This window comes from Lissotriton vulgaris, chromosome 3_1 (assembly GCF_964263255.1).
Source record: "Lissotriton vulgaris chromosome 3_1, aLisVul1.2, whole genome shotgun sequence".
NCBI lineage: Eukaryota > Metazoa > Chordata > Amphibia > Caudata > Salamandridae > Lissotriton > Lissotriton vulgaris.
In genome coordinates, this window is record NC_141689.1 from 1,435,870,214 (window position 1) to 1,437,023,646 (window position 1,153,433).

The window sequence follows — 1,153,433 nt, forward strand, 5'->3', positions numbered from 1 at the left end:
TCATAACTATGCAGTGTACAAAATTGGCAAATTTGACTTGTCTGCAACATTTCTTTGACATTGAGGGATTGTATTGGTTATATATATAGCGTCGTCTGTACCCCTTGTAGAGTCCAAAGCTCTTTCCTAGGTGGTCCATTTGCATTACTTTTAATAGTGCTCCATTCCAATGGCAAGATAATAAAGTGCTTTAATTTGCATTGGGTTCCTGGGCACCATTTGGAGTTCATGGCTGAAATGGTGTAGTTGCTGGATCAACCTATATGGGATAGTGATGAGGTGCGTTAGGTTTAATGATTTGGTGGGGCATAGTGTGTTGAGCATCTTTACTCATAAGCATTTTTTATTACAGATATGTGCATCAGTGTGGATTGATTATGTTCTATGAAGTTCTCCCAGTATCATCAGGTTAGGCCTACAACTGGAGGCCCTGATAAACAACCAAGAAGTAGTATAAGGATTGCACTCAGGGAAGACAGAGGAGAAAGCTGATTAAGGCACTATTAAAATCACATGAGTCATTATGCAGAACCTATACAGGAGGGTCAGAGTAGCAGCTGTAACAGCAATCTATTAGCGGCACAGTTAAACTGAAAAGGAGTATTATAGGGAATATTCCCAGGAGGAACAAGAGACAAACCCATTGGTGAAGGTCTTAAACCATCTGTGAGTATTGCATGGAGTCCAATCAGGATCAACAAAGGAGCAGGATTAGTCGGTCAGTATGGTATACTCACGCCCTAAGGATAAAAAAAAGACAACTAAATAAAGCTCTGAGACAAATTCGAACTCATGGCCAACAATCCTCTCGGCAGGCCCTGACCATATTCAAACATGAAAAGCGACCTAAAAAAAGAGATTTGTGCAGCAAAACGCACATTCAATGAGCAATTTTGGATGAAAATGCTTCATGTCAGCCGACAACAAAATTCAAAAGAGTCGCTCCCAGTGCTCCCTGGCGTATGCTGGTATCGTTATTGCAGCGCTTCTGTGAAATTTGCCTCCTCTGTGCTTTATATTGCTCTGCCTGGCTGCCGCTTTGCATATAACGCGCATTGGCTTTAAATTGTACTTTTCAGCTGCTGTATTAGCGCGTTCTTCCCAAGCGCTCTGTTGTGCTCCCCCCTCCTCCATTTTGTTGGTTGTTGTTCTCTTGGTCAGCCCGCCCCGCCTCCCAGCTGAGTCGCCCTCGCCCCTCCCCCTCCACTATCTTTATATGACAGTCCTTCCCGCGCGCAGCGTTCACGCGCAGCGACCGCGCCCAATCCGCGCCGAAGGTGCGCCAAAGGTAAGCCCGTCTACGCCCGTCCGCGCCCGGACCGTGCCCAGCGCCAGACCCCCTGCCCCTCGCGCTGCCCAGCCCTCCCGCATCACCTACGATGCCACCACCCTCCTAGCCCTCAACCCTGGTCGCGCCCCCAACTGCGTCCAAGCTGCTCCTGGACACACCCATGGACCTTTCTCTTGCTACTCCTGCAAATTCAACGGCACCGACAACATCCCCGCTACGACCACACCACAGGTTCCCGACCCCAACCTCCTACAATGCATCCTTCTCAACACCCGCTCGGTCCACAGACACGCCATTGACCTATGGAATCTACTAGACACCACCTCTCCGGACGTCGCCTTCCTAACGGAAACATGGATGAACGCTTCCTCCGCCCCAGACATCACCATTGCCATCCCTGAAGAATATAAGATTACACGCAAGGACCGTACCGGCCACACAGGAGGAGGAATCGCTATCGTCCATAAGAAATCCATCCGCATCTCAACCAGCTCTGACGCCAACCTCGCTAACTCCGAACACCTTCACTTCCAGATCCACATCGACCCCAAGACAACTCTCAGAGGCACCCTCCTCTACAGACCACCAGGACCCCGCGCAAAATTCAGTGAAGACATCACGGACTTCATCACCCCACACGCGCTCCCCTCCAAAGACTACATCCTTCTGGGAGACCTCAACTTTCACCTTGAAAAGATCAACGACCGCAACACCGCCACCCTCTTAGACAACCTCGCCAACCTCGGACTTAAACAACTGGTCACTTCCCCCACCCACATCGCAGGTCACACACTCGACCCCATCTTCACCTCCAGCAATCATGTCTCCTTCAGCCACACTACGGATCTCCTCTGGACTGACCACAGCTGCGTTCACTTCACCTACAACAAGCCGAAACCCACCAACCACCTCCAACCAACTCTACAAAGAAACTGGAACAAAATCACCACGGACCAGATTTCCGCATCGCTCCTTCTAAACACCCCAGCCCACTCTTCTAACGCAAACGAAGCCGCCGCCAACCTCACCCTATGGCTATCCAACACCGCCGACACCTTAGCACCACTGAAAAAACGTCATAGCAAACCTGGCAGCAAAAAGGCCTCATGGTTCAACGATGATCTTAAGAAGTCCAAGAAACTCTGCCGCTCCCTTGAAAAGGCCTGGAAAAAAGACCCAACCTCTAGCACCAAGGACGCCTTCAAAAACGCCACCCGCACTCACCACCAACTAATCCCAAAGGCCAAGAAAACAGCATTCAAGGATCGACTTGACAACAACGCCCACAACAGCAAGGAACTTTTCAACATCGTCAAGGAATTTACCAATCCCTCAGCCAACTCCAACGACATCACCCCCTCTCAAGCCCTATGCGACTCCCTAGCCTCATTCTTCCACAACAAGATTGCAGACATCCACAACAGCTTCGACAACCAACCCGGAGACCATCCCACCCGACCATTGACTAAACACTCTCCCCCCGTGAACATCCTTAACATCTGGAACCCAGTCTCCACTGAGGACACAATCCGCCTGATGAATTCCATCCACTCAGGATCCCCCACAGACCCATGTCCTCACCACATCTTCAACAAAGCAGACTCCATCATAGCACCGCACCTCCGAGACGTCATCAACTGCTCCTTCAACTCCGCCACCTTCCCGGAAAACTGGAAACACGCCGAACTCACCGCCCTTCTGAAAAAACCCACAGCGGACCCCACCGAACTCAAAAACTACCGCCCCATCTTGCTCCTTCCATTCCCGGCCAAAGTCATCGAGAAAGCTGTCAACATCCAGCTCGCCGCCTTCCTCGAAGCCAACAAATCCCTCGATTCCTCACAATCTGGCTTCCGAGCAAAACACAGCACTGAGACCGCCCTCATCGCAGCAACAGACGACATTCGAACTCTACTGGACAATGGAGACACAGTCGCCCTCATCCTCCTCGACCTCTCTGCAGCATTCGACACAGTCTGCCACAGCACCCTTTTACAACGCCTCAATAACATCGGAATCCAAGGAAAAGCACTTGAATGGATCACCTCATTCCTTGCCGGAAGAACCCAGAGAGTCCGCCTCCCACCATTCAAGTCCGAAGCCACTGAAGTCATCTGTGGCGTACCACAAGGATCCTCACTCAGCCCCACCCTCTTCAACGTATACATGAGCCCCCTCGCGGCCATCGCCCGCCAACACAACCTCAACATCATCTCTTACGCGGATGACACTCAGCTAATCCTCTCTCTCACCAATGACCCCAGCACCGCCAAAACCAACCTACACGAAGGAATGAAAGAAGTTGCCGAATGAATGAAACAAAGCCGTCTGAAACTGAACTCAGACAAAACAGAAGTCCTCATCTTAGGAACATCCCCCTCTGCATGGGACGACTCCTGGTGGCCGGAAGCCCTCGGAAAAGCACCCATCCCGACAGACCACGCACGGAACCTAGGCGTCATCCTGGATTCTTCACTCTCAATGAACAGACAAGTCAGCGCCGTATCCTCTTCCTGCTTCAACATTCTTCGCATGCTCAGAAAAACATTTCGCTGGATCCCCACCGAAACAAGGAAAACAGTCACCCACGCTCTGGTCACGAGCCGACTAGACTACGGAAACACCCTCTACGCAGGCACTACCGCTAAACTCCAGAAGAAACTCCAACGAATCCAAAACGCCTCAGCCAGGATCATATTAGACATCCCACGCAACGAACACATCTCTGGTCACCTTAAAGACCTCCACTGGCTACCCGTCAATAAGAGGATCACTTTCCGACTGCTAACCCACGCACACAAATCACTCTACGACATCGGACCAGAATGCCTCAACTCACGACTGTCCTTCTACACCCCCTCCCGCCAACTGCGTTCTTCCAACCAAGCCCTCGCCACTGTACCTCGCATCAACAAGACCACCATGGGAGGCAGATCCTTCTCATACCTAGCTGCTAAAACATGGAACTCACTCCCCGCCTACCTTCGCCTTACCCAGAACCACCTAGCATTCAGAAAGCAACTTAAAACGTGGATTTTTGACAAATAATCCTCCTCCCCTGTCTAAGCGCCTTGAGACCCTCTGGGTATGTAGTGCGCTATACAAATTCTTTGACTTGACTTGACTTGACTTGGGCTCAAATCAATGTCCTATCAAACGGAAAAAATCGGCATTATAATTCATAACCGAGCATGCATGGAGAGCTCACATAGAAGCTACATTTAACACCCAGAAAGTCCCTGGGGCTCCCGTCAACAATGACACACTGAAGGCAAGACGGTCTAATGCTATTATCCCTAGGGACACCCCAACTAAAGAGCATTGGACTGCTGATACACCGATACCAACCTTCCAGGCTCCAAAATTTCATGACCTGCAAATTAAATCCAAAAGATCTCAGCAACCTCCAAGTCAAACAACCTGAAGACAAATACCAGCGAGTTCCATTTGAAACACCAGGGTCAGATCAATCAATCCCTGATCTACAGATCACACAAAAACAAGTACTGAACGCAATAAAAAAACAGAGATTTGACGGGGCGCCGGTACCAAATGGCTTGCCCAACGCTCTATTTAAAAAAGACCCAGTATTTTGGTCTAATCATCTATCATTACTGTTCGCTCACATTCTGAAATCCCACACTATCCCTGACTATGAGCGAGGAAGCATACTACACCCTATATTTAAATCAGGGGCCCGTTCAAATCCCTCTAATTATAGGCTAATAGCCCTCATTGATGTTGAGGTAAAACTCTATGCCGCAAATTTGCTGAAAGATCTAGAGGATTGGGTTGACAGCACTACACTGATCCCCAATACACAAACAGGCTCCGAGCCGGAATGGGCACCTTAACAAATATAGCAACCCATTGGAATCACTGTTAAACCAACAAGTATCGTTATTTGGAGTTCCACCCAGGAGCAACAGGGGAGCTACTCATGAGTAACCTAGGAGCGTAACAGCATAGATATTTATTATTCTTTACACAACATACATACTAAATTTGACACTGTAATCATAATATGCACCTTACACACGTTGACAGAAAATATCACAGAAATAGAGAACATTTTGAATTATCAGCACTGTAAAAGCGTGCCTGATAAGCTAGAAATAATAGGATTGATCAAAAAATAATAAAAACAAGATGGTATGAAAACTAATGAGAAGTTTCGTTTTTCTATTGACTTCAATTGCAGAGTGTTTCCACAAACTCGACATTGGTCCAAATCAATGTTGACAAGGGATGCATGTCTGAAACTTTCAGTATAAGTACTTAACACCCTCAAGAATGTGTATTAATTAAAAAATATATTTTAATGAATATTAGAATTAGTTTAGATGTTCCCACTATTGCAATTCATATGAGTAGGCCATATTTATGAGTGTTCATTTTAAAATAATAATTATTGACAAACTACTATTATTTCCTAATATGAAACGTTTGATTTACTTTATTAGGCTTTGAATAATTAATAATGAGTTGATTTACTAAAAGAAAGGTGATATTAATGCATCAACATTCACTTTCTTAGGCTGCATTATTTCATGGCCTTGTGAAATTAATTTTGACATGTTTCCTTTGAATGTTGCTTTAAATGTTCCTGCCTAATGTAATATTTTGACTATGAATGAAGCCTTTTTTCCTGTGTGTGTAAATTGGTAGGAACCAATCCTTGATCTGTACCCATGAAGGAGCAACAAATACATTTTTCCTTTTGTAGCTAACCTGTGAGGATGACAGAGACTGTGCTTTCTCTTGGCTAGCATGGGACACAATGCTAGAGTAGCAAATTGTACATGACAAATGGAAGATGGCACAATGGACAGACCACTGTGGTTCGATCGCTGATGTCATAATTGCATCATATATACTACTAGCTTACCCATCGCGTGTTGCTGCAATCTCAGAAGAAAGGAAATTTAAGGAAACTTGTTATGATAACATTTAATTTACATTGTGTCATTTTTATTGAAACTTATTCATTTTAATATGGAAAACATTTTAAAGTGTTGTTTTAATTCTGTTTATTTATTCGAGTGCTTGTGGATACACAGTATTTTTTGTTTTTCCCTCTGGTGCGTACACAAATAAATCAGAAGGTTTTCCGACGCGTGAGCTGGCCACATACAGTTGTCCATGTGAGAAGCACGGATTCTCCAAATCTAGTTCACACACTTGCAGCGATTGTCCTTGTGCTTTGTTGATGGTCATTCCAAAAGCGAGTCGCACCAGAAACTGTAAACGTTCAGGATTGGAAAGATTATGAGGGCCCTTGGGGGCCGGGGGCCCCAATATTTAACATTTTTTTTTTTTTTACCAGAAACCTTCGCGGGAGTGTACTCAACAACTTCCCAAAGTTTCATGCAGATCGGATGAATGATGTAGTAAATCATAAAGGACAAACAGACATACTTTCGTTTTTATATATATAGATAGATAAAGACAAACTCCCAAAAGGAGTGGGTAAGGATTTTGGTTGAGGATTTTTAGAGATCAGAGCCAGAACAAAAGAGCTCTCTTACATTTTGGCAGTTTTTGCTCGATGACTTGGGATGCTTATGCAGCTGCTGCTGTGACTGCTGATTGATCCCAACTCATTTACTTGCTGATAACTGAACTCAATGTTTGATTTTTCTTTTCCAATGAACTTGCTTACTGAACTCTTTTGGAATATTTGGTGAGAATACCAAACCTGAACTTTACATTTCCCTAGTGGACTTTAGCATTACCTGGATGCTGTACCGTTATTAAGGGGTACATTTCATCTGTTACAACTCCTTTCAAAGAGTGAATATAGATTATGTCAAACCTGTTGATGTATCATGTTGAAAAAATACATCATCATTGAATGAATCTATATTGTCATGATGGGCACTTATAAGAATATTGTCACACTGCATGAACATTTCACCTCTACACCCCTAATGATATTGATTCACTTTCAAATTGCAAAAATACTGACGCTCAATTGTAAATATAGCGATATAATATACCAAATGTCTTACATCATAGATGCTTACTCTATATACTGATAATTTTCAGGCATGGTCTTAGGGATGGCTATTTGCCCATACGATAGAGAGATGGATTGATCATGAGTACACTTGACTCTGCATGTTTTAAGCATAGTTATCCATACCTATTGTCCCACAGATTAGATAAATATTGTGTAAAGTATAGCGGATCAAAGAACCAATTGCCTTATATCTTTATTGCTTACACTGATATTCACAAGGCATGATCCTGAGGATGGCCATTTCCCCATAAGATAGAGAGACAGTCAGTACACAACTATACTCATCACTGCATACATCAAGCCAGGTTATACACTGAAGAGGTAGAAACCTTATTACACACTGTTAAATCAGGTTCCCCGTTAGATGTTGTGCCAGCTAAAGTGTCGGCGAGCATAGCAAAACAACTGTCTGCTCCTAACTGCTCTCTTCTGAATGCGTCATTAAAGGAAGGGCATTTACCATCAGAATGGAAGGCAGATGAGGTCATCCCACTACACAAAAATAACAAGGCTTCTATGAAAGATCTGTCAAATCTACGACCCATATGCCTCCTACCGCTCCTCAGCAAAATTCTGGAAAAGCATAACAACAAGCATTTATCAGTCCATGTCGAAGCGTCAGACTGCCTGGATGTGTCACAATCAGGCTTTAGGCCAAAACACAGCACAGAGACAGCCCTAGTGGCTGTCATGGACAACATCAGGCTAGCACTAGATGGAGGTCAATACACTCTACTGGTACTAGTAGATCTCTCGGCGGGGTTCAACACTGTCATCCATTAAATTCTGCTCAGGAGACTAGAGGAATCTGGGATAAAAGAAGAGGCCTTGCTGTGGATGACCAGATTCCTTTCTGACCATTCCCAGACAGTAAATCTGGGACCTTACAGGTCAAAGTCCAAGAAGTTGACCAAGGGAGTTCCAGAGGTATCTTGCCTAAGCCCTACCTTATTCAATATCTATATAGCTCCCTTGGCCAATCTCATGAGGACATATGGATTTATACCAATATCCTACACGGATGACACCCAGGTCACCTTCTCCTTTGATAAATCCTCCACAACAGCCCAGATCAACTTCTCTGCTGGCATGTTAGCAATATCTCAGTGGATGTGCACCAACTATCTCCAATTAAATGCCGGGAAAACAGAGATTATGCTTTTTGGAGAGGCCACACTGCTGTGGACACCAGAGTGGTAGCCTGGGGAGCTAGGTAAAATTCAAGGTTTGTTACATTGTCAATAAATCAGTGTATGGCAATGGGCCAACATATCTTACGGAGAAGCTTAACTAATACATTCCCCTCAGAGATTTGCGATCCAGCTCTAAATCCCTTCTTAAAGTTCCTCGTATTAACAAGACTAGGACTGGGGGAAAGGCTTTCTCTTACTTTGCCCCACGGAACTGGAACTCGCTCCCACTTACATTGAGGCAGTGTACGGATCATCTACACTTTAGAAAGTCCCTGAAAACATTATTGTTCTAGACATCACACTCAGTATCGGCTTTTCTGTACACCGGGGGATTCAGGCGCTATACAAATAAATAAATAAATAAGAAGGAAGATATTTCCCCATATGATAGAGAGATGGACAGTACACAACTATAGTTGAAACTGCATGTTTCAAGCATAGTTATCCACTTAAGAATGGCGGCTGCCTTGCAAAACTTTGGAGGTCCCGTAAATGGCAGTCCTCTTTCACTTACTAACACACTGTGGGTTAGTGTATTTAAAGAAGTACGCTCGGATTCAATAGCCGGCGTACTCTCAACAAGCAACACAAATACTAGCCTACGAGCCAGTACGCGTTTGACTAAATATTATATCTGGGACAATACTGATAAATTTACGGGCTGAAACGCATTGAATGAAGATATCACAATACTAATGGGGTTTTCTCTCTCCGACCCCAACTCTTTAAAGAAAAGACACAGGAGTGGTGATTCTCCTCTTATACGGGGGCATCATACAAAGTAGAAATTTTGACTATTTTGGATAACTAGGGAACCATTTGGGGTCTGAAATGTACATTCGTAGACCCCAGACAAGATATTGTGGACCACTCGGGATAGAATTACAACAGATAGAGAGGTAGGTATTTCTTATATGCGGATCCTCTCTGGCTAAGTTGATAGCGTTTTTTCCACTTCTTTACATTCAGCTTTATTCACACAAAGCTATCATTACTCTTTACCTGGTACGTTCAAAGAAGAATTAGGTATCGTAAATATAGAGTATTTTGCATTGAATGTTTGATTTCTAATTAAGGTTGCACAGTGTTTTTAACACTATATCATAAACTTAGGGTGAACCACTGTAAATAATATTTGTTTTAACAATGTTAATACAATATGCTGGGCACACGAGAATCTCTTATGATCACTTACTGAAAAAGTTTGAATCAATGATGTGAAAGTACTCATTGTAATTGTCATAAATCACAATACTTAGGAATATAAAAAGAGGATGAAATGAGATATTATAAATCTATAATGATGTGCGTGGGTTTTCACTGCATGTTCCTATTTCAGTGTAATTTACACACATGTTATTTTCACAATCAAAGTCAGGTGATGATTACACAAAACATATTATCACATGTTATGTTATATCAATATCGTTCTTTAAACTTATCTTAGCCCTGAGGAAGTTGCAGGATAACTCTCCCATCAATGCGACAAAACACATGTTGACTAAGTCTAAGTCTAAGAAATCTGAACTTTTGATCATGAAGTAACATACTTGAACAAAAGAACAATAAAGAACAAACAATAAAGAAAACCACAGCTCATATTTTTTATATTTTGTATTGAATTCATCTGTGTGGGCTGGGGGACTATATATAGACGTTAACATGGCACCTTAGTCTCTTTTCTGAATGAGAGTTTTTCCATTGTGAACCTGTAATGTTCAAACTATTTCCTGGAAGATCTTTGATTAATGCGCTTCAATTAATGTGTGGTTTAATAATGCAAGCTATTGGCATTTAACTGAGCTACTTAAAATGTTGCTTGTATGCATTGATTTTGAATCATTCATACAATAACAAATTTTTCAAAATAGCCTGAGTCTGTTATTGTTATTGTGTCCAGATGTTCTTCCTTTGAATTGCGGTAATAGTTTGATTCTAAATGCATACTAGAGGTAGTCATACATTGTTTTCAGTCTATCAAGATCTCTGCTTTTCTTTTGTGTTGCAATGGCAGAGCTAATGGTTTGTATTACTTTGGATCAGGCTAAACTTCTTCAGGAGGTTGGGTCTTCCTTTTGCAATACTATATTTATACAGTATGATACTGAGTAGTTTATTTGAACCTAATTTCAAACTTGTGATTTGGCCACTAATCATTGGTCCAAATTGAATGGCTAACCAGGGTTTAGGACATCCTGTAGCCTCACCCCTCACAATGACATAAAAGATTCATCAGAGGAACAATGATTCTGTGGGTAGTAGATATCACTACAGAGATAGCCTTGTGGGCCCAGTGTGGTTGCTGAAGTGGAGAAGAAAGATTTCTGCTGCATCAGGAGTCACCAATTGAAGACTCTCTTATTTTTATTTAGTTATTTATTTATTTATACAGCTTCATATAGCGCCACTAGATCCCAAGGGATATCAGAGTGCTTCACAATAAAGATGATCAGGGATTTACAGGCTTCAAATACAAATTAACAAAATAGTTACAAAGGGTGCCAAGTTATAGCTGAACAGGGATGTGCAGGCATCAAATACAAATCAACAAGATAGTTACAACGGTGCATAAAACCAACACAGTGGCTAAAAATAGTGGATTTGGGAGGGAAAGAAAAGATTAGCTAAAAGAAAAAAATAATAATAAATCAGTACAAGACATGAAGGTATACATCCAGTATTGTATAGCAGAAGATCCAAACCAATTAAAGTAAGAACTTGCTCATAAGGAATCTTTTTACTTCCAGTATGAAAGCAACCGTGGAGGTGAGTCTGCAAACTTCAGGAGGGAAAGAGTTCCACATCCTCGGGGCAGGGCCGGAGAAAGCTCTTTGACAAGTTCTCTTTTTGCGAAAGATCTGTGGTTTCAGGAGGAAGGAGTTAGCATTTCTTGAGGGTCTACCACCTCCAGATAATTCTAGCTTTTGGACAAGATACTTGGGAGTTTGGAAATGGAGAGCTTTGTGGGACAGGCAAGCAATCTTTGGCTGTATTATTTCTTTAAAAGGCAGCCCATTTAGAGATTTCAAGACTGGGAAAATGTGCGCATTTCTTTTTGTGCCCGTGGTCAGTCTACCAGCAGCATTCAATGTAGCCCTAAGTGGGGCCAAGGTATATTTAGTGAGGCCACAGAGCATAGCACTGCCATAGTCTAGCCTTGGCCAAACCTGCTCTTGGACGACCTGCTTGAAGTCAGCTTGTGGAAGGAAGGGTTTGAGATTCCTGAGTAATCTCATCTGGTGATTCGCTCCCTTGCACACATTGCTGATATGATTCTTCATATTTAAATGTTTGGCCATGGTGAATTCGAGAGATTTAGCAGAGTCAATAATGAGGGGGGAGAAGTTAAAGGCAGTGAGATGGTTCATCCAGAGATCTGGCTTGGGAGTAGGATTCGGAGGAGAAATGAGCAGAAATTCGGTTTTGGAGGTGTTGAGTAGGAGGTGGTTCTCTGTTAGCCAATTTAGGGTATTCATGAGGGTGGTGATGAGTGTTATAAGATTTTCCGGGGAGGAGATTTTCAGGTAGAGTTGCGTGTCATCTGCGTACATATGGAAGAAAATGTTCATTGAGTTTAGTGCATTAGCAAGTGGCTCCAAGAATGAGTTGAATAGTATGGGAGATAAGACGGACCCTTGTGGAACCCCCATGGATACTGGTGTGGGCTGGGATAGGGAGTGGTTCGCCTTTATTCTTTGTGATCTGTGGTGGAGGAAGGACGAGAATCATTGCAATACCAGACCGGAGAGGCCCATCCTGTGATCCAAAATAGATAAGAGGTTGTTGTGATTTACAGTGCCAAATGCAGAGGAAAGGTCACGGAGGACCAGGAGGCAAGATTCATTCGGCCAGTATGTAGCACAGAGACGGCCATCTTAGCAGTCAATGACTCCATCAGGCGGACGCTGGATGGAGGGGGATCAGTGATGCTTTTCCTTCTGGACCTCTCCACAGCTTTTGATACTGTTTCACATCGACTGCTTGCGGAGAGGCTACAGGACTGTGGGATCTGCGACCTGACCTTGAAGTGGTTGATCCATTTTCTGGCCGACAGGAAACAACAGGTTATTATGGGCCCTTTCAGGTCATATAAGTTTTTGTTGGAGAGAGGGGTTCCACAGGGCTCATGCTTGAGTCCTACCATCTTCAATGTTTATATGGCCCCGCTAGCTAGAGTAGTACGGCAGTATGGGTTTGAGGTTGACTCATATGCTGACGACACTCAACTATTTTTCCTATTGGGAGAAATCTGGCGTAGGAAAAAGTACGCTTCTCACAAGGAATGCTGGCCATTGCAAATTGGATGGCAGAGTCCTGCCTCCAATTAAACCCAGGAAAAACAGAACTAATGTTTCTGGGGAAAAAGACAGGATCTGATTCTGGACGACTGGTGGGCGGCTGAGCTGGGCACTGTGCCAGCGCCCGCGGATTCAGTAAAAAGCCGAGGAATACAGAAGGATGAAAGCCTGTCAATGAAGCACAATGTTAGCAAGATAATGAGCATTTATGAAAAAGATGAGAGTGAAACAACACTCCCACTAGCAGAACTTGAAGTTATTAACTGCCCATATAGTGAGTAACAATCAAAGCGACCCTTCTTACTGGTGACATCAAATGATTACAGAAAATCTTATTTGATTAAATTATTTTTATTTTTATTTTGGATATTTCCTATTTTTTTATAAATATATTGTATCTTTTAAATAATTCATTGATAAACATACATACATTCCATACATTAATATATATATAAAATAATCAATACAAAAATACACTATACAAAACCAAACACAAAATCTCCGGTCGATGTAGCAGTGAAGTAGGCAAAGCGGTGGAATATAGCAACTACGCGCGTTTCGGCCAGTAGCCTTCGTCAGGTGACCGTCATTGACAAAAAAACAAAACTTGACATAATACAACGTAAATCTACAAAAGAGGAAATATAAAAAAGAATACATGGCATTATCCACTTTGGTCGCTTTGTATATTGTTATTTATCTACAGTTATATATGTATCCATAAAAGAACTCTGTGGGTCAGTATTGACAATACATATTATACTTTTTTATATATATCACTTCATATTTTTACAGAGAAGCAGCTACATGTATTCATCAAAAGAGTGAAAAAAACCATAATTCTTTTCATCCCTATATAGAAGTTCATTATTCATTTGTATCTTATCTATATCCTATGTTTATATATAATGTTTAAATATACACTGGTTCTGTAGGTTGTGCCTAAAACATTTCCACCTATTTGTTTACATACATATTCATTAACATATCTTTTATACCTGACACATGCAAACACGTGGGTTACTTAACAAAAGTGTCCTCTAATTTAGAATTGAAACAAGAAAGAGAAAGCAGGTAAAAGCAGAACACAGTAGAGAAGATGGAAACAGTTTGAATGAATCAAAATATAGTCCTTTTTGGTTCACTAAACGGTCCAGCCTAACCTATGGGGTAAGTAAGATGAATATATACTTACTATCAAGGTATTTATATTTAAAATCTTGAATGATTAATATCTGGTCTGTTCTGTGCCATAGGGTGGGAAGAAAATTCCGCACTTGTGTGGTGCCTTTTATTTTATCCAATCCAAAAACGGGAAGTATTTGGACTCTATGGTAAAGTTAGAGGAAGAAACGACACCATTACGGTTCTGCGAAATTCTCTTTTCTAGAATAGCATTTAATTACCAATTGTACGTTGAATTGTAGACCAGGATAGATCCCACATTTAGCAGTCTTATATTTTTTGATTTCCTCTTTTTATATAGCTTATTTGTCAAAACTTTTTTATATCTGTCCTAATCAAACTGAAGATATTATAAACTGAAAGGTTAAAGGAAGATACTTTCCTCGAAGCATTTTGTTTAAGACAGATTGCTTGTGTTAGAAATCTAGCTTTTTCGTACAAGTGACAGCTTATAATACTCAAGTATAACTTGAAATTACCATCCAGTCGGTCCTTTATTTTTCTGATGTTCCAATTAGATGATCTCAATTATATTGGTAAAAAGAGGGATTGAGGTAAACTGGCGATCACGTCCTGTTAGGTAAATATGTATACATATAGGTTAGTTGACTGTATTTAATGGAGCGTTCTTGGTAAAAATCCTATATTTTGTCCATTTGAATTACCTTATACAAGAAATATTATTTTCTGGGTAATATCTCCTTTCAGAGGGAAGCCATCATTTTGTTGGGGTCCTCTAATATCTATTCGGTCGTACACGATTCTATGGAAAACCGAACATCGTTTGTTTAGTAATACAATATACAAAGGTAGATACAATTGCACTATACGATGTGCTGATAATAAAGAACCATACCTATTGTCTTTTCTTTAAGTACAGTAAATAGCCTTCCGATGTTCTTTATTGGTCATATAGGTTTATCTAAAACGAGATGAACAAAAGGTAATATGTATTTTGTACCAAAGTGGATAAACGAAGGGTAGCAACTAACTAACGTATAGGGCAATCTCCTGGCTGGGATTCTTACCTTCGTAACGGAAAGGTCTATCCGTGCATTACGCCGGGGGTCCGCAACGATCAGGAAGCACAAACCGACTGAGACCATGTCTGTTTATATATAGCGCGTATACGTCCCGCGGTTTTTCTAATATCGGCAACCGGTGTGTAGCTGGTAATGAGGGCGCCAACAAATGACGTGGATAATAGTCGGCTCTTCATGACTCCGGACAGTCAGAAAGAGGGGATGTTTCACAGGCATGGACGCCATGTTGGTAGTGGTACATTACTCTTGGTCAGTAGTCATAAAGATAAATAACGGACTCTGGGGTCACTTTCAAGGAGCCATGTTGGTGTTGTTCGTATTATCGGCGTTATATGCATTCACACGTAATTATAAGATCTACTTGTGACGGATCGTGTTGCAGACTATTTACACAATAAATAACTTAACCACATGATGGAAGGTAAATGGAGAATTGTGTATATAGAGCCGCAGTTAATAGTTGGAAGTGAATATGCTAGATTTACTGTAAAGAATGTTAATATGTCAGATGGTTATGGACAAATTACATTATGGCTTGTTCCCACGGAATTTCTTGATTCATTCCTGTTTTTACAGTATCCAAAGTAAATATCCAAAACACTTCACGTTTTAGCCTGATTTTATCTGTACATAAACCTTCCTTGGGGGTAATTTTCTCTAAAATTACCCACTGGATCTCTTCAGGTTTATGTCCATATTCCAAGCAATGTGCCACTAATGGAGCATTCAGTTTTTTTGTACGGATCGCTGACTTATGTTCTGTGACTCTTGTGTATATTGTACGAGAAGACTCACCAACATATCCTAATTTGCAGGGACATAAGAGTAGATACACAATATTTTTTGTCTTGCAATTCGTCATGTAGTTTAGTTGTATTGTGATACCGTTGTGCTGAAACTCTTTCGTTTCAAGGGCCTGTGGACAAATTTTACATGTTCCACACTTGTGGTTTCCAATTACTGGGTCCCCAGTAATGACATTACTTTGAATACTTTGTCTTGATGATGGCATGCGTGACCTAACAACCAGATCTTTTACATTTTTGTTTTTGCGAAAAGCAAAGAGTGGTTTAGGTATCAATTCTTCCGGTGTTTTGTTTACATTTAATACATGCCAATTTGAGTAAATTATTTGGCGTATTTGATTATTTAGTAGCGAGTGTCGTGTTACGAATACCAAGCTGGCATCTTGTTTAGTTTTGGTGTTATGTAAAAGATGTTGTCGGTCGTAATACCTCGCTCTTTTACATGACTCTCGTATTAGTCTGTGGGGGTATTTTCGTTCTTTGAATTTATCTTTTAGAACAGCTACTCTTTCATCATAATCCGCAAGTCTGGTGCAATTTCTCCGCAAGCGGAGAAATTGACTAAAAGGTATACTGTTTTTTTGTGTATTGGGATGGAAACTACTGTAGTGAAGAAGGGTATTGCGGGCAGTGGGTTTTGTGAAGAGATCCATGATTAATTGGCCTTGAGCGTGTTTAATTTCAAGGTCTAGGAACTCAATACTGGTGTTGCTGATTTTTTCAGAAAATTTTAGATTAGGGTCACAGGCATTTAGCCATGATATAAATTCCTGCAAGACATCTTCGTTGTCGTCCCAGATGAATATAATGTCGTCGATAAATCGCGACCAATAAAAAACCGACTCGAAGAAGGGAGCTACCTCATTGAAAATATGGCAATTCTCAAAAAATGCTACATATATATTAGCAATAGTAGGGGCGCAAGATGCGCCCATACTTACCCCTTTCACCTGTTTATAGAGACTTCCTCTAAATTCGAAGATATTGTCTTCGAGAATGATTTTGAGACAGTCTAGCATAAAGTCTGTGTTGCAGTCAATTTCAAATAACTCTATAAACCATTTCGTAGCACTTATTGCTCCTATGTAAGGGATATTAGAATAAAGACTTTCTACATCAAGTGTTACCATCCATTGTTTATGGGCATTAAAGGAAGTGCCTTCCAATTGGTTGATGACATGTCTAGTGTCCAATATGTATCCAGGTATTTTAGCAATATGTGGTCTTAATATCGCATCTAAGTATTTAGATAGAGGTTCCGTGACACTTCCAATGGTAGTAACAATTGGACGGAAAGGAGGGTCCCATTCATTTTTGTGCACTTTTGGAATGCCATAGAGGCTTGCCATTTTTGGATTTTCTACATTCATGTAGGTATGCTCTTTCGTACAGATATCTCCATTGGTTAATGCTTTAGTCGTTAGACTAGATATTTTATTTTTTATCTTAGTCGTTGGATCTTTTGAGATTTATTGATAAAAGGTGGTGTCACTTAGCATTTCTTCTATTTTGTTTACATTTATCTGTATCTAGAATAGCTATTCCCCTCCTTTATCGCAGCTTTTAACTGTTATTTTACTTGAATCCTTGAGTTCAATCAGAGCTTGATGTTCATCAGCTGAAATATTGAAGGGGTATAGGGTACCTTTTTTGTGATACTTGTCAATTTTTTAATGACAAGTTTTTCAAAGATTTTTATTTCTGGCGCTACCTGTTCTAATGTAGGCATAAAAACAGATTTTGGAGCTAAACCAGATCTGTTGTATTCAAGGGCATTGTTGTCTGAGTCAAGAAAGAAATTCTTTAACCTAATTTTTCTGAAAAAACTCATCATGTCGTTAAATAACTCAAATTTATTTAACCCCGAGTGGGGAACAAAGGAGAGTCCTTTTGATAATATAGAGTAGGCAGATGTATTAGCTGCATGGCTACTTAAATTGAATATGGGAATGGTTTTTATTCCCTCCAGTAGCGGGCATTTCTGGTTTCCAAGTAACTGCCTTGGTTTTGTTGAGGGTCCTGGAAGTGGGCTACATATTGTCCTTGTGGTGGAAACGACTGATTCTGTTGGTATTGTCCCTGTGCTGGATATGATTGATTTTGTTGGTATTGTCCCTGAGGTGGATAGGAATGATTTTGTTGGTATTGCTATTGACCTAGATGTTGGGGACGATAATTCGGTCTCCATCTCCCCCGATGTTGGGGGCGTCTGCCTAAAAAAGGTCTGTAGCCTTGATTTGATCTAAATCTGTTACCTCTGGGCTGGTAGGGAGATAGACTTGAATTACTGCCTGAGTCAGATGAATTGGAAAAAGTTGTGAACTTATTAGGTCTGAAAGATACATTATCTTGGTCTGTATTATCAGATTGAGCGTAGAAATTCGGTGTTAAATAGGGATATATTTTTTCATTACTGAAGAAGCGAAGATCTTTTTGGAATTTATCTAATTTGCGTTTATATAGGTAATCGCTATAGGAATTTAGATCTAATTCTATGTCATCCAGTTTCTTTTTTATATCCAAGATAACAGTAGATGATTTGATTTTGTCTTCCAGTTCAGTAATTTCCTGAACTAATTGAGCTAGTACTTCTTTGGCAGTTTCTACGATCAACATCATTATGTCTCTCGAACAACGGTTGGCAATGAGTGACCAACGTTCTAAGAAATGTTTTAGTTGTACAAAGAGACCCGGGATGTTTTTTATCTGAAGGCCCTGTGGGATAGCTCCAGCTTTTAGGTAATCTAGGATAAACTTACTGTGGAGTTCAATTCTTTTTGATTTCTTTTTCAAGGATAACAATTTTATCAGATCTTCATTCTCTTCTAAATTTGTTGTATTCCTAGAATCAAAACTTACACTAGATCCAACCATTGAGGCAAAATCCTCTTCGCTAAAGCCAAATGATTTTATAGTAGCCATTATTAATTAGAAAAAAATTTTTTTTAGACTATGAGATTGTCAGGACTATATATATTAAACCTACAAAGAGTGTGAATTAATCTGAACTTTCTAGATGGACTCTTAAATATAGTGAATCACAATGTGACAAGAAGATAGAAAGACACACAAAACAATAATATTCAACAGATAATTAAATTAATAAATACAAATGAATACAAAGCTGCTTAAAGATTATATGTAGACTAATTTGTTAGTGAAACTAGCTACCCCTCATGGACAGGCCATGAGAAAACATGTTTTGAAAAACAGGGGACCCCTACTTAAACTACGTTTGCTAGTTGTAGGGAACTATAAACATTTATGAAAAAGATGAGAGTGAAACAACACTCCCACTAGCAGAACTTGAAGTTATTAACTGCCCATATAGTGAGTAACAATCAAAGCGACCCTTCTTACTGGTGACATCAAATGATTACAGAAAATTTTATTTGATTAAATTATTTTTATTTTTATTTTGAATATTTCCTATTTTTTTATAAATATATTGTATCTTTTAAATAATTCATTGATAAACATACATACATTCCATACATTAATATATATATAAAATAATCAATACAAAAATACACTATACAAAACCAAACACAAAATCTCCGGTCGATGTAGCAGTGAAGTAGGCAAAGCGGTGGAATATAGCAACTACGCGCGTTTCGGCCAGTAGCCTTCATCAGGTGACCGTCATTGACAAAAAAAAAAAAACTTGACATAATACAACGTAAATCTACAAAAGAGGAAATATAAAAAAGAATACATGGCATTATCCACTTTGGTCGCTTTGTATATTGTTATTTATCTACAGTTATATATGTATCCATAAAAGAACTCTGTGGGTCAGTATTGACAATACATATTATACTTTTTTATATATATCACTTCATATTTTTACAGAGAAGCAGCTACATGTATTCATCAAAAGAGTGAAAAAAAACATAATTCTTTTCATCCCTATATAGAAGTTCATTATACATTTGTATCTTATCTATATCCTATGTTTATATATAATGTTTAAATATACACTGGTTCTGTAGGTTGTGCCTAAAACATTTCCACCTATTTGTTTACATACATATTCATTAACATATCTTTTATACCTGACACATGCAAACACGTGGGTTACTTAACAAAAGTGTCCTCTAATTTAGAATTGAAACAAGAAAGAGAAAGCAGGTAAAAGCAGAACACAGTAGAGAAGATGGAAACAGTTTGAATGAATCAAAATATAGTCCCTTTTGGTTCACTAAACGGTCCAGCCTAACCTATGGGGTAAGTAAGATGAATATATACTTACTAGCAAGGTATTTATATTTAAAATCTTGAATGATTAATATCTGGTCTGTTCTGTGCCATAGGGTGGGAAGAAAATTCCGCACTTGTGTGGTGCCTTTTATTTTATCCAATCCAAAAACGGGAAGTATTTGGACTCTATGGTAAAGTTAGAGGAAGAAACGACACCATTACGGTTCTGCGTAATTCTCTTTTCTAGAATAGCATTTAATTACCAATTGTACGTTGAATTGTAGACCAGGATAGATCCCACATTTAGCAGTCTTATATTTATGATTTCCTCTTTTTATATAGCTTATTTGTCAAAACTTTTTTTATATCTGTCCTAATCAAACTGAAGATGTTATAAACTGAAAGGTTAAAGGAAGATACTTTCCTAGAAGCATTTTGTTTAAGACAGATTGCTTGTGTTAGAAATCTAGCTTTTTTGTACAAGTGACAGCTTATAATACTCAAGTATAACTTGAAATTACCATCCCGTCGGTCCTTTATTTTTCTGATGTTCCAATTAGATGATCTCAATTATATTGGTAAAAAGAGGGATTGAGGTAAACTGGCGATCACGTCCTGTTAGGTAAATATGTATACATATAGGTTAGTTGACTGTATTTAACGGAGCCTTCTTGGTAAAAATCCTATATTTTGTCCATTTGAATTACCTTATACAAGAAATAATATTTTCTGGGTAATATCTCCTTTCAGAGGGAAGCCATCATTTTGTTGGGGTCCTCTAATATCTATTCGGTCGTACACGATTCTATGGAAAACCGAACATCGTTTGTTTAGTAATACAATATACAAAGGTAGATACAATTGCACTATACGATGTGCTGATAATAAAGAACCATACCTATTGTCTTTTCTTTAAGTACAGTAAATAGCCTTCCTATGTTCTTTATTGTTATGTTATGTTATGTTAGTGCTATTTGTATTGCGCACGGCTGCTCCAGCGAAGGAGCGTCCCGGCGCACCGACAAGGTGGCGAACACAACACAACAGGGGAACAGAAAATATTATAAAAAAATGGGGGAATGAAGGATTTAACAAAGCTCAGAAAATAAATGGGTTTTAGCGGCCTTGCGGAAGGAAAGCAGGTCACCAAGGGTCCGGAGTTTCAAAGGGAGAGCGTTCCAGAGTGCGGCTGCCCGCACCTTAAAAGAGCGACCCCCCACCCGACTGAGTTTGAACCGAGGGGCTACCGCTAATTCTTGGTCCAGCGAGCGCAAAGTGCGGCCCGGGATATAAGGGCGCAAGAGTTGGCGCAGTAAGGGAGGCGATAGGCCCTTCAGAATCTTAAAGGAAAGGCACAAAACTTTAAAGTGGATCCGCTGCCTAACGGGTAACCAATGCAAGGCTCGCAAAGATGGACCGGCCGAGCAAAACCTAGGAAGACCTACGATTGCTCTGGCCGCAGCGTTCTGCACTCTTTGAAGTCGGGTTAACTCGGCCTGGTTTAATCCTATAAAAAGGGAGCTGGCATAGTCCAGCCGAGCCAAAACCGTTGCTTGCACCACCAATTGGCGAGTTGCGGCATCAAAGTATTTAAGGGCAGGGCGCAGGTTGCGCAAGATGCCGAAGCAGCACGCCGCCGTCCTTTTGGTGTGGCCAACGAAGTTGAGGGAAGGGTCCAGCCAAACACCAAGATTCTTGATCTCCGCAACCGGAGTAGGGGTCGACCCCAGCTCAGAGGGCCACCAAGTATCTCCCCATAGGTCCGTCCGCTTCCCAAAGATCATCACCTCCGTTTTTTTGGCGTTTAGTTGGAGACAGTTGGACGTCATCCAACCAGCCACCGCCCTGAGTCCTTCTCTGAATCTTGGGGCATCCACTCCAGAGTCCCCGCTGATTGTGACCGCTAGCTGGGTGTCATCTGCGTACGACACCATGGTCATACCACAGAGCTTCACAACCTCAGCCAGCGGCCTCACGTAGATGTTAAACAACGTGGGGCTCAGTGAGGAACCCTGTGGGACCCCAAGAGACAGAGGATGACATTTGGACTGGTAGGGCGGGGACGCCACACAGAAGGAACGATCCCTGAGAAACGAACGGAACCACTGGTGTGCAGTGCCGATCACCCCTATCTCCTCAAGACGTTGCAGGAGAATATCATGGGAGACCGTGTCAAAGGCGGCGCTTAGGTCTAACAAAACAAGCGCCGCCGTTTGACCTGCATCCAGAACTACCCGCAGGTGCTCGACCATAGATAGCAGTGCTATCTCCGTACTGTGGCCAGCCCGAAAACCATTCTGGGTGTCGTCCAGAATGTTGGCACGCGTCAGATGACCAGTGAGGGCGGTGTTAACATGCGCCTCCGCGAGTTTGGCTGGCCACGGGAGAAGCGAAATCGGGCGGTAGTTCTCCGATTTTGTAGGGTCGAGAGATGGTTTTTTCAAAATGGGCATTACTACCGCATGCTTCCATTTCAAAGGCACCTGACCTGATGATAGCGACGTGTTGATTAAGTCGCAAACCGGGCGAGCAAAAAACTGGTCTCTGAACATTGGTGGCTTGAGCGGGTCGTCCGGCGACCCAGACTTAACTCGGAGAGCCAAGGCCGTGTAAGACTCCAAAGAGAGAGAGGGGAGAGAGTCTAGCACCACCTGATCCGGCAGGATGGGTGGCCCCGTACTGGTTTGTGCAGTGGAGGGGGGGAAGGCCCTATATATGGTCTGGACCTTCTCCAGGAAGAAAGCCGCCAGCGCTTCACAATGAGTATTGGAGCTGATGGAGTTACCGGCAGGCTTCCTTGCCACAAGGTCTTTAAGGGCCTTAAAGATGGTTTTAACAGGGTTCCCACTATTGCAAAACTCCAGAGCGTAGTATTCAGCCCGGGTTGGTCATATAGGTTTATCTAAAACGAGATGAACAAAAGGTAATATGTATTTTGTACCAAAGTGGATAAACGAAGGGTAGCAACTAACTAACGTATAGGGAAATCTCCTGGCTGGGATTCTTACCTTCGTAACGGAAAGGTCTATCCGTGCATTACGCCGGGGGTCCGCAACGATCAGGAAGCACAAACCGACTGAGACCATGTCTGTTTATATATAGCGCGTATGCGTCCCGCGGTTTTTCTAATATCGGCAACCGGTGTGTAGCTGGTAATGAGGGCGCCAACAAATGACGTGGATAATAGTCGGCTTTTCATGACTCCGGACAGTCAGAAAGAGGGGATGTTTCACAGGCATGGACGCCATGTTGGTAGTGGTACATTACTCTTGGTCAATAGTCATAAAGATAAATAATGGACTCTGGGGTCACTTTCAAGGAGCCATGTTGGTGTTGTTCGTATTATCGGCGTTATATGCATTCACACGTAATTATAAGATCTACTTGTGACGGATCGTGTTGCAGACTATTTACACAATAAATAACTTAACCACATGATGGAAGGTAAATGGAGAATTGTGTATATAGAGCCGCAGTTAATAGTTGGAAGTGAATATGCTAGATTTACTGTAAAGAATGTTAATATGTCAGATGGTTATGGACAAATTACATTATGGCTTGTTCCCACGGAATTTCTTGATTCAGTCCTGTTTTTACAGTATCCAAAGTAAATATCCAAAACACTTCACGTTTTAGCCTGATTTTATCTGTACATAAACCTTCCTTGGGGGTAATTTTCTCTAAAATTACCCACTGGATCTCTTCAGGTTTATGTCCATATTCCAAGCAATGTGCCACTAATGGAGCATTCAGTTTTTTTGTACGGATCGCTGACTTATGTTCTGTGACTCTTGTGTATATTGTACGAGAAGACTCACCAACATATCCTAATTTGCAGGGACATAAGAGTAGATACACAATATTTTTTGTCTTACAATTCGTCATGCAGTTTAGTTGTATTGTGATACCGTTGTGCTGAAACTCTTTCGTTTCAAGGGCCTGTGGACAAATTTGACATGTTCCACACTTGTGGTTTCCAATTACTGGGTCCCCAGTAATGACATTACTTTGAATACTTTGTCTTGATGATGGCATGCGTGACCTAACAACCAGATCTTTTAAATTTTTGTTTTTGCGAAAAGCAAAGAGTGGTTTAGGTATCAATTCTTCCGGTGTTTTGTTTACATTTAATACATGCCAATTTGAGTAAATGATTTGGCGTATTTGATTATTTAGTAGCGAGTGTCGTGTTACGAATACCAAGCTGGCATCTTGTTTAGTTTTGGTGTTATGTAAAAGATGTTGTCGGTCGTAATACCTTGCTCTTTTACATGACTCTCGTATTAGTCTGTGGGGGTATTTTCGTTCTTTGAATTTATCTTTTAGAACAGCTGCTCTTTCATCATAATCCGCAAGTCTGGTGCAATTTCTCCGCAAGCGGAGAAATTGACTAAAAGGTATACTTTTTTTTGTGTATTGGGATGGAAACTACTGTAGTGAAGAAGGGTATTGCGGGCAGTGGGTTTTGTGAAGAGATCCATGATTAATTGGCCTTGAGCGTGTTTAATTTCAAGGTCTAGGAACTCAATACTGGTGTTGCTGATTTTTTCAGAAAATTTTAGATTAGGGTCACAGGCATTTAGCCATGATATAAATTCCTGCAAGACATCTTCGTTGTCGTCCCAGATGAATATAATGTTGTCGATAAATCGCGACCAATAAAAAACCGACTCGAAGAAGGGAGCTACCTCATTGAAAATATGGCAATTCTCAAAAAATGCTACATATATATTAGCAATAGTAGGGGCGCAAGATGCGCCCATACTTACCCCTTTCACCTGTTTATAGAGACTTCCTCTAAATTCGAAGATATTGTCTTTGAGAATGATTTTGAGACAGTCTAGCATAAAGTCTGTGTTGCAGTCAATTTCAAATAACTCTATAAACCATTTCGTAGCACTTATTGCTCCTATGTAAGGGATATTAGAATAAAGACTTTCTACATCGAGTGTTACCATCCATTGTTTATGGGCATTAAAGGAAGTGCCTTCCAATTGGTTGATGACATGTCTAGTGTCCAATATGTATCCAGGTATTTTAGCAATATGTGGTCTTAATATCGCATCTAAGTATTTAGATAGAGGTTCCGTGACACTTCCAATGGTAGTAACAATTGGACGGAAAGGAGGGTCCCATTCATTTTTGTGCACTTTTGGAATGCCATAGAGGCTTGCCATTTTTGGATTTTCTACATTCATGTAGGTATGCTCTTTCGTACAGATATCTCCATTGGTTAATGCTTTAGTCGTTAGTCTAGATATTTTATTTTGTATCTTAGTCGTTGGATCTTTTGAGATTTTTTGGTAAAAGGTGGTGTCACTTAGCATTTCTTCTATTTTGTTTACATATTTATCTGTATCTAGAATAGCTATTCCCCCTCCTTTATCGCAGCTTTTAACTGTTATTTTACTTGAATCCTTGAGTTCAATCAGAGCTTGATGTTCATCAGCTGAAATATTGAAGGGGGTATAGGGTACCTTTTTTGTGATATTTGTCAATTTTTTAATGACAAGTTTTTCAAAGATTTTTATTTCTGGCGCTACCTGTTCTAATGTAGGCGTAAAAACAGATTTTGGAGCTAAACCAGATCTGTTGTATTCAAGGGCATTGTTGTCTGAGTCAAGAAAGAAATTCTTTAACCTAATTTTTCTGAAAAAACTCATCATGTCGTTAAATAACTCAAATTTATTCAACCTCGAGTGGGGAACAAAGGAGAGTCCTTTTGATAATATAGAGTAGGTAGATGTATTAGCTGCATGGCTACTTAAATTGAATATGGGAATAGTTTTTATTCCCTCCAGTAGCGGGCATTTCTGGTTTCCAAGTAACTGCCTTGGTTCTGTTGAGGGTCCTGGAAGTGGGCTACATATTGTCCTTGTGGTGGAAACGACTGATTCTGTTGGTATTGTCCCTGTGCTGGATATGATTGATTTTGTTGGTTTTGTCCCTGAGGTGGATAGGAATGATTTTGTTGGTATTGGTATTGACCTCGATGTTGGGGACGATAATTCGGTCTCCATCTCCCCCGATGTTGGGGGCGTCTGCCTAAAAAAGGTCTGTAGCCTTGATTTGATCTAAATCTGTTACCTCTGGGCTGGTAGGGAGATAGACTTGAATTACTGCCTGAGTCAGATGAATTGGAAAAAGTTGTGAACTTATTAGGTCTGAAAGATACATTATCTTGGTCTGTATTATCAGATTGAGCGTAGAAATTCGGTGTTAAATAGGGATATATTTTTTCATTACTGAAGAAGCGAAGATCTTTTTGGAATTTATCTAATTTGCGTTTATATAGGTAATCGCTATAGGAATTTAGATCTAATTCTATGTCATCCAGTTTCTTTTTTATATCCAAGATAACAGTAGATGATTTGATTTTGTCTTCCAGTTCAGTAATTTCCTGAACTAATTGAGCTAGTACTTCTTTGGCAGTTTCTAAGATCAACATCATTAGGTCTCTCGAACAACGGTTGGCAATGAGTGACCAACGTTCTAAGAAATGTTTTAGTTGTACAAAGAGACCCGGGATGTTTTTTATCTGAAGGCCCTGTGGGATAGCTCCAGCTTTTAGGTAATCTAGGATAAACTTACCGTGGAGTTCAATTCTTTTTGATTTCTTTTTCAAGGATAACAATTTTATCAGATCTTCATTCTGTTCTAAATTTTTTGTATTCCTAGAATCAAAACTTACACTAGATCCAACCATTGAGGCAAAATCCTCTTCGCTAAAGCCAAATGATTTTATAGTAGCCATTATTAATTAGAATTTTTTTTTTTTAGACTATGAGATTGTCAGGACTATATATATTAAACCTACAAAGAGTGTGAATTAATCTGAACTTTCTAGATGGACTCTTAAATATAGTGAATCACAATGTGACAAGAAGATAGTGCGTCAGAACAAGCAGAAGAAAAAAGGTGGAAAATAGAAAGACACACAAAACAATAATATTCAACAGATAATTAAATTAATAAATACAAATGAATACAAAGCTGCTTAAAGATTATATGTAGACTAATTTGTTAGTGAAACTAGCTACCCCTCATGGACAGGCCATGAGAAAACATGTTTTGAAAAACAGGGGACCCCTACTTAAACTACGTTTGCTAGTTGTAGGGAACTATAAACATTTATGAAAAAGATGAGAGTGAAACAACACTCCCACTAGCAGAACTTGAAGTTATTAACTGCCCATATAGTGAGTAACAATCAAAGCGACCCTTCTTACTGGTGACATCAAATGATTACAGAAAATTTTATTTGATTAAATTATTTTGATATGATTGGCTCTTGCAGATATGCATATCTGCAAGAGCCAATCATATCATTAAGTGATTTTGTCTTAAAACAGGAATTTATTTGTAAACATTGATGAAATGATTATTTTAATGTGTAATGTTCTGTGTTGATCCGATGTTTCTTTTTTGATTAATGTGCAGTCATTATTGTTTAGTTATTGTGAAGGTATAAAAGTGTATCTATTTCTGTCTTAAAAGGTAATCCTACAAAAAAAATTATAAAATATGAGTGATGGGTATAAATAAAAGTACCTCACCAGGTTTCATTAATTTGCACTTGGTCTTTTTCAAATAATTGCCATTTCAAGAATTGAGGGTTCGGACACTCCTTCTTTGTCTGCAATGAGATTTGCAGCACTGCCCTAAGCCAAAAAGTAGTAAATGAGGTCCCCTTTTTCCTCATCCCAGCTCTCCAACCTTGCAAGCAAAACTTTCACTGTGGAATCAAGCGTAAAAATTGGGCGATAGCAAGCAGGGAGGTTCTGTCTCCATTTTCGAAAATCAGAACTATGGCTTCAGACCAGGAGGATGGTAGGACTCCAATAATAGAAGCCTGATTCATATTTGTCATCAAAGGGGCCCACGAGGGAATGATACTTTTAAAAGCATCTACTGGTACCACCCTGGCCTGAGCCTTTGCTGATAAAGAAGCTAGCAATGCTCTTGTTACCTCCTAGACCTAGATGGAGTGTGAAAACTGCTCTAACCCATCATCTTTGGCCAGTAGAACAAAACAAACCAGCCCTTCAGAAACTTCATCAGATTTAAAACTTCTGAAAAGTGTTCTACCCACTTACCTCGTGGAATTACTGTCACTGGAAATGACAGAGTGGTGTTGATAAAATAAGGAGCATTAACTACTCACCAAAATGCTCTGGCCTCCTTACGTTTGCCTGCATCCTCCAAGTAATTTCAGCCTTTTTCTTTAAATTCCTACTTCTGTTTATTTACCACCTAGTTATAGTTAGCTCTGAAAAGCTTAAAATCAGCAAAACCCCTTGGCCCTTTTTTAAGATCCATTAAAAACGTTTTATGGGCCTTGGTACAATCTCAGTTAAGACAGCCCTGCTTATGTTTATTCACATGCTGGGCTTTACTGGTCAACCTGAAACTAACAGACTCACTGAGTAACAGCAAGGCAGATATAATTTAATTAGGCTCGCTGTCAGATTTCAAACATATCACTAAAAGACCCCTGTGGTCTGACACTACCTCAGGTAAAAACCTAGTGAGATCGATGTTGTCCCATTTAATCCGAACACTTTGATTGTTTGAGTATTTAATCAATAATCCAAGCTTTTGATTTCATTACACTCCCATGTGGAAATGAATTGAGAGTGAGTTGTGGTCACTATAACATTTAAGTATAACCTTAAAGTAAGACATCATTGTAGTGTGGAGAGGAGAAAATAAAATAAAATCAATAATGCTTCCTGTGCCTTTCCCTATAAAGGTGGACAACGAATGGTTGTCTATGTCCTTCTGGTCTAATAAGCAAAAGATACATTGTATTTCCAAATCAATCTATTTAAAAAAAAATCCCCATATTGATCATGTTTAAAATGGGACTGACCTCCCCCATTCGTTCCTATAAAGCCACAAACTCTCTTGCTAAGGTATTTGCATGCTATAATATTGAAATCTCCCACCCATAATGTTGTGAGGGATTCATGAAGATTCTTCAGTTGTTTATCAATGTTGTGGTCCAACCTATCAACCAAAACCATTAATTTGGAAATCCTCTTTAAAGCAAGGGCATGTTTTAGATCTTTGTGGCTGTGTTACTCCGTCACAACGGTGACTGATATACCATCCGCCAAAATATAAATTCCATATGATAATATGGCATTCATATTTTGTAGGACAGGATATCTGTCACCGTTTTGACGGAGTAACCTATTTGTTAAGATTTCAATCAGGCCCCAAGTCTCTTGACCAGAAATCCAACAAACCGCATGTATAAAATATTTTAAAAAGCCAATCATGTTTTTTCAGCTTTGTTCGTACACCAGCAATGGTCCAGGATAACAAGTGAATAAACCTGTGCTCTACTGCTGTGCTGGCTGGACAAACAACAGCACGAGGGCAATTGCCACTAATAATATTGGATTCTTCCAGCCTGCAGTGAAGGATTCTCAAAATAATGCTTTATTGGGAGATAAAGCCAATCAATTTCTTTCAAGTGTTGGAGAGGGCCAAAGGTATTACTAGTTGGAATATTAAAGCGGTCTGCAAAATACCTTGAATAAAAAGTGTTGAGACTATCTATATATAATTGTTTAGATAGTCAAGGAGGTGGCTTATAAAAATAACCAGGTGGCAAAGCTGTTATGTTTTTAAGCATTTTCCGTCTGGAATGTAATCTAGAAAAAAGCCTTTTGACACCCACAGCACTTTTAAAATTGATTACAACACAATCTCAAGGGGTAGGTTTCAACCCATAGCTAACCCATTGGATCCTACTATCCATGATTATATTGCCATGGAGATCTTTGTGCAAGCCAGAGTTCTTTCTAAGCCAGTGTGCTGCCTTAGTTCTCAATTCCAACCAAACTTCCCACTGCTCTTTGAGGAGGACTAGGATGTTTTCCAACACTAAGACATAAGGAGTACATGGGAGGTAATTGGAGATGGAACACGCTGTTCTCCGGAGGTGGCAGAGGGTTAGATGTAACTCTTGCCTGACTCAATGGGTCTCTGCCTTTAGACACAATATCGGAGACCCGACCTGGCTGCCCTGGATGGACCGCTTCACATGTTGCAGAAGTTAGGAAATGTACACCCTTAGCTGGTGGAAAAGACTTGTGACTGGGTAAAATCTGACCACTTGTTACATTGTCATGGGCCGTAGATGAATCTGTTCTCTGCGTTCACCGACTAACACAGTTGTGTTCACTTCCCCCTTGGGAGTTGAAGGGCGTAAATTCCAGAGCTTTTGCTTTAGCCAATACCTATGCCAATGAGTCCCACAACAAGGACTGAATGATTTTGTATTTAGCTTATTACATTTTTTTTCAGGTTTTTTTTTCAGACAGATTAATTGCAGATGAGCTAGAATTTTGTGAAGCCCTGGTTTTGGTGATCCCTGTTGGCACATATTCTGAAGCCAGCTCGTTCCTGCCCCGTCCCTTTGAGGCTTATAGTTTGGGGAAAGTTCCAACAATTGCTTGCAGCAAAAGGACCATTGGTCTTCGGTCAGTTGTGGGTCAAGCTCAGCATTCCACATGTGCATGGAGTTCGGAATGACGAGGGGAGATTGCTCCTGCATTGCATTGTATAAACGCGATATCAACTTTTTCGGAGAAGCTCTGGCTAGAATGTTTTGAAGGGCTGCAGTTGCGGAGGCTCCTCCGGAAATCGGTTGCAGATTGCTTTACAGGAGGATTTCAGTTTATGGTACATGAACCTTTCTGTAAAGGAGGGGGCCGGTTCCTCCTCCAACTCTTGCATATCTCGGAACATTCCATTGGGATATAGGTCAGCAAACGTGTGTAAGATCACTCCTGCTAAGGAAATGTCTCCTCTGCTGTCCTCCAGGCACGGCAACATTGGGTTACGTCTTAGAGGAATTGCCGGCGCGTATAAGAGAGAAAGACCTGTGCGCCTTCGCAGCTCTTGCCACGTCCAGCGCAGCTTATTTGCGGTGTCAATGTCTAGTGCTGGCCTCGGAGTTTTGCAGTAGAGTGCTACACTGAGTGGAAGCGGAGATACGGAGTCCATCTCCACTGCCACATGTGGTTGGTAGGGAGTGGGATAAGCCCAAAGGTGTGCAAACTGGGCTTGTGCGCATAGGGCATATAGATGCATGTCAGGTGCACCCATGTCGCCCTGCCTCAACGGTAGTGTCAGGAGCGCCCAAGACAGTCCAGCTTGCTCACCCGCCCACACCAATGTTAAAAGATGAGAGCGTAAACAAGTGAAAAAATGTTTCGTTAAGGGAATCAGGATATTCACAAATAGATATAGGAATTTCGGAAGAACCACCATTTTCGCAAGGGCAATTCTGCCGGCAATAGAGAGTGGCAGTTTTGTCCATATGGCAACCTTTCCTTCGAGGGTGTACAGAGTTCCCCACAGAGGGTTGGGTAGGTTAAGGGAATGATTCTCTCTCTAGAATGTGTTGTGTGATAGGGATTGAGGTAATCCCTTGACGGAATTAAGGACGCCTCACACAATTCAAAGGTTGGACGACTGTTGCCATCCCACCCGATGATTGTTTTGTGTCATCATTGGCTTCCTGCTCCAACGGCAGGCTGGCGGTGCAATGCCTGTCGGGTAGCGCTGGGTGCTACTCTTTAGTGGAGATCTTCTATTCCTCAGCCAATAGATGCATGTGTGTGAGGGGCCAAAAGGGGAGTGCAATTGTGAGCGTGAGTGAAAAGTTAGAAAAGGTCAGTGGAGTCCATTAAGAACCTTTAATGATATGGCTCAGTGCCTCGTTTAAAAGTGGTGAAGGGAAGGGTACCGAGGCACAAAGAGTAAGGTGATCTGGCCTCGTTCAACCCTCGCCTATGGTGCGGTCAACATGTTTCATGCCACTAGGGCAATTCTTCAGGACCTAAATGCTCATCAACTTGCAGGGATTTTTAACCGTTAGCAAAAGTTAGATATACAACCTGCAGAGTATCGCAGGATGGGATCCTGCGTGGTTTCCCGCCCTAGGTGTTGGGAAAGAAGGAGAGAAGGGCACAGTCAATGTTGTGCCTAACAACTGGAAGATTATACAAGTATAGTCAACATGCACAAAAGGTATGCTGCAATGAACCCTACCAAAACGAAGTGAAGGTGCTAGAGAGAGAAATTACTTACAAAACAAAGTAAGCGGGGAGAGGGTTTGCATTTTAAGTGCCAAATGTCATCAGTGGTAAGATTGCATAAAAACGATGTACATAAGGCTATACACTCCATGCTTAGTCACTCTTTTGTGGATTACAGCCAAGGGGTAGTGTATTCGTTAAATTGGGAGTTGAAAATTAAAAATCAGAACCAAAGCACTTCAATCGGTGAAGAACAACCGGGAACACCAGGGTCGAATATTCTCAAGAGGTCCTTACCCTTAGTCCCTGGTAGACGGACCCCACTGACTGTCCTTGTGGGGCCTGAGCTGTAAGGTAGTTACCTGAATAGAATAAATATTCCGGTTATGATTGTGGTTGACGGAGCAAGACGGTTATAAGTGGTTAAGCCAAGGGGAATGCCAATTGATGGCACACAGAACCATCGTGTCCGTAGACCACATCTTACCTTGTATGCTCGAGGCACTGGGCTTGTAAGCACCTACCCCTACCACAGCGGCGAGATCGCAGGACAGCCGGTGAATCGGTGTGTGGCTGAGCTGCTAAAGAAGCAGAATGCCGCGGGCGCCGTGAGTGGGCGTGTGTGCAAAGCGTTGCTAGGTAACGCAGACAAGCGTGGTGTGGAAAGAGAGGGCAGCCACAGTCCGAATCAGCGTTCACATCAAAGCGCCATCTTGGAATGGAGTAACCCCAATTGGAAAAAGGCCTCGGTTTTGTTCCTACACCAACCCCAGACAGCTTCCAAGAAATGATTGAGGTAAAACAACTATTCAGGAAAGTGCGGCTCCGTGCTTTCTTTGATAACAAACCTGAGCCCACCACCCAAGACAGTGGATTGAGGAAACCCTCTACTTTCACCCCCACTGATGGGATGGTCCGCCCGGAAGTCCTGACTTTCGAACGAGCTGTTCTGACAAGCCTGCAGAATAAACCATACATCAAACAGTTTCACAACTTGACCTCTGCAGAAAGACAAGCATCCATCAACCTGGGAAAGGATGAATCAATCGTCATCAAACAGGCAGACAAGGGGGGAGCAACAGTCATACAAGACTATGAGGACTACGACCGCGAATGTAGACGACAACTGTCCAATACCACTCACTATAGACCACTCACCGAGGATCCTACTAAACGGCTCACGACGACCATCATGAGCCTCATAATCAAAGCGGAGACCAACGAATGGATCAGTAAGAAAGAGGCTGATTCCCTGACCACCACGGAACCCGTCACGCCTTACTTCTATACCCTCCCCAAGATCCATAAAGGGACTACCCCAGTCCCAGGGAGACCCATTGTCTCCAGAATTGGATCACTTTTGAAACCACTATCCCAATTCTGCGATGCCTTCCTTCAACCTTTAGTTAAGCAGATCCCTTCATACCTACAGGACACCAGAGACGTCCTCCGTCTGATTAATGAAGTGGACGGCAGAGAAGATGTTGATCTCCTTCTAACTCTAGACGTAGAAGCGTTGTACACCAACATCCCGCAACAAGCTACCCTGGAGGCTGTGGACTCCGTTCTGCGGCAGGAAGAGTGGTCCTCCTCCACCCCGATAGCCTTCATCATGGAACTAGCCCATATAGCCCTCACAGAAAACTTTTTCAGGTATGAGTCGCAACTCTACCACCAGATCCGCGGCACCTCGATGGGTTCGACGTTTGCACCGAGCCTGGCCTGCATCTATATGGCAACCTTCGAAGAAAACAACATCTACCCACCCGAGCAGAACCCGTTCCGAGAACATCTCACACTCTGGCGTCGATATATCGACGATATTTTAGTCTTCTGGAAAGGTGATCGGACCAGCTGCGAAGCATTTTGTGCGTGGATTAACCTGCAAGACCCCTTTTAAAATTTACAGGCACGATCTCTGAGGAATCTGTACCCTTTCTAGATCTGACAATCAAGCTGGAACCTACAGCAATCACAACAACGCTGTTTAAGAAAGGGACAGACAGGAACAGTCTGCTTTTGTACAACAGCCACCATACCAGAGCCCTGAAGGACAACCTGCCTTTTGGGCAATTCCTGCGGCTTCGCAGAAACTGTACATCAATGACAGACTACAAACAAGAAGCTAATAATCTCCAACACAAGCTTCAGGACAGGGGGTACCCGACTCGACTTCTTAAGTCATCATCTAAAAGGGCTCTCAACAATAACAGAGACTCACTGCTGGAAGTCCATACTAAGGAGCAAGACGACACAATCACATGTGTAACATCTTACACAAGAAACTCCAACTTCATAAAAAAGACTGTGAACTCACATTGGGGAATCCGCAATACGGCGGGCCTTGAAATACCTCGGCCGCGTTTTGCATTTAAGAGGACATCCAACCTCAAGGATACCTTGATCCATACCCGCCCCAAGAAAACGAGCACCCGCCCAGTTAATACACTTTGGGACCTGCCACCAGTGACGGGACATTATCGTTGTGGTTCCTGTGTTGTTTGCCCTCAGACCATCCAAGGTAAAACCATAGAACTTTCAAACGGTTTCTCCTGGCACCTCAACAAGCATACAAACTGCAACAGCGCAAGATGCATCTACATGCTGACATGCCCATGCAAGATGACCTACATCGGCATGACAATGCGCACCGTGAAACTACGCATCATGGAACATAACAGCAACATCCGCTGTAAAAAGACACACACCAGGCTGTATGAACACTGTAGACAACACAACCACCTGGCGGAAAACATACAATGGACTATCCTTGAATGCCACCCTTCCATTAACCAACAGGCATTATTCAGAATGGAACAGCGATGGGTGCATCGTCTCCAAACAGATGAACATGGTCTAAATGATTCTGTGCCTTGGAATATGCTAGCCAGATAATCCAGCCTTGGATTGTTCCTACCCAAGACTAAGTACTATCCTGCTACACCCATTGAAGGCACCCCTAGCATTCTCCCAATTGGGGTTACTCCATTCCAAGATGGCGCTTTGATGTGAACGCTGATTCGGACTGTGGCTGCCCTCTCTTTCCACACCACGCTTGTCTGCGTTACCTAGCAACGCTTTGCACACACGCCCACTCACGGCGCCCGCGGCATTCTGCTTCTTTAGCAGCTCAGCCACACACTGATTCACCGGCTGTCCTGCGATCTCGCCGCTGTGGTAGGGGTAGGTGCTTACAAGCCCAGTGCCTCGAGCATACAAGGTAAGATGTGGTCTACGGACACGATGGTTCTGTGTGCCATCAATTGGCATTCCCCTTGGCTTAACCACTTATAACCGTCTTGCTCCATCAACCACAATCATAACCGGAATATTTATTCTATTCAGGTAACTACCTTACAGCTCAGGCCCCACAAGGACAGTCAGTGGGGTCCGTCTACCAGGGACTAAGGGTAAGGACCTCTTGAGAATATTCGACCCTGGTGTTCCCGGTTGTTCTTCACCGATTGAAGTGCTTTGGTTCTGATTTTAAATTTTCAACTCCCAATTTAACGAATACACTACCCCTTGGCTGTAATCCACAAAAGAGTGACTAAGCATGGAGTGTATAGCCTTATGTACATCGTTTTTATGCAATCTTACCACTGATGACATTTGGCACTTAAAATGCAAACCCTCTCCCCGCTTACTTTGTTTTGTAAGTAATTTCTCTCTCTAGCACCTTCACTTCGTTTTGGTAGGGTTCATTGTAGCATACCTTTTGTGCATGTTGACTATACTTGTATAATCTTCCAGTTGTTAGGCACAACATTTTGCTGTGCCCTTCTCTCCTTCTTTCCCAACACCTAGGGCGGGAAACCACGCAGGATCCCATCCTGCGATACTCTGCAGGTTGTATATCTAACTTTTGCTAACGGTTAAAAATCCCTGCAAGTTGATGAGCATTTAGGTCCTGAAGAATTGCCCTAGTGGCATGAAACATGTTGACCGCACCATAGGCGAGGGTTGAACGAGGCCAGATCACCTTACTCTTTGTGCCTCGGTACCCCTCCCTTCACCACTTTTAAACGAGGCAGTGAGCCATATCATTAAAGGTTCTTAATGGACTCCACTGACCTTTTTTAACTTTTCACTCACGCTCACAATTGCACTCCCCTTTTGGCCCCTCACACACATGCATCTATTGGCTGAGGAATAGAAGATCTCCACTAAAGAGTAGCACCCAGCGCTACCCGACAGGCATTGCACCACCAGCCTGCCGTTGGAGCAGGAAGCCAATGATGACACAAAACAATCATCGGGTGGGATGGCAACAGTCGTCCAACCTTTGAATTGTGTGAGGCGTCCCTAATTCCGTCAAGGGATTACCTCAATCCCTATCACACAACACATTCTAGAGAGAGAATCATTCCCTTAACCTACCCAACCCTCTGTGGGGAACTCTGTACACCCTTTTGATTCCCAGTTATAGGACACGTACATTGGACCCCGGTAAACATTGTCCTCTATCTGTCCCCCTTGTTGTTATAATAAACCTTTCCTTCGAGCCAAGTCACAGCCCTACCGAAAATAAGGGCCCAGATGTCCTGGAGTTTGCGGCTGATCCACACTCCTAGGTACTTAACTTCATCCGCCTCCCACCGTAGAGGGAATTCGGACTGAACCTACGATGTGTTGTCAGTTAGTGGAAAAATGACCGATTTGGCCCAATTAATTGAAATGCCTGACAGCCCAGCGAATCTTACAAATTCACAGAGCAGCGGGTCCCGGTTTTTAGCCGGTTTCAAGACATATAGGGTCACATCATCAGCATATAATGAAATCAGTAGGCTTCGAGTGCTGAAACTTATCCCCTGCGCTGTATGGTGCTGTCTAATTCTGGCCGCCAATGGTTCCATCGCAATGGCAAATAAAAGTGGGGACAAAGGGTAGCCCTGTCTCGTGCCTCGGGAAATAGAAAAAGGTGCAGATATTAGGCCATTGACTCTCACCCTCACTTTAGGTGCCGTGTAGAGTGGACGGATGAGCGCTATGAACATCGGACTGAACACCATTCGTTCCAGTATTCGGAAGAGATAGGGCCATTCAAGAGAATCGAAGGCCTTCGAGGCGTCTAAATATACCGCTGCGGCCTGAACATCAGGAGGGAGATAATGCAGTACTGAAAAAATGGTCCGAAGGTTATGTGAGGTTGCATGGCCTGGTATAAACCCCGACTGGTCGGGGAGGGCTACCATGGGCAGCAGTGGCAGCAAACGGTCCGCAATGATCTTCGCATAGATCTTTACATCAACATTTATAAGAGATAGAGGCATATAGGAATCCAGAGATTCGTTGTCTTTGTATGGCTTTAAAAGCGTGACAATAAGGGCCTCCCTCATAGATTCCGGCAATATCCCCTCCACCAGAGTTTCAGTGAAAACGGCTTGCAACCTCGGTTCCAATTCATCTACGTATGCTTTATAGAAAGCTGTGGTAAGCCCATCGGGGCCTGGGGCTTTGTTCAAGGGCAGACCCTTAATAACCTTAGCAATGTCCTGGACAGTAATCGGGAGATCCATATATTTGCGATGGGCATCGTTAAACCAGACCAGGGCGCCTGAATTTAAATAGGCCTCAAGTAGTTCTTGTGACTGCGCCTGCCTGGATGTGTATAGTGTGGAGTAGAAACTGGCAAAAGTCAACAGTATTTCCTCCTGGCCTACAACCACTTTTCCATCTGGGTCAATGATGGTATGCACGTGGGCCGGTGTCGCAGTAGCAGCAATAAGCTTGGCCAATGTCTTGCTGGGTCTGTCCCCCTCACTATATCTACGCGCCTCCGCTTGTTTGCCCAGGAATTTAAGCTAGCTCTGTGCTTCCTCAGTGTAGTCTAATAGCTTGGCTTTAAGCTGCGTTGCAAGTTCAGGGGTGGGGCTTCAACACATTTTTTTCTCAAGGCATTTGAGGTCGTTTTCCAGCACGCTGAGCATTCCCCTAATAGCCTTAAGTACACCCGCTTGCCGCGCTATGCACTGTCCCCTAATCAACACTTTGAATGCATCCCATAGGACTGATTCCGTAGTGACTGAACCAGTATTGTTGTCAAAGTAATCAATGATATCTTCCCTTATCTCCTCAGGGAAGGCAGCATCCAACAAGGCATGCGGCGGCAAGCGCCAGGTGAAGGCACGGGTGGGGCCATCAGGGATTTTCAGCTCCAGAAGGCAAGGGGCATGATCAGACAACGAGCGGGCCAAGCTTTCCACTCCAACCGTCCAGGCGGCCACATCCGAAGACACTAGCCAGAAGTCTAACCTGGACCAGGTCCCATGGTGACTGGAGATACATGTGCCTTCTCTATCTGTAGGATGTCTCACCCTCCAAATATCTAACAGTGAACCTTCTTTAACGATGTCATTGAGGGCAGTGCTTGCATGTGGGTGTAAAGGTCTGGGGGCCCCCCTCCGATCTAGGGATTCATTTAGCACCACATTGAAGTCTCCACCCCAAATAATCGTCGGGCAGTGCATCAGCATTATCTGGGCCCACACCCCTCTAAAAAACTCTGGGTCATCAACATTAGGGCCGTAGACAGCCGCCAACACCACAGGTTTACCCAGGAGAGTTCCGTGCAGTACCACGTACCTCCCTTCCGTGTCATAAGAAACTGAATGTTCCCTCCAATCTAGACCCATCCTCATCAGTATTGCCACACCTCGGGCATAATTCCAAAATATAGCAGAGTATATAGGGCCCCATCTAGCATGTCTAAGTCTGGGCGACGGTGAAGTGTTTAGGTGCGTTTCCTGCAAGAAGCATACATCTATGCCGTGTCGCTGCAGGTATCCTTGCAGTAACCTAGCCTTCCTGCTGTCCTGTAGACCTCGGATGTTCCAAGGTAATACCTTAGTCACCCCCAGCCGCCCATATCCAATCTGCAGCGTTCAGAATTCAACCTGACCACAGTGTGTCCATGCCAATCGGCAGTATTTGATTTAGTAGCAAAGCTCCGACCTGTAGCCAAACACCCAATAACCTAATTCCTCCCCCCTCCCACACCAACCCCCCAACCAGGTTGTGATGAAACCCCCCCCCAAATGCACAAGGCGTAGAAACAACTAAACAAGTGAACAATGGGAGACACCCCTCGGGGGCTAGGTATCCTGAGCATACAACCCTGTTTGCACAGGGTGACTGTGCTAATTTAGTCAGATCAAGGCACTTAATTGCAAAAAACATGAAAATATACAATAGCACAGTGTGAGAGCCGTGTGGCACAGGCGTAATGCAGGGGAAGATCGTAACCGTTATGATAATTACAACAGTGATACACAACTAGGCTGAGCAAGACTTGCAGTTAAATAGTGTGACCCAGCAATATACCAGGCCTGTCAGAAGGGACCCAGCAGACACGAGTGTTCATCTTCAGTCGTTGTCACTTAGTCTGGCCTCCGCTGCCCCATCCTGTGCGGACGGTTTCTTCGATCCAGAACCACAGATGTGTTTCACAAATTTAAGGGCTGAGCGGGCATCCGTAAAGTAATTAGCAGATCCCTCGTGCACAACTCGCAGTTTTGCGGGGTAGAGGAGGGAATATGTAAGCCCTGCTTGCAGAAGTAGACGTTTCGCAGGCACAAATTCTTTCCTCGCCGCCTGCACCATTGGCGTGAAGTCGGGATAGAAGGAGAGATTATTTCCTTTATGCGTTATTTTCCCTTTCTCTCTCGCCAGTCTGAGTATAACATCTCTGTCCTGATAGTTAAGCAGTTTTACAATGATGGGTCTAGGTGTCTCTCCCACCGGTAGTTTCTTTCCCAGCGTCCGATGTGCACGCTCCACAGTGAACATAGGTGATAGACTAGGGTCAAATAGTTCATGCAGCAGGTCGGTGATAAAGACCTCCATCTTCCTAATCGCCGTGGTTTCTGGAATTCCGGTGATTCGAACGTTGGATCTCCTAGAACGTGCTTCCAAGTCGTCGGCCTTGGTGTGTAAATCTTTAATCTGTTTCTCCATGTTTGTGAATTGCACCTTCGCGTCATGTTGAAATTCACAGCATTCAGTTTTGCGATTTTCTAGGCAATCCAACCTTGTCTCGTGTGTGCCAACCTGTTCTCTCACTGAGTGCAGCTGGGCAGACATTGAATCCAATTTTGTATCCATGCTGCGCAGGCGAGAACGCACCTCAAGCATTAAAGTGTTAACATCTATGTCATGTTCACCGTCTTGTATCCCCGACTCCAATGACCCCGAGTCTTGAGCTGGCTGCTTATTTTGGTGCTTCTGTTCGAATGTGAGGCGCGGCTGTCGGGGGTGTCCCTTACCCAACCTGCCCGCCTTGACAGATCCCATACCACATGTCTGCAATAGTCCTTGTGCAAGGATTGGTATGCACCCCAAAATCGCGATCCGAGCGCCCCAGGCATGGGGCCACAGCGCACTATTAGGATGTGCAGCAGTTAGGTAGGCCCTTGTACATAAGAGCTCAGCCGCACCAACTGTCGAGGCTGCAAGTCGCACCAGCCACAACACATGGAGGAGAAATGGCGGCTCAGCAGGGGCCAGACACCATCCGGGGCCCCGGTGGTCAGCCTTCGCATGCACAGGAAGCGCACCGGCCCCGCAGCTGGCCGACGATGCAGGCTCGCAGGCTGAAGGAGAGGGGCGCAACGTATTGCGCATATCGCCAGGCACTAGATCCAACGCCAAGTCTGCCAGCCAACACCCGGTAGTTCCCTAGCAGACGTCCGCCATTTTGTGACAAAGGCTCCCAGGCCGCCCCTAGCACACATCGGCGATGCCTGCTTAGTACCACAGGAGGTGAATGCCAATCAAAACCCGTACCTGCAGGCGGTTACAGTGTCCCAGGGCAAGCGCACAGGTTCATGGTGCAGCAGGATATCTCACAGCGAGGGAGCCGGGATTGCAGCTACGCAGCGCAGCCAAATCCAAGATGGCGGCTGTTAGAAATCGTTCGATCCTTCTGCTGTCAAAGCGTATTTCTAGAACTGTACACACCTTGAAACGTCGCTGCAGCCAGCCAGCCAAGTGGTATCTATAGCTCTGTTTGTCCTGCTAGGATCCCCAGGTCAGGTAGGAAATGACATCACCAGTGCGGCCAGCTCATCCCCGGGATCAGGTGGAATCAGGTGCCCAGAGGCGACAACGCTGACCGCAGCCACCACAACCGCTCAGTCCCGGCGTCAGCTTACAGGGCTCGCGATCTCAAATCCCCACATTCTGCGGGCTTTGACTGGTGTCCACGGGTGCCTCACACCGCCAGCAATCACGTTGTGCAAGGGTTATCAAAGTTCCATGCGATCTGAAAGGATTATTGTAGGATTAATTGCGCAATCGGCGGAGCTCGCTTAGTAAGCGCCCATCTCGCTGCTCGGTCAGCCACGCCCCCCTTCCACAGCATAGTTAATGACTTAGGTACCTTTATATATTTGGGCAAGAGTGTTTTTTGAATTAAGACAATATAAACTTCAAATTAAATTAGTTAAAATGTGATTGAGCTCTTCCTGTAATTTATTGTTTTAGTATACTTTTGAAATGTACTTTATTTTGTCACATATGACGTTCTATCTTTTTTATGACATTCTTTGCATTTGTTTTTTCTGCATTTGATTATTAGTACTGACTGCAGGGAGTCATCAATATTACTAAAAAGTTCAAATATTGTGCTAGAAGCTTTCACTGATGTGTACCTTTTACAAATATTATGTGTATTAAACGTATGCAAGTCATCTACATAATTAATTCTGACCCACTCCTCCCAAGTGTTCCCGGAAGAACACAGAACTATTACTTAAAATGTTTTCATTCTCATACAGTTTTCACTAGTGCCACTCATTTTCTCAAACATAAATTGTTTGTAAATGCCCAGATAGATGCGTTAAACATTGTACACAATGTCCTTGGGGAGGAGTTGAAATAAACCATAATCTAAAATATAAAGGAAAATGCATTGAGGGCTTTAAAATCTCACTGATATTCCACTTTTTTATTAAAAATTGTAATAAGCTGGAATCCACTAGAGTCATATGCTAGAGTATCAATACAACAAATACTGCCATATTTGACAATATTTGACTAAATTGACATAAATATAGTAGCTTAAATATATTTTACAAATATGATGTCCCCTACTATGTAGAGTGTTCATTATTTGCTTCAATGGATCGATATTTTCGTAAACAATCTTTAAGACAATATTTTTTTGACAAATGATGTTCTGATACCATACGCCTAATACCCCATGCCATAGCCCATCCCATTGCCTTCATGCAATTATTGACGTCCATGTCCGACGAAACAAATATTCCTAACTATGGACATTGGGGCATATTATCAAGAAATACGTTAAAATGATCGCTGGTTTAGCGGCAGAAAACTGCAGCTAAAATGGCGATAAAGGGCTTGATAATATGCCCTGGAAAATTCCAATAGAAGCCCAGTTTCACACCAGAACATGGACTTCTATTGGAATTCTCAAGGGCATATTTTCAAGCCCGTTATTGCCGCTTTAGCAGCAGTTTTCTGCCGCTAAACTGGTGATATTCTTTAACGCCGTTCTTGATAATATGCCCCCTAGTTCTGGGTCATATGTATTTGCTGGTGCAGCACTTGGCTCCTCAGGAGTGGGAGGCTCAGCTGGCTCAAGGTGACTGGCACAGACATTGGGGGCTAGTCGTGTGGGCAGATACTGGAATGTCTCTGGGATGGAAGAGGATCAGTGCAGATACCATGCTGGGGGGGTGAGAGCAGGGGTTTGGGCATCAGGAAGAAGATTGACTTCCCTGGAGTGCTTCATAGTTGTTCACTTTCCGTTTGTCATTGCCCAAAATCTACAGTGTTCAGGCCCAAGCAGCACCATTTAAGGCAGAGGCTGGGATCTTTCTTGCCAGTCTGTGTCTGTTAGGCTAAAAGGAAAAGGGTTCAATGGCTGGTTTGTGGTGCATGAGTGGGCCATTCCAATAGAGGCAGGAGTAATGATTCTATTCTAGTGATCTAGTGGCTGGTATTTCTAGTGACGGGCTTAAGGAAGTTTCCAAAAGCACCCTGTGAAGCTGCTGGTGGGTTTAATATTCTCCATGCTGCAATGCTGAGAGAAGTTATGTTTCTTTACCTTGCATGGCAACCAAACTTTGTTTTCCATTGACGTCCCTTTGACCAGCTGATTTTAGGAAAAATGTCTCCATAAAAAAGCAATACCTCAAACATAAACAATATTGTTCTGAAGGGAAATAAAACACAGCCCATTGCCAAACCTGGATCACAACAATGTAGATTTAATTTGGTCTGGCTTGACAAAGTATCTTTCTGCCAGGGCTTTTTACCCTACTCTTCTAAAATATATATACATTGGGCTTAAGAGACCTATACTCTTTTAACAACATGCTATTGTTTGTTGTTGTATCATTGTGGCTTCTGGGAGTGCATCCAGTGCAGTACATGAGTAAATGTTTTACATCTCTAAAGTACAATAAATAATCACACCTTTTGTCTCATTCAATCCTTTATGTTGAACACACATTCAAAATACAAAGTAATCCTTGAATTTCCATTGCAGCACCGTTAGTGCAAGGCCATCCTTAACATGGCCTCCGAATTGCAATTTCTCTCTAAACATAGTGATGGTCTGATCTTAAGATGTCCATCCTGAGTCTCACAATATTGCAGTGTTTTTTAAAGTCTCGGTGGCTTCTCTTCAGTGTCGCTGGGTCAGAGTATTTATTATGCTCACGGCAGAAATGTAAGTTCATTGAAATGAGAGGCATTTGGCAGTATGTGTTTTTTACAGTGTAAAATGGTTGGTTATGAGCTTCAGGATACAAAATAAGCCATTTATCAAAATAAATATTGATTTCATGTGTAATCTGACAAATGTGCAAGTGGCTAGTTTGTCCTGTCTTTTGTTACATTGCTGCCTCCAATGCCCTCCTGCCTTACAGAAATCACAACGCAGCAGTTACATCTCCCTCCAATAACAATATAGCACGCAATTCGAGCGTACTGTTCGTACAATGGTGATATGGCATGTGCGCAGATAAGCATGTACAAAGAAGCAAAAGACTGACTTTAAAGGTGTGTGCAAGGTAACTAACAGCCCACTCAATAGATGTGGACCTCTTTTCCTTCATCTGATTGGATCGCCTGCCTTATGATATTTTCTAATACCACGTATGTGCGATAGGGGGCAAACCGTAGTTAATGATGCTCTTGTGTGTGGTGCATATGGTAAGTTGATGCAATATGTTTAGCTCTTTGTCGCTTTCTGAGGATTAGTTAACCACTGCCAATATGAAACACAGCTTTACTCTGAGCCAACTAACTATTTGCCGTCTCCCAAAGCATCACAGGTGTTTTTCTCTTTTGCTTCCACAATACCCTGCTTTCCATAGGTATGCTTCTCTTGTGCTACCTGAATCCCCTTCTTTCAAGCACAGCATCATTCCTATTGACAAGCACATATCCTGGGTCATACTGGGAGTACACTATCAGCAGGCCACACCTGAAGATAAGGAATGCTAACTATCAACCCAGTTGAACCACAAGCAAAACCATTACTGTCTTCCGCTTCCTAACATACATGGCAACCATCTTAATTACAGTGGGAAAACAAGAAACACTGTTAGCCAAAGGATACGAGTTCTAATATGTGATGGAGCGAGGTGGAAAAACAACATTTTGTATACCCCTCGTGAAGTCACTTGCTCGATTTCGATTCAATAAACTTTATTTCGATTCATAAAAAAAAGAATCATAAAAGTATGCACAAATTTCAGAAGGACATTACACAATACACAAGTAATTTAAAAAGACCGTACAATTATTTTAGCATCCGTAAACATGTTCTATATCCAGGTTAAAATTTCAGTACATTCAGGGTATATTAAAAAATAGAATCACATAGTAAAACCAGTCTATACACTGTTCTGCTAAATATAAGTAAAAAAATAATACATAAAGCTGATCAATATCGATTTCTAATTTTGAGCGCCAGTCTGGTAAAACTGAGCACGGCACTACATATAGCTGGAGTTGATAAGGATATTAAATATTCAAATCCATCCTGGTAACAGCGAGATCCAAGGGTTAACAAGAAAGGCTTAATAAATCGGTTTCTTGGATCTTTGTACAAAGTCACTTGCTCATCACAATAACATTAATTAATCGTGTGGTTTTAAAAACTAACCAACGTAGAATAGAATGCACACACAATTACATGTGGGAAAACTAATTTGCTAAGTGTTGCAAACTATAATCGACTCATTAAGTAATATTGTCTCGTTCAAAACTAAGGCTGAAGCTTTAAACTAACCAAAAGTGCCATGAAAATGCTTTCTGTTTGCCTATTTGTGGTAAAAACATTAAGACAGGTGAGAAAATCATGCATATGTGTTGCTTTATTTGCTAGGTAACAAACTAACAGGGATACCTCAGCAAGGGGGGAGGTAAACAGAAGGGTTAAAATTCAACAATTAACATTTAATTGTGTTTGTTTCTATAATAGTTCCCGTTCAGCCCAATGAGGCCTAGAACAAAATGGACATTTCTATAACTCCGAGATTGAGATGCAGTATGCAGGTGCGTGATAGAAAAAGCTCTGAGTCAAGTATGAGCTGCTTGTGCCTGAGCGGAATGGTTCAAGGACAGTGTGCTCTGAAAGTCCAGCTGAGTGCCAACAAAATGGACGTCCGTGATGAGAAAGCGTGAGAACGCAGACCATTATTGCGATTTAAAGGACAAGAATGAAGCGGATATGTTGTGAACAAAGAATATTTTCATTGAGAGGATCATGTGGAAATAAAACAATAAGATGATGAGGTTATGCTCATCTACCCCTTGAACTGACCAATCAGAACTGTAGAAGACCCCAAATGTTTCCGAGTTTAGATAGATTAGCTAGAGAAAAAGGGTATAAAAGAGTATGTCCGGCCTTAAGAAAAAACTCTCTCTTTTCTGATTTCCACCTGTGTATCCTGACATGCTGCCGGAATGCTGAATTTTCCTGAGGCGTAAGAACTTTGAAATTTTCCTGAACTTTAACTTTGCTTGAATGAAGACGGAGTCTTTAGATGAGGTTAATAGCTAGAGGGAATAGGGAGGTGAATTTTGGGAACTATTATGTCTTTTGCGAATATTCATGTCCTATGTTCTTAATTATAACGTTTTTATTTCTTAATTTTGAATTAAATCTATTTGCATTAAATGAATTACGAGTGAATAAATGAAGGTCATGCTAGAAGATTTTTCTTTAAATAAAAATGAGATAAATGAAGAATTAAGCTGGTCTTGTTCATCCTTAACCTAATTTTGTTACTAGCAGGTCCATCGACAATCAATGGTGGTGTGTCTGAATAAATTGTCTCTTTGATAAAAAACCATGGTAAACAATTTAAACTGCAGGTGTACATATTATAAATATTTAGCTTAATTTAGACACTCCGCTATCATCCAGCAGCTCTCCTTTGAATTTCACTGATCCATGAAGTAGAGAGAATCGAGTTTATATGAGTGACTCGCAGTGTTATGGGCCCCACTGACGAGTAAAATGTGTGATTTGAAACTTCAAGGAAAAGGTGATAAGGTTTAGAAAATATTTCCGGAGTAGCGCTGCATCAGTAATTTACTTGGTAGCAGAGTAGTGGTTGCTATAGAATTAGCTAGGATAATGTATAAAGTGGTATATACAGGATTTGATGTACAGAATTATGACTAACATCTTTTGAGTTTGTATTACATTATATGTAGTCTGAAAAGGCTTCCGGAAAGTGTGGGAAGCCAGTTACTCTGTCTGTTTGCAGAGCAAGTGTGTCAAGTGAAGTCGCACATCGCATAGTCTGTTTCAAAAGGTAGTGGTATTGTTGTATATCACAGTGGTATTTTCATATATCACAAGTTTAGAAACTTTACTTGCTAAAAGATAAATGCATAGCGAGGACAGTCTATAAAATTTTAGCCTTCAAGTACAGGGATCATTGTGTATCCTGATTTAAAACTTACTGCTAAGAGAGTAGTAGAGCTTAACCCGAGCTTGAGGGAAGGGTAAAGGTAGAGGGAAGCGCTGCTTTATCGGCGAGTCTAAAATTCTGTGGTAGAGAAGCGGTAAGCGCTGTCTACTGGAAATACAGAATACTTGTGTGATTGAGAAAACTATCACTTTGGTTTAGCGAAACAGACAAATTGAGTTGTTTTATGTAAGTTACTAACCGATTTAGTTGTACAAAAGTGTAAATACGGCTACTCGATAAACCTTGTAAAGAAGGGGTCAGTCGAAGCTGCAGAAGCCGGAGCAGAGCTGACGTCAGAAGTGTCGTGCAGGGATTGGTCCTTGTGACCAAGACAGAGTAAGGGTTGATTGGTGGATGTAAATGTAAATGTATGTAAATGTAAATGTATAGGCATTTATATAGCGCACTACTTACACGTAGGGTCCCAAGGCGCTTCGACCGCTGCGAAACCCTTCCTGGCTTCCCTGAGAGATGTTCCCTTAATGGGTATCTCCAGGGTGAGACCAGGCATCCCCGGCGGTCTGGTGGGGCCGTTAGTGAAGATGAGGCAAGCTAATGCCCAGAGTTGCCGAGTGTGATCGCTGATCAGAGTGGGCACCGAGGCGAGAGAATTATCGAGTCCACTGACCCTGGTCCAGAAACCTGCCGCGCCGGGAATCGAACCCTGGTCCCGGGCCGTCCTCTGCTCTCGGGTCTGCCGCCTCTAACCAGTGAGCCACACTACTTCACCGTAGAAGCAGAGAAGTAACTGGTTGAGCACTACTGAAACGTATCTTGTTCTAATTGGTGCGATAGTGTGAACCGCGCTGTGATAGGCTGGTGTTACAAAGCAGTATACGGAAGAGTGCGCAATCTTTTGAAAGACGGGAAATTATCAGAAAAATTTAGTTTTATTACGGAGAAGAAAAGGAGAAACCTTCATGGTTTAAGAGACTGAAAAATGTATTCAAGAAAGACAAGGTGATAGTGACGAGAGAAGGAAAACTACTTCCTCTGCCAAAAACGCCTGCTTCTTACATAATGATGAAATATGGCTATCATACGTGCATTTAGCTAGAGAATTGGGCTAGATACACTAGGAATGATGGTGCATTAGCATTTCCAGAGGTAGGATCTTTTAATCTGACAGTTTTACGAAATTTAAGAAAGAATATAATGAAGCTTGAACCGAGACCTAGACCGACTCAATTTGAAGCACTAGCAGAATGGGAAGATGAGATGCATGAGTTAGAGTGAGAAAGGTTGGAGAATCATCGAGGACCAAGAGGTAGATTACGTGGATTATGGGGAGAAACACATGAGAGTATAATGCGAAGATGGAGGAATGCTGATATGTGTGATGGAATGTATGTAGTTAGATTGGTAGACAAAAGAGAAGGGCGAAAATGCATAGAGAAAAGAAATAATGTGGAATCAGGAGGGACAAATTATGGAGATGGTGAACCAGAGGATAAGGTGCTGGAGGAGATACTAAATACAAATGCTCCACCAGTAGAGGATAGATTTGCTGAAACCCCAAAACGATTTTCTAATTTTAGAGACCTTCCAGAGTAAAAATGAGATATGATTCAAACAACCCAGTGATAGAAACTAGACTTACCGGTACTCCTAGGAAAAATGATGAAATTAGAAAAAGTGTAGCAAGAGTAGAAAGACGAACAGAAGAACACCGAGGTTCTTCTGAATATATACGTTTTACAAATGAATTAACTGAAAAGATACAGGAACTTACTAAAAATATAGAAGCTGTAACCGTCCGGGTAACAATAGGTCCTGTAATCCCAGTATTTGAAAATCAGAAAATAAAAGAACCAACTTTGACGATTCCTTTGAATGAGAGTTTGAAAAAAGTAAGGGAAAACATTTATCCAGATTTGTCTGAAATTAAGCAAACAAATAATATTGCAACACCCGACTTGACTTTTAATCAGTGCCTACCATATAAGTTTCCAACCGGAGCAGAATCTGATTCTGCAACACCTGAGAGAAATGTAGAGAAAATAGATTCAACACAAACCCCAGTAGGACCGACAGAACAAGAATTAAATGATTGGCTTAAAACTCTGAAATTAAAAGAACACAAACCTAAAGTATTAGATGTGGCTAGACTAAAAGTTGACATGGAGGAATTAATCATTGGTACGATTGGAACTGACAGACTGAAAACATATCAAGATGATGAATTAATGTTTGTGTGTAAAAGTATTACCTGGAAAGCAAAATCTTTACATGACCAATTGGAAGGATTAGCAAGTGAATTAGATGTAGATTTTGCGAAGAATAAAACATTACAGAAACCCTACAGAGTAGATTTTACAGAAAAGGACATTGAAAATATGAATACTGCAGAAAGATTAACCCAAATAAAAGAACTAATTGTTTTCTTAAGAAGATGGGGAGATGTGAATAGATGGAAAGCAAAATGGGCAAAGAAAAAAGAAGAAGCCAGTGATAAATCTACATTAGCATTCCCGTTAAAAGAAAAAGATACAGTAGTAAATTAATTTCCTATGAGAGAAATACCTGGAGGAGGATATGTACATGTTCCTTGGACTAGACAAGACATATTATTATTTACTAATGATTTCCCCAGATTAAGAGAAAAACCAGCAGAATAGTATCGACAGGTAGATCGATTTGTAAAGGTTTTAAAGGTACTATGGGAAGATCTAGACTGATTATTTGACATAGTAGTACCAGCAGACTTATGGTCTGAGTGCAAAATAACAGTGAACTGGCCAAAAACGGTATCCTAGAGACAAAGTGACAGGTGCTCCTTCGCCTGAAGTGATGAGGAAATATGAACAAGTAATAGTGTTTTTGAAAAATAAAATACCACCGAAAGAGAAGGATTGGGTAAAGATTGACAGGACTTTGCAAGAACCGAAAGAATCTGTACATGCATTTTATGAGAGATTGTTGTTAGTATTTAAACAGTATAGCGCATATGAGGAACTAAATGAAAAAAATATGAGTCATTTTGTGTATAGATTTGTGTTTGGATTAAGACCAGAAATAGGAGACATGATTAAGCATAATTTGATGGGATGGCAATCATGTTCTGTGGATGAGGTATTGAGACATGCAAAATATTGTAGTGATGAGATCGAAGTTAAGCAGAGAAAGCTCAAAGAGAAAGCCATGTGGGCACAAGTGAATGTAGAAGAACATCAGGTGGCACAAATGGAGAACAAAAGTGCAGATGGGAATGAGGGAAAAGTGAATAGTAGTTTCAATAAACCTAAATTAGTAGGGAACATAGAGGAGCTTAAGAAAAAATATCCTTGTCATAATTGCGGCAGATTGGGCCATCGGAAGAATGAGTGTAAGTGTCCACCAAAAGTTAATCCCGAAAATACATAATTGAATCCCTAGGTGCAGAATGAGGTAATTCAACAACCACAGTGACAGCAGCAGGTAATTACTCAGCAAAGTCAGGTGCCACAACCGACATTACCACACAGTGTAAATCTGCAGAGACAGGATTCAGCGGAGGCGAACAGGTAGACCGATCGTCCAGAGTGAATGTGAATCCACAGTATTGGTTACAAGAGGATGGCGGAAGTGAGTCGGATGATAGCTTCTGATGGTGCCTGAGAGAGGAAGAAGAGTGTGTGCTTGGAGCCGCTCTTGAGGTAGATCAGTCTGGTCCGTTTGTGAATGGAAAAGTGAATGATGTAAAAGTAACTTTCCTAGTGGACACTGGTGCTACCCATTCTACTGTTAGATCAGTGGAAGTTCAAAATCTTCCTCTCTCAGAAGAGAAAATCCAAGTTGCAGGTATAGCTAATTGACAGATTCAAACTTCCTTAACAAAACCAGTTGAAGTAGAAATTGGAAATTTCAAAAAACATGCATCGATTTGTGGTGTGTGACAGTTGTCCAGTTAACCTGTTAGGTAGGGACATTCTCTGTTAAAATGAATTGTGCCATATATTGTTCACATGATGGCATAGAGCTCCAAACCCCAGATGGAGATAGTTTGTATAAAATGACCATGGCGATGATAGAATCAGAAAAGAATGAATTGTTTCCTGTGTTTGATCGAGACAAGATACCAGTTGAATTGAAAGAAGCAGTAAAAGAGCAAGCATGGGATTTTACGGGAGAAGATATTGGGTTAATGAGAGATGTAGATCCTGTGAACATTTTTGTAAAGGAAGGAGTAAGTTACCCAAACATTCCCCAATATAAAATGACAGCAGAGGTAATTGAAGGAATAACACCAGTAATAAATAAGATGATTGAACAAGGTATTTTAAGAGAAACAGAAAGCAGTTCTTGTAACTCACTGATAATGGGATTAAAAACGCCGAATGGAACATTTAGGATTGTACAGGATCTTAGAAAGGTTAATAAGATCAATATTCCATGTTGTCCGATTGTACCAAATCCAGCAGTAATTCTATATCAAATTCGACATGAAGCAGAATGGTATACCGTGATTGATCTGTGTAATGCGTTCTTTACGGTTCCATTGCACTCAGAAAGCCAGCCAATATTTGCGTTCCGGTTCAAAGACCGCATTTTGGTATGGTGCCGAATTCCTCAGGGGTATACTGAAAGTCCATCCATTTTTAATCAACTGTTAAATAAATCATTGGAAAGCCTGAACATGCCTGGAGAATCTGTTTTAGTTCAGTACATTGATGACCTGTTAGTGGCATCAAAGACAAAAGATGAATGCGTGTCAGATACAATTGCATTGCTGAATCATTTGGCAGAAGAGGGGCATGAAGTGTCTCCATCAAAATTACAATTTTGTCAAAAAGAAGTGCAATACTTAGGTCATAAGATTGCTAAGGGGACTAGGCAAGCCACTGCAGAAAGAATCAAATTTATACAAGTAATGCAGCCACCAAAAACACAAAGACAAGTCAGAATGTTTTTAAAAATTGTGGGTTATTGCAGACAGTGGATTAGTGGATTCTCACTAATAGCAAAACCCTTGCAGAGACTAACAAAAGCAGAAATCAGAGACCCTATCGTAGTGAGTAAGGCTGAAATGGAAGCATTTGAACAGTTAAAAACAAGTTTGTTTGAAGCTCAAGCTTTAGGGATGCCTGATTATGAAAAAGAGTTTGAGTTGTATTGCAGTGAGCGAGAAGGATGTAGTATTAATTCAGAGACATGAAAAACTGTGGAAACCAATTGCATATTTCCCAGCTGTTTTGGATTCAGTTGCAAAACCCTTACCAGGTTGTTTGAAAGCAGTAGCAGCTACAAGTGTGAGTTTGAAACAGAGTGAAGGAATAGTGATGGGATTTTCTGTGAGGGTATATGTACCTCATTCTGTGGAGATTCTCCTCACTAGAACAAAAAAGCAGTACCTTACAAATAACAGGATGACAAAATATGAGAAAACAATTTTAGGTGCAGATAATGTGACAATTTCCCGATGTGTGAATATAAATCTATCTACATTGTAGCCTGATGCTATGGAAGCTGAGGTGAGAAATGAGGTTGATCACAAATGTTTAGATGTTCTTGATTATTGTACCAAACCAAGATCTGACATCAGAGATGAGCCATTGCCTGAATCTGACCAAGTGATGTTTGTTGATGGTTCATGGTTGAGAACAGAGGAGGGTGCTTTGAGCACTGCTTACGCTGTATGTACAGTAGCAGATGTCTTGGAAGCATCTTGTCTGAAAGGAATTCATTCTGCTCAAATAGCGGAATTAATTGCTTTGTTTCGGGCATGTGAACTAGGAAAGGAGATAAGAGTTACCATAGTGACTGACAGTCAGTATGGATTTGGGGTTGTCCATGACTATGGGCAACTGTGGTCCCAAAGAGGTTATTTAACTTCTGCAGGATCCCCCTTAAGAAATGCAGAATTTGTAAAAATGTTGATTGATGCTATTCAATTACCTGATAAGATTGCAGTGGTAAAATGTGCGGCGCACAAGAAAGGGGATGATTACATTACCAGAGGCAATAGATATGTTTATACCATTGCAAAATACTGTGCCAAAAATCTTGCATCCATAAATCGGGACAGAAAAGAAGAACATGTTTCAAGTCCTTTAATGCTAACCACAGTAGTTGAGACTTGGCAGGAAGTAAGACAGATGCAGGATGAAGCTAGTGAAGAAGAGAAAAACATTTCGCTAAAGGCAAGGGTGCAGACCAAGAGAAGAAGATGAAATCTGGGTGTACAAAGCTGAAAGACCAGTGATGCCTTTTAGCATGATTTCAAATATGGCCCGAATATACCATGACCAAGCTCATGTTGGGAGGGCTGCTATGATCAGGATGTTTAGACAGACATGGTATAATCCAAAATTTAGGAGAACAAGAGAGAAATCCAGATATTGAAGCTCGACAAGAACGTCGACATCTGGAGGTATCGGATGCTAGTTCTGCATCTGAAGGAGAAGGTGAAACTGTTGAAATACCAAATTTTGAAGATCGACCTGAAAGTCGAGATTTGGTAAGAACTGATACCAGTAAGGACATTGAGCAAAGTGGAGATAAAACTGGTAATCAAGAAAATACTGAAGAACAGTCAGAAAGCTCTGAAAGCAGGAACCAAAATCCTGACACTGGAAAAGAGGAAATAACTCACGACAAGGTCGAGATTCCAAGTACCAGTTATGGAGATGTTCCTAACAGAGTGAAAGTGCTGAGTAAAGAGAAAACAGATTCTGAAAAAGAAAAAGACATTATAAAATTCATCATAAATGAAACTGTTGAAAATACTGAAACTGAAACTGACGACAGTGGAGATGAAACTCAATTGAGAAAGAGTTCAAGAAAAAGAGCTTGGAGAGTGGAACATAACACCATAGAACCAAAGACGAACAGAGCCCGTAAAGGACATAAATGGCCTAGAGAAAATGATGGACTGAAATTCAAACTGGTTAACAAAGCGAGAAAACCAGAAGATCAAGTAAATGAAATAACAAGCCAGAAAGAATTGTTGGGAAAGAAAATAGAGGTTGTTCAAAGGCCAAAAAGAGTGTGAAGACTAAACCAGAAATATAAATCACATGAGTGGACTTACATGTTTTTGCCTCCTATTGAGGAAGTAAACAGCAGCCAAGAAAACCTGAACTGCCCAGGTCAAGATAAAGAAAGTGAGTAAAAGAGACTCAAAGAAAGAAAAGGAAATTTTTAATTTGAAATTGCAAAGCAAAAGCAAGACTTGAAACGTTGCTATAAGAAAAACGCTACGAGCATAAAGTGAAAGTCTATTAAAGACAGAGAACTATGCAAAATGAAAAATCGCTGTGTAAAAAAAAATGGCTGCTAATGATGTAACTATGAAATGCTCTATTTTTAGAAAATGGTGTAAAATGTGGTTAATATGTATTGGATTATTAATGTTAGTATGGCTGATTTTAGCTATTATTATTCCCTTTAGAGAAAATTTTGAGAAATTGAAAGCAAATGGGACTATGAGTGGGCGAAATAGTGAAGTAAAAAATGATAAAGTACATGTGTATAAGCCAGAGATTCATCAAGATAGATCTATCAGTGACTTCTCAAAGAACACCTTTTCAAGATTATTATCAGAGTATGTTAGAACCATGGACGCAAGTGATTGCTACGTCTGTGTGAAATTGCCAGCATCAGTTTCGGTGGGGGTGACCTATCACCATCTTCCACTTACATATTGAATTACATGTAGTGTAATAGAAAGTGTATTTTATAAAACAGGTAAATTAGAGTATTATTATTCAAATTCTGATGATATTTTTGCACAATTGAGAGTTATAAATGAAATGAACAAAGTTAAGCCTGCAAAAGTTATGGGAGAATTTTTCCTAAAAACTCAAGAATTGACTCATGATTATGCTTTTAGACATAATTTGACTTGTAAAATGAGGAATGAAGAAATAGCCTTTTTAGATATGGTTGAAGAAAGGAGGAATGTATATAAAAGAAATGAAAAAGTGAAACATGCTAAATCTAAATATTGGGAATCTGGAGATGGAAAATTAAATGGACTCAATGTAAATATGGCCATAAGCATCGATACCCCATCATTAGGGAAATTTGTATTCGTAGAGACAATACTGTGTATGATAATTATTTTGTGGGAGCAAGTCAATGTGAAGACACTTATCGTATAATAGGGGGATGGGGATTTAAAGGTGGCAATGACCCAGTTTTTCCTGGAATCTATTTTATTTGCGGGAACAAAGCTTATCATAAGTTGCCTGATCACTGGTATGGGTCCTGTTATGTAGGCCTGGTCTTTCCTAAAATGTTCCATGTAGATAGAGGTACTAATGGAATACATGAGATAGGTAGATCTTTAAGTCGTAGAAAAAGAGAAAGTGTAATAGAAATAATAGGTGACATTTTTGGAGCACTGATACCAGCAGTGGGAATATCTTTTAATGCAAATAGAATTCGAAAATTGTCAACGATAGTAGATCGTTTGTAAACAGACACTACGGGCCCGATTCACAGAACTAACTTAAGACAAAATCCTAAACTGACTACCATTTTGGTATTCACAGAAGGCACTTACTCATTTTAGTATTCACAGAAGGCACTTAATCATTTCAGTATTCACAGAAGTTAGGAGTCCTAACTTTAGGACTCCTAAATGCCTTCTGTGAATACCGAAAGTCTTAAAGTTAGGGTTTTTCTCAATTTAGTAGTAGTAAAGTTAGGACTCCTAACTTTCGGACTCCTAAATGCCTTCTGGGAATACCGAAATTCTTAAAGTTAGGGTTTTTCTCAATTTAGTAGTAGTAAAGTTAGGACTCCTAAATTTCGGACTCCTAAATGCATTCTGTGAATAACAAAGGTCTTAGAATTAGGATTTTTCTTAATTTAGTAGTAGTAAAGTTAGTACTCCTAACTTTCAGACTCCTAAATGCCTTCTGTGAATACCGAAAGTCTTAAAATTAGGATTTTTCTCAACTTTACTACTACTAAACTGAAAAAAATCCTAATTTTAAGACTTTCAATATTCACAGAAGGCATTTAGGGGTGCTAAAGTTAGGAGTCCTAACTTTACTACTACTAAATTGAGAAAAATCCTAATTTTAAGACTTTCGGTATTCACAGAAGGCATTTAGGAGTGCTAAAGTTAGGAGTCCTAATTTTACTACTCCTAAACTGAGAAAAATCCTAACGTTAGGACTTTCGGTATTCACAGAAGGCATTTAGGAGTCCTAAAGTTAGGACTCCTAACTTCTGTGAATACCGAAATGAGTAAGTGTCCTCAGTGAATACCAAAATGAGTAAGTGCCTTTTGTGAATACGAAAATTGCAGTAAGTTTAGGATTTTGTATTAAGTTAGTTCTGTGAATCGGGCTCTACAGGTGGATTCTTAAAGGTAAACACTGAAATGATTGCTTTGAGAGCTATGGTGATGCAAAATCGTCTTGCTCTAGATATAATTTTGGCAAAAGAAGGAGGAGTTTGTGGAATTTTGAAAGTACAACACTGTTGCACTTATATTCCAGATAAAAGTCAAAACATTGAGAGATATATTGAAAATCTTATATAATTGCATAAAGAAGTTGAACCACTGGAGGTTGATGGCGTCATTGAACGACTTGGTAGAAGTTTTTCAGCAATAAAACATTGGTTACATGAAATAGGTAATTCCCTTTTAGGTAAGGTACTAATTCCAGTATTATTAATAATAATAATAGTGATTCTGATATTAAGATTATGTTGCATGATTAGAAAGAGGAGAAATGTTAAGAGGTCAATAAAGAAGGTGATTCAAGAAAAACGAGAAAGAGAACGTGAAAAGGGTAATATAGAGATGGAAGAGCTGCAAGAGAAACTCTATCAAGATAGCAGAAAAATAGAAGATACTAGAGTATAGTAAATACTAATCGAAAGAACTTGAAACATGTTAGGATAAAATTTGCAACATTTTGGGGGGATATTTGGTGATAAATCACCAAAGGAGGGAGTTGATGGAGCGAGGTGGAAAATCAAAATTTGGTATATCCCTCGTGAAGTCACTTGCTCATAACAATAACATGAATTAATGGTGTGCTTTTGAAAACTAACCAACGTAGAATAGAATGCACACACAATTACACGTGGGAAAACTAATTTGCTAAGTGTTGCAAACTATAATCGACTAACTAAGTGATATTGTCTCGCTCAAAACTAAGGCAGAAGCTTTAAACTAACCAAAAGCGGCACGAATATCCTTTCTGTTTGTCTATTTGTGGCAAAAACATGAAGACAGGTGAGAAAATCACGCATATGTGTTGCTTTATTTGCTAGGTAACAAACTATCAGGGATACCTCAGCAAGGGGGGAGGTAAAAAGAAGGGTTAAAATTCAACAATTAACTTTTAATTGTGTTTGTTTCTATAATAGTTCCTATTCAGGCCTATGAGGCCTAGAACAAAATGGACAATTCTATAACTCCGGGATTGAAATGCAGTACGCACGTGGGTGATAAAAAAAAGCTTTGAGTCGAGTATGAACTGCTTGTGCCCGAGCGGAAAGGTTCAAGGACAGTGTGCTCTGAAAGTCTAGCTGAGTGCCAACAAAATAGACGTCCGTGATGAGAAAGCGTGAGAACGAAGACCAATATTGCCATTTAAAGGACAAGAATGAAGAGGATATGTTGTGAACAAAGAACATTTTCATGGAGATGATCATGCGGAAATAAAACAATAAGATGATGAGGTTATGCTCATCCACCCCTTGAACTGACCAATCAGAACTGTTGAAGACCCCAAATGTTTCCGAATTTAGATAGATTTGCTAGAGAAAAAGGGTATAAAAGAGTATGTCCGGACTTAAGAAAAAACTCTCTCTTTTCCGATTTCCACCTGTGTATCCTGACATGCTGCCAGAATGCTGAATTTTCCTTAGGCGTAAGAACTTAGAAATTTTCCTGAACTTTAACTTTGCTTGAATGAATACGGAGTCTTTAGATGAGGTTAATAGCAAGAGAGAATAGGGAGGTGAACTTTGGGAACTATCATGTCTTTTGCTAACATTCATGTCCTATAATCTTAATATTAACATGTTTATTTATCAATTTTGAATTAAAACTGAATAAATGTATAAGCTAAATTTCTTTCTCTCCCCTAAATCTATTTGTATTAAACAAATTACGAGTGAATAAATGAAGGTCATGCTAGAAGATTTTTCTTTAAATAAAACTTAGATAAATGAAGAATTAAGCTGGTCTTATTCATCCTTAGCCTAATTTTTTACTAGCAGGTCCATCGACAATCAATGGTGGTGTGTCTGAATAAATTGTCTCTTTGATAAAAAAAATGGTAAATAATTTAAACTGCAGGTGTACATATAATACATATTTAGCTTAATTTCGACACTCAGCTATGATCCAGCAGCTCTTCTTTGAATTTCACAGATCCATGAAGTAGAGACAATAGAGTGTATATGAGTGACTCGCAGTGTCGTGGGCCCCACCGATGAGTTAAATGTGTGATTTGAAACTTCAAGGAAAAGGTGATAAGGTTTAGAAAATATTTCCGGAGTAGCGCTGCATCATATGCATCTCTGCTCTAACCGTCCTCATGCCCTTGTACATCCTCTTTGCTTTTTCCGGAGATATTTGTCTCACCTACTTAATTCACTTCCTGCTGTGAGACAAACCAGGAGGAGGCTTGATATTTCATCCTCCTCCACACACTGGAGTCACCAGCACGGCTTTGAACCCGAGCACTTATCCCACTTGTCTCGAACCTGTGTTTTTCTTTATTACCTCAAAAATACGTTAAAGTAATTGATGACATTTTTTTGCTGTACTTACCACTCTAATCCTGTATTTTAGTTAGTGGGACAATATTTCTGAATGTATGGCTCTCAACACTGACAAACACTGTAGCGGCATGGATGGGATTTGCACTGTGCAGATTGCTGGTGCAAACCCAAGTATAAGCAGCACTCCAGTGGCTCAATCTTTAGTCCAGTGTTGAGGTTTAACATCAACAAAAAATCAATAATTCATCATTTACAGTGAATCACATTAGGCCCCACAAGTATGACAGAGAGTAGTGGTTTTTCAAGCAATTGAAGGTTAATTAGCAGATCAGCAAAGGTACAAATACAAAACACTCAAATTAGTCACAAATCAATGATCATTGTATATAGGTGTTGGTCAGAATAATTTAAAGTGGTTCAAAATAGAGCAAATATAAAGACAACTGTTTAAAGTTGTCATAAGCAAATCAAGCAAATTTTGTTTCCCATGAAGAGTAAATTCCCTAAAATAGTAAGCAAATGGGAAATCAGGAAATGTATGAGGAATCAAGCAGAAGGTGTAGCATATAAAGCCTCTATAAGGCAGAAACAATAAAGATTCAGTCAAGTAACTGTGAAAGGATTTGCTCAAGAGTTTAACTCTTTGAGCAGGAGAAAAAGTGAATGGCTGGTCTCGAGAGAATGAAAAGGAGCATCTGAGTTTACCTAGCTCAGCAATACACAATTAAGACATATCATTCTCCACAAGCTGCAACACTCCCCACAGTTTCGAAAGAGAGGAGTCTAATCAGGATTGCACATTTCGCAATATCAGGCAGTCAACCCTCTTCCCAACCATCACACAATGGAAGATTTCGGCTACACAACCTTCAGGAGATATCTCATAGGAGGATGAAATAGTCAGTCTGTCTCAGCCTAGGAGCAGGATTCATTATTCTGCTTTCAGTGAAACACACATAGATAAACAGTTTTCACAGAAACCAAAGCATTTTTTAAAAATCTAATTAACTAAAGCTACGGCAGCTTGGCTCCTGAAAAGAGAGAAAACACAGCAGTCAAAAGGGGACCTTGAACGTCAGTGTGAGTCATTTTAACTGAGCCTTTCATAAACTATGGCTAACTTAACACGAAAATCACACTTACATACATGCATATAATGTTCATATTAGTATATATGCAATGCAAAATGAAAAATAATGACAGCGCATCACCAACACTTCAAATACACTGTTGACTACAATTCAGAAATTCTGTTGTATCCACCTATCACAATAATTTATTAAATATATATACTTTCATTAGCTCATCAATATTCATACTCCAATTTCCAAACACTTCAAAGGCGTACAGTGTTGTATATTCACTTCTTTGTATTAGTGACCGAACCTTCCTTGGCACTCTTAAAATGCATTATTCAGTCAACGAACCTCAACGATGTGAACCTCCGATTACAGGATCATCCAGGGAATTTTCTCCTTACAAACTGGGATCTGATGACCAGAGAGCTGAGAGTACTTCTCCATGACTGTTAGAAAGTGAGATTTTTACAACTGAAGTCATTAGGTCGACTTGCTATAGTGGGCTCACTGGATTTAGGAATAGTATAATTAACTAGAGGTCTCTCAAAGCGATTTCAACAATTCCCAAGCAATATTAACAAATCTTTGTTGCAACGAAGCATTAACCTCATGCGGAAAAACCTGAGGAAGAAATCTCGTCTGTTAAAACTAAATTCAACACACGGAAAAATATTGACAGTAAAAGAAGCACAGAATGCCCACAAAAAACATCTGGTCCCTGAAACGTGCTCAGCAAGACGAGGATTGGAAAAAGATCTTCTCAATGCTCAAAGAATGATCTTTATTTTAGCAGTATGTGAACACATTAAAATCCCTCAGACCCCCGAGGTCAAACGTGGTCCTGTGTTGGAGAACCATGTGAGAACATAGTTCCTGGCACACAACCTTACACCCACCTCAGCCTCAGTTTCATGGAAAAGAGATGAACATCAAACCCCAATTCAATCAAGGGATATTGCAAGACTAATAAAATCTATGAAATCAAGCGGGGCGCCGGGCCCAAACAGCCTCCATGCCGAGATTTTCCAAACCACTCCAGAGGTCTGGGCAACTCTACTGATCCAACTATTCAACATTGCATATACCCTCAGAAAACCCCCTGAAGCTTGGAAGGGATCAAAACTATGCCCTATTCTCGAAAAAGGAGACCGTCTAAACCCAAACAACTATCGCCTAATAGCCCTGTTAGACCTGGGAGCTAAAGCATATGCATGTATCCTTCTGCAAAAACGGAAAATTGGGCTGAAGAAAATGAGTTGATCCTTTCTTTCAAACAGGCTTCCGAGGTGGAGGAGCAACAACTCACAACATAATCGCTCTTTCTGCCCTCTGTCACCATGCTACCAAGCCGCATCAACCTCCACTCTTTTGCTGCCTTGTTGATTTAACCGCAGCCTTCGATAAGGTTAACAGACAATTGTTGTGGCAAAACTAGCGAATTGGGGAATCTCATCTTCACTTCTAACAACCATATATCCCTCTATTCGGAAACCTGGGTACAGGTGAAAACAGGCCCCACGTCTCTCTCAGCAAAAATCTGTATGACCAGTGGTTAAACAAGGTTGTGTGCTTACTCGCCTCCTTTTCAACCTGTATACCGCTGATCTGGGAAAAGCTCTTGTCAACAGATGCCTGGCCCCTTCCCGACTAGGCAACCAACCTCTACACATTCTTCAGTGTGCAGGTGACATAGTCATTATGGATCGCACTAAAGTGGGCCACCAACGAGCTTTGGCCAGTTTCCAGGAATACTGCACGTCCAATTACCTTACTATCAACTCCGATAAGACCAAGATCATAGTAATAGGCCAGCAAAAAACACAAAAAACTTATCACATGCACCATTGGCTCCAGTATAATTAACTCAGTGCAGAAATATAAGTACTTGGGGATCTGGTTAACAGAAACAGCAAGATCCTCAGCTCATACAAAAGGATCAGAATAATAAATCAATGGCCGTAAAGTATGGTTTAATAAAATTGAACAACAAGTTAAAAAGTCTGTCAGCAGAGGCCATTAGAAAAGTCACTCAAGGCTCTCTTCTCACAGCACTCTCGTATGGGCATCAAGCGTTCCCGGGTGCTTGTTCAGCAACCCTAGAGCGGCCTCAATGTGTGGCCTACATAATTATTTTTCAATTCCCAAAACAGCTCTCCAGGGCGAGACTTGGGTTGGAGCTTGGGTTAGTCAAACAACCACTAACCCTTGAGGCCGACTTCTTAAAATACTACATTAGAATCTTAAAATCTCCGGGGAGTTCTTTAAAAAGTTGCCTCAGAGACACATTTGAAAAAACTGGATCGCCATGGAATATGCAGCTCATGGAAGCCATGGTCTCCATTGAAATAAACAAACCAGCACTCGCACTGCCTTGCATTTCATTAACTACGCGGAAAACACGTATCAATAAACAAGTCCAACAAGTTTCAATCCAGAAAGGCAACATTAAAAACATTACCCTTTCTGATACCGCTAAATGACTCATATCTAATAAATAAACCTCAGCCCTATCTTTCTGCCCTGCTTAACCCTAAGGCCAGAAGAGAGATTATTTACAGCGACTGCTGGCACTTCTAATCACAGACTTTAGCCGGGCTTGGGCAAACCAGTACACGGGAGGAGCATGCAGTCTGTGTGAATACAAACAAAAATCATGGCTACACCTCCTGTGCTGCTGTCTGACCTTAGCAACTGAAAGGAGGATCCTTGTTAGAGAACTTTGCTTGAGGGAAAGAGTAACCACCTGCCAGGAGACCTCTGCAATGTGCTTCATACAAAAAGAACCTTATATCCTGGCCCGCTGCAGAACATTTTCACAAACTATCAGGGGTGCAATGTACCCTGGCACAGCCTCCCGACCTACCCCTCAAACTGTCCAAACACTGATACTGGATTATTTTAAATAAAGGCCTGAGAAAGAACATTCTCCTACACAGTCACAAAGCAGAAGCACTTTACAAGAAAAAGAGTACCAGAAAAAAGAATGGAAACCAAAGTAGTCTTGGTGATTTGAAAGAACTAGTAAGGTGACATTCTCTTATGGGAGCAGCCAAAGGGCAAAATTATAGGAAACCCGTAGTCAAATGCTGGCATTTAACTGTTGCACTTTCTCAGATTTCCTTTTTTACCTCTATGAATTGCGATGTACTTTTTTTAACGTTTTATTGTAATGCATTGGTTTTAATTAACTTATGCAAACAAATAAATAAATTACTACAAATGACTTACTTACAATCCAATCTTCTTTTCTGGTCAGTGAATCTTGTAGGTGCATGGGAGGAAAAAGAGATATAGAACAATTTCAAACCACATTGACAGTGCAACAAATTTGTCACACAATAGCCAAGACTACTAAATAAAGTTAAAGGGTTTTATTTGCAGACTCAGAAACAAGCTGATATATATGTCTCAAACGCATATTGTAGAAATATAAAGTAGCCAGAATAAGTCTGAATCTCCTAATGAAATTCAGACTAAATAATAAGAAGCATACGAGAAACTCTGTTGCTGCGATAAAAAATTTGAGAAAGAGGTTATGATGATTAAATTGCAGAATGTTATCCTCTTGCCTAGTCATTAGTATCTCGAAGGTAATCTAACTAACCCTACTCTTACTTAACTTGGGAAAACCTAATTAATCTAAGGGAAGCAAGGAACAGGCTTCTGCATAATAGTCTTTTGAAATGTACTCCAAATATAAAGAATGTAAAGCATGAAGTCACACAGTGAGAGGAACAAAACAGAGGTCTGTACTACATGAAATCCTAAGGGTTTCTGTTCTCTAACAAAGCAACAACAATTAACATATAAGGCATTCAAGATAACCAACGTCATCATCTCCAGAACATGTCCAGCTTTCATGGCAGCAACTGGCAACTTTCTGTATTTATCCCACACTCCCAAATGAGAACATTCCATCGACCTTGAGCTTCCCCTTCTCTGCCATGACAAATCTTCTCCAACTTCATTAGCAGGTCGGGCTCTTGCCAAAAGTCTCCTCTAGTACCTTAGTATTGCTACAAAACACAATGCCTTTTTTACTAACTAATGAAGCCTTGGTCTGCACGTGCAGAGAAGAGAAATATGCAAGCAAGCAATTCACACATTAATGGTTAGACATTGAAATCCCAAGAGCTTAACGCCTTTGGTCACACTAAGTTAGCATAACAAATAATGTGCACTCGACAGTGGGATATATGTGCACGTGTGGTCACGAAATCAATGCATTAGTATAAATACACCTTTAGGAAATAAAATCTTTGGTTAAATATGTACTAAATAATGGATTGTGTCTACCTTAAAACAGTCATGTAAGTATGGGTTAGAACCACATTTTCAAGAGAGTTTTTAAAAATTAGTGCACACACATCATATAATGCTATTATTCTACCATGGAACATTTCAGAAATACATTTGAAACTCCATCATTTTATTAGTATTATGGGAGTATACTGAGTTTATATTTTGCTAACAGCACATAATCAACCAAAGTTAGTGGTGTGAAACAGTGGAGCCAAAATTAAGCTGCTCCGTTAGCATGGAGAACCGAGGTGAACTTACAATTGTTTCAAAATATATGAGCAGCGACAGAAATATAAATGTAGCACATTCACTCTTTATTATCAAGTGGGATAGGACACAGTTTTACACGCATTGACACATTATTTTAATTTAGGTGCTGCATACAAAATTTAAAAAACGTTAATATACTATTTCCAAGTTTGCAATATGTCATATTCCTATGTGAAACTGATAATTTCAAAACCCAAACTCACTGCATTTTCCGATACAGGAGGCAACCTTAAAGTGACATTTTTACAGAGTTTTCTTTTTAATCCTTATGACCTGTTTACACTAATTTAGGGTGTCAAATGGCATTTATGTGTGGAAACCCCATTTATGGCCATATTACCTATTCAACTACCTGAAGGCTCTCATTCCGAGGTGGCCGGTAGCAAGTGATGGTTACACTCTGCCTTGAGTCACCACTCCAGTTACCAGCCATCTTGAGCTGCTTGCACTGAATGGGCAATAATATTGGGAACCTAGGAATTACTTTGTTCTTTACCGCATACAAATCCTGGATTCAGGGCCCTTTTCACACACTTGCTGAAAGAAGGTGGAAAATGTGTGCAGAAAAAAGACCCTGAGAAACATTTGGTTTTACCAGCTAAAACTCTTGCATATCTTGGAATGAGGGACTATGAATTTAGTAGGAAAACCACTAATGTGATGCAGTCTTTCAATTGCAGTGACAAAATAAAACCGTATCATAGCATGCAAAGCCCATGCTCTATTAACATAACTGATTTTTAAATATCCAGAAAAAAATGTACAAAACATTCAATAACGGAGTTGCTGAACGTTCACCCCAAAATACCCTGATTTGGAAGACAAAGCACAGCAACACGTAATTTCACTTTGGCCTTTACCTCCCAGTTTAACTCAATGCTCATAATTAGCTCCATTGTGTTTTTTTTTATTTTGTGATTGTGGATCATGGATTGTCTTGGAGAATTATTCCTGAATATTAAAGGGCATCTATTATTTTAAGTATAGTGTTCTTCTTCTTGCCATGAGCTCCTGTAAAGTCTGTACAACAGACGATTAAACCACTAAATTACCATAAGATTATTAGCACTTGACTGTTGGTTTCAAGTTAACTTGGGTCAATCAGCCCCCTGAACAGATTGTCATTGTTTTTAAAATTATTTATTAATGTGTTTGCCAATGTAATAACATGACATATTCCAACAACTTATGCTGTGATTTCCGTGACATAATCCATTGCATAATGGTAATAACAGCAGAGAAGGTGGCCTTGTAATTAGGAAAAAAATATTTAGCAGTGCTTAGATTCATACATTAATCAACATTTAAGCCCCAGTAACCCTTTGTCCCAGTGAAGCTGATAGTACTTAATATTTATGTGATGGGTGGTGATATAGGCATGTCTCTGGTAAGTAACAATGACCAAAGCAGGGAGCAAATGTCGTTAGGTCTGGACAATAGAAGTAATGTAGCAGCATATATGCCCATGATTTCATTTTAGTAAATCAAATCCTCAATCCTGTCCTTCCCTTTAAGGGTGGGTCCCCTCCCCAGTGGATGGTGTGCCTGACTTTTGCCAATAGCAATGGTAATGTCGTAAATCTGCAGGAGTGTTTGCGAATAGTCTTGACATATCCCAGAAGTGCCTGCAAGGGAAATGTAGAGGTGGAATAACAGAATTTATGAGATGTGTTCATATAGTAACTTCTAATAGGAGAATATAGGCATGCAGGTTCAGATCAAGTGGAAGTATGTCGGCCACTGGGCAGTGACAACTCGGACATGTTGAGTCCTCCACAAGTCTCAAGGCTCGTAGATGTCCAGGGGTGTAGTGTGTGTGTTGTAGAAGTTTGAAATACATTAGCATATGCCTACTGTTTAGGGATACCCCTCAGATACAGCTGTATTCAAGTTGTGTTGCCATTTCCCTCTAGATGCTAATCCACAACTCATGGCCAGGTCAAAGGTCGCATTATATAACTCAGTGATTCGGCCTCAAGAAGCGTTGGAAGTGAAGGTCAAGGTTATGGTTGTAACAGTAGGTGGAAGACCAGGGAGTTGTGGGAAAGTCGTGTGATAGAACTTCACGATTAGGCCACGAGAAAAGGTGGAAGCAAAGACCAAGGATATAGTTGTAAAGGTAGGTGGGAGAACAGGGAATTTTGAGACGTATGCTTGCAATGTTTTTGATATTCACCAATGCAGGAGTATATTTAGGGGTGAGATCCGTCTCTTCTGTTTAAACGCCTCTAATTTTTAAAAAAAACTGCCATTGACAAAGAGTGCATGTAGACCAAATGCAGTCAGATGCTTCTGTACACTTGGCTCATCAGACAGGGAAATAAGAGAATTATTGCAGAGTGGAAATCAGGGTGAGAACAACTTGTTAATGCCAGCATGTCTTGAAAGTGAGTGGCATGTATAAGCTGTGTTGAAATAATGTCAGTCAGGGAGTGGGTGTTGTACCTGTCCTGCAGTAAATATATTTAGTGCAGTGTCTCGTGCTATGCCATGTTCAATTGTCTAAGATGGTTAATGGAAATCAGGGTGTGCCCAGTTAAATAAATATTTTGCTTGTGCCACCAAATAGTAAAGTTATCAATAGGAAGCAGGTAATCCATCCTTAGAGTATGGTTGTGCCATCACCTTCCAACTAATTCCAGCTTTTTGTTGTCCCAAGTAAAGCTGACAAATATAGATGGAAGTCATTAAAAACATTTTTTGTAACAGAGTGGGATTATTGGAGAACAGATAAAGTAGCCGAGAGAGAAAGGCCATTTTTAAGATGCCTATTCAAACATCAACTGAAAGAGGCAAGGAGACCCATCGTTGTGCTTGTTGTTTCATCTTTTGAGCAGCGATTCGTAATTGGCCTATAATACTGTAGTGGTATCCTGGTGTATCAATATTCCCAGATATCGTGTGGGGGTATCACACCAGATCAGGGGGAAGTCAGTCACTGGTATCATGGTCACACACGTAAGGGAGTCCATTATTGATTTGCTCAGTTCATCTAAAGTCCTGCTAATCATCTGAAATTTATAATCTCCAGTAATAGAGGGCAGAGGTTGTTTGTGGCGTGCTTGACGTATAGAGTGATATCATCAGCGTGTAGTTATGTTGAGCAGCTTCTGCTGGAAATGTATGGGCCTCAATGACAGAGTTTTTCTTCCATTGGTGCTAATTAGGGGTTCAATTACTATCACAGATTGGAATGGTTATAGCGGATACCTCTGCCTTGTACCTCGAGATACATCAATCATGGGAGGAGTCTGGCTTGTGGCTGGGTGCATATGGATCATCCATGGAGGCCTTCACCAATCCCTATTTGAGAGATTATTTCAAATAACTAAGAGCACAAGAGTGAGTTGAATGCTTTCGGGGTGTAAAGGAGGGTTGCCACAGCAGACAGATCAGTGTTTATCTATTGTGCCAATATAAAGAATATTCTGAAATGATCAAAGTTTAGGCATTTATGATTGGGCCGGTGACTATACTGCACATTTGAGGATATAATCTTTTATCAATAATTTTTACCAAAATGTTTGTGTCCAGATAAATTAGTAACATAGGGCAATAGTATGATCATTCAACTTTCATCTGGTAGTTTACCTGGTTTCAGGAGGACTGTGAGGATTGCTTCTCATAAAATTGGGATGAGTAAGCCAGTTGATCTAGCTTTGCCATTAACTTATATTATTGTGGGTGCTAACGTGACTTCAAATTCTTTATAAAATTCTGGGGTGAGGCCATCTGATCCTGGAGCTTTCCCACCAGGCACGGATTTTATGGACTCCAGTATCTCCTCAACAGTAATTGGTTCACTGAGGAGTTCACATTTGTGTGGTTCAAACAATGCAAGCGTAGCATCTGTGAGCCCCTCCTGAGTGTGCTCTTCTCGATAGAAAGTGGTGTAGTATTGTGTAACTGTGGATGTAGTATATGCGGATAAGGTATGTCTAGCTCAGTCACTTCCCCCCGCTCATAGTATGTCTCTAGGGGTTCTATTCGCCCTTAAAACAGGAGTCAGAGGGCATCTAGGGCACTCGATCTCACCATAGCCCTTAATTCTGGCCGTCTTCCCAAGATACTTACGCCCCCATTAGGATGGCGGGCGGACTTTGCCCGCCCACCATCCTCACGGTACCAGGGACGCCCGCCATAAGGGCGGGGGTCCCGTGCCTGGCATTAGGATGCACCCGCCGCAGTGGCAGGCACATCCTTCATTCCTGCCATTGTGGCGGGCGGTGCACTCAGCACCGCCCGCCACAATTGCAGGAAGGCATGCAGTGCACTTTCATGCACAGCATGGCAGGCACTGTGCGGTGCCTGCAATGCTGTGCATTGAACTGCTGGGGGTACCATAGGTACCCCCATGTGCACCCACCACCCTCCCGAAGTCCATGGGGGCCTGCCTCGGGCCCCCAATGCAGACTCCGCATGCCTTTCCGTGGCGGCATTGCCGCCACAGAAAGGCATTTAAAAAGTCCCATCCTAATATGGCTGGCGGTGTCTGATAGACACCGCCACCATAGAAACCCTTTTCCGCCCCGGTCGCAAGCCGACCGGGCGGAAAAGCGGCGGACGGTCTTTACGTCCGCCGCGGACCCCCCAGCCATACTAATATGGCAGGGGTCATTCCGGGATGGATGGCGGGCGGATGGCCCCCGCCTACCGCCGGCCCGGCGGGGGCAATCCCCCCGCCATCCTATCGGGCCCCTTAATCTTCCTCTACGCCTCCTCTTTATGTTGAAGGAATGCTTCTTGGAATCGAGGGAGAATGATGTCACCTGAACTTCCTTTTTTAGAGGTGGGACTGAGTTGTTCGTGCCTCAATTAAATTTCCTCTCCATCTCATCATCGACTGAACTTTTCCATACATACAATCGTAATCTAGTCCCTCCTCTTGCCCTAGTCCAGTCTCTTCCATGCTCCAGTGTCAACCCTTAATGAGACTGGGTCTATAACGGTTTGGACCAATAACAGCAATGTAAAATGCTGTTTCTGAGCTTGCCATTACTATTACTACATTGTTATTTATATCAGTACACCATGTTGAGCAACATACCGCCACCACTACTCTATTTACCAACACCTGTGAACCACCCATGCGCTAGAAAATTTGGGAGGAAGTGGTCTAGATCAGGCACGGCCGGCACAGGTAGGAGCAGTGGGGCGGGCGTGAGGTGGGACAGAGTGTGGGGAAGTCAACAGACGATAGGATAGGTAAAATTAAATTAAAAAATATATAAAACCACTTACCTTGCGCTCGCCGCATCCCCCACCCTGCCCCACTGCCCGATCGCTCTTATCTGTGCCGGCTGCACCTGGGACTCTCTGCCCATTGTTGCTTGCCTCCAAAGTTCCTTGATAGTCCAAGAAGTATCCTTAGCCCGTCCTGTTTCACAGTTTCTTTTGAGGATAATGAGCCTCATTTATGCACTTTTGCGCTGCCGAAATGTCACTTTTTTGATGTTCTGGTGGTGCAATGACCCCCGGCATATTTACAAGGCCACGTAACACCCAAGGAAAATGAAGCATTCCCAGATTTATGAGAAATTGCCAAACCTGGGAATGCGTCAGATTCTAAAGCCATCCCAGGGGTGGCGTTACGGAGGTGCAATGAGGAGTTTTCATTTCGCCTCGTTTTTTTCTTTTTCTAAGTGTGCTGCAGAATGCTGCACACATAGGAAGAGGAAATCGCCTGATGGTGTCCCTTCCTGCACAAAATCAATCAGCCCCGCATTGCAGGCACCCTTGCACCATGGTGCAAGGGTGCCTGCATTGCCGCGTGGCAGCCCATTGTGTGCCAGTGCAGGGGAAAAGGGAATGTATGCACTGTATCTTATAGAGTCGGGATATTCCTGCCCTTTTTTTTTGAGGTAGGGCAGCACAGCAAGATTCCTTGTGGCGCTGCCCTGCGCCAAAACCTCATGAATCAGGCCCAATGTTTCTACTGGTTACAGTGCTCGATTAAAAAACACATAAGTGCAGTGACCCACAGTTTTATTTGGGAGCCTGTGCAAGTGTTCTAAAATGACGAATACTAAGGCAGGCACATCTTAATTCTCACTTTGTGCCTATTTAATCCATGATAACCCACTTCCTCCCTGCCTTTTCTTTTTTTTTTTTTTTATTTCAAAAGTTTTTTATTTAGAAGATATTCCAATACAGTACAGTAGTAATGGGGGGGTGGTTACAGCGGAAATTCTTGGCATCTTTATGGTTACATGGTTACATAGAGCATACATAGTATAGGCTGATTTGGCTGTAGGTTCTGTAAGCCCCCCGGAGAGGGTGAAAGAAGGAGAGAGAGAATTGGACACCAGACAGCGCAGATCTACAAACTCCTGAGCCCCAAAACGTCTACACTGAATGCAAAAACAACAAACTCCTGGGAAACACTGTACACAAGACATCTCCCTGCCTTTTCCTTTGCTGTTTCAAAAAATGAGTGACATTGCTCATCCCTTGCAGCACCAGCACACATTAAGCTCCCTACTATGACATCTTTTCTACCCCAGTGCAGATGTCAGATAAATAAGTTATATTTTTTGTGAATATTAGAAAATCACAACCAATTCGGAAAATCTGGCGTTCCAATAAATTATAATCACCATACTTATCTATGTACGCAAGTCAGGGAAGAGCTCATTCAATTTAGCTTCTGCACTCGTGTGTCTCCTTTACACTGTAACACCCAAGGCATGGCTATTGTTTCCCGTAGAATGTTGTCTTTTCACACAAACAGAGCAACGTTCTGAAGGTTTTATTCCGTGCTCTGTGCTCAAATATGGCGTTTAGCTTGATGGGAGCTCATTCAGCGCAAGGCTGAAATTTTATTGGTTGGTACTATGTCAAGTGTCGTTTCAAATGTTCTCGTTTGACTCAACAAAGACGATATCTAGTAAGCTAGTAGGTTTTCTGCTCCACTTCACAAACAATGAACGATAGTGATTTAAGTTAGTTCTAGAGACTTTGCAGAAACTATGTCAAAACGTCATATTTGCTATTCCAAATCATTGTCACACAATAGTCTAACAATTGGCAAAAACCATTTAATAGGCTCTTATTATTATTTAACTGTTGTCCACTCCCATGAAGCCAGTGGCATGCTCTCGTGTGGTAAAGGCATCAAGGCCAGCCTTTCCAGGGACAAATACGTTTTCACAAGGGCGCCTCATTTTTTGACACATTTGAAAGAACGGCTTTGGAAACACAAGTTAGGCAAGGGCCATCTCCTGACTGTAAAACAACTTCCTTCAAGGAAACCAGTTCGGAACACATGTCCAAAATCTCACAAGGGCGCGATTTATTCTATAACCTGCCCCTTCTTTTTCCACTTCACAAATGCTTGCTTTCTCCACCCAGGTCGGCGAATTGCACGTTTGTCAATGTTCGGAAAAATCGGACAACTTCCCAACACCATTTTGCCCTGTCCTTTCACAACTCTAACCCCTAGATGCATCATTGTAACGTTTTGCGATTTCTTAATTGCGAAAATTAAAGAATTGCAATTAAGAAATCGCAAAATGCTATGCATCAAAAAAATCGCAAAATATTTTGCGATTCGGTCATTTTCCTTAATTGCGATTCACAATTTGCGAATCGCAATTAAGGAAAACCCTTCCCATTGATTACTATGGGCCAAAAGGCCCATAGGAATCAATGGGAAGGCATTCACATTTTGCGAATTTCAATTTGCGATTCGCAAAATGTGAATGCAATTTCAAGGGTGCAGGGGGGGTTCAAAGAACCCCTCCCTGCACCCCTGAAATTGAACTGTAAGTGCAATTTACACACACACATGACCCAAGGGCATGTATGTGTGTAAATTAAAACTTTCAAATATGCAACTAGTGCATGTTTGAAAGTTTTCTGTAGATTAGCATGAAGTTCAACTTCATGCTAATTTACCCCTTCCAAATTGCGAATTCGCAATTCTAAATTAATCATGCATTGCATTTAAGAAATCGCAAAGTTGCGATTGCTTAAATACAATTGCAATTTAAGAAATCGCAATGAAATTGCGATTTCTTAAATTGCGAAAAAAGAAAAATGCTTCATGCATCCCAAAAACAGGATTTGCATTCGCAAACGGACGAATTTTGCGATTCGCACCGTTTGCGAATGTAAAATCCCTTGATGCATCTAGGCATAAGCTCTTTCCTTCTCACATCAATACATAGCAATTGATCAAAAGTGAGTGCAGAGGTGACTGATAAGAGGGAAAAAACGATTTAGAATGAACTGTTAGAGTTGCGCGAGGCACGGTAGTGGCTCCTCTCAGGGCCGGACCAGGAACTAAAAATCAGGCTTGGCTACATGCTCAAACCAGCACCAATGTCTTACTCCTTTTTCATCTCTGTCTTGCTCTCCTCCTTCTCTTTCCTGAAGTTCCCGCTCCCCTCCCATCCATGCCGCTGTAGAAACTGCACACAGACAGCCCGGGTCTGATCAAAGTGCATTTGACTATAGGAAGAAAAGTAGCAACAATGGCAGCGTTGGCCAGCACTGATCGGAGGTAGGTGGGTGGGGCTGGAGGGGGGGGAGGGGGGATGGAAGGACGTGGGAGTTAGGGGGTGGGAGGGGGAAAGGACAGGGGGCGAAGCGGGAATACAAAATTTAAAATAAAAACGTACCTTCTTGCTGCTTCCTTGCCAACGTAGTCCCCCCTTGCTCGGCCTTACAGGAAGCACACGCAGGCGGCAAGTCAACCAATCACAACGCTACCTTAACAGCGTTGTGTTTGGTCTGAGTACCGTGTTTTAGTGCTCAGATGCTGACTGGGGGCTTGGGCACGTTCTCCACGTACGTTGTAATGCAGCCTGCACGGAGAACATGCGAAGTGCGCAAGACTGGTTTCGGCAGCCCGAGAGGGCCGGCCAAACAGTCACTGCACACTTTAGGAAGGTGCTACAACTCCTCCCCTGCCCCCGCGCCCTAACGCAAAGCGGGTAGAAGAGAAAATAAAATGATAATAACTCAAATTATTATCATTTTATTTTCTCTTTCTTCTCTTGTGTCACTTCAAAAAAGCAGTGGGGCGATGCTCCTCTGCCTTAGGGGTGGAGCCGTCACTGAACGATGCATAACAGCTTGACCAGACATTCTGGAAAAATATCTTTCGAATAAAAATTGATCAGGGCACCACCATGTGCTCATTATGAAGTAGTAGAGACCCATCCTGAAAGTTGTCTTGGAGTAACCAGAAATAAAGCGCACATTTTCTTTTAAAGTAAAAGAGTCTCATCCTAAGTAATAATAATTATGTTCATAATAATAGTAATAATAAAAGCATGTTGAAATTATTTTAGGATGAAGTCATCAGTTGACTTCTGAGTGATTTCATCAAACATAGGGGCTGATTTAGAGTTTTGCACAGAGGGTACTCTATCGCAACTGCTACGGTGTACTCTGTCTGCCAAACGGAAGTTTCACCCTTCTGATTTATAGTCTGATGGACCTTAAGTATGCCAATGAGGGAGCCTACTCCATCTCCGCCACTGACATACTCCTCTGACGGGCTGATGCACTAATGTCTGTCTGCGGTTTGGCCATTCGACTGCCCACCCTAATTAGGTAGTTGATTAGCCAGTTTTTACTATCCCCTACTGCTGTGAAAAACTTGCCAGTACAGTACAGTAAAAACATTTGAATGACCGGCCACACCACGGAAGATGACTCCTATGGTGTAGTCCATTAGTTTTTTTTTTTTAACAAAATCCCATTTTGGTATTTAACTGGCTGAATGTTGTTTAGGCTTGCTTAAAACCCTCAGAAGATTTGTTCCCACTCTTCGTTCTAGCAGCGAAGAAAACTGTTGCCTGTGCGCTAATCCTGTCTAGATTGGACTATGCGAATGCCCTCTATGCTGGTGTTCCTGGGTACCTGCTAAAAAAACTGCAGGTGGTTCAGAATACAGCAGCCAGCTTTTTGTTGGGCATTCCGGCTAGAAACAGTGTCCGGCAACAGCTACGCTCCCTTCACTGGCTCTCCATGTTGGAGCGAGTTAAATTTAAATCCTTGATTTTGGCCCACCGCGCCCTGCATGATCATGGTCCTCTCTATTTACAGAGGCGCTTTTCTTTTTATATTCCTGCACGTCCTTTGCAGTCCTCGTCCCTGTGCTATCCTCTGATCTCTCGCATAAGTTTCAGAGATAGGGGGCAGTTCTTTTACGGTGAAGGCGGCGGCTGCCTGGAATGCCCTTCCTTTTGCTTTACTCTCTATCCTGTGGTGTTCAGGAGGAAACTGAAAACGTATCTATTCTCTTGCTAGTACTCCATCTTCTCCCCCGCTAGGCTCCACGCCGGGATACTCATGAGTAGCTGTGCGCATTATAAATGTCACTGACAGGAACCCCTATAATAGAGGTTCCTGTCAGTGACTAGCATTGCTTACTGGGCAACTCTAAATTTGGACAACGGGTGCTCGGAACTCTACATCAGACCCTGAGTCTACTTTTATTTCATTTTAAAGGTTTAGTTAAAATAGTGCTTAATAGCACAAAGTGCCAACTGTGGTTATCTGGTTGCACCAGACCAGGACAAAGTCATGAGTTCATACCGACCTCAATGGAGTGCAGGCTGGATACAGAGACCATATTCGGTCCACTAAGAATTGTACCTTGATGTGATGTTGTATACGTTCTAGTAGTTGGGTTGGGAGGAGTCCAGGGTTGGAGGAAGAGGAGGAGTCATGACAGGAAAGGGGCAGTTAGAGTAGGGACAGGGACACGATAGGAAGCAGATAATAAAGCTCCTACAAACAAGAGATATTTGTATGTCATTATTGGAGTTACGACATGACAACTGGCGACGAGGGTGGGATGTGAAGATAATCACCCCAGAACCCCAGAAGAAGCGTCCTGTCCCTGGGCATCACGAAGCGAAGATTGTCTGCAAGACACGTGTGCCCCGACGAAGCCGCCGCCTACAAATAAAGGCCAGCGGTGAGTGCCCTGCTACAATAAAGGCCAGCGAGTTCGCGCCAAAAACCGGGAGTGCGTTCCCGGTGCGCACTGAGCCGTGTGCTACAAAGGAGGAAGTCGGGAGCCCACCCCGATCCTACCGTGAAGCTGTGAGGAGGGGAGAGCGCGGGGAGAATTGTAGACACCCCAGGGAGGCACGCAAAGGAAAACGCCGATGTCGGAGCTCACCCCCGATTCGTGAGGAATGGCACCCGTGTAGTGGCACAAGTCGGAACAAAGCTCTGAGCTTACCTGGATGTTCGTGGGAGCCAAGGAGTGTGGAGAAGGCCGAGAGACTCCTAGTGCCTGTGGAAGCAGCAGTGGTGAGTGCTGAATGAAGCCCGTCGAGTAAAAGAATGATTGCAGCCAAGCCTCGTGAGAGATGAGAGAGTCTGTGTGGTGGCCATCTTAGAGTCAGGCGGTCGTGAAGGACACCCCTGTGAGATACATGAGCGGCCATTTTGAAGTCAGGCATCTCAAGTTGAGGTTGAAACAAGCGCTGAAAAGGCAAAAACAAGCATTGATAGATGCAAAACAAGCACTGGTGAGTGCAAGGACAAGTGGTGATAATTGCAAAACAAGCATTGGTGAGTGCAAGTGCAAACATTGACTACTGCAGAAACAAGCATTTTACAGTGCAAGAGCGAGCACTAGCCAGCACATAAGTGCGTCACTGACACTTCAACCCAGCCATGTCGAACTCGCCAAGCCGGAATGGAGGTGGTGCAGCGGTGGCTGCTGCCCCTGTCGTGCCCATCATCTCACACCTGCGCCCTCCGGAACCACTGACCCTGTTGGCGGGCGGAAGTATGGGCCCTCGGTGGCAGGAGTGGCTGGAAGACTTTGAGGACTATTTAGAAGGGTCAAAAGTCACAGGAGACAGAGACAAGCTAATTGCACTCCGCAATCTCGTTGGCAAAGAAACTGGGAAAGTGATCAAAGAATTACCAACAGATGATAAAGGGACCTATGACAAAGTGCGTGACGCACTCAACCGAAAATTTGTGCACAAAAGAAACGTGGACTACGAGAGGTACGTGTTTCATCAGGCACGTCAGGACAAAGATGAAATGATGAGCACTTTTATATCGCGACTGCAGTCGGCTGTCGCAGTACTGCAATTTTGACTCATTCTCAACAGAGGATGCCATCCGATTGAGAGTCATTGAGGGCTGTCATTCAGAGACACTCCGAAGGCGACTGCTAAGAAAGAGCCATGACCTCGATGAGATTGAGGAAATGATGAGAGTATACGACCAGGCAGAAGAACACGCGAAAACCATGGAGACAGGGCGGGACGAGAAAAAAGAGTAAGCATACTGGACTCAAAGCTCCGGCACTCAGAGAAGATCAAGTGATCATCAGAGAAGGTCTCGTCCAGCGTCCAGACACACACAACGAAGTCATCAACGCTACGAATCGAGAAGAAGAGAAAAGAGATCGAGTTACACCAAGAAGCCAGAACGTTCACGGAAGTGCTACCGATGTGGGTATGACTTCCCACACACAGACACATGTCCAGCAATGGGCCAACAGTGCCGGAAATGTGGGCTCATAAACCATTTCGAAGCCATGTGTGGAGTGTACAGCATGGAGAGAAGGAGTGAGAAAACCAAATCTCGACCAGACGAAAAGCTACACCACGCAAAGGCTGTGCAAGACAGGGCATTGTCGTCTTCTGGCTCGTCACATTCCAGCAAGCAATCACACAGATCTCAATGGATCAGAAGGTCACCGTCGAGGGAATCGAGGTCGACCTCTCAAGAGACAGCATTCACAGATGAGTACATATGTACGGTGGCTGACCCGGACCAGCTGAAAAAGTATCCGCTAGATATCAAAGTGGGGACTCATGCCACCAAATTTGTGCTTGACAGTGGGGCCTCATTAAACTACATGCCTGTGACCGGATATCACAATATGAAACCACCGCCTGTCCTGAGTCCCGCACATGTCAGGGTGTTTACCTGGATGGCGAAGAAACCGCTTCCCTGTCTGGGCAAGTTTGCTACGACGCTCAAGCACGAGTCCACAGCAGTACCGGCTTACATCCACGTCATTGAGGGACCGGAGGCTGATTGCCTTCTCAGTCTGCTCACGGCCGAGAGACTCAGACTGGTTGAGATTCTATACTGAGTCCATGACAATCCAGACATTGTCCGAAAATTTCCCAAGTTGTTCAGTGGACTCGGCAAAATGAACAAGTGTCTGATTCGCCTACACATCAACGACCAAGTGTGCCCTGTTGCTCAGCACCCGAGGCGAGTGCCGTTTCACCTTCAGCAGGCAGTTGAGGACGAAATTCAGGAACTACTTCAAGCGGACATTATCGAGAAAACGGATGGTCCCACGCCATGGGTGTCACCGGTCGTGACCGTCCCCAAAAACGGTACCCCGGAGAAAGTAAGGTTATGTGTGGATATGAGGCTTCCCAACACAGCCATAGAACGGGAGCGGCATCCAGGACCTCACCTGAGTGACATGATATCAGCACTGAATGGAGCAAGGGTATTTTCGTAGTTGGATCTCAACAAGGGATACCATCGGCTGGAGTTGCACGAAAGGTCAAGGTATATTACAACATTTGCCACTCACCTGGGTCTGTTTCGTTACGAAAGGCTGATTTTCGGCATCTCCTCCGCAGCGGAAATATTCCAAGAGGTGATCCGCCAGACCATCAGCATATCCCGAATTCCCTAAACTGCAGTGATGACATTTTGGTATATGGATTAAACACACAAGAACATGACAAAGCCCTGGATCGAGTATGCCATGCTCTCCTGGAAGCGAATTTAACTTGAACAAGGATAAGTGTGAATTCCATCAGTGCACTCTCAAGTTCTTCGGTCACGTGTTTTCCGGGGCTGGAATGAAACCTGACCCCGAAAAAGTAACTGCGCTCAACACCACCAAGAGTCCTCAGGATGTCAGCGATGTCAGATCATTCCTGGGCATGGCAAGCTATTGCTCCAGATACATCGAGGTCTATGCAACGATCAGTTACCCTCTTCGTGCCCTCACTAAACAAGGACAACCGTTTGTGTGAAGCCCTCAGTGCGAGCGGGCTTTCCAAGAAATCAAGCAAGCGGTGGAATCGGCGAACAATCTGGCCTATTTCAACACCAAAAGGATGCCAGTCCAGTGGGTTTGGGTGCCATCTTGGCTCAATATGACAGTGAAACTGAGCGGCGTCACATCGTGGCCTACGCCAGTCGCAGCCTCTCTGACACCGAGAAGGCTTATTCTCAGCCTGAGAAAGAGAGCCTAGCGGTCGTGTGGGCGTGTGAACATTTCCATGTGTTCATCTTCGGCAAACATTTCACTATGATCACGGATCACCAGGCCCTTGTCACCATCTTTGGTAATCCCAAAGCCAAGATGCCACCCCGCATTGAAAGATGGGGTCTGCAACTGCAGGAATACACGTTCACCATCATCCACAAGCCAGGAAAAGGTGAGAATCCGGCGGACTACATGTCCAGACACCCTCAGGCATCCCATGACTCACAGCCGTCAATGGCTGAGGAATATATACACTTTGTAGTAGGTGTAGCCCGACCACCGGAAGTCCCACTTGAAGCGATCAAGGATGCTACGGCGCAGGACAATGTCCTTCAGAAGGTAGTGCGCCGCCTTCACATACATCGCTGGAGACATGATAGTGAGGACGAAGCGAGTGACTCTCAAATGCGTCAGGAAATGCAAGCTTTCCGACACATCAGTGACGAGTTGTCAGCTACCTCAGAGGGGCTCCTGCTGAGGGACCATCGGATTGTCATCCCAAGGCAACTTCGTCAAGGAGTGGTTAACCTTGCACATGAAGGCCATAGACGAGTGGTTGCCACAAAGAGAGCTTTAAGGAAAGAGTCTGGTTCCCACAGCTCGATCAAATGGTTGAGCTCACTCTGAAGGACTGTCCCCAATGTCAACTGGTGAAATCAGGAGAGCCTCCAGCTCCCCTTCAAATGACCCCGTTACCCAAAGGGGTATGGCAGGAGCATGCCATGGACTTCTATGGACCACTCCAATCTGGTCGGTACGTGGTGGCTATCATGGACGAATATTCGAGATTCCCAATAGCTCAATTTGTGTCCTCTACCAATGCCTCCAGCACCTTTGCTGTGCTGGATGAAGTATTTGCAGCATGGGGTGTTCCCAAGGAATTAAAGACAGACAATGGCCCTCCTTTCAATGGTCATGAGTTCAGTGAATTTGCAAAACATTTAAACTTTCGGCATAGAAAGATTACACCATTGTGGCCACAAGCCAATGGCACTATCGAGAGGTTCATGGCCACCCTGAAAAAGACTTTTCAACAGGCCACACTGGAAAAGAAAGACTTACAAATAGCTCTAAACGAAGTGCTACGAGCGTACCGGACTACCCCTCACGCCACCACCGGCAAATGCCCTGCCACACTCATGCTGGGGCGACCCATCAGGACAGGATCCCGACGTGGGAAGGAGCTCTGACACCAGTGTCCCCAACACGTATCCATCAAGAAATGGCAAGGGCTGACCAAGCGGGGAAGGACAGAATGAAAGCACATGCGGATGCTAGACGGCAAGCCAAGTCGCCATCCCTTCAGACAGGAGACTGTGTCGTGGTCAAACAAGAACAGACCAAGAAGACGGACTGTCGGTTCAAGGAAGAGCCATTGATTGTCACTCAGCAAAAAGGCACCATGATCACAGCTGAGTCTGAGCAAAGAAGGATCACGCGAAATGTGTCTCACTTTTTAGAAATGTACCCCGGGCATGAAAGAGACACTTGACAGAGATACACCACAACGAGGTGCTAGCAGAGTGAATCAACTGAGTCCCACCCTGAGACCTGACAGGCCAATAGACTATGCGCCTGCAGATGCTGGAATGCATCTCCGAACACGAAGAGACATAATTAAGCCAAAGAGACTGATTGAAGAAATGGAATAGACATAGTTAAATTTCTTTTGTTAACAAAGGGGAGATGTGATGTTGTACACGTTCTAGTAGTTGGGTTGGGAGGAGTCCACGGGTTGGAGGAAGAGGAGGAGTCATGACAGGAAAGGGGCAGTTAGAGTAGGGACAGGGACACGATAGGAAGCAGATAATAAAGCTCCTACAAACAAGAGATATTTGTATGTCATTATTGGAGTTACGACATGACACTTATGTCTTTACTGCAGGGCATTGCGGTACCAAGGAGTGATGCAGGGTCCTGAGCCGAGATGTGTTGTGCAGAGCCATTTCCAGTGAGTAGCTGCGAGGGCTGCAATGGAAGTTCATATCAAGTTGCATTGCACTGTGTCGGTTCTAAAGAGAATCTGCGAGGGCTGCGATGTGAGGGTCACGTCAAGCTACGCAGCGCTGCGTCGGGTCTGATGAGGAGCTGCAAAGGCATTTTTGGGTTGCCCCAGGCTGGATCGGTTCTTATGGAGGACCACAGCTAGGCTGGCAGAGCAACTTTACCCCCACTTGCAGGAGTCCAGAACCGGGAAGGCACCACTTGGGGGTTAGGACCGAACAGTAGGCACAGTCCAGGTGCAGTGTTCACGGATGTTGGAGCTTGTTGTTTCCCTTTAGTTCAGGACAGGAGGTCAATCAACTAGCACTTGTACTCACTCTGGTTGTCCTGGGTTCATGGTGCAGATTCAGCAGAGCAGTCCTCTTACAGGCACTACAGCAGGGCACCAGAGCCATTGGGCAGTCCTTCTTGCAGCAGATCTTCCACAGGTCTAGAGGTGATCTGAAGAGTGGGTCTGAGGGACCCCTTTTAATACCTGGTGCCCACTTTGAAGAGGGAGAAGCTTCTGGAGCTTTCTCCTCCAGAGATATTTGGAATTTCCTTCCTTCCTGGCCTGTTCCTAGTCTGTCTGGGGGCACAATAAGATAGTAGGACGTCCTTTGTGAGTATGCTGAGCCAGTGCTCTTGAAGTGCAAGTGTAGTAGAGGAAAGATCTGCATCCCATTAAGTCAGTTGGATATCATACCTACACACATACCTATTGTGATAACGCCTGGGAGGAATACACAAAGGCCAACTACCAACTACACCTAGTCCTAGTGACCCAGGATGCAGTCTGCAGTACAAAATGGTTAGAATAATAAAATGCTAACTTTCTAAAAGTGACATTTTCAGAATTATGACTTAAAGTCCGATTTTACGATTAAAGGGTGTTTTACATTACAATTCATCAGACATCAAACATGATATTCCTATCTGCTCCCAAACAAACGACATCACTTATTAAATGTAGTAAGGTAACCCAATGTTATCTCATGGGAAAGGTAGACATTGCAATAGTGACACACACATTTGAGAGCTTTTCTCTACCAGGACATGTAATACTTAAAGGGTGCAGAGCAGGAATATCGACTGAGAAATATTGTGGGACATTAATATCCCAGCAGATATATCGTTTGGAAGAAATATCGACAACAAAAATATAGATGACAAGAATATCGACTGACAGGTAAGAAATATTGATTACAAAAATATAGTTGTAATAAATATAGTTTACAAAAATATAGTTGACAAAAATATCGATTTATTAATAATGTGATGTATTTGAGTGTTTTTAATAAGAATTGTTTGTCTTTTTATTAAATGTGTTAGAATTTTTCTAGTTATGAATTTATTTTAAGTTTAATTTTACGTTATTAGTTCTGTAGCGGGTTGTGGGTTTATATGGGAATAGGGTGGGAAGTAATTTAAATATATAAAAATAATTGATTAATTAATGTCACTTAGCGCTGAGACGCTCACAGGCAGCCATGCGCTCTACAAATCTGTAAAATAAATAAATAAATAAATAAATAAATGTGTTCATTTATTAATTCATATTAGTTTAAGGATTAGTTGTTAATTTTAATTAGTCAATTAATAATTATGTTAATTGTTTAATTAATTTTAGGTGTGTGTTGTGGTGTTTATATGTGTAAATGGTGTGAAGGGTGGTAAGTAATTAATTTTTTATTGATTCATTATTGCATATTTTACAATTAATTATTAATTATTTAGTAATTATTAATTGTAATTGTGTAATGAATTTTAGGTGTGTGTTGTGATGTTTATATGTGTAAATGATGTGAAATCTGGTAATTAATTAATTTTTTATTGATTAATTAATAAATAATAATTTAAAAAAATCATTAATTATTGAATATTAAAAGTAATTTTGTAATTAATTTTAGGTGGGTATTTTGGATATTATAGTGCTAAATAATGTGTAATTAATTATTTGTTATTATGTTTGTTAATAATAATATATATACATTTATATATTAATTATGTTAAAATTGGAAATTAAATGTAATAAAAATGTTGATAGTTAAGTTTTTTTTATTGTTTTGGGTTCCTGTGCTTTCCCTACAGTTGCACTCACTGGAGTGGGAATAGTTATTTTTACCCCTCCGCTATCCAGCGCTTTCCCTACTGTTGCACTCACTGGAGTGGGAATAGTAATTTTTACCCCTACGCTATCCAGCGCTTTCCCTACTGTTGCACTCACTGGAGTTGGAATAGTAATTTTTACCCCTACGCTATCCAGCGCTTTCCCTACTGTTGCACTCAATTGAGTGGGAATAGTAATTTTTACCCCTACACTATCCAGCGCTTTTCCTACTGTTGCACTCACTGGAGTGGGAATAGTAATCCAATGTTTTAACTACTAATGTTTTTATTTTGTTATTAAATGTATGTATTATTTTTTTAAATAGTTTAATGTGTTAATTAAATATAGAATATTTTATTTTATTTTAAATTATTTATATATGTTTTTATTTTATGTTTATATAATTAATACAGTATATCAATCAAATAAAGATAATAGTTAATAAAATGTATTTAAGTAAATATATGTATATGTACACTTTTTTGTGTTTATATTTATTAAATTAAGTTTATTTGTTATAATTAGTTAAAATATATATTACATTTATTAAATTTGTTAATAATAATATTAGTTAATTCATTCAATTTAAGTTATGTTATGTTTTTAAAGTCGATATTTTTTACATCTATATTTTTTACATCAATATTTTTGAGTCAATATTATTATACTTACCTGTTTAAGTATAGGGAGTCGAATTTTTGTAATCAATATTTTTACATCAATATTTTTGTTGACTATATTTTTGTTTTCGATATTTAAACATGGAACCACTTAAAGTATATGTCCAACTTTTTAAATACTATGTACCCTGCCTTATTGGCAGGTTAGGGACAACCCAAGAGTTGACTTATATGCATTAAAAAGATGATTCAGGTCTAGCAAAAGGTTTATTTTGTTAGGACAAAATGGCAGTTTGAAACTGCACACACAGGCTGCAATGGTAGATATTTATAAAGGCTACTTAAGAGTGTGGCACAGTAAGCGCTGCAGGCCCAGTAGTAGCATTTAATTTTCAGGTCCTGGGTACATATAGTCCTCCTCTAATAGAGAATTACAAGTAAATTAAACGTGGCAATTGGGTGTAAGACAATTTTACCACATTTAAAGCAGGTAGCACCAGCACTTTATCCCTAGTTAGCAGTGGTACAGTGCACAGAGTCTTAGGACCTAATAAAAACATTTACCAAAAATAGGAGGAGCGAAGGCAAAAAGAATGGCAGTGGCCCTGCAAAGAGGGCCATGTCCAACACACCCACGCTACCACTAACTAAGCTGTAACCATATACATAGGAGAAAGACACATAGGGTATTTATTTTGTTTTTAAAGTTTTATAAAGTTTGAACATAACCTGAGGGTTGTCAGAGAGCAGCTCATTATACATTTACATCACAATTTGCGCTTCTTAATGTCCATTTGGTATCTAATTTTATATGCAAAATGCAGAAGAATATATACACAATGATGCCACACATTTCAGATATTAGTGTATGGGGTACAGTGTAAGGGAGCATTGTCAGATGCATTCAAAATCACAATACATTTTATCAGAACCATAAAAGTCAGAGATGTAGTGCCTGATTTAGATCTAGGTGGACGGGTTACTCCGTCACAACATGATGGAAATCCCGTCCACCAAAATATGCATCCCATTAAATCCTATGAGATTTACTCTTCAGCAGACGGGATATCCATCCCCATTGTGCAAAGTAACCTGTCCGCCAAGATCTAAATCACTCACATAGTCAGGTATCTTTGCATCCTCAGAGAGAGAAACACTTTGTTGCTTTTGAAAGGTGCTTACATGTACAAATATAAGTGGAGGGAGAAACAGACACATCAAAAGCAGAGAATGAATGTCAATCATTAAAGAATGTGTGTAGAAAGGTGTGATTCAAGGAAGCTCTGGAAGAGTTGAGGAGTGGTAATGGGGGATACATGACGGATAACCTATCCACTATGTTACAAGTGCCATAGGATATCATTAAATTGTAATACAGTGGAAGGGATATCCATCACGTCTGTGACGGAGTATCCCATACGCCAAGATCTAAAAGTGAGCCTCTGCTTTAATCCATCCATATATTGATGATCGTATCGAATGCTCTTCTAGGCAACCATATTGTGATCTAAAGTTTATGAGTGGATATGTCTCTCTCATTTTTTGTGATTCAATTGCCTATTTAAATAAAATACTATGCATTGATAAACAGATAAACTTTGATTTAAATGAATTTTTATATAATGATTTAGCAGAATATGTTTTCTCGTTTTTTAAACAGAATTTTTCATAATGTATGATGAAGTTCATATGTCAATACCCATTGAAATTAAATTTGGTCATATTGACTCAATGCTAGTTTTAAAATTACCTCTCAGGCATTACCAGGAAGGGGTAACTACCTTTAGAGAATTTAGTGTGTTATCAAATATTATCAGAGCTTTTATGATTGTGAAATAATTTTAGTGATGTATTTTGTTTATAATTTAAATCTATTGTTTCATATAGGGAGTTCTTTTCAGCATTTGAATAAATACCGTCCTGATGATGGTCTTATTGACGACTGCACCCAAGACCGAAACGTCGACACCTCATCATCTCCTTTAATGTTGTTTTTGACACCAACTTACAACCACTTTCTATTGATTAATTAGGGTTGTTTGCTTCATTCACGAGGAGTTGATGCTTTTAGTTATGAACTATAGAGAAAACATTGTCCATCTTTGTTCATGACTTTTTGCTTTAATTGATTTGTTTGTATTTATCTCCCAAAAACTTTTTTGCAGTAAAAACCTTGTTTGAAATATAATTCCTTTGCTCTGTTTTTCTTTACCCTTCCATTAATTTATTTACAATTGTGCAATAAGATTGTTATCCTGTGGATACTACTGAGTGTGTTACTTTGGTACAACTCACTAATCAAACTGAATAATTTCGAAATAAGTCCCTTGTAGCATTCTTTGACTTGAATCGTACAGTGCCCAAGCCTACAAGGGTTTATTGGGTCTCCCCTGCCTATTACATTACAAGATCTAAATCAGGCCCTTAGTTTTAATTCTGATTTTGTGGAAGGCGCCAGAGATGGTAAGTTTCTGAGGAAGAAATTTAAGAGTATTGAAGTGTAGCACCTTGTAGATTAAATAGGCAGTATTATGAGTATAACTATAACGCTGACCATGTCATGATGATGTAATATGTGAGATCATAGCAGTGCATTGCTCAGCTAACTATAACTGCTGAATGTCACTGGTTTTGTATGAGTGAAATCTTGAGTCTAACTATAATGTCCCTGCAACCTTTGGTCAGTGACATCACTGATGACATCATCCAGTGACTGTAAGTGTTTTTAAAAGTGTATGAGTGTTAAATATATATACCAAGCTGTACTGGTGAATCAGTGAATGTATGAGGGCCTCTTTGGATGATTCAGTGGACACGTGACTGACTGCATAAGTGAGACATTAGTTGTCTCAGTTAATGTATTGGTGAGTGACTGGTTGTGTGAATGTCCGTATCAGTCTGTATGTTGGGGTCTAAGTGGCTATATGAGTGTGTGAGTGGGTATGTGAGTTTCTGTATGAGTAAGTGATTTGTTGTTTGAGTACCTCAATGGGTGTCTGAGTGTCTGTGTGGGTGGGTGAGGGGAGTGTGACTGCCTGTATGGATGAATGATATGGCTGTATGGGTTAGTGAGAGTGTGTATAAGGGGCTGTATGGGTGAGTGAGTGTGTGTATGGCTGTAACCGTGAGTGAGTTCTTGTGTCAGTGATATATGGGTGAGTAACTGGGCATGTGAAAGGCAGTATAGGTGAGTGATGGGGTATTTAAGGACTGTGTGGGTGAGTGAGTGAATGCTAAAGGGGCTGTATGGAGGAGTGTGTGCTTGTGTCAGTGACTGTATAGGTGAGTATGTGTGTAAGTGTGTGTATCTGTATGGGTGAGTAAGTGGCTGTGTGATTGACTGTATGGGTGAGTGAGTAGATGTGAGTAGGTCTATGGGTAACTGACTTAGTGTGCGGGTGGTTGTATGGAAGTATGAGTGGATATGGATATGTCAGTGGCTGTATTAGTGAGTAGGTGACTGTATGATTGGCTGTATATTTCACTGAGGGGAAATGTGTGTTGATCTATGAATCAGTGAGTGGCTGTGTAAGTTGTGGTATAGGTGTGTGAATGGGTTTGAGAATGGTAATGAGGAAGTTGGAGTGGGTATATGAAAGTTTATATGGCGGTGTGAGAGGGTGCGTCCGAGATTCTGTGGGTGATATCATCAGTCATGTCATCAGCGATGTCATTTGAAATGTTATCAGTGATGTCATCAGTGATGTCACTGACCATGGCATGAGTGATGTAATATCTGAGGTCATAAGCAGTGCATTGCGGCTGTGCGAGTTATAGTTAGCTCACTAACTATAACGGCTGAATTTCCCTATTTTTGCACGATTGAAACCTGAGCCTAACTATAATGTCACTGTAACCTTTTATTTTTCAGTGAATTTCAAAGTTTTTTTTAAAATTCCATTTCATTACTATAACATCCCTGTAACCTTTGTTTTTTCAGTGAATTTCAAAGTTTTTTTAAAGTAGTAATCTCGTTTGCAGAGTGGTGGACAAAGAGGGAGGGGCTCTGACCAGCTCTCAGGAATCCCGCTGATTAGGACTTACAGGAGGTACCAGGAGGACTTTTTGGCCCTCAAAGTCCCTAAGGTGTAAAGTGGACTTCCTCCCCCAACCAGTAGTGTGTGAGGAGCTGCGTTTGCAGAGTGGTGGAGAAAGGGGGGCATGGACTCCAAAGACCTCTTAGCAATCCCTCAATGTGGGACTTACTTGTGGGCCAACTACCCTTCCTGTTACCTCCAATAAGTCCCACACAGTGGGATTGCTGAGAAGTTTTATGGGGCCATGTCCAATTTTTCCACCACTCTGCAAATGCAACTCCTGGCACACTACTAGTTGGGGGATGAAGTCCCCTTGGCTCTTGTGGTCTTTGGGGGCCAAATACCCCTTCTGTTCCCTTCAGTAAGTCCCACACAGTAAGATTAGTGAGAGGTTGTCAAAGGCCATGTCCCCCTTTTCACCACTTTACAAATGCATCTCGTGGTGCACTACTAGTTGGGGGATGAAGTTGTCTTGGCTCTTGAGGGTTCTTTGGGGCCAACTACCCCTCCTGTTTCCTCCAATAAGTCCCACTAATGCACTAATTTGAAGTCGATATTTATCAAAAAGTGATACTTTTATAGGGTTTTGGTCGGTATTCTTATACTAAACGATATTTTTGACAAGGTATTTTTGTCATTTGCATTAAAAGTATAGGACCACAATATTTTTGACCCAATATTTCTATCACTCAATATTTTTGAGTTTGAGCCAAGCCTGATATTGACATGTAGAACATCCTGTTATGGAGCATACGTTTTTCTGGGCTGTCCAGTGAGAAGTGCATTGACCTGGTCAAGGTGAGAGATCACAGCGGACTACACTGCATTTTTCCTGACATTTAGTAACAGGAAATGTTGGCGCTTTGAATAGTTTAAGTTGCAAAAACAATGCTTCTCTAGCTAGATTCTTTATGTAAGTTCTCAAGCTTAAGTTTCCTGTCTAGTGTGATTCCTTCGGGTTTTGCAGAGTGATCAATTTGGGCCTGAAAACTCACAGACTGAATTTCATTTATCCAGCTATGTTGAGGGCATGGCTCCTAGTTCCCATTATATCTCTAGGGTTGCTTATGTCCCACTTTCACCCTAAAACCATCAACACATTCTGGATTCTAGGAGTCTACTATGAAGATTCTTACTTTAAATATTGACTTGATGGTAAAGGTCACAGCATCAATGTAGATGCGCACATTGCAATGTTTTCAATATATACTTTTACCTGTCAATCCGCCAAAGACGTCACTGGTGTGGAGGCAGTGCTTAATTTGAGGCAGTGGTTTCCAGTGCCCGGCACTTAATAATCAATACCTGCACTTGTGGCATTCTGCCACATGGTGGAGCTGTTTGTCAATTTGTTTTTAGTGTGAGTACAACAACAGTTGTTTACTAATTCAATCTACGTTAAAAATTACCAATACCTGCCTAAAAAATATTCTTATAGTTTTAGGGTCCTGGACTAATCTGAATTCTCCCACATGTAGGAATGTGATTGTTGTGCTGGTACTGTCATTGGCAGTGCTGGCATGGATAATGTGTAGTGCAAGCTTCAGAGGCCAACTGAGAAGAGTCCTGGAACTTTATTTATTTTTTACAAACTAAGCACTGTCAATGGAGCTTTGGCAGTGAACACTGCTTTTCACAACATTAGCAGTAATGATGCTTGTGGGTCAGAGGAAAGGCTGTGCGAGAACAGATCATGACCTCCTACGACTCAATTATTTTGATGAAGCTGGGTAGGGCAAGCAGCTTGTCACAATTACAGCGGGGCCGAAAAACAGACAGAAAAGGAACCTTCGAGAATATAACTGCCATTTTTCGGCTGTCATTCCTTGACTTTCTTGAGGAATGTGAACTCGAGGACATCTGCTCTGTTTACTTGCCAAAACTAATAAGGGGGTCGGTAGAAAGACCCTGATCCGGTGGCCAGGCTTTATTATAAACCCCGATTCATGTTTTTGCAAGCTAACCTCCCTAAAAAGTTAAAAATGCAACAATTACATGTTAAGAGTTTCCACAGGAACATTTCCACGCCGTTGTACAGAGCACAGCTGATGGGTCTATGTATACCCCGCACACAGGAGCTCTGAAACATACATTTTCAAAGTAATAAGGCAGACCGACAACTACTGAAATATTTATGTGCTGGTTTAGGCTGCTGGCTCCCCCTCTTGTGTTCCGCCATTATCGAATAATCGTTCAAACTGATCCATTCTTCTCAGCGAGGGAATGCTGCAGGATATACATCACGGCTAGTTCCTTTATAAAACCTAATGAAGCCATTCTTCATCCTTCAGTGCTACGTGCAGACTGCAGGGCCGGGTGTGCGTGCAGGCTTCTGAATACTTACTTACACAGCCAAGTCATTCTCGGCGCGGTGTGGGCTGCGGAACTTGTCCAGGAAAAGCCACTGCTATATATTTCCTATAATTCATATTTAATTAAGGTCCAAGGGTATCTGAATGGAATATTGTGATTCAGAATGTTTATAATATTTTACCTAATCTTTTATTTTGATATTTTCTGTTGTATTACAGGTGTATAAAAATTGCTGGAAAATGAACAGCTAAAATAAATTGACTTGTAGGAGCTCAGCTTTGTAAACTGGGATTGATGGCCAACCAGTAGATGCACAGCGAAGCCCAAGAACACTTTAGTGTCAGATCATTGATGGGATGGCCAAACGACTAGGATAGCTATTGAGAATGCCATCTAGAAGTGATGAGTGTCCATCACAATAGTGATTTCCACACATTACATGAGTGTCTAAGACAGTGGATGGTAGCATAGATGATGCTGAAACAACACAGTGATAAACAAGTTACAAGAGTGTAGGAAAAATGTGTTGAACACAACTGGCCCTTCATTCACTGTTAGCAGACCATGTGGTCAGCTTCTAACAGTAAATGTTTTTTTTTCTCCATGTAAGCAGGCGCGTTACCATTTAGGGTAAATAGTGCCAGAAGCTGATGGCACCTTACGGGACTAGGACTTATTTCAGAATAAGTTGCTGAGTTTGCAACAAATGATATGGGTGGTCTTTAAGGCCTGGTTAAGGTACTGACCACACATGCATTCACGTGAGTTACTTTCTCAGAGGAGTCACTTGGTGCAGTTACGCAGGTATGTGAATAGTGGTGTTGCTACTGGAATCACTGGATGGGGTTTATTTGATCTGTCAAAGGCATGGAGACCAGCCAGAACAGTGGTGTATCTGTTGACCTTGGTGCAGCATATGCATCGAGTAACCCAGTGCCGTATGCAGCCAGGCTTTTTTGTGTGCTGCACTGGAGATCAGCAATTGGTCTTCCACCAGGAACATCCAGAGTATTCTCATGACTTACTGCATGAAGGCATGGCTCCCTAACAATACTTGAAACAATTTGTGCAGGTCCTGGAATGTGCACCAACTAACATGGTCAGCTGTGATTGCCTTCCTCCTCCAATCCCAAGATGATTATGTATGAAAAAGGGAACCTCAAGTTCTTCCCAGCCTCTGCCTCCAGCACGGAATATAAGTCCACTCCCTTCTATATCTGATCAAAACGTCTTCTTTTTACTGATATATATAACACTACACTGCTTTCTAGCTGGGTTTCACTTGATAAGTTCCAATAAATACATACATGAACCCTTCTCAGTGGCATTTTAGCAACATCGATGGGGAGAAATGTCATAAAAAACCTTTCACAAGACCAGTCCTGTGAAAATGCAGATTTTTTTATCCGAACAAGATAAGCCAGATGGCAATTGTATTAGGTTCTTCTCTCCTACTTAATTCACCCACACTTATCAAGTTCACTCTTAGATCAAATTAATGAGAGGTACGCCACCATTTTGACCTATGGTTACTGTTACCTTAGATCAGTTCCCAAAATGTACTCCCTTCCCTTTTGGTAATACTTTTTCTGGTTGTTCAGGGGGTCATAGAGGTTGATGGGGAACCTTCTAGAGTCTTACTTTTTCATCATTCATTTCACCAGCAGTCTTCTACTCCCTTCTTTTCGTGCTTAAATCTCATCACTGTAGTGGTGTGATCCATCTTGCATATCCAGCATTGCATTTTGATCAATGCTTCTAAGTGGTTGAATATATAGTATGTTGTTTGTGATTCTGTAATCACGAGAGAGCATTGGGCCTCATTTACAAAAACTGACACATTGCTGCGCTAAAGCAGTGATGCATCAGTTTTCCTTACACCTGCGGCAGAAACCCTTGCGCCACCATGGATGCGCCATACTAGCAATACAGAAATCCGTGGCACAAGGCTTCAAGGATACGTCAGATATATGGCGTATCCTTGTGAAGGCTGCCGCAAGGCATACGGCACAAAAGTGTTGCATTGCTGTAGTTGGTGGGTAAAGCAACTCAACTACAGCAATGCCTCACAATACAGGACCAATGTGTTAGAGCTTGAAAAGGTGACAGTCACCTCACGCTCTAACATATTGGTCCTAAATGTGATGCATACAAGTGGGCATAGTGCCCACTTGGATGTGTGGCATCAGCAGGTAATGTCACAAAATGTGACATTAAGTGACATACCTACCTGCTGTGGCCCACTGACCATGTGACTTGATTGCAGATTGCAGTCAAGTCACCACAGCTGTTGTGACCCCTTGGTCACAGCTAATGCGTCATTCCTACGCCTGGGTTTAGCAGGCGTAGGGATTGTGATGCATTGGCAGCGCAGCAGCTGAATGCCAAAAAAAAAAAAAATCATAAATACCACTGCATTCATTTTATTTGAGGGGAGGGGGTTGTTTCTGATGGAATGCCTCCCTTGCATAAATGATTAACTAATGAGACACAGGTACTTCTGACGCAGGAAAAAACGATGTAACCTGAAGAAAAGTGACAAATCTGCATCCTTGTAAATACGGAGCAAATGAAGGGCTGCTGTTGCATCAAAAAAAGTGATGTAATGGCCGCGCAAGGAACCTGTAAAAGAGCCCCATTGTCTTTAATGTATAATGACTGGGTCTCCTTTAAACAGTGTGCTTGTATATTTATATGTGTTTGTGTGTGTTTGTGTCTGCGTATCAGTATGTGCACATGTGCGCCAATGTATTTTACTTATGTGGACATGGATTTGTGGAATGAATGTGTTCTATGGTGTTGAAGCCAATTGAACCCCTCATCGTTTTCCCGTGTTTGTTCCACAACAAAACTCAAGCACCTTTTACTCCAACCAGTTAGGAGTCACTGGTGTAGAAGCAGGTCACAGGGCCATCCCTTCTTGTAAGAACCTTTAAGCCAGCTACAGTCTTTATCAGTTTTCCCATTTGTGTGTACCTTCATCTGTGTACTCTCAAGAAATACTGACACAAGCATCCTCAGTTAAGGGTGGATAAACAACAGCACTTCATCTATTTTGATTGCTTAGAGCCTGGGAAGGTCAAATGACAACCCCCTGCACTATTTCCTAATTTCTCCCTTCACTAAGAACAATCACCATCCTCTCTGCATAGCAGTCTATTGTTAAGCAAATCACATTAATTTCATAGGTAACCTCCTAATACCTTAATACCACGAATACAACAAACACAGAAGACAGCTCATGACTTTTCACGATGAAATACACCATGCAGAAATAATTGAAGACACTATCACAGCACATTAGGTAAATGCAATTTTCATCACATAATCATGGTAGAAACCTTCTGAAAGCACATCCTTAACATCCTCTTCCCCATAAGCTACGTAACATACCATGTATTTGTAAAGCGCAGGTTCACCGAGAAAGGTATCTTTGTGCTAAATAACAGATGTTCATTGTTACCCAACTCAATGGCACTCATTTTATCAACCTAAAAAGGATAAAAGGCTGATTTGACTAGTCAGGATTTGAATCTTTGATCATAAGGTCGAACACAGGTTCTGCAGTGGATGCATTAGTCCACTGAGTGACCAGACCCATCAATGCCATTCAACGCATGAAAAGAACTCACAATAACAGAAGAGCATTGGCTGTCCACCAGTAATAATTGTAAAGGCAAAATCCAAGAACGTTTCGAATTCAAATACATGAAGCACCTCACTTGCCTCTTCTTTCTCTCAGTCTTTCTGACATCCTCCTTTTAGCTTATTCACAGACTGGAGGGTACCAACTTAACTTTCATCAATAAATTATATCTCTCTTAGTACTGCATTTTAACACTACTGCAACTATGTTTACTTGGCAAATTCAGTATCAAAGGCCATTAAGTTAGAAAGAACCAAAGACAACAGTGTGTTTTGGCATATAAATTCTCATGGGAGCTCAGATACTGTTAAGAAAAACCCTTATTATATTGAACCAGAGAAATGGATCCATCTTTTCACTACACTATACACAGAAGGGAAACAACCTTTACAACACAACTTTTACACCGCACTACCATTACAACAAAACCTTTACAACGCAACATCCATTACAACGCATGCATTTACAACACAACTATTACAACGCATGACACTACAACGCACACCACTACAACGCATGCCATTACAACGCAGTCATTACAACGCATACCATTACAACGCATAGCATTACAACACATAGTACCCTTACACTATCCAACACTTACCCTACTGTTGCACCCCCTGGAGTTAGAATAGTAATTTTTACCCCTACACTATTCAACACTTACCCTACTGTTGCACCCCCTGGAGTTAGAGTAGTAATTTTTACCCCTACACTATCCAACACTTACCCTACTGTTGCACCCCCTGGAGTTAGAATAGTAATTTTAACCCCTACACTATCCAACACTTACCTTACATGTAATGTAATGTTATGCATTGTAATGGTATGCGTTGTAAAGGTAGTATGCGTTGTAGTGGAATGCGTTGTAAAGGTAGTTTCAAAGAATTCGTTGTAATGGCATGCGTTGTAATGACATGCGTTGTAATGGATGTTGCGGTGTAAAAATTGCGTTGTAAAGGTAGGCGTTGTAAAAGTATGCGTTGTAACGTCATACATCCTACACAGAAGAATCTACTCCATCACTGATACACTTCCAAAATCAGAGATGTTATCTTATTGATAACACACATATTACTAATGACGTTGATTTAGTATTCAGTAGAGCCGATACATCCTCTGCCATTAGTTGCCTAAAAGCAGCTAATGCCCCAGTCCCTGACCACATACCAGGTGATTTATACAAATCTGAAAACTCAATATGGGAGTTTTATGTCCATCTCCTATCTATTGCAATTGCGGCTGGAGCCATGATACCCGACACGTAGGGAGGAGCAGAGATGATTCTGGTATTTTAAAAAGGGGACGCTTTTAGTCCGTCCAACTACAGGACAATCAGCCTCATTGTTAACTTACAAAAATATTTTCAAGGCAACTGCTTGACAAGTTGCAACAATGGAAGGACACTAATCAAATCTTGTCACCCTGTTAAGTGGGATTCCGCACCAAAACGAGCACTTCAGATCAAGTTTTAGCTTTATATTATTGTATTGGAAGTATTCTCTGACTTGTAACCAAAACCTCTATGTGGCATTCATAGGTCTACGTGTAGCCTTTGATTGAGTTCCTCAAAGCTTCTGTAGAAAGTATTAATTGAGATGGGGGCCGGTATGTATGGGAAACCTAGGGGAATTAAAAGAGCAGATTCCAAATCTACGTGGGGTACACCAAGGGTGCGCTTTGGCACCAACTGTATTTATGTTATATATATGATGTTGGCAGATGCAGGAATTGCCAGAACACCTCCAACCCCCCCACACTCTTACATGCGGCCCCCACGGGCGCCCAAAGGTCTAGCTACTCCGCTGCACTGGATGTCATGAATGAACAGTGGAGAGGTGCTCCAAACTGATGTACGTAACCTTCTATGGCCCTTATTATGAGACTTCTGCACGTATCACAATTATGAGCTTTTTGGTAAACAATGTAAGGCCAAACATGCCAATATGTATGGGGAAAAATGCCCAGTAATTATTAGAACATGTGGATTCTGGCTCATATGCAAGTACAAAAATCTCCATGTTATCCCCAAAAAACTAGTAATTGGTTGGATTTATTGCATCCGATAACCAACAGCTCTTAACATTTTGAACAGATGCAGCACAGAGGCTGGGATTGCACAGGGACTCCTGCATGCACATTCAAAACCTTTTAGACAAGGTGGGCATTGGCACCTGTGTGCACAGCTAAAGCCTATTTACATAGGGTGTAGCAAGGCTGCTTCAACAAACAATGCTACTTCTTAATAAGAGGAACACCAAAGAATCAACAGCAGCAGGACTTTCAGGATATTGACTTGGAATATCAACTAGATGAGAATGGTGTCAAAACTCACATATTCACGAACTTATCTACCCATACATTGCTTTCATTGAGTTAAGCACCTGCTTCAGAGCTCTGTCTGTAACCTAGATGTCATTCATGCCTAAAATGCACATGTTCTGTGAGTTATGGAAGCTTTTACTAATCTGCTATGCTGGATCTTTCCTGCTGGAAATGGAAAACTGCACATATGTCTCCTGTTACAGAGGGAAGGTTTCTTAGCTACTGCCATGTCCCTGTTATGTGAGGAAGAAATCCTTTCACTGCTGCCTGATTTGGACCTATCCTGTAATGGGAAAAGCTAGAGCTGTATCTGCCTGTCATGTTCCACCCAACCTGAACCCTGTCATGCCTCTCCTCTTGCCTGCTTCGATCGCTCTTATGCAGGGCCTATCAGCCAAGACTCGGAAAACTACTATTCCCATGAGCTTCGGTGGTGGTACGTTGCCGTCAACGTAAGAGCGGAAACAAACAAAAGCTCATCTGCTTCCCCGCGGCTCTGCCAATTATTCTGCATTGCAGTGCTGGAGCCATTGGAGCCACATCGTTTTGCGGAGTCTTGGGGTCCGGTAAGGGTGCTGTAGCACCACTACTTCTTTGACGGATCTGTCTCTGTTGCTGATGAGCCCGGAGAATCAAGATGACTACTTCAGGGAAGGGAACTCTTTTGGTTGCCGCCATCTCCTTCCTAGATACTTCCTAGCGCGTGGTGTCCCTCCACTTTGGTGAGACACACGTGTGTGGTCTTCTGTGGGTGGTAGGGATACCGACACCCACTTACAGAGTATTGGATCATTACCTGTATGTGAGCAGTTGGCCTGGTATATGTTGTCCACTAATTAAAGTGGGCGCCCTGTACCAGTCAAAATGACCCTTATGATGTAGGAGGTCAAAGATAACCTTTAGAAAGCTATCCAAGTGGTAGCTGTGGAGAGCAGCCTTCAGGCTTAATTTTGTAGGAATGTAAAGCTTCTTGTTTTACCAGAATATCACCTCCTGAATTAATTAAGTGAAAAGAGAACCACACAGTAATTTTATACAAATATGTATGTATTACTATAACACTCTCTAGTATCCTCTACCCGAGGATAGAACACAAAGCACACAATACGAATTCAATAGAACGGTTTTAAGCTGCACAATACACAGTGGGCTCCAGGGGGAGACCAAACCATATACTAAAATAGTGGTATAACAACCACAACTGGATCAAGACAAGGTCTGTAGCACGTAGCATCAATGGGATCCCAAGGAACCACCCAAGGTGAGTAGATAGGGACCCCACGGAGGAGGGGTGCAGTGGGCTAACACAACGGCGGGCTCCGTACAAGTCTATCGGGAAAGTCGCAGTTGCAATTTTTCAGTTTAAGGACCCTTGAAGAAGGACTTTGAGGAAACCCTTCAGAACATAAGGGTTGGAGAGCCACCCCACCCATGGATACCGAAGTACCAGAGTAACCTATCCCAGATGAGCCGGGTGCATAGGGTTGAATTGGTGTTGGAAACTGCAGTTTTTCTCTATGGAAGGCTTCAAAGAAGTGCTGCTGCCGTGAAGGTGAAAAGGGTCCGGTGGAATCCAAGCCTGGATTCTGGAAGAACGGAAGCTGAAAGCAGAGGGGACACAGTCTGGGTCACTCCAGAGTGACCAGGGGCTCGGGAGACGAATGCACACTGATGTCGGGTTCTTCAGGCGTGGAGAAGGGATGCTTGACTCTGCAGCCATGAGGACCAGGAGCCAGATGTGAGTTGTCCCATGAAGGATGTTGAGTGATGAGGGGTCGGTGTCCGCCTCGAGCACCAACAAGCCTTGGCAAAAGCAACCCATGCAGGAAGGTCATGCAGGTTAGGGTGTGGACCAACAAGGTACAGGGGACTCACCAAGCAATGATTAGACAGGGCAAATCTGGAGCAACTAGGAAAGCCCAACAGAAATCAAGATGATCCTCAGGAGGACCCACAGGCCGAATGTCTAGTAGTCGCGAGAGGACCTCGAGCAAGATCACAAAGTACCAACCCACTGAGCACTCGGTGCGAGGAGGCCAGAGTTCTTTGATGGAAATACTGCTCAGGGTCAGGACTACAAGGAGTCCAATTCACAAGCTCGGAAATTGCCAACAAGCAAATGCCCTTGCAAATAGACACTGTGCACAAGGGTTCGGGTTATGCAGTCCCCATGGGGGATACTAGCCTCAAACTTGCTGAGAGGGCAGATCAACCTCAGGGACCTTTGGAACCCACCTTGTGTATTGCTGGAATCTCCAGAGTCCAAAGAAGCTTGGGAGCAGCAGACTGATTAATTGCATTGAGGTGCCTGCGAATGCACGGGAATGGCTTCTTTACCCCAAGGGAGATTCTTCAGTTGTCCTTAGTGCACAACAGGTCCTACACAGAGCCTGTAGGGAGCAAGGGCACAGACAAAGCTTTGGATGGAGAGGGAGACGAGGTTGGGCCCAGTTGAAGTCCAACGAAGTCCCGAGTGTATAGACAGTTAAAGGTCAGTGGTTTCTTCTTGTAGAATCTTTTCCACGTAAAATGTTAAGACCTACAGTCAGGTAAGCCCTTTTGTACCCACATAGAGAGTTGGACAGATTGAGGGGACCCTCCTAGGCGAGGGGCAGGACAGAGCGGAGGTTACTCCCATGTCCTTTGTCCAGTTTCGCACCAGAACAGGAGCCAATGGCTCCCAGAACTGGTTTGAGCTGGACTATGCACAGGGACACCAAATGGGCCCAGGGTGCAGACTTTCAGGCACTATCAGAGTGCACCCACCCAGCCCCAATACACTAAATCCTGTGATAGGATGCCTATTGTGCTGCCTTCCTCTGCTCAAGCTTGGGTCAGCAACAGGAGGGCAGAAATGTGTCTCTGGTCGGCAGCATCCATTTTGTGCTGTCCTGGTTGAATTGGCTGGCACAGGAAAGACCAGTGACCCCATGAAGCTCGCTTCAGAAGGGTGGAATCAAACCTTGCACACTGGTTACCGGAGTGGAGGTATGATTCCAAGGTGTTTGATACCAAACACAACATGTTTTGTTTCAGCTGTTTTTCGAGATAGCATTTACAACGAGGTTATAATGCACCTCTCCCTATACGTCTGGCTGAGTCACAGACAACCCAGGAGAATGGTCTCCGAAGGCTGCAGAGGAGCTCTGCTCATGAAAGGGCATTCTCTCAGGTAAAATCCAGCACCATGCCTTCAGGAGTGATAATACCTGCTATAGGGGTGACAGAAGTTTCAAGTATAGTGACCTATAGATATAGTGAACCTATATCTAAAGTAAGTGGTGTAAGCAACAACTTACACAGGTTGCAGTAGCAGACCTGCATTGTGCCACATTTCGTCCATCAATTGTTGTTTTTGCATTTGTCACCCGAGTGGGATGGTATGCTCAGACGTGAGTCCCACGCTCTCCATGCCACTGGAATCAATCTATATTGGCTGATGACGGCTGATAGCCAGAAATCGGTCCTAGGATGCTTGATTCCGGTCCAGGGAAGACATGGCTTGGCAGTTTGAGCTGGACTGTTCCCATGAGGCACAGGGTCAAGACTGATTTGCATATGTTCATGTCTGAACTTGAGTGGTTTGGTGAGTAAAATAACGATGGATTAAACCCAGATCTGTGACTAGGGGTGAATGTTTTGTCATTGTGCAACAATCCGTCCATCATCTTGTGTGTTTTGCTGTTCACCCTATGTGGGAAGGGTATGCCCAGACATGGGTCCCGTGCTCACTAAGCCACTGGAGTCAAGCTATCCTGGCTGAAGACGGCTGATAGCCAGAAACTGGTCCTAGGATGCTTGATTCCAGTCCAGGGAAGACATGGCTTGGCAGTTCAGGCTGAACTGTTCCCATGAGGCACAGGGTCAAGACTGATTTGCATATGGCCATATCTGAACTGGGGTGGATTGGTGAGCAAAATAACGATGAATTAAACAAAGATCTGTGACTGGGGGTGAATGTTTTGCCACGGTGCAACATTCCGTCCATCATCTTGTGTGTTTTGCTGATCACCTTATGTGGGAAGGGTATGCCCAGACGTGGGTCCCATGCTCACTAAGCCGCTGGAGTCAAGCTATCCTGGCTGAAGACAGCTGATAGCCAGAAACCAGTCCTAGGATGCTTGATTCTGGTCCATGGAAGACATGGCTTGGCAGCTCGGACTGGACTGTTCCCATGAGGCACAGGGTCAAGACTGATTTGCATATAGCCAAGTCTGAACTGGGGTGGCTTAGTGAGCAAAATAACGATGAATTAAACCCAGATCTGTGACTGGGGGTGAATGTTTTGCCATTGTGCAACATTCCGTCCATCATCTTGTGTGTTTTGACACATAGTCAGTACAGCCTTTTGGTCATGCCAAGCTTTCTGTAATTCTCGGCTAGCCTCAAGGGTTTTACTTGCCTTCTTCATATACTCAGCCATCCTGGAGTGGAGACCAAGTACATAGTCCACTAAGTCTTGATTAGGTGGTTTGAGAGGTTGAAGGAATATAAATCCGATATTATATAATGTTGACCTAATGTATCCAATATATTAACATGCTACCTTAGGAAAACCCCTTGTAAATACACCCGAACCATGCATACATTAAGAATCGGGCCTTGGCTGAGCAAACGCCATTTTGTTGTTCATTTCCCTGTCCCTCTTTCGTTAGTTAGGAAAACACTTGACCTGCTACTGTGTAGAAAGCCTGAGCGGTCGACCTGGGCTATGAACAGAGCATTGGTTCTAACTTAGGAGACTCAAGGTCACATCTGTCTTTCTTGTAGGATGAGTACATTCTTGCAGGTGCCATGCCTGTACTCCCGTGCTCCAGAGTGAAAGGGAGGCACCTTCGCTGACCTACCCCCGGAATAGTCTGAGCTGAGTTTCGAATCAATCAATTGTGCCTTATATGGGTTTTTCCGTTGGCTTCACAAGAAGTGGTACTTTTCCATGTACGGGGTTTTCATGAGGTATGCTGAAAGTATATATGCACTGTTTTGAATGTAATCCAGCAGTCTCCTCTGCGCACCTTTGAGGGTGAGGACGAGAGAGAGGCTCCCCTATATAGGGCACTTTTGCAAAATAAACGATTGAACCTTCTCCACTGCCGACTGACTTATTCTTGGTAAATAAGGTATATGGGCTATTGGTAAGCATAGCTCTATGGTATATCATTTTTAGTACTTCAGTTGGCGACTCCGCCGGGACTCCGCGATAGGGCCGTCCCCTCCTGTAAACAGGAGAAGAGGGACAGGGAGGGGTTCTGGTTGAGTGGGTGGATTAAAAAAGGATCCTAATTGAGAAACCAGTTTGTGGTAGAAAAGGAAATTCCACTCTCGAGCCCAGTCACCTTCCCAGCTGCAAAATAACCCCTCACCGAAGTCCTTCGGGCTTAACCCTGAACAGCTGACCGTGTTGGTCTATAAAGGAGTCGGCAGTGGAGAACACGCAGACCTGAGTGCACCAGGAGAATGAATTGTATTGTTTGTCTTTTGACATTTCTGGAACAAGCACTTTTGGAGAAAGTGGCTTTTGGAAACAGTTAACTGTATTTGGAATTTGGTAGTTCGTGAAGCACAGGGTATCTGATGGTCTGACGTGGCAGTGGATTGACTGCATGGACTGATGCCCCACAGACTTGTTTGGTGATTATTTGAAACAACATCGGACACCTTAGTGTTGCACGAGGGGTGCTCACTCGGCCGGATCCTCTTCCGAAAAGCCCTAGGAGCAACTGGGTAAGATTGGGATTTGGAGCTACTCGCCCAGTCGCCCGGCCCAACCAGCACAGGGCTATGGGATGGACTGTAAGAGGGTTTGTGGTTCGCCTGTCTGATGAGCTCAGGGCAGTCTTTGGAGTGTCTCTTTTGTGAATCTGTTTGGTCTGGAATCCGGCTTGATCCATTCCCCGAACAGCAGTCGACGGGCTCTGTTCGATTTGGAAGACATGTCATTTTGTATTTTGGAAATCGTTGCCTTGTATTACGAACCGTGACCGAATTGCCTCTATCGCTCAAAATGTATGCACTGTATGTATAAATGGCAAGTGAGATTGTATGAGTTAGGAGCGAAAGGGTATGTGATAAACGGACGCGTTCATGAGAGTAAGTCTAGTTGAAATGGTATGAGTTATTGAATTTATAAACATGTTGTGTTTTAGTAAATTGCGTTTTGGATGTTGCCGTCGTCGGAATGGACGGCTGGAAGAAAGACAGCCTGCTCCTCCGGAAGGCAGCCCCAGTTTGGATATGTATGTAAAACATGGTATCTCTCCCATTCTATTTAATACACTTTGGAACAAGTATACCAAAGATAATTCGGAGCTGCAATGGCCTTTAACAGGGTCTTTTGATGAAAGAAAAATTAATTATTTACAAAACAAATTGTTTATGAAAAGGAGCCGTCAAACCATGTTCGATTCCTTGAACCTATGGTTAAAGGAGGCGAAACGGAGGCGAATAAGAGAAGAAAAATTGGGAAAAATTAAAGCAGGACAGACTGTTACCCAAAAGGCGGTAGCATATGAAAAAGAAAAGGTAGAGAAAAATATTGAACAAATGGATAGACAATTTCGATTACAAACAGATAAGAGTTATGTGACACGAACTGAGGCAGAAGATGAAATAGAGGAATTATTAGAAGCCCGTCCGCCACCTCCATATGCCCCTCAAGGTTTATATCCTGCAGTACCAGTAGCTGGAACGGGGATGGCTGGAGCTGCATCTCCCACAGCGGCGCCCTCCGTCGCTACCGCACTGGTAGCCGTGCCCCCTCTGGCTCCACTATTTCCTCCTCCTACCCTTCGTCCAACTACCTCAGATTTGATTTCTTTACTATCCGGGCCAATTAATGCTTCTCCCTTGCCCCAGGTAGTTTTAACACCCCCGGCCGCAGGACCAGCAGTCTCCCCTATGGGAATCGCTTCTGCCTCTGTAGATGTCACGCCAGAACGCCCCGTGGGGGGTTTGGAAGGCCGACAAGCTTTCACTCGATCATCTTTAGGATCTGAGGAAAGACGGGCTATTGTTATTCAGGCATCCCAGTGGATGCGGAATCCGATTTATACTTTAGAAGACATTTAGAGTACTATGAAAGACTATGAACCAGTTACGCAACAATTGGCTTTGGAACACATGGCAATTCGATTAATCTCCTTATGGGAACAATGTTTTGAGGAAGGGCTGGCTCCACAGATACTATGTGATCTCAGGGATCGAGCCTTTAAGTTTGAATTGCAATCCAAAGAAGTATTTCAGAATGTCGAGACATTGATACATTACCGAGAACGAATGCATAGGAAATGTCCAGTCTGGGGGGCACAACATCCTATGAGAGAAGTGCACCCCCTCTTCCATCCAGAGATTCCCGAAGTAAGAGATGGTGGTGGAGCAGTGACCAGAAATCGTGTAGAGGCACGTTTCCAAGAGCAGTGGGTTTATACCCCTTGGAAGCGAAGTGAGGTTCTTACATTAAAAGCCCAACTTCCTGACCCACGTACAAATCCTACAGCCTATTATAAAGAATTAACTGAAGCTGCAAACTCGGCCATCATGACTTTAGCTGATATTGAGCTATTTTTCGGCCTCTTGATCCCAGTAGATATATGGAGACAGGTACATGACTCAGATCATGCTGCAGAACTTGGAGGGACCTGGGATCAGATAAAGTTTGGGATAAGGATCCGAAGCCGGGTGATAAACCTAAAGATGAGATCTTAGCTATACCTGCACGTATTATAACATACATGCAAACTATTATTCCCCCACGGAAAGTGGATTGGGAATGGATAAATCAACGGCTTGAAAATAGAAAAAGGATGAAAGTGTCTCTGATTTCTTTACCCGGTTTGAGAAGGTATTTATTGATTTTAGTGGACAGGACTTGTCCACGGAGGGTGGCATACGATTATTTGTGAACAGATTTGTCACAAATTTGTTGCCTGAAATAATGACACGGTTACAGGCTGCTTAAAGTATATGGACCACCTCGACCCCTTCAGTTATTCTCAGCATGACCCAGTATTATGAGCATAGGGAGAATGAGAGCAAAGATAAGTCTGAGAAAAAGGTTAAACAGTTAAAAACCAGAGTGCTGCTGCAACAGGTTAGAAGAGGACAAAATGCTGGAAGGGGAGGAAGAGGTTCATTTCCAAGAAGGGCAATGAGTGGAAGAGGAGGAGGAGCGGGTCCGGCTCCTGATATCAGGATAAATCACTGTTCCAATTGTAGGCAGGAGGGACACTGGCGAGCTCAGTGTCCATTGCTATATAGATGAGGTGCTTTTAACAGAGGAAGAGGAAGAGGAAGAGGAAGAAGTGGTACTGATCGGACTAGTATGAGATGCGGGGACATGTCCGGTGGTGAGTCTGGAAGGAATTATTTTGATGATCCTCAAGGGAGGCAATATTATAATGAAGATTATCGGGAAGATGGATTTGATGGGAATGGTTACGCATTAGACAGCCACGGACAGAGCAGTACCAGTTGACCAACAGGGTCCTTATGTGCAGGGGCAATTGATGGGGACATCTGAGAAGTTTCTGGTGGATACTGGAGCAATGAATAGTTCTGTTACTCATTTACTGGTCCGAGAGGCTGCTCTGTCTGGGCAAAATAATGTATCAGTGGGTTTCTCAGGAATCCCAGTAGTGAGCCCCATTTCTAAACCACTTCCATTTACTATCGGCCCAGTTACTGTAGACTCTCCATTTTTGCTTACTTCCACCTGTGGCGAGAATCTGTTAGGATTGGATATACTGAAGAAATTGCATGCTCGCATTTACTGTTCAACTGACGGTGTTTATTCAACAATGCTGCCTCCTACTAAAAGCACGTCTCAATGTTTTTCCAAAAATGAACATCTTCCCCCTGAATTTTCAAAATTCACCCAGACCCTCTGGGCAACGGGGAACACAGATGTGGGATTGATAAAAATACCCCCTGTATCAATTACCTTAAAACCGAATGCACATTTGCCACGTATCCCACAATATCGAATTTCGCCAGAGGGCTAACAGGCCTTATTACAGATCATTTGTGACTTGATTAAGAAAGGCGCGGTAGAGGAAACAGCTGCTAATGTTTGTAATAGTCCCATTTTACCGATTTTGAAAAAGTCCCCGCTGGATGGTGACCCTGATTATAAAAATACATATCGATTTGTGATCGATTTAAGAGAGGTTAATAAAATAGTGGTTCCCCAATATCCTGTGGTTCCGGATATCACTGCAATTCTTACTATGATCCCCCCTACTGCCCAGTATTTCTCAGTGATAGATTTGAAGAATGCTTTCTTTAGCATTTCAATCCACCCTGACAGTCGTCACGTTTTTGGATTCTCGTTATCTGGCCGCAGCTTTAGATTTTGTCGTGCTCCTCAAGGCTATACAGAGAGTCCAAGTATTTATAGCCAAGCACTAAGAGCAGTATTAGATGAATTAGTCCTACCCCCTGGTAATGTTCTCATCCAGTATGTGGATGACATATTGGTGGCGTCAGACATGGCAGAAGGTTGTAGAGAAGCCACTGTCAAATTATTGACTCATTTAGCGGCTAATGATAACAAGGTATCCTTATCGAAATTTCAGTATTGTCGACAGGAAGTGACCTATCTTGGCCATTTATTGTTGAAAGCGGGGAAAAGACTAACTCCTGAACGAATAGCTGTTATTTCTAACATGTCTGTGCCCCTTACTAAACGTGATGTTCGTGCTTTTCTTGGCATAAACTCTTACTGTTGCCAATGGATTCCTAATTTTTCTCTTTTCGCTAAACCCTTGTTGCATTTGACTACCAAAGATGTGCATGAACCCTTGCCCTGGACGGATGAATGTCAGGATGCTTTTGATTCTTTGAAATCTGCTCTTTGCTCTGCACCTGTCTTGGGTACTCTGGATTACCGAAAGCCTTTTGTACTTTACGTACATGAGGTGGACGGTTGTTCACTTTCAGTGCTAACACAGGGTTTTGGCGGAAAGCAACGACCGTGTACATATTTTTCGGCAGTATTGGATAATGTTGCCAGAGCCATTCCTAGCTGTCTAAGGGCTACTGCTGCTGTGGCGGTGGCCATTCGACAGTCCGAGGGGATTGTTTTGAATACTGACCACACAGTCATGGTACCGCATGCTGTGGATATATTATTGAATCGAACAAAAACCCAGCACCTTACGAGCGCGCGATTGACTGGCTATGAATTAACCTTATTTGCACCCCATATTGCTATTAAACGATGTGCTACTCTGAACCCAGCCACGTTACTACCCCTCCCTTTGAATGATCAAAAGGACGATGTCCATGATTGTATATTTCGAATTGAAGAAGAAACGAAGGGACCAGTAGACCTCACCGAAACCCCTTTATTGGAACCCCAAGGGGAGTTGTATGTGGATGGCTCCTGTTTTAAATTACCAGATGGCACAACAACAGCTGCATATGCTATAACGACTCTCAGAACTATAGTGGAGACCGCACAGGTTTCCTATCACTCAGTGCAAGCAGCTGAACTAATAGCGTTGTTAAAAGCATGTGAACTGAGGGAAGGTTTAAGAGAAAATATTTTTACAGACAGCTAGTACGCCTTTGGCGTAGCCCATAGTTTTGGGCGGCTGTGGAAAGAACGAGGATTTCTTACCTCCCATGGTCAGAGGATACAACATGGCCCTTTGATTGAAAGATTGTTGAATGCCTTAACCTTACCAGAGAAGGTGGCCATTATCAAGTGTAGCACCCACAAGAAAGTTATTGATACCACCGGGGAGGGAAATGCCTTTGCCGATCAGGTAGCAAAAGACACAGCACAAACTAGTATGTTCCCTAGTGTTTCAGCAAGGTGGGTGGCGGAGACAACAGTGTTTGATAACACTATTGAAAGTGTTAGAGAACTACAGAAAGAATCTACTCCTGATGAAATAAAACAATGGGAACAGGAAATAGGGAAGTTGGATAAGAACAATTGTTGGATTGATTTGACCGAAAAACAGCGATGGCTATTGCCTAATGCACTGGTATATGCAGTAGTTGTGATGGCCCATGGTCCCGCTCACATTGGTGTAAAAGGCATTTGTGCATTACTAGATCCTGTGTGGAACAACCCAAATATTTCAAAAACTGCTGCTCATGTGGTCAAATATTGCATGATCTGTTTAAAGTATAATCCTCGAGGGAGGGAGACAGTCCTCAGTGGGAATTTTGCACCTCCTACTTTACCATTTGAAGCAATACAGATGGATTATATTCAACTCGAAAGGGTGAATAACCTCAAATACGTGCTAGTGGTGGTATGTGCTTTTAGCAAATGGGTTGAAGCATATCCTACCAAAGATAACACCGCTATGGCCACCGCAAAAGCCCTAATCAAAGAGTTCCTGCCCCGGTTCGGTTTGCCTCGAATCATTTGGACGGACAACGGGGTACACTTTAATGCAGACCTTGTCAAATATATTTGTGATGGTCTACAGATAAAACAGAAATTTCATGCAGCACGCCATCCGCAGTCTGCAGGGCTGGTTGAGAAATATAATGGTACACTAAAATTAAAGATGGCAAAGATTCAAGAAAGCACGGGCTTGAGCTGGCCTGATGCTTTGCCCCTAGCATTAATGTCATTAAGAGTGACCCCTCATTCACGAACAGGGCTGTCACCTTATGAGGTCGTCTTTGGTCGACCAGCTAATGTGTGGGGTGTCCGGAGACCTAGGTCCTTCCGTGATATTGATTACCCTGTAATGACAGATTATCTGTACGCTTTAACTAAAGATTTACGTTCCATTCATCAACAGGTGTCAGCTGTACTGCAGCCGCTGTCGAAGGGTCCCGGACACGGTTTGGAGCCAGGACAGTGGGTCCTAGTCCGAAATTACCAGCAGAAATCGAGTTTGGAACCAAGGTAGAGCTGTCCCTACCAGATTCCTTTGGGAGCGCGGACAGCAGTGAAAGTGGACGGGAAGAAACACTGTATTCACATCTCCCACGTGAAAATAATTGCCCCTTCCGCTCCGGTTTGACCAGCAGAACCGAGACGGAGTTCTAACGCAAGAAGGAGAGCGGAGGTTGAGTTTTGTGCCTTTCTCAGATGCCCTTGAAGTCGGGCAAGAGGAAGGATTGTTGGCACCACAAGGAAATAAATCGTCCGGAAGTTTCTGAATCTTTGGATAAGGCTGATTCCTCGGAGGCTTCTGAGGGCATTGTTGCACCGAATATCCCTGCTGCTGTGTTGTTTCAAGACCAGGAACAACCTGGCCATCTTCGATACAACTTTCGTCCCCGAAAACAACGCGGTACCCCAGTTTCGGTTTCTAGGAGATAGGGAAAGACTTGAGCTGTAGGGTTGAAGTTAGCTCTTTACTGGGGTTCTGAGCGAGACACTGGACTGAACCCGTTGAGAGCCTGGAACTGTTACATTGCTCTGTTCAGAAAGAAAGACTGTGTTAAGGGCCTAAGTTGCAACGGTGAAGTCAAAGTTTGAAATTGTTCTTTTTGATGAACGATAGGAGCTTGCCTGTGAGGCTCTAGAGGGACACAGGAAGAAGAAACCATCTGGCAGTTGGCTTGCACCTTTTCGAGTTTAGTTTGGACTTTTAGTTAGGATGTATCCCTTTGCCCGGTTTGCCCTTGAAGATGAACGACCCCTTGGTCCTCGACCTTTCCTTGAAAACATCCCCATGTTTTCCAGTTGGGCTATCAGAGTGAAGATAGCCTTTGTAATAACTATTGCAGTAATCATGATAATATTGATGAGTGTGTTTGTATATTTAGAATTTCAATATCCTATGCATAAGGTGTTAGGTACTACAACAGTTCCGCCTGAACATTTCTTTTATACTTTGCCTCCCCATAAGGAAAAACATCGAGAAACCTATGCTAAAAATGTGTTTATTGAAATGCTGCATCAAGCTCATAGTACCACAAATAAGACAAACTGTTGAGTATGTGGCCTTTTGCCATCTGTAATGCATCGTCATGATTTATTTATTTCTTTGCCGCTATCACACTTAGCAAGTTGTGAGGCCTGGTTTCAATTATTATCTTTGATGTATTTACATCATGTGGTGGAACCTAAAAGATATACGGAAAAGGATTATGAAGCTATTTTAAGATATATAGAACAACACCAGGGATTCGACGCTTCGGGAAACCAAGGAGAGGAATCCTTAGATCCAGATGCCTGTATGAATATGTATACCACTTATGAGAATGCTACCTGGTTGAAGGAAGAAATGTTAGATTTTGAACACTTTAACTCTACGCAATATTTCCAGTATTTCCAAGATCGTAATGTTACAGATGATAAGGCAATGCCAGTTCCTATTTTAAATAGTTCTGCTTCATTTTGCATTAGAGGGAAAGGTCATGTTAAGGTAGGAGATAGCAGATGTAACTGCATCTACACTTTGCATACCAATAGCACCCCGCCCTTGATAACTCCGCCCAATGTGTATTTTGTATGCGGAGAAAATGCCTATACTTGGCTTCCCCGAGGATGGGCCGGGCAGTGTTATCTGTCTTTCCTTTACCCTCCAGTATATATAGCCCCTTCTAACTATCATAAGAATCACCAGTTGACAAAACGAAGTTCAGATTCCATACGGACTAGTAAAAGTATCGATACTGATAGTACAGATCAAACTGACACCGCCTTGCAGCAGTTTGTCGATGTAGCTAAGGGTCTCTTTCCTATATGGGGTCCTAATTTTACCAGCCGGGATGTTAGACGCCTGTCCAGAGTAGTAGAAAACGTAGTTCAAACCACTGTTGGAATTTTAACTAACCTGACAGTAGAGCTTCAAGCTACGAGGCTCGTTTCGCTTCAAAATCAGATGGTGCTTGACGTCATCCCAGCTGATCGAGGAGATGCGTTCCGCGTGATCGGCAGCTCCTGTTGCATGTATATACCTGATTCTGCTCCAACTATACATTTGGCTATTTAGAAATTGCATCGCTTGGCAGCAGACGTTCATGCTGATACTGGTACCTAGTCTTTGACAGGGTGGTTCTAGAAACTCTTGTCCACCAGGGGTTGGAAGATCTTCTTAATCCTTGCTCGAGTAGTTGGGGTGGTATTTACTTGTTGCCTGTGCCTGCATTGTGGGCCAGCATGTTGCTCCTATTGTGCTGCCAAGCTTACTTCCTCATTGACAGTCTCACGTCATGCCAAAATTGAAAAGCAGTTAGTGCAAAAGGTAGTTACAGACCTAATGCAAATAGATGAGGGTGTGTTTTTAGATTGAAATTTGACATTTTTATATATTGGCTACATCACGCCAAAAGGGCGGTCTGAAGGAATATAAATCCGATATTATATAATGTTGACCTAATGTATCCAATATATATTAACATGCTACCGTAGGAAAACCCCTTGTAAATACACCCGAACCATGAATACATTAAGAATCGGGCCTTGGCTGAGCAAATGATATTTTGTTGTTCATTTCCCTGTCCCTCTTTTGTTAGTTAGGAAAACACGTGACCTGCTACTGTGTAGAAAGCCTGAGAGGTCGGCCTGGGCTATGAACAGACCATTGGTTCTAACTTAGGAGACTCAAGGTTACATCTGTCTTTCTTGTAGGATGAGCACATTCTTGCAGGCGCCATGCCTGTACTCCTGTGCCCCGGAACGAAAGGGAGGCAGCTTCACTGACCTACCCCCGGAATAGTCTGAGCTGAGTTTCGAATCAATCAATTGGGCCTCATATGGGTTTTCCTGTTGGCTTCACAAGAAATGGTACTTTTCCATGTACTGGGTTTTCATGAGGTATGCTGAAAGTATATATGCACTGTTTTAAATGTAATCCAGCAGTCTCCTTTGTGCACCTTTGAGGGTGAGGACGAGAGAGAGGCTCCCCTATATAAAATAAATAAATAAATAAAATAAATGATTGAACCTTCTCCATTGCCAACTGACTTATTCTTGGTAAATAAGGTATATGGGCTATTGGTAAGTATAGCTCTATGGTATATATTTTTTAGTACTTCAAGGTAACTCCCATCCCTCCTTCACCAAACACAAGGGACCTCTAACGGGATGCCCAAATAGAAGTTCAAAAGGGCTGTAGCCAACCCCCTTTTGTGAGACCTCTCTGTAGGCAAAGAGAAGGCAGGGCAACAGGACATCCCATTTTCGCCTAAGCTTTTCTGGGAGGCCCATGATCATGCCCTTCAGGGTTTTGTTGAACCTTTCAACTAACCCATTGCATTGTGGGTGATAGGGTGTGGTACATTTGTAATTTACTCCACACTCCTTCCACATTGCAGTGATATAACTAGACATGAAGTTTGTAACTTTCTCAGTTAAGACCTCCTTAGGGAAACCCACTCTGGAAAAAAATCCCAGGAGGGCCCTGGCCACCACAGGAGCTGTGGTGGTTTTAAGGGGTATTGCCTCTGGATACCTAGTGGCATGGTCTACCACCACTAGAATATAACTGTGCCCAGATACAGTTGGAGGGTTCATGGGACCAATTATGTCAACCACAACCCTCTCAAAGGGAACCCCCACCACAAGTAGTGGTATCAGGGGGCCCTTTGCAGTACCACCTGACTTACCATTACCACTCGCTTGACAGGTAGTACAGGAGCGACAAAACTCCTTGGTGTCCTCTGACATGTAATGCCAGTGAAAGGGAGGGACAAGCCTGTCCCAAGTCTTGCTTTGGCCTAGGTGTCCTGCTAAAGGGATATCATGTGCCAGTGTCAGTAGGAAGCCCCTAAACTTCAGAGGTATGACCAACCTCCTGGTGGCACCATGCTTGGGGTCTCTACCCTCTGAGTAAAGGAGTCCTTCATCCCAGTAGATCCTGTGGGACCCACTGGCACTCCCATCAGCCTCAGCAGCAGCAGCTTGCTGCCTGAGGGGTTCAAGAGAGGGGCAGTTTTGCTGCTCCTGAATCAGATCTGCCATGAAAGGGCCCCTTGTTCCCAAGAACTCAACCTGATCAATTTCAAGTTCGTCTGAGACAGTTCCTTCACAGGGACTTGGAATATCCCCCTCAGGAGACTGATCCTTACTCTGAGTCTGGGGGGAAGACAATGCCTTACCCCTACTGCTCCTTCTCTTGGGAGTCACCTGGTCCATTTTTTCAGGATCCAGGGCCTGTTCAGTTGAAGACAGTTTGGCCGGTGACCTATTCACAGCAAACACATCTGCAGAGATGCCCAACATTGCTGAATGTGTCCTGAGTTCCTCTTCAGCCCAGGCAGAAGTTTCCAAATCATTGCCCAACAGGCATTCCACAGGGAGGTCTGAGCTAACCACAACCTTCTTAGCGCCAGTTACCCTTCCCCAGCTGAAATTAACAACTACTAAGGAATGGTCTGTCCTGACATTGTTAGCATTGGTCACTTGGTACATCTCACCTAGTATGATCTGGTCAGGGTCCACAAGTTCTTTTGTCACCATAGTGACACTTGCTACTGTGTTCCTATATGCTGTGGCCTCCTTACCATTTATCAAAGGCTGCTGTCAGTATTTTCCCAGATTACTGGGGCTGACAAATAAGGAGGCAATATCCATGCCTCCATCACAGACAAGTACAGCCTGAGTTGGAGTTCTGACTAGGCCAAAACCCACTGTAGAGCCCAAGGTTAACCCTACTATACCCTTGTTCCCTGTACCACCACTTGAAGCTAAACTAGGGAGAACAGTTGTCCTAAGCGGCAGTGGTGGTAGTAGGTGCATCCTAGGCCTTTGAACAATTGACATCTCTTGTCCAATGGGTTTTCTCCTTACACAGGAAGCACCAAGGTTTCTTTTTGCCTTTACCTTTGTTAGACTGTGACTGCCCCCCAGATGCAGGTTTTTGGGGCCCGGATGAGGACTTCTGGTCTTTACCCTTTTCCCCATCATTATCTGACGGTTTAGCATCTTGTGTCTTCTGGTCACCAGCTGTGGTCTGGTTTTTCTGTTTCACCCTGGTTCTGACCCCCTATCTGCCTTCTTTACCAATTCTTGGGGAGAAGTTTGGTCAGAGACAAACAGCTACTGATGCATAGACTGATTGTGGCAATTATTAAGGATCTGCTCCCTCATATTCCAACTGTACAATCCCTTGTATCATTCAATCATTCATCAAGTAACCAGCCTTCCAGAACCTTAGTAGCACAATCTACAAAGTCTACACAGTCCTGAGTCTGTGTCTTCTGGGTGTCTCTGAAATTACTCCTGTACTGATCAGCGGTTAAACCAAACCTATCAATGAGAGCACTCTTTAGGACTGAATAGTTGTCAGCATCCTCTTCTATACAGTGATGAGCTTATCTCTACCTTTGTCAGCAAAGGAGAGTCACAAGATAGCTGTCCACTGCTCTTGAGGGACCCTCTGTACTTTACAGACCCTCTCTAAAGCAGTTATCCATTTGTGGATGTCATCCCCACCATGGTAGGGAGGGATTATCTTGCTCAGGTTCCTATGATCATAAGTATAGTCATTAATCCTAGGGACACTGTTGCTGCCACCTTAGGACTCTAGTCCCATTCTTTTCATAGCCTTCTGGACTTCTAAGGACTCCTTACCTAGGGCCAATTGCTCGTGGCTGAGTCTATGCCTACCTTTCTCAAGCTCAACAAAATGGTACTCCCTATTATAAGAGTTATCCCTCTTCTTAAATACTGAGGTCCCTGTAGAATGCCCTGAATGGTTAGATTCTGCAGAGGGAGATCTAGATCTCCTAGGTAAACTCTGCACTCTTCCAGGAGGAGTAAAGAAAGGTCCATTGGGGCCTTTGCCACCCTCTTCCTGAAGATCTGAGTTGACCAAATGGGACTCATCTTGATACTCCTGGAGAGGGTTTGAGTCTAAGGGCCATGTGTAGGTGGCCCAATACCAGTCGGTAAGGGTAAAATTCGTTAAATTTCACCGTTACCGACCGGTATTTAGGCATTTGAGATGTAGGGAGGATTCGGTATTAAGGAATCGGTAAATACTGATTCCTTAATACAGATTTCTTATGGCCTTGCATTTAAGGAATAACGATTCCTTAAATGCAATGTAGGTAGCACTTAAAACAGTGCACCTCAGCCTTAAGGAATCGCTGTTTACCACTAACTACGTGGTGGTAAATAGTGATTACCTTTCGAAAATCACTTTTTTGCTTTTTGAAGTGCGCCATGTGGCACACATCCATGCCCTTAGGGCGTGTATGTGCACACATGCACATTTCACCCTGGCACCCTTGAAATACCTCCCATGATTAGCGAATCGGTAATACCACATTCATTCCTATGGCCTCAAAGACCATAGGAATGAATAGGTAGGTGATTCCTTATTACCGAATCCATATTACCGACTCGGTAATAAGGAATATTAAAAATTCTGTTTTTTTTACTGAATTATTCCCTACATATGAAATACCGATTCCTAAATACCGAATCAGTAAAATTTGGTATTTAGGAATCAGTATTTCCAAGTTACCTACATATGGCCTGTTGGAACTGGCCCTTCTTGCAGGGTCATCCCCAAACTTTTTGCTTCTTCCGCCCTTATTTTTCCTGACCCGTGGCTGTTGGCAATAGGATCTGAGCACTTTACCACTGCTGATCAGTGCTAAAGTGCATATGCTCTCTGTGTAAATTTTTATTGTGATTGGTTATCCATGATTGGAATATTTGTCTCACCAAGAAGTCCCTAGTAAAATGCACTGAGTGTGCCAGGGCTGGTGATGACAAATGCTACGAGTGGGCCTGCAGCACTGATTGTGCCACCCACATGAGTAGCCCTAAAATGGTGTCTCAGGCCTGCCACCGCAGTGCCTGTATGCAGTCTGTGAACTGCCATGTCCTCCTAATCAGTGTCCCCACAGACCAGGCCTAACCCTTCCCTTTCTGTGCACATTGGTTGCCCCTATGGAAGGCCCAAGGTATCCCCTTGGGCAGGGTGCAGTGTATGTGAAAGGTAGAGCATGTACTTGTGCAGGTGACATGCTCTGGTAGTGAATTACAGTCATTTTCGTTGTTCACTGCTGCATGGCTATCTTGCTCCATCGGCTATCATCTGGGATGCTGGGTACAGTGGCTACCAGCATATCTTCCCATAGGAACAAGATAGGACATAACAGTCTGGTATCCCTGAACTCAGAATTTAATAACACATCTTTTAGGAAAGGTGGTTTTTAACTCCTGTGTTTGAGAATAGCACTTTTAGAAAGTTGCTGTTCTCTTGTCTGACCTTTCTGTGTGCCTTGGCCTGTTTGTGAATTGACTGTCTGGTTTGAGAGTGACAGGGACTGGGGATTCCCCAGGAGGCTGGCTGAGTCAGTCCTAGGCTGAAAGACAGCATTTGCAACTTGAGTGGTAGGAGGAGATAGCACCTGGGCATGAATTGGGCTGTGCCTGCCTTCCACAATGCTGGCTCCACCTCCAGCTGGGCGGCGGACTACCCTGCCCCTCACTCTGAAAGGAAAGGAGAAGCCAGGAAAACAAAGTGCTCAAGGAACACGCAGAACTGGTTCAGACAAGGCTCAGGGCCCACTTGCAGAAAAAGAACAAAGACCTTTAGGGGTATAAGTACAGGAACTCTGACAACAGAAAATTAGATCATCCTGGAATCAAGAAGGAACCTCTGCCACGGAGAAAGCTGAAACTGAAGAAGGAAGACTGTCCTGCTGTTGCTGTGCAGGACTGACCTGCTGTTGCTTTACTGCCAAGGAGAGGGGAAGGAATCTGCTTTGTGCTGTGTCCCCTTGTTTGAAGAAATCTCCAAGGGCCTGAGAAGAGCTGGCTCCCTGTTCTGAAGTACCAGGAACAAAAGTACTTCACCCCCAGCTTCCCTGGACTCTACTGAGAGAGTTATGTCCTTCCTGGAGTGCGTGGCCCATGTGTGGTGCCTCTGGAAGTTGTACCTGTGTTGGGTAGCTGGAAACCAAGCTTTTAAAGACTTTATGCAAGTTTTGTCGCATCGCTCGCTTGCAGAGCGCATCCCCGACAGTGCGAGGAAATTCCTGCCACTACGGAGGCCCAGATCGTCACAGCGCCTGTTGCCGCTGCCAAAGCCGTCGCGTCCTTCATTTGCGGGACGCACCAGACCGGTGCAGGAAGATTAGCATTACTGCGAGTGTCGTCGCAGAGCCTGTCGTCGCTGGGTGAGATCACCGCACCGCTTGCTTGCGGACCGCATCACGTCGCTGCGAGTGTCGTCGCAGAAGCCATCGCATCGAGGAGCTGCCAGAGAGAGATCATCGCTGGTCCGCGCATCGTCGCCCCGGAGGTCGTCGCAACTCCAAAGATCATCGGATCGTGCCTTTGTGATAGAAAACTTCCTACTGAATCCACTCACCGGAATCCATACAAGTCTGCCTTCCTCCCCATACAGACCGGATTCGCCGTAACACGCCCGCTGCTGCAGCGGGGTTGTCGTATCACCTCCCCAGGGTCTCAGGAGAACGCATCGCTTGTTTTCCACCACACCAGCTTCTGCTTTGGAACTTTGTTGCATTTAAAAGGTACTGTTCGCTAAATGTCACGCAACTGTGGATAATTTTATCGCTAACCTTAAGAACATTAAGAACTCTTTTGCAACCATATTCTTGAACTGTGTATGTTGGATGTTTGTCGTTTTGGTCTTGTGTAGTTTAGATTAAATACCTTTATTTTTCCAAACTGTTGTGGAGTCAGTTTATGGTGTTTTCACTGTGTTACTGTGAGTGTTGGTACAAATACTTTACACATTGCTTTTGGATAAGCCTGACTGCTTGTGCCAAGCTACCAAGGGGGTGAGCGGAGGTTATCTAAAGAGTGTTTCCTCCTTACCCTGACTAGAAGTAAGGGTCCCTATTTGGACGGTGGTACCTACCTCTGCCAACTAGAGACTCCCATTTCGAACATTGATGGTCAGCAGTGAGATTTGAACTTGTATTTGTACTAGACCCACAGTGATTGGTGTACATCACTAGTGAGTGCAGACCACTACGCCCATGCATACTAAGGTTGAGTTTTTTATTTTTTGTTCTATTTTTGATCGTAACCCTGAAGGAATCCAAGCATCATGTCTCTGAATGGTAAACCAGCAAGTGATGTTGCACAACTGGAGTTTGATATTGAAATGTTAAGTGATTACAAAGTAGGTCAACTCAGGCAGTTCTGCAGGAACTTTGGATGCCCCATGAAGCGCCACTCCAAGAAGGAGGAGCTACAGGAGGCCTTAAGGGCCTGGTGGGAGACCAAAGAGGCTGGGGAGACAGATGGTGCAGAAGTGGATGAGGATGCACAAAGGGATGGTTTCAGGCCACAGGATCTGCCTGTGTCCAAAGCAGCCTCAAGGGCTGGCAGCAACCATTCAGCTGAAAGTTTTTCCCCAGAGGTGTTGGAGGAAAACCAAAGGGCTAGAGATCATACATTAGAAATGTTGAGGCTTGAAATGGAGCTCAAGCAAATGGAAAAAGAAAGAGAAAGAGCAGAAAGAGAAAGGGCGGCGGAGGAGAGCAAAAATGCCAGTGCCCTGGAGGAATTGAAATTGACCTTGGCCCATGAATTAACAATGAGGAAGCTTGAGTTGGAACTCAAGAGACGTGAGGCCATGAGGGTCTCAGCTGAAGAAGAAACATGGGTAGCTCAAGAGGTGAGCTTTGCTGAGTTGGAGGTGGAGTCCAGCTCAGGTGGTGGCAGCAAGATTATAGTTTCCAGTGCTGAGAGAAAGGTACAAACACCCAGAGATGTGGTGCCTAACTTGAGGGAGGGGGTTGACATACACCAAGGGGTTCAGGTTTATGATGTAGTTCCAGTGGAGTGCAGTGCCCCTGAAATAGATTGGGGGACTGGCACAGGGGACCATATTCCTTGTGGTGGGCGGGGCACTCTACTGTCTCTAGATAAGAGGTACCGGGAGAGGGGTTCCCCCATGGTAGAAACCTTGGTGTGTGTGTGAAGACCAGCCAGAAGAGTGTGGGTTGTGTGACAGGGACAGTCAGATACTGTCTTGCCAGTCTCAGGAGAGTGGTTTGAGGTACTTGTGTGAGGCACTAGAGGGTGAGGCAAAGGGTAGCTTGGTTAACAACTGTGGGGGGCTGTGTGATTCATTTGTTGGGGAGCATATTTGAAGTCCCTGTTTTCCAGAGCTATGCCAATACCCGGAGTGGAGTGTGAGTTCTCTGATCCTAGAGAGCTTGCGTTGGAGGCAGACCTCTTGGTGAATTCCAGAGAGTCAGAGGAGGCATTGGGGAGTGATCCCAAAAGGAGTGGCTTAGATATCTTTCAGAACTGTGAGGTGTAAGAGGTTCAGTGTAGCCCAGTTAGGTCCCAGTGTAGTGGGAGGGGTGTAGGGGCTCATGTCCGGTCTCAGTGGAGAAGGGGTGAGTGTGGGACGGCGTGTCTCACGGTGCCCGAAACCCAGTCTCAGGGCCTGGAGGGTTCCTTAAGGGAACACCAGGTTGAGGGCCTAGAAGGTGGAGTAGGCCATTTGAGGAGGATCTCCTAGTGTCAGGAGAACTTGGAGCCTGAGTAAACAGGGCTCCAGTCGTTCTGGTGGCTGGTGGTGCCGCTCCATTTGGGAGGGTACAGAAGTCCAGACTGAGGGGTGAGAGGGGGAAGGAGTCCCCAGTGGGAGAACCAGTGGGTCAGGCGCACGCCAGAAGGATTGAGTCCCCGGTGAGTGACCATTGTGACCTCACTTCTGCCCTGGGGGATCTTCCCGCGCTGTCAGATGGACAGGAGTCAGGAGATCTGCCCCAGGCAGACTGTCACAAGACACATGAGTCATGAGTCACCCTCAAGGAGGTACTATGTGAGTCCTCAGAAGTCCTGGCGTGCCAGGCAAATGCACAACCGCAGGTATTGCTCCCTGGGTTGGGAGACCAGGTTCAGGATCTGCCTGACCTGGAAGGAAGGACATCTGTAACCAGTGTCCTGACCAGTTTTGCTTCCAGGGGTATCCCTCCAGTAGAGGGGGTGCAGCGCCCTGGAAGGGGGTGCAGAGGGAGGTAGTCCTCACCTCTGACCCCGGTGCAACCTGAGGGTTTAAACCCTAGGTTGGGAGACCAGTTGCTGGAGGGAGGTTCTGAACTGGAAGGAGAGTTGTGTTCTTGGTTGTCCTGGTGGACAGGGCTGCCCCTGGAAGGGGGGCAGGAGTCTCACCCTGGGGGTGGACTGGGCCACACCGTTGTGTTGGCCAGGTGGGTACTGTCTACCAGTGTGGGCACATCTGTGAGTGAAGTCCTGGTGCGCCGGTCAAGTGTTCCATCGCAGGGGTTGGTCCCTAGGTGGGGAAGCCAGGTTCAGTTGTTGTCTGACCTGGAGGCTTTGGAGCCTAGGTTTGAGGGCCAGGTCCGGGGTGTCCCCCCTGATCTGGAATACCAGTCGCAGGATAGAACCCCTGAACTGGTGGGTTAATGGTGCAGGACACCTGCCACAGGTACCCTGACTATTCTAGAAGGGGGTACCGCTCCAGGTGGGAGGGTACAGATCCCCAAGGAAGAGGATGACCGGGTATAGAGAAGCCCATCTCAGCCTCCTGTCCAGCCACCAGATACAGGTCCGGGACTGGTGGGTCAGTGCCAGGATGTTAGACCTGAACTGACAGGTGGGAGAGTGGACAAAGGGTGTAATAACATGCCTAGCCCAGCCAGATACTAGCAAAAACTACTTTCAGGGTGAAAACCCAAAGTCCTGAATTCAATCACTGCTTCCTAACTCAACCAAACTATGTGACCCTGGGCAATTACTTTTCTTCCTTTTGCTTCCATTTATGTGATCATCACATTTAAGAAATCCTTGAAATCATCAGTTCAGGGTTACATTGAAAAAACAACAGCTGACTTACTTCTTAAGTCATCAATAAAATGATCACAGCAGAAAGAGCATGGCTGACTTATTCTAATAAAGGGCACTCAATGCAGTGATATAATGTAAGGTGCTAAGGGTAAAAATCGAAAGTACACCTATGTTATGTAAAGTGGCAATCAGCAACATATGCAGCAGGGCTAGAGGTCCGAGCTGAGGTAACAGGATTTATCAGCCCACACTGTGACGTTGTTCAAATAGGATGCAGCACAGCTGGGGCAGTGGAGAATTGTGAGATCCAGCCATCGCCCTCTTGCTATCACTGCCTTCTTGGTACTGGTAGTTAGGCAGGTGATCTTCCATGCGGCCTATCATTACCACTATTGGTTCCAGCACAGAGCCCCTCTCTAAGTTTGTGGACTCGTTCTTATGCCCGCTCACCCGCACTTATGCCTCTTTTATCCGTGACACAGGTGACATCATCTTGAAATTGGAGGGGATGCCATTTAATCCACAAACTGAGATACTGGTAACGCTTGACATTGAGGCGTTATACACCAACATCCCTCAATGTCAGGCGTTACAGTCAGTGACTGACCTTCTATCCAGGACTCCAGGTGACAGACCGGATGGATTTGTGCTGGAATGTCTGGAAGTAGTTTTGTTCAACAATTTTTTTGAGTTCAATGGGGCACTTTACCAGCAAATAAAGGGCACGAGCATGGGTGCTTCCTGTGCTCCAAGTGTTGCGAATATTTACATGGGTAAGTGGGAGAGGAGGAATGTGTTCAATGAGGCGGCTCCATTTTTCGACAATGTCGTCACATGGAGGCGCTTCATTGACGACATTTTTCTCATTTGGAGAGGAAATTGTGACTCCTTACAAGAATATCTACTCTGGCTGAATGCCAGTGATCATAACCTGACTTTTATTGCTAATAGTAGTACACAGAGTATAGAATTTCTTGACATCTTGATATCTGGTACCAATGCAGTGTTAGAAGTTAGCTTATTTCGCAAGCCGACAGCGGAGAACACAATTCTCCAGTATCATAGTTACCACCCAAATGTTCAAAAGGATTCTATTCCGTTTGGTGAGTTTTTACGTATCCGAAGAAATTGCACCAATATGTCAGAATTTCACAGGCATGGTGATGCATTGGAAGCCAGGCTTCTAGCCAGAGGTTACCTGAAACGGCTAGTCCGCCATGCCTACAAGAGGGCGAAATATTATAACAGGGACGCCCTACTGGAAGGTAACCAGCGTGTCAAAAAAGATCAAGTAGTATGTGTAGTTAATCATTCTCCCTTCAATTTCAAACTGAAAAACATCATCCAGAGAAACTGGAAGATAGTCAACATAGGTGAAGAGGAATCAAATCTTGAACAACCATTGGTAGCATTCTGCAGGAATCGCAACTTGCGCGACATTCTAGTTCACTCCAGAGCTGACAGATCCAACAAGTCTAGGCAGACAACCATCACAGGGTTGCCGCCTGTTCTGGGGAATCACAGAAGTGGTAGTTGCCATGCGTGTGATACAGCTCTCACCACTGACCTTTTCGTCTATAAAAACAAGCAGATTAAACTTACAGATTTTACCAATTGTCGAAGTAAGAATGTTATTTATTGCATTACTTGCCCCTGCAATATGGTTTATGTTGGTGAAACGTCTCGCGAACTACGAGTTCGGCTGAGCGAACACAAATCTGCTATACCTAATGGTCGCATGGAAGCCCCACTTGTGAAACATTTCCAGGAAAATCAGCATTCTGAGCAAGAGGTTCGTTGGTGCGTCTTGGAAAAAGTAAAAGTGAGTGCAGGCATTCCGATGGATATTGTGCGCAAACGTCGCAAATGTTTCTGGATAATTTTCTTTGATTCTGTTAAACAGGGTTTGAACGAGGAGATACAATGGATCATTACTAATCCATGGTAACATACAAGATTCAGATGGATATGACTACTTGTGGGTCTGTAGAAAGATGTTTGGTGGTAGACCCTTAACTGTTCTTACAGCCTTGCGCCATCTTTTGATTTTCTATATACAAGCCCACCTATTTTTCAACAACTAAATAGGTGAGTAACTGCATAACCCACATCTGTGACTGTATATGTTGCAATGACTAATATGGATCATATCCAGTGCTAGTATGGGTCATATCCAGTGATATTAGATTGTCTTTTCGGCTTTTATTATCCCTTATAGCTCACTCTGATTTTTTTCTTGTTCTAAGACGACTAATATTTCTTCTTTGTATTACATCTGGTGAGGGCATAACCAGACATGATTTATAAATAAATCGAAAGGCTTACAGGTAGATTCATCAAGCTAAATTGCGCTCGCAAAGGGCCAGATTCTGAGAATCTGGCCCTTTGCGAGTGCAATTTTTGCATTTGGGATTCATCATCCCAAATGCGAAAATCGCTATTTGCGAAATCGCATATTTGCGAGGAATTGGATTTAAGGAATCTCTATTAGAGATACCTTAAATGCAATTCATCAACCAATTTGAAATTGCGAATTCGCAAAATTTGGTCGCTATTTACCACGAAGTCTGACTTCGTGGTAAATAGCGAAAAATTAGAAAAAAGCACTTTAGTGCATTTTTCTCTCTTGCATGTTACACACACACATGTCCTTTGGACATGTGTGTGCGCAACACCTGTGTAAATTTGCATTTCAGGGGTGCTACAGGGTGTCCTTTGGACACCCCTAGCACCCTTGAAATCGCTATCTTATTTGCGATTAGCTAATTGCTAATCGCAAATAAGGAATACTCCACATTCATTTCTATGGGCCTTTAGGCCCATAGTAATGAATGGAGTTATTCCTTATTTGCGATTAGCAATTTGCTTATCGCAAATTAGGAATGTGCAGGAATCGCAATTTATTTTGCGATTCCTACATGAATCCCGTTTTGCGAGTCTGTAATAGCGATTCCTTATGAATCGCTATTAAAGACTCGCAAAAAGGGTCTTTGATGAATCTACCTGACAGTGTATTGCATCCATGCTTATTTTTGGATGTGTTTTCCGAGTCCACACTTATATCTCGCCACCATATTGCTGGGGGAGTGTCATAATTTAGTTACCAATATGTGTGTTGCATCTCTGATATCTGCTGAGCATTAGGTAGGCAGTGGTAAAACAGCCTGCTCATATAAGATGTTGAATAAGGGTTTTGGTTTATTTCCTATTGCCTTAGGCAATCGTAAATAATGGCAAGGTCTCCTGAGCAATTGCCTCAATATGGTGACGGTAAATGCAGTCCTTTCTTTAGTTTTATTGCTTCGCACAAGCGGAAGCAGGGAGGAGTGACTTACACTACACCAACACAGGTGTTGCGCGGCGCGAGGGATTCCAGTGTGTATTTAAAGAAGAGGTCTCTTGCTAATGGTGTACTGTGAGGTGATTTGCGGTCGGATGCCTGGGCGACTATCTTCTGCGAACTTAACAAAGTTTTTACAAGTAAGTGATCATGAAGAAGATAATCCTATACGATAGATAGATAGATTCTAGAGAGGTCCTATAGTTATGCCTGCATCGTTAATTGAGTCTTTAGAAGGCTAAAAAAGATAAATATGACGCACGTTTTGTATTAACACTTTTGGTTACTTTGTTCAGCCGCACCACTCCTTTTTAGTTTATCGGACATTATCACGTGACCCGTGTTTTGGTCTTTTTTTTTTTTTTTAAACCTTGTTTTTATTATACTTTTCGTCACACACATTATACATTATACATTCGGAAGTTTGTTTTCTTCACAAACAAAATCATTATAGTATTACAGAACAGCACCTTTCCCAAACAAAATAATAATTAAATTCATAGCCACAATATTATACTTTGATTGCTCAGACATCCCCCTATATTACTACATAACAATAACAAATTAGAACGAAATCATAAACATAATCACATTACCCTATCCCATCCCTCCATTTAGCTAAGGGTTCCCATATTCTTACACTCCGAGCTCTTCCTACCCTTCCCTTCCTGGTATATATAGGTTTTTCCAAGTTATATGCAGCTATTAAGTTTGCCAACCAAATTTGCAAATGCGGGGACATCGTATCTAGCCAAGCCCTTGCTAAGGTTAGTCTACAGACTGCCATTGCCAAAAACATAAAATCAGACTGAACAACTTTGTTTCCCTCTTTTCCAATGCCCAACAAAATCCAACTAGGGGTTAAAAGTATCTGAATCTCCAATGATTTATCCAAGAATCCCTCGATACCTTTAATTAGAGTATGTAATTGGGGACAGGTAGCAAACATATGGAGAGTATCCGCCTCAGGGAAGTTACATCTTGGACAGGTTGTCCCCTCCGATCCCCCCCATTTGGCAATCCTAGCTGGCGTATGATAGAGTGAGTATAAGGTCTTATAGTGCTGAGATTGAAGGGGGGCTGAGCACAGGATAGTGCGACCCAGGTCCAGTGAATCTTGAAAAGCTTCAGGTTCTATCCCTAATTTCTCTACCCACTTATTCCTGTATTTATCTATATCATCCGATTTACCCCTTACTAAAAGCGCGTAAGCTGATCTAATCGTGGTCTCACCACCGGTAATTACATTTTCCATAAACTCATTACAATTGTATCCAGCTGGACCCCCTTGTTTACTACTCAGGAAACTCCTGACCTGTAAGTACTTAAAGAAATCTCTTCTATCTATATTATATCTTCTTACTAAGTCGTCGAATTGTGCTACTCCCTCTAGATTCCTTAAGTCACCAATATGCATAATACCTTTATCCTCCCAAGCAGACATTACTGAATCAGAAAATATTTCTGGAGGAAAGGATTTATTGTTGTACAATTTAACATATCTGTTATATCTACCCAAACCAGCCTTTTTCAAGAAGGCGTTCCATATTTTAAAGGCTGCACCGATAGTTTTGGCCTGTTTCCTTCTAAAGTATCCTAAGTCAGCATGGTACAGGAAACAATTTTCTACCTCTGACCCTAATACTGCTGCGTATACTTCTGTGGACATAGTTGTTATTTTCTGTAGAATACCACCGCCTCCAATCAAACCCTGCATATATTGTAGAGCAGCCGCCATATAGTACAACCTAAAATCTGGCGCACTCCAACGACCTCTTTCTCTTGGCAAAGACATAAATCTGTATGCCCTCCGAGTTTTTCCGTGGGCCCATATAAACCTATTTAATATGCCTTCCAACGTATTAAACCATTTAGATTTTTAAAAAAAGGGGTATTGATCTAAATAAATACAAAAATGTAGGTAGTATGATCATTTTCACTACGTTAGTACACCCAACCAGAGAGAGATGCAAATTATTTATCCTCTCTAAGTCCTTTTTAACCCCAGTCAGTAGCCGAGCCATGTTGATCTCAACCAAATTATCCAGGTTCGCTGTTATTACAATCCTCAGATATGTTGCTGAGCCGACCGCCCTATTGTCAAAACATCTTGTAAACTGGTTCCTAACTATTTGCGTCTTAGACTTATTTAAACTATATCCCGACAGATGACCAAACATATGAGCCTCTGTTTCCACCCACCTGATAGCTGCATCTGGGTCTGGGGTTAAAATAGCCACATCATCAGCATAAGCTAAAGATTTAATTGTACAGCCATTCAATATCATTGGTGGAATCCCTTCGTTTCTTTCTAATCTACTTAATAGTGGCTCGAGATATAGTGCAAAAAGAAGCGGGGAAGATGGGCACCCTTGCCTCGTGCCCCTTAAGATATTAACTGCCTCTGAATGCCCCCTGTTTACTCTAATCTTTGCAGAAGGATCTTTATACAGGGCTTGTATAGCTGTTATAAAACCTTTACCTATTCCACTCCACTTCATTACTGCCCATAGGAATTCCCAGGCGACCCTATCAAATGCCTTCTCGGCATCCAGAAGGAGTACCGCAATTGGATCGCCCCAGACCCCTGCAGCATCAAACATAGTAATTACTGTTCTAGCATGCTGAGTTGTGCTCTTACCAGGTATGAAGCCATGTTGTGATGGGCTTACCAATTTTTCAATACACCCTCGAGCCTTTTTGCCAACATTTTTGAGTACACCTTAATGTCTGAATTCATCAGGGTAATAGGTCTATAGGAGCCAGGGAGAGTTGGAGGCTTCCCTTTTTTTGCGATAACAACAATATCCGCTCCTCCCAAGGACTCTGGGGGTAGATCACCACGTTGTGTATGTAACATAATATCGAACATATCAACCAACAACACGTTCTGGAATACTTTATAAAATTCAACAGGAATTTGGTCTGGCCCAGCTGCCTTCCCTGAGGGGAGACTACCCAAGGCCACAATAAGCTCATCCAAACCCAGTGGAGCATCTAATGTTTCCTTCTCCTCAAAAGACAGAGAGGGGGAAGGAATATCGCTAAGATAACTATCCATCTCATCCTGGCTCCTAATATTACCAAGGGCATATAATTCAACATAAAAATTCCTAAAGACTTCTCTTATCAGATCTGGATCTGTAGCTAAGGCTCCCTGTGAGTCCAGAATCTCCCTAATATCGGCTGTTGCAGTGCGTTGCCTAGTTCGGACAGCTAAAATATGTCCAACTCTCTCACTCAATTCGTACACATCCTGTTTTTTCACCAGATAGTTCTCTGCTGCTTTCCTACTAAGAACTTCTGTAGCCTCTTCTTTAAGGGCTATGATTTTAAGCAAAAAGGGCTCCAGTGAGATATTCTGTCTTATAGCTGTAGCAAGTTTTTCTTCTTCTAAAATCAATCTTTGGCAGGTTACTTCTATTTGAATTCTTTCCCTTTTTCGTCTTGCCAGCACATAGCTCATCGTTTCCCCTCTAACACTAGCTTTAAAACAATCCCAAACTACCCCTGGGGATGCTGAACCTCTAATATTATCCCAAAAATATTTTATCCAGGCATCCATATGTTTCTGATAAGCCCCATCCTTTAATAAAATACGTTCGAAAATCCACTGCGTATTCCTACTCTGAACCATGGGTATATTAAATGCTAACACCAGGGGGCTGTGATCCTAGGTTGTTTTTCCACTTGGACACCAGGGATTAAGGATTTAGAGATTAAAAAGTAGTCCAGTCTGACCAGAATTCTGTGGGGGGCAGAAAAAAACGTACTACCATCTAGAAATGGATGTCGCATCACCCATGGGTCAACTAAGGAGTTATGCTGAGCCATATTAGCTAGTGCACTGTATGTCTTTTTCTTTCTCCCTGCATAACTCCCGCCCGGTTTTGTAAACGAGCTTTCTGGGTCATGGATGTTGAAGTCCCCACAACATACAATGGGCTCTGGCCACAAGGCAAGCTCTGTATCCATAAACTGCCAGACATCAGGATCCTCGTCAGTAGAGCCATAAATTGTGACCAGAGTAAAGCTTGTTCCTTTAAATACTACTTCCACTATGACCCACCTACCCCATTGATTCTCCTTTTTCCTACGAACCACCACATCCCTGTTCCTCCCCAGAATTGCCACCCCTCTGGTCCTGGTTCCTTGTTTCGAAGCTGCTAATACTGCGAACCCCAACTGTCCCAATAGATATACTTGTGTTGCTTCTATATGGGTCTCCTGGAGACATACCAAGTCTAGATGAAGAGCTCTCAGTAAACCTGCTACTTTCAATCTCTTATTGGAGTCGTTGAGGCCACATACATTAATTGAGGCAATCTTACAGGACATTAAAAGAAATCAACAAGTCTCTGCTCATAAACTGTCCTGCTACAAAAGAAAATGAAGCAAATCTATGAAAACAACATCTTACAATCTTTATGTGCTGTCTGTACTGCCTGTACTGTATCTGACACCCAAACGAAATGTGTGTTATCACGCCAAAAAAACAGTAATTCTAACCATTTTTAAAACCCCCAGCCCCCTCCCTTGCCTTTCCTCCCCTGCTACCCCCACCCCCTCCCCGCTACAGGCAAATAGGTCATATATGACCTATGCGTGACCGTTTTTGGATTGCGTCAGTCGCACCCCTCCCCAAACCCCACTCTCCTGCTGTTAGCCCCCCTAAGGAAACACCCCACATATCCCTATGCTCTTATTAAACTTAGTGTTTCTACTTAGCTACCCAACCATCGTTCAATTCTATACATTTTATTCCTTATGCGTCTTATTTTTTCAACTCTTCCAAATACTGCTGAGCTTTAATTTCTGATAGAAACATTCTGTCTCTCCCATTCGTGACAACTTTCAACTTGGCAGGAAACAGTAGATATGCCTCCGAACCCAGAGCCTGAAATTGCGAAATCATTTGCCTCAGCCTCCATCTTCTTTCAACCGTCACATGACAAAAATCCGGCCTGGCAAAGAATGTAGTACCCTCAAAGGATCTCTTATTATCAGGTCTCGCCTTTTCGATAATTTCTTGCCGTAACAAGAAGTTCCCAACATATACTAAGATAGCTCTTGGGAAGGGTGGCTGGCCTCCTCCTTCTGCGCCGTGCGTTTTCTTCTGAGTGAAAGGAAACCTATGGGCCCTCTGGAGCTCTCTGTCCCACTGACACTGGGACTCCAGGAAAGCACCTTCAAGTAAGTTAATCACATAACGCCTGGTATCCTGCCCTTCCAGCCCCTCTGCCACACCCAAGAGTCTAATGTTGCTACGTCTTTGTCTATTTTCAAAATCCTCCATTTTCCACTGGAGGTCTTCTGACATCCTTTCCTGTGTTGTTTTAAAAGATTGCCAATTCCCAAGATCATCTTCAAGCTTGCCCGTTCGCTCCTCCACCTCCGTTACTCTACCGACAAGATCATCATAAAGTTTATTCGTCTTCTTCAGAGTCAATTGAATTTTTTTGGAATCCTGCCTTGCTTTCCGACTCACTGACCTATCCTCGGCTTGCATTTGCTTTAGCATGTTAAACAGGAGTTCGAATGGAGCACTATGCTTTGAAGATCCAGCTGATTCATCTTCCTGGTAAGTTTGGGAGGTTGCTGAGTAATCCCACAGAAGCCGTTTCTCTGTACTCCCTGGAGAAGCTGCCAACCGTCTGCTCTGATTTAAATGTCGTTTTTTTGGGTAGTATCATTGCCCATGTCAGTCCCCGAAGAGCTAGAGCCATACAATAAATCCCTGTCTGTTTCATCCTCTTCTTCTGAAGTCTCCTCACAGGGCTGAACTGAGTCAGAGTCCTCATTTAAAGAGTAAAAATGCTCCCCTTCCACTGAGCCCATATCGCCCTTTCTTTTTAAAGATTCCTGAGTTCCAGAGCTCCCAGCAGAATACAGTTCTTTATTGAGAAGACTAACTGAGCTCCCCCATGTGGCCTTAGCATTCTTTGCGGTACGCAGCTCTTCCTCTAATGACATAATCGCACTCATCATGTCAGCACTCCTAGTCTCACCTTTAAACGCGTTCTCCGCCATCTCCGGCATTGCGTCTCTCAAAGGTGCATCTACATCTTTCTGTTGTTGCTGTCTTTCTGCCTCCTGGGGTCCAGAAGCCACGCTTCCATGGGTAACAGTGCTCAGGCTAGGCGGTTGCCTAGCAACGGTTGGGGGAGCGTTCTGTGCGTCCACAGCGTCCTCGAGGAGGCCTCCACCATCGCTGCATCCTCCAGGACTAAGTTTGTTTGGAGCTCCGTTGTTTTGCCCTGCTGATCGCACAGTGGTGAAAACCTCCGATAAGGTAGGCTGCCTGAAAGAGGTTTCTTTTAGTTTGCTCTTTTCTGGCCTTTCGACAAACTTTCCCGGCAGCGCAGAGTGTGTCTCGGCAGGGCTGCTCATATCGGCGCCGGAGACCGCGCTGGGCTTCCCCCGTAAATCTGTCTTCTTTTTCCCTTGCTGCGGGGCCACCGTTTTCTTTATCGCTCCTGGATTCTTCGCTGGGAGCGTAGTCTGCTCAGGAGAGACGTTTTTCCCCCTGTGTCTGCTTGTTATTTTAGCTTCTCTTTTTCTTTAGTTTTATCGTTTTTTGCAGAGCGCGGGGGCATTTTAACCGGCTGTTGCTGTGTTCTCTTAAATCCGAGGGAGCTCATAATATCACGAAGCCTTTTTTTTAACCCGAGCAGCTCCGCTGATAAATGTTCCTTGAAGCTACACCGACAAAAGGTGTAAAACGTGTTTGCACCAGCATTCAGGAGCCTTGAGGGGTCATTTCACCGGACAGAAAGCGATCATCTTGTGGTGAAGGGAGAGAGGTCAGAATGCGACTTCTCAGCACAATCCGTCCGCGGCCATCTTGCCCCCGACCCGTGTTTTGTTCTTAATCGAAATTATCGTAGGGACTATTACAAACCATTTTTGGTTTGAAGAAATCAAGGAAGGTCTGCGTCCCGCGAGACTTTGTTCCTTTGCTGTAATATTTACTATTTAATAATACTAGTCGAAATTGTGGGTAAACCTTTTTTGCTTTTACCATGAGTTGTACGCTTTTCACCCGCTATGAGCCATATTATCATATCTCTGGTCTCATCGGTAGGCAGCGCCTCTTATATTTTGAATATGTTTCTTCTTTTAATAGGTATTGCTCGATTTCACTCCATAAAGAAAATTGAAGGTGTCTCATACCATGTAATTTTCTGATAAATACATCACAATAGGAAGTAAGTATACCGACCAAATGTGCGCGTCAAGCCGTGACTACATGCATTATTTCGGTTAGGCAAAAACTGATAGACTCTTGTTCACTTATAGGTGTGGTGTCTCTTCCTACCGTCATAAAGAAGAGTGTTCCTCTTTCGTATGAGGAGTGGACTAGGTCATGGTTCTTGTGCTTTGTGCATATCAGCAAGGTAACTTGAGTTGCTGCTATTTGGCAGTCACAAAGTAATTCAACCATCTAGAAATGCAATTAGTAACGGACCATTTTTATCGTATCCGTTTCAGTTAAAAAACCCCAGGCATCAGGCAAAAGGATTCCTGCATAAACCTTCTCATAGCATCCATTACATTTAGTGGACGGCGAACTTGTAGGTTTCCTAGGTTTGTGATTTGTTCACTTTCTTCTGCTATGCACTATTTAGACATATGCCACATTTCAGGGTCACTATGTTTTTTTATACTCTCTCCTGAATTAGACTGAGGACTGGATCAAACGCAGCCCAGCACAACATGATAAATTCTCCGTGTTTCCTTGATGAGTGAAATCTTTACTATAACATGACAGAGTTTGTAAAAGAGGTACATGTTGTTGAGCTTATGATCACTCTGGCTTTCCTTTTTTCCTATTCCTTGATGTGTTGTGGCAATACATATAGACCTATTTTAGTTGGGGCTATAAGGTAATGCAGTTGGGTGAAAGTTTGTGAGAGATGGATGGTTCATTGTGGTGGTCCACATTGTTGTCTCAAAAGTAATTTTATTTGTAAATATAGGGGCATATCAGTTATACTTTTTTGTACATATCTTTTCAGTTTCTAATTCCAGGTCTAGAGATCCATTGTTGAATTGTTTCTGGCAGGTCCTGATGAAGGTGGTCTCCATTGCTGTTCTTCCACCGAAACGCGTTGGCCATTTTCCTCTTAATTTAGATCAAACAACTATGGTTGTATATTGGATGACAGACATAATGCGACAGGATGTCTAGTGGATGTTGTGAAGTGACGCATGTTTAGATTGTATGTTGTGAGTGTGTGTGATCTTGGGTTCTCTACCTGGTTTAGTAGAATGGGTTTTTGTTTTTAATATATATGAATCTGTACAATCAATGTATGAAATGTATATTTATGGTCTGAATTTAAAAAGTTTTGTATAAATGTATATGAAATGTCTTTCTGTACTTAGTAAAATGATATAAAGAAATATAAAAGAGAAAAAGATTTTCAAAAATATAATAAATGAGCAAATCCAAAAATAATGTGGTGATATGGTCTGTGTATGCCGGTGTTAATGGAGGCAATTCCTGCAGTAAAAGTATATATAGGTCTTGAGGGAGTTTCTTGGCTGTTTAGGAGATGCTTTGGTGTCAGGCATATGGTTCGTAATCTTAAACGCCTAAGCACTCTCTCTTCCCACAACCAGTCAGCTGCAAGTACATCTTCCTTCATAGTGCAGTCTACAATCACAGTCACTCAACCTTTGAAACATGCTGCAATTACTGACAACCTCACTAATAGCACTACGCAAGGCCGCTTCAAGCAGTGGGCCCTGAGGAAATATGCCCATTCACCACCCCCTTCTGAGGCGGGTGACCATGCCATATGAAGCAGCGATTATTTCACAATATTTGATGAGAAATACCTATATTCCTGGACAAGACACCTCACCACACAGAGGCAAAATTCAAGAAACGAAACACGTTTATGGAAGATAGAATTTGAGTCAGTTGCTCAGCCCTTCAGTATTATTGTTAATGTTAGGGGGATTTGTACAATGCATGGCTGCGCCAGCGCTAAAAGATCCAAGATACAGGTCAAGTGATTGCTGGATGTTGAGCATGGAGACTGTCAAATTAGTTTAGGAAGAGCCAAGTTTTTATCGCCTTTCTATAGGCCAGGTGGTTGTCAATAATTCTGATGGATACAGGTAATAAGTTCCATTATGTAGCTGCTAGCACCTTGAAAGAGCGGCCATCAGCTCGTGCTCTATTGACTTGGGGGATGCATACTAATCGCAGATCTGCTGATCGCAACATGCATCGAGGTAAGTAGGCCATAAGTAGGCCGGAAAAGATAAAAGGGGCTTGCTTAGTGAGAATTTTATGAGCTAAACACTCTGTAATGCACGGCGTATTCCCAAGAACAATAAGAAGGTGAAGTAACTTGAAATTACCTGCCCTTCAGAAAAGATCTGAACCAGGCCAGGGCAGTGCCAACTATCCCCGTCTCCTGCACACGACACAGTAAGATCTCAAGAGATACTTTATCGAAAGCGGCACTGAGGTTAAGGAGAACCAAGGCAGCGTTGTTTCCTTCATCCAAATTGCTAAAACCTGAAGTAGGGAGATACCACTAGAAATTATTTTTAGATCACCTGCATACAATTTTAAGCAGGTCTGATAGATTAACAAAGGGAGAACATAAATGTTGAAATCAATGGCATAACTTCACCCAAACTAGGGAACCCATAATAAGGATGCTGCACAGCCAGCTAAAAGTAATGCTCTTGAATGGTTTCCAGTGCAAGATTTGGTACCCACTGCGGAAGCATACCACACTAGGTAGGGTGAGCGATCATCATTCTATTTGAGTATGTGAATTTATGAGAATTTTATGAGAGATTTGTCTGTTTCTTCCGGGAGTTTTATACTTATTGTATGTTTATGTCTGTGCTTGTAAATTGTACAACAGTTTTGTAAGGAGAAATAATATCTTCTCCCGCTAGTCCCGAGCACATCCTGGGCCTAGAAGTCAGTTAGCATGCCCTGCATTGAACAAGTACAGCTAGATTCTGCTCTGCGAAGGCCGCCAGTGCACACGACAAATCCCCACTCCCATTTTAATAATTTCAATAAATATCACAGCAAGTACCAGCCCACTCATAACGAGGGTCTTAGTCTTGCTGTCAGTGAGCACATTTGCACTTCAGGCTTCATAGTTACTTTTGATCTCAGCCAGACTGCACCCCCAGTTCTGCCTCGTGTGCGTTTTGCGCTCCACTACACCTGTCTTCAGCGGGCCTTCTATTTACAGTGAAGAAACTCCAGGCGCCACTCGTGTCTGGGGTGGCCCGAGGAGACACAGAGGAATGCGGGACTCGGAGCTGTCAGTTCGCTGCTGGGTTTTGAGGAGCCCTTTAACACACAACACACAAATCGAAACTATGTCGCGAGGGAATGAAAAACATTGAATGGGAGATTATTTTCTGCGCGCAGTTGGCAGCATGCAGCTTCTCTACAGGCCTTTTCACGGTTTGAATATAGAAGCTGAAACAAAAAACACAATTCGAGAAACCAGAACAAAAAGCCAGGGCACCTCTGTGAGTGACAGATAATTCATCTCTTGCCAGCCCCCGTCCCCCGGAGACTTCTCAACACTGTTAGCAGTCAGTCCCTCAAAGGCCTCAAAGGTTTTCCAGCAGGAAGCCGGATGTGATGGGGGTCAGCCTCTGTCTGTTCGGAGGCGCGCGGGTTAATTATGACGGATGCTGTATCGCTTTTCATAGAGCAGGCGCTTGTCGCATCAGGTGCTTTCGCTGTCATTTATGATCTGTTGTCTCAAGCCTCGGCTGCAAAGTGCAGGGTTCAAGGGGAAAAGGATGGCGATGCAAAATATCCAATTATACCCTGCTCTGCTGTATCATGACACTGGGGTAGGCAGGCCTCATAGTTTCTTCCAGGGATTGTACAGTGCCTGAAACCTGCCCGCTGAAGCGTAAATCTCAGCAGTAATAAAGCACGGTATATCTCCCTTGGTGTCACTTTGTCTTTGATGATCTGTTTATATTTCGCATCGTTTGTCTTCATGAAATTTGCTCTGTGTGCTTCACACAGCAGATATGTCTTGGAAAAAATGTTCCGTTTAGAGAATCCTGGAATCTGTGAGCACTGTGGACCAGGGCTTTAAGTGGGATGAACAAACTTGGGGGTCTCTCAAAGAGGTGTGGCCTATAACACTTAAGTTAAAAATCTGTACTTAGCATAGTGTGCTGCTACACTGGTATTTTGCTGCGTCTGTCCATTCATCCAGATATATAACCCAACAAGTCACATTAATTACACGTACAACAAGCCAGGTCTACTGGCTTTGTCAATGGTTGTAAATTGCATAAGATAAATGAGCAACAACTATGACTTGGTTGTTTATAATATAGAAATGCTTCCGTTCTTGTGGGCGAGGTTGTGGCTAAGGCTACAGCTACCAACTTTGGAGCTGAGAAAGCAGGTTCGAGCATCACGCCGGCTCAACATCCTTTGACTCAAAACATGATTATGTCCTTGTGTAATGTAACTGGTGCTCGTGTTTGCTCCAAGTTTGTGCTATACAAAACTGAACAATGAGTCTCTTTGTTGTTACATCAAAAGCAGTGATGGATGGTACTATTGCAGAGTTAAGCTTTTTTTCCCTTCACCCTAAAGGTAAAAACGGAGAGATTGATAGGAATACCTCTCGCCACCTGCTTTAAAGAACAGCTTAAGGCTGGAGCTGAGCACCAACGGGACCCGGCCCACTTAAAGCCCTGTTGTGGACAGGCAAGAATTCCAGCCCTAAAACTGTTAGGATAGAAACTGAGGTTTTCGCTTCCCTCGAAAGTGATGTTGAAATTTGCTATTTCTGAGTATCTGGTGAGGAAAAAAAAGTGAAAGTGAGAGAGTTAAATAGAATCTAGTAGAATAGAATTTACCAATACTGATGCTGCAACACGCCCAATTCTACTATTGAACACATGTTATATTTGCAAAATCTTACTTATTGAGATAATGCCTTGAAACAGTTGCGGCTGAAGGCCTTTGAAAGTTGTGGGCCGCATAAAAGGGACCTACATTTATAACGAACAATAAATTATTTATAACTAGAATACCCCGATTACCTCTGCAATACGAATTCTATTTTCAAACACAGAATAGCTGCAAAATGGAATTCTTAATGAAGAGGTGATCGGGCACAGTCTATTTAAAGAGCATACGTCCGTTAAAAGCATGGAGTAAGAAATACACTTTAACTTACTTTGACACCTTTTTCTCCCAGTCGCTTTGCCTGGCTGTAAAGAAGATGAATGCTGGTTCCAGAGGGAAGCTTCCCAGCCAATCTAAGCACTGCTCTCATGCTGCCTATTGTACTGAACAGCAAAAGAGCAGTTCCAGGATTTGCTGGGTCAGGCAAGCACAACACTCTGTTGGATTCTGATGGGGCTGTGTCTCTACTGTTCCAGGTTAGTGGAGTGGTGTGGCTCACTGGTTAGAGGCGGCAGACCCAGAAGCAGAGAACGGCCTGGGACCAGGGTTCAATTCCCGATGCGGCAGGGTCGTGGACCAGGGTCAGCGGACTCGATAATTCTCGCCTCAGTGCCTACTCTAACCAGGGATCACACTCAGCAACTTTGGCCATTAGCTTGCCTCATCTCTACAACGGCCCCCCACATTCGCCGGGGATGCCTGGTTTCACCTTGGAGATACCCAGTAGGGACCATCTCACAGGGATTGCCAGGACGGGTTCCCCAGCGGTCTACAGCGCCACGACGCCTCAGGGCAGCAGTGCGCTTTACAAGACACATTACATTACTCATAGCATTGATTCTGGAAGCCTGAACTGCGCATGTTAGGCAGTCTGTGATGAAAACACCGGCCAATCTGACATGTGCAGTCCTGGTGACATAACCTCAGCTGGTCCTGGTCATCCAACGAGAGTGCTGAAGCCTCGCCCCAGGGGAAAAATAGGTGACAGAATGGGTAAGTTTGACTTTAATAATAAGTCTCTTGGCCTGTGAGCAGTGGCATAGAAAGGTCAGGTGGTACCCGGTGCGGAAAATTTCTTGTCACCCCGCTTGACAAAATGGAATAATATGTGTTTTAATTACATATTTTTGCCATTTTGTCACCCCCCTCAGGGATGACACCTGGGGCGGCCCGTACTCACCGCACCCCCCTTCCTACGCCACTGCCTGTGAGCGCTACCAGTATGGGATCAAAGCCCCCACGCTCCTTTAGAGGAACCTACCATTCCTTGAACACTACTGTTGACACTGTAGCCCCCAACTGCACTTCTTCATTAAATTTCTCATTAACCCCTTCCCCGCGGATGACAAAGCCAGCTCGTCATGGGCGTTACCTGCGCTGCGCGGATGACGAGCTGGCTTTGTCACGTTACGCGGGATTTTTAAAAATGCCGCGCACAGCGGGAAAAGCCGCCGCGGCGAAGCGGTTAAACAAGCAACGTTGAAACTGTACTGGCGGACCTATTAACAGCAACCGATCTTCAGAAAACAAGAGCAGCAGGGAGGACTGTGTTGAAGTTGTTTTAACTCACAATTTGAAGTGAAAAAACTAATTTTGAATATTAATGATTTTTTAGGATGAATATTAGACATAACTGATGAATCATTAAGCTGCACTTAAAACGATTTGGATATGCCATTTAGAAGCATATTTTTTTTTGTTCACATCTGTTTATTAAGTTTTCAAAAGATACAATGGGGTGACCAAACGTTTCAGTAAATAACAGAGAGACACATGGGAAGGCACATGTTTGCTTAGAGTCACATCCCTAGTACAAACATGTGACAAATTAGCAGTAAATGTGTGACACTTCCATAACTTCCCTGTAGCCAAGAAGAAACAAAATATTCTCCAACAGATAGGGGGGATATTCACAAGGATTCAACTCCGATTTATCCCCACCCTAACGCAACAAATGTGGAACTAGATTTAACACCCCAGTCACAAGCTGGTGCAAACTGCAGACATCGCCTGAATTCCTGCAAAAACTGCCCCAAAATTTATCTCCACGGTGGACACTACCAACTAACCCTAATGAGATGCAGAGTAAGCGTTACAGTGCAAAAACACAAGAAAAAACCACAACACCACTTTCACAACGAACTGCCAGATCCGCGATGTGAAACAAAAACAGGTGATAAGCCGCGGTAGCAGCAGGAAACTAACACCTGCTCATTGCTGGTGTAAAGCAGGATGACTACCTGCAGCATGAAAGGGAGCCCAGCCAAGAGCCACACCTAGAGACCCCCAGATGCCATGGAGATAAGGATCATGCAATGCGGATATCCATAAGGGCCACAACACCCACTGCAACCACTCCAGGCCAGCCACCACCCCCAGGACCCGTCCACCCCTCAGGACCACCTCAGAGGCAGCGTACACAAAGACAGCGGACCCACCTGAAATGCACCTGCCGCCCACAGTAATGCAACTCACGACACTGCCAATGGGCACGCAGCACAACTACATCCAACATGACACACAACATGCCAACCGAACGGACACGACAACATAACTCCATTGGGAATCCGGGCTTGCCATGCCCACAACCCAGCCATGGCATGGCACCACAGACACACCATAGCAGGATGTGAGGAGGGGCATGGAGCAGGCATGTGCGAGAGCGGCAAGTGACTAAGGAATGTGAACCTACCCAATGCCAGGTGTGACGTGGAGGTGCCGGACAGACCACCGAGTGCAAACCACGGAAATGGCCATGTGGAGATCAACTGCTGGTGCATGGAGTTCTGTGGCCAGGGAAGGCTACCATGTCCACACAGGCTGTGGAGCAGAACCCTGAAATTTTACACGTTACTTCCCCCCCTGCATGCACATGCATAGTGGGTTGGACCTGCATACGCCAGGCCTGTGTAGGGGTGTGAACAAAAAACAGTTGCACTGAACTTGGTTCTCATTCGGAATCGAACACGCGTCAGCCAAGGCGACGCCTCCCAGCCTGCCACGAGTCCTGCACCGAGCTGGGTGGGGCCTGCATCCCTGAGCACCTGCTGCACCCTGGGCCGCCGGTCTCCAGACCCATCATGCCTGCCCCAGCACACCAACGGGGCTCAGCTCACTTGCCTACACCGGCGTGTGCCAAAGAGGACCCACCACGTGCTGGTGCAAACTCCAAGCACCAGTCCAGCGACCTCTGCTGCGGCCCAGTAGGTCCCACACGTGGAACTGTGTCCTGAGTCCTGAATGGCAGTGACCCCAAGTCAGTGGCAGGCCGGCCACAGCACCAGACCCCCTTCGATCAGTGAGGCATAATTCCATATGGCAGGCCGGCCACACGAGGTGCCACTAACCCTGTTCAATGCAAGTCGGTGACAAGTGGTGCCACTAACCCTGCTCAACGCCAGCCGGCCACACGAGGTGCCACTAACCCTGTTCAATGCCAGCCGGTCACACGAGGTGCCACTAACCCTGTTCAATGCCAGCCGGCCACACGAGGTGCCACTAACCCTGTTCAACACCAGCCAGCCACACGAGGTGCCACTAAACCTGTTCAATGCCAGCCGGCCACACGAGGTGCCACTAACCCTGTTCAACGCCAGCCGGCCACACGAGGTGCCACTAACCCTGATTAACACCACCAGGCCACACGCAGATGAGGGCCCAGGCCTACCCTGCGGACCAGTCGGTCCCACATCCAGCATTAGTCGCGACTCATGAATGGTAGAGTCCCCACCAGTGAATGTACAGAGAGGAGTAAGACGAAAGCCGAATCAGAGTCACAGAGGTGTTTGAACACTTACAACAACTGACTTGGTGCCATCAGCCCTGTTCACCGAAAGTCAGCATCCCAACCTAAACCGGCGACACTCAGTGAATGGCACGTGCTGACCGCTGCCTCTGGCCTACACTGCGGTCGAGTAGGTCACACATAAATTTGAATTCAGGTTTGATTCATTCATGGCTTACTTGAAGTCATTGTACAGGCCTCATCGCAGATTGCATCCCCTTTCAACCCCGGTGCCACTAAGTCTGTTTCTCGAGACCTATGACACATTCTGGTTGGACTCTGGAGGTGACTGAGTCCATGGACTTGGGGTTGTCATCGCCATCATGTCAGTGATACTGACTTTGTGGCGAAAACAATGCTGTGGCATTCCACTCCTCCATTTTCTGCTTCCTGACAGCCTCCACCCGCTGCCTCGTGCCCTCAAGGACACCTCCCACTGACCCCTGCAAACCCCCACCACATACACCTCGGATATTGATGAGGACACACTCAGGTCGCATGGCCCATCTGACTGCACCACAAGTCACTGTCCCGTGGAGGTGCGCCTGTTCTGGCCACAGTGCTTCTGGGGCGACTGACTCTGTGCTGGTCACGTTCGAGACCCTTTTTTCTGATATATTGGATGACCTCTGTGACAGTGGTCCTGGGCTTATCAATGCCATGTGTCTGTGGCCCTGTGCTGACCACTGCCTCAGGCCTACACTGCGGTCCAGTAGGTCACACATGTGGAACTGTGTCTTGGGTGAGATGTGGAGGAGTCCACTCCATTGGACACGCCTCATTGAAGGCGGCATCCCCTAACAGCACTGGTGCCACTAACTCTGTGCGCAATGAGTCATGGGCACTATCTGAGTTGACCTTGATGGCGTCAGAGTCCATGGCCTGGTGGTTTCCTGCATCTTCCTCATGCTGGACCCGACTTGGTGCCCAATATGTGTCTGTTCCATTCATCTCCACCATAGTGACTGTTCCAGCGTGGTCCTGCACTCAGTACCATGCCCTGGGGGTACATCTTCCACTGTCCACTGAGACACTCCATGGCAAGCTCCTGTTACATCTACGAGAACCTGATCTGCACTCGTGACCCTGACCCAGGGCCACGCAAGTCAGCGTCCTGTGGCATTAGGTCTGTGCAGGCTGCAGTGCATCCGCGGCCACTAACTCTGTGCGGCAGAAGTCATGGGGCCTTTATGGTTGAATGGTTGTGTCCTTTATGATGTACACTGTTGTTGATTTCAGACTGCACCAGGCAGCCCTTGCCGGCTGGTGTGCACACACCCCACACTCATCCAACACAGTTGTCACTCAGTATGTGTGCCTGCTAATAAATGTGGGCTTGCACACATGCACGTAGCCATTCACACCATCTAAGCAAGTGTGTCTTTGTGGTCATTGTGTCAGCATGATGGGCATGGGCCCTGCAACATCACAGTGTGCTGTCTTCAGCAGATGTTACCATGTCACCTCAGCGTAGGCAATTACCTTGGACAAGTATCTTCGCAGGCACCCCCCTGCAGGCACAAGCAGCGTGTGATGGTCTGGCACATGTCAGGTCAGCGCAGGGGTGTGCAGGATCAGCAGGAGGAGCAGGGCATGGCTCACACATGGCCTTGGGGAGTAAGTGCGGTAAGTGTGTCTCTGTGTTGGAGTGTAGTCACCACCAGGGCTACAGTAGTCAATGTTGAAATGTAGCATGCACCAAGAGGATGGGTCCGCATGTACTAGGAAATGTAGGAGCACAAAACTGCTCGGGGGCTTGGCACATGTATGCCAAGTGTTATGCTTATCAGCCCTGAGGATGCATGACTCATTTGCCTGGCTTCATTTGCAGTGCGATCCCAGCCAGCCATGGGCTCTACATTTGTGTCTGCCCTGTCCAGTCCATTGGCCTAAACTCACGTGAATGCACATCTTCAAAGGCCAGCGTCACAGTGTTCCCAGGGTCGCAGACAACCCACCACACCCAGGCCAGGCATGGGCATTTCCTGTATGCATGCAGATGGTGAAGTTACTGTAGTGATGAAAAGTCCTTTGTGTGAACTATCAGGCTGTGGCACATCTGCAGGTCCGAGCAGGAACTGGCATGTGGCCAGCACCCCCTGACAGATACAATGGCATTTGATTGTGATTCCCACACTACGCACTGCCTGAAGTGAGAACAACCTGTACACATCCCACACAAATTAGTCCTTAGTTGTGGTTAGTGTGCGCAAAATTGCCTTCACACGTACTCCCACCCCACCCAAGGCCTGCACCGGTTGCACACAGACACTGCTCATTGCACTGGGCTGGGCTATTATATCCACAGGATTGGTGCAGGGCAAGCCAGTGATGCTTCTAGCAGAGCCACTGACCCCATGGCAGACCATCCCAAACACATGCCCGGATCTAGTCACGTGGACCTGTACCCTGCATGTCTGCTGCATGTACTGGGGGCACTGCCGTTGGCCGTCTTGCGGATCAGTTACCGGTTGAGCTTCCGCCTTGCGGACGTCACCTGCGTTCAGCCTGTGTTGCATTGTCGCTTGTGCATATTAGAGTGGTCCATGGATGTCTGCCTCTCCAACGTAACCGTAGCTGACCTGGATTATGACGTGTGTGTGTGCCCCGTTGGTCCACGACCAGGCATGTCACTGTGATGCCGGTTTATGGCATGCATATATGTTTGGCATGCAGGCTGGAAACTGGACCTGGGAGATTACATAAGTCCTCGTGTGAAGTGAGCACATTGAGCCACTACCGGATTGGGCTTTGGAGTACATTGGGGCCAGTGGTTGGACTCAGCACATCTGTCTGGGTCAGCTGATGGATTACGTTGACTATATGTCAGATGTGGTGGAAAATGATCGCTCATTTGGAGATGTTGGCCTCACTCGCTTTCATGGACGAGTGACAAGGTACCTGCAGTCACAAATGAATGTGACCCATTGCACGTGTCCCGACGCCTGGTTGCATGTTGGGAATCTGGTCACCTGTCCCAAGACGACAGTGGACATGGCTGCTTTGGCAAGGGCTCATGATCCATGCGCGGACCACCGACAAGTGTTGGCACAAACTTGTGTTGGTGATGGACTCCCCCTGAGGTGGACATGGGCGCTGTCCTATGTTGCTCATTCACACATGCTGCTGCATTGGTCAGCATATCGTGGCACTTCTCTTGGCCGTACTGACACTCACTTGTTGATAACGTTTCCGCACTTTCACTTGTCTCCAGCTGTGTTGTGTCTTGATTTGTATGCTAATGTGGGTGTCACAGACTCTCTGACTCACTGCCATAAGTGCATTGCTACCCCATCAGGACTGTGTGTTTGTACTTGTGCATTATCATCTCCCTCTGTCATGCTTAGCCAGATGCGTATGGCCGTTTACCGGCACCAGGCTGGTGCACTTGTGTCCTGTGTTCGGCTGTGCAAATGTTAGTGTCACATTGTGTTCGAGGTTGTGGTGCTTTGCTTCCTATGTGTGTGTGCTGCATTATGTGTGAGATGTCCCTTCGGCTCTGATTTGGCTCACCTTTCTCCCCTTCAGGCAGTGTGGTTTTCACTTTGTGCTTGTTCTGTGGTGTGATCTTGTCGGGTTGTGTGCCTTGTGCTCTTGGTTGGTGCTGTTCCTCTTGGGCATGGTTTGTCTGCAGTGGTGCTGTGCTTAATTGTGCATGTGTGCCATTGGGCCTATCTCTCCCCAGGTCCCTGCTGGTTCCTCTCTCTGTTGCTGTTGTGTCTGTTTTTGGCAGTTTCAGGTCCCCAAGTCCTGCCACCGTCTCCAGACTGATGTGGTGGACACCATTTCCACCAAGTCATCCAGCTCGTGGTGTGGTGCTCGCCTCACAACTCCGGTGTGCGCTGCTGCCTTCTTGTTGTCTGCCTGTTTCTGGTTGATTGTGCGTTTTGCCTCATTCCGAATATTCTGTTTTTCTTACATTTTCCACCTCCGCTCTCAGGCTACATTCACCTTGTCCGAGATGACCTGCCATGTAAAATATTTTGTTGCCAATGGGGCTTATGGGGTTGTGTGCTGGCTCAGGTTGCCTCCGTTGTGCTTGGCTGTTGTTTTCTGTTTGGGTTGTCTCTTTTTTTCAGGCTTTTGTTGTGCTTATTCCCGCCTGCCTTGTGTGTTGCAGGCCTGGCGGTGCTTATCCCTGCTTTTCCCATCGCGAATGGGCACTTCGCATGTTTTATCACATTGAGATTTGTGTTTTTATCTTTGTCGAGGTGATTGTATCGCGGACTTTGACCACGGTTTCGGCTACCGCCTTGTTGTGAATTCCACGTTAACTCAGGGTTATTTTCCAGCGATCGGCTGCGATGTGTAAAGGTGCGTTAGCATTTTTGGTGATGTTTAGCACACGTTCTTGTGAATATACCCCAGAGAGAGAAGGGGGAAAGAATGAAAAATGGTTTTGGAGAGGGCCCATGCCGAGGGGAAGGCAAAAGAGCAGTCAATGAACCTGCAGAATCATTAAAGGCCAGCAGGTGACATTGATGCCATCATTACAGAAAAAAGAGAAGGAATTTCACAGAGCAGTGGCCTGTAATTCATCAAAAAGCTTTAAAGCACGTAGGCATGGTGGGGAGAAGCACAGATATTCCGGTCGAGACATATAAAAAATAAGGGGGCACCAGGTCGAGGTGAACTTCTTGTCAGTGAAGGCCAGTAGATGGTAAATTCATTCCATCGCTAAGATATGCCATAATCTATTGAGTAACTGAGCCATAGGAGGGGCCTCTTGTTTCTGCCAAAAAAGGCCAATGAGTTATTTTGCTGCTCCAGTCATATAGCTATGGGAAGTCAGTCAGGACGGGAGTTGAATTGAGTGGCTGCAAGCCCAAGAGTAGTATGGCCGGATCTGCCAGACTGGGATAACTTAGCGTATTTTTAATGTGGCCTAAGATTTCTTTCCAAATGTTTGGATTGTAATGTGGGGCCACCAAATCACCTTCTTTCCAGTCACAGTGCCAGTATATGGTGGTGGCATTAAAGAACATTTTGTTAAGTTGGAGTGGTGGAGAAGCATAATTTTATCTCCACTGTTTAGGTTTTGATTATGCCATATAAACGTATAAATGGTCTCATGTATTTGTGTGATCTAATATAATTAGCGTAATGTAGTGCACTTGAATAGAAAGAGCAAGGGCATTTAATCTATAATCTCGACATTTATATAAACATACATCCTAATATTTTCTTTACATTATCATCAGATTCATGTATTCATTTGAATAGTTTCTTCATGTATTTTATAAGAGAATATGTATCTATAACCATGCATTTCAATGTGCACTGAGAAGCTTGCCACGTTAACTTGACTAAAGGTTTTAGCATTTTAATTTCATGTTTAACCATCAAAGTGAATATTTGGTTGGGTGCAATATTTTAATCTCCTCTGCAGGTGCGGTTATATGATCTATATTGGTGGCTCCATTGGTGGCATCACCCCCTGCTGTCAGGCCTACAAAGGTAAAAATGCTGAATGGCAGAAGGTGAGTGGTGCTCACTCCACCAGTTTAAAGTGTGCATGTTATTTTGGCTGGTTGCCTTGCGAGCAGAGTCTGGATTGGTGTGGAGACTTTGATTGCTGCAGAGACCTCCAGCACAGAGAGACTGAAGCACTAGGGGGACTGGAGGAGGCTGTCCAGAAGAGTGGGTAAGTAGGGGAGAGGATGTGGCCTACCAGCTAGAGCCATTGACCTCGAAGCTGGGGAACCGAGTTCGAGTCTTGGCAACAACACTCAACATTCTGTGATTCTGGGCAAATCCCTTAATCTCCCTGTACCTAACAAAATGAATTTTCATTTTCATTTTCCAACTGACAAGCAATTACAGGTTGTGCAAGTTTCAGACAAATTTGAGCATCTCACAGCAAACAGAAAGTAATCTCCAGCTGTAAGAAATTAGGTTCTCTGGTTGTCAGGTTTGCACCCTTTCCAAGTAAGGACCCTTCCTTTTAGACAGTGTAACCCCCCTTACACATCTAAAATAATCCCTGCTCATCCCCTTGGTAGCTTGGCACGAGCAGTCAGGCTTATCTACATTTATCTCAGAGGCAATGTGTAAAATATTTGCACATAACACACAATAAAACAGTAAAAACACGACAAAGGGACACCATACCAGTTTTAGAAAAATAGCCAATATTTATCTGTGTAAAACAAGACCAAAAACAATACAAGTCCTACATACAGTAATCAAAATATGAATATTGTAACAATAGACTTAATAAACACTTCCTTGTAGTTGATAGCTCCGTCAGGGGCTATCACGGCATTGTGAAGAAACAAACCCAACAGTTCAGACTGACACTGGGCGTGCCAGGAAGGCCCGCAATAGGTACGTTGGAAATGCAGGACATCACAGACCTTGCGTTGAGCTCTGAAGAAGTGGCTTCGACAGGCGTCAGTTCCAGAGGTCGGTGCAGGAGTCATTGGGCCCTTGAAGCCACATGCGTTGCAGATCAAACTCTGTGAAGTTGAAGCCAGGAGCGCCGGCAGGCATCGGAGCTGCAGTGTGAAGTGGAGCGGTGCAGCATGCTGTGCTCTCGGGTCATGGGGCAGGCTGCTGCTCAGTGACGGCGTCCAGCGGTGTCAGTGAGAACAGGGCTGCAGTGCGAAGCAGGGCAGTGCTCGTCACGGTGCTGGCAGGTCATGGTTCAAGCAGCTGTGGCATTGTTGCTGAACCTCTGTCGTCAGACGATCCAGAGTCAATGGTGCCTGCGGGCAACGGATGTGCTGTGGGACAGGCCGGTGTATTGAGTGACTTACAAGCAGTGCCCTCAGGCAGCAGTGCAGGCTGCAGCGTTGATGTTGGCGTGGAGCCGCGTCACCAGGGATACCAGGGTGGCAATGTGAAGGGAGGCAGTATGAAGTGCAGTGCCCTCAGATTCCGGTGCAAGCAGCGGCTCAGTGATGGCATTGTGCATTGCCATCGGTGAGACCAGGGTTCCGGGACGAAGCTGGGCAGTGTTCTCTACTGTGACACCAGATCAAAAACAATAAAAATCCTACATACAGTAATCAAAATATGAATACTGTAAAAATAGACTTAAAAAACACTTCCTTGTAGTTGATAGCTCTGTCAGGGGCTATCACGGCATTGTGAAGAAACAAATCCAACAGTTCAGACTGACTGTGGGTTTGCCAGCAAGGCCCACAAAAGGTACATTGGCAATGCAGGGCATCGCAGACCTTGCAATGAGCTCTGAAGAGGTGACGTCAACAGGCGTCGGTTCCAGAGGTCGGCGCAGGAGTCATTGGGCCCTTGAAGCCACATGCATTGCAGGTCCAACTCTGTGAATTCGAAGTCAGGAGTGCCGGTATGCATCGGAGCTGCAGTGTGAAGTGGAGCGGTGCGGCATGCAGTGCCCTCGTGTCATGGGGCAGGCAGGTGCTCGGTGACGGCGTCCAGCGGTGTCAGTGAGAACAGGGCTGCAGTGCGAAGCGGGGCAGTGCTTGTCACTGTGCTGGCAGGTCATGGTCCAAGCAGCGGTGGCATCGTTGCTGACCCGGTGTCGTCAGATGATCCAGAGTCGATGGTGCCTGCTTGCCAAGGTTGTGCCATGGGAAGGGACGGTGTGTCGAGTAGCTTACAAGCAGTGCCCTCAGGCAACAGTGCAGGCAGCAGCGTTGATGTCGGCGCGGAGCCGCATCATCAGGGTTTCCAGGGTGGCAATGCGAAGGGAGGCGGTGTGAAGTGTAGTGCCCTCAGATTCCGATGCAAGCAGCGGCTTTGTAAGGGCATTGTGCATTGCCATCAGTGAGACCAGGGTTGCGGGGCGAAGCTGGGCGGTGTTCTCTGCGGTGACAACAGATCATGGAGCCAGCAGCAGCATCATTTATGGCATCTGGTTGCTTTTTCTCCTGTTGCAGCACAAAACACACTGTTCCCTGTGCTGGTAGCAGATGAACTTGAAGTCTTTGCTGTTTTTGAGACTTCTTGAACAGGGGCCAAGCTCACCTTCAAGCCTTGGAGAAATTCAGGAAAATAAGTTGCAGAAAGTCCAGTCCTTTCACTGACCAAGACAGAAACAGCCACTGCAGGCCAACACAGCAAAGCACACAGCTTCTCCAGCTCTTCTTCTTGGCAGGTTCGCTAGTTCAAACGGCTTCTAAAATTCTGTGTTCACGGCCCAATATTTATTCCAGTTTTTCCTTTGAAGTTTTAGGCAGAAAGTCTTGGAGTTCAGTAAAAATCAGTTCTGTCCTCCTTGGTCCAGCTCCACTACAGGAGGTAGAGACAGCATGGTGCAGAGCAAACACAGCCAATTCAGGTGCTAGTGAAAACTCCCCCCACCACTCTAAATATAGAAAGGTCTATTCAGCCTGGCTATGAATCACCCAGTAAAGGCAGGACACACCTCAACCCCTCTTGTGACTGTCTAGTGTGAGTATACATCCCCAGCTCCTGTCACTCCAAAACCAGACGGTGAATACCCAAACAGGCAGAGGCACAAAGGGTGATAAGTAGGACAATGGCCGCTTTCTAAAAGTGGAATTTTCAAACACACAATTTAAAAACCACCTTTACTAAAATATGTGTTATTGAATTCTGCTGAGTTCAGAGAGCCTAAACTCCATTTCTCTATCTTGTCCCAATGGAAAGTTAAACTTGTAAGATGTTACAAGGCAGCTCCCGTGTTCACCTATGGGAAAGACAGCCTTTCAATATTGAAAAATGAAATGGCCAATATTTCACTATCAGGAGATGTAAAACACACTACTACATGTCCAACCTTTCACTTACACTGCACCCTGCTAATGGGGCTACAGTGGGTCTCCCTTAGGGGCGATCTACATGTGAGAAAAGGGAAGGTTATGGCCTTGAAAGTGGGTGCACTTGGCAGGTGGACATGGCAGTAAAAACGGTGTGCAGACACTGCAGTGGCAGGTCTGAGACACCTTTGCAAGGCTACTTGTGTGGGTGGCACAACCAGTGTTGCAGGCCCTCTATCTAGCTTTTGATTTGCAGGCCCTGGGCACACACAGTGCAATGTACTAGGGACTTACTAGTAAATCAAGTATACCTGTCATGGAAAATGAATCGTAACACAATGTACGGTAGGAGCACTTGCACTTTAGCACTAAATAGGAGTGCAAAAATGTGCAGAGACAATAAACCAGCAAGAACATAGTCCAGAATGCCATTAAAAACAAAAGATCAGAAAGCAAAAAAACTGGTAAAACACTCCAAGAGATGACACCGGCCTGCCCACAGACCCGGAAATTATCAAATGAATGGATTTCTGAAAGGCAGCAAAGTTTCCAACAGTCTTTTAGCATGTGTGCATGCAGCCAAAACAGACTGACCTCTACACAGAGCAGATACTACAGATCAAATGGTGACTGCATGCAAATACGGTGCAGTGCCGTCCAATACAGATCGGGGCTGGTGAGGCAGGGAGGCGAGGGGAAGGAGGTAAATAAAAAAAAATGTAACATCTCCTCGCCGCATCCTCCTTATCACGTCTCTCCTCCTCGTCCCTCCGGATGGAACATGGAACAGGAAGCATTCAGGCTCCCCTGAGCCAATCACACCACTGCAATGCAGCATTGTGATTGGTCTGAGTGCCATGGTTTGGCGTTCAGACGGGGACTGTGAGCCTTGTCATGTTCTCCACCCAGGCTGTACTGCAGCCTGGGTGGAGAACATGCTAAGTGCGCATGGATGTTTGGCTGGCCCGAGATGTCTGGCCAAACTTTCATGCACACATAGGGAGTGAAAACCACTGCCCCCTTCCCTGCTCTGTCAGCAGAGCAGACCCGCCCCACCGGGCAAAGCTGTCACGCTTGCAATGGGAATAAACTAAATGATAATAACATTGAGTCAGCCGCCACTGCAACCGTGCAAAACTTTTTCTATTGGATACCAGAGAGTAAGTGTGATTTCAGATATCATTAGCCTTTGCCTAATAACCAGGTTTGGTAAAATGTTCCAGGACTTTGGAAATGTTAACCCTCTGTATAGTATTGCTTATTTGCGAAACAGTTTCTCATGTTTATGTGTTTCTGTTGCTGACAGCTTTGTGCACTTGGAAGATAACCAACCCTTGTCGGAGGGTGCCTGGTGCACAGGTAGTTGTGATTACAGAAAGCAACAAAGACATGGGTCTGACCATTGTGTCATTGTGCGGGCTCTGTGCAAGCCTCGCCTAGAATACCAGAGCTGTGAGCTGTGGTTCGCTAAAAACACTGGCTATAACAAGCCATGACTGACAGCTCTGGCGTTGACCGGAGGCTGGTCAGTGATTGGTTGGTACCAGCCGCCCATGCGTTGGAGGCTGGATTGGTTGAAATGTGCCCGGCAAGCCAAGACTGGAAATCAAAATCAGCCCTGGCAAAAATGTTCAAAGCAACCCCACACTGCAGGAGACTGCAATAGAGTCATTGGGAATGTTATGGTTGAGTCTTGGCAGTCCATCCAGCTCCTAGCCGGCAGCCTTCTTTGAAAATGCGAGAACAACAGATTGATCACCCTGGCCCTGTAATTTTAGCTTTGCTAAATTTAGACATAATAGTTTTTTGTCCCCTGTTTGCACTGTATTATGAGTGGCACAAAATATGTTGTTGCTAATGTGAACTACAATTGCGTGTGCACTTAATTAGTTTAAAAACAAGCTCTTTACATTGTAGCTGTTAAAAAGAGTCACAATTTGGGTTACACTTCACAAATGCACACTGTAAAGCTTTTTATGAAAGGGTTCTGAACTACGCCAGTTCTGCTACCAAATAGCATCCACAAATTATGTCTTTATTGTTGGCACTGAAAAAGGGAACATAATGCTATCCATGCACAATTTAGCATAGATAAAAATGAGCACCACCTGGCATGTAATCCAGAATACTATGTTTAAAGAGGACACCCGGTGCGTGGTAGCAGTGCAATGGTTAGCAATGCAGAATTGTGCAAAGAGAATATGCTTTTCACTCTATTCGGGATGGCCCCTTGTGAAATACACTGCAGTGTTTCAGCCAAAGCGCTACTTGCTGCCCACTGGCAATCTTGTCCTCGGAAAGACTAGCCGGTAACAATGATGCCAAACAATAACCCTCGCATGCGCCTATTCAGTGGGTCACCAACACATACTTACTTGCCGGTCTGCATTCTGCATACATTTTCTGTTACTACTAGGAAATAATGTCAGCCAACAATAGCAGTTCTTAGTGGTGGTCATTGTTGGCCGCAGATTTATTAATATCAATAAACTTATTAATACCAATATTAATAACATACTGGTTGTGCAATCTTCATTTGCGAACTCTAGTCATCAATCATGCACATCACATTACAGCTTATGACACCTTCATCTGGTACAGGTGTCCGTCCTTTGTGCACTTCTCAGTTCGTAAATGGCACTTGTGCACAACCAGTTCTTAGTCAGTTTATTGGTGTTCCAGTGGTTGGTTGGCCACACCCTTTTTGGGTGTCATGGAGGGGAGCTTCTCTGCCTGGAGTTAGGTCCCCAGCTCGCTACCATTTGCGCCCTGCCGTCCGGCTGGGTCTGGGCCGCGAGTGCCGTCTCCATCTGTTCCTCCCCTCCTTTGTGCGGCCACGTCACCCTGCCGTGCGGCATTCAAAAGTGAGTGGCCCTCCTCCTACACACCGCCCACCGGTGTGTTTGGTTAGCCAACCATTGTAGGATTTCCGCCAAACGCCTTCCCCCAATGTCCAGCACTGCGACTCTGCTGTTCCTCAGGTGTGGGTGGGTGGGCTTCAAACGATGTCGTTGTCGCGCCGCTCTCCCAGCTCCTTGAAGACGTTGTGCTTCTGCTGGTGAGCGGCGGTGCTTAAATCCTCCTGAGCCCCCTAGAGGGTCTCAGGTGAACCCCCCTGATTGGGGGGTTCAAAGGTAGCAAGGTTGACCATTGGTCGCCCTCTGGGGGCGCCCGGGTCACGAGGTCACTTCCTGTCGGGGTGGCTGGTGCGCACCCCGCTTCCGCTGGTTCCTGTCCGCTTCGGGGCGCCCAGAACCAGTTCACCCCCCACTGTTGGCACCGCGTGGGTTATGGCGCCGGCCCTCAAGCCTCCCCTCCCCTACGGGAGGGTGCGGCGGCCTCTGCAATAACCCTCGCATGCGCCTATTCAGTGGGTCACCAACACATACTTACTTGCCGGTCTGCATTCTGCATACATTTTCTGTTACTACTAGGAAATAATGTCAGCCAACAATAGCAGTTCTTAGTGGTGGTCATTGTTGGCAGCAGATTTATTAATATCAATAAACTTATTAATAACAATATTAATAACATACTGGTTGTGCAATCTTCATTTGCGAACTCTAGTCATCAATCATGCACATCACATTACAGCTTATGACACCTTCATCTGGTACAGGTGTCCGTCCTTTGTGAACTTCTCAGTTCGTAAATGGCACTTGTGCACAACCAGTTCTTAGTCAGTTTATTGGTGTTCCAGTGGTTGGTTGGCCACACCCTTTTTGGGTGTCATGGAGGGGAGCTTCTCTGCCTGGAGTTAGGTCCCCAGCTCGCTACCATTTGCGCCCTGCCGTCCGGCCGGGTCTGGGCCGCGAGTGCCGTCTCCATCTGTTCCTCCCCTCCTTTGTGCGGCCACGTCACCCTGCCCTGCGGCATTCAAAAGTGAGTGGCCCTCCTCCTACACACCGCCCACCGGTGTGTTTGGTTAGCCAACCATTGTAGGATTTCCGCCACGCCGCGGGGAGGTTCACGTCTTTCTGCGGCTCCCCCCCTTTGCCCTGGGTTCGTGGCTACCCACCTCGCCCCTTTTTTTTTTTTTTTTTTAAAGACAACCTGCGAGCGCCATTGCACCCCACAAGTTATCCCAGAACACCTCCATTCCTTTGTCGGACAGATGCACCCCATCTTGTCCATAAAGCTCTGGGCGGCCTGGGTGGATGAGGCCGTGCCGGATTGATTCCAGGCCATTGGTAGAGCAAAACTTGTGCATGGCGATATTTAACTTGCGCCTTGCATTATCTACCGCCTTGCTGGAGTCAGCACCCCTCCAGTGCCTCCTGCTGATCATCTCTGACCAGACCACTGTCGTGGGCCCCAGCCATGCCGCCGCTTTGGTGAGGTCCTTTTGAATGGCCTGACCCACCGCCTTGCGGCCCAAGCGTGTTAGGTCGTTCCCCCCGAGATGTATGATCAGGACATCGGGCAGCCACGCTGAGTCTGCCATAAGGCCGTCCAGGGTCGGCAGTAACTGCTCCCATCTCATGCCGGGCCGTCCTATCCAGCGGATGTATGTCGCCTTGGGTCTGCTTTCTTTGTGCCCCGCTCGCCGCCACCAGGACTCCATTATGGACACGAATGAATGTCCCACCACCCAAACAAGCTGCGGACGTCCCCCTGTCAAGAGAAAATGTTCCATTAAGGTGGCTTGCTGCGCACCGGGTGTGGTCGAGGGAGGGCAAGAACCCTGCCGTGCGGCATCCCAAGGCGGCTGCTCCCCCCCCCCCCACTTCCCCTCGTTTTCCCTTTTTTTTATTTTTTTTTTTATATGAGATGTGGGCGTATGTAAGACTTGTATGCCCTGGAACGCCATCTGCCCACGGCCTGGATCCTGTCCTCCGGCATGCCATGCTGCGATGCCGAGGTCGCTGCGCCGATCCTGAAGGAATGAGGAGCAAATGATGTTGCCTGGAAACCGGCCTTACCGAGGCCCTGACGCATTACAGCCGTGAATTGGAACCTGCTCAGGTTCCTTCCATCCCGATGTATGAAGAGGGGGCCCTCGCCCGCCGGGCGGGCCGCCATGTACTTAAACAGCCAGCACACCGCGCAGAGCCCAGCCTCTAGGATGCAGTGTAGGCGTATCGCCGTCCCCTTTCGTGCCCTGTCCGTTTTGGACTGCCTCAGCGTGAGCTCAACGGCCCTTACCATCGGCTTGATGTCCCTAGCTTGCAGGCAACGCTGTGCCGGACTTGATTTGTTGGGAGCCACTATCTCACTTACCCGGAATGCCCCAAAGAAAGCCGTGGTGAAGGCCGCCCTGAAAAGTAGCAGCTCGTATTTGTCTGCAATGATGCTGGTTAGGGTACTCAGTAGCTGCCCCAGTTTGTCGAAGTCAATGGGGCGCCTGCCGTCCTTCTTGGTCCCCTCAACCCTTCGCCAGCCTTTCAAGGCTGCTTTTAGATAGGCAGATGCCGTGGGGTCCTCACCTGTGTAGAGCCTGGCGAAGTGAGCAATGGCGGCCAGGTGTGCCTGGGCCCAAGATCTCGTTTTCTTGGCGTCGAATGCCCATTGCACGAATTTCTCCACTGCTGTGCGCGCTTCGGCCTTGTCCTCCAGTGACTTTATGCCCCCAATTCTCATTACTGTGCCTGCGTATTTCTTGTATCTCCTGTGTGCCTCAGAGGTGAGCGAGTGCCCTATTAATCTGGACAGGTCAACTCCCCCAGGTCCCACAGGTATGGTGGAAAGGGGGTCATCTCCCTGTTCGCCCCGGGTACAAGTTGTCTGAACCGCTTCATTTGGGACCGGGATAGCGCATCTGCAGCTGTGTTCTCTGTCCCTGGCACGTGCCGAGCCTTCAGCTCCAGGTTCCCCTCCAGCTGTAATTTAACCAACTGCCGCATTAGCCTCAACATGTCAGGGCATCTTGCTGCGCCTCTGTTAATGGCCTGCACTACCCCCTTGTTATAAGACCATAGGGTGAGTTTCAGGTTTCTTATCTCCTCTTTCCAGACGGTCAGAGCCACTATTATTGGGAATAGCTCGAGGAAAGTGATGTTTTTTGTGAGCCCCTGCGCATGCCACCTGTCTGGCCACTGGCTGGCACACCATCTGTTTCCCAGGACCGCCCCAAAACCCAGGCTCCCAGCCGCGTCCGTGTAGAGGGATAGCTGCTCAGCGGTCACCCAACCTTTTCTCCAGATCAGAACACCATTGAACTCCCGCAGGAATTCGTCCCACACTTGCAGATCCTGCCTTACACCCGCACTCAGCCGGATGTGATGGTGTTTGTGGGTAACGCCAGCTGTCAGCGCGGTTAGGCGCCTGGAAAAGACCCTCGCGGGCGGGATGACCCTAGCCACAAAATTCAGTCTACCTATCACTCCCTGGATATCCCTGAGGGTGGCCTTGCTCCGGCCCCGTAGTTTGGCAATTACTTCCCTGAATTCCTGCACTTTGTCTGGGGGCAGCCTGGCGGTCCCTGCCATGGAGTCCAGCTCTATGCCCAGGAACGTAAGTCTTGTGGTTGGGCCTGTCGTTTTCTCTTTTGCTAGGGGGACCCCAAGTGCCTCTGTCAGGGCTTCAAATGCTGCCAGTGTACTAGCACACATCGTGGATCCTGCTGGGCCTGTGAACAGGAAATCATCCAGGTAGTGCAGCTTTCCACCTCCTTGGTGCATATCGTGGAGGGCCCACTCCAAGAAGGTGGCAAATTGTTCAAAATAGGCGCAGGATATGGCACAGCCCATGGGCATGGCCTTGTCGACATATATGTCTCCCTCCCATCTGAATCCCAGTAGATGGAAGCTGGCCGGGTGAACCGGCAATAGGCGAAAGGCAGATTCGATGTCCGCCTTGGCCATGAGGGATCCCTTTCCTGATGCTTTGACCAGTGCGATCGCATCATCCACTGACGCATAACCAACCGAGCATGCTTCCGGGTCAATTCCATCGTTCACGGACGACCCTTCGGGATATGACAAGTGGTGTATTAGTCTAAATTGACCCTTCTCTTTCTTGGGAACCACTTCCAGTGGAGAGACGACTATACCTGCGTGTAGTTCCTTAGGAAAGGGGCCCTCGATTCTACCCAAGCTCTTCTCCTTCTCTATCTTTGCGCCTACCACCCTGGGGTGTAGCCTCGCTGATTGCAAGTTATTCGCTCCCTCCAGTGGTAACGGGCCATGGAATGGGATAATGAAACCTTCCTCAAAACCTTCCACTAGCACTCTGGCGTCCGCTTTGTTTGGGTATTTGTTTGCTAATCTGCGCAGCTGTTGCGTATTAATGGGGGACCTAGCCAGCTGGCAATGTTGAATGTCTACTAGAGCCCCGCCCCCACTAGCCTCTGGGCTAGTGCTTCTTGTGCTTCTCTTTCTTGTCACCTTTTGATTCGCGCTTGGAGCCTTTGCATGCCACCGCGGCGTGCCTACCCCCGCAGCTTGAGCATGCGTGTTGGAATTTGCACGAGGAGCCCCATGAACAGTCCCCCGCATCATATCTCCAGCATATTGCCTTGGTTGTGGGCGGGGAGTTGGATCTCCCAGAGGAATGCTTTTGGTAAGATTTGTTCTTCCCCTTATGGGAAGAGCTCCGAAAGGACTGGCCATATTTGCCTGTCCAGGCTCTCACTTCTTTGGCCGCGAGCATCTTATGAATGAAACCTGATACGTCTTCCTCATTCCACTCCATCTCTGGGTGTCTCTGCATCTTTAATCTAAACCCTTTATCGTATTCTAACCAGGCGTCCCCAGGGAATTGCCTCTGTGCTAAGTGTATGTTGGCTTCGTATAACCATAGGTCAGCTGCGCAATGGGGGAACCTCTCCACTATGATACATGCCATAATTCTGAATGCGTCTAGCCAATTCTCGAAATTCCGCTCCTTTCTGGCCCCGCGCCTTTCTCTTTTGTCATCCTCCTTCCGGTCACATGTGGTCAGGTCGAGGCCCTCTAGCTGTATTTCCAACAGTGAAAATATATCTATGAACTCCTTGCGCCATATCCTCTCCTTCACTGCAAGAGGAATAAGGCATGCGAGCCCAGTGGCTTTCGTCGTCAAGGAGGCCGGACCGGGAGATGGCCTAACATAGAGGTCAGTGCCTAGCCCGCCCAACCCTGGGCTCCCGGACGAAGTAGTGTACCCCCAACCGGGTAGCGGGGAAACCTGTTCACCCTGCGCGGACAGGCCCACCTGCTCCTGGACCCTTGTCTGCCGTGCCCACCCCGGATCAACCATATGCCATGTCATACCCCCTGCTTCCTCCGCGCGCTGTTCCCTAGGCCCTGCAGCCCCCTGCCCTGTGCCATTAAGCAAGGCTGGCGCCAGCGATTTCAAGCATTCCTTTACAATGGTACTAATATGCTCACCATTAACTGCTCTGCCGGTCATCTCGCCCTGCTTGTCGTCGTCTAGCCTCGGCGGTGGGGGCTTCTGGCGCACCTTTTTTGGGGGGTTTCTCTTGGAAGTCTTCTTCCGTGGTGTGGTCTTGGGCTTCTTGGGTGCTGAAGGGCCCGCTTCTTCCTCTGCCTGGCCCTCCGGCCTATTCTCCTTCCCTCTGGCCAAATGAGGTTGGAGCCAGTCGTCGCCGTGCACTGCCGATATTTCGCGGATCCTCTTCAACACCTCCGCCATTTCCTCTGGCTGATCCTCCGCCATGTTGCCCTCTTCCCCCTGCGTCTGCGTCAGGCCGTTTGCGATGGCACCGCGTGATGCGTGTGCCTTCAGCGGGCTCTGAGCACGTTGTGCCCTTTTTTCTGGTCCGCCCCGCCTGGTGCGTGAGGTTTCGAGGGGGAGACCGAGCGGGCGCGTCCGTGCTGCGCGGCGCGCTCTCCCACGTGGTTGGCGGGGAGGTGTGGCTTGCCCCGGCTGCGAGAGGTTTCTTTAGCGGGCTGCCGTCTGCGCCGCTGGATCGTGTCGCTGAGCCCTGGCCTGGTTTCTGCGGGCTGATTTCTGCGCCGCTTGGGAAATTCCGGGCCGGCTAACCCGAATGGGTTGGGCTCGCCTTCAAGCTTACCTGCCGCTGCTTTTTTCCCTACGTGTAGCGGCTCAATGCGCGCTATGGACGGGTAGGGCAGGAAAGCGGGGGAAAGTCGAGTCGCTTACTGCGGTGGAGCTTGGCCGGGCCGCCGAGCTCGTACTCCGTCTCTGTCGCTTCCAAATGCGCATTGGGGTCTCCCGGAGCTGGGCGAGAGGCTGGAGCGGCGCGCTACTCTGCGGAGCCGTCCAGGGCGATTACCGACGACCGGGAGGGGGGGGTAGGTTCGCCTTCCTTCTGCTTCGGTTGTCCCTCGTCGTCCCTTGCAGCAGTCGATCCTCTTCAAACGATGTCGTTGTCGCGCCGCTCTCCCAGCTCCTTGAAGACGTTGTGCTTCTGCTGGGGAGCGGCGGTGCTTAAATCCTCCTGAGCCCCCTAGAGGGTCTCAGGTGAACCCCCCTGATTGGGGGGTTCAAAGGTAGCAAGGTTGACCATTGGTCGCCCTCTGGGGGCGCCCGGGGCACGAGGTCACTTCCTGTCGGGGTGGCTGGTGCGCACCCCGCTTCCGCTGGTTCCTGTTCGCTTCGGGGCGCCCAGAACCAGTTCACCCCCCACTGTTGGCACCGCGTGGGTTATGGCGCCGGCCCTCGAGCCTCCCCCCCCTACGGGAGGGTGCGGCGGCCTCTGCAAGATTGATTGCAGAATGCCCCCCTGGTGCTCACTGTGAAGACAGCAGTGGTGATAGGAAAGCTGTCTCGGGGAAAGCATACTTAATTAAGCTAATCTTGGTTCCACTGATTCGTGGAATGCTACTGTGCAGAAGGTCTCCTTCTGCAAGACACCATGTCAGATTGCATCCGTGTTCATCTGCTTCCTGTGAAGGTTACCAGGGATGCATGCAGCCATGCTGCTACACCGAGAAGGGCAACAATGTTAGCAAAGTAGACAGCTTTTGTAGATACACACAGAATCTCCTTGAGACTTATGAGGAATACACTGCACATTCTAACTAAGGTTGACCTCAGGCAATTCAAACTTCATTTATGAGAACAGTGTAAAATGTGTGCCTCTGTTATATAGACCCACAGTTCACATTTATTATTAATGTTATATTTGACATATGTATTAGTATGTGTGTTAATTAATATGTGTGATTTTGTGTGTGTGTGTGCGTGTGTGTTTAAAGACACATGCGTAGCGTGCAGGTACAGATGCATTGGACTATGCTGGATAGCTGTCAGCGATACTGCAATTTCAAATACTTCTACCGTTTCTTTTTTGCAAACGTTAATTTACATGATAATAATTTTAGCAGATGAGAATCCGGACATTTACTATTTTTCGAGCCTACAGGGTGATGGAAGGTATTCAGCAATTTTAAATCATGATTTGAAAATGTATTTGAAACCAAATACACCATATGGCAAAGTGGAGAGGTGCAGCGCAGTAAGGTGACTTTATATGCTGCACAGCGTCACTGGAAAAGGGCAGGAATGCGCTGTAATTAAGGCATACAGCATATGGTGTCATTTCCCCTTGGGCTGGCTCACAATGGGCTGCCTAGGGTCAATGCAGGAACCCTTGCATCATGGTGCAAGGGTGCCTGCATTGCATGAAGGTTTGCTTTTGTGCAGGAAGAGGTGCCTTCCTGCACAAAAACAATCCTGAGGAATGTTCTCCTTTCTATGTGTGTTGCATTCTGCAGCAGAGAAATAAAGATATTTCTCCTTGTTACGCCATTCCTCGGTGGATGTATTTTTTTGGCTCATTCTTAGGTTTACCAGGTTTGGTAAATCTGGAAATGCATCAAACACCATGGGAGTTGCATGGGAACACCCATGCAACGCACAAGGAATTCCTCTCTTGTGTGAAGTAAGGCAATGCAGTGATTTACGATGCATTGCAATACTCCAGATTTTTGAAGCCATTCAAAACCACGCAAAGAGGCACTGCGTGGCTTGAAAAATCTGAGTTATGGTTTCTTCACTCTTGCATCACGTTGTATGGTGCAAGAGCGATGCAAACCGGATCACAAATATGGCCTGCATGTTTTTAGGCGAAAGCATTACTGATGTATTGGTCTTCGATTGTCTATTCTCTTTTCTGTGGAGAACCGGGCCTTATGGGCCTGGCGGCGCAGGGCACGCCTTAAATCCCCGAGTTCACCTGCCTTGTCGAACAGAGACACAAGGCACTCTGTTGAGCGTGGAAGACCAGGTTTATTAGCTGCAGCCAAGCACAGTTGTCCTAGAAGTACACACGAAAGGTAAATTCTAAGGAGACTGCTACTTCAATCCGTGGCGCACAGTCTTTTATGGCAAACATATTTACAGAGTTTACTCCCTACACATACAAAACAAGCCAATAGGAAAAGTTGGAAAACAAGCTATCAGGTGTCTCAAATACGCCCCTCTCTCAGGCCCCGTGTGTTACCCCTCCCAACAAATTAATTAGTGATAGTACCGACAATCCAATTTGCAGGTGGCAGGACGTATTTGTGTGCCTCAAAGGATAGTTATGTAACAAGAGAATACAAGGAGAGAATAGCGAAGGCCAGTCGGATAAGATAATATAAGGAAAGAATAGGAGAAGGCAAATAGTCAGTCGAGACAGGGATCAATCAACCCAGACATGGATTAACGAACTCGGCCAGACCCTGACATCGGTTTCGTAACTAAGGGCAGGGGGTTACTCTTTAACAGAAGAGACACGTAGCAGCTGAGAAAAGCAAAAACACACCGTTCGCCGTGCTGCCTGAGTGAGGGCAACACAAAATGGCGACGAGACACAAAATGGCGGCTAAATACGGGACGAAGTCAGAAATCGAAGAACCTCAGACCCTTATTTTGCCATTACTCAGGCAAGACACAAAGGACTCAAGTTAGTCTGAGTCGATGTCAATGGCCATGAGGTCATCGAGGTGTTGCTGTAACATCATTCTAATATTCTCTGCTTTCTGTGACACAGGCTTTTGAACACACATAGTGGCACAAAGACCACAGATGGCAGGGCCACACTGTACACAGAGACAACAAGAGAAAATGATGGCCAAGACCATTCCAAGGAAAGTTAGTATCTTCCATCCCCATGTGGACAGTAGTCCCCAAACCCATCCCATCACAGGCCAATCTCTTGTGTCCTGGTGTATAGACTCGGAGATGATATGCAACTTGGAGATGGCTTGGTATACCGTAGGGGCATTATCAGGAAAGTAAATGCAGCAACTAGACCCGATCAATTTACAGACTCCTCCTCGATCTGCAAGGACAATGTCTAGAACCATTCGATTCTGCAAAGTCATGGGTCGATCCGCCTGAAGTTCGACTGTCAGATTACTCAAGGCTCCAAAAGTTATATTTATGGTAGCCTCAACAACACGAACTAGCTGTCTGATGTCTCTGCTATTGGCCATTGGGCCCCAGAAAGGAAGTAACCCTTTAATAAAGTCACCTCCTTCTTGTCCTGCTGTGTCTTTCTAATCAATAACCACTCTGCCATATCTCTTTCTATGATGACCTGAAGGAGCAGTATACGTTGGAGGAAGAAGAAAAGCCACATAGCAAGTTCCTGAAAAGTAGGTAGGAAGCCACGTATAGGCTCTATCATGGCAGATAAAATATGTGCCTTGTGATGGCACTAACGGTGAAGAAATCTGAGGTAAATAGACATAAGTATGGGAACAGACACTCTTCTCCTGTTGATTTTTAACATTCTGACCATTAATGTGTAGACAGAAATTACCTCGATGAGGTACAGTCCAAATTGGTGGGGATCTCCTTCGCCTAGCCTTATCTGTAAGGCTAGTAACATAACGTGTTACATTCCAGCCATCATATGCTCTTTTCTCATCTACGGGAATCCTACTAATCTCAGCAATTCTAGCCATGGCCACTACTCCCTTTATCAAAGAGCTGTGACTAAAATCTGCTCCACCACCCTATGGACTACCAGTAGGATACCGTAGTTGGTTCTGATAAACATTAGAAAACATAGCCAAATAAGCCCAAACGGAGCCTTCGTAGGAGAATGGAAGGACTAAATATGGCATCCCTCTCTCTGTATTATGGGGCATGAGCCCACAGACCCAACAATCAGTGGTGTTCATTACCAGTTGATGCTGATGCAATAACTGAATAAATGAATTATTAAAGTATTCTGTTCTCCTAATCTGCTCATGTTCTGGGAGTGTATGAAACCGATGTGGGGAGACAGTGGTAGGGTAAGACAAGGAAACAGAAGTTGGAACAGGTGCTTGCTGCATAGTGTAAACAACCTAACTTACACAAGGCAATAAAATACATGAACATATTAAAATGCATAAGGTTATGCCACACAGACTAACCAATAATTTCTTACATTTACTTTTCATTTTTTCATTCTTATCTTTAACTTTCACTTTAGTATCCATACTCTAAAGCGTTGCTCACGGCAATCTTCCTAGATCACTTAGCAGTGATTATTAGCCTTCCTATGACACTGCAAGTCCTGCAGACCTACTGTCACTACTCAGGTCACAGTTTAAGAATCCTACCGTGATCCAGCAACTTGATGGATAGTGGAAAAGAAAATGTCTCTCATAAAAAAACTTAATCAGAAAATGAAAAAGAAAAATTCAATTGTCTTTCATTAGTCTTGTTCTTAAATTGTACCCAGTCTTATTAGGGATTGTTTGCTCCTTCAACAAAGTTTCTGGATTCACTGTGTTCAATCGCAGATGTGATGGTACAGCTTCTTGCAACACGTCATCGTCTTCCTTCTCAGAGTTCGTTTGATCCAGGCGTGCACTACTAAAAGGTACAAATCGAGGGACCCTTTCGCCTTCACTATCACTCATGCCCTTACGAACCCACTGATCAAAAGGTAAAAGCAAAGGTACCCTCTTACAGTGCACGCCATGGACCCAGTTCTTTTTCCCGACTACCTTTACTGCTGTACGTGCTGCTAACAAGACTATCCGAGACGGGCCCCAACGAGGTTCCAGATTCTTTTTCCGCTGGAAATTCTTCAGACAGACCCAGTCACCGGGTTGGATGGAGTGACCTGGATCCGCAGAGACCTCCGGCAGAGAGTTTTGAACCTGTTGATGAAGAACACGTAATTTAGTGGTGAGGTCATGCAAGTAGTCAATCAACATTGGGTATGGGATGTCAGAATACTTTTTAGGTTGAAGGACTCCCCAGACATTGGCTGGGCGCCCAAAAACGACCTCATATGGGCTGAGTCCTAAACGAGAATGCACAGTAGTTCTCGTAGATAAAAGTGCCAAAGGTAAGGCATCAGGCCAAGCAAGACCTGTGCTGGCCTGAATCTTTGCCAATTTAAGCTTGAGAGTGCCATTATAGCACTCTACCAAACCTGCTGACTGAGGGTGGTTTGCCGCATGGAATTTCTGCCTACTACCAAGACCTGTACACACTTTCTGCATGATTCGGCCTACGAATTCACTCCCATTGTCACTCCAGACAATGCGCGGCAAACCGAACCTCGGTAAAAACTCATTCAAAAGGACTTTGGCAGTAGACAAAGCAGTATTGTCCTTTAAGGGGTAGGAATCTATCCATCTGGAAAAGGCACGCACCACCACCAGAACATACTTGAAGTTATTACAATGATCCATATGATTGTAATCGATTTGTAATACCTCGAAAGGGTACGTAGGCGGAGCAAAATGACCTGCTGAAGTTGGGGTTCCTTTTCCTGGATTATGCATTAAACAAACAATGCAATGCTTCACCACATTTTCCGCACATTTAGGAATTCCTTCATTCTGCCATACTGGAGCCAGAAGTTTACATATGCCTTTTGCACTAATGTGGGCTGGACCATGCGCCATAGTAACTACAGGTAGTACATAGGCGTCTGGTAACAGCCAACGCTGATGCTCTGACAATTCCGTCCAACACCCTACCGCGTCCAACATTCCCGTACTTTCTTTCCACTTACTCAATTCCTTCTCATTAGCCTCTTCTTGAATCGTTCTCACACTTTCTATTGTGTCCTCACACATTCCTCCCTCTCTGACCCATCTTGCAGGGCCAGCAACACACATGCGACTCGTAACATCTCTCGCTGTTTCTTTCGCTACCTCATCTGCAAAAGCATTCCCGCGACCCATATCATCAGTAATCTTCTTATGTTCACTACACTTGACTATTGCTATTTGCGTAGGCAGAGCAAGTGATTCGAGAAGGTCAGTCACCAACTGGCTATGCTGTATCTTAGTCCCATGGGAAGTAAAGAATCCTCTTTCCTTCCACAAACGACCGAAGCTATGAGCCACGCCAAAGGCGTATTGGCTATCATTGTAAACATTCACTCTCTTTCCCTTAGCCAAAACACATGCTCTCGTTAGGGCAATTAGTTCAGCTGCTTGGGCTGAGTTCTGTGGAATGCGTGCTGTCTCCACTATCGTATACAAGGTGGTAACAGCATAAGCTGCAGTCGTCTCACCATTTGGAAGTTTGAAACAAGACCCATCCACCCATAGGATCCCATCCGGGTCCACAAGTGGTGTGTCTTTTAAGTCTATTCTGCCTTTCGTTTACTCCTCTGTTCGAAGAAAACTATCATGCTGTTCTTGAATGCCTTTCTCGTCCGGAATGGGCAACAATGTTGCTGGATTCAAAGTATTACAACGCTTGATGTGTATATGGCTAGCCAAGAGCGTCAGCTCATATCCAGACAAGCAAGCACTCGTGAGGTGTTGTGTTTTCGTTCTATTTAATAGAGTATCTACTGCATGCGGTACCATAACAACAAGAGTGTTATCTAATACCAATCCAGCCAATTGACGAATTGAGATTGCTGCCGCTGCTGTAGCTCTGAGACAACTAGGCGATGCCTTGGCTACTGGATCCAACATAGCCGAAAAATAGGCACAGGGCCATTGTTTGTCTCCAAATTGTTGTGTTAAAACTGACAACGCGCAACCCTCTCTTTCGTGAACGTAGAGTGTGAAAGGCTTACTGTAATCTGGAGTACCTAACACAGGGGCAGAACACAAGGCAGTACGTAAGTCAGAAAAACTCTTCTGACATTCATCAGTACAAGGAAGAGGTTGGGGTGTATCTTTCAGAGTAAGTGCCAACAGAGGTTTAGCCAACAAAGAAAAATTCGGAATCCACTGTCTACAATAAGAGGTAATGCTCAGAAAGGCACGCACCTCCCTTTGTGTGGATGGCACAGACATTTGCGCAATTGCTTGAATTCGTTCTGGGGTCAATTGTCTTCCCTCCTTCGACAAGAGATGACCTAAATAGGTGACCTCTTGGCGGCAATATTGCAACTTAGAGGGGGACAACTTGTGATGCAGGTCAGACAAATGATGTAACAGTAAACCAGTCACATTCTTACAAACATCTTCTGAATCAGCAGCATCTAACAAATCATCCACATACTGAATAGGAGTATCACCTGGGGGTAAAATGAAAGCGTCAAGCTGAGATTTCAAAGCCTGACTGTAAATGGAGGGACTCTCACAATAACCTTGAGGTGCACGTTTGAATCGGAAACTTCTGCCTCCAAGAGAGAAGCATAAAAATATCCCTACTTTCTTCAGCAATAGGAATGCTAAAGAAAGCGTTTTTGAGGTCAATAACCAAGAACCATGCCGCTGAAGCAGGTATCATAGTAAGCAAGGCAGTGATATCTGGGACAACAGGAAACTGGGGGACAACAATCTTGTTGACCTCCTGAAGATCGATCACGAAACGATATACAGGAGCTCAGAAGGATCAGTGCGTTTAAGAACAGTGTAGCAAGGTCAAGCGGGATAAGCACTCTAACTGGTGGTTGCCTGTCCCTCCTTCTCCTCGTTTCATGCAGACGGACAATCCAAAGGCGGAATGGGACAGCGTGTCTGAACAGGAGGAACATAGAGACCGCGGCGCCTTTAATTGGAACTTCCTGGAAAGGGACGAGACTCCGCCCCTTTCTGACGTCAGAGGACCAGGACTGGACAAAGGGCAGGATAACCTGTATGGTGGGTGTGTTTACACCTCGGAGGACGAGAGCGGAGGAGGCGAGCGAGAGAGGACGAACGAGAACGGAGAAGAGGAGATAACGCGGAACCGAGGAGGAGAGAAGGAGGACGAGAACCACGGAAGTGAGGGAGAGCCAGGAGGCCAACGACCCTGTGCACCGCCGTGCCACGCTCCCGAGGGAGGAGTGTGGCTCACTCAGGTACGGAGACGTTTGGCGGTTTGGGTGGGCAAGAAGAACGCCCCTTTGTAAATGTGTACATAGTCTTGTGCGTACCTTTCCCTGTGTGTGAACTGAGTCCCGTCCACCCTCCCTACCCGTTTGGTTTCCTCACTTGTTACCCCCACCACTCTGCACATAGCTAATAAGGTAGCGAGAGACACGGGTGTTCCTCACGTCACTTGGGCCCCTGAACGGTCGGAAGTATCCAGATAGCAAACTAACGGCTCCCTCTGTTGGTCTCCTTTTCCCTCGGTACACCTGCCCGGAGAATCGAAACCGAAGACACCGACGCCGGTCAAAACCACGTGGACCCCCTTCCAGCCGACGACACCGCCACCACGAACAACCTGGAGTTTGCAAGAGAAAGACTGACATACCGAACCAAGAGAACCATAAAAATAAAACCTAGTTTGAAACGTTTTACTGGTGTACCGCTTCTACCTGACACGGTAATCAGTACCACTCCCACGCCCCCGCCTACAAACAGGTAGAACAGGACTGTTGCAAACATTACCTCTCGTCTCTTCAACCACACCTTTCTGAACCAAATCATAAATAATGGCCAACAAGGCTCGTTCACCATCATTGGAAATCTTATACTGGGGAATGCGTGGTAATTTAACATTAGGCTTAATGGTAACCACGTAAGGTGGAATCTGGAGCAAACCAATATCATTCGGACCCGTAGCCCAAAGCGTAGCAGGAAGAGACTGCAATTCAGGCGGGAATCGATCTTTAGATAATTACATAGGAGAAACCCAAGGTAAGATGCACACCAGAAGGAGAACAATAGAACGTTGCATGAAGACGTTTCAACAAGTCCAAACCCAACAAGTTCTCTCCGCAACCAGTCGTCAAAATAAGCGGAGCTTCCAGATCGTAAGGACCAATCAAAAGAGGCAAAGGACAAGAAACCGGGTTAGCAACTGGGGCACCAGAAAATCCTACAAAAACGTTTGTTAAGCCAGACAAAGGTGCCCCAGGGAGTTTGGAATGAATGATAGATATCCAAAAGAAATGGCTCTGCAACACCCAATGCAACAACTTCAACATAAGCCCATTCTGATCCACTGGAACTGATACAACTCCCTTACTTTGTCAAAGGCTGTCTTCAACTAGAATGAAAATCCTGAACCTCACCCTCAACACAACTCATTATAATATTGCGCAGACTGAGTAGTCTGCTGATCAAAATAATTTAAAGAATTCTGAGGGAGAAAGGAACGCTGTCCTTGAGGCAACGCACCTCGCCCTCTACCTCTAGGTGCTGATTGAAAACCACCACTGCCTCGCGGCCCTGGGAATCCACCATTATGCTGCAATAAAACCAGACAGCTATTCTTAAAATGGCCATCCTCTTTACAATAGGCACATTTATTAGGACCAAGCAAAGGTTGCGGAACAAAAGGTTCAGGTTTCTGTAACAACCTCTGAAGCTGGGGAGGCTGTTGAAACTGGCGCTGGCCAGAACGAGGAGAATAAGCCTGTTGAAGAAGAACCTCCGTTTTTAATTCCTTAGTCTTCTTCTCAACCTTATCTTTCTCCTCTTTCTCCCTATTCTCATAATACTGAGCAGTGGCTAATATCTGTGCAGACGAAGAAACGGCCCATGAACTTTCGGAGTCTTTCAACTTATGCGATAATTCAGGAAGTAAATTAAATACAAATTTATCCACGAATAATCGCTGTCCACCTTCAGACTCATATCCTGACCACTGTGACCGATAAACGTCTCCTCAAAACGATTAAAGAAATCAGAGACACTCTCATCTTTCTTCTACTTACACGCAGCTAACTTATCCCAGTTAACTTGTAAGGCAGGCATCATTGTCTTCATTAAAGCAATGATTCTACCAGGCAATTGTGTAATCAAATCATCTGGCTTGGCACCGCCCACTTGTGCTGCATCTGCGGCAGCAATAGCTGCCCAATTACCACCTAAAGCTTAATCATGGTCTTCCCTACGAATCGGGGCCCACAACGCTCGTGGAACCACATTCCCCATTAGCATGTCAATATCAGCCAAATTCATAATACACGCATCAACAGTCTGGGACAGCTCTTTATAATACCCAGCAGGATTTTTACGAGGGTCCGGTAGAGACTGTTTGAGTGCCAAAACTCCAGATCGTTTCCAGTGAACATGTGCCCATATATGCTGGAAATGAGCAGGGATAGCCTGAAAAGCACCTGCTTGCGGAACCTCTTCTCTCCAGACTGGAGGAACTTCTCTCATAGGGTACTGTTTCACTTTCTGTCAAACTGCAGGATCAGGTTCAAGAATAGTCTGAGAGGAATATAAAGACCTGAAAGTGACAAGTGTCTTTACAGCGTCTTCAACTTCGGAACCCATAATAAGTCCTTTATCAAACCTATCCTGTATATCTAACAGACCCTGAGGAGTTAAATCCAACTCCATATCCTCCCATCCTTTGACAAGAGCGTCACACATGACATTGAAAACATATCTCTGCGTGGGCGCATTCCACTGGAGAAAGGTACTCAGAATATCAGGTACACTATACAGCGGACCACTCATGATCCATTTATGAGCAAGAGAGTCCAATGAAACTCGTTCGGCAGAATCTGGAATTTGACTACGGGATTGCCTTCGAGAAAAAGCAGGAGTCCTATTAAAAGGTCCAAAGTGGAGGAGAAAAGACCGGAAACAGTATCAACCAACCGATTACGATATGGGGAAGAAGCAGACAGTAAAACTGGAGACGCGATATTAAGCAAAGGAAGAGAAGGACTAGCCGTCACAAGAGGGACCGAAGGTGAAGGAGACTGGGGTGCATAAGTTGGTGGCAAAGGAGGTGCAGGTAGCAATGCAGGAAGGGGCAATTGCGGAGGAGCCAGACCAGCTGACTGAACAACAGGTTGCTGGGCAGGTGGCAACAATAAGGGTGCATTAGCACCTGGCACATAAGGCGGAGGTAATGTCAACAAATGGGACATCAAGGGATCTTCGTCAAGATCCTTACTCTGCGGAGAAGTAGGCAACACAGGGTAGCATCTATCTATTGCCATACGATGTTGTCTGTCTGAGACTTCAATCGCTCGATCAATCTCATTGTCCTTAAACTGTTGGGCAGCCTGTATGATCGTCATATCTTTCGCTTTTCTATCTCTTTTTGCCTGCTTAATTTCTCTATGTTTGGCTTCTTTACGCCAAAGGCGGAAAGAGTCAAACATTGCCGGCCGGGCTTCTCTTAAACAAAATTATTTCTAAATTATCTCATATATCAGGCTCAAAGCTACCATTTTGTGGCCACCGTAAAACACCATCTTTCTTCGTGTATCGGATCCATGCCTCATTCAAGGCAATGGGACCAACACCATGTTTAGAACAGAGCTCATAAGCGGGAGTTCCAACCGGAGGAATTGGACATGAGTCCTCGAGCCGGTAATTCCTATTACAACCAAAACAACAAAACTTCCTAAATCCGCTAAAACCAGGCATCTTAAGTTTCCTGGTCCGTTTACCAACTTCAAGGAGTGAAAACAAAGAACACAGTACAAATGTACTCACCCCTTGGCTTCGGCTATTGCAATGCTCGAATAACAAAATACAAAAACAAAACAAAGAAGTGGGCGCTACCCACGAATACTTAACTAAGTGGTATTCTCACGCCAACAGAGGTCCGTCTAACGTCTCGCGATACCAGTCATCCCCAGAGGGTCCAAGACAGGGCGGCAGTCAGGGCAGCAGTCATCAGCAGCCATCGGAAAGGAGTAGCCGTGCTGAAAAAGACCTTCGGTCCACTTCGACATACAGGGGTCGCTTGACATGGCTGGCGAATCCTCCGGAATTTTCTTGCGGGGCTTCTCACGACCCTCGGGCTGAATCGCTACCACTGAAGCCGCCCCACGTTGGGCGCCAGTTGGAGAACCGGGCCTTAAATCCGCGAGTTCACCTGCCTTGTCAAACAGAGACACGAGACACTCTGTTGAGCGTGGAAAACCAGGTTTATTAGCTGCAGCCAAGCACAGTTGTCCTAGAAGTACACACAAAATGTAAATTCTATGGAGACTGCCACTTCAATCCGAGGCGCACAGTCTTTTATAGCAAACATATTTACATAGTTTACTCCCTACACATACAAAACAAGCCAATAGGAAAAGTTGGAAAACAAGCTATCAGGTGTCTCAAATACGCCCCTCTCTCAGACCCCGTGTGTTACCCCTCCCAACAAAATAATCAGTGATAGTACCGACAATCCAATTTGCAGGTGGCAGGACGTATTTGTGTGCCTCAAAGGATAGTTATGTAACAAGAGAATACAAGGAGAGAATAGCGAAGGCCAGTCGGATAAGATAATATAAGGAAAGAATAGGAGAAGGCAAATAGTCAGTCGAGACAGTGATCAATCAACCCAGACATGGATTAACAAACTCGGCCAGACCCTGACATCGGTTTCGTAACCAAGGGCAGGGGGTACTCTTTAACAGAAGAGACACGTAGCAGCTGAGAAAAGCAAAAACACACCGTTCGCCGTGCTGCCTGAGTGAGGGCAACACAAAATGGCGACGAGACACAAAATGGCAGCTAAATACGGGACAAAGTCAGAAATCGAAGAACCTCAACTGTCACAGCTTTAATTTGGAACATTCATGTGCCTTTAGGCATATATATTTCTGGTGAATCGAAGACATTTGGAAAACAAAAACAGTGGATTAAACCCCCCAGGTCATTTCTATATTAATAAATAGAATACATTCTACAAGTTAGATGTCAGTTAAGGACATTCTCAAAGTCTGTAAGGTAGTAGTAGGTCTGTCAACAATATCACACCCCATCACAAAATTCACACAGAGAGCGACTGATAGTATTGGACCATTAACTTGTTAAAGGGGCTTCGTTGTTTTTTCACCCCTTCTTAGAGCCCCTGTCTATCCACTCTGACTATTGCTGGAAGAATTAGACCCCACCCCCCCCGGGAAATTTTTAGCAGCCCCCCCTCCAGAAACGTGGCTTTATTTGTGCCTCTGATTGGATGATCGTCTGCATGATCTTTTCTACTCAAGTCACTCTCCCATGTGCAAATGGTTCACTAAAAGAGTAAGTGTAAGAAATAAAACAATACACAAAATACGTCAAACCAAATAATATTGATTTATACGAGATTACGTTTCTGTTAAAAAACACCCAGGCCTAGTCATCACCTGTAACCAAAATAATGTAGAGAATCGACATTGATTCTACTGCTATCAGTGGGGTGATGAGCTGAATTACAGAGAGTGATTGTGTACACAATTTGGGGTGGGGGTATTACAGGGCCATTGAAGGGTTTGAAATCTAGACAAGTTGGTAAGGTGAATCAGCTTCTGAGGTAATCTTCATCAAGTGGCTTTCAAATAGATCTTTTCAAGGTTTTCAATGTTTAAGTTGCTTCATGTCGCAAGCTACTTGAAATTCTCGTGTAGACATAACAATGCACTTTTTTCCCGCATTTGTTAATGAGACACAGACAGCTTCTATCTATGTGTTTAAATGCATAAATTGTGGGAATAATTATCAAGGGGATTCCACCACTGACATTTTCACTCTTTGTTTCTCGATTCTAAACTTTGTTTGATACACAAGATCAGGGACGAGATTAATATTTTTGAAGAAGTGAGGCTCTTCATGGAAGGTGTTTCTGACACTGATAAGTTCATTTAATTTCTCCTCACTGCTATTGTTCCGATAGCAATCTTTCACCAGCTTTTTAAAAATGGTTCTCATATACGGGTACTTTGATTCTAGAAAAGCTATTTTTAAATCTAATCTGCGGAAGATGTATTTTGTTCTCGAAAGCCAATGAACTGTATTATATTGGCATTTTATTTTTCGATAGTTATATGAGCCTATAGGGTTTGGAATATAAAGCTGGAGTAACAAGGAAATTGACCTTTCTTTGATAAAATGGTGTGCGGAATTTGGCAGTATACCTGCTGTACCACTTGAGTCAGCAAAGGTTGTGCGAAGGTCAAACAGAATATACATGTTAACAAGGTCGAGCCGTTGTAAACAGGCAGAGGTTGCTTTGAGGTTATAAAGATAGAGAGCTGTATTTGGATGTCAGATTGTAGCCGTAGTTGCAGGTAGAGGAGGAAATAAGAAGGAAGAAGCTGGGAGTTGGAACATTTCTAGGTTAACTTTATTGTTCATATGAGGCCATCATCTAGTAACAGATGGCAGACAGATGGTGAGATTCAGTCATACAAAGTGAGCCTTGGAGGGAGAGGAAGAAAATTTGGAGGTCAATGGCAAAGAGGTGGGAATAGAAAGGAGGACAAAGTTGTCTGTGGGGAAGATTGTATACAGCTAGGAGAGAAGGGCACCAGTGTAGATGCCCACTGGTCACTAGCAGTGAGATGAAGCACAGACAGAAATAAATGTTAAGACAGTGTTGTTGATCACAAGTGTCAAGTGTGACGCAGATGTTTTTTGTTAGAACAGCACAAGCACAATAAGTTCTAAATGTCCATGCCAGCGGCTTCCAACACTCCATTTCCCCATCCCATGTAAATTTGAAGCTAGTTATTCCTCTTACTTGGTCTCGATCATGGAGCTGGCTCACTATTTTGCCTTCTCAGCCCTTCCACTGCAATTTCAATTCTTCCTATCGCTGCTTTGTATGTGGGAAACCTCCTGAAGTCACGCCACAAATGTTTTTGATGTCTGTTCCTAGTCCTGCCTGCCATAATGCTGCCAGCATCCACTATGTCCCTTCAAATCCTGTCTGTTTGGCCCCATCTTAAACATGTATTTAATTCATTATTTGACCCGTGATCTGGTCCTTTGCCCTACTTATCATGTATAGCATGGTTTTAATGTGACACATAAATAAAGTGTAGTAAGGACAGGATCTAGAATGGGAGGGCACAGGTATAATTCTTCTCTACATAACAGCCTTCCACAGAGTAACGCCTTCCATTCCCCAACTGTCAAAACCCCTTGTTAACGTTCTATCATGGGAGCGAGGTTCTGCATGCTTGCTAATGTGGTGGAAATAAGCAAAGGCCAACTTCAAGTGAACTACTTTACAACATTTTAATAAAGACAATGAATGGTATTACATCAGATACTACATCTTCTACCCTCTTCAGAGAAATTACAACATTACAAAGTCCTTACAGTTTCAAGGCATTCCTACATTGCACTTAGGTCTACAGTTAAATTCATTGTGTGCACCTTTAATCTGTCTATAGGTATTTACGTTCATTTCATTAGAAGATGGTGATTTTGTGGTTTCACTAATGGGTCTTTGAATATATGTGTGAATGTCTGACTGATAAACGGTCCTACCTAATCTCCACTAGCATCCTCATTATACATGAATTGTTGCACATTTTCTATAACATTTGGAGTAACACGAGTGTTATGTTATGTTATATTTATTTTTGTATAGCGCACGGCTACTCAAAAAGAGTGTCCCGGCGCTTTAATAATAAGACCTGCAGCAGAATAACACAACACTGTGGTAAAAACAAAATAGAAAACAGAATCAGAAAAGAAAAAGAGGAACAGCCTAGAGGGCAAACAGCCAAGTTTTGAGGCCCTTCCTGAATGCAAGTAAACTAGTGGCTCCACGGAGTGTCAGCGGCAAGGTGTTCCACCATGTGGCACGTGACATGTACAAATAATCCCCATTTTTCAACCTAATGGCAGACCCTGATATTTTAATTACCTAAAGAGGCTCTCCAAATTTAGTTACACCTATTTTTGTTCTGGGACGTCTGATCTTTACAAAGTAAGTTACACATATCTATGTTTTAACCACAATCTTTCTTTGATCATAATATAACTTCATATTATTTTGTTTTCTAACCACTGCTGCTTGTACAGTATTTAAAAAAAAACATTTTCTGTACTGAATAGAGTTGGTTTGACAACATTATGTTTACACAGCTTAAATACAGGTATGCTTCCCATTAAAAATAATTTGAAGGGTCTAACTTCAGTAACACTATGAAAAGCTGTATGATATGCCCATAGATGGTCTCGCAATACTACTCTCAGCAGTATTTTATTTTTCAAGGTCAATTGAACAATTTCTTTATTAATGTGATTTGCACGTTCAACCTGACCATTTCCTTGGGAATGATATAAGGATGACTTACAATGCTTGATCCCTGAAGCTTCCAAAAATGCTTCAATTTGCATTGCAAAAAACTGAGACCCATTATTACTCACTATATGAAGTGGAAATCCTTCCATGGCAACAATAGTTTTAAGAAACTTTACCACCTTGTTTGTAGTGGGATTATTCATAACTCTAATTCTATCCATTTACTGTAGTAATCAATACATACTATTGCAAACTTTATTTCATTAGGTAATCTGTCCATTGGACCAATAACATCTATCCCCACTTTTTGCATTGGTCCATCAGGTTAGAGTACTGGAGTTAAGGAACATGACTGTTTACAAATAGATTTGTCAGCATCTTGACAGGTAACAATTCTGCACTAACCTCTCAACATCACGGCCCATGTAAGGCCACCAATACTCAGACCTTAATCCTTCCTTTGTCACTGTCATTACCATGGGCTCCTCATGGACCAATCTGAGAAGTTTGGCTTTGATACTTGATGGTGGCATCCATTTATCATTTCTCAGATTGATTGTTCATTCAAGTGTTAACTCATGATTCATTTTTCAATATGGTCTTAAAACACCTTTCAACTGCTCTTCTTTTAGCCGTCCTTTAACAATGTAATCTGACACACAGTGATATTTTTTATCATTGCAAATAGCATCTAGCCACTGCTGTTTACTCATAACGCTCACACTTTCAAAATCATCTGACAAATATGTAACAGCTAAATCTTCATTCATATCATCCATGTAATTCTCATCGTCACCACGGGGCATGTTAAACAGATACTCCACTGTGACATTAAACTTTCCTGGCAAGTACTCAACATTAAATACATATTCATATACATGCTAGTTTTGTTATACGTAGGGAGACCTTACCTGTAGTACATTTGCTCAATATACTTACTAGTGGTTTATGGCCAGTGTGAGCCAGAAAATGTTTACCCTTTAAAAAAAACTTTGATTTTTGCCACAATCCACACACAAGCTAATAATTCTCTCTCTGTTATAGATTATTTAATTTCTGGTTCTTTCCGTTTTAATGATACAAATGCAATCAGTTGACTGCCATGTTGTTTTTTTGGCTCCTGTGAGAAGGTGGTTTTCACCATCTGAGCTGCCTGGAATTTTTGATTTTTGAACACCTGATTTTTTAGCATTAACTGTGGGGGAGCCTCATAAGCTGTGACTCACCCACGGTGAACTCATGATGAAATGGACTGCATGTGGATTTCACTGGTGTCCGCATTGTGAGATAAGGCCGCTGAGCTGCAGCCAGGGTAAGGGGCACCGGACTGGTTACATGTGGACATGTTTGCACACGTATGTGCACCCGTGTAAGAGCTGCGCGGGGGAGGTTCCTGTCATGGGCAGCCCAGGAGCGTGTACAGATAGAAGGGTGTGGCAGGGATTATGCAGAGTTGGGTGGTGACATGGAATAGGCTTTATAATGTGGGGAGACACATGTAAGTGAAAGTCTATAGGAACACTCCATTACTCTCCTATGGAGACAGAGTCCACATGGTGTAGTTTCAGTTCCTTAGGGCCTACAAATTCCAGACACGCACCAAAGTACACTGTAAGTTGAGTAAACAGATGTATTCTGCCAAGTCCAAAGTCATATCTATACTGCTTATGGGTCATGTAGAAAAGTCATATTCCTCTGACTCAAGTCATAGCCAGAGCCTGGCCGGGTGTGACCCTGCCAGGCTGGATTAATTACCTTCCTCCCCAAGTTGTAGCATCACAGGCCTAGCCCTTCAGTGCAAGCCTTCCCAAGGGCGGAGTTCTCCTCTTTAGGAGGGAGAGATGTGGAGAAGCTGCAGGTTATCAATCAGAAGCTGTCACACGGTGCCAGGCACCAAGCCTGCTCTGGGCCAGGCCATGAAGTCAGCAAGGGGCCTTTTCAGAGGACATGTGGTATGAGACCCCTGGATGATGCCATTTTAAAGTATCTCAGAGTCCTGTGCAGGAAGGAGGGAGCATGGGCAGAGGGTTGATGTGTCACTGCAGGATAGGTCAGAAGTGCCTTCCTGCCAGCCCCCTCAATTTCTCTTAAAAGGTCTTGCACCAGAAGAGGAGCTCTCTCTGAGGTGTGGCATTGCTGAGGAAGACTGTTGCTGGAACCTGGTGCCATGGGCAGTTGGAAGGAGGAACCCCCTGAATGTCCCAGGACTCTCAACTGCGCCTTTGAGCGAGTCCAGGGCCAGTGAAGAGAAGCCTGGGCCTCTGCGCAAGAAGAAGAGAGGCCTAGAAGGAGAGCCAGGTGTAAGGCTGGTGCAGGGAGCCAGTGAAGACAGCTCCTTTCTGAGTTCACCCTCTTGGAGGCCAGGAGGGTGGCCAAAAGTGCTCCAGGTTGCTAGGGATGGCCACCAGGAGAGAGGAAGAGGCCAGGATTTTGAAAATCGGCTGCATGGGGGCCAAGATATGCTCCCTAGAAGGTAGGCGACCTTTTACCTCTGAACAGACCGGCAACGCAGCGAGTGGGCTCTGCCGCCAATAGTGGTAGAAGTGGGAGAGCCGCTGTTTTGATATTCACACAGTGTCAACGTGTGGAAAGTGTCCCATAATGCCTTGCAGGGCATGGTGAAGCCTGCAGGAAAACCTGTTTGTTTCGGCCTGTGGTGGCCCCAGGAGGATGGGTCCCGGTGTGAGCGGAGAGGAGGGGGGAGTGCTGCTGCACTCCCACACAGCAAGAAGAAGGAGGGGGTGCCATCACACTCCCCTGAGGCCCCATCAGACCGGTAGCCTCATCTGTGTCTGTCCACAGGTGTGGGGAGACCAGAATGAAGAGGCGGCTCCTGCAACAGTACGCGAGGGTTCTGGCCAGTCGGGGAGCCAGCAAGAGCAGCAAGGGGTGGGCTCCCCAACTGCTCTCTAACCTCATCTGGATGCGGGGTTCCTGGGTGGGACCAGGTCCCCGAGGAAGCTGAGATGATGTGGGAGGCCACCAACAGAGGCAGAGCAGCTCTCCCTGGAGCAGCCGGAGAGCTGCCACTATGATATTCATGCAAAGCGCCCCATAATGCCTTGCAGGGAATGGTGAAGCCTGCATGAAAACCTGTTTGTTTTGGTGTGTGGTAACTCCAGGAGGATGGGGCCACCGCCATTTGTTTGTAAAGGTGCAGGGGGAGCTGCAGGAGCAACGCAGACTCCCCCAGCACAAAAGTAAAAGGTACCATCCTAAGTCACTGGAGACTTGAAGAAAATAACCCCTCAAGTGTTCTAGATATGTGTGGAAGGTAACCTAGTGTTGGAACTTTAGTTCTACAGCTTGATGCTGTTTTCTAAGACTGCACAGAGGTGTGAAAGGCTGAATAGGGATCGTCCTTGTGAAGACATCCCCTAGAGGTTGGAAGGTGTAATTGCACCAGTCGTGAATTTACATAATGTTGTTTCTTTTGGGGGACTGGAAGTCACATTTAATATATGAAATGATAAGCAACTTGAAAATAGCTTGCTAGGAATTCCTGCCAGGGGGCCTTGTTGTAATTGCATAATTAAGTGATTATAAGTGTGATGCCTTTTAGGGGCTGTGATTGACTTGCAGTATACCTGTTATCTGATATGATAAGTACCTGTCCTTTTAAGTGATGTCCATGTATTCTTGCTACTGCTTTAGTTGAACAAGCAGACTGTTAGTCACTGTGATTCAAGTGTGTATACTGTATGGTCAGTATGAGATGCTCAGTCGGGTTATGTGTTACTATGGCAGGTGTTCCCATTATAGATGCCGCTGGGATGGTGCCAGTGGGTGGGGCCCTTGCTCCAGGTTATGGTCAATCCACTGCATTTGAGGGCAAGATGAGGTTCATACAGATGGATTGGGTACTAGACCCCCCTGCAGGAGAGGTGGGAATGTTGCGCAATGTCAAGAAGTATTTCCAACAGCTTATGTATATTTGTAAATTGATGCATAGTATTGAGTAGTGTGTGTGTAATAAATGTACTCTACCTTTTTATAAAGAAAAGTACAGACTGGACAATCAATTATTGAGTATTATTTCTGCGTACCCATAAGTGGCGATTACTAGCCCACACCACATCCCTTGAGTAAGCCTTAGACTGCTCTGTAACGCTACCCTCTGAGAGTCAAGCGCTACAATGGGGTGTTTGGTTCCCAGTGAAGGACAAATGTAGACATATTGTTTGTGCAGGCCTAACAAATAATGCCTCATTTTCCAACAGCTGCAAACTGCTTCAAGTCCACCTTGACCTGCATTTGCAGCTATTGTTGAGCAAAGATATTTGTCAAATGATTTTAAAGATGGAGCTTCTTGGATTTCTTCCTTTACCCTGGACGTACACTTTCACAATTTTCTCGTCACTCAAAGTCAATTTCTTTTTTAATTAATTTTTGCATTGTTTTTTTTGTCTGAGTAGTTCTGAATACATTTTGAATAGAATTCACACAGTAGTAAGCATAATGTTAGTTTATCCTTGTTTGTAGTTTTTGGATTATTCACAATTGACTGGGTTCTGGTTTTACATCTTCAGGACTTATAATTTGGCCTAAATAAGTTGTGGAGAAGTGTGGCTCAGGGGTTAGAGGCGGCAGACCCGGAATCTGAGATCGGCCCTAGACCAGGGTTCAATTCCCCGCCTCGGCGGGTCTTGGGCTCAAAAATTCCACGGACTCGATAATTCTCGCTCCGGTGCCTTCTCAACTCATGGGTTCACACTCTGCGACTCTGGGCAATAGTTTGCTTAATCTCCACAACGGCCCCTCGTGGCGGGATGCCTGGCTTTCACCTTGTGGATACCGTGCCGGGGTTATCTCACAGGGGAATACCAGGACGGGTTCCCTAAGCAAGCGCCGGGAAACCCTTTGTGGGTAGCTGTGCGCTATACAAGCTCAAAAACATTTACACATTTACATTTAAGCCATATCACTTTTGAATAATATACACTTGTCTGTACGAAGAGTTAATTCACTGTATGTGTTTAAGCAATTGTTTTAGGATTTTCATGGGATTCTCGTTATCTTATGAGAAAATCAATATATCATCTTGGAATGCCTTTACTCCACTCATTTAATCAAACATTTTATTAATTATCTTTTAACACAAACCAAAAGCATTTGGCAACACCTAAATGATCACATAGGGGTTATAAATGAAGTGAGATCCCGAGAGTCTGGATGTAATAACACCTGGTGATATGCTGTGGTGAAGTCTAAAGTGGAGAAAACTTTAGCAATGGCAAGAGTTGCCATCAATCAATGAATATTTGGCAAAGGTTGTTTTCCACAACTACCTGCTGATTCAACAGCCTTAAATCAATGCGCAATCTGATTTAGCCAGATTGTTTTCATAGTAATGACGATTGGGGACAACCAAGATGATGCGTCCAAAGGTTCAATTATCCCTTCTTTTTGCCATTTATTAAAAGTTGATTTAACTTCCTGTCTTACAGACAGTGAAAAGTTAGGCACTTTTTACTTTACAGGCATAGCATTGTCTTTAAGTTTGATCCTGTATTGAAAACCTTTTAGATTTCCTAGTTTTTCCTTGAAAACAGATTTTAATTCCTTCAAAATTTCATCAGGATACGCGTCTGTTAGGGCAAATACGTATGGCGCTTGACACAGATTTACTATCATACGCAACTGTTTGTGTTAAGACCAATCTAGAATGTTTATTCCTTGATTCACCACATTCACTTTTCTTTTGGTTATTCTTCCTTCAAAGTTTATACTAGCCTCAAATACACCTTCTAGTGGAATGTTATGCAATCCATAGGCTTCAGGCATAATTTTACTTTTTTGCAATGTTGTCTTGTCTTGAATTTGGTCATATTCTTTTCTTGAGAAAATAGTAATTCGAGATCCTGTGTCTACCAGAATATCCAATGGATGACCACTTATTTGCACTGTGCACCTGGATTGATCAGGTTGATCCAACTCATTGATCAAATTAACCATAAGTATCAATTCTTCTAGATGTTCTTCTAAATCACTAAATTCGTTATTTTCTTCTTGTTCTGCAAGAACCTTCTAAAAGCGAGATCCCACATGACACACCTTAGAAAATTCATCTTTTCTGCCACATTTTCTACATTCTTTTCCAAATGCTGGTCAGTTTCTGTATGAGACCATGTGGTTGTAAGATCCACAAGGGTGGCATTCTGTTTTCATACATTCATTTTGTGTGGGTAAATCTGTTTTGCCTCATATATGTAGATTATCATTTTCGTCTCCTTTAAGTTCTCGTACTAGATTGATTTCACTAGACATGGCTTCAGGCTTCTGTAACATATTAATTCCCTTTTGAGAATGTTCACAACTCGTAATTATATTAATAACAGTTTCTAATGTAGGGTTCTTATGGCACAACAAGTTTTCCTGTACCTTCATGCATGTTGTGCGCATCACTAATTAATCTTGGATCATTTTGTCAGGATTTTAGAAAGCACAAGACAACACTAGGATGCGTAATGTACCCGCATAGGCCTCCACAGCTTCTCCATGTGCATGTTATTAATAATAAACATGGTGTCTTTCCAATATGATGCTTATCGTTGTGTCAGCATTGTATCTCATTCTTTTCTTTGCTTCTGTGCATGCATTCCAGAGTTCTTCTTCTTTCGTTTTTTCTGCAGGACTTACACTATTGAAAATACATCTTCACTCTATTCCAAGCCTATTGTATACTAGTGCTGTTTTTCACTCAGAGATTTATTCTAACCCACCAATAGCTACTAAATGCATTTCAAAACTTTGTATCCAATGTTCCCACCATTCTCTAGGTACCCCTGCAACATCTAAAAAGTGTGCTGGATATAAATGGCATTCATCACTCCAGCCATAACGAATTACTGTGTAATTGTTTTCATACCAATATTTAACACTATTGTTGGATCTTGCATTTTCACACTATTATGTATAGTTTATCTTGATGGATTTTTATGTTTTCACCTTTATGTAATCTTGCAACTCACCCCAGTTTTTTTAGACTGCTCAGCGATACTGCAGGGAAGATAATTAGGATGCTGTATTATTTAATTTTAAACAGAACAGTAAAGAATTCCAGTGCCTCTGAGGTGAACTAGAATAAGGTTTTGCAAATGTCTCCAATTTAGAGTGGTTCATACCAGGAACTGGCCAATGTTGCAAATCTGAGGAAGAAATGACAAAGTCTTTCAGTGCAGACGGAGGTCGATGCTAACTCGTCTCCACTAAGAATTTCCTAATAGCATGAAACAAGTCTCTCAATGCGGGTGGCCGTGGGCGGTAACTTGTTACAAAATGGTCTACCCACAATATTTAGCAATACGCATATTGGAAGAATATAGTGAGGCCAAGGCGGGGTTAGAACTGATGCAAACAATGAGCATCTGCTTGAATTACATTCTTCTTGCAGCACACATGCAGATAAGCTAATCCTTAATGCTTCAGCACCCCACAAATACCAAAGAATGTAGCTCAATTTACGTCCCAATATCTGATATATTGTGATTTTCAGGACTAATGAATAATGTCCTAAATAACAGCTACAAAAATAATTGTTAGAATTTTCTTATCAGGATGGAATGAAGAGAGAGGACAGTTTTGGCAATCCCTATATCAGATTTTCAAACTGATTTAGTAGTCATTTCCTTTAAATTATTATCTACATTTTAATACAGGCCCTCCATAATTCTTTATCATCGACTCATTAAAGTAAAAAGCAAGAGTAGTGAGTTGTATGTGAGAAATTTACTATGCCCATGATATGTGAAAAATACAATGGAATGACATAAGACTTGTATTCCAGAGAAGTCATGTGGTTTCCATACATGTAGATTGTGTTCCATATGTCATTTGGGACTGAATAGAATGACTAAATTTAAATGGAAATGTCTATAGAGTATACAATTAATTAATTTATATATTGTAACACAAAGTTCACTGTCTACATAGTGGGCTGTGGCTGAAATAAAATATATGTTAGGAGCAGCATCTGAAGGCCAAAACTCTGAATACATGGTCATGTTAGGGACATCAAACACAAAGATGACAAATACCCAGCGGCTGTACACATACATAAGCTTCATCTTAATGATACAAGAATTTGGTTCCATACAAAAGAACATTTAAAAATCAATGAGAGAGGTGACAAAAGGCAAGTGGTCCTAAGACAGGCAGAGGCCAAATGGATTTGCCACTTGAGAACAGTATCTGTTGGCCTTAATACTAACAATGAGTTTCACTATTTTCTGTAATGTACTCATTTTGTTGTTTCTGATTAAGCAGCCACTCTGCATTTAGACGTCCTGTGACAAACTGATGACTAATAGTGTCAAAACAATGAATGATTTATTTAATGTGTTTTTAAAAATGACGTTAAATTCAGGCTGGAGTCCCACCACTCTTTTGATCTCACTGTGGTACTACAGCTCTATAGAGAGCATTTATGTATTTTATGTTCTTTGGGTAGTCACCACTTGCATAGTCTGCCTAGCTTCACCATTTACAAGTCAACATTGCTAAGGGTTTTGAGGTGACCACTGAAAATTCTAGAATAGTTTTTAATAGCAAATCCAAAAGTTTCATTGTATAATGAAATAGGGTATGACATCTTTTACTTATAGACACTGTGAAGATCAGTTTGCCCATCTTCCAGATTTTTCATTTTAGTGTGAGCCTCTGAGACTCGGAGTATGATGTTACTTGTTTCTAAATATCATATGGATAATAGCAAAAATCTTTTAGGTTTTTTCAGGGTTAAATATTTAAATGGTATACAGAAAGAAAATACCATTTACTATACAAAAGTTGGTGCTTATATTGTGCCATCTATTTCTTAAAAAATTCTATTTAAATGTGTTGGTGTATATGGTTAGCCCTACATAGAATGATGGATTTAGCTACATGCCTGAATTGTATTGTCTGATTACATATGTTCTATATAGTGTCTTCATAGCACATCAGTTTGTATCATTTTCAAACCTACACCCTAAGTTTATACATAAAACGCCAGGAGATTTCAAATTAATTCAAGGACGACACTTGTAATATAGAAATTAATGGTTTTAGTTTAATAACATCATTTATTCATGCTCCAACTATGAAGTCTCTAAATCACGAAGTTGTCACTAACTTGTCTCATAGTCACATACAGAAATTAGGCACTTGTGCATCTATTCCAAAATGGCACTCTTAGTGGTACCGATCCATGCTCCATGTGTCTATATAGAAACTCTGATAACTCAAATATATTTAAAGATGGCACTCATTATATGACATTTGTCAATTAACCATTTGGCGCTACTTAGTCATGCTTTAATCTTGTGGCCCTATATAATACATCAATTGTACTGGAATGCTGTCTGTACAGATGTCACCACCAATCCATTATACAGGTGTCTGATTTTATTTTGTCTTATACGCAAGGATTAGTTGTTTGAGTGTCAGTTTAAAGATGGCGTTCACGACACGTCATTTTTATGCGCCTCAATGCATACAATTCTCTGGTGTGTAGAACTGAGCAGGCTATTTAAATCTCTAGACTGTGTTGTGTAGTTCCTATAGAGCCTATATAAGATCTGCTCGTTTAGACAACATACACTGCAGGATTGGTGTCAGACTGATTCTAGACACCCCCACCGGGTATGTTGGCCTTTGTACCAGCTAGCTCCCAGTGCCACTAGAAACTCCTCTTACCAAGTAGAGAATAGTTCTTGGCAACTATCGAACATGACAAACTGGATCCCTCAGGTCCGTGGAAACAGTGTACTACTTTTCTTTCAGTCACTCGTGCTCACTTAGGGGGTGATTAGGATGGTGGGTGGATTGCCACCGCCGGCCCAGCAGTGGCAATCCGCCCATCATCGTACAGTGATTTAACTCCTGCCATATTATAATGGCAGAGGTATTGCGGCAGACGCAAAGTGTGTCTGCCACTTTTCCCCCAGTTGACAATCATTCCAGTTGCCCGCCGGGTGGACTCAGGCCACAATATGGTGGCGGTGCTTAGCAGGCTTTGCCATCCATATTATGATGAGTGCAGTGGAAGACCTTTCCATGGCGGCGATGCTGCCATGGAAAGGCTAGCGGGATGTGCTTTGGGAGCCCGTTGCGGGCCCCTGGGAGAGCGTGGGGGGTGCACTTGGGAGTTACCCATGGTACCCACTCCATTCCCATGCACAAGGTGGCAGGCTCCGAGCAGTGACTGCCACGTTGTGCATGGAAATGCACACCATGGCTTTTTGACCTGCTTACAGCAGCACCCACCGCAAAGTCAAACATGCGGAATGCAACCGCCAGGGTGGTAGTCGCATCCTAATTAGTACATCCTAATTACGCACATCTGGCAGCCGGTCCCAGCAGGACCGCCCACCATCCTAATCACCCCCTAAGTCTCAGAGAGTTACACAGAATAAACGTTAGGGACGTTTTTCAATAAGTAGTTATTGAACAGTTGTTATTCTAGTGTAAAATAGATGCACTGAAACAACCATTAGACAGTAAAAGATATAAATGATTAGAAGCACTAAGAAAGTAAAAGGATGGTAGAGTTCTACCATTTTGCTATAACCATCAATACAGGCAAGTATATAAAATACATGACAATACAAATGTGTACTCCTACGATGCTACCCTAACTAGATGCACCTAGGTGTACCAAGCATGTATGTAGGTGTTTAAGCCAAGAATCCCTCTAGGATAAACTCAACCCCATTTCTTGAAGTGAGAGACTGTGGGACCCCATCTTGGTCTTGAGTTGGACAACCCGCAAGGGATGTTAGACCACTGCGAGCTGAAGTATCTGCATGCAGGAACCTCAGTGTCTTGCGCCAGTGTGTGTAGGCAGGGAAATCCTGATATCCTCTCTCTGTCTCAGCAAGGTGTGATGTTTATATATCGAAAGGTCTCTCCGGGGGCTCTACCTCACTGTGCTACTTGTCGGACTTAGGGTGACGTTGAGAATGAACTTTATACATAGATATTATACAGGAGATGGTAGTCCTGCTGAGTTTCCAAGAATCCTCACGCATAATGAATGAGACCTTTACCAGGGAAAATACTGCGTTCTGTGCGCAGTGATGTATCTAGGTAAAAGGTCAGTCCCTAAGAACCGTTATGTATGTAATGTGGTGAAAGGTTATAATGTTACCTGAGCCTATATTGGGGTACGTATGTGGAATATAACAACCGTGCTAATCGGTTTTAATTTTTGAGTACTAACCGCGGATGCTACTATTTGCATGGAGCACACAAACTCCATAAGAGGAACAATGGAGATACTTCTCGTAATGTACTAATATTGTTAGATATTTATATGATATGACAATGAGGTTTAATTTTGTGAATGTACTTAGTTCTTCACAGTGCCTAACTCTTCTTTAATTCTTGTTTAAATGACCATTTTAATATATTGGTATCTGTTTGTGGGACCCATTAGGCATATCCAACAAACTATATAAAAGTAAAGATTAAGGGGTCTATTACAATAGCGAGCTGATCACCACCGCCCATATGGCGGTGGCGATTCGCCCACCATTACCTACCGCCCGCCTGCCTCCCATTTCCCACGCCATATTACGATGGCGGGGGGACTCTGGCGGACGGAAACACTGTCCGCCGGTTTACTGCCCGTCAACGAGTCGACCGGGCGGAAAAAGGGCTGAATATGGTGGTGGTGTCTGCAAGACACCGCCATTCATATTACAATACAGGCGGAAAAGTGCCTTTCCATGGCGGCGTTGCTGACATGGAAAGGCATGCTGTTCCTGAATTTGGGGGCCCATTGCGGGCACGAGGGGTGTTGGGTGCACATGGGGGATACCTATGGTACCCCCCTGCATTTGCATGCACAACGTGGCAGGCACCACGCGGTGCCTGCCACTTTGTGCATGCAAATGCACAACATGCCTTTTTACTTTGCGGCGTGTGCTGCTGAAAGCACCGCCCGTCTCAATGTAAAAAATACTGGATGCGCCTGCCAGTGTGGTGGGTGCATCCTAATATGCATCACAGGACCGCCGCACATATGGCGGGAGGTCCCTTTTGCCGTTATGGTGGCGGGCGGACAAAGTCTGCCCGCCATCATAATAGACCTCTAAGAGTCCGGACATCCGTTCAAAGATGGTGCTCATGATATACCATCTTCATGCGCCTCAGGGCATACAACTCTCAGACGTGCAGATCCAAGCGGTCTAATTAATTCTTGTGGACCGAGAAAACCAGGTCTTCAACTTGAGAACATGATGTAGATGCTATTTTTGGCATAGAGCATAGGCTCTCCTGCAGAACAATATTAATGATACCTCTTGCGATGCGCTAATATTGGTAGACATCTGCTTGACATACAACTGCGGTCCAATTTAATTTAATTCTGCAAATATATAAAGTCATTAACAGTACATCGTTTTTCTCCAATTTTGTTTATATTATTACTTAAATATATAGGCATTTGTTTGTGGGACTCATTGAATACATCCCATGAGACATTTAAAAACATCTAATAGAAACGTGAAATTTCAGTGACTGTGCCACTTTATATTATATAGAGTGCAGAGACAAAATATGGAGTACAAAATATCGAGTTGCACAAATATTGAGTCATTAATATCGTGGGTTAGAAATATCGACAGCAAGAATATCGCGGTCAAGAATATCGACTTAAGGTAAGAAATATCATTTTTAAAAATATCGAAGTGTTTAATATCGTTTGCAAAAATATAGTTCTTAAAAATACGGGGCCGATTCACAGAACTAACTTAAGACAAAATCCTAAACTTACTACTTTTGGTATTCACAGAAGGCATTTAGTAGTAGTAAAGTAAGGATCTTGTCTTAAGTTTGACTTAAGACAAATTTAAGACAAACTTAAGACAGACTTAAAACAGACTTAAGACAGACTTAAAACAAACTTAAGACAGACTCAAGACAAACTTAAGAAACTTAAGACAGAGTTAAGACAAACGTAAGACAAAATCATAACTTAAGTCTGTCTTAAGTCTGTCTTAAGTTTGTTTTAAGTCTGTCTTAAGTGTGTCTTAAGTTTGTCTTAAGTCAAACTTAAGACAAAATCCTAACTTTACTAATACTAAATGCCTTCTGTGAATACCAAAAGTAGTAAGTTTAGGATTTTGTCTTAAGTTAGTTCTGTGAATCTGGCCCATCGATTTTATTATTGTTATCTATTTTAGTATATATTTTATATGTATGTGGTGTATGTTTTTTTGTGTAAGATTAGTTTGTATATTTATTTTTATTATATGTGTTACATTTTTAGTAGCTATTCATTTTTTTTAATTTGAATTTTGCGCTTTTAGGATTCTAGCGGGTTGTGGGATTATAGGGGAATAGGGTGGGAAGTAATTTAATTATATAAAATTTAATATTTTTTAAAATTACTGTTTGCATTGTTTAGTTCCGTAGTGGGTTTATATGGGAATAGGGTGGGAAGTAATTTAATTATATTTAATTTATTTATTAATTTTTATTTATTAATATTTGTTTCATTGATATGTTATAGTGTTAAATGTGTAAATTATGTTATTATTAATTAATAATTGGTTGTTAATAACTTTTAATTAATAATTGGTAATTAAATATGGTAATTGTGTAATTATTGTTAGGTATGTGTTGTGGTGCTTATAGGTGTAAATCGTAGAAACAAATGTATTTTTAATTTATGAATTAATAATTGGTTGTTAATTCACTTTTAATTAATTTTGGTGATTGTGTATTTTATTATATTTGTGTGTGGTAGTTTTTATAGGTGTAAGTGTGGAAAGAGTGGGAAGTAAATTATTTTTAATTGATAAATTAATGATTAGTTTTGAATTCATTTTAATTATATAACTGGTAATTAATTATGGTAATTGTGTAATTAATTGAATGTGTGTGTTGTGGTGTTTATAGGAGTAAAGGGTGTAAGTAATTTGTGTTTAATTAATTAATATATAGTTGTTAATTAATGTTAATTATTTGATGTTTACTTTGGCTAAATGTTTCTTTTTTGTGTTTACTTTTTACATTTAAAGTGGTAAAGTGTTTGTATTAAATAACATTTTTATTATTTAATTATTCGTTGTTAATAGTAATAGTTTTTCTTATGTAATTGGGTTTTATTATTTTAGAGTTTAATTTAGGTGTGTGTTGTTGATATTAGAGTTTTAAAGCTTGTGAACTCAATGTTTATTTTTATTTTTTTGTTAATAAGATGTTTTGTAATTGATTATTAACACCTTTGCTGCGGTGGCAATTTCGCTGCAGCGCTAGGGGGGAGGGGGGCCGAGTGGCGCTTCCATGCTCGTGACGGAACTGCTCCATCATGAGCCTCGGGCGCGCTGTGCTTGTGACGGGTCAGTTCCGTCACGGCCCCGCCCACTCAAAAGAACGCGCCGCGCAGGCGCGAAATCAGCACCGCGCAGGCGCGCCGAATGGGCCGTGGCGGAAACGCTCCATCAGCAGCACAGAACGACCGAGGCTGGTGAAGGAGCGGTTCCGTCACCAGCATGGAAGGGGTTAAGTATGTTAATTATAGGAATAAATGTAATAAAAAATGTTGAAGTGTTTTTTTATTGGTGTGGTGTTATAGGGTATGACATAAAATAAATACATTTATGTTTTAAATAATTGTTCCTTTGTTAATATTTTCTACTTTTAAATAATTATTGTTTATAAATGTATTTATTAATTTATTGTATATATTATTTGTAGGTTTTTGTAATATGTAATAAATACTATAATATGTGTTCTTTTTCTATGTTTAATATATTTAAATTTATATTTCTTAAATATTGTTTTTTTGCTTGTATGATTTTTTACATTTTGTAATATTTTTTGTTTTTGTTCAACTGTTTAAGAATTATTAGTATTTTTTACCCTTCCGCTATCCAACACTTTCCCCACTGTTGCACTCACTGGAGTGGGAATAAAAAAATGTACATCTCCGCTATCCAACACTGTTGCATTCTTTAGATTAGGAATAGTAATTTTTGCCCCTCTGCTATCCAAAACTTTCCCTACTGTTGCATTCTTTAGAGTGGGAATAATATATGTTACCCCTCTGCTATCCAACACTTTCCCTACTATTACACTCACTGGAGTGGGAATAGTAATTTTCGTCCCTCTGCCATCCAACACTTTCCCTACTGTTGAACTCTTTGGAGTGGGAATAATAATTTTTACCCCTCCGCTATCCAACACTTTCCCTACTGTTGCACTCACTGGAGTTGGAATAGTAAATGAAGGGCTAGATGTACGACCATGGAAATAGCGCCTCACAAATTGCGAGTTTTTTGTGACTCGCAATTTGCAAGGCACTTTTTGCAATGTACAGCAGTGTATTTCACACAGTTACCAATTCCTAATGGGGTTGCAAATAGAGAGGCTTATGAATATTAATGAGCCTCTCGCAATTTGCGTCCCCAATGGGAATGGCAGGCCCCCCCAGATATGGTGTTCTTCTGGGCTCAGCAAACCACCATGGCTGGGACTGCTTTTAAATAAAGCAGTTTTTTTAAATGCAGTCCATTCTCCCTAAAGGAAAACGGGATGCATTTAAAAACAAAAAAAATGAAATATTTTGTTTAATTTTTTATGGGCAGGTAGAAAAAATATTTTCCCCTGCATTTGCAGATGGGAAGTGGTCCTTTTGTGAGTGCATTACCACTTTTAATGAGGGTGGTATTTTGCGAGTGTTTTGCGCCCACAATTGCGGACGCAAAACATTCTTACATGGGGTTGCGCACGCTATTAGGAAGGGAATGCCTAAAAAATTGCTGTTTTTTGCATGCAAAAATGGTTGTAGATATGGCCCTTAATTCGTTTGCTATCCAACACTTACCCTACTTTTGCACTCACTGGAGTGGGAATAGTAATTTTTACCCCTCTGCTATCCTACACTTCCCCTACTGTTGCACTCTTTGGAGTGGGAATAGTAGGTTTTACCCCTCGCTATCCAACACTTTCCCTACTGTTGCACTCTTTGGAGTGGGAATAGTAATTTTTTCCCCTCCGCTATCCAACACTTTCCCTACTGTTGCACTCACTGAGGTTGGAATAGTAAATTTAATCTTTCCGCTATCCAACACTTTCCCTACTGTTAAACTTATTGTATTGGGAAATGTTAGTTTACAGTTTTTTAAATAGTTTCATGTTTTAATTTATTATAGAATATTTTATTTGTATTTTAAATTATTGATATATTTATATAAATTTTATTTTTATATAATTCAGTTTAAAAATAATTAACAATAGATAATAGTTTATAAATTATTTTAAAGTAAATGTATGTATATGTATACATTATTATGTCTGCGTGTTTATATTTTTTAAATTAAGTTTATTTGTTATATTTATTTAAAATGTACATTAAATGTAATTAATTTTGTTAAAAATAATATTAGTATTTAATATATATTATTTTATTTTAGATATATTTTTTAATTGAAATTTTTCCTCTTTATTTTTTACATTGATATTTTGGAATCAATATTTTTGCAGGTACCTGTTAAGGTATAGGAGTCGTTATTCTTGCAATAGATATTTTTTACTTGTTATTTAGAACATCAATGTTTGTGACATCGATATTCTATCAGTGAACCATTACATAGGTCATCTTCTTTTTCATATACATTTGAAATTAGTCTATTTTCAACTGGGCATACATCTCATTACTTTTATCTTGTATTTCCTTTTATGAGTCATTTATAAAGTATTATGTAGGGCCTTTCAGAAATTTTAGATATTAATCAGTTTTGAAAATCTGATATAGGGATTGCCAAAAATGTCCTCTCTCTTCATTCCACCCTTATAAAACGATTCTAACAGCAATTTCTTTTTTTGTTATTAGGACATTATCCATTAGTCTTGAAAATCAATATATATTGGATATTTGGACATAAATTGGGTCGTCTTGATGACATTGCTTCATAGAAGGACTAGGGTGACTTACAGCAAAACTAGAAGTATTAATACTCATGGGGATTTATTTATTTATATACTTGGGAAATTTCAAATCATGGAACAATAAGATAGAATTTTCTACTAAGACACGATTCTTATTAAATTTCAAATTCCTTGTAGGACTCAACTAATCGTCTTCAAATAAAAAATAGAAAATAAGAAAAGAAAATGGGTACAACTCACGTGACACATGTAAAGGCATAGTTCTTTCAAACAAGAAGTAGTCAAAATAAGAGGTGTGTGTAGATCACTTCTAAGTTTTGCAGTTATAGCTCCATCTCCATAGATGTCCCAGAAGACACATATTGTGTGTATATTATACAAATGTATGCCGAATTGAGTTCAACCCAATCCCTAGAATTTTAAATGATGCCTGCAATGTACCTATAAATCCAGTATCTTTGAATTAAATCAGGACAATGCATGCTTTGAGACAATATTGGTGATTATTCTGCATAATGTAAGGAACATGTGCTCAATATGGAAATATTTTGTGGATAAAATGATTTCTTTGTCTACACAATTGGAAGAATGTGTACATATTGTAACAGAAGTGTATTTGTAATTATATCAACTTTACTTTTCATTATGTGCAAAATGTTCCCTGTCTGTGCAAATATAACTGAATGATTGTGTATATTGTAAATATGTTTTTGTATTTTGAGTGTATTTTGTAGCTCTGAAGAAGTTTGTGCAGGGTGAAACGTGTTGGCTGCTGTTATCACACGTTTGCCAAAAGAAGAAAATGAATAAAGATCTTTCCTCTATATACATCAAAATCATACTGTTTATTACGTATTATTAAATATACGCATTGTGTGTGTGTGGAATAATATGAGAATTGTGCTAAACTCTCATTTAAATTGAGCTACATTCTTTAGTATTAATGGGGTGCTGAACCATTAAGGATTATTTTGCTATTTGGAGGTTTTTTCAATTAGAAGTTGAGAGGGGTTGAACATTTGGTTCTGTGCACAACACTGAGTACTCAAACTTGGTTCACTTTTGTTGGTAGGCGAGGTAGTCTATTGCCTCAACCCTTTTTGCATGTGATTGCTCCACATCAAGGCAAGCGTCAATGATCTCACAGAAAAGGAAGGTCAGCGTCAGCCATCAGATATGGATTAGCACATGGTAAGTGTAAACGTGCTGGATTATACAGGTATATTGATTGAACATACAGCATATTCGAGAATGAGTTTGCAATCCTCATCGCCAAATTTCCTATGCAGTAACGAGAAAACACAACAAGGGAGGACACAGGTTTAACTCCTCTCTACGTAATAGCCTTCTTCAGAATAACACCTCCGTTCCTCAATAGTCAAAAACCCATTAAATTTCCACCATGAGCGTGAGGTTCCAGGCACTTTCTAATGTGATGGAAATAAGCAACATCAAGGACAACATCAACTGAACTACTTTACATCATTCAAATAAAGACTAAGGGGCTGATTTCGATGGTGGGCAAACTTATGTTCGCTCACCGCCGTATAAGAAACAGGACTTCCCAACAGTACAATGCGACCACCACCACGGAGGTCGCAATGCCTATATTTTTTGTTGCGGTATGTGCTGCTAGCTGCAGCATAGGCCGTAAGACAATGAGGGACCTCTGCACATATCCCTGCACTACATGGCAGGCACCATGCAGTGCCTGCCACATGGTGCAGGGATATGTAGGGGGTCATCATTGGTGTCCCCTAGGTTCCATTTCTGGGGTGCAGGTGGGAAGGGGGGCCCGCTAGGGGCCCCCAAATTCTCTTTCCGTCTGCATTTTCATGGCGTTGTACCTGCCATGAAAAGGCAGGCGGAAAGGGACATTGTAACCCCTACGGCGTTGCCTGGTAGGCACCTCCACCACTGTAGGGAATACAATTCCCTCCAATGCACCGGCGGGCTCAAGGAACCCGTTGTATGCGTTGTGGTCAGTCTTTCCGACCACCAACACACAGCCCGCTTTCCTAATGTGGTGGGCAGGGATATTGCTTAGGATGGCGGTGAGACAACCAACCACCGATGGGCTGTCGGTGACTCTCTCACCGCCATCCTAATCAGGCCCAATGTTATTACATCAGATACTACATAAAAGTAAAGATGTCAGTGATCTAAGTAGCTGGGAGGAGATAACATTGTAAACTCTTTTCAATCAGGTTTTCATTCTCGCTTCATTTTTTATTGCATATTTTATTTGCCAAACATAGAAAAATAGTAACATAGCAGCTAATCTTCAGCAGCAATAAATAACATACTAATGGCCTCATTATGGGTTGGCCAGAGTGGAATCTTCCGGGCAAATGCTAGTGGCCTGGTGATCTTGGACTAGGAATTACAGGGCTTGGTAATACCAGGTATGGAAACATTGGGCCCTGTTTCACTCTGCGGGTCTAAAACCAGCAAAATCACAGACAGGGGCTGGGGACAGGTGTAGAGTTGGCCCTTGTAGCATCACAGGGGAAACAGGCAGTGTCCCTCCCGCACTGACCTGCTCAGCTGGCCCCTGCCCTCGCTCCTCATTCCTCAGGCCCACATAATTCTCCCTGCTGTCCTTTACCACCTGATTAAAGCAGATGGCAAACGGAATCGAAAAAAGGCCAGTTATTTGGCCCAAAAGGCTTATGACACGTTAAAAGGGCCCTGGGTTCATTGCTCTTCATGTTAATCCGTATTCAGGGGCCGATTATGATCGCAGACGGACTTGCATCCGTCCGCGATCATTGAGGAGGAGGGGACGTCCGCATGGGCTGCGGAGTCCCCTCCTGTGCGATTAGGATGTGACTGCCAGGGTGGCGGTCACATCCTCTATTTTTAACATTGCGGCGGGTGCGGCTTCAAGCTGCACCCGCGGCAATGTTAAAAATGCACGCATTGCATTTGCATGCAGAAAGAGGCAGGCACCGCGCGGTGCCTGCCGCTTTCTGCATACAAATGCAGGGGGGTACCATAGGTACCCCCCATGTGCACCCCCCACCCCCCCTTCACCTAGGGGGCCCGCAACGGGCCCCCGAAGTGAAGTTACACATGCTTTTCCTCGGCGGAAAAGCCGCCGCGGAAAAGCATGTTTGCAGGCACATACTAATCTGGCGGACGGTGTCTGAGAGACACCGTCACCAGATTAGTGCTTTTCCTCTGCGGTTGTAAGCCAACCGCGGAGGAAAAGCTGCGGACGGAAACCAGGACCCACCAGCCATCCTAATGTGGCGGTGGGTCTTTGGTGGGTCCGCTGCGGATTTTCCGCATCCTCCGGGCCGGCGGTGGCTTCCGCCGGCCCGGAGGATGCGGAAAATCCGCAATCATAATGAGCCCCTCAGTGTGGAAACGTGTAATGTCAGTTGTTTAATAATGGTATACCGTTTGGAATCCGGTCCTTGACATGGTGGTGCACTGAATGACAATCATGCTGTTTAGGTTTCTCTTAATGCTGCTTGAACATAGGTTTTGTATGGCACTACTGAACTATTTTGTGGTATTGACGTACCTATGTCTTAATGCGTTTTTGTGTGGAATGTGGTGACTTGGGTTAAGAATGTAGCATCCTTGCAGTTAATTAGTTGTTTTTTTAAGCTCATGTTTTTTAAGCTATTGTAAATCATTCTGTTTCTTGCTATATTTGCTTAAGAACCACATTAAGTACAAAAGCAAGTAACTAAAATGTAGTTGGAGGTAGACAGATGATCCTTATCATCACTGAAGCCCTGATTTAGGTGTTATGGTGATACAGTGGAATGGTAATGGAATTGCTAGACATTTTTATTGCTCAGTGGTATTTAAATAATAGTCACAATTGCAGAGGCATACTAAACCCATCACTTAGGCCTGGAAGTTTAATGAGTGAGTTGATATGATGTGGGCTCTATAAGAAGTAGTCTGATTACAATAAGCTAGTTGGAGTATTTTTCCGCAAACCTCTAAGGTCCACTTTTGGAGTTGTTCGAACTTTAAAGTGGACATTTCAAGATGCCATAATCTATAATACAGCTATTATCTCCTTACCAAAGACCGACCATTCTGATTTTTCCCTACTCCGGAAATAACTGACAAGAACCAGAGTTACCTGTGCTTTACTGAGGAGTATTTTCCCGATTTTGGTGAAAAAAACAGTGCAATTTTTTGCTTCTTCTGAGAAGGCGGAAAATGTCGTTGAGAATGCCAGTGGGGATTGGGTAGTGGAATGGAGGGCAGAGGTGAAGTGCTTGTCCGGGTAGAGCATTGTCTGCACTTCCTCGACTGCTGCATGGGATTGCTAAGGTCTGGGCAAAGCCGCTGTCCGCAGCCCCTGCCGTGCAGCGTCTTTGACGAGCCAAGTGACACCGATCCCGGAACTATCGAGTGTTGTATTTGCAGACCCACTTAGAATTGTGACTTGGGGTGTTTAACTCTGAGTTAGGTCTCCGGGTGAAATGCTTATTGATTTGTTTAGAACATGTTGTTTGCTCTAGCAGTAAGTGCAGAGGCTGCCACTACGAAGGGGGGGCTCGAGAGCCGGCACCATAACGGTTGCCATGCCCTCTCCTCCCCCACTAGGACAGACCAGGTAGCGTGCCAAATTTTGGCGCGCTACCTACACAGGGCGGGAAGATAGCACAGAGGATTCCCCCCCCATGCAATAGGTGGGCCAGCCGGGCCAATAGGAGGGGGGAGCACGGTACGAACCCCCCAATAGGGGGGGTGCAAGCTGAGGGGCATAGGGACAGGGGGGGATATAAGACTGCTCCCCCAGGTAAGCGCTATGCCCACAGCAGAGCGAGGGGAGCAGCACATGAAGCAGAAATTCCCACCCACCCACACCGAAGGGACAGCAATGTCACAGGCTGTAGCATAGGGACAAGCATGGCGGAGAACTACGCGGATTAGGGTTGGTAATCATGCACACCGGAGGGCGGTGTGCCAGGAAAAGCCCACTAACCTTGGGATGCCTCACGGCTGGGAGAGCTGGCTAGAAGGGCAGAGGGTAAGACCACTCACCTTCAGATGCCGCACGGCTGGGTGAGGTGGCTTACCGAAGAAGGGGGGTAGCAAAACGGAGACGGCGCTCGCAGCCCAGCCCCTGCCGGATGGCAAGGCACAGTCGGAATCAGAAGGTAGCGATTTAGGGCCTAACTCCGGGGACTGACGCTACCCCTCTCCCCCGTTCAAGGGGAGCCCAAATCCAACCAAAGGCAAGCAAAGGAACGACCCGCAAGGGCCGAAGAGACTGAAACAGGAAACACAAAACGTGATGTCTATTTTCTTTGTATCCCAAAATAAAAACTGCGGCCAACAAATGACCACAACAAGAGAAAATGTGTGCCTTGATTATTTTGGGGTTGGCAGGAGGGGAGCGCAGTATGATGATGTATTGGGTACAAAGAGAGGTGGTAGGGGCATGTGCGAGGGTTATTTCACATATATCTTTCCTTGTACCATAGTTATTAGAATCATTTATTATAGATGTTAAATGGTCTGGATGTATATATGATAGTCTCCATCCACATTTGTTGTCTTTTTATATGTATGACAATGCTAAAAACACTTTTTGTATAGATGCAATTTATATCAGCTGAACAAAATAACATATTTGGGAACGAATTCTTGTTCAAAGGTTTTAATTGTAAATTATAACAACTAGGTAATTGATTAAACTGAGATGATTTTTCACTCATAAAAGTACTACCAAAGAAATTGTGAGTGCAATGGTAAATGGCTCTTTGGGAAGCATATTTGGTTTAGATTATAATTTTCCACAGCATCAATAAATGCTTAATTACTCTACTTTTCACTATGCACGAAAGTCGACATTCTAAGATTATTTATCGGAGCCAGTTTCAAGCAACAGTAGCTCCAGCTTTCCAAAAATGGTTCTTTTTGGCATAAACTCATGCTCTACATGCCTTCACAAGAATGGCTTATTACTGGTTGCTGTCTATGTTTGATGTCCAGAGTGGGAAGAGGAACTGTAAAGAAATGTAAAAAGCAGACAGGACTGATTGGGAACGCGGCGGTGGGAGAAGGGAAGTATCTGATAAACTACAAGCGGTTACTTTTCTTCGAGATTCAATAAATGGTACTGTAACATAAATCTCCATCAAAGCAGTGTTAAGGTAGCCGAATTATAAGCAAAAGTGGTTTTGTTCACAGAAGAAAAAAATGATCTCCAGGTGTGAGATTCCATTAAAATATATTAGGCCAAAGAAACAGGCCAGGAGTCAGGCTGCATTCCAGAAATTAAGGCTCAGCCAAAGAGCGAGACTTAAACATAGTTCTCAACTTGTGAAAATTGTGTTTAGAGATGCTCTGAAATACTGGCTCTCCTCAAACCTTTCAATAAATGAATGTGGGCTAAATGGGTATTTTGCATAACACACCCTGAAATGCCCTCCATTTATAGCTTGCAGTGCAGAATGCAGCTGCAGCCTGTGCATGTAAGAGCAGTGGGGCTGGGTGGAAGAGGGGATTTCGACAGACAATGATAAAATAAATAATACATTTTCACTTGTCAACATCTGTCGAAATCCTCCCCCACCCGACCCCACGGCTCCACCGCTCTCACCTGCATGGGCCGCGGCTGGCAGACCGGGGTTGGAGTACTTGTACATTCATGAATAGGTTTACCGCATTTTTTGTACACACCGCATGACTTCGCAGCAAGAGATTGAGCGAATGAATTTGCAGTTCTCAGGTCCTCATAATGGGAACAAGAAATGCGAAATACCTTTAAACTTCTATCTTTGCCAGGGGACAATCACATGTTCCATTGTTCTTATCCTTCTGTTTGTTCATGGCAAGTCACAAGGTACATACTTTCAGCTATAGCAATATTGTGATAATGCTTTAATCACTAACAGAAGGACCAAAAACCTTATGCTAGAGTGCAGCGACATGATCAAAGGCATGACGCATGTTACATTGCCTGAGCAGTCAAACATGGCCACCCAAGTCACCTACAACTGTCAAAGAAAACTTCAGTACTCTAATTTGGGATGAGTCGGTAACATGTATTTATTATTAGAAACAGTGATATGAAGATTGGGCAGAAGTGTCCCCGGCATTTGCCAAGGAGAGGAATTGTCTGAGGGACGACAGCTGCCATTAAAAGGTTCTACACAGGACTGAGACCTCTACAAGCACAGCAATGTTCAAAATGCTGGCTTTAGGTGCCAAATACAACCTGGTGCAGCACAAAGATTGCCCTTCATTTATACGTCACAAATTTCCCAGACACTTAACCCGACTGCGTTTTCGCGGCAGTGCAGCACTTGCGCAAAACGGGCGGGGCCGCGTCGGTTGTTGGACGTGCGCAGCATTACGAAGGTAGTGCTTGCGACGTCCAACGGCCGACGGCAGCACTTAAGGGGTTAAGAAACACACAGTATGAAAGTGCACTTAGCACATTATTCATGTATGGTTAATAAATTAATATGTGTTGCACTTGACATTTATTAAAAAATGCCTTCACTGTAGGATTAGATAACTTACATAAATGTTTTGTCTTAATTAAGTGTGAAAAATAAAGACTTGCCTTCATTTACTAGAAAATTTACAAACAATGAAGGTGAATTGGGTCTTTCTAAATGTGTGTGCTACTTCATGTGAATAACATTTAATGAACTGAAACTATGATTAAACATTTTCTCATATACATAGAATGTAATCTTACTAGAAACTATTATTGATTTATGTAATGTGTGCGTTAATATTCCATATATTTGATTTAAATGTAGTTCTCAGTTGTACTTATCATTGAATATTATGATGTCTTATCGAATAAAACTTGTAATATGAAACTAATGAATTAGAAATGTATATGTTTAAATGTGCACACACATGTTAAATGTGCACCACAGAAGTTAATGTTAGAATTGCGCCAAGCAGGTCTGTATTTCACCATGCTGCAGAAAGTCGATTTAATTTTTCTGTTAACTCGATCTTTCTTGCAGGTATTCACATCTATTGTTAGTTTATAAGAGATCATTACTACACTAGAGCTAGGGAGGAACAGGAACCTGAGAAAGGGACCTTGACAGAGGTACATGGAGAAACAGAGCTCTAACTGAATGAACTATTGTCCATGGAATGGAAACAAATATCAGGTGAGGGTAGGGAAAGCCAAACACACTTGTTCAGATTCTGGATGGGATGCAGAACAGAAAGCTTGAGAACTGACATGATGGAGGGATCTAAATGATATCCTGCAATAACCACAGTAAAGTGGAAAGGTAAGCGAAAGGAGAAGAAAAAGAATAAAGAGAAAGATGACACAGAGATGCAGCTGAGGACAGTGATAATGACATAAATGATGACTTTATTACTGAGTTACTGTTACATAGTCCACTGCCATAGAATGACACTCCAAATGGTGGAGCAAGTAAGGTGCCTATGACTGAAACCTTTGATGTTTCCACAGCACCATTAAATATGAATTCTGATCCTATGAGGGAACCATCAGGAATGACAGCTCCTTTGATTTCACAAACTCTAAATGTCCCAGATGCACAGATGCACAGAATGTTCCTATACAATTGCTCCTGTAGTTCCTTGTATAAGCCTGGAGCAGCAGAAAAAAAGACCCATACTTTGGCTGTTTCTACTGGAATGAGTGCCAAGGCTAGCAACAGTAATTCAGTGGACTCCACAATAAGACCCATCCCTCAGACTCGTCGAATTCCGAACCAAGGGAATACTCAATGTGCTGAGAATACAGACCACACTTTAAAGCAGTCAGGGTTTGACCTGATCAGGACATTTCCTCAGAGACCGTCACCATTTTTCTTGGCCAATTCAAATGTCCCACAGATGATGAATTACAATATTCCTAGGCCCAAAATGCCTATGGGAATGCCAGATTCTGACATGTCTCTTTTGAACTCACCGCCTGGCCCAAGTAGAATTACCAATAGCAGAGAAATTATTCTTCATACCCCAGCAGAGCAATCAGGTCTTACTTCCCAAGAACTATATGACTGGTTCAAAGGTATAGATTCCACAGGAAGCAATGGGAATCCTGGAACGTGTGAAACTAATGCACAGGTTCCAGAGAGAGAAAGATCAATGGATGTGGCTAAATTAAAGGTAAAATTAGAAGAAATTATAATTGGGACTCTTGACTTGTCACAACTGAATGCATACCAAGATGATGGACTACTGTTCCTATGAAAAGACATTACCAGATGTGCAGGACAGGCTCATGGGAGACTGACTGAATTAGCCCAGAGACATGGAATTGACTTACAGAGGTCCACAATTTTGCAGAAAAATTACAGGTTATGCTTTGCTGACAAAGATCTTGTAGAGATGCGTCCGCCAGGAAGGAGAGTGCAGATTAAGGAATTCATTGTCTACATTTGAAAATGGAGTGAGTTAGAAAAATGGGAAGGTCGATGGTCAAAGAAAAAGGAACCAGAGAAAATTAGGGTGCAACTGCCTCCGTTTGTAACAGAGGAGGAAGAAGGGGACATGCTTCCTATTCAAGAGATGGCTGGTTGAGAGTTCATGTACCATGGAGCAGGACTGATCTTGCCTCACTCACTAGTGATTTCCCGAGACTGAGAGAGAACCCTATGGAATGGTACAGACAGGTTGATAAATTTATGAACATTTCAAAGGTGTTGTGAAAGGATTTTGATTTTTATTTGAAATTGTGGTTCTAAGTGTCTCGTGGGCTGAATGAAAAGTTGCGGTGGATCGGCCTGAGGTGGAACCGATGAGACATCCTCAATCACATGTGCAGTCAGCATTGGTAATGACAAAATATAACCAGGTGATTACATTTTTGAAAGCCAAAAACTCTCCTAAAGAGATAGATTGAGTCACGATTGACAGAACGACCCAAGAGTCCAAAGAGTCAATACATACTTACTATGATAGATTGTAGCTGGTGTCCAAACAGTTTAGTGGGACAGAAACCATTGAGGTAAATGATATGAGGCATTTTGTTTAAATGTATGTATGTGGATTGATGCCTGAGGTTGGTGCCATGATTCGGCAGCATTTGATTTGCTGGCAGAGCAAGCCCATCAATGAAATTCTGCGATACGCAAAGTATTGCAGTGATGAATTAGAGATGAAACACAAGAAGCTGAATGAAAAATCAATGATAGCTAAGATGAAGCTGCACAGCGAGGTCAGAATCCACAGTTCGCCAGTAATACTGGTCCCATTTAGGGAGTGTATTAGCAGGGAGCTCCAGTGATGCAAGTGGGTTTCAAGAGCAAGGATTTCAACAGCAAGGGTTCCAGCTGCAAGGTAGAGGATGTGGCGTTCCAATTGATCCGAGTACAGGCGTTGATGTGCAAACTTTGAAGAAAACTAACCCATGCCATGTTTGCTGCAGGTTAAGGCCTTGGAACAAAGCAATGATGATACCGTGAATTGACAAATGGTATGTGGCCCGAAATCTCATGAAGTTGGACAAGTTATACATAGAGGAAGTGCCAACAAACCTAAAGGAATACAAGATAGAAACATAAGGTGAGAACACCATCTGAGAGATTGTGAAAGCTAGTTATACGGGCTCAAGAAAGATAGGATTTCAGACGTTGTCGCACCAATCTAAATATTTTAAGTATACATTTGGAAAGAACCAGGGTGCCTAAACCAAGATAGCCCTGATCTTTGGACTGGGTAGGAGTGTTCTGCTTAATTCAGATGCTCTGTCCATCACCACCCCCTTTTCTGAATCGTAAATCAAGATAGGACTGATGCTTCTTCGTCTTCCCTATAAGATATCTAAGGTAACAAACTTGTGGTTGTGGTATCACTAGAATTTGGAGCTGTGAAAAACTCTAGAGGGTCATAAACGTAAAATGGAAGATCCATCTATGAATACTTCCAGGGCATAGAGAACATAGATTGACATATCTGGCGGGTCCTGATGAAGGTGATTTCTATCGCTGTTACCTTCCACCGAAATGCGTTGACCAAGTCCTTTTAAAATCCCACTGACTATAGTGGTTACATATTGGGCAATAGATAGAACGTCAATAAAAGTGATAACGTGTCCAGATGTATGTGGTTGTGATTGTGTATGAGTGAGAGAGAGTTTTGTGTGTGGTTTAATTCTCTACCTGGTATTTTGTGCATTTATATGTGTATTATTATATGAATTTTTGTATTATGACTTAGTGATGACAACAATGTATTTTGAGGCAAAAATATTTTTTCACATTTGAAAATATTGAGATTGAAAGAGGTGTCTTAAAAAAAGAAAAAATAATTTCAATAAAAAATGAGAAAGTAAAATAAATGTGTTTTTGGAGTTTGGTTATGCCCATGTAATTGGAGGTAACATCCCGAAAAATTAGGAGGTCAAGAGGGAGTTGCTTCATTGTGGTCATTAAGGCATTGGAACTCCCAGTATTGGTTCAATATTGGTAACATGGTTAATAGGAATGAACTTCAGAAAAGGGGATTTGCGTAAACACAGGAAAACATTATGGCCCAGACTCAGTAGGTGCAGAGACAGAGAATTCAAAATCCCAATGTGCCCCAAGAACAAGTGATGCAGGTTCCACAAGCCCTGATGCCACAACACAATGTCAATGTCCAGAGATACTATGCAAATAGGATTACCAATGGAAACACTAATGAATTCAGCTCAGACCTGTCACAATGATGGGACCTGAGGGGGAAGGAGGATTGCACACTTGGTCAACCATAGAGGTTGACTAGAGTGGTCCTTATGTGGATAGTAAGGTAAGTGGACATCCTATTTCCTTCCTTCTTGACACTGGTGCTACTCGCTCTACTGTGAGAACATCAGAGTTTCCCAACCAACTCCTCTCTGTGATAGAATCCATGTTTTAGGAGTTGCAAACACAAAAATAACTAGCCCATCAGGAACAGTACCTGTCAATATAAGATCCTTTGCGGACAATCACCTATTTGTGGTATGTTATTCAAGTCCTGTAAATCTGCTTGGACGAGATCTCTTAGTGCAAGCTGAATTGTTCCATTTACTGTACCCCATTAAGATCCAGACTCATGATGAGGATGTTGCCTTTAAACTTGTCCAATATAAATCAGAAATTGGAATGTTCCCCATGTTGACAATGGATGATTCTCCCTCAGAACTGAGAAATGAAGTGTTACCTTGAGTCTGGGACTTGTCAGGCAAATACATCAGACTTGTCAAAGGTGTTGAACCAGTCTGAATTACAGTGAAACCAAATGCTGAGTACCTGAGAATCTCACAATATAATCTGACCCCTGAAACTGTTGCTGGGGTTACTAGTGCGATTGACACAAAGATTGAGCAAGGCATTCTAAAGGAGATTATGGGGAGTCCTTGTAACTGGCCCATTATGGGTTTGCAGAAACTCAATGGTAAGTACTGCATCGTTCAGGACCTGTGAAAGGTGAATTCCATATTTGTAACTTCTTTTCCTATGGTACAGAATCCAGCTGTAACTTTGTTTCTGATTCCATGTGAGGCCGAGTAGTTCTCTGTCGTTGATTTATGCCAAGCCTTCTTCTCCATACCATTGCACGAGGATAGCCTGTTCCTTTTAGCTTTCCATTTCTGCAGCTGTGTTTTGGCATGGTGCTGAGTCCCACAAAGGTATACGGAGAGCCCATACATCTCAATTAGATACTCAAAAAGAATTTTAAGTCCTTAGTAAGCCCTATCACTCAGTTCTAGTGCAAAACATTTTGGACCTATTGGTAGGGTCACTTACGCAGGAGGATTGCAAATAAGACACAATTGATCTCTTAAACCACTTAGCTGAGAATGGACTTAAAGTATACCCGACCAAATTGTCGTTCTGTATTTAGGACAACACATTGAGAAAGGAGCAAGGAATGTGTCACAAGAGAGAATCTTGGTGATTCTGAAAACAACAGAGAGAGAGATCAAACTGTTCTTAGGAACAGTGGGTTACTGTCAACATTACATTCCTAACCTTTCCCTGATGGCCAAGCATTTACAGAGGCTGACACACAAAGAATTGCAGATCCAGTGCCATGGGATGACAGTTGCATGCGTGCTTTTCTCAGAGCTAAGGGTAGGTCTCTGCTGCGCTCCAGCACTGGGAATGCCTGATTATAATACATGTTTAGCTTTGTTTTGCAGTGAGAGAGAGGGCTGCACTTTTTTAGTGCTAACCCAAATGCTTTGCAATGCGCGCAGACCAGTGGCCTATTTTTCTGCCACACCTGACCCCGTAGCTGCTGTGCTGCCTGGCTGTCTTAAAGCTGTTGCCTCCACTTGCATGAGCATCGAGCAGTGCGAAAGAATTGTTATGGGTCACCCCTTGAATGCTTTTGTCCCCTACTCAGCTGAAGTGATGTTAGCAGGTACTCGAACACAGTACCTTAACAACAGTCAACTTACCAAGTAGTAGCAAGTCATTCTTGGAGCTGAAAATCTTACATTGAGAAGGTGTACTGAACTGAACCCCGCTACATTAGTGCCCCTCCCTGGAAATGAGGGTTTTGAGGGAGAAGTGGAACTTGATTGCCTTGATGTTACTGAACTATACACCAAACCAAGATCTGATATACAAGATGTGCCACTACATGAATCAGATTATGTGCTGTATGTTGATGGTCCCTGCCTACAAGATCATGAAGGAAACCTGAGAGCTGCTGATGCAGATTGTACTGACTCAGGTGGGGTTGACACTTCCTGGCTTCAAGGAGTATTTTCAACAGAAAGGGCAGCTTGGAGCTGAAAATCTTACATTGAGAAGGTGTACTGTACTGAACCCCGCTACAGTACTGCCCCTTCCTGGAAATGAGGGTGTTGAGGGAGAAGTGGAACATGATTGCCTTGATGTTACTGAACTATACACCAAACCAAGATCTGACATACAAGATGTGCCACTACATGAATCAGTTTATGTGCTGTATGTTAATGGTCCCTGCCTACAAGATCATGAAGGAAACCTGAAAGCTGCCTATGCAGATTGTACTGACTCAGGTGGGGTTGATACTTCCTGGCTTCAAGGAGTATTTGCAATAGAAAGGGCAGCATCGATTGTTCTTACTTAGGCATGTTGGGTTTCAGACCAGCTGAGAGTGTTAATTTTCACTGATAGTCAGTATGGATGTGGTGTGGTGCATGACTTTGGACAGTTGTGGTCCCAACACAGATTTATGACCTCTTCGGGGTCACCAATCTGTAATGGGGAAAGCGTGAAGAATTTCAAAAGCAGAATTGTAGTCTCAGTGATAATACAAATATCCCTAATGATGCTGATCTAGCATTCAGTTTGGCTGACACATCCTCTACCATTAGTTGACCACATAACAGGCGATTTGTACAATTTTAGGTTAATCTCCTATCAAATGCGATTGCAGCTAAGGTTAGGATCCCAGACTTATGGAGGGGTGCAGAGATAATTCTGGTCTTTAAAAAAGGGGACTCCTCTAGTCCATCCAACTACAGGCCAATCAGCCATATTGATAATCTGCAAAAAATATTTGCTTGGCAGCTACTTCACAAGTTGCAAGAATGGATGGACACCAATAAAATCCTGCTTCCCTTCCAAGCAGAATTCCGTGCCAAAACTAGTAAGTCAGACCAGGTTTTTAGGTTCACATTACTGTATTGGAAGTATGCTTTGATTTCTATACAAAAACTCTATATGGTTTCCATAGATCTATGTGTGGCCTTTGATTTAGTTCCTTGAAGACTTATGTGGAAGATGAAGATTTCTTTATTACTTTTTGCTGATGATTCCGTACTCACCTGTACTGTCCTTTAAAACCTAATTAATAGGTTCTAAACTTTTGTGTTTCTAGGGGACTGGAAATGTGTCAAAAATGAAATACATGATTTTTGGGAAAGTTCCCATTAGAAATAGTACTGTGAAAGAGGTGGATGAACCTCTTGAAAGAGTTTATCGTTTCGATTATCTGGGTGTCAGGCTTAGTTGGAAACACCAGCTTAAAAAAAAACACTTGACTTCTGACACAAAAAATCCTAGGCAATCCTCATATTGCATAAACAGACCTGGCCCGAGCTATATCACTAGCTTTGGAGATATATCTAGCCAAAGCTGTGAGCGCTGCCCATTTTAGTGCCAAAGTCTAGGGGTATTTGGATACTAAGAAGTTAAAAGTAGAGGAGAACTCATTTATCAGATCACTTATCTGTGTTCCTTTAAACTCCCCATATTCTACTTTTCTTGGACTTGGGTAGCAAACATATTGCAGATGGCACACCTAAGACCTTTGATGTTTTGGGTTTGTATCTGGTCTACACCAAAAGTAATAGAGTATAGAGGCACAGAGAGGGATTTAATAAAGACCAATGACAACCTCAAAACCCCTTGGTTACAATATATCTCAACATTGTGTAGGAGAATGGGGCTGAGCAGACTCAGGGAATAGTCCTGAGAGAATCCGAAAGTCCGAGATTGCTGTACTCAAAACCAGGTAGTGGGCCTTCCTGCATGACCAACAACTAGCAACGGCCTCTTTAGGTCATCTGTCCAATCAGTTCTTTAAATTCAAGCCTAGCTCAAAGGTTGAAGTTTTTCAAAGTTTGACGTTTTTTTGGCCAGGGGATGTTTCATCCCCTGGCCAAAAGTCTGTTTGAGAGATTTCGTTTGGGTAGCCTACCACTAAAAACCTTTATGGGTTAGTGGCCAAGAGAGCAAAATTCAGACAAATGACCTGCCTGTGGAGACGTTCTTGAGACAGAGAAACACATTTTGTTTTTCTTCCCAGAAAACGGTGGCCCCCGCAGGAAATGGATACACCTTGTCTGTTTAAACCTGAATGTTAATTGTCATACAAGTACATATATAATTTTAAAAACTGACACCTCTGAAGCAATAGTCTTTTCTGTAAGTCAGTTTTGAGCAAATGCTTGGCACAAATGCTCTAAGGTTGTACTCTAGTGGGAGGAAGAGTACACTACTTCCTTTTTAGAATTGAAATCTGATTGCTGGGGTTTGTGTGACTCTCTTCAATTAGATATTAATACTATACACTCACTAAGTTAAGTAAGGATACATTAGGTCTCTGCTAGATTTGCCAGATTTGCACAGACCCTATGTCAGAAGAATACCACCATACCTTTGGTATTTTAATGTATTGTTTCTTTTTATTAGATTTTTTAAACCTGTGAGAAAATGTTAATGGCTTCCTCTACACTATTTACCTTTTATATTGCATGAATTGTATTTTAGACTTTTAGTTATACACAAGTTTTTGTATGTGTACGCTTTGATGGTTCTTGGCAAACCAAATAAAGCTTATTTGAATAACATTTACCAAATTGAAACTGTGAATAAACACTTTCTCATATATGTAGAATGTAATCCTACTAGAAACGATAATTGATTGATGAAATATGTGCATTAACAGTCCATATATTTGATTTGAATGTAGTTCTCAGTTATACTTATCATTGAATATTATGATGACTTATTGAATATTACATCCAGTATGAAATGAATGCATTAGAAATGCATTTTCATTTGAGTTTAAATGTGCACACCAATATTAAACGTGCACAACTGAAGTTAATGTTTAACATGTCCCAAGTAGGCCTATATTTCGCCATGCTGCATAAAGCTGAATTCATTTTTTAGCTAACTCAATGTTTCTTGCAGTTATATATATTACTGTACTAGAGATAATGGGAACAGGGGCCTGAGAAAGGAACCTTGACGAAGGTACACTGAGAAACAGAGCTCAAACTGAATAAACTATTGGCCAAATATCCCAACCTACATGTGTTTGAGGAAAAGGTGTCATTCCCATGTTCAGTGTGTGACAAACCAGCAATGTTGTAGTCTACAACATGACGTCTTGTGGATTACAAAAGTCTCATGATGGTGTGGTTGAGGGGGTGTTGCCCAATGGTTTTTGCGCGTATATTATACCGTTCCCCTTGGACTTTCGAACAGATCCTTTCCAAATTCCTTTCCAGATGCTTTGCAGATCCCATCCTGTCCCTTTGCCCCAGCAAACACCTTCCTTTAGACATTGCTAGCTTAATGGACTTGGAGAGGTCTTATTCCCCAATGCTTTTTCTGAGTTTTGCTGAAGTGTGGCTTAGGCTGACACTTGCTCATAAAAGAAGACTTTAGACTGAGCTTCTGTAATAAACCTTTTGAACTTGGATAACAATTCCTGGTCCTCATTGTCCAGCCAATGGGTTGCACTGTTAATTGAAATGTGATTGACTTTTAATGCAAACTCCCATCACCTCTCAGACGGACAAAAAGGTCTATCCGGGAACCAATGGTAAGCAAGTGTGCCCAGAAAATGCTGGATCAAATCCTCCATCTAGGTATGAAGCAGCAGATTTCGGTTCACAGTCCAAGATGGATATAGCTAATTATGTATTGAAAGGTTGGCATTATTATGCATTTACACACCCATAATTACATCACTAATGAACATATCTAGGTCTCTATCTAATTTGCCTAAAATGTATTGATATTGAGTTTCATAACCTGGCCTGGCCAGAATTGACAAATATCATGCCAATCTTCTTCAGGAAAATAGTCTTGTAGATCTCCTGATTTGCAACTGGTACTCCTAGAATATTAGAGTGACTAAGGAATACTAAAAGGATACATCACTGCAAAATATTTTAAATCAACCCCTGGTGTATAGTGTCAGGAACCAAACTGTGCTGTAGAAGTAAGGTGTTGTCACTATTCCATCAGTGTAGTCCTTCTTGTGCCTGCTCAACTACTCAGCCCCACTTGTTCATGGCAGAATATGCGAAAGGAGCTTTTGCAGTGATTGCTGGCATCTATAGGGAGAGGGAGTGAGTGCGTGCAAGCACAAATAAAATACAAAAAAATATTTAACACTTACTGAGTCCTCTTCACCGGACCTCTTCTTTCTTCAACTACAGCCCGGCAACCAGGAATCTCCCTTGACCAATCCTGGTGCTGCTCTCATGCAACATGAGAGCAGCGTCCTGATTGGAGGCTCCACAGTGCATGGAGGACAGCACTTGTTCTGACCCAGCTGTCTTAAGACAGCTGGGTTAGAGATATTTAAAGTGCGCATGTGTTGCTGGCTGTTGTAAGCCGGCTGACCGAAAAGACATGTGCACTGTAAACAGTGCACATACAGCCCACCCTCCTCCCTGCTGCTGTCACTCAGCAGGCCCGCCCCATCCTGTTGCCCTGTTAAGGACGGTGTTATAGAATGGGGGGTCAACCCAGAGGGTCAGAGGGACCTGGGTAAGTATGCGTTCTGAACAGAGTGGTCCCTGACCAAAGTGAAATTATTCAAAAAACTTTTCAATAAATTAACAATTAATGTCAAAAATATTTAAGAAAACACTGTGATTTATACACATAGTGTTTCTGATCATTTCATTGCATTTTTTCTTTTTTTAAATTGCTATAAATATAAATAACATCATTCAGTGGCCACTGTACAAAGGAAGGGGAGGGGTGTGCAGTGATCGGGATAAGTGCAGTTAAAGGAGAGTGACAAGTCAATTGTATATTTCTTTTGACAATAGACAATGGCTTCTCAGAGGAGCCACACAGGAGTACATCCAGAGTTCTGTTAGCTTAAGCATCATAACATCACATTACAACTGGTGTTCAAAATCACACTCTAGTCATGTGTTCCGGTTTAGAGGTCAACGTTTCGACCCAGGTCGTAGGGATGATGTCCCTTACACGGCGGGTCTTCTTCAGGACACGGGGGATGGGGTGGGCATATCCTATAAGGAAAAATTATTAAAAATTATTATTAAAAATCCAATTAATGGGGATAGTGCACACAGAGGTACATCAGAGATAAATCATACAATGGGCCGGGATCTACGGATGGCATGCTTGTCCGTATATAAGCGGGTTTAATTAGCTAGGGCATAGGCAATGCACCCAGCTTATATGAGCGCATTAATAACCCTCTCCAGTAGTGTCAGAGATGCTGATGGTGGCCTCAAAACAATCTAGAACACGTACCGGTGTATCGGGTTCAGGACGGGGCTGAAAAATAAAATGGCAATTAATTACCATTTTATTTTTCATCTCTGGGGTCATGAGGGTAATTTAAGTGGGGCGATGCTCATCCGCTTCCACAAAGGAGCCGCCCCAGAGCTTTTGGCCGCCTGTACATTCAATGACCCATTCTACAAGGCCCTTACAACAGTGATCCTTTATCAACACCAGCTTTTGTATAGAGCAAGGGATGTGCTCACAAATGGTGTCTAGACCTGGGACTGTAGGAATATCACCAGCTGTGTATGTGGCATTCACTGTAGCAAAGTCACAAGGTTTGCGAGGTTGTCCAGAAGGTGGTTGAGTCTGGGTCGCTGCGGTTGTCGAGTTGGAAGATCAGGTCTCCGATGAGTACGTAGTCCGTGGAGGCGATGGCATGGGGTGCGATGAGGTCGGTAATGGCGGTGGTGAAAGGGACACAGGGCCTGGGAGGTCTAGGCAAAAGTGCTGAGTAGTGTGGCTCTGGGGCTGGTCTGGATCTGGAAGTTGAGATGTTTGGTGTTGGAGAGGAGTCGCTCGTGCCGGAGGTGGAGAGTCAGAGGGGGCTCTTGTATGCGATGGCGAGTCCTCCTCCTGGGCGGTGGGGGTGGTCTTTCCTCTGTATCGTGTAGCCATCAGGAATGGTGGTGGCGATGTCGGGGAGAGAGGCGGCGTTAGTCCAGGTTTCCGTGAAGAAAGCGATGTCTGGTGAGAGAGTGTCGAGGAGGTCCCAGATCTCTACGACGTGTCTGTGCAGGGAATGTATGTTGAGAAGGATGCATTTCAGGGCTTTGTTGGGCGCCAGGGCTTTGAACATGGGAGGTGCCGCGGGGAAGGAGTCATGTAGTATCCAAAGTGCAGCATGCAACTGATAGCATGTTAATGCATCTAATAGGGTGATGTTCACTCCCTGAAGCACCTGCTGTGTGGTAATTAAAGTGCCCTCCCAATAGAGAATACTCATGACCATTAAGTGAAAGCTCTGCAGCCTGAATAGGGTGCCTGCATCTTGTATGAAAGTTGGGGCGGGATGGCCTATTGTGGGCACCAATGCGGCATATAGGATATCAAGTCAGCCCCGCTGCTGGAGGTTGTTCCAGGCCCACACGAAGCAGGCAACAGTGACAACAGATGCACGCGGGCATCTAGGTTTTAAGTAAAGTGCTGGTGAAGGAAGGGAAGGGGCAGCATGATCCTGCTCTGTTACTGTTAGAAATTTGTAAAGCACCTTGTTACTCCAATACAGAGTGTCCCAGCACTAGGTTTTCTCCTAGACCGTCAATTAGAGTGTGCAGTACGCCAGCCATAGTCATTAGAATATCATGGATTGCATGAAGAGCCAGGTCTTCAAATTTCTATGAAACAACCCTTCTGAGGGCTGCATTCTAAGGTCCAGGGGGAGGAGGTTCCACATCTTTGCAGCAAACAGACTAAAAGATCCGCCACCCAAATGCGCTCTGTGCACTTTGGGAATCATCAGCTTAGCTGTTCCCGAAGATCTAAGACTGCGATTTGGTAGACTGAATTTGATGAGGGGAACAAAAAACGAGGAACCTACAAGTTTATGATTCTATGAGAGAAGCATAAGGCTTTGGAGGTCACTCTGGCCTCAATAGGGAGCCACTGGAGCTTAGCAAGAGTAGGTCCCAGAGAGTAATGCCTAGGAATATTTAGGTGCATGCGGGCTGTGGTACAACCTCTACAACATTCTTACTCTGCCCTTAAGGGACTCTGAGATATAGACCATTACAGTAGTCCAGATGAGGCACAACCTATGCCTGGATGATTGTTTTCATAGCCGACTCTGGCAGTCAGAGATGAGATTTGGTTGTCGAAGGACCCACCCCAATTCAGGAGGCCACCATACAGAGGACCAAATGGACGGTTGCTTACTGGCCACAACAACCTCAGTCTTTCCGGCATTTAGTTCCAGGCAACTGGACGCCTCAGCATCGTACTCAACTACTCCCTCTTCATGACCCAACAGGTCAACAATGTTGCCTCTAGCTGCTTCAACACCCTCCATATCCTCCGGAAACCTTCAAATGGATTCCCCCGAATCAAGGAAGACCATCACCCATGCACTCATAACCAGCAGACTGGAATACGTAAATGCCCTCTATGCCGGGATCAACAAGACTCTGATCCAGAAACTACAGACTGTACAAAACACCGCAGTCAGACTCGTCCTCGGCATCCCGCAACAGGAACACATAACCTGCGCAACCTCCACTGGCTCCCCGTAGAGAAGAGAGTCACTTTCAAGACACTCACACACGCCTACATCACACACGCCTACAAATGCCTGCAGAACACCGGACCCAAATACCTCAACGAGAGAATCTCCTTCCATGTACTCAAGGGAAACCTCAGATCCACCGACCTTGCCCTCGCCGAAACCCTGCGCATCCGCAAAGCGAGGATCAGTGGAAGAGTTTTCTCATACATAGAAGACAAGACCTGGAACGAACTCCCGATCGACATCAGATGCGACCCATCCATGAACACCTTCAGAAAGACACTCAAGACCTGGCTCTGTAGTGGAGAAGTGTGGCTCAATGGTTAGAGTGGCAGACCCTGATGCAGAGGTCTAGCCCGAGACCAGGGTTCAATTCCCTGCCTCGGCGGGTCTTGGGCTCAAAATTCCACGGACCTGATAATTCTCGCCTCAGTGCCTATTCCAATCATGGAGTCCCACTATGCAACTCTGGGCAATAGCTTGCTTAATCTCCACAACGGCCCCCACAACGCTAAGGATGCCTGGCCTCCACCTTGGGGGTGCCCAGGAGTGGACACCTCACAGGGAAAGCCAGGATGGGTTCCACAGCGGTATTCGTACAAGCGCCTTGAGACCCTTGCGGGTGAGTAGTGCGCTATACAAGTATCAATTTACAATTTACAATAGTTCCTATTTTCCCAATAGGCTCTGCGCATTGGAATAACATAAACAGCAGTGCAGACGTAGGACTGAGGTCATCAAGGTCTCTACTGACTATGTTAAACTTAATTCAGGTTTGCCCCAGCTAGCTCAGAAGTCACTAGAAACTTTCTTGAATGAATAGGGAGGGGTTATCTTCCCTGGCTCAGACAAGAAGGGATTCAGTTTCTGACAACCGCATAAACATGACAACTTTGCTCCATCAGAATAAGAGTGTATCTCTAGAGTCGTGTGAAAACAATAGGCAGCTATTTCACTCAGTCAATCGTGCATGCTTAGTTCCACCAGAATGCAGGGAAATAGAGAGACGGGCGTTTTCAATAAAAGTGATGTTATTTATTGAGCAGTCTTCCTTCTCATGCAAGAGAAATGAATTGCCAAAATTTCAATACCCATTATAGAGTAAAGTGCGTACAGTAAAAGTAGTATTATGAAATAATACTGTAAAAGCATTGATATGGTTTCTTAGCCATATAGTACTTAAAATAGATAAAATATATACATATATAAAAACATTGACTAACGTCCTCAACTGGTGCTTCTAACTACGCCTACCCCGGTGTACCTGACCTAAGCCAAATACTTGGGAAGGAGTAAGTAAGTAGCAGTTTAAGTTACGTTGGTTAAGATAGTTTTGCCAAGAATCTGCCTCAAGAATTCTCCTAAGGGTTTAGTCAGCTCCGTACCTTGGTAATAGAAGGGGAGGTCTGGTATCTCTTTCCTCAGTACTCGATATCCCAGCCACCCGCAAAAGTAGGCTGGAAACACCGGAGCTGGATTTTCTCGGCTGGAGAAAAAGACAGCGTCTCTCTCAGTGCGTCAAAGGGGAGGGGCGGCTTCCGTGGGCTCTCGCATCAGCTGGGCTCTCGGGCAAGTAGACGTCCGCTCTGCTCCAAACCACCGTGTCCTTGCTTAAGGCAACTGTTGGTATTTTATACCTGGAAGCAATGTTCCCTCTAATTATTCGTCCTTATGTGCGGCAACAGAATGTTTGCATGCACATGTTTCTAGCTTGTGTGCGCAACTGAGTGCTGAGATGTGCAAGCAGGAAAATCGACTAGCTACCACTTGAAGGTTGATAACAAGCATTGGCAATGTCAATAGGTGTGGCTTATATATGAAATTGCCTCTTTAGACATTAATGGGTTTTGGTACAGAATAAGGCACCATACATGCATTATGTTACAAAAAAAAAACAAGCTATATCCTACAAATGGCAGACATATGCTTGCAATAATGAAATTAAACACAACAGCAGGTGGCCGTCTTACAATGGTGCTGTACATAGTGTATTGTTTTATAGTTACATCTAACTGCCACGTTTAAAACCAACATGTTGGCCAATTTTCATTGTTAAAAACAATGAAACCTTATAGCAATATTATTCCATGGTGGTCAGGTGGTTTAGATGCAGTGGCTGTACATGTTGGGGTACACTGCAGATGGAGTGAGCGACAAGGAAGCAGTGCAGTGAGTTAGAACTGTCTTTGGAGGTGTGGCAGGCTTTAATCATGAAAATAAAAGGAGAAGAAGGAACGAAATGAAAAGAGACCTGTAGCTATAACATGAAAAACAAAAGGACTGACCCAGCATCCCTGGCACTGAAATGGAATTATTTTTAGATGGCTGTGCACATGGTCAGATAAATGTAATTTACAAGGCAAGATAGTCAATGACTGAAGTGGTATATATATATATATATATATATATATATATATATACATATATGTATATATATATATATATATATATATATATATATATATATATATATATATATATATATATATATATAATATATATACCAGTGTATGCCTGTCAGGCCTTCTGAAGAGACTCTAGAAAAAATTATTACAGTCCAAATTGTGTACCCTTCACGTTTGTCCAAATAGCAATAAACACAATGGGGTAGAGTTACTAAAATTTTACGCCGTTTGTGTCACAACATTGATGTAAATGGGTGCAAAATCTTTTTGGCCGATTTTCTTTACAGTGCTAAACTTGTTTAATGCTGGAAATAGTGTGAAAGTAATGTAAAGCAGTGCATAGCACTGCTTTGCATTTTTTAGCGCAAAGGGGTCGTACCATGGGTGGTGCAGGGACATTCCCATGGAACCTCCTTAAGTTTCTGGCACTAAATCCAATTTACTAAATACAGTATACAGGGTTTACCGTCAGAAAATAGTGTACCCTTCAACAAGGCGCTATGAAGGAGAATGCTGTTTTTCTTATTTATTTTCTGAAACCACGTGTGTGCTGCACTGTATAGCACACATACAAAGTTGGGAAATGTTTATATGTAGTCTAAGCATACTATTTTGTAATGGAAGGATATCCTTCCAGCACAAATCCTATGCTTGACACATGAGACACTCTTGCACTGTGGCGCGAAGTTGTCTCCATGTTGCACAGGAGCTAATTTCAGCGCTGGCGCTAGGGAGAGGGGAGGATAGTGCCATATTTCCGTAAATCTGGTGCTCTCCTGCTCTCGCCTTCTCACACATCACAGCATTTGCGGCTGCTGCACTGCATTGCATGAGAAATTGGGTAATCTGATCAACAGTCTTGCCAAAAACTTTTTTGTGAGATTTCACGTAACAAAGGAGGCTTTAACAGGATGCAATAACAACCCATCCGTAATGGCCTATTCGCTTCAACAGGTGTATTTTATAATAAATAAATCAAGTCTACTACCAGGGTTAGCATTTTTCATAAGGGGTAGATGAGACCTATGGTATATGAAATTACATTTCCCAATAAACTAATCAAATCTATAGCTTTTGTGATTGGATCATCGCTGTAATAGAGGCAGGCCAACTGTACTGAGCATAAACTTTACTACAGGTCAACCATCAGTAAAATTGTAAACATATACAAAGTTACAGTTGTCTAAAAAAATACAAATAATTCTATAAGAAGACCTAACAAGGATTAACCCAGTGCAAATCTTCTATGTTCATAGTTTATTCAAGTCAGGCGCCCACACCAAAACCCTTGCCTACTACAGTAATCTGTGAAATTCCATGTAAGTATTGTAACAATCCCCAATATAGGCCTATTGGCTTTACAGATGCTTTCATAATAATGAAGCTAGTCCTACTGCCTTTGTCATAGCATTTTATAATAAACAGATCAGACATAACATCAAACAGGTCTATAGTCAGGCAGTCAGTCAAAAATTCTTTATTCGGCTAATAAAAGCCATAAAAGCAAAGAATAAATAAATAAATACACCAGCAGCAATTATTGAGCCAAGACAATGGAACATTATAAATACACAGCAAATACATGTTACACATATAATTTTCCCTAAAAACATATAAAAATAGAGAATAAAAATAAGTATATAACTGACGGACGATAAAAATTCAACATATAAAATTCATCAATAAAAAAGGGTCACATACATTTAATCAAGGAGAGTGCAAATTAATTTAGACCGGAGCCAACATTTTCCTAATTCCTATAGCACTCAAAAACTAGCTAGCAACTCCAAAATACACCATGGGCAACGAAAGCATCTGCAGGTATAATAATGCTGGCCTTACTTAGACAAATTGGCATGGGCTCAAAAGCGGAAGAATACATTTTTTACGCAGACGGACATAAAATTCTCAAAAAAGGTATATATAGTCATTTTCCTTGGCTTCATACCATAACCGGTCTAGTGCGTAAAAGCTTATAACCAGTGAGAGTCGGTTTGTGATTCTGGTGCCACCAGTGGTGTGTTAGACATTACTAAATTGGAAGATTGGAAGAAGTGTGCCACCTCTAATGCTCTGCATACTTATTCAGTAATGTGCTCTTGCAGCCTTTGCCCTTCCACCGTCTTTCTGAGCTCCCAATCACCCCAGGATGATGCAGGAGCAGCTCAGCCCATCTATGTTTTTATTTTGAATTATGGAGCTTGCCGTCTTGAATTAATAATAGGATATATAGCACTCTAGGTACCAGAATGCAAAGCAGAAACCGACCATGATGGATTTGGACCTGGGAAGCTTAAGACCGTCACTAGACACGTCACCACTGTGCATCCTGACCTAACTCCACACAACCTCCCAGGGAAGGACTGAAAGGGGCGGACCTGGGAGATCTGTAGGAAGTGCCGAACCTACGGTGAGATCGTTTGTATGAAATGCAAGGAGTCAGAGGCAGAGGGGCAGCGCTGAAATGCAAAACATTTCTCTGAGCCCATTCCTTGCAGACTTCCCAGCAGGTGTCAGCAGTTGCAGACTGATGGATCTGTACATGGATGCAGTCAGAGGTCCCATTATCTGTTCAAATCTACAGCGAAGGATTGTGTGATTTATACCTGTATCTTGTCTGAAGACAATAAAAAAATCCTTTACAGATCTGTCCAAACATACAGAAACAAGGCTGTGATTGCATATATTCAACTACTAAAAAAATATACTAAGAAAAAGCTATATCCATAGTAAATAGCAACCTTGAACCTCAGAAGACAGAGCTCCAGTGTGTACACGGCGTGAAAGGACAATGTTCACAAACTTCGTTGTCATGTTTGTCACCTTCAAAAATTACCCTCATCAGCAAACTAGTGTTGTGCTGCACGGGAGTGATCAACAAACTTTCAGCCTGATCATAAGAAGGCAGGCACACCAAAAGCCACCTTAATTTTATTGCACCTCCTAGTACATCTGTACTAAACAATTTGGACGTTATTTTGGTCCCAAAAAGTTTATAATTGTCCCCCGCGCTGCCCCACAATTTATCCCTGCACAATGGCCATAATTTTCAAGGTATGCCTCAGCTTCGACTCGGGCTGCAGTGCAGGTTTGTGGCTTCTCTCCTGCTGATGTAAACTGCCCTTCACTGCAGGCGTTTAATCTTCCTCGATTAGCATTTTTAAAGACAAAAACACGTCTTTAAAAATGCATTTAACAGCGCAGCTTAATCACTGCGCATTTCAAAGACTCCGATTTAACACTTCACAAATGCAGAGGAATCCTTTGTTATGCGCGGCGTTTGTAGGTCTCTGCGCGGAGAGAAATCTAAGTGTGGGCGCCCGCTCAGGCGCGCGGTTTAGAGGGAACTATGCCTGAAAGGTCCCGGGTTTGACGTAAGGTTGGACATAAGACGTCACTAAGAACTAACAGTTCTTGCCGGACTTCAGGAGTTCTTGTCCAAATCAAAACAAAAGCAGGGGGGAATTTCCCGGGCTGCTGGAGGCTTGGTTTGTTTAAAGAACGCGTTGTGCTTTCTAGGAGTCGATGGGAGTAGCCGTGCTGTGCTTTGGACTGCATGGGCTATTACTGAATATGGATCTGATTCTTATGCCGTTATCAGGATATTATTGATTATAACCTCACAAGGGCATAAATTGGGAATATTTAATTAGGGTCTTAGATATAAACACAACACCCACTCCACGGATTAATGTCCATCATTACTAAAAAAACTAAGCAATAGTAAACATATAACGATGCATCTGTGTTTTCCAACCCACCCCAAAATACATATTTCGCATTTGAAATGGTATATGGTAAATACACGAAAATGAGAGTTGGTACTGTACGTTTTTCAAGCAGTGGCATCATTCAGTTAAGTGCATATATATATCAGCTGAATGATTTGCGAAAATTACACATGAAATGGCTCTGAATACAGAAAAGAAGGTCAAGACCATTCCATCACATATTTATACAAATTGCTGTATATGTGCTAGAGGCTGAGGTAAAATATTGTCTCTAGTATACTAAAATAGAAGCTCTGTTCTCTAAGAATAGTTCTACTTCAAGCAGAGTATGTGCCAAAAAAAAGGTAAATATTTTGGAGAATGAACAAAAATAATTTCGCTTTCAGGGGAAAAAAAATATTTCCAAATATTTTCTGTAGTTTTGTTTTTCAAAACTGAAGGCCGAATTCAGAGTTCAGGGAGTGCTTTGTGCTCATTGTTTTTATTAAGAGTTATTCTCGTTGACTGGAGAGAACATTATTTCAGACAGACCCGCAAAAAATTGGTCTACCATATCAGGTGAAAGTTCAACCAAGTTCGAAAATACTGCAACTGTGCAGTTCTCTGCGTGATTGCTATCATTGATGTTTGGATCAGCAATGCTCACAGAAGGCTGTACCTGTTTGGTGCTGCTTTCCTCTCGTACCTCTCCGCGACTTACTCGTAGTGGTGAAGTCTCAACGAATGCCGTCATCAGAATCGGTAGCTGCTGGGGACAACACGATGCATGAGTCGTTACAGGACCTAGCAAAGTATCGATATCCATTGATACTGCTGATTATAGTGTAAGACAGACGTCCAACATGCATTCTTCTCCGCATAGCAGACATCGAAGCACAGGTATGATGCAATCTTGCCAGATCGGTCTGAATGAAAGAAACCAGGTTGTACTTAGATCTCTCAGCCGGGCCAATCCGAGGACCTTAGTGATACGGTCTCGGTATCGTATTGCTAGGATTGTTTCTTCCATCGTTGCTAGAGTCTTGTCTGTGGATTGGCTTGCCATATCGGTGTAGAAGGAGCAAAAATAATATTCCTACCACGAGTCCCAAGATCAAGGGTAGGCCGCCAAAGACAGAATGGACTAAATTCGGGAAGATGCCCAGAACTGTTTCAAAGGGTGCTAACAGTCCCAAAAAAATTGTCTTAAATACATGTGCAATGCCACTGATATCAGACATGTTTAAGATTTGGCTTAGTATTTCTACGAAATGCACGGGGCAATTTGTCGATAAAAGGGAATGTATCTCTGCCGATGTCCTTGCCACTTGCAGATCCTACATTTCTTTTGATGACGTTAAAGGCACAGTTGTCTGTAAAATAATAGACTTCATTCTGCTTAAAGTATCAATTCGAATAGAAGAGATATTCACTGAAGGCCATAACGCAGCCCCCATATCTGGATTGCTGTGAGGATACAATACTTGCATACAGCAAACGGCCCTGGAAGTTACAGTTGTCAGATAGGCGTTTCCTGGCATAATGCCACAACAGCTGTGGTCACTTATGAAAACGTAACTGCCGTTAGAAAGTGGTCTAAAAAATGGCTCTATCCATTTTGCAGGCGTGCCATGCAGGTAACATGAAAGGTTATTCGAAGACCCTTCGCAGGCTCCATGCAAATTAATACTTTGACACAGAAGTGTACCGCTTAGTGATTTTTTACAATTGTTACCACTAAGGAATACCTCCTTTTCCCTTTCGCTGTAACATCTATGTGTATAAGGTAAATTCCAGGTTGTTTTTATGTATTCTTTACCCAACCTTTTATACTGGCCTGCTGGTATATACTCTTGACAGTATTTAAATTGGAAAGTTGTTATCGGAATTGTGATTGTTCCATGTATTATCCATTCAATGACAGGTCTCTCTGACATTGTCAATGGTAATCTCTCAAGTTTTTCAAAGCTCAGAATCGTATAATCTGCTCCTTTTTGTGCCAAACTGATTTGTTTATCAGTAAGGTTAAAGATAGAGAATAATGACGTTGTGTTGATTAGACGCCATGGCACATAGCCTGAATGCAGATTTTGCAATGTCAAGCCAAGCTGTACAATAGAACGTAATTGAGACTGACCATGTTGTAACATTAGTAAGTACTGCTCTACTATATCAAAGGCAGATGACACAATGCTGTCCAATGAATATATTCTGGAGGACAGAGTTGTTAACCCATTGTCCACTACAGAAAGTGATTTTTCCAAATTTATACGATCAATTTCTCGTATCTTCTCTGCTGTTTCAATTTGCATTACTTTCCAAGCTTCGTTGTACGCAGCATATATACCGGCCGCTATGAAACGTTTTTGACGCTGTTTGCGTGGTCCCATTATGAAATCACGCAAGTCAGCACCGTCTTTAAGTAAAGTCAAGTGTTGCTTAATTTCAGCCAGTGTGGATTTCTCTAGCCACTCAAGGCATAGTTTCCCTACACTGTATGTTGTAACTATCCCTGGATGTTTTCTCTGGGAGTATCTCGGGTCTGGCCTAGTCATTTTGAACCCCTGTGTTTTGTTCAGGAATCTATCTTGACAGTAGTTTGTGTCTGTTGGCCAGATCAACCATTTTTTCCAATCAGGATGTGTTCTGTTTTGGTGTAAAATATGGGATACCTCTATCTCCACATCTGTAGTGCTGTCACTATCAGTTATGGGTTTCGGAATAGACGGATTATTTAAGTCTTTTATCTTAGCTAGGCCAAGACAAGTAGTTTGTTGAATTGTGTCATTCAAAAATATCATTTGTTCTGGGATCATGCAGGCCCTGAATAATGCTTCTAGACCTTGTACTTGCCAATCTTTGGTACCCCAGATCGTTTTTGTTTAATGATGTTTTTCCAAAAATGGAAACCAGCTGTAGACATTTTGTTATAAAAATTTTCAGAATAAATCAGTTTAGTATTTGTCAACATTGTTTTCATTGCTGGCCTAAATGACATTTTAAATAAAACGTTTCTGGATCACTGTTATTAAACCCTGAGAAGTACTGGAATTTCTCATAAAATGTTTTTGAACTGCCTTTTGGTGGTGTTGGACAGTGTTCCCATTGGTTATAAGATAAAACATGTCTAGGCTGAGCAGTTTTATGCAAATAGTGATTACCATAGTGGTTATAACAGTATAACTCTTCATAGTTCGATGAACCCTGTAAGTAATCATGTTCTGTAAATTTTGCTGACATTACTAAATCTGACATCATATTATGAATGTTTTCAAAGTCCCAATCATCAGAGAATGTACTGGGTGTCACAAAGTCACAAACCTTGAACATGTGTGGATATTTCAAGAGCTCTACCGGGCCAAAAATGTCATAATCAGTTCTGTCCCATGCTACCCCACCGGGTATTGGATTGGCTGAGATGTTCACAGATGACAGTTCTCTTTTCTTGACGTGGAAGGATGTGTGAGGCTTTAGGACCAAGTTGATGTTCTGACTTGCTGTGTCCATTGTACTATATTTTCCATCAATGAATTTTCCCAAACATAGAACCATGATTAGCCAAAGCAGGAGAGTAAGTACACCTAACACAATCCAGAATTCAATCCATGGTGAAATCAGATATGTTTCTTTTAGTTGGTGAAAAAGTTCAATTACTTTGTCTTTGAAACTTTTTGTTGCAGGCGTTCCTTCATGCTCGCTTGGATCTTCAGAGAAGTTGTTGAAGTTGATGAAGTAGCCGGATCTAGTTCTGTCAATTGTTGGAATTATTTCCGGATTTTCATTAGCTTTTGTATTTTTCTTTGTTTCATCAGCATATTCAGAGGCTACATCATTGTAGACTGGTGTTTCTTGACGAACTGTTGAAATTTGGGTTTCAAGAGGCACAAGTTCCATGGCATTAGTGCATAGTACTTTGTTATTCACTGGAGGTCTCTCAAATGTGATTAGTCTCTCTGTATGAGCCTCTTGGAGTGTAGCAAATTTGGGTATTCTGTTATTTCTTGGGAGTCCACTGGGCCTACAACTTATTATTGGCCACATGTTTGTGGTTTTACCAGGTCGATGGATACAACTCTGTTCTCCTTTTTTACCAGCAAGAGGCGGTAGTACAACTGATCTTGTTCCGTTGATGGCTAAGACAGGTACTGCCTTTCTGTAAGAAGGCCCAAATTCCTGCTTTACCGCAATCTTCTCTCTGACCAGATCCCCAATCTTTGGAATCCAAACAGGTCTTGCTGGGACAGGTGGTTTTTCTTCAGTGGCTGTCGGCTGTTGTTTCAACTTTATGTTACTCAGGTTTTTTCCTGTTTCATTTAAATCCTGTAAAACAGCCAACTGGTCTTTGATATCAAAGGATTTTTCTTCTACCACTGTAGTATGATTATCAAGCTCCTGAATTTGCATTCTAGTTCCGAACAATAGTTTGTATGGAGTGAGACCTTTTAGAGAATTTCTTGGCAGATTATTAAGACTACGTTGGACACTTGTTAAATGTTTGACCCACCCAACACCTGAACCTAATACCCTCGCCGTTATAGATTGCTTAATGTCCCGTTTTTTTCTTTCCACAACCGCATTTCACTCAGGATGGAGGGGAGAAGAGTACGGCAATGTGATGCCCATGCTGTTCATGGCCTCTTTGTAAGCTTGAGAGCTAAACGCAGGACCCTGATCAGAATGTAGCATGCCAATTGCGTATGTGCCGATAAAGACTCGCAAATCTTTTATAACAGTTCTGGCATCAGCCGAGCGCTGGGGTCTACATTTTTAAGTGAATTTAAGTCTTAATTATTACTGGGACACATTTCTCCAACTGGATTTCTGCGCTATAGATAGCCTGATGCTATCTAATAGTGGTATCTGGGCTACCACCGTGTCAGGTTCACAACTGCGATCTCTGTTGCAGTCCTTGCAATTTTTTGCAAAATAGTAGATGTCTACACTCATTCCCGGCCACCGGTATTGTGATTGTAATTCCATCAGAGATTTCAGGATCTCTTGGTGCATCAGACCCAATCCCATGCGTGCTTTTTGTAGCAAGAAGATCTCCGGTTCGTGTTTGGAATTACTCTATCCCCCACTCCAGGGATTCGAGCAAACGGAACGGAGTTTGCATCAATTATGTATCTATTACTGAGTGGATAGTTGAGAGGTAATGCTGAAAAATCACCTTTTAATGACGCTTTTATTGCCAGCATGGTTTCTCCATCTATGTGTTTTTCTGAACGCTTTTTTGTGGCTACGGAAGCCGGTTGAACCACTGCCGCTGTGGCTGTGTTAGCCAATGAATTGCCTGCAACGTGAACGCCATCACGTTGATGACTCAGTGCGTGTATCACATGAGTCTTTTTTAGTTCTTTCTGCAAAAGAACTACTTGTTCCCAAAGCGATTTATGCTTTATTGTGGCACCTGTGTCATATTTGTAACCGTTTTCACTCCATGTTTGCATGTCCCTGTTGTATGACTTGACGCAAAAATACGAATCACACACTATTAGTGTGGGGAATTCGTGATCGGCATTTTCAAGCGCCATCTTTAAGGATCATATTTCAGCTCGCTGAGCTGAACAATTTCTTAGTGATTCAGTTTTGGTAATCATCGGTTTGAATTTACCAGAGCGCAAGCGACCTTTAACAATTGCGCATGCTGCATTGTAAGATTTTTTTTATCTACATCATAGTGTTATGCGAATCTGTCCATGTAGATCACACATTTGTATTGTTTGAGAGGCAGAATTTTGATTGGCAGAGGATATTCTTTTTCATATTCTAGATCATCTAGTTTTTTCAATTTCGGGTCAAAATAGTATTTCACATCTTCTGTAGCAAGAGAATTTTCCCATTGTATCCATTTTGGATCTAATGCCACTTTTTCCAGGTCCGGTGGACTTGTTAATGCCTCAAGGGCTGATTCCGCTGTAAAAACAGTTATTCTTTTGCCTTGGGCTAGGGCTCTTTCTTTTGCTACAGCAGTGTGAACCGCTGTCAGAATCTTTTCTGTGGAGCTGAATTTCATTTCAGCTTGAGTGTACAAATGTGATTTGTAAGCTATAGGTACCGTTTCTCCCTCATTAGAGGTCAGGTATGTGAATCCGCATTTTCCTGGGATTACTCGGATTACAAGGTTGCGTACGTTGTCGCGAGTTTGCAATTTTGTTTTGGTTAACATGTCTGTTTGCAATGATCTCAAAATCTCTGTGTGTTTTTGAGTCCAATTGATTTGTTTGAAATCAGGTTTTATTAATTCATAGAGAGGTTTACCCTCTCTGCATAATTTAGAATGTATGTTCTTCCAAAATTCAGGAAACCCAGTATTGATTGCAAATTCTTCAGCGTTTTTGGTGCTTGGAGTACAGCACATTTCTCTAAGAAATTGTCTGCCAGGCTTTTGCCTTCACTTGATAATTCATATCCTAAAATTAGGACTGTTTGATGGGCAATTCTGGACTTTTTAAAGTTGAATCTGTAACCCTCTGATGCGAAACCAAGTATTATGGTATTCACTCTTTTTAAGTGAGTCTCCAGGTCATCATCTGTCAGATAGATGTCATCGACATATGATAATGCCTCTTCATCATATGTTTGGAGTAATTCTGTTACTCTGGCTGAGAATAATCCTGCGCTATTCTTGAATCCCTGTGGGAGTCGGCAAAATTGTTTTTGCGACCCCAATATTGAGAAAGCGGTCAAATACCTGCTTTCAGGTGCAATATTTTGACAGAAGAATCCATTAGAGATGTCTAATGTCGTTTTATATTTTTTGCGCACAATGTTATTCATTAGTGCTGCACTATGTGAGTTTTGTACTGCAAATGTTTTACAACAGGAGTTAAGGTGTCTGTAGTCCAAGACTAGACGATATGAATCGTCTGGTTTGGAGACAAAGGATTGTTCATTTGTGAGGTGCATGTTTCAATCACCCCTTGATATTCAAGTTGATCTAAGATCTCCTTGACTTGTTTTTTAGCTTCTTGTTTAGCAGGGTACTGCCTTTGTGCAGTCGGCTGATTTTTTAACTGGATTTTGTGGTTGGGTGAGTCCTCATCCCATCCTACATGATTTTTGTATAAAGCAGGAGCTTGGACCATTGCCCATTTTCTTGCCAATGTGCATTTTTTATGAATCGGAATATGATTTGAGAAGGCAGGCATAATTATTTGTTCGCCATGAAGGGCACTCCCTGACAAACTCTGGTGGCCAATCTTTTTCAGCTAACAGGATATCATAGCCTTTAGAAAGTTTTTCCCTAAAGAGACTTTTTATTTTCCTGGTTTTATCTCCCTCCATACGTAATGTTATTTCATACAGTTTATGGGGCACACTAACTCGTGTGTCTGCAGTTTCCACCTGAATGTATTCATTCGTGTCCACTGTCTCCAGAAGATTCATCAGGATCTTGCGAGCTATGCTCACTTCGGCTGCACTGTCTAGCATTGTCTGTGCCCACTCTCCGTTTTTCAGTTGTGTCCTCAGAATTCTCGGCATGTTTAATTTTAATACTTGCTACCTTCTTTCTGGGAAATTGTGATTTCTTACTTTGATGAGCAGGTTCTTTGTCTTTGGACTTGACGTGCTCTTCTCCGTGTTCTGACCGTCCTCTTCTTTCCGATTTCTGTGAGGGAGTCTGAAAAGATCGAGAGGGACGTGTATCAACATCTTGATATCTATCAGGTTTTTTCAAATTATCCCTATTTCTAAGATTATATCTTTTCTCAGAGGGCTCCCTTTGGGGAGACTTGCCTTCTCGGGTAGGAGATCTTTCTCTCCGTCGAGGAGACCTTCCTCTGGACTGGAAACGTTTTTCTTTGTGACTGGATTCTTTATTACCATCAAAGCTCTTTTTTGGAGTATTCAGATTATTTTTAATATAGGTTTTTTCTGGATTTTCAATTAGTTGGGGTTTTACCGGTTTACCACCCAAACTATCTCTTCCTAGTTCTTCATAGCATTTTTCTATGATTTTAGCAAGCTCAAATGGTTGGTCTGCTATATCTGTCTCCTTCAATTTCTGGAGGTGCTTTATATCGTCCCTTACCACTTGAACTAATTCTCTATATGCCTTCGGTAATTCTTTTAGTTTAACTAGGAGTTCTTCGCTTGACAATATTTCGTAGTCTGGATGTGTTGCATAGTTGCATAGGACCGGCCCCGTTGCTTCTGGTTTACCTAGTGGACCGAGCCTGGTGATGTGATCATTATGTTTTAGGGCGCCATTATACCAGAGCAGGTGCTATTGGTAATTTAGTGGGATTTCAATCTCCTCGAAAGGAGTGTATTCATCCGGAGTTTCCTCTATTTTGTAATAGTGGAAGTCTTTTATCACAGCGTGTGCTGCTGGAAAATGTATCCATGTACAGAATACCTCTGTCTGCCGATATTCATGTGCCTCTACCACGAATATGACTGTACCACCTCTCGGTGTCAGTCCGTTTTCTATAAGTCTAAGAGTTATAGTTCTTCTTATATTGACCGGAATGAGTATAGCATTCGGGTGGTTATCTCAGAGACTTGTGTCTTCCTCTAAGAGTCGAGCTGCTAAGGCTTCTTTATCTCTTTCTTCTTCACTTTCTGCCATTTTACTGACTGAAAGCTTTTTGTTGCAGATCAAGTTTCAAGGAAACAAATCTTAGGTACACAATATTTTTGGAACACTGTATCCGTCAACGTTGACTAAACCAAAAACTAATACATAGGATTCTCATCCTACTAAGTTCCGACGGATATTAACCTTTCACCCACTCCAGACGTCTATTGGAGTTTTTACGTGAGAAAGGGGTCTGTGTGAAAAGCACGACTGAGTTACTCTAGTGTCTTGCGTTAGATTATCACCTTACCAAACGTTGGGCGCCATGTAGTGTAGTTCCTATTTTCCCAATAGGCTCTGCGCATTGGAATAACATAAACAGCAGTGTAGACGTAGGACTGAGGTCATCTGCGACTCTACTGCCTATGTTAAACTTAATTCAGGTTTGCGCCAGCTAGCTCAGAGGTCACTAGAAACTTTCTTGAATGAATAGGGAGGGGTTAACTTCCCTGGCTCAGACAAGAAGGGATTCAGTTTCTGACAACCGCATAAACATGACAACTTTGCTCCCTAAGAACAAGAGTGTATCTCTAGAGTAGTGTGAAAATAATAGGCAGCTATTTCACTCAGTCAATCGTGCATGCTTAGTTCCACCAGAATGCAGAGAAATAGAGAGACGGGTGTTTTCAATAAAAGTGATGTTATTTATTGAGCAGTCTTCCTTCTCATGCAAGAGAAATGAATTGCCACAATTGCAATACTCATTATAAAGTAAAGTGCGTACAGTAAAAGTAGTATTATGAAATAATACTGTAAAAGCATTGATATGGTTTCTTAGCCATATAGCACTTAAACTAGATAAAATATATACATATATAAAAACATTGACTAACGTCCTCAACTGGTGCTTCTAACTACGCCTACCCCGGTGTATCTGACCTAAGCCTAATACTTGGGAAGGAGTAAGTAAGTAGCAGTTTAAGTTAAGTTGGTTAAGATAGTTTTGCCAAGAATCTGCCTCAAGAATTCTCCTAAGGGTTTAGTCAGCTCCGTACCTTGGTAATAGAATGGGAGGTCTGGTATCTCTTTCCTCAGGACTCGATATCCCAGCCACCCGCAAGAGTAGGCTGGAAACACCGGAGCTGGATTTTCTTGGCTGGAGAAAAAGACAGCGTCTCTCTCAGTGCGTCAAACGGGAGGGGCGGCTTCCGTGGGCTCTCGCATCAGCTGGGCTCTCGGGCAAGTAGACGTCCGCTCTGCTCCAAACCACTGTGTCCTTGCTTAAGGCAACTGTTGGTATTTTATACCTGGAAGGTGCCGGGTTTGACGTAAGGTTGGACATAAGACGTTACTAAGAACTAACATTTCTTGCCGGACTTCAGGAGTTCTTGTTCAAATCAAAACAAAAGCAGGGGAGAATTTCCCGGGCTGCTGGAGGCTTGGTTTGTTTAAAGAACCCGTTGTGCTTTCTAGGAGTTGATGGGAGTAGCTGTGCTGTGCTTTGGACTGCATGGGCTATTACTGAATATGGATCTGATTCTTTTGCCGTTATCAGGATATTATTGATTATAACCTCACAAGGGCATAAATCGGGAATATTGAATTAGGGTCCTAGATATAAACACAACAGCTCTTCAACCGTCGAAGCAGCTAATACCCCCACCCCCAGCGCCTTGAGACCCTCACAGGTGAGTAGTGTGCTTCACAACTCCCTGATTGATTGATTGGATAAATATGATGTTCCTATGCTAGCAGAAGACTGCCCTTCCAAACATCAAAGTTAAGATAATTATGGAGTGTGGCTAAATCTGTTGAACACAATGGACGCAATAACAACTGTGTTAAATTTTCAATCTAACAAGCTTGATATACAGGTGGATCTATTAAATACTCTAGCAGTTTATGTGGCGGATATAGACACAAAATTACATAATCTAACCAATATCGTGGTCAGAGACCAGTCTGATGTCAATAACCAATTAAATAAATGTACATGTTCACATGTTCTAGATATTGTGTCTGAACTCCCGATTATTGTATGGTATCTTATTGAAGAATTGAAGAAGTTAAGAAATTAGCAGTTAAACAAAACTCAGAATCACCACTAACTACACATAATGGTTCAGAATTAGGAGCAACTGGTGCAAGTGTAAAGTTCCAACATGCTCATCAAGCTGTTCCCACTGATATAATTGGGGCATTAGCAGGTGAAGTTTGGGATCTGATAACTGTTTTGGGATCCACTACTGTAATTGATGAAATCCCTATTTTGCAAGAAAACATCAATATAGATAGAAGCCAAACCTCAGTATTGATCCTCAGCTAACAAAAAGTGCAAGAAAAAGGTTGCGTAAGGCTTGGAATAAAGCCAAGAAAATCCATGGTCTCTGTGGTCCCAGTAGCTAGACCTAGGGACTGCTGTCCTATCTATAAACTTGCCAGTCATAAACAACAAGGGCAGGATTGTTCTTATAAGGGTGTAGAAACATCCTTTGATTCTACCCAGTTAAATTATACGAATTTCAAAGTGAAGAAAGAGGCACAACACCTTTTAAGGGGTAATAATAATAAAGAGTTTGTGACCGGTATTGATAAGGTGACTACAATATTGTGGGACTCTAGCAAGGGGCAGCCTCTCAGTAAAATGGCAGTAGGATTTTGAATAGGAGCGAGAATAAACAGAGTCACGGAAACTCTGTTAGAGAAATAGCCGATCGTTCACACATAAAGACAGCACTAATAACAAATAAAGAGGCTGCACTCTTGCCTCAAGATCATGTAACTCAGATCATGTATGGGGCCAGTTGAGCAGATGGGAGAAGTCCCTGTGTTAGTCAGCGATATCCATTTTCAAGAAATCACCAAATCAACAATTTAGCCAATGGTAGCAATCAAGGCCCAATATTATCTTCAAGGGTTACATCAGAAAACATATATTATAACAATGTTACATTTGTTTTTCACCCTTTATATGAATCCAGGGGTATTCATGATAGCCTAAATCAGAGTATAATTTTAAAACTTATCTCAGCCATCCCAGACCTAACATTTATTAAAACAACTGACCTCCTTTCGGTTCAGTTTAAACAATTACACATTATTTCTTTACGTGAGCCTGATGGAGAGGTAATTTCTTCTGGTAATTTCTCAATGCAAAACCCTCATGCTACCTCTAATTTACCGCTCAAAAGGTGTTGGGCCCTTCACACCATGTAATACCTTCAGGAGACTTTAAATAAAGATGAACAGTCAAAAATGCAATTATTATTTAAGCCAATAAAGAGAGTTGTTGAGTGTTTAAAGGGTTTTATTTTCTAGTAAAAAGTTAAGTTTTCTCTGACCCTTTATTCATTAGTAAAATATCAATCAGGTTACAGAATTTGGAAAACAGAAAAAATATCATTAATACAGAACATATTACAGTCTGCATATATAAGCATTACATATAGGAATGTGGCGCAAAATGTCATTCAAAATTCTTAAAGAGTTTCTAAGAAAGAATAGTCTTGCAAGGCTAATCAAAAATCAAATAGTTTGCAAAAATCTCCCATTAAGAAAAATAAATGCATAAGTCAAATAAATCTTTTCAGACCTAATTAATTTGTCTAAGCATAACTTGAAGTTTAGCATCTAATTCTATTTAATCAGCTGTTCTTCTGCATCTGTCTGTGTCTAAAGAGCAAGCAGGGAGGGAGACAGCCCGCCCTTCACGAGACCTCAAAGGAATGTGGCCAAGATATGACGTGGAAGCAAGAAACCTCCCCCTGATTCTCCTCGGACGCAAACCCTCAGCAATCTCCCGGGACGTTTCTCGTACCTAACCCATAGAAGCCTAAGCCAAAATGAGCAAGAAGCCAGCTGAGCTGAGAAAGCCCGCCCCTGTCAGTTTTTATACACAAAATTTTGGCAGACTACACAAAATGTTGCATTTCAGGAAAACCTGTACGTTGATTGGTCAATCATGGTGGCATGAGTTTTCATCACCCTGACGCATTCTAAAAAACCTGACCATGCCAGTTTTTAACAAATGAAGCATACATAATAAATACATTTTATAAGTTTGGAACAACTGCTAGGGAAAATTTTCAATAGTCTTCCTTCCTGCCAAAGCGCAGTCAGATGGACACTTTTAACTAACACTGGTACATTTAGCAGAATCACAAGGATGTACAGTTCAAGGTGTTCTTGACTTCTTGGCATGAGGAAAGCTGCCACAGTCTGCGCATGCTCCCTTCTCATTCAAAGCAAGCCATAGCTTTTGATGGTTTCACAGGCAGCCATTTAATGGTAGGCCCCAAAAATAAAATAAACAAAAAGATAATAATAATGTCATGTATAAATGTTTACCTAGCCAAGCTACTAGTGTAAAGCAGCTTTTCTATTATTTATGACAACATGCAAAATAAATGTGCAATGTACAACAAAGAAAAAGAGGTGTTATTAACTGAAAATATTTATCAAAATATGCAACAAGTCAAAGTCTTTTAAGATAGAAATAGTGAATGTAGATTGCATGGGATGAGCTGGGAAGAGAGAAACATATTCTATTAATCTTCAAAGCTAAAAGGCCACTTTTCTCTACATTGCAAAAACACATGTTAATTCAGCAGAAGCATTTCAGACTAAATTGGCCTCACTTTCATATTGTGCCATGTTTTTAACTTGCACCAAAATGTGCGTGGCAATTTAAATGCAGTCTGTCTGAAGCACAAAAATAAAACAATGCCTGACTGCAGAGGAAATCTGCTCCATCAAGCCCACTATAACAACCTGGACCACTGTGAGGGATTCCCTCCGCGATAGCGGATTCTCCCGACAATTCTAACATGGTGGCCGCCATGTTCCAGACCGGAAACTTGGTGAGCATTCCAGCGGACCAATCGGGAAGCAGGTGGGTGGAGCCAAGGACGACTAGGAGACGTTGGGGATCGAACTTGGGGGAGAAGCATTTGAGTCAGAGACTGACGATGGAGAGAAGACAAGAGACTCATTACTGATCGAGGAGAACCATCAGAGAGAAGACCCCTCCAAGAGCAACGCCCTTGAGTCCAGCACTCCAACAGGAGAAGCGGAGGCTGGGACACCCACCCCCATGACCCAGGAGGGTCGTGGGTCCAGGCAAGTGCCCAGAGCACAGGTTTTTTTCCTTAAGGGGTTGGTGGGCGGGGATTACACGCCACACTACTCCAAAGCACTGAATCCCTCCTTGCACCTAGGCACGGCACATAGAGAGCACGGGTGACGGGAGCACTCTTCCCTAAAACGACACCAGACCAAGTGACCTGACTGTGTCCTTTTGTTTTATGTTACTTTCCCTTTTGTCCGGTACCCTCCTGAGGAAAAGAGCAAGGCTGGGATGGAGCCCAATCGAGAAGATAGCTTCCTGTGGACGTGGACTTCCTTTGTTTTTCTCCATTCAAGACATTCATTCCTCTTCATCCCCAAGTTCAAGAAAGGAAATACTTACCCAAGAACTAGTAAGATAAACATTAAAAGAGAATTAATCAAAGACCAGACACTACCCATATTGTCTCCAGTGTTCCTAATAACAGGAGGGTGGGGTGACTGGAGGGGCCCCTAGCTCACACCCACTAACGAAATAGTAAATACAAATTTTGATTCTAGCCTCTACTTTATGGAATGGGGAATCAAGGTCAAGAATTGTACTCCTTTAAAATATCCTACCATTCTGGAAGCACGAGTACCAAAACTGGAAAAAGATAGATGCAAGGTTGAGAGTAAAAAAATAATTTCCATTACTTAGAGGTGAGATTGGTCCATTGAACAAATCACCTTGCAATACAGGTCTGTTACTTACTAATAAACTAAAAGGTGTTCATACCTGTGAATTATTAACCAAAAACAAAATGCAACAGACGGACTGGATATGGCTTCCAGCTACCCTTGCAAACATGCATCTAGGTGATGAGAGTTGAAGCTCACCTGTAGTAAGTGTTAAAGATTCACAACTGAGAATTTGTTCCTGGAATGTACATGGGCTGGCCCCTTTTCTAGTTGCTCCAGATATTATTCACTTTTTAAATATTTTTAAAATTCACTGTTCCAGGAAACATGGAGAGAACAACAACCCCATTGCTTGGATTCAATGAACTCAATCTCTCTGCTGTACGTACTAACAAATTAGGTCGGGCAAAGTGCAGACTGTCATGGTTGCGACTGAATTAAATCTGACAGTAGAAGTAGTTGATCTACACTTGGAATAGTTACAATGTATTTTACTACAGTACAACTGCCATAAGATGATCATTTGTAATGTTTATTTAAGTGTGAGGAAAAATGGGTGACAGAGTTGTACATCTTAAGGGATATTATAAGCTCATTAGTTATTCAGTATACAGATGCTGGTTTGATTATTTCTGGTGACTTCAACCTACGTCTGGTTACCTTTAATGACAGGAAAGGAAAGAGCAATGCTATCTCAAAAGAGTGTTGTGACAATATGCACCAGCTTGGGCTAACCTTGTTCATAGAAAAATCCTTGAACAAATTAAGGTCAGCTCCATCTTTTAAACTGTCCAAGCACAATTCAATAATTGATTACACCTTCATTTCAGAAAATTTGAGTCCACAACTTGTAGAATATAAGGTGATACCACTATTGGAAAGTGACCACAACCCCCAGATAATCATACTACAACTGCCAATAAGTTGTAACCCCAGATCTAATAAGCTTCTCAATATGGCCCACTCTTCATACAATTTGAAAAGGCTGGTATGGCATGCGGACAAACAAGTAGAAATAATAAAGTTTGCCGAAGAAATAATAAAGGATATTAGGCAGTGCCAGGTTGGGGCAGGGTTATTGTTAGATAAATGGAATTATTTTACCTCATCCCTGGTTGGAAAATTTCCAACACGAGACCGAAAAAAAACGAATCTAAGATCAACCCTTCCCAATAACTGGTTTACAGTTCAGTTCCTTAAATTAAAATTTTCACTCAATAACGCTGTATGGGAAGCCTTTTCATATTATATCAGCAATCTTATTGTGTTTTTAAGGATAACATGATGGTTTTAAAAAGGTCTTATAGACGAGAAGTTTGGTTGGCTAAATCACATAATCAATCAGGGCAATGATATAGATTGCTACATGTTTCTAGACAAAACAATGTAAAATCATTTTTGGGGATAATCAATGAACTCGAAAGGGGAGGCAATAGGACATTTAGTATTAATATCATGGAAGATGAATGGGTAAAGTTTATCACCAGTTTTTATGGAGTGTGTAATCTAAATATGAATAAGCAAGACCTGTGTTATAATTGTGATAGATCAAGCAAGCCAAATATGGAGATAGTAAGCTGATTGAATCTGGGCCATGATTTGGATCAAACAAACAACATTGTGATACCTAGTGAGTTGTATATCGAGCAAGAGAGTAACCTCTGTTTGGAGAATGATTTGGATTCCATAACTTTTAATAAAATAGTCATTTGTCTACTTTGTCTCCGAACAAATGGGGTTCCTGCTCCTAATGAGCTTCCCAATGCTTTATTACATACCAACATTGACATGTGGGCAGAAGTCTTGACTCCAATGTTTAATGAAGTATTGACTTAAATATTGTCCCTGTATCTTGACAAGGTATTATTGTGCAGCCCATCTGTAAAAGTGGCCCAGTTGACAACCCTGCCAAATTTCAGTTAATTGCCTTAAGCGATGTTGTTGCCAAGGTTTTTGCCTCCCGTCTTTTGATTGATTTGGAAGATTGAGCTGCACAACCAAATATAATTCCAATCAACCAAACAGTTTTTCGTAAGGGCCAATCTACTATCACCAATCTGTTGGCCCTTACATTATTAGCGGAACGGGCAGTTTAGAAAAAAACAACTATATATCTCTTTTATAGATTTAAAAGCAGCTTTTGATTTAGTACATTGATCTCTATTATGGCAAAATCTGGTTAGTTGGGCGATTCCACGAAAACTGCTAGATGCTATTATTCTCCTCTATACCACCACACGGGTCCAGGTTAAGATAGGTGATGCTGGTACTTTATCACCAAAAATTAAAAATTATAACGGTCTTAAGCAAGGTTGCGTTCTTGCTCCCTGCATTTTACTCTATTTTGGTCAGATCTACTACAGCACCTAGAGTCCGTTAATGCCCACCCACCAAAAATAGGTGAGGTACTTATAGTTATTTGCACTATGCAGGTGATACCATCTTGCTGAGCCAAACCCCAATAAACTTACAAAGATTGATTAATGCATTTGATGATTACATCCTATTAAATGGCCTGGAATTGAATGTTAAAATAAACAAAATCATGAAAATCTGTCTGGCAAAATCTAAGACCGATTCATGGCAGGCCAGAGAAGGGCCAATTGAAGTGGTAAAGACATATAGATATTTGGGCATTTTATTTGACAATAGAGTCTCATTTAAAAGTCATTTTAAAGATTTAAGGGTAAATAATGCAACTTTAGTTTATGCCTTTAAATGATTACATAAAACTTTGAGATGCCAGTCATGTGATCATCTTCTCAAATTGATGAGAGCTAAGATACAGCCAACAGTTTCATATGGTTCACCTATTATTAGGGGGAAAGATGAGAAACTATTGGACCTATTAATAATTAAGGCCTATAAATCAATCTTTGGGATTCCTAGTTCAACCAGTCAAGCAGAAATCAGATTGGAGTTTGGCTTACAAAGACAGTCCATGGTTTTGCAAGGGTCATTTTTGAAATGCGTGTATTCCATGTATACATCTGACCCGGTTTCCCTAGCAAACATAGGTTGGCATGAAATAATGAATTCTGCCTATATTAATTGTTAGTTTTCACTGCATACTTTCGAAAATGTAATGAGAATATTTTATAAGTTGTAAGAATAAATTGTGTTTGTTTAAAAGAGATGTTTATGTGTGGTGTTAATGTTGGGTTACAGCATGTGACCAAAGTAACAATACTTTGTTCAGTCGAATATTGTTTAACCCCTCCCCTGCTGATGACGGAACCGCTCCGTCATCAGCTACGATTGAGCTGTGCTGATGACGGAGCGGTTCCGTCATGGCCTGGCCGCCGTGCCTGCGCGGCGCGTTCTATTAGGCGGGCGGGCGGGGCCATGACAGAACCGCTCCGTCACGAGCACAGCTCAACCGCGGCTGGTGACGGAGCGGTTCTGTCACCAGCATGCGGCCGCCCCGCCCCGTTAGCGCTGCGGCGGAATAGCCGCCGCAGCGAAAGGGTTAAAGTACCTGAGAACTGTGTTTATTTTTACTGCTGTGTTTTAATCTTTTAATTGCAATGACTTTTATTAATTAATCAATAAAGAATCAATCACTCATCACACCTCCTACATTTTCTATGGTCTCGGCAGGCTGCAAAGTGCGGGCCTCATAGAAGTCAACCAATTGATAGGGGAGCACATGGGGCCCGATTCTGATGCGGGTTGGAAAGCATTCCCACCCAGGGCCTGATTCTGATGCAGTTAGGAAGGCCTCATAATTGCATTTGCTCCTTCCAAATAGGATCGGTAGTGACCCGGTGCCCAATTATGATACGGTTAGCAACATGTGCTCCCATTGAAGTCAATGGGAGTCCAACCAAATCGTATCTGGAAGCATCCGGATGCATCGTACTTGGTCGGTCGGACCCTCCCGATCCGAGTGGGTTGGAAACCATTTCCAACCCGATTCGGTCGGGAAGCATTTCCAACCTGCATCAGAATCAGCCCCTTGGTGTTAAATGGTCCAAATGCAGGACCTCTGTCTTAGAGCACATTTGCCAAGAAATTATTTAGGTGCATCCAAATTTTTCATAAGGCTAGGCCCATTTTGATGGACGTCTCCAGAGTCATCCTGGAAAAACAGCTGACTCTGAAGGTGTGCCATAATAACAGATTGCCATTTTTAAGTGTAAAGTGCCCATACAATCCTTATTGATGTTATTCTTTTGAAAGAGATGCTTTTCTGATGCCTCATGATTACCAAGGCAGATACCTAGCAGTGCTCAGTAAAGTGGATGTAGTGAGTAGATACACCAGCACACTAGTGCTTGGTTCACCTATTGATGATTAAAGTGGTTTCCCTTTCTCATTGTGGACATTACCAAGACTGGACGTTAATGAGGAGGCGTGGTTTGCCAAGAGGAAAGATAATTGCTTTGGACAATCATGCCAAGGACCCCAAATAGACCTGGGAAACCACAAATTCCTCTCATTCCAGCTAAGATCTCTGGATCAGCACTTGTATTTTTGTAAACAGGGGTGATAAATGATATGCTTAAGTTCATGGGGAACATGTCCTTTGGCTAATGAAGTATTAAAGAGGGAAACGATGAAGTGAACAAGGAATGGCAAGCCCAGTGTGGCTATAGATGCTATGAAGATGTCAGGGCTCAGAGAATTCGGGGCCCTCTCTTCTACTTTGGCTTTTGACTTGCAAAGATGAACACCACTTTTTAGACGGTTTAGCCAATGTTTGATTTCACATGGGGAGGAAGAGGGTCCCAGCAACCGCTCTTTTTTTATTTTGAATGTATACAATTGAGATGATCGATAGACTGAGTACACACCCCACCCTTAAACTGACCTTTGACAAACAGGTTTGACAGACCTCAGCTGCAAAACGCATACCTCACTAAACTGTCATATTGCAACTAGTTCTGAACTTTTATCTTATTTTCTCTGGCTTGGAGCCTCGGTGAGTTGATTGTGCGCTTTACAGATATTTATTAGTTCCTTCATTCAACCATCGTGGCATTCGAGGGCCCACTTACCACTTAACATAGCATCTTGCCTGAACAAACCTTTTCTGCACTACATGGAAAAACACATTTGACAACCCCAAATATGTTTCCACTGAATTCATGTTTCTTCCCCTTCCTAGAATGATAAAACGAGAGCAGTTCATGGCATCGCTGCCTGGGCATGAGAGTTAAAAAAAAGAGTCGCTTCGGGCAAAGGAGGGAATTGCTGAGCAGAGCTGAGAGTCAGGGTAAAGATTCATATCCGGCAAAAGAAGGAATTGACTAAGAGGAGCGCAAGTATTAAAGGGACAAGCAGCGGTTACAGAGTCAGGGCGGCAGGGGGCGGTGCACAGAAAATAAAATGCAATGAAAGTAGTGTGTTATATTTGTTAAAATCAGTTTGTTGAGCAAGTAGGAAGCTAACCCATCTACCCGCAACTATATCGGGGGATTACAAGGTATTTCAACTGTAATGGGGAATAACACATGGAACCAGGAGTACCAGGTCCAAATCTGTAATTTGTCACCCAGTGCCCGAATCTCGTCCATGTACTACCTGCCTGGAGCTGGTGAGGGCATTTTGAGCTCCTCCATTTTGCAGGAACATCGTGGGTGGAAACTTCATGCAGAGGCTCCCCACAGCCCGCACGTGGGTCAAATGTCTCACGGACAGAATTACTAGGTCCAGAGTTTGTGGAGCTTTTAATTCCAGAAATTGAAATACCAGACAATTGTGAAAGACCTAGAGCAATATCCCATCCTGTTCCCCAGCAACCCTGGGACAGCACTCCAGGTCAGTCATAATGTGGGGCTCTGTGTACATTTTGTTGGGCCTCATAGCAAAAATCCCACTCTACAACATGAATATGTTTTGGGACTTCATAATGTGAGTGCTCTTATGATTTCTTTACTGTGTACATTAGGCCATCATTGCCCCCAATGAGCACTATTGGAACATAGCTTTGAGTTAATACCTAAATTATGTCTTTAAAGCAGAATGAAATCACCTGGCACAGTCATTTTCTGGAAGGCAGCTGTGGAACTTAGAAACCTCTCTGAATCTTTGGTTTTGGCAGCATTTTGCTTTACCTTGATCTTCAGAAAAAAGTCCCCAGCTTTCTCTCTTCTGCATCCATCAGGCACAAATCTACTGCAGCAGAACATATTTTTTGCAGCTCCAACAAGACACATACATTGATTTTCTTCATGCAGCACGTCTTACTTTGCATTGCCCTGTTCTGAAATGGAGATTAAAGCATGCGTTTTGTGTCGGCGAGCTTTTGATGAACAGACCTGTTAGCGTCTTGCTGATCCCAGCACCTTTCGCCGTGCTTTGCGAGGTTATGCACTATTCATTATGCTGCATTGTGTTGCATTGCATTGTGATCAGCATTTGTCGCCCATCCATTTACTCAGCAACCAATTTTTGTGCTCGTTCACAAAGAACAAACAAGCAGTATCAGCAAAATGCACAGCTTTTAGTAGGCATCTCTGTGGCAGAGAATCTAGAATCCTCTAGAACGTGTACCACCTCCACTTTGATGTAAGCTGCACTGAAGACTTGACCAGACCCATAACAAGGACCCAGAGTGTTCCAGAGCCAGGAGCAAAGTTTTGACACGCCAAAAACTCTGACTATCGAAACTCAGAGACTCCAACAAGCGTTAATCTTCCCCGTGCCCAGGTGGATCTAACAGCTGAGTCTCCACGTATCCGTGGTCAAGGAACAACACCAGCATCTAGAACTGTTGCACAGCAAAGCAAGTAGAAGATGAAAACTGTGGGGTATATTTACAAGAATTGCCCCAAACCAGTTTTGACGCTGGTTAGCGGCAATTTTTTTAATGCTGTCTATGGCAAAAAACTATTGCCATGTTTGTGACGCATTTACAATACGTTGCGACGTGGCGATAGGATCAGCCTGCGGTGGCAAAAAGTGCTGCTAACCCGAGCATCACAGCAATAAAAATCTTGACGCTAGTGTGGAAAAAAGTGCCGGCCGGCCAATTAGCGGCAAAAAAATACACGTTAGTCAGCCAAAAGTCACTTTTCAGCCTCTAGAGACAAAAGGAGCCTACAAATACACCTTTGAGGAGATTAAAACATTTAAAACTAGATATTCTGTCTGTTCACCTCCCACACCACATGCCATCAGCATTTGACAGTGTAGACCAACAATTAATAGTCAACAGACTACACAAACCATGGATCCAGGGCCAAATTTTACTACCTAAAGGATAGATCCCAAATCGTCACATTTCCTCCATTCTACACGGTTCAACATTCACCAAATCCTGTTCAATTTACACTTGTCTAGTTTTCCTGATTTTTTTAAGCTTACCTGCTACTTCTATGCTAATGAAATTCAATTCATCCTAAAACTGAAAAAACTATCAAAGGTCAACTTTCAAGCCTTTGGCAAATGCACACTGGCAGTATAAAATTGAATGCTAAACAATCATCTTAAACGTGATACCTCTAACACTCATATGTGGGTCCTATTAAAACCAAGACGCTATGGGCCATATGTGCGAAGTATTTTTTGCCTTCGCGAACATCCCAAATTAGAAAATTGGCCATTTGTTACAGCAAAAATGTTTTTCCTGATGTACAAACACCCAAATTGCAATTTTACAGAATTGCAGTTTGGGTGTATAAATCGCTATTTGGAAGGTGTGTGTTTAGGGCGGCCCTTCCAAATAGCGATTTCCAGTGTAATGTATCAAGGTTTTGTGACTGAAATTCGGTTGCAAAATCTTGACACTTTACCACCAATTCAAAGTTGGTGGCAATGCATTCACAAAATGGAAGGGGTCCCGATTGAACCCCTTCCCTTTTGTGAATGTTGGAAAAACATGTTTTGAAAGCACTGCCTGTGTAGGAAAAAGACTCTTTGACATGGCCAGCCCCCATTTCTTTTTTTTTCTTTTCTTTTTTTTAATAAACAGAGCTCATCATACAGGGCAGGGTCTGAAAATACAGTGTGGGTCTGGGATCACAATACAATTGAGAATGCAATATCCATAAGTGCTAGGTAGCATCACCATCCAAATACTGGTTGCGAGTTGGCACTTATACGGCCCCAAGCTATCTGTCTAGCATTACCTTCCCCCATGGTAGAGAACAACAGACCCAGAGTAGACAATCGTGGTATGAGTCCCCGGTCGCACCACAATATGCCTGCTAGGGGGCCCATAGCTTCTCCCATTTTCTAGTACAACCTCTACTGCGGTAGACTACTTCCTCTACCCTCTGGCACCAGTCAAGGTAATTCCTCTATTCAGCCACTGTTAGGGCCAGAGCCACTCCCCAGCGCCTCGCGATGTTGCGCTTTGACACCTCCGTCACGAACACTAGCCAAATCATAGTGTATCGGAGCCAGTCCTCCTCTCCTTGCACCAAAAATAGCGTCCATTTGGCGTCCATGGGCACCTGCACCAACATTACCCTAGACATCACCGTCGTCACCCCTGGCATATACTCCTGGACCATCGGGCAGTCCAGAGAATGTGGAAAAAGGTGTCTTCCAAGGCACACCCCATCCACATAGTGATGTGTCTATTGCTCCTATTTTGTGCGTAAAGGTGTGTGAGTAGTATGTCCTGTTAACAATTTTGAGCTGTATTACGTTGAATCTGGCTTGGATAACTGGTTACCCCCACTTCTTAGCTGGAACATGATGTGATTTCAACTGAAAGTGCAGTGGGTCCCTGCTAATTAGGCCCTGGTTCCAGATTGCTTTCCCTCAACTGTACCTTTGTTGTACAATTGGCAGAACTTCAGCACCCTTGCAAGTCCTTAGTAATTGGTACATCTGGTGCCTAGGGCATTGGAACTGAAGCGGTTCCACTAGGGCTGCAGCATGTATTGTGCCACCCTAGGGACCCCTCGCCATGATCGTGCACACTGCCAGTGCAGGCTTAGTGTGTTGCTGCAGAGAGAACTAAAGAGTCAACATGGGATGCATCCCTGTGTGCTATGTCCACAGACAATGCATGACATATAGGTAAGCCACCACTAAAGCAGGTCTTACAGACCTAAGGCAGGGTGCACTATATCCCATGTCTGGAAATATGTGCCTGAGTGGATATTACCCTATAATCTCCAAGTCTATTCTTGGACATTTTAAGTTCACAGGGAAGCCATAAAGAGACCATGGGCTGGATACTTGTCAGTATGAGCTCTCCAGCTTCATGACGGCTTCACTGTGCCCACAGATGTTTGGCACTAAACATCTTGTCTTAATAAATCCTCACTGATGCCAGTGCTCGATGTATTAATTAATGCACACAAAGGATGCCTTAGACGTGTTCCCTGTTAACCTAGCAACAACTAGTAGGGTAACTGACTTGACTCCGCCAGACTGCCGCTCCCTCAACCCAGATCTTCGGACAGACCTAAAGAAGAACCGGACAAAGAAGAGCTGCTGAAACTGAGAACTGAGTTTCTGCTGCATATTTTTGCATGAAACTCTGCCTGCTTCTTCAAGACTTGACCATCGTGGTGTGCTTTCTTGTCCTGCTATTGTGAGGCCTCTAAGAACCCCAGAGGACCTCCAGGCTTTTACCAATTGCTGAAGAACTCCCTTGGAGTGGAGGAACTACCCTGCAAACCACAGGCCCGGAACTCATAGAGTCCAGCTTGCCAGTCCCCGGTGATGCAGACACAGCAACAGAACCAGAAGAGGTACACCTGCTATGAAGGGTCAGATCTGTCACTCCACTGAGTTTGAAGACACCAGGACCTAAAGGAACTGTGCTGTAACAATACCCAGGCTACCAGACCCCCTGCAACCTACATCGAGCCAAAGAGTTCAATCCAAACTCCAGTTGCCCAGGAAGCAAGCACCCATAGAGGGATGTTGAGACCCCTGGGACTTTTTCCGTGAGTGGCCCAGCTGTCCTGAAATCATCCCTCTAACCTGTCTGTCCCTCACAGCGAAGACCACCTTAAAGCACAGAGCCTGGCTGCCCACTCACTCTGCAACCAGCCTGCCTGGCCTGGGTATCAATGAACCAGCTGTGCTCCCATGGTCCTGAAGCCCTTGTGATCTGATACCTCACTTGGGGTCCATCGGACTTGCCTGCAAGTCCCACTATGCAGCCTGTTTTGATGAGGCCACCTCTTCTTTGTAGTGCCTGATACCAATGATTCCAACACCCGGTTCTCATCCGAATCTGGGACGCTCCAGACGATCTGCGCTTGCTACTACCCTAAAACCAGAAGGTGAACCCCGAGAAACTGCCTGCATGATTTTCTATACATTTATGTGTTTTCTCCCATAGAAAAGCATTGTTCTTAATTGCGCACAACTGTGAGTTATTTTCCGAACTTTGAAAATTCATAACAAAATCAGTACTTACCTGTGAACAAAGTTCTTGGACTGAAAAAAATGATATAAAATTAAGTATTATTTTTGGAAATTGTTCTTAATTTATTCTTTGAGTGTGTGTCTCATTTCTTGCCTCTATGAGTAAAAGAAATGCTTAGCGCTACCCTCTGAAAAGCCCAACTGCTCACCCACACTACCACATTATGTACTTTTCCCTCTGTATACTAATCTGGGTCTTACTAGAATCTCTAATCAGTGTACTTAGTTTTAGTGCATTATATCAGGAGCCAGCTTCCTACAGCCTGCTCTTAAAAAAAGAAAACAAAACGTTTCATTTTTATTGTTTAAATGCATCCCATTTTAGTGGACCTCACAGGCCACCATCACTTTGATAGGTCGCAACTGTGAACTACCTCATTAATATTCATGAGGTAGGTTGATTTGCGACCCACTAGGAATCACAAGTATGAAACAAAAACTTTCATACAAAACAAAGAGTGATTTCCAAATAACGATTTGGCTAGAATCGCTATTTGGAAATCGCTATTCCTACTCTTTATATATATATCTTGTACTATATCCTGCTTGCATGTGGAGAGGAAATCCCTACCTGTAGCTACTGCAATTCTCCCAAACACTTAACAGCAACCTACAAAGAAAGTAGAACACCATTGCCAAACATGTTCTGAATTAGAGCAGACAGGACCACATTACCACTACACTTAAAACACTACATTCGTAAATGAAGGATCTCCTTCAAAGTCCTCTGCATTGCACACTGTGTGTTCCATGGGACAGGACAAAGGACCCCACAAACTAAACTGAGACTGTAAAACTAAAAAGTAAACTTCAGATGAAGGGTGGCTCCACTCTTAGCAATTTCGCCTTTTCAAAAATCCTGTCTAGGTGAACGATACTTCTATGCACAGACATGCAAGCTGTGGAATATGTAATGTGGAGGACCCCATTCAACTCAATGGAGAGTGAGTAGGTGCCCTGACAAGAGAAAAGCAAACACTATGGAAAAGCTACAATAAAATAAAACAGCAATCGTGATATATGTATGACCCAAGTTATTTGTTAAAAAAAATAGATGAAAGTTAGAAAATCAGCTTATCTGCTCTCCGAAATTCATCTCATAGAAAGGTTCTCTGTTAAATTCACAAGATTAAGAAAAAAAACTTCTTGACTACCTAATAAGATTGTGTAAAAACAGTGCAAACATGAGCTTCTAAACTAAATACAGAATTAATTCATAAACTATGATAGTTTAACATGTAAATCCTTCATACTGAACCAGCCTTGTCCTACATGTTCTTACTGTAAGTTTAAACTGCTCTCAGAATAATTGTTGGTACATTTGTAGTAAGAGTCCAACAGAGGAAAAGAATTAGAGGAAAGAAAACAAAATCAAGCATTGGCATTGTCAATAGTTTCAATCTATGAGCCGCACTAAGGTTCTGAGTATGAGTAGACTGGAGTGACCGCCAAGCCCAATTTCACTGGTTTGAAAGTTAATCCGGTAGTATAGTATGAGAATTGGACAGTGGCTGCCATCACAAGCACTTCTCAGCCCCTACTTAACCCTCTGCCATAGCATTGTGGAGCATGCATGACTCATTGTGACCCATGCTCCTCATGCCAGGCACCACCCTTCTCTGTCCCTAAAACATTCTCACTCCACCTTGCCAACATAGGCCCCTGCTTCTATTTACCATTTGCTTTGACCAGATTTTCCAACCCGCTTGCAAAAGGCTCTGTGCATTGTGTCTGTAGAAATGTATATACTATCAATCAATCAATCAGGTCATTTGTAGAGCGTGCTACTCACCCGAGAGGGTCTCAAGGCGCTGGAGGAGGGGGGGGGGGGGTACTGCTGCTCGAAGGGCCAGGTCTTGAGGCGTTTCCTGAAGGCGAGATGGTCCTGGGTAGTTCTGAGGCGTGTGGGGAGGGAGTTCCACGTTTTGGCCGCCAAGTAGGAGAAAGATCTTCCTCCGGTGGTTGTTCTGCGGATCCGTGGGATGGTGACGAGGGCGAGGCTGGCTGAGCGGAGTTGACGGGTGGGCCTGTAGAACGAGAGGCGGCTGTTGAGGTTTCCGGGGCCTCTGTTGTGGAGTGCTTTGTGTGCGTGGTTGAGGAGCCTGAAGGTGATCCTCTTATGGGGAACCTGTGCAAGTGTTTCAGGTGGGCGGATATGTGACTGTGGTGAGGGATGTCGAGGATGAGGCGTGCGGAGGCGTTCTGAATGCGTTGTAGTCGTTTCTGAAGTTTGGCGGTTATTCCTGCGTATAGGCCGTTTCCGTAGTCCAGAGAGGGAGGGGTCCAAGCGAAAGTGTAAAGTAATGTGAAAAATTCCAAACAATTAATTACACAAACAATAAATGAGTCCACATTGTTTTATTCACAACGGGACTGGATATACTGAATATATACAAGAACAAATCAATAATGCAATTGGTTGTACAGTGCCCCAAAAGGAATAAGGGGAGAGGTAGTGGTAAGTGCTCAGGTGAGGATAAGGTGATAGAAAGAAGTACGTGACAGTAAAATCAATGACTTAAGGAGACTGTATTTCCGAATCATATACAGTGTAGTGGACCGATGGTTCATCACAATTAGATTAGAGAATCATACTTCACATATAACAATGAATGAAATAAATGGTGAAGTGAAGTTGATGGAGAAGTAGGTAGTTGTCGACGTTTCGACCCTCTAGTGCAGGGATTGGTTGTGCCCTTGCTGTGGGGTCTTCATCAGGACAGAGAAGGGGGGCAGGCAACCTAATTTAGTGTATAGCTGAACAGCTGAAAACCTGGTTGTTTAACCTCTAAGAGCAAGAAGCCAAGCATAGGAGAGTCTTCAATAGTACAGCGCCGAGACGCCTGCGGGCATTTGTTCGCGCTCTATTAAATGTTAAAAATAAATAAATATAAAATTAAGAGTTACATTCCAAAGTAATGGAACATGCCTCAACATAACTATACCACGGTTAGCACACAATCTATTTATAGTTTAATTCATTCCTAGGAATGATGGATTATCGAACATTAATTTTCAAATTTGGGATTGAATTTGATTTAATAGACGGGCTGGAAAATGGAGCCAGTCCCGTTTTGAGGAATGAAACACATTGGTAGAAGCGAGCGATGAGCGTCGGAGAAAAGGTGCTCGGAGAGGAGGTGGAGTCTGGCGATCCCCTTGGCAAGATAGTCTAGGGTAGTATAATACCTTGAAACGTGGTTAACAGGGCGCGGTAGATAGCCACCATCTAATTGGATCCTGTCAAGAAGTTCATGCCTGAAATACGTAAAATGGGGCCAAGTAAATTAACGGGCACAAAGGATAGAATTACACAAGCACAATTATGGTGACACGGGTAGATTAAAATGAACCCACTTACCACGTGGTAAAAACCTATATTGCCATGGGATGCGGTAAGCAGTTAATGAAACAATGGATAAATCCTGTGGGTAAAAAGGGGGGAGCCAGTCACTTAAAAATACAACTACTGATGGACAAATTACAGGAGTTAAGCACGCTGACGGCTTACCCGGCAATTGGGAAGACGTCCGTGGGACCGGCGGTGATTCAGAACTCCCGAAGAACTGTTAAATAAATAAACAAACGGGTGCGGAATATAAGTTTCCGAGACTATCAGATATCAATTGGTATTCTGAATGTGTAAATTTAACTCAATCTCAATGACTTACTCAGAAATGCCGACTTAATCGGACGAAGGACGCCCCTGTGCCTCGCGATGGCGAGCCGCAGGTCCTGTTAGTTATTTCGCTATGGAAACCGTCCCACGTGATGCGTGGTCGGTGTGTGAAAATGGAAAAAAGACTAAGGTTGCTTTCGAAATCGCACCAGAGAGTGGGAGAGTGCAAGAGTATGTTCGGCGAATTTTAAAAGAAGGCATATTCAGACTACATTACATAGAAGTGTTGAATAAATTGTCATTCATCAAATTCATAAAGAGTATTTTGCCAAATCTTCAATACTGCAGACACAGTGCATCAATCAATAAGGAGTAAAATGAAGGGCTTATATACAGTAAGAAACGTGCTTGTGACATCATTGTGTACTAGCATAAGAGTATTGGTCTAGGAGGGATATTACCTTACATAATTGGTCAGTACAACTGCAGTCACATGCGATGTGAAATCTCAGTGGCGTACCTCCGACATTGGGGTAAAGGCCAATTTAGATAAAGAGAGAAAAACACTATGTCATCATTTTGTTATCACACTCATTGTGGCGCACCTCTCACATGAGGGTGAAAGCCAGTTCTATTCAAAGTGATAGTGAAGTATGGCATATGTAGATGCAGAGAAAAACAAAAATCATGGTAATGTTGCCAGCTGTGAGAAAGAGCTGTCATGTTCATTCAGGCCAGTCTCAATAGAATCAAAAAAGTACATCCATTTTAATTCACGTGTATTCAGGATACCCGTGATGTTGCCTCCTCGTGGGCCTAGGGTGGCTTTCTCGATTACCACCCATTTGAGGCTATCCGGGGAATGTCCTGCACCCTTAAAATGGTCTACAAGGGGAGCCCCCTGAACTTCGCATCTAATCCTGCTCATGTGCTGTAGAATTCTGGCCTTCACCTTTTGTCAGATTGTCAAAAGATATAGATTTTATCGCACGGGCAAGTTATTGCATAGATTACATTCGCAGAGTTGCAGTTGCTGTGTGTCTTAAGCATGAATCTGTGTTGATGATGTTGGAATTCCTTGGTCTGGATGGCAGTGTCACAGGCTTTGCAATGCCCACATCTGGAATGTCCGACCACTGGGGGTAAATACCACAATGAGGTGATGGTGGGCTCTACTGGTGTAGGAAGGAGTGACCAGACTACAAAGTTTTTAATACTCTTGGCCTTCTTGAAAGCATGTAAGGGAATTTCAGACTGGTTGATGTCATCCGCTATGAGTTGCCAATGCTGATTGATTATACGCTTGATCTTGTTGCTTTTTGTGTTGAAGGTGGTTACACAAACCATTCTAGTCTCTGGTTGATCATGTTTGTCTTTAGCTACAAGTAGTTCATCTCTGGGGTAGAACCAGGCCCGTTTGCGTGATTTCTTCACCAGACGTCTTGGATACCCACGTTGTTGCAGTCGGATGGCAAGGTCCTCAGATTGTACGAAATAGTTGTCTTTGCTTGAGCAATTCCTAAGAATTCGTAGGAATTGCCCGAAGTGTAAATTGTCACGGAGCGCCCTCGGATGGTGACTATTGTTTTGCAACAGTGAATTTCTTTCTGCCGGTTTGCGGTATAGTGTGGTAAGTAGTATCCCTGATTCTTCGTATATGGTGATATCTAGAAGGTTGATGGTATGGTTATCCGACTGGATCGTAAATTTCAGATAGGAGGACTGTTGATTTAGCCATATGAAGAAAGAGGTTAGTTCGTCCTGGTTACCATTACAAATTAGTAAAATGTCATCAATGTATCTCATCCAGAGACCCAAATGATCTCTGAATGGATTAGCTTGATTGAGAACAGTGTCTTCCTCGAAGGCTGCCATGTAGAGTATCGCCACATCCGGGGCAAAGGGAGCGCCCATGGCTACTCCTGAAGTCTGGAGGTAAAATTTGTTCTTGAACAAGAAGAAATTCTTGGTCATGGCTATTCTCAGTAATGCGACAATGAATTCAGATGGTACTTGCACTGGGGCCATCGTTGTTGTAGACACCGTGATATCACCATGAGTGCTTCTTGTTGGGGGATGCATGTATATAATGAAACCACATCGCATGTTGCCAGCCTTTGAAGATGGTGTTCAAACGGTAAATTCTCAATGATGTTGATCGTGTGCATGGTATCCCTTAGGTAAGATTGGGAGAATTCAGCCAAGGGCTTCAGAAAGAAGTCAATATACTTCCCCAGTGGCTCGAGGATGTAAATGTAAATGTAAATGTGCTGGACTTGTAAAGCGCACAGCTGCCCGTAAGCGTCCCGGCGCTTGCTTAGGGAATCCGTCCTGGTATTCCCCTGTGAGAAACCACAGCAGGGTGTCCACAAGGTGAAAGCCAGGCATCCCGCCGCGAGGGGTCGTTGTGGAGATTAAGCAAGCTATTGCCCAGAGTCGCAGAGTGTGACTCCGTGAGTTGAGTAGGCACCAGAGCGAGAATTGTCGAGTCCGTGGAATTTTGAGCCCGAGACCCGCCGAGGCGGGGAATCGAACCCTGGTCCACGGTCGATCTCAGCTTCCGGGTCTGCCGCGTCTAACCACTGAGCCACGCTTCTCCACAGCCACAGCCGGATACGATAGGGTGGCCGGGTGGAGTGACCATACTTTTATGTATTTTGGGTATAGTATAGATTGTCGCCAATCGAGGATGTTTCTGATTGAGGTAGTGAAACTCATTCTCCGATAGGAAACCTTGGTCAAGCCCAGCTTGGGTTAATTCCAGAATCTCTTGGGCAATGGCTCTAGATGGATCTGAGCGTAACAGTTGATAGCTGGTATGATCTCCCAACTGTCGAAGAATTTCAGATTCATAGGCAGGGGTATCTTCAACAACAATGGCCCCACCCTTGTCTGCAGATTTAATCACGACTTGGGTGTTGCGGGCTAGTGATTGTAGTGCTTCCTTCTCTCGTTTGCTGGTGTTGTACTTAGTGAACGATTTGTTTTGTAAAAGTTCTTGTACATCTCTCCAAACCACCGCCTCATAGGCTAAGATTTTGTGACTCATCGTGCTGGCAAAGGGGACAAAGGTGGAAGGTATCCTCAATCCTGTTATTGATGGATTGGGTTGTGGCCCAGAGTTCCGGAAGAAGTATTTGAGCCGGATTTTCCGAAAGAATTTAAATAGTTCTGTCCGCACAATGAAATTATCAGGTTTGTGTGTGGGAACATATGATAACCCTTTACTTAATACTTTTAATTCATCCTCACTCAGTAATTGTTGAGATATATTCACAATTGGACTGAGGGCTGTGGAAGTATCTACCAACGGTAGGTTTTGTTGCGGGTTATTCTCTCGCCATGTTGTTCTGGTTGGAAATGTATTTGTTTCTGGGGTTGACCCCGTTCTCCGTCCCAGGTGTTCGGGTTCTGTTGGGGGGCCCGATGCTGGCCTCTCTGCCAGTTGTTTCCTCTGCCTCGGGGTGGACGCCATGACCCTTGGGGTTGTCCTAAAAAAGGATTGTATTGATGTTGTTGATACCCGTGATTGGGGTAGTTGTAGGGATTGCTGGAGCCCGCTTGTTCTTGTTCACCCTCGGAACTGTATGATGAGTCTGAGAAGGTTTGATAATTTCGTGTACCTCTATACGGACCACGGCCTCTGTGGGAGAAGCGGCCCTGGTTGTCTTGACGGAAATAATCCTCCTGTAGGTATGGATAGGTTTTTTTCTTATCATACAATCTAATATCCCGGGCTAATTTCTCCAATTTACGATTTTGGGTAATCAGGTCGAAATCTTTGAGCGATGCCTCGAGATTGGTGAGTGTTTCTTTAGCACTGGCGAAGTTAGCATCGGCCGCTATTTCTGCTTTGAGTGCCTTGATCTCTGAAGTGATGATTTGTACTTGTTCCGCGGCTGTTTCCACACCTAGGACCATCCAATGTCGAGAGCAATTATTGGAAATGTGGCTGAATTCTTCTTTGAATTTAGGTACCTCAAAAAATATGGCCGGTTCTGTCTTGATCTGTAATCCCACAGGGATGATGTTTTCCTTGAGATATCTGGTTAGGAGATGGCCATGCCACCTGGTCCGAACCAATTTCTTCTCCAGTCGCTCCAAGCGTGATATTTTATCTTTCAGACTGAAGTCAATGGTTGGAATATTGGTTGAAAAAAAGATGTTATCAGGGTTTTCTAGTAGTTTATCTATGTAGTCTTCAGAGTATGAGAGTAGTTCTCTCTCTACCATTGTGTGCTTAAGGCAATTAAATTGAACAGAAAAAACCTCGCAGTCTAGTGTCTGCTCGAAGTAGGGTATGTAAGGAGGATTTACCCAGACATAGTCACTAGGACCTGGGTGCAATGAGTACTGAGAGGGAGGGGTCCCAGCGAAAGTGTAAAGTAATGTGAAAAATTCCAAACAATTAATTACACAAACAATAAATGAGTCCACATTCTTTTATTCACAACGGGACTGGATATACTGAATATATACAAGAACAAATCAATAATGCAATTGGTTGTACAGTGCCCCAAAAGGAATAAGGGGAGAGGTAGTGGTAAGTGCTCAGGTGAGGATAAGGTGATAGAAAGAAGTACGTGACAGTAAAATCAATGACTTAAGGAGACTGTATTTCCGAATCATATACAGTGTAGTGGACCGATGGTTCATCACAATTCCGTAGTCCAGGCGGCTGGTGACGAGGGCATGGGTGACTGTCTTTCTGGTTTCAGCGGGGATCAACCAGTAGATCTTACGGAGCATGCGTAGGATGTTGAAGCATGATGCAGAGACGGCGTTGACTTGCTTGGTCATCATGAGGAGGGGGTCCAGGATGAACCCGAGGTTGCGTGCGTGGTCTGCAGGGGTCGGTGCGGTTCCCAGCGCGGTGGGCCACCAGGAGTCACCCAGGCTGAAGGGGTTTGTCCGAGGATGAGGACCTCCGGCTTGTCTGAGTTCAGTTCAAGGCGGCTGAGCTTCATCCATTCCGCGACGTCTTTCATGCCTTCCTGAAGGTTGGTTTTGGCCGTGGCTGGGTCCTTGGTGAGGGAGAGTATCAGCTGGGTGTCGTCGGCGTAGGAGATGATTTTGATGTTGTGTTTGCGTGCGATGGCGGCGAGGGGGCTCATGTAGATATTGAAGAGGGTTGGGCTGAGAGACGAACCTTAGGGTACGCCGCAGATGATCGCGGTGGGTTCTGAGCGGAAGGGAGGGAGGCGGACTCTCTGGGTTCTGTCGGAGAGGAACGAGATGACCCAGTCCCGGGCTTTTCCAAGGATTTCAGTGGTGCGGAGGTGGGTTATTAGGGTGCGGTGGCACACGGTATCGAAGGCTGCCGAGAGTTCCAGGAGGATGAGGGCGGTTGTTTCTCCGTTGTCCATCAGGGTCCTGATGTCGTTGGTGACTGCGATGAGGGCGGTTTCTGTGCTGTGGTTGGCTCAAAATCCCGACTGGGATGGGTCGAGCGAGTTGTTAGCCTCGAGTAAAGCGGTCAGCTGTTTGTTGACGGTCTTCTCGATGACCTTGGCCGGGAAGGGAAGAAGAGAGATGCGGCGAAAGTTCTTCAGGTCATTAGGGTCTGCCGTGGGTTTTTTCAGGAGGGCGTTGATTTCTGCGTGTTTCCAGCTCTCGGGGAAGGTGGCTGATGCGAACGAGCTGTTGACGATGTTCCGGAGATGGGGTGCGATGATGCTATCAGCTTTGTTGAAGATGTGATGGGGGCAAGGGTCCGAGGGGGAGCCAGAGTGGATGGAGTTCATGATGCTTATGGTCTCTTCGGAGCTGATAGGGGTCCAGGAGCTTAGGGTAGTGGTGGGGGCTTCTGGTTCGGTGGTAGGAGGCGGGTGTTGGGGTCCGAAGCTGTTGTGTAGAACTGCGATCTTTTGGTAGAAGAACGAGGCGAGGGAGTTGCAGAGTTCTTGTGTAGGCGTGATGTCATTGGAGCTGGCGCTGGGGTTGGAGAGCTCTTTAACGATGTTGAAGAGTTCCTTGCTGTTGTGGTTGTTGTTGTCTAGTCGCTCTTTGAAAGATGTCCTTTTGGTGGAGCGGATCAGCCGGTGGTGTTCATGGGTGGCGATCTTGAGGGCTGACATGTTTTCTGTGGTTCGTTCGTTGCACTATGTTTTTTTTGAGGGTACGGCAGGCTTTCTTAGATTCTTTGAGGGCGTCTGTGAACCATGGGGTTTTCCTGTTGCTGGTCCCACCTGGAGGGTTCCTAAGCGGTGCGTGGTTGTCGGCACAGTTGGTGATCCAGTGTGAGAGGTTGAGGGCTGCGTTGTTGGCGTCGGTGATGTTGGCTGGTGGGTTCTGGTTCAGTGTTGAAAGGAGCTGGTCTGTGGTGATTTTGCTCCAGCATCTGCGGGGGATTTGTTGAGTGCGATGGTGGTGAGTGTCCCGTTTGAAGGTGAAGTGGACGCATCTGTGGTCGGTCCAGGAAGAGTGGCTGAAGGAGACGTGGTTGCTGGCAGAAAAGATGGGGTCGAGTGTGCGGCCAGCGATGTGGGTGGGGGTGCTCACCAGTTGTTTGAGTCCAAGGTTGTCGAGTTGTCGCGCAGGGTGGTGGTGTTGTTGTTGTTGTTTTTCTCCAGGTGGAAGTTCAGGTCCCCGAGGAGGATGTATTCTGGTGAGGCTAGGGTGTGCGGGCTGATGAAGTCGGCGATGGTTTTGCTGAATTGTGTGCGTGGGCCCGGGGTCTGTAGATGAGTGTTCCTCTGAGGGTGGTCTTGGGGTCAGTGTGAATCTGGAAGCGTACGTGTTCGGCGGCGAGGGGTGTGTCCTCGGTGGTGGTTGTGATGTTGATGGTGTTCCTGTAGATGATGGCGATTTCTCCTCTGGTTTGGTTGGTGCGGTCTTTCTGGGTGATCTTGTAGCCGTCAGGAATGGCTGTGGGGATGTCCAGGTTTCCGTGATGAAGGCAACGCCCGGTGCTGTTGTGTCCAGGAGGTCCCATAGTTCGATGGCGTGCTTGTGGACGCAGCGTGTGTTGAGGAGGATGCACTTGAGGTGGTTGTTGTTGTTGCGAGGTCCGGCGGGTGGTCTGCAGGTTCAGAGGCATGTGTATTTGCAGGCTTGACAGGTGAAGGGTCCATGGGTTCGTTTAGGGGTGGCTTGGTAGCAGGCGGTTGTTCGTCCGGTGTTCAGTGCATTGAGGGAGGCGGAGTCGTATCTCAGTCAGGTGCTTTGTGAGCTCCTTCGGCACGCAAGCAGCGCGCCCGCTGCGCGCCTCTGCTGCGCGCCTCCACTGCGCGGCCACGCAGCGGCCGCCATAAGAGGATCGGAGGGGTCAGCTGGGAGGCGGGAGGGTAGGCTGGCCAATGGGTGTACGGGGCGGGCCGCACGGGAGTCAGCGGTGGGAAAAACGGGGCTGAGGAGCCCAGCGGGGATCGCAAAGATCCACAAAAAAGACAACAGAAAGGCACGGAATGGGCAAGAAGCCCAAAATAAAACTTCAGGGACACTCACTCGGGGTACAGAAGAGAACGGGGGCGGCAGGCACACGGGGTCACAGAAGCAGGGGCACGGCGGTGATCATGCGGCAGAGGTACAGCGCCGATCAGAGGAGCAGGATGAGGTCAGGAACAGCGGTCAAGGCAGGCGGGGCTGCAGCGGTGGGGGAGCGACCTACCAGAGGGTCAAGGGTTTTAAGAAACAGACCTCATGAATTCTTGAAAACTAGCCTTACATATGGTGAGGCAGGTCTTTGTGATTTCAGACAAACTTGTTGATTTAATTTGTGTGTGTATATGTTGTACCTTTTAACTAGAAGGGTAGGCTTTGACGAGCATATGGTTACCATTGTAGGTGATGTGGAGTCCTGTGGTAAGGAGGTATGCCTTACAGAACAAAGGCTGGCCCTTTATAAGCAGAAATAGGGTACTGTACCTGGTGGTGGGGTAAATTACTGAAAAAATCCCCATAAAGTGTCTGTTTTAGTGTATGGAGGTCACTCCGAATGGATTGTAAAACACTCCTGAAAAGTTCCTATACAGAAGTGCAGGAAGTGTGAGGCCTATGAGTTGGGAGTGCTAACTAGGTGCACACAGGCAACACGCGAGCCAGAGGCAGGGCTGTCACAAGATGGGCAGCTGCACCTTTTAGGACCTTGCCTGCTTTTGAAAGGTACTCACCATGAGACAATTAATGGCTGCAACCACTAGGGGGTACCATATACTGCACCTGGCCCCTGCTGTTTCCTCAAATATGGTTTATATGTCGAACAAGATGCTTGAGCTTCCATAAAACTAGTGAGAGGCCTACATGACATTTGCTACACGGGTCTCTCAAAATTGCTGAGAGGCCTGGGCAGAGACTGAAAATGCAAGCGCTCTGCCCTCTGTGTAAGGCTCAGAAACAGGTAAATGGGTACAGTTAGAGAGATGCTCGCATTTAGGCTAATGAGAGACCACTGAAAGATAGGCTTACAAAGTTGCAGATAGCTCACATAAGATTTGAACCTTGGTTTTCAGGCTTTTTTGCGCTCTTGAGGAAAAGAGTTGGTTGACTGTGGCCCTAGAAAAATCAGAAAAAGTGAATGGTGCTCCATCATTTCCTTTAACCCCTTCGAGGCTAATGACGAGCTGGGCTCGTCATGGCGCTTACCTGCCGTGCGCGGATGACAAGGCCAGCTCGTCATAAAACAATGAAAAAGAATAAAACCCAGCGCAGGACGGGAAAACGCCTAGCAGCCATGGGGTTAAACCTGCAGCAAGCCCCCCCCCCCCCTTATTTTAGATAAATTGCTCGGGAGGTGGTAGTCCCCGAGGCTGCGGGGGCAGCCGTATGGGCCCGCACTATTTTTATCTTTAGCCCCTGGGAGGTGGCAGTTCCCGGGGTGTGGGCAGGCCCAGTGCATACATATTGTTATGTGCCCCTGGGAGGTGGCGGCCCCCGGAGCTGTGGGGGTGCTGGACAGCCCGCATTAGTTTAGAAATATTTGTACCAAGGAGGTGGGACCTGGCCCACCCAGGGGTTAATTAAAAACAAGCATTGTACACCACACTTGTTTTTCAAAAACCCTTTTTACTGCAAAATTCATTACAAGAGCGGAGGCTACCATTATGCAATGACTTTTTTTTGCTGCCCATCATGCAGCTCTTTAAAAAATACTGAATACATCACAAAGTAATAGAATGTTCATACTTGCACTATAAATATCATGTGCACTGCTTCATCTTCCTCTCTTATTAGCTGCCTATCGCCAAGATAAGTATATCAGTTTCCCTTCTTGTATCTTGTAACTTATTGTTATATGAAATTTACTGGATTATAATGTGAAGATCTTCTAAGGCATGTTTCTTATACTATTTAAGATATATTTCCTCAATTCTTATCATTCTTTAATATGTTTTTCCCTTAAAAATGCCTTTCTTAAACTATTAAGCTAGTGTTTTTAACATTAATTTTCACGCCCTTCCAATTTACGGGAGGGCCAGGTAAGTCATAGTATTCCCAACACTGGCTTTTGTTGAAATGCCTTCCCTCTAGTTCTGTCAGAAACATCAAATCCGACATTTCCCTTTCGTTTTTTTTTACTTCAAAATATTTTATCAGATTTTTGATAAACAAGACAAACAAAAAAAAGGATACAATGTTGGTACATTTAATGAAATAATGCAGTCATAAAAAATCTTACCACAATGTTAAATATACTAAAATCTTACCACTGTCCTAAACATAAGAAATTATAAAGATTGGAAAAACAACGAAAAAACAAGGCTACTCCTCAAAAACATTAGTTATAGAATATAATTAATAAAAACAAATAGCGACATTGAGTAAGTCATAAATAAATATTGATCAAATCCTCAATCGGTTTCCATAACTGTTGAAAAGATAGTGTGTTTTATAATGGTCCCTTAAAAGAGAGATGAGCACCCGACCTTATAAAAGTGACATAGGACCAGCCAGGACTGGGTTGATATTGCTTCAGACGATGTCCAATTGGAGGTAATGAATTTAACAGTGATAGAGATAATTAGATTAAAAAGCTAAGGGGCTGATTACGATGTCCGCCCGCCATCGTGGTGCAAAAGGGACCGCCCGCCATAGGTGCGGCAGTCCCGCAAAACAAATTAGGAAGCGCCCGCCACACTGGTGGGCGCATCCTGTATGTTTACATTGTGGTGGGTGCCACCCGCCACAATGTAAAAATACTTGTTTCACATTTGCATGTACAACGTGACAGGCACCGTGCGGTGCCTGCCACCTTGTACATGCAAATGTAGGGGTGTACTCAGCCGCAAAAGACAGGGATCCAATACCAGCGGCCGTGCCTGCATGACATCGCCACCATTGACCCCCTATACCTGGTCCCTCAAGGCGGGTGGTAAAGGCCCGCCTTGCAGGACCACGGTGGACGGTCTTTCCGTCCACCGTGGTACCTTTTTCCTTCCCACTGCCATCCTAATATGGTGGTGGGAATTTTAAGGGTGATGGCGGATTCACCACCATCATAATCGGCCCCATAGATTGGGGTTCTGAGAGGATAGATGATAAGAAATAATATTTACCAATAAGTATGTTGTACGTGAAAGTCTCCGAAATAGGAACTATTTTAACAATAATATCCCAAACATTTTGCCAAAATTGTGATATTATATTACATTCAAAAAGCATATGCTTCAAAGTACCATCATGACTTTTGCAGTTCCAACAAAGTGGAGAATCAATAAGTTTAGCGTTAAAAGATAATAGTGTGGTCAATTTATCTTCAGTGGTACTCACAAAGGCAGAAGAACAATTACTAGCCCTAGGCATTAACTACTGTCCAGGAGATGATTTTAATTATGCATGAACCCAAATTGATGTCTATTGCTACATTAGAAAGTTGAAGCTAAAGAAATTCTTTGCCCTTAAAACTTACAAAGAGAAAAGTGGTACAGATATGGGGAAAGAGGAAGACATGGAGCCCATACTTGCAACCTCAGATATCCCTAATTTGCTCATGTTACACGAACTGGATGATGAAAGTGATGTACCAACTTCACAAGTGGACATTGATGTTGCCACGCAGGAAAGACTAAGAAAAATAAATCATTTAAAAAAAGGGAGCTGGGATCCGTCCCTTCAAGTCTAAATCCTGTTTTGTGCCGCTCATGCCAAAAGATAGTATTGATGTATTTCACGATATGATCACTAACGATTTGAAAAAATTAAACCACACTGTGCATAAAAACAGAAAAGTGAGAAATGTATTTTTCAAAAATCGTGCATATAATGAGTTGGTAAAAAAACTTGATGCAAATCATGATATTGTTGTCAAAAAATCTGACAAAGGGGGCAATTTGGTATTGTGGCCTGAAAAAGACTATATTTTGGAGGCACAAAGGCAGCTAAATGAGGCAAACTGCTACATAAAATCAAATACTAAAGAGTATGAAAAAGCCAAAGTAACATTGCACAAACATTTGGCACAATGGAAAAGACAGGGCCTTATTTCTAATGAAGAATACAAGTTCATGTACACTGAATTCCCGGTACTACCTGTTTCGTATTTATTCCCTAAATTACAGAAAAATGTTTTTCCAGTTCCCGGTAGGCCAATCATTTCGGCAATCAATAGCTTAGGAGAGAATGTTGGCCAATATGTAGATTTGTTTTTGCAAAGCTTGGTAAAGGATTTGCCAAGCTATGTAAAAGATACCGGAGATTTCCTGAAGAAAGTTGAAAATGTAAATTGTACAGATGATCTATATTTAATTTCTCTCGATATAGAATCTCTATATACGAGTATAGATCACATACAAGGAATGACAGCAGTTAAGAACTTTTTAGATAACAGGCCAAGTGAATTCTACGAGCACAATAAGGTGATTCTGGAGCTTATAAGTTGGTGCCTGAACAATAACTTTTTTCTTTTTGATAAAGATATTTTCAAACAAGTGAGGGGTGTGGTGATGAGGGCCTGCTTCTCCCCCAGCTATGCATGTTTACATGTTGGCTGGTGGGAGGAGCAGGTCCTCAAGACCACCCATCAGGCGCTCTTTGAATCCCATGTCATAACATACTTAAGGTGCATTGACAATGTCTTTATATTAGCGAGGGGAAGTGAAAATCAAGCATATAGCTTCATAGATGACATAAATAATAATTCCTTAAATCTTAAATTCACTTTTTATATCCATAAAAGTCAGATGGATTTCTTAGATGTAAGGCTATATGTTAATGATGGCAAAATTGAAAGTACGCTGTACAGAAAACCAACTTCTGGTAACATTACTTTACATGTGACAAGCTCACACCCTAAACACATTGCTAGCATACCGTATGGAGAGATCTTAAGATTAAAACGTATATACAGCAGTAAGGAGGATTTTAACAAATGTCAGTCTGACTTAGTGACTAGATTGCAAGCCAGAGGGTACACAGATAAAATGATTGGAGATGGAGATGCTATAAGGAAGGCCAATACACGATCTAGATCAAGCCTCATTGATGATCAAAATAATGAAGAAGTTGTATCTTCAACTGCATCTAAAGATATGATATGAATACCCCTAGGCTAATTACAACATACAATAGGGAGGAGTGCAAACTAAGATCCATCATTAACAAACATTGGCCAATAGTACTCACAGATAATACTCTCTGAAATAGATTGGCAGATACTCCCATAATCACATTCAGATGAGGGAGTATGATGGGTACTATTCTAGACAAAGCATCACCAGAAACCAGGACGGCAGGCTCTTGGCTACAACCTGCGAAAGGATTCAGAAAATGTGCAACTTGCAGGGCGTGCAAGTTTGGCCATAACATGACCCACTATTCCACCCCTTTCAGTGAAATACCTACTCCTATTCAAGATTCTTTTAATTGCAAAACGGAATATGCTATGAATGTCCTGACATGCACCTGTGGCCTCAACTACATTGATAGTACGAAGCTGCAAGAGCATGTCAGGATATTAAAGCATATAAGGGCCATTCTCCACAGTGATCCAGCATATCCTGTGGCACGACATTTTAAGCAAGCTCATGCAAATGACATAAATTGCCTTTCTTATTATGTCATCAATGCAGTCGCAAAATATAGAAGAGGAGGCAATAGAGAGGGCCAACCTAGGTGACTAGAAACAAAGATTATCCTTGAGTTCGACAGCAAATGGCCCAATGGTTTAAATACTACAGAAGACATGCATAACTTTTTTGTGAGCACAATAATGTTTTTAGAACTGTTTTGCACTAATATCTTCTGTATATTTTTGAATTATGATGCATATTATAATTTTTGATGAATTTTGATCCTTTTTCCCTCATGATCTGATTTTAGTAGAATAAGAAAACATTTTTTTGAATGCAAACTGATGCTTTTTATATGTATTTTAATAGTATTTTGTCCTGTTGTGGTCATTTTACTGTTATTAATATATTAGCTTTTAGATGTTTGCACTATTATTGTACTTTATTGGATCATTTTGTATATAAATATATGTCTTTCGTTCAGCACTTTAAAATTTGCATTTTTTGCACACCTTGCACCTATTTGCACAAATAATCATGGAAAAGAAAAAAAATATTTTGCACATATACAGTTTAACACATGGCCGCATATGGATTTATCCTATGATATAATGTTGGATTGGACTACACTTGGATGCATCAGGTGGATTTATCCAGTTATATATAGTTTTTAAACTTAAAACGCATCAGTGAACTTTTTTGTACATATTTATTATTTTTTTTTAATTATGTGTATATAGAATATATGGCGTTGAAATAATATAATGCTTATGGATTTGTTTACATTTGCAAATGCCGTATTTGTGTAGTCTTACCTCTCTGCCCATGGCCATGTGACCTGTGATGGTGATCATGGGGGTGTGTGCACTTTAGAGATAAAAACGAAAATGGCATGTTTTCAGACTAAACATGAGCAAGGGCTTGTAGCTCAAAACGTGTTGTGTTGTGTTGTAAATAAATTAAGATCTTGCCTGATGTTCTGAGGGGTCTGTGCCTTCTTCTTTGCCGTCGCGCTGCTGTGTGGGAGTCGGGAGTTGTGGGAGGAGTCAATTGCGGAGATATATATATAGATATATAATATATATATATATATATATATATATATATATATATATATATATATATATATATATATATATTCACTGAAAAAACCATTGGTTATAGACCATATATAGTTAGGGATTAGCCTTTTCAAAACCTTATTTTACTCACACAAAACCATTGAAATTTCATATATAGTTAGTTCCACTAACTATATATCGCGCACCCGCAATCCACTGCTGATGATGTCACATATTACATCATTCATGACATGGTTAGTGACATCACTGATGACATCACTGATGACATCTCAAATGACATCACTGATGACATCTCAAATGACATCACTGATGACAACATCCAGTGACTGTATGTTTCTGTAAAGTTAAAATATGTCTTACATATTGAAGAATGAGTGGATGTATAAGTGTCTGGATGAAGGATTTAGTAGGTGCATGACTGACTGTATGAGTGAGTGATTAAATGTGTCTCACTGAGTGCATGGGTTAGTGACTAAACTGTTTTAATTTGTGCATCATTATATCTGTTGTTCTACAAACTGCTGCATATGTTGATCAGTAGCTATATGAGTAACTGTATGGGTTATTCATTGGTTGTCCAAGTATTTGTATGGGAAACTGAGTGTGTGTGTATGGGTGGCTGGGAGGTGTGTGACTCTGTACATAGATGTGTGAGTAGTTGATTCACTATATGTATGGGTTCAAAAGTGCATGTGGAAACAGCTGTATGGGCGGTTGACTGTGCATGAGTGTATTAGTGAGTGAATGGATATCTCAGTGCTACATGTCAAAGTAAGTACATATGTAAAACACAGTACATGTGAGAGTTGACATATATAAATAACTGTGCATAAGAGCCAGTGAATGTGTGAGTGGCTGTATGGATCATTGTGAACATGTATCAGGGATTGTATAAGAGAGTAAAGTAAATATGTGTTAGTATATGTTTGAATAAGTAAGGTGTGTATAACTGTATAGTTGAGAAAATGGAGGTGTGATTGATTTTTTGCATAACTGACTAGGTGTGTGAGTAACTCCATGGATGAGTGACAGTCTGTGACTGTCTGTTTACACTGATTGTATCTAAGGTTATATTAGAGTCTGAAGAGGTTCATGGTATTATCACATGAATGATATCATCAGTGATGTGATCAGTCATGTCAAATGAGCTGTTATCAGTGATTTTATCAGTGATGTCATTTGAGATGTCATCAGTGATGTCATTTGAGATGTCATCAGTGATGTCATTTGAGATGTCATCAGTGATGTCATTTGAGATGTCATCAGTGATGTCATTTGAGATGTCATCAGTGATGTCATCAGTGATGTCACTAACCATGTCATGAATGATGTAATATGTGACATCATCAGCAGTGGATTGCGGGTGCGCGATATATAGTTAGTGGAACTAACTATATATGAAATTTCAATGGTTTTGTGTGAGTAAAATAAGGTTTTGAAAAGGCTAATCCCTAACTATATATGGTCTATAACCAATGGTTTTTTCAGTGAATTTTCAAGGTTTTGTAAATGCAAATTCCTAACTATATATGGCCTATAACCTATGGTTTTTTCAGTGAATTTCATTGGTTTTTTAATAGTAAATATCAAAAGCTGTAAAATGTCAAGTACGTGATAGGTAAACACTTTTTCGTGTTTATGCACGCTGATGTGCTTTGAACGCTGCCCCCCTCCCCTCTTTTCTCTTAGTAGTACTCTCTCTTTGCAGATAGTGAAGAGTAGTTAACGCAGGCCTTTACCCCCGTTGTAATCCGTCGTGCCTGCTTGTCTCTCCATTTGATTGATTTTTATCCAAGCATTTACTGTTTTACAATTGATTCTCTTTGGTTCATTCTCTATTTACAAACAAGCACAAAGTCGCAATACTCTGTTTAGTCTTTGCAGATAGTGAAAAATCGTGAAAAATCGTGTAAAAAATAAAAGTAATCGAGCAAAATCAGTAGGCCACTAATTGGATCTCTTTTTGACCTCGCTAAAATAGAAACATTAGGAACAACCCTTCATGAGAAATACGAAAATAGTGAGATGAACTGAGCTCCACACCATGAGGGCTGCAAGACAGCTCGGCTCCTTCACCCACCCCGCCCAAAATAACGACAAACCCTATGCAAATATTAAAAATATAGACAACACACCAGCAAAGTAACAGGGTAAAACATTTTATTAAATAACTATTTACATTACGTTGGTTTATGAGATGATGTCAGTAGTGGACCGATGTGTGAATAGGTCGGAAGCAGCACAAGGCGCCAAGATCCGGATGGCAAGTCCTGGATGTTGGGTGCCATAGTTCAGAGTTCTGAGTTTGAGCCTTTTTCAATGCCTGTTTTTTGTTGTTTCCCCTCCATCAAAAACAAAAAAAAAATATAAAACTGTGCAAAAATACAAAAAAATCAAAAAATGTTTAGAAAAGCAGTGCTTGTAAGACTGTCTGAAGCTTATTTCCACCTACTGCAGCTTCACTATTCTCAAAGTAAGTGAGGATCGTTTGTGGACCTGACTGCATTTGAAAACAATGTTATATGGTACCTCCCTAAACCGCTTGACGGAGGCCCCCGAGGGGCGGTGTGATGGCACGGACTCGGAGAAGACGCTTGGCTCCGACCCCCTCCCCAAGTCTTATAGCACTGGTGTAGCCTGAGATCGCCCCCGACATAGGCGGCCGGCTCCCGGGGTCCGGCGGAACTTTTTGCCTTTTGATGACTCTTCTATTCTGGACTTTGTCCCACAATCCGTTTGACCTGAAGACACGCTGTAGTGGGGCGCCCCTTTACCGTTTTAGTTGCCATTCCGCCCGCTTTTGCTACACTGTGCCTCTTCCGCCATTCAGCTGTTTACCGCCTGCTCTTGCGACTACAGCGTCTCGCTCACCATGTAGTTGAGTTGCTCCCGCTCTTGCGGTGCAGCGATAGGCGACTGCCACAGGACTCTCAAAATGGCGGCCGGCTCTTCGGTTTTGGGCCTGGTCCACTAAAATGGCCCTGGGACACCTTGGAACTCGGACGCTTCCCTGATAGGGCTTGGGTCCCATTCTCGAAAGCGTCCCCTCAGCCGTGAAGATTCTACAAAAGTCTTGGGGGCCCCCGACTCCCGCAGGCTTCTGGTGGCGAGCGGCTGCCATGTCTGCTCGTGGAATGGCCACGACGGAGCTACGAGATGGTAGTGCTCTCATGCTGACGCCAGCTTTAGTCTGAAACATCCAGAAACACTGTAGACTACCAATTCGATCAGTTCCGGTAGCGCCCCAACATGACCCGGTAGAGAAGAACTTGCCCTCCCCTCTTTGACTGATGGTTCTTGTTGCCTGTCCCCTCTGTTGTCATTTAACAGAACTTTTTGGACTGCTGAAAGGGGTTGTGTTCCGAACGCTGGTTGGTGGAGACATTTTGACTATATTGTTGACCTACGTTGTCGCGTAATGCGTTATATGACACGCCGCGTTAGCGCACCCGGAAGTGATCCGGGGCGCGGCGCGCAGCGCGTAACGTAAGCATAACAGGTCATGTGACTTGTTAATAAAACTTTTCATTGGTTCATTTTACTTTTGTTATTTTAATGATGAAAAGCTTGGTCATATGACCTAAAAATTACGCTTTTTATTGGTTTCGAACATTATTTTTTTTTAAACATATATGTTATAATATTCCAGGCTAATTTACTTTCCCGGAAAATTTACAACTGTCCTGCAAGTAAAATATATTCCTTTTTCGAGAAAAAGGGCGTTTCTTCGTTCCATGACGGAGCCGTTGAGTAAAAGAGACTCGGCCTGCTGTCTTAGTCGCCGATACGCCTGATTATCAGATTCTTATCGATCACTTTATGTTGCAGGAGTGGAAAACACAACTGCCCTTGACCATTTATCTTTACTGCGTTCCTACATATTATACCTTTTATCCGTCATGTAATTGGACTGCTTTATTTCACTTGCCTTTTACTGATTCGAAAACAGTGACTAAAAGTAAAAACTTTACCAATGTAAATACTACTACCATGTTTTGTTTTAAAAACCTTTATTGTGAAAATGTCAGTATACAAATACGGGCCTATAACCACGTGGGCCGGCCACGGAGCAAACTGAAATCGTATATGATGAGGAGACATTTACATTATAGAGGAACGTAACGAGCGAGCCATTAGGTTGCAAGAACTAAGATGTCTAACAGTTGCGGAATCGGTGGACGTACATTTTGTAATTAAAATACGACAGGGCCACTTACAAAAAAGTTATCTAGATATACATTTGCGTGCAAGTACCATGGGTGACGTTAATTCGAACTTTCAATAGTACAGTAATAAATAACACATCAGAACTTAATATCAATAGGGATGTAGAAATATTCAATCAAATCTCGTCCCCGCCCGCCATGAGCATCAAAACTGCATTCATATCTCGTGATATCAAGGTTGTTCAACCAGTACACAACAAAGAGTTACGAGTCCCATTTATACCGGCGCCATTTTGGGCGAGGCCGGGCAGGTCCAAGATATAGTCAAAATGTCTCCACCAACAATCGGCCAGACCAGAACCCCTTTCGGCCCTTTATGCTACAAGATGGTGTCTTCCATTCAGAAAATATTGTTGGCAGCATTTTGAAAGGAAAGATAAACAGCCGTTCTCCTAGTGAGTCTCACATTGTTACATTTAGGAAGAATGTTGAAGAGTAATATGTGGAAAATCTGAAGCCATTTTTCTACAAACTCTCAATCAGCCTTAGATGGAAAAAAAAATCCTGAAGAATGTACAAACTGAAAACCAATTTTTGTCTGTATAGCATCAACAGCAACGCTTGAGTCAGCTTTGTGTCAAGCCGCCATTTTCATTCAATCAATAGCGTCCCCCTGCACACATTCAGGAACCTGGTCGTGTCTTCAGGTGAAACGGATTGTGGGACAAGAAGCAGAAAGGAAAAGGAAAAAAGTTCCGCCGGACCTCGGGAGCCGGCCGCCTATGTCATGGGCGATCTTTGGCCACACCAGGGCAATAGTGAAGCTGCAGCAGGTGCAAATAAGCTTCAGACAGTCTTACAAGCACTGCTTTTCTAAACATTTTTTGATTTTTTTGTATTTTTGCACAGTTTTATATTTTTTTTTTGTTTTTGATGGAGGGGAAACAACAAAAAACAGGCATTGAAAAAGGCTCAACAGTGCAGGTCGCCTTGTGCTGGTTCCGACCTATTCACACATCGGTCCACTACTGACATCACCTCATAAGCCAACGGGGCACCCCACGCCGACTTTTGGCGCAGCATTGTAGGATGGCCACACCAGTGCGGCAACTTGCTGGACACCACCTCGGTGCCATCCGGATCTCGGCGCGTTCGAGTCACTGTACCGCAAGAGTGACCGGAACTCAGCTGGACACGCCGTCTTTCGGCACAGCATTGTAGGATAGCCACACCAGTGCAGCAACTTGCTGGACACTAACTCGGTGCCATCCGGATCTCGGCGCGTTGTGCTGCCTTCGGCCTATTCGCACACCGGTCCGCTACTGACGCCACCTCACGTGCCAATGGATTTTCTACGCTTTTTGTAGCCTTATGCCGCATAACAGGTCATGTGACTTGTTTATAAAACTTTTCATTGGTTCATTTTACTTTTGGTTCCCTAAAGATGGAAGGCTTGGTCATATGACCTAAAAATAACACTTTTCATTGGTTTAGAACATTTTTTTTTCCCAAACGATGAAAGCCCCACCTTGTTTCTGGATGATTCAGACTGAAGCTGGCGTCACCATGAGAGCACCACCATCTCGTGGCTCCGTCGTGGTCATTCCGCGAGCAATCATGGCAGCCGCTCCCCACCGGAAGCCTGCAGGAGTCGAGGGCCCCCAAGACTTTTGTAGAATCTTCACGGCTGAAGGGACGCTTTCGAGAATGGAGCCCAAGCCCTAGCAGGCAAGCGTCCGAGTTCCAAGGTGTCCCAGGGCCATTTTAGTGGACCAGGCCCAAAACCGAAGAGCCGGCCGCCATTTTAAGAGTCCTGTGGCAGCCGCCTATCGCTGCACTGCAAGAGTGGGAGCAACTCAACTACATGGTGAGCGAGACGCTGTAGCCGCAAGAGTGGGCGCAACTCAGCTGGATGGCCGCCACCTGGGGAGGCCCGTTCACGCCGCCTCCCCCACGCCCCCGCCCCGGGCCGCCCCACGCCACTTTTCGGAGCAGCATTGTAGGATACCAAAACCAGTGCGGCAGTTTACTGGACATCACCTGGGTGCCATCCACATCTCAGCGCGTTCTGCTGCCTTGGGACTATTCGCACAACAGACCGCTACTGACGAGGCCTCCCCCCGCACCACCTGGGACGCCCCACGCTGTTTTTCTGAGCTGCATTGTAGGATCCCAAAAACCAGTGCGGCACCCAGGTGACATCACCTGGGTGCCGTCCAGAACTCAGCACGTTGTGCTGCCTTGGGACTATTCGCACAAAAGACAGCTTCTGACCATTGTTGCTTTTTTTTGTCAAAAATGTTTAAATGTTTGTTACAGTTTTTGTTCCGTTCGTTATATTTAAAAGTTAATAAAGTTTTATAATCCTACTTTGTTGGAGTGCTATATATTTTTTAAAAATCGGGTGAATGGGGCCTTGAATCGGGTTATTGTCATGTGTGGGCTTTGCAAGTGTACTGCTACAGGATCGGACATTTCAAACTCAAATGCACGTTCTTTTTCTTACCTTTCCGAAGCATGGAGCGCAATAGCAGGCAGAGAAAGGGTGATGCAAGTGTTGAACACTGCCTGGCCTGGCAAGTTGCTGGCAGTGCCCCCCCCCCCGCCCGCTCCTGAAAGAGGACACACACACACCGCCGCCCCGAGTACTTCACAGATCTTTAAAAGACCATGCGCTTGTTCATGAGGCTTAAATGGTTTATCACCCCTTCTAGAACCCCTGCATCGACCCTCTGACGTTTCCTGGAAGAATTACCACGTAACACAATACCAAGCCTTGTCAGCTGAAACCCCTGAGGAATCGTGGGGCATATTATCAAGGGGGTTTATCTCCGCTTTTTTGGCTTTAAAAGCCAAGAAAGCGGAGATAAAATTATCTCCCTATTACCAAGCTGTCGCTAACACCAGTTAGTGACAGCTAAAAGGAGATAGCGACCATCTTGGGCCCCGCTTTGCATGTCAGTGATATTTATCACTAATGACATGCAAAGTGGGCATGCCAAGATGTTAGCGACTGGAAACAGTCCCTAACATCGCTATCTCCTATTACCAACTTTTGGAGATATTCGCGCTAAGCGCGAATATCTCAAAAAGCTAACACCTGCCCTGAGCAGTTCTTAGCCATGTTATCCAATGGGAGGTGGATAACATGGCTAAGAGCATTTGCTCGATAATGCATGAATATCGCTGACTTTTCAGCGATATTCATGCATTGCGGCCGTTTTTTATCGCATTTGCGATAAACCTTGCTAATAGCAAAGTTTATCTGCGATAAAAATCGCCGATGTGCGGCGATAATTTTTGTCTCTAAACAAGTTAGAGACAGAAATTATCGCTAGTTGTTGGTAATATGCCCCCGGGTTTTTGCTTGCAGAAATCGGGAGGCGGGAGACTAGCACTGAAATCAGTAGTCTCACGCCTGAATCGGGAGGGTTGGCATGTCTGGATTCTCTACAGCTGGGGCCATAAACTACATCCGCAGGGCTAGGTGATAGCCTGGGACCGGCCTGGCATCTAAAATGGCTGCCGTGCACGACAAAATTGTGGCATTGGAAAAAAGGCAAGATGGCGCAGACAATGTTTATCAATAAGGATTCATTTATAACAAAATATTTTATCGCACTGACAAATTGGCGGTCAACACTTCCTGATTTCCATCGAATCGAACGTTAACAGACGTCACGCAGCAAAAAAAAAAAAAGCTCACGCACAGCCGCTGGAAGACATGTATCAACATATATGAGCCTCCTCAGCCACCCTCAGAAAACATAAGGGATTAGGATACGTCTCCCGCACCCCCTTATACCTAGTAATTTAATTAAAACGAAGCACAAAATGGTGAATTCCCGTTTCGCTACCAGTTTGCGGCCCAGTTCGCGGCCCGTGAAGCGCTTCTACCGTGAAAAATATATATTTTTTTATTTTCCCCACGGGACCCTTTAATAACCCCAACAACATTCCTAGGGTCAAGAGGGGTATACCTTGCCCCCTTTCATTAAATTCCCCCTTCGTTTTTCACCTCTTCTTCTCTCTCGATCCTACCGAGAGATAAGATGGCGGCCGCTCCGGACTGTTTAGAATGTTGACAGACACCGGGGAGCCAATCAGCTTCGCATCGCAAAGTTCCGTTTAGTAAGTAAGCGGACCGGAGCGCAGCCCGGAGCGCTGTTACAGATATATATCTTGTTTTGAACGTTAATTTCTCAAAATCCACTGGAGCACATATATTGAGACCTAGCAAAGGCGCATCGGGCTAACAGTCCCTACAATTTTGCCAAGTTTCGTGCAAATCCATTCAGCCGTTCGAGCTAAAAGTGAGGCCAAAGGCCCTATGGAATTTAACATGGGAAAAACGCGTTTTGGGACCCCCCTTTTTTCTCGGCCCCCCCTTGACGAAACCCCCCCAAATTTTCGGGGGCTGCTCAGAACCAAAATGTGCCATTTTCCTGAAAATTTCAGTCGATTCCGTCCACAAACGCCAAAGTTATTAGACATAGAATTTTCAAAAGTCCCATAGACAAAAAATCCTAACTATAGATACCTACTGGCGAGACGCCACTAGGCTCCTCCTTTAAGTGGGGCATTATGCGAATTCGTGGAACACAGAAGTTGCGAGAGGATTGAGGAAAGGACACTGACTGCCGGGGCTCATCCACGAGCTTTTAAAATCATTGGGACACAGCTAAGGTGCAGCAATACATGCCAGAAATGTCCGTGGACTTCCATTCCCATAATGCCCCACTTAAAGGAGGAGCCTAATGTTGGCCGTGGTATCGCATTTAGAGAACTGTGAATGGAGAAACGGAACTGTCGTCACTGTACCTCTGAGGAAGAAGGCAAGACCTTCGAAACGCGTCAGGTTTCATGGACGGAGCAGCTGTTTGATTGAACTGGCAGCCGTGATCTTTTCCGTACCTGTGAATAAAAGGTTTCACCCTTGTTCTGTGTGGCGTGCTCCTCAAAGCTAGGGCAACCTTCGGAGCAGTGATATTTGGCGGCAGCCTCGCCGTCGAGTGAGCACCACCCCCCCGTGGGGGGCCGCTCGGCTTGGTATCCACCATGCCGAATTCGTGGAACACAGAAGTTGCGAGAGGATTGAGGAAAGGACACTGACTGCCGGGGCTCATCCACGAGCTTTTAAAATCATTGGGACACAGCTAAGGTGCAGCAATACATGCCAGAAATGTCCGTGGACTTCCATTCCCATAATGCCCCACTTAAAGGAGGAGCCTAATGTTGGCCGTGGTATCGCATTTAGAGAACTATGAATGGAGAAACGGAACTGCCGTCACTGTACCTCTGAGGAAGAAGGCAAGACCTTCGAAACGCGTCAGGTTTCATGGACGGAGCAGCTGTTTGATTGAACTGGCAGCCGTGATCTTTTCCGTACCTGTGAATAAAAGGTTTCACCCTTGTTCTGTGTGGCGTGCTCCTCAAAGCTAGGGCAACCTTCGGAGCAGTGATATTTGGCGGCAGCCTCGCCGTCGAGTGAGCACCACCCCCCCGTGGGGGGCCGCTCGGCTTGGTATCCACCATGCCGAATTCGTGGAACACAGAAGTTGCGAGAGGATTGAGGAAAGGACACTGACTGCCGGGGCTCATCCACGAGCTTTTAAAATCATTGGGACACAGCTAGGGTGCAGCAATACATGCCAGAAATGTCCGTGGACTTCCATTCCCATAATGCCCCACTTAAAGGAGGAGCCTAATGTTGGCCGTGGTATCGCATTTAGAGAACTGTGAATGGAGAAACGGAACTGCCGTCACTGTACCTCTGAGGAAGAAGGCAAGACCTTCGAAACGCGTCAGGTTTCATGGACGGAGCAGCTGTTTGATTGAACTGGCAGCCGTGATCTTTTCCGTACCTGTGAATAAAAGGTTTCACCCTTGTTCTGTGTGGCGTGCTCCTCAAAGCTAGGGCAACCTTCGGAGCAGTGATATTTGGCGGCAGCCTCGCCGTCGAGTGAGCACCACCCCCCCGTGGGGGGCCGCTCGGCTTGGTATCCACCATGCCGAATTCGTGGAACACAGAAGTTGCGAGAGGATTGAGGAAAGGACACTGACTGCCGGGGCTCATCCACGAGCTTTTAAAATCATTGGGACACAGCTAAGGTGCAGCAATACATGCCAGAAAAGTCCGTGGACTTCCATTCCCATAATGCCCCACTTAAAGGAGGAGCCTAATGTTGGCCGTGGTATCGCATTTAGAGAACTGTGAATGGAGAAACGGAACTGCTGTCACTGTACCTCTGAGGAAGAAGGCAAGACCTTCGAAACGCGTCAGGTTTCATGGACGGAGCAGCTGTTTGATTGAACTGGCAGCCGTGATCTTTTCCGTACCTGTGAATAAAAGGTTTCACCCTTGTTCTGTGTGGCGTGCTCCTCAAAGCTAGGGCAACCTTCGGAGCAGTGATATTTGGCGGCAGCCTCGCCGTCGAGTGAGCACCACCCCCCCTTGGGGGGCCGCTCGGCTTGGTATCCACCATGCCGAATTCGTGGAACACAGAAGTTGCGAGAGGATTGAGGAAAGGACACTGACTGCCGGGGCTCATCCACGAGCTTTTAAAATCATTGGGACACAGCTAAGGTGCAGCAATACATGCCAGAAATGTCCGTGGACTTCCATTCCCATAATGCCCCACTTAAAGGAGGAGCCTAATGTTGGCCGTGGTATCGCATTTAGAGAACTGTGAATGGAGAAACGGAACTGCCGTCACTGTACCTCTGAGGAAGAAGGCAAGACCTTCGAAACGCGTCAGGTTTCATGGACGGAGCAGCTGTTTGATTGAACTGGCAGCCGTGATCTTTTCCGTACCTGTGAATAAAAGGTTTCACCCTTGTTCTGTGTGGCGTGCTCCTCAAAGCTAGGGCAACCTTCGGAGCAGTGATATTTGGCGGCAGCCTCGCCGTCGAGTGAGCACCACCCCCCCGTGGGGGGCCGCTCGGCTTGGTATCCACCATGCCGAATTCGTGGAAAAACACAGAAGTTGCGAGAGGATTGAGGAAAGGACACTGACTGCCGGGGCTCATTCACGAGCTTTTAAAATCATTGGGACACAGCTAAGGTGCAGCAATACATGCCAGAAATGTCCGTGGACTTCCATTCCCATAATGCCCCACTTAAAGGAGGAGCCTAATGTTGGCCGTGGTATCGCATTTAGAGAACTATGAATGGAGAAACGGAACTGCCGTCACTGTACCTCTGAGGAAGAAGGCAAGACCTTCGAAACGCGTCAGGTTTCATGGACGGAGCAGCTGTTTGATTGAACTGGCAGCCGTGATCTTTTCCGTACCTGTGAATAAAAGGTTTCACCCTTGTTCTGTGTGGCGTGCTCCTCAAAGCTAGGGCAACCTTCGGAGCAGTGATATTTGGCGGCAGCCTCGCAGTCGAGTGAGCACCACCCCCCCCGTGGGGGGCCGCTCGGCTTGGTATCCACCATGCCGAATTCGTGGAACACAGAAGTTGCGAGAGGATTGAGGAAAGGACACTGACTGCCGGGGCTCATCCACGAGCTTTTAAAATCATTGGGACACAGCTAAGGTGCAGCAATACATGCCAGAAATGTCCGTGGACTTCCATTCCCATAATGCCCCACTTAAAGGAGGAGCCTAATGTTGGCCGTGGTATCGCATTTAGAGAACTGTGAATGGAGAAACGGAACTGCCGTCACTGTACCTCTGAGGAAGAAGGCAAGACCTTCGAAACGCGTCAGGTTTCATGGACGGAGCAGCTGTTTGATTGAACTGGCAGCCGTGATCTTTTCCGTACCTGTGAATAAAAGGTTTCACCCTTGTTCTGTGTGGCGTGCTCCTCAAAGCTAGGGCAACCTTCGGAGCAGTGATATTTGGCGGCAGCCTCGCCGTCGAGTGAGCACCACCCCCCCGTGGGGGGCCGCTCGGCTTGGTATCCACCATGCCGAATTCGTGGAACACAGAAGTTGCGAGAGGATTGAGGAAAGGACACTGACTGCCGGGGCTCATCCACGAGCTTTTAAAATCATTGGGACACAGCTAAGGTGCAGCAATACATGCCAGAAATGTCCGTGGACTTCCATTCCCATAATGCCCCACTTAAAGGAGGAGCCTAATGTTGGCCGTGGTATCGCATTTAGAGAACTGTGAATGGAGAAACGGAACTGCCGTCACTGTACCTCTGAGGAAGAAGGCAAGACCTTCGAAACGCGTCAGGTTTCATGGACGGAGCAGCTGTTTGATTAAACTGGCAGCCGTGATCTTTTCCGTACCTGTGAATAAAAGGTTTCACCCTTGTTCTGTGTGGCGTGCTCCTCAAAGCTAGGGCAACCTTCGGAGCAGTGATATTTGGCGGCAGCCTCGCCGTCGAGTGAGCACCACCCCCCCGTGAGGGGCCGCTCGGCTTGGTATCCACCATGCCGAATTCGTGGAACACAGAAGTTGCGAGAGGATTGAGGAAAGGACACTGACTAACGGGGCTCATCCACGAGCTTTTAAAATCATTGGGACACAGCTAAGGTGCAGCAATACATGCCAGAAATGTCCGTGGACTTCCATTCCCATAATGCCCCACTTAAAGGAGGAGCCTAATGTTGGCCGTGGTATCGCATTTAGAGAACTGTGAATGGAGAAACGGAACTGCCGTCACTGTACCTCTGAGGAAGAAGGCAAGACCTTCGAAACGCGTCAGGTTTCATGGACGGAGCAGCTGTTTGATTGAACTGGCAGCCGTGATCTTTTCCATACCTGTGAATAAAAGGTTTCACCCTTGTTCTGTGTGGCGTGCTCCTCAAAGCTAGGGCAACCTTCGGAGCAGTGATATTTGGCGGCAGCCTCGCCGTCGAGTGAGCACCACCCCCCCGTGGGGGGCCGCTCGGCTTGGTATCCACCATGCCGAATTCGTGGAACACAGAAGTTGCGAGAGGATTGAGGAAAGGACACTGACTGCCGGGGCTCATCCACGAGCTTTTAAAATCATTGGGACACAGCTAAGGTGCAGCAATACATGCCAGAAATGTCCGTGGACTTCCATTCCCATAATGCCCCACTTAAAGGAGGAGCCTAATGTTGGCCGTGGTATCGCATTTAGAGAACTGTGAATGGAGAAACGGAACTGCCGTCACTGTACCTCTGAGGAAGAAGGCAAGACCTTCGAAACGCGTCAGGTTTCATGGACGGAGCAGCTGTTTGATTGAACTGGCAGCCGTGATCTTTTCCGTACCTGTGAATAAAAGGTTTCACCCTTGTTCTGTGTGGCGTGCTCCTCAAAGCTAGGGCAACCTTCGGAGCAGTGATATTTGGCGGCAGCCTCGCCGTCGAGTGAGCACCACCCCCCCGTGGGGGGCCGCTCGGCTTGGTATCCACCATGCCGAATTCGTGGAAAACAGAAGTTGCGAGAGGATTGAGGAAAGGACACTGACTGCCGGGGCTCATCCACGAGCTTTTAAAATCATTGGGACACAGCTAAGGTGCAGCAATACATGCCAGAAATGTCCGTGGACTTCCATTCCCATAATGCCCCACTTAAAGGAGGAGCCTAATGTTGGCCGTGGTATCGCATTTAGAGAACTGTGAATGGAGAAACGGAACTGCCGTCACTGTACCTCTGAGGAAGAAGGCAAGACCTTCGAAACGCGTCAGGTTTCATGGACGGAGCAGCTGTTTGATTGAACTGGCAGCCGTGATCTTTTCCGTACCTGTGAATAAAAGGTTTCACCCTTGTTCTGTGTGGCGTGCTCCTCAAAGCTAGGGCAACCTTCGGAGCAGTGATATTTGGCGGCAGCCTCGCCGTCGAGTGAGCACCACCCCCCCCGTGGGGGGCCGCTCGGCTTGGTATCCACCATGCCGAATTCGTGGAACACAGAAGTTGCGAGAGGATTGAGGAAAGGACACTGACTGCCGGGGCTCATCCACAAGCTTTTAAAATCATTGGGACACAGCTAAGGTGCAGCAATACATGCCAGAAATGTCCGTGGACTTCCATTCCCATAATGCCCCACTTAAAGGAGGAGCCTAATGTTGGCCGTGGTATCGCATTTAGAGAACTGTGAATGGAGAAACGGAACTGCCGTCACTGTACCTCTGAGGAAGAAGGCAAGACCTTCGAAACGCGTCAGGTTTCATGGACGGAGCAGCTGTTTGATTGAACTGGCAGCCGTGATCTTTTCCGTACCTGTGAATAAAAGGTTTCACCCTTGTTCTGTGTGGCGTGCTCCTCAAAGCTAGGGCAACCTTCGGAGCAGTGATATTTGGCGGCAGCCTCGCCGTCGAGTGAGCACCACCCCCCCGTGGGGGGCCGCTCGGCTTGGTATCCACCATGCCGAATTCGTGGAACACAGAAGTTGCGAGAGGATTGAGGAAAGGACACTGACTGCCGGGGCTCATCCACGAGCTTTTAAAATCATTGGGACACAGCTAAGGTGCAGCAATACATGCCAGAAATGTCCGTGGCCTTCCATTCCCATAATGCCCCACTTAAAGGAGGAGCCTAATGTTGGCCGTGGTATCGCATTTAGAGAACTATGAATGGAGAAACGGAACTGCCGTCACTGTACCTCTGAGGAAGAAGGCAAGACCTTCGAAACGCGTCAGGTTTCATGGACGGAGCAGCTGTTTGATTGAACTGGCAGCCGTGATCTTTTCCGTACCTGTGAATAAAAGGTTTCACCCTTGTTCTGTGTGGCGTGCTCCTCAAAGCTAGGGCAACCTTCGGAGCAGTGATATTTGGCGGCAGCCTCGCCGTCGAGTGAGCACCACCCCCCCGTGAGGGGCCGCTCGGCTTGGTATCCACCATGCCGAATTCGTGGAACACAGAAGTTGCGAGAGGATTGAGGAAAGGACACTGACTAACGGGGCTCATCCACGAGCTTTTAAAATCATTGGGACACAGCTAAGGTGCAGCAATACATGCCAGAAATGTCAGTGGACTTCCATTCCCATAATGCCCCACTTAAAGGAGGAGCCTAATGTTGGCCGTGGTATCGCATTTAGAGAACTGTGAATGGAGAAACGGAACTGCCGTCACTGTACCTCTGAGGAAGAAGGCAAGACCTTCGAAACGCGTCAGGTTTCATGGACGGAGCAGCTGTTTGATTGAACTGGCAGCCGTGATCTTTTCCGTACCTGTGAATAAAAGGTTTCACCCTTGTTCTGTGTGGCGTGCTCCTCAAAGCTAGGGCAACCTTCGGAGCAGTTATATATATATATATATATATATATATATATATATATATATATATATATATATATATATATATATATATATATATATATATATATATATATATATCAAGGAACAAAAGGTGCCTGCTGAGGAAGAGCCCACCACAGGTAACATTTGCTGAGAAGATCTTTATTGGAGGTTGCTGTTCGTTTCTGGAAGACGTGGTAACAATTGAAGTTAAAGTCCTGCTCCCCGACGCGTTTCGTGCTCCTGCACTTATTCATGGGCTGCGGGTAAATGTTTGATGAAAGGCATCACGTTTTTGAGGCACTTTGGTGATTGAAATCCCCGCCTCAGTGGGCGTGGCCACAGCGAGTGGCATTATGGTCTTTGAAGTGTTCTCTTTTTCCGCAGTGGATTGTGTGCCTTCTCAAACAAATAAAACATGTGTTCCCCAAGTGCGTTGAAACCACACTTCTCCTCTCCTCCTCTACTCCTCCAACAACAGCTACCCGTTCCTGCCTCTGCAACGCCGTGTGACGCTGCGGCAGGTCTGCAGATGCAGCAGGGCTCCCCCGCGGTCCAGGCGGAACCGCTAAACATCAAGGAACAAAAGGTGCCTGCTGAGGAAGAGCCCACCACAGGTAAGATTTGCTGAGAAGATCCTTATTGGAGGTTGCTGTTCGTGTTGCGAAAGACGTGGTAACAATTAAAGTTAAAGTCCTGCTCCCCGACGCGTTTCGTGCTCCTGCACTTATTCATAAGGCTGCGGGTGAATGTTTGATGAAAAGGCATCATGTTTTTTGAGGCACTTCGCTGATTGAAATCCCTCCTCAGTGGGCGTGGCCACAGCGAGTGGTATTATGGTCTTTGAAGTGTTCTCTTTTTCCGCATTGCGCAGTTGACAAACTATACAACTGTTTTTGATTCACCAGATGGGATGGTGAAAAGATTTCAAGCTATGCTTTGCTTCATCATTGGTGGCTCATCATCAGGAGAGTCTTCTGCTGCTGCTGCTGGTACTTCCTGCTCCACAGAATCTTGATGGAGTTCCTCCCCACCTCTTTAATGCTATTTTATTTGACAAAAAATGCCCCAAAAATATAGTAGGAGTAGAAGGAGTGTAGACCTATCTTGACCATTTGTTTAACACCCCCACCATTTAATCTTGAAAAATAATTGGGAAAAAGATAACACACATCAATGCCAATAATAATTAAAGATATTCAAAGTCAGATACCCAAATAATGCAAGCATATTTTCTTTGTGTAAAGCTGTCATGAACACAGAAATAAACAGCTTGACTTGGTGAAAAGGTGTCACGAAGTGAAAAAGTGCTTGACAAAACACAGTAGTAAAATATATATGAAACAATTATGGAAATGGCTGTCCTTTTTATATCAAATAGTTCCACAAACACACTATCTCATTGTTTGTGTTTTTGGGATGGTTGACCAAGGACGTGGACCAATAAGGTTGTCATCGACGTTTCAACCCATTACTTATGTGTCAATAGATACACATTACTTCGGGTCTTCCTCAGGACTGGCAATCTATCACACACTTAATCCAATCTACTCCACTTCACTTCACTCCAATCTTCCACATGCCACCCAAATGTACCCCACTCCATTCCAATCACACCCACTCCACCCCAATCCACCCTACTCCATCCCACTCAAATCTACCCTACTCCATTCCACCCCAAACTACCCTACTCCAATCTACTCCATCTAATGTGCCACACTCAAATCTACCACACTCCAATCTACCCTACTCCAATCTACTCCACTGTAATCTACACCACCCTAGCCCAGTCTTTCCCACTCTAATCTACCGACCCAATCCCAATCTTCCCCATATCACTCTATCCAACTCCACTCCAATCTACTGCACTCCAATCTAGCCCACCTGTCTCCAATCTACCCCATTTCAATCCACCCCACTGTAATCCAGTCTACCCCATCCCACTTCAATATACCCAAACTCACTACACTGTGATCCAAGCTACTCCACTCTACTACAATTTACCCCACTTCACACTACCCCAATCTACCCCACTCCACTATAATCTCCTCCACTCCACTCCAATCTACCCCACTCCTTTCAATCCAACCCAATTAACTCTACCCCACTCCAATGTATCCCACTCATCCCAATCTACCACACTCCACTCAAATCTACCCCACTCTGTTCCAATTTACCCATGTTTACCCCACTGTACTCCAGTCCAGTCCAATATTCCCCACTCCAATTTAACCCAATCCACCCACTCCAATGTACTCCATTCCAACCCACTCCACACCAATCTACCTGCCTACACCCCAATCTACCCCTATCGCTCTACTTCACTCCAACATAGTCCGATTTGCATCACTGCATTTCAATTTACCAAACTCCACTCCAAACTCAAGCGCAATCTATCCAAATCCTCTTCACTCTAAACTCTCCCACTCCATTCTACCACAATCTACCCCACTGCACTGAAACCTACCACACTTCAATCTTGCCACTTCACTCTACCACACCCGACTAAACTCTATCCAAAATCAACCCCACTCTACTTTCCTCCAATCACTCCAATCTATCACACTCCACTTCAATCTAACCCATGTCTCCTCAGTCCACCTCACTCCACTCTACCTCACCGACTCCACCCCAATCTACCCATTCCCAATCTATCCCTTCCCAATCTACCCCACCTCAATCTACCCCACTCCAATCTATCTACTCCTCCCCAATCTTCTCCACTCAACTCCAATCTACTCAACTCTACTCCAATCTACCCCACCCCAATCCACCCCACCACACTGCAAACTACCCCACCCCACCCCTCTGTACCTCACTCCAGCCCAACTAATTCCACCCCAATCTACCCCACTCCACTCCGATCTATCCCACTCCAAACTACTCTATGCCAATCAGCCCTCTTCAATCTACCCCGCGCTACTCCATTCCATTCCAATCTACCCTATTCCAAGCCACCCAATCAACCCCACTCCACTCCACCCTAATATACCCACTACACTCCAGTCCAATCTACCCTAGTCAACTCCACTCTTTCCCTCTCTAACTCACTCCACTCCAATCTACCCCACTCACCGCCACCCCAATATAACACCCTCAGAGCTACCAACTCAAATCCACCTAATATACCCCACTTCACTCTTCTCCAAACTATCACACTCCATTCTACTCAACCCAATCGACCCCACTCCACTTCCCTCCAATCTACCACATGCCCCCAAAATGCACCCCACTCCAGTCAAATCTAACCCACTCCACCCCACTCCATCCCATTCCAATCTACCCTACCCCACCTCAAACCAACCTACATCCAATCTACCCCATCCAATCTGCCCCACTCCTATTTACCCCACTCCAATCTACCCCAATCTACTCCACTCCAACATACCCCATCCTAACCCAATCTACCCCTCTCCAATCGAACCCAGCTCACCATAATCTACCCCATGTCACTCAATCCAACTCCCCTCCTATCTATTCCACTCTAATCTACCACAATCTACCCCACCCACTCTACTACAATCTACCCCACTCCAATCTACAACACTTCAATCTACCTAATCTACCCCACTTCACACTACCACACCCCACTCCACTCTACCCAAATCGACGAAACTCCACTTCCCTCCAATCACCCCACTCCAATCTACCATACTCCACTTCAATCTAACCATGTCATCCCAGTACACCCCACTCCACTCTACCACACTCAACTCCATCCCAATCTACCCTACTCCAGGCTATGCCTCTCCAATCTACCCCACCCCAATCTACCCCACTCCAATCTACTCCTATCAACACCACCCCAATCTTCTCCACTCCACTCCCCTTCAATCTACCCCACCCAATCGATCCCACCACACTGCAATCTACCCAACCCAACTCTACCCCACCCCTCTCTACTTCTCTCCAATCCAATTCATTCCACTCCAATCTACCCCACTCCACTCCAATGTACCCCACTCCAAAGTAACCAACTCCAATCATCCCTCTTCAATCTACCCCACTCCAATCTACTCCATTCCATTCCAATCTACCCTACTCCAAGCCATCCGAACTACCCCACTCCACCCTTATCTACCCACTACACTCCAGTCCAATCTACACGTCAGTTCCACTCTTTCCCAATCTATCTTACTTCACTCCAATCTACCCTATTCAAGACTACCCCAATCTAGCCCATTTAAATCTACCCACTCAAATTCACCCAATCTACCCCACTCCAATCTACCCCATCGCATCCCAAATCCACGTCAATCCACCCCACTCCACTACACTTGAATCCACCCCACTTCAGTCCAGTCTGCCCCACCACAATATACCAAATCTATCCCACTCCAATCTGCCCCACTCCACTCTACCTTTCTCCACCCTAATTTATCCCAATCCACTCCAATCTACTACTCTCCACTCCTATCTACCCCACTCCACTCCAATCTAACCCAGTCCGATCTACTTCACTCCACTCCAATGTACCCACATCCACTACACTCCACTCTTTCTCAATCTATCTCACTTCACTCCAATCTACCCTATTAAAGTCTACCCCAATCTAGCCCATTTAAATCTACCCACTCATATCCGCCCAATCTACCCCACTCCAATCTACCCCATCGCATCCCAAATCCACGTCAATCCACCCCACTCCACTCCACTTGAATCCACCCCACTTCAGTCCAGTCTGCCCAACCACAACATACCAAATCTATCCCACTCCAATCTGCCCCACTCCACTCTACCTTTCTCCACCCTAATTTATCCCAAATCCACTCCAATCTACTACTCTCCACTCCTACCTACCCCACTTCACTCCAATCTAACCCAGTCCGATCTACTTCACTCCACTCCAATGTACCCACATTCACTACACTCAACGCTTGCCCAATCTACCCCACTCTACCCCAACCTACCCCAATCTACCATAATCCTATCTACCCCACTTAAATCTACTTCACTCTAGTCTATCCCAATCTAATCCACCCCAATCTAACCCACTGCATCCCGATGTACCCCACTGCACCCCAATCTACCTCAATTCAATCTACCCCTCTCCAATTTACCACTCTAATATACCCAACTCCTCCACTGCAATCTACTGCATTATCCAATCATAATCAAGAGTCTAATTCTCTGTTTACTTCACTGTTTTTGTGTATGCAACATAATATTGTTCAAAGTCAAGATTATAATCCACAGAGCAATCAATCTGCTCCCGACTTGCTAGCATCCAAATTTCACAGCCATGGATGAGCGTTCCACCATCCTTAACTTCTAAAGTCGGTACTCGCATTTTTGGAGACATAGTGCTTTCTTTTCACAGCTCAAAGTTCTTGGATAAAACTTCCTTTAAAACCAGTCATGACTGCTCCCGCGAATCAGTAGTGGGGCAGGAAGTGGGGGTGATAGGGGGAGAAAATACAAACAAACAAAAATACTTACCTGCCGGCCTGTCGGCTGGCCAGCCGCCGCCTTTCTTCCGCCCTCTTCTTGGCTTCTGTTATTGCAGGAAACACCTATGCTCCCCTGAGCCAATCAAAATGCTGCAATGCAGCGTTGTTCAGATGGGGAAAGGAAGCCTGGGCATGTTCTCCACCCAGGCTGTAACATAACCTGGGTGGAGAACATGCAAAGTGTGCATGACAGTTTGGCCAGCCCCAGAGGGCCAGCCAAACATTCATGCGCACTTAGGAGGGAGTCACCACAAGCTAGACCCACTCCACAAAAATTCCCCAGCACAGAAAAATAAAATAATAATACCATCCTGTTATTATCATTTTATTTTTCTATTTTTGCCATGCTGAAAGGCAGTGGGGCAACAGTCCTCCGCCTTAGCGGAGGAGCCGCCCCTGTTTAAATCTGGTACGCTCCTATAGATGGGTCGTAAGGCGGACCCCTGTGGCACAGGGGCCCTGAAACCTTGAAGGGGTGCACCTTTCATCCCAAGGCCAATGAATATCTTTACGTTATGGGAAACTCTGGCCCCTCATCACATTCTCCCGGGAGGGGATGAGAAGGGGGGGGCATCATTTTGTATTACACCACTGCTAGTGGGGGTTCCAGAAAGGTCCTAAAACGTGCCTTTTAGCCAATAGTTTCTGTTCTTCTCAGGTTGTCTTCTTCTTTCATGTTTTTATATCTTTAATTTTTGTGTTATTCTTTAGCTTAAAGAGGCATTGCTTAGGTGGGATCTATATATAAAATCACGCAATATTTGGATCTTGACAGTCATATCAGATACATGTTGTCAATTAGAGTACCACATCCTACACTTCATATCAAGAACTCAGGTCCTTTATGCAAATAATGAAATGACATATCTCACTACGACTGATCTTTACAGACGAAAGCAATCTACACAGGCACCAAGAGATCACCTGTGGTGCTCAAGTGCTTGTCACAGAAACCGCCAACAGAAATTATTGGTCAGACTTTTCTTCTTGGAGGAACGCCCTGATGTCCTGTTTCCGGTACCATAGGTAGCACCGGGCCTTTCAAGACGGACATACCGTGGAGATATTTGGATACCAAGTCAAGTCAAGTCAAATAGGCTTTATTTCGACATAAAAAATATCTTAAAAAGCATACATACATAGTAAATTCAATTTTTAACATTGCTAGTTAAAAAGCATAAAAACCCCTGCGTGCTAGGAATCAGCTATTTTTTTCCCTGCCATTTCTGTTAGGGGGATTAAATAAATTACCTAAAAAAGATAGGCCAATAACGGGCCATAAGTTTAAAATCATGATTAAACAATTTGCCTAAGTCTTTTTGACCGGATCCGCCATGCCCACCCAAGATATTTCGAGGTGGCGCATGCAAAAAATGTACGAGTGTCTGTAAGTAGTATTCTTAGTGCCACATTGCAATGTCTGGTGCCCAAGGTAAGACACATCGGTTTCATCCATTTTGTGCGAGGAACCTTGTAGGCAGGGCACTCGAATAACAAATGAGGGACAGATTCACGCCACTGAGGGCAAAAGGGGCACCATGGAGCAGTCTGGTAAGGGATTTTCCAGCGGCATGTGAGCTCCATTACAGGGAGAAGACCTAATCTGAATTTAAAGTACAATGATCTTTCCCATGGGGCAGAGATAGTATCCAAATACAATTCTCTGATCGGGACATCTTTGATCTCCAAGAAGTTTCTAGTCGATTTGCATGACGTTGTCGAGGAGTTTCTTCTGTTTACCACCCACTGCCAATAAAGTTTTTTTATTGTGGATTTGGGCGGGGCTGTCTGTTGGTGCCACGCTTCTTCCAGCCCCAGGTTGGCAAGTAGGGCCTTGATGTCCCTTAGCCATTTTATTTTTGCCCAACCCGGGGATTTGATTATTTCCCGAAGGCCATCCGCATAGCTTGAGAGCTCAGGTACTCTCCAGATGTGGGCCCACAGTAACAGGGGACGTAACTTTGCTTGATCTTCGATCGCCCGACAGCACATATCCAGTTGTAAAGGTAAGATGGGGACAGATGGGCCAAGAGACATTAGACTTCTCAGGAAGGTGTTCTCCGCTCGTATTAGCTCTTTCATATTTGACATCCCCCAGAGCTCTGCCCCGTAGAGTGCTGCGCTTACTCCTCTAGCCGAATAAATGTCCATTACTGCCGCTATTGGTTTTGTAGAAGCTGCTCTCTGCTCTTTCAACAGGACCCCGGTCACTCTCTTCAAACTCAATAGCATTTTGGTCAAGTGACAGTCCCATTTCATGGAGTCCACCAGCCGGATGCCCAGGTAGTCGAACGTCTTAGTCCTTTCCAGTGCAACGGACCCCAGTGTGGGAGGGGGACTGAGTTTTTGCGGGGGATTCAGAATGAGATATTTTGTTTTATCTGTATTGATACAGAGACCTCTTTGCTTGCAAAAATCGTCAAATCCAGTAAGAAGCTGCTGGAGGCCCATTGGGGATTTTGACAGTAGTAAGGTGTCGTCAGCAAAGAGCAAGGTAGGGATTAGACGGCCTGCCAAACGGGGGGCATCTGCTGGTAACTTTGTTAGGAAGTCCACCACCCCATTCACATAGAGAGAGAATAGGGTTGGGGCCAGTACGCAGCCTTGTCGCACACCTCTATTCACTTCTATTTTTGAGGTCTTTTGACCATTTGGCCCCCAGCGTATTTGGGCATAGTTCTTTTCATGAAACCTCATGATCAAATGAAGCAGATAGGGTGGCATGCCAAGGTCACTCAGTACCTTCCAAAGGTTGTTTCTGGGTACCAAGTCAAAAGCCGTTCGGAGATCGATGAAGGCCAGGTATAAGGTACCCTTCCCAATCGTGACGGTCTTCCAATAAATCATGAGCAGCCTTAGCGATTGTTCTATTGTTCCTGTGCCTGCTCTGAACCCAGCCTGGAAGTCCGTAAGTATCATGTTTTCCTCTGCCCATTGCTGAACTCTAGATAAGAGGACCTTGCCCGCTTCCTTTTGAGAACAATCTATCAGGCTAATCGGCCTGTAATTGGCTGGATCGTCTCTTGAGCCTTTTTTGTGCAGGGGTACCACCTCAGCGGCCTTCCATGAAGTAGGGAGGGGGGCCCCTGCCATGGCAGCATTTAGTACAGATGCAATTAGTACACTCCAATCATCCGGGTCTGCGCGGAGAAGGTCGCCAGGAAGGCCATCTGGACCAGCTGCTTTACGAGGAACCAAGGATTTTATAGCAATTTCAGCTTCTTTCCTGGTAAACAGACTTTCCTCATAACTCCCATCACCTCGAAGGATCTGTGGTAGCGGGAAGTCCGTTACTTCTACTTCAGATGCTGTGTACAGTTTTGAGAAGTGTGCAAGCCACTGTTCCTCGGTTATATTGCATGTGATGACAGTATCTAGGGGTCTGTTTTTTTTTCGCAATAAGTCCCAGAAGCCTTTAGCATTTTTTTCCATACTGGCGACACGGAGTTCCTGCCAAAAGGCATCTTCCCAATCTCTCCTTGCTGCCCTTAGCGCAGATTTGTAGCTTTTGCGCTTGTTAGCTATTAGAGTTGGATCACCGCTCTTTACTGCCAGTATTAGGGCTCTCTTTCCAGCACGGCACTCCGACGAGTACCAGCCCGATTTGCACTGTCGATTGGCAAGGTTTTTGCTCCCCTTTTTTGACTTGACCATGAACAAATCCCCAATCGACGTCGAAACCTCGCTAAACACGGCTGCAGCCCTGAGCGGACTGGGAGGCTGACTTTCCAGGAATTCACAGGCTGCGGCAGTGACGGCTTTGATGCAGGATAATTTTTCTTCGTCGATAGCCACTTTGTCCCATCTTAGGCGTCTGAGACAATTTGAGGGGACCACCCCCCCAGATGACCTTTGCTCAGGAACGTCGCGATCTCCATAAGATGAGCGACTGTCCCTCCACCAGTGTGTTAGGGATAATGAGAGCGCGTTATGATCACTATCCAGGGAAGGTAGGACTATCATGTCCTTCGTGTGTGCCCACAAGGGAAAATTTAGAAGAATGTAATCTATCCTGGATGAGTGACCCACCCTATTATATGTGTGAGCCCCCGCTAGGTCAGATCGTGTTCTCCCGTTGGCTGCTCTCAAGCCATACTCAAGAGTGAGGGAGTTTAGCTGGACAACTCTAGGTGTCCATCTTTTGACGATAGGTAAATCAAGGGACGGGACGCCTCTCCTTGAATCTTCGTCGTGCAGGTCCAGCGATTCATCGGTTAGCAGGGGCTCAAATGTGCAGTTGAAATCCCCCATAACCAGGATTAGGGAGTCTCTATTGCACTCCCCTAAGGCTGCCTCCAAAGCAGTAAGGGTTGGTGACAAAGCCCTCCCTGAAACCCCACGTGAGTAGATGTTAAAAATCTCCAGCTTAACGGCATTCCTTGGGCATTTTACAGAGAGCCGCATAAGGTCTGGAGATTTTTGGGGGTGATGGTGTACCCTCCAGCCCAAAGTTATATCTACCCAGACTAGGAGGCCTCCAAATGGGCGCCCTCTTCCCGAAGCTGGTATACCTGCCGGGACGAAGAAGGTAGCATAACCTACTCTATGCCTTGGTTCCACACACCACGTTTCTTGGAATGCACAGACTGCGTGGGGCTCAACGAGCGCCATCCAGTCCGGGGCATCCAACTTGTTGTTTAGGCCAGCCACATTCCAACTAATGGTTTTCAGGGTAGGGCAATTTGGGGACTCAACACATTCAGCTTCCTCACCCTGTGCAGCCATGGTTTGTGCTCCATCCACGGGCTCAATGGGCCCGGTCCAATAGCCTGGGGGTGAAGGGATAGGGGGGTTGGGCATGGGTTGGGGCACAGAAGTGTTGGCTGGTGAAGAGGGGACCCTCTCAACTGTACGTGGTGTAACAACCATTGGTGAGGGGGCGTTTATTACCGCTTTATCACCAAGTCACCAACCCCAACCCTGCGGGGGGGCTGCATGTGTCGGTGTCCATGCCCTTGCTCTAACGTCTAGAGTTGGGTGGTGCGGGAACCATGCACCTCTACCCTCATCCGGCAAGAAATTCTTATGCCTCGATGAAGGAGGGGGGCGGTAAAAGTACCCCAAATCTCTAGTTTGAATGTCGCAAAAGTTATAATGCGACTGTTGGCTGCATATCATGCCTGCTGCTCTGGGATCGTTAAAATTGATTAGTACGCAGTCCCCGGTTAGGTCCTTACGTCTATTACCAATCCACCCTACACGGCGAACATAGGCTATTCTGCCGTCAATGTGCCCTGGGAGGGGTCTATTTACTTTGAGCCAGGAGAGTGTCTTATGTTTAAGATCAGAATATAGCTCAACTGAGCCCTCTTCAAGCTCCGGGACACCCGTTAAAATTACCACATATGGTTTACAACCAGGGGGGAGGCTAGCATTGGGTGTGTGCCTTTTTACCCTATCTACTGGTGTTGTGGCCGGAGGTTTAGCTAAAGGTTTGGCATGGGGTTTAGGCGTAGCCTGGTTGCCTGGAGTGGAATGGGATGGAGTTACGTTTCCATTTGACCTGGCAGGCAAATTTCCTACTGTATTAGAGTTAAGGGCTATAGGCTTGGGATTAGGAGCAAAGTTAACCTTCGGAGCCTTGGGCGCTTGAGTAGTGGCTTTTTTCTTTTGGCGGCCCAAGCTGGGCTCAGGAGCGGGAGTTTTTGGAACAGGGCTGGTTCCAGTATTGGGTTGGAGTGACTGAGGGATCTCCCCAGGTGCAGGCGGTTTTTGGCGAGGTACAGACTCAGAAGGAACTAGGGTGACAGCTCCACTCCTTAGCCCGCCATTTTCTTCACCCTGCACCTTGGCATGGAATTTGACCAGTGATTTCACAGCGTAAAAGTTGTCCAGCATTGACTGCTCAAGGGCAGCTAATTTACGTGTGAGGCTGTCAATCTTATCTACGAGCGGCATCACCACGGACCTGATTAAGTTTTCGACATCTGAGTCGATGTGCACAGCCTGGGGGGGTATGGTGGAACCTAGAGAAGCCAATGGGCCTAGTATGCCCTCAGGTGCAATATCTCTGGTGTGGGTGGAAGAAGTGTTTGAGTATGGGACATGATTTGTAGTAGTACCCCCTTTGGGCGCATTTTGCCTACTCACTTTACTGTATGGCTTATGGGACCCCCCCCTCCGAGGACTGGCAGGACGCTTTCGCTTTTTTTGTGCAACTTGTCCTAGGGCTGGTTTCCCAGTAGGGATAGTTGCCTGAACTACTGCTGAGGGGGTGCTAGCTTCGATGGATACAACTATGGGGGGAGGTTGTGTGGCTTCATTAGGTCGCGCTAAGGGGCTACGGGCATTATTGGTCTCTGAGTAAAGATCACAATTTTGGGCCCCCTGCAAAGGGTCACTTTGATCAAGAGGAATTGAGTGTATTGAGTCTTGAGCAATGACTGGTGCAGTGGTAGTTACCCTTTCTAGGCTTGCCCTGATCCGACTTACTCTCTCGTCAATGTCCGGAGAGTCAATTACGACCAATGGTGTAGTAGGCACATTTACAGGACTGGGGGCTAAGGCAAGGGCGCCCATCGATGAGCGCTTGTGAGATAGACCCCTAGAGTCCCGAGATAATCTTCGTTCAGCAAGGATTATCTCCTTTTCTACGATGGAAACAGCCCGGGTAATAAATTGGTCCATTGTGCCTATAACAACGTCTCCCGCAGTTTTCCTTGATTTACTTGCTCTTGTGCCTGAGGCCATGTTCTAGCAAATCGCCCTCCCTCTTGGGAGAGCCAAGAGATATGGCCCGGCCCGGCCTCTTCTGGCCCCTGATGGCCACAGATGGTCCCGCCCTTGTCCCGGGCTTCTCCCGCGATGCTCCCGCGTGCTCCCGCACAGCGGGATGAAGGCGTTCCTTTGTGGGGGCGTGAAGCGAGGGGGTGGGAGGGGCAAGAGGTCTGCAGGTGTGCCGGGGCGCAGGGACTCCTGGATCTTTGAGTCCCTGCAGCGGCAGCGCTGGTGATTAGAGCGTGGCCCTGCTCCCTCGAGTGCTTGTCAAGGGCTGCGAGCAAACATGCTCCCAACAGCCTCACGGACCAGAGCTGCGACGCGGCACCCGCGGAGCGGGTGCGGCTAGTTGTAGCGGAAGGCAGCAACAACTACAACGGTGTCCACAACTATGACAGGATAACGCCGGTAAGCCCTCGGCGTGCGAGTGTCCCGCTGGAATGGAGCGTTCAGCTTCTTTTCCACCCTCTGAGCGAGGGGTGGGAGGGGCAAGAGGTCTGCAGGTGTGCCGGGGCGCAGGGACTCCTGGATCTTTGAGTCCCTGCAGCGGCAGCGCTGGTGATTAGAGCGTGGCCCTGCTCCCTCGAGTGCTTGTCAAGGGCTGCGAGCAAACGTGCTCCCAACAGCCTCACGGACCAGAGCTGCGACGCGGCACCCGCGGAGCGGGTGCGGCTAGTTGTAGCGGAAGGCAGCAACAACTACAACGGTGTCCACAACTATGACAGGATAACGCCGGTAAGCCCTCGGCGTGCGAGTGTCCCGCTGGAATGGAGCGTTCAGCTTCTTTTCCACCCTCTGAGCGAGGGGTGGGAGGGGCAAGAGGTCTGCAGGTGTGCCGGGGCGCAGGGACTCCTGGATCTTTGAGTCCCTGCAGCGGCAGCGCTGGTGATTAGAGCGTGGCCCTGCTCCCTCGAGTGCTTGTCAAGGGCTGCGAGCAAACGTGCTCCCAACAGCCTCACGGACCAGAGCTGCGACGCAGCACCCGCGGAGCGGGTGCGGCTAGTTGTAGCGGAAGGCAGCAACAACTACAACGGTGTCCACAACTATGACAGGATAACGCCGGTAAGCCCTCGCCGTGCGAGTGTCCCTTTTTCCAGGCCTACAAATCCTTCTGATGTAAATGACGAAAAAAAAAACATATTCTTCGTTCTATATTCGGATTTCACCTTAGAAATGGGTGGCAGGAATTTTTATTAGATCGCATTTCTTAATAAACCCTCTTACCTGCTATGAATAAAGCCGCTGTTCGAATTCCACACTTTGCCTTGTCTGTTTTAGCTTTTTGTTTCTCATAAGTTAGCCTTAATTATTTAAAAGCATTTACAAATTGTTGTGCACATGCTCGCCCTTTCAACTGTAAATCTCTTAAACGGCGGAATATGTAACGAACAACAAGTAAAATGATGTTCTCACCTTAATAAATCATCTAAGGTTAACCCTCCCTTGTTTTATTGCTGCATTAATACATTTTACGGCAGCTTTGTCTCTGCGCTTATTTTGGCGCCATTAATCTCCTCGCATTGCCATGCACTTTTGAGGACAGTCAGTATTTTGTGCATCCCTTTGCTTCTTCCCTTTTAGCATGTCCCGCCTCGGATAAAATATTGCATTCTATTATCTATCTACTACCTCCCATAACTCAAATAAAGCAGCACACATTTTCAGTTTTGAGCGCCATTATTTTTGCAGCGAGTCAATACAATCTCAGGTGAAGTGAGCCTCGCTCAGCACTTATTGATCTGCCACACTAGTTCGCTCGTTTACATCGAAATATTACTCCCAGGTCTGATCTTATTATTATCTTATCAGGAACAAAATGACAGCTTCAAGGATAAAATTCAAGCTAGTTCCCAAGATCTGCCAATGGCCAGAAACCTAAACAACATACTGGAAGCGTTTCTCCTCTATTGGGTGTTCTTGATGGGTTGATCTTAAAAAGAAGCCTTGGCAAAGCCAATAGGTCTGGTATTGGCTTTCATTTTTTGTCTTTGCAAATGTTTGTGAATGGTTTTGTAACAGTGCATTGGGGCTAATTTTTGTGTGCAAGAGCACATTGTGCAAAGGCAGAACGCTGTCACTCACAGTGAGGTAAGCCAGTGACTAAAGGAGGCTGATCTAGTGCCCTTTGCTCGAAGCTGTGGTGTGCGGAACAACAATAATAATGACACACTGACGAACCAAAGGATAAAGACAGTTGGCTGAAAGCCACCACTGCAAAATGTAATATATATAATGTTATAAAAAACAAAACTTCTTGGCTAACTCCAGACCTAATGAAGGCAAGATGCAAGTTCTCCTATATTGTTTTTACCAGTGGTTGCTGTGAACTTCCAAATTGATGGGATGTAAATCACCGGTCTGAATACCACAGAGCCAGTCATGAAGTGAGGAAGCATGACCCTCTCCACCCTAAAAGAGGCGGGCTCTTCCCTTGCAGACCTTTCTGAAAAATATTTGGACAAAATCGTACATCTCACACCACAATTTTCCAATTGTGCATATAGTCAGTCAATGGTTATACAGTCAGTTCTGAAGAGGCACTCATGAAGGTTTCCAATAATTGCTGTCGTACTGCGCAAGCCCAACTCTATTTACCGCAGGTCTGGTTTTTTTTTGCCTCATAGACGTTTTTTAACATTTTAGTGCACAAGGTAGTTTATAAAATGAATTCATCGCTGGTGAGCACTGGGCACTTTGTTCCACGAACGCTGCTTCAGACCGCTGTGTGCCGCCCCTGCTCGCCGGACCCGCTTCGCGGGTCCCGCTTCGCGGAAACACAGCGGCGGTCATCTTAAGGGGCTTGTCTTCACCGGCAGGGCTGCGAGGGTAGAGCGGAGGACTCCATAGACCAGGAGTCCCCGCGCGCCCGTTACCAGCTGGGCTCCTCTCCCTGCCGGTCCCGCCCCCAACGCTGGGACTTCAGAAAAGGAAGCTGAGCCATACCTCCTTGGATTCCCTCTATCATCGCTGGTGAGCACTGGGCACTTTGTTCCACGAACGCTGCTTCAGACCGCTGTGTGCCGCCCCTGCTCGCCGGACCCGCTTCGCGGGTCCCGCTTCGCGGAAACACAGCGGCGGTCATCTTAAGGGGCTTGTCTTCACCGGCAGGGCTGCGAGGGTAGAGCGGAGGACTCCATAGACCAGGAGTCCCCGCGCGCCCGTTACCAGCTGGGCTCCTCTCCCTGCCGGTCCCGCCCCCAACGCTGGGACTTCAGAAAAGGAAGCTGAGCCATACCTCCTTGGATTCCCTCTATCATCGCTGGTGAGCACTGGGCACTTTGTTCCACGAACGCTGCTTCAGACCGCTGTGTGCCGCCCCTGCTCGCCGGACCCGCTTCGCGGGTCCCGCTTCGCGGAAACACAGCGGCGGTCATCTTAAGGGGCTTGTCTTCACCGGCAGGGCTGCGAGGGTAGAGCGGAGGACTCCATAGACCAGGAGTCCCCGCGCGCCCGTTACCAGCTGGGCTCCTCTCCCTGCCGGTCCCGCCCCCAACGCTGGGACTTCAGAAAAGGAAGCTGAGCCATACCTCCTTGGTTTCCCTCTATCATCGCTGGTGAGCACTGGGCACTTTGTTCCACGAACGCTGCTTCAGACCGCTGTGTGCCGCCCCTGCTCGCCGGACCCGCTTCGCGGGTCCCGCTTCGCGGAAACACAGCGGCGGTCATCTTAAGGGGCTTGTCTTCACCGGCAGGGCTGCGAGGGTAGAGCGGAGGACTCCATAGACCAGGAGTCCCCGCGCGCCCGTTACCAGCTGGGCTCCTCTCCCTGCCGGTCCCGCCCCCAACGCTGGGACTTCAGAAAAGGAAGCTGAGCCATACCTCCTTGGATTCCCTCTATCATCGCTGGTGAGCACTGGGCACTTTGTTCCACGAACGCTGCTTCAGACCGCTGTGTGCCGCCCCTGCTCGGCGGACCCGCTTCGCGGGTCCCGCTTCGCGGAAACACAGCGGCGGTCATCTTAAGGGGCTTGTCTTCACCGGCAGGGCTGCGAGGGTAGAGCGGAGGACTCCATAGACCAGGAGTCCCCGCGCGCCCGTTACCAGCTGGGCTCCTCTCCCTGCCGGTCCCGCCCCCAAGGCCGTAATTACTCCTCCTATAAAGCCAAGGTAACTACCCCGCTGCGCGGGAGCGCGCGGGAGGGCGCCGGGAGAAGCCCGGGACAAGGGCGGGACCGTCTGTGGCCGTCCAGGGCCGGAAGAGGCCGGGCTGGGCCTGACCTCCTTCTTTTGCAGTCCGGTGTACATTGTTCGTTACACAATGGATATGGCAACAGAGGAAGAAACCCCGGGTAAAAAATCTAGATTACGTAATGGATCCCTGGAGAATTACTTTCCCAAGAGGAACGAGGGAGAAAAGGATTCCATCCTAGCGGAGCGTAGGGCAGAGCGGCATCGCTCTGTTGAGAATATGAAACACAGACCCCTCACTGATAGCCTACTGGAACTAAACCGGGAAGGTGATTTGAATGGCCTAAGTGAGGATAACGTAAGTCAAGATGGAGTCCCCCTATTGTTTCGTGACTTTGTATCCACTCCTTGTTTGCCCTCGGATAATATTATAATTGTTTCACCCACCCCTAGTGGTAGTCGTGTGGCTGACAAATCTAAATCTAGGAAGCAGAAAGTTAATATTTTTCCCGTAGCCCAGACCCACCGCCCGCCCCCTAGTAAAAAAAGGAGGAAACAAAGGGTGGTATCAGGTAAAGCGAAAACTTCGCACGCTGATTTTGGTAAAGGGATAAAAACTCCAATTACAACCGAGACTCCTTTAGTAGCAGTGCAGGATCACACTCCACAGGTAGTTGCTCCACTGGTTCATTGTCCATCTTTAGCAACCACACACGATGAGGCTCCTGATAACAACATTAGAGGCACTCCACCTATTACTTCACCACTACTTCCCCCCTCAGTGTCAGGGAACTTGGAATTTTTGTTGAGATCTCTTCTTCTTCCCATTAATGAGTCTATTAAAAAGGTGGAAATCAGATTAACCATATTGGAAGCCGCCATAACTAGTATGTCTACCCATACCAAAAATAAAGGAAGTGTGGCGGTACATCCCACACCCCCTCCTACCACACCACAAAGGAAATCTAGAATTCCCCCTACCCCTGCTGTGACTAAGCAAACCCACCAGCCTCCGGGTGGAGCTGTGCCCCCAACTCATAACACACCGCCGCCTAAACAACCTAAAGCACCAGCGACTGAGCTGAGAGCGGGCCCCTCCAATCCATCCCCAAAGGCCTCGACAAGTAACAATCAGAGTGCACATGGGGATGATGGAAAAAGCAGAATACCTCATAAAAGGGTCCCACAAGTAGAGATTCCCCCCGAAGCTGTGCCTTACGTGGTGATTCTAACGGGGGTCCCGCAGCTAGCTGAAAATAAGAAGGAGGGATTTGCCGACCTTAAAAACAAAATTATCCATTGGTTGCGGTTGCACAGGCCGATAGCACCTAACATAGATGGGGACATAGTTCATGTCAGACGGATCAATTGGCTGGGGAGTAGAACTAAAGATATCGAGGGGGACCTAGTGGTGGTCAATTTTAGAGACCCTCGGGCAGTTGATTACATCCTAAATTGGCCACCTGGGAATGGGGAAACCTGTGTTATCCCACGGGCATTAACATACTTTTACCCCAGGTCAAAAGTTACCAACCATAAATATTCAAATAGACCACAATCTTATAGGCCACCCTTTATACCACCCTACATTAATAATCATCCTCAGTATGGACATCAGCTGACTAGGGTGCCTGATCTACACCCCGCCTGGTCCATGGTCCCCCACAGACATATGCTGAACCAGGGTCCCAGTATGAACCACTTGAGACCCTTTACCCCGTTGGATACCTACAATCGGTTTTCCCAGCTGTCAGGGCTGGAAGAATGCGATTGAAGTTGGGGGCAAGGGGGGGGGGGAAATGAAAATGATAATGAACTTCATGGGGATGAGGATTCTCGCCCGCCTGGGGGTAGCATTGGTATTGAAGAAGTTAGTCTATCTATGGACCATATGGCGACCACCATTGACATAACTGAGGATTCTAGGTCAGCCGGGCCCGTGATGAGTATGGTTGGTTGCTTTGCAACCCCCACTTCTCTGGCCCAGGAGGGGGGGTGCCCTTTGTCTAGGGTGGTTAATGAGAGGTTGCCCAAGGTGGGGTACACTTCTATGCCTAGAGGAAGGCGGGTAATAAACCTCCTTTCTTGGAATATAGCTGGGCTAAAGCGGAAGTTAGAAATCCCGGAGTGGCACACACTAATTGAGCAGTTCGATGTCTGCCTGTTCCAGGAGACATGGAGCTTTGTTCCGCTACATAAATCGGGGTATACTACGCACTGTGTGCCCGCAGTAAGTAAGGGAAAGGGCAGACCATCGGGCGGTCTCATAGTTTGGATAAAAATAGATCTGAACTGGGTGGTCACAAGCCATATTGTGGAGTGTAACGATATACTCCATCTCTCGGCAAAAGGAGGGGAGGATGTCGTCAGGCTGGACCTTTTTAATGTTTATGCAAGAGGGACACAGGGTGACTCTCCCTCTTCGACCTTAACATCCCTGGATTCGGCTTTAGCCAATTGCCCCTGCTCAGCTAAAATTCTTGTGGGGGGTGATTTTAATTGTACATTTGAACCCCTTCTCGGAGACGACCCCTTAGGAATCGAGGAGGAGGATTCAAAATGGTCTATCCCAACCCTTTCCCTGCCCCCTGTTAGGAAGTGGTCGCCAAGGGCCATACAAATTAATGCACTGACAAGGGACCACAAATTAAGAGCCCTCAATGGTAGGACTATATCTGACCAGTCAGGGGCATTGACCTTTAATAGACTTTCGGGTCCGTCCCGAATCGATTACATCCTAATGGATGTTGGATTCTGGCCGGACCTGATCGATATGGAGGTGGTCCCAAGCCAGGATAGTGACCACAATCCCCTGTGTTGCAAATTTAATTGGGGTGTTCTGAAGGACAGGCGAGCGATTGCCACCTTAAAAACAACAAAAGAAGTTATCCCATTTAATAATAACCGTAGACTGAAATGGGATAAGGCTAAGCTTAATGAGGGCGATATAGGAAGCATTAAAGCAATGGTTGTGGGTTTGTCTTCCACCTTAGAAACCTGGGTTGATGAAAATCGGACCGAAAACCACCAACACCCCTCCCTTGACTCTGCCTATAAAACCACAATTGATCAAGTTGGCCAATTTTTTATCTCGAAGGGGAAAAGTAATAGGGCTCCTGCTATACCCCCTACCCTTAACAAAGCATGGTATAACGATCATTGTAAGAGCAAAAGGAAAAACTTGACAAAAGCTCTGCTTTCAGGGGACCCTTCACTGGTTAGAGCGGCCAGGAAGGATTACCAGAAAGCATTATCATTGGCCAAACGGGAGTGGGAGGAACAGCATTGGCAGGATCTTTCCAATGCTGTGAGTAGTAGGAACCCAAACCTTTTTTGGGAACTGGTCAATAGAACAAGGCAGAGAAAATCGCAACCATTGGCTGATCACATAACTTGCCAGCAATGGTTTACACACTTCTCATCCCTATATGGAGACTCGGAAGAAACAACTAGTCCTGGGATGAATAGTCTGGGTGAAGGGGATCCCGTAGATGATGCCCTTTTATTTTCAACGGGAGAAGTAGTGTTGGCGATTAGACACCTAACCCCTAAAAAAGCCGCTGGGCAGGATGGGATCCCTGGGGATCTGTTGATGGCGGAGCCGGAGGCCTGGGCTAAACTAATTGCGATTATAATGAATCTGATTATGAGGGGACACCAGGTTCCGGACTCCTGGAAAGGGGCTGAGGTAGTTACTGTGTATAAGAAGGGGGCTAGAGATGACCCTGCGAACTACAGACCCATCAGTCTGATAGACATAATCCAGAAAGTGGTCGGCAGGGTCATCATTTCGAGAGTAGGCGACTGGATAGAGGAGGCTAGTATCCTCTCCCACTTACAAGCGGGGTTCAGAAGGAAAGTAGGTACGATGGACCAGGTTTTTCGTCTCTTTGCCATCTATTGGAAGGCGGTTACTATCATGAAGGGCAGTTTGTATATGGCCTTCATTGATCTTAAAACTGCATTCGACCTGGTCCCTCGTACAAAACTTTGGGGAATTCTAGGAGAGATGGGTATTCCCAGAGGTCTTCTGAGCCTAATCGTAAAGCTGCACGAGGGGAACTATGCGAGGGTTAGATGGGGATCCCAGGGGCAACTTACAGACAGGATCCCAGTGCGAAGAGGAGTACGTCAGGGCTGTGTCATGGCTCCGACCCTCTTCTCCCTATTCGTAAACGGAGTGGTTGACCATCTAAAGGGGGAGGAGTCGGATGCCCCATCCCTGGCGGGGGAGAGAATCCCCACACTTCTCTTCGCTGATGACACCCTATTAATTTCTAAATCCCCGGTGGGCTTGCAAAAACTCTTGAATCGGTTTAGCTCCTTCTGCACTACCCGAGGCTTAACTATCAATACATCGAAAACCAAATTGATGGCTTTTGCACCCTCAAAAAGATTTAAAAATAATTTTGTGCTTAACAACGCCCCCCTCGAGCTGGTCGAGTCTTTTGACTATCTTGGTGTCCGGATTAACAGCCGCATGACCTGGAAGGATCATCTGTCTAAAATGTTATTAAACCATCAAAGAGTATCCGGGGTGACGCTGAAGGAGATCCGTGAATCAACTAGCAAACCGGTCTCCCCAGCTATGACCATCTATGAGGGTCAGATCCTTCCTGCAGCACTTTATGGTTCCGAACTGTGGGGGTTTGAAGGGGTTCCTGACTTGATGAGAGCGGAAAACAACTTTTTTAGGAAAGTGGTAGCTCTTCCCACTTCCACCCCAATGATCCCTCTAAGACTAGATCTGGGCAGGAAAACAGTAAAGGATTTGGTGAGGCTACGCCCGTTGTTATTCTGGTCCCGACTAAGAAGAACTGAGGAGCTCGTAAAGTATGCAGAAGGGCTGGATGAACTACTACTACTGGACACATGTAAAAAAATAGGATGGCTAAATAAACTGAAAGAATTGGCTACCAGCTTGGGTCTAAGAGAGGCATGGGAGTTGCAGTCACCACCACCGAAAGATGTTATAAAAAAACTATACTGGGACTGGGTACAGAGTAACGCTACGAGGTCTACGAATTTGGGCTCACTTACTGACCAATTTTTGTCAATTAAGTGTGTGCGTAAACTGGAACCCTTTCTAGACTTAATAACCAAACCATTGGACCGAGCGCTGTACCTAAAATTGCGATATGGGACGCTCCCGGTGCATGACTTTACGGTGAGATGGTTGAATACAGATGCCCGCTCGCATGCATGCCCGGGCTGTGCGGCCCCTAAGGAATCGGTGGCTCACTTGTTTTTTGCCTGCCCAGCTTATAAAGGGGCGCGGAAATACTGGCTGAAACCCGTCTGTAGGGAATTAGGGCTGAGGTGCCATAGCCAGGCACTACGCGTCCTCTCTACAGATTCTTCATCTGCCAGTATGATCTGTGGGGTGGCTAAATTCTTGGGAAGTGCGTGGATGACACGTTCCCGTTTACTAAAGCTACAATTTGGAGGACCCATTAGCTGAGGACGATTTTACTGCCAGTAAATTGTTGAATGAGGTGTCCATGCTTCTACTGTATTTTATGATCTTTTATTGGTATTTTATAATCTTATTGGTATTGAAATGTTTATGTATCTGTATTCTTTTATGGTGAAAATTGCTGAATAAAGATATTCTACTACTACTGAATTAAAGGTGATATGTTTTACAGACAGTGAACAATCTGGGAATTTAATATAGAATGGTCTCTTTTAATGTTAAGCAAAGTGTATAAAATACCTTTCTTTAGTGCCTCCTTGCACTTTCTTTCGTTTTCCTATGCTCATCCTCCCAGTAGGTTTTCAGCCATGTAATTAAAAAAATGACTGAGAATTTACTGGGAAGGCATATCATGGAAAAATAATAGGGCATACTTCACTCTCAGTCTCTTGCTTTAGACCTGCGTCTATTCCTTGGGGAACATAGATCTGAGATCTTACTAGAAAAGATGATAGACACCGGGTCAGATGAAGGTACTGATTTAGCAAACGCTGAAATTTGCCTAATTTCCACATTTGGGAACGCTAAAACCCCATGCGCAATGTAGAGGCAGAAACACCAAATCGCAAAATAAGGAATCGCTAAAACCAATGGAATATACCTAGCGATTCCTTATTTAGCTATTATGCCCCACCAGCTCACTATTTATCGAATCGCTAAATAAGGAATCGCTAAATAAAGTCGCAAACAAATGCACCTAAAATCGCTAATACTGATTCATTAAAAATCTCTAAATAAGAGTCGCAAATTACCACTAACTCAAATCAGGTGGTAACCAGGTGCACAGCATATAAACAGCCCCAGAATGCATGTATGTGACCACAATCGTGACCCTCTATGTCATTGCAAGGTGGATATGGATACAAGCTGCAGTTCAAAGGATCTTGAGACAACAGGAACGGGTATACACACTATTCCAACTCACAGAGGCAGAAATCCATGAGAGGTACAGGCTTCACCCAACCACCATCCTGGACCTGATACGTGAAATGCACCCACTCCTGGTACACCAGACACCAAGGGTGCACGCAATACCTCCACATGTGCAGGTCGTCTGTTGCCTGCACCTACTAGCATCCAGCAGTTACCAGGGGGTAATAGCTGTCGCTGGTGGTGTCTTACAGAGTTGCCTGTCGTGTTTTTTCCACAAATTCCTGGATGCCATGATGCAAAGGATGCACCTCTACATCCGGTTCCCCAGCACGCAGGCGGACCTGCACAAGACAAAGATGGACTTTTATCCGAAGGCCCAGTTCCCACATGTAATAGGGTGCATTGACAGGACCCACATACCAATCTGCCCTCGCTGCTACTGAGTACATCGACAGTAACCGCAAATCAACACATTCAATCAATGTACAGGTCATATGTAATGTGTCCCACATCATTACCGACATTGTAGCTAATTTTCCAGGGAGACCGCATGATTCCTACATCTTCAGAAACTGTGGGATTTACAACCGTCTATCTGGGGGTGAATTTAGGGAAGGATACCTGCTAGGTAAATAAATGACACCCCCTGATGTCTACCTTTGATGTATGTATTGCTGACTGCGAATAATCTTTCTTCCTTTAACACCTAGGTGATAGTGCATATGCGGTGGGAGCATTCATCCTGACTCCATACCTCAACCCATCTAACCCAAGTGAAAGGCGATTCAATGTTGCACATAAATCAATGAGGAATGTGATGGAGAGTACATTCGGACTCTTCAAAAGCAGGTTCCGTTGCCTGCACAAAAGTGGAGGTGCACAGCAGTATCACCCTGTGACCTGCTGCAAAATAATAGCAATATATGCCATGCTGCATAACCTGGCTACAAGGAAAGGAACACCCTTGGAACTGACTGAATCAAGGAAAGAGGATTGTCCACAGCCACAGCGCAGCAGGAGTCGCAGCAGCACCAGATGGGAAACACAGACGGGCTGAGATCACACACAACTATTTCTGAGTAAGTAATGAGACAAAGCGAGTAACTGTAATAGCGTGACGGTTTTTAATTGACCTTCAGTCAGACAATAGGAGAGCACACCGCCACACCATGATGGCCTCACAGTGCCTCAACAACCCCAACATGGGATAGACACTCTCCATGCAGTGTTCACAATCCCATCATTATGTCAGATGGGTTACTTCACCCATCTACCAATGCCAGGTGATGCCTGGTTTATTTTCTGCGCCCACGTGCTGCACTGCTGCATTCACTAGGCACACTGTCTTCCCTAGCGGTCTGTCCTGCGGCTGGCCAGTGCCTCCCACTGTGCCTCCTGAACTCTTGTAATGGGGGAGTGATAAAGCTGCAGCTTGTTGACTCTTCACTTTCACCCCCATACCGATCCTGTGGCAGCGATTTACGAGGTCTGCTGCACCTCTAGGGCACTGGTAACTGTGAGCAATACCCTCGTAACATCACGGCTGCACTTGGCCATCTCCAGCTGCATGGCCACAGAGTGCCTGCTGAGTACATGGGTGGCATTGCAAAGCCGGTTCACTGCCTTGGTGTACCCATCTAACCTCTGTCTGTCCCTGCGCCTTGCCACATGTTCGCTTTCCATCTGGCTGCATAACAGCCTATCAGCCTCTGATATGTCCTGCATGCCCTCAGTCATTGTGTTGTTGAGGCAGTATATGGCCTCCTTCATGTTGCGCATGTGTTTGTTGTTCGCCACCATCTGGTGTTGCATTGCCCTCATTGTTTTGCCTTGCAGGGGCTGCCTTTCAGCATCTTCCCCTCCAGACCTGCAAAGACACCGGACTCCTCTACCTCAGGACTGTGTGCCCTTGGTAGGTGTCTCCAGGCATCTGTGTTGCCAAGCTCCATGGGGTCTGTGTTCCTGCTGTGTGTCCATCCTCATCCTGTGGGGTCTGTTGGGCTCCCATGCTCTCCTCCTCTGAGCCCTCCATCTCCTGGAGGCTTGCCAATGTGTACCTCCCGGCTCTCGTGGTGGTGGTGATGGTATTGGTGGGGATGGTGATGGTGGTGGTGGTGTGACCTCAACAGGTGACAGGACATTCTCCTCCAGTGTGTTGGGCTCCCTGGTTGCCTCATCTGTCTCCCCTCCTGCAGCCTGGCGCGATGGCTTGCCTGTGGATACAGAATGTCCTTTTACTCACTTGCGTAGCAGCATTTACCTTACAATAAATTAATGACTGTTAATCTAACTGTTTGGCCAGCTTACTTATCTACTGATGTGTATGACATGCATTTGGGTTCAGTGGACTGACTGCTATGCTATTAGTTGATTGGGACTACATCTCCCATGATGCATAGCTGGATATTGGCAAAGCATGGGCTGGAGTGGGATTCTTGCAGGGTGATTGGGGATTTGGATTAGGGAGGGGGGGCACAGCATGCTGTGCATGCTTCTTACCTTGTCTGTTGGATCCTGTGGCCGAACTGTCCACGTCTCCAATGTCACTGACGCTCTCCGGCTGATGGGTGGACTCCACCATTTGTTCCAAGGCAGTCGGTGCAGGCGCTGTTGATGTTTCCCCACCTGTTTTTCTGGCTTGTGTGAGCCTGTCAGCCACCCTCTCCTTGGCACCATTCCTGAGATTGTACCAGCGCTTTTTAAGTTCCTCTATCGAGCGCTGGGTCACGCAGATGGCATTGATTTTCTGCTGGATCACGGGCCATATTTTCCTTTTTGGGGATTCGGGAACGTGCAGTGATTTTTTCCCAAAGAGCTGGTTGTGATCATTCACCACCTCCTCAATCAGTACCTCCAACTCCCTCTCACTGAATTTATGTTTTCTCTTCCTCTCTCCAGCATCCTTTCCCTTCTCCTGTGTGTCCATGGTATCTTTGAAGGGTCAGCAAGGTGGTTGCTGCTGCTGGTGTTTTGCTTCAGCCCCCTGCCTCTCCCACAGCTTCAGGATCAGTGTAAGTGCATGGGTGTGGCCACTTCCTGGTTGTGAGGTCATCAGGAAGCAAAGGATTGGCTGATTCACAGATTTGCGATTTTTGGAAATATCGGATTCACTGAATACCGATTCAGTAATAAGGAATCACTCATGTTGAATCGGTAATAAGGATTCTGTATTTATTTTAGCGAGTATTACCGAATTGCTATCTTTTAGCGATTTTTAGCTATATCAGGAATTGCGAGTTCCTAATAGCGATTCGGTAAAAATCGCTATTAAGAAGTCGCAATTTGGATTTTCCCTACATCTGGACCCCATTCTTTGTATTTTAGAAGTATATAGATACAAATAATGGTAGCTATGTTTTTAAAATAAAATAACTTAAAGGGTCAGAATAAAATGAAGAGCTACTAAAGCCAATCAAATGTCAGATATTTACAAAACCAAGAAGTGGAACCGCCTATAATCCTTGCTGCATTTTAAGCCCCATCCCAGTGGAATTGTCACATTCTAGTTTGAGCTTTTATATAAGAGAGAAAAAGAGAGAGACATACATGTATTGTCTCAGTAGTGTCATTAGGGTGTGTGGCATGTGATACGCAAAATTCTGTGTGACAAGCGTGGAAGAATAGTATGAGTACCCTGGGAGATCTTGGGTTGCCGACGGCGAATTGTGGGCGGGGTTGTGTATGTAGTAATATGGAATGGGTATAGTTTCACTTCCCTTTCAGTGATGTGGATTTTTTGCTAAAATGTCCCCCACATGTGTCAGAAGTATTGGATTGGTCATGTACAGTCAAGATCAGTAAAAAACATTTAAGAGCAACCCATAACCAAAGGGAACCTGGGTAAATATATTTATAAAGGATAATTATTCACTAAAGGACATATTTAGAGACATGATCAGTTTATACGTAGCAACCTCATATCTACATTAAATTAATAAAAAGTAATTCAATGTTCCTAGGCAGCAAAAAGAATTACTGCAACGTATGCTCTGCGACTACCGAGCTCTCGGGTCCTTGATCGAGGTAACCCATATTTGAATTTAGCATCGGCCAACCCTCCTGCAGTGTGTTCTCCCTGGAGACACTACAGATTTATTTGGCTAAGCTGCTAATTCTACATGGGAAACAGTCACAACACCGCAGCGTCAGCCACACATGTTCTGTCATCGCAAGCATAACCACACTCGCCTTAACCACGTGATTAAGGCATATGCGCGGTCTAGTTGCTGGCTGGCTGATGAAAATAGGAAGGTTTTGGAGAGGGCGTGACTCAATAAGGTACGTGTGGGCTTGTGGGGTTGGGGGTTGTTTGTTTGGTTTAGGGTCGTTTTCAGGTCTGGGGGGTCATGGTAGTTTTCAGGTCCGCGAGGGTCGGGAGTTTTAGGGCTCAGGGAAGGGGACAGGAAAGGGGCAATTTTCAGGCTGAGTGGGCAGTTGGGATGGGGCAGGGGGGTGGGGTAGTTTTAAGGGGGTTGGGGTTGGTTTTTGGGCTCAGGGAAGGGGACTGGGTCAGAGTAGTTTTTGTGGACTATGGGATTGGGTTTAAAGGATCAGGATAGGGATTCAGAGTAGATTATAGGGCTGAGGTGGGCAGAATAGACTGCAGGAGGGCCAAATTTTAGGGCTTAGGGCAGAGGGGGAGGAGTGTGATCTTTAACACACATGTCCCTTTACAAATCATGTAATTACCATGAAATAATGTGGTAAAGGCATGCATGGTAAAGGCATGCATGGTAAAGATGTGATCGTAGTTAAGACTGTGTGGTTCAGGCATGCATTGTTGAGGCATGCATTGTTCCATCACACAACCCCCTACTATGTCCTGGTGACTCTGTATGAATGCCATACTCTTTATTTAGATGTTATCTTCATTCCTCTTGGTTTCCTTTATTAATCTCAGACGTTTATTACATGGCCCTAATGGTGATCCCAGATTCCTAGGTTTATCGAAATGTCATAGACAAAGGAACACTCTGACCTGATTTGAATTATGTACTAATGACTGTGGGTGCAGAAGTGTTCAAATGTTTGCAATTGTGAATCTGTGAATAAATGATAATGTGTCGGAATAAAGATCTCAGAAATATTCAAAGAAGGCCTCTTCCACTTCAGAGCCATTTGTTAATATTACATTGGACTGCCCCAGTTAATTCCATTGATATAGTTTCTATTTTGGTCAGATTTGATTTTCCATGCCAGGGGCTTCCCTGTATTCAAAGTGGGCTAGCTTGCCTGCATCCCATCTTTGCTTAATCCTATTTTATAGGGTTTCTTCCAATTGGTTTTTAAGTGATATCAGTCTCCTTCCCTCTAGTTATTACTGCTGGTGGTCATAAATCTATCTCACTCTATCTTTCTTATTTCAGCCTCTAAATTGCTCAGCTCTTGTCTGTATTGTCTATTTGTATAAGTGAGTACGTTTGTAATCCTTTCTCTAATGAAGGATTTCATCACATCCCACACAGTTCTGCTTGGGGCAGAGCCACAACTAATCTGAAGGAACTCCCCTACATCTGTCTTTAAGGTATTCATTGTTTCCGCTTCTGAAAAAATGGTGCGATCCAGAGTCCACCTTTTATCTTTGTGTCGACTATTCTTCCTAAATGATATTAATACTGCTGAGTGGTCAGATAGATGTGCAGGAAGATATTGAATGGCTAACACCTCTTGTTTAAGATTCGATTCTACTGAGAAAATAGTTGATCCTTGATCTATGCCCATATTTTTATTATGGAATGATGTACCTAGTTGATCTCCTACCCTCTCCCTCCATAAATTGCTAGGAGCATGCTGCCTCATCATGGATCCCAAGAAAGCCCGGGATTTCGGGTGGGTATAGCCATACTATTACAGGATTTATCCACCTTTGGATGCAAGACGATATTAAAATCGCCCGACATTATCACCGGGCTTGGTAAATCTAATACGTTCGTGAATACACACTTTAAGGTTTCACAGTCATCTTGATTTGGGCCATAATATCGTACTAAGGTAAGCGGGTTGTCCACTATTTTAAAGTCAGCTATAATCCATCTGCCGGAGTTATCCACCCATGTACTTAATAACCTCACACAGCCACCTTGTTTTTTAATGACAATTGCTACCCCTCTTATGTTAGCTTTATGTTCTGTACACCCTACCTGTTTCACCCATCTTTATTTTGTAAACAACTTCATACATTCGTCTTTGACCAAATGAGTTTCCTCTAGAATTAAGATTTGTTATGGGGAATCTTTGAGGTATTGTAGGATGCTGTGTATTCTACCCCTTGTGCGGAGCCTGTTAACATTCCATCTGTGTCTTCTTCTAAAGTATCTTTACAATGTGTGTGCAGACCGTCATAATATAAGTCAACTACAGTCTGTCTATTTGAGGTGTCTGAGGAATTTTGTATTTTTTCCCACATGCTTCCCACCCTGTGCCACCCCCCCGGAGAACCGCTCCCTACTTCATGCTGGACCTAACACAGACCCATTTTCTTCCCAGCCCCTTATTGCACACACCACCTATATTTACATGAATTGAAACATCACTCCCTACACCCCTTCACTATATCACATGCGATTCAGGTAGGTGGGGGGTCATTAAAGGTCTGTGGTGGCGGTGCGCATCAGTGGGACCTAGCGACTGGCAGAGCTAGCGGCCACCATGTTCTCCCCTGTGGGTTTGAGGAAGATGTCTCGGAAGAAGAGGTGGATGTGTGGTTAGCAGAGTCTGTGAAGCCTTTGGACCAGGAGCAAAAAGAGTCTTAACCAAGACGTAACAGATGAAGAAGTGCGGAAGGCCATACAAACATCTAAGGGTGGGAAAGCCGCCGGACCGGATGGGATACCAGCAGAATGGTACAAGGTCCTAGGGGAAGTCTTAATTCCCCTTATGACGGAGGTGATTAGAGAGATTTTAGATAATGGGATGCAACTTCTAAGATCATGGAATGAAGCAACAATTTCCCTTATCCTAAAACCTGGCAAGGACCCCGCTAACTACGATTCATATGGGCCTCTATCCCTACTGAATGCGGACTATAAAATCTTCACCACTATATTGGTAGGGAGACTAAGCAAGGTTGCTGGAGGGATTATCTGTAATGACCAGAAGAGATTTATCAAGGGGAGGCACGTCCAGGAACTAACGTATGGGCTCATTGGAGCAATCAATGTGGCAACAGCTTATTCTGTCCCCCTCGTTGTTATTATGTTAGACGCCGCCAAGGCCTTCGACAGGGTCAGATGGTCTTATCTGCTAGTGGTTCTGAAGAGACTAGAGCTAGGGGATACATTCTGTAGGGCGGTACCATTAATATATCAAAACCCCACAGTGAGAGTTCTAGTAAATGGGAACCTAACCACCCCTTTCAAAATCTCAAAGGGCACAAGACAGGGATGGCCTTTGTCCCCTCTGTTATTTCATTTGTACATAGAGCCTTTTGCCCAGAAATTGAGGATGACAACAAACATCCCTTCCTTCTGTTGAGGGACTTGGGAGAAGAAAGTTGCTTTATGTGCAGACAATCTGGTTATTTTCACTTCTGACCTACAGGCTGCGCTCTCCCACCCTACAGATAGCTATGCAGTTTGGTAGAATTTCAGGCTACCAGGTAAATGAGGCCAAAACTGAGATCAGGGTTTGGACTCAGAGGGTAAATAATCCGCTGACTAAAGAGTATATGAAATACTTAGGGATCAAAATAGTAGCAGCTATGAGATAAATTCCGGAAACTAATCTATTGAGAATCTATAAGGAAATAGTGCAATTATTGAAGAGCAGGGTACATCTTCCCCTTACAATCTTTGGCCGAGTTAACCTGTTCAAAATTGTGATTTTGCATAAAATCACTTATCTATTTAACACCATACCTCTTTATTTTGAGAACTCAACTATAGACAAAATCCAACAGGCTATAAACTCTTTTATCTGGGCACATAAAGGGGTTCAGATATCCTGGAAAAAGCTGCGGAGACGCAGAGAGAAAGGGGGACTATCATTACTGGATATCCAGCTATATGCTTGGGCTTTTCAAATCACCAACTCTAGAATGCTTTTTAGAAACCCAGATGACACGGATGTCGGAACTATGTTCTCTGTAATGATTAAAGCGAGTAGTGGGGGACTTGGCGGTTTCCTCTTCAAGTTTTTGGACCCATAATCTTTCAAGAAAATTAAGCTAAAAGTACCACAAACATTCACTAGAATGTGGTATACAATATGAAGGCTGCTTAAAGTAGATTCCTATTCCTTCTCTGCCCCAATTTGGGATTCTCCAGGAACACCTGAATACCTCAACGATAAATTGGCTTTATCAATGAGGGAGACGGGTGTACTTGTCTGGGGCGAGATTACACAGGAAGAACAGTTAATCTCATGGAGTGAGATAAAAGATCTTATGAAGGACAACATTTCCCATTTCAAGTATATGCAACTCAAAAGTTGGGCGCAGGCTCGAAATACACCGTTGGTTGTAGCCAATGATCTGGAAGAACAGTTGGCCAGCAAACCTCCAGGTGTGAAAGAGGTCTGCCTATGGTACTGGGGTTAACAGGACAATATCGATGGAGAATTCACCTTGGTAGAAGATCTATGGGGCAGATGCTTGCTGAGCTGACATTCACAACATATTTGGTAAGTATCGATGCACACACTTTATATTATTGGTAAGCCTGCTTCTTTTAAAAGAAACCATTTTTCTCACTTCATAGGGCATATTTAACTCCTGAGAAGCTGTCCAAAATGGAGAAAGGAAAGCCGGCTTCCTATGCAAAGTGTGGCCTGGAAAAAGCGACAGATGTACACATGTTTTTCCAGATGGGCAGTCAAAATATCGAATTTAAAATATCGACCTACATTAATATCGAGTTTTTTAATATCGTAGGGACAGAATATCGAAGTCAAGAATATCATTGACCAGAATATCGACTCCAAGGTAAATAACATCGATTTTTAAAATATCGAAGTAAGTAATATCGAAGTAAGTAATATCGTAAGCAAAAATATTGTTGTTAATAATATCGATTTTTTTTGTGTTATGTATTTTAGTATGTATTTCATATGTATGTTAAACATTTTTTTTATGTATTTTTATAAATTTTAAAATAAATGTTTAGAAATTAGTAATATTGCTAAAGTACATTTTGCGTTTTAGTATCAGAGCGGGTTGTGGGTTTATAGGTGAATAGGGTGCTTGATTACCTTATGAGGAAGTATAAGCTGCAACGTGTTAACTTTTTTAAATACCTCCAGCTTCGGAGTTTTTGGGAGCAGAAGTTGTTAGGAAATATGTTTTTTTTAGAAAAGATAGAGATTATTGAAGTAATTAAGGGTAGGCTCAAAATGGGCCCGTTGTATCAAATGCTTCTTGAAACGGAAGAAGATGATCTTCGGGCAAACGAAGAGAAATGGCAAGAGAAGCTAGGTGTATAAAGAGTCAAGCTGGAAAGAAGTTTGGAGATAGCTACCACTGTATTATTAAATGGATCTCTTCAAAGCCAACATTATATGTCGGTGTTTGATCTATACTATACACCAGCTAAATTAGTAAAATGGAAGTTGGGGCGGGGGAATCATTGTAGTCGATGTAATCTACATGCCGCCGATGCTGCCCATGTATTTTTCTAATGCCCAAAGCTTTCTAAGTTTATTGGGGATATTGAGCTTTATATCACGCAAAGCTTGGGCATCTGTGTTAAACTAACTACACAACTGGTTATATTTGGTGTGGAAGAAAATATATTGTATAAATGGTCACCTGCAGAAGAAGCCTTCATATTTATCTGTATGTCTGTATATAGATTTTGCATTACATCGCAGTGGATTGACCCGGAACCACCAAACTTCATAAAATGGCAAGCTAAATTATCGTCAATATATTACCTTGAATCCTCATTGTACTCTGCATAAGGCGGAAAATGTATGGGTATAAATTATAGCTGCCAACTGTGAATTGGATGGGGCTTTAAGGATTATGAAGGGAATATATCTATCTTTATTGCTGTCCCCGTTGGTTTCCCTCTTCTGCTTTTCTTTCTTTTTGGTATTTCATTTTATTTTATTATTTTATTATTGTTATGAAGTACTTGATCCTGCTGCCTTGTGTTATTTAAAATCTTTGTTATGACTCATGTAATTATAATGTATTTATTCGAGTATCTCTGTCCTGTCTGTCTGCTGTGGGAAAAAAACTCAATAAAATATTTTTTTTAAAAAGAACAAGCTTGGTGTAAAAAAATAGAACGTATAATCTCTTGGTTTGTCTGGGCTGGTAAACGACCTAGACGATTTTTCAAATACATGACGCTACCTAGAGAGAGGGGGGGCTGGTCCCTACCAAACGTTCAGCTTTATTACTGGGCAATCACGCTGGGGCACATTGCTGTATTATTGGATAGTGTGGATTTAGAGGACTCTGATATATCAACTTATTGTTTAATTTACGGGGAAGAGGTGAAGGGGTTATTATTTAGACATATTGATTTTGCGTACTTTAAACGTGTGAGATTTAAGGTTTTATTAGCGGCTTTCAAAGTTTGGACACCCGTGCGGAGATTATATAGTATTAGAAGAATACATATTTATACTCCGGTAATAGGAAATACTCTTCTGCCAGCAATTTTTACAGATGGGTATTTTAGTGAATGGACTGCACAAGGAATTACTATATTATGGGGCATGGTCTCAGATATAGGGGTACAGACCTTTGAATGTTTACAACAGAAATTTGGTATTAGTAATCGGCATTTTTTAAAAGTTTTTACAGATTTGTGATTTTCTTTCTAGGAAAACTGTTAGTTGGACCTCTATTCCACCAGTTTGATTCCATTGTTTAACAAAGTTGAACAACGGTTGGAGCAAGTGCTTGGATATATGATACAATTATCATCTCAGGCTGTAATGCTGGGGGTAGTGGATTTGAATATGACGCCATCAGAGCGGAAGTTATTTTATATTGCAATGGCCATGTTGAGATTGTGCTTAGCAACGGTTAGGTTAGATCCTGCTCCACGAAAGAACATGAATGGTTTAGTAAATTTATAGATGTTGGGAAGTGGGAGCTTTCGGTTTTTAAGAGGAGAGGTCCAAGGGCTCGAAGAGAGGGAGAATCAGTATGGGAGCCCGTAATTAATTGGCTGGATTGTGCAAATTAATGATTTCTGAAGTTGGATGAAAGCCCAGATGAAATGTATATAAATGTGATTAACTTGTCTCATTAATGGTCTCCTGCTTTATCTTTATCCTTTTTCTGCCTATCTTCTTCCTCCTGTAGCGATCCCTGGAGGGGTGGGATAGGGTGGGTTCGTGGGTAAAATGTGAAAAATTTGAGTAATGACATAGATGAAAAGTATTGTAGTACTTTTATTTTTCTTTTCGTTAGGAGGTTTGATTTTGATGACATGTTACTCTCTAATAAATATATATTTTTTTAAAACGATATTTTTAACATCGATATTTTTTACAACGATATTTTTTTTCAATATTTTTGCACTTACCTTTATGTAGATAGGACTTCGATATTTTTGACGTCGATATTTCTGTGTCGATATTTTTGTAGGTCGATTTTCCGTCTTTTGATATTTTGTCATATAAACGTTTTTTCCAATGCACGCAAATACAACGTTTTTGGCATGAAGTTGAATCAACACTTACTTATATTTTGGGAATACATAGAAAGGTAAGCCTCAAACAAAATATCTTTGGGGTGAAGGAGGGTGTGTCAGGAGTATCTAGGAACCTTTTGTTTTAAGCGTTATTGCTTGCTAGATGGGAGATCTGTTGCAACTGGATAAGTGAAACACCGTCGCAGCATACAAAGTACTTAAAGTCCATGTTTTATATGTCAAGAATGGACTTGTTGGGTAACGGGTCCAAGAAGAGGAAAAGATTCTGGGAGATATTACAAAACTCGGTAGGGGATAACCGAAATCAGTTAGTGGCTTAAGGATAGTAAGTAGATAATGATAAGAATCCCCTGTCCAATGATTATGCCAATAAAACTCTCTGATCAGCTGCTAGGGCCCCCACAGTACACTTTATGCAGCTGCCGGAAAATCTGGCGCTGTCTGAAAGAGTTATACCAGAAAGAGGATGGTGTTTTTTGACCTGCGCGTCCCCCTACTGGCGGGGGATCCGTGGTCATCAAAGCCTGAGGTGAAAGAAAACAAAAACAAAAATTATAATGTGTCACACATTTATGCCTGAGTGACTCCGTGCAATTAGCCTTGAATCCCGTAGGGTGTTTTTTCTTACAACTGTTTTTTAAATGCATGAATAAAAAAACAATTTTATATGATTGATCTAATCAAGTATCCTGGGTATGATTGTTTTCCCAGAGTATTAGTACATATTGCTTTGTTTAGGGGCCTCACTTTCCTATGAATGACAGTTACCCACGGTCCCTAATTAGCCCTGGGTTCCCTTTTGTGTACTAAACTCATTAATGCTTTACTTCAGCCTATTGGGTGATTAGCCGCACTTTATGAATCCTGATTGATGGCATTTCCCTCTTTATATGTGTGCTGTGGAATGCCGTGCACATGTAAAGAGGGAAAAGCAAGGAGAAATAAGTATTACAAAGGAAGGTTTAGGCTGGGCAAAAGCTTTTTTTCCAGGTCAAAATGGTTGTCTAAAACTGCACACCCAGGCTGTCTTGGAGACATGTTTTACATTTAAACTTTACTGGGTGGCATAATGAGTGCTGTAGCCCACTAGTAGCATCACATTTACAGACCTTGGGTACAAGTGATACTAAATACTACAGACTTAAAAGTATATTAAATGCATAAATTAGGGGTATGGCATTCATAACATGTTTAGAGAGGCGATTTCAAGCACTTTACTACTGGTTATTAGGATTAAAGTGAGCAAAGTCCCATGGTCAGCAAAAACAGGTTCTGCAAAAGAAGGCAAACATCTGGGGGAATACAATGCAAAAAGTGGTAATTTCAACACATGACATTTGTGAGACTGTAGCCTTTTAATAATCTTCTAGAACTCTACCAGGGCCCTGTCCTCCCCAAGGGTGTTACTGGTGCACATGTCATGAATAGCCTTCGCTATTTCACCTTCCAAGAAGTAACTGTCCTGGGATGCACTTTAGCCCATATTCAGCTTTGGCAGGGATATATATGTTGGAAAACAGCCTATCTTCTTAATTTAGCGAGGGAGTATGGTCTGTGATTGGAAATATTAGTGAAAATGCGGTCAATTTCTTCATTATATTTATTGGGTGTATGAGGAGACCATTACGTTCACTGGTATAACAAATATCAACTATATCTTACGGAGTTAGGTCTCCAGTAAAGTGGCCCCTGTCTTCCCGTGTTCCTAGTGCTCCTCTGTAACCATTGAAAAGCATATTCTTCATGAGAGTTGAGAAGATCATTATGTAAACTTAGCTCTAGTTAGGTCTCATAAAAGTGTTGTTTTGGGTGACCTTGTGTTGTGGATATTGTTATCCCTCAAGGATGCCTCTAGTGAATTCTGATGTTCTTGAGTTTTCTCCTTATGCAGCACAGATTTCCTCAATACATTAACCCTCACATATGTGTCACCATCCTCCAAGTGTCTGATCTGAGATTATAGAACCCGCATTATAGATAAGGAAGTCAATGAGATGAGACTGTAGCTTCTTTTTCTCTTCAGGAAGTCTATATTTGAAGAAGTTCATTCAACATCTACACAAGGGAGAAGTTACAAGTTCAAACTCTAGCCATAACAGTATGAGAGTGTGATTAGTGATACATAATGGCACCTTTCCAATGTGATGCTAGGCATTACTTATGGTCATGTGCAGGCTAAGGTAAGGTAAAAATCGATATGAGTTTGTGTACCATGGATGCACTATACAAAAGTGTAGACTCTTTCCTGACGATATAGGCGCCTACAATTGTTCACAAGTTAGTGATCTTCAGGAAGTCTATTAGGAGACTTAAATCCTTGGAATTACCCTTCTCTTTCGAGTTTCTTTAAGAAGGGTTTAATGGTGAAAATCCAGTCCATTCCCACGACTTTCTTAACTCAAGGAAACTCTGTGACCATTGTGGATCGAACAGAGAAATAGGAGAATTGGGGAAAGAGGTACTATTGTACAGGTCGCAAAAAGCGGTAGCAAATTGTGCAACAATTTTTTCAGACCAGTAGTTTATTTGATGAACTGTGCTTTATACTACTAGGTAGATTCACAAAATAAGGAGTCTGAGAGGGTAAAAGACTATTAATTTAATTAATTTTCATTCAGCAGGTCGCAAATTGCTACTCTCTCCAATTGCCTGCATTCACATAGAGTGTGGCACATCCCTGTGAAAATATTTCAAAATTGAATTTTTTTCAAGCAGCCAGAGTGTCTCTTTGGAAATGGGGTTGCTTTATAAAAAAGTTGAAAAGGTTCAGTCAGTGAAGGCAGTGATACCCTGGATCTCTACCTACTGCCTCTGAAGCTGTCACCAAGACTCCCAAAGAGAAAGGGGTTCAAAGGGGAGGTGGTAAATGGCAAATGGTTTGCAACTGAAATTACAATCACAAACCATTGATACATAGGTTATCGATACATACTTTTTAAGGGTCCTCCACACATGGCTCTTTCAAATTGAAATTCGATAATCACTTCTAAATTCGCTTAGCTATTCGGAAAAACTTTTTCAATTTGGTAAATGCGTTAGTACATTAGAAAAATGGTTTTACCTGTCACCAACCCTCTGATTTAACACATTGGAAGGGTTGCAACCTGTAAAAACCTTTCTACACCTCGCCCCACATTCCTTGGGGGCATAGACAGAAACAGCAATCAGCGGACGGTGTCACCTGGACGGATATCTTAGCAAAAACGTAGCCGCCTGCCACATTCGTTTGGATCTTTAGTACTAAGTGAGTTAATAGCTTCCTAAGTATGATAGCTACCCCGACCCTTATGTAGGCAGCAGAGGCCATTGTATCATACTGATACTTCGATATGTGACGTTGTCCACCCAATCTCACCCCAGCTGGGTTGCTTCAGAAAGGGAAAGGTGGGTTTCTTGGAGGAAAAAGATGTCTTGTAATTTAAAGACAAGTAAAACAATGTCTTTTTTTACTTTTGATGTAGTAGGTGAGGCCATTCTTATTAACAGAAACTACGTTGAGTATTCTGAGAGTGGTAGTAAGAATTTCAACAGCAAACCACTTGAGTTTGTGCCAAACTAGAGAAAGGAAGTTATATTTCTGATATAATAAAAACCAATAAGGGTCTTAAGCAAGGCAGCATGTTGGTCCCATGTGTGTAGCAGACTCCTCACAAATAATAGGTTGTTTCCCTTAAGATTAAGCAGACAGGCTGTGCCGAGTCTTCTATATGCGCAAGACACTGCAATATTAAACAAGAAAGGTGTTGGTTTGCAATATCTGGTCACTTTCCTGAAGTCTTACTGTGGTATTATCTTCTTCCTGTGATTATCTCGAAAACAAGCACAGTATTATTTGGCAAAAAAACAAGAAACTAGGAACAAGGCGTCATAGTTTAGGTTTCCCTCTTGTGCTGGTCAGCATTGTGCCTGGCCAATGTAGTGGTGGATCTAGAATGTTATGACATGAGCATTTAGAATCTGGCAATTGAGTCAGATTGCAGCTGGTGCCTGTATTGATGGTAGTATGATCCCACTGTACTTGATATACAAGAATAAATCTACTGAACACCTCTACGAGCTGTGTACTCCTTTCTATAGTCCACCATAACAATTTTTGGCGTAGAGGATGGGATCGCAACAATCCTAATGCAGTCACTTTAAAGCCACCTTTATAGATGTTGACAGGTAGCGTTCCATGCTTGGAGCTCAAATTATCCTGGCTGAGGGTGCAGGAGGAGAAAACATCAATGAGCAGGAGGCGGTGGAATCCAAATTGTTGCAAGAAAAAAGGGAAAAATATCAAAGCAAGTCCAAGAGTAGAATGAGCGAAATTGTGTGAAACGTGTGAAGTGGAGGATTGGTGACACAGTCCTGGTGAAGAAACCCAGTCTCTTCAATAAAGGCCTGTGTAAGTTTGTTGGATTCTTCAAAATAAAGTAAGTAAGAACAAATGTTGTGGTGGTGGAATCTGGAGGTGTTTGGAGTATGTCCTGTCTTTTTAGGATGGTAAGCTAATGTGTGCAATGGGGGATACATGAGAACTGGTAATTATGACTCAGCCACCACTACAGTAGAGAAAGGTATCCAGAAGAGGAGGATCACCATGACACAAGTATGGTAGAAAGACTCTATGGTTAGTGGGAGTGCATGAGCAAAAACCCCTCTGCACAATTCTGATTCCTTATGTCTTCAAGCAATGAGTATGTTATTCAATATTTCTTTAAGTAACCTCTTTTTATTTGTGGACAATTGTGCATGCTTTGGAGTTTCAAGGTATTGTTATATTTGCATATTTTCTTTATTTTTATTGTTGATTTTGGGCAGTGTTACGGCCTAGATTGCCTTTACTGCTCGTCAGCCTTGTGCCTGGCCACTGTAGAGGTGGATATAGAATGTTATGACATCAGCTGGTGCTTGCATCGATGGTGGTGTGGTCCCACTTTTCCTTATATAGCTGAATAAATCTACTGAATTACTCTACAAGCTTTGTATTCCTTTCAACAGTGCACCACAACACAATGGCATACAAGGGAGGGGCTATTGTCAGGGCCACTTGGTATTTGGCTTCATGAAAAAGGTGGGCGCTGGAATAATTTTGTGAATCTAAAACCAACAGGAGTGTCGCTTTCTGTTTATTGTCACATTTGGCTAGTGATCTGCTAGGTCTCACTCTGGTACCCATTTATGAAACAATATGCACAACATTCCTCCCAGCTATAAGCTTAGGAAAAGATGTGTTCTTGGGTAGCTTATCTCCCTGGCTCGGCCTGCCCCAAAGCAATCTATTCAGGCAAGGTAATAGCCATCTCGTTCAACCTCCCAGGTCCATTTTAGCAAGGAGCTTGACCTGTTAAATCAACAATGGGCTGGGAGCCCTCACTAATAAGATGCTGGCATAGGAATAAAAGTGCCAGCAGTAGTTCCGTAAAAGGCATCTTAAAGGAAGAGGTAAATGCACATAAAGACATATGTAGGAGTTGGTGCGTGACTGAATATTGCCTCAAATGTACTAGAAATGGAGTTAATGTAGAATATGGACTTATCATATTATCTGTTTCGAGGCAATTTGAAAAAAGATTTAATATATGGATCCCATATGCAGAATGTTTACACCCTCAGTAGCAGGAAAGTGCTCAGCTAGGAGAGGGCTCCTATTCTGACCCAGGTATCCAACCTATTTTGCATATGCAGTAAGAAAGATTTTTAAAATTGACTACCTGCTAATAGGATTCCGATTGTTCAGTTTTAGTGGGCCGGCCAGAGCTGGATAAACATGGTAACTCCTGAGAATTTCAGTTTCTGCAACTCAAATATGCACACCACAACCAGAATGTACTTCAATCCCTTGCACATAGGCATCTCAACAAAATCCAGCTGCATCCTATTAAAAGGTCTTCCTGATCTCCCTATGTAACTCAGGGTAATAACAGTCCTTTTCCCTGCATTCATTGGCTGACACTTTACACATCGGTGGCCCACTGCTTCTGCAATCATTCAGAACTTTGGATTGAACCATGTCTGTCTGAACATCCTCACCAATGCATCTCTTCCTGCATGTGCCGAAACATGAATCTGCCTTTCCTTAGGGTACAATAAGTAGTTGGGCAGAACTGCTCTCTCAACAGTCAATACCCAGTTATCATCCTCTCTCTTTACACAACCTGCTCTGATCCATCCTGACTGTTCCTCTTCAGATACCTCCTATGGCAGACACCTTACCTCATCCCAAGTGTCAGTAGTAGCCAACATCATGTTGAAATCATTCTTTCTGTGTCCACTTTTCTGTATTTTTCATTGAAAGTGCATGCATTCTTTTTTTAGCTTTGCAATTTGTCTGGTACTTTCAGTGACTATGCTTTAAATGAATGATTTCTGATGTAATAGAAATATATGTCAAAAATAATTAATTGTTTATACTGTGATTTTCTGATGATGAAATAAAAAAATTAAAAAATTAAGAAAGTGCATGCATTCAAAGTACACACACACGGCTAGAGGGTCAATGGCTGAAAGTAAGGCAAGTTTGTAAAACTTTGAAGAAACTGCGATCAGACTGGGCCTCAGTTCCACATGGTCTCCCAAACATTCTATTTAAGTCCGATCAAGCTTTCTGGGCCTTGTACATCACTCCATCATTTAACCTGGCTTTCACCACCAACTCAATTCCCGCATCCTGGAGAGGCAGCGTCCTCCATCCCATCTTCAAGTCTGGTACACGAACCAATCAGGTGAACAATAGACTGATCACACAGATCGAAATCGAAGCTAAACTCTATGCCGCTAATCTTCTAACAGACCATGAAGCATGAGCATCATCAGAAAACATCGTCCAGACCACACAGAGGGGTTTCAAGGCAGGCACAAGTACAGTGACCAATCTGCTTGCTCTCAGTCTGCTGAAAAAGCAATCCACAAAGCCTGCAATCTATACACCTGCTTTGTCGTTTTAAAAGCAGAATTTGCACGGTCTCAAGGGACCACCTTTGGGCAAAGATGGCGGGTTAGGGTGCACTACCGAAATTTCTTGAGGCCATAATCAACTTGTACTCAGACATCTGGGTATGAGTTAAAATAGGCAAGGGCGATAGAACAACTAAGAAGATTCTCACCCATAATGGCTTAAAGCAAGGCTGTGTCTTCGCCCCTTGCCTATTGAACATATATACAGCAGATCTGGATGCAGGACAATCAGAAGCATTGAACGATCCACGAAAACTAGAAAAAAGACCAATGTGTAGCTTACAAAACATGGGTAATATCGTCTTATGTAGCCAGACCCCAATTGGCCTTCAACGTCTAATAACCAACCTACTCAAATACACAGAATCGCTAGGTCTAAATTTACCCTAAGCAAAACAAAAGCTATTTGTTTTTCATCAAAAATCAGTTTGCACAACATCAAGTTCAAATGGAAGGCAGTTGGGAATAACTTAGACTTGGTAAGTTCCTACAAATATCTAGGGGTGGAAATGTACTCAAAACTAAACTTCAAAAAGCACCTACTGCATAGAAGGGCCTTGGCCAACAAGTTAAACTTTGCTTTCAACGTACTCCCAAAAAATATGGGCGCTCGTCTCAGTCATATTTGTTACAAGTCATTGTGGCCAAGTCTCTCCCCTTGCTCACCTACGGCTCTGAACTCCTAAAGGGAAAGAACACAACCATCTTAAACCAACTACAGTCCGTTCTGTTTAAGCATATATTTTGATTACCACAATACATGTCCCATGCAAAAGTGTGCCTGGAATTCAGGTTATACAATCAACTCCCAGTAAGGGTGGCTCCTCTAACCAAATAGTGTTGGAAGATAAGAGTCACACCACCTGAGTTATTGGCTGCCTTTTGCTGGTTCAAATGTCAATCCGGCACAATCACCAAAACGACTTGCTAACAGCATTGCAACAACCATTAGCCACTATCAACCTGTCAAAATCTGGGAGTCAAACATCTACCTTACAGTGTTAAAAAATCAAAGCTGCCAAGCTACACTCCTGGACACTAAACAAAGCAGAGATGGCTAGAAAAAAGCACAGAGGACAGTCCTCCAATCCTACACAAACTGGGGCCTCCAACCATACCTCACTCGCCACATCTCTCCGATCATCCAGCAGTTCTTTCTTCTAATTCTTATGGGAGCATTCTCTTCAAAAGATCAGGGCTCAGCCTGGAAACAGCCGATTATGCGGTCAATTTGAGGAAAACTTATTAAATAGTTTGTGCATTTGCCCTGCAGTCAATCAACACAGACGTAAATAATTATCCCTCCGCTTTCTGGGCCTTTCAGATAAGTACTTGTGCCGCAGTGATGATATTGTTGAACAGCAATTTCATCCAGCCTATGCAATATATGGTGCAATTCCGTTTACACAACAATACACAGCACAGCAGACACACAGGACTTGAATCACATACCACAAACTGATGATGGTCCTCAAAGGACCCAATCTTCACATGTATCTCCTCAGTTAGAGGATTTGATATTCTCTTGTTCACAACTCCTACAATTTGCCTTGGCTTTCCAGAGAGGGGTAGGTTGGAGGCTTATGCTGTCCTCACAGCAGAGAGGGTAATACAAGTATCAATCAGTAATGTAATTGGGTGACCATCAACCTCTGGATCAATGTAGGGTCCCCTCTGGTCTACCTTTAAGACTGCACCTAGTGTACAGTCTTCCTCACCCATCAGGCACCATCATAAGAATGGGTCTATCCCAAACTCATTAAAAGATTCTATTAGAGGCATTTGGTGGTTCGCTCAATTCCCCTGTGATATCATCGAAGACTGTGGCATACTGGCATCGAGTGGTCTTGATTGCGTCCCATATTATGTGATGTTGGCCTAGTCAAAGTCGGTATCTTCTGCATTTCATTCTGAATACAGCTGGGACCTCCACCTTGCTTTTGGTTTGCATGGTTGAGGTGACATTCATGCTTCCAATACCCCACCTTATTACAAAAATTGAACATTGTGGACTTGTCACAACATCTATCCCTGTCTTTGGATCTATCGGACATCTATACCTCTCCCTTGTCCTGGTAATCTTCCAATATTTTGCGTCTGAACACTTGCAGGCTTTGTTTCCTATGTACGTGCAACATTTCCAACAGGTGCCTGTACCTGCCCTCCCTTTTGAGAATCTCTCATTTGTACTAGCATCCATTTCTTTTACATTCTCTTGTGTCTGGACTCAACTTCATCACTGCAGTACCCTGCATAACGCAGCATTTCATCGACCGTCTTATTATGCTAAAAAATTAGATGCTGCTGTATCATGATGCTAGGCTCAGGTCTCAATCCTGTTACAAACTTGGACACAAACTGTCCCATGTCTTTAGGGTCATGGGTATTTAATTCACTCTACTGCTTGAAAGCCTACAACAACCTTTCATAGTAAGCATGAATTGTCTCTTTGGGCTCTTGGGTTGTTCAATCAATTTTGACCCAATCAATAGCTTGTGGGCCTATCTTAGATTTGTAACCATGTATTCACCTGATCATATTTCTCCATTACTATCGGCAACGGACCATGAGGCACTGAATAGCTTGATTCCAGTGGCATGGAGAGCACGGGACTCACGTCTGAGCATACCCGTCCCACTCGGGGTGACAAATGCAAAAATAACAAGTGATGGACAGAATGCAGAACAATGTCATACATTCACCCCAGTACAGAGATCTGGGCCTAAATCCATTGTTTTTTTGCTGACCATGCCTTTCTAGTTTGAACCCAGCCATATGCAATCAGTCTTGACCCTGTGCCTCATGGGAAAAGTCCAGCCCGAACTGCCAAGACAGGTCCTTCCTGGACTGGAAACAAGCATCCAAGGACCGGTTTCGGGCTTTCAGCCCTCATCAGCCTGGATAGCTTGATTCCAGTGGCATGGAGAGCACGGGACTCACGTCTGAGCATACCCGTCCCACTCGGGGTGACAAATGCAAAAATAACAGGTGATGGACAGAATTCAGAGCAATGTCATACATTCAAACCCAGATCTTTTGACTGGGTGTGAGTGTTTGATTGATTCAGATGCTCTGTCCATCACCACCCCATTTTGTACCGCTTTTGGCCGCCTTAAGTGTGGCAGGGTATGCTCAGACGTGAGTCCCTTGCTCACTTTGCCACTGGATTCAAGCAAGCCGGGCTGAAGACGGCTGTAATGCCAGAAACCGGTCCTCGGAAGCTTGTTTCCTGTCCAGGGAAGACATGGCTTGGCAGTTCGGGCTGGACTGTTCCCATGAGGCACAGGGTCAGACTGATTTGCATATGGCCATGTCTGAACTGGAGTGGCAGGGTGGGCTAAAGAATGGTGATGGATTAAACCCAGATCTTTTGAATGGGTGTGAGTGTTTGATTGATTCAGATGCTCCGTCCATCAGCACCCCCTTTTATACTGCTTTTGGCCGCCATAAGTGTTGGAGGGTATACTCAGGCGTGAGTCCCTTGCTGACTTTGCCACTGGATTCAAGCAAGCCGGGCTGAAGACGGCTGGAATGCCAGAAACCGGTCCTCCGAAGCTTGTTTCCGGTCCAGGGAAGACATGGCTTGGCAGTTCGGGCTGGACTGTTCCCATGAGGCACAGGGTCAGACTGATTTGCATATAGCCATTTCTGAACCGGGGTGGCAGAGTGGGCTAAAGAACGGTGATGGATTAAACCCAGATCTTTTGACTGGGTGGGAGTGTTTGATTGATTCAGATGCTCCGTCCATCACCACCCCCTTTTGTACCGCTTTTGGCCACCATAAGTGTGGCAGGGTATTCTCAGACGTGAGTCCCTTGCTCACTTTGCCACTGGATTCAAGCAAGCCGGGCTGAAGACGGCTGGAATGCCAGAAACCGGTCCTCGGATGCTTGTTTCTGGTCCAGGGAAGACATGGCTTGGCAGTTCGGGCTGGACTGTTCCAATGAGGCACAGGGTCAGACTGATTTGCATATAGCCATGTCTGAACTGGGGTGGCAGAGTGGGCTAAAGAACGGTGATGGATTTAACCCGGATCTTTTGACTGGGTGTGAGTGTTTGATTGATTCAGATGCTCCGTCCATCACCACCCCCTGTTGTACCGCCTTTCTTCCCAATCGTCTAACATGCTCCATGCTTTCATTTTATCACTAGTACTCGAATGTGCTTTTAATCCTGGTACTCTCTTTTCCTCTATTTTCTGGTCACTGTAAGGAAGCCTATGATTCCCTTGCAACATCTTTGTATGGGTAAGATCAACATCATATTTTGGACCAACTCTGCCAACTTCTCTTGTGCCTGTCTTGCTCACTTGGTCACATCTTTCACCATGAACAGTAATGCATCAGGTTTGTATGTGTCTATCCGATCAATAGCTAGATTTCCACTGAATATGTCATCCAACTCAGCTCTTGTCTTTAGGACATCCACCAATTTCGCCTTCACTAAAGATTGTATGGTATCCTGACTCACTTGCATATTCTGTTTATCCTTGGTATTACTATGGTGGATAAGTCCAAAACATCAAAAAAGTCCTGATTGCCGGGGGTTCCCTGTTTCACTCCTGCCTCCTGGGGTGTGCTACTTTGTACCCTGGGAAGTATTCTCCACTTTGCGGGATCCAAGACAATGGTTTTGCAGATAGGGGTCTCGCAATATGGGACCTATTCTGAACTACAGATGGGTCTGCCGTTGCTACATATGGAGTTCTTGAGTTCATACGAGTCAGTGAAATAAAACCTCCATCAATATTTCAGACTTGTCTTGTGATGTCCCCTCAGTACCCCTGTGTTGTCGCTGATCTTCATTCCCTGTCAAGTTCGGGTCATATATGGGAACAATAGGCCCAATTCGGACCGGTACTGTTAATGCTTCTGATAGCCTTGAAGCAGCATTTGGGTTACTATGATCTGAACCACTCATCGTGGACATCCCCACACCTTCCCTCCTATCTAATACCCTCGCTCCTGTCGATGTCACTCCCACTACACCAGGATCTGGAGCTACTGGTGCTGACGTACTTTCAGTGTAAACAGTATCATTGAGAGATCTCCCACTTCCTTCCTGTTGTCCACTATAAGGGGGTGGACGATCAGCCTACAACCCATTCAACTAGCTATCATAATTGTCACTGTCATCGTTTCCATCTGCCTTCTTTTTCTTGTCACTGTCTTTTGCCTCCTCATCTCTCATCAGTGCAGGATATAATCTCTTTCCCCCAATCATGTCTTCTCTTCACCTCTTTAATTTAGTGTCCCATGTTGCCTCTGATAAGCTTGCATCGCTTTCTTCATCTTTCCCTGATAGCAGTCTCTCTGCTTAGCATGAGCTGCACGCATTCATGAACTAGAACCTCAAACTGTGTATGTCTAGGTAAAGGTTTCATGTCAGACATCACTCTCCTCAGCTGATTAAGTATCTCCAACTTGAAGGTACAATAGCATGAAAATGACAATGTACCCTCTTTCTCAGTGATCTTGTGCCAATTTTGGAGCCCGATATTAGTATGGAATCCTACATTTGTCGCCATATAATTGGCTGGTGTATCTTCTGGTGGCACCTCTTTGCACACCCCAGTAGTAATAACCTCATCCCCTCGAAACATTTCTCAAGGAACTTTAAAACATCGCATGATTTTGCTTATGTATGAAATTTCAACAATCCAAATGAAATTAAATTAAAATACAACATCAATGTGATCTCGAGCAACCATAGAATTTTACAGACGATCGCCAACCAATCCCAGTGTGGCGTTATACCAACTGACCTATCGCAGCAAGGCTCAATCTGACATCACCCTTACTCCTAACAGCAGCTCACCATCCTTCACAATTTCTCCCTACGCTTTCACTCACACAATCATCTTATAATCTGTGATTGTCTGCCTTTCTAAAAGAAAATAGACACACATTCATACAAGCATACACACATACAGTGAAACCTCGACTAGCGTTGATTCACCCGAATCAGTACAGTTTACCCTTTGTGCAGAAGGTCTACTATACTATTCACCAATGTCCTATTTACACAAAGTTCCCTATAACCATACCTCAAACCCTTGGACCACGTCAGACCCGACAACCACTTTCACTCGACTCTCGCGGAAACTCTGCAAGATATCACATAATCAAACCATCACCGCAATCTAACACACTCAACACATACCCTATTAATACTCACTCTTCCTTTTGCTGCTGTTCTCACCGCACATCGCCAAAGTCCATCCTCTCCAGTTCTTGATCATCTGGATCTATCTGGGGACTTTTGGGTCAGGGCTCCAGACCATTTTAGACTTGTTCTAGATGTTCCCTTTACTTCATATTCAAACCATATGTCTCTGCTACCAACTGAAAGGTTCTGTGCCCAGTTGTTCAGCTTTACCCCAATGTCAAACCTTCAATTGTTCTTTTTAGCAGCATCAAAGTGTAAAGCGGAGAACATTTTCAAAAATCGAATTTGCATACAGTGTAACCTATTGAGGCTACGCAATAACTCAGGTCAACAACCAAATGAAGGTTAGTCAAATGTATTACCAATTCAAAAATAGTTGGACATATATGAATCTCAGCATAAGAGTATAAAAATACAGAGGAAACAAGAAATCCAAATCTTCTAAAGATATTCACTTGATGCAGCAAGAAAAGAACAGGAAATTCTAGGACTATTATGCATGTAATCAAAAAGCAACAGTTAAGATCCCCTGCATCAGCACTTCGTTGGTCAAAAGCAGTAAGTTCTATCTATATCTATTCTAGCTCTAAAAGTGGCATCCCTAATTTAGCAATTAAGCAAAGGTTTCGAAAAAGGAAAGGTATCAACAATTGGAGCCTTCCTAAGAAGTAACTCAAACATCAGATGGGTCAAGTAGCATAAAATCACAATCAGAAAGTGGCAAGCTAGCACAGAGGTGCTTTCGGTCATAAGGAAAAGATGGAAATGAGCATCTGTCCCTCTCTTCAACGCATCATATATTCAAAATTGTACTCAGCAACTGTCCCAATATGCTTTTCTCACATATACTCTACAACAGGCTCAGCGACCAAATTTTCCATTACATCAATTCCTTTCGCAGCCTTCTCTACGTTCGCCCCTCTGCAACAGTTCGTCCTTGGGCTCTTTTTCTTCTCCCATGTGAATGAACCTCTTTTCACCTTATCTTCGCCAGGCCGAGCTAACTGTAACTCCTTCTTTCCTCAACTATCAACTGAAACAATACCCTTACTCTTCACTAATAAGGCATTTGTCCACCTGCAATGCAAAACGTGAAACAAATAGCATTCTACAAACTCGCATGGTAGTCTAAGCATCAGTGGCGGACCCTCCATGGGGGCGTTTGGGCGCTGCCACACTGCTTTCTCTCTGTGCGAGAAGGAAGAAACAAATAGTAGTTAACTGCCATTTGTTTCTGCCTTCTCGCATGGCGAGAAAGCAGAAGTTCCTGGTTGAGAGAGTGGGCAGCGTTACACGAGGGCAGGGGGGAGTGGCTTTCCCACTGTTGTTAATACTGTCTGTTTGGGCAGCCTGAGAGGCTGGCCAAACAGACAGTATTAACTGTATTAACAACAGTGGGCAAGCCGCTCCCCCCTGCCCTCGAGTAACACCTCCCACTCTCCCTGCTCTTTGTATGCTGCAGCATACAGAGAGAAATGACGTGGTTCGGGCAGACGGCCGCACCAATCACAGCGCTGTCCTGTGGTGGAGGGGAGGGAGGCTGCCCGCAGCCTTCCTGCGTGACGACAACGAGCACCATTGGAATTCAAAAGGGAGGATAACGGGAGTTGGGAGTCTGGAGTCTCGGAGTCGATGCTCGAAGGCGGGAAGCCGGTAAGTTTGACTTTTATTATTATTTTTTTATCCCGCTTCCCCCCCATCCCTCCCCTCCGCAGCATGACAACACCATTTCCACCCCCCCACCCGTAATGCCGGCCGCGACAATGCTTTAGTTTCGTTATGCATTCGCGATAGTTTTTATACAGTGTCAGTGACTGTTAGAACTCACCTCGTAGGCAGTGCTGCTACTAGTGTTGGTATAACTTGCATTCAAGCACCCCACTTTAAAATATGTGCGTGAATGCCAGTATTACAAGAATCATTATGGTCACTGAAAGAACTTAAAGTACTTCTATACGCATGCAATAACGTTTTTTGTATAAATGGTTTCGTGAATGCACATATTTAAAAGTCCTTTCATACTCTCGTGTTAATATTTTTGTTTTCTGAAGAGTTGTGGAGAGATAAAAATGTGTCTAAGATTACACAGTTTACGTAAGGAAGCTCTAATTTATCCACGTTTTCTGGTTTCATCATACAAATCAGACGGCAATTGAGTGTCTATTATATTTTCTTTGTGTAAAGGCTTTGGTTTTTACCTCTTCTTTGTGCATTTCTCTGTAGTCAGTCAGTCAAAATACACTTTATTCGATTTTTGTTAAAATCATAAAAGGACAAGATACAGTACAATACTATTTTTTAAAACATCAATAGATTTGATTACTAATTTATGACATGAGTTATTAATTTCATTTATCCTCATAATTACAATGATTAAAATTGCAGATAAAACCAAATTTAAAATTAGATTAAAATAAAGCTTTCCTAGATGTTCTTTTCTTCCTTAATCTGAAGGCAGCTGTTAAATAACATGCAACACTAAAGATGGTATGAGTTTCCGCTAACGATTGGAGGAAAATTAGAGCTGGCCTTACTTGGATGAAACCAGCAGCCTTTAAGACAGGAAGTAAATATTTTGCCCTCTCATTAGTATACAGACTACAAAAAAATGTAAAATGGAGGGTATCCTGAATTGAAAACTGATCACAATCACAGGGTGGTCCATCTTCAGGTTTTGACCACACAGGGAAGTTGCCAAGTGAATAGTGAATTAGATTCAACCTAAATTTTGTTAGCAAGAGTCTGTGGAGTGGGTTAGTGACGATTTTTAAATATGGTTCCAGGGAGGGAGTGGTGATTAAAACTATGTGAGCTCTTACCGAGGGTTTCCTCAGTTCCAACTCCTCTCTCGCCAGACAAGCCCTCTCCAGAAATTCTTGCTTAATCCATCTGATATCTTCCCTCCTGATGTTGATTGGATCAGTAAAGAGCTCCGGTCTCCCAAGCGTGGCGAAAGCAGATCTAATGTATTTCAGCCAGGGTATTCTCTTGGCATTATCCCGTGAGATAACATCTTTAAGGATAGCATGATTTAATGTTAGCTCAGAGTTCAACCATGTTTTGGTCCAGAAAAGAAGTGGGGCTAATTTTAGTTTGTCAATAATATAAGGCAAGCCCATTTCCTCATGGATCGTTAAGGTAGGGGTGGAGTTGGGGACAGATAAAAATTTTCTAATAAGCCCATTTTCCACCCTCTGGATTTTATCCAAGTTTGCATATCCCCACATAGCAGACCCATACATGGCAATTGGGATGCACTTGCTGTTGTATACCTTTATCACTGCCTCCATTGGTTTGGCCCCTAATCTTTTTGTGAAGGCCAACAAGGCTGATGTTGATCGGGCTAGGCTAATGCTCTTTTCCTTAATCTGGGGGACCCAGGAGCCTCTCTGGTCAAAAAGAACCCCCAGATACGGAAAAACAGGGACCCTAGAGAGAACCTCACCCTTGCAAGTAAAGGATTTTGTGTGCGGCTTATTTCCTTTACGGCCTATGATAATAGTATGCGACTTTGTTACATTAATTTTTAAGTCAAGGTCCTCCATAAAGGAGCCAAAACGGTCCAATGCCAGTACGTGCGATTAACACGGCATTGTCCGCGTATAGGAGAGCTGGTATCTGTTCTCCTCCTGTATGCGGCACATCAGGCATTCCTGCTTCTAAATATTTCCCCAGCCCATTTATATAAATGGTGAAGAGAAGGGGTGCCAGGATACAGCCCTGGCGCACCCCTTTCTCAGACTTAAAACTGTCCGTACACCTTCCATCTCTAGTGACCCTTATTTTAGCAGAGAGGTCCTGATGTAAACTAGCAATGAGAACTACTAAGTGTTCTTCTATCCCTATCTCGAGTAAGAGGGACCATAACTTGATCCTGTTCACCAAGTCGAAGGCCGAGGAGAGGTCCATAAAGGCTAGATATACTGACCCCTTCCCGGCAACCGTGTATTTGGAGACCAAAAGGTGCAGATTGGAACATTGTTCGAGGGTGCATTTCTCTGTAGTTTTTATATAGCAACTGCCGAACTCGGCCTGAAGGCACCCCAACGTGTTTTCGTACAACTGGCATTCTGAACACACATATTTGATCTTTGATTGACTGTGCTGTATACTTTAAAATGATGGACAAGAGCTTTGGTGAGATAAAATGTTTGCCTAAGATCACACAATTTAAGTTGCAGAAGCCCTGATTAATCCATGATTTTTAGTATTACTTTGTGTAAATTAGCCACCAATGAGCAAAGTACATGGGATAAGTTGTCCCCTTGTTTATGGTGCATGTGAAAACAGCTGTAACTGTGGTGCAGTGGGAAATGCATCATTTGATCAGACTTTCTAAAATAACATTGGCACAGAAAATGGTAACTAGCCTTCCAGAAAATGCCAGGCCGCGTCCCCTTAACAAGCCCCCCTACATGCCCAGCTCAGGCAAAACATGTTTGGATGTTCCTTCTTTCTGCTAATTTAGGTAACGCATATAACCAGGCCGCGCAGAAGCGTAAAGTTGGGACTGGTCACTATGTTCTTTTCCTGGGCTGTTCAGTACCATAAGATTTGGGGAAAATCATATTTTCCCAATGTTCCCTTCTTCCCGAGTCACGCATGTGATTTTACTGCAGTATTGATTTGACTTTAATAAGAGCACGCGGGTCATGGCTGGACCGATGCTGTCCTTTCTGAGGCCAGGGTGCGATGGCTTAGAAGAGCACTGCAGGTAGGGATCATTGATTCGAAAGTAGGTTATATTTATCAAGTTAAAAGGATTTGACAGCATTTACGTTAAGTTTGTGATGCAATGTTTCACGTTTCACATGCTGCAGTCTTCTTGTGGCGCTCTGGAGTGTGACAAGAAACCAGCTTCTCCTGTTAATTAGTAACGAGGGCACATTGGACTTGTGAAAGAATAGCACACAGTGTCACAGATGGACAGAGCACTTGGTAGGCTGGCGTCTGATATGCATCCAATTAGACTGACAGTTTTGCCAGTCATTGTCTTTGTTAGAACAGATTCACAATTGCTTGATAAATCTTCCTGTTTTCACAAATATGCTTGAAAATGCACCATCTGCCTAATCTTTTTTCAAAATTTTCCTGGGGGTAGGTGGTTCAGGATTGCTCCCTATGCTCACTCGACACAGTGCAGTATGACAATTGTTTTACGCCGCACCACTTTCAAATGTCACTAGCCGCCACTGCTAAGCATTAATTTATGAAACAAGAACATTTAAACATGCTGTGGATTCAGGCCTTCAACGTAGGCTAAATAATAAATGAACCATTTTATTCCCCTTTACTATTTCCATGAAGTCATTAGCATTTTCAATAGAGACATTCATTAAACTATATTAATACATTTACTTTTCCTACATCACTGGTATAATAACATTTAAAATACATGTAATGTGTAAATGCGTCACATCACTAGTGAGCCCTATGCGAGTGTGATTACACGTATTCAACACCATTCTATAAATCAGTTGTTAATCTTGACTTGGGATTATGCTGATTCCACAAAAAATGTTAATTGATTCACATTTATTCTAACATCTAGTTTCACCAATAGCACTGAATAGTATGTGAGTGCATATTACAGGCGGTTACATTGCACTCCTAGAAGATACCCCCTATAGACCACGAATTTCCGCGCTGTCATACTATTATGTATTGTTCATTGTCCAACTCAAAATGGCACTAACATCACACCACTTAAACTTAGAGTAGCGTAATTAGGTGCAGGGTACTCCAGTAATTACACACACTTAAATTAGACATCATCACTAAATGCGATAACAATAGTGGGCTATTGTTAGGATGGTTGTCGAACCAATGGGCCCTCAGCTGTCATCCCCATGTGGTCAGATCTACCTGTTTGGGCCGACACTGTGGTGGCTTTCAGCAAGTCACCACTCATGTTTTCATCGGACTTCATCTCATCCTTTTGGCATTGGCACTTCCGGCTCATGCGGGTGCCTGAATCTTTGCTTCCCCTGATGTTTTTAGGGCTCACCTGCTGATGCGCTTGCGCATAGCTGGCGAGCTATATTGTGGCTTAACTAGAGCTTAACCATCTCGGCGATTTGTTGCTGTGCCCGAGAAAAACAAGCTCAATGCGCAAGCACATTGGCAAAAAGCAGGTGCACATCAAAGCCACCAGCACATCAAAGCCTCCCTCCCACAGGCATCTCAGCTTCCCCCAGCCGGCATTTCACCTCCCCTAATTATTCACTGCACGGCCGGGAGCAACATCAAAGGCTGCTGCTGCCGTGACTCGCATTTCTCCTCCCTCCTCCCCCTTTACTGCCCAGGCCGGCCGTACTTTCACTTTACACGGCCGCTAGGCCGTGTCTCGCGTTTATTTTAACATGGCAGCTTTTCCTTTTCTGGTTGAATGTCTTCTAGCTTTCCCTCACCCTATTATCGTCACCCTTACTCACTCCCATCAATCTGCCGGACTAAAACCTGCTCTTTGTACCCATTCCGGGAGTGACCTTTGTTTCTGTCAAACTCCTCTGCTTCGTTTGTGAAGCTTTGTAATCTCACTATTAGCAAGCCGCATGTAGATGCATTTCTCTCCCAGATGCATTTCTCTCCCGGCTCAAACTCTACCTATCCCATACCGATTATCTCCCCACTTCCTCCAAGTACAGATTCCTTCCCTCTGTAAGTATAGTTCTTGAAGACCACCTTGCCAGTCGTAATTGTTTTCATTGCGCATTTAAGGATATATTTTCTTTTTTTCCTGTGAACATTTTCTGACGTGCAGTCCCTAGCAATGCAGCGCTGACATCTCGAGGAAGAGGCGGCTGCATATGAAGAGTGCCCATGTTTGTTTGACATTTTGATCTTTCCTTGAATGTGGGCTCAGGCGGAGGTGTGCTAAGAAACTCAAAACTGCTCTGGGTAATTCCACTGCCAGTTTACTCTCTTGTTTCATGAAAAACTTAGGGGCATATTATCAAGGACAGGCGATACATTATCGCCGCTTTTATCGGCTGGAAACTGCTGATGAAGCGGCGATAATGGCCTTGATAATATGCTCTATGAATTCCAATCAAAGCCCATGTTAGATGTGTTCTCATCTAACGTGGGCTTCGATTGGAATTCATAGCGCATATTATCAAGGCCATTATCGCCGCTTTATCGGCAGTTTCCTGCTGATAAAAGCGGCGATAATGTATCGCCTGTCCTTGATAATATGCCCCTTAGTTTTTTGCTTTGTACCCATTCCCGGAGTGACCTTTGTTTCTGTCAAACTCCTTGGCTCTGCTTCGTGTGTGAAGCTTTGTAATCTCACTATTGGCAAGCCGCTTGTAGATGCATTTCTCTCCCGGCTCAAGCTCTACCTATCCCCTACCGATTTTCTCCCCACTTCCTGCAAGTACAGATTCCTTCCCTCTGTAACGATGCACCCACCACACAGTTCCACCGATGCATCCACCACACAGCTCCACCGATGCAGCCACCACACAGCTCCACCGACACAGCTCCACCGATGCACCCACCACACAGCTCCACCGATGCACCCACCACACAGCTCCACCGAGGCACCCACCATACAGCTCCACCGAGGCACCCACCACACAGCTCCACCGATGCACCCACCACACAGCTCCACCGATGCACCCACCACACAGCTCCACCAAGGCACCCACCATGAAGCTCCACCGATGCACCCACCACACAGCTCCACCGATGCACCCACCACACAGCTCCACCGAGGCACCCACCAGACAGCTCCACAGATGCACCCACCACACAGCTCCACAGATGCACCCACCACCCAGCTCCACCGATGCACCCACCACACAGCTCCACAGATGCACCCACCACACAGCTCCACAGATGCACCCACCACCAAGCCCCACCGAGGCACCCACCACACAGCTCCACCGATGCACCCACCACAGAGCTCCACCGAGGCACCCACCACACAGCTCCACCGAGGCACCTACCACACAGCTCCACCGATGCACCCACCACACAGCTCCACCGAGGCACCCACCACACAGCTCAACAGATGCACCCACCACACCCACCACACAGCTCCACTTACACAGCTCCACCGATGCACCCACCACACAGCTCCACCGATGCACCCACCACCCAGCTCCACCAATGCACCCAGCACACAGTTCCACCGACACAGCTCCACCGATGCACCCACCATACAGCTCCACTGATGCACCCACCACACAGCTCCACCGATGCACCCACCACACAGCTCCACCGATGCTCCAACTAAGCTCCACCAATGCACCCACCACACAGCTCCACCAATGCACCCACTAAGCTCCACCGATGCACCCACCACACAGCTTCACCAATGCACCCACCACAGAGCTCCACCAATGCACCCACCACACAGCTCTACCGATGTACCCACCATACAGCTCCACCAATGCACCCACCACACAGCTCCACCGATGCACCCACCACACAGCTCCACCTACACAGCTCCACCGATGCACCCACCACACAGCTCCACCGATGCACCCACCACACAGCTCCACCGAGGTACCCACCACACAGCTCCACCGAACGACCCACCACACAGCTCCACCAATGCACCCACCACACAGCTCCACCGATGCAGCCACCACACAGCTCCACTGACACAGCTCCACCAATGCACCCACCACCCAGCTCCACCGATGCACCCACTACACAGCTCCACCGAAACAGCTTCACCGATGCACCCACCACACAGCTCCACCAATGCACCCACCACACAGCTCCACTGAGGCACCCACCATACAGCTCCACCAAGGCCCCCACCACACAGCTCCACTGAGGCACCCACCACACAGCTCCACCTACACAGCTCCACTGATGCACCCACCACGCAGCTCCACCGATGCACCCACCACACAGCTCCACTGAGGCACCCACCACACAGCTCCACTGAATGACCCACCACACAGCTCCACCGATGCACCCACCACACAGCTCCACCGATGCAGCCACCATACAGCTCCACCTACACAGCTCCACCGATGCACCCACCACCGAGCTCCACCGATGCACCCATCACACAGCTCCACTGACACAGCTCCACCGATGCACCCACCACACAGCTCCACCGATGCACCCACCACACAGCTCCACCGAGGCACCCACCACACAGCTCCACCAAGGCACCCACCACACAGCTCCACCGATGCACCCACCACACAGCTCCACCGATGCACCCACCACACAGCTCCACCGATGCACCCACCACACAGCTCCACTGAGGCACCCACCACACGGCTCCACAGATGCACCCACCACACAGCTCCACAGATGCATCCACCACACAGCTCTACCGAAGCACCGACCACACAGCTCCACCGATGCATCCACCACACAGCTCCACAGATGCACCCACCCCCCAGCTCCACTGATGCACCCACCACACAGCTCTGCCGAGCCTCCCACCACACAGCTTCACCAATGCACCCACCACACAGCTCCACCGATGCTCCAACTAAGCTCCACCAATGCACCCACCACACAGCTCCACCAATCCACCCACTAAGCCCCAACGATGCACACACAACTCAGCGCAACCACAGCATCACTCAGCGCAACCACAGCATCACTCAGCACCATCACAGCATCACTCAGCGCAACAACAACATCACTCAGCGCAACCACAGCATAACTCAGCGCAAGCACAGCATCACTCAGCGCAACCACAGCATCACTGGTTCAAGTAGGTTCTTTCAATGTTTCAAGCTGTTTTCAAGCTTTCATGCTTTATTACAAATCACAAAAAGATGTTAATATTTCACTTCTGTTCTTGGATTTTTGTCACAATAAAAAACACTGAACATAATCTTCACAAAAGTTATTTAGAAAAGTTTAAGCTATTGCCATTACAAATTAAATACATTATTTAAGTATTAATTATTTAAAAAAATTAAAAGCCATTGTTATTTGTAATATCAATATATCTAAGTCACCTAAATACAAAACATGTTGCATTACAAATGCTATAGGTGTTTGCGAAAGTTATAACTATTGGCATTGTAAATGACAAAGCTATTAATTTAGCTATTTTAAAAAATAACACATAAATAAAAAAAAATCATTTATAAGACCAATAGCTCAAACTTTCCTAATGCGAGCCCTATTGCATTTCCAATGCTTGTTTAGCAGGGAAGGCATTACATAGTGGCGACACTCCATTAAGCAAACCATCTTGGGCCATCACTGAATTCCTCCAGCACCCACTATTCTTGCTGACCTTTATACCCTCTGTGCGTTTGGTAGGCCAAGAGTATGTGCAGTTTTGGGGCTGTGTCTTTGTGTGTGTGTGTGTGTGTGTGTGTAGGTATGCATCGGTGGGCATTTACGTGTGTGTGGTGTGTGTGCACGCATGCATGATGACTCATTTTGTATACTGTGTGCTTGTGTGTGCATATGTATGCGACGTGTGTTAGGAAAAGATAATCGGTCAAAAAGTGGAGCACAGCAAGTCGATATAAATAATTCAACATTTTTATGAAATCATCTAAACATTGTAGTATATAAAAGCTTGACTGACTATAAGACATACAAGTGTGCTAATATTTCATTTCTCCTATCAATCCGATATGATGTGTAAAATATCTGTAAACTGTGGACCAAACCTAATGATAATGTTGAGTCTTTTGAAATATATATTATCTGCTTGAACATAAATCTTCTTATGCAAATGTATTCCACCTTTGGACAAATCATAGCTGCACATAGTCAACAAATAAAAGTGATGTACTTAATCTTGTTTCTTCTCCCAGTGTCTTTCTCTCTCTCATAAATGCTGAGCACACTGCATCTTTGAAGTAGCAATGGTGGTGTTGTTAAGTTGCTTGAAAGCTTACAAAATGCACAGGATACATTAGCTGCATAATGCAGCTGACTCGTGGAGTGGGACAACGCGTGAATAAATGAGGAAAGCCTCAGATAAAGCTTGCTTGAAAAATCAGTCAATGGGCAGTCTATGTGCTGAGCTGAGAATACACACACGAGAAAGGCTGTGTTTCTTTCTTCATTTCAAATTCTAAGCATGGCGGGTAGTCAATAGCGTACAACAGGTCAAGCTACCCCCTGAGCAGTGCTGACGACGGTAAGCACATATTGATGATGAAGTTCATTTTATTGACCTGAACCTCCCTTGTACATCTACATATTTGATTTATGTTAATGGTGCATGTTCTTGATTTAATGCTGATTTTTACATGCGTGCAGCCGTCTTTTGAGAGGGAAGAGAAAAATCAGGATGGTCGATTTTATTAAATCCTAATTGCATAAGTGCATTTCTGTGGTTTTACATGCGTTCCCAGACGCTTTTTTTCTTTGAGAATAGACAAGGGGAACCCAGTTAATGGCTCGGGACCATGGGTATCAAGTATTTTGAGGGGAACAAGTGGCCCTTAGCTTATAGGAATACAAATAGGCTAAAGAGAATATATAAACCACAATGGGCTAATATATAGTTCTCATTCCCTTGTCCAGCCGGACAGGGAGTATTTATTTGTTGGATAAGTTAGTACAGTGTAGAAATAAAACAAGTAACCAGAAACAATAGGGGTTACCGAGGGGCAGAGTCCTGTGCCATACGTGAAGGAAGAGTGAGGAAGACAGTAGGTGCAAGAATTATCAGGCAAACATAGAGAGCTTACAGGTCACTGACATAAATTTAAATTAACAGTGTATCCTGGAGTGAGTCAACCATACAGTGATATATTGAGTTAACAAGTATGGGTCACTCTTAGAGGAGTCGACGTTTCGATCCCAAGCTCGGTTGTTAGGGGATCATCTTAGTCCTGAAGATGATCCCCTAACAACCGAGCTTGGGATCAAAACGTCGACTCCTCTAAGAGTGACCCATACTTGTTAACTCAATATATCACTCTTCTTTCTCGTACGGCACAGGACTGTGCCCCTCGGTAACCCCTATTGTTTCTGGTTACTTGTTTTATTTCTACACTGTACTAACTTATCCAACAAATAAATACTCCCTGTCCGGCTGGACAAGGGAATGAGAACTATATCTTAGCCAATTGTGGTTTATATATTATCTTTTGCTTATTTGTATTCCTATAAGCTAAGGACCACTTGTTCCCCTCAAAGTTCCCAGACGCTGCCACCTCCTCATCGGGGCCTAAGGCTTCCTCACTGCATCGTTGCCCTCTGTAGCTGCTCTTGTGCAGCAGTGAGACCATATTCATGTTAGTTTGGTTTGAGTGTACGAACATATGCAGTTTAATTTGAGGCACATTACATAAATGCTGCTAGGCTGACAGGACCTGCCTGTGTTTGCTGATCAAAGGGAGTGTGCAATGTTACATTTTGGCACTGGACACTTCTCCCAAACAAACAGTCCAGGTGGTTTTGAAATGGATCAGTAAATGTAAAGGTACCTTTGTCACTAATCAACATTTCCCCCAAATATCTCCCCCCTCAGTTGGCACTGGCACCGTCAAGGAGACAACTACGTAGAGTCTGCTTCCCCCTCACAAAGGGGGCACAGGGCATGTTGTTTACTGCGTAAAAACGAGAGGAGGTAAGTGGGGCCAAAGCCTTTGTGGTCTCAACCAGTACGGATTGTCAGGCATTCATTCATTCATCCAATTATCTCTGAATTTGGGCAGCCAAACTGAATCGCACGACATGCAAATCACTCTCAAAACATTGCAGTGCAATTGCACAACACTCCACTGAAAGTTCTTGAGATCGCCATCCCAACATAAACAACCACTTCTCACATAATATAAAAAAACATTGGGCCGAACAGACATCAATCCTCAACCAAAACTATATTTGTTTAATCAAACTATCCATAAAAGAAGCAAAAGAGCTAACTATGTGTTTGAGTATCCCTGGCTCTCCAGCTCCATGGATAGTTATCTAACAACCCCCCATGTGAAACTGCAGCTGCGTAATTTTGAATCCACCTTTGCACGTCACAAATAACATAAGAGTGCACTTAGCACGTTTTTGTGCGGCCTAATGACATTAATGCAAGGTTTTGTACTTGACCTCATTATTGAAACGCATTCACTGTAGAATTAGAGAATTAATACACACTGTCAGGCACATGCATCAAGCGATTTAGGAATCGCAAACGGTGCGAATCGCAAAATTCGGCCGTTTGCGATTCCCAAATCACTATTTGGGATGCATTATCCTAAAAGTGAAGAAATCGCTATTTTTGCGATTTTTTAAAGTGCGATTGTTTTTAAAGAATCGCAATTTTGCGATTCCTTAAAAGCAATGCATGAAACTGAAAAAAATTGCGATTTCGCAATTAGAGAGAAAAAATTACCATGAGGTTGGACCTCATTGTAATTTTGCGAAATGTTAGAAATATGCAATTTTGTGCATTTTTTTAACTTTCATGTTGTGCAAACACATGCCCTTAGGGCATGTGTGTACACAACATATGTGCATTGTTTGATTTCAGGGGTGCAACAGGGTGTCCTTTGGACACCCCTGCACCCTTGAAATCGCAATCTCAATTTGCGATTAGCTAATTGCGAATCGCAAATTGAGATTGTCTTCCCATTCATTCCTATGGGCCTGTAGGCCCATAGGAATGAATGGGAAGGGATTCCTTAATTGCGATTCGCAAAATGCTAATCGCAATTAAGGAATTTTAAGAAATCGCAATTTATTTAGCGATTTCTTAATGCATAGACATTTGCAATTCCTTAATTGCGATTCCTTAAAAATCGCAATTAAGGAATCGCAAATGCCAAGATTGATGCATGTACCTGTGTGTGCCTTAATTCATTAAACGAGATTTACTGTTGAGATTATTGAGTTGAAACCATCCTCACATTATTTAGAATGTGTTTACTTCAGAAGCAACAAGGATTTATGCAATGTTTGTACTAATGTTTCATGTATTATTCATATAAAATGTAGCTCTTAGCCATACTTACACATCTGTATTAAAGATTTACAATATGCTGTATGTAATATGAATCTAATATACTGACATGTATATTCATTTGTGTTTGAAAGTGCACACGCATTTTAAATGTGCACCATTGATATTATTATTCTAAATTTGCCATTACTAGGCCTGTTTTCCACTCTTCATGAAATACTGTTCTCTATTTCAGCGTGCATAATTTTTCCCTTGCAGGTGCATTCACATACATTGTTAGCTTGAGAATAGATACAACACTGTATTAGCGATAGAGAGAGAGAGTCTGAGGAGAAGACCTTTAAAAAGGAACATAGATAGCCAGAGCGCTAACTGAGGAGTCCTATTCAGCCATGTTACAACATGGCTTGATTGAACAAGGATAATGTAATTCCCATGTTCAGTGTAGGACATTTCGCAAATGTTGCAGCTTACAACATGAGAGTGGAAAAGGACAATGGAACCCCTGATGATGTGAACCGAGGGATGGTACCTGAGTGATTTGGTGCAAATAACTGAAGTCTACACTGCCTAAGACTGTGAACACTTTTCCTTGGACTTTGGGACGTTTAGACCTCTATGCTTATTCCCTATAAATAGCCAACAGGATGTGGGAGCACACCACTGACCTCTCAGGCAAGGTTCGCCCCTGGCATTCTGGGAAATGCAGCCTCTTGTAGCTCGCTCCAATATATTCAATTGTTTCGCCAAGGTTGGTGCAGATAGTGCTGATCTCTAGACACGTGTTTCCGGTTTATTACCCGTCATTAGAAGAGAATACAGTCTTGTATTTTGGAGTTTGCTGAGTAGGCTGCCAAACATTATATCAGGTCCGGTACCTCTCACTGGCGCGCAGGTGCTTCATCCACGAGCTCGTCAGCTCAATGACTCACGGGAGTACTTTAAATAGACAACAGGATGTGGGAGTACACCGCTGACCTCTCAGGTAAGGTTCTCCCCTGGCATTCTGGGAAATGCAGTCTCTTGTAGCTTGCTCCAATATTTTCGAGTGTTTCGCCAAGGTTGGCGCAGATAGTGCTGATCTCTAGACACGTGTTTCTGGTTGATGTGTTGCTTAGGCTAACACTCAAATTTATTTCCTGGACCCAAGAAGTCTCTTGACTTAGCTTCTGAGATGCTGACACCTTCCCTCTATTTCTAGACCTTTCCTGTGGTTTTTCTATTTTTCTGAATCTCTCTGATTTTTTAGATTCTTTAGGTTCCAATATCATTCACTTTAGTTTGGATTTTAACTTAAACAATTTTGGATTTTACTCATGTATAGAAGAGAGGTCCAGAAACTGTTCTCTGAGAACCAAATCTTACTATTGCTCTTTTGATCTTTTGTATTGTTGAGTCTGAACTTCTTTGGCACATTTACAAGGGCATTGCTTACCAAAATGTCACTTTTTCTGAAGTTTCAGTGGTGCAATGCCCTGCTTCATATTTACAAAGCGGCATTAAGAAACTTTGTAAATATTGTCCCCTTTCATGCAGGTATGTGCCTGAAAGGGTTGTGCAATGAGTGTTGCTGTGGGTGTTCCATTGCAACATCCATTGCTTTTTGACACTGCCCCAGATTTACAAGGATATTTAAATCTGAGGCAGCACCAAAAACTAATGCCACTGAATAGCAGACGTTAGATTGGCACAACTAGGAGAAATACTTTTATTTCTCCTCGTTTTTTGCTCTTTCTATGTGTGCAGCACACATTGAAAGACCAAACCACCTTTAAAGATTGTTTATGTGTAGGAAGGTGTCCCTTCCTGCACATGAACTATCATCACTGCAACCCAGACAACTTTGAACTATGGTGCAAGGGTACCTAAGTTGCAGGAAATCATCTCTGCAATGCAGGCATACTTGCACTATGGCTCAAGGCTGTCTGTGTTGGTACAAGCCAGCTTTTTTTAGTGCCACTGCAAGGAAAAACACAGGGGTGCGCTTTATTCTTGTAAATAAAGTGCATCCTTGAGTTTTTTAAATGACACAGCACAGCGCTGCTAAATTGCTTGCAGCGTCTTTCCAGTAAATATACCCCCTTGTTTGTTAAATACTGGTACCCCTAAACTTCTTTTAGGAGACTTATTTATTGATTTTGAGAGTTTAATATGGGTTTCCCAGTTGTTACTCTGTATCTTTATAGCACGGTGCACCTTAATCTGATTGATAGCTTGTATTAAACCTTCTTAATCATAGATACTGATTCCTGGTCCTTATTGTGTAGCCAAATGGGGTACACTGTAGAGTGAAATTGATTGATGCAATGTTAACTCCCATCAGCTCTCAGGCAAGAAATAAAAGGTCCATCGGTATGGTAAGAGGGTTGGCGCAGAGTGCTGGATCAACTTGGTAGCACTGTGGATGGTTTTCAACTGACGTGAGGGAGTTACGGTGTTCCATTTAGAAATTGCCCAATCCCATTCCAAACCTCTAAAGACCATGGTTCAAACAAAGGATTGATGGAGTTCCAGCAGTTAAGAAATGACTTGCAGTGGTGGAGGAGTGTAAGTATTATTGGGTTACGCATTGCACATTTCTTATGCTTAGATTGTGGTACTCTGTAGTGGCTGTGTGGTGTTCTGCAGAGATGATTTAAGTTGATGTGTAATGTGTTAATTAATGCAGAGAAGTTGAAGTGGTTATCAGGTCTGTCGTGGTCTAAGATCCCGGGATACTTACATACCGACATGGTAATTAGTTGTCTGTGAAGAAGACACAGGGTGTAGTTGGCTACTGCTTTGTGGTGCTGGTCGTGAGACATAGTGAACAGCATTATTGAGATAGGGATTTTATTTTTGTGTGATTGTGGCATGTGGTTGATATATGGAATCGTGAATAGTGCACAGGGAAGAACTGTATCAATCCAGGTGAGATCCCACTGGTCGAGGTTTACTTTGACGTAAATGTCAGAGTAGGTCGGAAATTTTTGCCCCAACTGGTTCTTGAGTGCATGAAAGTCTTTAATTACATTAGAGAAGCAGACAGTTAGTTGCTAACATTGCTTGCATTTATTTTGAGCTTAAATTGCTGAGAAAATGCACTTGTGAGATTTGTGAAGGAGGGGTGTTGTGTAGCGTTTTAGTATCCAAGCATAATTTACTCATTCATGCCCTCATATAGGTATAATTCACCTTGCCCTTATATAGGCATAGAAATCATAACCATATGTAGACATAGCATATCCAGTCCAAATGCAGGCATGGCTACTTCCACTGGTTCCAAAAAGCCACAACTATTTCTTGGAAAACTCAGCTTCAGCATTCAGGGACATCCCCTTTCTTGAATATTGATTTGTCCTAGAAATCATGGCATTTTCAAAGAACTACCATTCCCTTTGGGTTCTTTGATGACGTTATTATGTCCGACTTTACGTCAAACCAGGCACCTTCAAGGTATAAATAAGCCTACACTTGCCCTAGCAAACACACAGTGGTTTGGAGCAGCTCGACTTTCTACTTGCCGGACGTAGCTCGCTACAGCAAGTGCTGAAGGAAACCGACCCTCCAGCTAATGCACTGACAGAGAGGCTGCCTTTCTCTCGCTGAGAATCCAGCTCCAGTGTTTCCAAGCTCCCCTCACGGGGTGTTGGGAAATCGAGTCCCGAGACAGAGATACCAGACCTCCTTCTTTCTAAAACCAAGGTACGGAGCTGGATAGACCCTAAGAGAAATCTTGGATAGATTATTGGCAAAGAAACTAAACCTATAATACAAAATGATTACTTCTTCCCTTGTACTAGACCAAGGTTAGGTACAATGGGGAAGGCGTATTTTAGAAGCACTAGTTGAGAACTTTTAGCTTTGTTATTTATGTATGTATTTTATGGCTTAGAAACCGTACCATGCTTTTACAGTATTATTTTATAATACTCTTCTTGCTGTACGCATTATACTTTGCAACCAGTATTGCGATTGTAGCAGTCCATTTCTTTTGCATGAGAAAGAAGACTGTTCAATAAATCCTTTTATTGAAAACGCCCGTCTCTCTATTTCTCTGCACCTCTGATGAAACAAAGCATGCACGATTGACTGAGTAAAATATCTATCTATGGTTTCCAGGACTCTGAAAATACATTTGGTGAAACAAAGTTGTCATGTTTATGTGGTTGTTAGAAACTAATCCCTTCTTGTTTATTCAAGAAAGTTTCTTTTTTTATTTATTTTTTATTATACCAGGCGAAAAAACAGGATACATTTACAATAATACAATAATGTTACAAAAACATAAAACAAATCAGATAATACAGCAGTACTAATAAATCGCAGGTTTTTGAGATTCAAAGAATGGTTCCAGGAAACAAAGAGGATAACATCAGGAAATAAAGTTATAGCGCAATGCAAATAAACCCAAAGATCTTTTGTAGGTATTTTCAACAATCAACCAATACCACTGGTGATAATACAATTTTTCCATTCAGTTATTGGTCGCCAAAGTGTATGTCCACGTAGCTTAGATTGTATCCCTCTTGTTTCAAATATTGCAATTTCATATCTATAAACTGCCAAAAAGCGTGCTAGCCACATCTGGAAGCTTGGAGGATCTACGTCTTTCCATCTTGCGGATAGAAGTATCCTAAATACAGCCATGCCAATAAAAACGAATCTTTCTTCAGATTTCTTCAAATTTAAGGTATGGTCATGGCCAAGTAAAAATAAAGTTTCCGAATCTGGTATTTTGTGCCTGAAAATTTCTTCCCAAAAGGAGTTTATCATATTTTTAACTAAGGTCAGATCAGGACAAGTGTAAAACATGTGGGTGAGAGTTGCCGGCCCTTGAGTGCATCTAGGACATAGATCATTCTCACGTTTACCCCATGCAAATAATTTAGCAGGGGTAAAATATAGGTCAAAAACAGTTTTTTATAGTTGTGCTTTAAGATTGCTCGCCATCAATAGCTTTTAACTCATGTTTAATACTTTGTTGATATCTACATTAGGATTATTCAATTTTAGTGCCCACTTTCTTTCTGTTTTGTCAAGATCATCATTCTTCATACTTAAAAGAATATTATATAAAGTTCCAATTCTAGTGTTTGATCTAGATATTGCATCCATAATTTCAAGTTTATATAAGCAAATTAGCGATTCTTTGGCTTTTAGTGTAGCAAATATCTGTGCAAACTTCAGAAAATCTCCGTTAGGTAATTTATATTTGGCTTTTAAAGCTAGGAAGGTTGTATCATAGTCATTTATTAGAAGGTCGCCTATTGTCCTAATTCCTAGCTTGGCCCATTGTTTTAAAAAGCCAACTAGGTCCTGTCCCTGAATAGCATTAGAGTGTAAAAGTGGTGTATATCGATTAATTTTCTCAATTTGGGTATATTTAGCAATTTTATTCTGAGTTTTCCAGGCATTAATCATAATTTCTCCTTTAAAGTCTTTATAATTTCTTGTCTCGGTCTTTCGCAGTAATAAGCCTTTTGCCTCCTGACCTACCAAAAGTTCATATATTGAGGGCATTTCAGCAGAGTCCTCTAAATTCTCTACATTATATCCTTTAATCATAGGCGTAAGTTGTTTTATCTGTGCTGCCCAGTAATATAATATCATATTAGGTATGGTAAGGCCACCTTTATCAACAGGAAGAGATAATAACTCAAGAGATCTCCTAATCTTCCCATTCTGCCACACAAACTTAGATATGAGTGAGTTGATCAGCATTAATGTTTCTTGTTTAATAGCTAATGGTATTGCTCGAAACAGGTAGAGGCATCTAGGTAGCGTATTCATTTTAACATAGTTGACTCTCCCTATAATGGAAAGATGAAGGCTATTAACCCTTTCAAAATCATTCTTAATTTTTTTCACTAATGGATCAAAGTTGATTTTTGGGATTAGCTTAGTATTTACACAAAGTTCAATGCCCAGATATGTAGCTTTTTCAGTTCTTCGTAGGTCCATACAAACTGTGTTAGCTGTGCTTATAATAATCTTCTTTCCCTTATTGAGAGAATATCCGGAATAAGGCCCAAATTCAGAAGTAATTTCCTCTATTTCACGGATAGCCTCTGTCGGTTCAGATGTGATAATCGCGATGTCATCAGCGTAAGCCAGCCTTTTTGTTTCGAAATGATGGCTAACAACAGGTTTAATATTAGTGCTTTCCAGTAGTTTCAGAATGAGAGGATTGATGTATAATGCAAATAGTAGAGGCGAACATGGGCAGCCTTGTCTAGTACCTCTTGTTATGTTGATATATCCAGAAAAAAGTCCGGCCGCCAAAACTTTTGCTTTGGGGCGGTGATACATTGATTTAATTGAGTTAATAAATTTGGGGCCAAAATTATTACGCATCATAACTTCCCAGAGAAAATTCCAGGTAACACGATTGAAAGCTTTCTCAGCATCAACTAGGATCATCGACATTCGCTCTCCACTGGCAGTCATGGCATCGAATAAGGCAATTGCCCTGCGGATATTATCTGTAGTTCCCTTCCCAGGAATAAAGCCATGCTGCCAAGGGGAAACGAGCTGTTCAATGACCCCACTGAGTCTGAGCGCTAGAATTTTTGCATATAATTTAGAGTCCGAATTGATAAGAGATATAGGGCGATACGAGGTAAGCTGTTCAGGAGATTTTCCCTTTTTCGGAAAGACGATTATATTAGCTTCCTCCCAAGAAATTGGAGGTATACCATTAAATTGTATCCCAAGAAATAAATCATGTAAAATAGGTGTTAATTGATGACTAAGTAGCTTGAATAACTCAATCGGTATCTTATCGGGACCTGCTGCTTTGCCAGATGCCAGTAATAATAATGCGGCGCTGACTTCCGTGAGTGTGATTTCATTTTCAAGATCCTCCTTTGTATCATCATCTAATAATTTCGTGGCCTCAGGATTACTGAGAAAGTTATTTAAGTAGACTTTTGTATCCTCCTCAGAACTTATAGTATCCTCAGTATACAACTTCTGATAATACCTCTGAAACTGAGAATTGATTTCGGTTGCATGAGTAAAGGTCTGTCCGTTTTCTACTATAGTAACGATATCTCTCCTTGCAGTTTTTTGCCGTGTACTAAGTGCCAGTTGTCTGCCCACTTTCTCTGCACTTTCATATACTTGTTTTCTATGTGACTGATATGTCTGGGCAGCTTTCTGGCTGAGTTTGGAATTCAATTCTGATTTCAGTATTGCTACCTGCATCATCACATGACTAGTATCTTGTCTTTGCCTAATTTTGAAGATATGCTCTTCCTCGGCTTTAGCTAAAGCTGCTATTCTTATTTCATATTATTTTTTTTCCCTATTCCTAATTTTAGATTGGTAACTAATAGTTTCCCCCCTTAAAGCAGCTTTGTAAGTATCCCAAACGATGTTTCTTGATGCACTGAATCGATTCATATTAAAAAACTCCTCAGTCCAGACTTTAATATGATCAATGTATTCTTTGTTGCAAAGTAGTTTCCTATCAAAGGACCATGTTGTTTTTTGAATATAATTAGTGTCATAATCAATTAATAGTATTAAGGAATTATGATCTGATATTGTTTTTGGAAGTTTGTTTATATGCGAAGAAGGTGTTAAATCTTTGGAAGTAAAAATGTAGTCTAGTCGTACATATTTTTGGTGGGGATGCGAGTAGTACGTATAGCCAGGGTCTATTAGATTGTTCTACACCCAAATATCAGTTAGCCCAAGGCTACATATTAGGCTATTGATAGCGCGATAAACCTTCGGTTTCCGGCCTATATACTTGAGTTTAGTTGTATATGGTGACAAGGGTGGCATTAAGGAGATGTTAAAATTGTCACAGAAAATTAGCGGACCTTGCCACATGGCTAGTTCTGTTTCCAAAGTTTCAAAAATGATGGGGTCGTCCTGATTTGATCCATAAACAGTGCATATCGTAATTCCATTTGCTAGTTTAGCGATCGCCCACCTTCCATGTGCATCAGATGAAAAGCGTGTTCCTTGCCCATGACAATTCTTAACCAATATTGCAACCCCCCTAATATTTGTTGTTTGAGATGATGCTACTATTAGATTATATCCTTTAAATCTTAATAGCGCTCTTTTACTCCAGGGGATATGGGTCTCCTGCAGGCACAAAATGTCTACAGGGTATATTTTAAGTAATTCCTCCAGTCGTGACCGTTTATCTCTAGCCAATAAACCTCCTATATTCCAGGTTTGTATACTAAGCTTGCCCATTGTTAATGTAGTAGCTTTGTCTATTAACATTGCTCAAATAGTGCTCCATATGCATGTCCTGCTGTATCTTTTCCACAATTAATTTTGTTCCTGCTGTTACACCTGGTTTTTTCCATTTTCTGCTTCCCCTCCTTCTTCCTGCCCCCCTCCCTCTTCGTTGTCCCTCCCTCTGACCCACCCACTTTCCCACCCCTTTTCCCTTTCCCCCCCCTTGCAGAGGCATTCAGATTCAACCAGAGTCTGTGTGATGAAGTTGCTGCACTTCTACTGAGCTACCTTGCCATAAATAAAGAAAGAGAATCACAGATAAAGAAAAAGAAAGGATTCTACATCACATATCATATCATAACATATGTCATAACTATATTCATCCTATCGTTCATCTCTAATCTATGCCTAGGCATGCTAATCAGTCTTCAGTTAAATCGACCAAAGCACATTCTTAAAGCATCAAGAGAAGTGGTGAAGAATAAAAACATATCCCATTCTATCCCTCCCCTGCTTACATAGTTCTTGTAATATGTAAGTTATTATTTGCGGTCATCAAGACTTATGTCCCAAATGAAGGAGATTTTATCTAAGATATTTCATCCAAATATGCTTTTGCTTTTATCTCCGACTGAAAAAACTTTGTCTGACCGCGATGGACAATCTTAAGGCTAGCAGGGTTATTCAAAAAGGCCAAAGCACCCTTACTCTTGAAAAGATTTAATCATCATTCGCAACCTCCATCGTCTTTCAACAGTTGCTGATTCCTCATCCTCATCCTCACACTCCGTAGATTCAAAACTCTCAGACCACTCCCCTCATACATCTACTTCGACCTCTCCGGTTTCATCAGAAAAGGAGTAAAACTCAGTGAGGTCTTTTTCCCCCTCTAGTTGTTGTCCAGTTTGTTCAGTTTGTAGTGGGGCAGTACTTGGTAGCAAGTCATTAACCCCCTCACTTGTTGTAATTTGCTTAGAAATTAGATGTAGGGATGTCCCTGGTATCCCTGGTGCCTCCTCCGAGGCTGTTGAGTCTACTAAACCTGGGGTTAGTGCAGGTGTTCTAGGCTCATTCTGATTGGTGACTAACGTGAGTGGCGTTGCTTCTGATATAGGATTAGTCTGATCGTTTTGTACACCCAATATATTGCCCCCAGGGCCCGAAAAAGACATTGCCCGGCCCTCCTCAAATTGCATCTCCTCATTCCCCGCTCTCTCTGTTGGCACATTAGTTAGTCCGATTTTTGAGACCTCGACAGTTGTAGTGCTATTAGTATCGGAAGTTCTCATACTTCGAGCTTCAGCTGCAATCGTTGAGTTATCAGGGGCAATAAGGGGGTCAGACACCCCCTCCTCTAAGTCTAGAGTTTTATTTGATTGTTCCACAGTTAAATTATTCTGTTCATCATTCATTATTGGGGTAGATACGGGCTCAGGCTGTAGACTATTTTGATTTGGGGTTTTTTAAGCAGTAAATCAAGCACAGTCCTCCCCCCTGCACTGCTTAGCCTTCTGCGAGATGCTAAGATTCCTTGCCTTGAGGTGCCAATGGGGGACGCAGTTGCAATTGCTTGCTTCTTAGCTCTTGCTGACGCTGCTTTTACCTGTAGTTGATCTTTACCGTCCATTAAACCTTCACGTTGTTGTCTCTCTGCTTCCTTGCCAAGCACCCTTGCTGCCTTCGCAATCCTGGCTCTAGTTGCTGCAGCTGAGGCACTCTTTGGTGGCATTGCTGTTCTGTTTTCTCCCCTCGGCGCTTCCCTTCTCAGAAGTTGCTCTGCTCGCCAAACAAACCCACAGACCGAGGAGCCGGCGTTTTGCAGCGCGGTTTTCCGTGACTGACACTCCCCCAGTAACGCTACTGATTGTGTTGATTCTGTTTCCTTGGAAACGCCGTGTGAGGAAGCCGGATTCCACCAAAGCGTAAGTGTATCCAAGCGTCGAAGGATTTTTGAAAGATTGTAGCAGTATCGCATTGTCTCAGCCAAGGGGTCTGCCGAGGGGTCTGCCACTGTATCTCATGCCGGGAAAGAAATGTCAATTACAAAGGAAAGCCGCGTAGTCGTAATCACTCGCATTCACTGCTTCCTGGCGCCGCGGGATGTCAGCGTGTCTCTCCGAAGGCTCCCGGCCAAACAATCAAGGGGTTCTCTCCGTCACTCTTCGTATTTTATGAGCTCTCTGTGTTCTGCATTTCACAGCACCAAGGACGTAGTCTGCAAATTTAACTTTCAGAAGTAGAATCCGCCAAGAAAATCAGTCCGGTTGTTCACTCCATCGGAGCTCAGTAGAGTGCTGCAATCGGCCTAACGTTTAGACCGCCATCTTGCCTCACCCTGCGACGTCTGCCCTATTCAAGAAAGTTTCTAGTGACCTCTGAGCTAGCTTGCACTCACAATTAAGTCTAATATATTCAATAGAGACCTAGTCGACCTAAGTCCTACGTCAAATCTATAGGATATGTTATTCCAATGCGCAGAGCCTATTGGGAATATAGGAACTACACTACAGGGTGAGCTGTCGCAAAGTTTAAGGTTAACGTCACGGTGTGCCACGCTGGTATTTGTCGCTCAGTGTAGGGCAGCGCGGGTATTGATTGGATACGTCACAGATATCCGTGCTGGTATTGGTCGCCGAACAGAGGATTGTGAAAATCATTTCCTGGTTCAAACTAAAAATCATTTGGGACTTTTGCTCATTTGATCAAAAATGAAATTCTTTAATGCGCTACAAAGTCCAATGAAGGAAGACATGACTGTATCTGTTAGATAACGGGAAGAGGCACCACCCAAAAGTACAGCAGGTTATATTATAGCAATAGACATGGGTCTTCATGCGTGTATTTGGCTAGAAAAAATAGCCTAAGATCACTTGGAAAGATGGTCCATTGACATTTCCTCCTTATGGGACATTTCGTTTGAGAATAACTAAACATTTTAGGAGGATGCTTTGACATGAAACCATCTATTAGACCTACACAATACAAAGCACTTCATGCCTGGGAACATACAGCCCATCTTAGGCAGAGAGAGAGATTTCAAGGAAGGGTTAAGAAAGCCATATACACTTGTGCGGATGCTAGATAGGATGCAGAACAGAACACTTGTAGAACTGAGATGATTGAGGGAGCTAGATTATATCCTGCATTAAAGAGTGAGGAAGAGGGGAAAGGGAAACAAAAGCATAAGAAAACGAAGAATGAGGCAGATGATACAGAGAACACAGTTGAAGATAGTGATAGCGATTCAAATGAGCATTTTATAACCAAACTATTAGTAAGCCTTCCACCCATACAATTTGACCCAACTTTGAGGAGCAAGCATTGTACATACTGGTGTCCCTTTTGATGTGCCTACTTCACCAGTAAAAGTAAATTTTAATCCAATGGGAGAGAGTTCAGGAATGACTGCCCCTTTAAATTCACTTGCTTTAAATGCCCCAGATGCACTGACTGTTTCTGTTATAATTGGTCCTGTAGTTCCTCTGTATAACCCTTGAGTATTGAGCAGTGCAAAAGCATTATTACAGGTCACCCTTTGACAGTTTTTGTTCCCCATTCCACGGAGGGGTTGTTAATTCGCACCAGAACCCTTTATCTCACCAACAGTCTCACTAAGTATGAGCAAGTTATACTTGGTGCAGATAATGTTTAGGCATGAGCGCAAAATCCGGTCCGCTCGCGGATTTTGCGAATTTTCGGTAAATTCACGATCCGCAAACTCCCGCGAATTTACCGAGAATTCGCAAATCCGCGAGCGGCGAATCCGGGGGCAAAAGTTGAAGCCTGGCCTGTTGTAACTATTTTAGGATGGCGCCGGCAAGCTGCCAGCGCCATCCTAAAATAGTTACTAAGTTAGCTTCAACAGGAAGCTCTAATAGATAAAATAAAGCAGGTGCTCGAGCACCTGCTTTATTTTATCTATTAGAGCTTCCTGTTGTAGCTAATTTAGTAACTATTTTAGGATGGCGCTGGCAGCTTGCCGGCGCCATCGTAAAATAGTTACATCATGCCCTTTGCTGTTCCTGTGACCAGGAGGGTCTGTCTCTTCATCTACTGCTCTGATCGGTCTCAAACCTTTTATACACACAAGAGGCATGTGAACTTGCATGGAAGCACAGCTCACTGAGGAGACCCCTGCGCCCTTCGGCACGATTGCATGATAACACACACATGGTCGCTGGAACTAGTTGAAGCTCGTGAGCGTTGTCGAGGCTGGACAGGTGTGCTTTCTTCCCAAATATACCGTCAAAAATCAGCTGTGATGCTGGATAGAGGCCTTTGCATCCTTGACTTTCACGAGCGCAATCCCTTTGCTGTTCCTGTGACCAGGAGGGTCTGTCTCTTCATCTACTGCTCGGATCGGTTTCAGACCTTTTATACACACAAGAGGCATGTGAACTTGCATGGAAGCACAGCTCACTGAGGGGGCCCCTGCACCCTTCGGCGATTGCATAGTAACACACACATGGTCGCTGGAACTAGTTGAAGCTCAAATTCAGTGACGCATTCTTCAGCCCAAAAACAATCGTGAGCATTGTCGAGGCTGGACAGGTGTGCTTTCTTCCCAAATATACCGTCGAAAATCAGCTGTGATGCTGGATAGAGGCCTTTGCATCCATGACTTTCACGAGCGCAATCCCTTTGCTGTTCCTGTGACCAGAAGGGTCTGTCTCTTCATCTACTGCTCTGATTGGTCTCAGACCTTTTATACACACAAGAGGCATGTGAACTCGCATGGAAGACCCCCCACTTTAAAAATTCGCAAATCCGTGAATTCGCGAATTCGCGAATTTGCGGATACGCAAATTAGCAAAATCCGCAAATTCGCGAATCGCCAATTCGCAAAATTCGCCCATGCTTAATAATGTTACCTTCAGAAGATGTTCTACATTAAACCCTGCTACTCTTTTGTACATACCTGGAAACAATGATATTGAAGGAGGAGTTGACCATGACTGTCTTGATGTTACTGATTTAACCCAGATGTAATGGTGACTGGGGGTGAGTGTCTGAAAAGTTTCAGCGCTCTGTCCATCACTTTATTGTGTTTGCTTTGTTCACCTTAAGTTGGCAGAGGATTCCCAGATGAGGGTCCCTTGCTCACTTTGCTACTGGATTCAAACTAGCCTGGCTGATGAGGGGTGTTACCCCGAAAACCGGTTCCAGGATTCTTGTTTCCAGTCCAGGGAAGACCTGACCTGGCAGTTTGGGCTGGCTGTTCCCATGTGGGAACAGGGTCAATACTGATTTGCATATGTCTGGGTCTGAATTGGGGTGGCGAATGAGCAGAAGAATGATGATGAATTTAACCTATATCTAATAATGAGTGGGAGTGATCTTATTATTATTATTATTATTATTATTATTATTATTATTATTATTATTATTATTGGACATTTATTAAGCGCCTGGTTACGCCACTGGCGTGTCCCCGCGCTATGGTAAGTGGAATGACTGTCCCCCCTCCTCCTAACCCAGCTGTCTACTGAAAAAGATAAGTTTTAAGTTTTTTCCTAAACTGGATTTCGGAGGGCTCAAGCCGAAGTTCCAGTGGCAGTTTGTTCCAGCATTTGGGAGCAAGGTATCTGAAGGACCTGCCTCCCATACGAGCTTTAGATATTCTTGGTACTTTTAACAGCCCGACCTGCGAGGACCGAAGACTGCGTGTAGGCTCGTAGTAGGCTACTAGGCTCTGGAGCGGGAGAGGTGCCTTGCCGTACAGAATACGGTGGCAGGTGGAAAGGGCCTTAAACTTTACTCTCCTCTCAATGGGGAGCCAATGGAGCGCTCGCAAGGCTGGCTTGGCGGAAGATCTCCTGGGGAGTCTGAGGACCAACCGCGCTGCCGCGTTTTGAAGAACCTGCAGGCGACCGATGACCCTGCCTGTGGCCCCCAGATAAAGCAGGTTCCCGTAATCAAGTCGGGAGGTGACCAAGGCATGCACCAGCGTCTGACGAGCAGAGATGGGAAGCAGGTCTAAGACTTTCCTAAGAGCTCTCAGAACGCTGAAGCATACCCCCGCCACCCGACCAACATGTGGGCCAAAGGTGAGGTCCTTATCGACCCACACGCCCAGATTCCTAGCCTCACGGCAGGGAGCGGGGACTTCCCCCAAACAAGGTGGCCACCACGCCGACGACCACGCCGACGGTACACCCCCCACCACGAGCACTTCGGTCTTGCTCCCGTTCAACTTTAAACAGTTGGCAGACATCCAGGCAGCAAGGTCTTTCATGCAGTTCCTGAAGATGTCTGCCGCAAGACCGGGCGCGCGCGATAGGGAGATGACCAACTGCGTGTCATCGGCATAGGACACCAAGCGGAGGCCGTGACCCTCCACAATGGCCGCTAGGGGGGAGACGTAAATGTTGAATAGAGTTGGGCTCAGGGACGAACCCTGAGGGACGCCCTGGCCCAGCTCAATCTCCCTGGAATAGCACTCACCCAGTCTGACCTGAAAGCATCTCTCAGAGAGGAAGGACTTGATCCAGCCAAGCGCAGCACCTGTCACCCCGCCTTCATTCAGACACTGTAGCAAGGTGGAATGTGCTACAGTGTCGAATGCTGCGCTTAAGTCTAAAAGGATCAGTGCCATCGTCTGGCCCTCGTCTACTCCCTGTCTGAGAGCTTCTACCACCACGAGGAGAGCGGACTCCGTCGAGTGACGGGGACGGAAGCCAAATTGCGAGTCGTGGAGTAGCGAAGCCGTCTCCACGAACTGCATGAGCTGTATATTGGCTGTTTTTTCCGCCACCTTCGCCATGTAGGGAAGGAGGGAGATAGGACGGAGGTTATCCAGCTTATCAAAACTGACGTTGGCCTTTTTTTGCAGGGGAAGTACCACCGCCTGCTTCCAGGCCTTCGGGACCACCTGAGACTCAAAGGAGACGTCCAGAAGCTGACGTACGTAGGGCTCTAGCACTGGTAAGCTGTCCTTGAGCCGGCTCGGGGTAGTCGGGTCTCTGGGGGAACCGGATTTGATGGATCCACATATACGGAGAAGCTCCGTTGTGGAAGGAGTGACGAACATGGTCAACCGATGTTCCCCTTCCCTTCTAGAGAGTTCCACGGGGGCAATGCCTCTATCTGTCTTCTGGGGGAAGGAGTTGTAAATGTTGGAGACTTTAGTTGCGAAGTACTCCGCAATACGATTACAGCCCTCCGTAGTGCAAAGTTCCTTCGGTGCTGTGGCAGTTTTTCCTATTGCAATAGATTTGTAAATAGAGAAAAGCTCCTTGGTGGACTGTTTGGCTTCCTCAATTTTATTGCAATAATACGATGATTTGGCCTTCCTAATCATCATATGATAGGCACGCCTGCAATCGGTATAAGCAGTTTTGGCCTGCGCGGAGTATGCAATCCTCCATTGCCTTTCGGCGCGTTTACATGCAGCCTTGGCCGTTCGCAGATCTTCATTATACCAAGGTGCCGACCGTTGTATTCGGCCGCCTGATTTCGACAAGCCCAGCGGTGCCACCTGATTCAGGGCTTCCAAAATGCGTTGGTCAAAGTTGGAATTGACTTCATCAGCCCCGTCACCCCCGGGAAGACCTTTCTCGGTAAGTGCCAGATTGAATTTGGCCTGGGAGAACGCTGTCCATTTCCGCCTAGGATGTTTATCAGCGGGAGGGTCATTGGGACGGGGTTCCTGTAATTCGATGGTAAAAGGGACGAGGAAGTGATCGGACCATGCAATGGGAATCGGGGCATGGGCGTCCACTTGGCTCCAGTTAACAAAGACTGGGTCCAGAAGGTGACCCAGCTTATGGGTGGGCAACAGTACCTTCTGCTCAAATTGTAAGCTAGCCATCGTGTGGCATAGCTCACTCGCCACTTTGTCCGAGGGGGTATCTAGGTGAAGGGTCAGATCCCCTAGGACCAGATATTTGTCCGAGCGTAGATCGGCTTCTGTAACACCTTCCACTAGCTCTTCAACGAAGGCTGTAGAAGAGCCTGGAGGACGATAGATTAGCAAGCCTTTCAGGGTGAAGCAGCCATTAATCAAAATGGAAAAGGCGCCAGCTTCACTGCCGTCGATCGCCGTGCGATCCAGCTGACATTGGTAATCTTGCCGCGCAACAATGGCTATACCGCCCCCTCTCCCGCGTGGTCTATCTAGCCTTTGTATACCGTAGCCTTCAGGAATAGCCTCAATGATCTCCGGCATGGAGTCTTGATCAAGCCACGTTTCCGTGAGGAATAAAAGATCCCACTGTTTCCCCGTGAGGAGGTCATGAATGTCGAGGGCGTGTTTCCGTAGGGAGCGAACATTCAGTAGACCACATACCAAAGTATGTTGACCTGCGGTTAGCGCCCTGCCTGTGTCAAAGGTGTATCCACAGTGGCTGCAGCCCGCGTTGGTCCCTGCATCAATGCTGTGGGGGCATAGCCCGCGTAGCTCTCTTCGGAGGAGAAGTAACTCATCTCGACTCCAGGAGATTTGACAGGAGGGAGAGGCAGGGGTTATGGCCCTGGGCCGCAGTCGGCCGCGGACGGCCATAACCCCTGCCCAACCCTAAGTTGGCAGGTATGCCCAGATGTGGGTCTCTTGCTCACTTTGCCACTGGATTCAAGCTTGCCTAGCTGATGAGGGGTGTTACCCCGATACAGATCCCAGGATGCTTGTTTCTGGTCCAGGGAAGAATGTGCCTAGCAGTTTTCGCTGGACTGTTCCCCTGTGGAACAGGGTTAAGACTGATTTAGATATGGCTGGGTCTGAACTGGGGTGGTGAAGTGAGCAGAAGAACGATGATGGATTTAACCTACATCTAATAGTGACTGGAGATGAGTGTCTGAAAAGTTTCAGCGCTCAGTCCGTCATCTTATTGTGTTTATGTTACTGATCTATGCACTAAGCCTGGCATACAAGATATGGTGCTATCCGAATCAAAATAGGTGATGTTTGTTGATGGCTTCTGTTTACAAGACCATGAAGGAACTCTGCGAACTGCCTATGCAGTCTATACTGTCTCTGGTGCACTTGAAGCCCCCTGGCTTCAAGGAGTATTTTCTGCAAAAGTAGCCAAAATGATTGCTCTCACCAGGACATGTTTGTTCCAGGCCATATGAGAGTAACCATTTTCACTGATAGTCAGTATGGCTTTGGTGTTGTTCATGGCTTTGGATAATAATGGTCTCAACACAGATTTATGAGTTCTTCAGGGTTATCAATTTGAAATGGCAAGAGTGTCCCTAACCTGTTAAAAGCATTAGAGCTGCCTGCTTAGATTGAGTTTGTGAAATGTGCTGCACACCACAATGGCATTGACTATGTTACTGTAGGCAACATATATGCAGATGGGACAGCAAGATATTTTGCCCCGAATGCTCGTACCTTCAAAGGGGAGTATCAGAATGAAAAGCAGGCAATTTGCAATTTGTTGTTACCTACTGTTGATACTTGGGATAAAGCCAAGAGAGTGCAGGAATAAGTGTCAGAAGCAAAACAGCAAGTCTGGATCAGAGCAGGTTGTTTTAAAGGAGATGAAGATGACACTTGGGTTTCAAGAGATGGAAGACCTGTGTTGCCAGATAGTTTGTTATCTCCGAAGGTGAGACATTATCATGGACCTGCACATGTAGGAAGGGATGCCATGGTGCAATTTTTCAGGCAAACGTGGTTCTGTCCTAGGTTCAGAATGATGGCTGAAAGTTTGTATGCAAATGTGTTGTGTGCAAGCAACAGAAAATAGATAGAAGAACAACAGTCACACTGAGTCACATAGGGAGATCAGGATATCAGTTCAACAGGATGCAACTGGACTTAATCAACATGCTGTGTGCAATGAGTTCAGAAATGTCCTGGTGATTGTGTGCATTTTATTGCTTTGGGTTGAAGCTCACCTGACCAGAACATGTGATAGTATCACAGTAGCTAAGTTGTTGTGGAGGGAGTTAATCTCAGGTTGGAGAAGCTACAGCCCCACCTCAACAGAAGCAGGGCCATGAAGATGGTGAAGAAGCACGTGGGAAAGTCGTCCATGGAACTTCTGATAGTAAGGACCCTACCAGGTCATTTTGGTCACTACAACAGCTGTGAAGTGTGAAGGTCTCCCCAACTGGGTACATGTCGCACATACTCACAGAGTCCCTTGTCCCATTGATGAGATAACAGAACAGGTCCCTGAAGTGCCATTGATTACAGTGAGAGGGGAGCAGGTTAGTCAAGCTGTTGGGGTTCAGCAAGAGCTGGGACAGCACTTGTTCAGCCTCTGGGAGTCTGAGAGTCTGAACAGTGGAAGTCAGTACCGGAGTGTTTAACCCTTTAGTGCTGACTGTGAAGAATAAGACCCTGGCGAAGGGCCTAGTGCAACAGTAACATGAGTTGTGTCTGGAGATGAGAGGCTAAGAAAACAGGAGAGAGAGAGAGACGCTGCTTGTCTGAAGTGTGTGTGCCATACACTGTCCCAGAAGATACTGAAGGATCTAGCCTAGGTGACAATGATGAGGAAGGGCCACCAATAAGGAGATCAAAGAGGGATAGAGTACCTTGTCGGAGATACTCCTTCCCTGAATGGACATATCTTGCTGTCAATGGGAGAGAGCATTCTGAACATTTGCTATAACAATTCACATTCAATTGAACCTCCTTGAACTGAACTTTGTGGTTTGAACTGTGTTTTGAATTTGCATTGCCACTAAACAGACCATGAGCCTGATTTATATTTTGGCGGACGAGTTACTCCGTCACAGCGGTGGCAGGTATTCCATTCGCTGAAATATAAATCCCATAATATCCTATGGGATATTTATATAAATACATACACATATATGCACTCACAGCACACACACACACACACACACACACGCACACCCACACCCAGAGCCACACACACACCCACACCTACACACCCAGAGCCACGCACACACCCAGAGCCACACACACACCCACACACCCAGAGCCACACACACACACCCACACACCCAGAGCCACACACACACCCACACACCCAGAGCCACACACACACCCACACACCCAGAGCCACACACACACCCACACACCCAGAGCCACACACACACCCAGAGCCACACAAACACACCTAGGAGAGCAAGCACAGCGAGGGGGCAGGGAAGCAAGCACAGCGAGGGGGCAGGGAACAAAGCACAGCAAGGGGGCAGGGAAGCAAGCACAGCGAGGGGGCAGGGAAGCAAGCACAGCGAGGAGGCAGGGAAGCAAGCACAGCGAGGGGGCAGGGAAGCAAGCACAGCGAGGGGGCAGGGAAGCAAGCACAGCGAGGGGGCAGGGAAGCAAGCGCAGGAGGAACAGGGAAGCAAGCGCAGGAGGAACAGGGAAGCAAGCGCAGTGAGGGGGCAGGGAAGCAAGCGCAGCGAGGGGGCAGGGAAGCAAGCGCAGCGAGGGGGCAGGGAAGCAAGCGCAGCGAGGGGGCAGGGAAGCAAGCGCAGCGAGGGGGCAGGGAAGCAAGCGCAGCGAGGAGGCAGGGAAGCAAGCACAGCCAGGGGGCAGGGAAGCAAGCACTGCCTTGTCTTTTCAAGAAACCAAGGTGACCTCAGGCGGAGGGAGAAGAGTTGGTTTAGTTGTGGTGAAATCCCTTCATTTTCCGATTCCTCAATTCCTTCCTCTGCCAAACAGGAAGCGCTATACGAAGGCTAATGCTTGTATCTAGTTACATATAAACAGTGAACATTAACATTTATATAGAGCTCACATGGGGGTCATCTCCTACAAACATCTTCCCTTGTAGCAGAGATTGGCTTAAGCATCCCCTGAGCTCAAGGCTACCTTTGTGAAGTGTGCGGAGCTCAGCGGGATATGAGGAGGTGGGCGTGCCCTAGTTTATTACCTGGCTCAATGCTCATTGCTGTCCATTAAGCCAGTGCTACCTCTCAAGTACACACGATTTAAAATGAGTAACATCAAACGTCTAAAATGCCTACAATACAAAGTTCAACAGTCACGATCCCAAACTGCGAAGCCAAGTTTGTGTGCTACAACGTGTAACCTGGTAACACGGGGACGCTGGAGTGGTCTTTGACAAAGCCCTTGAACCTCGATTTACCACAACATTTGTGTGCATACAAAAAGCCTCGAGAAGATGAACTCTTGTTGAATATTAACAATCGTCTAAAACTGAAACAAGAAACTCACTGCAGTGCATATACAGCGATCTCGGCAGTCGATGCATTAACCCACCGAGACGCGCTCCCAGCAGTCAAATAATGCATGCATACATAAATAATAAGGGACCGTGAGCAACCAAGAATTACGAAATATCTACGACTCTGCGATGCAGTGCGTGTGCGCCAGTGTTGTAAAGAAATGCAGAGCACAGCAGCCTCCATAGTAAACCGCTACCTGAATGCACAGATAGCGGATCTGTAAAGCGGTGCAAACCCTGCACTAAGTATAGCCGAACACTCACCTTCCTGGAGGGCACGAGACACCTTGCGCCGCTTCCCTCACTGTGTCTGGGTGGGATGCATGAGGCAAGAAGGATGCATCCGGTGATGATTGGGAAACCACCGCTTTAAGCAGCACCAAATTCAGCATCCAGCACCACACGGGGCTCTCCGGAAAGGGCCGTCTGCAGCACGGCACTGGGATGTGCGCTCACACACGGATAATTCATTAACCAAAAGCCCCCACCCTCTCTCTGCTAACACAAAGCCAGTCCGAGGCTGAACCTGTACTCAGCCAGGCAAATACAGTGAACAGGACCGGCGAGGACTGCCTGCAACCAGCCGACAGACCCAACATGGTGGCTCCCTGTCTTGGACTGCCATCTGGCTGGGTGCCCTGAGAGCACAGCTGCCTCCACAGCGTGAGCCCAGCAGGGAAACCGAAAGAAAGGGGCAGAAAGTAGGAACTGAAAGGCTAAAATATATGAATAAACTGAACAGCAAGGACAATATTGAGAAGGTTACACGTATAACGATAATATCAAGTCACGTGATGAATGTTCTAGACAAAAATATAAGTGAAGCGTTGTCATCAAGAAACAACGAGAGTTCTGGAAGAGCTGGAAAAGTGATCTGCGAGGGGGGGCGGGAACAAAGACAAGGATAGCGGGAGGGGGGACGGACAGCGGGAAGGTGGTCAGGATACAGCCACGCGGGACAGGGACAAAGTTAATAATGAAGACAAACATCAGTGTATAAAAAAAAAGTACACGCCCACAGTGGCCACGTCTTCATGACGTTGCGGAGAGGGAAAGAATCTGCGGAACGCCCACAAATCGCCTCGGACAATGACGGACGCCTCTCTCTTCCAATGGCTAGCCTCCATTTATGGAGCTAGCCAATGGAACAGAGAGGCGGGGCAAAGCCACATACACTGTTCTCAAAAGATTTCGCCTGCGCGAACGCTGCTGCGCAGCGGAACGCCAGGCGAAATCTAAAAAATGTGAAAACATCCCTTGTTACCAAGCCCCCAAACCATGTATAGTATGAAATTCTAAGCAGAATTGCATCTAAAATCTGGTTGGCCTGCCATTAAAACACAAAAATGTGTAAAACGTCCCTCCTCAAATATACAGAAAGGCGGTCAAGTGCCTAATGTTCGCTCTATAGTGTCCACTACCTCTCCTTCCTCCACTAAGACCACACAAGGCATTCCTTAAAATTTGTAATGGTGTTTTGCAGTACTTTTGTTCTCCTGCTCTCCCTCGCCCACCCCTCATACCCTTTAACAGAACGCAGCATAAAAAACTAAACCTGCCTTGAAGAAATATTTGCCCTCATCACCCTCTCAAAGCCCTGTTAAACCAAGAAGTTATATAGTTTTCCCTCTCATGCTGCACACAACATTCTAAAACAAGAACTTGCAGTTATCCATTAAAGGAATATCTATTAATATTTAGCGTCAAAGACTCACTATTCTATTAACACCAACCTTGTGACAAAAATACCAGAGCCACTTCCAAAAAGGCGTTCATCTCCATCCTGAAAGTTGAGTTTTGTAGGGGGTGGGTTATTGCTTATTCATTGTTTACTAAAAACCATTAATTGTCAAAACAAATATTCTGGTGTTGGGAATTGTTTGAATTCTTAAAGTGTCCTTCGTGTGGAGAAATCTGCACTGCATTTGATGGTTCTGATACTAGGCCTAGGAGAACAAGGGCGGACTACGTGTTTGTTGTTGGTTTCTGGGCAGAATTTAAATTTTCGGGGAAAAGAAATCGCCTTGCAAAGTCTCTGTGAAGGTTTTTAGTTTCTTTACTTCACATGATACCTTGTAGTTGTGCAACATTTGTGAATTTGGCTTAACTATTTATTTAGTGTGAAGAAGCACTTTTTACTCTAGGTATGTTTAGAATATTATGTGCTTGCTTGCACGTTTAAGAAGGAGGTGGGTGGGTGGGTGACTGGGTGGGTGTGTGTGTCTGTGTGTCTGTGTCTGTCTTTCTTTCTCTTGGTATTATCACCTGCGTATATAAAAAATCCTTCTATTTTCAAGTCATGTTTTACAGTTTCCACCGATATTTCTAGTCCATATTTTAATGCAGTCACCATTGTCGCCTGAGCCCTCCTGCTAATGAGTGGGTGGTGTCTTTCTCTATAGGTTTAATTTACCGCAGCATATCGGCCATCACAGAGAGACCAATAAGTATCTGGATGCCTGTATACGTTATTTCATCCAGGCACGGTGATTATCAAAATATCTATCCCACCCCGCTCCGCACAGTGCTCGCTTACGTTAGACGGAAAGCTGATAAAATCAATGTTTATAAACCCACCCTGCTTCCTTATTGCCTTATATGCACGGTTGATGAATTGCAGTAAAGATGCAGTTGGGGAAGTAATTATATCGAGCATTTCGCTGATATATGTACGCAGTTCTTTTACTCCCTAAGATCCTTTCTGACAATGAAAAGACTATTTTTGTTTTTAATTAACTGTAGAAAACGGCACTATATGTTTGTAGTGTCCAGTTTCTCTTCTTACAAAATTGATTGAAATGCTAGTGGCTGTTACCAATATCTGCTCTTTGAGTATGCAAAATCGTGCTCTGCCTTTGAGAGGAAATTCTTGACTAGTGCTCGCCTAGTATGCCCGGCAATGCTGCATCACAACGTCGTTAATGCTTTTTTCACATTAACACGACATGACAGCTAAAATTAGAGTGTCGGAAATCATCACAAATTCACGGCTGGGAAATTGCAGCTACAGAAGAAAATGAAAAAAAACGCCCTCAAGATCTTTGCTGGCTGTCTCCCCTTTAACTGCATCCGGTATGGTACAGTCCGTTGACAATAAAATCAGCTGTGTAACCTATAAGCGGTGACTTTTACCGGCGAGGCCATTCCTCAGAATAGAAAGCCACGCGCACGCAGCACTGATGAGCGCACCGGTGCCTGCGGCCAGGCTCTGGTAGAAAGTGGCCGCCTCAGCCCTGCCGCGCGCTCACATTCCAGTGCATGGGTTCTTGTGCATTTCCATAGGCGAAGAGGAGCTTCTAGAACTGTTCTGGCGCAGAGTCGTAAACCATTAACACGAGGAACTAAACGCCGAGACTTCGGGAAGGTTAGCTGCTCTCCGGGCTTCTAAGCTACAGCAGTAGGGTGGGACAAATGGTGAACGCAGCGCATGTAGTTTTCATAAGAGTGAATGGATATTTCAATGCTGGCCATTGTGCGTTTGTACTGTAACGGGCTGCCACTGTCGACTTGCAGTTTAATTCAGAAGTGCACTTATTTGCAAGTTGCTGAGTGTGAAAAGGGTGCGTCATTTCTGTCTCAACAAGCTGTTGGGTGGGGCGTTTAATTATACCCAATGTATTTGGAACGGGGTCACTTACAAATGCCTTCGTGTTTTGAAATATGACGTGATACGACCCGGAAAACTGGCCTCGCTGCAGTTCGGAAAGCACAGCGTCCTGTAGTGATTCGGGGGCGTGCTCTCCCCTTCCCATTGGCTGGAAGGTAAAATTCCAGCCAATGGGAAGAGGAGAGGGCGGGACTTAAAAAAAGACCCAGAAACGCCCCCGAATCGCGTCAAGGCGGGCCCTGAACTGAGTGACGCTCCTCTCCTCCAATGGCTGGCCAGCATTTACGAGGCCAGCCAATGAAGAAGAGGGGCGTGTTCAGGGCCCCGTACTACTAACAAAAGATTTCGGCTCCGCCCACTGCTCAAGCAGTGGGACGGTAGCCGAAACCTAAAAATATTTTTTTTAAAAGGAAGATGCTACAGCTATTGCAAGGCATGGTGGGCAATGTAGGAATAGCTGAGAGGTAACCAACACTGTAAGCAGTCAGTTTTCTGTCATTCGCTGTCTTCCATCCTGCCCAAAACATCGACTCATTATTTAGAGTGCATACATGACTATACACTTTCAATGAGACATCGCCCAATTATTAGCAGATGGTCCACATTAGATAACCCCATAAGTTCTAGAACCAGAAATTTCCGGTCACCTGGTGTCTCACATTTTATTTTGGGGGCCACCTTTAGCAAACGTATGTTTGCTAAATATTGTGCTTTACTGAGTTGATGCCTTATAATTTTCTACAGGAGGTATATTGGCGCTGGGCCATGATGACATTTATAAACCAGGTCAAGGATTTAAAAAAATGATGATGGGCTTCGCTGTAAACCAGTAAATATCTCTCCTGAAATGGAAAACATGGTTCCAGAATATACAATTTGTGTTATTTATGTTCAAGAATCAGTAAGGGATCATTGTGCAGCACTTCATAGAATTTTGGTTAATTATGAAGGTCATTAAAAAGTTACTACAACAGGGTTTGGCCACATCTGTCGCTCTGTTTGTTGAAATAAAGTTTAGGTTCACGGAGAAAGTACTGAAGGGGTGGCTGGTGTGTGTTGGCGATGTGGACAGGCTCACTATTCATGGGAGTAGAGGAAAAGGAGAATAGAGGTGGTAAACACTTGAGTTGCTCAGCAAAAGGCTGACTGCTCCACATATATGCTACAGATCAATGCCAGGGAGCTGGTGCAACTGCACATGCAAAGCGGGTGATAAACGCAACCTTAATACACAAGTCAGGGCAGTCAAGTCAGGGGAAACACCAATGACATTGATGGGAAAACATCGCAGTGCTATTGCATCGCGACGTTTACATCGCATTGTCGTGGGCATCGCAGCATTTTACTGCGCATGCTACAACGGACCGATGGCGTCAACATCGCATGCAATTACAACGCATGCGATGTAAATAAGCTATTACTCCGCATACTTAGAATGGAATATACTTAGAACGGAAAAAAGGGGCATACTATCAAGGGGGTTTATCTCCGCTTTTTTGGCTTTAAAAGCCAAGAAAGCGGAGATAAAATTATCTCCCTATTACCTAGCTGTCGCTAACACCAGTTAGCGACAGCTAGTAGGAGATAGCGACCATCTTGAGCCCCGATTTGCATGTCAGTGATATTTATCACTAATGACATGCAAAGTGGGCGTGCCAAGATGTTAGCGACTGAAAACAGTCACTAACATCGCTATCTCCTATTACCAACTTTTGGAGATATTCGCGCTAAGCGCGATAATCTCCAAAAGCTAACACCTGCCCTGAGCAGTTCTTAGCCATGTTATCCAATGGAAGGTGGATAACATGGCTAAGAGCATTAGCTCGGTAATGCATGAATATCGCTGACTTTTCAGCGATATTCATGCATTGTGGCCGATTTTTAACGCATTTGCGATAAACCTTGGTAATACCAAGGATTATCTGCGATAAAAATCGCCGCAGCTCAGGTGTCTTTTTTTGTCTCTAACCAAGCAATAGCGATAAAATAGTGATAATTATCGCTATTGCTTGGTAATATGCCTCAAAGACTTTAAAAAGCTGTAAAATGGAAAATGAAAAACGGAAACATTACTCCGCATACTTACAACGGAATGCGAACATGCGGACGGAATGCACTGATATGGGAAATGAAACCTACGGAATTAGTTACAAACACTTTCAAAAGCTATGAAATGGTACATGAAAAACGGGAAAAGTTGCACTGCTAGCCATTAGTACGGAATGCACTGGGATGGAAAATGAAACGTACGGGATTACTTACAAAGACTTTTAAAAGCATCAAAAAATTGGAAAAAGAAACACGGAAAAAATTCAACTTTAACATGGGATCTGAAAATAAAATGACATATGAAGTACGGAATTGGTTACAAACAAATATAGCTTAGAGTAGACGAGATGAAAAACGGAATTGGTTACAAACAAATATAGATTAGGATGGACGCATCCCTGACAGTGAGAGGATGTGGCCTAGCGGGTAGGTTTGCCGACTTAGGTGTGGTCAACAAGAGCTCGCGCCTCCTATCAAAATGAAAAGGGCAGCCCATAATTATATTTTTATTACTGTATAACGGATCAACTTGGCAAAATGAAATGGGCAGCGCAAAATTATATTTTTATTACTGTATAACGGATGGATGCAGGGTTACAATATACAGCGCGACATTACCTTTCAATGAATGTATTAGTGGATGGATGCATGGATGCCTGTAAGGCTGGATGCATGGATGGGTGAATGCATGCATGGCGGATAGGATGGGTGTATGGATGGATGCATGGATGGCTGGATGGATGGATGCATGGATGGGTGTATGATGGATGCATGGATGGCTGGATGGATGGATGCATGGATGGGTTGGATGGATGGGTGTGCATGGATGGATGGGTGCATGGATGGACGGATGGATGGATGCATGGATGGGTGGAAGCATGGATGGGTGGATGGATGGGTGGAAGCATGGATGGGTGGATAAATTTGCGTTACATAAAAGATGGAAATATGACAAAAAATCAACATGCATTGTGAAATTACCTTTGACTCATGCGGAGATTAAGACACATACAAAAGAGCACGTTTGAACCTTTTTATTTTCTTTACATTGCACTAATACAAAATACTCAAACAAGTTGTGAACTTTTTATTGTATTTACATCGCATTAATACCAAATACTGAAACAAGTCGGGAGATTTTTATTTTATTTACATTGCATTAATACCATAAACTCAAACAAATCGTGAGCTTTTAATTTTATTTACATTACATTAATACAAAATACTGAAACAGAAACAACACAAACCTTTAACAATTTAAGGGTGGTACAGATCCCACAAAAAATGTGCAGATAGGATTTTGGTACATGTTGGACTTGGCCCGCAGGGCAGGTTCACCCCTAGACTTTTTGCCTTATTTGTGACCCTGTGTTAGTGATTTTTGGGTCTCTGCGCACTTTCCCCTGAGTCCCAGAGTGAAAGTGCGTGCGTGTAGTATGGCTGGCCTGCCCTCCCATAGGGATGCATGGGGAATGTGTGTGTCCCTAGTAGTTCCTGATGCGTGGGGAGTGCAGGCTCGAGTTTGGTATGCTTAAACTCGTGAGAGTGAATGCTGCAAGATGGTGTCTGCGGCATGTGTGTGTCTAGTTGGGAAGTGCTACTTCTGGACATTGAGATATGTGTACAGTGAGGGTGCTGGAGCGTGATTGGCTGGAGCTGGCTGGCATGCCAGGCTCCAGGAAGTCTGGATGGGTCTGCCCGGTGGTGAGTGGGAGATTAGCATGAGTGATGTGTGGGAGGAGTGTACCTGGGTCCTGGATGGGCTGGGTTTTCCCCACACAATGCTGGCTCCGCCCCCCTGTGGTGTGTCTAATGACCCTAGCCTCCCCAGTGAAAGGAATGGGTGGTTGGGCCATCAAGAGTGCTCCAGAACCAGCTGCGACTGGTTTTCCCCCCACCCTGCACATTGTAACAAAGGATTTGTTGGTATAAGAAGGGGCTGTGTCCCCTTGGAAAATGTTCTACTTTGGAAACCTGCCAGAGGGGGCTTTTGCCGCTGCTGGGGCCAGAAGGACCGCCACTTGGGGAGTCTCCCTGCCTGGAGACCCAGTGTGCTGGCTCTGGCCCAGCCTTGCCCCCCCTGCCTGCCTCCAGCCCTGCTGGAGCCCTGTCCTGTCCTCCAGTGCTGGGGAGCACTGAGGACTTCGTTGCCTGCAGCCTGAGAGCGCTGCTCTCTGCCCTTCAGCGCTAGGAGCGCTGAGATCGCCTGCCTAGCGCTTGGAAACGCTGGATTTTACCCCTAGCGCCTGGGAGCGCTTTTTGCTGCTGTTTAGCGCTTACGAGTGCTTACTTGTGCCTGCAGCGCTTGGGAGCGCTGTGGTCTGCAGAGGCCGGTGCCCACCCGGCCTCCGATCGCCCCGGGTGGTGGTTCGACGGCGCGGGTGCCACCCCGCTCATTGCCGTATTGTTTTTCCCCGGGTCCGTGATTTATTGGATTCACGAGGGAGCCCACTCCTCGGATCCTGGGAAGCCGCCTGCCTGCCTAAAACGGGCCGCCGCGCTGCCCGCGACGACCCGGAAGTGCTCCGGCCGGCCGGCCAATCAGAGCGCGGCCCCGGAAAGGCCGACCGGAAGTCCCGCCTCCCTCGCCGAGCCGCGAGAGAGCCTGCCGAGGCTCCCCGAGAGGAGAGGAGAGCCCCGGGACCAGCGGGAGAGACCCGCCGCCGCTGGAAAGCCCAGCGCCAGACCGGTAGGTGCCTGCAGAGGAGGGGGGGAGCGTCGGGACACATTGCCGGTGCCCGCCCCGCCCCCTCTCTGTAGCGCGACCTCGCGCCTTTGTGTTTTTGGAGCCTGAGGGCTCGGGGGCATTGTGTATTGAAGAGCCCAGAGAGGCTCCAGCGTCCCGCACATTCCTGGTCTAGCGAGCCAGAGGGGCTCGTGGGCGCATCTACGAAGAGCTGAGAGAGGCTCTTGAGGAGCATTTGTCCGTACCCCGGGTCCCCAGAGAGAGGGACCCCACAGCCCAGCGAGGTTGCACCATTGGCTGGGAGTCCGGAGAGGCTCCAGCCTGCCTTTTGCTTCGCGAGCCCTGAGAGGGTCGAGTTCCCCCCCCCTGGTCTGAAAGCCTGAGAGAGGCTCTGAGGGGGTCATTTCTTGTCTGGGGGTCCAGTGAGGCTCCAACTTTGCGCTAACATTCCCTGGTCCAGTTGTCCAGCACTTAGTGGACAACTGCCACGTTTAGGCCCTGACATTGGGACACCGGGACAGTCACAGGTGGTGACTTGTGAGTATGGGGTAATGGTTATTGATTCTGCACCTCTGAATGTATTGATTATGCGTCATGTGCCTTTACACCTCTGAATGTTGATACATCATGTGTTTTATCCTTGCACCCCTATAGGTATTGTGACATGTAGGTGGTTGTTTTCTCCCTAGTACAGGTGGTGCTAGAGAGGTCCTGTTACCAGTGATTACTGGTTGTATGCTCTACTGTTATATTTTTGTGCTACAGTAATTATTTCTAAAAGTGCTGATACCCTTGACAGTGGTCCAGGTGGCCCTGTCCTGTACAAATATCCCTTGTAAATTCCGCCCGTGTCTGTTGGCACCGTGTAATAAGATGTGTGTTTTATCTGATGTATATTCTTATAATACAAAGGCTATTTTTACATAACCTTGTGTGGAGTGTTTCTTTGTGGTGGGCCTTGGGTGTTGTTGCTGGGGTGCGTGCGCAAATACTTAACTTACATCGCCTCCAAGTTTAGCCTTGACTGCTCGCGCCACGTTACCTAGAGGGCGAGTGAGGGGTTAGCTTGGCGTGTAACTCCCTTGCCCTGACACTTAGAACTGGCGATCCCTGACTGACCTCGACGCGAGTCTTGGCCAGCCAGGGTCCCGGGTCTAACATTGGACGCAGCGGTGAGGATTTCGAATTTACACTTGCGATAGTTATACCTGAGCTTCTGACCACTACACAAGGATTACGGTACAGTTACTAAACCACAGACTTTGCCGAAAGAAGATTCCGAGCGCAGAAACCATGCCGGGCACAAAGAGCTTGGATGGAGCGGAGTCCACAACCTCCGAGGTGTTGGAGATAGAGTGGGATGCCGCAAAGCTGGACAAATACTCAAAGATGGAGCTGAAGTTTCTCTGTAGGAAACTAAAGGTTCCGCACGCTGGTTGCAAAAACAAGCCGGAGCTCTACAAGGCCCTGAAAGCCTGGGTGGAGTCCAGAAAGACCCCGGAAGAGCAAGACGTCCTCGCCGAGCAGAATACGACGGAGGAGCAGAATGCACTTGGGGATCTGATCGATCTCGAGAGGCAAGACAGCGAGCACAGCTTTGGTAAAGGCCTGTCGCCAGAGGAGCTGGCGGACAGGAAGGAAACCCGGAATCACGAAAGAAAGTTGGCAGAAGAGTGACTGGGAGCGTGAGCACAGTGAGAGGGAGAGGGCCCGGACCGCACACCATGAGGGTGGTGGGTCTGAGGCGAGCCCTGAAGAGTCTGATGTGGAGAGTGAGTTTGACAGTGGATGGGCGCCAGCAGAGAGCGAGTACCCCCTAGATAGGGAGTCCCTTGCTGGGTCCCGTGTCAGAGATAGCACCCCATCCTTTTCCCTGTCCCCAGAGGAGCGGATGGATAGGAGAGAAGAGAGGGAGCACCAGCTGGCCATGGAGAGGCTCAGGTTAGAGTATGCCTGGAAGATGGCGCAGCTGGGTGTGAATGAGCGGATTGCAGAGGCTGAGAGGGCCTTGGCCAGGGAGAAGATAGCCCTAGAGTGTAGGGTATCCCCTGACCGCAGTCTTAATTTTCTGGATCCCCCAGGGAGGGTGGAGTCCAGTGGTGGCAGCTATGTAGAGCCCAGTGCGAGCAGTCCCACCCCCAGTTCCCCCAGTCTGGTACCTGTTTCCCCAGAGGAGGAGTTAAGGTTGAAATTCAGGGGCAGTAGGAAGCTGCCTCACCAGTCGTGGGAGGAGTTTGAGGATGAATGTTGTGGGACACTGTTTGGTTGGGTAAAGGTTAACACGAGAGATGATTTTGATGTCTTGTTTGATCTGATTGTCAAGGAGCACCTGCTCAGTTGTTGTTCTCCAGAGTTGCGCACACACCTGTTGGGGTGTGGATTGTCTGAGGCATGTGAGCTTGCAGATGAAGCGGACCGCTGGGAGAGTGCGAGAGGTTCTGTACAGTCATTGGAGAGTGAGTCCAACAGCAGTGGTACAGGGAGCTTCCAGCCCAGCGTGGTGGAAGAGGCTCAGTGTAGCCCAGCTAGGTCCCAGTATAGTGAGAAGGGTGGAAGGGCTGACTGCCTGGCTCAGTGGAGCAGGAGTCAGGGGTTGGCTGAGAGCACCCAGAGGCCCGAAGCCCTGTCTCAGACCTTGGGTGGTTTCTTAAGGGAACACCAGGTTGGGGACCTAGGCTGTCCTGTGAGTACACTTGAGGAGGATCTCCTAGTGTCTAGAGAACCTGGAGTGTCTGTAACCAGAACTCCAGGGGTTCCAGTGTCAGGCAGTGTCGCTCCAGTTGGGAGGGCACAGAAGTCCGAAGCGAGGAGTGATTGGGGGACGAGGTTCCCAGTGGATGCACCAGTGGACCAGAGACTAGCCAGTTGGGCTAGGTCTTGGGTGGACCCGGGTGGCGCCACTTCTGGTCTGGGGGATCTTTGCGCCCTGTCAGGTGGACAGGAGGCGGGAGATCTGCGCCAGACAGACCGTCACACGACACATGGGTCATGTGTCAGCCTCAGGGGGATTGCGTGTGAGTCCCCAGAAGTCCTGGAGTGCCAGGCAATTATTCCACCAAAGGTTTTAGACCGGAGGTTGGGAGGCCAGGTTCAGGTTCGGCCTGACCTGAAGGGTAGGACGACTGTAAGCAGTGTCCTGACCGGTTCTTCCAGGGGAACTTCTCCAGTTGGGAGAGGGCAGACCTCTGGAAGGGGGTGCAGAGGGTGGGAAAGCCCCCCTCTGACCCCGGCGCAACCCGAGGGGTTAAACCCTGGGTTGGAGTGGCGTTGTAAGGGTACCCCTCGTAGGAGGAGGAGGAACCCTGGAAGACGAGGTAAGGGGAGGAGAGCCTTCCCTGAGACTCCTGGTCCGCCTGAGGTTGTAGACCAAAGGCTGGTGAACCAGTGGCAGTCTAGTCCTGTCTTGCAGACAGGGAGAGTGGAGAATGGACACTATGTGCCAGGGGTTACTACCCCCCGCTCTGCGAATTGGCAAGGACCGGTGGCACCTGGGTGGCCCAGGGCCGGGTCCTGGCCGCGGACAGCTGAGGAGTACCAGTGGGGTAGCCCAGTTGGTCCTTACAGGAGCTTTAGAAGGAACCCTAGGGGTTCACCGTGGCATAGAACAGGAGAGTGTCCCGGCAGTGGCGGGCCTGCGTCCGTGTTCTATCGCCCCAAGCAGGGAAGTCCATCACGGTGGTGATTGTTCTCCCCTGCGTTTTGGCTGGAAGGGGGTTGTGTTGGACTTGGCCCGCAGGGCAGGTTCACCCCTAGACTTTTTGCCTTATTTGTGACCCTGTGTTAGTGATTTTTGGGTCTCTGCGCACTTTCCCCTGAGTCCCAGAGTGAAAGTGCGTGCGTGTAGTATGGCTGGCCTGCCCTCCCATAGGGATGCATGGGGAATGTGTGTGTCCCTAGTAGTTCCTGATGCGTGGGGAGTGCAGGCTCGAGTTTGGTATGCTTAAACTCGTGAGAGTGAATGCTGCAAGATGGTGTCTGCGGCATGTGTGTGTCTAGTTGGGAAGTGCTACTTCTGGACATTGAGATATGTGTACAGTGAGGGTGCTGGAGCGTGATTGGCTGGAGCTGGCAGGCATGCCAGGCTCCAGGAAGTCTGGATGGGTCTGCCCGGTGGTGAGTGGGAGATTAGCATGAGTGATGTGTGGGAGGAGTGTACCTGGGTCCTGGATGGGCTGGGTTTTCCCCACACAATGCTGGCTCCGCCCCCCTGTGGTGTGTCTAATGACCCTAGCCTCCCCAGTGAAAGGAATGGGTGGTTGGGCCATCAAGAGTGCTCCAGAACCAGCTGCGACTGGTTTTCCCCCCACCCTGCACATTGTAACAAAGGATTTGTTGGTATAAGAAGGGGCTGTGTCCCCTTGGAAAATGTTCTACTTTGGAATCCTGCCAGAGGGGGCTTTTGCCGCTGCTGGGGCCAGAAGGACCGCCACTTGGGGAGTCTCCCTGCCTGGAGACCCAGTGTGCTGGCTCTGGCCCAGCCTTGCCCCCCCTGCCTGCCTCCAGCCCTGCTGGAGCCCTGTCCTGTCCTCCAGTGCTGGGGAGCACTGAGGACTTCGTTGCCTGCAGCCTGAGAGCGCTGCTCTCTGCCCTTCAGCGCTAGGAGCGCTGAGATCGCCTGCCTAGCGCTTGGAAACGCTGGATTTTACCCCTAGCGCCTGGGAGCGCTTTTTGCTGCTGTTTAGCGCTTACGAGCGCTTACTTGTGCCTGCAGCACTTGGGAGCGCTGTGGTCTGCAGAGGCCGGTGCCCACCCGGCCTCCGATCGCCCCGGGTGGTGGTTTGACGGCGCGGGTGCCACCCCGCTCATTGCCGTATTGTTTTTCCCCGGGTCCGTGATTTATTGGATTCACGAGGGAGCCCACTCCTCGGATCCTGGGAAGCCGCCTGCCTGCCTAAAACGGGCCGCCGCGCTGCCCGCGACGACCCGGAAGTGCTCCGGCCGGCCGGCCAATCAGAGCGCGGCCCCGGAAAGGCCGACCGGAAGTCCCGCCTCCCTCGCCGAGCCGCGAGAGAGCCTGCCGAGGCTCCCCGAGAGGAGAGGAGAGCCCCGGGACCAGCGGGAGAGACCCGCCGCCGCTGGAAAGCCCAGCGCCAGACCGGTAGGTGCCTGCAGAGGAGGGGGGGAGCGTCGGGACACATTGCCGGTGCCCGCCCCGCCCCCTCTCTGTAGCGCGACCTCGCGCCTTTGTGTTTTTGGAGCCTGAGGGCTCGGGGGCATTGTGTATTGAAGAGCCCAGAGAGGCTCCAGCGTCCCGCACATTCCTGGTCTAGCGAGCCAGAGGGGCTCGTGGGCGCATCTACGAAGAGCTGAGAGAGGCTCTTGAGGAGCATTTGTCCGTACCCCGGGTCCCCAGAGAGAGGGACCCCACAGCCCAGCGAGGTTGCACCATTGGCTGGGAGTCCGGAGAGGCTCCAGCCTGCCTTTTGCTTCGCGAGCCCCGAGAGGCTCGAGTTCCCCCCCCCTGGTCTGAAAGCCTGAGAGAGGCTCTGAGGGGGTCATTTCTTGTCTGGGGGTCCAGTGAGGCTCCAACTTTGCGCTAACATTCCCTGCTCCAGTTGTCCAGCACTTAGTGGACAACTGCCACGTTTAGGCCCTGACATTGGGACACCGGGACAGTCACAGGTGGTGACTTGTGAGTATGGGGTAATGGTTATTGATTCTGCACCTCTGAATGTATTGATTATGCGTCATGTGCCTTTACACCTCTGAATGTTGATACATCATGTGTTTTATCCTTGCACCCCTATAGGTATTGTGACATGTAGGTGGTTGTTTTCTCCCTAGTACAGGTGGTGCTAGAGAGGTCCTGTTACCAGTGATTACTGGTTGTATGCTCTACTGTTATATTTTTGTGCTACAGTAATTATTTCTAAAAGTGCTGATACCCTTGACAGTGGTCCAGGTGGCCCTGTCCTGTACAAATATCCCTTGTAAATTCCGCCCGTGTCTGTTGGCACCGTGTAATAAGATGTGTGTTTTATCTGATGTATATTTTTATAATACAAAGGCTATTTTTACATAACCTTGTGTGGAGTGTTTCTTTGTGGTGGGCCTTGGGTGTTGTTGCTGGGGTGCGTGCGCAAATACTTAACTTGCATCGCCTCCAAGTTTAGCCTTGACTGCTCGCGCCACGTTACCTAGAGGGCGAGTGAGGGGTTAGCTTGGCGTGTAACTCCCTTGCCCTGACACTTAGAACTGGCGATCCCTGACTGACCTCGACGCGAGTCTTGGCCAGCCAGGGTCCCGGGTCTAACAGTACACAACTGCAAGGGCAAATGTTTTTAACCAAAGTAATTAAGTACCTGTGCGATGGAAGATAGGTAGTCACACTGAGGTTCTGAATTTCTGGACCCTGCTGTAACATGGTACCGAGGCCCAACCCTCGTGTCACAAAATATCATCGTACCATGACGAATTTGGTGTCGGCAGACCGGTAATGATTAGGACATTGTCCCTATGCATTTGCGTCGTGATTGAGTGATGCTAACACCCTTAATCGTGGTTTCCGTCCCGAACCCTCGGACTCTATTTTGTGAACGGCATCCATCTTATGGCTTGCCCTCATATAGTCAATTGATTAAGGCCGAGTTTGATCTGAAAGGACACGTCCACCTTAGCTGACTTCCCCATGACCTGGCCGAGCTGACTCCACTGCCTCCAGCCAAACCTGTTCAGGCAGTCCCTCGCCCAGTGGCCGAGTATGATAGCATCAAGGCACAACATGCCATAAGCCATTCACTACATACAAACCATGTTATCCACACACACACACCTGTCCATGTTTCTTGTTTATGGCCAGTTGTATGATGAGGAGGTGCCCGATTTTATTGGGGTTTCATCGATATCTGATGGTAGTTCTGGGCCGGGCTGGGTCATCCATCACGAACTGGACATCTAAAATGTGGGTTGGCCGTCATGACTTCGCCTTTTGTGCTATTGTGGAAATATGTATATGACCGTATTGTAAACTCAAGAATTCTTGCCTGCAGCTGTTATTTCTGTATATAAGGAGAAGGCTGGTTCTGTAAAAACGAACAGTCTCCTTAGAAATTACGATCCGTGCTGTTGTACTTCTAGGAAGCTTGTTACTTGGTTGCAGCCAATAAAACTCGATCTCTGACTTCACCTAGAAGACTCAGTGTTTCTGTGGTCCGGAACAGGGAGAACTCAGAGGTCTTCGGGTGTTATCCCCTGGCACCACCAGGTTCCTAAAAACCCGGCACCTCAGTTGGCGCCCAACTCGGGGCGGTATCAAGCGGTATCGGTCCAAGCCAGATGTTCGTGAGGAGCTTCGTGTGAAAATTCCAGAGGACGGCCAGCCACTTCAGCAACCCCTGTATGTCGACGTGGTTCCGAAGGTCTTTACTGCGAGGTTCCCCGCGTCCCGATGGCTAAGGACTGCTGCCCTGACTATCGCCCTGTTTTGGACCCAGTGATCCTTGGTAGAGCGAAACGATAGACGAGTCTTCTAGTGACGTCATCGATCTTCAATACTTCAGTTAAGTATAAGTGGAGCGTCTCCCAGTCTTTAGTTTGGTTCTTAGTTTTGGTATCCCTGAGATACGCTTTGTTTGGAACTTGCAAGCGCCAAAACCGAGGGATTCGTGTATTCACGAAAATATCGTATTCGATAATCCCTTGAAGTTTGAAGCTAGACTAGTGAGCAAAGATGCCTGGTCTTAGCAGACTTGGAAACTTGTTTTGTCTCGGTCGTAGTAAGGACTCCCGATTAGAGGATTCGTGTCCGGTTCCTCCGATTGGAACTCCAACATATGAGTTATATATAAAGCACGGAGTAGGCCCTATCCCATATAATGAAGTGTGGATGAAATACACCCGCAAAGATGGTGTTTTAAAATGGCCCCAATATGGTAGCTTTGATACAGAAATATTAGATAACCTCGAGGTCAAACTCTTCAAGAAGAAAGCCCGGCCGGCGATGTTTGACTCTTTTCGCTTATGGCGCAAAGAAGCCAAACAGAAAGAAATGAAATTAGCAAAGAAAAATAAAAGAGGTATGTCAATGGTGCAAGCCGCCGTTGCATGCAGGGATAATGAGGAAGAGCAAGAGAGTGAACAAATGCTCAGAAGCAAGAAGTTAGCAGTAGATAAATGCTACCCAATGTTGCCCCATGAAGAACAAGGTCCAAAAAGGACATCAGAGAAAGATCCATTAATGTCCCATTTACTGAGTTCACCACCCCCATATGCGCTAGATGCTACTGCACCCCAGAAGCGTTTTGTTATACCGCGCCCTAGTGCACGAAATACAGCTCTTGCACAAGCACCAGCTACTCTTCAGCTGGTTCCTACTTCTCCGGCGCAGCCTTCTCAAGGGCCGCCGCCTTTGCTACATACTCCGTCTACTTCTTCTACAACTTTGCCTACTGCTCCAACTGTTTATCCTGATACTACTTCTGCCACTGCCTCGACTTCTTCTGCTATTGCCTCGACTTCCTCTTCTCATCATCCTGTCTTTTCCGGCACATCCGCCTCTCCGCAAGCTTCTCCTTCTGTTCGACAGAGAGTGGCAAGTACTGTCACTGGTCTGTTCTCACCTTTCTTTGGGTCGCCTAAAACGACCCCTAAAACAGGACGTAGACAGTTGCATAGTCAACTGCCTGATTATGAGGAAAGAGAAGTGCTGAATGAGTTAGCACGCAAATGGGTTACTGATACTGTAAGATACGATGTTCAGTCTGTTATGGAAGTTTTCCGTCAATGGGATGCACCCACTCAGAGATATGTATTCGGAGAGATGTGTGTATACCTCTGTGAAGATTTGCAAGACAATGATCCCAAACGCAAAATGCAAGAATTATTCCGTATGCGATTCAAATTCTATGAAGGCATGATTGTAGGTGCTGATGTTGAACGAGCAATAGACTTGTTGTTATCTTATAGGAGTAAGGGAAAAGTCTCTAGATCACTATATGAGGATGATTCGTCAAGTAGGAAAAAGGCGCGACAGTACCCTATGAGAGAAGTTCCTCCGGTTTGGAGGGAAGGTGACGCACCGGCGAATCCAGCAATTCCACCACATTTCCAGCGTGTCTGGGTACATGTCTCCTGGAAAAGATCTGAAGTCTTAGCACTCAGGCAGACATTACCTGATCCCCGTAAAAATCGTGCAGGGTATTATAAGGAGTTATCACAGACCGCCAGATCATGTATAATGAATTTAGCCGATGTAGACATGTTGTTTGGGAATGTTGTTCCACAGCCTTTATGGAGTAAAATTCGTCATACAGACCATGATCAAGAATTGGGTGACACATGGGCTAATATTACTGCTGCAGATACTAGACAAGTTGGTGGTTCCAAACCTGAGCCTTTAGTAGCTGAACTTCCTGGTAGGATTATCACGTACATGAAGACCTTAATGCCTGAATTGCGTGTTAATTGGGACAAGTTGTCTGCGTGCAAGCAGAAGAAAGATGAGAATGTGTCTGACTTTTTCACAAGATTTGAAGAAACTTTTGTCGACCACAGTGGTCAGGATATGGCTACCGAGGGTGGCTAAAGATTGTTTGTAGATAAGTTCGTACATAATCTGCTTCCTGAACTGTGTAATAAATTAAAATATTCAGAGAGTGCTTGGGCTGTTTCCACGTCAGCGCAGATTTTAGCCACAGCCCAGTACTATGAAAATAGGCGCAAAGACGAGCTAGATAAGGCAGACAAAAAGACTAAAGATTTAAAAACTAAAGTTCTTCTCCAGCAAGCCTATCCGCCTCGCACTCCTAGTCAGCCCAATTATCAGCAACCACAGCAGTATTCGAGAAACTCGCAAGGAAACGAATTTTCTCATCAGCGTTTACCGTATGGTCCGAATCAGTGTGCGTATTGCAAGGAAGAGGGTCATTTCAAGAATAATTGTCCAGCTTTATCGCGACGTTTGAATGGTGTCTCTGGTTCAAGAGGTAGAGGTGTCCAACAGGCTCCTAGAGGTAGGGGCCGTGGAAATTTTCCCCCAGAATACCACTTCTTTTCCGCCTCAGAATTCTATGAATAGCTTTGATCAACAGAATAATGCGTCTTCTAGGTCAACTCAGTACTATGCTGATGACTATTACGCCGAAAACGAGAATGAGGGTAATAATTGCTAGGACAGCCATGGACAAAGAGAGGGAGTTGTTTCAGTTCCAGTAGATCAGAATGGACCTTATGTCGAGGTGATTACATCATGAGTGTCAGAGCCATTTCTGCTGGATACTGGTGCTACAAAAAGTTCGATTATGCACTCAAAACTTCCTGGCGCACCTTTGTCTGGCGAAATGAATGTTTCAGTAGGTTTTTCTGGCGCCCCTGTTAGAAACCCGATTTCTAGTCCTATGCCCCTTTCTGTTGGCCCATGTGAATTAGAAGCACCCCTCATTATTACAACAGGTTGTGGTGAAAACTTGTTAGGTTTGGATTTGTTAAAGAGATTATATGCGACTTTGTACTGTTCTCCTTCAGGAGTACAACTTACCCTTGGTAAGAAAGTGGTTTCTCCAATGTATTTGGCAAAGGAAAATATTCCAACTGAATTGTCATCTCTTCCAGATATACTTTGGGCTAGTGGATCAAATGATGTGGGTCTTTTGGAGATAGCGCCATATATCATAACATTGAAAGCCAATGTTAGGTTGCCACGTATTCCCCAATACAAGATCTCTAGCGAATGTGAAAAGGCGTTGTTAGCGATCATTTACGATCTGATTGAGAAAGATGTCATTGAAGAAACAACAGGCAACATTTGTAACAGTCCTGTTTTGCCAGTCTTAAAGCGTACTGATCCTTCACAGCCCCCTGTGTACAGATTTGTGATTGATCTCAGAGACGTGAATAAAATTGTTGTACCACAGTTTCCAGTTGTCCCTGACATTACTGCCCTATTGACCATGGTTCCAGCTTCAGCCACTTGGTTCTCGGTGATTGACCTGAAGAACGCCTTCTTCAGCATCCCGATTGCTGAGGAGAGCAGAGATATTTTTGGCTTCAATTTAGGAGGACGAAGCTTCCGCTTCAAATGCGCTCCTCAGATCTACTGTGAAAGTCCATCTATATTCAGTCAAGCTCTGAAATCACAACTTGACACGATTGTTCTACATGATGGTGCGACTCTGATTCAGTATAAAGACGATCTGCTGATCGCTGCAGATACTGAAGAGATTTGCAAGCAAGCCACATTATCGTTGTTGCGTCATTTATGTGACATGAAGCACAAAGTCTCTTTCAAAACTGCAATTTTGTCTACAAGAAGTGACCTACTTAGGTCACATCTTATCGAAGGAGGGAAGGAGACTGACCCCAGAGAGAATACAGGCAATTGCAAAATTAAGTGTCCCAAGGACACAAAGAGAAGTGTGTGCTTTCTTGGGCATTACATCCTACTGTAGACAATGGATACCGAATTTTTCACTATTGGCGAAACCTTTGCTGGCACTAATCCGTAAAGATACACCCGATCCTATGCCTTGGTCTGAAGATTGTCAGACAAGTTTCCACGAGTTGCGTGATGCATTGTGTTCGGCTCCTGTGTTGGGCAACCCCGACTACAGTAAGCCTTTTACATTATATGTCCACGAGAAGGAAGGTTGCGCATTATCAGTCCTGACACAATACTTTGGGGACAAACAGCGCCCATGCGCGTATTTCTCAGCGACTCTAGATCCTGTAGATAAGGCATTACCAAGTTGCTTGAGGGCCACTGCTGCAGCAGCTGTCTGTATTCGACAGTCTGCTGGGTTAGTAATGAATAACACTCTGATCGTTGAGGTCCCACATGCAGTAGACATTTTACTAAACAGAACGAAGACACAGCACTTAACTAGTGCTCGACTGTCAAGTTATGAACTGACACTATTAGCGAGTCACATTCACATAAAAAGGTGCGATACACTCAACCCCGCCACGTTATTGCCCATTCCAACAGAGACAGATGAGGTCGAAATGCATGATTGCTGTTTTAGGACAGAAGAAGAGACAAAAGGGAGAGTAGACTTACTGGACACTCCCCTTCCTGAATGTAATGATGCTTTATGGGTTGATGGTTCATGTTTCAAGTTGCCAAATGGTGATACGACTGCAGCATATGCGGTGACAACATTGCACACGATTGTAGAGACTGTACGCATTCCACATAATTCTGCGCAAGCAGCAGAGTTAGTTGCACTTACAAGAGCATGTGTGTTGGCAAAAGGAAAGCGAGTGAATGTGTATACTGATAGCCAATACGCCTTCGGCGTGGCTCACAGTTTTGGAAGATTGTGGCGTGAACGTGGGTTCCTGACGTCACATGGTGCAAGAATCCAACATGGTCAGCTAGTGAACGAGCTTCTCGAGCCACTGACCTATCGGCTACAAGTTGCGATTGTAAAATGCAGTGCACACAGAAAGATCCAAGATGATGTTGGTCGTGGGAATGCATTTGCAGATGAAGTTGCGAAAGAAACTGCAAGGAACATAATGAGTCGAATGTATGTTGTAGGTCCTGCGAGATGGATTGCCGATGTGGGGATGTGTGAGGACACTATCGAAAGTGTGAAGTCCATACAGTCCGAGGCGACTGAGAAAGGTGAATAAATGGAGAGAAACAAGGGTAGATTGGATGCGAATGGTTGTTGGGTCGAATTGTCAGAGCACCAAAGATGGATGTTACCCGATGCATATGTGCTTGCAGTGGTGACAATGGCCCATGGAATGGCTCACATTAGTGCAAAAGGAATCTGTAAGTTGTTGGCCCCAGTATGGCAGAATAGTGGTATCCCGAAATGCGCAGAGAATTTGGTCAGGAACTGTATGGTGTGTTTGAAGTACAATCCAGGTAGGGGAACCCCAACTCCAGCTGGTCATTTTGCGCCTCCAACGTATCCGTTCGAGGTTTTGCAGCGATTTCATCCACATGGAAAGATGCAACAATCTGAAATATGTGCTTGTTGTTGTTTGCGCCTTCTCCAGGTGGGTGGAAGCGTATCCCCTTAAGGACAACACTGCCTTGTCAACTGCCAAAGCCCTTGTCAAGGAATTCTTCCCTAGATTTGGTATGCCTAGAATGGTCTGGAGCGATAATGGAAGTGAATTCGTGGGACGAGTGATGAAGAGAGTGTGCGAATGTCTAGGCATACACCAGAAGTTCTACGCTGCAAATCACCCCCAATCGGCAGGATTAGTAGAGTGCTACAACAGCACGTTAAAGTTAAAATTGGCCAAAATCCAAGCCAGCACAGGTCTTAAATGGCCTTTAGCACTCCTATCTACCAGAATGACTGTCCATTCTAGGCTGGGACTTAGCCCCCACGAAATCGTGTTCGGGCGCCCAGAAAACATATGGGGAGTACCGAGGCCCAAGAAACTAAGCGAGATAGAGCACCCTGTACTGCTTGACTATTTGTGCGAATTGACAACTAAATTGCGTGTTTTACACCAACAGGTTCGCAGTTCCTCTCCGCCTGCCTCTGATGATCCAGGTCACTCCATTGAACCCGGCACCTGGGTGCTGGTGCGGAATTTTCAGCGCACAAACAACGAACAGCCCAGGTGGACCGGCCCATACCTCGTCCTTCTTTCCACAAGATCAGCCGTTCGGGTGGAAGGAAAGAAGAACTGGATCCACGGGACCCATTGTAAACGGGTCCCTCTGCCTCTTCCATATGACCGGTGGGTCCAGGAGGGAATTGCTGACTCTGAGACCGAGTCTGTACCACGCTTTGCCCCCTTCAGCGATGCACGATTAAAAGGAACTGGTACCGATAAGGAGAGTGATCGTATTTTGCAAGGATTTGTGCCACCGTCAATGCAGTTGGACACTACAGAACCTGAAAAATTGTTCGAAGACCACACCGTACCTGGGAAACAACGATATAATCTGAGGTCAAGAAAAAGGAACTAATAAAAGCAAATTAATGCGATTTTCCTTTTCCCCCAAGAACTATTTTTGTTTTTACAGCTCTCTCGCCCAGGGAACTTGCTCATTTTTGATTTTCGAACCGCCATCCGGTTCTGCTGCTAGGGTCGCGGTTGACAGTCTGGGGAGTGCAGCTGGAGACGTTTAGGTCAACGGTTCTGGTTGGTCTGAGGGATTACCCTGGGCTGAACAGAAAGCACTCCTTGGCAGAATCAATCTCCCACCGTGGGCAGCAACTAGAGGATGGAGTTTCCTAGGGTAGAGAGGCCTGCTAGACCCACGAACTTTAAAAAGAAAATATGCACTGTGATGGCCAGAAAAAGATTCTTGATAATATGTATTTTAATGTTGTGTAGCATAATGATGTTCTTGATTGGCTATACTTTATTCACATTTCGAGTTACCTTCGTAAATAACACTCAGCCCACACCTCCTCCTACTGTTTCCCCGCACTTCTTTCACCCCCTGCCAGAACACGAGTCTGCCAGAAGACTAGAATTTGTAAATAACTCATTCATCCAACTCCTACACCAGCACCAGTCTATAATGAACACATCGAACTGTTGGATATGTGGACTTATGCCGCACACAACCAATAAGGGCATCCCTTACTTCGTCCTGCCATTCAGTTACTATGGTTCTCTGTGGGCTTTCCAGACAATGTTCCTGTTTGCCATAGAACTATATCCCCCGCGCCCCACAGGGAGCAATTCCAGCAACAAGGCACTAGTAGCAGGAATAAGGAATATGAGCAGGGATATTGATACGTATCGAACGATTCCCAAGGATGAGTTCACCCCGTACAGTAGATGGAACATCACTAAGTATGGGATTTCTTTGAGTGAGAGTCAGAAAACAAAGAAATCTTCCCCGGTTTGGACAGTACCCCACCGAGGTCACCTATGTCTGCAAGGTATTGGCAGGGATCCCAAAGCACAGTTGGGGAAGAGCGTATGCACGGAAACATATGTGTTTGCATCCCGAACTTCCCCTCCATTCTTAGCGGCTAAGGGTACCTACTTCGTCTGCCATGACAAAGCATACACATGGTTGCCCCCTGACTTCTCGGGCACATGTTTTATCTCGTTTCTGCTGCCACCCACCTAAACGGCCAGGGCAGATTACCATCGGACAAGACAGTTAGGGGTGTCGTGAGTCAAGACGACACTGCGGGTCAAGAGTTTGGAGACTTCGCAAAGGGTTTTCTGCCGTTTTGGGGGCCTATGGTGAACAGCAGGAACATTCACCAGTTAACGAGGGTAGTTGAATCCGCCGTGATCGAAACGGCCGGTGCCCTTAGTAACTTGACAGCTGAGCTCCAGTCGGACCGACTTATGACTCTTCAGAACAGGGTTGCCCTAGATGTCATACTTGCAGACCGTGGTGGTGTATGTAGAGTGATCCAATCCAGTTGCTGCATTTTTATCCCTGATAATGCTCCGACAGTGTATCAGGCCATCTCCAAACTGCACAAAATCTCTGATTCCCTGCACGTGGATAAAGGGGATTGGTCCCTGCTAGGGTGGTTTTGGGAACTAATCTCTGCCTGGGGATGGAAAACTCTGATCTTCATTGGGATGATCTTAGCCATTCTGTTCATGTTCTGCCTGTTTGTGCAGTGCGCTCCTGCAATATGTGGCCTCTGTGCCACTTCATGTATAAGGAAGCCTGTGTCGAGGGACGAATTGAGCAACAGATGATGCTACAGCAGCATCTCCGTGACTTCATGAATACAGATTTGGACTCAGATTAGCATGAGTTATTGCCTAATATGAGGGTAAAAGGAGGGTCTGAGGTTCTGAAATTCTGGACCCTGCTGTAACATGGTACCGATGCCCAACCCTCGTGTCACAAAATATCATCGTACCATGACGAATTTGGTGTCTGCGGACCGGTAATGAGTAGGACATTGTCCCTATGCATTTGCGTCGTGATTGAGTGATGCTAACATCCCACCCTTAAATCGTGGTTTCCGTCCCGAACCCTCGGACTCCATTTTGTGAACGGCATCCATCTTATGGCTTGCCCTCATATAGTCAATTGATTAAGGCCGAGTTTGATCTGAAAGGACACGTCCACCTTAGCTGACTTCCCCATGACCTGGCCGAGCTGACTCCACTGCCTCCAGCCAAACCTGTTCAGGCAGTCCCTCGCCCAGTGGCCGAGTAAGAGAGCATCAAGGCACAACATGCCATAAACCATTCACTACATACAAACCATGTTATCCACACACACACACCTGTCCATGTTTCTTGTTTATGGCCAGTTTTATGATGAGGAGGTGCCCGATTTTATTGGGGTTTCATCGATATTTGATGGGAGTTCTGGGCCGGGCTGGGTCATCCATCACGAACTGGACATTTAAAATGTGGGTTGGCCGTCATGACTTCGCCTTTTGTTCTATTGTGGAAATATGTATATGACCGTATTGTAAACTTAAGAATTCTTGCCTGCAGCTGTTATTTCTGTATATAAGGAGAAGGCTGGTTCTGTAAAAACGAACAGTCTCCTTAGAACTTATGACCCGTGCTGTTGTACTTCTAGGAAGCTTGTTACTTGGTTGCAGCCAATAAAACTCGATCTCTGACTTCACCTAGAAGACTCTGTGTTTCTGTGGTCCGGAACAGGGAGAACTCAGAGGTCTTCGGGTGTTATCCCCTGGCACCACCGGGTTCCTAAAAACCCGGCACCTCAACACGGCCCACACAAGGTGAAAAGGTTTAATACTTCCAAAATTTGTGCAGACATTTCCCTAGAACGCTGAGAAAAACGTGGATGTAGATTACCTGCTTAACACTGTGAGATGCGCATTTCTTGGTAACTTTGCTCCTTTTGCAAAATCTCAAGAAAACTGTAGAAATTAGGGTGCGGTTTTCCAATACTTTTGTTTAAAGAGTTGTGCCAACCCTCTATGGCATTGTTTGTTTTTGCTCCTCCCTCTAAGCAGGTGGAGTAGCAGTTCCACCAGTCCACAAGAAAACGTGGTATCCTCCGGCAACCCGACCTGCTTAGATGCCCAATCCATGTGTCTTCAAAATAATTTAATATTGGTGCCAATTTTTCTTCGTTTACCACAAATTATTCAGACTGTGTAATCGCTGTGTAGTATTCGTCTACACTATTAGGAGGAACAAAGCAAAGACCTGAAAGTTTTTTGATCTCAAACTGTACTTTACTATCAGACACATAATCCTCAATAAGGGATGTTTTTTTAATTTTACACCAAATTGCCTGAGAAAGGTGGAAAAAACATCCTTGTATTTGGGTATCCATGTACAATTTCTTTATAGAATTTATCATGGGCAATTCGAAGTCCATGATTACTTTTCCCCGACTTTTGTTTGGGATTTTGGCTTTTAAGACTGACAAAAACTCAGTATACGTTGAAGATTGTTTGTCTGGTAGTAAACTGTAGACTAAAGGTACTACAATGTCGTTAACGTACCCGTGAATGGTGTAGATTTGGGTGAAAGGGGTGGGCGTGCTTTTAAAGGTCCCATCCATGATCCACACATCACTGTTCTCCAAGCGGTTGAGATTGCGGGGGGTGCTAAATATTAGGATGAGCTTTTGACAATTTTCATTGTCATACAGAAGAAACGGTTAATTGGAAACGGTAACACTGACTTAAACAGGAATTTTAATATCACCGAAAGTTTGTGATGCCACGCGTTTCGGGTCCTTCGCATGTTTCTGGCGTTGGATCATTCTCCGTAAGTTGGGGATGGCAGGCATACTACTAGCCACATGTTCAGTAATGTGTTGGGATACCTCCTTTAAAATGGCACCACAAGGGTCATTGGAGTTGCCTGCAATCACTTTCATTTCATTTATCATTTCTCGTACTTCAATAGCAGTTGCAGAGGCCGCATGGTTATGCTCTGTGCTTCTTAAAACAGACTCACCCAGAGTAACCGCTCGGCCTCTGCAATCGCTTGAATAGTATTGCACTCACTTCCAATGACCCCTTGGATCAGAATTTCTCTCCTTACAGTATATACAACCGCTGTGTTTGAGTAGACGGTTTCCTCTGCTTGAGGTGATATATTTCGCCATCTTTGGATCAGACATTTGCTGTAGATAAATAAAAAAAATAATTACCAAAATGACAAGGAAGACATTGTAAAAATGGTAAGAAAGACATTTTCTGTAGGAATCCCCCCAAAAAACATGGCTTTTAGAGATGATTCAAAAGAGATTCGATGTATTAACAAAACAGAAACATGCATTTTTCAAATTGAAAAAATAAAATTATTTCGATAATGCCGGTCACTAAATGCATACAGCACTGATGGCAACTTTTAATTAGAGCACAGCATATGTAATGTGACAACCAATGACATTGCTTGAATCTTTAAGTAACAACAGACACTTTTTACCTTTTGTTATACTCTGCTGCACTTAGCGGAGAAAATCCAAATCTTTTCTTGCCTTGCACCTCCGTTAACTTTCCAACTCTGCAACAGCAAGTAACAAAATTAGGTTTGCGGTGGCATTATTACTAAGGTGGATCAAATACACAGTTGCCAGTTGCTTCTTCAAACAATTCAGTGTCGTTATAGTTTGGCCTCAAAAACATTTTATGTACCTGTATCGTTGATACGAAAGACATTTGATGTATCAACTAAACATAAACATGCATTTTCCAAATTAAAAAAAAAACATTTTCAAAAATGCTAGTCAATAAATGCATACAGTACTGCTAATAAAACAAAACAAAAAGCATTTTTTTACATTAATAACCAAAAACATTATTTTGGTGGGCTACAAAATGGACAACTTTTAATTATAGCACAGCATATCTAATTTGTCCACCAATCACATTGCTTGACTCTTTGAATAACAACAGAAATGTTTTTACCTTTTGTTATACTCTGCTGCACTTAGCACACAAACTCCAAATCTTTGCTTGCCTTGCACCTCCGTTAACTTTCCAACTCTGCAACAGCAAGTAACAAAATTAGATTTGCGGTGCCAATATTACTTAGGTGGATCAAATACACATTTGCCAGTTGCTTGTTCAAACAATTTAGTGTCGTCATAGCTAGAATAAAAGAACATTCATGTACCTGTACCGTTGTTTTACACTGGGAAGGACTTTGTAGTTAGTGTTTGGATATCCACACTAAGCTTCACGATGGTGGCCACCTATTTTAGGAGACAAAATACAGATTAGTAAAACGTAGGATATATCCAGCCAATCCCTCAACAATTTATGCAATCCCCCAACCCATCCAACCAACAACCCATCCATGCATCCCAACAATTTATGCAATCCTCCAACCCATCCAACCAACAATCCATCCATGCATCCACCCATCCATCCATTCATCATGCATGCATCCATCCACGCATCCATCATGCATCCATCCACCATGCATCCATCTGCCCACTGTGTCCCACTCCGACCCCTCTAAAGATGACTGTATTCACTAGTATATGCAGTAGACCTTTGTAATCTAATATTCCTATGTGACTCTTGCAGTATATCCATTCATATCCCTTCCATATGTATCGATGCATCCCTTCATACACCCATCCATGCATCCATACACCCATCCATGCATACAGCCAAGCATCCATCCTTTCATCCACCCATCCATGCATCCATTCATATACCCATCCATGCATCCATACACCCATTCATCCATCCGCTACCGAACTAAATAAATCATAAAAAGAATGTAATAAAATCTCATAACTACTAACATTTTTGCTACTATATTAAAAAACATAACCAATAATAAAACAATAAAAATTACATCATATACATTTAAAATATATACTAAAATATATAATAACAAAAAACGATATTATAAACAACTATAGTTTTGTAAATCATATTAATGACTTAGATATTTTGAAAAAGGATATCACTTACCTTAAAATCGATATTCTTGACAACAATATTCTTGCCGACGATATTTCCTTATCACTATATTTTGGATACTATATTTTGATATGACAATACTTTAACTTTGATATTTTGTCTGAATACCAGAACTGCCATGGCTACTCCAAGCATATTAGGAGTTTTCTCTCCACCAGGGTTTTCATGATTGTTTTGCCTCCAAGTAAACCCCGACGGAGAGGACACAAAGGGGCACTACAGTGCCCCATGGTGTCTTTGCGCCCTGTAGATGAACACATGGGGGCAGAATCTGTCAGGTACCCCGACCACGTCTTTGTCGGTGGGGTGGCAGGGCGGAACCGGTGCCACATTGTCAGAGTCATAATCAGGCCCTAAATATATCCTGCAGGATAACTACATTGGCGGTTTAAGTGGAGCTTCTTATTTGAAGCCTCTAACATGGAGCCAAAAATGGTATACATGCAGGGAAAACTCAATGACAATGAAAATAATATTGCAGGGTTTAACAAGCTGAACTGATGGTGAGGAATTTTCCTTTTTACATTGATGCATTCCAGTAGCATGAACCACAGAGCTATGTAAGTACAGCTCCACAAGGAAAGGCAGGATGCAGTGCCTCTGATAACATTTCTGTGTCTGCTTGTAAGAGAGACCTGTGTGGCTTACATCTACACCTGAAAGCATGGACGAAAACATGACATTGCACATTCATCAAATAATCTTTATTTAAAACTTGAGTCATGCTCACTGTCCCACGGGATCTAGGAGGAACCTTTTCCTATCAGAACGGCGCGAAAGATTGATTTAAATATGGTTGCTCCTTGTTTGAAGTAGAGCACTGGTCAAATAATGGGTTGAAATGCAGCTCTCAGTGATTGGGGATGGTTGAGATTATTTTATTGATGCAAGGTGATGCCGTCAGTTTGATGTCTTTGCCTAGATATTGGCTCTATGCTTACTCTGACATAGGGTTCAAGCTGCACATCACTAGTAAAGCCAACATGCCTGAAATAGGTTTACGTTTGTCCTTGTTATAGTTCAAATGAATGTGTTATGGCAGTTTGGTCTGTACTGTTCCAATTGGAGGATGGTCAGGACTCACAAGAATTTGGTCGACATCCGTCTAGATTGGCACAAAGGGCAGAAACAATTTACTTGTATTTAGTCAGAGATTTCCAGTGACCGAGCCTTTGACAAGATTTCTCCCCATTACTGCTTGTTGGTAAGAGCTGACATCCAACGTGCGATGGGCAAGCCCAAGTGTTGGTCGGTTATGTGCACACTGATGTGCAGCAACAAGGCTAAAAATGTGGCTGAGAGATCAATAGACAGAAAGTTGAAACTATATGTGATAGCACAATAGTCTGCAAGAGCTTCCATTAAAGAAAGCTCGCTTTGTGATTCCAATGCCTGCTTTTACCTACTGAGGAGTTCAGGGCTCAGGGTAGGGGGGCTGGGGTTGGGGTAGTAACAGAGGGCAGAAGGACACGAACATCGAGGGGGGGACGATTGGAACTGAGGGCAGAGGCCACGGAAAACGAGGGTAACAGAGGACAAAAATACACGGAAAGCGAGGGGTAACAGAGGGCAAAAGGGCACGAAAAATGAGGAACAGTGGGCAGAAGGGCACGAACATCGAGGGGGGAAAGATTGGAACTGAGGGCAGAAGGCCACAATAAACGAGGGAAACAGAGGGCAGAAGGACACGAACACAAGGGAAACAGAGGGCACGAAAAACGAGGGGGAAATGATTCAAAGTGAGGGCAGAAGGGCACAAAATACGAGGCAGACAGAGGGCAGAAGGACACAAAAACGAGGGGAAACAATTGAAAGTGAGGGCAGAAGGGCACAAAACAGGAGGCAGACAGAGGGCAGAAGGACACAAAAACGAGGGGGGACGATTGAAAGTGAGGGCTGAAGAGCACAAAACACGAGGCAGACAGAGGGCAGAAGGCCACGGAAAACGAGGGTAACAGAGGACAAAAATGCACGAAAAACGAGGAACAGTGGGCAGAAGGGCACGAAAATCGAGGGAAACCGAGGGCAGAGGGACACGCAAAACAAGGGAAGAAACGGCAGTTCATAAAAAATGGAAACAGTTACAAACCTTGCCCATTCCACAAGGAACAAAATTGGGAACAGAAAAATGCCATTATAAACACTTACTGATTCGGAAGGCGGTCCACTGGGTCACGACACAGGCAGAAATGGCTGCAGGCGCGGTGGGAAATACAATATATACCCCCACAAACCCATTGGCCCCAATTTTTTTCACCGTGCAGCCTCAAACGTCGCGTTGTCATGTCGCGCGATGTTAAATCGGCGATGTGACACGCGATCCAATGAAATTGCAGCATTTGCGAAGCAACTACTTGCGAGGACGTAATGAGCAGTGAGACGGCCCGGTTGATGCGATGTAATGCCCGCGATTTGAAGTGCCGTGAGGACATTGACATCAACGGATCATCATACAACCTCAAGTCAGGTGCAGTGCATGGTCTATTTTTCATTTCTTTTCATTTTGTCTGCTCAGGGTAGCTGACTCCTGTGTCCCATTGGGAACATTGAGCAGAACACTTGGGAGCATAGAGAACTGGAGGCAGGGTGGGTCAGCCGAGTCAAGGTAGGAGAGGTGGCATTCATAGGCTATGCATGAGTGTTGTGTCTCCCCTCCTTATGAATTTTACACTGGTTGGATCTGTGAGAGGATTGGTAGGAGTCACTGTTGCTCTGTACTTCTGGAATTGCTGTGGTGCATGTGTGGCAGAATATTTTGAATACTTAAACTGGCTGAAGCTTGTGTGGTGGTGATGAGTCTTTTGGGTCTTTCAATGTGGCAGCTCTTGGTGTGTGGTTCTCAGGACAGTTTTTAACAAGGTGGATGTGCCATAATCAGACTGGGCACGACATTCAGAGACGTTTTAAGGCATGGGCAAAGTGGGCTCTGTCCCAGTGCCCCAGGCTCTCAGGGGACTTCCTGGTAGAGCCAGCTCTGATCTACATAGCGCCTTGCCCTGGTGACCCTGAATAATTCCTAAACATATATTTTAAAATACCGCTTATTTTAAATGTGGGTGATATGGGAGAGTCTGTTACAGGCACTTTGCAAAGAAATGTGTTTATATTTCATACAAGAGCTTTTATGTTCTATCTACTATGTCATGTTGTTTCCTGGTAACTGCATCCTGGCACCAGATGCTTCTACTATTAGAATCCAGCTTGTTGGAGTCAAGTAGACAGATGCGGACGTTGCTCTGGATAGACGGCTGCTGGGGGTTGCTGTTCGTTATCTCAAATAAAAGACTCTTTAAGAAGAATGCGGTGTTCCTTCTTCCTAAAAATGGTGATGAGGATGGGATACACCCTGTGAAGACAACCATTTTGGAAGAGCTAAGGTACATGATTTAGTTAAGGAATGGCAAGAACAAAATTTGTTCGGATATGTGGGATACTTTTATTGAAGTGCCTAAGACCCCCAGGGTATGTATTCTGTGTCTGAATGATCGGAATACTTGAACTTGAACTTCGAGTTTACATTGAGTTATACTGAGTAAGTAACCTTACTTACTTTTTAACGGTTTCTTTCTCCGGACGCGGTGTGCACGAGCATAGGAGAATGCTGTTCAATTCATTACAGCATCACGCAAACTATCTTGGTGAGTCCATTGTTCTTCTATGTTCCTGTGTTGTCAGCAAGACTTTCCTTCTTCACAAGTGATGCGACTTGACGTTGCGTGACCTGACTCTGTACTAGCTTGCTGAGTTCACGTAGTGTATGACGCCATTTTGGGAGATTGGTCGGGGAGTTTTATCGCATAGCTTCCTATGACATTTGTAACTCAGAAGTGTTGGGGAAACAGTGATTTGTTTGCTCTCCGGAAATGTTGTACTTAGGAAATGAACATCTGTGACATACTAGGTGAATCTGAGGAGAACAACAGGCATTGGTGATAGCCACACAGGCTGTCATACAAAGCAAACCTGTGCTAAGCAACATAGAGGACATCGGTGATAGGCACACCACCTGTTAGAAGGATACCTTTAGCAGAGCAACAGAAGACATCAGTGATAGACACAATGCCTGTCATCACTGGGTAAATCTTTTCACATATTCTGTGGAAGTGCTTTCTAATATATCTGTTGGTTATTTTAAATTAAAATATGGCAAACCAAGTTATTGCTCCTCCTGCCACATTTTTACAAGATCCAGGCCCCCCTTGCATGGATTGGGAAGATTGGAAAGAGTCCTTTTCCACATTCTTGGAGGCAATAGGAGGCAAAGTTTATGTTGCAAGCGAAAAGTTAGCAATTCTGAAACATCATTTGGGTGTTGAGGGTAGAAAAGTACTAAAAACACTTCCAAAACCTTTAACAGTTGCTAGAAATGCAGATGAAGACTCGATGATGGCGAAGATTTATTTGAAATTGCTTTAACAATGTTGGAGGAGAACTATGGTAAGAAATTGAGCATAGTAGTGGAGAGACACACATTTGTTTCTTGCAAAAAATTACAAGGAGAAAAAAATTGAACAATATGTTGCAGCTTTAAGAAGATTGGCATCCACATGCAGATTCAAAGACCTTAGAAATGAAATCATAAGAGATCAGTTGATCAATGCTACAAACAACAAGAAGGTCTAAGAAAAATTGTTGGATTTGATTTACCCCACATTAGATAAGGCTATTGAAATAGCCACACATATTGAGAATACTTCACAGTATGTGAAAGAGTTAACAAGTGTGGAAGCTTCAGTTGAATCAAATACATCTAAAGTGTGTGATGTAAGAGTTAATATTAAGAAAAGCAGTAGAACAGAAGAAAACAGGGGCGGAAAGAAAAAACAAATCACTTATGTCAATAAATTATGTTACAGATGTAGAAGTAACTGGCATTCTGCAGATGCTATCAATTGTCCTGCTTTAAAAAGTAGATGCTATAAATGTAAATGAATTGGGCATTTTTCGAGAGTTTGTAAAGCATCTGATATGTCTCGTTCAAAACCAGTTATAAACGTTATTAGAGACGATTCTGCAATTGATTCTAAGGAGAGTGATATCGAAGTAATGGTGATTGGTGATGTCAATGATGTAGGTACTGGTGTTGATGACACAAATCTCCCAAATGCAACATTCTTATAGAAGGCAAAGTCATACCAATGTGGGCAGATTCATGCTCTCCTTTTACTCTAATTGAAAAACAAAATTGGGTAAATTTGGGTTCCAAGAATCTACAAGTTGCGGATGTGAATCCTGTGGGGTATTGCGGGCAAAAACGACCTGTTCTTGGGTACTTTTCATCTAAAATCAAGTTTCAAGATAGGGAAACTATAGCCAAGTGATATGTAGTAGAAAAAGGGAAGTATTTGCTTGGATGGAGAGAGCAAAGAGCTTTAATTATTATACTCAGTCCTAACCACCCTGCTCAAATGCTATTGACTGATTCTCAAGAGAGCAATCAATGGGTGTCCAAGTTTCCTAACCTTTTTAAATCGGAATTGGGTTGTCTGAAGAAGTTCAGACATTGTATAATACTTAAAAAAGGAATTTTGCCAAAAGTACACGTGCAGAATGTACCTTTAGCGTTGAGGGGACCTCTCAAAGAAGAATTAAATAGGTTATACAAAGAAGGTATTATAGAACCGATAGAAGCATCAGAATGGCTTAGACCGATTGTGATCGCACGCAAGCCCAATGGCAGTATCCGCATGTGTGTGGACTTAAGAGACTTAAATGAATGCATTTGAATTGATTGTTACCCTTTGCCTCATATCAATGAGATGCTGGCTAGTGTTGACAATAGTAAGTTTTTTTCCACTCTAGATTTGTCGAGTGCATATCATCAGATCTTATTACAACCAGAATCCAAGCACTTGACGTCCTCCATAGCTCCTGAAGGAGCATTTCAGTTTGCCCATATGCCCTTTGGTCTGGCTTCTGCTTCAGCAGTTTTTCAAAGGGTAATACAAAGAGTTTTGAATAATGTCCCTAATGTGCTTATTTTTCAAGATGATATTTTAGTGCAGGGAAAGGATAAATTGGAGCACAATGATGTGTTAAGTTCTGTGCTAAACAAACTAGAACAAGCAGGTCTGGCTATCAGTTTATAGAAATGTAAATTCTGTCAAACAGATGTGGATTATTTAGGTCACATGTTATCTCAAGAAGGTGTACAACCTAAGTTCAAATTAGTGGAAGACTTAGAGAACACTCCTATTCCTCAGAATAAGGATCAGGTCAGATCATTTCTTGGACTTGCCGATTATTACTCAAGATTCAAATTTCTCCAACTGTGTGTTTCCTCTTCATGAACTGATGAAGAAAAATGTAACTTATCTGTGGTCTGATAATTGTCAACGGTCTTTCGAAGAGATGAAGAGGGCTGTCGCTAAGGCAACCGCTTTGAAACCTTTCAATTACAAGGATAAGTGCATTATTGTAACGGATGCCAGCAGGTACGGATTGGGAGCGTTGCTAATGTAAATACATGAAGGTAAAGAGCTGGTGGAAGCCTTCGCATTCCGCACACTCAAAGAAGCCGAGAGCACGTACTCTACCATCGAAAAGGAAACGTTAGCGTGTTGGTGGGGAGTGCAACATTTCCGAAATTTTGTATGTGGTACTAGTTTTGAATTACACACAGATCACAAACCCTTAGTTGACATATTTTCTACTGCAGATGCGGGCAGGGCCACACCACAAATCGCTAAATGGATAAATCCTTTGCAAGAATGTAATTCCATTCTAAAGTATGTTCCAGGCTTAAGAAACATAAAAGCCGATTGCTTATCACGTCTTCCGGTGGCCAAATGGATTGTGAAGTCTGACTGGAAGCATGCCATGTCAGATGATGTTGTTATAAAAAAGGTTATAAAATGTTTACCAATGAATGAAGGATGGAAACTACGTAATGACATGTTACAGTACAAGGAGGTATGGTGTAAAATTATCTGTGGTAAATAGTATTTTGAGGAGTAATGACAGGTTAGTAGTTCCTATCACTATGAGACCAAGATTGACAGAACTATTACATGAGGGTCATGACGCCATGAAGAGAAAGGCTAGAGAAGACTTCTGGTGGCCAGGCATGGACAGGCAAATCGAAAGATTTGTAAGAGATTGTGTATGTTCACGTACTGACAAAGCTCACGTGGTACATGAAACTTCTATTCATCATATGAGTTGGCCAAAGCACACATGGGAAAGAGTGGCTATAGATATTTGTGGTCCTTTTGAGATTTTAGGTGTTGGCAGTATGTAAGCAATTGTATGGCCAGAGGTAACCTTCGTACTTGAATTCAAAACTAGCAATGTGATTGATTTTTGTGAAGAAATTTTCAGCAGAGAAGGATGTCCTGCAGAAATTTTGTCTGATAATGTTCCCCATTTTGTGTCTAATGAGTTTACTGAGTTTCTTAAAAAATGGGGCATCAAACAATTAAATGTAAATGTAAATGTGTGTGTCTTGTAAAGCGCACTGCTACCCGGAGGTGTCCTGGCGCTACAGACCGCTGGGGAACCCGTCCTGGCTTTCCCTGTGAGATGTTCCCTCCTGGGTATCTCCAAGGTAAAACCAGGTATCCCCGGCGTTTGTGGGGGGCCGTTGTGGAGATGAGGCAAGCTAATGCCCAGAGTTGCCGAGTGTGACCCCTGGTTAGAGTAGGCACCGAAGCAAGAATTATCGAGTCTGCTGACCCTGGTTCACGAACCTGCCGCGTCGGGCATTGAACCCTGGTCCCGGGTCGTCCTCTGCTTCCGGGTCTGCTGCCTCTAACCAGTGAGCCACACCACTCCACTAAAGACACCAGTTTATCACCCAAGGGGTAATGGTTTAATAGAACGCTTTAACTGTGTTTTAGGTGAATGTATTCAGATGGCTTTGTAAAGCAATGTGTGTTGGAAAAGTCTAGTGCAATAAGAACAAAAGTAGAAAATTACCAATGTTTGTATGAGAAAAGACACAATGACAAGTTAGTCAAAAAACCGAGGACATTTGTTTTAAGGGCGTATGTATGAGTGAAGTTAGGAACCACTCAGTGTAAGGGTAGTTCCAAACTGTCTGATCCTAGGACAATTGTATTAATCAGTGGTGATTTCCTGAAGATTTCTGATGGGAAGTGGTGGAATGTCAATCGCCTGGCCTTGTGCAATGAAACAGAGGTGCAGGAGTGGTAGAATTCCAAATCCAAACCTGGTGACAGCAATGTTAGTAATGGTGTTCCTAACGGAGAGCTCAGTGCTCGTCCAAAAGTACCCCCTAGGAAATTTCAAGACTATGTCTGTTATTAGTTATATAGCATGTTATCTTGCTCATTTTTTAAAATTGTTAAAGAGAGAGGATATGTTATGTTCTATCTACTATGTCACGTTGTTTCCTGGTAACTGCATCCTGGCAACCAGATGCTTTTACTATTAGAATCCAGCTTGTTGGACTCGAGTATACATAAGCGGACGTTGCTCTGGATAGACAGCTGCTGGGGGTTGCTGTTCCTTATCTTAAATAAAAGATTCTTCAAGAAGAATGCAGTGTTCCTTCTTCCTAAGAAGAGCCATAAAAGAAACGCTTTCTTTTAGATCACAACACGACCTCATATATGAGAAATAGGAGCGTATCACGGGGACTATTTGAAGTAATGTTAGTGAGCTGCTGCTGTTATAAAATATTTAAAATACTTCACTATCCCTAAATTCAAAGTCATTCCAAACAGGGGCTCCCAAAATGCATTTGGCCCTGTGCCCCCAAACCCCTTAAGATGTACCTGGGCATGATGGTGCCCCAGTAAGCCCTTCATAATTCCTTTTAAAAATATATATTTTTATTGATAAAGGCATCACAATATGAACCAACAAAATGCAAAAGAAAAAGAAAAAGAAGGATAGAAAACAAAGAAACAAACAATTAAATAAAGAGTAAATAAAAAATGTGTACCTTTTTTCTGCCCAACGATTTTTAGCTGTATATATTTTCATTCAATCAGAAAAAATATGTCCCCATATTGCCATACATTTGGTCATAGATCGAGTCCCTCACGCCCCAGCCAATGAGAATTCCATGTCATAAATCTGCCTCACTAAAAGCCACCAATCCATCACTGTTGGAGGTTTCGGTGATGTGCATACCTTAGCCATTGTTAATCTTGCTGCTACTAATAGGGTGGTAACCAAGCTATTACAGTTTGTATTTCTATAGCTATATCCTAACATAACCCCAGACATCTGTAAAGGTACTCCTATCCCTAATTTTTGATGTACAACATCCCCGACTTTCCCCCAAAATGTTGTTAATTCCGGACAAATCAAAAACATGTGCTTTATACCCGGCGCATATAGCCCACACTTTGGGCATTTTGTCCGCTCATTGTCTATAGTATCGAGAGCCTGAGAGATTAAACCTGCCGTTACCAGTGTCCCCAAAATCCCATTCCACCTTTCCGCCAATCTATCGCAATCGTCGGGTCTCTCGGTGCTAATCCATTTATATGCTCTACTTATCAAAGATTTCGATCCCCTAGCATTGAGAAGACCCCATATCTCAGAGTCATTGATATTCTCCAACTTTAATTGTTTCACAAAGAAATCTCGAATCTGATAATACTTAAAAAACATGGACCCCGGTAGCTTATATTTTTCCTGTAGCCTCTCAAATTAAACAAAACCGTTATAAACATATAAATCTCCGATACAAGTGAGTCCACTATTGCCCCATTTCTTTCCAGCCATATCATGAAATATCTCAGGTAATCCTGGGTTCTGCCAAAGAGGTAGCTCCTTGTGATAGCATGAGATGTTTTTACTTAACAAAATTAAGCGCCAGATAAAAATGCCATCTCGTATAGTCTTAAATTTGACCCTTTTAAAATAGTTGGGATCATTAAGTCTATACAGAAACATGTGGCTCTCTGCCCCCAAAATAAACTTATGACTAAAGAAAGTATTGTCTGGATTAATAAGGCTGTGTAATCAAGTGAAACAGGCTGACCAAAAGTATGCTTTAAAATCTGGAAACTCAACCACCTTGGCTAAAAGGAAGTTTTAGACGATCTATTGCTCACCTTGCCTTCCCATAACCCTAAAAAATAAAACTGCTGAATACTCCTTCCATTTTTTTGAAGAATGTATTTGGGACGCAGAGAGGTATGGCTCGAAAAAAATAAAGAAATGTAGGCAGAATTTTCATTTTAATGATATTAACTCTTCCGATTATCCCAATCTGTAGTATGTGCCACTTTTTTTAAGACCTGTTTGTTTCCTTTAATAGTTCATCATAATTTAGTGTTAATATTTGATCTATCTCTGCTGTTATTTAACACCTAAATATGTAACAATCTGACAAGTACCAGGTACAGGCCTCTCTGGTTTGTGGTTAAGGAAAACTTGTGTCTAGTTGACGTTTATATTGCAACCAGATACTAATCCAAACTGTTCCGCCGCTTCCGTTATTATATTTAATGCCTCCCCCGATTCTGTTGAAAAGACCGCAATGTCGTCTGTGTAGGCGACTACCCTCAAAGAGTGTGCCCCTGCTTTAAAATCCCTTATCTGCAAGTCATTTTGCAATGCAAAAATAAAAGGCTCTATGTATAAAGCAAATGATAAGGGTGACAACGGGCATCCCTGACGGGTGCCACATAATACCGGGAAGTTAGATGACTGAAGATCGAAGTAAGCCAGTTTAGCACAGGGCTTTTCATAAAGTGCTTGTATCAGCAGCATAAATTGTCAGTTAATTCCAAAAGCTGTCAACATAGCCCACAGAAATTCCCACCCCACTCGGTCAAACGCCTTTTCTGCGTCTAACAAAATCGTACCGAGTGGGGTGGGATTAATACTAGCGAGATCAAATGTGCTTACTGCAGTGTTTATATGCGAGGTAGTATCTCTCCCTTGAATGAACCCATGTTGGTGGGGGGAAACTAAGTTGGGCATTATTGGGGCTAAACGATTAGCCAAAATGTTAGCATATATTTTTGCATCCGCATTTATCAGTGAAATTGGTCTAAATGACCCCCATTCCTCTGCTGGTTTGCCTTTGTTCAGAAAAAATATTATTTTAGTCATAAAATTCTAATGGTATAGCATCTTCTCCCGCAGCTTTCCATGAAGGTAGCCCAGCCATTGCTAATTCTATTTCCCTATCTGAAACATTTTCTTCCAAAATGTCATATTCCTCATCCCCATCTTTTTAACAGGATTATCTTGGATATAACTGTCAATATCCTCTTGTGTAGGTTGTATCATAGGAGTATAGAGTGTTCTGTAGTAGAAAGCAAATTGTTCTAAAATCTCCTATGGTTGCTTGTATTTTTTACCATCTTTACCCCTTATTTCTTTAATATGAGCAATAGCCCGGTCATCTGCAACCTTAAAAGCAAGTATTTTACCTATGCTCTCCCCGAAATCATATTGTGTCTTTAATATATCTAGCAATACTTCTTTCTCCCCATGTTTTCTTCAGAGCTGATCGTAATTCTTTTAGCTTAAAATCTAGCTGTTCAATATCCCCTATACCCTTTATAATGGTCTAAGCATGTTGAAACCCCACCCTACGAATCTCAAGTATTGTTATATTTGTTATGTTTGCTCTTTTTTTATTTTGTGGCCAAATATATTGCTGGGTTAATCCTCTAATTACTGCCTTACAAGTATCCCATACCACAATAGGGGCTGCAGTTCCTATATTTTCCCCGAAGACAGTCTCCAATTGACCTCCGGCCAAAGCCACATACTCCTGATCATTCAAAAGATATCTAGGAAATGAAAATTGTTTCATGATCCTATTCACATCTAAGACATTAATTATAAAAAGTATGGGGTTATGATCAGAGGTCACTTTAGGAAAAATCTCCATATCACTAGACCATACAACTGATTCAGATGCCCAGGCCATATCAATGCGGGAGTATAACCTATGTGGAGCGGAATAGTAAGTATGCCCTGGTATGATAGGGTATAACGCTCTCCAAACATCCCTGAGCCCCTCCAGCCGCCCTAATTCCCTTATTGCTGCTCTCATCTTTCTCATTCTCTGGAAGGCCCCCAGTTGCGTTGTATCAATATTGTAATCCATAATACAATTAAAATCTCCCATCACAACTTTTTCCTCCTCCCAATTTAACATCTCTGCATTTATTATCTCAAAAATAGCACGTTCGTCCGTATTTGGGCCATATACTACACAAAATATATAACTACTTCCCTTTATCTTCATCTGTGCCATTGCCCACCTACCACCCTTATCTGCCTTTGTATTACCCGTGACCCCCTCTGCCCTTTTGTGTCTTAAAATAGCTACCCCTCTGATAGAAGCACTTTGCGTGGTACACACTACAACCTCGTACCCTAACTGTTTAAGTAATCAGCGATCTTTGAATGAAAGATGGGTTTCCGTTAGCATAACAACTTAAGGGTAATACATTTTTAATTCCTCTGCCCCCAATTGCCTTTTAGTCTTACTATTTAGTCCGGCCACATTCCATGCTAAACAGTTAAACTTAAATTGTTCCATAAGATAAGATAAAAAAAAGCATTCCTAGCAGTGTTACCATTCAAACCCTCCAATACTATTACTTCATTATATACCTCCAATACATTAGCCTTTTGGTTCCTTATTGCTCTGCCTTTGTTTTTTCCCCCGCATTTTTGCTTTCTCCCTCCCCCATCCTCCCCTTTCCCCCACTAAAACACATCCCACCCCCAACTCCTAGAAGGAGGAAGATTCCTCTTCTTCAAGTTGCCGCTGGTTTTGGCAGCAAAGTGAGACTGCGGTCTCCACAGTGGTTCCCGAGGTCTATAACAGTCTATCAGTTTTATTTTTTCTCTTAGCTATTTACGCTGCTAATACCACAAAAACTGCATAAGGAAGGAAAAAGTCCATCCCTACCTTGACTAAAACATCCTAATACCCAGTATCATACAGCCCTGGGTACTAATCAGATTCTAGACCCTTTTCCTTATCCCCTCCCCTCCTTTTTGCCATCTAGACAATGCCTCCCTTGCCTCAAACTCTGAAGTGAACACGTATGATTGCCCTCCTTGTATTACCTTCAGTTGCAAGTACACCTGTACCCCGGTTAATTTTAATGGATCGATCAACAATCTAAGCTGCCAGCGCCTTTCCATTGTCTCTCTACAAAAGTCTGACCTAAAAAAAATTGAATAAGATTCTCCTGATATAGGTGCTTTAGGTTTGGCTTTCAAGCCACAGCTTGCCTTAGCAAAAAATTCCCAAAGTTAATATGCAAGGGTCGAGGATATTTAGTGTCTTGCTTTTGCTGCACTAATGGTAGCCTTTGCGCTCTCTGTATCTGGCAATCCCAGTCCCAATCCACTAAGTCTTGGAAAGCCTCCTGCATTAGATGAACAACAAACCCCCTTGGATCAGTCCCTTCCTGTCCCTCCGGGATTCCATACAATTTCAGATTATTCTGTCGCTGGCGGTTTTCCGTATCTTCAATTTTCAGCTGCGTTACGGTCAATAAATCCTGATGTTGTTTCACAGTAGCCGATGCTTGTAAATTTACTTCCTCGTTATCCGCTACCCTTGTCTGAAGATCTACCAGATCGCTGGTAATAGTCCCAAATTTCGAGTTGACTTCTTTCAATGACTGCTGTATATCCTGATTATCAGCTCTAACTTGAGAAAATAGGCCCCTTGTTTCCTCTCTTTGATCTTTTAGAGACTGTAATATAAGTGATAGCAGTGACATCTCCCCTGATGGAGCATCTAGGCCTAGTGAGTTCCTTCTAGAACCCGTCTCCACCCCTTCATCTGACATAGATATAGCACAAACATCTTGCTGGGGTTGGGCCATTTCTGGTGATTCTGTGGGAGTTTCTCCAGGGGATAGTTTTAGTGCCCCACAGATGTCATCTACTATCCGTGCATCCGATAATCTGGATATCAGGATTTTAACTCCCCCTTTCAACTGAACCCACCTCCGTATAGAGCTTACTGTGTCTATATTCTTCGCTTGGTTTGACTTTAACTTGCCAGTTGTATAGCTGGTGGTGGCCTTTCTTCTACTTTCTTGCACTTCCTTTGGTGTTATGGCTCTAGGGTCTTTCCCTTTATCAACCCGTTGGGTTTGCTTCTGCTTCTGCTTTTGCTTTAGTTTTGGTTTAGCCCCCTGTAGGTACTGTGTTAGATTCCCCATCGGGTGCTTTTTACTCGGTATCTCTTTTCGACCCTCTGATTGTGCGCCTTGACCAACCAAAGCAGTGTCAGTGATACCGTTAGCTAGAGCACTCTGCTTTACAATGTTTTTTGCCACATTGCCGTCCTCTGCTACTGAATTGCCGCCATCAGCTTTATCTAGGACGTTCTGGCTTAGACCATCTTCCTCTGCATCGTTTTCCAATACAGTATCACAGGTTAACTTATCCTGTGGCGCCGTATCCTGCTGCTGATTATCCTGATTATCCTGATTGTCCTGCTGATTATCCTCAAGCACTAATTGTGTCCCACTCTGTGAGCCGATGACCGCAGATTGTTCTTTCTCCCCAAATTCACCTTCAGTGCTAAAACTCCCTCCATGCTCACCAAATTCAATATTTTCAACATTTTGTTCTCCAGTCTTCAGCATTATTTTGCAATGTTGTTTCAGAGTGTTGCTTTTACAATCTGCAACTACATTGGCAGTGTTACATTATTGCACTGCCTCTACCTCTTGAAAAACAAAAGAGGCTAATTCACTCCCATCAATTTCCTCCGAGCCCACCACGGGAGAGAAGAGCCCCGCTGATGCGCTTGATTTCAAGAGGCTCAGCACCGGCCTCCCCAGCTTTCCATTGACTAATCCGCCTGTCTGTGCATCCGTATTTTTTATTCCTTCAATGCCGCTATCTAGACCTACTGGCAGTCGGCTTGTCATTCCGGTACTCCTCATTGTACCCTTCGGTGGAGCCATGCTTTGCACGCCGCTGTGCTCCCCGGTAGCTTGCCAGCACGACTTGGCCAGGAGAAGCAACCCCAGCCGTAGTGACGAATGCGGGCTGCCAAGCACAGGGCTGCTCTGGTAAACGGCAGGCGCCTCAATCCCAACGCATACAGCCGGTGCTCGTCGGAGCCTACTTGTCGGAGCCCGCTCCAGCTAACGGCTCAAAAACAGATCCAAACAAATCAATCAAGCGGATCCAGGAATGTTTTCCGTCGTTTTCCGGGTTTTTTTTTTCCTTTTGGGGGCCTGAAGTACAAATCTCCTTCCTTTAGCAGTCCGTTCCATTTCGTTAGACTTCTTGTATAATTTTTTCATGCTCATTTCGGTCGCTCATCCTCGGTAGCTCTGCTGTACACCGCTACTCACTGACGGCGTCAGTCCGCCTTCTTGGCTCCTCCCTGGCTACCAGCCCTTCAAAATTCCATTGCAACGCAGGCCCTCTTTCCTCTAACTGATTGCTGCACATAGCGCAAATCCAGGACTGATGCTGCACTGTGACACACAGTGGTTAACAGAACAGCTTTGCCCCTGGTCTTGTGCTCGTGTATGGCGCTGATGTGTTTGTGAATGTGAGTAAGTGAGAGTGTGCACCAGCCTCTTCAGAGTGCACGTAGTAGTGTTTGGCGGGGGAAGAGAGACTCTAGGGAAGCAGCACTAGTAACACCAGACGACCCAGCAAACTTTACTTGCAGTTTTAAACAGAACTGTTTCACCCCAGGTTTTGCACTCGTTTATAGCTCTGATGTGTATGATTGAACATGTGTGTGAGTGAGTGTGTGCACCAGATGCTTTGGAGTGCATGTAGTTTTATTTGGAGGGGTAATAGGGACTCCAGAGAAGCGGACCTCCTAATAGCAGGTGAAACAACAAATTAACAGGGAGAGCTGAGCCAAAGGTGTGACAAGGATGTAAGAGCCCCTGAACGATCCAAGCCAGGAAAATGTTTCCCAAGTAAATCATGATGCTGACATGATGTGAAAATATATTAGAGTGTCTCCAAAATTAAGAAAATATATATTTTTTTGAATAAGCAGAAGCATGGTAAAATGTAGTATAAAGGAGCTTCTCACTACACTGGATGAAGATAAGCTTTCCACTCGGACACTTCTAGACCTCTCAGTAGCATATGGCACTGGGACAATGCACTTTAACTGAACAAACTGAATTTGTGGAGCAAGGCGTCTGAACTGCCCTGGAGTGGATGTGGTCTATCCATCTCAATCCCAGCAAACTAGTTTTCATTTGGTCAATGGAAGAATCCACAAATACAGTGTTATATAGTATATCACAGGGATCCTTCTCTCATCTCCTTTATGCAGCATCTCTTTATATCAATTTCTGCATGTTTCAGCAAAGGATGAGGTGCAGTTGTAAAAGTAGGCCAACGACAGCCATAGCAGCATCTGATTGGGAAAGAACGACCAACAGCATGCATAAATAAGCAAATGTCTTGACCATATCAACCACAGAATGCTGGATACTTGCACAGCCAGAACAAAAACAAACAGTACATTCTCAACCCAGGTCTGGCAGGGACTGAATTCCAGATAAACATTTTACAAGACAAAAATAACTAGATCCTTGTGCACAAAGAAATGGGATGATCAATTCTTGTTCAAGCTTCTTTTAGGTACTATTTGACTTGTGAACGTCCGGTAGCTTGATTGTTTGGAGGTTATTGCAGGTTCTCCTTTCTGAAAGTTTAACATATAATTCAACATTCTTTGGCATGATGAGAACTTGAGTTAGCTAAAAATGGGTAAGAAATTAAATTCTGTGTCGAGCATGGGGCCCTGAATTGTGTCTCGAGAGGGTGTCCCAAAAATCCTTGAGATGGCATTGATTTCTACCAGACCATCTGATGAGCTTACAAGTTAGAAAGACATGGGGATATCTAGGAACACGAATGTCCCCTCAATTGTGTGATGGTGTGTACACCTGCTCTGAGTGATACAACTTTGCGTGAAACTGGAATTCTGACTTTTTGTTGACCTAGCCAGGACATAATCTAGCATATGTTCTAAGGCCTAGGTTAGTCCATATTAAAGCTAAGGTCCAGAACATATTCTGTGCACCAAACATGCTCTTTATCCTGACATAGGACTGCCATCCAGGTCCTGGGTTGTTGACATAGAGTGGTTGTGGCCCCATACCATTTTTTGTAGAATAATAGTCCTAAACAGATTTTTTTTCCCGTTCTACGTAGGAGTGCTGCTTGGATACTCTACAAGGGAACTCTGCTTAGGTGTAACACCCATGCCCTTCAAATGAGATTCCGTGTGTGTGACAAGTGAGTGTGTGCATAGTGAATGTGTGGCACAAATATGGTCCCAGACTCAGTGTGTAGTGGAAGTATGATTGCTGGGGCCAATGGCCTCTATTTTGGATTGTCCCTGGTTTAGTATGGCACAAGATAGAGGGTGGATACAGTTTTCTCAGACAGTGGAAGTGTATTGTCTGTATTCATGTGGCTAGGGGGGTAGAGACCCAGAAATTGAAGTGAGAGAGGATGGGGACAGGGTTCCTTTTGGAAATGGGATCTTTTAGCAGTAGGTTGCTACATAGGTTTTCCTAGGCATTGCCATTTTGTGGATTACATGGACAAGAGGGTGGCTCAGCAGATTTTGATGTTAGGGATAAGGCAGTTTCAAGGCAGGGCCCTCCATTTTTGCTTCCTTTGTGCTTCTTGAGAAATGCAGAGGACACCTAGATGCAGAGTCTTCACATATCAGTGTGCCCTGTTTTGGATACTCCTGCATGGAATCAACATTATCACAACTTACTGTGACAGCCATCCCCTTGCGCCAACATTATGTCTGCACAGCTGTCAGAAAATGATATTCGAAAGGAAATCAACCGTGATAAATTGGGTTATTGGTTGGTTGGAGTGCAGTGGAAGCCCCACTCAGGTGGCAGCAACCACTATCCTTCTCAGGGTGAAACACAAAAATTAACCACATTAATCTGGGCTTAATCCTCTGGTAGCTTGGCTCTAAGCAGTCAGGCTAAATGTAGAGGCAATGTGTAAAGTATTTATACAGCACACTAATAGTAATACAGTGGTTACACAACACAAAACAAATAATCCTAAACTAATTTGAAAATTTGTTGGACAATTTAATTTAAAAAATAATACCAGAGAACCAAAAATCCAAACAGTAGAACTAGAGATTCATTTTTAAAGTTTCCAGTAAAAATAGTGCCTAAATGCACAAATCGCTTCTCGGGGGACTTCTGCTTGTGCTAGAACAAGGGAAAGTCACAAATTCAAGTCAATCACAATGGAGCATGGGTCCTACTGAAGAGCTACCTTCCAAGTCTGGCCAAAAAGTTCTGTTTGCGTTGGAGGAGGCCTCAAGGAGCAGGCAGAGTGTAGGGTACGATTGTTGCTGTAGCATGAAGAGCAAGCCGGACATTGAGGATGGTCGTCCCTGTAGCACAAAAAGCTAGTTGGCCTTTGTGGATGGTTGTTGTTGTAGCGTCACTTTGGTGATTGTTGTAGGCCGTTGTTGCTGTAGCATCAAGTGCAGGTCCCTCGTTACTGTTGTTGCTGTTGACACAAAGAGCAGGTCTCACCTGAGCTTCACATTGGCATTTGTCATGGGAGGCAGAGTCTTAGAGCAAATGGGTCATTCACGGTAGTGAGTAGCCCAAACTTCAGAACTTTCATTGATGAGTAGACTCTGATTCCAGCCAAGGGTTCAGGATCCAAGAAGGCACCACTTGAGGGTCCGGAACTCACTCCAGCAGAGGGCAGCAGGTCTCAGGTAGATCTAGTTGCAGATCAAGGCGTCCAGTTGCAGAAGATCAGCTGGACAGTTGAAGGGACTTCAGAAGGTTATTGTGTCCTTTTTTCTCACACAGGAGGTCAGCCAACTGATCCTTGGAGTCACTATGGTGAGCCTAGGATGAAGGCAGGCAGGTCAAGTCTTCCCGCTCAGACAACAAAAAGGTCCCTCAAACAGCTGGGCAATCCTCTGGCACAAGAGCAGACTACAACTGGTTGTGGAAAGTTCTTCCTTTTCCCTGTCAAGACTCCAAAGTGCCTGCAGTGACAAAAGTTAGGGCAGTCCTTGAGTCAGATTTTTTTGTGTGTCAGGAGGCAAAGCCCTTTGACGTGTAAATGTGGCTTGTAGGAAAGTGCCCCTTTTTGCATGGTTGCCCCCCACGTTTTGCCTGATGTTGATGCTCTTTGACTAAGTGTGTCCTAGTTTCCTTCCAACCTCGTCAATTGTAAAAGGTACTATGGGCGCCAAGGGCACTGTGACCAGGGAAGGCCTCCAAGTTTCCAAGTTTATTTTATTTGATTCGGAAATCCGAGGAGATCCACAAAAAAGCAATAAATGCAACAATACCAAGAATATTTTTACAAGAAAAAAAAGAAAGAAGCACATTACAAAGTCTCAATTTCTGTACAAAAGGCCAATACGGGTTACAAGAATCGATAATACATACAATGCAAGAAAAAAGCCCCTCAATAAATATCTAAAAAACATTTCAAAAAGTTAAAAACATTAAAACAGAACATCTCGTTAGGAGGGTTATATAGAGCATGTACAAAAGCATTAGCAGTAAAAATACTCAATTTCAAGCAAATGTGGCGGAACCATTTGCGACGGAAAAGGAACAGGGAGGGACATATAAATATAACATGTGTCAAATCTTGTTTAGGGAAGTTGCAAAAGTTACAAGCTGCGGAAGTACCATACCACTTGGCCAGAAGTGTATTTAAAGGCAAGAGATCCTGTCTTAGCAGAAACCAGAATCGCCGGACACCGTGGGATAGGTTCCAAGATATGTAGGGTTGCCTATATTTGATGACACAAGATGAGATAAATGGAGTGACTCCCTTCCTAGATTCAATATACTCCCTATCTAATCGGAAACTAAGTGCCCATGAGGCCCGTTTCAAAACTAATTTTAATTGGCCCTGGGAAAGTGAAAAAAGGGAGGTCTCATCTAATTTCAGAAGCGTCACTGCCCTTCTGAAATTTTTTACAAGAAGGGAGAATTCGTTAAAGGACCCCAGTAGTTTGTCTTTCATTAGGTATCTTAATGTCCCCAATTCCCCCTTAGCCAAACAGGCAACCCAACGCACCAACCCCGCCAGGCGCTGGACCCAACTACTACGAGCTCCAAACTCCAATCTGAAGGCGGCAGCTGTACATGAATTATTAGTAGTGGTTAGATTCCGGAAAATCTTCCCCTCTGCCAACTGCAAAAAAAAACATTGCCCCAAATCCACTATTTCGAGTCCATAAAGTAAAGTGGACGGGATCTTAGCACGAAATACCTCTTACAGGAAGGAGAAATGGCGCCTCCCCGTGGCTGAATAAAGGGCTTGTAAACTTTTGCCTTGGGCCACTGTCTTCCGCATGTTATTATCAATATGGGGTTTCTCACTGGAGTTATTAGTTATTACTTTCCCCAAGAATACATAACTATTTACAACTTCCAACTTGAGTCCCCCAACTGTCCATCCAAATTTCACAAATTTAGGTTTTTTATTGCCAGCAATACACATTATTTTGCTTTTAGAAATATTTATTTTGAGAAAGTGAGTTTCAGCAAATAGATGGAGGGCGTGCAGGCGGTTGTTCAAGCCTTTAGGCGTTAGATCCAGCAATAAAATATCATCGGCGTAAAGTAAACTAGAAATCGCGACACCTCCCAGCGTAGGAGCTATTCCTTCGCAGGCAGCCAGTGTCATAAGGAGATTCGAGATATATAAAGAAAAAAGAATAGGGGCTAACAAACAACCCTGCTTAAGACCATTAACAGAGTAAATGACCCTAGAAAGCCCTCTTTCTTCCCCCAAAAGGACCTTACACTAAGTATCTGTGTGAAGTGCGCGCACCAGCTCCAACAAAATAAAGGGCATACCCAGCGCAGACAGCTTCCTCCATAACAGCGGTCGATCTACCTTATCGAACGCCGTGGAGAAATCAATGAATGCTGCGTACACTTTACCGCCGCGGACCCTCACGTATTTGTCTGTGATTATCTGTAACGCTGTGAGATTATCAAGAGTACCATGACTCTTACGGAAGCCTGTCTGTTCAAGGGGCAATATGTTACTGTTAGCTACCCACTCATTTATTGAGTACAGCAGGCATTTAGAAAAGACCTTACCAATTGCGTCAAGAAGGGCGATTAGGCGATAGTTTTGAGGAACATTCCTATCGCCCTTCTTGTACAGCGGCACCAAAATGCTACCCTTCCAAGACGGCAGGACTGTTTTGCTCAGGGAAGGCCTCTAAGGCGTGCGGCACCTATAGTGCTACCTTAGAGGTGCTGTACCTTAACACACACACACACTGACCTTGCAGGCTGGCTGTTTTGGTGCAAAGAAAAGAGAAGAGTCTACATGGAGCCCATGCCTGTGTGCCATGTCTACAACCCATTTCTATGGTATAGGTAAAACACCCCTCTGGCTGGCTGCACTACACCCCTATTGGGGGTATAGGTTAAGCATGGGCGGAAAATCCGTTTCGCTCGCGGATTTTGCGGATTTTCGGTAAATTCGCAATCCGCGAGATTCGCGAATCTCCCGCAAAATCCGCAAATCCGCGAGCAGCGGATTTTGCTCGCACTGTTCGCGTGAGTTCGCGGCTTCCCAGTACAACTTCGCGCCCCGCGAATAAGTGCAAAATTGCAGAAAGACGATCTTAGCAAAACTGAAACTACTTACCAGGTTCAAAAGTTCAGGCTCATCATTAGTAACCATTTCCTGTAGTGCTTCCTGAGGGGCCCCTCCAGAGTTCAGTTGCCAGTTGCAACTATTATGTGACCCTGCTCTGAACCTCAGAATAGTTACACATATGCCACAAAGGTCCTGAATTACAGCTAAGGGAGACAAGCAGGAGCCAGGCTGGAAGTTCAAATCCATTAATCAGCCCCTAATTCATTATTGTCAGTTGGGGCAGGGCAGGTGTTGTAACTAATTTTGCAACAATGAAAGCACTTAGCAAGTGCAAAAGATCACTAATCAGGAAGCACTAAGGAAGCAGGTGCCAGCTAAAAAAATATTCTGTGACACATTAATCAGCCCCAAATTAATTCAGGTCACTTGAGGCAGGGAAGGTGTGCTTGCGTTGCCACAATAATGTACACTGACTGGACAACCAGAGGGTGCTGTGATGAAACAGAGGGTGGCATGGGTGGGCCAGAGGGTGGCATGAGTAGTCAGAGAGTGGCAGTGGTGACAGAGAGTGGCAGTGATGAAGAAGAGTGTCCCAAACAGGCTGGACACGTAGAAACAACAAGTTCGCGAAACTTGCGACCCGACAGGTAAGTTCGCAATTTGCGAAATTGTACAAAACCCTCGCGAATTGGCAGAAACCCGAGTTCGCAAATCCGCAAAATTCGCGAACGCGAGATTCGCAAAATTCGCCCATGCTTAGTATAGGTGCATCAGCCCTGTACCTCTACAGTGTCTATGACCATTCTTAGACATTGCAAGTGCATTACAGCCATAAAGAGTACATGGTCTCGGAGTTTCTCATTACAAACTCCACAGTACCATAATGGCTTTACTGAGTTTGGTATCAAACTTCTAAGCATATTAAACCCACAATGATTCCAGTGTGGGATGTAATGTCAAATGCACTCAAGGGGGCATCTTAGAGATTCCCCCTGAAAAACGAACTAACTTTAGTGTCCTGGCTGACTGGCTGCTCACCAGCTGCCACCACCAGATATGTTTCTGGACCCCTGGGTCGAGAGCCCCCCGCTCTCGGGGTCCTGAGACTAAGCACATCCTGGGCAGAGGTGCCAACCTCCTTCCCCTGGATGGGCAGGATCCACAAAGGAGAAGCTTCAAATGCTTGCCTCGCTTGTGAGCTGACCCAGCAATATGCTGCTCCCAGCAACTGGCCCCCACTGGTTCTAACGCCCACTTTGGGCAGGAGAATTAGCTAGAAACCAAGATAGGAGATGGGGTGTGCCCACATTTACCAACCCCATACCTCAGGTTGGGAGAGGTGATTCAAAGCACAACTCTCAGTACCCACCATCTTGAAGATGGGGGGGACCCAAACAACCAGAGTGAGGTTTAGCCCCCCTCCCACAGGAGGGTGGCATAACAGGGGATGTGCCCACCCCAAGGAAGGGACCCATTGGTCCTGACCTGTACCTATCTGAAACACCCCTAAATTTAGTATTTAGGACAACCCCAAAACTTGCCTCCTCACACAAGCAAGAAGAAGAAGGACCGAAGAGCCATGTTGAAGGAAGAAGAGGAAGACACCTACTGACTTAGCCCCAGCCCCATTGGCCAATCCCGACCATGACCTTTTCCAGCAGAATCCCGGCGTGTCGTACAGCCAGCAGTCCCCCAGAACCCGGAGGACCTGCCCTGCCTTCCCTACAAAGATTCTCTCTACGGTGAGCACTGGACCAGCTTAAGAACCAGACTCTGGCTCCAGCCAAATCCCCAAGTGTGCACCACTATGCATCTGACATCCACAGTCCAAGTTTGAGTAGCCCAACACCATGAGGAGGTGTCCCCAGTAATCCTGACCTGGAATCTGGTGATCCCTGGCCTGCCGTAAGCCTCCCGACTCCACCTATAGCCCCTAGCTGTAGGATCCCCCAGCAGCAACAGGAGTTGGTAAAGAAAACCCAATGCCTCAAAACACCCCTGCACCTGACGCCCCACAGCCTTGGGTGGACAACAGAGGGTGTCCTGGAAACCCCTAGCATCCCAACTTACCTCTCCAACCAACGGTCGCCTCCAGAAATCCTTTGCATCCAAGCCTGCTGTGTTTGCTCTGACTGGAGCTTCCCCTTTGAAATCAACAGGGCACCCCACATTGACCCAGCACTATGCACCCTGTACCAGGCCACCCCTGTGCCACTGGGAGTACACCTTGTGTGCTAACTTGGATCCTCCTTTGCCATGAGCTTAACCCTAGGAGCTTTGCTCCATCAACCTTGTGACCTGCCCGAGAGAAGCCACCAACCGAAGGCCCCCTAGTCCCTAAGGCTAGCATTGGGCCTCAGCATTCTGCAACCGGCCACCCTAGTGCTGCTGAGGGTGCTTTTTGAGTGCATCCTTGACCCTGGAGGAATCCTTGATCTAACCCTACAAACTCACCCCTCAAGACAGTTTACTTACCAGTAAACCGATAACCTTGTTTTTCCTAAATGGTTGCATTGACCGTTTTCATCTAAAAAACATCTGTGTTGAGTTTGATTGTATGGAAACATAAGAAACTGTGGTTTGATAAAAATTATTTTACTTACCTTTTATCTAGGAAATGTCCCAGTGTGATATCTAGGCATATCACACTGAGTAGAGAAAGCAAACCAAAAAGTACCCTAAAAAGCAATTAAAAGTCATCCAAAAGTAATTCCAATTACAATATTTTACAAACCTGTAGCAAAAGTCATTATTCATCCAGCTTGCTTGTTGATCAATCTTGTCTTGAAAAGTATAATTCTACTTACCCGTACCAAGTCCTGCTTGGTTCTAAAAATAAAATACAACAAAGAAATATTTTTGAAACAATTGAACGGAGTTCAGTCTTTGAGTGTATGACATCATTTCCTGTCTGAGTGTGTACAATAAATGCTTAACACTACAGTCTGATAAAGCCTTATTGTTCACCCACACTACCACAAATAGAGAGTAAGGTGATATTTATTATTACCTCTGTATACCTTTGGGGATCCACTGGACTCTGCACACACTATACCTTACTATGGTATAGTATCTACAAAGCCAGCTTTCTCCATTGGTGGATCAGCGGTGGGGTCTACAACTTTGCATTTTTTGGACTGACTTGGTCAATACAGGATCACACAACAGTACTCTTAAATTGTCTTAAGCATTTTGAATTTTTTGAATTGACAATTTTTTCAAATTTCTAAAAGTCTGGTTAGGGCCTTGGCTAAGTCTTTTAGTATTTTTTAGAAAATAAAAAAAGTCATAGTTAGGGGTAAGAGGGTTTAGATTTTATTTTTAAATGTCTCCTAACAAGAACCCAACTATTAGTGAAAACATGCCAAATGACACAGAGAACATGGTTGAGGAGCTCAACCTCACCCCTTACCTCCATCTAGAATTTAGGGAGTTAAGGTCTCTAATTTAAAAACATTGTTATGGGGTCCCAACTCTCCAAACAAAAGCTCTTAGAACGCGAAGAAAATGGGGGATATGAAGACAACTTCCACCCCCCCTCCCACACTGCCTACGGAGGACAGGGTCCCTGTGCAACTTACTCCACGAATACTGCTCCCAGAACTTAAGGGCCCATTCACAGAACTAATTTACGACAAAATCCTGAACTTACTACTTTTGGTATTCACTGAAGTCATTCAGTAGTCTTAAATTAGGATTTTGTCTTAAATTAGGATTTTGTCTTAAGTAAGGATTTTGTCCTAAATTAGGATTTTGTCTTAAATTAGGATTTTGTCCAAGTTATAATTATGTTTTAATTCAGGATTTTGTCCTAAATTAGGATTTTGTCTTAAATTAGGAGTCTGTCCTAAATTAGGATTTTGTCTTAAATTAGGAATTTGTCTTAAATTAGGATTTTGTTTTAAATTAGGATGTTGTCCTAAATTAGGATTTTGTCTTAAATTAGGATTTTGTCCTCAGTTAGGATTTTGTCTTAAATTAGGATTTTGTCCTAAATTAGGATTTTGTCTTAAGTTAGGATTTTGTCTTAAATTAGGATTTTGTCTTATGTTAAACTTAAGTTTAATTTAAGACAAAATCCTAACGTAAAACAAAATCCTAACATAGCACAAAATCCTAATTTAAGACAAAATCCTAACTAAGGCAAAATGCTAATTTAAGACTACTAAATGCCTTCTGTGAATACCAAAAGTAGTATGCTTAGGATTTTGTCATAAGTTAGTTCTGTAAATCAGGCCTTTTGATCCCACACAGGTGGGTCAGGTGCTTCTGAGACCATTGATGACAACCTCAATTAAGAGACCAACCTTTTAGTAAGGTTGGCCAAACATGAGACCTAGAGACCATACCCCTGACTCTAGAAAAAGAAAGAGCAGAGATGGGCCTAGCTCCCATCAATGGTGGCAGAATTTTACTAAATAGGGACAGAGAACAATCTTATAATCCCAAAATCCCCAAAGGTATTGTCCCCAAATTTGAGGGAAGTGATGACATCACCAAATGTTCACAGCTTTTGAGAGGGCTTGTGAAATGAGAAACATGAAGAAGTCACACTGGGATGGATCTCCTTCAGGAACTATTCACTGGTAACTGCAGGGGCAGACTCCTGACCCTTGCGGGGGCAGATGCTGGGTCTAATGACCTCATGAAGAACACTCTGATTGAATGTGTTGGGCTCACAACTGAGAAATATGGGATTAGATTCAGGGGGGCTCACAAAACCCAGAGCCGGTCCTAGGTTGACTTCATAGACAAATCAATTAAGACACTAGACAGATGGTTAACTGGAAATAATGTGCATGATTTCAATGAACTTTACAATCTTTTTTATTAAAGAATATATTTTAAGTAATTGTACTAGTAAAACGTTGCATCAGCATCTGGTTGACCTTGGTCTAATTTCTTCCCAAGATTTGGGAAAGAAGGCAGACCACTGGGTCAAAACTAGGGTAACCAAAAAACCACTGGGGTGACAAAAAAAAGGTAGTTACAAAACCCTCCCATGGGAAAGACAGTGAGACCCCAAAGACAAAAACCAAGAGTCTGCTAAAGATCCCCAAAAACCTGCTCACGGGGGTGGGTCCCAAAACTCTTTACAGACCAGTGGTAGATACGAGCAGAAAATCTTTAATCTCCAAAAGGCCTGGTGTTTCAACTGTAAGAAGGTCGGACACCTGACTGGAGATGCTACTGGTGCTAACAAGAAACCCCTTAGTCCTGCTCTAGTTAGTACTAGTATAGCCAATCTCCAGATGGGATCAACAGTGTACCCAGAGCAAATCAGGGTTCACACTGAAGCAGTTTTAGTCACAGAAAAGGAAGTTTAATTCGCCACCTTAGCTGTATGGCCACTTAACTTGAAAAAGTATTTGCATTACCCATGGATTAATGGGACTAGAATAGAGGCCCTGAAGGATACAGGTGTCAGTGTCCCCATGGTGAGAGACACAATGGTTTCCCTGGACAATGTCTGATTGGAAAGACATATCCACTCACCAACACTGACAGTGTTACTACAGATCATGCCATGGCTATGGGAACATTAGACTGGAGGGTACTGGCCTGAAACAGGTATTGGTCTCTCCAAGACTTCCAGCTGCCTATCTGCTTGGAACCGACCTGAAGACCTCAGCATGGGCTGAGGTAGAATTGAAACCATATGCAGCAATGCTGGAAATCCCTGAGATTGTGCGTGTCAAACTAGAGCACAATGCCGAGCGCAGGGTGAAAAAGAAGTGTTGGATCCTGGAAGAATGGCCCAACCTTCCAATAGAAAAGGCAAGAAGACTGGGGAACCAGATTCTGGATAGCAATAGATTCAGGATCCCTCTCCCCAGGGAGTGGACTTTTCAGCCCCAGAGGGAACTTGACCCTTACCAGGTTGAGCTTTTAAGCCGGGGGTACCCACCAGGGAACATCTGTGCCTTGGACAGCCGACCTGTCCAACTCTTGAAGGCCAGAAACAGCAAGCTACTGTGCAGGAAAATAGAGATATAAGTGGGACCCACAGAGCCTATTGGGAGGAGGAACTCCTGTATACCGAGGCCAGAGACCCCAACCCTGGTGCCATTAGGAAAGTGGTAGTGCCTCAGATCTAGAGAGGTTTTACTCACATTGGCCCATTATATCCTCCTAGCTGGGCATCTGGCCAGACCAAAACTTGGGAACAACTTGTCAGAAATTTCTACTGGCTGAAGGAAGTGGCCATTAAGGGGCCACTCGGTTTACTGAGAACCACCAATTATTCGTTCACAAGTAATGAAGAGTCTGTCAGACAGTAGAGAATACAAACATTCATTTATTAGCAATACTCTGCAGAGGAGTCCAATCTGATCTGCACCCTAAGATGTCTGCAGAGGGACTGACCCCCCCAACAGCCTGCAACACGTAACCATTCCTCCAGGAACCCCCAACCACGCCCACAGTGGAAAGTTACCGGCTTAGGTCGAACGTGAACAAAGAAGGCACAGAAGGATGAGCTACCATCTGCTAGATGGGTACACACTATCATAGTTTCAAGGTTGCCGTGCTGAGTCTCAGCGTCTCCTAATGTGGGAGCAGAGCTACACACATGGATAAGTATGCAGGGGCGGAATGACCTATTTATTAGTAAGTCAGAAGGCAACCTTGAACAGAAGAGAAAATAATAACTAAATACAGTCTTAAGCTGAGGCAAGCAAAATGAATAGGAGGGCCTAGTTCAAACACAGCCTAATAGTGATTGCAAGATACAAAATAGAGTCACACTCACTAACTAAAGCTTGCGCATTACAAGGATAACTCAATGGGTTGCATAACGTAAATACACATGAGATGTCATTTAGCCACACACTGCTAACCTACTATGGCAAGAAATAAGTATATAATAAGAATGGGGTTTCTCAAACCTAACAGACCCTCCTTTTAGCATGGGTGGCTCATGCTTTATTGGCGCTATCTGGTAGGGTCTTTAAAATTCTAAGTAGGGAAGGAAAGGAAGCACTTGCATATCAAACATCTTTAATATTCAAAAATGCCCTCGTCGATCAACATTATATCAACATTATATCCTGTATGTCTTGCATCAACATAGCAGAGACTTTATCATCTCATTCTGGCAATTTAGGGGTCAGGGTGAGCTTACCCACACAATAGGTACAGCATGCTGGGATGCAGTTCACATAGAGACAGCACATAAAGATGACAACTGTTATAGCTAGTAGGAAAAGGAGTAGCTTCCAGCCCCAGGATGATATCCGGCCCCAGAACCACCCTGTCAACGACCATGAACCATTATCTTGGTGAATGCCAGATGCAAGCTTGTGTAGCTTCTGTATAGCAGAATATATATTACGGGCTTGCTCAGGAAAGTAGACACAACAGCTACTACCGATGACATGACAAGCTCCACCCCTATCTGCGAGGATAATGTCTAAAACCATCCACTTTTGAAGGGCAACAAGTCTTGTGACCTGAACCTCTACAGTAATATTAGTCAATACTACTGACGTCATATTGATGACCTCCTCTACCACCCGGGTGAGTCGTCTAATATTGAGGCTATTGCCCATAGGTCCCCAGAAGGGTAGAATGCCTTTCATTGCGTCAGTAAACTGTTGCAGGGTCGTATCAGTCTGATCTATGTCTTCTGTGTTGATCCCCCTCTTAAATCAGGGGGCTACATGTGTTTTGTGGTAATTGGGAGGGACTATATGAACTGGGGGAAGGAGGTAGGAAAGGTAGCACCTCCAGGATCATCCCTCAGGAAGCCACACATAATCATGAGCACCACGGACAAAATAAACATTAGGCGGCAGGATCAAGGGCGGACTTTTGGGTATCCTCAATATAGAAATGGTGTTGCATCTACTCTCCCCCACCTCTATGTATCCTGTCTCTTGAACACAAAAAGGAGCATTTAGATCTACCACCACCAGGGGAATGGGCTTATCTTCTGTGACATTGCAAGCTTGGAAGGATTGGTAATAGTCGTAACTGCGAGAAACTGTATCTGTCCATCTCTATCCTGTTCATCTTCCTTCCTCTATCTGCTGCCCTGAGACAGGACCTCAAGAATACCCGATCAAACCGGTCACTTCAAGGGGAAACCCCAGGTGGGACCCTATATTGAGAATACACATTCATAGTCAGGGAACAGGAACCGGTACCTCTTTGTTCCAAGGAGTCAGCTTGAGAGAATTAGCGGATCATACTAAAGAAGATGAACCACCGCTCTTAACTGTTAATATAGGATAAGAGCATAGGCAACAAGTTCTCACTTCAATGTGTTACAGATGGTAGCAAACCACACACCCAACATTTTGTCGTATTATAGGCAGCATGGGCTTGGTGCAATGTCTGCATAAAAACATTGTCTTTAAAGAACTTCCTTATGAAGCGCTAAGGTGCCAAAAATATGCTCAGGAGGGGCTGGTGTAGTACTCATCCAGGCATGCACGGGGTATTTCTCTTCCAGGAAAAACACCACCCCAATTACCAATATCAGAGAAATCTTACTCTTAGTAGACCAAGGGGACCAAACAGACCATCTGAAGTGGGACGTGAAGCCGCAAAGGGCTGCTCCTCATCATGGATAGGACAACCAAAAGAATACATTTATAAAACTTTAAAATCAACTTATATATATCAGAGGGAAAAATTCACAAACTGGACCCACTAATACTACAACAGTATCAAAAGGGAAACAAGTTACTTAGCTTCCTTCAAAGCCTCACTGGTAGACTTGATTTTGATTTGATTTGATTTAAAAATATTTCTAAAGCGCACGTATACCAGCGGTTTCTTGGCGCTGACTCTAACTGGATCCAGAGCTAGTAGGCAGAGAGGGGTGGGGGAAAGTTAGTTAAAGGACTTTTTGAACAGATAAGTCTTACGGTGCTTACGGAATTGAGGGTACTGTGTAATGGTCCGGAGTTCAAGGGGAAGGGAGTTCCAAAGGGTTGGGGCAAGGGTGGCGAATTTAGATCCTCCCCACTTCTTTCTCCGGAAACGGGGAACAGTGAGGAGGGATTGGGAAGACGAGCGAAGTTCCCGAGTAGGAACGTAGGGAGTGATCTCGGACGAGATAAAGGCCGGAGCCAATCCAAGTCGAGCTAGAAAGGTCGTAGTTGCAAGCTTAAATTGGACCCTGGCGCCCACAGGGAGCCAGTGTAGTGATTTCAAGAGGGGGGAAGAGTGGTGGAATTTTGGGAGATTGAAGACCAGGCGGGCTGCCTGGTTCTGGATCTGTTGAAGACGCCGCAAGCTGTAGGCGGGGATGCCGGCATATAAAGCATTGCCGTAATCCAGGCGAGATATCACCATGGCCAGGATTATAAGCTTGAGAGCAGAAAAGGTGAAAAAGCGAGACACTCGACGAATAGTTCGCAGGGAAAGAAAAGAGGAAGACACCACGGAGCTAACCTGGGAGTGAAGGGTGAGTTGCGAATTGATTTTTATACCCAGGGTTTTGACAGAGGAGGAGGGAGCAGGAGAAGTACCAAGAGAGGGGGGCCAGAAGAGGGAGGACCAGGGGCTGGATGAACCACCCGTCAACACCAACTCGGTCTTATCAGGGTTGAGTTTAAGGTGGTTGTGGTTCATCCAGTCCCTGATGTGGAGCATGACAGATTGAAAATTTAGCACAGAAGAGGGAGAAGAGGATAGATTGAAAACAAGCTGGAGGTCATCCGCATAATTAAATACGGCGACCTCCATCTGTTGAAGGGAGAAGATGAGGGGGGCAAGATAGAGATTGAACAAGAGGGGGGAGAGGGAAGAACCCTGGGGGACCCCGCACTGCACTGCTCGGACATCCGCCGTAAAATCACCCAGACGGACAGCCTGGGTGCGGTCACTCAGGAAAGAGGACAACCAGACCAGGGCGGTCCCCCCGATCCCCGCCGCCTCGACACGGGACAACAAGATGGTATGGTCCACCGTGTCAAAGGCGGCTGAAAGATCTAGGAGCACAAGGGCCTGGTGCTGATTGGTGTCCATACCCTCCCTGAGGTTGTCCAGGACCGAAATGACAACGGACTCCGTGGAGTGCGCGGGGCGGAAACTGGCCTGGCGGGGGGCAAGGACTCCATACGTCTCCACAAAGGAACTCAGAGCGCGGGTGACATAACGCTCGAGTACCTTAGCCAGAAATGGCAAGAGGGAGATGGGGCGGAAATTGGCGGGGACAGAAGGATCAGCCCCAGGTTTTTTTTAAATGGGGACAATAACCGCCGATTTCAAAGAATTGGGAACTACACCTTGGGCAAGGGAGCTATTTAGAAGATGGAGGGGAGGGTCCGGGCAGGTAACAAAGATGTGACGGAGAATATGGGCCGGGCAAGGGTCAAGAGGAGACCCAGACTTGACCAAAGGCACTAGGGTGGCCAAACTTTCTCTGGTGATGGGCGGAAAGGTGGTGAGTTCGCCCATGGGAGGGGGGCATTGGGGGTCCACAAAGGAAGGGGAGGGAGGGGGAATGTTGGCCTTGATGGTGATAATTTTGTTGATAAAGTAGTCATTCAAGGAGAGGCAGAGTTCTTCGGACGGGGCAGGCTTGAGAGTTGTTCTGTCCGAGAATGCCAGGTCGTGGACGATTGTAAATATCTCCTTGGTCTGGTTTTCCGCAGCTAGGATTTTAGAGGAGAAGTATGATGTTTTAGCCTCCAAGATGGCTTTTTTATATTGGGTGAGAGTGTTGGTATACTCCAATTTCAGAATGGGGCAATAATTTCTTCTCCAAGCCCGTTCTGCGCGACGTACTTTTAGTTTGATGGTTTTGAGCTCGACGGTAAACCATCGATTGGCGTCCTTCCCGCGTTTGGAGGTGATACGTTTGAGCGGGGCAACGGAGTCGCGGCCAGAGGAGAGCCATTTATCTATGGCTTCCACCTGGGAAGAGGTGGAAAGGCCGTGCAGGGAGGGAGTAGAGGAACTAAGAAGGAGAGAGAAACTGTCTGGGTTAACTCGACTCCATGATCGGACCCAAGTGTTTTTGGGGCAAAGGGGCTTGGTGGGGGGGAGAATGGGAAGAGAAAAGGAGATCAAGTGATGATCAGACCAGGGGCAGGGCGTGATTGATAGGGATTCCACAGGGCAATTCAGGGACCAGACCTGATCGAGCGTGTGACCTTTGATGTGGGTGGGTGAATGAACAAAAGATGTAAAGTTAAGGGAATGGAGGGTTTCAGAGAATTCCTTGGAGGATGGACATTCTGCTGGGTCAGATGGCCAGAAGTTGAAATCTCCAAGAAGCAGAATGGAGGAGTTGTTAATTGTGATTGTGGCCAGGACATCCAGAAAGTCAGAAAGGAATTGTAGCGGGGATTGAGGAGGACGGTAGGTAAGAAAACAAGTCAGAGGAGGAGAGATGGAGGAGGTACGAATCACCAAGAAATCAGAGGTTGCGATGTTGGGCATGGATAAAGTTTGGAAAGGTAGGTCGGTACGTGCGATGACCGCTACACCGCCCCCAGCTTTGCCTTGAGGGCGATCCGCCCTAAGGGCGTAGTAAGTGGCCGGTAGGGTGGATAGAAGGGCGGGGAGGGAGTCATCGCAGAACCAAGTCTCCGTGAGGAAAAGGAGATCTGGGGCATGGAGATCTAGCAGGACCGAGAGCTCATGCGCATGGGCGACAGCCGACCGGGTATTAAGGTAGAAAACTTTGAGTGTTTTAGGAGTTGAGTGGGGGGCAGTGCAACAGGGCGGGGAGGGGGTCCCAACAGCGAAAGGGGGAATAAGGGGGGTGGTGGTGGGGGAGAGTCCATAAGAGGAGATACGGGAAAGTGTTGAGGCCATAATAGGCCAAGGTCCCTGGAGGTTTCGCAGCTGGTTCGGGGAATAGATGGTACGCGGGGCAGAGTGACAAGCCCCTAGCCCCGGCCAGTCGCGGACGGGCGCAGACGGGCTTGCCTTAGGCGCGCCTTCGGCGCGCAATCGTCGCGCCCGCTGCGCTCGTCCGCTGCGCTTCCTCCCAAGGCACATATTTTATGCAGAGTTGTCAGGTGGTGTTATTGAGGGGGCGTGGCCGGCCGGGGGGGCGTGTCACGTGGCACACCTCACCCTCGAGACTGGCGACCCGGATCAGGTGCTTCGTTGCAGCGTCAGCGCGCTGTTTGTGGAGGAGCCAGGAAGTGCGAGTAAGTAGATAGTTTTTAAAAGCAGACAAAGTATTACACAAGATTTTAAAAGCAAAATGTAAGCTCCCGGCTTTTCGCCTCAGGAGTCCAGCTGTAGTGACGCGCTATGGGCGCTGCGCGCACTATTTGTAGCGTTTTGAGGGGGCGTGGCCGGCCGAGGGGGCGTGTCACGTGGCACACCTCACCCTCGAGACTGGCGACCCGGATCAGGTGCTTCGTTGCAGCGTCAGCGCGCTGTTTGTGGAGGAGCCAGGAAGTGCGAGTAAGTAGATAGTTTTTAAAAGCAGACAAAGTATTACACAAGATTTTAAAAGCAAAATGTAAGCTCCCGGCTTTTCGCCTCAGGAGTCCAGCTGTAGTGACGCGCTATGGGCGCTGCGCGCACTATTTGTAGCGTTTTGAGGGGGCGTGGCCGGCCGAGGGGGCGTGTCACGTGGCACACCTCACCCTCGAGACTGGCGACCCGGATCAGGTGCTTCGTTGCAGCGTCAGCGCGCTGTTTGTGGAGGAGCCAGGAAGTGCGAGTAAGTAGATAGTTTTTAAAAGCAGACAAAGTATTACACAAGATTTTAAAAGCAAAATGTAAGCTCCCGGCTTTTCGCCTCAGGACTCCAGCTGTAGGCTCCTATTGTTCATCAACGACGGTGTTATGAAGCACTCCCTCGGAGGAGAAGTGCAATTCCAGCCCTTGCTGGAAAACAAATCCTCTACTTTCAGGACAGGGCACCCTCCCACCTTGGAATATACCCTCAGCTTATCTTGTCCAGTGTCCTGGTCAGTGCACCAATCTCTGTTCCCTATTTTTATCACTGGTACCTTAGGCAGGGTACCTACAACCTAGTGTCAAGTCCTTCCCTAACTCCAAGACTGTCCCTCTGATGCACTGACCTTTCGTCAAGGGTGTAGATTGTATTTGGTGACTCCAGGCACTGTCTCATCAACAAAAAGGGGATGTAACTCAGGGTCAGGTGTGAATTTAGACTCAGATTCTAGTGAATTGGAAACGGGGGTATACAGGGAGTCCCTTATCTCTGGTGGGACCGCCTCAAGCAGGGCTTCGTCACTTTGTTCGTCCATCTGCGCCGAGCTAAATCGGGTGTCAGAGAAGGGAGTGAAGTGGGGCACCCACTCTCCCTCCTGGTCAGCAATACCATTGATGACCCACTGGTTATAAGGAAGTGGGAGAGGGACCTTTTTGACTTGAATTCCATACCCCCAGTGTATCCGTCCCTTGAGCTTGACTGCAGTGCAGGTGGCGAGGAGGACAAGCAGTGGTCGCTTCCACCTAGGCTCTAGGCAGTCCTTCCTTTGGAAATTCTTCACCAAGACTTAATCACCGGGCTGTAGCTGATGTCCGGGCCCTCTGGTACTGGTCACAGCGTGTCTTGAATCTGTTGATGGATAGAACGAACATCTTTAGACAATTGAAGAGACAATTGATACACATAATCTATAAGCAAGTGGTACTCAACCTCGGAAAAGCACTTGGTCTTGGAACACCCCAAACATTAGTTGGGCAACCGAAGACCACCTCATAAAGGGACAATCCTGTTCTGGTATGCGCTGTCACCTTGGTAGATAACAAGGCCAAAGAAAGAGCATCTGGCTACCGCAAATCTGTACTTTCTTGTATCTTTGCTAACTTTCTTAACAGTTTGAGGACCTTGTTATATTTTTCCACACGACCCGCTGACTGGGGCGGTTAGCTGCATGGAACTTCTGTTTAATGTGTAGACTCTCACATAATAATTAAATGACCTTTGAATTGAAGTGACTTCTGTAGTCACTCCAAAGCAATCCGAAGCGTAGGAAGAACTCCTTTAGGAGTGCCTTCGACGTCGCCACAGCTGTGTACTCTTTAGTTGGGTAAGCTTCAATCTATTTACTGAATGCATAAATCTCAGCCAGCACATCCTTCAAATTGTTCACTTGTTCCATTCAGACCTCGAAAGGGAAGGAAGGCGGTGCAAAGTTACCTGAGGGGGTAAGAGTACCTTTCCCAGGATTATGTCTCATACAAATATTGCAGTGTTTCACTAAATGCGTGGATACCTTAGAGATATTGTCGTTCTGCCATACTGGGTCCAGTAGCTTACATATTCCTTTGGCACCAATGTGTGCTGGGCCGTGGTAACAACAGGCAGCACATACAAATTAGGCAACAACCACCTCTGCTTTCCCGACTGGTCAGTCCAGCACCCATCCTCATCCAAACACCCTGTACTCTCCTCCCATATTACCCATTTGTCCAGGGTCACTTCGCCCTGAATTTCCCTGACATTTTCTAATGTGTCCTTGAACATTCCATTGTTAGGGACCCACCTAGCGGGACCTGCCACAAACATCTTTTTCATTTTTGATCTAGCTGTTTGATCAGTGAACGCATTTCCCCTCCCAGCATCGTCTGGTATTGCTTTGTGTGCTCTACATTTTATTATTGCCAACTTATCAGGGAGTGTCCATGCGGACAACAATCTATATATAAATGGGCCGTTCTGTATTCGCAGTCCATGCAGGGTCAAGAACCCTCTCTCCACCCAGAGGCGCCCAATAATATGAGCCACCCCAAAGGCGTACTGGCTGTTGGTAAAGACATTGACAGCCTGTCCCTCACTCAACACATAAGCCCAAACAAGAGCAACCAACTCTGCAGCTTGGGCCGATTGATATGGGATGCAGGATGTCTCAACTACAGTGTGTAAGGTGATCACTTACGCTGCAGTGGTAGTGCCATCTGGTAATTTGAAACAAGAGCCATCGACATATAGTTCCCCTTGGGGGTCAGGCAAGGGAACATCAGTCAGGTCTAACCGTCCTTTCGTTTCTTCCTCAGTCCGAAATAAACAATCCTGGACATCATTGTCCTTTTCTTTCGAAGGGAGGGAAAGTAACATGGCTGGGTTCAGAGCAGCACATCGTTTGATGGTAATGTGCAGAGCAAACAAGGTCAACTCATATCCAGTCAGACGTGCACTAGTAAGGAGCTGTGTCTTTGTCTTATTCCAAAGCGCATCCACAGCATAGGATACCATTACTGTGAGGTGAGTATCAAGGACGAGCCCTGCCGATTGTCTAATAGAAACTGCCACGGCCATGGCAGCTTTTAGGCAGCTCAGGAGAGCTCTGGCAACGTTATCAAGAATGCAAAGAAGTAAGCGCGGGGTCTCTGCTTACCACCGAAACCCTGTGTTAAAACAGAGAGCGTACAACCATCTGTCTCGTGTACGTAGAGCACAAAAGGCTTCTGGTAATCATGAGTACCAAGCACAGGAGCAGAGCAAAGCGCAACCTTTAATTGCTCAAAAGCTTGCTGGCATCCATATGTCCACGGAAGGGGTTCATGCACTTCTTTGGTAGTCAGGTAAAGGAAGGTTTTTTTTAGTTATGAATATTTGGGGATCCAGTGACAACAATAGGAGGTTATACCATTAAAGAGATGCACCTCGTGTTGGGTCTTAGGAACAGGCATATTAGTGATAGCAGCTATGCATTCCGGTGTTAGTCTGCAACACTCCTTTGACAATAGGTGACCTAAATAGGTGACATTCTGTCGACAACATTGAAATTCAGAAAGGGACACCTTGTGTCCATGGTGTGCTAAATGCAACAGCAATTTAACTGGGGCATCTTTACAACCATCCTCAGTATCAGAAGCCACAAGAAGTCCGTCAACATACTGCAATAGCACATTACCAGTGGGAAGTTCCAAAGAATCCAATTGTGTCTTTAAAGCTGGACTATAGATACTAGGGCTTTCAGTTTAGCCTTGTGGAGTACTATATAATCTAAAGCTCCAGCCTGCTATTGCATATCCAAACAGACATCTGGTATCTGTATGAATTGGTATGCTGAAGAAAGCGTGTTTCAAATCAATCACAGAGAAGAATTTCGCTGAGGGGGAAATCATTGTCAAAATCATGGTAATGTCTGGAACTAAAGGATACTGGGGAATCACTGTCTTGTTACCCTCTCTAAGGTCTAATACAAAGCGATAAGCATCAGGATGAGCATCAGGAGAATCCAGGGGTTCCTACTTAAGAATTGGAAGAATAGGGATAATACACACGTTTGTCACTGTCTTCTCAACCACAAAAGACTCAATCAGATCCTGTAATATTTGCAATAAGGCCTTTTCTCCTGCCTGTGATATCTTGTACTGGGGGATATATGGCAATTTGGCGTTGTACTTTATCTGGATGGAGGCTGGTGGGATCTGGAGCAACCCCACATTCGTGTCTCCTGCGGCCCACAATGTGCGTGGCACATTCTTCAACTCAGCCGGCAGGGGGGCATCTTGTGCAAACCTCCTTTGGCCCAACAATCATGTATACGCTGTCTGAAGAACAAAATATTGTCAAATGCAATCTTTTTAACAAATCCAACCCCAACAAATTCTCCCCGCCAGTTGACGTTAATTGAAATGGCGAATTAACCGTAAAGGGGCCAATAGTCAAAGCAAAAGGTTTAAGAAATGGAGCACATAACCGGCATGCCAGAAAAATCTACTAACACATTATTTTGGCAAAACAGAGCTGCCCCTGGGATCAGTGAACGAGAGAGAGAGCTATTCATAGCACCGGTCTCAATCAAAAATGTCTTAGCTGTGCCTTGCAGATCCGCAGTGACATAGGGTCCGCGTTGATCTACATGTACCGGAACTGGTCCCTCATCCTGTCCCTTACTGTCCTAGCTGTGGAACATCCCCGTCACCTCATCCATGTCATAGTCATCATGATAGTACTGCCGTCCTCGGGGGTCAACAAAATAGTTCCCACTCTGTCGGGGGTAAGATATATTCTCTGACTGCATCTCCCCTCAGCCTCCTCCTCCTGCTCCACATCCTCTAAAACCCTGACCTCTTGGGGCCTCACCTTTCTGCAATAACTCCAGACACTCGTTCCGCCAGTGTCCCTCCTGCCTACAAATCACACATCAGTTGAGCCCAATAGGGGCACCCGAAACACAACCCCTGTTAGACCGGGGTAGCCGCTGGGCCGAACCCAAACCTCTGCCTCTTCCATTTGCCCTCGCTACTTGATGCATCAACATGCTCCTTTTCAATTCTTGACTTCTTCTACATTTTCTCTTTCTCCTCATTCTCCCAGTACTGTGCCATACTCAAAATTACCGATGGGGAGGAGGTGCTCCATGTACTTTCCGAGGCCTAATACCTGGTTGTAAATTCAGGGAGTAAGTTATTAACAAACCTGCTGACAAACAACCGGATACCATCCTCCATCGACAGTTTCTGACGACTAAAGTCTAGAAAAACCCTTTCAAACCTAGTAAAGAAATCAGACACACTCTCATCTTTCTTCTGACGACATGCAGTCAGCTTGTCTCAATCCACTCGTCTCAGCGGGATAAGGGAATGCATATAAGTAATAATGCGACCCGGCAATGCTTATAACTCAGCCTTTGGCTTCTTGCCGGGCTTGCTTTCCTTGTCCCATGTCTTAATCTGATCCCATCTTCCACCCCCAATTCCACTACATGATCCTGTGTATTCACTTGCCTCCAAATGTCTACCGGTACCAACAGGCCAAAGAACAACTCATTATCAGCTAACGTCATCACCGTGGAGGAGGCCGCTTCTGTCAACTCTTTGTGGTATGCAGTCGGATTTTTGCGAGGGTCCGGCAACTGAGCCTTAAGGGATATTACCTCACTCCTCTTCCAAGGAGTATAAATCCACTGTTCCTGAAACCGAGCATCGATTTGTAGCCTAATCACACTATTCTTCGAATTGCGCAGTTCTGATATTTCAGGATGGTAAATTGGTATACACCCGTTACAACGCATCTTTTACTCCGCACTACCATTACAACGCGACTTTTACAACGCATACCATTACAACGCATTGCGCTGGGGGGGCGCTCTAGGATAGGGAATAAGTATAATTTACTATCCAACACCTTCCCTAGGGTCCACGGGGACTGGAGTTAGAATAGTAAATTATACTTACCACTATCCAGCACCTCAAAGCGCTATGCGTTGTAATGGTATGCGTTGTAATGGTCGCGTTGTAACGGTAGGTAGTTGTAATAGTATGCGTTGTAACATGGTACATCCGGTAAATTGGATGGACTTCCCTCATGGGACACTGTGTCACTATCATCGGGACCTTTTGGAGCAATCTTCCCCTATAACCCACCAAGGTCGTTACATTACTAAAAACCTTTTTGGGTGCCATACATGTAGCATATATCCTGTCCGTGTGTCAAAGATGATCTGCGGTGCAGCACCCTGAAAACACTGTTCCAACAGTCCTATCAGCGTGGCCGATATATGCTTAAGGGCATGCTGCTGTATGAAGGGCTCATAATCTTTCATCACACTCATACATCTTCCACACTATAGTTCATGTTCCGAGCCCACTGAGCTGCTTGAGTCACCACCATTTGCTTTTCCTCATCACTCACAGTAGAGCGCATCAACACATCTCCATGCGGTCTCGCGCTGCTGCCCAATTCACTTCATGCATCCAACGCACAGCCATCTCATCATTTTTCAGTGTTTGAGGTGTCACACTTAAGGGGGAAAGAGCAGATGAAGAGACAGGTATCATCGTCAACAGAGACTGCACGGTGGAGTAAAATGGTGTGTTGCAGTCGATACAGACCCAGTAGACAGGACAGGACAGCTAACGGCACCCGCCCCGCAACTTAAATAAGTAGAGGAGAAGCAAGCGGGCCGGAGCTGAGGCAGTAGGGCTAGAAACAGAAACACTAGTGAGGGTGGCACTAGGGGCCAAAGACTTTTACGTGGAGCTGTTGGGTATATCCGTTCAGTGGTATAAGGAGGTATGGGCGAGAATCTAATAACTCCTAAACAAAAACATCTTCTTCCTCTCCAGTGACATACCATTTCTCATTCTGCAATGGAAACTTACTATCCGCACATTCTATGCCTTTCTATATCTTTTCTCTATCATAGGTCACTGCTTTCTGCGTTATTGTTTGCATCTGTCTCTTCCGGGCCTCCTTCTCTGCTCTCATATGTCGTTATTTTGCTTCTTTCTGCCATACTCTTAAAGAATCAAACATCGACTGCCTGCTCTTTTTTTGCGAACAATTTGTCCTGCAAGAAATTAAATTTTTGTTCATCAACCGATCCAGTAAGCGGCCACTGTAAATCACCATTGTCCCTCGTATATTTATTCCAGAACATGCTAAACATAATAGGGCCAATGCTGTGCTTGACGTATACTTCAAATTTGGGGTACCCACTGGAGGCGCAGGCTGGCTCTCTTCTAGTCGAGCTTCAGTAGAACAACACTGACATCCAAAACACCCTAATTTACTTAGACAGGCATCTCAACATAAGACACATGCACTGTCCCCAATAGACGAATCTAACCTCAACCAGCAAAAGAGTTTGAGAACCAAACCAAAACAGTCCGAGGACCACACCCTACAGTCTAGAGACTGAACCAAGTTCAGCCCCAGACCTTTTCATGAGTAAGCCGAATTTCCAGTTGGCCTGGCAGATTTTTCACAAACACTCTGTGTCTTTTAAGGGTCTGTAAACCCACCAAGTTCAAACCAAGACAGTCTGAAGACCGTACCAAGACACAGCCTGTCGACTAGTGCCGTTCAAGCAAGGCACTCCACGGGGCATCTCGAGCAGTAACCGAGTAGGTTTACCGCGAGACGAACAGAAGCCGCAAGTGACGGATACTTGCCGTCTTGGAAGTTCCGATGCCCATGAAGCGGTAGTCACCGCCTCAAGTGTTTGTTTCCTGAATGAGGAAAAGACGCACCATTTTACACCAGATCGCAATTTTGCGGTCTTCAATTTGAACGAGGGCAGGGCGCACCTTAGCGTGTGCGGACCACCCCGTCCAATCATCACGGTCCTGACGAAAACCTTAGAATCTTTTTAATGGTTGCAACATGTAGACCCTATTATGTATTTTTCTTGTAATTTTCACATAGCACACTTCGCTATTTTTAACCCATTACACTTTTTGAGACACCAAAGCCTTCCTAATTAGGCACGGGTGCCACACTGGTTTTATAGGGGTTCAGGCACTCAAGAATAAAGTCTTGAAGTGAGTAGTTCTGGCCCCTTTTTAACACACCTGTCACTGTAATTTTATGCACATATAAAAGAAAAAAAGAAACCTGCTCCACTGTAGTCAGGTGTCGCAGCACACTCTGTGGGCACTCAGCCTATGGGGTGGGACCCCGATGATGAAGCATGTCACCAACCAGGTTGGTGAGTGAGGGGTCTTCTTTAAGGACATGCATTGTCCGGTAACGGGTTGGAGCACAATGTGCTGACCTGAGCTTTTTAGCTCTAGAATCAGAGATTGTTCTCTGGTATTTTCCCACAGGGGGTACTCCTCCATTGTTGTTACAGTCCGAATACTGCACCAAGGCAGTCCGGAGACTTTACCAGGACACAGCCCGTAGGCTCGTACCGTCCAAGAATGGTGCAATTTTTCCAAGAATCAAATCATTCACCTGGTGCACTCAGGGCAAGTCAAATTATTCTCCACTGCCGACTCTGTAGACCATACAGTCAGGTCCAAGGTTTCACCTTCTCAGGACCCCAGCCGGTGACTACTAGACGAGGAGTCACCCCTTAAGATGGGCAGGGCAGCTAAGAGAGCAGGGCTCTTATCATGTGGGGATCCCCGATCTGCCCGACTGACCAGATGCCACTCGACCCTGCAACCCGTTTACGGGTGAGTCGAATCACCCTATTCGGGTACCAACTGAAGGAAATGGCCCTTAGGGGCCACCCAGGTTACTGAGAATCACCTACTATGCCTTCCCAAGTAATGAAGAGTCGGTCAGACAGTAGAGAATACAAACAGGGGTTTATTAGCAATAATGTGGAGTCCAATCTGACCTGCACCCTAAGATGTCTGCAGAGGGACTGACCCCCCAACAGCCTGCAACACGTAACCATTTCTCCAGGAACCCCCAGCCACGCCCACAGTGGAAAGTTACTGGTTTAGGCCGAACGTGAACAAAGGAGGCACCGAATGATGAGCTACCATCTGCTAGATGGGTACACATTATCATAGTTTCAAGGTTGCCGGGCCGGGTCTCAGCGTCTCCCAATGTGGGAGCAGAGCTACATACATGGACCGGTATGCAGGGGCGGAATGGCCTATTCATTAGTAAGCCAGAAGGCAGAAGGCAACCTTTAACAGAGAAAATAATAACTAACTACAGTCTTCGGCTGAGGCAAGCAAAATGAATAACAATGCCTAGTTAGGTCACAGCCTAATAGGGATTGCAAAATACAAAATGAAGACACACTCACTAAAGCTTGTGCATTACAAGGATAACTCAGTGGGTTGCATAACGTAAATACACATGAGACGTCATTTAGCCGCACACTGTTAACCTATTATGGCACGAAATAAGTATATAATAAGAATGCGGTTTCTCAATCCTAACATGGCCCCAGAAGTCCCAAAAAGTAAAGGAGTTTGTCAGTTCCTGTGTCGCCTGCCAAGTCAGTGGCAAAACAGGTGGACACTGAGAGGCCCCCTTAATTCCACTACCGGTATTTGGGGTTCCCTTTGAAAGGGTAGGTGTGGACATAGTGGGTCTACTTGAACCTCCCACAGTCTCAGAAAACAAGTTTGTATTGGTGGTAGTGGATCATGCCAACAGGTATCCTGAAGCAATTCCCCTTAGGACTACTGCTGCTCCTGCAGTAGCCCAGGTCCTTATTGATGTCTTGATTAGGGTAGGGTTACCTAAGGGGGTGGTGTCAGGCAGAGGTTCCAACTTCATGTCTGCTTACCTCAAACACATGTCGAATGAATGTGGAGTGCAGTACACGTTTACTACACACTATCACCAACAAACCAATGGTCTTGTTGAAAGGTTTAACAAGACGTTGTAAGGCATGATCATGGAACTCCCTAAAAAACTCAAAAGGTGATGGGATGTCCTTTTGCCATACTTGGTTTTCACCTACAGAGAGGTACCTCAGAAGGGAGTGGGGGTTTCCCCATTTGAACTTCTGTTTGGCCATCCTGTCAGGGGGTCACTCTGTCTTGTTAAAGATGGTTGGGATAAGGATCTCCAAGAACCCAAACAAGATATTGTGGACTGTGTACTAGGCCTAAGGTCCAGAATGGCAGAGTACATGGAAAAAGCTTCAGAAAATCTTGAGGCCAGCCAGGAGCTCCAGAAGCACTGGTATGACCAAAAGGTTTCACAGGTGGAATTCCAACCAGGGCAAAAGGTGTGGGTTTTGGAGCATGTGGAACTAACGGCCCTCCAGGACAAATGGAGTGGCCATTACCTCATCTTAGAAAAGAAAAGTGAGGTTACCTACTTGGAGGATCTGGGCACAAGCAGGACACCCAAATGTGTGATCCATGTGAACAGCCTAAAACCTTTCCATGACAGGGCTGACATAATCATGCTGATGGTTACTGAGGAGGATCAGAGGACAGAGTGTACCTTCCTTGACATCCTCTCTTACAGTCCCAAAGATGGGTCAGTGGATGGATTGGTCTATTCAGATACCCTCACTACCCAACAGCAGGCTGACTGTAGGCAAGTCTTACAGCAGTATGCCAGGCTCTTCTCCTTAACCCCTCATCAGACACACTAACACTGATGTACCCGTAATTTGGACACATTATTTATTTATTTATTATTATCATTTTTTAAGTTTTATATAGCGCTAGCTTGACCCGTAGGTATCAGAGCTCTTTACATACACACTGTAACAACAGAAGGAAATTGCATTACATAGTAGGAAGGCAGTAAGGAAACAAAACAGAGATAAAAAAATACAACATGAAAAATAGGTAAACAGTGCAGGGGAAGGAGAGAAAACAAACGAAGGTGGCTAACACAGTCCGATCACTAACTATTCTTGAATGTCAAGAGAGAGAAGAGTCAACTCGCATTTTGAAGTCTAGGTTAGTTGACGTTGGTGGACAGTGTACCTGTCATTAACAAAATCTAACAGCAATCTGACCAAGTTAAGGAAAGCATCAAAGCTGAAGTCAGCAGGGTGCTGGAGTTAGGGGTTATTGAACCCTCTGAGAGTCGCTGGGCCAGCCCAGTGGTCTTAGTCCCGAAACCTCGTCCACAGGATGGAAAGAGATACATTAGGTTTTGTGTGGACTACAGAGGTCTCAACTCTGTCACCAAGACAGATGCTCACCCCATACCCAGGGCTGATGAGCTGATAGAAAAATTGGGTGCAGCCAAATTCCTTAGTACCTTTGACTTAAATGCGGGGTACTGGCAAATTGGCATTACCCCAGGAGCCAAAGAAAAAAACTACATTCTCCACACCTGATAGGCATTATCAATTTACAGTTATGCCCTTTGGTTTAAAGAATGCATGTTGGACTTGGCCCTTTTTGCCTTTCCCCTAGCCTTTTGTCTGACATGGTGTTGGTGGTTTGAGGACTCTGGGCACTTTAACCCTGCTGTTCAGTGTAAAGTGTGTTTGCACTCTGTGATTAATATGGTAAGATTGGTCTACACCTGTTCAGCCTATTTAATTTACCTGTCAGTCCCTTGTAAAGTGGTATCTCATATACCCAGGGCTGGTAGATTAAATGCTACTGGTGGGCTTGCAGAGCTGATTAAGCCACCCACCAAAGTAGCCTTTCAAACCTATCTCAGGCCTCCGCCATTGCATGGCCTGTGCGTGCAGTGTGACTGCCGCTGTGACGTGGCATCTAAAGTATGTGCCATGTCTGCGACCCCCATTTTACTGCATATCAGTCACCCCTAAGGTAGGCCCTATCTAGCCCTATGGACAGTGTACATTGTAGGTAAAAGCTAGGACATGTACCTTAAGTGTGTGACATGTCCTGGTAGTGACAAATAGCCAATTTGGTTTCTCACTACAGTGGGGTTGTCCTCCCATAGGAATGCATTGGGGATTCCCTGATACGTTTTTCAGTGGTAATTCCTGATATGAGAGGAGCAGCGTGGTCAAGTTTGGTATGTTTGAAATAGTAATAAAAAATGCTACGCAATGTGCATGGATGGCCAGCTTTTGTAGTTCCGATGAAAATATAAGTCTGGAAGTGGAACCCAATGTTGAAAACAAAGAAGTGAACTGGCGTTTTACAGCGTCCGCGATTGCTATCTTGGCAGATCGCTGAGTCTTATGAGGACGCATTCTTCAACCTCGTGGTGAGTTTTCAACTATTTCAGATAGAGTTCGAGCTACGAGTTGTAAAAATGAGCTACCATGCAACGCGGTTCACACATGCTCATGGCGGTTATTGTTTTTATTACAGACTATGTTTAGAAGTAAGCTACCACTGTGTCCTATGAGGACGTACTCTTCTGCTTCTTAGTGAGTTTCTAATTATTTCACACAGTGTTCGAGCTATGAGATGTATAAACTTGTTACCATGTAGCGCATTTCTTACACGCTCATGGCGCTTATTGTATTCTTTACAGACCACGTTCAGAAGCTAGCTACGGCGCCATTACAAGCAGGACTGAAACATTTTGTTTAATGAGGCAGCAGCTTGTCTTCATGGTGAGTTTCGATCTAGTTTAGTCACGGCAGATATGATGGATATCAGGTGGGGTCTTTAGTTAATGCCACCAATATTAAGAAAAGGCTACTTGATATTCCAGGCTCGCGCTTGAGAAAATATCACCGAGTTTTGGAACAATAACACATCCAGCTGGGAGGCTTTTTACAGCCACGTTTATTTTCGTAAGTTTATTATTAGTAGACTCAGCTTGCATATTAACTGTAGATTGAAACCCCGTGCAATTAGGTGTGGACATCTGTGTCTGTTTTTATTTTTGTACAAACACAGAACGCAGTGTCACAGACTTTCAACAAGGTTTTATATCAACCAGCTTTCACACAACCTAACCTGGAAGTAAGTGTTATTACCCTAGGAAGGCGTGGTGACTCACGGTATTTAGTGTTCTAATATCCATGGTTGAGGTATCTGTATTATTCATTCACACAAATAATTGACAATGAACACGCAGCTATTCTACACTTGGATACTTTTGGTGGAGGATTTTTTTTAAACGCACCATTTTTCTTCTGTTTCTCTGTATTAAATTTCCGGCTTGACCTAGAAACAAGCACATCAGGCATTTATTGAGACTAATAGATCACGTTTCCAGGATGCAATAAGAACTGCCATCTTGTTAACATTACGTATTTAGTAATATCATGTATATATGAATTCTGGCTCCCATGTACAGCGCTGATAATGTGTTTTATTTCTATTCATTTTCTACAGTGCCCCTGAAGAAGGGATTTTCCCGAAATGCATTGGGCTTTTTTTCAAATGATTCATTCTTTGGTTGTGACAGCAACACAATGTATCTATGATTGACTGATAGTAATGTGCATTTAATCTTTAAGTTTGTGTAACAGCAGTATCACAATAATTTTGTCATAGTACAAGCAAATGTCTTGTTATCAATGGTTTCATGTTTCTTCTGAAAATGAAAATGAAAATATAAATTGAATTAATATTCACTTTGAAAGTGCAATCCTGACTGATTAATAGTGACTTAAACAAGTAACAGTTTCGTGCATTTATATTGACATACTTTTCATCCTGCTGTGCATTTGGTATACCATTCCTACTAGGACCAGAGTTATGGGGCCGCCCTTGTAATTCCAAGAGACCTTCTGTAGAAATAAAATAACCTACTAGCAAGGGAGGGTGAGATCTAGGTGTAATCTAGCCTTTTTCCGTTTAGCATTTTAACATGCTTTCTCCCTATGTATTTTATGGAATAGTAACTATGCTGATAATCTTGTTGCGTATAATATGTCTGCTTGTATTAGCTAAGATACTGCTCCTGAGAACACGGCATTAGAAATAAATATTTCAAACTTGCACGTGTCTTCATTTACTCCCCGTTTTGGACTTGTATGAGAGTATAACGAAAGAGTGTTCATGTGTTCCACATTGCCTGAGGTATTCTAAGTTCCATGTTCTGGGTTGTCTAATCATTGGGGGTATGAAAGAACCAATGAGACACTGATTGCTAGTCTGGTAGGGGATTTTGGCTACTAAGGTGAGTTTTGGTACACCCTAATTCACTGAGGTTCCATGTCTCTATGCACAGTTCTGTGTATGAGCAGAACCCCTGCTACATGGCGCCCTAACGATGGTGGTCTTATTACATGAAACTTGAGTAGTACTTCTATCAGTCCTTAACCCCTCACTATTGTTTCCAAATAATAGTAGTGTCGGACAAACCTACCTATAGTTACATAGGTCTTTTCAAGCTTGAATCTTTTCAAACGGTTTCCTTTTGAATTACTACCCAGTTGTGCTACTACGTTTTACATTGTACCTTTTTCTTCTCTATGTCACTATGGCTGACATTGTTATACCGCAAAATTGTCGCATTGCGGTTCGCAATCATTTGCCAGCATATAATGTTGGTTTGGAGGGCATGGCAGTGATTTTGGTCGTAAGTGCTGAGGTTGCTTGCCCGTTTGAGACATTCTACTCTTGGGTGACGTTTCCTGCAGTGGATGCGGCTACGCAGGTTTTTCACACTTACACTCACTCAGACGTGCCCGCGGAATATGTTCTTTATAGGACACATGAGATTCCGATTTCGGCATGGCAGCACCGTGTTTGGTTTGATGGCGCCCTTCCCCACACTGTAACGGCGGCTAGATTGGGTCCTTTGTACATTCCAGGCGCTTCTTGGCCGGTTTTGGCTGGATTCACCCCGCATCCTCGTTCGGGGCAAGTTGCCGTTGCTGAATTACGGATCCTGTATAACTCTTCTATTAGTGTTATTCGGGCCCTAGTTCAATATATTACCCGAAATTTCCAGGGCGGTGGCCCTGGTGTTGCGGCCCTTCCACCTGGACCAAGCGGAATGAAGCTTAGTCCTGTGATGCTCAATACAGTTATGGGCAAGCGTCCCCAAGATAAGGATGATATGCCTTTTTGGCTTGCCGAGAAGTTTGATCAGCTGGAAGCAGTGTTTCCTAATTCGACTCCCGTTGAAAAACACAGGATTCTTATAATTAGTTTACCCAAAGACGTGGTACCAGAGGCCGGTGACTGTGAGTCATGGGGGAGAATTTTTACGGCAGTGTACACGGGGTGCTTCGGCACTCCGTCAATGGCTGTCCTTCCAACAGTCATTAAGCGTGTTCAGGACGAACACGGACCTGAGGTGGATCACTGAAATAATATCGAGTACAAAAATATAGACATACAAAAATATCGAAGATATAATATTGACTACAATAATATCGAATTCCTATCTACAAACAGGTAAGTACAAAAGTATTGAATCAAAAATATCGTTTAGAAATAATACAGTTAGTCAAAATATCGAATTTTTCTAAATGTCTTAAAAGTAATTTAAAAAAAATGAAATATAACAAATAATGAACTAAAAATACTTAAAAATACTTAAATAACCTTAAAATGATAAAATAATTAATTTAAGCTAAAAAATACAATGTTATCTTTTAAAACATATATATATATATTCACATGATATTAATAAAAAACATACAATATTTTTACCATAGGATAACTGGAGGGTAAAATTTACTATTACCACTCCAGTGAGTGCAACAGTAGGGAAAGCGTTGAATAGCATAGGGGTAAAAATTACTATTCACACTCCAGTGAGTGCAACAGTAGGGGAAGCGTTGGATAGCGTAGGGGTGAAAATTACTATTCCCACTCCAGAGAGTGAAACAGTAGGGAAAGCGTTGGATAGCGTAGGGGTAAAAATGACTATTCCTACTCCAGTGAGTGCAACAGTAGGGAGAGCGTTGGATTGCATAGGGGTAAAATTTACAATTCTCACTCCAGAGAGTGCAACAGTAGGGAAAGCGTTGGATAGCGTAGGGGTAAAAATTATTATTCCCACTCCAGTGAGTACAACAGTAGGGAAAGCGTCGGATAGCGTAGGGGTAAAATTACTGTTCCCACTCCAGTGAGTGCAACAGTAGGGAAAGCGTTGGATAGAGTAGGGGTAAAAATTACTATTCCCACTCCAGAGAGTGCAACAGTAGGTAAATCGTTGGATAGCGTAGGGGTAAAAATTACTATTCCCACTCCAGAGAGTGCAACAGTAGGGAAAGCGTTGGATAGCATAGGGGTAAAAATTACTATTCCCACTCCAGTGAGTACAATAGTAGGGAAAGCGTTGGATTCTGGGAGGGTAAAAATTACTATTCCCACTCCAGAGAGTGCAACAGTAGGGAAAGCGTTGATAGCGTAGGGGTAAAAATTACTATTCCCACTCCAGTGAGTGCAACAGTAGGGAAAGCTTTGGATAGCATAGGGGTAAACATTACTATTCACACTCCAGTGACTGCAACAGTAGGGAAAGCGTTGGATAGCGTAGGGATAAACATTACTATTCCATCTCCAGTGAGTGAAACAGTAGGGAAAGCGTTGGATATGGTAGGGGTGAAAATTACTATTCCCACTCCAGTGAGTGCAACAGTAGGGAAAGCGTTGGATTGCAAAGGGATAAAATATACAATTCTCACTCCAGAGAGAGCAACAGTAGGGAAAGCGTTGGATAGCGTAGGGGTAAAAATTACTATTCCCACTCCTGTGAGTACAACAGTAGGGAAAGCGTTGGATAGCGTAGGGGCAAAAATTACTGTTCCCACTCCAGTGAGTGCAACAGTAGGGAAAGCGTTGGATAGAGTAGGGGTAAAAATTACTATTCCCACTCCAGAGAGTGCAACAGTATGTAAATCGTTGGATAGCGTAGGGGTAAAAATTACTATTCCCACTCCAGAGAGTGCAACAGTACAGAAAGCGTTGGATAGCGTAGGGGTAAAAATTACTATTCCCACTCCAGTGAGTACAACAGTAGGGAAAGCGTTGGATTCCGGGAGGGTAAAAATTACTATTCCCACTCCAGAGAGTGCAACAGTAGGGAAAGCGTTCATAGCGTAGGGGTAAAAATTACTATTCCCACTCCAGAGAATGCAACACTAGGGAAAGCGTTAGATAGAGTAGGGTTAAAAATGACTATTCCCACTCTAGTGAGCTTAACCGTAGGGAAAGTAAATATTTAATATATTAATACAAATAAATTAAATACCAATACCAATAAAAAATTTATTAAAAGTAAATACCAATTTAATATAATATAATAATTAGTCAATTAAAAAAAGTATAAATTATTAAAATGAATCAACTATTAATACAAATTAATTGCCAATTTACAATTAATTAATAACAAATAAAATGTAATTACCAATTAAAAATTAATTAATTAATAAACAAAAATTAGTTGACAATTTATTCAAAACAAATACCAATGTATAAATTAAAATATTTAATTAATTATAATTAAATTACTTCCCACCCTATTCCCCTATAAACCCACAACCCGCTACAGAAAACAAATTAATAAAAATCACATAATTATCAATTAATCAATTCATACAAAGTAATTACCAATTAAAAATTAATTACCAATTTATTCAAAATAAATACCAATAAATAAATTAAAATATTTAAATAATTGCAATTAACTTACTTCCCACCCTATTCCCCTATAAACCCACAACCGGCTACATAACTAAAACGCAAAATTAAATTAAAAATAATTAATAATTTCTAAAAAATAATATTTTACTTAATATAATTAAATTACTTCCCACCCCATTCCCATAAATAAACCCACAACCCGCTACAAAATTAAATTACGCAGAAAATTAAATAACATAAAATTCATTACTTAAAATAAATTACAAAAAAATATACAATTTTCACACATATACTAACATACAAAACACTTTAAAAAATTTGACATTATTAAAAATTCGATATATTTTAATAACCTATATTATATACTTCGATATTTTGACTTTCTCTATTTATAAAAATCGATATTACATTTCTTACCTTAAATTCGATATTTTAGCTGACTATGGGGCCTATTAGGATGGCAGATGGACCAGCGTCCGTCCGCCCCCCCCCCCCGAGGTGGAGGGATCGTCCGCAGGGGCAGCGGCGGTCCCTCCGTGCGAATTAGGATGTGACCGCCACCCTGCGGGTCACATCCTTTATATTTAACATTGCGGCGGGGGCTGCGTTAAGCAGCACCCGCTGCAAGGTCAAATATGCATCCTTTTCATTTGCATGCACAAAACGGTAGGGACCGCGAGGTGCCTGCCGCTTTGTACATGCAAATGCTGGGGGGTACCATAGGTACCCCCCATGTGCATCCCCCATCCCCGACACTCTGGGGGCCCGCAAGGGCCCCCCAGAAGCTATTGTCCACGTGCTTTTCCAAGGCGGTAAATCCGCCACGGAAAAACATGTTTTCAAACCCATTCTAATTTGGCTGGCGGTGTCTTGCAGACACTGCCACCAAATAGCGGCCAACACCCCGCGGATCAGCAGCGGACGGACCTGCCGTCCGCCGCTGATCCCACCGCCATCATAATCTGGTGGTGGGTGTTTTGAAGGTCCGCAGCGGTGATTCCGCATCCTCCGGGCCGGCAGTGGCTTTCACCAGCCCGGAGGATGCGGAATCACCGCAATCTTAATTGACCCCATAGTTCTGTCCATTCGATATTTTGTCCATTCTATATTTTGAAGTCGATATTTATGTAATTCGATATTTTGTACTAGATATTTTGTCTGTATATCCCGGAGGCTGCGGTTGAATTGGGACTGAGACTCGTTGGCACGTTTGATGTAGTAGCCGATCTCATCCTTTCTAATGTAAAGGGAGATGCGGTGAACTTTCAAGTGGCGACAAACCTCGACAGTTACTGAGAATTATTAAGGCTGCGTATAAAACCATTGGCTGCAATAGTTTATGTGTCAAACCCTTCACTGCTAAAGATAAAAATCAAACCCAGGGTGTGAAGTCTGAAGCAGATGTTCAACCCACAGGTCCAAAGAAAAATTGGAACAGAAAAAAAAGCCAGGAGAAACAACAACATACACAGCAGTCCCGTCCCCCTTTAACCGTGCCTGCATCTACTGAGCGCGTTTATGATTCGCGCATTCGCACTACGATTAAGTCGCCTGATGGATTTCAGGTTCCTGATCAACGCTCTCCACGTTCTTTACAGGACACATCGACCTCATCGTCCGGTGGTGGAAGCGGCTGAAGAGTTAGGGGTGGCAAGCAGAGTCGCTACCAGCCCGCCCGAAAGACGGAAAAGGCAAGCAGGGCGATTCTTCACAGAAAAGATCCCAGTTTAAGAAAAAGAAAGTTGCCGCTTTAACAGCAAGATATGCCACAGATAGTGAGAACACAGCTTCGGAATCAGACATGGGCGCTGACGTTGTTGGACAGCGCAGCGGAGATTACCAAAGTGCGAGAGGCCCTGCGTCCACTACTGAAGGTGACAGCGACTGACCGATATGTTGTTGTAGCTCCCCCTGATAGACTTTAGGAAATAGTCCTTTTAATCGAAAGTGACATATAACGTACCATAAAAGGGGTATTTTGGGAAAATCTTACAACTACCTATGACATTTTGTAAGCGGAGGCTGACTGGCCCCCACCTTTTGTTCTCGCAGCTCCAAGAGGGGAGGAGGTGATCCTCCCTAGTTTCCCACACACGGTTTCAAAGGAGCAAGCGCTGAATTTTGCAGAAGAGTGGGCCAAAGCCCTTGCGCCGGCTCTGTACCGTACACACTGTGGTTGGGATAAATTTTCCCCACACCACAAGATTCCCTTACGGTCTATGCCACAGCCTCAACCTAAATATCACATCCGGCGTGAAGCTAAGGCTTCCGTTGCAGAAATCCTTAAAATATGGAATATCAAGGTGTAACTGAAACTTGCATGTCACCGATGAATAACCCACTTTTTACTGTGACCAAGCCAGACCGTTCGTACCGTTTGGTATTGGATTTTCGGCATTTAAACTCGCATTGCCGTACTTGTGCAGTACAAAATACCCACGGCTCTGCTTTAGTGGATGGTCTTGTGCGAAAAAGGGTTAAAACCACACTTGACATATCCAACGGTTTTTTTGCCCACAATTTGGATGGTCTAAGTTCCCAATGGACCAGTTTTACCTGTGGCGGCAAATAACGCCAATTTAAACGCCTGGCCATGGGCTATAAGAATAGTCCAGGTGTGTTTTTGACCGCATCGTCTCTCTCTTGGAGAGAGTTGGCCCAGATGGGTGTTCGTATGTGGATTACATCTATCTCACAGATGATGAAATTTGGGCACAGCTGTGTCACGTTGACCGCATAATTTGTAATTTTGTGAACTTCGGTTACAAATTCAACTTTGCAAAGTCTCACATTGTAGAGTACACAGTGCTGTTCCTGGGCTACGATCTCAACAATGAAGGTCGAGGATTGGCTCCTCACTTCTTGGAGAAATGCACACAACTGCGCGCTCCTACAACTCTGAAAAAATTACAGTCCTTGCTGGGATTTGTGAATTTTGGGCGTACTTACATTCCCGAATATGCCCAGCGTATCAAGCCTTTGAATGCTTTGATACAGCCTACTTTCACCAAATTGTGCTGGCTGCCTGAACACTCAGCCATTTTGCAATATTTGCAGGTTGATCTTCTAGAATCTAAATTCTTACTGACTCGCGATAACCACACCAACCTGGTGATAAGAATCATCCCTGGGGCGGTGGGTTTCACTTACCTTACTATTAACGAAGGAGATACAGTACCTTTTGCTTACAACTCACACTTGTACACTTCAGCTGAAATGCGGGTTTCCACTATGGAAAAAGTTTTGACAGCAGTGCAAATGGCGATTCTCAAGGAACGTGCATTGTCACAGGGAAAACGCATGTTGGTTGTTACCCCATATCCTGCACTAGAGGCAGTGACAAAGGCCAGTGAACCAAATTCTAAAGCTTTGCACCCACGGTGGATACAATGGGCAGCATCTTTGATCTCTCCAGATGTCACATTTATTTTTGATGCCTCCTTGCAGTCACAAGAGTTTTTGCAGTATGAATTTGTTCATCTGCGCCATTGACTATGCGACCTTTGGAGGATTCCCATTGTATCATTTACACTGTTGGTTTAGCGCAAGTTGCGCAAGGGTCTAAGCAGGCATATTTTTCCGCTAGCGCCATTGTGGTAGGTACCATGGTGATTGATGAATTCAAGTCCAAAGTCGTGCACATGCAGACTTTAGGGGACTGTACCGCACAATTGGCAGAGCTCCATGCTCTGATGCTTGCATTGGAGTACGCTGATCCTAGTGTGACGAGTCTTATTGTGAGTGATTCTTACTACTGTGTCCAGTCTTACAATGAGAACCTGTTCTTTTGGATTCAGAATGATTTTCATGACTCCAAAGGTAGCACAATAAAACATCAAATGATCTGGGTCTGCGTGGCTGAGCTTAAAGAGCAGTTGCCACTCGTGTATGTAATTCACACTCTCGGTGATCAGCGTGTGGGAGTTCACGCTGGTGGCAATTCTTTGGCCGATGAGGCCACGAAATTAGCAGTATCGACATATTTGATTGCAGCAGTTACACGTTCCAAAAGTAAGATTGATGATGATATCTTGGCGGCTGTAGATGCGACTGAGAAGGGAAGTTAATTTCCTAAGGGGTTCCCCTCAAAGTATTCATACCACTTAAGCCCTGATAAAGTTCCTTATGTGATAATACCGGACGTTGGGGAAAGGTTGATTCCCAAGGCGGACCGCAGGTCCACACTGATTACAGCTGTCCATGAGGGTGTTGCGTCTGCGCATGCGGGCGCTTCGACTACTGTATCTCAGTTACAACAACGTTTCTGGTGGCGGCGACTGTACAAACAGACGCGTGAATATGTCCTTCAATGTGACATTTGCCAGCAGATTAAACCTTCGACTGCTGCATGTCCGCCCCAGAAACAGTTTTACATTTCTAATAAACCACTTGGTTGTGTTTACTTAGATCACTGCGGTCCTTTTTCTTCTGATACTGCGTATAAGTACATCTTAGTAGCAGTTGATTGATGCACACGATTTGTGTGGGTGTGGCCACACCGCAGCGCTGATTCGAGAACTGTTACAAGAGACTTGCGTGTCTTTGTAGGGATTTTTGCCTGTGGCAGCTTCCATTTGGATCAGGGTCCTGCTTTCGCCTCTAAAGCGTATAGGGATGCCATGACTTTGTTGGGGGTCCAAGTCAAGTTTTCGTCTCCATACAGACCTGAGGGTAATAGTGTTGCGGAACGAATGAACTGAGATTTAAAGCAGTCTTTGACAGCTAGGGTTATAGGCACTGGCAGGAACTGGCTGGCCCACCTCAAAAGCGTGCAGCGTGCCCTTAATAATCTCCCCAGAAGGTCTCTGGGTGGGCGGACCCTATAAAAAATGCTCTTTGGTATCAAGATGTCTGTCCCGGACCTTGACGGTCTAGACCAGGCGGCAGTTGCTGCCTCCTTTGACGTAGATGAACATTGCAATGTTTTACAGGATCAACAAAATACGAGAGACAATCTTGCAAAGGAACACTTGCCCTCCACATCTGAGGCTGCATTGCAGATTCCGGTAGTTGGCTGGCTACCCCAAGTTGGAGAACTGGTTCGAGAGAAGATCGAAAACAAGAAGGAATGTGGTTCCTCATATCGAGCTCCGGTTCCAGTGCTTGGAGTGAAGGGCACAAGAACAGTCATTTTACCACCACTTCCAGGTCATAAAGAAAAAAGGTATATCTCCATTGACAATGTCAAACTACACAGAGTGGCCGATTCTTCTTAGTATGACTCCGCAGTCTCATGTCCATCGATTTTGAGAAATTCTGTTTTGGCCCCGGCTCCTAACCCCAGGCCTGATGTTGCCCTCGAGATGCCTGCAGTTTCAAGTCCTTTATTGAGTTCACTACCTGGTGCTCACCTTGATGAGACTAAATATATTTAACCTACTGACTTAGCGATGCCTGATTTGCAAACTTGTTTGGCTACAGAATCCAGATTTTCATTTGACACTGACTCTCACACATCGAAGACCCCTTCCAAGATTTCTGTTCTTGCAACACTGTTTTAAAAATATTTTTTGATTCTTCCTTGGACTTACATTTGGTTGTTGCTTTTTTCGATTTACCTATTCATGTCTATTGGATTTGTGGTGTCTTTTTTCCGCCTTGTCAACGGACACTATGTTGAAGAAAGAACATGCATTCAACATATTAATGGAACATTGGCTCCCCATTCCTCATCACACAGATTGAAGAGGGACATGGCTTTTGTTAATATCACTGCTTGGTCCGTCTTAGATGGGATTGTGTGGGTTGCTATTAGATTTCAAATCCATGGGCCCACTGAGGTTATAAATGTCCCAAATGTCCTAAGAGTTTCTGTGGGGGATGTGATTAAACAAAATATACGTTCTTATGATTGGGATGTTCAGACCGTAGAAGCTTTGTTTTCTGATTTGAAATATTATGCTTCCTTTGATGCTGAAGATTTGTATCTAGATTCCGCAAATTATGGTGGTTTGTTTTTTTATCAACATTTTGCCAATCAGTACCTGCATAAAGCAAATACCAGGAGGAATATTGTTAATTATACGCAATGGGAGCATTGTCCCGCTCCTGTATTAGACAGTTCCACTTCTTTTTTAAAGTGTTTCACTTATTTTACTGATTTTAATCAGTCAAATCCCAATGCATTTTATTTTAAAATTACTGAAAAGTCTACCTCCAAGGTTAGACTTACCCACACAAAATTATTGTATATGAAGTCCTTTTTAGACCAATTGGCTGTTGGGGGCTACGAGCTGTGGAAAGATACTATTGATCTTAAATCTGTTTGGGGTTCTAAAAGTTGGCAAGTGCAAGCCACTGAAGCTTTGCATTGTGCATGCCTCGTCCCGAACCATATGTTGTTTTTGAATTCTACAATTTCACAAACTACTTGTTTTGGATTGGCTACTACTAAAAAATTAAATGGTCCTTCTTTTCCTGAATTAGAAGAATATTCCGGTTGGAATATTAATACCAAGTTTTCCATCAGAGAATTACAGACTCTGTTACTGAATTCTTCCTTTAACATTTCCAGTTTGGATCCTAAGGGTTGGTTACTGTGGCACAAAAGTGCTGATTCTTGCCAGCATCATTTTCTGGGTTTAGCTCCAGGCTACACACAGGTCAGGGTGGATCCCTGTTTTGAAAGTGGCCATTCTGTGACTACCTATTCTGTGGGCAAATTATGTCAGAGTTGACTCAAACATTCCACTTTGGCATCAGTTAAGATGCGTTTATCCAAATTGACTGACGATGTTGATCTGAATGATTTTGTGAAAGGCCAGGCTTCCGGCAGATCTAAAAGATGGATATATGCTATTTACAACGAAGTCTGGAAACTGTCCCAAATTGAGGCGGCTTCCCGCATTAGAGCTATAGATCAAGCAAATTTAGAAAAAGTGCTAGCAGTTATAGATAACAGCATTAACACGCTTTCTTCCCGCATTTACAAGTTAGATAATATTGTGTCATCTTTTGTTGATATTGTGCAAGATGAAATCTCTGTTTTGTACCTTGGTCAAAATTAATTGCGTTCTATTATGCAGTTTGCATGGACCTTGCAAACCTTAAAAGCTGGAAAAGTGCCATGGTACTACATGAATACGTCATCATTATTTGCCCCGTTTAATTTGACTGAAAAGCAACGTTTTATGTCAATAAAAGATGCAACTTTTTCTATGTTACATATTGAAAAGTTAGAACCGTTACCATTTTCTATGGCTGAGACCAATTCGGCATCGTGGCTTATCCACGGGTTAATAACTCTACCTTTTCCCTTTTACAAATTCGAAGCCTGTATGAAGTAATATGCAATTGGCAGATATGAACTTCTGGACACCGCTTATTTCCATGAAGCTTGGTTGCTACCATTTACCTATATATGCCTTAGGGAGGGAAAAGAGGTTTACTTGAATGGTGAGGATTGTACTACAACACCAGATCACTCATTAATGTGTAGAAATATCCAATTGCATGGCTCTTGTAACCAGAATGAGCCAAATTTAGCCTGTATTTTGAAAGGTACACCTGCACCTGCTACCATACCAACATTCACATTACTGGCAAACAGGAGTTATTTACTTTTAAATAATGAAGATTGTTGTGGGATGGTGGCAGGGATTCCTTACGTGGTCAGTGAGTGTGTGGTTTGCTGTAAAAATGTAATGTTCCCTCCTCTGCATGGGAAGCTTGATGTTTCCATCTGGCCGACGATTCCAACCTTGAAAGCAGAGTTCAACAAGATGAGTTGCATAAGAGCTCTATTGTCCCAGAAGGAAGTTGCCCTCACATCTGCTTGTGAAACATTCGTCCTTCATGTGGCGAACACCCGCACGGAGGTGCATTCTTTATTAAATACTGATTTGCCCTAGCATTTCGGTGAGTTAATTCACACTATCTTTAATGCATCCTCCACCACAGGGCTGGCTCCCTTTTTTAAAGTTGTTAGCAGTGGCCTTGTGACTTCTTTTCAAACTATATTTGGTGTGTTCCCGGCATTTTTTCATTCGATTTTTTCCAGCCTGTTTGGTGGATTTCCCTTAATGCTGGCTCTGGTTGCAGGCGTACTTCTGCTGTTTTATTTATTTCAAAATGGATGCACGTCCTGTATTGCAAGAAGATCCGTCACAACTGTTGCTGCTCCACAGCCGAATGCTTGAGTATTATGGAGCGCTGCCTCTTGCTACATTGAGTGCGGCTTATGGATTATCGTTACGATTTTCCTACTTTACATGCATCCAGCCTGTCTTTCATTGCCTGAGTTGCAATTTCGACTGGGCCCTGGATTTCTGTCTCTGCAATACGGTGTCCCCCAATGCGGATAATGATCAGCTTTTGAGCCCCTTAGTTGCTCATGAATTAATTTATTCTGGAGGAGGGATTATGGCCTTTGCAGCGATGCATGGAGTCCTGGGACGTTGGAATTTTTTCGTAGCAGCGCAAGATTTCTTGGCACGCAGCTTCATTGAAGATACACCGAGTTGCCCTCTGATGGTACTTGAGGCTCCAGTAATTGAAGAACATGTGTATTCTTTCCCTTTGCTTTATTGGATGGCTTACATGTTTTCGGATGAGAACAGTGACTTCCTATTGGAGGCTGTTGCTACGTATTTTGCATATACATTGTTGGATTGAGATGTGTCATCGCTTCTCTGTCTTCCGTGACCGAGGTCACAAGTTGGACATCGGATATTTTTTATATTTTTTTCTCTCAGCTTAATTTTTTTCTGCCCAGACCTATTGTCATCACTATGTCCATTGCTAGAACTACTTGATTTGAAGTACATTCAAATTATGGATTTTTTTTGTTCCCGTTTTTTCACTGTGGCAATTTGAACTTTGTTCTGACAGTTGTTCTTAAACTCTGCTTTCCAAATTTGCCCTTTGTCTTATCCGTGCTCGGATCAAGGGAGGGTGTCATGGGGATGAGCCTTGCTTTTACACCGTGTTAAGTTAGCTTGAGCTTATTAGGAGTTTAAACGCCATTTTTCCTTTCTGCTGCCTTTGCACACGGCACACAATATTATAAATGTTTAGAGTCTAGCAGAATGTTTTCCTTCACACGAGAATAATATGTTTTCCTATAGTAGCAGCCTTGCTTGGTAACTTTCTCTGAACAGTGAGTGCTGAGGCCTTCAAGGTTACTTCAACACAGTGGTTGTTGTTCGGTCTGATCAGCGCACGTCCTAGACATAACATATATGCAGCTGTGGCCACCTCTGAGAACACTTGGAGAACATTCACATGCAGAGAGCCGGTGTGATCCATTTCTACTAGGAGCAGAGGTATGGGGCCACCCTTGTAATCCCAAGAGACCTTCTGTAGATATAAAATAACCTACTAGCAAGGGAGGGTGAGATCTAGGTGTAATCTAGCCTATTTCCATTTTGCATTTTAACATGCTTTCTCCCTTTGTTTTTTATGGAATAGTAACTATGCTGATAATCTTGTTGCTTATAATATGTATGCTAAGCATGGGCTGAAAATTCGTTCCGCTCGTGGAATTTGCGGATTTTCCGCGATTTCGCGATCCGCGAATCTCGCAAAATCACGGTAAAATCTGCGAATCAGCGGGACAAATTTTCAGCCAAGTACTTACAGGGTTACAGCAGCAGGTGCAAAAGTTGAAGCTAATTTTTTGTAACCTTTTACAAAAGGGTTACAAAGAAATTAACTTCAACTTGGGCACCTGCTGCTGTAAGCCCGTAAGTGCTTCCTGGTGCCTCGTTGCTACTTGCAACTATTCTCTGACCCTGCTCTGACCCTTGAAGCAGGGTCAGAGAATAGTTACAAGTAGGCAATGAGGCGCCTGTCACGAAAATTAAACCTCAACAGGAAGCACTGACAGATATAAAAACAAGCATTTGCAATGCAATAGGTCTCGCATTAGGAAAGTTTGAGCTATTGGTCTTGTAAATGACAATTTCTTTTATATATGTGTTGGTTTTGAAAATAACTAAATTAATAGCTTTGTTTTTTTACAATGCCAATAGTTATAACTTTCGCAAATGTGACACCTATAGCATTTGTAATGCAAAATGTTTTGTATTTACGTGACTTAGATGTATTGATATTACAAATTGCAATGGCTTTTAATTTTTTTTAATAATTAATACTTGAATAAAAGTGATTTTAATTTATAATGGCAATAGCTTAAACTTTTGTAAATAACGTTTGTGAAGATTATGTTCAGTGTATTTTATTGTGACGAAAATCCAAGAACAGAAGTGAAATATTAACATCTTTTTGTGACATTTGTAATAAAGCTTTAAACATTGAGAGAACATATTTGAACCAGTTGTTGTTGAATGGTTGCACAGATTGATGCTGGAGTAGCGCTGAGTAATGCTGTGGAGGTGCTGAGTGGTGCTGTGGTGATGCTGAGTGGTGATGTGGTGGTGGTGAGTGATACTGGGATGGTGCTGAGTGATGCTGGGGTGGTGCTGTGGTGGTGCTGAGTGATGCTGTGGTGGTGCTGAGTGATGCTGTGGCGGTGCTGAGTGTTGCTGTGGTGGTGCTGAGTGATAATGTGGTGGTGCTGAGTGATGCTGTGGTGGTGCTGAATGGTGCTGTGGTGGCGCCGTTGAGAGGTGCTGTGGTGGTGCTGAGTGGTGCTGTGGTGGTGCTGAGTGATGCTGTGGTGTTTATGAGTGGTGCTGTGGTGGTGCTGAGTGATAATGTGGTGGCGCTGAGTGATGCTGTGGTGGCGCTGAGTGATGCTTTGGTGGCGCTGAGTGGTGCTGTGGTGGTGCTGAGTGGTGCTGTGGTGGTACTGAGTGATGCTGTGGTGGTGCTGAGTGTTGCTGTGGTGGTGCAGAGTGATAATGTGGTGGTGCTGAGTGGTGCTGTGGTGGTGCTGAGTGATGCTGTGGTGGTGCTGAGTGATGCTGTAGTGGTGCTGAGTGGTGCTGTGGTGGTGCTGAGTGATCATGTGGTGGTGCTGAGTGATAATGTGGCAGTGCTGAGTGATGCTGGGGTAGCGCTGAGTGATGATGTGGTGATGCAGAGGGCAGAAAGGCACAAAAAGCAGTCTAACAAAGGACAGAAGGGCAGAAAAACAAGGGGAAAACGAGTCTAACAGAGGGCAGAATGGCACAGAAAAGCAGCCTAACTGAGGACAGAAGGGCAGAAAAACAAGGGAAAAACAAGTCTAACAGAGGGCAGAAGGTCACAAAAAAACAAGTCTAACAGGGGGCAGAAAGGCACAAAAATTAGTCTAACAGAGGGCAGAAGGGCGCAAAAAACGAGTCTAACAGAGGGCAGAAGGGCAGAAAAACAAGTGTAACAGAGGGCAGAATGAATCCCGCCCTGCGTGTTTGTCCACGAATATGTCACCATTTTGTGCAATACCTCTACTCAACTGGAGTACTTTCTACTGTCTAAGCAGTAAGTGCTCCCTCGTTGGCTAAATGTATAGTGGCAGATTTACAGTAACTGGCTCATCCCCTGGGATGCGCCAGTTATTGTGCGCTGCAGCTCCGCCACCCATGGTGCACCGCATTTACAATGCGGCGCACCATGTGGCAAAAACGACACAGATGTGTCACGCATCTGTGCCATAAAAGCAGCGCATTGCTGGAGCTGCATCGCAAGCGCGACTCAGCTCCAGCAATGCTCTGGGGGGCCCTATCTCCCCAATGCTGTGTCAAGCCTTGCACCTGCTTCAAGCAGGCGCAGGGTTTTGATGCAGCATTGGCCTAAAAGTGACTGAGGGAAATTTTGTGGATTTCACTCAGCCACTTTTAGGAGGCGTTCCTGCGCAGGAACGCCCTCCCCTGCGCCGGAACGCCTCCTGATGGTGCAGGGCTTTACAACGTGAAGCATCTCTCAGATGCGTCACGTTGTTAATACCCAGCACCATGGCGCATCTTTTGTGCTCCCGCTGCGTCGCAAAAGTGACGCAACTCCGGCGCAAAAGAGGCGCAAGCGGCTTGTAAATCTGCCCCATAGTGCTTTTATTACACTGTAGCTGCGTAAAGGGACAGAAGATGTGTCTCCAGTGACCATGTGTGCCTGTGCCTGTGTTACACACTGGAGACACATCTTCTGGTCCTTTACGCAGCTGCAGTGTAGTAAAAGCACTATACATTTACCCAATGAGAGAGCAGTAGAAAGTACTCCAGGGCAAATCGCCCAAAAATCCGCGATTTCGCTGGAAAATTTGTGAATTCGCTGATTTTTTTTGCGATTTCACAGGGAAATCCGCGAATTCGTGGAACGCGAATTCGCACAATTCGCCCATGCTTAATGTCTGCTTGCATTAGCTCAGATACTGCCCCTGAGAACACAGCATTAGAAATAAATATTTCAAACTTGCACATGTCTTCATTTACTCCCCGTTTTGGACTGGTATGAGAGTATAACGAAAGAGTGTTCATGTGTTCCACATTGCCTGAGGTATTCAAAGTTCCATGTTCTGTGTTGTCTAATCATTGGTGATATGGAAGAATCAATGAGACACTGATTGCTAGTCTGGTAGGGGATTTTGGCTAATCAATCAATCAATCAATCAGACCACTTGTATAGCGCGCTACTCACCCGGAAGGGTCTCAAGGCGCTTGGGGGAGGGGGCCCGCTACTGCTCGAACAGCCAGGTCTTGAGTTGTCTCCTGAAGGCAAGGTGGTCCTGGGTCAGCCGAAGGTGGATGGGGAGGGAGTTCCATGTCTTGGCCGCCAGGTAGGAGAAGGATCTGCCTCCAGCGATGGCTCTTCGGATGCGTGGTACGGCGGCGAGGGCGAGGCTAGCGGATCATAGCTGGCGGGTGGGCGTGTGGAAGGTCAGGCGGTCATTGAGGTACTTGGGGCCCAGGTCGTGGAGAGACTTGTGTGCGTGGGTGAGGAGTCTGAACGTGATCCTCTTGTTGACGGGGAGCCAGTGCAGGTTCCTCAGGTGGCTGGAGATGCGGCTGCGTCGAGGGATGTCCAGGATCAGTCGGGCGGAGGCGTTCTGAATTCGTTGCAGTCTTTTCTGTAGCTTGGCTGTGGTTCCGGCGTAGAGGGTGTTTCCGTAGTCCAGCCGGCTGGTGACGAGGGCCTGGGTGACCATCTTCCTGGTTTCGATCGGGATCCATCGGAAGATCTTGCGGAGCATGCGGAGGGTGTGAAAGCATGAAGAGGAGACGCCGTTGACTTGTCTGGTCATCGAGAGGGAGGAGTCCAGGATGAAGCCCAGGTTGCGTGCGTGGTCTGTCGGCTTGGGGGCGATTCCCAGGGCTGGGGGCCACCAGGAGTCATCCCATGTGGAGGGTGATGGTCCAAGGATTAGGACTTCCGTCTTGTCTGAGTTCAGTTTCAAGCGGCTGCATCCACTCGGCGACGTCTTTCATCCCTTCGTGGAGGCTGGTTCTGGCGATGTCGGGGTCTCTGGTGAGGGAGAGGATCAGCTGGGTGTCGTCGGTGTAGGAGATGATGTTGAGGTTGTGTTGACGTGCGATGGCTGCGAGAGGTCTCATGTAGACGTTGAAGAGGGTGGGGCTGAGTGATGATCCTTGCGGGACGCCGCAGATGGCTTCAGTGGCTTCGGAACGAAACGGGGGGAGGCGGACTCTCTGTGTTCTTCCAGCGAGGAACGAGATGATCCACTTCAATGCCTTCTCTTGGATGCCGGTGTTGCTGAGGCGTTGGACTAGGGTGCGGTGGCAGACAGTGTTGAACGCGGCGGAGAGGTCCAGGAGGATGAGTGCCGCTGTTTCCCCGTTGTCGTTAAGGGCTCGGATGTCGTCGGTGGCTGCGATGAGTGCGGTCTCGGTGCTGTGGTTGGCTCTGAAACCGGACTGCGAGGGGTCGAGGGATTCATTCGTCTCGAGGAAGGCGGCAAGCTGTCTGTTGGCGATCTTCTCGATGACTTTGGCAGGAAAAGGGAGGAGCGAGATGGGGCGGAAGTTTTTGAGGTCGGTGGGGTCCGCTGTTGGTTTCTTTAGTAGGGCGCTGAGCTCGGCATGCTTCCAGCTCTCCGGGAAGGTGGCGGTGTCGAAGGAGGTGTTGATGTCGTCTCGGAGTTGGGGTGCGATGGTGGAGTCGGCCTTGTTGTAGACGTGGTGGGGGCAGGGGTCAGTCGGAGAACCGGAGTGGATGGTGTTCATCGTGCGGGCTGTGTCTTCGGTGGTCACTGCGGTCCAGGTGCAGAGGGTCGTGGTGGGGTGCATTGGTTCAACGGTTGGGTGCGAGGATGGTGTGCCGAAGCTGTTGTGGATGTCGCCAATCTTGCGGTGGAAGAACGAGGCGAGGGAGTCGCAGAGGTCTTGTGAGGGGGTGATGTCGTTGTTGCCGGTGCTGGGGTTGGAGAACTCCTTGACGATGCTACTAAGGTGAGTTTTGGTACACCCTAATTCACTGAGGTTCTAAGTCTCTATGCACAGTTCTGTGTACAGCAGAATCCCTGCTACAGTGTCACAGGGCCATGATGATATTTGGATCCAAGTTCAAAACCATGCAGCCGTGCCAGCCATCTTGCAAGTACACTCCACCACACTGTCAGGTATCCATTGGCCCAGATGAGCTATTTGGGATGGGTGTGAGGAGGAGTGTTTACTGTCACTGTAACTCCCATCCGGCATGGTGCCCCCCTTCCCACACAACTCAGACAGCACACCAGAGAGAATTATGTCCAGACAATGAGTGGTAGAGTACTCTCTTGATGTCTGACAGGGGTGCTTGTTGTCTGAGTTAACCACACCTCCCATCCTGGCCTTGTGCTCTAAACTGCTGTCCACACTCCACACTGCGAGCCATCTTGCCAGTACATTTCCAGTCCCCGTTAAGGATAGCATAGTCCCAGTTGTGCTGTTTGGGCTGGGTGTGAAGGTGAGTGTGGGTACAGGCCTGATAGGGGTTGTAGTGACAGCAAACACTCCTCTTCCCACACAGCCCAACAGGCTGAGCTGGAACCATGCTTGTATGACATTGAGTGGAAATGTACTGGCAAGATGGCTGCATGGTGTTTGGAGCTCAAGGCCTCAATTGAGTTTTACTCAACTCAAACAGCAGGCACCAGTGTCAGCCATATTGCCAGCATAGTTTGACTCACTACCAGAAAAGTTGACTCACAATAAGGATGGTTGGGATGGCTGGGAAGGTGGGTGTGGGCACAGTGCTGATTGGAGTTGTAGTCACAGCAAACACTCCTCCTCCCACACAGCCCAACAGGCCCACCTGGAACCATGGTTGCACAACAGTTAGTGAAAATGTAATGATGTCTGACACTGGGGCCTGGTGTTTTCTTTGACCACAACTCCCATCAAGGCCTTGTGCTCTCCACTCCAGTTCCCAGTGTAAGCCATCTCGAGAGTTCTTTACCACTCACTGTGAGGGAAGCACAGTTCCAGGTTGGCTGTTTGGGCTGGGTGGGAGGATGAGTATTTGCAATGACTTCAACTCCCATCATGCCTTGGCCTCCACACACCTTCCCATCCAGCCCAACCAGCGATAATAGGAATGTACTGGCAAGATGGTTGACACTGGGGCCTGCTGTTTGCTTTGACCCCAACTACCGTCAAGGCCTTGTGCTCTTCACACCAGTCCCCGGTGTGCTATGTGCGAGGAGGAGTGTTAGCTTTGACTACAACTCCTATCATGCCTGCACCCACACCTATCTTCCCAGCCATCACAACCATCCTTCCTGTGACTCAGCTTTCCTGGGAGTGAGTGAACATGTACTGGCAAGATGGCTGACGCTGGTGTTCAACTAAACAACATGGCAACTCTGTCCAATCAGGGATCATGGAAACAGTGTAGTACTTTTCCCTTCGTCACTCGTGCTCACTTTGTCTCAGAGAGATACACAGAATAAACTGTGGGGACGTTTTCAATAAGCTTTTATTGAACCAGCATCATTCTAGTGTAAAATAGGTATGCTGAAACAACCATAAGACAGAAACAAATAAAAATGATTATAAGCACCAACAAAGTAAAAGGATGGTAAATTTCTACCATAGTACTAAAACAATGAATACAGGTGGGTATATAAAGTACATGACCGTAATAATGCATACTCCTACAATGCGACAATAACTAGATATACCTAAGTGTACCTAGTATATATGTAGGTGTAGAGCCAAGAATCCCTCCAGCATAAAGTCAACCCCATTACCTGGAGTGAGAGACTATGGGACCCTCTCTTAGTCTAGCGATGGACATCATGCAAAGGTCAGACCACTGCGAGCTGGAGTGTCTGCATGCAGGAACCATAGCATATCGAGTCAGTGTGTCAGCATAGAAGTCATTTTTCTCCTCTTCCTGCATCTGCAAAGATAAGGTGTTTATATACCCAAAGTGGTTCGCTCAAGGGATCTACCTTGCTGTTTCATGTTGGACTAGGATGATGGAAGGAATTACCCTTATACATAGTTATTATGCAGGAGAGGGTAGTCCTGCTGAGATTCCAAGAATCCTCATGCATAATGATTGAGGCTAGTTTTCGGAGAAAACCCGACATCCTGTAAGCAGGACGGTAACTAGGTAAAAGACCAGTACCAAGAACCGTTATGTAGTGTAATGGCAGGGGAAATATAAGTGAAAGATTTGGTTACTACCTGAGCATATATTGGGGTACCTGTATGAAACATAACACCCGGGCAATACTTTGAGTATCCCTGTTCTAGCACATCAAACCTGCAACATTTATTTAAGGGGAGGGATAGAGGAGGCACATAAAAAAGGCAAAGCATGCCAAATTTGGTGCTTTTACTACTAATCCTGCAAGAGATGCTGCATCTCTAAATGAAAAACATGGAGAAGAAAGTATTTACTGCACCCAGCACCGAACCAAGTAAATATCTCAGCCCAGGATAATGATATTTATTGGCTGCAGACAATATCTCACCACATCCAGGCCACTTGTAATTGGGGCATATTATCCTGCTTTTTTCTTCCTGATAAAAATTCAAATGGACAACTAATTACTCTGTAGAGGCTGCACGCCAAAATCCCAAAATACTCTATGGTAAGATCAGTGACAACTACTTGCAGTTCCTGTCTCAGCTCCTTTCTACGTGTCTGATAACAAATGGCCTGTTAAACGTTCAACCCTGCGTAACACCTGTTTGCACATTGATCGGAATTGCAAGTGGTGTGATGTTTATCACACCTGGAAATTACCACACGCGATAAAGATTGGACCCTAAAGCCCAGATTATGAGTATAGGTGCTATTTAGCACACTTGATAAACAATGATAACACAGGGTCGATTATTTTTTGGGTGCAATACATAGCACATATTATGATTTTGTGGAGGATACCATGCAGATTTGGGTTTTTAAGGGAGACCTGCCTGCACAAACACAATCATTCATTGTGATTGCTACTTCTATGTGTGCTACAGAATGAGGCACACATAGAAAAAGCAAAAACGAGGAGAAATGAAGCATGTTTCGCCATATTAAGAGCAGGTTATTTTTGGTCTTAATTTTTGTCGCAGCCCCATATATACGCCACCCTGGTAAATAGAGAGCAGTGGCAAAAAGCAATGGGTGTTGCGGCAGGACGCCCACCACGACACCCATTGCCTGCCCCTTTTACGCTAAGTGCTGCATGAAAGGAGGCCTTATTCACAAGGCAGAGTTAAGCCATGTTGCCGCCACCTGTTTTACCATTTGAAGATGGTTGCGGAAAATCATCTGGATGCTTCCAGACTCCACTAAAAGAATGGTAGTCCAGGCACTTGTCACCTCTGGCCTGGATTACAGTAACGTTCTTTATCTGGGTGGAAGTCAGGAGGTGCTGAAGAAACTACAGATGGTCCAGAATTCCGCAGCCCGCCTCCTATGTCACATCCCAAGGAAATTATCCATCTCTCCCTTCCTTCGGGACCTACACTGGCTCCGCATCGACAGACGCATTAAATTCAAGACCTTGTGCTTTGTCTTTAAAATCAAACAAGGTACCGCTCCGTCTTATCTTCAGGAGCTTGTCCATCCATATGTCCCTTCCCGATCTTTACGCTCAGCCACTCAAGGTAATTTTGTAACACCCAGTTGTAAACTAACCAGAATGGGTGGTCGCTCCTTTTCATTTCTCAGTCCCAGACTATGGAATTCTCTTCCCAGTTCCATGAAACAGGAATCTTTCTATCTTAAGTTTCGGCGAGATCTTAAGACCTGGCTTTTCTCTCAGTGATCAGCTTTCCGTTTACTCAGTCTGCAGCAGTGGACATGCTTGCACCGGGAAACGCTGTCTAGGGTAGCTGTGCGCACTATAAATGTAATTAATAATAATAATATTAATAATGTTAAGGGGCTTTAATGCTACCTTATAAATAAGGCGAAGGGTTTATCACCACAGGAACATCATAAAAAGTGACATTGCTGTAGCAATAAACTCTTGTAAATATGCCCACTATTATTATATTCGATAATTATCCCATCAGATAAATTTCAAACACTTCCCTGCTGGATTTTTGTTTTCAGATATGAGGCCCTCTTTGTAATCAGCCATGGATATATAATGCCTCACTCCAGATAAACAGCCTATTTGTCTGTGGTTTCTTTCAACAACTTGGGAAATGAATTCCCTCGTGGGAGGGCTTTTTTGAGAATAACAGCACTTTCATTGAAACTGTTGCTTTTCATTAACACCGTCAGCTCACTGCATGATTGAACACGTCACAGAGTGGTGCTTCAGCCAAGTACGTGGAAAAGAGCTACTTTACGAAAAATATCATTCATACGCACGTGAGGAGTCTTTATAGATTACGCTGAACACAGAATGCGAAAAGAAGCCTTTCCTGATATTGCGCAGATGCCCTTGAGTTTTCCACTAAAGTGCTTCGACGCCTCGTCAGGAGTAGTAAGCGCTATATAAATGCAACTACAATACAATACAAACACACATGGAAAAGGCATTCCAGCTTTCCAAATAGTGCTACGAAGCCATGCCAATGAAAGACGTGCGCAATAACTTAAGACACGGCGAGCGCTTTCCCATATTACTGTCGACAGTGTCTCCGCGTATTTAGCTAAAAGGTTCCATTTAAGTGTTAGCTGTTTACTCACAGATGACAGAGCGAGCTCTCTTTCAATTGTCAGAGGTGTGATACAAGCTCGTTTTAAGTTTAATGACCCCGCTGAAATGCAGCGCTATCACTTTAACTACACCGTAATTACTCAAGCAATACCAGCAGTAAAATTGATGGTTCCCAGCTGTTAATGATAAGGATGGCTAATTAATAGCACGAGGCAAAGCCAAGGGTGGCTGATGCACTAATAAACAGGTCATTAACTTTGATAATGATCAATTTGGGAAAACAATCACCATCACAAGCTATGGGCTGTGGCTTATCAGTGTAAGAGAATAAAACGTGAATGCGTCAAGCAACCTGTGGTTGAATGCAATCCTCATCTGAAAATAGTAAGAGGTTTATGTCTAACAGAGAATACGGTAGTAGGCCTTGGTGTCTTTCCAGCTAGGTCCAGAATGGGAACAAAAGTATATGAATGAATAAAAAGGCATTTATAGAGCGTGCGCATGCTCCACAAAGTGTCCCGGTGCTGAAGCTCGAGCATCCTGCCAGCAGGAAATGACCGTCTTATTCAATTTGTTGGAAAAGCCAGGTTTTTAGCTGTTCCTGAAAACAGGAAGCTCTGGGATGGCACGCAGTTCCAGAGGGAGTCTATTCCCGGCCTTCAAAGAAAAGGGAAAGATCTTCCACCAATTCTGTCCCGGCGAATTTTAGGAATTCTGGCTAAATGGCTGTGTGTAGATCACAAAACCCTCGGAGGGGCTTTCCCACATATCTTCCTTCTCAGGTATACAGCTCCCTTCTCATGAAGGGCTTGATGAGCTAGGAACAGTGACTTAAAAAGAATATTGAATGATTGAACTAAGTGTGAACACGATTAGTTCAAATATTAATGATCATTTGTAATTCTGAGATTACTTACTGGTAATCTCCATCACACTGAGTGCTATTCTTCTTTATAATAGTCCCACACGTGTCGACTCACATATTGGCTTACATCACACGCTCACCTGGTGAAGAGGCAGTATCAAAATGGGCTGGAAACTCCTGTGGAGAGTGCGTTGCCTGCTTACTGCATGGAGGCTCTGCACAGTCAATGTCCCTCAGGGCTTTTACATCCTTCCTGGGCCTCAGAAGTTTCTGGAATCTGGTTTTGGTGTGGGCAGTTCTGGGCTACAAGCCCCACCCCCTCCATGTTTAGGCCCCAACCGATCAATGATTGTCTAGTTTGTTTTGGGCTCAAAGCCGGCACAACTCTCTCTCATATGGTCAAATTGTTTTCAAAATTGGCAGGACTGTGCTCCTTTGGATATAAATGTGACTCATTTCGGGAAAACTGACAACCCTGCTACATGAATAAATGTAAGAACAGTTTTAGCCTCTCCTGGTTGCTTTGAGGGTATTAGCACCTGAACCTTCTCTTTAGAAACAATGCAAAAAGATTTCCACAACAGTGTAGACTGATCGAATTGGGAGATGGGAAAGCGGGGAACGTGTATGCCTGGGAGAAGGAAGAGGGAGAATCATTGAAATTTGGATTTACCAATGACATATCTGATCATTACTACGTCATCCATCTTCCTTGTCACACTCCCTGCATTTTGAAGATTCACAAGAAGATAAAAGTAATTGAATGACAAATCTCATTTGTTGCGCAACTCATGGCACTCATAGATGTACTCGTACCAAGCTATCACTAAGGGTATGAGTCATATCTGTGACTGAAAACTATCGACAGGCATTGGCTAAAGCCAATAGGTCTGGTGTTGACTGCCAGACTGTTGGATTTGTTAATGTTTGGGTTTCCAACCTTTTTTCAAAACCTTATTGTGTTGGTAGGTGCTTGGCTAGCATCAATATTAAACAAAAGCATTGGCTAAAAGCAACATATTGTTTTAGACTTAAAAAGAGCAGATTGTAATAGAAGTTCCTGGCACTGAAGGGAACTACTTTGTGTGAGGATGTGCTCCTTGTGAAATTATAGAATACTGTCACTCACATTGACATCACCTGATGGCTGAGGTGGGCTTACCAATTGCCCTGTGCTGCATCTTGCAGTGGGAGGAAGGAAAATGTGAATGACACAGGAACAGACCAGTGGATGAAGAGGGCTGGCATAAAGCCCCAATAAGTAATTGTATACTTATTTGCGGTTCCCTCCGGGTTCACTCTTACAGTGGAGGCGAAGGGTACCTGCGGCTGCGACGCTAGGTCTCCGCAGGATACCCTTCACTTTGTTTTGCTATGCCCCTTTTATTCTGCCCCAAGACGTAAGTTTTTAGTAGGGATCCTGAAAGAAACAAAACTCAGACAAGCAAAAATGGCCTTGAAGTTTCTACAGAAAGCCACAGATGCACACACACTGTTCTGTATTGTATGCTTTATCCGGGTTGCATTGCGGCTAAGGAATACAAGAGAAAATTGACTCTAATGACATTTAATCCCGTAAAGACAATTCCTTTCCCCCAGCCTAATGAAATACGTTTTTTAGCTGATTTTTTAATTCACACTTTAAAAAAAAAAAAAGCTTGTTTTTAATATTTGTGTGTATATTGTGTATGTGCTTTTATGGTGTCTTTTTAAGTACCGAATAAAGACTAATACATTGAAAATTGAAGTAATTGTATTATATACATCATTTTAATAAAATCTAAATGTCTTAGCTAATACTAGACAAAAAAAATGTAATGAGAGACCAGATACCCAGTTGAACTGATACCTGCAAAGACAGAAATGTACCCTAGTGGTCATACATTTTGCAAAACTCCAGCAATGACAATCCTTAAACTATGGCTGTGAACCCAGAGGGAAGATCTTCGAATAAAAAACAAATCTTTCCAGACCACTGGTGATCATGGACCTAGCCATGCCCTGCTGACCTAGATCAAGCCATATTAAAAAGAAGTGGATTCCCGGAATGCTTAGTGAACAATGTGGGCAAAAGCACATTTATTGACTCAGAGGCATCCACACTTCCTCAAACTCTCAGTAAACACAGGCTTGGTGGTGGAGGCTATTCAGTTTATCAACAGAACAGATTATATTTTGGCCATAAGATGAAGAAGTAAAAACAGACACAAACTACTGATTGGTCCTCATGCACCCATTATATACCATGCATACAACGAATTTCTGCAATGTATTATACCCAACCAGCAGTGTAACTCAATCAGTTGAACGATCATTGTTGAAACATGTGATCAGCAGCAGGTCATGAGTTTGAATCCCAGCAGGTAAGGCTAAGCCTCACATCCTTCTGAGGTCAGTAAATGAAGTATTATAATCTAATAATTGTGATAGCTCTAGTCAAAGGTTTTCACCAGCACAGTATATGAAACAAACAGTTACAGTTATAAGTACTACAAAGAACTGTTCCATTATGAACACGGCCATACAGGTGATTAAGATGAAAAAGAGACAGAATTCAAGAGAGCAGAAGTCCCATGCGTAACATCCACAGGCGCTGAAGTCCAGGCAACCTGAGAGACCAAGTAGAGTACAAGGTCTTAAAAAAACAAAAATAATTGTGTTTAATGGGTGATTTTTATTCAACTCAGTTTCTACGTCTATAAGGGACTCATTACGATCGCCGAAGGACTGCATCGACAGGCTGTCAGTAGTGGTCTTTCAGCCATAGTACCAGGGATTTCCGTCCACCATATCACCCTGGCGTTTTGATGGGTGGCCGTTGGAAACACCGACCGCCACGGTCCCGATAGGCGGTCTGTATCCGATCTCCTGTCCGACCGCCCTGGAATCCCAGAATTGCGGCGGTGCCTGTTAGGCACTGCCATTGGGATTATAATATCCCTTTCAGCTGGTTGTACTGCGGCAGTTAACCCACAGCAAAATGGCAGGCGGAAACTGAGTTGGGGGCCTGTGGCGGGCCCTGCTAACCCCCTGGGCCAGGGACATAGGCCCTGGGTGCACCTATGGTGCCTTCCTACATGTCCCTACACCATGTGGTAGGAACCACATGATGCCTGCCACGAAGTGCAGGGATATGTGTGGGGTGTCAGTTTTGGCTTGCGGTGGGTGCTGTAGAGCACAGCACCCACCACAATGCAAAACATGGGCAATGTAACTGCTGTGGTTGCATCCTACTGTATTTTGTCGGACCGCCGCCGCGTAGACGGGCGGTCCCAAATTCGACTGGATGGTGGATGGTTGAACCATCCACCATCCTAATGACCCTCTAATTCCTAGTGCTAGTACCTGCTTAGCAACAGATCTGAAAGCTGAGTTCACCATGTGTCACCTCATTTATTTTAAATACAATCATTTTCAACCATCACTTGCCATATTGCAAGGTACACATGGCAAGAGCGCAAATATTTCAGTGAAAACCCTACTTAGATGTCGTGTTGCCACATCTAATACTGGAGGTCAAACGTCCGGAATAACTCCTCAGACGTCAAAGTTTGGCTGTGCTGATGTTCACAGTTCGGGTGAGCTGAAGATCACCTGCTGAAGAAGAATCACAGCTAAGAGTGCCTCAGTCAACAATATGTTGCATCGTTCCCTTCTACAGCACCAGCAAGCTACCATAGTAACGAAATGCCTGATTTTGTTTCTCTTTGCAGCATCTTTATCCTTTCCACACATCTTTGTCTGGATCAGTTTTACTGTTTAGTGCGGTCACAGAAAATGGGCACTTTATCTAATTTGTAGCCATTGCATATTTATGCACAATGATAAGTTGGCGTTTGACAGCTTAAATGCCTACTTCTAGCTGAAATAAAATTGCAAAAGGATGTCTACTTTGTATTTTACAGCTTTAGAAGTGTGCATATAAGCTTCCGGTCTGCTTGTAATTTACTCTCCAGCAATCCGTTTTAGGCATGCTGTTTTAGCAAGCTGAAATAATTGTACTGCTGAGGAAACGTGAATGCCTGGCTGGCAAAATAACCGAGCTACAAAAACTGGCTTCCGACACTGCACTAGGGTATCACTGAATTTGAGTCGCCCAAATCTTCCAAACCAGAATTTATTTGGTCACAAGAATTCTCACAGCAAAAAACATAAAGTTAAGCTTGGTAAACATCCCAATGAGGGGGTGGCAAAAAGAGGCAGCATTACAGTATAGGCAGCACGTACATTTTTTGGGGGCCCAGGGCCAAACGTATTTTGGGGGCCCCTGTTGGGAATCGCTTTGAATTTATGATCTAATTTCAGCTGTTTCATGCCCTCCTTGGGCAGGTCACTGACACTGCACAGACTCACTCGCCAACATTCTAAATGTGTTTACATCTAATATTCAGAGATAGTGAAGTATTTTAAAAATTGTATAATAGCAGCAACTCACTAACATTACTTCAAATAGTCCCCGTGATACGCTCCAATTTCTCATATATGCCGTCCTGTTGTGATCTAAAAGAAAGTGTTTCTTTTATGGCTCTTGTATGAAATATAAACACATTCTCTGCAAAGTCCCTATAATAGACGCTCTCATATCACCCACATTTAAAATAGGCGGTATTTTTAAATATATCTTTAGGAATTATTCAGGGTCACCAGGGCAAGGCTCCTTGCAGATCAGAGCTGGCTCTACCAGAGGGTTTCCTGAAAGTCTGGGGCCCTGGGCCAGAGCTCACTTTGGCCATGGCTTAAAACGTCTCTGATAAGCAGTGCTTTAAATGGGCCAGTACTGTCTGGTACTGAGTGCTGGCACATTTTAATTTTGAGAGGAAGAGTACTGGCATTTCTCAAAAGAAATGTAATACTTTTAATTGGAGAGTACTGGCACTTCTCAGAAACAAGCAGGTATTCTGGTACAGAGTACCTGTACTTCTATTTCTCCATTTGAAGCACTGAGTATAAGGCAACTAGACTAGCGCTGAAAACAACATCTGACTTAGAAAAAAAACCAAGCATTTGCAATGCAATCGGTCGCCCGTTTGTGAAAATTAGAGCTCACGGCGTTGAAAAGGGCAATGTTTCTTAATGTTGTTTTTTTTTTATTTGCAGTGAAGTGATTATATTTGCATACTGCTATTGCCAATCTTATGACCTGGCAGCGCTGGAGATCCAGAAAATGGGATATAGGTTATGACGGAGTAGAAAACAGCAATATGCTGCCTGAAAAAAAAGTAACAACGTTCTGGAAAAACCATATGGAATGCAAGATTAAGTAAAAGCCTTAACATTTTTACACTTAATATTCAAAAATCAATGAGGGTTTTTGCCAGAATAGTTAGGGACATGACTACAGGGCCCAGAAAAGACCTGTTTCAATGTTCATTTGTTATATCCTTACAAAACGTAAGCAGTATGGTTTAAAAAGAGGGTATCCCTGAACACACAGCCGTGGTTCACTTTTTATGAACTAAAATAATGACTACAGCTGATAAGGATTATATTAAACGTGTTCCACTCCACGCATTAACTAGGTATTGCAGTACCTCCAGGAATGATGTACTTCTCCACCAGGTTAAAATAATGCTGTTCAAAGAAAGATGATAAAACAAAATTAGCGCTTCATTTGCAAACTCTGTAAAGTGGTGAGCGACATTGGGGCATTGAGGATATTATTTTGGGGGGATCTATCAGCTGTCTCCCTCTCCCAAAATTGGTGATCTGGAAGATGAAAGTGCACTTCAGGTAAACTCTGGGTCACCAGCCCTTTCATCTGTGATGATGGCTTTCCCAGGGATGTGTGAAGGGAAGGGAAGCATCTCAGCTTTTCAAAAACGGAGAGAGCAAGATTTGCAGGAGAGAGCAGGGAGATTTTTCATCTTACCTTTTAAGAGAGGATATTTTTCTTAACAATTACAGAGTAAATAAAGCCTATTTTTTTTTTTAAAAAAAACAAAAAATAACTGAGGAAAATTGATGGACATTTGGCTGAGGGAGAGGGAATAGAGTGAGATTCCAGGGTGAATTCCATGAGGGGGCATGTGGGGAGTGAAACCAAGAGGTCTTGGTGGCACAGCAAACTCTTTGTTGGATTAGATGTGTTGCCGCCGGATTTTTATCTAGATTTTTACCTTTATCTTACCAATCTTTAGAATCCTTGGTCGAGTGGACTGTTTTTGTCTGCTAAGAAGCGTAAAGGAAAGAACATCAGATTCATAATAACTTTGTATATGACCAAATCAATCCAATTTAAAGGATCACTGACTACGAAATACATTTTTAAAGGTGTATTTGCAAAGCCAAGAATAACTGAACATATAGTCACCTCAGCAAGAGGTTAAGAAAATAAACGGGCACTAATACAAACATAATCTTGAGCAGGAGTCTCAGACGACTCAAGATTACAATCAAGGTGATCTCCAAAAGCATCAGGCAAACAATGACAGTCCCTGCTTGAAGCTTTGACTGCATTCACACGAAGGAAAGAAAGAATATTAGTCTATCCCTACACTAACTCTCAAGTGACATCCCTACTTAGCATCTCTCCCAGGCAAGAGAAAAAGGTGTCAGCAGTGAACACTTCTTCAGAAGTACACTTACTTTGTATGGGTAAATAGCCTAAGCTACAGAGCTCGTTCTAAGATGGTATTTCTTGCGTCCCGTCTAGCCCTTCTTCTCTCCACCCTTGGGGTACTGTCCCTAATACAAAATCCCCAAAACATGAAATACCCCCTAAACGCACCCCTTCAACAAGGTCTTCTTCTTTAGTACTTTCCCATCGAAACTCCAACTTCATCCAAAAACCGTTGGTGTGTCATTGGGTCCCAGGCACCTTCTCCGCTAAAAATATCATCTTTACATTCATATTCACTCCCACAGTGCTTGCATCTACCATACTAACTCCTAAACAAAAGGTTATTCTGCCTAACGAAACGTGTGTCCTTGCACCTGCAACAGAAAGCCTGTGAGCAAATAGACCTTGCACCCAAACAAGTCTATAATCCAAAATTTGACTAAGAAAAGGAGCATTTCCAAGAAAAATAAATTTTGGGCCTACAATATTCAGACAACCTAAGAAATCATGATTGGGCCTCTATTGGTACTTTCATACAATCAGGCCTTTACACATTTAAATACATTTCTAAAACTACATTATAAGCATTACATTCAAAATCATTTTACAGCATTACATTTCGCTCGTGAATAAGTAATCCTACATGTGCAACTTTTAACATGGTGCACGTTTAATCCTAATGCAACATCCTATATGTGAAGCAATAATTTCTGCATTACTTAAGGCATATTCTCGATTAAACATTATATTAATCTTCAAACGATAGTAATACTCCTAAACACTCTAACATAAATTGATTAATTACTAAATTTCTAATGATCACATGTTAATACAGTCCTCTAAATATGCAGGTGCTAACTACCCATGATTATGATGCACCCCTACAATTTTTCAGAATAACATGGCGCTCTATCAGTAGTTAATTTTAGAAAGGAAACTGTGCTAACGAGAGAGGCAAGCAGATGACAGAGAGCAACCTGGGTGTGTGAGGGAGAAGTGCTTTGGCTGGAGAAGGCCATTCTGTGGCTGTATGTGGGTTCACATGGGGAGTGAAAACAGGGGAGGCAGAGAACGCTAAGGTGAGCCTTTCCCAGTTCAATGGCATGCACTGAAAAATTTGACATCAGTTGGAAGGTATAAAAAGACCATGTTTCGATCTAACAGACATACAGTTCAGCAATGGAGAGCTTGGGTATGGTGTGGCTGAGGTGGTGTTCTTGTCGTACAGGGAGGTGTAATCAGAGGTCACACTGGGGTGACAAAAAGAGTGGTGGGAGACACCAAGGCGAGTCCTCCTACCACTGGCATGCCTTTGGAGGTTGCATTTTACCAGCAGTAGGTATAAAATGCAAAGCTTTGCTTTAACAGGCACAGGAAATGAAGCTGTGGTGAGTTCGGGCACAGGGTGGGCTGGGGTATGGGCTAAGCCTCTCAGCTGGGGTCCCATCAGCCCAGCAGAGGGTGCACTTATAGGGCTCACAGTGGTGCTGCAGGGGATGTGGCAGGGGCTGCTGCTGATTCCCGACCAAAAGAAGATGGTTCTGCTGCAGTATGGATGGGGGTGGCCGTGATGCCTCTTCTTGCTGTGCCTGATAGTGGCTAGGCCCATACCAGTAGCTGTAGCCCTCCTCTGGGTAGACACGTTGCCCCGGGTACAGCGTCTTGGCATGCAGAGGCTGGTAGTCAGGTTCCCACTTGTAGTAGTGAGCTGGCAGCAACAAGTATCCCCCCTGCAAGTGCTCCTCACACAGAAGGAACTTGGTCTCAATGTACTTGAAGTTTATCAAAAAGGAACTCATGCTCATTAATTAGGTGACGTACAAAAGAAATGTACACATTTTTTCCTCGCTTTGTTGTTTTCCTGTTGTCTACAAGGCTCACCCCCTTGGCTGTCAAGTGTACAAATTTGGCGGAGCCATGTGATGAGCGCAGGCCAATGGAAGCAGCGGAAGCAGAGCCCGGATGAAGAAGTGGAGAATGATGAATGTTGTGGGCATCACCCAGCCCACAGATCTCTCTAGCTGTGGCTCCACAGCCCTCCAAATAACATGGGTGATAGCATCCAAAAGCATGTCCATGGAGGTGAGAAATCTGAAAGGGGAGAGACAAAAATACACAAAGCAAACACAGTGCTCAACTACTCCCCTTGTCCAGAGGTGCAATATTCTTGGAAAATAAAAGTGAGTTTTGCCATGTATGTTCATGTTTGCTTATTGCACACAGCCCAGTTTTGTTTCTATGTACAGATTTCCCATATTTGGATACAAACCTCAATAAACATGCCACACTGTTGACGTCATTACCTCCCTATGACATAGAAGTCCTTTTCCTGAGTTCCAGTTTACACTCTGCAAAGCCCTCTTTTACAGAGAGAAATTCTTACATTTAAACATGGAAACTCTTAAAGTCTTTAAAGGTGTAGGAGTAGAAAGTAAGCTGAGCAGCTTCCGTGTCTTGCTGTTCAGCCATGTAAAACGCCGAATGCTCCTTTGGTGGAACACTTCGCAGAGATGAACCACACAGCTGATGACATCCAATGGACAGTTCTTAAAGCTATCAAGCCCCCACAAAGAGGAGGAAACCTTTCTCAACTCTTGAACAGAGAAGAACTCAAGTCCATAATCCAGTTTAACACTATCCGGACTGGACTAAACAAAAGCGAGGACTGGACAAACCTTCTATAATTTGAACATTGGCCAGACATTTTTGTCTCACACTATGCAAACATGGACCCACAAATTCAAAATGCTGGGCCTTAAAAATCTACAGAAATCTCCATGGGCTTTTATGTATAATGTGTCTAATGTAACCTGTTACCTTCCGATATATTTTGTCACACGTGCTGCACTTTATTTCCCTATCACGTCTCTTAGCACTTTTATGCTCATAGACTGCACCGTACTTAATTTGAGGAACAAACTTGTTCCAATTGCGTCGTTTCTATTATATGCACTTTTGATAGCACGATTCACTATCAATGCCCCACTCCAAGATGGCCGCCACATCACCCATAGCCACCTCGCGACAAGCTCCGATCATGTGATCCACGTCACCTGACCAAACACTCTTTACCCGCGGTAGTGCGCTCATTGCTTAGGAAGCAGCGGTACCAGTGGACCCGCATAGCGGTCAACTAACCCTTCAAGCAGTAAGGAACCCATCCTTAGTCTAAACGACGCCCGGTTGCCCATGGGAGAGCCTACAACTTAAACTTACTCTCCCCCTCTTTGCAGCGGATCGAGTATCCTACCGACCGCAGCACCGGACACTAATTCCTTAAGCGGTAAGAAGCCCTTATATAGATTAGACAAGGCTCGCCTACTCCCGAGAGAGCTTTCGCCTCAAAACCACTCTCCCTCTTTTCAGCGGATCGAACATTTTACCGACCGCAGCATCAATATAACAAGACGGGGCCGCCATACTGGACCTGCCTCGATACCCTAAACCGATCATCAATCGGTAAGTCACCGGCCCATAGACGTCCGCCCCCCCCTCAATTTTTCGCTCAATTAATGCCATCCTCTCCTTTCAGTGGATCTGAACTGATACGCCGTCCACCCAGGTTCCTCAACCCTACCAACGTGCCATTCAGGACATTTCCTGCACTTAGGGTACGCTCCTGATCAATATTTATGTCTGGTTTCCAAAAAACCAAACAACTTTTTAATCCTTGGTTTTTAATTATATTTAGCACGACGTTCAACCACGGCCAACCCTGGAACCCTCCTCTGCTTACAAACCTAATCCTTGGTTGCAAAGGTAAGCAGAACCCCGGAAGCGATTAGGCCACCTTAGCACTCCTGATTCCATCATCTGATAAGCGCACACACTGTTGCCTTCTCACTCCCACGGAGGTAGCAGCCTATCACAATCGTAGCACACAGCTATGCCATTTCAGACACCAGCACTTCTGACCGCTCGTATACACTGAAATTGAGAGCCCAGAAAACCGATGGCACTGAGCATGAGTATTTCACCCTGGCACACCTTTATTTAAATAAAACACTTGCTGGCACCCTCACCGCACTGCGATTCCGAATCATGTAAGTATTGAATGTGACTCAGTAGACCTCGAATCTTTGCAGCAGAATAGCAATCTAAATGTTTATTGCTTCTGTTTCTTCCCTGTCTTTTTCCCTACAGGCGTATATAATTTTGTTTCACCAGGCAATATAGTCACTAAGTCCTGAAGATGATCCCTTTATAATTTGAGCCTGGGATCGAAACGCCGTCGACTTTCTTTAGTAGACATTCAGTTAATTTGTGAATACCCTTAAATGTATTTACTACTCTGGGAATCTCTGTCAATTTTGATGTAAAACAGTACCCAGTTTTGCTCACCTCTTCTTGCCTGAAGTAAACTTTTCTTTCTCCTATACCTTTCCTTAAATTTTCTCTCATTTCTAAGTATGGCACAGGATTGTGCTTTACTACAAACAAAAATGTTTGTTGTGAAATTGCATTTCAAACTTTAAATACTTGTTATATTCCATAAATAAATCCCTTGCCCAGCTGGGTAAAGGAAAAGTATATAGTTTCCTATTGTGGTCTATATAACATTGATATGTAATATTGTTCTAGGCTTAGGACCTTTGTTTCCATAAAGTCATTGATACCCATGGTCCATAGCCACCTAGTGGGTCCCCCTTGTTTTTTGAAAAAAAAGTTCAGCCATGCAGCTGCCCGACTTTAACATAAACTCAGCATGCCATGGTGCAACAATTACCACAAAAGTTTTCTGAAAGAACAGATAAAGAGTGAAATTGGAAGAAAACTGAACTTAGGCACTGCTCCTCAGCGAAAAACGGAAGTGACATGCCGCTGCGGGAACCAGTTAGGAAGCTCCAAATAAGAGCGACACCGCAGTGAGCCAATGGGAAGGTGGAAGCAAATTTCTCTTTGAATACAGCAGGTCTTCCAGACAGCATATACACACTGCCTAGGCTTGACCTAAAAAGGACAAGGCAGGGAGTCCAGGTCCGAGGAAGTAAAGGACAAATGTTCGAACACCCATTTGCAAACCAAGATGTGCAATTTGCACATCAACTGATTTTCAAATGGACATACAAATTGTTGGGGAGCCTATATAAGTACACAAAATAGAAGTAGTTGCATACCTTTGCATGTAAATAAGAAACATACAAGCTTTAACGTATTTTATATATTTCTACCATTACACTGCTGGTACAATGACACTGGCAGCAAAATACATAACATCACAGAAAGGTAAGCAGTTACTAAATTACATTGGTTTCACCTAAAGCCAAGAAAGTCCAACAGCAGAAAATATAGAATGGAAATGTATCAAATATCATTCTAATGCAGGCTATGGGAGGGCAACTAAAAATATGATGTTATAATTCATATACGAGAGCACAACCACCCCCAAATATAACAGAAATAGAAGTAATGGAGGTATTGCAGGATATAGAAGAGGCAATCACTAGCTCCCAGGTGCCTAAAAGAAAATTACCTTAAATAAACACTGTCTAAAGTCCCCAAACACATCACAGGCCAGCTTCCACCTATACCCACTTTAAAATGTTTAATTGTACAGACTAAAAAGTCATGAGTGATAATCCTCCTGCCCATAGAAGAGTGAAATATCTGAACATCTAGAAAATGGCACGTAGCGAGGAACCTTTCTTTTTACATGACAACCTAAACAATGAGAAACAAATCCGAAGATTCTCTGCAGTAAATAACTTTCTAAAAGTAAGCCATTGTTAAACCTGGATGATGGAATGATGGCAGGCACCTTCCAAATGTGTTTCAAACTATTCACTCAGATATACGCCATACATGGTGAATATCAAAAAACAAATATCCCTTTTATATATGCCCTACTACCAAATAAACAAAGCAGCACTTACTATGACCCCCTCAACCACATTAAACATAAAACAAATCTCTAATACCCCCAAAAATAATCATAGACATTTAGCAAGCCATAATTCAAACTATCTAATAATGTATCTCCCCAGAGCCATACAAGGCTGTTACTATCATTTCAATTGAGATATATGGAGACACCTCCAACAATCTACACAAAGGACCTCATTACGAGGTCGGTCAGAAAGGCTCTGAATGGCATTCGGATTTTTCTAACCCGTATCGGTCGGAGCCGAATCGTACAGCTCTATTGACCAAGTTTCCAACCGACGTATTACGATGTCGGATTCAGGCAGTCTTTCTAGAATCAGTATGTCCAACACGGAATGGCTGTTGGAAACTGCCTTTGGAGGCCCGTAGCAGGCCCCCCTTCGCCTGAGGCCTCCTGTTGGGGGCCGTGCGGGTACTCATGCAACCCATCTTTACAACCATACACAGTGTGGCAGGCACCATGGGGTGCCTTCGACAGGGTGCAAGGTTTTCCAAGATCACCCCTTTTTAGGTCGAGGTATATCTGGTTTTGCCGAAGGCAAAACCGGATGTAAAGAGATCTTATGCTGTGTAGTAGGGCAGTTTAGACCCGCCTCTCAGCTCCGTTCGCTTCCATTGGCTGGCTTCATAAACAGAGGCCATCCATTGGAAGAGAAGTGAGTCACTCAAAACAAGCCCCGTCTTTTTCGGATTCGGGGGCGTGAATTTTGCTGTTCTTTAGCTCATGACGTCGTCCGTCACTCAGGACAGCAAAACACGCCCCCAAATCCGCAAAATTTCGGAAGCTTTGAGGCAGCCATTTCTGCCCGACCACCGCCGCTGCCGGAAGAAGTCCCGGCGTGGGGATACCCCCATCGGGTGCTCACCCCGCTGTTTATTTAAATTAAAGAGGGAGCCTACTCCTCATCAGCCCCGCATTACCGCCGCAGCCCAGGACACCCGAAAATCATAGCCGCGACCCGGAAGTAGAGTGGGCTAGGCAGGAAGCGGACGGGAGGTCTCCCCGCGCTCCTGCCCGGCAAGGAGAAGAAGCTCGTCCCCATCCGCCGCCGACCGGAGAAGCCCAGCAGCCCTGCCCGCGGTAGAGAGGAGCCGCCGCCTCCCCAAACAGCCAGTGAGTGCCGTTTTTCTTGTTTTTATTCCCTCCTGTGCCCTGCCCCTGCCAGGTTCTGCCCTCGTGTCTCCCGCCCGTCTAGTCAAGAAGCCCGTCCCCAGCCGCCGCCGACCGGAGAAGCCCAGCAGCCCTGCCGCTGAGAATGCATTTTTTGCCCCCAAATCTTTCTGCAGTGTATGTAGCGCCAACTCGGCCACCAGAACTGGAGCGCTTTGCCCGCTCACAAGTTGTGTGCACCTTCAGTAACTCTTTTTGTGGACCCGAGGGGAGTGGAGCGCTTTACATGGGCACCGTATTTGCATTACACCCTCAGGCACGGTAAGATACGCTGGGAGATTAGTGCTATTAAGTACTATTAATATGCGCGCAGCGTTGTCTGCCGGGGTAGCAGAACACGAGCATCCTGAGGTGCCTGCCCGCGGTGCCTGTCCGTGGTGCCTGCTCGCGGTGCCTGCCCGCAGTGCCTGTCCGTAGTGCCTTCTCGTGGTGCCTGCTCGCTGTGCCTGTCCGCGGTGTCTGCCCGCGGTGCCTGTCCATGGTGTCTGTCCATGGAGCGCAGGTGGCCCTGGTGATTTGAAAGGCTGCAAAACTCATCTTTTGCCTGCTTTGGAGACCAAACAATTGAGGTACATATGGTTTTGTTGTTATATACACAGCGAAGTGCACGGCGCTGGTAGCGATCGGCAGCTTCACACACGTTATAGAAGTCTGTGCACACACAGGACTGAAATCTGTTGCCATCCTCAATTTAGCTTCAGATAATGGGTTCTGTGTTTGCAGGGGGAAAGCCGTTGGCATGTGGGCATTTTGAAATGGTTTATATCGCAGGCCCCAGGCCTTCCCCGAGTGTTCTGTTTCACTGAAAGTAAAGATGTGCTCAAAATGGCGAGTAGCTGGAATAATGTGTTTTTGATCCGGTGTTGTAATCGGTTACTATTCTACTATGTGTCGGGGTTGTTGTTGGCTTTAATCGGTAGTGGTCACTGTATATTTTAGGGCTGGTCACGCGGAAATATACTGCGCATGGCTGAACAGTCGTTTGTTGCGCTATGGGGACTTGTAATTTCTGCAGTGGCACCTCTTATTCTGGGTGGATCGTAGGTGTACGAGGTTGCTCGTGCTCAGTGCGCGTGGACAGATATGGAATGTGCAGAAGCTCTGTTGAAAGTGTGCCGAACTGGTATTAATGGGTGCTGAACGTGGTGGCGTAGTTCACTTGCCATGAAGGACTGTGCTGATGTTTTGGCTGCACGCCTGTCAGTTGGATTACTCCACGTGAGTAGTTGCCTGTTCAGTCAAGAGAGCTGATTTTTGGGTAGAAGGTATTGACATTTTTGTCATGTTGAAATGGGGATGGGTGAGGCGGTTATTGACCCAGACCCCAGTGAAAATGTGCAATTAGTATACTGCGTGATAGGTTTATTTGCATCTAGCAGTGCCTCACTTAAATGTCTTTTGGTGGCAATAAAATCAGAGCTAATTTCCGCTAGGTTTCAGTTCCAGAAAACTTTCATCTCGTGACTGTTTCAGTTTCATCATTTGGTTATTGGACTGTCCATTGTGTGACCAATAAGAATCAATTATTTCCATCCTAGATTTGGCAGCCTGTATGTACCCGAAGGGCCAAGTAGACATTTGCTTTCATATGACTTTAATTAATTTGTCTATAGTTTTGTGATTTTTATTTATTTAAACTGGATTTGTCACTTATTTTTTGTGGTAGGAGAGCAGTTGAGATTGTGAGTCGGATGTCCGAAGTCATACACTTCTGAAACCTCTCGTGGAATGTAAGTGATTCCCTCATGGCTGGTTGTTATTCCCCCCCCTCCCCCCGCTCCATCCCCCTTCCCATTGCTGACTGGAGCGGGGAAACGTGGTGGTTTCCTTGCCTCCTTCCCGCCCGGGAACACTAGCTGCAAAGCCACCTCCTGGGATGGCGAGTAACATTTGGCACCACGCGCTGGGGCCTGTGGACCATCAATTGAAAATCACACCCAAACGCTGCCTGAGAGCCCTAATGATCTTTGCAGATGACTTGCTTTGGGTGTAAACAGCTGGGCCTACTCCAAACCAAGGTCGCTTCAGGGCTCGCTGCTGGTCCTTGGTATTGTAGGGGCGTCCTTCCCCTTTGCAGCTGCATCCTATAAATGGGCAGCATATCCTCATTTTGTGACCAGCTGAGTCTGCATTACTGAATGTATCTGCCAAATGTCTACGCTCGTTCGTTGTCCCGAGCAGCTGTCAAGCTGCAGTGCTCGGGAGGCCATGAATGACAGTCTGGATTGCACAGGATTTTGATCTCCTTGCATGCTTTGTGGTGCAGGTCCTGCCTACAGCTTTAATGGTGGAATTAGAGAATTATGTTTTCCAGCTTTAAAGCTGCTCAGATCTTTTGCACCTGTCCGGTACTGATTGGCATTGTAAAGAAGAACATCATTTATCCTCCGCTCTCCCTTTCTGTGCATTCTACACAAGTATGCAAATTTCTTCACATACTGATAACCTCTTAAATAAATCTAAACATGAGTCTTGATTTAGCATGCTCTCCTGTGAGAAGCAACAGTTGTAACACTACGGTTTGCTGTATGCAATCTCCTTTTAGAGAACTTTACATGTGGCTAAGAATTAACTTGTGTGCTGTATGTAGGTAGGACAAAAATACTGTTTCAGCATAAACCCTCGAATTTCATTTGGTGGTGTGGTAGATGTTCACACCAAAAGCTGTCCTGGATGTTACGGGTTATTTTATCTTGTTTGCTGCTGCTCGTAAGTGGAACTCCAGAGCCCACCAGTTGTTGTAGGGCAGTCTGTCCCTGGCATGTTGTCCTACAAAGAAAAGAGTCCCCGACTAAGTCTGCATGAAGACTAAGTTTCAATTCCCTGCAGTTGCATCTTTTGTGACGTAGAGCATACACTGATGCAACAGGCACATAAAGCGTGGGTGCTTACAGACTTATGTGATCGGCGGCAGCGTAGGCAGCCCCTGGATGTGACTGGCCAATGGTAACCAACTGAATGTCGATGCTTTTAAGGTGATACTGTACTAATATAGCGCAACTGTTGTAACTGAACCTTGTACTGTGCAGTATCCTCTGACAGGCTTTTGTACTCTTTCTTCTTGTGTTATTACTTTTAGGCAAATCGCCAACAAAGTCTCCGCAATTGTCTCAGGTTCCTAAACGAGTTAGTCTCCCCCAAATCTCTCGTGTGATCTCTGACGTCTATGGTGACCGAATGACTTCTGGTAACTCTGGGGGTGCAGATGATTCCTTCCCATTGCAACAGAAACTCCTCGTCTGCTCCCTGTTAATGATGACCCGACAGGCAAAAGTGAAGGAGGTGACCTTGGGAAAGGTAAGCAACCGTGTGTGATATGTGCAGTGATTGTGAACATCTAAAGTCTTACCATGTGGGCTTGCATGGATTTGGTTTCTCTAACTGACCGTCGGACATTCCAGTTAGATTTAGCAAGCACTTAATTTCTGTAGTTGTTGATTACGCTATTGGCATTGTAAATGACAATGCCATTTATTTATGATTTTAAAAAAAAGTCATGAGCAATGCCAATAGCTCTACCTTTAATAATGCCGAGACCATTGCATTGTAAATGCTTGTTTCAATGGGAGCCTGTGCTGTCTGTTGGAACACAAGCTCCCATTGAAGTCAATGGGAGTCTGACCAAATGGTGTTTGAAAACACAATAATCAGTCAGTCAGACTCACCGAACCTGAGTCAGTTGTAACCGATTCTGACAAGGAGTTGGTCGGAATTCTTTCCGACCGATATCGTGATGAGGCCTTAAGTGTAGAATATTCTACAAACAGCCAATTTGCATTCAAACTAAAAGAAATTATAGCACAAGCTTATGTCCCTGTCACAGAGGTAGCTAGCCCCTACAATTTACTAATGGAAGCCCTTTTTGCCAACAAAATGAAGATAAACTAAGGCCCCTAATGGATTCTTTTGAAGAAACTTGGTTTGGTAGACTACATAGCTCTGGACACAGATGCTAACCCAAATTCCAAATACCATGATAGATGTCTATGACAGCACCTTGGCACAGGAAGCAAAAACAAACAACGCAGTGGAAGGATGGCACAATGCCTTCAAGTCAACACTAGGCAGAACCCAGCCTACAGTCTATATATTTATAGAGGCAACACAAAATGAGTAATGCTACCAACAAATACAAATGGAGCAATCTGTTAGCCAGATTGCCCCTAACCTTTGCAAACAGACCAAAGGAATGTACGACATGATGCTATTTGTCATCACATCAATTAATTACAACACATAATCCACACAATTCCAAATAAAATCACATCATATTTACAAAAACAAGAAAATATCACATTTTCCACGCAAACAGTATGAAATAAATAAAACGTGTTATTCTGTATCTGCAGATCTTCCTCTCTAACCATGTAGCCTGAAATAGTAATCCAACAAATGGGAAAATATTGCCCAAAAAACCTATCAAAAATGCAAAAATAAAACTAATCCAAAAGAGATCCATTTAAGTAGTCCAAAGTATCTAAGAACCATAACAAACCTGAAAAAGTGTGTAAAGAAAGTACTCCAGGACCACCTGAAAAAGAGGTAATAGGAGTAAAAAGCATTGCTTTATCATGCTGGAACGGGTGGCTTGGTGGACTAATACATTTACTGTAGGGCCCTGTGTTTGACCTCATGGTCAGAGTTTCAAATCCTGGCAGGTCTACTCAGCCTTCTGAAGTCGATAAAAATGAGTACCATGGAGCTGGTATCAACAAACATCTGTTATTCAGCGCTGGGTAAACATGCGCTTTACAAATACACATGTTATGTTATAAACCAAAATTGATTCCCTTTAAAAAAAATGGAAGCTTCCAATGCCAATAAAACACATTCATAGACAAAAGCCTGTAAATAAGAAAACCCAACCCGCAAAACACATTACATTCCCAAAAATACATATAAATCACACTTAATCATCAAAATGTAAGTAACATAAGATAATTTACCATAAAAATATATTACTAAAATAGTACACGAGAAGCCAAAGCTACAAACTAGTGAAAAACACTACTTTTGATACATCTAAATATATTTAAAAAACACAAACAACACTATAACTAACTTCTAGACCTCCCTCCTAAACCCCACAAACTCAAACTCTTTAAAAATCATTACAAAAGGACTTATCTGTTCCGACATACTGCAGCTCCTTTCCACAACTTGGTTCCAGGAAATTAGACGTAATAGATTACGAAACAGAAGGTAGCATGATAAAAAAAATGCCTGCTAACTGAAACTAAAAAAAGAAAATCTACCTTTAGAAATAAATGGGAAGTAATGTAAAATGTTGAATAAAAGTATGACAAAATGTTTTTAAAAGATATTCAACAGGTAAAAGATGTCAAAAATATTGTTACAAATGTGTAAACTATAATTAAATAATAGCATAAAATATATACAATTATTTAAAATATACTGATAAAAATTTGTTAAAATGAAGTTGAAAATATGTATATAAAATCATTTAGGAATTGTTAAAAAAGTGTTAAGCAATTGAAAATAAAAATGGAAAATATACAACCTATATTAGTGTTTAAATATAATTTGATTGTTTTGCTTAGTGATAAAACACATTAAAAATGTTCTCTTGACAACTATATTCATTTTAAAGTTGAAATATATAAGTTTAAGAATGGAAAAATATACATTAACTCAAAACTATTGAAACAACACACACTATGTCTTCTACATACAAATACAATTAAAACAAAGGATTTCAGACTAAAATGTTACACCTAAATAATCATACTTCCACATAAACCATTTTGAATCAAGTGTTGGACACTGAAAGGGGGTGATTTACTATTTCCACTGAAGTCTATACCAATTTTGGGAAGATGTTGGACACTACATGGGTGACATTTACTATTCCCACTCCAACCTATATCAATTTAAAGAAGGTGTGGTGAACTAAAGGGGTGTGATGCTATTCCCAATTCAATCTAAACCAATTTAAACAAAGTGTTAAACACTTATAGGGAGTCATTTACTATTCCCACTTCAACATATACCAATTTGGAAAAGGTCTCCAACAATTAAAAGGATAACATCAGAGCCCTCCCATTTCGAAGGTCAAGTCAGGCTGTTTTAGACTCGCTAAAAGACTAGGGTACAAGCCAATAGGAGAATTGCTCTTTGTTTTTAAAAGTAAGTGCATATTATTTGCCTCTTTTGTGGCCAGTATCTAGGATTGTACCAAAAGCAATTCATTTCAAACAATAGAAAATACATTTATAAGAAGGCTGTTGGCTGTGCCACAATCTACACCCACTTAATGTTTTCATGAAGAAGCTGCTTTATGCTACTTGGAAGTCTATTTAAAGTTACAAGCCCTGTTACTTTGGCTCAAAATCTGGTAAAATCCCATTACTGTAATCCAGCCTAGAGATTATCAGCTCCTAGCATACTTTTACAAAAACAAAAGAGGCAGAAATGTTTTCAGTATTCCAAAGCAGGGGCCTAGCAGAACCTGAATCTGTGGTTAAAAGAAGAGGTTACTATCCAATGTGATGCTTAGATTATGTTCAGAGCTCTGTTGGGAGCACAGGAGTGGATCATTCTTCGGGCAGGAGGATCTCCAGAGGTTAGGGGAAGAATCACCAAAGATCAGGAACTCGGTCTTATCTGGGTTGCATGTTAGCTGGTTAATAGCTAGCCAATGAAACACCTTAAAGAGACAGGTTGTAATAGCCTTATGACCTGGCTCCTTTCATTTTCCACAAGAGTAGAGGAACTAGGTGACATCTGCATAAGAAATTACTTTTTGAGCCAGTGACTCTGCCAATCCCGCCAGTGGTGTTAGATACATATTAAACAGTGTGGGGCAGAACCCTTAGGAACACCAACCATCAGTGTGTGAGCTTTGGATGAAAAATGAGGGAGGCCAAACTTCTTGCTACTGTTGCCCAAAAAGAGGATAGCCGATTCAGGGCATTGTTCTTACTCCCTATTGCCTGAAGACACTTAATCAGCCTTTGATAAGGAACGGAATCAAAGGCCGCCGATAGATCCAGCATATTTAGGATGGCCTTGCCTCCCATGTCCAAGGTGCCTCTAACATACTCAACTACTTCCAAAAGCACTGTTTCTAGGCTGAATTGATTGTGGCCTGAGGCCTGATCGACTAGGACATAATAGAGTGTTCTCCTTTAGGAATTGCAACAGTTGTCTACTAACTGATTTTCCCAATATTTTCGAAAATGCAGGGAGAAGGGAGATAGGTCTATAGCTGCCTGGCTGTTCGAATCAGCTGTAGGTTATTTAAGCAGAGGTACCACGTTTGCCCTCTTCCAGTGTGCCAGTACCTTGCCAGATGATAAAGAGGTGTGTAACATTCTATTTACAGTTGAGTTAATGACCTGATATACCTTGGCCCACATTGCTGTAGGGTAAGGGTCAGAAGGAGAGCCCGACTTTTGGCTCTTAGGAAACCACAAAGGATAGAGGGCAAAAGCTGGCCAAAGTGGTGCTTCTTGTAATAGAATTTCTGCTATATCCGGAAGGAATAAATCAGCGTGCACGTTTTCAAGAAGATCTGCCTGAATGATAGAGTTTTTGTCATGGAAGAATAATTCCAGCTCCTCGCACCATTTTGTCGATGGTTGGCAGTTTTCAAGAAGATCTGCCTGAATGATAGAGTTTTTGTCATGGAAGAATAATTCCAGCTCCTCGCACCATTTTGTCAATGGTTGGCAGTTTCCAGATATGACTTCAGGCCTTATAAAAAAATTCACAATTTTGAAAATCTCCTTAAATTGGTTACCGACTTCATCGATCTTCCTTCCAAAGAAGCGTTTTCTGGCAAGATGCACCTTTGAGTGATAGTCCTTTAATGCTAACTTAAAAGTCAATTTATCCTCTAAATTGAGGTTATGCCTCCACTTCCTTTAAATGTGTTTACATGTATTTACGCCTTCTGAGGTCCTCATTAAACCAGGGGGCTCTTGGTTTAGTCCAAAGAGAATGACTTCTCGAAATAGGAGCTAACTCATTGATAGTTTCTTGAATGCAGCTGTCCAGACACCTGGCAGCTGCATCAAGAGAGTCAGATAGAACTGGAGTGTTCGCTACCAATGCTAGAGTTAGGTCACTTTGCTGAACTTTATGAAAAATTAAAAGCACGGGAAAAGGTCTGGGTATTTTCCCTAAGGGTATGCCCTTTGAAGGATTGGGGCCATGTAAATGGAATGAGGTGGTGTTCCGACCACCCGAGGGGGGCCGGCTCAGAAACTTCCAGTCGCATGTTGGAGAATACATGGTCAAGTGTATGGCAAGCTTGATGGGTTAAGCCAAAGACATGTTGCTCAAGTGAAAAGGAGGAATGGTGTTTATGAATGAGGAGGTCCCCAGATCAAAAGAATTGTCCAGATGGACTTTAATGTCCCTAAGGTCTCCAAAATGAGCATGTCTGAGGGCCGATAGTGCCAGGACACTGGCTAATGATTTTAAACATGGGCCATCATGACCCATGGGGGTCTATAAATAAGAGCACCCACCAGTGACTCTTGAGCAGATAAGGTCTGGCAGAAGCCCCTTGCTTCCGCCTTCACAAGACCTTCAACCGATGAGCTACACATTCACACTCCTTTTTATAGACTACTGCTACCTCGCCCCTTCTGCCTGTTTCATGGTCTTTTCTAAGGATTTTTAAACCAGGAGGAATTATTGTGACTAAGTTCGGGTTGGCTAACTCTGAGAGCCATGTTTGTTAAGAAACAAAGGTCATAGACCTGTAGCTCATGTTTCTGTAGTGACCACATGTTTAATAAAGCTGCCAAGAACTGTGCTAGTTGCTTAGTGAGTCTGCGGGAAATAATTGAAACCTGATTGTTGACTTGTTCTTTAGGAGTCCATGCACAGTCAGGACATGTAAAGTCTTTCGATATCATGGATGGGGCACAATGAGGTGAACACCACAGTTTATGGGCTAGGCTGTGCGAAACAGCACTATTGTAGGAGATAAAAGACCTACCCTCTGGAGAAGATCTAACATAGGGGCTGATGTTGGACACTTCGAGATGTTGATGGGCGCAGACGGGCGTCCCTTAGGCTCGCCAGCGGCACATCCGCTGTGCGCATCCTCACCACGGCCCTATTTAACAGCATGTGGGCCGGACAAGTAGAGTGCACCCTAACCAAAAATGGAGCCTCTAGAACGTCCTGACCCGGAAGAAAGCCTCATGCAACAAAAATGTTTTAGCATCTCCCAACTTCCCGACGACGGTCATATTGTAATTGGAAGTCAGAGCGCCAACTGCTTGTCGGGCGGTCTGCCCACTACAACAGCAGACGTTGGTCCAACCCCCAGATATCATAATTGGGCCCAATATTTTTACCTTTGCTATTGCTGTCAACGACATTTATGATATCATCATATTCTAGACACCATATTTTTTTATCACAACATTTTTGTTTAGATATTTTGGCTGTGCATCTAATGGCCTAGGTAATATTCCATTTGTTTCAATGCTCCTGCTATTACCATCACTCTCATCTCTAAAAATTCAATATGCCTCTTAAAATGAAGGTTACTTTTAAAAAGCACCCCCAAATATGTATGTTCGTTTATAGTCAACAGTTATTGAGAATTTAGGTGCTGATTAAGAAGGGGGATGGAATTCAGTCTGTCCGCCATCATATTCGGGGAGTGGGACCGCCCGCTTACAAGGCGCCGGTCCCACAGTGGTAATTGTATTGTACTGTATTGTATTTATTATTTGTATCGCGCAACTGTCACCCCACGGGTATCCTGGCGCCCAAACAGGAAGTACTCAGATGGAACAACAATACACTAGCTGTCATGACATATAAAACAGCCGCCGGAACTATTAGATAGAATCAAGGGGATTAATCTTTGGCAAACAGCCATGTTTTCAGGCTCTTTCTGAATCCTAGCAGGGTGTCAATTTGCCTGATGTTCTGGGGAAGCTCGTCCCACAGCCTAGATGCGGAAGTGCAGAAGGCTCTGCCTCCCATCCTCGATCTCCTGATCCTGGTGGTTGCTGCCAAACCCAGGCTAGAGGAGCGCAGGGACCTGGTGGGCTTATACCAGGTGAGCCTTTCCTGTAAAGGAATAGGTCCCGTGTTGTGCAGGGCTCTGTACACAATACATAGGGACCTAAAAGCGACTCTACTCCTGATTGGCAGCCAGTGTAGGTATCTGAGCGCCAACGTTGTGGATGAACTGCGAGGTCTTTTAAGTGCCAGCTTGGCCGCTATGGACTGGACCCTCTGGAGCCCCTGTAAGATGTATAAGGGGGCCCCTAGATATAGGGAGTTACAATAGTCCAGTCTGGCCAGGATCACACTCCTGACCACTAGCGGTCTAGACTCATCAGGCAGAAGGGGCAGAATCTGTCTGAGCGCTTTCAGCAGTCCAAAGCAGACACTGATGGTTTTATTGGTCTGAGAGGTCATTTGGAGATCCGCATCAAACATTACCCCTAGATTGCGCACGGTCTTGACTGGGATGGAAGGATCAGCTTCCGGCGCAAGGCTGATCTCATAGGAAGGTTGCTGACTCAGTTTGGCTGACGAGCAGTAGACTACCTCTGTCTTACCCTCGTTAAATTGGAGGGAGTTTATTTTCAGTCACCTGGAGACCCTACTTATGCAGTTCTGAAAGGTCTCCATGGTCACTGCCTGTCTTCCTTCTAGGGAGAAGACCAGTTGGGTGTCGTCGGCGTAATTTATCAAATCTATTCCATAGGATTTGATCATGGGGATCAGAGGCTGCAGATAGAGATTAAAAAGAATAGGGCTGATTGAGGAGCCCTGAGGTACTCCATGACTGACCGGGGACTTGGGAGATGAAAAGGGTGCTAGGGTCACCACCTGTTGTCTGCCTGTCAGGTAGGATTGTATCCACCTCAGCGCCTTGCCCTTCACGCCCAGTTTTTCCAGCTTACTTAGCAGAACTGCATGGATAACCGTGTCGAATGCGGCCGACATGTCCAACAGCACCAAGACTGAGGAGTTGCCATTGTCGGCTCGCATTACAATGCAACCACCACCACGGTGATCGCAATACCTATATTTTACATTGCGGTGGGTGTTGCTGGCTGCAGCACCCACCGCAATGTAAAAATAGGACATGTAACATATCCCTGCACTACTTGGCAGGCACCATGCAGGGCCAGCCGCATGGATATGTAGGAGGGCACAGGGCCCACATCTAGGGTGCAGAGGTGTAGGGCGGCCCACTATGGGCCCCCAAAATCCCTTTGCGCCTGCCTTTTCATGGCCTATATAAAATCGGTAGAGTAAGTTAGGACCTAGATTCTCTGAAGTGTTTTTTGAAGTGCAAATATCTTTGGCGCTGTTTAACGAATCTTCATGAAATTTTCAAAAAAAGTACACCAATCAATTCAGCTGTTGTCTGGAAAGTTTTGGTGTGATCCATCAAGCGAGGGCCAAAGAAAAGGGGGAATCCCAAAATGCATCTTCCCCATACAATTTACCATAGAGATTTTGAACGTGATTACAGCCCGAGCTGCTGAAAGGAATTACACCAAATTTGGCAGAAAGATAGTTCTTGGTCCAGAGAGAGTGTGTTTTAGTAGTTATGGAGTTATTAAAGGAAAATATATGCATATCTAGGGATGAGGACTCTCAGAGAATCTGACAGATCTCAGAAAGAAATCGGATTGACTGCCAACACTTCAACCAGGAAGTGTTGATAGCCACCTTGGATTCAGGACTCAGTTGAGTCCCAAAAAACCCATAAAAAACTCAAAAAGGGACAGGGTAGGAATGCCGTCACCCCCGAGTCTGGTGCTGGGGTCCCACAGGGACTCAACCTGGGGCCAAAAGCATCTTAAAAAAACATTTTTGCTACAACTTTGTTGAGGATCTGTGAATCTGTGGCAAAAGGTTTAGGAAAAACAAGTGCAGTCTCCAATGATTTTTTATAATTGCCCCCGGGTGGGCCAGGTCCCTGGTGGAATATTCTATGATAATTAAGGGGAGGGGGTTGCATGTGAGCCCAGCTGCTGCCTGCGGGCGGTAGCGATACTGGTGCCTGCTAGAGATAGGGAGCCGACCGGGGCTGAGGGGACATTGGGACTTCCCTAGCAGTACCCAACAATGGTATAGTAGGTGCCCTGGGTGGGTCCCGGGGCATTCACTCTTTATTGGCAGGGCTTGGGAGATGGGTCCCCAAGAGCAAAATCATCCAGGAGGGGAGTGTCTGCACAGCTCTATGCTCTAATTCATTAGCTAGGTACCCAAGGCTAAAATTGGCCGGGAGATGGGGTCCCTAGGGCTAAATCAGCCCGAGGAGGAGGCCACATGGCCACCCCCCCTACTTATTAAATACCTTGGTCTCAGGGAATGGGGTCCCTATGGCCAAAATTGGCCCAGGAGGGGGGCTTGTTAATGAGGCTGTGCCCTGGGAAATCGGGTCCCCAGGACCAGATGTTGGGCTGGAGAAGGAGGCTACCTGACCCCTTCCCCATAATTAAAATGATGGACCCTGTGAAATAGGTCCCTGGTGCCAGATCCAGCCCAGAGAGGTAGACCACATACCCCTATCCCCTAAAAAAAGGTGGCTCGCCCAAGGAATGGGGTCCCTGTGGCTGGGATTGGCCCCCCTCCTTGTTTGGCCACCTTTGGAGGTGCTGGTCAGAGTTTGCAAGAGTTGCGCTAATCCTCAAGAATTTCCACTGCGGGGTGCCCATATGTAATATGCTCAAGAGTTTATTAATTAATTAGTTGAATCTCACATTCAAATTGGTCAACTCAGTCAACCCTGAACTGGAGCGCCATTCTTAATCCACATTTGGATCACTTTTTCATTCAGTCCAATTTGTCGTTAGCAAGTCCAGGGAAGTAGGTTTCATTCCAAATGCTACCACATGCTGCATCAAGAATTGCCAAGATTAGTCAGTAATATGGAGTGAGAGGCTAACAGAAACTATTGCTTGTTGGTTTCATCAACAAACATCCATAGGTAACTGCACCACAGCTACAAGGGCCACCACACCTGCAGACTGTGACTGCCTAAACTAGCCATTCAGCCCTTCCACCAACCTCCAAACTCCGGTCCTCAACGCCCCCTCAGATCACCAAACACTCACTACTACTCAGAAAGCCCACTTCGGTGACACCCTGTTTAATTTTCGACACTGTGAAGGGAAAGCCCACAGACGATGAGGTACAGAGGATGGAATTGGACTGGAATGAGCTGTTCTTCTCAGTGCCACAGCATGATAACAGGAAAGAAACAGAGATGTGGAAGAGTTTGTAGCCTGGTGGGACACAAGAACCTAGATGTGGGACTCTGAGACTTCGGGACTCCAGGACACATTGGGACTCCTCAAGACTCCTCGGAAATGTAGGGACTCTGAAGGCTTCACAGGTTTTCTGCTGGCTCAAGAAGAACAGCAGGCTCATTAAGATCACAGCTGTTTGCTCAACCACCGGACCCCACAACTCACAGAGCTTGAAGGGTCATGGAGGGGGCTCATAGCTGCACTTGCCACCCACCACAGCCTCTATCCATGGCTGCTCAGTGCTGCAACCTGCACACATCTGCCTGCTCTTCAGGCTGTTGCTCAGCACCTCCTATCTGTGACCAAACAGCTCATGTTCATGTATGCATCTTTGTTTCATCATGCACTCTGACATATGAACTGTTTCACTCATATGTTCAGAAATGTCCATCCAGCAGTCCAAGAAAGAGTGGGTATGACACATCCATATGCAGGAAGTGTATACAAAGCACATCCTAACCTGGCAGCCATGCAGGAAGATACCTTATTAAGATCTATAGACTGAACTGGGACACAATTGAAGCCTTATCCTTACAGTTTCATTCAGACCTTTTGCCACACATTAATTACCAGACAGTAATTGTGCCTTTTGTGTAGACAATGTCAATTTTACACTTCTGTGCTACTGGCTCCTTCCAATCGACTGTTAGTGACTCTAATGGAATGTCACAGTTAACTTTCTCTATTGTCCTGGGGGCGCTAGAGGGCGCACTGCGAGATGGCTGCCTGCTAGGACAACTCCGCCGGTCAGGTGCAGTAATTGACCTTGATGGAGCGCTTGCAGTGCAGTAATTTGATGTTTTTTAGCTGAACCGAGCGTTGGAAACGGCGATGCCCGTTTGGAGTGTATTTGGAGGTGGAATTGCGGTGGGGAAGGCGGAGTAATCGACTCTTGTCATCCCCGGTCCTGACATCATGGCTGTCCCCAACATGGCGGCCGCCAGCTAACGGCTCCCTGTGGCAACATCAGGTGAGCCCTTTGTGAGCCATAATCAACAGCGCCGGCTCACTGGCATTATATTGACTGTAAGACGGCGTCGGAGATCCCCCTCGGCTTCCGACCGGAGAGTGAAGGCTGAAGACTCCCGCCTGTGAATTGCTGCCGAGGAGTGCTGCAAGGGGACTGCCCTCATGGTGCCGGGACGGGTGGCGGAACCAATGCCGTAATCGGTGCTCGCTCGTGATGTAATGCGCCACCCCAGGGAGGGATTACTTCTGCTGCCTAGGATGGGGATGATACTGCAGAAGCGAAGATATGACGGCTGGTAGACTGGCAACTTATAGCGTCTCGCTCTTACTTGCATAAAATGGCAGCGTAGTCAGCCATACTTAGCCGCTCAGTGACAGCACTACTGGTAAGCAGCGCATAGTGGTCTCATCTGACTGAAATGTGACAGTGATTGCTTACATTGCAAAGGGCAACACAATTGTACTAATTCCAGCATTAAAAATAGCGTCTCGCCTGCCCGCAATGTACTGATAAACAGTTATCCTATAATGGGCAGCCATATTGGATCTGTCCCAGCGTGATTGTATCCTACAGCGCTCCGCTCGCATCATTCATGGGCACAGCATTGGGACGGCTGCTGGGGCTGCAGCGAGCTTCTCATGCGGGCTCTTAATTGAACTATGCTTGTTGAAATGATGGATGTCTGATGTCACCTGTACGAATCCAAGTGCACAATTGCTTACTTTGGGGCAACTGGACGTGGAGGGAATCTTCTGGCACCAGCCATAGCCGTGGGAGGTGTGTTGCCACCGGATGTCATTTATCACACACCCATATTGTTGCTTGGTTCCCTGGAACCCATGGTCTTATTCTTTGAATTGGAGACTCTTCTTACGCCCCTTCCTCAGTATCTCCCACATGTGCACCCGAGCGTCCATTCTCATTGCGCTGTACATGTACATTGAGTGGTGAAACTGGTTCCACTGGCAGGAAGCTCTTCTTGATCAGTGTTTTGCGAATAAGAGGCTGCTTTACATTCAATAGTGACACCATGGGTAAGCCCGACAAACAGCAGCCCAAGCTCACGTTTGAGTCCAAAAAGTAACAAAGAGGCACAGCATCTCATTCAGACACTGAGTTGGATGCGGACACGCCAACTGGGGGAACAATGGAGGTTGTGCTTAAATCTACCCAATCCAGCTTGCAAGATCTTAATGGAAAGTTGGACAACCTTACCCATAGAGTGGATAACATGGCCGCAAAACTAGATAAACAAGGAGAGCGACTGGATAATGCGGAAACCGCATCGCAGCTGTTGAATATGAAGCGCATGCCACCACCAGCAAGTGCACTAGCATGGAGAAGGTCTTAGAGGTTATCAGGAGTAAGGCTGAGGACCTTGAAGCTCGATCGCGCCGGACTAATATCCGAATAGCAGGAGTTCCGGAGTCCACCAATACGGGCCGACTTGAGACGTATGTGGAGGAGATGCTTCGGTCCATTTTTGGTGCAGAACATTTTTCACCAGTCCTTATTGTAGAACGTGCCCATCGGTCCCTTGCCCCACGTACGCCTCCAGGAGCAGCCCCGCGTCCTATTGTGGCTCGGATATTGAACTATTGGTACAGAGACACTGCCTTGACATTAGCCAGGGAGAAGCAGCAAGTCACATACCAAGGCAATAAGCTGGAGTTTTATCCCGATTTTACTATAGCGGTTCAGCAAGCTCGTAGGGAATTCACCCAAGCCAATTTGAAACTGCGGGACCTTAATGTTCAATATGCGATGCTTTACCCCGCAAGGCTGAAGGTAATGTGGGACGGACGCACAACAATTTTACAGATGCCCAAAGCTGCTCAGGACTTCATCAAGAAGCTAACTTCGAAACGCAAGGACAATAGATGCGGTGAACCATTCCAAGACTCCGACTAAGAGGTCGCCGTGGGACATGGATTAGATGGATAGTAATTTCCAGGCAGGATCTCTCTACATTTGTTGACAACGTCATCCACACGTGAACTGTACACATCGAGACTTGGTTCTGTGCTACTCGGCCCTCTCAGTAGCTCTGAAGGGGGTGGAATGTGTGGCGCTCCAGCGGTCCAAGAGAGGACCTTCCTGACTCTTCATCATGGGCCTCTTTGCCTTGATGCATCATCCAGAGCTGGTGAGGTATCCAAGATTTCAGGTGAACTGTGTGATGGAAATGTTCCAACTTGTCTGGAGATCTAGGACTGAGCTTATTGTTGAAAGTAAGTTTAACTTGTTGCCGAGGACTATTTGTGTTCCCCCTCTGCCATGCATAGGAGTATGTCTAATGTAGGGGGTCTTGGTGCTCGAAATTGCGGAAACATTGCCAGTGTTTCAAATGACTTTTGGTCAATATTGTGTAGCTTAGCAGGGCCTGTCAAACCACATGGGACACACTTGCTGCAATAATGGCACCAACCGTACGTAGGCAGATGACTGTTGTTGCGATGTATGTGTTGCTTCCCTTCGTTTGATTTTCAGCCAAACCTTTTTCTTTAAAGTTTGCATATCACTGCACTGTTTTTATATTGACTACCTGACCACATCCACTAAGGTGGATGGTGTTGTGTGCCTCTGGCGGACCTTCAAGCGGGGGTTCCCCAGATTGTTCATGGTTGATTTGGGATTTCATGAGGGGTTTTGTCTTTGGCATGTTTGGGATGCTAAATTGGGTGGGGGGTGGGGGGTGAGGGTAGGTATTTGTTTTACAGACCAAAGTGTTTGAGATGCACTGCCGCACTCCGTACTATATGTGCTGTACCGTACTTGATGGGTACTACTCATGACATACTCTCCTTTTTTATGGGATGGTGCAATTATTGCATATTATGTGATGCAGAGATATGTTATTCATGAAATGTCATGGTTCCGGATAGATTTAGACCCGCATCGCTCAATTTGATTACATGGAATATTCGGGGCCTTAATAACCCAAATAAAATACGACATATGTTTACATATTTTGATCGTTTGCATGTTGATATTGCATTGCTCCAGGAAACACACATTGCCCCTCATTCTGGTCACAAACTGGGTCGCAAGTGGGCTGAATCGATTCATAGTTCAACATATTCCTCATATTCAAGGGGGGTCACTATCTTGATCAAAAAGGGTAGGAATTTTACTGTTGACACCATTATGTCAGACCTACTGGGGCGGTATGTCATTATTGTAGGCAGCCTTCGCGGACAGCGGTTGGCACTTATAAACACATATGGTCCGAATGTGGATGCCCCCGATTTTTATCATGAGGTATGGTAATTACTAAATAATATGGCGGATAGAACATTGTTCTGGGGAGGGGACCTTAATTTAGTATTAAATGACAGTCTAGATCGATCGGACTCTACCATGGAACCCCACCGTAAAGCTATGTCCAAAATGATCGGAACTGAAGCTGCATGACATTTGGCGGGCTCAATATCCAAATCGCAGGGAGGCGACGCATGTGCCTGTGGCACATAACAGCTGGTCCTGACTTGACTATTGGTTAGGTAACCACAATGCCCTACTTAGGACTAACGCCATCACCCAGCTCCCACGAACAATGTCCGATCATAATCCGGTCCTTCTGACTGTCACAATACCACATTACATACCGGTCCATTATAGCTGGCGCTTTAATGCAAAGGTCCTATCTGACCTGGTGTACACTGACGCTATTGCCACAGCCATCTCAGAATTTTTCCTTTTTAATGAATCAACCACTGATGATCCATGCCTGCTGTGGGAGGCTTTTAAAGCCACACTGTGTAGTGTATGTATAAGTACCACTGCAGGTGTCTTGAAAGATATTCGGAGGCAAATACTTAAATGTGAAAATAGGCCGAAATCCCTGGAGCGTGACTACGAACAAACGAAGAATCTGCAAAGATTGGGTGACATTAGGACGGCTGTGTCTGAATATCACACATTAGCTGAAGATGAACTGCGTTATATAATGAAACGAGGTAGAGCCAGGGCCTTCGGTGAAGACCTGGGAGTATGTTAGCATCTAAAATCTGTGCCCCACACACTGTCTCACGAATTCGCAATGCAGCTGGGATGAAGCAGACCACTGCACATGGTATATTACAGGAGTTTAGACACCTTATATGAATCACGTAATACTGCTCAACCGCCTGAGATTATGCAGTATCTGGAGGATGTGGCCATTTGCTGGCTCTCGGACGCACAGCGGGAGTATCTCTCCCTAACTGTCAAAGTAGAAGAAGTCACAAAAATTATCAAATCCCTTCCCAACGGGAAAGCCCCAGGCCCGAATGCGTTTACAGGAGAATTTTATAAGGCCTTTGTAGATCTGCTGGCACCACACCTGGTTGCCATGTATGGCGATGCCTTTGACAAAGCAATCCTTCCTCAATCTTTACGTGAAGCTGTCCTGATTGCCCTCCTAAAACCCACGAAATATCCTGATTGTGATTCTTATAGGCCTTTATCACTCATAAACGTAGTCTCTAAAATACTGGCCAAGCTGTTGGCAGTGAGACTGCAGCCCCTCATGACTAACTTGGTACTGCCGGACCAATCCGGGTTTATCCCGAGGAGGTCCACAGCACATAATACCCGTACTTTGTTTGCCCTCTCTCTTTACCTGGTACCAACTACGAAAGCGGCGGCGGTCATGTTGGACGCGGCCAAAGCTTTGTATTCAGTAGAATGGCCCTATCGCATGACCATACTTAAGAGGATGGGATTTCCCCCTGTCTTTATGCAATGGGTTCAGCTCTTATATACCGCGCCTGTGGCCCGTATTCGCATTACCAACTATATATCAGACAGTATAACCATAGCACCGGGGACTAGGCAGGAATGTCCCTTATCCCCATTGCTATTTGCACTGGCGCTCGAGCCTTTAGCCTGTAAGATACGACAGGGTCACCACTATTCTGCTTTGCAATTCCCCCAGAGACCGTTACGTATCTCCATGGACGCGGACGATATGTTACTGTATGTGCGTGACCCGGAAACTCATCTAGCCCCTCTGTTAAGGGAATATATTCAATTTGGGAGACACTCAGGCCTCCAAATTAATTGGGATAAATCTATAATTTTCCCCCTGACAGATTCTACTTGCCCGCACGCTACAGAATTTCTCTTGGAGTGGCAAACGGATCCAGTCCGGTACTTGGGAGGATGGTACCAACGGGACCTAGACCTCGTCATCCGTACCAATTATGGTCGCGCAATCAGTGCTATGGCGGATAAGATTAATCGTTTGATCCAATTGCCTCTCTCCCTAGCTGACAGATTGGCTATAGTAAAAATGGTAGTACTACCTACATTTTGTATCTATTTAACAACATTCCCATCACACCCCCGTCTGCAGTTTTTCGTCAGTTACCAAACTTATTTGGGCTGGCAAACAAGCCAGAATTGAATTATGTGCACTAACTCTACCATACCCACAAGGTGGCTTCAAGGTCCCGGATTTCTTTCTTTATTATCTCTGTGCACAAGCACAGTATGCGTACCAATGGTATCATCCCACTCCTTACATCCCGCATGTGGCCATCGAAGAGGGTGACGCATTACCTATCCCGCTGAATGCCATAGTCACCCACCAGAGACCCCCCTTGCACGCTAAAGATGTTAATACAGTGGACACTACTAACACTGCATGGCGGACCATAGGTAGATTAACAAATAAATTACCATTGTATGCCCCGGCCCTACCATTACATCATCATCCAAAATTGTCTGTCACACAAGAAGAGGTTGGAATGGGGCTGCTGAAGCAAGTAGGCATGACCACAATGGCAGATCTTTATGCCAATGGCATATTTCAGCCTAATGAGGACTTGGATTATATTGCTAACCAAACGCTACTTTTCCGGTTCACATACCACAGACTCCAACATGCAGTCAAACAACACTACCCTACCTACCCGGATGAACCGTTGCAGCTATGTGCCCTCCAATTGATAATAACTTCCACCAGTAATACGCACTTAATATCACGATTATACACCATCATTCAAGAGGAAATTGCTGACACAACACACAGGGCATGGGCGAGGTGGAATGAGGCACTTGACACTCCCCTCACGGAAGAGGAGTGGAAAATAACCTGCTCTTTAATGGGAATGCTAACGCCTAACGGCAATCTAAGAATATTGCATTATAAGTACTTGCATCAAACTTACTATACGCCGGCCAGGCTTCCCAAATATGGTCTTAGACCGGATGCAAGGTGTAAAAGATGTTGACTTGAATCAACAGACTTTCTGCACCTTGCTTGGAATTGCGGGAGGGTACAGGCCTACTGGGTCGAAGTTACGCAACTATTGAGTGATATGGTGGGGGTGTTGATTCCTTGTTCCAGCCGCACATGTCTGTTGGGGTTGTTGGGGGTGTCCGGGCTCTAATACGCAAGTATTGTATGATTGTTTTGCTTCTTGCCAAACGTAGAGTCTCTTTGTGTTGGGATAGTAAAAATATACCCACGACTCACCAATGGCTCCGAGACATGGCCTACTGTCATGAAACGCTTATCACTTATGAGGAGGAACTGCCAGCTGGATCGCGTCCGCGAGATTACTGGTCGTATTTGGTTGAATACTTATGAACTAACCCTCTAGATTCTTGATAAGTTGCACTGTATGCTATTTACTGTCTTTATTTGCTTTTGGGTAATGGGTGGTATCTTGACGGTATTGTAACTGTAAAGAATTGCTGTATTTGGGGGCGGGGGCGGTAGCACGATGGTCTGTATTATTGTTTATTTCAGACATATGTTTGTCTTGAAAATGCCAATGAAAAGATTTTTTTTTTTTAAACTTTCTCTGTTGTCCTCAACCAAATCCTCAATGTTATGCTCCGACATATGAATGACTTCATCCGATTTCCTACAGATAGTACTACACTCAAAAACATCAAGGCTGATTTCTGTGGATTCGGAAGAAGCTGCTGGTGCCAGAGAAGGAATACATTACATTGGTGCAACCTCATGCCTAGGAGCAAATGTACCACAATCAAAAACATTTCCACTTCATCAATGAGCAAGTAGTCGCATATTAAATTTCTACCACCAGTGTATGCAACATATTCCGGATCCACCCATGACCCGCAAGTGCTATGCAATGCAACAGTTCTATACCACAACAGATATTGAACACAAGGAGCGTCTCCCATGTTGGGGTTGGTTAATTTCGAAGGTGTTGTGTGAATTGTTATATGCCTCAATGTAATGCAAGACATAATTTCAATTATGTTTCCTTTTGTTATTACATTTTTCTGGGGACGCTTACCCCAGTTAAACATGGCTTTTAACCCCAGTAAGGAACTCACCAATACCAGGGGAGGTCCACTTCAAACAAGCCCATGTGCGAACAAGGGGGCCTGTGGAGCGGACTATCGGGGCTCCTCATGAAATGCTCCATTGCCTGGAGAAGACCATAGGGGTCATCGTCTGCTCTCCTGGGTAGGCCTGCAAGGTAACTGTGCTATGTTGTACGTAGCACAACATTGTCCTGCGGCGAAACATTCCTTTCATCACTGATGAGGACTATCCATTAGAACCCTAGAGCGATGTTGGTGAGAAGCGTCAGTGAGATGGCAATGGCGGCGATAAAGTTAATGACTGCAGGCATGAACTTATTGAAACATTTGCCTAATGGTAAGTGGGATCAAATATAAATTAATGTTAAAATTACCTACCCCTTCCTGTTTCCAAACGCATGAAACTAATCGAACATTGATTTTTAACATAAGGATATTTGTTTTTTTGCAGCAAAGTATTTCTAACGTTACAATATGAAATAGTCAGTGAAGTTCTATTTTGCAGATGTGTTACTCCATCACAAACAAAAAAATAATTCACATCAGACTTATTGCAAGTGCTTAATTATATATGTAAAGTATAAGAAAGATATCCATTATTTCTATTATCTTCGTGACAGAGGTACCACCCAGGAAAAACAAACTCAGACACATTGTCTACAAATGAAATACAATGAAGAGCATGCAATGTGAGTTGGTGTTCGGTACAGTTCTAGATGTTTTGGGATCTTGAGAAAGTAACAACTTTTTATGTTTAAAAATATTATTTTGTACAATCATATTAATATGGCTATACATTTCTTTCCAGTTTCTTTCAGTTCATCTCATTCTGTCAATCTGCTGGTGCACTAGCAAGTCGTTGGTCGGTAATGTTGTGTCTTGCATAGATACTGGTGATGGGGAGATCTCCAGTGAAAATTGCTTCAACATTGATGGATTTGTTGTGAATTTTAATACACTTGTTCTCAGTCATGGAATGTCACCAATGTAACTGAGGTCTATGTAAGTTAACTGACAAGTGTAAATCTCCAAGTGTAGATATTGTCCTTGATAAAGTAATGTATACCATATCTATATATATTGAATTCATGTTATAAGTATATATCTGAGACTAATCATAGTTTAAAATATTAGGATAGGCACATGTGTGGATTAAAATTCCCATCAGTAGTTCAGCAAATGAAACACTGACTTGTTACCTTCATAATATGTATTTTTTCCCATTATTTTTTATTTTTTTTCTCTTTCATTATTATTAGTTATAATGTTTTTTTTAAATTGTATTTCCTAGTATTCTACCTTCACTTTACGGCTTCAATTCTGATTGTACACACTGTTGATGTATCAATCCCCCGTTGTGAAATTTTGTCTTAATATTAAATTTTTTTCAAGGAAAAAGAGAAAACTTTTATTTATATATTATTAACACCACAAGGCATATTTTTTTATTATTATGTCAGTAAGGGGACAAATCCAAGTCCTTTTTCCCTGACGCCCTGTTGGGTGGAGATAAGGACAGTATTAGTGAGATTCGCAACTAGACTAGTTGGTTGCTCGGTCCATCTTGATGATTCAGGGAGCCCGTCATGCTCTGAGTTTCCACTCTCAAGGTTTGTTGATTCGCAGCCCAGTGTACCCGGTTCCATTTCCTTGTCATCGCTGTCTGGTTGCCTACCCCTAAAAAGGGCTCATACTGATTACACTGTTGTTGTCCATTATGACCTTGGGGTGCTTCCCAAGGGTTAAAGAATGGTTGATGTGGTGGGTGGCATTTGCGGTGGAGAACCATAGAAGAAAGGTGGTGGATATTTGGGGGTTGTTGGTAATGCCCTCAGTTGCCTCGTGGGCCTCTGTTATATTTCACCCTGAATGATTTTCTTCCTCGGCTGGTTGTTCTACTGCTTGAGCTTGAGTTTGAATGATCCGACCCAGTGTCTGATGTATCGCTGTCGGTATTGCAACCATTGTTCTTTCTCAAGGATTTGTAATCATCCCTAATGTAGGGATATACTTTCTCATGGCGAAAGTTGGCTGTGTCCTTCTTGAGTTTGATGAACTTGCTCTGTTTAAGCGATAGTTCAAAGTCATTCAGTGACTTATTAAGCTTCTTGAGTGAGCTCACTGATTGACATGATTTTAAGTGAACTTCCAGGTCCTGAATTTGGGTTTTCATTTCTTGTGCTAGTCTTTTTGCAGTTTTTATGATTAGGATAAGCCAATCTCTCGTGCAGTGCCACGAAATGAGTGAAAAAATCCTTCTTGAAAACCTTATGGTGTTGGAAAATGAATGTCTCATTCCTAATGATGGGACCCTATGGTGCTGCATTGGCATGTCAATATTCAGTCATCATAATCCCATGAATCAAGGTCTTTATTTGATTCCTTTTAAGAGTGCTCAGTTCATCCCAATCATTGTTTCAAGACCTAAAGCGGGATCACCAATTCCCTCCAGAGGGAGGCTGGCTGCTAAAATCTGCTTCACTTTTTTGGCCGAGAAAGTGAGGTCAGTGATCTCAGACATCTCTAGTGTGTAGTATGCGTGGTGACAAAACTTATATCAAAATCCCAGTGGTAGAAATACCCTGAGTCTCAAATGTGAAGAAAGAGGGGGATGCAAAACTCCTGCAGCTGTCCGCTGCCTGTAAATATCAAAACACAAATGGAGAGAGTAAAGCAGGGACCTGTCCTCCACGGCACTATATAGATAATCAAGAGAGGTCCCCTCCATAGGAAGAAGGGAAAAAGGGTGGGTATTTTATTTGCTTCCAGGAACAACAAATTAGTGGGTCCAAAAACAATGTTTTTTCCATACCATTTTGGGGGTAGGAAATAAAAATGTTTTTGGGCCCACTAATTTGGTATTTTTACACCTTTTTCTTCACTTTTGCGAAACCCACTCCCTTCTGATTTAACATAGGTGGTTAGGTGCATAGGGACACCCTTGTATTTTACAAATAAGTGCTCCCGCGTATCCGTTGGTAGTAGCACGCCCCTGTCCGTAGAGGGCAGGGATGGACCCAAAGATGAAGCATGCCACAAAGGAGAAACCCGGTGGGTGAGGGTTTTTTCGAAAATAAAAAATCTCATTCTTTTCATTGTGTTCCTGCAAGCAAATAAAATACCCCCCTTTTTCCCTTCTTCCTACAGAGGGGACCGCTCTTGATTATCTATATAGTGCCATGGAGGACAGGTCCCTGCTTTACCTACTCTACTCTCCCCATTTGTGTTTTGATATGGTATCGACCTGGCAACAGATGGTTGGTCTCCATGGAAATCAGCTGCTAAATTAGACACTGCTACAGACAATGCACTGAATCCATCCTGCACCACACCAAAATGTAGTTTGCACACTCAGGCCTTGTTACTGGACATTCCGTGCCCTTTTGAGATTATTTTAGGAGCTTGTAAAACAGGTTTTGTGGGCCAACTGTTCCTTCTGCCAAATTGCTGCACCCACCACGTTTTTCGACAAGGTGGCAACTATGGTGGCAGCACCCTCAGCCTCTGCCCCAGCCCTTTCCAAACTGCCCTGTTACCTCGCCTCAATGGCCACAGGTGTAGTAGTCCTTCCTGCACAGCAGATGCTAGGTCTGAAGTTGGCACAGATTCCAAGCTCTGGGGTAGCCATAGTTGTTAGGGGTATGGGGCCACAGGGGGTTTGTGGGGTCAGTGATGCAGGTAATGGGGACAAGACTCAGCTGGATCTACTTGGTGTTGTGACCTTAAGTAGAGGGAGGGGTATGGGGTGCTGCCCACTCAAACCTGATGGGACAGGCTGTTTTACTGGATGTTCATCATTTGCAGGAGTTCTGCACTCACTGAAGTCTTCAGATCGTACGTCCTCAGACAGAGTGAGCAATGCAGATAATAATGATATTGCTACAGTCCCTTTGGAAAAAAACATGTTTACTCTAAGAGCCCAATTAGGAGTTTGATGATCTGACCACGGTTGCGAGGGTCAGGAGAATGGAGGCAAGTAGGCGAGATCCCGACTGGAACATTACGAATTTACTGCCAGGCTGGTGGTGTTGAGGAGGCAGTGTTGTGGCCTGCTTCAGCTCACAGAAATAGCCTGAATCACATACCGCTGCAGTTCAGTGCCACTTGCACTTCGGGTGCACTGGGAACCATGCACCATGTTGTGCATGGCACACAGTGCACATACGACAGTGCAAACAGACGGAGGCCCAGTGCACAGTCCCCAAAGTGCAAGATCGCCCTGAGGCCCTGTTGGGTGCATCTTCCGTGGCTTTCCGTCAACCTTTCATAGTGGGGTCCTCGCTGTGAAAAGGTTGGCAGAAAGGCAGGTTGTGATGTGCACAGTGTTGCTGGCATCTGCACCGCCACCATATAGTGCTCCTTTCCCCCGTTCCACCACCACAGGATCCTCCATCCTGGCAGTTGTGGAGGTCTGACCGCCCTCCTCATAATCGGCAGGTCGGATCATCCAGGTGGCAGGAGTCGGACCGCCACTGACGGTACATCAGTCTCATGACCGCTGTACTTGTTTTCACCCCCTAAGTTACTGGATAATACATTTTATTTTTATTGTAAGGATTTCAGATTTTAGGGACTGATATTATTGGATTGATGGATGAGTTTTTCAGAAATATTATATATTTATGACATATTTCCAATAATTATCTAATGATGATCCTTCCAATAATGATCCAATAGAGTGTTCAAACATATTTGAACCTTCATAATACTGTTAAATTTTCCTAACAAAAATATTTGAATGGGAATTCTGATTTAAGATTTTGAGCTTTCAGCAGTGTGGTGTATGTTACCTCTCACATCTATGCTTTTTCACTCTCCTATCCCAGCTCACAGTCATATGATTACCATCTGCCTATCAAGTACAGCCACTAAAACTGTTGTATGTCAACCATAATTATTAATGCTTAACCTAGCCGAACAGTATTATCTTATTTAGATCTCGGCAGTTGAGACACCCTAGTAAGCAAACACATGCTACTTTACTGAGGTTTTTAGAGATGTATGCATTTGAAAATGAAGAACAACTTCTATGTAGACGATGTCATATGTGTGTTTAAATTAAAAACAAATGAAGTCTCTAAATTATATCATGTACTAATTATTCATTGCTATATATGCTGACAATGTATCAAAAAGATGAGAATAGTGATTATACCAAATTGATAAACATCTTTCAGATGTAACTTTTACATTGGTTTCCTTTTCCTTATTACATTAAACATGTTAAATGTGAACAACAAGACTAAAAAAAATGAAAACAGAATGCAGTGATATAATATTTTAAAGCCTTAACTAGAATGTAGACTTCCTAGCAGCATCTATTCACCTGATCTAGGTTATTCGACCAGAAATTATTTAAATACTTTGGCATTAGTGGAGAAAATCTGATTAGGGAGCAGAGTGGGAAGAGGGTGAAATTGTTAATGATGGAGATTAAGTCTTTGTTCTTACCCATCTCCACTCTACCTGTAAATCCTACAATGGCTTCAGTGTGCAGTAAAGACAACACCTTCTCCTCCCAGGGTGTCTTCGTGTGCTCTGAAAGTGTGGGAACAGACGCGCAGGCCATTCCACCTCTTGCGGATCTCCTTCTGGGAGCAACTGGTGTTGGAGACAGCATTCAGCTTACTCACATTTTTGGCCCACATTTCCTTTTTCTGGCTCATGGTTGTCTTTACTAGTGCCCCAAACAACTCTGACTCTACCCTAATTAGCTTATCTATTTTAACAGTTAATTTATTTTCTGAGTGTCTAGATCAGAGTTCTTCAAACTTTTGTAGGTTGAGCCCCCCCAGCTGATTTTTTTTAGATGTTGGGCCCCCCCCACCACCTGACAGAAATTTCTGGAATCTGGTACACTACATAATCGACCGCCACGCGCGTATCACGGGCCATATCCGGCAAATAATGTTCTACACAATAACAGTGTTTAGTAAACTGCAGGTTTGTGAGTGGTTGTGGTGAAATGACAGAGGCTTATTACACAGCTCAAAACACAATATTCCAAGATAAAATATGCGCAAATTGTTTTTATTAGGATTCTTTGTTTTACACATCACCAACAGCAGCAGTGGAATCTTCTCTCACACAGAAAAAGGCAGCACAGACAGAAGCATTGCAGACGAGACAGACATCTCACCGACAGCAGCAGTGCAAGCTTCTCTCACACGCACAGAGCAGGTGCAGCACGGACAGAAGCAGTGCAAACCATACAGACACATGACACACAACAGCACTGCAGGCTTCTCTCACACATACATAACAAGTGCAGCGTGGACAGAAGCAGTGCAAATAAGTCATACACATCACCAACAGCAGCAGTGCAAGCTTAACCCATACACACAGAACAGGTGCGGAACAGACAGCAGCAATGCAAACCTCTGTTACATAGAACAAGTACTGTTAAAAAAGGCACAAGTGTATTTTTAACCCCTTCGGTGCTGCGGTAATTTTTGCCGTGTGCGGCAATTTTCAAAATACCGCGTTACATGACGAGCTCAGCTCGTCATCAGCACACGACACCCGTGGGTGATGACGAGCTGAGCTCGTCATGAGCATCGAAAGGGTTAAAGTAGGTGGTGTAAGCATAAATAGCTCAAGCTTTCATTACGCACAACGAACACACATGGTATCAGAAGCAGCCCTATAAGCTTACTTATGCAAAGGCAACAGATACACCCCAGAATGGATCAGTGGAAATCTTCATTAGCCAAATAATACAACTCGCTTTGCAGCAGGAAATACTTTCCTCAAGCAAAGAACAAGTACAGCAAATCCAGCAGTAAGCCAAGTATCCTTAGCCAGACGAGACAGGCAGAGCACAGGCACCAACACAGTAAGATTGCCTCACACATGTGGCAGGACAGCATAAGCAGCAGCAGGGCAAACATGGAATGTACATGGAATGTCCAGCAGCATCAGCAGAGCCTCAAACATCCAAAGAACCAGAAAAGCACAAACAAGAACAGTATAAACCCCCTCACACCGGAAGCGAGTACAAGAAATCAAGCAGCATTAGTCAAGCTACTACCACGTTCATTGCAGATAATAGATGCACGAGGCCATAGCATGCTTCCACAAAATGAGAGGAAACTTTGGCCATGTATGTAGGGAACACAGGGAAAGAAGGAGGAGAGCGGAGAGGCACTTGAACACCCCATTTTCCAAAGGAGGGAAAGCAATACCTTGCAGACGCTGGGGTCTGGCTGTGGAGAAGTCTTCTGGTAGGGTCTACTCGATTAAAGGGAAAGAAAGGCTGTGGTGCCCTGAAAATAGTTACTGAGTGGACTCAGCAGTGCAGACAAATCTGCCATCGTTAGTCTTTGAAGGAATGCATACTCTGTGGCGGTCTGCATCTTAAATGGAGTGTAGATGCTGCAGTTGGGCATTGCTGAAACAAACATTGGTAAAGCATTTTGTTGTGCATGTTTTAGGTCTATGTGTTGTTTGTTGGAATGGATGTATGTTGTTTGATAATACTAGACAGAAAATTAGAAACCACACTTCCAGAGATGTATATGCAAACATAGCATTCCCAGAAGCAAAGATATATGCAGAGCAAAACACACACAGATGCACATGCAGCCAGAAAATCCATATTGGCACTAGGAGGATGTTGGTTAGATACCTGGATAAATGGATCGATGGCTGAATGACTGTATATAAAGATAAACGGATGGAGGCCTGAGCACAAAATGTATGTGTGTGGTTATATACATGAATGGATTCAATGTGTGTATGGATATATGTTTAGTTGTGGTTTGATGGAAGAATGGGTGGATGTGAATAGATGGTTAGGTGCTTGGGTAATGAACACATGCGGATGAACCAAATAAAAGCACAATCAGTTTTATATACTATAACTTCATGTTCAAGCAATAAATACATGCATTTAAATATGAATGATGAAATCAGAATATATATATATATATATATATATATATATATATATATATATATATATATATATATATATATATATATATATATATATATATATATATATATATTGCCTCATTCCATACTTCGTGATAAAAGAAGGCGCTGACTCCGTGAATCTTAATCCAAATGTTTATTACTGGATCATTTTCTGCTTAGACGCGTTTCGGCGTTGCCGCCTTGTTCACTACATCTATATATATATATATTCACTGAAAAAACCATAGGTTATAGACCATATATAGTTAGGATTTAGCATTTACAAAACCTTGAAAATTCACTGAAAAAACCAAATTTTATAGACCATATATAGTTAGGGATTAGCATTTACAAAACCTTATTTTACTCACACAAAACCAATGAAATTTGCATATATAGTTAGTTGCACTAACTATATATCGCGCACCCGCAATCCACTGCTGATGATGTCAAATATTACATCATTCATGACATGGTCAGTGACATCACTGATTACATCACTGTTGACAACTCAAATGACATCACTGACGACATCACTGATGACATCATTCATGTGATAATATGATTAACCTCTTCAGACTCTAATATAACCTTAGATACACTCAGTGTAAACAGACACTCACAGATTGTCACTCATTCATGGAGTTGCTCATACACCTAGTCAGTCCTGCAAAGAATCAATCACACCTCCATTTCCTGAACTATACAGTTATACACACCTTACTTATTCAAACATATTTTAACACATATTTACTCTCTTATACAATCACTGATACAAGTTTTCAATGATCCATTCAGCCACTCACACATTCACTAGCTCTTATATACAGTAATTTATATATGTCAACTCTCGCATGTACTGTGTTTTACATATTACTTACTTTGACATGTAGCACTGAGAAACCAATCACTCACCAATACACTCATGCACACAGTCAACTACCCATAGAGCTGTTTCCACATGCAGTTTTGAACCCATACATCTAGTGAATCAACTGTTTACACATCTATGCACAGAGTCACACACCTCCCAGACACCCACACACACACACTCAGTCTCCCATACAAATACTTGGGCAGCCAATCAATAACCCATATAGTTACTCATATAGCTACTGATCAACACATGCAGCAGTTTACAGAACAACAGATATAATGATGCAACAATTAAGACAGTTTAGTCACTAACCCATGCACTCAGTGAGACACATTTAATCACTCTCTCATACAGTCAGTCATGCACCTACTAAATCCTTCATCCAGACACTTATACATCCACTCATTCTTCAATATGTAAGACATATTTTAACTTTACAGAAACATACAGTCACTGGATGATGTCAACAGTGATGTCATCAGTGATGTCACTGACCATGTCATGAATGATGTAATATGTGACATCATCAGCAGTGGATTGCGGGTACTAACTATATATGTGAATTTCATTGGTTTTGTGTGAGTAAAATAAGGTTTTGTAAATGCTAATCCCTAACTATATATGGTCTATAACCTTTGGTTTTTTCAGTGAATTTTCAAGATTTTGTAAATGCTAATTCCTAACTATATATGGTCTATAACCTATGGTTTTTTCAGTGAATTTCAATGGTTTTTTAATAGCAAATATCAAAAGCTGTAAAATGTATTCTTATTTTAAGGGAAAAATAGATTTTATATGTTTTTAATATAATTTTTTTTTTTTTATAATTTATTTTTGTTTCGCTACCTGTCCGCGCACCGGGTAGCTTCCCATTAGCTCAATTTGGTACCGCGACCCGGTCCGCGCACCGGGAAACGTTCCGTTAGCGCAACTGCCGCGATCGAACACGACATCGTGACGCGTCGCGCAAGAGTGACGTATCGCGAAGTCGCGTGATGCATCCTATGACGCGCTGCGTTCGCGTACCAGGAAGCGTTCCGAGGCGCGACCCGGAGAGCGTAAAGTAAGCGCAACGAGACATGTGACCTGAAAATAACACTTTTCATTGGTTCAGAACATTTTTTTTTCCAAATGATGAAAGACCCCTCCTTTTTTCCTCATTCTTACTTTCTACTTTGAGAGAGGAAGATCTATTTTGGAGAAGAGAGAGGAAGAGCCATTTTGGACTTGAACAATGGCTAGTGTTGTTGCTTCAGCTGGTGCACCACCACCACCACCACCTCCACCACAGCAAGGACCACCACCACAGTACTTTTGTGGTCAAGAAGAGGAGAATGAGGAAGAGGAGGAGGAGGAGGAAGTGACCTGCTTGGCACAGGCTCAAAATACTGAACTTGCCCAAAACCTTTCAAATCCTTTACCCAACACCTCCACTGGACAAGCCACTCAATCCAGACCTGAAGGAGACAACATGGTCCTCAACATACAAGAACATTTTGGAGATTTGAAATTTATTTGTATTTTTTGTGGGGCAATACTTTGTTTTGGTGAAAAAAATATCACCACAATCAACAATAGAATGGAGAAACATAATTGCAGTAAGAAAAAACAATAATTAATTTCTTTTTTTTTTTGCTCCTGTTGAGCCATTTATAATTCTCTGTTTTAAGTTTGTTGCCTTTTTTAACACAAAAAACAAAAAAATCAAAAAACGTTCAGAAAATTAAAAAAAACATATAAAACTACAAAAATAAGAAAACAGTTCTTTTCAGAACTACCTCCCATTCATAAAAATGTCCATAAGTTTTTTAAACTCTGTCATTCTTTTTTCTCTTTGGTGAGCTTCCCGGTTCGCTTCCCGGTACGCGAACCGGACGCTAAGCACGCGAAATTATTGTAATTTTTTTTTTCTTTCGCATATATGGGCCTCCTCAACCACCCTCAGAAAACCTAGGGGGTCAGGATACGTCTCCCGTGCCCCCTTACACCCTTTTCCCACATTGTTTTTCCTCCATCTTGTGATTAAATTCGACCGTAACACAAGATGGCAGACTCCCCTTACGCTACTGGTTAGCTACCCGGTTCGCGTACCGGGTAGCGCCTCTACCGCGAAAAATCGCAAAAATTATTATTTTTTTTTTTGCCCCGCGGGGCCCTTTATTAGCCCCCTCATCAATCCTAGGGGGTCAGGAGGGGTCTACCTTGCCCCCTTTCATTAATTTGCCCCTTCGTTTTTCTTCACCTCTTGTCTCTCGATCCTACCGAGAGACAAGATGGCGGCCGTTCCGGACTGTTTAGAAAGTTGACAGACACCAGAAAGCCAATCCGCTTCGCTTCGCGAAGTTCCGTTACGCGTCAGGTACGCGAACCGGGGCGCTAACCGGAGCGCTGTCACAGATATATCTGTTTTTTAAAACGTTAATTTCTCAAAATCCACAGGAGCACATATATTGAGACATAGCAAAGGCACGTCGGGCAAACCATATCTACAATTTTGCCAGGTTTCGTGTAAATCCATTCAGCCGTTCGAGCTAAAAGTGATTCCAACCCCCCTATCGAAAAATGAATGGGAAAAACGTGTTTTGGGACCCCCCTTTTTTCTCGGCCCCCCCTTGACGAAACCCCTCCATATATTCAGGGGCTGCTCAGAAACATAATGTGCCATTTTCCTGAAAATTTCAGCCAATTCCGTCCACAAACGCTAAAGTTATTTGACATAGAATTTTCAGAAATCCCATAGGAAAAAAATCCTAACTATATATACCTACAGGCGACCGCCAGTAGGTTATATATATATATATATATATATATATATATATATATATATATATATATATATATATATATATATATATATATATGGCACTAATTATTACTAATTATTATAACCCCCCCCCCAAAATAAAATTTGCCATATACAATGGATAATGACAGAGCTATTAACCCAACAGAAGAGCCCTTGAGTCCGTGTGATATATGATGTTTCCACTTCTGGAGCCACCTTGTATCAGTCCAAACAATCCCTTATGTTGTCTGGTTGTAAGTCAACCTTATAGACAAGCTATCCTAGGGGTAGCATGGACTAAGCAGCCTGAAAGGCTAAACTCAAGAAGATGGATCCTGCCCAGCCTGTGATTGTAACAAAGAGCACTGTAAAGGGGGCAGGATGCACACCTAGTATTCCTCATTTTTCAAGTTCATCTTCTTATGTCTGAGATATGCGTGCTGATTGAATCAAGTGCCATGCCCTGTCGGCACTAAAGTTATAAACATCGCTGTCGTGGGGCTTCATCTCGCCCCAAACAATCGCACTGCTGAATGTGCGAATTTCGCAAGTGTATATTTGTTTATTCAACCATATTCCAAGTTCATCCATGTACTCCATAATATTCCATACTCATTTTAACTTCTTCTCAAATTTTCATGTGAGTCCACATGCTGTGTGTCTATGCCATTTCCGATTTTTTACTGTTCACACTATGTCTATCCGGACTTTTTGAATGAACAGGACTGAAGCATAAATTCATGTCAGGCAGCGTTTATTTTTTTATTTTTTTTTAAAAAGTACCCAATGCATTTCGGGCTCAACGCCCTTCTTCGGGGGTCACTGTGAATAGAATAATAAATAACCACAATCACAAATACTGCTTGTAACTTCCATAAAACATTACCTATTACTAACCAACAATAAATATGTTGTGCAAAAAAATCGGAAATGGCATAGACACACAGCATGTGGACTCGCATGAAAATTTGAGAAGAAGTTAAAATGAGTATGGAATATTATGGAGTACATGGATGAACTTGGAATATGGTTGAATAAACAAATATACACTTGCGAAATTCGCACATTCAGCAGTGCGATTGTTTGGGGCGAGATGAAGCCCCACGACAGCGATGATTGTAGCAAAGAGGACATTTCCCACATTCTGTTCTTCTGCCCTGCATACAGCAGAATACGTAGGTGCTGGCTGGTGCCGCTGTGTAAAAACTTGGGACTAAGGCAATGTGTGCAGGCTTGCAGAATGCTAAGGCACAACACTTCCCCTCCCATCGTCTTCTCGGTCTCCCGCTTTTTATATGGAATGTGGCGAAGAAGGTCTTCCCTGATTAATTAATTAACTAATCATTTTAAAATTGTGATGTGCACTTCTGATAACTTTCAATTTAATAACGTTTTAACTTAAAGTCCTCAATTATTTATGCATTTTATTGCTATTTATGTACATATTTTATCTGCACTTTTATGGTCTATGACCGAAATAAAGTTATCTTAAAGTAAAGTAAACTCAAGAGGTCGTGTTAAGCGAGCTGTTTCACCAATCACAATCCTGTAATATCAAATGAAAGGACACCACACAAGTATATATTATAAAAATATATGTGTTTATTACTAAAATAATACCCAGTACTCTTTATGAGCAAAGGGGCACAAGCGTTAAATCAAAAGCACAGTATAACATATGAAAGTTGCACAATTATGGATGAGGGCGGGTGGCCACTCAAACCATATATTAAGAAAGTGGTATAAGAGATACCAATCGAACAGTGGTTAGGCCTAGGGCCTAGGGAATCGCTGGGAGCAGTCGGGACAAGCAATGCTGAAGTCGGGAAAAGCCCGCGGGATTCGGGTGCAGCGCTTTAATCACACGCATGCACCAATGCAAAGTCAATGGTGCGTAAAAGTTACACAGTTAGAGTTTAAGGATACTTCCGCTTAACCTAGAAGGATAAAACTTTAGACACAGACCCTAGAGGTGTGTACTAGTGTGGAAACACCAGCGTTGCTGAGTTACCTCACCCACAGGAAGCGGGTGCATAGGGTCAAGTGGCGTCGGATTTCGTCACGCAGGTTGTTGGTGCTTGAAGCTGAAGATGCTGCAGGCGATGTGAAGGAGAAGTGTCCGGTGTGATCCAAGGGTGGATCAGAGTCAAAAAGTACCTGAAAGCAGAGGGTACAGAGTCTGGGTCACTCAGCAGTGACCAGGGTGGAACTAGGACGGAACCAGGCAATGTCGGGCGCAATCAGGTGGTTGCTGAGGAGCTTCTCTCCACTGCCACGTGGGCTCTGGGGCATCTGCGACATCCAGGAGTGGGTCACGAGCTGTCCCACAAAGGTTCTCACCGTCGGCACTGTCGGCTTCGCAATCAGAGCAAACAACACTTGGCAAGAGCAATCCACACAGGACTGGAAGATTGCTTCTCACTCGGACTAGGAGGATCAGAGCGGGTGCTCCTTTTCAGAGGAGTGGGTGCAAGTCTAAAGCAACCAGAATCACAAGTTGTATTTCAAGTTTCGTCGGCACAGAGGCCACAAGCCAGCGGGCAAGTGACCAGGCCAACGCATTGAGCCAAAAGAAGCAGAAGGGCCCCACGCAGCACTCGTCAAGTGTAGAGGGGTGAGCTTCGGTGCAAAAGTGGCTCAGGGCTGGGGCTTCTCAAACCCCGTTGTACAGCTTTGAGGGTCACTCCTGGGCTGCACGGTCAGCGTCTCGTGGTCTTTTCAAGATGGCAGGCCCCACGCTTCCGGTTGACTCCACCGGTCTCAGCTCTGCAGGGACTGTGGATCGGGCTGATCGAAGGCAGGCAAGCTTGATCTTGTCAATCTCTGTTGCTCAAGTTCTGGCAGGAACTGCAACAAAGCAGACGTTGAGGTGCTGGATGGTGCCTGTTTGCACAGGGTGGTCACTCCTTGACCACAAGGGAGATTCTTCAGTCTTCTACGTCGAGTAGGATGTTGAAGGGTCCAGAGTTTCGTTTCGAATGTTTCATCAGGATAATCTGAGTGCGTTGGCACTGCTCCCATTCTTATACCAATCTAGGGGGGCTGGATTACCTGGTAGGTCCCCTCCTATTGGTGGGACCCAGGAAGGGGGTGGATACACCCCTTTCCCTTTGTCCAGGCCGCGCTGGGACTGGGGCTGGTGTGCCCCAGAACCGGTTTGGCCGGATTATGCAAGGGGAAGCCTTGTGCTCCCCAGGCAGTGTCTGGTTTCTTTCAAAGCTCCCTGCTACAATCCACTATCTCCTGTCTGGGGTGGTGTAACACCTTCCTGTGACAGGAAAGCCTTTGTCCAGGCCTCCTCTGCTGAGTTTCGGTCAGCAGCAGGAGGTCAGTCTCATGTCAGTGGCAGAAGCATCCATTTTGTGGATTTGAGGCTCTTTTAAAAATCAACGGCGTTTCAGTAAAGTAACATGTCTTCTCCCTCTAGAAGGGTGGAATGCTATCCCCGTTGACAGGACTGTCGAGGGGATAGTATTCCAAATCATATGACACCTTACACAACATGTTTTGATAAAGCCAAACAAAGTTGCTATATAACCGCGATGATTATAAGGCACTTAATAGTATATGGTATGGCATTATCCCGGAACAGCTTAGGGAGTTGTTCCCGACAGCTGCAGACAGGCTCAGCTCATGCTAGAGCTCCATCTCACATTAAACCACGCACTCTGCCTCCAGGATTGATAAGGCCTGCCATAGGAGTGGCTCACAGGTTTATATGTGTCCAGATATAGGTTTAGATATAGGGATACTATATCTAAGCAAGGGGTGATTACACCAACTTGCCCCAGCTGAGTGATCAGCCAGTTGTGTCAATTTAAGAACCAGCCAGGGGTGGCAAAAGCTATGCTGCAGCCCCTGGTAGGCCTTGGTGGCACCTATGCCCTGAGCACCTACAGTGCATGGTACAGGGGCTGACAAGGAGTCCATTTCCAATTGGGTTATGTACCTATAGTACATGTATGTGAATTTAGAGAGAGAACAGCAGGCTGGGGGTCTGATTAGCAGGCCCACAGCCTCAATAAGTCGAAAACCAGTGAAGCAAAAAGCAAAAATTGGGGTGACCATAGGATAGCAGACCCTACTCTCCTACAGTCCGGAACCCACAACATGGCTCATGAATACACTTTAGTCTCCTTCGTCCATACCCTCTGATTTCATTGGACATCTTGCTTAGTATCAGTCATTTCAGGTGCAGTGGGAGGAAAGGAGTCTCCTCTGCTATGAAATCGAACATGAAGGAACAGGACTGTCTGTTCGCTCTATTTCGGTTTTAGCAGAGGAGACTCCCTGCCTACCACTGCACCTGAAGCATTTCAGCTCTACCAATTACCACCCTCCTGGGATGGTGAACTGTTAGCTCTTAACAGACAAAGGCATGGGCACCTCGTGCCCCATGATTTCCCCTCCCTCTCCCCTCCAACCCTCTGTTACCTGAGTTCCCTAACGAAAAAAAAATCCCATTTGAAAAGGGTGAAGACTTTGACCCGGGACAGTGGAAGCCAACAAAGGGAAGATATTAGGGTGGAGTGTGCGCCCCCCTGAGATGTTGTTGCGCCCACCTAGGGGGGCGCGCCCCACAAATTGAAGAACTCTGGTCTAGATTGTCTTTTTCTCTCCATTTTTTTATTTTTGTTGCAAAGAGCTGTACTGCTGCTGCTATGTGTTGAAAGTGGTGTATGTGTGTGGTTTGAAGAGTGTGTTTAGGTGCAGGACCTGCAGTTGTGGTTTATGAGTTGATTTTGAGCATCTGTGTGTTAAATAATGTTTCCATTAAAGTTACAGAAGGAAACTCAGTGGTAGTAATTACATTCAAAATAATTCAGAGACAGATACCTTGGCTACTGCAGTCAGCATCTATGACAATTGTGAAAACATGGCATAAAACAGTAACAAAAACTAAGGGCCTGATTCAAAAAGTTAACTTACGCTTTTGAGTAATTTACACTTTTCAGTAAGTTTGCTAAGTACCAGTAAGTAAGTTACTGGTAAAAAAAATAGTATTAATTTCATCCCCACACATGTCCAAAAACTGGGTCTGCAACACCCTCCCATACGAAAATAATTAAGGGTATGGAATAAAATAAAACCCCATATGAAATAAAGATACATTAAATATAACTATTTAAAATATAAAAAACATAATAAAATATAATTTAATTCTAAAATATATACAAATAGAACAAATTTGATATTTGATTAAAAAATATTTTGATACCCGATTTTGAACCATTCCTGCTCCCTGCCTGTGCTGTCACAAACGTCTGCCCAGCGTCAACATAGCCACCCTTGCATCATAGTGCAACGGTGCTGTGTAGAAGGCAATATTGTTTCTGTGCAGGAAGGAGCACCTTCCTGCACAAAAACAAACTTCAGAGGTATTTTTTTCTTTCTGCAGCACACTTTAAGAGAAAACAACGAGGACAAATTAAGATAATTCGCCTCCTTGCGCTTCTGATGGGGAGACATACAAACCTGACGCATTCCTAGGTCGTCCAGTGTTGCTAAATCTGTGAATGTGTCAGAATGCTTGTGTGGATGCATGGGAACACCCGCCCATCATCCATGGCACATTTACCAGCCACAGAGTAAAGCAAAAAGAACAAGACTTGAGTGAATGTTTGCATTGTCCAGCATTCCATCTATCATCTTTTATTTTTGCTTTTGTTAACTTAAGTGGGAAGGTTATGCCAATATATGTGTCTCATGCTCATTGTTTTACTGGATTCAAGATAGCCTAGATGATGAGGTGGTATACCCTAAAACCGGTCCCAGGATGCTTGTTTCCAGTCCAGGGAGGACCTGGTTTGGCAGTTCGGGCTGGACTGTTCCCATGAGGAGCAGGGTCAAGAATGATTTGCATATGGCAGGGTCAAAATTGGGGCGGCATGGTGAGCAAAAAAAATGGATTAAACCCAGATCTGTGACTGGGGTGAATGTTTGCATTGTTCAGTATTTCATCCATTATTTGTTCTTTTTGCTTTTATTGCCCTAAGAGGGAAGGGTATGCCCAGATGTGGGTGTCATGCTCAATATGCCATTAGATTCAGGCTAGCCTGGATGATGAGGGGTGATACCCCGAAACTGGTCCAAGGATGCTTGTTTCCTGTCCAGGGAGGACCTGGCTTGGCAGTTCAGACTGGACTGCTCCCAGGAGGAAAATGCCCAAGACTAATTTGCATATGGCTGGGACCAAACTGGGGTGGTGTGGTGAGCAAAAAAACAATAGATTAAAGACAGATCTGTGATTGGGGTGAATGTTTGCATAGTTCAGTATTCCATCCATCATCTGTTTTTTTTGCAGACTAAAGCAAGGCAGTGCTCTGCACTGCCTTGTATTACCCTAAATTTGTTTACTAATGCAGAGCCACACAAGGTGGCCTTACGTGGGTTGATAAATCTCATTTAAATTTTGCGTTACCCTGAGTACCCTAGCGTGGTGCAAGGGGGATGCAAATCTTGATAAATATGGGATTAATACGCAGAAGCTCGTGTGAGCCATCAAAATGTCCCTTACCCCAGTATTTATCCAGATCCAAAATCAATGATTTCGATCCACAGTCAGAGTGTACACTACGAACTGTTTAAATATGCTTTACTTGAAATTCACAATTTCTTTTAATAATAGCGGGATCCTGCAGTGCTCAAGTATATACCCAAGCAAAGTAAGAACAAGTAAACATAGGCATGCACGTTTTACCGAGGATGTCAAAATTTCAATACATGCTTTTGTTTACCTCCACCTTCCTCCTCTGAACAGAGGCTGGTGAGTACAGGCTGGATTTGCAAAGGCTTTAGCACCATGACCATGCAGTAAAATTATGTATGGTAATATACGCTTGTCAAATTACCTGCCGGTTTTGCGTGATCTCTGCTTCGCCGCCACTGAGGAGGTCCCTGACTGGAGGGGGACCCTGCCTGCTGCCAAACTCCTTGCCGTCTTGCCGTCTTGCAGTCTCTCCTCTCCAGAGGTCGCGATCCGCACGCTGCCAACTACAACATTCACAAGGCAACGCGGTCCTGCAAGAGGAGAGGAGGGGCGGAGTCATCTGAGCCATAAGATGGGAGGGGGGCTCCCGCGGCGTGGGACGCTTGTCAAATTACCTGCCTGTTTTGCATGATCTCTGCTTCGCCGCCACTGAGGAGGTCCCTGACTGGAGGGGGACCCTGCCTGCTGCCAAACTCCTTGCCGCCTTGCAGTCTCTCCTCCCCAGAGGTCGAGGACTGAGCACTGCCAACTACAACATCCACAAGGCAGCGCGGTCCCGCGAGAGGAGAGGAGGGGCGGAGTCATCTGTGGCATAAGACGGGAGCGGGGCTCCTGTGGTGCAGGACGCTTGTCAAATTTCCTGCCTGTTTTGCGTGATATCTGCTTCGCCGCCACGGAGGAGGTCCTTGACTGGAGGGGGACCCTGCCTGCTGCCAAACTCCTTGCCGCCTTGCAGTCTCTCCTCCCCAGAGGTCGCGGTTGGCGCGCTGCCAACTACAACATCCACAAGGCAGCGCGGTTCCGCCAGAGAAGAGGAGGGGCGGAGTCATCGAGCCATAAGACGGGAGCGAGGCTCCCGCGGCGCAGGACACTTGTCAAATTACCTGCCTATTTTGCGTGATCTCTGCTTCGCCGCCACTGAGGAGGTCCCTGACTGGAGGGGACACTGCCTGCTGCCAAACTCCTTGCCGCCTTGCAGTCTCTCCTACCCAGACGTCGCGGACCGCGCGCTGCCAACTACAACATCCACAAGGCAGCGCGGTCCCATGAGAGGAGAGGAGGGGCGGAGTCGTCTGAGCCATAAGACGGGACCGGGGCTCCCGCGGTGCGGGACGCTCGCGGGCGTGCCCGGGTGAAGCCCGGGCCAATGGCGGGCCCGTCCACGCCCGTCGTAGCCCGGAGGAGGCTGGGCTGAGCCTGTTCCCTAACATTGGACTAAGAACTGGCACATCCTTCACCCCTTTGATCCATCTGGTCAAGTAAGCAACATGTCGGAGGAATTGGGTGGACATTATATGGGCGGCAGGATGAGCAAAAGAAAGAAGAGCCAAGTTGTTGCAAAGGACCTGCAGAGACAGAAACAGGGGGCCAAACATCACTGTTAACATATCTGGTGGGGGCTATTGGTGCTATTGAAAAGCAGATCAGCACCGCAGAAGAAACACTGGTGAAAGGGAAATGTAATTTGGACCTAGAGACAGTTTTATCTGCCCAGACATTGGATGTTGTCATAAGTTAGAATTATTTGAGGGAGATTTCACGTAATGGATGTATACAACAACCAGTAGATGTAATAGAAGCGAGTTTATCAGAGGAAGAAGCACAATCACCAACAAAACATCCCAAGAACCCAGTTATCACTGAGGGAGAAAGCAACTCCATTCTAAACTCTAGTATTACCCACACAAGTCCAAACAAGGAGCTTGCCATGATAAAAAAAAACAAAGGAATACAACCTTCCCAAACCACATGCCCGTAGGCCTACTAAAAATTATTCTAAAACGAGTCTGCTCACACTATCTGAGCTCAACATAATGACCATAGAAAATCTTACAAAAGGTATAGTCACACTTCGTTGCACCTTGGTTGAAGCGCTACAGTCCCTATCGAACAGAATGACAGATCTGGAGGTTGTAGTAAATGGGAAAAAATCTAAGAGCAGAGAGAGTAATTATAGGCCTGTACAGTCAGGTACACAGTAATCATTAACCCCCACACTATATGTGTTACCCCAACATCAATGGTAGAACCACCACAAGTAGACATTACGCAATCAGGTCCTAGAGCATTGTTAACCAGAAATAAGGAACAAGTGCACCCTGAAACAATTAACCCCACAACTGAGGTTTTTGGCCCTAATAAGATTAGAAGTTCTGGCATAACCCCAAAAGGACAAATTAACTCGATTGATATCCACGTAGTGGATTACTTTGATTTACCATCAGCTGCTACCCCGTATGTAGTGGTTTTGACCAATGTTCCCGTATTATCAACAACGAAACCCGAAACATGGAGGGAACTTAGGAACAAGTCACTTTACTGGCTAGGGAATCAAACTGGACTTAGCAATGAACTGTTTAAACGTTTTAAGATGGCAAGAAAGGTTGCATGGGTTGGAAGGGAATGCAAGATATCACCCGGAGACTGTATAGTCTTGACATTCAGCGACCCCAGACTCGTCCATGAAATCCTTTTAAGAACCAGATATATTGTGAAAGATTGTAATGGCATAAGTGTTTACCCACTGGGGGCCTTTTACCCACCGAGTATATTTACTCATAGGCAGCCCTTAAATCAACATGAAAGAACCCAGCGGGCGAGGCATACATCTAGGTGGAGCATACCATTGCACAACCGATATGATTTATTATCATCAATGGATGATTAAGATTGACAGAGAAGGTGTAGGAGGGGGGAGTTACCTTTAGAGCCAACCAATTTACTACAGACACAACTAAATAGGAGTGACTATTCGGGAGGGATGGCAAGCCAACAGAACGATTACAGAGAGATACAAAAATCATCGTTGGATATCAAGAGTGACCAAAAGAAGGCAAAACTAGTAAAAACTAAGGTTTCCCCGAACATAGGACACGCCCCTACAATAGTAGGATCAATACCAACTAAGGGAGTAAATGTCGGAAATAAAGAAATGACCCCGGCTAGGGCCCACCCAAACGGAAAATCATTAAAGCAATTAAAAATCTTGAGTTGAAATATTGCTGGGCTGTCTGATAAAGTAGGCCTTTCCCAATGGTCAGACTTGATACAAGGACACACTATAATCTGTCTCCAAGAAACCTGGTCCGTCCAAGAAATCCATATAAATGGGTATCAAACCTTTAAAACATCAGCCAGTATTAGTACACAGGGGAAAAACAAAGGGGGGTTATGCACTTATGTGTCAACCGCAGGAGGAGTTACAGTTGCAAAATTCATCGCAACAGAGTACTATCAGATCTTAATAGTCACTTGGGGAGGAGAAAAAAACATGTTTATAATAAATTTCTATATTAATATCCCTAGATCATTGTGGGACAATGTCTTAAAAAACCTTAACAGAAACCTGCTGTGTCTAGAGGAACAAATGACAAAAGATATGGCTCTACTATGACTGGGTGACTTTAACTGTTCTCTGTGTCCAAGTAGTGCCCTGGGTACTTGTGGCCTAGGTGATAACAAGGAAAATACCCCTACGCATTTTATACATTCAAAAGTAGGGGATCTGTTGAATAGTCTGACCTTTCACTTAGATTTGTCCCATGTGAACGAACTATGCTCACCACTGATACCATTTCCGCCCACTTTTAATGGGAGAGGGTGCAATTCGACAATCGACTTTGCACTCCTATCATCCAGGTACTCAGCAAACGTATCTTCATGGGAAATAATTGATACCCTGTTGAGTGACCATTACCCAATTTCTTTCGCCCTGAAAATTAAAGGGGTGGAGAAAAACACGAAGGAAGACACTTTATATAATCTTCCCATTAATCTTGCAAGTTCTAATGGGTACTCCATTATATGGGCTAAAATTGATCCGGAGGTCTTCCTCCAAAACCTAGTCAAACAGTCCTATAACAACATGGAAACATGCCTTTCACAAAGTGAGGAAGATCACATTATTTATGACTCCTTCCACAAGATAACAGAGGAGATAAGGAAACTTTTAACAAGGGATCATTGCCACAGCACTCATAAAACACAGAGATGGTTCGATAAGGATTGCACAAAGGCACATACCAACTTGAAACGTGCCTTACAGGAAGAACCCAGATCAAACGAGCTAGTGCGGAAAGCTAGAAAATTGTATCGTGCGGCTATTGCCAAAAGAAAAAAACAATTAAAAAGGGAAGCCTGGCAAATGCTAGACAAAGCATGTGTAAGGAATGACAACATATCCTTTTGGAAAGGGGTTAATGCCCCTTTCCTATCACATAAGGACACAGACATAATAGAGCTAGCCATCCCAGGAGAAATCTGGGTTAAACATTTCACCGGCCTTTATGACAAGGCCAAAATGGATGGAAATAACACCAACAACACAACTATAATAATTAATGATAAAAGTCAATCCAGTACGTTCCCTTTGGATATTGTATTTGAGAGTAACAAGGCCATTAGAGCAATCAAAGAAAGTGCACCAGGAAAAGCGCCAAGGCCGGACGGTGTCCCGATTGATGCCTATAAATATGAAATAGATTTATGGGCTCCTATATTAACCAATGTGTTAAACTGCTTTAATTGTTACAAATTTAGTTTAACTTGGCCAGAAGCCATTGTGATTCCCATTTTTAAAAAGGCGGATAGAAATGATCCAACCTGCTATCGCCCCATATCCTTACTAGATGCCTTAATGAAAGTGGCTGGCCAGTAGGATAATTTTAAATAGGTTACAAGAATGGGCAGAGGAGAAGGAAGTTATTTCTAACTTGCAGTATGGATTCCGGACCGGGAGAGGTACAATTGAACAGGGGCTCAACCTTTCATTGATAATAGCTACATATACGCAGGCCAAGAAGGAAAACCTTTTCCTGACGTTCGTTGATCTAAGCTCAGCTTTTGATTGCGTGGACCATGAAGATACTTAGCGACATAGGCGTAGACCCCCAGATAATCCTATTTATAAAGGAATTGTACAGGGGGCGGGAGCCAGGGGACGGTATGATAGGAGTGGAGAGTGTTCAACCAAATTTGAAATCAGGAGAGGTGTGAGACAAGGGTGCATATTAGCGCCCTTTCTCTTCACCCTCTACATTAACAGCATAGGACACCACCTCAGTGAATCCAAGTATGATTATCCTACAATTAGAGGTATCCCCAACCCAATTTTCTTGTATGCAGATGATGCCGTAATTATGTCACGGACCAAGATTGGTCTTCAGAGGGCGGTAACAAAATTTGCAGCAAACATGAAACTTAGAGGGTTAAAAGTAAATTTCACTAAGACCTATTCAATGAAACAGGATAAAGACCGTCAGTGACATTTTCTTGGATAAGAACAAGATTGAGAGCTCTAATAGATTCTCCTATCTAGGAATTAATTTTGATAGGAATGGAACATGGCAGGCGGCTGTGACCGCAAGGAAATTAGCCTTCTCCAGGGCTATAGGAGCTGTGATAAACATTTCTAAGAAATTGGGTGGGAGACCTGTGCCAGAACTGCTGCAGATTTACAAATCCAAGTGCACCTCTACTGGTACCTATGGGGCCGAAATTTGGGGGATGGAAAAAGTCGAACAGATACAACGATGTGAAAAGCATTTCATTCGATACTTACTAGCAGTACCCAGATCCACGGCTACTTACAGCTGCCATAGTGAACTGGGTCTAACATACATTACTGATACTATCAAAATCTCCCCCTTATTGTTATGGCACAAAATATGGGTTACAGCAGAAACAGGCCTAAATAGAGACATTATCACAGACTGCCTCAAGCTAGATAGAATGGCTAACATAAAATGGATCTTGTACGTAAAAAATATGATGTACTAGATTGGGCACCCAGAAAACTTTGAGACACCAAGTATGGAATCAGTTCCCCAAAAGACGTTCAAAAATTGGCCCTGGAACATTTAGAGAACATTAGGTGGCTTTTTGAAAAGGCGAAACGCAGTCATGGAAAATCTTATGATGACCCTCTGTGAGGGTATTCAACCTTATTTGTTACTGGAATCAAGTAGTTATACTCGGATGTTATTGACACGTTTCCGCACTGATTCATTTTATAGATTGATAACCTTCCCGGAGTGTAATGATTGGTCAAAGGACTTGCGAAATTGCCCATGTGATGATATATCTCACCAATCCAACATTCATTGTATTCTGTTTTGTAAATTTTACTTGGTTCTAAGAAAAAGGTTTCTTATTTCTATAGTTAAGAGTTGGGGGATAAATAGCTGTAGAGTAGCCTTTTTAAAGTTACAACAATTAGAGACTGAAATTGTAATTAAGGCAGTTTCTTCTTTTTTAAAGCTAGCTATCAGCTACAGAATTACAATGTGAAGGGTTGTAACCAGCGAACATATATTACCCCTGTTTGACTAGGTTCTCCCTTTTCCGGAATACAATGTGAGTCTATACAGTGAACATTTGCTATTTTATATCTGTATCGAATAAGTTTACTTGTATATAATGCTCCTCCTACTTTACAGTGCCTCTGACCTCATGAATTGCACTTTCGGCTTACTTAATGAATTTATAACTTGTATTTTAATAATGTCTTTTTTAATCCTGTAGTGAATTATTTTATACTTTTAATCTGTGCTTTTATAATTTTGTAATATAAAGTCGAATAAAGCATTATTGACTTGATATATGGTAAGGATGGAAAAGTGCTTAAGTCGCCATTATAACTCTCAATTATAAATCTAAAATCGGCATGGCATTCGATTTGGTTAATAGATCCAAATGATGGCACTCGCTTGAAAACATTGAGGTGGAAAACACCCTTCTGTAAGCACGTAAAAGCCTACAGGTGGAAACAAATGCTTGTGCTCATTATGGAAGCACCAGGCTGTGTACCCTTCCTTTTACTCCACGTTCTAGTGTACGACAAGAATGTGTACTTGCCCCGTTGCTGTTTTCTTTATTTTTAAATGACTGCAAGGAAGTATTACTAAGAGGAAGTCCAGGTGTTCCTAAGTTATGAAATAAAAAAGTAGTTCTTCTTTCATTCATAAATGAAGCAGTTGTATTGACGTGTACACAGAACGAAATGCACAAAACCTTGGAACATTTTGTGAGCTTCTGTAGCCAGAAGGCTCTTTGTATCAATGAACAAAATACAAAAGTAATGCCAATTTCAACGGCCCCGCCTCTAAGGAAATCAGTAAGGAGAGCAGGCCAGGTGCTAGAAACAGTCAAAAACCATGACTACCTGGGCACTAGCTTCAATAATAAACTGAACTCGCATAACCATACCGAAAAGGCAGCCAATACCCTGCAGCATCAAGCAAACACTATCCTGCAGGCTACACATAAAATTGGTTGCTATGCCCTGTCCATCATCTTGCAAGTTTCTAGACAAAAAGTGGTGGCATCATCTACATGCTCCGCTATGGAGATGCAGTGACTGCAGGCGCTTGCAAAAAATTGAAAACTCATTATTGCGATCCCCTTAAAATCTGGGGCTTGGCACGCTTCTTCTTACCTTATATCTGGAACTGGGTTTGGTGCCTCCTATCTATCGCACTAGCACCAGTGCTATACTGGCATCAGGGCTGGCTTTAGGGCAGTGTGAATGGTGCAGCCGCACTGGGCTCTGACCTGTGGAGCGTGCCTGTGACTTTAGGGGGGCGTTGTGTTTAGCAATGTCATATGATAGGCTAGATGAGGGGCACTTTTGCAGGTGGTAGTGAGAGAATCCGAGGTGGCAGTCATGGGACGTGGGGGCGCCAAAAGTGATTGTCGTACAGGGCGCCACCAATGCTAAAGCCGGCCCTGACTGGCATATTCTAAATTGTAATCCTTATGGGGCGCCATATCCGAGAGTGGTTATTGAAGAATCAACAGCATGTACTCTCCAGTATAATCCCTGGCTTATTTGAACGATCTTGGGGGCATATTACCAAGCAATAGCGATATTTATCGCTATTGCTTGGTTAGAGACAAAAATTTACCGCTGAGCTCCGGCGATTTTTACCCCAAATAAACCTTGGTATTACCAAGGTTTATCGCAAATGCGATAAAAATCGCCGCAATGCATGAATATCGCTGAAAAGTCAGCGATATTCATGCATTACCAAGCTAATGCTCTTAGCCATGTTATCCACCTCCCATTGGATAACATGGCTAAGAACTGCTCAGGGCAGGTGTTAGCTTTTGGAGATATTTGCGCTTAGCGCAAATATCTCCAAAAGTTGGTAATAGGAGATAGCGATGTTAGCGACTGTTTTCAGTCGCTAACATCTTGGCACGCCCACTTTGCATGTCAATAGTGATAAATATCACTGACATGCAAAGTGGGGCCCAAGATGGTCGCTATCTCCTACTAGCTGTCGCTAACTGGTGTTAGCGACAGCTAGGTAATAGGGAGATAATTTTATCTCCACTTTCTTGGCTTTTAAAGCCAAAAAAGTGGAGATAAACCCCCTTGATAATATGCCCCTTGGTCTCTACCATCTGTGGTCTGACCTAACCCTGCTCTCATGGATTGAACAATGGTGGGCTTCGTAAAAGACACCTACAGGAACTTGAAATGGAAGTTTCGTTTTGGCCAGGCCTGTTCCTCACGCCTTATTGTTAAGTGTAGATAAGTAAAGCAGGCATTGGGCTTTGAAAAAATGTAAATAAAATTGTATATCTGGAAGGCGGGAGACGTCAATTAATTTTATGCTGTTTTGTATAAAAACAAAGAACTTTCGCACTAAATGGCTTGTACCTAGGGTGACTAACTGGCATGGCTGCAAATTTAGGACAGTGAGTGTAAAAATTCAGGACAAAGGGTCAACATTCAGGAGAAAAATTCAGGACAAAAGATCAGCATCCAGGACAAAAATTTGGGACAAAAGGTAGATTTTACAGACACATAAGAGGAGGTCGCTCAATATTACATAAGTAAATAGACAACCAACACAAGCACAAATCAAAATAAGTTTATATTAGGTTGAGAGAACCCTGCACTGCATCTGTTGTGTGCACCGCTCTTACTTGCACAGGCCGCTCCAGCACCTGCACTTTGCTATAGAACAGATCATACAGCGATCTACATAGCAGTATCCAGTTATATTAAGGCTGCCACAGCAGTCAGAAGAAGTCATTTTACAGCTTAGACCTGAGCCAATGTACTATGACACTAATTTTCTTTTTACGTTAAGTATTTGTCTATTGTTTTATAGGCTGCTGTTTAATCAGTCGAAAGGTTTCCATTCTATTCTTTAGTTCCTATCCACGGTGCAAATCATGTAGTTTGAACTATATAAATAATTGATTTAATTGTAACTTGTTTTTTTAAATGTCTATTGGTTGTATATTTATATTTGTGTAATTCAATTCTTTTTGTGGCAGGGCATATTTATACTAATAAAGATTAAGTAAGAAGACTGGCGAGTATCGCCCTGAATGTCTTTTACCTTTCCATTGGCTCTTAAAGTGAGCTTTATTCTACCGTCCAGTCACAGTGGCGTAACAAAGGCCCCCTGAGCCCCCGTGAGGGGGTAGGGTGGCGAGCTCCGTGGGGGCCTCTCAGCACAGTACTCTGGCCTGAGAGCTCCCAAGTAAGTCCGAAAGTGGGCCCCTCCATGCACTTTGCAGAGGTGGGCCTTTAAATGTCATTATGCCATTGAGAACGTACTTCCACCTCCTCCAGGTGGACTTCAGGGGGTAAGAAGTTGAGGTAGCACCTCAGACCAAACCCTCTTCACTACCCCGACCAAGCGCACAATATGTGCACAACTCAGGCCCCTGCAGTCAGGGCCGGGCTGGGAACCAAAACCTGCCCCTGCAAAGTGCTCGCCCCCCTCTGGGTGGGGGGGAGTTTGGGGGTGCGGCTGAGCTCTTTGCCATGGCCGTTTTCAGCCGATTTTGTTACAGTGCCGATATTGCAGCTATGCTGCAAAAAAGGCCCTGTAACAAAAATGGCCACCAGGGGCACAAAACCGGCCCCCACCCTGGCGGCCCGCCGAGAAAATGCCCGGTGCCCACTATGGCTAGTCGGGCCCTGCCAACAGTCCTGTGATGCGAGGGGGAGGGCACTTAAGCGGGCCTTCGTTCAGTCTGTAGACTATGGATATCTCTGAGACATAGCAGTCCAAGGGGCACCATATGAATTCTTTTTTGGGGGTGAGGGGGTCATTATCAGCGTCGGATTGGTAACGCAGGCCCTCGGGCAATGTCAGAGGGGCCGGTTTCCGAATTCCTGCTGTGGCTGCTTTTTTGAGCAGCCTGGGGGGCCGATTTGGTTGGTTTCTACGTTGTTCGATGCCGCCAGCAGCCCAGTGGGTGCCTAAGTGGCGTTTCTGGAGGTAGATAATCGTCCATTACCTCCCTTTAATCAAAAGCAGAGGTGTCACTCTATTTCTCTCACTGGGCCGGCCCAATAATATATGCATATTGAGCAGGCAGGGGTCCTGGTCTCACTGGTTTTCAGGTGTGTTTCACCAGTGTAAACTAATCCGAGCGTTTTTTTTTAGGCCCCCCTTTTATATAAAATTTAGCAGCAGCAGTGATTTGCGAAAAGGTCATAAGAAAATATGGGTCACTTTTTTTTAGCGTGTCCCTGGCCGATTTTGAATCTCATTCCAACCCTGGTCATTATGCGTTACGCCACTAGTGCACAAAGACTTAATCAACGAGCAACACTCTCATCTCACATGTTGAATGTACCAGAAAGGCCATCAGTAAAAAAGTTCCCAGTCCACATTTTTGAAAAGCATCGTTTTTTACTAAATTCTACTTATTCTACGTACACCAGGAAAGCACGTGCTGGAGGGATGGTTGCAGTTCAGCTGACGTCTCCCACGAGGGAAACTGAGGAGGTGTTGTATGCCCTTCCTCCGAAAAGAGTCATGTTCAGAAAATGGCATGCTAATCTCTATCGATGTCCAGCGTTCCAATCTGCTTCGCCGTTCAAATCTCGGTCGCTTTTCCACACCACTTCAATAAACGCTCATTGTTCCTGCGGGCATCAGGTTGTTTTCTTAACAATGGTAAATCCTTTCAGCCCCCAGTTTGCTCAAGTGCTACTGTGATTGACAGGGCAATAAAAGTGTTAATGAGGGAGACTGGCACAATCTGAAATCAATAGTTGCCAATAGGAAAAACAATTCTCATACTTAATTTTGCAGAATTGCCCTACAGGGTTTGGAAACAGCAACCCATGCATCGCAATTGACCCTATTTTGTTGCTTAGCGCCGCAAATGTGGGCTCTCGTTTTCACATTTCCTCACAGATAGCATTAATCCCTTTTAAAAAAAAATAAATATCCACACTCTTTTAAGAAGGACAAAAATCTAGGAAACAACATAGGGAAACATGAATATGCCATCTCACTAAAACAATATTTGCAATTATTTCTTCAACCAAATATAAGGAAACATTTGTTTATCAAAACCTATGGTGTTGCTTCAAACATGTTATCTGTTCCTTGTGTGACAGTAGGGATGCCATTGCGAAGATGTGTCTTCCAGCTCCCATAAGCATTCATTTAAAGAAAAAACATCTATTTTACTCCAGAAAGGTTGGTTGTGGAGGTACGGCAGAAGTCAGGTTTTATAAAGGAGGAATGGAGAAGGGGCAGAACAGTGCTTTGAAGGGGCAGGCACTGTCTGGTACAGAGTACCTGCACTTCTTTAATTTGAAAGGGAGAGTACCAGCATTTCTCAGCAATGCTGCAATTAATTTAATGGGAGAGTATCTGTGCTTCTCACAAGCAGTCAGATACTCTAAATAGTGAGTGCCTACACTTCGATATTTCCACTTAAAGCCCTGGGGTAGAAGATAAAATATGGATGAAAGAAAGCGGCTACAAATCACCATGAAGAATAAGGAGGACTTTAGAGGTGGGCGAGCCACTGACAGCTCGAGTCTGAAGCCTGACTCTAGCTCAGCTCGAGGGTCTGCTAGAACCAAGAGCCCATAGCAAGCCGAGCTTTCATGTGGCTTCTGCCTGCCTCACTCTCCCACTCTACTGAGGATGTGGCGTTATGGCCAGAGCTGCGGTTGGGGAGCTGGGAAACCAGATTCAAGTCTCGGCATCTGCTCGACATCCTGTGATTCTGGGTAAACCAATTAGGGCCTTATTTATGATGTGGTTTGCGTCGCTCTTGCATCATGCAACGTGGTGCAAGAGCAACGCTAACCTTAAGTACTATTTTTGAAACATGGCTATGAGCGTCTCAAAAAATTGGAGTAAGGTAACGCAGCGCAAATTGCTGGGTTGCATTACTCTGCCCTGGTTAGGAGTTCTATGGGTGTTGCGTGGAGTGCCCATGCAATTCCCAAGGTTTTTGAATCATTCCCAGATTTACAAGACCTCGTAAACCCAAAAATGTGCAAAAAAGATACTCCTCTCAAGGGGAGGTGTAACGAGAAGAAATTTTGGGGCATATTACCAAGCAATAGCGATAATTATCGCTATTGCTTGGTTAGCGTGAAAAAATTATCGCAGAGCTGCGGCGACAGGTGATAGCTTTTGGAGATATTCGCGCTTAGCGCGAATATCTCCAAAAGTTGGTAATAGGAGATAGCGATGTTAGCGACTGTTTCCAGTCGCTAACATCTTGGCACGCCCACTTTGCATGTCATTAGTGATAAATATCACTGACATGCAAAGTGGGGCCCAAGATGGTTGCTATCTCCTACTAGCTGTCGCTAACTGGTGTTAGCGACAGCTAGGTAATGGGGAGATAATTTTATCTCCGCTTTCTTGGCTTTTAAAGCCAAAAGAGCGGAGATAAACCCCCTTGATAATATGCCCCTTTGTTATTTCTCCTCATTTTTACCTGTTTTTATATGTGCTGCAATCTGCAGCACACATAGAAAGAGGAAAACGTCTCCCAGGATGAAACCTGTCTGCAGCGCAGGCACCTGTATTGGTGTTAGGTTGCCAAAACGGCATTGGAACAAAGGAAAAGGCCAAGAATGCTTAGTATTGTTAAAATGCTGTGCATACCTGCCCTTTCCCTGTGACTCAGGGCAGTGCAGTAAGGTGACTTGCTACGCTGTCCTGTGCCACCAAACTCGTAAATATGGCCCTTAATCTCTCCATGCCTTTAAATAATTCATGTGCCCTTGTGTAATGTAACTGTTGTTCATGTGAAGCTTTTGTGTAGTATTTATGCTATAATTAATACAAACTGATATTTGAGGTAAAATCATTGCAGAAGGAAAAATAGATATCAATTTACCGGTTAGTTTGTACAAAGTGTAACCAGGAAACCGGAATAAATTTCTTTTTCAGGCTTACACAATTCACATCCAGCGCCAAGATACTCCTCGGAGTGATAGAGCGCTATACAAAAACCAAATCAAATCAAATCAAATAAATTACACCTGCCCTGTTCAAATGGTGTGATCTTAGGCAAATATTCAGTTTTCTCAAAACTAATTTTTCTTCATTATCATGAATGAAAGCACTTTCAAATATGTGAGTTCAGACACCAGTTGTACAAAACTACAATTTTTAATAAGTACTTCTCAATGCAGTGCTATAATGTGCCCTATTAATGTCAAAGCCTCCACATGTTAAGAAATATACTTTTATTTTCAATTTTGAAGAGACTTTATCATATATTATGTGATGTTTGTTGTATGAGTTACATAGCAAATAATGTAATGGGCATGGCTTGTGCATAGGCGCTAAGATTCAAGCCAGACCCTTGACTTCGATCCGGCTTTGCTCTCCCTTCTAATTTGCTTGCTCACCCATCGCTAGAGGGGCATGGAAAGTACATGGTGCATTCATTATCACTGTGCTTCAATTTGGGGCCCTTTCCTCTACCCAATGTGTTACCTGTTTGAAATGAGTTGGCAAATATTGACCTGGACTTTTCAGTCACGTCTCAGAAATCCCATCATTGAAGCCACAACTGCAGCGGACTAAGGGTCTGATTATGACTTTGTCAGTGCAACCTCCAGCCTGCAGCAATGGTGGGACCGGGTACTCCGATGAGTAGCCAGCTTCCCCGCCTGCCGTATTTTGACATTACCGTGGGGCTGGCATTTGCACAACAGAGAAGGAAGCCAAAGTGCAATGAGGCCACACAGAGCGCTGCTTAACAGATCTGGACTGTACTCCTGGTCTGTTGGTGGTGTGTTATTAAAAACGAAAATGCTTGCTGGAGGCACAGAGCCGTCCAACCCGAGGGCATTGGTGACTTCCAATATGCACCGGTGTTACGACCTGAGTGCACATATGCCCTCAGGTCATAATTTGCCCATTTCTCTTGCCTTACTGCCAGCGAAATGTCGGCGGTAAGGCAAGTGGTCATATGGGCGGCTGTAGAAATTCCTGCACCACCATCATTCATGCTCCCACCTCTCATAACGCAGTAGCGATGTCACCAATGTCAGAGGAGGGGGCGGTCCGACGGCGGTCCTCCCTCCCGCTTCGCGATCCAGTGGTCTGAACTCCAGGGCGGCGGGCTGGAAAACTACCAGAAAACTACGGTGGTCACCAGGACTGCCAGGGTTGTCATCAGGCCCAAAGTTACACTTTGAAAGGGTTGGCTGGTGGCATAAACTGAACTGTTAATTTAATCTATGTGGGTGAATAGCAGTTTTTACAGATGGTCCTTTAAAAAAGAAAAAGCTAATACACTTCAGTTTCCGGTTCTAGTTTTGTGATAGGATTGAGTGAGGCTTTCCGTCGCTCACAAATTAAGCATAGTGCAGAAAGGAGCAGATGGTAAATTAAAGCCAATGGTTAGAAAATAACATGATTAAATATCTCATCAGAAAATCTATAAAATGTTTGTATTTTTGCATTTATTCAGATTTCTTATAGTGCTTTTTTCAAGGTTTATTACAATGTGATGAAATGTTGGTACGTAAGTATAATATGACAGCAACATAAGGCAAGAAACAACTGACATCATTTATACAATATACAATATAAAAATAATATACAGCATTAACAATGCAACTAATCAAAACAATTTATATTTTCCCGCCCAACATTATAACCAAATATAAGAAAGCTGCAAATATTCGAACAGTGCTCTGGCTGGCATTTATCCTGATAAACAAATCTACATTAGCTGTAGGAAATCTGAAAAATAAATTCCCAAAAATGTAATCTTTCTAAATAAATAGTAATACAAGGAAAAATTGCTATATCAAATCTAGGGATCTTGTCAAAAAACGAAAAAATTGTTAAAAAACACAGTATGATATACTAAAAATATAATGAATATGGTTTAATATATAACGAAAAAACCCAAAGCATTTTTCTCAGGTCAAAAACTCGCAAGTGCAAAAAAAATCGGTATTGAATGATAATCGAGTATACATGAAAAATAAAACTTTTCTCCATAGCTCTCCCACATCAGCAAGGACATCACAATGGATCGTCTCCACACGCGACTACGAGTGACATCATTGGAGCCATAAGAAGACCTCGTCGGCATGCTCACTTCAGTTTCATGCTTTCGAGGTGCAAGGGTGAACTGACAACATTTTCACAAGTATACATAGCATACAAAAACAATTAAAGCTGGAAATTCTAAAATATGGACATTTCCTCGAGACAAGCATCACATTATTCCAATTATTCCAACAATAAAATACATACATTTCCTGCCAATCATTTTTCAGTATAAACAGGCAGGCAGTGGGGAGGTGGGTGGGTCAGTGAGGAATCCACAGGCAGATACTGTATCCACCAGAAAAAGCATTACCAAAGGTAAGTAACTTATTCTTCTGATGAATACATCTGCCTGTGGATTCCTCACCTTTTCAATTGAATCCCCAAGCAGTCCTGCTCCTGGCAGAGGGTGCCTGCCTACCTATATCAAAAAATCCTGCAGCACAGAACGTGCAAAATGTCCATCCCTCCTCACCTCCGAGTCTAAGCAATAGTGCCTCGCAAAAGTGTGGAGGGAGGCCCAAGTTGCCGCCTTGCAGATGTCTACAACGGGTACACCTCTAGCTAAAGCAGAAGAAGACTTAGCTCTGGTGGAATGAGCTGGAATGCTTTCAGGAGGCTCCTTCATGGCCAAGGCGTAGCAGATCTTGAAACAGAGGATGTTCAACCTGGACAGCGTTCTTTTGTGGACAGTCTTGCTAGTCATCTTGACACATATCTGTCCAAAAGTTGGTCATCCAACCTGAAGTCTCTCGCCCTGTCCAGGTAGAAGCTGACCGCCCTCTTAGGGTCCAGATGGTGAAGTCTCTCTTCCTCCTTAGAAGGTTGAGGGGGAGGATAGAAAGTGGGTAAAGTTATGTATTGCCATAGGTGGAAAGGAGTGACCACCTTAGGCAGGAAAGCACCTCTGGTCCTAAGAACTATCTTATCCACATGAAATTAGGTAAATGGAGGTTTGGAGCTAAGATATATTACATGAGAGAAAGAAGGACCCCCTGAACCATGAATAGCACAATTCCTAGGACAGGGATAAACTGCTTGAAAAGTATCACTCCTAGGCAATCTAAGATTCAAAACTAAAAGCTAAATAAACAATATCCAAGTATGACACAAAAAGTAAAATGTGAAGAACTGTCAGACACTAATACAGATAATATACAAATTTTAATAATTGTTAAAAGATTCCCATAGAGGAAATCGTACAATGCATTACATGTAGATATTATATTGTATCTATATAATAATAAAAAACATTAAAAAAGTGGCAAGATCTTTCAATTCTGTCTCGGCGTGCGTTTCGGCGTATTACACGCCTTCTTCAGGAATAGCCACAATATATTTTTATTTTTAGCTTCTTGTAGAATTAAAACAGGTAGGAGGGTTCTTATTGGACTTGGTTCAGGTTCCTATTTATGTGTAGACCCTACCTGACAGCTACTTGTTATAGTTGTTAGAATATCTTTAGCCGAGTTTTGGGCAACCGTAATAAATAACTATGTGTCTCTTCTCATCTAAAGAAACGAAGAACTTGTTGCGCTTCAAAATAAGAATGGAAATGTTGGATGACGTCCAGCGTCTTTGAAATAAAATTAAACGGGTTTTCTCTAAAGGTGTGCAATATAAAGATGATGAACTTGTTAAATTCCGAAAGTTAAATGAAACTGTCGGGTGATGTCCAGCGTCTTCAAAATTAGAGTAAAACGTTGTATCTTTGGGAGCTTATATTATATTGCAGTCTGATATTACTGCTTAATTCTTTAAGGCTCCCACGGAAAATGGCGGTCGGCGTTTTCAGATGGGTACCCTTAGTCGGTTTGGAGCTAAGAGCCTGCAACTCACTCACCCTCCTAGCGGAGGTGATTGCAATCAGAAATATTGTCTTAAATGCCAAGAACCTTAAGGGATAGCTATATAATGGTTCAAAGGGAGTCCCAATCAAGAAAGTGAGAACCAAATTCAAATCCCACTGAGGCATGATAAGGGGAGTGGGAGGCAACCTATTGGTGAGACCCCTTAATGAATCTAATAATGATGGGAGATTTAAATAAGGAGGGTTGATCTAGTAAACGGAGAAAACCCGACAAAGCAGACAAGTAGCCTTTAACAGTAGGTACTGTATAACCCTGTTGAGCCAAGGAAAGAAAGTAACTCAGAATATCAGACAAATGGGCTTGCAAAGGATTAATCTATCTCTCTCCACACCCCTCTGGAGGTGGGATGTAGAACCTGCCCCTGTGACTGCAAGAGGAGGTCTGCTCCGAGAAGGAGATGGAGCGGAGGGTACAATGAGAGGTAAATGAGAGGTAAATGAGGTCTGTGAACCACGCCTTTCTTGCCCAATCCAGGGTGATCAATTTGATTTGTGTCCGGTCTTGATGAATCTTCCTCAAAGAACCCAAGGAATCAAGGGTATGGGAGAAAACGTGTAAAGAAGCTATGAGCCCAAATCTAACAGAAACACGTCCCCCAACGGATGCTGGAGACTACAGAACAACAAGCAGTGTGCATTCTCGTGAGTGGCAAACAGGTCCACTGAGGAAACCACCACATCCTGAAGATGTGACGGACCACCTCCAGATGGGGACACCACTTGTGTGGGGCGCGAATACGGAGACTGTCCACATGAACATTCAGCACTCTGGCCAGATGATTCACAATCAAGCAAATCTGATGGCCCTGAGCCCAGGACCAGGGTTGCAGAGCCTCTTGGCAGAGATGGTATGACTCTACTCCTAATAAACAACACAAGAAAACTGGTCTAACAAGGGAAGAAGGAAGACGTTTTCTTCTTCCTTCTTCCCTTGTTAGACCACCAGTTTTCTTGTGTTGTTTATCAGTAGAATTGGGGATTAAAACTGGATGGTCTTTAAATATTCTCCCTGTGACCCCCTTTCTCTCCCCCTTCAGGAGTTGAATTTTGTGTGATTATGACTCTACTCCTCCCTGTTTGTTGATGTACCACATCGCGGTAGTGTTGTCCGTCAGGACCTGAATCAACTGACTGCAAAGGGAGGGAAGAAAGGCCTTGAGAGCCAAAGTATCGTCCACAATTCAAGAAGATTGATGTGAAACAATCTTTCCTCTGGGGAACAACGGTTTTGTGACCTCCAGATCCCCCAGATGAGCTCCCTACTCTAGAGTGGAGGCATCCATTATCACTGTGGCCACAGGGGAAGGAGGTTGAAACAGCTTCCCTTGAGACAGGTTGTCCGAAGCACTCCACCATAAAAGCTCCACTGTAGTGTCTCTGGAGATTCTGACCACCTCCTTGAGATCTCCGTTGTGTTGAAACCACTGTTGGCAGAGGCACCACTAGAGGGCCCTTATGTGTAAGCTTGCATGGCTGTACAACAGTATGCAGGAAACGAACAGACCGAGCAGGCGCAAGACCTTCAGGAATAGAACAACTGTTCCATTCTGAAAAAGCGTAGTCATAGCCTGGATATCTTGAATCCTCTGCAAAGGTGGGAAGGCATGACTCACAGTAGTATCCAGTACTGCCCCTACGAATAGGTTGCGTGCGAGGGCACCATGTGAGATTTGGGTATGCTTATCGAAAAACCCAAGTCGTACAACAGACGTATTGTTATTAGCAAATGATGCAGCACCATCTCTGGTGATTTTGCTTTGAGCAGCCAGTCGTCCAGGTAGGGAAAAACACGAATCCCGACCTTCTGAGATGTGCTGCTACCAAAGCCATCACCATTGTGAAGACTCGAGGTGCGGAAGTAAGACCGAACGGAACGACTGCAAAATGGAAGTGTTGAGACCCTACCGTAAAACTGAGTTACTTCCGAAGCGACTTCAGGATGGGAATGTGAAAACATGCATCCTTCAAATTGACCAACACCATCCAGTATTCCTGCTGCAATGCCAGAAGAATCTGAGCCAGGGTCAACATCTTGAACTTCTCCTGCTTGAGGCAAACATTCAAGACCTTGAGGTCTAGGATCAGCCTCAATCAACCGTCCTTTTTGAGAATCAGGAAGTAACAGGAGTAGCATCACTGGCCCCTTTCCTGCTCCAGAACCACCTCTATCGCACCTTTTTGCAGTAAAGATAGAACGGCATGCTATAGTAGCAACCATGCTCACTTGAGCACCAGCCCTGATGGGGGAAAGGAGGGGGGTACTCCCAGAGGTGTAAGGCATACCTATTCTCCACAAGGTTCAACACCCAGAGATCTGAAGTATCAGCCTCCAATTCTGTAGAAAATGGGACACCCATCCTCTCACAGGACCAACATGTTCTAGGATCGAGGAGTTAGAGCTGCTTCCCTGCCCTATCCGTGGGAGGGACAGGAGAAGAGGAGGAAGAGGAGGAGACTTGCTGCCGAGCCGTGCCTCACAGACTACCATTGCCTTTTCCCCTGTATGACCTGTAAAGAAGGTTCACCTGTTGCTGCTGTTGTTACTGCTGCTGCTTGGCTCAAAAGGATAAATTCCTGCCAAAACTGGGAAACTTAGGGTATCCAAAATCCCTGGTCTGGGACTGGAGATCCAACAACCTTGCTGTGGCTCTGCTATCTATAAGTTCTACAGCGCAGAGTCCGCTTTGGCACCAAAGATGAGAACCGTCAAAAGGCAAGTCCAATAGAGTAGCCTGGACATCGGTGAAAGCCCAGACCCCCGTATCCAGCGTGCCTCCTGGTTGCAACAGAGGAACCCATTACCCTGGCAAAAGAGTCCACAGTGTCCAGACCCACTTGAATGACTTGGCTGGCTACAGCCTGAGTATCAGAAAGTACCACAGAGCAATGACCCTGAACATCTTCTGGAAGCTTTGGGAGCACCTACCTTGCCGAGTCCATCAGAGCATGGTTATAGCGACCCAACAGGTATGTCACATTCGTCGACTTTAGAGCCATATTAGCCGAAGAGAATAATTTCTATGCAGATTGCTCTATTTGTTTGGATTCTCTATCTGCAGGTGTAGATGGGAATGAGCCTGCGACTGTTTAGAGGAGCACAACGCTTGGACTACCAAACGCTCTGGTGACCGGTAGGTACATAGGAAAGCAGGATCTCCCTGAGCTACTTTATACCTACTCGCCACAGATCTGGACTCCGCAGGAGCAGTCATTGGTTTCTGCCACACCTCCAAGATGAGCTCAGTCAAAGCCTCCTTAAAAGGAAGCAAGGGTTCCAAGACAGAAGAAGGGGAATGAAGAACCTTGGTTAAGATGTTAAATTTGAGTTCTGCAGTGGGCAATGGCAAATCTAGCAGATCCACTGCCTTCCTAATTACAGAATGATATGAAGACACCTCTTGTGTTATAAGGCCTTTTGGTGAGCAGAGCTCTCATTCAGGAGATGTATCCAGGCCACTAGCCTCCTACAAGCCCACAAACTCTTGTACAGGGTCGACAATCTCACCCTCTTCAGCCTCCTCCTGCTGCTCTTGATACTCCTCCTCTTCCATCAGCCTTTGTGCTTCACCTGAGCTCCTTCCTTGAATGTTTTGCTATGATTTATCAAGCAAGGGCAGAGAAAAAAGGAGGGGGGAGAGGTCACAAAATATTGCTTTTTGATATTAATTTCTATAGAACGGTTTGGGAATTGATACCGAAAAAACAGCTAAATGGAATTACATCAAATTTGACAGAAAGTTAGAACTTATTTGGTTTAAAGCCGTTCAGCCATTTTTAAGAAATTTTGTATTTCAAGAGGTGTTTGAGGTGGGCTCTAAAGGGTTAATAAAATAGGTATATCTGGATGGTTGGTGAACAAAACTTTTGCGGCCACCATTACAGAACACAGGGACACAGTCCACATGCCCTGAATTTTAAAACCTTAGTCATACACAACATAGAGTTAATGAGTGCACATGTGCACTTCTGTACCACAAAAACAGATAAGCCCTGGGGTCAAGCATGATTGTGCATGCTGACGTTTGTGTGGTGCACTGTTTACAAAATCACTAAAGTTTCAGTTGCAACTATTACTCCCTGTTAAACAAGATAAAGGCTGAGCACACTTAGGACCTTATTATTAAGTCGGGTGGACACTGTTGTGGTCTCCGGACCAACCGAACTCTGATCGGCAGTTCCGACATCATGATTACAATGCACATGGTACGGTTGCATACTCCCATTTGTCCATGGGAGCTTGTGATATGTCCATAAACCAGCGGTAGCAGAAGCTCCAATAGACAAATGGGAGAATCCGTTCATCCCTGCACTGCGTGGCACATCCCTGCACCGTGTGGCAGGCATCTCAAAAAGCCTGCCACATGGTGCAGAGATTAACAGGGGGGCTCCCAACTGGAGGCCAGAGGATAAAGGGGGCCCTGCCCAATGTCACTTTCTGACAGGCTTTCCATGATGGAAAGCTCGACATGGAAAGCCTGTCGTAAACCGACATCGTAATCCCTATGGCGGAAACGCCGTCCATAGGGATTACGTGCTGGTGTCCGACGGGCTCCTTGAGTCCATCGGAATTCAGCCGGAATGACCGGCCTGTGTCAGTTTTGACTGCCTGCAATTGTGGTCGGAGGCTTTCCGACCCTGATCGTAATGAGGGCCTATATGTGGGTTTCAGAGATATGACTGAAGTCAGCTGAGGATTAATGTCAAAACATATTCAAGAATAAAATAACTGAGAGAAAGAACAAACCTTATGTCAACAATAGATTATCCACCCGTGGGGACTTGGGGATGTGCCCATATTAAATAGTTGTAATGCACCACTATAGACAAATTATGTTTAGCAAGGACATTAACGAAGTGTGGATATTTATTTATAGAACATTTTATGCACCAGATATTGTGAAATAATGTAAGTTTGTCTCACTTATATGTGGTCTATCTCTATGGTGTTGTAAGCATGGCTCTAAGAATGTATGCCACAGTGTCCATCTCAGCAACTTGTGCAGTACATCTTACTAAACTACTGAGCATATTCCATAGGGCCTGGAATAAAGTGTCTTTATAGTGGCAAATGTTAACCATCAACGTCTTGATTTAAAATAGCAGGCCATGTGAAATATGAATCCCCTTAACTGCTCACTTCCACCCCATTGCAAAACCCTTTTAGGGCTATTTTGGCAAATTGGGGTACTTCACACTTCCGGCTCAATAATTTGTTTTGCACATTAAGGGGCCCAATAGGATTTAGGGCGGATCGCCACCGCCCGCATGGCGGTGGCAATACGCCCTACATCTTAGACCACCCGCCACCCATTTCCCCCGCCATATTAGTATGGCGGGGGGACTGCGGTGGACGGGAAAGTGTTTCATTTGGTGGCGGTGTCTGCTAGACACCACCATCCATTTCAGGATGCAGGCGGGAGGGAGCCTTTCCCTGGCGGCGTTGCGCTACTGAAATGCATGTGGTTTTACAGGTTGGGGGCCCGTTGCGGCCCCCAGGATTTTGAGGGGGTGGGGGGTACATGTGCATGTGCAACATGGCAGGCACCGCGCGGTGCCTGCCACGTTGTGCATGCATATGCATGACATGCATTTTTGGCATTACAGCGGGTGCTGCTGAGAGCACCGCCCACCGCAAGGTTAAAAATGCAGGATGCGCCTGCCAGTGAGGCGGGCGCATCCTAATGTCACCCACAGCACCCCCACACATATGGCGGGTGGTCCCTTTTACCGTCAGGATGGTGGGCGGACAAAGTCCGCCGGCCATCCTAATGATACCCTTAGTGTCCCTTACAAATTTGCATTATTTTCCAACATCATGGGGATTCTAAAGGTATCTGGGATTTATCAATTCCTTTGGAGGGGACTAAGAAAATAGCAACAATTTAGCTACATTTCTGTTTTTGTTTTTCAATTGGGAAAAAGTGCTCTGCAAAAAAGTGTATATTTTTCCTAAAAATTGCAGCAACAAAAGGTTTGCTGTGCTAAAATGACCATCTCCCACCGTTCAGGAATATGCAAAGCCGTACCTAAAATCTTTTTGTTTTCCACAGGTTTTGCATTTTTCTAAGAGGTATCCCATTTTAACTATTTGTTGTGCTTTCAGCCTACTTCCAGTTTGTGGTGGGATGAGATGTGAAACCCGTGGGTGATGCTAGAAAGCTATACATTTCTGAAACCTAGATAACATTTTGAATTCAGCAAGAGGTCATTTCAGTAGATCCCTTAAGGTTTTCCCACAGAAACTAACTGTTAAAATAACAAAAATATTGAGAATGAGTAGAAAAAAACCCTATTTGAGGCAACAATTCATTAAGGAAAATCTTGATCATAGTATACCAGTAATGGTCATGCTTTTGGATTTTTCGTCAGCGTTTAATACTGTCTCCTATTCCATCTTGTTAGACAGGCTTGAGAAGATTGGAATCAGAGATTAGGCTCTGCTCTGGCTCAACTCCTTTTTGAAGGATCATTCTCAGGCAGTCTAGCCTGCCTCCTTTTACATCTTCATCTAAGCCTCTAGAGTGTGGATTGCCCCAGGGTTCGGCACTCAGCCCCACCCTATTTAAGATCTACCTTGAGCCTTTGGCTAAACCTGCAGAGTCTTGAGAGGTGTGGGCGGTGATGCTAGAAAGCTATACATTTCTGAAACCTACATAACATTTTGAATTCAGCAAGATGTCATTTAAGTAGATCCCTTAAGGTATTTCCAAGGAAACTAGCTGTCAAAATAACAAAAATATTGAGAATGAGTAGAAAAAAACCCATTTGTGGCATCAATTCATTAAGGAAAATCTTGATCATAGTATACCAGTAATTGTCATGCTTTTGGATTTGTCTTCAGCATTTAATACTGTTTCCCATTCCATCTTGTTAGACAGCCTTGAGAAGATTGGAATCAGAGATCAGGCTCTGCTCTGCCTCAACTCCTTTTTGAAGGATCATTTTCCGGCAGTCTAGCCTGCCTCTTTTTACATCTTCATCTAATCCTCTAGAGTGTGGAGTGCCCCAGGGTTTGGCACTCAGCCCCACCCTATTTAATATCTACCTTGAGCCTTTGGCTAAACCTACAGAGTCTTGGGGGATGCGGGCGGTCTCCAATGCGGATGATACCCAGCTCCTCTTCGCCTTTCACAAAAATGCGCCAGCAACCTTGTGTTCTCATGAATCCTGCCTGAAAGTCATTGTGAAATGGATAAATGGAAGCTACCTGAAACTTAATTTAGAAAAAGCTGAGATCCTCTTTTTTGGTACTAAGTCTTCCCCGGAGGCTAACATGTAGTGGGCATAGGAATTAGATGCTTCTCCCTCCCCAGCTCCAAGAATTGAGAACCTGGGGATAAAATTTGATTTCATTCTCACTTTTGAGCCTTAAGTCAAAATACTATTAACCACCTGCTTTGCCGCCTTGAGGGACCTCCAGAGACTGTTGGAAAACGACTGTCCATGCTTTGCTCACGTCCAAATTGGACTATGCCAATAGCTTACACTTAGGCCTGCCTACTTTTCTACTTTTCTAATTAAACTGCTACAAATAATTCAAAATACTGCTGCTCACCTAATCCTCAAAATTCCCTTGCGTTCGTCAGTCTCTCATCACCTCCAGCATCTTCACTGGCTCCTGGTCTGTAAGAGGATTCATTCTAGGGTGCTCATTTTTGCTTTCAGAGCCTGTACTCACAAAGGTCCGCTCTATCTTAGAACCAGATTGAAGCCCTATTCGCAAACCAGATCCTTAGGATCAAATAAGTTGATATTGCTTCAAGTTCCACACATCTACATAGCAAGAAGAGGGGGGACTTCCTTCACTTATCTGGCTCCCAAACTTTGGAATGCACTGCCTCTGGATTTGCCTTCCTGCCCTTCAAAACCCTGTTTCAGACAGAGTCCCAAGACTCCTATCTGAATGGCTAAGTGGCCCTTTTCTGTTTTTAGGCTTCTTCCACCTTGAACTTCCTGCTATTGCCAGGACTCCTCCCTGGAGACGGCTACGTGCTCTAGAAATGTCGTGAATTGAATTGAATTTTCATAAGTAACCTCTTGTCATGATGGACGATTTACAACCCAATATACTATTATGTCTGATACACTCTTCTGGTAGTGAGGATATATAGGGTTTGTACGGTCTCTGAGAACCTGAGATACACAGAGCCAACAACTGAGCTGCACCTTGCAATGGTTTTTCATTGCATACCAAATATAGAGCAATTCAGACAGTAAATATAAAGAGTGAAGAATAGGTATTAAGAAAACCTATGTATTTCTGAAATGTACACCAGATACTGAGTTTAAGAGTTGTGGGTATTTGTTCTTCTCAGAATTTATGGGTATCCCCTGCAAGTGCTCCGATTGATCCTGGTTCGATCCGTTCCTGTCATGAGCACTAGGTCCAGCCTCATATGTGGGGGAAAATTTGTATCAGAAAAAGTGGGGAACACTGGGTGGTTGGAATTTTGTGGATCCCTGCAGATTCCAAGAGTTTGAGTCACGAAAATGCTAGTTAAATTCATTTAAGCAAAGTTTCAGGTTTGCAGGGTATTACGGGTATGAAAACCTTTTGGGATCCATGCGAGGCACACAACCCTGGACTTTCCCAGTTGCCTAGTTTTCAGAAATGTCTGGGATCAGTAGGTTTCCCTGGGTGGCTGTCCAGACTGGGCCCAAATACTGCCACTACCTCTATTGCTATTTCTCCATGTTTCGTTTATCAGCCTTTGTGTTGCAGATGTTAGCATCAGCCACACTTGTGGGATACTGTTTGTATCATGACAAGTGAGGGAATGCTGGATGGTAGGAGATTCCCCACAGATTCTGGAACTTTCCTTCACATAAATGTGAAACAAATACATGATTTTAGACAAAGTTTGATGTTTTTAGGGAATTGTACGTAAGAAAACATATTGGGATCCATGCAAGGCATGAAACTTGGAGTCACCTGTGTCTCTATATTTCATAATGGTTGAGTATACTTGGTTTCCCTGGGTGGCAGGGCACCGTCTTGAATAGTGCAATCCTCCACCATGGCAAGTAAGAGGAAAGTTGTCTTTACTCCTACTCTGCCCCTTCCTATGTCAAAACTATGGCCATAAAAGCAACATTTCCTCTTGCTTGACATGGAAATGGGGCTATGTACTCCACCTTGAGAGAAAAAAAACTGTTCGTGTTTTAGTCCTGGAGGATAGGCTCAACACCAGGGTGGTCCACCTATATTTTTTTTCAACAAAATAAAATATATCCCTAGCGCCTAGTGGGCTATCTGGCTGGCCAAGGGGGCAGAAAGAATGGGATGGGGTTACTCCCCACCCAAAATAAATACTGCAAAGTAATCCTTGATGTTTAGTTGGCTTTCCACACCCCATATTCGTTGCTGAAGACCCTCATCTAGCCACCACTCCCAAAGGGGGTCGAAAGACTTATCAGGCCTGGAGCATAGGAACTTGGCATTGGTGTTTCCCGCCCAAAAAAACTGAGAAGTAATCCCTTGTGTCTAGTGGGCTTTCAGCCCCCCAGTGAGAGCAGATTGGGGGGTGAGCACTTGCAACAGGGCAACATGACTAATGGGACCCACTGTGGGGTAAAACACAGGCCCATACCCAGGGGTGCCACTCCCCCGCGAAAAAAATATACCCTAAAACCCCTGGTGTCTAGGGGGCTTTCTGACAACAGAGAGGGAGAACGAAAACTAGGCCCCCAGGGTGGGAGAGCATCGCCTATGCCAAAGGGGGCCTCCCCTAAAAAAATATTATACTCTAAAAAACCCTGGAGTCTGTTGGACTTTCTGCCCCCTGGGGGGCAGGTTTAAGGTGAATACCCACATCCCCCTCAGGGGCAGAAAGACCTATGGGGCCCGGGGTGGAGGGGGAGAACAGGTCCATGCCTAGGGAGAATAATCCCCCCAAAAAACTCCCCAGGTATTTATCCCCCAGGTAAGCAGATTGGGGATAAATACCCCTTCTACTCCCCAGGTGGGCAGAAAGTCTAATGGGCCCCAGGGCATGGGGGAGCATTGACCCATGTCCAGGAGGCCTGTTCCCTCCACCGGAACCCTATTCCTGGTGTCTAGTGGGTGGATCCTGTTTGGGGATCGCTTTCCTGTAGTAATCCGCTAGGGAGGGACATCATTAGAAAGGGACGATTCTCCCCTCTCCAATGATACCTTCTCCATGAAAATAAGTGTTCGGTGGACTGAGATATGCCCCCGCGAACCGATCCTGTGAAAGTGAAATGAGCTGATCTGTAAAATGACGTCAGCATGCCATGTGCGCTGATCATCATTCCCACCCCCAAAAAACTGAATGGGGATGCTGGGAAGCTCTTTTCCAGCAGACTGACATCACAAATGTAAAAAGGAAACTCTCTGGTACGAGCACCAGAGGGTCTTTTACAGCCTGACCCAGTGTTGACCAATGGGTAAAAGACTCAATGGGGAAGGAGTGCGAGTGTCAGCTAGTGGACCATGCCAGCGCTTATAAGCATATGTAGGTTATACAATTAGGGTGAATTGAAAATTGTCCACACCTGTAGTGTGTTGAATTACTTCAAGGCCACAAGCCCTATGGGACAATGTCACAATGATTGTATGATGTCATTAATTATGCCATCAATTATGTCATTTGTGATGTCATCTGTGATGTCCACAAGGATGTCATTTAACATGCCAATAGTGATGTAATATGTGAGGTCTTCAAAATTCCCTATAAAGGTACCAACTGGATTATTGTAAATCAAATTTTGTTGGTGTGTGTTTATTTCTTGTCAGTTTGAGCTTTATTTACCATGAGAATGTTGTAGGGATAAGACAATAGCTGGGAGGTGGCAGACTTGTTTAAAGAATGTGTTCAATTGCACATCAAAATCTACCTCATAGGTAGAGTTGCTAGGAATTTTGAGTTGAACAATGATTTATTTATTTGTCAATTTATATTCTGCACCTGGATTAAGTTGATATGAGGGTGCTTTAAATTACAACAAGTTAACAAGTTGGGATAACTTTGAGTTGCGGCAAGAGCAGGAACAGCTTAAAAAATATAAATATATCTTTTTACGTCCAACTGCGAACATTAGAGCCAAGGCAGCATCTCCCTGGACTCCAGTCCCTAAAGAATTTGCTAGCCCAAGGCATTTATCGTTATTGTAAGACCTTAAGGAAAGTTCCACGAAGCACTGTGACTCCCAGTCTAAGCACTCATAAGGAAATTTAAAAGGGTGATAGTTTGTGTGAAACATAATTGGTGCCAAGTCTCCAATTCAGGAATTTCTAAAATGTAGGCGACTGCGCGAGTCATAATGCTGAATTTTGAGCAATTATGCAACTTTTCTTTCTTTTTCCTGCAGACACTCCCTACAAGCCATTGACCTAACAATGAAATGAAATTCGAACCTCAAAATATCCCCTAGACCTTAATATAAAAACTTTCCTGCTAAAATATGAGTTTAGGCTTCAGCAAATTTGGGAATCCACTCGGGATAGTCACATTTGCATCAGGCAAACCCTGAAGCACCAACCACTCCAAGGACTTTGTGCATCTACCAAAGAGTGGTGTCTACATTACTGACGTTGAAACAAATAATTTCTTCCACTAAGCCATCATCTTCTGCTGATGACTCGACACATCGACACACGAAAAGTGCCAAAGAAGTTACTTCATACTTTCTTCAAATAATAAATATCTATCTTTCACAAGCCACATTCCCGTAATTGCTAAAAAGTGGCACATTCAAAATGAATTAAAGAATTTACATTTGAGTGTAAACCCCCTTTCTGGAGAAACTTATAAAAAAAAAAATAACACCTGACTCTCATGTTAAATTTCTGATTTTAACCTCCTGAGCTCAGTCTTAAGGGGGTAGACAATGCTCTCTTTGTGAAGGTTGATATTTCTGCCTATCTGCTGGTACTATTGGACTTCTTTGACACACACAACATGGTGAAATTTGGAATTCTTCTCTCCATCGTGGCAACAAGGATTGATATTGATGGCACACCCACCCCTAGCGCTGTGTGACCCTAACAGGCGAGTAGTGCACTTTACAAACCACTGATTGAGTGAGTGATTGATTGATTGATGGCATGAGTCTCAATGGTTTGGGTATTTCCTCTCCGGTAGATCACAATTTTCAAAGAAAAAATCATCCACATGGCAGATCCGACATGTGCCCAAGCATCCATCTTATCCCTGGCCACTTAGAGAATTCCTGCTACTTTACAATGACTCCAACACTTGAAAGGTCAAAGTCTTCATACCAAATGCACATTTTAGGACAGTGGTGCAAGCATTAGTAGAAAAAACACTGCTAGCCCCTCCTCCGGGTCGCCCCTAAGCACTCTGGTATGTGAAGTGCCTGAAGTTCGAAGAATTACTGAAAGTTCGTAAGTGGTTCACCTATGTAGGTGCAAGTAGATACTTGTTATTCCCCCGATCTCTAGACCTGCGTGCTGGGCAACAAGGCCCGTGACGGTTACGAGGCAGCCTTCTCTTCCACCCCTATTGACTTTCTCTACTGATGAGGGAAGATATCCCTTTTTTACTAACTAATTAAAATTTACACAATTTACATATTTATCAACTATTTAAAAACTGTTTATAATATTTAATAATAAATTAATTAACTTAATTACCTAAATTAATTATTTACCATAAAATTATTAATTAATAAATTAATACTTTTTAAAATTTAAATTAAATTACTTACCACCCTATTCCCCTATAAGCCCACAACCGCTACGGAACTAATATAGGCAATAATTAATTACTTTTATTAAGTATTTACCATACAACTATTAATTCATAAATTATTATTTTTTGTAATTTAAATTAAATTACTTCCAATCCTGTTCCCCTATAAACCCACAATCCGCTACAGAACTAATATACACAAAAATTAATTACCAGTATTAATTATTAAACAATAAACTATTAATTACTACATTAGTAATTTTTTTAAATATAAATTAAATTACTTCCCACCCTATTCCCCTATAAACCCACAACCCGCTTCGGAACTAATACACGCTAAAATTAATTAACATAAAATTCATTATCTTAAAAAAGTTGTAACATACATTAAAAAAATAATATATGCTTTTAACACATAAACTAACATGATAAAAAAAATAATTCCGATATAATGACATTCTATAATATAACATTCTATATAATGACATTTTATGACATTCGATATTACTTACCTATATGTCGATATTATGTCTATTCGACATTCTGTTCTCTCGATATTTATGATTCGATATTGTGTCCTCTCGATAGTTTTGATTCGATATTGTGTCTTCTCGATATTTTTGATTCTATATTTTGGGTGTTTACCCATTATTATGCCTGAAAGTGGCGTTCCATGGGGGTTGCTGTAGGTGTTCCCAAGCAACACCCATTGACTCAATCAATCAATCAGAGGTTCTTGTAGAGCGTGGATTGTCACCCTGCGGGGTCTCCAAGCACTGGGTGGAAGTGGAAGCTTTGTTCAGAGAGGTGGTGATTGAAGAGCCAAGTCTTGAGCTGTTTCCTGAAGTCCTTCAGGGATGGGGCGGTGCGTAGGTGGAGAGGAAGGTAATTCCAGGATTTTGCGGTGAGGTAGGAAAAGGAACGACCTCCGCAGCTGCTGTGATGGATGTGGGGGATGTTTGCCAAGGCGAGGATGGAGTAGCGGATCTCTGTGGCCGGTTCGTGGAAAGTCAGTTGGCTGTTTATGTAGGCGGTTCCGGTTCTATGGAGGTTTTTGTAGGAATGCTTGAGGAGCTTGAAGAGACACCTCTTCAGGACTGGGAGCGAGTGGAGTACTCTGAGGTGAGGGCTGATGCTGGATCTTCTGGGGAGGTTGTGGATGAGTCTAGCTCCCAAGTTCTGAATGGTTTGGAGGTGGTTTAGGAGCTGTTTGGTTGTTCCAGCATAGAGTGCATTGCCGTAGTTGAGTCGGCTGGAAATGAGGGCTTGGCTGACTATCTTCCTTGTTGAGATAGGGATTTGTCGGAAGATCTTGTGGAGCATGCAGAGGATGTGGACATAGGCAGAGGCGACAGCGTTGATCTGTTGCTTCATGGTGAGATGGGAGTCTAGGAAGATTCTGGGTTGTGTACTTGGTCAGTAGGCATGAGTGCGGGCTGAGTACGGAGAGCCACCAGGAGTTGTCCTGGCGGGAGGGCTTGTTTTCAAAGATGGTGACCTTTGATTTGACCAAGTTGAGTTTCAGGCAGTTGGTCTGCAACCAGGTGGTGGTGTCAGTCATGTTGGTTTGGAAGTTGGTTCTTGCATATTTGCGTCTTCTGTGAGGGATATGACGAGCTTGGTGTCGCCGGTGTAGGAGATTATGTTGAGTCCTTGGGTGTGGGCGATGCTTGGCAGAAGTGTCATGTAAATGTTGAAGAGGGTGGGGCTGAGGGAGGAGTCCTGGGACATGCTGCATATGATGTCCTTGGAGCAGAGGAGAGGGTGGAAGGTAGACCGCTGAGACTTTTTCACATCTTCATCAAGCCTTGAGCCTATGGGCCACATGGGCGAAACACGTGTTGGCCATTTTTTTCTTTGGGTTTTCCCTGTACAATGAGAATATGAATAAACACTACGCACTTGAAAATTTGTGAATGAACGATTGGAAATTATTCCGGCAAAACGTATACAAATTTGGAAGGCACAATCCTCCACCCATCTCTAGATCCTCTGAGTTCAGCTGGAGAGGAAGGAGGAGATCCTGTTGAGAGCATTGCCCTAGATGCCTAAGTGGTGGAGTCTGGTGACGAGGGTGTGGTGGGAGACGGTGTCGAAGGCTGCCAAAAGGTTGAGGAGGATTAGGGCGGCTGATCCACCTAAGTAGAGAAGGAGTCTGATGTCGTCCATTGCTGCGAATAGTGCGGTCTCGGTGCTATGGTTTTGGCCGGATGCCTGATTGGGAGGGGTGGAGCAGGTGGTTTTCTTCTAGGTAGCGTGTGAGCTGGTGATTAATGGCTTTCTCCAGGACTTTAGCGGTGAAGACGAGAAGAGAGATGGATTGGTAGCTTTTGAGTTTGTTGGGGTTATCTGAGGGTTTCTTCAGTAGAGGTTTGACCTCGGAGTGCTTCCAAGCGTCTGGGAAGGTGGCTGTGGTGATGGATGTGTTGTACTGTGAGGGTGCCTCCGATCACTTTTCTTCCTAGGTTGTAGATGTGATGGGGGCAAAGTTTAGAGGGAGATTCGGAGTGAATGAAGTTCATGATAGAGGCAGTGTCTTCGGCAGAGTGCTGCTTCCAGTCGGTGATTCGGTGGGGGTGGGAGACGATTTTGACTCAGTCCCAGATTTACAAGAGTTCCGAAACCTGAGAATGTATCAGATTCTAACACCTCCCCAGGGGAGGCATTCAAGTGGTGCAAAGGGGCGATATACCAGTAGTTCTCCTCATTTTTGGATCTTTCTATATGTGCTGCATTCTGCAGCATACATAAAAGGAGGAAATGCCATCAATCATTGTTTTTGTGCAGGAAGGTGTATGTTCCTTCAGTGCAGGCACACTTGCACCATGGTGCAAGGGTGTCTGCATTGGCGCTAGGCAGCCAATTGTGTGGCAGTGAAGAGGAAAGCACAGGGATGCGTTGCATTCCTGTAATACAACACATCTCTGTACTTTCCTAATGATGCAGCTTGGCGGAGCAAGATGGCTTGTAGCACTATGCTGCATCATTTTCTATTAAATATGCCCCCTAGAGTTCAGTGAGTTGCTACACTGTGGGGAACAAGAAGTGCCCCTACGGTGAATGTAGATGTGTGGGGGGGCTGGATGATAAAGTGGTTTCTCGTCTGCATGGTAGTTTTAGTAAGAGTGAATGGTGAGTTAAAAACTTAAATGGAAGTCAGGGCTTAAGGTAATGAATGGAGGTAGCAGTTTTATGTAACACTTTGTCTGAAGAGTTAGCCGATAGTGATGTCTGTAAAAGTAGGCCTGTTGCATTAATCCAAATGTTCCTTTGGCCAATATTCTGTTTTATTAAACTACAGCTATATTGAGCTGTGTCAGAAACTAATATTTAAAAATATTGTAGACTTGCCAGGTAGCATCTACGTTCCAAGAGTGTAGGTCTTCCTTGCTGAGACACTCCATTCGAAATTGCCATTTTTCCTGAGGACAAACAATACATTCATTTCATTTAATTTCATAAGGCTTTATTCGGAGCAAAAAACAATGTCCATAAAAGCACACATAAAATAAATAAGATTCAAATTACAATTATAATACAATTACATTTACAATTAGACAGCTAATGTTTAAAAAGAAACATAATATACAGGCAAGGACAGAATAAATAGTTAAAAACTCATACTTTTCCTAACACTAATCGCTTTAAGCAGGAAAGTAGCAGTAAAAAAGCAAACATCCGGATGGTGCAGGTTAAAAAGCAATTTCATAGAATCATGTACTGTCCTGACACCAAACTTGACAAAAATAGGTTTTAAAAAAGCTTTGCTTAAAATTCCCATACAATTGACACAGCAAAAGAAAGTGCATAGTGCTTTGTGCTGAGATATTGTCACACGGGCAGGTACCAGCAGGGTGCTTGTTCAGGGAAGGGAAAGCTACCAGGTTATGCACAATCCCCATCCTTAATCTTGTTAAAACAAACTGATGAGAAACTCTGGTCACTTGGGTCAAATATGGTTGATAGCCACTGTTTCGTTCATACTACTGTAAAACAAAGCAGGTGGACAAATTGCCTTCGTTACAGGTCCGCCTTTCTGATTTACAATTCAAAAAAATGTTCTTCATTTCAGCCTTAGATATGTCTGAAGCCCCATATCTGTCAGTATTTATATTAAAGCCATAGAACTCCTGAAAGCTGTTGATAATATTTTTAATCCATGGAATCTTTAAATGGTTAGCAACAGTGAGACAATCGTTAATGATGGCTCTGTTTAGGGAGGTCTCTTCTTTCAGCCAAATGGAACGCCACAACAGTAATGGTCTCAGGAGGATCAAATCATTTAAATATTGGATTCCGAGTTCTCTATGGACTAAATCATTAGAGGCAGATTTTGGCAGGCACAGAAGTCTTTTTAAAAAGACATTCTCCTCCACCTGTAAGCTCCCAGCCGGGGCCAACCCCATACCCCTGCCCCATAGAGGGCAATGGAGAGACATCTAGACTGAAAGATCTTAAGCATGTCTCTTATCCGTTTGTCCCCTAATTTGGTGGCAAAAGTAAACACCCCGTTGGCACTCCTCATCATCTTAGCCCTAACATTCTTATGCTCACTGGCCCAGCTGCAGTTCTTAGAAAATGTGATGCCAAGATAGCAAAAGTTGTCGACTTTTTGGACCCTTTGTCCTTCTATATAATAAGAGTGGGTTTTGCTCAGCCCCGGCCCACACTCCATGATATAGGTTTTAGGTTTGTTAATCACAAGTTTTCTGCTTTTAATAAACTGCGAAAACCCATCCATTAAGCGTTGAAGGCCTATCGGGGTCCTGGACAGTAGCACGGCATCGTCTGCATAGAGTAATACCGGGACATTGATATCATTAACTCTAGGAGCGTCTGCCGCTACTGTCTGTAGAACGGTGTCCACTTCATTAATGAAAAGTGTAAAAAGCAGGGGAGCGAGAACACACCCCTGCCTTATACCCCTCCCGATCTTAAATTTGGTGGTACACTCCCCATTAGAACCATATCGAACGCTGGTGCGTAATTTGACATAGAGTCGGGCCAAAAAAAAGACAATACCCTCAGGGGCCCCCATTTCGATCAATTTTGTCCAGAGGATTGCGTGTTCCACCATGTCAAAGGCGCTGCTCACATCTGCAAAGCAGAGATAAATAGAGCCCTTCTTGGCCTGGTTGTATTTCCTGATCAAAAGTTCCAGATTTAAACATTGCTCGATCGTCCCACGCCCTTTTCTAAACCCATACTGGCAGTTTGCCAGGATACCGTTGGTTTCTGCCCATTCTTCCAGTCTAACCAAAAGTACCTGGTTCATTATTTTCACTGAGGAGTCCAACAAGGAAATGGGACGGTAGTTTTTCACACCCCCCCCGGTCTCCTTTCTTGAATATGGGTATAATAATTGATTCCTCCCAAGTTGGGGGTATCCCATGACAAACAGCTGCATTAAAGACTTTAGCCAACAATGGTCCCCATACCTCGGGGACTATCTTATAAACGTCGATGGGCACCCCATCTGGACCCTGAGCCTTTTCCCCTTTACTAGCGCTAATACTGTCTAAAACCTCAGTAATGGTAATATCCAAAGGGACAATAGGTCAACAGTCCTGGGATTTGTCCGAGTCAAAGATAGTAGAAAAGTGAGAAATCCAGGTTTCCATATTGATCTTAGATGTCAGTTCTGGTACTGTCTCATCTTTAGGAAACGGGCAATTAACAGTAGCCCAAAATAGTGTACAGTTTTCTGTCTCTGCAGCCTTGTCAATTTATCCCAGGCCTCATGCTGTAACTCCGTCTTCCTTCGCTTTACTATTGTCTTATAGTTTATTCTAAGCTGGGATACCTGGCTCCTAGCTCTAGGTTTGGCTGCCAGAGCCTCTTTAAGCTCTTTTAGTGCAATGTACAAGCATGGTCAAACCATCCCCTTCGTTGGTCGGACTTACGCTCAGCTGATTTAGTAAACTTTTTGTCAATAATAGAATTAATTCTAATAAAATATCCAATAGGATCTAGGGTGACGTCAGCATGCTCAAGGATTGCAGTAATTTCTAATAAGCAGCTATTTATAATTGAATCAGATGTCATTTCGGCTTTATCCCCTTTCCATCTTAGCCTAGTACCGTTAGGTCTGTGGGGTTCAATGTTAACAATAGCACCCGAATCAGGTACAGGTTTTTCTTTCCAGAGAGTGGCCTCAATAGTAACACAATTATGGTCGCTAAGAATGATATCCACGACCCTAGCGACCAAACACCAGGGGATAAGATTGGATGACATACATATAAAATCAATAACAGTCTTTGCCCCCCTACCTGAAAAAGTGGGGATACTCTCACCTAAAACATTCTTCTCATTTGCCAATATTTCCATATCATGTGCCGCCAAGAAGTTATTCAGGGATTCCCCATACTTGTTATGAGGGAAATGGAGATCGGCATCCCCAAAACGATTGGTGACCCCACACGAACTTTGGTTGGAGAGGGGACAAACTGCAATATTAAAATCCCCTGCCAAGATAAATTCACAAACAACGTTCGAACCCGCTATGATGTCAACCAGGGCACTCTCTAAACCATTTATCACCAGATGCCTGGTGCTGTCAAAAATATTGTTATAAAAATTAATTAAAAGGATATTTCTTCCATCTTCCTGCGACAGCCATAAAATCTGAGAATGAGCCCCCACTAATACATGTTTTTTAACAGTTATGGGAATTTTAACAGAAATCAAAACCAAAAGTCCTCCCTTAGCTCTACCGGATGCTGATGCCGAAGCGGGTAATTGGTAAGAAACAAAACCGTTATAACCGGTAAAATTTTTACACCAAGTTTCCTGGAAGCAGATGATATCAAAAAGATCAACTAATTCTGACCACCCCAGACAATCGTCTTTTGACGCTAAACCCGCAACATTCCAACTGGCAATAAAGCAGCTCGGGGCCCAGTGGGTATTTGCATAATTTCAACGGGGTAGTAATGGTTCGACTTAAACAATGATAGTCCCGTGTATCATTAGAATTACGGAGGGTTACACTTAGCCTATCTACTACAGGCAGACCCCCAATACACCCATCAGGTTCACCCACAGAGCTGTTTATCTTGCGGCAACCATAGTGCTCACTTACGTTGACAGGGAGTCCTATATTATTTCCTAATGACTCTCCTCCACAAGGAACAATTTCTACTACAGGCAGTGAGAGGGCCTGGTCAGAGTCCAGTCAATCGTTGGAGTCTAAACCGCTCAGGGATTGGTAACGGTTAGATGTTACCACCTCATAACCTCTAGACACACTAGAGGCACTACCTCTCCTCCCCCCAAAATCGCTGGTAGACTGGACAAATAAATGTCTATAGAAAAACCCCAGGGGTCTGTGTGAAAATCCCTGGTCATTCGGTGGGCAAGAGGTAGCTCTTATCAAAGAGGCGATGGCAAGATGTGGATCTTTAAAATTAACAATTATACAGTCACCACTAATATTTTTATGTGATTTCCCTATCCAATAAGTTCTTGTGGTGGTTAGAATCTGATCAGACAAAGCTACTGGGAAACCTCACTCTCGGTTAAGCCAACCCACGGTTTTATTCTTCAAAGATTCATGTGTTTCCAAATTGCTATGAGGCCCTGTTTCCCTGACTGGTGGGACATTGCTTAAAACTGCCACGTATGGTGCACAGTCTGGGGGTAGGTCGGGCTGCGAATAACCATATCGCTTAGACTTCTCTTTGATTTGCACTGGCTTATCCACTGGGACTATAGTAGTAGGGGTATTTAAACACACCGTAGGCACAGGGTTAGATACAGCTACATTAACTGGGCATGATCCCCAGTTGGGTATCTTTGGTGTCTCCGTTGTAGATCCATTAACCCTTGTCACTGCTTCTAGGCTAACATTTGACCCGGTATGTGAACTCAGAAGGCCTCCCAACCTCTTTACTTCCCCTGAAATAGTGTCAAGTTTGTCCATTAAGGGTTTAATTATTTTTTCAAACTTAGCATCAATAATTATGATCAAGAGCTCTAACTGCTTGGGCACTAGTTTAACTTGAGGATTATTAATAACCTTTACTAGGTCACTAACAGCATTGTTGGGTAATGGTTCAGGTCTTTTTTTGTTATGTTCCCCCCCCGTTTTGGTAGGGTTATCCTACTAAGACTCCCCCCAGATCTTAATACTCTCTGGGCTCTTGGAGCCGGTGAGCCTGATACTGACGTATCATGAGGAGCCTCGGGCGTGACCAAGTTAGGCTCTGATTCAATAGGAGTAGCCGTAGTTTGAAGTACATAAAACTCCAGGTTACAACTAACACCTATTAAAGAGGTAGACAAAGATGTAGGTGACTTGGGCGGACTTGGTATTGGAACAGAGGAACTCCCCCGACCCAATGATAGTCGGCGTTCTTTGTTAATTTTGTCCACCACTTTTACAAGGTAATTGTCAAGGGTAGCTAAGGCAGGACGGGTGTTGACATTATTACCTTTAGACATAATTGACTCTCTCAGAATACTTACAATAAATTTTAAAAATCCAAAAAGCCTTAATAAGGAACAGAATAATATTCCCTAACACTATTAAAGGAAACGCAGTCCTGGGAACAAACAAACAGGAATGCAAGTGAAAGAGCAATTACAGTCCCGATATAAAATAAAATAAGTAAGTGGTGGGCTCAGTTACCAAGTCCAATACGAGCTACTTCAGGGGACCCAAAACCTGTTCCAGAACCAACGTCCGGCACACAGCACTGGCTTGTCCTGCCACAGATGGTCCCGCCCTTGTCCCGGGCTTCTCCCGGCGCCGCCCACGCGTGTCCCGCGATGCGGAGGGAGCCTCTCGCTTTTCTGCGCCTCCGGGCGCGATTCTGGGCGGAAGTGAGGTGGTGCCGCTAAGCTACCTGGGAGCTGTAGTCTCCCCCTACTGCGGCCGGTGATCTTCGAACGGCGGCAGGGGAGACACACAGCATAGGGAACCCAGGAGTGGCCAGTTCTGCTACACAAGTCCTCTCAGGTCCACCGCCAGGTGAGAAATCACCCCCTGCTACCGGTCAACATCAGCTGGCATGTGGCTAGCATGCGTGCTGCTGCTTCTCCTTCTGCTTCTCCCCTGTGGATGTGGGGCTCCTAGCCCCTTACTGGGCCCTTTCTTAGAACCGTCAGCTGTCGCGCACAGCTCTGCTGGCTGCCTTCTTTTCGCTGCTTTGCTCGTCTTTGCCCCCTGGTGACGGGTGTCTACTCCTCTCTCCACTGTTGTCCTGGGCCCTATAAACTGCCCTCTGTGCACTGCACACCATGCACGACCCAGCTGCTACAGGCTCTGTGCTCAGGTGAACGAGGAGGAGCAGGTGGGCTAGTGGAGTCTCGATGCTACGTCGATGCTGGCAACACCGGGCTGGCTGGCTGGCGGGCGGGTGGGCAAGCTGCTAGGAGTGTGTGAGAGGGAGACCGCGAGAACCGTGGGTACCGGCTGTGACAATTGCTGCCCTTGCTGGTCGCTGGTTTGCTTACTTTTAATCCTCAAGGTCGAGGTCGCTGTATTTGCCTTCAATTGCTGGCTGTGAGAGCCGTGAGCCACGAGGAGCCTCCGGAGCTGCGACGGCAGCCTCTCCCCTTTGCCTCCCAGCCTATCTCCAGTGCGCGACGGCAGGCTAGAGGAAAACCTGGCACTGGATCCAATACATTCAAACATGCACGCACACACACGCACCAAACATACAAAAAACCATGAAACTTATCTTCACTGTAGAGAGGGAAGACTCAGATGTCCCAGGGGGGTTGGGACTGCTGCCTTCTCTCATGGGCTGTCCTAAGGTCAGCCAATGAGAGAGGGCAGCAGCTCCTAACTCGTCACAGAATGGGATGGGTTCAGTGTGACCCCACCATACTCTATGACACTCAGCCCTGGGCACTTTAGGGCTGAAAGCTGAAGCACCCAGGTCTGAAGCAATCATTGGCTCTCCTCCTTGCCAGGCTTAGGAGTTCACCCCCACAGTTTTGTGAAATCCTAAGCATGGCAAACCTCAGCTCGGGCAGTCAGGAGCACATGTCTAGCTCCTGGCTGCCTGACCTGAAAAAGAAGAGTGTCTCTCAGGCTGACCTTTTTCCTATTCTTGCTGGGAAAAATGTAGCGGCGTGGCCCCTCAGCCCAAATGTATGGGCTACTGATGCTTGTAAGCCTTATTCTAGTTGTGAAAGCTTTGAGAGGAGCCTTTTGGTAAATATTATTATAGTTGAAACTCCAACTTGCTGTTTCAGCATGCCCATGTGCTCCTTTTCATTATTCTCTGCCTTGTTCCAAAACAAGATTGGGTTCTTGTCCAGAGTTTTGTTCTGCCCACTAGTTCCTTCCTGAGACTTCAGTGCATTCCTTCATGCAGAGAGCTGGAGGATGGACTTTTACGTCTCTCCCCTGCACTGGGCTGCAGCTCGCTCACACCTTTTCTGAATTCCAATCACTGTGTGTGACTGGGAGATGGGATTTAAGCCTGGCTTCTGCATTCGGAATTCATGCTTTAACTACCATTATTGGGAGTTCCTGCTTTTGCCTCTAGTTGCCTTCACTGCTGAAACCTGATAGTAGCCAGGTTCCTGCTAATGCTTTTGCATTGTCCTGCTTTCCTATGGCTGCCCTTCGCAGCATTGGGCTTTGTGTTTTTCTTGCTTCACATTCTCACCTTTCTTTCTGCCCATCCTTTCTACCCTGATATCCTGATTTCTGTGTTTTCCCTGTTGGGATGCTGATCATGAGTTTACTCCGTTGACAGTGGTCCCCTTTTCTTACTTGATCTGATTTACTGTTCAGACCTTGTGCTGAATTCCTGTGTTTATTCTATTTGCCAGCAGGCTATTATGTGTTCTAGGGCCTGTTAGGTACATTATTGAATTCCCTGTTATGAATCCTAGGGTCAGTTTCATGTACTGAGAGGGCATTAATTGTTCCAATACCTGTTGGGTACATCCTCAAGTTCATTGTTCTGAATCCTAGTTCCAGTTTCTCTATACCAACAGAACATTACTTGTCCCATTGCCTATTAGGTACAGCCCACACTTGATCCCAGTATTCATCTCCTTGATTTCTGAAGCCCTGTTCATAATTCCTTCTCTTGATTTTCTCCCTTTCTCCTTGCTGTCATTGTCTGTCATGTATTGTGGTTATTCTTTCCTCTCTGGTTTTCTATTTCACTCCAAATTCAGCACACTGTCTGTTGTAGGCCTTATGCATTTACAGTGTAACCCCTGGTTTGTTCTTCGTTCTGATCAGGTAAGGTAAACACTTTTATGTCTCAATGTTGTTGTCAGTTTTGGTCCGCTTTGCACTGAGTACAACAGTCCCTATAACAGCAGACCCAACTATTAATTTGCTGTATGACTGCTGTTAAGATAAATCTGCTGATGTCAGTCCAAAGGATACTACCAAAGCTACCAAGAGTCCTCTTATCATACACCAATACATCCCTTACTTTGGTAAAACCTTGTTCTTGTCTCTCTCCTGTTTTCTGTAGTTTTGTCACCTCACTTATACTGTGAGCTGTGTCAGAAGCTAATATGTTAAAATATTGTAGACTTGCCAGGTAGCATCTACGTTCCAAGAGCCTAGGTCTTCCTTGCTGAGACATTCCTTTCGAAATCGCCATTTTTTCCTGAGGACAAATGAAGTAATCAGAAGGAAGCTGGAACTGTAGATTCTTAAGTTACTTTATTAAATTAAGATGTTAAGTCATAAGTTATAACGACAACCCCATCAGGAGCAGCTGTCCTGCTGCTCAGCCCTCACCCAACTGACATTCACAGCACACCAACATTCCAATCATCTAACATTCCACAAGTCATACATACAAGCTGAGCAGCAGGAAGATGTAAGATACAACATTATCTCCCATTGACAACATGTCAAATACAATTGATCAATAGACTAAATAAATATAAACAAAGCACCAGTAAGATGAAATGTGCAATGTAATAAAAAAAAACAATAGGTACCCACATACCTCACTTCACAACCAATGACAGTACCCACATACCTCACTTCATAACCAATGACGCAAAAACAAACTGACGCAAGAAGACACATCCTACCCCTTTCCAAACAGACCCACGCGCACAACAGTCTGAACAGGTTTCACATGCAACACATTACTTCCTGAAAAAAAAAACCACATCCAACATCAATATGCCACAAACCATACCAGTTGGCCAGACCAGTACAATAAGCAACACACACCCAAACAACCCTTTACACCAAAAATATCAGGAAACAACGTGTACACCTCTTAGCAAATTAACAAGCACTCATAAACCCATTCATACGCCAACACACTCGACACTGCCAACGCAACCTTGACGTGCGAGACAAAACACATCCCGCACAACCCTGACGTGTGAGGGACACTACTGCCGACGCAACCATGACGTGCGAGGCAAAAAAAATTCCCAACACAACCCTGACGTGTGAGGTACACCACTGCCAACGCAACCATGACGTGCAAGGCAAAACACATTCCCAAGACAACCCTGACGTGTGAGGGACACTACACCAACTACCAAACTACACTAAAACTGAGAGACTAAACAGCAGTCATCTCATACACAACACAACCCAATGAGTGGCCTAACAACCCAACACCACTCATACACAACACCCTCATTGTGGACGAAATCTAGGACCTGTGGCACCAACCTGAGCTCTCTGACCACCTTCTTTTGACTTTCCTTTGCATTACAGAACTGAGATATCATCCACAACATGGTCTTTCAGACCCTCGTCCAACACTGATACCTCTGACCTGTTACCACAACTATTGTGCTCTCAGACCAGCTAGACCATACCATAATCATTGTCCACTATAAACTTCTTCCGTGTTCTTGGCCATTTTAAAACCTTTTCCATGGAAACTGTTGCCAAACATACTACAGGGACTCTAAACCTACACCCGACAATCTTCGGTTAGAGTACCATGCATTTCAATGACTTGAGGTGAACATTCGTAGCAAAAAAAAAAAACTTCTAAAAAAAAACAGTTTCCAAATTGCACTTGTTAGCAACATCTCATATCATGTGTAGATTCAAGCAATGACAGTACACGGCAATATTGACTGCTTACGAACCATATACACGTGTGGTAAAGAGTCTCGCAAAACACAAGAGACGTATCCATGGTGACGCTCCTAAACAAAGACAGCGCTGAAATGGAGGCACGCATATTGCGTAGGGCTGGGCGGCTCTCGGCACGTCACTACTTTAAACGTGCAAGAGCAGAACAAAGAGGGATCACGTCACAAGAAGAGGTAGGTTGCACGCGTTCCTCGTGCCCTTCTCCTTTGAAAGTGACAGTTACGCATTGCGCAGTTCGCCTGTGGTGTTTAAAATGGCAATGAAAGTAAATGTATTTGTGGCGCATTTCCAGTAGCGCATTTCCCCTAAGCGTGACCTCGCTCATCTTCTTTTCACAACAGCCATCTCCAAACGCGCATTCCCCATCGCGTGACATTTCAGCTGTAGCCAAACTCATGCGCTGATATTTGCACTTCTCTTTGAGTAGCAGCATACTCGATTAATTGCCTTTTTCCACCGAACATAAACAAACCACGCAGCTGCTGGTTTTATAGCACTTCACTCTCCAAGTCTCGATCCTACATTGGCACCACACTGCAGCTGGCAATTATCATCCATTCAACACCGTGACTCGATTTCACAGGCCCACAGAGGCTCGATTTCCTGCCCCCGAACTAGATTATTTTTATTCCTCAAATACTCGGGAATCATACATCAGCTGACAAATGCCCTTCACACTTCAACGAGGCTCGATTTTATGCCCCCGAATAAGCAACCAACTTCAAAACTGCTGAAGACCACAACTGATTTAAAGCTCTTGTTTTACGCTTATCTGGCACACCTGGGTATCAGGGCGACCGATGACAAGGTCACTGATGGGGTCCTTTCTTCTTATGCCAGACAACGTTTGAAACATTCATACTTTATCAATAAAAAGTCGTTTACCTCGAAATTTAACTTTTCCACGATGTACTTTTACTGTCCAGCTGCACTTCCTTCACCTTTTACTTTTCTTCACCGTTTCACTCTTTTCTTTTTTTTAAATTTGCAGGCGTAGATTCTTCTTCACAGTGATCACCAAATGTCGCCAAATGAAGTAATCAGAAGGAAGCTGGAACTGAAGATTCTTAAGTTACTTTATTAAATTAAGATGTTAAGTCATAAGTTATAACGACAACCCCATCAGGAGCAGCTGTCCTGCTGCTCTGCCCTCACCCAACTGACATTCACAGCACACAAACATTCCAATCATCTAACATTCCACAAGTCATACATACAAGCTGAGCAGCAGGAAGATGTAAGATACAACAACAAACAATATGGTGGAGTAGCTCCCCCGCAAAATGTCCCCGCTCCACTGCCTAGTAATCGTAAAAACTTGCTCCTAGACATTCCGTTCGTTCTCATTTATTTGGTCTCTTTTTATCTTTCACTCTCAAATTGAGGACAAAGCATATACATTTATACTCCAACGACCAGCAGTAAAGATTATTTCGTAATCTACGATACTCGTCTGTAATGTTCGAACAGCAGGCCAGTTAGAAAGGATGGAAATAAATCACTAGCCACGAATACGCTCAGTTCAGCAAAGGGAAATACTAATTTGGGAGGTGAGCTCTTTTCAGGCCATTGTCTCGCATCTTAAGGTCCCATTCCGGGCCTCACCTCGGTGGTGATTCGATGAATCACAGTCACCTGGAACTAAAAAGAGCCATTGTGCTCGGTGGAAAGGGGAGCTTACAAAGCCGCGTGCTGCCGGGGTGCATTACAATGCAAACAACTGCCAGAGGCTCATGGTGATATGTGATTAGCAGGGGAGGCATTGATGTGCTGTTCCCTGCGTGAACGCTGCCATTTATAAATTTAGCTGGAGGAGTTGCTATTATATCGGTGTCTACACCTGTTCTTGCTTTCCCTCGCCACCCATCCTCCCCCGGTAAGTTACCACTATGGGCTTGTACAATAGATAACAATGAATGGAGATTTATATTGTCTGTGCTAGGCTCCAGTCAAACCGGCCTCATTAACATGCTGTATTTAATGCAGCTGAGGGCTATTACATGTTACTAAGAAAACACACGTACACCCTGGTCTTTAGTGTTCCAGCTTGTGCGCCTTGTGTGAGAAGTATAAATACAATTGATACACCGAAATTGGAAACTTGTTTTTTGGCAGAGGGTACTTCAGAGGAGAGGACATCTCCGTGCAACGTGAGGTGGCGGGAGAAACTAACTGACTAGGTTCTAAATGCAGAGATTTAGGGACTGGAATCACGTGATATTTCTTAAATTTGGATGACAGGCAGGAAGCTGCATTTTGAATGTGGCAAAAGATCAGAATAAACCACAGTGGAAACCTTAGATAACTTTGGTGTTACTTAATCGATTCCCTAAAAATGTGTTTCAGCACCTTATCTTGGTGCACCAAGCGGAAATCTGAAGGATTCTCATTATGATTCCGTTTATGATTTTTGAGGATTCTCGTTTTAATTTTGATGTGACTACGGAATAATCCCATTACTCCTGTCCCTTGGAAGAAAGGCACGTCTGGAGCTCTCTAGTCCAATAAATGGGATAAAAACTTAGTAACACTTTAAATTTCATGGGATCCCTTTTAAAGAACTTCACCAACATCACATGTATTGTTACAATAAAAAAGAGTCCAGTTGGCTGAGATCTGTCAAAAATGTTTTACTTTATGAATCATGAATATCCAGATCAAAAAGGTGTTGAAGCAACTTAAATGCCCTCCTTTGGCCAAAATAGTGGGTCTCCACTACTGAACTGAAATATTTGAGAATGGTCAAGTGTTTTCTGTCACTGGATAGGATGGTTGACCAAGCTATATGTTTCAGCCTGCTAATGAAAATAAATTTGTGTCTGACAAGCTAATTGGCCAGCTGTTCTAGAAAGAATATCAGATTAATGACAGAAGAGTTGCAGACCAGCAAAATATGTAAACAGAAATCCAGTCTCGGGTGAGTTTATGGATACAGGAGGCAAAGTCTCAGATCCAAATCTACTCTCTGACTTGAAACACAACATTTCAAGAAATGCACAGCTGTATCCTGCTCAATCTCAGGAAATATCCCCAATATCTGGAATAAACTCACTACTGAAATCAAGCAAGCCAAATCCTTTCTGATCTTATATCACAAATTAAACACGCACCTGCTAGCTTTCAGGTATAACTCTTGGCAGGAGGCGGGTGCTAGTCACATCTAAGTGGGCCAATGGTACATCACCTGCAGGATTCAATTGCCTGTAGGAAGAAGAGATCTTTAGACATGATACCACCGTCATGAGTTCCTGGTACGGTTGTGAATTCCACACTTTAAGCAGAGGTGATCCAGTATATAGGTAGTAGATGGACTGAAATGATCACCCAGAAGAACCTTACTTTCTGTGCTAAGTGACTTTAGCCTTTGGCTGGAGATGCTTACTCACTAGTTAGCTTGTCTATTCTCTTCCCTGATGCATAATATGAGGTCCAGCTAAATCGTGCCAAGCCTGCTGCCATTAGGGAGCATACCCTTGACTCATTTTACATAAAGATTTCTGAACAATCCAATCTTACTTCGCAATTCTGATCACTACCTAATCTTTCATCTATCTAAGCCTTTATCCTTTTGTCAAATTCAGCTTTCCTCTTAAGACACTAATGGCCTGACTTAAACAGAAAAACCTTGCTCCTGCTCTCATTAACCTTTGAATTAGGGGCCTTCTGAAAAACCTTTACACACTTTAGCAAGTTAACATTCTGGTAACCTTACAAATGCAATCCCTGTGCTGAAACTCAGTGCTCAAACACATTAGGCCTAATTACGATGTCGATCGGACACAGTTGCAGAAAGGAACCACCCGACTTTAGGTTGACGGTTCCGACAGCAATATTACAATGCGTGAACACCCATAGGGTGGTTGCAAAACCTCCATTTGTCAGTGGAAGCTTGTGCGGTGGGCGGAAAAGGCCCGCAGCACAAGCTTCCAATGACAAATGGAGGTTTGTAAGCATCCCTGCACCGTGTGGCAGGCACCATTGCGGAGGGCGACAGGGAAGAGGGCCCTGCTAGGAGCCCCCAATGTCACTTTCCGACAGCCTTTCCATGTCGGAAAGGCCGACATGGAATGTCTATCGGAAATCGACATCATAATCTTGACAGCGGAGCCACCGTCATTAAGGGATTATGCAGCCTGTTCGACGCACCAACAGGCTCCTTGAGCCCGTCGGAACTAGTCGGAATGCCCCGGCAGGTTTACCTCCCACCACCGTCATCCTAATAATGTAAACATACCATGTCGGGCAGAAAAACTCTGACCGCGGGTCAGAGGCTTTCCGCCTGACATTGTAATTAGGACCATTATGTTCTCAGGTGCAACTCAATTAAAAAAAATACAAGCCAGCATTTAGATTTATTAAAAATAGAATCATGGTCCCAGAGATACTTACACAGGAGCAGAATGCAACCACTTGCCAACCGTACCTTGCTGTAGCAGTTGTAAGTGGAGCATGTGACAAACTGACACATAGGAGGAGGGGAGGGGATTAGAACGGGACACTGGTGAGTAAACTCTGTGATGAGGCATAGTTTGAATTAGTTAATTGCCCTCTGTTGTTGACATGAACCATGAACCTTTAGTTTTTAAATAAATACAAGAGGTTGTCCTATCTGAATTGCTGGCCCACAACTGTCGACAGGAGAGGCTGAACTTCAAATTCATCTGATGTGAAACTGTGGAAGGGGTTTTAGGGAATTAGTTGACCATATCTATTGGTCTGCAAAAAAAATCAAAGAACAGTTAAACCGAGAATTAGACTACATAATTGACAGACCGTGATTATTCAACTATCTAACACAACATAATTGCATTCCTAAAGTAGTGCAATACCTTGTTCTTTCAAAGCTGAATCTGATCCTGAAATACCCATTAATCACTTCCATAGATCCAGCTAAGGGATTGGGATTCTCAAGAAAGAAGTCTTTTGAATCTTGCTCCAAACAACTGTGGAAAATATGTATATCTGTTATTTTACAAGTTCTCTTTGATAGTTTTTATTGCTCTAATAGGAATTCTTGCATCACAAGTTCTCATCGTTTTATTTGAAAGTTTCTTCCACTGAATCAAAATTTCCACTGAAAATAATAAACTATTAAAAAGTTGGGAAAATCCAATCCAAACTTGCCTTAACTCAAGTCCTGTCCACCCCTTTAGACTTAATCAACAGTCTCACAATGATTTGTGATTCCTTTCTTACTTAAGCACCCTTTTTCTCTCTCGAGCTCAATATTGAGCTGTACGCAAATTGAGGCTTACTTCAGAGTTTTTTAGCAGAGATCTTTGACCTTTAAATTCAAAGAAAACTAGTTGATACACTCCAAAGGAATCCCATGCTGCTGCCAGTTCTGGAAGCTCAATAATCAGCTGTTGGGGTGAGACATGGGCTTCTTCAAATAGGCTGAGGTCACACCTGCATGACTCCGCTCTCAGGCCACGCCTACCTGACTAAGCTCTAGCACACACACATGTCGGATTCAGCTCTCTGGCCACACCTGCCCGACTCAACTCTCTGGCAACCCCTGCCTGACTCGGCTCTCAAGATGACCGCTGCGGCATTACCAAAGGGAATGCTTGACCAATCTTGATTATGCTGCACTGCTGTGCCTTAATCCGCAGTGCAAGTGGGTACAGCACACTTCCTTCCTGGACCTTGGGGTGTGTTTGGACTTTCGTGCGTGCTGCAATTTTCATAACCCACAGCTGCTGTCATACTTCTGGCAGAGTGCGACCAGCATGGTCTGAAAGACGTGATGGGTTGGTCGTTTTATAAGGTGCTGACAGTTCAATCCTGTTGCCTCTCCAACACCCGGCTATGCAGTAAATTTAACCCAACCTTTTTAGAGAAAATGGAAAATTAAGAAAGGGTTTAACTGCGGATGAAAAACTATAGTCTCCCGTTCTGGACACATATACCAGAGAAGCTTGATCCTCTGCTAAAGGTTGACTCTTGCCTTGTGTTAAACCTCCATCCTATCATAGGGAGCACTCTACATTCACTAAAACCCACTGAGACTGCCCTAGCCTGAGTACCTAAAGAACATTCTTCCATGTTTGCTTGCACTCTCTACCTACTCATTAACATATCCCTAAAAGAAGGTTTTGTTCCCTGTACGCTTAAAAAAGGTATTGTTATGCCTCTGTTAATAACAGGCTTGCTTACACTATACTTTCCTACATTAGACCCATTCTTTTCCAGGCTTAAATCAACCACTAATGCATTAGGGTACCTGTGTGCAGTGGTGCCTGGTAATTTCACCAGGGCAGGGGGTGGGAGGCCACATATGCACGTACAAGTACACACTCCCTCGACCATGCATTCACACACGCACTCACACACACTGATTCACAGCACTCACTAACAAATACACACACATTCAAACATGCACGCACATGCACGCACCAAACATACAAAAAAGCATGAACCTTATCTTCACTGTAGAGAGGGAAACCTCAGATGTCCCAGGGGGGATGGGACTGCTGCCTTCTCTCATGGGCTGAACTAAGGACAGACAATGAGAGAGGGCAGCAGGTCCTAACTCGTCACAGAACGGGATGGGTTCAGTGAGACCCCACCATACTCTATGACACTCAGCCCTGGGCACCAAGAACAGGGGGAACCTCTATTCTGACCTATATTTCTTTACACATGAGCATTAAAGTTTCTTCAAAATTACATACAAGATGCTACAAGAAACAAGAGGTCATTCACTTAAACTTAGTATTTGTATTTTATTTCTTTCACTTATTTTCTATCATTTTCATAACAGTTTTGTTTTTTTCATTTTCTGGTGATTATTTTATCAAAATTACAATACAGTGACCTGGTAACTTATGTACAAATCAGTTAAAATGCAAGGTTAAATCATGTCTTGACAGAAACCCTTAAACAATACATATAAGTTTACTCTCACTCATACCATCTTTCATACATACTTAATCTTTCATACTAATTGTCCCGGCATTACTGACACAACATACAACAGTGAAAAGAAGTGAAAAACAAATAATGTGTCCTCTTGTAGACTCCTCAAGGTGTGACTGCAACCCGTAATTTTTAAATCGTAATTTTTATTTTCAGGGTTAATAGTCTTTTGTGATCCTTTCCTTTCTTTTTTCGGGGTTTGATTTAATTTTGTATAAGGGTCTCTGGTGCGTACGGCCTACGTACGTTTCGGTGATGTCATTACTTTGCTTCACCTTCTTCAGGGCCAACATGAAACTGGACAACAGACAGGTGCATACATACTATTAAAACAAGTGGGTTCTCATTATCTGTAATAGGAACATATGTACCATCATTAATTTCTGAGCATCTATGAATCAATACAACATTTGAATGTTTAAATGAACTTTACATGCCATGGGCTAACCTGTGCCAGTGTCAAAAGGTAGTCGGGTGAGAAAGGTTCACTGAGCAGCTTGGTACCTCAATTCCCAGAATGAGAGAGAGGCTTGTGAAAGTATAGGAAAGTCCTATGAGTCCAGAGGATTTTTGGAGTGTTGGTGGGAAGAGATTGATTTGTAACCGTGCTTGCCTCCTGGCGTGTGAAAACATGCATGACATGCGAGGTGTTCTAGTGTGTGCCATCTATAGGTGAGTTTAAACGAGATACATGTACCTGTGTCTTTGATGATACTTTCTAGACACTTTAAGCGGTATTGTGCAGCTGGGCGCTAGTTTTCTGACTTTATGAACGGTTATTAGATCCTACAAATGGGGTGCAAGTAGAGCCTGGTAAGTTACTCTGCAGATTATTAGATAAATTGGAAATAGGATTATACATGACTAAATTATTACCTAGGAGCTGTTGGTCCACGATATGCATCTGTAATTTAAATGTTTAGTTTTAGCGCTCTCTGTGGCTCCAACCGGTCAGTGCTACTTTGTAGACCTGAAACACAAAAAGGGTCCAGGATCTATCTCGGGTATTAGGTTATGTCCATTATTTTAAGATCACAGAAAAGGCAAGATACGTAGGAGCCTGTGCATTCAGCTATGAAGGTACCTAATACCATATGGTAAAAATAAACGAGGGAGCTGTTAATGTTATTACTCTCACTCCAGTGACATATCACAACTATTACCTAATGCTTATGTTTAAATGTTAAATTCCTTGGTTTAGGTGTTAATGGAGCAGTATCTCTTTCTATCTAACTTTTCTGTGATGCGTCTTGCTGCTCTATTTGTGTATGAAGTAGCATATGATTAGGGGTATTCTTTTCTTGCAGCTATGGCGGTGTCTCTGTGACCCCTATATCTCTATGTAGAGTATGTCTCTTCACATATATCTCCACTGTATGGCTGGGGTTTCCTAACGTCTATTTTTTCCTTTCCTGATGCGGCGGTATAGCTATATGTCCCAAGTCCTTGTATAGCGTATGTCTATTTAACTGAGGCAGTGCTATGTGGTTAAAGTTACGTATGTTTAAGGCTAGGTCCATATGTTTCATAACCTACCCGGGAGTTGTGATCTCACCATGTTTTGCGGGGTCCTTACTGGCTGGATATATTGAGGAGGGCAGGGGCCGGCTAGCTAGTTAGTAGCAGACTCGGTGCATACGCCTAAGCAGAAGCAGATCGGGCACGCTAACCAAGTTAATTGAAAAAAGGGGAGCTATGAGAGAAATCGCTTACCTGTGCTCAAAGATTAGCACGAATCCAGGGGGGCGACTCCGGCCGATGTCTCTGCCACTGACGTCCGTCAGCAGTACATCTTTTGTTTTTATAGCAGTGACTATCTTTAATTGGACACAGCCGGAGAAAGTCCCGGAAGTTAGTAGAGCCTATCCTATGCAAGAACATAAACATAGGACTCTCTTGAAACATAGTTAGTAGACAATGAGAAAGGACTCGTTAGTGTTTGTTGCTGAGATGTTGTAATATGGCGCTCAATGTCCGTTGTGGCGACTGCATCTGGTTATCTATCTTGTTTATGATATTATAGATGCGAGTGGCTAGTGCCTTACTGTTCTCTTATAAAAAGAAGTATCAGCAAGATAATCTATAGTATTTCTTGTATTAAGGAATCTGTCAGCTACTGATCACTGGCAAACTTCGTCCCAAGCTCGTTTGCCAACAGGTACAAAATCAACCAAGATATGTTCTCCTTCTTTCGTAAGGTGAGGCTCAGAAAATACTTTGACGGGGTAGTTGAGAATGAAGAAGAGGACAACCTATCAGTGTGCAAACCTCCATCTACCTTCACGCCAACACTCGAAATGTTAGGCCCAGAAGTTAGCATTTTTGAAAAAAATGTGCTAAAAGAGTTGGAAAGAATATTAAAATATATTCCTAGGCCACTACAAAATCTGAGCACGTCAGAAAGAGAAGCCCTTAAACAATTACAAGGAAATGCAGACATTACTATCAAACCGAGCGACAAAGCAGGAGGGATAGTAATTATGGACACTGAAAACTACGCCAATAAAATCCAAGAAATGCTTAATGTAGAAGAACACTACAAAAAAATCAACAGACGAGCATTATCTGAGCTCACCAGACAAATAGTACTAACTGTCAACAAAGCATTTGAAGAAGGCTTTATTTGCCAAAAAGAAATGGACTTTCTGATAAAAGCCAACGCAGTAACTCCTGCGATCTATGGTGTCCCTAAAACACATAAAAACATCTTAGATCCACCACTCAGACCAATAGTGGCTTCTATAAATTCCAACACAGAACCCCTCTCAAAATACTTAGACACGTTCTTATGCCCCCTTACCACCACATATGACTCCTACATTAAAGACACAGGTCACATCATCACCATCCTAGAACATGTTACATTTAATGAGAATACACAATTTCTAGTAACATGCGACATAGAATCTCTCTATACCAACATCCCCAGGACCTAGCAATGGAAGCGGTGGCAGCGCTCCTTGCTAGGACACCGGGACAGAGACCAGATAATTTCATCATGGAATGCTTGGAGATTGTCCTCCACAACAATTTCTTTGAATTTAGAGAGAACCTATTTCAGCAGATCAAGGGAGTAAGCATGGGGGCTTCCTGTGCCCCTAGCATTGCGAATATCTACATGGGCGAATTCGAACTAAAAAACATATTTAACAAATTAGCCCCCTTCTATGAAAATGTCACAAGGTGGCATTGTTTCATAGATGACATATTCTTCATTTGGACAGGAGCTGAAGAAATGTTAAAAGAGTTTATGGAGTGGCTCAACTTAGCAGACCCACACTTGAAATTTACCTGTAACTTCTCAGCCGAACAGGTCGAGTTCTTGGACATATGGGTCCAAAATATGGAAGGAGAAATTATAGTCAGCTTATACCGCAAGCCCACAGCGAAAAATACCATCTTAGAGCACGGCAGTTATCATCCCCCGTGCCAAAAAGACTCGATATCCTTCGGGGAATTTTTAAGAATAAAGAGAAACTGTACCAACACCAAAGATTTCATGACACATGCCAATAAGCTGCAAGTTCGCTTATTGGAACGAGGTTATCCGAGAAGATTGGTTCGCCAATCACTCAAAAGAGCAAAATATTACAACAGGGATGCCCTCCTAAACCAAACTGCTAAAGCCCCTAACCAGAATCTGGTCTGTGTCCTGAATCATACCACTCTCAACAATAAAATCAGACAGATTATAAACAAAAATGGGAAAATCTTAAACACTCATGGTCACGTGACAGAGTTGAGAAGGCCTCTGATCGCGTTCAGGAGGAATCCCAACCTCAGAGACAAATTAGTCCAGAGCAGGGCGAAACAAAAGGACAAATCAATTCAACGGACCATGGATGGCAAGCCATTACCAAAAGGGAACCACAAATGTGGAACCTGTCATGCTTGTGATCAAGTCATCTCTAGTAATTCATGGACCTACAGAAATAAAACTGGCCAGTTTAAAGAAATGACTAACTGCAAAACCTCCAATGTAATCTACCTAATCCTATGTCCCTGCAGCTTAGGTTACATAGGAGAGACAGCCAGAGAATTTTGAGTGAGATTCTCAGAGCATAAATCAGCGGTCAGAACCAGAAAAACAAATGCTCCCATGGTAGCGCATTACATCCAATATGGTCACACGGAAAAGGACATGCGCTGGCTCATTCTTGAACGAGTACAGCACATTCCAGGCAAAGACATGACTAAACTCAGGAAACAACGAGAAACCTTCTGGATATACCATCTTGACACTGTACGTCATGGTCACAATGAAGAAATTTGTTGGATCATCACAGACTAGCTATAACACTTCTGGACTGAACCCTACAGCAAGTTTAACTGGATGAGTTACTATGCTGAGAACCTCTCTGTCAACACGCTGAGAAAACATCTGTCCACTTTTACAGGACATGGCTAATAATAAGAACACCCATATTTATTATACCAGTCACTATGGCACCATTTCAAACTTATGAAGCATTCTCCCACACCCACATCAAGTGTGTGTATCACTCATTTATTTCCAAAGCCCATGATGGCTACATCTCCCATAATCCCACTGTGAGGAGACATAACGTACGATTTCTTGACAATGTGCACGACTTATTATTAATTGAATAATATCCTTGATCGCCCCTTCTTAAAAGTGATCAGTAGCTGACAGATTCCTTAATACAAGAAATACTATAGATTATGTTGCTGATACTTCTTTTTATAAGAGAACAGTAAGGCACTAGCCACTCGCATCTTTAATATCATAAACAAGATAGATAACCAGATGCAGCCGCCACAACGAACAGTGAGCGCCATATTACAACATCTCAGCAACAAACACTAACGAGTGCTTTCTCATTGTCTACTAACTATGTTTCAAGAGAGTCCTATGTTTATGTTCTTGCATAGGATAGGCTCTACTAACTTCCGGGACTTGCTCCGGCTGTGTCCAATTAAAGATAGTCACTGCTATAAAAACATAAGATGTACTGCTGACGGACGTCAGTGGCAGAGACATCGGCCGGAGGCGCCCCCCCTGGAGTCGTGCTAATCTTTGAGCACAGGTAAGCGATTTCTCTCATAGCTCCCCTTTTTTCAATTAACTTGGTGCCCGATCTGCTTCTGCTTAGGCGTATGCACCGAGTCCGCTACTATCTAGCTAGCCGACCCCTGCCCTCCTCAATATATCCAGCCAGTAAGGACCCCGCAAAACATGGTGAGATCACAACTCCCGGGTAGGTTATGAAACATATGGACCTAGCCTTAAACATATGTAACTTTAACCACATAGCGCTGCCTCAGTTAAATAGACATACGCTATACAAGGACTTGGGACATATAGCTATACCGCCGCATCAGGAAAGGAAAAAATAGACGTTAGGAAACCCCAAACATACAGTGGAGATATATGTGAAGAGACATACTCTACATAGAGATATAGGGGTCACAGAGACACCGCCATAGTTGCAAGAAAAGAATACCCCTAATCATATGCTACTTCATACACAAATAGAGCAGCAAGACGCATCACAGAAAAGTGAGATAGAAAGAGATACTGCTCCATTAACACCTAAACCAAGGAATTTAACATTTAAACATAAGCATTAGGTAATAGTTGTGATATGTCACTGGAGTGAGAGTAATGACATTAACAGCTCCCTCGTTTATTTTTACCATATGGTATTAGGTACCTTCATAGCTGAATGCACAGGCTCCTACGTATCTTGCCTTTTCTGTGATCTTAAAATATTGGACATAACCTAATACCCGAGATAGATCCTGGACCCTTTTTGTGTTTCAGGTCTACAAAGTAGCACTGACCGGTTGGAGCCACAGAAAGTGCTAAAGCTAAACATTTAAATTACAGATGCATATCGTGGACCAACAGCTCCTAGGTAAAAATTTTGTCATGTATAATCCTATTTCCAATTTATCTAATGATCTGCAGAGTAATTTACCAGGCTCTACTTGCACCCCATTTGTAGGATCTAATAACCGTTCATAGAGTCAGAAAACTAGCGCCCAGCTGCACAATACCGCTAAAAGTGTCTAGAAAGTATCATCAAAGACACAGGTACATGTATCTCGTTTAAACTCACCTATAGATGGCACACACTAGAACACCTCGCATGTCATGCATGTTTTCACTCGCCAGCAGGCAAGCACAGTTACAAATCAATCTCTTCCCACCAACACTCCAAAAATCCTCTGGACTCATAGGACTTTCCTATACTTTCACAAGCCTCTCTCTCATTCTGGGAATTAAGGTACCAAGCTGCTCAGTGCACCTTTCTCACCCGACTACCTTTTGACACTGGCACAGGTTAGCCCATGGCATGTAAAGTTAATTTAAACATTCAAATGTTGTATTGATTCATAGATGCTCAGAAATGAATGATGGTACATATGTTTCTATTACAGATAATGAGAACCCCCTGGTTTTAATAGTATGTATGCACCTGTCTGTTGTCCAGTTTCATGTTGGCCCTGAAGAAGGTGAAGCAAAGTAATTACATCACCGAAACGTACGTAGGCCGTACGCACCAGAGACCCTCATACAAAATTAAATTAAACCCCGAAGAAAGAAAGGAAAGGATCACAAAAGACTATTAACCCTGAAAATAAAAAGGAAGATTTAAAAATTATGGGTTGCAGTCACACCTTGAGGAGACTACTAGAGGACACATTATTTGTTTTTCACTTCTTTTCACTGTTGTATGTTGTGTCAGTAATGCTAGGACAATTAGTATGAAAGATTGAGTATGTGTGAAAGATGGTATGAGTAAGAGTACACTTATATGTAGTGTTTAGGGGTTTCTGTCAAGACATGATTTACCCTTGCATTTTAACTGATTTGTACATAAGTTACCAGGTCACTGTATTGTAATTTTGATAAAATAATCACCAGAAAATGAAAAAACTAAACTGTTATGGAAATGATAGAAAATAAATGAAAGAAATAAAATACAAATACTAAGTTTAATTGAATGACCTCTTGTTTCTTGTAGCATCTTGTATGTAATTTTGAAGAACCTTTAATGCTCATGTGTAAAGAAATATAGGTCAGAATAGAGGTTCCCCCTGTTCTTGTTGTTGGTTTGCCACTCCCTCCTCTAGACCTGCAAATATCTTAGGGAGTACCCTGTTCACCCATGCGACTCAGCCCTGGGCACTTCAGGGCTGAAAGCTGAAGCACCCTGGTCTGAGGCAATCATTGGCTCTCCCCCTTGCCAAGCTTAGGAGTGCACACCCACAGTTTTGTGAAATCCTAAGCCTGGCAAAGCTCAGCTCGGGCAATCAGGAGCACATGTCTAGCTCTTGGCTGCCTGACCTGAACAAGAAGAGTGTCTGTCAGGCTGACCTTTTTCCCATTCTTGCTGGGAAAAAGGTGGTGGTGTGGCCCCTTAGCCCAAATGGACGGGCCACTGATGCTTGTAAGTCTTATCCTAGTTGTGAAAGCTTTGAGAGGAGCCTTTTGGTAAATATTATTATACTTGAAACTCTGACTTACCGTTTCAGCATGTCCATGTGCTCCTTTTCATTAATCCCTGTCTTGTTCCAAAACAAGAGTGGGTTCTTGTCCAGAGTTTTGTTCTGCCCACTAGTTCCTTCCTGGAACTTCAGTGCACTCCTTCATGCAGAGAGCTGGAGGATGGACTTTTACGGCTCTCACCTGCACTGGGCTGAAGCTAGCTCACACCTTTTTCTGAATTCCAATCACTGTGTGTGACTGGGAGCTGGGAGTTGGAATTTAAGCCTGGCTTCTGCATTCAGAATTCATGCTTCAACTACCATAATTGGGAGTTCCTGCTTTTGCCTCTAGTTGCCTTTACTGCTGAATCCTGAAACCTGCTAGTAGCCAGGTTCCTGCTAATGCTTTTGCATTATCCTGCTTTCCTATGGCTGCCCTGTGCAGCATTGGGCTTTGTGTTTTTCTTGCTTCACGTTCTCATCTTTCTTTCTGCCCATCCTTTCTACCCTGATATCCTGATTTCTGTGTTTTCCCTGTTGGGATTTTGATAATGAGTTCACTCAGTTGACAGTGGTCCCCTTTGCTTCATTGATCTCATTTACTGTTCAGACCTTGTTCTGAAGTCCTGTGTTTATTCCATGTGCCAGCAGACTATTATGTGTTCCAGTACCTGTTAGGTACATTATTGAATTCCCTGTTATGAATCCTAGGGTCAGTTTCCATGTACTGAGAGGGCATTCATTGTTCCAATACCTGTTGGGTACATCCTCAAGTTCATTGTTCTGACTCCTAGTTTCAGTTTCTCTGTACAAACGGCGCATTACTTGTCCCAGTGCCTATTAGGAACAGACCGCACTTGATCCCAGTATTCATCTCCTTGATTTCTGAAGCCCTGTTTATAATTCCTTCTCTTGATTTTCTCCCTTTCTCCTTGCTGTCTTTGTCTGTCATGTATTGTGGTTATTCTTTCCACTCTGGTTTTGTATTTCACTCCAAATTCAGTCCACTGTCTGTTGTAGGCCTTTTGCATTTAAGCTGTAACCCCTGGATTAGTCTTCGTTATGATCAGGTAAGGTAAAGACTTACATGTCTCAATGTTGCTGTCAGGTTTGGTCCACCTTGCACTGAGTATAACAGTCTCTATAACAGCAGACCCAACTATGAATTTGCTGTATGACTGTTGTTAAGATAAATCTGCTGATGTCAGTCCAAAGGATATTCCCAAAGATACCAAGAGTCCTCTTATCATACACCAGTACATCCCTTACTTTGGTAAAACCTTGTTCCTGCTTGTTTCCTGTTTTCGGTAGTTTTGTCACCTCACTTATACTGGTATTTACCTTGCCCTGCCACCTTGCTGAGTGTCACCACTGTAATCACACATCCCGTCCATTGCGCCAAGACAGGTGGAATCCAGGATGCAAGACTCCATAAACTGTTAGACAGCTCTAAGAGGGAATTTATCATCATCATCATCATCATCATCATCATCATCATCATCATCATCCATAAAGGTAGGTTTCATTTCTCATCTTCATCTCCTCCAGAAACTTTTCGAGCTTCAATTCCCTGTCTCCAAAGTAAACATGTTTAGGTTTTTATTATTATTCGGACTTCTCCCAGAATGCCCATGTTTGGCCAGTTGTTAGCCGCTGATTCTACCTAGTTACTGTGTTGATTCATATCCTCTATTATTGCCAACTCAAATAAGATGTTGGATGTGGAGGTGACTGTCAACTCTTAACTTGATAACTGCAACACTCTCTGTATGCTGGACTGACTCTTTTCCAGATTCCATAGGCTGCAGAATACCACTGATCAACAGATATCTTAGTTGGGAAGGAAAAATCTAGTCTCGTTTGACATATACATTGGCGTAATTTCCAACATTTTGCATTATACTTGTTTTATTTATGTTTATTCAGTTTCCAAGAGCATGGTAACATACATAAAGATACACGCCCGTGAGGCATCAGTCAACAAGAGAACAACCCCCACCAGTCCAGCAGATATAGTACAATAGAAATTTGGTGAATCCAAAACAAAGCAGATACACATGAGTGGCAAAGCATAAACAAATTCAAGGGGTGTAGTCCGAATCCAAGTGGAGCAATATCAGAGTATAGGGTAGCACATGTACAAACAAATTATTACAGGTCAGGATTAGTTAGTAGATATACAGTTAGTGGGGCCCAGAAATCATTTGGGTGTGAAGCCTCAGGTAACTCCCCCGCATAGATCTCCAACCGGTCTCTACAGTAAAGTAGATCACAGATCCATTTCTTAACAGTGGGAGTGGTTTTCGCCCCCCAGCATTGCGCTACAGCTCTTTTAGCCAACAAAGTTGAGATCGCAGCCAACCGTCGGTGGCAGGGCTTTAAACACTGAACACTCCCAAGTAGGCAAACCTCTGGTGCACAGCGCACAGGTTCCAGCACAATATCAGTGAGTACATTTGTCACCATGGACCAAAATGCAAATATTCCTGTACACAGCCATGCCAGATGTAAGAAATCAGCATCTTCTTGCGCACACCTCATGCAGCCCGCAGTCTCATGCAACCAAAATGTACAAAGTTGCAGTGGGGTATAATATAATTGGTGCAAGTACTTAAAATGAATAATGCGAAGGTTGTAGTTTGCAGTGAGACGGCCTGTTAGCGCACAGCAAAACTTCCATTGCTCAAGCGTGAGCGTAGATCCCAGCGCAGCATTCCATCTAAGATAAGAGGGGTGTTCACCAGGCTCCTGCAGAGACGTATTATATAGTTTGGTAATCAGACCTTTTCTCTCCGCTCCCGCTAGCACCGCCCGCAGCGCCATCAGAGTTGTAGGTTCCGTTGGGAAATTCGGGTAGATATCTCTAACTGTCTGCCTCACTCTGATATATACAGAACCCAGCATATCCTGTAGGGACCTGAACTGACCCTGTTTATACAGATCCCCCGGAAGAGTGATTCCGACGGCTGCCAATTCCCTCAGTGCTGGCTTTTCCCTTGCCGCAGAAATATCAGGATGCGCAGCCAGTGGTAGTGTCGGGGAGTATAGATAGGAAAGGTGAGATATTTTGGCTAGAGTCCTCCAGGCCCAAGCAGTACATTGTACAGGATTGATTTCAGTACTGGGACCTCCCATACCCCCCAAAAGAGTCGCCCCCTGCAGGGGCATCGGAAGAACAGCATCTTCCTCTATAGCAGTGTGAGGTTAAAAACGGTGTGGAAAGTGCCAGTAGTGTGCCAACTGTGCTTGAGTGCACAAATAGTACAACCACAGATCAGGAGCCTCAAAGCCTCCATGATTAAATGGCTGCACCAGGGTATCCCAACTGCATCTGGGTTGCTTACCGCTCAACACAAATGTAAGTAATGCCAACTGAAGTGTCTCAAATAGTGTTAAATTCATCTTAATAGGAATATTAATAAAGAAATAAATCAATTTGGGTAATATAGCCATTTTAGTCACCGCAATGCGGTCTGCGAGCAAGAGAGGTAAATGTGCCCATCACTCTAACTGCTCAGTGATCCGCGTGAGGACTCAACCATAGTTCGCAGAAATAACGTGCTCCGATTCTCTGTGCAACCATATCCCCAAATACCTGTGTCCACGTCAGCGGAAAATCAAGTGCAATCTCCTGCGTGCCAGTCATTAGGGGGAATACCTGTGACTTTGAGAAGGGTTCTGACCCCCATCGGGCAAAGTCTGTGCCCCCACGCCTGGCGCATAGAACTGTAGAGACCTGCAACAAGGTTCCTTTCACCTCTAAAACTTCTCCGTCTACTCTGAAGCTGGCCTCTAGATTGAAGCTTGGGTCAGTCATTCCACGTTAACTGAGTGTAGGAATCTATTCTTGCTCCCCAAGAGTTCGGCTTCAAGTTGTTAAGAGTTCATGCACTAATATCCTCATGCAAGGCCCAATTCCCCCTGGTAGGCCCGCAATGTTCTTTGTTAAACTTTTGATTCATTAATAGCATTGCTACCCTCGCACCAGCATATCATGCCAGGAATGATGGATGAAGACCTATTTCCGAACACCAAGAATACGCTCATAATGATCAATGATGCTAATAGACATCAGTTATTAACGATGTAATTCATAAGAAATGCTATATACACACCACCAGACAGTGCTTGTGTGGACCTTACACGCCATGAAGAACATTGACGTTAAGTAAATTGCAACAAGACATGCCCCCCATCAAATTAATACTTTGTACACATGCCAAACCACAACACAGGTCGCTTTGATGGCTGCCATGATGTGATCCACGACGTCCTCCTCTGACCGATACCTGCATGGATATAAACAAAAGACATCCAAGACCGCTGGATGGGCTCGAGAACCCCCATGGTGTTGAGTTACCTTGGGCATGTAATCGTATACTTGACACGACACTTCCCCATATGCATAGGATCCTACGGCATGTCTAATGCCTATTCAATTAATATCACCCACTAAAACACGGTGAAGCATTCCATGTTCTCCTTAAAAGCAATACTAATACCAATGAGCAACAATGACCACTGGAATAATATTAACATTGGTTACTGCAGCAGTGTGTTGCCCGGTGTAAAGAGCTCTTCCTAGTAGCAATAAACGCTGTGTAATGAAATAACACCACAATAGAGGCTCCTGCCGTCTTACAGGTGTAGTGGCAGACGCATGTAGAAAAGAGTACTATTGCCCTCACATGTCACCAATAAAGAATGCTTTTAAAATTGTACATTCTCAGTCCACAAAGTTGTTTCTCTATGCATAGTCCAGCCATATATGTATTGCGGATAAAATTACAAACAGATGAGGTGGGGGGGGGGGGGTCCCATGTCAATCTGCTCGATTTGGTTGATAACTGCAGCTAAAAATTACACTTGCTCACATACCAGCCGCTAGATTCGTAGCTCCCTGGGTATGTGTTGACCTTGGTTTGGGTGAAAACACAAAGAAAGACTGGGGAAGCAAAAGGGAGCTTCAAGTTGCTGAGAGTAGGCCGCATTGGCCACTGTAGAAAAAGCTTGCATGCGTAAATATGGTATGTATAGTAACAACTCCACCGGAGCATATATGTTTACGTCAATTCCACCTTTTTTGATGAACTACCTAAATTAATCCTGATCTAATACAACTACCTGACCCCTGCAGAACCACGTCGCCGAATGAGGAATAAGGTATGTTAAACTCACCCATCAACTAACTCATCCCTGGGTAGCACACATCAGCTACCTGGCTTATATCTACAGTGGTTGTACCACTGTAGCTGTCAATAAATTGCCCTAAATAAGTACAACTACTTACAGTTGTATCACTCCTATTGCTCGTATTTAACTTATTAGTTGTTTAATGTTAAGAGTACTTTCCTCATCATGACTAGATCCACAAGTGTCAGAGCACTGAACAATAGAACAGTTACGTTTCATGAGAGAACTGTTACCGGAATAAACAAACAAAATTAGCAGGCCATAGAGTTGAAGTAACACAAGCAGAACTGTTAATTAGCCGGCCATAGAGTTGAAGCAACACAAGCAGAACTGTTACAGGACTAGAACAACAAAATTTACAGGCCCTAGAGTTGAAGCAGCACAGGCAGAGGGCACCCAATCTCAAGCACAGCAAGCACAGACTGTACAAGCAAAAGTAACAATAAATATGACAAAATTCCAGTGGCAAACGCGCTTCCTGGCAAACGGCCCACTGAAACAGTGTGACAAACCCAATTCGATTCCATCCACGATGTGGGGGCCTACAAATCAATCTCGCTGAAGTCCTGCAGTGATAAAATTGAAAGTGATCAAAACCTTATGCCCGCCCTCCCACTACCCAACACTGCCCCGTTCCCTTCATGTTTGTCGACCTTCTCTTTGCCGCCCGTCTGCTGAAAGACAAAACAATACGTACAATTCCCCAAGCCCGCCACCCCCCACCCCCGACGACGTTAAAACATGATAAGGCTCAGCTGCAGATCACAACAATGTGGCCTGGGACCCATGAGGTGCCACCGTTCTCCCCATGTACATGAAACCCGCCTGTGAAGCACAGAAAACCAGGAATGACCATATGTCCAAACATGGACAAGCCAGCCCACCCTGTACCGCGAGGGGCAAGGAGGGGCAGCTCCTCCCCGCTGCAGCGACGCACGTGATGAAGGAAGCTGCTTGGGGGAGAGGGGGGTAGGACAAGGGCCCAAGGACCGCGCATGCGCGGGTCCGCAACAAGACAGCGGCCATATTGCGCCAAATACAAGTTCAACATGGGCCCCAACCACGAGGACCGAACCAGGGCGAAGGAAAACGCCGATCCTCGACTGGCCTAAGATCTGCCCAAAAGCTGTATCGCCCCCACTCAATAAGGGCCAGAAGCGCCAAAACCTGTCCTGCAAATGCCCGACACCACGAGGGCAAGCATCGCAGCAGGGCGCGCAATCCCCCCAAAGAGCGCTCGCACAGGTGAGGTGCACGCTGCCCTTGATGAAGCGCAACGAGAAAGCCGTGCCGCCGCCCCCCCCTGCCGGCCATGAGAGGGGGAGGCTGAGTGACCAGCACCGGCCACCCCATCGTCCCTCCCCACCCTCCAGGAGATCCCTGACACCCGGAGGCCCTGGACCAGCGCCGGCAGAGCGCAGACAAGGTGAGCCCCCTTGCCTGCAGCGCCACCCTGCCCCAGAAGAAATACCCGGTGAGAACAGAAGAATGCTGCATGCAATAAATAAGGTCGCTCACCGGAGGGGGAGAGGAACGGAACGGACTCATGGGCGAGGGAGAGCCTCCCGCCCGCTTGCGAAACTAGCATGGCCCCCAGTAAACCCCGGCCCACCCTCCCCACACGAGAACTAAAAACCCGCCGCCCCAGCAGCGTACCTCGCCTCCCTCAGCACTGCCCCCCCGCCTCAGGAGAAGCAACGCGGCGCAGCAGGGCAGCCTGGGGCAGAGATCCCGGGACCCGACACATAAGGGCACCCCCCGGCCCCGCAGAACGGACCCCCCGCACTCCCATTCGAGCACCAAAAACCAACCCCCTTAACCCTGCAACATAACCCACCACGTCCCTCCTCACCCTATACCAGAAAAACAGCAACGGGCAGACACCCGCTCGGGGTCCGGGCACGGGAGGGCGAGGGTCATGCCAGCAGCGGCCAGGAACAAAGAGGGCGCTTGACCCTCGCCCCCTGGGCTATATAGCCCTTCATCCCCTCCCCCATGACAGGAAGTGACATCACAGGGGGTCCACTGGTCTCCCCAACCACTAGACCACTCAGGGTCCGTGCCATCCTATGGCACTAAGGGTGGCCGCCCTCGTAGGTGGCCACCTTTGGTGTCCAGGGCAGCCTATCAGTTGATCCCTAAGCCTGAGTATCTTTCAAATTTGACGTATTCCTGGAGCAGTTCTGCTAGGTAAGTTGCTGGCTCACGAACATACAGGAGAATGTCATCGACATAGAGGGAGACCACAAGTGGTCTCTTCCGAAATCGCAAAGCAGCCGCCGCATGCTGCAGCTTACAAACAAGTGGCTCCAGCGCCAGCAAGAACAGTATAGGGGACAAGGGACACCCCTGATACGTGCCTCTCTCTGTAGGAAAAGCCATTGACACCCACCCATTTACACGCAGTCGAGCTATCGAATCTGTATAGAGCACCTTAATCCATTGAAGAAAGAATTGGGAAAGTCTCATCCTGGGCTAGACCATAAACAGATATCTCCATTGGAGGGAATCAAAGGCCTTTGCTGCGTCGAGCACCACTGCCACTGCCTGAAAATCTGGGTCAAAGTAGTGAAGCATGGAGAACACCATTCCTAAGGTATGTGCTGGGGATCTAGCGACAACAAAACCAGACTGGTAGGGGAGGACCAGGAGGGGAACCAGCGGATGAAGTGTATTGGCAATCGTCTTGGTCAATATCTTGGCATCTATATTAATAATCGAGAGAGGCCTATAGGAATCACACCAGTTGGCAGTCTTGTTGGGCTTTAAAAGTGTCACCAACAGAGCTTCTTTGAGGGTCGGCGGGAGACTCCCCTCCTTGTATGCCTCCGCAAATACATCCAGAAGCCGAGGGGCAAGATCATCCACATAAATGTTATTAATCTCGCTGGGTAGCCCATCAAGCCCTGCAGCCTTACACGTAGGAAGTGACATTATCGCTAATTTGACATCTTCAACATCAAAGGGCTGCATGATGTATTCCCTCTGACCCTGTGAGAGCCACCCCAGTGCAACATCATCCAAATAGGAGTGTATCTCCTCTGAAGGCACCAAGCCCCTATTCGCATAAAGCTTGGTATAAAAGTTGAGGACAATTTCACTAATCTCGGGTGTTGTTAGTGCGCAACTCTGTCATCATCTAATAATTCCGTAATGCTCTACTGGCTACTGGTGCCGCCAGCTTTTGGGATAAAAAACCACTAGGACATCCTCCCTCCCCATAGTAACGAGCCGTACTACGTCTAGATAGGTGAAGTAACTCTTGGTCGACAGCATCATTATGATCTGTGACAAGATCCCAAATTTCAGCTAACGCAGCAGTGGAGGGTGGCTTCTCATAGTCGCGCTCAAGTGTGGAGATACCAGCGGCTACATTTTTTATTCTGCGTCGGATGTTCCGTAGCACCCCTGCTTGTGTGCCTATGCATGTACCTCTAATGGTCACCTTAAATGCCTCCCACAGCACCCCCGCACTCTCAACAGAACCCTCGTTCTCCCGCAAATAATTTTGAATGGCCTCCCCCAATAGTCTGCCTGAAAACATGATCCGTTGCGAAGCTGGCTGCCACCGCCATGCAAATGATGGCCGCTCACATGTAGGTACCTGTAACTCCAGGATCACAGGCGCGTGATCCGAAAGTGTACGAGCTATGTGGCTGACCTTCACCACCCATGTACACACAACCTCAGAAACCAGCCAATAGTCTATATAAGACCAAGTCCCTTGAACAGAAGATATGGAGGGGCTCTCCTTTTCCCCAGGAAGCCTCCAGACTTCATGTAGATTTCCCACATCCAGAATACCCAGTAGCGTCTCAGACGCCTGTTTGAGCCTCGCAACCCTTCTATCAAATACGATCCAGAGCCACATCCAGACATACATTGAAGTCACCCCCAAAGTATCTCGGCTGGAGGAAACCTAGAGATGCGGCGCCAGACATTTGAGAAGAAAAACTGGTCATCAATGTTTGGCCCATACACAATGACCAGTAACTCACTCTTACCACCCAGTTGACCGTGCACCATCGCCACTCGCCCAGACTTGTCTATTTCCGCGTGATTCACAGAAAATGGGACCCCTTTCTTGACAAGGATCAGCACCCCCTTGGAATGAGAAAAGTAAGAGGACGCACTTCTCACTCCCGCCCAACGTGCGCCTACTTTATGTTCCGAGGCCTTTGTGAGATGCATCTCTTGAAGAAACGCCACTTGCACATCCATTCTACTCAAGTATGCCAGTACAGATCACATTGTTTTGGGCGTGTTGAGTCCCCTCACATTCCAGGTCAGGCATTTTACTCTAGCACTCATGTAGCCCACACATTAACGAGCTATTAAAAATGCAATAGCACCTCACTCTGGAGTACCGTTGCTCGTATACCCTCTCAGGTTTAGATTCCCTATAAAAGAACAATGCCGGATCACCCCTACTCGTCCCACCCCCACCTCCCCCCACCCACTTCAGCAACCCCAACTTGCCAAAGCCATCCCAAAATAGATAGTATAACTCTTCCCCAACAGAGAACAAAGCAAAAGAGATGCATATGGGGTACACCCGTTGGGGGGGGGGGGGGGTCATAGTACTACTAGCCTCCCAACTATTAGCAGGTGGCTGAGCAGGTATAGTAATTGTGTCATCGTGCAAGCTCTACCCTCCACAGCGCACATTATGAATGAGCCCACAGCCATTTGGAAGTACATTGGGTCACGTCATCAGGCAAGCATATCTATAACTATGCAGTAATGAATGCGTTTTTTTATCTTCATGGCTATGAGGGTGAAAGGTACAAGACAGCAGGTATATCAATTGTGCCAGCACCTCCACTCCCCACCACCCCAGCACAAAAACATGTCATAAGCGCATAGCAGCCCAGAGGCATCTTAAGCTAATCCAACACGCAGTCCTTGAAACCCTAAAAAGAAGAAGTGCATGTTACAGTCATGAAAAATTTGTGAAGTTACAATATTCAAAGGATCTACGCGTCCCTCTACTGCTCCTCTTAATCCTGTGTAGTACTTGACTCCTGCCTTCTACATTTCAACTGTTTAGTGTGCTCTAGTGCAGCCTTGGGAGTGGAAAAGATTCTGTAGTCGCTGTCCGGGCCTATTCGTAGGCAGGCAGGATATAACATTGCATACGGGACCCCTTCTGTTTGCAGAAATGTTTTCACCTCGCCAAATGCCCTCTTGGCTGGCTGCAAAGCTACAGTAAAGTCCGGGAAAAAGGCCAGTGCGTTGCCCTGATGAACTATATTGCCCCTGTCTCTTGCCATTCACAAAAGGGTGACACGGTCCCTATAATTTAATAGTTGTGCTATTATTAGGCCAGGAGAGGCCCCTGGGACAGGCTTAGCAGCAAGAAAGTGGTAGGCGCGCTCAACAATAAACAGATCGGAAAGCCGCTCGGCACAGAATATTTCTTTAATGATGTTTTCTATGAAGGTCTCCATTTTCCCAATATTGGTGAATTCCGGCAAACCAGTGAGTCTAATGTTGTTGCGCCGGGACCGCACTTCCAAATCCTCATTTTTGGCCTGGATAAGGGCTAACACTTTCTCCATATTGAGTGCTTTCTCTGAGACTTCACTCAGGCTATCCTCCGCTGCAGATATCCGCTGCTCCACCTCCCCCATACGAGTATTTAGTTTTTCAAGCTGTGCATGCATATGGTCTAGCCGGTAGTTCACCACCGCCATTGTGCCCTCAATCGATTGAAGACTGTGCTGCATAGCTAGCAGCGTAGTCTCGAGTGTGGGAGGATTGTCATTCTGGGTGTCCGCCTCTGAATCAGATGCTGCTTTCTGTAGTGTTTTTGATGATTTCTGAGCCTCAAAAGTAAGGCGAGGCTGGGAGTTATCAGTTCTCCCCATCTTTACTGCCCCTAGGTACGCCACGCATACAGGTGGTGAGCGAGTACAGTAGAGTGCAGGATGCTCACTCTTAGCAAGCTTATACTAAATTCCAGGCAGTATAGCTTTGTGAAATCTGCAATGGTCCATAATGGAAAAGGGGAAAAACCAAGTACCAGCCCCAGGGACACCACTACACCCTCCTTAACTTGTACCTCTACACAGGTGGTGTGCAGCAGGGCCCGTACCCCACCCACTCAGGAGGCACGTGTCATCAGCCCCATACCTGAGACCCTCCAATAGTCAAAGTTCACAAAAATTTTGGGACCCCCCACATTTCCAGGAGCACGCAGCAAAACAGCGCCCACGTGGCCCATAGCAAGGACCATTAACTGAGTTTCAGCTGGGCCCAGTCAAAGCCAAACCCAGTCACAACATGCACTGATTACCCTGTGCTGGGAAGGCCCATGAGGCGATGTGTCGTGTTACTAGCAAGGTATTTGTGCACTGAAGCATGTGGGGGGACCAAGCAATGCACATCCCTGTCCACAGGTCAGTCCACAGGACAGCAGACTCAGGGGGAGGGGAGCAGCCCTCAAAACATCAGAGGCCAGCTGCAACCAACTGCGTGCAGGCGGTAAACAGGAGATCCAGGGCTGGCAGAAGCAGCATCGGGCAGACACATGCAGGGAAGGCCACCATACATATATGAGTTCCCAGGCAGAGGCCGCACCCCATTGGTGTGTAACTCCATTGAGATCGGGTACACAGCGCTCACGTCAAGCGAGCGCCGCAGGTCTCTGCACTCCAAACCCAGTGCTACTCGCAACACGACCACTCCGAGGCAAGGTAGGAACCTCCACTCTCCGCACCTACCAGTCACCCGCCACAGCTTGCCGGCCGCTGTCCGCACCCACCTCCGCAGCCACTAGCCTGGGCCAAACCGCACCCCTCTCACCACAGCTGGCGCCAGCAAGCGCTGTCAATGTTAGGTAGCTTTGGTCTTCTCTAAGGCACGGCAGAGCCTGCAAGGTACCAGTCGCTGTAATTTTCTTTTCTCTGCGGGGTACCGTGTTCGCCAGCCGGAGCATGGTCCTCCTCTCAATAGCGCTCGGCTCTGGAGATCTCCCAGTCAGCAATCACCAAGCAGCTCTCCACTCACTACGACAGCCCCGTCAGCAGCGGGCAGGTACCCCCGGCCGCAGAAGTGGCCAACAGTAGTAAACAAGGGTCATAGTTAGATCCGCGCAGCAGCTGCCATTTTGCAATGGTGCGAGTTCCAGCAACCCAGACCACCCTCGATATGTGTCAGAGGGCTTCACAATGCCTTGAAGTCGCTATAGAAGCACAGCTGTAGCAAATAATAGGAGTATTCGGCTCGGATTAGCACTCAGCCGGGCAGAGCCTCACTAGGGTGCGGCCATCTTGCCGTGCGCTCTCTAGCGCCCTCCCATTTTGCATTATATTTGTTACGCATAATGCCTGATACTATGCCATTACATCACAAGGCGTAATTTAAATCTTGTTCAGGTAAAATTCGTATAGTGGGGGCACAGAAACCATCTGAATGAACAGAAAGCGAGCAAAATGGACGCAGACACATTTCATGCTAAAAAATTGCGCTAAGTGCCTGACCAGTATTTCCTATAATTTCACTTCATTTTGGGGCAATTTGTATATTTTCCGTGAAGGAAATTATGTGGATTTCTTATATACCTAGAAAGATTTCCTAGGCAAAAGAGGTACTTCATTCGCTCCCTGTGAAGGACAGAATGCTATTCAATGTAGAATGGCGCACATTTAATGCATCTTCTTGAATATGACGTACATGTAGGCAGATTGTCCTGCTAGTATCCTTTGTACATCTAAATGGTGCACAAAAAAATATACTGCAAATTAAAGTAATTCAGTAAACTTATGCTAGGAAAATCAAAGGAGGTCAGGATTCACTAATTTTACAAGGCTAATAACGTTCCTTTTTTAAACACAGAAAAAGCCTAGTTCTTGAAATTGTCATATTTCTTCAACACTTAGCTTTTCGCACATACATGAAAATTAGCACACACGTTTTATATATGTGCATTGTATATTTAGTTCCAATTTGATTTTACAAGGGTAAGAGCGATCTAAGACAATTTTCTAGTTAGTGACTGTGCCATAGTGACATGATTGTGCTCTTTTTGTCTTAAGGGAACCATCCTAGTACATACGGTGTGGAGATATTTCACTGTTTTTACCTCCACAATTTTGGATTACTGTAACAAACTGGGTTACTGGCTGAGGTGAGTGAAACCCTACTCAAGCAGCAACCACAATCCTTGTCAGAGTCAAGTCACAAGCAAATCCTAAATTAACCTGTGCTCAACCCTTGGGTAGCTTGGCACAGAATATCCAGGCTTACTTCAGAGGCAATGTATAAAGCACTTGGGCAACAATTCAAACAGTAGCAAAGTGAAAACACACCACAAAAAGGATGCCACACAAGGACAGTGGTGTAGCACCTGTGTGCCTTGGAGAGGTACATGAACCTGCGATGACTTGGGCACCTTCACAGCAACCCCCAAAGACTTTTCCATGCTTCTAAATTACAACATGCTCTCTACTGATGACGGGCGTTGCCCAGAAACACTAGTGTCTAGAGATATCTGCACTGCCAGAACCAACAATGGTGAGAAACAACAACGATATGAAAGTGCGAATGAACTGCATTTACCAGGATGCAAAGGGGTCAAAACTGCGCTGTGACGAGAGACAGGGTGCTCCCACCCCCCTTCATATGCTAATTGCTTCGAGCTGACAAGCTCTCCCGTGTAGCACCTGTGTGCCTTGGAGAGGTACATGAACCTGCGACGACTTGGGCACCTTCACAGCAACCCCCAAAGACTTTTCCATGCTTCTAAATTACAACATGCTCTCTACTGATGACGGGCGTTGCCCAGAAACACTAGTGTCTAGAGATATCTGCACTGCCAGAACCAACAATGGTGAGAAACAACAACGATATGAAAGTGCGAATGAACTGCATTTACCAGGATGCAAAGGGGTCAAAACTGCGCTGTGACGAGGGACAGGGTGCTCCCACCCCCTTCATATGCTAATTGCTTCGAGCTGACAAGCTCTCCCGTGTAGCACCTGTGTGCCTTGGAGAGGTACATGAACCTGCGACGACTTGGGCACCTTCACAGCAACCCCCAAAGACTTTTCCATGCTTCTAAATTACAACATGCTCTCTACTGATGACGGGCGTTGCCCAGAAACACTAGTGTCTAGAGATATCTGCACTGCCAGAACCAACAATGGTGAGAAACAACAACGATATGAAAGTGCGAATGAACTGCATTTACCAGGATGCAAAGGGGTCAAACTGCGCTGTGACGAGAGACAGGGTGCTCCCACCCCCCTTCATATGCTAATTGCTTCGAGCTGACGAGCTCTCCGGTGTAGCACCTGTGTGCCTTGGAGAGGTACATGAACCTGCGACAACTTGGGCACCTTCACAGCAACCCCCAAAGACTTTTCCATGCTTCTAAATTACAACATGCTCTCTACTGATGACGGGCGTTGCCCAGAAACACTAGTGTCTAGAGATATCTGCACTGCCAGAACCAACAATGGGGAGAAACAACAACGATATGAAAGTGCGAATGAACTGCATTTACCAGGATGCAAAGGGGTCAAAACTGCGCTGTGACGAGAGACAGGGTGCTCCCACCCCCCTTCATATGCTAATTGCTTCGAGCTGACGAGCTCTCCGGTGTAGCACCTGTGTGCCTTGGAGAGGTACATGAACCTGCGACGACTTGGGCACCTTCACAGCAACCCCCAAAGACTTTTCCATGCTTCTAAATTACAACATGCTCTCTACTGATGACGGGCGTTGCCCAGAAACACTAGTGTCTAGAGATATCTGCACTGCCAGAACCAACAATGGGGAGAAACAACAACGATATGAAAGTGCGAATGAACTGCATTTACCAGGATGCAAAGGGGTCAAAACTGCGCTGTGACGAGAGACAGGGTGCTCCCACCCCCCTTCATATGCTAATTGCTTCGAGCTGACGAGCTCTCCGGTGTAGCACCTGTGTGCCTTGGAGAGATACATGAACCTGCGACGACTTGGGCACCTTCACAGCAACCCCCAAAGACTTTTCCATGCTTCTAAATTACAACATGCTCTCTACTGATGACGGGCGTTGCCCAGAAACACTAGTGTCTAGAGATATCTGCACTGCCAGAACCAACAATGGTGAGAAACAACAACGATATGAAAGTGCGAATGAACTGCATTTACCAGGATGCAAAGGGGTCAAAACTGCGCTGTGACGAGAGACAGGGTGCTCCCACCCCCCTTCATATGCTAATTGCTTCGAGCTGACGAGCTCTCCGGTGTAGCACCTGTGTGCCTTGGAGAGGTACATGAACCTGCGACGACTTGGGCACCTTCACAGCAACCCCCAAAGACTTTTCCATGCTTCTAAATTACAACATGCTCCCTACTGATGACGGGTGTTGCCCAGAAACACTAGTGTCTAGAGATATCTGCACTGCCAGAACCAACAATGGTGAGAAACAACAACGATATGAAAGTGCGAATGAACTGCATTTACCAGGATGCAAAGGGGTCAAAACTGCGCTGTGACGAGAGACAGGGTGCTCCCACCCCCCTTCATTTTCAAAATTGTAATTGAAAATCTGACTTTACCATAAGAAAGGATTTTTTAATTACAATTCCACAGACGCCAGGCACACTGTTTACCTGTTCCATTAGGAAGTTACAGCGTATTAATTATAATGTGGTAGCTCCAATATTGTCCTATGGGAGAGGTGGGCCTTGTAAAAGTGAAAAACTAATTCGAGAGTGTTTCACTATCAGGATATGTCAAACTTAAAAGTAAATACCCAACTTTTTAAATATATTGCACCTTGCACTGTGGGCTGTTTAGGGACTATTCCTGGGTTGCCTTATATGTATTAAAAAGGAAGATATGGCCCTGGCAAAAGGTTTATTTAGACATGTCAAAATGGCAGTTTAAAACTGCGCACACTGGCTGCAATGGCAGGCCTGAGACATGTTTAAAGGGCTACTCAAGTGTGAGCCACAATCGGTGCTCCAGGTCAACTAACAGCATTTAATTGACAGGCCCTCTGCAAATGTGGAGAAGTGTGGCTCAATGGTTAGAGCTGCGGACCCTGATGCAGAGGTCTGGCCTGGGTCCAGGGTTCAATTCCCGCCTTGGCAGGTCTTGGGCTCAATTTCCTCGGACCTGATCATTCTCGCCTCAGTGCCTATTCTAATCATGGGTCCCACTCTGCAACTCTGGGCAATAGCTTGCTTAATCTCCACAACGGCCCCAACAGTGCTGGGATGCCTGGCTTCACCTTGGGGTTGCCCAGGAGTGGACATTTCACAGAGAAAAGCCAGGAAGGGTTCCACAGCAGTATGAGTACAGTGCCAGGATGCCCCTTTGCTGCGGCAGCAGTGCTCTTTACAAGTACAAGTACAAATTCATACAGTACCATTTTCTAGGGACTTATGAGTACCCTAAATATGTCAATTCTGTCTAAGAGAATTGCACCATGTTTAGGGGAGAGAGCACAAGCACTTTAGCACTGGTTAGAACTGGTAACATGCACATACTCCTAAGGACAAACAACACTAAATCAGAAAAGTATGAAGAATAAAAGGAAAAATGTTTGGGCGGAAGAACACCCTAAGGCTTACAGGTCCAACAATTCCCATTATTTCGGAACATTTATTTTCAGAGTACCATAGTTTTGGGCTGTTAATTATTTATACATTTATTTCAGATGTTTTTAATTACAATTTTTACATTTTCTATTTTAATTTCTTTTTTAAGTTTTATGTCAAACGTATACAGTTTATTTTAAGTACTTAAGTGTAACCCCCTTTTTTTACTTACAGTTTCTTACCCTTTCACTTTATGCACATATACCAACACCAAAGTTTATCTGCTTTTGCAGTGACTTTCTAATTTTCTGATATAGCAGATTCACCTGCTATCTACCAATTTTCTGTGGCATCGTGCCCAAAACCCTTCAACCATGAACAATGAAGGTTGGTCACAGGCCAGCCTGGCCTTGCACTGGGCTTAATTTGCATAATGTCAATCAAATTTCATGCATACTCTTATAACAGCACCAAAGTTATTACTAAATAAAACATTCATTACCCCTCATTGATCTCCCACAGTTGAAGGATCAGTTCAAAACTTGACATAACCAACACAAGTTAAACCTGGTAAACATCTGTAAAATTCCATGTAGCGTCTTATAGAAGGGTGACCACAGACACTGATTTTATCACTGGGTTGTGATGGATTTCATGCACTGCTGGACTGTAATAGAGTGATGGTGACACCAATATATGATATGGTTTGCTGAAAGCAATAGCCCCCATAGACAGAAGTACATTGAGACTGGCTAAACCTTTGCTACTGGTGTAAATGATAGGAGAATAGGCATTATGATGCTTCATCTAGTAATGAGTTGGACCATATTTGATTAGCTCTCAGAGAATTGATGAACTAGAATGTGGTACACTTGGCCACGTGATAGCACTCCAAATCATAATTTATCTTACTAGGACATTCATCTCCTTGGTGGATTTGTAAATCTGTTGCCAGGAACAGGAATGGTAGCATAGCACTAAGACACTCTATTTGAGATGGTTTTGAGGGGTGTATGATGGAACCACGCATTCTGATGTAACGCATGCTGTTACAACACAAATGGCATTACCACGCATAAACTTTACCACACATTTTTTTACAACGCATACGGCTTTACCACAAATGCCTTTTTTTAAAACTCTTTTTATTGATTTTATACAATAAACCATAAACAATTAAGCAGTGCGTAGCTCCATTCTGAGCGGGAAAGAGACTCCAGTTATTTGTCATGATAATACATTTAAAGATAGCAATACACACGGCTGAAATGATGCACCAGACACATAGAACGACTAGGGATCAAGAGCATATTGTGTCCAAGTAATCAGCTAAATATACAATGTACGTTTCAGTTATACATGCTTGGCTGCAATTGCCACATTACCATGGTACAAAGGGCACAAACATCACCCCTCCGCATCAGAGCCCTCCACTGAGCCAGTCTCATCCTTCAGCAAATTTATTAAGAAGAGACCCCCACAACATAATCGCATCCGAGGCATCCTCAACAGAACAGGAAATAAGCATATGCGTCTCATCTGGCACCCCATTCAAGAACATCCAGCTGCCATGAAGACACTAACGGAGCTTGGTGCCCATCCAACCAATGGCAACCCTCCTTTTTGTGAATAACAGTGCAAGCTGGGCCATCCTATAGTGCATAGTCTGCCCGACTTCCAAGAGGCAGTACTGCAGAGTCAGAAGAACCACAATGTCAGTTGCCTCTGCTATTTGAGGCACCACATCCCTCCAGAATCCCCAAACAACAGCAAATGGCCAGGTCAAGTGCAAAAAGGTGTCTCCCAGCTCCCCACATCGTGCGCATCACTCTTCCCTTGAGGGGCCTATCCTGTTCAAGTGCCTAGGAGACACATAGGTATGATGTAGAAAATTAAAATAGAGTTACATGAATCTATTGTTGCTGGACACCCTCCTCACCAAAGCACTTGACCTCGCCCAGTCAGCGTCCTCAACACGCTCACCCAGCTCGCCCTCCCACGCCCCTTGTGAGAGATATGGGGAGGGTAAAAAGTCACACTGGATCGCTGTTGAAATAATAAGGAAATGAGGTCCCTCCCCTCTCCTCATCGAAGCAGATCACCCAACATCAATAAGGGCTGGGGAGCCACAGGGAAACCAGCCAGACCTCCCACGTAATGCTTTCCAATTTGGCATAATGAAGGAAGTGGCCCGGTCTCACTTCAAAGATCTCTCAAGCCTCCTGGAATGTGATGAGGACCTCCCAGGGGTATATGTCTCCCACCACCCGGAAGTCCCCTGTCCTCCAGAGATCCATGAACATATCCCCATCAATTGCCCTAAATGGGGTAAGGTCCCAACGATAAAGCTGCATTTCAAAGGGGGCCCTGCATAACAACTTTCCCTCCACTGCCTCCCAAATTGCCCCAATTTGCCTCATCATGTACCGGACAGAATGCTCAGACTGACTCCTCGGGCCAGTAACGTCTTCCTCCAGACAGAAAACCAGCAACACCATGGAGCTGACTCCCCCAGGGCCACACAAGGATATAGGGCACCTGAAGCAGAGCCTGCTGGTCCACCCACCCCCCCAGTTGCTCAGCAAGGATCCCGGAGCTCCAGCAGCACAGGTCCAATCTCCAATAAATGCCTCCAGAGTGTTGCCCATGCTCATCCAGGGAAACTGTTCCAACGGGGTACTCAGGGACCCATGAAATCCACAGTGGCCTGCTCCAGCACTACTGCCAAAGCCCCCTAAGGCACCCACCAGTGCTGACCTTGCCACATGACCGCTCGCTGCAAAGAATTCGGTCCGGAGGTGGCCACCAACTACCGGGGACCAAGCCAACCACAGCATACAATGCAGGAGACACGCATGACATACCAAGGCACGGGGCCCCCACACTCATCTTTGTTCTTCAGCTCTGTCCACTCCAAGCACTGCCAGGACAGCTGGTATCTTCCGGCCCGCCCACCATCACAAGCCTGTGCTGGGCTCAGGCAATCGACCTGAGGCTCCATCCAATGCAGCAGGCCACGGCTTCTCCATCTGCCAAAGGCCCCATCATGCCTGAAAACGGCAAATTTTGCGAATCTGGCGTTCGCGAATTTGCGTATTTGCGAACTCGCAATCCGCAAAATCCGTGAATTTGCTGATTTTTTTTGTGTTAGCAAGGGTTTCTGCCAGTTTACGAGGGTTTGGTACCAGTTCGCAATTGCGAACTTACTTGTCGGCTCGCAACGGTCGCGACTATGTTGCTTCTACATCCGGTTCATCATCACAGGTTCCCAGCACCCTCTGTTTCACCACTGCCACCCTCTGTTTCAACAATGCCACCCTCTGGTACATCAATGCCACCCTCTGGTTCATCATCACTGTAGATTATGGGGGGGAAAAGCAAGCACACCTGCCCTGCTTCAACTGACATTAATTAATTTGGGGTTGGTTTATTAATGTGTCACTGTTTTAAAATTCCAGTCTGGCACCTGCTTCCTTATCAGTAATTTGCTTTCTGTTGCAGTGCATTTTTTTTTCCAGGACCTTTGTGGCCTACTTGTAGCTATTCTACGAGCCTGCTGTGAGGGTCAGAGCAGGGTCATACAATTGTTGCAACTAGCAACTGAACTCTGGAGGGGCCCCAGTCAGGAAGCACTACAGGGAATGGTTACTAATGATGAGTTTGAACTTTTGCACCTGCTGAGTGCTTTCGCTTTTGCAAAACTCGTTTTTCTGCAATTTCGCGGAATTCGCGGGGCGTGAACTTGCGCGAGATTGATTTCGGAAGCCGCAAATTCGTGCAAATATGCGATTTGTTTTTTTGCGGCGTGTTAGTACGCAAGGTTTTGTGCGTTTTAGCGAGCCGCTTGTAGCGCAACGGCGCGAAGTTACCCTCGCGGTCGTTCACGGCCGCGGCCATCTTGTTTGCATGACGTATTTCCGTTTCCGGGCGCGGTGTGTAATCTCGCAAAGTGTGAGGCTCGCTAGTACAATGTCGCATGTGTTCACGAGCAAAATCTTGCGCGAACTTACCCACGTGGTCGTGAACGGGCTCGGCCATCTTGTTTCTCATTCATTGCTATGGTTCTGGGCATGCTTCTTCTATCCTCTCTGAATCTCTGCCATCCTTTGCTTGTTTGAAGTTTTTTTTAATCTATTTTACTTATTATCTATCCCTCTATTTTTCTAGCTCTATATTTTTGTGTTTTCTGCTACTTTTGGTTAATTTTAAACTACTTTTTTAAACTCTTTTCTTTTCTTCTCTTCCCTATTCTATTTTCTTTATTATTTAGCTTCCTTTCTGCCCAGACCATGGTAAAGGGAGCCGGGAAGCAGCCCGAGAAGGGGAAGGGTCCCGCACCCCGTGCCTGGCTCCCGTGCGGGCGTTTGAGGGGGGAGACAGTCGCACCCCAGGAGATCTCCAGCCCGGAGGAGGTGGCCACACTAATTTTTTATGTTCAGTGCCGCCTCCCCAGGACCATCATGGCAGGTGGCAAGATCGGTAGCGGGTACGGGATCCGGTAGCGCCGGAAGCGGTGGGAGAAGGTGTGCCGGGCCATGTACCACCACTCTCGGGTCCGGCGCACCTACAACCAGGCCACCCACCGCTGGACGGATGTCCTGGACCGGGAACGCGATCTGCTTGACCTGCTCGGCCTTGAGATCCCCGGGCTTGGTGAGTAGTAGTAGCTATTTCTTTACTATGTTTTCTCCTGCTCTGTTATTATCTTGCAAATTTTTATTTTTTACCAAGAGCAATAATGCTGCTGATTATATTGTAGGTAAATTATATTTCAAAATCTTCTGTGCATTTCAGGTGCACTGCTCTCCTTCTCAGTAGCGCTGCTACTATGCCTATTTGTTTTCGATTTTGTGCTCATTTCATTGGCCTGTGAAATTATGCATGAGTGTAGTTTAAAGAACTGCCTAATGCTAGACACTAAGGGTCAGATTTTTAATTACCGGCGCATCCCTGCAAAGTAGCAGGGATGCACCAGTAATTGTGCGCCACGCCACCACCACCCATGGTGCACCGTATTTACAATGCGGCCCACCATGGGCCCAAAACGTCACCAAAGCATTACGCATCTGTGCCGTAAAGGCGGCGCATTGTTAAAGTTGCGCCGCAACGATGGCGCAGCTCCAGCAATGCTCTGGGGTGCCCTATCTCCCCAATGCTGCGTCAAGCCGTACGTCTGCTTCAAGCAGGCGCAGGGTTTAAGTCACGCATCATTGTCCTCAAAGTGACTGATTGAAATCTTGTAGATTTCCCTCAGCCACTTTTTACAATGCGTTCCTGCGCAGGAACGCCCTCCCTTGCGCCGGAACGCCCCCTGATGGCGAAGGGCTTTACAACGTGATGCCTCTCCCATATGCGTCACGTTGTTAATATACGCCGCACCACTGCACCTCTTTTGTTCTGCCGCTGCGTCACAAAAGTCACGCAACAATGGAGCAAAAGAGCCGCAAGGGGCTTCTAAATCAGCCCCTACAGACTCAAGTCCAGTCCTTCCTTTGTACACACGGCGATAAGAAAAAATAGTGGTGGTGGATTGATAGTTTGAGTATTTTAATGACTGGTTGATGTAGTAGGAAACTTTAGTGTTGTCGCTGATCTACAATCACGATGGACTTTGTCTGTAACTTCGCGTGCTGCGGACTGCTGCCTGCCAGTCCTAGGCAAAACTTTTTAGTACTTTGTTTAGTGAGTTACATAAGAACTTTCCAAGTCGACGGTCCGCAAATCAAGCAATACTAATAATGTAGTAGACCACATGAGATTGGTCAATGTATCACGTGGAATAGTTGTCTATTTGCTATTTCGCCAAAATATTTTGTTATTGTTCTTTTGAAATGTTTGATTTGGTTGACAAATCTCATCCATGTTTTCTGGTCTTTCTTTCTTTCATGTTGTACATCAGCTCCCCCCAGGGGCAAGAGGGCATTGGAGGAGGCTGCTGCTGCTGCTGAACAGGATCGGTCAGGCGAGGGCTCCTTTGCTGGCCCCGGTAAGTTTTAATTTTAATATAGAGTACCTATTTTTTCCTAGCGTTTCTCATTCAATTTTTTCTAAATCGTCTTTGATCTTCTAGTAGACTGTATCTACATTCTTATCCAGCCTCGACTATGACTCCCTGTGGTATTACTAGATTATTCTTATTAGTCTGTCTGTGTAGCTAAGTAAGATTGCACATTTGGCAATTCCATTGGACTCCTATTCTAGTCAGCAATAGCTCTATGCACTGAGTGCAGTCCTCTGGGATTGTCCATAATGTCTTTTCAAGTCTTCTAAATGTTTATGCTTTGACAATTGCCAACAATAAAAAGGTGAATGACCACCATGAATGAATAAGATACTACTTTACTTTTGGTTTGGATAGGAGGACAATCCATTCTACTACTGTTGCAGGGACAAATCTGCACAAACAGAACTATGGACACTAAATAGTGCATTGTTTATCAATTATAATAGGCGCAGGTAGACTTTCCACATACCTCAGTGATATCAGACTTTGAAGAACCCCCAATCTCCTTACTGACTAGATAGTGTGGCAGAGTCATTTACCTCCCGAATTCATCGATGATTGATCCCCAATGATGAATGAATATCCAACGCAGGACAAGAGTACGGAGTCAGAGTCCAGAAGTGTCAGAGGCACGGGCTCATGCTTGCAAATTGCAAAACCCTTTGCTCATTCATGACCAAAAACCACAGAGTCTATTTAAGTTTTAAAGCTTTATTAAAAGTAAAAATATTTATTAAAATCAAGCTTGTCATAAAACAGAAACGGTTGATTAAAATGGAAAAGTGCTAATAGTGATTTATTTCACACATTTATTGTGGGCGAGCCGAGCCCTCACCTGGTTTGAACTTTATTTTTCTTTTTGGTGATGAATCGTTGGTCCCTCTGTCCTAGTGGTGATGATGATGATTTTTTCTTAGAAGTGAAGCTTCTGTCTGTTATTAGAAAAATGGTGCGTGTTAAAAAGCAAGCATTCATCAGTTGTGCCAAAAAGTGCAGCAAGACCCTTCACTGGAAAATTGTACTTTAGAGTAGACAGTCACAAATTATTAGATTGGTTTCTGTATTCACATTTCTTCATTCCTAGACAACATGCTAGTGAGTGGTGTATGTCTATGACATCTAACATTCTTAAATGTACTTTGTAGGTGGAACATCTGGTGCTGGGCCCAGCGCGGAGGTGGAGGAGGGAAGCTCTGGGGAGGAGGCGGTGCAAGTGCCGGACCAAACTGCTGTGCGGGTTGCCACGGTAGTGGCGGGCAGTGGTAAGCTCTTATATTCCTTACTTATTGAGATTGCAGACTGCATAGTGTGCTGCTCCCCATGAGAAAACGTAATCTTTGTCCAGATGAGAGACATGAAGAAGAATGATTGACATTTAGGGGCCTATTATGATGGCGGACGGACCTGAGTCCGTCCGCCACCATAGAGTAGGAGGGACCATCCGCAGGTGCAGTGGCGGTCCCTCCGTGGTAATTAGGATGTGACCGCCACCCTGGCGGTCACATCCTGTATTTTTATCATTGCGGCGGGTGCTGCTTGAAGCAGCACCCGCCGCAATGATAAAAATGTAAGTTGTGCATTTTCATGCACAAAGAGGCATGCACCGCGTGGTGCCTGCCGCTTTGTGCAGGCAAATGCAGGGGGGTACCATAGGTACCCCCCATATGCACCCCCCACCCCCCTTCACCTCTGGGGGCCTGCAACGGGCCCCCAAACAAAATCTGTATGCCTTAGCACGTCGGAAATGCCGCCGTGTAAAGGCATGCGTTCCTCCAGACATCCTAATATGGCTGGCGGTGTCTGATAGACACCGCCAGCCATGTTAGTGCTTTTCCGCCGCAGACGGAAGGCGACCGCGGCGGAAATGCTGCGGACAGAAAAGCGATCCCCCAGCCATCCTAATCTGGTGGGGGGCCTTTTTCAGTCCGCTGCAAATTTTCCGCATCCTCCGGGCCGGCGGTGGATTCCGCCGGCCCGGAGGATGTGGGAAATCCGCAATCCTAATCTGCCCCATAGTTTGAATGGATGGATGCCTGGATCATGGTACTATCTGAGTCTTAGATAGCATATGTGTATCTAGAGAGAGTAGACGGTCACTGGATGAACTAAGTGTTACTTTGAAGAGCATGTAACACCGCACCCGTACGTCCGTCCCAGTGTAGGAAAGGCAAGGAAAAGAAGTTGTAATTTTCTCGGAAAACTACCATGCATAGTAGCAGTAGTTTGTATTGCAAGCACAGCATATATCCGGCCACTACGATGGCCACTCACTACCTCTGTTAATAAGTTTAGTAGAACTCGGTCATTCATGTTTGGATGTATCACTGCTCACTCAATAAAAAGCAAAGCACCTAAAGTCATCCCATATGTAAGTAAATACATACCATGGGCAGTGATAGATAATCAGATTATTTATCTTCTTCATTTTCCTTTTCTAGTATTCATTGGCAATTAGGGGTGAAACTAAAATTAATTAAGTAGTAACCCTTGTAACAGTGTATTCTCAGTGCCACTCGTAAAAGAAAAGTAACAGCATCACCACCTGTATGTACTGGACTGGTACAGTAACGCAAGTCTGTCTCACTCATTATGGCGGGCGTCTGTTTTCCTCGGGTGCAAGTTGACTGCGCTGGCATAATGCCGGCTTGCAGAAGTTAACGTACCAATTTTGCTAAACAAGAGAGAAGAAGAAGAATAAGACTGGTCTACTGTCATTGTCGACTCTAATGGAGTCCATAGTACTCGTAGAATTGATTCCTTAAACTCCCACTAATGTTAGAGCAAGGGTGAAGAAGTGGGAGGTTAGATAGATACTGGTCACAATAGTTATGTACTGCACTTGCAAGTTGCTAGTTCTACTGTGACACAACTTTCTGCTGAATCATTTTTTGTTAATCTTAAAGAGCATTGGTTACAGACTGTCTTTCTTTCTTCATATAGATGCTCCTTCCAAACCAAGCCGGAAGGAGCTGGCTACACGGGCCCGGCAACGGAGGCTGGAGGCCACTGTCGCTGAATATCGGCGGCTGGTGGCCCAGGAGGAGGGGGACACGCAGTCTACCACTACATCTACAGGGACTGCTGCATCCTCCTCTGCGCTCCCTGGGCCACCCAGACGGCGCAGGACTCCAGCGGTATGGAGCCGGGGTACCGCAACCACCCAACACTGCCGAGCGAAGAAATCAGCTGCCCCCCACAGCAGTTGGAAGAAACGTATGCACCGCCTTTCCCTGAGGGTTTCCTACCTCGAGCAGGAGCTGCTCAACACCAAAACCCTGCTCGAGACCCTCCGCAAGGAGCATTCCGACCTGGCCCGGAAATTCAACAGCAGCAGCCAGCAGTAGGAGGAGACTGTCCCTTGCCCCTTTTTTAAAGACTTCTGGGGGGTGGGAATTGGGAGTTGGGTTTTTTCACTTTTTTGGACTTTTCACGGACAATTGTTGGGGTTAGGGAGTGGGGGTGGGTTGGGTCTTGTGGGAGATTATTTTTGTCAGGGATATAAATATACTTTAAACTCTATCTTAGCATACGTGTTGTTTTTACTGCTTTTGAGGCTGGTGGGTGGGGGTTTAACAGTAACTTTGTTTTAGTGACACTTAAGAGGCATCTTGATTCAAGTTGTGTAATTAATTGCCCAAATGTTTTCAAAACTAAGTGCCTCTCACAGAGTAAGTGAATTCAAGAGTGCTAGGACTTTAGTACTACTACCGTCAATCTCTCGTCTCTCCTAATACTCCATTATACTACCTCCCACCAAACGCTTATCTTACCTGTAATTTGTGTTTGAAAGTAGGGCTAGGCCCAGGGCTGGCTCCACGGGAAATGGCGATTAAGGTTGGCAATCCTGGGCGGATGAGATGTCCTGATTGCGGTGGTACTAGTGGTGTGACACAGTGACAGTTGCATGCCTATGGAAAAAAGTAAATTAAACCTGGTTTGTCCTTACTGTAGCATTACAACGGTACGATAGAGAATATAGCAGGTGACAGTACACTAGAACAGTGCCACAATGTAGCCTAACAAATGGTAAAGTATTGAAAGTATAACTAGTACTTGCGTTGAATTTCTTTTACATTGGCTATTACTACAAGAAATAGTACTGAAGCTGAGTAAGTCTAGAATATATCCTCGGATTCCTTCACCAGCCTGTTGCTATGACCTTATCCTCCCCAGCAAGTGTGTGGAATTATTGATGTCATTTAGTCACACATCAATCAAAACCACACAGCCCGGGGGAAGAGGGTTAGGGTTTGGAAAATGGATGGGAATGGGGGTTTCTTTTTGGGTAGGTTTTGTTGAAAGAAAAAAAAAGCACAGCATGGACAAACAATAATTGAACATAAAGAAATCTTTGGGTACAAAGCTAACCATAAATCTTTTACGTGACATAAAGGAAGTGCATGCACTACTGAATGCATTGTTACTGAAAAGTAAGTAGTACTAATGACAACAGTGAATGACAGAATGCGACAGTACAGGGCTACATTAAATTAGGTTTAAAAAATAGCCGAAGTAAAACCTATAGAATGGCTGTAGGGATCAATTTAAAAGCAGAGAGAGATCCATGAAATGCTGTCACACTCATAGAAGAAAACAATGGATACTGTATCTGTATGTTGTTGTAGTTGTCCTGTTGAATTTGGTAAGTAAGTTGCATGCAGCAAACCATTCCTCTTATTAGCGGCACTCCTCCATTCCAGCTGACGCTTCGTCCATCAATGTTGGTGAACAGAAGACACCCTGTCCACTGCCTGCCTGGCGGATGCTGAATTGCGGCTCGCTAATGTGAAGCCTGACTCCATCCTTTTTTCCCCATTGCACAGACTGAAACCCGGCCTGTAATTATTGAACGAAAAACAGGAAGTGATATTACAACACCACTGATAAATAAATATAAGGTATGTACGCTGTGTAGTGCAAAAAGTCACACTTTGAGTTTCCTAATAGACAGTACAATATTTTTGAAAGTGCGTACTCTGTCTGAGTCTCCTTTTGAAGGAAAATTAAGTATGGGCAAATTAATTTAGCGGATCTTTCCCCTCAAGCTAGGAGTACTGTAAACTGTGTTTTAGAACAAAATTAGACCTTCCCAGCAGTGCTCCCACCCAGACCCTTACTAAAGCCAGTCGCAAAAATGTAGAAGACCACCAATCAGATCTCAAAAAACGAGGCCTAGCAGAAAACTGGTGACAAAACGTACTTTGAAAGTAAAAGTAGGCCCAAATACCCCCTCACCCACCGTGGATTGTATTCAAACCACTTGCAAGCAAGCAAAAGTATCCATAGCCAGCATCGCTCCAAGACTCGAAAACCCCCCCACCCAAACACATGCAATAGAAATACTGCTAACCCTAACGAGCCCTAAGTTAAGAATAGTGGCAAAGGCTTTCTTTAACTATGCCAAATCCTCCCTGTCCCACCATGGATTTTCTTCAAATGACTTGCAACCAAAATTACACATTCCCACGAGTGCTCTAAGACCCCAGAACTCAGTTGCAAAAATCTAGAACACCCCAAAACACATGCAATCCTGCTGCTAGGGCTAACCCTAACGAACCCTAAGTTACAAAAAGTGCCAAAAGGCTTTTCCTTATGGATTTTGTCCAAACCACTTCTATCCGGTATTAGACATTCCCAGCAATGCCCCAAGACCCGCCAACCCACCCGCTAAAAAGCACCACACCCCCAAACAGCCAAAATGGAAAATCTCATACTTACAATATTTCTCGGCCTTCGGTCCAAACGTGCTGTGCAGCTAGGTCATAACTCCCGTTTTCCACCACGGGTTTCCTGAAAAGCAAATGCAATCAAGATTAGACTGTGCCAGCAGTGCTCCCAGACCCCAAAACTCACCCACAAACACTTGGAACCCCCCCAAAGAGCACCTGAAAGGCAAGCAAGTCAGCAAAAACGCAAAAAAAAATTCACCTCCGATTTGGTCCAAACCACTTTTATCTGGTATTAGAGCTTCCCAGCAATGGCCCCAGAGCTGTCAACCCAGGCGAAAACTAGTAGAAGACCCCCAAACAGCCAAAAAGCAAAAGTACAAAAATGGGGACTTAGTCATTTTTTGGGCAATTTCCAAAATCACTCCGCGCGTGCTCTGCAGCTAGGCCCTAACTCCCCTCTGCCACCATGGATTTGCTTCAAACCTCTTGCAATCTAAAGTATTCATAGCTAGCAGTGCTCCGAGACCCCGAACCCCACCCACAAACACCAGGAAGCCCCCCAAACAGGCCCCCGAAAACGCTACATTGAGCAAAATGTCAGGAATAGCACAAAGAAATTCTGCATGGATTTTGTACGAACCACTTCTATCCGGTATTAGACCTTCCCAGCAATGCCCCAAGACCCGCCAACCCACCAGCAAAAAAGCACAACACCCCCAAACAGCCAAAAAGGAAAATCTCATGCTTACAATATTTCTCAGCCTTCGGTCCAAACGCGCTGCGCAGCTAGGTCATAACTCCCGTTTTCCACCACGGATTTCCTGAAAAGCAAATGCAATCAAAATTAGACTGTCCCAGCAGTGCTCCCAGACCCCAAAAATCACCCACAAACACCCGGAACCCCCCCAAAGAGCACCTGAAAGGCAAGCAAGTCAGCAAAAACGCAAAAACAATTTCGCCTACGATTTGGTCCAAACCACTTTTATCCGGTATTAGAGCTTCCCAGCAATGGCCCCAGAGCCGTCAACTCACCCGCAAAGAAGTAGAACATACCCCACAAGTGCAGAGTCTTTCTTCATTGGGCGTAATCCAGCCCTCTGCTTTGAGGGAAATAGGAGTCTGGAGGAAGAGGATAGAGGAGCATGTTCTTGTGAACTTGTGAACCTGAGGAATGCAGACTGCGGCACCTTCAAATCAATAAGCAAACAAGTGAAGACAGTTCTGCTGATGGGCTTGTTTTTGTGATTAGGTGATTAAAGTTTGAATTATATTAACTGTGCACAACAAAGAAAGACAGACACACAGGAATAAAAGTGAATAAGGACGAAAAAGAAAGTTATTGATTCACTGTCTCATTTTCAGGGCTCGGTGTCAGTGAATAAGAATAAGGCTTTGTCATCATACTCTCCCAATTCAGGCAGGGTGAGGTCAGTGTCACCTAACAGAGAAGAAATTCCCTCATCTACGTTGCTGTCCACCTCGTCTTCATCCGGCGTGCTTTCTCGTACTTTGTAATCTGGTGGTATGAGGTGCTGATTCATCTTGATCATTGTTAACCTCTCCACATTTTTGGGCGAGAGGCGGCTCCGTTTGGAAGTTACAATGCCACCAGCAGCACTGAAAACACGTTCAGAAGACACGCTTGCGAGTGGGCAAGACAAGCAGTTTATAGCGAGGTTGGAGAGCTGTGCCCACAATTCTTTTTTCCCATGCCAATACGCCAATGGGTCGGCATTAACATAGACCTCTGTTGAGTCATTCAGATAGTCCTGCACCATCGACTCAAGGTCCTCCAAGTTTCCTCCACTTTGCTTACTTTTTGCTGTGACCTTTTGAGAACCAAACCCAAGCCGAGTTAGCCAATCCTCTTCTGCATCCAATGTTACTGTTGTGCATGGTGCAGAAGATCCGGTTGCCAGTGTCTTTAACGGCTGAGAGGTCACTTGTGCCACAGCCACAGGTGCAGAAGTGGATTCTTTTGACTTGGGATGGCCTGCTGATGCTGATGTACTGCCTTTTCCTTCAATTTTCTGCCGTTCTCTTTCAAACCTCTTGGCTGACAAGGCTAGACAACGTTTGTACTGTGTAACATCTTGATCACCAAAAGGAAAGAATGCTTGGCCTGCCAGCGCCTTTTTGTAGCGTGGATCCAGAATAGTAGCACAAATGTAATGCTGTTCTGAGTGAATCATTTTAAGACGTTCATCACCAAGTAGGCGCTCTAATAATTTCTCCGCCAAAAGAAAAGCGTCTTTCATTTCTTCATCTTTTTCAAACATAGAAGACACCGCCTTCAGTTGGTGCTCCAGCATGCGCAACAATGGGATAGCTTTTCCCAAATTACAGTCCTCCTTGCTGACTGAACGCATGAAGACCTCAAAAGGACGAAGCATGTCTGTCAGGCTTTTAACTAGGTCCCATTGCGTCGCATCTAGCCTCAGGTCCTTCTGACCTGTACCCACTGTTAAGAAATAGTGATCGAGTACTGTATACTGCTCATACAGACGCTCAAGCATGTAGAAGGTTGAGTTCCAACGTGTTACCACCTCCTGGATGAGTGCTTTCACTGGCATTCGACGTTCAGGTAGCAGGGTCCTCAGATGCTTCCGGGCCTTAAAAGAATGGCTGAAATGGTTGCACATTCTTTGGCAGATGGCCACTAACTCGCATGCTGGACTGCCTTCATCACTCAATAATTTTTTAACAACCAGGTTTATACAGTGCGCCAAACACGGCACTCTGAAATAGTCACCCAGATCCATGGCCTTAACTACATTGGCGCCATTATCCGTGGAAACATAACCAATCTGGCGGTTTTTTTCGGGACAGCCAGTGAAAGACCTTTGTGTTAAACTCATTCAAAATGTTTTCTGCTGTGTGACGTTTCTCCAAGCCAAACATGGCTAGTGTTGCATGTTTCCGAGCAGCTTTAAAAACTTGGTCCGGGTCAACACCTGCGTTTAGCTTTGCTTTAACCCCTGAAAAAGAGACACAGTGTGCAGTGATGCACATGTAATCAGCGCCTGTGCCACTGGTCCACATGTCTGTTTTCAGATGTATAGTGTGAACAGCACTCTTCTGCAAAGCTGCCCCAATCACCTCCAGCACATCTTCCTGTAGAGCTGGAACCGCAACTCTGGCAAAATAGAACCGGCTAGGAACCTTCCATTTAGGGCAGAGCGCTGCCACTAATTCTAGAAAACCAACCCCTTCTACAAAAGAAAAAGGGAGAAGGTCCAGAGCTAGCATTTTAGCCAGCTTAGTGTTATACAGACGCGTCAGTGGGTGGTTGCGTTCATATGGCGCTTCTGTAAACAACATGGTTCTAATGTACCCTGGACCAAGCATTTACGGGATGATGATGATGACTTCTTTGACCCAGTTACGCTCGCTGATGAACTTTTTCGCATTGGTGTCTCACTCTCTCCCACACTCTTAGTGTGGCTCACATGGGGTGTGCTGCTGACAGGGGTACTGGGTGTAAGTGAAGTGTTTGACACGTCTTCTTCCTCCTCGTCATCATCAGATGAAACATCAACGTTTTCTTGACGTGCAATTCGGGCTTCCTTGATCGCCTTTAGGTGCGCAAACCATTGGACAGCGTGCTGTCTCTTAAGATGACCTCTCTGTCCTCCGGTACCATAGTTGGTACCAAACTTACCACGACTAACTGCAAGCTTATAAATGCTACAAATGGCAAAGTTTTCCCTTTTTGGGCAAACACTAAAGAAGTCCCAAGCTAGAGACTTGAATTGTCTGTGGGGGCCGGAGGAGGCGGCGATACTGGTGGTGGTGGTCATGCTGCTAATGCCAGATGAAGTGGAGGATGTGGATTGCCGAACTTTAGTACGTTGTGCACTTTCACCACCATTAATTGAGGTCGAGGTGGATGGAGATCCCTTCTGGCGAGGAAGAAATATGGAAGCGGTACGTGTTGGTGTACTAGTTAACTCCAATGATTGTTGTGTTTCCATTGCCTCCTCGTCGACATCATCATCATGCTCAGCAGCTTCTCGGGCTAGGGTCAAAATGTCTGTTTGCTGCATGCCCGCTGGGGCTGCAGTGACCTTTATGATGACTGGCTTGTCGTCGTGAGAGCCTTCATCAGCAGCAGTATCCGCCACTTCTTGTTGAGCCTCATCACACTCCATAACTATGAGACTTTGGACGAGCTTCCTTTTACGCTTAAGTACCTTTGTCAGATCATGGTGTGCCTCACTCTCAGACGGCAGTGGTGCTGGTACCCAATTTTGATCCGTATCATCAGAAGGAGGTGTGCTTGAAGAAGATGTAAACACCACCCTTGATCTCTTCCTTGCTAGGGGTGTGGAAGACAATGAATGATCATCAGGAGGAGTGGCTTCCTCAAATGATACCTCGCCTTGATTGTCGATTTCCTGATGTGCCCCTACTTCGGGAGGAACAACTATTGTGGGCACTTGTGACCCTCCATTCACCTCTGCTTGCACATCTCCTTGCGCTGCCTCTCCTTCCACTTGTACTTAGGCTTGTACTTGCACATGTGGTTGTTGTTGCAGCTGTGGTTGTTCAACACTCGTCAGATGAGTTACAACAACCTGTGTTGATTGAGGAACATTGCTGCTACTTTCTTGCGATGAGCCAACATCACTGGTCGATGGTGATTGAACAAGTACACTGCACCACTCAAGGGCTTGGACTTAAATTGGCGTGGTGGTGGTGGTGGCACTGAGCCCAATGGAGCGGGGGTGCTGCTCCCAGCTTGGTCCCCAGCAGATCCCGCTGCTGCTGCAGGCGTACTTTTTTTTTACTCCCCAAAAATGTGGCGGGCGGCACATCAGTCTCCTTGGTAACTTGCTTCTTCTGCTCCTTACTGGCAACTTTCTTGCTAGAGGAGCTACGGGGAAGTTTTTTTGGGTCCATCTTCTTCAGAGCAGGTCAGAACAGCAGGCCGCAGTTGCACGAGTTGCAGAGTTGTCTGTGGCCAGACATGACGTCGCGTGATGTTATGCTGCACACACACACCGCTGCAGGACTTCTTCCTGGCACTGGTGGTTCTCTTGAGTCTTGTGCACCTAAAAGCAATGGAAGACAGAGGAAGATCAGTTCAGTTATACAAAAACAAAAATCACAGAAAAATCAGCACAATCCCAAGCCATCCAGGACCTCCATGATGTTTAAATTCAAGACACCCCACAGAAAGACTAGGCCCATGCACCACTCACTACCCCTGGGCATGAAGGTTGAAAGCTAGGCAAAATGGTTGCAGACCTAAGAACACTGCCTGCATTCAAAATGCCCCCCTGCCTCCCAGCACATGGCCATGGCCTGCCTGTAGCAGCACTCAAAAATGCCCCCACCCACATGGCCTGTCCCCATGAACACCCCAAAAAATCGAAAAACACAGAAAAATCAGCACAATCCCATGCCATCCATGCCCTCCATGATGTTTAAATTCAAGACACCCCACAGAAAGACTAGGCCCATGCACCACTCACTACCCCTGGTGAAAAGGCCACAACAACAGCCCACAAAAACAAAAATCACAGAAAAATCAGCACAATCCCAAGCCATCCAGGCCCTCCATGATGTTTAAATTCAAGACACCCCACAGAAAGACTAGGCCCATGCATCACTCACTACCCCGGGCATAAAGGTTAAAAGCTAGGCAAAATGGTTGCAGACCTAAGAACACTGCCTGCATTCAAAATGGCCCCCTGCCTCCCAGCACATGGCCAGGGCCTGCCTGTAGCAGCACTCAAATTGGCCCCCACCCACATGGCCTGTCCCCATGAACACCCCAAAAAATCGAAAAACACAGAAAAATCAGCACAATCCCATGCCATCCATGCCATCCATGATGTTTCAATTCAAGACACCCCACAGAAAGACTAGGCTCATGCACCACTCACTACCCCTCGTGAAAAGGCCACAACAACAGCCCAAAAAAACGAAAATCAAAGAAAAACCAGCACAATCCCAAGCCATCCAGGCCCCCATGATGTTTAAATTCAAGACACCCCACAGAAAGACTAGGCCCATGCATCACGCACTACCCCTGGGCATAAAGGTTGAAAGCTAGGCAAAATGGTTGCAGACCTAAGAACACTGCCTGCATTCAAAATGGCCCCTGCCTCCCAGCACATGGCCAGGGCCTGCCTGTAGCAGCACTCAAAATGGCCCCCACCCACATGGCCTGTCCCCATGAACACCCCAAAAAATCAAAAAACACAGAAAAATCAGCACAATCCCATGCCATCCATGCCCTCCATGATGTTTAAATTCAAGACACCCCACAGAAAGACCAGGCTCATGCACCACTCACTACCCCTGGTGAAAAGGCCACAACAACAGCCCAAAAAAACGTAAATCGCAGAAAAATCAGCACAATCCCAAGCCATCCAGGCCCTCCATGATGTTTAAATTCAAGACACCCCACAGAAAGACTAGGCCCATGCATCACTCACTACCCCTGGGCATAAAGGTTGAAAGCTAGGCAAAATGGTTGCAGACCTAAGAACACTGCCTGCATTCAAAATGGCCCCCTGCCTCCCAGCACATGGCCAGGGCCTGCCTGTAGCAGCACTCAAAATGGCCCCCACCCACATGGCCTGTCCCCATGAACACCTCGAAAAATCAAAAACACAGAAAAATCAGCACAATCCAATGCCATCCAAGCCCTCCATGGTGTTTAAATTCAAGACACCCCACAAAAAGACTAGGCCCATGCACCACTCACTACCCCTGGTGAAAAGGCCACAACAACAGCCCAAAAAAAGCGAAAATCACAGAAAAATCAGCACAATCCCAAGCCATCCAGGCCCTCCATGATGTTTAAATTCAAGACACCCCACAGAGAGACTAGGCCCATGCATCACTCACTACCCCTGGGCAGAAAGGTTGAAAGCTAGGCAAAATGGTTGCAGACCTAAGAACATTGCCTGCATTCAAAATGGCCCCCTGCCTCCCAGCACATGGCCAGGGCCTGCCTGTAGCAGCACTCAAAATGACCCCCACCCACACGGCCTGTCCCCATGAACACCCCAAAAAACAAAAATCACAGAAAAATCAGCACAATCCCATGCCATCCATGCCCTCCATGATGTTTAAATTCAAGACACCCCACAAAAAGACTAGGCCCATGCACCACTCACTACCCCTGGTGAAAAGGCCACAACAACAGCCCAAAAAAAGCGAAAATCACAGAAAAATCAGCACAATCCCAAGCCATCCAGGCCCTCCATGATGTTTAAATTCAAGACACCCCACAGAGAGACTAGGCCCATGCATCACTCACTACCCCTGGGCATAAAGGTTGAAAGCTAGGCAAAATGGTTGCAGACCTAAGAACACTGCCTGCATTCAAAATGGCCCCCTGCCTCCCAGCACATGGCCAGGGCCTGCCTGTAGCAGCACTCAAAATGGCCCCCACCCACATGGCCTGTCCCCATGAACACCTCGAAAAATCAAAAACAAAGAAAAATCAGCACAATCCCATGCCATCCATGCCCTCCATGATGTTTAAATTCAAGACACCCCACAAAAAGACTAGGCCCATGCACCACTCACTACCCCTGGTGAAAAGGCCACAACAACAGCCCAAAAAAAGCGAAAATAACAGAAAAATCAGCACAATCCCAAGCCATCCAGGCCCTCCATGATGTTTAAATTCAAGACACCCCACAGAGAGACTAGGCCCATGCATCACTCACTACCCCTGGGCAGAAAGGTTGAAAGCTAGGCAAAATGGTTGCAGACCTAAGAACACTGCCTGCATTCAAAATGGCCCCCTGCCTCCCAGCACATGGCCAGGGCCTGCCTGTAGCAGCACTCAAAATGACCCCCACCCACACGGCCTGTCCCCATGAACACCCCAAAAAACGAAAATCACTGAAAAATCAGCACAATCCCAAGCCATCCAGGCCCTCCATGATGTTTAAATTCAAGACACCCCACAGAAAGACTAGGCCCATGCATCACTCACTACCCCTGGGCAGAAAGGTTGAAAGCTAGGCAAAATGGTTGCAGACCTAAGAACATTGCCTGCATTCAAAATGGCCCCCTGCCTCCCAGCACATGGCCAGGGCCTGCCTGTAGCAGCACTCAAAATGACCCCCACCCACACGGCCTGTCCCCATGAACACCCCAAAAAACAAAAATCACAGAAAAATCAGCACAATCCCATGCCATCCATGCCCTCCATGATGTTTAAATTCAAGACACCCCACAAAAAGACTAGGCCCATGCACCACTCACTACCCCTGGTGAAAAGGCCACAACAACAGCCCAAAAAAAGCGAAAATCACAGAAAAATCAGCACAATCCCAAGCCATCCAGGCCCTCCATGATGTTTAAATTCAAGACACCCCACAGAGAGACTAGGCCCATGCATCACTCACTACCCCTGGGCATAAAGGTTGAAAGCTAGGCAAAATGGTTGCAGACCTAAGAACACTGCCTGCATTCAAAATGGCCCCCTGCCTCCCAGCACATGGCCAGGGCCTGCCTGTAGCAGCACTCAAAATGGCCCCCACCCACATGGCCTGTCCCCATGAACACCTCGAAAAATCAAAAACAAAGAAAAATCAGCACAATCCCATGCCATCCATGCCCTCCATGATGTTTAAATTCAAGACACCCCACAAAAAGACTAGGCCCATGCACCACTCACTACCCCTGGTGAAAAGGCCACAACAACAGCCCAAAAAAAGCGAAAATAACAGAAAAATCAGCACAATCCCAAGCCATCCAGGCCCTCCATGATGTTTAAATTCAAGACACCCCACAGAGAGACTAGGCCCATGCATCACTCACTACCCCTGGGCAGAAAGGTTGAAAGCTAGGCAAAATGGTTGCAGACCTAAGAACACTGCCTGCATTCAAAATGGCCCCCTGCCTCCCAGCACATGGCCAGGGCCTGCCTGTAGCAGCACTCAAAATGACCCCCACCCACACGGCCTGTCCCCATGAACACCCCAAAAAACGAAAATCACTGAAAAATCAGCACAATCCCAAGCCATCCAGGCCCTCCATGATGTTTAAATTCAAGACACCCCACAGAAAGACTAGGCCCATGCATCACTCACTACCCCTGGCCATAAAGGTTGAAAGCTAGGCAAAATGGTTGCAGACCTAAGAACACTGCCTGCATTCAAAATGGCCCCCTGCCTCCCAGCACATGGCCAGGGCCTGCCTGTAGCAGCATTCAAAATGGCCCCCACCCACATGGCTTGTCCCCATGAACACCTCCAAAAATTGAAAAACACAGAAAAATCAGCACAATCCCATGCCATCCATGCCCTCCATGATGTTTAAATTCAAGACACCCCACAGAAAGACTAGGCTCATGCACCACTCACTACCCCTGGTGAAAAGGCCACAACAACAGCCCAAAAAAACGAAAATCACAGACAAATCAGCACAATCCCAAGCCATCCACGCCCTCCATGATGTTTAAATTCAAGACACCCCACAGAAAGACTAGGCCCATGCATCACTCACTACCCCTGGGCATAAAGGTTGAGAGCTAGGCAAAATGGTTGCAGACCTAAGAACACTGCCTGCATTCAAAATGGCCCCCTGCCTCCCAGCACATGGCCAGGGCCTGCCTGTAGCAGCACTCAAAATGGCCCCCACCCACATGGCCTGTCCCCATGAACACCCCAAAAAATCGAAAAACACAGAAAAATCAGCACAATCCCATGCCATCCATGCCGTCCATGATGTTTAAATTCAAGACACCCCACAGAAAGACTAGGCCCATGCACCACTCACTACCCCTGGTGAAAAGGCCACAACAACAGCCCAAAAAAACGAAAATCACAGAAAAATCAGCACAATCCCAAGCCATCCAGGCCCTCCATGATGTTTAAATTCAAGACACCCCACAAAAAGACTAGGCCCATGCACCACTCACTACCCCTGGTGAAAAGGCCACAACAACAGCCCAGAAAAAGCGAAAATCACAGAAAAATCAGCACAATCCCAAGCCATCCAGGCCCTCCATGATGTTTAAATTCAAGACACCCCACAGAGAGACTAGGCCCATGCATCACTCACTACCCCTGGGCAGAAAGGTTGAAAGCTAGGCAAAATGGTTGCAGACCTAAGAATACTGCCTGCATTCAAAATGGCCCCCTGCCTCCCAGCACATGGCCAGGGCCTGCCTGTAGCAGCACTCAAAATGACCCCCACCCACATGGCCTGTCCCCATGAACACCCCAAAAAACGAAAATCACAGAAAAATCAGCACAATCCCAAGCCATCCAGGCCCTCCATGATGTTTAAATTCAAGACACCCCACAGAAAGACTAGGCCCATGCATCACTCACTACCCCTGGCCATAAAGGTTGAAAGCTAGGCAAAATGGTTGCAGACCTAAGAACACTGCCTGCATTCAAAATGGCCCCCTGCCTCCCAGCACATGGCCAGGGCCTTCCTGTAGCAGCACTCAAATCGGCCCCCACCCACATGGCTTGTCCCCATGAACACCTCCAAAAATTGAAAAACACAGAAAAATCAGCACAATCCCATGCCATCCATGCCCTCCATGATGTTTAAATTCCAGACACCCCACAGAAAGACTAGGCTCATGCACCACTCACTACCCCTGGTGAAAAGGCCACAACAACAGCCCAAAAAAACGAAAATCACAGACAAATCAGCACAATCCCAAGCCATCCAGGCCCTCCATGATGTTTAAATTCAAGACACCACACAGAAAGACTAGGCCCATGCATCACTCACTACCCCTGGGCATAAAGGTTGAGAGCTAGGCAAAATGGTTGCAGACCTAAGAACACTGCCTGCATTCAAAATGGCCCCCTGCCTCCCAGCAGATGGCCAGGGCCTGCCTGTAGCAGCACTCAAAATGGCCCCCACCCACATGGCCTGTCCCCATGAACACCCCAAAAAATCGAAAAACACAGAAAAATCAGCACAATCCCATGCCATCCATGCCGTCCATGATGTTTAAATTCAAGACACCCCACAGAAAGCCTAGGCCCATGCACCACTCACTACCCCTGGTGAAAAGGCCACAACAACAGCCCAAAAAAACGAAAATCACAGAAAAATTAGCACAATCCCAAGCCATCCAGGCCCTCCATGATGTTTAAATTCAAGACACCCCACAGAAAGACTAGGCCCATGCATCACTCACTACCCCTGGGCATAAAGGTTAAAAGCTAGGCAAAATGGTTGCAGACCTAAGAACACTGCATGCATTCAAAATGGCCCCCTGCCTCCCAGCACATGGCCAGGGCCTGCCTGTAGCAGCACTCAAAATGGCCCCCACCCACATGGCCTGTCCCCATGAACACCCCAAAAAATCGAAAAACACAGAAAAATCAGCACAATCCCATGCCATCCATGCCATCCATGATGTTTCAATTCAAGACACCACACAGAAAGACTAGGGTCATGCATCACTCACTACCCCTGGCGAAAAGGCCACAACAACAGCCCGAAAAAACGAAAATCAAAGAAAAACCAGCACAATCCCAAGCCATCCAGGCCCTCCATGATGTTTAAATTCAAGACACCCCACAGAAAGACTAGGCCCATGCATCACTCACTACCCCTGGGCATAAAGGTTGAAAGCTAGGCAAAATGGTTGCAGACCTAAGAACACTGCCTGCATTCAAAATGGCCCCTGCCTCCCAGCACATGGCCAGGGCCTGCCTGTAGCAGCACTCAAAATGGCCCCCACCCACATGGCCTGTCCCCATGAACACCCCAAAAAATCGAAAAACACAGAAAAATCAGCACAATCCCATGCCATCCATGCCCTCCATGATGTTTAAATTCAAGACACCCCACAGAAAGACCAGGCTCATGCACCACTCACTACCCCTGGTGAAAAGGCCACAACAACAGCCCAAAAAAACGTAAATCGCAGAAAAATCAGCACAATCCCAAGCCATCCAGGCCCTCCATGATGTTTAAATTCAAGACACCCCACAGAAAGTCTAGGCCCATGCATCACTCACTACCCCTGGGCATAAAGGTTGAAAGCTAGGCAAAATGGTTGCAGACCTAAGAACACTGCCTGCATTCAAAATGGTCCCCTGCCTCCCAGCACATGGCCAGGGCCTGCCTGTAGCAGCACTCAAAATGGCCCCCACCCACATGGCCTGTCCCCATGAACACCCCGAAAAATCAAAAACACAGAAAAATCAGCACAATCCCATGCCATCCATGCCCTCCATGATGTTTAAATTCAAGACACCCCACAAAAAGACTAGGCCCATGCACCACTCACTACCCCTGGTGAAAAGGCCACAACAGCCCAAAAAAACGAGTATCACAGAAAAATCAGCACAATCCAAAGCCATCCAGGCCCTCCATGATGTCTAAATTCAAGACACCCCACAGAAAGACTAGGCCCATGCATCACTCACTACCCCTGGGCAGAAAGGTTGAAAGCTAGGCAAAATGGTTGCAGACCTAAGAACACTGCCTGCATTCAAAATGGCCCCCTGCCTCCCAGCACATGGCCAGGGCCTGCCTGTAGCAGCACTCAAAATGACCCCCACCCACACGGCCTGTCCCCATGAACACCCCAAAAAACGAAAATCACAGAAAAATCAGCACAATCCCATGCCATCCATGCCCTCCATGATGTTTAAATTCAAGACACTCCACAAAAAGACTAGGCCCATGCACCACTCACTACCCCTGGTGAAAAGGCCACAACAACAGCCCCAAAAAAGCGAAAATCACAGAAAAATCAGCACAATCCCAAGCCATCCAGGCCCTCCATGATGTTTAAATTCAAGACACCCCACAGAGAGACTAGGCCCATGCATCACTCACTACCCCTGGGCATAAAGGTTGAAAGCTAGGCAAAATGGTTGCAGACCTAAGAACACTGCCTGCATTCAAAATGGCCCCCTGCCTCCCAGCACATGGCCAGGGCCTGCCTGTAGCAGCACTCAAAATGGCCCCCACCCACATGGCCTGTCCCCATGAACACCTCGAAAAATCAAAAACATAGAAAAATCAGCACAATCCCATGCCATCCATGCCCTCCATGATGTTTAAATTCAAGACACCCCACAAAAAGACTAGGCCCATGCACCACTCACTACCCCTGGTGAAAAGGCCACAACAACAGCCCAAAAAAAGCGAAAATAACAGAAAAATCAGCACAATCCCAAGCCATCCAGGCCCTCCATGATGTTTAAATTCAAGACACCCCACAGAGAGACTAGGCCCATGCATCACTCACTACCCCTGGGCAGAAAGGTTGAAAGCTAGGCAAAATGGTTGCAGACCTAAGAACACTGCCTGCATTCAAAATGGCCCCCTGCCTCCCAGCACATGGCCAGGGCCTGCCTGTAGCAGCACTCAAAATGACCCCCACCCACACGGCCTGTCCCCATGAACACCCCAAAAAACGAAAATCACAGAAAAATCAGCACAATCCCAAGCCATCCAGGCCCTCCATGATGTTTAAATTCAAGACACCCCACAGAAAGACTAGGCCCATGCATCACTCACTACCCCTGGCCATAAAGGTTGAAAGCTAGGCAAAATGGTTGCAGACCTAAGAACACTGCCTGCATTCAAAATGGCCCCCTGCCTCCCAGCACATGGCCAGGGCCTGCCTGTAGCAGCACTCAAAATGGCCCCCACCCACATGGCTTGTCCCCATGAACACCTCCAAAAATTGAAAAACACAGAAAAATCAGCACAATCCCATGCCATCCATGCCCTCCATGATGTTTAAATTCAAGACACCCCACAGAAAGACTAGGCCCATGCACCACTCACTACCCCTGGTGAAAAGGCCACAACAACAGCCCAGAAAAAGCGAAAATCACAGAAAAATCAGCACAATCCCAAGCCATCCAGGCCCTCCATGATGTTTAAATTCAAGACACCCCACAGAGAGACTAGGCCCATGCATCACTCACTACCCCTGGGCAGAAAGGTTGAAAGCTAGGCAAAATGGTTGCAGACCTAAGAATACTGCCTGCATTCAAAATGGCCCCCTGCCTCCCAGCACATGGCCAGGGCCTGCCTGTAGCAGCACTCAAAATGACCCCCACCCACATGGCCTGTCCCCATGAACACCCCAAAAAACGAAAATCACAGAAAAATCAGCACAATCCCAAGCCATCCAGGCCCTCCATGATGTTTAAATTCAAGACACCCCACAGAAAGACTAGGCCCATGCATCACTCACTACCCCTGGCCATAAAGGTTGAAAGCTAGGCAAAATGGTTGCAGACCTAAGAACACTGCCTGCATTCAAAATGGCCCCCTGCCTCCCAGCACATGGCCAGGGCCTTCCTGTAGCAGCACTCAAATCGGCCCCCACCCACATGGCTTGTCCCCATGAACACCTCCAAAAATTGAAAAACACAGAAAAATCAGCACAATCCCATGCCATCCATGCCCTCCATGATGTTTAAATTCCAGACACCCCACAGAAAGACTAGGCTCATGCACCACTCACTACCCCTGGTGAAAAGGCCACAACAACAGCCCAAAAAAACGAAAATCACAGACAAATCAGCACAATCCCAAGCCATCCAGGCCCTCCATGATGTTTAAATTCAAGACACCACACAGAAAGACTAGGCCCATGCATCACTCACTACCCCTGGGCATAAAGGTTGAGAGCTAGGCAAAATGGTTGCAGACCTAAGAACACTGCCTGCATTCAAAATGGCCCCCTGCCTCCCAGCAGATGGCCAGGGCCTGCCTGTAGCAGCACTCAAAATGGCCCCCACCCACATGGCCTGTCCCCATGAACACCCCAAAAAATCGAAAAACACAGAAAAATCAGCACAATCCCATGCCATCCATGCCGTCCATGATGTTTAAATTCAAGACACCCCACAGAAAGCCTAGGCCCATGCACCACTCACTACCCCTGGTGAAAAGGCCACAACAACAGCCCAAAAAAACGAAAATCACAGAAAAATTAGCACAATCCCAAGCCATCCAGGCCCTCCATGATGTTTAAATTCAAGACACCCCACAGAAAGACTAGGCCCATGCATCACTCACTACCCCTGGGCATAAAGGTTAAAAGCTAGGCAAAATGGTTGCAGACCTAAGAACACTGCATGCATTCAAAATGGCCCCCTGCCTCCCAGCACATGGCCAGGGCCTGCCTGTAGCAGCACTCAAAATGGCCCCCACCCACATGGCCTGTCCCCATGAACACCCCAAAAAATCGAAAAACACAGAAAAATCAGCACAATCCCATGCCATCCATGCCATCCATGATGTTTCAATTCAAGACACCACACAGAAAGACTAGGGTCATGCATCACTCACTACCCCTGGCGAAAAGGCCACAACAACAGCCCGAAAAAACGAAAATCAAAGAAAAACCAGCACAATCCCAAGCCATCCAGGCCCTCCATGATGTTTAAATTCAAGACACCCCACAGAAAGACTAGGCCCATGCATCACTCACTACCCCTGGGCATAAAGGTTGAAAGCTAGGCAAAATGGTTGCAGACCTAAGAACACTGCCTGCATTCAAAATGGCCCCTGCCTCCCAGCACATGGCCAGGGCCTGCCTGTAGCAGCACTCAAAATGGCCCCCACCCACATGGCCTGTCCCCATGAACACCCCAAAAAATCGAAAAACACAGAAAAATCAGCACAATCCCATGCCATCCATGCCCTCCATGATGTTTAAATTCAAGACACCCCACAGAAAGACCAGGCTCATGCACCACTCACTACCCCTGGTGAAAAGGCCACAACAACAGCCCAAAAAAACGTAAATCGCAGAAAAATCAGCACAATCCCAAGCCATCCAGGCCCTCCATGATGTTTAAATTCAAGACACCCCACAGAAAGTCTAGGCCCATGCATCACTCACTACCCCTGGGCATAAAGGTTGAAAGCTAGGCAAAATGGTTGCAGACCTAAGAACACTGCCTGCATTCAAAATGGTCCCCTGCCTCCCAGCACATGGCCAGGGCCTGCCTGTAGCAGCACTCAAAATGGCCCCCACCCACATGGCCTGTCCCCATGAACACCCCGAAAAATCAAAAACACAGAAAAATCAGCACAATCCCATGCCATCCATGCCCTCCATGATGTTTAAATTCAAGACACCCCACAAAAAGACTAGGCCCATGCACCACTCACTACCCCTGGTGAAAAGGCCACAACAGCCCAAAAAAACGAGTATCACAGAAAAATCAGCACAATCCAAAGCCATCCAGGCCCTCCATGATGTCTAAATTCAAGACACCCCACAGAAAGACTAGGCCCATGCATCACTCACTACCCCTGGGCAGAAAGGTTGAAAGCTAGGCAAAATGGTTGCAGACCTAAGAACACTGCCTGCATTCAAAATGGCCCCCTGCCTCCCAGCACATGGCCAGGGCCTGCCTGTAGCAGCACTCAAAATGACCCCCACCCACACGGCCTGTCCCCATGAACACCCCAAAAAACGAAAATCACAGAAAAATCAGCACAATCCCATGCCATCCATGCCCTCCATGATGTTTAAATTCAAGACACTCCACAAAAAGACTAGGCCCATGCACCACTCACTACCCCTGGTGAAAAGGCCACAACAACAGCCCCAAAAAAGCGAAAATCACAGAAAAATCAGCACAATCCCAAGCCATCCAGGCCCTCCATGATGTTTAAATTCAAGACACCCCACAGAGAGACTAGGCCCATGCATCACTCACTACCCCTGGGCATAAAGGTTGAAAGCTAGGCAAAATGGTTGCAGACCTAAGAACACTGCCTGCATTCAAAATGGCCCCCTGCCTCCCAGCACATGGCCAGGGCCTGCCTGTAGCAGCACTCAAAATGGCCCCCACCCACATGGCCTGTCCCCATGAACACCTCGAAAAATCAAAAACATAGAAAAATCAGCACAATCCCATGCCATCCATGCCCTCCATGATGTTTAAATTCAAGACACCCCACAAAAAGACTAGGCCCATGCACCACTCACTACCCCTGGTGAAAAGGCCACAACAACAGCCCAAAAAAAGCGAAAATAACAGAAAAATCAGCACAATCCCAAGCCATCCAGGCCCTCCATGATGTTTAAATTCAAGACACCCCACAGAGAGACTAGGCCCATGCATCACTCACTACCCCTGGGCAGAAAGGTTGAAAGCTAGGCAAAATGGTTGCAGACCTAAGAACACTGCCTGCATTCAAAATGGCCCCCTGCCTCCCAGCACATGGCCTGGTTCCTGCCTGTAGCAGCACTCAAAATGACCCCCACCCACACGGCCTGTCCCCATGAACACCCCAAAAAACGAAAATCACAGAAAAATCAGCACAATCCCAAGCCATCCAGGCCCTCCATGATGTTTAAATTCAAGACACCCCACAGAAAGACTAGGCCCATGCATCACTCACTACCCCTGGCCATAAAGGTTGAAAGCTAGGCAAAATGGTTGCAGACCTAAGAACACTGCCTGCATTCAAAATGGCCCCCTGCCTCCCAGCACATGGCCAGGGCCTGCCTGTAGCAGCACTCAAAATGGCCCCCACCCACATGGCTTGTCCCCATGAACACCTCCAAAAATTGAAAAACACAGAAAAATCAGCACAATCCCATGCCATCCATGCCCTCCATGATGTTTAAATTCAAGACACCCCACAGAAAGACTAGGCTCATGCACCACTCACTACCCCTGGTGAAAAGGCCACAACAACAGCCCAAAAAAACGAAAATCACAGACAAATCAGCACAATCCCAAGCCATCCACGCCCTCCATGATGTTTAAATTCAAGACACCCCACAGAAACACTAGGCCCATGCATCACTCACTACCCCTGGGCATAAAGGTTGAGAGCTAGGCAAAATGGTTGCAGACCTAAGAACACTGCCTGCATTCAAAATGGCCCCCTGCCTCCCAGCACATGGCCAGGGCCTGCCTGTAGCAGCACTCAAAATGGCCCCCACCCACATGGCCTGTCCCCATGAACACCCCAAAAAATCGAAAAACACAGAAAAATCAGCACAATCCCATGCCATCCATGCCGTCCATGATGTTTAAATTCAAGACACCCCACAGAAAGACTAGGCCCATGCACCACTCACTACCCCTGGTGAAAAGGCCACAACAACAGCCCAAAAAAACGAAAATCACAGAAAAATCAGCACAATCCCAAGCCATCCAGGCCCTCCATGATGTTTAAATTCAAGACACCCCACAAAAATACTCAGTCGACCCACCACTGAGTACCCCTGGGCAAAAGGCCCCAACAACAGCCCAAAAATCGAAAATTCCAAAATTGTAGTTGCAGCAACTGTAATGCCCCAAACAAACTTACTTGTGAAATTTCTAATCCAAAAGTGATCCAAAGAAAGTCAAAAAGGCCTCCAAATCCAAATATCCACCAGCATCCACAAAAAGTAATCCTTCCAGGTGACGAAAGCACTGGGAGGAGCCTGCTGGACAGGAACAGGAAGTTGGAGACTGTGGGGCACTTCCTTCTTCCCCCCCCCCAAAATGGACTCCTTGCAAAAAAAGTGCAGGCAAATGTCAACCTGAGAAGTTATTCTGATAAAAATCATCATTTCCAGAAGGTTTATGCTGCTTGCTGGTGGATTTCTTGTGCAGAATTGCAAATTTTGTATTTTCGCAAGTGCGAGATTGTTGCTGCCCGCCGTATCTACGTGTTCGCAGTTGCGAACTCCCGCGATACATGATCACGGCGTACTCGCGTCGACAAACTCTCGCTGTGCACGGTGGCAAGCTGCGATGACGTAATCGCGGTCGCCAAACTACCGCGGGATCCCGCAGCAAGATCCAAAATGGCGCAGCACTCGCAAAATATCGAGAAAAAACTCGGCAAACGCTGAATGACGGTAAGTGAACGCTGCGCGCCGCAAATTTGTATCACCACGAAAAAAAAATCCGCTGCGTGCGAATTTGCGGATTTTCTGTAAATTCGCGAGCGTTCGCGGATTGCCAATTTACCGAAAATCCGCAAAATATGCGAGCGGAACGGATTTTCCGCCCATGCTTAGTCTGCTGTCACTCGTACTCAGGCACCAGCGCAATGTGGCGCACCTGCCGCTTAGAATCCGGGCCAGTAGGTGGTAGGTATGAAAGGATACTGGAGAAGAAGGCTAAGGCCGAGAGGAGTTCCCTAGAGAATCGTCCTGGCCTTGCCCCACTATGCATGCCTTCATAACAAATTTCATTGTAAAAGCATGAATGGTAACGGCATATACAAGGTAAAGGTTTCAGCAGTAGATATAAGTATTGTGCCGGTAAGTATAAACCATATATATTGATAAAGGCATGTATTGTAAAGGCAAATGCTTGGTAACAAATGTGCAGGTAGGCAGGTAGTTACAAACACACACACACCCACCCGCGCACACACCCACATATTACCTACCAGCAGTCGCCAGAGTTAGGACCTATTTTCTATAGGAAAAGCATTTTTTGATTTGCCAATATCTTTGGCGCTCTTTGACGAATCTTCATGAAATTTTCCGAAAAACAGAGTTGGAATTCTCAGTTTGTGTGTTGAAAGTTTCGGGCTGATTCGTCAAGCCAGGGCGAGAGGAAAGGGGGGTCCCAAAGCGGGTTTTCCCCATGTTAATTTCCATTGGAACTTTATTACGATCTACAGCCCGGACTGCTGAACGGAATTACACAGAACTTGGCAGAAAGGTAGGTCTAGATTTAGACTGCACCATTTTTGTTAAAATGTGTAAATCCGTTCAGTAGTTCATGAGAAATATAAAAAAGAAAACATCTCAATATCTGAGCACCGAGGAGGGTTTGCGAACCCTCCCGGGCACGAGTTTCACTCTGATTGGCTGCCAACACTCCAAACCAGGAAGTGTTGGCACCCATCTTGTGACTCGGTGATCGAGTCACAAGAAAAAGAGTGAAACAAAGTGAAAATTGAAGAAATGGGGGCCGGGTAGAAACACCCTGACCCCCTTAGCCTGCTCAGGGGGTCCCACAAAGACCCCCAGGTCACCCCAAAAAACTTTTTATTAAATAAATCGGCCGAATTTGCACTGGGTGCGCGAATCCGGCCGTAAAAATAAAATTAAAACGAAGCACGTTCTACCGCGCTTCGTTGTATTTAAGCCCCGGGGGGCCAGGTCCTGGTAGCATGCCTTATTATGTGGTGGGGACTTGTGGGGGCATGCAGCCCCAGGGAGTGCCACCCCCCAGGGGCTTTGTTAATGATGTGTGGGGTCAGGGAGCCCCCCGCTGCCCAGGGGAAAGCCACATCCCCGGGGCTCTGCTTTTTAAAAAAAACAATTGTGTGGTGTGTCTCGAGGCCCCCCAACATGCCCCAGGGACCAGCACCTCCCCAGGGCTTTAAATACATAGGTGGGGGTCCTGCGGCCCTCGAAGGCCCTGGGGACTGACACTCCTCAGGACCGGCTCCAGTAGTTTCCAGGGGTGCCAACCCGCGGGAAACTGCTGTTAGCTATGGCTTTACTTCATTGAAGCGAGAGCAGGAAACCTGCTCTCGCTTCAATGAAGCAAAGCAGAATTGCTTTTGAGCAAGGGGAGCTGCATGTCAGCAGCTCCCATTGCTCAAAAGCAATGCCGGCTCCAGCAAGAGGCGGGGAGCCAGCAGGACCCTGGGGGCATTGGGGCTGCCCTCACGGTCCCCAACGCAAAGGGCCAGCCCCGGAGAATGGGATCCCCGGGGCCAGTAGTGGCCCAGGAGTGGTGCCAGGCAGCCCCACTCCCTCAATAAAATAAGATAACATTTTTTTAAAAGTGGCACAGCCCCAGTGGATGGGGTCCTCAGGGCTAATAGAGGCCTTAGGAGGGGGGCCACACAGCCCACCTCCTTAAATATATATCTTTTAAATTAATAAATATGTGGCCATGCTCCCTCTGCGCCCTAACGGTTTCTTTATCTATTTTAATGTTTCTTTCTAATGTACAGAGGGCTTCTATTTTCACAGAAAACAGATTGTGATTATTACCAAAAGCATTAACTTTGGATACATGTATAGATCACCACAAGGGTTTAAGAGCAGTGCAGTTCTATTTGGAAAAACGTCAACTGCGTTATGCTCTGCACAAATAAATGCTTCTGGAATGTGTTGAGTTTTGTCTGAGAAACAATATCTTCTTGTTCGAAGACCAGTTCTTCAAACAAATCTCGGGGACGGGGATGGGCACCTGTTTCCCCCCCAGTTACGCAAACCTGTTCGTGGGCTGGTGGGAGGAGCAGGTGCCCAGGTCGCTGGAGGGTGAACATTAGGGAAGAGTGGTGCAATGGCACAGATATATAGACAATTTATTTATAGTCTGGCAAGGAAGTACAGAATCAGCTTATCAATATATCAGTGCCCTCAATGATAACAACTTAAACTTGCACTTTTCAGGTTCAGTTAGTCCAGTTGCAGTGTACTATCTGGACCTGAAAGTGTTTGTGGACAATAACAACATTCACACCACACTGTTCCGGAAAAACACGGCTGGGAATTCAGTTCTATTTGCCAACAGTAACCACCCCAACGCTCTTGTACAGAGCATTCCCTATGGGGAGTTTCTTAGACTTAAGCGCAACTGCACCAAAGATCAAGACTTCGAGGTGGCTGCCTCGGAGAGCAAAGCGAGATTTAGTGCCAGGGGATATGATCACACCACATTGGAAAAGGCCTTGTGTAAGGTAAGGCGTATTCCAAGAGAATCACTTTTGCTTGAAGATAATAGAAAACTAGGGAACTAAATGAAAACAAAGGAAAATTTAGAATGATTACTCCATATTCTCCTGAAGCAAATTTCTTAAGGAAACTACTCAGAAAAAATTGGCATATCCTTAAAACGGATAACATCATTAAGGATGACATCCCTAATCAGCCCCTAGTAACGTTCAGCAAAGCAAGATCTCTAAGAAACATGTTGGTCAAGAGTCATTTGAATACTGTGCAGCCACGATCCAACACACTAAAAGATATGAAAGGATTCTTTCTTTGCAGCAAATGCAAGGCATGCACGAATAGCAGAAGGGTTCTTACCTATACAATACCTGACACAGGTGAGAGTAAGGAGATAAAGAAATTTCTAACCTGTAGTACCACATACGCAGTATATTGTCTAGTATGCCCATGGGGGCTACAGTATATTGGAAGTACCATCCATCAATTGAAAATACGAATTCTGGAACACCTTAGGGCCATAGACAAGGCTGCCCAGGCATATCCTGTCGCTCACCATTTTGCTGAGTTTCACAACAGTGGCAGGAATAAAACAGGTTACTATGGCCTAGATACTGTTCCATTGAGTCCGCGGGGAGGGGACAGACTGCGCAGTCTGAGACGTCTAGAATCAAGATACATTATTGACCTCCTCACAAAGTCCCCAAGAGGCCTGAACTGCGGTGAAGAACATTTGGGTAAATAAATAGGTTAAGAATCCAATGTTCTGTGAAAGATGAGAAATCTGGAAAGGCAATAGAGTGATGGAGAGCTGCTTACTCTAATTTTTAATTTCCAATTTGTAAATCATGTGTTGAATTTCACGATAAAATCCAAAATATTAGTAAGAGGGAAGAAAAAGAAAATGCTTTGTTAACTTGAACAAGAATGAACTGAAATAAGTTGAAATAATAGCATGCCAAAAATAATCTAGCAAGGAGAGATTTTGTCAAAATAAACTCAGAGAAAGGAAGGTACAGGCATAATGTGTGGGAAATATGAAGGGACATTTGCCGATCCACGGCGAGATAACACATAGGAAACGTAGTGTTTTAAAAAACGTAACAACTGTGAAAATGATTATCAAATGTATCTTTACATGTTAAGCTCTACATTTGTATGAATATAAGCGTTTTTTTCACTTGCTACACACTGCACCCTACTATGTGATGATGAATATTCCTTGTAAACCTAGGGTGTTTAGACACTCCAATATGGCGCCCATTGTCGCAGGGAGTGAAAACGCCCCTTCTCGATCTCAATGCCTGAAATCACGTGAACCTTTTGAGTTTTGTATTGACAATGCTTTATAAACGTGCCTTGTGTAACGAAGTGTTGACACTGAGGAAAGCCTTGTGCTGAAACGTTTGTTTGTCCGTTTGCACAAAATAAACGGTCTCTTTTTGCTGGTAGCCCGGTTTCTCCCTTGTGAGTACGGTATTTCTTTATGAGCGAAAAGGAAATGGAGCAGTGATTAAAGTGAATTGCCACGACCGCAACCAGCACCCGCCTGCGAGTGCACTGAAAGTATTGTGTGGCATGGCACGGAGAGCGTGGATATATATATCCAATATAGGAGGGGGGGTTTTATCTCCATCCAAGAATTCAAATTTCTACACGTTGAGCCAGCAATCATGCCACGGTTTTATCTCATACCCAAAGTCCACAAAGGAGTATCACCAGTCCCAGGATGGCCAATCATATCGGCCATTAATAGACTTGGGGAACACCTTGCTCAATATACAGACTATTTCCTGCAACCCCTGGTTACTAGTCTGCCCACATACATTAAGGACACCGGGCATTTCTTGGACAAAATTAAGAACACCACATGGACTGAGAACTCATTGCTGATAACGTTAGACATCGAGGCTCTATATACGAGCATAGAACATCCCACGGGACTCAAGGCTCTAGAATACTTTTTGAGCACTAGACCTGCAGACTGTTACAATCATAATAAGATGCTGGTAGAGTTAGTGTCGTGGAGCCTGTACCATAGCTACTTCATGTTTGGTAAGGATGTCTATCTGCAGAGGAGGGGTGTGGCCATGGGGGCCTGCTTTTCCCCTAGCTATGCGTGCTTGCACGTAGGCTATTGGGAGAAGCATGTCCTCATGGGTGACCACCATGATGTTGTCTCAGAACATGTGCAAATGTGGGTACGATTCATTGATGATGTGTTTTTAATTTGGAGGGGGGATGAAGCCAGTGCCATGAATTTTGTTGAAAAACTCAACATCAATGATTATAATTTAAAGTTTACTCATCACATTAGTAAGAACTCAGTAGACTTTTTGGATGTCAGGGTATATACAAGGTCTGGCAATTTGGCAACCACCCTCTATAGAAAGGACACTGCGGGTAATTCCACCTTGCACGCGAGTAGTGCTCACCCGCGACATGCAATTGACAATATCCCCTACGGGGAATTGCTCTGTTTGAAAAGAATTTGCAGCAGTGTAGAGGAATTGGAGAAGTGTACAGCAGAAGCCCTTAACAGATTTAAAGCTAGAGGGTATAATGATCAAACTCTCAAAAGGGCAGTTACCAAAATGAAGCAAAGATCCAGGGATTCCCTGTTATAGCAAACTAGAAAGACCACTAGGAACAGGAAAGAACCTGAGAACTCGGCTATCAGGTTTATAAAATCGTTCAGCTGCCAGGATAGGATAGGAAGATTAGGTCCATTCTGACAAAAAGTTTGGCTATTCTCCAAACTGATGGTGTTTTGGCTGTTGAACTACCTGATAATCCTAAAATCACGTTTAGGAGGGGACCCTCCTTACGTAGTCATGTCTCCAATTCATTTCCCGAACTACTAAAGAAAAAATCCTGGTTTCCACCACGACTTGGGTTCTTCAAGTGCTCAAGTTGTCGGGCGTGAAAATTTGGTGTTAACACCAGCACCTACATGACCCCATTCAGTCCGGTGCCATTGCAGATCAAGGGCAATTACAGCTGCAGGACAGAATATGCTGTTTATGTCCTGGCGTGCACATGCGGCCTGAGGTACGTTGGGAGTACTCGGCTTGCAGTGCAAGCCAGGATATTACAGCATCTTCGGGCGATTTAAATAATGACAACGCGTATCCAGTGGCGAGGCACTTCAGGAGTGTGCATAACAACAACTTGGAGTGTCTCAGCTACTTTGTGTTGACGTCTGTCCTTCAACCGCATAGGGGAGGGACAGAGATAAGATGCTGCGTCAACTGGAGTCCAAGATGATACTTGAACTGGATACCAAGGTGCCGAATGGGCTCAACACCACAGAAGATTTGTATCACTTTTTATAGGGTTGACCAATTAATTATGATTAGTAAAAACTTGCACCTTAGCTCTCAACTATTTAATGGAAACACCATCAACCTAAGAGGCCGCTCTCACATTGTAATATCCTTTTATATTGCCCAAATGTTATTTCCTTTGCTGTTTATTTAAAATTTTTCGTCATTCACCTTTATTTTTCTTTGACCTGTTGAGAATGTAGATAAGGATTGATAAACCAGTCTACAATATTAGTTTTGCACTCGTTATCATAGGTGTTAGGGGCACAAATAGTTTAAAAGTAGATATTTACTAGACGTAGGCGCGATATCTGAGAACAGAGGGGTTGCCATCATTAGTAGATGTCCCCGAAGCATTATTACTAGCAGAAGGGGTTGCCATCAATTTTAGATGTCCCCGCAGGATTGTAAATGGTGTTCATGGTCTTAACAGTACAGTATTTATTAGCATTTTTTGCACAGAGTGTCAAGTTTACATTACGTAGGATTGCACATCGTTAAAGGACAGTTTTTATAATAACAATTCATTTTTGTATTTAAAAAGTTTTAAAGTATTTATAGTATACTAAATTGTCTTTACATATTGCGATGATTTGCAAAAGATGTGCATCAATAGTATTATACTGTTTTGACCGTGTTGAAGCATTTATGCAGAAACAATCTTGCTATAACCTGTGAATTTATTCAGCTGAGAATTTGTATCCGTGTGATATTAACATTGGATATGTATATACATATATATATATATATATATTTATATATCCGACAAACTCGTTCTTGCGAGAGAGCAGAGGCCACACAGGGGAAAACCTTGGAAGCACTTTAATGAATTTGTTATGGCGAATGCATTTCGGCACATCTTTTGCCTTTTTCAGCACCCAAGTGCCCAGGAGGTTTCCAGCAAGATGATTATAAGTCCTGCCTCCTTCTTATTTGAGTAAGCCTGCTCCACCCCCAAATGTCCGCTAACCTGTTCTAGTTCATGATGCTCGAGTGAACTACAGAACCCAGAATGCAATGTGATGAATCCAGGTCGGTGATGCATGGGGGTATATGTAACACTGAGTGGTTGTGCAGGGGTGCAGGGTGTAACACGATGCTGTTTAAAACTAATATTCCTGCTTGCATATTCAAACAAAGTGGCTCCTCAGGTCCCCTGAACGCTTCAGCCTCAGATCAGGATTCCTATACATATATTTTCAACAACAGGTGCCCCTTCTGGGAGCTCCGCCTGTGGACCGGAGGCGCGATGACCGCCGAGGGTGCTCAACCTGCATTTAACTTCTTTGATAATGCCAATAAAACGCGCTCTCAGTTTCTCGTACAGCGAAAGTTTATTACAGTTTAAGGTAACGCGTTTTGGAAGCGGACTTCTTTGATCACATGAGGAACCCAGTGCAGATCGTGAGTTTACATAGTAACAGTAGTGGCAGTAAAAAGAGGACAGGAAACATTGCAGGAAATTTTGCCGGCCATTTTTGAGCAAAAACTCTTAAAATAGAGCTAGCTGATTTTAAACGTGGATGAGACTCTAAAAGATGTAATTGCAGAATATCTTAACAACACATACCAACAAAAAACTCTAATTCGGAGAGAGGCTGACCAATAGCTATATGCAGCCAGAAGAAAGAATGGGAGGACCAGCAATCATAAATTAGCTCATGAAAAACAGGAACAGGTTTTGAAAGTGTCAAATATGATTTAAGGCTGCCAGAATGCCTGTAACAAACCCCATTTCAAAACTCAGAAAGGAAAATCCTGTGATATTAAAGAGTGGATAACTTGTGAAACCCCATTTGTGATTTGTGTTTTGGATTGCTTCTGTGGACAAAGATACGTTGGAAGTACGATAAATAAACTGAAATTGTATATGCTCCAACAGATAAGATGCATTATAAACAATTGATTTACATACTCTATGGAGAAAGATCTATGGGCGTCACATGAGGGCCACATTAGAAACTTGCAGTATTTTAGCATCCAAAATGTGCAAAAGAAATCCCGTGGTGGAGGTAGACAGTAGGATCTTCACAGAATGAAGTCAGGATGGATCATTAGAACGCGAAAGGAACATCCATGGGGCTTAAATCTTGATGCTGAATTACATGTGCACCTTTAAATGTCTTTAATGTATGAAGCCTTTTACGTTATGATATCACCCAGATCTTTTGCACATCATGATTATGAAGGGATGAAATACAAATTGAAATTTGGATGTTTTATTGCTACTGTTTCACAGGCACTATGATGTATTATTGTGAGCAACAAAAAATATGTTTATGGTGGTTTACAAAAGGCAAATTATAGACAATTTCTCTACAAGGTGTTATTATACTGATTTCATTTTTTTTTAATTGAGGAAAAGAAAACTGGAATAGCCATTTTATGACATATCCATTAGGCCTTCTTATTTATTAGGTACTTTATCAGGCATAGAAACAATAAAGAAAAAAGTGGAGAACACTGACATGAAGAATTGATCGTAAAGAAAAAAACGCAATTTTCTATTTGCACATTTTGCTTGTTTTGCACATGCTTAACTGTGACTTTGCACTGTGATAAATAGTATCAAATGTTATGATTAATAGACATCTTAAGAATGGCTGCTCCTTAATGAATTATTTTTGAGAAAAACATTTAAAATGTGTATAAAATATAGCTTGGCACATTTTTTATACATAGTTGCTAGGTATTTTACTGGAACAACAAGTAATAGGAGAAGAAGAATGGATATGTAAACATGCACTTGTTGGTTATTTTGCACATACAGAATGTGCTAACTTGCACAGTGACGTAGGACATCAAAAAAGACTGGTACTTACTGAAATGTGAGACAGTATTTTTCTTCAATGAGAAATATTGTGGGATATAGGGAAGTGTCTACCAGTGTAACCCTGTAAATTTGAATTTGTTATCCTGTATATATATTTTATACGGAGGGCTGCTTGGATACTTTATCAGAACGGGAAGCAGACAAATGGGGAGCATTGATAAACATTTATATACAAATGTCACAATCTAATATCATACGATCAGGCCAATTTGCACACTTCTTGCCAATGTGCACATATGAAATTTGATGATTTGCATGATGTTTGAGATTCAAACATTGTAGAATGACTCTAACTGTGTTATATCTTTTGTTCCTATTTAAAGACGTGTTGAGTGACAAAAGGACTTACTATTTAATGTATTGATGAACTTTTAAATGAAAACATCATCCCTAACTGAATTTAAATGTTGCTCGATTATATACAATAATATGAAATCATGTTGGCAATTGCATTTAGGTGGGTAATTTACAAATGAAAATCCGAGTTCATTGTATGCAAATGAACAAATGTGAAGAAAATAGGAAAAAGGGAAAAATATTCATGAAATTAAAAATAAATTGTAACAAAAGGAAGAAAATTACTAAAAGGTAACAAAATTAATAATATGGAGCACTGGAGAACCTAAAAATAAGGCAGTGGATCATTTGCCCAGGTGTTTTTAAATCACATGTGTAGAAATGGTAGTGGTTCCCTTTAAAAGACACATTTTATGCACGTACACTCCATGACCCTGTGGAAGCCTACAGCCAAAACGCATCGGTCTTTTCGTATCCTGTGACATAAATAAATAAAAAATCATTATTCTTTACTGGAGCTGTGCCGCTTGTCTCTTTGGGTCGCCAGTAGGTAGTTATAGGTAGGACCTAGTTACCATAGGAAAATTGCAACATTCTATTCCCAATAACTTTGGCGCCGGAGGACAAATCTTTGCGAAATTTATAAAACTCGTGGGGCTCTCGGGTCCGCTCTTATCCTGAAAGTTTCGGGGTGAATCAGCAAAAATTGGCTGAGAAAAAAGGAGGGTCCCAAAACGTGTTTTCTTCATGTTATTTTCCATAGGAAACTTTAGACACAGCTACAGCCCGAACTGCTGAACGGAATTTCACCATATTTGGCTAAAAGGCAGTGCTTGGTTCAAAAAGCGGCCTTTTTTTTAAATGGTGTAAATCCGTTCAGTAGTTTTTTAAATACTAATGGAAAAAGAAATATATATATCTGGGCGGAACCTAACCACACATCTCATCGAGAGATCTGATTGGCTGTCAGCACTTCATCCAAGAAGTGTTGGAAGCCATCTTGTGACCAATATACATGATAGCATCCCATAAAAAAGCATTACAGTTAATAGGAGGTTTTAAGACTTTAGTTACATTATAAATCATTTGTTGATGGTACCATACTCATTTTAGGAATTGTGGTGTGTTCTAAGGTGATTTTACCACGTGAAAAAGTCTTCTGCTGGGATATCATGAATCATGTTTGATAGAAAACTATTTTCTCATGCTTGTCCCACAGAGTTTTGGAAGGTGCTCCAGAAGCTAAACTGAGAGCATATTTTCTGTAAATTCACATTATCTTTCTCAGTCATGTGAGAATGAAGCCTGACATTCTCAGTAAAACGTGTACATCCAACAAGGGCAGAAACTGTCAGTTGAGTCCTTTGTGTTCTACTGCAGCTTCCTAGAGTATTCTAAAGACCAACGAGAGTGCTAACAGTCTTACTTATGACAAACGTATGGCACAACTGAAGCCGTCTTGATTGGAATATAGTGGTAACACTTTAAACATTTAATTTGCAAAGGAACAAAGGGAGGGGGTTCAGTTTGTCATAGGAATTATGATTAGTGCTGCAGCAAGAAAAATTAGGGCACATTTTTAGTTACTTCTCAAATCCTCTTCTATTTCATAAAATACTTCTGACATGCTAACTGAAACATGCACTTTCAATACCAGCAGCAGACTTCTGTGGTGAGCAGAAGCTTTACTACAGTGATCTAATGAGCAACTAGAGTGCTAACATTCAGAATTTATGGCAAATGTGTGACACATCTGAATGCCTTCTTAATGGAACCAAAGAAAAAACAGAAAGTATTTGCTACTGAGGAGACTGCAGAAAATGAGGAAATTAGGAAACTTCCTAACAAATAAGTCTCCCAAGATGGCCACCAGAGACAAAGAGCCCAAAAGAAGCACAAATATCAGCCAGATGCAGCCCAAGTATAGCCCAATGACAGAATGTCCTAGAGTGTTCTTCAGTACAACTAGAGTGCTGTCTTACTTATGACAAAAGTATGGCACACCTGAAGCCATCTTGATTGGAATAAACTGGTAACACTTAAAACATTTAATTTAAAACGGAATACAATGAGGGGTTTCATTTTGCCATAGAAATTATGATTAGCGCCGAAGAAAGAAAAATTAGGGCACATTTTGAGTTACTTCTCAAATCCTCTTCTATTTCATTAAAACATTCTGACATGCAGATTGAAACATGCACTTTTAATCCCAGTAGCAGACTTCTGTGGTGAGCAGTAGCTTTACTACAGTGATTTAATGAGCAGCCAGAGTGATTACATTCACAATTTATGGCAAATGTGTGACATATCTGAATACCTTCTTGATGGAACCAAAGTAAAAAACTGAAAGCATGTCCTATTGAGGAGACTGCAGTAAATGAGGAAATTAGGAAACTTCATAACAAATAAGTCTCTCTAGATGGCCACCAGAGACAAAAGAGCCCAAATGCAGCACAAATTTCACCCTGATGTCGCCCACATGTAGCTCAATGACAGAAGTATGCAAAACGGTTTTTACTTTTTGTGTTTTTGCAGTTTTATATTGTGCAGACTTGCCAGTTATTGGAGTGCTTTACATGAGCATTGTTTACATCACACAAGAACAAATTCATTTTGGTTGTAGACATGGGAAGATTAAGTGATTTGACCAGAATCACAGAATGTCGAGCTGAAGCAGAAACTCCAACCTGGTTCCCCAGTTGCAAAGTCTGCAGCTCTAGAAGGAACACCACATCCTGTCCACTAAGTACAACATTTAATCAAGTGGTCAACTGGATAAAAAAACATAAATATAACAAATAATTTAAAAGTGCTTTGTCGCTATTTTAAAACTCAGAAAATATGTCCTCATTCTATTTTTTTAGAGCACTAACCATAATTGTGATGTAAATAAGACACTCTCATATATGTAATTTCTAAAGGAAATGCTCTAGGTATTACAGTTTTGCTTACATCAAGATGATGTCAGGCGTTCCACACTTTCGTAATAAATATAGAATGTTAGCAATCTAGTTGTACATTAGGATACTGTTGAGAGGCAGAGGCCAGGGGCATAGACTCTGAAAATTTAAGGCAGGTAGGAGGGTGCAGATGCAAAAATGTGACAACACTGGGCAGGCAGGAAAGGCAGTGGCAGCACAACAGACTACGGAGGGCAGTGGAAAGGAGGGCAGGGGCAACAAACCAACAGTACAGGACTGGCAAGCGAGGCTGTGGCAATATATTAGACCATTGTGGGCAGAAGGAAGAGGCATTGGTAGTACAACCATACATGCCAACAGACCGATTCAGCCAGGAAAGTCCAAAGTTTTTAAGCCTAAATGGGCTTTATTTGATCTCCTGACTGCAATCTCCTCTTTTGCAATGTAAGTCAAAGGGGAAAATTAATACCCCAGTTTTTTTTTAAATCTCCCTCTTACCAATTTCAAAATGTTAGCAAGTATGGTACATTTGATCATAGAAGGCAGGAGGAGTTGGGGTAGGGACATGGACTCGGATAACAGATGACGGGAGGGACATGGAGAGGTGCACCAAACTGACCCTACTGGGCAGGCATCAGAGTTTGCAGCAGCACAATAAACCACACAGAGCATGCAGGATGGGAGTACAGCACAACAATCCATAAAAAGCAATAGGGAGGGGACAGGACCATGCACATGGACAACAGAGAACAGAGGGGAAAGAGGCAATGGTAGCTAGATGACCATAATGGACAGACAGGAGAGAAAGCTGCAGCATAACGGACCGCAAAGGGCAGGAGGGACGGATTGGGGCATTACAATGGAAGAGACAAGCCAGGAGGGAGGGAATAGGGGTCTGCACATGGACACATAGGGCTGGGGGCAAGGGGCAGGGCAGGAGCAGCAAGATTACCATGGAGGTCAGGTAGGATGGGCACTAGAAGCAAGACACACCATGGAGAGCAAGAGTGAGACCATAAAGGCATACACACATACCATGGAGGGAAGGTGGGAGAGGGTATGGGGCAGCTAGCTGACTGCACAGGGAAGGTGGGAGGGGCCATGGCAGAACAGAAGACCATGCATGGCAAGCAGGAGGGTTAGTCGCAGCATCATGGCTATGATGGGCAAGAAGGAGGGTGCAGGGGCATGCACAAAGAACCATGGAGAAAATAAGGGAGGGTCAGGACCTGGGCACAGACAAGAGGGGAAAGGGCCTCACAACAGACCATGAGGGGCAGGCTGGAGGAGCAGTTGCAGCACAACAGACCAGGGAGGGCAGAAGGGTGTAGCAGTAAAATGGACCATGGAGGACAGAAGGAAGGGGATAGGGGCATGGAATGTGGACAGGCATGGTGGAGGTGGCAGGGACAGTTTACAGTCATCTGACAATGCTAGGCAGGTGGGAGGGGAGTGGCAGCTCAACAGAACACTCAGAGTAGATAGGAGAGGCAGGTCCATGGAACATGGTGGGCAAAAAGGATGGAGCAGGCGCATGCACACAGACATCGGAGGGCGAGGGGAAGGAGAATAGGGGCAGCAAGCTAAGCACAGAGGCTAAGCATGAGGTCAATGAATAGAAGTGGGCAATGGGGGCAGGAGGAGTGGACTGGTACATCATGCTAAATGGAGGGCAGTAGCAGCACATCAGACCATGCATGGCAGGAGGGAGGGGGCTAGTCCATGGATTCAGACAACAGAGGATAGGGAGGAGGTGGATGGGAAAGCAAGCTAATTGTTCAGCGAAGGCAGGAAGTCCAGTGGCAGAACAATGGCCACACAGAGCTGTAATAAGGGAGCAGAGGCATGGACTTTGACAATGATGGCTAGGAGGAGGGAAGGCCGGAGCAGCAAGCTTGGGTGGGGGCAGCACAATGCAAGGCCCTGCTTCCACCCCCCACCATCCATTGTGATATGCATCTTACTTAATGTAAAAAAAAAAACTAGAAATTTGCTGAAAAAACACAGATTACAGGGACGGTATAGTTAGACTCAGATTTCACTCATACACAACCAGTGAAATTCAGCAGTTATAGCTACCTGAGCTAACTTTAACTTACGCCCCCACAATCTACTACTAATGACCTAAGACATTACATCATTCATGACATGGTCAGTTGCATCATTCATGACATCACTCATGAGATCTTAAATGAGCTGTGAATGGAATGGAACTATAATCGCTAGAACTTTATTTATGGATAGTGTGTGTACATTAACACCCTTTATTTCTTTTCTTTTGTGTAAGCACCATTATAATACGCAACGTGCCCAGATTAATATGGCCGATAGCCTTTCACTTTAAAGTAATGTGTAGTCCATTGTTTATGTTGATGTTTGCAATCCTAAGTATGTTTATTGTGAATAAGTCACGTTGACGAACATACAGGTATGACGGTCACAGGTCAAGATATGCTGAAATGACATGGTGTGCATATTAAAACTTGTTTTCTTTTCTTTATTGTTATCAATTTTCACGTTGTGACAAGGCCAATATGGCCGCCAGCTTTTTGGATTAAAGTAATATGTAGTCCTTTGGTAATGTTGGCAACTGGAGGCATTTGTACATTTAAATAAGGATGCTACAATGACGTCTTGTATCGTTATCATGGTTCGGACGAGCCGAAACGCGTGGATCACATCCTTTGCCAATTAAAAACTTCCACACTACAACCTGAGTGCTGATTCCTTCCTTGTAAGAGTGAGAGGAGAATAAATACATATATATAAAATTCACTGATAAAATCCACAAGTTTCAGGGACATTATAGTTAAAAATTAGCATTTAAAAAACCTCAGAAATCCAATGAAAAAACCACAGGTTTCATGGATGTCATAGTTAGTTGGACATTTCACTCGTACAAAACAAGAGAAATTTGTTCTTTATAGTTAGTTGTGCTAACTATAACTCACGCTACCCAATGCACTGCTGATGATGTCACTTATTGCATCACTCATGACATGGTCAGTGACATCACTGATGACATCACTGATGGCATCATTCACATGATCATCTGATGCACCTCCTCACATCCCAAAATACAGACTACCATTCTCGAAAACATAGACACACCAATACTAGTACAGCTACAATATTCTGTGCACTATGTATGCAGACCTCTAATCAGCTATATAACATTGATACTGTCTTTTAAATACTCAGTTAGTACCTTCGCAGTCTAGTAATCCTTCTGTCTGTCCCATGCACTTGTCCATTCCCCCATCCAGCACTATGGTAGTATCCTATCACTCTACCAATACCTAAGCACTTATAAGTTTAGTATGCACTCTCTTTGCAGCAGTGAAATTACTCCAGTTATTAGTCATATACTTAAGGAATGGCCTAGCCACTAACCCAAGTACAGGTACAATGTTTTGTACACTATGCATGCAGATCTCTAACAAGCTACATAATATTAATATGGTCTTCTAAATACCCAGTTAATACCTATGCAGTGTTGGAATCCTTCTGTCTCTGTGCCATGTATTTCTCCAATCACCCTTCCAGGACTATCTACGTATCCTATCACTCCGCCAATACCTAAGCACTTATAAATTCAACATGTACTCTCTTTGCAGTACTGAAATTGTTCTAGTTACTAGTTATGTACCTAAAGAATGGCCTAGCCAGAAAAACTAGTATAGCTACAAAATTCGGTGCACTATGCATGCAGACCTCTAATCAGCTATGTAGCATTGATACAGTTGTTTTAATACTCAGTTTGTACCTCTACAGTCTAGGAATCCTTCTGTCTGTCTCATGTAGTTCTCCATTCATCCACCCAGCACTATCTACATATTAAGCATGGGCGAATTTTGCGAATCTGGCGTTCGCGAATTTGCGTATTTGCGAACTCGCAATCCGCACAATCCGCGAACTCTCGCGAATTTGCCTTTTTTTTGTGTTCGCAAGGGTTTCTGCCAGTTCGCGAGGGTTTTGTACCAGTTCGCAATTGCGAACTTACTTGTCGGCTCGCAACGGTCACGACTTTGTTGTTTCTACGTCTGGTTCATCATCACAGGTTCACAGCACCCTCTGTTTCACCACTGCCACCCTCTGATTCACCCATGCCACCCTCTGGTACATCACTGCCACCCTCTGATTCATCACTGTAGATTATGGGGGGGAAAAGCAAGCACACCTGTCCTGCTTCAACTGACATGAATTAATTTCTGGTTCATCACTGTAGATTATGGGAGGGGGAAAGCAAGCACACCTGCCCTGCTTCAACTGACATGAATTAATTTGGGGTTGATTAATGTGTCGCTGAATTTAAACGCCCTGTCTGGCACCTGCTTCCTCATCTGTAATTTGCTTTCTGTTGCAGTGCAATTTTTTTTCCCAGGACCTTTGTGGCCTACTTGTAGCTATTCTATGAGCCTGCTGTGAGGGTCAGAGCAGGGTCATAGAATAGATGCAAGTAGGCAACTGAACTCTGGAGGGGCCCCTCAGGAAGCACTACAGGGAATGGTTACTAATGATGAGTTTGAACTTTTGCACCTGCTGAGTGCTTTCAGTTTTACAAAACTCGTTTTTCTGCAGAACAGCAACTGTAATGCCCCAAACAAACGTAGGCAACTGAACTCTGGAGGGGCCCCTCAGGAAGCACTACAGGGAATGGTTACTAATGATGAGTTTGAACTTTTGCACCTGCTGAGTGCTTTCAGTTTTGCAAAACTCGTTTTTCTGCAGAACAGCAACTGTAATGCCCCAAACAAACTTACTTGTGAAAGTTGATTTCTAATCCAAAAGTGATCCAAAGAAAGTCAAAAAGGCCTCAAATCCAAAAAAGTGCAGGCAAATGTCAACCTGAGGAGTTATTCTGATAAAAATCATCATTTTCAGAAGGTTTATGCTGCTTGCTGGTGGATTTCTTGTGCAGAATTGCAAATTTTGTAATTTTGCGAGTGCAAGATTGTTGCTGCCCGCCGCATCTACATGTTCGCAATTGCGAACTCTCGCGATGCGTCGCCAAACTCCCGCGGGATCCCGCAGCAAGATCCAAAATGGCGCAGCACTCGCAAAATATCGAGAAAAACAACTCGGGAAACGCTCGTTTTTCTGCAGAACAGCAACTGTAATGCCCCAAACAAACTTACTTGTGAAAGTTGATTTCTAATCCAAAAGTGATCCAAAGAAAGTCAAAAAGGCCTCAAATCCAAAAAAGTGCAGGCAAATGTCAACCTGAGGAGTTATTCTGATAAAAATCATCATTTTCAGAAGGTTTATGCTGCTTGCTGGTGGATTTCTTGTGCAGAATTCCAAATTTTGTAATTTTGCGAGTGCGAGATTGTTGCTGCCCGCCGCATCTACATGTTCGCAAATGCGAACTCTCGCGATGCGTCGCCAAACTCCCGCGGGATCCCGCAGCAAGATCCAAAATGGCGCAGCACTCGCAAAATATCGAGAAAAACAACTCGGGAAACGCTGAATGACGGTAAGTGAATGCCGCACGCCGCAATATTGTATCACCAAGCAAAAAAATCCGCTGCGTGAGAATTCGCGGATTTTCGGTAAATTCGCGATCGTTCACGGAATGCGAATTTACCGAAAATCCGCAAAATCCGCGAGCGGAACGGATTTTCTGTCCATGCTTACTACATATCCTATCACTTCACCATAACTAAGCACTTATAAATTGAGCATGCACTCTCTTTGCAGCACTGAAATTACTCCAGTTATTAGTCATATAATTAAAGATTGGCCTAGCCACTAATACAAGGGCAGGTACAATGTTTTGTACACTATGCATGCAGACCTTTAACCAGCTACATACTATTGATATGCTCTTTTAAATATCCATTTAGTACCTATGCAGTATAGAAATCCTCCTGTCTGTCTCATGCATTTCTCCAATCACCCATCCAGCACTAGCTACTTATCCTATTACTCCACCAATACCTAAGCACTTATAATAACTGAAAGAAAGGTTTAGCAGTTGTTTGAGATGTACTACTGTCAAGGTAAGATTAAGTAATCCAAATACTATCAATGCACAACTACATTCATCTGTGCTCTATACAGATAAACCTCGAACCTGCTACTTAGTAAAGTACTACCCATGCAACCTAGGAATCCTCCTGCCTGTCCCTTGCACTTCTCCAATTCCCCATCCAGCACTATCTATGTATCCTATCACTCAGCAATACCTAAGCACTTATAAATTCAACATGTACTATCTTTGCTGCACTGAAATTATTCTAGTCACTAGTCATATACCTAAGGAATGGCCTAGCCAGTAAAACTGGTACAGCTACAATATTCTGTGCACTATGCATGCTGACCTCTAATCAGCTACATAGCATTGAAACAGTCTTTTACTTACTCAGTTAGTACCTATGCAGTCTAGGACTCCTATGGCTGAGATACCCGCCACCCCCTCTCGACGCAATCCCCAAGGATGGGAAAACGGAAACGGTTCTGAACTTTTGGAAGGCGGGAGGGAGTGACCCTCCCAGCCGTATTTATTAAAATATGAAACAAAATCAAAACATTAAAATAACAGTTTCATATTACGTACAATTTCATTTCCACATTACGATGTTTGGCTAACCTTAACATATTTCTACTACAAAGGTTCTCCTGGCCGAACTAACATCCTACAAAACATTTAACTTGAAATTGTACATCCTAACGTTAAGGGCCAACGGCAAGGTCGTAACCGGTGTCAGATCCCTAAACCAGAATTACCCCCCCCCCACTTGGGAGGGGCGACCGCACAGAGGCTGTACCTCAAATGCATCTACCAATTTCCCTTGACTTGACGGGGGCCCCAATGAACTCGACGCCATTTAAAGGTCGTCCGAGGACTCGTGTGAGGTGTCTAGAAGGTAGCGTAAACCCCCTCCCCACCCCACACAACTTACCACATCTGCCGTCGCAGGTGTCCTGGCCCCGGGAAATTCCCCAGGAGGGGCCCGTAGCCCCTCCTATCAAGGAAGGGGCCTTGACCGCCTTTCCTTTACTTTCGGCGGCCCATCCTTAGACGGGACCGCCTCCCCGTTGAGGGGCCAATGGCCACCTCCCCCGGGCGCTCCCATCCGTAATGGGTGACGCCCCCCCATAGGGATCTTCCAATTACTGCTCACCGATCATGACCTTACCGTCCGACCAAAAATAAATACGACAATTAACTAAATTACTAAATTAAAAGACAACCATAACTACTTCACGTATGATTACTGATCAACACTATTGCAAAACTTTATTCGAAACAACATACTCTAGATGATCATTCTCTTTATTGCATACACAAAAAACACGTCCTTCATCACAACCTGAAAGAAATAGAGTTACTACATCAAAACTTTATTTACAAAACCACTTGCTGTCCTCAGGGGCTGGTGGGTGGGTCAAACTTGGCTCTTCGTTCCGTCTCGAGCTCACGTGCAGCGGGGAGGTGTAGCTTCCGAGCACAGGAACAAGAGGATGCTTTCTTGGCTTGTTGCTCCTTTTATCCATCTTCGGGCGGGCGTAAACCCGCCTCCGCCTGCCCCCCGGGGGCGTGGCCGGCGGCGTCAGCGTCTAGGACAACCCACTCCAGGGCGGGAAAAGGCGCACCCCGGCTACGCCGCTTCGGGCATACCAGCCGAGACTCGCCTCCCGCCCAAGATGGCCTCCCGGGGGGATCGGGGTACTCCACCATACGTTCGGGGGGACCGAGTGGTCGCCCCTTTCCATATGGCTGAGATACCCGCCACCCCCTCTCGACGCAATCCCCAAGGATGGGAAAACGGAAACGGTTCTGAACTTTTGGAAGGCGGGAGGGAGTGACCCTCCCGGCCGTATTTATTAAAATATGAAACAAAATCAAAACATTAAAATAACAGTTTCATATTACGTACAATTTCATTTCCACATTACGATGTTTGGCTAACCTTAACATATTTCTACTACAAAGGTTCTCCTGGCCGAACTAACATCCTACAAAACATTTAACTTGAAATTGTACATCCTAACGTTAAGGGCCAACGGCAAGGTCGTAACCGGTGTCAGATCCCTAAACCAGAATTACCCCCCCCACTTGGGAGGGGCGACCGCACAGAGGCTGTACCTCAAATGCATCTACCAATTTCCCTTGACTTGACGGGGGCCCCAATGAACTCGACGCCATTTAAAGGTCGTCCGAGGACTCGTGTGAGGTGTCTAGAAGGTAGCGTAAACCCCCTCCCCACCCCACACAACTTACCACATCTGCCGTCGCAGGTGTCCTGGCCCCGGGAAATTCCCCAGGAGGGGCCCGTAGCCCCTCCTATCAAGGAAGGGGCCTTGACCGCCTTTCCTTTACTTTCGGCGGCCCATCCTTAGACGGGACCGCCTCCCCGTTGAGGGGCCAATGGCCACCTCCCCCGGGCGCTCCCATCCGTAATGGGTGACGCCCCCCCATAGGGATCTTCCAATTACTGCTCACCGATCATGACCTTACCGCCACAGGCCGGATAGTTGACCGGCTATCCGGACCCCCCACAACAACTCCTGCCTAAAGGTCATGTTTTAAACTCCTTAGCCAGGCTATGAGGTCTCCTATGAGTAACTCGTTCCCCACCCGGGACAAATGGACCCCGTCCCCCAAATACATACTGTCCCCCTTGATACAACCATGCGGGATAGAATGCAGTGTACTTGAACGAAACAATCTACCCAACTTGTTATTTATTTTCTTCACTGAGTGATTCAGAGCAGAAACCGAAATCGCCCCCGCCACACTTTTCGTGGAATCATATGGGACCATGCAATTGTGCACCCTGGAACTCTTCTCGCCAACCAACTTACAGTGGAAAGCATTGCCTCGAGAAGCAGTCGTCTACCAGTGGTTACCAAATCATTACCCCCAAGATGGACTATGATTATAGACGGCGGTGACCTTGTCCGCCCTAACCAACCCTCCATAAAACTTTGAAACTGGTCAATACAGAGCCCGCCCCTTCCGTAGAAGGTCACCCTGTACCCGTATTCCCCAGCCACGTGAATCATGTCACCTGCTTTGAATACGTCCGCGGCGCGCCTCACGTATGAGTGGCCCACGACCCACACCACTTTTTCCGCAGCCGGCGATGTTTGACCGCTGGTTCCCAGGTGTCGGGTCGACTGCACAGTCCGCCCCGCCTCGTAAGCTTGCGAAACTGTAAACCAAACAAAAACAAGAAGCGTGAGTACATGATAGCAGCTTCACAACATGTGCAACCGCACATACCTTTTGTAACAATTCGAGGACCAACGCCCCAAACGTTTCACTTTTTCTACACTCAGACCCCTGGCTGTAGCCTCAGTAGCAGCCCCTATCCGAAAGGAATGGGTCCCAAACTCGCCGGGGTTCAAGCCCGCGGCCGAAATTGCCATTGTAAGCACCCGCTGGAATTGAAACCTCGTCAGTGGGGTAGCATCAGCGTGCCTCAACAAGGTCCCCCCCCATGATGACGCCCTTTGCGCTAAATATTCCTCTACGCAAACCACAGGGCACATGGGAGATCCGGGAATCCGATGTATGACTACACACTCCCCAATCGCACCCTGATCGGCCTTGGACCTGACAAACGAGACAGTCATCGTCTCCCCCTTTACCTGAATGTGCTCTCGGCACAGTCCCCCCACCGTATCCCGCTTGTTCTTCGCCACCAGTTCGCTTACCCGCATTGCCCCATGGAATGCTAACGCAAAGGCGGCCCGGAATAACACTGTTTCATACTGGGATGAACATGTCGAAGGGAGTACGGATAATAACAGGGCCAACCTATCCAGACCTATCGGGCGCCTCTCATCTATTCTGCGACCCTCAAGGCGTTGCCACCCCCGTAGCGCTTTCTGTACCACAAAGGACGCTGTTGGGTCCTGGATCCCATGAGCCCTTGCCATAAATGAAATGGCGGCCCGATGCCTCTGGGCCGTAGCTACTGACTTGCCTGCCCGATGTAAAGACAGCAAGAATTTTACAACAAGCTCTTCCTGACCCCAAAGCTCCCCCCTAGCAGAACCCAAAAAGGACCAATAGGAACGGAACGCCCCTTCATATGCCTTCCTTGTCCTGGGTGCTAAACTCTCTCCCACGAGGTTTTGTAGTTCGGGGCACCGAGAGACCAGAGAGCTTCGGGAAAGGGTGCCGCCACCGGGTCCGCTGTGGGCAGAAAACCCCAGAAGGCCTGCATACGGAAACGAGAAAGCGCATCAGCCGCTTGGTTCAGCACCCCCGGGACATGTCGCGCCCTAAAGATCACATTCAACTGCATACACAACAATACAATTTCTTTGAGCAATCTCAGAATCCATTTGCAACGTGCTGCCTGACTATTGATACACTCTACCACGGTCATGTTGTCAGACCAGAACACGACAGAATGATCTCGGAACCCCTCAGGCCATGTTTTCAGGGCCACCAAAATAGGGAAAAGTTCGAGAAAAGCAATGTTACTCGTCAGCCCGCTCTCGTGCCACCATGACGGCCATTTTTGAGCCGACCATTGATTACCGAATATGGCGCCAAAACCTATACTCCCCGCCGAATCTGTCCATAGCCCCAGCTCCTCGGATGACACCGCCGGCTTGTTCCAGACAATTCGACCATTGAAATCCGCCAGAAATGCCAACCAAATGCGCATGTCCTGGCGAATCTCTGCCGAGAGCCTTGTGCGGTGATGTCCCTCTTTAAGGCCGACCATGGCTTGAGCAATCGAGCGGGAAAAGGGGCGGGCCATTGGGATTACTCTAAGGGCGAAATTCAACTGGCCCACCGTTTGTTGCAATTGATGCAGGTTCACCTTAGTCACACGAATACATGTTTCAAGGGATGCCCTGAATTTCAACACCTTCTCTTTGGGCAACCGAAAACAACCTTCCTCCGAGTCGAGCTCGATCCCGAGGAACTCGAGTGAAGTCGAGGGACCCACAGTCTTACCTGGTGCCAACGGCACGCCGAAGTGATTCATTAAGACACAAAACTCTGATAAAGCCTGCCCACATTCTGGATCCCCGGCTGCCCCCAGGAACAGAAAGTCATCGAGATAATGCATCACATGCTGAAAACCCGTCTTTCTGGTGAATACCCATTGCAGAAAACAACTGAACTTCTCAAAATAAGCACAAGATATGGAGCAACCCATTGGCATACATTTATCCATGTAATAGCGACCCTGAAACGTGAAACCAAGGAGACGCTGATCGTCTGGGTGTACCGGGAGCAACCGGAACGCTGACTCGATGTCTGATTTTGCCATCAGCGCTCCGGGCCCCAGGCGATTCAACATGGCGACGGCTTCATCGAAAGATGCGTACCGCACCGAACACCCTTCCGGGTCTATCGCATCATTCACGGAAAGACCTCGTGGAGCTGACAAATTATGTATTAGCCTAAACTCACCCGGGTCCTTCTTGGGGACCACCCCTAAGGGAGAACAAACAAAGTTAGCAACCGGCGGTAGAACGAATGGACCGGCAACCCGCCCTCGAGTCACCTCTTTCCCAATCTTTACCTGTACCACCGCCGTATGCTGCAGGACCGACAGTTGGTTCTTACAACTTGATTTACCCCGAAAGTCCCCCACTGGAATGCGAAAACCATACGAAAACCCATCTCGCAACACCCCTGCTGAGACATGATCCGGATATTCATTGAGCCAAGGAATCATTGCCATGGTATCAACCGGGGTAGGTAAAGGCGCCCCTCGGACTATTTCAGACCTGTTTGGCGCTTCCCCTACCTCCGTTATCACCCGTTTTGGCTCTGCACATGGTCTCAGGGTGAGAGGACTGTCCACAACTCCCACACTCGTGTCTAAATTTGCATGACCCCTGAGGCCTTGTACATTTTCCCCTGTTAAAACTCCAACAAATCCCCTTTTTCCCTGCGTTGCCACTCGACTTCGAGTGGTGCTCGTTACCTGCACCCGTCCGAAAGGGTGTCCCAGAGGTTTGGCGGGAAGACTCCCCCCCGCTACCCCCCAACAATGGTACCTTTAACATGCCAGAGTTCTCCATTTTTTGCCAGGAAATGGAGTCATAACAATCCCAGGTTAGAGCAGGATCGTGCTCCTTAGCCTTCCTAAAAACATTGTCATAACAAAACCAATGATTGCCCTCATAAGCCTGAGAAAACTCCATAATACATGTCTGATAAATAGGCAGTTCTGTCAACAACTCAGGCCTTCGCTCACCCATAATGGAGGTGAAAATGCCAAATGCTCTGCCCCAAGTACCTATGTTCTCCTCGACTTTAAAGGCGGCCATTTTTGCGCACCAAACACTCGGATGCATAAGCTCTTTTTGGGCCTTCACATGCTCGATCTCGTAATGGTCAGTAAGCAAAGAAAACATGTTCACATACTTATTAGCCCAAATCTTTTCCTTAATTTCAAGTGGAACATGCTGGGCCACTTTCTCCCTTCGCGAGGGTACAGACCCCTCCCCCGCAATCGGCAGTAGCTGCTTACCTGAACTAGGTGCCGTACTTGCTGCCGAACCTGCGTCTACCGCGATCTCAGCCACCGGAGCCTGCGGGGGAACAAAAGATGGTGCCTTCGCAGCCTGTCTAGATTCCTGCAATTGCCTCATCACGCCCTCGCTATCCTTTCCCAACCATGCTGCCAGTTGTGCAGCCAACTCTGGAGGCATATCTTCTCCGTTCACGGGGGTGACTACCACGGGAATCGGGTGCCCCTCCTTCGGAACCAGGATTGGCTCCTCTATCGGTGTATCGGGAACCGGGGTCTCCCCCCCAGGTGCCCCCCTCTTGGATCTCTTGCCTCTCCCGCTAGGGACTACTCCCGGCAAGGCTGGTCCGACGATTCGCTTCGGGCCTCCGTCCCCGTTCCTTTCCGCCATCTGTTTCTTCAAATCAGCAACCTCCTTTATGAGCATGCGGAGCATCTGATCGGTGCCGACCCACTTTCCGACCTTCTTGCCCGGCATTCTCCAACGCAGATATCTGTAAAACAAGAACAAAATTACAACGTTCAAACTTGGCTCTTCGTTCCGTCTCGAGCTCACGTGCAGCAGGGAGGTGCAGCTTCCGAGCACAGGAACAAGAGGATGCTTTCTTGGCTTGTTGCTCCTTTTATCCATCTTCGGGCGGGCGTAAACCCGCCTCCGCCTGCCCCCCGGGGGCGTGGCCGGCGGCGTCAGCGTCTAGGACAACCCACTCCAGAGCGGGAAAAGGCGCGCCCCGGCTACGCCACTTCGGGCATACCAGCCGAGACTCGCCTCCCGCCCAAGATGGCCTCCCGGGGGGATCGGGGTACTCCACCATACGTTCGGGGGGACCGAGTGGTCGCCCCTTTCCATTCTGTCTGTCCCATGCACTTCTCCATTCAACCACCAACACTATCTACATATCCTATCACTCCACCAATACCTAAGCACTTATAAATTCAGCACGCAGTTTCTTTGCAACACTGAAATTACTCCAGTTATTAGTCGTATACTTAAGGAATAGCGTAGTCACTAACACAAGTGCAGGTACAATATTTTGTACAGCATGCATGCACACCTCTAAACAGCTACAAACTATTGATATGCTCTTCTAAATACCCAGTTAGTATCTATGCAGTGTAGGATTTCTCCTGTCTGTCCCATGCATTTCTCCAATCACCCATCCAGCACAATCTACTTATCCTATTACTCCACCAATACCTAAGCACTTATAAAATTCACTATACACTCTGTTTGTAATACTGTAATTATTCTAGTTACTAGTCATGAACTTATGGAACGGCCTAGCTACTAACAGAAGTACAGCTATATTATTTTGTGCACTATCCAAGCAGACATCTAACTAGCTACATACTATGATACAATCTTCTAAATACCCAGTTAGTACTCATGCAGTGTAGGATCATCCAGTCTGTCCCATGCACTTCTTTAATCACTTATCTACCACTATCTACTCATCCATTCACATCACCAATACGTAAGCACTTATAAATTAAGTGTTCACTTTGTTTGCAGCACTGTCATCATTCCAGTTACTAGTGGTATTCTTATAAAATGACCTAGGCACAAACACAAGTACACACAAAATATTCTGTGCATAATCCCTACAAATCTCTAAGCAGATACATACTATTGGTCCACTCCATTACATACTGAAGTCTCATGCCATTCTTCAATCACCCTTCCAGCACTCTGTTCTTATTGTATCAGTCTGGCAATACCTAAGCAGTCTGCCAATACCTATTTGAGATATCATCAGTGATATCTTCAGTGATATCACTGACCATGTATTAATGATGTAATGTGTGACATCATCAGCAGTGCATTGTGGGCGGGCAAGTTCTAGTTAGCAGAACTAACTATAATGGAGGAATTTCTATGGTTTTGTACGAGTGAAATGTCCAGCTAACTAAAACACCCCTGAAACCTGTTTTTATGTGTGAATTTCTAAGGTTTTTTAAATGCTGATTTCTAACTATAATGTCTCTGAAACCTATGTTTTTTTGTAAATATATATGTATATATTTATATTACCTACTGGCGGTCGCCAGTAGGTATATATAGTTAGGATTTTTTCTCTATGGAACTTTTGAAAATTCTATGTCTAATAACTTTGGCGTTTGTGGACGGAATCGGCTGAAATTTTCAGGAAAATGGCACATTTTGTTTCTGATCAGCCCCTGAAAATTTGGGGGGGGGAGGTTCGTCAAGGGGGGGCCGAGAAAAAAGGGGGTCCCAAAACGCGTTTTTCCCATTCATTTTTCCATAGGGCATTTGGCCTCACTTTTAGCTCGAACGGCTGAATGGATTTGCACGAAACTTGGCAAAATTGTAGGGACTGTTAGCCCGATGTGCCTTTGCTGGGTCTCAATATTTGTGCTCCAGTGGATTTTGAGAAATTAACGTTTTAAAAAATTTATATATCTGTGACAGCGTCCTGGATAGCGCACCAGATCGCGTACTTTTCGCGTAACGGAGCTTTGCGTAGCGAAGCTGATTGGCTCTCCGGTGTCTGTCAACATTCTAAACAGTCCGTAGCGGCCGCCATCTTGTCTCTCGGTAGGATCGAGAGACAAGCGGAGGCCAAAACGAAGGGGCAAATGAAGGAAAGGGGGCAAGGTAGACCTCTTCTGGCCCCCTAGGATTGATAAGGGGGATATTAAAGTGGCCCGCGGGGCAAAAAAAATAAAATAAATAAAAAATAAAAAATTGCGATTTTTTGTCGTAGAGGTGCAAATCGGTACGTGAACCGGGCAGCTAACCGGGCAGCTAACCGGCAGCGTAACGGGAGTCTGAGGAGAAGCTGATTGGCTGTCAACATTGTAAACAGTCTGGAGCGGCCGCCATCTTGTCTCTCGGTAGGATCGAGAGACAAGAGGTGGTGAAAAACAAAGGGGGAAATGAAGTAAAGGGGGCAAGGTAGACCCCTCCTGACCCCCTAGGATTGATGAGGGGGATATTAAAGTGGTCCGCGGGGTGCGCCCTGTTCGCGTACTGGAAAGCGGTCTGGGAGCGTACTATAAGGAAACAAGAATGATTGACTTTTAACTTATTGTATGTTTATTGATTGTTCGTTTTGTTGTTTTTTTTTATTTACGTAGCTACATGTAGGTATCAATGTAGAGTCTATAATTTAATAAACGCCGTCTCCTTTGTAGATATCTTGCATGTTGTTAAAGAAGGTATTGTGGTACATGGAATTCATACCATAGTCTGTCTGGAAAGCCGAAACAACATGGAGGCAGGAGATGATAAAGAAATGTTTAATATACATTAGAGATAATATAGTGAGAGAAAGGAAGTAACTATGAATAAAGTTAGTATTTAATACTAAAAAGTTGCACAGTATATTTAAAGTCTGATTTCACGTTTTTATCAATTTGCTACTAGTTTTCAATATACATATAAAAATAAATAATGTGTGAAACAATTTTTGAATTAAGAAATTAAAATTTATTTTTCATTTTGTTTTTCAAAATTTAAAAGAAAATCTAAAAAATCGTGATCATTTTTTTCGTAATTTTTTAGTAGAAAATCTACTGCATCGACACATTGCACAAGTTCATTATTTATTGTGTCGTCGTCGAAATCCATGTCAACTTCTGTCTCAATTTTTTTTTCTGTTTCAGTTTTCATGTTGTTTTGTTGTTCTTCCATTTTCAATTCTGAAAAATGAATTTTTTTAAAATATATCAGTACAGAAAGGGCATTGTTGGGTTTCAGTACAGATAGGCAGTTTGGTTATTTAAACAGTGTTTTTTACTTTGGGCAGTGTATGGTTTCAAATTGGAAGTAGAAATATGAGAAAATTATCAAATAAACTCTTAGTCAATTCTGAATTATACTATAGAAGTCTAACTCTATCCTTATCTCAGGGCCTCGCACTCAGCCCACCAGCATGGGGCCACGCACTGGTGATGTGTCCTTTTGTTTTCTTGGAGATCTATCACAAAGAAAGGTGTCGCCTGCAATTAAGGTCCATTGGCGGGGGCCCCCTCCTTGGGCCTCTCATGGATGGTGTCAGGAGGTATAGGGGAGGGAGAAGGAGACGCTCCCTCAATTCCAAGGAGACCATTCACAGACACTGTGGGGGGCCCATTGTCCAGCATTTTGGCGCTCCCTCAGTTTTAACTTTTAGACCACAATCAATTCTCACACCTATGAAGGTGTGAGAAATGCGTGTGGATTAAAAGTTAAAACTGTGGGGGCGTCAAAATGATGGACAATGGGGCCCCCACAGTGTCTGTGCATGTTCTCCTTGTAAGTGGCCAGTTATGTAATTTGGAGGGGGCCTTGCGCACGTTCCCTTTTAGCTCAGGGCCTCGCAAATCCTTGGACTGGCCCTGCCATAACTAAAACAGAGAAGTCTATTTTATTCTATATGTATTACAGAGTGAAAGAATAAAACTGTTTGAAAATGTTTTTCTAATTTGCTTTCAGTACAGAACATACTTCAGTTTTAAAAATAATATCTTACCTTTTAAATATAATTTGAAGTTATCAGTTGATTTTTTGTTGTTCTGCACTTCACGAAGTAGGAGTCAGAATGGCTGTGTTTCTCTCTCTTTGTTTATATATGTTCAGGTACATAACCAATCAAATGTCATGATATAATAGTAGAAATTGAAAGTAATATTTTAATTGGTTGTCATTTCGAACACTTCCGATATGTTTTGTGAAGTATTTTACCTCAGGGATTTGAGAGAGTTCTACATGCTAAATGGCTAAATGGTATTCCAACTAAATTTGTGAAAATGGTAGGAATTGATATGTAGTATGAGCTACTGTTTAATTGGTGAAAGTGTCTCCAGTGGTTTTTCTGTAAATTACTTTCCCACCTTTTTTGAGCGAGTGCTTGTCAGTGCGTTTCCCGGTATGCGAACTTGCAGTGTTACGGGAGTCCTCCATTTTGTGTTTTGTGGGAATTGAGATACAAGATGGAGGGTAAATAATGTTCAGAATGGGTAGATTGGGGTACTTTATCCGTATGCTGTTTCCCTATGTTTTCTGAGGGTGGCTGAGGAGGGTCATATATGTCGATAAAATAAAAAAGTTTTTTTCGCGTGGTTAGCTGCAGGTACGCGAACTGGGTAGCGTACCGGGAAGCGAATATAGGTGAAATTAAGTGAAAAAAAGTTAAGGTAGCTCTGAAAAGAGCTTTTGGGTTTTGTGTATGTTCTAGAAAGTTATAAGTAGGAACCAATACACATTCTTAAATTTAGTATGAAAACTCTGTTCCCCTCATCTGAGAAATGCACGCCATCTCCTCTGTAGATATCTTACATGTAGTAACGCAAGTTATTGTTATAGATGCAGCCCATTCCATGGTCCCTCATGTAAGCTGAAACAGACTTATTTACATGCTTCCTCGTTTTCTCAATTTGTGGACAAAATTGATTGGACCGCCTCCATTTTTGTCTTTGGCATATATTAGAATATACCAAGGCAGTTTGAGGAAAAAGTGTCATCAATTGCTCAAAGGTGTCCTTTAAAAGCATTTCCAGACCTACCCCAGTCAAAGTGCCCAAATCGTTTCCTCCACAGTGCACTATTATGAGGTCAAGGGTTGGCAAATGTAAAAAGGTTTTCACCAATGGTATCAATTGGTGACATTTCAATCCTCTTCGACCAATCCATTTGATTTCCACATTTTGTAAATTGAGGTTGTGTAAATTTCTGTTATCAGCATACCTGTGAGCCCAGTGGATGTAGCTATGTCCTAGAATCCAGACTGAAAACATGGCTAGAGGAGTTTTTGCTGCAGTCAGATGAAGTGTGGGAATAGTGATGTTTGTAATGTAAAAAACTGTGGAATTTAACTGCAAATGATTCATTAGCAGTGATTGGTGTATTTCCATTGCTGAAAACAGAAAGTTAGGGTGCATGGATGTGTTCTTTGAAAGATGTATTTTGAATGGTTATTTGAAAATGTTGTTATGAAAGATTGCAGTGGATTAGCAGGTGTACTGAGAGTTCAGAGTTCATTTGAAACATTGTTGTGTGAACTTGTGGCCATGATAGGTCAGGCAGGCGGTAGTTGCTATGAAAAAGAGGTAGAAAGGGCAGAGGGGGGAAGGGTGTTGATTTGAAAAAAGTGAGGGAAGAGTTTTTATTGGCTGACATGAGAGATATGTGTGTTGAATATCAGCGTTTCGGTGCCTTTGTTGGTTCCAGGCTCTGGAGTGCATACCTTTAATTCTGGAACAGAATAATTGGTGTGTTTCTGAGACTGTTTTCAATTTCAAAAAGAATTTGTAAAGGTGAGTTATCGTTTATATATTTTAGTTAAAGACTAGTATGCTTTTTTGCGTAAATAAGAAAGTCAGCTGTGTATTTAAAATGATGTTTTGCGTCAAGTGTTTGCATTCTGCTTTCAAAGGCGATTTTGCATTTTTCATTTATAGGTGTATTATTGTTTTACATAAAAGGTTTGAAATCAAATGCATGCACACTTAGGGCCCAATGTAAGTGGTCGTTTAGGCCATTTACCGACCGGTTACGGCCGATTTCGGTCGTTTCCGACCTGTAAATGGCGAAAAGGTATGTAGGCGCCTAAATCCAGGGTCACATGTAGGTAAATTTATATTTACAGAATCGGAGAAATTGTTTTTGATGGTAAAATGATGTGACTCCTGCAATGCGTCGCTTTTGCGGAACAGATATATGATGTAATTGTGTTGTTAATGTTACGGTGGACATGTAAAAAATGATGCATAAGTATTGCACGGGCATTGTAGATACTCTCCTATGTGTGCTTAGCAATTTCAAGTCACTTCCCCCGGGTTCAAGGGCCTTGTAAATACGTCTCCATGTGTGTCTGGTCATTTGAAGTCATTTTCCTTGTAGTGTAAGGCCCTTGTAAATACGCCCCCATGTGTGCCTGGCAAATTTTCATTTTGATTGTTTGAGTTACATAGCCATGTTAAAAGTTATTGAAAAAAAGGTGCAAGTTCCTTAAAAAAACGTTTTCATGTGTATTAGGGAAATTTAAGTCTGTTCCCCATGAATGTAGGGGCTAGATGTAGGTGGCTGAAAATAGCCATTTACCGATCGGTAACGGCCGAATTCGTCCGTTACCGACCGGTAAATGGGCATTGACATGTAGGGGCCCTTAAATGTAGCGTTTTCGGTAATTTTCCCAAATCGGTAATTTTACCGATTCGGTAATTTTACCAAATCGGTAATTTTACAGATTCGGTAATGTTACCGAAAATGCAAGATTTAAATGTGGGTAGCCAATTTTCCATTGGCACATGGCTTTCAGAATCGGTATTTTACTATGGAATACAAATCCATGGTAAAATACCGATTCCTGTGTACATGCACATCTGTGCATGTACACATATGCCATGTGACAGACAGACGTGTCCTTAGGGCATATCTGTGTGCCATATTGCACACATGCCCGTTTTGGGGGTGCTAGATGGTGTCAAAGTGATACCCCCTGAACCCTTGACAAATTCGGTATTTATCGATTCGGTTAATACCGAATCGGTATTTGAATTGAATCCTATGGGCTTCAAGGCCCATAGGATTCAATAGCAAATATCGATTCGGTATTTACCGAATCGGTAAATACCGAACTTTTAAGGAATCAGTAAAAAACGTTTTTATGTGTATTAGGGCATTTTAAGTCTGTTCCCCATGAATGTAGGTGTATTATTGTTTTACATAAAAGGTTTAAAAACTTTGTTTGAAATCAAATGCATGCACACTTAGGGCCCGTTTTAGGCCATTTACCGACCGGTTACGGCCGATTTCGGCCGTTTCCGACCGGTAAATGGCCAATCAGTATGTAGGGGCCTAAATCCAAGGCCACATGTAGGTAATTCTACATTTACAGAATCGGAAAAATTATTGGTTTGGTAAAATACCGAATCGGTAATTTTACCCATTCTGTAAATTTGCTATGTAGGGGGGACTTTTCTGAGTCCCAAAGGCCTTAACGAATCGGTATTTTAACATGAAATCAAACTTCATGGTAAATTACCGATTCCGGTGTGCATGCACATGTGTGTATGCACACTTATGTCATGTGAAAGGCAGACCTGCCCTTAGGGCTGGTATGCCTGCCAAATGGCACCTGTGCCTGTTTTGAGGGTACCAGAGGGTGTCAAAGTGATACCCCCTGCACCCTTGTGAATACTTTTTTTTTTTATAGCATTGTCGAATATAGTTCTTACTGTTATTGATTTAATGTTTGGTAATAGTGGTTAATAACATTTTTTATTATATTTCACCACAGATTCAACTGCAGATTATTTGGGAATTAGACAATGCCGTCTAAGGATAGAATTCGAAAGGCTACAAAATGTCAAAGACAGCAGTTACCAAAAATTTTGCAGCAGTCCTCTACATTTGTAGAAACAAAAGTATAACTGCTGAACAAGTTTTAGTCCAGAAAAAGAGAGCCAATTTAAATGGAAAGGAAAGGCCTGTGAAAAAAGTTTGTGCTAGAGCAGGAGATAACTCTGTGCATGGCAGTAGAAGGGCAAATATTTTCAGGGACATTCGTAAGTGAATGTTCCGTAACAGAGTAATTGTCAATTTGGTAAAACAATTTAAAAAAGGTCAACAGAAAGTGTCATTTTATAAGAAAAAGAAAAATGTAGAGAAAATTATTGATCAGGCTTTCGAAATCAAGCGAAAGTTATTTATTTTGGTAATTAATAGAATTAGGAAACTAAACAAGGTAATCTATGTTTTCAAATCTAATAGTAGATGGAAGAGAGACGTTAATCGGACTAATTTTTGTGAAGTTTTCTTAGGAGAATGGATGCATAGTTCAAATAGTGAGGCATTTTTTAATGAGGAGAGTTATTTTCAGGACAATGATTTGGTGCATGCAGTTGACAGCAGTGGTCGAGCATATGAGGTAAAAGATGGTCATCCGGTTGAAAAAGAAATACTTGTGTCTGCAGATGCAGAAGAGGCGCTAAGTGATGAGGTTTTAGGGAGACGTCCTAAGGGACCAGTGTTCACCTGGAAGTGTAGTTCTATTTGCAGTGTGCGACAGGATTCCATCAATTTGCTTTGTGATTTTATACGGACGTTTCATAAGAAAAGTGTAAAGCAAAAAATAAAGTTGTTGCAAGAATTGGATCCTTACAGAGTGAGACAAGTGACAGGTTTGTGTGGTCATTCACTGGCTTGTCTTTCTAGGAGAGTATGCCAGAGTGTATTTCATCATTTCAGGATGCTTGCAGTGCATCATAATAAAGTGAGGAAATTAGTTAGAATGTTGTATTATGCTAAGAGTCCAGCAATTATGCTTAAAAAATTAAGCAGAGCTCTTTTGCATGGTTCTGAAGTAGATGTGAAGAATATTTGTCAAGAAATTGAGTTCTGTTATTTTGCTGGTAAAGAGAACAATGTTGATATTGAACCACTAGAAGATGGTAATGTGGAAGACAGTGAACAGATTTTCAGTACAGATAAGTTTCACAAGGAAATTTCCACGTTTATGGTAAAATCAAGTAAGAGGCCTAATTTCACTTGTGTGTGTTGTCGACGGACTTATTATAAGAATCAGACTATGTTAGTGGATATATATGCAAAGAGTGATATGGAAAACAATAGTGAATGGAAGGATTTTGCCACATACTTGATGGTAGAAAATTGTTTTGATTTGGGAGCGGACCAACGTATGTGTACTTATTGCTATAACAAATTAAACCAAAACCAGATGCCTGCTAGAGCGGTTTATAATAATCTGGAATTAGATGACATTCCTTATGAATTGAAGGATTTAAATACTTATGAATCTATTTTGATTCAAAGTGTCCATCCCTTCCAGGCTATTGTACGAATGGAGCCAAAGACAGGGAAGTTGCCTCCATCAGATTTACAGAGAGGATTAAAGGGAAGGGTTGTTTATTTGCCTTTGGATTTGAAGAAAAACATTAATACAATTGGAGTAGAGAAAGTGGAAGAGGAACCTCTGGTTATCATAGTTAATGGTGTTCCAACAAAGAGTAAGAAAATCTGGCAAGATTTAGTGGATGTTAGGAAAGTTAAAAAGGCAACATTGTATTTGATAAAAAATAATAAGTACTACAAGAATGTATGTGTTGCAGAAGAGGAAGTAAGTGAAGAAGAGGACAGCGATTTGTGTCCTGGTCAAATTGAGAAAATAGAAGCCTCTAAAAAGGAAGAAATATATGAACATTATAGTGTTCATCCTTTGCATTCCAAGGAAGTCATGGGGAATGCTATTGAGTTGTTTCAAATGAAACAAGCCAAAGGGAGTCCTATTAGTGTTTGGGAGGAAAGTTTGGAAGCTCTGTGTTTCCCTCAGTTATTTCCCACAGGTCGAGGAGGACGTTATGATGAGCGACCTGTTCAAATTCCTGCTTCAGAATACCGGACTTTACGATTGTATACAAAAGATCCTAGGATTCGACAATGCATTCCCTATTTATTTCATCTATTGTTTGAAAGTGATCTCTCTGGATTGTCTTATGCAGTGAACCACATCTTGAAAAGTGGTATACAACTGCGAAATATCTCGGCAAGGGACTTTATGGATAAAGTCAATGTGCAAGACAGTATTTTGGATTCTCACCTGATTAATCTCATGGCTTGTCAGCGTGGTACTAATGAGTATTGGTACCGCCGTCATGGTGACTTAAAATGTATGCTGAGGAACTTAGGAACTCCCACATGGTTCCTCACTCTCAGCTGTGCTGAGTATGGCTGGGAAGACTCACTTGAATTTCTACGAGAGGTAAATGGAAACATTGAAAATATTGAATTTAAGACACCTGGAGAACTGTGCTCTTTGGATCCTGTGAATGTTTGCAGGTACTTCAATCATAGATTTGAAGCTATGATGTCTTTCATCATGAACAAGAAAAATCCACCTCTTGGAGAGGTGTTGGATTTCTTTTGGAGAAAGGAGTATCAAGCAAGAGGTGCTCCTCATATACATATGCTACTATGGATCAAAGATGCACCCAAATTTGGAACAGATCCGGATGACTTAGTGATGAGTTTCATAGAACAGTATGCTACATGTGCTGTTCCAAAGATAAATGAAGACAAAAGTCTAAGAGAACAAGTTTTACGGTTTCAAAGTCATCGTTGTGGAAAGTACTGTTGTCGTAAATTCAGAAACAAGGACAAATACTACACCAAATGTCGTTTTGCATTTCCACGGTCGGTGTTATCAAAAGGAAGAGTTAACAATTTGATGTCATCGCTGCGACATAATGTGACGAGGAAATCACCCAAAAACACATACAATTTGAAAAGAAACGAAGAGTCCAAGTACATCAACGACTACAACCCAGTGATTTTGTCCATGTGGAATGCTAACATGGATATACAGTTTGTGGCTGACAACTGTATGGCTGTGGCTCGGTATGTGATGTCTTACATCACTAAAAAAGAAAAGACAGAACTGAAGGATATGTGGGAGGATATTTCCCATGAAAAGAGCCTCAGTAAGAAGTTGTACAGTTTCAGTCTGAAGATGTTGTCGCATCGAGAAATTGGAGCTTACGAATGTTCTGACCGGTTATCTTCAGCAAGTCTCTATGCCAAATCTAGGAGTATCATTTGGGCGAGTCTTGGTCTTGCTGCAACGCGTAATCGAGTTTTGAAACCTGTACGGGAAATTGAGTATTTGGCGGAGAAGGAGCCAAACAGTACAGATATTTTGAAGAGCAACATGTTGGATACATATTATCCAAATAGAAGCAGTCATATGGAGAATGCTTGTCTGTATGAAGTTCTTCAAAATTAAATTTTCAAGAGGAACATCAAAGAAGATATTGATAAAGGTGTGTCTGCTGTAATTGGAAGTGAGGGATGTCTGGTCAAGCAAAAAAAATATCAATTGATAAATCATCGAAAATTGGATTGCGAATCTCCCGAAAGAAAAGAGTTTTTCTATTTAGCTCTTTTGCAACTTTTCAAGCCTTGGCGTGCAGAAGAGGAACTGCTTGGGGATTTCCTCTGTTACGAAGACTCTTTCAATGCAGCCAAGGAGTCCATAGAATGTCCTGTTTTCCAAAATATCTACAAATGTTGAATGCAGAGATTGAGCAGGAAGCAACAATTGCAGCAGAGATTGCTAGAGACAGTTCTCAGGACAGTCAAAGTTCTGCTTCATTGAGTCAGGATCCACTAGGAGAACCATTTATTGAAAATGAAGCTGCCACTGCCATGATTGAAGTGGAAAGAGCCATGGCACATGCTCAGAAGGATGCGGTTAACTTAGAAGAATTGGAAAGACAACTTAACGTTGAGCAGAGGAAAATATATGTCGAAGTTACCAACCAAATTGAGCATGGATTAAGTCATGAGAAGAAAGAGTGCTCATGTAAGTCGTTGAAGCCTGTCCGACTGTACGTGAGTGGAGAAGCAGGAACTAGAAAAAGTTTCCTTATTAAAGCAATTTCATGTTATATGCAGAAAAGGACTGATTCATCACTGTCATGTGTTGTGACCGCTCCAACTGGACTGGCAGCTCATAACATTAAAGGGATTACTTTGCATCGGTTACTGATGCTGCCAGTGGAGCATGATAACAAATTACAATACCACAAGTTATCTGGAGATGCTTGTTGTGAAGTATCTCGAGTTTTGAAGAAGATGAAACTTCTTATTATTGACGAAGTAAGCATGGTTTCCAATCTCATGCTTGCTTTTGTGCATTTAAGAATGCAGGAAGTTCTTAAAACAGAGTATGATGTGTTATTCGGTGGGAAACACATCATTGTTTTTGGTGATCTTCTACAGCTGACACCAGTGAAAGGACAACCAATGTTTAAACTGCTTACACATGAAGATACCAAGAAGTGCCTAGGGAGCATTGGCAACGTTAACATATGGTTAAACTTCAGTTATGCTGAGCTGCGTGAAAATATGCGTCAGGCGAAGGACGAAGATTACAAGAATATTCTACAAGATATTAGAATCGGGAGAGTGACTGAGCGTGGTAAACAAGCTTTACATGCACGCTTACTGTCAAATTTATATCCAGAAGAAGACGTTTTGCCAGAGGATATTTTTCAGAAAATTACTGTGAAAAAATCTGGAATATGTTTGATGCCAACTCTTGCAGAATGTTCCATCTTCAACAACAAAATGTTGAATTTAGAAAAACAAGAGATTGTAAAACTTGAAGCTATTGACAAAATAGAGCATATGGGAGCAACAATTATTTTGTCAGAGAATTTGAAATCTAAATTGGATTCATTAGAGAAGACTATATCTAAAACTGCGGGTTTTGAAAAGACTTTGAATGTATGCTTAAATTGCCGAATCATTTTGAGAAGGAATTTACATGTTGAAAGAGGTCTGGTAAATGGATCAATGGGTAATGTTGTTGATTTTGAGAAATACAGAAATAGAGTTGGAATTGAATATTTTAAAATTACATTTGATGGCATTGAGGAAGTACAGGTAATTGGTCGTTGCTCTGCTAGGTTTTTGCTTGTTAAAGACTTATATGTTCGCCGTAAGCAGTTTCCTGTTTGCTTGGCATATGCGGTGACAATTCATAAATCGCAAGGTTTAAGTGTAGACACTGCTTTAGTGAATATTGGCAGTTCTGTATTCAAAGAGGGTATGGCTTATGTAGCATTGTCACGAGTCAAAACTTTATCGGGTTTGTACTTGATTGACTGTGATGTCACAAACATTTGTGCAGATCTAGATTGTGTTAAGGAATACAATAGGTTAAGAAGAGAGTATGCGCCACATTTGCCTCAATATCCTTTGATTGAGAAACGTGTGGTAGGCCGGAAACGAATAAATATCAGTAATAGTAGGGAGGTTGTAGCAAAAAGAGCAAAAGTCGATGAACCCAAAAGTGGAAGCAGGAATAAAATGAATTCTGTTGATAATGTTGTTGGTTTTAAATTTGAAAATAGTTCTGGTGTCAACTGCTATGCTAATGTAGTTGTTAATGTTCTCTTTTCACTAGAGACTTTCAAAGAACAGATTGTGATCAATTCGGAACAAAGTTTATGCTGTTTGTTGAATTCTGTGTTAGAAAAATGTAGTGCTGATAAAACGAGAGTAGAAAGTGTGTCTGAAATTCGTTTTCTGTTAGACGAATGTTCAGGTCAAACAGAATTCTCTGAAAATATTCAGCTGGATTGTCAGGAGTTTTTAATGTATATGCTTGATGTATTGCAATATGAGGGTGTAGATGTAGATTATCTATTTGGCCTTTCTTATCAATGGCAGCATGGCTGCAAGAACTGTAGGCTATCAAGTACTACTAGTGTAGACTCAGAAAGATTTATATATTTAACTTTGCCTGACAGTACATCAGTATCCTTCAATAATCTAGTAAATGCAGCCGATCAAAACATAGAGTGCAGCCAATGTAAGTCTGGAATGCTGTCCACGTTAATTTTACGAAGTTATGGCCAGTATGTCATTTTAATGTTCCAACGATGTAGGCCTGATGGAACTAAATTGACAACTTTAATTAATAATTTTGTGGCTTCGCAGTTGTCAATATCAGGAAGGACTTTTAAAACTACTGCAATTATATATCATAACGGTCCATCAACTAATTCAGGACATTACACAGCTTATTTAAAATCTGGAAAACGGATGGTCATTCTGCAATGATTCTGTTTTAACTTTTAAAAAAAGATTGCCTTTCCACCTTCAAAATTCTTACCTGGTGTTCTTACAACCAAAACTTTAGGAAAGGAAGCTTGGGATTTGTTTAGAGGAATTTATAGAGGTTCTAATGGCTCCTACTATATATGGCCTTGTGGATAATTGCAGTACAGAGCGAAAACTATTTGTTTTTATAAGCAAAGTCAAGCAGCAGATCAAAAAAAGGAGTAGAGGAAATGTAAGTCTGCAATGCTGTCCACATTATTTTTGAAAACTTATGGATGAAATGTCATTTTACAATTTCAACTACATAAACTAGAAGAAAATAAGTTGTCCAGTCTAATTAAAAATGTTTTTGCTACACAGTCATCGATTTCAGGAAGAACATTTTCATTGCAGTTATTACATAATATGCTGGTCCTTTGACAATATCTGGATATTACACAGCTTATTTAAAATTTTAAAAATGGCTATTCTTTCATCAAACATTACTAATTGAGTATGAAGCAATGTTGCCTTTTAACTTGATTTTTGAAGTCAGAATTTAGGGTAGGTAATTGGACTACAATGATTCTAGGTGTTGCTGTAACTTAGTGTGCTGTTTCAAATTGCTTTGTATGTCTCAGTTTTCTTAAAACAATTGAGTTTATCTTTCAGAAAGTGGCGGGCAGAAAATAGTAACAGCACAACTGAGTATAAGCTGTTTAGAGGATATCCTTTGACGTCATAGAAAGTAAGTTACTTTGGAGAAGTTCCTATTACTGCTTATTTATATTATTTGGGTTTTTTAAACACAATCATTTTGATTGTGTTTTTTTTTCCCCGCTGTTATATGATGAATACCTTCAACTCACTGCTTTCAGTGAAATTTGATTTTTTCTGATAACAGCAAAAATAAACCATTAAATATGTTTAAATAATTTTCTACTCTGAATTGTGATTTTGTAATATGTATATGGATTGGTGTGGCTCACTGATTAGAGGCGGTAGATCTAGAAGCAGAGGTCGGCCTGGGACCAGGGTTCAATTCCTGACGTGGCAGGATCTTGGGCCTTGGTCAGCGGACTCGATAATTTTTGCTTCAGTGCCTACTCCAACCATGGGTCCCACTCAGTAACTTTGGGTAATAGCTTGCTTAATCTCAACTAACAGCCCCATCAGCGCCGGGGATGCCTGGCATCACCTTGGGGATGCACAGGAGGGTTTATCTCACTGGGAAAGCCAGGATGGGTTCCCCAGTAAAATACAGCGCCGGGACGCTTCTTTGCTGGGTCAGCTGTACGCTTTACTAGTATACCACATTTAACATTTGACATTCATTTTGTCTTATGCTCACTCTTTTTTTACCATCTTGTATTAATTTAAATTTTTTTGTTCTTTCTTACACAGATAAAAAGTATGAAAATGACAATACAGTACGGTAATGACAATTATAAGGTAAGCGTTTAGTACTTTTTACGTTACATGTCTATCAGATTTAACTTTTATTAGTTCCTCTGCTTCTTTTTTTTAACCCTTAGTTTCCTGTCTTTGCTACTTCTTTCATTTCTTTTTCTATTACTTATTTATACTACTCTTTTCACTTCTTTTATCAGTCCCTCTTTCTACAGTAACTTAACTGTGTGTTACTCACTCTATTTTTCTTTCTTTTCACATTACTCTCTGTTTATTAATTCGTCTTTTAAAAAAAAATAGTTTTTTTACTTCGCTCCCGGTTCGCGTACTTAAACGCTTACTGGGAAGCGTATCAATAGAAATAGAGGATGCTAGAGTGCTAAAGATTGAAGCATTTTTTTTTGAAAAGGGAAGGTAGTTCTGAAAAGAACTTTTTTAAAAATGTTTTGATGTTTTATATTTTTTTTGATTTTTTTTGAGCAAGGAGAAACAAAAATGATTTACTTCAAAGGGCTCAACAGGAGCAACAAGAAAAAAATATTACTTTCTAGGACGTTTTGGACATTGATGATTTTCATATGATCTATTTATGAAAGTAATACTCATTTCTCCGCATGAAATTAATTTTCCACACTGTAAACAAGTCAATCTCATGTGCACAAAGTTCTTTTGCAGATTTGGAACCGTTTCCCTTGCCTCTGACTCACTTATTGTAAAGTCATTGGTGGATGTTTTTGCCGGTCGGGGGTTTTCCACCAAATCTCGAAGTTGCGCTTTGGAATAATTAAGAGGGTGCCAAGTCTCCATGTGCCGATGCATGGTATGATTACCATAGCTATATTTATTTTCGGTCCCTCTTGAGAGTGTTATCTTGCAGATGAGGCAGGTAACGTACCTAGCATTAACTTTATTTTCATGAGAAGGAAAATAAAAAAATTGCCAGATAAAATTCACTTTCACACGGGACGTTCTTGGCATTTCTTTCAGAAAGCTACTTGTCCCTTGCTCCTGTTCCTCGTCTTCCTCTTCTTCTTCTTCCTGGTCGAAGATGACCTGGCTAGTCGGTCCTTTCTTCTTTGGTGGTGGTGGAGGTGGTGGAGATCCACCAGCTGCAGCTAATACAAATGCCATGTCTTAGCAAACAAAAACAGGTCTTTCTCTCATAAAAATTAAAGTCGGAGTGAGGAAAAAAGGTGGGACTTTCATCATTTGAGAAAACAAAATGTTCTAAACCAATGAAAAGTGTTTGTTAAACGTCATATGATCAAGCGTTCCATCATTAGGAAACTAAAAGTAAAATCAACCAATGAAAAGTTTTATTAACTAGTCACATGACCTGTTATGCTTACGTTCCGCGTTCCGCACCGCGCCTTGGATCGATTCCGAGGCTTTACGTTTCGCGCCTTTGTTCGCGTTCCAGAACGCTTCCGGGTGCGCTAACGCAGCACGTCATAAGGGGCATTACGTAGTAACGCGATATGTTGCGTTTACGGGACGCGTCACGATGTGCATTTCTAAGTCGGTATTTGCACTAACGGAACGTTTACCGATTCGCGGACCGGCAACGAAACAAGAAAAAATAATTTAAACTATAATATAAATTGAATTAAAAAAATATAATACAAATATATATAAAAAATATTTGTGAATTAGAATAAAAATATATGTTACAGCTACAGATATTTGCTATTAAAAAACCATTGAAATTGACTGAAAAAACCATAGGTTTTAGGCCATATATAGTTAGGGGTTAGCATTTACAAAACCTTAATTTACTCGCACAAAACCATAGAAATTCGCATATATAGTTAGATGCAATAACTATATATCGCGCACCCGCAATCCACTGCTGATCATGTCACATATTACATCATTAATGACATGGTCAGTGACATCACTGATGACATCACTGATGACATCTCAAATGACATCACTGATGACATCACTGATGACATCTCAAATGACAACATCCAGTGACTGTATGTTTCTGAAAAGTCAAAATATGTCTTACATATTGAAGAATGAGTGGATGTATAAGTGTCTGGATGAAGGATTTAGTAGGTGCATGACTGACTGTATGAGAGAGTGATTAAATGTGTCTCACTGAGTGCATGGGTTAGTGACTAAACTGTCTTAATTTGTGCATCATTATATTTGTTGTTCTATGAAGTGCTGCATGTGTTAATCAGTAGCTATATGAGTAACTATATGGGTTATTGATTGGTTGCCTAAGTATTTCTATGGGAGAGTAAGCGTGTGTGTGGGGGTGGCTGGGAAGTGTGTGACTCTGTGTATACATGTGTGAACAGTTGATTCACTCGATCTATGGGTTCAAAACTGCATGTTGAAACAGCTGTATGGGTGGTTGACTGTGTACGAGTGTATTGGTGAGTGAATGGATATCTCAGTGCTACATGTCAAAGTAAGTAAATATGTAAAACACAGTACATGTGAGAGTTCACATATATAAATTACTGTGTATAAGAGCCAGTGAGTGTGTGAGTGGCTGAATGGCTCATTGAGAACTTGTATCAGGAATTGTATAAGAGAGTAAATATGTGTTAGTATATGTTTGAATAAGTAAGGTGTGTATAACTGTATAGTTGATGAAATGGAGGTGTGATTGATTCTTTGCATGACTGACTAGGTGTGTGAGTAACTCCATGGATGAGTGACAATCTGTGAGTGTCTGTTTACACTGAGTGTATCTAAGGTTATATTAGAGTCTGAAGAGGTTCATCGTATTATCACATGAATGATATCATCAGTGATGTGATCAGTGATGTCATTTGAGATGTCATGAATGATGTAATATGTGACATGATCAGCAGTGGATTGCGGGTGCGCGATATATAGTTAGTGGAACTAACTATATATGACATTTCAATGGTTTTGTGTGAGTAAAATAAGGTTTTGTAAATGCTAATTCCTAACTATATATGGTCTATAACCTATGGTATTTTTAGTGAATTTCAATGGTTTTTTAATAGCAAATATGAAAAGCTTTAAAATGTCAAGTACGTGGTAGGTAAAAACATGTTTGTGTCTATGCACGCTGATGTGCTTTGAACGCTGCCCCCCCCTTTTTTTCTTTTAGGAGTATTCTCTCTTTGCAGATAGTGAAGGGTAGGTAACGCAGGCCTTTGCCCCCGTTGTAATCCGTCGTGCCTGCTTCTCTCTCCATTTGATTGATTGTTATCCAAGCATTTACTGTTTTAGAATTGGTTCTCTTTGGTTCATTCTCTATTTACAAACAAGCACAGAGTCGCAATACTGTGTTTAGTCTTTGCAGATAGTGAAAAATTGTTTATAAAAACAAAAGGAATCGAGCAAAATCAGTAGGCCACTAATGGGATCTCTTTTTGACCTCGCTAAAATAGAAACATTAGGAACAACCCCTCATGAGAAATACGAAACTAGTGAGATGAACTGAGCTCGACACCATGATGGCTGCAAGACAGCTCAGCTCCGCCACCCACCCCGCCCAAAATAACGACAAACCCTATGCAAATATTATAAATATATACAACACACCAGCAAAGTAACAGGGTAAAACGTTTTATTAAATAACTATTTACATTGCAGCCTGCTGCAAAATCCATCCAAACAAGCCTTTGTATTTGGGGCTCAAAACCGGTAGAGAAGAACTTGCCCTCCCCTCTTTGACTGAAGGTTCTTGTTGCCTGTCCCTTCTGTTGTCATTTAACAGAACTTTTTGGACTACTGAAAGGGGTTGTGTTCCGACCGCTGGTTGGTGGAGACATTTTGACTATATTCTGGACCTGCGTTGTCGCGTAATGCGTCATATGACGCGCCGCGTTAGCGCACCCGGAAGTGCTCCGGTGCGCGAGGCGCAGCTTCCCGGAAGCGATCCAGAGCGCGGCGCAGCGCGTAACGTAAGCATAACAGGTCATGTGACTTGTTAATAAAACTTTTCATTGGTTCATTTTACTTTTGTTATTCTAATGATGAAAGGCTTGGTCATATGACCTAAAAATAACGCTTTTCATTGCTTTCGAACATTTTTTTTCCCAAATGATGAAAGCCCCACCTTTTTTTTCTCACTCTGACTTCTAAATCAAAGGACCCAGATGCATTTACAGTTTATCACTAACAATGTTCCAGGCTAATGTATTTTCCCGGGAAATTTACAACTATCCTGCAAGTAAAATATTCCTATTTCGAGAAAAAGGGCGTTTCTTCGTCCCATGAGGGAGCCGTTGAAGAAAAGAGGCTCGGCCTGCTGTCTTAGTCGCTGATAGGCATGAATATCGGATTCTTATCGATCACTTTATGTTGCAGGAGTGGAAAACACAACAGCCCTTGACCATTTATCTTTACTGCGTTCCTGCGTATTATACCTTTTAACCGTCATGTAATCGGGCTGCTTTATTTCACTTTCCTTTTACTGATTCGAAAACAGTGGCTATTATTCAAAACTTTACCAATCTAGGTACTACTACCATGTTTTGTTTTAAAAACCTTTATTGTGAAAATGTCAGTATACAAATACGGGCCTATAACCACGTGGGCCGGCCACGGAGCAAACTGGAATCGTATATGATGAGGGGACATTTACACTGTAGAACAACGTAACGGGCGACCCATTAGGTTGCAAGAACTAAGGTGTCTAACATTTGCAGAATCGGTGGACGTACATTTTATAATTAAAGTACGACAGGGCCAGTTACAATAAAATTATCTAGATATACATTTGCGGGCAAGTACCATGGGTGACGTTAATTCGAACTTTCAATAGTACAGTAATCAATAACACATCAGAACTTAATATCAATAGGGATGTCCAAATGTTCAATCAATTCTCGTCCCCGCCCGCCATGTGCTTCAAAACTGCATACGTATCTCGTGATATCAAGGTTGGGCAACCAGTACACAACAAGGAGTTACGAGTCCCATTTATACCGGCGCCATTTTGGGCGAGGCCGGGCAGGTCCAGGATATCGTCAAAAAACAAGAACAATCAGTCAAAAGCGGGGACGCTTTCGTGAATGGGGCCCATGCCCTTGCAGGCAAGCGTCCGAGTTCCAAGGTGTCCCAGAGCCATTTTAGTGGACCAGGCCCAAATCCAAAGAGCTGGCCACCATTTTAAGAGTCCTGTTGCAGCCGGCTATCGCTGCACCACAATAGTAGCCGCAATTCAGGTAGATGGCGGGTGAGTCACTGTACCGCAAAAGCGGACGGAACTCAGCTGAAAGGCGAGTCAAACGCTAAGAGGCGCCCCACTGCAGATGAGGTGCCTCCACCTGGGGAGGAGGGAGAGGCCCGTTTGCGCTGCCTCCCCCCCCCCCCGGGCACCCCACGCCGTCTTTCGGCGCAGCATTGTAGGATGGCCACACCAGTGAAACTTGCTGGACACCACCTCGGTGCCATCCGGATCTCGGCGCGTTCGAGTCACTGTACCGCAAGAGCGGGAGAAACTCAGCTGGATGGCGGGCGAGACGCTGTACCGCAAGAGCGGGCGGAACTCAGCTGGATGGAGGGTGAGGCACTGTGCCGCAAGAGCGGCCAGAACTCTGCTGGAAGGCGGGTGAAACGCTAAGAGGCGCCCCACTGCAGATGAGGTGCCTTCATCTGGGGAGGCGGAAGAGGTCCGTTTATGCCGCCTCTCCCCCCCCCCCCCGGGCACCCCACGCCGTCTTTCGGCGCAGCATTGTAGGATAGCCACACCAGTGAAACTTGCTGGACACCACCTCGGTGCCATCCGGATCTCGGCGCGTTGTGCTGCCTTCGGCGTACTGTAGCAGCAAAAGTAACCGCAACTCAGCTGGACACGCCGTCTTTCGGCGCAGCATTGTAGGATGGCCACACCAGTGCGGCAACTTGCTGGACACCACCTCGGTGCCATCCGGATCTCGGCGTGTTGTGCTGCCTTCGGCCTATTCGCACATCGGTCCGCTACTGACACCGCCTCACAGGCCAACGGATTTTGTAGGCTTTTTATAGCCCAAAGTCGCATAACAAGTCATGTGACTTGTTTATAAAACTTTTCATTGGTTCATTTTACTTTTGGTTTCCTAATGATGAAATGCTTGATCATATGACCTAAAAATGACACTTTTCATTGGATTAAAACGTTTTTTTTTCCCAAACGATGAAAGCCCCACCTTTTTTTTTCTCACTCGGCAATCCAAAAAGGTTCCGTTAGATGACAACAGAGGGGACAGGCAACAAGAACCATCACTCAAAAAAGGGGAGGGCAAGTTCTTCCCTACCGGGTCACGTTGGGGCTCCACCGGAACTCATTGAATTGATAGTCTACAGTGTTTCTGGATGTTTCAGACTGAAGCTGGCGTCAGCATGAGAGCACCACCATCTCGTAGCTCCGTCGTGGCCGTTCCGCAAGCAATCATGGCAGCCGCTCCCCACCGGAAGCCTGCGGGAGTCGGGGGCCCCCGAGACTTTTGTAGAATCTTCAAGGCTGAGGGGACGCTTTCGAGAATGGGGTCCCAAGCCCTAGCAGACAAGCGTCCGAGTTCCAAGGTGTCCCAGGGCCATTTTAGTGGACCAGGCCCAAATCCGAAGCTCCGGCCGCCATTTTAAGAGACCTGTGGCAGCCGCCTATCGCTGCACCGCAAGAGTGGGCGCAATTCAACTAGATGGTGAGCGAGACGCTGTAGCCGCAAGAGCGGGCGGTAAACAGCTGAATGGCGGATGAGGCACAGTGCAGCAAAAGCGGGCGGAAAACCGCTGAATGGCAAGTGAAACGCTAAAGGGGCGCCCCACTACAGCAGACGAGCATCCACATGGGGAGGCCCGTTCACGCCGCCTCTCCCTCCCCGGGGCGCCCCACGCCGTTTTTCGGAGCAGCATTGTAGGATGCCAAAACCAGTGCGACAAGTAAAGGACATCACCTGGGTGCCGTCCAGATCTCAGCGCGTTGTGCTGCCTTCGGACTATTCGCACAACAGACCGCTACTGACGAGGCACAGTGCAGCAAAAGCGGGCGGAAAACCGCTGAATGGCAAGTGAAATGTAGTAAATGATCTTAACATACACAGTGGACTGTGCATCTTCCTTTACTACATGAAACGCTAAAGGGGCGCCCCACTACAGCAGACGAGCCTCCACCTGGGGAGGCCCGTTCACGCTGCCTCCCCCCCCCCCCCACCGGGGCGCCCCACGCGGTTTTTCGGTGCAGCATTGTAGGATGCCAAAACCAGTGCGGCAAGTAAAGGACATCACCTGGGTGCCGTCCAGAACTCAGCACGTTGTGCTGCCTTCGGACTATTCGCACAACAGACCGCTACTGACCATTGTTGCTTCTGTTTAAAAAAATTTTTTTTAACGTGTTTACTGTTTTTGGTGCGTTGAATATATTTATAAGTTAATAAAATGTTATAATCCTACTACTTTGTTGGAGTGCTATATATTTTTAATGTGACACATAATTGTGAAGACTTTGATGTACAAAAAGGCATCCCTGGAATCTTCCGCTTCAGGCTCAGTCCCACACACCCTCACAGTGAGAATCCCCTCCCCAATCACAATACAGGATCGTTATCAGATAGTAGGAACGCGTGTGGTGTGACGGATCTCATCGGGTGGGGGCCTTGATCTACTGTAACTCCTTTGAAGAGGGGTGATTCTTTACAGTTGAGGCCATAAACTACATCCGCAGGGCTAGGTGATAGCCTGGGACCGGCCTGGACAATCAGACACAAAGGAAGAGGAATGTCAGAGGGTGCGGTAGTGAATAGGGTGAAAGGGAGGTGTCGGACGGGCACAGGGTGTGATTCTCAGGGAAGAGCAGCGCAGATGGGGGGAGGTTTATGGCCCATGCATAAGACAGAGAGCGGGGGTGACCAGTGCGTGGGGGAGATGCTTGCGAGGGTGGGGAGCCATGCTGAGGATCGGCGGCGTGCAGAGAGTGAGTCTGGTCAAGGCATCTAAAATGGCTGCCGTGCACGACAAAAGTGTGGCATTGGAAAAAAAGCAAGATGGCGCAGACAATGTTTATCAATACAAATTAATTTATAACAATTATTTTTAACAATATATTTACTCGCAGTGTCAAAATGGCGGTCAACACTTCCTGATTTCCTTCGAATCGAACGTTAACAGACGTCACGATCGGCGGCGTGCAGAGAGTGGGTCTGGTCAAGGCATCTAAAATGGCTGCCGTGCACGACAAAAGTGTGCCATTGGAAAAAAAGCAAGATGGCGCAGACAATATTTATCAATACGGATTAATTTATAACAATTAATTTTAACAATATATTTACTCACAGTGTCAAAATGGTGGTCAACACTTCCTGATTTCCTTCGAATCGAACGTTAACAGACGTCACGCAGCAAAAAAAAAAAAAAAAACGCTCACGCGCAGCTGCTGGAAGACACGTATCAACATATATGAGCATCCTCAGCCACCCTCAGAAAACATAGGGGGTCAGGATACGTCTCCCATACCCCCTTATACCCATTTCCCACATTGTTTTTCCTCCATCTTGTAATTTAATTAAAACGAAACACAAAATGGCGAATTCCCGTTTCGCGTCCCGGTTCACTACCCGGTTCGCGAACCGGAAATCGATTCTACCGCAAAAAAACAATATTTTTTTATTTGCCCCACGGGACCCTTTAATAACCCCAACATCATTCCTATGGGGTCAAGAAGGGTCTACCTTGCCCCCTTTCATTAAATTCCCCCTTCGTTTTTTTCTCCTCTTCTTGTCTATCGATCCTACTGAGAGACAAGATGGCGGCCGCTCCGGACTGTTTAGAATGTTGACAGACACCAGAGAGCCAATCAGCTTCGCTTCGCAAAGTTCCGTTACGCGAAAAGTTCGCGAACCGGAGCGCTATCCGGGACGCGGTCACAGATATATCTGTTTTTTAAAATGTTAATTTCTCAAAATCCACTGGAGCACATATATTGAGACAAAGCAAAGGCACATCGGGCTAACAGTCCCTACAATTTTGCCAAGTTTCGTGCAAATCCATTCAGCCGTTCGAGCTAAAAGTGAGGCCAAACGCCCTATGGAAAACTCAATGTTAAAAACGCGTTTTGGGACCCCCCCTTTTTTCTCGGCCCCCCCTTGACAAACCCCCCCAAATTTTCAGGGACTGCTCAGAAACAGAATGTGCCATTTTCCTGAAAATTTCAGCCGATTCCGTCCACAAACGCCAAAGTTATTAGACATAGAATTTTCAAAAGTCCCATAGAGAAAAAATCCTAACTATATATACCTACTGGCGACCGCCAGTAGGTTATATATATATATATATATATATATATATATATATATATATATATATATATATATATATATATATATATATATATATATATATATATATATATATATATATATATATATATATATATATATATATATATATATATACATATACATATATATATATATCGAAGCTCCAAAATCCTAAAAATGCCCAGCCGGGTCATAGGAAAGAAAAAGCACTCGCAAGCACGGCACAGCTCATTTTCACAGGGCAGGTTTATTGAAGACAGACGCGTTTCGGGAGAGCCCTCCCTTTCTCAATGATTTCATCTTACAAGACGGGCGCAGCACCATTATGAATGTTGACAAACTCATATGAAAACAAACAAAGGACTGATGCTTTTTCGCAGCAAGGGGCGCCATCTTAGAGTGTACCAATTCTACATATGTTATACTGTTTTGCTTATCGGAAAACCACAAACAAAATAATGCCGTGTATCGGCTATCCTACTGTCATAAAGAAAACCCAATACTATTCTCATATAGTATATCACAAGGCTAAGACAGTAATGAGATGTTGGAAACTGACCAACCTACGACATGAACACCGTGTTTACAATGTGCACAGGTCGGATAAATCTTGCCGTGGATCTGCAATTGCAGCCCCTGAGTGGACTGCTAAACATACAGTGTGGTTACCTATTTAAGCATATCCTCCAGTATAATTTCAGTGGTGATGAAGGCATCCATCACACAACAGAAACAAAGAACAAAAGCAAAAAACATACAAAACAATTCCAGTAAATCATAGCACAAATTAACAGAATGTCAAGTCTATGTTGGAAATTCAGTACTCAACTTGACAGGAAGTCATAGCATAAAACTGACCATGTGTTCAACCCAAGTGAGAGGCCAGTTCCTCTCCCATGTTTAAGCCTCCAGGTATATATATATATATATATATATATAAAAAATTATAAAAGTTATTCCCAATAGAATGTTCGGAATTTCCTATGGTAACTAGGTCCTAACTATATATACCTACTGGCGACCGCCAGTAGGTAATATATATATATACAGAGCGAGCAGCTGAATGGAATTGCACCAAACTTGGCAAAAGGGTAAGGCCTGGTATGCACATGTGCCTTTGCTATGTTTGGTGAAAATCCCTCCAGTAGTTCTTGAGAAAATTGAATTTAAAATTTTTCAAATGGCATTTTCTATGGTACCTTTAGACACGGCTAAACGGAATTACACCAAACTTGGCGAAATGGTAGGGCAGGTATGCAGTAGTGCCTTTTCTATATTTGGTGACAATCCCTCCAGTAGTTGTGGAGAAAATTGAATTTGAGCAAATTATATATCTATATGCGCTCACCGTACGCGCGCGAGCAAGTTTCTGATTGACTGTCAGTCGACTGTCAACATTCCAAACTGTCCAAACCAGGAAGTGTTGGCCACCATCTTCTTTTTCAGGAGAACTGAGGCACAAGAGAGCCCAAAACAAGAGTGGAAAACACAGAAAGGGCGCAGGGTAGAGACCCCCCAACCCTCTAACCCTTTTCAGGGGGTCACAGAAGGACCCCCAAGGGAAAAAAAAAAAAAATCGAAAAAATCGAGGGACATGCACACCTTACCCCGCGATTTAAAAAAAAATATTTTGCACTTAGTGGTCCTTCTGGGACCCCCTGAGAAGGGCTAGGGGGCCAGGGGGTCTCTGATCACAATCTCCGAGCATTGAACGGAAGATTTCTGGAAGACTGCCCCCCAGTCGAATTATTCTATTCCATGTCTGCAAGCTCCATTCTGGATTATACTTTTGTTAGTCTCGAGCTGTTCCTTTTCATTCTTGGGTTCAGAATGGGGGATAAGGGTGGTAGTACCACCGCCCCCAGGAAATTCAGATAACAGCTACTGTACCTACTTCAATAAGGCCAGATATATCCCTGGGGCCCATTCACATCCAAGATCAAAAAAGGATTTAATACACAATGTACAACTCCAATTTGTTGTAGGAAGCTGCAATAAACCTCTTCAACTTGCAAACTCTGAGCTCAGCTGATTCAATAGCTCACTGGGAGGACTTCATGGCCACACTGCCACAAAAGCTTGCAGGCACTCCACCCACTAAAGTAATTGTTCAGGGAAAAGGGGGAAAAAACAAAATACAGAAAAAGCATAGAGTACAGCTCAAGACATTGAAAATATCAATAAACTCTAGCATGCGCAGGCTGAGAAGTTCGCCAGGAAATATCAATGCACGAGCTTCCCTGTATCAACAGAGGGCAGCCCTAAAAAGATTAAAATGGAACATCAAGAGAGACTATGAGAAGGAAATCTGGGCAAAATTCTTGTATGATATAAACAGCAATGATAGTGCCCGCTTTTGGAAAACTGCGAATGGGATATTGCATCCAAAAACTGAGGACATCGGGTCACATACCAGCCATTTTAACAACTGTACGGAAAACGCAGGAGAACGAATGGCCAATCGAGGGCTCTCAAAGGGAACAGCTGTAGCGAATATACCTGTAGCTAGTATCCCTGAGATAAGGGTGCAGCAATGTCCAGTCATAGGAAGCAAACCACTGGGTATATTAAACCACCCGCAGTCATTCCAAATACAAAAACAGATTGCTAAAGGGAGGAAAGAAGGTGCCCCGGGACCAAATGGCATACCAACAGCCCTGTTTAAAGAGAAGTGCAAAGAATGGGCAGATATTCTACAACCTCTGTTTTGGGAAATCAGACTACAAAATAGTATACCAGAAGCCTGGAAGGGCTCAAAATTAGTCCCAATCCATAAAAAAGGTGACAAGGCTGAGCCCAACAACTACCGCCTAGTTGCGCTATTTGACAACGAAGCGAAGTATTTTGCAGGGATTATTTTAGAGGAGCTCACACTCTGGGCAGAGACGAATCATATGATACCATTGAATCAGACCGGATTCCGTAAAGCGACCAGCACAGCTACAAATATCCTCGCAATTTCTCTAATAATTGATGCAGCAAAAACAAGGAAGGATCCTTCTGGCGCCAAAAAGAGGAAATAAAAAGGAAAGGTCCATTAACTGCCTTAACAATGAAAAATCTTGTAAACAAACTGATGGGACCGACATTGATTCCCCTATTGAAGGTCGTTCAGGCTAAACTTCTCCCCTCGATAACTTATGGAAGCGAGGCAATGCGGGGAAGATATGCTAAAGAGCTGGATAGGACGTTGGTCAAAGCATACAGAACTATGTTTTGTCTTCCGTCTTACATGTCAGCAGCACAAATAAGGCTCGAGTTTGGCCTTCAACAACAAATCTTGGCTAGATATGATGCTTATATCATATGTTGGTATAAGATAAGTAAGGCCAATTCAGACACGCTTAACTATCTGTTGTGGCAATACATACAACAGAGGGAGTTTTCCCAAGCGAGAAACTACCTCAAACTAGCCTTAGATTCCACCAAATTGTCTGGACTATGGGAGGCGCAACTCGGCCAACTTCATTTAAAAAAACTGGTCTGGAAAAACATAAAACTATCCTCCCTTTTGGAGGACAAGGCAGCCTTCTCGAAAAGATCACACACCTGGATGACCCTCAGCTCTTATAAATTGCTCACCCCACAACCATATTTCAATCAGGCCTACCCTAGGGTGATGAAAATGAATTTCCTAAGGTATAGACTGGGGATCCTCCCATGTACCCAACATCGCCCACCATGGTTGAGGACCAAAGGCCAAGATGCTTGCAGGCTGTGTAACAACAAGAATGGTGATATTCTGCACTTAATTTGCCTATGTGAAGAACTGCACCAAGCACGGACACAACTTCTAAAAGATTCATTTAAACAGAAAGGTATCCGCAACAGAAGGCAAGCAGTGCTGGCCTGCTTAAACCCGGCAACATTCAATTAAACTGTAGACTGGTAAAATTTCTGAGGACGGCCAAACAAAAAAATGCTGCTAAAGATCGCTCTCAAAGCCCAACTGTGTGGAACAGCTATTGGAAGTGGATAAGAAGCAGCGGGGAAACTTAATTGTAACAAGCAGAGACAATCTCGCTAGGATATCCGAGCATGCATGGCCGCTGCCCAGATTTCCGAATCAAACAAAAGTCACAGTATCCTGTGATCCATTGACTGTTAAAAATACTGTAATCCAATCGTGTTTTATTACAATGTATTTTCTATTTTAATTTTTAAAACGATTTTAACCATGTTATACGAATTTTGTAGTGCTATTTTTGCGATGGTTTTAATTAACTATGCTAATAAACTTAAACTTAAACTCATTGGCTGTGAACACTCCAAACCAGGAAGTGTTGGCAGCCATTTTGTGCTCGGTAGACTGAGGCACAAGATAGCAGAAAAACAAACATGTAAAACGCAAAAAGGGGGCAGGGTAGAAACACCCTGACCCCCTAGGCCTGCTCAGGGGGTCCTACAAGGACCCCCAAGGCCCCCCCAATGATTTTTTTTAACAAAAATCGTGGGGAATGAGTACCGTACGAGTACCATACGAGTACCTTTCCGAGTACGAGCTGCATGCTCATTGGCTGTGAACACTCCAAACCAGGAAGAGTTGGCAGCCATCTTGTGCTTGGTAGACCGAGGCACAAGAAAGCTGAAAAACAAACGTGTAGAACGCAAAAAGGGGGCAGGGTACAAACATCTTGACCCCCTAGGCCTGCTCAAGTGGTCCCACAAGGACCCGAAAGGCCCCCAACATTTTTTTTAAAAACCCTGTTTGCTTTTTTCAAATTACAAGTTGGGGAATTAATTCCTGTTCAACCCTGAGGTCCCCTAGGGGGCAACTAGTCCAACAGGTATCTCCAGTAAGCGCCACAGAGCTGTGTTGCAGAGTGTTGTAAAAAGGGGGTGTGCCCTTTGAACGACTCTCTGCAACACAGCTGCCTGGCGCATACTGGAGGTACCTTGTGGGATAGTTGGCTCACAGGGGACCTCAGGATTGAAGAGGAATTAATTCCTCAATCTAGCTCACTACTATTCCTGAAAAGTAAATTTAACTGTACTTACCAGTAACTTGAATTTCCTTTCATAGGATAACAGACGTCACGATCGGCGGCGTGCAGAGAGTGGGTCTGGTCAAGGCATCTAAAATGGCTGCTGTGCACGACAAAAGTGTGCCATTGGAAAAAAAGCAAGATGGCGCAGACAATATTTATCAATACGGATTAATTTATAACAATTATTTTTAACAATATATTTACTCACAGTGTCAAAATGGCGGTCAACACTTCCTGATTTCCTTCGAATCGAACGTTAACAGACGTCACGCAGCAAAAAAAAAAAAAAAAACGCTCACGTGCAGCTGCTGGAAGACATGTATCAACATATATGAGCATCCTCAGCTACCCTCAGAAAACATAGGGGGTCAGGATACGTCTCCCGTACCCCCTTATACCCATTTCCCACATTGTTTTTCCTCCATCTTGTAATTTAATTAAAACGAAACACAAAATGGCGAATTCCCGTTTCGCGTCCCGGTTCACTACCCGGTTCGCGAACCGGAAATCGATTCTACCGCAAAAAAACAATATTTTTTTATTTGCCCCACGGGACCCTTTAATAACCCCAACATCATTCCTATGGGGTCAAGAAGGGTCTACCTTGCCCCCTTTCATTAAATTCCCCCTTCGTTTTTTTCTCCTCTTCTTGTCTATCGATCCTACTGAGAGACAAGATGGCGGCCGCTCCGGACTGTTTAGAATGTTGACAGACACCAGAGAGCCAATCAGCTTCGCTTCGCAAAGTTCCGTTACGCGAAAAGTTCGCGAACCGGAGCGCTATCCGGGACGCGGTCACAGATATATCTGTTTTTTAAAATGTTAATTTCTCAAAATCCACTGGAGCACATATATTGAGACAAAGCAAAGGCACATCGGGCTAACAGTCCCTACAATTTTGCCAAGTTTCGTGCAAATCCATTCAGCCGTTCGAGCTAAAAGTGAGGCCAAACGCCCTATGGAAAACTCAATGTTAAAAACGCGTTTTGGGACCCCCCCTTTTTTCTCGGCCCCCCCTTGACAAACCCCCCCAAATTTTCAGGGACTGCTCAGAAACAGAATGTGCCATTTTCCTGAAAATTTCAGCCGATTCCGTCCACAAACGCCAAAGTTATTAGACATAGAATTTTCAAAAGTCCCATAGAGAAAAAATCCTAACTATATATACCTACTGGCGACCGCCAGTAGGTAATATATATATATATATATATATATATATATATATATATATATATATATATATATATATATATATATATATATATATATATATATATATATATATATATATATATATATACATATATATATATATACATATATATATATATATATATATATTTAAAAAGTTATAAAAGTTATTCCCAATAGAATGTTCAGAATTTCCTATGGTAACTAGGTCCTAACTATATATACCTACTGGCGACCGCCAGTAGGTAATATATATATATATATATATATATATATGAACAGAACAATCTTCAAGTAAACCACACTCCTGCTGTGGAAACGAAGACACGGACCCAATGGTTGCAGTTAAGGAGATCTTTAATGAAAACCTCGCTGGTTTTCAGTTAAGGAGATCTTTAATGAAAACCTCGCTGGTTACGCGTTTCGAGCAACTAGTGCCCTTGGTCACACACCGCGCACCAGGTCAGCTACAAATTTAAACCATTTTTTTACCAGTGATGCTCCACCCATTAACGTGAGTCACAAGGTGTAGACATAGAAAAAACACGTATTCAATTGTAAGCTACGTGCACACCTATATTTACAATCTAAAAAATACCAGTGATGATGGCACTAAGAAAAATTATATCTGCATGAATGCATTTATACTGACATGTTACACAATAGCCATGTACAGAAATATTTACAAATATCAGTCCCATACGGAAGTGTGTCCATTAGGTTTAAATAAATCTATATACACCTAGAAAAATATATATACTATTTATATACAATATCACAAAGTTGTAACAAAAATATATATATACACATATACATATATACCTATCTATATCTTACAAAAATACAAACTCTATTCCTATATACAAGTCCACATCCATTACAAACCCAATTTGGAGCTTCCATAACATTTAGATAGACAAATGGACACATATCAATATATAATTCATACTTATAATTTGAATAATGTACAGCTTCAATATGTACATGTACTTATAGCGTGCCAACACTGATATTAAACAACCCACTAGTGATAAGTCCTAATACGAATTATATTGAAATTATAGTGAAAGTGCAAAATTGTGAGCTAAAAACAAGTTATTGGTTGACATAAGATTTGTTAATCACCAATTTTTACTTAGAGTGGATAGAGAGATAATATTTACATGAAGGCAATGTACATCAAGATCTGTATGATCAAGGAATCCTTGCTGGACTCCCATACGGTGCCAAGTCGGCGCCATCTGGTATCAGTTGTTGATTTCAGAAAGACCTTGAGAAGAAAAATATGGAAAAAAAAACGCATGTGAATATTGAGATGAATAAGACTACAACAGATGATGTAAGTCTTCAGTGGTGTTTAGCCCATTCGGGTATTTGCTGTCTAGTTCAATGATGTATTCGGTTTCCTTTTTTCGTAGCAGTCTTTCTCTGTCGCCTCCTCGAACGAGGGGCGCAACCACATCAATAACATAATATGATAAGTTGGATAAATCATTGTTATGTGTGGATTTGAAATGACGTGCTACCGGGTACGTACTGTCACTGTTAACAATGGCACGCAAGTGTTGCAAGATCCTGGCGTGCACCTGTAGCTTGGTGCTGCCCACATATCGTAGGCCACAGGTACATGTCAGGACATATATTGCAAACTCACTGTGGCAGTTAAAGTATCCCCGGATAGCTTTCCTCCTAGAACTGAAAGGTGTAAAGTAATGTGATGTGTTGACACCGAATTTACAAGCCCTACAGGAGGAACATTTAAAGAAACCTTTTTGTTTAAGCCATGTGCTACCATTACCTAGTTCTGGGCTATTTTTGACTAGACAGTTGTGCATACTAGGTGCTTTTTTGTACGTTATAGTGGGGGCACTGGGGATAATATCACCCAGGACGCTGTCAGTTAGAAGGATAGACCAGTGCTTCCTCACAATGGACCGTATTTGTTTTTCTTGTTTGCTGAATGCCAGTATGAGTCGAGGGGCAGGGTTATCTGACTCCAGTTCAACACTTTCAGATGTCAGAAGAGATTCCCTAGGTTTCGCTCGGCATCGCCTAAGTGCGCTGTTTAAGACCTTGTCATTATATCCCCTGGCTCTCAGTCTGTTCATCGTGATCTGTGCCTCATGTTCAAAGGTTTCAGGAGTGCTGCTGATCCTCTTGACTCTTAGCAGCTCCCCATACGGAATATTGGTGATTACGTGTTGGGGATGCTTACTGCTGGCGTGTAATATACTGTTGCCTGCCGTCGGTTTACGATATAACGATGTGGCAATAGTATTGTTAGCAATGGTGACATGTACATCTAGGAAATCTGCTTGCTCTTTGCTGATGTGGGCCGTAAAGAACAGATTATCATTGTTCTGATTGAGAGCATCAACAAAAACTTTAGCGCTTTCCTCATCCCCCTCCCAAATACAAAACACATCATCAATAAACCGTTTCCAGTATTGAACCTTATGAAATCCGGGAGTGTTAGTGAGACCGCGCTCCTCCCACCAGCCCACATGCAAGCATGCGTAGCTGGGGGAGAAGCACGATCCCATCGCCACACCTCGCACTTGTCTCCAGACATTCTTAGCAAACATAAAGTAATTGTTGTACAAACACCAATGCACTAACTCACACAACATCTTGTTGTGTGCATAATATTCACAAGATCGAGAACCAAGGTAGTGTGTGATGGCGTTCAACCCTCTAGTGTGGTCTATGGAGGTGTATAAAGACTCAATGTCTAAAGTCAGAATGCACCAATTTTCACGCCACTGGATGGAATTGAGTTTGTTGAGAAAGTCCCCCGTATCTTTCAAATAACTGGGCAGATCTTTGACAATGTCCTGCAGAAAAAAGTCTATATATTGTGAAATATTCTCCCCCACACTGTTTATGGCCGCTATTATGGGGCGGCCCGGAGTGGGAATTTTCTGCTTATGAATTTTAGGGATCAAATACAATATCGGTATCACCGGGTGTTCTCTGTGAAGGTAGTCAAATTCAGCCTGAGAGAGCAAATTATTTCTTTTGTAAGACATTAACATTTTTTTCAAATTGTCTTTGGCTCGTTTGTAGGCCATCCCATTTGATCTTTCATAGCAGGTGGGGTCGTTTAACTGTCTCATGGCTTCGGCCATGTATTCTTCCTTTTTCCACAAGACAATATTACCCCCCTTGTCAGACTTGTTAATAACCACTTCCTGATTTTGACTTAGTTTTTTCATTAGAGTATTATACTGTGTGATCCTAGCATTGTTCTTGTTAGTTTGTGCCTGTATAGTACGGTTTAACCTTTTCAGATCTTCCGTCACGCACTCGTGATAAATGTCAATTGCATCTAAAGGCATGACAGGTAAAAAGGTGCTTACCGGCTTGAAAGGACTTTCTCCAGCTCCTTTTTGGCGAATGTCCACATTGATCAATTCTCTTTGGGTATTTGGAACACCTTCATCATCCGGTGTTGAGGCCGCCGCATTTCCCAGGTCACACAAGGTGAGCAAGAGTCTAGCATCTCTCGCTGCCGGGGCTGCTGGAACTGTGGCAATGGCACTGCTGTTGGCAATGGTGCTGGCAGTACGCTCCTTGTTTTTGGTTGCGGTTTTGGACGCAAAAAACTTTCTAAGCTTGAGCTTGCGAATAAACTTGAAAACCTCCGCTCTAGTGTTGGTATAATTAAAAGAACTTTCTGGACAAAAATTGAGTCCTAGAGCTAGTAATTGCTCTTCTGCTGTGGTTAGGGTAACATCGGAAAGATTAGTAATGGTACAATCCTTTATTGTTTCTTCTTGTTGAACCATTGTTTCTTTTTCTTTTGCTGTTGCGGCTGCTGTTGCTTTCCGCCTTTTGCGTCTTGCATGGCGTCTTGCGTTGCGCTTTTTGCGTTGTAGTTCTTTTTGTGCCTGGGACGCAAAGTTTGCAGCCGGTCCTCTACTAAAAAATCGATCTCTTCGCCGATTTCTAAAATTCTTCCCGGTTGTGCTTCTGTGTTGCTAATTTCTGAAAGGGACATGCTGGATGAGCTGGCCAGAGAGACTGTGTCTGGATCCGAGTTTTCCATCAATTCATCCTGTTGATTCGTTCTCGCCAAATTGCTACCGCCTGCTCCCACACTGGCGGCTTGTTTGGTCAGTTTGACTTGCTTGGCTCGGTCATACTTTCTGGCAAACGTATAGATTTGCCCAGTCTCATAGTCTTTCAAGTCCCTCGCGAACTTGTGCACTTTTCTGATCTTAATGCGCTCCTCGTGTTTGTGCAGTCTCTCGCTTATCTCCTTGCGCATATTGGTTATTAGCAACTTTGTATCCGGGTCCGTAGTGGCATCCAGCTGCTCATTAATACCCTTGATTTCCTCAAGCAGTTTTTCGCGGTCTATGACCGCATATTTGATGAGCACTCTTACTAAGTTCATATATATATATATATTACCTACTGGCGGTCGCCAGTAGGTATATATAGTTAGGACCTAGTTACCATAGGAAATTCTGAACATTCTATTGGGAATAACTTTTATAACTTTTTATATATATATATATATATATATATGTATATCTGGAATAACTTTTGCGCTGATTGAGGGATCTGCCTGTAATTTTCCTTAAATTTGCCTTGCTGCGCTGCGCTCCTTCCCTGAAAGTTTCAGGGGGATTCGTCAAGCGGGGACAGAGAAAAAAGGGGGGTCCCATAACGTATTTTCCCCATGTTAATTTCCATAGGGACATTCTGACAAGGCTACAGCTCGAACTGCTGAACGGAATTACACCAGATTTGGTCAGGACTGGTATGCAGCAGTGCCTTTTCTTTATTTGGTGAAAATCCCTGCAGTAGTTGTTGAGAAAATTGAATTTGAGCAAATTATATATCTATATCCGCTCAACATTCTATTGGGAATAATTTTGGCGCCGATTGAGGAATCTGTGTGTAATTTTCCAGAATTTTGGCCAGCTCCGCTCCGCTCCTTCCCTGAAAGTTTTGGGGGGATTCATCAAGCGGGGCCCAAAGTGGGGTCCCAAAACGTGTTTTCCCCATGTTAATTTCCATAGGGAAGTTTAGACACGGCTACAGAGCGAGCAGCTGAATGGAATTGCACCAAACTTGGCAAAATGGTAAGGCCTGGTATGCACATGTGCCTTTGCTATGTTTGGTGAAAATCCCTCCAGTAGTTCTTGAGAAAATTGAATTTAAAATTTTTCAAATGGCATTTTCTATGGTACCTTTAGACACGGCTACAGCCCGAACAGCTAAACGGAATTACACCAAACTTGGCGAAATGGTAGGGCAGGTAAGCAGTAGTGCCTTTTCTATATTTGGTGACAATCCCTCCAGTAGTTGTGGAGAAAATTGAATTTGAGCAAATTATATATCTATATGCGCTCACCGTACGCGCGCGAGCAAGTTTCTGATTGACTGTCAGTCGACTGTCAACATTCCAAACTGTCCAAACCAGGAAGTGTTGGCCACCATCTTCTTTTTCAGGAGAACTGAGGCACAAGAGAGCCCAAAACAAGAGTGGAAAACACAGAAAGGGCGCAGGGTAGAGACCCCCCAACCCTCTAACCCTTTTCAGGGGGTCACAGAAGGACCCCCAAGGGCAAAAAAAAAATCGAAAAAATCGAGGGACATGCACACCTTACCCCGCGATTTAAAAAAAAATATTTTGCACTTAGTGGTCCTTCTGGGACCCCCTGAGAAGGGCTAGGGGGTCAGGGGGTCTCTGATCACAATCTCCGAGCATTGAACGGAAGATTTCTGGAAGACTGCCCCCCAGTCGAATTCTTCTATTCCATGTCTGCAAGCTCCATTCTGGATTATACTTTTGTTAGTCTCGAGCTGTTCCTTTTCATTCTTGGGTTCAGAATGGGGGATAAGGGTGGTAGTACCACCGCCCCCAGGAAATTCAGATAACAGCTACTGTACCTACTTCAATAAGGCCAGATATATCCCTGGGGCCCATTCACATCCAAGATCAAAAAAGGATTTAATACACAATGTACAACTCCAATTTGTTGTCGGAAGCTGCAATAAACCTCTTCAACTTGCAAACTCTGAGCTCAGCTGATTCAATAGCTCACTGGGAGGACTTCATGGCCACACTGCCACAAAAGCTTGCAGGCACTCCACCCACTAAAGTAATTGTTCAGGGAAAAGGGGGAAAAAACAAAATACAGAAAAAGCATAGAGTACAGCTCAAAACATTGAAAATATCAATAAACTCTAGCATGCGCAGGCTGAGAAGTTCGCCAGGAAATATCAATGCACGGGCTTCCCTGTATCAACAGAGGGCAGCCCTAAAAAGATTAAAATGGAACATCAAGAGAGACTATGAGAAGGAAATCTGGGCAAAACTCTTGTATGATATAAACAGCAATGATAGTGCCCGCTTTTGGAAAACTGCGAATGGGATATTGCATCCAAAAACTGAGGACATCGGGTCACATACCAGCCATTTTAACAACTGTACGGAAAACGCAGGAGAACGAATGGCCAATCGAGGGCTTTCAAAGGGAACAGCTGTAGCGAATATACCTGTAGCTAGTATCCCTGAGATAAGGGTGCAGCAATGTCCAGTCATAGGAAGCAAACCACTGGGTATATTAAACCACCCGCAGTCATTCCAAATACAAAAACAGATTGCTAAAGGGAGGAAAGAAGGTGCCCCGGGACCAAATGGCATACCAACAGCCCTGTTTAAAGAGAAGTGCAAAGAATGGGCAGATATTCTACAACCTCTGTTTTGGGAAATCAGACTGCAAAATAGAATACCAGAAGCCTGGAAGGGCTCAAAATTAGTCCCAATCCATAAAAAAGGTGACAAGGCTGAGCCCAACAACTACCGCCTAGTTGCGCTATTTGACAACGAAGCGAAGTATTTTGCAGGGATTATTTTAGAGGAGCTCACACTCTGGGCAGAGACGAATCATATGATACCATTGAATCAGACCGGTTTCCGTAAAGCGACCAGCACAGCTACAAATATCCTCGCAATTTCTCTAATAATTGATGCAGCAAAAACAAGGAAGGATCCTTCTGGCGCCAAAAAGAGGAAATAAAAAGGAAAGGTCCGTTAACTGCCTTAACAATGAAAAATCTTGTAAACAAACTGATGGGACCGACATTGATTCCCCTATTGAAGGTCGTTCAGGCTAAACTTCTCCCCTCGATAACTTATGGAAGCGAGGCAATGCGGGGAAGATATGCTAAAGAGCTGGATAGGACGTTGGTCAAAGCCTACAGAACTATGTTTTGTCTTCCGTCTTACATGTCAGCAGCACAAATAAGGCTCGAGTTTGGCCTTCAACAACAAGTCTTGGCTAGATATGGTGCTTACATATGTTGGTATAAGATAAGTAAGGCCAATTCAGACACGCTTAACTATCTGTTGTGGCAATACATACAACAGAGGGAGTTTTCCCAAGCGAGAAACTACCTCAAACTAGCCTTAGGTTCCACCAAATTGTCTGGACTATGGGAGGCGCAACTCGGCCAACTTAATTTAAAAAAACTGGTCTGGAAAAACATAAAACTATCCTCCCTTTTGGAGGACAAGGCAGCCTTCTCGAAAAGATCACACACCTGGATGACCCTCAGCTCTTATAAATTGCTCACCCCACAACCATATTTCAATCAGGCCTACCCTAGGGTGATGAAAATGAATTTCCTAAGGTATAGACTGGGGATCCTCCCATGTACCCAACATCGCCCACCATGGTTGAGGACCAAAGGCCAAGATGCTTGCAGGCTGTGTAACAACAAGAATGGTGATATTCTGCACTTAATTTGCCTATGTGAAGAACTGCACCAAGCACGGACACAACTTCTAAAAGATTCATTTAAACAGAAAGGTATCCGCAACAGAAGGCAAGCAGTGCTGGCCTGCTTAAACCCGGCAACATTCAATTAAACTGTAGACTGGTAAAATTTCTGAGGACGGCCAAACAAAAAAATGCTGCTAATGATCGCTCTCAAAGCCCAACTGTGTGGAACAGCTATTGGAAGTGGATAAGAAGCAGCGGGGAAACTTAATTGTAACAAGCAGAGACAATCTCGCTAGGATATCCGAGCATGCATGGCCGCTGCCCAGATTTCCAAATCAAACAAAAGTCACAGTATCCTGTGATCCATTGACTGTTAAAAATACTGTAATCCAATCGTGTTTTATTACAATGTATTTTCTATTTTAATTTTTAAAACGATTTTAACCATGTTATACGAATTTTGTAGTGCTATTTTTGCGATGGTTTTAATTAACTATGCTAATAAACTTAAACTTAAACTCATTGGCTGTGAACACTCCAAACCAGGAAGTGTTGGCAGCCATTTTGTGCTCGGTAGACTGAGGCACAAGATAGCAGAAAAACAAACATGTAGAACGCAAAAAGGGGGCAGGGTAGAAACACCCTGACCCTCTAGGCCTGCTCAGGGGGTCCTACAAGGACCCCCAAGGCCCCCCCAATGATTTTTTTTAACAAAAATCGTGGGGTATGAGTACCGTATGAGTACCATACGAGTACCTTTCCGAGTACGAGCTGCATGCTCATTGGCTGTGAACACTTCAAACCAGGAAGAGTTGGCAGCCATCTTGTGCTTGGTAGACCGAGGCACAAGAAATCTGAAAAACAAACGTGTAGAACGCAAAAAGGGGGCAGGGTACAAACATCTTGACCCCCTAGGCCTGCTCAAGTGGTCCCACAAGGACCCCAAAGGCCCCCAACATTTTTTTTAAAAACCCTGTTTGTTTTTTTCAAATTACAAGTTGGGGAATTAATTCCTGTTCAATCCTGAGGTCCCCTAGGGGGCAAATAGTCCAACAGGTATCTCCAGTAAGCACCACAGAGCTGTGTTGCAGAGTGTTGTAAAAAGGGGGTGTGCCCTTTGAACGACTCTCTGCAACACAGCTGCCTGGCGCATACTGGAGGTACCTGGTGGGATAGTTGGCTCACAGGGGACCTCAGGATTGAAGAGGAATTAATTCCTCAATCTAGCTCACTACTATTCCTGAAAAGTAAATTTAACTGTACTTACCAGTAACTTGAATTTCCTTTCATAGGATATCATTGCCTGCTATATAAAATATATATACATTAAAAAAATATTGAATAAAATAAATAAATATTACAATTTCAATATTTTTAAAAACATTTTTTTTCAATTTATATTAAAAATGTGCAATGTAATTTAAAAAATAAAATATCTAAAAATAAATAGTTTAAATTAATGTAGTAAATTATTATAAAAAAAATATAACAATTAATACATTTAAAGATTATCATTTACAAAACATTTGAAATTCACTGAAAAAACCATAGGTTTCAGCCACGTTATAGTTAAAAATTTGCATTTAAAAAACCTTAGAAATTCACTGACAAAACCATAGGTTTCACACACGTTATAGTTAGGTTACCTTACAAATTCACTGAAAAAAACATAGGTTTCACATATGTTATAGTTAGCTGGACATTTCACTCATACAAAACAATTGAATTCCCCCATTATAGTTAATTCAGCTAACTATAACTCGCGCCCGCAATGCACTGCTGATGACATCACATATTACATCACTCATGACATGGTCAGTGACATCACTGATGACATCACTGATGACATCTCAACTGACATCACTGATGATATCACTGATGACATCAATCCTTGTGAAAGAGTGGCAGACCTCCTCTCAGTGTAATATAACCCTTGATACACACATTCAAAAATAGAAACTAAAATTTTCAAAAAAATGGAGATACCAATTCCAATTAGAACAACCTATTCAGTAATTCCAAAATCTACATACACATCCAGTCATTCAGTAACGGTTCTATATACGCACTCATACATGTACTCGTACACCTATACATCTTATTACACACGGACAATCATCTATAGAATTACTCACACACAAACTCACACATGCAAATAAACTATCAAACATCCATTTACTTTCATATACAGCTATACATCCACCACTACACTTACTTCTACAGAACCATACACATACTTACTCTCTTAAACAATCACTTATAGAAAAACATACTTATTTATACAGGAACTCTTACAATCTCTCGCTCTCACATATATTCACTTATATACATCAATACTCACATATACTAGTTTAACACATATGTAGTTACTCATAAAGATACTATTGAGACAGTGATTCACTCACTAACACACCCATGCAGACACTCATCCACCAATACAGTCCTGCACACATGCTGTCTTCAAAACAAATACAAACAGTGAGTCACCCATTCATGCATCTATGTGGTAAGTAATACCCCCCACCAAACCATACAGACACTCATACTGATACTCTAAAAACCAACTAATAACCCATATCGACACTCATGTAGCTAGTCACCAATCCATGAAGCCACTTATACACAAAGTGAGACACTAATACAGATATTTACATATTTAAACATTACTTGTACATGTATTCACTAAGATACACTTAATAAGTCAGTTATACAATCATTTTTACAAAAAAAACATCCATTTAGACACTTATTTACACATTTTTTCTTCCATTGACCTTTAGATATACATATATTAAACATATTTATTTTTCAGAAAGACACACATTCACTGGATGATGTCATCAGTGATGTCATTTGAGATGTTATCAGTGATGTCATGAGTGATGTCACTGACCATGTCATGAGTGATGTAATATGTGACGTCATCAGCCGTGCATTGCGGGTGCGCGAGTTATAGTTAGCTGAATTAACTATAACGGGGGAATTTCAATGGTTTTGTATGAGTGAAATGTCCAGCTAACTATAACATATGTGAAACCTATGTTTTTTTCAGGTTTAAATGACAAAACACCTCATGTCACAGGTTTAAATGACAATATACCATGGCATAAATTTGCTTAAATTGAGAACCCTGACTCTTCAAAATCCGGGTCAATTTCCACATGCGTCATGATGGGAATGCAAAGAGGGAGCACGAAAAAATGTAAGAAAAGGAGGTACCACTGTACAAGACCACTGCTGTATCACTCCTACCCATTCTGTATATTTATTAGAATATGGACCTATTAGCAAATCGAGCACGTTTACTAATAACTATGGTCACTCTCACCCGCAACAGAGATTAATAATCGTGAATATATTTTTGGACTTTTTCCAAATTCGGGATAATCTCCAAATGTGGCTAGATAGGTAATTCTAAAGGGAGCACTATAAATGTAAAATAGAACGGGGTACCAATGTTGAAGATCACCACTGTAATATAACTATTTTAACCTCAACTCATTTTTTTAGATTCATTAGAACATGAATCTTAATACAATCTAATACGGTTATCAATAACTATGCCCAAACCTTATCCGCAATAGAGATTAACATTTCTAAGTACATTTTCGACATTCCCTTAACGTAAATTGCTCGGTCTGTTTAAATAACTTCCGATAAAGTTTTTGAGACACAAACTACTAAAAACATAGTCCGCTTTCTATACTAACTCCTCAAAAAAGGAAGGGGAAACGGTTCTCTGGCGTCCAGGGGCAGAGTCAGCACCAGACGCGGAGACCGATCCACATGCGGGTGAGAATGGCGTCCTGTAAGTTTCACAAGCCGTGCTTGTCTCCAGCGGTAAGAACTACGCCTACCTTAACTAAAATTCTCCTATTTCACTAGCTCGGGACCAATGAGTCCTTTGTCCCCTGAAGAAGTTTGGAATCTTTTTCGAATAAGGTAAAAAATATCTCTGTAGTACCTCAATATGTCACGAAATTGAATTCGCCGTTTTTTTTAACATGCTCCTAAGAGAAGGGCAAATGCGATCAATAAGACGACATTTTACCACGCATTGTCTGCTTTCAAAAACACTTGGGTCTTCTAATAACGTATATCACCGTTTTACTTAAGATGCATTTAAAAAACAAGTACCTCTTTCTAGATATTGCTCCTAAAAGAGAATATGTTTCTGTTACACTACATTCTCATATACTACAATCTTCCCCTCCCCATTAACTATGGGACTAGAGACATCACTAGGATTATATCCTTTGTTCCACCGTACGCACAGCCACTTGAGGTTATTGTTTGACGATGGTGAGATTATCAGGGATATTCTTTACGTAATCAATCTGATATTGTGCATAGATTTCGTTGTAACTTGTAGCAATAGCCGCGAAAGTCCACTATGATATCACACTTTTAGATACAGTGTACAACAATAGACACTAATATAAATTATTCCAAATAGGATTTTTTCAACAGTGCTGGTCTAGTACCCCCACAATTGTATGTTATGTTTTTCTGTGTTTCTTTTGTCTCTTCTGCAGGAAAATAGAACAAATTAGAAACTGTGTGTCAAGATTAACACTATTACTGCACAAGTAGTGTAAGTAAATACATTTTATGTGTGTTTTATCTGTCCTGATGAATGCTCCGTAGACCCGGCTGGGCACAGAAGGAGCAGAAACATGTCGACGATGCTGATTCAGTATAACCAGATCAAGTAACACGATCCAAAGTTATACCCATTTATTTTTAATAACAAATTCTCACCTTTTATATTAAAGTTCTGTTGGTGTGGTATTTGTGTTTTAATTATCACCTTCACCTACTCCTATCTTTCGGGGGTCCTCCATTTCTCTGGACACTACTACACGAACCAGAGGTTACCTCAGGATGAGGTAGGCATACAGCACTTTTGGACACCCAATGACTATGCCATAACGCGTATGTGGGGCGGAGAACCGATATACACCGCACAAATAACATTGCGTTTATGAGGGTGATTCAATTTAAGCTACGTTCACGTAGTTTCAAGTGTCCATTTCTGCTTTTTGATTACTTGGTATATTGATTCGGGGAAAAGAATGGACTCTAATTCCTCCTCCCCACCAGTTGATTATGAAACACAGTTTGCATGCCATAATTGTTTAAGCTCTTTTACATCTGTCCATTTGTAGTCAACACGCATTGACAAACAGGAGTGCGCAACAATCTATATTCATAATTTAACTACACTCATAACAGCATGATAGGACCTCTGCCAGAGAACTTCAGAAGTAATGCGATTTTCTCCTGCCATGTATCTTATTCACAGATGGGAAATTCCACAAAATTGAGTTGAGTTTAGACCTTCTGAACTTCTGTTTAGGTGCCCAGCGCATAGTGCACTCACCTCAATCTTAGAAGGTTGAAAATGAACTTTTAAGCCACCTAGAATGCTGTTGTGGGCTACATGACTGACCTCAGATGCTCATGGCACAGTACGTGAATCACGTGCAGAAAAACCTTCAGGCAAACTAAAAATCAGATTAATGAATGGTATAACCAGAAAACCATGCTGACTAGGTACTGGGAGGGTCAAGAGGTGTTGGTGCTGAAGCCCAGTTGTTTCAGAGCTTTAGAAGAAAAGTGATGTGACCCATACAAGATAATGCAGGAGATTTCTGTGGTGAACTACATTGTGGACACTGGTGCTACAGAGTGATGTGATAAACAAAAAAGACAAAAATATGGCCTTTCCAAGTAAACTCAAATATCTGTCCAGATTTTTTGAATGTTTTCAAAATATTCCAGGCTGGTATCAGAAGCATTCTTGTTTCTGCTGTGTTGTGCTAGGGTTCCATGCCCTCTAGATCACCTTATGAAATCCTCTCAAATCATTCTACACCAGATTTTAATGCAGTATGGCCTGGTGTTCTCCAGTGTAATTCAAGTTTGTGTCTCAATGATTTCAGGATTTCTAGCTCTTTATAGAACTAATTGTTAGGTTTCACTGACCAAGCTTCAGCTACTGCAACAAGGGTTCTTGTGGCATTTAAATACAAGGGGGCGTATTTATCAATCTTTCATACAGCGTAACCCAGCAAGACATCTTGCTGCGCTACACTGCATGAAAGGTAAAGGACAGAAATGTGTTGTATTTAAAATTATACAGTGCATTCTTGTCCTTTCCTTGCGCTGGTGCAGTTTTTGCTGCCTACCGCCAAAGCAGGCACCCTTGCGTCATGTGGTAATGGTGCCTGTGTTGTAGGCAGGATTGCTTTTGTGTTGAAAGGGACACCTTCCTGTCCTGAGAGTCATTTTCTCTTTCTATGTGTGCCACAAAATGCAGCACATTTAGAAAGAGGAAAAAACGAGGAGAAATAAAGATATTTCTCCTCGTTACGCCTCACCTGGGAAGGCATAGCATTTTGACGCATTCCCAGGCCTCCCCTAATCGTAAATCTGGGAATGCGCCACAATTGATGGGTGGATGCGCGTGAACACCCAGGCGGCACCCATGGAACGATTTCCTGGGACAGAGTAATGCAAGGCAGCAAATTCCAATGCCTTCTGTTACTCCAGATTTATCAAGCCATGCAGGGCCACGCAGGGTGACCTTGCGTGGCTTGATACATTCCACTTAGGTTTTGATCGCCCCTACTCCCTTCATGGTGCAAGAGCAACGCAAAAACTCGATAAATCTAGCCCAGGATCTTCAGGATAGTTTCTGGGTCCATCACAGACTGTGGTGAGAGCATAATGGGTGCTGAAGGCATCATCCAGCCTAGTGGGGGATCCCTTGAGTCTTCAAAAACGTGATGAAGGTGGCCAGATTATGGTTGTCTGACTCCTAGAGCTCTGGTGACCAGCGTTTTGGCAGACTATGTAAAATATTTCCAAACTGTTAAAATGTGTCATTATAAAGCCGAGTGTGGGTGTAGGAGAGCTGGGAATGGCCTACTGTACCCCAATTAGTGGCTATTTTTTCGCACCAAATATAAAGGAAGGTAGGTAGGTAGGTATGTGTGTGTGATGTGTGTGGGTATGTGTGGGTGTGCATTGTAGGACATACAAAATATACATCTATTGTCGATTATGAGTGTCTGATAGGGAAAAAAACAAGTTATTATTATAGCCCGACAAACATAAAACTCTCTTTCAGAACAACCCAAGGTTATTGCGTGTTCCAGTTGCCTCCCATCCGCGGGCCTTTGCCCTAGAAATAAAAACAAAACACACATAGCTACAGGATTGGAAAATCGAGTCACATCCTCGCCGTCTTAACCTTCAAATGTCAACTCTCCGCTCTGTCTGCAACATTGGCAGAGGTGGCGGGTAAGGTGGTCGAACGCAGTTAGAAGCTCGTGTTTGCAGGAGCCCCGCTGGGCCTTGGCTCTCGCCTCCTAGAGCGCTGAGAGCAAACGCTGGTTCCGCTGTGTCAATATTGGCTAAAAGCATCGGTCTCCGGCGGTAATATCTGCATAGATAGATAAGGCAAATGGCTACACTCGGGCAGAGCAGAGGGGCGGTGCAAGTGAGAAACACGGAACAGATGAAGCGGCCGCGAGCCAGTCTTCTGTGCAGCAGAATTCAAGGGGCAAGGAAATGGCGGCAGTAGACAGCAGATCAAGGGGGAATAAAGCGAAGCATTAGTCCTCGTCTCACTAAATTGCTGTAAATCTTATTAATTTGCTTGTATTGTAGCAATTAACGTAACGTTCTGCTTAATAGACAACAAACGAGCACTTATAATTTTAAAAAACGATTTTCATGGCTCCATTACCTCTTTAATTACACCAACCCCACGGCACCCAAGCGTATCCAATTAATCGTACTGAACACAAAAAGGGATGGAAATATTACAAAACATAACGCCATTTTCGGTGCTTTTGTAGGGGACTGATATGAAAATCTAGAGGTTTGCCTGAGGGGAGGTATGAAGAGGGCTGGAAATAAGAAAACAAACAAAGGCAAGCAAGTACCTTTAACAACATGCTCCCTAGAATGCAATCCATATTATAGCCTTGGTATGGAGAACGTAAAGCCAGGGAGTTTTTTAAAGAAACATAGCGATTTAAGAAACAACAGTCGGCTGCTCAAATGCCAGTACATGTTGGATGCGCTGTGTAATTTTAGACACATTACTATCGAGCCGAATCTTTTTCAGTTAGTTTGCTGGCATGGCTGGACTGGCTGTAGCGGGCACCAGGCGTTTCCCCAGTAGGCCGGAGGGGTGAGGGCCGCCGGTTTTGTGGCCGTGGGGGGCAGTTTTGTCACTGGTGGCCGGCCTCATGTAACTAAAGCGGGAGTGGTGCTTCACTAGCACCCCCAGGCCCCTCCCAGGACCAGTGGAGCAGCAATCTGCCAGGGCTGGTGCTGGTTGCTGTTCCCTGTCCGGCCCTGGGTGCCAGAATGTTTCGCAATGATAATTTATATACAGCAATTCATACATGTATGGAAATCCAGATTATGGGATTCATCATTAAGAAATATTGCATCTTAAAAAAAACACATGCTCAGAAACGTTTTTCGGCACATATAGAACTTACTTTGCAGGTTTGTCGCAAAAGAATCAGAACAGAGAGAATTCCAGGTGTTTTTTAAAACAAACATATTCTGAGGGGCATATTTACCAATATATGATGCAGCACCATCCAGCAAGCCACTTTGCTGCACTGAGTGACAGAGAAAGGGCAGGAATGTGCCGCATTAAACATAATTTGGCACATTCCTGCCTTTTCCCAGTGCTGGAGCACAATCTGCTGCCTAGCGACAACTCGCTTAGGCACTCCTGCACCATGGTAGAGGATAGAGAATAAACAAGGAGCATATTTTTCCTTGTTACGCCTCACCTGAGGAGGCGTTGCAGTTTTAGGGCATTCCCAGGTCCACTATATATGGTAAATCTGGTAGTGCATCAAAATCCATGGGTGTTGCTTCCCTGAGGCAGAGTAACACAATGCTGCGATTTGTGTTGTGTTGTGTTACTCTGAAAATATTAAGACACTAAGGCTCACAAAAGGTGGCCTTGCTCTGATTGACAAATCACATTTCAAGCGCTGTGTTGTGCATGCACCCCATTGCTTGTTGCGAAAGCGATGCAACATTTTAATAAATATGGCCCTGAATGCTTTAGTGTTGGGCATACACCTGAAATCCTGGTGACATAGATACAAGCTATGCACACAAGTCACTCTAAATAAAAAAACTCGTCCCCCCATACAAAAATCTGGTATACCAAAGTCTATAACTGAAATAAAAGATCAGTAAGATAACTACAAACCATGTTAATTTTATGAAACCTTAACACTGTTTAAGGTCTGAAAAATCATTGAAGATATAGATCTTCGAACAAAGGACAGACATTAAACTGTTAAGTAAATCTGTTCCTGAGTGTCTTGTGTTCCAGTACAGGAAGAACATGGCCTGGCAGTTTGGGCTGGACTGTTTCCATTAGAGCAGGGTCAGGATGATCTGCATATGGCTGTGTCCAAACTGAGGTGGCATGGTTTCTAAAATAACAATGGAGAGGGATGAAGCCCGAGTGATTACCAGTGGCTGGAAATAATTCAAGTGTTCAATCCATCACTTTTTAAAAATAATTTAGTGCATCTGTATACCTGTCCTTTAAAAACAGATAACTTCTGACTGCTACTGAGACTCAAGACAATTATCTTACAATATCAAAAGAAATGTCTTATAAGTATTCAATTTGTCTTTCGATCACTTCTAATAAAGCCGTGCACATAATCCCCCCTTGCACTCCTTTAAATAGTTTATTGGAATGAGAAATCAAGGATTTGGAGATATAAGCCTTATATATTCAACCTCTCAAGACCAGGTGTGAGCCAGAATATACCCTTTATGAGCTAAGTCTATTTCATTGTCTGCAGGATCTTTAAAATTGCTTCTTCTGAGAGCGGTACTACCTGCTGTGCTTCCCACCTTGGAGTCTCCTGGAACCAAATCAGAAAGGTTTGACTCCTTTTCAGTAAGAGGACAGAGTCGTTGCACAAACCTCTGTGAATTAATTTTCCCTGGGCCCTTCCATTCTCTAAACACCACATCCACAGCAAAAGAGTTGGGGCCATATGTATGAAGCCAAAAATCTGTCGCTAACGGTGCGATTCGCTAAAAATAGCGTTTGTGACAATAAAAATCGCAAATCCCAATGTATGAAGGCGAAAATGCATGCAAAAGAAGGAATCGCTATTTAGTGAGTTCCAAACCTTGCAAAAGTGGTAAATTGCGATTTCCATTGCGATTTCCAAATTTGCGCAGAAACCGGTTAGCAAAATTCGCAAATCTGGGTATCGCAATTAAGAATTTGCAATGGAATGTATCAACCATTCGCTAATAGCGAAATAAGGGAATTCGCTAATTAAGGAATCGCAATTACCATCAAGTGGGAGCAGGTGGTAACCAGGTGCAAAGTATAAAATGAATCCCAGAATGCAACACACTCTTATCCACAATGTCTGGGCTCTACATGATAGTGTGGAGGCGAAGACTGAGAGCCGTGGCGCAGAGGAGGAGACGGCAGGAGAAGATATTCCGGTTGCGCACCACCATCTTCCAGCGCACTGAGGAGGACATCTACACCCATTACAGACTGGAGGAAGAGAGCATACTTGATTTAACTGAGGAACTCAGGCCCCACCTAGAACACCCCACCCGCAGGACACAAGCCATATCCACACACATCCAGGTCCTGTGTTCACTACACCTGCTGGCCTCAGGTAGTTTTCAGGGGGTCATAGCCTCAGAAGGAGGGGTGTCACAAAGTGCCCTGTCGCACTTCTTCCATGCGTTCCTCGACGCCATGACACATAGGATGCAACACCACATACGCTTCCCCAGCACACCACAGGGACTAGCACCGACCAAGCAGGACTTTTACAACATTGCCCAATTCCCCCACGTCATAGGATGTATAGATGGGACACATGTTGCCATTTCACCCCCTCAAACATAGAGTATGTATTCCGGAACAGGAAATGCTACCACTCACTGAACATACAGATGGTGTGTGATGCCAAAAACATAATCACCGACATAGTGGCAAAGTATCCAGGAAGCACACATGACGCCTTCATATTCCGTGACAGTGGGCTATACCGTAGACTCTCAAGAGGGGAATTTGGAGAGGGATACCTTCTAGGTAAAAGCACACAATGACAGCCCACATTACAAATGGCCAGCATGTGCATGACAGTGACTGACCTTTCAACATTTCCACCCACAGGGGACAGTGCCTATGCAGTCCGGGATTTCATCCTGACACCCTACCTGAATCCTGCCACTGTTGGGGAGCGGCTCTACAACCGGGCACACATTTCAACAAGAGGCACCATCAAAAGAACATTTGGCATATTGAAGAGCAGATTCAGATGCATTCACAAAAGTGGAGGAGCCCTCCAATACAGCCCAGAAACGTGCTAAAAAATTGTAGTAGCTTGTGCCATGCTGCACAACATTGCTACCAGGAAAGGGACACCAATGGAGTTGAGTGACTCAGAATCCTCCGACGTGGAGGGACCTGGACCTGTACACATGGAAGCTGGTGTAGCTGTTGCTGCAGCTGGGCGACAGAGGCGTGATGAGATCATGCGCAGCTACTTCTAGGTGAGTAATAATGATACAATGACAACTTAAGCCTTTGCTAATGTGTTTAATTCCCAATGGCAACAATGTCACACATCCAAATAAACATAAAGGAACTCTCCCAATCCAATGCACATGTTGAATTCACAGTGCAACAATTTTAGTCTAATCACAGCAAATGCAACACTGTTGCTGGCCCTATTTCTCCCCTGTGTGTAATAGTCATTTTGCAGCAGTTCCTATTGGTGTGTGGCAGGCCTGTTGCTCCTGCCACTACGGCGCCTCTCAACAGTGGGTGGTGGGGTGTTGGAGCTCTGCACTGACTGTGAGTCCTCCTCACTGGGGGTCAGCACCCCTGGACCAGCAGTAAGCAGTGCGCGCAGTTCATCCAGGGTAGCAGTTGACTGCACTACCACAGTGGCGATATCCTGGATTCTGTGAGAGAACTCACGCTGGGTTTCTATGCCACGCCTTTCCAGCATATTGGTGGAGGAGGCCTGCCGGTTAATAGCGCGAGTGTAGTGGTCCATGCGGGCCATTTCTTTGCGCCAGGCTGCGCGTTCTGCTCGCAACTCGGCAGTCAGCTCCTGTACAGCCCCCCTGATTTCCTGGCGAATTCCCCTGTTCCCTGCCCTAATCTCTCGCTGAATTGCCTTCACATGTTTCGCTTGCAGATGGTGTACCTGGAGCATGTGCATTTCAAGGCCAGCAAACACAGAATCATCCTGATGCTCACTGGAGCTGAAGCCCGTGCGGGGTCTACACCTGCCTGTGGTCTTGACTTCTGCTGCTGGGTAACTGGTGCTTCAGACTGCACTATCACATTGTCCTCATCCTCATCTTCCATGATTCCCAATGGCCTCACGATCCTCCTTCTGTGTCCCTGTGGTTGGATGAAAGGACTGTCCTCCCCATCTGTATCCTGGCCCTGGCTAGCTTCTCCAGAGGCTTGGGGTCCTGTGTCACTTGCACTGGCTGTTGCCTTTCCACTTGCAGGTGCTGTGGATAGAGCAGCACACATTAATACATTTTTTTCTGTCATGTGATGTTCAAATACATTTTTTCACAGTGTTCCCTGACTTTACTTGTGTCATTCGCCTTTCCTGACCTGCACATGTGAAATTTGCTTTAGTTGGATGCTACGTCAAACATTACTGACTATTGTGACTACATATCCCATAATCCATTGCTGTGAGTGCCTGTGTACTTGCTCTGGGCTGACATGTGGTTCCGCTTATCCCTAGGTCGCTGCAGGGGGTTGCTGGGGGTGGTTTAGGGTGGGAAGGCATGCTTCTTACCTGGTCTTGTAGCTGGTTGGGCTGAGCTGTCTAGCAGGGACACGCCCGCAACACTCTGTGGAGGCAGTGTGCCCTCTACCAGTTCCTCCAGTGGTGTAGAGTCTGTGACATTTGAGGTTCCCCCACCGGTGAGCTGGGACTGCTCCAGCCTGGCAGCCAACTCCTCCTTGGAGCGCAGGCGCAGGTCGTACCAGCGCTTGCGCAACACTTCTATTGTCCTGTGTGTCACTCCAAGGGCATTTACTTTGGCTCGGATGCCTTCCCAAATCCTTCTCTTCCTGGCTTCAGGCACCTTGTGTGAACTCCTCCCAAATAAAGCCTCATGGTTTGGCACCATTTCTGTGATGAGGGTTTCTAGTTCTGCCTCAGAGAACTTCAGCTTTCTCTTCCTGGCTGCTTCCCCTCTTGCTGCTCCTGCTGGGTTGCTGGAACATCCTTATTTCCACCTTCTGCCATGGCTCCTGAGTAGCAAACTACACTCACACACTCTCTCAGTATCAATCCTGAAGCACCATTGGAAATCACTCACTTCCTGGATGGGGATGTCATCATAAAGCATCAGGATTGCGATTGGATGGTTCCAGAAAATCGCAAAAAAGCGATTTTTCCCGTTGGAACATCGCAATTTTGCGATTTTCGGGCTGCAATCTCGCAATTTTGCGATTTTCGGGCCTGCGATCTCGCAAATTAGCGATTTTTTAAGATTATGGAATCGCTATTGGCCATTGCGCAAATATTTAGCGATTATGGCCGAATCGCTAAATATTTGCGATTGTGTTGATACATGCCGATTTGCGATTCTGATTTTGCAATTCGGTAAAATTCGCAAATTCAGAATCGCAAATCGTCTTCTTGATACATATGGCCCTAGATGGGCAATTTTGATGTTAAGAGTGTTGAAACTAGTACAGCAGTGGTTCCGATGAATCACTAGAAAGCCAGAGTTGAATAATCAAAGTGGTCTGTGAGGAACATAAAGTCAGCTAGGGTTCAGAAAGTACTTAGTGCACCTGCTCTTAATGGATTTGTGTGTTAAACACAAAGTCTAGAAAATGGCCCTTTTCCTTATAGGAAGCCAGTAAAGAGCCTGAAGCGGTGATGATATCATGACTTGGAAAAAAAGATTAGGTACGGATCCGGCCGCTGTGTTAAGAGTTCTTTATAAATGAGCAATTAATCTGTTAGATATGCCCAGATAAAGTAGGTTGCCATAATACAGTTTGTCGGTAACCAATGCCTGAATGATGAATTTGCAGGAGTCGAGGGAAGACTTTAAAACATTTCTCAGCATATTCAGAGTGAGAAAACTAGTTGTAGTAATGTGGTTAACCTGAGGCCCCTGGACAACTAATTTTCAAGAATAATAGCAAGATTTCTGGTCAATGTACCTGGGGAGAGGTCTTGACCTTAGCTGGCCAGTCATCGTTCGCTAGACCAAGGGTGAGGGGATCCCCTAGTAGAAGTGCTCAGGTCTTGCCAGGGTGCAGTTTAAGAAAGTCTGTGTGCATCCATCCAAGAACTTCTTGCTTACAGGTGTGAAAGTAAGCTTTGATGGTCAGAGGACCTCAACATTTCATAGAAATTGCTGTTTGGAAGAGCTGGGTTTCATCTCACAAGTAAATTACTGGAATGAGGACGAGGGGCTTGGAGCTAGTATATTCTTCACCGCAACAAAAAGTACCGGTTTCTTAGCAACAGGACGTGCACCCACCATTTTGTGAAGAGCAGGAGACCTTATCAGGTGTTACTAACAGTAACAGCTGTATTTTTGAAGTAAAGAATGGCAAAATACCATGGCATACTTCCATTCGGGACCATTCTTTGCATCTCCAGTGAAATAAGTGATTTGCCCTGGGGAAGCTGTGGATTTCATCATTTGAGTGGTCTTCACCCAATCCACAGGAGAAAAGAAACTGAACATGAGCAGTGCCAATTTCTCTGACTACAAACTAAACAGGAGGCACTTTGACCATGACATGACACCACTCATTAAAGCATAAAAAGGAATACTCAAGTTCCTGGAAAACCAGAAACAAAAATGAACACCTGGCAGCAAGCACATCAAAATTTGGTGTGCGAGTTATGGTTTTACCATTTTAAAAAAATATATCTTTATGCGATCTTGTATAGAAAAGAGATGTCCTCCGTGTGGCATCTAGGACTTCAGAGTGGGGTCAAGGCATGCATCTTAGTGAGGCAAGCAGGAGTAAGGTAGGTGAGATGAGTGTAATTAAGCTCTAACAGTTTAAATGTCGCATTTCAGGAGAACTTAGAAGAATGGTGGAGCACCAGTTGTCACTTCTGATCTGATGGTTCTGTTTTTAAGTCACTTTTCTATTTCTTTCACAATGCCCTCCAAATTTCTGCTTCTTGTCACCCTCGCATCTGTATACAAAGTTGTTACTATATGTCTTTGCCCTCCCTCATTAGGAGTAAGACCAGATCTGTCTCGGGTGCAACTATTTGTGGGTCCCATGTTTTTTTTATCATGCTGGGAAGTGCAGCATAGGGTACAAATTGGCCAGGTGGGAGCCAGAATGTTTGCCAGATGCCCTCAAATGTGTCAAGACCACCCGAACCATACAATTGGCTCCTATTTACAAGCTCAATCAAACCCCAGTGGCGTCTGTCATAAGTGGGTTGTTGTTTAAGTGTCCCTTGTATACACCAGTTTGGGAGCTTTGAAGAGTATGATGACCTACCACCCAGACTTTGCCTGAACCGTGTCCAGCAATGTGTGCCTGTCCTCAAAACTCTGTGCTGCAATCCTGTCTTTCTTCTTCACTCATATATGTAGTTTACTATTGAAATGCCTTCAGGCACTTTCTGCAGATAATCCAGTTCAGGGCAGGTATCTTGACATGTCCATGATGCTACACACTGGAGCTTTGCAAATAAATAGGGCAGTTCAAAAACATACACTCCGAGGCTGCACCTTGTCCATGAACAAGTAAAGTTTTTCTAGAGTAATCCTTTGTCTCCCTATGCCCCATATCAAAGCTATGAGTATTGTTCTCAGGTTAGTAAATGACTCCCTTTCTAGAAATACTGATAACAAACAAATATAGAAGAATTGGCAGAAGGACCATTTTGGCCAATGCCGATCAGCCCATCATCGACAGGGAGAGATTCGCCCAGAAGCTTACAGACCCCTTTGCTGTTGCCTGTGCCTTCTCAAAATTAGCTGTTACTACTGTCTTATCCTCGTGTCTGAGTGCATGTATGGCCAAGTACTTAAAGGTGTGCTTTGCTGCTACCATGCCTCTCGTATCTATACTAGCGTAGGCTTCTTGTGTTTGCTCTACTACCAGGTAAACTCAAGTCTAAGACCTATTCACCACTGGTCAGCTACTGGCCTGAAGCCGTCCAATTAACTCAATACTGGAGATAATGGTTCATCTACATCCCCCAAGTACAACAGTATGTTGTCTGCGTGCAACAAGATTATGTGCTTTCAGGCACAAATCTCCAGTACAAAGTGATCATCATTTTCCCTTATGTGTTTGGCGTATGATTCCATTGTTAGGGCAAAAGGAAGGTACAATAGGAGGCAGCCGTGTCTGGTTCCCCTATCTGTCTTCCATCCCTTGGATGTTGTTGCTCCTGTTCTGATCCTGGCAGTGAGTTGTGCATATCCAGGCCCTAGTATTTAACCCAAATCATATCACCTTCAACACTTCAAGAAGGTAGTTCCAGTGTATAGTATTGAAAGACTTCTCCATATCAAAGGAGATGACCTTTGCTTTCTTATATCCAGCAGTTGCACCCTCCATTATGTAGAAAAGCCTTTGAGGATTAGGGGCTGTACTCCTACAACAGACCAACTGAATGTGGTCCGGGTGTATGAAATATGTGAAAACTTTCTTACCTCTATAAGCAATCACCTTGCTCAGAATCTTGCAGCTGATGTTCAACATCAATTGAGGTCTGTGTGATTGGCATTCCACTGGGTTTTGGTCTGCCTTAGGCAATGCCACTGTAATTGTCTTGTGCATTGTGGGTGGTAGAAACACACAGCTCCTTGACTTCCCGATATCCTTCTAGCACACATCCTTCCAATTGTGAGGGATATGTTCTATAAAACTCAGCCGGGAGCCTGTTGCTGCTGGGAGTCTTCCCACCTGTCACCTATGTCATAGCTGCCTGTATCTCATTATCAGTGGAGCATCTAACTTAACTTCTTGTTCTGATGTTAACCATGTTACCTTTGCTGGCCTGATATAATTAGTTTAGGCTGCCCTATTAGCGTCTGGTTTACTTTTTAAATGATTTTTAATGATAGAGCTGGACAGCTGATTTATATCTGTTTGGGTACACAACTGTTGATCATTTTCCCTTGTCATTACAGTAGGGTGTGTTCATTGTTCCTCCGGGTGAACCGCCAAGTGGGACAACAGTAGCCCAGTTTTCATACCTACCAGGTGTTGTTGTGCTATATACTCTTTATATTCATGGGGGCTCAGCCTGTTTCTCAGTTTTTTATTGTCTCATATGATTTCTAACAGTTTTTGCCATCTCTCTTCCAAGCTCGCTGCCTGACTCTCCAACATGAGCATCCTATTCTTGATTGTGGTGAAGAAGTCCTGCAGTTGTGATCGCACCCCCACACTGGTTTTAATACACATCTCCCATAAGTAGACGTTAAAGGACTGCCATTCTCTTAGAATATCACTCACTGAGTTCTCATGTGCAGGTCATTAGTGGTGGAATAATATAAGTATTGCCGATCTGTGGAACCTGGTTCAGGCAGGTCGCTCCCCCACGTCGCACAGCAACACCTGTGCGTCCATGCCCTGTGCTTGCTGCAGCCGCTGATGCTGTGAGTTCGAGGCCCCCTGCCTCTGTTGTGTTCTCTCATACTGCTGCTTCCTCCTTTTCCCTTGTACCCCGCTGTTGCCTTACTTTTATTCCATGCCTGTTGTTGCCTTTTTTCTCTCTGTGCCCCACCGTTGTGGAATTTTTATTCTGTGCCCACTGCTGCCCTTCTCTTTCTCTGCCCCGCTTTTGACTATTTTATTCTGTGCCCCTTTGTGCCTTTACCTCCTGCCTCCTCCACTCCCCGCCCGTTTCCCGCCACTTTGTTCCCTGCGGCCCGCCCCCCTGCTCGCCCATTTACCACCCCGCTCCCGCCTCCCAGCTGCTCCGCTCTCCCTCCTCCCCTTATATGGTGGCCGGTAGCAGCGGGCACGCCTAAGGCAAGCCCGTCTGTGCCTGTCCGTGCCTGGACCGCGCCCAGCGCCTGACCCCCTGGTCCCCGCAAGCACCACACTGACCACCGCCAGTACGCTGCCAGCACCCTCCACACACTCAACACCAGACGACCGCACACCTGCTTCCTTGCGGTCCGGCAAAGGACCCTTCTCCTGCCGGAGCTGCAGATTCACCAGCCTCCAAGCCGCCAAACTGCCCACTGTGACAGGAAGCAACCACCTCAGATGCATACTACTGAACACCTGCTCTGCACGCAAACACGCCGTAGAACTCTGGGACCTGCTCGACACATCCACCCCAGACGTCGCCTTCCTGACAGCCACCCGGATGAATGCCTCATCCGCACCCGACATCGCCATAGCCATCACGGATGGCTACAACATCAACCGCAGGGATCGCACCAACAGAGTAGGAGGTGGAATCACCATCATCTACAAGAACACCCTCAGGGTCTCGACGAGCACCGACAACACCCTCAGCACCGCCGAACCCATGCACCTCCAGATCCACACTGATCCCAACACCACCCTCAGAGGAACTCTCGTCTACAGACCCCCCTGAGTTCAGCAACTCCATCGCCGACTTCATCAGCACGCACGCCCTTGCTTACACAGACTACATCCACCTCGGAGACCTGAACTTCCACCTCGAGAACAACAACGACACCAGCTCCACCACCCTGATCGACAACCTCGCCAACCTCGGACTCAGACAGCTCGTCACAACGCCCACCCACTCCGCCAGCCACACGCTTGACCCAATCATCTCCGCAAGCTCCCATGTCACCTTCAGCCACACCACCGTCCTCCACTGGACCACCATCGCTGCATCCACTTCACCTTCCAGAAACCTATTTCACATCACCACACTCCACAGATCCCCCGCCGCAGTTGGAGCAAAGTCATGGAAGATCAGCTAAACACCACCCTAGCCCACCCGCCAACCCCACCGACACCGCCACCCCCAACCTCAGGCAATGGATCGACAACTGCGCCAATGCTCTCGCCCCGATCAAGAAACCCTCCATCAGACGCACAAACAAGAAAGCCGCTGGTTCACTGCGGACCTCCAGGCCTCCAAGCAAACCTGCCGAAAACTAGAGAAGAAATGGCACAGCGAACAGACACCGGACAGCTACGCAGCCCACAAGAACGCCATCTGAAGACACCATCACCTCATCAGATCCGCCAAAAGGGCCTCCTTCAAGGACCACCTCGACAATAACGCACACAACAGCAAAGAGCTCTTCCATATCGTGAAGGATCTCTCCAAACCCAGCTCCAACACCAACAACATCCCACCATTGCAAGACCTGTGTGACTCCCTTGCCACCTTCTTCCAACAACGACACCATCAAAATCATGAACACCATCCACTTCGCCTCTCCGTCAGACCCATGCCCATACCACATCTTCAACAAAGCAAGCACCACCATTGCACCCCATCTCCGCAAGGCCATCAACATCTCCTTCGAGACCGCGACCTTCCCGGAGAGCTGGAAGCACGCCAAGATCAACGCCTTTCTCAAGAAACCCAAGGCGGATTCGAGGTACCTCAGGAACTTCCGGTCCATCTCCCTGCTCCCTTCCCGGCGGAAGTCATCAAGAAGACTGTCAACAGACAACTGACCCACTACCTCAAGGAGAACAACATCCTGGACCAGTCCCAGTCCCGGTTCTGCAGCAACCACAATACTAAAACTGCCCTCATCACCGCCAACGATCACATCAGGGCCCTGCTGGACAACGGCGAAACCGGAGCCCTCATCCTCCTGGACCTATCTGCCGCCTTCGACACTGTCTGCCACCACACCCTACGCACATGCCTCCACAACACATGGATTGAATACAAGGCTCTGGAATAGACCACCTCCTTCCTTTCCGGCAGAACCCAGAGCGTCCGCCTCCCCCTTTCTGTTCCGAAGCCTCCGAGATCATCTGCGGCGTACCCCAAGGATCATCCCTCAGCCCAACATTGTTCAACGTCTACATGTCACAGCTCAACCACATCGCCCGACTGCACGACCTCAACATCATCTCTTACGCTGACGACAACCAGCTGATCCTCTCCCTCACCAAGGTCCCCCTCACCGCCAAAACCAACCTCCACGAAGGAATGAAGGCCGTCACCAAGTTGGATGAAGAACAGCCGTCTGAAGCTGAACTCGGACAAGAAGGAGGTCATCATCCAAGGCTCCACCCTCTCAGCCTGGGATGACTCCTGGTGGCTGACAGCACTGGGAGCAGCACCGACACACAACGACCTCCACGCAACCTGGGGTTTATCGTCGACTCAACACTCTCCATGACCAAGCAAGTCAACGCGTCTCGTCCTCCTGCTTCAATGTTAGGACCTCAACACAGGCCTTAATAAACTGTGGTGCCGAATTCCCTAACATTCATCTGAAAACTCCAGTTCTAGGCTCCTGGACAGAGTTGGTCCGGCTTAAGAGAACTAAGATGGCTGCCACAAAAGAGATGCAGGTTAGCAGTCTAGTCTCCCAACCACTGCAGTAGAGGAATCTAGGTGTTGCGAGAGCGCGTTACGAAACGCGCACTTCACCGAGGATTTCGCCCGTGGTAGGAGTTCCATAGTCGCGCTTCAAGTATGTCACAGAAAAGACTAAAAACCAATTTGTAAATGAGAACTAGAGTATAATAATATCACCGGAGTCCTTCGTGAGGAAAACTCGGAGCGCAACTCAAGCTCGAGTTGAGTTCATCACGAAAACAGTCTTCAGACCAAGTCTGTGTATTCCCTGTGAGGAGCAATTCGAAGAGCAGAGCGGAAAAGTTCAAGAAATTCAAGCTAAGTGATAGTTATCGAACATTATTGAACTATTGTAGTACTTGCCGTGAAAAAGGTCAAATGCTGTATAGCTGAAGAGAAACCTAGAATAAGATTGGGAGAAAACAGAGAGTCAGTGACGTGTTGCAAGGAATGACTAAGACAATAATTCCTACTCTATGTACATATGTAAATACTCACCCAAAGTAGTTAATACTCAAGAATCGTTTTCCATTGAATCTATAGGACAAGGAAGAAAACAAACAGAGATAAGAAAGAATAAATACTTAATGGTGCAGAAATAAGAAGAAGAAAGAATAAGAGAAAGAGTTAATGCCAGACTTGTCAAGTTAGTGATGTAAGTGAACTTACTAAATTCAATCATAAAGAGAGATAAGGGTTACAGAGATAGTCAAGGAAATTAATACCATGTTTTCATCTCCCATGTAGTAACAACTAACCGAGCGAGAACCATAGAATATAGTCAAAATAGGACAGAAGAGAAGCAAGAGTCCAACTGAGTAAGGGTAGGTGTGGAGGAGTTTAGAATCAGAGAAATCAGAGATAAGAAGGGTACAGATTGTAAACAGTGTATTGCCTTCCAGGTTCCAAGAAGACAGAAGACGTCAGCGAGTTAGCCGACTGTGAGGAGCCAAACTCTGGACCAGTCTCTTCTCTTTTATTATTATTTCCAATTCCCACGTCCCTTGGAGTAATGGTTGGAAGGTTCTTTTAAGACCTACTAACATTGCTTAGAGGGATTTGGGACCTAGCATCTCCGTTCCCGTGCAAGTACTGGTAAGCCAATATTGGTGAAATTTAAAAGTCTGACAGAGTGAAGTGCCCACGTTGCCTTCGCACCTGAACTGAGATGGCGGAAGGAATTGATTTGCAATCCTTAGGAACAGTCCTAGACGCGATTCAGAAGGAGTTAGTAGCAGTCAGGCAAGAAAATTGTAACCTTAGACACGAAGTAGTCAATGCTAGAAAAGAAACTGCAGAATTAGCGCAAAGACTAAGACAATCAAGTAGTTTGGAGAGGGAGGCGATGAACCCTGTGTTAGAAGCTGCAAATAGGTCCACCACACAAGTAATCCACTTGCTATCCCCTGTCATACCACTAGCCGTACCAGAAAGATTTAATGGAGATCCCCAGAAGGCGCAGATATTTCTCTCACAATGCTCACTACATTTTATGTGCTGCCCTTCGATATTCCCTGATGCGCAATCCAGACTGGCTTTCATACTTTCTTACCTAAGTGGAGATGCAGCTTCTTGGTCGATGCCTCTGGTCTCACGGGATGATCCCTTGCTAAAAGATTTTGAAGGATTTAAACAAGAATTCCTTAGAATATTTGATCGGCGGAGAATATCTCAGGTAGTGGACAACGAATTGTTGGATTTGAAACAAGGGAATCGAGAATTGATTGCATACCTGGCCCAGTTCAACAAGCTGGTGGTAGAAACCGACTGGCCAGAAAGCAAGAGAGCGGCAGTGTTCTATCGTGGGTTGAGAGACGAATTGAAAGATACGTTGGCGCAGATTCCCAATCGACCAACTGAGATTTCAGCACTGATAGACCTGGTTCTAGAAATTGATTTCCACCAAGGAAAGAGAAGAGGAGAAAAGAAAAAAGATTTTAGAACTTTACCTCCAAGGTTTGACAGAGCTCGATCTGATAACACAAGAGGTTCAGAGGCCCAACAAGGACCTGAGCCCATGCAGATTGGAACAATAAGGGGGCATTTAACTAAGGAAGAGAAAGACAAAAGAAGAATGAGTAATTTGTGTATGTACTGTGGATCCGGGGGGCATTTCATTCGAAATTGCCCGAAGAAACCCAAGACAGCCTTCAAGCCGAAGGAAAACTAATGGCACCGCCTGTGGGGGGAGTTGCACAGGTGGGTGCGATCCTAGAAATGACTCCAGGTGAAAATCGAGTGGCAAACACATTACAGTCTGCGGCTGCGCACTTAAACTTGTCTATGGAAGTGAGATTCAGACAAACAATCTTAACGGAGGTATCGGTTATGATAGATTCGGAAGCCACAGGAAATTTCTGTGATTTAAGGTTTGCTGAAATGGTAGGCATTCAAGCAATCAAGAAGGATAAGAGTGAGCCTGTCCGGGCAGTCGATTGAACAAATCTCTTGTCAGGCCCAATCGTCAGTCACACAGAACAAATTCACCTGATTTCAAATGAAGGGCATAAGGAAAAGATACAATTCAATTTAATCAACGCTCCTCAGTTTCAATTGATTCTAGGCCTTCCATGGCTCACCGAGCACAATCCCACCATTAACCGGAGTTCCAGAACCATTGTCATGGACTCAAGTCACTGTCTCGAAAATTGTTTTGGTTCTGAGGAAAGAAATGTAGAGAGTAATCCGGCTTTATCACTGTGTTCAATTGGGCATTCCATGTGTGTCATTAATGTTCCAGAAATACCCGAAGAGTATAAGGAGTTCAAGGATGTGTTCAATGAAGTCGAGACCGAACAATTACCCCCACATCGGACCTGTAACTGCAAAATAGATTTGGAGCCGGGTGCGAACTTACCATGCAGTCGAGTCTATGCGCTGACAGAGAAAGAGCACCATCATTTGAAAGAGTATTTGGATAAATACTTGGCCAACGGTTTTATCCGGCCCTCTCATTCCCCCGTATCATCTCCCTTATTTTTTGTGCCAAAGAAGGAAGGGGAATTGAGGCCATGTATTGACTACAGAGCAATAAACAAAATAACGAAGAAGAATCGGTACCCCCTCCCATTAATCTCCGTACTTCTGTACCAGGTGAAGGGAGCCCAAGTCTATACCAAGTTAGACCTGAGAGGTGCATACCATCTGGTCCAAATGCGTGAAGGTGATGAGTGGAAGACGGCATTTCGGACAAGGTTTGGGCTATTTGAATATCAAGTCATGCCCTACGGATTGTGCAACGCCCGGCTGCCTTCCAGCACTTCATCAACGACATTTTGAAGGAGTTTATAGACCAATGCGCAATTGTATACATCAATGATATATTGATTTAGTCTACTGATGTAGCGAGACACCAAGAGCAAGTGAAAGGAGTGTTAAAGAAGTTACGAGAAAATAAATTGTTCGTGAAATTAGAGAAGTGTGCTTTCAGTGTTTCACAAGTGGAGTTTTTGGGTTTCATTCTTTCATCCTCTCGTATATTGATGGACCCACGAAAAGTGGAAGCAGTGACAAATTGGAAATCTCCAGCAAATATGAAAGAAGTTCAAAGCTTCATCGGATTGGCAAATTTTTATCTGAGGTTTATTGGTGAATTCTCCAAGAAGACACTCCCCCTTACAAAATTGTTGAGGAAAGGAATAAAATTTGAATGGTCAAAAGAGTCGGAGGAAGCCTTTCAATCATTGAAAAAAGATTTTACTTCAGCCCCAGTCTTGTTGCATGCAGACCCCACTGAGCCCTTCTTTGTTAAAACAGATGCTTCGCATCAAGCAGTGGGCGGAGTGTTATCTCAACGACACAAGACCACGGGTCAATTGCACCCGGTAGCCTACCGATCCAGGAAACTAACCCCGGCTGAGATAAATTACACAATTACTGAGAAGGAGTTACTAGCAATAAAGGATGCTTTCAAGGAGTGGCGACACTACCTGATGGGAGCCCAACACCAAGTGACCGTGTTTACAGATCATCGCAATCTAAAATTCTTGAAAACCGCTAGGACGCTCACACCAAGACAATTGAGATGGTCCCTATATTTCGCGGATTATGATTTTGTGATCACTTATCTTCCTGGAGCTCAAAATGGAAAAGCAGATGCGTTGTCAAGAATTGGCACAGATTCTCAGAGGGCTCTGATTGAGAATCAACCGATTATTCTAAAGGCAAAGATTATTGGAACCACGACTTCTATCAATCTGGAGACAACTATCGCAGATGTAATGAGTCCTGAAGCCATGCAAGATTGGGCAAAGAAGATGTGAGCAGAAAGATAATTCAACAGTTGCCCTATCACCAAGATGCCTTGTATATTCCAACAACTGAATTGCAACAACAAGTAATGCGAGAATGCCATGATGACAAGTTAGCTGGGCATAAGGGAAAAGCCAAGACAGAAGAATTAATCAAGAGAAGCTATTGGTGGCCGAAGATGACATCAGATATTGAGAAGTATGTTAAGTCTTGCGAGGTTTGCGCTCAGGGAAAATCAGAACGGCAGGCTCCGAAGGGTCTATTACAGCCTTTACCAACCCCACCTTACCCATGGCATACAGTCACACTTGATCTCATCACAGATTTACCCAATAGTCAGGGCTATAACACAATCCTAGTAGTTTTGGACGCCTTTTCTAAAATGGCTCATTTTACAGCATTAAAAGGGGTTCCATCTGCAAAACAATTAGCCGCCCAATTCAGCTCACAGATAGTTAAGATACATGGAATCCCTAAAATAGTGATTTCAGATAGGGGATCCCAGTTCGTATCTCATTTCTGGAAGGCCTTTATGGAAGGATTGGGGACAGAAGTTAGATTCTCCACCAGCTATCACCCAGAGACTGATGGGCAAACAGAGAGGGTGAATCAAGAATTGGAACAATATCTACGATTGTTCCTTTTAAAAGAGGAGGGAGATTGGTCTGATTATCTGTGGACCGTGAAATTTGCTCACAATAACGCTAAGAGTAGTTCAACAGGTTACTCACCCTTTTTCTTAAATTATGGCAGGTACCCAAATTCGACCATTTGACAAACAGATATCTCAGTCCCAGCGGTAAAAGAGGTAGTCTCACATTTGCACCAAATTCAACAAAAGGCTAGTGATAATCTGAAATTATCTAAGGAAAAATACAAGGTCTATGCTGATTGAAAGAGACAAGAAGGTCCTCCTCTAACAAGTGGAGATCGAGTCTGGTTGAGTACACGAAACTTAAGATTAAAGGGAAACAGGAAATTTCAACCCCAATTTATAGGCCCATATCTAGTGGATGAAAGAATCAATCAGGTTACCTACCGTTTGAAGCTGCCATCTAAATTAAAGATTCACCCAGTTTTCCATGTTTCCTTGTTAAAGAAAGCTTCAAAAGATCTGAGAACTCAATCACCTCCGAAACCGGTTCAGTTAGAGACAGGAACTGAGTTCGAAGTAAAAGAAATTTTAGATTCCAAGAGATCAAAAGGGAAATTGTACTATTTAATAGACTGGAAAGGCTATGGTCCTGAGGAGCAGTCTTGGGAACTGGATGAGGATGTGCATGCGCCCAGGTTAATGAAGTCTTTTCATCAACGGTTCCCTACAAAACCCAGGGAGAGAGAACCTGCCTTGTTTGGGGGTACTGTCAGGACCTCAACACAAGCCTTAATAAACTGTGGTGATGAATTCCCTAACATTCGTCTGAAAACTCCAGTTCTAGGCTCCTGGACAGAGTTGGTCCGGCTTAAGAGAACTAAGATGGTAGCCACAAAAGAGATGCAGGTTAGCGGTCTAGTCTCCCAGCCACTGCAGTAGAGGAATCTAGGTGTTGCGCGAGCGCGTTATGAAACGCGCACTTAATCGAGGATTTCGCCCGTGGTAGGAGTTCCATAGTCGCGCTTCAAGTATGTCACAGAAAAGACTAAAAAACAATTTGTAAATGAGAACTAGAGTATAATAATATCACCGGAGTCCTTCGTGAGGAAAACTCGTAGCGCAACTCAAGCTCGAGTTGAGTTCGTCACGAAAACAGTCTTTAGACCAAGTCCGTGTATTCCCTGTGAGGAGCAACTCGAAGAGCAGAGCGGAAAAGTTCATGAAATCCAAGCTAAGTGATAGTTATCGAACATTATTGAACTATTGTAGTACTTGCCGTAAAAAAGGTCAAATGCTGTATAGCTGAAGAGAAACCTAGAATAAGAGTGGGAGAAAACAGAGAGTCAGTGTCGTGTTGCAAGGAATGACTAAGACAATAATTCCTACTCTATGTACATATGTAAATACTCACCCAAAGTAGTTAATACTCAGGAATCGTTTTCCAATGAATCTATAAAACAAGGAAGAAAACAAACAGAGATAAGAAAGAATAAATACTTAATGGTGCAGAAATAAGAAGAAGAAAGAATAAGAGAAAGAGTTAATGCCAGACTCGTCAAGTTAGTGGTGTAAGTGCACTTACTAAATTCAGTCATAAAAAGAGATAGGGGTTACAGAGATAGTCAAGAAAATTAATACCATGTTTCTCCTCCTATGTAGTAACAACTAACCGATCGAGAACCATAGAATATAGTCAAAATAGGACAGAAGAGAAGCAAGAGTCCAACTGAGTAAGGGTAGGTGTGGAGGAGTTTAGAATCAGAGAAATCAGAGATAAGAAGGGTACAGATTGTAAACAGTGTAATGCCTTCCAGGTTCCAAGAAGACAGAAGACGTCAGCAAGTTAGCCGACTGTGAGGAGCCAAACTCTGGACCAGTCTCTTCTCTTTTATTATTTTATCCAATTCCCCCGTCCCTTGGAGTAATGGTTGGAAGGTTCTTTTAAGACCTATTAACATTGCTTAGAGGGATTTGGGACCTAGCATCTCCGTTCCCGTGCAAGTACCGGTAAGCCAATATTGGTGAAATTTATAAGTCTGACATTCAACACCCTCCCCATGCTCTGGAAGGTCTACAGGTGGATCCCCACCGAAACAAGAAGAACAGTCACCCAGGCCCTTGTCAGCAGCAGGTTGGTCCACGGAAACGCCCTTTACGCAGGAGCTTCGCCCAAACTCCTGAAACAACTAGTACGCATACAGGACGCCTCTGCACGCCTGATCCTTGACATCCCTTGCCACAGCCACAACACACCCCACATGAGAGACCTGCACTGGCTTCCCGTCAACAAGAGGATCACCTTCAAGCTCCTCACCCACGCACACAAGGCACTCCACAACACTGGACCGGTATACCTCAACAGACGACTCACCTTCAACAACCCGAACCGTCAGCTCCACTCCGCCGACGTCGCCACCGTCCCCCACATCTGAAGAGCGACCACCGTCGGTAGATCGTTCTCCCACCTCGCCGCTAAAACCTGGAACACCCTCCCCATCCTCCTACGGCAGACCCAGGACCTACTAACCTTCAGGAGGCTACTCAAGACCTGGCTATTCAAGAAGTAGGAGCACACCTCCCCCCTTCCCCCCCTTCGCCCTGAGACCCTCATGGGTGAGTATTGCACTTTACAAATGTTCTGATTGATTGATTGTTTGGAATGTAACTCCCTCCAGCTGTCCACTAATCCCACATTTGTTATCCAATCCAAGAGTGTGCCGCTGTCCTCATAGTTACTGCTCGTGGGACAACTGAGTGGGATCTATCCTTTTGTATGTCAACATCAGAGTTAAAGTCACCCCCAACATCACTGGTATGTGTGCATCCTCTCACAATAGTATATTAAGCACTTGTAACATAATGGGAACCATATCAAAACACCCCAAGTAAAAGAAGACTAACATGTTGCAAACCACTGCCCCTGCTCTTTGTCCTGTAATATTTTCCCCTCAGTGGCAGTGAAGGTGAGTTTCCTGTAATAAGTAAAACCACCTCCTTCTCCTTGTCAATAAGCTGCAGGCTTTTGTTCAGCGAGCTGCAGCGCTCCCTCTCTCTAGCCAATTGAATGTATGTCCCTTGTGACCCCAACTATGCCTCTGGGAATGAGTCAGGGCCATGTTAAATTTCTCCAACTGAAAACTCCCCCCCAGGATCTAGGTCAGAACTGCCTCTCGCCCAACCAACAGAAGAGTAAACTTCTCATACGTGAAGTGGACGTGCTTAATTTGAGCTGGTGATTTCTGGTGCTCGGCACCAGCACTTAATTTGCAGCACAGGCACTTATGACAATCTGCCATATGGTGGACTCTTTGCATAATTTAGAGAGAGCAAACCAACAGCTGTGTACTAATTCAATATATATTAAAAATGACTAATACCTGCTGCTCTAACTAATCTTATAACTTTAGCGGCCTGGAATAGTCTGAACTGTGACACTTGTAGTAGTGTGATGGTTAGTGGCTAGTTTGGTACTGTCATTGGTAGTGCTAGCAGGGGCATTGGGTGGTGCAGGCTGCAGTCTTCTCCTGAAGAGGGCCCTGGCACTAAATGTTTTACAAATTAAGCACTGAAAGTGGTGTGCACACCTCGGTATGCAGTAGAGTACTCTGCTTCTGCTCTTTCCCCAATAGGAACTCCTGTATTTGATATTAATGACATGGTGTCTAAAGTATGTTTATATTGAGAGCTCATGCTCCATCCCGAACCTCAGTAGAACCGCCTCCAAGTGATTGACCCCCATCTATATATCCATTCAATTTTGGTTTCCTTGTTATTTTCAACCCACGCCTCAATCTCATCCCACTCCAAGTGAACAAAAAGGAGGACATACACAACTTCCCTTGCTGTTGTCACCCAATGCTGTCTTCAACACTCTGTGGCATAACATGAGGTGGTGTCCCCACATACATGCTGGTTGGGCAACAGTTCATCTTCAGTGTTGCAGTTATGTCCTGTCAATCCCTGACCAGCTGGCTTCATCAATCGCAGAAAATTGCCACCACCTGAAGCACCTCCATCTTATCGTCCGCTGCCTTTCTTGTCAAGGGTAAAGCATATCTGTAGACCTTCAGAATGGATTCTCTGTTTCATGCTATATGTGTGCATCTCTTCCATCTAGCCCTGGGTTCCCAGTCCGTTTCCACCAATGTTGGGACAGTGTTACTCACTGTTCTGTCCAGTTTCATACAGTCTCTGGCTCTGTAAAGAAATAGCTCTTTTGCTCCATCATAAGCTTAAGTTTGACTGGAAACAGCAGAGCATATTTCAAACTCATTTCATGTAGTCATTAGTCATCTCCAAAGAAGGACAACTTTGCACCTCTAGAGTATAGTCATGAACTATTAATAATCTTTGGTTGTCAAAGGTGAAGTGCTGTTGGGTGCTAGCTGATATTAAGATTGTATCATGGTCACTAAAGTCTACCAACTAGGTCACCACTGTTCTTGGGGAAACTTCAAGTGGCAACCAACGGAGTCTGTGTATCCTCTCTATGTAGAACAAGCATTTGCATAGCCAATAGGTCTCGCCTTTGATTGATTTGTTTTGATTTTATATTTTATACGGCGCACGAATGCCCGGAAGCGTCTTGGCGCTAGGGTCAGTAGGACCAAATTGTTATAATGCCCATTATGCATCAAGTCTATTTGTGAAGAGCCAGATCTTCAAAGCTTTTCTGAATGACATGAGTGATGTGCTACTCTTAATAGGACTTGGGAGGAGGTTCCAGATTTTGATTGTAACCACTAGGAAACTTCTTCTTTCCCAACGAACCTGCTTATTTATTTATTTATCATATATATGGTGCACAAATCATCCCCCAGGGGATCTCTCGGCGCCCAAGAAAAACAGGCAACATTATGCGGCACTCCACTAGTTTGAAAATAGCCAGGTTTTTAGATGTTTCTTAAAAATGGTGAAGGTAGGACAGGTCCGCAGATGTTCTGACAACACATTCCAATATTTGGGGGCCAGATAGGAGAAAGCACGGCCTCCCTTCTTGACCCTTTTAATTTTTCTAGTTTGAAGGAGCTTTTGGCCACTGGATCTTAGCTGCCGGACCGGGGAATACCATTCCAGTTTAATCGTGAAGTTTCTAGGTCCGAGTCCGAACAGCGCCTTGAAGACCAGACACAGAAGTTTGAAAACTGCTCTTTTCCTAATAGGGAGCAAATGTAGCTCTCTCAATAATGGTAAGGATGGGGTACGTTCTGGTTTGTTCAAGGCTAGACGTGCCGCTGTGTTTTGGACGACTTGAAGCCTTGAAAGCAGGTCCTCCCTAATCACCACCAATAGAGCGTTTCCATAATCGAGTCTACTGACTAAAAGTGCCTGTATAAGGGTCCTTCTGGTGGAAAGGGGGATCCATGGAAAAATCTTTTTTAAGGTACGCATCAGACCGAAACACTTACCCGATAGGGTCTTAACATGCTCCTCCATGGATAAATTATTATCCATTAAGATGCCCAGGTTTTTTGTTCTTTTTTTAGGGGTGGAAGCTTCTCCAACTTCCCCTGGCCACCATTCTGCAGTCCATAAGTCCTCTGCTTTTCCTAATTGTAGGACCTCAGTTTTGGAAGAATTCAATTGTAAAAAATTGTTTCTCATCCATGTGGCTATTTTTAGCATACATTGCTTAAATCTGTCTCTGGTCGCCGTGGAGTCCTTCTCTATGGGGACTATAACCTGGGTATCGTCCGCATACACAAGATTTAATGACGGAGGCCAAGGATGCCACATAGATATTAAACAAGGTGGGGCTTAATATGGAGCCCTGTGGAACACCTTTATTCACCATTGTAGTCTGGGATACGAAGGTATCCAGTTGTACACATTGGGATCTGTCTGCCAAGAAACTCTGCAGCCAGTCTAATGCCATCCCTGTGACACCAATCTCTCGCAGTTTATATTGATGGACCCACGAAAAGTGGAAGCAGTGACAAATTGGAAATCTCCAGCAAATGTGAAAGAAGTTCAAAGCTTCATCGGATTCGCCAATTTTTATCGGAGGTTTATTAGTGAATTCTCCAAGAAGATACTCCATCTTACAAAATTGTTGAGGAAAGGAATAAAATTTGAATGGTCAAAAGAGTCGGAGGAAGCCTTTCAATCATTGAAAAAAGATTTTAGTTCAGCCCCAGTCTTGTTGCATGCAGACCCCACTGAGCCCTTCTTTGTTGAGACAGATGCTTCGTATCAAGCAGTGGGTGGAGTGTTATCTCAACGACACAAAACCACGGGTCAATTGCACCCGGTAGCCTACCGATCCAGGAAACTAACCCCGGCTGAGATAAATTACACAATTACTGAGAAGGAGTTACTAGCAATAAAGGATGCTTTCAAGGAGTGGCAACACTACCTGATGGGAGCCCAACACCAAGTGACCGTGTTTACAGATCATCGCAATCTAAAATTCTTGAAAACTGCTAGGACGCTCACACCAAGACAATTGAGATGGTCCCTATATTTCGCGGATTACGATTTTGTGATCACTTATCGTCCTGGAGCTCAAAATGGAAAAGCAGATGCGTTGTCAAGAATTGGCACAGATTCTCAGAGGGCTCTTATTGAGAATCAACCGATTATTCCATAGGCAAAGATTATTGGAACCATGACTACTATCAATCTGGAGACAACTATCGCAGATGTAATGAGTCCTGAAGCCATGCAAGATTGGGCTAAAGAAGATGTGAGCAGAAAGATAATTCAACAGTTGCCCTATCACCAAGATGCCTTGTATATTCCAACGACTGAATTGCAACAACAAGTAATGCGAGAATGCCATGATGACAAGTTAGCTGGGCATAAGGGAGAAGCCAAGACAGAAGAATTAATCAAGAGAAGCTATTGGTGGCCGAATATGACATCAGATATTGAGAAGTATGTTAAGTCTTGCGCGGTTTGCGCTCAGGGAAAATCAGAACGGCAGGCTCCGAAGGGTCTATTACAGCCTTTACCAACCCCACCTTACCCATGGCATACAGTCACACTTGATCTCATCACAGATTTACCCAATAGTCAGGGCTATTACACAATCCTAGTAGTTGTGGACGCCTTTTCTAAAATGGCTACTTTTACAGAATTAAAAGGGGTTCCATCTGCAAAACAATTAGCCGCCCAATTCAGCTCACAGATAGTGAAGATACATGGAATCCCTAAACAGTGATTTCAGATAGGGGATCCCAGTTCGTATCTCATTTCTGGAAGGCCTTCATGGAAGGATTGGGGACAGAAGTTAGATTCTCCACCAGCTATCACCCAGAGACTGATGGGCAAACAGAGAGGGTGAATCAAGAATTGGAACAAAATCTACGATTGTTCCTTTTAAAAGAGGAGGGAGATTGGTCTGATTATCCGTGGACCGTGGAATTTGCTCACAATAACGCTAAGAGTAGTTCAACAGGTTACTCACCCTTTTTCTTAAATTATGGCAGGCACCCAAATTCGACCATTTGACAAACAGATATCTCAGTCCCAGCGGTAAAATAGGTAGTCTCACATTTGCACCAAATTCAACAAAAGGCTAGTGATAATCTGAAATTAGCTAAGGAAAAATACAAGGTCTATGCTGATCGAAAGAGACGAGAAGGTCCTCCTCTAACAAGTGGAGATCGAGTCTGGTTGAGTAAACGAAACTTAAGATTAAAGGGAAACAGGAAATTTCAACCCCGATTTATAGGCCCTTATCTAGTGGATGAAAGAATCAATCAGGTTACCTACCGTTTGAAGCTGCCATCTAAATTAAAGATTCACCCAGTTTTCCACGTTTCCTTGTTAAAGAAAGCTTCAAAAGATCTGAGAACTCAATCACCTCCGAAACCGGTTCAGTTAGAGACAGGAACTGAGTTCGAAGTGAAAGAAATTTTAGATTCCAAGAGATCAAAAGGGAATTTGTACTATTTAATAGACTAGAAAGGCTATGGTCCTGAGGAGCGGTCTTGGGAACTGGATGAGGATGTGCATGCGCCCAGGTTAATGAAGTCTTTTCATCAACGGTTCCCTACAAAACCCAGGGAGAGAGAACCTGCCTTGTTTGGGGGTACTGTCAGGACCTCAACTAAGGCCTTAATAAACTGTGGTGCTGAATTCCCTAACATTCGTCTGAAAACTCCAGTTCTAGGCTCCTGGACAGAGTTGGTCCGGCTTAAGAGAACTAAGATGGCAGCCACAAAAGAGATGCAGGTTAGCGGTCTAGTCTCCCAGCCACTGCAGTAGAGGAATCTAGGTGTTGCCGAGGTTTTTGCCCGTGGTAGGAGTTCCATAGTCGCGCTTCAAGTATGTCACAGAAAAGACTAAAAACCAATTTGTAAATGAGAACTAGAGAATAATAATATCACCGGAGTCCTTCGTGAGGAAAACTCGGAGCGCAACTCAAGCTCGAGTTGAGTTCGTCACGAAAACAGTCTTTAGACCAAGTCCGTGTATTCCCTGTGAGGAGCAAATCGAAGAGCAGAGCGCAAAAGTTCAAGAAACCCAAGCTAAGTGATAGTTATCGAACATCATTGAACTATTGTAGTACTTGCAGTGAAAAAGGTCAAATGCTGTATAGCTGAAGAGAAACCTAGAATAAGAGTGGGAGGAAACAGAGAGTCAGTGTTGTGTTGCAAGGAATGACTAAGACAATAATTCCTACTCTATGTACATATGTAAATACTCACCCAAAGTAGTTAATACTCAGAATCGTTTTCCAATGAATCTATAAAACAAGGAAGAAAACAAACAGAGATAAGAAAGAATAAATACTTAATGGTGCAGAAATAATAAGAAGAAAGAATAAGAGAAAGAGTTAATGCCAGACTCGTCAAGTTAGTGGTGTAAGTGCACTTACTAAATTCAGTCATAAAAAGAGATAAGGGTTACAGAGATAGTCAAGAAAATTAATACCATGTTTTCTTCTCCTATGTAGTAACATCTAACCGATTGAGAACCATAGAATATAGTCAAAATAGGACAGAAGAGAAGCAAGAGTCCAACTGAGTAAGAGTAGGTGTGGAGGAGTTTAGAATCAGAGAAATCAGAGATAAGAAGGGTACAGATTGTAAACAGTGTATTGCCTTCCAGGTTCCAAGAAGACAGAAGACGTCAGCAAGTTAGCCGACTGTGAGGAGCCAAACTCTGGACCAGTCTCTTCTCTTTTATTATTTTATCCAATTCCCCCGTTCCTTGGAGTAATGGTTGGAAGGTTCTTTTAAGACCTATTAACATTGCTTAGAGGGATTTGGGACCTAGCATCTCCGTTCCCGTGCAAGTACCGGTAAGCCAATATTGGTGAAATTTAAAAGTCTGACATTCAACACCCTCCCCATGCTCTGCAAGGTCTACAGGTGGATCCCCACCGAAACAAGAAGAACAGTCACCCAGGCCCTTGTCAGCAGCAGGTTGGTCTACGGAAACACCCTTTACGCAGGAGCTTCGCCCAAACTCCTGAAACGACTACTACGCATACAAGACGCCTCTGCACGCCTGATCCTCGACATCCCTCGCCACAGCCACAACACACCCCACCTGAGAGACCTGCACTGGCTTCCCGTCAACAAGAGGATCACCTTCAAGCTCCTCATCCACGCACACAAGGCACTCCACAACACTGGACCGGTATACCTCAAAAGACGACTCACCTTCAACAACCCGAACCGTCAGCTCCACTCCGCCGACGTCGCCACCGTCCCCCACATCTGAAGAGCGACCACCGTCGGTAGATCATTCTCCCACCTCGCCGCCAAAACCTGGAACACCCTCCCCATCCTCCTACGGCAGACCCAGGACCTACTAACCTTCAGGAGGCTACTCAAGACCTGGCTATTCGAGAAGTAGGAGCACACCTCCCCCTTTCCCCCCTTCGCCTTGAGACCCTCATGGGTGAGTAGTGCACTTTACAAATGTTCTGATTGATTGATTATTTGGAATGTAACTCCCTCCAGCTGTCCACTAATCCCACATTTGTTATCCAATCCAAGAGTGTGCCGCTGTCCTCGTAGTTACTGCTCGTGGGACAACTGGGTGGGATCTATCCTTTTGTATGTCAACTACAGAATTAAAGTCACCCCCAACATCACTGGTATGTGTGCATCCTCTCACAATAGTAGATTGAGCACTTGTAACATAATGGGAACCATATCAAAACACCCCAAGTAAAAGAAGACTAACATGTTGCAAACCGCTGCCCCTGCTCTTTGTCCTGTAATATTTTCCCCTCAGTGGCAGTGAAGGTGAGTTTCCTGTAGTAAGTAAAACCACCTCCTTCATTTATCTTGTCAATAAGCTGCAGGCTTTTGTTCAGCGAGCTGCAGCACTCCCTCTCTCTAGCACATTGAATGTATGTCCCTTGTGACCCCAACTATGCCTCTGGAAATGAGTCAGGGCCATGTTAAATTTCTCCAACTGAAAACTCCCCCCCAGGATCTAGGTCAGAACTGCCTCTCGCCCAACCAACAGAAGAGTAAACTTCTCATACGTGAAGTGGACGTGCTTAATTTGAGCTGGTGATTTCCGGTGCTCGGCACCAGCACTTAATTTGCAGCACAGGCACTTATGACAATCTGCCAATTGGTGGACTCTTTGCGTAATTTAGAGAGAGCAAAACAACAGCTGTGTACTAATTCAATATATGTTAAAAATGACTAATACCTGCTGCTCTAACTAATCTTATAACTTTAGGGGCCTGGAATAGTCTGAACTGTGACCCTTGTAGTAGTGTGATGGTTAGATGCTAGTTTGGTACTGTCAATGGTAGTGCTAGCAGGGGCATTGGGTAGTGCAGGCTGCAGTCGTCTCCTGACGAGGGCCCTGGCACTTAATGTTTTACAAATTAAGCACTGAAAGTGGTGTGCACACCTCGGTATGCAGTAGAGTACTCTGCTTCTGCTCTTTCCCCAATAGGAACTCCTGTATTTGATATTAATGACATGGTGTCTAAAGTATGTTTATATTGAGAGCTCATGCTCCATCCCGAACCTCAGTAGAACCGCCTCCAAGTGATTGACCCCCATCTATATATCCATTCAATTTTGGTTTCCTTGTTATTTTCAACCCACGCCTCACTCTCATCCCACTCCAAGTGAACAAAAAGGAGGACATACACAACTTCCTTGCTGTTGTCACCCAATGCTGTATTCAACACTCTGTGGCATAACATGAGGTGGTGTCCCCACATACATGCTGGTTGGGCAACAGTTCATCTTCAGTGTTGCAGTTATGTCCTGTCAATCCCTGACCAGCTGGCTTCATCAATCGCAGAAAATTGCCACCACCTGAAGCACCTCCATCCTATCGTCCGCTGCCTTTCTTTTCAAGGGTAAAGCATATCTGTAGACCTTCAGACTGGATTCTCTGTTTCATGCTTTATGTGTGCATCTCTTCCATCTAGCCCTGGGTTCCCAGTCCGTTCCCACCAATGTTGGGACAGTGTTACTCACTGTTCTGTCCAGTTTCATACAGTATCTGGCTCTGTAAAGAAATAGCTCTTTTGCTCCATCATAAGCTTAAGTTTGACTGGAAACAGCAGAGCATATTTCAAACTCATTCCATGTAGTCCATAGTCATCTCCAAAGAAGAACAACTTTGCACCTCTAGAGTATAGTCATGAACTATTAATAATCTTTGGTTGTCAAAGGTGAAGTGCTGTTGGGTGCTATCTGATATTAAGATTGTATCATGGTCACTAAAGTCTACCAACTAGGTCACCACTGTTCTTGGGGAAACTTTAAGTGGCAACCAACGGAGTCTGTGTGTCCTCTCTATGTAGAACAAGCATTTGCATAGCCAATAGGTCTCGCCTTTGATTGATTTGATTGATTTGTTTTGATTTTATATTTTATACGGCGCTTGAATGCCCGGAAGCGTCTTGGCGCTAGGGTCAGTAGGACCAAATTGTTATAATGCCCATTACGCATCAAGTCTATTTGTGAAGAGCCAGATCTTCAAAGCTTTTCTGAATGACATGAGCGATGTGCTACTCTTAATAGGACTTAGGAGGAGGTTCCAGATTTTGATTGTACCCACTAGGAAACTTCTTCCTCCCCAACGAACCTGCTATTTTATTTATTTATCATTTATATGGCGCACAAATCATCCACCAGGGGATCTCTCGGCGCCCAAGAAAAACAGGCAACATCATGCGGCACTCCACTAGTTTGAAAATAGCCAGGTTTTTAGATGTTTCTTAAAAATGGTGAAGGTAGGACAGGTCCGCAGATGTTCTGACAACGCATTCCAATATTTGGGGGCCAGATAGGAGAAAGCACGGCCTCCCTTCTTGACCCTTTTAATTTTTTTAGTTTGAAGGAGCCATGGCCACTGGATCTTAGTTGCCGGACCGGGGAATACCATTCCAGTTTAATCGTGAAGTTTCTAGGTACTAGTCCGAACAGCGCCTTGAAGACCAGACACAGAAGTTTGAAAACTGCTCTTTTCCTAATAGGGAGCAAATGTAGCTCTCTCAATATTGGTAAGGATTAGGGGTGGGCGGCCAGCTACGCTCCGTGCACGGAGTGCGCGTAGTGCCGTCTCCTACGCATTTTGCGTAGCGGGCATAGCCAGGCGGCACTACGCGCTCTCCGCAGACGGTGCATAGCCGGCCGCCACCCGCCTCCCTCCCGCCCTCCCTAAATACTTCAATAAAAGGATAGAAAGCTTTTTAAAACACTTACCTTGTCCGCCGCGTCCCCGGGGCTCCCTCTCGCCGTCCCTGGATTTGCGCAGCCATTTCGAATACTAATGCGCATGCGCGGGCGGCCGCGCATGCGCATTAGTATTCGAAATGGCGGCGCGAATCCAGGGACGGCGAGAGGGAGCCCCGGGGATGTGGCGGACAAGGTAAGTGTTTTTAAAAGCTGTCTATCCTTTTATTGCAGTATTGAGGGAGGGCGGAAGGGAGGCGGGCGGCGCATAGTGGGGCTACGCGGAGTGCGCGGGTGGGCGTAGTTTTGTGCCCACTTCGCGTAGCTCCGCGTAGCCCCACTCCGCACACTACCGCCAGGGTTAGTAAGGATGGAGTACGTTCTGGTTTGTTCAAGGCTAGACGTGCCGCTGTGTTTTGGACGACTTGAAGCCTTGAAAGCAGGTCCTCCCTAATCACCACCAATAGAGCGTTTCCATAATCGAGTCTACTGACTAAAAGTGCCTGTATAAGGGTCCTTCTGGTGGAAAGGGGGATCCATGGAAAAATCTTTTTTAAGGTACGCATCAGACCGAAACACTTACCCGATAGGGTCTTAACATGCTTCTCCATGGATAAATTATTATCCATTAAGATGCCCAGGTTTTTTGTTCGTTTTTTAGGGGTGGAAGCTTCTCCAACTTCCCCTGGCCACCATTCTGCAGTCCATAAGTCCTCTGCTTTTCCTAATTGTAGGACCTCAGTTTTGGAAGAATTCAATTGTAAAAAATTGTTTCTCATCCATGTGGCTATTTTTAGCATACATTGCTTAAATCTGTCTCTGGTCGCCGTGGAGTCCTTCTCTATGGGGACTATAACCTGGGTATCGTCCGCATACACAAGATTTAATGACGGAGGCCAAGGATGCCACATAGATATTAAACAAGGTGGGGCTTAATATGGAGCCCTGTGGAACACCTTTATTCACCATTGTAGTCTGGGATACGAAGGTATCCAGTTGTACACATTGGGATCTGTCTGCCAAGAAACTCTGCAGCCAGTCTAATTCCATCCCTGTGACACCAATCTCTCGCAGTTTATCTAACAAAATACTATGAGAGATGGTGTTAAAGGCTGCTGACAGATCTAAAAGGACTAACATAGTAGGAGTCCCTTCATTTAGCAGTAACCTGATTGTGTCCGTTACCTCCGTTAAGGCAGACTCCGTGCTGTATCCAGCACGAAAGCCCGACTACAACAGATCCAGGAGATTGAGATGCGCCAAATAGTCTGACAGTTGTCGGTTTACCAGGGTCTCCATTATTTTAGAGCATCCAGGGAGGAGAGAGATAGGTCTATAGTTCTTTAAATCAGCACAATCTGCTGACGGTTTTGTAAATGCTTTCTTCCATTTCAATGGGAAGGAGGAAGTTTTTAACGACAGGTTACAGATTTCCCTGATAGGATTTACCAACTCCAACGCAAGTTCAGAGATGATATGGGGAGGGGCCACATCTGAGGGGGAACCTGACTTAAGATGTTGTAACAGTGGGAGAACTTGCTCCCTAGTGATGGTTGCAAAGTTGTAAAGTCTCTTCGAGTAGAAGTCATCTGGAGTTAAGATATGTTCCCTATTATCTTCCCTCTTGTCCTCCGCCTGCTCAAAAGAATCATATATCTCATCTATCTTACTTTTAAAATAGGTCGCTAGCTCATCGCAGAACTTCTGTGTGGGGATGCATGCGGGATTGCCAACTCTTGGATTAGTGAATTCTTTAAGAACCCTGAAAAGTTCTTTAGAGGAACACTTTGCTCGTCTATTCGGGTGGCTAAATGAGTTCGCCTTGCTATATTGCAATATCTAAGATACATCCTGTGTGCTGTGTTATAGGTCAGCCTGTCTTCTTCTAATTTTGATTCCCTCCATTTGCGTTCTCCGACTCTGCAGGACCAGGGGGCAGGAGTGGTTCTGTCATAGATTTTGGTTGTTTTATTACGGGCGATGGAGTCAAAAGTCATTGTCATCTCTAACTCAAGTTTACTTAGGGCTTCATTAATGTCAGTAAAGTTAATAAGAGATCGAGGAGAGAATAGTGTACCAAATGTTATTGCCGTAATTTTCCTCCATTGTCTACGCTTGACTTCCCTCCCTTGCGGCTGAACTTAGGTGTTGTAGCAGCTTGGAGTGAGAAGATCTTAGACTCCTACCTGGTCTATACCAATTCAGATGCGTCTTCAAAAACTGCGGCTCAATGCCTTTTAATGCTTCAAAGGCCAGGCAACCCTTCCAATCTATGGGCAACCGGCTCATGTCTGGGAATATCAAGTAGCAATCTTGCTGCTGCATTCTGTAGTCTCTGCAGTTTCAGCAACAGTTGTGCTTGCAACCCAACATAAAGAGCATTGCCATAGCCCAATCTGGACAAATAGAGAGCTGTGACTACTGTCTTCAGTGCCTCACGAGGGATGAAAGGACGAATGTTCCTAATCATTCTTAAAATAAGCTAGAAGGTAGAAGTTAGCTTATTAATCTGAGCACTAAAAGTAAGCTTGTCATCAAAGACAAACCCCAAGTTCTTAACCTTAGAGACTGGGATGGGACAGTTGCCCAGACTATCAGGCCACCATCTTAACGACCAAAAGGAAGGATTGGGGCCTTACAGCATAACGTCTGTCTTTTCCCCGTTTAGCTTAAGGCAGTTGGCCTACATCCATTCATTTACCTGCATCATGCAGTGGTTGAAACAGTCAGCTGTCGCTTTCAGGTCATTTGAGACCGACACCACCACCTGTGTGTCGTCAACGTAAGAGATAGCGAGGAACCCACAATGTCTAATAATAGAAGCCAAAGGCGCCACATATAAATTAAAAAAAGGTGAGACTAAGTGAAGACCCCTGAGGTACCCCACATGGCAGTTTGAATAGTTTGGAGGCAGCATCTCCCAATTCCACCGAAAAAGTTCTGTCAGCTAACTATGACGACAGAAGCTTCAGTGAGGAATCATTAAGCCCCATCTCTGCCAATCTCCAAGCTAAAATCTCATGATTAACGGTGTCGAAAGCCGCAGAAAGATCTAACAAGATCAAGGCGGCCTTCCCCCTTGCATCAAGGATTATCCTGAGTTCCTCAGCTGCCATGACTAACACCGTCTCAGACCCATGGCCCTCCCTGAAGCCATATTGGGTGTGGTCCAGCAGATTTCCTTTATTAATAAATTCTGTAAGCTGCATATTTAGCAGCTTCTCTAGCACCTTAGATGGAAAGGGAATCCTTAAAATTGGACAATAGCTGCTAGGCTCCTTTGGGTCTAAGTTATGCTTCTTCAATAATGGCAGTGCTGAGGCTGTTTTCCAGGTCTCCGGAAAAATGTCCGATTGAATTATCTTGGTGAACAATAAATTTAATTGTTCACTAACGAGATCCTGACACATATGATAGACTTTAGGGGGACAAGGATCTGAAGGAGCTCCTGACTTCGTGTTTCCCACCACCTTGATGATCTGATCTAATGAAGGGGGGGAAAGCAAATCCTGACTAAGGGCCTCCTTAGGATGGCGGACGGACCTGCGTCCGTCCGCCACCCCCGAGGTGGAGGGATCGTCCGCAGGGGCAGCAGCGGTCTCTCCGTGCAAATTAGGATGTGACAGCCACCGTGGCGGTCACATCCCGTATCTGTAACCTTGCGGCGGATGCTGCTTGAAGTAGCGCCCGCTTCAAGGCTAAAATTGCATGCTTTGCATATGCATGCACAAAGCAGCAGGCACCTCGCGGAGCCTGCTGCTTTGTGCATGCATATGCAGGGGGGTACCATAGGTACCCCCATGTGCACCCCCCATCCCACAACACCCTGGGGGCCCGCAACGGACCCCCAGAAGCATTGGTCCACATGCTTTCCCAAGGCGGAAAATCCGCCGCGGAAAAGCATGTTTCCTCACCCTTTGTAATTTGGCTGCGGTGTCTTGCAGACTCCGCCACAACATCCCGCGGATCAGCGGCGGACGGACTTGCCATCCGCCGCTGATCCCGCCGCCATCCTAATGTGGCTGGTGGTGTTTTGCAGGTCCGCAGCGGTGAATCCGCATCCTCCGGGCCGGCGGTGGCTTCCGCCGGCCCGGAGGATGCGGATTCACTGCCATCCTAATCGACCCCTTAGTTTTGTTGTTACCAACCCCTATTTTTTGCCTGTGTCTGGGGGGTGTTATAATTGTCTTTAAAAGTTTTATAGACGGAGGCAACTTTATCAGTGAAGAATTTTCCCAGAGTGTCGCAGAATTCAGGGCTGCTCATCTCAAGGCCTTTTTCTGAAATGTTGGCAAATTTTTTTACTGTGGCAAAAAGTACCTTTGCAGAGTTTTTAGCTTCCCGAATTTTTGGTGTAAAATAGGTACTTTTTTTCCTCTATGATCAATTTCTTATATACTGATATTGACTGAGCATACTCAGCTTTCCTGACTTGCTCATAGTTAGCCCTCCACTTTCTTTTGGCTCTCCTAAAAGCCTGCTTTTGTACTCTAAGCCTTTCTGTAAACCATGTATCAGATGGGTTTGCTCTTTTAGAAATAAAGGTCTTTTTCGGGGCCACAATGTCAACGGCTGCTTTGACCCAAGAAGATAGTCTACACGCCGCCGTATTAGTATCGGATTGGAGATCTGGTTTAGAGTTCAGGAGAGAACCTTGAAGAATTGATCTACTTATTTTTCCCTACTCTTGGTAGGTAACCAAGGCTGGCGAGCCTGCAGGCATATACTGATGTTGGCCTGCACTAAGTGAGAACATTATCGCTCTATGATCTGACCACACTACTGGTAACACCTCAATGATTATGATAGTGGGGTTGGAGGTAAAAATCCCATCTAACGTGTGGCCAGCGACATGTGTCCCCTGTGTAATGATCTGGTTCAAAGAAAAACTAGTCATTGTCTCAGTCAGTGAGGTCGTACTACTTTCCCCACTTTTCTCTAGATGGTAGTTTAAGTCTACAAGTACCGTATAGTCTGGTCCACCTAGACTAGACTCCAAAAAGGTACTGATGATATTTAGATGGGGGTCCGTGCTCTAGGGGGCCTATATAAAAGAAGCCCATTTAGAGTGTAATTGTCCGACAGCGGAATCTGAAAGGACAGCGTTTTGCAGTCCGCATAACTCCCTGCTGCGGATCCCACCACTCGCAGGCTCTCTTTAAAAATTATCGCTAGTCCACCACCCAGTTTGAACAATCTGTCTGCTCTAATAATTTTAAAACCCACCGGGAGAGCAAGAGCTTTTAAGTGTTTAGCCATGCAACAATTGATATTGTTGCACCAAGGATATTGTGCTGCATAACAAATACTTATAAGGTCCCAAAAGTGAGACCTATTGGCTATGCCAATGCTTGTTACATCTTGGATGAGGACCCTGTGGACATCTGCCCAGTAGAATGGTATGGTGATGGGATTTTCTTGTTTGGAGTGCAGGACATGTATTGGAGGGGTTGAGGCAGCACTAGGGAAACAGCTGATGAGCATGAACTGCTCTTCGAGCCATCTAAGGTAAGTTAAGAAGGTGTATTAAGGTTAAAACTAGCCTTGGCACGTTACTCCTCATGCTAGGTCACATTTGACTGGTGCTCGTTGCACATATGTAAAGGTACCTTGTTTTTTTCTTTGTCACTTTTCTTAATAAAATTAGATATTGTGTTATGTAGAAGAAAATTGGCACTTCTCTACCAATGCTTGGCTGGTTTGGCATCCATTTGTTATGTAATACTGTGTTAAACCTTGTGCTATGTTACTAAGTCACACTATGAAATGCACTAATTATTTGTCTCTTAAACTGTGTTACATAGCTATAGTGTTAAACTGCTCAAATGCATTTTGGTATCTGAATCACTTTAGAAGTGTTAAAATAAGGATGTAGAAGTTATTTCTCTGTAAAAGAACATTCTGTGGGTTATTTCATTAAGTATTTATGCACACAAATTGCACAAATGAAGATTAAAAAAATAGTTGCATGTGTAATTTTCACCTTTGTTTTTTTTCATCCAGGAGGGAAAGTAAAAGGTGTTGATCTTGAAGCACCAGGAAGTATTTATGGGGTCCCAGTAGTGGCGGTGGACTTGGATTCTTTTGAAGACAAGCCCTGGAGAAAACCAGGTAATTTGTTTTCCCTAGCAAAATATCATAAACCTTTCATCAGTTTGAGAGTGTTTTTTCCAATTATTTCTGGCCTCACCTAATATTTTGATCAGTCGAAAAGAGATCAAAGGGTTGTCAGTTTAGGGAGTGAAGAAAAAATTAACCTGTAAAAAATAAAGCAGGTACGCTTTAAGAGAAGATGGTATGAGAGATTGTATGATTTAGTTTTACCGGAAAAAAGAAAGCAAAATATTAAAGGGAGCTTTGTTAGGGGCAAGAGAGTGGGAAGTGGTGACATTGAGTGATTAAGAAGCTGATGTGAAACATCATAGGAACAAGGAAACTGCTATACATGAAATGTTATATTTAATAAAAAGATGTATATTTAGCTGGATAACAAGCTGTGAAGAATTAGCAATGTTTTGCAGTGTGGTCCTTTTCTAGATTTACCTGCTATACATCATTACACCCTCTAGTGAGTGAGTGAGGGAACAGCATTTTAAAAATGTATCATTTTGCTTTTGTGCATTCACCATAGGTGCAGTATGCATGTCTCATAATGACATTAACTGTAAGTCCACAGTGCGCTGCTGCATGCCCACTAGATTCAGATTTGATTTGCAGCGATTTGGATCAGAAGCATTCTCCTAATCAGGAGTAGAATTAGAATTTTCACTAAAACAGTACCGGACAACATTCACAGTAGCCTCAGGAAGAAGACATCTGCAGTGGAGCAAGTGGAGAGGATTTGAAAGAGACCAACATTTGACATGAAGAGAAGTTTAAAGTTGACATGCCTGCAAGAAAACAGGGTCTTATATGATGACACCCAGATTGTGGATTTTTCTTTTTCTATTCAGGATGTTTATTATTTCTTGATCTGAATGCTTTAACAGTGTTACCCCCGGTGGGCTTGCAGAGTGTTGATGGTCTCTGCCTCCCTCACAATTTTAACAATATTGTCTTTATAAACTGTACTCTTTTTAAACCAAACTGTGGCATTGATTGTTTGAAGGGGCATAGAACGTGAACTCTCCTTACCAATATTTAGGCTTTAGTACCAAAAGTGACAATTCAAGTGTCGTTTTGAGCGAATTAACACAAGGAAATAAGTTTAGCATTCTGATGAGAATTACTAAAAGTCAGTTAAGTTAGCACAAACATCTGTTAAAAAAAACATTGCACTTTCATGAAAAACCATAAACCTTCAATGCCATTGACAGAAAAGATTTGGGAGCACAAATCTCTGAACTTATACCTTTAAGATAGGCTTCTGTTGCCAAGACACTGAGTAACAACCCAAAGATCAAATGCTGAAAAGACATGACGCTTAACATAGACAGTTAGATAGTTTGTGCGAATGCCAGACTTCTTTGAACCCAGAACCGGGATTGATGGCAAAATGATGATAAATACAATCGATGGCAAATTAAAACAGTTAATAAAATCTAAGCCCATTGGCATTGAAAACATCTTCGACTACCTAAATTTCATGAAATCAGTAAAGGAGTAAGGAACCACAGCATCGTGAAAGGCGTAGAGAAATTCAATATGTCCACCACAACATCCCCACGGAGGGGATAATTAATCTGCACATAATGGTTAAAAAACTACAGAACACAAAGAAAAAGCAGCAGTCGACTAATGAAACAAGCGTGTTCCTCGCGCTAAAAGGAGGCAGCAGGGGGGGGGCGAGAGGAGGGGGCGAGAGAAAGCGTTTCACTTGCGACAGCGAGCAGTGCCAGGAGCGATAATAATTGCTACCATAAGGACACCCGCAAGTGAATCGCCACACGTGCACGCGTTGCCATTGAAGGCAATGGACCGCATGCACGTATTTGGCTGAGAAGCCAAAACGATTGCAAAAGGTCTTTTTGCCTAAGTAGCGCATGCGCGCTGCGTAGGTGAGAACTAAAAACGGGGATAACGTTTGTGGAGCGGCCAGATCCACAACAAACCATTTAGCTATTTGCCAATGTTTGGGCCATCTGCACCCTCAGGCAAACCTATAGTATTAATGTTAACCCACCTCGCTCATCCCAAACCTTCTTTCATCCTTCCCACTACAACTTTCACTCTGCCTCAAGGATGGTGTTTAATTGACTTTGCATTGTCTGTGCCAACCTGAGATTGGGGATTGCTTGCCATCTCTTGCACCAGCAGCGGTGAAGCCTGTTCTCCATTTTTTCAAGCTTCCAAGATCGGCTTCTGTGACATGAGAAGATCCTTCTGTTCCAAAGATGCCTCATTCCCTTATGCACTTGTGAACGAGTCTATATTATTCAACCCACTGTGCTGAAGTGAAGCCCTAAAGCTGAATGCATTGTTCTACAACCCACTTGACTAAGTCAACCACGTTTTTAAAGTAGGTACATTAGCAACCAGTTCACCATCAGCAATTAAAGATTTCTCCCCGCCCCCAAATCACTCAGGGTGGGTTCTCATGTTTCCAATGATCTATCTGCTCCATATGGGCAAAAGCAGGTTCTCTTGTTCTGGCAGCAGCTCCAAAGGGTCTGACCGCTTCGTGCGACAAACACCAGCAGCGTTATTTTCTGTCTTTGTAATACATGATACACTGGCTTAATGTCACACTGCTCCAAGCATTACAAACAACTAGCAAGTCCAATGAAGAGGAGAGGGAAAGGCCACCTTGAGGAAGTAAAAAAGAAGTAAAGGGAGGGAGATCCACTCTCTGCAGTAGTCCCACCGAAATGCATCCTCATTTGGGGCCCAGGGCCCGCTCCTGGTCGAGATAATTATGCTAGTTAACGAGTTGTCAACTTGTGGTAGCAGTGGTAAACCGACAGATAGCGAGAGGGTAGTATTATACATGGCATTATTTGTCTCATGTAATGGTCACAGGTCCCTTTAAGACGTGCAGGAGGCCATGCAAGTCTCAAATACCACCGGGGAGGGGGGTAGATAGGCCTGCCAATGATAAGGAGGAGAGGGGCTACTACCTTTACCAGCATCAGCTTACCTCAGAGAACCGCATCCTTCGCTGGATTCAAGACCTTGTTTGGGAAGCCCTGCTCCTGTAGCAATGGAGGTGTCCTGAAGGGCTGATCCCAAAGCACCACAGTGAACCAAGGCCTGAACTCTCTCAGGTGCAGGGCCACTGCAGTAAAGCAGGCCTATGAGAGGACTCCAGTACCCCACAGTTCCTCACCATGGCACACTGACTCCAGTCAGCCAGTTTTCTCACTGGCTGACTCCCTCTACAATGCATGGTCTGGGCTAGTCTCCTAGAACACTGGGGGCTGCGAAACATCACCGGAACAGTGACTCTTTCCTCTGCCTCCCAGTGTCTCGTATGAAGAAAAACAAGGGTCCAGAGCTGAAAAGGAATATAAAGAACAAATGCTATATAGACCAATTCCGATAACGAACGAGACTCCTCCATGCTAACTAGTTACGCGACCCCCAGCGACTCCTTCTAGTAGACATACTGCTGTTCACTGTACATTATTGTTTGTATGTGCTACTCTGGCAAACACTGCTAATACTGATTATAAACAGTGCCCAGTTCTCTCACTCTTTTTGCCTGAAGAACCTTTCCTCTGATTTCCTTCCTCTCTATTCTCAATCCTCTAGTACGGTGCAGGACTGTGCCTTACTGCAAAAATTGTTTGTTGCTAAATGTATCTAAACTGTCAAACATTTGCATTCTCCTATATTAAATTCCCTGCCCAGCTGGGCAAGGAAAATATATAGCAGCCTATTGTGGTCTATATAGCATGTGTTCTTCATATTTCTTTTCAGCTCTGGACCCTTGTTTTTCTTAATAATTGATACCCATGGTCCACAGCTACCAATTGGGTCCCCTTGTTCCCTTAATATCCCAGTGTCTCGTAGTCACAGGAGTGGGATCCCCAACTGACCCACAGAACGGCCAGCTCCCTCCCTGCCGGTGTAGCACCTATGTTTATGTCCACCTGCAGGTTGTTGCGCATTTAGAAAAGAAGCCAGAGGCCCAACTAAATTGCAGCTCCCACCCTATCTTGCAGCGCTAGCAAGGACCTTTCATAGTTTGCCTGTTTAATGTTTGAGTTATGGTTTGCAGAATAATGTATAACTGTCGAATTACCCTTGTTTTTTTGTTTGTAACCATACCTCGACCTTAACTGTGTTTCTTAAGTGAAAATGTTTTTAAAAAAAAAAAAGATACAAGGTAAAGTCTTCAACCGAAACCTAACCATAACTTAATGTTAAATGTGTTTTGATAAGTGAAAAAATATAAATATTTAACTATACATATATAAAACAGTAGCAGCAGCCAATGTTTAGTTATAATTAGAACAGAGTTTCCATTGTATAGGCATTTGTTGATTTCTTAATAACCATAAAACTGTTTAATAAAAAAGTTAATTCATCTGATTTGAAGTTGCCATGACAGGTTTTGTACATATCAATGAATCCACAGGCCAAAAACAAGGTTTGGGAAAAGTAGCATTTCCCTTTTTAACTTCCATATTAGACTTTGATCTCTGATACGGAAACACAATGAAATGAAATTACACCAAACTTGGTATGGAAGTAGAACTTTACTGAAAGATGTGGTTTTGCTTAGTTTAGTGTATATCCGTTAAGTAGATTTTGAACATTTCTTTTTTTAAATGTGGGTATGCTTAAAAGGTTAAAAATATAGAAATATTATGGCAGTTAGAAAGATGCATTTTTGATTTGCCTATTACTTTAGTATTGTTTGATGGACTTGCTTGACATTTAGCAGATGCTTAGCATATTTAATCCACTCTTGGTATTTTTAAATTTGCAAACATTCATCAAAGGTGGCCCATTTAAAGGGGTGGAGTAAAACAGGGATCCTTTGATACAGTTGTGGCAAAATTTGATAGATCCACATCGACATTTAAAATGATAAATATACTATGGTTATGGCAAGTTGTGTGCAGATCCATCAGGATTGAGCAAAGTTAAAAGAAGGCGCAAAAACATTTACGAACCTGCATGACATTTGGCAGCTGTTACTGTAGGGAGCCCAGAAAAAGATTGATGCTGATGGGACAAGTGGGGACAACTTTAAACTGAGTTAAAAAAGTAATCGATTTTCTAATAACTTTGGCATGCTTTAAAGGATCTGCACAGCTCTTAGCAGACACTTATCATATTTAGTCTACTTTCAATAGTTTGAGCTTTAGGCGAATTAATGATGAGGTGCACTAATGGGATGGATAAAAAAAGCACCATTTACCATTTTAAATCTAATTAGAATCTTTCCTATCCGCTATAGAGAAAACCCTCAATTGAAATACACCAAATGTGGTTTGAAACTAGACCTTTACTCATGTAAGTACCTTTCCTTAGGTTAGTAGTTTTGAGAAATTTGCTTTCAAAATTGTGTTGGTGAGTTTGAAAGGGTTAAAATGTAAAGATATCTGGAGTGTTGGTCCAAAGACAGTCCCCAAAACCAGGCTTGCAGACTGTCTGGGGACTTCAATAAAAAAAGCTTCCTTTCAACAAGCGAGCTTTGTGCTTCTGCCGTCTATTTTAGGTATGTAGTACCAAAGTTGGGTCAGTGATCCTCAGCACAGAGTCCTCAAAACCTGAAAAGTTGTTAAAGAAAATTGAGGGCTAAAACAAATGAAGGGTCTTATGGCCAACCCCACGCTGTGCACTGACAATGGACATGCATAGCAGAAGTTGGCTGCCCATGAAGGTTGGGTGATGGGCCTAGTCAAAGGCCAGACCCTGCAACCAAACACCACTAGGAATGGCCTTTGACCCCACAGAAATGCTCATAGCCTGTCAAACACCCGGGCCCTTACTTATGAGGCCTTGCGTCAGTTTTGCGCCGCCGCTGCGTCACTTTTTGTGACGCACCAGCGGCGTACAAAATGCGCCTTGTTGCGCCATATTTAAAAAGTGACGCATCTAGGTAGATGCGTCACTTTTTAAACCCCTACGCCACATTATACCTGCATCAGGTATAATGTGGCGTAGGGGTTTAAAAAGTATCCCCCGCAAAAAGCCTCGTAATAGTGAGGCAGTGAAATCTATGAGATTTCACTGCGTCACTTTTAGGATGCTGTTGTGTCAAAATCTTGTGCCTGCCTCACAGCAGGCGTAAGACTGACGCAAGCCCTTTCACATGGGGCTTTCCCCATGTGAAAGGACGCATTGCTGGAGTTGCGTCACTTTTGTGACACACTCCAGCAATGCGTCACTTTTGCGCTTACAGATGCGTCAGAAATACTGACCTATCTGTAAGTCCTTGCGACATGATGCGTCATACATTAAATATGACGCATCATTGGTGTTGCAAGGAGTGCGCAGTGAAAAATTACGCATCGCTGTTTTCACGCAGCGATGCGTCACTTTTCATAAATGAGGCCCCCAGTGCTCATGGCTAATCACTGCTGCATGTTGCCCATTTACCTTTGCCCAAATCCTTTCCTTTTACCTCCTGTGTCGAATCTTGTGAAACCTGTTGAAACCTGGTATCCATGCACCAAGTTTAAGTATCTAACAGACTGTCAAATATCATATGGATTCATTGGCCAGTGAGAAAGTTATTAGAATTACACTTTTGTGTACCTTCATTTAACTGTGACCCCACTAGACAGATTTGACCAAAACTCAGTGGCCCTTATTTATGAGGCCTTGCGTCAGTTTTGCGCCACCGGTGCGTCACTTTTTGTGACGCACCAGCGGCGTAAAATATGCTCCTTGTTGCGCCATATTTAAAAAGTGACGCATCTAGGTAGATGCGTCACTTTTTAAACCCCTGCGCCACATTATACCTGCGTCAGGTATAATGTATGCAGAGGGGGCGTTCCCCCGCAAAAAGCCTCGTAATAGTGACGCAGTGAAATCTATGAGATTTCACTGTGTCACTTTTAGGATGCTGTTGCGTCAAAATCTTGCGCCTGCCTCACAGCAGGCGTAAGACTGACGCAAGCCCTTTCACATGGGGCTTTCCCCATGTGAAAGGACGCATTGCTGGAGTTGCGTCACTTTTGTGACACACTCCAGCAATGCGTCACTTTTGCGCTTACAGATACGTCAGAAATACTGACGTATCTGTAGGTCCTTGCGACATGATGCATCATACATTAAATATGACGCATCATTGGTGGCGCAAGGAGTGCGCAGTGAAAAGTGACGCATCGCTGTTTTCACGCAGCCATGCGTCACTTTTCATAAATGAGGCCCAGTGTATTAAGAGTAATGAAACTGTGCTAAGGGCCTGACAATTTTTCTGCACAACTGCGATAAGGCGTCAAAGATATAAACAAATCACAGACTTTTTACAGCTATTTTTAACTTTGTTCCCTTATCAGATCTGCCCAAACAAACCCTGAAATTGTAGCTCTCGACTTAACCTGTAACATCTTGTCAAATATCATGCCGATTCATTATTTTATGACAAATAGCAAATTAACAAAACTACCACACGACTGGGGCACAAGTTACAATTAGATTACTTGAAAATAACTGGCTGATTTTAGTCATGTTTAGGTTATGTTTTGTAATCATAATGGCAATTGGGTTTTTCTATATACATATTGAGAGCGAATGCATAACAGGTAACTGCACAATATAGTCCAATGTTGCCATTGTGGGGTTCTGGTAACATCATTAACAATACAGCTGAAGGCCAAGTGCTTGTAATTGTCACTAGAACCCTGAGCTGGCAATACAGGACCCTATTATACATGGCATCCATTGTGTATTTTTTATATTGCTTATTTATTTTGGGGGAGTTAGTTGGAAAGCTGTTTTCTTCAAAGTGCAGATAACAATGGGCACTGTTTGGAAGAAAAAAGTTTTGGCTTTGTTTGCATTTATTCTTTAATAAAATAATACGCAATTGTGAGGGGCAGTGGACTTAGAGGATTTTGTGGCTGAAGCGTTTACTGCACAATTACGGATTTACAGTTTTCGTCACATAAATTGGTACATAAATTGAGAATTTGGAGATTTTACCAAAAATGTTGTTTCTACCTCCCCCAACCTCCCCCAAAAATATTACAGACATGCAATATGCCACATAATTTGTCTTTCTTACTGCATAATTTAGCTAACTATGGGCCTCATCTAGGAAGAATGCATTAACACCTTGGCTGCTATGGATTTTCCCCTCCTGTGCTGTTACTCCAGCATTCCCATTGTTCATGACGAGCTCAGCTCGTCATGAGCACACGACCAGTGTACTGCATGACGAGCTGAGCTCGTCAAAAAGATATGCAATTTTCACACTGACTTTTATCAAATGTATTCTTATTTTGCAACAGACATATGCATTAATACGTCGGTTCACCAATTATAGAATAATAGTGGGTCACAATTTGACTGACTTCATAATTATTAATAAGTTAAGTTGCCAATTGCAACCCACTATGATTGTCTACAATCACAGGCATAGTGGCTTGTCTTTGACCAGCAGACCAGCATTCCTATCATTGCTTTCAAATAAATCAATATGTGTTTTTTTTGTAATGGAACCCATTTTACTGAAAGGAAAACGTAATGCATTGAAATAAAAAAAATGAAAATGTTTAAAAAAAATTCTTTAAAGATTAAGCAGTAACCCATGGGACAACTGCCTATAGGTTTTTTTCACCATTCACAAATGGGAAGGGGTCCTTTGGGGACAAATTTCCATTTGGAAATGAATTACCACCTACTTTGAGTTGGTGGTAAAAAAAGGTTTTGCAATCAGATTTTGTTTGCTAAACATTAATAAATAGTTTAAGGAATCGCTAATTGGAAGGTTCGTCAAAAACTACCCCTTAAAATTCGCCTTCTAAATAGAAATTCCTTAAAGTTTCCAAAACTGATTTAATGATTCAGAAAACCTTTTCCGAAATATTATATGGGTTTGGCACACTTAAAAAGTGTTTTAGCATTTGCAGATCCACTGATTACGGAATAAAAGAGTTTGTGAACTCTGAAAGCCTTAGTACCTGAGACCCCTTCTTCGATAATTTGCTCCTTTATATCACATAATATTATTAGCCATGACAATGTTAGAGCTCTTCAGATTGGTTTGGGGACTGTCATTATGATGATGAAATCTGCATTTCACAGACAGTTGTGAAATATTTCCCGTATTGTGTGATTCCTTAGGAAATATGACGTTTTATACCACTGAATTTGGTGCAATAAAAGCACCAAATCATTATACATATTATATTGAAGTGGTGTTATATCTAGCTGAATATGTCAGTGACAACATTAATATTGTGAACTAAAACAAGCCACAGAAATTCTCCAGATATAGTTAGCAGAGCTAACTATGACCTGCGCCCTCACCATGCACTGCTATGACCTCACATTTTATATCACTCATGACATGTTCTACGAAATCTTTTAGGACTCCATTGATGACATCTCAAATGACATAATTGATGACTTCATTGATGACATCACATCTGTAGTCCGTGCGCAGGGGGGAGGGGGTTGCCACAGGGTTTGGCATGCTGCCAGGCCCTATGGCCAAGCCCCCAGCAGGCTGCCAACCCCACAAAGTACACAGTCTTTGGCCATGCACAGAAGGAGAGTTGGCCCTGTGTCCAAAACCCCAGCAGGCTGCCACCCCCAAGCTGCGCACAGACTTTGGCATGTGTGGCATGAGATTGGCTTTTTTGACCCGGGAACCCAATCACCAAGGCCAAATCATACATATTAAGGGGGGGGGCATGCATCCGCCTCTATGAGCATGAATTGTCCCCAAGGACCCCATCCTCCGGGGCCAATTTTAATAAAAAAGGAGAGGAAGCAATTTAGCCCCTCAGCCCATGCCTTGAAAGGCTCTGGGGGCCCCATCCCTGGGGCTAAGTACAATCAAATAGGGGACAGGGCTTTTCAAAGGCAAAACAGTGCCCAGATACCCCTAAAGGTGACAGTGTTGTGCTTTGCAAATGCTGTTTGATTGATTGATGTGGCACCCCTCCCCGAGACTTCTTAAACACGAGGAACCCATCCCCGGGGCCATAATCTTGGTTAAGGGGTCCTCCCAAGCCTTAATACACCGCGAGAACCCCATTCTCGGGCCAAATACAATGAAAGAAGGGAAGGAGGACGAACAGCCCATTTCACGAGGTAAAATCTAAGGGGAAGGAGGTGTGCAGCCCCCCCAAACTTTAATAGGATCCCAAGACCCCATTCCCTAGGGCCAAACACAATAAAAAGAAGAGCAAGGGAGGCATGTGCTCCCCCTCCCAAGCCTTCTTGGGTCCTGGGACACCAACCCTATGGGCCATTTCCAAAGGAGACATGGGCGTGCAGCTCCCCCAAGCCCTAACAGGCCCGGGACACCATCCTCCGATGTCAAATATAATTAAAAGGGGAAGGGGCCACGTGGGCCCTTCCTCGAGCCTTATTAGTTCCTAAGGACCTCATCCCCTGGGGCTGTGTGTGGTTTTTTTTTAAAGCGGAGTGGCCACATGGCACCACTCCCTGAACCTCTTTTATCTCTTTTGACCCCACCCCTTGAGGCCAACCATTTTTTAAAAGTGGACACATGGCCACCCTTCCCAAGCCTTATAAGGCCCACAAGGGCCCCACCCCCAGGGCCACATTACATTATGAAGGTGACAGGAAACATGGGCCCCCTCCCCAAGCATTCATAGGCCCAATGCAACCCCACCCCAAGCATAGAAAGAATGAACTGTGATTATTGGGCACATAAAACAAAGCAATGTGACCCTCAAAACGAACATAGTGCAAAGAATAATCAGTCTGGCCATGGCAGTCTGATTTCTATATACTTCTACCTATCACAACCCCTACTCTGAGAGCATAGTGGGTGTACCCGCTGCTTGATCTCTTAGTTTAGCCTGAGCCCCCATACTTGTATAACTTTGACAGGGAATAAGCCTGAAGTGGGGCTTGCAATTCATCAATGCAAGATGGAAGATCAGTGTCAGCACAGCTGCCTGTGGAACACAGGATTCATTCCACAACAGTCATGACCGTAGTGCTCCTCTTACCGGCAAAAGGACAGCGAACCATTTATAAAATGAAACCCACAGTGTTAAGGTACAGCTCTGATGCAATTATATGTCTAGATATTACACCCTGTCTCCGAATGGGCAATGCAAGCAAAAAGATATCTTTTTCTGTGTTCCTAGCTGTTAACAGTGTGTACTGATTACAAAGCGAGAAAGGTTTTGTAAAAGCATGCCACATTTACAGTGTCTTCTTCTGAATAGTATCAGGCAATCAAAACATGTAAAAATAACATTGCTAAAACGATATCTGCTAAAATGAGTAAAATATAAAACTAAACAGAAGAACCAAAGTTGGCCCAGGAAGGCCTTGTGACACAATGTATGTTTTGTATCCCTGCCCACATCACGGCAGGTATGGAAACAGAGCACAAATCTGCTCCCAGCCTGCTGGAGAATTTTTAAAGCTCCCGCTAGCTGAGAGCAGACTTGCCCCCACATGCATCAAGCATTTTTGGAGTCGCAAACGGTGCGATTCCTTAAAATCGGCCGTTTGCGATTCCAAAAGTGCTTTTTGGGATGCATGAAGCAATTTTAGAAATCGCAACATTTTTGCAATTTCTAAAATTGCGATTGCTTTTAAGAAATCGCAAATTTGCGATTTCTTAAAAGCAATGCATGATTACTTTTAAAAATGCGAAATCGCAATTAGGGGGTCAAATTTACCGAGTGGTTGAACAACTCGGTAAATTTGAAAAAAGTGTTTAAAACGCTGAAAATGCATTTTTTTCAACATTCATGTTGCAGACACACATGTCCTTAGGACATGTGTGTGTGAAACATGATGCGAAAAATACATTTCAGGGGTGCATGGGGGTGTCCTTTGGACCCCCCCCAGCACCCATGAAATGCATTAACAAATTGCGATTTTCAAAGTGAAAATCGCAATTTGCTAATGCCTTCCCATTGCTTCCTATGGGTCTTTTGGCCCATAGGAACCAATGGAAATAGCGAATTCGCAAATTGTATTTCGGTAATTTATGCGATTCGGTAAAAATTGCGATTTTTACCGAATCGCATAAATTTACCGAAAATATTAATGCATCCCGTTTTGCGAATTCTAAATTGCGAATCGCTATTTTTCGCAATTAAGAATTCGCAAACACCCGGGATGATGCATGTGGCCTTTGGTGCCATATTTATGCACATAACGCTGCCACAGAGCACTATTTGCATTGTTTGCAAAGAAATTGAGAGAGAACTGTCTTTTAAAAATCGTTGGTTGATTTTACTGTGTTTTTTCAAACCTGTGAAACTATGGGAACAGAGGAATACTTACGGCTGCCATTTTGAGCAGTATAGTTTTCTGAGGGGCTATAAAAGAAGGATCCTGGAGCGACTGCTCAGACCTTGCATGTATCACTGCCACAGAGCACATTTTGCTTTGTTTGCCCAGAGATTGAGGGGATAACAGTTTTTTTACATTGTTGAGTGATTTTGCTGTGTTTTTTTTTAAAACTGTGAAACAAAAGGCTGAGGGAATGAAGGAATACTCATGGCTGATATTTTGAGCAGTCTAGTGTTTCTAAGGGGCTATAAATGAAGGATCCGGTGCAACTGCACAGACCATGCACATGACACTGCCACAAGCACTGTTTCCATTGTTTGCACAGATATTGAGGAGAGAACTGGTTTTTAATTTTTTTGGGATGATTTTACTGTGTTTTTTAAAACTGTGAAACGAAAGGTTAAGGGAACGAACGAATAATCACGGCCTCCATTATGAGCAGTCTACTGTTTCTAAGGGGCACTTTCCTGCACAAAAACACTCACCGGAGGCAAAAGCAGCACACATAGAAAGAGGAAGAACAGGAGAAATAAACATATTTCTTCTCGTTATGCCTCACCTGAGGAGGTGTAGATTTTTGGTACATTACCAGGTCTACCACTTTTAGTAAATCCACGAATGCATCAAAATCCATGGATGTTACGTGGAAACACACATGCAAAACCCATGGAAACTCTTACCTGACACAGAGTGTTGCAATGCCATTACTCAAGATTTATGAAGCCACTCAGGGCCACAGAAGGTGGCCTCGCGTGACATCATAAATCTCATTTTTAATTTACGTCACACTTGAGCCCATGTTGCATGAAGCAAGAGTGATGAACCTACATTTGGTGGGAGATTTAAAAATGATCCCACCAGACGTGGGCAAATACATGTCTCCCTACCCGCACTAGTGCATGCAGAGAAACTACTGTGCCTGGAGGGTGGGCTCACTGGGACACAGTGGTTCAGCCCGCTCATGGGTTGGGGTCCCCAGGGACATTAAAGTGGGTCAGATGGGTAAGAAACCCTACGGCTACAGTCTTCGTGGAAACCCTACAAGAAGTGCCTGCCAGTGGCATTTGTCAGGCCACAACTGATCATTCCTTGTACAGAAAATTCTACATGAGCTACAGATGATGTCGCTGTTGGAAGCCCCTGGTAGAGTCAGGCAGGACACTGCAGAACTGATTAAAGAACGGTAGTGTGGGGGACGCTAGAGGGCGCACACACAGAATGGCCGCCTAACGGTGAGGCTCCTGAACCCTGCAGCATACATCCTGCATTTATCCTTCTTTACTGGGGTCTGACCGGTTCCACGACCTGCTGTATCTATTGCTAAACCGATCCTCCCGACTCGGTTCAAGTTTGGAGCGAGTCCGTGCTTCGGCGACTGCACACTGAGCCCCGACTGTTTCACCCGGTGCTGCCGCTGGAGCTGCCTTGTGCAGAAGGCCGGGTTGCTGTGATCAGGCGAGGCCGGGGATCGCCACGAGGCGGTGGGCCTCGGCGGTTGGCCCTGGTCGGGACCGCCCTCGGCACGACTTTCCTGGGCACTAAGTGGTTGCATTGGTCCCTGCTTTGGACTGCTTGCTGATATTGGTGCCCACCTACCTCCCAGCGCGACGGGCGCTGCTTCTGCTGTCTCGGAGACCTGCTTGGTGCTGCTGCGGTCCACGGAGCGCCATTAACCCCCTGCTGCCGGAAAACGGACTGGTGATCTCGGCGAGCCTAGCCGGGGGACACCTGTGGTGAGATTCGGCATCTGTTTTTCCCAGAGGGTGCCCCCAGGGATTGTGCTGCGGCTCTGCTCTGCACGGAGCCAGCTGACGGCGTTGGTGGCGTCTCCACGGCGCCATAGAAGACCTCCGCTATCATTGTGCGCGCCCTGCCGCGCGTCTTCACTTTGGTATCTTCGGAGCCCCGCTTTCATGGTTGGTAATACTGGCCTGGAGACATAATTGAGAGGCTGTGCTGGGGCGCTGTGGAGTTGCATGGAACTTGCATTGCTGGGCTCACATGCCTCCCAGTACCAGCTTTGGCGGAGGGCCCGATTACAGTTCTACGACCTTGTAATTCGAACTGCTGGTAGTGTCGAGCGGAGTGCAAGGTGAGGGGACCTGGCGACCTGGCACGAACACCTCCTTCGCCCTGCCTGAGTACCCACGGCTCGAGCAGAGCCTTCCACGCTATGGCGGCGGCTACCCCCGTGGCTGCCCTGCTCCAGATTTAAGGTACATTTTGGTGGGATCAAGTGGGCACACGAACTGGGAGAGTGGTTATTGGGCATTGTTTGGAGGCAAGATGGTTCGGCAGGATAACCGCCAACCGAAACTCTCTTTTGAGGCAGCGAAGAGAGGGCAAAAAGCGATGGTTGAGAGACCCAATGTTGCTGATGCAAGTGCAGCCAGTAGTGCCCCTCCCCCCGACAGCCAGGATCTCCAACAGCTCCTGCAGGAGGTGCGGCAGGGTTTCGCCACAGTGGTGGACAAAGTTGACAGGATAGCGTCTAGGATGGATGCCCTGGTACACAAAGTTGATCAACATGAAGAGCATATTACAGCTGCTGAGCGGCGTATCTCTGATAGCGACGACGCCACAGCATCTCATGCCACCCAACTTGCCCGGAAGGACAAGTTGCTGCGGGTCATTGCGGCCAAGAATGAGGATTTGGAGGCTCGCAGCAGACGCAACAACATTTGCGTCACGGGCATACCGGAATCCACAGACACGGACAGAATGGAACTGTATGTGGAGAAGCTGCTACTTACATCCATTGGAGAAAGTGCTTTTTTATCTCAGTTCATCGTTGAACGGGTGCACAGATCTCTGGGGCTGATGCCCAAGCCAGGTGCGCCGCCAAGGCCCATAATAGCCCGGTTATTGAATTATCGTGACCGCGACACGGCATTGAGAGCTGCGCGCACCCAGCAGAACCTTTCTTATAATGGGGTGCATTTCTCTATCTACCCCGATTTCACTCCAATGGTCCAAGATGAGAGACACAAGTTTATTGAAGTGAAGAAAAAACTGCGAGCCGCACAGATAGACTATGCCCTGCTTTATCCAGAGAAACTCAGGGTCACACATCAGGGGAAGCAGCGCTTCTTCACTAAACCTCAAAAAGTGGAAGACTACTTGAATGCAATCAAGAAGGCGCAGAGGGGGGTGCGCGATCATGGTGCAGCACATGAAGACAACCCGCCCGACTCAGACGACGGCGCTTGGCCTATCCTTGTGGCAGCGATTACTGGTTGTTGCACGACGACCCTGAATCTTTGGGACAACACTTCCTATGCATGACGGACGAGAACTGATGCTTGGCCATGTGGCTGTGGCATACTCCAGTGGTAATGTACTCCAGGGTCCACTACCCCTCCTCAGCCCCACTCGAGGGCGGTACAAGTTAAGAGGCTAGAGGAGGGAGTCGTGGTTGTGCGCCCTTCTATGCTGTCCCCCCTACGGGTATACCCCACATATAGGTTTTGCTTCTTGGGGAATGATGGACTGGGAGGGAGGGAATGCGGGTGGGGGTAGGAGTTTCCTCTTCGGTGAGTTGGGGCTGATACGGAGAGCGGAGGGATGGGACTGGGAGGGTATGGGTGGCTGCTGGCATGATTGGGATGCAGTAGTGGGAGTTGGTGGAGTTCTGTTATTAAAGGTTTTTCTCTTTACAGAGGGGGAGGGGGCCTGATGTATGGACTGTAATGTGGTACACCTCGCCTGAGGAAAGATATTATCATGGACTACACTGTGGCATGTTACGATATCACAATATTTTTTCTGATGTATGGCGGGGATAGGGCCTGATGCGCAATTGAATTGTTTGTCTTGGAACGTCAGGGGTCTTAATAATGCAAGAAAATGTAGAAATGTAATTGCTTATTTGGACCGTCACCGCGTCCAAATCGCTATGCTACAGGAAACACACATATCACCTCAGATACGTACCACATTCGCAAGCAAATGGGCCAGTATCCGCATCTTTTCATCTTACTCCACCTATGCTAGGGGAGTAGCCATACTAGTGAGACGCAACTTACCATTTCAAATGTTTGGTGAGGTTTTGTATGCAGAAGGTCGCTTTGTTGTGGTGTGGGGACGTCTTGGACGCGAAACTGTTACGCTGGCAACCTGTTATGCACCTAATATAGATCAACCGTCCTTCTTTACCACATTGTGGGGTAAGATCCTCAATGCAGGATCCCAACATATCATTTGGGGAGGTGATTTTAATGTGGCACTGGCACCTCACCTAGATAGGGCAGACGGAGTGACGCATTACAAGACTAGATCTAGAGAGGCTATAACGGGTGTGATTGAAGAGGGCGACTTAGAGGATAGCTGGCGATACCTATACCCATCCAGTAAAGAGGGCACGCACTTCACATCACTGACTGGTACATGGGCACGGTTGGATTACATTTTGCTGTCTAGAGGACTGTTTGTTGGTGTGACCGGGGTGGTACACTTACCCAGGACATACTCTGACCATAGCCCAGTCCAGATGCATCTGCAAGTACCTGGGTGGGGCACCCCCCGGCAGCATTGGAGACTGCAACCTGCGGCCCTCTTGGATATGGTATTCCGAGAGGAGATTGGCGAGGAGATAGCTGCTTTCTTTCCACAAAACAAGGGGTCTGTGGACTCGGTTGACCATATTTGGGAAGCGTTCAATGCGACGATCAGAGGGCAATGCATTTCAAAGAGTTTCGGAGTGCTGCGCAATTTACGACGCACAATAGACTCACTTGAGAGGGACCTTAAGGGCCTTGAGGCTCGGATGATAGAGACAGACGATGCTGAAGCACATGCGGAATTAAGGACTAAATTGAGGAGATATGAGGAGGAGGCGACCAGGGAAGCTAAATTCAAAGGGAAATATTGGCAGGCGAGAAAATATTGTGAAGGCGATAGGCCTGGTAGGGCGCTGGCAGTACTGACGCGAGCCACTCGCACTCACAGTACGATTCTTGAAGTGCTAGATGAACAGGGCCACACAGTCAGGGATACAGATGGGATATTATCTATTTTCGTGTCTCATTATCATTCCTATATACTACGGCCACGACCGATGATATACAGTATGATGACTTCCTCAGGAAGTAGCTCTCTGTTGGCTCAATGATGCTCACAGGGCCTTCCTCGCCGCCCCCTTTGAACTGGATGAAGTTAGAGAAGCCATTATGTCACTCCAAAATGGCAAAGCACCCAGCCTAGATGGATTCCCTGCTGAATTCTATAAGACGTACATAAACATAATGGCCCCAGTCCTTCGTGAAATTTTTGAGGAATCTTTGGTCGACGGGGCCCTCCCTCGCTCAATGCGGGAAGTTGTCATTACATCGCTCCTGAAGCCTGGTAAGAATCCCACCACCTGCGAATCTTACCGACCACTCTCTCTCCTAAACTGCGATGTAAAAATACTGGCCAAACTCTTCGCCACCAGACTGTCACTCCTGATGACCCAAATTATACTGCCTGACCAGTCAGAATTTGTTCCTGGTCGTTCCACTTCCCACAACCTACGCACATTGTTCTCCCTGATCCGTACGGTGCATCCAGATCTCCCAATTTCAGCGGTATTCTTAGATGCCACTAAGGCCTTCGATTCAGTCGAATGGCCGTATTTATTCACCGTCTTGGCCCGCATGGGTTTTCCTAAATTGTTCATATCCTGGATCCGATTACTTTATACGCAACCTTCAGCGAAAGTGCTGATCAACAGCTGCCTTTCTTCTTTGCTTGTGATTACTAGAGGCACCAGACAGGGATGCCCGCTTTCCCCTCTCCTTTTTGCGATAGCCGTAGAGCCCCTAGCGTGTCGGATCCATCAGCTGCACCGAGAGGGCGCATTCCACTGCCTACAACGTCAGATTGATGTGTCGCTGTATGCGGACGACATTACACTCTATGTCAAGGATCCGTCAAACTATTTAAATCCTCTGCTGAGGGAGTTTGTTGTCTTCGGCAGACTTTCCGGGGTGCATATCAATTGGACTAAATCACAATTCTATCCCCTCACCGACGCAGTTACCGACTTCTCACTGGATTATCCTCTAGAGTGGTGTCGATCAGACTTACGGGTATCCAAATCGCACGAGATAAGGATGAAACACTGAGACTTAACTATGGCACTGCAATCACAAAACTCATTGCAACGGTTGACCGCTGGGTATCCCTCCCGTTGTCCATGGCAGGGAGGGCTTCACTTATTAAAATGGTGGTGCTGCCCCGATTTCTGTATCTTTTTCTTAATATTCCTTATTACCCGGGTGCTTTTTTCTTAAAAACATTAAGAGCGGAGCTTTGCCAGCTGTTTTGGGGGGTAAACACACTCGTCTTCGGTGGTCGATACTGACTCAGCCGTATGATAAGGGTGGATTTGATATACCTGATTTTGAGGTTTATTATGTTTGTGCCCAGGCGCATTACGCCTATCATTGGATGGCTTCCACCCCTTACATGCCTCATCTGGCAGTCGAGGACTGGATCGCGAATCCTCTCCCTCTGAGTGGGCTCCTACATTGCCCAGTACCGTCCATAGAAACGCCATTTACTACGGTTACATGCACTATAGATGCCTGGCGTCGCATTGCCAAGATACTGGACTGCGCTATGCCATATTCTCCTCGGATGCCATTGACATATCACCCTACACTGGCACTCCTACAGGAACCCGGATTCCAGTTGCTTTGTCGGCGCCTTCAGGCCACCTGTTGGGGCGACCTCTTCACCAATGGTCAATTTAGTTATGCTGACCTGTTTTTTTAAATCTCATGTTCCTACCCCACTCAACACATTTTATTACATACGACTACGCCAAGGGATGAAAGAGATTCTTCCTGACTTTCCTAAAGAACCTGAAACGCTTACTCCCTTGCACTTTCTATTGTGCTCAAAAGATGGCTCGCATTTGGTATCCAGTATGTATCGGCATGTTAGAGCATCCAGAGCGGGGCTGGAGAGCTCGGCCCGATTGCACTGGAATGCTGACCTGGCATCAGAGGTCACTGAAGACCAATGGCTCTACTGCTGTGACTTTACGGCCCGGATCTCCGCCAGCTGTAGACTTAGGATGATCCACTATAAGTTCCTCCATAGGCTGTATTATACACCAGTAAAAAAACACAAGTTCCGCCTGTCCAGTACTGATAGATGTGACCGTTGTCGCGCGGAGCGCGCTGGATTCCTGCATCTGTCCTGGGAATGCCCATTGGTTCACATATGCCTGCAACAGGTGCATACTGCCCTTGAGTCCATGACCGAAGGGTCGATCAGCTTCGATCCGTTGTTGATGCTTCTAGGACACACACCACACGTCCCTAAGACGCACAGGAAATTCTTGGACATCGCACTACTCCTTGCAAAGCGTAGAGTTGCGTGTAGGTGGGGCTGGGGTAGGGCGCCAAAGTTTAAGGATTGGCTTGCAGATCTGATTCATTGTCAGGAACAGACCATCATTTTCGCTGAAACACTCCCGACCTCCGGTAAGCCCAGGGACATTTGGGGCCCCTCAACTACATATTTACTTGCACAGGAAGGTGAGGCTGATAACTCTTCTGAAAGAGAATCTCGGGCTGATGGTGATGGACATGTAGACCTTGCTCGGCCGACCACTTAGCACTATGTATTGGAGCATTGTCCTATTGGAAATCAGTTGTATGTACAGATGCATGGCCAGGTATCCCATAAACTCTGCTATTGTTTATCCTTCATCTAAGTGTAAGCCCAGCCTTCAACCCATGTATATGTTTGCAATAAGTTGAAATGCGTTGCCTGTAAACTGTCACTGTGGCCATTAGACATTCTCTCTGACGACCATGCATTGCATCTGATTAAGTGCCTATCCCTCCTACAAGTGATAACGCTTTATTGCCATGAAATGCCTGAATTGTCTGTAACAGGTGTTGCCACTATGTTCCATACTATCAACCTCTGTTTTACATTGTAAAAACTACAAATAAAGTTTAAAAAAAAAAGAACGGTAGTGTGAACACCTGCAGATGAAAAAATGCATGGCTTTGAAGCCAGGTTCTATTATGAGCAAATATTTCAGCAACACCTATGGTCCTCCTTGCACTGAATACCAGGAGGTGTTGTATACCGTATTGAAGAGAACATTGTATATAAAATTCTGGCTGGGTGTACTCCTGATCAGGGACTATCTTATATGAATCCATATGGTTGCTGTAATATTTGACCACTGCAATTGTAGCTCTGGAGGGATAGAGAACCTAATCCAATTTTTTCTGTTTTGCAAGAAATATGATGCCGCATGATGGCTCTTCCTGCTTTTCAAATACTATGGGGTGAGATGTGCTAAATCAGCACTGGCACGGTGCACTAAACCAGATAACATGTACGTTGTCAATTCTGTAGCATAATTTCTATAGGTTTTGTGGCCTCGCCTGAGAGAGCTACCTACCATGTTTGGTATGAGCTTAACCAGATAGCATTTATTGAATTGCACCTATTCCATAATATTACGTGCTGCTAGTTCCTGCATACACTGCATGGTTTTCCAACATCCTCCTGCGTTGCGCTTTTGCATTCTCGGTGTGGGGGTAGATTGTGTATACCAGAAAGAATATAGCGCCCAAATATTTTTAGGCTATTTAACTGATAGTGATGTATATGCTTTTTTTAGGCATTAAGCCACTGAGGGAAATGTGTACTTTTATTGTTACACTGCACTTTCACTTTTATATGTCTGATGAATTTTTTGACTGATCCTTGGTATGGAATGCATTGTCTAAACATTATCTAGCCATTAAATTGATTGCTTTGTATGTGCCTTAATCTGAGGTAAGTTTGGTATGTCCTGCATTTGTGCATCATAGTTTTAAATTATTTTAAGGCTGACGGCTGAAACAATAAATCAATAAATTAAAGTAAGGAAATAGAAATTAAAGTTGAATAGCAACACGATTTTACAGGTATGGTAATTAGGCTGTAGCATAAAAAAAGATATTTACATAAACAATTGTGAGTATATAAGATCAAAGAAAATGCGTAGCTTCTAGACACTAAATTAGAAGGCAAAATAGAAGGTAGCTTAGATGAGAACATTAACAAAAAATAGAGTGAGCAGGAAAAGAGAATAGAGCACGAATCGGTATAGTGAAAATATAATAATTTTCAGTATGAATGTGCTTGAAATTAGATGTGGGAATTTGCTTGAAATATGTAATTTAATAGTATGTCATTTTCACCCAATCACACAGTCAGGCAAGCACTTACACACCCATTTATAATTATAATCCCTTAAAAAAACGTATGTACCCACCACTTATACGGCTAGACAGTGACTGCCACACTCAGTCTCACGCCTATAAAAACCACTCACACACTCAATTACTCACCTATACATACACTTACCTAATGATTTACACATTCATGCATGTACTGGCACATCCACTGAAATACCTGTACATGCATTCAAGTACCCAGCACTCAGACAGTTCCATAGGCACTCACACAACTATACACCAAGTTATATACCCAGTCCCCCACCCATACAACTGCTCACATACATTTACAAAACCAAACAACCACTCACACATCCAGTGAGAGAGTGACAGAGGTACTTATACATACATTGACAAACCCACACAGCACTTATGCATCCAGTAATAACTTAAGGTAGCTGCACACACAGTTACATACAGCAATACTCACTAATACAGACAGTAAGCAATTCATACAGCCACTTACATACACATTTAAAGACCCTTAGAGTTACTAAGTGAGCCAGTCATATGCTGCCATAATTACTTACATAGCCAGTGAATCACTGAGAGAGTGACTGATACACTTATTTAGATATGTACTGAAGCACTGACAGTCATAGGTACCCAAGCAGGCAAGTAAACCTTTAAACATGACCTGGGCCTGTTACTGCGGTGCTTGTGTGTGCAGTTTTGCTGCCATGGTGACTTGGCATTTAAAACCCCTTTCCAAGTTTTACACTAGGTTTCTACTACATATAAGTCACCCCTAAGGTAGGCTGTTGGTAGATCATAGGGCAGGTGCTATGGCCTTAAAATATAAGACATGTACTTAGATGTTCAGTGAGTTACATGCTCACTTAGAGGCCCACAGACACCCAGTTATACACTGAGTCTCCCACTCATACTGTGAGTCACATACCTATGTACAAAAGGATAGAGCCACTAACATACCCACTCAGACAGTGACAGAGGCAGTTACACGTTCACTCACACACTCACATAGCACTTATGTATACAGCAGTATCAGAGCCAGTTGCACACATACTTACATACCCCAACCCTCATTAAGACAGCCAGTAAGCAATCCATACATCCACTTACATACACATTTACAGACGCATAGAATTACAAGAGAGCCAGTCCTATAGCAACATACTTACTTATACATTCAGAAACAAACCCACGGTGGATCTGATAATCACTCAGATATGTACTCAAGTACTGATACTTCTAGTCACCCATCCTGATAAATTGCCCTTTAAACATGTCTTCAGGCTGCTACTGCAAAGCCTTTGTGTGCAATTGTACTGCTGGGCTAACTTGCCATTTAATACCTCTTGCCAATGTTTAAATTCTCCCTTTTTTACACACAAGTCACCCTAAAGGTATGGCCAAGGTAGCCTACTAGGCAGGGTGCTGAGTAATTGAAAGGTAAGACATGCACATTTAAGTTTCATTCACTTACATATGCACTTATAGACCCATACACCGAGTTATATAGCCAGTCACCCACCTATAAGATAACTAAATCAAGGTTAGGTGGTAGGGCTCTGTCCGTGGTAGGTCCTAACCTCTGGAATTCCCTCCCGCTCTCGTTGAGACAATGTCGTAATCACCTTCATTTCAGAAAGTACTTGAAAACTTTTCTGTTTAGCTCATTCTAACCAAGTACCCTGTTGGAATAAAGTAGTTCTTCTGGTACAATTTTAACCTCATGGCTTTCTTTCTCAGTTTCTCTAACGGTTGTCACCAGCGCGGAGATACTCCTACGGGAGTTTATTCACAGCGCTTTATAAACATGCAAATAAATAAATAAATAAATAAATACAGCCACAGACATACCTAATCAGAAAACCATATAGCCACTGTCACAACCAATCAGACAATTACAGAATCACTGACACATCCACTCACAAACTCTCCCAGTAATTACCTATCCACTAATAATAGAGCCACTTGCACACAGTTGCCCAGCCAAACACTGACTAATACAGCCAAATACAAATACATACAGTCATTTAGATGACCATTTAGACACCCATACAGTCACTGAAACACCCAGTTTAGACACCCATACTGTCACTGACACACCCAGTCACATAGAGACACCGAGTTTGCCCTAGGCATCTGAGCAGTTTACCACTGCTAGATAGTTGTAAAGTGCACGGGCTTCTCACCGAAACATGGTTACATTGACTTATCCATAATTGGTATATTTAATCAATCTGTAAGTCCCTAGAAGAGTGCATTACCTATGCCCAGGGCCTGTAAATTAAATGCAAGTAGTGAGCCTGCAGCACTAATTGAGTCATCCATTCAAGTAGCCCTTTAAACCTGACTGAGGCATGCCACTGCTGATCCTGGGTGTGCACTTCACTGCCACTTCGACTTGGTATTTAATACCCCTTGCCAATGTTTAAATGCTCTTTTCTTTACAGAAAACTCGCCTGAAAGCGTGCCCTAGGTAGCCCAAAGGGCAGGGTGCTCAGTAGTTAAAAAATAATACATACTTTTAAGTTTCAGTCACATAAACACATGCACATATGGAGCTATATACCCGGTTACACAGCCAGTCACCCACCTATACAGCCACAAACATACCTATTTAGAAAACCACACAGCCACTGTCTGCATGTATTCAGTTACAGAATCACTTACACATCCACTCACACACTCACACAGTACCCTTGTATCCACTACTAATAGAGTCACATGCACACACAGTTACACACCAAAACACCCAATAACTCTGTGAGTTACCTATCCATACAGTCACTTTCATACCCATACCCATGTATACACCCAAAATATGTTCACATTGATGTCATTAAGGAAAATGGAGGGAGGTACATATGTGAAATAATATTTAACATTTTGTGTGAATCCGCAAATTCAACTTCGTGAATTTATCACATGATCAGAATTAAAAACCATTGAGTACTTGTGGTCCCGACTATGTTTTTGGAGCCGTGGAGGTACAGCAGAATCAAAAAAGGAATAAAAAAACTATGCAAAATTGAATCATTGCATTCACAAAAAATTTACATTAAGTATGTATGTAATTTTTTACTTTAAAATCATATTTAAAGTATATTTAAATGCAGTTAAAAAGAAAGTGATATTAAAAATCAAAATACATTGTAGCATACTTAGTTCTAAAAATAAAACCAAGAAATTAACTCAAAAACCAAAACATTCCAGGGACATAATACTTTAGAAATAGAATTTGGAAATCTTTGAAATTCACAAAAAAACAAAGGTTATAGGGATGTTATAGTTAGGGAAAAAATTAAAATCTTTGAAATTCATAAAAAAAACAAAGGTTACAGGGACGTAATAGATAGGAAACATAATCTTTTTTTAAATGTAGAAATTCATTGGAAAAAACAAAGATTACAGGGACATTGTAGTTAGGAAATATAATTTTAAAAAACATAGAAATTCACTGAAAAAAACAAAGGTTAAAGGGACGTTATAGTTAGGCTCAGATTTCAAATTATCGAAACTTATCAGTTATAGTAACCTCAGCTAACTATAACCTATGCCCCTGCAATACACTGCTTATTACTTTACAGATTTCATCACTCATGACATGGTCAGTGACATCACTCATGACATCACTGATAACATCCCAAATGACATTACTGATGACATCACTGAAGACATCATTCACAAAGCCACTCACACACCCACTGATATCCCATCAACCTCTCATACCCAGTCACTCACCAATACAGCCACTTACACAGCCACTCAATTATCTATACTGCTACTCACACACCTACTTATTCACCTATACAGCCACTCACACACCCATTCACTCACCCACATAACCACTTACATGTGCATTTACACATGCATACACCCACTAATATGCCCATGCAGTCACCCTTACAGCCACCCACACAGACACTGACTGTGCAATACAGCCACTCACAAACAAACTTCCCGATACAGCCACTCATTCACCCAAAAACCCACTTATACACCCAGTCACTCCCCCATAGAACCATTCACACAGCCACTCAGTCACCCATACAGCCACTCAACCACCCACTCGCCCACTCATTTAGCCACTCACACAACCACTCACACACCCATATTGCCACTCACTCACCAATACAGCTACTCACGCAGCCATTCACTTACCCATATAACCACTTAGACACCCACTCTACTGAAGAGTATTGGCCTCACCCCACTGCTGCCTCTGGGCATGTGCCCATATGGACCATCATGTCCACCTATCAGAGCTGCAGAACTAGGGTCTTATCAATCAACAGTGCATCCATTTAAAGCTCTCACAATGAAGCTGATTGTTGTTAGAGAAATAATGTGAGAATATTGTTCCACCTGAATAGAATATTTTACACTCCTCCATCCCATTTCATCCCTCTCCAAACCTGGGCGTTCTTACTCAAATCAAGGGCACTCAACATGCCAGTTCACACTTTAGATGTGTGTTGCCATTTGCCGGTCACTGCCCTGATAGTGTCTCATGGTCACCTTCATTTTTCGTTGGTCGGGTAAAAAGGTTGGGCTGCCACCAGTACCTTCTGCGTCAGTGCGTCCATTGGTAACTTGGCCGAGCTCTAGCCTTCTCATACTAGGGTTGAAATGAGACCTCTTCCCTTACTTACCCAGTATGGAGGTTGCAGACCACACTCCTCCCAAGGGCACCAGGCAGTGCTTCATTGCTTCTTCTGCTTCTTCATGGAGCCATGAGTATCACATTCTACATTCAAATCTAGGCCTGGGGCCTCATTGTGCTGGGAGGCACAGTCTTCATAATATGGCTTAAGGGCCCCTCACTGCTGCAGTAAAACCTTTGGTCAACTTGCCTCTTCTTTCCCCATGTGGTGGTTGGACCATCATGCTCCCATCATGGAAGATTCCGGACAGCCCTCCTCCCCAGGGCCAGGTCGAGCCTTTGTAGCTCATCTCACCTGCTTGCTTCGTTGCTATGCGACATTCCAGGCTTCACTCAACTCAGGTCACCCTGCTACCACCAACTCAGTCATGTCAAGTACCATAGTAACTCCCCCCACAGAGCAGTACCTTCCAAGCCGCTGTATGTCCTCTGTTTAGGGTCTGTCCCTCAAATGCTCCCACTGCAAATCCTTGGGCTTGGTGCGTGATTGTTCACTCGTGACTGCACAGGAAACCAGTGCCAGGTTGCCGTCGGCGTTCGCTCCATGGGGGCGATATTCAGAGCAGGGTCACCTGTAGATCCAACACAAGTCTTAGTCTGTGGGTCAGGGTTTTATGTTGCAGGTTTATATAGGATTATCGGAGTTCAGGCAGAGCACTATAGAACTTCCTTTTTGGCTGGATAGCTATGCCCGCCTCTGGTGCTTTCTTGATGCATGGGTGCATGTTAACCACTGAATGCTATTGAGTACTCTCTGAGAGCTCATGGCTTGGCTCCAATGAATGTCTAGTTTTTCTGCCAACTTGCTTTCATGATAGTGGCACAGGGATTTTCCCCCATGCTTCAGTGCTGAAAGAGGGACTCTTTTCTTCTCATGCTATGCCAGTGAAAGTTTGCCTTCCCCATGCATGGCAATGAGACGTCATTTTCACTAGCAACTAATTTAATTAGCTGTTTGCATTGCCAATATAAATTTTAGTGAAAACAAAATCCAGAAATTTTGTCTTGAATATTGCTGCATAAGTGGGCCTAAGGTTGTACGTTTGTTGGGCCCTCTTGGACTGTTCTGACTTGCATGCATATAGAAGACACAGAGCTAGGTATGCATACTGTAGCTATTGTATTCATCACAGTTGCTCTTCTTCCTCTAGCGAAGCTTGTCTCCACCCATGATGTCTCTCAGCTATCCTGTGCTGGACTGTCCTTTGTTCCCTTTGTTTTGTGCCCTTTCCATGCCTACACAAGACGTGGTATCCAGTGCCCTGGCTGTTGACCTAGGATGCCTATAGGTTGCAGGGTCCTAGTGTTCATGTGCCATGACGCAGCTCTAGTTTATTTACCACAGATTCTATTGCACTGCACCTATTTTCCTTATAAACAGCTGGGAAATACTCTCATGTATGCAAATGATACCTCATTGTTGTGGGCTGAAATGGAATGGTAGGGATAGGAAAGTTGGGATGTTGCTAGGTGCTCCTCTGCGGGGTTCGATGTTTGTCAGTTGTTTCAGGGCCTGGCATCTTGACAGAGGGATGCAGTGTCCTGTCTCTGTTAACATTAAAAGAAGTTCTGGATACTCAATGGAGTCTGCTTTCCATTATGGTAAAGGGCACTACATGAATTGGCAACGAGGGTTAGGCAACACACTCTCAGACCCATAAATCTATACTACTATTATAAAGAGAGAACTTGCACCTTTAGGCAAGGTAAACTCGGGAACCACAGCGCCAATCTACACACCCGATACACTGTTGCAATCGGCAGGATGTGTAGATGGTCATAGGCTATAAAATTTTAAAAATAAACGTTATATAAAAAGTTCCATTTTTACAAAAAGCAGTTCCCCCAAAGTAGCGCCGGCCGCGACTGTGAGTCGTCACGTCAGGAACAGGGGAGGAGCAGCGTCCCAGGAGCGGTGGACATGGCGCGCAGGGGAGGAGCGGTGAAGTGAGGCCAGCGGCGGAGCGGAGAGGCGGATATGGCGCGGGGAGGAGCGGCGGCGGACAGGTGGTGAGTGGCAGAGCAGCGGAGCGGAGAAATATGGACCGGCGGTGTGAGCAGCAGAGGCAAGGTAAGAATCCGGGGCAGCCAGGGTCGGGGCAGGCGGGGCACGGGCTGCTGGGGAATGTCAGGGCAGGCGGGGGTAGGGGAAGCCAGCATTTTCAGGTTTGCGTGCTCTCCCGCCCGGCCCCCGCCCGCCACAACATTGTCCGGGACACAGACAATGTCGTGGCGGGCGTGGGCGTGGGCGGGAGAGCACGCAAACCTGACATGCAGCCCCCAGCCCCCTTCTATCCCAGGCAACGCTGGGGCGGGCTGCTAGTACATTATAGAGAAGTTAAATAGCTTGTGTTGAGTGTTAGGAGGAATTTTTTCAGGTATCATGCCATTAACAAGACTTTTCTAATCTTGCTGAAAGTGTGGTGGCAGATAAAGAGATTAGGAAGAGTGTGTTAAAATTAAAAGAAATACACTGTGGGACTCTGTTCTTGTGCTTCTGTCTCAAGCACAGCAGCCAACCCTCTACAACTCAGGCTGGAGATAACCTGGAGTCGTGCTCAGAATGCAGATAACCTGAACGTGTCTACTCCACAGCGGGACATCACACACTAGCCATCCTTCTTTTGTCAACAAGCTGCACAGGCATGCCTCACAAGACAAATTACTCACCTCAAGGTTGTGTTGATGAGCAACGTCAGATAGTTACCATCACTCAATTGGGTTTTGAGCATGGCGGGAATGACTTCTCTGCATCTGCTCAATGCTTGGGTTTGTGGTCTCGATAAAGAAATTTTTTGCAGCAGTCGTTCCTTATCTGGGCCTTGTTAGACTCTCTGGGTTGGTCATGTTTCTTTTGGACGTTTCCATTCTCACTGAATTGCTTTCATAGACAGCTTGGATTTGGCCAACCGGTGTTAATTTCTATCAGATTTGTATTCTAATGTGGGTGGAGAAACAGATTGTTTCATGGTTCACTACTAGTGTGTAACAATGTTTTATTAAATACAAGGTTCTGCATTTTTACTTAGTTCCTGATTACAACTTTTGTGGTGTGGTAGCGGGCCGCTACACTGCCGCCTGCTGCCACAGGAGGGGGATCCCCAAGCAGGGACCCACCACTAAACATCAGGGAAGGGGGTGCAGCCCCTTAAGCAAGGACATTTGCTCCCCCCAACTTTTTTGTCATTTTCAGTCTTTCTGCCCCCTCTGGGAGGCAGGTGGGGGCAGTAGTCCTTCATCTGCCCCCTGAAAGCATACTAGGCACCAGGTATTATTTTTATTTCAATATTTCAATATGTGGGGTGGGGGCTTCACAAAATGGGCACGTCAATGCCTCCCACCAACCAAAATACTTATGGAACAGTTTTTCTGCCCCTCAAGGGGGGTATATGGGGGTAATATCCCCCGATCTGCCCCTCGGGGCAGAAAGCACACTAGGCACTAAATCATTTTTTAATATGAAGCGATGGGCTGCCCAAAATGGGCATGCCAATGCCCCCACCCCACCAAACACTTATGGGACAGTCTATCGATAGCCCCCAATCTGTCCCCTCTCCCGGGGGCAGAAAGCACACTCGGCACCAGGAATTTTTTTTTAATATGAAGGGGTGGGGGTTTCCCACAATGGGCAAGCAATGCCCCCCACACAAAAGAAAACACAGGACAGTCTTTCCCCCCAGGGGGCAGATGGGGCCATAGCCCCTAATCTGCCCTCCGGGGGCAGAAAGCCTGCTAAGAGCCAGAGATTGCAGTTTTCAGTACATTTAAGGGTCAGGTTGCCCACAATCGGGATGCCATTGCCCCCACCCTCAAAAGAAAACAGCCAGTCTTTCTATTTACCCCATATGCCTGGGGACGTACGGGGGTGATAGCCCCCGACCTGCCATCCCAGGTGGCAGAAATCTCACTAGGAACCAGGGATTATATTTGTATGTAGATTTAGGGGTGGGGTACCCACTCAAAAAGGTCCACAGTCTTTCTGCCCTCCTGGGGGCAGAAGGGACAATAGCACCCGATCTGCCCCGCTGGGGTGCAGAAAGCCCACTAAGCACCAGAGAGTATTTCCTTAAGCCAAAGAAGGGGTGCGGACTGCCCAGAATGGCCATGTCAATGCCCCCACCCCACTCCCAAAAAATAGACAGTCTTTCTGCCACTGCTGGGAGCATTTGGGGGTAATAGCCCCCAATCTGCCCTTCCCTGGGGAGGGACAGAAATCACACTTGGGAGCAAGGCACTATATGTTTTTAGTACTTCAGTGGTGGGGCAACCGAGAATGAGGATACCAATGCCCCCACTCCCCAAAAACTTGCCACAGTCTTTCTGTCCTCTCTTGGGGGGCACATGAGGGCAATAGCCCCAATCTGCACCCCAATGGCCATAAATCACAGTAATCACCAGAGATAGGTTTATGGGCATGTCAAGGAATGGCCCCTTAAGCAAGGGTAGCTCTCCTTTTTATTTTGTGATCACATTTTGGCCCCTTCTGCCCACCTTGGAGGCAGATCAGCAATATTTCTAGGCTCATCTGCCCCTAAGGGGGTCAGAAAACCACTAGACACTAGCTAAAGTTTCTATGTGAGTGTGAGCTGGAGTTCGGCTAATGGTCTGTGTGTACTGGCATTTGGCTGGTTGTATGTGAACCTGCATTTTGCTGGCAGTGTGTGTCGACTAGCGCTCGGCTGTCAGTGTGCATGGACTGTCGCTTGGCTAGTGGTCTGTGTGGATGGCACATGTTAGGTGGTGTGTGTGAACTGTGACTTGCCTGGCGTGTGTGTAGACTGTTGCTTGGCTGGCGATGATCTTGGAGAGCGCTTGGCTGGTGGTGTGTGTGAATGACATTTGTCCAGTGGTATCCATGGATGGTGCTTGGCTGTCAGTGTGGTTTGCGTGGATCCTTCAGCATCTCTTTACCCAAAGCCCCCTTGCAAACCTTACATTTAGTTAACAATTCACACTTTCCTCATATTTCTGTGTAGAAAAATGTTGGATCACTGCACTAGCACATATTTCCCACCACCCAGTGTTCCCTTTGGTCTCCTGATAAAAATTATACCACACTTGGGTGGGTGCCTAAAGCAGAGAACCTAAAAACACTTTTTCTGTAACCAGCAAATAGTACATCTGGCCCAGGATATCTTCCTTGTGACTGTCTGAAATCCCTGATAGATACTAAAAATCCAGTTCCTTGCAAAGAATATGTTCATATTGAGGATGGACATTGGCTTATATTTATTCTTCAATTTTACACACTGAAAAAAAATGGCAAACATTGGGTTAATAGAAGAAAATGGGTGCAGGGTAACAGAATTATATGCCTCAGTGGGAGGGACAAATACTCTGTGAGTGAAATATAGCCAGTGCACCATTGTTTGGGGCTTGTTATGTCCTGTAAAGTGATAGAGATGAAATCTCCCACCACCTTGAAAGTATTCTCTCACAGGTCCCAAAGTATTCAAACGTTTTCTGATGGCCAAATGATTGTAAATGCTGCATCAAAATTATTCAGAACCTGATCTTCCATATTGTAGCTGCTTTGGTTTTTAACAGTGTGTTGAGATGGAGTTACTTATTTTAAAGTTCACGGTTTATTCCTAGTTAAAGGGCAAATTTACTCTCAGAATCACTTAGATGAGGGTCTCTACTACCGGTCTAGGATGGCCAAAATCTTTCTAGATATAGTCACATAAAATGTGTTTAAATGGGACTCCTTGTAGCCAGTGGAAATCCTACAAACCTGACATATATCCTGCATTGATGGACCTATTTTGGACACCCTTTATGTAGAGCACTGGTACTTAAAAGCCAGTCCACTTTGGAACATCGGGCCGATTCACAGAACTAATCTGAGACAAAATGCTAAACTTACTCCTTTTGGTATTCACAGAAGGCATTTAGTAGGAGTAAAGTTAGGATTTTATCTTAAGTTAGTATTTTTCTTAAGTTAGTATTTTGTCTTAAGTTAGTATTTTGTCTTAAGTATTTTGTTTTAAGTTAGGATTTTGTCTTAAATTAAGATTTTGTCTTAAATTAGGATTTTGTCTTAAATTAGGATTTTGTCTTAAATTAGGTTTTTGTCTTAAGTTTTGTTAAGAAAATATCCTAATTTAAGACAAAATCCTAACTTAAGAGAAAATACTAATTTAAAACAAAACACTAATTTAAGACAAAATACTAACTTAAAACAAAATACTAATTTAAGACAAAATGCTAACTTAAAACAAAATCTAAATTTAAGACAAAATACTAACTTAAGACAAAATCCTAAATTAAAACAAAATACTGAAATAAATGCCTTCTGTGAATACCAAAAGTAGTAAGTTTAGGATTTTGTCTCAGATTAGTTCTGTGAATCAGCCCCATTGTGTGCATTTTGGCAGCGGAGTTTAGGTCAGAGTCAAAGGTCCCACTAAGGTTATTTACTTTATATTACAGGGTTGCGGATGACGCAGAATTGCAGGGAAAGGGAATGTGAACTTTGCCCGACAGTCACCCATTAACACAGCATCAATTTTTGGCCATCATTTGAGGAATAGGCCACTTTGTTACAACGTAGTTTCAACACTTTGTGATATTAATCTGCTTCCTAGCTCACTTTTTAGGAAGAGGTGAGTCTTGGTATCCTCTGTCCATACGGAGAATTGCAGCTGGTGCTATGTAATTACTAGTAACAGTGGGAGCATGTGCATTAACCAGCATGATAATAGGCAAGGGCGAAAGCAGCTTTTAATTTGTGCTGGTGGTTGCAGGTGGTAGACATTGGAACTCTTCGGATTTGTGGGCCAATTAGGATGACGGATGGATTGCCCCCGCCGGGCTGGCAGTAGCCACCGCCGGCCCGGCGGGGGCAATCCGTCTGCCATCCTCACTGAAATGACCCCTGCCACATTAGGATGACTGGGGGGTCCGCGGCGGATGGGAAGACCGTCCGCCGCTTTTCCGCCGGTCGCCTTTGCGACCGGCGGAAAAAGTGAGTACATATGATGGCGGTGTCTGCGAGACACCCCCAACCATATTACGATGCCTGCGGTCCTATGCCTTTCCACTGCGGCATTGCCGTCGTGGAAAGGCATACGGTCTTTGCTTTGGGGGCCCATTGCGGGCCCCCAGGATGAAGGGGGTTGGGGGGTACCTATGGTACCCCCTGCGTTTCAAAGTAAAACATGGCAGGCATCGCGCGGTGCCTGTCATGTTGTGCTGTGAAACGTACATCAAACATTTTTAGCATTGCGGTGGGCTGTGCTTTTAGCAACGCCCGCCGCAATGTTAAAAATGCGGGATGCACCCGCCACTGTGGCGGGTGCATCCTAATTCGACGCACGGGACCTCCGCCCCTATGGCGGATGGCCCCTTCCCATGACAGGATGGCAGAAGGACAAAGTCCGTCCGCCATCCTAATCGGGCCTCTATGTATGAGAACAGCATTTTCAAAAGACTATAAAGCAGTGGCAACCCACATATTTTTACTGAGCTGAACTACGTAGGATCTGGATTCCTGCCAAAGAAGCACAACCACCCAGGCTGTAACAGAACAAAATAAAATAGAGTTTTTGATTTTGCACGCCTGTCAAGTATTACTTTCTTCTCTAATTTCTTGTACTGTAAAGTCTCCTTCACAAGAGCTGATGTCCCAATCTGGGATAAGAATGTCTTTTCAGAGTAAACAGTAAAGTGTTGTTTTCATTTGTTTTATTCGGCAGCTGAATTATTTTACAGTAATAATTTGAAATAGCAAAAAAAGAAAACAAAAAGAAGTAGAAAGAGATGAAAAATAAAAAAATAGTTAACCGATTTATAAAGGATTCTGCAGAGTTATTGATACATACATCTTCAAATCTCACATAAACTTGTTAAAGTATACATAGAATTTTCCCTATTCATTGACATGCTCCATTAGCTGAAACAAGACTTTCCCAAACTTATGAGTAATTCTAGGTGAGGTTTAGCAAACTCAATCCATCCCCAAGTTACATGTGACCGGTCCTCGAACCAGGCAAGGCCCTTATGGACTCGGCTCCTTTGCCTCAAGGCTCCTATCTTGCTCCTGCCACTCTCATCCCTTCACCTCTCTCTCTCTCCTTGTCAGCGTTTCTCTCTCTCTGATCTTGGTACGGCAATCTTTGCACTCCCTTTTGCTTTGTCTCAGGTGGTAATGCTTCTGCTCAAGCCTGCTTTCTCTGCTCCTTACCCTGTTTTTGCCGTCTGCCTCTCTTGTAGCATTTTTCTCTGTTTTTCATCCCACTTTTGTCTCCTTCCTTCGCCTTTTCCCACCTTCACCCGCTCCTCACCTGCTTCTTCCTGCTGCCTCTTCTTCCCACCATCTTGTAGCCCCACTCATCCCCCGCTTCCTTCGCCCTCCCAGGACCTACTTAGTTGCAGGTGCTGTGCATCCCTGCAGTGGGTGTGCCGCAGGCATGTCAAAGGCAAGCCTGTCTGTGCCCTTCCGGACCAAAACTCCGCCCAGCCCCCCGAACCCTGCTCCAATAGCCCTTAGCAATACACTGCAGCACTCCTATGTTCTCTCAACCTGGATGACTCTCGTCCAGCTGCAGCAGAAACACACACCACGGTAGGAGTCTTCACCTGAACCCACTGCCACTTCACCTGCAGCAGCAAACCTACACATCCCAAGTGAGCAAAACAATCAACACCCCTACACCACACGACTGTCCAGAAAACCACATTTAAACACTTTCTCATATGCATGCTATTCAACACCCACTCTCTCAGCAAACCCAGTATCGAAATCTGGGGCCTGCTGGGCAGCGACACACCAGACCTCCTTTTCCTCATTTTTCCCCATGGAAACATGGCTCAATTCCATGGTGGCACCCAACATCACCCGGCAATCCCAATGGGCTATAAGATTTCACAACAGGACCACCTTCAGAAGCCAAGAGGCAGACTTGCAGTCATCTACAAAGACTCCACCAAGTGCTCAATGACCATAAAGAATGCCCCCAATTCATGCAACACATGCACTTCAAGCTGCAATTTTCCGAAATGTGCACCCTAGACCGAACCCACGCCCTTCGACGACCAGGGCCGCAAGCTACTTTCCCCAGCCTCATCACTGACTTCATCACCTCTCTCACTATCCATACCATAGGAAGAGCGACGTGGTGAAATGCGGGCAGAGCGCAAAAAGAGAGAAGGCAGGGAGCAAGAAAACCAAGTATAATGTACGGTAGCCATGGGCAGATGTTCTCGCATGGCCGCATAGGACTCAGAAACCCAAAGATATCAAGAGTCTCACTTCAGCGAACGAATCTAAGAGGGAGGGGGCCGTAGATAGTTTCTTCTCGAGCAGGGACAGATACTCTTGCCATTGTGTAGGGGTTTGTCACGGGAGCGCTGACGCCCGTGTTGCAGCCTCTTGCTGGTTTATGCACTCTGACACCAGTGTCCTACAAAGATCAAGCAGCTATGCATGTACAATGGGCCCATTGGTGCTTTCCATGTCATGGTGATCTTGTGTTTTGCCAGGCCCAGAGCGAGATCCAAGAACTTGTTCAAGCCCTTACGAGAAGAACTGTGTCTTGTGACACCCAGGAGAAAGTGAAGAGGTTCTGCCTCCACCTGCTTGGCCACCGCTTCTGCGAGTAGAGTGGCCACTTCGGACCAGAATATTTAAATAGCAGTGCAATTCCTCACCATGTGTGCGAATGTGGCTCCTTGGTCTTGACATCTAGGGCATAAGTCCTTGGTGGCGGTGTATATGCACGCCAACCTGTGGGGATGAGATATGTATGGTGTAAATAATTAAATTGGGGGTATTTTATCCTAGCGTTGGTCGAAATAGTTTTTGAGTGGTTAAGGCATTGCAACCACTGCTGGTCAGTAAGAGTAATGGACAGTTTGCTTTCTCAATACACACATAGTGCTGCTAATGCAGGCGGGCCATTCTGTCTGATAGAGGTGTAAATGCTGTTTACAGAGTGCCAGCGACTGCTCTGCTTGAGCAGTCTTTGTAACAGGTGTAAGGTGGTAGGCTCTGCCCGGTCAGTGTCCCATGCTAGCAGGGATTGGAGCGTCAGCAAGGCATGTGATAGGAAGAAACCCTGTGGCACTCCATATGTGTTCACCAAGTCCTCAAGTGTTTGCAGTTGTGAGTCAGCGTACATGTCCCCCCATGTCCCTAACCCACTCTCCTTCCATAATTGCAGCTCCGGGTACCCACAACAGGAGTACGTGCCGGGAAGGAATTCCAGTGGTAAGTTAGGGGCGTAAGGCACTGGACGGTTCCAGGGCATCACATATCTGGCCACTAACTGCGCGGAGACAGTGGAGTAAAATTCTGCTGGCCACCCGTCCATCCCCTGTGTCTTACCCTTGGCAAAAAGTGCAATGGTGTTTTCTAGAGCATCATAGTGGGCTGGCGTAACCTGTGGAAGTTGTAGCCCCACGAGGAAATCCTGAATGGAGGTGGGGTCCTGTATAGCTGAGACCGCATACAGGGCTGTATAGTATTCGCAATTATTGACTGGTTAATGTCGTCTTGTGTATTCACTAAAGTCCCACTGGTCGTGCATATAGCGGTGATAGGGGGTTGAGTTGTGTCAGATCACAATAGCCATGCAAGTAAGCTCCCCGCCTTGTCGCCCTCCCTGTGTCTGCATGCCAGGTAAATTTTATAATCTAACGCACAAAGGTCATCCATCATGCTTCTATATGCCAAACGAGCCTGGGTGAGCGAGTGGCCAATCTGGGGGTCAGTACGGAGCCGCTGCTCACAGCTCTGTATCACTAGCTCATGTGAGCGAAGCGCGGTGGGCAGCGTTTTGCGGTCACCGAAGGTAGTCTTAATGGTATGTCCTCGGAGGACAGTTTGAAGGCATCCCACTCCACTCCTGTCGACGAGGCAGTTTCCTCATTCACCGTAAATTAGGAAATAATGGAGGTTGGCCCAGTAAGATGAGTCGGTAAGCGCTGCGCTAGGTAATCGCCAGTTTGAGATCTTGGGGCGCTTCGCGCCCCAGGTAAATTACAATTGTAGCGGGGTATGATCGGAAAGCGCACCTGCTAAATAGTCAGCATGTAAAAACAATCCTATATGTTGAAATATATTACACTGGGTATTATAAAATGTAAAATGTTGATTGATATGAGTAAATGGCACTAACAAATGAGTCATTTAAAGGTAAGACAACTGAGGTAGATGTGACTGATGCTCCATGCCTACTGCGTGTTAGCCAGTAATGAAGGCTTTACCACTGTTGTCTATCCTTTATTATTTTACTTGTTCAAATAATTGAGTTGTAGTAAGAAACGTAATAAAATAAATTATTTTTTCATTAGTACTTGCTGCTTTAGTTCATGGAGTTTTGCAGCACTACAGTTTAAAGGGATGCTCAAAGTAATTTTATTATCCTCGAAAATATCGAGCATTGAGACACCCCATCATCTTTCAAACCCTGGCCTGCATATGCACGGAGATTTCTTTAACAGATGTTTTTACCCGCTGAGCTATCCGACCACGTTCAACTGCACACAACATACCAGAGACGAGTGGAAACATTCCAGGAAATTTAACTGCGCGTTTTCCAAATATATAATTTGCAGATGAAACTTTGGAATTACACTTTTGCTTGGTTCCTGCTTTTTGTATCAGACTAATCATAAGCCAAATATGCAAATTGCTAATAATTAAATCATTAAAAAAAGCATCATCATAATCATGCTTGTCAGGGTTTTGTTTTCGGCCGCATCCTATCCTTGCACACACTCCAGATTTTGCAATTAAATGTTTTTAATTCGAGACACCTGTTTTTTTTTCTTTGACGCCTATTATTAGTCAGTGACTGCTGTGCTGCTACCTTATGACAATTCTCTATTCACATATGCATTTAGCAACAAAAAAACAATGGTTTTCGAGCTTCGAGCACAGTCCTTAAGACAAAAAACTCTAATACTAGAAGGTTGGCAGGCTTGTAGCACTGTAGAATAGTACCATTTAGCATAATCGTCCCAGCTCTCGTGGCTAAAAAACGGATTTGATCACATGGTTTATACATTTGAAGGCTGCATGCTTTACAATACTTCATTTGTAAAACCAGAAGTTCAAGGTCTGATATAAATCTAGCCCTGGGCCCAAAAATGATTGCCAGCTGCACAAATTAAGCACTGCCAGTTTCCCAGGGATCTTGCGTCCCCACATTAAAGGAAATTGCCATTGGCAGGACATAGGACCTGATTACAAGCAAGCAAAGAGTCTATCAAATGTGATAGTTAGCATATATTCTGTGTTTTTGGAGAAAAACTTGTAGATTTTGGTGCTTACCACACCGCACAACTTGTCCCAGTAAATGCTGAGTCTTTTGTTTACATTCCAAGGGACAGATTTGGTATACTAACTCTAGTCTAACAAGCATTGAAGAAAGTTCATACTTGGGAGAGTCACATTTACTATTGTAACTCCAACCTAACATACACTGGAAAAAAGTGCATAATTTGGCATGGGAAACTTTAACTACTCTATCTCCATTCTAACACACATTAGGGAAAGTGTTTACATTCGTGGGGCAGGGGGCAGATTTGCTATTCTAACTCCAAGCTAACAAACACTGGGAAAGTGTACACTTTGAGGGTTAGATTTACTGTAATACCTTCAATCTCTGAAACATTGGGGAACGTGCTAACAGTAGGAAGGACAGATTTCCTTATCTAACTGCAGTCTAGCAAACAGTGGAGAAAATGCATTCACAGGGGTACCAGTAATCCTGGAGTATGTTCTCTCAAGGGATCATATCCAGTCTTGCAGTCACATTTCAGTGACTCTACGATACAGACTTGCTATGGGCCAGCCTTAGAAGTTGTGGCAGATGGCCAGAGTGAGCTGGGGAAGTGAAGGAGGGTGAAGTCACAGGGTAACACAGATCAGCAGTTCCAGGGCCAGGTAGAAAGAGCCAGAACATTTCAGAAGAGCCAGAACATTTCAGAAGAGCCAGGAACATTTCAGAAGAGCCTGGAAGGAACAGGAAGGTTCTGAATACTTCCGGGTCAGTAAGAGCTGGGGGATTTAAGCACCAGGCACAGTACTCCTCTTTGCCTGGCAACAGTTGTTGATCGGGTCTCTACTCCAGTAGCATAGTTTGCACCGGTTCTATTCTCTGCATCTTTTTTTTGCTTCCCTTCAGTTCCAGTCAGTTCGGGCACCTCAATTTGACCTTTCCTACACAGATGCTGAGCTTTGCTTGCTACTGTTCTGGCATTCCTGCTCCAACTTCAAACACTCCAAGTCAATGTGGTTCCTGGCATCTGTACTATTGGAGTGGGACCTTGGTGTTCATTTCATGGAATGGATCCTGGTCATCGGGGCCTAGTCATGGCCTCTCTGCTTCTATCCTGTGGTATGCCATTCTACTCTTACCAACTAGTCATAGTATCCTGTCGCACACCAGTATATTTAGATTATGGGGTTACCATTCCACCTATTTTACACTCAGGATCGTTGCCACATGCCTTCCACCAGCTTTGTTACCAAAGTCAGCGGTTGAGATGTTTATGGAGTTTTCCTTTTCTCTCTACCTTTCATTCCGTCTTTTCCACTCTACAGTCACCAACGTTTCTGGAATTCATTAGAGATTTTATTTGACTGGAATAGGAAGAAGTGAAGATAGCATAATAGTTTCTGGCAAGAAATCCAGTGTAATCTGGATAGTTTTCCAGACTGCCAATTGCATTCTTCCATCCTGGGTGTGGTACGTGGTTACTCCTAGTAGCTATCTTCTCCTGTTCTGCGAGGGCATCTATGTGACACATATCCCTGGCCATTTAATTTATGACTTCTTCCAGTATGATTGACCAGAGAAAGGGTGCCTTAAGAATCGAAATGATGATATTGGGTGTGTCTTTATGTTCTAGGTGAGATGTGAATGAAAGGTGCCCTGACACATATTCTGCCAGATGGTCAAACACTGTATGCTTCTCCACCACAAATTGATGTTCTTATAGTGGGAGTATCCATTTCTTGATCTTCGAGGTTGAATAGGGCCAATCCAGGGAAGAAATAAACCAAACTTGTGTCATCATCAACTGCATTAAACAGATGTCTATAATGCTGCATCTGGAAGTGCTTACATCCACATACTAAGTAGGCAGCCTCTATTTACATATAAGGACAGGACTGTTCAGTACTATGACTGTCTTGTCTTTCATATAGGAATAGCACTGTCCTGTGGAGGCATGGTCTGACTGTTGTAGGGGACTCTCACTGTTATGCCTTGATAGTTGTTTTTCAACAGTACAGCTTCCAATGCGCATGAGCCAGTATCAACCGCCAGTTCTCTGAACCATCTAAGTCAAAATAGGCCATAACAGTGGCTTCGAATAATGCATTCTCAATCAATGTAATGGCCTGTTTGTGACTTGGATTCAATTCTAAGTTGGAGCGCTTATTCATGTAGTCACAGGGGGAACATCACTTACAACGCATTTTTTACAACGCACTACCATTACATCGCAACCATTACAATGCATACCATTACAACTCATTGCGCTGGGGGGCGCTCTAGGATAGGGAATATATTTAATTTACTATCCAACACCTTCCCTGCTATCCACGGGGACTGGAGTTGGAATAGTAAATTAAATAATTCACTATCCAGCGCCTAAAAGCATTATGCGTTGTAATGGACTGCGTGGTAAAAACCGCGTTGTAAAGGCATGCGATGTAAAAGCATGCTTTGTAGTGACACCAATCCAGTCACAGAAGGTGTCCTTCGGAGTAACTAATGTCTCAGAGCATGCACCTTTGCCAAAGCAACTGTGTACATCCTAAACTATTTTAGATGGTGCTGCAAAAGAAATGCCTGGTCCTTCCTAGGACCCACTATAACCCCTTTCCTTTTGTTGAGATCCCACAATGAACGAATTTCAGATGAGAATTCAATATCTTGCACATATTTTAATGTAGGTTGAGCCCACGTTCCTGTAATCTGTTTACTATTACTTGTACACAAACATGATGCTCTTACTTGAATTATGTGACTTTTAGTATGCACTGCTAATATTATGACAGACAGATCAATGATCATTTGATAGTCGTCATTCTGTAATAAACTGTCCTCTGACAACAACCCAAAGCTAATCTGCAGTAATCTTTCCTCCCCCAAATGGGTGAAAAAGACTGATAAACAGCAAGATTCTTCACATAGCTCTGTTTGTTGCTGACTAACTTGAATGTCCAACTTCAAAAACCACCTCACCCTACTGATGTAACACACTGTGAGGAACAAGTACTTTTTTAAAACACTCTGGGCATGATTCACAAAGAGGCATTTGCCTATTAGTGTGGATGCTTGATCATTCAGACCTGAGCCCTTATCAAGCAGGGTTCAGGAAAAAAGTTTCTACCATAGACCAAATCTTCCGCTTGGCCCTTATATATTGGAAAACGGTAAAGATGGAGGGTGGCAGCCTATATACCGTTTTCGTAGATTTACGGGCGGCTTTTGAGCTCGTACCCCGTAGAAAACTCTGGTCTGTCCTTTCAAACATGGGGGTACCGCACCACCTTTTAAACATAGTTGTCCGACTACATACGGATAACTATGCACAGGTTAGATCTGGCCGGGATGGTTCTTTATCGAACAGATTCCCCGTTGACAGGGGGGTAAGACAGGGCTGTGTTCTGGCACCGACCCTGTTCTGCCTCTATGTCAACGGGGTAATTGCCCATCTAAACGGGGTAGAGGATAGTGATGCCCCCAGACTTGCTGGCAGCAGGGTGCCGGCGATTATGGTCGTGGATGACACCCTGCTGCTGTCCAAATCTCCTATGGGGATCCAACGAGTCCTTAACGGATTCGAGGCATTCTGTGAAGAGCATGGCCTTGAGATTAACACTCTCAAGACCAAATATATGATCTTCAACCCCCCCAACAAAAACACGACCCAACCCGTATATTGGTGCAAATAGGTTCAAAAGGGTGCGAACTTTCGAATACTTAGGAGTCACTCTAAATGAGAACATGTCTTGGGGTCACCACCAAACAAAATCTCAACTTAAAATGGCCCAACAGGTGGGAGGAGTTATTAGCCTTATAAATAAAAACAAATCCACTATCAAGGCGGTCGGTCCCCCATTAGAGATATATAGAGTGCAGGCCAGGGGAGCGGTTATGTACGGAGGTGAAATCTGGGGCCACATGTGTAAATGTGAGATTGTGGCAACTGAGAATACATTTATTAGGCAGCTCCTATCACTTCCCTCTAGTACCCTTTTGCTGCCGATGAGGCTTGATTTGGGACTGAGGCCACTCAATGAAGATCTGGGTGCCAGGCCCCTAACTTTTTGGCGCAGGGTCTGGACCACACCAGAGCTAATGAATTATAGGTCCGAGCTGCAGGAAATCCTGACTTACCCAAATGTGGGGAAAATCCCCTGGTTCCAATATATAAAAAATGAGCTTGGGCGCCTGGGATTAGCTACTTTGTGGTCTGACCACGCGATTGCTTGCCCTACGGTCTCTCAGAAGCAATTGCTTTCACGGTACCATGAAAGCAAAATCGCGGCACACAGACAAGCCACATAGTCTGGTACTTTGACCGATTCTTTCTTTAAGATTAAGGATGTTTATAAGCTGGAGGGAATCCTAGATGTCATATTTCCAACCACTACCAGGAAATTGTACCTACAGTGGAGGTACGGAAGTCTACCAATCCGAGCCTACACTAGTAAATGGACTGAGCCCTCCCTGAGTCACTGTCCTGGGTATAATTATGAGCAGGAATCAGAGCTGCATATATTGTTCTTCTGCCGAATTTATGTGCAGGCAAGAAGGCACTGGATCATACCGGCCTGCAAAAACCTGGGTTTCACCCATTGTTTGCAGGCATATAGGGTTTTTAAAACAGACCTTTCTGGCATGATCGTGTTTGCCGTAGCTAAATATTTGGAAACTTTATGGCAGAAGAGAAGAAGCTTACTATCTAGGGCTGTAGAATTAATTAAAAAAAATATATTAACATGTAATCAACATTTTAATATATTCATCCTTTTTATGGATTAACTAAAACTGCACGTATGACCTTATGTATTAAGGAATCACTCTGCTCTTTGTATAAAAGAGTGTTTTACCTTTTATGGCAAATGCTGCCGAAATGAAGAATGTTGATGATGATGATGATATGTAGATCTACCCACATGTAGATCTACTACTAAACCAAGGTGTAACTCTATAGATTCAAATTCAGAATAATTTACTGTACAATTATTTAAAATCGTTACAATCATGACACATTTTCTACTTAAAAGGCATACTATTTTAAATGTAAAATTAGAAGAAAGAAGAAAAAAGCTAGTGTCCGTAGCTCATGTGGCATCCTTTCTTTGCATATACAACTTTAGTATATGCCAAGAACTGTGATTGAGGCAGGTATAAATTAGAAACTTTGTGGCAACGATCATTGGAGGTTTGAATTAAGATAATGGTAAAACAATCAGTATTTTAAAACATAATCCTGGAACTTAGAAGGCAATCTGGTAGACCTGAATGACAGGAAACGACCCATGACATTGGTCTCCCTATGATCTTCCACCCGAACCAGGTTCTTAATGCGGTCACTCAAGCACATCCTTGAGACATAGACCTTCCCTTTGTGCCACCACTGCCATCATGCAATTTTACAGCACTTTTATTGACTTTCACAACTTTTTTCAGGGCAGAGAATTTGGACTCCCCCTTAGGTAAAATCTTGGTACACTTCACTCTCACCATATCACCCACATCAGCCTTTAGCTGCTTAGAGCCCTGATCACTATGCATTTGATCGTATCTGTTCTGTGCTTCAACTCGTCTTCTGCCAACGTAAATCAACTTTCAACCAGCCATATTTTTAACAACTTAGAACCAGGCACATGCCCTCTTAGCAAAAAGGAATTGCTACACACCTGTGTCTGAGTTAGCAGTTGTGCGAACTGCCCACAATAATTTTCCAAGTTCCAGTTTACAATGTAGACCATTCGCTCTTAACAATTGCACGTTCTGTGTTATGACCCTGTTAAATAATTTAACAAGACCATTACTCCTTGGATGATAAAAGGACGTTTTATTATGCTTAAAGTGCATGGAACATAGGAATTCCTCAAATTGAGTGGATGTGAATTGATAACCATTATCACCAAGAAGTTCGTTAGGCACGCCCTCCCTAGCAAATAGCTACTCAAAGAACTTAATTACAGTTGCAGAATCAGACATTTTCACAAATTTAATTTCCGACCAGCCACTATAGTAATCCATGAGGACTATGCCAAACTCAGGTACACTACCAGATATATTCATGGGACCAACAATGTCAATCGCTAGTTTGACCCATGGTTTGCTGGGGACGTCAATAGCCTCTAAGTGACTGGGAATAGTTACCTGTGATTTGTCACCAACTGCACACTCCATACAATCCCTCACAAAATGCTCCACCTGCCTGTCTACAGTGGGCCACCAGAAATTCTCTTTTATCCTCCTGTTCATGGCATGCATGCGTATGTGACCTTCATATGCCAATGCAAGCACCTTGTTTCTCAGGGCACCTGGAACCACCAAAAGTGACAACCAATACCACAACCCAAAGACATTTATATTTGCTGACATGACCTAGCACCCCTGAGAAAAGGTCAAATCAAACTAGCCAACAAAAACGCCCCCTGGTTCAACGATGATCTTAAGAAATCCAAGAAAGTCTGTCGCTCCCTTGAGAAGGCATGGAAAAAAGACCCAAACACCAGTACCAGGGACGCCTTCAAAAACGCCACTCGCATACACCACCAACTGATCCGGACTGCCAAGAAAGCCGCCTTCAAAGACTGACTCAACAACAACGCCCACAACAGCAAGGAATTATTCAACATCGTCAAAGAGTTTACCAACCCCGCTGCCAACTCTAACGACATCACTCCCTCCCAAGCCCTTTGCGACTCCCTAGCTTCGTTCTTCCACGACAAAATCGCAGACATCCACAACAGCTTCGATAACCAACCCGGAGACCAACCCACCCAACCTTCCGCCGTACCTTCACCCCACTTGAACATCCTTAATGACTGGAACCCAATCTCCACTGAGGACACCATCCGCCTAATGAACTCCATCCACTCAGGATCCCCCCACAGACCCATGCCCTCACCACATCTTCAACAAAGCTGATTCCATCATAGCACCACACCTCCGAGACGTCATCAACTGCTCCCTTAACTCCGCCACCTTCCCGGAAAGCTGGAAACACGCCGAACTAAGCGCCCTTCTGAAAAAACCCACAGCGGACCCCACCGAACTCAAAAACTACCGCCCCATCTCGCTCCTTCCATTCCTGGCCAAAGTAATCGAGAAAGCTGTCAACAACCAGCTCGCCGCCTTTCTCGAAACCAACAAATCCCTCGACTCCTCACAATCTGGCTTCCGAGCCAAACACAGCACTGAGACCGCACTCATCGCAGCAACAGACGACATTCGAACTCTACTGGACAATGGAGACACAGTCGCCCTCATCCTCCTCGACCTCTCCGCAGCCTTTGACACAGTTTGTCATAGCACCTTAATACAACGCCTCAGAAACATCGGAATCCAAGGAAAAGCACTGGAATGGATCACCTCGTTCCTTGCCGGAAGAACTCAGAGAGTCCGCCTTCCACCATTCAAGTCAGAGGCCACTGAAGTCATCTGTGGTGTGCCACAAGGGTCTTCACTCAGTCCCACCCTCTTCAACGTATACATGAGCCCCCTCGCGGCCATCGCACGCCAACACAACCTCAACATCATCTCCTATGCTGATGACACTCAACTGATCCTCTCACTCACCAAAGACCCTAACACCGCCAAAACAAACCTACATGAAGGAACAAGCATTTGCAATGCAATAGGTCTCGCATTAGGAAAGTTTGAGCTATTGGTCTTGTAAATGACACATTTTTTATTTATGTGTTGGTTTTGAAAATAGCGAAATTAATAGCTTTGCCATTTGCAATGCCAATACTTTTATCATTTGCAAATGTGACACCTATAGCATTTGTAATGCAACATGTTTTGTATTTATGTGACTTAGATGTATTGATATTACAAATAACAATGGCTTTTAATTTTTCTAAATAATTAATACTTAAATAAAAGTTATTGTAATTTATATTGGCAATAGCTTAAACTTTTGTAAATAACTTTTGTAAAGATTATGTTCAGTGTATTTTATTGTAACGAAAATCCAAGAACAGAAGTGAAATATTAACATCTTTTTATGACATTTGTAATAAAGCTTGAAACATTAAGAGAAAATATTTGAACCAGTTGTTGTTGAATGGTTGCACAGATTGATGCTGTGTTGGCGCTAAGGGATGTTGTGGTGGCGACGAGTGATGCTGTGGCGTTCAGTGATGCTGTGGTGGCGCATAGTGATGTTGTGGTGCCCCTGAGTGATGCTGTGGTACCCCTGAGTGATGCTGTGGTGATGCAATAGATAGAGTGAGTGTGATAGATAGCTAGAGGGAGGGCGAAAGATAGCTAGAGGGTGGGCGATAGATGTAATGTAATGTAATGTAAAAATCACTTATATAGCGCAAAAACTGTCACCCTACGGGTATCCTGGCGCTTTTAGAAATGGTGATGGTCAGCACGTTACCAGCCCGTAATAGGCAGTGAAAGAACTATTTTTCCATCCTAGGAAACAACCAGGTTTTCAGATACTTTCTGAAACAGGTTCATGAACTGGCCTGTCTGATGGTCTGGGGCAGCTAGAGGGAGGGCGAAAGATAATTAGAGTGAGGGCGTAAGATAGATAGCGTGAGGGCGATAGATAGAGTGAGGGCGATAGATAGATGTGTGTGGTTGGGTGTGTGGTTGGGTGTGTGGTTGTGTGTGTGGTTGTGTGTGTGGTTGTGTGTGTGGTTGTGTGTGTGGTTGTGTGTGTGTGGCTGTGTGTGTGTGGCTGAGCGTGTGGCTGAGCGTGTGGTTGAGCGTGTGGTTGAGCGTGTGGTTGAGCGTGTGGTTGTGCGTGTGGTTGTGCGCGTAGTTATGTTTGTGTGTGGGGTGATGTTTGTGTGTGGGGTGATGTTTGTGTGTGGGGTGATGTTTGTGTGGTTGTGTATGTGTGTTTGTGTGTGTTTGTGTGGTTGTGTGTGCAGTTGTATGTGTGTGTGCATGGTTGTATGTATGTGTGTGTGCGGTTACAGAAGGATGTATGTGGAAGAGAGCAGCAGATCAGCACAGCAGAAGAGAACAGGGAGTTAAAGAAGGAGGCGGGTGGAAGAGAATAGCAGATCGGTACAGAAGAAGAGAACAGAACAGGGAGCTAGCGAGGGAGGCGGTGGAAGAGAGCAGCAGATCAGTACAGAAGAATAGAAGAGAACGGGGAATTAGAGAAGGAGGTGGGTGGAAGAGAGCAGCAGATCAGCACAGCAAAAGAGAACAGGGAGTTAAAGAAGGAGGTGGTGTGGAAAAGAGCAGCAGATCAGCACTGGAAAAGAGAAGAGAACAGGGAGTTAGAGAAGGAGGCACGGTGGAAGAGAGGAACAGATCAGCACAGCAGAAGAGAACAGGGAGTTAAAGAAGGAGGTGGGGTGGAAGAGAGCAGCAGATCAGCACAGGAGAAGAGAAGAGAACAAGGAGTTAGAGAAGGAGGTGGGTGGAAGAGAGGAACAGATCAGCACAGCAGAAGAGAACAGGGAGTTAAAGAAGGAGGTGGGGTGGAAGAGAGCAGCAGATCAGCACAGGAGAAGAGAATAGAACAGGGAGTAAGAGAAGGAGGCGGGTGGAAGAGAGCAGCAGATCAGCACGGGAGAACAGAACAGGGAGTTAAAGTAGGAGGAGGGTGGAAGAGAGTAGGAGATCAGCACAGGAGAAGAGAAGAGAACAGGGAGTTAAAGAAGGATGTGGGGTGGAAGAGAGCAGCAGATCAGCACAGGAGAAGAGAACAGGGAGTTAAAGAAGGAGGCAGGTGGAAGAGACAGGAGATTAGCACAGGAGAAAAGAACAGAGTTAAAGAAGGAGGCGGGGTGGAAGAGAACAGCAGATCAGCATGGGAGAAGAGAACAGGGAGTTAGAGAAGCAGGTGGTGGAAGGAAACAGCAGATCAGCACAGGAGAAAAGAACAGAGTTCAAGAAGGAGGCGGGGTGGAAGAGAGCAGCAGATCAGCACAGGTGAAGAGAACATGGATATAAAGAAGAAGGCGGGTGGAAGAGAGCAGCAGATCAGCTTGGGAGAAGAGAACAAGGAGTTGGAGAGGGAGGTGGGTGGAAGAGAGCAGCATAACAGCGCAGCAGAAGAGAACAGGGAGTTAAAGAAGGAGGCAGGGTAGGAGAGCGCAGCAAATCAGCACAGGTGAAGAGAACATGGATATAAAGAAGGAGGTGGGGTGGAAGAGAGCAGCAGTTCAGCACAGGAGAAGAGAACAGGGAGTTAAGGAAGGAAGCGGGTGGAAGAGAACAACATATTAGCACAGGAGAAGAGAACAGGGAGTTAGAGAAGGAGGCGGGGTGAAAGAGAACAGCAGATCAGAACAGGAGAAGAGAAGCGAACAGGGAGTTAAAGAAGGAGCTGGGGTGGACGAGAGAAGCAGATCAGCACAGGAGAAGAGACCAGGGAGTTAAAGAAGGAGGTGGGGTGGATGAGAGCAGCAGATCAGCACAGGAGAAGAGAACATGGAGTTAAAGAAGGAGGCGGTGGAAGAGAACAGCAGATCAACACAGGAGAAGAGAAGAGAACAGGGAGTTAGAGAAGGAGGTGGGTGGAAGAGTGGGAGGGCGATAGATAGATAGAGGGAGGGTGGGTGATAGAGTGAGGGCGATAGATAGAGGGAGGGCGATAGATAGAGGGAGGGCGATAGATAGAAGGAGGGCCATAGATAGAAGGAGGGCCATAGATAGAAGGAGGGCCATAGATAGAGGGAGGGCCATAGATAGAGGGAGGGAGGGGGATAGATAGAAGGAGGGCTATCGATATAGAGGGAGGGCGATAGATAGATAGAGTGAGGGAGGGCGATAGATAAGAGTGAGGGAGGGTGATAGATAAGAGTGAGGGAGGGCGATAGATAAGAGTGAGGGAGGGCGATAGATAAGAGTGAGGGAGGGCGATAGATAAGAGTGAGGGAGGGCAATAGATAGATAGAGGTAGGGCGATAGAGTGAGTGAGGGCGGTAGAGTGGTAGAGTGAGGGCGGTAAAGTGAGGGCGGTAGAGTGAGGGCGGTAGAGTGAGGGCAGTAGAGTGAGGGCGGTAGAGTGAGAGCGGGCGGTAGAGGGAGGGCGGTAGAGGGAGGGCGGTAGAGGGAGGGCGGTAGTGTGAGGGCAGTAGAGTGAGGGCAGTAGAGTGGTGATGGTGTGTGAGAGGGTGAGGGTGTGTGAGGGTGTGTGTGAATGAGGGTGTGTGAGGGTGTGTGTGAATGAGGGTGTGTGAGGGAGTGTGAGAGTGAGGGGGTGTGAGGGTGGGTGAGGGGGTGTGAGGGTGAGGGGTGTGAGGGTGTGAGTGTGCGGGGGTGTGAGTGTGCGGGGGTGTGTGTGTTGTGAGGGAGTGGGGTGTGAGGGAGTTTGAGAGTGAGGGGATGTGAGGGTGAGGGGATGTGAGGGTGAGGGGGGGTGAGGATGGGGGTGCGAGGGTGAGGGGGTGCAAGGGTGTGTGAGGGTGAGAGGGCGTGTGAGGGTGAGAGGGTGTGTGAGGGTATGTGAGGGTGAGAGGGGGTGTGAGGGTGAGAGGGGGTGTGAGGGTGAGAGGGGGTGTGAGGGTGAAAGGGGGTGTGAGGGTGAGAGGGGGTGTGAGGGGGGTTGAGGGTGAGAGGGGGTGAGAGTGTGTGCGAGGGTGAGAGAGTGTGAGTGAGGGTGTGTGAGGGTGAGGGTAAGGGTGAGGGGGTGTGAGGGTAAGGGTGAGGGGGTGTGAGGGTAAGGGTGAGGGGGTGTGAGGGTGAAGGTATGTGAGGGTGAGGGTGTGTGAGGTTGAGAGGGTGTGTGGGTGAGGGTATGTGAGGGTGAGGATGAGGGGGGTGAGAGGGTGAGTGAGGGTGAGGGGGTGAGAGGGTGTGTGAGGGTGAGAGGGTGTGTGAGGGTGTGTGAGGGTGAGAGAGGGGCTGTGAGGGTGAGAGGGGGTGTGAGGGTGAGAGAGTGTGAGAGAGTGTGAGTGAGGGTGTGTGAGGGTGTGTGAGGGTAAGGGTGATGGGGTGTGAGGTTGAGGGGGTGTGGGGTTGAGGGGGTGTGGGGTTGAGGGGGTGTGTGGGTGAGGGTATGTGAGGGTGAGGAGGTGTGAGGTTGAGAGGGTGTGAGGTTGAGGGGGTGTGAGGTTGAGGGGGTGTGAGGTTGAGGGGGTGTGAGATTGAGGCTGTGTGAGGGTATGTGAGGGTGAGGGGGTGTGAGGTTGAGGGGGTGTGAGGGTGAGGGGGTGTGAGGGTGAGGGGGTGTGAGGGTGAGGGGGTGTGAGGGTGAGTGAGGGTGTGTGGGTGAGTGAGGGTGTGTGAAGGTGAGGGGGCTGAGGGGGTGTGAGAGTGCTGAAGGGACGTGAAATAGCGTGTCCCATCTGTAATGTACTGGTCGGTGAAATAACGTGTTTTGCGAGTGCTGAAGGGGACCTTATAAGTGTTGAGTCACAGATATTGGCAACGTTTGTAAGGTATGTTGTAGAGCAACGTATCTGCTGTGTTCAGTACTGTAAAGTTTGTGTGCAAGTTGTGCTTAGTATAGTGACGTGAGGGCAGTGGCATGGTGTGGAATGTCGTGGTGAGTAGTGATATGATGTGTAATGTTTTTAAAATTAAATACATTTTTTTGTTGTGTGTTATTTTTCTATATTTACTGCTCAATAAAATATTAACCTATGGACGGGCTGGAACATTTGTATGGTATTTCCACCGAAAACAAAGTGAATGCTCTTTGTTGTACTTACTGTACTGCAAATGCTGGTAAATGAAAGCCAACGTGGATATCTATTTAGCAGTGAAACTTGTATGTATTTGCGCATTACCTTGCAATCCGCACCTTCGTTTAGCTTGCAAATCCAGTAAGTAAGGAAGGGGGCGGGAGTAAAGACAGCAGGGACAATGGGCGGGAGTGAAGAGATCACGGACAACTTTGTAAAGAGGGCCCGGGCAACGGGCGGGAGTAAAGAGATCACAGACAACGGGTGGGGGGCGGGAGTAAATAGGGCATGGACAACGGGCGGGGGGAGGGAGTAAAGAGATCACGGACAACGGGTGGGGGGCGGGAGTAAAGACAGCAGGGACAATGGGAGGGAGGCAGGAGTAAAGAGATCACGGACAACGGGTGAGAGGCGGGAGTAAAGACAGCAGGGACAATGGGAGGGAGGCAGGAGTAAAGAGATCAAGGACAACGGGTGGGGGGCGGGAGTATAGACAGCAGGGACAATGGCAGGGAGGCAGGAGTAAAGAGATCACGGACAACGGGTGGGGGGCGGGAGTAAAGACAGCAGGGACAATGGGAGGGAGGCAGGAGTAAAGAGATCACGGACAACGGGTGGGGGGCGGGAGTAAAGACAGCAGGGACAATGGGAGGGAGGCAGGAGTAAAGAGATCACGGACAACGGGTGGGGGGCGGGAGTAAAGACAGCAAGGACAATGGGAGGGAGGCAGGAGTAAAGAGATCACGGACAACGGATGGGGGCGGGAGTGAAGAGATCATGGACAACGGGTGGGGTGCGGGAGTAAAGACAGCAGGGACAATGGGAGGGAGGCAGAAGTAAAGAGATCACGGACAACGGGGGGCGGGAGTGTAGAGATCACGGACAACGGGTGGGGGGCGGGAGTAAATAGGGCATGGACAACGGGAGGGGGTCAAGACTGATTTGTATAATGCTGGGTCTGAACTGAGGTGGCATGGGGAGCACAAGAACAATGGATTTAATCCAGATCTGTGACTGGGGGTCAATGTATGAATCATTCAGCATTCCACCCATCATTCAGGTTATAAATGGTCAGCAAAGTTAGTAAAGGTTCGTGCATGAGCAGCATGGAAGCAGAGATACGTATGCTTCATACATGTTCAGAGCAGATGAATGTCAGCAGGTCATACATGGGCTGTTACTCCTGGTTCATACGTGGTCTGGCTTGGATGCTCGTGGGTTACACATTGTATGGCATGGATGTCCATGGTTTATACATGGTACGACATACATAGCAATCATTTATACTTACTTATAAGCGGTGTCAATTATCCATACGCAGTCACTATGGCTGTTTATGTCTCATGTGGGACCAGCAAAGATGTCCTTGTGTGATACGCAATCAGCAGTGACGTACATTGTCTATACATGATAAGTGGGGATGATTGTCGGCAGATTATAAACCGCCATGAAGGTCACGCTGGGTTGATGCACACTGGGCGTGGACGTACATGATGTAGACATTGTAAGTTTGGTTATCCATGGTTTAGGAACGCTTACATTGATGTATATGTATTGTTTATACTTAAGGAGCGTAGAGGTTTATGGTTTATTAATGGTCATACCCAGGTCCGGTAGCTCAGTGGACTAATGCGTCCCCTCCAGGGGTCTGTGTTTGGGCCAATGGCCAAAGGTCCACTCAACCTTTCATCCTTACAAGAATGATAAAATGAGTACCACTGAGTTGGATAACAAACGCACCTGTTATTTAGTGCCAAGATGTCACAGGGGATGAATGCGTGATTGATAAATGTATGATATGCTATGGTATGTTATGACATGTTATGTCATTAATGTTATGCTATGTTATGTTATGTAATGTTATGATATGTTATGTTCTCATGGAGGGAGGTGGTTTATATAGACTTTCAATTAATTTCAACACTTTATATACTTTATACAATGTCAGCCTGGACGCCTGTCACTTACCTTTGTTGGTCCCGCCCATTTCAGCTGGAGGCTCAGCTCACACTCTGTATTTCCTGTCTGTGCTAACATGCCATTCACATGACCTTCACATGAGCAAGGGTCCTTCCTGTCCTCTCCCTCCATCAGCACTGGCAGTGACAGTACCAGGTGCTACTGTTGTATTTGCAGCCCCGTCGCAGGGTCATACTGCAGACCACGTGACGTGCACGGGCAACGGGCGGGAGTAAAGAGATGACGGACAACGGGTGGGGGGCGGGAGTAAATAGGGCACGGACAACGGGTGGGGGCGGGAGTAAATAGGGCATGGACAACGGGTGGGGGGCGGTAGTAAAGACAGCAGGGACAATGGGAGGGAGGTGGGAGTAAAGAGATCACGGACAACGGGTGGGGGGCGGGAGTAAAGAGATCACGGACAACGGGCGGGGGAGGAAGTAAAGAGATCACAGACAACGGGTGGGGGGGCGGGAGTAAAGACAGCAGGGTCAATGGGAGGGAGGCGGGAGTAAAGAGATCACGGACAACGGGCGGGGGAGGAAGTAAAGAGATCACGGACAACGGGTGGGGGGCGGGAGTAAAGACAGCAGGGACAATGGGAGGGAGGCGGGAGTGAAGAGATCACGGACCACGGGCGGGAGTAAAGAGATAACAGACAAGGGGGGGAGGGAGTAAAGAGATCACGGACAAGGGGGAGGGAGTAAAGAGATCACGGACAAGGGGGGGAGGGAGTAAATAGGGCACGGACAACGTCGCATGGAAAACAAACGGAAGAGAAAGCACGCCTGTTCCTCTGGGAAAGGTGTTGTTGCAGCAGGCCTAGGCAAACACACCGCTCATCCACCAAGGCCTGAAAGACATTGGGGCCGAGGTGACAAGGGAAGGGGTCAGAAAAAACACAGAGCTCCTACTGCTCCAGCAACAGGAAGGAAACAACGGACATGCACTGGTAGCCGTGGGCTGTAACGGAGACCCTAAAAACACATCTAACCACCCTAATACCCATCATCGCTCAGTGCCTGCCTTCCCAGTGCGGCCCTGCTGAAGGGAGGGAGCGAGCGAAGGATAATGTCGTGATCGTGCGAGCATGCGCCTCAGCTGTACGGGCGCACACTCAGTCATGCTGTGCGTGGTTCCGTGTACCGTGAGCGTGCACATTGGACGTCTAGGAAACTCGTCATCGGCGAAGCCAGCGGAAGATTTGCAGGTGCGTGATCATGGAGAACCCCGCCTGCTGCCAAGCCTGAGCCGCTGACACACACCTGAGGAGGAAAGACCGGCCTGGAGAGCAGCAGGGGAGTCCCGAGTCAGCCCGTGAGTAGGGTGGACGTGTTTTTTGGTGCATCAGGCTAGCGAGACAGATATGGGCACTTGGAGTGTATGGATGTGCGTGTGTGACTGTGTGTGTGCGTGTGAGCAGGTTGGGGGGGTGCGCCTGTGTGTGTGAGCGTGTGTGTGCTTGCGTGTGTGTGGTTGTGCGCGCGCACGCGACTGAGAGAGGCATGGCTGGCAATCTGGAGATGTGCACAGCTCCAGGGGGCGGGGCATGCGCGTCACCGCTGTGAAATCGCCGCGCGTGCCCCTGTCTACGTCCCTTGAGAGGTGACTTAATAACAATAGGTCTCGAGCGAGACCTAATGAAAGAAGTAGCTGATTGGATGAAGCACAGCCGTCTGAAACTGAATTCCGACAAAACAGAAGTCCTTATCTTAGGAACCTCCCCCTCTGCCTGGGACGACTCCTGGTGGCCAGAGTCCCTTGGAAAAGCACCCATCCCAACAGACCACGCACGGAACCTGGGCGTCATCCTGGACTCCTCACTCTCGATGACCAGACAAGTCAACGCCGTCTCATCATCGTGCTTCAACATTCTTCGCATGCTCAAAAAAACTTTTCGCTGGATCCCCACCGAAACTAGAAAAACGGTCACCCACGCACTGGTTACAAGCCGCCTGGACTACGGAAACACCCTATACGCCGGCACCACCGCAAAACTCCAGAAAAAACTCCAACGCATCAGCCAGACTCATACTAGACATCCCGCGTAACGACCACATTTCTGGTCACCTGAAAAACCTCCACTGGCTTCCCGTCAATAAGAGGATAACATTCCGCCTCCTAACCCGCGCACACAAAGCACTTTACGAACTTGGACCCGAATGCCTCAACACACGACTTTCCTTCTACACCCCCCCCCCCGCCAGCTACGCTCCTCCAACCAAGCCCTTGCTGCTATACCTCGCATCAACAAAACCACCATGGGAGGAAGATCCTTCTCCTACCTGGCGGCTAAAACCTGGAACTCACTTCCCACCCACCTTCGCCTCACTCAGAACCACCTAGCATTCAGAAAGCAACTTAAAACATGGATATTCGACAAGTAACTCCCCACCCTTCTCCAAGCGCCTTGAGACCCTCTGGGTATGTAGCGCGCTATACAAATTAACTGAATTGAATTGAATTGATCATTGTTTTCATGTGACCATCCCTTGCTTAAGATTTACAGGCCTCCCTTAAATTCTTTGATCAGTCTTGAAAGCCTCTCTCCACTCCTGCTCTCTCATGGCACCTTCAGTTTGAATAACTACACTGCAAATTAATTCAAACTCTTCATTCACATCTCTCATCTCAACACTGTCTTTGCAACGAGCAGTTAGCCGGGACAGGCAATCTGCCAAAAGATATTCCCTCCCAGGCACAAACTCAACACAAAAGTTATGTTCCATGAGCCTATACTGCCTTTTTGCAATTCTATGGGTTGCTCTTCCTCCACCCTTTGTGATGAACAGCTCCACAATGGTTTGTGGTTAACACGTACCATGAACCTTGAACCATATAAATAGTGTTTAAAATGTGTGATACCCCACCAACAAGCGAGAGCTTCACGCTCAATCACAGAATATGTAGACTCAGCTCCATGCAGACTCCTAGAAGCAAATGCTATTACCTCTTCCTTACCACCTCTGTGTTTCATGAGCACAGCCCCCAAACCCTTTTGGCTAGTGTCAGTCATGATTATGGCTTAATCTTCTGTACTGAACGCATTTAGAGGAATGGCATTTCCCACCTCCCTTTTGATTGTTCAATCTCCTTAGTGCACTCATCATTCCAACAAAACCTGACATTTTTCTTGAGGAGACATCTAATGTTATAAGTCTTGGGCGCACAATTGGGAACAAACATGGCATAGAACTCCACGAGCCTCATAAAAGATCTCAACTGATCCTTGTCACTTGGAGTGCAAAAGTCTTCAATTGCTCTGACTAAACTAGTCTTGGGTTGCACCCCTTCTGATGATAACCTTCATCCTAAATAGTCCACAGTGGGTACATTCAACCTACATTTGTCCACTCCTAGAGTCACACCTTTTTGTTTTAGCAAGGTCAAAACTTGACACAATCTCTCATTGTGTTGATCCTCATCATACACCAATACATCATCCTGAAAGGCCATTACTCCCGGCATTTCTTTGAACTTGTTCTCTACAAGTCTCTGAAAAACAGCTGAAGAAGAGGCAAGTCCAAAGGGCATGGGCTTAAAATGGAAACAGCCCTCTGGAATAATGAACACAGTGATAAGCCTAGATTCAGCATGGAATTCGATCTGATGAATATACGCAGGTGACATATCTAAGAAACCGAACTATTTGACGCCCTTGAGGGTGGATGTCATTTGTGTGATATTGGGTAGTGGATGTTGGTCTACCCATATATTTCTGTTGCGATCATGCAAGTCCACACACATTTGTAAGGCACAATTCACCTTCCAAGCAAGAACAGCAGGAGATACCCAGTCAGAGGACTCGATAGGTTCCATAACATCACATGTACACAATTTCTCTAATGCTCTTTTTACATCTGACTGCAATGCTAAGGACACTCTTCTGACTTGTTGCTTCCACTAATCTAATCTTATGTTTGAAACCTTTAAACAGACCCAAATCCTTTTTGAATACTTCTGGGTACAATAATTCCCATGATTCTTCCTTGACAGCTTGCACTTGGAAGAAATAATTCTTGAACATTACCTGATGAACGTTGTTCCTTCCACCCAAGAAGGCACGCTTTATCCTTTGCTATATATCTAATACCTTTAGACTAGCTCTGCCTGAATTCAAGATCAGCATTGAATTCCCCGATAATATCAATGACCTTTCTACCATAACCCACTGGATGTATGTCAGACTGTTTTCCAGATAGACTCACTTATTAGAGTGAAAGGAGATCCAGAGTCTGCTAACACTTTGACATCTACACCATTCACATTGACAGCACACAGCGGTCTCCTCATTCCTTGTGAATTAACACCCCATATATCCTCTGAGTGTTCCATGTCTAAAATGGTGAACATTTGGTCTTCCTCGCTAGATGAAGATGCCCCTTCAGCAGTCAATTCCACATTACCTACCTTCCTAGACGAACCAGTTCCACTGGATCTACAGACTTTTGCGAAATGACCTTTCTTTAAACATTTGGCACATATTTTATCCGCCGCTGGACAGGATCTAGTATGAGCTAGATTATTTGTACTGCCCCACCTGTAGCACCCTAATTTTTTCCTTGTTGCACTGTTACTGTCTCTTTTATAAAACCTTCCCTTGAGATCTTTTGTTTTCTTATATTTACTTTTAACCATTAATACATCTTGTGCTTTACCATCTGATAATGTCATTTGTTCCATATATGAATTTGTGCTTTCTATTCTTGTGGCGATGTCTAGCGCCTTTAGCAATGTGAGGTCAGGTTTGGATAAAAGAGCTTCCTGAAATGTATTGTTTTTTTTCGACAAGTTGATCCTTAATCATTTCTTCTTCGAATGCTTTGTACTCACAAGAGGTCGTAGAATGCACAAAGTGCCAACGTAACTTGAAGCAGACTTTCCTTGTAACTGAACCCTTTTGTAAAATGTATGTCTTCCTAAAGTTATATTTTTTGCAAGGTTTGAAATGTGTATTCAGAGCTTTGAAGGCTGTGGCGTACTGATCTTCTACCCCATCACCTTCACCATCAACTATGATAACAAGGGTGCACATGCATCAAAAATCGCTAAAGCGATTCCTAATTTGCGAAAAATAAGGAATCGCAATCAAAAAATCGCAAAATGAGATCCATGTACCTGTTCGTAATTTTTTGCGAACCCTTAAAAATCACAAAAAAAATACTGAATACATGATTGCGAGTCACTAAGCCACAAACTAGCAAATTGCGATTTCTGTATTTGCGATTTCTGTATTTGCGATTTCTGTATTAGCAATTTCTGTATTTGCGATTTCGGTATTAGCGATTTTGCAAAATGCCGGTAGCGTTAGGAGCAGGCTGATGACATCACAACCAGGAAGTCAAACAGTCCAAGTCAAACAGTCCATGCTTCATTCAGTGCCCTGAGGAGTTCAAAGGAGGAGGCAGAGCACTGAAGCTGAGCAGAGACACATCACCTGCAAAATCCAGCCACATTCCACATAGCCAGGATGGTCAAAAATGCTGCAGGGAACAGTGCCACATAGAGGAAGAGAAAGATGAAGTTCTCGGACAGGGAACTTGAACACCTGATAGAGGGGGTGAGCAGCAGCCATGACAAACTGTTTGGCAAGTTGTCCCTGAAGGTGCCAGAGGCGGGGAAGCGCAAAATATGGCTGCGCATCAAGGAGAGAGTGAATGCTGTGGGAGTCACCCACCGCAGCATAGAAGACCTGAAGAAAAGGTGGTACGACCTCAGGAAGTGTGCCAAGGAGAGCATAGCCAAAAGGGTGAAGGATGCAGCTGCACAGCAGGGGGACCATCAACAGCACCCGCCAACACAGCCCTGGATGACCTTGTTGAGGGGACGATCGAGCCTGAGGCAGTCGTGGGAGTCACCCAATTGGACACTTCTGGCGCAGCATGCATGCAAGCGTTAATACTATGCGTACTGTATATCCATGTATATACCTCCATGCAAATCACAGTATGCATGGAGAAGTCCATTCCAAATGTTCCCTTATACACATGAAGCATCATGGGAGTTGTAGTCAGGTGAGCCAAGTGGCCATGGATAATCATCAATGCTTAATTAAACATAACAACACTTCTTGGCATACTATTAGTTTTAATCAGTGATTCAATATGTATGTAGTAAGCCATGTGAGAAACATTTAGTAACAAACAATACTAACACTGCAAAGTTTCACACACAGATGCAGCTCATGCGGACTCTGAGGACAGTGACCGGCTCATCATCTCTGAGACACCGGCAGATACGGATGTAAAGACCCCTGTGGAGCCTGAATCCATACCACCACCCCCACCAAAACGTAGGGCACATATACCCGCACTGCCAGAAATGGACAACTGCGCAGGCCCAGGACCCGCATTGTGGCCGATGTAGAACAGGCTCCAAATGTATATGGCGGCGTTGAGTCGCAGATAGTTTGTGTGCAGAGCCTGCAGGGGTGACATATGGGCACCATAAACATGCAGATCGCCAAGCTGGCCAAACACATGAGCACTATGTCTGACTGCGTGCGTGAGCTCACTACAGTTGTTGTGGAGGGAAACCGACAGAAAAACAATAGCCTACAGGAGCTCACCCATGTCGTCCTTGGACGGCAACACTCCAAGCGTCAAAGGCATCTGCAGAGTTTTGCTACGGATGTCAGCAAATAAGAGGGCCATAACAAAGCTGAGCAACACCACTGCAGTATTGGCACGGCACTCTGTGTCTTTACAGATTGAGCTGGGCCATTTCTGTGGAGAATTTGTAAGGGCCTTAGGCCAAGTTACCACTGCCGTGGAACACCTCCAGTCTGGGACTGTGATTGCCAGCAACTTGGAAGGGGAAGAGGGCAGTAAGGAGGCATCGAGCTTGAGTAGTGTTTCTGTGCCCGTGAGCACTAACAGGAGGCGCAGTTCGCGCAGCTCAACATCAACAAGCACACAACAGGCTCATGTTGAAGAGTCATGCGACAGGAGGCTGGGGGTGCGTGGCAAGATATACACCTCTTAGGCCATGGTAGAGTAACCATGGTCCATTTCAACATTGTGATTGCACTCCAGTGCTGTCAACTAGTTTATTTTAACTTTATCAACCTATGCAATCACTGTCACAATTTTCAATACCTCAATCTTTTGTTTGACATGTGCTCATGTCAATAAAACATTCTCAATCCACGATATCTTGTGATGGCTCATTCTTACCTACCTCAGAAATGATGTTGTGTGATGTGTGCACGTCTCCTCTGGCCTTAGGCTGTGTTTGCCACATGTGCTTGGCAGTGTTGTGCGTGGGGTTGGTCATCAACATCCTTGTCATTCTCGTCCATCTCGATTGGTATGCCTCTTCTCCTGGCAATGTTGTGCAGCATGGCACATACTGCCACAATCCTGCAGCAGGTTTTGGGGGTTGTACTGTAAGGCACCACCAGCCCTGAAGCGACTTTTTAGTATTCCGAATGTCCTTTCATCCACATTCCTTGTGCTAATGTGTGCCGCGTTGTAGCGCTGTTCCTGTGGTGTTGCTGGGTTGAGGTAAGTAGTCTGGATGTATTCGTGCAAGGCGTATGCACTGTCACCTACAGGTTGGGAAGCAAAGGGTTAGCCACAGTAATGCAATCACATTTGGTATAATTATGTGACAAATTGAGCCACCTGGTAGTGCTCCAGTTTGGTCTGTTTCAACTCCTGTGGGGTTGTGGGGAAGGTGATGTGGGTATGGATATGTCATCACGGCATCAAGAAATTTACGGAAGAAGCGTGATAGTGCGCTTTGGGATACACCTCCGGTTACCGCTACGACCCCCTGGAAACTGCCTGACACCAGTAGGTGCAGGCTACATAGGACCTGGACGTGTGCAGGTATGGCATTGGTCCTACGGGTCTGGTGCTGCAGTAGGGGTTCCAAATCTGCAATTAGGCACAGTATCATTGCAAGTATTCAGATGTTACTTATCGTATATTTCTTCCTCATTTTGGTCCAGCAATGTTATGCGTAACCGGAATACCCTCTCCTGTATCCTCCTCCTGCGCTGAGCTGCTGCATTTATCCTCATCCTCCTTGCAAGCAAACAAAGGGCTGCCATTGTGAATGGCTTACTGGGTCTCCTGATGCATTTTGAAAGCGTATCAGATTGTTTGCACCTGTGAAAAATCTATTATTTTTGTTTTCTCAACTTTACCTCCTGGTTGAGATTCCACTTATTCTGCTCTTGCTAAATAGCGATTTTGAGGAAAATCGCTATTTGCGAATTTTGATGCATTGGTTTGCGATTCATTATTAGCTACTCGCTATTGGCAGGAGCAGTTTTAATTTTCGCTATTATATAATTGCTATTTTGCTAATTGCTAAATTTGCGGGGGCATTTTTTGTGATTATGTTGAAATTTTGCTATTTTGGTTGATGCATTGGAAAGTGTTGTTTTGCGGGTGCTTACGGGCTATTTTACCGAATCACAATTTTTGCGAGGGGATTTTTGCTTGATGCATGTGCCAGAAGGTCTTTTACAATATGTTTCAGAATGCTGCGAACTTCAGAACCTAAGCAATGCCTGAGAATTGCATATTTCTTTTTGTGTGTAAAAGATTCCCCATCCAGGGTATCCAAGTATGCTTCAAACCTTTCCCAATCTATTTCGGGAGATGCTAGGTTGGGCACAAAAGGTGCAGGTGCGGCAATTGCTTGTTCCATGATGAAGTTGTTTGATGTGTCTGTAACCACAATAGGTGCACGCAGAAATGCCTGGTGTGCATATCACTGCAAAGAGTGCATGCAGAAATGCTTGGTGTGTGTGTCACAGCAATAGGTACACGCAGAAATGCAGTAATGTTGACTTGCTTGATTTACTAGGTGTGTGTCTCCTTCAGATATGCACACATAAAAATTGCCAGTAGATCAGTGTAAAGGTGCAAAATCAGCACTTTTACAAATGACTACGAGTAGAGGTGTGCAGATCACCGAGATCGACACTTGCCGATGAAAGATGGCCACCACGCATTGGATCTGCACATGCAGATGTAGAAGATGAACATGCCTGACTAAAGATGGCTGCCATGTTTTAGATCCATGAGTGGTGACGTTAGATGTGTGCTGGTGTGCAGACCACCAAAATCAGCACATAAGAAAATGGCCAAAATGCTATGGACGTTAGCATGGTGACCTGGAGCGTTCCGAAGATGGCAGGTGAGAGCCTGCGGGAAACTGACTCGCACTCGACGGAAAGCAAGAAGGTCCAAGTCATTCATAATAAAATAAATCACAGTACCTTGCTATGGTGCACACGGATGCACCACAATTGTAACACAGCTGTAGTTCCACCACCCGCAGTCTCCGCCGTAGTAACCTTGGATGTCGAAACATGAAGCTAAACAGATGGTGGATAATGGCTCTTCATACGGGTGGGAGTCCTGGTGACTGGCAACTCCTCGTCAGTGTAAAGACACACAGACTTTAAGTAAGTTGAGATTTCTTTATTAAAGTCAGCAGGACACCGACATCAACGCACTCCTTCCTGGGAGCCCCAACTGCTACTCCTCTCGATCTAGAATTTATCCCCCGTAACCTTCTATACATTCTCCCAGCACGTGGAATCTCCAGAAACCCAGAGAATGTACAGAAGAACCCAACACGCATAGCCTGGCTACTGTTTGTTTTAGGAGGCTTCCAGTCTTATCTGCCCGGGGATGCATTTTTGGAAAGGGTGAAGATGTATCTATAAGTTTTAGCTACAATAAGGTCCAAGACCTTGCATCTCCCTTCCAGAGGGCCTCACTGCCATATCTCAGTGTGGCAAGTAATTTAGCTGAAAAATCTTTCAGCATTGGGAGGAGAGAGAGATCCTTCAGAGATGTTTAAAGTGCTTGGAATACTGCCAATAATCTCAAGACTTTTTTTTCTTAGTTGGTGCAGATGAGTGGTAAAAAGGCCTCTTGAGTAAAAAAAACTCTCAGATACTAGTATTGCTTCACTAATTCTATCTGGATTCCTCCTGATAATCATTTTCATGGGTTTTTCAGGTCTTGCCCACCGCCAACACCTTTGTCCATTGCTTTATTAGGCGAATACACTTTTTTCATATTTACCATTCATGAGGGGAGATTTGCACATGGGACTAGACTTATATGTCGCCACCTCCTCCGATTAGAGGGGTGCCCCTTTTTGAACTGAATATATGCGTATAAATTACTATTACGTAATGAAGTTTATTTTTTTTATTAAAAAATAAATTAAAACATTTTTATATAACATAAATGTTATATACATATTAATCTGTAACTAATAAAATAAGAGCTAGCTCCACAAATTAATTTTGTATTAAAATACAAAATAAAATATTCATAATAATATCTTTTATAAATATACATGTTTAAACAATAATTCAAAAGTAAAATTACCCACTTTCACTAACATTTTTTTGTTTGTTTAATATGTACTAAGCATACTTAAAAGGTATATATTTAGTTAAGAGAACTTTTTTTTGTATTTTTAAAATTAAGTAAAAAAGTTATTTTTTCAATTAAGTGTATCATTTATTTAAAGTCAATAATTAGACTACTAATCAATAATTATTTTTTATGGGGTGTTCATGGATTTCCTTGCTTCCATTATTTACCACATGAAAGTGTTGCCGCAGCCATGACAATGATTCCCCATAAATTGGGAAAGATGGCGACTCCCATTGTTTAACCCCTTCCATGCTGATGACTGCCCCCTGTGGTCATGCATCACGGTGGGCGTGTGCTGATGACGGCTGGGGGCCGTCATGAACCCGCCCACTCTCTAAATCGCCCGCACAGTGCGGAAATTCGCTGCGCATGCAAGGGGTTAAGAGTGAGAAGATTGTGACCACCTTTCCCATGATGGAGTTGAGTCCTACATAAGATGGAGTCTGAGCTTAGGGGCTTTACATCACAAGAGTTGTGAATAAAAGCCTGGGACTGGACTATCCCTTTCCCAGGTTAACTGTCAACTCTGGGGGCCTCAGCGTCCACCCTCTCTTGTCAGAGGCTGCTGATCCGGGCCAAAAGTGGAGCAGCATTTCAGCTCTAGGGAAAGATATCCACCAGGGACCCTGGCTAGCTCTGTCTCTCTCTTTTACTTACATCTATCTGCAACCATTCTTTTCACCTAAAAAAGGAAGTAGGCACATTGCATGCCCTTTTCGTGCTGACAATTTTGATTACAGTTGAGAACACCCCCATAGGGTTACAACACAAACTGTTGGTTCAAGAAGACTCTACATATTAAAAATGTTCACTATTCTTTTGGAATATACAAAATGCTAATTTTTTGCTGTAGTAAAAGAAGGAAGATTTTGTGGAGCCTGAGCAGGAAGTCATTAGAACATAGGAATGAAACAGTCAGGGCATCTCGGCAATACTAAAATGAGTTCCTTGCAGGGCTGGACTGGCTACCGGGCGTTTCGGTGTGTTTCCGTGCTGGGGGGCTATTTTCTCTGCAGCGGGGGCTGATTTTGTTGATAGGGACCTGCGTGCGTTTGGAAATAAAAAAAGCAAAACGAATTTTGTTCAGCACACACAACCGCCTGGTAGCCAGTCAGGCCCTGGTTCTTTGTGTACAAAAGGAATAACTAGATTTGACTTGCAGTAGGGAAGACTACTAGCAGGCACTTCAATAAAAGTGCTTCAGGGCAGAGTAGTATGAATTGCACTTTATGGAGAGTAACACCTCAGTTTGGTTAGATTGCTAGATTTAAATAAGATAGAAGGAAAATGTTTCAAGCAGTTGCTTAATCTTCCACCAATGTCTATGTTAGAAGCAATCTGAGCAGAATTCACGTTGAGGGCTTGTTAGTACCATGAGGAGGGTGCGCTATGTATTGCACCCAATCAAAACTAACACTGCAGTTTTTTTACATTAATTGGATGCTTTGAAAATGAGGCATAACATGTAGATTTTGGTGATTACCAAATGAATTTCTGCAGGTCTGGACTGAAAATAATTAATAGGGTCTTTGGATGTTATCTCATCGCACCCAGCGATTTCTTACAGCAGTGATAAAGTTCCTACCTCTCATAATTCCAAGCCTTGAGCAAACAGTTTTTTGCTTAGTGGTCAGAATTTGCTGTCCCGCTTGTAGTGATTCTTTTAAGTCCCTATTATGAGTGACTAAATAATCCTGATGGCGGTGGCAACAGGAGATACTAGCCTCATGCAAGTTGCAATTTTTGCGGGAATACGGCAGAGCCATGGAAATCAACCTAGAGATTTCAACTGCTGAAATAAGACAAAGGGCCTGAATTTGACAGCAGAGTTACTGTCAAGGACGTAAGTCAAGACGCCGCCACCTATAGCACGAGCTAAGTACAAACTGTCTGCCCTTTGTTGACTGGTGTCTTTTTTACCCTATAGGGTGTGCCGATTTCGCTACCATCCCCCTCCCAGATCCATGGGGTGACAGTTGCTCACCAATTAAGTGAGAACCTCTACTTCCTATATGCTACTGTAGGGTCACAGGCCTTTGGCCCATTGATCCTACCATCCACAAACGCCCGATAATGCGAACATAGCATTGTGCATGTTAATAGTACTTTCATGCACTGTTAACCACCCCTTGGTTGGAACATCACCCAATTGTCTTAGTTTGGTGTTAACTATACCGCTATACTACTTGTCGGTAGTTTTTACAACGAGAGCACTTTAGAATCACAATAGACATACCTCGAGCCAAGACCATCAATTAACTGTTTGTTTTGTCTCTTTTCATGTGTGTCCATGTCATTTCCTTTGCAGGTGCACATTTTTGCAATTCTCAAATTAGGAGTACCGCAGAAGGATTTTTTCCTTCACTTGCACTTTTGTACATATTTTTCATTTTCACGTCCCTAGGTAAGGGTGAGCGTTAGCGTGCTCATACCGCCGGGGTTTAGCCCACTTGTTGGTCCTGACGAATGCCTGGTAAACTTACACCACTCATGGCAGAAACATGTTGACCTATTTGTAAAATGAACTGGAAATAGCTAAACAATCTATTTGGTCTCATTTCCAACACTTAGTTTTTAATGTGTCTAATTGATCAAACATTAAATCATTTTTTTGAGACAACTTAGACATTTTTAATTTTCACCACCATTATCACTATCACCATCTCACAATACCCGCTCTGCAGTAAATCTGGCTTTGAAGCACACTGGGGAGGCAATCGGCCTCTCCCAGTGGGGCCCTATGATGAAGCATGTCACCAACTAGGTTGGTGAGTGAGGGCTTTCTATACAAACCAAGTTGGTCTTTTGTATTCCTGTTTTTTTTGCTCCTACTGTTGTTATTAGAGTTCTTGCACTCCTTTTTTTGTTTAAATTTAGAAGAGTTACTGGTCATAAACTTGGCGGATATCGCTTTTTGCCTTATTACAAGTGCTATAGAATATAATTCACTTGCAATAAGTGGACAGGATATCTGTCACGTTTGTGACAGAGTAACCCATCCACCAAACTCTAAACCAGGCACTAAGGGCCTGATTCACAAAGGTAAACTTACACTTTAGTGTAAGTTTATGATTATTTGCTATTCCCAAAGGCATTACAAGTGGAGTCTCTGCACATAAAAAGCAGAGGCTCTGCACTTGTAAAGATACTACTCGTAAACCTCTTTGTGAAGAGCAAAGAATTGTAAACTTACACTAAAGTGTAAATTTACCTATGTGAATCGGGCCCTAAGTCTTTGGTTAAAAATTGAGGGGAAACATGCAACAATATCCACCTTAAATCCGATTTTTGCATATTATTACAACAAAACTTTAAATACCTGTTATTTCCCCAATCTCAGCGCTACCTGGATCTCCTTCAACTGTGATTCCATGGGAGGGAAGTCATAGGTATTACTTCAAGCCACTCGTAGTAAGGTCCTTGGTCTCGAGGTTAGTGAAATGTTTGTATTCTTTGAGTATGGGAGTCAGACCACAATCTCATACTTATGCTAGAATAAATTCATGGAAGGCCAAGGAAAGGATCCTAACTGGTAGACTCTAAGGGCCACAGATATCAAGCATTTTTGTGTACGCAAATAGGCCAATTATCAGTATCGGCCAGTTTGCAAGCGCAATAAATACTTTTCACATGTATCAAACTCTATTTTTTGATTTGGTAACCTGTTACCGAATCGCAAAATGGGTTTGCGATTCGGTATTTGGAAGGGGTCTGTTCAGGGCGTCCCTTCCAAATACCAAATCGTAACGGTATATATGAATGTTATGTGACCTTGAATGCAGTTGAAAAACATTCGCGTTTTACAACCAACTTCAAGTTGATGGTAATCCATTTGCAAATAGGAAGGGGTCCCCAAGAGACCACTTCCCCTTTGTGAATGTATGCAAACAATTTTGATGAAATGAAAAGTGAACTATTCATTGTTTCTTCTAAATGCAACTCGTTTTCCTTTAAGGGAAACTGGCTGCATTTAAAAAAAAAATGCTTTATGTAAAAGCAATCAAGGTGGTCTGCAGCAGACCCGAGCAGGTCACCATCCCCACGATTCCTAGGGGGTCGGAAATTGCGACCTACCTCATTATTCTTAATGAGGTAGGTTAATATGCGACCTCCTATAAATCACTATATGAAACTATTGGAGTTTCATATATTTATAATAGCGAATACCTAATTGCGATTTGCTGAAAATCGCAATTAAGTAATCACTATTACAAATGTTAATGCATGTGGCCCTTAATCAGAAGCACAACTGTTATTCGTTAATGTTGACTTTCTATACAGTGCCATTGCAGTGCCACTTCTCATAATGGCCAACACGCTTTTTTTTGCATATGAGCATATTAGTGCCAATTTGGCATGTAAATGTTTCGATCATTTGTTTGATGTGTTGAATTTGGGCCCAAAAATAACTTTGAAAAGGATCCCGAATCCCTATAACAACGCCTTTGATTTCTAACCTTTTCCTGCAAAGACATATTTGCTTTTATCTTATGATGGCGATCAAACTACACAAAAAAACACGAGTTCCGCTTGGCGCAGCCTTCAAGGAGGTGCTGCAGCTGTACTTCATGCTATTTAATGACGTGTGCAAAGTAGGAACGGTTCGGGCGGTCAGGGCCTTTGAGACGCGCAGCTGCGCCCGCAGCTTGCCGTGTCTATGATGATGAAGAAAGAATATTTCAGGGCCGCTATCTTCTATCAAAACTTTATGAAGCATTTTCTGTCAGGATGGTGGCAGCAAGAAAAGTAACTCTGGAAGCGATGCTGAGCCCGCGCATTAACTCAGCATCTTAGCATATTGTAAAAGATGCTGTGGCCTGATTTGTCACCTTGCCTGAATGGTTGCCTGACAAGAATTTTATAGTGGCTAAAATACAAATAGGATGGTCAGGGACTTTACATGAGGTGGCTGCAGCTGGGTAGGTGCACCTCATTAAAGTTTGTGCAAAATATGTATTTTGGTGCAATGTTGGCTTTTCTGGAAATCAGTGGTTGAAATAGCATTAAAGAAGTGAAGGTACTCGTTGCTTCACAGTACCTGCGTGTTAATGAGAAGTGCTGGTACTGGCCCATGAAAACTATTGAACCCCCAGTAAAAAGTGCAGGTGCTCTTGCTTAAAAATTAAAGAAGTTCAGGGACTCTGCCGGAAATAGCTCTGAACTATGAAGGTCAACCTGCGCTGAACTAGAGCAGATGAATACGTATATTTTTCTTTGAACATCCTTGTTATGTTTGGTAAACTGGTTCACTACCAGACGGGCCTGAGTAGTAACCAAATGCAGCCCTGACAAAAAAAGTACGAACCTGGGGCCAGAGCTAATTTCATCCCTCTGCCCTCTCTTTCAGTGTCTATCCATTGACTGTCTATTTCCATTTGCCTTCTCTCTCTCGCTCACGTTTCTCTCCTTCCACTCTATTTCCCCTCATATCTGTCTCTTTTGCCCTCCCCTCTCTCTGTTAATTTCCCTGCTGTGTCTGAAGCAACAAACCTCAGCGAGCCTAAGAGCGCCGTAAGCACCTGGGGAAGCTGTGGCCCTTCAAAACCCGGGCTCCAGTAGCGACAACCCTCTATGGAAATACCCAGGGCCTCATTTATGAAAAGTGACGCATCCCTGCGTGAAAGCAGCGATGAGTCACTTTTCACTGTGGCCTCCTTGCGACACCAATGATACGTCATATTTACAGTATGAGACATCATGGCGCAAGGAGTTACAGATACGTCAGTATTTCTGACGTATCTGTACGGCACAAAAGTGACGCATTGCTAGAGTGTGCCACAAAAGTGACACAACTCCAACAATGTATCATTTCACATGGGGCAAGCCCCTTGTGAAAGGGCCTGCGTCAGTCTTGTGCCTGCTGTAAGGCAGGCGTAAGAAATTGACGCATTTGTGTCCTAGAAGTGGCGCAGTGAAATCTTATAGATTTCACTGCGTTACTTTCATGACCCTTTCTTGAGTCAAAACGCCCCCTTGCATACATTATACCTGGCGCAGGTATAATGGGGTGCAGGGGTTTACAAAGTGACGCATTTACCTAGATGCGTCGCTTTGTAAATATGGCGCAACAAGGCGCATTTTTTACGCCAGTTTAAAATGTCTTTCTTTTGAATGGAGAGAAAAATAAAAAGGTTTTGTATGGGACTCACACATCCTATTGGTGTCATGCTTCATCATCTGGTCTTACCCTGATCCCTATAAACCAGGGTGAGCTCAGCCATATTCAAGGGAGCATTTTTAATATTTCTTCTGAGGGTTTGAAAGATTTAAAATACCTAAAGGGACAACCCAGCTTCCCTTATTTGGTGGGTGCCTTTGGTATAAATAAAAATCTCCTCTTCGGGTATAAATTGGAGGGGGGAGGTTACAACCGCTGCACCCTAGTTTCTTGTCAAGAAGAGAGACAAGAGCTACGGCTTAGTCATTAATGTGGTAGGATACCTTAGTTTTGAATGAATATATGTAGGGGGCACTATCTTACGTTTCCCCTATAATATGCACATAAGAAACCTTTATCACCTCCCCGCATAGAATAGTCACTTTTGGATAACCACACTAAAATATCTCCATTTAAGTATGCCAGGTATACAGGAAAGGATCCCTCTTAGGTATAAATACTTTTGCTCGTGTGTAAATGTGCGTCAAGACCACGCACGCTTTTTCAGTTGTTTGGTTAGACCAACTCACGGCTTGCCTTTGTATTTTAAGAATGTACAAAACCAGTGCATTTGTGACAAAAGCCAAAATCCTTCACAGCCCATTTGTACCCTGAAACTGATCAGATATTGCCCAGGCAAAGAGCTGAAGCCAACCCCCTTCTAGGGTCTGAAGATTAATGGAAGACTTCCAAACTTTGTTGAAGATAGCAATAAAAATGTTTTTTTCATGGTGAAGAAAAAAATTAAAACATACTTTGGATGCCTTTATATATTAAAGAGTTAAACTGTGTATGCAGTTCCACATTAGGAAAATAGCCAATAGTCTGCCAGTAACAACCTACTGGCACGTTTTTTCCAGGTGTATCACTGGGAGTGTATGTGCCATGTTCAGGAATACATTTACATATTTTCTTTCTGAATTGGGCCGCAAGAAATCATATTGGCTTTGTAAATCAAGGATGGGTGCTGGAAAGGTGGGACCCGTCCAGGGGGGTAAGATGGGACAGCATGCCTAAAACAATTTATTGCACTGCAGGGAGCAGCACACGGCCTGCATCAAATACCTGTAAAATTCAACAAAAGCCAGTTCTAGAGGAGGGGCTTGGCTTATCCATTCCCTTATTCAACCCCGAGTTTCCTTTGCCTTCAAGATTCCATTGCTATTGCTGAAGCTTTGCTTTCGGGTGAATATTTTATTTTCCGTTCCATCCAAAGGAGGTGGTAGAAGGTAGAGGCGTCTTTATTTTAAAGGCCTTGCACCTTTTGAGTGCCCAGCACTAGTACTGTGATATTTATTTAAAGAGGATTACAGCAGAGATGCCATATTGATTGATGAGTCAGCTAAAAAATCTAATACCGCTAAAAAAGCACCAGATGTTGTCGCAAATTGCTGGGGGCATTGCTGTTATTACTTGCTGCTTCTTCCCTTCAGACGTTGGTCGTCCTGCCTGCTCTTCTGTCCTCCTGCCGCTGCACTTCCAACTCCCGCGGCCGCCGATAGGAGGACTATGATACCCAGGATCCTTAGCAGGGAAAACCGCCCAAGTCATTCCCGCGCCTGGAGGCGCTTTAAATTGCACTCATTCCCCGCGTCGCGGGAGAGGCCCGGGACAAGGGCGGGACCGTCTGTGGCCGTCCGAGGCCAGATGAGGCTGGGCTGGGCCACCTCTCTGACATTCCATCTAACAGACAGTAAGAACTTTAAATTTGGACTGCTGCATTTGGATGCAGGGGGGTTTGCTTGTTTGTTGGGTGCCATTGTCTTGTTTTTTTTTTATTTTTATTTTTTAAACCCCACTGTAGCCGTTGTGCTCACATTTAAAATGTTTCCTTAAGCAGTCAAAGCTTTGTTTTTTTTTAGCAGGCCTTGTGTATGAGTGGGTCTTACTAAGAAAATATATTTTAACTATCCTACTATTTATATAGTCCATTCTGTTTCAAAACTTTGGGTTAGTAGGGATAGAGGAATTGTGGCTTATGTTATGAACAGCATGGGGAAAAACACTAAGCCCTCCACTACACGTCCTATGACTAGGCAATTAGCAGCCACGACCTAACCACTCCCGATCCTCACAGCTATTGATATAATGCTCCAAAAAACTATAGGAGCAGTAGCAACGGCCATTGAAAAACACGGAAAGGCGCTTATCCATCACCCCCGTGATGGCCCTCCCTCAGCCAGAAGGGGATGTCTCCACAGTCACAGCTAATCCTATTGAATCTACTTCACTTCTAATGCCCTCATTTTTTGAGCTACTGTGTGCCCAGATTGCACCGGAAGTGACTGTCTCTGTCCCAACCTCTCCGCTTACTCTACACCCAGTAGAAAGAAGTGACCCTAAACCCTGCCCTAAACGTAAAAAATTCCAAACCTACCAGAAAATATGCTAAAAGGATAGTACCTCCATCTACTGGCTCGCAGCTCGAGCCAGCTCTTTCTACCCCCCGACTGGTGCACCTATTTGGGTTTCACACTTAGTAATTGACTTGCAGGCCCATATTGAACAGGTCATTAGCTCCCTTATCACCAACAAATGCACAGGGGAATCCCAGCCATTTAACTCACAGTGGAATCTGGCTAGGGAAGAGGGCTCTGGCACTGCCTTGAACACCACTACGGGCACGGGCTTGGGGGAAGTACTCTCACTACTAAATCGTCACATGTTATGGCTGATGTAGTCGTGCAAAAATCTACCCCAGTATTAAGCAACTCTGGTGGCCCTACCTGTTCTCTTGCACCTCCAATTGTAGCTGCTCCAACAACATGTGTCCCGCTCCCTCCCCCGGTAGTCCCTGGGAAGCAGCAGTGTGCTGGTAGTAGACCCACGCCTGCTGTTCTTCTGAAACCCCAGGTAGATAGCCCAATAAAACCCACTCCCCGTCCCCAGTTACCACCTGAGGTAATGCCATACATGGTGGTACTTACGGGAGTGCCACCCCTGGATAAATCTAGTACTGAATCCTATCCTGAGCTTAAAAATAAAATTATTTTTTGGCTAAATAGGCATAGACCATTAGTGGGACCTGGGCAAGGAGAGATCTTATTTGCACGTAGAGTCAGTTGGCTGGGAACTAGACTCAAAGATATAGGAGGTGACTGTGTGATAATTAACTTTAGGGACACAGAGGTGGTCAAACACATCTTAGGTGGTGGTGGGCCAGAAATCATGGGCACAATATGCACCCGCCACCTGGGGTACTTTTATTCACAAATCGTGGTACAGCCCTACTCTTTCGGGTGCCCGTACTTTTAATAGACCAGGGAAAAGTACAACAATCGACTACATCTTGGTCAATGTGGAATATTTGGCAAAAGCTAAAACGTTTTCTGTAATTCCTAGGGTTGATAGTGACCACAACCTGCTAACACTGGAATTGGTCACTTATTTAGGGCACCAAAAAACTCAGGGAGTAGTGGCAACCTTACGAAACAAGAATTTGCTCCAAATGGCAGGAGGTAGACGAGTTAGATGGGCAAAGGTGGCATTAGCACCGGGTACGTTAGCAGCGATTTACAATCATGTAGTAGGTGCCTTACTAGTGGCCAGTGATTTGTTAAGTTGCAATTCAGAGCCCTCTTATTTTCTGACCCTACAGCGCACCCATAACGAGCACCTCAGTGTATTGGCTGATTACTTTTTTTCCACCAAGATTGGCAGGACTGGGGCTCGTAAGAACGATCAACACTGGTTCAACAAAAATTGTAGGGCAGCCAAAATTGCTTTGGTAAAGGAGGTAAAACTGGGGTTACCTTTACGGATTAGGAATGCTAGACAAACCTATAAAAAAGTAATCACAGTGGCCAGGTCTGAGTGGGAGGCTGACAGATGGGAAATGGTGAGCAAGGCGCTTGCTGCCCGTGAATATAGGTCCTTTTGGAACTTGGTCCGTGGGGGACCGGTGGCAGGGACGACTGCCATATTGCCCAAAGATGTTTGGCTTGCCCATTTTAAGCCACTATACTCACTTAGTCCCCTAGATTCCCTTGCTGTTGTGCCCGAATTATCAAGAATATCAGCAACAGTACCTCTGAATGGTATGGCACAAGTCAAATATCCCTGCACGCTGTTAGAAGTCAATGCAACACTTAAAAGTCTGGCTGCAGGGAAAGCACCGGGACTGGATAGAATTCCCGGTGACCTCTACCGGAGCGAGCAAAGGGTGTGGGCACCCTATATTTGTGTCCTTTTCAATGCTATTATGCAGGGTCTGGAAATTCCTGCGACATGGCTAGGAGCAGACATCATCCCCATCTATAAGAAGGCCTCTCCCCTCGACCCGGCGAACTACCGCCCCATCAGTTTGATCGACGTACTTCAGAAACTCTTTGCACGTGTCCTCCTAACTTGGTTGCAGTGTTGGATGGATGACCACCACATCCTAACCTCCCTACAGGCAGGATTTCGCGCTGTGGTATCTACGATCGATCAACTGTTCAGGCTCCAGCTTTTATACTGGAGGACTGTCACCTTAGGGGCGGGTAGTTTGTACCTGATCTTTGTGGACCTCAGGTCTGCATTCCACCTGGTCCAGAGGGACAAACTTAGGGCTATACTTTTAGAGATGGGTGCCCCGGCCTATTTGTGGGAGCTTTTTAGACGTCTGCACCAGGGCAACTATGCTAGGGTAAGGTTTGGGAGGGGTGGGGAGCTGTCGGCCCCGTTCCCTGTGGACAAGGGTGTGAGGCAGGGGTGTGTTTTGGCCCCCACGCTTTTTTCACTTTTCCTCAATGGGTTGATCGCACACTTACTTGGTGCTAGGGACTTGGGCTCCCCTAGTTTAGCCGGGCGGAAAATACCTGCCCTAATGTTCGCAGACGATACCCTTGTATTGTCTAAATCATTTGGGGATATCCAGGGTACATTGGAAGCTTTCTGTTGTTTCTGCAGAATGAGGGACTTGGAGATCAATGTCTCCAAACCCAAGTGCATGGTTTATAACCTGAAAAAATCAAATTGTCCCCACCCGCACTTGAACGGAATGGCCCTGGACCGAGTCTCCACTTTTGATTATCTGGGGGTTACCCTAAATGATAGAATGGACTGGACCTCTCAAATGGCCAAGGCCAATCTGAAACTGGCTCAATCTTCAGGCAGTATTTTAAAAGTTTTTAACGAAACCTCCCAGAAATTTGTGGGACCGCCTGTTGAAATTCATAAAGTTCAGGCGAGAGGGGGTGCGATCTACGGCTCGGATCTATGGGGGCATGCTAGCGCTCTTTCGCTATCCCTCACTGAGAACAGCTTTATTAGACACATTTTGAGACTCCCGCAGAGCACCCCCCTAACCCTCCTAAGGTTCGATCTAGGTTTAGTGCCCATACAGGAAATCGTCTCGAATCGTCCGTTATTATATTGGAGACGACTTTGGTCCCCTCCGGAGCTAGAGAGCCACAGAGAGGATCTGGGGGATCTCTTGTCCAAAGAGAGTGTGGGGAAGATTCCTTGGTTGAGTTATATGAAGCACCTAAACCTAGCACTTGGCATGGGGGACATGTGGTCATCCCCTGAGGTGGCTTGTCCCCGGATATCCAAAAAATCCTTGAGCTTGGCCCTAAACCAATATCACCTTGCTAGCGTTTTAACAAACTCTTCTATGGGCAGGTTGACTAATAACTTTCTTGATTTTAAGGCACTTCCCAAATATGAGAAATTCCTGGATGATATCCAGCCTCCCCTGGCAAAGAAACTTTACATCCAGTTTAGGCATGGTTCACTGCCCCTTAGGGGTCTCACTCACAAGTGGTCAAAGGTTACACCGCCAGCGAGCGCTTGCCCTGGTTGCACGGGTGCCAAAGAGACGGATCAGCATGTTCCGCTCTTTTGCCCCTCGTACTATAGGGCGAGAGCTAAGTGGATAATCCAATTTTGTAAGTCTAGGGGTCTTAGGGATTATAGGGAGGAGTATAGAATTTTACATGTCGCTAAAAAATATTAAACCACTGCCCATTACCCATGGGTCTGTTTCCTGATTGGGGTGGGGATATTTCCTACAAAAATATTGTGTGGTGTCATCAGACCTATTCTACTGTATACTGTGACATCGATGTTTGCCCTGCTTGTGCCCTTTTTCTCTTAATATTTTATGACTTAGTATTTATTGAGGATTTTTTTAACATTGTAAACATTTTTATCTTGTCTGTAAATTTGCAACATGTCTTTTTATGGTTCTTAATTGATAATAAAAGCTTTTTGACTGACTGACTGATATGCTGTGTGTTCTTTTTCTCTGCAGGACATTTTTATTAAACTTTGAAACAGGTCTTCACCAAAGAAATGGCCGCATTTCATTGTGTTGACTGAGTCCTGCAAAACACTCTGGTATGCCCAGTGGTGGCTCCTCGAGGGAGTGCTGCGGGGCGGTGGGGTGGGGGAGGGACAGGGTGGTGGGGTAGTAACTCCGGTATGCGGCTGAATGGAGTTGAGAACATAAATCAATAAAAAAACGAATTACATTACGCTCGTTGCCACGTCAAATCAGCAATGCAGCGCGCAGTGTAGTTTAGTTCTGTAACAGGTTGTGGGTTTTTGGTGATAGGGTGGGAAGTAGTTTAATTACATTAAATTAATTCATTATTCTTTATGTATTAATATTTGTATAATTGAGATGTTAGAGTGTTGAATGTGTAAAGTAATTTATTATTAATTCATTAAAAATGTGTTGTTAATAATAATTCTTTCATTTGTAATTGATTATGGTAATTGTGTAATTAATTTTATGTGTGTGTTTTGGTGTTTGTAGGTGTAAAGGGTGGGAAGTCATTTATTTTTAATTGATGAATTAATAATTGGCTGTTAATTAATTTTAATTAATTAATTGGTAATTAATTATGGTAATGGTGTAGTCAATTTAGTTGTGTGTTTTGCGGCTTATAGGGGTAAAGGGTGTTAAGTAGTTTATTTATTGTTTATTAATAATCATCTGTTAATTGATATTAATTAAATGAATTAAAAATGTATTCTGGCAATTGCATGATTTTTTTTAGGTGTGGGTTGTGGTGTTTATAGGGGTTATGGATGGGAAGTAATTTGTGTTTAATTAACTAATATACAGTAGTTAATGTTATTGGTTTGATATTTATTTTGGGTAATTGTTCATTTTTGTGTGTGTTGCTTTTACTATTAAAGTGGTAAAGGGTGGGTATTGAATACATTTGAATTACTTTATAATTAGTTGTTAATAGCAATAGTTTACAATTTAAAATATGTTTGAATTGTGTTTTATTTTTTTATAGATTTATTTAGGTGTGTGTTCTGGACATTACAGAGTTTAAGTGTGTGTCGTTAATTAATGTTTATCAGTTTGTTTTATTGATAATATTTGTACTTGATTATTAATTATGTTAATTACAGAAGTAACTTTAATTTAAAATGTTGAAGTGTGTTGTTATTGGTGTGGTGTTATAGGGTAGGAAATGAAATAAATACATTTATGTATTAATCAATGTTTTTATTTTTAAATAATTTCTTGTTTAAAAGCATAATTCTTTTTTAATGGATATAATATTTGTTAAATGTAAATAATATTACAAAATGTTTACTTTTTATATTTAATATATTAGATTTTTAATTTTGTAATTTTATTTATTTGTATATATTTTTTTTATTTTTTATCATTTTTTTGTGAATAGTAATTTTTGCCTCTCTGCATCCAACATTTTCCCTACTGTTGCACTCACTGCAGTGGGAATCGTTATTTTTACCCCTCTACTATCCAACACTTTCCCTACTGTTGCACTCAATGGAGTGGGAATAGTACATTTTACCCCTCTGCTATCCAACACTTTCCCTACTGTTGCACTCACTGGAGTGGGAATAAAACAAATTACCCCTCCGCTATCCAACACTTATCCTACTTTTGCACTCAGTTGAGTGGGAATAGTAATTTTAACTCACCACTATCAAACACTTTCCCTACTGTTGCACTCTTTGGAGTGGCTATTGTAACTGTTACCCCTGTGCTATCCAACACTTTCCATACTGTTGCACTCTTTGGAGTGGGAATAGTAATTGTGCCCCTCTGCTAACCAACACTTTCCCTATTGTTGCACTCACTGGAGCTGGAATAGTAAATATAATTACTCCACTATCCAACTCTGACCCTACTGTTGCACTCACTGGACTGGGAATAGTTATTTTTACTCTTCCGCTATCCAACACTTTGCTTACTGTTGCGCTCACTGGAGTGGGAATAGTAAATTTTACCCCTCCGCTATCCAACACTTTGCCTATTGTTGCACACACCAGAATTGGAATAGTATTTTTACCCCTCCGCAATCCAACACATTTCCTACTGTTGCACTCATTAGAGTGGGAATATTATTTCTAACACTCTGCTCTCCCACACTGTCCCTACTGTTGCACTCACTGGAGTGGGAATACTATTTTTTACCCCTCCGCTATCCAAAACTTATCCTACTGCTCCACTCAGTTGAGAGGGAATAGAAATGTTTGACCCTCTGCTATCCAACACTTTTCCTACTGCTTAACTCTTTGGAGTGAGAATAGTAATGTTTTCCCCTCCGCTATCCAACACTTTCCCTGCTGTTGCTCTTACTGGAGTGAGAATAGTCATTTTTTCCTGTCCGCTATCCAACACTTTCCCTACTGTTGCACTCACTGGAGTTGGAATAGTAATTTTTACCCCTCTGCTATCCAGCACTTTCCCTACTGCAGCATTCACTGGAGTGGGAATATCAATTTCTACCCCTCCGCTATCCAACACTTTTCCTACTGGTGAACTCACTGGAGTGGGAATAACATTTTGTACCCCTCCGCTGTCCAACACGTATCCTACTGTGGCACTCAGTGGGGTGGGAATAGTATTTATGCCCCTCTGCTATCCAACACTTTTCCTACTGTTGCACTCTTTGGAATGAGAATAGTAATTGTTGCCCCTCTGCTATCCAACATTTTCCCTATTGTTGCTCTCACTGGAGTGGGAATAGTAATTTTTACCGATCCGCTATCAAACACTTTCCCTATTGTTGCACTCACTGGAGTTGGAATAGTAAATGTAATTACTCCACTATCCAACTCTTACCCTACTGTTGCACTCACTGGAGTGGGAATAGTTATTTTGACTCCTCCGCTATCCAACACTTTTCCTACTGTTGCACTGACTGGAATATAATATTTAAGTTGAAATGTTTTTATTAGTTTAATGTTTTAACTTATTATAGATTTTAGTTTTTTTATATATTTAATCATTGATATATTTTTTCGTTATATAATTTTTAACTTTTAACATGAATTACAAATAATAGTTTATTAATTATTTGAAAGTAAGTATATATGCATAAATAATTATGTTTGTGTTTATCTTTTTTATTAAGTTGATTTTTTAAGTTTTATTAAAATATATTACATTAATTTGATTTTGTTCCAATTAAATGTAATATTTAATATATTTAATATCTATTATTTTATTTGATATTTATATAAAAGTTTATATTAGATACATCTATACTTTGTACATCACAGTTTTTTGTCGATATTTTTGTACTTACCTGTTTAAGTATAGGAGTCGATATTTTTGCTGTCTATAGTTTTTACTCTATATTTTTTACATCAATATTTATTACATCAATGTTGTGTCAGTGAACCAGTCTAGAGGACTAAAAATTAGTCATTACCACTGGAAAGAGAGACACATCCACAGCACTGCCTAGAGGACTTGGAATGAGGAATTACCATTGGGAAGAGAGAAACAGTTGCAGCACTGCCTAGAGGACTTAGAATGAGGAATTATCACAGGGACCAGAGAAGCAGCTGCAGCACTATCTAGAGGACTTAGAATGAGGAATTACTGAAGGGACCAGCGAAGCAGCTTGAAGCACTGCCTAAAGCACTACTCTTCAGTGACAACATTTATAAATTAAAATGTTCTAACTTATTTTCACTGTTTCTCAATTTCAGCAATACCTTACTTGGGAAAACCTTGAGAGAGCTACATAAATTACTCCGTGCTGGATTAAGTATGTTGTTTAGTTGTCAGAAATGTGTTGTTTTATGTGTTAAATCATTAACTTGCCACATCTTTCCCCTACAAATTGCGAGTGCGTAGGAACTGAAAAATAGAAAATGCTGGAAGTAACTTAGAAAATTGCAAAAATATTGCTGAACAACGAGTTTGAAAATGCTCGACTAGACCCCACTCCACCACTCCTTTAATATGGTAGCCTCACACTCTGAAATTGCTAATTTAGTAAATTTTAGGTCATATTTACAGGTCAGAAAAAAGTGAAAAAAATGTTGCAAATAACTTTTGTGCATGTTGATAAACATGCTCCAAGTGAAAATGTAAGAACAAATTATCCCCAGGTTATTGCACTATAATTTACCCCAAAGTATAAGGTGGTGGCAAGAAAAGGCTGCAATGACAAGTGCAGAAATGGAAGGCTTCAGTTATGCTCCAAAAATGCTAAATTGGGTGGTAAATATTCTCACAAACAGCAATTGCCCAAAAAGGTGTCACCTCTAATTTAGTGAAAAAACATTAAGAACCCCATTTTGAGTGGCCCATTTTATTTTCTGGAAGATAAGACTTAGGGGAATGATGTGATTCTGCAGAGCTGAGATTTCTGCATATTTATGGAATAGAGTGGTTGCCAAATTATCCCTAATTTTCTGCGTGATTTGCAGATTTGAAACAGAACAGATTACTTCAAATGCTGCCAATTGTTTTGCTGCACAGAGGCTGGCCCTTTAACACCATGGCTGCTAAGGCTTTTCCCCCCCTGTGCTGATTTATTGAGTTTCCCATTGTTCATGACGAGCTCAGCTCGGCATGAGTGTACGAGAGGTGTACCTCATGACGAGCTGAGCTCGTCATGAGCGTCGAAGGTGTTAACGCACAATGGCACGTCAACTATCTTTTTCTGAATGCTGCATTAGGTGTTAAAGTAATATCACATTCTGGCGTATTTACTAAGATTGTTGTCTAGTTCTCAGAAATAAAGCTTTCTCCGTTCAACCATGGATTTGTCCCATCTTCCCAGCAAAATACAAGTTGGTGGGAACTTAAGAACACACTGGCTAAGTAACGAAGTCTAAAAGGAACGCTTCTCTCGTACAATAAAAAAATACAGAAACCAGCCGCGGTGTCATCACATTTGTCCAAAATCTTAGCACATCACGAAATGCTGGGTGCACTAAACAGTTGGGTATGGAAGGCCTGAGTGACTGGAAGAGAGTTAAGGATCAGCATAAAATTGTGAAACCCCATTAAATAAAATATGTGTGTGTTTTAAAACAATTTCGGTCTTCAATGCCTCTCTGGTGTTTTGCTGAATATATGTGCGCTACAGCTGCTTTAGTGCACCAAAACCAGGTTCTTCCTAAAAAGCAGGTAGAGCACTTTAAACATTGGTTTCTAGGAGCAGTAATTGCTATGTCAAATGACCATATGTAGAAGCTTGGAACAAGAGAGGCCTTAGCTTGCCTGTCTTTCATGTCCATTAAGCAGTATGTATGTGCACGTGCGTGCCCCACCAACACAGATTGTATCATACCCACTGTTTCCCCAAGCCTCTCTGCTATCCATATCACAAGGCATAGTACCCGGCCCAATCATCTTTGGAATACATGTATCATTTTTCCAGCCCTAAAACACAGGTGTGAAACACTTCCAGCTCTGTAATTAACTGTTTAGCTGACAGGGAAACAATCAGTCTGTCTTATAGTGCATTTATTTATTTATTTATTATTGCGATTTGTAAAGCGCGGCGTATACCCGTAGGTGTCTTGGCGCTGTGACTCATCATATTGTCTCGGTACGAACATTGTCAGGTTTTAAAGTAGTATGGTGAAGAAAAAATCATTGGTCGAATAACCAAGTCTTCCAGAACTTTCTGAATTGCAACAGTGACGATGTCGACCTTATCACCATCGGCAGAGTGTTCCAGAGTTTGGCCGCTGTGTTTGTAAAACATCTATCTCCCCAAGTGACCGTCCTAGTCCGTGACATTGTTAGTTGGTGCAGATGTTCGGATCTAAGTGATCTCTTGGGTTGATATAAGGTGAGCTTCTGTCTGAGAAACACCGGGCCAAGACCTTGCAGTGCTTCGAAAGTAAGGCATAAGACTTTAAATTTAATCCGATTTCTTACTGTGAGCCAGTGGTAGTTCCTCATTACATGCTTAACGGATGTATATTTAGGGGTGCCTGACAGCAGCCTTGCTGCTGCATTTTGAATAAGTTGTAATTTGGCCACCACCTTAGATTGAGCATTCACAAATAAACTGTTGCAGTAATCCAGTGATGATAATATCAAGGAACTAACCACCGTTTTCCTCGCATTTTCTGGAAGAAATGGTAGGATTTTTCTGAGAAGTCTGAGTTTATGAAAGGCAGCCGATGCTATCTGATTAGCATGATTGGAGAAATTCAGCTTTTCGTCAAAGATTATCCCTAGGTTTCTGACCTTCTGAACCGGAATCGGTAAGGTTCCTAATGACGGAGGCCACCAGACAGAAGACCACAAAGGAGATAATTTTCCGAAGATAATTACCTCGGTCTTCTCGGAGTTGAGTCGTAAGCAGTTTCCTGCCATCCACTCCTCGATTGCCAACATGCCCTCCTGAAATCGAGCTGCCACCTCTTCCTCATCATTCTTGATGCCTAACACCAACTGGGTGTCATCAGCATATGTGGTGAGGCTCATCCGCTAGCTTTTAATAACCCTAGCTAAGTCCGACACATAGATGTTAAAAAGTGTCGGACTTAGGGATGAGCCTTGAGGCACACCACATGGAAGAGCAAGATCCATAGATTTAAAGGGTCCTAGTGTTACTGCCTGTGATCTGCCTGACAGAAAAGAGGCAAGCAAGGCCCTAGCCATGGAATGGACTCCCAGTTCTTCGACACGGTCAATCAAGATGGAATGATTGACCGTGTCGAAGGCCGCAGATAAATCCAGCAGGACCAGTAACGCTGTCCCTCCTTGGTCCCTAATGGTCCTGATGTCATCAGCGGCCTTGATGAGTGCAGTCTCGGTCCCATGCATTTTGCGAAACCCAAACTGTGAATCGTCAAGTAAGATGTTTTGTTCAATGTATTGGGACAGTTGTTTATTCATTGCTTTCTCAGCTACTTTAGCTAAGAAGGGCAGGCTAGCAATGGGTCTGTAATTTTTTAATATTGTTTTCTCAAGACCAGATTGTTTGAGAAGTGGCTTCGATAGAGTATTTTTTAATCTGTCCGGATAGATCCCTGATGTAAACATCTTATTACTGACTTGTGTTGTAACTTCACTAATAAGATCGATTATTGTGGGAAAAATTTTGGGTGGGCATGGGTCTAGGGCTGAACCAGTTTTTATCAGCCTGATGATATCAGCTGTCTCCTCTTCTTGTATCTCTTTAAATTGGGAAAATGAACAAGGACAGGGTTTAACTGAAGAAGTACATTACAGTTTTATTGCTGAAAACTCAGCGTAAATGTCGTGTACTTTAGAAAAGAAAAAGTTAACCAGGGCATCGCAGAATTCCTGCGAAAGAGGAGGACCCAGGTCTTCCGATTTCCCGGCCAATGTTTTTACCACCTCATATAGTTGTCTTGATGAATTTTTAGAGTTTTCAATTTGTTCCTCAAAATGTTTCTTTTTTCCTTCCTGAATCATTCTTTTATAGACAGCTAGTGTTTCTTTATATTTAAGTTTGCTTTCGCTATCATAAGTCTTTCGCCACTTTCTTTCTTGGTTCCTACAGACCTGTTTTTGCTTTCTTAAGGCTTCTGAGAACCACGGGGCTGAGGGCACCTTCCTGTTTTTTGAGATAGTTTTGAACGGGACATGAGCTTCCACCGCATTATCCAACCAGGTGCATTACTGATCCACTACAGTATTAGGGTCTTCCGATATAACGGGACATGTTTTAATCAGTGCATTTCTGAAAATCTCATAATCAATGTCCTTCCAGACTCTAAATGATTCCTGTATTGGGGGGGGGGGGGGTGTTTAGTACTAGGGGCCTGAGTAATGGGACATGAAATACAATTGCCTAATGATCAGACCACGTAAGGGGTAGTACTTCTCGAATTACTAACTCCTTAATATTGGAGCAAAGGCCGTCCAAATTGTGCCCGGCCTCGTGTGTGGGTACAGTAATGAGCTGAGTTAAACCCAGCGATTCGCAATCGGCCAATAGTGATACCGTTTCAGGATCCTCTAGTTTGTCTAGATGAAAGTTTAGGTCTCCCAAGGCTATGAAGGTGTCATTAATGGCCAATGGTTGCAAGAGAGACATAAAAGAGGACAGGAAGTCGGATCGTGTACCCGGAGGTCTGTAAATAAGGACTCCTTTAAGATTATAAGTAGGAGACAACTGAATAGCAAAGTGTAAAGCTTCACATGTCAATGAAGATATAGGAGACATATGGCTGAGATACCCGCCACCCCCTCTCAACACAATCCCCAAGAATGGGAAACCGGAAACGGTTCTGAACTTTTGGAAGACGGGAGGGAGTGACCCTCCCGGCCGTATTTATTAAAATATGAAACAAAATTAAAACATTAAAATAACAGTTTCATATTAATGTACAATTTCATTTCCACATTGCGATGTTTGGCTAACCTTAACATATTCTCTAATACAAAGGTTCTCCTAGCCGAACTAATCATCCTACAAAACGTTTAACTTGAAATTGTACATCCTAACGTTTAAGGGCCAACGGCAAGGTCGTAACCGGTGTCAAGATCCCTAAACCAGACATATCCCCCTCACTTGTGAGGGGCGACCGCACAGAGGTGTACCTCAAGTGCATTTACCAATTTCCCTTGACTTGACGGGGGCCCCAATAAACTCGACGCCATTTAAAGGTCGTCCGAGGACTCGTGTGAGGTATCTAGAAGGTAGCGTAGACCCCCTCCCAAACCCCACACAACTTACCACATCTGCCGTCGCAGATGTCCAGGCCCCGGGAAATTCCCCAGGAGGGGGCTGTAGCCCCTCCTACCCAGGAAGGGGCCTTGACCGCCTTTCCTTTCCTTTCGGCGGCCCATCCTTAGAAGGGACCGCCTCCCCGTTGAGGGGCCAATGGCCACCTCCCTCGAGCGCTCCCATCCGTAATGGGTGACGCCCACCCATAGGGATCTTCCAATTACTGCTCACCGATCATGACCTTACCGCCACAGGCCGGATAGTTGACCGGCTATCCGGACCCCCCACAACACTCCTGCCTAAAGGTCATGTCATAAAGTCTTTAGCCAAGCTATCAGGTCTCCTATGAGTAAATCGTTCCCCATCCGGGACAAATGAACACCATCCCCCAAATACATACTGTCCCCTGTAATACAACCATGTGAAATAGAATGCAGTGTACTTGAACGGAACAATCTACTCATTTTATTATTAATTTTCCTTACTGAATGATTCAGAGCAGAAACCGAAATAGCCCCCCGCCACACTTTCCGTGGGATCATATGGGACCATGCAATTGTGCACCCTGGAACTCTTCTTGCCAACCAACTTACCGTGGAAAGCATTGCCTCAAGAAGAAGTCGTCTACCAGTGGTCACCAAATCATTGCCCCCAAGATGTACTATGACTACAGACGGCGGTGACCTCGTCCGCCCTAACAAACCCTCAAAAAATGATCGAAACTGGTCAATACAGAGCCCGCCCTTTCCGTAGAAGGACACACTGTACCCGTATTCCCCAGCCACGTGAATCATGTCACCTGCTTTGAATACGTCCGCGGCACGCCTCACGTATGAGTGGCCCACGACCCACACCTCCTTTTTCACAGCCGGTGATGTCTGACCGCTGGCCCCCCGGTGTCGGGTCGACTGCACAGTCCGCCCCACCTCGTAGGCCTGCGCAACTGAAAACCAAACAAAAAACAAGAAGCGTGAGTACATCATTACAGCTTCACAACATGTGCAACCGCACATACCTCTTATAACAGTTCGAGGACCAACGCCCCACACGTTTTACTTGTTCAACATTCAAACCCCTGGCTGTAGCCTCTTTTGCAGCCCCTATCCGAAAGGAATGGGTCCCAAACTCGCCGGGGTTCAAGCCTGCGGCCGAAATTGACATCGCAAGCACCCGCTGAAACTGAAACCTTGTCAGTGGGGTGGCGTCAGCGTGTCTCAACAAGGTCCCCCCCCATGATGCCACCCTTTGTGCTAAATATTCCTCCACGCACACCACAGGGCACATGGGAGACCCGGGAATCCTTCGTATGACTATGCAGTCCCCAATCGCACCCTGATCGGTCTTGGACCTGACAAACGAAACAGTCATTGTCTCCCCCCTGACCTGAACGTGCTCTCGGCACAGTCCCCCCATGGTATCCTGCTTGTTCTTTGCCACTAATTCGCTTACCCGCATAGCCCCATGGAATGCTAGCACAAAAGCGGCTCGGAATAACCCCGTTTCGTACCGGGATGAACATGTTGCGGGAAGTACCGATAACAAAAGAGCCAACCTATCTAAACCTATCGGGCGCCTCTCATCTACTCTGCGACCCTCAAGTCGTTGCCACCCACGTAGCGCTTTTTGCACAACAAAAGACGCAGTCGGGTCCTGGATCCCATGAGCCCTTGCCATGAAGGAAATGGCGGCCCGATGCCTCTGGGCCGTAGCCACTGACTTGCCTGCCTGATGTAAAGACAGCAGAAATTTTACTACTAGCTCTTCCTGGCCCCAAAGCTCTCCCCTAGCAGTCCCCAAAAAGGCCCAATAGGCTCGGAAAGCCCCTTCATATGCCTTCCTTGTCCTGGGTGCTAAAATCTCTCCCACGAGGTTCTGTAGTTCGGGGCACCGAGAGACCAGAGAGCTTCGGGAAAGGGTGCCGCCACCGGGTCCGCTGTGGGCAGAAAACCCCAGAAGGCCTGCATACGAAAACGAGAAAGCGCATCAGCCGCTTGATTCATTACCCCCGGCACATGTCTTGCCCTAAATAGCACGTTCAATTGCATACACAATAACACAATTTCTTTGAGCAATCTCAGAATCCATCTGCATCGTGCTGCCTGGCTATTGATACACTCAACCACGGTCATGTTATCAGACCAAAACACCACAGAGTGATCTCTGAATCCCTCAGGCCAAGTTTTTAGGGCCACCAGAATGGGAAAAAGTTCAAGAAAGGCAATGTTACTTGTCAGCCCACACTCATGCCACCATAACGGCCATTTTTGAGCCGACCATTGTGTGCCGAATATGGCACCAAAACCAATGCTCCCAGCCGAATCTGTCCACAGCCCCAGCTCTTCGGAGGACACCGCCGGTTTATTCCAGACAATTCGACCATTGAACTCCGCCAGAAATGCCAACCAAATGCGCATGTCCTGGCGAACCTCTGCCGATAGCCTCGTGCGATGATGGCCCTCCTTCAGTCCGACCATGGCTTGAGCGATCGAGCGGGAAAAGGGGCGGGCCATCGGCATTACTCTCAGGGCAAAATTCAGCTGGCCCACCAATTGTTGTAATTGATGCAGTCTGACTTTAGACTTACTAATACACGTTTTCAGGGAAGCCCTGAATCTTAACACCTTTTCCCTTGGTAATCGAAAACAACCTTCCCCTGAATCGAGCTCGATCCCCAGGAACTCGAGGCAGGTCGAGGGACCCACAGTCTTACCTGGTGCCAGTGGCACACCAAAATGCTTCATTAAGACACAAAATTCATTCAAAGCCTGTCCACATTCCGGATCCCCGGCCGCCCCCAGAAACAAAAAGTCATCGAGATAATGCATGACATGTTGAAAACCCGTCCTCTTTGTGAAGACCCATTGCAGAAAACAACTGAACTTTTCAAAATAGGCACAAGATATAGAGCATCCCATCGGCATACATCTATCCATGTATTAGTGACCCTGAAACATGAAACCGAGGAGACGCTGATCGTCTGGGTGTACCGGGAGCAACCGGAACGCTGACTCAATATCTGATTTCGCCATCAGCGCCCCGGGCCCTAGGCGATTCAACATGGCGACGGCCTCATCGAAAGATGCGTACCGCACCGAACACACTTCCGGGTCTATCGCATCATTCACGGAAAGACCACGTGGGGCTGATAAATTATGTATCAGTCGGAACTCACCCGGGTCCTTCTTCGGGACCACCCCCAAAGGAGAACAAACAAAGTTAGCACACGGTGGCTCGTCAAATGGACCGGCGACTCGACCTCGAGTAACCTCCTTCCCAATCTTTTCCTGTACCACGGTCGTATGTTGCAGGACCGACATTTGGTTTTTACATTTTGCTAAACCCTGAAACTCCCCCACTGGGATGCGGAAACCATATGAAAACCCGTTCCGCAACACCCCAGCGGAAGCATGATCCGGGTATTCGCTGAGCCAAGGAATCATTGCCATGGTATCAATCGGAGTAGGTAAAGGCACCCCTCGGACTATTTCAGACCTGTTTGGTGCCTCCTCTACCACCGTTATCACCCGTTTTGGCTCTGCACATGGACTCAGGATGGGATGACTGCCCACACCCTCCACATTCGTGTCTAAATTTGCACGACCCCTGGGGCCTCGTACATTTACCCCTGTTAAAGTTCCAACAAATCCCCTTTTTACCTGTGTTGCCGTTCGGCCTCGAGTGGTGGTCGTTACCTGTACCTGATCGAAAGGGTGTCCCAACATATTGGCGTGAGGACTCACCCCCGCTACTCCCTACCAATGGTAACTTCAACATACCAGTACTCTCCATTTTCGACCACGAAACAGAATCGTAACAGTCCCAAGTCAAGTTCTTGTCGTGCTCTTTCGCTTTTCTAAAAATATTATCGTAACAGAACCACTGATTGCCCCCATATGATACAGAATATTCCATGATTCGTGACTGGTAAATAGGCAATTCGGACAGCAACTCGGGCCTACGTTCACCCATGATGGAGGTAAAAATTCCCCATGCCCTGCCCCAAGTGCCAATGTTTTCGTCAACCTTAAAGGCGGCCATCTTTGCGCGCCACACACTCGGATGCATGAGCTCCTTTTGGCTCTTAACATGCTCCATCTCATAATGATCTGTAAGCAACGAGAAAATGTTTACATACTCATCAGCCCACATCTTTTCCTTAATAGCCAGAGGGACATGCTGACCCAACTTTTCCCTTCGTGAGGGTGCAGACTCATCCCTCGCAATCGGCAATGGCCGCTTACCTGAACCGGAAGCTGCGTCTGCCGCTGGACCTGCTCCTGTCGATTTTTCACCCGCCGGAGACGGCGTGATAACTGGCGATGGTGCCTTCGCCACCTCCCTATTTTCACGCAGTTGCTTCATCAACACCCGTGCGTCGTCAGCCGTGGCGCCCTCGCCATTTTTCCCCAACCACGCTGCCAATTGTGCTGCCAACTCGGGCGGCATATCCTCCCCGGACACGGGGGTGACCACCACGGGAATCGGATTCCCCTCTGTCGGCACCGGAGTTGGCCCTTCGAGTGGGGTATCGGGAACCGGGATGTCTCCCCCAGCTGCCCCCCGTCTGGGCCTCTTGTCCTTCCCTCCTGGAGCGGCTCCTGCCAAAGGTCGTTTCGGTTCCCCTTCCCCGTCTCTAGCCGCCATCTGCTTCTTTAGATCGGTTACCTCTTTCATGAGCATACGGAGCATCTGGTCGGTAGTAACTCGCTTTCCGACTTTCTTAGGCATTCTTAGACAGAGTATCTGTAAGACAAAAAAGAAAGATTACCACGCTCAAAATTGGCTCTTCGTTCCGTCTCGAGCTCACGTGTAGCGAGGAGGTGCAGCTTCAGAGCACAGGAACAAGAGGATGCTTTCTTGGCTTGTTGCTCCTTTTATCCGTCTTCAGGGCGGGCGTCAACCCGCCCCTGCCTGCCTCAAAGGGCGTGGCCGGCCGCGTCAGTGTCTAGGCCAGCCCACTCCAGGGCGGGAAAAAGGCGCGCCCCGGCTACGCCGCTTCGGTCATACCAGCCGAGACTCGCCTCCCGCCCAAGATGGCTTCCCGGGGGGATCGTGGTACTCCGCCATACGTTCGGGGGGACCGAATGGTCGCCCCTTTCCATTCTAACCGGAAAAGTATTCCCAGAGATAATTGCTAAACCTCCTCCTTTTTTCCCCTGTCTGTCTAACCGATGTACCGTGTAGTTTTGCGGCACTGCCACCAGTAGATCAGGGCCGGATGCTTCATCCATCCATGTCTCTGTAACAAAAAGAATATCTATTTTCCTGTCCAAAATTAAATCTGCTATCTCCTGCCTATGGCTGGCCAGAGATTGGGCATTAATAAGTGATATGATAACTGTCTCATTTTTGACTTTAAGAGTGTTTGAAGTGCTCACTTTAGATATAATAGATGGGATAAACGACTTACAGTTAGGGCAAATACTATTGATTTCGCTGATGGTTTCCGGGTTATGTTGTAGACATGCCACCCTAAATGCTGGCTTCAGCTGCATAATTTCGCCTGGAGCGTATACAATCCTCTCTGTAGTGCCAGACCCAGGGGGTATGGCACTGGGCGTGGGTCCGGCGCGGACGGGCGCAGACGGGCATGCCTTTGGCGCGCCCGCTGCGCCCGCCCGCTGCGCGGACGGGATGACCATCCCCCTTTATCCAGTGCTAATGAGGGTGGGAGGTGGCCAGCTACTGGTACGCCACCCTTCTTACCCCCAATATGGCGCCTGCTCCACCTGTCCTCCCGGCGTCCGCAAGTAGTCTGCAGCGCTAAGAGCAGCGTAAGAAGCGCGATTGAACCAGGCAGGTTCCGATTAAAATTAGCACATACATTTTAAATGAGGAGTGAAATTAAAAAATAATGCACACTTTTTAAGAACGTGACAGTGAACCCCCGGCTTTCCGCCTCAGGGGAGAGACCTACAATTGAGTCAGCGCGTTCGCGCTATGTTGGTGCTTTTATAAGCTAAGAGGGCGGGAGGCGGCCAGCTACTGGTACGCCACCCTTCTTACCCCCAATATGGCGCCTGCTCCACCTGTCCTCCCGGCGTTCGCAAGTAGTCTGCAGCGCTAAGAGCAGCGTAAGAAGCGGCGATTGAACCAGGCAGGTTCCGATTAAAATTAGCACATACATTTTAAATGAGGAGTGAAATTAAAAAATAATGCACACTTTTTAAGAACGTGACAGTGAACCCCGGCTTTCCGCCTCAGGGGAGAGACCTACAATTGAGTCAGCGCTTTCGCGCTATGTTGGTGCTTTTATAAGCTAAGAGGGCGGGAGGCGGCCAGTTACTGGTACGCCACCCTTCTTACCCCCAATATGGCGCCTGCTCCACCTGTCCTCCCGGCGTCGGCAAGTAGTCTGCAGTGCTTAGAGCAGCGTAAGAAGCGGCGATTGAACCAGGCAGGTTCCGATTAAAATTAGCACATACATTTTAGATGAGGAGTGAAATTTAAAAATAATGCACACTTTTTAAGAATGTGACAGTGAACCCCCGGCTTTCTGCCTCATGGGAGAGACCTACAATTGAGTCAGCGCGTTCGCTCTATGTTGGTGCTTTTATAAGCTAAGAGGGCGGGAGGCGGCCAGCTACTGGTACGTCACCCTTCTTACCCCCAATATGGCACCTGCTCCACCTGTCCTCCCGGCGTCCGCAAGTAGTCTGCAGCACTAAGAGCAACGTAAGAAGCGGCGATTGAACCAGGCAGGTTCCGATTAAAATTAGCACATAAATTTTAAATGAGGAGTGAAATTAAAAAATAATGCACACTTTTTAAGAACATGACAGTGAACCCCCGGCTTTCCGCCTCAGGGGAGAGGCCTACAATTGATACCATACTATACACACAGAGAACAGCAGCTATGGGAGAAGAAACATGGGAAGTGTGCCCCGTGTTTGGAGAAGGCCAAAAGTAACAAATGACTGGCACCTAGGGTCCTGGCCCTGCAACATATTATAAATACTCCATGAGGTGAACATACTTCTGTTGAACTTGGAGAAGTTCATAGCAACAACAGTGGCAAAGGTTGTGAATGTCTGCCACCACATTGTGTGTTGAGGACAGAGTTAGACCATGTTTATTAAATAAAAAAAATAAAAAAATGTTTTTTACAGGTAGGAGCGATGAAAGTGAAAATGCAGGGAGAGGGAATCAAAGAACTCATTAAAAAAAAGTCCCACGGTGGTGCACTTCTACAAAAAACGTTTGTTTTTAGGTGGCTTTAAGCTCCATGGCTTTTAGGGCAGAGAAGGCCTCTTTCCCTCATTACCCGTGTTTTCGTTAAAGATTTTTTCTCCTACAGTCTGCTGTTCCCAGTGTGTAGTGTGGATTATAGCCCTCTCTGTCTACAGTAACGCATGCATTGCACCATCGGCTGTATAGATTCATAAGTGTTCTACAAGAATATGTTCTTAGAAAGGCTTATTTTTAGAGACTGCTACGGGCTGCCAGAAGAACAACAATAAACATTCAACTAACTAAAGCATGCTCAGGGGCTGCTGCACCCGGACTCCCCTCACTTCTCAGCCCCCCTCCAGGTGTAAGGTACCTTCCGCAGGTACCACATCGCTCGCTACCTCCGGTTTGCCCTAGGCCATGCCCCTGAAGAGCTTCTACAGGAAATGCAACGGGTCTGAGGACCCACCTCTAGCAGCTGTACCAGGGTGGGTGTCCCAGTCAGCGTAAGAACCTGCTTGGCCATGGCCCATGCACCATCACCGCTTGGCGTCATTGGATCCACTGCAATCGGATTCACAGAATAACTAGAGCAGCCTTGACTTCGCCCACTCAGTCATCATGAATAGCAATCTCCACGTGCCTACCAAAATTGAATGTTTCCTTCTGTACTGTAAGTGGTGTGCAAGGCACTCCAATACCTACGTATCGAGTTTCCACTATATAAAATAAAAAAATAAAAATATACAAATAACTGACAGGTCTGTTCCCAGTCTGGCACTGGGGTCATAGAGTTGTATTCACCCGGCCATTTGAAGACAGAGCAGCTGCCCGATAACCAGCAGGGCGGGCACGGCAAGCAATACACCACATGGGAGAGGCAATCAGAGTCTCCAACTTGGTAAGGAGAGCGGCCTTGACTCTGTCCCCTCAATCATCATGAATCTCCATGCACCTACCAAAAATGAATGTGTCCTTCTGTAATGTATGTGGTGTGCATGTAAAGCACTCCAATACCTATGGATTGAATTTGCGCCATTTAAAAATACAAATAACTGACAAGTCTTCTCGTCCGTTGGTGCTAAACCGGCAACAGCCAAAAGGTAGGAGCTAAACCTGCAATAGCCAGACAGGAGGAGAGGCCATCACACGCTGTACTGTGTGATGGCCAACAAAAATATTCTCTTCGTAAAATCCCCAGCGAGGGAGCTAAGCACACAAAGGAGGGACATTTACACAAATGCACTTATAACAAGCTAGCATTTCTGAATGTCACAGATAACAACCAATGGCCATCGGTGGGTGTGCCAAAAGCCCACTGAAGAGATACAACAGGTCTTGCAGACAGCGCAAGAGCTTTCGAGGCTCGACCTAATGAGGTATGTAACCACTGGTGAGCAACATTGTAGGGTACGGAGAGCAACATGCCACTATCTTAAAGTAAGTGAATGTCCATTCGGTGATGTATGGTTTTGCCTTATGCAAATCTCGCCCAACATTTTAATTGTTCTTGCCACCTTCCCTTCTAAGTCAAATTTCTTTTCTGGCCCTCCTCCCCTAGATATGTATTGCGAATGCTACCTTGGCAGTCATTAGTTCAATGTAAGGCATACTGACATCACTCAAATGAAAAGTTTCTCTATATAAAACATAGATACAAATATATACAGAAAGGTAATCACATCAAACTAAGTGGTTTAAAACTCAGCTAAAGATGTACCTGTACTTTTCACTGTGATAGGCCTCAGCTACAGACAGCTTATTCAACGGCTTTCTTTGGTTTATTTGTGTTTGGCCCATTATCTATTCATCTCTGGCTGACATCAGATCTTGCATTGCAGTACCTCATCGACCATTTTGTCTCACCGTCTCTTCCTGCCTCCCCTTCTCCCCTTTGTAACCTACCCATCACCCTCTTCTTTAATCACTGTCCCCCTTGCCAAACAAAACTCAGTGTTGTCTTGCCTCCCAAACCCCTTTTTTAATTTTTTGCCGCCTGCAGTAGTACCACCAGGTGGCCGTCTTATAATGTGTTTTACCTTTCCAAAGTGGCCACTCACTCATTTGCAAACATGCACAGTGGGCATCTTGAAATGGCTTTTTTTTAACCAAATCTCATTTTGATGCATACCACGGATGCACATGTAACCAATGTGGCCATCTTTGAAATGGACTTCCTAAATAAAACAGCAGCAGTGGTGGCATATGTACACACGCATCCATGGCTGTTATCATTAAACAAGGTTTCCTAAAGTATTGAAATATATTTGAAAGCATTTTGTAATATTCAACCAAATCCAGTTTGAAATGGTCATCATTCATAAGCACACATTTGCAAAGGCATCTAGCATAAAAAATTATTGGCAAAGCTAATAGATTTTTACTCCCAAGATCTATTGACTTTGCCATTGTTTGTGATTTATTTTGTGATTTATTTTCCTGAAACTATTTACCTTTGCACTGTGATATTTCTGTAATTCATTGTTATTATGTGTTAGACCTGGCACCTTGGCGTGAGTCTCCCTTCCACTTTTTTGCTGATGTGCCTCCGATGTTTTGCTGGTTTTCCGATACTCAGGGCACTGCGCCACGGCTGATCCGTGCCGCAGTGCAAGTGCTCCCTACTGTAAATTGTACATACGATTGGTATCCATGATTGGTGCATTGGATTTACTGTTAGTCCCTAGTAAAGCGCACGAGAGAGTGCCGGGGCTTGTAGATGCCAAAACTGCTGGTGGGCCTGCAGCGCTGGTTGCCCCACCCACCGAAGCAGCCGTAAAGATGTGTCTGGGAACTGCGACCGCAGAACCCGCGTGCGGTCTCGTACTGTCACGCTAGCTGGGCAAGTGTCCCCACTTGCCAGCACCGACCCTTCCCTTGACTACATATTAGTCACCCCTATGGTAGGCCTACGGGCAGGGTGCGTTGTAGGTGCAAGGTAGGACAAGCCCTGATGTGCGTGGCATGTCCTAGTAGTGACTTACAACGAAGACCGTATTTCACTACTGAAGGCTACCTGCTCCATTAGGCCAGACTGAGCTGCGAGGGTTATTACACCCTATAATCCCCGCAGGCTCAAGGAGCATGGTAGTGAGTCATGTTTAGTATGCCTGAACTCAGGATAAGGAGATATTTCTTGTAGTCAAGTTTATTTCAGTATCCTGGGTTTGCAAATGCTACTTTTAGAAAGTTAGCATTTGCTTGCTTAACCATTTCAGCCGCCTCTGCTGGTGTGTATCTGACTGTCTGGGATGTGTGAGTGACAGGGCTGGAGGGATGACAGGTGGTGAATGCGCAGATTACACCTTAGTGGGAGGTAGGAGTGCCTCTTGACTCGAGCTGTCACTGTGCTCAACCTCCACAATGCTGGCTCCACCCTCCTGGGGAGCGGCGGATGACTCTGCCGGCACCTGGCCCAGGAAGGGCGAAGCCCCCATCAACAAGGTACTCTGGCCACTCCTGTCCGGACAATGCTGGCTCCACCTCCTGTGGGGCGTCTGATGCGCCTGCCCCTCACACTGAAAGCAGAAGCCGGAGTGCACCCGCGGGGGTACTCCAGAACTGAGAGTGGCTGTGCAAAGGCCCCCCTGGCCTGCGAGAACAAAAGAATTGGCCTATAAAAGACGGAGCCCTGCTCCTTGAAAATTAGATCCGGTTTGGGCCACAGAAAGACTCTGCCCTACGAGAAGGACTGTGAGAGACAAGGAAGGGTGCTGACTCTTGCCTGTGTCTGGTGCCTTGCTGCGGAAGGAGAGGAAGACAATAAGACTACGAAAAGACTTTTGTGCTACTTGTGCCAAACTCTGCAAAGAGATCTCCAAGGGCTTGCAACTGAACTTGCCCCCTGACCAGCGTCCCAGGACCAGTGGACGCTACCCCCTTGGAAGAAAGCGACTGCGGGTGCTGACCATCGCCGCGGCACTGACGGAGGAATCTCCTCTAAGGCATCAACGACCTCCCGACCACCGTGACCGGGGCCCAAAGCAACAGCGGAAGCAAAGTGAGGACCAGCCGCCGCTGGCCCGAACACCGTGACCGCAACTGCACCGGGAGCCCGAGAGCAAAGCAAAGGAGGACCCGTCCGGTCCGAGCTATCGAGGTGACTGCACAGCGAGCAGTCACTCACCTGCAAGGACGGACAGTTGCCCTACGAGAATCCGCAAGGTCGGTAAGCCTGCCCGACAGCCCAGCTGTGAGCCCACAGCTGCACCGACATTTGGCTGGGTACGTCCTGCACTTGGGGACCGTACTGCCACTTGTCACCACCGCACAGCCGCCGCCTCCAGGGTCGGAGCGGACGACGAGGAAAGGACCCTGCCGCCACAGAACACCGCTGCCCCGGACGACCAGTGACCTGCTCGGCCGAAGAGCCGCAACGATCAGCGACCCCGGGAAGGCAACGCGACGTGGGACAGATCCCTTGGAAGCCGCCGGCTCCACAAGAACTTTGAATAACACCGGCCTACGGGCCTCAAGAGAACTTCCATAAGAACTGTGGTAACCCGAATTAAGTAACTTGCAACCGTCTTCGTAAAGTTATTGACTGTATTCACAAGCCTGCTTAAAATCTATATAAAGATATATATTTTTACAAGAATACAGTCTGGTCTCGTTGTGTGGTGGGTTGGTTGTAAAGGTGTACTGTTGCAAGTGTTTAACCCTATGTGCCCCAAAGATTAGCCTACGACTGCTTAAGCCACACTACCTAGAGGGTAAGCAGAGGTTGTCTGGAAGGTAACCCTCAGCCCTGACGAGGAAGAGAGAGTCCCTGCTTGTCGCTAGTGTTGCACTGCGCCAACTAGAGCCTCCCCCTTCCTACATTGGACGCAGCGGTGAGGATTTCGAATTTACACTTGCGATAGTTATACCTGAGCTTCTGACCACTACACAAGGATTACGGTACAGTTACTAAACCACAGACTTTGCTTTTTGAAAGAAGATTCCGAGTGCAGAAACCATGCCGGGCACAAAGAGCCTGGATGGAGCGGAGTCCACGACCTCCGAGGTGTTGGAGGTGGAGTGGGACCCCACCAAAGTGGATAAATATTCCAGGGACGAACTGAAGTTCTTTTGCAAGAAACTCAAGGTCCCGCACGCTGGCTGCAAAAACAAGACCCAGCTCTCCAAGGCCCTGAAAGCCTGGATCGAGTCCCGGAAAACCCCGGAGGAGCAGGATGTCCTCGCCGAGCAGAATGCGACGGAGGAGCAGAATGCGCTTGGGGATCTGATCGATCTCGAGAGGCAAGACAGCGAGCACAGCTTTGGAAAAGGCCTGTCGCCAGAGGAGCTGGCGGACAGGAAGGAAACCCGGAATCACGAAAGAAAGTTGGCAGAATTGAAAATCCAGCTGGAGCTGGAAACCAAAAGAATGGCGCTGGAAGAGCGAAAGCACCAGATGGATTATGAAATCAAGATGAGGGAGATAAGTCTCAAGGAGAGAGACTTGGATCGGCCTCCCTCTGGTGGCAGCACATCGCCAGTGCAGGTAGAGTCAAGAGTGCACATCCCGAAGGACGTAGTTAAGGAGTTCTTTAAGGGGGATGACATAGGACAGTGGTTTAGGGCATATGAGGTAGCATGTCCTCCCACCGGGTCCCTGACAAGGATTGGGGAGCGGGGTTGTGGGGAAGGTTCCTTAGCGAAGGGAGAGATACCTTGCTAGATTTGCCCGTTGAGAATCAGAGATCCTATGCCCACATGAAAGAAGCTTTATTAAACAGGTACGGGCTTACCCCTGAAATGTATAGACAGAAGTTTAGGGGATGTACTAAGCGGCCTGGGAATACGTATGTGGAGTATGTGACTTACTTTTGCAGAGCACTGGATGGTTGGGTGAAAGGTAACAAAGTGAATGATTTTCAAGGTCTCTTTGATTTAATTGCATGGGAGCACTTGTCTGATCACTGTTTTCCTGAGTTACGCCAACACCTGATCGATAGCAAGCTGTCCAACCCGAGGAAGCTTGCTGAGGAGGCGGACCGCTGGCTCAGCACCAGGGTCCACAAGGGTCCCGTGGGAGATTCCGCCAAGAGTGGGCAGGGTCCCCAGCAGAAGAGTGGGGGGGACAAAGGGGGAAAACAGAAAGGGTTCCAAAAAGGCCCCCAAAGTAGTTCCCAAGGGAATCCGCAGCAGGGTTCTCAGCCTCCCCCACCCCCGAAGCAGAATGGGGCCCCGACAGGTAAACCTGTTCCAAAGGGGCCCTTCAATTGTTTCAAATGTGGCGAGCCTGGGCACATATCCAGTGACCCCAAGTGTCGCCTATTTGGAAAACCTGCACCCACTGGTGCTCCGCCCCGACAAGTGACTAGCGTTCACCTGGGAGAAGAAATGATGGTCCCGGGGGGTGGAGATCCCGTTCACATGACCCTGGTCTCGCTAGGAGACAGTGAGATGATCCCGACAAGCTACCTGCCCTCTAACACTAAGAAATATGGGCAGGTGGTGATCATCAATGGCAAGGAAGCTGAGGCTCTTAGAGACACAGGAGCCAGTGTGACTGCAGTGAGGCAGCACCTGGTGTCTCAAGAGCAGGTTGTACCCCATGCCTACTGTAGGGTTATCAACGCTGATAATTCTGAGAGTCAGTGTCCGATGGCTCAAGTTCCCTTCGAGTGGGGGGGGGGTCTCTGGTACTCTGCAGGTCTGTGTGAGAAAAACCATGCCTGTTGACTGTTTGCTAGGGAACGACTTGGAGCACTCCCCTTGGGAGAAGGTGGAGAAAGCGACTCACCTGCGGATGGTGGGCCTGCCTGACTGGGCGTGCGTGACCACCCGGTCAATGGCAGCCAGTAAGGGTGATCGAGAGGTCCTGGGGCCTGATGGAGAGGCCCAGGAACCGGCTTTAGGGAGAAGGCGCAGGGGGCGCGGGAAACCGGCCCCTGAAGTTCCTACGGTCCAGGAGGAGGCAGACCTTGAGGGGGATGCCCTGGAGCCTACCGGGGAACAGATCGCCGAACTGGGGGACCTGCCTGAGCTGACCCATTGGCAGCAAGAAGGAGGACCCTCCAGGGAGGAATTCTGCAGGGAGCAGAAAGAATGCCCTTCTCTCGTGGGTATGCGGCAGCAGGCTGCAGACCAGGCCAATGGTGTTCAGGCCAAAACACATTACGTGTACTGGGAGAACGACCTCCTGTATTCGGAGCCTAAGGCTGCTGAACCTGGGTCAGCCCGTGTGCTGGTGGTACCCCAGAAATCCAGAGCCTTCCTACTGGGTCTGGCTCATGATGTGCCTTTAGCAGGACATTTGGGGATGGACAAGACCTATGACAGGCTTGTCACCCACTTCTACTGGCCCCAAATGCATAAAAGCTCAGACGCTTATTGCAGAACCTGTCCGACTTGCCAGGCAAGTGGGAAGACGGGAGGGAAGAACAAGGCTCCCCTCCAACCCTTCCCTGTGGTCGGTACGCCATTCCAGCGAGTGGGTATTGACATCGTTGGGCCTCTGGACCCCAAGACAGCCATGGGCAACAGGTTCATCCTGGTCTTGGTGGACCATGCCACCCGGTACCCTGAAGCCATACCTCTGAGGACAGTGACGGCTCCCGTGGTGGGGCGTGCACTGATGGGAATTTTCTCACGAGTAGGATTCCCTCTAGAGGTGGTGAGCGACAGGGGGACCAATTTCATATCGAAATATATGAAGTCCCTTTGGCAGGAGTGTGGCGTAACGTACAAGTTCACCACACCCTACCATCCCCAAGGTAACGGGTTGGTTGAAAGATTCAACCGAACCCTCAAAGGCATGATAATGGGCCTGGAAGGTCCGATGAGGCGTAAGTGGGACGTCCTCTTGCCATGCCTGCTGTTTGCATATCGCGAGGTACCACAGAAGTCCCTAGGGTTCAGCCCCTTTGAACTGCTGTACGGTCACCCCGTGAGAGGACCACTGAGTTTGGTAAAGGAAGGCTGGGAGCAATCTCCCAGGAAACCTCCCCAGAATGTATATAGCTACATGCTGGCCTTCAGAAACCAGACCAGACGCTTCAGACAACTTGCCGAGGCAAATCTGGAAGCGAGCCAGGAAGAAATGAAGCGGTGGTACGATCAGAATGCCACTCTGGTCGAGCTTCAGCCTGGACAAGAGGTGTATGTCTTGGCCCCAGTGGAGCCCTGTGCCCTTCAAGATAAGTGGACAGGACCATTTGAGGTTGTGGAGCGCAAGAGCCCCGTGACATACTTGGTGGACATGAAGACGCCCAGGAACCCTTTGCGGGTCCTACATGTCAACCGCCTCAAGCCCCACTTGCGAAGGTCCGAAGTGGGCATGTTGTTGGCAACCGATGACGGAATGGAGGAGGAGTCGGAGCCTCTTCCTGACCTCTTGGTGGCCTGTGAGAAGGATGGGTCAGTGGATGGAGTTAACCTCTCACCCTCCCTGACCGCCGAACAACAGGAGGACTGCCGCCAGTTGCTGGGACAGTTTCCAGACCTGTTCTCCCTGGTTCCGAGTGTCACAGATTGGTGCGTCCATGATGTGGACACTGGAGACAGCTTACCGGTGAAGCATAAGGCTTACCGGGTAACTGACAGGGTCCGGGCCTGCATTAAGGAGGAGGTCTCCAAGATGCTTGCCCTCGGGGTGGTTGAGTCTTCCAGCAGTCCTTGGTCCAGCCCCGTGGTCTTGGTTCCGAAGGCTGCTGCGCCGGGAGCCACACCCGAACTCCGGTTCTGTGTGGACTACAGAGGACTCAATTCAGTCACGAAGACTGACGCGCACCCCATCCCCAGAGCTGACGAGCTCATTGATCGGCTAGGGGCTGCCCGGTTTCTCAGCACGTTTGATTTGACGTCTGGGTACTGGCAGATCGCCTTGACCGATGGGGCAAAGGAGAGGTCGGCATTCTCTACACCAGATGGGCATTTCCAGTTCCGGGTTATGCCATTTGGAATGAAGAATGCCCCTGCCACCTTTCAGAGATTGGTCAACCAGGTGTTGGCTGGACTGGACGAGTTCAGTGCCGCCTACCTGGATGACATCGCGGTGTTCACCGGCACCTGGCCCGAACACCTGCGACACCTCTGGGAAGTGTTGATGGCCCTGCGCAGAGCAGGCCTCACAATCAAGGCAAGCAAGTGCCAGATTGGGCAGGGTTCAGTGGTGTACTTGGGACACCAAGTTGGGAGTGGCAAGGTAGCCCCCTTGCAGCCCAAAATCGAAACCATCCTGGCTTGGGAACCCCCCAAGACCCAGACTGCAGTGAGAGCCTTCCTGGGGCTCACTGGGTATTACAGGAGGTTTGTCAAGGGCTATGGCACGATCGTGACCCCCTTGACAGAGCTGACTTCGAAAAAGCAGCCCAGGAATGTGATTTGGACTGACACCTGTCAGAAGGCTTTCGACACCCTGAAGACTGCCATGTGCACGGCGCCCGTGCTCCTGGCCCCAGATTTCTCCAAGGAGTTCATTGTGCAAACAGACGCTTCCGAGCATGGTGTAGGGGCTGTTCTTTCACAGATGACTGAGGAGGGCTTTGACCAACCCGTAGCCTTCATAAGTCGGAGGTTACTTCCACGGGAAAGTAGGTGGAGTGCAATAGAGCGAGAAGCATTTGCTGTGGTCTGGGTGCTGAAGAAGCTAAGACCCTACTTGTTTGGGTCTCACTTCCGAGTTCAGACGGACCACAGGCCCCTCAGATGGTTGATGCAAATGAGGGGTGAGAACCCGAAACTGTTGAGGTGGTCCATTTCTCTACAGAGTATGGACTTTACGGTGGAACACCGCCCTGGCACCGATCACGCCAACGCTGACGGTCTGTCCAGATTTTTCCACCTTAGTGATGTGGAACTCCCTGGGGAAGGGTAGTTCCCCCCACATTTCAGCTGGAGGGGACACATGTTAGACCTGGCACCTTGGCGTGAGTCTCCCTTCCACTTTTTTGCTGATGTGCCTCCGATGTTTTGCTGGTTTTCCGATACTCAGGGCACTGCGCCACGGCTGATCCGTGCCGCAGTGCAAGTGCTCCCTACTGTAAATTGTACATACGATTGGTATCCATGATTGGTGCATTGGATTTACTGTTAGTCCCTAGTAAAGCGCACGAGAGAGTGCCGGGGCTTGTAGATGCCAAAACTGCTGGTGGGCCTGCAGCGCTGGTTGCGCCACCCACCGAAGCAGCCGTAAAGATGTGTCTGGGAACTGCGACCGCAGAACCCGCGTGCGGTCTCGTACTGTCACGCTAGCTGGGCAAGTGTCCCCACTTGCCAGCACCGACCCTTCCCTTGACTACATATTAGTCACCCCTATGGTAGGCCTACGGGCAGGGTGCGTTGTAGGTGCAAGGTAGGACAAGCCCTGATGTGCGTGGCATGTCCTAGTAGTGACTTACAACGAAGACCGTATTTCACTACTGAAGGCTACCTGCTCCATTAGGCCAGACTGAGCTGCGAGGGTTATTACACCCTATAATCCCCGCAGGCTCAAGGAGCATGGTAGTGAGTCATGTTTAGTATGCCTGAACTCAGGATAAGGAGATATTTCTTGTAGTCAAGTTTATTTCAGTATCCTGGGTTTGCAAATGCTACTTTTAGAAAGTTAGCATTTGCTTGCTTAACCATTTCAGCCGCCTCTGCTGGTGTGTATCTGACTGTCTGGGATGTGTGAGTGACAGGGCTGGAGGGATGACAGGTGGTGAATGCGCAGATTACACCTTAGTGGGAGGTAGGAGTGCCTCTTGACTCGAGCTGTCACTGTGCTTGACCTCCACAATGCTGGCTCCACCCTCCTGGGGAGCGGCGGATGACTCTGCCGGCACCTGGCCCAGGAAGGGCGAAGCCCCCATCAACAAGGTACTCTGGCCACTCCTGTCCGGACAATGCTGGCTCCACCTCCTGTGGGGCGTCTGACGCGCCTGCCCCTCACACTGAAAGCAGAAGCCGGAGTGCACCCGCGGGGGTACTCCAGAACTGAGAGTGGCTGTGCAAAGGCCCCCCTGGCCTGCGAGAACAAAAGAATTGGCCTATAAAAGACGGAGCCCTGCTCCTTGAAAATTAGATCCGGTTTGGGCCACAGAAAGACTCTGCCCTACGAGAAGGACCGTGAGAGACAAGGAAGGGTGCTGACTCTTGCCTGTGTCTGGTGCCTTGCTGCGGAAGGAGAGGAAGACAATAAGACTACGAAAAGACTTTTGTGCTACTTGTGCCAAACTCTGCAAAGAGATCTCCAAGGGCTTGCAACTGAACTTGCCCCCTGACCAGCGTCCCAGGACCAGTGGACGCTACCCCCTTGGAAGAAAGCGACTGCGGGTGCTGACCATCGCCGCGGCACTGACTGAGGAATCTCCTCTAAGGCATCAACGACCTCCCGACCACCGTGACCGGGGCCCAAAGCAACAGCGGAAGCAAAGTGAGGACCAGCCGCCGCTGGCCCGAACACCGTGACCGCAACTGCACCGGGAGCCCGAGAGCAAAGCAAAGGAGGACCCGTCCGGTCCGAGCTATCGAGGTGACTGCACAGCGAGCAGTCACTCACCTGCAAGGACGGACAGTTGCCCTACGAGAATCCGCAAGGTCGGTAAGCCTGCCCGACAGCCCAGCTGTGAGCCCACAGCTGCACCGACATTTGGCTGGGTACGTCCTGCACTTGGGGACCGTACTGCCACTTGTCACCACCGCACAGCCGCCGCCTCCAGGGTCGGAGCGGACGACGAGGAAAGGACCCTGCCGCCACAGAACACCGCTGCCCCGGACGACCAGTGACCTGCTCGGCCGAAGAGCCGCAACGATCAGCGACCCCGGGAAGGCAACGCGACGTGGGACAGATCCCTTGGAAGCCGCCGGCTCCACAAGAACTTTGAATAACACCGGCCTACGGGCCTCAAGAGAACTTCCATAAGAACTGTGGTAACCCGAATTAAGTAACTTGCAACCGTCTTCGTAAAGTTATTGACTGTATTCACAAGCCTGCTTAAAATCTATATAAAGATATATATTTTTACAAGAATACAGTCTGGTCTCGTTGTGTGGTGGGTTGGTTGTAAAGGTGTACTGTTGCAAGTGTTTAACCCTATGTGCCCCAAAGATTAGCCTACGACTGCTTAAGCCACACTACCTAGAGGGTAAGCAGAGGTTGTCTGGAAGGTAACCCTCAGCCCTGACGAGGAAGAGAGAGTCCCTGCTTGTCGCTAGTGTTGCACTGCGCCAACTAGAGCCTCCCCCTTCCTACATTATGTAATTTGCGTTTCTATGCAGTAAGTCTGTTTCCCAGGGATTGTTGATTAATGATTACTGTGATACGATTGACAACTTGCTTTTGGGTTTGTTGATTTGTGCTGCTTTTCCGTGTGGAGCTGGAATAAGTTACTGTTAATGACCTAGACAGAGCTACTTTGCTCTTCATTGAACTCAGCCTGGGGTTACAATGTTTCTTCATCGTGTTGCATTCAATAAAGAACACACATTGATTTGAAACAATTTGTCAAACGAGACGTGCATTACAATCTAATGCTAGACAACAAAATACACTCAACAATCACATCTTAAAATAAAAAAAAATGATGTTTACTGCTTTTGGTTTTCACAAACGGCGACTCTAAACTTATTACAAAAGTGTAAGTTACATGTCTCCATCGCCAGAGTGAAGAAATTGGCCTACTCTTGTGTGGGTTGTTGACATCCCTCATTAATGCCTCATAAACACCTCTCCCTCCTTCCCATCCACACTTCCCTTAGGAGTAAGTCTGCCCTTTTCCCCGCCCATTCCACTGTGTCTCTCCCACATTTAATAAAACCCACAGTCAGGGCATAGAACTCTGCATAAGAATCTGTAAAACTTACATTGTGTGTTACACTTTGTAGTACCAAAAACATACTACAAAGGGCAGTTTTTGAACAAGGCCCCTAGTGTCATAATATTAGCAATCGTGTGAGGCGGATTTGACCATGTTCATTTTATTTGTTTTATAAGAACTAAAACTTATTTGGGACATTTGGAAATGGTGCAGCTAGAGCAGTCCCACTTTGCTGCAAACTCTTGCCCTCCATGCTGCTGCATTGTGCAGAGAGTTTTTTTGCCTCAATATGTAGTAGCAGCCATCAACTCTCTCAAAAAAATTGGCAGATTCCATGGTGTTAACAGATGTATCTGGTGTTTTCTACTGGCGGAAATAAGTGATGCAAATTTTATCATCATGCAGCATCATGAGGGCATAAATGTTGATTCAATATGGGCATCAACCACAATTTGAAAACTTTTATTTTATGGACATGAGTTGTAAATCACTAAGCCACCTAGGCACCCATGCACATTTATAGAGATACAAAATGGCTCAGGTGTATAATACATATTTTAATTTAGAAGCAATCTCAAACGATTTGCTACATAATGCAATGACATGATAAAAAAGAATGGAAACTTAAATTGATCATCCACAAGAATTTACTTCTACAATAAGGGATTGGCTTACTCCTAATTCTGCGCTGACCTTAAAATTCCCTCTGGTGGAAAATGAACTGAATAGTTCTGTATTTTGGTCAGGTAGGTGTATCATTAAGCCTGATTGAATCATCAATGTTGCTTGTACTGCAAGACTTTCCCCTTCATTTGATCGTTTGAATTTCAATGAACCTTTTTGTTTGGTTGTCCGTGATTGCTTTCCATTTCTCCGTGTTCAGTTTAAGTGATTTTTGTTGCCTTCCATTTACTGATAACTCTTTCACCTCTCTTTTTCTTCGCTTGAACAAAAGTTATATTGAATACAAAGATATCTGCCTTTCAGTAAGGGCAGGATTGGTTTCCTTCTTAATTGTTGACTTTCTATTGCTTCATCTTCTTTGCATGCCTGTTTGTTGGTTGCTTATGTTCAATGGACTGTCTCAACCCACTTGAATTCTTTCGAGTAAAACAAACCGCTTCAGTTTACATTTCTTTTCAGTCTAGCCCAATCTATCTCACTGATTAGAATTGATTCTTTAGTTCTTCAAAGAATGAAAGTCATTTGAAACGATCTTTCCACCTCAGTGTTCCTTTTCAAATTTGTCACACCCTTTTTATTTTTCTCGCTTGTTGTCGTGACATTTATATTTGTTATTGTTGTCTGCCTCACTTTTCTGTTGTCTTGATCCTAAATCCTGTAATTTGAAAGATTTGTCTATGCTCCTTATCTTTGATGTTCTGCTTTGTACCTCGCCATTCACTGCTCGTGATTGATCTGTTCAGGTAGGTCCACCAGTGATTATTCAGTGGTTACTCTAGGTTGATGGTCTTTAAACTTTTTACCGCCACACTCTTCCCTCGTGTAGAAAAAAATCATCTTTATTTTCCAAAATGGCATACATATTTTCTCACAATAATTCTATGAAGGTGGTAGCTATGAACATTTTTTACAAGTCAAACATTACAGGTATGTTCAGTTGCCCTTTTAAAAATGCAATCCAACACATGCTTTAAGCATTCTTCCTAAAAGTGTTCACGTATTCACTGTGTGACAATTTATAGAAACATGGGCGGGGGTGGGGGAGGATTTTGGGGGTTATTTGGAGGGCATCCTTGACCCATGTTGACATCTACACCTAGCCAGAGTGAAAAAAGCTGTTGCTACTGGCCCATTACAGAGTGGATGGCAGTCACTCTGTATTCTTTTGCTAATAACACTGCACTGTTTTCAGCATGGTGTTTGTTCCTGCTCCACAGTGTCAAAGTAAATACCCAAATTGGCAAGAGCCAGGTACTCCCACGCCCGATCTACAGTTTGAAAACCTACACCTTAGGTATCTTAAGTATTGCGTTTTTTGGTTCATGTTTTTTCTGATCATTTCAGAAATGGGCAAGTTTAAGTTTCCTTGCTCTTCCTGTGAGTCTTCATTACGTAAATTTCCCCATTGATTTCTAAACGTTCACTATGTTATTTAAAGTTTCCCTCAGTACTCAAAGTAGAGTACATTCATCTTTCTGTTGCTTTTTTTGATATGGAGGACTGCTTATAGCTTGTAATCCATCTTAAATACACATTTTTACACAGAAATGTTGCCTTAGTCAATCGCATTGTATACATTTGAAATATGTAACATCTTATAATGCCAGCATTACTTAATGCATATAACCCAAAAGCGTTCTGCGTTTGGATATCAAGAACTGACACAAAGAATGTACAACATTATGAAAGAAATAAACCACACGGAAATCAATCACAACTTCGTCCCACCACTTCATTGAACAGACTGTGGACTTCTCGGAGTGCTTCCGTATTGCTTTTGAACAAATATACACCGAACAGGACTTTTCCTGTTCTGGTTTTTCTCCCCAGGTGGCAGAGTGTGCACCCCAAAGGAGCACCAAATCTTACTGCATCGCTCGAATTTTACATTTAAATTCCCGTAGACATATGTACGAGCTCTGAATGTGCAGACATTCTTTGCATTGCCATCTATCATTTGTGTATTATATCTTTATTAATACTAAAAGGGCCCTTATTAAAATTGATGGCCTTCTAGAGACCCTAATCATCCATGGTTACTTGACCTCACTCTGGAATAATCCTAACATCAAAATTCAAGACACATATATTTTGGCATTCTTGGACATCTAAGGGCATCCAATTCTTGAAACAATTAGGCACACGACAATCCTCCCTTTCCTTTAGAGAAGTACAACAACAATACACCCTATCAGATATTGACTTCTACAACTTTCTAAACCTCAATCCAGCCTCTCAAAATCTAAACGCCTTAACGCAGATCCCATACTGCGTACAATCATTTCCACCTTCAACAAATCCGGACATCAAGCTTCAAAATGTTATCACCTCTTGCAACCAAAATCCATGTGTTTATCCCTGCGCTAGCATATTAAAAAATGGGACACACTTGGCACTATCTTTCCTGCCGACTGGTGCCTGATCTGCATATCAGTAGTGTCTCATACAATAATCCCCTCTTTACCCCAAACGAAATACTGACTCCTTCATAGGACATTTTGGACTCCCTTGCGCCTCCATAAATTGTCGCTTAGAGCGCACTCAACATGCTAGAATTGTAACTAAGTTACTGGTGATCTCCTGCATCTTCTACTTCACTGTAGTACTGTCTCCCACTTTTGGAATCAGGTAACAAAAAATGAATGTGTCCCCATGTAACGCAACTGGTGCTGGTGTAAAGCGCACTGATACCCGATACCCACGGATCAAGTTCGTGGTATATAAAACTCCTTAAAAAATAAAAAGTACTCAATTTTTTTCAAACGCAATTTAGGATTCAGTTGAAACATTACTTCACTTCTCTCATTCAAGGATTCCTCGACCCACAGCTCAAGTCACCTAATGATAGGTTTCTGGTAGACAGTTTAGTGACTGTGGCTTGTAAATCCATCCTAGCTAACTGGAAAAATACCACAATTACTTCCTTCAAGTTTTGGCTAAACTGGATCTCATATCTAAGAGGGGTCGATAATATTACTCTCCAAAACTCCCCCTGGAAACCTGAGACCAGACCTGTTTGGAAGATATTAGACAACTACTTTGCCTCTACCAAACCCCATTAGAACAATCTATGGTTGCATGTATATCATTAACATGTTATTTATATTGGCTGTCACCAGACTGCTTCCTCTTCGGAAACGTGCATCTCTAATCCCACCTCCAGGATTGTCATGCATATCATAATAATTCATTATTTTATTTTAAGCTTTTTACATTTTGTATTTTGCATTTTGCTTCTCACTCAGGATCTGGTTTACCTCATAATTATATTTTGTCTGCCCTTTGGACTTCTTTACAATGCATAATATGTCATGTACACTTGTACCGCTTATTCAACATGCGTTTTGTATTACTGTACCACGGCACCTTCTCTGTTTGTCTTTTGTCATAAAAAAACAATAAAGTTATTTGAAATGAAGTATGGCCCTGGGCTCGATTTTCTTTGGTTGGGGAGTCAAAACATTGATCTGCAATATTATCAATTCCAAAATTGCAACCTGCACTCTATGGTCAAGGTAGGCAGATGAGTAGGATTAGTAAACCCACACTTCCCTTGACATACCCTGACAATATAGTGAAAGTCGCTATTAAGGAGTCGATATTTGGGCAATTTAATATTTTGCAGTTGCTATCATGGCATACAGTAGATTTTTCATGGCACTCTTTCTTTCTAATTCCATATTTAGGTTTCTTTCCATCTCTAACTGAAACCAGTCTTAAGAAAGCAGTGGTCTCACATATTAGAACTGTGATGACATTTTGAATGCATGCAAAATGTTCAGGAACCAATTCACTTCTCCCCGTCCCCAACACTTGCATCACAAAATCTCTGTTGAGACTGTGTCAAGATGGGACACTTTGGCTAGTTGCTTCTCTGGCAATTATATTTTTTCATATTTGGGAATGAATGGCTGAAGGAAACGTTAGTAACAATTGTGTGTCATTTGCTCACCTCTATGTCATAGTAAAAAACTCAAATTGTGCTTCCCTCAAAAGAGAAACAAAACAATTAAAACCTAACTACTGGGAGGGTCTATACAAGCCATTTCGTTTTCTGTCAGGTATTCCCATCCTCCCTCCGAGTTACTGATATGTTACAGATTCCAGGGGCATTGGTAACCCACGTGGAATGAGATGCGAACAAGGATAGGATTTTAGGCAATTGTATATGGAATAAATGTTTCTGTATTGATTCTCAATTTGTTTTGCCCAGTATTTCCAAAGTTCGCAGCAGCTGAAGCCTCCAGGTGAAATACTTCCAATTCGCAGACTTAGCAGTAAAATCAGGTTTGCCATACTTTTTTTTAAGTATCCTTCTCAATTATTAATATCGTGTCTTCTAATTCTAAATATGGAAAAGACCAAATTCATCCACAATTATACTTTTACGCTGTATAAAAACAGCAACTTAGACACACAGGGTATTTAAAAGGTCATAGATGCTACTAATTCTTGAGGTGCACTGGGAGAGCTAATGTTGGATGCCAACCCAAGGGGTACAACAGAGAGATTCCCAACTCTATTTGTATACCAGAGTAGTTCCAGTACACCAAGAACATCAATCTCAACCTTGTCAGAGATTGGATGGGGTCAGCTATGTACAACAAAATATTGTCTGCGTATAGCAAGTTAAGCTTGTCCCAGGCTGCATAACTTCCACCCCTGTGCTAAGGAATCTTTTCTTACCCTTTCTGCTCGGGGATGTATTGGTAATGCAAATAGGACTGGGGCAAAGGATGTTCTTGCCTGATTCCCTTCCCTGTTAACTGAGCACCATTTACCCCCTACCATCACTATTGGAGTTCGTACAATAATGTAATCCAAATCAGGAAGAATGGTCTGAAACCCATCCTCTTCAACAGTGCAAACAGTAAAGGGCACTGGATTGAATTGAATACCGGTGTCTGCATCTATTGATACAATGGTATTGGGGTCTCCTGCTCAACCAATATGTGTCAGGATATCAGCAAAGTATGCAGGTTTAGATGTGTTGAGCTTTGTAACATACATCCTGATTCAGCTGGATACAATATGTCTGTGATCATTTGAGCTGACCCATTTACAAATTGAATGGTCACTTTTTAGACTACACAGTTCAGCAGCAGAACAGCCTTCTCTCACTTTGCTAATCTTATGTATCACAATTATCGTCACCATCCACAATCATTTTTAATATTGACACGATAACTTCCACTCTCATTCATCTTCTTATGCAATTCTGCCAGCATCCCATTGGGTCGAATGTCTTTCCTGACTAAATTTGCAGCATTCAATTTCCACATCCTCTCCCATCCAGAGAGAATCTTTGGCTCATCTTTAATCGCGGGGTATAGTTGTTTTATATCAATTCCTTTGCACATTACTGAAGGTAGGTAGCTAAAGCCTCTACCAAATCTTTCTCTTCCGATCCCAATCTCTGCTCTCACCATTTGATTGTCTCATGTTATTTTGGAGCAGGCCACCAGCTTCCCTAACTTATTTTCCACCTCAGGTAGACTTAGTTGTCTGCTGAATTAGTGGGTATAGACCTCACTAAAATGCAGTGACTTAGTATACTTACAGGGATCATTTCTATAGTTTTTAACTGAGGAAATGTGTTTGAAAGTGTTTGGTTTTCGCAGTGACTTATAATTTTCTCTTTTTGCTTGCAGCTTTGTACCCAGTAATAGTGTCGGATTCACTATATGATTTTTCTCTAAGTTGAGCATCTCATTATCTAGACATTCACATTTTCTTCTTCTCTCGTTATCCCTTCTATGTTTGTGATCACTAGGCATCTGTCTAATCTACCTACTGAGCTAGTGTTGTCCTCAAAGGAGGGAATAGAAGACTGTTACCTGTCAACCGATTTCTCATTCGTAAGGCACCAAAGTGCAGCCTCCGGGGCATTTATGTTTAGGGGTCATCAGATCTACGCATAGAAGTGAGAGATCTGGCACTCTCTTGGCTATAAAAGCCCCCCTATTAAAACCTTATGCCTCGGGCCTGAGTGAAAAAAGGAGTCAAAGCGTGAGTCTGTGCTCTCATAGCTTTAGTGAATAGAGAATCATGATTTTATCAAAGGCAGGGAGGCTGGCATTGTGTATTCCCTTTTATTTCAAGCAGCAGACACTTCAACGATCCAATGAAGAACATTACTTGACTCATAAGAAAACTAGAACATATAGTTCATAAAGCACAGCAAAATTCCATCTTCTCCCTCTTTTGATGGCTCTCTTCTTTATCCAATGTTTCTCTGCTTCCTTGGATACTAAAATTGTTCCCTATGCATCTGAAACAAAACAAATCTAGTAACATATCTTACTTCTAACATACATAAATATGTACCTTCCTAATACAATTCCATTACCTCTTTAAACTATTCACATGTTATAATAATTAACTTTTTCTCATTTATCCACCACAGTTTTTCCTTGTTTACCAATAGCATTCACTTCCTACCTTATATACATTGGCTTTGTGGCTACTGCAAGGTGTGCAGGAATATCCTGATGCTGCAAATAAATCAGACATGGGCCAACCCATAGGGTCATCTCTGAATTACTCACTTGCAGCACAACTTTTGTCATCTATGTGATTGAGTGCCCATGAAAACTATAGTACATAGGCAGCACCACCCTGATGGCCAAAAAGAGAATACTGGAGCACATGAGGGTTGTTACCAACAAGGATCCCCGGTATCCCATAGCCAGACATTTCCAGGACTGACACTTCCCTGATGCTTCTTAACTGTCCTATTGTGCAATAGAACAGATCAGAAATGATCCTAGAGGGGGTGATAGAGTTCTTAAGCTCAGGAAGGAGGAATCTAAGTACATATTAGACTTTCAGACCAGAATGCCAGGGAGTCTGAATCAGGATGAGGAACTTGCTGTTCACCTCAGAGAGGAATCATATTCTCACCCTCTTTCTCTGTTCTTCTTCCACATGTACCATAAACTTTTATTTTTCTAGCAACAGGAAAACCAATGCTTTAGTTGTTTTTAACTTGTTTCTCCTCCGACACTAATATTTTTCTTTTGTGTTTTCTTTTTCAGGAGGAAAGGAAGGGACCCAACTTCACTCATGAGCACAGGTTCCCTACCCTTTTCTTCTTCATCTCTCCTGGGATGTCGTCACAGATAAGGCAAACCATGCATGATTTGTGTTTCTTTCTTTGAGGATCTAGGGCACTTTGCCGTCACTCAAGTTAGACTTGCCATGGCATTTGCCCAGTATTTTTCTGTGCATTCCGACACATTGTTTGCAAACATGCTTTTAATTGCTTGTGCCAAACTAGTTTGCCCCAACTCGAGGTTTCGACATCCCTTCACAGTTACTTTCAGGCACTATGCCTCTATGCGCAAGGATTACTCTGTTTAGCGTTTTGTGATACTTGCTATCTAGCACCAGGTTTTGCTTATTAGTGGCAACTGTCTGGACTGGTCAATCAGTTCAGGGGGTACTCATCTAACTACTTAACTCTATATGGGCACTATGCCGTCACATGCTGAGACTACTGTGCCATGTGACAATGATGTCAAATCAGTATACTCATTTGTATTTACTGCTTTTATAGGGCCAATTTGCACTCAATACCATGTTTATGATGCACCATGTTAGCTAAGATACCTGTTCAGACTTCGGTCTTTCACCATTCCAATATGGCCGAAATGTTAGATCCTCCTTGATGCCCTTTCTCTATGTTAATCATGCATTTTTAAAGGCACCCATGTGGTGGTGATTTCACATATGGCCAAGGTTGTTTGGTAGCCGAAACATGTCATGTGAATAAACAGTTTCCTAATCATTTTGTAGTGTGGATTATGCTGCTCTGAGGGCGCGCCTACTGAACTGTGTTGTGGATTGATTTATAGCTGTATGCTCCGCCGGCATGCGCGCCACCTCTCACGGGTCCGGGAGTTCCAGAATGAACAATTAGCAAAATGCACATATATATCCTATCATCACTTTCAGACGGGCGAAAAGTATGGGGTCCGCTTTGGACAAACCTCCCCCTGAATTGAAAACTAAAACCCCTTGGTTAAAACCTTCCAAAGGTTTTTTCAAGTGCTCCAGCTGCCGCGCTTGTAGATTTGGCATTAACACCTCGCAATATTTAACTCCTTTTGCTACAGAGCCAAAAAAGATCACAGGCAATTTCAATTGCAAAACAGACTTTGCCGTGTATGTCCTGACGTGTACCTGCGGTTTACGATATGTTGGTAGTACCAAGCTGCAGGTACACGTCAGGATTCTACAACATTTGCGCTCGATTTTGCATAGTGACCCTGCCTATCCGGTAGCCCGGCATTTTAAAAGAGCACACAACAAAGATTTATCGTGTTTTTTAATTACTTTGTGATCGGTGCTATACCACCCCTGAAAAGAGGAGGAGACAGGGAATCACTTCTAAGACAGCTGGAGACTAGGATGATATTAGAGCTAGACACACGTTGGCCGAACGGATTGAACAATATTGATGAGATGCATCACTTTTTGTAATATATTGTTTTGTTCTTCCGTCAAATTGTGCTTGCATATTTCCCCAGACCCGCACCCATTAACTTTTCCTCCCTCTTAGTTAGGTTCCCTATTTTGAGGTTGAGGGCGAGTCGGAACACATTTCCTATTCCTGCTTCATGTAAATAATTTGATGAAATCTTTCCTTTTTGTAAATATGAAGATGTAGATACTGTGTACAGATACATATTTTTCATATGTCTATATCTGTATATACTTCTATTTTTCTATTTTTCTATTTTTCTATTTTTCTACTTTTCTACATTGCATTCTATCTTTCTATATTGTTTTCTACTTGATAGAATGTAGGATATCTTAGACACAGATATGAAATCACCGTATGTAAATTTTGTGGGTTTTACATTTGTTAATAGAGGTGTATATATATGCTATTTAATGTTTTGTATATATATCATCAATTGATTGTCACTAATCCAGGTGTATTTATAGGATTTCATAATATTTTAATTATTTATGCTATTTATTATTATTAATGTACGAACCATGCACATAGAATGGAGTGGGAATCAGTTATACCCATATGAAACTGGGATGTGACTAGATATGGTCTTTCGTACTTGGATTAATGAATGGTATTGCACTTTATCTCGTACAGCTTTCTCTCCCTTGCACTTTTTTCAACTTTGCACTTTATCTTCACTTAGCACTTTATCAACTGTCATGGCTATAAGAGCGGACAAATTAGTTGTACATTTATTTAATATGGGTCATATTGAGATATTATGTGATGTAAATAATCTTAAATATATTGACTGCCTAAAAATGTACATATAGGAATATGGATTTAACCAGTGATTTAATTTACTTGTCAATTTTTGTCTGATCTTGGATTTAACCGGTGATTTATTTTTTGTGGTATGTTACCGTCAGATGTATTTGTTTATACTACTGTGGCAGTATATTTTCACTATCTATTAAGTCACATGACTCACTACGTCACTGTGAAGGGGTGGTCCGTTTTTGAAACTGCATTTAAAAAGCATTGAGTCCTGTGTACATGTTGTAGCGTGAACAAGGGCATACCTTGCCAGAAAAGCGTAGCTGCTTTCTGTGTACCGAAATAAAATATCGATATGCTGATGTTGCGTGGTCCGTCTCCCTTCTGTTTGCTGGTGTGCTGAGCAGGCGCCGGAAACACCGAGAAATTCAGAGGAGTCACGTGTTTCATAAATATAAATATATATATATATATATATATATATATATATATATATATATATATATATATATATATATATATATATATATATATATATATATATATATCCACGCTCTCTCTTTATATCCCGTCCGGGACAAAGAAGCACTCGGAGGGGTGTTTGATTTCTTGATTTCTTGCGAGTATTTTAATCCGTTTTCTTAGCAAATAACATGACGCGTTTCGGCTGCTGCTTTACTCTAATTTTATCAGGTTTGCGCGCCAGAGCGACATTTTTAAATAACACATCAAAAGGTCACATGATGTACAAGAGTGAAAAACTCAAAGAAGGACCACTAGATTACATCGCGGGTGCCATCTTGGAACATGTTCAGTATAGTTTATTGCATTGTCTGTCCCGGCACATTAAAAAGCGTCCAAAACATTATTACAATGCACTCGCTCATATCGAGCAAAAGGATACAAATTATTAATATAAAAAGACATCAGAGTGCTAACATGACAACATTATCAAGCCATGTATTAGCTTGTTTTATGAGGCATACATGTTCCTGGTTTCCCGCGAAAAATGTTGCCGTATATTGGCCTATTCCCCTCTGGCTCATTAGTGCATAAGTGACCATAAAGCATTTAAAATCCTGAATAATGCACTGCATGTTTCATATATTACAGAAAATGAATTATTAATCATTCCTTCATTATTAATCACCCAAAATTATTGACTGCTCCTCTCCTATATTCATCCGCTTCGGGGTCTTTGTTTCCAGATCAATAATGTATCTGGATTCAAGTCTGCGCAGCTTCCTGATCCTGTCCCCTCCCCTTATATTGGGTGGAATTGTATCCAACCCATAGTACCTTAGGAGTTCCCTATTACTGCCATGTTTGTCAGTGTAATGCCTTGTAACCGGATAGGTCGCGTCATTTTTGCCAATCGCCCTCATATGTTTTAGCACCCGCATCTTGATTGGAATTGATGGTGCTGCATATGTACCTCAATCCACAGGGACAGACCAGGCAGTATACTACATAAGTAGTATTGCATGTAATGAACTTCTTTATGGTTTTGGATTTCTTAAGTCCCGTCATCTCATATGTCAACGTTCTTTTACTACCAGCGCAGGACTTGCACTTACCACAAGGATAAAAGCCCCTAAGCTCCCTAAGGGTACTCACTACGCTTGGAATAGTATGGAAATTACTTTGTACTAGATTGTCTCTCAAAGATCTTGCTTTTCTATACGTTATCATTGGGACAGGCGGAATATCCGAACCTATCACATCATCAGATTTTAAAATGTTCCAATGTTTTTTCATGATTTTCCTTATATCATTGGCTTCATTAGAAAAAGTGGTTATAAGTCTGGACTTGCTGTCTCCTTTGTTGGTTGTAGCCTTCTTATTTTTATCATCAAGGAGGGTTTCTCTGGATATATTCTCTACCCTTTTCAAGGTTACCTCCAGGAAATCCCTACTGTATCCTCTATTGGCAAATTTCTGTAAACTGGCCTGGGCAGCTACTCTAAAATCAGAGTTCTGCGTGCTGGTGCGTTTCAGTCTTAAGAATTCGCCGTAGGGGATACTCCTGATCAGCCTAGATGGATGATTGCTGGCCACATGTAATACTGAATTCCCAGCTGTTGGTTTTCAGTTTAATGACATACTTGGTTTGTTATCAATCACACTTATCTTGAGATCAAAAAATGTAAAAAGTTCACTGAACTGGAACTAACTTCTCCACTGAACTCCAAATTGACAATATTACTACTGAGGCTTTTTATGAACTCATATGCCGAATCCATTGTGCCATTCCAAACAATACATAAGTCATCCATATAACGGTACCAACAGATTACCTTGTTCATATCTTTTCCCTCTTGTGCTTTGGACACTTGCACCTCCTACCAGCCCACGAACAAGTTGGCGTAACTGGGGGTGAAGCAAGTGCCCATCACAGTACCAGAAATTTGTCGGGAATAGTCATCACCATACACAAATATATTGTTTGTCAAACAAAATTCCGTAAATTGCAAAATCATCTTATTGTGCTAAGTGAATTTCAAAGGTCTTTTATTCACGAAATGTGCAATCGCCTCCAGGCCATGTTCATGATTGATCCGAGTCTAGAGACTTGTAATGTCCAAGACATTCAGTTTATATCCACACTCCCATGTTAATTTCTCAATGTGATTCAAAAAGTCACGAGAATCTTTAATGTACGCAGGTAAATCTTTAACAGATGGAAAAAGGAAGAAATCAACAAAAATGGATAGATGTTCTGTAAGTCCCCCTTGTGAGGAGACCTGGTGGTTTTTCACAATCCTTATGAATCTTCGGAATGTGGTATAATGTTGGTACCTCTGGATTTAAACATCGAAGAAACAGGAATTCATCCATACTGAGCATAGATTTGTCCAGCCATTCGTGAGTGCGCAGCAACCAAGTGCAGAGGAGCGAGAATATATATATATGTATATACATATATATATATATTCACTGAAAAAAACACAGGGTTCAGGGACGTTATAGTTAGTTGGACATTTCAGTTGTACAAAACCAGAGAAATTCGGCCGTTATAGTTAGTTGAGCTAACTATGACTGGCGCCCCGGCAATGCACTGCTGATGACATCACATATTACATCACCCATGACATGGCCAGTGACATCACTGATGACATATCAAATGACATCACTGATAACATCATCCAGAGACTGGGTGATTTTGAAAAGTTTAATAACGTTAATTATAGATATACAAAGGTGTATTGAAGAATGAGTAGGTATATGAGTGTCTAAATGGATGGTTTAGTGGGTGTGTAACGGACTGTTTAAGTGAGAGATTAAACATGTCTTAGTAAATGCATGGGTGACTGACTAATCTGTTTGAATGTCTGTATCTGTCTATCAGTTGGTGTGTAAGTGGCTGCATGGGTTGCTGAGTAGCTACATGAGTGTCTATGTTGGTCAATGACTGGTTGTCTGATTACTTGTATGGGTGCCTCCATGGATGTGTGAGTGGGTGATCCAGTGGGTGTATGGGTTCATGAGTGCCACTGTGAGGGGCTGTATGGGTGAGTGAGTGTGCATATTATGGCTGTGTTGGTGAGTGAATGGATGTCTCCGTGGTATATGTGTGAGTAACTACATATGTGAAAGGCAGTATATGTGAAGGTTGGAGTACATAAGTGACTATATGTGAGAGTGAGTGATTGTGAGAGTGACTGTATGGATGAGTGTGCTTGTGTCAGTGATTGTATAAGATAGTAAGTATGTGTTCGTATCTGTATGAATACGTGAGGTGGTGTGTGCATTAATGTATTGGTGAGTAAATGGCAGTGTGATTGAGTCTTTGGGTGACTGACTAGGTGTGTGAGTATCTCTGTGGATGGGTGGCAGTATGTGAGTGTCTGTATGGGTATATGAGTGCATATATCAGAGGCTGTATTGATGAGTGACTGTGTGTATGAGTGACTGTATCGGTGAGTGAGTGGATGTGTGTAGACCTATGAATGGGTACTATGGTTATGTACTAACTGGTATTGGTGTGTCTATGGTTTCGAGAATGGTAGTCTGTTTTTAGAGTGGGTGTATGACAGGCTATATTAGGGCAGGGATCTCTAACCAGTAGCTCAGGAGCTACTGGTAGCTCACCAGCACCCTCAAAGTAGCTCTCAGAGGTGAAGCCAAACCAAGCCAATCTCAGAGATTCTGTGTATATTAAAGAAGGCAGCACTGCTCATTTCACTACCCTTAAGAGTTACAGACAGCGAGACCAATGGCAGGGCCTGTTGATAACACTCAAACACACACTGCGGTGGCCTATCAATCAATCAATCAGGGATTTATAGAGCAAAGTACTTACCTGTGAGGGTCTCAAGGTGCTGGGGGAGTTTGTGGGGGGGATATGGTCAGCTCAGGTCATTCGAAAAGCCAGGTCTTGAGGCTCTTCCTGATTGCTTTCAGTGTGGGGCGTCATCTGATGCTAAGGGGGAGTCCGTTCAAGGTCTTGGCAATGATGTTGGAAAAGGGTGTGCCTCCTGTTCTGGATCTATGGATGCAGGGGATTTCTGTGAAAGGCCTGGTCAGTGCAGCGGAGGTTTCTTTTGGGGTGTAGAAGGAGATTCTTTTGTTGAGGTAGTGGGGTCCGGTGCTGTGGAGGGATTTATAGGTGTGTGTGAGCAGCTTGAAAGTCACTCTTTTTTCAATGGGGAGCCAGTGGAGGTCTAGTATATGCTGGGTAATGTGGTCTTGTTGTGGTATGCTGTGTGTGAGTCTGGCTGAAGCGTTCTGGACAGTCTGAAGTTTGTGGAGTAGAGATTTTTTGATTCCGGCATATAGGGCATTTCGTAGTCCAGCCTGCTGGTGATGAGTGCATGGGTGACAGTCTTCTTGGATGCAGGGGGTGGGTCCATTTTAAGGTCTTGCTGAGTATGCGGAGGGTGTTGAAGCATGTGGAAGCTACAGTGTTGGCCTATGGGTCTGCCACATGAACCATCTTTATCCCTTTAAATCTACCTAAGAAGGAGATTGGCCATGTTATCCGCCCTGCTCGATCAGTCGCACTGTGTGTGACATCAAAGAATAGTAGCAGCAGTAACCAGGGCTGACCTACCAAAGGGTGTGACTGCAAAAACTAAAGTGAAAATGTGTTAGTTGGGAGCATGATCAACCAAAGAGCTGAGGAGAAGAAAGCAGCATCCAGGGCAGAAAATTCCTCTGCGTAGGACTTACAGGAGGTACCAGAAGGGCTTCTTGGCCCTCAAAGCCCGTCAGGAGTAAAGTGGACTTCCTCTACCAACCTGTAGCGTGCCAGGAGGAATGTTTGCAGAGTGGTGGAGAAAGGGGGGGCATGGCTTCCGAAGACCTCTTAGCAATCCACTGTGTGAGACTAACTGTAGGGGTAGTTGGCCCCCAAGGACAACCTTGGTGGCCAACTACCCCTCCTATAACTTCCAGTTTGTCCCACACAGCAGCATTGGTAAGTAATCATAGCAGGCCACGTCCCCTTTGACCAACAGTCTGCAAATGCACTCTCTGGTGTGCTCTTCGATGGGGATTAATGTCCCCTTTGCTTCTGGGGGTCCTTAGGGGCCAACTAGCCTACCTGATACCTCCAGTAAGGCCAAGATAGTGGGATTGCTGAGAGGTGGACACCGGCTGTGTCCCCTTTCTCCTCCACTCTGCAAACACACCTCCTGGCACGCTCTTAGTTAGGGGAAGAATTCCCCTTGTCTCCTGAGGGTCCCTGGGGGCCAACTAGCCCTCCTGTTATCTCTAGTAAGCCCCACACAGCTGGATTGCTGATAGTAGTCTGAGGACACGACCCTTATTATACCACGCTGCAAACAAGCCTCCTGGTTCACTGCTGCTCGGGGGATGAAGTCCACTTTAGCCCTGAGGTCCTCAGGAAACAAGAGGACCTTATCACCCCACCAGCAGTGCACCAAGATGTGCGTTTGCAGAGTGGTGTAAAAAGGGGCATTGCCTCGGACCACCTTTCAGCAATCCCACTATGTGGGGCTTAATGGAGGTACATGGTGGTCTAGTTGACCCCCAGGGACCCTCAGGATTTAAGGGGACTTAATCCCCCAAATTAGAACTTGCCAGGAGGCGTGTTTGCAGAGTGGTGCAGGGAGGGGGCTGGGCCTCCCGCGAGATGCCAGCTCCTCTTTTTTTTTGTTAGAAGCGGGGCTGTGTGGCTCGCCTTCTCTTAATATTTTTGGGGCCCTGGGTACCCCATCCCCCATGACATGAGGCTTTTTTTTTTTTTAATAGGTAGGGGGCCCGCAGCCCCCTTCCCAAGGCCTATTTTGGAACAGGGGACCCCATCCCCTGGGTCAAGGCCACTTATTTATTTATTTTTTCTTAATAATTTTAATGGAGGGGGCTGTGTGGCCCCCCTTCTGAGGCCATTTTTGGCCCCAGGGACCCCATCACCCGAGGCTTTTCCTCTCTAATTTTTTTTATATTTAATTATGGGAGGCAGCCTTGTGGCCCCCCCATCCCTTGGCCACTTTGGCCCTGGGGACCTAATACCCTGGGGCCTGGCCACACATTGAAGACAGTGGGTGGTGCCCCAATGGCCCTGCGGTCCCAGTCGGCTCCCTTTCTCCTGCGGGAGCCAGCATTGCTTTTAGACAAGGGTAGCTGAAAACATGCAGCTCCCTTTGTCCGAAACTATTCTGCTTCACTTCATGAAAGTGATAGCAGGTTTCCTGCTCTTGCTTCTATGAAGCGAAGCAGAGTTTGCAATGATAGGGCGGGAGCACTGCCATTGCAAACTACAGTGTCCTGGTGGTGGGCACCCCAGGACATTGCTGGAGCTGGCCCTGGGGGGTGGTGGTCTTCAGGCAATGGAGGACTCTATTTGGGGGGCCACATGGTCCCCCTACCAACATGTATGTAGTGCTGGGGAGGTGGTGGGCCCCAGGGTCAGGGGTCCGCAAAGGACCCCTACATTAACATAATTATTGCCCCGGGGAGGTAGTGGTCCCCGGGGCAGTATGGGAGGGGCTTGAGCAACCCACCCTTACTTTTTATAGTATTCCCCAGGAGGTGGTGGTCCCCGGGTCGGGGGCCGAAACAAACCCCGGAAATAACATAATTAATGCCCCGGGAAGGTGGTTGTTCCCGGGGTAGTGTGGGAGGCTCAACCTCCCCACACTTACTTTTTATAGTAGCCCCGGGAAGGTGGTTGTTCCCGGGGTAGTGTGGGAGGCTCAACCTCCCCACACTTACTTTTTATAGTAGCCCTGGGGAGGTGGTGGTCCCTGGGGCTTCAAGGGCCCACCCTGATGCCTCATGTATTTGCATATTGCCCCGGGGACCTGGCCCACCTGGAGGCTTATTATAACAAAGCGCGAGACAGTGCACTTTGTTTTTCTTCGGCGGGATTCGCGAATCCCGCTGAATTTGTTTCTCACCAAAATGCTTTTCCCTGTGGGACCCCCTGACGAGGCCTAGGGGGTCAGGTTGTTTGTACCCTGACCCCTTTTTGTGTTTTATATGTTTCTTTACCTTTTTCTTGTGACTCAGTGACTTCTTGGTTTGAAGTGCTGGCAGCCAACCAGAATCAAGTCCCTGCTCTGGAGGGTTCACGAATCCACCGCGGTCACCAGATATCGATATTACTTTTATTTTTTAATTTCTCCGAAACTACTGAACAGATTTACGCCATTTAAAAAAAAAGCTTTCCGAACCAAGAGCTACCTTTTTGCCAAATTTGGTGTTATTCCGTTCTGCAGTTTGGGCTGCAGCTTTGTCTAAAGTTTCCTATGGAAATTAATATGGATAAAATGCATTTTGGGACCCCCTTTTGTCCGCGCTCAACGAATCACCTGAAACTTTCGAGACAGGAGTTGACCTGAGCGGGCCATTCATTTTGAAAATTTGGCAAAGGTTCGTCAAACGCCACCAAAGATATTGCCAAAAGAAAAAATGCTTTTTGAATAGAAATGATATATATATATACATCTGCATTTCACTAGACAAATGAACCCACATCACTTGTACATATGAGCACTTTTCTAAATCAAGCATGGCAAAGCCTAAGTTTGTTACATGTATCTCACAGCAAAATTCACTTTTTATAGTTCTAAAGCACGCAGAGTCAGAGCACGATAGGACATACTACATATTAGGCATTACACATATATTACAGTAACCATACACAGTTGGCGCACTGGCCTTTATTCACTGGGAGATGAGGCTGAAGTAGACTGTAGGTAACAAAATACAAGGGCCACAAAGCACAAGTATTTTACCTAACATATAACTGCGCAGACACCGCTAACGGATAGCGATGGGTCACAGATACATTCAAAGATGATCTGCATGTGTGGGATACTGTATGAATCAGGAATAGAGTGGGGGAGTTAATTAATATCCCCTATATGCCACTGAAGTCTAGAGTGTCTGGTTATCTGCGTACACACCCGGTAGTGACATACCACTTTTTACAAACAATGACAGTGAAGTGTAGCATTATCATTTCCATGTCTTCATATTCCGGTTTGTGTATTTAATTGTATTTATTTGCCTTACAATTATTATTTTGTATATATTAATGTCCTAGTAACAGATGGGCCAAATAATAGGCTTTGTAAGCAATAATGAAAAGTAACAAAGTAAAGAAGGTAGACATGACTTGCAAAAAATGTAAATAACTCTTCTATGTCTGTCAGGAGTGTCATGACAGAATCACTTTGCCAACGAATTGTAGTTGAAACCTGTCAAGCATTTTGTTTGTATGTATGCATATATAAACTAGCATAGCTGATTGTGCAGATGTAGTGAACAAGGCGGGAGCTAACCGCCGAAACGCGTCTAAACAGCAACTGAGAATAAATATCTTACTTTGAAAACGGAATCACGGAGTCAACGCCGTTCTTTGATTAGAAGTTTGGACTGGTACTTAATATATATATATAAATATATATATTTATATATATATATATATATATATATATATATATATATATATATATATATATATATATATATATATATATATATATATATATATATATATATATATATATATATATATATATATGTATATATATGACTAGCCTCTTTGTTTTTAATAGAATCACATTTCTCTATTCACTAACACTATGAGATTCAACATTTTGTAACAAGACAGGAGGCTAGCATTATGCATGTTGAAAGCCTCTAAAAGCATAATTTGAAACATGCTTGACAGGTTTAAAATATTAAAATGTCTTGAAAACCTCAGCAGTTGACTAATTAGCTGTTTTTCCCACCGCCTCCAAGTGCGCTTCTGCTGTATAGACGTTTAAAGCCAAATCGCTTCTCACAGAATGTGACTTAAACTGCTCAACGTTCACTCCAGACTCCTTAATGACCGCTTTCACCAACCTTGCAACAGTAGCTACAGAAACTGCCTTAAAAGTTTTAACATATGATATTAACAATTGATTTACACTATCACCCCTGAACTCTCACATTCTACTCTCGCCAGGAACGCTGGTCGAGGTGAGTCGGTTGGGCACACTTATTCCAGGGAAACTCTTCTAGATCTGAACATATCAGGCATCCGATGTAATAGGACCCCACTTCATCTTCAGAGTGGTCCCTTCCACTGTTCATGTGGGATGTTCTCTCTACCTAAACCAACGGTACTTATGCCCCCTAAAGCCACCTGCCCTCAACAACGGCTGCTTATTTTTCAGCTGAATGTAAGATCTTTAGCTAAACATTACACTGAGGTATATGATCTCATTGAGGATAAAAACCCTGATATTTTTTCCTCACTGAGACCTGGCTGCAGGACTACATGACTACAGTCCTTAATCTGGCTGTGCCGCCCGGTTATTACGTGCATGCTATAAACAGGCCAACGAGGGGTGGGGGTATTGCAGTGATTGTCAATTCCCGCTACCCTTACCTTTTCACTAAAGTTGATATTGAAGGATGTGAATGTGCCCGCTTTAGCATTTTGATTAACCCTCATCTGACCCTCTCTGGGGGTTCTGATGTATAGGCCCCCTGGGCATGCCAGCAGTTTCATAAATGCATTTTTGAAAGCAGTGGGTACACTGGCTGTAAGAACCGCAAATTTTAGCATTTTCGAAGACTTGAATCTTTACTTTGATCTTACCTCAGATAAAAATATAAATATAGGCAGCTTGTTAGCAGATCTAGCAGCATTTCAACTACACCAGTTAGTTGCGAGCCCCACCCATTGCGGGGGCATATATTAGATCCCATCTTTTCTAGTATGGAAGCTGTGGTAGTAGCTGCCCCTATTCCGGTCCCTTGGTCCGATCATATGCTGGTCGGCATGTCCCTACCTTTAAAAGAATCATTAGGTATGGTTACCAGTCAACCAGTATACAAGCACCCCTGGCGGAAATTATGATTAGACGATTTTTACGCCCTGCTCAGAACAGTTCCCCTTGAACCTTTTGACAACGCAGAGTTAGGTTATGAGATGTTTTGCACCTGGTTAACCCGGGCTCTGGATTCTTTGATCCCGGCCAGCTGGATCAAAGGCATCTCCCAAGAATCTAGCCCATGGTATAATGAGTCTCTAACAACTCTGAGGAAAACCTGCAAAAAAATAGAACGGAAATGGAGAAAAGTGTACGATCCAGTAATAAAAGTGCAATATATTGCAGCACAAAAAAACTATCACAGAGCAATTTGCAGGACACGGGCCGCTTACTATGCCAAGGAGATCAGGCTCAGCCCGAATCCTTCAAAATGTATTTTTAAAATCTTGAAGGATCTCAGCCCCAAAAAAGCCACAATACCAGCAACTATCTCTGAATTACACTGCGAGGAATTGTCTTCCTTCTTTGTGGAGAAAGTTTGTGTAATTTATAGATCTTTTTTGCCAACACCTCTACCCATCCCTTCTAGTCCTGAGCCAACCATCAAACTCATGGCGATTCCTAAAATCTCCCTTGAAGAGCTCATTAGACTATGTGGGAAAATCAAGTCAGGCTCTCCTGCTGACCCCTTAAAACCTGCCAAATTTAGGGAGGCATCCGCGCTTGTGCTTAACCCCGTTCGTCAGATAATTAACTCCTCCTTTCAATCAGCTGTGATACCTGCGAAGTGGAAACAGGCGTGGGTCTCCCCCATTTTTAAAATGTTGGATCCCATTAAACCTGAGAATTTCAGGCCTATTTCCCTGCTCCCTTGGCCGGCCAAGGTGGCAGAATCTCACGCTAACAGCACTCTTACCAGCTTTTTGTGCTCCAACAATATTCTGGATGCCTCGCAGCATGGCTTCCGAGCCGGTCATAGCACCGAGACGGCGCTTCTGAGCATGACGGAACATCTGCGGACCATTTTTTAATCTGGTCAAACGGCGGCACTGATCCTGCTGGATCTGAGTGCCGCCTTTGACACGGTCTCGCATGCGGTTTTGTTACATCTACTGGAAGAAGCGGGTGTCGGGGGACTCGCTCTGGAGTGGTTCAGAGCCTTCTTAACAGGAAGAACCTTTCGGGTTTCCACTCCCCCATTCCTTTCCAAGGAACAATGCATTGAGCAGGGAGTCCCCCAGGGCTCGGCATTCAGCCCCACGTTATTCAATCTCTATATACAGCCACTGGCTGGGGTCGCTAAGCAATGGGAACTCTCAATGGTCTCATATGCTGACGACACGCAGCTAGTGTTGGCTCTGGTGGACGATTCCGCTTTGAGTGCCACCAGGTTTAAGAATGGCCTAACGGCCGCGGCTAACTGGATGACCTCTAACTACTTGCAGTTAAATGCGAGTAAGAGGGAGGTTCTATTAATGAGGAAGAATGCCGCCGCCTGGGGCGAAAAATGGTGGCCTAATATGTTAGGGAAATTTCCCGACCCAAAATCAGAAGTAAAAAATCTTGGGGTGTGGATAGATTCCTCCCTCAGCCTCCATACTCATACTAAGAAAACAGCAGCCACATGCTTTGGGGTCTTACGGGGCTTCAGACCTATTCTAAAATTCTTTGACCCTCCCACTTGCCAGCTCATAGTGCAATCGACTATCCTCTCCCGCCTGGATTATGCGAGCTCCTTGTTGCTAGGGGCGAACCAGGCAGAGATTAGAAGAATGCAGCGGGTGCAAAATGCGGCAGCAAGAACTGTGGTAGGCCTCCCTCGCTCACATCCGGTTACGGACACGGACACCTTAAGTAAACTCCATTGGCTTCCTGTGTCAAAGCGGATCCAATTTAAAGCTCTCTGTCTTTCATTTAAGATGTTAAAGCTCACTACTCCACCTATGCTCTGTTTGCTATTAACCCCGTATGTCCCCCGATGATCTCTGCGTTCAGAAGGCCAGCACCTGGTAGCGGTTCCTCGGGTGAAACGCTCCTAGATGGGCGGTCGCTCTTTCTGCTATCTGGCTGCTAAAATATGGAACGCCTTGCCGTCTCAGGTGCGTGGCTTAGAGGATCTCCTAGCTTTCAGGAAAGCCATCAAGACCTACCTTTTTCTTTCAAACTAGGCCTCACGGCTTGTTATGTTATGGCCTGCTGTGCTTTGTAGAAGCAGCTGCCCTCCTTGTCAGTGACAGCGCCGGGACGCTCCTTGGCTGGGGCAGCTGAGCGCTATATAAAAATATGTAACATAACATAACACTCATACTCTTGCAAGCAGTACAGCATGTAAAAATTTGTATGACATAGCCTTAATTCTTCTCCTTTACTTACAAAAACTACTCCTTCTGGTTGATAAAATCTACTTGTGGCATCCAGAGCTTGAACATGAGACTCTCCTAAAAGATATTAAACAAAGTAAAGTTGCTAATTTCCATGTTAGTTCCCTTAAAGCTTAATGTCTATTTAATTGCCAAGATTCAAACATCCTTAGAACCACCTTACATCCCCAAACATTCTCATAGTGAGACTTAGGTGGTCTCTTTAGATGGATTCCTTTTAATGCTCAAAGGACTTTTCCCAATAGATGAACCATGCACCAGCAAATGACCTGTTGCAACTGCTGACCTGTAACAATTAGCCGTACTGTATGAAAAACATTTTCCAAATAATCTTGCCAACATTTTTGCAACCTCTACCTCATCAATGTCCATGGGATCCAAATCCCTTTCCATCCACAAATGAACCCAGACAATCCATGCCACTTTATGTCTCTTCTTTGTTCCTGTGGCCAATGAGTCTCCAGAAAGGCCTCCTGATTTGAATTCTTCCACACAAGAAGGTTGAAGAAAACCAACTCTACCAGAGGATGTTCCTCTACTTCTAAACCTATCACCATTCCTTTGCATGACTGAATCAACAGAGGCACTTCTACAACCAATTCCAACACTGACCGTAGCTAAACTTGTGTTACCCAAAAAAGTGTCACCAGTACAATTTGTCACTTCGGTCTCCTTACTTAGATTAACACACTCTGTATCATGGCAAACGGTTGGGAAGATACCTTCCAATTCCGTGTGAATACATCCACTGCCATTGCCCCTGGATCTGGACACCAGCTGAAATACAATTCCCATTGAAAAGTTAAACTGGATGCAAATAAATCCACTTCTATTGGACCTAAACATCCCTATAACCTTTTAAAAAAATCTCTCTGAAACATCCAATTGCTGGAATCTCTCAAATTGCAAGAATCCCAGCCCGATGCTGAATTCTCATTCCCTGGTAAATACTGGGCTAATCCTTGCATTTTGTTCTCCTGACAAAACTCTCATAATTGTTTGCAATCTCTGACAGTTTCTTTGTCCTGCTTCCTCCCAACTTGTTTAAGTAAGGTTCTGTTGTTACATTGTCCATTTTCAACAACATTGAACTTCCCTGTAATTTGTCCTTGGAACTGTTCAGAGGAAAAACAACTTGCACTCAACTCCAAAGTATACATATGTTCCATCTTTTACTTCCCACTCCATTTCCCTCCAGTTCCTGACCTAGACACATTGACCCCCACCCATGATTGCTCGTGTCAGACTCCACCACAAAATCAGGAACTCCCAAAACCTGTTCAAACACTTCAAGTATTCAAGTTTTCCAATCACCAGGACAATTACAACCTCACTTTCTCCGTCATCTTTAATGTGTCTGCATACCACAGATCATGCTAGTCCATTTGCCTTTAAACGCTGCAAAGCCCTGTAGTGCAGTGGGTCTGGAAAAACTGCCTGTATTGAAGAAGTCCAATTAAATGAGCAATGTGTCTCAATGTCACTGAATTCCTTGTCATTTATTGATGTACCTCTGTCTTTATTATACCTATCTTCCTCACTGGCAACTGTAATTGGACTTTCACTGTATGTATTACAAAACCTAAAAATTCCATTGTTTGAGCAGGTTGAAGAATCGAATTCTCCTGATTGACTAAAAACCCCAATCTTTCCAGTAACTCTTTCACCATAGACGAATGTGTTTGCAACAGCTCCACATTCTGATTCATGATAAGAATGTTGTCCAAAAATATAATCATTCTGCACATCCTGTTCTCATTAAAATTCTACCACTGGCTTTAAAACCTGCGTGAAGAACCCTGGTGCCGGCATAAGCCCAAACGGAAGACACTTGAACTGGTACAACTGACTTCCCCACCTTAACTGAACAATACATTGACTTTCCTGGACTTTTGGTACTGTAAAATGAGCATCTTCTAGATCTAGCTTCAGCATCCAATCCAATTCCTGGAAAATGTCTCATAACATGTGTACTCCCTATATTTTCAAATGGCAGTAAGTTACTTAGCGATTCAGATCCCAAAAATGTATCAGTGGAATCCAACCCATGTCTTTCTTGTCTACCAAAAAAGGGTACTTACAAACCTTTTTTCCTTTTCTACTATTTTTACAATAGCGTCTTTGTTTAATAAATGACTTATTTATTTTGCTACAACCTGTTTTAGAGTGCAATTGAACACCAACTCCCTTGGTTCTCTTCCCTGAAAAGGTTCCTGAACGAATTCTATCATATATTGGTATTGCAGCAATCACCCAAAGACCTTGTGTGAGTAACTTCCACTCCTCTGAGAACTGTCAGAACCTTCCTCCAACCTTTCCCTGGATTAAAAACAGCAATAAACCTCACACTCACTTTGTGAATTTTTAGATTGTTGTCTTCTCCCTCTTGAGGTTCTCGCTCTATTCCTCTCTACCCCTTTGAGGGTAGAAACTTCCTTCTGGCTGACTTACTCTGTATGATCTCCTTCCTTGATTATATTGGGCTCTGTAGTTTGCCCAGTCGAAAGTTTGCCCACTCCTCCCAGCCCTACCATATACATTTCCTCCACTAAAAAAATTCCTCTTTGTTGTGCTTTGTCCAAAGCTGTAAAAGTGGAGGCGTATTTCCCTATGGATTTTACCATACCTTCTCCAAACAACAACGCTTTAGCCTCTTAAGAGGACTCATTTTGCGCTAACTCTCCCAACTGTGGGATTATGCGCATCAAGACTGCCTTTCTCCTTTCCACATTTGTGTTTCCAAGAAAACAGATAGCCCCCTTACTCCAACCTCTTAGTAGTTCTATATTTATGTCACACCGTTGACATAATACTCCTCTACCTAATCAAATATACGTGCCATTGGGCCCAAAGCAACCAATAATCTATCCTCGCATTGTTTCAATGCACACTCCAAACCTTTCCTTAACCCTTTCCATGCTCATGACGAGCTGAGCTCGTCATGATGCACGGTTGAGCTGTGCTGATGACGAGCTCAGCTCGTCATGAACAATGGGAAAAATTCATAGTCAGCATAGGAGGGGAAAATGCACAGCAGCGATGTGGTTAAATCCCTTCCAAGCTTAAATAGATAAGTTATTAATTCTGGGTCTAGATTAGGAGTCATGGTCTCTTTTTTTGCAATTACAGGTCTTAAACATGTTGCCCTTATTACATTTCTCTCCTCCTCTCTAGTGGGCTCCTGATTCTATACTTTATATAGTCTGCCACATGTTTCATTGGGCACCAATCCGAACTTCTCTGATGTCTTACTTCCTTAGGGTCAAATAATTTCTGACCTACTATGTCCTTTACTGATTTTTCTGAGTCTAACTCTCCATATTCAATGCCCGATATATTATCGGCCTCCAAATCAAAAATATATTCATCCCATTCTCTAGTTCAAATATGCACTACTCTGTATTATAACCTATAATCTCCTTCATACAGACCTTTTTAAATATTTCTCTGTTTAATTATCTTCCACTCAAGCACGACTACTCACCCGTAAGGGTCTCAAGGTGCTAGGGGTGGGGGGGTGGAGGGGGGCTGGGGGGTGCAGGTTCCATTCCATCAAGGAGGGGGTCTGTCGAAGAGCCAGGTTTTGAGGTTTCTTGCAAAGATGGGGAGCGATGCTGAGGTGGAGCGGAAGGGCGTTCCATGCTTTGGCCGCGAGGAAGGAGAAGGAGCGGCCTCCCGATCTGGTCTTTCTGGTACGGGGGACCACGGCATAGGAAAGCTGGGCTGATCGTAGGGTCCTTTGGGGTGCGTGGAATTTGAGTCGGCTGTTCAGGTATGCTGGTCCAGTGCCGTGGAGGGCCTTGTGTGCGTGGGTGAGCATCTTAAAGGTGATTCTCGCCTCGACGGGGAGCCAGTGGAGTGTGCGCAGGTGCTGGAAGATGTGGCAGTGTTTTGGCAGGTTGAGGACCAGTCTTGCGGCGGCGTTCTGGATGTTCTGTAGCTTGCGGATGAGGTTTTTGTTTATTCCGGCGAAGAGTGCGTTGCCGTAGTTGAGTCTGCTGGTGACCAGGGCGTGAGTGACTGTCTTTCGGTGTTCGAGGGGGATCCATTTGAAGGTCTTACGAAGGAGGCGGAGGGTGTGGAAGCAGGAAGATGAGACAGAGTTGATCTGGCGGTCCATTTTGAGCTCGGAGTCCAGGATGATTCCCCGGTTGCGTGCGTGGTCTGTGGGGGTTGGCGGGTTTCCGAGGGCAGTGGGCCACCAGGTGTCGCTCCAGGTGTCAGGGTTTGGGCCCATGATGAGTACTTCTGTTTTGTTGGTGTTTAGTTGTAGGCAGCTGTTTTTCATCCATTTGGCGACGGCTTCCATGCCTTCTCGAAAGTGGCGTCTGGCGGTGTTGGGCTCATTGGATAGGGAGAGGATGAGCTGGGTGTCGTCTGCGTATGACACGATGTTGAGTCCATAGGTTCTGACGATGGGGGCAAGTGGTGCCATGTAGACGTTGAAGAGCATCGGGCTGAGGGAGGAGCCCTGGGGGACTACGCAGGTGGTAGGTGTGGGGTCCGAGAGGAAAGGGGGGAGTCTGACCCGCTGCGTCCTGCCGGAGAGGGAGGGGCAGAACCAGTCGAGGGCCTTGTCCTGGACTCCTGCATCGTAGAGTCTGCGTATTAGGGTGCGGTGGGAGACTGTGTCGAACGCCGCTGATAGGTCGAGGAGGATGAGGGCTATTGTTTCTCCTTTGTCCAGTAAGGTGCAGATGTCGTCTGGTGCGGCGAGGAGGGCGGTTTCCGTACTGTGGTTTTTTCTGAAGCCGGATTGGGAGGAGTCGAGGATGTTGTGTTCTTCAATGAATGTGGCGAGTTGGCTGTTGATGGCTTTCTCGATGACTTTCGCTGGGAACGGGAGCAGGGAGATGGGTCTGTAGTTTTTGAGGTCGGTGGGGTCCGCTGAGGGTTTCTTTAGGAGGGGGTTGACCTTGGCGTGTTTCCAGTCGTCGGGGAACGAGGCGGTCGCCAGGGAGCGGTTGATGGTTTGGCGGAGCATGGGTGCGATGGTGTTGGCGGCTCTGTTGAAGATGTGGTGGGGCAGGGGTCTGTGGGGGCCCCTGAGTGGATTGACTTCATTGTCTTCAGTGTGTCTTCGGTGGTGAGGGCTGTCCAGTCATCAATCGCTGGTTTTCAGGTGTCGGGGGTGGTTGGTGAGGGTTCAGTGTGTTGGTTGTCTTCGTCGAAGTTGTCGTAGATGCTCTTGATTTTGTGGTGGAAAAAGATGCTGAGTTTGTCGCAGAGGTCTTGAAATGGAGGGATGTCGGTAGACTCGCTGGTGGGTTGGGCGAACTCCTTGATGATGCTGAAGAGTTCCTTGCTGTTGTGGGCGTGGGTGGAGATTCTGTCTTCAATCGCTTTTTTCCTCGTTTCTCTGATGAGTTGATGGTGGGAGTTGGTGGCGGCTTTGAAGTTGTTGTGGGGTTCTGTGGATTTGGTGTTTCTCCAGGCCTTTTCGAGGCGGCGGCATGTGCGCCTGGACTCTCGAAGTTCGGTGGTAAACCATCTGACTTTCTTGGCATGGGTACTGTTGTTTTTCTTGAGGGGGGCTATGGTGTTGGTGCTGTCCGAGATCCATCTATGCAGGGTTTGGGCTGCGGTGTTGGGGTCGTCGTTTTCCGTGATGGTTGGGGTGGAGTTGTTGAGTGAGGAGGTGAGCTGGTCATCGGTGATTTTGGTCCAGTTTCTTTGTGGAAGCAGGTGCTGGTGTCTGTGGATGGTGGGTGTTCTGAAGGTGAAGTGGACGCAATGACGGTCGGTCCATGGGAGTTCGGTGGTGTGGCTGAAGGTGATGGAGTTTCCTCTAGTGAAGAGGGGGTCGAGGGTGTGTCCTGCTGAGTGCGTGGGCTCGGTCACGATCTGGCGGAGTCCAATGTTGTGGAGGTTGTCCATGAGGCATGTGGTGTTGGGGTCCAGTTGATTGTCAAGGTGGAAGTTGAGGTCTCCCAGCAGGGTGTAGTTGGTGGATGCAATGGCCTGTGGGGAGATAATGTCCGTGATGGAGTTGGCGAAGGGTCCGCGGGGTCCAGGGGGTCGGTTGATGAGGGTTCCTCGGAGGGCGGCGGTGGGGCTGGCCAGTATCTTGAAGTTAAGGTGCTCCATCAGTTCTGTGGACTCGTCAGGGAGTGTGCTCAGTCGGAGGCTGGATTTGTGGACGATGGCAATTCCTCCTCCTGGGTGGGTGGGGCGGTCCTTCCTGGAGATCTTGTATCCTTGGGGGATGGCGATGGCGATGTCCGGTCCCGAGGTGGCGTTGGTCCAGGTTTCGGTGAAGAATGCTACGTCTGGGGTGGTGCTGTCGAGGAGGTCCCAGATTTCTGTGGCGTGTTTGTGGAGGGATCGGACGTTGAGGAGGATGCATTGCAGGGTCTTCGGTTCGGTTGTATTCTTGTGGGCGGGTTGTGCTGGATCCGTGTTCTTGGCGGTGCTGCAGGTGTGCCGGAAGCGGTGACAGCTGAAGGGTCCATGGGTGTCGGCTGGTGATGCTAGCTTGCAGTTGCTGTTGCAGCCTGGGTTGAGTGCGTGGAGTGCTGCTGGGTCGTAGCGTTGGCGGGCGGAGCTCCAGGGTTCCTGGTGCTGGTCGCGGACGGGTCGCAGACGGGCGCAGACGTGCTTGCCTTTGACGCGTCTTCGGTGCACCAGCGGCGCGCCCGCAGCCTGCGGGCGCACAGCGGCCACACAGTGGCCGCCATTAAGTAGGGGTCGGGGAGGGCTGGACAGCTGGGAGGCGGGAGCGGGGAGGGGAGCTGAATTGGGCCGGTCGCGCTGGGGGGGGAGGGGCCGCGGGGGCAGCAGCGGCGGGGAAAGGTAAAGGGAGGAAAGAAGGGATAAAGAAAAAAGGGAAAATAAGCAGAAATAAGGCACAAAAGAGCAGAGATGCAGAAAAGAGCAGAAAGGTGAAAGATAGAAAGGGTAGAAAAACGAGTGAAAACGAGTGAAGGAGCAGAGGGAGAGAAAGTGAAAATGGGCAGAAATAAGGCACAAAAGAGCAGAGGTGCAGAAAGGTGAAAGATAGAAAGGGGAGAAAAATGAGTGAAAACGAGTGAAGGAGCAGAGGGAGAGAAAGGGAAAATGGGCAGAAATAAGGCGCAAAAGAGCAGAGGTGAAGAAAGGTGAAAGATAGAAAGGGGAGAAAAACGAGTGAAGGAGCAGAAAGAAAGAAAGGAGACAGAGGTCCATTGGACCACCAGGGATGAGACACAGGGAAACCTGCGGGTGGAGGAGGGCCTCGATCACCAACACTCAAGAGTGCAGGGGCACCTCACTTAATGGTGGAGCTGCGAGGGTGGGAGAGCAATTTCACTGACAATGAGTCAGTGGTCTTGCTCGCCTGTCCCCGCAGTGGCCGCCATTAAGTAGGGGTCGGGGAGGGCTGGACAGCTGGGAGGTGGGAGCGGGGAGGGGAGCTGGATTGGATTCCACTTTCTTTCTGCAGCGTAAGGGTTTTTCCTCTCTCATGCTACAGACCTAATTCCATTTGAAATAAATCCTCATGCAGTGTGTGCCCACTTCAAAGATGGCCGCCATTTAAATTTCCATTTGAAGCTAATTCATGTTATTTGCCATTACAACAACAAGTGATTCAAGGAAGTGTGAGATGCGCTGCTCAAATATCTCACCTCAAACTGAATCGCTTCACTCCACGTTCATAACTGCATGATCCTGAAAAGCTATACCATTTTTCAAAAAGGTAAAAATTAGCCAATATCCCACTATATATTAACCTCAATATAAATTTGATAAATCCATTGCTTTCAAGCAAAATTGTTCAGTGTTTTAAACTAGAAACAAACTATGACATTACCTACTTCAATATTCTTCCTAACCCATAATAATACACATATAAATTGGATTTACACCATTTTCAAAATTCAAACAGTACCACTCATATCCAAGACATATTCAACTGGATATACCTCAGAAGCAGCAAACAAAAGAGGGAGAAGATGGAATGTTGCTGTTCTTTATGGACAATGTGCTCTAGATTTCTTATTATGAGTCAAGTCATTTTCTACTTTGGATCCTTGAAGTGTTTGTTGCCTGGATGTAGTAAATAAAAACGAATGCATAATGCTAGCCTCTTGTCTTTCAATAAAATGTGCTATGTGTACTGTGAACACCTCTCCATATATCATGTAGTGTCATAGAGCACATGAAGTCTCCTAGACTGGTGTGCGGTGCTCTCATTGCATATGTATTGATGTCTTAAAGGAGTTCATTTCCTACATCCTAAGTGGAACCACCTGAACCTCAAAGTACATTGGACCAGTGGTTCTTAGCCTGTGATCCAGGGAAACATGGAGGTTCGCAAAGCCTACTGAGTGGGTCAGTGACTGCTTAGTAAATTAAATACCATTAATAGATTAATAAAGTGTATATACATTTAGAAGCAAAGTGAAATGAGAGCAAATGAAAATTTGTAAACTCTCTGTAAGTGTGAAGCAATTTGAAATTGGAGGCTACACTTAGGTTAGCATCCTCAGATTTATTTTTAGGGTCAGTGCAAGAGAATCAACTAGAATATAGGAAGAATGATGAGTGCTTGCAATTGAATTTAGAGAAGCTTCTACCAAAAAATAATATTTTTATTTGTTTATGTTCCTTTGTGCATATTTTATCATTTGTGCATTTATTTGCTTAATGCTCGTTTCTGCATTTTTAGCGTATTATTTTGGGGTTCAAATCATTGAAAATACCAAGGCCAGGGTCCCTTGCTTCTAGTAGTGACTCAGTAAGGGCCACTGGATTCTAAGAATGATTCAGTGTGGATCTCCGAGTTCCAATAATGATTAAGTGAGGGTCCACAGAAATGAAAACGTTAAGAACCACTGCATTAGGCTACTGTATGAAACAGCAGCAGTGATAAAGCTCCGGGCATGCGTACCATGAACGGGTGAAACACACGCTGGCTGTACTACTTTTCGTTGTCAAGTCTTTTGTCACCATAGAAAATGACAAAATAAAACAATAAAAAAGAAATGAAGGAAAAATAGTTTTTCATATGAAACTAGTAAATGTATTTATGAACATCTTCTTAAAAACATATCTAAATGTACTATATTAAATCAGGTGAACAAATTCCTACTGAGGGATTTATATATTTGTGCTTTAGTAGGCCCCACTCACTGTATGTAAATGCAGTTGTTTCACCATCAAATTTCTACACCCTAATATAATAGGTACTTGTATGTGGCACAGAGTTCTGCAGAGTCTTTCTAACGTCACTACTTTCAGACCTCCACAGCACTATCTAGCTCCAGTCAGAAGAGGTGAGGACCACCATCACTGTCTCGCCAACCGTGTTCTTCACCATGTCTGCATCTCATCGATGTTTTAGAAGGAAGCCGTATGGAAGTTTCACCAATGACTGTGCTGGCTCTTGGTGCAGCTCCAGAAGCTTATGCTGTGTTTTTTCCACATCACTGGAGAGACTGAGAGAATGGCCCCACGCTTGGAGAGTTGCCCCCACCGTAGGCTGTCTAGAAGTTTCAGATTTCAGATTTCACAAAATACTGTTCAACATGTAGTTGCTAAAGGTACACAGAGTATGTCTTTGTCATAAGAATGCTGCAGTCACCCTGAGCATTGTGCCTTCTAGGGCCTGTTACACTCTCGCTCTCATTCTGGTGAGCCGCTCCGTCATACATTGAACTGCTTCATCCACTGATTGAGTTTTGCAGTCCTCATCTCCAGAGCAGTGTGGAGTGCTTTAATTGACTTCATCAATGCACTGTCAACTGTGGTATGTGCCAATTCCTCAGTAAGCTCATCCTCCACCTCCATTGTTGCAGGGATCCTGCTCAGGAACAGAACTATGCTTCAGAACATAGAACATACATAGTATGTAGAGATTGACTCACCATACCACATAGGTACCTTTAGGCCTGAATCTGACTATAGTGCCTCACTTGCCCTCCTAACTAAGCATGGGCGAAATATGCGGGATTCCCCCGCGAAATTGCAAAAACAATCCACGAATTCGCAAATTTTCCCGCGAAATCGTGGATTGTTTTGCGATTTGCCCTGGAGTACTTTCTACTGGCTAATCCAGTAAGTGCTCCCTCATTGGGTAAATGTATAGTGCTTTTACTACACTGCAGCTGCGTAAAGGGCCAGAAGACGTGTCTCCAGTGGCCATGTGTGCCTGTAACACAGGCACAGGCACACATGGTCACTGGAGACACATCTTCTGGCCCTTTACGCAGCTACAGTGTAGTAAAAGCACTATGGGGCAGATTTACAAGCCGCTTGCGCCTCTTGTGCGCCGCAGTTGCGGCAGCACAAAAGATGCGCCATGGTGCTGGGTATTAACAACGTGACGCATCTGAGAGATGTAATCACGTTGTAAAGCCCTGCGCCATCAGGAGGCGTTCCGGTGCAGGGGAGGGCGGTCCTGCGCAGGAACGCCTCCTAAAAGTGGCTGAGTGAAATCTACAAGATTTCACTCAGCCACTTGTAGGCCAATGCTGCGTCAAAACCCTGCACCTGCTTGAAGCAGGCGCAAGTCTTGACGCAGCATTGGGGAGATGGGGCCCCCCAGAGCATTGCTGGAGCTGCGTCCAGTAATGCTGAGAGATGCGTCACGTTGTAAATCCCTGCGCCATCAGGAGGCGTTCCGGTACAGGGGAGGGCGTTCCTGCGCAGGAACGCCTCCTAAAAGTGGCTGAGTGAAATCTACAAGATTTCACTCAGTCACTTTTAGGCCAATGCTGCGTCAAAACCCTGCGCCTGCTTGAAGCAGGCGCAAGGCTTGACGCAGCATTGGGGAGATAGGGCTCCCCAGAGCATTGCTGGAGCTGCGTCGCACTTGCGACGCAGCTCCAGCAATGCGCTGCTTTTACGGCACAGATGCGTGATGCATCTGTGCCGTTTTTACCACATGGTGCGCCGCATTGTAAATGCGGCGGACCATGGGTGGCGGAGCTACGGCGCACAATAACTGGCGCATCCCTGTTGATGCGCCAGTTATTGTAAATCTGCCCCTATACATTTAGCCAACGAGGGAGCACTTACTGATTAGACACTAGAAAGTACTCCAGTTGAGTAGAGGTATTGCACAAAACGGTGGAATCTTCGTGGACAAACACGCAGGGCGGGATTCATTCTGTGCCCTGTTAGACTCGTTTTTTGTGCCCTTCTGACCACTGTTAGACTCGTTTTTCCCTTGTTTTTCTGCCCTTCTGCCCTCTGTTAGACTCGTTTTTCCCTTGTTTTTCTGCCCTTCTGCCCCCTGTTAGACTCGTTTTTTGTGCCCTTCTGCCCTCTGTTAGACTCATTTTTCCCTTGTTTTTCTGCCCTTCTGCCCTCTGTTAGACTCGTTTTTTGTGCCTTTCTGCCCTCTGTTATTCCGTTGTTTTTCTGCCCTTCTGCCCTCTGTTAGACTCGTTTTTTGTGCCCTTCTGCCCTCTGTTAGACTCGTTTTTGTGCCTTTCTTCCCCCGTTAGACTCGTTTTTGTGCCCTTCTGCCCTCTGTTAGACTCGTTTTTGTGCCTTTCTTCCCCCGTTAGACTCGTTTTTGTGCCTTTCTGCCCTCTGTTAGACTCGTTTTCCCTTGTTTTTCTGCCCTTCTGCCCTTTGTTAGACTGCTTTTTGTGCCTTTCTGCCCTCTGCATCACCACACCATTGCCTACTTGTAACTATTCTCTGACCCTGCGTCAAGGGTCAGAGCAGGGTCAGAGAATAGTTGCAAGTAGGCAACGAGGCGCCAGGAAGCACTTACAGGCTTACAGCAGCAGGTGCCCAAGTTGAAGTTAATTTCTTTGTAACCCTTTTGTAAAAGGTTACAAAAAATTAGCTTCAACTTTTGCACCTGCTGCTGTAACCCTGTAAGTGCTTGCAGTGGCGGCTGGTGACATTTGAAAGTGGTGCGCCGTAAAATGATTGGCATGCTGCACCGTTGCGAGCGAGCGCAGTGGGACGCATAATGTTGCACACTAAAGACTGACAGCGTGACAGCCAAAAGTTCAAGGACTCAGGATTCAGGAAAGAACCAGACGTCCCTTCAGCCAAGAGCAGGCAAGGAGCTGGAATCGTTGACGCCGGGCAGTGTTTAATTTAACTGTGGGCTCAGATTGCCATTTTAATTGGACTCCTACCATCGCGTTGTAGACAATCCCGGGTTCCTCTTAGGCATGTACGTGCGTTTTACCTAATGTAACCAGCGTGGGTAGCAGCTAGTTGGATCGATAAAATACTACCTTTTATTCGATTCTGAAACGACACAGGCGGCCTGCCTGCTGGTAACTCGGTCTCAAAAGAGTTATTGAAACCGCTAGTACAGTTACTCTGGCAGGGCTGGGTAGCTTTGACTTGCTTGCTTTTTACCAGTGAGACCCTGAGGGACCCTATGGAAATGAAAAATTACTGAGGGACTGAGGCCCCGAGAGCTGTAAATTGCAGCTGTTACTGTTGCAAAAACGGGCATTCACATGTTCATCATCACAAGCGCACACAACATGCGAGGAAGAAACAATGCTGGCGGCCCTTTAGTTGATAGGAAGTGCATTCAGCATTACAATAGACAGGGTCAATAAAGCGCCTAGAGTGAAAGTATGGAAGGGTAGCAGGCTCTAGAAATCACAGATGGATTACATTCATCAGTGCAGATGTACAGGATTTAAAATGTTCCTCATCCATCACATTTTCGTTGTCTGTCAACAGGTCGCGCATCATATTTCTCCACATAATTACATCAAATCCAACCACAGCCATATTAGCAGTAAGATATCCCTGCAGCTGGTCTACTACTAGAATACAAGACATAGGTTTTATTAGAGGGGTATTAATTCGGCAATTTGTCAAAATAATATATGCAGGCAACGTTTCGTGTCAAGATCTTTGTACAGTAGGGAACTCTGCTGGGCCTAGCATTCTAAATACAATAAATCAGAAATTAACATTTTCGGCATCAATTAGAAACTATATAAATTATACACACACCTTCACAAACCCGAAGCTTCTCCAAGTTTTACTCTCTCTTTTTGTCTGATAATTAACTTGCAAAATCATGGAGAATCATTAATTTATAGTGCCAGGACACTTTCTGATCGAATGGCGCGTATTACACGACCCTTTAATGCAAATCGTGCTAAAAAATAAATGGCAAAGTAAGGAAATCCCTGTTTTTGGGTTAACAGGAGAACATATTACAAAGAATAGTCAGTGCAGCCTTGCAAAGAACGGTTGGTCTAGGCACGCCAGACCATGGTTATCTGCTGTTTTCTCTGGGGGCAGATTGTTCAAGCCGCCTGCGCTAAAAGTTATAAATCATGACGCATAGGTATTTTTTATTACCGATTTTGCCGCGTGAATGAGTAAAATGCTCTCGCGTTGCAGACAACACACACACATACACAACAGACAACACTCAAAGAAATGTATTCAATTTCATACACGCATACACACAAACACATCCATTCACGACAAAACTCTCCATCAAACATTCATGCATACACGCACGCACGCTCGCACAAAACACTTTTAAAATAAAAGAAAAACACACACACACTCTTACAGGTGCACTGATACAGCCCTGCGGTGCCTTCTGCTGCTGCAGAACTGGGCCTTGAAGTTCCAGTAGTGGGCCACATACACAGGCCTCTGCACCCCTCCTACTCCTGGCCCTGGGGTGCAGTGTCTCCTACTACTTCAGCACTGGAACCCTACACATAACACAACATCCCTGCAACGTCCGTATGAGCTGAGAAGATAGCTCAGTGAATAATGTGGTCCTTGCTAGAATCCGGGGATGGCATGGATGCCACTGCTTCGATTCCCGGTTCCTCTCAGCCTTTCATCTTTCCGAAGTCGATCAAATGAGTTAAGTAGTAATTAAATTACACCTATTCTAAATACCTAGAAAGTAACAATACAAACGAGAGCGGCGGTGACATGACAGAAATGTGTTAATTATTAATCTTAGTTACAGGAATACCCGGAGTCCTGCAGCTGGGGGATCCAAGTAGCACACAGCTCACCCCGGCCCGTACTGGTACAGAGTGACAGACATGCCAAGGCCCTTGCGTGAACCCTAACCCGTTTGCTTCGCCTGACCTCCACTGATGACTGTACACCGGGGGCCCCTTGTGGTTGTGTTTACCAGGGCCAGCCCTTCCGTCACCGTGGGGGTAGTAGCACGAGTGTGGCCTGGCGCTAGACAGGCCTGCTGACAGGGGCACGAGGACACGGCTCATTTTAATTACAATCTTTATGAGTATGTGAACTTGTGAAGTATACCAGTGCAGGAAAGAGACAGGATGTCTCGTACCTTACCTTGCTTGCTCCTGGTTCCGGTGCGCGCCACCTCTGGGTTCTACTCTGCTCCCCTCCTATGTATCACGTCACAGGCTCACAGTCACAGCCCCTCTCAGCCAATCCTGGCACCAGGGGGGGGCACAGGCCTTCTTGCCCGTAGCACGCCCATTAGGAGGCCAAAGGGCTCCTAATGGGCATGCGCAACCAAGCAAAAACACAAGTGCGCCTGAGTGGACACGGTGCGAAAATTCGCCCTCCGTCCCCACTCATGCGCACTTGTGGTGCTGCTGCATGCCCCCTAGCCTGGTGACGCCTGACAAATGACGGCAGACCGCCCGCCCCCTTCAGGGCGGTCTGGCATCATGCAGTCAGTTGAGTTCTTCTCGGAGCCCTCGCTCGGCGTCTTTGAACTGACTCACTTCAAAGACGGGCTGAGGCTGAGCGGGGGGAGGAGGGGGGGGGCAACGCCCCAACGCCCATAATGGACGGACCGCCACTGAGTGCTTGGCTAAAAATTCGTCCCCGCTGATTCGCGGAATTTACCGCGATTTCGCGAGATTCGCGGATCGCGAAAAATGCGGAAAATCCGAAAATTCCGCGAGCGCAACAAATTTTCAGCCCATGCTTACTCCTAACCTTTCCAGAGAGACAAGTGATCTGGCACACCAGAACACAACACTTTCGACTCTCTCAGGTATCGCGGTAGCAGCAGGTCACCCCCTTTTGTTCTCTCACTCATACATGTCCGCAATAAATCAAAATGAGACATAAGGAAGCTTACAATATTTATTGAAACAATATTGTGCTTTAATGTGCAATAACTGCACCACAATAAGAAAACATATGCCAGTCAGTAATGTCATTAGCATGATTAACAGATCATATACAATAAAAAGCCCTCTCATATTAGCTGATCGATTTGCCTATCCCCACCATCACTATAGAAGCAAAGTGTTATATTATAGATCTCTGGGAATCATTGTGACCCCATACCTTGGCACACATAGATGGCTGCTCTACATCTCATCTGCCAGCAAGTCTCTGCTCTGTGTGTTTTTAAAATGACACGGCTTGGGTTATATGATAAAGGATGTGCTGTAATTCTCTGTTATGTTTAGGTGCTAGTGTCCGCAGGAAGAGAACAAAATATGAAAACATGCTGCCTATTTTTTTTTGTTTGTTTCAGATTTATACAGCGCAAACTCAACCCGAAGTTATTGGAGCGCTTTACATGAACACCAGTTACATTACACAAGGACACATTTTCTATTTTTTTTTTTGTGGGAACGGGGAGATTAAGTTGGAGGCCCATAAACACAGGACGTGGAGTCGACCCCAAGGCTTGAACTTTAGTTTCCTAGCTCCAAAGTCGTCAGTCTAGCCGTGAGACCACATCCTCTCCCCTATGAGTGAAAATACAATGTGGCACAAAAACAAGCATTAAAGTTGGTAATGTGTGCCAAGCAAATGTGGCCGACAACATGCATAGTTAGGCTAACATAGGGAAAACAACAATGGGCACCTTATAGACCACGCCACACCATCTGTCATTTTCTGTCCTTAGCTGAAGCAATCTTCTCTGCACTTTTTTCTGCCATATTGGTTCACAATGCTATGCACACCTCTGTAATATATGCCACTACTGTACATAGGAGCAGGCCTATTAAGAATTCCACAGCCTGGCCCAAACCTTCAGGGATGCTGGAATCAGGTCTCAGGATCCTCACCTTCACTAACTCCTGCTGTCTTCCAGGTCACTTCGAGACAGGAGGCTGCCACATACTTCACAGGTTTCTCTGTGCTTCCTACAGAACCCTTCATTCACTGTATGCTTTCTGAGGAGCTGCCATGACCCATTGCGGCTCTGTTCCTGTCCCCCTGATACAGAAACAGATATTTCCACCAGGCATCCTACACCCACTGTAAGGGATGGGGAACAACCTTTATAACGCAACCTTTAGCACGCAGTGCTATTACAACGCAGACTTTAAAACGAAAACCATTACAACGCATGACACTGGGGGGCGCTCTAGTATAGGGAATAGTTTTAATTTACTATCCAACACCTTCCCTAGTGTCCACGGGGACTGGCGTTGGAATAGTAAATTAAACTATTCACTATCCAGCACCCCCCAGTGTAATGCGTTGTAATGGAATGCGTTTTAAAACTTGCGTTGTTACAGCATGCATGGTAAAAGCATGCGTTGTAACAACGTACATCCATAAGGGATCCATGTGTAGATTAAAAAAAAACAACAGACAACTTCTGCTGACATTTTACTGGCACCAGCCATCTCTGCAGTGCCCCAGGAAAGATATCTAGCCAGACGAAAGTGTAACGGTCCAGAACACAAAGGGTTAGTGGGCATTTAGATGCTTGACTGGCCACAAACCCTTATTCTTCATTTAAGTGTAATTTTGTGATAAAATCATGATTGCCTGGTGCTGTTTCATTGTTACTGGAATCATGGTGTTATGGAAAATAGGGTAATGTTCTCTAGATTAGTACCTTCATGCCTAAGGCCTTGCCATTAGATATAGGTGCCACCACAAGATATTCATGCTTTCACTAGGCTAGTACACAGGTAGTAAGAAATGTACATTACACACAGAACACATGAAGAGTGTCACACAGTTGTAGAAGAGAGACAAGAGGAGATAGAAATGATGGAAAAAAGAGATATGGGGATGTGAGGAAAGTGGTTTATTATTTGGTGTGGTTGTGCGACCTCACCATGTAATAAACGCACAGTCCCATCTTGGGTCTATTCAAGCTTGTTTGCAAAAGCTTAGCTCAACCCCAGGTAGCTGTGGCCTTGAGCAGTCAGGGTTTGTCAGAGGACAAGTGGAAAGCAATGAGAGGTACCAAAACAGCTGAATAAGAAACACAACACAAAGAAAATCCGACACCAACTTATATATAGCGCTTATTTGTATGAATTTTTAGACATCAAAACAAACAAATCCAAAGGTGGGTTACAGAGATATAAATTATTGAGGAAATAATAATTCACCTCTTTTTTATTCAAATTGTAAAGAAGCATTGGCAACTACCACGGTTAGCGGTTACTTGGAAACGTTTGAAAATTTTTGCAGAGTTGTGTCTGACTCTTTCAGTCCACACTGGTTGACCAACTCTGGCAGGGAGCAAGTCACAGTGGCCAGGGAGGTTTGGCAGGGCAGTTGCCTGGCTGAATTTGTGAATACTCATATTCATCAATGAAGTGGTCCTAATGCAAAGGATACAGGATGCTGAAGATGCTGAAGGATGCTGAGGATGTTGATCCTATGATGGGACTCTTCCTGGGGCCACCCTTCATCCATGAAGATGGTTCAGCATTTTCATGTCCCTCGAAGTCTGATTCAAGTACAGCCAAAAACCAGTTGCCGCTGGTCTACTGTTGTCCAGTTACAGCACAACCAGCGGTTTCCATTAACTGAGGCTAGTATCCATTTTAGGCGACTTAACTGCACTCCAACAATTCTCCCAGGTCCATCTTACATGGGTCTCAATGCTTTTGAGCACTGAGACTCAGCCTTCCAAGCTGTTCATCAGTGGTCAGTGATGGTTAAGACATTGTGGTTACCAACTCGCTAAGGCAGACTTATTCAGCTTTAGTAGCCCTGTAGCTGTAACAGAAAGCCAGCCAACTGACATTGGAGTCACTCCTTCTGTCTGCGGCTCAGGGATGACTTTCCGCAACTCAGGGCACCACAGGGACAGTGCTTTCTTTGCTAGCCAAAGGGTCAGCAGACGCAGTCGAGTCTTTTGTGTAGCCTCTCTTTGCTGGGTCAAGGGAAGAGCAGGACAGTCCTTTGATTCTCTCTCCAGTGAAAATTTGATCTGAGATGTGGGGGCCAAGAGTGACACTTTCATGCTCAAGCCATGCCCTTGGGAGATGCAGTGACTACTAGAAAATGGGCTTCAAGGTCCCTGCTTGCCTGATGACTACTTCCTGTTTAGTATGGCATCTACCTATCCCGGAATACAATATTATGACAACTCCCAAGATGGCAGACTCCCTCTCTGGGTGTTTGGAGCTTGGTAGCCCACCCTTGATGTGTGGCTAACTGAGGGCTACACGTCCGGGGGAAAACTGGTTTGACCACTGTTTCCTCCTCTCTGTTCCTGAACCCAACCTGTTTACCAGGACAAAAGAGTAGCCCCTCTTGTGGCTCGACTATTTGTCCTTCAAAGGTGGCTTCCCCTTTGAAGCTCACCTTTTGGACTTTCACACTGTTTGACCTTTCTGCCAGGGAGAGCTAGCATCTCTTCCAACAATTAGCCCGTTGTGCTCCTTACTGAGAGTCATTCACACCTCCCCAACAAGGGTAGGAGGCTGTCTTGTGGATAGCAGCGTAAACGGTTGCTGGAAAATGTGTTCTTAAATGTTACATTACATTCAGCTTGGGCACCCAGTTGAGTTTAATGTAACAATTCTTTTGATACCTTGAAGTACCAACTTTAGTAGTGCCATTCAGAATGTGACCACAGTTGAATTGTCAGCATGTAAGCCTGTACTCACCAATGGGGCTACCACCCTCTCTACGGAAAAAATTACAATTTGGGATTCTTGCTGTTAGGACATGTGAAAACGCGTCCTTTTTTTGTTATATACAGAGCCATGCCTTAGGGCTCTATGGGTCTCTCATAAAGTGACTTACATATATTAAAGAGGAAAGTCTGACCTTTGTCATTAGTTTAAATGGCAAAGTCAAGTTAGCAGTTTGAAAACTGCACTGCCAATCAGCAGTGGAAGGCTGTGAGTCTTAATTTGCTTTGTCACATTTGTGGTGGAACAATAAGTGTCTCTAATAAAAGAGAGAGGGACCCCAAGACCAAAGGGATAGGGTTCCACAATTGACACAAGTCAAGAAGTTAATTCCCTTTGGGCGAATTAGCATCAATACCAGAGTACTTAACAACAAACAAACAACTCACTAATACGAAAATGTAACAAGGAAGCAATGATAAAAATGAGAAATTCAAAACACGTGAAAACACTATATTAAAATAAATCTCAGTACAATTTATTAACATACATTATGTTGATTAAAAATTGGGAAACATACACAGGACGGAACAATAATGAATAAAAACATTCCAAATAAAAAGGAGCTACGGAAAAGGACTAAACTCAAATATGACAATTATTCTGAATTTTCCTTAATTTCTTGATCCAGATTCACTCCTTGAGCATCGACGCGTTTCGGCGGTTTTAAACAAAATATGACCACCCTCTTCAGGATATATGTATCACTGTTTCCCAATATTTCTCAGGCATAAAATTAATTTTTCAGTGCGTAATAAGGGGTATAATTCCTCCTTCTCCTTTATATCAGATATTCGTCCAGCGAATTATCCTCTTAAAGTTTATAGAATTCTGATTAAAAAATATAGTAGAGGCGTGGTCTTAATTCCACAATCGATAGTGTCACCAGCAATATAGCTGTAAGATAGAGTTTTAAATATAGTGGACCCAGTACGCGGTAATGCGCATAAAATCTGTTGCGCTCAGAAGCCCATTTCAGGGAGGGTTCAATCCTTAAATCTTTATCTGGTTCTGGTTTGGCGAGTTACAGCCATGAACCTAAAGTATTTTTTCTTGTCCGTCCTCCTCCGTGAAGCACGAAACGTCCCGCGTACAACGTCTAATCTCTCTGGCGTCCAACCAATAAGTGCTACAGTCCATAAGAGACACTTTGAAAATCAGGCCCTGGGTAGTTTGGTACCTTAGACTAGGACCGTATAAGTGACTCAACCTATTGTAAATTTGGGTGAGCAGCCAGACATAGACCTTTTAAGAATCAGAGCACTGGCACTGAGGTTTGGTTAGCCGGCCGCAGTGCACCTTCAGAGTCAAAAACCAATAGCATCAGTCCAAACCCTTGGGGGTAATCATGCAAAAAGAGGCATTTCCTTACAGCAGAATGAATGAAAATATGCATAATTGCTGGATATTAATTCACTGTGCATGATGCAAATGAGTTACATAGCTTAATCTAATGTAGGTTAACATATCATAAAAATCTTTATTTCGGTAAATATATCACCATAAAAGATATACATAATTCATTTCCAAAAATATTAAAACAATAGAATAATAAAACGTCACATTCCATCTGGGTACATAAAATTTCCTATGTACAGAGTTTCTGGTTTTGTTCTACAGTCATCAATAATCAGTGACCAGCCTTAAGGTATTTGCTTCTCAAGTACCACATTGCTCCTAGGTATTTAGCGACAGCAAAGACAATGTGATCAGTCAGGTCTGATTTAAGAACTCTAAATGCGGCCAGGCACACCACGAACCCCATGCTCCTACATATGGGAATGATCCATTTCTTACGGGAAGCGTGGTAAGCTGGACAGAAAAAGACTATGTGGAGTTCTGTTTCATTGTCCACCCCGCAAGCCGGACATTGGCTAGTTGATGATTTACTCCACTTGCTGGTTAGAGCTCTGATAGGAAGAGTCCCATGCCTCCATTGTAAGTATAATTTCCTGAGAAGTGGAGGATATATTTTATCCAAGGCTGGCTCAAGTTTATAGCTGTCCTTAATAGATAAAAAGGACTCCGTATGTGTACCCAGAGTTTCCTGTCGACAGAGTGCCGCTAGTTTGCTGTCATGGTATGCCTTTGCCAGACTCTTTTTGGAAATTAGTGGACATACAGATAGAGGATCAGACCAGAGAGTCGGTAGGCCCAGTCCCTCCAACTCAATTCTAATGTATTTGAGCCACTTAATTTTCCCAGCGTTGGGCATAGCTAGAACTTCTTGCAGACCCTGCCTGTAACTGCTCAATTCTGGAACTGCCCACAACCTACGCCAGTAAATGAGGGGACGCAGTGCCAGTTCTTTGCTTAGGGGTCGGAGCCCTAGATCTAACCTCAGTGGCACAAGAGGCGTGCTAGGCGGGAGTCGTACCACCTGTCTTATGAACTTATTCTCCTCTTTCAACAGATCTGAGGAAGATACGTGCCCCCAAAGCTCACAACCATACATGGCGGCCCCCCTTGCCTGTGCCTTATAAATCTGGAGTGGTGGGCCTACAGGTTTAATAGATGACCTATTATTTCCCAGGAGCCTCAGAACCCCTCCCGAATACTGGGCCAGTTTCAGTAGTGCTTTCTGTTGGTGTGTGCACCAGGTCATGTTCTCATTTAACAGGAGCCCAAGATATTCAAAAGTACGCACCCTTTCTAGTCTGGTCTGGCCGATGGTAGGGGCAGTTCGTAGCCTTTGTGGGGCATTAAAGACCATAAATTTAGTCTTTGAGGTGTTAACTTCTAGGCCATGTTCCCCACAAAATTCCACAAAGCCATTTAGGATGCGTTGTATCCCCATTGGGGATTTTGAGAGGAGCAGGGTGTCATCGGCGAACATTATCACCGGTACCCTGCTACCTGCCAGCTTTGGGGCGTCCGAGTTGGCAACCCCACCAAGGTGGGCGATTACCCCGTTGACATAGAGGCAAAACAGGGTTGGCGCAAGCACACAACCCTGCCTGACCCCCCTGTCAACGGGGAATCGGTTATACAGTGCCCCCACCTTGCCACACCTCACCTGGGCAAAGTTGGCGGTATAGAGACGAATAATCATCTCCAGCAAACCCCCGGGGACCCCCAGTTTGGTCAGCACCTCCCAGAGTTTTCTGCGGGGGACCAGATCGAAGGCCGCCCTCAGGTCCACGAATACAGTGTAGAGGCTGCCACCCTCCAGCTGTACCGTTTTCCAGTGTATGAGGGCAAGCCGGAAGACCTGGTCTATGGTGGAGATCTTCTTTCTAAATCCCGCTTGGAATGGACTCAGACTATCGTGTTCTGACATCCATTCCAGTAGACGATCCAGTAATAGCCTAGTAAAGAGTTTCTGGGAAACATCTATCAGGCTTATTGGCCTATAATTGGCTGGGAGCAGAGGCGAACCCTTCTTATATAGGGACTATCTCTGCCCCCAGCCAAGTCTGGGGGATCGCCATGCCGTTCAAGATTGCATTGAACAGCTCCCTCAAATAGGGGGCCCAGATCTTGACCTCCTGCTTATAGAGGTCGCCTGAAAGTTTATCCAGACCAGGCGCCTTTTCGGGTGCGAGGTCAAGGATTGTCCTATTAAGTTCTCCCAGGGTAAACCCGTCCATCTTGTCTAGACTTTCTAAGGAATGAGACGTTGGTGAATCAAGTGGGTTCCTTAGTTGGCCAGAATCGGGCACACTATACAAAGATTTAAAGTGGTCTTCCCATACTGTGGCAGCAATATTAGCATCTACTGCGGCTATAGGTTCGGCTGAGCCATACTTGACGATCTGCCAGAATTTGCGGGCATCATGAAATGCCAAGGCAGCCGTCATTTCCATCCAATTGTGCTGGTCCCATTCTATTTTGGCATTGCGGATGGTTAACTTGTAAGCCATCTTTTTACACCTGATCTTGCTAGGGGTATCCCGATTTTTTAAAGACTCTATGAGGAGAGCCTTTGCACTTCTACAAGAAGCATTGAACCATGTGGCTCTCTTTTTCTTTCCCTTTTTCCTCCCGACCACTGGGTTCATTACCTCTGCCAGATTAGTGCAGAGCTCAGAATGGATATCCCCCAGCACTCTAAAATTATCAGGGGTTGGTGACTGAAGGAAAAAATCCCTTACTTTTTCTAGGGCAGGGACCACTACCTCGTATAGCCTCTGAGTGTTTATTGGATTCTGCACAAGTGTGGCCCACCTGATCCTGCGTCTGTTGCTAGATGCAACAAGACCCTCCGGGGGCAGCGAGTTTTTGACTGTGTCTGAAGTTGGCATACCCTGTACAGCGAACCTCATAGACAGTGCGTTGTGGTCACTGTCAGTCTTTTTCAATATAGTGAAGTCCCTGACTTTAATCCAGTCCTTAGTTCGGACCAGGAGGTAGTCAATCCGTGATTCGTGTCCTGGTCTATTAAAGGTATGCTGAGGTGGATTATCACCTTTAAACCGGCCGTTGCAAGCCCTTAGTGAGTGGGGTAAGGTGAGGGACATTATTTGGGTGGCTAGGGGAGACCATGATTTTACCGGCGGGCCCGACAAATCGGGTATCTCCCAGAGTTCATCTTCTTCATTGAATACACCATCCAGATGATCCGGTAGGGGCTCATACTGGATGTTAAAGTCCCCCCCCATTATAAGTGATAGGCAGAGGATCGCACGGTCAAGAAACAAAGCCAGCTCCTCAATTGTTCCTGAAGTGCCCGTGATGCCAACGGGTCTAGAGTATACATTAATTAATGCTACTCTATCACCGGACGCCCACTCCAGGACGACACACTGGACGTCCGGTGAGTCGGTAACCATGTTTCTTGCCTTGCATCCAAGGTGGGAACTTACCCAGATTGACAAGCCACCGGACGGTCGGCCCCTCCCACCCCATTTTGTCACAACCTCAAAGATAGCAAACCCTATGTGGGAATGCTGTTCTCTAGCCCATGTTTCTTGGAATAGACATATGTCGTATTCCTCAACGAATTCCAACGACTCTTGTGAATCAAGTTTATTACCTAACCCAGCCACATTCCAGGACAGTATTGAGAGTGTACTTGGTGCCCTGCCCTCCTCGCTATAATTAGAGGACAGAGGGCGCCTACTTGTCCTGCCCTGGGGAAAGTTAGGGGAAAGCATACCCTCTGGGGCCACTGGACAAATTACATGTGGCATATCAGCTGGGCAGGGGATAATAAGCTCAACTTCTTCTTTTTTATGATCAGTGGGTATATCCAAAATTGAATAGTCAGCAACCTGTTTCTCTGTGTGCTTGGATTCCCTCAAGGTTTGAATGCAATTTCATGGAAAATACGGAAGTGGTGGCAGTGTTTCATTCACCCTATCAGGTGTTAGTGAGGAAGAACAAGGTGGAGGATAAGCAGAAGAGTAATATAAATCTATCAGGGGGGAGGCGTCAAAAGCCCAGTGATAAAGTCAATCCACATCCTCGAGGCATCCAAATCTATTATAGGTGGCAGCCCCATTCCACCCTCCATGTTTATCTTGCCAGTGATTGAATTGCCCACCCTGCACAAAATTTTGTCCTGGGATCACGTTCCAGTTCCGGTTTGCCCCCATATGGGAATGGGAACGCGGTGGGTAGAAGTAGGTAAGTGATCTAGTTGCTATGGGTGAGTAGGCACCATGGTCACTCCATGAGTGGATAAAATGTGCAGTGTTAGGATCTTCAAATGAGACAATTACACAATCGCCTGAGAGGGATTTGTGCGTGGTCCCTATCCAGGGAACCCGTCGCACCATAAGGATTTTTTACTTCTGAGGTGATTGGGCAATGGCCTGTTCACATTAAGCCAGTGGATGACCTTATTTTTTAATGACCCAAAGTCCTCCTGCTGTTGATGTGGGATTTCTGGCACCCCCGTCAGGATTACTACATAGGGTCTAACATCAGGGGGGAGATCCACATAACCCCTATAGTGATTTTTAGATCTATCTCTCTGTGGGATAGCATTGTGGGTATCTCGATTTTTTGGCCTCGGGCTGCCTGCACTTTAGGAGCTGGCACAGGAGGTGCCGGGAGCTGATTAACACATCCCGATACTTTACTACTGGGAGTGCTTGCAGGGACCTTTTGCCGTGGTTTAGGGACAGGTTTTATCACCGGAGAGGATGGTAAAGTGACAGCAGCTACTATTGGGGTGTGACTTGCAGCTGGTAAGCTAGTTGGTTTATTACCAGATAGGGTCAGGGTGGCCAGGTTTAAGATACTTTTTTCAGTCTCGAGAAGCTGAGTTTCTATTCGAGACAGTCTGACTTCCAGTGGGGTAAGGAGTTTTTTTAGCGTTTCCCACACGATCGTTAGAAAATCCACATCCTTTCCTTGAATCATACAAAGCGGTGCCCCACCACTCTCACTTTCAAATATCAGATTCTCGTGCTCCCCCAACAACTTCATTGGACTAGATTCTAGTGCTATAGGGCAATTATTTTCTGCAAAGGGTGGAGGAAGAGGTGGCTGGGCTAACACTTGGGAGGGTAACTGTCTCTTCGCTACCTTAGCCTTTTTCCTAGAATAAGCAGTTGTGGTCTTGCGCTTCCACTTCTGATTGGAACCCTTGGTCTGGATTGGGGTAATCCTCGCACTCAAAACTGTAGAATCGACAGTTGTTATTGTCGATAATGGAGGCCCCTCTTCCCCTCCTGCCCTGCCCGAAGATATATTAGGAGTGGGGGTTGCCTGGCATGGGGACCCTGGATTTGCTACCAGGGCTATGGGAGGTGAGACTGGTGGGTGATGGATCACTGCCTGTGTTAAAATCGATACTGGTCATGAGGTGCGATCCGGTGTTTTCGCATGAGCAAAATGCCCAAGCGAGGATTTCTTAGCAATAGCCAGTTCCTGGGAAAGCTTTCTGGCAGCATCGAGTTCGATGGAAACCCTTTTCTGCATCTTGCTAATCTCCAAGTCTATAGCCGTGTTTGTTCTATGAAGAAAGTCATCAAGAGTGCCATTTTTCAGTTTACCCTTTGCTGCTCTGCTTTTATACTCTCGCGTAGACATTGTAGCGTGTGCTTACCGGTGAGAGGGTGACGGAGGGTATAGTTCCTACAGCACAATAGGAGGGTGACAAGGGGAATAGCCCGGACCGGACTCTGCCGTACTCGAACGGCCTCAAACGGCCCGCTCTTTGCCCGGTCTTCGCCCCGGGCTTCGTCCTGCGCGTGTCCCGCGTGCGCGTGGGTAGGTGGAGTTAAGTAAACAGGGGGAGGAGTGAGGGCGGGAAGAGTCGCAGGTGCGCTGATGGCCGGAGCGCTACTCCTGCTGGGACTCGGAGTCCCGCCCTCGTGCACCACACAGGCTTCTGCAGCTCCCCAGACGATCCAAGGCACTACAGTACAGGGAACAATCCGCTAGGCAATCTGCTTTCCCCGCAGTGGTTGCGTGCTCCGACGAGATGAGAGAGAGTCCAGGTTAGGTCACAGGCTACGAGCGGCACCCGCAGAGCGGGGGCCGAGAGCCGACTTTATGCTGCAGGGGGAGGAGTGAGGGCGGGAAGAGTCGCAGGTGCGCTGATGGCCGGAGCGCTAGTCCTGCTGGGACTCGCAGTCCCGCCCTCGTGCACCACACAGGCTTCTGCAGCTCCCCAGACGATCCAAGGCACTACAGTACAGGGAACAATCCGCTAGGCAATCTGCTTTCCCCGCAGTGGTTGCGTGCTCCGACGAGATGAGAGAGAGTCCAGGTTAGGTCACAGGCTACGAGCGGTAGGTTAACAAATAGCCTGAATGAAATCTAATTCATAAATCCCTGATTTAGCATACATCAGCGATCAAGTGATGCTGGAGTAAGGTGTATTCAGGCACCATAGTGGATTGGCTCTACTGTGATATTCATTCTGACTTGCTGATTTCTAGAATGATCAACGGCAAACCATTTATTGATCAATGTGATTTTAAACAGTAATGCCGTAGAAACAGAGTTAGGCGAGAGAGACATCTGCTGCTTAATGCCTCACACCGTCACATTTATGTAACAAAAGTTAGCTCTGCTTTTTTATTTTTGAGATATTTGTGGTCTGTTTCACCTGAGGCACACTTTAGTAATCTGACAATCTCCTTCCTCTAAACACTGTGTATCATTGTACACACTACCTAACCTTAATAAACCCCAGTGAGGAATCCCATCACCATATCACCTACTCAAAGGTGCTATGCCCAATCAATAATCAGCATCAATCTATCACTTTCCTTATCAAAAAACATCATATGATTGTCTACCCAGATCACTAATTCTAAAACAAGCTAATAACCATTTCACACCTTCTTTCTTCCTCCCTAATCACAACATGTCCCAATAAACAATATTCATCATCATATTGATTTGTAACCCAATTCCAATAAAGTGAGCAAAGACTTTATCCTACCTTTTTACCCCCATGACCCAGGTTTGTAGCCCTGAGAAAAACCCCTATTATACAGCACCCTATCTAAATCCAACAACATTTCCCAATTAATAATCCCCTCAATACTGCCCCAATCATAACACAAAACTATAGGAGACACCCATGATCGTACTTCTCTTTGCCCCTAGCCCACATACACAATCCCATCAGCTACCTACTTCATTAAACTCAATACACTTTAATACAAAGACATAATAATCCTGCCTTTTTCTAAATCCAACATACACTGTTGAATAACCCCAATACTCCCAACAATCATTCGCACTCCCATCTTTTTTGCGCACTGTTCAACTCCAGATGGGAATCACGATCATGCCCTAGTAGGAACAGTCAAGCCTGAGCAGCCAAGCCAGGTACACTCATCAGTTGGTTCTGCTACTTTTTTAGGTGCCCTCCCATATAACAATATATGACTTCTAAGTTATGTTGTCAGATACTGATGACAAGATGTGTGCCTGACTTCCAATAGCAAACCTCCTCATGGTAGATGGTGCAAATATCAATGTGGCTAATTTCCTCATTAAGAACTAAAAATTCCTGCCACTGATTTATTCCTTCTGGCCAAGACAGTGAGCATTTTGGACTGGATTCCTTTGTATTGGCACTGCAAGACAAAGTGGGGGCCTCATTTACAATGATTTGGCGTAGGACAGTGCCGCAAATGTCTTTGCTGCACAGTCCTACTCCAAATTGAAAGGGCAGGTATGTACTGTATTTATGAAATACAGTGTATTTCTGTCCTTTCAACCTGTGCACAATATGGTGCCTACTGCCAATGCATGCACCCTTGAACCATGGTGCAAGGGTGTCTGCGTTGTTGGCAGAATTGTTTTTGTGCAGGAAGGAACACTTTCCTACACAAAAACAATCCATGGAGGCATTTTCCTATTTCTTTTTGTGCAGCACATATAGGATGAGAAAAAATCAAGGAGAAATAAGCATATTTCTCCTCATTAAGCATACAGTTTTGATGCATTCCAGGTTTACAGATCCTTGTAAATCTGGAAATGCGCCAAAACCCATGAGTGTTGTATGGGAACACCCACCAATCCGCCCATGGAATGCCTCCCTGAATCAGTATAGGCAACACAGTAACTTGTGCTGCATTGCCTTACACCATATCTATGAGGCCATGAAAAGCCACTCAAAGTGGCTTTGCAAGACCTCTTAGATACGGATCTGCATTCTGCCCCCCCCAAAGCATCATAAAAAGGGACGCACCTGCAGCACAAGGCACTTGTAAATAAGCCCCTGGGTTTTTAACCTTGAGTTAAAGTGAGATATGACTATTTTCTGGTGATAGTAAGGGTTTTGTATCTCTACTTATAGTTCACATATGGTCTAAATTGTTTTTCTGCAGAGCTAACTTGGATGTCATGTTCTTTTAGGAACCTTCCCATACTTCATTTTCACTAAGAATCATACAAACACTCTGTTATGAAGAACATTTTCGCTAACTAGGCTATATTAAAGGCCATGTTGTTTTTCCAAACCTTCCTGGCACTCATCATCTCAGTTATCATCACTACATCATTATCTGAAGAAGCATGAAGAAGGTGCAGAATTATTTCCTGGAGCATAGGGTGATGATATAGACAATGTCTGGGTATCCTTTCCGAGACCCTCACTCTTACTTTCAGCAGAAGCCAGCTATCATGATCTACAGCCTGCATTTACATGTGTACACTGGTAAGGTCTGGGCTATACTGCTCCAAACATCCTGGGCGCACAGGTCTTTAACAGCAGACGCAGTTAGTGGTGCATACAGAATGCTAGCACCACGTTTTGCGAGGTTTTATGGATATGGTGCTTCAACGAAAGAAAGAACATAAATTGCATCAAAACATAGCACATGTCCCAGAATGCCAACATTAACAAAAAACAAAAAAATATAGAGACCATTTCTGCTCTCCTTGCGCTGGTGCACTGTGTGCTGCCTATTGCCAACTCAGGCACCCTTGATACCTACTTTACAGGGGGGGATTGCTTTTGTGCAGAAAGGGGTACCTTCCTGCACAAAAACAATCCTTAGAGACATATTCCTCTTTTTAGGTGTGCTACAGCTATTTCTTCTTGTTACTCCTCTATCAGGTAGGTGCAACATTTTGGATTAGACCCAAGTTTACAGCTTTACAAGTCTTTGTAAATCTGATTTTGGGACAAAATATTTAGAACATTAGAGGATCACTAAATGCCACAGGCTTGAAACTCTCACCTTGCTTTAGCCGAATGTGGTAGTGTTTTACTCATTTCGGTTGGGGAACACTGTCAGAAGGGCAACTCCTGGCCTGCAGGGGCCTCTCATGTACATGGTTAAGTAGCCGGATGGGCCACAGTCACAGCCATCCATGACAGTAGCCCCTCCTGCAGAGGCGCACTCTTGACAGCCAGTTGCTCACAGGCCTGACAGTTGCTGAAGATGAAAGATATGTTAGTGGCTAGAAAGGCTGATGGTCATGTAAGAACACAACATCTTGACCTTAAATGTTTGTTGTATTTGACTTTTAATGTTAGAGTTGTCTCTCCAGAAATGCAGTTTTAGTGAAATAAAGGCACCTGCCTCACACCAAGCCATAGATAAAAGGTTTCCTTTATAAACAGCCCGCCAAAAGCAGGCAGTTTATAAACGTGGTGCCCGGCTCACATAGAAGACATCTCAGCTTCCATAAATAGGTGGGAAGGAGATAATGTGCGGTGAAACTGGGTTCACAAGAACTGACTTTTCACTGCTCATTATCACATTCTTTACTAGAAAAATCCTGATTTTTAAACTCAAAAGAAACTTCATTTGAACGCAACAGCAGATTGAGTATAAATATGAGGAAGAAAGTGATTCCCATCTGCCTTTTACCCCCCAAATCACTGCATTTTGCACAAACAAATAATGTGGAGAAGTGTGGCTCAATGATTAGAGCGGCAGACCCTTATACAGAGGTCTAGCCTGGGAACAGGGTTCAATTCCCCGCCTCGGCGGGTCTTGGGCTCAAAATTCCACGGACCTGATAATTCTCGCCTCGGTGCCTATTCCAATCATGGAGTCCCACTCTGCAACTCTGGGCAATAGCTTGCTTAATCTCCGCAACGGCCCCCACAACGCTAAGGATGCCTGGCCTCCACCATGGGGGTGCCCAGGAGTGGACACCTCACAGGGAAAGCCAGGATGGGTTCCACAGCGGTATTCGTACAAGCGCCTTGAGACCCTTGCGGTGAGTAGTGCGCTATACAAGTATCAATTTAGTTATAGGACTCGTCCTGTGCCTGTACCTTAACAAATCCACCCCTGTTTATCCACTTCCATGTGTCAAGATGAGATGGCATATACATAGGGCGCTACATGGGCCACATGGAATTCATGCTTTTGCTATTTTACCCAAATATTAAACTCTCACAGTCACTTCAAAATTACCTGTATATGCCTTGATGTTCAGTTGCTCTACAACAATAGATCAACATGTCATATAAGTCAATAACAAGAAAGACAATAAGTATATCTCACTTATGAACCACTGAAACACTGCAAAGTATCACATAGACCAACAGTCAACACTTTATACTCAAAGTGACCAATTAACTAATTTAGACTTTGGGGCTGACCTTTCAGTCCACCTGGTCGGCGGAGGAGGTCACCTCAGCCCTCAGTGGATGACTGCCTGCTATAATTAGAGGCCACCACCAGCCTGGACGAACCCTCTGTGCCTTCAGTGCATCCGCTAGTATGGTGGATGCACTGAAGGCAAAGCAAAATGCACACTGGAGGCCATGTTTCTTAATCTTTTCATTTTTCTGAAAATAACTTCTGAAGTTACAACTGCTACAATATGCAGACGATATAGTGCTCCTCGACCAAACACCTATTGGGTTACAATGCCTCTTTAGCGCATTGGTAGCTTATTGCAAAAGTAACAACCTGAAGATAAATACTACAAAAACAAATGTTATGATAATTTTATCAAAAATGAAAAAAGAGGCGTCTTGTCCATTGAGGGAAATCCTGTGGAAGTTGTGGGATCGTATAAATGTGTAGGAGTGTGGGGGGGCGGAGCTGGCCGAAGCACGAAATGGCCGCACACTGAGTGAGCTCCCCTGGGCGGCCACCCAGTTCATCCTCATCCAGCATATAAAACTGGGACCCCATCCCACTAAAACGCTGCAATCGACACATTGATGTGTCACCTACAATCGATGTAAGTTTTGTGGCGCTGCTATCACCAGAACCGAAATTACAGCCGAGCATGATCCTGAGGCCTACACGGAGACGACGTAGGAGGTACACCGACCTCGAGTGAGCAGCCGGGTCACGACGTACAGCACGCAGCCCGGATTGAGACGGACCATAGTCACCGGACGGCAGTGTACGAGCCAATCCGAGGTATGGATGGAGCTGCACCATCTGAGCCCCTCACACGCAATTAAGACGCAGCAGCGCCAGCGCCCACAGAGACTGCCTGCATTAATGTGGAACGGCGAACGGAGACATGTGAAAGCACCAACGGCACGGCAGCGAGGACAAGCGGTGGGCGGCATGATCCACCATGGGGCACCCATACTGACAACATAATTAAACAACAGGGGGTGGTGATGGACAGAGTTTCTGAATTAAGCAGAATACTCTCACCCAGGCAAGAGATCAGGGCTTAATCCAACACCATTTTTTAGCTCGCTGCACCATCCCAGCTCAGAACCTGGCTATATGCAAATTAGTCTGTCCCTGGCCCAGTGCATCATGGGAACATGGCAAACCAAACTACCAAGCCAATTCTTTCACTGGGAAGGAAACAAGCTTCCGGGGACCGGTTTCTGGCATTTCAGCCGTCTTCAGCCCGGCTTGCTTGAATCCTGATTGTGCAATGAGCAAGGGACTCACGTCTGAGTATACCCTTCCACGCTTATGGTGGACAAAATATTTAAACAACAGGGGGTGGTGATGGACAGAGTTTCTGAATTAAGCAGAATACTTTCACCCAGTCAAGAGATCAGGGCTTAATCCAACACCGTTTTTTAGCTCACTGCACCATCCCAGCTCAGAACCTGGCTATATGCAAATTAGTCTGTCCCTGGCCCAGTGCATCATGGGAACAGGGCAAACCAAACTACCAAGCCAATTCTTTCACTGGGAAGGAAACAAGCTTCCGGGGACCGGTTTCTGGCATTTCAGCCGTCTTCGGCCCGGCTTGCTTGAATCCTGATGGTGCAATGAGCAAGGGACTCACGTCTGAGTATACCCTTCCACGCTTATGGTGGACAAAATAATTAAACAACAGGGGGTGGTGATGGACAGAGTTTCTGTATTAAGCAGAATACTCTCACCCAGTCAAGAGATCAGGGCTTAATCCAATGCCGTTTTTTAGCTCAATGCACCATCCCAGCTCAGAACCTGGCTATATGCAAATTAGTCTGTCCCTGGCCCAGTGCATCATGGGAACAGGGCAAACCAAACTACCAAGCCAATTCTTTCACTGGGAAGGAAACAAACTTCCGGGGACCGGTTTCTGGCATTTCAGCCGTCTTCGGCCCGGCTTGCTTGAATCCTGATGGTGCAATGAGCAAGGGACTCGCGTCTGAGTATACCCTTCCACGCTTATGGTGGACAAAATAATTAAACAACAGGGGGTGGTGATGGACATCAGGATTCATCAGGATTCAAGCAAGCCGGGCCGAAGACGGCTGAAATGCCAGAAACCGGTCCCCGGAAGCTTGTTTCCTTCCCAGTGAAAGAATTGGCTTGGTAGTTTGGTTTGCCCTGTTCCCATGATGCACTGGGCCAGGGACAGACTCATTTGCATATAGCCAGGTTCTGAGCTGGGATGGTGCAGTGAGCTAAAAAACGGTGTTGGATTAAGCCCTGATCTCTTGACTGAGTGAGAGTATTCTGCTTAATTCAGAAACTCTGTCCATCACCACCCCCTGTTGTTTAATTATTTTGTCCACCACAAGCGTGGAAGGGTATACTCAGACGTGAGTCCCTTGCTCATTGCACCATCAGGATTCAAGCAAGCCGGGCCGAAGACGGCTGAAATGCCAGAAACCGGTCCCCGGAAGCTTGTTTCCTTCCCAGTGAAAGAATTGGCTTGGTAGTTTGGTTTGCCCTGTTCCCAAGATGCACTGAGCCAGGGACAGACTAATTTGCATATAGCCAGGTTCTGAGCTGGGATGGTGCAGTGAGCTAAAAAACGGTGTTGGATTAAGCCCTGATCTCTTGACTGGGTGAGAGTATTCTGCTTAATTCAGAAACTCTGTCCATCACCACCCCCTGTTGTTTAATTATTTTGTCCACCATAAGCGTGGAAGGGTATACTCAGACGTGAGTCCCTTGCTCATTGCACAATCAGGATTCAAGCAAGCCGGGCTGAAGACGGCTGAAATGCCAGAAACCGGTCCCCGGAAGCTTGTTTCCTTCCCAGTGAAAGAATTGGCTTGGTAGTTTGGTTTGCCCTGTTCTCATGATGCACTGGGCCAGGGACAGACTAATTTGCATATAGCCAGGTTCTGAGCTGGGATGGTGCAGTGAGCTAAAAAACGGTGTTGGATTAAGCCCTGATCTCTTGACTGGGTGAGAGTATTCTGCTTAATTCAGAAACTCTGTCCATCACCACCCCCTGTTGTTTAATTATTTTGTCCACCATAAGCGTGGAAGGGTATACTCAGACGTGAGTCCCTTGCTCATTGCACCATCAGGATTCAAGCAAGCTGGGCCGAAGACGGCTGAAATGCCAGAAACCGGTCCCCGGAAGCTTGTTTCCTTCCCAGTGAAAGAATTGGCTTGGTAGTTTGGTTTGCCCTGTTCCCATGATGCACTGGGCCAGGGACAGACTAATTTGCATATAGCCAGGTTCTGAGCTGGGATGGTGCAGTGAGCTAAAAAAACGGTGTTGGATTAAGCCCTGATCTCTTGACTGGGTGAGAGTATTCTGCTTAATTCAGAAACTCTGTCCATCACCACCCCCTGTTGTTTAATTATTTTGTCCACCATAAGCGTGGAAGGGTATACTCAGACGTGAGTCCCTTGCTCATTGCACCATCAGGATTCAAGCAAGCCGGGCCGAAGATGGCTGAAATGCCAGAAACCGGTCCCCGGAAGCTTGTTTCCTTCCCAGTGAAAGAATTGGCTTGGTAGTTTGGTTTGCCCTGTTCCCATGATGCACTGGGCCAGGGACAGACTAATTTGCATATAGCCAGGTTCTGAGCTCGGATGGTGCAGTGAGCTAAAAACGGTGTTGGATTAAGCCCTTATCTCTTGACTGGGTGAGAGTATTCTGCTTAATTCAGAAACTCTGTCCATCACCACCCCCTGTTGTTTAATTATTTTGTCCACCATAAGCGTGGAAGGGTATACTCAGACGTGAGTCCCTTGCTCATTGCACCATCAGGATTCAAGCAAGCCGGGCCGAAGACGGCTGAAATGCCAGAAACCGGTCCCCGGAAGCTTGTTTCCTTCCCAGTGAAAGAATTGGCTTGGTAGTTTGGTTTGCCCTGTTCCCATGTGTCACTGGGCCAGGGACAGATTGATTTGCATATAGCCAGGTTCTGAGCTGGGATGGTGCAGTGAGCTAAAAAACGGTGTTGGATTAAGCCCTGATCTCTTGACTGGGTGAGAGTATTCTGCTTAATTCAGAAACTCTGTCCATCACCACCCCCTGTTGTTTAATTATCCATACTGACAACAGCATAAGTCTGAATTGAGCGCAGAGTGCCTAGCGCGAACAAGAACGGGCTCAGCGAGAAAATACAGAGGCCCGAATCGTTCCCGGACTTCATCACAGCTGCATGAGTCACCAGTGGGCTGTGAGGCCTAGACGACCTCACCAGGGTGGACACTGGAGGAGGGTGCCGTGCTTTGAGACACATTACACAGCCGGGAGCGCGTCCAGCTATGTGTGCAATTGCGCAAGGCTCCCTTGCGTCCACGGAACTGCCTCACTGGTGTGTGAACCTACCCCTCCTCAGTAGTGGGCCTCTCCTTGAGTGTGTGCTGTGAGCAGTGAAGTAGCCCGTGCTCAAACAACATGCAACCAGGCAGGAGACATACGGAGGGCTGCACCGCACACACAGCTACAGTGCCGGGCCCTGGAGACCGCTAGCGCAGACCGGACTGGTCGAGCAAGTAACAATCTGTAACCCAAATAGCTGCTACGTGGACTGTGGTTCCCCAATATCAGCTGCTGAGACAGGGAGGTCTGCAACCACGGCTGTGCCTAGCTGATACCTTGAAGGTTTCCATAGCGGTTGTTTATCAAACGAAGATTGCGACCTGCAACCACAAGAGAGGACCGGCTTGATACACCAGTCACCCACAGCGCACGACGTGGGTCCTGCGGTCCACGGCAAAGAGTGAGAAAGACCACTCCTGAGCAATCATGGGTAAACCAGATAAGAACCAATCAAAAATAAATTTCGAACAATCAAAAAAAGTGGATGACCATTCTGGAGAGGACCAACAGGCGCTCCCACCGCCGGCACAGACTGCGGGGGGGCTACCGGTGGACAATATTCAGTCCATGTTCCTCACAATACAAGCGGCGCTGACAAACATCGATGGCAAAATTGACTCTCACGCACAGAGTGGATCGCATGTCAGAACGTTTAGACAGACATACTGAAAGGATTGAAATGGCCGAGCGCAGGATATCGGATGTGGAAGACGCCAATACCCAAATCACATCGAAACAATCTGGGATAGACAGACAACTAGCAGCGCTGACTGACAAGGCTGAGGACTTAGAGGCCAGGTCTCGGAGCAGCAACATTCGCATTTTGGGAATTGCGGAACAACCAATTCAGGTCCAATGGAGAAATATGTGGAGCAACTCCTGATTACCCTGATGGGTAGCGACACGTTCTCGGAAGTGTTCCTAATAGAAAGGGCCCACAGATCTCTAGCTCCGAAACCACCGGTGGATACAAGACCACGACCCATTATAGCAAAAATACTAAATTACTGTGATAGGGATGTGGCATTGCGGAAGGCGAGAGAAATGGGCGCTCTACAACACGAGGGCATGGACATTGCTTTATATCCAGACTTTACACAATCTGTGCAGAAAGCGAGAAAGAAATACGGGCAAGCGAAGCAAAAACTCAGAGACTTGCAAATCCCTTTTGCTATGCTATACCCAGCTAGGCTAAAAATCACCAACGACGGAACGACAAAGATCTTCAGTGACCCTAAAAAACTTCTGAAATATCTGAAGATCAGGAAACCGAAAGGTGAACGTAGAAGATCACCACGAGACAGACTTCAGGAACAAGAGATCTTGTCGGACGTAGAATGATATAACTCAGCTGCATAGAAACAACTATGACTCTAACAGGGCACACTGCTAACCAGGGGGATGTCCCCATAGAGATTGCTGATATTTGCACCATCACTGCACTGACAATATGATACTCTGCTGTTGCAGAAATTGCTTCGATCTGGGGTGCGGAGAGAACCGAATATCCTGCGGGCGCTGAGAAGCGGACTTGCGGCTCAGTTAAGTCACCTTTAGAATGCACCGAAATGTGGAATGATTGGATGTGATGAGCATCATATAGTATGACATGTTGGCAATACTGATTCTAAAATTCATTATGTTGCAGTGGGATATGGGAACGTTGTGAGATTGCACACTTACAGTGCACTCACGTGTTGCTGGATGGCCCCACCGCAGTGTGCTCTGACGAGGAGAAAAGCTCAGCAGCTCCCGCCCACCTGTGTACATCACACTTGTTCTTGTTTGGGGAGTATTAAACTTAGTCTAGGCAAAGGGAAGGGGGTTAGGACATGGGTATTCTTTGGAGATTGTCTTCCTTGATGGGTTCAAAACGAAGTGGAAGGGGGAGGGAAAGGGGGGACAGCCAAGAAAATCACCAAGCAGCGCTAGTTAGGACCACAACCCACTTACCAGATTGCGCAATTCTGGGATTCACGCAGCATAGTAAGAATGATCCTTCTTTCAAGCGACACCCGTGGCAGCTGGGATGACACAGGTTCAGACACTGACACTCATGTCTTGGAACGTGAGGGGTCTTCAAGATCCACGGAAAATCAGAAAGGTCCTGGCGAACCTGGACAGACACATGGTAGATGTAGCATGCATTCAAGAAATGCATATCGCACCCCAGCGAGAGTGTAGAATAGGTTACAAATGGGCACAATTCGGAGTGGCATCCTCATTCTCCAACTATGCTAGCAGGTACTGATACTGATAAAACGTAACACCCCCTTTACACTCTCTAACATGATCACTGACGACCAGGGGAGATATATAATTTTACGAGGAAATTTTGGGGGCACGGATATCACAATTGTTACAGCGTATGGCCCCAACGTGAATGTCCCGCAGTTCTATGAAACTATCTGAGCCAAACTTAGAGAGATACAACCGACAGCTATAGTGTGGGGGGGCGACTTCAATACATGCTTAAATCCTATACTGGATAGATCCTCCGGTATTGACCAACATGGTAGAAGGGCAGCGAGATCAGTTATGGATGGAATGGATGAATGGTCTATGGTGGATGTGTGGAGGTTGAGGCACCTGGGGTGCAGAGAGGGTACATGCACCTCATTGACACACAACACATGGTCGAGATTAGACTATTGGTTGACCACACGGGAGGTCAGCACTTGGATAACGGGAGTAGAACACCTGCCTAAAACACTGTCTGACCACTCCCCGGTACGCTTAGTACTAGATGTCCCTACACACACCCCGCGACAGTTTGCATGGCGCCTCAGACAAGATGCATTGAAGGATCAAGTCTTCCGTGGCGAATTACGACAGGCCATAGAGGACTTCTTCCAGGTCAACACGGGCTCGGTAGAAAGCTCAAGGACGTTATGGGAGGCTTTCAAAGTCACCATTAGGGGCCACTGCATCAGTAAACATGCAGGCATACTTACAGATATAAGGCACCAAAATCCGACAAGGGGATACCTCCTGAAGATTCTTACTATAGTGAAAAAGTGGATCCTTGAAAAAGAAATGTGTGTATCTTAACTAGGTCCTTATCAAATCATAATATAGGGGGTCCCTAGAGGCGCACATGCAAAGGATTAAGATGCAAAAAGTGCACTTTAGTTGAATTTCTGCACTTTAATGCTTACATTTTAGCTAAATGCATTATTGATAGGCATACTGACCAATTCTTTCAGACTACCCTACAAATGTTAATTCTTGAATGTAATTTTATCAATTGTATTTTAACTGAGGCCTTATCAAAGCCATATCAGGGGGGCTTGGGGGTACCCTCGCAGTTCAGCAAAGAGCAATAATTGCAATTTCATTACAAGACCGGAGGCTACATTATGTATGTTGGAAGCTCCCCAAAACAGCATCAGTCATGTGTTGGATGGGTTTACAATAGTGACGAGTGAAGATACTGGCATTGGACCAGTCAGCAGCTTTCAAGATGTCGTCCAACTTACCTCTGGACCAAAGTGATTTGCTAACCATAGCACCCCTAAGAGAGCGAGCCTGAAATCTACTCAAGTCAACCCCAGCCAGGCTCATCATGGATTTAATCCATCTAGCGATAGAAGAGGAAGTAATGCCCTTATGTGGTTTAACGAAGGAGATAAGCAATTAATTAATACCAACAGGACGGAGTCCAGACATTCTAAGATCATATTCCTTCATGCACTCAACAACGCAGAGTTTGGGATGAAGGTCAAAGCGCGGATAAAATATGGAGTCAGACATGGTCTTAGTCCGCCTATAGATATCAAACTTGACGCCAAATACATTGTAAGAACAATAGGTAATATCAAGAGCTCGGATATCTGAAGACCTTCTGCAATAAACTAGGCACAAGAGACTAGACAATTTAATAGAAAGATTCTTCCTGTCAAGGAGAGAATTAGAAGGCCAATTATTGAAAAGACGAAGAATCAAATTAACATCCCAAAGTGTACCATACTTAGCTTTAGGAGGTTTTTTAAGACGGATACTCTTCATAACCCTACAAATGATGACATTCTTCCCTATGGTCTTCCCATTAACAAGAGAATGCCCTGCAGAAATCGCAGATCTAAAGTAGTTGATGGACGTGTAACTAAGTCCCCTCTCGAATTGTTCATCCTGGAAATTGGTCACATCAACAATAGGGGCCTCCAAGGGATCCAGGTCGCTTTCCATGCACCAACGCACCCAAAGCTTCCAGATTCTGTTGTATCTGTAATGGGTGCCTGGTGCCCAAGACTCCGTATGGAGGATCGAAGCCGCTTCCGAAAGGCCCGAGATTTCGTTAGATCTCCTGACACCCTTCAGGCAAGAAGGGATAAACTCTGGTCGAGGATTAGAGGATGTATCCATTCGTCCGAATCTGTGAGAAGATCTTCTAGTGACGGTATCAGGAAGGGGACACTGCAAGTCAACTCCAGAACCATGGGAAACCACGCCTGGGAGGGTCAGAGGTGAGTTATCAAAAGGAGGAGACACTGATCCCGCCTCACCTTCTGAAACACTCTCTGAATCATTGCGAAAGGGGGGAAGGCATATCCTCGGATATCCCTCCAGGGCTGAAGGAAGGAGTTGAACGCCAGGCATCCAGCTGAAATAATTCCGGAGTTGGGAGGTGAGTCTACTCGCAAAGAGATCCACATCCAGAGAACCCCAGATCTGGTTCAGGGTCCTGAAGACAGAAGGATTCAGCTTCCAATCGCTGAAATTTAGAAGGAATCTCGAGTTACAGTCCGCAGAGGAGTTTGCTGCCCCCGGAAGATATTCCGCTTTCAGGGCAATCTTGTGCTCCAAGCAAAACATAATGTCAGCCTCTGAGTCTTTAATGAAATCCAGATTCTCTAGTCATGTTAATATGAGAATCGCAATTGCACTTTAACAGCACTTTTGCACTTTCATGCTTGCTCTTCAGCTAAATGCCTTTTAGGTAGGCACACTGACCTATTTTTTTATTATACTTCTCTATGAAATTTTATAATTCTCATACTAAGCTCATGGCTTAGACACACATGCATTCTGTGAATTTCACCATGCTGTTGATGTGCACACATTTTAACAATGTCTTTCTCCAAACTCACGGACCTTATCTCCTGTAAATTTCACCATGCTGCTGAAGGGGGTGGGTTCCACGTTCTAGGTTTACCCTGGAACCCCGGGCTGATGACCTTTTTGCCTTCTTTGCAAATGTGGAGTGAGGAAAAAATCATTAGCCAATTACTTTACCAAGCCAATGGACCACATATTTCTAATCCAGTTTATATCATTTTATTATAAAGCCAAAAATAATTGGACATATAAACACACCTCAATATGGCACTAATACAAATCTGAATCTACTAATAATATTTAAAAGGTGCAACATGCACAGAATAGCCAAATCCAAAATTGAGATGCAAATAATCATAGAAACCACATCCAGGGTCTTCTTCATTGATGGATAATAGACACAACACTATCTGTCCCTATGCTTCCTCTATCATGGTACCCCTACTTAGCATTCCCCAGGCAAGCCCCAGAAAGGTGTCAGCACGTGAAAACTTCCTAAGAAGCACACTCATGTTAAATTGGTCAGTAGCTTAAAGCTACAGAGCGTGTTCTAAGATGCTGTCCCCTCTCCAGGGAAGGCAGAAGTACCTCCCTCTGGGCTCTCTCCCTAACCTTAATACAAAAGGTGAAAATCACACCCCAAATGCATCACATGACTATGTTATCCAGTTGAGCCCAGCATTGTAGGTAGCTTTCCATGAACCAATAGTACATCCAGGTTCTTTCTTGACGAACTTGGTTCCCAGGCCTTTCCAGACATGAAAGAAATTCTCCTTCCTTATCAGCTCCGCTTGTTCAAAGACATCCTCTCCTCTCTAGTCTGCCTTACTCCTAAAACAAAGTCGTTTTTCTAACTAATGAGGATGGATTCCTGCACCTGCAACAGAGACATGAAAGAAACTTTTCCATTGACACATAACTTTAATTAACACTTTCACATAGGGCAAACAGGGCGAAACGAAAGTTAGGCTTATCGGATTGAGCTAACATAAGAACAGTGCCCACTTTTTAAAATGCAAACATATATCAGTCATTAATAGGCACACATTATATGAGCCTTTATATGAAAATTCACTAGCCATTAATACACTTCACACATATATAATTCCCATAAACACGTACATCAACTAGTTTAATACTTTGATTACATGAAGAAAATATCTAACACTTCACTTTCATGTTATTACAATATTAATACAACAATAGATTATGTGTGGGTGCGGACTAACCATGATTATAATGCACCCCTACAAAATAAAGAGCAACATTGCACTCTATCACTGCTGATGTATATAAAATGAAATATTGTTTTTATTGTAATGATTTTAAATAATCGCAAAATAAAAAAAATCTTCTTCTTCTTCTGAAGGATAACTTTGTTTCAGAAAAACAAAAATACAACAACGTGGATGTCAAGAACAATTATAGCTTCTCTTGTCAGGGTCCAACATGATGCCTGTTAGCGTTCTCCAGAATGGAACGCCAATGATCGTTAGCCACCCTTAAATGGATGGGCTCACCTTTGTCACCCAGTGGTTCTGTGACACATGACCTGCCAGGTAAAGCATTCCCACCAGCACGTCCAGGCTAAGCTCCATTAGTGGAAAAGCTGTGGTTCCCCTCTTCTTAATTTGGTGGGGAAACTGCTGGGTTGAAAATGGAGCATCCACACTTTTTTGGCACAGGCCACACATTCATTGTCATGGGAATGTTGAGATCTTGAGCATCGCCTGAGTTGGTTTTCGTGCTGAGAGGATAGAAAAAAATTAAGTTGCAAATAGGATATTCTTGCATTTAACTGATAGATGTAATCTCAAACTTTCTTCTCCGTAGAGTTTTATATCTAGATTGAGTAACATTTTGCACAGGCGCTGATGCAATACTATGCAGTGCTTCATGGGGCATATTGTTTCCAACAGCAGCATTGATCAACTTTAAGGAGCCAAAATGATATTGCGCCAAACATTAACCCATGTGCATTGCAAAAAAATCACTGTGAGTTGCAGAGAACCAATCCTTACTTAAAGTATGTAGAAAGGGCTGTAATGGTACTGCAGTGGTCCATACACTCCTAGGTTTCAAAGTAACATCAGAACTGCTAATGATCAGCGACTTGACTTTGTGAGAAAACCTAGCGCCTGGTGCAATGAATGGGTAAGTGGAACATGGCATGTTATTCTTAAGTGTGATGTGTCATTTCCATACTCCATATCTATGAGGCCATGCAAAGCACAGAGAGTGGCTTTGCGTCTCCTATTAAATATGATTGAGAGGGTTACGTTGCTGGAGTGTCAAAAAAAGTGATGCTCCAGCATGCACAACTGTTGGTCTAGTAGTTATGACTAATAGCATGGAGAGACACTTAAATGAAAACCTTTTTTTAAAAAAAATAAATGCAGAGAAGCTCCTAGAGTGTTTCTGTAAGTACTTGTAAGCAACTACAACAGTAAAAAGTGCTAAAATTGAAATCTGGGAACATTCCTTATATTATAAAATGCTGTGAGGCTATCCCCAAATTCTTTTACTTAAAACAGTTTTCACCTGCTGGGATGAGCAATTTTCATTGTTCACACATTTCACTACAAAACCCAGAATTGGCATAATTCTTGCTTCTTCATCCTTGCTACAGTAGGAAAAAAGTGAATCGGGTCTGGTATAGGTTCTGCCGTGCATTACTTTTAGAAGCTGGGGGCTTCATTTCTAAGGAATTGGCATAGGGCAGTGCTACACCAATGTGAAAGGGCAGGAATGCACCGCATTTATAAAATACAGTGCATGTGTGTCCTTTACTCCTGCCCTGGCCCGCAATCTGCTGCCTAGCACCAATATAGGCATACTTGCACCATAGTGCAAGTGTGCCTCAGTTGCAGGTAGGATTGTTTTTGTTGTGAAAGGGGCACCTTCCTGCATAAAAACAATCTAGAGAGATGTTTACCTCTTTCCATGTGTGCTGCGAAATGCAGCACACATGGAAAGAGGAATAAACGAGGATAAATAAATAAAAATTCCTTGTTATGCTTTCTCTGGGGAGGCGTAAGGTTTTGGATCTCCCCCAGGTTTAAGTGATTAAGTAAATCTGGAGAAGCATCAAAGATCCAGGGGTGCTGTGTAGGAAAACCCACCGCAATGCCCATAGAACTCCCCTTAACGCAAAAAAAGGCAAGGCAGCAACTTGTGCTGCTTTTTCTTATCTCCATATATATGAGGCCATGCAAAGCCATGCAGAGTGGCTTTGTGTTGCCTCATAGATATGACTGAGAGGCTTACGCTGCCAGAGAGTCACAAAAGTGATTCTCCGGCAGCACAAGCCTCTTGTAAATAAACCCCTGTTTTTCGCCAGTTTCAAGGTATGCTTTTGTCTTCTTTCTCCACCTTGGCCCTTTACCTTGTTTTAGTCATTATTTGTGTTTGTTGTTTTTTTTCTCAGTTGCTCTCCTCCTGCAGGGCCATGTTCTCTGTTTAAACACCTATATCATTTCACCTTGTGTAGTATCATCATTTCATTTTCCTAAAAGTCTATATATAGTTGTTCAGAATCTTTATGTCAGTTAAATGGAGATAAGCTATCTAGGGTTTCACGCAGTGTTGCGTTTTTTTGGCTTTGTTGGGACCCGGGAGAGAAGAGGATGCGGCAGCCACTGTTGCGGGGGGTGCACACAGAATTGCAGCGGCAGGCCTTAATAAAAAGCTTGCCTTTCTATAGCCTACGGAACACAGCGCCTCACTGGGATGAAACATAAGAAGAAACTTTTTTAATCTGGGACATTTAGAGCCTGATTCACAAAAGTAAACTTACACTTTAGTGTAAGGTTACTAATTTTGGGGTATTCACTAACTGCAAGTTTATTTTGACTGATAGTAAATTTGTGACCATGGACACTTGACACATGGATGCTGATACAGAATTACTAGATCTTAAAACCACTGTCGTACTTTGAGTCCCGCTACTCTGTGTTTTTAAAATACAACTTTTGAACTTTCTCTTTGGTCACCTACCTTGGCTTCAGCATAGCCTCCCATCAAAATGTTACCATTGATCTGACCTCCTGTCATTTATCTGGAATGTGCAAAGAGGACTTGCCCCACCCGGGACAATATCAAGTATTAGGGCGTACTTTCCCTGTTTGCACCTACGCACCTTAAAACAGTTGCACGAGGCGCAAACAGAGAAAGTTCATTACATAGTATTACATTGAATGCCCTGCCCCCAGGGCAGCCGCAAACTCAGGCTGTGCTGGGGGCAGGGCATTCAAGTTAAATACAGAGTGGCTTTGAAGCAGCCGCTCCGTGTTTCACTGTGCAGGCAGTGACTGCACCCACCAGCAAAGTGATGACCATAGGACCCCCTTTACCCCCTGACAGTGCGCCTCCTGACAGCTTTTTTGCCTCTGCACCCACATCTGTAATAGGCGCAGAGGTTAAAGGGATTCCCTCATTTGAATGGAGTACGCCCCATGCAAATCAGGGAACACCCCATGCACATAGCACTGAAGCTTCATGTGCACCAGAGTTATCAGTATTACAGGAGGGTAAATTTATATTTAAAAACGTACCTCCTGTCCGTGTCTCCGCGTCCTCCCTGTCGCGTTTCTACACTCCTTCCTCTTGCCAGAACAGGAAGAGTCCAGGAAGCACCCAGGCTCCCCTGACCCAACCACAAAGCTGCAATGCAGCGTTGTGATTGGTCTGAGCACTGTGCTTAGGCACTCAGATGGGGGATGGGGGCCTGTGCATGTTCTTTACCCAGGCTGTAATCCAGCCTGGATGGCGAGCATGCTATGTGCGCATGAATGTTTTGCGGTCCCGAGACAGCCAGCCAAACATTCATGTGCATGTAGGGAGTGAAAACCAGTCCTCCCCTCCCCTGCTCCTTCAGCAGGACAGCCTGCTCCACTTCCCAAAGCTGCCGCGCCAGCAACAAGAAAAAATAAAATGATAATAACATCGAGTTATTATCATTTTATTTTTTCTTACACTGATAAATAGAAGTGGGCGAGGCTCTTCCGCCTTAGCGGAGTAGCTGCCACTGCACTGTATGTGTCAAGGCTCTGGCAGCCACATCGTCTCCTACTGCTGTGACCCACCTTGGACCAACAATGAGTGAGTTTTGAGGCGCAGGACTTCTTCTTCTACTCCACATGCTCAGCACCTACCAGCCCAATGGGTTCAAAAAGAGCTGCCCACACTATAGCTGAGGCTTGATTCCTGTTGAAGGAAGCCTGCTGAAGGGGCACAGTCGTTGCAAATGGATTCTTGTCACAGACCATTGAAAGGCGGTGAAATGGATGGACATGGAAGCTTTCAGCATGGAAAATTCACGGTTTTAAATTAGTAAAGTGCTCTCAGGCCTATCCTACTCAGACAACGGCCCACAGAAAAATACCTTCACTCACTATTCATACATTTCTACATCTTTGTAATCTGCATTGCACCCACTAAGAATTTAGTCACTCACCCAACCAGTTGCCAATCGATTCACTGACTCAACAATTGATTCACCGATCCATACACGCACTCACACATTCATTCATCTATTCATGCACTCATCCATCAACCCATTGGCAATTACTCATCCATCCTGACACCCATACACACACAAACTACCCAATCAGCAACGAAGCACGTTTCACGCATGAAGTCAGACCTCTTGACTTTGCCAAGGTTCGTTTCTGGCTGTTTCCAGGCACTCGGATTAAACGAAATAAAAAAGTACACAAAACAGAACAGTACCGCGATGGCACTTGGTTGCAATGGTTACGTGACTAGAAATGTTTCAACTCTTCCGAGGGGGCGATTTGAAGAGACCTTATGAGTCTTGACCTCTTCCAGAGGCACGAAGCACATAATTATAACTTTGACTAGGGTGTTAATTAGTCCCAAGCTCACGCGGCCCCAGCAATTAGGCAGCAGGAAAAAAGGCAAGCATCTTGAATATTTGTTCTGAATTCCTTGTTAGTTTCTGTGATATAATGAACCGTGTTCGAACAACATGCTGTTCTGCATCATTACACAGCTGTTAGCGTTGATGGTAAACAGAACAAAGTGTACAGCTCGCGCGTCTCTACGAGGCCGTATTTCAGTCCCTGATGTGACAAGTGGGGCTGCCGCGGAGTGTGCGACGGCGCTGACTCACCGGAGACTGTTTCCGGTTCTGAATAACAAAGGGCCTCAACGGATGTTGCGTGAGCACATGGTGTATCTGTTTAGCAAATTTGCAAAAATACACCTGGGGGTTAGAAACTTTGGGGAATGGGGGCAGGAAAGAGCCTACACAGCACGAAGCAAGCGGCTGTACCTTTCTAGGCCTACGCAGTCGGCTACTGTCAAGTAGAACATGCTGTTGGACTCTGTAGCTATTCTATTCTATTCTAGGTTTGGTGAAGCGCAACAGCTACCCCAGCAAAGGGGCGTCCCGGCGCTGAGAGACAGAAGCACTTCTTCCTGGTCAGGCTGAGAGGTAGTCTATGGGGCAGGGAAGAGGAGGGTCTTGATTGCTTTACGGAAGACCGAGAGAGAGTCTATGGAGCGTACGCTGAGAGGAAGATCGTTCCAAAGTTTGGGACCAAGAACGCTGAAGGACCTGCCTCCAGTGCGGCAGCGCTTGGTTCTTGGTACTTTCAAGAGAAGTTGGTTGGAGGAACGAAGTTCTCGGCCAGGGACATAGGGGCATGCCAGATTACGCAACAGCGGGGGGTTCCCCTGTTTGGTAATTTTAAAGATCGTAATGAGAGCTTTAAATTTGATTCGATGTTCCACAGGCAGCCAGTGGAGTTTACGGATAGTGGTTCTGGCTGAACATCTCCGTGGGAGTCCTACCAGCATTCTTGCGGCCGCGTTCTGGATTCGCTGGAACCTAGCCGTTTCTGCTTTGTTTGCTCCCAGAAGGAGAACATTCGCATAATCGAGGCGTGAAAGGATGGTTGCCTGGACAATTAACTGTCGGGTCTTAGGATCAAAGAATCCAAGTATAGGCCTAAGGTTTCTTAGGAGACCTATACAGGTGGCGGCCACCTTTTTGGTGTGTGATTGAAAGCTAAGGCCGGCATCCATCCAGACTCCCAGGTTTTTTACACAGTCTTTGGGGAGTGGGATATTGCCAAGGGATGACGGCCACCAGTGCTCGTTCCATAGGCTGGTGTTTCTGCCAAGGAGGAGCACCTCGGTTTTTCCGGCGTTAAGCTGGAGGTGGTTATCCGTCATCCATTGTGCCACTGCTGCCATACCCTCTCTGAACTTGGAGGCCGCGATGGACGGGCTTTCTGTGAGGGTGACGATCAGCTGGGTGTCGTCAGCGTACGACACCAGCGTGAGCCCCCACCTATTGGCCACCTCCGCAAGCGGCTGGACGTACAGGTTGAAAAGGGAGGGGCTCAACGCTGAACCCTGGGGGACTCCTTGTGCTATCGGATGGGAATTTGAAAGGAAAGGGGGAGCTGATACCATAAAGGATCTGTCCTTAAGAAAGGAGTGGAACCAGGCGAGCGCGAGACCAGACACTCCAGCCATCTCCAGACGTTTTAGAAGGACGTCATGAGATACCGTGTCAAAGGCTGCGCTGAGGTCTAAAAGGACCAGCGCAGCACTTTGGCCGGAGTCTAAAATCGTCCGGAGATGCTCAGTCGTGGCCAGTAGGGCGGATTCGGTGCTATGACCCGCTCTAAAGCCATTTTGGGATGGATCTAATATTCCGTTTCGGTCAATATGTTTAGAGAGAATGCCGTTAACATGGGCTTCTGCTATTTTCGATATCCAGGGAAGGAGGGATATTGGCCGAAAGTTTTCTGGCTTGGATGGATCCAGAGTGGGTTTTTTGATTATGGGGGATACCCACGCTTGTTTCCAGGCTATGGGTACAGAGGCGGAGGCGAAGGAGAGATTGAGAATGTCCAGCATGGGGGGCAGAAAAAAATCAATTGAGTCCAGAAAGTGAGAGGGGCTCATTGGGTCTCCCGGGGAGCCGGATTTAACCTTCTTACAAAGTTTAATAAGCTCCGTCGACGTGATGGCAGGGATTTGCGTGAGGGGGACGTGAGTGGAGGCTGGGGTCTTGCATTCCTCAGAATGTGGAGAGTTCTGCAAAAAAGTTGCATAGATTTTTTGGACTTTCTCCACGAAGTAGGTGGCCAGCTGCTCGCATTGTTCGTTGGATGAGATTTTGGGGGAGGGTGACCTCGGGCTTTGTAGCTCTTTAACGAGTTTAAAGACTACTTTGGATGGATTCGGGTTGGAGCTAATTTTCTCGGCATAGAAAGCTGCACGGGTAGTATTGATGGCTTTGTGATACATCTTAAGCTTGGAGAGGTAGTTAGCCCTATCCTGATTGTCAAAGTTTTTCCTCCATTGACGCTCAGTTCTCTTACAATCCTTCCGCATGGCTTTCAGTGTTTCATCATACCAGGGGTTAGAGGGTGTACGACGTCCCTTAGTTAGTTTAGCTGGGATGAGAGTGTCCAGACCGTCTGTAATCCAGGAGGTGAAGGAGGTATAGACAGTGTCTATGTCCTGATTGGCTTCGCAATGGAAACCTCCTAATGTTTCGTAAAGAGTGGGGATGGAGAGTTTGTGCCAAGGTCTTTTTAGGCGGAGGTTAGTTTCAGTAGTGCATTGTCGTCCTGGGGCTGGGACCCTAATTTTGATGAGGTAGCTCACAGAATAATTTATTATCAATAATAATAATTATAAATATTATTAATTATAATAATAATTATTATTAATATATATTGGATTCAGCAATTCCTGTCTAAAACTCAATCAATCAGGGGCTTGCTTACATAGCACGCTACTTACCTGTGAGGGTCTCAATCTCGAATTTCTTTATAATTGGTGAATTGTGACGCAAAGTCGCCGATTATGAAGAAAATAAGTGAGAACTCAACTGTAATAAGTTATTACAGCCGAGTTCTGAAGTCACAATGGCTTCTGCCAGAGCCAGCAGGGGGAGGTGAAAGGCAGATGGGGGGACCCGGGAAGAGCCGTGCGCGAGCCGGTCTCTCCCCGGGTATGTTCGCACGGGTCAGTGGCCACGGCAGGTGGGGTGCTGATTGGTGAGGGCCAGGTGGGGGAATTAGGGCCAGCGCAGGGCAACAGAGCATTGCGCACTAGGGAGGCGGGCGGCGAGGTTCGTTTTTGTGGTCTCCGCTTCCTCGCACTGCTGTGGGGCTCTGGCTCGATGGTGAGGCTCCCCGCCACCTCCTGGCGGTGCGGACCTGCGCGCCCCCTCGCCCCGGCTTCCCCAAGGCCTCCCCCGGGACCGTGACCATCGTGGCCCTGCCCGTGGCTCTCGGGCTCTCCTTCCTTTTGGGGACCATTGGGCTGACCCCGCGGCTCAGCTGGGATGCGTGCGGGGAGATGGTGAGTGCCGCGCACCTGGGGGCGGGCTGTGGTGGTGTAGTGCCTTTTGTCTCCTCCTTGGCGCCTCGATGTCGCCGGGGTGCCTTGGCGCGGCCTAGGAGGGGGGCAAATGCACGGGGCGGGTGCCCTCGTGTCTGGTGCATTTTAGGGTGGCTCGGGTGCTCCTGGCACCCGCGGTTATTTTGTGGGACACATGTGGAGTAGAGATGGGCATTCGGAATCGGTGTTGGTGCGCTGGAGGTGTGATGCATGCATGTTTGCACGTTAGCAAGGCGCCGTTGGTTTGTCCGGTTGTTCACCGGCAGGTGCGGCAGTGCCGGTCCTCACTCACCAACGTCCAGAAGCGGGATCCTTGTGTGATGGTAGGAGGGGTGCTGGGGTCATGTGGCGACCCCCAGTAGGTGGCTGTCCACTGGGCTCTCTGTCCTCCAGGCCGCTGTCCCATGCGTGGCGCCCTTGGTGGGCGTCTTCCAGCCGGTGTTCCGCGCCGACGCTTGCAGGGCCATGGAAGCTTTGGGAAGGGGTTTCTGGGTGTTGGCACAGAGGGCAGCAGCGTGCCATTTGGAGGTGCTTTTCTATCTCCTGGTTGATTGTGCTCAGCGTTTGGGAATATCAGTGAGGCAGCTGAGGTATAAATATTGTGACTGTTCCAGTTTGGGATTGCCGAGTCCCCCCCCCCTCGTCAGTTGATCTGTTGGTGCCCCCCCCCCTTCTCATGGGCGCTTCTGCGCGGGTATGTTCGGCCCCTTCTGGGGCGGGGCTCCGTGGGGGTGCGTCTGGTGGCGGGTCCTTTGGTCGGGCTGCTCGGGTGTGGGGCGGGGAGTTTGACATGGGGTTCTGCGTTCAGCTTCTGGAGCCCAGGGTGTGGCGTGGGAGGAACCTGGTTATTGGGAGCAGCCCTTACTTGGCTGTTCCTTTATTTTCTTCTCTCTGTTTTATTTTATGCAGTTTTGTGTGGCGCAGGTTTTGGGGGGGGGGGGGGCGCTGGGGGGGGGGGGGGTGTCGGAGCGTTTTGCAGGGAAGCCAGATTGCAACTGCTGTATTCTCTTTGTACTCCTGTTGGGAACCTTGTAGTACCTTGCACACACCTTTTCCCTTGTAACACACAGTATGCTTCCTCTCACATTTTGTTTGCCTTTGATACTTGCACAGGTGCCCCCATTGTCTACGTTACGTTTATGCTTGTGCCTGGTTGTCTAGCTTATGTGCAGTATTATACCTCTACTTGTTCTTTGTTTTCCTTTGTAACCCGCACATTTGTCATTTTTTCCTTATGGCGCTTTTGCTACCCATGTCTTTTGTTTTCTCACAATTATCGTTTTACCTCATGTTCCTTAACGTCTGCTTTTGTGCTCTGTTCGTGTAATGTTCTCCTCCTGTATCAGTCTTTTGGGGAGCGCTCTGGCGCCTTCGGGTGGGGTTTGCGCTTTCTGGAAGCGTGTGTATAGCTGACTAACTACATACCTATATAACTTTCAGTTTTGCATGACTTGCATGGGGGATGCCCAGAGGGAACTGGTGAGGGTGCGGCCTGCAGGGTTGCACAATGAGGAGGCTGGGCTTATCGTTATCTCTGTATCCATGGGAGGGGATACGCATGGGTATACTCTACGTGTTACTTAGGAATTGTAGAGTACAGAGGGCTACTGAATATCTAGTGCTTAGAGTTATCTCTATATATACATAGGGAGGGGATGCGAATGGATATGCTCTGAGCGTCACATCGGCATAGTTCTGGGTACAATGGCCCCTCCTCATGCCCCTGTTTCTCCGGTGTGTAGTGGGGCTGGCCAGGTTTCGCTACGTCTCTCCACTTCATTGGCAGGGCTTCTGTGCTGTCCCCATCTCCCAGCAGGTTCAGCCTGGGGCCCTTGGTTCACTTGTTTCCTCCGTCGGCTTGTTTGTGGGGCGTGGGGGTGTGTTGCCACCGAGCTCCGCTCCTTTTCCTTTGGGAAGCAAGGTGGTTGGGCCTGACTCAATGCCTGCTGCGGTATCCTTGTCCGGGGGCCTGCTTCAGGGGGCGATTCATGCGCAGTTGTTTCTACTGCTGCGGCGGGGGTTTGTGGGTATATCAGTACGGTGCAGTCTGGCTTGAGCGGCTACAACGGCAAGGATACAGCTACAGTGCCTCAGTCCTCGGCTGACAGGACACAGTTACGGGCTGAGCAGGAGGCGTTTCATTCTGGGGCGGAGGGCTCTGCAAGGGGATCTGGAGCGGATTTCTCTTCTGGTTTGTGATGCGCAGTGCGCAGCGCAGTTCTCCAAGGGCATTCATACGTTGGTGGAATTGGTGCTGGCAAGTTGCCTAGGGGCTGTGGGGGTTTATGTTGGACATGATGATGACCTTATTTTGGCTGTCTCTACTGATAACATGGAGGGGGTGAATTCCGAATTGAGGATGTTGCACATGTTTAAGTCACAAATGAGAGGGGTAGGTTGGGGCAATCTGTTTCTCTCAGTATTTTGCAGGAGTCATGTGCGGACCATGCAAAGTTCAAGTCTCATCGTCAATCGAGTCGCGTCAAGGGGACCCTGAGTTGTTTCAACAGAGACTGTCACGGTGTCGACAGGTAAGTAAGGCTGGTGGTCTGTTTGGCACAAAGGGGAGAGTCTCCCAGTTTCGTACTAGATCTATTGGTATTGGGGATGAGGTTGTTGGGGAGCAAGTTGCTCTTCAAACGCTGCTTGTGCGGCAAGCTGATGTGAATAATGAGTTTGGAGGGGACGATGCTGCCATTTCACGTGAGCGAACAGGGGACTCTGTTGCGGGCTGCCCCAACGGCGGTTTTTTGGGGAGGGGAGAGCGGAAGAGGTTTCTGGAGCGGATTCCTCTTTTACGGAACAGGGTGCAGTGCGCAGTGATGATATCCCATGGGAGTATTACGATGGAGGTGTGGGAGATGGGGAGATTCCTTTTGGGGAGGGGAGAGCGGAAGAGGTTTCTGGAGCGGATTCCTCTTTTACGGAACAGGGCGCAGTGCGCAGTGATGATATCCCATGGGAGTATTAGGATGGAGGTGTGGGAGATGGGGAGATTCCTTTTGGAGAGGGGAGAGCGGAAGAGGTTTCTGGAGCGGATTCCTCTTTTACGGAACAGGGTGCAGTGCGCAGTGATGATATCCCATGGGAGTATTACGATGGAGGTGTGGGTGATGGGGAGATTCCCGGTGGAAGTGCACAATATGTTGAGGATAATGTCTTGCATTGGGATATTGACGATGATGATTTGGAAGAAGGAGAAGTACGTGCTGGGGAGGTTAGAAATGTTGCCACAAGGGTTTGGCAAGGGGGTGTGGAGCAATCCCATGTTGTTAGTTTTTGCAGGAGTCTGGTGTGGCCCACGCACAAGTGAGAGTTCGGTCTTCAACAAAACTACGCTAAGGGAATTTCTGCGGTGTTTTGGCAAAAAGTTGGCGCTGTTGCCTAAAGGTCAGGAAGGGTGGTGGTCTGTGTGGCAACAAGGGGAGAGTCTCCCCGTCAACCGTACTCGTTCTCTTGGTGTTGGGGATGGGGGATGTTGGTGAGCGAGTTGCTCTTCCCAAGCTGTCTGAGCGGCATGCTGCTGTGAATTAAGTCACACGGGGATGATACCGCCGTTCGAGCGGGGCAGACAGGGGATGCTGCTCGCACAATGACTTCAAGTGAAGGGGACCAGTCTGTTCACAAAAAAGTTGCCTTACTCTGGAATTGGTATGCCGTTTCGGTTCACACTTATCGGAGAAACCTAAGTCTAGGATTTGGAGTAACGAGTTTGTTGATGTTTTTAAGTTGCCATCTCTGGCTACTTGGCGGGGGTCTCTTTTTATGGGCTCCTGCGGTGGGGTAGGGATCCGGTGGGGGGGGGGTGTTGGTCAAGGTTTTGAAGGGCCTGGGTAGGTTGCAGTCTGTTTCCAGGTGTTTGCGTCGGTCGGTCATTTTGGATTGCTCCAACAAATGTTGTTTCAATTAAGGGGTTTCTGTTATGATGAGTTTGAGTATTTCAAATTTGGGTTGTGTTTTGTGTGGTTGTTTTAAGGGGGGGGCCTTTCGGGCCTCTGAGCTTTTGGGCTTGCGCACCGGGGTGGGCATGACCAGTGAGGAAGTGGTTTTTGAACCAGATAGGTTGCGCATCTGTTTACGCGCTTCCACAACTGACCAGCTGGGTAGGGGTAAGTGGGGTTTTCTTGGTAGGAGTGGTGTTGTGGCTTGTCGCCCGGTGTGTGAGTGGGAGTGTTTTTGAAATCTTGTGTTTTTTGTCTGTTGCGATATTTTGTCACACTGATGGCAGTCCCGTTACCGTTGTCCAGTTATTGGCTGTGTTACGGCAGGTATTGTTAGCTCTGGGATTGGAGCCTTCACAATTTGGTGCACCTTCCTTTAGGATTGGGGCGGCGACAGAGGCTGCCTGGCAGGGGTCAGACTGGTCTCAGATCCGGAGCATTGGGAGGTGGAGGTCGGGGTGTTGCGAGCAATATGTGAGACTGTGGCACCTCTTTGCTTCGTTCACATTTCTTTTTCTACTAGGTCCCTGGCTCAGGATGGCTGGCTTACACCGGAGGGTGTGGATTATTGGACACTTCTTCTTGTCGTGGGCCGCATTGGCTGCAGAAGGACAACTTTGTGGGCGATCTTTGGGTCTTAACGGTTTGACACATGAGGTTATTTGGCATGGTATTGGAGGAATGCGTTGGGGGGGTTGTTTCTTTTGCTGGCTACTCTTGGTATTTCGGGTGGGGGCCCGCCTGACCTGCTAGTTGTTCTTCTGGGCGACGATGACCTGGTCTCTTTATGTGGATTACCTTTGATTACAACACAGCATATAGATCTGGAGGTACTCGGAGACGCATGGGCGTGCATCATGGTGATCTGGACAGAATTCGTGCCTCGACTTCACTGGACTGGTGCACGGACTGCTTCTGCGATGGACAAAGCACGGAAGACGCTGAACCGTTCTATGAGACTGTTTTGTAATGCTTTCTGTATTTATGCTTTGGATCACCCTCATTTGCAGGTTTCGGAATGGCACCTATTTCGTGCGGATGGTGTCCACCTTTCTCGCATGGTCCCTCATTTCATCTTTTAGAGTTACGCGATTTAATTGCACAAGTTCTCGATTTTCAATTGTGGTGCTCTCAGAGTTCAGTTTAACTGTTTGGGTGGGGCAGGAAAACTCTAAAGGTTTTCCTGGGTGGCGGTTTTTAGTGGGGGGTGGGCAGCCTGAAGCGGGTTGGTCCATCCTCAATAGGCAGTTGTAGGAAAGGAAGGGGAATACATAAGAGTTAGGGGCTTCTGGTTTGGTTAGGGTTAACTTGGTGGGGGGTTTATTAGTGGGTAGAAATGATCTGTTAGGCTGAGAGCAGTTTTAATTAGTAAATAAATAAATAAATAACGAAGTGCTTTGATGTGTTGTTTATAACCTGTCTTAATAAAGTGGCCTTTCTTGCTGACTAAGAAATTGTGGACAGTGACTTTATTGCGCGAGGGGGGACCCGGGGAGGGCCGTGCGCGAGCCGGTCTCTCCCCGGGTATGTTCGCGCGGGTCAGTGGCCACGACAGGTGGGGTGCTGATTGGTGAGGGCCAGGTGGGGGAATTAGGGCCAGCGCAGGGCAACGGAGCATTGCGCACTAGGGAGGCGGGCGGCGAGGTTCGTTTTTGTCCCACCCACCCTCCCCCTTTTTTCTTTAGGCCTTTTTGTTTTTCCAGTGCTTACGTGCTGGTTTCGTTTTTTTTTTTTTTTTTTTGCCACTTTAAGACGGGTTGTTTTTCTTTTTAGGCGGTTTTTAGTGGGGGGTGGGAAGCCTGGAGCGGGTTGGTCCATCCTCAATAGGCAGTTGTAGGAAAGGAAGGGATATACATAAGAGTTAGGGGCTTCTGGTTTGGTTAGGGTTAACTTGGTGGGGGGTTTATTAGTGGGTAGAAATGATCTGTTAGGCTGAGAGCAGTTTGAATTAGTAAATAAATAAATAAATAACAAAGTGCTTTGATGTGTTGTTTATAACCTGTCTTAATAAAGTGACCTTTCTTGCTGACTAAGAAGTTGTGGACAGTGACTTTATTGTGCGACAGGTCATGTAGTATAGTTAAATTAGCTGTTTAAAGCAATCAAAAAGGAAACATTGCTTTTCTTTTTTCTGCTCAATTTTTTGTATCTTACAGCTGAAAGACCATGTTCATTTTTTGTCCTCCTTAGATAATTATAGAAAAGTTAGAATCTTTCTGCATATTTCTACACATTCCCGAGCTACTGCAGCATTTTTTGGGGAAAAAAAATGATTTGTGTTTCTAATATGTTTTTGCAAAAAATATCTTACAGGATTTTAATGTGTTTCATTTTGTACAAGAAGTTCTATTTTTATCCTTCATGCATGCAAACACATGCTCTCTCTTTCACAGGAAAGAGCTATGCGCCAAGGTTTTAAGTGGTTTGTGTGAAAGGTGATGGTGTACTCATGGTTTGGCCATGTATATAGGGGATAAAGAAACTCCCTGCAGCATGTTTTAAGGATATTGCAAGCCATCTCGGAGTTCGATAACCTTTAAGGAACTGAGACTTTGGCCTTGTTCCTCGGTGAGTTGAAATATCTCTATAATTTGCAGTAGAGGAGACTTAATACCTTACATTATTATAGTTATTATTATCATTACCATAATTATTATTATTGTAAGCAGAAGACCAATTAAACGTATTATGATGATGATTATTGTTATTTTCTATGGAGGTGCAAAATGATTTTTGCACTAAATGCTGATGCCATCACAACTTTGAAATATTCTTTGTATTAGATGGTGTGAAACCCCTAATAATCGATGCAAACTTGGTCTAGGTGCAGAAGCAGCACACACAGACACAGAATTGCATGCAAGGCTATTTCAGCTAAACAGCCTGGCTTGGCATAAAATTCTAGCACCACGCGGAACCTGACAACAACGGCTGACTATTGTGTGATATTACTGCATATATTAACACACATTTGTTTACCAATATCACTGCACAAAACTGTATATTTCACATGTCATTTCACTGTCAGATTTTTAGTAAAGATGGGCCTGGATCAAAGATGCTCTGTGGGTATGAAGCCATCCAGGCCTGTACTGGCCATAGCGGGCACCGGGCAATCCCCCGGTGCGCCGCAAGGGTGGGGGCCAATTTTGAACAGCTGGGGGCCGATTTTGTTGCAGGGCCCTTTTTGCAGCATCGGCCCTGCAACCCCCCCCCCCCGTGGGGAGGGGAGCCGGCCGAGCACTTTGCCAGGGCCAGTTTTGGTTCCTAGTCCGGCCCTGAAGCCATCCTGTGCCATAAATCACAGAGAGTGTGATGACTTAGGACACATCTTTACTTTAGTGTGTTTTAATTTCGATACCTGGCTCTCCTCCTAGGGGCATATGTATCATCATCACCATTTGTGATTTCTAAATAGCGATTTTTAAGGAATCGCTATTTAGAAATCGCAAAATGGTATGTATGTAGGAAATGGCTATTTTTTTTAGCGATTTCCAATTATTCCTTATTTGCGAATTCGCAATTTGCGAATTCGCAAATAAGGAATAATTTCCCATTCATTTCTATGGGCCAGGAGGCCCATAGAAATGACTGTGGAATAATTCGCAATTTGCGAATTAGCAATTTGCTAATCGCAATTTGAGAATTATTTCAAGGGTGCAGGGGTGTCTCAAGGACACCCTGCTGCACCCCTGAAAATTACATGTGTGTGCATATGGTGCACATACATGCCCAATGGACATGTATGTGCGTCATATGCCACCCTCACAAATGCACAATTGTGCATATTTACAAGAAATCGCAAATTACCACCAACTACAAGTTGGTGGTAATTTGCGATTTCTAAACCTGAATTCGCAATTCTGAAAAGCTTCATACATAGCATTTAAGGAATCGCTAAATTGCGATTCCTTAAATGCTTAGGCAAAATAAGGAATCGCAATTTTTTGCGATTCCTTATTTTGCTAATTTTTAATACATTTTAACATCGGTAAAAAGGTCGTTTGCGATTCGCTAAGGCCGAAATTCTGCGAATTTCGGCCTTAACGAATCACAAAAGGCTTGATACATACGGCCCCTAGAGTACCTCTGACATACACCTCTAGCATACACCACGTTCAACAGCCTTTTCTGTACTGCCTCTAACCTACCCTTACTTGTTTGCAAACATAATATAGTACATAATACTCTAAGTTAGGGCTTACTATTGTTTTCCTTTGATTTATCCCAGCTCACTGCTGGTACCTCCTCTTCCTGTGCGACCCTGAAATCCAGGATCTGAACACTACCTAGTCACATGGTCATGTTGAGTCGATTCCATACGACACATCTGTATTGTTCAGACTTGTAAATTAAGCCCCTTTAAGGCTGTCTACTACAATTAGTGACTCACATTGACACCTAGGTAAACCTGTTGCTCCAAGGAGGATAAAAGAAGGGTCTCCAATAAAGGACAACAGGCACCTTACCAAGCTAAGTCATCGGTCTCTTGCTTATAGGTCTGTCCACTGGGGCCCACCAGGCTGGGATGACTTGGGGAGCAAATGGCTCTTACATCAAAATCCTAGAAGCTCATAACAGTCCAATAAGTTATATTTAGAAAATCACTTCCAAATTTGTATTGCTTCAGTCATTTTCCACATCACCTCGCTTAATTCGTGCACTTTGGAAAGTATTAGCATCTGCATAAAAGTCATACTGTTCCATTAGGCAATGTACATATTATGGTCCCTTCTATCAGGATGAAAGGTTTCCGTTGCCAGGTGACCAGTGTGAGTACTAATAAGGAGGGTTAGATAGTCCTATGTGCCTAGACTTTTCTGGTTAAATAGGTCGCAGTGCTGTTTGTAGGAAGCTGGGTTTCTGTTGCAGTAACGTCCCCAATTTTTGCTAGATTTCTGATGCACTTCGACTTGGTGTGCCCTGGGTCCCTGCCAATCATGTTCCCTGTGCCTGGTTTCTTTTTTCCCAAAGCTGTACCTATGAACTCCCAATTGGCACCTCTCTGGCCACATGTAAGTCCCTTGTAAAAGGTAACATGGGTACCAAGGGCATTGTGGCCAGGGAAGCTCTCTAAGGGCTGCAACACATATTGTGCCATCCTCAGATGTCCTGTACCTTAACACACACACACACACACTGCTATTGCAGGCATCGTGTTTTGGTGCAGAGAAAAGTGAAGAGTCAACGTGGCGCGCATACCTGTGTGCCATGCCTGCAACCAACTTCCTATAGTATAGGTAACACACCCTTCTAGCTGGGTGCACTATACCACTGGTGAGGGTACAGTTGCATGAGCACTGTAACCCTACAGGGTCTAAGTCCATTCTTAGACATTGTAAGTGCAGTAAAGCCAGAAAAGAGTATGTGGTCTGGGAGTTTGCCATTACAAACTCCACAGCACCATAATGGCTTTACTGAATTCTGAACAGTTTGGGATCAATCAAACTTCTCAGCATAATAAACCCACACTGATACCAGTGTGGGATTTATTATACAATGCACTCAGAGGGCATCTTAGAGATGCCCTCTGGATAACAACCCGCCTCTGGTGGGTTCCCTGACTGGTAAACACTAGCCTGCCAAAACGAGACATGTTTCCCCACCCCTCGGGTGGGAGTCTTAGCTCTCTGAGCCCAGAAACAAAGCCTTTAGTGGGCGGACGTGGTCACATCTCCGCCAGGTCCGAAGAGCCACCTGTGGCAGGGGAGCTTCAAAGGCCTTTGTAATGCGACTCCCAGCCCCTCCTGCTATCAGGAGCAAGCCCCCTTCCTGTCTACACTCCTTTTCGGCTGGAAGAAAGGTGGGAAAAAATAGAGCAGCCCAGAAGGTGTGCCCACCTCTGCCAACCCCACCCCTTAAGTGGGGGAGGTGAGTTGAATCCCACTCTTCAGTGCCCGCCATCTTGCAGATGGCAGGCACCCTCCAATCAGGATTAGGCATTGTGCCCAAGGGTGTAGTCACTCTAAGGTTAGTAGTCCATTGGCTACTGACCTCAAGACCCCTAAAACGCCCCTAAATACAGTATTAGGGGCCAGCCCTGAACCAAGAAGATGGATTCTCACGACCTACAAAGAAGAAGGACTAAAGGAGATGTCTTGCAGAGGGGACAGCAGAAAAAAACGGACTTGGCCGCAGCCCGCTCGGCCTGTCTTCAGTTTCCAGAGATCCTGTGACAAAAGTCGCCTTGTCCTGCAGCCAGCAACCTCCAGAACCCTGGGAGGACAGACTGCCTTCAATAATGACTGGATCTTCTGTAAACAGCAGCTCTGTTCAAAAGAAACTCCCAAGACAGACTCTGAGCCTGTTGAGGACAAATAAAACAGACACCTGGAACCACTACTGCACCTGATGCCTACGGCCCGAATCTGGGTGGCCTACCAGTCCCAGCTAGGTCACCCAGCACTCCAGAGTACGAGTCTACCTGTTGGTTGACTGCTCTAGGACTCCCCGACATCATCTGCATCCTCTGCACGGAGACCCCACCAACCTCGAGTGGCCCAATAGGTCAAATCTGACCTCTCAAGACACCCCTGCATCCAGCTGCCCTGCGCCATGGGGAAGAGAACCCAAGGTGCACCTACATCCCCGAGGCCTCCAACATACCTGTCCATCTATTGGTTCCTCCCGGACGTCTACCTGGACTGAGCCTGCAGGCAAAATCCCAAACTTGCTGCTCCCATTGAAAACAACAGGGCACCCGACGCCCAATCATACCGGGGCACCCAGCCGCTCATGTGTCGCTGTAGATGTACCTTGTGTGCTAAATTGGATCCCCTTTGCCCTGAGCTTAACACCTGGAGCTTTGGTCCCACAACCTTATGGCCTGCTCGTGAGCTGCCTCCAACCGGAGGCCACCTATCCCCCATTGGAAAACATTGGGCCTTAGCACTCTGCACCTGGAGTTTGGAGTTTGGAGTTTTGTATAGCGCATAGTTACCCTCGGGCACCTCGGGTTGCCGCCCTAGTGACACTGATGTGCTTTGAGGGTGCACCCTGACCCTGGGGGAACCCTGGTGCTAACCCCAGAAAAACCCAACTCCCATAACCAAGTACTTACATGTAAATCGATAACTTCATTTCCTCCAATAGGATTGCATTGACTGCTTTTCTTTGGAAATTCTTTTAGGTGTGGAGGTGGTTTGTATGAAACTTTAAGAAATTGCAAAGTACAAAAACTGAGTTACCGTCCCAGTGTGATATCTAAGCATATCACACTGAGTAGCAAAAGTAACTTAAAAAGTAATCCAAGAAGTAATGTGTACTGTAAGCTACAAAGCAATTTTGAATATTGACTTACCTGTAAATTGACCAACTGTATTTGAACTGGCATTCAACGATAATTCACTGCATAAATCTTTGCAAAGTATTATTTCACTTACCTGCACCAGGCCTGGCTTGGCTCTAGAAATAAAATAATTATTGTTAGAACTGGGAGTCTCTAGTTGGCAGAGGTAAGTACCTTAGACCAAATAGGGACCCCTACTTCTTGTAAGGGTAAAGGGATACACACTGTAGATAACCCCTGCTCACCCCCTAGGTAGCTTGGCACGAGCAGACAGGCTTATCCCCAAGGCAATGTGTAAGGTAGTTGCACTTAACACACACAATAACTTCAAAATACACCACAAACTGACACCACACAGGTAAGTATATCAAAAAATATATCTTTATCTAGCTTTAGGCAGATTAAACCAATGACAATACAGGTACAAACTCAATTAACTCTTCTTGAGGTTTTGCACTGGGTTAGGAAGTGATTTGGGATGTCACAGTTCAGTCTCAGTCTTTAAAAATAATAGGAAGGGAAAGATATCGGTTGAGGCTGTGAATACTTGAAATAATCAAACGCTTTATCCTGAGCGCTGTTCCGCTGAAGTGCCGGTACTGTGCTCACCAAGGAGAGTCTTCCCACGTAGAAAAGGCCTTCCCATGGCCTCGGCCGCTCCCGCTAGCTCTCTGCCTGCTCTGAACAATCCAATGAGCGGCGGGGAGCCAGAGGGCAACTTTAGGGCTGGGACGGCCGCTCGGGGGTGAGGCACACACTCACGGATCCCTCGGCGAGGACGGGTCTTCTCGCAGACTCGAGCGCGGCTCATGGCACCTTTCGGGTCGTCTCCTCACACCAGCCAATCGGTGCGCGGCCCTTCAGGCGAGCCCCTCGTGACGTCGAGACTCCTCGCGGGTGTTAGCCACTTGCAGCGCGGCTCACGGGACAAGCCCCTGGTGACGTCGAGGATCCTCCTAGCTTCAGCCACTCACAGCACGGCTGGACGTTGACGCGACGGCCTGGGACCAATTACAGCGCGGCGTTGCTGAGGGGGCTCATCTCTCTGAGCCAATCAGGGCTCAGCTCCTTCGGTTTCTCTCTCCGCGGCCCCGGCAAGGGACGGCGAGATTCACAGACTGCCTCAGGCCCCGGACAGCGGCGGTGATAAGCGGCACAGTGATTTTTAGGGTGAAAGAGGCGGGCAGAGCGCTCGTGAAGCCACCAGTTCCTTTTGGGGGATAAATCACGAAGGGAGGCACAACAAACCTCCAATCCTCTTTAATAATGTGCCGATGAGCACACCGATCCTCCTCCAGGCCAGCAGTTACAAATCATGCACCCAGTAGCAAATAAAGCACGATCTTCACAGCATGTTGTAGTTTCTGGGGAACCTTTTGACTCTGGGTTTCAAGACAGGAGGCCAGCTCTTCTCAGGCCCTTGGAGTTTCTTGCAGACACAGCACACAGCAAAGTCTGGTGATCTGGGGTCACAGCACACAACAAAGTCCCCTTCTCCTCTCCTTCAGTTGAGCAGCAAAACAGGTCAGCCCCAGAGCACACAGCAAGGGCAGTCTTCCTTAGTTTCTTCAGCGGTTCTTCTTCTGGCAGAGGTTCCTCTTGATTGTAGAAATCTAAAGATCTGTTGTCAGGGGTCCTTCTCTTATACCCCTAAAAGTCTTTGAAGTCTTTGTACAAGTGGACCCTGAGCCCGGTCTAAACCAGTTCTGGGTGTTGCTGGAGTACTTTGTTTTCCTGGCTTCTTCCTTCTTTTCAGAGTGAGGGGCAGAGTCGTCAGCCACCCAGCAGGAGGTGGAGCCAGCATTGTGGCAGGCAGGCACAGCCCTATTCAATCCCAGGTGCAATCCCCTCCCACCACTCTAGTTGCAGATGCAGTCATTCAGCCTAAGGCTGACTCAGACCACCTCCTGGGGGCTCCCCAGCCCCTGTCACCCTCAAACCAGACAGTCAATCCACAAGCAGGTCCAGGCACACAGAAAGGTCAGACAAGAGAACAGCCACTTTCTAAAAGTACTGTTCTCAAACACATAATTTAAAAACAACCTTTCCTAAAAGATGTGTCATTAAATTCTGAGTTCCCAGATATCAATCACTTATGTCCTATCTTGTTCCTATGGGAAGATAGGCTGGTAGCCATTGGGACCAGCCCCTCCCATGTTAGTCTATGGAGCAAGATAACCTTGCAGCAGTGATCACACAAAATGGCTGCTGTTCAGTACCAGAGCATGTTACCTGCACTAGTACATGCTCTACCTTTTATATACGCTGCACCCTGCCCAAGGGGGTACCTTGAGCCTTCCATAGGGGTGACCAATGTGCACAAAAAGGGAAGGGTCAGTCCTAGCCAGTGGGGACACTGACCAGGGGTACATGGCAGTTCACTGACTGCACACAGGCACTGCGGTGGCAGGCCTGAGACACCATTTTAGGGCTACTCATGTGGGTGGCACAATCAGCGCTGCAGGCCCACTAGTAGCATCTGTCATCACCAGCCCTGGCACACCCAGTGCACTTTACTAGGGACTTCGTGGTGATACAAATATGCCAATCAGGTACATCCAATCAATATGATAATTTCCATAAGGAGCACTTACACTCTGGCACTGATCAGCAGTCGCAGAGTGTCCAAAGCATCTAAACCAGCAAAAACAACAAAACCCAGCACAGAATCAAAAAAATACAGGAGGTAGAGGCAAAAAGATAGGGGAAAACCAAGCCTACGGTGTCAGGTCTAACAATTATATAATATTTTTATTCAAACAAAATTGGGCTGAGTTCATTCTTTGAGTGTGTGGCATCATTGCTTGCCTGAGTGTGTATAATAAATGCTTAACACCACCCTCTGATAAAGCCTTACTGCTCACCCAAACTACCACAAATAGAGAGTGAGGTATTATCTACTTTTACCTCTGCCTACCCTTAGCGTTCCACTGGACACTGTGCACACCATACCTTATTTTGGTGCAGTATATACAGAGACAGCTTCCTAAACTGTAACCTTGCATATGAGTCTGATAACTGGAAGCTTAACTGTTGCAATAGGTTGAAGTTTGATGCACTGCCTGGGAGCCTTTGTCCTTCACCAATTGGAGAATTCTGAGTGTGTTTGGTCAGAAGCCTGAGGGGAGTGTCTCTGGTATGGTTGGTGGCAGAATATTCTAGTGAATTAATTCAAATATAATATAGTTTTATAGAAAGACTTTTAGAATATACTCATATGACGAACATCATAATAATTACAATTACTACAATAAATACCTTTTATTTGATCCTATATTCAATGGTAGGAACTCCACGCACATATACATTATAGGTTGTATTGGGATCTTGTGTTAACATGAACTTTGTAAGATCAGACCATACTATGTAACTGGTTGCTGTGAAAGCCCTTCTTGTAGAAGATCCGTGTTATATAACCATCCACCTTCGGCTGTCAGCCATTTATGAAGGCCTCCCGGCATAGCCTGTGACTATTTCAGGTGTTTTTAGGTCTCGCCTAGGTACATGCTGTATTCAGAATATAACATTTTCAAAGAAGAGAATGCACTCCTCCCCTTAATTCGATGCTATCGGAAAAACTCTTAAGTGTGTGTGTGCGAACTGTGTCAGTGGATCGCCTCAAACCACTGTTCATTCAGAATGGGCAGGTATAAGTCTTTTGAAAAATGGGTGATATTACGAATTAAGGCACTTGGAATATGTTTTTTATGTGGTAACAGGGTTGGAAGATGGTGGTTTAGCTATTAGCAGTAGAAGTAATTCTATGGGGCAAGGGAAAGAGCAAGTTATATAATGGGGTTGTGGGTTATGGCTATCACATAGTTGTGGCTCTTATATACTGTTTCATGATGATTGAGTCAGCTAAGCTGTTTATTTCATTTGTTGTAGAACCCTCTGACGAAGAGCCTAAGGAGGCTCGAAATGCATTGGGTACTTGAAGGTTGTGCCTATTTCATATTGCAATGAATCTGCTTGTACCATTGTAAAACGCTAAGTTGTATGTTACACACACACATGTCCTTTGGACATGTGTGTGCGCAACACCTGTGTACATTTGCATTTCAGGGGTGCTACAGGGTGTCCTTTGGACACCCTGGAACCCTTGAAATCGCATCCTAATTTACGATTCGCTAATTGCTAATCGCAATTAAGGATTGACTCCCCATTCATTCCTATGGGCCTTTAGGCCCATAGAAATGAATGGGAAATCGCATCCTTATTTGCGATTTGCAATTTGCGAATCGCAAATAAGGAAGCAGTAGAAATCTCAAAGAATATTGCGATTTCTACATGCATCCCGTTTTGCGAGTCTGTAATAGCGATTCCTTAATATTCGCTAATACAGACTCGCAAAAGGGGACTGATGAATCTATATGTTACTCATTTCGGTTTTCACAGAAGTTAGGAGTCCTAACTTTAGGACTCCTAAATGCCTTCTGTGAATACCGAAAGTCTTAAATTTAGGATTTTTCTCAGTTTAGGAGTAGTAAAGTTAGGAGTCCTAACTTTAGGACTCCTAAACTGAGAAATATCCTAACTTTAACACTTTTGGTATTCACAGAAGGCATTTAGGAGTCCTAAAGTTAGGAGTCCTAACTTACTGCTCCTAAACTGAGAAAAATCCTAACTTAAAGACTTTTGGTATTCACAAAAGGCATTTAGGAGTCCTAAAGTTACGACTCCAAACTTCTGTGAATACAGCAATGAGTAAGTGCCTTCTGTGAATACCGAAATGAGTAAGTGCCTTCTGTGAATACCAAAATGGTAGTAAGTTTAGGATTTTGTCTTAAGTTAGTTCTGTGAATCGGGCCCTTTGGCATTTATAATGCCAATAGCTCCAACTGTGCAGGGTTCAGTACCATATTTGGGCAAAAACTGTCCCATGGGATCTCTTTTGGCCAAAATATGGTACTGCACCCTGCAAGTTGGCTAGGTAAAAAACATTGACATTTATAATGCCAATAACTCCAACAAATCCGAGATCAATTGCATTTCCAATGCAATACGTTTCACATTTGTTAAAGTTAGAGCTATTTGCTTTTTGAAAATGACAATGTTTTTTAGTTTTGCTTTTTTATACTGTAGTGTAGGTCCGATATTCCCAATAGGCACTGCGCATTGGAATAAAATAAACGGCAGTTTAGACGTAGGACTGAGGTCGACTCGGTCTCTACTGAATATGTTAGACTTAATTAGGTATGCCAGCTAGCTCAGAGGTCACTAGAAACTTTCTCAAAAGAACAGGAAGGAGTTAACTTTCCTGATTAGACAAGAAGGGATTAGTTTCTGACAACCGCATAAACATGACAAATTTGCTCCCTCCAGAATAAGGAGTATATCTCCAGAGTCGTGTGAAAACAATAGATAGCTATTTTACTCAGTCAATCGTGCATGCTTAGTTTCACCAGAGTGCAGAGAAATAGAGAGACAGGCGTTTTCAATAAAAGTTGTTATTTATTGAGCAGTCTTCTTTCTCATGCAAGAGAAATGAATTGCCACAATTGCAATACTTATCATAAAGTAAAGTGCGTACAGTAAAAGGAGTATTATGAAATAATAATGTAAAAGCATTTATATGGTCTCTGAGCCATATGGTACTTAAAACGGATAAAATATATACAGTAACATACAATGATAAAAGTTGACTAAACATACTCAACTGGTGCTTCTAAAATACGCCTACCCCGGTGTACCTAACCTAAGCCTTGTACGTGGGAAGGAGTAAGTGAGCTGCAGTTTAAGTTGAGTTAGTTTTGCCAAGAATCTGAATCAAGAATTCTCTAATGGTCTAATCAGCTCCGTACCTGGGTTTTAGAATGAAGGAGGTCTTGTATCTCGTTCTCAGGACTCGGTCTCCCAGCAACCCGCAAGGGTGACTGGAAACACTGGAGCTGGATTTCTCGACAGGAGAAAAGACAACGTCTCTCTCGGTGCGTCAACTGGCAGGGTCGGCTTCCTTCGGCACTCGCATCAGCTGGGCTTTGGGTAAGTAGATAGCCGCTCTGCTCCAAACCACTGTGTGTTGCTTAAGGCAAATGCTGGTATATTTATACCTGGAAGGTGCCGAGTTTGACGTAAGGTTGGACATAAGACGTCACTAAGAACTTTCACTAAGAACTGGTAGTTCTTTCAGGACTCGCAGGAGTTCTAGGACAAATCAAAACAAAAGCAGGGGGAATTCCCGGGCTGCTGGAGGTTTGGTTTGTTTGAAGAACACGTTATACTTTCTAGGAGTCTTAGGGAAGTAGCCTTGCCGTATTTGGACCACATTGGCTATATCTAAATATGGATATGATACCTATGCCTTTATAAGGATATGATTTGTTATAACCACATATGGGCATAAATCGGGAATATTTAATTAGGGTCCTAGATACGTTCACAACACCCACTCCACGTATAATGTCCATCATTACTAAATACTAAGCAATGTATAAACATATAAGTATGCATGTGTTTTCCAGCCCACCCCAAAATACATCAAATGCATTTGAAATGGTATAGATACATGAAAATGAGTATTATACTGTACGTTTTTAAAGTAGAGGTATCATTCAGATACAATTTCTGTGCAATGCGTTATAATCTTCACTGAATGAATCACAAAATTTACATTTATGAAAAGGCTCTTAATACAGAAGAGAATGTCGAGTCCATTTCATCACATAGTTATACAAGATTGTACATGTGCTAGAGGCTGATTCAAAATAATGTCTATAGTCTCTAAAAATAGAAGTTCTGTTCTCTAAGAATAGGTCTACTTTAAGCAGAGTACCATGTGCCAAAAAAAAGGTGAATATTTTGGAAATTGGGAAAAAATTATTTCGCTTTCATGGGAAAAAATAGTTCCAAATGTTTTCAGCAGTATTGTTTATAAAAACTGAAGGCCGAATTCAGAGTTCAGGGAACGCTGTGTGCTCTCTATTTCAAATATTATTCTCGTTGTTAGGAGAGAACATTACCTCAGATAGGCCAGCAAAAAATGTGTCTACAACAGTAGGTGAAAGTTGGGCCAACGCGGAAAAATCAGAAATAGTGCATATATGCGAAGCATTACCATCATCCGTGTTCAGATCAGCAATGTTCACAGAAGGTTGTACCTGTGTGGTGCCGCTTTCATCTCGTACTTCACCGCCACCTAATCGTAATGGTGAAGTCTCAACGAATGCCGTCATCAGAATAGGTAGCCGCTGGGGACAACACGCTGCATGAGTCGTTACCGGACAAAGCAAAGCATCGATATCCATTGGTACTGCTGATGGTAGGGTAAGACAGACATCCAACACGCATTCTTCTCCGCATAGCAGACATCGAAGCACAGGTAAGATGCAATTTTGCCAGATTGGTCTGAATGAAAGAAACCAGGTAGTATTCAGGTCTCTTAGCAGGGCCAATCCGAGGACCTTAGAAATACGGTCTCGGTATCGTATTGCTAGGATCGTTTCTTCCATCGTAGGCTAAGTTTTGTCTGTGACTTGGCATGCCATATTGGAGCAGAAGGAACAAAAATAAAATTCCTGCTACGAGTCCCAAAATAAGAGGCAGGCCGCCGAAAAAAGAATGCACAAAATTCGGGAAGATGCCCAGAACTGTTTCAAAGGGTGATAACAGTCCCGAAAAAATTGTCTTAAATTCATGTGCGATGCCACTGGTATCTGACATGTTTAAGATTTGGCTTAACATTTCTACGAAATGCACGGGGCAATTTGTCGATAATAGGGTATGTATATCTGCCGCTGTCCTTGCAACTTGCAGGTCATACGTCTCTTTGGACGAGGTTAAATGCACAGTTGTTTGTAAAAGAATAGACTTCATTCTGCTTAAAGTATCAATTTGAATAGAAGAGATATTCACAGAAGGGCATATTGCTGCCTCCATGTCTGGATTGCTGTTTGGATACAATACTTGCATACAACAAACGACCCTTGAAGTAACGCTCACGATATAAGCTTTTCCTGTCATCATGCCACAAGATCTGTGGTCACTTATTATAACGTAGCTACTGTTGGAAAGTTGTCTGAAAAAGGGCTCTATCTGTGTAGCAGGGGTGCTGTGCAGATGACATGAAAGGTTGTTTGATGAACCTTCGCAGGCTCCATGCAAGTTAATACCTTGACACAGAAGTGTACCGCTTAGTGATTTTTTACAATTGCTACCACTAAGAAATACCTCTTTTTTTCCCCTCACTATAACATCTTTGTGTGTAAGGCAAATTCCAGGTTGACTTGATGTATCCTTTACCCAACCTTTCATACCGGCCTGCTGGTATATACTTTTGGCAGTATTGAAACTGAAAAGTTGTTATCGGGATTGTAATGGTGCCATGTATTATCCAGTCAATGGTAATCTGTCTAGTTTTTCAATGCTCAGCACCGTATAGTCTGCTCCTTTTTGTGCCAACGCGATTTGTCTATCAGTAAGGTTAAAGATAGAAAATAATGACGTTGTGTTGATTAGATGCCATGGCACGTAGCTTTTGTAACGTCCAGCCTAGCTGTACAATAGAACGTAATTGGGACTGGCCATGTTGTAACATTAGCATATCCTGTTCTATTATATCAATAGCAGATGATACTATGCTGTCCAGTGAATAAATTCTGGAGGATAGAGCCGTTAACCCATTGTCCACTACCTGAAAGTGATTTTTCCAAATTAATACGATCAATTTCTCGTATTTTTTTTTGCAGTTTCAAATTGTGATACTTTCCAAGCTTCATTGTAAGCTGCATATATACCGGCGTATATGAAACCTTTTTGACGCTGTTTGCGAGGTCCCATTATGAAATCTCGCAAGTCAGCACTTTCTTTAAGTAAAGTTAAGTGTTGCTTAATTTCGGGAAGTGTGGATCTCTGTAGCCATTCGAGGCATAGTTTTCCTACAATATATGTTGTAACTATCCCTGGATGTTGTCTCTGGGAATATCTTGGGTCTGGCCTGTTCTGTTTGAACCCCTGTATTTTGTTCAGGAATCTATCTTGACAGTTATTAGTGTCTGTGGGCCAGATCAACCATTTGTTCCAATCAGGAATTGTTCTGTTTTGTTTTAAAATATAGGACACGTCTAACCCCTCATCTGTAGTGGTTTTTCTATCAGGCATAGGCTTTGGTATAGACGGGTTGTTTAAATCTTTTATCTTGGCTAGACCAAGACAGGTTGTTTGTTGAATGGTGTCATTCAGGAACATTATTTGTTCTGAGATCATGCAGGCTCTAAACAATGATTCTAAAACTTGTACCTGCCACTCTTTTGTACCCAGATGGTTTTTTTCTCAATGTTGTTTTTCCAAAATTCAAAACCAAATGTAGACATTCTTTCATAACATTTTTCAGAATAAATCAGTTTAGTATAGTATTTGTCAACATGTTTTTCATTCCTGTCTTATTTAACATTTTGAAATAAAACGTTTCTGGATTAGTGTAATTAAACCCTGAGAAGTATGGAAATTTCTCATTAAATGTTTTTGAACTGCCTTTTGGCGGAGTTGGACAATGTTCCCATTGATTATAACTGAAAACATTTCTAGGATTAGCAAATTTATGCAGATAATGATTCCCAAAGTGATTGAAGCAATACATTTCCTCATAATTCGATGAACCCTGTAAATAATCATGTTCTGTAAATTTTGCTGACATTTCTAAATCTGACATCATATTACTAATATTTTCAAAGTCCCAATCATCAGAGAAAGTACTAGGTGATACAAAGTCACTTAAGGAGATCTTAAATTGGTGTGGATATTTTAAGAGCTCAACCGGGCCATAGATTTCATAGTCAGTTTTGTCCCATGCTATACCACCAGGTATAGAGATGGCTGTGATGTTCACTGATGATAGTTTTCTTTTTTAGATGTGAGAAGATCTGTGTGGTTTCAGGACCAAGTTGATGTTCTGACTTGCTGTGTCCATTGTACTATATTTTCCATCAATAAATCTACCCAAACTTAAAACCAAGATGAGCCACAGAAGGAGGAAAAGTACACATAACACAATCCATAATTTAATCCATGGTGAAATTAGATATGTTTCTCTCAGTTGATGAAAGAGCTCTTGTTGCTGGCTTGTCTCCATGTTCACTTGGATCATCGGAAAATTCATCAAAGTTGATAAAATAGCCAGATGCAATTCTGTCAATTGGTGGAATTGCTTCCGGATTTCCATTGATCTTTGGATTTTCTTTTGTTACATTTGTATAATCAGAGGCTACATCGTTGTAGACAGGTGTTTCTTGACGAACCGTTGCAATTTGGGTTTCAAGAGGCACAAGTTCCATGGCTTTGTTGCATAGTCCTTTTTTTATTCACTGCAGGTTTATCAAAAGTGATTAGTCTCTCAGTTTGAACCTCTTGGATTGTAGCAAGAATTGGTCTTCTGCTATTTCTCGGGAGTCCATTGGGCCTACTACTTATTATTGGCCACATGGTTGTGGTTTCACCAGGTCGATTGATACAACTCGGTCCTCCTTTTTACCAGCAAGGGGCGGTAGTACTACTGATCTTGTTCCGCTGACAGCTAAGACAAGTACTGCTTTTCTGTAAGAACGCCCAAATTTCTTCTTCACCGCGATTTTTTCTCTGACCAGATCCCCGATCTTTGGAATCCAGACAGGTCTTGCTGGGACAGGTGGTTTTTCTTCAGTGGTCGTTGGCTTTAGCTTTTCGTTACTTAGACTTTTTCTTGTTTCATTCAAGTCCTGTAAAACAGCCAAACGATCTTTGATATCAAAGGTTTTTTGTTTCACCACTGAAGTCTGACAATCCAGGTCCTGGATGATCATTCTATTAGAGATTTCAGGATCTCTTGGTGCCTCAGACCCAATCCCATGTGTGCTTCTTCAATCAAGGAGACTCTCCGGTTTGTGTTTGGAATTACTCTATCCCCCACTCCAGGGATTTGAGCAAATGGAACGGAGTTCGCATCGATTATGTATGTATTGCCGAGTGGATAGTTTAGAGGTAACGCCGCATAATTGCCTTTCATTCAGACTTTTACTGCAAGCAGCATTTTGCCATCTATTTGTTTTTTCGTACGCTTTTTTGTAGCAACGGAAGCCGAGTGATCAGCTGCTGATGTGGCTCTGTCAGCCAATGAATTCCATGCAACGTGAACGCCATCACGTTGAAGACTCTCCATATGTATCACGTGAGTCTTTCGTAGTTCTTTCTGCAAAAGAACTACTTGTTCCCATAGTTTTTTATGCTTTATCGTGGCACCTGTCTCATCTTTGTAACCGTTTTTAACCAGGTCTGCATGGAATTATTGTAAGACCGGACGCAGTAATGCGAATCGCACACTATTAGTGTCGGGAATTCGCGATCGGCATTTTCAAGCGCCATCTTTAGAGATCTTATTTCAGCTCGCTGAGCTGTACAGTTTCTGAGTGATTCAGTTTTAGTGACCATCGGTCTGAATTTATCTAAGCGCTAGCGACCTTTAACAATCGCGCACGCAGCATTGTAAATTCGTTTTCCCACAACAAAGTGTTGTGCAAATCTGTCCGTGTATATTACACAGGTGTACTTTTCGAGAGGTAGAATTTCGATTGACAGAGGGCATTCATGTTCGTATTCCAGATCTTCTAGTTTTTTCATTTTCGGATCAAAAGCGTGTTTCACGTCTTCTGTAGCAAGAGAATTTTCCCATTGTATCCATTTTGGATCTAGATCTATAGCATTTATAATGCCTGGTCTTGTTACTGCCTCAAGGGCTGATACTGCTGTTAAAACAGATATCCTCTTCCCTTGGGCTAGGGCTCTTTCTTTTGCCACAGCAGTTTGAACCGCAGTCAGAATTTTTTCAGTAGAAATGAATTTCATTTCAGCTTGTGTGTACAAGTGTGATTTGTATGCTATTGGTACCGTTTCTCCCTCATTAGAGGTCAGGTATGTGAATCCGCATCTTCCTTGGATGACTCGGATTACAAGGTTGCGTTCGATTGCGCGTTTTTGCAGTTTTGTTTTAGTTAACATGTCTGTTTGTAATGATCGTAAAATTTCTGTTTGTTTCTGAGTCCAATTAATTGGTTTAAAATCAGGTTTTATTAGTCCGTAGAGAAATTTAACCCTCTCTGCATAATTTAGAATGTATGTTCTTCCGAAATTCAGGAAACCTAGAATTGATTGTAAGTTTTTCAGCGTTTTGGAGCTTGGAGTACTGCACATTTCTCTAAGAAGTTGTCTGCTAGGCTTTTGCCTTCACTTGATAATTCATATCCTAAAAATAGGACAGTGATGGGCAATTCGTGATTTTTTAAAGTTAAATTTGTACCCTTCAGATGCGAACCCAAGTATGATGGTGTTTACTCTTTTCAAGTGAGTCTCCAGGTCATCGTCTGTAAGATAGATGTCATTGACATAAGATAATGCCTCATCATCATATATTTGTAGTAACTCTGTTACCCTGGCTGAAAATAATCCTGGGCTGTTCTTGAATCCCTGTGGGAGACGACAAAATTGTTTTTGTGTCCCCCATACTGGAGAAAGCGGTCAAATATCTGCTTTCAGATGCTATGTTTTGACAGAAGAAACCATTTCAAATATCTAATGTTGTTTTATATTTTTTGCGAACAATATTATTTATTAGTGCTGCACTGTGTGAGTTTTGTACTGCAAATGTTTTACAGCAGGAGTTTAGGTGTCTGTAGTCCAAAACTAGACGATATGAATCGTCTGGCTTGGAGACAGGAAACAAAGGATTGTTCATTTGTGAGGTGCATGTTTCAATCACCCCCTGATATTCAAGTTGATCTAAAATTTCTCTTACTTATTTTTTAGGTTCTTGCTTAACTGGATACTGCCTCTGTGCAGTAGGTTGATTTTTTAACTGGATTTTATGGTGAAGAGAATCCTCATCCCACCCTACATTATTTTTATATAATGCAGGGGCTTGGGCCACTGCCCATTTTCTAGCAAATGTGTATTTTTTATGAATTGGAATGTGATTTGAGAAGGCAGGCATAATCATTTCTTCTTTTTATGGGCTTGTGGTTAGTGATGAAATATCACAACCCTACCAAGCGCACAGCAACACAATGTTTTTACTACTGTTCTTGTTTTGGTGACCAATTACTCCAACTCTGAAATATGGTTCAACTTGATTTTCTTATATATTTGGGTTATTTCATTCAAGAATTTATTTTGATTTGTATTCAATTTGAACTATAGATCATTACAATCAATTATTTTTTCTCTCAAAGTAAAAATTAATCATACATTGTATTATAATTCATACAAGTATCATTTAAGTTTTACGGCGATTGTTGCGATGGCTGGCCCGATGCATTTCGGGACCGTTGTCCCTTCTTCAGGGACCTCTGTTAAAAAAATGATGAACATTAATATATTTAATCAATGCATCACACTTATATATATAACACTTATATATATACATATGCTTATATATCCGTAAGCCACTTTAAGATTTATCCTTTTTTGTCAAATTTAGTCACTGCCAACACAGGCCGGAGCACCCACCAATTAAAGAATGGCATCATTTGATAGTATAGCAAGCACCACTGAAAATCGGGCTGAAACCAAGACATATACCACCGAACAAGCATCAGAAATCTATGCTTTTATAAAAGCCACAAAATCTTTTGAGTCCCACCAAGGCTCTACAATACAACAATTAAAACATCTGGAATTTACTATAGGTCGAGAACTGAACCAGAGACTACATGCCTCAACATTGATTCAATATCATAAGCATCAACGTATCCCAAGAGGATTAAGACTGGCGATCAAACCCCTCCTCTTTCGTTTGCAACACAACCAAATATTTATGGACAAATGGTACGCGGTGTTAAATAAATGCTCTTTAGACCTCATCCTGCTCATTGTAGAAGAATTGTCAAAAACAATTAAGGAATTAGAAGAAGAAATCTTCAACATTCAAAGAGATTTATCGAATCGAATGGACGCAGAAGAATGGACAAACAATTTGGAAGCAATCAACAATAAACTAGAAAGCTATGAAAGTGATTTGCAAGGAAGGAAATTAAGAAAATGTAAACATGATACAATAGACTATCGTTTAAATGAAGTATATACATGGGCAGAAATGTACGTCCAACGCCGTCCAACAACAAAAAAACAATTCACTTCATCAGATGAAAGCGTATTCTCGGACGGAGATTTATCATCATCTAGAGTACCGATCCAGAGCAAGGAAACATCAGCTACGTCGAGCGATCAAATAACAGCAACCACAAATCAACAAGCAGCAACACCAGCAGAATCTTTTTTAGCACAGGGTCAACAACCCACACGACCACCAGATCAAGTTGTACAGAAATCAATTGGAAATGTGCAAAAACCAGGAGAGGAAAAGCAAAAAGAAAAGAGCAAACCCAATTTACGGAGTGCGAGAACATAGTCATCAACATCTCATCTATACAACTAACCAATCAACAAATGAAAGTGCTTAACAAAGGAACATCATTTGTCCCAACATACCATTCTAATTTGGCAGAAACAGAAATAGCAGTCTACAAATTCATAAGAAACATCAGATTGAGACACTTTTTTACAAACACCATTCCGGATATGAATCAACCAGAACCGAAAGAGTATGTGGAATTTAAACCCAAAAGTACATATATGGCTCTGACATCTCATAAAACCATTGACTTATTCGAGAAACTAGATTTGCTAGACTTACAAAAATTTGATTTTTCAACCAAAAAGAAATCTAACTTCTCCAAACAGGAAAGAAAAATATTACAACAACTAGCAAATAAGCAAGAACTAACATTCCAACGAGTGGAGCCCTTATCATAATGGACACGGTCCATTATATTACGAAAGTGAAAGAACACCTTGCTTATTAATCCACATACATACTCCTGGAAAAAGATCCAACACAAGAAATACTTACAACTCTTGAAAGCATTTTGCAACATGCACGAACAATGGATTGGATATCCAGCAAAACTCAACAATACTTAACGAAACAGAACCCCAAGCGACCTCATTTATATATGTTACCGAAGGTACACAAAAATCTATATGACCCCCCCTTCAGACCGATAGTTTCTTGAGTAGGATCATTCTTTGAACCACTGGGAAAATACATAGATTTGTTTTTACAAAAATTTGTCAATCAGTGGAAAACAAACATCAAAGATACCACAGATTTTTTGAACCACATGAACAGGCTTGACATGATTGAGAGTCGACAATGGATTATGTGCACCATCAACGTCACTGCCTTGTATACGTCAATCCCTTTAAAGGAAGGCATTGAAGCAACAGAATGGGCTTTATTACAACTAGAAGACCTGGGAGCCAATAAAGTGTCAGTACTAGAACTATTAACATTCTGTCTACAACACAGCTACTTCAGATTTGAAGAAGAATTTTACTTGCAAATCAGCGGGACAAGTATGGGATTTGGAGGAGCTCCAACATATGCGAAAATATTTATGGCGCAGTTCGAGGAACAACACATTTTGTCCAATGACAAATGGCACAAGGATTTAATCATGTATTGACGATTTACAGATGATATTTTCCTTATCTGGAAAGGCTCTCGCAACACACTGGAACATAACATCATGGAATTAAATGAAAGGAATCCAAGAATAAAATTCACCTTTCTAATTAAGAGTGAGGAAATATTGTTTCTTGATGTAAAGATCACAAAAACGGAAACCAAAATCCAGACCCAAACATTTGGAAAACCACGGATCGCAATAACACTCTACTGTATCAGAGTTTTCATTCACCACAACTAATAGAGAATTTACCCTTTTCACAAATGCTGAGAAGCAAAAGGATTTGCTCCACGATGGAAGCCCACGAGGAAGATCTTTGTTGATTATGGAAAAGATTCAAAGACAGAGGATACCCAGCCACATGTATCGAAAAAGCAGAAGCACGAGTCAAAACTATCAATCGCGAAACACTACTGAAAAGCAAAATGAAATCCACAACCACGGCACGTAACGTGTTTGTATCGAAATTCTCGACTAAAGCCATCAACATAAGGAAGATCATTTTAAAAACATGGGAACTACTTCAAAATGATGAATATTTCAATAACATCTTCCCAACCAAACCTATTTTCGCCTACACAAGGAGCCGTAATCTACAAGAACAACTCAAACAAAAGACACTGAATGACAACGTCCAACACAAAGGAATGAGGAAATGCAACAACTGCATTCACTGCAACAATGTAATGCAACAAAATTGTGTAACCCACCCCAGAACTGGAGACAAATTTACATTGAAATTCACAGCTGATTGTAATTCGAACTTTGTGATGTATTGCATAAAATGTCCATGCGGACTCATGTACATAGGTAAAACTGAAAGAAAACTAAAAGTGAGGATAAGGGGAACACAAAAGCATGATTCGTAACCAAAATACCAAATCCAATTTGGCGGCCCATTGGATCACTCACAAACACAACATATCCCAAGCGCTGTTTAGGGCCATTGAAAAGGTAGAAGCAAGAGAAGGGACAGACAGTCGCAAGACCTTATCCCAACGGGAAGTCATGTTAATCAAAAAATTCCAAACAATGGAACCCTTAGGTCTAAATGACAAACTAGATCTAGGATGTTTTTTGTAATTCCGATTATGAGGGGATGGATCAGATCTGATGTTAACTGATGATAATGTAAATGAGGTATGATTTATACAATAAGGGAATAATCACACTAGATGTTAATTCATGAATATGCAATTCAGCTATGATAGTGATGTTTAGGTGGGCTCCTATTAATGAAGTGTGATTAAGGCATACCTTTATATATGTATATTCAAACATACCTAGATTTCTCCAGACTCACTCCTCCCTCTCAGGAACCAACTACGGTTGCTCGTTTCCAACACATATCTCAAGATTTATCTTCCAGCTTACTTTTCGTTTCACAGTTCGACTACATTGGTTCATGGACACATTAGAGCTTTTCCTTTGCATTTTTTCTGAGCAGGATTAGGGTTTAAATGGAGGTCACTCGAATCTGCGGTATTTTACTTTATGTTTTTTCATAGTGAACATCATTCAGGATGTAGCTGAATTTTCTCTTCATTTACATCAGTAAACGCAACATTTCAAAATGGCCGACGCATTGGTCGGCTGATCTTTAACTACTACCCACTGGCGTTTCGTATCACTGATATCTTTAAAACTCGCGAGAACTCGGGTTCTCCGTACACAGAAACCCGAAATTTAAATGCTGGTGAAACGCGAAGCATGAACCGATACACTTTTTTCCTCAAAGGTGAGCGTTTTAATCGCCAAGCTTATGTGACATTAGGCCTATTCCATACGCGGGTTCCTTTTAAGTAATCCACTCCTAATTTTTTATTTTGGTTCCAGATCAAGAATGAACATCTTCTTCTAAGGTACTTTATTGGTGTTTACTTTCATTTTGTTCGGTAATGCGTGACAAGCAATGGCGTTCCGCCGTTAGTTTCCTAAAAAATAGCCTTGTATACCTCCAGTTTACAGATACCTATAAGGCTACACTCTAGACGACTTGAAAACGAGAGGAATCGTGAAAACTAAATATGTGAGTTTTCTATCGCACAATCATGTTGACATAGCTTTGTAGTAATTATAACGCAATATGTATGGAACCATCCTCTCTGTTTAACGTTAAAAAATCACGAGTAATCATGTATCCTCCCAAGATCTTCGATGCATCCGGTTAGGCCATATAGTTCTTGACAGAGCATAGGTTCACGGTACACAGATAAACCATGTCATATAACAGAAGAATGTATTGTGTATCTGCAGCTGTGATACAATTTAACGTATTGAGTTGTTTTGTATGTTGAATCTTGGTAAAATTGAACGCATTCAGTTGTCAACTTAACAATTTAGCAACAGAGGTGGTACACTCAAAATCTTAAAGTGGCTTACGGATATATAAGCATATGTATATATATAAGTGTGATGCATTGTTTAAATATATTAATGTTCATCATTTTTTTAACAGAGGCCCCTGAAGAAGGGACAACGGTCCCGAAATGCATTGGGCCAACCATCGCAACAATCGCCGTAAAACTTAAATGATACTTGTATGAATTATAATACAATGTATGATTAATTGTTACTTTGAGAGAAAAAATAATTGATTGTAATGATCTATAGTTCAAATTGAATACAAATCAAAAGAATTTCTTCAATTAAATAATCCAAATAAATAAGAAAATTATGTTGAACCATATTTCAGAGTTGGAGTAATTGGTCACCAAAACAAGAACAGTAGTAAAAATATTGTGTTGCTGTGCGCTCGGTAGGGTTGTGATATTTCATCACTAACCACAAGCCCATAAAACTATTATTTACCTAGGAACAGGCAGCCCTTTGATACCGAACAGCACGCTGAAGCAGGAAAACTTGAATAAAGCTTGACATAAAGAAGTGCAGAAAAAAATTCTCACGGAGTGCCAGTGGCCACCATTTATCCTTTTTCGTCAAATTTATAATCATTTCTTCACCATGTGGGCACTCCCTGACAAACTCTGGTGGCCAGTCTTTTTCTGCTAGAAGGATATCATAACCTTTAGATAGATTCTCCCAAAAGAGACCTCTTATTTTCCTAGTTTTATCTCCCTCTATACGTAATGTTATTTCATATAGTTTATGGGGCACGCTAACTCGGTGTCTGCAGTTTCCACTTGAATGTTTTCATTCGTGTCCACTGTCTCCAGAAGATTAATCAGGATCTTGCAAGCTATGGTCCCTTCTGCTGCGCTGTCTAGCATTGTCTGGCCCCACTCTCCGTTTTTCAGTTGTGTCCTCAGGATTCTCTGCATGTTTTATTTTAATAATGGCTACCTTCTTTCTGGGAAATTTTAATTTTTTACTTTGATGAGCAGGTTCCTTGTCTTTGGACTTGACGTGCTCTTCTTTATGTCTGACCGTCCTCTTCTTTCCGATTTCTGTGAGGAAGTCTGAAAAGATCGAGAGGGACATGTTACAATATCTTGATATCTGTCAGGTTTTCTTAAAGTTTCCCTATTTCTAAGGTTGTATCGTTTTTCAGAGGGCTCCCTTTGGGGAGACTTGCCCCCCCCCCTTATGGAGATCTATTTCTTCGTTGGGGAGATCTTCCTCTGGACTGAAATTGTTTTTCCCTGGGAGTGGTTTGTTTATTACCCTCCCACTTCTTCTTTTGAGAGTTGAGATTATTTTTAATGAAAGTCTTTCCAGGATTTTCAATTAGTTGGGGTTTTACTGGTTTACCACCCAAACTATCTCTACCTAATTCTTCATAGGATTTTTCAATTATTCTGGCAAGTTCAAAAGGTTGGTCTGCTATATCTGTTTCTTTCAATTTTTGGTGGATCGCCACAGATGCTGCTTCTCCTTTTATGTTGGCTAGTAATATAGCCGAGACCTGCTTAAAGTCTTTCAGTAATTTCATACCCAGAGTTAAAGCAGGTTCTGGACCGTATTCATTTTGAATCTGTCTTAATACATCTGGTATAACCGCCATAGACGGAACACCATGTGTTTTTGTGTAGATAGAAGCAAAGACTGTGCCCCAAGTGTCACAGTCCTCCACATGTGGTGCGATCCCCATTGGGAGAGAGATAGTCAGGATTTTGTGTTTTTCGTGAGGGGTAGTATCAGGAAATACTGCCTCTATTTGAGTGATTTTTTGAGCCAATCAGAATGGAATTTGTTCCCGTTTTGCGAGTACTTTACCAATACATGATTGTATATTGTGTGGTGTAATTTTATTTGTGTTCCCCTGTTGCGGGGTGTTTTGTGGAATTTTAATTGCAGGTTGGACTGTTGAAGTCTGCATGACATATTGGACCAATTGTCTATGTATTTTAATTAGTTGTTTTAGTTGAAATAAAAGTTCTCCTCTTGACATTCTTTCAATGTCGGGATGTGGTGTATAGCTGACTAGAACCGTCCATGTGGCTCCTGGTCTACCTAGTGGACCGAGCCTCGTAATGTGATTTTGATGTTTTAGGGTGAAATTAAACCAGAGCAGGTGCTCTTGGTATGTTAGTGGAATTTCAACTTCCTTGAAAGGAGAGTATTCCTACGGAGATTCCTCTATTTTGTAGTAGTGGAACTTGAGTGTTACAGCATGTGCTGCTGGATAAGTTATCCAGGAATAGAATACCTCCATCTGCCGATATTCATGGCCTCTACCACAAATACGACTGTACCACCTCTTGATGTTACTCCATTTTCTATACGTTTTATAGTTATAGTTTTTCTTATATTGACCGGGATGATTATAGCATTCGGGTCGTCATCTTCATTAAACCCTGTAACGCTCGAACCCGGTTGATTCGCATCTACTGCAGCTCCACCGGTTTCGTTGTCGTCGCCGTTACTTGACATTGTTTAATGAAAGTTTGCAGATCAAGTTTTAAGGAAACAAAGATTAGGTGCACAATATTTTGGAACACTGTATACTTCAACGTTGACTAAACCAAAAACTAATTCATAGGAATCTCTTCCTACTAAGTTTTGGCGGATATTAACCTTTCACCCACTCCAGACGTCTGTTGGAGTTTTTACGGGAAAAGGGGTCTGTGTGAAAAGCACGACTGAGTTACTCTAGTATCTTGCATTAAATTATCGCCTTACCAAACGTTGGGCGCCATGTAGTGTAGTTCCTATATTCCCAAAGGGCTCTGCGCATTGGAATAACATAAACGGCAGTTTAGACGTAGGACTGAGGTTGACTGGGTCTCTACTGAATATGTTAGACTTAATTAGGTATGCCAGCTAGCTCAGAGGTCACTAGAAACGTTCTCGAATGAACAGGAAGGAGTTAACTTTCCTGATTAGACAAGAAGGGATTAGTTTCTGACAACCGCATAAACATGACAACTTTGCTCCCTCCAGAATAAGGAGTATATCTCCAGAGTCGTGTAAAAACAATAGATAGCTATTTTACTCAGTTAATCGTGCATGCTTAGTTTCACCAGAGTGCAGAGAAATAGAGAGACGGGTGTTTTAAATAAAAGTTGTTATTTATGGAGCAGTCTTCTTTCTCATGCAAGAGAAATGAATTGCCACGATTGCAATACTTATCATAAAGTAAAGTGCGTACAGTAAAAGGAGTATTATGAAATAATACTGTGAAAGCATTTATATGATTTCTGCGCCATATGATACTTAAAACGAATAAAATATATACAGTTACATACAATCATAAAAGTTAAGTCAATGTAACCAACTGGTGCTTCTAAGCCTAGTACGTGGGAAGGAGTAAGTGAGCTGCAGTTTAAGTTAAGTTAGTTTTGCCAAGAATCTGAATCAAGAATTCTCTAAGCGTCTAATCAGCTCCTTACCTGGGTTTTAGAATGAAGGCGGTCTTGTATCTCGTTCTCAGCACTCACTCTCCCAGCAACCCACAACTGTGACTGGAAACACTGGAGCTGGATTTCTCGACAGGAGAAAAGACAGCGTCTCTCTCAGTGCATCAATTGGGAGGGTCGGCTTCCTTCGGCACTCGCATCAGCTAGGCTTTGGGTAAGTAGATAGCCGCTCTGCTCCAAACCACCGTGTGTTGCTTAAGGCAAATGCTGGTATATTTATACCTGGAAGGTGCAGAATTTGACGTAAGGTTGGACATAAGACGTCACTAAGAACTGTCACTAAGAACTTTCAGTTCTTTCAGGACTCGCAGGAGTTCTAGGACAAATCAAAACAAAAGCAGGAGGAATTCCCAGGCTGCTGGAGGTATGGTTTATTTACTGAACGCGTACTTTCTAGGAGTCTTAGGGAAGCAGCCTTGCCGTATTTGGACTGCATTGGCTATTACTAAATATGGATATGATTCTTATGCCTTTATAAGGATATGATTTGTTATAACCACATAAGGGCATAAATCGGGAATATTTAATTAGGGTCCTAGATACGTTCACAACAATACCATTGGCAATAATACTATGCAAATATAATAACTCCACTGCAAACTTTAAAAAAAGTTAAAACATTGTTATTTTCAACGCCAACAACTCTAATTTTAAGAAATGCGAGACCTATTGCAATGCAAGTGCTTGTTTGTTGTTGTAATCACTTACAATGCTGATTGTCCTAAATGCCTAATGTCTTGATGGCTGATACATTAGATGTATTTTTTTAGCCACATGATCAATTTCTATGCGATCAATGATTTCAAATGAATGAACAATGCCAAAGAACTCTGCAGAGACAAAGGTATAGTCCAACACTGCATTTCAATATGCCGATAAATGTGTGCGTTTTATCTGCCTGGTGGCAGGGAACAGTATATTCACAGAACATAACTAGAAATACTGTATTGTCTTAAGAAATCTAAAACCCCTGGGTTTAGGCCTTTGATGCGCTAGAGTTCCTGTTGGAATCCCCCCAAAAATATCTGTCTATGTATCAAAAGGATTCTCTGTCAAATTGTATGCCAAGTTGCATTTAAAATCACCTCTTAGGATCGGGCCAACATCTCTTTTTTCCGTTTAGTAGCAAGTAAGGTGAGGTCTCAAGGAGCTGTATAGTACCTGCTTTATTAGTACTGCTAGGGTGGAGATAAATATCAATTAGAAGGAAAGAATAGACTGTTTTCACTGTGGTACGCCATGTTAAGTGCAATGCATGCAGAATATCTCATGCCAAATATAAATGGTTCCCTGCACAGTTGAGACTATATGATATATCGTTACATGGACCCCCGATGGCTCTGCTCTTACTTGAAGATTTAATAGTGTTGGCACAGAAACTCTGGAAACCCAAGATGGGAGAAGGATCACAATACCATAATTCCTGAATGCACACTATATCATTGGAGAAAAGAAAAGAGTAACCATCAGCCTCTTTTAGAAGTTTGCTCAGCACAGCTACATTCCATGAAAGCATTTTTAATGGCTTCCTACTGAAATCCGTTCCCTATTTTCATTGTTGACTCCTATTTGCCCCATCGAGAGGATTACTTTTATAGGGTAGTAGCCAGACTCTCTTTCCAAGGTGCAACATTTCTTTATACTAACCTGTCTCCCATCAGTAATTGAATTGAAAGTTGTATAAGCCTGATTGGCCTTAATAATCGATTTTGGATTAATGATTGAGTGCGTGGCAATAGTTGATGCATGAGTTCGTAGTTCTGGATATCCCACCATGGCTGGTTTGATGATCATTATAAAGACCCATGCTGCTAATTAATCCTTGTGTCTCCAAACCTGATTGGCTATTTCGAGGTTTCCCAAATTACTGTTGTTGATTAGAATGGCTCAGCGTAATCTTTTTGTATTGAACTCAGGCCTGCTTGTTCTTATGGGACATTTGACTTTGTATGCTGTGGGGTCCATACGATGGCTCAGCTTGTGCTTCTGTGTAATCTTGGAATTTCCAGCGGGCTGTTAGTTCCGCAATTGCAGCTGAAGGCTCGGTGCTGTTGTACATATGGAATAAACTGCTGTTTCCATATCAGTGTTGATGATTCTGACCTCACTGAAGCTGAACGGAGAGAAAACCGAGGTCCTGATTTTCGGCAGAGATCAGGACATATGGTCAAACGACTGGTGGCCCTCTTCTCTCGGAGCCTGCCCACTACCCACGAAATCCGCCTGGAATTTAGGCGTGATGATTGACACCTCGCTTGATATGGCCCAGCAGGTTAATAGAATGATCTCTACCTGCTGGGGGGTTATCAGGATTCTAAGGAAAATCTCCCACTATCTCTCCCTGCAAGCCCGCAAACAGATCGTGGTTGCTTTAGTCGCCTCCCTGCTAGACTATTGCAACGCACTCTATGCGGGCATTAATAAAGGCCTGATACAACGCCTGCAGACCTTTCACAATGCGGCAGCGAGGTTTGTTCTTGAGATGCCTAGGCTCTCCTCAGCTATATCAGGCAGGAAGAGCCTACATTGGCTCCCGATCCAGGCCAGGATCTCTTTTAAAATCCTGTGCCTGGTTTATGGGGCCTTGTTCGGCGACTGTGCGGAAAGAATAAGATCTTTGGTGGTCCCATACACCCCTAGCAGAAACCTGCATTCCTCCAGTAAGAATCTCCTGTATGTTCCTCGAGTTAACAGAGTCAGGTGGGGAGGAAGGGCCTTTTCATTTGTGGCCCCTAAGTTGTGGAATACCCTCCCTCCTGAATTAAAACTACAACCTTCTATTGGGCTCTTTAGGAAAGCTTTAAAGACATGGCTCTTTACCGAGGCATACCAGTAAACTCGCACCTGACTCCTTCTTTATATTTTTGTTAGGCGCCTTGACGCCCGTTGAGCTAAGTTCGCGCGGTATAAGTTGATTTTCATTCATTCATTCATTAAGTGATGGCTTTCTTTCTCTGGCGACGAGTGGCAACACCAAGGGATGCACGAAGCAGGAGCTGCCCGTACAGTAGTCGTGGTCCTTGGCACCCTATTTGCTGGTGTGTCCGAGTGTTGTGGCCCCATCTGCAATTGGAGTCGACATCCAAAGTGGATGTGTGGTAATTCTTGGCTTCTGGGTCCCATGGTTTTGGTACAGCGGCGATCCAGAGGGGATTCACTAAGGTTTTTTGATATATTCATTTTTAACTGTTGTTATACCCCTCCCGTCCCCCCCCCCAGTAGCAGTGCCATCACACCACCCGCATTTTGGTTGGGACAATGGCAAAAGCATTGCGAATGCCATGTTGATGCTGCATGACGACATCCACCGTCATCTTGGGAAGAATCTGCCTTCATTGCTCGTCAGCGCCTCAACGTTTGCCTGTCTCTGATGTACAGTAAAAGAAACACCTCTTCTCCTGAATGAGGGGGAGCGAGCATTCATAGAAGCACTGCTACTTGGGAGTGGAAGTATCCTGTCAGTCTGCTCAATTTGAAAGAAACAGTCACAGGCACACCCACTTTACGGTAATATTTTTTTGGGTGTTAACAATATCTGAGAGTCATCTGCATTGTTTCCCTTATTGGAACAAATGGGGACAGGCACACCTGGTACACAGAAATTTCGACAACTTTTTTAGCCTGCATTGTAACCCTCATTGGAGCAAACGGTGACAGGCACACCCGGTATACAGTGATGTTAACAACTTTGGTGGTGATTTTGAGTTTTGCGCAACAGCGCCATTTCAGCATCTTCACTAATGACTGTTTGGGCAACCATGGAGAAGATTTCTACACCTCCAGCATTTTTGAATGTCCCAGGCACCCCAGTATTAAGTTAGGAGCACTGGTATGAGGCATTTGAGGCATATTTGGAGGCCATTGATGGGGATACATTTATGTCAGAGTAAAAATAAGGCGCTGTTAGTATATAATTTAGGTGCTGAAGGCAAACATATCCTCAAGACATTGCCGGCTGAGATGGTACTGATGCGTGCAGGCTCTGGTAAAGATGGAGATGGTTATCTGGTTGATGAGTATGCTTCTGTAGTGCTCACTCTGAATAAGTGATTTAACCCCAAGAAGAATGTGGTGTTGGAACGACACACATTTTTGCAATGTTGCCAAGCTCTACCATCAGGTGGAGTTATGTGAGGAGTTGAGACATTTGACTTCTTTAGTCACTCCTGAAGGTGCTTTTCATGATAGACAGATGCTGTTTGGCTTAGCCTCGGCATCATCTGTCTTCCAAAGGCTCATCAACAATTTGTTCAAGGACATAAGTGAAGTACTATGCTTCGAAGACGATAGTTTGATTTATGGAAGTAATAACAGTGAATATGATGACAGATTAGAGAAAGTGTTGGAAGTTTTGAATGCTTCTGGTTTGACTTTGAAGAAAGAGAAATGTACTTTCTGCTGCGATGGGTTGGATTATCTTGGTCAACATGTTTCAAGTAAAGGAATCGAGTCTCAGCTAAAACTGTTAAGGGCTATTGAGGATGCACCTGCGCCTAGTGGTAAGGATCAACTTAGATCGTTTCTAGGTTTGATTGAATACTATTCCAAGTTTGTGAGCAATTTCTTTACCAAAACTGCGTGTTTGCAGGAACTTTTGGAGAATGGTGTGTCATACGGGAAACAACACTTACAACGCAACTTTTACAACGCACTACCTTTACAACAAAACTTTTACACCGCAACATCTATTAAAACGCATGCCATTACAACGCAACCATTACAACGCATGCCACTACAACGCATACCACTACAACGCAGTCATTACAACGCATACCATTACAACGCATACCTACACTATCCAACACTGACTCTATTGTTGCAACCCCTGGAGTTAGAATAGTAATTTTTACCCCTACACTATCCAATACTTACCCTACTTTTGCACACCCTGGAGTTAGAATAGTAATTTTTACCCCTACACTGTCCAACATTTACCCTACTGTTGCACCCCCTTGGAGTTAGAATAGTAATTTTTACCCCTACACTATCCACATGCAATGTAATGGTATGCGTTGTAATGGTATGCGTTGTAAATGTAGTATGCATTGTAGTGGAATGCGTTGTAAAGGTAGTTTTAAAGAATTCGTTGTAATGGCATGCGTTGTAATGGAATGCGTTTTAATGGATGTTGCGGTGTAAAAAATGCATTGTAAAGGTATGCGTTGTAAAAGTATGCATTGTAACGACATACGTCCGTGTCATACGAATGGAGTGCTGAGTGTCAGAATGTTTTTGGCTTGAGAAAGAATCAGATTGTGACTGCGCAACCCCTCAAACCATTCCACACATACATTATCACTACCAACACCAGCAACCATGGGTTGGGTGCAGTTTTGATGCAGAAAAGAAAGGATGGAAAATAGATTGTTGCTTTCATATCTAGGACACTTAATCGTGCTGAATCAACATATTTCACGATAGAAAAATAAGTTTTGGATTTGTGGTGGGGTGTTCATTATTTTAGGAATTTCTGTGGGGCAATCAATTGATCTTATGTACTGATCACAAGCCATTGGTTGAGCTTTTCAAAACTGTCAGTGGTGGAAAGGCAATTCCTCGCATTGCAAAGTGGCAATATCACATGCAGGAGTATCAATTTAACTTGCAATTTGTTCCAGGTGCCCAAAAGTTCGCTGCGGATTGTGTGTTGCATCTGCCAATCAAAGAAGAGATTGAGAAGAGTGAGGATGCTTTGGAATTGGTGTGTTCTGTGAATGCTAGTACTTGTGGTGTGTTATCTGAAGAGGAATGGCGTGCTGCTACTAATGAAGAAGGAGTTTTGCAGAAGCACCGGTATTTTGCACACTAATCGTGTTTTTCTTTGCCTCCCAGTCCTATCACTTTCAACCGTCCCCCATTCTGCCTAACAGGACACCAGTTCTTCATTCTGCGGTTGCGGATTCCTTTCATCCATCGAGGTATTTCCCATATGGAGGGTGTTTTTATGTACACTTTCTCATGTTTTTTAGCACATTCCGGTTGTTTACTCTTGGTCTCGGATTTGTAGCAGGTATTCTCCTGTTTCTGTAGTGTTGTACTTACGAAAATTGATAGCTGTGCATTCAGTAAGGAACCTCATTAGCATTTCTCCTTTTATTTTTGCACCAAAGAGTGCACTATTTTGCGTGCAGCACTATCCCTTATTGGCACTTAGGATTCCTTTCGGGCTCTTTTCTTCTCTCTTTTCAGTTGTCTTAGTCGGCATGGAGTGATTGATTTTTGGTTAGGTTGGTCACTTCATTTACATGCACCCTGAGGAATGTGTGAATTTCCTTACTCTTGAAAGTCGTGTCACTTTCTTTATCTCAAGGTCACTTTATACAGACGTTGGTGTCGTCTGGTTTCAAGCGGCTTTGTGATATTTAATGTAAAATGAATCGCAACAACAGGGTGTTTTCTTATTAGTGTTCTTTCTGTTCAATTTAGTGGCCCCCGAAGAAGGGACATCTGGTCCCGAATGCATTGGGCTGCACACCTTTGATCTGCATTTCTACAACACATTATTTGCATTGGATAAACATGGAACATGGATTCACTGTCAAAACATGTATAATGTATGATTATTGTAATCATTGTAATTTGTGCTGATTATCACTTGGGAACCTTTCCAACAAAGATGTCCATTTGTTGAAACCAATTTTGGTATGAGTATTCTTTGAAAAAAGTGTTGGTTTTCATAGAAAAAATTGAAAACAAGTCATCACAAATCTTGTATATATTTAATTTGTGGTGCATGCAGTGTTTCAAGCAAATACTGTGCTTGAGTTTCTTCTCATGCTTGAAATGGTTGCCAGATATCCATGGGCCTAGCCGTAGGCAGCTGTAGTTGTGCATACGTGTCGCTATTAGTGTCGCAATCTGTCATACTACGTAGCCATGCCTGCATTGTGGGAGCATGTTTACCACCCCAGTTAATGGCTACCTCCTGCTTAGCAATAAGTAGTGCAATGGCAACAAACCGTCGCTTGGGCTTAGGAAAGTCTTGCGTATACCCAAGTAATGCCATAAGCGGCGTGGGCACAATCTCCATCTCAATCATGCAGGACATTTCCCCCAAAATTGCCATCCAATAGTCCACTATTTTAGTACAAGTCCAGGCAATGTGTGCAAAGTCGGCATATGGGGCACGACATCTCAGGTAGGCGTGTGGGCGAGAGTGATTTATGCGATGCATTTTGCTGGGTGTTATATATGCTTTCCACTGGAATTTAAAGTGCAGCAGCTCATGTCGTTGGTTAGGGGAGACATGACGTATCTGTGTACAGCACCGTCCCCACTGCACTTCCCTAACTGGGTGTCCAAGATCATGCTCCCATGCCGCTTGCACCCCCGTGTCCCAAAAAGAAGCAATGCCACTGTAACCTTGTACATTCGAGACACAAGATGACCACCATCCCCATCCTTGATAACCCCAGTCAATATCAAAAATTCAAGGGGCTCTAGTGGGTAACTTAACACATTCGCCCGCAACTTCCTCTGCAGTCTCTGCAACACAAAATGCTCCATCACTGTGGCATCACGGAAGTGAAGGTCTTCCATATGTGTGAAGATATGACCACTGGGGAATAAGTCCCCAAATGTCACCAAATTAAATTTGGCCAATGTGCGCTTGACCAAGGTTTCCTGAAGTATGAGGATCCAGCCATTCCCTGCCAATGGCAGTTTGGGTGAATATAATATGCGGAATCCTGTCACTGTGAGCAGTTTATGCCACGCCCAGCTGGTTGTGGGGAGCGTCTGAATATCATGCGGTTCTCATGGAAACCCAACAGGTAACACAGTGTTAAGTGGCGCGGGAAGTGCCACTGATTCCTCACACCATGCCACTGGGTACTCCACTGTTTTATTACTAGGCACTGATGTCAGCGGGAAATCCTCAGTTTTTTCCCAGGTATTATGTAAACCTGACATAGAGCCAGGTCACCTCTCGGAGTAGTGGTTTCAAGTTATCATCTGGGTGCCTAACACACAATATCATATCATCTGCATATAACGTGAGAAGTAAGGGTCCCGTATTGAATTGCAGCCCGCAGTGCCTCTCTGCAAAATGCTGCACCAATTGAACAAGTGCCACCACAAACAGCAGTGGTTCCATTGAGTTGGATGCATTCCATGGGCAGCGTGTACAGCAGTTTAACCACTGCCAGAAACCGTTTCGTCACCCCCAGACGTCCCATAGTGGCATACAGAAAGGGCCATTCAAGCAAATCAAAAGGTTTTTCTGCATCAAACAACACAGCGGCTGCAGACACTGTTGGTGCTATTCTGTGCAGTGTGGTGAACAATGTGCGGAGGGTAGGTACTGTGGATTTGTGAGGAATAAAACCTGACTGTGCGGGCGTTATTAATTGTTCAACACTTAGTGTATGCATGGTTGCCAGTATTTTAGCTAGAATCTTAATATCAAAGTTCAATAGCGACAACGGTCGATATGAGCTGCAATTCCGCATATCCTTCCCAGGCTTAGGCAATAAAATTATAACCACCTCCCTCAGAGTAGGCGGGAGCACCCCTGCCTCCACCGCCTCTTGATATATGTCAATAAGATGAGGTACAACAAGAGCCTTATATTTCTTATAAAAGCAACCCGTAAACCCATCAAGCCCTAGTGCTTTAGAGCCATCCAGCGCACCAATGGCCTCAAACGACTTCCTTCTCCGAAAAGGATTCAGCCAGGAATTTCTGATGCACTTTTTCCATCCATACCAGCGAAATCTCATCCAGATAGTAACTGTAATTCGTAGAGTGTCCAGTGGTTCTGGAGGTGTACAATGTTGTATAGTATGTAAGCACTTCCTTGAGGATTCCCACTTTGCCATTTATCCACGACCCCCCTCGGTCCACTAGTTCTGCTATATAGGTCGGACTACGGGACTGTTTCGTTAGTCTAGCTAAGGGTCTACCCGGCCTCTCACCCTCCCCAAACAGTCTGGTACATGCATACTTTCCAAGATAGTGCTCCTCACGCTCTGCTGCCACTCAAAAGTCTGTCAACAGTATTGCACGACGGTGCAAATCAGGGGGACCAGTTGAACTTACCCCAATACAGTCTAATTCCATCAACTGGGCTTCTAATTGCACTAATGTATGTCATAGATCTCTAAATACACCAGCACTTATGGATATATACACCCCGCTTATGTACGCCTTGAAGGTCTCCCAATATATAGCATTGGAATCCACTGACCCTTCATTCAGAGAAAAATACTCAGAGACCGCCTCCCCCAATGCAGCTGCAAACCGGTGTCTCTCAGTGCCATGTCAGGGAACCTCCACGGACGCTCTACCCCCCAGCCCTGGGGAGTTTCAATTTGACCATATCAGGTGTGTGGTCGAGCAGTATGCGTGAGAGGTGACTAACTGTGTCTATCCATAGTTCCACGCCAGACGAAAGGCTCCAATAATCCAACCGTGTCCATGTGTCATGGGGTGCAGAGTAGTGTGTGTACCTATCTTGATCCGTACAGTGATATTTCCAGGCATCAACCAATCCAAACCTATCTATTGTGTCTAGCAGTGATCGCCTCGCCCTGGGCTTTGTGTCTTTTGTACATGCTGTGTTGTCATGCACCGGGTCAAGAAGTAAATTGAAATCCCCTCCCATGTAAATGTGATCTGCCCCCATATGCTCTATGTGAGTGTGAATTGAATCAAAGAAAGCAGGGTCATCAACATTCGGCGCATAACCATTAGGAAACAGAATGTTCAAGCATACATCCCTTTATCAATAGGTATTACCCCCCAGGGTCTCGGCTCACCTCCACCTCCCTAAACAGCACCCTTTGATGTATCATTATTGCAACTCCTCTGGCATACGTGCTATACCCCGCAAAATACCTATATGCCCCCCAGTTTGAAGCCATGGAAGTCTTAACAGAAGATGTCAAATGCGTCTCTTGTGAAGAAGCAATGTCCACCTGAGGACGCTGCACATAATTGGCTACTTTTTTACATTTATGGGTATTATTTAGGTCCGTGACGTTCCAGGACATCATCACAATGTTAGCTGCTGCCTGCACCTTATTAGCCATAGTCTGCTACTAGAGCATCAACCTTGACACCACCTAGGAGGTTATTTCTACCATGTACCCATAAATTGCTATTGTGTCATGTACCTAACTTTTGCTTATACACCCCATATACCCTCACACACCTCCCATCCACTCTATCAAACTGCAGTGGGAAGACCCCACCCCTTACAACAATACTTGAATTTGAATGCAATCTAAAAAATGAAAGAAAAATGCTATGATACTGCATTAACACAAACAGGTGAATCCGCACTCAGGGGGTGGCATCCTTATAGCTTCCACATGTCTTGGCACATATGTGCCTGATTGTATATAAACGGTTCGCCCCTGGTGGCAATCCAATGCGGCCCTAGAAAACCCTGGGGGACACAGTCCCAGCATAGCCTCATGCACATAGACACTTGCTCACTATGATAGAAAGGTTGGCAAAAACCCCACTTAGATGGTTGAGGAAAGATCTGTGCTTGTGCCGGAGTCCGGTAGATGCTGTGACTGATGCGGGGATGGTGTTCTGAGCTGCCTCTCTGACTTCAAGTATTTCTGGCGAAGCTCCTGGGCATCGTGGGAAGAATCAAAGATTAGCGATCGTCCATCCATGTCCACTTAAAGCCGTGTGGGATACAGTATCCCATACCACAGCCCCAGCTTTTGCAGACTCGCCTTCACTCCGGCGTATTTGTGGTGTGCTTCCTGCACCATTGCAGTGAAGTCTGGGTATAGGGATATGGATGACCACTGCCAGTCCAGTTGTCCTTTCTCACATGCCATCCGTAGGGCTGTGCCCCTGTCCCTGAAGTTCAGAAGGCGGGCTATAATCGGTCTCGGCAGGCATGCCCGGGTTAGGTCGTGGCCCTATAATGCGATGCACTCGTTCCACCACAAATGTAGTGGTGAATGATTCACCGCCAAAGAGATCTATAAGAATTGTTTCCACAAACCGGTCCAGCCGCCCGGTGTTGGTAGATTCGGGCACCCCCATTATCCAAATGTTGTTGCGCCGCCCTCTCGCTTCCAAATCCTCATTCTTAATGGCAACTGCTTTGAGGAACTTCTCCATTCTTTGAAACTTATTGGAAGTCTCGGCGGCACCATCTTTTAAATTGGATATTCTACCCTACGCCGTGGTCAAGCGCTCGTCATGCTGATCAAGTTGGAGCCCCAAAGATTCCAGCCTCTTGTCCAGGGCATCAAAGCGCTATCCAGCACCCTGAAACCCATCCTGAGCTCCAATAACATGGTGTCAGGTCCCACCCTCTCAGCCGTGTGGGTCACTCCACCCTCAGCCATGTTGACCCACTGCATCATAGTGCTAGTTCCAGGTGGATAAAACGTCAAAGTACTTTGTCTAGGGTCCTTACGACTCATGCCCCAACCTGATGATGCACAGTGGTCTGCCTCACAATGCCAACTCTCCTCCGGTACTCTCTGCAGTGTCAACGCACTAACTGTGGTGATTTAGATCCCCAGAACAATTATGCACTGAACAGCTCTGCACCAGTGTCGTTTGTGCCGCATTTAGGTTTCTTTTAGTGGAGTTGGCGCTGTGCCACCATTAGGGCCCAGAAAAACGCTGTAGGCCACTGCCACCAAAGGTGCATTATTCCCTGGGAGGGTGCCCTATTTGTCGCAGCAGGGGCCACCAATGCAGGGAGGAGGACCACTATCAAAGGCATGTCACTTCAGGACTGTTTACAGGATACTGAGCACATCGCAACGCCCGTCACCCAGGCGTCACTGGCAGTCGTCCACAGCTCTGGTCACTGGGACGTCCCATCACTCTGGGCACTCCTTCCTCGAACACACACCTCACCGGCACCCCCTACTCCATGTGTAGGAGTGCCACAACTGGCCTCAACATCGCTGTACGAGTTCTGGCGTGGGGGAGAGTCGTGCCGCCGGTATAACAGGGGGGATGAATGTGGGGGGCAGGCACACAGATCAAGCAACTCCCGGCCCGACGCCCGGTCACCAGGCTCACCCATGGCCCTTGTCACCACGGGCCTCCGGCGGGCGTCTGCGGGACCTATTTGCATACGTCACTGTATGTTCTGTGTGCCCATCACAAACGCTTACCTCGCTGATGTCTCTCGGCCTCATTTCTCAGGTGCCGATCAGCACAGGGCTCCCATCTCGAGCTAATTTGCATGCTGGTAGCTGTTCCAAGGACTCCCACAGCACGGCCGTTCACAGCGGTGCCTCCACGCCCACCTGGGTGGACATTTCATTCAGAGTGAGCGGCGGACCTACAAGCCTACGTGGCCATTGCAGTCGGGGCTTGGCCACGCCCCCTCCTCCATATATATAATATTAAATATATTCATACATTTTGGAAAGTATTCCGGATACATAATTAATTGGTCCAAATGCACGATCTATGTCCGGTGCAGCCCTGCTTCAGCCCTACCACCGGAATGTGCAGCGGAAGTTGTGATGGATGGCTTCCGATATCTTGGCATATATGTCTCGACAAACTCGGACCTTTTTTATACTCACAGGGGCCGATTCACAGAACTAACTTACGTCAAAATCTTAAACTTACTACTTTTGGTTTTAACAGAAGGCATTTAGTAGTCTTAAATTAGGATTTTGTCTTAAGTTAGGATTTTGTCCTAAATTAGGATTTTGGCTTAAATTAGGATTTTGTCTTAAATTAGGATTTTGTCCTACATTAGGATTTTGTACTACATTAGGGTTTTGTCTTTAATTAGGATTTCGTCTAAAATTAGGATTTTGTCCTAAATTTGGATTTAGTCTTAAATTAGGATTTTGTCTTAAGTTAGGATTTTGTCCTAAATTAGGATTTTGTCTTAAATTAGGATTTTGTCTTAAATTAAATGTAAGACAAACTCAAGTTAAACTTAAGTTTAATTGAGATATTGTCTTAAATTCGGATTTTGTCCTAAATTGGGATTTTGTCTTAAATTAGGATTTTGTATTAAGTTAGGATTTTGTCCTAAGTTAAATTTAAGACAAACTTAAGTTAAACTTAAATTTAACTTAAGACAAAATCCTAATTTATGACAAAATCCTAATTTAAGAGAAAATCCTAATTTAAGACAAAATCCTAACTTAAGAATACTGCATAACTTCTGTGAATACCAAAAGTAGTAAGTTTAGGATTTTGTCTTAAATTAGTTACGTGAATCGGGTCTGTAGTCTCTAGGCCCCAATGACACGATTGCGTGGGAGATGTTCTCAACTGGAGATCACTTTCGCTCTCCTTACTGGGACAGGCGGTGCTATTTGAAATGTTTTGCTTCCCTGGTTTTTATGTGTTTTACAGATTATATCATTACCAGTCTCAGGGGCCTATTTTGGGGCAATAAACGGGGAGGTTAGAGACCTACTGTGGGATTGGGAAACCCCCTCAGATAGCTACAAAAGAAATTGACACCGGGTGGTATGATGGAGGGATAGCATTACAGGACATCCCAAAAAATTATTGGGATGCACAACTGGTGGTTACTAACCAATGGGTTCATCAACCTCAAGATGAACTCGCATGTTGGCTGGACAGATATGTCCTATGCCCAGTAGCATTACATACAGACCCTAGAAACCTCCATCTTATGGGTTCAATAGATCACACAGTCAGGCTCAGGCACGAGGTGCATAGAATTTTGGGGTGGCAAAATAAAATAACATAGGCTACATCATTATGGGACACAGAGCAGCTGGGTGGGAACTCATCGGTATTTCCAGAGAAGGTGACCTGTGGTCGCGGGAGGGGTGGTTCAATTCACAGCATTACAGCAGGACCTGGCAGTTATGGAAATATTTTGACACCTGCAAATTAGACATGCTCTCCAGGCAGTCATCCCAAGAGGGGAGGAGCTCCTGGAAGCATCCTCACTAGCAGATAGGCTTCTAACGGGCCATTTGGACCATAGAGCAATCTCCCTGACCTACCAGAAGCTAAACAACAGCTCTCCGGACCCTCTCCTTTTCTCCATGAACAGTGGCACACAGATTTGGGGAAAATAGCGGACGAGGCCTGGAGAGAGAGGTGGCCATATCATTGAGGTTTAGGTTGTTGCGGCTGCGGATACTCCACAGATCCCATTTCTCCTGCAATTCCCTGATTAAAATGGTCAGGGGCGCTGACTCCAGTTTTCGTAGACAGTGTGGTACATACTATGGGAATGCCTAGCCCTGACAGCTTTCTTGGAAGCAATCCTTCACTCCGTGCAAGAGGTGTGTGGGGTGGAATTGGTACTATTGCCCAAGAGGTGTATTTTAAACATATGGGAATTAACCGACCTAACCAGCAAAAGTTAGGCTTGGGTGAGCTTGGGGACAACTATTGCCACGCGTATTATCGCCTACTTGTGGGGAGTGCCAACCACACCAACTCTCCGAGACTAGGAAAAAGATATGGACTGGTACATGGTGGCTGAGAAAGCTGTAATTGAAAGCAGGTGTTGTCCCAAGTAATGGGAACAAATTTGGGGCAACAGATGGAACATCTAATGAAGAAGTCCATGTGTGGCCTCCTCTGTGAGGCCAAGTGGTATAACAGTTTGAGATATAATGCCTACGATTAAGGTAATGGGGTAAGGGGATGGAATTCGTACAAACTGTAGTACTGTAAAAGTGAGCGCTAGAGACGTTGTTGATATCCTTGATTGCTCCGTTATTGCTGCCAAATACCTTGTTTTATTATCAATAAAAAGAAAAAAGGAAAAAATATATATATGTATACATATTATATATGTGTGTGTGTGTGTGTGTGTGTGTGTGTGTGTGTGGCTTTGTGTGTGTGTGTGGCTCTGGGTGTGTGGGTGTGTGTGTGGCTCTGGGTGTGTGTGTGTGTGTGGCTCTGTGTGTGGGTGTGTGTGTGTGGCTCTGTGTGTGTGGGTGTATGTGTGTGTGTGGCTCTGGGTGTGTGGGTGGCTCTGTTTGTGTGTGGCTCTGGGTGTGTGTGTGTTGCTGGCTCTGGGTGTGTGTCTGTGGTAGTAATTGCTGTCTGATGAGCTCGTCCAGTAGGGTACAATAGGTCTTACATTTGCAAGAGATTAAGCTGTTGGCAATGTAAATGGCAATGCCATTTATTTATCTGTTTTCAAAACCAACACATAAATAATAATGTTGTCATTTACAATGCCAAAAGCTCTAACTTTTGCAAAGGCGAAACCGTTGCATTGTAAATGCTTGTTTATTTTATTTTGTCAGTAAACAGCCACAAAGAAGAAAAAGTTACCAAAAAAAGAAAATCAGATACAAATAACAAGACGTTATGACATTATGTCACGACAGTGCCACAGTCCATGATTCCGAGTTACAATTTTACCCCTTTAACACACAATAAATTGTTTGTACATAAATTCATATCCATTTTGATACCGGGGACCACATTTTTGGGCCAATTATCTTTCTTCTCCTGCCTTTTGACTTATACATTGCAGTCTCCAGATGATATATCGAAAGTAGTATGGATTGCCAGTTATTAAAAACTAGTGGATCTATATCAAGCCATTGAGTCGTTATACATAATCGATAGATTGACATACATATAAAAATAAACCCTTCTTCAATTTCAGACCTACCCCCCCTAAATTTTCTTGCAAACCAAAAATAACCAGTTCTGCCGATAATTTTATACGAATGCCTAAACTAATATTCAAAAAATATTCTATATCCTTAATGAATTTACTCAGTTTAGGACACTGAAAAAACATATGTATAGCATCCGCGGTGACTTCCCCGCATCGGTTACATTTACTTCAAATATAGACATGAAATGCTGACTCTTCAACGACCCATTAAATAATACTTTTTTAGAAACTACAATTATTCTATCCATATCAATTTTTTCCACCACTAATCTACGTTGCCATTTATCCTCCCAGGCCGATATATCATCCTCTAAATTATTGATCATTAGTTGATAAATAGGACCAATTCTTGATCTTAATCTGACAGCTTCCAGAATTTTAACTCTGTTTAATATAACCTGATTTTGAGATACTTTCTGTTCAACAAAACTGTATACACCATATACCAAAAGCCGTCAAAATAATTTTAAATGTAGTCTTTTTATAGTAACTAGGTTCAATTATGCGTACTAAACATTGTCGGGCCTCTTCACCCAGTACCATCTCGTATATTGAAGGGCTAACTGCCTCCTCCCTATCGACATCTGGCAGCAGCAAAACCCCCATATGTTGCAGTAGAGCTGCTCAATAATATAAACGAAAGCTAGGTATCCCTCAACCTCCTCTAACTCTGGGTAGTATGCACCATTTCATAGCTCTCCTAGTCCTACGGTAGCTCCACATAAACCTAGCACACTTTCTATTGATTTGCGCAAAAACAATTGCGGGAACAAGTAAAGGAATCGTATGGAATAAATACAAACATTTTGGAAATATGAGCATTTTTAAAACATTACTACGCCCATATAAAGAAAGTTGAAGATTTTTCAACCGCTCTACGGTCTTCTTCGCTGAGCCAAAAATTGGATCAAAATTTAAACGAACAATCTCATCTATTTTTGTTGAAATTTTGATTCCTAAGTATACAGCACTTGAATCAAAATCCATATCATTTGGGCGTCCTGCTTCTGAATGAAGTAGCTGTGTCTTTGCTACATTCAATTTATACCCCGACTGTCCCCCAAATGTGTCTGCAGCTTCCACTATCATGGGCAGTGCCTTCTTAATATCTGTTGTGACTATGGCAACGTTGTCTGCGTAGGCAAACACCTTATACACTACATTATGTATCCTAACAGGTTCAATTCCGATATTATTTTCTAATTTGTTTAAAAAAGGCTCGATGTATAACGCAAATAACAGGGGGGAGCGAAGACAGCCTTGTCTCGTCCCCCTTGTTTTTGCTATGTTTACAGAAAGCCTACCCGAGATGCGAATAGAAGCTTTTGGCTGAGCATACAGAGCCTGAATTACCATTTTATATTCCACCGGAAAACCCTTCCAGGCTAAGACAGACCATAAAAACCTCCAGGAAACCCTGTCAAATGCTTTTTCAACATCTAACAGGGCAACCGCAACAGGAGAGTTAGTGGCTTGAGACCAATCTAGCATGGAGATCATTCTTTTGATATGATCTGTTGTATCTCGATTCTTTATGAACCCATGCTGTCTTTTAAAAACTAAACTGGGCATTAAATCATTTAACCTGTTGGCAATTATCTTAGAGTAAATTTTGCTATCTGCGTTGAGCAATGAAATTGGTCTATAAGACCCCATATCCATTTCCGGCTTACCCTTTTTCTTAAAAATTACTATAACTGCTTCCGACCAAGAATCAGGGGGCTACCCGTAAAAGATTGTTGACAGACTTCTACTAACTCTTTTTTGAGTACATGTCTAAAAGTGCGATAACATTCTAAAGGGATGCTGTCAGGAGCCATAGCCTTGCCTAAAGATAAGCCTAATATAGCAGCTTCACATTCTTCCCAGGTTATAGGTGCGAACAGAAGTGTTCTTTGCACATCCGTAAGCTCTATAGTCTCTATGTCTCTCAAGTAATTGCCTGCTCTTGAACCCCCATCTCATCAATCGGTGCTCTATACAATGATTGATAGAACCGTTGAAACGCCTCTAAAACACCCTCTTTAGTCTCTTGAAGTACACCATTATATCAAAGATCTTGGATATGTCACTAAATGCTGCTTTTTGCCTTAGTCTTTTTGCCAAAATTCTGCCAGTTTTTCCCCAAATTCATATGCTTCACACCACTGGATTAAAGCAAGCCGGGCTAAAGACGGCTGGAATGCCAGAAACCGGTCCTCTGAAGCTTGTTTCCGGTCCAGGGAAGGCATGGCTTGGCAGTTCGGGCTGGACTGTTCCTATGAGGCACAGGGTGAGACTGATTTGCATATGGCCATGTCTGAACTGGGGTGGTGTGGAGTGCAAAAAAACAATGGATTTAGGCCCAGATCTCTGTACTGGAGTGAATGTATGACATTGTTCTGCATTCTGTTCATCAACTGTGGTTTTTGCATTTGTCACCCATTGTGGGATGGGTATGCTCAGATGTGAGTCCCATGCACTCCACACCACTGGATTCAAGCAAGCCGGGCTGAAGACGGCTGGAATGCCAGAAACCGGTCCTCGGAAGCTTGTTTACGGTCCAGGGAAGGCATGGCTTGGCAGTTCAGGCTGGACTGTTCCCATGAGGCACAGGGTCAGACTGATTTGCATATGGCCATGTCTGAACTGGGGTGGTGTGGAGTGCAAAAAAACGATGGATTTAGGCCCAGATCTCTGTACCGGGGTGAATGTATGACATTGTTCTGCATTCTGTCCATCAACTGTGGTTTTCGCATTTGTCACCCCGAGTGGGATGGGTATGCTCAGACGTGAGTCCCATGCACTCCACACCACTGGATTCAAGCAAGCCGGGCTGAAGATGGCTGGAATGCCTGAAACCGGTCCTCGGAAGCTTGTTTCCGGTCCAGGGAAGGCATGGCTTGGCAGTTCGGGCTGGACTGTTCCCATGAGGCACAGGGTCAGACTGATTTGCAGATGTCCATGTCTGAACAGGGGTGGTGTGGAGAGCAAAACAACGATGGATTTAGGCCCAGATCTCTGTACTGGGGTGAATGTATGACATTGTTCTGCATTCTGTCCATCAACTGTGGTTTTTGCATCTTTTTTATATTGGGCATATTTTTCCGCCCATTGGTCGGCCATAATAGAATATACTGCTGCTCTCTTAATAGTAAGTTCTCTTTGAGCCATGGATACATCCAGCCCTTGTCTAATCGCATCTGCTAGCTTATGCTCCGATGAAATCACCATTCCGCGGTCCTTCTTATGTTTGTCTCGTATTTTATTACGTCGCATATTTGCATAGCTGAGAGTTTCTCCCCTCACAATGGCCTTCAAGGTGTCCCAAACTATTTTTGTCGAAGCCGTCCTTTTGTTAAATCTAAAAAACGCCTGAATCACCTTTGCCATGAATTGACAATATTCATCATCCAATAACAAACTTCTTTCAAAAGACCAGGCCCGAATTCCCTCTCCCATCTGGGAGTCCAGTTTAACTTCAAGAATTACAGGATTATGTTCAGAGATAAGTTTGGGTAAGATCTCCAAATTAACTTCCCCTCTAAATTGTGATGAAGTAAAAAAAATTGTCCAGCCGGACAAATTTGCTATGCGGGGCCGAGAAGAATGTGTAACCTGGCTCATCTGCATGTATACTATTCCAGACATCAAACAGCCCGTGATCCATCACTAATTCTCGTAAGGCTGTAAATACCCGCTGCTTTCCTCCCGTATACCACGTATTCTTTCTAATGTCAAAATTAGCCTCAATATGGATATTCAAGTCGCCACACAAAACCACTGGTTGAGGCCACTGAGCCAATTCAATATTCAAAAACCTCATGAGCTCAGAATCATCAAAATTCGGACCATACACCGTGCATAACGTAAATCTTTGTTGGCCAATCTTGATCTCAGTAGTTGCCCAATGACCCCATTTGTCTTCCACGAGCCTTGTGAATGAGCTGAGACCCTGTTTCATGAGAATACTTACCCCTCGCTTCACCCCTGTTTGTTTGGAGCAAGCTATCAGATCTAACCCCAAATTCTTCAAACATCCCTTCTTACCCCATACTATATGCGTCTCTTGCAAACATAGTATGTCGATCGATGACAACTGCACAATTTGAGCTAACATATCTCTTTTCTTTAAGTCATTAAGCCCACAAATATTGAGTGAACAAATCTTTAGTTTTCTAACCATATCTCGACAGTAAAATACCTGTCCAACCTGTAAAGCCATAGTTATCGGTGTTTCTGCCACTTTTATCTGGCCCATCCCTACAAGGTGCTTTTGAAGACAAAAGCCTAGCTTGAAAACCATCATGACTGTTGCTGACTTTTCACCCCACCTCCACCCAAACCCACACCCCTTCCCCTCATCCTCCACCCGGTGATCCCTTTCCACCACCCCTCCCACCCTCCCCTCCCAACCCACCATATGAGGCACAAGGACTGTCAGTCGTTGATGAGATGGAGTGCCGCTCCCCCCCCCCTACTGGGTCGGAGAGAGAATACCACATTTTTTAAATCTTAATTAAAGAAACTTTTCCTAGTCAGTGACTCATGTGAAAGAAAGAAAGAAACGGAATTGCTGAATCTAGTACCCAGCATTGGTTATAGAGTAGTCAAAAACTCTTTAGCCTCAATCTCGGAAGAGAAAAACCTTGTCTGACCTTTGGCTATAATTTTAAGTTCAGCAGGATTTCGGAGATAAACAGTTACTCCTTTTTCCTGGAACCCATGTATAAGCTGACGCAGATGCCAGCGTTTAGTTACAGTTGCCTGGCAAAAATCAGGTCTGATGAAAAAATTACAATCTTCCGCCAGCCTTTTTTTTATCATGCCTCGCCAGCCCAAAAACAGCTTCCCTTGCAAGGAAATTATTAAAACGCACAAGAATAGCTCTTGGGCGATCTTCTTCCCCGTGCCTGGGTTTCCTCACAGTAAACGGGAATCTATGTGCCCTTTGTATCTCTATTGACCAGTCCCAAAGAGTCCGTTCCGGAAAGGCCTCAGTAAAAAGTTCACAAACAAATCTTCGAACATACGCTTCTTCCTTTTTCTCTGGAATACCTAAAATACGTAGGTTAATACGTCGGGCTTGATTCTCTAATTCAGTTCATTTGTAGCTAATGTCGTCACAATGAGCTTTAATAGAACTTATTTCCAATTTCTGAGCGGCCAAATAGTCTTCTAAAGCTGAAATTCTAGATTCTGCTTCTGTGACTCTCAGAGCCGTGTCAGAACAAATTTTAATTACTCGCCGCACAGCATTTTGTACCTTACGACATGTCGCTTACATGCGAGTATTCTCTAATTTTATCTCAGCTCTGTGCTCCATCATAGTGTTGTAAATCATGGAGAGAGTTATCTCCTGAGTCGAACTCTGTTCCTCCCTGATCAGTCCTGGATCAAGATTTATGGTTTCTACTGGCTCTATCTCAGCCGACATTTTCTCTGCAAAGACTGTATTACCATCTCGTTGCTCGTTCTTAGAGTTTGAGCCTCGTGCTCCTCTGGTTTTCAACTTCTTAACCGTTGTAACAGGGGAGGCCTCCTTTGATCTTAATCCGTCTGTACTCTTACCCTCATCATGGTAATCTGCCCAGTCTTTGCTAAGATTGGTACTTTCATCAGATGAATGATCCGACATAGAGTAAAAATTGTCGGCTGCTTCTTGTGACCCAGTCAAATCTTGTGAGGATGTCCCCTCCTTAAGTGTCAATAAATCTGTCTCTGCCAGCAGACTGTCCATACTACCAAGCAGTCCTCCCGATAGAACAGTCTTGAGGACCACATCTCCCACAATGCCTCTCTTTGTACTTTTATTATTTGGAGTTGCTTTCTCCTGTTCAGAGCTAATTATCGGCAACATTGTAACTTCCTCGTTAGCTTCCAGCGATACAGTGTCACAAAACAGGGAAGCGCTGTCTGCTGCCTGATTCAACATATCAATACTGGCCACAGCTGTTGCTACACCACACGGAGACTGTAGAGGGGCATTTTTCAGCATCTGCTTCTCAAATAATACCGGCAGAGTTTGAGCCCCTTGTTTTGTCAAACACGTAGCCGCACTCAGCTTCGTGCGTTCACCCTTCTTCTGTCTGGCATTCAGAACAGTCTGGGGAGTAACACTCCTGCCTTCCCCCCTCTCACCGTGTTCGCTGTCTTCATTGTCCTCCGCTGTGGCCGGCTGAGCTTTTGTCTTCCCGCCCGAGTCACTGCTTTAGATGGCATTCTTTATTGATATGGCTCCTTGCGCACCTCCGCGCCTTTGAACCACTCTTTGCTGAATCCCATAAAAAAAGGCAGGGAGCCGCCAAGCCGGGGCTCTGGTCAGACGAAAAAGCAACAGTCCAGACACCATCCGGCCGTTACCAGTGCAGCCTGAGTAGGGCAGCCCGTCCAGCAGAAACAGAAGGCTCCTCCTCGAACGCTTAACGCAGACCAGCAGCCCGGAAAAAAATAACCACCTTCGGACACTTAAAGAAGAAAAGTGTCTCTGAATATTTCTAGCGCCACAGTATCACGCCGTTGTACAGAAATAAGCTCGCCACATGAGTAGCCTGTCAATTGCTTCTCTCTCTGTGATCCAGAGCGGGGAGATCGAGCTGCTTACAGAGCCCACGCCACGGCCGCCATCTTGCCTCTTGTGTCCTCTAGAGCTGTAGCATCTTCCTCTATAATGATGGCTAGAATCTGTATTTTGGCCCGCCACCCCGCAGTCTGAGACTGCTAGCTGTATTTTCCAGCAGTTTTATCCAGTTCCACAATATTTAAGGGGCCAATTCCGATCTGTGGCGGAAAGCTGTACCACCATGCCGGAGTGTTTTCCAACGGTGCCAGACTCCTGCAGTCCGACCGAGTGAGTACGATGCAGCCGCATACTGCTGGACTCGGTTCGGTCGGACTCCCATAGAAGTCAATGGGAGCCGGTCATATGATACGTACATGTGCTCCCATTGACTGAATGGATACATTTCGCATGAGGGCACCCCCTGCAGTGGGTACGTGTCAGTGCAACAGCACTGTACATGCCTGTGTTGGGGGGACCCTTGGGTCTCTTCCTGTTTCCGAGTCGTAAGGCTGCAGGTAACGGGGGTCCGACGCGGACCACCAAAGGCAGCTTCCCAGACGTTTTGCGAGCCGGAAACTTCAGCTCGATCCGGCTGTCTGACGCGCGCATCGTACTAGCTCGGTCAGGAGTTGCCTCCATTGCACAGGACGGTTTGCTTATGGACAAGCCGTACAGAGCGGTTCAGACCTAGAAACGATTCTGTCGGTGATTTTGCGTTTCTCGCATTGTACTTGCTCGCTCAGTCGGGCAGAGAACACGCGTGCGGCTTGTACTTTTTACAGCCGGATCGCGTTCGGGGACCTTCCGAGCGAGATTGGAATCAGCCCCTTAATATTCCTTGCCCTGTTGCTCCTGATTTACCACTGCTACACGAAGTGCCAATGAAGTGGAAAAAGGGCTCTAAGCAATGCAGACAAGCTCTACCATAACACAGAAATGCACTGCTAATCATCTGCGCTGTGAAAATGTTGTCAAAGGTCTGCTAGTGGATTCTAGCGGAATACCAAACTTTTACTGATAAGGAGCAAAAATTAGTCTTGTCACATGGAACAATTTATGTAACGAGTACCTTTGAAATCCTCCTTTTCAATTGCCACTTGCTACCTCAGGCAAATGATTATTTGCTAGGAGAAAGCCCTAATTTCTATCAGATTGAAACTGTTCACTCGAAACTGCGTAAACTCTCAAACCTGAGGCAAGTCTCAACTGTGGCTTCATTTACTGACTTTGGAGCCCTAGAAAGCCAATGTTGCTGAAAGGGTTGTGAATATATCACAGGCTTCGTTGAAAAACATGGCAGATATGCTATGTGGTGTCATGTGTGGGGCGCAATCACTGAGACGCCATGTATGTCACATATGCTAGATCTGTTACTACAAAAGGATCACAGGCGAGGGATTATCACATAGATGTTTCTTGCACTAATAGCGAATAGCCCGAACCCCCCACTGAAAACTAGGATGAAATGAGGAACTCACTGCGGTGTTGACTTTGTTGATAAGCATTAGGATGAGGAGCTTGCACTAATACACACAGTCAACAGCAATGCCATGTTCTGGTTAATACAGTTCAATTTCATACATATGTAGCATGTCATGCCTGCAGTGCTGTACAAGATAGATCCCATAGAATCACAGACCTGACCCCAAGTGTCAGTAGGGAGAAGCTTTATATTTTTACTTGACATTGGAATTCCCTTTACTACAAGCATATTGTTCACTGGTAGTTGCTTGTTACCACAAAGAATTTCAAATGGAGTTCCAAAATAAACTGGATTTATGGTAGTCACTTACTAAAAGGTTACAATTCCTGTCAGTGGAGCGTCAACTAAACACCCATAAAGACACGAGCTCAAAAATAGTGTAAATGTAGTACCATGCAAAGCACATTCAAAGGGGCAGGCTGCTTGTCACGGTGAAAAGTCTGACATGTTATGGAGTTAATATCAACAGTGTGGATAATCTGATTTTACGTGAACCTTGTTCCTCACAGGAATGTATTAATTAATTGTATTTTCTGTTTTGTAACCTGCAAACTAATAAACTCAAGAAAATATGTTCTTAAAAAAAAGAGGTTTCCAATGTTATATCTCATTTCTCCTCCTCCTCATGGCCTAACACAAATACCATTCGATTATGCTGCTTTATTTAAGCAAATGCTAAATAATTGTGTGCTGTATAAAGACTGAGCCGCATTCTTTGTCATCATCATATTTTCTGACTCAAAGGTCCTCATTACGTCCATGCAGCAATTTATGCAAAATCAAAGGTGCCATTTGCACAATACTATGGGGTAAGGTACTTGCACAGTGGGCACGCTGTAACCCATTCGGATGTACACACCCTGAAATGGGGGTTAATGTGTTGAAGAGCATGTGTATTCCTCATTACAATGTGTGCAAAGCCAGTACGTGTGCTGCTATTTGCCAGCGCAATTTGCACCAGGGTTTACCTGGCAGAAATGGTACGGGTACAGTTTGTGCCCAGTTTATATCACCAACATGGGATTAGCCCTGGGAACAGAATGACAGTCAAGGGGCCTGCTTTAGATATTGGTGGAACGACCCGCCATCGACTTCCCGTGACTATATATGAAGGATGGTTGAGTGATAGTTGCGCTGGGATGTGATTAAGTCAAAATCACAATACATGCCACGTATCTGTGCCTGCTTAAATCGGATTATTTTGTATCCGTAGGACATCTGGGGCTCGCATGTGATTTTGGATTTGTACTGCCATAATAAGATTGATTGATTCAAGAGTCTCCAGACTACAATTATTTTTATTTGTTTTACTTGCGGATATCATGCATTGATTAATTTCTATTGGCTCTAGCAATAGCCCTGAAGAAGTCTATGGTCTATATTACCAAGACGAAACACGTGTTGGAGGTTAGTTTGCTTAAGAAGAACACCATCTTAATAAAAGAAGACATGAAGACCACTTTTTTCTCCAGACTCATTTGAAGAACTTTATTGTCTCTTGTTTTTTAGCTCAGGATATATTTTTCTTTTTGTAACATATGTGGGTTTGTAGTGACTTCCCGTGACTGCGTGGCGGCCCGCCCTCGCGATTTAGACTGGTAACGGGGTGGAAGACCGGTGCGATTCCGCAGACTCCGCTAGCAAATCGTTCCCACTGCTGATGCTTCTAGGGGCTGCTGCTGGTGACTGCGGGATTCCAGCGAGGATTCCCACCATCCAGATTAGGATGTGGCTTGTTTCAGAAGGAATTCCCATGGGAATCCCTTCAAGCTAGGGTCAGCGGAAAGGAAAGAAAAGGGGTGAATACTCACCTGAAAATGGTGTTCCTGCAGAGATTCTGTCCTGACCGCAACCGTCCTGGTCACCCCTGTCCTGACGCACCCTTTCCGTTTTTACAGAATGGCAGGTAAGTGATCAGAGTGCATGCACCTATACATTGCATGTTGTGTGTATGCTGTGGATGTGGCACATTAACAACAAACACATATATTCACATTAGACATGTGTAGAAATGTATAGAAAATGTATCATTTACCTGTCTGCAACCCGAAATTCCCATTGCATAGCCGCACCGCCGCGCTGACACCACCAGCCCTACTGGAACATCAAAATTTAGCCTGCGGGATTCCACTGCATACATGCCAACATTTTAGGACAGGGACGTGGGAGATTTAAAATAAAAAATTCGGGCGAGTGAAAATTCCCCATTGACTTCAATTGTAGAAAATGCAATTTCAGGCGGGAGTCAACTAAAATAAAGCCATTTTGGCTTGAAAAATCGGTAGTCTCCTGCTTGAATCGGGTCTATTGGCATGTATGCCACTGTCAAATCGATGTCGGAATACATTCAGCTAGCACAGAAGACAGCTGTGGTCTTTTGTCCATCAGGTACAGATCTAAATACGGCTGGCCGTCTGACATCACCTCGACAGAGTAGTCAGGACCACCGCCACTGCAGGACAGCGGTTGCCCCACCAACATCTAAATCAACCCAAAGTCTTTTCACTGGCCATTATAATTAAGGGCAGGGCTTTAAGTGGCCCGGGTCCTACCGGTGCTCAGCACCAGCAGTTCTAAAAAACAGGTGCTGAGTCAGGTCCCTATCGGGCTCTCCATTTTTGCCCTAAACCTTGGTGGAAAAAAAATCTTAACTCTGCAGCAGTACCCTTCACTCCCTTTGCGGTAACTTTAATGAGACTGGTTATAACTCTTTCACAGTCTCATCATTTTAGAACCAAAGCATTTTCAATATTATATACAATGAAGCAAAGATGTGTTTTTTTTAATATTATGCAACTAACAACCATCCACAAAGTCGATAGTACTGGCTTGATGTAGGTGTAATATTTCTTGTTGAAGTATATATATCCAGATTCTGGATGCAATGACAGAAGCAGCAAAATACCAGTCAGGCCGCACACTATGCTAAGCACAGATTTTTAGCTTGAGTGTTTTTTTACGCCACGACCTTAACTATACCAGCCACGCCCCTTTGAGAGATCCCCCAAGTTTTTTTCATCCCACTTAAAGCCCTGATTAAGGGTGTGCGCAATTTGCCAAATTTTCTTTTATGTAATCATGCGACATTGCAGAAGAATGATGTTTAATTTTGCTTAGTTTGGTGAAATGCAAAACCAGCATTTGGTGCAATATTGTAGTTCAAAATACGTCCTTGTGTCTTTATTAGATACTGGACTCATTTCCTGTTAAAAAAGGCTCAAAACACAGGTGCAGTAAACATGACATCTATGGCTCGAGTCAGGGTACCACGCGGGTGGATGGCGTCCCCCACTTATTTTACCGGGTGGACGCTGTCTCCCCTGCCAAACAGCTGGACTTCACTCTTTGGCCTCTCTGGGACGAGATGGGAGCTCACAGCACCCTGCACACGCGCTGACTCCTCAAATGCAATCGCATCTAAGGGGTGAGCAAGGGGAGGCAATGAGTCCGATGGTGCAAGACACCTTGTCTGACGTCACATCCGGTGACAGCGTCCCCCCACTTCTTTTGTTTTTAGGACTTGATCTATCTATTTCCTTCGTGATGTTTCTGTGTGCTAGGACCCGCGACTGGCACAGAATTCCGAGAAGGGGCGTAATAGTGTAATTTGGGGAATTTCATGCAGCTTCGAAATAACCGCAATTATGCGAATTTACGCCGGCGTAAAAGGAATTTCGCCCAGACCTCCTTATAATGCCTTTTGTCCCTCGCAGCTGAATGCGGCTTCCTCTAACTTGAACTTTGAAGAAAACACATTAAAAAATAAATCTTACAAACAGCTAAATCGATCAATAAAAGTAATGTAAACCTTTCATATTTCAAAGTGCTTGGGAGACCAGAGACATTTTTTATTGTGCTGTAAAGAAAGGCACAACAGAACCATTACACTGCGGGTAGGAGCATTTGCAGCACTGGTTCACCTGGGTCTGGGAGCCATTGCAGTGATTGTGACATGATGAACGGCAGATTTAATGAGCGGTTATGGCCCTGATAAACGAGATATCATACCAGTCCATTTATTATTGTACTGTGGCTGGTAATTGATCAATGCCGCGCCTCATTATCGCAGTTACGAGCGCGCGACTACTCTACATGCGAAAACACAGGGCGTAGGGTTAATGGTACACCTCGGATCGGCATGCCCTGCGTAGAGGTTCATTACTGTTAAAATACCCACACGCTATGACACACAGGGGAGCCATCTGGCTTGCTGCTACCTCTGACTGCTGTGGAAGACAGGCCCGGCTCTAGGATTTCTTTAGAAGAAGCTTGGGTAGGCCAAGAAGATGAATGGGTGCTGGCCAAAAACACAACAACGTATTTAATCGATCTGATATTTTAAGTATTGGATGCTGATTGCTTTTGACGTTTGTAACAGAATAATCAGCACCCAAGCTGCTGTATACTTCGCTTTCTCTGATGTGTTTCGGGGAACGGGAGGGACGCAGTTTGTCCTAACTTTAAGATGCATAACTGTAAGCCTGCAGAATGCTCCGGGTCATGTGCAGTAGGAAAACTGTTTCTGCCTACATACAGGGCCACTTTGCAGATTTTTATGTTTTTAAAAAACTCTGACAGCTTTTTGCTATGCAAAGCATTGCATTTTAACATGTATTGTTCTATAATTTACCAGTCGCCGGTCAAGCTTATAGTCATTCTCAACTTTTGACTTTTTCTATTCTTATTATTACTATTAATTGTTTTGCTGTATGATCATATTTACTATCTGCATTGTTTAATTTTGTAAACTTTTACTTCACATGTTTCAATAAACATTTTTCTGAACTAAAAAAAAATACGAGTCACTATGCCCAGAATCATAATTCAGTTTTCAGGATAGGAGTGCTGGTCATTTGTGCATCATAGCAGCTACTATACTCCGGTGACTTCACACGTCTCTCTAGGCCTGAAAGTACCCTATATCAATAGTGTTATTCCTTAACAAAAACAAAAAAGTAAGGGAGAGCCGACAGTGCTGCGCATTCCCGTAAAACATTAAGGCGGAAAATGCTTGCTTTTCATTTCTGGATGTCCTTGGGTGGGCCTGGCCCACCCTCTAGAACCGGGCCGGGTGGAAGATCATGTATGCAGCGTTATGCTCTTTATTGGCAGTAACAGCAGTAGGTTTCACTCTCATGTGATCATGGTGGATTATACACTCACCATTCAGCCGAGATGATGAGACATTATGCACTCACGAGGATTCCATTAGTTGGCCAAAAGATGCTTCCTCACAAATCAGGAGCCAGGGCAGTTTTTGAACCATTTTTTAATGATTTTTTTCAATTTTAGATGACACATACTAGAGCACAAGAAATCATTACATAATCTTTAAAGCACAGAGATATTAAGGGCCAGTTCACGAGTTTGGCGATGCGGGAGCGGGTCCACCCCCACCCGCACTGCCCAACCCTTGCCTTAACCGCCTGACAGTTTAGGAATTTTCTCCTGGTTTGGCAGGCAGTTCTTTGGCTGTCCCACGGCGGTGCCTGCGAAATAGGCACTGCAATGGGAACATCAAGATCAGTTCCTGCACTGCATGGATGTTGCAGTCTATGCTTTGCAGGTACTGGAGTGCATGCACACAGGAGGGCACACCATGTGCCCCCTGCAGGCACCCCATGGCCCAGAGGCAACAAGGGGTCCTGTAGGGCCTCCTTTGTTTCCTTTCCTCCACGGTTTTTATCACGGTGGAACTACCATGAAAACCACTGTGGTGGGGAAGAAACCTGGAGTATGCCTGCCCTAGTTGTATTAGGGGGGTCAGAAGACTGTTGCCACCGCTCCTCCACAAATCTAGCGGTACATGGACTGCCAGACTCTTAATTAGCCCCTAAGTGACATGTCCAGAATCACAAATCAAGAATGGTTTCCTTATTCCAAAGTTGGGAGCTCTGGTGTTACCCATGTCTCCTCCCCACACTGTTCATTGGTATTTGTTCTCCATTCTTCATGTCTTCCATTTAGGGAACAGACACCATCCCCAACCTCGCCCTACTTTAAAGAGGAAGCTTTAGATCGGGGTGTTCCATCACAGTATTTCGATGCAGTAAGTGGTACCTGTATGCTTCTACTTTCAAGTCATTGGGACTACTTAGATGCCCCAGGAAGTTCACCAAAATGACTTCTCAGTTTTTAGGTCTCACCTGAGCCAGCGCATGCGCTACTCTGGCGAGACATTTTGTGAGTGGGCTTTTAAAAGTCCAACAACAGCTTTTTTGATGGCATAGAGCGTGTACTTACGCGCACAGGCACGAGCAGAGGCGCCATCTGGCTTTCCTCTCGTCACTCGTGTGTTTTTTTATTTTCTTTTTGCTCACACGTGTGCACACAATTCCCAGTCGCAGCCTCATGCTTTCTTTTTGCTTGCACGCGTGGACACAACTGCCGGTCGCGACCGCACGTATTGCTTGTTGCGTCTTTTCTTGTGACAAAGCCCCCCCAGGGACTGGTATCTCTTTACTCAGAAGGGCTACTCGACATGCCACACAGCATGCCAACGCGTGCCCTGCCTTTGTGGCATGTGTCATTATAATGTCGAGCAGGTATGGGAGATTCCCACATTGGTTCCTGTGGGCGCTCCTGTGGAGGTAGGTATAGCCTCTGGTTTTGTCTTTATTAATCAAATTCGGGAATCCAATCAGTTCATCGTAAGTTTATTCATGAAGGTCATATATTGCACTCATAATGACTCAAATACTGTTCTTCAAAGTTTAATCGGAGAAAACGCTTCAAAATGCAAAAATCCCTATGCATTTCGAGACAAAAGTCCCTTCATCAGGGGACTCAAGGTAGTCTGTGGAGGAAACAAACACTGTTTCAGGAAATGGACGTAACCCTAAGTTTAAAAATAAAAGAATGGAAAGTAAGGCCAAAGGACCATGGGCAAAAGCGGAAGAAAGACGGAAGAAAAAACCAAGTATTGTGCAACCATAACACAATGCTAATTGGATAAGAACAAAGTGATAAATAGGATGGAACCTAGTGCAAAGGTAGAAACTTTACGGAGTTCGTACATAGCTGCATATGAAAATCAAACAGTGCGGAATATTTAAGTTTCGAATGAAAACCACCCAAGTGAGCACCCGAGTGTGCGCAGGTTAAATTAACAGTGATACGCAAACAAAAGTAATTAAGGTTCTCACCAAGGTAGTTGGGTAACCGCGTTCTGTAGCGGGTATCAGCAGAATCGTTACGCGGAAGTGAGAAAGTGTGTTTTGAAAAAGCCCGGTAAACATAGAAAGAAGACTAGAGGGTGTATGGTGCATAACGTGTATGATGTTGGAAACGGTGAAACACCCCAGAACATCGGGGAAAGTAACAAATGTGTAAAAAACAAGTTTAAATGCTCAGGAAAAATTAGAATAAAAAGAAAACTGGACATTAAATGCATTTAAATTATTTTAAACAACGATCGATGGGACACTGGAGTGTCGGCCATCTTAAATAGGGAATACATGATTAGATGGATGGTGAGGAACAGAGAAGAGAGTAAAGACAAAATGTAGAAAGGGGAAAGGAATGAATGCCATGAGATAAAATAGAATAGGAAGGAAAGCACATAAACTAAAGAGTGTGAACAGTAGAAAGATGCATTGAGAATGAAAACAACATTATATCCATTTGGATAGTATGAAAAATCATCATCACAAAATGTAAAAAAAGGTAAATTTAAGGAAAAGTGAAGCAAGATACTGAAGAAATAGTAAAAGAATGATAGAAAATGAAGATGAACATAGAAAAAAATAGATTCGATAAAATGACAGTTGGAGATGAACCAGACAGGATGGTAGGAGCATGTTTAAAGAAAACAACTATATTCAATCCGTTCATTGAGTCCTTTTGGTTGGCACGAGTCCAACGACTTTATCCAGAAGAGTTCACGTTGTAGTAACTTTTTGCGATTGTCAATGCCAAGTCTCATTGGGACAACCTCCAGTACAAGGAACCTTAACTGGCTGATGTTGTGTTGAGGTAAAGTGAGCAGCTAGGGGAGATTTCAAGGTCTTGTTTCTTATTGTGCTTTTGTGCTCAGCGAGGCGAATTTTGATTTCTCTTTTGGTTTTCCCGACGTAGGGTAAGCCGCAAGGGCACTTTAGTTAGTAAACCAAGTTCATGGAATCACAAGTGGCGTTAGTTCTTAGTTTGATCTGTTTGCCAGACAGAGGATGGTTGATGAAATTGCCTCTAATAATATTGTTGCAGTGACTGCAATTGTGACATGGTTTGGTCCCTGAAAAAACTGTATCCGGTGTTTTGGGTTTGCGTTCCAACAGATTTTTTTGCTTTGGTAAGCGAACAGTGGAGTACAATTGAATATGCCACGAAAGTCTGGTTCGAATTGGATCATCTGCCAGTTGCTTAAAATAATGTTCTTGATTGACAAACTTCTAGAAGAGTATCTGGACACAAATACTGGTCTTTCACTGTTAGCGAAGTTAGTGCGGAGGGTCAAGAGATCATTTCTATTCTTTAGCATGATGCGGTCTCGAGCAGCTTGCAAGGTAAATTCAGGGAATTTTCTCTCCCTGTATTTTTGCAGGATGTTCTTTTCAGTTTGAAGGTATTCTTCAGGTTCTGAACAAATCCTTTTGGCCCTCATTAGCTGAGAAAAGGGTAGGTGTTTCTTCAAAGGAGTTGGGTGACAGCTAGTGTACATGAGAGCATTGTTCCGATCAGTGGCTTTCACAAACAGTGAAGTTTTTATGTTGACATTGTCGAGGGTGACTAGGGTGTCATTTTACACACTGTTGGTAAACGCACTTTTGTGACCCTCAAACCAAACGTGATGACAGCAGCATGCACTAGGAGGCGCCTGCGGGGAGCATCTCAGGTCACTGGTGCTGATATTTCTGCAGTTCCCCTGCCAAGCTCACACCAAACTCCCGACTTCCCTTGTCATCATGATGTTTTGTGCCGGAATGTGGGAATTTAACATATATCAGAACATTGGGGTTCACTGCACTGGGCGATTACCACAAAAATGCCCAGCTAGTATTGTGCAACATGTATTGCTGTTAGTCTAAAGGTCAGACGAGTGCCACAGTGTCTAGCCTTTGTTTTATTGTAGTCTGTGTCAAAGAGAGCTAGGATTTTTGTCCTACTTTTATGGCGGTGGAATGTCCCGATTTTTGGTTTTGAACATCTGGTGTCCTTATCTCTGGCACTTTTCTTGCTGCTCGGTCCTGCCTGTAAGTCTCACCCCTGCCTGCTTCCCCCAACACCCCTCTTTTTTCTGTACCTGCCCCTTCCCCCATACAGCGATCTCTGTATAGCTAGGGTTGTGATATATTTCGCACACATACATACATACACATAGAGCGCTATCTGAGCTTCAAGTAACAGCAAAGTGCTTTTCAGAAAATGCGTTTTTACTGTCGGGCGAGTTTCTGGAACATAGGGTGCTATGCAGTACTTTAAATGGGCAGGTGATGTCCGGTACTGAGTACCTGCACTTCTTCAATTTGAAACGGAGAGTACCTGCACTTAGGAGCCATTAGGAGCTCGAACAATGTCACAGGCCTCGCAGCACTATCTGTGGGACCTCAGAACATCACGGTGCCCGGAGGAGCCAGAAAATGCCAATGCATCCTTGTGGAACCGAGAGGTGGGACTGGTGTTAGCCTCCTGAGCCCAATTACCCACTGGGTGCAATGTCTCTGTTTGCTCTGTGGTGCACACTTATTTCACTCTGGCGGGGAGCAGAGCATGGCAGCGCAGCATGCCCCCCACCCATTGTCAGATAAAGGGTCACCCCGTGGATACTTTTATACTTTTAGGGAGAGCTGACTCCAGAGGGTATTGGCAATCATGCTTTTAATTGCATTTTTTAAAAGGATAAGTGGACTTAGCTGCAATGTTTGACTTGTTAAATGTTTCAGAGCATCCAATTGTATAGATAATTGTGAGAAACTGATTATCCTTTTCGGGTGGGCTCCAGTTAATTTTCTTTTGTGCACGAGGTTGTCTCAACAACTCTTTCATTTCTCAGACACAAACCTGCACCAGAACACACCGAACCAAACAGCTGTAATACACCCAGCACAGCAGAGGGATGACATTTAATCCATACCATTGTCACCCAAACTACACCAACATCCAAGAACAGGGTGCACATAAACAAGCAACTGAACACAGGGAAAGCAACACACATACACACTCAGCACATCCTTACCCCGTCACTGGCAATCAGCAACACCACACAGAAACACAACAGAATATAATACACATTCCCACTACTTTAACACCTGAAAACATCCCCAACACAACATTTACAAACACCAAAACAAGCCCGGATGTGTGGAATATGTGACAGCCATACTGCTGCTTACCGCACCAAGGCCTAAGAGATACCTCACTAACACAACTGGTCTTCCCACATACATCCGAGATGTGCAACAGAGAAGCAGCAAGAACTGTAGCTTCTAAGGAGACATCCTTATGGTCACCTCCAAAGAACATCTTAGAGAACAACACACATCTCGACACAGCTCAGGCACTGCACCTTGGCAGCGATACCTCAGACCACCAGGCAACCGGCATGTTACCGACCAAGGGAATGTATAAACAGTGGTAAAACCCTACGCCCACCCTTGTCTAACACCACAATGTGGAGCCGCAGCGATCTGGCCATCAAACCTAAGCAACACAGTAGATCCCTTTTCATCTGAATCCTTTGCCCAACATCACAAATAAGAATGTCACATAAAAACAAATTGTCATTGGATGACCTACATACTGGTCAGCAATGGAAAGAAACCTGAAAACCGTATGGAAATGCGCTTAAAGCTCTAGAGGCCATACGTGTGTCAGTCTATGTGCTATACAAATGGTAATAACGTAACATAACCCTGTCTGGTCTTTTCAGTATTCCTTGGCATCATTGGGACTACCTAGGCAGGTGATAGGTGAAGCCTACACATGCTCTCTACTCAGCAGTACACCTGAGTACTGGGTCTGTGAAAGAAAGCTCATGAGAGGTGGTGCACACGCTGAGACACAGTGAGCACTAGGTACACAGGCAACAGTGAACACATTCCAGACTTATTGCTTCCATAAAGAAACTAAGCGTTAATAACACTGTACAATTGTCACACAGTGAATTGAAATAAATGATAACTCAGAAGGTTCTAACCTTAAGCAGTGCAGTCACATGTTCCCAAATTGTCTGTTTTTTAGTTCGATCCTGGGCAGCGCATACGCTGCTCTGCAAGGCATGATGTGTTCGAGTATAGACTTGAAGCTCCGCCCATATTTTTCATTGGCTTGTGTCATTGCCCTTTATAAATTATGGATTCAAATTCATTAATAGGCTTGTTGGTCCCTAATTAGTCCCTCCTTGTCTTAATTGGTAACCTCCCATAAAGACAGGCGCTTTTACTTCGGTTGTTACATGGCATGTCTTATTTAGTCTGTAAGCACTATTTTCTTTAATGAGTTTCTCCTACTGCAGACACGACATGCTTTCCTGCAACATTCAGCGCGCAATGTACGCTTCACTTTCCAAGCAGCCCGAGACAATGGAGGGCGCTTATTTGAAATTATATAGGTTTCGAATTTACAAGAGTTTGAGCTATTGCATTGTAAATGACAATGCCTTTTATTTATGTGTTAATTATCAAAACAGATAACTAAAAGGCATTGTCATTTACAATGCCAGAAGCTTAAACTCTCGCAATTGCGAGACCTATTGCATTGCAAATGCTGGTTAAAAGAAGGACCCGAAACCCTCATCCCAGTTTTAAAAATAAGAAACCTCTATTTCAATAGGTCGGATCCAAAATTTGCAGTGTTTTAATATGTGTGGAAAATCAGTCAAAAAAGTGTGAATTTGCACTTTTAACTCCTTCTTTCTTTATATTGGAAATATTTTTCGCCCCAAGAACAAATTCATTTCTTCAGACTGCTGTGAAATTGTGAGCTGTTGCCACACATTTTAACCCAAAAACAGAGAGCATTATTTAGAGTTTGGTGGGTGTAGGGAGTCTGCAAAAAATGGGCAGATGCTTGTCCGCTCTGTTTCGAGTGCATGTATGCGTATACGTACCTGGGTATTTACTGTAGCTAGGGTGGGCTGGCCATCTGATTATTGTTGGTGGATTAGCCCATCCGCCACACTCTAATTCGCATCTAGATTAGAGTTTGCTTAAACTTTAAAGTAAGATGTTACTAAGTGTTTCGATAGCTATGCAAAAGGTTTGGGAATAGTCATGATGTGACAAGTTCATGGGGGATCTATGCATTTTGCCTGGCCGTCCTCAAAACTCGTCCTTTTCGGCTCCTGTCCCTAGATTTAAGGAGTTGAAAAAAACGCCATTATGCTGAATATTCCACCATTTTAAGTGCACCTAATGATTCTGACATCCTCTTTACCCTGATTAAGCGAATTTAGATGTGGCACTTATGTAATATATGCCTTTTTTGCATACTGAAGCCATTTGTAGATTAGAAAATTAGATGTTCATTCATAGCTACATTTAGTCGCTTTGTCTTTAGATGCTACTATGAAGGAATCTACAGCTAATATGTGACCAACTTCAAATTGGTCTAGCACTGGAAACTAAAACAGGATAGTTAGGGGGACTGGTGACCTTTGAAGCGGGTGGGGTGTAAACACCTTCAATGATTTTGATCAAGGGAGCAAATCTGATTTTCTGTAGGAAGATTACCGACACTACACTGACACCATTGGAATGCGTTGCACTTTCTTGATGGATTTGAAGGAAATGTACATAGTGTGGTTGCATACAAATATACTATAGGTTTGAACTACTCATTGTATAATTACTTACCACTAATTTGGAGCTTGGGGTTGGTTGTAAGATTGAAGAAGTGTGTTTCATAACCAAATGAAAAGTGCATTCTGTTTACAGTCCACTAGGATGTAAAAAAGTATATAGCTAATATGACCAAGGGATTTCTTAAAGTAATAGAAAACGAGTTTGGCTTAAGTCCAAGTCTGCTTGATGATGGCAGCGACGAGGAAAGTCTTGGAATCAGTGAATCTAGCTATTAGAAATTATGCCCTAGGCAAATAGTCTACTTCGATACCTGTGGAGGAAAGTCAACAGAATGTAAATCATTATTGTAGGTGTTAGAGTGAATTAAAAAAAAACGAATTCTGATGCAGGGAGATACAAGACCATATTAGCTGTAATGGTATGCCTTTAACAACATTTTGATTTGTTTATAGTGAAGCTAGTCTAAAAAAAATACGTTTTGTCATGTATGTATGCAATAGTGATGTTCTTGATGATGGCACCGGTGGCATTCAATGGGCATACAACCGTTACAACGCAACTTTTACAACTACCTACCATTACAACGCGACCATTACAACGCATACCATTACAACGCATTGCGCTGGGGGGCGCTCTAGGATAGGGAATAAGTTTAATTTACTATCCAACACCTTCCCTAGTGTCCACGGGGACTGGAGTTGGAATAGTAAATTATACTTACCACTATCCAGCACCTCTAAGCGCTATGCGTTGTAATGGTATGCGTTGTAATGGTCGCGCTGTAATGGTAGGTAGTTGTAATGGTATGCGTTATAACGTCATACATCCCATTCAATGTGATCTTATTAGTGATGACATCAAGGTCAGCTGAGAAGTCACCAGTGGTGTCAAGTCAAGTCAAACAAGCTTTATTCGGTTTAAAAAACACAACCATAAAAGCATCCTAAAAATTATAAACATCTTCACATCACAAGATATACAATAAAATGCATTAAAAAATTACAGAAAGATGAAAAATCCCAACTGCAAACCCCGGAAGACCATGTACATAAATTGCAATGTGCAGGATACAGGCAATAACTCTAGTGACTTCACTATTCTTCACAGAATATAAAAATAAACTGCATTAAGTTTAAAATATCATCAGTGTATCTGGAAAGGCATAATACATAAAGTGCCATGTACACAAACAATAATTTAAGAACATAATCTACAGCCAAGGACATCATTTATCGACGTGTGACCCATTTTCTTCATAAACAAGGGCCTCAAGATGAGAATTATTGTGTCTTATTTTGATTGCCTTCTGGATGTAAACCACCACTGGCTTGCAAAGTCTGATGTTTGTTAGGCCATAAATATGCTCATAGGCAGTTTTATATGTGAACAGTCTCTCCTTTAAAAACAATGGTCACAAGAGGCTATTCCTAATATCTCTATAAAAAAATGCAAAATAAGATAAAATGCAACAATGTCTCGTCTGATTTTTCATCACATGGGCACTTCGAAAGATTGTGGTTCCTCTTCCCCATCATTGGGAAAGCTATAAAAAAAATGGGTGAATCCCATTCTTAGTCTAGTAAGATAAAATCCATGCTTTGTGTTTTTGACCTGTAAAAAATAGTATTGTATCCCCATCCCAGAGGTCCTATCCAAGTATGCCTTGGTCATTGGTTTAAAGTTTGCATCAACGTCCCTTGACCAATTCCGTGGATTCCATTAAACTAATCTTCAATTTTTTTTTGTCATACTCCAGTATTTGGGAGGGATTGTTAAGATCAATCTTTGTGGCACATTCATTTAAAAGATTTTTAATATACATCCACCATGGGATTTTTTTCCATGGTCAAGTGCAACGCAATCCTTAATGACATCCTGTGTAAACTTTGTACCTTCCTTACTCCATTTTCCGTACCAGGCATTTAAACTTACTGTACTTATAAAATTATTAATATAAAAAGCTTCCAACTCTTTGTGCACACTATATGTTTGAGTAGAATTGGGTACAGCTAACAGCCTTCGTAAGAAGATGTTTTCTTGGGTCTGAAGGACTGCACAATTTGCCGCTCCCCACAGTGCTGCTCCATAACAGATTTCAGAGAGACATTTGCTCTTATATAGTGTCATGATTTCCCTAATCGGTTTATTACCCATTTCTTTTGAGAATCTGAGTTTTTGGCTCCCCAGTGTCCCTTTGCTGTAAATACTATGCTAGATATCCAAAAGAATTTGGTACTGCATTAGGGACACTACTTACATGGTGGTTTTTACTTTTTATTTTTCCTTGCCCACACACCATCGCAAATGTCTTTTCAAGTTAAAAAATCCTTTTCGTGCATAAATTCTGCAAATTTTTTAATGAGGGTCTGGAGCCAATTCGCAGTTCTCGATAAAAGAACTGTGTCGTCCGCATAGAGTAAAGTCAAGATAGCACATTTGTCTACTTTAGTGACATCCGCGTTTAGCTTTTGCAAACTTTCATCTACTCCATTTATGTATATGGAAAAGAGGAGTGGGGCGAGCACGATTTCCTTGTGTTACCCTGAAACTATTGGTGCACTATCCCTCTCGCTCTTATCGAACTCTTGTGCTCAAGTGGCTATATATTTGTGAGAGGTATATGGTGATATCGTTTGGTGCACCCATATGAATTAAAGTTTGCCATAACTTTGCATGGTTTACCAGGTCAAAAACACTCGTAAGGCCGACAAAACAAAGATATAAGTGGCCCTTTTTTACAATTTTATATTTACTAACCAGTAAGTGCAAGTTGATAAATTGTTCAATGGTCTCTTTCTCGCTTCTGAAGCCATATTGCAATTCAGTGAGGATTTTATTTTCATCTGCCCATATTTCCAACCCCTCCAACAGTATCCCACCCATCAATTTTGAGGTTGCGTCAAGGAGGGAAATAGGTCGATAGCATTTGGCATCACTTCTTTTTTTACTTTCGGTCCATGCTCTTGGTATCAAGCACCTGCAATGTGGTTAAACACTTTTTATAAAAGTAGGGCCTAAAAACCTGATTCAAATGTAAAAATGTCTTGTGCAGCCCTATCAACACCAGGTGCCTTTCCATTTGCCCTTCTTTCTAGTACCAGTTTGACCTCATCCAGGTCAATAGGGGCCAAATTTGGAGGGTCAAAAATTATAAAGTTATTATCTAATGATTCCAAAGTACCATCAGGGTCACTGTTTTCTGCTGGTACGGGGATTTCATTATCTGGATTAAAAACCTGTCCAAACTAACATATCCACTCCTGGGGCTGCACCAAGCTCTCAATTTTAACAGCGCAATTATCTTTAAAATACAGATTATTTATCGTCTTCCAAAATAAGGATGAATCTTTTGTATTGGCAGCCTGAGAGATTTTTTCTCATGCCATGATTTTTAATCTCTCTCTTCCTTTGTGCTAGGGTGTGTTTATATAACATCCTCTATTTTTTGATAAGTTCGCTATCTCTTGGCCTGATTTTTAAACCATTTTTAATGACTGGTTTGCCTTTGTGCATTGGGAATCAAACCAACCAACCTTTTTCTTAGCTTTCTTCTTAGTCTTACTTTTTAAACCCCAAGATATTACAGCCATGATGTTACAAAAAGCCCCAATAATCTGGATGTCGGTAGAATCCCCCCTATTACAGATTTCAATATCATGTTTACAATCACTCATTAGACTATCCACAAATTCAGTTGGGTTTATGCCAGACCATTTGATAGAGATATCATTTTCTCCCTGGGTGAATATAGAGGTTGCTAAACGAAGCCCTGCCTGGGAGGTATCATTTAATCTGACTGTTAAAAAGAGTGGATGATGATCACTGACAGAGTTTTTTATCACCTCCATTTTTACTATTTGATCTTGACTGTGAACCAAGATTAAAATTTGATCAATAATTAAACACAGTCCATGTCCCTCAAAGGTCGGTAGCTGGGATTGTCCATGGGTATAGACTGATCCAGTAATTCTAAATTGTATTTATACATTGCCCCATTGATGGATTTGCCATAAAAGTTATGAAGGAAATGAGAATAACTCTTCCCAAGCTCATTCCCACATCCACAGTGTTTCCCTTCTAGGATACCTCATATTTTACTATTAAAATTTTCAACCTAGATCAGAAAAAAATCACTTCTGATCTGTTCTAAAAATAAATCAAGCTCCCTCTCAAGTGCCAGTATAACTTGGTTTCTGGTGTTATCGAAAACATTGTTGTAGAAATTAATTACTACAAAACATTGGAAATCAACAGAATGAAACCACACAAATTGAAAATAAGGAGAGTCAATATAAGCTTTCTTCAGGATCAACAGGCATGTAACTGAAAGTAGAACTGCTAAGCCTCACTTTGCTCTTCCATTTTGAGAGGGAGACTCTTGGTTGTCAATTATTGAAAAACCATCTATGTGGAAGGGTTCCGTGTGCCAGGCTTCTTGCATGCAGATAATTTGGAAGTTATTAAAAAATTCAGGCCATACACTGTCATTTAATTTCCTATTAATACCTGCAATGTTCCATATTTCTAGGATCAGATTGTTAGATTTCAGATTTTGGGTTACAGGTAATACCTTGTCAATAGGGCAAGAATGTAGTTCAACATCCTGGTGTAGTCAATCCACATTACTAAATCTTCTGAGGGGTAGAAATCTCTTAGACAAAGCAAGGGTCTGTGCTTTTCTACTATTGTTGGACTATTTTCGGGCTAGCTAAAATAATCCATACCTGGTTTGTAAAAAAAACCCTAAGGGTACCCCAGTAATGATCTTGTTCTGGTGTTTTGATGGCATCTCCCCTCTATTACATAGCTCTTCTAACAAAGTCCTAACCATCTCTGGGTATTGAAAAGAAACAACAACACAATCCCCTTCGCAGGTTTTTGGTGATTTCCCTACCCAAGGTAGACTTTTTACCATAGTGATATTTTGAGTCAGAGTGTTTGAGTTATAATGGCAGTGTTTAGTAAACCAATACACAACCTTGTTTTTCAGTTCTACCCAATTCTCATTTACACCATTCTTTAATTCTGGCACATCTTTCAGAATGATCTTGTAAGGTGTAGCCTCGGGTGGTAAGTGCAGGGGTCTCAGATAAATCCTTGGAGATGGCAATTTGTGCTCTGGTTTATCTGCATTTTTAGTATTAGATCTTATCATTTTTGTTGCATGGTGGACTGAGGGCATAGGGTGTAACCCAATTTGGCTATTTTTCTTCTCCATGGCTCTGGGGTGTTCTTTCCTTCACACAATACTACTGATCCCCGTGAACCAAATAGAGTATCATTTTTGATTGTCGTTGATTAATATTAGGTGCTATTCGCCCAGTTGTATCGATCAGAATCTTTCCAATTGGGCGTTTTTTGGTAGTACAGACTCTACAATTCATTTTAAAATATGGGCTACATCACTCTTACATTTTTAAATTTCAGATAACAGGTTTTTCTCAATTGAATCAATCTTCCCATGTAACTTTTTAAAAAGTAAGTCCAGGTTGTGGGAACAGTCATGACTTACGGTAGCCCTCAGACTCCCACTCTGCTTCTTAGACAATGTCTGTGGTTGCTTAGTGGATTCTTTAATTTTTCCTTCTGTAATTGTTTACCTTTAGTTACAAGGGGTGCAGTTATGTCTGTACCTTCTGTTAAAACTAATCTTTCTAGTGGTATCGGTAATACACAAGGCGCTGTACTGGTATTGTGTATTAAGACTGTTAAACTCCTTTGTTGAGGTTTATTATTTGAAACTGTCTCCAATGCAGTTGCATCCAGTATGGTATCATCAACCACGTTAGTTAGTGCAATCTTTGTAGCCACTAAACGCTCCTCAACATTGATGATTTTACTGTTAATTACTCCCATCGCGGTATTTAGGTAATTTATAATGGGTGCACTAAGTTTTGTATTTTTGTTTTTACTCCCTGTTGCAATACCGGCATGCTTCCTTTTTCCCATCATTGTAAACAACAACAGAGACCATAAAATAGGGCACAATGGGATGAATATGTTAATATGAAGTAATTTCAACCACTATTATTGTAAATCTTGGGGTCTTATTAATAGAGTTTAGGGACGTGGCCCATCCCGGCCTCCTCCGGCCACTGACGGGGGCAGATGGACAGGCCCTTGGCCCAAGCTCCACCCTGGCACGGCCCAGGCAAGCCCACACGCGTCCCATGGTGCGGGAATGTGGAGCCCCTTTTCTGCGCCTCCAGGCGCAGTGGAAGTACGTTGGCGGCCTTTCCTGCCGCAAAGGGTGCTGGACAACGTAGTTTGCAGGCCCCTCTTGCCCCGGTGGAAATGCTGGCATCCTAAATTGCGGGAGTGTGGAGTCAGCATGTGACATCCGCATTATAAGTGGCCAGATTTCGTAGTGGGAGGTGTAGGCCTCCTCACCTGGCTGACTCATGATGCACACCAGTGGTGTCATTTATTATGTCATTTGAGATATCATCAGTAATGTCACATTTGAGGTCATGGGCAGCACATAACAAGGCGAGATTTATGGTTTGCGCATCCTGTTTCAGCATTTTATATACATAGGAGTTTTTATACATATGTTAATGTCTTATGAGCAAAATAAACCATAATTTATTCCAATTCTAACTATAGGCCTGATTTAAATCTTGGCGAAAAGGTTATTCAGTCTCAACGGTGACAGATATTCCGTACACTGACCTATAAATTCCATTATATCCGAAGGGATTTATATTTCGGCGGACGGGATATCCATCACCGTTATGACAGAGTACCATGTCCACCAATATCTAAATCAGGCACGTTTTCGTTTCTTTCTTTCATTCAAATTTTGTTTTTTTCTTGATAATGTACAGAAACACCTGTTGCAGATTTTTGATAATATATTTCAACCCTTGCAACAGTTAGCTTTTTCCTGCGTCTGTGTGAGAGAAGGGGAGACTGCAGAGTTTGTCCTTTAACTTCATCCTGGATTCAGCCTCCCATGCAACCAAACAGACTTCCATCCCCTGCACAGAGTCGTGAGCTGCATGCAATATTGGTTGACTGCAGGGTCTTGCCTGTGCTCTAGGTCTGTGTCAACTCACCATGAAGCAAACCCCTCCTTCCTGTGCGGGATGTTGTGTGCATTAGCTTACAACAAGTGTTAACATGGAACTCATTTGCAACTACCATCTTTTATTGTCACAGGAAATCTCTGCCTAGAATTATATCAAAAAAATAATAAAAGGATATAGAACAGTATTAGTCTGCCAGATTTAGACAATTTCTTAATAATGCTTTAGTCTGATCTAAGGTTTTTAAAGGACTCAGTCCAGTCAATTTATTTATATTGTTTTGTTATTGCAACCCTTGACCCTTCCAGTTAGGTCGCTCCCACTCCACACAGCACCGCCTGTGCCTCCCTGCCCCAGCTGCCGGCGCTGAGGAAGTTTGAGGCCCTCCTCCACCCACAGGCTACCACCTGCGCCTCATCCCTGGTGGCCAGTGGTAGGCCGTAGGTTTGCTCATCCTCCATTGTATTGCCTGTATTTTCTTTCATTGCTCCCGTTGTAGTGACTGCATTTTCATTGTTGTGTCTGTGACTGCTGTTGTCTGTCTCCCCCGCTGCCTGTAGGTTGTCTGTGCCCGTTCTCTCCCTCTGTTGCCCTTGCTGCCCCCGTGTCTCTCTGCCCGGTTTCCCTTCTGCTCCCCTCGCTGCCCCGTGTCTCTCTGCCCGTTTTTGCCTTCTGTTGCTTAGCTGCCCCTGCATTTTTGTGACCTTTCTGCCTCCTGTGCCACTCGTTTCCCCCCGTTTTTTGTGACCTTTCTGCCCTTTATTGTTACCTTTGAACCTCCGTGCCACTCGTTTCCCCCTGTTTTTTGTGACCTTTCTGCCCATTCTTGGTACCTTTCTTCCTCCTGTGCCACTCACTTTCCCCCCATTATTGTGACCTTTCTGTCCTTTCTTGGGACCTTTCTGCTCTCTGTGCAACTTGTTCCCCCCATTTTTTGTGACCTTTCTGCTCTTTCTTGTGACCTTTGTGCCTCTGTGCCACTCGTTTCCCCCCGTTTTTTTAGACCTTTCTGCCCTTTCTTGCGACCTTTCTGCCCTCTGTGCCACTCGTTTCCCCCCATTTTTGTGACCTTTCTGCCCTTTCTTGAGACCATTCTGCCCTCTGTGCCCTTGCTGCCCCCGTGTCTCTCTGCCCAGTTTCCCTTCTGCTCCCCTCGCTGCCCCCGTGTCTCTCTGCTCAGTTTTTCCTTCTGCTCCCCTCGCGGCCCGTGTCTCTCTGCCCGTTTTTGCCTTCTGTTGCTTAGCTGCCCCTGCATTTCTGTGACCTTTCTGCCTCCTGTGCCATTCCTTACCCCCTGTTTTTTGTGACCTTTCTGCCCTTTATTGTTACCTTTGTGCCTCCATGCCACTTGTTTCCCCCCGTTTTTTGTGACCTTTCTTCCCATTTCATCGGACCTTTCTGCCTCCTGTGCCACTCGTTTCCCCCCGATTTTTGTGACCTTTCTGTCCTTTCTTGGGACTTTCTACCCTCTGTGCCACTCGTTCCGCCTGTTTTTTGTGACCTTTCTGCGCTCTCTTGTGACCTTTGTGCCTCTGTGCCACTCGTTTCCCCCCGTTTTTTGTGACCTTTCTGCCTTTTCTTGGGACCTTTCTGCCCTCTGTGCCACTCATTTCCCCCCATTTTTTGTGACCTTTCTGCCCTTTTTTGTGACCTTCTGCCCTCTGTGCCACTCATTTCCCCCCATTTTTTGTGACCTTTCTGCCCTTTTTTGTGACCTTTGTGCCACTCGTGTCCCCCTGTTTTTGTGACCTTTCTGCCCTTTCTTGGGACCTTTCTGCCTCCTGTACCACTCGTTTCCCCCATTTTTTGTGACCTTTTGCCCTTTTTGTGACTTTTCTGCCTCTTTGCCACTCGTTTCCCCCCATTTTTTGTGACCTTTCTGCCCTTTATTGTTACCTTTGAGCCTCCGTGCCACTCGTTTCCCCCTGTTTTTTGTGACCTTTCTGCCCTTCTTGTGACCTTTTTGCCTTCTGTGCCACTCATTTCCCCCTGTATTCTTGTGACCTTTTAACCCTTTTGTGACCTTTCTGCCCTCTGTGCCACTCGTTAACCCCTCAATTGTTGTGCCCTTTTCCCTTCTGTTTCCTTTGTCGCCTCTCACCGCCCCCACCGCTGCGTCCCCTGCGGCTCCGCCCCCTAACTGCCCATTCGCTGCCCCCACCTCCCACCTGTGCCTCCCTGCCCCAGCCGCTGCTGCTGAGGAAGTTTAAGGCCCTCTTCCACCCGCAGGCTACCACCTGCGCCTCATCCCTGGTGGCCAGTGGTAGGCCTTAGGTTTGCTCATCCTCCATTGTATTGACTGTATTTTCTTTCATTGCTTCGTTGTAGTGACTGCATTTTTATTGTTGTGTCTGTGACTGCTGTTGTCTGTCTCCCCCGCTGCCTGTACGTGGTCTGTGCCCGTTCTCTCCCTCTGTTCCCCTTGCTGCCCCCGTGTCTCTCTGCCCAGTTTCCCTCCTGCTCCCCTCGCTGCCCCCGTGTCTCTCTGCCCGAGTTTTCCTTCTGCTCCCCTCGCGGCCCGTGTCTCTCTGTCCGTTTTTTCCTTCTGTTGCTTAGCTGCCCTTGCATTTCTGTGACCTTTCTGCCTCCTGTGCCACTCATTTCCCCCCGTTCTTTGTGTGACCTTTCTGCCCTTTCTTGTTACCTTTGTGCCTCTGTGCCACTCTTCCCCCCCCATTTTTTGTGACCTTTCTGCCCTTTCTTGGGACCTTTCTGCCTCCTCTGCCACTCGTTTCCCCCCATTTTTTGTGACCTTTCTGTCCTTTCTTGGGACCTTTCTGCCCTCTGTGCCACTCGTTCCCCTCCATTTTTTTGTGACCTTTCTGCCCTTTCTTGTGACCTTTGTGCCTCTGTGCCACTCGTTTCCCCAGTTTTTTGTGACCTTTTTGTCCTTTCTTGGGACCTTTCTGCCCTCTGTGCCACTCGTTCCCCCCCATTTTTTGTGATCTTTTTGCCCTTCTTGTGACCTTTTTGCCTTCTGTGCCACTCATTTACCCCTGTGTTCTTGTGACCTTTTTCCCCTTTTGTGACCTTTCTGCCCTCTGTGCCACTCATTTCCCCCTCAATTGTTGTACCCTTTTGCCTTCTGTTTCCTTTGTCGCCTCTCACCGCCCCACTGCTGCGTCCCCTGCGGCTCCTCCCCCTACTTGCCCATTCGCTGCCCCACCTCCCACCTCCAGCTGTTCCTCACTCCCACCTCCCCATACATGCCAGCTGCTGCGCTGTCAAGCCGCTGGTGCTTGACAAGCCCATTTGCGCCCGTCCACGCCGTGCCGAAAGCCCTGGCCTCGCATTCGCCACGACGACCGTCGCCACTACGACGCCAGCACTCTGCACGCTCTCCAACCCGGACAGACCCATATCTGCTTTAAGGCTTGCCCGAAACGCACAGACAGTCCCTTCACCTGCCGGAACTGCAGCTACACCTGCCACATAGCCGACAAACCACCCGCCAAGAAAGACCTCAACCACCTCCAATGCCTACTACTGAACACCCGCTCCACATGCAAACACGCCGTCGAGCTCTGGGACCTTCTCAACGCAACCTCTTCAGACGCCGCCTTCCAGACAGAGACCAGGTTGAACAACTCCTCTGCACCCGACCTTGCCTTAGCCATCCCAGACGGCACCAAGATCACCCTCAGAGACCGCACCAATGGAGTCGGAGGAGGAATCACCATCGTCCACAAGAACAGCAGCCGGGTCTCGACTAGCACCGACAACGCGCTCAGCACTGCCGAACACAAGCATTTCCAGATCCACACAGACCCCAACTCCACCCTCAGAGGCACCCTTGTCTACTGACCCCCCCGACCCCACCCCCAGTTCAGCGACTCCAACGCCAACTTCATCAGCATGCACCCCCTGACTTCCACCGACTACATACTCCTCAGAGACCGGAACTTTCACTTTGAGAACAACAACAACAACCCCACAACCCTGATCAAAAACCTCACCAACCTCGGACTGAGACAACTCGTCACAACACCCACCCATTCCGCCGGCCACACGCTCGACCCCATCTTCGCCTCAAGCCTGCACGCCTCCATCAGCCACACCACCGAACTCCTCTGGACCGACCACCGCTGCATCCACTTCACCTTCCAGGAAACCCACCACACACCACTGCACCCAACAGATCCCCCGCTGCCATTAGAGCAAAATCACTGAAGACCAACTACATGCAAACCTTGCTCTCAGCCCACCCACCGAACCCTCCAACATCGACGTCGTTGCCCACAACCTCAGACCCTGGATCGAGACTGCGCCAACACCTTCGCCCCACTGAAGAAACCTTCCACTGAGACACCAGCAGGAGGGCCAGCTGGTTCACCCCAGAACTCCTAGATTCCAAGGAAGCCTGCCGGAAACTAGAGAAGAAATGGCGCAGTGAACAAACTCTGAACAGCCACGCAGCACACAAGGACGCCGTCTGCAACCACCTCAACAGGGCTGCCAAGAAGACCTCCTTCAAAGACCGCCTCAACAACAATGCACATGACAGCGGGGAGCTCTTCAACCTCATGAAAGAACTCTCCAACCCCAGCTCCAACACCAACAACATCCCACTGTTGCAAGCCCTGTGCAACTCCCTCGCCACCTTCTTCCACCGCAAGATAGCAGACATCCACGACAGCTTTAACACCCAGACTGCCCCAAAAGACAGCAACACAACAGACCCTCCGCACACCATCGACAATGTCCCCTTGCTATAAGCATGGGCGGAAAATCCGTTACGCTCGCGGATTTTGCAGATTTTTGGTAAATTCGCAATCCGCGAGATTCGCGAATTTCCCGCAAAATCCGCAAATCCGCGAGCAGCGGATTTTATGGCTTGCTCGCACTGTTCGCGTGAGTTCGCAGCTTCCCAGTTCAACTTCGCGCCCCGCGAATAAGCGCTAAATTGCAGAAATACGATCTAAGCAAAACTGAAACTACTTACCAGGTTCAAAAGTTCAAGCTCATCATTAGTAGCCATTTCCTGTAGTGCTTCCTGAGGGGCCCCTCCAGAGTTCAGTTGCCTACTTGCAACTATTATGTGACCCTGCTCTGACCCTCAGAATAGTTACACAAAGGTCCTGAATTACAGCTAAGGCAGACAAGCAGGAGCCAGGCTGGAAGTTCAAATCCAGTGACACATTAATCAGCCCCTAATTCATTATTGCCAGTTGGGGCAGGGCAGGTGTTGTAACTAATTTTGCAACAATGAAAGCACTTAGCAAGTGCAAAAGATCACTAATCAGGAAGCACTAAGGAAGCAGGTGCCAGCTAAAAAAATATTCTGTGACACATTAATCAGCCCCAAATTAATTCAGGTCACTTGAGGCAGGGAAGGTGTGCTTTGCTTTGCCACAATAATGTACACTGGACAACCACAGGGTGCTGTGATGAAACAGAGGGTGGCATGGGCGGGCCAGAGGGTGGCATGAGTAGTCAGAGAGTGGCAGTTGTGACAGAGAGTGGCAGTGATGAAGAAGAGTGTCCCAAACAGGCTGGACACGTAGAAACAACAAGTTCGCAAAACTTGCGACCCGACAGGTAAGTTCGCGTTTGCGAAATTGTACAAAACCCTTGCGAACTGGCAGAAACCCGCGCGAACACAAAAAAAAAATCCGCAAATTCGCGAGAATTCGCGGATTTTGCGGATTGCGAGTTCGCAAATCCGCAAAATTCGCGAACGCGAGATTTGCAAAATTCGCCCATGCTTACCTTGCTAGCCTGGACCAGCCTGAGCGTCGATGACACCATCAAGACCATGAGCACAATCCACTCCGGCTCTCCGTCAGACCCATTCCCGCACCACGTCTTTGACAAAGCAAGCAGCTCCATTGCACCCCACCTACGCAACATCATCAATCTCTCCCTTGAGACCGCAACCTTCCCAGAAAGCTGGAAACACACCGAGATCAACGCCCTACTCAAAAAACCCAAGGCAGACTCAAGAGACCTTAAGAAATTCTGATCCATCTCTCTGCTCCCCTTCCCAGCCAAGGTCATCGAGGATATCGTTAACAGACAGCTAACCCGATACCTCGAAGAGAACAGAATCCTGGACCCTTCCCAGTCAGGGTTCCGCAGCAACCACAGCACCGAGACCGCCCTCATCGCCGCCACTGCTGACATCAGGACCCTGCTAGACAACGGAGAGACTGCAGCACTCATCCTCCTAGACCTCTCTGCCGCCTTTGACACCGTCTGCCACCGTACACTACGCGCATGCCTCCACGCCGCAGGGATCCGAGACAAGGCTCTGGAATGGACCACCTCCTTCCTCTCCGGCAGAACCCAGAGCATCCGCCTCCCCCGTTCCGTTCCGAAGCCTCCGAGATCATCTGCGGCATACCCCAAGAATCCTCCCTCAGCCCGACAATGTTCAACACTTGCATGGCCCCGCTCGCACACGTTGCCCGACAGCACGACCTCAACATAATCTCCTACGCCGACGAAACCCAACTGATCCTCTCCCTCACCAAGGACCCCATCACCACCAAAGCCAACCTCCATGAAGGAATGAAGGCCGTCGCCGACTGGATGAATATCAGCTGTTTGAAGCTGAACTCGGACAAGAGGTCCCCATCCTCGGCTTCAACCCGTCAGCCTGGGACGACTCCTGGTGGCCAATGGCACTGGGGGCAGCCTTGACCCCCACCGACCACGCACGCAACCTGGGAATCATCCTCGACTCAACGCTCACAATGACCAAGCAAGTCAACGCCGTCTCCTCCTCCTGTTTCAACACCCTCCGCATGCTCCGCAAGATCTACAGATGGATCCTGACAGATACAAGAAAGACAGTCACCCAGGCCCTCGTCAGCAGCAGACTTGACTACGGAAACACCCTCTACGCGGGAGCCCCGACCAAGCTCATCAATCGACTACAATGCATCCAAAACGCCTCAGCACGACTGATCCTCGATGTACCACGGCACGGCCACATCACCCCCCAACTGGGAAACCTGCTCTGGCTCCCCGTCAACAAGAGGTTACCCTTCAAACTCGTAAGGAAATCAAAAAGGGGGGAGGAAGAGGTGGTGCTGTGTGGCACCGAGGTGGGCAAGTCCTCCTCTTGCAAAAGTAACTGTAATCAAAAAGGTCCACCTCAAACAAAGAGGTTAGTGCGTATCTTGATGACCTTGGGATACACACATGTGGTTAAAATACCCCTCACACACCAAAAGGGCCCTTGGTGTCATGCTTCATCATCGGGGTCTTCCTGCCCGGCTGCCGGACGGGGCAGTGCTGCGACAAGCGACTACGCTGGAGCACCTTTTTAATTGTATTGTGGAGACCATGGTCCTGACGAAGGGGCATGTCGCCCCGAAACATGTCGACCCACACAGGAAAGTAAGCTCCTTACTCACATAGCACCCACAATTAAAAAGGTGCTCCAGCGTAGTCGCTTGTCGCAGCACTGCCCCGTCCGGCAGCCGGGCGGGAAGACCCCGATGATGAAGCATGACACCAAGGGCCCTTTTGGTGTGTGAGGGGTATTTTAACCACATGTGTGTATCCCAAGGTCATCAAGATACGCACTAACCTCTTTGTTTGAGGTGGACCTTTTTGATTACAGTTACCCTTCAAACTCCTCATCCACGCACATAAGGCACTCCACAAGACCGGCCCAGCCTATCTCAACAGACGGCTCTCCTTCTACACCCCAACCGCCAGCTACGCTCCGCCGACCTCTCACTCGCCACCGTCCCGCGCATCTGAAGAACAACCACCAGCGGGAGATCCTTCTCCCACCTCGCCGCCAAGACATGGAACACCCTCCCACTGAGCCTACGACAGACCCATGACCTGCTGACCTTCAGGAGGATACTAAAGACCTGGCTGTTCTATCGGTAGCGGCCCCCACCTCCCCCCCCCCAGCGCCTTGATACCTTCGTGGGTATGTAGTGCGCTTAACAAATGACTGATTGATTGATTGATTGATTGATTGATTGCACAGGATTTTGAAACATAAGTATTTGCTACATGTATATATACACAACAGTGCGTATTTTTTCAATTAGAGACACTTTGTAGACATAAGAGATAAATAAGCAGCAATTTTTTGAAGGGCTTGGCCAGTGGTTATACGAAGCAGACATTGCCCCTCTTCGTCCAAATCATGTGCACCCAATGCATGCTGAGCATGTTATATATCAATGGAGTTACCCAATAGGCTAGAAGACCTGGGTTACAGATGTGATACAATCAAAAAGATGGTTTAGTAGCACAATTAGTATAAAATATAAACAATGTTGCTAACCAGGTCCCTTCACACTCAAACCAGTTGTGAACTTAGTTTGATTGGATAAAGCGCATTCTATCCAAAGGGCCTGGCTGTATGTGTTCTGCAGCAGACACACTGTGTAGCACCTGATTTATTGCAGGCCTCTGCCAGGGCGGCTGGTGACTTTTAAAACTGGCAGGTGGTGTAAAAGTTGTTTGCAAGTTTCACTGAGCAAGCAAAGTGATTCCAAATGATATAAGGTGGGGTGTAGTATTTGCTCGTGCAAAACCTTGACTAAAGGATGAAAAAAGGTGCATTGATTTTACACCTAATTTTGATAAAGAATTTGGTTAAAATAAATTAGTTTAAAAGGTAATTCTGATGTAGAATGTTGTGAAATATTTCAAAATTTTTTAAAGTTCCCCCATTTGTTCTAGCACTAAATATTTCTCACAAATGAATTCCATCCTGTAGGAAAGTAGGATCTGCTTTTATGGTTACCCCCACTTTTTGCCTGGTGCTATGCTGTTTCGGACTAATCAGGACCCCATGCTCTCTGCTTTCTCCTCTAAATTGGATATGGTCCGTATTTAGGTATCTCCCAGATTGGACACTGGTGTACCCTTATAAATCCCTAGTATATGGTACTGTGGTACCCAGGGCATAGGTACCCCATGGGTCCCCGATGGTCTGAAGCATATATTTGGCCACTCAGGGGAGACCACTCAAACTGTAACCACAGGCCTGTCATTGCAGCCTATGTAAGCTGGTGCTAGCACCACTTACGAAAGATATAGGTTCCCTATATCTAAGCTCACTGCACTTAAAACCTGTACGTCACCCCTACAGCAGACCTTTCTATCCTGATGGCAGGGTGCTTGGTTCTAAGTGTGAGGATACCCCTACATGAGCAGGACACCCCTACAGCCTATGGAGTCCATTCTTCAGGGTTGAAGGTGCGACAGCCATATAACATAGAGGGGCATTGCGTCATTATGCGATGACCATCTCGAAACTGGCTAGAACGAACCCTATCATGTTTGGTATCAAGCATGTTGGAATCATACCCCAACATGATTCCATGCACAGTAAAGTTCTCCGTGAGGCCCTCAGTGCTCCAGGTACCAGTCTTCTACACCCAGACAGCACAACATGGCTGCTGCCGACCAGAGACACGATTCTGCCCTACTGCTCCTGAGCCAAGCTTAAGCAGGGAAAGGCAGAACAATAAGTATCCTGTCACAGGAAGGTGTTATCACCGCCCAGACAAGGTTTAGTGTATTGTGGCAGGAAGGGAGCGCTTGTCTGCACCACTCAGTCTGCTTGTAGGGCACATTTAGTGCCCTCCTTGCATACCTCAATTCAAGGAGCAATTGGCTCATGCTCTGGCGTGAAACTAGATAAAGGACAGGGAAGTATCCTCCCTACTGTCCAACCCCTCCCCTGGGAGGAAACCATGAATAGTCCCAACCCTTTCCCTGGGGTCTTAAGGACTTACTAGAGGGTGGGTCCATAGATTTGTCATGGACAAGATTCATTTCAAGGTACCACTTCTTCTTCAACCGTCTGGGCACTCTGGACTTCACTGGACTTCGTTCTGGGCATCAAGGCTGCAACTGGGAAGACTCCTGGTACTGATATCTTCACCCTGCTTGCCTGCTACAACATTGATACCTGTGCTACATACAGGAATCTTCCAAGGCCTGTGGGCATCCAAGACACCTGAAGGAATCTCATTTGAAATGAAGGAGTTACTTCCCTGCATCTGCAGGCACAGCAACTAAGCTGCCCAGTCTGCTAATCCTGGGTTCCAACAGACTCCAAAAGGCTCAGCAAAACAAGTTGTGGTTCTTCACATCTCTCAAGGCCTGCCCTGTACTTTGAGCAAGTTTGAGGCCAGTATCCCTCATCAGAGCTGCAGGAACTAAATCCCTGTGCACCGCGTCGACTTGCTGTTGCCAAGGCTTGTTTACTTCCTTCCATCAAGACCTTCGGCTCCAAGTCTCCCTCACCTCAATGACCTCCAGTGATCAAGATATTTGTCCTCACCAAATCACTTTTATCGTGGGCTTGCTTCTTTGGTGGGCTACTCGAGGTCCTCTTGTGACTCCAGTGCCTCTGGCCTGTGGGTCCTTTAGAGGGTCACCTTTAAATTCTATGGGCTCCCTTGATTGCCCCAGGCCTGCCCTGACTCCCCTTGTGGTGAGTCACCTGGACCTTTCTGGTCCCGACACCGACCTTCTTCGCTTTCCACATTGTTTGAGTTGCAAAGGTTAGTTGGTGCTATTGTCGGACACCGACCCATCAACTCTAGACATACAGCTCGTGAACGGCTCCTGGTCTCCCACAGTGGTGCCAGGTCCTCACAGCTGCAGCTCTAAGGTTACCGTCATCTATCCTGCAGCATCTGACATCGGTGGGCAGTCTTCCTCCGTGCCTCCTGGTCACTCCTGAGTGGGATAGACTCTGTCCCCTCTGCTTGCAGGTACTTCTCAATGTGAACCCACCTTTGGGGCCCATCAGACACGTTCACCTTCTCAAGCAGCTGCATCTTCTTGCAGTCGTCCATTGAGTTCGGCGGCAGTTTCCAATGCCACTTCACACCTATGCACCCAGCTTCCCTGGGATAAACAACCTGGGGGCCCATTACGATGGCGGGCAGACATCAGTCCGCTCAACAGCGTTGCGTTGCTGGGACTGCCTGCCAGACATGCAGCGGTCCCACCACTGCGATTAGGATGCGCCCGGCATACTGGCGGATGCATCCTGGGCTTCTGACATTGCGGGCAGTGCTGCTGGCTGCAAACCGCAAGCAATGTCAAAAGTGCATTCACAGCATATCCCTGCACTACATGGCAGGCACCACGTGGTGCCTGCCACTTGGTGCATTGTAGTGAGGAGGGTACTGATCCAGCGGGTCTAAAGAAATTCAGTCTCATATATAATCTCTACACCAAGATACTCACCATTTTCACAAAACTATTGCTATGCCCATTCTTAGCAATGATTTGTATTTTTGACCTACTGAATCATATGACCTAATTATTCTGATTAATACACACATTAATTAAGTCACATATAAAGGCAATGTATTAACTAATGGTAACGCAAAGAAACGATCAAGACCAGCTTGTCATTTCAAGAAAATCATTTTATTAATTTTATTTCATAAAGAAAGCTTAACTCTTTTAGCAATTTTATTTCAGTTTTAAAAAATCATTAGAGGCACAACAGTTTAGCAAATCATTGAACCAACATCAGCATGAGAAAAGCTCAAACAGATATTTGTTTAATTCTCCATAGCCTATTTCCCTAATTTAGCTAAAGGAAAAAGCCTGTAAGTAAAGCAAAATTCTTAAGTCTTACGTGAGAGGGAAAACTGGCAGCGTCTCTGGAGCACAGGATCGATCGAACAGTGCTCTTTGCAAGGGGGCAATTCTTATGGTATTTTCCTATCTAAAACTAACTAAAAGAATACAAATATTCAAGCAGAACTGAATTTCATTGGCTGGTAAATGTCTTACGATACGGTCATCATCCGTCTCTCACATAGCCAGAGTCACTTTTCAAAAGTACTATTGTTCATGAGTATGACACCGGCAGCTTCCGAAGAAAGTATCATTTAACTAAGGCAAAAACCTCCTTCGTCCGCTCATGCTTTTCCGTCTTTCCGCTGCCGAACGACAAGTACGGCCTTGACCAAGGAACAAATTGAGCCAAATGTCCTAAGTTTCCACACAGCCTTTGTTTGCAAGCCTCCCTCCAAGAATTAATGTAGAAAGATATATTTTTTTTTCATTCCTGCGTAGCTGTGCAAGGCTCACTCTGGTCAGGCTTTTCTGTCATCCATTTTAGAAGTAGGCCTCAAGCCTTTTTGCATGCAATGCAATGAGGGTGTCTAGTATGCAAAGAAACACAAGACAATAATTAATTCAAGAAATGATAATTATTCTGTTACCCACCCTCACCACTAAGATTAACCCATTAGCTATGTTACCTAGTTTTGCATACAAACAAATAAACAAAAACATACACATGCGATGACAATACGTAAACAAAAGCACATTTAAAAGAATGCACATGCTATTATTTCCAAAACCGCTGCAGTTAGTAAATAACAAACAAGAGACAAAGTAAATATATTATTCAAAGCAAAACGACAAACATAACAAGAGCACAAATGATTAAACCCACGTGTTCATGATGGTGTATATTAATCTAGGTTGAGTCAGTAAACATACAAATCATGCAACACACATTAGTAAAAATAAAAATCACGAGAGTTTCATTTGTCACGAACCTTTTAGAAATAAATCTGAAAGTCCGCTTCATCAGTACCATGGGTACCCCCCAGTGCAGCAACACCACCCCCAACCCAATCCCCGCCAGCCGAAAGGCCTTTGTTTACCCACATACTAATTTGGTGGATGGTGCCTTCTAGGCACGCCACCATTTCAGGTGCCCTGCACCCTCCACCAGGCAATAGGGATGATTGCGTTTGGTGGTGAAGCGGCAGACAGACTTTCTGTCCACTGCGGTACCCACCGCCATCCTAATTTGGCGGTAGGTAATGTGCTTTGTGATGGCGAAAGGTCCCGACCTTAGCGGTCCTTCCTCTATCATAATGACTCCCCTGGTTCCTAAGGTATCCACGGGAGTTTCATTTGTCACAAACTTTTTAGAAATAAATCTGAAAGTCCTCTCCATCAACTCCCTCCTCTGGTGATTTAAAAATCACCAAACAAAACCCACAAAAATGTATACTAAAATCTTTACTTTGATAAATGTCATATAATGAGTTCTCTCAGTATTAGCAAGTCTAAACTCCTGTCTCATCAGTCTGTCTCTGTCTGGGTCTATCATTTTGAGTCCTACGGAACTCATCCATTTCAATCTCCTTCTCTTGAGCCTTTTTGAACTTATAAATCCTCTTCTTTTCCCTCACATGCTTCTTTCTTTTGTGAATCATGTAGCTAATGTTTAACAGAAGTGTCACTATAACAATAACTATCACAGGATAGAGTACTTTGCCAATGATTGAACTGCCAATGTCAGCAAACCATTCCTTAATTGCCCCAAATCTTTTTGCCAAACATTCAGAAAAACTGTCATTTTCCATAGGTTCTATTTCAGTATGAAATTCTGTAATATTCCTAATTAAAGATTCAATATTTTGACTTTTATCTGGGATATATGTGCAGCAGTGCTGAACATGCAAAATCCCACAGACTCCTCCCTCTTTTGCTAAAAAGATATCAAGGGCAAGCCGTTTTTGCATAACCATGCTTCGGGTAGCAATAAGCTCTGTATTGACCAACTGGAAACCACTTGCAGTATCAGTGGACAATCTATCAACAATTGCGGAAACTTTTCTGATCTTTATTGCATTTAGGGTGATTCCCACCATAGGAATTATTGCACCAAATATATCTCCCATGAGTTCTGAAAAACTTTCCCTTTTCATTCTATTCAGGTGTTTGCCAGTTTCAAATGATCCTTCATTGTTTCTGTCAACATGGAAAATATTAGGAAAAACAAGACCAAGGTAACATGTGCCATACCAATGGTAAGGAACACTGAAATATGCCTTATTTCCACAGACAAAATAAATTCCTGGAAAAATTGGGTCTTTGCCACCTTTAAATCCCCAACCCCGAAAAATTCGATAAGTATCTTCACATTGACTTGCACCAACAAAATAATTATCATATAGTGTATTATCTCTTCTGATACAAAGCTTTCCACTAACTGGTTCATCAATATGGATGGCAGCAAATCTGTTTTCTCCATTAAGTTTTTCGTCCTCTATCTGCTAAAACTTTGACTTAGTCTGTTTCACCATTTCATTCCTCTTATAAATTGCCCTCCTCTCCTCAACCTGATCAAGAAATGATTTTTCTTCATCTCTCATTTTGCAAGTTAAATTATTCTTAAATGCATATTCATACGTTAGTTCATTAGTAACCAGAAAGAATTCCCTCATTTGTTTGGCAGGCTTAACTTTGTTCAGACTGCTCACAACCTTCAAATTTACAAAAGTCTCGTCATAGTCTGAATAATAATATTCCAGACGACCAGTTTGATAGAACAAGCTTGATATAACACTACAGGTAATCCCATAAGTAAGAGGAAGCATATTGTACTTAACCCCATCAGAAACAGAAGTAGGAAGCTTAACTCACAGGTAACAGTCTTTTACATCCATGACTCTAACATATTCTGAAAGAAGTCTGGAAAATGAGTTAGTAGAAAAATCCCCAACTGATCTGTCCTCATGGACATCTGGTTTATGCTCAATGATTCTATTAGTTTTACCTACTACATCATGATTAACTTGATTTGATTCAGCTTTACTTGTTATATTTACTCTAAAATGCTCTTTATCAATTCTAAAAGGAAAAATGACTGCTAAAATCAGCCAAACTAAAATAATCATAATAACACAAATAGAAGACATTTTACAGCATCTTCTAAAAATAGCACACCTAGAGTTATCAGCATTAGGCATTTTACTCAATTAAACAACATTTTTTAAAAATATGTAAAAATATGTAAATAATGTAAAATATACTACCCTCCTCTTAAATTTTTTTTTAAAAGAGAACCTTCTAACAGCTTTTCTTCGACCTTGCGTCCATAAAAAGTATTCAGCTAACACAACTTCTTCGACCTTGTGTCACCTAACACAATTTCTTCGGCCTTATGCCAGAAATAAAATCAATCCAATCTTAACTAAGCCTGGGCGTAGTTCGCGTAGCCGCACTCCGCGAGCTACGCGAAGACGCACTTGCACTCCGCGAACTACGCATAGCTCCGCGAGCATGCGTAGTAGCTTGCTTGACCCGTTCGCGAGCCATTTTTCGTCTTCGGGAGCGCCGTGGAACTCTGGAACCTGCTCGACACCACATCTCCAGACGTCGCCGTCCTCACGGAAATATGGATGAACGCCTCCTCAGCGCCCGACATCGCCGTCGCCATCCCGGACGGATACAAGATCACCCGGAGAGACCGCGTCAACGAGACAGGAGGAGGCATCGCCATCGTCCACAAGAAAACCATCCGCATCACGACCAACTCAGACGACACCCTCACAGCCGCTTAACATCTTCACTTCCAGATACACACCGACCCCAAGACCACACTCAGAGGCACCCTCATCTACAGACCCCCAGGACCTCATACACAATTCAGCGAAGACATCGCAGACTTCATAAGCCCGCACGCCCTTGCCTCCGCTGACTACATCCTCCTAGGGGACCTCAACTTCCACCTGGAGAACAACAACGACAACACCACCACCACCCTGCTGGACAACCTCGCCAACCTCAGACTCATGCAACTGGTGAACACCCCCACCCACTACGCCGGACACACGCTTGACCCAGTCTTCCCCTCCAGCAAGTACATCTCCTTCAGCCACTCCACCGGACTCCACTGGACAGACCACAGCTGCGTCCACTTCAGCTTCAGAAAGACCATGACTCACCACCACCCGCAACAGGTTCCCCGCAGGAACTGGAACAAGATCACCACCGACCAGCTCACCACTTCACTGAGCCAGAACCCTCCCGCCAGCTCAACGGACCCCAACCAAGCAGCCAACAACCTCACACAGTGGATCACCAATTGCGCTCGCCCAACCAGCCTCGACCACTCGCAGTTCGGCTTCCGCGCCATCCACAGCACCGAGACCGCCCTCATCGCAGCCACTGACGACATCCGAGCCCTGCTCGACAACTGGGAAACAGCGGCCCTCATCCTCCTGGACCTCTCCGCAGCATTCGATACGGTCTGCCACCGCACCCTAGTGCAGCGCCTCAGCAACATCGGAATCCAAGAGAAGGCACTGGAGTGGATCATCTTGTTCCTCACCGGAAGAACCCAGAGAGTCCGCCTCCCCCCGTACAGATCCAAGGCCACCGAAGTCATATGCGGCGTACCACAAGGATCATCACTCAGCCCCACCCTCTTCAACGTCTACATGAGCCCCCTCGCAGCCATCGTACGCCAACACAACCTCAACATCATCTCCTACGCCGACGACACCCAGCTGATCCTCTCCCTCACCAACGACCCAGGAACCGCCAGAACCAACCTACACGAAGGGATGAAAGACGTAGTTGAGTGGATGAGGAACAGCCGCCTGAAACTGAACTCAGACAAGACGGAAGTCCTCCTCCTTGGATCATCACCCTCCGCCTGGGGCGACTCCTGGTGGCCCCCTGCCCTGGGCAGCGCACTCAAACCAACGGACCATGCACGCAACCTGGGCTTCATCCTGGACTCCTCCCTCTCGATGACCAGACAAGTCAACGCCGTCTCATCATCATGCTTCAACATCCTACGCATGCTCCGAAAGATCTTCCGATGGCTCGCTACCGAACCAGGAAGACGGTCACACAGGCACTCGTCACCAGCCAACTGGACTACGGAAACACCCTCTATACCAGAACCACAGCCAAACTCCAGAAAAGACTCTAACACATCCAGAACGCCTCCGCACGACTCATCTTGGACATCCCCCGACACAGCCACATCTCCGGACACCTGAGAGACCTTCACTGGCTCCCCGTCAGCAAGAGAATCACGTTCCAACTCCTCACCCACGCACACAAGGCCCTCCACAAACTGGGCCCCAGGTACCTCAACAACCGCCTGACCTTCTACACTCCCACCCGCCAGCTACGATCGACCAGCCACGCCCTCACCGCCGTGCCACGCATCCGAAGATCCACCATGGGAGGAAGATCCTTCTCCTACCTGGCAGCCAAGACTTGGAACTCCCACACCATCCACCTCCGCCTGACCCAAGACCACCTCTGCTTCAGGAAGCAACTCAAGACTTGGCTGTTCGGGCAGTAGCGGACCCCCCTCCCCCAAGCGCCTTGAGACCCTCTGGATGAGTAGCGCGCTATACAAATATCCTGATTGATTGATTGATTGATTGCCTGCATGCTCGGGATGTGTAGCGCATGAAGTTACCCATGAGGTTTGTCCCGCCCGCTCGCATCCCCTTATTTCCGGTCACTACTAACGTGTTCGCGAGTTATTCTGTGCCAGATTGCAGTTTCTGCGTGTTCGGCAACTCGATCTTACCGACAAGCATCCTCGCGCACGCGAAAATGCTATTGAGCGCGCAAGAACTACGCTACGCAGCAGTTTGCGGAGTATTCGACAACTTCGCGTTCTCCGCGGAGCGCGGAGTTGCCGAAACTCCGCAAACTCCGCGAACGGAGCGTAGTTCTTCGCCCAGGGTTAATCTTAACTAATATTCAAACTTCAATCATTGTCACTGTTTTCTTCCAAATCTTCCTGACTACTGCTGCTTACTTCAACTATCAGTGGGATAATTATATAGGCCCACTCTGGAGATTTATACTTTTGATTAGGCTTCAATGGTCTTTTACTTTTCCTGTTTATTACTTCAATTTTCCTTCCAACTTGATCTTGTTTGTCTGTTTCACCTTTTTGACTTGAAATCTCATTTACTTGATCATTCGACTTGTTGATCAATTTGAATGAAAAAATTTCTTTAGGCCAAACATCACCTTTTCTCAAGAATTTCTTTTTCGGCTCTACTTCATTACTTTCAGCTTTCCAAGCCCTTTTTCTGAATCTTCTTACTTCTGATTCTTCATCACTGTCTTCTGAGTCAGTTTCAGAGATTTCAATACTGTATCTAGGAACTTCTTTACTCGGCAGTTTCACTCCATCAGGAACAACATCTCTGTAGCTGGTACTTGGTAATTTGTCTTCTTCTTCTTCCAGAATTACTTCTAGCTTCCCAGTATCAGAATTTACGTTCCTGCTTTCAGAGCTTTCAATCTGCTTTTCAATACTCTCCTGATCTTGAATTTCTTCTGACACAGTTTCTTCTTCAGTTCTTTTCTCTAGAACATCTTCATCATTATTTGAATCAACAACAACGATGTCTAGATCTTTCTCATTAGATGCTTGTCTTGCTTCTGATTCCTCCAGATGTCGACTTCTGTGTCGATCTTCAGAATCTGGATCTTCAGAATCTGAATCTGCTGTAGTTTTGTCACTGTCTTCAGGATTATCTGGTGCAGGTACACGAATGGTATGACTAGGATGCAGCCATCTTTTCAAGCACTTGCATTTAATAGCATTAGTTGTTACCAGAATTACTTGCCTTGCTTTCTGCCACCTGGGTACCAAACAGTTCCTTCTTCGATGAACCTTTGTTCTCACCCAGTCTCCCGGCAAAAGATCATGAGCTTGTTCCTTTTCCTTTGAAATCACATCTGTCCCCACCTGATGGAATACAGAGGTTACCACGTCAGAGAGTTGCTTACAGTAGTCTAAAATTGCACTGTCATTTATTGCTAGCAACTTTCCAACTGGAACATGAGCCTGTCTCATTACTCTTCCCATAAGTATATCATGAGGGCTAAGACCTGTTTTCTTATCTGGAGTGCTTCTCAATGACATCAAAACAAGTGGAAGAGCGTCCGTCCACTTAATTCCTGTAGCTAGACACACTTTTGAAATTCTGTTTTTAATTGTTCCATTTATCTGCTCAACAACACCTGATGCTTCTGGTCTGTATGCACAGTGCAGTTTTTGTTTGATGCCACATGCTTCACAAATCAGTTCAATTAGTCTCTTTTCAAAATGTCTTCCGCGATCACTTTCAATAGTCAGTGGAAAACCATATCTAGGTATAATCCCCCTCAAAAGCAATTTTGCCACAGTGATTGAATCATTGTGACGAGTTGGGAAAGCTTCAACCCATCTTGAAAACAAACATACAATTACCAACACATATCTGAGCTTATTATGTTGAGGCATGTCAATGAAATCCATCTGTAATCTGGTGAAAGGACCACCTTCCCCACCTATGGTTCCCATGCTTACCACAGTCTTTCTGTTTGGATTGATTTGCTGACAGATCAAACAACGTTGGCAAAGTGACTCTGCAATGACTCTGAATTTTGGATTATACCAAGTCTCTCTGAATTGTCTAATCATTGGGTCTCTACCTAAGTGACCTGGACCATGGTACATCCGTGCCATGTCAGCAATCATACAATTAGGCATAACAGGTCTTCCATCTTTGTAAACCCAAATTCCATCTTCCTCTCGCTGTCTGCAATCTTCTTTGAGCCAAGTATTTTTCTCCTCATCTTCAGCCTCATCTTGTAAATCTTTTACTCCCTGCCATGTTTCTACCACAGATATTAGCATTAGAGAATTCATTACATGCTCATTGTTCTTTTCCCGATTAAGTGAAAGATTGTTCTTTGCACAGTAACGTGCAGTCTCATCTGCAAAAGCATTTCCTTTAGTGATGTAATCTTGACCCTTTTTATGCGCACCACATTTAACTACTGCTATCTTCTCTGGTAATTGAATTCCATCAATTAATCTTTTAATCAATTTTGCATTTCTAATTGGAGTCCCTGCAGATGTTAAATAACCTCTTTGAGACCAGAGCTGTCCGTAATCATGGACCATTCCATACCCATACTGACTATCAGTCACTATGGTAACTTTCTTTCCTTTAGCTCTTTCACAGGCACGAATTAAAGCAACCAATTCTGCTATTTGTGCAGAACGAATTCCTTCAAGAGTTGAACCCTCAACTATTTCAGAAACTGTACAGATTGCATACGCTGCTCTTAGGATGCCTTCATCTGTTCTTAAATGTGAATGTGAATGTGAATGTGAATGTGAAAAGGCTTTTATAGAGCGCACTTACACTCCAAGGAGCATCTTGGCGCTAGACATCACTGTCCCAAGAGGAGAGAAAAAGGGGGGGGGAGGGGGGATGCTGCTTAAGGAATGATCATGTTCATAGATCCAGGTCTATGAGAAATGTAGGGTTAGATTAGCGCCAAGCAGAATGAGTCTTCGTTTTTGAAAATCCACGTTTTGAGTGTTTTTCGGAACAGTTTTTCGGAGTGGATCAGGCGCATTTGGGCTGGGAGCTTGTTCCAGGCTTTGGCTCCAAGTACTCCGATGGATTTTCCACCTTTTGTGGTTAGTCTGAACTTGGGAACTGCGAGTAGGTTGAGGTTGGATGATCTGAGTGATCGCGAGGGAGTGTATCTTCCAAACCTTTGGGACAGGTATGTCGGTCCCGACGTGTGGTAGGCTCTGAACGTGATGAGCAGGATTTTAAATAGTACTCTTTTATGGATGGGCAACCAATGCAGGGTTTTGAGTGCTTTTGAGGCAGATGATCTCCTGGGTAGTCTTAACACCAGGCGAGCGGCGGCATTTTGAACCATCTGCAACTTGTGCAGAACAGCTCTGTTTGATCCTGCATAGATGCTATTGCAGTAGTCTAAGCGGGATGTGATAAGGGCTACTGCCACAGTCTTTCTAGCTGTTAGGGGAAGGAGGTCGAAGAACCTTCTAAGACCTTTGATGATGTTAAAGCAGGACCCTGCCACTGTACCTGCTTGTTGTTTAAAGGATAAGGCTTCATCAAACTTAATCCCAAGGTTGCGGGCCGACGTGATGGTGTTTGGTGGGATTTCAGCGTCTTGGGGCCACCAGTTGGTGGGGGAAAAGAGGTTGTTTTGGCCGAAAGGGAGAATTTCAGTTTTACCTGAGTTACACTTGAGATGGTTCGTTCGCATCCATTCAAAGGTTGCCGTCAGGCAGTTTCTTAAATTTTCATCCACAAAATAAACAATGTCTGATTCTGATAAAGGTACATCTTTAATGTCCTTTCTGGGTTTAGTGCAATATTCCAGAACATCCAGACATTGATGTTCTACATCATCATCATCACCAGGAGTTACATCCGGCAAAAGTGTGGCTGGATTGAGATTCAAGCATCTCGCAATAGATACATTATCTGATCCCAGAATAACTTTTTCATATTTCGTTAATTTATTGCTAGACAGGTGCTGTGTTTTACTTCTAGTAAGAAGTGTTTCAACAGAATGAGGTACATATACCTTTACAGGAAATCCCATCCCTTCACTTTGCTCAAGACTTACACTTGTTGCAGCCACTGCTTTTAAGCACCCTGGCAAAGCCTTTGCAACAGGATCTAGGACAGCTGAAAAGTAAGCTATGGGTTTTCTCATGTTTCCATGCTTCTGTATGAGAACTGATAAAGTACAACGTTCTCTTTCACTGCAATACAGTTCAAATTCTTTGTTCTAATCTGGCATACCCAGTGCAGGTGCTTCACAAAGGCTTTTCTTTAACTTTTCAAAAGCCTCTATTTCTGTTTTTGTCAAAACAATTGGATCTTTAATGTCCGCCTTTGTTAATCTTTGTAATGGTTTTGCAATAACTGAAAACCCACAAATCCATTGGCGACAATAACCAACCATTCCTAGAAACATCCTGATCTGTCTCTGAGTTGTTGGTGGCTGTATTGCTCAAATCATTTTTATTCTCTCAATTGTTACTTGTCTGATGCCTTTTGCAATCCTGTGACCTACGTATTTAACCTATTGCTTGCAAAACTGTAGTTTTGCAGGCGACACTTTATGCCCTTCATCTGCCAAACGACTCAGAAGTGTAATAGTGTCAGTCACACAGTTTTCTCTTGTTTTACCTGCGACAAGAAGGTCATCAATATACTGGACTAATGTTGACTCTCCAGGCAATTTTAGATCTTCCAGGGACTTTTTTAACAGCTGATTAAAAATGGATGGACTCTCTGTATACCCCTGAGGGATACGACACCATGCTAATATTCGATCCTGGAACCGAAATGCAAAAATTTGCTGGCTATCTGGATGCAATGGAACTGTAAAGAATGCATTGCACAGGTCAATGACCGTGTACCATTCTGCATCATGTGGAATCTGATATGAAATGAAATGAAAATTAGATTTGTAGAGCGCTGCAGTTGCCCTGAGGCGTCCAGGCGCTGGAGCTAAAACAGAGACCTGACCTCTGAGGTTACTAATTGTTGAACAGGAGGGTTTTAAGCTGTTTCCTGAAGCTGGTGAGATTAGCATTGTTTCGCATCTGCAGAGGGAGGGTGTTCCAGAGTTTGGCAACATTGTATGAGAACGAGCATCCTCCTTCTCTGGTTCTGAATATTCTAGGGATTTTGGCAAGTGTGGCGGTTGAGGAGCGTAAAGTTTTGTTGGGCAAGTATGGAGAGATCAGGGAGGAGTTAATTTCTGGGCCCGTTTTCGAGAAAGTCTGGTGGGCGATGCAGAGAGCCTTGAACTTTACTCTATCCCTGACAGGCAGCCAGTGTAGAGTTTTTAAGCCAGATTTTATTGAGGTCCTCTGAGGGACTCCCAGGAGCACTCGGCAGCACAGTTTTGAGTGCGCTGAAGCTTTTGTAGGGTATAGTCCGGGGCTCCAAGATAAAGGGCATTGTTGAAGTCCAGCCGTGATTGGATCAGGCCCTGTATGACAATTTGTCTGGCCTCGAATGGGAGGAGGGGAAAGATTTTTTTGATCACCCTGAGAAGGCCGTTACAGGTGGCTGACACCTTAGTGGCCTGAGTATTAAGGCTCAGCGATTTGTCGAGCCATACTCCCAGGCTTTTGATGTTGTCTTTGGGAGGTGGGGGGGTGCCCATGCTTGGGGGCCATATTTGCTCCAGAGTGGAGGGGGTCGCTGGGCCAATGAGCATAAGCTCAGTTTTGTCATCGTTGAGCTTCAAGCATGAGCTCAACATCCATCTTTTTACGTCCTCCAGGCAGGCCGCCAGATCAGGTGGAGACTGGAGACCGCTCTTCTGTGCAAGGGAGACCACCAGCTGGGTGTCGTCCGCATAGGAGATGATATTGACACCATGCGGACGAACAATCCCAGCCAGCGGCCTCATGTATGCATTGAAGAGCGTAGGGCTTAGGGAAGAGCCCTGCGGCACTCTGCACCCTAGTGGCCTACTAGAGGACACAGATGTGCCATCGAAGACCTGGAAGGTTCTGTCTGACAAGAAGGATTCCAGCCACAACAGGGCATCTCCAGACACTCCCAGGTCGGCAAGACGGTTCAGCAGGATTTTGTGGTGTACCGTGTCAAACGCGGCACTCAGATCGAGGAGGATCACTGCACTGATCCCCCTCGATCCAAGATCCGTCTTGCCTCCTCGGTTACCGCTAGTAGGGCGGTCTCTGTCCCATGTTTAGGGCGAAAGCCTGTCTGGGAAGCATCAAGGAGGTGGTTGTCCTCGAGGAATGTCGTCAGAGTGGTATTGACGTGCTTCTCCAGGATTTTAGAAGCCCATGGGAGCAGGGAAATTGGGCGGTAGTTACTGGCGTTAGCTGGGTCAAGGGACGGTTTCTTTAGGAGGGCCGCACCATTGCGTGCTTCCAGGTTACGGGTACTGTCTTACTCAGTATAGAAGAGTTCAGCAGTTCTAAGAGGGTGGGGAAGATGATGTTACTGGCTAAGCCCACTGGACCTGGAGGGGCCGGATCGCATGGGGAGCCGGTTTTTATTTGTAGAGCTAGCTTCTCTAGGGTTTCCATTGTTATCAAGGGAAACGATTTCAGCTCAATGTCCCTGTCCAGAGCAGAGTCCAGGCATTGAGGGGGGAGGTCGATGAGTGGGTTTGAGAAGGAAGAGAATATTTTATTCACTTTTTGGAAAAAGAATTCCACCAAGTCGTTGCATTTGGATGATGAATTGTCATTATCTGAGACAGATGGGGAGGTTTTATCAGAGAATTAACTATGTGATATATTTCTTTGGGTTTCGATTTGGCCACTGTTATTTTGTGGGTATAGTAGGCTGCTTGCGAGGTTTTTATGGTCATTTTGTATTTCCTAATCATTTCCCTGTAAATAGTTTTTTCGGCTGGGTTGTAGGATATGCGCCACTTCCTCTCTTGTCTCTTGCAGAGACGTTTCTGGTTTCTGAGGTCTTCTGTATACCACGGAGCTGATTTGCTTTGTCTTTTGGATCTAGATGGATGTGATGGTAGACTTGAGTCCAGAGAGGTTGTTAGCCACTCTTCATATTTGATGTTATTGGACGTAGGGTCATGAGAGAGGGAGGGTCTGGTGCTACTGAGAGTCTTCATCCAGTTGTCAAGAGGGAATTTTGACCAGTTTCGAGTTTTTCTGGATGTAAACAGGGAAGGGGGTGGTCTGTTCGTGGTCCAGGTAAAAGGTATCAGGAAGTGATCGGACCATGGGAGGTTGTTAATAGGGCCTACTTTGAGCTGGTCGCTGTTACTGAAAATTGGGTCTAGAAGATGCCCCTTTTCATGTGTGACCGAGGGAACTAGTTGCTCAAGTTGAATGGCCGCCAGGTTTGATTGTATCTCTGATGCCGTGAGATCTAGCAGGTTGTCAAAATGGATGTTAAAATCTCCCAGAATGGTGAAATTAGAGGGGGAGACAACCAGCTGTGAAGCCACTGTAAGGAGAGAGGTATTGAATTGTCCGATGGGACCCGGGGGGCGATAAATGAGGATGCCGGTAAAACTGGAATTGGGGGAGAACTCAATGGAAAAAGAGAGGTTTTCGCAGTCCTCAATGTCGTCCGCTAAACAGCGGCAGACGTAGTTCTCTTTGTAGATAATCGCGAGGCCGCCACCTCTACCTAGTGGTCAATCAGCCCGCGCTATCTGGTATCCTGGAATTATGGCTTGTGCTAGGTCCGGCTGAGAGTCTTGGTTCAGCCACGTTTCGGTTAGTAAAATAGCATCAGGAGAATGTTCATCTAGTAGCAAAGAGATTTCTGTACAGTGTTTTACTAGTGACCTGCAGTTAAGTAGGAACATAGAGTAGTCCTTTGCCTCGGCTCTGGTTTTGGCAGTTTTAGAGGTTATTTCCGACTTACAATGCATGCAGCGGTGGGGGATCTCCAAAGGATGTCTTGGGGTTCCGCAGCTTGGTAGTATCTGTGGACGTAGCTGCAGTAAAAGGCTCAAGCTGTATACCTGTCTGCTGGCCCCTGAAGAGCCATGGGGCAGGGCCCCGGGGCCGAGCCGGGCGCGGACGAGCGCAGACGAGCTTGCCTTATGCGCGCCTTCGGCGTGCAATCGGCGCGCCCGCTGCGCGTCCTACGAATGAGCATAGTTTTATGGGCGGAGTGGGAGGGAAGACGGGGAGGGCGTGGCCTGCCCGAATGGGCGTGTCTCCTTGTCCGATAATGGCGCCTGGAGTGGGTCGGCACTCGTCCGCTACAGCTTGCTTTCAGCTGTGCGGAGGTGTCGGCTGGTCGAGGTATCAAGTGCCCAGGGGGTGAGTGAGTTTAAAAGCGATTACACACGTTTCAATTTTTAAAAAAAAGGCAGCTACAAGTCTCCTGGCTTTTCGCCTCAGGAGGTGCTTTCTGAATCAAGCGCCGCTCTCAGTCAGCGCGCGCTTTATATGGTGGAAGGGGGCGTGGCCTGCCTGAATGGGCGTGTCTCCTTGTCCGATAATGGCGCCTGGAGTGGGTCGGCACTCGTCCGCTACAGCTTGCAGTCAGCTGTGCGGAGATGTCGGCTGGTCAAGGTATCAAGTGCCCAGGGAGTGAGTGAGTTTAAAAGTGATTACACACGTTTCAATTTTTAAAAAAAAGGCAGCTACAAGTCTCCCGGCTTTTTGCCTCAGGAGGTGCTTTCTGAATCAAGCGCCGCTCTCAGTCAGCATAAAATGCAGCATAGAATAACTGCTGGATTTGGTACAACTGGACAACAAGGAACAACTATTTTATTAATTCTTCTCAAGTCCTGAACTATTCTATACGTTCCGTTTGGCTTTTTAATACCCATAATCAGTGAATTACATGGGCTGCTCTCAATTTCTTTTAAAACTCCTTGCTTAATGAACTTTTCAATAACAGGAATTACACCTTCAATTGTTTCAGGTTTCATTTTGTACTGAGGAACATTTGGAAAATCAATTCCCTGCCTCACAGTAATTTTAACTGGGTCAACATGTTTCATTAAACCCATTTCATCACCTGTCTATTCCCACATTTTTGGATTCACTGTTTCTTTCAGTTCTTCTGGCAAATTATTTTTATCAAAAGCAGGAAACATTTTATTTTCCTCATCAACCATCAATAATGTCAATTTATACAGACCATCTTCTTCAAGAGTCTGTAGCTCAATACCTTCAGGTGAACAGTATCTTTTGCAATTCATTTTACACAACAGATCCCTACCTAAAAGGTTAACAGGACTGCTGTCACAGACAATAAATCTGTTTTTGTTTTTTTAGTTTCCTATTTCTACATCTACAGGATTTGTCAAGGTAGTTTTAATATGCTGGTTAGCTACACCAACAACCTGGATCGTGTCACCCGAGAGAGGAAGATTTTCAATTTCCACTGCTCTAACAGTAGAACGGGTAGCACCAGTGTCCACAAGGAAAGTGATATCTTTATCATTCACTTTACCATTTACAAATGGACCTGACTGATCTACCTCAAGAGTGGCTCCAATTACACACTCTTCTTCCCCTCTCAGGCACCGTCATGAGAAATCCTCAGAATCATTGCTCTCATTTTCTTTAAACCAGAATTGTTGAGAAACATTTGACACGTTTTGTGATCTTTTTACCTGTTCAGCTCCGCAGAAACCTGTTTCCGGATTGTATCTCTGTGAATTGCTGCAATTTGGCAAAGGTGGCTGTGGAATTTGGCCTTGCAGAATGAATTGATTTTGTTGCTGATTCACTAACTGCCGCTGTAGCTGTTGCAGCTGACTTATATCATTTAACTGTCGCTGAAGCTGTTGCTGTTGCTGCTGATTTATATCATTCTGCATCTGTGGATTTAATGATGAATTCTTTAAATTTCTGGGCGGATTTTTACACTCTCGCTTCCAGTGTCCAATTTCCCCGCAATTAAAACAGGGTAGCTTTTGTTTCAATTCTTCAATGTTTATATTAAATGTTGGCTTATTTGTAAAATTTCCTTTACACTTGCCAGGATTCTGATTCTGCTGAAAACCTTTATTTTCTAGAGCTGCTATCTGTTGCTCAGCTACCTTCACTTGTTCCCACATTGTCTTTTCCTTAAGTTTCTTTTGCTTAGCATCTATTTCATCACTGCAATATTTTGCCTTTCTCAGGATGTCATCAACTGAAAGAGCTTGCCAGCCTACAATTCCTATTCTAATCATGTCCCCTATTTCAGGTCTCAGGCCATAAACGAATCTATAAATGAAGTGGCTCATGTCACTTTCACTTAATTTTTCATAGCCACTGTATTGTTTAAATACCAGAAGCAAGCTTTCATAATAGAAGTGAACTGATTCTTTTGGTTCCTGGTTAGTTCTGTCAATTTTAACCCAATCCACTTCCTTCGCAGGAATTTTGTCTTTTAACCAAACAATTACTTTGTCATAATAATCCATGACAGTGTCTGAAGGAGCGCCTGTTACTCTATGCCTTTGTGGTTCTTCTTTCGGCCAGCCCACAGAAATTTTGCATTCTGCCCAGAGATCTGACGGGACAACAATGTCAAAGAAACCATCAAGATCAATCCACAGAACTTTGGAAACCTTAATAATCCTGTCTACCTGACGATACCATTCCACTGGCTTTTCTCTGAGTCTGGGAAAATCATTCATAAATAATGATATATCCTGTCTTGTCCATGGAACATGAACATAACCTCCACCAGCTATTTCTCTCATTGGAAATTCACCCAAAACTTCTCCCCTGTCCTTCTTTTCTTCTTCTCTTTTCTTTGTCCATTTAACTCTCCATTTACTTAAGTCACCTAACCTTTTCAGGAACACAATTAATTCTTTTATGTGAGTTATTCTTCCTGTAGTATTAAGATTTTCTATGTCCCTTTCAGAAAAATCCACTCTGTAATGCTTTTGTAATTGTTTTTGACGTGTTAAATCTATTTCCAATTCAGCAGCCACCTCTTCAAACTGATCATATTTATTCTTTGTTTTCCACTGAATACTTTTACATATAAAAAGTAATTCATCATCCTGATATTGTTTCAAACAATCAGTACCAATTGTGCCAATAATCAATTCCTCTAAATCTGCTTTTAATTTAGCAATATCAAGCTGTCTTGATTCAGGAATTTGTGTTAACTCTGTTCTATTTACAGAGCCAGAATCTGATTCTGCAACCGATGGTGTGACATTTGACAAATTCTGATTTAAAGTTAAATTTGGCATTGGATTTCTGTTAATTCAGAATTTTCAGCCACTTTCTGAATTTCCACATTCAAAGGATTTGCTATTAGCGACTGCCTTGTTTTATTTTCATCAAAAACCGGCACAACAGGACCAATTGTAACTGGTACTGTCACTGCTTCCATGCTTTTTGTCAATTGTTGAATTAATTCTCCCTTTGCCTTCAGATAATCTGTTATATTTGGAATATCAGGCAGAGTCTTTTTTATCATTTTTCTGAACATTATTTCTGAAATTAGAATTTTCCATTGGGGACCTTGTTTTGCTTTTCCATCTATATCAGGAAGTCTCGTGAATCTGGGTGATTCCTCTACTTCCTCCCTTGGTGCAGAAGGAGAAGTACCTGAAAAGCTTCTTGGAGTAGAATGAGAACAACCTGGTTGTTGATAAGGCGGAGGACTGTTTAACATATCCTCTAAAACTGCATCAAATTCTTGATCTAATTTACCTTTCTCTTGAGAACTCTTTAGATCAGATTCTAAAACCATTTCCTATACTGGATATAATCCTTCCTGCATATCTCCTTTCCTCCAACAACGTACTTTTTCCTGATGAGTTTCTTTATATAAACTCCTTGGTGTTCCCCAATTTTCTCGCTCAAGCTCCATCATTTCAATTTCCCATTCAACTAATGCTTCAAATTGAGTGGGTCTGGGTCTTGGTGAAAGAGCCATCATTTTATCTCTCAAATTTCTTAAAACTTTAACATTAAATGACCCATCCTTCGGCCAGGCTAAAACTCCATCATCCCTTGTATATTGCATCCAATTTTCAAACCAGAGAACAGTATGATATCCATATTCTCCTTCCATATATGCCGCGGGTGTTTTATACTTATGAAGCAATTTTACACCGCGTGTTTTATTTTCTTGTCGGGAGTAAATACATTTTTAATTTTCTGAACGCATGAAGGCTTTTTCTCTTCTTTATACCAATAACTCATGTTTTAAAATGAATTCGTAAAGTTTGGAAAAGATCGTAAATAATTTTCTGTTGTTCTGCTATCCTCACCAATCCGTGCGTGAAACTCACCAACAAGCCAATGAGGTTAAGCTACGTCACCACCTTGCTCAACCAATGAGAATCCAGTTTTCAGAAACGACCAATCAGCTAACAGCTCAACTTGATCACGTGAACCAATCAATGCACTCGCTATGACGTATATTAGCCAATCACAGCGCGAACCCGGTGACGTACACTGCCGCTGCAGAGAAGCTGCGCTTGTCAGTGTCACTCCGTAAACTTACCCCTCCCTTACAAAATATTTTCACAGTGCCATTTTAAACAATCCCTTTTGGAAAGTTTCAGTTAATAACTACATAAAACAAACCATTTGTCCGTTCCACTAATAAAGTAATATTTTTGCCAAACATTCAGAAATTCCACTTGCATGAAATAGACGACGCTATTTTCATATAAACAATTTTTCAGCATTCATACAAAGAGAAACCTAACCGTACATACATGAATTTTTCAGTCGGACTTTAACCAACCAATAGAATCCCGGCTTACGCCAGTAAGAAAAAGCTATCTTACCCTTCACACAAGTTCAGAAAAATCCTACTACTCTTTTCACATCGAGTTTTAAAAACAGGCTTCAAGTCCCTATACTTCAATGTTACGATTTCATAGTTAATCCTCACTATTCATACAATCTGTCATACCTAAATCCTTAAACTTGTGTTGTACGACCACAACACTTAGTGATAATTCTGTACCACTATTTTGAAACGGAACAAACGAACTGTGTAACTTCACCTGTCACACTACTCTGCCGGCCGGCTCATAGGTTTTTCACACTGCTGGAAAAACCTAACAACAAACATATAACATATAGACAAAACTTAACATGTGTTACACATGTATCCTATGCAATTACCATGTAACATGTATGTTACCATAATAACCGAACTCTGCTACCAGAGAATTGATCCAGCGGGTCAAAAGAAATTCAGTCTCATATATAATCTCTACACCAAGATACTCACCATTATTCATAAAACTATTGCTAGGCTCTTTCTTAGCAATGATTTGTATTTTTGACCTACTGAATCATATGACCTAATTTTTCAGATTAATACACACATTAATTAAGCCACATATAAAGGCAATGGATTAACTAATGGTAACGCAAAGAAACGATCAAGACCAGCTTGTCATTTCAAGAAAATCATTTTATTAATTTTATTTCATAAAGAAAGCTTAACTCTTTATTAGTAATTTTATTTCATTTTAAAAAATCATTAAAGGCACAACAGTTTAGCAAATCATAGAACCAACATCAGCATGAGAAAAGCTCAAACAGCTATTTGTTTAATTCTCCATAGCCTATTTCCCTAATTTAGCTAAAGGAAAAACCCTGTAAGTAAAGCAAAATTCTTAAGTCTTACGTGAGAGGGAAAACTGGCAGCGTCTCTGGAGCACAGGATCGATCGAACAGTGCTCTTAGCAAGGGGGCAATTCTAATAGTATTTTCCTATCTAAAACTAACTAAAAGAATACAAATATTCAAGCAGAACTGAATTTCATTGGCTGTTAAATGTCTTACGATGCGGTCATCATCCGTCTCTCACATAGCCAGAGTCACTTTTCAAAAGTACTATTGTTCATGAGTATGACACCGGCAGCTTCCGAAGAAAGTATCATTTAACTAAGGCAAAAACTTCCTTCGTCCGCTCATGCTTTTCCGTCTTTCCGCTGCCGAACGACAAGTACGGCCTTGACCAAGGAACACATTGAACCAAATGTCCTAAGCTTCCACACAGCCTTTGTTTGCAAGCCTCTCTCCAAGAATTAATGTAGAAAGATATATATTTTTTTCATTCCTGCGTAGCTGTGCAAGGCTCACTCTGGTCAGGCTTTTCTGTCATGCATTTTAGAAGTAGGCCTCAAGCCTTTTTGCATGCAATGCAATGAGGGTGTCTAGTATGCAAAGAAACACAAGACAATAATTAATTCAAGAAATGATCATTATTCTGTTACCCACCCTCACCACTAAGAATAACCCATTAGCTATGTTACCTAGTTTTGCATGCAAACAAATAAACAAACACATACACATGAGACGACAATACGTAAACAAAAGCACATTTAAAAGAATGCACATGCTATTATTTCCAAAACGGCTGCAGTTAGTAAATAACAAACAAGAGACAAAGTAAATATATTATTCAAAGCAAAACGACAAACATAACAAGAGCACAAATGATTAAACCCACGTGTTCATGATGGTGTATATTAATCTAGGTTGAGTCAGTAAACATACAAATCATGCAACACACATTAGTAAAAATAAAAATCACGAGAGTTTCATTTGTCACGAACCTTTTAGAAATAAATCTGAAAGTCCACTTCATCAGTACCATGGGTACCCCCCAGTGCAGCAACACCACCCCCAACCCAATCCCCGCCAGCCGAAAGGCCTTTGTTTACCCACATACTAATTTGGTGGATGGTGCCTTCTAGGCACGCCACCATTTCAGGTGCCCTGCACCCTCCACCAGGCAATAGGGATGATTGCGTTTGGTGGTGAAGCAGCAGACAGACTTTCTGTCCACTGCGGTACCCACCGCCATCCTAATTTGGCGGTAGGTAATGTGCTTTGTGATGGCGAAAGGTCCCGACCTTAGCGGTCCTTCCTCTATCATAATGACTCCCCTGGTTCCTAAGGTATCCACGGGTGGGGTGGCTCTCCAACCTTCTGTCTCTCTCTGGGTTTCTTCAGAGTCCACTGGGAAGGGTCCTTCTTTAAAATTGCAACCGCGACTTGCCCATTGACTTGTATTTAACCCGCGGTCGGATTCCCACTCTGCACAGGACCTCCGTGGGGCGATTGGTTACTTACCTCAGATGGTTCCTTGAGCCCCAGGCACTTCTACATCTTCTGGGTGTAGTCTTGACTCAAGTCTTGGTTCGCATACCACTATTTTAGTATATGGTTTGGTCTCCCCCTGGTGACCACTGTGTATTCTGTGCTAATTACCTGTTTCTCTTGAAAAGTATTGTGTGCATTGTGTATATCTTCTGTTAGAAGATATCTGTATGTGTTAGTGAGTGTCTTTTAATAAATAAATCTTTTTATAAATACACTGTGTGGTTCTTTTTCACCTAATCTATACCTATAAGATTATGTTCTGGTAAAACAAGCTGCTATGCCCTCCTTCTGGACTAAGCCTGAAGGCTGCTCTCCACAGCACCAATTAGAGAGCTTTGTAAGGTTGTCTAAGATGGCTAGAATCACTATAAGGGTTGTCTGGATTGGTGCAGGGTGCCCACTTGCATAAGTGTGCATCATATACCAAGCCAGACTCTCACATTGGTGTGCAGAGGTTGGGATTCAAGCCTGCATCGTTATACCGGATAATCTTGGTGCGGATTAATTGAAAAACCATCACTAGCATTAGGCACATATAATACAGATTAGAATAAGTAAGTTCTACTGAACTTAGGGTTGGGTAGTTAAGGGTCCAGCACAACCCTTTCTCCAACCTCAGAGAGTTTAGTTCCCCCTATGTTAGGAAGGTGCAACACCCAACTACACCTTGTATGTCTTTAGCAGGGGAAGCCAGTGGCTCTCTGCCCTCTAGATACAGTGGCCTCACTTTCCAGGAACTAAGGAACCTGTGTTCCTCTAGGAAGCTCAAGACAGGGAAAGGCCCTAATACTCAACGCCTCCTAGAGGTGTTACTGCTGGATGACCTACAGAAAGCTAGTGGGTCAGAACAACAGGACTGAGTGGGTGGGCAAGAGACAGAAGATGGGTCAGGAGGGAAGCCCCTCTTTGACCTTGATTCTGACCCTAACCAGGAGGAGTCTAACAACTCCCCCCTGGAGAACTCAGATCCCCCAGAGGATAGTGCAGATGGCACAGAGGGTGTCCCTAGAAGTGGACCCTTTCTACTGTACTAGACTGATAATACTCACTATCAACTTTTCAACATGTCTGACTAGGGTAGTGTCTAGCTCGCTTCCGTGGGCTTTAGGGAATGTGGGATCCTTCACTTAACAGGCACATAGGAAGGACCAGTAGAATGAGTTGTCCTTGTTATCCAATTCAATAATACTGATTGATTTTATCAACCTCAAAAGGATGAAAGGTTGATTGTTTCCAGCCAAGATTTTTAACCTGTTACCCCATTGAGCATTCCATAGGTTGAGAGTGTGGAAAGGATTTCAACGCAGGTGATACTGCGGAAAGAGGTGTACTTAAGGTCCATTTCCTCTGAGTAGTCAGTTAAACCGGTCCAGAGCCCGCACCCGCCCCTCTGAGACTAGCGGACTGAAGCAATACCTTATCATATGTGGACCATTGCTTCATGCCTCTTGAGGCTCGTCCTACTGGAGTACAGCCTTCCAGTGTTGTTTAGGGCAAGTAGGACTTGGAGCAGTCAGTTACACATCGATTCAGTCATCAGTGGGACTCAGAAAAGTGAATCAGAATGGATGAAGAGGGTCATTATTATTTAGCACAACTCGAAAAAGTATTAGTAGATTTCATTAGTTCCCCTTCAAAAGGGATGGAGCCCCTCTAAAACTTTGAAAACTGCACCAGCAAATGAACCAGTCGATTCAATTTTTTTCAATATCTTCTGCGAAAGAGTTCTAAAACCCGAGAGTGACAACTCGAGGTTGCTCGCAGTGCATGTTTACTTGGTGAAATTGTGAAAGGGCAATCAGCCTGATTCATGTACGGGCCGTTTTGCGTGGCCCTAATAGCGAATCATAGCGACTCGCTATTGAGGACACGCAAAACGGCATTCATGTAGGAATTGCTAAATCAATAGCGATTCCTACATGTTCTCTATTTGCGAGTAGCAATTTGCTACTCGCAAAAAAAGGAATTTCTCCCCATTCATTCCTATGGGCCAAAAGGCCCATAGGAATGAATGGGGAGTATCCCTTATTTGCGAGTAGCAATTTGCTACTCGCAAATCAGATAGCGATTTTAAGGGTGCCAGGGGTGTCCAAAGGACACCCTGTAGCACCCCTAAAATGCACATTTGAACAGGTGTTGCGCACACACATGTCCAAAGGACATGTGTGTGTGCAACATGCAACTTAGAAAAATGCTTTTAAAAGCATTTTTCTATGTTTTTGCTATTTACCGAGAGGTCTGACCTCTCGGTAAATAGCGGCAAGAAATTGCGAATTCGCAAATTTAAATTTGATGTTGAATTGCATTTAAGGAATCTCTAATAGAGATTCCTTAAATGTCATTCCTCGCACATTTGCGACATCGCAATTAGCGATTTTTGCATTTGGGATCCCAAATGCAAAAATCGCTCTCGCAAAGGGCCGGATTCTCAGAATCCGGCCCTTTGCGAGCGCAAAAAAGCTTTATGAATCAGGCTGAATGTAACTAATTGATACATAGTCCCCGAAGTCTTAAAGGCAGTTACATCACCGAAGTAGAGAGAAAAACTAAATAGCTATTGTCAAAAATGACTCCATTAATTAATCGTTTCTGGATTCAAAGACTTTTCAAAGTTAGAAGGGTAACGGTATCAGTTTGATAATATTTGCAATGAATATCAGTCGACAGAAAGCCATTTTTTACCGTGAAGTAAAACAATGCATACATTTACCAATGAGCTCGGAAGTTTGATGTCTCGCTACCCATTCTCAGTCAGGTTTTGATAGAAACAGCAGAGCTAGTCATTTTTCTATTTTCTCTACTTCTTTTGAAGATGTGTTGATTCCGGCTCCTTTGCCTTTGAGTAATGCACTTGACATCACAATCACCTGAATAATAAATCTGCGCCTTCAAATATGAAAAATCTGAAAGCAGCCATTGATTGGGCCCAAAGTAAGATAATTCAGACCCATGCGAGGCAAGGAGGACTATTAAACACAATGCAGCATTTAGAGCCCCACCATTTTTCTTTTATGCAGGCAATATTGAGTAAAAGCAGAGAGCCACAATCACTATCTTTTCTATGTATGAAAAATAACGCCCTCATTCTTAGGCAATGTTGTTTTTCAATGCTAAAAAATTCTAGCAGAGAATATATTTAAAGTGGAGCAAAATAGTATACTGTGTGTGACTTTTATGTAGGCATAGCTCGGTCAGGGTTTCCACAGGAGGAGCGTTTTTCGGTTCACTAATAACTTTGGCACCATTTGATAAATCTTCATGAAACACTCACAAAAACGTACATACACTTCAACGCCTTCCTGGGAAGTTTCAGGGTGATCTGTCAAGTAGTTACCAAGGGAAGGAGTAGGGTTTAGAAATTTATTTTTTTTCAATGCAATATCCAATAGGAAATTTAAGAAGCGTTTAAAAAAAAATGGGCGTACAGAATTACATACAATTTGGCAAAAAGCTAGATCTTTATTAAAAAATCATGCTTTTTGTGATTTGGTGTATATCTGTTCAGCCATTTTAGAACAACTAAGGTCCAAAAGTTAGTATTATCTGGATGGTTAGTCCTGTGACATTACAGCAGAACTCTTGCAGTACTGCAAATTAAATAAAATCAAGCGGCAGGCTTAACTTCAGAGACAGGTATGTAAACTATTTGCAAACACAAGTTCTGGAAATAATTAAGAGACAACACATAATGAAAATCCAACACCAATTTTTTTAAAAATAGGACTTTTTTTCTATTAAAACAACACCAAAATGAATAAAATCATACGTAGGGAACCGGAGATATGGATTTCTATAGATTTAGCATTATCTAGCACTTAGAAACCTATAGTCCCTCTTGGGGCATCTGGTCGTGCTCGACCGGGACGAAGCCAAAATTTCAGGCTGATGCCGATGGAGCCCTGAGTGGCTACCCCTCCTGGTAGGCCTCGTCAAAGTTTTTATCTTCTGAATTAGAAACTTTTTGAGAGCTTTTCTTCTGGGGTCCCTTGAAGGTCTCAGCCAGTCCGGATTCAGTGGGTGTTCACCTGCTTGTCTTTTGACGAGTTACTGGTCAAATCTATGGAAGTTAGACTTACAGCGCTTTCCAGCTGGACAAACCAAAGATCAAGGCCATCTTGCGGTTGAAGATGGACAGCTTGACTCTCGCGATTGGTCCTGGTCGCCTTTTCTACTTTCAGACTTAAATACTTTTATGGAGCTTTTTCTCCCAGGGTCCCTCGATACACTTCACCGGGCCAGATTTAGTGATGGATCACCAGCTTGGGTTTTGACCAGCTCCCAGTCAAACCTTTGGAAGTCAGACCTCTGGAGCTTTCCAGTGGGAGGAACTGGAGATCCAGACTGGCTTGCAGTTGAAGGTGAGCGGCTTGACTCTCACTGTTGTTCCCGGTCCCCTTTTCTACGTTCGGATTTAGGAACCTTTACAAAGCTTTTTCTGCTGGGTTCCCTTGATACTCTTCACCAGGCCGGATTCAGTGAGGGTTTGTCCGCTTGGCTTTCAGCGTGATCCCAGTCAAATTTGTGAAGTTGGACTTCCGGAGTTCTTTAGCTGGACGAACCTGGAGGGCAGGGCTGGACTGGCCGCAGCGGGCACCAGGCATTTCTCCAGTGGGCCGGAGGGGTGGGGGCTGGTGTTGCATCTGTGGGGGGCAGTTATGTCCCTGGGGACTGGTTTTGCAGCAGTGCTGCAATATCGGCCCCTGTAACAAAATAAAAGAGGCAGAGGTGCTCACAATTAGAGATTCTCAGTGCCATAAACCCCCCACCCCCAGAGCCGGTAGAGTGGATTTGCCAGGGCTGGTTTCCCTTCCCAGTCCGGCCGTGCGGGAGGGCAGGCCAGCTTATGGTTTAGGGTCGCCGGCTTGGCTGGCTGGGTCGAGTTGATCCAGTTACGGAGCTTTTTTTCAAAGTTGCTCCAAAGTTCATAAAACTTCTGGAACTTCTTCCTGAAGTTCCTTTGAGGGTCCCAAAGTGTCCAGAACTTACTCCAAGTGGAAGCACCAAGAGGTCCTTGAAAGTTTGGGTGTTCACTTCCTGCAATCCACTTGGACAAAACCCTTACACATCTACTACAATCACTCCAGTACCAGTCAGCAAAATAAATCGGGGTGTCTAGGGCCCAAGGATGACTTTGCAACATAGCCCCCACAAATGAAAGGTGATGGGTTACAAACCCTCACCCAGCTGAGTGGAAAAACCTGGAAAATCCATCAACATTGGCATAGGCAACCCCGTCTGTGTTCCATGGTAAAGTCCATTCCCTGTAGGGAATGGACCACGTTAACAGCTTGGGATTCTCCTCTCTCATCTGCATGAGCCTTCTGAGAGGCCTGTGGTCAGTTTGAATGGTAAAGCGAGTCCCAATCAAATATGGCCTTAGCTTTTTCAGGGACCAAACCACAGCAAAAGCCTCTCACTAATAGCACTCCATCTCTGCTCTTTGGGAAGAAGTCGCCTGCTAATATAGGCAACTGGTTGATCAAGGCCTTCTTCCTTTAACTGTGACAATACTGGCCCAATCACTTGTTCTGAAACATCTGTTTGAACCACAAATTAATTTGTGTTGCCTGGGGCCAGTAACACTGGTGCTCAACACATAGCAGTTTTCAGAGTGTCAATAGCCTTCTAGCACTCTGGGATCCAATTCACCTTTTTGGGCCTCTTCTTAGAAGTCAGTTATGCTAGGGACCCCATAATGGTCCCATAATGTTGAACACACCTTCTATTATACCCAGTCAGACAAGGAATTCCCTGACCTGAGTCTGGGTATCAGGAGCTGTCCAATCCAAAATAGTTTGAATTTTGGCTTAGAGAGGCTATACATGGTCTCTACCTACTAAGTGGCCCAGGTACACCACTGAAACCTGACCTACTTGACACTTACATGCCTTAATAGTCAGGCCTGCCTGCTGCATGGCCTGAAGCACTTCCCTCAGTTTGCTTAAGTGATTCCCCCCAGGTAGAACTGTATACAGCTATATCGGCCAAATGAGCTGTACGGAACTGTTCCAACCCAGAGAAGACCCTGTTCACCAACCTCTGGAAGGTGGCAGGTGCATTTTTTAAGCGAAAAGGCATTACCTTGGACTGATAATGTACTCCTTTGGTGTGGGAAATGCTCACCTCTCTTTTACTTCATCTGTGAGGGCAATCTGCCAGTAGCCTGAAGTTAAATCAAAAGTCCTCAGATAATTAGCAGCCCCTATCCTGTCAATTACCTCATTACAGCTAGGTACAGGATGACCATCAGTCTTTGTGACTGCATACAGTCCTCTGCAGTCCACACAGATCCATAACTTTTTTGGTCCCCCTTGTGGATTAGGTTTAGGCACCAGCACCACTGGGCTCGGCTATGGATTTCAGATGGTTTAATTGCCCCAACTCAAGCATCTTAGCTATCCCAGCCTTATTGCTGGCTCCGATATGGTCCAACAACCTATACAGTTTGTTTTTGAGAGGTATGCTGTCACCAGTGTCAATGTGGTGTGTACATCACTCAGTGATCTCTGGGATCAAAGAAAACGGGCCAGCAAACTGCTCCAGGAACTGCTTGCTGTCTCTGTGCTGCTGGTCTGTCAATTTGGGAGAGAGTACCACTTCCTCCACTGACCCATCTTGTATTTTATTGGAGAGGAGGCCAGGCACTGGCTCAGTTTCCTTCTCCACTCACTCATCAGTGATCAGTAACATTGTCACAAATGCCCTGTCATCATGTGGTTTCTATCTATTCACGTGCAGGACCCTATGAGGGTTCCAAGGTCAACCAGATATGTAACCTCACCTTTCTTTTCCTAGATTGGATGGGGCCCATTCCCATTGTCATAGAGGGTCCTGGAAGCCACAGGCTCCAACAAACACTCCACCCATCCTGGAGTATACTCAGGCATAGTAGCCTTCTGATCATACAAGTGTTTCATGAGCTCTTGGCTAACCTCCTGTTTTCTGCTTTCCTTGAACACGTACTATGCCATTCTAGATGTCAGGCCTAGCACATTGCCCAGCACATTGTCTTATGCTTTTTTGAGAGGCTTCTCTAAACACTCTCTCAGCAGTCACAATAAGCAACCCAACAGGGCGTCCAAAAACAACTTTAAGAGACTGAAACTAACCTCTTTTTGTACAACCTCATGTATGCCAACTGTAGGCAGGAAGGAGAACATCCCATCTCCTAAGTTTCTCAGATAACCCATTGATCATGCCTTTCAGGGTCTTTTTGAACCTCTCTACCAGACCATTAGCCTGGGAGGATAGGTGGTGGTGAACTTGTAGTTGATACCACACTTATCCCACATCGCAGTCAGATAGCTGGACAGAAAGTTTGTGCCCCTATCTGACACCACCTCTTTAGGAAAACCCACTCTGGTGAACACACCAAGCAGTGCCCTAGACACTGCAGGAGCATCTATGGTTTTAAGAGGTATTGTTTCAGGGTACCTGTTTGCATGGTCCACTACCACCAACATATACCTATCTCTTCTATTAATTTGCTATGGAATTGGGTTGGCTCATGTTATCTTGCTTTGGTCTTTCCTAGAGTCTATCACATGAGTGGAGTGGATGAAGCAGTTGGTTTGAAGAGAATATAAAATGAATTTAGACAGGTAGTATTAGATATATTAGGTGCTAGTATTCCTTCAATGGCTGGGGATATGAATGAAGTGAACATTTGATGCTTGTCTACACTTGCGGACAGACTTGCTTCTAACACAGCTGGTGCTCTAAACCCAAATAATTCTAAATTAATCAATATTAGAGCGGAGGCAATGCAAAACCGCTTACTGCTAGATATCCTTATTGTGAAGGATGATGATGTTTGTAAGGCACTGAAAGTTAAGGGGTGTTTTACCTTCTTATCGATAAAAGAAGGAGCCCTCCACCAAGCAGTTTTCTTTTTTCTTTTCAAAAATAAAAATCTTGAAACAGAGTTTCTTTTTGCAAATAAAAAAAGGAAATTCTTTCCTCGCCATGGGAGTCCACTCCCATAGCGAGGGGAACAGTTGGCAGTGTTCATTGCTGCTTACTGCCAGGGTTTTCCTGGCAGTGACGGGCAGAAAAATCTGGCCTCTAAAATCACAAATATCTAAATTAGGTTGGCGGAATAAGAGGTCTGCCTCCGATGGTCCTTAGACCGTAGAGCTGTTGAGGCATTTCTTCACGGCAGAGACAAAGTCGTTTTTACCATGATTAAACCTATGGTCCGTCCGTTTCTAAATTTAGTGGGCAGACTTTTATCTAGTGATATGCATAGTCCATCGCATTTGCAACAGAGTATGCATACCGCCAAGATACAAATTGGGCCCTTAGTGATCATAAAATATTTAGAGAGGGATTTGTAGCTCGTTTTGTGGATTAACACTTTTGTACATTATTAACAATGTGCAATATGTATTTTCACACGTGATTTTATTTTCTCAGACTGAATTTACACAATTACTTTATGATTTGTAGAGTGCATTTAATTATGTATTTTATTTAGGGCACATTCCTAAGTAAAACGCCTTCTTGAACAAGATGGAAGTTATCTCTGTTACTTACTCATGTTCCCTCAGTACAAATCTTCTCCCCACAGGCTACACAACAAACAGTCAAGCTGAAGTCATAATAGTTTATTTCATTGCTGCTATTCTTCTGCTCACAATGAACCTTCCACAGTTCGGATGTTATATTCTTACATTTAACTACCTCTTCTGTTTCATCACTGGATCTCATTCATTTGAAAAAGGTTTTATTGTTAATGTTTCTTATTTGTTCAAATATCTCTGGATGGCATTAGCATAAAGGGTGCAGAATAATTGCTCATAAAATATGTTTTTGCTTAGGTGTGAAAGCAATGTGATGCTTATTTTTCTGGTGTTCTGATTTGGTGAAAAAATTATACATTTGTTCAAACCATGAAGATTCTCCAAATGTTCTAATTTTCTAGGCAAGAATTATCTATAACCCCCATTGATTTTGGGGGTGAGCTAGAAGACTTTCTTATTCTCCTTGGGATGCGGCCCGAGTTCTTACTGATTTTGCTGCCTACAGGACTTAAAATATATCTGGTCTTTTGCGCACTCCCTATAACGCTTCATTTCACATCTTTCATTGCATTGACTCTGTACCCCTTATTTTTTAATTTTGCAATCAACCATTTAACTTTTCATTAATCTAGAATGCAGTGATTGAGCCCTTTCCATTTAGATTTTGATTGATTTAAATACTATAGGAGGTGCCTAAATACGAGGGCATGTCTAATGAATTTGAGGTTTCAAACCATTTACGAACCAGTAAATGTAGGGGGTTAGATTAGGGTAACATTTTGGGTGTGTCTACATTTTTGGGGTACCAATTTACTCCCATTCTACCACTGCAGCAAATAAAAACAAGTGGTAATTTAGCAGCTGCTGTGAGAACCGGTGAGCTGGGAATCACTGTTTTCTGTGCGTGGGACTACTTCAGCTTTTTCAAGGGTCAGACAGTATCTAATTACCGGGTTGTGAAGTACAGTAACTTACTCTTGCAAACATAGCTTAACAAGCGATCAGTCTCATTCAAATTAAGAAATGTCTCATGACTTTCCATGATGCTTTTATTGATCCAGTGACAGTGTGTATTTAATTGGATTGTAGTTTACGCTAATCAGGCCCTTAAGGACATCATAAACTTTAACATTGATGTAGTTATATATAGCATTTACACTGCGCATGCTCAGGATAAGATATCGGCCTTAATGAACACGATATAAAATCACACAAAGGGGCCGATTACGATCTTGCTGGGAAGGGCTACAAAGGGTATTCACAAACGTACAAAGCTGATTCTGAGCTGTGGTTTCCGTTTCCGTATGACTCATCACCCGTTCCGAACGAGCAAGTACGAAGCCAAAAAGGCTCCATTTTCTGAACGATTCAGACGCTGCAATTTCGGCTCCATTTTCCCAATAAGAAGCCTCTGTACACCCTGATTGGAGTCGTCCGGAGGCATTTCCCAATCCGATTCTGGCCGGCCAAGTACGATGCGTACTTCCTAAGCATCAAACATGTCGCCACTTCCAATCTGTCATAGCATCCGGAAACAGAGCATTTCAGGTCTGATTTGTGCCACAACATGATTCCTGCCTTTGAGATGGTGTAGCCATGTATTCTATCCCGCATGTCACCTCTATACTCTACGGCTAAGGCCGATCATACAACGCAAATCGACACGCACTCCGAAGATGGAAAGTCGGGCACCTACACAACACAAAAACGCTACTACCCCGCGAAAGCCAACAAAATACTTAATTAATGTAATTTAATTAAATTTCATACACGGCTTGTGAGAAACCACAGTCACCATTGGGTGGGGGGAATACTTTCAGCAATGTAGAGGAATGGGGGGTGGTGGATGCCTATCACTGCCAGTAATGTCTATATCATAGGGAGGTAGATGTCTATCACTCACAGCAATGTCTACCCTAAAGGGAGGTGGATGCCTATCACTCCCACTAAAGTCTACCCAATAGAGAGGTGGATGCCCATCACCTCCAGTGTGATTTTTTTTTTTGATGGCATATTTATATAGCACTAAACTGTCACCCATAGGGTATCCTGGCGCTTGACTTGGTCAGCCATACGTAACTTTATGCTGCCTTATAACTTTACACCAACCTGGGAAAAAGGTGTGTTTTCAAACCTTTTTTGAAGGAGGAAAGGTCCTCTTTACTTCTCAAGGACAAAGGTAAAGCATTCCATAACTTGGCTGCAGTGAACCTAAAGGAGCGCCCGCCCATCCGCGTCCTTAGGATTTTAGGGATTACCAACAAGCATGCAGAGGAGGAGCGGAGAGATCTAGTAGGGACGTACCAGGAGAACATCATCTGCAGAGAGGAAGGCCCCTGGCCATGAAGGGCCCTGAAGACAAGACATAGTGCTTTAAAATCAATGCGCCGGGAAATAGGCAGCCAATGGAGGTCCATGAGCACCAGAGAGGAAGAATCAAGACGTCGTCTGGAAAGGGCCATCTTAGCTGCCATGTTTTGCACTCGCTGTAGTTTACCCACTAAAGCAGCAGGCGCGCCCAGAAGTAGCGTGTTGCAGTAATCAAGCCTGCTTAAGATGATACTACGCACTACCTCTGGGCGGGCGTGGGCCGGGAGGAAAGATAGAATCTTCCGCAATGTTCGGAGCAGCAGCATGCACGTTGCTACGGTTTTGTTGACAAACGTGTCAAGCTGTAGGTTGGATTCAAAAAGCACCCCCAAGTTTCGGGTGGAGACTGCTGCTGCCCCCGTGCCCTGGAAGGAAGAAGGCCAAAATTCCGGTGGCAAGGGACGAGGGATGCGATCCGAGGAACAATGCCATACCTCGGTTTTTGAACTATTAAATTGCAGTGAGTTCAGACTCAGCCATTCTGCAGTAGCTGACATACAGCGGTGATAGGTCTCCTGAGACACGCCATCCCTACCCTCAAACGAGAAGATAAGTTGCGTGTCATCCGCATAGTTGATGACCGCAATGCCAAAGGACTTAATTAAACTGACCAGGGGGCGGAGATATAGGTTGAATAGAATAGGGCTAATGGCTGACCCTTGCAGTACGCCCTGCCCCACCCGCCTGATGTCCGAGCGGTAAGGCGGCAAGGCTACCACCTGGTGTCTGTTACCGAGGTAAGCGACCAACCAGTCAAGGGCCAGGCCAGATACCCCAATCTCCTCTAATCTCCTGATCAGAATGGCATGGCTGACCGTATCGAACGCGGCCGACATGTCGAGCAGCACATGATCCACCCCATAGTGAGGTGGATGCCTATCACTCCCACTAATGTCTAACCCATAGGGAGGTGGATGTGATGCCTATCACTCCCACTAATGTCTACTCCATAGGGAGGTGGAAGCCTATCACCCCCACCGTGTTCCACCCCCTAGGGACGTGGATGTCTATCACCCCCACCATGATCAACCCCATTTGGAGGTAGATGCATATCACTCCCACTAATGTCTACCTGATAGGGAGGTGGATGCCTATCACCCCCACTGTGATCCAACCCATAGAGAGGTGGATGCCTATCACCCCCACCGTGATCCACCCCATAGGGAAGTGGATGCCTATCATTCCCACTAATTTCTACCCCATAGGGAGGTGGATGCCTATCACTCCCAGTAATGTTTGCCCCATAGGTGTTGGGGTTCCTGGTGCAAAGCCCCAGCACTGTTCACACAGAATGTGGTATGGGGGTTAACCCCCCCATCACTGTAGTGCCAAATATAGGCTTGCGGGCTTAAACCGTCCTGCCTGGTAAGGCAAATAGGTGTATTGGGGGCAAACCCCACCTGTACTGTAGTGAAAAATATGGGCTTGTGGGCTTAACCCCCCCTGTCTGGTAGGGTAAATAGATGTATTGGGGTGCAAACCCCACCTGTCCTGTAGTGACAAATATGGGCTTAAACCCCTCTGCCTGGTAGGGCAAATAGGTCTATTGGGGGTCAAACCCCACTTGTACTGTAGTGACAAATATGGGCTTGTGGTCTTAAACCCCTGTGCCTGGTAGGGCAACTAGGGGTATAGGGGGGGGGGATCACACATGTACTGCAGTGACAAAAAGGGGATGGGTGGGAAACACCTCTAGCACTGCAGAGGTAACCCTGGGAGGGGGCGGGGGACATACCCCCAGCCATGTGCTGACAATCTGGGCTTTGGGGGGCTAACACTCTCAGCGATGTGCAATTGAAAAATGTGACATGTGACCATCCCAAATACATCTGTATGCAACAACAAGGGAACCCAATCGGTTATCCGGGGACCGTGGGTAGCTATAGTCTAGAAACAACAGTGGTCCCCAAGAATATATAAATTCAAAATATGGTAAACAATAGTCCACAATGGGAACTATATTGGCCACTGTCCAGCCGGACAGGGTAGTTTATTTTTTCAATGAGACAAATATTGGGGTGTGGAAGGGCACAGTCCTGTACCGTTTCCAGGAACAAACAGGGGAGTTTTTTAGGCAAGAAGGAGCATAATTGGCCACTTATAATTCAGTAGACATTGAAAGTAGTGCCAATAAAAGTGCTAGACACAGCATAAATCAGACATAATAGTAGGGCTGTGAAAACACTTAAAACAAGTCGACGTTTCGATCCCATATGCTCAATGTTGCGGGACCATCATCAGGACTAACAATACATACATTTGCTTGCCTGGTATAAAAAGTTAACCACACAACGCCTAATAGGAACAAGGAATAAGGAGAAAGGTTGGGAAACAAAAGAAAGAAGGAATAAATAAGAAATAAATAAATAAACTACTTAATTGTACTCTGAAAGAACTGACAATGCACTATAATCGGAACCGATTTAACGTGTTCATTAAATACTGCAGGTGGTATCATTAGCCTTGGAACACGTGATTACTGCAGTCCGTGTCACTAGCCTTGAGTCATACAAGTGGTGAGGTACGTGACATGTGTGTGCGGGAGAACATACTTCACTGTGATTAACAATTTCATTTAGAATTATATACATATTACTGAGCCAATTACGCTCAACGTCCGCACTTATTCAGCGTTTGGGTGCACTCTTGTCCGCTTTTATATCAGCTTTTGTGTCATGCATATTCGTGCTCACACATTCAGCACCTCTTAGAGTGACCACTTACCCATATGGGTCGGGGGGTTTTCAGGGATTTTAATAAATGGGTCCTCGTTTTGATATTGATATTCGCCTGGAGGGGGATAAGGGGGATAACAAGTGGTAAGCCATTTATGAGCGCTGGGGGTTCATGTGCATAAGATTAAAGGATCACGTGCAGCAGCAAGGACTATTACCTGTATGGTACAGGTCGTACCGTTATGTCCACCTCATTTCCGTTAAGGTAAAATTATCTATGGGATAAATGTTTAAAGGGGCTGCTATCAGTCAAAGGATTTGCAACCAAGACAGCCGTTTTTATAAAAAAAGGGGGGAGAAGGCGAGCTTACCTTACGGAGGGGATCGGCCTGATAGGTCCGGTATTACTCAAAACGAGTCTACAATAAAAACTCAGTTTTAGTTTAAGAATGTGGGGGGCCAGCATAGCGTTAATCGCTAATCAGTCACTCTGCTTACCAGTGGGAGGCGATGCCTCCGTGGTGTCTGTGGTCCCTGGGTGCTCTGCCGAGTCGCAGTCACTGGGGCCAGACTGTCAGAACGCTAGATAAGCGTGCAACATAAAAAATGGAAAAAGGACTAGACGCACATGGGCGCCATCTTGGAGTGGGGTAATGTTCATTGGGATATGCTGCAACAAGGGTTTAGAGCGTGGAATTGTGCACAAGTGATTATAGTTATCGGCGCAGTGATAGAGTGATTAAAAATTTGAACATAAGATATTTACATTAGACACAGTTCATTAATTTTCATATATAAAGAATTAATAGCCAGTATGGCAAACTCATTTTCTCATTCACAAATACATAATGTCCAGTCCATTGAGATTTCTGAATTTTCAAATTAGACCATTCACAATAATGTTGTCCAGTCCTCAGCGTGATTTAGACCATCGCGGATGGTGTTAAATTGGATCATAATCCTCAGCTCCTCTCTGTTGAGCATCTGAGTCAGGTTGCCGCCTCTTGGTGGTGGTTTGACGACTTTCAACACAGTCCATTTGATGTCATTCTCATTATGCCCTGCTTCATTGTAGTGATCCACAAGTGGTGCATTGACGGTGTGGCACCTGATTTTACTCCGATGTTGGCAGATGCGGGTCTTCACTTTCTGTGTGGTCTGCCCCACATACATTTTAGGACATGGACATTCAGTAATGTAAGAGCGGCATTACCTTCCCCAGCCCAAAATCCCACTATTGACCTACTGTGGGGGTTGCCCCCTATTGTAGGACATGTTAAGTGTGGTAGTTGTAACGTCTGCGACTTCACGGTGGAGGGTAAAGATTTCACCCACAATAGTATCACGTATGAGAGGCGTTCATTGTCAAACTGTAATACGCAGAACGTGATTTACACTATTGAATGTCCATGTCCTAAAATGTATGTGGGGCAGACCACACAGAAAGTGAAGACCCGCATCTGCCAACATCGGAGTAAAATCAGGTGCCACACCGTCAATGCACCACTTGTGGATCACTACAATGAAGCAGGTCATAATGAGAATGACATCAAATGGACTGTGTTGAAAGTCGTCAAACCACCACCAAGAGGCGGCAACCTGACTCAGATGCTCAACAGAGAGGAGCTGAGGATTATGATCCAATTTAACACCATCCGCGATGGTCTAAATCGCGCTGAGGACTGGACAACATTATTGTGAATGGTCTAATTTGAAAATTCAGAAATCTCAATGGACTGGACATTATGTATTTGTGAATGAGAAAATGAGTTTGCCCTACTGGCTATTAATTCTTTATATATGAAAATTAATGAACTGTGTCTAATGTAAATATCTTATGTTCAAATTTTTAATCACTCTATCACTGCGCCGATAACTATAATCACTTGTGCACAATTCCACGCTCTAAACCCTTGTTGCAGCATATCCCAATGAACATTACCCCACTCCAAGATGGCGCCCATGTGCGTCTAGTCCTTTTTCCATTTTTTATGTTGCACGCTTATCTAGCGTTCTGACAGTCTGGCCCCAGTGACTGCGACTCGGCAGAGCACCCAGGGACCACAGACACCACGGAGGCATCGCCTCCCACTGGTAAGCAGAGTGACTGATTAGCGATTAACGCTATGCTGGCCCCCCACATTCTTAAACTAAAACTGAGTTTTTATTGTAGACTCGTTTTGAGTAATACCGGACCTATCAGGCCGATCCCCTCCGTAAGGTAAGCTCGCCTTCTCCCCCCTTTTTTTATAAAAACGGCTGTCTTGGTTGCAAATCCTTTGACTGATAGCAGCCCCTTTAAACATTTATCCCATAGATAATTTTACCTTAACGGAAATGAGGTGGACATAACGGTACGACCTGTACCATACAGGTAATAGTCCTTGCTGCTGCACGTGATCCTTTAATCTTATGCACATGAACCCCCAGCGCTCATAAATGGCTTACCACTTGTTATCCCCCTTATCCCCCTCCAGGCGAATATCAATATCAAAACGAGGACCCATTTATTAAAATCCCTGAAAACCCCCCGACCCATATGGGTAAGTGGTCACTCTAAGAGGTGCTGAATGTGTGAGCACGAATATGCATGACACAAAAGCTGATATAAAAGCGGACAAGAGTGCACCCAAACGCTGAATAAGTGCGGACGTTGAGCGTAATTGGCTCAGTAATATGTATATAATTCTAAATGAAATTGTTAATCACAGTGAAGTATGTTCTCCCGCACACACATGTCACGTACCTCACCACTTGTATGACTCAAGGCTAGTGACACGGACTGCAGTAATCACGTGTTCCAAGGCTAATGATACCACCTGCATGATTTAATGAACACGTTAAGTCGGTTCCGATTATAGTGCATTGTCAGTTCTTTCAGAGTACAATTAAGTGGTTTATTTATTTATTTCTTATTTATTCCTTCTTTCTTTTGTTTCCCAACCTTTCTCCTTATTCCTTGTTCCTATTAGGCGGTTGTGTGGTTAACTTTTTATACCAGGCAAGCAAATGTATGTATTGTTAGTCCTGATGATGGTCCCGCAACATTGAGCATATGGGATCGAAACGTCGACTTGTTTTAAGTGTTTTCACAGCCCTACTATTATGTCTGATTTATGCTGTGTCTAGCACTTTTATTGGCACTACTTTCAATGTCTACTGAATTATAAGTGGCCAATTATGCTCCTTCTTGCCTAAAAAACTCCCCTGTTTGTTCCTGGAATCGGTACAGGACTGTGCCCTTCCACACCCCAATATTTGTCTCCTTGAAAAAATAAACTACCCTGTCCGGCTGGACAGTGGCCAATATAGTTCCCATTGTGGACTATTGTTTATCATATTTTGAATTTATATATTCTTGGGGACCACTGTTGTTTCTAGACCATCCCAAATACATCAACAACTACATTTGGGGTACCATCAGCAGTAAATACAGAGGATACAATCACGATGGGCCATTTCTGATGAGACACAGTACCACACTGTGGCAGCAACGTTGACTGGTGAAATCTAAGGGATGTGCAGTGTGGAGATATAGGGTTCCCAGGGCCAGTAGGCAAAGAAACAAATCACACCATTAACTCAATGCCCACCAAAGACTTGTGAAATACATGGGTGAAGGTGCACTAAGACAACCGCCCAGCCACCCACTGCAGAACAAACACAACGTTTGTGTGAGTGTGGGAGCTGGCTCAGCATGGCCTGACACATACGACGGGGACTGAACTCCATTGAGCCAGATGTGTGTTGAGTTCAATCAGGGAGTATTACATATAGGCCTTGAATCGCCAATGTGGGCAATTATGCATTGGTTGATGAGCGGCTGCACCAAGGTCAACAGCGGGAAAAGCATGGGGGACCACCAAAAATCCACTCAAGAGACAAACTCACTTCCACAGTTCCCACTAGGCTACAGCATTGCGGTGCTAGTATCCATTCTGCTGATTCACTGTGATGCAAATTGGAGTTGAGGGCCAGACTTTGGAGCTGACTCACTGTTGTACACTGTGTCACATGCCTTGTGAGGAGCTCTGACATCTCACGTACACAAACATGACTCCTAGTGCATGGCTTGTTCAGGGCGGCCAAAAAGATATATTTGGAAGGTTCCCTTGGCTCTATACACAGGGAGGGGAGCAGATGCAGTGGAAAGTAAAGCCCTGTGGTTTCTATTTCAATGAAAGTCAAAAATATTGACTATTGCTAAAACAGTGTGGAGGACTATTGGGGGGAGTGCTAACTGGAATACATTATACATTAAACATTAATCCCATTGAGTGTCACACTTAAATTCAAGAAACAAATGAACTAGAATTTTATAAAAAATATATCACAATTTATTAAGGTACCTCCCTGTTAGGGTTACACTCTAAATTAAAAACATTTATTTTAAAAAAGGATTAATTTCATCATAAAAAACCAATGCAAATAAACATAAAAACTGTCAAAAAGCAAGAGTTGACGCGGCGTGTCGGTGGCTTTATGATGGTTGCACCTTCATCAGGACGTTTGGCTATATTGACTTGAAGTCTCAAAATTTAAGACTTTTTTTGAAGAAAGACTTTTCATCAAAGAAGTCTTGTTCTATTGTGTTTCTTTTGGTGATACTGGGCCTTTTCAGATATTGTTCTGCTCATATATCGGCACGGAGGAGCCACTGTAGTTAATTTAGTGCTCTTGAACGAGTTGACCTTGTGAATTCCTTCTTCACATTGGAATCACAGAATAGAACTTTGTATATACTCTGACGGTGATGCGGTGGACGATTAGTAGTCCGGTCTCAGGGGGTCAATTTTTCGATTCTTAGCCTGATTTCCTTAATTCGGCCTCCCTGCTCCTCCGCGTCCGTGTCTTCATTCGTGTCTCTTGCTTTTTGACTGTTTTTATGTTTATTTGCATTGGTTTTTTATGATGAAATTAATCCTTTTTTTAAATAAATGTCTTTAATTTAAAGTGTAACCCTAACAGGGAGGTACCTAAATAAATTGTGATATATTTTTTATAAAATTCTAGTTCAATTGTTTCTTGAATTTAAGTGTGACACTCAATGGGATTAATGTTTAATGTATAATGCATTCCAGTTAGCACTCCCCCCAATAGTCCTCCACACTGTTTTAGCAATAGTCAATATTTCTGACTTTCATTGAAATAGAAACCACAGGGCTTTACTTTCCACTTGTTCAGGGCGGCCGCATTGGAGGTAGGGTCCTTGCTGGGAGTCAATGCACATTTGGCCAGTCCAAATCCCACCCCCTCAATCAGCAGCACCCAGCCTTATCAAAACCTCCCTCAAAATGTAGCAGTGCAGAGCCCACCATGGCAGCGTGGAACACTGGGTGTATGTCGATGACATGATTGGCCAGCTATCATTGTGATGCCAATGTAACCATGGGTCCATGTACTGTTCTGTATGATGCATGGGGGAACTCAGCATAAGTTATGTACACCCGGCACACAACATACTAGGCCACACACACATTTGAAGGTGGAACAGGTGGTGCTAGACACACATATATATGTGACACAAAGTAACAACATCTGTTCACCACAACACAGACTCAAACCCTGCAGGGCAACAGGAGTACACCTACTCACAGAAGGATGACTTTGGGATGAGTCAGTGTATACTGACGGACAGAGGAGACTGTGCCTGACACCACACAAGTACACAGACACACAAAATGTAAACATGACTCCACCACTACAACAAACCAGAGGTGGCTTTGTCACAGTTGATTGTGCTACATTTGTAGGCCACATTCCCACTTGCAATTGAGAAAAGCATGGAGCAACAACACTGTGGGAGACAGGATCAATGTGTGGCCTGGGTGTGTTGCAACCAAATCAAGATCAGAACATGCAGTCAACTTCGTTGCATCTCTGTCAAAGCAATTATGCATCCACCTACAAAAGCTGCATTCTGTGCAGCTCATGACTAATACCATTTGCCTATGCAGATTGTGTACTGCAGAGGAGTTGGATGACACCTGAGTCACTGGTCTGAGGATACAACAACAGGTTTAAGTGGCTCCAATGCACAGCCAAATGTGTAAGAGAATCTGCCTGCACTGGTGACGACGCTGGGGGGGGGGGGGGGCTCAATCTGTGGCTCACAAACACAATCCACATAGCTAGCAGCAAGCCATGGCAAATGGGTACATCCTGTGAGGATGGAGGACATGTGCTGAATGGAATCTGTATTTGCCACATTTGTTACTTGAACACTGTCTCTATATCCTGAAATCTGTCAAGGACACCTACAACAAAGACATATTGAGCTCAAACACAAGGGCAGTGTACATTGTACTGGGTGGGAGCACTCATGGACACCTATAAGGCCCACCCCTGCCAAACCAGATTTCAGATTACAAAACTGCTAACAATGTTAACACCAATGGAATTGGCTGAATTGTTGCTGTGTCACATGTGAGTTGTGTCACAGTGCAGTGTGTTTGTCTCAGTATAACCAGGGATATCATCACAATTAGTCCATCCCACTGTTGGCAACACACCTAGTCCAGGCAAAGTCAGAACGCCATGATTACCCACGTGTGGGTAGTGTACTTGAAAGCGCAGGAATGTGTTTATGGACTGGTTGGAACACAGGTTGCATATCAAATCACCTAGCTGCCCTTTCACTTCAGGGGACAATACCCCCCTGAGCAATGGGCTGCCAGCCAATGTTCCCGCATCATGACTAAACATCAGAAGCAAACGCCACCTACATCTAAGGGCACCATCCCAGGGCATTGATGAACAATTACTGACTACAAAGGACAATTCCAAAATAGAGCCCACACACAACTCACATGAGTATGTGGAGGCAACTACTCCTGTGATGCCACCAGTGTTCTGACGGTGACGAATCCAAAAGGCATACATGAACATGAATTGGCAGACAGTAAGCTTCATCAAAAACGTAACTGCCACAGTTTCACGCAGGCAACTGTCACCGCCCACTCACATACACATGATCTACACATATGCACATGTCAACTTCCCCACAAGTTCAACATCAATTCAAAACATGTAGGAATGTTACATATAACATCCATGTCAAACGAGATGCCCATCTCTCATCACTCCAAAACACAAAAGCACGTCATACGCCCCTCTTGTGCATATAGATGGAGAAGCATGTCAGCCCCATCAGCTACAGCCCACTGCACATACCACAACAAAGACATACAAGACCACATGGGTGCTGCCCTCATCACATCCACACCTACACATGCAGCACCACTCTCCATCACCATGTACACAACGCTCTGTGATACATGACATGCACACAATGTACAGTACCCATTCCCTCCTCAGATTATGACATACAAGACACGTCAGATGGACCACTGTCTTCACCAGTTGCACACTCAGTGATGCCTTGGACTGCATTCGTGCAACAACATGCTGCACCACAGCACACCTGGACATGCACACTCCCGATATCACCACATCTCAAAACAAGACACACACATGGTGCTATGGATATGTACTCAGTCATTTGCATATCACAGCATACCCATCCAAGACGGCCCAAGTCCAAACGATTGGAACTTGAGAAAAAATAGAATCCACACATGCAAACACAACATGCAATAACTCTACAACAACTCACAATTCACCATCCAGCACACATGATCACATCCCTGGTGTACACACCTTCACATTCACGAATAAACTCTGTCCCATTATGACTAGTCAAACATTGTCTCAATGTGGCACTGTCACATCAACATAGGTCTTCCATCACCAATATACCCAACTAATACACAGTATCAACAAACGTCACTCAGCCAGAACTGCTCTGTTACAGTCAAATAGCACAACAGTGCCAAAGAGCACAGCTGTCATCACATGCCACAATACAACCTTGTAGGGATGGATGTCCCCCTATCACATCTACATATCCCTACCATACCTTGCGCAGGGTGTAGGCACCCCTACATGACAAGTACTCACATAGGGACAATGTTGACCCTCCATGTCCCCTACAAAGGAAATGACAAGGAACTTAAGTAACACCCCACACATCTTGACACTATCTCAAATATTCCTACTGCCATCACATGGGAGTCTACATTTCATGCACACTTATGATACACCAGTCTCCATCACAACTACCCTTTTGTGTGCCAGCTCAGCACATGCCACTTCAACCTTGCTAGAGGCACAATGCGCTAGGAAGCATCAACAAATTGCCTCATACTCACCTGGGTGCAAATGAAGAGCATGGATGTCACACATGCTCCAGTGGCATTTGCATGCCAGATGGAAACAATACACATCTGGGCACACACACTCCACTGTGTTCAACACATGTTGCACAGGGCCAAACTGCACACCTCACTGCATCCCTAGGCCAGCTTGGTGTGACCTGGTACGGCATTATGCATAGTTCAAAAGGAAAACATCAGTGGTCAAGCAGAAATCACTATCCACACAGGAATTTCATGCCCAATTACATGAGGGATGTGGCTGAATACATGACGTCCGACCACAGACAGACAGACCCCTTAACACACATGATGTAGCCAGACAAAATGGATGCTCTCTGTTGGAAAGATGGCACGCACCTTCTCCTCCCAGGAATTGAAGTATGGAGGGGGTGCAGGAGGGCCACCGCCAGTCCAATAACTCTTTGTTAAACAGCTTCTTGACCCTCCTTCGCACATCGTAGTACCTGTTCCTGATGTCATCCATTGTGCGCAGGCAAGGTGCTTGAGCATTCACCTTGTTCACATCCGGTCCCACATGTAAGTTCTAAGGGACTGGGGGGTCTGTTAGTCAGTGGCTCTACTCTGAGAATTTAATCTACCAGCACTTCTAATTCCTTTGCTGTGAACTGGGGATTCATCTTTTGGGGCATGGTGAGGGGGTGCGGATGGTGGTTTGTGTGAATGTGAAGGGGATGGTAAGTGTGTATGAGTAAACGTGTGTGTGTTTGAGAGTGTAGTTAAGCAAACGTGCAAAATGTGTGCAAGTTGTGTGTGGAGTGTGAGTGTATTAGACAGAGAGCAGGGAGCAGTGAATGAGTGCCTGTGTCCTGTCAGTATTTGGAATTTGAAAGGCATCATGGTCATTATCTTGTGCCTTTATATGGGTGGAGTTGTGGGTGTGGCAGATGTATTTCTTTTTTTGTTTGCTCATTGACAATGCTTTTTTGACCATTTTCCGTCTGTTTCTCTAGAACTTTATTGCGCATGACCAACACAATTTGTAGGCCGCATCGGATGCTTCATCATGTACTTGCGGGGTGATCCGAGTGTGTTCCATACATGGTGAGCTATGTGGCAACATTCGCGTCCGAATCGCTTGCATAGGCCTTGTTTCTGGACCACTCGCTCAGACGGATTAGATTCTGTATGACTCGCTCGTCCATATTGTGCTCTGTACGAGTCATTCGGAATTGACACGCATTGCATCATACTCCAGTGTTTGGACAGCACGCGTCAGAGTCATTTGTAATGTAAGGCATTTCCGATCTGAGTCGTTGGGGAGGTTTTCGCAATGAGAGCGTAATCGGCCCCAAAGAGTGCAGCAGAGCAGCAACTAAGGGACAAAGAAACATAGTGCACAAATCTAGATCCCTAGAAAAAGATTAGAGTTTTAAGTGTCGGACAACTATGCACTCTCACCTTGTCTTGTGCATAGTTAGGTTTCGTAGAGATGCAATGGGCCAACTTCCCAGTCCCCTATACTATAACCAGTGATTTATAGACCACTTAAGTTACATGATAGGAATCGGGGAGGAGGGCCGGATACTGGACATTGGTGGGCTCTTGTTGTCGACCTGCGAGGCAACAAGATTGACGTCACATCAGTACGAATTACAAATAACATACAAGAAGTTCTTCTTGTATTCAATTCAACTACACCTTTTTAACCAAATTCACTACCTGTGAATTGGAGCTGCTAAGAATAACGTCCCAGTATTTCTTGTTAAGGCAAATGACTGATTGCAGAACTTGTACAGTTGAAAGGATGTGATTAAGGAAGATTCTTCTGAAGCATCATCATCCTTTAAAGAAAGAAAACACAAACACTTTAACGCTTTGATTAGTTCTAATGTATCCAATAGTTAACCTTTTGTTCTTTTTGTTTTTTATCAGCTTACTTTCTTCAATTCTCTCTACAGGCACATTCTGCTTCTAAAACAAAAAATAAACAGAAAAGTAATGCCAAGCAAACAAAGTTCACAATACTAGATTTGTTGAGAATAAAATGTCCAACAAGTGTTCAAAGTACTTTTTTGGGGGGTTCTTCAAATTGTGCTTTTTGCTTTGAAAAAGTGTCCAAAAATGATCTTAGAATGATGTTGTAAAAACGATTCTGACTTGCGATGGTTGCTAAACAGAAGAAATTGTACTTAGCTTTCTTTTTATCTTCTTCTTACAGGTATTGATGCTGCTAGGATCTCAAGATGGCTCCAGGAGAAAGTAATCTGAAGACTGGAACTCAGATGCATCAATTTCAGGTAAGACGATCCCAATGCAGGTCCGTTTGTGAAGGCGAGAGGAAGGCTAAGCACCTTTTAGAAGATGGGTGTGGCCTTAAATAGTCAGACCACACTCAAAAGGGCTGCCACTTTCATTCACATTTAACGTGACATAACTTGCGGCGAGACCGAATTCTTTTACCCCAACGAACACAATACCACAAAAGCGAAGCGTCTCTGCCTAGCGAGTGCGCAAAAATACTCTGTTCTCAATCCAGCAACATTACTGAGCGCGATTCTCTCCTGGCAACATTGTAACAAGTATCCTCCCAAGTTGCAACAAACTTGGTATTTGGAGTGCTTGGTATTCAGAGTGCAAGTGTCCCAATATTGTAACAGTAACAATGTCAAATTACATTGTGCAAGTAATGTTATATCACTACACGTATCCCCAAAATATATCACATTTCAATCCTCATACCTGTGATAGTGCTGGATGCACAGGAAAGGGATGTTTTTTTTATACTAATAACTTTCACTGTATTGGGGAAACCTGTGCTTTGCAAGTGTCTTATGCTGATCAGGATAATCATGACAGTAGTCCCCTCTCAAGATCCCCCCTATAACCATTGTAATGGGTTTTGTTTATGTTGGTATTGGGTGTGAAAAGATTTGTCTATACGTGGGGCATTTTGAAAATGAGCAAAAGGCTCCCAAGAATGCTCTTCCAGACCATAGCCCTTCCAGTCCACTAAATAAAATTATTTTCCACGGATTCTTTTAGCATCTAAAACAGCTTTCACTTCGAATTCTGGGACACATTCTATTTCAATAGGAGGAGGAGGTGTTATTGAGCGAGTCATAGGGTTATAGGGTTTTAGAAGTGAAAGGTGACAGACTGGGTGCAATTGATATCTAGGTGAGAGTGTCAATTTCAGGCCTACTGGATTACTTTTTTTCTACTGGAAATGGCCCAATGACAAAACTTTTTGTTACTTTTAATTTGTAGATTTTTTGTAGCTAACCACACTTTATCTCCTATGGCATATAATGGCTGGGCAAAAAGCTATTTATTTGCAGCGATTTTCTGACTTTCTTTTGCCATTGTTAAATGAAACTGAGCATTTTGGTGGATGGAGGTTACATTTGTTACATAATCATGTACAGACGGACCAATTTTAAAGACACAATTTGACGAGGGATATTCTTTGGATAGTATCCATAAGTGCAACAGAATGGTGACTTGTCAATTAGTGAATGATCCATATTATTATAAGCAAATTCAAAGGCCCCCCAAAAAATCCGACCGTTCCTGCTCACAATTTACTAACGTACAAGGCAGGTATGGTTCAGTGGTTTTATTGGTGCGTTTTTTTAAACCATCCGCTTGAGGATGATAACTTGAAGATGTACACACTTCCATGTTCAATGATGCACTCAAATGTTGCCAAAAATGGGAAATGAATTAGGGACCTCTATCTGAAATAAGAATAGATGGGATTCCATGCAAGTGTATAATTTCTTTAAAAAATATGTGAGCCAATTCTATGGCAGAAGGAAGCTTTTTCAATGGGATAAAATGAGCCATGCATGTGAAATGATCTACTACAGTTAAGATAGTAAAGAAAGCCTTGATAGTAGGTGGGAGTTCTACAATAAAATCAAGAGACACAGTGTGCCACATTTGAGGGGGTATAGGTAAGAGTTGCAAAAGACCACTAGGAGCTTGATATTGTGATTTATTCTGAATACATATGATACAAGTATCAACACATTTTTAAATATCATTTAACATGGAAGGCCACCAAAATTGTCGTTTAATTATCTGACAAGTTTTAGTAATTCCGGGATGAGTGGACAAAAAAGTATCATGATGTAATTGTGTGACTTGAATTTGTACACCTGATCCTTCATGAATAATACGTCATTTTTCCACTGAAGAGATGGATAACAATTTTGCCATTCCGTCTTTTGTTTTGTTCATAATTCATTTTGAATAAGTGATATCCATCGGTATTGGTATTACTGGCTTGAAATAAATGTGTGGGTAAAATAAGCTGTATATTTTCTAACTGTTTAGGAATCTCTTCTTCTACACCAATGCGTGATAAAGCATCCGCTTTATTATTTTCTTTTCCTGGCCGAAAGGTGATAATAATGTTATAATCATTAAAAAAGATTGTCCAATGTAGTTGTCATGCTGATAGAGCTTTAACAGTTCGTAAAGATTGTAGATTTCGATGATCAGTATAAATTGTAATTGGGTGTCTTGCACCTAACAAGTAGTGGCGCCATTCTTCAAAAAAGGCTTTTATTGCCAAAAGCTCTATGTCAGCAATAGCGTAATTTTGCTCTGCTGGGGATAGTTTTCTAGAATAATAGACTATGGGATGCGTTTGTCCGGTATGTTTATGTCTTTGTGACAAAATCCCACCCAAACTGAACTGCGAGGCATCGGCCTCAACTATGAACGGGCGAGAAGGGTCAGGATGCATTAATATGGGGCTGAATTAAACAATCTTTTTAGTTCTAGAAAAGCTTTTTCAGCTGACTCAGTCCACTCAAATGTTACACCTTTTCGGAGAAGCTTAGTGATGGGCGTTATGGTTTGAGAGAAATCACAAATGAAATGCCTATAAAAATTGGCGATTCCCCAAAAACTTTGGGAGCCACTCGTAATTTGACTGCGTTCCTGACGGCCTCTCAAGACTCTTTTCCGCTACAGGAGTAGCCTACCAACGCCTGCCAGTGCTGCTGATCCGCTGGGAAGCCCTAGGAGACCTCGTGGCCGCAGAGGAGGGTGAGGCGCCGGCCCCGGGACTGCGAGGACCAGCATACAACAGCTCCAGCTGGTCCTCTTCCCGCGTGAGCCGTGCCCCCTCCCAGTGCCACGCCCCCAGCACAGCGCGATAACTTTTCCCGGCACCCGCTTCGCGGGTGCCACTCGTAATTTGACTGCGTTCCTGACAGCCTCTCAAGACTCTTTTCCGCTACAGGAGTAGCCTACCAACGCCTGCCAGTGCTGCTGATCCGCTGGGAAGCCCTAGGAGACCTCGTGGCCGCAGAGGAGGGTGAGGCGCCGGCGCCGGGACTGCGAGGACCAGCATACAACAGCTCCAGCTGGTCCTCTTCCCGCGTGAGCCGCGCCCCCTCCCAGTGCCACGCCCCCAGCACAGCGCGATAACTTCTCCCGGCACCCGCTTCGCGGGTGCCACTCGTAATTTGACTGCGTTCCTGACAGCCTCTCAAGACTCTTTTCCGCTACAGGAGTAGCCTACCAACGCCTGCCAGTGCTGCTGATCCGCTGGGAAGCCCTAGGAGACCTCGTGGCCGCAGAGGAGGGTGAGGCGCCGGCCCCGGGACTGCGAGGACCAGCATACAACAGCTCCAGCTGGTCCTCTTCCCGCGTGAGCCGCGCCCCCTCCCAGTGCCACGCCCCCAGCACAGCGCGATAACTTCTCCCGGCACCCGCTTCGCGGGTGCCACTCGTAATTTGACTGCGTTCCTGACAGCCTCTCAAGACTCTTTTCCGCTACAGGAGTAGCCTACCAACGCCTGCCAGTGCTGCTGATCCGCTGGGAAGCCCTAGGAGACCTCGTGGCCGCAGAGGAGGGTGAGGCGCCGGCCCCGGGACTGCGAGGACCAGCATACAACAGCTCCAGCTGGTCCTCTTCCCGCGTGAGCCGCGCCCCCTCCCAGTGCCACGCCCCCAGCACAGCGCGATAACTTCTCCCGGCACCCGCTTCGCGGGTGCCACTCGTAATTTGACTGCGTTCCTGACACCCTCTCAAGACTCTTTTCCGCTACAGGAGTAGCCTACCAACGCCTGCCAGTGCTGCTGATCCGCTGGGAAGCCCTAGGAGACCTCGTGGCCGCAGAGGAGGGTGAGGCGCCGGCCCCGGGACTGCGAGGACCAGCATACAACAGCTCCAGCTGGTCCTCTTCCCGCGTGAGCCGCGCCCCCTCCCAGTGCCACGCCCCCAGCACAGCGCGATAACTTCTCCCGGCACCCGCTTCGCGGGTGCCACTCGTAATTTGACTGCGTTCCTGACAGCCTTTCAAGACTCTTTTCCGCTACAGGAGTAGCCTACCAACGCCTGCCAGTGCTGCTGATCCGCTGGGAAGCCCTAGGAGACCTCGTGGCCGCAGAGGAGGGTGAGGTGCCGGCCCCGGGACTGCGAGGACCAGCATACAACAGCTCCAGCTGGTCCTCTTCCCGCGTGAGCCGCGCCCCCTCCCAGTGCCACGCCCCCAGCACAGCGCGATAACTTCTCCCGGCACCCGCTTCGCGGGTGCCACTCGTAATTTGACTGCGTTCCTGACAGCCTCTCAAGACTCTTTTCCGCTACAGGAGTAGCCTACCAACGCCTGCCAGTGCTGCTGATCCGCTGGGAAGCCCTAGGAGACCTCGTGGTCGCAGAGGAGGGTGAGGCGCCGGCCCCGGGACTGCGAGGACCAGCATACAACAGCTCCAGCTGGTCCTCTTCCCGCGTGAGCCGCGCCCCCTCCCAGTGCCACGCCCCCAGCACAGCGCGATAACTTCTCCCGGCACCCGCTTCGCGGGTGCCACTCGTAATTTGACTGCGTTCCTGACACCCTCTCAAGACTCTTTTCCGCTACAGGAGTAGCCTACCAACGCCTGCCAGTGCTGCTGATCCGCTGGGAAGCCCTAGGAGACCTCGTGGCCGCAGAGGAGGGTGAGGCGCCGGCCCCGGGACTGCGAGGACCAGCATACAACAGCTCCAGCTGGTCCTCTTCCCGCGTGAGCCGCGCCCCCTCCCAGTGCCACGCCCCCAGCACAGCGCGATAACTTCTCCCGGCACCCGCTTCGCGGGTGCCACTCGTAATTTGACTGCGTTCCTGACAGCCTTTCAAGACTCTTTTCCGCTACAGGAGTAGCCTACCAACGCCTGCCAGTGCTGCTGATCCGCTGGGAAGCCCTAGGAGACCTCGTGGCCGCAGAGGAGGGTGAGGTGCCGGCCCCGGGACTGCGAGGACCAGCATACAACAGCTCCAGCTGGTCCTCTTCCCGCGTGAGCCGCGCCCCCTCCCAGTGCCACGCCCCCAGCACAGCGCGATAACTTCTCCCGGCACCCGCTTCGCGGGTGCCACTCGTAATTTGACTGCGTTCCTGACAGCCTCTCAAGACTCTTTTCCGCTACAGGAGTAGCCTACCAACGCCTGCCAGTGCTGCTGATCCGCTGGGAAGCCCTAGGAGACCTCGTGGTCGCAGAGGAGGGTGAGGCGCCGGCCCCGGGACTGCGAGGACCAGCATACAACAGCTCCAGCTGGTCCTCTTCCCGCGTGAGCCGCGCCCCCTCCCAGTGCCACGCCCCTACAATTAAGCACAACGTAAAAGCGACCCCAGCAACGCGCATCGCGCGCGGGGCATAGACCGGGGCGAAGACCGGGCAAAGAGCGGGCCGTTTGAGGCCGTTCGAGGCCCGGCGAGACCGGGAGATTGGCCAGAGCCCTATCTACTGTAAGGTATTTCTCCTACCCTTCGTCACAATCGCCATTTAAGCCATATTCTTACAAACCACGGAAATTACCATCTATTACATCATCATTCCATAGTATTACAAGATGGTAGCCACAAGAGGGTCTAAACAAAAAAAACCCACTCCAGGGAGTGCCAGGAAGTTACTGGGACCCATGGACGATTTCCTGGCAAAAGCAAATTCACTCATTGACCAAAGTATCACCCTTATGGAAAAAAGAGTTTCACTGGATCTAGAATTTGCTAAGCGATCTTCCCTGGGCAATCTCGCAGAAGCCAAAACTCCCGCCCCGACTGTAAATAAAAAAGTGTCAGGTATCGCAAATGAAGGCAGACGCAGCCTTCCAAACAACGTAAACTTATCCGTATCTGATCTTGCAGACTCCCCGTTAGCCTCAGAATTAGAAAAAAACCCAGAGTTACCACCTCAATCCCCTACCCAGACATCCCCCCTGGATGACATGCAAGCAAGAGGAAGGAGAGAAGGAGCGATTAGCAAAAACAAGTTTCCCCAAAATAATCTTACACTAGCCAAAACCGCTCCTCCCCCGATTATTCCTCAGATTCCATTAACTTCGCCACTAATTCCCCTACAACCACAGCAAGCACTTACGACTGTAATAGTTCATCAAGACCAACAGGAAGGATCCATACCTATTCTGTTGGATTCGCCATCGCAACCACACATAAAGGCCCCGGAAGACCAGGATAACTCTATACTCTTAGATAAGATAACAGAAAGCTTTAAACAACTACTACGACCTGTAGAACTAAAGCTAACTAAGATAGAAACACAGATTTCGAAGCTCATCCTGTCTCCACAACACCCCCAGGGGCCCCCCCCAAAGAAGAAAGGGAACGCAAATTCCTCTCACAACGCTCCCTCTAACTCTCTGAGCAGCATCACAAAACCTTCTATCCCTCGCACAACTACACCACAGATAGCACCACCCACTGTTCCTCCCCCCATTCCAATACCTCCAGCTACCCTGACCCAAAGCACACCAAACCCTACCACTGCAGGTCCGACTATATCAAAACAAACCAAAACGCAACCACCCACAATCACTCGACCACAACCAGCCCCCAGAAAAACTGCTCCCCTTAAAACCCCGGTACACAACCCCTCTTCTCAACCAGCCCAAAAAATTCCCTAAAAGAGACTGGAGAAGCCAGACTACATACGGAGCTTCCTCCTGAGGCTGCTCCCTATGTAGCAGTCATGATTGGAGTAATCGAACTACCCCCTAATACGGCGGAACCGCCATGGTCCCTAAAAAACAAAGTTCATCATTGGCTGCAGGCTAATCGCCCCATGCCGCCAAACTGCCATGGCAGGATCTCCTCACTTTTTAGGACTCCGTGGGTGGGGAAAGGTAGCAAACAATACCCAGGGGATTGTATCATCATCACCTTCGAGGACCCATGGGTGGTAGACTATATCACCTCTTGGGAACACCCAAATCCAAAGGGAAGCATAAGAATCAAACCCCTCTCATTCTTCTACCCCTCCATTCAAACCTCAAATAGCAATTTCTTTGAGGACCCCGCTTTCCCCTGGGTCGAGCCATCCCAGCGCCAATTAAGCTTCCCCGACAACAGACAATATGGCACTTCTCGCTTTAGAGAACAGGAAAACCCTTGGCAATTAGTCAATCAACGCCAGCAGGGAGAAAATCACGGAGAATGGGGATACCAACAACAGAGGAGGATCCGCAGAGCTCCACCTAGATGGGATCCCTGGTTTAACATCCCAACAACAAACAGATACAGTCCCCTAGAAATGGTGGATTGACCATTAAGGGATTTAGAACAAACTACCCCAAACTCGATACACTCCTCCTCCCAAAGTAACAACTCTGTTATAACTTCACCAACCTCTGCCCCGAAAGAGAACCCACATATAATACCTTTACTATTTTGGAATGTGGCGGGTCTCCGAACCAAGATCAATGATCCTGTGGCAGTCAATTTCCTAGAGCAAGGCAAAATAATCTGCCTCCAAGAAACCTGGGCAACTTCAGAGTTACATTTATTAGGGTATAAAACATACTTTTCACCCGCTACTCAAAGCCCAATAGGCAGACCCAAAGGAGGTTTAACAATTTACATTGCTAACACTCTCTCCCATCTAAAAGTGTCTAACCTTTTCACCGACTCCAACTGCCAGATACTTTCCCTCTCCTTTGTAAACGAAGATACCATCATCCTTGTCAACCTTTATAACAACCTAACGGAAAACGACTTCCTCACCTTCATCGATAACATGCAGGAGAGACTAAGATCCCCCCAACATGGGGAGACTAATTCCAAAACGATCCATTTCATCTGGGGAGGCGACTTTAACACACACCCGTGTCCAATGGCAGACACCAAAATTTGCGGCTCTGTGGACGATAATGATGCCCCACTAGCTCACTTCGTCCACAATAAATCCGGCAACGCCCTGAATAACACTCTCTCAGAGTTTGACTTATTAATTTCCAACTCTCCGAAGGCTGCGAAAAATCAGTTTAATCCAACCTACGTAGCTAGAGGCCACCAGACAACAGTGGATTACATCCTGCTGTCCCACAGTCTTGCCGCAAAAGTCACAGATCATCAAGTAATACACAACCTACTAAGTGACCACTATGCATTAAAGACCGAACTCCATCTATCGGAATATAGATCCAAGGTCACGGACATCGCAGCTGCCCTTACCCAAGATAGTCTGCAACTGTGTAAACAAAATGGCTATTCTATAAAATGGGAAAAGATCGACCCACAAAAATTCACAAAACAATTAGTCAACCAGGCATATTCACATATTATTAACTGCCTGGATCCAGCTCTAAACCACTCCGAGGTCCTGCTGAACTTCGCAGAAATCTTGAAATTAGCCAAGAGACTACTTACGGGGAAAACAAGCAATAAACACACGGAAAGGAAAGGTTGGTTTAATCACAACTGTACGAGAGCCCTAACTGACCTAAAAACCGCCCTCCATAAAAAACCAAGGGATGCGGGCCATATCCAACTTCTGAGAAGAAAATATAATCTGGAACGTAAACTAAAATTACAACAAATGAAAGAGAAACTCTGGAACGACCTAGATAAGAGCTCTCTATCAAAAAACAGTAAGGACTTCTGGAGAACGATCAGATCCCCTTTCCTCTCGGACAACAACTCTCCCAAGATAGAGGTGGCTATAGATGAGGGAACTTGGATAGCTCACTTTGAACAAATTTTTAAAAACCAAGTAATCACAGACCATCCACCTCACCACCACAATGAAGTACAATACCCAATCCCAATATCTTTTGACATCACAGAAATCCTGGTGGCTTTGGATAAAAGCAAAACCGGAAAGGCCCCGGGCCCGGATGGCGTGCCTGTGGACCTTTTTAAGTTCAACCAAGAGCTTTGGGCACCTATCTTAACAAGAGTATGTATAGCAGCAGCTAGTGAGGGCATCTTGGACTCCTGGACCAGATCAATTATGGTCCCCATCTTCAAGAAAGGGGACCGACAGGACCCAAAATGCTATCGTCCCATATCCCTTCTGGACTCCCTTGGCAAAGTGGTGGGAAGGGTCATTCTGGAGAGACTGCAACTGTGGAGTGAGGAAAAGTCCATTATCTCGGATTTACAATTCGGCTTTAGAGAAGGCCTTGGGACAGTTGAGCAGGCACTTAATCTCAGCCTCATAATGGCCAAATACATGCACGCAAAGAAATTGACGGTATACATGGTCTATGTAGACCTGTCTGCCGCTTTCGACTGCGTCGCACATTCCAAACTATGGACAGTCCTAAAAGAGATGAATGTGGACCCCTCATTGCTGGACCTTCTTAGAGAGCTGTATTCCGGGGCCTCGGCCAGAGTCCGGTTCGGAAAGAACGGCGAGTTGACGGCATCATTTGGGGTGGAGCGAGGAGTTAGGCAGGGCTGCGTCCTAGCCCCCTTTCTCTTCTCGCTCTACACAAACGGCTTGGAGGAGGCGATGCTGAGGGGGGCCCAGGACCTCCCAAAAATGAAACAGAGACTGATTCCAGCGCTCCTCTACGCGGATGATGCCGTCATCCTGGCCCGAACCCCGCGTGAACTTCAGTACTCTCTAAATAGATATACCACCTTTATGAATTCCCTGGACTTAAAGGTTAACGTAAAAAAAACCTTTGTCATGATCACGGGGAGGGCGAAGAAAGGCAAAAAAAACATCTTTCTCGATAGTCAACCTTTGGAGATCGCCACACAATATCCATACCTCGGGATTGTGATTGACGATAATCTAACATGGAAACCAGCAGTTGAAGCGAGATGTCACATTTTTAAGCGCTCAATAGCAGCCCTGCAGACCTTTTCTCGGAAACTGGGAAGGAGGCGCCCAGTAGAACTGCTAAGAATCTACAATGCCAAGTGCCAGGCGATAGCTCTCTATGGAGCAGGGGTCTGGGGCCACACAGACGTTGGAGCCCTCCAAATAATCGAAAACCGATTTGTAAGATTTCTTCTTGCCACCCCAAAAGGCTCATCAAACTACGCCTCCCACATGGAATTGGGTATTCCCTACTTGCAGGATCTCCTTAAAATCCAGCCATTGCTTTTGTGGAGGCGTATTTGGACGTCGGAACCTAACACACTATCACAGTCGATAGTGGCCGACATAATGTCACTTGACTACGCCTACAGAATAAAGTGGCTTAGCTACGTTAGAAACTTTTTCACCGACCTTGGCCTTGAAAAGTACTACCTCCATCCTGAATCATTGGTAGCTCTCCCAAAAAAGGAACTCAAGGAACTTGCACTACGGCACTTGGAAACACTAAGACTGTCAACCGAGTCAGCTAAACCTTCAGTGGTTCACGCAAACACAGTCCAGCAAACGTTTGGCATTCAACCGTATCTTACTCTCGATACTAAAACATACGAGAGGATGTTGCTTACCAGGCTCAGACTGAACCTCTTTTATAGACTGGTCGCCTTTCCCTTAAACAAGGCCTGGGACCCAAACCTGCCTCCGTGTCCCTGTGACGCGAAGTCAACCCAATCCAATATCCACGTCATCTTATTCTGTAAATTTTATAATCCCCACAGAAAATATTGGATACTTCCGCTATGCAGGCGATGGGGCCTCAGACAATGTCGACCAGCCTTTCTAAGACTGCAAACCTTAGAGTCGGAAGAAGTCTGCTACCTGGTCTTAAACTTTTTAAAATGCATTTTGAACCACAGAAAAAACCTTTAGCAAACTGCACTAGGGAAAAAGAAAAAGAAAAATGTTTTAATGATTGAAGACTCCCTGAAACAAAATTACTTCTTTTCCCCTTTTGCCTAACTGCACAAATGTTTTTATGAAATGGTCCTCTTTTTAATCTATGTATGTATGAATTTCTTATGTTGATTGCTTCTTTTATGGTTTCTCTTTGTGATTAACCGAATAAAGAATTATTATTATTACCTAACAAGTAGTGGCGCCATTCTTCAAAAAAGGCTTTTATTGCCAAAAGCTCTATGTCAGCAATAGCGTAATTTTGCTCTGCTGGGGATAGTTTTCTAGAATAATAGACTATGGGATGCGTTTGTCTGGTATGTTTATGTCTTTGTGACAAAATCCCACCCAAAGTGAACTGCGAGGCATCGGCCTCAACTATGAACGGGCGAGAAGGGTCAGGATGCATTAATATGGGGCTGAATTAAACAATCTTTTTAGTTCTAGAAAAGCTGACTCAGTCCACTCAAATGTTACACCTTTTCGGAGAAGCTTAGTGATGGGCGTTATGGTTTGAGAGAAATCACAAATGAAATGCCTATAAAAATTGGCGATTCCCCAAAAACTTTGGCTTGTTTCACTGAGGTTGGGCCAAGTAAAGACATATTCAATCAGGGGGAGTTTATTGGGCGAAGGACTCTCCATCCCAGCAACAGTTGCAAACAACGCTCTACGGGCTAACTCTGACAGCAATTGTGCCCTAGCAAGACAGGACAGTTTGTTGCCAGGGACAAACGGAACAGAACCTTTGACGAAGTCTGGAAGATCGGAACACAGTACTTCTACAGAAGGTTCCCAGGCCCTTCGTCTTCCGCCAGCAGCAGCTCCACTGGTGGTGGTCCTGGGGAATGTCCCAATATTGCGAGAAGGACAAACTGAAACAACAGAACAATTATTATTCAAAGTTATGCACTGGCTGATCCTACATTTAAAGGGTGTAGGGATTTGGAATGGGGATATACATAACTAAATGATTATGGCTAGACGATCTGCTTGGATAGGACCCTCCAGAAAGGAAGCGCGGGAGATTGTGTAGTTGTTAACTTTAACAATGAGTATTTTGATAGACTTCTTTTGGATCTTTTGGGTAATACCTTAGTAAGTAATTCTGACAAAATCTCTGTCCTGCCACTGGGTTTCTTTTTATAGACCTCACTCCCATCCTTCAAAAGGGAGGGGCCCAACTTGCATAGTGATTCAGCCATGGGCACCCCTAAGAAGCATACCCAGAGCCTCAGATTTAAGCCTTGCTAATAGATTTGCCCAATTATATGATTCAATGCATGTGATTGACAACAACCTGTCACCTTAATTCCAGCTGAGAGCACCGATATTCAGCCCACTCTCTTTGCTGACTTAGATGCGGAACAGCAGATAATTAATCTTAACCATTCAGAGAGTACTAAGATCCCGATACCTCCAGCACCAAGTAGTAGCCTGGCCTTTTCCTCATTAACTTTTATCTCCTAGAATATTGCCGGCCTACCATCTAGGATTACGTCATCTGATTGGTCATATTTCATAGAGGGGCACAATATCATTGCTTTTCAGGAGACATGGTCTTAGAACATGATTTTTCACCAAGGTTATCTGGCTTTTGGTAAATTGGCTACTGTTAGACATAAAGGGCTTATTATCTGGGTTAAACAACACTCCAGTCATCAGGTTGTAGAGTTATTAATTGATAGCCCTGACACCCTGGCCATCAAAGTTCGCTCGAAATATGATCCAGATCTAATATTGATCACTGTGTATGTGAGAGGGATGGCGGGCGGAAAGCATCACCAACTGTGTCCCAACTAGATACCTTTATTAAAGCCACCAAAGGGAAAAATCATTTGGTAATTTCAACTGCACTTTTGAGCCCTTCGGCTATGACAATTGCGGCCTTAGTAGTGATGAGGATTTCAATTGGGGGATCCCGCTCGTAACGCTGCCCCCAATTAAAAATGGACTGAGGCAGTGCTCCAGCTAAAAAGTCTATGTTTGGAGAGGGGTCTAAGGGCTGTACATGGGAGGTCGATGTTTGATAGCGAAGGCCACCACATGCTTAACAATGGGATAAGAAGTTGCCGAATTGACTACTTTCTTATCAATTTAAAACTATGGCTTCGACTTCCGGATATGAAGATCCCATGTAGAATGGAGAGTGATCATGACCCCCTATTGTTAACTCTAGAGTCAAAGGGTTTGTGACTACAAAGAGCACAAATTGAAACAGTGACAGCAGATATAATCATGTCACTGGACTGTCATTGGCTAAAATGGGCAGTGGTATTAGAAGATGGTAACGTTCTCGATCAGATAAAGACAACAGTCGAAAACACACTAACAACTATCTCCACTCTAGATACCCGCGATGACTCTCTCTTTGCACTTAGGAAGGCACATGAGGACCCTTTTACCAAGCTAAAAGTCTATTTTACCAAGAATAACAGATCCGCTAAGCATGTAACCCAAAAGTCAGCAAAATGGTATGATGGGGCAAGTAGGACTGCATTTGTGCACCTCTCCCAAGCAATCAGGTCGGGAGTACCACAGAAGGTTAAAAATGCATGGTCAGAATACAATAAAGCGCAACGCATGGCAAAGAAGACTTTAGATGAAAATAAATGGAACGATTTGTTGCACACAAGTAATGGGAAAAACTGGCAGAAATGAGGGTAAACAGTAAAAAAGGGGTAGTGTAGATATAGGGCCTGTACCAGTCAATAATGTGGCATCAGAACAATGGGTCTTGCACTACCAGGCCCTATTTGCTGCCACAGTAGGCCCCCCCACTCATTACCCTGAAATATCCTCTAACCTTTGGTATAGGGGAGATTGAAAGAGCATTGGAAGCTGTTCCCACAGGCAGGGCCCCCGGCCCAGATTGTATCCCGGCCGATATATTTAAACATGATAGAAAGAATTGTCTTAAATATATTCATACCTTATCCAACGCCATGTCCAGAGGTGCCCCCATACCCGAATACTGAAATAATACCAATATATAAAAAAGGAGACTGCGCCAGTCCAAGTAATTACAGGCCAATAAGCCTAATTGACACAATACAAAAAATTGTGGCCAGGCTTGTGTTGAGTAGAGTTAACACATGGATAGATGATCAGGAAATTCTATTCACTTTTCAAGCGGGTTTTCGCCCACATGTTAGCACTATTGACCAAGTCTTTAGGTTTATGATAATCTATTGGGGTATTGTTATTTTAGCTGGGGGGACTGTTTACGCAGCATTTATAGACCTAAAATCAGCGTTTAATTTTGTCCCCCGGCACCAGCTATGGGACACATTAAAGGAAGCAGAGATGCCTCTTGAGCTACTATTTATTATTATTAAACTGCATGAGTCTAACTATGCCCAGGTATGGTGGGGACAACAGGGCGGGTTAGCGAATCGCTTTCCAGTAAATAAGGGGGTACGACAAGGGTGCGTTATGTCCCCTACTCTCTTTTCCTTATTCATAAACAAGGTTATTACATACTATGCTGCCTACCTAACCGATGTTCCTACTCTTGCCGGCTCAGAGGTACCACTATTAATGTTTGCAGATAATACCTTTATTCTGTCCAAAACTCAATCAGGTCTGCAACGTGCTCTGGACAGATTTACCATTTTTTGCAATGACCTTGACCTAGTAGTAAATGTTGATAAAACAACGTTCATGGTGTTGCTTAAACACAAAATAGTGAAAGGTAGAATAGTTATGAATAAGGTTTCTTTGGAGCAAACTGACACCTTTACGTATCTGGGTGCAACAATGGGTAAGAGGATGAACTGGAATCTCCAGATAGATCTACTAGTCCTCAGGCATAACCAATTAGCAGGTGCCCTACTGAAAGAGCATCGGCTTTCCCACACTAAACCGGTAGGGCCTGCTCTAAAGATCTACAAAGGGAAAATCAGGGCATTGATAATCTATGGTGCAGAGCTCTGGGGCTTTGAAAATCTAACTCCCCTAATCCTTGCACAAAATAAGTTCCTGAGATCCCTAACCGGTCTTCCTCAATCGACTCCCCTTAAACCATTACTTTTAGACTTGGGATGTACCTCATTTGAGGAGGCTGCTGGTTTTAGACCCTTGGTCTACTGGAGACGATTATGGACAACACCGGAGTTATTACCATATGCAAATGCAGTGAAGCATATTAGAGAAGCAGAAATGTCATTAAAAATTAAGTGGCTGCAAAAGATTAAGGGCACATTATTGGATATGGGGCTCAGCCAGTTATGAGAGAACCCAGTAGGTAACCTGTTTCCATCTAAAAATGATTATAAAGCACTATATAGGGATATGGTCAATCTTACGTCCATGTCACTGGTGAGCAGTACTTCCCTGACAGGCATTTTTCTAGAACACAAGTATGAACTCAGGCATAAAGCATACTGGGATTTTATCGCAAGACCTTGTGACAGGAAAATGTATCATCAATTTAGAGTTGGTACCCTCCCTATAAAAACTTTCACGTCAAATTGGCATAATGCTTCAGACACCAAATGCCCCACGTGCTTAACGTTGGAAGAGTCTATAGCCCACATACTGTTTGTGCGTCCAGCATACAAGAGCCCTCGACACAAATGGCTCCAGACGATCTGTTTAAACTTTGGCATATGATCATGCCAAACAGCGCTGCGTATCCTGAAAACAGAAACACGCGAAGATGTATTTATAGCAATGGCAAAGTTTCTGAGTTGTACATGGGCCCTTGGAAGAATTAGCCTGGAGGTGACAGCAGCCACCACTCCGCAATAATTAGCTGTTCTATATATATAGTATGCTGTCTCCTGTGTGTACTGTACCTCCATGACCAATTTGTTCTCTATACTGATGTTTTTTTTAAATTAAAAATGTTAAGTATATAATAATCCTAGTGATAACTTGTTTACCATCATTTAATGATATTAACTTTTATACGGAATCGTACGTTTTTAAAGAAAAATTCTTCTTTTAATGATATTTTTTAAATAAGGAATCCAAATTTTTAATGGTATTTTACGACATTGCATGTATTGTATTTGTGTCTTTTATGATTGAAAAACATCGAATAAAGACTATTTTGAACATATTCAATCATTTTTGCATCCAATTCAATTCCAGAAGGACTAATAACATACCCCAAAAAATTCACTTTAGTGGTGTGAAACATACTTTTTTCCAATCTAACATAAAAAGAATTTTTCAGAAGTTTTTGAAGAATGGCTCATACTTGCTTTACATGCTCAGATACTGAATTGAAATATATGAGAATATAATCTATCTAGACTACATAACAGATATCTAAAAATTCTTGCAAAACAATTTAATTTGTGTCTGCTCTCTGCTGCAGCATATATCATTAGATTTGAGGACTTTTGGATTTGAGATTTTACAAGTAAGTTACAAGTAAGTTGGTGTTGTTGTTTATTTGATGGGGCATTGCAGTTGCTGCAACTAAAATTTTGGTACTTTTCGTTATTTTTTAATAACATTTATTGTGGGTAGCGAGTAGGCCCAGAGCTAATCATGGGTGTATGATGAAACAACTGTTCCTTTGGTGTGTGTTGAATTTATTTTAAACATCACTTAGGGAATGGATGGCATTGGATTGAACTGCAACATGTGTATTTTTTGGATTATTTCAGTTTTTGGGTGTGTGTTGAATAAATGCCTTTGTTGTGTGTGTGTGGTGTGTTGTGCACCTTGTACACCTTGTTTAGCCCTGTGGGTTTTTGTTTTTGCATTTTTTATTGCATTAAGCAGTGTTGTTTAGCATGCCTCCTTTGCCTGGTTACTATAGGCCTGTTTCAGTTAATTGTTTTCCAGGCCTCCTGCTTGTTGCTTTTGACTGTGAGTGTCCATGTGTCTGGTACCCATTTTGTGTTGGTTGTTATAAGTGTGCTGCTTTTGCCATATAGGACTGCATAAGTTTCCTTTCCTCCTTTTTGGCCTAGCCTTCTTGTTGTTGTGGGCCTGGCCATGTGGCTGGTGGCCATTTTGAAGAAATGCAGTGTGTTTTTGCTATATGCCTGCATTGTCTGTCTTTGCTTTCTCGTTGTTGTAGTGGGCCTGGCCATGTGGCTGGTGCCATTGTGAGGCCAGGCAGTGTGCTTTTGCCATAGGCCTGCTAGCCTGTGGCCTAGTCTGCCAACAGACCTTTCATCCTGTATGTCTTTCTTCTTGTCTTCATGCTTTCATCCATCCCCTTTGACATCTGCAGCTCCCTGAATGACGTGATGAGCTAATAATTTAATGCCAAAAAAACAGGTTCCACTTCAATTACTTTGTATTTTTGTTCTTCTTCTTTCCTATCCTTCCGGAGTGTACACAGTATACCATGAAAGTCCTTGTTGTCAAAGTCTCACAAATGGCTACACTGTTATGTTTTTTAATAACTTAAAATGAGTTAATACAATGTAATAATATATAACACTAACACCTGTGACCACCACACACTAAGTTATGAATTATATTTGTTTGTTTATACTAGTAGTAATTGAACCACAACAACAAATGCAACATTTCACTGATGTTCTTCTCCTGGCTTCTTTACTTTCAGGTGCACAAAAAGACAGAGGAGGAGGTGTCATCATCTCATCACCCGTTGTATTGCCAGGCAGAAGTCCTGCTGGGCACAATGTCATGTGACATGTGGCCACAGACATCTCTGCAACTTGTGCAACAGCGTCCTACTGACATCTGAAGAAGATGGCCCTAAAGAAAATTACCAGGTACTCCAGTACCAAGAAAGTTGCCAGTGAGAAGAAGGACCAAAAGAAGGAAGTGGCACTTGCGAAGACTGGTGTGCCGCCTTCGTTGCTTTTGGGAAAAAAAACTTTTGGCGGGACCAAGCTGGGAGCAGTACCTCCGCATCAGCAGGCCCACCCCACCAACCTAGGCCCAAGCCCATGAGTGTTGCAGAGGTAGCCAGTCTACTAACGGGCAGTTATGTTGAAATGTCATTATCACAAAGTAGTATCCAATTAATGTAGGTGGAAACTCAGCAGATCAGTGGGAAACTACAGCAGCAACAACAGCTGCAACAACAGCCGCTACAACAGCCGCAATAACAGCCGCAACAACAGCCACAACAACAACAGCCGCAACAACAGCCACAACAACAACAGCTACAACAACAGCCGTGACAACAACAGCAAAAACAATAGCCACAACAACAACAGCCGCAACAACAGCTCACAATAGTAGTTGTTCCCCCTGAAGTAGGGGTAGTTCAGGAAATTGTGCTTCCTGCAGACGAAGAGGAGCAAGCCACTCTTTCGGAAGATCCATTGTCTTCCAGATCCCCAGCAAGGAAAAGGTGGGTTAGTCAATCAACTTCTTCTTCAAGCCCCACTTCTGATGATCTAGATGCCACTTGGAATCCATCAGCTCAGTCTGAGAGTGATGCACACCACAAGACAAGGCTAGAGAAAAGGAAGGTTCCAGAAAGCCTTAGAGTTATGGAGGTAGATGTAGAAGAGGAGGATGATGATGATGATGACGAGCCAGTCATCAAGAACATAACTCCCGGCCCAGAGGAGATAGAGACCAACATTATTACCCTATCCAAAATGGCTGCGAGGGATGTAGCATGGATACCACCAAGACAGGTAACACCACCTCCAGGTTCCATATTTGCATTTGCTAAGGCACAGAGGGACCTACATCAAGCTCAACCACCACCTCAGTAGGTAGTGGTACTGTAAGTGAACAGAGTCAAATTCCAAGCCCACCCTCCAGTTCACCTGGCATTGAAAGTGGCACCTCCAGCAGCACCAGAAAGTTCATCTCCCCAGTTTGGGACTTCTTTTCGGTTAGCAGTACGGAGGAGAACATTGCTGTATGCTCAATTGGTCGAGACACTGTTAGGCAGAGTAAGCTTGGTGCAAACTACTGTACCGGAGGCCAAACAAGTCATCTAAAAAAACACCACATGATACAGTGGGAGGCTCACCTACTTCGCTTACAAAAAAGTAAAACTGCATCCATTGCTGTTGGTGGGGATGAAGAAGTAGAAGAAGATATGATCACAGTGGAAGGTGAACAAGAGGGAGACATTTCTAGCCCTGTCCCAGCAGTGTAGTGGTGCCACTCACATCCTCAGCCACATCTCAGTGGCACCGTAGTAAGAGTCAGGCTGCGACACCAAGGCAAGAGTACTGCAATGAAAAAAAGTGCATTGTTGAGCCTAACTGGGTTTCAAGAAGATAGCTGTACCACAAAGGAAAATATTCCAGCCTACTATTGTCAGCATGCTTAGGGCGGAGGGGCAGTACGAACGCAACCACCCAACGCACGTTTGTACAATGCAAAGCTGGCTAAAATGTTAGCGCTGGACCTTCTCCCTTTTTTTGTGGCAGGGGTGGGTTTCCTTGAATTTGTGTCAGCCATCTGCCCTAAATGGAAGGTTCCCAGTCAGTCCTTTTTCACCAGAGTTGCAGATCCAGCACTACATCATGATGTACTGGAATTGATTGGACAAGCTTTTCAGCAGAGTACTGTTCACAATATCCACCTGACAACAGACATGTTAACCAGTTGACAAGCCACTGATACTCGGAAACATGCAACTGTAGCCACGTTCGCCATGGAGCAATCTCATACTGCTGCAAACATTCTGGAAGACTTTAACAGCAAGGTATTTGAATGGCTGTGCCCAAGAGGGCTTAACATTGGTTTTGTTGCCACGGATAATGGCAGTAATGTACTCAAGGCCATGGAGGATGGTGGCTATTTCAGGGTCCCATGTTTGGCGCACTGCATTAACATTATTGTTCAAGACTTTCTCAAAAAAGAAGCAATAGTCAACAACTTACTTACCACCTGCCAAAGAATATGCTCAAATTTCATCCATTCTTTTAAAGCCCGGAAGCAGCTGAGGAATATTCAACGTGAATATAGAATGCCAGTCAAAGCATTCATCCAGGAGGTGGCAACACGTTGGAACTCAACTTATTACATGCTTGACCGTCTGTTTGAGCAATACAGACCAATTAATGAATATGTCATGCAAAGAGGGGATGCTACTGTGAAAGGCATGACCCTTCAGATGGACCAATGGTGCATAGTTAAATGCCTGACAGAGATGCTTCTTCCGTTCGAGGTCTTCACATGTGAAATCAGCAAGGAGGCCTGTACTATGGGGCAAGCTATCCCATTGTTGCACATGCTACAACAACAGCTGAAGGAGGTGTCTGAAGCATACATAGGTGTGGAGGAAGTTAAAGAAGCATATGAGTTGGTGGAGAGCTTATCCCATCGCTTAGCTGAAAATACAAGGGTGCAAACTAAGATTGTGTCAAAACAACATTACATTTGTGCCAGAATTCTGGATCCACAGTGCAAATCAGCACTGAACAGTAAGACATTAATTCCTTTTTCAGAGGTGGACATTGCCTGGTAAAAAAGATGGATAGCTGAGGTAACCACTCACTTTGAAATTGAACGGATGGAAATTAAAGGCCCTCTACTCAAACCCACAACAAGTAATGCAGCAGGGCATCCTGCGTCAACGTCCACTTCAGAGCCTGAGGGCAGTGCGTTTGGCTTAGAGCGGTCACCAACTCTATCGACAACAACAGCAAGAACCGGATCATCAGCCCCTGTAAAATCGGCACAAGATTGGTACTTACAGCAATGACTTGCTAGGTCCAGTGCTGATGTAATGACGAAATAGGCCAAACAAACTGTAGCACCCCTGAACATTGAGCAGATGGTCCAAGCCTATTTGTATGACCCAACAGAGGTCTACATTTTTCAAAACCCATTGCTGTATTGGTATGGGAAAAGGAACCAATGGCCAGTGCTGAGCAGGCCAGCGACAGATTATCTGAACGTGTTTTCAGTGCTGCTGGTGCCATTGTAACAGTGAAAATGACCAGTCTCTTGCCCAAAAACGTGGGAAGGTTAACCATGATCAAAATGAATCAGCACTTTATGCCACCGAATTTCACAATACAAGAATCAACGCAGGAAGATGAGGACAGCAACTTAGTGTTAGGGTTTGCTCTAAACAGCGAGCTTGTCCTTCATCACAGCATTAAGGGGTGGTGATATTAACTATAACATTATTTGTAGTAAACATTTTAGCAGGATAAATGTTAGCCATAAGATTCTTTGTAGAATATTCATTATTGGTGGTTTTAGCAAGGCTTGTTTGTGGAAAGAAAAGCTTGTCTCTTGGAATATTAATGCGCGCTGCACGTTTCCAAACTGTTTTTCCTGTAACGTGCAGCGTGTGAGAGCCCCGCCCGCCTTTGCCTATAAAAGCTTGCTTCGAGCATTGCCGGTTGCTTGTGCTCATCGGATCTCGTCTTACCTGCGCATCCTACCTGATCTTCCCTGCATTCCGGTCTTCCTCTCCAGTCTCATCCCATCCATCTTCTTTCTTCCTGACAGTCCCGGATCTTCCTCTTCGGTGTTGGTCCTCCTCCACAACTTGACCCCGGTGTTTCCTGTGCTCCAGTTATCGAGTCCCTCACCACGAATGTTCCGACTGCAATGAAAAGAAAACACAGAAAAGAAACATTAGTCAGGTATCCAGTTAAAGTATTGCCTCACTGCAAGTAAGTGACTCTTTGCATTTCTAGAATGGATATTTCTTTGGAAACCTGATCGAAAGTGGACCAAGTACATTTCAGTTCAGTAAAAGAAGCATTGACTTATTTAAAGGGAAAGAAGCATTTCTCTGAATAAAGTGCTGTTTGTAACATAGAGTGCAGAACTGAATTCATGGATATTGAGCTCCTTTTAAAAGTGATATTTTGTTGAAGGTTAAAGGGCGCAGAACTAAGACTTGGCATTTAGTGCCCTAAAAGAATATTGCGAAGATCGTTAACCATTTCATACCATTTGCTTTGTGACATTGTGGGACAATATAAATCACAGATAAACAAAGCAGGCTGGAATCTTGTATGAACAAACTTTGGGCTAAAGATCAGAAGTTATTCCAGATCAAGGCCATAGCTCTGGTGAGCTACATAACCAGAGTAGAGAGGAACAACAGTCCCAGAATTCACGTCATACGATAGTACTGCAAGTGAAGCTGTGTTTGTTTCTCTGTTTGTTATTTTATCCACTTTCCCCTACTCTTGGATTTCTTGACATCTGTGCAATGTTTTCTCTCAGTTCAGAGAGGCAAGAGATACAGGAGTGGGTTAGAACTGTCTTCAACTTCCCAACAGAAGATAACAGGATACAAAGGTAAACGAGTCTTGACAGAAGTACAAGCCTCATCCTACTTCTGTTGGAAAGATGAATACAGCATTAGATCAAGACACCATTGATACTTCAGGAATGGCCCAAGCTCTGGCTGATGATTTGACTCAAACTGAATCAGTCACAATGCTTTTGCAACAAATGCGGGTTGAATTAGAGCATTTGAAACTCGAAAATGAAACCTTAAAACAAGAATAAATACACTATAAACCTAGAGAAAATTTGTGGGGTTCACATGTTCCTCCTGCGTTTAAGCCTTCTTCAGAAACAGGTACTAGACCTAAGACTTCAACCTCCTTGTCTTCTCCAGTAGAGGTTACAGTTAATGTGCCTAATGTAGTGCCTTTAGCAGCTCCAGAGCGTTTTCATGGAGACAGCAATAAGTTTCAGGTATTTCTTAATCAATGTCAGTTGCATTTTCTTTGTAAACCTCAACAGTTTCCTACAGATGCCACTAGGGTGGCTTTTGTCCTTTCCTATTTGGGAGGAACAGCGGCCAATTGGTCTATTCCTTATGTGGATAGAAGCGATTAGACTTTGCACAATTGGAATAATTTCAAGAGAACATTGACCCGTATGTTTGTGAAACACACTCATATACAGGCTAGTGATAATGAACTATTGAACCTAAAACAGGGAACAAAAGACTTATTAACCTATCTTACCTCCTTTAATTGCCTGTTGACCGAAACACAATGGCCAGAGGAAAAACAAGTGTCTCTTTTTTTATAAGGGCCTAAGAGATGATCTTAAGGATGCCTTGGTCCACATTGTTAATCTTCCAGATGACTATTCTGAATTTGTAGATTTGGTGGTCAAGTTGGATCATCGCTTAGGTGAGAGAAAAGGTGATAGAGTTAAAACAGAATCTAGGTTACACCTTTTTTAAGCATGAAAAGAAGGAAGTTGAGAATAAACTTCCAGAACCAGAACCTATGCAAATAGGTACTCTTAGAGGACCTTTGACTTCTGAAGAAAAGGAACGACGAAGAAAGCTTCAATTGTGCTTGTATTGTGGAAGGTCTGGTCATTTCGCCAGGGAATGCCCTGTGAAACCAAAGACCTCAAAGAAAGTAAATCTTTTAACCGCAATACATTCTGAGTCTGAAAACTAAAATGCTCGACAAGGGCAGAGGTCACTTGTTCGAGAAAAAGTCATAACCAGACTTCTTTCTCTGCTGCTTTCATCGTGCCACATATTCCCAAACATTTTTTGATGCACATTATCTCAATTGTGAGCACCCAATTAAGGTATACTCTCCCGGTACTCTTGGATTCAGGAGCCACTGGAAATTTTGTTGATAATGCCTTGGCTAAAAAACTTGATCTACCCACAATGCCTGTAAGGGGGCCTTTGAGGGGGGCGACTGTAAGGGTTTGCTCTAAACAGCGAGCTTGTCCTTCATCACAGCATTAAGGGGTGGTGATATTAGCTATAAAATTATTTGTAGTAAACATTTTAGCAGGATAAATGTTAGCCATAAGATTCTTTGAAGAATATTCATTATTGGTGGTTTTAGAAAGGCTTGTTTGTGGAAAGAAAAGCTTGCCTCTTGGAATATTAATGAGCGCTGCACGTTTCCAAACTGTTTTTCCTGTAACGTGCAGCGCGTGAGAGCCCCGCCCGCCTTTGCCTATAAAAGCTTGCTTCGAGCATTGCCGGTTGCTTGTGCTCGTCGGATCTCATCTTACCTCCGCATCCTACCTGATCTTCCCTGCATTCCGGTCTTCCTCTCCAGTCTCGTCCCATCCATCTTCTTTCTTCCTGACAGTCCTGGATCTTCCTCTTCGGTGTTGGTCCTCCTCCACAACTTGACCTCGGTGTTTCCTGTGCTCCAGTTATCGAGTCCCTCGCCACGAAAGTTCTGACTGCAATGAAAAGAAAACACAGAAAAGAAACATTAGTCAGGTATCCAGTTAAAGTATTGCCTCACTGCAAGTAAGTGACTCTTTGCATTTCTAGAATGGATATTTCTTTGGAAACCTGATTGAAAGTGGACCAAGTACATTTCAGTTCAGTAAAAGAAGCACTGACTTATTTAAAGCGTAAGAAGAATTTCTCTGAACAAAGTGGTGTTTGTAACATAGAGTGCAGAACTGAACTCATGGATATTGCGCTCGTTTTAAAAGTGATTGTTTGTTGAAGGTTAAAGGGCGCAGAACTAAGACTTGGCATTTAGTGCCCTAAAAGAATATTGCGAAGATCGTTAATCATTTCATACCATTTGCTTTGTGACATTGTGGGACAATATAAATCACAGATAAACATAGCAGGCTGGAATCTTGTATGAACAAACATTGGGCTAAAGATCAGAAGTTATTCCAGATCAAGGCCATAGCTCTGGTGAGCTACATAACCAGAGTGGAGAGGAACAACAGTCCCAGAATTCACGTCATACAATAGTACTGCAAGTGAAGCCGTGTTTGTTTCTCTGTTTGTTATTTTATCCACTTCCCCCTACCCTTGGATTTCTTGATATCTGTGAACTGTTTTCTCTCAGTGCAGAGAGGCAAGAGATACAGGAGTGGGTTAGAACTGTCTTCAACTTCCCAACAGAAGATAACAGGATACAAAAGTAAACGAGTCTTGACACTTAGGTGATGGAAGAAGTGTGTTAGATGATGATTACCTACTTCTGGTTGAACCCCCAGAGTTTGACGATGAGCTACACTTCGCTGAAAACTAAGCTTGAACTTCTTACTTTCTTCCTTCCTTATTAACTTTTTTTGTGTGTGTCTGTCTTTCTGGTTCGAATATTCGAATAACAGAAAATCCATCACCGGCTTCTTCAAGTCTTTTTATTGCCATATTCGCAGTTGCAGCTCTTTGCATTTAAGTCCACTCCTCCGAGTCCTGCTCCTCCATTCTCCTGACTTGTTCTAAATCCATTCCCCTCAAACCAAATGATGATTGGAAGTTGAATAATAGATGAAAAAAGACAATGTTGCCTTGTTGAGTCCCTCCAAAAGAATTGGAACACGATGACTACTATAGCTATCCTCCTTTCTGAGCCGAGAAAGACTGCCCCAATACTTAAGATGAGATGGAACTAGTAATGAATGATGGCATGCAATGGATGCTGACTGAGTGATTTGTGTTGTTGTTGTTTGTGGTGCATGAAGTGAATTCATTGTGTACTATTATTTAATCTACACACTAAAAGTAACTCAAGTCAATGTTTCCCTTCTTGTCTTTTAATAAAAAAATTGTACTTCTACTGTAGGCCGATCCATTGCATTTTGAATATGGAATGTGGTCTCACTCTGTACACTGCACAGCACACTGAGTTGGACAACACCTTGGCGATGACATCAGTAACATAGTATTTTCACAGTCACTCTGTAGGATCGGAGATGATTGATGGAATAAGTCAGGGTGTTTCATGAGTGGCATAAAAGGTAAACAAGTCAACAACAACCACAGCAGACCTACATGTCTGTGTAGTGGTGGAGTCGAGTGTAGTGGTATGACTGACAGCGGTGCATTGATTTAGTCCCTTTATTTGTAAAATGCTATGTTGCTGTATATGTGCTTTGTCTGCCTCTGTCAAAAAATTACGCTATATGGAGGATGGGTGGTCATGGATGGAATGGGCCTGCTTCGTCCTGTTGTTGTTCTAGGTTAATGCTGGAAACAGAATAGACATGATGTATCCAATGCCACCGTAATTTATGCATTTTTTTCTCCTGGATTTTTCAATATCCCATTTGTTTTTCCATTTACAATTACAGGCCGGCCCTTATCCTGTGCTATACTGGGAAAAACAACTCACACTTACCTTACCAATCTGCATCAGGCAGGTAGTGACGGCACCTTAGATGGATGAACGTAACATCCATGGAAGGGAGTAGGACCAAGAGGAATGCCAAGATGCTGTGTTTTGTTGCTATTATATTTGCTCTCTGCTTATAATTTATCCCTACGGCTATTTTTTAAATTTTCTTTGCTATTTTTAAATGTAAGCCCAGTACAACAGAACAGAAACTATGCAATTTGTTTCTCTCTGAGGGAAGACAGACAAGGCATATTGCATAATATACTACCGCCCTGCACTGTCTAATTGTCTAGTAGTAGTTAGTAAGTACTACTTATTATCATTAACAATCTAGTTATCATCATCATGCATGCATTTGCTTTTTCTCCCTTAATAGATTTATGGATATGGTCTTCTGCCAAGATTGTGTTTTGTTGTTTGTCCATGTGTAATGTTTTTCTTTGTCAAACCATTCTCCAAACCCCCCTTCCCAGCCGTACATCAACCCTCTTCCCCCGGGCTGTGTGATTTATATTGAGTTGTGACTACGTGAATTGTACACCAATAATTGATCAAACGCATGCTGGGGCATCTGTGGTGAAAGCAGCACTACTTCAATTTCAAGACAAGGCGAGGATCTTCTTTTGTTTGCCCACCCATGCTCATTATTTTGCAAGTCAATTTTTTTTCCAAATGAACCTAATCCATCATAATTAATTTCCAGCATTGATTGGATTCATAAATATCCTCCTACACAGCACTAAAGGTTACGCTTGTGTCGAGTGACTCTCATGCGACTGACTGTCTCATTTTCTTTTTTTGCAAATGCTACTGCCAGTGTCTACTACTACCACCACAACCATGGCATCTTCTCCATTCTCTTGGGAAACCAAAACATCATCGCCATGCAGAGGTGTGGCGAGGTGTGGCTCACTGGTTAGAGGCGGCAGACCCGAGTGCAGAGAACGGCCCGGGACCAGGGTTCGATTCCCGACGCGGCAGGGTCTTGGACCAGGATCAGCGGACTGATAATTCTCGCATCGGTGCCTACTCCGACCAGGGAGCACACTCGGCAACTCTGGGCATTAGCTTGCCTCATCTCCACAACGGCCCCACACAAACGCCGGGGATGCCTGGTTTCACCTTGGAGACCCCCAGGAGGGACTATCTCACAGGGAAAGCCAGGACGGGTTCCCCAGCGGTCTATAGCGCTACGAGGCCTCCGGGTAGCAGTGCGCTTTACAAGACACAACAACAACAACAACAACATCACTGTGCCTAACTTAAACATCAATCACAGGTAAGGTAAGAAGTTTGGGGGAGGTATAATAATGGACTAGGGGGAGAGACTGACAGTACTAGTAGGACAAGTCACTCAGTGAGTGGAGCAGGATTTATCTGTTTGTGTGTTACAAAATCGGCAGATTATTAAATCAAACACTAGGTGCAGCCCTGCAGCAGCAAGGAAACCATGTGAAGTTAAACAGTAATCCCCACCCACAAAACATTAACAGTGTATTGCTATGTTTAAGTATAATAAATATAATTTAATACAAGGGGTGGGTGGAATTTGCGTAGTCACGCTATGCAAAGCTCTGCAAAACCTCCTCCACCAGAGCCACCAGCCACCGGTATTCTTGTCAGATGGCCTCCAGTTTCCAGCCCCGGACCATGACTTCCAACTCCTTTTTGGATTGTTTTGCTTGGGAAGGAGTAGCTATATCAAGAAAGAAAAAACTATTAACCAATACTCTTAGCAAAATAGTAACACAAATTAATTCAACACATAATGGCACAATAGCACTAGCAGTCACAGTACATAACATTTGTGGTATGTACCTAACCTCTAACTTCCTCGGCCTCTAACATTTGTGGGAGTTTCAGGCATTATACTAGCACTATGTATGTACTCGAGTTAAGTACACAGTACACCAGTATACTTCTTCTCTCTTGTTTTACGAAATTAACATAAACTTGTTGTAGCCGGCATTCCAGCTCAGTCAGCTTGCGCCCAAGACAAACATACTCGATTCATGAAGCAGACTCACGTTAGTTTTATATACTACTGTCTGCAGGTGGGGAAGCTCTTATTTTTTTCTGTTACGGGTGGCACTGCACAATGGCCATACTCTGTTACATCAAGGGCAACTGATTAATTTCACTTTTACCCTGCCCTGACTAATACAAAAAGGCAGATGATATCTGATCCAATGATCATTGTTTATATATGGGAAGATATGAGGTACTTTGTTTTGATTGATGGTGCTACCAGCCGATAGGCCACCCATGGCAGGCTGGCTGACACAGTCGAATAAAAATTAACATAGGTAGGGAGTTGTCCTCTGAGTTGGAGGAAGGCACTTGATAACTACATACATAGGCAATATATATGCTGTGCTAGCAAACTACAGTGAGTCAAGGTAGTATTCTGAAAATACAACTTATATTCTCCTCAACTTTGCTACTCTGGTGTTGTTTCTTTTACATTCTTTTCAAACTAAGACTCTTCATCCAGTGACAGTCTTCAACAATCCGATCTATGATGAATACCATCCAGGCATCCATCCATTCAAAGTAAACGTCTATCATTCTTCCTAATCTCTCAACAAACCCTAGTTTGTTTCACCAACAACAAACATTTGTTCTTTATTTTTTAAACCTCCAACCATGCATCCTTCCTTCCTTGCTTGCCTTGGCTTTGAGTTTGACCCAAACACCACTGAGGATTCTTGCTATCCACCCATACAGTTTTACCCACCAATGCAAGCATTTTTTCTTTCACCTTCCCCCTATCCTTCAACCACCCAAGCTTCTGATTCCTATCAGCCATCTATGCATGCATCCCATGTATCTGTCTGTGCCAGTCATAAATATTACATCTTGCTTATCCTTCCTCCTCCCACCCTTTGTTCCCTTTTTGTTCAACACATCCATCAAGGTAATCTGAACTGACTTAGTCTTCTCCATAAAACTTCCACAGCTTAGTTGAAGTCAGATAGAAGAGTCCATTGGTTACTCAACTCCAGCCGCTAATTCTATTGTTAATGCTAAGTAAAGGGTGTCTTATTCAACCATTGTTCACAACAACTTCTTACTTACTAATTCTCAACAGTACAGTGTACACCCTTGCAGCGAGTATAATGTCAATAAGTAAGGAATATAACTTACCACCGCCTGCCACTGCTGGTAGCTCACCCCTTGCAGCTCCTGTAACTGCTGCATCTCCTGCTCCCTCCGAAATGGCCGCGTCGCCATCGCCGCTGGCCCCGGCACTGGTGGTCAGTAGTACGCCTAGAAAAGATATTACACATTTTTAGATGCCAGATACACATTCCCTCTATCTTTTCTTTTTCCCTAGCAAGATTGTAAAAAAAGTGAATACATATACAACATACCACACTAGTACAAATTGGGTACTAGAGTACAGTTGACACTAGTAGTGTTATATCATGGTCCCTACTAGGGTCTATCTAGTCTTTGCTAAGTTAGCCTGAGCCATGCAACCATTTTAGCTTTGTGTCTTATTCTTACGCACGTTACCTCACAGCTTGTTGTGTAAGACACCTTTGAGCACACATGAGCTCTGTCTGAGCACTGCGTACAAGGTAGAAAAACAAGCCACTTTGTTATGAAGTTCTGGTGGTCAGTCCATATTACTTAGCCATAACATGCTACACTTTTTGGCACGACTGAGAAATGCTTGCAAAATACTAATGCGCACCATTTTTCTCATAACAGACGGAAGATTCCCTTCTACGAACCAAAGCTTTGCAGAGCTTATGATGTAACCAGAGATCTTCATTTATAATTATATATAAACTATATTCCTACCAAGGTGTGGGTGGTTCTTCCACCACTGTTCAGTTATCATCATCATCATTGATTTCCCCTTTTGTCTTGTATGGACTTGTAATTGTAACAATGTTTATTGTTTTAATCTTATGCATTTTGCTGTTGGTGCTGGCTTGTATACTGCATTATAGAACAATGTACAGACCTTGTTAGTTGAAAATAAACCTTTTGAACTTACATAGACTCCGTGGTATTTGGTGTGGACTTACACAAGTGAGTGAGCGAAAGGGTGTGCACTGTGCATTGCTTCCACGACTCTGAGAGGTCGGGAGTGTAATGTTATATTCTGGGTTGTCTAATCATTGGGTGTCTTTGGGGGGTTCGGGTGCTAATGAGACTCTGTAGCTCGACGGTCAGGGGACTGCGGATGAGGTGTGAGGAAGGTCCAACCTCCTATCACCAACGTCCTATTTTCTTGTGCATAGTTCTGTATGTGCAGAATCCCTACAACAGTAGAAGTAATAGTATGTCCTATCCTATCAAAAATAGTAAAATATCTGGTTGGGCATTTTCTATTTTGTGGGTGGGAATTGTCGAAAAGCCTCAAGATTAAGAAGACTAGAAGAGGACAACCAAAGGACTGGACTCAGTGGCTATAGCAATTGGTGAATCTGAGTTTTATTTAAAACCTTTTAAATAAAGAGTGGCCAACTGGTAAAGCTTAGCTACAGACAAACTAATAGTAGTAGTACAGAGAGTCTGCAGCAGAGGCAGTGAGAGGCAGGGATAACAAGAATTTAGAAACAGATTGTTTAAATCGAAGAAGATTTTGTAAAAAATAGAATTAGGAAATTGAAACAATAGTTCAGAAAAAATAAGGTGCAGTAAAAGTTAGGGACGTATAATTATTAATTTTAACAACAGGAGTATTTATTGTGGCCAGCAGCAAAGCCCTCAGTAGAGGAGCGTTCCTTGCCCTGGTAGGCATCTTCTTCAGCTACCGCCGACTACGACCCTGTCTTCTTGCCCATGGGTGCTGATCATGAAAGATGTAAGAAAGAAAAAGACAAACATGGATGATTGGTGTGAAACAAATAAAATATTTTAAAAAATGCTCCCAAAACATTTATGGAAACAACAATTGCAATAAAATTGACCTATCTAATCTGGCCGACTAGTATTGCGGGATTCGCGGACCGTCTAGTTATTATTTATGAACACTAATCCAGTGTTCCATTCTGATTCCAGAATATTAACTAAGCCTAAGTACCAGCTGACCTAGCCCACCTATTCCAGATGGATCAATTGTTCACTAAGTCTGCTTTTCCATTTATGTTAGTCCTCAAAAATGTATTGATATAGGACACATGCATACATTTTTGCATACACCAAATTGTTGTTTGGTAGCTGCTGACGTTCTGCTAGTTATTAGCCTATTACCACTCACTAAACAAACTACAAAAGGTTCTACTAAGGACTGGGATACGCAGCACTCAGCAACACGTGATGTGACAGAGAATGCGTCACGCAGAGCACTATAAAATTACCTACTAATAAGTAACTAAACATATCAATCCACCACTATCTCTTCTTAGTGGCAGGAGGACAAAGGAAGGACTAGAGTCTCTCTAGCATTACCTAACTTAAGTTCTCTAAAGTAAACTCTTAAATAATCATGCCAAGCAAGTGCAAAGTTGCAAACAAGTAAAAGATGAGTAGCGCTGATTACCTGTGTCATAAGCAATCACAAAAGATTTTTAAATGTAATTTACCTGCAATGTAAGTAGCAGCATACTAGCAGTTCGGGAAAAAAATATATTGGCAATATATAACACAGAGCAGAAAAACACAAGGTAGTAACATTAAATAGCTACTTATTCACCAAGCCCCAGGACCTCCACTCCTAGCAGGTCCAGCAGGTCCTGCCCCCGGTCCAGGATGTCGGACCACCAGTGTATCAGCTGGTTAGGGGTGCGCCGGACCCCAGAGCAGCGAAACACTGCCCGGTGAATCTTTCCCCACCGCTGGTGACGCTCCCGGAGCCCATTCCCAGACCCAGGCCTGTCGCCTGCTGCCAGGGTTAAGGGGAGGTGGCGCTGTACAATAAGAAAACAAGTGCGACCACCTCCACCTCACTAAATAAGGCCCATGCCTGCACCCCGCATGGGCGCCGCCTTCCGAAGGGAAGGCGGTCGCAGCTGCGAGCACGAGCAGCCTTGGCCTTGCCCTTCGACTTGCCCACACCCTTGGCCATGGTTCTGGGACTCGGGGGCGGAAAAGAAAAGGAATATATTTGAAAAGTACGAAAAATAAATTTAAAAAGCAAGTTATAGAAAAAGAGTGAAAAAGTAGTAAAAAAGTCACAAAAAGTAGAAAAAAAGTCAAGATGCAGAATCAGGAAAATAGAGAGATAGATAATAAATGGTAAAGATAACATAAAAAGTGTACAGAAACAAAGGATTGAAAAGATTGAGGGAGGATAGAAAAGCAGGCCCAGAACCATAGCAATAGAGTGAAAAACAAGATGGCTGTGCCCATTAGCGACCGCATGGGCAAGGAAATACTCATTGCGAACTGGGCGGGAGCACGCAATACGCAACCCGTAACAGGAAATAAGCATTGCGAACGGGCGGGACAAGTGAAAAACAAGATGGCCGCACCCATTAGCGATCGCATGGGCAAGTTAGCGAGCTATTTCCTCGCGAGCACGCAAAACCACATCGCAAACAGGTGGGACAAGCAATTGCCCATCTGTTAAAAACCTTTCATGTGTTTCCAGCAAGGTAGGTCTCCTGGAGTAATACTATATCAGAGGAGTGCCATTTAATATACTGGAGCACTATGCTCTGTTTTATCTTGTCTCTAAGCCCATTAACGTTCCAACTCATGAGTTTACGGCTCTTGTCCCAGTGCATACTAATTTTGGTTAAGATGATGTTTGTCTTTCCTAAGCTGTCTTCAAATAAATTCTAACATTCGTAGTGGTGTGGTGCGTGACCGTCTATCTCCCCCTGAACCTCTCTCCCAAACTCGCAACACGCTTTGCAACATTCTGAAAATGACCCCTCATACAAGACCGCCCCCTCCCTCAAAGTGCTTGCAGCTAAAAATAACATAACCCAACGCGAAAAAGAAAAGCAAACATTTTAATCATGAAGAGACAAAATTTGAAGCAAGTGAAACAAACCCCCGCCCTCCCAACATCCAATGACCCACCCCCCACCCTGCCTTCTGCACAATGGGCACAAAACCACCCGCTATGCCAAACTTGCAGAGTACCTGGCGTCCACCCTCAACAGTATTGGGAATGTGATCCAATAGCATTCCCCGGAGAGGATGTTCATGAGAGTATTTGCATCCCCATCATTCGACCCCAAAGTACCTCAGATGCACCGTGACCTCGGTGCACAGCGCTGTGTTGCTGAGGCCCAGGGAGGATGATGGGGCCAAGCCTGCGGTGGCAATGCAGGTCCGGTGTCCCCAAAGAGATTCAGGAGTGGGGGCAGGTCCGGATAGGTACACTGAAAAACAAAAAACAAATAAATAAATAAAAAATAAAACATAAAAAAATCACAATCAAAAAGAAAGACATATAAAAAACATACAACATTTATTTACACATACATTTTAATTACACTAATAAACAAAATAAAAACAAACATTAAATAACATTAATTAATATTAAACAAATTAAATTATAACTGCCCAAAAATTCAAAAAGCTCTCTGAACCAATACATTTAAACTACACCAACAAAATCCAATTGAAAACTTTAACTAATTAGATAAACATTGTAAAAGCAATCAATTAATTTACACTAGGGGGAGTGGCCAACAGCCGAGAGAAATGGCTGCACAGTAGCTTAGCTCTGTTGCTCCACTCCCGATCAACCTGTATTAAAAAATCTAGACCCGTAAAGAATCGTTTGTTGTGGAGCTCAGCTGGTCCTGGTATTGTGCACGCCGACTGGACGGAGTGCTGTCTCGATCACAGGTGATTGTGCGGCTGTAAGTGGTCAGAGCTGTTCGGCAGCTTCGAAGGCCTTGGGTGTGTTCCGTCACTCCCCGGCTGCTAGCATTAAATCTACGTCGTGGCGGGGAGCCCTGGCCGGTGCCTGTTTTGGAGAAGCCGAGTTAAGATCATCAGTGAGTTCGCCATCCCAGCTGCTGATTCCATACCCCAAGGCACCAAAAGGTATCCTTGTTTATGTCAGAAAACTCCTTTGAAGTCATCCCCTACATCAAAGGCATTTTTGGGTATACGTACTGGGGCTGTGACCCCCTAACATCAGACACTGTGTGGGACTTGTAACCAGATGCTGCATGCTCTACATCTGCACATTGCCAGAAGGACTGCTGTTCTGCCAGGAAGGACTGTTCCTCTGCTAACTGCTTAGATGTATTGGCCTGCTGCTTGCTGGGTGCTGTACTGAGGGAGTTCTCCAAGGGCTTGTTGGCTTGCCCCCTGTTCCTAAAAGTCTCAGGGTCATCAAAGACTTTTTGCCATACCGATGCTGCTGTGGGATTCTGAGTCTGGCAGCTGAAATCTCGTTAGAATCTGCACTTCTCTAAAGACAAGCGCTGTACCTTGGGTGGCCGACGCTCCATTCCCTCTACGTCTGTGCCCTGTATGCCGAGACTCCAGTCTAGAGTAGCTATTCGGACTGGGTGGCGAGCAGATCAGGTGTATTACCGTCAAACGCATTGCCTGGACTACGCAGAGTTCAGCAACTACTTCGTTCCTGCGGTAAATAGACAAAATATCGAAAAAATATATAGAATGGACATAATATCGAGTTCAAAATATAGAATGGACACAATATTGAATGGACATAATATAGCGGTCAATAATATCGAATGTAGGTAAGTAATATCGAAGTACATAATATAGGCTTTAAAATATATATCGAATTTTTAATAATATCGAATTTTTTTAAGTATTTTGAATGTTAGTATATGTGTTAAAAGTGTATAATAGTTTTTGTAATGTATGTTACATTTTTTTAAAGTATTGAATTTTATGTTATTCATTTTTTGCGTAATTTAATTTTGTAGCGGGTTATGGGTTTATAGGGGAATAGGGTTGGAAGTAATTTAATTATAGTAAATTAAATATTAATTTTTAGGAATTTGCAATTATTTTTAAGTTAATTTTGTGTTTTAGTTCTGTAGCGGGTGTAATTAAGTAAATGTTTAATTTTATTTATTGGTATTGAAAATGTATTTGTGTTAATTAATTATTAATTGATAATTGCTTTTTATTAATTGGTAATGAATTGTTATTAATTGATTAATTGATAAATATGTTAATTGAATAAATTTTTTATTTGTAGCGGGTTGTGGGTTTATAGGGAAATATGGTGGGAAGTAATTTAATTGTAAGTAATTAATTATTGAAATTATTTTTGTGTATTGATAATTATTCTACTGTTAATTAATTATTAATGGATATTTTTGTATTATTTATTAATTTATGGTATTGGAAATTATTTGGTTGTTAATTAATTATTACAATGTAATTAATGAAAAATATGCATTTATTGGTATTTATAATTAATTAATTATTACATATTTTGTAATTGGTAATAATTTAAATATTTTTTATTGGTATTGATAATTAATTCATTTTTATTAAAATATTAAATTATTACTTTCCATACTGTTGCACTCTCTGGAGTGTGAATAGTCATTTTTACCCCTGCGTTATCCAACGCTTTCCCAACTGTTGCACTTTTTGGAGTGGGAATAGCAATTTTCATGCCTACTCTATCCAACGCTTTCCCTACTGTTGTACTTCCTGGAGTGGGAATAGTACTTTTTACCTCTATGTTATCCAACGCTTTCCCTACTGTTGCACTCTTTGGAGTGGGAATAGTAATTTTCACCCCTACACTATCCAACGCTTTCCCTACTGTTGCACTTCCTGGAGTGGGAATAGTAATTTTAACCCCTACGCTATCCAACGCTTTCCCTACTGTTGCACTCTATGGAGTGAGAATAGTAATTTTTACCCTCCCGCTATCCAACGCTTTCCCTACTGTTGCACTCACTGGAATGGGAATAGTAATTTTTACCCCAACGCTATCCGATGCTTTCCCCACTGTTGCACTTTCTGGAGTGGGAATAGTAATTTTTACCCTCCCGCTATCCAACGCTTTCCCTACTGTTACACTCTCTGGAGTGGGAATAATAATGTTTACCCTCCCACTATCCAACGCTTTCCCTACTGTTACGCTAACTGGTGTGGTAATAGTAAATTTTACCCTCCCGCTATCCTGTGCTAAAAATATTGAATATTTTTTATTAATATTACATTAATATATATATATGTATTGAAAAAAAATGTATGTTTATTTTGTTTAATTTACATTAATTATTTATTAGTTTTAAGGTTATTTAAGTGTATTCAAGTATGTTTTATTTAATTATATTTATTATTTTATTATTTTACATTACTTTTAAGAAATTTAAAAATTCGATATTTTGACTAACTATATTTTTTACAACGATATTTTTGATTCAATATTTTTGTACTTACCTGTTTGTAGATAGGAATTCGATATTTTGGCATTCTATATTTTGTCCACGATATTTTGGCAGGTCGATATTTGGGCATTCTATATTTTGTCAGTGATCCCGTTCCTGCACCAGCCGCCTTGGGCCGCCTGACGCTGGAGACCCACATCCCTTTTCCCAGCACCCAAAGCAGGTACAGATTCACAGCAGACCTCAGAAGTCTCGGCAGCTTCTGTGCTTCCACTGACAGGCGGCAGAGACAGAGTATCAGGCTGTGTTGTTCCAACCCCTCTGTTACTGTGACTGGTAGTGTGAACCAGCCAGTGATACCGTGACAGCCTCATCCAACGTAAGTGTTCTTTCTTCACTCCAGAGTTTGCTACTCTTGCACTTATGCCTACTTTAATCAAAACACTTCGAACTTGAGTGTTCTCTCTGCATTCCAGAGTTTGCTAATCTTGCATTTTTGCTTACTTTAACCCCTTGGCCGCAGCGGTAATTCCGCCGCGGCGCTGGGGGGAGGGAGGTCACGCGGCACTGCCATGCTTGTGACGGAACCACTCCATCACGAGCTACGGGTACGCTGTGCTTATGATGAAGTGGTTCCGTCATGGCTCCGCCCACTCACTAATTTGCCCGCACAGGCGGGTAATCAATGCCGCGTGGGTGGAGTGGCCACGGCATGAAAGAACCACTCCATCATGAGCACAGCGCGCCCGTGGCTCGTGACGGAGTGGTTCCGTCACTAGCACGGAAGGAGTTAAACAAAACGCTTTGAATGTGAATGTCCCTTCGACACTCAAGAACTATTGAATACCAGGATTCTTGGTATTCTTTAATTGTGTATATCTTGAGAAATATATGTGATCATTTTATTGTGTTGGTCTCCCCTTGCTAATAATACAGACAACAATTTTAGGACCTGTGTGGAGTCCTTTTTGTGGTGTATTCGTTGTGGTACCATGTGTGTGTGTTGCACATTGCCCTTTTTAGATAAGCCTGACTGCTCTGTGCCAAACTACCAGAGGGTGAGCACATGTTATCTGTTAGTGTGTACTTAGCACACCCTTTCTAGAGTGATGGTTCCTGCCTGGCTTGGGTGTATATCTCAGCCTACCAGGAATTCCATTTGGATCAACCCTTACAATATAATCTAAAGTCATTCTATATTGAATCAGCATTTTGGCATGGGCATCTAACTGTCCTGTCACAAACCCTAACTACTGTGGTAGAGTTAGCTATTTCTTCTAAACGTTATACATTTCGTCTGATTTAATCTAAAGCAACAGTTATTCCATCCACAGGAATTAAAGCAGAAAAGAACCTAGTAGTAGTTGAAATAGCAGCCTGCCCCTCCTCCACCTAAAAGACGATCATCAAAGTGCATTGTAGTAGGGAATGATGTATCCTCGATAGCAGGCCCTATTCTAATCTAAATGCAATCAAGAGTAGGCACATGACACAAAAATAAAATGTGTATGACCTCTATTTGAGCACAAGGTGAAAACAGTACTCAAAGGGAGGTGAATCAGTAGGTATATTCTCTACTGTTAAATCACATTTGCTATGTCCAACAAAAATACTAGAGACACCTGCTCATCGGTGCTCACGTATATATCCTTGCTCAGTCATTGCAAGGGAAGTCACTTCTGGCAAATTGCAGTTGAAGGGATTGCTAAACTTTTCAAGACCTGGGAAAGAAGAGCGAAAAATGTTGGAACACTCTGGAAGTATGTGCCTGTAATGGAAAAGATGCAGGTAAGTATCATTCTGACAGATGGATACTTCAATCAAAGAAATTCTATCCCCCACATCACCAGGCATGTGTGTGCAAATCCAACAAGAGGAGGAATTAACTGTCTGTACTTTTCCAGCCACAGCATGTAGCACTTATCCTTTTAGGCAGAGTGGCACCACCGTGCATGGGAAGGTTCAGTAAAGTTCTGTCTTCAGATAATTCACAATTCTGCAAGTAGTGTGTATCCACCACCAACCAGATGCTCAAAGCTGCAATGCAAGCCACAGCCACTGATAAATCTGGTACACAAAAGGAGGAGCCCACTACCCTTAACAAAGGCAGTAGATTTAAGCTAAAAACCAGAGGAGGCAGAGCGCTGTCTGTTCTTCTCCCACAGTTGTGGAATGCACTTCCGACTACTCTGAAGGAAGAATCTCAGTTACTGCCCTTCAGAAAGAAATTAAAAACCCACCTATTTAAAAGGGCGATGACTTCAGCATAGCCGATGGGTAGCCTGACGGATTTGGGTTAACAGTGTGTTGTGTTGTTCTGTTTCTAAGCGCTTAGAGACCGGCGGTGATAGGCGCTATACAAATAAGCAATAACATAACATAACATAACATAACAGATGATAAGCAGCAGATGCAGGATCACGTGGTGGTGGTGGTGGAACATACAAAGAAGATAAACTTGAAGAACTTGCCCCAAAAGCAGATATCTGGGCCACAGCAGGAATAGCTTCAGTAGAAGATCTATGGGCAGGCACAGACCATGAAGCAGTGTCTGGAGCACCATTGTCTCTAGAGAATGAACTTTTTTGCAGTGGAAAGATTGAATGCAAGTCACCACACCACAGTTTTAGTAGCTTTTGTGATGAGCAGGATCCTATAGGGTCTGCCGCAGCTAGGCTGCAGAGAAGTGTTCGTATGGTACACATGAGCATTGACTCAGTTGCCGGACTGAAGAAAATGTCAAGTCAGGCTCTGGCACTCAGGTGTGGTTTTTTGCACCTGATAATGGAAACCGTAAGGATTTTGAATATATTTTCTGCTATATTGTAAGGCCGCATCCCTATTTATTTGCAAATCCAGCTTGGAAATGGAGACAGCAGGATTTGAGGGTAGAATCATGGGTCCGCTCACGATTGTTCTTTCAGGCTCAATTTTGTCTTCTGGGATGGAATTGCTCTCATGGACCATAATTCTACCTGTAAGGCATCAGGTTATTTTAATTGTGCTTTCCAGCATATTTTCGCAATTTATTTCAGTTACTTCTTTTCACGTTGCCAGCTGACTCTGCATGATAGGCACAGTGAAAATGCTAGTCTTTTTCTAGGTCCTTGCACAGTACCTGTACAACAGCAGACAGGGAGCATATTCCACAGTCACTGCTGATTTTTTACCGTGTTCCAAACCGAGGAACAAAATCTCTGGAAAACCGCTCAGTTACCAATATGGCATTTGCAATGGCACAGGGTTAGGCTTTCACCCATCCTGAAAATATACATAGGATGGCAAGTACATAAGAGTAATTGGCACATTTAGACACCTGAATAAGGTGCATCTGAATGTGAATGAAGAAGCTCCAAGGGGGAGGGGGAGCAGCAGGGATGGCCTTGATCCGTTTGCCAACATTATGTGACAGGCAGATGGCAAAGGGCTGGCAATAGCTTTGGGCTATGGACAAAAGAAGGGCACTTAAAATGAGTTGAAAGGGCACATATCAAGCCAACCATACTAATATGAGCTGCTCTATGGTACTGAATTGAATTAGGGTTGGAGGAGCACTCTACTTTTAGACTCTGGTAATCTCACTTTTTTTGATCTATTCAATTTAAACCAAGTGTGCAGCTGAGGTAGCACGTCTGTCCTGTTCCGTGCCTGACTACAGAAATCTTATCTTAAGTGTATACAACACTTAACATCTGCGCTCTGTTGCTACTTGCGGAAAACCGCTACTCATTTATGAATACAACAACACTTATAGAATTTCAACTGTAAGTATATTTATAACATGTTTCCACAACAAATAAACTCTTTTGTTTTACAATGATAAACACAAAGTATGTTATTACATTTCAACACACAATATAAACATAAGTAGATGTCGAATCTTTCATTTCTGGTGACTTTTTCTTTGTTATGCCCAATGCATTTCGAGCTCAATGGAGCTCTTCGTCGGGGGCCTGTGAAACTGAATATGATTTTCAGTTAGTAAGTTCATTCAACTCATCATAGCATCACGAATCTTAAAGTTGTTACAAAGCAAAAAATATATGGTAACATTCCCTTATAAAATACCCTTCACCAACACCACAGTGAGTGTGAAAAAAATCCAAAAAACAAACTCACTGAAGTCGCAATGAACCAGAAATCTCCTCTCCTAAAAGAAAATGAAACACTGAAACAACCTCCACCTTTTCTTGCATTGTAAAGTCCACTACCCGACAACAAAATCACAAGAACGCTAACACGATGTCTTACCTTGAACACTCTAAGCTCTGTGCTCAAACCAAAATCTCCAACACATCCAGTCGTCCCTCTCCTCCTGTGAATATATAGAAAACATCAGCTCTTCTCCGGGATCCAATACCCTGAAACACTTATCGGCTCAACAACCAATATTCCAGAAACTCACCTCGCTAACAACTCCTGAGTATGCAAACCATTTCCCTCTCTCGTTCAAACGCTCTCGCTATGGGAACCGCTGACAGCATGGATCAACCACACTCAATTATTTAAAGTGGTAACTAATATTCAACAATGAAAACGGACTAAAAAATGAACGCCTACCAACTAAACCACGAGCGCCATGTTTAAAGATCAAAAATGACCCTAGTAAAACCGAAAATACCAAGGATGATAACACAACACGGGTTTAAAAATAAAATAAGAAAAATAATAATGAAGAATAGAGTGAACATGAACATGTTACCATTGTGTCAAATAATGAATCAGCAAAATACAGATAAATACAGTTAGATGCAGACATCAATCTTGTACAGCATTAAGGCGAAAGAGGAATCATAGAAAACATGATAAATCAATTTTCTCATTGAGACCTTTGGGTTCTTGTGTGACAAGATATCTTATCCAGTGGATTTCTCTTTGGAGTTTGAAAACTCTGTTATTAATGATTTGGACAGTCTAAATTTGAGGAAATCGAAAAGAAAGAATCTATAAGTTTATGACTGGACAACCATCAAAGGACTCCAAGAAAATCAGGATATCTTCATACAAAAAGCTGACAAGGGAGGTGCCATAATAGTGATGGACAGAACAATGTATAATTCCAAAGTGAATGAACACGTATCAGATACTACAACCTATTTTGAACTGGAAAGAGATCCAACAGTTGAACTTCAAACCACCCTCAATGAAATCTAGACCAAAGCACTGGAATTAGGACACATATCGACGACAACCAAACTATTTCTCACTGTTCAAAACCCGAGAAGACCGTCCCTCTACATGCTCCCGAAGGTGCATAAAAACCTTTTAGATCCACCTATGCGCCCCATTGTGACCGGATGTGGTACTATTTTTGAACCACTCGGTCAGTACATTGACAAATTTTTGCAGCCATTTGTTCAGAAATGGCCATTGTATATAAAGGACACCAATGATTTTCTTTTGACATTGAAAAGCATTAACATCACCAGTGCTACAATTATGTGTACAATTGACGTCAAGTCATTGTACACTTCTATTCCTCACCAAGCTGGATTGGAAGCCGTGGAGTGGGCCTTGCTACAACAAACATCGGTGAAAGCAGAGAAGGTATTCATTTTGGAACTTTTACATTTTTGTTTGTATCATAGCTATTTTCAATGGTCATCTAAGTTTTTTCTTCAGCAGAATGGAACATCGATGGGATTTGCCGGGGCCCCGGCATATGCCAATACTTTTATGGCTAAATTTGAGGCTGATTACATTTACACCAACACATCTGGAATGATCATGCAACCCTATACAGGAGGTTCATTGACAACATTTTTGTACTGTGGTCTGGTACCAAGCAAAGTCTGGAATCTGAAATTGAAAAACTAAACCAATGCTCAGAGCATATTGAATTCACACATGTGATTAGTGAAAAGGAATTACCATTCTTAGACGTTTTGATTAACATTCAAGATTCTCAGATAAAAACCACAGTACACAGAAAAGACACTGATGTAAACAATTCGCTATTCTATCAAAGCTTTCATCCACAAAACCTTAAAAACAACTTACCAGTTTCCCAATACATGCGAATTAAAAGGATTTGTTCACATGATGATGAATTGGAAAAGAATCTCAATTTGCAAGAACAACGATACAAAGATAGGGGATACCCTGATGATGTTTTGAAGAAAGCAAGAGACAGGATAGAAGTTTACAGTAGGGACAACCTTTTGATGCAAAAACCGAAGAAATCGCAGGACAGACATGTGTTTGTATCCAAATTCTCTACCGCATCACAGAAACTAAAAACCATCATTTACAAACATTGGGATCTTCTGAAGAATGAAGTTGACTTTAATGGGATTTTCACAAACAAGCCGATTTTTGCCTATAAGAGATCAAAAAATTTAAAAGAACTGTTGATGACTCCCATAAGAGACACAGAAGAAACTCATAGAGGCATGAAGAAATGTCAAAATTGTATTCATTGTTCAAATGTGATAGAAGGGAAAGTGCTACATCATCCACAAACGGGTAAAGAACTGACTTTACAATATAACGGGGATTGTAACTCCAAGAATCTAATCTATTACATAAAGTGTCCCTGCGGGAAAATTTACACAGGAAAAACAGAAAGAAAACTCAAAACAAGGATTTCTGAACATAAGAGTACAATAAGAAACAAAAATGTCAAAAGCAATTTGGCCAAACACTGGAATGAAAACAATCACAGCATTGCCCAGATCAGGTTTTCGATTCTAGAGGTAGTAAGAACATACGAGGGGGTTGATCTATCCAGATCCCTCCTCCAAAGAGAAATCCACTGGATAAGATATCTTGTCACACAAGAACCCAAAGGTCTCAATGAGAAAATTGATTTATCATGTTTTCTATGATTCCTCTTTCGCCTTAATGCTGTACAAGATTGATGTCTGCATCTAACTGTATTTATCTGTATTTTGTTGATTCATTATTTGACACAATGGTAACATGTTCATGTTCACTCTATTCTTCATTATTATTTTTCTTATTTTATTTTTAAACACGTGTTGTGTTATCATGCTTGGTATTTTCGGTTTTACTAGGGTCATTTTTGATCTTTAAACATGGCGCTCGTGGTTTAGTTGGTAGGCGTTCGTTTTTTAGTCCGTTTTCATTGTTGAATATTAGTTACCACTTTAAATAATATGGTGTGGTTGATCCATGCTGTCAGCGGTTCCCATAGCGAGAGCGTTTGAACGAGAGAGGGAAATGGTTCGCATACTCAGGAGTTGTTAGCGAGGTGAGTTTCTGGAACATTGGTGGTTGAGCCGATAAGTGGTTCAGGGTATTGGATCCCGGAGTAGAGCTGATGTTTTCTATATAATCACAGGAGGAGAGGGACGACTGGGTGTGTTGGAGATTTTGGTTTGAGCACAGAGCTTAGAGTGTTCAAGGTAAGACATCGTGTTAGCGTTCCTGTGATTTTGTTGTCGGGTAGTGGACTTTACAATGCAAGAAAAGGTGGAGGTTGTTTCAGTGTTTCATTTTCTTTTAGGAGAGGAGATTTCTGGTTCATTGCGACTTCAGTGAGTTTGTTTTTTGGATTTTTTTCACACACACTGTGGTGTTGGTGAAGGGTATTTTATAAGGGAATGTTACCATATATTTTTTGCTTTGTAACAACTTTAAGATTCGTGATGCTATGATGAGTTGAACGAACGTACTAACTGAAAATCATATTAAGTTTCACAGGCGCCCAACGAAGAGCTCCATTGAGCTCGAAATGCATTGGGCATAACAAAGAAAAAGTCACCAGAAATGAAAGATTCGACATCTACTTATGTTTATATTGTATATATTGTGTGTTGAAATGTAATAACATACTTTGTGTTCATCATTGTAAAACAAAAGAGTTTATTTGTTGTGAAAACATGTTATAAATATACTTACAGTTGAAATTCTATAAGTGTTGTTGTATTCATAAATGAGTAGCGGTTTTCCGCAAGTAGCAACAGTGCGCAGAGGTTAAGTGTTGTATACACTTAAGATAAGATTTCTGCTCTATGGTACTACCATGCGAGGCTGGGGAGTAGACATTTATTTTCTACCACATGCCTAGTGTTGTTTGTCCATATCCCCACTGGCTTGCTTTTGCATTGCTGGTTGACCTAAAACCATCTTTCATTTTCGGAAGCTTGCTTCTGCTATTGAGATAAATCTACTAACCCGTTGGCTGCTGCTGTCGGCCAACAGTCTTTGCGAGCACTACCTCGGTAGTGCTGCGCACGTCCATTGACGGACGCGGCCCCACCCGTTTTTCGAACGTTCAGCACTGGCGCAGAACGTTCGAAGCAGCCAACGGGTTAAAGTCGGTTCAGGCAAACATCATTTCTCATAACATTAATGGCAACATCCACAGGTCTAGACAATGCATCATTGTTAGCAACTGAATTGGCTATTTGCCCATTGAAACATCGCCATGAAGGTCCTGGAGGGGCAGCACACTTTACTTCTTTTGCCATTTCTGGTAGCTACAAGCTATTCAAAAGATTTTGAACATATTACCCAATCTTATTGGGAGTTCCAGCTGTGTTCAGGAAACCTATATGCATCCGGAGGAGATCCAAAGTCATGTGCCACTCCAATGCAAATTTGAGTCATTGTATACAGTAAAAGTATTTTCCTTAGCTAGGATGTAGGCTTGTGTGAGAGCGACAAGCTCTATAATTTTACAGTAGGTAAATAGCAACTCTCTTCAGCTTGGTACAAAGTACATACAGCATAACCAGCAACTACGATATCTTCTTTGTTTCTGGGCATGATTCAACCACAAAATATTTGAAGTCATAGTCAATAATGAGCACATCAATCAAACTAATTTGGGATTTGGTAACATGGGCAGTGTCAGGATACAGTCATGCTGAATATACAAACAAAAGTGATGGATGCAATTCTTGAATGAAATTCAGCTACTGGTAAATAATGGGGCCGCATCCCAATCTATTGTTATTTTGCACACCATTCCACGTCTGTTTGAACCCAGCCTAATGCAAATAACTCTCGACCCTGGTAACAGTCCAGTCCAAACTGCCAAGCCTGGTCCTCCCTGACACGGAACACAGGCAACCCAGACAATGGTTTTGCCCTTAAGAGAGCTCATCTAGGTCTAGCTTGGTTCCAGTGGGACAGTGTGCATGGGACCCACACCTGGGCATCCCCATCTCACCTAGAGTGTCACATTAAAGTATGTAAAAAATTATGGATAGATGGCTTAAATTAATTCTAGCCACTGGTAATTAATTGGAGCCACATCCCAATCCATCATTATTTTGGACACCATCCCACCTGAGTTGGACTCAGTCAAATATAAATCATTCTTGACCCTGCTCCAGTCCAGTCCAAACCGCCTAGCCAGAGCCTCCCTGAACCTGAACACAAGCAGCCCAGGATCAGTTTTGCCCTTTTTAGTGCTCATCAGCAAGGTACAGGTTGGTTTCTGTGGCACAATCTGCACTGGGCTCACGTCTGGGCACATGCGTCCTACATTAGGCAGTTAACTGAAGTAACTATAACTGGTGCCTCCCTTGTATAGTGTTGTCATCAATAATGTAATTTAAGTTGTCATCAGTGACATTATTAATGATGTCATAGAACATGTCATGAGTATTGTAATGTGTGAGGTCAAAAGCAGTGCATGAAAAGGGAGCCAGCTATACTTACTTCATTTAACTATTACTGGTGAATTTCAGAATTTTTTTAGTTGAAAACATTACATTTTAACTGACATTTGCACCGAACTATAACGCCCCTTTAATGTTCATTTTTTTGAGTGAATTTCTAGTTTTCGTTTAATTTAAATTAAGATGTTATTACTATATATAAATATAACATCACTTTAACCGTCGGTTTCTTCAGTGAATTTCTGAGTTTTGTTAAATATAAAGTAACAAAATAAAGGCAGTTATTTGAAGTAAGGCAGACCTGCTGGGTTTGTCAAAGGGGCAGAAATCCAAAATAGGCCTGTTGACTTTATCAGGGGCACAGAATATCAACATATATAAACAAGACCTATTGTGTTTGCCATTAAATCACCACAATAATTTATCAACAATTATGATCCAGTATATTTTCACGTACATTCATGGCAATTAATAATAATTATTGCTACAAAAAGAATGCATATTAGGCATTTAATCAAAACAGCCATAAACATATTTTGAGTCTTTCTTTACCACTCTTCAGGACACAAAATGTGGCTGTAGGACCAACCATGAGGGGTACCTGCAGTTCAGCTCAATAGAATACAGCTCCAGCTCGGATTGCTTTGAAAAAGTATGGTAAACTCTCCTACGGCCATGTATTCAATGACTCATGAGACTCACTGTGACTATGTTCTTAAATATTCTTAGAGGGGGCTCTTGCACTACCTACGGCAGCCTACAACATTTAAAACAGTTTTGGTAGGCCCTTGCCCCTTCTAGGGCCACCAGGATGATAATATTATTCAAACATATAGCTCTCACAGGGAGTTATGGGGCAATACATGGCGGGAGCAGCAAATGTGAAATGAGCGACCACTCAGCTCATTTCATAGCTTTTATTGGAACCCAAGTCCCACCCAGGGCACCCAACCTACACTAATTCACCACTAATCCTTCTTGGGTTCTGGAGTAGGGTTCTACTTGCCAAAAAGTGCTTCAGGAATAGCAAGCGCTATATAAATGTAAACCCTTCCCATTTCCATCCTTTCGCTATCCTTTTCAATCCAAATAATAGACTATCATGTCCACCGCTCAAACAAATGTAAAATTTCCCTAGATTAATTCACCACTAATTCTTTTTTGGTTCTGGAGTAGCGTGCTACTCACTGGAAAGCGCTTCAACATTGCAACAGGGGTAGCAATTGCTATATAAATGCAAACCCTTTCCTCTTCCATCCTGTGCTATCCTTTTCAATCAAAATAACAGACTAACATATCCACTGCTCAAATTAATTTGATATTTCTCTAGACTAATTCACTGCTAATCCTTTTGGTTTCTGGAGGAGCATGGTACTCGCCGAAAAAGCCGTTTGATGCCTCGTTAGGGGTAGTAAGCGCTATATACATGTAATTACAATACAATACAATACAATACAACAACTTCAAAATGCTGGAGGTCCTGGGGGGAGGCCCATGGCCCAGCACTCTGCTGGCTCTCCTGCCAACACCGATCCTGGTGCCAGCGGAAGCCAGCAATTCTCTTTATTTTTGGGTGGGAGCCTCGGTTCAATTCGAGGTGCCCACAACATTGCTAGGAATGGATGCAGCAGGAGAAGACCATGGCCCCTGCATCCCTGCCAGCTTCTCCTCCAGCACCCATAATGAGAGCTGATGGAAGCCAACTTCACTATTTCTACTTCTGCATTGCTGAGAGAAGCTTTTCTTTTGCTTCCGCTGGTTGAGAGCAATCTATTGTTTTGCTCCCAACTGGTTGGGAGCAACTCTTTTGGGCTCCTGCCAGTTTGGAAAAATCTACAGTGCCCTGGGGATGGGCCACTTGGACACTGTTCAATCAATCAATCAATCGAGATTTATAATACACAGCTAATCACCTGATAGGGTATCCAGGCACTGTTCTACATTGGACCCCACGGGATGGGGGTCCCCTGAGGCCTTCTATGATTTGGGGAGAGGGGCCTGATGCCCTGCTCCACAAATAACCCACCGGGCCTGGGGATGTGGTCCCTGGGACCATTCTAGGGCTTGGATAGGGAGGACCCATTCCCCCTCCCCCCAAAATGGCATCAGCCCCAGGTAAGTCCCCGGGGCCTTTAAATATCTCAGGGAGGAGGGACACATGCTAACCCCAGAAAATAAATAATGCTCCACCCCCCCCCCTTGACTCTGGCCCACCCCAGGGGGCTTTTTGTTGAAAAGTACAGGAGCGTGTCCTTTTTCAAACATTTTTATCTCGACCGACTCCTCTACGGATCTGTGGAAATGTTTTAAAAATACATAATGTTTCGGCCCCAGAAGGGGTTCCTCTGGGTCCTCCCTACCAGTCCAAGCGAGTCAAGGTATCCCTACCATGTCCCCTATATGTTTTTTTTAATTCCACAAGTTCTAAAGGGGCTGCTGCAACATCTCTGATGATGTTGGCAGCAGCCAATATCAGATCTAATCCTTTGAACTGCCGCTTCCACGGACACTCTGCACCCTGAACTATGCAAACTTTTTAAACTTTAATCCATTATCAACTATTGAAAAAATGTACACCAACTCCCAAAAATCCCAATTTCTTGGTACCTATCTAACTTTCTGACAAATTTGTTTTCATTCCATTCAGCTGTTTTGGCTGTGGCTGTGTCTACAATTCCTATGGGAACCTGCATGGGAAAAATGCATTTTGTGACCTCCACTTTTTCTCAGGCCCTTTTTCACGGATCACACGGAAAGTTTCTGTGTAAGAACATTGGTGGATGAGACATTTTTGTTTGAAAATTTTGTGAAGATTCATAAAGTGGTGCCAACGTTATTAGCAAACCCAAAAATCAATTTACTACACCTGCCTATATATATTTAACTTTTCCATATTTTGGTCAGCTCTATATGACCTACAATATTATGTTACAATGGATTCTACAACTGAACAAGACTAATATCGAGGACAGAATATCGAGGAACAAAATATCAAAAGGTAAGTGCATTTAGGGAATGATACATTGCTTCCACATCTTCATATCTTAAATATACATATACCAGTAAGTACATATCTATGGAGTTAGGTATAGAAAATCTGGATTTACCTACCTGTCATTATTTTTTAATTTTTGATACTCTGTCCTCGATATTCTGTCCCATTGATATTGTTAATATGATATTCAGGGGGCACCATGGTATAACAATATTCTTGAAAAGATAATTTTGGTGGATTAGTGAGTGGATCTGGACATGTGTTAGTTACAACACTCTCTTGTTGTATCTTCTTATGTATCAGAGGTGCATTTTATTGGGTGCAAGAGAGGCAGTAATTGTGAAAAGATACAGAATGATCTATCTATCTATCTATCTATCTATCTATCTATCTATCTATCTATCTATCTATCTATCTATCTATCTATCTATCTATCTATCTATCTATCTATCTATCTATCTATCTATCTACATATCTATCTATCTATCTATCTATCTATCTATCTATCTATCTATCTATCTATCTATCTATCTATCTATCTATCTATCTATCTATCTATCTATCTATCTGCCTGTCTGTCTGTCTGTCTCTCTGTCTATTGTGCTTCTTTGTCTGTTTTTCTGTGCGACTGTCTATCAATAGAATTAATTTGTCCATCCAATACTTATCAAACCATCTAGTAATTGTTCCAATAGTGAATTTTTCCTGTCCCTCAATCTTGCCTTCTTCTTTGGGTAACAATGAAATCTGCTGTTTTGTTATCCTACTTGTTTGGCTCTCGTATAATTCAGCGCATGTACATTTTAATTGGTTGTCACAATGTTTAATTAGCAGCATGTTATTTACTTGAACTCGGTTTGCTGCTCATTTTCCATTCACCCTGCGCTGCATAGTTACTTGTTTTACTGTTATCCGCGCAAGTATTTGACAGCTATTTAGTTTTGATATATTTCCGGGTCCCACGGTGATCAGTTCTTAGTTTAAGTGTGCTCGAAATAATCATTGATTCATCGTTTTTAGTTGCTGTATATCGCCTGACTGGGAAATTTGGCTTATGCTTATAAAATGTTTTACTCTAAAATTAAACGTTTTTCCAGAACAGGACTGCTAATGGTATATGACGAATTAGCTTCCACAGTGGAACACTTCAGTAGATTGGGCATTTAAAGGCGTATAAATTGTACATGCTGTAAATGTAAATGCCACGCTCACATATTCTTTTGCAGCCATTTGGAGGGTGTGGCACACAGCCTCATCTGCCAATCCGTCGGCCAGTTTAGGCAGACCACAGCTTCACCTAAAACCCTCAAAGGCAAGTTCCTTCTAATTGCCCCGTTTTAGGTTCGAATTTCCTGTCGCTCGTGATATCAAAATAATTGGACTTGCCCTCTGGTACAATGTTGCCATATTGGACTCCACTCCCCGACTCCATTCCTGAGATAGTAACTTTCATCTAGTGCATTACTCAGTAAGATATGGTCTGAAATTGATCATTTTAATGCAAAAACATTTAGAGAAGCAGAGTCCTAGATGCCAGCGGAAACATAATGGGCTGACTGCAAATGGGCACATTAACAGCATGCTCCAGGGCTCAGAGAAATGAGAATTTGAGAATACAGAACCCAGTCAGGGCATTTGAGCAAAAGGTCATGGTCGAATCCAGACCTAGATGTCAAGGAATATTTTCCGAATGAAGGGGCAGATTTATGAGGCCCTTGCGCCACGTTTACGCCACTTTTGCGCCACGCAAGGAGGCGTAAACGTGGCGCATCCCTACGAGGCATTTACAACGTGACGCATCTATGGAGATGGGTCACGGTGTAAGGCCCTGCGCCACATGAAACCTGCGTCAGGTTTCATGTAGGCGTTCCGGTGCAGGGGGTGGGGGCGTTCCGTCGCAGGAACGCCCCTGGAAAGTGACTCAGTGAAATCTACAAGATTTCACTGAGTCACTTTCTACGTCAATTCCTTACGCCTGCTTGAAGCAGGCATAAAGGTGATGCACCATGCAATGTAGGGGTGGCCCCTGTGCATTGCAGGAGTCATGTCGCACTTGCGACATGACTCCAGCAATGCGCTGCCCGTACGCCGAAAGATGCGTCACGCATTGTAAATGCGGCGCACCATGGGTGGCGGAGCTGTGGCGCACTGTGGCGCACATTAACTGGCGCATCCCTGGGGATGCGCCAGTTAACATAAATCTGCCCCCGAAAAGTTAAACATTCCCAATAACGGTACATACAAAGAACCCTCTCTGTCAAACCTAGTGGCAGGAGTCACATTGAAGCGGGCTAAAAAAGGCATGCAGAAAGGCAGACAGGCAGCCAGACGAAAAAGGATGGATGAATAGATTATAATGTTGAAGGATTTATGGTTGCCTCCTAAGAACATTTGCAAATCAGTATCATAAAAACCTATGCAAATTGACTGGGAAAAAATATATAATGGGTTGTTTGTTAGCTATCCAATGCTTAAACACTATTAATATTTCACACTTTTGTCACACCTTTCAGTACTCTGCTCTTGATCCCAAGCATGAGATCACAAATGACCTAATAGATTATGTCAATGGTGCCATCAAAGAAAACATAACAATGACATCACTGAAGGGACACAATGTTGGACTTTTTAAATCTGTGTGCTTCCTATGGAAAAAAAGCCTTTTGTCTGCAAATACACCTTATTGTTTATGGCAATAGTACCACCACTGCATTTAGTGCTTATCATGGTATTTATCACATGTGAATGTGAATATATATATTGCATTTATATTTCTTATGAAGATACTTATTTGCTGATAGTGAAACTGAATCTTCATGCTGTACCTGTGAGGCTTTTCATCACTGTGAAGTTAAATTGCAGAAGGCTTTTTATCTCAATGCATTTCCCTTCAGGACATCTAGCACAATAATACTGCATCCCTGCATCTGCATTTAATATCTGTGAGGATATTTTACATACTTTCAACTTTATATAATCTCTACAAGGCCATTCAACTGTTGACAGTGGTACTGTAGACATATATATGTCCACATTGTATGTGAACATATCTATTACATGGACAAACTAAACAAGGATATCTACTTGGGGGCACCACCATTACAGGCTTACCACTATGTTTAATACTTGTGGGGCTATCTATAACGTGTTACTGGAAATCCAGAAGCTTTTTCTCACCTCTCATTCATTTTTTTGTTCTAAAGAATTTTATTAGATTTCATAGGAATAAAGAAATGGGAAATACAATCTGCAAAGGATCGGTGATAGACAGGTACATACCATCAAAGAAAATATATAGACATCAACGGCTCACTCAAAAGTGATGAAGGTGTTAGCGCAATTCGCAATATGAGATATGGAATCAGATAGTATAACAGTGTATTTCAGATATATTTCAGCCAAACCATTGGAAAGTTAGGTAAAAAACAGTGAAGTCACAAGAGTGAACAACAATTGTTAACAATTGAAAGTCAGGCCCTACTTTGGAAAAAAAAGAAATCAAGGAAAGAGTGCCTGAGGGTAAGAGCAGGGGGATTTCTATGTGGCTAATGAGAGATGAAAAGATATGGAAGAGAAAACCTTTGCCATACAACTTAATGTGAGGTGGAATCTACACTCAGGTGATGAACCGTTTACTAACCATGAATTTATCCAGAGTGTTCCAGATTCTCTGTGATGTGCCTGGGTTTCCTGGAGACTTAGATATATGTTTGTGTGTATTCCTAAGATGTGTAACCCATGCCCATCATGTGTGGAACAACATATTTTTGAGTCTTTTCCATTCTAATAAGATAAGCTTTATTGCGGTGGTTAACGGAAGAAATAGAAGCTCAAGTAGTGCTAGGTCAATATCTGAGAGACATGGAGGAGAAAAGGATTCATATGGACCTAAGATTGTAAGGGGAAAATCCAAACAAATATTTGTGTGGAATATTAGAGTGAGTTTTTTTGATATAGCCTTCCCATGTGGTAAAGAACATAAGTTTCGGGGTCATTGCTGGTTTCTTTACAGGACCATCTGACTTCAGATGGTATGAGGTTTAATTTGATAATTTTCAAAGGGGACCAATATAGAAAGTGAGCTGCAAAACGTTTTGTTCGAAAAGTGATTGGATAGGTTTGTTCTTACGTAGGTTGGAAGACTCTGGGTCACAACCCATCTGGAAATGAGGGAGTAAAGGGGGATTGGAAATACTGGTTTGGTTTTGTCTGAGTGAAGTCTTTTGCAGATTTTGGAAGCCATGTGACTTCCCAGTCAGATATGGCTAAGAAAAAGAAGCAGGGATCACGATTGCATGGGACATAGTTTGGTTAATTTTGAATTTATTTGTAAAAAGTCATAAAAAAATACATATTCTCAAGAGAATATTTAGATTGAAGGCCCGCAAAGGATAGGGGTACCTTATCAGAAAAAAGGGCTGCGACTATGTTGATGCACCTGGCTGCCAATCTGGGAGCTATGATTTCAGAGTTTATATTAGTTGTTTTTTATTATTCCGTAGGGAAATGGAATAGGATTTATTAAAGTTTGAGCAAATGAAAGAATTTATAGTGTCCAAAGATATGCGTTTTGAATGGTGGAAAATTTGGTGGGACATAGTAGTGTGGTCAGGGAGAAAGGTGTGCTGAGCTGATGTTCAACAGTAAGCCAAAGAGAGTCTGCATTAGGAACATCTGACAACCATAGGGACACATGAACAGAAAGAAAGGCAGTCTGATAATCGAACCTGTTTGGGAGATTACAACCGCCCTTTTCATATGGAAGTAAAAAAAAATGAATAGCAATGCTTGGGAGGTTTTTTGATCAAAGGAATTCTGAAGCAACTTCAGAAAGAACACATTAGAAAGTCTAACAGGGAGCATATTGGACAAAACATTCACCAACAGGGTCCCCATAATTTTCAAGGTCTCCATTCTACTCCACCAAGATATGTGTTTTGGCAAACATGATGTAAATAAGTCCTTAATTTTTTGGATTGTGCTTTGTTCATTATGAATAATTGACTCATAGACCAAAAGAGAATCAGATGCCAAATATTTGAAGAATTTGGGTTGTTATGGAGGCCATAGGATCCTATGCAAGAGGAATGACAATGAACGTTAAGGGGTAGTTCTTCTTTTTTGATCTTTATTCAATGAGTAACCAGAAAAAAATGTAAATTAGTGTTTCTTTTTATGACAGCCTGCATGGTGAAATCAGGATCTTCCCAAAAAAGCAAAATAACACCTGTGTATGCAGACGTTTTAAAGATGTGGGAGCCAAAACAGATTCCCTTAATCTCAGGGAAAATATGCTGAGCATCACAAGTAGGGGATATATTACTAAAAGGACCAAATGTGGAGAAAGAGGACAGCCTTAATAAGTGCATTGCTTTATTGAGAAGGGGTCAGAGGTGAAACCATTCATTTTAATCCATGCTATAGGAGCCGCATATAGTGTTATCGTAATTTTAGCGTACAGATCACTCAAATTGTATTTGTTAAGTATTGCTTCTAGGTAAAACCAAAAGATCTTGTCAACATATTTTCAGCACCTTACACTATAGAAGTGGATGTTGGCGACTGGGGAAGAGACGTTTTCTTGAATATATGGCAAAACAAATTAATATTATTGTTTGCTAGACTGCCATTAACAAATCAGGATTGAGAGGAATCAATTAGGTTGGTAATAAGAGGTTGAAGCAGTTTGGCAAACATTTTCGCATACAGTTTTGCTTCCATGTTTATTATGGGAATCATTAAATCATCAAAGGGGAATGGATCACTTGTCCTGCTCAACCATTGGGTATACAGGAAATGAGGATGTCCCAGATGAAAAAAGACCCTCATGCATGTGATGGGTATGGTGGTATCTGAAGCGGTATATGTTGGTTCTCCGCTTTTAGATCACGTCAGTGCATAATCATTGGGTCTGATTTCGATTTATGCAGCCTCCACCAGGAGGTTTTTACCCATGGTGACGCAGTAGTGAGCCAGTGATAAAAAGTACTGTTAAAAAGACACAACAACCTAAGTTCTGCTACTTTATTTTACTCGGCTGTTGGTCTAGTAAACTCTATAAGAGTGCATCACTTTGGACTGAGTTACGAGTACTGGATGCACTCAGAGTAATAAAAAACTTGGGGGGGGGGAAATGTGAGGGTAATTATTAAAAAAAAGGTCGACATGTTTCTGCCTTGGTCTGCCTGGGTTTAGGACTTATGGGCATTCATCAGGACCGGTGGTTGGGGAACGTGAGATTTAACAAAAAATTAAGTGCTCAAAATGTGAACGAAAAAGGTATTAACCTGTTTCTTCGGACTGGATGGTCTTATGGTACCTGTAAAGAGTAAGCACATAGTTTTCGGCATACATTCAGGGCTAGGGGAAGGGGGGGACATACACACCGAGCAGAACGTTGCTGCTTCTATCTATTCATACGTGAATATATAAACAACTGAAAAATGGCAATACTTTAAAAACCGGTTAACAATCATGGCAATGTCAACTCTCTCTTTTTCTCTCCATACTCATGCAGCGGGTATTTAGCGTGCTATTCGACAGTGGTTCGTTGTGTTCAGTGTCGATCAAGGACGCTAATATTGACTACGGTGGTGATGGTGGTGAGCCATTGGTGGGTGGCTATGCGATTAGGACTGTGTTAAAAAATGTGAGTGCTCAGTAATTGTTACCTCGCGCATTTATTTAATACGCTCCTGTCGGATCGTAGAGCTCTTGGAAGGGGCTAGAGGGTAGAGAAGGGGTAGTTAGCAAGGGTGGTGTGGAATACTTGCGGTTTCAGGAGACACCTTCATCGGTCTCGCTACCTGTTGCACCCGATCCTCAGCTTGCTTCGTCAGTGCGCTGCTCTGCCCTTACTGATCCGGAAACAATAGGTTCTGTTTCCGGGTCGTTTTTATAGGGTGGAATAGCCCTGTTGGTGATTCCCTATTGGTCGGCTGCTGTTGCTATAGTAACAGGGGGAAGTTTTTGTGTTCAAGATAACATAGGTTTTATTTATTTGCCAATGCCAGCCAGGGTATATTGTCATTCAGCCCATCGCTGTCAGTTTTGAGCCTATGCACCCATCTTTGTTCTTTTTCGAAAATAATTTTTTCGGCATTGTGGTCTTTGTTCGGCAAGATTTCTAGGATGACCCACTGTAAGTCTTGAACAGTGTGGCCCTTCTCTAGATAGTGAGTGGCCATCTTCGTAGTGCTCTTTTTACACTTCACATTGCTCCTGTGTTCGCACAGTCTTTGTTTGGCTTTTCTGCAGGTCATTCCTATGTATTTCAGGTTGCATGGACACGTGATCATGTAAACCACATGTGTTGTATTACAGTTTGTGTGGCTATTCAGGGTCCATTTAAAGTTAGGAAGTAGTTGGAGCTCTTTGGTAGGTTTTGTGAGGCTGCAGACTGAACACGAGCCACAAGGGTAATGTCCTTGAACTTGTGGGTTTCCCCATAAGTTGGTATGTTGTTTTGGTGGTTTAGGTGGTGGTCTCGTGTGCACCAAAATGTCTTTAAGGTTTCTGCTCCTTTTGTTTGCAAACCTGGGTTTTTGCCAGGTAAGGTTGCCTGACGTGAGTATGCGCCAGTTCTTGTTCACTATTTTCTTGATGTTGTTCGTCATGGCACTATATGTGGTCACACATGTGAGGACCTCCTCCGGTTGGTCTTTTGGTGTGCATTCGAGCAGTGCCTCTCTATTTTGGTTCCTGGCACGTTTTTTACATTTGGCAATTACTTTTTTAGGGTAATCGCGAGCCTCCAATTTTGTACATAGCTCTTCAGCTTGTGTTTTGTATTCTTTGGTGTCACTACAATTCCGTCGTAACCTGAGGAACTGGCTGTAAGGTAAGTTCTCTCGTAGGGGTCAGGGGTGGAAGCTGTTAAAGGATAACAGGCTATTTTTTGCTGTAGTCTTAAAGAAGGTACGGGTTTGGAGGGTATTGGCTTCAGCGTAAATCGTGACGTCTAGGAAGTCAATGCTCCTATTATTGGCACAGTAGGTGAACTTGAGGCAGTCATCTTTTTGATTGAGCCAGTTGTGGAATTCTGTCAACTTTTCCTGATCTCCCTTCCAGATGACAACAATGTCATCAATGTATCGTTTCCAAAAAAGGATACATTGATGATAGGGGTTGTTTGCTGAGTCCAGGATATGTCTGTCCTCAAAGGTGCTGACATACAGTCAGGCAACGCTCGGGGCAAAAGTACTGCCCATCGAGGTGCCATGGCATTGGAGGTATAGTTTGTCCTTGTACTGGAAACATTTTTCCATAAGTGCCATCCGGCAGCACTCCAGAACGAAATGTCTGGGTGTCTTGTATGTCCAAGATGTGCTGAACAGAATGCTTTCCAGAGTCTCCATGGTTTTCTCTTGTGGCAGACTTGTATAAAGGCTTTCGACATCGAATCCAACCAGAAGCATGGTGTTGGATGAGTATTCGATGTCTTTTATTTGGTTAAGGAGATCTCTTGTATCCTTCAGGTATGTAGGAGTTTTTTGTACAAGTGGTCTCAGGTACTGGTCAGCAAATTGGGAAAGGGGTTCTAGGATGGATCCAATTCCTGACACGATTGGTCTCCCTGGTGGTGGGAGTCGTCCTTTGTGCGTCTTTGGCAATGAGTAGAAGTAAGGGGTTCGTGGTGTATTGGTCCTGAGGTAGTCCCCTTCCTTCTTGGATATCCAGTTGTTCGTTTCTCCTTCCTCGATCATCATTGCGATTGTTCTTTGGAGTCTGGGCGTGGGGTCTTCCGATAGTATTTTGTAGAATTTTTCATCTGCCAGTAGATCCATGCATTGTTGGTCATATCCTGACTTTGTTAGGAGGACCACTCCTCCGCCTTTATCGCCCGGTTTTATGACTATGTCACTGTCGCTTTTCAGTGCATTCAGTGCTAGTTGTTCCGATCTGGTAATATTCTGAAATGGTTTCTGAGTGCCACAAGCGAGTTCATCAATGCCTTTGAAGAGCGCCTGCTCGAATGTTAGTATCTCCATTGGAACTTGGTGATTCAATGGGCAAAAGGTTGATTTCTTCCTCAGTGTGGTGTCCCCATCATTTGTTGGGGGTTGTTCTCCTTGAAAAAAGGCTTTGAGTTTCAATTTTCTACAGAACTCTGCCATCTCGCATTTAGTCTTGAATACATCCAGTTTGGGTGTTGGCACATATCCTAAACCTTTGTTTAGTACACTCTCTTCATGTTGTCTGAGAGTTTTGTTTGTTAGGTTTATGATGAGGGAGTCGTGGTTGTTCCTGTTTTCGCTTTTGTCACGCTCCTTGTTTGTACCTGTCTCGTTTGGTCGGACCAGGTGACCCCTCTTCTTCGTGTTTTCTCGGTTGTCCGGCCATTCCCTAAAAAAGGAATCCTTTGTTGGAAATTTTGACCCCCTTGGTGTTGTAACTGGTGGTTCATCATCTGTGGACCCTGGAAGTAAGGATTCATCCATCCTTGGAAGTGAGGGTTATAAGGTTGGAACAGCATCCCTTGGTTGCCCATTTGGAAGAAAGGTGGGCGCCAGAAGTTGCGTCCTCGTCGGTTGCCTCTTTTATTCTGCTGGCGGTTCCTGGGACTGTTGAAGTTGTCTCTTTCTTGATCTGAGCCAGTGCTGGAGGCACCGCTGTCTGATCCATAGTTGGAGGCGTTGTCATCAGACTTGTAGTCTTTACTACTATACGGATGTACTTTATCCATTGAGAACTTCTTCAGTTCTTTTGCGAGTTTCTGTAGTTTGGTCTGTACCAAGTATTCGTGGGATTCACTCATCTCCTTATTTATCTCGTCCAATTTGGTTTTGTATATCGTGATGTTAACTGTGTTGTTCAGTTTGGTTTCCAGAATCTGGATTTTTACTGTTAGTTCATCTGTCAGTCTAGTGGCCGTTTTTATAATGAGGACTAGGTAGTCTCTTGTGCACTTCCATGATATGGCAGACCAGTCTTTTCTGAAGGCTAGATCTTTTAGGAAGATTCTCGGTGCAGTTGTGACCCAGAGTCCTCTCAGTGCCGTATTCACTCTGAGATACTCCGTCATAATAATGCCGTGTACGGCTGTCCTGACCTGTTCTTTTTTTATTTCGATTAGTTTGTCCCATTCTGCAGAGCTGGAGAGAGTTTGAGCGAGGTCACTGTTCACAAAAGGTGCCGGTCTGGCAAGTATTTCATCGATTTCTTCAAGGGAATAGCTTAATCCCAGGTTTTCTGCCATTTCGAATTCTTGGCAGGTCAAGGGATTTTGTCTAATCCAGGGATTTTTTCGGAGACTCCCTCAGCTGTGCGCTGCTGATAATCTTCTAATCAAGGGTGAGGGAGGTGGATTCTGGATCCATTCACTTTCCAAAATAGCATGAAATCATCAAAGAGGAATGGATCACTTGTCCTACTCAACCATTGGGTATACAGGAAATGAGGATGTCCCAGATGAAAAAAGACCCTCATGCACATGATGGGTATGGTGGTATCTGAAGCGGTATATGTTGGTTCTCCGCTTTTAGATCACGTCAGTGCATAATCATTGGGTCTGATTTCGATTTATGCAGCCTCCTCCAGGAGGTTTTTACCCATGGTTGACGCAGTAGTGAGCCAGTGATAAAAAGTACTGTTAAAAAGACACAACAACCTAAGTTCTGCTACTTTATTTTACTCAGCTGTTGGTCTAGTAAACTCTATAAGAGTGCATCACTTTGGACTGAGTTACGAGTACTGGATGCACTCAGAGTAATAAAAAACTTGGGGGGGGGAAATGTGAGGGTAATTAATTAAAAAAAGGTCAACATGTTTCTGCCTTGGTCTGCCTGGGTTTAGGACTTACGGGCATTCATCAGGACCGGTGGTTGGGGAACGTGAGGTTTAACAAAAAATTAAGTGCTCAAAATTTGAACGAAAAAGGTATTAACCTGTTTCTTCGGACTGGAGGTCTTATGGTACCTGTAAAGAGTAAGCACATAGTTTTCGGCATACATACAGGGCTAGGGGAAGGGGGGACATACACACCGAGCAGAACGTTGCTGCTTCTATCTATTCATACGTGAATATATAAACAACTGAAAAATGGCAATACTTTAAAAACCGGTTAACAATCATGGCAATGTCAACTCTCTCTTTTTCTCTCCATACCCATGCAGCGGGTATTTTATTATGGGAATCAGTCAGAGGTTTTTGGGACTGGAGTGGTCTTTTCCTTCTTTGGGGATGGCAACAATGATAGCTTTGGCTGCTGTGCCAGTAACTTGCCCCATGGAGGTGAAATGATTAATCAGCATTTCTAAATGGGAAAGTAATGTATGGGTATATGTTTTGCGGAAGTTAATGGGCAACCCATGCAGGCCTGGCACCTTACCACCAAGAATTAGTTTGATTGTGGACGGAATTTCGCTTTTGTCAATCGGTGTATTTCGAAGAAATATTTATCAGCTTCTTTAAGTGATTTCATTGGGATATCTTTTAAAAAATCGAGGCTTGCCTCCTTGGTAAAATTGAAATCAGGAGTATAAAGAGAAACATAGAGTGCTTTATAGTCCTCTAAAATCTCTGCTGATTTGAATGTATAATTACCTTTGTGATATTTAATGGAAGTGAGTAAATTGTTGTTGAGTTTGAATTGTAGATAGGTCGTCAAGGTTTTCCTGGCCATGTTCAAATTAAAGAGTTTTTTGCTTTTCTGAACTTGAATCCCTAAGAGGGCTTGTTTACCCACAATAGCATTGTACTCCTATCTGAGACCTTTGATGTCAATAAGGATCTTAGGGTCTCTAGAGTATCAATAAGGGATTTATTTCAATTTAATGTCCCTCTCTCTGACAGTTAAGGATTATTTGATGTCTTTATTTCTGTTGGATAGACGACTGATGCAGAAACCCTGAAACACACATTTCAGGGCATCCCAAGGGGTAATGGGTCAAGGAACAGAATGCATGCTCTCTTGAAGAAACAGCACTAGATCATTATTGGGGGTCTGAACATCTAGAATTTCAGTATTCAAGTGCCAAGAGCTGTTTTTGGATTGTGGTGAGGTGAGCTTTAGTGTGATAGTGATAGCAGCATAATTGGATATTAAAATGGGTTATATAGAAACATCAAAGGTATCATTAACAAGAGAGGCATTGACTAATACATAGTACATTCTTGAAAAGGCTTTGTGGTGAGATACAAACAAAAATGTAAAGTCCTTGCTTGTGGGGTTAAGAAGTCACTGATCTCAGCAAGGCCACTTAATGAGCAAAGATTGAGCATACGAGGAGGAGCTACGACAGCAAGCAAGATGGCCGCATAGTCTCCCGGCTCCGCTGACCTCCGTCTTACGCTCCAAGATCCCGTCACTTATCCTGATTTCCTGCCCCGGATCCGTGTGTGTGAACTAATCTGCACTCCGATGGTGTGATCCCGGGGTTTTTCTGACATTGTGGAGCGGAGTAACGTCGAGGACCGATTTGTGGCCTAACCCAGTCTGGAAGCCGGGGTCTCGAGTGCTGGCCTAGCCGGGTCCGAGTTGAACAACAGCGGACTGTTGAGGGCGGAAGGGTCCGGTCTCTGGAACTTTCGGAATTTTTGGATTGCTTTGCTACCATCTGCAGCCTGGTGTTGTGTTGGAGGTGAGGAGACAAGTGACGCACGGTGCTGTGTTGCGGGGGTCCCTGACCCGGAGGCTCGGCACTTGCATCGCCGGTGCACCTTGGTTTTGAGTCTGGCCGCGCACTAACGCATGCTGCAGGTTGGTCCCTCACGGCTCAGTCCTGCTCCGGCTGATCTTACCCCGGAGAAGGCACCTCTCCGTGGGGATCATTATGCCTGAGGAAATATGGAACCGGGCGGAGCAGGCCCAAAGTGGCCCGTCATTGCGGGCGGTGCTGGCGGCCCTAGAGGCACTTCAGGCGACTGTGGCAGCCCAGGCCTACAGCCTGTTGTCGGCGGCAGATGGAATTAAAGGACTGAGACCGGATCCTGACTTGATCCCCGAGACCCGGCAGCCAGCTTGGTTTTTTGATTGACGCCCCAGTGGCGCACTTAGACCCGGTGCTGGAAGCTGTGCCTGCCCCTACAGAAGTGGATCTACTCGAATGGGCTGTGATCGGTGACTTAACTAATTTTTTGGAATCCCCGGTTTTGCAGCTGTCGGAACATTCAACTGCTGTCCCTATCCTGGAACCTTTTAATTGGTGCTGTGAACTGTTTTGGATTGTGTCGAACCCCCTCCCCAGTCGGTTTATCAAGATGGCGGATGTGAGAAAGCCGGGCTTCGGAGACGGGGAGGGGCATCGTTGGTACCAGCTGATTACTTTGGGATCTGCTGTTCTTTTTCCATCTACTGAACCATGTTCCGACCACTTCTGTGTATCTTTTGACATTTTGATGATGGAGCTTTAATCGTCTTCGGGACTCGGCGAATTTGATCGACGGGGCCAAGGCTGAGATTGTTGTTTGGGTTGTTCATTGTGGTTTTATCGGTAACGGGACTGCTTCATTAGATTATCGGAGTCCGGGGCAGCGTTGGCGGTTCCCCCGGGGGTGCTTTTTCAGTTTGGACTATTCAAATGCGACAGTTTCGGGGGGACCCCTTTGTTAGGGCGGGGGGAAGAGACCGGGAGCACGTAGAAGATAGCCCTCCTCCATTTCCCCTCTTTGGATGGGGTTTAATTTCTTTCTGTCTTTCTCTGGGTCTTTCTATATTTCGGGTTTTAGTTCTTGGGCGACAGGCACGCTGCTAGGGGGGTAGGCCGTAGTCTTCTGCAGGGGTGCAAGGTGGGGGGTTGGGGGATGGGAGTATTGTTTTTCGTTTTATTTCTATGGCCTTTTTTCTTCTTATCTTTCTTTGCCCTTTTCTTTTCTTCTTTTCCGGGTCAGTGTAATGGGTTCATTTTTATGTCCATCTTTGCTTTTTCATATGTGCCTCAATTCTCGCGATGTTTCAGTGCTACTGGGCGGACATTTAGCTGGCGCAAACTGTACTTGTACGCTCGCTTATCCTGAATAGTATGTCTTAACGCCGCTGACTTACACGAAGATGATTTAACTGTGGACATATTGCTATTTCACCCCCCCCTTTCTCGCAACTTGAGATATTGTATGGCACCTGATCCTTCTATCTTATATTATAAAATGGAACCTTTTGTATCCTGTTACCAACTCGATATGTTTTACAACCAGTACGTATTGTGGACGTGGCGACTCTGCTCCCCGGGATGCTGAGTCTGGGTTTTGATTGTTTTATTGTGTTGCAACTGCTTAGCGGCTGGCCCTGGGGGTTGTAGGCCCGTGTTTGTACCTGGTTGAAATGTCCAATAAAGGTTTTCCAAAAAAAAAAAAAAAAGATTGAGCATACATTTATGGGCTTTGGGAGTCCTGTTTGTAAAGGCCAAGCATCTGTCTAAGACTGTATCCATAGGCAGGTTAAAGTAGGCACTTAAAATATTGCAAGCGGATTGGCCTAGGCACACCAACTTGACATTCAATGATGACCAGAATTTGTGAACATCATTGTTAGGAACACAGGTGTTGACAGCAAATAGTTCAAAATCATTCCTCTGTAATCTGGTAATCAGCCATCTGATCACATCATCTTAGTCCACTGCAAACATTTAGAGACCTGAATCTAAGCAAGATGGTGTCAGCGTGAATCCATGTCGCACAGCCGTGCACTCCATGCATCTCGACCATCGGCTATGCGGACTGACCAATGATGCTGAATCCGCAAAGGAGCAGGACGTAGGGGCCGGACACATCTTAGTTCATCGGAAATGTGCAATGCTAGGAAGAGCGCTACATTTCTCCTTCTGCCATTAGAAATTGTGTTACATTGCATCCTCAGTGCTCGCTCTCACTCAGGGACCTCCAACGCTAAAATCGAGAGGGAGTAGGACACAAGCGCAGCCGTTCTGCTTCCAAGCTCGGGGAAGCTCAAAAGTCAATTCTGCTGTTGTGAAATACACCACACCAGGAAAGCACTACATTTCTTCTCCTACCTCCGGACACTGTTCTGCTTTATTGCTTTGGTACTCGTGTTTATTCTAGGCTCCCTGCTGGCGACGCTGAGTTCGAGAGGGAGCAAGACGCCTGGGCAGCACCTCTGTTCTCAAGCCCTGGGAAGCACGAAAGTCATCTCTGCTTGTGGGAAGTGTGTCGTGCTGGGAAGAGTGCTGCATTTCCTCTTCTGCAGTTTGATATTGTGCCACTTTGCTTCTTCAGTGCTCGCGCTCACTCCGGGACTTGTTCCACCAATGCGGGGATGGAGTTTGTGCTTGAAGATGTCGACCAGGGGCTCCAAGGCTGGGAAAACCAACAAGCCAGAGGCCGCCCAGCCCACGCCAAGTAGCACCGCTCCTGGGGAAGCAGCTATACCGGACAACTCACTTAGAGGTCAAAGTGAGGGTAATTGTCTTAAACGGGTCATGGGGAAAATCGGGGTGGCGGGGGCACTGGGGGAGCTAAGGAAGGCTTTCAACCTACGATTGTAGAAATGCTTACTGGTCCCAAGGCACTGACTTATAATCTTGATAGTGCTCTGGATGGTGCTCCAAGCCCTACCCCTCCGGCTGCACCCAAACTAAATCATCCGCCCGGAGAGGACAGGGAAAGCCTGAACCCTGAACCAAAGCCGGGTGGGCCCCAAGAAAGCAGCATAATTGTACAAAAGGAGGAATCTAAACCACTTAGCGAGCAGCCGGTAGATCAAAGTGGCACAGAGGGACTAGTGGCTTCTATTAACCTCTATCTGAAGATGCTGCCAGGCCTACACTAGATTCAGGCTCAATGTCCTCCCGGACTCTGCCTCTTCGACCGTCCTACACTTAAGCTCCACCAAGCCGCTGGCGGAAAGCACTACTGGGTCAAAATACCTAGCAACAGGTATTACAGATTACATCCTCAGAGTAGAACCCAATCCCGGCCTCAGAGCCCCCTGGACCACAGAAATCAGTGGGGAACACTTCTATTCTGTCTCAGATGGCTTTTTGTCAACCTCTGATGGAGATCAAACTAGCTCAAGCTTATGAGGCTTACCTGGCAGATGTCAGGATGAAAATGAAGGAGCAAGAAAATCGACCGCGCAGGAACAATCTCCGACTGCTAGACATTCCAGAAGGAGTAGATGGAGACTACCCAAGGTGCTATATTGTAAAACTGCTGTGCGAAACCTTCCCAGCTCAAACAAATTGGAACTGGGACTATGAAATCCAGCGAGCGCACCGCTTCCCCTTCAATCTAAAACCGAGTGGAAGTGGCAGCAGCTCTTCCGGTGGAAAGCCCAGGGCATTTTCAGTGTTCTTTGGGAACTTCCTCCTCAGACAGTTTGTGTATGATCAGGCCGGTCCGAATTCACTGAAGGGGGCTAATGGTGTGATTTTTTTTGCCAAACCTCACTTTTGCCACACAACGGTATAGCGCAGATGGCATATGCGCCAACAAATTATTTACTGAAATGTATTTACTGAAATTTATACAGCACATGGCTGCCCCAGCGACGGGGCATCCCAGCGCTACCAAGTAACCATGATCAAAGCAGACAGTGAAAACGTCCCAAAAAATTAAAATAAAAAAAATATGTAAATAAATTATTATCCCGGAAAGAGCCATGTCTTTATAGCTAATCACCCCATTTCAATAGTTAAGCACCCAAGTGTTACTTAATGAATCCTGCCAGACTGAAAGGTATTCTGAACTGGTCCACACGGATCTTCGTGTCCGAGGTCAAGGCAGGGGAATATCTGGGGGAGATTGTGGCAAAAAAAGGCTAGAGGGAAAATCTACCAGCATAAGTGTAATCTGATAAGCTAGGAAAGTATTTCAAGTTCAACTGAACATCTTTCCCTTGCTATACTTGATTGATGGGAAAGTTACCCATAAGATATATATTGTGTGGGGGTATTCAGATTTTCTGACTTTGGGTAGCCCGTCCCATTGGGCTCAAAGGTTTGTAGTATTATAGTCCAAGGTCGATAATGTCACCTGGTAAATTTAAGGTGCAGCCTAGCGGCGAGGCATCCTAACTGACAACCATCATTCAGGGTTTTCCTGTTTGCTCTATTTAGGAGGGTGGGAGGGAAGGGTGGGAAGGGGGGGTCACGATTTGGTGGTGATGGGGTTCATGATATTGGAAAGTTTGATACTGGTTGGTGAAATCAAAATACAGAAAAAGAAGGGTAAAAACAAAAGAAAAGAAAATAGGAAAAGAAAAATGCACAAACAAGTAAATCTCAGGATATTGTGGGATATACAAAATGTAAGATGATTCAAGATGTATACCTAGAAGAAAAGCAAAAATGTTCAACAGTATGAATAATCAAAGTTCCTTAAAAATCGTGTCTTCTAACATTTGTGATATAAATAATGCCCTGAAAAGCAGAAAGTAGCTCAGGGTCTATATTTCTTTGGAGCTGAAGTAATTACCCTACAAGAAACACATGTGGAGGGATCCCAGAGGCACCTACTAAACTCACTGGGGTACTGGGTCATTGGAGGAACCTCTCAGGGGGCAAAGACAAGAGGAGTTGGAGTTTGGGTTCAAAATAGACACCCATTGATTTCCAGCAGGTGAAATCCGATACTCTTGGCAAGTGGGTTATTGCAGAACGCCATCTCTCCCTTAATTCGGTTTTTAAACTCTGCTCTATATATGGGAGCAATACTGATGACCCCGAGGTCATTAATTGGAGCAGCAGTGGGAACCGTATGGGACGCAATGAAGGCGGGCATTTGATGGGAGACCTTGCAGTATTCTATAAGGAGGAACCAAAAAGCCAAAGTACAGCTAGCGAGGGCACAAGACAAGATCAAAAAGGCAGAGGAAAAATCTATCTCAGCATTCACTTCAGATGTCGAAATCGAAAATGCCCAGTTAGAAGTGATAGCCAGTAAGGCAGATATAGGGTCCATCTTTGCTGCGAAAACTGCTATGAAATGGGCTTCTGCTAGAGAAAAAATATATGATTGTGGTGATAACCTCGGCCATCAACTTGCTCTCAGAATTAGACAACAGGTGTCTGCAAGCGAAATTCTGTCAATTCAACTCAGTTCTGGCAAGATCACAAAGGATGCAATTAAGATCCGTAAGGCATTCTGCGAGTTTTACCAGAATCTCTATTCTGAAGACAACACAGGGCCCTTGAACTGAGAGGAATGTCTGACATAATATCGACAGACAAAATATCTACATACAAAAATATCGGCACAAAAATATCGAAATCAAAAATATCGGAGTCATATCTTCATAAAGGTAAGTACAAAAATATCGAAAAATTAATATCGTAGTACAAAAATATCGAAATTAAAAATATTGTTTTTTTAAATGTATTAATAATAATGTAAAAATAATTTTAAAATACATATAATTTTACAAATATTAAATAAAAATATTAAAACATAATTAAAAAATTAAAACTAATACATATACATTTAAAATAAATTAAACACTTAATAATTTAATGTAATTTTATTTTTTTTAATTTCATTTAATTGATTTAATTTAAATTTATTTTATTTTTACCCTCTACGCCTGTACCCCAAAAACCCAAAACTGACCCTGAACCCTAAAAATATCCCTGTACCCCAAAAACCCAAAACTGACCCTGAACCCTAAAAATACCCCTTTACCCAAAAACCCAAAACTGACCCTGAACCCTAAAAATATCCCTTTACCCAAAAACTGAAAACTGACCCTGAATCCAAAAAATACCCCTTTACCCAAGAACTGAAAACTGACCCTGAACCCTAAAAATACCCCTTTACCCAAAAACTGAAAACTGACCCTGAACCCTAAAAATACCCCTTTACCCAAAAACTGAAAACTGACCCTGAACCCTAAAAATACCCCTTTACCCAAGAACTGAAAACTGACCCTGAACCCAAAAAATACCTCTTTACCCAAGAACTGAAAACTGACCCTGAACCCTAAAAATACCCCTTTACCCAAAAACTGAAAACTGACCCTGAACCCTAAAAATACTCCTTTACCCAAAATTAATTATTAATATTTATTTACCAATTAATTATTAATTAACAATAACAATAAAGTAAATATATTAGCACATTAGCTGTAATTAATTTAATTTAATAATTAATATTATTTTTCCCAATTAATTAATTAAGAATAACAAAAAATTATATATATAAAAAAATTACTCTAAATAATGTAATTAACTAATTAATATTATTTAATTACCAACTAATTAATAATTAAAAATATGTACAACATTATATTAATTAATTAACTAATTAATATTAATTAATTACCAATTAATTATTAATTAAAAATATTTACAAACATATATTAATTAATTAATTATTATTAAATTACTTCCCACCCTATTCCCCTATAAACCCATAACCCGCTACAGAACATATTTATCAATTAATCAATTAATTAAAATTAATTAAAAATTAATTCTCAATTAATTAATTAATAATTCCTACTAATTAATATTTAATTTAACATAATTAAATTACTTCCCACCCTATTCCCCTATAAACCCACAACCCGCTACAGTACTAAAAGACAATATTTAATTAAATTACATTCAAAATAAATAATAAAACATAATAAATACAATATAATATACACTAATATCGATATTAAGACTGTCGATATTACTTACCTTCTATATTATGTCCCATCGATAGTTAAACTTCGATATAATTGTATATCGAAATTTAAAACTCGATATTTTGTCTGTGTACCAACTGAGAGAGGATGAAAGTTTGGAATATTTGGACCAAATCACCCTGGCGGTACTTATTGCTGAAGATCACGACCAACTTGAGGAATCTCCCAGATGGGATGAGATAGCTAAAGCCATGGCCTGCCTTCTGGATGGGAAAGCAGCCGGTGCAGATGACATACTGGTTTGTCGTGTTTCTATCTCGGACCCTAATTCAATATTCCCGATTCAAGCCCTTAAGTGGTTATAATCAATAGTATCCTTATAAAGGCATAAGAATCATATCCATATTCAGTAATAGCCCATGCAGTCCAAAGCACAGCACGGCTACTCCCATCGACTTCTAGAAAGCACAACGCGTTCTTTAAACAAACCAAGCCTCCAGCAGCCTGGGAAATCCCCCCTGCTTTTGTTTTGATTTGAACATGAACTCCTGAAGTCCAGAAAGAACTGTTAGTTCTTAGTGACGTCTTATGTCCAACCTTACGTCAAACCCGGCACCTTTCAGGTATAAATATACCAACAGATGCCTTAAGCAAACACACGGTGGTTTGGAGCAGAGCGGCTATCTACTTGCCCGAGAGCCCAGCTGATGCAGGAGCCCACGGAAGCCGCCCCTCCCGTTTGACGCACTGAGAGAGACGCTGTCTTTTTCTCCAGCCGAGAAAATCCAGCTCTGGTGTTTCCAGTCTACCCTTGCGGGTTGCTGGGGGATCGAGTCCTGAAGAAAGAGATACCAGACCTCCCACATTCTATTACCAAGGTACGGAGCTGACTAAAACCCTTAAGAGAATTCTTGATGCAGATTCTTGGCAAAACAATCTTAACCAACTTAACTTGAACTGCTACTTACTTACTCCTTCCCAAGTATTAGGCTTAGGTCAGGTACACTGGGGTAGGCGTAGTTAGAGGCACCAGTTGAGTACGTTAGTCAATGTTTTTATGTATGTATATATTTTATCCATTTTTAAGTATCATATGACTAAGAAACCATATCAATGCTTTTACAGTATTATTTCATAATACTACTTTTACTGTCCCCCCTTTCTTTATGATATGTATTGTAATTGTGGCAATTCATTTTTCTTGCATGAGAAAGAAGACTGCTCAATAAATAACACCTTTTATTGAAAAGGCCCGTCTCTCTATTTCTCTGCACTCTGGGGAAACTAAGTATGCACGGTTGACTGAGTGAAATAGCTGCCTATTGTTTTCACACGACTCTAGAGATACACTCTTATTCTGAGGGAGCAAAATTGTCATGTTTATGCGGTTGTCAGAAACTGAATCCCTTCTTGTCTGAATCAGGAAAGTTCACTCCTCCCTATTCATTCTAGAAAGTTTCTAGTGACCTCTGAGATAGCTGGCGCAAACCTAAATTAAGTCTAACATAGTCAGTAGAGACCTAGATGACCTCAGTCCTACGTCTACATTGCTGTTTATGTTATTCCAATGCCAGGAGCCTATTGGGAAAATAGGAACTACACTACAGGTTGAGTTTTATAAAATATTTTCCCCACAGATAAATACCCTCTTTACTCTATTGGTAGCTTTTATTTTTAACGGTGCACCCCCTCCGGACTATTGGTCCAATGCCAAGATAGTACAATTCCCCCGAAAAGATAAATCTCCTCTAGAAATGGGATTGTACCGACCAATAACTCTAATTAACTGTGATTCTAAGATATACGCAAACATATTCGCAACAAGACTATCTTTAAGAAGAGAGTTTCTGGTATCACAGTGGCAACATGGGTTCATCTCTAAAAAGAGCAAGGCGGAGCATATCCACAGAGCCATCACCCTGCTGGACACAGCTCAAGTAGCAGGAGACCTGATCTCATTATTCTACTCGAAGCTGAGAAAGCATTTGATCAGGTCTCCTGGTCATTGCTCTGGGTCGTCAAAAGAAAAAGCGCTTTGGGCCTAGGGCAATACAAGCCATACAAGCTCTTTACAGCAATCCCACAGCTAACAGATCAATTAACAGGAACCTGACGGAGCAGATTAAAATCTCACGGGGGACCCGATAACGCTGTAGATCTTCACCTCTGCTCTTCGCTCTCTATATAGATCCTCTCATAAAGGCTATAGAAAATAATTAACCCATTAGAGCGATGAGCAGAGTTGGGCTAGACACTAAAATCATGGCTTACGCCGATGACCTGGCGGTAGTGACCCCTGCCCCCTTGAGCGCCATTCATGCTCTAGAACAAGAGGCCTAAAAATTTGGGAAAATCTCAGGCTATGATCTCAATCAAGGTAAAACCCAGATTATTATTAACAACCAAATTGACTGGGTAGATGGCCGGGTGGTAGAGTCCGCAAAATATCTGGAGGTCACCTTAACTGCTAACACCGACCTGATAGTAGAGAGAAATCTGACCCTGATGGCTACAGAAACCAAATGGGCACTTAAACAGTTAAATAACTTACATCTTACCATAGTGGGGAAATGCAATGTTATTAAAATGGTCTACTTTCCTAAATTGTTATAATTCTTTAAGGCCATCCCTTTGGAGATAGGCAAAACAATGTTACAGAGATTCAACCAAATATTTTCTCAATTTATCTGGGCATATTCTGGACCAAGGCGAGCTTTCAAACTGCTTTCTGTCCCCCACAAGAGGGGCGCTGGGCTCTACCTAATCTAAGATTTTATTATTGGGCCTCGGTCATGCAATATAGCACAGAGCTGCTTCAAGAACATTCACACATCCCAAATATAGGCCTACCGTCACCTTATCAATTCCTTTTGGGGGAAGAGACCCGTGGTTGTCTTCGAAGGCAGCTCTCCTTCGAATACTACAACCGGGTAATATTAAAGACCTTAATGAATGCCTACAAAGTTTTCTCCAACATTCGTAAAACTTTAGGGCTGGGTAGCCTGAATTATTCTTCCCCTCTTAATAATAATCCTAATCTACCAGCAATTTTAGGGGCTTCTTACCTACATGAATGGCATCGACCAGGAATACAAAAAATGGGAGACCTGATAACCAATGATGGCATTAAATCCTTATGCGCACTTCAAACTGAATTTCATCTGGGGAAACAGGAGTTTCTTAAACATATGGCTATAAGAGACTTCCTGACCCGCAAGACCAGGGGGACTGCTGCTTTCTCTAGGGTAGACCTTATTGACAAATTAAAAAACTCCACCCTACCCAGGATTGGATACATATATGCTATATTAGTCAGTTTAATGCCTAACGATATGCTTGTCACTGCAAAAAAATGGCAAGTGAAATTGAATATCTCTTTTAACATATTCAGCCAGGCCGTGCAATCCACTAGGATTGATTTACTATTAGCTAAATTACAGGCACAATTTTTTTAAAACCACCTTTTTATATGTATCACACCTGGCAGAGTTGCTAAATGTGGAACGGGGGTAGGAACACTTTGTTCCAAATGCGCAGAGTTCAGTGTAGACTCTATACATATATTTGCTACTTGTCCCCAACTTACACCTCTACTGGGTCAGATAAAAGACTGATTTATTAAAGTTATTTCTCTGGAATTTCAGCTAACCCCGACAATTGTTTTATTAGGCACGTAAGACAAGATCAGTAGAAAGAACGGAGGTGCACTTATATTTGTGGCTATGTCCATATTACGTCTCTGCATAGCTTCATCTTGGAAGGACCCAATTCCTCCATTATTCTCTCATTGACTAACTCGATTGATTTCTACTTGCCGTATGGAAAAGGCTATATTTTTCAAAATGGGCAGCCGGGGAAAATAGAAGGGTCTTGTTATTTGGCAACCCTTATCTGTTTGGCTTAGATAGATGGATTCAATAAGGGCTTTAGACATATAAGTAATATTTCAAGTTTTCCATTCGTAGCAGGATTTTTCTACCCCTTGAATCCAGAAATATAGACGATACCCAAGTCCAGGAACATTTTGGCCGGGGGAATCTCAGGGTACTCACAATCGAGACATACTCTTATTTACATTTTTTATGCCATAACAAGATTTAATTCTATAAATTATAATGCACTGTCATTTCTACTTTTATCCTTTCTTTTTCTTTTCTCTTTGTCCACTGTTTTATCGATTCACGTAACATTAGACATTGAATACCTGTATTAGGTCGCTCATCACAACGTGCCTATTCTGATGCTTTTAGCGTCGGGTGGGGGGTGGAGGGAGGGCAGGGTGAGGGACTTGTTCGAAATGACTGCTTACTTCTGTATTTGACTTTTGTACTTTCAATACAAAAAGAAAAAAAGAGACCTAAATCTTTAGAAATTAGCATAATCACCTTATCTTTTTTATATTGCTGCCGAGCAGGATAAATCAGAGATCCAGCCACCATACATGGACAATGCATTTTTGTAGCCAATGTTGGTATTCTTGGAGAAATAGCAGATCACCTTTAAGGCTGTTACAATAATCAACAATCTTTTTGCATTTCAGCAGAAGGTTAAGACCTAAGGTGTCGATAGAGACCACTTTCAAGGCAGCCATTGTGGGTCTTTTTAGCCTAGCACGGTTAGTAAAATGGTGAACTTAGAAGGACAGAAATTAGTTGAATGTAAGATACCTGTAGAAAATCAGGTAAGTGCCACATTGGATAGGAGAAAAGAGAAGGATGAGGATGAAAGGTGGAAATGAAAAGGCATGGTGACATCACCTAGAGCTACTTCCGGGAGATTAGTTAGATTAGATGAAGTATAGAAACAAACAGCTGTGGGAAAGGCCACACAAGCGGAGTCCTCCACGTCAAGGGCATATGTGTACTGGTAGCAACCTAATCAAAGCAAACAATAGGATAAAAACAACCCTAACCCAAAAATGAGGGAGGGACAACATGTTGGTCAAATTAGCACTGTCACCAGCATACAGCATCATAAACATACACCGCTGAAGGCAAAAAGTGTAAAGTAAGTAGTCGATATGACAGTTAAGTTCATTATCAAGTAGAGAGAAACTGTGCCATATAACGAGCAAACTTTCACAGAATGTATTTTCCTGAAACGTAGATGAACCTGGAGAGGAAAACAAGAGTGAGTTATATCACAATTGACATACATCACAAAAATACATAGATGACCAGAGATCCCTGTGCATGTAGGTCTGGAACTGCACACTAATAAAAACAGTTAGACCAATTGGTAGAACACCAATCATCATTGGAAATAAGCACACAACCACTATTGGTAACATGTCATTCAAGAAGAGAGGCCTCATCATCCCAATGTGTCTCATAAGAGTGTTCTAAAATGATCTCGCGCTCTGAAGGTTCAGAAAAGATCTGTGATTTCCTCAAAAAAATTTTTTTAGTTGGGCTTATTAAAAAATACTGGATCGAACGATCAGTCAATGCCTTCATGAGAGCCAAGAAAATGTTTCCCCTGTTTACCATGTCCCTTTCAAAATCCTGTGAGATGGAAACTTTTGCCACATTCCATAAGATCTCTTTTACCTTTCTTACATGGGTGAGGATGAGTTCTGAGTGTTGGTTTCATTGAGGTTTGAAGATTGCAGTCCTCGGAGAGGACTACAGTGCACTTGTTCAAGTTGAAAGTCCTTAGTGAAGAACATCTTTATAGTTGTTGGTATCTAGTTTTCCAAAAAGCTTATGATCAATGATACAGTTCATTCAGCATCTTCCATTAATCCACATATCCTAAGATTGCTCCTTCTGTTGCGATCTTCTAAATATGTAATATCACACTTGAGGGTAGCAATTAGAGAGTCGTACTGAGGAAGTGTTTGGAGTGGACCTTGTTGCTTGTCCTCAATAGCGCTAATCCTGGTTTTTTTGCATTTGTGATTCTAGTTTTCAGATCTTTAAAGTTCTTCCGCATACCAGCGACTTCTACCTGCAATAAGTATGTATTTGTTTTAGTGTTTTAGGCAATGTTATGGACCTTGTTTAACTTTTTCAGGATAGTTTCAAGAGTGGTAGGATTTTCAGATTTGTCTTTTATTGGGGAGTCAGACACCGGTAGTTCCTGTTTGGATCATTTCAGGGCACCTTTACACTCTCTTTTTTGTGAACCTTCGATTTGGCCATGTCATAGCTATAAAAGTTCTCCTGAGAATTCATTGTCCAAAACAAGTAGTTTGGTTAATGTAGGGTGTATGGCACTGCATACTGTTAGGCACAATGTGGACCATGAGCACAGCTTCCCACAAGAATAATAAGAGCAGAGAAAGGTGGAGGCAGACAGGGTACTGCATTTTGGGGGTGACTAGAATTGATTGCTGCCAAAGCCTCAGAATGTAGAGTTTGTCTATGTATGTGTGACGTGTGGGGCTAGATCCACTAGCAACATGGAAACTTTTTGGAATTGTACCAAGTGATCTTATGATGGTGGGTGCATCCCAACCCAGTGAGTAGGCAAAGTCAAGGTAAAGTGTGAGATGGCCAGCTCTCATTACAAGAAATGTAGAGGCAGTACAATACATGCATAGTGATGTATGTATCAGCATGTGGAGGGATCCAGAATAGCTAACTCTGCTTAGAGCTTTCAATTGTATAGGACCCACATTCCAGATGTGGGCCTAATGCCACAGAGAGCATTCTGGAAAACAGAGTGGACCCGCAATAGAAGTCCAGTGGGAGGGACCTGCACAAAGCAAATGGAGCACAGCAGGCAATGGAAAACTGGAAGCTGCAATTGCAGGAACACTAGAAAGCTCCCTACTGGTCAAGTAGAACATAGGAGCCTCATTGGGCCCTGTTCCAGAGTGCTTATCACCGTGCTGGCTGTCACCCAGAATGTGGAGTAGGCACTATAATTTTGCATGGCTCGCTATTGACAAGCCTCACCAGGAAGCACTGGAAAAATACCAGTAAGCCAATGTTGGAATAGAGCCATCACCCCAAGTGCTGGGCAGACTGTGTATTAGGCTGCTCTATTCACAGTTGATTACCCATGATGCAGAGGGCTCGCCAGAGCTCAACAAGGGGCTGCCATCTTGCATGGAGCTTGAACAGCACCCCCTTCACTACTCATTCTAATCTCTGTGGTGACATCTAGTAGCAGATAGTGGTACTACAGGCTTTATTCTCTACAGTATTTGCAACAACATCCCTTTAGTGGGTTTGAGCCCATTCTTCTCTAAAAAAATCTTTAAATACATTGGTTTGTTGACTACTGTAATACAGCTTATCGTTTTAGGAAGCATCTATGAAGATACCTGTAAGCAGAACTTTAGCTTTTTATCTCTATGCAATGTAATATGTGAGTTCACATCAATAATTTCATTTATGATATAATTTGTAATGTTATCTCTGATGTTATGTCTGAAGTCACACACATATATATTCCAGAGCATTAACGTTGTGTTGCTTATCAAAACTGGGCATTTTCTATGTTTTTTAGACTTTGAGATGTGTCCAGAAAAAGTAAGATTTTTTATGTTTTTTAAAACTAAAGTATGATTAGTATTGACCTTAGCAGGCACTATAAAAATACCCAACAAATGGTTTCATACAGGCCAGTGGTGGGGTGGATGTTTAAACAGGAGGTAAATGGATAGTTAGATAGATATCAATTCAATTCAATTTTATTTATTATGTTTTGGCTCTCAACGAGGGCCACATAAAATTCACACTACAGTTACGAAATAAGTACATACCAAAAATAACATTCAGTGAACACATGTGAATCAAGTGACATCCATTGACAAATATACAAACAAAAGCAATATCAGACCTCTCCAAAGACATAATAATAAATAGCTAAGAAACCTTTAAAAAAGTAAAAAATATAGAAGCAAAATATTTCATTTAGAGGACAGTATAAAGTTTGTAGAAAAATATTCACATTTGAGATACCTAGACGGAGACATATTGGTTTTAACCATTTGAGCCGCAATAGGCGGAGTGCAGGGCAAATCAACGAAACATGCATACGATCCTGGATACTCAGATTACAGAAATTGCACATAGGAGAAGATCCATACCATTTGGATAAAAGTAGATTTAAAGGTAGTAAATCATAACGTAAAAGAAACCATAATCTACGAACCCCATGTGGCAAATTCCATGTAGCATAGGGTTGGGCCAACTTCATAGAATACGAATTAAGGAGGAGATCACAACCCCCTTTTTCTTGAATTGTATTCTTATCTGTCTGAAAACATAGTTCCCACGAAGCCTGTTTTAACAGTAGTTTTAACTGTGTTGGTGAGTGCAGGAACAGAACACTCTCATCTAACTTTAAAAGGGACACAGCTCTTCTAAAGTTCATTACTAGTCGTGAAAACTCTTTAAAGTTGCCCAATAATTCATTTTTAAGGAGGGCTCTCATCGACCCCGATTCAGCTGTAGCCAAACAAACCACCCATCTTACCAGGGCACATAATCCCTGTACCCAGCTGCTCCTAAGACCGAAATCGAGCCTACAAGCGGCCAGAGAGCACGCAGTATTGAGGGTGGATAGGGATCTTAAGAGTTTCCCTTCAATTTTGTTACAGAAGTCCCAATGCTTCAACTCTATGAGTTCTATACCATATAGTATCGTAGCAGGAATCTTTGCCCTATACACCTCAAGTAAACACCCGAAGTGCCTTTTTCCGGTGGCAAGATAGAGAGAGTTTAAACCTTTGCCATGAGCGAGGGCTTTGCGTGAACTATGCTCGATGTGGGGCCTCTCACTCAGATTAGCCGCAATGATTTTCCCCAAAACGGTATAGGATTTAACAAACTCTAGTTTTTGGCCACCAATATACCATCCAAAATTTTCAGAACGGCACTTCTTTTTCCCGGCAATGCACATGATTTTGCTTTTAGATGTATTAATCTTCATGAAATGAGAGACAGCAAAAGCATGAAGAGCTTACAGCCGATTACCGAGACCTTTGGGAGTTAAATCTAAAACAAGAATATCATCGGCATACATCAAACAAGAAACAGGGGAACCCCCTATCACTGGAGCAATACCCTCACAAACAGACAAGGAAGCAGGCAGGTCTACAGTGTACAAGGAGAACAATAACGGAGCCAGGAGACAGCCTTGTTTGAGGCCGTTCAAGGATGGGATTCGGTGGGAGAGACCCCTTTCGCCCCCTTGAAGAACACTGCACCATGTTTCCGTATGGAGGGCACGTACAAGATCCAATAAGTAAGTGGGTAGACCGAGGGCTGCTAATTTTCTCCACAGCGTTCGACGGTCCACTTTATCGAACGCCGTGGAGAAATCTATAAAAGCAGCGTACACCCCCCCCCCTCTCACATGAGTGTATTTATCGGATATCACATGTAGGGTGGTGAGATTGTCTAGGGTGCCGTGCCCCCTACGGAATCCAGTTTGTTCAAGTGGCAGGATATTGTTCTCCTCAACCCAATCAGAAAGTAATACCAGAATACATTTAGCAAAAACCTTTCCGATTGAGTCAAGGAGAGCTATCAAACGGTAACTACTGGGACTATCCCTAGTTCCCTTCTTAAAAATAGGGACCAGAATACTTCCCCTCCAGGATGCAGGTACCGTTTTAGAGCCAAAGCAGGATTTAAACAATGGGTAAAGGATTTTACTCCACAGAGAGGGTTCCTGCTTCAGAACCGTCATGGGGAGTTCGTCAGGTCCCATTGCGCCGGAGGAGTGCATATTCTTTATGGCCATTTCAATTGTTTCCTCTGTGGGATAATTAATTGGACCTTCGGATGTTGAATCAGGATCCCTATCTTCAGCCGAAATACCATTCCCTGCATAAAGCTCACGAATATAAGAGGCCCATACCTCTTCAGCTATAGGGATGGGGCAAGGGCTCGTTCTAGTACCACATCCCTTCCCAATTATGGACCAAAATTCTCTAAACCTGCCATGCGTAACTGCTTCCCGCAGGTTTATCCAAACTGTATCTTCCTTCTCCTTTTATATTTTCGCTTTTAATCTGGTCCTCCTTCTTTTTAACCTTGATATTTCTTTATCCAGTTCACCTGATCTACCTAAGAATTGTTCTCGGACTAATTTATTTATTTCCTTATTTAGGATACGCAATGCACTAGGAAGAACTACCTTTTTCCTAGGCCAGCTAACCTTTTTTACATCTAAGATAATATTCCGCATAAATTTTTCAAAATTAACAATTTCCGAACCATGCCAGTCATTTAATTCTAATATAGTTTTACATAAAATAGCATGCACACCTATAATGGCAGTTGGGTTCCAAAAACATCTACCCGAGGATCCATGGAAAGTAGCATCATTACTATTGAGGGACCATGACGCTGTGGGCGGAGGTTTTAAGGAAATAGTTATAAGCATTATGCTATGATCGCTCAAGGTTGTGGGGACTATCGTAAGGTCCTGAAAACAAGGGGAAATGTCATAGTCCGAGATCACATAATCAAGAATAGAGGCACCAAAAGGGGATTTGTAAGTAAATTTTGCAGGGACATCAGAAGGAAATCTCCCATTTAAAATAAGCCCCTCAACTGCCGATAATTCTTCCAGCAGAATCTTCCCTCTTTTATTAGTTACTATTTTGTCTGGAAAGAGGGATTGTGGTATAAAATGCGCCTCTTCTTTGGATTTATTTCTAAAAAGATTCAAACTAGCATTATAGAGAGATAGATAGATAGATAGATAGATAGATAGATAGATAGATAGATAGATAGATAGATAGATAGATTAGATAGATAGATAGATAGACTGATAAATAAGGTTGTGTGGTCCTTGCTGCAAAAGAAGAGCACTGGCTTTAAATTTACAGCATGCACAGTTTATACACTTTATAGGTCCAGTTTAGTGAAGCGGTCCACTGTGGTAGCTAATAAGTCACATACCATTCACAGCACCCTTCTTGAAAAACTTTTCATTTTAGAGTATAACATCTTTTTAGACATAAACCAAATTCCCCCGTCAGGCTTTTTATACCAGCTAAAAATGGTTAGTTACTGTGTATTTCATTCAGCACACTTTAAACACAAACTGATCATCGTAGGACCCAGAAATATATAAGAACTAAATAGCTGTCAAATACCTGCGTAGATAACAGTAAAAGTAACTATGCAGCATAGCATGAATGGAAAATTAGCAGCAAACCAGGTTTAAGCGAATAAGACATTGCTAATTGAACATTGTGACACTCAATTAAAATGTGCATGGGCTGAATTATGCATGAAAAAACACAAGTAGTACAACAAATTGGGAGGTTGCATTGTTAGACAAAGAAGAAGGGAAATTGAGGGGCAGGCAGAATTCACTCATGGATGCATTAGTACATGGCTTGATAAATAATGGATGGACAAATGGATCGATTGGAAGATCGATAGATGGATAGATAGATAGATAGATAGATAGATAGATAGATAGATAGATAGATAGATAGATAGATAGATTGATACATACATATATACACACCACGCTTTCTCTGTTCCTTCAGAAGAAAACAACGACGCCATGTATAGCTGCTAAAGATTCATTTAATTCGGCCTCAATCGAACGCGTTTCAGCAGTCCTTGCTGCCTTGTTCACTGATATTTACAAAAGTAAGAAGCAGCCATTTTAAACTTCTTTCAATACGTGTTGCTGTTAAACTACAAAAAATGAAATAATGAAATGAAAAATGAATAACAATTAGCCAACCAGAACTATCAATTCAACTTGCCAACCAGAACTGTTAATTCAATTTGGTATAGTCTAACAAGTTGCTTCTCCATCTCCATCGATTGCAACCTGCAAAACACTATTGCGAAGTGTTATCGTCCCACTTGTAACAACAAAGTTGTAACCTCATTATTACAATCGGTTACTCGTCAAGCCCCAGTGGGCATGTCAACTTAATAAATAACATCATCTTATGACGGTTAATAAATGAAGACTTTTAGATCCAGCTCCAGTGGGCAAAACTTCCCTCCTTTTTATAAACTGGGTACAAAAAACACACAACACACAAATCTATCTTGGTATCATGAGAATTTGTGTATGGTTGAGCCATACACTTGCTTGTCTGTCGTAATAGTGCTTTAAAAACATATAAAAACATGGTTTGCAGATTATCGTCATTATCATTTCATTTATTCTCTATTTACAAATGCGTGTACATATCCTCCTCCATATTTAGCCCCTCCGGTTTCTTTGGATTCAATTCTATGATATATCTTGATTCCAATTTGCGAAGTGCTTTTTAACGGTTACCACCTCTTATGTCTTTTTCCACAGAGTCTATTACAAAATAGGAAAGCCCAGAGGCATCCTTATTGTGAAATTTTTCAAAATGGCAGGCCACAGGGTATGCCCGGTCTCCATTTTTAATTGCCCTCAAATGTTGAAGCACACGTTTGTGGGCCTCAAGGATTGTGCTGCCCACGTACTGCAGGCCACATGGGCACTGCAGCACGTAGACTGCAAAATCCGTTTTGCAACTAAATTTGCGTTTGATTTTCCTGACGTCATTGGAAGTACCACCTTTATGTTCTTTGGTATTTACTCCATGGCGACAGGCTTTGCATTTCGTACATTTTACAAAGCCTTGCTGTTTATCCAGCTAGGTTCCCTTTGTTGTCTTTTTCCTCATTCTGTTCTTTACAAGCGCCTGTCTAAAACATTTCACACGCCTAAAAGTAATCTCTGGTCTTCGTGGGACTGTTTTGCCAAGCACAGGATCCTTTTTAAATAAATGCCAGTGGCGATTCAGAATACTTCTTACTTTTTCCTGTTGCACACTGTATTCGTAATCAGTCTGCACAGATTTCTCTTCTCATTTTTCTTTTTCGGAGCCCAGAATAAGATGTCATCTCTCTTTAGTTTGTTTACTCTAGAGATTGCTGAATCAACCCATTCATCTGGATACCTACCCTCTCCTTTTAAACCTTCCCTTGAGATTTTCAAACTCTGCCTCGGTTTCCAATATCTCAGTGCAGTTATGTTTAGTTTGTATACATTCTCCAAAGGGTATGCTCCTTTTCAGATTAATCGGATGGAAACTTGATGCATGAAGCACCGTGTTTGCTGTAGTGGGTTTTCTATATAGTTTTGTCTAAATTTTACCATTGTGGATGTATACTGTTAAATCCAAGAAATTAACCTCTGTTTCAGATACCTCACTTGTGAATTTGAGGTTGAGGTTATTTGACTGGATACTTGTAATAAACTCATTAACTTCATCAACTGTCCCTTTCCACACCAAAAATAAATTGTCTATAAAATGACTCAAGTGCATAATATGCACATCACATTCCAATTGGTACTGCGTCCGGATCACCTGCTCCTCCCACCAGCCCATATGCCAATTAGCATAGCTGGGGCGAAGCAGGTGCCCATAGCAGTACCACAGATTTGGTGTTATAGGATGCCACCAAATAAAAAGAAATTACTCTTTAGGCAAGTCTCAACCATCTTTAAAAGCATCTCAGTATGAGCCCATAACAGAATAGATCTATTCCTCAAAAAGTGTTTGACTGCCCTTAGGCCATCTTCATGCTTTATACTAGTGTATAATGTGGGGACGTCAATAGTGACCAATAAGTATTCATCCTCCCAGGGTAAATCATAAATTTGTTTCAGAAAATCCCCTGCATCCTTCAAATTCGAGGGTATTGATTGCACCTCTTTGATCAAAAAAGAATCTATGAATTTAGACGTATTCTCAAAAGCACTTCCTATTGCTGAAATGATTGGGCGCCCCGGGGGATTGTCTACATCTTTATGCACTTTAGGAATTAGATAAAGTACAGGAGCAACCGGCTTATCAATAGTCAAAAACCTATATTCATCTTGACTCAACAAACCTTCTTCATACCATTTTAGCAAAAGACAATTAAATTTCTCATGGCAGACAAACATAACCGATTCTTTGAGCTTCGTGTAACATGTTGGATTATTCAATTGCTTATAAGCCACTGTTAAATATAACTGTCGATCCCACAAGACCAAATTACCCCACTTGTCAGCACAGCGTATTATACAATCATCATTTTCTGACAACCTTTTAATCAATTTATGATACGCTTGTTGTTGCTGTGTATGGGGTGAACTTTTATTTCTTTTTTTCTCTTTGCTAATCTGTGAATTCAGGTGTTTGATATCATTAATTACAAGTTCATTGAAAGCATCAATTGTACCTTTACTTGTCATTGGTACAAAACGAGAGCTCGGTCCAAAACCAGTCACTGCTCCGTCATTGATTGTCACTCCATCCTCCTGTGCGATTACGTTTATATTGGTCGTATCCATTTCCCTGTTGAGATTACGTGAATCCATCCACAAATCCATATCTCCCACAGTCATTTCTACTTGTGGTTCGCCCTCGGTCACGGGAAGATTTGATCCTCTCAATGGTGGGTTCAAAAGGAAATGTTTTTTCAATTTTAATGTTCGTGTGAACTTGAACAAATCTATGCGCAACAACAGCAATCAATCAATCAATCAATCAATGCATTTATATAGCGCACTACTCACCCGGAGGGTCTCAGGCGTTGGGGAGGCGGGGGTCCGCTACTGCGCGAACAGCCAGGTCTTGAGCTGTTTCCTGAAGGTAAGGTGGTCCTGGGTCAGGCGGAGGTGGGTCGGGAGGGAGTTCCAAGTCTTGGCGGCCAGGTAGGAGAAGGACCTTCCTCCTTGGTGGCTCTTCGGATCCGCGGGACGGCGGCGAGGGCACGGCTGGTCGATTGGAGCTGGCGTGTGGGAGCGTAGAAGTTGAGGCGGCTGTTGAGGTATGCTGGTCCTTGGTTGTGCAGGGCTTTGTGTGCGTGGGTGAGGAGACGGAAGGTGATTCTCTTGTTGACCGGGAGCCAGTGCAGGTCTCTCAGGTGTCCGGAGATGTGGCTAATACGTGGGATGTCCAAGATGAGTCGTGCTGAGGCGTTCTGGATCCGCTGGAGTCCCTTCTGGAGTTTGGTGGTGGTTCCGGCGTAGAGGGAGTTGCCGTAGTCCAGACGGCTGGTGACGAGGGCCTGGGTGACTGTCTTCCTGGTCTCGGTGGGGATCCACCGGAAGATCTTACGTAGCATGCGCAGGATGTTGAAGCACGACGAGGAGACGGCGTTGACTTGTCTGGACATGGAGAGGGAGGAGTCCAGTATGAAGCCCAGGTTGCGTGCGACAGCAACAACAAGCGTATCATAAATTGATTAGAAGGTTGTCAGAAAATTATGATTGTATAATACGCTGTGCTGACAAGGGGGTAAATTTGGTCACCCTATACCACCAAATCTGTGGTACTGCTATGGGCACCTGCTTCGCCCCCAGCTATGCTAATTTGCATATGGGCTGGTGGGAGGAGCAGGTGATCCAGACGCAGTACCAATTGGAATGTGATGTGCATATTATGCACTGGAGTCGTTTTATCGATGATTTATTTTTGGTGTGGAAAGGGACAGTTGATGAAGTTAATGAGTTTATTACAAGGATCCAGTCAAAAAACCTCAAACTCAAATTCCCAAGTGAGGTATCCAAAACAGAGGTTAATTTCTTGGATTTAACAGTATACATCCACAATGGTAACATTTCCACAAAACTATATAGAAAGCCCACTGCAGCAAACACGGTGCTTCATGCATCGAGTTTCCATCCGGTTAATCTCAAAAGTAGCATACCAATTGGAGAATGTATACGAACTAAACGTAACTGCAGTGAGATATTGGAAACCGAGGCAGAGTTTAAAAATCTCAAGGGAAGGTTTAAAAGGAGAGGGTATCCAGATGAATGGGCTGATTCAGCAATATTTATCGTAGATAAACTAAAGAGAGATGACATCTTATTCGGGGCTCCGAAAAAGAAAAATGAGAAGAGAAATCAGTGCAGACTGATTACGAAATACAGTGTGAAACAGGAAAAAGTAAGAAGTTTTCTGAATCGCCACTGGCATTTAATTAAAAAGGATCCTGTGCTTGCCAAAACAGTCCCACGTAGACCAGAGATTACTTTTAGGCGTAGGAAATCTTTCAGACAGGCGCTTGTAAAGAACAGAATGAGGAAAAAGACAACAAAGGGAACCTGGCTGGATAAACAGCAAGGCTTTGTAAAATGTACGAAATGCAAAGCCTGTCCCCATGGAGTAAATACCAAAGAATATAAAGGTGGTACTTCCAATGACGTAAGGAAAATCAAACGCAAATTTAGTTGCAAAACGGATTTTGCAGTCAACGTGCTTCAGTGCCCATGTGGCCTGCAGTACGTGGGCAGCACAATCCTTGAGGCCCACAAACGTGTGCTTCAACATTTGAGGGCAATTAAAAATGGAGACCGGGCATACCCTTGGCCTGCCATTTTGAAAGATTTCACAATAAGGATGCCTCTGGGCTTTTTTATTTTGCAATAGACTCTGTGGAAAAAGACATAAGAGGTGGTAACCGTGAAAAAGCACTCCGCAAATTGGAATCAAGATATGTAATAGAATTGAATTCAAAGCAACCGGTAGGGCTGAATATGGAGGAGGATATGTACACACATTTGTAAATAGAGGATAAATGAAATGATAATGACGATAATCTGCAAACCATGTTTTTATATGTTTTTAAAGCACTATTACGACAGACAAGCAAGTGCATGGTCAACCAGACACGAATTCTCATGATACCAAGATAGATTTCTGTGTTGTGTGTTTTTTGTCCCCAGTTTATAAAAAGTAGGGAAGTTTTGCCCACTGGGGCTGTATCTAAAAGTGTTCATTCATTAACTGTCATAAAATGATGTTATTTATTAAGTTGACATGCCCACTGGGGCTTGACGAGTAACCGATTGTAATAATGAGGTTAAAACTTTGTTGTTACAAGTGGGACGATAACACTTCGCAATAGTGTTTTGCAGGTTGCAATCGATGGAGATGGAGAAGCAACTTGTTAGACTATACCAAATTGAATTAACAGTTCTGGTTGGCAAGTTGAATTGATAGTTCTGGTTGGCTAATTGTTATTCATGCTAAAATATTTGAAGTTTGTCATTATGAATTGCAATTTTACAAACGACGAAATGCTTGTAAAAAACCACGAGTCTGTCCACACTTTTCATTTTTTGTAGTTTAACACGTGACACGTATTGAAAGAAGTTTAAAATGGCTGCTTCCTACTTTTGTAAATATCGGTGAACAAGGCAGCAAGGACTGTTGAAATGCGTTCGATTGAGGCAGAATTAAATTAATCTTTGGCAGCTATACACAGCATCGTTGTTTTCTTCTGAAGGAACAGAGAAAGTGTGGTGTGTATATTACGGACTTACTCCTACGGGGTCCGCCAAACAACGCGACTTGTGTGGAAGGCATCGGTGGACGCACAGGAGAGACGTGTGGAACATACATATATACATACATACTATGGCTCTATTGAAGACTGGGCTGAAGCTCTGCAGAACTGGTATTTATTTGTGTTATATTCTAATGGTCCTATTACTATGTGACTTGATTTCAACTTTACCCAGAATACGAGCTAGATGTTTCAAGAGAGAGTAAAAAACATTCAAAATCAAAAAAACTGTATCATTTAATTCTTCTTTTAAATCAGACTTTGTCTTGTTACATCAATGGCGAGTACAGTTTCCTTCTCAAATACATTTCACAGGGTTTTCTGCTAGATTGAACTCTGCTTCTAGACTGGACTTTTTTAATTTCTTAGACCTCAGTCAGCAGGGAATTCTTAATGATATGCACCAGCTTTTCAGACCATGCTGTTATTTCTGTTGAGTTTGAGGTCGATGTCTAGTCTGAATTCCGAATAGAAAGTGGCTTTAATAAAGCTTTTCTTTCAGAATCAGGATGGTTGTCATCCACTCGTAATTTTATTACTTAGTTTTTTGGCATTAACTTAGGGTCTGCTCATTTTTCTAAGGTTTGGGATTCTTTTAGAGCCAATTTTTGGTGGCACTTTACTACTTATTCAGCAACATTAACTTTGATGCATAAGGAAGGTGTTGAGAGGGAAATCATAGATGTTTATCCGATTCTTAAAATAATCTTCAAAAGTTAGCTCAGACATAAAAAAAAGTAAAAGACCACTGCATAGCATTAGAACTCTTAAATGAAAAAAATAAAAATAATAGATACTTGTATTAAAGTTTTTAAAAACAGTCAAAGATGGCCACCCTTAATGCAGATATAGCCATTTTTGGAATGGAATGAGTTGAAAGCCTATTCACAGGCCTTCCTTGTGTGTGATTGTGAGAGCAAGAGACGCTGTGATGGAATATGTTGTAAACCCATCTCTAAACACGAAGGGTGGAAGCAGTGCACATTGCAAGCAGCAACAAGATCTTGGTCGCAGTGTCTGGGGAGCTTCCAATCCCCTATAAAGTGCACAATAACTAAAACATTAAAAAACATTTTTTTAACACAAAGCATAAGTGGCATAGACTCCTTTTCTGTGATAAGATTCTGCTTGGATTCAATGCTGTCATCCACAGAGATAGGAACCAACGGTGTAAGTGTGCTGACCCATTGTTTATCTTCCATACTGTGGTGTGGGGGGGCAGGTAGCAAAATGTGAATGACTGTTGATCAGACCAGTGGATCAAGAGGGTTGCTTGAAAATAAGAGTGTATATATATATTGTTTTGTAAAATCAAAGAGTAGATATAAAAAGAAGGTCTGTTGGCCATTTGTCGACTCCACATAAGCCAATCACTTGCTCTGTGGGAATGGCAAGCCTTATAGTGCTTACAGAGGTGGCAAAAACGTGTTTGCAAAATTAAGCATGGCTTAAAAGCAAACCCACTTCCAAACTATGCTTGATAAAAGTTAGTCTTGTTTTCTAGATGTTAAAAGAAAGCACTTCAGAAGAAGGCCACATAGTAAATGATTTTTATGTTGACAGATATTAGTGATAGTGGTATGGCGATGTTCGATTATTGAGAAGTTCATTCTACAAAAACATTCTTTGAGATGAAGTTGCCAGAAGAATGGGTTACCCTTTTGGCAAAAAGCAAACAATCACTGACCCTTGAAAAATAGACATTCATTACCATGGGTGGGTCTGCTTCTATTTTATAATAGAAATTAACAAAAACAATAAGTTTCTCCTTTGTGACATATTTGCTTTGCCAATGGTTTTTAGCCACACTGCACAGCACGCGCAAAGGCTACGTTACTTACTAGTGTTAACCCAACACAATTTTTACGCGTATAGTTTAGGATCTTACAAATCATTTTACTCAAGTTAAAACTTGTGGCTCTATTCAACATTCAAAATGCAGTGATAAAATAGTAGCACACTCATCATGACCATGGCTTGTTTTGAGTAATTTGCACTTTGGATTGAGGATAAAGTTTTGAAATGACAAATATTGGTTTAATGATGTATTTTTGAGTCAATGAAAAGTGCATGATATTTTTGGTACAAAAGTATATCAAATTCACATTCAAAATGGTTCATCGATGTGTACCTGTCTTCTTTCAGTTATAGTACATGTATTTCGTTTTTTCTTCTGTTGTAGTTAATAAGAAATACATTACCAATGGATAGCCCCTGGTGAAGGACTATCCAGTCTGAAAAATATTAGGGATGTATTTAAACGTGACGTGATAAATGCTGCGGTTCATCAATGATAAAATGACTTCAATACACTGCTTCATAATTACAGAAATAATGGATTAAGCATCATTTCATAATATGATTTTTTTTTATCAAAGACAATGAACTATTTGTATGACTATTTTGATTCATAGATTACGTATAGTTCCTTGACAATTACCAGACGTGCATCTTGGGAACTATTTGTTTTGAAATAAATAGTTGGATCAAAAACCACATATTGTAACATAATCTGTGTTGTGTCTCTGTACCCATGCGAGGATACTTCATTCCATTTACTCTGTCTTAAAATATTTTTTGTCACAATAATATATAATGTATCTGCCCTAAATATGATAATTTTTTCCAGTTTAAATGCTGAAACCCGCTCCACCTCCTTTACTGAGTTCCACGTTCTTGCACCTATAATAGAGTGTAGTGTGCCAAGTATAACACATGATAACAAAATAATCAGGGAACACTGCTTAATTTGGGACCTCGGTACTAGTGGCCAATGAAATAGGCTGGTAATCCCCCCTCCATGAGTAACTGATAGTGTGGGTACTGGTAACTCCACGGCGGGGACATCTGGTCCATATTCAGTTGGACCCTTAAGGTCATCTAAAAAATTACCACAGGATTTACTAATTCCAAGTCTGATTCTCCTGTAATTCCCCATTTTGCCCATGGTTGTTTTCATAAAACATTTCAGTTGATTTGAGCAGCCAGATTTTCCTGTGTGAAAGTGAAATGACCCGCAGTGTTCAGACACCTCAGAATATAGCTGTTACTTGTAACCAGTGCCTAAGGGAAATGCCATCTGAGTGTTGCTTTCCTAGAATCTTTCTCAAAGCCCACCTATTACTCACTTTAGCCATTCACTACTGCATCTGATATGTATTTACGATTTTGCAATAACTTGAGGGGCATATTTACAATAACTGGCGCATCCCTGCAAATCAGCAGGGATGCGCCAGTTATTGTGCGCTACAGCTCCGCCATCATAGATGCGCCGCATTTACAATGCGGCTCATCATGGGGAAAAACGGCACAGATGCGTGACGCATCTGTGTCGTAAAAGTGGCACATTGCTGGAGTTGTGTCGCAAGCGCGACGCAGCTCCAGCAATGCTCTGGGGGGCCTATCTAGTTAATGCTGCGTCAATCCTTACGCCTGCTTCAGGCAGGCGCAGGGTTTTGACGCAGCATGGGCCTAAAAGTGACTGAGTGAAATCTTGTAGATTTCACTCAGCCTCTCTTAGGAGGTGTTCCTGCGCCGGATCACCCCCCCTGCGCAGGAACGCCTTTCATGTGGCGCAGGGCTTTACAACGTGACGCATCTCCCAGATGCGTCATGTTGTAAGTACCCCACACCAAGGCGCAGGATTTGCACCGCCACTGCGTCACAGAAGTGACAAAACGGTGGCGTAAATGAGGCACAAGGGGCTTGTAAATCTGCCCCTCAGTCTCTTTATGAACTCATTGTTTTCCCGCAGAATACCATTTGACCTTTCATAAGTTCTTCACTATTTTGTCCATGGTTTTTAAAAGGCCTTGCAGCAGCCCAAATCTTTATCCCGTCTCCCAGACGTGAATCATTAGAGGCCACGTACGGTGCAAGTTGCAGTCTTGATGTTTACATGCCTTAAGACCCACAGTGCTACTTCATAATGCATTTACTGCTCACTTCTAGGTCTCTTTAAGTTGTATTGATCCAGTTTGTACATGATGTAGCCGTGCTTCACGTTACATGGCCTCGGGCAATCAATAAGCATTAGGCAATGCTGAATTTAACATCATTAGCTTGCATTCATCTACAGCCATCTTGCACATCTATTTACATTTTCTTAAAAGAGCATCATTTAGACTTTCATAATTCACTCGTCGAGGTGTAATTTACATGGCTGCCTTTCCGCCATATTTACCTTTGCATTGATTCAGGTCACTAAAAAGCAGAAATATCCCTCAGGCGTTTTTTCCGGAGCTGGGATAGTGCAATAAATAAAGAATGCAACTTTATAGAAACGCAAAATGAAAGATCAGGGATTTCTATAGTTAAGACTCTCCTTCGGAGTGGCCTGTTGATTTAGATGGGCCCAGTCTATCTGGAACACCAGGGAATTTTCACTTTTCACCTACTGTAAGCAGAACGAGTATTAGGATGGAATAAGGGGGGAAAATATGAGAGTCAGCAGGATAAATTAGATTTCCCTAAAAACGATTGTTCCTTATTCTTCTCCCTCTGAATCTACCAGGACCTCGGAAAACCGTAATTCCAATGGGGTAAAATTCCAGGGATTATTACAAGCCCCTTGGTCACATTATGACTGCCATTTGTAGTTTTTATGAGGTCCCTAGAAAATCTTTTATCATTCCTATTCTTAACAAGGCCTGTTCTAGGAGGGTGAGACCTGCTATTATCTTTTTACAACTTATTTCAAAGGATACCGTACTGTATACGCTCAGCTTTTTAAGGGCCACCTTCCGATTAGGTCAAGCTGCGTTTAACGTTGACAGTGGGATTTATTTTTAAACTGTAATTAGATCACACTGGCCACATTAATTGGTTATTCTGTACATATGGGGAGTTTTATTGATGTTTGTATGACTTTTATGGTTTTATCTGGAAAAAATGAAAAGTTTGATTTGATTTGATTTAATTTGAGTGTCATTCTGCGAGATCTCCTCAGAAACTAGGATTAATCAAGGGAATCAGGACTGCTGCACCGAACTCGCCTGCTTTTGTTTAATTTCTTCCTGGTATTTTACCTTATTTCAGCTGCTTTAATCATTCTCAGCTCCTTTAGACTCATAGTAACTTGTAAATAAAGCCATTGGTGTTTAAGAAAACGCAGCCTCACTTGCCACCTGGCAAAGCCATCCTGTGCTTGGTGACTGACTCTCTTTTATGTATCTGAAACCTACACCGATTCGAAAGAAGTCCTGCTTGCGGCTTTGATCATGGAATATGTCCACGTTTGTATTTGAGCTCTTTACTTCACTTGAAGTCACATGACCTTCTACCCCTTTAGTGCCATTTACGTCACTAGACAGACCATGCTCGGATGGATTTTAGTTTTTAGTCATTTCAACGTACATTGAGCTTCATGCATGTTTCCTGCTTGTTTCACCAACATGCAATTGACTGCCCAGAGGGGCTCAATCAGGACTGCTTGCTCTTTTGGAGGAGTAGTGAAAAAATCATTTCTTGCACCTATGGTCTTTGGACACCAGTAGCCTTGCAGCCTCTTAGTGGGGCATTTGAAATTGACGACTGCATGACTAGTCTGAATATGTAAAAGCCACGTGAAACAACTTATAACTGGTCTGTGATTGCCTCTGTTGGTCTTTCTTTTGCCTTTGGCCATACTTTTTGAGATCTGTTGCATGCTTGCTTACTTTGTACTATGATTCATTAAACATGTATTGCTTTTCTTTCTAGTGTGTGTTGACTCTTGACAAGTTAGGCTAAACATTGCTAGCTGCCTACCACTTTGGAAGCCGAGACTGGTCATTCATTGTGCCAGTGCCAGAGGCAACAATTTGGTAATTTGCCTAAAAAACAGTGTCTGTAAACATGCATTGACTTTGCTCCTCTATATCGGGTTCTGTTATGTCAGTCATTCGGGGTAATGGTCAATAAACATTTGCTTGTTTTATTTCTGAGAACTATTGAACTCAGAAGATTGGCCCAAACATCGAAGGCCCTCTTTCCCATTAGGACATCTGCACTTACTGCAGTCTTCGGAGAAGGACATGAAGACAGGAGGTCAGGTCAGTCATGAGCAAAATCAGTGAAAAAAAGCAGACTACAAATAATTTTGGAGCAGACATTTGCTGCTGAGATGACTGAGAGGCCTTCACCATTTCCATGGATGTGTGGATGCATTTAAGAATGGCACTCAATGATGGTGACATAGTGTCTGTCTGTCTTTAGTCTACTTATGTCAGTGCAGCCCATAGTGAAAGGTTGTTTGTTATTTTGTAATAAACGCCTTGTTAGTCTTAACTGTCAAAGGGAATTATTCCCTGATGATCATCATCAGGTGTACTGCCCAGCTGTGGCTGAGCGGTGCCAGTGCTGTATCCTCATTTATCTGTGACAATAGTGCAAAAGAAATGAAGACTACTGCCTTGGTTACTGAGAACAAGCAAGCCCAGATACCATTCTGTTCCCTCAAGACATGTGAGACTTGATTGATGTTGTAGCAGTGGAGCCAATTATCCAGTGTTGGCACTTTCTTGCACATGCAAAAATATACAGTAATATTGATTGTGTCTCTTCCACGTATGCTCCTTGGTGTCCACCAGAATTTGAAGCTATTACTTTTCTCACCACCTTATTTGCAGGACAGCACTGTATCGTTGAGCAAATGTAAAATAAACATTCTGCTAAAAGCATAATTGTGCAGTTTCTCATAGGGCAAAGCCTGAAGATTCAGATGAATTGCTTTTATGTTGGTCATGAAAACGACTAACGTCAAATCCTCCATGAGAGGACCAAAAAATATCTAGTGTCCTAGTCCCAATGTACTGTGCCTCTATCTAGTGTTCCCATAGGTGATGTGCAGGCTGACAGTCAGATGGCAGAGATCCAGAACTGCCAATCTATGAAAGTGCTATAATATCTCACAAAATTGATCACAAGGCCCAACATTCCAAATGATAAGATTGTCCTGGGGGACTCTTAACAAATCTCAAAAATGTCTAATCTATGCCCTCCCCCTTTCTATTGCATAAGCAGTGATGTAGCACTACTTGCGGAAGAACTGGAGAGGGGGATCTTGCCCTCTTGGTTTCACAAGGGTAAGGCAGCCTGAATTCTAGCAAGATCTGACTCCCAGTGCTTAGGGTAATTTAAAGCATTTAACTGATTGTTTAATTGGGAATATATCTGCTCGTCCCAAGAAGGACTAAGAAGTAATTGGGTGGTGTGTAAGCGCTTAGACAGATTGTATTAATCTGCATATCATACACCAACAATAAATAACTGAATACAGCCTGTAAAGAGCTTTTATTTCATCCAGTTACTTCTTGGCCCTACTTGGGATGAGCAGATATATTCCCAAGTAGACAATCAGTTAAATGCATTAAACATGAATAATCCTACAAAGGCTAAGATTTTAAGGCTGAGGCTAGATTCCAGGTCCCCGTGCAAATTCTTGTTTGTGCAGGGATTAGAATGCCTGTGGAGTACATCAAATGGAATAATTAATGTTTGCGATAAACATCTTCCCCCCCAAAAAAAATTCCCCAGGTCAATTTTAGCACTTTGAACTTTATTGTCAGGAATCAGGTGACCCCAGGCGGAAGACAGTCCCCACTGAGGACACCTTGCCCCCTAGTTATCCACTAGCCTGGTACTAACATAAACAATAAAGAGTTTTAAGCACTCTATGGAAACGGTAACAAAACTAAGGAAAGAGGGAGGATAATCAGATGCTGGTCACCAAGGAGCAGTGAAGGCAGAGGATTAACGATGCAGGTACTAGCGATCTAACATTTTTTGAACTACACAGTCCTATTCATAAAAAGGATGTGCACTTAACTCTCCTGGCCTGTCAAGGGGCAAAGAGCCAGGCTGAGAATGTCTCCAGATCAGTACATGTCAGCAAAAAAACACCAGTAGATAGAAATTGCAAGAGAACAAGACAAGAAGAACACAAACACAAATATTGGAGCAGTGCAGGTAGGGAACAGGGGAAAAAAGTAAAGGTTCAAAGTGGAGTAAAGGCAGGCGAACTTGAACAAGGACAGAGTAAATCTACCAACTCACAAAATTGCCAGGCACAGACTGAATGCAAACAGCATCTCTTATACTATCACAGCCACCCATGCCTCTGAGCTGAGCGTAAAGACCGATGGTGGTCATTTTGGATAAGAAAGATATTTAAAGAACACTAGATTACCAGTCGCGCGTTGCTGCGATGTCAGAAGAAAGGAAATTTAAGGAAACTTGTTATGATAACATTTAATTTACATTTTGTCATTTTTATTGAAACTTATTCATTTTAATGTGGAAAACATTTTAAAGTGTTGTTTTAATTCTGTTTATTTATTCGAGTGCTTGTGGATACACAGTATTTTTTGTTTTTCCGTCTGGTGCGTACACAAATAAATCAGAAGGTTTTACGACGCATGAGCTGGCCACATACAGTTGTCCATGTGAGAAGCACGGATTCTCCAAATCTAGTCCACACACTTGCAGCGATTGTCCTTGTGCTTTGTTGATGGTCATTGCAAAAGCGTTTCGCACCGGAAACTGTAAATGTTCAGTATTGGAAAGATTATGAGGGCCCTGGGGGGCCGGGGGCCAATATTTAACACATTTTTTTTTGCCAGAAACCTTCGCGGGAGTGTACTCAACAACTTTTAACATTTTTTTTTTTTGTAAATGTTTTTTTTTTGTGCCAGAAACCTTCGTGGGAGTGTACTCAACAACTTCCCATCCCAAAGTTTCATGCCGATCGGCTGAATGGTGTAGTAATGCATAAAGGACAAACAAACATATTTTCGTTTTTATATATATAGATGAAGGTTTTGACAGAATCAATATGGCAGATTCACTAAGAGACACAACAAGTAATATGCACAAGACGTCTAATGTTTCCCTTTGTCACCAGAGTCTTCAAACTTAGTACACTTTTGTATTCCAGCAAGGGGTTTGCTCTGCAATTCTTCAGGTAAATGCCTTAGGGCCTGATTTAGAATTTGGTGGTTGGGTGATCCGTCACAAATGCAATAGTGTTCCTGTCCGCTTTATTTTACAAGTGCCATAGGATCTAATGTCATTGTTCTTAGAAACGGAACCATAATCACATATATAACCATTCTCCTGTATCATCCTTTATCACTAAATCCAACCCCATGATGAAGCATTTATTTTGTTAAATCAATGTTAGTAACAATGAAATAGCTTAGGTCTGGTGTAAATAGGTTTATATACAGACCAGCTCAAACCTCTAATTATAGTTGAACACGTTTCTTGGAAAACGCATGTAAGTTAATTTCAAGAATTCTTTGATTATGGCTAGTATATCATGAGCCACAGAACAGTAATTGCAACTACTTCTGGCTTATTTTTTTAAACGTTTGTTATGGCTCTGCGTAATTACCGGTTGTACTTCTAAAATGTTGCTCAGGTCAGTTTCAGTAGGTCAGTTCAGTTTCAGTTTCAAATGCTTTATTTGGTATATAAAATATAACCATATAGCATACAGAAAAATACATATAATACATCATAAAAGGATTACATTATCATATAGGATCCAGAACGTATACAAGATGTTCACAAATTTGGATCGGTAAGTCAATTTATAAAGGAAAAAATTGAGATATTTCACCCAAAAGTGCATTACAGGCAATTAATACATTGTTACATGATTTCCTTTAAATAAAGTGACAAAGTGCGAAGTCCCAAAGCTTGTCAGGGAAAATTGGAGTGACACGTATAACGTTCATGAATATAGTTCCTAAATTTAAAAACATGTTAAAATTCATAATCTATAATGATTTCATCTAATCAGTGTAGTCGATTGGTTTGGAAGAATAGCACCAATACATCGATAGTAAACAGAATATTACTAAAATCATAGTATCATGATAATGTGAATCATAAAATAATGAATTTCCTACTGGAAACGCATTTTAAAATATAAGAAGCTACATGGAAGCATACCTCTGTGCTACTCAAGTCAAACAATAACTGAAAGGCATCTTTGGTTCTTCTTATATTTAAATTTTAAGAATATAGGCTTTAGGTACAGTTTCCTATAAGGAATGGAGTGACACGTATAACGTTCATGAATATAGTTCCTAAATTTAAAAACATGTTAAAATTCATAATCTATAACGATTTCATCTAATTAGTGTAGTCGATTGGTTTGGAAGAATAGCACCAATACATCGATAGTAAACAGAATATTACTAAAATCATAGTATCATGATAATGTGAATCATAAAATAATGGATTTCCTACTGGAAATGCATTTTAAAATATAAGAAGCTACATGGAAGCATACCTCTGTGCTACTCAAGTCAAACAATAACTGTAAGGCATCTTTGGTTCTTCTTATATTAAATTTTAAGAATATAGGCTTTAGGTACAGTTTCCTATAAGGAATATAAAAATTGCAAAACAGCAAAAAGTGACAACAGCTCTGTTTGGATGTCCCATCACATGGGCAGGGCAAAGTGCTACTCCTTTTGATTTGAGAGAAAGACACTAAATGATGCACAGTGCCCAGTCTCAACCGAGTCAAAACAAAGCGGTGAGAACTTCTGGTGACAGTTGACAAATATTTTTGGAAACCTTCTTTGGTGTTATGTTCGTTTTAGAAGGCATATGTGAGTTGGGATACATATCTAGAGGACCTAACCTTCTTGGCATTTTCCAGGAACAGATCTTTAAACCCCTTTTTTGTCACCTGGACACCCATTTCTGGATTCAAAAAGGGATCGTGGTTAAAGACTGTCTTAAACCAGAACCGAATGTGCCTAAACCAGGGAATACGCATGTAGTTGTCTAGGTTTAAACAGTCCTTGATAACTATTTGGGTGAATTCTGTTTCTGCCTTAGACCATATAGATCTCCATAGGGATAGGGGGCGTAGTGCTGCCAGATCTCCAACGTGAGCTAGACCTACTTCCCTGTGTAAGATCTCTATGGAAGCGGATGCCAGGGTACACAATATACGGTTTAGGAAGAGGTTTTCCTGGTGTTGAAGCAGCTTACAGCTACTTATATTGTGTCCCCAAACGCCCGCCCCATACAATGCAGATGACAGACACCTCATGATGTAAATGTGGATGATTTCTTTGATTCTGCGATTCCCCAGCTTGGTTGCGAATCTAAAGATACTGTTGATGTTCCTCGTCAACTTTAAATTTACAAACTCCTGTTCACTAGTCCAGCCCCCGTCCCCAGAGAAAATTATCCCTAGATAGCAAAATTTCTTGACGGGTTCCAGCCTGACGTTATCTAGAAGGAAGGTCCTATTGTGTTTGGTCTTTTTGCCACATGCCATGGTAAAAGTTTTCAGCAAATCAAAATGGAGAGAGAGGACTAGATAAGCTAGCCCGGATCCCCTGGTTTATATGCAGTATCAAAAAAGGACTAGCTTAGTTGTGTTTTGGGAGACTCAGTGTGTACGTATGTCGGCAAACCAATTGGTTTGATTGTGAAGCCCTCACCCACCAACCTAGTTGGTGGCATGCTTCATCATCGGGCCCACCACAGTGACACCGAATGTGTCCTGGGTGTGCTTCGACTCCAGATTACTGAGGAGCTGGTATACTTGCTGAGTGTGCTGTGTTGTGGTTGTGAAAGGGATTTAAAAGCTATGCAGTGGGTCCCAGTTCCCGAGGGTATATGGATAACTTTAATGTCTGGGCCCCTGCTAGCAGATAAAAAGTCAAACGGACGCAGTGGAGTGAGTTATGGGCTCCCACGTCCTATGTGGTCTACATGTTTCAGCCAGGCCTTTTATTTACATCTGGCTTTCCTCAGGACCAATGAGTATGTGTGGGTGAAAAATAAATTATATTAAGTGATAGGTGTTGTTTATAAAAGTGTCGCACTCGCTAAGGTGCTATACGTGTATAGAGGGGGATTCCCTCTGCTTTACTGTACACATAACATAAAGACACAAACAGACATACAAGGTAGAGTCAATGAGAATGGTATTCTTATAACACAACATGATGCCGGCTTCTAAGGTGTGTGAACGACCTAGACCGGCAGGTAGAACGTGGCCATGTGGGTTACATGGCAAGTGTGGTTATATAGCGTTTAAAACAGGGTGGGGGTGGTGGGCTAAACAGCGAGGTGAGCATAGGGTGAGATACAGGTAAGTATTATACATTTTCCTCACACTTGCTGTTTGCTGTTAAAGCTTCCTGGGTCACCTGGCAGGGGGAGAAGACCCTAGGCATTGTAAAAGGCATTGGTTAGAGCCGAGCCTGTAGGGAGAAAGATTCTGCTGCTTACTTAGATAGTAGCGGTGAACCAGCCTAGTTACTCACGGAATTGCCGATCTGCGTGCTCCTTGGACCTATCGTCCTGCTGCGGTGTCCCGAGTGAGAGTGTGCATTCCTCGGTCGGGTATAAATAGCCCCTTTGATTCACAGCACCTGTAGCAGGGTAGGAAACAGTGGGCACGGTCGCGCAGAAAGCGCCCAGTCATCTGCTATACTGCGCATGTGTGCGCTATCAGTGCAGGTTCAGCGCATGCGTGGAGACAGTGTTGATCAGCACAGTGCGTGGAAGTCAGCGCATGCGCAATGCGTGCTGGTAGAGCGCTGTGGAGGCGCATGCGTGGTGGCAGCGCTGGGAAATGATGGCCCTGTATTGTGGCCAAATTGTGATTAATAAGAAAGGAAATTAAAAGAGCTACAGACTGGGGACAGACCACGAGTCAAAACGGGTCTGGGGATTCAAACGAATGGGTCAAAGTGTTCTGTATGCATCTAGCTGATTAGGTTGTCAGCGAATTCCATGGGATGGAATCATTAAGCCCATTTATGTGTGTGGAAAGGCGGTATATCCAACGTTGTTATTTGGTAAAAGTTTTGCCCTTGATTACCAGTTTCCGTGTGGTTATAAAAGCTGAAAAGCTATCAATAAGGTTCTGCAGACCATTTGGGTGCGCGATAAGAGTACTGCGTCATCTGCATAAAGCATATATGGTGCATCCACCGCGGTAGTTCTGAGTGTCATGTCTACATCATTGATAAATAAAAAAATAAAAAAAGTGGTGCTAAAAGGCATCCTCGCCTTATACCTCTGTTGACTTTGAAGAAAGGGGTGCATTCACCGGCCATTCCATAGCGTACCTTGCATGTTATAATTTCATATAATCTAGCCAGGAAATATATGATGTCTTTCAGTGCTCCCATGCTAATTAAAACAGGCCATAAAAGCCAATGTTTGACCAGATCAAAGGCAGAGCTGAGATCGGCAAAACATAGAAAAAGATTTCCTTCCTTGACTGTAGTATATTTGTTAATAATGAGGTCAAGGTTGACACATTGCTCCATTGTACCAATCCCCCTCCTGAACCCATACTGTATTGGTGATAATATGGATTTCTCTTCTGCCCAGGTTTCCAGTCTGGCCAGAAGGACCCTACTAAGTATTTTGATGGAGGAGTCAAGGAGGGAGATGGGTCTATAATTGCAGGCCTCGGCCCTGGAACCCTTTTTGAATAGTGGTATTATGATTGACTGACCCCATGTCTGAGGGAGTTCGAGTTCGATGGCAGCATTAAAGAAACGTGTAAGGATGGGTGCCCATAGTAATTTCTGCATGTTTATATAAATCTATTGGCACACCATCCGGACCAGGGGCCTTGCGAAAGCTACTTTTTTCCAGACCTGCCAAAACCTCATTCAAAGTAATAGATAGCGCAATGACTGGTCATTGGCCTGAGTTTTGTAAAATCAATTCATCCGAGTTAAAAACCTTGAAGAAGTGCTCTATCCAATCTGTACAACTAACATTAGAAGTCACAACAGGAATAATATCATTTTTTAGAAAAGGGCAGTTAATTGTTTCCCATAAAAGTTTACTATTTTTTAGGGTTGCTGCCATGTCTAATTTTTCCCATGCCTCATCTTGTAATTTTTTTTTCCTTATTGCAAGCCTGGTTTTGTACACATGCCGTTTTTCCCTAATTTGCTCCATGTCTCTTGGTTTGGTTGACATCACGTGTTTTAGTGAGGATAAAGCCTCAGTGCAGTCTTTATCAAACCAGCCAGATGGGCTAGGTCTATGTTTGCAGTTCTTACCGGTCAGTAGGCCCTCTATGGTGATATGGATCTTATTGATCCTGAGCAACATATCTGCTGGGTTATACTCGTCTTTGAGGCAATAGCTAATATCCTCACCACACGTGTCTGTTATCTCCACTAACAATTTGTACGGGTTGATTTTTGCCCACTTAATTCTAGGGCCATTTGGTCTTGAGCCCATAATTTCTTGAGTCGGTTTGCTATATATCTGGGTTTTAAGGCCCCAACCGAGTAAAGTTACTAAAATGCTGCTGTGATCACTCACAACTTGTTCCTCAATCCATAGATCGCAGTATGCGGTACCACTCGATATTAGGATATGGTCAATGTTGGAGGTATTGTTCCTGCCCTTAAATGTTGGGCATCTAATGTCTCCTCTCTTTTTGGAACAATCCAAAAGCTCTAGATCTAGTTTGGCGGCCAATCTTTTCAAAGCCAACCCGTATTTATCGTGTGAGAAATGATTTTGGTTTTGGGTACTTCTGTCCTCTATGTCATAGATAGTACCACAAATCCCCTTTTGGGCGTCGGCACAGGCTTGTAGGTTAAAATCCCCTGCCCAAAGAATACCTGGGCAATCTCTATAGTTAGTAAGGAGATTATCCATTGCTATATCTATTTCGCGTACCACTAGGTCTCTGTTTGTATTAAAAATGTTGTTATAGAAGTTGACGATCATCAGATCATTAGTTTGTTGGTGTTCCAGGTAAATTATTAAAGCATGGGTATCAACTTCTATATGTTTGCCTAGTTTAAATTCGGTTAGCCCAGTGGAAATTAGAGTCAATAGGCCTCCCCTTGCCCTACCAGCAAGCGATTCCTCTGCATTAATACAAAATGATATGTAACCTTCAACAGTAATTGGATCTCTATACCATGTCTCTTGGAGACATATTATGTCGTACCCTTGTAAGATGAAATTGTTCCAGAATGGGGTGTCAAATTTACTATTTATGCCTGCTATGTTCCAGGTTATAAAATTCAAACCTACTCCTGTTACATATGATGGTTGATGCGGTGTGGAGAGCTTGTGGCTGCCTATAGGTATAGTAGCGATGGTAGGCGTGTTATTAGGATTGTGTGGGGCATGTGGCTCTATACCTAGGGATTTTTCAGAGTCGCTGGAGTGTTGATCATTCTCCAAATTTGCCGGGGGGTCCCCAACCATTGCTAAATTATTTATAGTAGATCTAGTATTGACTGTTGTTTCCTCGACAGAGTACAGATAGCAAGTGTCCCAACCTGCCCTTCCTTGTTACCCTCCTCCCGCCTGTCATCTATGGTTTCCACAATCGCTCCATAGTTAGAGTCTCTCCGGGGCGATTTTTCAAGATCGGTAGTTACAGACAAATCAGCCTTACAAAACGGTCAATCCACTCCTTCTAGATTTGAAAATGGCTCGAATCGGTTTGATGAGGGGAGGTGAAACATGGCCCTATTGTATGTGCTCCCTACGTGTGGCCCCCCTCTATAGGCATGGTGATGGTGTAAAGGTGGTCCTTGTCTCATACCAGGGTAAAAGTAGTGAAGATCCAGTGTTTGAATATCCCCCTCTCTGCCAAACCTTGGTTCCCTGCGGATAAAATCAACCGCCCAGGGATCTTTAAAACTCACAATGACACAGTCGCCATCCTAGTCCTTAGTAGTCTTCCCCACCCAATTTACCCTCCTCACATTGAGAATCTCTGTGTTGGCAAAGGGAGGGAGTGGTCTATTGGTATTTAGCCAGTAGATAACTTTATGCTTCAGATCCCTGTGTGTTTCCCTCTTATCGCTTCCAAGTCTGCGTACTCCTACCATTATGATTGTGTAGGGTAGTGCTTCCGGAGGGAGGTTGACACAGGGGACTCGTTGGTGTGTGTGTTTGTTATTCGTGTCACCTGGTGTCTTAGGCAAGTTGGTTGTTGTTTCAGCACGAGAATCAGGTTGGTTCTTGTGCGTGGTACCTGGCCTGGTGGCTATCGGACTAGTAGGCCCCTTTGTGTTGGGATCTGGGGTATTTTTGTGTGACATATTTATCACGGGACGAGAAACTAAGACCGTACTAGCATTAGGGTTCTTGTCTGCATTTTTAGAATTTTGGGCTGTAGATTGAATTACAGTATTTGGGTGTGGGGTCTTTGGCTGTTTTAAGATAATGGTGATGTCATCTAGTCTAGTTGTATTACCAGTGACTAGTTTTTTTATACGATCTAGTTTGGAGGTGAGCTGTTTCGTCCTTTCAATTAGAGGTAACATTAGGGATGTGACTAACTTTTCCATTTTCTCCATTAGTCTCGCTTCGCTATACCCTTGGTTGAGTAGATGGGGGTTGGCGTTAACTACTAGAGGTGGAGTTGCATGCGGTACAGGCTCACGGGGGACCCTTTGTACTTTTTTCCGCCTTTTAGCTGGCGCCTTCTTTGGTGGAGTATTGCCTCTTTTTCTTTTACCGGATGGATCGTTAGTGCTGATTTTACCAGTGACAGTAGTCTCTGGGGGGTCTATAGTTACATGCACGGGAATTGTAGGTGAGGGGGACAGTAATGCTGGTGAGTTGACTATACTGATACTATTGTTGGTGGTATTATGAGTATTGGTATTAACATGTACAGAAGTAGTAGGCCGGAGTGGCCACGATAATGAAATAGATAAGGCAGGTGAGATGGATAATGCAGGGGAAGCAATGTGGGAGGCACGGGAGGTCAAACTAATGGGGGTGGAGTTCATTAGAGAGCACATCTCGGTGCCATCATTTTCCTCTGGAGAATGACTTGACACTGGGCTCAGGGTAACTAGTGAAGTTGTGCTTGGTGCAGGTTCAGGTGTCACAGAAGTAGCCATCTTACCAAGCGAAGAGCGCTTGCCGGTTAAAAGATCCAGCGACAAACGCTTTTCCACTAATGCTATCTCTTTCTCTATGACCACCTTAGCCCGTGTCAGGAATTGGTCAATAGTGCCTGTTGCAACCCCCCAGTGGATGCAATGGTGACCTTACGGTCCTTCCTGAGTGTCCGTACCATAATTCAACAAAAAGTTATGATGAAACACAGGACAGTTTGTTTATACAACAAGAGTGTAAATACCGGTATATGCGGTCCAATGTCCAGTAATAGACTCGTCAAGGGGGTGGCCCAGCCCGGCCTCCTCTGGCCTCAGAGGGCCCGCCCTTTGCCCGGGCTTAGCCTGGTGCACTCCCGCGCGCTCCCGCGCAGCGTCAAGAAGTCTTGTTAAATAGGGAGGGAGATAGACGAGGGGGCGGGGCAAGCAAGGAGAGCGGCCCAGGTGTAAAAGGTTGGGCTCACAGGGACTCCTGGGAGATGGAGTCCTTGCTCAAACGCTCGCAGCCCTGCTGCAACAACATGCACCCCACAATGGTCCTCCTTCAAGAATGCAGCCCCTCGCCTGTAGCCAGCTCACGCCGATGGTACTGCGATGTAGAGCTGTTTGTACAGGTCGGGCAGGAAAACAGCAACCAAAGGTCCGGTAGCAGGAATCCTCGAGGGCAGGGTCAGTGTCAGCATCCCACGATTGAAATCCAGGCTGCCGTTTTTACATCCACGGTCGAGGGGGCGGGGCAAGCAGGCAGAGCGGCCCAGGTGTAACAGGTTGGACTCACAGGGACTCCTGGGAGATGGAGCCCCTGCTTAAACGCTCGCAGCCCTGCTGCAACAACACGCACCCCACAATGGTCCTCCTTCAAGAATGCAGCCCCTCTCCTGTAGCCAGCTCACGCCGATGGTACTGCGATGTAGAGCTGTTTGTACAGGTCAGGCAGGAAAGCAGCAACCAAAGGTCCGGTAGCAGGAATCCTCGAGGGCAGGGTCAGTGTCAGCGTCCCACGATTGAAATCCAGGCTGCCGTTTTTACATCCATTGTCGAGGGGGCGGGGCAAGCAGGGAGAGCGGCCAAGGTGTAACAGGTTGGGCTCACAGGTACTCCTGGGAGATGGAGTCCCTGCTCAAACGCTCGCAGCCCTGCTCCAACAACACGCACCCCACAATGGTCCTCCTTCAAGAATGCAGCCCCTCGCCTGTAGCCAGCTCACGCCGATGGTACTGCGATGTAGAGCTGTTTGTACAGGTCGGGCAGGAAAGCAGCAACCAAAGGTCCGGTAGCAGGAATCCTCGAGGGCAGGGTCAGTGTCAGCGTCCCACGATTGAAATCCAGGCTGCCGTATTTACATCCACGGTCGAGGCGGCGGGGCAAGCAGGGAGAGCGGCCCAGGTGTAACAGGTTGGGCTCACAGGGACTCCTGGGAGATGGAGTCCCTGCTCAAACGCTCGCAGCCCTGCTGCAACAACACACACCCCACAATGGTCCTCCTTCAAGAATGCAGCCCCTCGCCTGTAGCCAGCTCACGTCGATGGTACTGCGATGTAGAGCTGTTTGTACAGGTCGGGCAGGAAAGCAGCAACCAAAGGTCCGGTAGCAGGAATCCTCGAGGGCAGGGTCAGTGTCAGCGTCCCACGATTGAAATCCAGGCAGACGTTTTTACATCCACGGTCGAGGGGGTTTCAGTAGGTCAAACCTGCCAAATTTTACAGGGGGCAGGCCATTACTGTAATTACTGGAACATGCAGTAATTGATGTGCACGTTATTCTCTATTTCCAATTTAAACTTGTAATGGCGATTCCTGCCATAGTTAGAGTGGAGCTGCAGGGGCGCTAAGAGGTGAACAACACAGCCTCATTAACATGCTAATGGTCTTTTAAAGACCTGTTAATGCGCTCAGTGCGGCTGTGTGTGTGTGTGTGCTCCGAAGCTGTCTCGGCCCGGGCTTAGACAAATGGAAGGGAAGGTAAAGGGAGACCGGGTGAGGGACTAAGAGAGGGAAGGAGGGAAAGGGAGGGAGGAAGGGAAATGGAGGGTGAGGGTGAGGGAGGGAAAGGGAGTGACAGTGAGGGAGGGAAAGGGAGACCGGGTGAGGGAATGAGCGAGGGAAAGGGTAGGAGGGAAAGGGAGTGAGGAAGGGAAAGGGAGGCGGGGAGGGAAAGGGAGTGGCAGTGAGGGAGTGAGGGAGGGAAAGGGTGAGGGAGTGAGAGAGGGAAAGGGAGACGGAGGGAGGGAGTGAGGGAGGGAAAGGGAGACAGAGCGAGGGTGGGAAAGGGAGACAGAGTGAGGAAGTGAGAGAGGGAAATGGATGCAGGGAAAGGGAGGGAGGGAAAGGGAGGGAGAAAAAGGGAGTGACAGAGTGAGGGAGTGAGGCAGGGAAAGGGAGACAGAGTGAGGGAGTGAGAGAGGGAAAGGGAGACAGAGTGAGGGAGTGAGGGAGGGAAAGGGAGACAGAGTGAGAGAGGGAAAGGGAGACAGAGTGAGGGAGTGAGAGGGAAAGGGAGGGAGAGAAAGGAAGGGAGGGAAAGGGAGTGACAGAGTGAGGGAGTGAGAGAGTGAGAGAGGGAAAGGGAGACAGAGTGAGGGAGTGAGAGAGGGAAAGGGAGACAGAGTGAGGGAGTGAGAGAGGGAAAGGGAGACAGAGGGAGAGGGAGACAGAGGGAGGGAGACAGAGGAAGGAAGACAGAGGGAGGGGGACAGAGGGAGGGGGACAGAGCAAGGGAGAGTGAGAGGGAGGTATGGAGACAGAGAGAGAAAGAGAGAGAGAGAGAGAGAGAGAGAGAGAGAGAGAGAGATGTGTGTATGCCAGGTCTGGTGGCTCAGTGGACGAAGGTTTCTGCTGCAGGGACCAGTGATCAACCTCATGGTCAGTTTTTTTTTGTTGCTCTAGCCCCGCCCCCTCCCCCACTGACGCCACCCCCACTGGTGCGGCCTTCGGACACAAAAATCACAGTGTGAATTTGGCCCCCGAGAGAAAGTTTGTGAGTACCCATGCTCTAAAGTAACACTATTTACAGCATCTGATAAATACCCTAATACCCTCCGAGGCACTCATAATAAAGGCGTAGGTATGTGAAACAAGATACATGATGCATAAGTACACGTGCATTTGTTTTAAAACATAAACATTTAATTGAATTAATACTATTTTTCCTTAAAAGCATAGTCACAAATACAATTAGCTTTTCTTATCTTTTAATCAGCATTAGGAGCATTCAATCAGTTGAGGTCTGATCTAAGTACGTTTTTTGCATCCTTAAGCTGGAAGCTTTAATTATAGGTGTAAAGTTTTCTTGAATGAACAATGCACTTTAAAGACCTTTTTAACTCTCAGCTAGTATGATAATTCTAACATGCCTAATGGTGCAGTTAATGCATCCAGTTCTGGATTATCTCCGCGCATGAAAGGCAGTAACTTAACTTCATTCAATGGTCATTGTTTAAGGCTGGGCTGATTGGAAACTTTTCTGAACCGCAACTCTGCTGCATACTTTGAAAACCAAAGAAGGAACTCTACTTTATTTTATTTTGGTCATGGCTTTTACTGAGATTGGGTTTTACGGACACATAACTGACCCCTCATCTTTATTTGGCCATCGTCCGCCTATAATAATTTTTGTCAGCCTCTACTGATAGCATATTTCAGTTTCTGTACCTACTTTGCGGAGCATACAGGTAGATTCATCAAACATTTTTGCGAGCGCAAACCGTGTGAATCGCAAAAATCGGCCGTTTGCACCCGCAAAAATTGCATTTGGGATTCATCAATGGTTCATGCTCTCGCAATTTAAGAATTTGCAAATAATTGCGAGTTCTCAAATTGCGATTGCATTTAAGGAATCACAATTTGCGATTCCTTATATGCAATGCATGAACCATTTTAAAATTGTGAATTCGCAATCCGGGGCCGCTATTTACCGCGAAGTCTAACTACGTGGTAAATAGAGAAAACTTACAAAAATGCACTTTAGTGCATTTATCTAAGTTGCATGTTACACACACACATGTCCTTTGGACATGTGTGTGCGCAACATCAGTGTACATTTCCATTTCAGGGGTGCTACCTTATTTGCGATTCGCTAATTGCTAATCGCAAATAAGTATTGACTCCCCATTCATTCCTATGGGCCTTTAGGCCCATAGGAATGAATGGGAAATCGCATCCTTATTTGCGATTAGCAATTTGCAAATCGCAAATAAGGAAGCAGTAGAAATCGCAAAAAATATTGCGATTTCTAGATGCATCCCGTTTTGCGAGTCTGTAATAGCGATTCCTTAATAATCGCTAATACAGACTCACAAAAGAGGACTTTGATGAATCTATATGTTAGTTCTTTCTGCCTGTGAAATCTTCAGCGAACAGCCTGCTCGAGAGAAAGGCATCTCTTTGAAGTACTGAGTGCATCGTGTGTGCACCTTCCTCTGTCGCTCCATTTCTCCTCCTAGTAGCGACAGTGTTCTCTTGACAATGCCTTTCCGACAATGTTTATATCATCTCGTGGAACATTTAAATAATTCCTGAGCCACTGGAGTCGGGTCAGACCTGCACTAATGTACGTTTCAGAAAGAGTAATTTCAAAACCATCTGCCCAGCGGATTCCTGAGAGGGATACATATTTTAAACACATTCATCTCAGACTTTGCTGTATTTTGGCAGAAAGGAAAAATACCATTTTGTTCTGTCTGGCAAATGGGTTAGGAAAATATATTTTAGACTATTTTGATAAATGCTTTACAAAATTTAATTTGAAAAGGTATGAAATCTTCTAACAAGCGTGTATGCATATCTAAGCACTATGGACATGTAAATATATAGGTAAGTAGGGTGCAGCTGTACTAAGGCCTTTTGCGGTCGCAAAGGTTCCGATTTGCAAAATCAAGCTGTTTGTGACCGCAAAAAGGCCTTTTGGTATGTCACATACTCAAACTGAGATTCTAAAACTTTAACGAATCACAATATTTGTTTGTGAATACATACTGTGGCAGTATTTGGAGTGGGCATGTTCCAGGGGGTCCCCTATAAATACTGATTTGGAATAGATGTAGTAATGTTTTGTGACCAAACTCTGGTTGGAAGAATTATTATATGGCCAAGCTCACAAAAGTAATGGTAACCCATTCACAAATGGGAAGTCTTCCACCCTTCGTGAAGGTTGACAAAAACATTTTTAAGAGTAGGCAGTGGGGTTCTGGACCACTGCTTACTCTTAAAAAAAATAGTACTTCCGTTTTTTTTTTTTTTTTTTTTAAATGCATCCCGTTTTCCTTAAAGGGAAACAGCCTTCAGTTAACAAAAAGTGATTGATATATTTAAAAGCAATCAAATACATGGTGGCCTTCTGTCTCTAGCAGGCTATCATCCCTGTGATTGCTAAGAATTGTAGTAGGTCGCAGTTTGCAACCTACTTCATTTATATTCATTAGGTAGTTTGAATTGTGACCTACCAAAATTCAGTATTTTGAAAACCGACCTATTAGTGCTTAGGTTGGTTTGCAAAATACCACAGTGGTTGTGAAAATAATGCTCCCAAATTGCGACCAGTATTTTGCGATCAGTTCTTATTAAATTTGGCCCTGTTTCATTTACAGCTGCTGTGGTGTTGTAGATTTACCTGCGCTACACCAATAGATTAGCTGTACTAAAATCACCTTAAGATTGGCACATCTGAAGCCAGTACTCCAGGTTGAATGCTAAAGCACTTTTACAACCACATTATTCCAATATATGCTGCTATTGTTTCAACCAATGATTGTGTTCAAACTGCTACAAGTGCGTTTGATGCTGGGCCTACTGCTGACAATCATACTGTGGTTACTTTTATGACTTGTGCTTCTCTTCAATGCACCTTGTTTTACTTACCGGTGACTCCTATGACTCCTGGATGACGTTATCATCCTCAACTTCTTTGTAAGGCTTTCAATATGCCTGGGTATGTAAAACTAATGCACGTAATACCATGTAACAATATGCTTTATAGTGTGGGCAGCAGGAACCTGACTTTAAATCCAAGCCTTGTCATCACTTATTCTAGCTACACTTATCAAAATTTTAGCCATTGCCATAACACATCACAGTAATTTGTTTTTTTAAATGATTTTCAAAATTATTCCAGTTTATTGTAAAGTCATTACCAAAAATGGATTGTGCATAGCTTTTCAGTTAAGACGAACATTTGGTGAAGTTGTGATGAGGGCAGCTCTGATGTTTGTGTTAATGAGCTAGGAGCTGCTCACCTCCCCGTCGTTGGTCAGTGTGCTAGACCTGCTGATGAAGTGACCACCAGGCCAGTGAAGGGGTTGGTCCGGCTCCTTTCTATGGTCTCTGTTAACCTGCTATAAAAACAAGAAGGATTAAAGACATAAAGTGGAGTGGAGTGGAGTGGTGTGGCTCACTGGTTAGAGGCGGCAGACCCGGAAGCAGAAGTCGCCCCGGGACCAGGGTTCGATTCCCGACGCGGCAGGGTCTTGGGCCATGGTTAGCGGACTCGATAATTCTCGCCTCGGTGCCTACTCCAACCATGGGTTCCACTCAGCAACTCTGGGCAATAGCTTGCTTAATCTCTACTAACGGCCCCATCAGCGCTGGGGATGCTTGTCTTCACCTTGGAGATGCCCAGGAGGGACCATCCCACAGGGAAAGCCAGGATGGGTTCCCCAGCGGTATACAGTGCCGGGACGCCCCTTTGCTGGGGCAGCTGTGCGCTTTACAAGTAAACAACACATTTAACATTTAAAAGGAACTGTAATGAGTTGAAGAAACACGGGGTTAATTCATAATCAATGTGGTGGAGGAAAAACGGGCGAATGGAGAGAACGTGAGAAAGGAGATGCAAAAGGGGGTAAACGTGAACAATATGGTAAGGGGCGAAGGCAAAAAGAAGCTGGGAGTTTAGAAAGAGGCACATAGGAGTGAAAAGGAGGAACATCCTCAAGGTACTTGTGCTATCCTCGGTTGTTGGCTTCTTCTTTGTTTCTCCCTACTGTACCTACTTCCTCCTCTCCCATCTGCTGCAAATATAAAACTCTAGTCTAGAAAGAAGAGGCTAAACTGAAGCTTTTATGTATTTCCCATTTTCCTAAAATGTTTCTGTGCAGAATGTTTGGAAAGTGAATTGAATGAAAGAGGTGAAAATAATTCAAGGGTTAAGTGTTTTAGACGAGTTGAAAAGCAAGTGAGCCAGAAAATCTAGCCTAAATGCATGGCCAGAACTGCATGAACAAATAAATGATCCAAACTGCGTGTGTGGATTGTTCTTTCCCTATCTCTCTCTGACTCACTCTGGCAAAGCACACACACAACAGAGATGCTGATGGATAACAGAGAGCTGGCTGGAGGGCCTGGGGCAGCAAAACTGACAATGAAGGGCAGTTGGGAGGGGCTGGGGAAGCACACAGATAACAGAGGGCCGTCGGAAATGGCTGTGGAAGCAAGCTGACAATGGAAGGTCCAGTGGGAGGTGCTGCCAGCAAACAGGCAATGGAGGGTCAGCGGGAGAGGCTGGGGAAGCAAAAGGACAATAGAGAGTAGGTGGGAGTTGCTGTGGCAGCAAGTTGACAACAAAGGGGCTGGGAAGCACATGGAGAATGTAAGGCTAGCAGGAGGCACTGGGGCAGCACATGGACAATGAAGGTGGGAAGGATGGGTTGCAGCAGCAAGCTGACAATGTAGGGCTGTCAAAAGGAAATGAGGGAGCACCCAGACAATATAGGTCTGGCAGGAGAGGCTGGGGAAAGCGCATAAGGGGAATCAGGCATTTATGGAAGCATCCGAGCGTGGGTGGAAAGTTTAAAGTGCAGCACAGGACCTTTCTAGTGAGGGAGGGGGAGGCCAGATAGTCGGTCAACTATGCTGGCCTGTGGCAGTAAGGTCAACATTGGCAAGCCTAGTCTGTGGTCCAAGGCGCAGATATGCAGAAGTCTGCATCCCCCTTAAGGGAGTTCAAGGCACCGGGAGTAGGGGGCGTCCAGGGGGAAAATATCCATCCGATAAGCTGTACCCCTGCGCAAACTTGCTGCAGGAGTAGTATCATGGGGAGTACCCTAAGCCGGAAGGGAGGCAGCTGCCAGACGTTGACTTTGTCGTAGGCTCTAGAGGGGAAACACAGAAAGTAAAACCATGCATTGTTAGATTTATGGTAGGATTGCCTTCTGTATTAGACTATGTTAAGGTTAGCTCTTGGAACAATCTCTGTCTACCAATGTTACTGTACTTTCTGCGTAATTTCTGTAATTAAAGTTTTGATTTAATTGTGCTAATTATTAATAAAAATACAGCCGGGGGGGTTACACCCCCCTAATCCAAAGACTTTTACAAAAAACTTGGTGTGGTTTCCATCCTGTACGAATGGGGGGGAGGGAGGAGCCAGCCCTAAGCCCCAGAGGTGTTGGGTCATGGTTGGGATAGGGGACCTAGGTAAGTACCAGACCATATGGGGAAAGCGCGGACTAGCATAGGACGGGCCGCCATTATGGCGGTCGCCCTAGTCCCTGGGGATGTGAAATGAGGAGGGAGGCAGCGTCAGCAATGACGTGGCTCTCATCCCAAGGAGCCCACCAATCAGGATTAGAACTACCAGGCGTGAACTGGAAGCACTTCAGTGTTTCCAGTTTAACGCACGGGAAACGCGCAGGGAGTCCGGTCTGGTCACCCCCCTATATAACGCCAAGCCGGAGAGTGGAACAGTCTCTTGTTCCCACTCTTCCACCCGATGACGCAGCATCGGAGCGCGTCACCAGCCCAGCTGCGGGCGTATTAAACTCTTTTGCCCCCCCACCATCCCTTGAAGCAGAGTATAGCCTTGCGGTGTACCACAGGCTGTTTATAAGTGTTTTTTGGTTCATTAACAGCTTTATTTTCAGGTGTCAAAGTATGCGAAATGTAAAAGTGTAAATAAAAGTGTTTAGTCAATTTCTGTTAAGCTAGATATTGTCATATTTTAGTGTGTCTCTGGTCAGGCGGTAAGGTCAACATTGGCAAGCCTAGTCTGCGGTCCTTAGCGGTCAACACCATGTAACTCCAGGGGTAGTGACACCTGTAAGTAAGCTGTCGGGGTGCGGGAGACATTCTTCCCCCTTAAGGGAGTTCAAGGCACTGGGTGTAGGGGGGGCCCGGGGGAAAGAATTAATCCGATAAGCTGTACCCAGTGCGCAACCTTGCTCCGGAAGTAGAATCATGAGGAGTACCCTAAGGAGGGGAGGGAGGCTGCTGCCAGACGTTGACTTTACCGTAGGGCTCTAGAGGGGGCACGCAGAAAGTAAAACCATGCATTGTTAGATTTATGGTAGGAGTGCCTTCTGTATTAGACTATGTTAAGGTTAGCTCTTGGAACAATCTGTGTCTACCAATGTAACTGTACTTTCTGCGTAATTTCTGTAATTGAAGTTTAGATTTAAATTTGGTAATTGTTAATAAAAATACGTCTGGGGGGTTACACCTCCCTAATCCAAAGACTTTTACACTGAACTGGGTGTGGTTTCCATCCTGTACGAATGGGGGAGGGAGGAGTCAGCCCGAAGCCCCAGGGGGTTGGGTTATAGTTGGGATAGGGGACCTAGGTAAGTAACAGACAATATGGAGGGTAAATTGAAAGCATAGGGTACGCGGAGGGACTTCGGAAGCACACAGCCAATGGTGGGCTGGCAAGAGGGGCTAAGGGAGGCAGAGACAATGGAGAGCAGGCTGGAAGAGCTGGGTCAGTAAGATGACAATGGAGTGCCAGCATGAGGGCCTCTCCCAAAGCACACTGATGTCCGTGAGTGGGCAGGAGGGTCTTTGGCAGCAAGATGAAAACATAGATCTGGTGGAAGGTCCTAGGGAGCACCCAGAAAATGGAGGGACAGATGGAGTAAGCTGACAACAGGGGGCAAGATGTAGAGGCTTTGGGAGCACAAAGCCAATGGTAGGCTGATGGAAGGGGCTGGGGCAGCAATCTGACAGTAGAGGGCCAATGGGAGACATTGCGTTTGTTAAACATGGTTTCTTAATTAACATCTGATATGTACTTGTTGGAAAAGAGACATGTATTTGTAGTCACGATCTCTTATTCCTCTAAAAAAAATACATCCACTTTTGAGCAATACCCTTGATTGGAAGGGCTCCGAAGTAACACGACGGAATCTGCATTCCTGGCGTGCTCCCGGGCAGCAGGGACGCCTGACACGTTTAAATTACAGAAGCTCTTAATCAGAGGTTAGCCCCCGGTAGGAGAGGACGCATGTGCGGCGATGCGGTCTGCGAGCCATTTGCAGGTATTTTACCGGCTTTAAATTTAAGAGATGCTTTCCTTCGTGTGTCGGGCGGATGCTTCAATCAAAAGCCTACGCTGACATTGTTTTATTTATTTGATTTTTACACAGAGTCCAAGAATGAAATACAGTTCTCTGGTGTGTCTCTACTCATGACACAGGGCAAAGTGGGGAGCCCTCTGGAGAAGCTTTATGCTAGCCTAAGGTAAACGGACTTGATTTATTTTTAACCTCACTGAATCCCGCTTTTAACCCGAACCACTATACTAATATAAACTCATTTATAAACTCAGAGCCCATGGGAGCAGATTCCAGGATTAGAAGGAGCACTTTGGTGAATGACAAGCACCACTTTTAGAGGTCAGTTTCTCCCTTCAGAATAATTACTGTCTACCTCTTTTTAACTAAAGTACAACATACCAACACTTCTTAACTCTTGTTGTAGATATACCAAGAGCCCTTGAAGCAAAAGCCCACGGACATTTCTACCCTGTGGTTCCTTCATTTAAGGCACTGGGGAAATCTATTCCATAGGTCAGTATTTTGTAATGTCACTTTCTAATTTTACTAAACGTTATTAGTGCATTATCTGATGAGGGTCTGCATTTATTTAGACATACGCCGAACCCTGACTTAGACAGATTGCCCTACCACGAAGAGCAATGGTTGAGCTCCTTGACATGACTGTCATTTTGGATTCCTTGTAAACCATATTGGAAGAGGTGAGAATTTTATATAAGCCTCACCCAAAAAGCTGTCTAAACACAACAGATCCTCAATTGATAATTTTTTTCTTTTGTCATGCAGGCTACACACCCTTTTTCATTCCCTGTCCTGAAGAAGACCCTCATTTGATGTTTTCATTTAGCACAAGATTGAGTAGGATCGAAACGTCAACACTTTTTTAGGAGTAGTACATTCCGCTAAGACCACACAAACTATGCAAAGAAATCTTTGGTCCATGTGAGAATATACATGTATTCTGTCACTCTAATTTCGAATGTTTTGTGTTATTTGGTCTTATATCCTCCACCACAACTGTTATGTGTAGTACTTGCCTTTCCATGATTAAATATTTTGATCTGACCAATTGAATTACAAGTCAAGTCAAGTCAAAGTATGCTTTATTCGAGATTTCACTCATAAAAGCAGATACATTCAACATTTTAAAAATACAATTACATTTACAGTTAATTATATTAAGAACTAAAGCATTCATTTTACAATTATTGACTTGGATTGCAATTCCAATTTTAGGAATTTGAAGCAGTGCAAGGTAAGCAATTTGTTAAAAATAGTACAAAAATTAAAATTTGCCTGGTTGAAACAATTTTATAGGTAAAAACATAGGCATAGAATGCAGACAAGTTAATTGGTCAGAGAATAGTCAGATGACTAGCAGTCTCTGTCTGATCGACCATGCCCAACCAAGATACTTGGCAGTAGCTATTGATAACCATGTCAGACTGTTAGTGCGTATAATACGCAAGGCAACAGTGCTGCGGGTGGTTCCCAAGTTCTTGAACATCGGTGTTAACCAAGTACGCCGTGGATCAGAATAGGCTGTGCAAGAAAATAAAAAATGACCAATTGTTTCTTTGGCGGTACCACAAGCAGGACAACTGTCGCTCGCTCCACCGTCCCATTTTGCTGTCAAAACTCTAAGGGGGAGTGCACCTGCTCTTAATTGGAAAAGGAGCTTTCTATCACCAGGCCTTGTTATGATGTCCCAATAGGGTTCCAGGCAGGGATAAAGATTAGCTTCTAGGAATGTTCCAGCCATAGATCCTGTACTCGAGCTACCCCAGCCCCTAAAGTCTACCTTCTCTCAGTAAATTTCTTTTAAGACTCTTTTAGTCGGAAAAGGCGTTCCCGCTGAATCTACCCAAAGTGAACTTAGACCAAGCTCAGTCAAAATTGCACTGAGTGATTTGAGCCACTCAATTTTGTGAAATACATCTGCCTTAATAATGTCTCGGAACCCCTCGGCATAATGGGAAAGCTCAGGAGTCGCCCAGAGCCTTCGCCAATACAGAATCGGTCGAAGCCTGACCAAGTCTGTAACCGCTTTTCTGCCCAGATCATACCTCAGGGGCAGCAAGGGAGTACTTTTAGGTACACCAGTTATTGCCCGGAAAAACGTATTTTCCGAGGTTTGAAGTGCAACCACCTTCTCAAACCCCCATAGCTCAGCACCATAAAGTGCGGAGCCAAGAGCCTTTGCTTCATATACCTGGAGAGCAGGCTTTACGGGTTTATCCAGGGATTTTCTATGCCCTGAACTGATAGCACCTGACAGTTGTCTGTGTCTCAGTGTGGCAAGATCTATGTGCTGGCTCCATCTGTTCTTACTCGATATATGAATCCCCAAATATGTGAAAGCATTCACCATCTCTAGAGGGCGGCCATTCATAGTAATTTTAGATTTAAAGCTACGGTGGGGGTTGAAAACCATAAGTTTTGTTTTGGCCACATTGACCTCTAGGCCATGCTCCTCACAGAATAGATCAAAGATGGACAAAGCGCTCTGGAGACCGCTCGGAGTCTTTGATAGGATGAGCGTGTCATCTGCGAACATTAAAATAGGCATTTTTATGCCAGATAGTGAAGGAGCATCCACCTTCGCAGACAGCATACGGGCTACAACACCATTAATGAATAGTGTAAAGAGGGTGGGTGCCATTGAGCAACCTTGCCGGACGCCCCGCTCAACTGGGATGTCCTCAGTCACCTTACCATGTCCCCGCCACTGAATCCTAGCAAAGTTTGTTTCATAAAGTCTTATTATCAGTGACAATAGTTCTGTAGGAACACCCATAGTCTTGAGGACTGACCACAGCTTGGACCGTGGCACTAGGTCGAAGGCAGCCCGCAAGTCAACAAAGGCTGCGTATAAACTGCCTCCGCCCAGTACCACGGTCCTCCATTGCAACAATGTAAAGCGGAAAACCTGGTCCACCGTGCTTGTGGACCTACAGAATCCCGCTTGGAAAGGTGACAGAGCGTTGTTCTCCTCTGCCCAGTCAAGAAGCCTGTTCACAATCACATGCCCCACTACCTTTTGGATGGTATCAATAAGGCTTATCGGCCTGTAATTGCCAGGCTGTGATCGGTCACCCTTCTTAAAGACTGGTATTATTACCGCACCCTGCCAGGATGTTGGTACCTCTGCACATGGGCAATAGCGTTAATAAGAAGGTAGATGTACTTACACCAGCGTTCCTTATCGTTGATAAAGACATCCGCTGGAACTCCATCTAGTCCGGGAGCGCGCCCACTGGACACAGAGCTCAAGGCCACCATGATCTCTTTCGAGATAAAGGATTTATCTTTAAAGTGGGTTGAACGTATACCCACCAATGTGGGGACCTGTTAAGGCTCAGCATACTGTGCTTTAAAGTATTTTACCCACTCCTCTTCCGGAACGTTGTTAACTGGGGGCTCGCGTTGCCCCTCACTACCCCACTTAACAATGCTCCAGAATAACCTAGAATCATTTCTATCGCAGGCTACTTTTAGCTCAGACCAGTGATGCTCATCCCAGGCTTTCTTTGCCTTCGCTATACTAGCCTTATACTCCTTTCTAGCAGATTGAATAGCAATGGGCTGTCTCCCTTTTATGGCAGCTCCTAGGGCGAGTCATGCTTCCCTGCAATGGGCATTAAACCATTTTGCTTGTTTGGGGGCTCTCTCTCGCTCTAGTGACTTTTACGGGCTTCAGAAAGTGGTTTTTGATTACACAAAAGAGAGTATCATGAATTTCAACAACAGTACTCGACCCAGAACTAGAGGAGTTAATGTGTTCTAGGGCTAGTATTGCTTTATCTGCCTCACAGTTAATGTTGGCAATGGCCTGCTGGTTGGTCGCTATATTTACCCACCTTAGCCTGTGCATTTCATTTGTAGCGACAATTAAGGGAGGAATAAGGACATTAGAGCCTAAGGGCCCGTTGGTGGGAGTCCACCATTTGTGCTCTGTACACAGAGGATTGTGGTCACTCTCGCTCCTCCACACAACCTCCATGTCACAGACCAACGGCCATAATTTCAGGCTACATAAGACATAGTCAATTCTGCTTTTATGGCGCCCGTTGTCAAATGTACTAGACCCATTTTTGTCACTTAAGGTCCTCCCATTTAAGTCTCTTAAACCTTTTTCATAGCATAAGGCATTCATACTAATGACATCCTCGGTCCAGCGTACAACTGGTTTCAGCTCTAATTTGGGGACTCCCCATTGCATATCTTCTTCTTCCCAGAGAAAATCATCATCTATGGCTAAGGGTTCAAAGGTTCTGTTAAAATCACCTGCAATGACAATGTTATTATCTTGTGAATGAGTATCAAGGAGGGAACCCAAGGCCACTAAAACCTCTGACCTCCCACCCTTATTGCTCCTTGCATAAACATTGTAGATGTCAAGCGACCCCAGAGTGTCAGAGCTCATTCTGATTAGTTGTATGTCTCTGTGGGAGGTATCTATTACCTTGACAGCTAATTTTAGAGTCTGACGGACCCAAATGGTTAAACCACCCAGAGGTCTCCCCTTTGGCCCCTTTAGTGCAGGCACAGAGTAATTCAGGTATCCCTGTGCAAAGGATGGATCGCATAACCATGTCTCCTGGAATATACATAAATCATAAGAATTAACAAAGAAAAGCCAGTCGCCAGAGTCAAGTTGAGAACCCAAACCAGCAATGTTCCATGAGAGTAGTTTTCCCACTTTGTCCACAATGCCAACCGGGGGCTTCAGTAAAGAGTTTACATGGTTCACCAAAGACGAATCTTGTTCCGTTTCCTTTAGCAGATCTTGATGTTGATTAGAAGCAGTATCAACCCCTCTCCCAGGGTCTGGCTCAAGGTTAGGACTTGCTAAGGAGGTAACATCATACACTTCAGAACTAAGTGGGTCATTTCTTACCAGTCTGTACATACCCTCCCTTTCATTGGCTGCCATCCAATTCTCACTACGTTCTATCTGTAAGTCCAATGATTGTCAGCCAATATTGTCTAGCCCAGAGTTAAACCTACTACCTAGTCTTACAGGGGGTGCAGGGGTGGACACCAAGGTGTGGGGGCATGTTATCCTTAGTTGGAATTTGAAGGAGATGGGGCACTATTCTAAACTCCAGTGCGAAAAGGTTTTCTGCAAGGGATGGGGATTTCAGAGTTAGCTCTATAGAGTCACCTGCAAGATTTGGGGAGCTCAATCTCTTCGCCTCTACAATATCCTCCCTAATCACCGAACGGCATCCTCTAACATGGCGCAGCCAATGGATGGCTTTGTTGGTTAGAGAATCCGGGGGCTCGCTATTGCCAGGCTTTCCCTTCGTTAATTTCGGAACATTGGTCATATATATTTTATTCTTAGAGGAGTGTACTTTATTATAGAGGCTACTTGGTTTGGGACCCAAGTTATTTGGCCCTAAGGTTGGTAGACCCTCAGAGACTTTGGCCGAGTACAAATGGGGACCAGCTGGCCTGCTGATAGTTTGTCTTCTTATTTGGCCGCACCCCCCTCCTCTAAGGTCTTGGGGAGGCTGGTCTGTGTTCCTCAGTTTCGTGGCTAGGCACCCGGAGTTTAATCCTGCTGTATTCCCCTGTCTCTGGGTACTACATTGGTTCAGGGTTTTAACTAGGGGTGCTTTGCTTACGACGTCAGTACGAGTTTGAGATGAATTCCGCACTGGCGGAGCCACTTTACTTGTTAGTTTTGGTACACCTTCGCGTTTTTCAGTGATCATAGAGGTTACATTTACGATCAATGACCTCAAGGCCTCTACTTCATCCCTTAGTAAAATAACTAAATTGGACAGAGTACCAACGTCCATAGGCAGTATCTTATCCCTGCTACTTTTGTTGCTAAAGTGAGAAGGAGGCTCTTTATGGACCTCAGCCAAAACTGCAAACCTGTTTCCCAAAAGAACCTGCAGGGCTGAGGCCAATGGCTCAGTCTCACTCTCGGAATCAGGGGGAGTAGTCCTGCCTGCTGCGCTAACAGATTCACTTGGTGCAGTTATACAATCCTCAGTAGGGTTTGCCATACTTTCCTTGGGTTTACATTTCCTTTTTGCCTTGAACATGGCTGGTATTTTAGGATGATCATTTGGGGCATTGGATAGACTCAAAGTGTCCCCACCATTATCAGTCGCAAAGGTCTCTATTTGATCGTCAACGAGGATTTCTCTACACTCCTTCACAAGGAAGTCAATACGATCCATAACGTCACTATCTGCTGCTTGACATGCCTTTTTAGATGCTCTCTTCCCCTTGTGAAGCTTTGATGCATTGCCTGCTCCGTCCCCCCCCTCCATCGCTTTTCGTTTCCCCATGTAGCTAGGGTATATGGGGAGATCGTCTTTACAAAGAATATAATGTGTTTCCCCTAAGGTAAAACAGTCACAGTAAGATAATAAGTTCCTCTTGCGTCTTTTGCTGGTGTCGGTGATCCTTTTTTGGGGGGGGATGTTAGAGATGTGGCCCGTCCCGTCCCAGGCCGTCCCCGGACGGCCACAGACGGCCCGCACTTTGCCCGGGCTTAGCCCCAAGCGCTCCTGCGACGCGGGGGCTGCGTCCTTATAGCGTGCCTCTTGGCGCAAGTTAGTCAGCAGGTCAGCTGGACGCGGCTCCCGCCGCTGGGGCGTCTGGGGGTTGTAGTTTCTCCCCGGTCTCCTCCCTCTGCATTGCGGCCGCTAAGGCTGGATTCTGCGGCGGCGGGAGGGAGGCAGAAGATGCTGTTGTTGGCGGCGTTCTGCTGTGTCAGTAGCCCGCACAGGCATGGACACTGTATGTCACAATTAATTTGCGCCAGCACTATAATAGTGTTTAGACATTCTCTATAAACATCTGTGACGTCCTAAGTAAGGGATTGATAATTTGAAGTCACATTTTTGTTTAGTATAACTGTGGCAGAATCACTGTTCGCTTCACATAATTATCCCCAGGTTCTGCACGATACTGGGTATCCCCATTGATATTACTGACAACAGAAGACAGGCAAAGGGAGCTGTACACCTTCTCAGACAAATCACCCAACACAAGGAACAAATTCATTCACAACTGCATGACTGAAGTGGCCACCTGAATGAAATCAACTCTCTCAATGTGAACACCGACAAGACAGAAAAAGTGATTTTTTCAAAGGATGCCTCACCGTGGGACTCAACCTGGTGGCTTTCAGACCTCGGACCCACCATCATCCACCTCACCCCAACTCATCCCCAGCCCACATGCAGGAAACCTTGGGATCATCATCGACAACAAGCTGAACATGGCTGCCCATGTCCATGCTGTTACCACGTCCTGCTTTCACACTTTGAAGATGCTGAGAAAGACCTGGCTACTGATCAGCATCATAAAAACAGTCACCCAAATCCTCTTCACCAATAGGCTGGACTATGGAAGCTCTCTTTAAGCATGTATCACCAATCAGCTAACAAGGAGACTGTAAAGCATCGGGAACAAAGCTCCCAGACTCATCCTCAACCTCCTATGAGAGACTCACATCACTCACACCTTAATTAGCTCCAGCGGCTCACAATACAGAAGCGTCCACAGTTCAAACTTCTCACCCACATATACAGAGCACTGCACAAAGCAAGCCCAGTCAACCCGAACAACCACATCCACTTCCATCAACCTTCCAAGCACATTCTCTCAGCTAGACTCTCATAGCACGTGTCCCGTACATTCACAAAATCAAAAGTGGAGAGTGAGCCTTCTCTTACATCGCTCTTAAAGCATGGAGTAACCTACCACTACACAGTACAGCATCCTACTCTCTTTTTTAAATTTTCTAGAAGCTAATGACCTGACACTACAAATAATTCCTCCACCCTGCCCCTGGGGCTAGCCTCACATACTTGCACAATGCCAGGATACTCTCATGGGTAATAGTGTAATATGGAAAAGATATAACATTACAGCATAAAACATAAGCGGGCTGGGGGACAGAGAAACAAGGGAAGGCTGATGGGAGGGGCTATAGCAGCAAGCTGAGAAGGAAAGGCTTGTGTGGTGAGTTTGGGAGCACAATATCAATTGGCAGATGGCAGGAGTGGCTGTGGGAACACACTAACAACAGAGTGCCAGTAGGAGGCGCTAGGGGTTACATTGGCAAGAGAGGGTGAGTGGTAGGGATAGGGCAGCAAACTGTCTATGTAAGACTAGTGGTAGGGACAGTCAATGGAGGTCCAGAAGAAGTGGCTGGGTGGAGAACACCGAAAATGGATGACAGGATAGAAGGGCTGGATCAGTAAGCTGACAACATAGTGCCAGCAGGAGGGGCTGCAGAAATATACTAACTACAGAGGGTGTGCAGGAGCAGCTGAGGCACCAGGGCTGTTTGCAGGATCTTGGGAGGCACAATGGAAGGACATTGGAGAGGCTGGTGAAGTAAACTCACAAAGGAGGACAAGGGTAGCGCCTCAGTCATGGAGGATAGGTGGGAAAGGCTGGGAGAGTACAAAGACAATGAAATGCCAGTGGGAGGTGCTAGGGCATCAAGCCGATAAAGAAGGCATGTTGGGAGGAACTGGGGAGCACATTGACAACAGAGGTCCAGCAGGAGAGACTGAGGAAGCACCCAAACAATGGAGGGCTGGTTTGAGTGGCTGGGGCAGCACGCTGACAACAGAGAGCCAAAGACACACAATTGAGAGCCAGCGGGAGAGGCTGGTGTAACACACTGACAACAAAAGGCTGGCAGGAGTGACAGGGGCATGAAGCTGACAATAAAGTGAAGGTGGGAGAGGCTGGAACAGCAAGCTGGCAAAGGGGGGCTGGTGGGAGTGGCTGGTAAGTGCATAGTCTATAGAGGGTCGGTGGGATAGAATGGAGGCCTTAAGAAGAACGGCAGGAGTGGCTAGGGGAGCATACGGACAACAGAAGTCTGACAGAAGGGGCTAGGGGAGTATACGTACAATGGAGCACTGACAGGAGAGTCTGGGGCAGCAAGCTGATAGCAGGGGACTGGCAGGTTTGGCTGGGGTAGCAAGCTGACAATGGAGGGCTCAGTAAGCTGACAACAGAGGGCAAAGAGGAGGTGCTCGAGATGCATAGTGATAACAAGAGGCTGATTGGAGTGTCTGAGGCAGCAAGCTGACAACAGAGAGCAGGTGGGAGGGGCTTGAGGAGCACACAGAAAACAAAGACCCAGCAGGAGGGGCTGGGGCAGCAGGCTGACAATGGAGGTTCAGCAGGATGAGGTAAGGAAGACCGTAACAATGGTGGAATGCCAGAAGTGGCAAGGGCAGCAAGCTGACAACAGAAGGCTGGTGGAAGGGGCTGAGGCTGAAAGTCTGTACATAAGCTCACCAGTACATTGTATATAGTATTGTTTTTCTTTAAGTGTGGTATGTACCAGTATTTATTGTATATTTAATTAATTGTTGATCTTGCACTCATTATTGTCTTCAAATGTCTGAACATGAAACCATCACTTATACTGATGATTATATCAATACAATTGCATGGGGCCCCTCATTATTAGGACCCCAAGCTCCAGCAATCAATTCTCCACAAAATACATTGCGTAACAACTTAGAAAGGTTACAAAAGAAACTCATTAGAACAGAGTTACACGCAAAATTCTTAAGAGACTGCCTAAGTAATAATATCATTCCCATTGGTCTTCAAGTCAGAAACATCCCCTGTATTTTTGTGGAAGACGAACAATATAAACAGGATTTAGTTTTGCCTCCAATAAATGCTCAAGAAGCTGGATGGTGCTCAGTATTGAGACTGCGTTGCGTCTTATTGATAAATTAAAAACTGAAATCAGTGACTTAGAAAAACAGATTCGTGAGGATAATTCAGTCACTGATTCCAATGAATTTCTAACAAAACTAGATCAAACATTATCTGATTTCCAACATATCAATATCTTGAAAAAAACTGAAAAATTGCAGAAAGACCTAAAAAACTACAATCGTGAACGCACCTATCCTTATCTCAAAAAATATTTTTCCAGAATACAGGGAATCAAGGTAACTGGGCCCCTAAACACACTACGTTTTTTGATTCGGGCTCTTCTAGCTCTGACGACAATAGCAGTAGAGGGCAACCATTTAGATCCAAAAGAGGGACCTCTGCCGGGCCTTTTTTAGCATGGGGTCAATATCCACAAAGGGGACGAACCCGAAATCCCAGGAGAGGCTGGTTTCGCAACCAGTATACACCGGGGTTTCGTCAAACCAGAAACAATTATTACGAGTGGTAATTCCCCCTGTCCAATCATTATTGACTGATACCAGACAAAACTCAAATATGGAAATTGTCTCTATTTTCAATCTGTCCTCCTATGAATTAAATGAAAAAGAAGTCGAGGTCCTCAGACACGGTTTGTCATTTGTCCCAACCAATAGGAACAATGTGTTTTGTACACTGGTTGAAGCCCATAAACTCTTTCGTACTATTCGATTGAAACATTTTTTCCATACCACACCCATAATGAGTGCAGTCAATGTTACAAGGTTGAAATGCCCGTCTACATTTTTCCCACCTAACAACCTAATGCCAAAAGACCTGATCACATTTGAAAATGTAGTACTGACAGAAATTGAGCAACTGTTTCAGGACAAAAAGTTTGTAAAATTCAATTTATCTAAGAACAAAATGGATATTGTAAAATCTCTGTCAGCACGTGAAGACCTTATAGTAAAACCGGCAGGTAAGGGGGGTGGGATCATTATACAGAACAAAACTGACTATGACCTTGAAGCTCTGAGGCAATTGGGCAATCCTGCACATTATAAAAAACTACCGGGGGATCCAACACCTAGAATACGCAAGGCAATCTTAGATTTAACATCTAAAGGACAGGATGGTCTCTGGCTTACCAAAAAAGAATTTGAGTACCTCAATAAAAATGATTATAGTATTCCAGCGTTTTATACACTGCCGAAAATTCACTAAAACAGTCAACATCCCCCTGGACGACCTATTGTGGCGGGATGTCAATCAGTATTGCAACAAATAGCTGAATATGTTGACTTTTTCTTGAGACCTTTCGTGAGTACTACTAGATCATACACACAGGACAGTTGAGATGTAATAATAAAATTGGAGGATGCAATGTTTAACCCTGCTAATAACATTCTAGCCACTATGGACATTGAAAGTATGTATACGAGCATTCCGATCAAAGAAGCTCTTACAGTTATTCAAGATGTATTAGAACTAAGACCTAGCCCTCATCAAGTTCCTACTTGGTTCATTACTGAGTGTGCCAAAATTGCATTAGAGGAGAATTATTTTCTATTCTATAATGACTTCTATGTCCAACTTCAGGGCGTGGCAATGGGCGCGATTTTCGCGTCTAGTATAGCTAATTTGTTTGTCGCAGCCTTTGAAGAAAGGGTCATTTACAACAATAATCCCTTCAGCCCCAATCTAGCTCACTATCTGCAATATATCGATGATATATGCATAGTATGGGAGGGCTCTCAAACTGAATTAGAACGGTTTCACACATGGTTGAATGTCTGTGATCCATGCTTACAGTTCACACTGGAACACAATGCCAATTCCATCAATTTCCTTGATTTACAGATCTCACACCAAGAGGGGGTACTAATTACGAGTTTATATACCAAACCAACAGCTCGCAATACTTTACTAAGGTATAATAGCCAGCATCCCCGCAATTTGCGCGACAACCTCCCTTTTGGTCAGTTCCCTTGTATCCGTCGGAACTGTACCAAAAGGGAGGACTACTTAAGAGAGGCCAAAATTCTCCAATCAAAACTAGTGATGAGGTCATACCCTTACAGACTTGTCAAACACGCCATGAAAAGGGCCTGGTATTACGATCGAGACGCCCTTTTAAACAAAAACAAATGTGATGTAACCAACACAGATATAGCACATCCTATTACTTGTGTCTTGACCTTTGGCACCGAATCCCAACAGATTAAAAGGATCATAAAACATAACTGGTACCTGATCAAAAAGGTGGAACCACGATTGGCCTTGCCATGCTTCGCTTTTAAGCGAGGGAAAAACTTGCGTGACCATCTAGTTAAGGCATATAAAGAACCTACTCCCAACACTATTACTAATTTGTGGGGTCTAGCACCAATTGTAGGTCACTATCCTTGTGGGAATTGTGCAGCGTGCCCCACCACAGAAATGACGAAAAGCTGTTATCTGAATGGAAAAATG